This window comes from Schistocerca cancellata, chromosome 4 (genome assembly GCF_023864275.1).
Source record: "Schistocerca cancellata isolate TAMUIC-IGC-003103 chromosome 4, iqSchCanc2.1, whole genome shotgun sequence".
In the NCBI taxonomy this organism is placed as follows: domain Eukaryota; kingdom Metazoa; phylum Arthropoda; class Insecta; order Orthoptera; family Acrididae; genus Schistocerca; species Schistocerca cancellata.
Genome location: NC_064629.1, coordinates 430,773,893 through 431,927,325, shown reverse-complemented (window position 1 = coordinate 431,927,325; position 1,153,433 = coordinate 430,773,893). Strand labels below are relative to the sequence as shown.

At 42.7% G+C, this 1,153,433-nt stretch overlaps 3 protein-coding genes, 2 non-coding genes and 1 pseudogene across 13 annotated transcripts; 2 read left to right on the top strand and 4 right to left on the bottom strand.

Moving 5' to 3' along the window:
* Positions 1-126,091: 126,091 nt before the first annotated feature.
* Positions 126,092-126,209, bottom strand: LOC126185838 (5S ribosomal RNA; annotated as a pseudogene).
* Positions 126,210-361,824: 235,615 nt separating this feature from the next.
* On the bottom strand, positions 361,825-373,734 carry LOC126185027 (bifunctional phosphoribosylaminoimidazole carboxylase/phosphoribosylaminoimidazole succinocarboxamide synthetase). Its single transcript, XM_049927759.1, has 8 exons — positions 373,599-373,734; positions 369,967-370,167; positions 369,553-369,731; positions 368,555-368,759; positions 367,950-368,146; positions 367,703-367,853; positions 367,454-367,612; positions 361,825-362,393 (listed from the first exon to the last, which is right to left on the bottom strand). The coding sequence occupies exons 1-8, from the start codon at positions 373,609-373,611 to the stop codon at positions 362,224-362,226; spliced, it is 1,275 nt and encodes a 424-aa protein (XP_049783716.1). The 5' UTR covers positions 373,612-373,734; the 3' UTR covers positions 361,825-362,223.
* Position 373,735: 1 nt separating this feature from the next.
* Positions 373,736-621,381, top strand: LOC126185026 (amidophosphoribosyltransferase-like). Of its 4 annotated transcripts, none has more exons than XM_049927756.1 (10): positions 373,736-373,863; positions 595,413-595,561; positions 597,414-597,535; positions 597,742-597,890; positions 603,178-603,430; positions 603,844-604,077; positions 604,154-604,281; positions 607,570-607,791; positions 610,734-610,854; positions 619,990-621,381. In XM_049927756.1, exons 2-10 carry the CDS (start codon positions 595,413-595,415, stop codon positions 620,127-620,129), a joined length of 1,518 nt encoding a protein of 505 aa, XP_049783713.1. In that variant the 5' UTR covers positions 373,736-373,863; the 3' UTR covers positions 620,130-621,381. The 4 variants fall into 4 exon arrangements, with proteins under 4 accessions (XP_049783713.1, XP_049783712.1, XP_049783714.1 ...); XM_049927755.1 differs by lacking the exon at positions 373,736-373,863 and adding an exon at positions 518,228-518,263; XM_049927757.1 differs by lacking the exon at positions 373,736-373,863 and adding an exon at positions 568,962-569,052.
* On the top strand, positions 504,969-505,043 carry Trnas-cga (transfer RNA serine (anticodon CGA)). The gene has a single exon. It is a non-coding gene; the product is annotated as a tRNA-Ser (tRNA).
* Trnat-ugu (transfer RNA threonine (anticodon UGU)) lies at positions 574,968-575,041 on the bottom strand. The gene has a single exon. It is a non-coding gene; the product is annotated as a tRNA-Thr (tRNA).
* Positions 621,382-639,935: 18,554 nt separating the features above from the next.
* On the bottom strand, positions 639,936-1,139,091 carry LOC126184822 (Bardet-Biedl syndrome 5 protein homolog). 6 transcript variants are annotated; one of them, XM_049927402.1, is made up of 8 exons: positions 1,138,957-1,139,091; positions 718,871-719,019; positions 708,154-708,203; positions 699,728-699,855; positions 689,015-689,150; positions 688,832-688,933; positions 669,152-669,343; positions 639,936-640,809 (listed from the first exon to the last, which is right to left on the bottom strand). In XM_049927402.1, the coding sequence occupies exons 2-8, from the start codon at positions 719,007-719,009 to the stop codon at positions 640,594-640,596; spliced, it is 963 nt and encodes a 320-aa protein (XP_049783359.1). In that variant the 5' UTR covers positions 719,010-719,019; positions 1,138,957-1,139,091; the 3' UTR covers positions 639,936-640,593. The 6 variants fall into 6 exon arrangements, with proteins under 6 accessions (XP_049783359.1, XP_049783358.1, XP_049783357.1 ...); XM_049927401.1 differs by lacking the exon at positions 1,138,957-1,139,091 and adding an exon at positions 762,451-762,543; XM_049927400.1 differs by lacking the exon at positions 1,138,957-1,139,091 and adding an exon at positions 736,524-736,748.
* Positions 1,139,092-1,153,433: the final 14,342 nt, after the last annotated feature.

The following is a 1,153,433-nucleotide window of genomic DNA, read 5'->3' as shown; positions in this document are numbered from 1 at the left end:
TATGGCTGTTCACTACGCACTGGCAATACCACATTTTCTTTCTTATTTAACGGCTTTGATCAACACGTGGCCATCGCACTGAATATGAATAGCGCACACATTATAAATTCTGGATATCATGACAACATAAAATTTGAAGGAAAAGGCCACCAATCTTTTTCTTTTCACTATCTTATTTATTCCGATAAATTCTATAACCTAAACACACAAATTCTATAACCTACAACAATAACACATGAGAAATTCCGCCCAGTGGGCATGGCTTTACATTGGTGATTCTCTATCTTATGGTGTCGTAATTATTTAATGCTACAGTGCACTTTCTGGATAGGATGGTAGATCTTTTGCTATATCTCACACTTCGACCCTCACAACCATCATCACGAAACTTTCCTCCAGACCGAGCGGTACAAAAGGAACATGCATAACCCACTACCTCTGAAACTACCTTGCTACTCTCCCATGAAAACCACACATACTTAAATTACGTGACATACACCACACTGCAACATGGAATACAACACAAGGAAGCGTCACAACGTTATAATCACATCACTTTCAGCATTCCCACTTCAATTAAAATTCATCCCAGTTTCACACGACACTGCTTCATTTCGTAACTTTTCTTTCCTACTACGACCTCTGGAGGATATATGCACGTCTTCCTGTGCAATGCAAGCCAAGTGGCGTTGCTGGATAGACGGTTGACTCACCTTGCTTCCCTCTCAGAGTATTATAGGTTGAATCAAGCGTCACACGGAAACATAACACGCAAAGTAATATTAAGAACATATTCATCACACACGCGAGTCCTCAACTGATACCATGGACGAATATTTCTGTTTATCCTTTGTCTCATACACAGATAGAGACTCACACAGTACTCACCACGTGGAAGTACTCGTCTCTAATTTCAAGTCCTGCACACGCCATTTCTTAAATATTTCCAACTTATAGTACACACACTAGTAATTCAGCTTAACTTAAGCACTCGGAAGTATTTCAACTTATTGCTACACGTGGTTTCATTGTGACCGTTGGTCACTTCCGAAGATTACTACAATCCCCTTAATATTACCTGCCTGACATTTAACTCTCCCCACAAAAGTTCCTGAAATAGAGAAATTATTATTCCAAACTACTCTTAAGTATTTCACATGCATACCGTATCTCCACTCTTTTGTCTTTACGGAGCACACCTAAGACAGGTCTTACCAACACTAGATCCAAAAAATATGTTGTTCTGACAAGAATAATGAAGTATGTTGTACTTATTTTCAATGTCGGGCGGTACTGTACCCTTTCAGTGTATTGTTTACTACAGGTAGCTTGTCATATTTTCGTGTGGCAAGCATTTTTATTCTCCGCATCATGGTAAGGTGTCGTGATGCACGCGTAAATGTAAGACGTATTTTCCACAAATAAGGTCGTAAAAGCACTTTTCACTTCACCAAAACACGATGTGATTGTGGTTGTTGTGCGTCCCAGCCCTGTCAGTGTTCATTTTCATGAATACGTGTTATATTTACATGTGCATCACGACACCTCACCATGATGCAGAGAATAAAAGGGTTAGCCACACGAAAACATGACAAGCTACTTGTAGTAAATAATAGACAAGTGATCCGCAAAATCGTGCACACCAAGTGTAAAGAATAAATAAAACTGAAACCGACTGATGATGGCACAGTGGTGCTGAAAACATGTTTCGGTACTGAAATAAAAACGGTGTTTAGCATAACTGGCGGACCTCACATCCCACAATTTTAACTGCAAACACGGTCAGCACAAGGAGCTGCAAATCCAAATGGTGAATAACAGTTATAGCGATTACTTTTAAAATAATAAGCAGTTTTCTTGCTTTCTTCCATCTCTCTTTTTTTCATTTTATGTCCCCTTTCAAATCTGGTACATTTTTCACACTTAACCGTTGTCTTTCCGTCGTTCTTGCAACAACATCCTGCTTTCTCTATATTCTCTTTTTGGATGGCTTGTGGGGAGTAACTTGACGTTTTTTTTCCGAAAATATCACTTCATCGTGCTTGTTGTTATTAATAGTATTGGAACAATAGCGAATTATTATTTCGTTGTGAAAATGTTCATAAAAGCGGAAATGTGGAAATAAATACTTACACTAACACTATAATGCGGTATGTAATGTACAAATAAATTCTGGTAAAAAAAAAACGCAACCACTTCAAAAAAGTTTGCACCTGCTACTGGACAGGTCTCTACCTTCTGAAAGATTAGTTGGAATTTCAAGTAACGAAGTGTTACTATCACTTAAATAAGTGGGGAATATAAACACATCTAAAAAAGTTTTGCATCACCCCAGTTCCAAGAACTCCTGAAGATAGACGTTGACTGTGTATATTGTGTCACAGACACAGTCCCTTTAACTCTTCAGAGATGTCACTAAAACCGCACGAATATGTAAACAACCATGCGTCAGCAGCGCCTGTGAGACTGAGGGGGTCCGACAGCCGATTAGTTCCAGTCATTCCACCAGAAAGGAGGTACACGGCTCCTGTTGTCTGTAGTTCAACCACGCCTAGACGGTCAATACCGCGGTTCGATCTCGTCCGCATTGTTACTTTGTGCCAGGAAGGGTTCTCAACAAAGGAAGTGTTCAGGCGTCTCGGAGTGAACCAAAGCGATGTTGTTCGGACATGGAAGAGAGACAGAGAGACAGGAACTGTCGATGAAATGATTCGCTCAGGCCGCCCAAGGGCTACTACTGCAGTGGATCACCGCTACCTACGGATTATGGCTCGGAGGAACCCGGTCAGCAACGTCAACATGTTGAATAATGCTTTTTGTGCAGCTGCAGGACGTCGTATTACAACTCAAATTGTGCGAAATAGACTGCATGATGCGCAACTTCACTACAGACGCCCATGGCGAGGTCCATCTTTGCAACCACGACACCATGCAGCGCGGTACAGATAGGTCAAATATCGAGCCGAATGGACCGTTTAGCATTGGCATCACGTTCACTTCACCAATGAGTGTCGCATATGCCTTCAACAAGACAATCGTTGGAGACGTGTTTGGAGGCAACCCGGTCAGGCTCAACGTGGCTGGCTCTGAGCACTATGCGACTTAACTTCTGAGGTCATCAGTCGCCTAGAACTTAGAACTAATTAAACCTAACTAACCTAAGGACATCACACACATCCATGCCCGAGGCAGGATTCGAACCCGCGACCGTAGCGGTCACGCGGTTCCAGACTGAAGCGCCTTTAACCGCATGGCCACACCGGCCGGCAGGCTCAACGTCTTAGGCACACTGTCCAGCGAGTGCTGGAAGGTGGAGGTTCCTGCCGTTTTGTGGTGGCATTATGTGAGGCCGACGTACGCCGCTGGTGGTCATGGAAGTCGCCGTAACGGCTATACGATATGTGACTACCATCCTCCGACCGATAGTGCAACCATAACGGCAGCATATTGTCGAGGCATTCTTTGATGGACGACAATTCGCGCCTCCATCGTGCACATCTTGTGAATGACTTCCTTCAGGTTGACGGCATCGCTCGACTAGAGTGGGCAGCAAGTTCTCCAGACATGAACCCTATCGAAAATGCCTGGGATAGACTGAAAAGGGCTGTTTATGGACGACGTGACCTACCAACCACTCTGAGGGACCTACGCGGAATCGCCGTTGAAAGAGTGGGACAATCTGGGCCAAGAGTGCCTTGATGGACTTGTGGATAGTATGCCACGACGAATACCGGCATGCATCTATGCAAGAAGACGTGCTACTGGGTATTAGAGGTACCGATGTCTACAGCAATCTGGACCACCACCTCTGAAGGTCTCTCTGTACGGTGGTAAAACACGCAGTGTGTGGTTTTAATGAGCAATAATAAGGGCGGAAATGATGTTTATGTTGATCTCTATTCCAGCTTTCTGTACTGGTTCTGGAACTCCCGGAACCGAGGTTAGACAAAACTTTTTCTGATGTGTGTAGTATCCCACCGCAGTATCCCAGGGTTTCAGTGAAATTTAAGAGATTACAGGTCATCCTCGTATCACACTGAGAATCAATCGGAGCATACTTTTGTAAAGTGGTTCCTCCTGTACTTCGTGATTGTATTCAGTTAACCTGTTGAAAGCAGTAAAAGATCTCGGCGTTATGTTGAATGAGCATATGAATTAGAAAAACTGCAAGAAATCTATTTTTTGCCGACATGCAATCCAGAAATTTAGAAAAATTATTTCTGTCCAGAATAAAACAAAAATTAGTCCCGCCAAATCTTTAGTACAGTGATGTAGTACAATACGGGATAAAACTCCGGACTTTAGTTAGCTGTGAATGGTTGCGTAAGATATGTGTGTGACATCCTGTTGTTTGATCACGTTAGTCCTTCCTGTGTTCAGTTGCGGTGGATGCGATCCCACTGGCTCCGTTTTCCTAGTCGGTTTCTTTGCCTCTGATGTCCTCAAGACTTACCGTCATTCAGTAAATGCAGATCACATAGTCCAAAATCTTGGTTGTACTTACGCGTAACTCTAAATCTGTCTTCATTTCAACCAAACGACTCTGGAACAAAGTACCTAGTAAATTGAGTCCCACCCAAAAACCCAGTTTCCTCTAAAATGATAACTGAATCCCATCTAAAACACGGTCCACTGACAATAGGTGACCATCGTCTATGTTCGACGTCAACGTGGAATAACCATTCACAGACTTCGGGTTGCAGCACCAGCAGTGGAGTGTAAATAAGGTCAGTCGGGGCACGCGACAAACAAGGTTGTCGTCGTAATACGGAAACGGAGCGAATTATCTGACGTCCCTAAGGTTCAAAACGGTTCAAATGGCTCTGAGTACTATGGGACTTAACATCTAAAGTCATCAGTACCCTAGAACTTAGAACTACTTAAACCTAACTAACCTAAGGACATCACACACATCCATGCCCGAGGTAGGATTCGAACCTGCGACCGTAGCGGTCACGCGGGTCCAGACTGAAGAGCCTAGAACCGCTCGTCCACAGAGGCCGGCCGTCCCTAAGGGCATGATCATTAGCTTTCACGCCAAGAGTGGGGGCATTTAGGAAACGGCCAAATCTGTAAACTGTTCGCGTGACGCCGTGCTCAAAGTACACCGCCCTATCCGAAACCGGCGCTGAGACCACTGTGGTGCACCACGGGCTATACACACTGAGGTAAGGGAAGTCATGGCATACCTCCTAATATGGTGTCGGACCTTCTTTTCCCGTCGTAGTACAGCAACTCGACGTGGTATGGACTCAACAAGTCGGTCGAGGTCCCCTGCAGAAATATTAAGACACGCTGCCTCTACAACTGTTCATAACTGCGAAAGTGTTGCCGCTGCAGGAGGAGGAGGAGGAGGAGATTGGTGTTTAACGTCCCGTCGACAACGAGGTCATTAAAGACGGAGCGCAAGCTCTTGTGAGGGAAGGATGGGGAAGGAAATCGGCCGTGCCCTTTCAAAGGAACCATCCCGGCATTTGCCTGAAGCGATTTAGGGAAATCACGGAAAACCTAAATCTGGATGGCCGGAGACGGGATTGAACCGTCGTCCTCCCGAATGCGAGTCCAGTGTGCTAACCACTGCGCCACCTCGCACGGTCCGCTGCAGGATTTTGCGCACAAACTGACCTCTCGATTATGTCCTATAAACGTTCAACGGTATTCATGTCGAGCGATGTGAGTGGCCAAACCATTTGCTCGAACTGTCTAGAATGTTCTTCAAACCAATCGCGAACAATTGTAGCCAAGTGACGTGGCACATTGACATCCATAAAAATTCCATCTTTGTTTGGGAACAAATTGTCTCCATGGAGGCAACACCAGCTTGCACAGTGCGTTGATGACAACTTGAGTCCATGGCTTCGTGGGGCCTGTGCCACACTCGAATCCTACCATCAGCTTTAACAGCTGAAACTGGGACTCATCTGACCAGACTACGGTTTTCTAGCCGTCTAGGATTCAACCGAAATGGTCACAAGCCCAGGAGAGGGGTTGCTGGTGATGTGCTGCTGTTATTAAAGGCATTCGCGTCGGTCGTCTGATGTCATAGCCCATTAACGCCAAATTTCGCCTCACTGTCCTAACGGACGTGTTCGTCTTATGTCCTACATTGATTTCTGCGGTTATCTCACGCAGTGTTGCTTGTCTGGTAGCACTGACAACTGTACACAAACGCTGTTGCTCTCGGTACTTAAATATAGGCCATCGGTCACTGTGCGTTCTCCGTAGAGAGAGGTAATCAATACTGTCGTTGTTCTTGTGCTTTGGACTATATTTTTCTAAATAAATTTACGTTTGTGTGAAAGCTGAATTTGAAGTCCTCGTTTGTCGGCGGCCTGCCTGAACCTGGACCTTGTTTATTTGGCCCTCGTCAGATTTGAGATTCACACCCTTGATCTGGAGTGTAGCCTTGTATGGAAGTTAAACGTGGACGATACAAAGATCAAACAATAAGAGATCTGTTGAGAAAAATGCTGAATGTTAGGTGGGTAAGTCGAAGTGGGCAAGAAAGAAATTTATTGTGCAACTTGACTTAAAGCAACCATCACGGAATTCTGTTTTGGGGTAAAAACTGTTGGTCTAGATCATGGCTCGAATATAGTGAACAGGTTCAATTGGATGTAGAGCGCAGTAATTATTCAGATATGTTGAAGCGTGCACAAGATAGACTGCCTTGCAGAGCTGCGTCAGTTCAGTCTTTGGACCGAAGAGCACCAAAATAACAACAGTAAAATATGCGTAGAACATTAACAGTACCCAATAACAACACAAACAACAACAACAACAATTATGGTATTTCAGAAATGTCTATTTCAGAAATGTCTATTAAAATTGTATTAAGTAGTATCCTTATTACCTTCTTGTGAAATGTGAGAAATGACATATAACATAAATATATGGCACCAGTACAGAAGGAGACAGATTTGCAAAAGAAATTGACTGCTCTAGGGAAGACCAATAAATAATAGAGTAAGGTTAGGGGACGATGCGGCAGGAAGCACAAAGAAATAGATAAGGATGAGGAAAGCATCATAGTGTCGACAGTGTGACGTAGAGACTGACTTTTAAATTAAATAAATCACACAGTTGGACAACTGGTGTTTTATAATCTCCGTACTGATGGCTCCACTATGGCTTCACAACTCATAAAATGTTACACTGTTAGACACAAGGAAAACAGCTGAGATATACCCAGATGGCCGGGGGGAGGGAGGGGGGGGGGGGGCAGAGAGGGGGAGAAGGGACGGGGAGCATGATTCTTATACATATTGTACATTATATAAGAAACTATCAGCCTCGATCGCGGTAATGAAACCAACCTATACCTAGGTTTCAGCCCAAGTAGTTGAGCCTTCTTCAGAAGATATACCTGAATCTATAATATGTCTAAGTAGGACTTACTTAGTTTCACGTGAGCTCCCGACGCCCACAGCACGGCGTCTACGGCGACGAGGCGCACGCCAGAGCTTGAGTTAAGTCTTGGTGTTGACTTAGTACTTATGTACAGCATTTTTAATATGTGACTACGCCTATTCAGGCTGTTTTAGTTTTATTTCTAGACCATGCACTCTTAGACATGTTATAGATTCAGGTATATCTTCTGAAGAAGGCTCAATTACTTGGGATGAAACCTAGGTAAAGGTTGGTTTCATTACCGCAATCGAGGCTGATAGTTCCTTGTATATTAGATTATCACGCTTGCTGGTCGTGGTGCAATGTTGAAAATACAAAAATATTGTACATTTGATGTATTTCCTTATACCTACCTGAATAACCGCTTTCTGCAGCGCGAGATGTGGAGGAATAGGGTTAATGAGGTTCTGGAAGATACTGACAGCGATGTGGAGCCATGCACCCTGCAGTGCCGTGGCCAGCTGCACTAGGTCTTCCGGTTGAGGATCCATGGCGCGAACAGCCCGATCAAGGTGGTCCCACAGATTCTCGATTGAGTTAAAATCCGGAGAGTTTGGCGGCGAGGGCAGTACGGAAAACTCATCTTGGTACTCTTCGAACTATGTATGTACGCTGCGAGCTGTGTGGCAGGTTGAAGTTCCACTGGTAGATGCCATCGTGCCGAGGGAAAACCAACTGCATGTAGGATTGTACATGGCCCCAAGGACAGATGTATACTTGTGTTGATCCATTGTGCCTTCCAGAACGACAAGATCACCTAGGGAATGCCACAGAAACTTTGCCCAGACCATAACGCTCCCTCCTCCAGCCTGGATGCTTCCAACGATTCATCGGCCGCCTATACGACGGAGCGTAAATCGTGATTCATCTGAAACGTCCAGCTGTCGCCACTCAGCGGACGTCCAGTTGCGGTACTGACGTGCAAATTCCGGCGTAATTGCCGGTGAACAGCAGTCACCATAGGTGCATGGAACAGACGCCTGCAGCAAAGGACCATACACAGCGACATTCACTGAACGGTTGTTGAGGAGACACTGTCGATAGCCCCTTGGTTCATATGGGCGGTCAGTTGCTCAACAATTCCACGTTTATTCGCCCGCACCCATCTCTGCAGCCGACGTTAACCCTGTCATACACTGAGATGACAAAAGTCATGGGATAGCGATATGCATATATACGGATGGCGGTAGTATCGCACTTAAGAGCAGTGCATTAGCGGAGCTGTCATTTTTACTCAAGTGATTCATGTGAAAGGGTTTCCGACATGATTACGACCGCACGACGGCCATTAACAGACTTTGAACGCAGAATGGCAGTTGGTGCTATACTCATGGAACATTCCATTTCGGAAATCCTTAGGAAATTCAGTATTTCGAGATCCACAGTGTCAAGAGCATATCAAACGGCTCTGAGCACTATGGGACTTAACATCTGATGTCATCAGTCCCCTAGAACTTAGAACTACGTAAACCTAAATAACGTAAGGACATCACACACATCCATGCCCGAGGCAGGATTTGAACCTGCGACCGTAGCGGTCGCGCGGTTCCGGACTGAAGCACCTAGAACCGCTCGGCCGCGGCGGCCGGCCAAGAGTGTATCGAGAATACCAAATTACCACGAGAAGTTTGGCGTTTCTTCTGTGATATTGCAGAAAGACTTGGCAGGAATGTGATCGCTGTAGATGACAGCTGGTAGCGGTGGTCACGAGAATCTACGGTCGCAGGAAGACCGGGCTCCGGACGAACATGTGTTCGGCATATGGCTATGGAGCACGGTACACTTCAAGAACAACTTCGAGCCACACGCCCTGTAACGTGCATTCCACTGACACAAAACCACAGCCATTTGCGACTTCAGTGGTGTCAAGAGAAAGCTCATTGGATGGCAGGGTGGAGGACTGTTGTATTTTCTGATGAAAGCTGTTTCTGCCTCGGTGCCAGTGACGGCCAAGTGTTGGTTAGAAGGGAGCCAACTGAGCGCCTGCAACCAACCTGTCTGCGTGCTAGACACACTGGACCTACACCTGGGATGCGATTTCGTATGACAGCAGGAGCACTCTCGCGGTTATCCCACGCACCCTGACTGTAAATTTGTACGTCAATCTCAATTCCAGCGGCTGTTTTTCAGCAAGATAACGCTCGCCCACATACCGCTGTTGTAACACAACATGCTCTACAGTGTGTCTACATGTTTCCTTCGGCTGTTCGATCACCAGATTTGTCTCCAATCGAGCACATGTGGGAGACAATCAGACGAAAATTCAGCGACATCGACAATCCATCCCTTTATCGACCGACTAAGTGCAACAGGCATGGAACTCCATCCCACAAACTGACATTCAGTACCTGTACAACAATATGTACGATTTTTTGTATGCTTACATTCAACATTTTGGCGTTTACATCGGTTAGTAATGTACCAGCGCCGGCCGTGGTGGCCGAGCGGTTCTAGGCGCTTCAGTCCGGAACCGCCCGACTGCTACGGTCGCAGGTCCTTCCTCGGGCATGGATGTGTGTGATGTCCTTAGGTTAGTTAGGTTTAAGTAGTTCTAAGGTCTAGGGGACTGATGACCTCAGATGTTAAGTCGCATAGTGCTCAGAGCCATTAATGTACCAGCATTTCACATATGCAGTGGCGTATCTCGCCTGTGATTTTGCAATTTTAATCCCGAAATTTCATTACTCGACATTAATTATTTTCTGGTTTTATGGTGTTTTCCGTCAGTGTAAATAAATTTAAGTCACTGACAGAAACATATTGTCATCGCCAAACATCAAAGTGTTTATTCCTGCTCCTTGGACTTACAATCGTTTTCCAGATTTCTTGATTTCCTTCACATCTTACTCAGTGTACAGACTGAATAACATACTGGATAGGCTACAACCTTGTCCCACACCTTTGACATCTTTCGACTCTTATAACTGCAGTATGGTTTTTGTACGTGTTGAAAATAATCTCTCGCTCCCTATATTTCATCCCTGCAGCTTTCTGAATTCCATTCAACATTGTCAGAAACTTACCCTAAATTTAAATTTTTTTTATTGAACCAGTCCTTTTTAAAACGCATCGTATAGTCAGTACTGCGCATTCTGCAATATTAACTCATTAATTATCCCTGGTGAGATGTAAAAGGTGAAATAGCTGCAAAATGAAAATTAAACAGCAAAATCTTACTACAGTGATTTCTACTGCTTCTTTGATCTAGCATGAGAACTGAGAATCTCATTAAGCGTGTAAAGTGCGTTACATAGTGTAGAGCCCGGCCAATGATAGAGGGAACTCGCCGCTGCAGTGCGGGACCACCGTGTCCGAGGACACACCACTACCGCAGTCGTGGGCTGCGGAAGCGTGGCGTCGTTGTCGGCTCATACCCGTCCAGCACTTCCTGCGGGCTCGGCCTTTGGACGACTGTGGTGAGGTCGCTGAGAAATTATGTCGGCGCCACCGTTAGCTCAGCTCTCAGCACACGATTTCGAAGGTGCAGACAATGTGTTCCGACCCAGAGTGGAAAGATGAGGACTTACAATTGGACACCGTTTTTTTATTGTCGTTTATTGGCTCTTGGTTTCATGACCATACAGTCATTTTTTTTATCTTCGTATTGACCAAATAGGGTCAGTTAATAATATTAGCTCCCCACATTGTATGTTGTTTTTTGCAGTCCTGCATCATTTCCCCTAGTTATTTTTTCCTTTCTTCTGTTCGTATTGTTCCCGATTTCTTATTTCTTCTGCCTTTAAGCATTCTAAACTTAGTATTTTATCCTTAGAAAGATATCTTTCTGTTATTTCCAATTCTTTGATGTAGTAATTTTCTAGTTTTTCCTTATTTCTGTAATCCAAAGTATTGTCGATTTATTTTTCCAGAAACACAGGAATGTTTGTTTCATTAGTCTGCTCTCATTCATACGGCAGAGGCGTTCAAAGAAGACTAATCTTCGCTTTCCCATTACTTATGATATTTATCCACATTTTTGTAGATCTACTTGTTACTTCTCATTTACCAACCATCTGTAGTTTATATTGCACTCACTATCTTTGTAATAATCGGTCTTTCGGGTACGTCTGTTCTATCCAGCTCGCACTTCATCGTTAAGCAATCACCTGCATATAAACGTTCTGGTCTTACCACTTGGTACAGTGTTTTGGTTATGTTTCCAGATATTAGTGCCTTGCAGATGTTTTATGTCAAATCACACACTCTTTTCATTTTATGAAGCCTCACATCTATTGAAAATTTTTCTCGACAATTTTGACACCAGCGGGAAAATGATCCTATCGGAGCACAAAACATGTGACTATTTTCTTATTTATTGAAAATTCTCTGACAGGAGAGTGGGGTACCGGCTGCCTCAATCTACCTTCCTCAGCACCTTTAAAAATTTCCCCCAAAAATTTCGGCATCCGAACGTATTCGCGCTTTCTTTGATGTGAACTCACCTCAAACTCCCACAAGCTTCCCTAACCGTAACCCACTCACACCCACTAGTCCATCGCTGCAAGTTGCTCATACCCATTCACTCCAAGTTGCTATTTCTCAGGCACTCACTCATTCAACCCGACTCATTGGCATTATCTCTTTGCGTCTTTCTTTCATTGTCTCCTGCGTCATAGCCAAAGTCCCCTTGGTTCTGTCCTACTACTACAGTCTCCTCTCGCTGTCACTCTCTCTCTCTCTCTTACTGATAATGTCTCATTTCTTCCTTCCTACTGCTGATTTCCCTATCTCTCTCTTCCTCGTTCTCATTGTCATATACTCTATCATTATCACTTGCTCTCGCCCACTTCCACTTCCTCTTTCACTTTATTCCTCTTCCATTGGCACTGTCTCCTGTACAAGCCGCCCGGTCTGGGCCTCTTGCCACGGTTAGAGCGCCCCCCCCCCCTCCCCCCCGTCAGCGGTTCGAAACCTCCCTCGGGGACGGGTGTGGGTGTTGTCCTTAGCGTAAGTAGCGTAAGTATATTAAGTAGTGGGTAAGCCGAGGGACCGATGACCTCAGCAGTTTGGTCCCATAGGAACTTGCCACAAATTCCCAAATTCTCCTGTGCTATTGTCCTAGCACTGTTCTGCCACTGTCAACCGATTTCCATTCCCACTGTGTCCGTCTCATTCTCTCACACTGCCATTGTCTCCTTCGCTCTTTTTTAAGCACAACCACTGTCTACTACTTTCCAGTATTTATTACTTTTCCGTCTATTTGCCACTGCCACTGTCATCTCTCTAAGCATAAAAAACGGCGAATATGTACACATGCCCGAATTTTTGGGAAAATTTTTAAAGGTGCTGAGGAAGGGAGAATGAGGCAGCTGTACCCACTTTTCAGTCAGAGTCTTTTAAATAAACAGAAATATATTCACATTGTTTGTGCTCCACTATGAACATTTTCTGCTGATTTCCTCCTTTTCCCTGCTGCTGTAGGGTATGTACCTCATACGAAAAGAAATACGTTAGTGAAATTTAGACAGTTTACTTATGTGAAATTGAAATAACGTAAAACCAATTTTACGCATTACACCGAATTTCGCGTGCAAATATATATATATATATATATATATATATATATATATATATATATATATATATATATATATATATACTCCTGGAAATGGAAAAAAGAACACATTGACACCGGTGTGTCAGACCCACCATACTTGCTCCGGACACTGCGAGAGGGCTGTACAAGCAATGATCACACGCACGGCATAGCGGACACACAAGGAACCGCGATGTTGGCCGTCCAATGGCGCTAGCTGCGCAGCATTTGTGCACCGCCGCCGTCAGTGTCAGCCAGTTTGCCGTGGCATACGGAGCTCCATCGCAGTCTTTAACACTGGTAGCATGCCGCGACAGCGTGGACGTGAACCGTATGTGCAGTTGATGGACTTTGAGCGAGGGCGTATAGTGGGCATGCGGGAGGCCGGGTGGAAGTACCGCCGAATTGCTCAACACGTGGGGCGTGAGGTCTCCACAGTACATCGATGTTGTCGCCAGTGGTCGGCGGAAGGTGCACGTGCCCGTCGACCTGGGACCGGACCGAGGCGACGCACGAATGCACGCCAAGACCGTAGGATCCTACGCAGTGCCGTAGGGGACCGCACCGCCACTTCCCAGCAAATTAAGGACACTGTTGCTCCTGGGGTATCGGCGAGGACCATTCGCAACCGTCTCCATGAAGCTGGGCTACGGTCCCGCACACCGTTAGGCCGTCTTCCGCTCACGCCCCAACATCGTGCAGCCCGCCTCCAGTGGTGTCGCGACAGGCGTGAATGGAGGGACGAATGGAGACGTGTCGTCTTCAGCGATGAGAGTCGCTTCTGCCTTGGTGCCAATGATGGTCGTATGCGTGTTTGGTGCCGTGCAGGTGAGCGCCACAATCAGGACTGCATACGACCGATGCACACAGGGCCAACACCCGGCATCATGGTGTGGGGAGCGATCTCCTACACTGGCCGTACACCACTGGTGATCGTCGAGGGGACACTGAATAGTGCACGGTACATCCAAACCGTCATCGAACCCATCGTTCTACCATTCCTAGACCGGCAAGGGAACTTGCTGTTCCAACAGGACAATGCACGTCCGCATGTATCCCGTGCCACCCAACGTGCTCTAGAAGGTGTAAGTCAACTACCCTGGCCAGCAAGATCTCCGGATCTGTCCCCCATTGAGCATGTTTGGGATTGGATGAAGCGTCGTCTCACGCGGTCTGCACGTCCAGCACGAACGCTGGTCCAACTGAGGCGCCAGGTGGAAATGGCATGGCAAGCCGTTCCACAGGACTACATCCAGCATCTCTACGATCGTCTCCATGGGAGAATAGCAGCCTGCATTGCTGCGAAAGGTGGATATACACTGTACTAGTGCCGACATTGTGCATGCTCTGTTGCCTGTGTCTATGTGCCTGTGGTTCTGTCAGTGTGATCATGTGATGTATCTGACCAGTTGGACCAGCGTTCGTGCTGGACGTGCAGACCGCGTGAGACGACGCTTCATCCAGTCCCAAACATGCTCAATGGGGGACAGATCCGGAGATCTTGCTGGCCAGGGTAGTTGACTTACACCTTCTAGAGCACGTTGGGTGGCACGGGATACATGCGGACGTGCATTGTCCTGTTGGAACAGCAAGTTCCCTTGCCGGTCTAGGAATGGTAGAACGATGGGTTCGATGACGGTTTGGATGTACCGTGCACTATTCAGTGTCCCCTCGACGATCACCAGTGGTGTACGGCCAGTGTAGGAGATCGCTCCCCACACCATGATGCCGGGTGTTGGCCCTGTGTGCCTCGGTCGTATGCAGTCCTGATTGTGGCGCTCACCTGCACGGCGCCAAACACGCATACGACCATCATTGGCACCAAGGCAGAAGCGACTCTCATCGCTGAAGACGACACGTCTCCATTCGTCCCTCCATTCACGCCTGTCGCGACACCACTGGAGGCGGGCTGCACGATGTTGGGGCGTGAGCGGAAGACGGCCTAACGGTGTGCGGGACCGTAGCCCAGCTTCATGGAGACGGTTGCGAATGGTCCTCGCCGATACCCCAGGAGCAACAGTGTTCCTAATTTGCTGGGAAGTGGCGGTGCGGTCCCCTACGGCACTGCGTAGGATCCTACGGTCTTGGCGTGCATCCGTGCGTCGCTGCGGTCCGGTCCCAGGTCGACTGGCACGTGCACCTTCCGCCGACCACTGGCGACAACATCGATGTACTGTGGAGACCTCACGCCCCACGTGTTGAGCAATTCGGCGGTACGTCCACCCGGCCTCCCGCATGCCCACTATACGCCTTCGCTCAAAGTCCGTCAACTGCACATACGGTTCACGTCCACGCTGTCGCGGCATGCTACCAGTGTTAAAGACTGCGATGGAGCTCCGTATGCCACGGCAAACTGGCTGACACTGACGGCGGCGGTGCACAAATGCTGCGCAGCTAGCGCCATTCGACGGCCAACACCGCGGTTCCTGGTGTGTCCGCTGTGCCGTGCGTGTGATCATTGCTTGTGCAGCCCTCTCGCAGTGTCCGGAGCAAGTATGGTGGGTCTGACACACCGGTGTCAATGTGTTCTTTTTTCCAGTTCCAGGAGTGTATATATATATATACTTCAACAGTAGAAGATGGGATTCCTCCCAGATGATTACGGAGACACTTTACAGCATATTTCTCCATGTTACGTCACTTTATAAACTACGTTTCCGCCTCACGCCGTATTTTACGTGCGTATTTCATGTGCACAAGTAAGATAACTTTGAACCCCTGTATCTAGGAAACAGAGAAAGATATGAAGAAAATTTTACAGGTTGTTCGATATCTGAAGCTTAGGAATACATCGTAAAAATCAGTCATTTTCTATGAGTAGCTACCTCGGAATCCGCAGCTGTATTTCGAACCAGAAAACAAGTTTCTGGGATGTTTCTAGATAACAGGTAAAGATTTTTGAAAATGGGGGTCGTTTATTCTAGATAAATGCCTAGAGGATATACTATTAAAATTCGAGCCATTTTCCGTGGTTATTTATTTTTTAGATTTCACTTCGTACCGAATTTTACGTATTTTTAATGTTGAGCGTCACCCACATGCCTTGCTCATACTGTGGCATCAAGCAGTCAGGCCTGCAAGATGGGTGGTCTGCCAAGCGAGTGGACACATTTTTATTTATCGAGTAACATGAACTCTAGTACTCACAATTAAGTTACAAGTTATTCTCCTGCTTGAATATTACGCAACGGAAACGGAAACGCATATCTGACTATTAGTAATTTACACAACTCTGACTGTTCACTACGCACTGGCAATACCACATTTTCTTTCTTATTCAACGGCTTTGATCAACACGTGGCCATTGCACTGAATATGAATGGCGCACACATTATAAATTCTGGGTATCGTGACAACATACTATTCGAAGGAAAAGGCCACCAATCTTTTTCTTTTCACTATCTTATTTATTCCGATAAATTCTATAACCTAGACGCACAAATTCTATAACCTACAACAATAACACATGAGAAACTCCGCCCAGTGGGCATGGCTTTACGTTGGTGATTCTCTACCTTATGGTCTCGTAATTTTTTAACGTTACAGTGCACTTTCTGGATAGGATGGTGGATCTTTTGCTTTATCTCACACTTCGACTCTCACACCCATCATCACGAACATTTCCTCCAGACCGAGTGGTACAAAAAGGAACATGCATAACCCACTGCCTCTGAAACTATCTTGTTACTCTCCCATGCAAACCATACATACTTAAATTTGATGAAATACATCACACTGGCGACATACAATACAAAGAATAGTCACAACGTTATAATCACATCACTTTCAGCTTTCCCACTTCAATTAGTATGTATCCCAGTTTCACACGACACTGCCCCACTTCGTAACTTTTCTTTCCTACTATGAACTCTGGAGGATATATGCACGTCTTCCTGTGCAATGCAAGCCAAGTGGCGTTGCTCGATAGACGGCTGACTCAGCTTGCTTCTCTCTCAGACTATTATCGCTTGAATCAAGCGTCACACGGAAACATAACACGCAAAGTAATATTAAGAACATATTCATCACACACGCGAGTCCTCAACTGATACCATGGACGAATATTTCTCTTCATTCTTTGTCTCATACACAGTTTGAGACTCACACAGTACTCACCACGTGGAAGTACTCGTCTCTAATTTCAAGTCCTACACACGCCATTTCTTAAATATTTCCAACTTATAGTACACACGCTAGTAATTCAGCTTAACTTAAGCACACGGAAGTATTTCAACTTATTGCTACACGTGGTTTCATTGTGACCGTTGGTCACTTCCGCAGATTACTACGATCCCCTTAATATTACCTGCCTGACATTTAACTCTCCCCACAAAGTTCCTGAAATAGAGAAATTATTATTCCAAACTACTCTTAGGTATTTCACATGCATTCCATGTCTCCACTCTTTTGTCTTTACGGAGCACACCTAAGACAGGTCTTACCAACACTAGATCCAGCGGCAGAATGCTGAAACATGGCCGTCCTCTCGCACCTCTGTCGAAGTGGGGGAGCACCTTGCTACCGTATTGGTCAGCCACATTTCAGGCACTCAAAGCTCCGGTAAATTTCATCTCTTTGGTTCCACCAAAGGTGGCCAAAGGATCGTCTCAAAGATGATCATATTCACTATCTGCGGTTAGCAGACGACCATACATTCATTCATTTCACAGATCTCACCAAACTGGATGTAGGGATTTATTTTGTGGGAGTGCACATGTGATAAATTAAATAAATAAATTGTCATTCTTTCCCACACTGGTATCCGGCTTCGGTGTATTAATTGAAACTGAGTTATTATTACAAAAAATATGTTGTTATGACAAGAATAACGAAGAATGTTGTACCTATTTTCTATGTCGGGCGGTACTGTACCCTTTCAATGTTATCAGATGGATTCGTTCGCACATGATTCGAGCATTGTGATAAATAGCAAAATGGGTACAACATACTTTTGATCTTGATGGTTGCTGTTGTCTTTTTTCCGTGTTTGTGGGCTAATTTGAGTTTTCGAAACTCCACCTTCTGCTAAACACAATCTGTTTCTTTTTCTTCTCTTTGAATATTTCGTCCATAAGGGACGGCATTATGAGAACGACGACTGTTGATAAATATAAATAAAACAGTTTCTTTGTCATTCACTTGTTTATCTTGCCACTACGCGTTTCGATGGTTCACACCATCATCTTCCGATGGAGAATAGTTTATCTGCATGGCTGGCGTTGGTGAAGAGTAGAGACGACTTTGCACAGTAGCAGACCAAGGGCAGAGTAGGTTATTTTGCGTCTTTTGCTAAAGACAAAAATTGTTTATTTAGAAAAAGCACTTCAAAAGTTGAAAAGCATGTATTTATGACAGTTAATTCTACTTACAGGGACGATAGAGTTGTAAAATGTCTGCATACTATAGACTGATGTATGTCCTTTCCAATGCACATTCATTTACACTGTTACTTCAAATATGTTGTACATATTACAGATATGTTAGTTTTCATTGAGTACAGAGATAAAAGATTAAATAGTTTCTGCATAAATATATTTTCTTTTAAAAAATATATGAATGGGATACACGAGGAAACTGATATGTTAACATCTCTGTTATTATATTAAGTGGGTATATACACCTGTTTAAAAAATGTGAATGGGTTGCAGCATTGGATACAAAAATAAATTAAGGTGGCACACAGATTCGACAGAGGAAATTTCTCTGTGGAGGAATTTTAGAGGACGGAAACCCCACGATCATCAGTTACGGAGGAAAACATTGATGCTGTGAGGAAAACGCTAAACGAAGACAAGCAAGTGGCCTATAAGCAGATAGAGGATACCTTAAGGCAAAGTGCACCAGAAATTCATTCGATACTGCATGATCATTTGAGGTAAAGAAACTATGTTGTCTCTGGGTGCCGCGTAGACTGACGGAACAGCAGATGCCACGACGTGTGACTTGATGCCGGGACATGTTGAAGTTTTCTAAGAGACAATCTCAGAATGTGAATAACATCTTGACAGGAAACGAGACTTGGCTGTACTGTTATGACATGCCGGCTGACTCAACACAAAGTTTGGGTTTTTGAAGATGACGACACACCGTGGCTGTCAGAAAATCCCGATCACTAATGAAGAAAGCCGCTAGGAGTGGCCGAGCGGTTCTAGGCGCTACAGTCTGGAACCTCGCGACCGCTACGGCCGCAGGTTCGACCCTGCCTCGGGCATGGATGTGTGTGATGTCCTTAGATTAGTTAGGTTTAAGTAGTTCTAAGTCTAGGGGACTGATGACCTCAGAAGTTAGGTCCCGTAGTGCTCAGAGCCATATGAACGTTATTTTTTTTTTTAGTTGCAGTAATGAAGAAAACGATACCTCTTTTTTTTTTCCAAGTCAAGTGGAATTGTGGAACGTGTTGTTTTGGACACACAGAAGACAGTCACATTTAAGGGGAGGTTTACTATCTTTGGCCCGAAAAAAACATATTCTTTGAGAATTTTTTTGTCGGGGTGTGTTATAGATATCAATGTCAAATTTGGTCGAAATGTTTATTGATATTTCCTCTACAAACTGGAATTTTTTCGACCGGAAATGTCGAAGAGCAAAGGCAGAAGTGCCGTCGGAACAAAACAAAATTTCGATGTAGACCTCCACGCGCGGTATGTCACAGGTTAGCCGGCTAGTCTGAAATCAAAATTGAGTTGACGTTAGCGAAGTATATAAGATTCTTTAGGAGTTGTACCTCGCTTAAGTTATTTGGGCCATAGGAAACAAAATGGCGGCCATTTCAAACAAAATAATTTTTTCTTAGATTTTTCGACTTCGTCGGCCAAGTAAAAATATTTATAGTTGATGGATCGGAATAAAAGCGCTGCAACTCATAGACAATTTAGTTAGCTTCGTCGGAAACAAAGAATCATGCCAATCGGTTCAGTCCATTTGAAGTTACCATACCGCGCGATGAAAAAGAAAGTCATTTCGAAGAAAATGCGTTTGAAGTTTTGACTACATATAAATGCAATGTTATGCAACTTACGTTCAATCTGCTTTCTGGGTCCATAAACTAGTCCTTCCTCTTCGTCATAGAGGGCGTTCTGCTCGATCTGGGCCATCTTGTGCTGCTCCAGAGCCGCTCGTACGGCCGGTGACAAGCGGTTTTCGGTCGCTTGAATCCGGTGGTCATTCGAATGCTTGGCGAACTGCGTCGAATAGAGTCCCAGAGTGACTTCCATCGTTGTCATGGTCTTCTGAATTGGTGAATACCCTTCGCTGAAGCTGCTCACTGCCATAAAAGTCGCAATTTCCACAGTCTTCGCACCAGAATGCAAATACTTGGGGGCTAACTTCAAAACACACGCGTTCAAACTTTCATTTGAATTTTGTGTGTTTCCTCCCAAGCACCGGTACAATAACTCGTCCTGCGAAAGGGCCTCGTAGATCGGATGAATCATTTTTTGAACTTCGTTGGAGAGCGGCTGGTCGTGTTGATATTCGTCCAGATGTCCGGTAGCCTCTGCGATGCGCCACTTGCACCAACTAGTTTCCCCAGCCGGACAATTTTGGTGTTGTGGGTGGTCATCCGTCGAACACTTGCGGAAATATGTTGCCCAAATTGCCTTCTTCATCTGTTCCACCGAATTGGAGCGCCGTCGGATTGCCAAGCCGTAGTACGTCGTAAGCTCCTTAATCACTTGATCACTTGATCCTTGGGCAAGCACATAGAATAAGTTTTCGTGGCTTCAAAGTCGAAATTGCCGGAAAAAATTGGTACGTGAAAATGGCCGATTTCAGGCAGTTGCATTTTTTTGTTCAACCACGATTAAAAAACGTTTCCGTTCCGTATTCGGAAAAACCGTTTCCGAGGTGGATTCTAAACACTTTTATGGATCCAAAAATGCAATTTAAAAAAAATCGATTTTTTGAACCAAAAGATAGTAAACTTCCCCTTAAGTGGTACGCTGAGCAGTGCCTGCCCAAAGTCGTCCAATCTTTGAAGAACCTGCAACCGATGTCAAAAATGGTTCTTCCATCACTACAACGCTCCAGCTCACCGCTCCAAAGCATGCACTTGCGGGTTACAGGACTGAAACTTCTTGAGCATCCTTCTTACAGTGCAGACCTTGCTCCTTGTGACTTTGCACTGTTCCAACATGTGAAAATTAAGCTGAAAGGAGGGCAGCTTTCAAGTGATGAGGATCTCCTGAGGGCTTGGGACAACGACTGTGCCTTACTCCCTACAGAAACTTTGAAGAACTGGTTTAGGGATTGGTTTAGAAGGATGGAGAGGTGTATTCGGAAATTACTTTGAAAAAATTAAATAAAGGTGTATTACAAAACTTCCTTAGAACCCGTACTGTCACATTGTAATACACATATAAGCAACCAACTGGAATAAAGAAAACGTGGAATAATATTCAATTTAATATCAAACTGTCTCGAACTTTGAGAAAAATGTCTGCATATATGCCTGCTTGGTTGCATCGCTTACTCTCTTACTATGTCGGAGAACAGTGCACAGACGTCACAGATCCGCGTTCGTACTCTGTCGTGGCTCAATTCCGTTGACATAGTTAGTATTTCTGTTGGTGCACAAATCGCCGTTGAACTGAGCCATCAGCACCTCAAATGGTTCTAACCACTACTGGACTTAACATCTGAGGTCATCGGTACCCTAGACTTAGAACCAATTAAACCTAACTAACCTAAGGACATCACACACATCCATGCCCGAGGTATGATTCGAACCTGCGACCGTAGCAGCAGCGAGGTTCCGAACTGAAGCGCCTAGAACCGCTCGGCCACAGTGGCCGGCCCATCATCACTCACCTGCTCCCCTGCCACTTTTCGATACCTTCATTTATAACTATTCAAATGCATTTATTTCAATACTTGGAGTAGACAAAGAGTTTTATTTGCCAATGGGAAAAAATCAAGGTGCGCCCATGAAAGTGAGTGACGTTAATCCTTCTCTGCGTATTTATCCTTCAACGGGAGACTACTTCTTCGAAAGATAGACGACCTGAAGTTTGAATTTTGGATGTTCATGAAATGCTTCACCTCGAAAACTGCCTCACGCCATTCTGGAAATGCCTGCTACGCAAAGAGCAATACGGATGCACTCTTCGTTCGACCTCTTGCGAGAATCAGGTGAGGCTGCGAGCAGTCAGGATAATAGACAGAAGCACTACGTATGCAGTGCGTGGCATATTAGCATTTTGGAAGAGCAGGAAGCGCACTCGGATAGCCGAACTTGATAAGGTAGCCCCTCGCGATAAGCGGAAAATCCGAATTCGAATCCCAGTAAGGCACAAATTTTCACTTATCGCCATAAGATTTATTTCAGTTCTGGCTTGCGGTTGGTATCTGAAGTACTCTTTCGTCAAGCCACTAAATGACATGTCTGTAGAATCTGAGAGCCAAAGAAGCAGCATGTGTCACTGTCCAGCGCAAAATGGAGTCTTTTGTGGAGCAAAAATACCTCCTTGGACAGCTTCCCGCAACGTTTCGTCTTGACTGCCTCTCGTAACTTCTTTCTTCCTCTTTTTGCTGGTTTTATCCCTTATCTTTACGGCGCCGGCATGTATTCTGTGTTTCGTAATATTAGTGGTAGAGGTTCAAAATGGTTCAAATGGCTCTGAGCACTATGGGACTTAACATCTGTGGTCATCAGTCCCCTAGAACTTAGAACTACTTAAACCTAACTAACCTAAGGACATCACAAACATCCATGCCCGAGGCAGGATTCGAACCTGCGACCGTAGCAGTCGCGCGAGTCCGGACTGAGCGCCTAGAACCGCGAGACCACCGCGGACGGCAGTGGTAGAGGGTGGCCGGATTCTCTTCCTGTCACCAATTATCCCCCCCCCCTCCTCCTTTCAATCGTCCCCCCCCCCCCATCCCCCACGTAAATCGCCCCTTCCCCGTAAGGAATGTGTGCACTCCATCTGTCTTCGTCAAGTGTTATCCATGCGGAAGTGTGAGAACATTTTGTAAACGTTTGTGAATCGTGTAACAGACGCGGGACGTGGCAAACAACCCTATGTTCACCTACTCTGATGTGGGAAACCATCAAAAAACTGCACCCAGGCTGGCCGACGTACTGTTCCTCATCGTTAACCCGCCGGGCGGATTCGATTCGAGGCAGGCACTCCCTCCCGAATCACCGAGCGAGGTGGTGCAGTGGTTATACACTGGACTCGCATTCGGGAGGACGACGGTTCAATTACGCGTCCACCCATCCTGATTTAGGTTTTCCGTGATTTCCCTAAATCACTCCAGGTAAATGCCGGGATGGTTCCTCTGAAAGGGCTTCCTTCCCCATCCTTCCCTAATCCGATGAGACCGATGACCACGCTGTCTGGTCTCCTTCCCCAAAACAACCAACCAATCCTTCCCGAATCACGGAAGCGGCATGCTAATGCGTGCGGCTGGACGGGCACGTCGCAGCCTCCAGTAACCTAGTGGGGAGATGTTCATGGTGCGCTGCTGTGGCGGTTTGCCTCTTACGAGCTTAGTCAGTTAGCACCACACCATGACAGTCTCAGAAAGCACTCAGCGTCACTTAGCACTTTGACGGTTGAGTTTTCCCCTTTTTCGGAGTTGGTGAATCAACACGTTTCCACTGTTTACTTCACTCCTTTGTCCCGCGCCTGTTGACACACCCTCGTATTTAATTATGTAGGCCGCTAAGCGAAACGACTGGATAACGACAATACTACAATGAGATGACAGAAGTCATGGGATACCTCCTAATGTCGTGTCGGACCTCCTTTAGCCCGGTGTAGTGCAGCAACTAGACGTGGCATTTACTCAACAAGGCGTTCAAAGTCTCCTGCATAAATATTAAGCAATGCTGCCCCTATTACCGATCATAATTACGAAAGTGTGCCAGTACAGGGTTTTGTGTACGAGCTGGACACTCCATATCTCATAGATACTCGACGGGTTCCACGTCGGACGATCTGGGTGGTCAAACCATTCGCTCGAATTGCCCAGAATGTTCTTCAAACCAATCGTAAACAACAGTGGCCCGGTGTTTGGGAACATGAAGTCGATTAATAACTCCAAATGTTCTCCAAGTAGATGAGCAATACCTATTCTAGTCAATGATCGGTTAAGCGGGACCGGAGGACCCAGTCCATTCCAGGTAAACACAGTCCACATCATGATCCACACATCAAAAAAAGTGTTGCATCACCCCGGTTCCCAGAACTCCTGAAGACAGGCTTTGACTGTGGATATTGTATCACAGACACAGTCCCTTTGACTGTTCAGAGATGTCACTAAACCCGCCCAAATGGGTAAACAACCATCCATGAGCAGCGCGTATTAAACAGAGGCGCTCCGATAGCCGATCACTTCCAGTCATTCCACCAGGAAGGAGGTACACGGCTCGTGTTGTCTGTAGTGCAACCACGCCTAGACGGTCAGTATCACGGTTCGATGGCGTCCACATTGTTACTTTGTGCCAGGAAGGACTCTCAACGTGGGAAGTGTCCAGGTGTCTCGGAGGGAACCACAGCGATGTTGGAGAGATATATGGAGGAGATGTAGAGAGACAGGAACTGTCGATGACATGCCTCGCTCAGGCCATCGAAGGGCTATTACTGCAGTGGATCACCGCTACCTACGGATTATGGCTCGGGGGAACACTGGCAGCAACGCCACCATGTTGAGTAATGCAGATGCAGGACGTCGTGTTACGACTCAAACTGTGGGCGAAAGGCTGCATGATGTGCAACTCCACTCCCGACGTCCATGGCGAGCTCCATCTTTGCACCAACGTCACCATGCAGCGCGACACAGATGGGCCCAACAACATGCTGAATGGACCGCTCAGGATTGGCATCACGTTCTCTTCACCGATGAGTGTCGCATATGCTTTCAACCAGACAATTTTCCGAGCCGTGTTTGGAGGCAACCCGGTCAGGCTGATCGCCTTAGACACACTGTCCAGCGAGTGCAGCAAGGTGGAGGTTCCCTGCTGTTGTGGGGTGGCGTTATGTGGGGCCGACGTAGGCAGCTGGTGGTCATGGAAGGCGCCGTAACGGCTGTACGATACGTGAATGCCATCATCCGACCGATAGTGCAACCATATCGGCAGCATATTGGCGAGGCATTCTTCTTCATGGACGACAATTCGCGCCCCAATCGTGCACATCTTGTGAATGACTTCCTTCAGGATAATGACATCGCTTCACTAGAGTGGCCAGCATGTTCTCCAGACATGAACTCTGTCGTACATGCCTAGGATAGATTGAAAAGGGCTGTTTATGGACGACGTGACCCACCAACCACTCTATTAGGGATCTACGCCGAATCGCCGTTGAGGAGTGGGACAATCTGGACCAACAGTGCCTTGATGAACTTGTGGATGGTATGCCACGATGAATACAGGCATGCATCAATGCAAGAAGACGTGCTACTGGGTATTAGAGGTACCAGTGTGTAAAGCAATCTGGACCACCACCTCTGAAGGTCTCGCTGTATGATGGTACAACACGCAAAGTCTGCTTTTAATGAGCAATAAAAAGGACGGAAATGATGTTTATGTTGATCTTTATTCCCGGTTTCTGTACAGGTTCCGGAACTCTTGGAACCGAGGTGATGCAAAACTTTTTTTTCATGTGTGTAGAAGCGCCACCAGATTGCGCAGTGCCTTGTTGATAACTCGGGACTACGGCTTCGTGGGGTGTGCACTGCACTCGAACCCTACAATCAGCTCTTAGAAACTGAAATCAGTATTTATCTGACCAGGCCACGGTTTTCTTATATGATCGCGAGCACAGCAGAATCGCTGGAGGCTATGTCGTGCTGTTCGCAAAGACACTCCCGTCAGTCGTCTGCTGCCGTAGCCCATTGACCCCAAATTTCGTCGCACTGTCCTAACGGATACGTTAATCTTACGTTCCACATTTATTTCTGTGATTATTTCACATAGTGTTGTTTGTCTATTACCACTGACAACTCTACAGAAACTCCGCTGCTCTCGGTCGTTAAGTGAAGGCCGTTGGCAACTGCGAGGTAATACCTGAAAGTTGGTATTGTCGGCACACGTTTGACACTGTGGATCTCTGAATGTTGAACAACCTAACGATTTCAAAAATGGCTCTAAGCACTATAGGACTTAACATCTGAGGTCATCAGTCCCCTAGGCTTAGAACTACTTAAACCTTACTAACCTAAGGACACCACACACATCCATTCCCGAGGCAGGATTCGAACCTGCGACAGTAGCAGCAGCGCCGTTCCGGACTGATGCGCCTAGAACAGCTCTACCACAGCGGCCGGGTCCTAACGATTTCCGAAATGGAATGCACCATGCGCGTAGCTCGAATTAGAACCCCACATTCAAAGTCTGTCAATTCCCGTGGACCATAATCACGTCGGAAACCTTTCCACATGAATCATCTGAGTACAAATGATATGCACTGCCCTTTTATGCCTTGTGTACGCGATACTACTACCATTGTATATGTTCATATCGCTGTCCCATGACTTTTGTCACCTCAGTGTATGCGTGTTCCAAGAGAAGGCGTGACGGGGAGTAGACATATCGTGGCTACAGCCTGAACCGCCAGCATTGGCCCACTTATCACTCTAATAATAAGGTTGTGACCACAGTAGCTCCGAGATCGGGAGATTCTGCTGACTAATATTTTCAAATCTGTACAATAGTATGTGCGCGGTCTCAGCATAACGGACGTCAGCTCCCGAACTTAAGGGCTTCAGACAACTGTTGGCGAAACTGAAACAGTTCGTCTTGTTCGGCTCAATTGGGTGCCGTTCAGACATGCGAATCATGAATTGTGAGAAAATTGTAAGTGTAGTACAAGAAAGAAGTAGTTTGGGGCATCATGAGGATGAGAAATATCGAAACTGGTTACTATCTGATCTGAAGTATGTGTACACGTATTAGTCGACTTTAATACGGGGTGTGTCTACTCTTCGCCTTTACGACGGCTTGAACTCTGGTGGATATGCTAACAATGAGGTGTCAATGTTTGGAGGGTTGGCTGCACATTTTGCCTGAAGAGCCGAAACCAGAGAAGATACGCTGGTGTCTGGAACGAAGTCGACGTTCCACATCGTGCCAAAGGTGTTCCGTTGGATTCAGACCGGGTCCCTGGGTGACCTGGCAATTTCAGGAGTGCTATTGTTTCAAAAACTGTTGCATCACACATGCTGATTTATAACAGGGTTCAGTATCAAGATGATAAAAACAGTCATCGTCTCCGAACTTTTCATCTGCTCTATGCAGTACATAGCGCTTTGAATGTGTTCATATGCTCCCGCATTTAGTGTAGAGTTGAGTGACTTCGAACGTGGACTAGTCATTGATTGTCACCTGATTAACAAATCCATCACGGGCATTTCAACCCGTCTAAAGCCGCTCAAGTCGATTGTTGGTGATATGAATAAAGTGGAAAAGCGAAGGAACAACCACAACTAAACCAACACTACTCAGACCGAACGCACTAATGGATAAGGACCGTCGATCATTGCTGAGGATAGACGTAAACAATCGCATGAAATCAGTGGAAAGACTCACTCGTGATTTCCACAGTGCAACCAGCAGTCCAGTTATCACAATCATTCTGCATACGGAGTTAAAAAGAATAGGGTACAACGGTCGAGCATCTCCTCATATGACACATTTGTGTAGTCAGTCTTATGCGACGCTTGAGGTGGTGTAAAAGGGCGACGCCACTGGACAGTGGATGACTGTAAACGAGTGATTTAGACTGATAAACCACGCTATACCCTGTGGCAGTCCGATGGAAGGGTATGGCTCTCGCACCCCCTGGAGAACTTTATCTGCCATCACGTGTCCAGTGATGGCAAGTAAAGTGAAGAACGGAGGAGGAGGAGGAGGAGGAGGAGGAGGAGGAGGTGGAGGTGGTGGTGGTGGTGGTGGTGAGCGACAGGACCACACCCTAACTACGAAAAACACCTTCATACCGTGCAGCTTCCTCTGTGCCTCACTTTTGGCCCTAAGCGTGACGGCAGGTAAAGTTCTCCAGGCATTGGCCAAACCCAAACCCTTCCATCGGACAGCCACAGGGTACAGAGTGAACCATCACTAAATCAAACGTTTCCAATCATCCATTGTCCGCCAGTGTTGCTCTTTACGCCACCCCAAGCGTCGCTTAGGATTGGCTACAGAAATGTGTCTTATGAGGAGCTGCTTGAGCGTTGTAGCCCATTGTTTTTAACACCCTATGAACAGTGATTGTGCTAACTGCACTGCTGGTGGCACTTCGGAACTCACGAGTCATTCTTTCCACTGTTCTTTTAATCGTGTCGGCAGGGCGCTATGATATTTAGTTTACAGTATTTACATGTTGCATCTGTCTTACCATCAACTTGTCTTACACAGAAGAGATCTGATCGCCACATTCCACTAACTATATTGTGTTGGCTGATCAGCCAACACCGCGTTACTAGTGAAGGCCGAAATGCACACGTTTTAGCTCACTCAGGCTGGCGTGAAGAGGGAAGGACTATACTGACGTGAGGTCTGGAACATGACAAGGAATTAGAATTCAGAAGCGGACGTAATTAGTTTGATTCTTAACTTTAATCCATTAATGATGAACGTCGCTCTTGACGGTACATGATTCAAAATATTATCAGTTCAGAATACATTCTTGAAGAATACGGCGCCTTGCTAGGTCGTAGCAAATGACGTAGCTGAAGGCTATACTTAACTGTCGTCTCTGCAAATGAGAGCGTATGTAGGCAGTGAACCATCGCTAGCAAAGTCGGCTGTACAACTGGGGCGAGTGCTAGGGAGTCTCTCTAGGCCTGCCGTGTGGCGGCGCTCGGTCTGCAATCACTGATAGTGGCGACACGCGGGTTCGACGTATACTAACGGACCGCGGCCGATTTAAAGGCTACCACCTAGCAAGTGTGGTGTCTGGCAGTGACACCACTAACTAAACTATCCGATTTAATTGCGTACGATAGCCCAGCTTTCCGTCAACTGAGGCGTATCAGGTCCGCCTTATATATTGTATTGTATGTTAACCGGGGGCCTAGAAACGACGGAGAGGCTCCGTCCCCGCCGCAGCCGCAGTGGTTCACAGCCCCACGACGACTTCCGCAGCCCACTTCACCCCTCCGCCGCCCCACACCGAACCCAGGGTTATTGTGCGGTTCGGCCTCCGGTGGACCCCCCCCCCCCCCCCCAGGGTACGTCTCACACCAGACGAGTGTAACCCTATGTTTGCGTGGTAGAGTAATGTTGTTTGCGCAGGAATCGCCGACATAGTGTAGCTGAGCGGGAATAAGGGGAACCAGCCCGCATTCGCCAAGGAAGATGGAAAACCGCCTAAAAACCATCCACAGACTGGCCGGCTTACCGGACCTCGACACAAGTCCGCCGGGCGGATTCGTACCGGGGACCAGGCGCTCTTTCCCACTCCGGAAAGCCATGAATTAGACCGCTCGGCTAACCGGGCGAACTCGCACCTATATATAAATGAAGACCTATGGGCTGTGACCCTAGTTCTTTTCTGAATGTTGCCTGGATCATGTTCATTCCAATATGATAGCCCCTGATGAGTATGCAGTGCATGATGCTGGATGGTAGAGCAGGTTGCGTGACAACGGGGTGAAAAGAACCATCTCTACCATTCTTACAGAATTGTAACGCTGGCATTACCAAGGCATTTTACCAAGGGGGGAGGGGGATAACTCGTGTCCACATTTAATAAAATTAAAAAATTCTTTAATTGTTGTTTAATATTAACAACATACTTTTTAAAGAGGTACTGACGTGTATTCACGGTCTAGAACCTGAAAATTCTTTTTAATACACTCTTAGCAATACCAACGCATTTTCAATAATACGAACTACCGACTGCCACTAACAATATACTAAAAATGCTAATTTCGTTCATTGTTGTTGACATTTACTCTCAATATACTTTTTTAAGAGATATTGATGTGTAAGCAAGGTCCTGAACCTGGAAACATTGAATACAACCTTCGCTGGGGTGACATCTACTAATGAGACTTAAATTTTTGAGTTAAGTTTAACTGAAATGTTTAAAACATATATGGAATTTGGTAGAAGATTTCTTAAAAAAACATATTTTTTCAAAAATTTAAAATTTAAAGAAACTGACTAGATTACAATACTTTCGAAAGGTGAGTATTAAATACCCACCCCTTTGGTATTACGAGGATTGAACGCTTTCAGACAAGTTTATCAACTGAACGATATTATGCCGTATTTTTAAATCTCTGGTACTGCTCATTGATTGTCGCTTTAGTGGCAAAAGAAGCAATTCAGAACTCTTATCTCAGTTAAGTAGGTAAAACAAAATTTTATTAGAGGTCCTCTTAAATGAAAGTAAAATATTTTAAAAATATACAAGAACTATTATTTCGTGCGCAGAGTTTGTGTTGTGCATGTCGGGTTTTCGGTGTCTATGGGTTTATTATCGATTGTCAGCTTTTATTTGTAGTTCACTGTTGCTATCTGAGTTTATATGTTGTCATTTTGTCATTTGGAGATAGTGAGTGAAGCGGCGAACGCTATAAAATGTCGTGCCAAGTGTAGAAACCGGAACATTTCCACCGTATTCCTCTGAGTTCAGTAGAGGGGTGACAGCAATGGAGGTAGCCACAAACATTTGTACCGTATATTGGGATAATGCCGTTGGACAGAGCACGGCAAGAAAATGGTTTGCACGTTTCAACGAGGATCGTTTTGACATTAGCGACTCTCCACGTACAGTTAGACCTTCAGTGTTTGATGACGACCGTTTAAACGCATTAACCCACAATGATCCATGTAACTTTACACGAGAACTGGCTAATTTTATGAACTGTCATCATTCCACCACCGTGCGACATTAGTATGCAGTGGGGAAGGTTCAAGAATCGGGTGTATGGGTACGGCAGGATCTTAGCCAAAATCACAATAACCAGCTGGTGGCCAGATGTGTGTCTGCTTGCACGTCATCAGTCGGCTCGTGAACAACACCGACAATTCCCTTGTATCGTTACTGGTGACGAGAAATGGTGCCTTTATGCCAAAATAAGGAAAAGAAAGAAATAGTTGAGCCCAAACACAGGAGCAACTCCCGTACAGAGACCTGCCCGCATCCACAAAAGATAATGTTGGAACAGCGACGTGGGGTGTACTACTAGTTGCTTCTTCAAGGTGTAACCATCACTGCTGACATTTACTGTGAACAACTGAGACGTCTTGCAGACGCAATCCAAGAACGTCGACCAGGAAGATTGTGTGAAGTGATACTACTCCATGGTAACGCCCGCCCTTATTCTGCTAGAACTGGTTGGAAATCATTCCGCATCCACCTTATCCACCTGATCTTGCGCCCTCAGATTTTCACCTTTTCCGCTGTCTATCAAACAACCTTTAAGGAACCTCCTTTCCGGAAGAAAATGCACTCCGAACATGGCACGACGCGTTCTTCGCCTCAGAACGAATTTCTGCACTTACGGAATGGAAAAGTTACCCTACGGTTGGCAGACTGTTGGGAATTGTGACGGAGAATATATTAGTGATGACTTAAGTCTATTATGTGTATCTGTTGTGTTTATTAAACTTACATAAAAACGCTAAGAACTAAAGCCTAGTTTACAAGACGACATTGGGTTGCGCCACTCGTTGCGTGGAATGAGTTGCACGCAAATGGTTTCATATTTGACTGTAGACACGGCGAAACCAGTATACACATTAGTTTCGTCGTTTTGTGGGTTCCCGAGTTGTGTCTGGAATGAAAGTTTTGGCAGCTGCACGTCGCACGAATTGTGATGGAGTTAAAGCTTATTGAGTGGAACTGCTGCATGAGAAAAAAATAAGAAACGTGTTTCGATTCGTGACTGGATAAAGAAAAGACGTCAGTTCGATTGCTCAGCATCTTTGCTGAAATAATTTATAATGGGAGACCCAAGAAGTTCTTTTAATTATTTTAGAATGTCACCAGAACTGTGCACGTTTCTTCTAAATAGAGTTAATTATGCGATAAGGAATAAAGGTACTATAATGCATGAAGCACTGACGCCAGAACTGAAATTACATATTATATTGCGTACATTACAATCGAGAACACTCGGCATGCTATAAGGTACGGTTTTAGTTGTCGATGACAGTATTTCGTTAACACCAATAATTATTAACATTAACAGTAATAATTATTAATATTAGCAACAATAATTATTCGCCGGTCGTTGTGGCCGAGCGGTTCTAGGCGCTTCAGTCCGGAACTGCGCTGCTGCTACGGTCGCAGGTTCGAATCCTGCCTCGGGCATGGATGTGTGTGATGTCCTTAGGTTAGTTAGGTTTAAGTAGTTCTAAGTCTAGGGGACTGATGACCTCAGCTGTTAAGTCCCATAGTGCTTACAGCCATTTGAATAATTATTCGAAGCAGGCCGCATTGAGAAGAGAATGGTTTGAAAACTACTCTCTTGAAGATAGATCTGTACAGTGACAATATTTCAAAATTCTAACATATGTGAATGGGGAGCACTGCAGCGACGTTTTAAATAGATGATTATTTAATAAAGAATGCAGCTTCTTGAATTTGTATAACCTTCTCTCCTGTCAACAATATTCCTTAACAAAGAGTTGGCCAACTCGAACGATGGGATTTTAGTCTTGTAGACGAGAGCATTGCCACAGCTAGAATTACACTTGCTTGCATTTTTTTTTTAAATTCAGTTGTATATGTGCTCCTAACTCAATAAATTTTGCCCCGCAGCGCAGATATTGTCAAACCATCTACATGTTATGATCGCACATGACGGTCACAGCGGCAGCAATATGTTGCTTATTTTTGCAGTTAGCATCACTGAAATCCCACAAACACCTATGCAAAGCATAGATATCCAAAAAGCGAACATTATTCTCCGTTCCCCACTTCATATTTCAGTTTGTTTACACTCTACGAACACACATAACCTCAAAACTCATGCAGCTAGTGTCGCCAAAGTTGGAATACGCCGCAAGTGATTAGTTTCACCAACGAGTTGCGCAAACGCGCGGCGCGCATGCGCAGTGGCCGGTAGCGCAATTGCCTGCAACCTAGTGTCGTGTAAACTGGGCTTAACGCACTAATGCAGTATATTGGTGCCATGCTGTTTACCAGTGCTACGGGCCCCGCACAAACTTAAACCGCGCGTGAAAACAGTAGTGACATTATACCGGCGCACGACTGCCTCTTAAGTGCTGTTGGCCTGCTGCTGCTGCTCACAGCTTACGCGGCCGCTGCAGCCTCGCGCCACATTTGACCTTGGGCGCGGCCGCCGGCTGGCGTCGAGCAGTCTGCCCCGACCGCCGCGCCGGCTAAAGGCTGCGCCAGCTGTTAGCCGAGAAGGCGTTGCTGCACGTGCGCCAAGCAGGCACTCCCAGCCGAGATACCAACCGGCTTACGACACGCCTCGCCTATCTGCTATCTTGCAGCCGAGCAACGGCACTGTTTCTCCTTTCCCGTGGCAACTGCTGTCTTTGGTACTGTTAAGTACAGAAGGTATTCCACTAATAAAAAACATTTCTATGGCTATGGGGGATTGGGGGGAGGGCATCTGGGAAAGGAGGGAGGGAGAACGAAGAACTGTTCGTTAAGAAACAAAACTCGAAACTATTGAATAAATGTGTTCATTAATCAATTGCTACCACTTTCTAGTAAGTGAATACTACCTACGAATTAATCTTAATTCGTTGATACAATATTGTTTGTACGAAATATTTTCACTTCGAACAAGAGATTCTGGCGCCAACTTCCAGCTGAGACGACCTTCCCCTCAACTATTGTACAAAACAACCATAAACAGAAGTTCGGAGCAAGAGCGCTTTCCTAGCTTACATCGACACGTGTGTGGAGCTAATAAATAAGCCAGAAGCAAAGTCGCTCAGCACCTGCTTCTTGTTGTTCCTCATTGAATTTGAACTCGTTGAAAACATGGCTCGCTGAAGAGAGTAAATTCCTTACGTCTAGGTGGTAAGATCTGGTTTAGACTTTTAAATTTGAACACTGTTAGCTCTGATTCCTTCATATATTACTTAAATAGCCTGCAACTTTCTCATGCCATGACAACGTAACTAGACAACAACTACTGACTCAAAGTACAAAGACAATACAAGATTAATACACAGTTATTTCTTTAAAAAAATACACTGAAGAGCCAAAGAAACTGGTACACCTATCTGACATCATGTAGGACCTCCGCAAGCACGCAGAAACGTCGCAACACGACGTCGCATGAACTCGACTAATGTTCGAAGTAGTGCCGGAGGGAATTAACACCACGAATCCTGCAGGGCTGTCCATAAATCCGTAAGAGTACGAGGGAGTGGAGATCTCTTCTGAACAGCACGTTGCAAGGCACCCCAGAAATGCTCAATAATGTTCACGTCTGGCGAGTTTGGTGGCCAGCGGAAGTGTTTAAACTGCTGCCACCCTGTAGCAATTCTGGGGTGTCGCATTGTCCTGCTGGAATTGACCAAGTCCGTCGGAATGCACAATGGACATGAATCGATGCAGGTGATCAGACAGGATGCTTAACTACATCTCACCTGTCTGAATCGTATCATAGAATCTCCACCAACTTGAAGGGTTCCCTACTGACATGCAGCGTCCATGGATTTATGAGGTTGTGCCCAGCCACTCTGTAGCAATTCTCGAAGTGTGGGGTGTCGAATTGTCCTGCTGGAATTGTCCAAGCCCGTCTGAATGCACAATGGACATGAATGGATGCAGGTGATCAGACAGAATGCTTACATACGAGCCACCTGTCAGAGTATACGCTTGAGGATATGGAGACCTTTTAATATTTTGGAAGATTAATGGCGACATGTAAGCAGCCATAATAAAGTTCCAGTTCTGACTGTTAAAAACCTACGTAATACCGACTTCCAAATCATTTTCTTGAAGTAAATTTACCTGACTGTACTACACAGGGTGTATCAAAAAGAATCATCCGACTCAGCACGTCTGTATTTCTGAAAATGATTAACACATACAATGAATTTTGTTTTTTGATGAAGGGAAACTCAAAAGCTTTTTTTTTTCATACGTTTTCATAGGTGTGCAATATGCCCCTCTTGAGATGCACGGCATATGTCAATCGGTATTCAAGTTGTTCCCACACTGCAGCTAGCATGCCTCGAGTTACAGCTTCCACAGCTGCTGTTATGCGATGTCTCAGTTCATTCATTGTTGTTGGTAACGGAGTCTTCTATAAACCCTTACAAGAAATATTCACATACAGCCAGGTCTGGTGACCTTGGAGGCCAATAATGTACGGCTGAATGCCACACTTCCAGATGCCAGTGTGGCGGTACCACATCCTGTTGGTAAATGAAGTCGTTCGAATCATCGTCTAATCATATCGATATATGTACTTCCCTTAACAGTGTTCTCGGCAAAGAACAATGAACTGTACACCTTTTCTCCTGAAAATGCACAAAACACATTAAATTTTGGAGAACCTAGCGGGAACCATGTAAAACTCGAGAGTTTGCTCTTTCCAACAGTACGTTGTTCATGCACATATCTCAAATAACGTAATAGCTGTGATTTTTTAAAAATATAATGATTCTTTTTGATATAATCTGTATTTTTTTTCCTTTCCCTGAGAGCTTTTTCCCTGCCCCAGGCACTGGTGCCTTGCCTAGGCCTGCGTCTTTTCCCATCTCTAAAGTGCAGTTTTACAACTCACGTCACGGTATGTGGTCATCCACTGTACATCTTCCACACATGTTCTTTGTTAGACTTTTCTTTCATTCACTAATTGCGAGGTGTATGCCTTTCTTCCTCGATCAGTCCATTTGATCTTCAGTATTCTTCTCTAACAAATGGTTCAAATGGCTCTGAGCACTACGGGACTTAACTGCTGTGGTCATCAGTCCCCTAGGACTTAGAACTACTTAAACCTAACTATCCTAAGGCCATCACACACATCCATGCCCGAGGCAGGATTCGAACCTGCGACCGTAGTGGTCGCGTGGTTCCAGACTGTAGCGCCTAGAAACGCTCGGCCACTCCGGCCGGCTCTTCTCTGACACTTCGTTTCAAAATATTCAAATCCTTTGATTTCTGGCTTCCATGTTTCACAAACACACACACAAAGCTATGTTCCTAACATAGCTATTGCCGAATATTTTCCAGGGCTCAAAATTCATATTTTTAATATCTATCTGTGTTGGATTTATGCAGAAAGCTCTTTTCGTTGTGGAATTGTTGGTAATATGTCTTTCTTGCATCTCCCTTTTTTTATTTCTTGTAGTTACGAGAAATCAAAATTCTTCCACCTGTGAAAGAGTTTCTTGTCCAAATTCAACATTTAGCGATCTAAGATGTCTATCTGCAGTGCACATCATTATCGCGTTGTCTTCTTCTTCTTGTGGTACACAGGTGCTGCTTGAGGTTGTCTAGGAGGGGGAGTACTAGGGCCCGCATCTCGTGGTCGTGCGGTAGCGTTCTCGCTTCCCACGCCCGGGTTCCCGGGTTCGATTCCCGGCGGGGTCAGGGATTTTCTCTGCCTCGTGATGGCTGGGTGTAGTGTGCTGTCGTTAGGTTAGTTAGGTTTAAGTAGTTCTAAGTTCTAGGGGGTTGAACATTATTCGTGAGCGAAATATTTATTGAACATCGTGTTCTTAAAAGATCAAGCAAACCAATTAAGGACAATCTACTTGTAAGCTTTCAAAAGTTAAGAAAAAAACGCGTTAAAGAAATTTGTCTCAAGACAATTTCATGAAAATGAACATCCCCGTACATGTACTGGAGTGTTTACTTTGCACTTAAGTAAGACTTCAATGCACTGTGACACTGACCCGCACTATACTGTTAAAAGCGAAGGAACCCCAAAATTTTGCATGTTGCTGTTGTTGTTGTGGTCTTCAGTCCTGAGACTGGTTTGATGCAGCTCTCCATGCTAATCTATCCTGTGCAAGCTCTTTCATCTCCCAGTACCTACTGCAACCTACATCCTTCTGAATCTGCTTAGTGTATTCATCTCTTGGTCTCCCTCTACGATTTTTACCCTCCACGCTGCCCTCCAATGCTAAATTTGTGATCCCTTGATGCCTCAGGACATGTCCTACCAACCGATCCCTTCTTCTAGTCAAGTTGTGCCACAAACTCCTCTTCTCCCCAATTCTATTCAATACCTCCTAATTAGTTACGTGATCTACCCACCTAATCTTCAACATTCTTCTGTAGCACCACATTTCAAAAGCTTCTATTCTCTTCTTGTCCAAACTATTTATTGTCCATGTTTCACTTCCATACATGGCTACACGCCATACAAATACTTTCAGAAACGACTTCCTGACGCTTAAATCTATACTCGATGTTAACAAATTTCTCTTCTTCAGAAACGCTTTCCTTGCCATTGCCAGTCTACATTTTATATCCTCTGTACTTCGACCATCATCAGTTATTTTGCTCCCCAAATAGCAAAACTCCTTTACTACTTTAACTGTCTCATTTCCTAATCTAATTCCCTCAGCATCACCCGACTTAATTCGACTACATTCCATTATCCTCGTTTTACTTTTGTTGATGCTCATCTTATATCCTCCTTTCAAGACACTGTCCATTCCGTTCAACCGCTCTTCCAAGTCCTTTGCTGTCTCTGACAGAATTACAATGTCATCGGCGAACCTCAAAGTTTTTATTTCTTCTCCATGGATTTTAATACCTACTCCAAATTTTTCTTTTGTTTCCTTTACTGCTTGCTCAATATACAAATTGAATAACATCGGGGAGAGGCTACAACCCTGTCTCACTCCCTTCCCAACCACTGCTTCCCTTTCATGCCTCTCGACTCCTATAACTGCCATCTGGTTTCTGTACAAATTGTAAATAGCCTTTCGCTCCCTGTATTTTACCCCTGCCACCTTTAGAATCTGAAAGAGAGTATTCCAGTCACCATTGTCAAAAAGTTTCTCTAAGTCTACAAATGCTAGAAACGTAGGTTTGCTTTTCCTTAATCTTTCTTCTAAGATAAGTCGTAAGGTCAGTATTGCCTCACGTGTTCCAACATTTCTACGGAATCCAAACTGATCATCCCCGAGGTCGGCTTCTACCAGTTTTTCCATTCTTCTGTAAATAATTCGCGTTAGTATTTTGCAGCTGTGGCTTATTTTGTATATGGTTGTAAAAATATCTATGTTAAAAGGCAACAAATAAGCGTTGCAGACAACTGTCAATTGCGAAAGCAAACACTTTCAACAACGCACATCATAAAGGTAATGAAATTTTTTCCAGTTCCTTCGGAATTAATTACTTATCGCTAAGTTTCAGTTCCTATAATGAGATACCGACTAATTGTTAAAACTAAAAACTAAACTCCTCCCGAACAGGCCATGAAGGTCCAACGGTACCGACCGGCCGCCGTGTCATCCGCAGCCCATTGGTGTGACTGGAAGCGGATATGGAGGGGCATGTGGTCAGCACACCGCTCTCCCAGCTGTATGTCAGTTTCCGAGACCGGAGCCGAGACTTGTCAATCAAGTAGCTCCTCAGTTTGCCTCACAAGGGCTGAGTGCACCCCGCTGGCCAACAGGGCTCAGCTGACCGGATGGTCACCCATCCAAGCTCTAGCCCAGCCCGACAGCGCCTAACTTCGGTGATCTGACGGGAACCGGTATTGCCACTGCGGTAAGACCGTTGGCTCGTCTAATTATTAGGGTACCAAAAAGTTTTTAGTACAAGCATATGTGACAGAAGAACTATGTAAAAATTTAATACTGTATCTATGCATCAGCACAACAGCTACAAGAAGAAGAATTTGCGTGACAAACAATTTAACGATTTACCTTATCGTATTTTCTGACAGCCAGTTTACTGACTTACAATTTGCTTGGTATCGCAGAACGTTCCACAAGACCACTCACCAAAGGAATGAAAAATTATTAAAACAATGACTTTAATTTTTTTCCCGCACGAGTACTGTTGATTCAGGGGCAGCGCAACCCGTCACCTTAGAATCCAACCGACTGCACCCAGGTACGTAGCGTACACTGGATATGCACAGCTGCCGAATAATCGAGACAATTCTGCACATGGCGCTAGTAACTGATACCCTTACCCGACAAGAAAAAGGATCTTTAAGTCCAACAAATAATTAAATCATAAATGGTCTTTAACCTCTCGATCATGAAACTAAACATAATATGGTTAAGAGAGTAATTACACACCCACATACCAATGAAGGGGCAGAGACTAAGCTCTCCAGCAAAACAATAGTTGGGCCTTATTACTGAACATACACCAAAATATCAACAATGAGATAAGAAGATTCGTCCGCCAACCACAATTCAATTTCAAAACAACGCCCCATGGCGTAACGGTAGCAAGGGGCCGTCACGTGGGACGGAAAACCATCAAGATTTGAATGCATGTACACGGTTGGCAAACGAACTTCGATTATATTAGCAGACAGTACCTTAAATACCAAGCAACTGACACGAATCCTTTTCTCCCAGAATTAACAAGTTAACTAGCAAGATCAAGGCCATTCACAGCAATAAACGAGGTAACTTAAACCAAAGCCCATAAAGCTAACATGTATAAGGTGGGTAAGGTGCATAAGCAGATGGTGACGCACTGGGGAAGACAATAGAAAGGAGCATTTTGCGAACCTCACGCTGTTCCTAAATTCACTCAACAGGAGCAAGGTAATTGACCACTGTTCTAAGACGCCACATTTTCATCTTAACCAAGACGCCACAACCATGGACTTCCACAGTAGGAATAACTCAGGCCGCCTCGTTTCCTCCGGAGCCGCCAGGATGAAAACTTATTCTCAGAGACGGTCCCAGGCAGAATACTGAAGTCCAGTCGTCGAATAGAGAAATCACACGGCTCAAATCGTAGCACGCCTTGTGTGAAGGGCCCTTCCTGCTCCGCCGCCTACCGCAGTCTGATCCACTACTCACACTACCACTTGTGTACGTCTGCTAGAGGCCAAGACGGCATGTGGAAGAAGACGTACCTCGACCTGTCAACACGGTACGGCTCAATCTCGCCCTCAAACCTCGAAATATTTTTGACTCTTTTGGCTTGACTCAGATGGACCCTGAGTTCATCCACAACGTCCTTCTGACTCAGAGTGTGACTGGAGTGGGAACTTCTTCCACAAATCATGGCAGGGGATACTAGGGCGTAGTGGCGTCATGTTTAACCCCAGAGCAGAAACAAAAGTTACGAAACTCCCTAGAAGTAAAAGCAGGAGTATTATCACTAACCAGAACTCCGGGGGACGGAAACCAAACCAAGGCTACTGAAAAGGCTAATACTATGTGCAGCCATAACACCGCTACTACGCAACAACTAACCAATCCTGGTAAACCCATCAATGAGGACAAAAATATATCGATATCGACGCTGGGTACGAGGCAGAGGACCGACGTAATCGATAAAGAGGCGTTCCGTGGGCGTCTCGGCTTGAGTAAAATGAAGTATCCCCCTTCGCCTATGAGGATTTCGTTTGGCCATCTGGCAGTTCTGACACTGAGCAACCACCCTCCTAACAACTCAATAAAATGTAGGTCAGGTAAGGGATTCTTGGATTTTATTGACAGTTTTATATAGACTTACGTGGCCTCCCACCGCTGAACTATGATAGCAGTTAAATACCATAGGGATCAATAGGGCCAGAAGGCAGATTTCGCCGCTTGCTCCTAACCCGCACCATGACAGATATTTCTCCTCGACTCGTGCGTGGGTGGCCAGACGCTAACTGTCCCCAGCTCGGGGTTCTCGTCTTGTTGCCCGACCAAATCATCAACTAATCAGGGAATATCGGTAAGAACAAAATTAACCTTCTCCTCCAGTGGCTCAGCGATACCTCCAGAGCACTTCTTCCAGCTCCTCAAACATGCAACTTGGGGCGTCGGCTACAACGTTATCACACCCTTTTACATGGTGCACCTTGAACCGAAAGGCGTCAATCCTGACTGTCGCTCAATGCGTCCACTTTTATGAGGACGGGCCAAAACCCAACTGAGAGCTTGATAATCCGTCTAGCGTGAACTGTCTATGTTCCAAATAGTATTTAAACCTCTGTAAGGCGGAAAGAGCAGCAAGCGCCTCCGATTCGTAAGTACAATATTTTCTGACGCCTATAAAGATCGGGAAATGTAGGCCAATGGCCTTCGCTCATGTTTTTGCTCCTGAAGGAGAACGGCAGCCACTGCAGAGTTGGAGGCGTCTGTGTGAACGACGAAGGGCGTGTTAATATCAGGTATGGCCAAAACGGGAGCGTTCCTCAGGCAACCTTAAGAGATTCAAAGACAGCTTGCTGACTGTCCGTCCACTCAAACGGCTCTCCTTTCTTGTGTTTTGGGGATTCAGAAGAGCCGCTAATCTGGCGAACTTGGTTACGAATTTCCGAAGGTAGCTGGTCATCCGGATGAACCGCGCCACCCCTTTCTTAGTTTTGGGAGGAAAAAAGCTATAAATGGCCCGGGTCGTCAACTGGTCTGTTCTAATACTGCCTGCCGAAAACGAACGACCAAAAAAGCAAATCTCCCTTGGAGCTACTTAACACGCACCAAAATCTCAACAATGAGATAAGGAGATTCGCCGCCAACCCCAATTCAGTTCCAAGACAACGCCCAATAGCGTAATGGTAGAAAGGGGCTGCAACGTGGGACGGAAAATCAACAGGATTTGAGTGAATGCACACGGTTGTCAGACGAACTGCGATTGCATTAGCAGACAGTACCTTAAATGCCAAGCAACTCGCACGAATCCTTTTCTCCCAGAATTAACAATTAACTAGCAAGATCAAGGCCATTCACAGCAATAAACGAGGTAACTTAAACCAAAGCTCATAAAGCTATCATGTATAAGAAGGTAAAAATAAAATAAGTTTTAATTAGCCGGCCGGAGTGGCCGAGCGGTTCTAGGCGCTTCAGTCTGGAACCGCGCGACCGCTACTGTCGCAGGTTCGAATCCTGCCTCGGGCATGGATGTGTGTGATGTCCTTAGGTTAGTTTAAGTTTAAGTAGTTCTAAGTTCTTGGGGACTGATGACCTCAGATGTTAAGTCCCATAGTGCTCAGAGCCATTTGAACCATTTCTGTCTTAATTACAGAAAATCACGAAATTACTGGTGCTGAATTAAGGAGTTGGTACAAACATGTGTAGCCCTCTGCAATTCGCTCTCGATGTACCCACGACCACGGCTTAAGCATGAAGGAAGATTGAGCCGGTATTTTTAGAGTTCTAATGGCCGTGAAGGTGGTTAAGGTGCATAAGCAGACGGCGACACACTGCTGAAGACAATAGAGAGGAATATTTTGTGAACCTCATAATGTCCACAAATTCACTCAACAGAAGTAAGGTATCTCACCACAGTTCTAAGACGCCACGCTTCCATCTTAACCAAGACGCCACAACCACGGACTTCCACAGTAGGAATAACTGTGGGCGTGCCGCCGTCCGAGCGATTTTTCAGAATGCCACTTTTGTACGTCAAAATGGCATGTGAAAGACTTACCGCGACCTACCGACAGGGTACGGCTCATCTTGTACACATGATAACAAATAGTTTGTAGTCGCTCCATACCACTCTAAGCGTTTAGTATCTGCTCCAACCCCCCCCCCCCCCCTTCCCTTCTTGCGAGTGGAGAGCTCGGTGCAAGTATCTTTGAATTGTGGGTCAAGATAGTTGGCAACAGAGTAGTTGCAAACCCGAAGTGAGGAACGCTGAAAGTGCGAGAAAAAAGAAGTAAGAAAACAGTAAAGAAAATCGTGCCAGATTCACATTGAAAATCATTTTATTCGAGGAAAGCAAATTATAACAGTTTCACATAATTTGTAGTGTCTGACAGAATAAAATGCTGCAAAAGAATAATAAGTTTGCAACTAAAGCAAAATAAAAGTGAACATTTAGATGAAGATGTAAGTGCCATGCTTCAACCTCCAAAGAATCTCTGTAAGTGCATAGCATTTGTTTATCAATGGAAAACGAGCAGCCCGCATCTCGTGGTCGTGTGGTAGCGTTCTCGCTTCCCATGCCCGGGTTCCCGGGTTCGATTACCGGCGGGGTCAGGGATTTTTCTCTGCCTCGTGATGGCTGGGTGTTGTGTGCTGTCCTTAGGTTAGTTAGGTTTATGTAGTTCTTAGTTCTAGGGCACTGATGACCATAGATGTTAAGTCCCATAGTGCTCAGAGCCATTCGAACCATTTTTTTGAAAACGAGCAACATCTTTGGAGACGGGGAAACTATGCAGTTTGAAACCTAAAAATACACGATATTAAGCTTTATTTCATCATGATAAACAACAGACAGTTAAATTTTAATGATTGCAGCTTACACTGCGTTGAGGTGGTTCTTTCCGAGTAACAACTGCCTCTTTGTATGCTACGAGCGGCTTTTCTTGAATACTTAGCTCAGTAATCTGCTTTATGTTTCCTTTCATCACATAAAGTGCAGGCCACAAAAAATATATGTGGAAGATAACTGGATGAAGTAAAATGTTGCTTGTAGGAAATCGAGCAAGTAGCAGGCTATAACATATTTATCACCGCAGTGAAACACGCTCGCCACATTCAACGTTCCTCCTGTGACGAACAAAGCAACATAACGATACACACCACTAAATCTAGTGAAGGTATTCTGACGTACAAGGAAGTTTTTCTGGTACTTTCAACCTACCTAAAGTTATAAGTCATAGCACATTCAGTGGTTTACAGAAAAAACATCCAATTCTGGAACTTTCAGCGTTTCCTATTTGCTATCTTCAAATACTGAGTAACCATTTGTATAGGATATCCTGGTGCTAGGTAATTACGTCTGTTTTGCAACAAACGACAGGTAGAAACAAGGAGTAGTCTCATTTTGTTGTTTACGTATGCTGACTGCCGAGCAACTAACACGGATCAGTGAAATCTGATGCAGAGAACAATACGTACCCAACGACCAGTAATCATCAAAAGAGCCGTGAATATCGACTGAAATAACTGAATTAATACTCTAATAGTTTGTATTTGTAAGCAAGGCGTAAGTACCAGTTCAAGAGCACGGGCTGGGGAGGATAGGAAACCCTCCATGTCTGGTGATGTATTTGATAAGCAGTAGGTTGTCGTTGCCGGTCCTGGCTCAAATAACGATCTTAACTCAATCTCACTGATTAGGGTTTCCTCTTTCCTGTTACACGCTTGGGTGACATATTCAAGATCACTTCTCTTTCCGCTTCCCCTGGGAAATCACTAGAAACTGACCGAGGTAATCTAGGAACGCAAGTGGACTACTTTTATTCCAGGTCATGACATAACTCGATACCAGTCACGTGATACACAATTGATGGGAAACCCCTGGACAGATGGGAGCACATTAAAATGGCGGGAAACCCCTCGGCTTCCTGTGGACCAATAAGAGTCGAGCTCTTTATTAGAGGTCTGTGCATCATGGGGAGACATTCAGATTTTTTTGTAAACAAATTAACCATAATTCTATAGTGAAATGGTTTGGAAATAATAACAATGGTATAAAAAATTAACTAACCGTTTATAATCAACAATTTCTTTTTTGGTAATAAATTTTTCAATAATTTTTGTTGAATATTAATAATTATTTTTGAGGGTTAAGTCTTTCGCTACGGCACTCTTGTAAAAAGACGAGTTGTAAGACCTATTTTCCGACCTCCTAAGAAGAATATGGAGATGGTCCACCCTGTTAACAACAGTCTCGGCCTCAGGATCGCTGGGATTTATAACATCCCTTATGAGTGCAGAAGTAATTATATTGGTCAATCTATTCGCACCATTCCCGATCGCTGTGGACGACATCAACGGTATATTAAAAATCGAGAATTGCAGAAATTTACAGCCTCACAAATAAACACAAAATACTGTTTCACGAAGCAAAAATTTTGTCCCAGGCCCCTACAAAAGGGGATTCTGTAATTAAACAGACTGTAGAATTAAAACTGTGTAAGAAGAACTTCAACGGGGACAGCATATATGATCTTAACGGTGCATGGGAGCAAGCTGTCGATGCACAGAAGAGGCTGAGATATCTGTCGCAGTGTTTACACTACAACAGTAGTGGTGGCGCCACAGTCGCAGACGTTGAACCATCTGCGATAGCATTACATAAATACTGACCAATTAGAAGCCGTCTATGGGCTATATAAGACCACCACAGTAGCAGTTTTGACAGTTAGTTGTTCCTGACGAAAAAGGTGGAGATAGCTGTCAAATGCTTGAGGTTTTACCCTGAACTGATACGGCAAGAAGTCCGAGAATGTTTTTACAACATTCTTTTTCTTTTATGGCTTTACTTACAAGGTTAATTATTCTTATATACAATAATTTACCATTTTTTGTTGCTGGTGTATTTACATAGCCATGTGTTCTTACACGTATACATCAGTTTATCTATAAAGCTATTACTTTTTTCTGAAGAATTATGGATGAGAGTGTGTGGAAAAGTAATGCCTTCGAAACATTTAGCTGAAATTTTTTAATGTTTAGTGTTGATAATTTTCTGGTTTGTTCCCCTTTTGTTCCTTTTCCTGTTTAGTTGTAACATTTTAGTGATATTCCCATGGCATTGTCAAAGATGATATTTATTCTGTGGCTACACCTCACTCTGCGTGTGTATTATCTTTTTCTATGTTGTTCACCAGTACTATAGTCTATTTGTTGACAATAGTCGTTTAAAGACATATGATGGCATTGTAATCCTAAAATTGATTAACACAATAAGTTAATATTGTAGAACATCCACAATTTTGTGCTTAATTCTTAGTCCTTTTTGGGAAACAAGGATTGCGAGTTTAAGTATTCTTATATGCAGATGCCATTATGTAAAAAATGCATGGTCCATCTTACATTTAATTTAAGATTCAGGAGAGTTATCAGTAACCAGTAAATTGCTTAAATGACCTTATCATTTTACAGAAATTGGGACTGTGAGAAGAATGCAGTGTAGGATAGGTCTTCCCGGATTCAAGAACGGTACAGGGAAAAAACCTATTTGCAAAGATAGAGTCTATTTCCAGTAAATGATATATCAGGATTTGTTGTTAATTCATGTTATATTTTGCAGGTGAGTGATATGGCTCAGAAATGGCAGATGTTGAACTAAAGCACCACGTTTCTTGTGCTCTAGCCGTAATATTAAATTAATTTGTTCCAATTTGCCCTACAGTTTTGTGTTTTTGAGAATGAAAACTCCATGGTTCGTAATTAAATTTTGCCTACACTTGCTGTTACAATTAAGAAAAAAAAAGTCGAGCCCATGTCCCATCCGACATAAGATTCTGTGCTGCTTAATCTTAATCGTTGCGGATTTTTAGTGAAATTACTTCTATTTCTTTGAGGTATAATGAGCAGTTCCAATTTGCGGATATTTAAGGGAAAAAAAGAAACACACGGTGCAAGCTACATAGGTTTTCCCGGTTTCAAGAAACACTTACATGAAATCCCTGTTTCGTATATTGTTCATACATGGTCAAGACATGATGCTCATTCAAAGATGCTGCGCAGGTGCCTAGTTGTTTCATAATTCGCATTTATTTTTTAGAACTGGTAGGAATTAAGAAAAACAGTAAATTTTTAGTTTTCGTAGTATTAAAGTATTGATTTGTACAAATTACACTTTGATTACGTCTCTCAGCGTGTTCGGAAAGCTCTAAAGGTCTTGGTGACATTAAATCGATTTATTTTATATGTTTCTCTCACTAAAGCCGTTATGAATATTGTGGAGCACAGCGCTTTGATAAACATATTTAGGTTGTCCATTCGTCTGATATTCCGCCGCGTGCAGAGGGAGTTTGAATGCTTCTGTTTAGCAAGCAAACAACAAGCTTGTTGCGCAGTACAGGAAACAACAGTCAGATTAGCAGTTACTTTGCAAATTGACAGTTAGTATTAACAGTGTTTCGTGCACTGAGGCTAATTGCACAGCCGCATACCACATGTCCTGTGGAGCATGTATACTTTGCAGGTCATTACGTAACGTGCTCTGACCCAGTAGTGATCAGAAAAACAAAAATAATTTTCGTGAGTGGCACTACAGTTTAATACTGCTACTCTAGACAGTAAAAAAGAAAACGATATGAAATTGAGTATTTTAATAACAACGAGATATTTCTTTTATTCGTTGCGGAACATCGTCTTTTCCTAGCAACGTAACTAATTTAATAACTCAGATCGATCCTCATAATACTGATAAATTTGGACTTATTCCCCAATAGTTACGCGATAAATCTGTGCCCATTTCGTTTCCGTCTTATGTTAAAGGCGGGTGCAATTACCATTTCAGACGGGAATAGCTTGCCCATCCTAGCGAAGTTCCCACGTGACCGGTCGAGAGCGCAAGTTATGATACTGATGTCTGTCCTGGCGGGTTAAGTAAAGCTTCAGCTTGTAATGAATACATTTATTGAAATACACTGGTTACTATCCTGTACAACAGAAGTTGTCCGCCAAATCATAGTAGCATGCTCATTGTTCTGCCGAGCACTTTCCGTACCCACTCACAGCATGACGTCACATCTATCAAAAACAGTCCGTGCTATCATGACCCTACTGCAACTTGAAATATGTCTCTGATCACATAGTTCAGTACTTATTACATTCCAATGGAGGCTGTACTTCATATTGTCACAAAGTCTCTCCTCTTTACAAAAGAGGTAATAGATCGTACGAGCAGAGCAGAATTACAGTTCAATAACGTTAACGTCTCCCTTTTGCACGGTCCTAGAGCATATTCTAAGCTCATAAATTATGGCGTTCCTATAAGAAAACGAATTTCTGACAGTCAGCACGGTTTCAGTAAAAACCGTTCTAGTCATAAGATGCAGGTGAATTGGTCGCTGCCATCAGCCTAGAATTCCGAAAGGCTTTCGACACTGTACTACACTGGAGTGCAAAATTTAAGGAAGAAAGTAACTTTCGCATGCCCGATAATGCTGGACTTACCCTCATATGGCGAGAAGTGGGCACACGTAATGCATCTTGGAACATTGTCGAACATGATCGTTTCGGTGGCGAAGGTTTTATGGTGCGGGAAGGCATAATGTTGCTTGGTCGTTCTGACCTCCAAATCTTTGAATACCAATAAACCACCGGTTCTTTATAGAATCGAACTCTCATGTAAAGAAATAGCTTTAAACGTCTGACTGCGTTACAAATGAGCTAATGTGTTTAATATTTGACGTTAAACACGTAAGTGAGAAAAGGTTTGGAAAAGGTCTGGAGTATTGGAAGTCGCTAAGTGTTATCATTATGAAACACTGGATGAATTGACTGGTCAATCTGCGCTCCCTTTTAAGCAAAAGCTAATTTTCCACGCAGCTAAATATGTCTGACATCATATCTTCTGAACTATGTGTTGTAATATGATGTAATTCTGCAGGTATATTCAGTGGTATGTGCGGATACTGTCTGCAAACTGTGTTACGAATAGAGTCGGTTGTAAGGAAACAATAAGTTAAAACGTCATGTGTGACGCTGAAGTTGTACTGCACGAACAGCAAAAATGTAGTAAGTGATAACCCTTTCTCCTTTCATCGGTTTGTGACAGGTGTCAGCAAGAAAAAGTTTCGTAAGGGTTTGAAATTAAATGTAATACTTGTTGGAATGCGCTAAATTCTTTTTTTCTGAATTAATGGATGAATAAAATCCGGGTATTTGCGCACCGCCAGTTATGCAACCTCAACAGAAACACAAAGTTTCTAAACTTTAATACTTCTCTTATTATGTGCAACTTTCAACTGAAGTACTTAATAAATACATTATGATAGAATTTAAAATTTTTCAATTCTCAGTGATTATGCGAAATGCAGGGTTATTCTAAATGATGGACCCATTTTCAAAACTTCGTATTTATTCAAGTACAAATGCAAATTGAACAAGCTTCATACCAATGAAAAGAGGAAGTTTCAAAGGTTTTTTCATAATGTTTGAAATCAATTTGATGAGTTTAATACTTTGTAATAATTTTAATTAATTAGTTTTTAATAATTATTTAATTATTATAAATGTGATAAATGTCATAAATGTTCAATGTGGCCACCGTTCGCTGCACACCAAACATCGACACGGTAGCCAAACTCGTCTCACACACCTGAAGGCGTATTTGCTGTTACTGACTGCATGGCAGCAAATCCGGTTCTGCAGATCGTTCGAAGAGGCTGGTAAAGGCGGGACGTAAACAGCTTCCTTCACATAACCCCATAAGAAATAGTCTCAGGGTGTGAGATCACGAGATCTCGGTGGCCAGAAGAGCAGAGCCAGGTCCTCAAGTCCCCTACGATCGATCCAGCGCTGAGGAAGGGAGTCATTCAAAAAGCCTCATACATCACCGTGCCAATGGGGCGGAGCTCCATCCTGTTGTAAAATGAAGTCCTGGGAATCTTCCATAACTTGAGGGAACAGCCATTGTTCCAACATGTAAAAGTACGTGATTCCTGTTACAGTTATTTCCGCAAAGAAAAATGGCCCATAAACATTTGTACGAGATATGGCACAGAACATGTTATTCTTCGGTGAGTCTCTTTCGTGTTGCTATGGTGAATGTGGATTTCCCAAACTCTATTTGCGAACATTGTGTCTGTTGACTTTTCCAGTAAGGTGGAACGTCGCTTCATCGCTAAAAATTATATGCTGTAGAAATGCGTCATCCTGCATTTTTGCTACTCCATAACCACAAAATGCCAGACGCTTCTCTTTTTCACTGGGTTTGAGAGCCTACACAAGTTGTAATCGGTAGGACTTGTACAGCAAACGCCGTCTTAGAACTTTCCATACAGTTGGTTGGGGTATTTTAAGTTCTCGACTGGGTCTATTAGCAGGCTTGCTGGGACTGCGCACAAGACATTCTTGGACCCGTCGGACATCATCCTCTGACACACGCGGTCGGCTTGTGCTTTTTCCTTTTCACACACTTTCAGTCTGTTTAAATTGCTTAAACGAACAGCTAATGCTTTTGCGAGTTGGTGGTTGAATACCGAATTTGGTAAGAAATGCCCGCTGCACTGCAGTTTGCGACTCACTTTTCGCGAACTCAAGAAATCAGAAAACCTTGTGCTGCACAACTGACAGTGAAACAGAATGACGGCCCTATTGCCGCAAGAACTCTACCGGCCGCTTCTGAAACCATCACCGCACGCCCGCCTTCACCCGCCAAACACTTTGAAACTTCCTCTTTTCATTGGTATAACGCTTGTTCATTTTAGATTGGTACCTGAGTACATACGAAATTTTAAAAATGGGTCCATCATTTACGAGGGTGAGTCAAATGAAAACCTTAAATTTGTAATAACAAATCGAAATTTCACGCCGTTTTCCCGTAAGTTGGTAAGCGTGCTACAAACAGCGTGCAGAATGGCCTGTAGGTGGCAGCATAGTGCAGATGCACACATACCGTCACAGTATCAGTATAAAGATGCCCGCCCCACTTGCGACTTGCACAAGTGAAGAACAGCGTTCTGTGATTCGGTTTTTGCGTAGTGAAGGTGCGAAACCTTTGAAATTCATCGACGAATGAAGGTTCAGTACCGTGATGCATGTTTGTCACAGCAGCAAGTCTACGAATGGAGTAGGAAGTTCGCAAATGGTGTGACTTCAGTGGAAGATGCTCCTCGTCCAGGTCAGGCACAAAGAGTTGTGACTCCACAGAACATTGCAGCAATTGAAGCCATAGTGATGGAAACTCGCCGAGTGACACTGAATGACATTGAAGCATGTTTACAGATTAGTCATGGGTCAGCACATCACATTGTGCATGATGTGCTCCAGTTTAACAAAGTGTCTGCAAGGTGGGTGCCACGGCAGCTGACTCCTGAAATGAGACAACGACGTGTTGATGCTTGTGAAGAACTTCTTCGGCGCTTTGAACGAGAAGGTGATGGCTTCCTTGCAAGAATCGCTACTGGGGACGAAACCTGGGTTCACTTCCACCAACCGGAAACGAAGAGAGCGAGCAAGGAATGGCACCATTCCTCATCTCCAAAACCAAAGAAGTTTCGAACGGAACCATCAGCAAGGAAGGTTATGCTGACTCTCTTTTGGGACGAAAAAGGTGTCATTTTGGAACATTAAATGCTTGGGGGGGGGGGGGACCACTGTCACCAGTGCATCATACACAGATCTCCTAAAAAATCATCTGCGGCTTGCAATCAAATCAAAGCGACGTGGATTGCTGTCAGCAGGTATCCTTTTGCAACATGACAATGCAAGGCCCCACACTACCCGTACAACAGTTGCAACAATCACAGACCTGCATTTTGAGTGTCTTCCTCATCCACCATACTCACCAGACCTTGTCCCAAGTGATTTTCATATGTATGGACCACTCAAAGACGCAATGGGAGGAAAGAAGCTCCGTTCTGATGAAGAGGTACGCCACGCGGTGCGTGAGTGGTTGCGCGGACTACCAAAAGAATTTTTGCTAAAGGAATTTATGCACTTTGTAAGCGCTGGAGGACTTGCATTGAGCGTGGGGGAGATAACGTTGAAAAGTGATACAGATTTGTACCACTTCTGCACAATAAATAATATTTAAAAGATATTGAAGGTTTTCATTTGACATACCCTCGTAGAATAACCTTGTATGAAAAATCAATTTTTGTTGGCCCTGGGAGCCGTTAGATAGCAAACTGTAGCTGGCGCAAGGTACAGGATTCGGAGTTCGGAGATAATAATGTAGATGGTATGCTCGCTGGTCAACGTTATACTTCTCGATGTGCGTCTTTCCAGCAATGCATTCGGAAATGACTTCGACTGCTCGCGACCGCATTTAACAGGGCAGCTACAGGAAATCGAGGAACAAGAGGATATTTGGCGAATGGACTGGCCTGCCCGTTCCCCCTAATTGACACCAGCGAGCACGTGTGGGATGCATTGGGGAGACGTACTGTAGCGCGTGCACATGAACCAACGACCATCGTGCAGTTGCCAACCGCGCTGGTGGAACAGTGGAACCCCCTACCACAGGAAGTCAGGTACTCCTTACCAGACTTGTGGCCAACACGGGAACACGTTGCGTGGCACGCTTTGCCGTCTGTGATGATTACATACCACATCAAGAATCGTGTACCTCCTTTTGTAGTGTAACTGACTTTGAAAAAAAGCTTATTTTCTGTTCGTATCATTGTGTATTTCCTTCAATTACCTTTTGTACTCCACTGTAACACTTCTTTCATCGTATAGCTCAAGAGACATCGAGCCATGTTACGTGGCAGTGGCACATTATGAGAAAGTTACTTTCGTCCTTAAGTTTTGCACACCAGCGCTTATTGTCGGCTGCTAACCAAGATACCATCATACGGCGCTGCTAAAGTGGTCTCCAGTCCTACGACTGGATTTCTGCACCACTCCACGCTAGACTACTCTGTGCCAGCGGCTTCATCTCTGAAAAACGATCGCAATTATTGTACGAGGGGCGTTTGAAAAGTCCGTGCGAAGTCCGAGAGATGGCACCACCGGCACGTATCGAGGTCATATTTAGTTAGTAGCACCTTTGGAAAGAACACACACCAAGTTTCAGCCATATTAGTCTATTTCCTTGTGTTTGGCATTCGTGTGAATCAAGGAAGTCGAGTGATTGTCAAAAAATGGACGAAAAAGAATTTCGTGTGGTGATAAAACATTACTTTATGAAAGGCAAAACGCCTCAGGAGACTAAAGAGAAGCTTGGCAAACATTACGGTGACTCTACACCTTCGATTAGAATAGTTTATAAGTGGTTTCAAAATTTTCGGAGCGGCCATATGGGCACAAGTGATGCTGAACGTTCTGGACGCTCTCTGGAGATTGCGACTCCAGAAATCATTGATAAAATCCATGATATGGTGATGGATGACAGAAGAGTTAAGGCGCGTGAGATTGATAGTGCTGTGGGCATCTCGAATGAATGGGTTCATAATATTTTGCATAAATATTTGGACACGAGAAAGCTATCCGCAAGATGGGTTCTGCGATTGCTCACACTTGACCAAAAACGGAATCGTGTGAAGTGTTGCAAGGATGGTTTGCAGCTGTGAATCCACAGGACTTTAAGCGTCGTTTCGTTACTGTGGATGAAACATGGATACATTATCATATTCCTGAGACCAAAGAACAATCTAAACAATGGGTTACCAAGGGAGAATCTGCAACAAAAAAGGCGATGACCATTCCTTCGCCCAGAAAGGTTATGGCGATTGTCTTTTGGGATTGGCAAGGGATAATCCTCATCGACTATCTGGAAAAGGGTAAAATTATTACAGGTGCATATTATTCATCGTCATTGGACCGTTTGAAAACCGAGATGCAAGACAAACGCTGGCTATTGGGCCGCAAAAAAGCCCTTTTCCATCATGACAATGCACCAGCACACACCTCAGCAGTTGTGGTTAAAAAAATAATGGAAATAGGATTCCAACTCGTTTCTCATCCCTCCTATTCTCCAGACTTGGCTCCCTCGGACTCCTAATTGTTCCCCTATTTGAAGAAATGGCTGGCGGGACAAAGATTTTATTCAAATGAGGAGGTGATTGCAGCAACTAACAGCTATTTTGCAGACTTGGATAATTCCTATTATTCGGAAGGTATCAACAAATTAGAACAGCGTTGGACGATGTGTGAAAGTCCAAAAGGAGACTATGTCGAAAAATAAAGAAGGTTTACCCCAAACATGTAAGTAGTTTTTCTTTTTGCACAGACTTTTCAAACGCCACTCCTAGTCAATCCTTGGCTTTCCTGTAGAATTTTTACTCTCCCCCCCCCCCCCCTCCCCTATGGACCGATGACCTCAGCAGTTTGGTACCATAGGAACTTACCACCACATACACGCCCCCCCCCCCCCCCCGCCCCACCTACCCTTTCTTCCATTACAAAGCCGACGATTCTTTTATAACTCAGGATTTCTTCTTTCAACCTATCCCTTCTCTAAGTCAATTTTTATGAACAAACAAAATTACTTAAGTGCTATTCGAACGGAATCTTAAGTAAGTGATAGTTCGACGCAAAAAGTAGTCCACTTTGCTTATGTGACGTATGATATATTTTTGGGTAACTCTTCCCGTTCTGGAATGGTGTTTTTGGCTCAGAAACGGGCGGTTTGGGCAAAAAGTTGTGTGAGTTCGCAAATCTCTTGTCGACCTATGTTCATTAGTCTGGGTATTCTGACATTGGCCTCTCAATATGTATGTTCTTTACTGTCGTTTGACAGTAGCAGTTCGGTTGCATAAGATCTTACCATTACTGTCGTCTCTTGTTAACAATATCAGCTCATTCCCAAGAATTAGCAGTTTTCACTCAGTTAGTACTAGGCAGAAATCCAGTCTGCATTCGGATCGAACTTCCTCGACTCTTGTCAGTGAAGCACAAAATGGCGGCCAAAATACCTCATATAAACGGTCCGAATGTAGGGGGATTTCTTTGCAGTACTGCGTGCAAAACCACATACCTTCCATTTGCGTTAGCATCATCATCTAGCTTGTTTAAAGTAATAATAGTTTGTTGTTGTAAGTCAGTGTAATCTAAAGTACTTCGACAAGATAGTTTATGGAGATTTAAACCTCTTCTCATTTACATTATTTGTGTACAAACTAAGTATGCCGAGGGTTTATGGTAGACGGAAGGGGTGGTTCGATAGTGCATTCACAATTAACATAAATGCGAAAATCCTCAGGCGCTTTGTAGAAGACCACAGATCAATTCCCATGTAAAAAGATAGGATAATATTTCGGCTAAAAGCATGACATGTTTTTCTTGTCTTAAAGTTCTTAGAAACATGAAATATCCAGGAATCAAGCTGTAGTTCTGTCTAAAACTTGAGAGGAACGCTAAACGAGATAAGTGTTATGTTACCTTAATACAGCTACAGAGATTTACTAGGGCATGGCTTCGTCAAAGGAAGTGGCAAAAAATATCGCTATATCAATATATCGATATTTATTAAGTATAACCACATACATAACATCGATATTTGCATAATTGATGGGTCGATTAATCGATGTTTAATAGTGGACATCGAAAGTAATATTTGTATTGAGTGTATTTTCTTGATTTAGTCGCTGTAGTTCTTATCAGCAGATTTCTTGCCCACTTTAAGTACTACCAATCTTTGCAGTCTGATGGTAAATGTCTTACAGTGGGCTTAATTTAATTTCATATTCAGTGCTACAAATGAGCACCCTATACGGTATTAGGACGGTGTAACAGTTTCTTTGGTTCTTCAGTGTATATTGGTATTTTTAAAAATTTGCCCGTCCCTGTCTTGTTACAAATCCAGGGCAATTTTTTAAATTTGTAAATGATTAGTAAATGTGTTAATAGTGACTGCTACAGGCAGTATGAGAACTGCCCGCATCACATTGATCTGTCTGAGGCCAGCCAAGCGTGCGGTCTTATCTCAGCCTTTGGTGCTGTCCGCTGCAGCTACCTACGGCCCCAGCTGACTGCCGCTGTGTAACACCAGTCACCAGAAACAGGTAGCACACCTGTGGCTGCGGTGAAGGGACTGTTGTGCTGTACGTGAGACTTGCTTCGGTTTGGCAATTACTCGTACTTTTCGCTTTACTACGAGTGAAATGCGACTGACAGAAATTAATATCCTCAGTATCCTAAAATAAGAGTAACCCATTGAATTACAGACCCACTGACCTCAATTTGCAGCAGGATTTTGGAGCAAATACTGTACTCGAACATTATGAATCACCTTGAAGAAAATGACTTATTGATACATAACCAACACCGATTCAGAAAATATCGTTCTTGAGCAACACAGCTCTTTATTCCCATGAAGCAATGAGTGCTCACGACAAGGGATCTCAGATCCATTTCATATTCCTAGATTTCCAGAAGGCTTTTGATGCCGTTCCTCACAAGCGACCATTCATCAAATTGCGTGCACATGGAGAATCGTCTCAGTTGTGTGATTGGATTCGTTATTTCCTCTCAGAGAGGTCACAGTTCGTGCAAAGCTGCATGGTCATTGACGGAAACTGTTCTTTCGGGAACAGATACTACCGTCATATATAGTTAGAAATCCGATAAATTTAAGGTATACGATAAATCGCACAAATCTAAGGGCTGTCAATTCGACTAAATACCTAGGAATTACAATTACGGGCAACTCAAATTGGAAAGACCACATGGATAATATTGTGGGGAAGGCGAAACAAAGACTGCGCTTTGTTGGCAGAACACTTAGAAGATGCGACAAAGCCACTAAAGACACAGCCTACATTACACTTGTCCCTCCTCTGCTGGAATATTGCTGCGCGGTGTGGGATCCTTACCAGTTAGGATTGACGGAGGACATCGAAAAAGTGCAAAGAAGGGCAGCTCGTTTCGTGTTATCGCACAATAGGGGTGAGAAAATGGCTCTGAGCACTATGGGACTTAACTTCTGAGGTCATCAGTCCCCTAGAACTTAGAACTACTTAAACCTAAGTAACCTAGGGACATCACACACATCCATGCCCGAGGCAGGACTCGAACCTGCGACCGTAGCGGTCGCGCGGTTCCAGGCTGTAGCGTCTAGAACCGGCCGGCCAACCAGGTCGGCAATAGGGGTGAGACTGTCATTGATATGATATGCGAGTTGGGGTGGCAGTCACTGAAACAAAGGCGGTTTTCTTTGCGGCGAGATCTATTTACGAAATTTCAATCACCAACTTTCTCTTCCGAATGCGAAAATATTTTGTTGACACCCAACTACGCAGGGAGAAATGATCATCATAATAAAATAAGAGAAATCAGAGTTCGAACGGAAAGATTTAGGCGTTCCTTTTTCCCATGCGCCATTCGAGAGTGCAATGGTAGAAAATTAGTATGAAATGGTTTGATTTTGCCCGCATCTCGTGGTCGTGCGGTAGCGTTCTCGCTTCCCACGCCCGGGTTCCCGGGTTCGATTCCCGGCGGGGTCAGGGATTTTCTCTGCCTCGTGATGGCTGGGTGTTGTGTGCTGTTCTTAGGTTAGTTAGGTTTAAGTAGTTCTAAGTTCTAGGGGACTTATGACCACAGCAGTTGAGTCCCATAGTGCTCAGAGCCATTTGAACCATTTGAAATGGTTTGATGAACCCTCTGCCAGGCACTTAAGTGTGAATTGCAGAGTAACCATGTAGATGAAGATGTAGATATAAGGACTTTTTTTCACATTATAAAGAAGAATAATAAGAAAGTTTATAATTTTTTTCATATTTGGTATGATGATATCGGAAAAATCGCAACACCAAAAAAATAATTAATGCAGAACAATAAAATTTCGGGAAGACATTTGTCTACGTAGCATATGGAAGTGATTAACATTGTAAAATAACAGGTTAATGTAAGCGTGAGGGAAGCCATCGCAAATGTGATTGCTGGTACATTAATAACCGGCGTAACCGCCAGAATGTTGAATGCAAGAATTCAAACGTGCATGCATTGTGTTGTACAGGTGCCGGATGTCAGTTTGCGCGATGGAGTTCCGTGTTGTTGCACTTAGTCGGTCAATATAGAGAAAGTTAATGCTGTTCGTGGATGAAACTGGAGTTGTCGTCCGACGAAGTTTCATATGTGCTCGATAGGAGACAGATCTGGTGATCGAGAAGGCCAAGGCAACGTGTCGACATTCTGTAGAGCATGTTACAACAGTGGTATATGGACAAGCGTTAACCTGTTGGAAAACACCCCCTGGAATACTATTCGTGAATTGTAGCACAGCAGATCGAATCACTAGACTGATGTACAGATTTGCGGTCAGAGAACGTTGTATAACCACGAGAGTATTCCTGCTGTCACACAAAATCGCACCCTAGACCATAACTCCGGGTGTAGGTCCGGTGTGTCTAGCACACACGCAAGTTGGGTGCACGCCCTCAACTGGGCTCCATCTAAGCAACACACGGCCATCACTGACATCGAGGAAGAACCAGCTTTCAGCAGAAAATACAACCCACCTCCATCATCCCTTCGAATGAGCTCTTGCTTGATACTACTGAAGTCACAAATGTACGATGCGCTAGAGCCATATGCCGTACACGTTGGTCTTCCCTCTCGGCAGTGTCCCTATGCCGCCCGGACCCCGGTCTCCTTACGACTGTACAATCTCGTAAGCACTGCTGCCAGCAGTCATGAACAGTGGCTACACTCCTGCCAGCTCTTTCTGCAGTATCATAGAAGGAATATTCAGTTTCTCGTATCCATATTAGATGACCTTGTTCAAACTCAGTGAGATGTTGATAATGGCATTCTTGTCGCCTTAAAGGCATTCTTGACTAACGTCAGTTCACCACATCTTATCTCAAACGTAACTAACGCTCACGATGGTTACAGCGTGTATCCTAAACCAACCAGATTTGCATCCTCATGGTGCCCGTATTAGCGCCATTCTGATGCGACTGGCGCGGAATCTGAATAGACGTCATCTTTCAGATGTAGAAACAAACCTACCAAATTCCGTTTATGTCGCAGAACTCGTTGGTGATGCGATTTTTTCTGCCCATTAGTGTATAATGTGAATAGGTAGCGATATAACTGGCTAAGTGGTTGATCAGACAGTAGCCAAATAAATGCGATATAAAGAAGACACCTAGCGTCGTAGTGTTTGCAGCACATATTTTCCGGCATACCTCGTGTATAAGAGGCAGTCATATGAAAACGAGACAGATGAAAAAAAGTAAACAATCCTTTTATTATTTCAAAAGCAATAACTGTTAATACATTTATGCCACTGTGAGACAAGACGGTCAGTACCTTCATGGAAAAATGTTTACTTGTGCCTACAGAACCAGAATGACACTCAGGCCTGCACCTCTTCTTCCGAAGCAAATCGACGGCCAGGAATGTGTTACTCCAGTGCTCCAACAATATGGAAATCGCATAAGGAGAAATTAGGAATCTATGGAGTGTGTGTAAAGACTTTCCAGAGAAGCTTCTGCAGCGTGGTCGAAACAACCTTGGCAACATGTGGGCTGGTATTATCCTGTAGCGGAGTTATGCATCCATCAACATTCCGGGCCCCTAGACCTGATGGTGCGCTTCAGTTTTTGCAAGGTGCCCACGTACCGCTGTGCGTTAATTGCAGCACCGTGATCCAGAAAGCCAGTGAGCAGCGGGCCCTTGTAATCAAAGACAAAGGACGTCATCACTGTCCGGAGTTGGCGAACCTGTTGTTTCGTCTACGCTGCAGAAGTTTCGCTGCGAAGTCCTTATGTATCCTGGATACAGTCCCAACCTCTCTCGAAGCAGTTTGCATGTTTTTGGATCCCTGAAGAAAGACATTCGTGGCCGTCAATTTGCTTCGGACGAAGATGTGCACGCCTGGGTGCAATCATGGTTCCATCAGCAACCACAGACGTTTCTCCATGAAGATATTGGCCGTCTTGTCTCACACTGGGGTAAATGTATTAACAATTATGGCGATTACTTTTAAAATAATAAACAGTCTACTTACTTCTTTCCATCAATCTCGTTTTCATTGTCCCTCATACAATTTTTAGCCTGACAACGAGAAAGCGTATTGGTAACCACCACTTTATTGTACTACACGATGTGCTAGGTAATGGTCATTACAGTTCTTGTGGTGGCTGAACTACAGTCTAGTGTTTCCCGATGTAAATGTTTGTGTTGCAGACCGACTTTCTTATCTATTTTTATTATGTTAATTGAAGCAGGAAAGGAAAACAAAGGAAAGGAGCTAATTGTCGGCTGCATCCGGACTTCTGCGCATTCAGCGGCGACGAAAGGAAATGTATGCTGGACCGGGATTCGAACTCTGGATCTCCTGCTTACTGTTTTTTCTACGCCACCTTTTTCTGAAAAAAAGGGGAGGAGGGAATGGTCTCTGTGGGAAAGTGGGCAGGGGTCATTTTACGAGGCCTGGCCACAATGTCTCCGTCATTTATTTAGTGACAAAAAATAAATCCGCCTTTTCCATAACATGTCTCTCTCGCCAATATTTTAAAAGAAGAAAGGATACGTACTAATTACGCGAGAAAAAAGAAAACAAACACAAGTTAACACTTCTGAAACACGCACATGTGACGTCGATATTCCACGAACGCCGCCGCCCCATCTTTATGGCTGAAACGTCCCCTTTGAACAATTATACATGACTGTGCTTAAACTGACACAATATTTTTTAGCGCAACGCAATCTGACTTTGAATAATCCCTACAAATAATGGCCCTGACTAACATTAACCTATACCTTTCACAAATCACTTACCTCACAAAAATCTTCGTTACTCGAACTACTGCAGATACCTTTCACAAATCACTTACCTCACAAAAATCTTCGTTACTCGAACTACTGCAATACAGCGAGCGCCACTACTGCCAGCTAAATAAAGTATTCAAACTACTGAAGGCACTAACTACTGATAGGCATAGTTAGCAAATGAAAGATTTTGATAGAGAACAAACAATGTATTTACCTTGATAGTGTTCAAAAGTCGTAATATCTATATTAGTCCATGATATCCAATATTACAAATTTACTGTCTCTGTCCAGATCATCCGCTCTAAAAACTCCGCCATCTCACTCCCCACATCCACCACTGCTGGCGGCTCACCCCCAACTGCGCAACGCTACGCGCTGTTAACAGCCAACTGCCCAACACTACAATGGCGAATATTATTTCAACAATGCAAACCAACCACAGCCTTCACGCAGCACAGCCAGTGATTTTCATATAGATCGCTACGTGGCGTTACCAATATAAAAACCTAAACAGCCTACTTACATGGCTTTTGTTCTCGTATTATTTTTTTATTTATTTATTTAAATGTCAAGTTCCGTAGGATCAAATTGAGGAGCAAATCTCTAAGGTCATGGAACGTGTCAGAACATGGTTCAAATGGCTCTGAGCACTATGGGACTTAACATCTATGGTCATCAGTCCCCTAGAACTTAGAACTACCTATACCTAACTAACCTAAGGACAGCACACAACACCCAGCCATCACGAGGCAGAGAAAATCCCTGACCCCGCCGGGAATCGAACCCGGGAACCCGGGCGTGGGAAGCGAGAACGCTACCGCACAACCACGAGAGTCAGAACATGAACTTACAACATAAAAAGTAATAACAGATAAAAATAAATGTTCATGAACCTGAAAGAAAATCAGTCCATAAGTTTAAGCAAACGCTATCAGCAATAAAATGAGAATCATCTTAATTTTTCAAGGAACTACTCGACAGAATAGAAGGAGTGACCCATGAGGAAACTCTTCAGTTTCGATTTGAAAGCTCGTGGATTACTGCTAAGATTTTTGAATTCGAGTGGCAGCTTATTGAAAATGAGGTCATGTACTGCTCTACTTGAAACCGAGTCAATGTTGCACACAACATTCTTCACTACCAAGCTAGTGTCATCAGCAAACAGAAATATTTTAGAGTTACCCATAATACTAGAGGGCATATCATTTATATAAATAAGGAACAGGAGCGGCCCCAACACCGATCCCTGGGGCACCCCCCACTTGACAGTACCCCACTCAGATCCCACATCACAGCCGTTATCAACATTGTGAATAATGACCTTTTGCTGCCTGTTGCTAAAGTAAGAGGTGAACCAATTGTGAGCTACTCCCCTTATTCCGTAATGGTCCAAATTCTGGAGCAATATTGTGTGATCAACACAGTCAAATGCCTTTATTAAATAAAAAAATACGCCAAGCGTTCGAAACTTTTTGTTTGGCCCGTCCAGTACCTCACAGAGAAAAGAGAATATAGCATTTTCAGTTGTCAAACGACTTCTAAAGCCGAACTGTACATTTGATAGCAAATCGTGTGATATAAAATGATCAATTAACCTTACATACACAGCCTTTTCAATAACTTTTGCAAACACTGATGGCATAGAAATAGGTCTAAAATTATCTACATTATCCCTTTCTCCCTTTTTATAAAGCGGCTTTACTACTGAGTACTTTAATCGCTCAGGAAACTGACCATTCCTAAAGGAAAAATTACAAGTATGGCTAAATACAGGGCTAACAAGTGCAGCACAGTACTTTAATATTCTACTAGACACATCATAACCATGAGAGTCCTTAGTCTTCAGTGATTTGATTATTGTCTCAATCTCCGTCTTGTCTGTATCACAGAGGAGTATTTCAGACGTCAATCTCGGAAAGGCATTTGCTAAGAAATTTATATGATTTTCTGTAGATACTACATATTTATTTAATTCACCAGCAATGCTCAGAAAATGGTTGTTAAATACTGTACATATATCTCATTTATTAGTAACAGAAATATTATTACTGCAAACTGACTTTATATCGTCAACCTTGTGCTGCTGACCAGACACTTCCTTCACAACTGACCATATGGCTTTAATTTTATCCTGTGAATTAGCTATTCTATTTGCATACCACATACTTTTTGCCTTGCTAATAACATTTTTAAGCACCTTACAATACTGTTTGTAATGGGCTACTGTAGCTTGATTGTGACTACTTCTAACATTTTGATATAATTCCCGCTTTGTTCTACATGATATCCTTATCCCACTAGTCACCCAACCGGGCTGTCCATTTTCTAGATACCGTTACCTGTTCAACCATTTATGTGTGGATAATCAAATTCATCTCTTGCCGTGAATGACCCAGCTGCGGGGCGGATCGCGGAAGATGCTCCGCAATAAGTATTGTTGTACTTAGGGTTCTTCACAGTAGAGCAACGCCGATCATTTAAATAGTTTCAATAATCCATGAGACCTGTGACACCATCTCCAAACAAATAATAAATCGCTTGATCTCTGATCCACATGACGGCGTGGTGTTTCGTCCTCAGGTAATATACAGCTTCCGGGCAGAGGAGAGTCAATGAGTCAACATAAGCGGGCGACATCCGTAAAAAGAGATCCAAAATTTGACACACAAGATACCAGATCTCTTCCGCCGACCCACAATGTAGCCGGTGTTCGCCTGTATCCTGGTCGTTGCAGTTCACTCATGAAGGCGGATCGGCGAGATGGATTCTAAGTTGTCTCTTTCGAGCACTCTGGATATGTTGCAAGAAGCTCCGATAGCTAAGGATCCTCGTGTGTGGGATGTCGCCCGTGAAGTCGATACCAAGACAGCGGATTGTATCGCACAGTCTGAGCGGGGCAACGCTTGCAGATGTCATCCAAGCACCGTAAGTGGCTAACCAATCCATGGCTCTGTGGACATCGTGTCCGTCACTAAGAGCTGACGTCAGATCATCTGTATAGGTAGTGCACTTGAAACCGACACCATCGAGAGATAACGCCGTGAGGCAATGTCGCAGACAGCACAACTGTTCGAATGCTAAAGCGTACGGTATTGCCGGTAAGGGGCATCCTTGTCTAACAGAGCGGCGAATCTGCAAAGTGTTCGACAGTCTACCATTGACAAGCAGTTTCGTTGTTGCGACAAGTAGCAGACGGGGTACCACGTCGACGAAAGCGCGTATTCTGAAGGACAGTGGTTAAGTACATATTACTGACGTGATCAAATGCTTGACTGAAGTCTATCGCCGCCATTGCTCCCGGTACGCGACGCACCTTAGCGAGGTTAGTCAGGTCCGCGCAGCGACACATGTCGGCACGGATATTATGCGTCCCACGCCGAATTCTAGCTGCCAATAGGCGTGTCAAGATTTTCATATCACAGTTCATCGAAGTTAGAGGTCGCTAGTCCGCAATACGTGATCCTCAGCAAAGTTTACGGATTAGGATGACACCTTCCACGGAGGCAATCGGAAGTTGCACCTCTGGCGTTTGAGCTCTTGACGTATAATCTTTCAATAGGGTACCAGAAGCCTCTGGAACGTCTTATAAAAATCCAGGAGTAATCCATCCGATACTGGTATTTAACTAGGTGCCCCTTTTCCTATGGCATTCAATACTTCTTCTTCAGCCACAGGTTCAAAAAAATGGTTCAAATGGCCCTGAGCACTATGGAACTTAACATCTGAGGTCATCAGTGCCCTAGAACTAAAAACTACTTGAACCTAACTAACCTAAGGACATCACACACATCCATGCCCGAGGCAGGATTCGAACCTGCCACCGTAGCGGTCGCGCGATTCCAGCCTGAAGCGCCTAGAACCGCCTGGCCATAGCGGCCGGCCAATGATCTCTCGATCCGATCTCTTCTCAGCGTTCAGCTGAGAAAAATGGGTTAAGTATGCATTGATAATGCCTCTTTGCGTGATACGGCGTACGCCATCTTCTGTCATCACTTCCTGGATAAAAGTCCTGCGCCTGCACTTTCGTCCCAAGGCTATATGGTAAACGGGGGGTCGTTCCGTGACGATTCCGACCGATTGACGCGCACAAATGATCGTCCCTTCCAAATGTTGACACATTAATGTCACAATCTCCGCTTTCGCTCGGTTGGCAGCCATCTGGTGGTCCGATGATGAGGGCATAACGGGGTATTGCCTGAGGATGGCGTAGTAGAACTCAGTAGTACTGTGCTTCCTCGCCACAGCTTCCTTACTAAATGTCTTCAAGGTGTGGCGGAGGCTCAGCTTGGCACAGTCCAGCCACCACTGTAATACTGACGTATATATTCCTCGTCGTCGTAGGCACAGTCTCAACGTGTCGTCCGGCGCCGCCTGGCATTCTTGTAAAGTTAGGTGAGCGGTGTTAAATTTGCGCCGGTTGCGGCTGCGCCACACCCGTTGGCGTCCAAGCGTGGTGTAACAGATGTAAGCAGTGTGGTCAGTAAATGCTGCCGGCCACAACTCGCCTGCCAGACGTCATCTCTGAGAGAGCGGGAGGGATATATCCTGTTAGTTCTACGAGACGAATGTTCCGTGAAGTGCGTGAAACCCGGACGGTCAGCATAGATGATGTCCCAAGTGTCTACCAAACAGAGTTCACGAATGACAGTGTCGAGTGCTGGACGCGGTGAATGGTGAGGAATTTGGTCTTTGGGAGATTTTGTACAATTTAAATAGCCCCGGATGACCATATCATCTATCCGTCCTTGGCATAATTGCGTTAATTCCTCAGAAAATAAGAGCGTGCGTTCACGCCTCTTGCAGGCACCCGAAGGTGCGTAAACATTGAAGAGGTGTATCCCTTGGACGGTAAGCGACGTGCCCCTGGCATTCGGTAGGTAACATACATCGGTGGCTGCTAAACCTTCTTGTGAAGAATTGCGACGCCACTGCCCATGTCCGATGCATGAGGTATGCGAGTCGCGTATCCAAAGATCTCCAAGAAGCCAAAAATGTATATCTCTAGCAATAGGGTCACGCCAATGTTAGTAGCACAAAGTGTATGGTGTAAAATGACAGCTTCGCGCGCGACCAGATGGCGCTGATGTTGAAATTTTGATATGACTGTTGTTCGCCCTTTAAGGTAGTGGTAGTTGTCAGTGTGAACACTGTCGACGAGTTATGTCACCACAACGACACCCTGTCGTCTCTATTATCATGCCGTCTACGGGTGATGGGGGTGGGGCAGAGGTTAGTGTAACTGCCCCTCTTCTACTAGTGCTGTGCCTGCCAAAGAGTCTTCTTCTACATCTACATCTACATCCATACTCCGCAAGTCACGTGACGGTGTGTGGCGGAGGGTACCTTGAGTACCTCTATCGGTTCTCCCTTCTATTCCAGTCTCGTATTGTTCGTGGAAAGAAGGATTGTCGGTATGCCTCTGTGTGGGCTCTAATCTCTCTGATTTTATCCTCATGGTCTCTTCGCGAGATATACGTAGGAGGGAGCAATATACTGCTTGACTCTTCGGTGAAGGTATGTTCTCGAAACTTTGACAAAAGCCCGTACCGAGCTACTGAGCGTCTCTCCTGCAGAGTCTTCCACTGGAGTTCATCTATCATCTCCGTAACGCTTTCGCGATTACTAAATGATCCTGTAACGAAGCGCGCTGCTCTCCGTTGGATCTTCTCTATATCTTCTATCAACCCAATCTGGTACGGATCCCACACTGCTGAGCAGTATTCAAGCAGTGGGCGAACAAGCGTACTGTAACCTTCCACGTCGTCCGCCCTCGAGTCACTGGGGAGACGCTGCCGGTGCGTTACAGTGGCTACCAAACAGGCCCTCGTCGTGTTTCTATCGCCCCCTGCATCTCCAAACGGACGTCCAGGAGAAGAAGAATCCATCGTCTCTGTTCCGAATGGGGGACCAGTGTCTGTCGACGCCTCCGTAGCAGCTGCGTCAACGAAACGACCGAGATCCGGACGACAGTGTGTATCTGTCCGCAAGAGACAGTCGTCAGAAGGCGTCCGTCGGAGTTTCTCGTGCTTGAGGAGCGAACGCTGCTCCACTCCCGTTTGGCTCTGAGCACTATGGGACTTAACTTCTGTGGTCATCAGTCCCCTAGAACTTAGAACTACTTAAACCTAACTAACCTAAGGACAACACACACATCCATGCCCGAGGCAGGATTCGAACCTGCGACCGAAGCAGTCGCGCGGTTCCGGACTGAGCGCCTTAACCGCGAGACCACCGCGGCCGGCACTCCCGTTTGGATGTGTATCTCTGTGTCATAGTGTGTGTGTAGATACGACTCCTCTGAACCTTCCGAGAAGAAAGTCGTGGAGCAACATACACCCTCAGGTTGCAGTCAGAGCCATCTCACTATAGTGGCAGTTACTGTTCGTGGCTATCTGTTGTCTTCCTCTGAAGTGAGCTGGCTGTATGTGCCTCGTCAACAACGTGTCCGTCTGTCTGCAGTAGTAACCTGTGCCGATCTCCACCTTCAGACGTCGGTGGCGTCGTTGCCTGTGTATAAGTAATTGGTAGAATCTAGGAAGGAAAATGGTGCACGGCTTCGCCTGATGGAATCTGGGTGATCCGCCACTGCAAACAATCGGAGCGGACATGACCTTCCTGTCCACATCCTAAGTAGGTGTGGGGTTGTCAGTCGTAGATGGTAATTGCGTAACAAGTGGCTATGTTTAAGTTGAAGGAACATGCTTCGCGAGTTCGGGTACGGCCTGTGTTACTCCACTGCATACGGGATACGTTGTAAAAGTCTGCCACTTCTAAACAGCAAGACTAATGAAAGTCCCGTGCGGTGTAAGAGCGGAGATAAGGGAATCGGCAAGTATCACAAGAGGTAGCTATAAAACTCAGAGTATCCTCATACCAAGGCTTGCATGTTCAACGGTAACAGCGGAATTATGTGCTTTTGGATCGTGTTCAGTTTGCACTAATGTGCAATTGAATTAGAGGCTCCAATAAAGGAATGTGTGTGCCTTACGTTCTGCTGGACTCCACGAAATGAGAAAGCATTGGAGGAGCCGACCAAGATTCCCAAAACTAGCAGAGATTGGCCGGACCTGGTACCAAGTCGCTCACATCAGAAGATAGCAGAAATATCAAATTACGTATTCAAAAAGTTATTCATTCATGACTATACTGGCGTACAAACTTTTCTCCATACCACACACACACACACACACACACACACACAGATTGGATATAATGACGTAAAGATCCCTGTTATTGAATAGTAAATTACTGTTCAAAGCGTGACGGAATTCAGGTTTCACTCTGAATACACTAACAAATTTTCCCGTATTCTAGCTCATATTTATCTACTATCGAGACTCTCTTGCCCAAGGAATATTCCCGTTTGATGGGATAATTGTACACATCATTTCTGTGTACAAAAATGTTAGAAGAGCGGATGTACAAACCATTATCGCTGACGGCGATCTAATGTAGAGTCCTACAATATATTCTAAGCTCAAACGTTTTGAAAATGCTAGAAGAAAACAAGTTTCTCTCCCAGTATCACCATCGATTTAAGACAACCAACTCAGGTAAAACACAGCTTGCATTATTCACACAAAATACCAAGTAAAGGGTAGAAAGAGATCAACAGATTGTTTCCATATTTCCAGATTTTCGAATGGATCCGATAGTGTATCTACCACGTCTACTACTAACCAACATACGATAAGACGGAGTATCTTTCACAGATATGCGATTGGCTCAATGAATACTTGACCGATAGACGCTAGTATATTGTCCTAGACTACCAGTGTTCAACAAAACTTAACATTGTGTATCCTTATAACAAAGAAAACGAATCCAATAGGAACCAGTTAAACGACGTGGCGAACATCTGGAGAGCGTCATATAGTTTAAACATTTATGGGTTATGCCAAGAGTCGGTATGAAATGGGACAAACACATAAAATCATTATTATGGAAGGTGAACGGAAGATTTTTATTTATTTGAAGAGCTCTGGAATTTTGCAGTGCACATGCAAAGCAAATAGTCTACAAGAGGCTAGTGCGACCAATTCTTAAGTATGAGTACTATTCCAGTGTTTGAAGTCCTTCTCAAGAGGCAACACAAATGTAATCCAACAAATTCAGAGATGCACTGCTAGAATGAAAGCAGGTCGGTATAGTCCATACCAAAGTGATTCGAAGGTAGGGTTGCCAGGTGTCCCGTTTTAGCAGGACATGGCCGGCTTTTTATAATCGTGTACGGCCAAACATCCGAGTATATAAGCCCGACAACAACCACATCGTCAATTACGACTGCAGTGGGTAGGAGATAATCGAGATTGGACCGTGTATGAGTGGAAACGTGCTAATGGGGCGGAGAAGTCACGCTTCTTGTTACACCAGGTCTAAGGTCGTTTCCGGATACACCGTGATACAGCTGAACGACTGCTCGAAACATGCACAGCGCCACGGACACAGGCCAGAGGGGTTGTATTATACAATGGGGGGCATTCACCTAGGCTTCTATGGCATCTATGGTAGTAAACGAAGATACCACGACAGCTGTGAACTACGTGAACGTTATTAGGTACCACCTGTACCCATTCATGCTTGACGTTTTTCCCGACGACAATGTCGTCTTCCACCACGGTAACTGTCCGTTTCACGATGCCACATGCGTGCTAAAGTGTTAGGAGCATGAAAATGAACTCACGTTGATTTGTTTACCAAATTTGCCTGTTCTTAACCCGATGAAACATATCTGGGACACTACCGGACGCAAAATTGCAGTTACAAACCACCGACCCGTAATTTACGGGAATTGCGTAACCTATACGTAAATATCTGCTGTCCCATACCTCAGAAAACCTACCAAATAAGTGTCTAATGCAGGACACGCAGAATCACTGCTGTTTTGCTCAACAGAAGTCGAACTACATGCTACTGTGCAAGTGGTAGTAATGTTTCGGCTCGGCATTGGGCTCGGTGGTTAAAATAAAAGTGCAACTACTCACGGATGTCAGTGTGGGCTGCAATTATCATACAGCAGCTAAACTTGGCAGATACGCCAATGCGTTAATGCGAAACCGATGAACGCTGGAAAAATTGGTTCCAATTTTGGCCACCCCTTGCAAATCTGGCGCTATGCAGATCTCGTCGACTTATCCAATGCTCATATTCAACTAATTGCGTAAGTGGCGGTTAATAATAAAATCAACATTATGTCTTTCTCACCTGTTTGACCATTTCTGCCCACGTCTCGTTCCTAATCCGTTACATTTGGAAATATTTACATACATCTTTCTTGTACTCAGAGGAACAGATTTGCACCTGATGGCCAAAAGTGAAACTAATTTTCTCCAGCGTAAATCGGTTCCGCATTAACACATTAGAATATCTATGAAGTTTCCAAACCATACGATAATTACAGCCCACAGTGGACCTCTGTGAGTAGTTGCACTTCTGTAGTGTCTAGGAAGCCTGCATACTCAGTTCTCTACACAAAAAATCAAACAAGTCGTATTAATGAGTTTTATTACAAAAAGAAAATTGCAGTACTTAACTTTGACAGTTACACAGATGTGTCGCAAGCAAAGGGCGACATACGAAATAATCAATCTTCTTCAATATAGACAATTCCAAGTCTGTGCTACATAGAGAGTACAAGTGAAGTGACTAGCGTTGACGCTCGGATCCAAGTCGCTAAGCTGCTATTGAACTGGGCCGTCACTAGTCCGTCGCGGCGCTTATGTCCTCTTCTACATCTACGTAATTACTCTGCTATTCACAATTAAGTGCCTAGCAGAGGGTTCAACGAACCACCTTCAAGCTGTCTCTCTACCGTCCCACTCTCGAACGGCGCGCGGGGGGCAAACGAGCTCTTAAATTTTTCTGTGCGAGCCCTGATTTCTCTTATTTTATCGTGATGATCATTTCTCCCTTTGTAGGTGAGTGCCAAGAGAATGTTTTCGCAATCGGAGGAGAAAACTGGTGATTGAAATTACATCATAAGATCCCGTCGCAACGAAAAACGCATTTGTTTAATGATTGCCACTGCAACTCACGTATCATGCCTGTGGCACTACGGCACTACCTCCCACATTTCCCGATAATACAAAACGAGCCGCCCTTCTTTGAACTTTTTCGATGTGATCCGTCAGTCCCACCTGATGCAGATCCCACACTACACAGCAATACTACAGAATTGAGAGGACAAGTGTAGTGTCAGCAGTCTCTCTAGCAGACCTATTGCACCTTCTAAGTGTTCTGCCAATGAATCGCAGTCTTCACATAGGAGCCGCTGCTGTCGCGTTGTCGTCCTGGAGAGAGATCCGGTCAGCGTGCGATTGGCTGACTTCTTCTCACAACCTTCCCGACTGGCTTCCGGCGCTTGCGCCGTAACAACTTCAATTATAAATCACCCGGCAATGTGTGGTATTGTACCGCTTGATTGCATTGTTATTGTGTTCAATATCTCTGTGAGTAAAAAAAAGGAAGTGAATGTCTGCATGGAAACCATTTTTAGTATCTTAAAGGGAACGTTTTAAATGTACTTGGTGACGGTTTGTTACAGTGAAGTGCGGGAAAAGAGGGAGAAGAAACTGTCAAGTCATACACTACCATAGGAGCAAGTGACGTACTTCAAAATTAGAAAAACGATGATAACTTTTAATATGGAAAAAAATGGAAATGAGCGTTTGGCGTCATTGGCCGGGAGACCCCTTACTAGGCAGGTCCGGCCGCCTTGGTGCAGGTCTTATCACAGTCGACGCTACATGGGCGACCTGCGCGCCGGATGGGGATGAAATGATGATGAAGACAACAGAACACCCAGTCCCTGAGCGCAGATAATCCCCGACCCACAAAGGGAATCGAACCAGGGCCCCTTAGGACATCAGTCCGTCACGCTGACCATTCAACTATCGGGGGGAAGCAATATGAAAAAGTAACCGAAGCACTGTTTCTTTGGTTCATTCAAAAGCGGGAAGATAGCTTATCAATAATTGACCAAAAGTGGAACGTAATTTTAGTGGCTGTTTTGGATAGCTTGACCGCTGGAGAAAAAGTCGTTTTCGGGTGACTTGATCGCTGTAGGAAACGCTACGATATTAGGACGCTTAATATTTGTGGTGAGAAACTTAACTAGTACTGATGGTATTTTAAAAAGTAGAAAGAAATTTCAAGAATTAATTCTTACTGTGTGGTTAATTGGCATCAGGCTTTTAACTGTTACGAAAAAGTCTGTGAGACACAACGAATCTTTGCAAAAAAAAAAAGAAAAGAAAGAGAAAAAGATGATTCCCGTTGAAGGATTACGCGCACTTCATATAGTATTCCCCAACACGGAGCAACTATTAAAAGCAAGCGCAACGGAAGTACGTCGACGGCCAAAGCTCGCGGCAAGAAAACGCCATTCCGTAGACACGTTTGAAAAGTTTTCTTTATGAAGGCATTTAGAGAGTCTTCTTGCTGGATGTTGCACACGCAGTTGAACTGGTAACCCAATAAATGAAGGTCGCATGTTTCTTGTATATTACAGTAAAGTCAACGAAATTAAGTAGGCTGTCACACATCGACAACATCACATAGAAACGGCATAACAAACACAAAAAAACGCACTTGAAAATGGGAATCATTTACCGAAACGCGTCGTGTGAAAAGTAAAATAAAGAAAATCGTGACTGGTATCAGAAGAATTATTTATAAACAAACCTATTGTACCTGACTCTGTTCACCTGTAACTTTTTAAACCCATATTACATCTAAAAAGCCGACATATGGACACACCTCCAGCCTGCAACGTCCGCTTGCGTCCATTATCTATGCTGGTAAATATTTTAATATGGAATTTGATGCATGTCGCGTCAAATACCACGAGTGGCAACATGTAATAGCAAGCATCCTCGTACTCTCTGTATTTACGTTTATTGTATGTTTACTGTAAAACCAAGTGCACCTAAATCTGTGTCTGTGAGTGTATGCCGGCTAAAATGTAAATGATCAAAAGAATTTGTTCTGGATATCACAATGTTATATAAGGTAAGTATCCAAAAACACAGTGATATTATCGTTTCGTACACATTTCGTCAACTTATGCCTAAATTTCCGTTATTTTCGCCCGTACACGACCCTTGCGTCTAGTAGCACATGGTACAGAAAATAATGTTTCTGTATTACAGCCATCTTGTAGCAAACTACTGCATACCGTGCCTGCATTAACTGCCAATTTAAATGATGTTTGCAGTTCGTCATCTACAATGGATGTGATGAATTTAAAGCATTCGGCCCAGTTTCTTTATGCATGCCGCACGATAGTTGTGCGCTCTTTCGAACGATCCTCATGCTCGCAAGAGGAAACACTGTGAGAATACGATATAAATGACTGCTTGCGAATGCTACTCCGCTGCCACATCGGGAACACCCAAGGCGACGGAACGCATCCGGAAGTGGCCAACAAGTCTGGCAGTTAGCAGCGAGCGACTGGAACCTCTCGACTCAGCTTCCCCGGACCGTACCTACCGTTTTCAATATTTTGATGGTAGTTTCAATTTTACGTTAATTTACTTATTAAATGGAATTAGGATGCGGAAACAACACAATTTTAAAGAAAGTAAACTGAGTACTGGCTCAAATCAGTTTTAACCAAATATTTAAAAAAAAATTGTATAAAAATTTGACGTAAAGAACCGAGCAGACAAATGGAAGTTTTGTCGGTTGTTTATCGTTCTTAGTTAATAAGTGAGACATTGGGACCTAATTTGCAGTTGTAAATTTAATTAGAACCAACAAGACGATTGATAAACTTACAAAGTTCGTCACATCCGTTAAACATTCTATTGTTCTCAATCCGAAGGTTAGTAGTTCTCCATCTGTCACTATCTTCCTTCAAGTACCTTCGGTTCGGACTTTGTTGTCAGTTCCATATTTTGTTTTATCTGCATAATGTACGGAAGTGTTGCTCTTCCTCGTGCATTCTTCCCTGGCACTTAACCTTCTAATAATTTAGTAATTAAGGGGCAGTGTCTGTCTAGGTGTCCAACTCAACGATAGTTCTCCACAATGATCTTTCCTTGTCTACCTTCTCTAAAACATCTTCGTTGGTCATTTTCTCTGTCCATGAAACTTTTTGGATTCTTCGCCAACATCACGCCTCAACCGCCTATAGTTTTTTTTCCGTTCTGGCTCACCTGTTTCCCGGCCTCCGAGCCACCTTGGGTAAAGCTCCAAACAAAAGATTTAACGCACTGTTTCCTAGCGTTTAAACTGATATTTTGCGATGTTAGTAGGTGTCCAACTTCCATCTACTACCGAAGTATGTAAAGCTAGTGACTTGTTTAAGATTATCTCCATCGAGATTCAGGCTCACTGTTATTGGAATTCCAGTACGTACAGGCGTTTCGGTTTTCTTCTTATTTCTTTTCATATCATATCTTTGTCAAATTACTTTTTTGATTCTTCTGTGGACTTTTGCAGGCTGTTTTCAGATTCGGTTAACACTACTATATCATTGGCAAATCTAAGCATTTTTATTTCGACATTTGTATCTTTACATTCGTTTATTAAATCCCCAATGCATAAGTTGAAGTGCAGTGGGCAAAGCCTGCCACTTTGCTAGACGCCTTTATTTCCTCCTGAAATTTTTGCGTCACTGCTGTCTGATTCTTAAAAATTGCTGGGTAATATTTTCCTTTCTCACGGTGGTCCAACTCAATGCTTATTAAAATTTGCACTATCTTAGACCAGTCTACGGTGTAGAAAGCCTTATCCAAATCAAAAGGGCCTAAAAACAGCGAGTGATTAATTCTGAACTTTTTTTCCACGATAATCTATCTTCACCGTCGTTTTGATCTATTCTGTTTAGACTGGCGATTAGACTGTAGGTATATTTTTCGTTCCAATTGATCCGTAGTGAGGAGACCGTCCAGGTCGTAGAACACGTCAAAAAAACAACAATATACAATAAACATTTACAGTGAAAACCAAATATGCTTATGTACCTTTCACAGATTCCAAGTGAAATGATCGACATGGATGTCGAAGGGCTCAAAAAATTGACATATTTTCATTTAAAAGGTAATAAGTACTTGTCCCAAAACACGTAAACGTTCAATACATTCATGTGCATGTGATAACTTTTAGGCTATTTTAGCCATACATCATCAAGGAGGAAAACCATTTTACAACACTTATGTACAATGATCACCTTACTGCACTGAATTTGTACTGAAGTCGCATTGTGCTAATACTGACATTATTTGATATTATTAATACAATACGCACATCAGTTCGTTCTACTATGAAATTCTTCAGTGGAACTGAAGGAGTTGGCCACCAATAACTCGTTTTAAGCTACACATGAACTTTATTAGTACTTAAACTTTTTATGGCTTCTGGCAAGTTTTTGAAAGTATGTTGTCCTGAATAATGGGCACCTTGTGGGCCAAAGGAAGCGACTTTAAATTTTTGTGAAGATTATTCTTATTTCTAGTACTGATTTCATGAACTGATTCTTATTTTAAAAGGAGATATATTTTTAATGACAAATTTCATTCATGAATAGATATAGTGGACAGCAGTAGTTAATATCCCTAGTTCCCTAAATATTCCTCTGCAGGACGTTCCTGGGTTCACACCACAAATAATTCTTATTACACTTATTTGAACCCGTGAAACTTCAGCTTTTCTTTATGTTTACCCCAAAAAATAAGCGCGTATGATATTATGGAATGTAAGTAAGCATAGTAATCAGCTTTTTCATTTTTGTATCTCCAATGTCTGACAACATTCGCAGCGCAAATAAAAATTTGTTAAGGTGCTTCAACCGTTCTGTGGCGTGCTCCTCCAAGCTGAATTTATCATCAAGCTTTAATCTAAATAATTTAATACTGTCCGCTTCTTCTATCTGTCGGTCATCGTATTTTAGGCATATACGGGTGGGAAACCTCTTGCAAGTTCTGAACTGCGTGTAGTGTGTTTTTTCGAAGACTTCGAACCATTTATTAATGTCCATGAAAATTTCATTAACCGATCTTTCTAAGACTACACTTGATTTTCTATTTATTGCAAACTAGGCATCTGGTAATGTTACTGATGAAAGGTCATTGATATACACAAGAAAAGGTAAGGGCCCCAAGATGGAACCTTGTGGGCCATCACATGTAATTAGTAACCAGTTGCATGACGCCTGATAGCTTAAAACATATCTCTCTCCTAATGACACCGTTTGTTTCTTGTCATGAATATAGGATCTGAACCATTCTGTGGCATTTCCTGTTACACCATAATATTTTAATTTACATAAAAAGATGTAGTGTTTTACACAGTCACGTGAGTTTGACAGACCACAAAATATATTGTCTAATGAATTTAGTATATTTTCAATGTATGTGTAGATAGCCTTCTTGATGTCAGAATCCTTTAGCAATACGAACTGCGACTTCGAGAATATCTGACTTGGTGTCATATGGTTACGAAGCCGATTGTGTATTACCTTTCCTAAAACATTTTAGAATACTGGGAATATTGGAATTGGATGGAGGTTTGACGGCATTTCTTTATCTCCTTTTTAAACAAAGGCTTAAATTCCACATATTTGAGTCAGTCAGGAAATGTGCCACTAACAAACGTTTGGGTACACAGACAGCTTAATATGTTACTAAATTCAGAAGCACGATCTTTAATTAACTTCGTTGATAATTTATCATAGATTTTTTTGATTTTAAAGATTTTTTTGGCGAACATTACTGCTACTAGGGTAGTGGGGTTATATTCACATTAGTGAAGTAGTGACTAGTGTTAGAAACTCCATGGCAGCATCAACTGAACCTCACAAACCCACATTTTCAGTAATGGCTGCGAAATGCTTGTTGAAATATTTTGCAACACTGCACACTTCTGTTAGCTACGTATCATTACTCTTAAAGCTATCTGACCCTTTTCATGACTGGCTCTACCAGTTTCCTCCTTCATTATTCCAATATTGTCTTTAATTTGTTACCTGATAAAGTTATATTTTTTTCGTAATGCATTTCCTTTGATATCCGTATTACTATTTTTAATATGTTGGTGTATGTCTTTGAATTTGCTATAACATCAACACAGCCGTTCTGAGTGACAGACACAATTCCCTATTTGTCTTACAAGGTATCTTTCCTCCTTGTGTAACCCATAGCTTCTTTATACACTTTGGTCTAATCTGGGCAATTTTGGGGAAAACAGTGATCAAATAAGCTAAATATTTTATTAACAAAAGTGCTGCGTTTTTCATTTACTCCATCAGCGCTGTTTTTGGCTTACTGACTATCCTATTGAATTCAGATTTAGTACATTTCGTATACTGTCGTCTAAGATATCTGTTGGTGTCTTGGGGCAAGATTACAATGCAATATTTTTCACACTTGTCTAATATGGCGTTCTTAGGTACTGGTATGAGAACTGACTTTTGGAAAACTTCACTGATTTCTTCTTTTCATGGATCTCATTAATTAGCTCATTTAAACGTCTATTGATAATTCTACTATGATATGTGTAACGAGACGACCACGAGAAATGAAAGAATATTACTGTCGTGGTCATTGCCGGCCGAAGTGGCCGTGCGGTTCTAGGCGCTGCAGTCTGGAACCGCGAGACCGCTACGGTCGCAGGTTCGAATCCTGCCTTGGGCAAGGATGTGTGTGATGTCCTTAGGTTAGTTGGGTTTAACTAGTTCTAAGTTCTACGGGACTAATGACCTCAGAAGTTGAGTCCCATAGTGCTCAGAGCCATTTTGTCGTGGTCATTTTGTGAGATAAAATTTGTAGGGATAATACGTTTCTTGACTCCTGTTGTAATTTAAGGTCACGAAACGATGAGACTAAAATCTACGCTATTGTTGTGGCTTTTCTTGATTATCTCCGTGATTCTTTCGTACTGACTAAATAAAACTTAGATACTATGCATAACTCTTGTTGGACTCTTCTCAATCATTTCCGTTAATCCACCTTGGTAAGAATGCCAGGAAACGAGTAATAATAAATAAAGAACCAAAATACATTCTGCCTTTTCATGCATGACATGATGTAAACAACAGAAGCATGTGAACAGCTTGATTCCATGTTCTTAGACTTCCGAAAGGCGTTCGACATAATGGCATATCTTCTACTACCAACCAAGATACGATCGAACGGAGTATCTTTGCAAATATGTGACTGTCTCGATAAATATTTGAGTAATAGGACCTAGTACGTTGTACTGGATGTCGAATGTTTCATGATCCATAGTGACGAACTACTATGTGTATTTTGCACAAACAAATGGATGCATGAATATGAGATAAATGAACGCAAAAAAAGCAAACCATATAGTTTATAATTGTAAACAGAAATAAATTTAAATGACCTGCCAAGAATCACTATAGAACTCATATCGAAACATGTCTAAGTAAATAATTTTCTTTGTATTATAGACCACTGAAGATGCCTAGTATGAATATGCGAAATATCTTAGGTACACAAAAACAAATTTTAGTTGCAAAAGGTGAATGTTTATCTATATATTAAGGCATATGTGGGACACATTTTATACACACTGCATACTCCTCAAGCCACCGTAGAATGTGTGCTGCAGGGCACTTCGTACTGATATTAGCGATTTTCTGTCCTATTCCATTCGCATATGGAGTGGGGTTTATTAACAGCTCATTTCCGATGGTTGCGATATCGCTCATCTTGTAGAAGGATCTGAAAGTTACAGTTTCCCTCTAGCGGTCGTGGAATCTCAGGTACAGTGGGCGCACTTTCGAGACGTTAATGTGTCTGTCGGCGACTAGTGGTCAAGGGTAACGGTCGGGCGGCAACCTACAAGTGCGGACATATATTAAGTTTGAAGTATAAGTAATGCGAAGGTGAAAAGACGCGATATTTGAGTTAAAAGGAAGTAATTTTGTGGAGCTAATTGTGAAGAATCACGGGTTCTGAGCAGTTTCGAAATCACATTATTAAACTAATTTCTTTGTTGGCGACCGTGTATGAAATTTAGATTAAACGATTTCAGGAGAAGTAACAAAATAACTGAAATGTTTCTTATGTGAACTAGATGGAGGCCTTGTAATGGCTCAGGATGATGAATTATGTCAGAGCGATAGGGACTGACCATGGCCCATAAACATGCTCAATATGAAATAAAACTACTTAAATGGTATGAATTTTTTCATTTCAGGACAATCGTTAAATATAGCTCTCTATCAGTATATGCTGCAGTGTGCAGGTTGGTCTAGACACATGGAGCAGTTCAATGGTCACCTGCATATCTGATGTAACTAATCACTTTCACTCGTCCAATTGCTGCAAATCTGAGTAGACGTTAGTATTTAAAAATATAGGAAAAAGGGGTTTACAAACTGTAAGTAACTTCAAGTCTTACCGCATATAGTGACAATTTACCGTCAACGTGGCCTCCCCCTACACAACTGCATCGTCTGCAGACAGTCTTAGGAAAGTACAGATGTTGTTAGCCCTCAGTCTTGTATACGCCGTTGTAAGGTGTCAGGCAAATCCAACACCTTCCATGAAAACCCTGACATGATAAGCAAATCCGGCAGTATGTCACATAGCTCCGAATAAATCCTGACATTAAATTAAATAAAGTAATACGATCAACGAGTGAGCAAATGGAATACCACAGACTAACACAAGAACGCCTAAATGCATGTCATACCTTCCCACCGTGAAACAGACGCAGTTCCGAGGGAAGAAACGAGAACAGAAGCCGAGAGCAGAACCGTGTTAAGCTAGAAAGCCCTACGATAAGAGACTGATACCCACGTCGCCAGACAACCACCAGGACCACCCCCCAGCCCATGTTAAAAGCTAGAGCCCTCCAGAAGAACAGTATATATCTTACGATAACAGTAAAAGGGCCACACCAGCTGCAAGTTTTAGCGTGAGACTTTTTCGCGTCTCTGTTACGTTGCAAACGTTAAAAACATTGCCCCACCACGAAAAGTAACCGCCAGGACCACCCCCCAGCCCATGTTAAAAGATAGAGCCCTCCAGAAGAACAGTATAGATCATATGATAACACTAAAAGGGCCACACCAGCTGCAAGTTTTAGCATGAGACTTTTTCGCATCTCTGTTACGTTGCAAACGTTAAAAACATTGCCCCACCACGAAAAGTATAACGTTTATCATTGGATAGACAGAATTTTTGTAGGCGGAGCTTAAGATTAACATTGAGACCATGGTTGGTCAGTTGAAAACACAGCCAGATAGTTTTTTTTAAACCAACTTCGGTAAATTGTAGTAAGGAGAAGTTAGGAGAGAGTTGCTTCCGAGACGGCGAGGTGCGTGGAGCTGTGCCGGCCGCCGCCCCCTGACGAACACCGACAAGGTAATGAACGCACGCGATGCCGCATTTTTGAGCGCATAAGGCTTCACTCAGAACTGCAGAAGTCTCATCTGTTACATCCCCTTTTTACGTAATACTAGTGTCGATCGTCAATTGAAGCTCATGGTATTCACATTTGCTACATAAGTTAAAATCTGAAACGCGATGATTTTTCTGTTATATAATTATTGAGAAGCCACATCAGCCACTGTAATTTATGACAAGTTAGATAAGTAATTAAAGATAACTGAGGGTCACTGTAGACCATTTTGAAAGTTTTCTCTTTTGTGAAACTTAATTTAGAGCTAGATTATAGATGTGATATGGCATAGGTCATCCTTCGATCCATTGTAGAACTTGGAAACCCACTCAGGGAATATTCGTTCACATTTTTGTTGAACGCAGTTGGTTTTTATCATCCTGTATTAAAATATTTCCTTTTATCAATAGCGCAATTTATAAACAATGTTTTCATCTACATCTACATCTACATCCATACTCCGCAAGCCACCTGACGGTGTGTGGTGGAGGGTACCTTCCGTACCTCTATCGGTTCTCCCTTCTATTCCAGTCTCGTATTGTTCGTGGAAAGAAGGATTGTCGGTATACCTCTGTGTGGGCTCTAATCTCTCTGATTTTATCCTCATGGTCTCTTCGCGAGATATACGTAGGAGGGAGCAATATACTGCTTGACTCTTCGGTGAAGGTATGTTCTCGAAACTTCAATAAAAGCCCGTACCGAGCTACTGAGCGTCTCTCCTGCAGAGTCTTCCACTGGAGTTTATCTATCATCTCCGTAACGCTTTCGCGATTACTAAATGATCCTGTAACGAAGCGCGCTGCTCTCCGTTGGATCTTCTCTATCTCTTCTATCAACCCTATCTGGTACGGATCCCACACTGCTGAGCAATATTCAAGCAGTGGACGAACAAGCGTACTGTAACCTACTTTGTGAGTAGAATAAAATTCCCAATGGTAAACTTAACTGCTCTTTCGACGTTATTTTACCAGCTAACTAAAAATAGGAAAGCCTTGTACCTCTTCCACTAAATTTAGTTAGTACTAAGATTCTTTTACAGGGAGTGCAGTGGAGCTGACGCTGAAATCATTCAGTATTTGGTTATATCATCGCTAGTCTCACTGAACTCTTCTGAACTCTACATGTCATGTGTGGTCTGGCGTCTCCTTACCAGCAATAGGTCCCAGGTTCAAACTAGTCAATTCCCTAAAAAACACCTCAGAGCATCGTTGCGCGAAAGTGGTAGGGAGACACGACTTAGAACAAACAGACACCATGCAGAATGTTAGACAATGGCGACCCTGCCAGGATGGTAAAATACCATGATTGAAGGTCGACCACATGCCTAACTAGGCCAGAAAAATAGCTTGTTGAAAAATTTTTGTAACAAAATTTTTTTTTCCTAAAGTTATAAATAGTCGAATACAGTAGCTGCAGCGATAGATAGTAAGAAAGTATTCAATAGTACGTGAGACATTCTAGCAGAGAAAATAGCATAATTAAGTTATGAATTTTAATATTGTTAGAATTAAGTTTTCTCTCCAATGCTAGCGGACAGGTGGCGGATACATCGTTGACGAGTTGGTTCTGACCCAACAAGTAAGTGAATGGCAAGTCATGTCGTGTGTGCAAAAAGTTTATGAAATGCGTGAGATCGTATGAGCGAATGTTGACGCGAAGTAGGGCGCTTGAATTGTTTTTAAAAAAGAAAATAAGGGATTTGGAAAGATTAGCAATGGCAGATCGAGACCTTGACCGAACTGAGGTAGAGACCCAGCATGAAGATGGACAGAGAATAGAGGACAGTACAACAGACGATGCAGTATCGCGAGAAATAGGACATATAACGCACCATAACGAGGATAATGTACGTCAAGGCATAGAAAACGTAAGTCAGTATACGACAGAGGAGAAGGAATGTAGAGAGACAGTAGATGAGGATTCTAACTTGCGTCTTGAATACGTAGAACTCATAGTACAAGTAATCAGAGCTCCCACACCACAGAGTACAAGGAATGCGATCAGAAACGTGTCACCACACAGTTCAATGCAATCGGTTGCGAACTAACACTTGGGCGAAAACACAGAGCGTAGAACGTCGGAAGAAAACGAAATAGGACCCACCAATCTGGCAGAATTATTACAACAAATTACGGAAACCATGACAAGGCAAAATAAAGAAATAGTGAACCAAATTCAAATTCAGAATGCAGAAACCACGAGACAAATGCGTGAGATTAAAGAACAAAACAAAAAAATTCAGTTACACCTAAGTCATATTGAAGACGAGGCAAAAGAATCTCGAGAAGTGATAGGAAACTTAGTAACAGGTCACAATCAATTGAGAACAGACATTGACAAGGTACAAGCGGATGTACAAACATTGCGTAATGACACTCAGGGCGAGATCAAAACATTACGTAACAACACCCATGGAGAAGTCAAGAAACTAGAGAAACAGATAAACGTAATTACTAGACAAGCAGCAGGTACAGCGCGTGAAATTGTTGAAAACAGTGTGTTATGCAAACGTATCACAAAAGCAGCGCTGAAAAGATACGATAACCGCATAGTCAAAATAGAAGCGCAAACGAAGCAACAATTTCAGAAATTGCGAACAGAGTTGTTGCAAACCATTGAAGAGCGTAGTGAACAAGATCGAACAAGCATTGAGTCTGCAGCCACATCCGTATCTGTAACAGCACCGGAAAAACAAGCAATTAACGAAGATATCACGCATTTTCGATTTCAATCACAGGCGGAAAATAACATACGTGAAATCAGACAGCCTGCACCGCAACAAACACGTTTCGAAATTCTTGATGAACAAACGGCACCACAAACACATGCAGAACCACAAATGTATGTTTCAAGACAGTTTGGATCGTGCAATGAAGCGGCAAGGTTAGCCAGACAAGATACCGAACCAATACCTGACAATGGAAAGCCAGGTCGCGAAGAGTACAGTGCAATGCATTCAGCTACACGTTCACAACCGATGGAAAAAAAATATTGCGTACCACTCCAACGATACTACGCAAGGGTACGCGAAAGTTACAGTGGACAATATCCAATGGATCTACCACAACCGGAAAGAACGACGGGAGAAATGAACAGAAACAAATGTGGCGAAGAATCATATGTAACTATGACGAAGTACGACAACGATCATTTCCTCACAGTCAGAAAATTTCAACACTTTCGAGAAGGAAACTCATTACATGCACGTACTTTTATTGATCAATTCCGAGTAGGATTACCAGAACACTGGACGCTAGCACACAAATTAGACTTTATATGTGCACACATGTCAGGAACAGTCGCAGAAACCATGCAGAACGTTTCAGCGACATGTCGATCGTACGAAGATTTCAGAGAGAAGTTTCTCTCACGATATTGGTCCAACGAAGCACGGAACAGAGTGAAGTACGAATTATTACAGAACCCATATTTTGAAAATTCAGGAGAGAAGAGTCCCGTGAAATTTTTCGAATTAATGACAAAGAAAAATCAATGCTTAGATGTACCATACAGTGACGGAGAGTTAATTAAATTATTCGCGATGAAGTTACCATTGAAATACCAGCAATCATTAGTAGGGCGCGGAGGCAATGACGTCGAAGTATTTAAAGGTATTCTAAGGGAACTAGAGTTCATATTTTCGGAAGATGACGCAAGAAAAAGACGAAGCGCCCGTGAAAACGAAAGCAAAAAGCAGTGGAATCCACAAGACACAGTACGAAGAAACAATAATTACGAACCACGTGATAACTTCGCACCAAGAAACGACAATAGATTTCAACAAATAACCGGTTATGGATTTAGAAGAGAATATGGCAATAACTATAATTCACCCAGGAACGGCAACAACTATTACAGAGGGAATAACGACAACCGGAACGGGTATTGGAGCGCCAACAGACCGACAGATTATCAACAAAGAAACCAATATCAACAAGCGGAGCAATAAAAGAGAATACAGATAGAAGAGGTGGAGGTAAGACCACCAAACCCCGAAAAACGTTCGAATTGACAGCTAAGCGCCCATGCCAAAGGGAATGACGCACCGACCCAGGACAATTGCAGCACCTTGAACAGAGAAGTAAATACCTTATCACGAGAAGAGAAGAAGGAAGAAAAAATCCGCAGGGACCAGATGAAAACGAAGAGAGGAAAATAGCAATATCGTGTTGGGACGAAATTAATTGGGAGAATACTGACGAGGAAGATGAATTACCAGAGGCATGCACAACGTTTGTAGGAGGAAAGGACGAAGTAATGAGTATTGCAGAGCTATTTGAGATGGAAACCATGGAAAGCGAATTCAATGAGGATAATGCGCAGTCGACAGAAGTTGAAAATAAGTTACTAGTGGGCACACAACCCAACGTATATAATGAAGGAAGTTATGAAGCGATAATTAGAGCATTTAGATGCGATTATGTGGAAGTAGCGACGAAGAAGGAGATGACAAACGAGGATGAGGAAAAAGTAGGGGATGTTGAAGAAAGCGTAAATGAAGGAAGAAATAGGGAAGAGGAAATAAAAGAGAGAGAAGTAGCAGTCGAAGCTTATCCTACAGAAAGTTCGAATTCACAAGGGAAATTCCTGAAAATACTCATGTATGATGCAAGAAGAAGAAGAACAGAACCAACCCTTTCAAATTCAATTAATTGTGAAGGCCATGGTAAAGCATATCCCAGTCAATATTGTAATTGATAGCGGAAGTGAACTGACTGCGATCTCAGAAATTTTATTCATGCAGTGTAATGCCAATGAGGAATTGCCAGTTCTGAAAACACGTAAGATTAAAGTAAAAGGTCCTATTAGAAACAATGCTGCGGAAGTTACGAGACAAACAAGGTTAACTCTTTCGTGTCAAGGTCAAAAGATCGAAGCCAACTTCGTGATTATACCTAAACTGACTGTAGATTTGATTATAGGTGCAGATTTTTTTAATGAGAGCCGAGCGATAATAGATATGGGGAAAGGTAGCGTAACATTCGGGAATGTCACACTTCTCTTTGAGCAAAAGCTAATATTAGAAGAAATACCAGTTATAAACAAACAATTAAGAATGACGCGAGATAAAGAGGATGAAGAATTAGAATGGTATGCACAAAAGGGGGAATCGCCTCAACTCATGTTAGAAGTCCATAAAGAAATCGACGAAAAATTGCAAGAAGTTCAAAGTATTTTGGAACACAGTAAAAGAGAATTAGAGGGTATTTTACGAGATAAAGCAGAGGTATTTTTACATAAGACTGGCAGTATTAAACACTTTCAGTACAAGTTTGAAGTAAAACAGCACAAACCATTTAGAGTGCCACCCTATACAATCCCATTAAGCTACAGGAATAAAGTATTCCAGGAGATATCTAAAATGTTAGGTGATGATTTATTGAACCAGATACCTCCACATATAACAGACCGCTCCATATTGTACAAAAACGAGATGGGAGCATCAGGTTAGTGCTTGATTCAAGACAGATCAACACAATCATAATCACTGAGACAGATCGCCCAGAAAAATGAGAGGAATTGATACAAAACTTCCACGGTGCTAAGATATTTTCATCAATTGATTTACGGAGTAGTTTCTGGCAAATAGAATTGACCCCAGAATGTAGAAAACTTACAGCATTTATCGTATTCGGTAGATGTTACTAGTTTAAACAATTGCCATTTGGTTTAAACATATCATCAACATCGTTTATTAGGAGATTTAATACTATACTCAGTCCTGAAATTTTACAAAAAATTACTTGTTATGTTGATGATGTGATTATAGCAGAACTGGGAACATCACAACGACACATTAAATAAGTTTTTACAGATCATGATAGAGCATGGGGTCACAGTAAATATAACAAAATCCAAATTTGGAGGGCGAGAGGTCAAATTTCCAGGACACATAATTTCAGAGAAAGGGGTAATGCCCGACCCAGAAAAACTAACGGCAATCAAAGAATTCTGTACTCCATATAATAAGAAAACTCTCAGAGGATTTCTAGGTCTAACCGGATTCTAGAAAAAATTTATTTGGATCGACTCTCTCGCAACACCACGCCTATGTGCATTGACTGGAAAAAACACGCCATGGGTATGGGATCAACAAGCCAATGAAGAATTTTTAAAAGTGAAAAACGCACTAACAACAGCACCGATTTTAGCACATCCTGATCTAACACAAAATTTTTGTATGGCCACTGATAGCGCGAAAACAGGATTAGCAGTTGTTTTATTCCAAGAATACGAACATGCAGGGCTAAGATCATATAGAACAATTTCATTTGCCAGTCGTGTAGTCCGCAGCTCGTGGTCGTGCGGTAGCGTTCTCACTTCCCGCGCCCGGGTCCCCGGGGTTCGATTCCCGGCAGGGTCAGGGATTTTCCCTGCCTCGTGATGACTGGGTGTTGTGTGATGTCCTTAGGTTAGTTAGGTTTAAGTAGTTCTAAGTTCTAGGGGACTGATGATCATAGATGTTAAGTCCCATGGTGCTCAGAGCCATTTGAACCATTTTGAACCAGTCGTGTACTCACAAAAAGCGAGAAAAACTATTCAGTCACGGAGCTGGAAGCAGTGGCCATTGTATGGGGCTTCCAACGTTTTCGATACTTCCTATTCGGAAGAAAAACAAAAGTATACACTGACCACAAAGTATTAGAATTTCTGTTATCCGCCAAACTAACTCATTGGAGGTTAGCAAGATTGATGTTAATACTACAAGAATTTGACTTCACTATTACACACATACCAGGACCAGCGAATGTATTAGCAGATGCTTTATCACGATGTCCACAGGGTGCATCCAATAACATAGGGTTCGAAGCAGCAGAAGACCAGTTTACAATGTACTATATGAAACAAGTACCTTTCGAAAACTACATTACGACAGCATTGAAAAACATAGGCAAAGAACAGGACAAGGATCCCGAAATACTAGGAATCAAACACAAGTGGAGAAGTAAGCATTTTCCAGACATTCGACAGCACTATCTCGTAAAAAACAATGTTTTATTTTTTAGACGAAATGTTGCAACGAATGAATGGTTAATTTATATGTCAGATGAACTAATTAATAAGTACATATGGTATACACATTTAAGTAATGGCCACTTTGGACCAAAGAAATGCTTTTTAAAAATAAAACAAACAAGCCATTTTCCTAATATGGAAAGACGAATTAGAACAGTATTAGTCAAATGCAAAAAATGTATGAGGGCTAAACACGACACTTTCCAAACCAAACCATCTATGTTTCCAATAATCCCTAAAAGATTAAAACAAATAGCTGCAACAGATTTGATGGGGCCCCTCCCACGCACAAAAATGGATATATTTACATATCTGTCGTTTTGGAACTTACTTCTAAATATGTTACCTTGACACCATTAAAATGGGCAACAGGTTCTCAGACAAGTAGGTCGAGTGGAACGAATAATTTCGGATAATGGCCCACAATACAAATAAGTGCAATGGCAGAACATATTAAAACAACACAAAATAAAACCCATCTACATATCTAAGTACAAACCTAGTGTAAATCCACCAGAACGATCTATGAAGGACATAGCAACTTTATGCCGATTATATGCAGGCAAAAGATACAACACTTGGGATATATACACTAAAGATTTTCAAGAAGTAATAAATGAAATGGTACATAGCACTACACTACTACCTCCAGTTACTGTACTTAAAAATATTGAACCCCCAAACAAAACCAGAGAAAATGTTAGATTTCCTATTGTACCACGTAGACAACACAAACAAGTCATAGCAACAGCACTCTCCAACACCAGAAAGGCAGCCATTAAAAGAAAATAAAGAGGAGATAGAACAGCAATTGAAATAACATTCTCAGTAGGCCAGAAAGTATTTGTAAAAACGCACCATCTCTCCAGCAAACAGTAACACAAAATACATAAGTTTTACGCTGCATACAAAGGACCTGTCATAATTAGCCGAATTGCTCATGATAATGCTGTGGAACTAATGAACCCAAAAACAGGCAAAACCTTAGGACTTCACCATGTGAACCATATCAAAACGTTTCAAGATTAATTTTATTGCTGGTAAATAATTAGCACAATATTTCAAGTTTATGTTGCAGATAAGATCGTCAGGAGAAAGAAGAATGAAGAAAGAGAAACGTGGGAAAAAGAAAGTAGTTTCAATAAAATCAAAAACAACAATAACACCAATAGTAGCCTAGATTAAGGTGAAGGGATAAAGCATAGATAGTATAACAGCATTAAATACTAAAATGCTATACACCACAACACTACACAAAAAATAAAAAACGAATTTGAGGATTCTTGTAGAAGTTAAGACTCAAACTATCTTAGAATTGTAACATGGATAGGGCGCCGAAATTTGTAAAGCTTCTTAAAAAGGTGTAAAACAATGTAGATACTAGACATATGTTACATGAATATAAGTAAAACTTTTTGTAAGAACCATTGTAAAAACTCCAGTAACAACCAGATGCAGCGACCCACAAGTTGCAAGTTATCAAATTGTTACTAAGAGGAGAACTTCAAAGCGACTAGTTATCAATAAATATTCCCATATCCTGCCCAGAGAAGAACCAAGAATCAAGTAAGAAGCAGAGAAAAAGTAGGAAGAACAGAAGTTGAAGATTCGCAAGATTGAGACCAAGAAAGAAGATGGGTGAAGAATAGACGACATACCTTCGCAAATCCCTGATGTTGTTGTTGTGGTCTTCAGTCCTGAGACTGCTTTGATGCAGCTCTCCATGCTACTCTATCCTGTGCAAGCTTCTTCATCTCCCAGTACCTACTGCAACCTACATCCTTCTGAATCTGCTTAGTGTATTGATCTCTTGGTCTCCCTCTACGATTTTTACCCTCCACGCTGCCCTCCAATGCTAAATTTGTGATCCCTCGATGCCTCAGAACATGTCCTACCAACCGATCCCTTCTTCTAGTCAAGTTGTGCCACAAACTTCTCTTCTCCCCAATCCTATTCAATACCTCCTCATTAGTTACGTGATCTACCCACCTATCCTATTGTAATCTAGTCGTCTGCGAAGTATCACAACGAAAAACGACCGCTTTCAGTGAGACATAACGATGACTTTCACGCATACAAAGCCAGTAAACCACGAGATTCTGCACTCACAGCGCCATTTCATTATGGGACCTCCACAACAGCAACACACCATTGCAAAGCCAACAAGGAACGACGAACGAAGCCGTACATCAAATACTTGCCCACATCCATCTGACTCAAGTCCATCACCTTCGTGCAAAAGCATTCGCCAACCTCGTGCTTAAACATTCATAGGATTGTGTGAATGTGTGAAATCAAATTATGTGATGTAGGAATTGTGCAAAAGAAACGTGTGGAAAACTAAATAAATTAAGCACACCAGACAGCTAATAAACTACAAAATAACAGTCATTGGGGGGGGGGGGAGATTAGTGTTTAACGTCCCGTCGACAACGAGGTCATTAGAGACGGAGCGCAAGCTCGGGTGAGGGAAGGATGGGGAAGGAAATCGGCCGTGCCCTTTCAAAGGAACCATCCCGGCATTTGCCTGAAGCGATTTAGGGAAATCACGGAAAACCTAAATCAGGATGGCCGGAGACGGGATTGAACCGTCGTCCTCCCCAATGCGAGTCCAGTGTGCTAACCACTGCGCCACCTCGCTCGGTAAACAGTCATTGACTATGGACTTAAGTAAAAAATAGACTATCGATAAAAATAAGTCATTAGTTCTGAAATGGACAGTATATAATGAACAAAAGAAAGGCATAATAAACACTAAAACTATATGCCACTTATTTTCTCCTCATAAAACTAAAAGAATAACTATATTTTAATTATTTTCTCCTTATAAAAACAAAGAATAAAAAATTATCTTGTTGGATGTTTTCCCTTTTTTTTAACATTTGTACCATTTGTTAGGATAATATCTCAATACTTGTGTATGTATATTTCTTCATCAAAGCAATTCTTGGAATAATTCTTATTTGTTAGTGTAACAATGTTGAAATGAGTGTCTAGAAACAAAAACATTTTACTTGTACATGATATTTAGAAAATGTGTTAGGAATAGATTTTACTTAATTATTACATTTATAAAAAAAAAATATTTCTAAGAAAATCGATGTGAAACACTCCTCACTTTCGATAACAAACTTCTTAAAAAACAAACTTCACACTTAAATAAAGAAAGAAAATAATTAAAAAATAATAATTATAATAGCATAAAAATATTCTTCTCTTGTCAATATAAACATATTTTTGAGAATAATGTGGAAGAATACAAAAATATAAATTAGTAATACAAACTAACATAGAACCAGGATAACGTGGTTAAACAGTAGGCAACAAAATGTAGATAAAGGAATAATTTTTGACTGACTTAGACAACGATTCAATCATTGCCTATCTTCAGTGCAAAAATTAAGTTCGAAGGGTGGTGATATACAGGGTGAGTCACCTAACATTACCGCTGGATGTATTTCGTAAACCACATCAAATACTGATGAATCGATTCCATAGACCGAACGTGAGGAGAGGGGCTAGTGTAATTGGTTAATACAAACCATACAAAAAATGCACGGAAGTATGTTTTTTAACACAAACCTACGTTTTTTTTTTTAAATGGAACCCCGTTAGTTTTGTTAGCACATCTGAACATATAAACAAATACGTAATCAGTGCTGTTTGTTGCATTGTAAAATGTTAATTACATCCGGAGATATTGTAACCTAAAGTTGACGCTTGAATACCACTCCTCTGCTGTTCGATCGTGTGTTATCAGAGAGCACCGAATTACGTAGGGATCCAAAGGGAACGGTGATGGACCTTAGGTACAGAAGAGACTGGAACAGCACATTATGTCCACATGCTAACACCTTTTTATTGGTCTTTTTCACTAACGCACATGTACGTACATTATCATGAGGGGTGAGGTACACGTACACACGTGGTTTCCGTTTTCCGTTTTCGTCAGGGAGCTGTGCCGGCCGCCGCCCCCTGACGAACACTGACAAGGTAATGAATGCACGCGATGCCGCATTTTTGAGCGCATATGGCTTCACTCAGAACTGCAGAAGTCTCATCTGTTACATCTCCTTTTTACGTAATAGTAGTGTCGATCGTCAATTGAAGTTCATGGTATTCACATTTGCTACGTAAGTTAAAATCTGAAACGCGATGATTTTTCTGTTATACACCCCTGGAAATTGAAATAAGAACACCGTGAATTCATTGTCCCAGGAAGGGGAAACTTTATTGACACATTCCTGGGGTCAGATACATCACATGATCACACTGACAGAACCACAGGCACATAGACACAGGCAACAGAGCATGCACAATGTCGGCACTAGTACAGTGTATATCCACCTTTCGCAGCAATGCAGGCTGCTATTCTCCCATGGAGACGATCGCAGAGATGCTGGATGTAGTCCTGTGGAACGGCTTGCCATGCCATTTCCACCTGGCGCCTCAGTTGGACCAGCGTTCGTGCTGGACGTGCAGACCGCGTGAGACGACGCTTCATCCAGTCCCAAACATGCTCAATGGGGGACAGATCCGGAGATCTTGCTGGCCAGGGTAGTTGACTTACACCTTCTAGAGCACGTTGGGTGGCACGGGATACATGCGGACGTGCACTGTCCTGTTGGAACAGCAAGTTCCCTTGCCGGTCTAGGAATAGTAGAACGATGGGTTCGATGACGGTTTGGATGTACCGTGCACTATTCAGTGTCCCCTCGACGATCACCAGTGGTGTACGGCCAGTGTAGGAGATCGCTCCCCACACCATGATGCCGGGTGTTGGCCCTGTGTGCCTCGGTCGTATGCAGTCCTGATTGTGGCGCTCACCTGCACGGCGCCAAACACGCATACGGCCATCATTGGCACCAAGGCAGAAGCGACTCTCATCGCTGAAGACGACACGTCTCCATTCGTCCCTCCATTCACGCCTGTCGCGACACCACTGGAGGCGGGCTGCACGATGTTGGGGCGTGAGCGGAAGACGGCCTAACGGTGTGCGGGACCGTAGCCCAGCTTCATGGAGACGGTTGCGAATGGTCCTCGCCGATACCCCAGGAGCAACAGTGTCCCTAATTTGCTGGGAAGTGGCGGTGCGGTCCCCTACGGCACTGCGTAGGATCCTACGGTCTTGGCGTGCATCCGTGCGTCGCTGCGGTCCGGTCCCAGGTCGACGGGCACTTGCACCTTCCGCCGACCACTGGCGACAACATCGATGTACTGTGGAGACCTCACGCCCCACGTGTTGAGCAATTCGGCGGTACGTCCACCCGGCCTCCCGCATGCCCACTATACGCCCTCGCTCAAAGTCCGTCAACTGCACATACGGTTCACGTCCACGCTGTCGCGGCATGCTACCAGTGTTAAAGACTGCGATGGAGCTCCGTATGCCACGGCAAACTGGCTGACACTGACGGCGGCGGTGCACAAACGCTGCGCAGCTAGCGCCATTCGACGGCCAACACCGCGGTTCCTGGTGTGTCCGCTGTGCCGTGCGTGTGATCATTGCTTGTACAGCCCTCTCGCAGTGTCCGGAGCAAGTATGGTGGGTCTGACACACCGGTGTCAATGTGTTCTTTTTTCCATTTCCAGGAGTGTATAATTGTTGAGAAGCCACATCAGCCACTGTAATTTACGACAAGTTAGATAAGTAATTACAGATAATTGAGGGTCACTGTAGACCATTTTGATAGTTTTTTCTTTTGTGAAACTTAATTTAAAGCTAGATAATAGATGTGATATGGCACAGGTCATCCTTCGATCCATTGTAGAACTTGGAAACCCACTCAGGGAATTTTCGTTCACATTTTTGTTGAACGCAGTTGGTTTTTATCATCCTGTATTAAAATATTTCCTTTTATCAATAGTGCAATTTATAAACAATGTTTTGTGTGTAGAATAAAATTTCCAATGGTAAACTTAACTGCTTTTTCGACGTTTTTTTTACCAGCTAACTAAAAACAGGAAAGCCTTGCACCCCTTCCACTAAATTTAGTTAGTATTAAGATTCTTTTACAGGGAGTGCAGTGGAGCTGTTGCTGAAATCATTCAGTATTTGGTTATATCATCGCTAGTCTCACTGAACTCTTCTGAACTCTACATGTCATGTGTGGTCTGGCGTCTCCTTACCAGCAACAGGTCCCAGGTTCAAGCTAGTCAGTTCCCTAAAAAACAAGCTCAGAGCGTCCTTTGCGCGAAAGTGGTAGGGAGAAACGACTTAGAACCAACAGACACCACGCAGAATGTTAGACCGTATATGGGAATTAGTGCCACTCCTCTCACATTTCCTTGAGGAACATCGGATGCCACTTCATCTTCTGGTGATTCTTGCAAAAAAGTGTTGAGTACTTGGTTCTTTTAGTTGGGTAATATACCTATTCTTTTATTTCTTAGCAACTTATTTAATTTATTAGATGGAGGCTTTCCACAAGTCAAGAAAACGGACGTCAACCTGTTCTTCATTGTCTACGGGTATCTCGAACTGGAGATCATAATCTGGAAGCCATGAAAAATCAAATGAAACGACCTACATAAAGATTCATGTATTTGATTGAATGTTTTACATCTACTTTTAATGGTAACCGTCTCACGTGTTTTCCAGTCAAACCTAAATACCAGTAGGCAAGTGTTAATCAGTCAGTTCAAGAGATCTGAACAGCTCCGATATGTTTCTCTCTCTCTCTCTCTCTCTCTCTCTCTCTCTCTCCATTTCTCTTCAGAATACCTAAAGCTTAGATCTACACATGACGAAAATTTTCAACAGCTAAAAGAAAAAATTCTAAGTGAGCCTATCATCTTAGTACAGTAATGCAAGTACAGAATATAAAGGTCTGACATTCCGTCTATGATAGGGTTATTAGGGCGGAGCTCAAACTCGAAAGGAGCCATTCTAGCATCTGCGTGAACCTACATGTAAATGGACTTCTACATCACGTAACAGCTATTTTTTTTATTTTAGCAGAATTGCTACCAGGAAATCAATTCTGTCGAAATTTATGAAGTCATGTGTCTCTGCATTCCGTATTTCTCTCGAAAACTCGGCATTCGAGCTATACACACTCACTGATAAAAAATCGTACCAGATATACCATTTATTTCCAAAACTAACACTCTGATGATAGACCAAAGCCTATAAAATGCATCATAACTGAGGAATCCGAATTTAGTGACTGGTCACATTATCTTTGTTTGTTTATATCATACACCTACAGTCGCCAAACCAGACAATAAAACATGTTTATGTGTAAAATTTAAATCATATTTTGATGTTATGAATGAGTGTACGTCTATATTTAGATCGACACTTACATATGCTCCACACGCCGTGTCGCGGTGTGTGGCGCAAGGTATTTCTGGAATCACTATAATTTCTCCCCTTCCTTGTTCCATTGTGGAATAGTGTGAGAGAAACGACTGTTGTAAGGCCCCGTATGAGCTCTAATTTCCCTTATTTTATCGTCATGGTTACTTCGCGAGAGACATATGGGAGGAAATAATACGTTGCCCGACTCTTCTTCAAACATACGCTCGAGAAATCTTAACGGCAAACTTCTCCGTGATACATAATGCCTCTCTATTAGCGACTGCTACGTGAGTTTGATGAGCATCTCATTTAACGCTCTCGTAGCTCAGACCACGAAGAATGGCATGGGAGTCCCTTGCCACACAGGCAAGAGCGGCCTCCCGTAGCAACTACTGCTGCTGCGTCTATTGTCACACAGTAGAAGCGGCTAAAATCTCATTAGGGAACGTCCGTTAATTACGTGATTTCAAAATAGGGGAGGGGGGATCCGGTAAAATCTTACTAAATCTCATTTATGGGATGGGGGAGAGGTGGGGCAACGAAAATCTCACGATTCAAAGAACAGACATTATTATAACAGATAACATTTGTTATATACGGTGAAGCCTCAAAGAAACTGGTATAGGAACGCGTAATCATATCCATAGATATGTAAATTGGCAGAATACGGCGTTGCGGTCGGCAACACCTATATAAGACAGCAAGTGTCTGGCGCAGTTGTTAGATCCCTTACTGCTGCTACAGTGGCAGGTTATCATTAGGTGAGATTGAACATGGTGTTATGGTGGGCGCACGAGCGATGGGACACAGCTTCTCCGAGGTACCGATGAAGTGGGAATTTTCCCGTACGACCATTTCACGAGTGTACCGTAAATGTCAGGAATACGGTAAAACGTCAAATCTCCGACATCGCTGAGGCCGGAAAAAGATCCTGCAAGAATCGGACCAACGATGACTAAAGAGAATAGTTCAACGCTATAGAAGTGCAACCCTTACGCAAATTGCTGCAGATTTCGATGCTGGGCCATCAAAAAGTAACAGCGTGCGAACCATTCAACGAAACGTCATCAATATGGGCTTTCGGTGCCGAAGACCCACTCGTATACCCCTGACGACTGCACGTCATAAAGCTTTACGCCAAGCCTGGGCCCGTCAACACCGAATTAGACTGTTGATGACTGGAAACGTGTTGCCTGGTCAGAAGAGTCTCGTTTCAAATTGTATCGAGCGGATGAACGTGCACGTGTATGAAGACAAACCCATGAATCCCTGGACCCTACATGTCAGCAGGGGAATGTTCAAGCAGGTGGAGGCTCTGTAATGGTGTGGGGCGTGTGCAGTTGGAGTGATATGGGACCCCTGATAAGTCTAGATGCGAATCTGAGAGGAGACACGTACGTAAGAATTCTGCCTGATCACCTGCATCCATTCATGTCCACTGTACATTCCGACGGACTTGGGAAATTCCAGTAGAACAGTGCGACACCCCACACGTCCAGAATTGCTACAGCGTGGCTCCAGGGACACTCTTCTGAGTTTAAACACTTCCACTGGCTACCATATTCCCCAGACATGAACATTATTGAGCGTATCTGGGATGCCTTGCAACGTGCTGTTCAGAAGAGATCTCCACCCCCTCTTACTCTTACTGATTTATGGACACCCATACAGAACTGATGGTGTCAGTTCCCTCCAGCACTACTTCAGACATTAGTCGAGTCCATGTCACGTCGTGTTACGCATTTCTGCGTGCTCGCGGGGGCCGTACGCGATATTAGGCAGGTGTACCAGTTTCTCTTGCTCTTCAGTGTATAATTAATCCCGAGCATAGACAATATTAGGCAACGGCCTTGCCGCAGTGGATTCACCGGTTCCCGTGAGATCACCGAAGTTAAGCGCTGTCGGGCCTGGCCGGAACTTGGATGGGTGACCATCAAGCTGCCACGCGTTGTTGCCATTTTTTGGGGTGCACTCAGCCTCGTGATGCCAAATGAGGAATTACTCGACCGAATAGTAGTGGCTCCGGTCAAAGAAAACCATCATAACGACTGGGAGAGCGGTGTGCTGACCACACGCCCCTCCTATCCGCATCCTCAACTGCGGATGACACGGCGATCGGATAGTCCCGATGGGCCACTTGTGGCCTGAAGACGGAGTGCTATAGACAAAGTGCCCACCAATCATTATGGCCTCTCTGAACTGAACTGAATACTTTACACATGTAATCTCACATTAATTAATGTGGCTCGCCCTTTGTATTATTGGCATATTGAAATTACTTCCTATTGTAATACTATGATCAGAGAAAGGTACTCGTGAAATTCTCAGAGGTTTCTCGTAAGCGCTCTGGAACCACATTTCCTGAACCAGGAGGTCTATCAAAGCATACTATTACATAGTTGTGTCACCTTTGATGCTTACCTTCACGTAGATTATATGACATTCGGAACCTTTAATAACTTTAGTAGATACTACCAATTTCTTTACGGTAGTAAATATGCCGATAAATTTTTAAAAAGCGATACTCTTTTACAGAAACCCACCAAAACTTATTTTTTCAAATCTTATGTAAAGTGAGGAACAGACATAGGGCACCGTTTATAGGTACAATCAATGTTTTTGACAATTTACAAGCGTAATTTTAAGAACTGAAAGAACATTTCTACCTCTTCGAGTAAAATACTTGCGAGAGCACTACTAATTCGAGAGAAGTCCATTTCGTCTCCGTAATGGACCTACAATACAATCACCAAGTGAATAATAGCTTATGGTACAGCTAAAACTATTAATGTAGACGTTATTGCGAACAAATACTGACAGACTATTAAAATGCGAAAGTACATGACAATTTGTAATTCTAATGGACTGCAAACAAAACCAACATTCGAGGAAGGAGGAGATTGGTGTTCAACGCCCCGTCGACAACGAGATAATTAGAGATGGATCACAAGCAGCCGTGCTATTTCGGAGGAACCATCCCAGCATTTGCCTTAAGGGATTTAGGAAAATGATGGAAAACCTTAATCAGGATGGCCGGACGCGGGTTTGAACCGCCGTCCCTTCGAACACCAATCCAGTGTGCTAACCACTGTGCTACCACTGTCGGTGCCAACATTCTATGCCAGTGGTTTTGCCTTTCATGCACCGTCCATGTCGACCATCTCAGAGCTATGCTGTGCCGTAAAATTTCGAGTACTGCACTTCTTTTCCAGTCAGTATAGAGGACCAAGAGCTGACGGGCCAATTCAGTAGGGGAGTCTGTTGAACCTGGAGGACAGTGAACCTAGGAGCATATAATGCTTCCTCGTCAGTTTTTCGGTCTAGTGACTGACTTTATAATCACATCAAGGAATGCGCTCTAGAAACCGCCATAAGTAGTTTCCGGCATTTTATACTGTTATGTTGTTGTGATACATGAGGTTGTATTTTGTGCAGGGTTTGCTAACGTTACGAGTTCTACATATTTAAGTGCTGTGGAATATACTGAAGCTGTCTGGAGGATATTGTTAATTCTTCGGTTGGAGAGTTTATGATGTGTAAAATTCTGTATATTTTTGAAACTACTTACATATCGAGTGGAAGGTTAAGCCATACTTCGTCGGCCGTACACCATCTTGTATCTTGAAATGGATGGTCTTCTATCACGAAACACGAGGTATTTTCAAAAAATGGTTCAAATGGCTCTGAGCACTATGGGACTTAACATCATGGTCATCAGTCCCCTAGAACTTAGAACTACTTAAACCTAACTATCCTAAGGACAGCACACAACACCCAGCCATCACGAGGCAGAGAAAATCCCTGACCCCGCCGGGAATCGAACCCGGGAACCCGGGCGTGGGAAGCGAGGACGCTACCGCACGACCACGAGATGCGGGCGAGGTATTTTCAAATGAACTGAGTTTATTTACCGTCTTAACAGTTTTCACTGTCTTGAAAATGATGATGATGTTTGGTTTGTGGGGCGCTCAACTGCGTGGTTATCAGCGCCCGGATGTCTTGAAAATGTTTTTAACTTTCAACTGATTTTTGATGATACTACTTAATTTGATTTCACTTACTCGCAGTTGGTTTGTAGTAGAGTAATACTATGACACAAAGGCATTAAACACAGCACTGACAAAATTTTCTAGATCGCAACAATTTTTAATTTTGAACAGAATCTTTGTTCCTAGGTACACGACCTCGATGTATCTTGAAACAGTTTTTCATATTTTCAGAAACTTTATTTTTTTGGAATATTTTTTGTAATTTAAGATAAAACGGTAGCACACAAATAGCGAATGCTATCATTTCAAAATGGAATAAGAAAATATATTAAACTTGTATTATAGGGCTGGCTAGAGACAAAAGTCTTATTAGTGCTCCTACGTACAACACTCTCTCCTACGCTTGGCATTTGTGATGTGGTAGAGATACCGGTTACTGATGTTTCGACAGAGAAGTAATGGCGTGATAATTAGAAGGGGGTGGGGGGAGGAAGAAGTACTGACGCTTTATGTTTCCGAGTCGGTCTGTGAAGCGTGTCTCGATCGCTTAAGTGGTAGAACACTGCTGGTGAAAGTAGATATCCGGGTTCAACTCCTAGTCTGGCACATTTTCAAACTGACATCACTGTTCAGTCCAGTGAATACAAAGTCCAGGTGGGACAGAACTCTGCGTAAATTTAGTTCAGTTTCTTAAGCCAGCACTTCTCAGTAACGCCTCTATAAAGGAAGAAGGAATATTAGTAGTTAACGTTCGGCGACGAGGGGGTCGTTATAGATGAAGTTCAAGTTCGGACTGGGAAACAAAATAACCATACCAGCAAGTGCTTTTATCATTTTAGCGAAAGTGCGGAGAACCTAAATCTGCGTGACTGGAAAGGAAATGATTTTCTGTTTAATGTAGAAAATACCTGCGTCGAAACTTAACGGGTGGTTATAAATAAAGTGCGGTTACTCACGAAGGTGCAGTGTGCGCTGTAATTATCGTATGGCAACGAAACGTGGTAGATATGCTAATGTGTTACTGCAGAACCGATTTACACTGGAAAAAAATTGGTTCCAGTTTTGGCCACCAGGTGCAAATATGGCACTGTATGACGGTGTGATATCCACGCAGTCATTTGACAAGCTATAACGTGAATGAACAGTATGGGTATCGAGAAGAGAGGCTGTGCACTGTTCGTGAAACTGTTTCGAGGCAATTACAGCGCTGCATTGGCAAATTCTAAAACACGGGTCAGCCTCGTGTAGGTCCAGAAAGAGGAAGGCGTCCTATCCCTGTGGAAGTTGCTGTTGCTGTGACTGACTATGCAGCACGTGCCCCGGCAGTGCTAGTGCTCGTGCAGTGTCACGATCATTGTCTATCGCACGGTCAACATTACGGCAGAGTTTGCGTCTATTTTATACCGATGCGTACGAAATCTAGACGTGCACCAACTGAAAACTCACGATCTGCAGCAACGTTCTGAATTTGTTCTTCTGTTTCTGGCACGGACTGAAGCTGATGACATGCGATCGGGCAATATTCTGTGGAGTGACGAAGGCACATTTTACACTACACTACCCCCCCCCCCCCCGTCGAACAGTACTTTCAATCTGACGCCACTTCGGCGACCTGCAGTCGATGAGGATGATAGGATGATGATGAGGACAGCACAACACTCAGTCCCCGGGCGGAGAAAAAAATTCCCCGACCCAGCCGGGAATCGAACCCGGGCCCATAGGATTGACAGACCGTCACGCTGACCATTCACCTACCAGGGGCGGACAACAGAGAGCAGTGAATACACAGAATTGCCAAATAAGAGTACTGCTAAACCGCGTGTTGTGCACGAAGAGCCAGTGCACCGTCGTATCTGACTGTGTGGTGTGGATTCGCAAGCACCTTTATTAATGGTCCTATTTTCTTTGAAGCTAATACGCTCAGGGGACTGTCAGGTGTCGTCACGTCTGCGTTCTATCGAGACCTCCTTGCAGATCATGTGATTCCTGCTTTGGAAGAGCGCAAGTGTGTGGAAACCACTGGTTTCATGCGAGATGGGGAAACATCTCATATCGGTCGCCCAGTGAAAGGTATGCTTCATGCAACCTTTTACGAACGTGTTATCTCCAGAGGTTTCTCAGATTCGTGATCTGCAACATTAACTAATTCGAATCCATGTGACTTTTGCCTCTCGGGATACCTGAAATAATGCGTTTACAAGGAACACTTTCGGTCTCTACCCAGTCTGAAGGCCAATATACAGAAATATGCTGCTCAGATTCCACCGGAGCTGCAGCGTGCAGCCGGCCGGGGTGGCCAAGCGGTTAAAGGCGCTACAGTCTGGAACCGCGCGACCGCTACGATGCCTCAGAGGTTTGGTCCCTTAGGAATTGACACACATTTGAACATTTGAATAATGTAAGCTCCGGTTAATAATAAAACCAGCATTATATTTTCTCATTTATTTGAGCTTTTCTGTTCACGTCCCTTTCCTAATCCATTACATATGGAAACTTTTCTATACGTCTTCTTGCAATCACAGCGCCAAATTTCCACCTGGTGGCCAAAATTGGAACTATTTTTTCCAATGTAAATCGGTTCCTAATTAAAGCATTAGTATATCTACTAAGTTTCGCTGGCATACGATAATTACAACCCATAGAGGACCTGATAGTTAAAGTTGACGTATGTGAAAATACTACACTAGTCAAAAGTTCAACACCAGAGAGATAGGAATCAACGAAATTTTACATGTAGTGCTTATAGTGCATAGTAGGGAGGATACATGGTTAAATTTTTAGGTGAATTGGGGATACACAGGGGGCGACATTTAGTACACTGAGGTGCTACTTCTGCCAGCAACAAATGGTCCTAGCCCATCTGGGCATCAGGTCGAATGACAGATACAGGTACGTACGTTATTTCATGTTGCTTGAACTCTGTGCCAGAGTTTGTCAATGGCAGTCGCGGGCAAATGGTCGCGTGCCTCTCTCGTGGCAACCCACGATCAGATATTTCCAAAGGATGAGATATCTGGAGACTGTGATGGCCATGTTAGCAGTCGAATACCCTGTGTATCGAGGTAGGTCAATATAGCCTGGGCAACATACAGTCCTGTGTTGTCTTGTTGAAATATACGACAAAGGCATCGATCTTAACACGTCAGAAATATATTACCTGTTGTCCAAATTACAAGCTATGTGACCCAGAGGTGATCGTGTATTGTACCCAATAGCGCCCCATTGACGATACCGAATGTAATCTGACAACGTTCGTTCTCTTCAGGGAGTCTACACACACACGCATCCGTTGTGACACTCTTCAGAGAACCGGAACTCGTCCGAAAAGGCGACGTTGTACTATTCCTGTGTCCAATGCTGCCATCGGGCGCATACTGTCGGCAAGCCTCTCTCTGCAACCACATCAAAGAAAACCGCTGACAGTTCGTGAAGCTGAAGACTTTGTCATACTGTTCATGTGGATACTTTTCTTCCTACAAACAAGCCCATTTCCTCACTCAAGGTACGTGATGGGGCTGTAGGATCTTGCATGGCTGAGCGAACAACATGTCTCTCCTCTCTGGCGCTAGTTGCGTGGGGTCGTTAAGGTCCTGCATGGCGTTGGATATTGCCATCCTGAATGGTCGATTCCATATTCGCTTCGCAGTCTGAGTTCTCAATCAACAGGAACAGTAATATTGCGGCACAATAAACCGTTGAGTCGATAGTCCATGATCCTGCCACTGTCGAATTCTGACGCGTGCCGTTAATTATTTCTTTCTCTTACACAAAGCATAACGCGATGTTGTCACAAATAACCAACACTGAAATGCGTCTTCTGAATGAGAAACACGCTGCTTATTATCTTCCTACATATAGTCCAGTCACTTTAATGTGACTACTTCCTATGTTCAACGTCAATGTGCAAAAACAGCTCACAGGCGGCAGGTGGCAGCACTAGCAGTGGAGGGTATAGGAAACGTTTCGGAGGAGGGGGAGGGTCGACGGAGGAAGCGCAGTGGTTATTGTAATCATTAAAAAAATGGTTCAAATGGCTCTGAGCACTATGGGTCTTAACTGCTGTGGTCATCAGTCCCCTAGAACTTAGAACTACTTAAACCTAACTAACCTAAGGACATCACACACATCCATGCCCGAGGCAGGATTCGAACCTGCGACCGTAGCGGTCGCGCGGTTCCAGATTGTAGCGCCTAGAACCGCTCGGCCACTCCGTATCAGAAAACGGAGCGGTTTTCCTGACGTCCAAAAGGGCATGAGCATTGACTTTCGGGCCAAGAGTGGAAGCATTTCGTAAATCTCTTAAGTTAGTAAACTTTTCGCATGCCTCCGTGGTTAAAATACACCATGCATGGTATCATGGCGATACCAAAAGCCGGTGCCGAGGAAAATGAGGAACACCACGGACTGTAGATGACAGGGATGAATGACAGCTGTAGAGATAGACGTGCAACTGCTGAGCAACTGATCGCCCAGATGAACCAAGCGGCTACCAACAGTGTCTCCTTAACGACCGTTCACCGAACGTTGTTACGTATGGGCCTCCACAGCAGGTGCCTGGTTCATTCACCTATGCTGACTGCTGTTCATCGGCGACGAAGGCTGGAATTTACACGCCAGTAATGAAACTGGACTTCCACTGAGTGGCGACAGGTGGCCTTTTCACATGAATCACGTAGTAAGCTTCATCAGACAGATGGCCATTGGCGTGTACGGCGTGAAATGTCTGAAAGCAAACACCCTGCAAGAACCGTGCAGAAGTGTGCAGGCTGCAGGGCATTCCCTGGGTGATTTCGCCATTCTGGAAGACACAATGGATCAACACAAGTATGTATCTATCACTGAGGACCACGTTCATCCCTACATGCAGTTTGCTTTTCCTTGTCAGGATGGCATCTTCCAGCAGGACAATGCAAAATGTGCCACAGCTTGCAGTTTACATGCGTTGTTCAAAGAGCACCAGGATGAGTTCACAGCACTCCCCTGGCCACCAGACTCCCTGGATTTAAACGTAATCGAGAATCTCTGGAACCACATCTATTGGGTCGTTCTCGCCATGGATTCTTAACCGAGAAACGTAGTGCAACTGGGTACATTACTGGAGTCGGTAGGGCTCAACATCCATGTCGGTATCTTCCAGGACCTCACTGACTCCCTTGCAGCATTTCCGCACTGCAAAAGGTGGTTATTCCTGCTTTTGACAGGTGGTCACATTAGCGTGACTGGGCAATGTACGAGGTGCGACAATAAAGTAATGAGACTGATTTTCTTTGCAAGATGTGTCAACCCTGCATGTTTGCTAGGCACAATATTTTTGACCTTGGTCTATAAGCTTCTTCTAGTCCAAGCGGTACATCGATGCAACTGCTCAGTCGTGAGTTGTGCCGTAATAAGTTAACACGTGTTTGTGTCTCTCCTCACGGAAATGGAACTGCATAATATAGCGCAATGCTAAGCCATTTCTTTTTGCGTTAAATTGGGTGAAAACGCGACGACAACTTACGGTAAGCTTCAGAAGGCTTTTGGAGAGGAGGTGCTCAAAGGGATCACCCAGACCAAAAAAAGCTCGCATGTCAAAGTCAAAAGTGAAATGCATCCTTGTGCGCTTCTTTGATTCCAAGGGAATTGTTCATAAAGAGTGGTTGCCTCCTGAACAAATAGTTAACCTATATTACTACAAAGAAATTTTAGAAAGGCTTCGTAAAAGAGTTCTTCGTGTCAGTGCCAACATTGCTGATAATTGGTTTCTTCATCACGATAATGCGTCATCCCATACTGCTCTGTCAGTATAGCAATTTTTAGCCTCAAAACAAATTTCAGTACTACCACAGCCATCTTATTCACCGTGCGACTTTTTTCTGTTTCCAAAGAGTCAAAACGGCGGTGGCCGTGCGGTTCTACGCGCTACAGTCAGGAGCCGAGCGACCGCTACGGTCGCAGGTTCGAATCCTGCCTCGGGCATGGATGTGTGTGATGTCCTTAGGTTAGTTAGGTCTAATTAGTTCTAAGTTCTAGGCGACTGATGACCTCAGAAGTTGAGTCGCATAGTGCTCAGAACCATTTGAACCATCAAATCGGCGGTCAAGAGACACCATTTTCAAACAACACAAGATGTCCAAAAAGCTGTGACGAGGGTCTTGGAGGATGGATATTACAGAAGATGAGTTCCAAAAATGTTACCATCAATGGCAGAAGCGCTGGAAATAGTGTGTGCAATCAGAAGGGAACTACTTTGAAGGAGACATCACTAAACTTGACTAAACCGGTAAGCAACATTTTTGTTTCACATCAGTCTCATTATTTTATTGTCGCACCTCGTGTAATGAGAGTAAATGGCATAACTCATATCCACTTTCTGCGGTTATGCTGAAACGCTTACCATCTGTGTATCTAAGCACGTATTCACTTGATGCCACAGTTTATTGCATGCCGTCTTTACGGTGTTTCAATTTTAGGAGCCAGCGATATGTTTATCAGTTCCGTTTGCAATTTCGACTGTTTGTTATTTTCAGGAATGTATGTCGAATTTCTTAACTCACCTTAGCAATATTAAAAGCGGACGAAATCGACAGGATCCCATTTCTTGGCAGCAGAAACAAATTTCACCAGTGACTGAAATCTATGACTTGTATTTCTTCGTTTAGCAGTAGGATTGCAAACTCAACTGTGGGAAGGCACATAAACATTTCTGGTCTACACACAACCCGATGCTTACACATCATGTGGCGTTCATAGGTAAAAGCTTTTAGGGAAATGTTGTTGGCAATTTTATATGCTCTCTGTGATGTACTTGCATAATTGGATGTCACATTTCAGGTTCGTATTTACTCATTTTTATAATTGCCGATCATGTAATTAAGGACGGAAAAGATCTTCCGTGATTTAAGAATCAAATTCGGAAAATGCTGAAGGAACAGAGATTGTTCCACTCTCGGTCCAGAACAGAACGCGCAAATGTTGACAGGTAAAAGTTGGTAGAAATCCGTGCGCCCGTAAGAAGATCAATGCGTAAAGCATACAACTTCTACCGTCATACCCTAGCGAAAGATCTTGCCCGAGAAAATTCTGGTCATTCGGAAAATCAGTAACCGGGGCGAACGCTTCTACCTAGTCACTCGTCGACCAGTCTGGGACGGCAATAGAATACAGCAAAAGGAAAGTTCAATTTTTAAATTTCTCGTTTAGGAAATCATTCACGTAGGAGGATCGTACAAACGTACCGCTGTTTGACTGTCGTACACACTGCTTCATGGAGAACATAGAAATTGGCATCCATGGCGTAGAGAAGGAACTGAAAGACTTGAAAACAAGTTAGTCGCCAGGTCCACATGGAATCCCAGTTCGGTTTCACAGAGAGTACTCTGCAGCACTGGCCCCTTACTTAGTTTGCATTTCTCGCGATCCTCTCGTCCAGCGCGCCGGCCGTGGTGGCCGAGCGGTTCTAGGCGCTTCAGTCCGGAACCGCGCGACTGCTACGGTCGCAGGTTCGAATCCTACCTCGGGCATGGATGTGTGTGATGTTCTTAGGCTAGTTAGGTTTAAGTAGTTCTAAGTTCTAGGGGACTGATGACCTCAGATGTTAAGTCCCTTTGTGCTCAGAGCCATTTGATCCATTTTTGATCTCTCGTCCAGTGCAAATTACCAAGCGACGAGAAAAAAGCACAAGTGGCTCCTGTGTATAAGAAAGGTAGTGAACCTCGTATAATTATAGACCAGCATTCTTAACATCAGTTTACAGCAGAAATATTGAACCCATTCTCAGTTCGAATATAATGAATTTCCGTGAGACAGATAGCTTCTATCCCAAAATTAGCACGGATTTAGGAAGCATCGCTAGTGCGAAACTCAGCTGACCCTTTTACCACATGATATCCTACAAACAATGGATGGAGGACAACAGCCAGATTCCATATTCCCAGATTTCGGGAAGGTGTTTCACGCGGTGCTCCACTGCAGACTGTTGACGAACGTCCGAGTATAAGGTTTAAGGTCCCAGTTATGTGAGTGGCTCGAAGACTATTTAAGTAATAGAACCCGGTACGTTTTCCTAGACAGCTAGTGATCATCAGAGACCAGGGTATCGTCAAGAGTGACCCAGGGAAGAGTGATAGGACCACTCTTAATCACTATATACATAAATGATATGAGGGACAGGGTGAACAGCAATTTGGAGCTATTTGCTGATGATACTGTGGTGTACGGAGATGTGTCGTCGTTGAGTGACTGTAGGAGTATACAAGATGACTTCGACTTTCTGGTTGTTGCAATGAATGGCAGCTAGCTGAGATTGTAAATATTCCAGGATTAGAAACCAGAACAGCTGTTAGCATGACTGACATAAAAGTAGATATCATAGGTGTTGCGAAACAACTCAGATCACTTAAGAAAGGCAAGTCTTCCGGTCCAGATGGTATAAGAACCAGGTTCCTTTCAGAGTATCCAGACACCTTTCTTAGCAATCATATACAACCGCTCACTCAACTAACAGCTCCAATAATCAGAGAGAAAGTTAAACAAATTGGCTATACATGCAGAAAGAAAAGAATGAAAACACTGACCCAAACATGCAAATACGCAAAAACGTAACGATGGAAAAGGGAATCCAAACTAACAACTTCAGACTCGGAATTATAGGAACAAAATACTGAGAAAATTACCAAACACGCGAAGAAAAATCAAAAGCACCAAGTAACCGGTACTCGACTAACACAACTGGGCTGACGAAAATATAATTGCTTTGACGAAGAAAATCAAAGCTTTAGCCGCAAAAAGTACCAAAATGAACAGAAGAACAAGGTTCAAGCTTATAAAATGGTAACGCTAAATCTAAATAAGATCTAGGGGGCTATGAAACTAGGAGACCGTAAATATTTTCTATATGCGGCGCTATTTGAACCCCACCACGAACACATAATAACAGGAGGAGATTTCAACTGTGTACTGAATATCAAATACCAGACAACCCGGTCTCTCCCGCCGGAGGTTCGAATCCTCCCTCGGGCATGGGTGTGAGTGTTGTCCTTAGCGTTAAGTTAGTTTAAGTAGTGTGTAAGTCTAGGGACCGATGACCTCAGCAGTTTGGTCCCTTAGGAATTCACACACATTTGCACATTTGAGCCAGACAACCAGCTGTAGTACATAAAGAGAGCTGGTGCAGATAACAACATAAATGCAGCTAAAAGATGCGTGGCCTGATTCGCTCACATCACCAAAAATGGCGGCCAGTCTCCTTGACAGAATATATATGTCAGGGAACGTAGCGAGCCACGTATTGCAGTGTGAAGTGTCGCTCTCAATACTTTCACGTTTGCTATAAACCTTCCGAATCAAATGACTTGCAGTGCAAAACTACCAAGTTAACCCAATATAACACACTTACATGACGAAGGATGGCGCAAAATGCTCAATAGCGTTTGGGAAGAATGTGTACGGAGATTTTGTTTCATATAATATTGCAACAGAAAGGTGTCTAAAATGCTTTGAGTCTGATATAAAAAAATGTTATTAATCTACTGAAGACATAGTGCGATCTGAGCAAAGAAATACAAAATCGATTGAGATGGCGCAGGACTTTGCGATATTCTGAAACCTGGAAGCCAATATTTTTTTTATTTTTTATTTTATTTTATTTATTTATTTCTTTTCGATTCAACCAGCTGTACATTTTAAACGAAACATTTCAGCTATAAAATACAATTGCTCAAAAGGCCGTTATTTATAGATACACTGAAGCGCCAAAGAAGCTGCTATAGGCGCGCGTATTCGAATTCAGAGATATGTAAACACGCAGAATACGGCGCTGCGGTCGGCAACGTCTATATAAGACGACAAGCGTCTGGTGCAGTTGGTAGCTCGCTTACTGCTGCTACAATGGCAGGTTATGAAGTTTTAAGTGAGTTTGAATGTGGTGTTATAGTCGGCGCACGGGCAATGGGACACAGCACATCGGAGGTAGCGATGACGTGGGGACTTTCCCGTACGAACATTTCACGAGTGTATCGTGAATATCAGGAATCCGATAAAACATCAAATCTCCGACGCGGAAAACGATCCTGAAAGAACAGGACCAACAACGACTGAAGAGAATCGTTCAACATGGCACAAGTACAACCCTTCCACAAATTGTTGCATCTTTCAGTACTAGGCCATCAACAAGTGTCAGCAACCATTCTACCAAACATAATCGACATGGGCTTTCGGAGTCAAAGGCCCACTTGTGTACCGTTGATGACTGCACAACACAAAGCTTTACGCCTCGCCTGGGCTCGTCAACACCGACAATGGACTGTTCATGACTGGAAAGATGTTGCCTGGTCGGACTAGTCTCATTTCAAATTGTATCGATCGGATGGACGTGTACGGGTATGGAGACAACCTCATAAATTCATGGACGCTGCATGTCAGCAGGCAGCCCTTCAAGTTGGTGCAGATTCTGTGATACGATTCTGACAGGTGAGATGTAGTTAAGCGTCCTGTCTGATCACCTGCATCGATTCATGTCCATTGCGCATTCCGACGGACTTGGTCAGTTCCAGCAGGATAATGCGACACCCAGAATTGCTACATTGTGGCTGCAGGAACACTCTTATGAGTTGAAACACTTTCGCTGGACACCAAACTCCCTAGACATGCACTTTATTAAGCGTCTCTGGGATGCACTGCAACGTGCTCTCCAGAAGAGATCTCCTCTCCTTCGTACTCTTATGGACAACCCTGCAGAATTCATGTTGTCATCTCCCTCCAATACTACTTCAGACATTAGTCGAGTCCATGCCACGTCGTGTTGCGGCACTTCTGCGTGCTCGCGTGGGCCCTAAAAGGTATTAGTCAGGTGTACCGGTTTCTTTGGCTTTTCAGTGTATTATTTCCCTTAAATTTTTACCCTGTTGCAGATGATGTTTCCAATTTATTTTCGTGAATAAGTATAACTTTATTTCATTTTAAGAAAAAATGCGAGACTAAAACGTAGAAATATTTTAATTTTCAACAGGATAAGTCACATTTAATTTACGTCGACAAGAAGTAATTGGTTTCTTCATTAGTAAAATTTCTAAATGACTTGAATTTGGAAATAGATTCCCAGTGGGGAAAAATAAACAGTAGATAAATTAATAAAAAATCACGGGGATTAATGACGTAGTGGAAACCTAGAAGGAAAACTAGAGATTGTAGAAAAGGGTTTAGCGCGGAGGACCAGGGTTCAATTCTCAGTTCTGACAGAGAATTTTTCTTAGTGGGTGGGCTGGAATGGGGTCAACACTGCCTCGTGATGCCAGCTGAGGAGCTATTTGAATGGGAAGTAGCGATTCCAAGATGTAGAAAGCCGACGACGGGCGAGAGAGCGGCGTGCTGACCCCAAGGCCCTCCATTCCGCATCCGAATGACGCCATTTGGCAGATGATGAGACGGAGGTCGGTCGGCATGGCGCAGACCTCTGGGCTGAGTTAAGAGTATTTAATTTTGTCCAAACCATCCTTCTGCTTCTTCTTCTGTTCTCGTACAGACTTTCTACTGTTAATCAGTGGACGATTGATTCTTTGCTACACCGTGACACCGCATCAGTTCTTGTACGAAAGGAACACCATACAGTTTTTTTTCTTTTTTCTTCTCTTTTTTTAAACCCAAAATTGTATCCACTCTATCGCTGTGGAGTAGTATACTTCCATTGGTAACAGTTGGTGGAAAAGAGAAAAGAAAATGTATTGAATCATTCGCACGTACAAACAGTACAATTATAGTAAACACAAAAGTGAAATCGGTTGTGTAAGTACGTAAGCTACAATAATACATACCCACATTTGCGAGTGATTTACTGTCCAATAATAGACTTTAACATTACTGAAATTAATGTTATAACAGAACTCTACCGCACAACCGACTTCAACCTAACGCTCAAGCTAAGTTACTGCGGTACAGAAAGACATGGTGCTGTTGACGGAGCGCCAGTGCGTCGGTGCACATACCCACAACCAAACGTCTTTGGGCCGCTCCTATCAACAAATGTTCAAATCTCAGACCAAATATCTTTTCTTGTCCATGTTTATGAGACTTCTTTTTCTCGTCTCTCGCCGGCCGCAGTGACCGAGCGGTTCTAGGCGCTACAGTCTGGGACCGCGCGACCGCTACGGCCGCAGGTTCGAATCCTGCCTCGGGCATGGATGTGTGTGATGTCCTTAGGTTAGTTAGGTTTAAGTAGTTCTAAGTTCTAGGGGACTGATGACCTCAGATGTTAAGTCCCATAGTGCTCAGAGCCATTTGAACCATTTGTCCAAAAATTTTAGAAACTGAATTAGTAACAAAATAGAAGTTAAGATATATGTTTCAGTGTTTCAAGTGTTGTACATAGTCTTACCCCACTTGAATACAACTCACTGAACGTTCATACAACCTGGTGAAACTACAGTATTAGACTGTCCTTCTTTGGATGTTGTTCAACCTGACCCTTCATGTGAATTTCTGCATTTCATCGTTTTGTGGTACGTTCGTATTGATAACACCAAGTCTCGTCACCCTTGATGATATTTTCCAGAAAAGAACTGTTCACGTTTTGCATTCTAATCAAGTTACGGCAGGCGTCGAAACATCATTCTTTTTGATAGGGAGTCAAGGCGTGCGGAACAAAATTTGCACACACTTTTCTCTTCTTCAAAACATTCTGGAAAATGTAGGGAACACCTGATTTAGAGATGTTGCTCTACTGAAATTTGTAACACAACAACGTTGACACACCACAGCAGCACGGCCGCTACTTATGACTGCCTGCATGTAACTGACTGGCCGAATGTACAACTGTTGTTTATAGTTGTTTGTTAAAGCTGTCACCGTAATTACCGCGTTCACATCGCTTATACATCAGGAATAAAATCAGTCTTGGAACATTTTGGACGGACGGTGTATATGTGAAAGGCGGCAATCCCTCACATTTCAAGAAATTATAAGTTTCAGTTATAGGTGTGAATATTACCAAACTGTCAGTTGATAAGTTATGGTTCTAAGATACTACACGAATTATTTGAAGAAAAATGGAAAAAAACTGGTAGAGGTAGACCTAGGGAAGGATCATTTTGGGTTCCTGAAAAATGTGGAAACACGCCAGGCGACACTGTCCCTACGACTTATTACTTGAAGAAACACAAATCTACGTTTATAGCAATTATAGATTCAGAGGCAGCTTTAGGCAGTGTTGGCTAGAAATTCTGAAGGGAGCAGAAATAAAATACGTGGAGCAAAAGGTTATTTACAACTTGTGCAGGAGGGAGACTGCAGTTATAAGAGTCGAAGGACGTGAAAGGGAAGCGGCAATTGAGAAATGAGTAAGACACGGTTGTAGTTTATCTCCGACGTTATTCAATCTGTATACTGAGCAAGCCAGAAAACCAAGCAGAATTGTGAGGAGGGTATTAAATTTCAGTGAGAAGAAATTAAAATTCTGATATTTGAAAGTGATAATGTTATTCTGAAAGAGACAGCCAAGGACTGGAAGATCAACTGACGGAATGGACAGTATCTTGAAGAGATATTATAAGATGAAGATCAGAAAAAGCAATTAGATTAGGAAATGAACACTAAAAGTAGTAGATAACTTTTGTTATTTGGGCAGCAACAGAACTAACAATGGCTGAAATAAATAGAACATAATATGCTGATTGGCAGTAGCATGAAAAAGAGAAATTGGTTAACATAGAATATGACCTTAACTGTGAGGAAATCATTTCCGAAGGCATATTTCTGGATTGCAGGCTATTATAAATGACAAACGTGGATGAGAAACAGTTTGCACAAGAGGAGATGGAAGCTTTTGAAGTACTTATGTATAGGAGAATGGTGAAGGTTAGAAATGTAGATCGGATAACTAATGAGGATATATTGAAGCAAATTTGGGAAAAAAAATGTATGGCACAGTTCGACTGAAAGAAGGAATCGGTTGGTGGATACATCCTGAGGCATCAAGGAGCCATCAGTTTTATACTGGAAGGAAATGTGAAGTTTGAACAATTGTAAATGGAAACCAATACGTGACTAGTGTAAGCAGTCTCAAATGGATATCAATTGCCGTATTTATGCAGAGATGGAGAGGCTTGTACAGGATACACACTGCCCAGTGACATTAACGTTACCCAGTGTCAAAAGCCTGAATAAACACCTTTTGCAGCGCGGACCAATGCGAGACGTGGGGGAAAAGAGTCAATGAGGTTCTGGAAGGTATCGACAGAGACGGGCGTTAGGTTTCTCGGTTGAGGGTTCAAGGCGCGAGTGGACCGATCGAGGTAGTCCCATAGATTCTTTGGCTTTAAATTCAGCGAGTTTGGTGGCTTAGGGAGTACGGTAAATTCATCCAGGTGCTCTTCGAACCACACACGCACACTGCGAGCTGTATGACACACTGCATTGTCCTGCTGGTAGAAGCCATCGTGCTGAGGAAAAACAAACTGCGTGTAGGGGTGGACATGGTCCCTGAGGATAGATGCATACTTGTGCTGGTCCACTGTGACTTCCAGAATGACGACTTCACCCAGGAAATGCCACGAAAACATTCCCCAGACCACAATGCATGTAGCGTGTTTCCTTTCGGTCGTTTCACGCTGTATACGCCAACGACCGTCTGTCCGATGGCCATCTGTCGCCACTCAATGGGCGTCCAGTTGTGGTATCGCCTTGCAGATCATCGCCTTCGTAGTCGATGAACAGCAGTCAGCAAGGGTGCATGAACTAGGCGCCTACCGTGGAGACCCTCACGTTCGCTGAACGGTCGTTGAGCAGAAACTGTTTGCAGCCGCTTGGTTTATCTGGACGGTCAGTCACTCATCAGTTGCACGTCTACTCGTCCGCACACGTGTCCGCAGCCGTCGTTCACGCTTGTCGTCTACGGCCAGTGGTGCACCACAGTAGCCTCGGCACCGTTTTTGGATAGCGCTATTTTGCCATGCATGGTAAATTTCTTAAAAATTCAGCTGTTTCGGAAATGCTTCCACCCTTGGCCGGAAAGCCAACGATCATGCTCTTTTGAACGTCAGATCCGTTTTCGCATTACGACAATGACTGTACTGTTTTGTGTGCCCACCCGACTCTCTTTATATACCCTCCACTACTAGTGCTGCCACCTGTCGTCTGTGAGTGGTTATTGCATGCTGACGTCGAACATAATCGGTGGTCACATTAATTTACAACAAAATGAATACCCCTAGCTGCATACAGGCGTTGATATAAGTCAACGGGGACAGTTGAAAATGTTTGCCCCGACGGGGACTCGAACCCAGGGTCTCCTGCTTGTATGGCATACGCTCTATCCATCTTTTTTTTCATTTTGTTCGGTATTGTTCGTTGCGTTTGGTCTGGGCGGACGTCACAAGACATCCGTTCAAGTTGATCGTTGATTCCTTAACTCAGTTTTGTTTGTTACAGAGGGCGAGCAGCCCTACCTTCTGAGCCACCGAGGACACAGAGGACAGTGCGACTGCAGGGACTTACCTCCGGCACGCCTCCCGTGAGACTCACATTCGCAACTTATTGTCCCGCACTATATTCATAGTTTGTGCATCCGCACCGCACAGAAGAAGATGGTCAAATGGTCGGTGAGCCTTATATATATATATATATATATATATATATATATATATATATATATATATATATGAAGATGGTATCTGTTCTTTCGGATCAAAAAGTCAGTATAAATTTGAAAACTGAATAAATCACGGAATAATGTAGATAAAGAGGTACAAATTGACACACATGCTTGGAATGATATGGGGTGTTATTAGAATAAAAAAAAAAAAAAGAAAACTTCATAAAATGTCCGACAGATAGCGCTTCATCTGATCAGAATAGCAATAATTAGCATAACAAAGTAAGACAAGGCAAAGATGATGTTCTTTACAGGAAATGCTCAGTAAGTCCACCATCATTCCTCAACAATATCTGTAGTCGAGAAATAATGTTGTGAACAGCACTGTAATGCATGTCCGGAGTTATGGTTAGACATTGGCGTCGGATGTTGTCTTTCAGCATCCCTTGAGATGTCGGTCGACCACGATACACTTGCGACTTCAGGTAACCCCAAAGCCAATAATCGCACAGACCGAGGTCTGGGGACCTGGGAGGCCAAGCATGACGAAAGTGGCGGCTGAGCACACGATCATCACCAAACGACGCACGCAAGAGATCTTTCACGCGTCTAGCAATATGGGGTGGTTTTAATAAAACCCCATGTCATTCCAAGCATGTGTGTCAATTTTTACCTCTCTATCTACGTTATTCCTTGGTTTGTTACGTTTTCAAATTTATACTTACTTTTTGATCACCCGGTATATGCTCACATTAATGTGTAGCATCGTGGAGAGCAGCATCAAACCAATCTTCGGAATGAAGACCACAACACGACTAACGTTTGCCCATTGCAACTTCCACATAACAAGGAAGACTTTCACCTGGCTTGCTGCAGACGCCTGTATTTCTCCCTCAGCTTAACATATAGTCACGTACTATTTTTTCGTCGGCTTTGTTTATCTAACAATTGCGCTGTAACTCAGCCGAAGCATTCCCACTCTCGATGACAGCAAACGTACTTCGCTAGACAACTCGACTTCAAGCAAAGGAATGCTGATAACCTGAAAAACAAAATTGCCAGGTCTAAATTTCTGCTGCAGCGGTAGACTCCGATATTCGTAGTGGATGTAACTGAAGCCAGTGGATCAAGGCCAAATCACGGCAAGCAGGCCATTGCTGTAACCTCTTTTCCTGGAGTTTTCATATTTGAGGAAATGTGCTTCGATAAGCAACGTTTTCATTGTGTTCGCCATCCTCTGTTTGCTACATCGTGCTTCATCTGTTTCCTGACAGATGTACGATGTTCCAGAGCCCACTGTCTCCGTGTTCAGCACCAGTGTATCTGCGGTAGCAGTAGTATTACGTGATCAGTCGACTACGTAAGACAAATGCTTCCAGATGAAAGTCGAAAGTCGATGGCCTGCAAGTTTCACTTATCAACTGCAACAAGAAATGATCACCACACGATCATTCGGAAAATAAGTTCTCTCACAAACAAACAGTAACAATAATGTCGTTTTTTGGGCTCGGTAATTTTCCCCCAGGAACTTTTCTATACAATTACGACCATCATGCAGGGAGTTCCTACGACTTAACTCCGAATCCAAACTAAGGGCAGTTCTGAAATTTTCACCTTGACACATGTGAAAAAAACTATGAGTATCGGTCAAAAAGTTGTAGAAACACATTAGAGTCGCTGGTGTGCGTTAGCAGTAAAGCAGTGCAATCATCACTGGGACTTAGTTTGTAGAGAACCTGTCTCACAGGGTATTTGAAAAATATCCATTAGATTTCACAGGATGATACATTCTACATTAACGATGATACAAATACGTGGCAAATTTTAACCTACGCATGGGACCACATTTTTTTTATATTTCCGAAACAATCGTCCGATTAGACAAGGGCATATCTTTTACATGCATGAACATGCAACAAATATTCAGTATGCCCTCTACCTGATGCACGACAAACATTCAGAAGACACTTTTAATAACATTTCTGGAGTTACTGCATTCGCTGCTGTTTTTATGCGGCATTGCGTTTCACCCAAAGTTGTTGAAATAGGAGGCATGTTGACTGAGTCTGTCACAAGTAGTGAGATCAGGCGAACGTGGAGGCCCGTGGTGCATAGCGAGATCCATACACTCAGAGCAGCCCATCGCTGAGGCAGATCATTGCTAAAGCTCGTACATGCAGGTGCCAGTGCGTTGGCTTCAGAATGAATTTTTTGGGATGTTCTCGCAATTGTGTAATGAACAAGTGGGAGAGCTCGCTAGCTGCTCTACCGGAAAGCATAAGAACCGGCAACTTACAACTGGCACCAAGGGAAAATTTAGGTTTCGGTACGTAAGTTAAAATACACCCCAAGTTTCTGTCTTCCTTCGTGCAGAAGATATACTCTTGTGAAAACCCGGTGTTTTTTTTTATCAATGTGTTCATCGAGAAAAGAAATGTCATAAATATCATTTTCCTCGAAGATGATAACCAGTTGAGTGGAACGTAAAAACTGACACGCTCGTATAGCGTATCGTGAGACAGGGAGCTGATTGAGGATTAATAACTCTAAGCCTGGTGTATTGGGCGTTCAGAGTGTGGCTGTTAGGTGGTTTCTCACAGCTATAAAGGTAAATACTGGGCTGGCTCAGAAACACAATACAAAAACAGTTACAACAAACCCAATGTATGCAGAACCAAATGTATGCTTTTTGCAGACAAGTGGTGAACAGAGTTTGTTTTAATGGTTCAAATGGCTCTAAGCACTATGAGACTTAACATCTTGGCCGAGCGGTTCTAAGCGCTTCAGTCTGGAACCGTGCGACCTCTACGGTCGCAGGTTCGAATCCTGCCTCGGGCATGGATGTGTGTGATGTCCTTCGGTTACGTTAGGTTTAAGTAGTTCTAAGTTCTAGGGGACTGATGACCTCAGATGTTAAGTCCCATAGTGCTCAGAGCCACATAACATCTGAGGTCATCTGTCCCCTAGACTTAGAACTACTTAAACCTAACTAACCTAATGACATCACACACATCCATGCCTGAGGCAGGATTCGAACCTGCGGCCGTAGCAGCAGCGCGGTTCCGGACTGAAGCGCCTAGAACCGCTCGGCCACAGAGGCAGGCTTGTCTATAATCCTAGGGTAAATAACAGTGAGGTGGCAAAATTATTCTACGTGTTGTGCAAGACATATTAAACAAGCGAAATACCCTCAGCCTTGAAGAACGATGTAATAAATCCTATTCCAAAGAAAGCAGCTGGTGACAGGTGTAAATATAACGGAACCATTAGTATAGTAAGTCATGGTTGGAAAATATCGACTCAAATTATTTACAGACGAATGGAAAAACTGACAGAAGCCTACCTCGGGAAAGATCAGTTGGGGCTCCCGAGAACTGTAGGAGCACGCGAGGTAATACTGACCCTACGACTTATCCTTAGAAGATAGGTTCCAGAAAGGCAAATCTACATTCACAGCATTTGTAAACGTATGGAAAGTTTTTGAAAATGTTAGCTGAAATATACTCTTTGAAATTCTGAAGGTAGTATGGATAAAATGTAAGGATACAAAGGTTATCTACAACTTGTACAGAAACCAGACTGCAGTTATAGGAGTCGAAGGTCATGAAAACTAGGCAGCATTTGAAAATGGAGATAAGCAGAGCTGTAGCCTCTGCCGAGTGATATTTAATCCGCAAAAGAGCATGCAGTAAAAGAAAAGAATGACAAATTTAAAAAGGGACATCAGTTTAAGGGTGAGGACATTTCGCTTGTTTAATACACCTTTCACAACACGTAGAATAATTTTGTCAGCTCATTGTTATTTATCCTAGAAATATAGACAAACTCTGCCCATCATCTGACTGCAAAACACATAAATTTGGCTCTGGATGTATTATAACTGCTCCTGTGTTGTGTTTGAGGCTTAAAAATAAAACTGTAATTCAGCAAAGGACTTAGATCATCTGAAGAGAGTGGATAGTGTTTCGAACAATGTTTATAATATTAATATCAAGAAAAATAAAATAAGGGTAATGGAATGTACTCGTATTAAATAATGCATTGCTGAGGAAATTAGATTAGTAAATGAGCGACTAAAAGCAGTCGACGGGTTTTTCTATATGAGCTGAAAATTAACTTACGGTGGTCAAAGAAGAGAGTATATAAAATAATGCTACCGTAACAAGAAAAAGAGTTACTGAAGAAGAGAATTCTGTTAACTTCGAACATTATTTTAAATGTCAGAAAGCATTTTCTTAAGGTATTAGTACGGAGTGCTGCCTTGTACAGAAGTGAAACGTGTGCAGTAGACAATTCAGACAAAAAGAGAACTGAAGCTTTTGAAATGTTAGGCTAGAGTTGACTGCAGAAGCTTAGATTGGTACAGCGATCGAATGACAAATGAAGAGGCACTCAATCTTATTGAGGAAAAAAATTTTGGACAAACTTGATGAAAGGAAGCGATTTGTTGATAGCACAGGTCCTGAGGTATCAAGGAATTCTCAATTTCGTAATGGAAGGAAGTGTGTGGGTTACGAAAGGTAGAGGCAGATCAAGCCTTGTGTACAGTGAGCAGGTTCAAATGGACGTATGTTGCAGTGGTTATGCAGAAATGAGGAGGCTCCCACATCATAGATTAGCGTCGAGAAGTGCATCAAATCAGTCTTCGGACCATAACAACGCAATGAAACTTGACGAGACCAGAAATATAGTATTATTCCTTTTTTTCATGCGTCGTTTAGTGTAAAATTCGTCTAAAACGGAAAAAAAAGTATTTCGTCCCCCTCAGTTTCGCGTTAAACATTTTTCATTGCAGTTTACTTTGTTTTGCGTCACGAACAGTAGCGGCCTCTTACACGAGAGTCCAGCGAGGGCGGAATAACGTCGCTTTACGGTGTTGCTTGTTGCAAATAAATGAAAGGTATATAACGCCGCTGTATTTTTCGTCCACTGTCAGCAAGGCTAAGGGAACGATGAGAAGTTAAAAAAAAAAAAAAAAAAAAAAGAAATCCGAAGGCAGGTGGTGGTTAGCGGCCAGGCACGCCAAAGACAGCAGACCCCGCCCTTGGCGGCCATCCAGACCCGGCCTTTCCTTTGGGCTGCCTAGCACGAGAGGCCTCTGGTTTCCTGCCGCAAATGTTGGCAACGCGTTTGCGATGGCCCGGCTATTCACCTGACACAAAGGAGTGGAGAAAGTCTTACTTGCTCCACTTGCGATAGTTTGTTTGAACACCACAGTGCTTTACTATACTAGGCCGTCTACAGCAATGAAATCACCCTGCTAAAACAAAAACAGGCGTATAAACAGATGTTTAAAGCCGAACAGCATGAGGTAGAAGAGGGTGAAAATCTATGAGGATATGTTACCAACATCGCGGCCGTTTTGTAAGTCACCATCTGGGATGCAACTGGTAATTTTCAGATGGAAAATGGGTTCTTGCGACACATCAAACGGGTAGATAGTTATACGAGAACAATATTTGTGTTTTTCATTTGAGAAGGCTTTATTCGATCTGAAGTTATACCATGTTTTGTACCGAAAATGGCAAATGCTCGTCTTGGCACATGATTGTGCTCGACAGCAAAATGACTGATGATGGCGCAAGCAGAGTGGATACAAAATGTAGACTGGCAGTTGCAGTCAAAACATTTTCGAAAGAGAGAAGTTTGTTTACATCAAGTATACAGAGCTGCAGAGGGTAAAAATTGTAGTCGTAGGCAGAGATTGGAATATGTTGAACAAATACGCTACCGGAAAAAAATTTAGTACTCCCGTTTAGAGGCTTCCAGTTCACTCAAGATTTACTGTTGCTACAGTGCATATGGAGTACATGAAATGATTACATTTACAAATCAATAGCACAAGCGGTTCAAAGATACCAGGTATCGACCCATGCTGAAACGCCCATATCAGTATGTGTTGTAACCTCCACAGGCGACAATGCAGGCAGTGACTCTAGCGTCCAGTCGATCGTATATGTGGCGAATACTGTTCTGGGATACGCTATTCCACGCCTGCTCGACGTAATTTTGTAAGAGCTGTTGGTTGACAAGTGACACGAGTCACTTCTCGTCCCATCATATCCCACACTTGCTCATTAGGAAACAAGTCCGGAGGTCGTGCTGCCCAGGGAAATCGCTGCACGTTTTGCAGAACACGTTGAGTTTCACGGGCAGTGTGTGGGCGAGTATTATCCTGTTGGAACAACGCATCACCTTCCTGTTGCAAGAACGGCAAAAGGACGGGTCTAACAACATTCTGCACATACCGAGCACTGGTTAGTGCTCCATCCAGAAACACCAAAGATGAACGACAGTTGTAGTTTGTCGCACTCCAGACCATAAGGCCTAGGGTGGGACCAGTGTGTCTTGGACGAATGCACTCTACGAGACAGGGCTCACCAGATCTACGTACACTGCTGGCCATTAAAATTGCTGCACCACGAAGATGACGTGCAGCAGACGCGAAATTTAACCGACAGGAAGAAGATGCTGTGATATGCAAATGATTAGCTTTTCGGAGCATTCGCACAAGGTTGGCGCCGGTGGCGACACCTACAACTTGCTGACATGAGGGAAGTTTCCAACCGATTTCTCATACACTAACAGCAGTTGACTGGCGTTGCCTGGTGAAACGTTGTTGTGATGCCTCGTGTAAGGAGGAAAAATGCGTACCATCACGTTTCCAACTTTGATAAAGGTCGGATTGAAGCCTATCGCGATTGCGGTTTATCGTGTCGCGACATTGCTGCTCGTATTGGTCGAGATCCAATGACTGTTAGCAGAATATGGAATCGGTGGGTTCAGGAGGGTAGTACAGAACGCCGTGCTGGATCCCAATGGCCTCGTATCACTAGCAGTCGAGATGACAGGCATCTTATCCGCATGGCTGTAACGGATCGTGCAGTCACGTCTCGATCCCTGAGTCAACAGATGGGGACGTTTGCAAGACAACTACCATCTGCACGAACAGTTTGACGACGTTTGCAGCAGCATGGACTATCAGCTCGGAGACCACCATTTGTGGGGATTTATATGTTGATTCCCTGAAAGAGTGTAATAGGAAGAATGACCTTGTAGTATTACTTAATTCTTTCTATTTGAGCTCCGTCATTGATTTTCCTACTCGGATAACAAAGAACAGCAGGACATTGATAGATAACTTTTTTATAGACCAAGATAAGTTTAAGGACATAAATGCTTATCCTGTTAAGAATGGTCTTTCAGATCGTGGTGCACAGCTAGTTACAGTACATGACATAGCTCCATGCAGTATATCAAATCAGAATTTCAAAGCAGTGCGTTCAATTAACAATATACACTCCTGGAAATGGAAAAAAGAACACAATGACACCGGTGTGTCAGACCCACCATACTTGCTCCGGACACTGCGAGAGGGCTGTACAAGCAATGATCACACGCACGGCACAGCGGACACACCAGTACCCGCGGTGTTGGCCGTCGAATGGCGCTAGCTGCGCAGCATTTGTGCACCGCCGCCGTCAGTGTCAGCCAGTTTGCCGTGGCATACGGAGCTCCATCGCAGTCTTTAACACTGGTAGCATGCCGCGACAGCGTGGACGTGAACCGTATGTGCAGTTGACGGACTTTGAGCGAGGGCGTATAGTGGGCATGCGGGAGGCCGGGTGGACGTACCGCCGAATTGCTCAACACGTGGGGCGTGAGGTCTCCACAGTACATCGATGTTGTCGCCAGTGGTTGGCGGAAGGTGCATGTGCCCGTCGACCTGGGACCGAACCGCAGCGACGCACGGATGCACGCCAAGACCGTAGGATCCTACGCAGTGCCGTAGGGGACCGCACCGCCACTTCCCAGCAAATTAGGGACACTGTTGCTCCTGGGGTATCGGCGAGGACCATTCGCAACCGTCTCCATGAAGCTGGGCTACGGTCCCGCACACCGTTAGGCCGTCTTCCGCTCACGCCCCAACATCGTGCAGCCCGCCTCCAGTGGTGTCGCGACAGGAGTGAATGGAGGGACGAATGGAGACGTGTCGTCTTCAGCGATGAGAGTATCTTCTGCCTTGGTGCCAATGATGGTCGTATGCGTGTTTGGCGCCGTGCAGGTGAGCGCCACAATCAGGACTGCATACGACCGAGGCACACAGGGCCAACACCCGGCATCATGGTGTGGGGAGCGATCTCCTACACTGGCCGTACACCACCGGTGATCGTCGAGAGGACACTGAATAGTGCACGGTACATCCAAACCGTCGTCGAACCCATCGTTCTACCATTCCTAGACCGGCAAGGGAACTTGCTGTTCCAACAGGACAATGCACTTCCGCATGTATCCCGTGCCACCCAACGTGCTCTAGAACGTGTAAGTCAACTACCCTGGCCAGCAAGATCTCCGGATCTGTCCCCCATTGAGCATGTTTGGGACTGGATGAAACGTCGTCTCACGCGGTCTGCACGTCCAGCACGAACGCTGGTCCAACTGAGGCGCCAGGTGGAAATGGCATGGCAAGCCGTTCCACAGGACTACATCCAGCATCTCTACGATCGTCTCCATGGGAGAATAGCAGCCTGCATTGCTGCGAAAGGTGGATATACACTGTACTAGTGCCGACATTGTGCATGCTCTGTTGCCTGTGTCTATGTGCCTGTGGTTCTGTCAGTGTGATCATGTGATGTATCTGACCCCAGGAATGTGTCAATAAAGTTTCCCCTTCCTGGGACAATGAATTCACGGTGTTCTTATTTCAGTTTCCAGGAGTGTAAATACTGCAAACTTTAGGGAAAGCCTACAGCAGCTAGACTGGGATAAAGTGTATAAGGAACCCGATGCAAACTTGAAATATAACTTATTTCACGATACATTTTTAAGGGCATTTGAAAATTGTTTTCCCAAGAAAATAGTTAAACATAATTCCAAGAAAACATATAAAAAAACCTTGGCTAACTAAAGGAATAAGAATATCTTGCAATCGTAAAGGAGAACTGTATCTAACAGCAAGAGGGAGTACTGACCCCGAAATTGTTCAATATTATAAAAACTATTGTGCGGTACTAAGAAAAGTTATTAAAAGTCCAGAAGCATGTGTATCATGTCTGAGATCAGTAACTCTGATAATAAAATTAAAGCAATTTGGAATATTATTGAAAGGGAAACAGGGCAACCAAGAGCACAGGAAGACTTTAGTGCCATAAAACTGAATGACAAGTGTACTAACAAACAATCAGAAATTGAAAATATTTTCAATAATCATTTTTTAAGTGTTGTGGAGAAAATAGGATCTAGATATTCACTAGAAGAGGCAAGGCTACTAATAGAAGAGGCCATACCTGTGCAGTTTGAAACAACTGTATTTCCACTAACCTCTCCCTCTGAAATCAGTAAAATAATAAACTCACTGAAAAGTAAAAGCTCTTACGGAATTGATGGCCCTTCCAGCAAGGTACTTAAAGCTTGTTCCCCACAGATAAGTAGGATTCTCAGCCACGTATGTAATAGCTCTTTGGAGCAGGGTGTTTTCCCCGATAGACTGAAATATGCCATTGTAAAACCATTGCATAAGAAGGGGGATACGTTAGATGTCAACAACTACCACCCAATCTCTCTTCTGACAGCTCTATCAAAAATTTTTGAGAAAGTAATGTATTCAAGAGTAGCCTCGCATATTTGTAAAAATAAAGTACCAACAAAATGTCAGTTTGGTTTTCAGAAAGGCTTTTCAACAGAAAATGCTATATACGCTTTCACTGACCAAATATTAAATGCTCTGAATAACCGGACAGCACCCATTGGTGTATTTTGTGATCTCTCAAAGGCCTTTGACTGTGTAAATCATGGAATTCTTTTAGATAAGCTACATCATTATGGTTTGAGGGGGGCAGTGCACAAATGGTTTAATTCATACTTAACTGGAAGAATGCAGAAAGTTGAAATAAGTGGTTCGTGTAATGTTAAAACAACAGCTGATTCCTCAAACTGGGGGGCTATCAAGTACGGGGTCCCACAGGGTTCGGTCTTAGGTCCTTTACTGATCTTGATATACATTAATGACTTAACATTCCACATTGATGAAGATGCAAAGTTAGTTCTTTTTGCTGATGATACAAGTACAGTAATAACATCCAAAAACAAAGAACTAAGTGATGTAATTGTAAATGATGTTTTTCACAGAATTATTAAGTGGTTCTCAGCAAACGGACTCTTTAAATTTTGATAAATCACAGTATATACAGTTCCGTACAGTAAACAACTCCAGTAATAAATATAGACTTTGAACAGAAGTCTGTAGCTAAGGTAGAATTTTCAAAATTTTTAGGTGTGTTCATTGATGAGAGGTTAAACTGGAAGCAACACGTTGATGGTCTGCTGAAACGTCTGAGTTGAGCTACGTATGCTATTAGGGTTATTGCAAATTTTGGTGATAAGAATCTCAGTAAATTAGCTTACTATGCCTACTTTCATTCACTGCTTTCGTATGGCATCATATCATCGTTGAGTAGAAAAGTATTCATTGCTCAAAAACGTGTAATCAGAATAATTGCTGGAGCCCATCCACGGCCATCCTGCAGACATCTATTTAAGGATCTAGGGATCCTCACAGTAACCTCACAGTATATATATTCACTTATGAAATTTGTTGTTAATAATCCAACCCAGTTCAAAAGTAATAGCAGTGTGCATAGCTATAACACCAGGAGAAAGGATGATCTTCACTATGCAGGGTTAAATCTGACTTTGGCACAGAAAGGGGTAAATTATGCTGCCACAAAAGTCTTTGGTCACCTACCAAACAGCATCAAAAGCCTGACAGATAGCCAACCAACATTTAAAAATAAATTAAAAGAATTTCTAGATGACAACTCCATCTACTCATTGGCTGAATTTTTAGATATAAATTAAAGGAAAAAACCCAACTTAAACATTAGTGTCATGCAATATTTTGTGTAATGTAATATCTTGTACAGACATCTTTTATTAACCTGACACGTTCCACATCTTTACGAAGTGTCGTATTCATGATCTATGGAACAAGTATTAATCTAATCTAATCTAATCCATGGCTGCGGTTACGCTTGATACGGCATAACAGACAGGAGCGCCTGCGATGGTGTACTCAACGACGAACCTGGGTGCACGAATGGCAAAACGTCATTTTTTCGAATGAATCCAGGTTCTGTTTACAGCATCATGATCGTCCCATCCATGTTTGGCGACATCGCGGTGAACGCACATTGGAAGTGTGTATTCGTCATCGCCATACTGGCGTATCACCCGGTGTGATGGTATGGGGTGCCATTGGTTACACGTCTCGGTCACCTCTTGTTCGAATTGACGTCACTTTGAACAGTGGACGTTACATTTCAGATGGGTTACGACCCGTGCCTCTACCCTTCATTTGATCCCTGCGAAACCCTACATTTCAGCAGGATAATGCCCGACCGCATGTTGCAGGTCCTGTACGGGCCTTTCTGGATACAGAAAATGTTCGAATGCTGCTCTGGCCAGCACATTCTCCAGATGTCTCGCCAATTGAAAACGTCTGGTCAATGGTGGGCGAGCAACTGGCTCGTCACAATACGCCAGTCACTACTCTTGGTGAATTGTGGTATCGTGTTGAAGCTGCATGGGCAGCTGTACCTGTACACGCCATCCAAGATCTGTTTCACTCAATGCCCAGGGGTATCAAGGCCGTTATTACGCCCAGAGGTGGTTGTTCTAGGTACTGATTTCTCAGTATCTATGCACTCAAATTGCGTGAAAATGTAGTCACATATCAGTTATAGTATAATACATTTGTCCAATGAATACCCGTTTATCACGTGCATTTCTTCTTGGTGTAGCAATTTTAATGGCCAGAAGTGTATCTAGCGACCATCATGAATCGCGGTGACGTCAGCGTAAATACTGTCTTTGAATAAAAGCGCCATTTCTGTTCGTCTAATTGTGTATTTCTTTCAGTTATCTCCTGTAATGTACTGTACTGTAGTAGTTCTTTCTACGCACGGTCCAAGTTTCATCGAGCTATATTACTTAGCAGGACACATCACGCGAAAGTTACTTTCGTCGTTGCCGGCCGGGGTGGCCGAGCGGTTCTGGGCGCTACAGTCTGGAACCGCGTGACCGCTACGGTCGCAGGTTCGAATCCTTCTTCGGGCATGGATGTGTGTGATGTCCTTAGGTTGGTTAGGTTTAAGTAGTTCTAACTTCTAGGAGACTGATGACCTCAGAAGTTAAGTCCCATAGTGCTCAGAGCCATTTGAACCATTTTACTTTCGTCGTTAAATTTTACACACGATTGTAAGTTAACGGTTCACCTACTTATCATCATCGTCACGTCACTTACTGTTGTTAACTTTTACCCTGTTTGAGTACTGAAATAAAAATACTGATATTTTGAGATATAGTGCTGAACGTAATGTCCATTTGTGAAACGTCGATATTCGAGTATCGATTCCCTTTTTTTTTTTTTTCTTCTAACTAAAGAAAATATCAAAGTGCATGCTCCAGTTGTTGGAGCAAATGTTGCAAGATTTTCTAACTACAAGCATGTGTTGTCTGACAACAGATGTTCACTCACTTTCGATGACGTCTGCATGCTGCAATAGGTCTATGATGGCTATACTACCATTTTCGTACAGCTTTAAAATTGAGGTTTCTTAACGAAAAACATAAACTAAACTAAACTCCTCCCGAACAGGCCATGAAGGCCCAACGGCACCGACCGGTCACCGTGTCATCCTCAGACCACGCCGTATGTCAGTTTCCGAGACCGGAAATCAAGTAACTCCTCAGTTTGCCTCACAAGGGCTGACTGTACCCCGCTTGCCAACAGAGCTCGGCAGACCGGATGGTCACCCATCCAACTGCTAGCCCACCCCGACAGCGCTTAACTTCGGTGATCTGACGGGAACCGGTGTTACCACTGCGGCAAGGCCGTTGGCAAGAAGAACATAGTAATTTTAAATTAGTAATTCGTTTTATAATTTCAATCTGACCACCTATAAAGTTTTTCACTAATCTCTTTCATCTAAGCCGCGCGGGATTAGCCGAACCGTCTCAACCGCTGCAGTCATGGACTGTGTGGCTGGTCCCGGCGGAGGTTCGAGTCCTCCTTCGGGCATGGGTGTGTGTGTGTGTTTGTCCTTAGGATAATTTAGGTTAAGTAGTGTGTAAGCTTAGGGACTGATGACCTTAGCAGTTAAGTCCCATAAGATCTCACACACATTTGAACCTCTTTCGTTTAACAACTCACATTACACGTACTGATTAGAATTTTTATTTAGTCGTGTCTGATAATTTTTAAGGTATTATAGGTCATTAAAATACGAGCCCTTCGGTTACAGATTTTTTTTATATTCATAAACTAAATGAGCTCTCAGTAGGGATAAATGCACGCACTGCCCCCTGCCTTTGTTGCGGGCGCCCATCCAACTAGGTGATACCCCGACATCGCTGCACTGAATTTCGCCCGACAGACAGCCGTGACACCTAGGACACTGGACTCACGTTTGAGAAGACGGTGGCTTAAATCCCCATCCAGGTTTCCAGATTTGGATATCTTGTGGTTTCCATAAATATCTTCATGCAAATTCTGGGATGGTTCCTTTGTAACGGATACAGCCATTTGCATCCACATCCTTCCGCAAAGCGAGCAGATGCTCCGTTTCTAAAGATATTGTTTTCGACTGGACGTTAGGCCCTAATCTTCCTTTCTCCCTTCGAGAACAACAAGGGGAGCGTACAATCCAAACGGTCTTCTTCCATTGGTGTTGCATGCATAATATTCCGTCATGGTGTGGAAGATCTTACGGCTACTGTCAGTGGCATTTGTGATTACACTACCAGGAGAGGTAACTGATAAGTTCAATTAAACCATTTTAGGTTATCATGTTAATTCAATAAGACAGGAAATGTCCCTTAGAGGGTATTGTGTCTTTGATGGTGGTAACAACCTCACTCACATGGCCGTTATGCCAGGTTTGATTCCCTGACATGACCAGATTTGAATATTATCTACTCAATTCGTTTTGCGTTGAAAAATAACAGAGGGCCCTACACCCTCCAACAGAAACTCTCAAGTAAGTTGGACAGCTTCTTTGCCAGGAACAGACCTGTTCACTGCCATTCAGTATTTGCACTGAGGTGGAAAAGTCATGGGATAGTAACATGCACATTTACAGAAAGCGATAGTATCGCGTACACAAGGGATAAAAAGACAGTGCATTGGCGGAGCTGTCATTTGTTCTCTGGTGATTTATGTGAAAATGTTTCCAGCGTGATTATAGCCGCACTACGCGTATTAACAGACTTTGAACGCGAAATGGTAGGTGGAGCTAGACTCGCAGGACATTCCATTTCGGAAATCGTTAGGGAGTTCAATATTCCAAGACCCACAGTGTCAAGAGTGTACCGAGGATACCAAATTTCAGGCATTATCTCTCACCATGGACGACGCAGAGGCCGACGTTCTTCAGGTGATGACCGAGAGTAGCGCCGTTTGCGTAGCGTTGTAAGTGCTAATAGACCAGCAATGCTGCGTAAATAATCGCACATTGTACCAAAATTTGGCCTTAATGGGCTATTGCAGCATACGACCGACACGAGTGCCTTTGCTAACAGCACGACATCGCCTGCATCGTTACTCGTGGGCTCATAACAATATTGGTTGGACACTAGGCGACTCGAAAACCGTGGCCTGGTCAGATGAGTCCCGATTTCAGCTGGTAAGAGCTGATGGTGCGTTTTGAGTGTGGCGCAGACTCCATGACGCCATGGACCCTAGTTGTCTACAAGGCACTGGGCAAGTTGATGGTGGCGCAAATGGTTCAAATGGCTCTGAGCACTATGGGACTTAACTTCTCAGGTCATCAGTCCCCTAGAACTTAGAACTACTTAAACCTAAGGACATCACGCACATCTATGCCCGAGGCAGGATTCGAACCTGCGACCGTAGCGGTCTCGCGGTTCCAGACTGAAGCGCCTAAAACCGCTCGGCCACACCGGCCGGCGCTGATGGTGGCTCCATAATGGTGTAAGCTGTGTTTACATGGAATGGACTGGGTCTTCTGGTCCAAATGAACCGACCACTGACTCTAAATGGTAACTTTCGGCTACTGGGACCCATTACGATGGAATTCTTATGCCGCGCGGGATTATCCGAGCGGTCTCAACCGCTGCAGTCATGGACTGTGCGGCTGGTCCCGGCAGAGGTTCGAGTCCTCCCTCGGGCATGGGTGTGTGTGTTTGTCCTTAGAATAATTGAGGTTAAGTAGTGTGTAAGCTTAGAGACTGATGATCTTAGCCGTTAAGTCCCATAAGATTTCACATACATTTGAATTTTTTTAATTCTTATGGATGACAATGCGCCATGTCGCCAGGCCGCAGTTGCTCGGGATTTGTTTGAAGAACTTTCTGGAAAGTTCAAGCGAATGGTTTGGCCATCCAGATCGCTTGACATGAACCCCACCAAACATTTACGGGACATAATCGAGAGGTCAGTTCATGCACAAAATCCTGCTCCGGTTACACTTTCGCAGTTGTGGGCGGTTATAGAGGCAGCATTGCTCAATATTTCTGCATGGTACATGGAACGACATGTTGAGACCATGTCACGTCGAGTTGCTGCAATACACAAGGGAAAAGGAGGTCCAACACGATATTAGGAGGTATCCGAGACGTTTGTCAACCCATTGTATCTGCTCGATACCCAAGAAAAATCAGCTCGCCCGAATGGCTGCGCGCGTTAGAACGCCGCTTCCGGGATCTGGTAAGAGCAATGTGTATCTTTGTTTTTTGTTTATAATAATATACAGTACAGTCTCCAACCATTTTTACATATCCACAAACCTCTTTACCTTTTATCCTTACATGTTCACTTCCATAACAATTATTCTTACTTTTATTAAGCATATATAGGACCAAGGGAGAGGTTGAGGTATAATAGGATCTTCCAAAACCTTCATTAGTTACTTCACCAAAATGGTAGGTACAGTAAGCTATAACATCTTCCGAATCTTATGCGCTCAGCGTATCAACGACGAATGCCCTTGTGCCGACCAGCCTGGATGTGGATTTTTAGGCGGTTTCCCACATCCGGGAAGGTGTATACTGTGTTGTTCGAAAGCGATCAAACAATTTCGTTTGTGTACCTGTAAGGCGGGAGGAAGAAAGGATAGATTAAATAAAGTAGGTGGTGGTGTGTTTGCGTCTGTTGGTAGTAGTTTATCTTGTAGTGAAGCTGAAATAGATAGTTCTTGCGAATTACTATGGGTAGAGGTTATACTCAACAGCCGTACCAAAATAATAATGGTCTCCTTCTACCGACCCCCGACTCAGATGATATAATAGCTGAACGGTTCAAAGAAAACTTGAATCTCATTACAAATAAGTACACCACTCATATAGTTATAATTGGTGGAGACTTCAATCTACCGTCGATTTGTTGGCGAAAATACATGTTCAAAGCCGGTGGTAGACAGAAAACATCTTCCGAAATTGTACTAAATGCTTTCTCTGAGAATTACTTTGAACAATTAGTTCATGAGCCCACACTAATTGTAAATGGTTACGAAAACACACTTGACCTCTTAGCCACAAATAATCCTGATCTAATAGAGGGCATCATGACAGATACAGGGATTAGTGAACACAAGGTCATTGTAGAGAGGCTCAAAACCATATCAACCAAAACCACTAAAAATAAACGCAAAATATATCTATTTAAAACAGCAGATAAAAATTCGCTTGATGCCTTCCTAAGAAGGAGTCTCCATTCCTTCCAAGCTAATTATGTAAGTGTAGACCAGATGTGGCTCAAATTCAAAGATACAGTATCGACAGCAGTAGACAGATTCATACCGCATAAGTTAGTAAGAGACGGGACTGATCCACCATGGTACACAAAACACGTCAGAGCACTGTTGCAGAAGCAACGAAAAAAGTATGCCAAATTGAGAAGAACGCAAAACCCCCAAGGCTGGCTAACTTTCACGGAAGCTCGAAATTTAGTGCGGTCATCAGTGCGAGATGCTTTTAATAGTTTCCACAATGAAACATTGTCTCAAAATATAGTAGAAAACCCAAAGAGTTTCTGGTCGTATGTAAAGTGCATCAGTGGCAAAAAACAGTCAATACCGTCACTGCGCGGTAGCGATGGAAATGTTACCGATGATGGTACCACTAAGGCAGAGTTACTAAATACAGTTTTCCTTAATTCCTTCACGAATGAAGATGGAAGTAAATATTGCAGATTTCGAAACCAGAACAGCTGTTAGTATGAGTGACATAAAAGTAGATATCTTAGGTGTTGCGAAACAACTCAAATCACTTAAGAAAGGGAAGTCTTCCGGTCGAGATGGTATACCAATTAGGTTCCTTTCAGAGTATGCAGACACAATAGCGCCTTTCTTAGCAATCATTTTCAACCGCTCACTTGCCGAAAGATCTGATCCTAAAGACTGGAAAGTAGCACAGGTCACACCAATATTTAAGAAAGGAAATAGGAGTTACGCATTCAATTACAGACTCATATCACTGAGCTCAATTTGCAGTAGGATTTTGGAGCATATACTGTACTCTAACATTATGAATCACCTTGAAGAAAATGACTTATTGATACATAACCAACACGGATTCAGAAAATATCGTTCTTGTGCAACACAGCTAGCTCTTTATTCCCATGAAGTAATGAGTGCTGTCGACAAGGGATCTCAGATCCATTCCATATTCCTAGATTTCCAGAAGGCCTTTGATACCTTTTCTCACAAGCGACTATTAATCAAATTGCGTGCATATGGAGTATCGTCTCAGTTGTGTGACTGGATTCGTGATTTCCTCTCAGAGAGGTCACAGTTCGTAGTGATAGACGGTAAATCATCGAGTAGAACAGAAGTGATATCTGGCGTTACGCAAGGCAGTGTCATAGACCCTCTGCTGTTCCTGATTTACATAACTGATCTAGGTGATAATCTGAGCATCCCTCTTAGACTGTTTGCAGATGATGCTGCAGTTTACCGTCTAGTAAAATCATCAGACGATCAATTCCATTTACAAAATGACCTATAGAGAATTTCTGTATGGTGCGAAAAGCGGCAATTAGCACTAAACAAAGAAAAGTGTGCGAGGTCATCCACATGGGTATTAATAGAAATACGATAAATTTTGGCTATACGATAAATCGCACAAATCTAAGAGCTGACAATTCGACTAAATACCTAGGAATTACAATTACGAGCAACTTAAATTGGAAAGACCACATAGATAATATTGTGGGGAAGGCGAAACAAAGACTGCGTTTTGTTGGCAGAACACTTAGAAGCTGCGTCAAACCCACTATAGAGACAGCCTACATTACACTTGTCCGTCCTCTGCTGGAATATTGCTGCGCGGTGTGGGACCTTTACCAGGTAGGATTGACGGAGGACATCGAAAAAGTGCAAAGAAGGGCAGCCCGTTTTGTGTTATCGCGCAATAGGGGTGAGAGTGTCACGCGAGTTGGGGTGACAGACACTGAAACAAAGGCGGTTTTCTTTGCGGCGATATCTATTTACGAAATTTCAATCACTAAATTTCTCTTCCGAATGCGAAAATATTTTGTTGATACCCACCTACGTAGGGAGAAATGATCATCATAATAAAATAAGAGAAATCAGAGCTCGAACGGGAAGATTTAGGTGTTCGTTTTTCACGCGCGCCATTCGAGAGTGGAATGGTAGAGAAGTAGTATGAAAATGGTTCGATGAACCCTCTGCCAGGCACTTAAGTGTGAATTGCAGAGTAACCATGAAGATGTAGATGTAGATGAAGAGGAATGGAGACAAGAACGGCATGCGGCCACCCTCCACCACTAACATTGCCAAATGCAGATTAAGATACCGACCCTGTGAAGACACGGGATAATACCAGAAAAAAGAAGACCCAGGAGAAATCAGGCAGTTTTCGACCTCACAAGTCGGACTACCCAGTCTTAGAGGTGTATTCATAGCAAGCACTGTACGTGAAGTGTGACAACTTCCGCTGTCTGGCAAACTGCGTAGACAGTACGTAAGTGTGCCTGGCATGTCGTTGGAGCCGGCGTCACTGTAACGAGCGTTAGGAACGTGACCCCCACGAGGCGCGGCAGGCAATTCGCGGGACGTGGAGTGATTGGCTAGCCTTCGCGGGCTTGCCATTGGCCACTTGACCATTTGCTGCCCGCCGCTGCGTGCTGAGGACCACAACGTACGCCTCGGGAGATTTAAACGCGTGTACACAAAAACCCCAAGAGACATAATGTAAGCCATTCCCTTCTCTTGTAAGCCATCACTTACCGGTCGGATTTTCATGTATAATATTCCAACGTGCGAATCGGAAAGTATGTTACACGGTCACAAAAGGAGATTGGATATTCTTGTCGACTTAGGTGTCATTAGCGAGGAGTTATTTCTACTATAATCAGATTTAAATTGATTGGCATCTGACGTTATCGCGACAAGTATTGGCTGCAGACAGCCATTCAGCGCTCCCATCTCCATCACGATAGAAAATCGCTTATAGTCTCTATCTCCTAGAAAAATCACGTAAGAAATCTTAAATCTGCGTGCTGTGTGGATCCTCATAGTGTCGAATGACACATCAAGTTTACTGTTTCCGGTCACTGTTTATTTACATCCACAATGCGTTTCGAAGGTATAAAACTCCATCATCCGATGGACTTACATGTTTTAGTACAACATGTGCGTTTGCGTGTGTTACGGCTTTGGAGTAACTTGTGGCACTGTCTGTTCATTTCAGAACATGATTTTGAGGAGGTTTTTGACTAAGAATTAAACGTGTATCTAAGTGTGGAAATAAAACAACTAAAATAGAATACGTCCAGTGGTCACAGGTTCTTTTCTATGTCGTGATACATCACATATAAACTGCCATATTTTGTAAACAAAGATGATGTCTGGGAACTACTAGGTGCAAAGAATATATACCAAAGAATATATAGCAAAACAACATTATTATTTCTGAATAAGCTTTAGAGGATTGCAGAGAACTTTCTGTGAGTTGATGAATACATGCTTTAGAATAAATATTTCAAGTAGTATACAAATCATTTTCTGTCACGTTTATATATCTTAAATTTCATACTCATTTATATAAGTCAATCTACATAAGGTATATAAACTTGACGGCAAATGATTGTTATACCCTCGAAATATTCATCAACTCAAACAAAGCTCTCCGAAATCCTTTAAAACTTATTCAGAAATAATAATGTTGTTTTGATACATACTCTTTGTACTTGTTTCTGTTTTGGTTTATGTTGTTTAAACCTTATAGTTTCCTGACATCACCTTTGTTTACAAAGTATGACGGTTTACATGTGGAGTATTACGACAGAGAAAAGAGCCTGTGAACACTGGAGGTATTGTATTTTAGTTGTTTTATTTTCACATTTAGGTAGTCGTTTAATTTTTAGTCAAAAACCTCCACAGAACCATGTTCTGAAATAGCGGTTTTGTTTCTCCACTAGAGAGTGCAGAGGTTACCATACAGTCGTAACACAACACACATACACGTCGTACTAACACATGTAAATCCACCTGATGATGAGATTTAAACCTTCTAAACGCATTGTGGATATAAATAAACAGTGAATGGTAACAGCAAAATGGTTGTTTCATTCCACATTAATAACAGTCACGTTAAAACCTAACCAAAACGGTTGCATTTAAAGTCTGCAAGCATGTCAAAAACTGTTCTCAAATCGAATTAAGGGCAGAGGTTTGTAATTTTTTTTTCACAAGTGAATTTCTCCCATCTGAGGAACGGCTTGAAACTTTTCAGGAAGCATCTTGGAAAATACTGAACTTACTAAAGTGCTTTCATTTACTGACTAACAGAATAGCTCGTTCGGCAACGGATCTTTCCAATGTTGCGTATCACATTGAATGTGCTATGTATAACCTGTGGAAGGTGGAATTTTTTGTTGTTGCAATTTTGTCAACATATATAACTTGTATTCATGAAATACACTTATTGTCTAAAATAAATGCGGAGGGGAGGGAATTCTGTACCACAGAAAGTGGTTGCTATTACTGAGGTGGCTTGCTCGCAAGCAACATCTATACAGTCGCATCACAGGACCAAACAGGTTCAGGCGAACTACAGCAGAAGTTATGGCAACGTATATTAGCAACAATTAACAATAATTTATTAAAAGAAATTGTACGTTACGTATCTTGGGTGTTAAGAAGCAACTTCTTAACACCCAAGATACGTAACGTACAATTACTTTTAATAATGTTGTAAAATGTTCATTTGCACTGATGAATCATTGAACACTGGTCTAACGCTGTAGCCAGTGAACGACGACTAAAATAACTTGTAGAATGTCCACTTGGGTTCTTCTGGGCAGAGACTGCAGAGAAGCCCTAATGCTTCGAAACGCATTGTGGACATAAATAAACAATAAATGGTAGTAGCAAAATTGTTGTTTCATTCGACATTAATAAAAGTCACATGGCGTTGATACTGTCGAACTAACGGTTGATACACTCCGTCTGAGTGGTGCCGTGTCTCCTTTTACAACCGCGTTTGGCGGAACGGATGTCCAGTTGGGATCCACCCTGACGAAGAAAAAAAAGTGCAGCACCGAGAAGAAGTTGTGCAACATAAACGAAATTTCGTAGGCACATTTCTACGAGGGTAGTTCCGAAACTAATGCCTACTATTTTTGTGTGGTGACTTCGGATGTCCGCGCCAGTGCGTAGTGCTAATGCTTGAACCATCGTCTTTCATTTGCAGGTGGTTCCGTTGTTATGCGGTATTTGGTGCCAGCAGTGGAGTGTTCCCAATACGGAGTCTGATATGGACGCGCGTATAAAACAGCGATGTGTGAGTGAATTCCTCACTGCTGAAAAAATTGCTCTGATTGAAATCCTTGTTGAAGGTGTATGGAGACGATACAATAGACGTGAGAAATGTGAGGGGATGGGTACGGCATTCTCAAGGTGGTGAAAAGGGTGTGCATGACTAGCTACAGCCCGGTCGACCCTGCACAGCTGTCATCCCTCGCAATGAAGAGCGTCTTGATCAACTCATCCGTGCTAGTCGGAAGATGATGACCAGAGAATTGTGTGTAGAACTGAGTGTCGGCTGTAATGCCTTGGAAAAGATGTTGGATCATTTTGGTTATCACAAAGTCTGTGCGAGATGGGTCCCACGAATGCTTACAGAAGAACAAAAAGCTCATCGAATGGAAAACTGTCGGGAGCTGCTGGACCAATATGACAATTTTCTGAATAGCATCGTCACCAGAGATGAGACATGGTGGCACCACTACGAATCGGAATCCAGAAGACAGTCCGTGGAATGGTGACATGAGAATTCTCTGACAAAGAAGAAATTCAAGACACAGCCCTCGACAGGCAAAGTGATGTGCACACTCTTCTGGGAGAGCCAGGGTGTGGTTCTTTTGGATGACCAGGAGCCTACAGAAAGTGTCAATCCAGCACGCTACAAGACGACACTGACTAAGCTGAAGCCGGCCGTGGTGGCCGAGCGGTTCTAGACGCTACAGTCAGGAACCGCGCGACCGCTACGGTCGCAGGTTCGAATCCTGCCTCGGGCATGGATGTGTGTGATGTCCTTAGGTTAGTTAGGTTTAGGTAGTTCTAAGTTCTAGGGGACGGATGACCTTAGGAGTTAAGTCCCATAGTGCTCAGAGCCATTTTTTTGACTAAGCTGAAAGCCCAAATTCTCAAGTAAGGTCAGAGAAAAAGACCAACTTTCACCTGCAATATGGTAACGCCAGGCCCCACATCAGTTTTGCGACCACGCAACACATTGCTAAATTCGGCTGGACTGTCTTACCATGTCCATCGTACAGTCTCGATTTAGCGCCTTCAGACTTCCACCTCTTTCGGCATCTGTATGTTGGACTACGTGGCGAACATTTTCAAGTCTCGGATGCTGTTCTCAAAGGTGTTAGGGAGTGGTTAGCCACAGCTAGTTCCGATTTTTGCAAACTCATCATGCAGACAAAAGAGCATAACGAATGGTGGTGAAAAAATGAAAGTCTGTAGCTGAAATATTAGCTGAACTGTTGTGATTTATGTATCTCCTGTAGTTTCCATGAATAAAAATAGGAGGCATTACTTTCGGAACGCCCCTCGTACAACCGAAAGATGACGTGTGTTGAAATTTGGCGCCAGTCGGATAAGAGGGGTGCTAGTGACGCCACTATGAGCGTGCAAATCTGGTTGGCTTTAAATACGCACTATAACGGTCATGAGCATTTGTTAAGTTTGAGATTAGACGTACAGAGTTGATGTTAGTGAACAATGTCCTTAAGACAACGATGAATCCGATATCATTAGTTCACTGAGATTGAACGAGGTCGTGCAAAAGGGCTACGAGATGCTGAATGTTCCTTCCACGATATTGCAGAGAGACTTGGCAGGAATATAGCCGCTGTACGTGATTACCAGCAGCGGTGGTCTCACGAAGGTACGACAGTAAGGAGACCGGGCTACGGATGGCCTCATGGCACTACCGAGAGGGGAGACCGTCATGATTGGCATATGCCGTGGCGCAGTACTGCATCTACAGCAGCGATTCAAACGGCGGTTGGCTACAACAGTGACACAATGAACTGTTAAAAATCGGTTACTTCAAGGACAGCTCCGAGCTAGGCGCTATGTAGCATGCATTCCACTGACCAATAACCACCACAGTTTACGACTTCAATAGCGTCACGCGAGAGCTCAGTCGAGGGTGGCGGGAAGGTATGTTGTGTTGTATGATGGAAGCCAGTTCTGCCTCATTGCCATGTGTTGGTCTGGAGGAGGACAGATGGACACCTGCAACCATCCTGGCTGCAGCGTAGACGCACTGGACCTACACATGGTGTTATGGTCTGGGGTGCGCTTTTGTATAACGGCAAGAGCATTCTCGTTGTCCCATGCACCCTGACTGCAAATCTGTACGTCCATCTAGTGATTCTACCTGTTGTGCTGTTATTCATGAACAGCATTCCAGGGTGTGTTTTCCAACAGGATAACGCTCACTCACATACCGCTGTTGTAACCCAACATGCTCTACAGTGTGTGGTCATGTTACCTTGGCCTGCTCGATCACCAGATCTGTCTCCATTTGAGCACATGTGCAACATTATCAGACAACTACAGGGTCATCCATAACCAGCATTAACCGTGAAACTTCCTGGCAGATTTAAACTGTGTGCCCGACTGAGACTCGAACTCGGGTCCTTTGCCTTTCGCGGGCAAGTGCTCTACCATCTGAGCCACCCAAGCACGACTCACGACCCGACCCCACAGCTTCGATTCTGCCAGTACCTCTCTCCTACCTTCCAAACTTCACAGAAGCTCTCCTGCGAACCTTACAGAAGTAGCACTCCTGGAAGAAAGGATATTGCGAAGACGTGGCTTAGCCACAATCTGGGGAATGTTTCCAGAATGAGAGATTCACTTTGCAGCGAAGTGTACGCTGATATGAAACTTCCTGGAAGATTAAAACTGTGTACCGGACCGAGACTCGAACTCGGGACCTTTGCCTTTCGGGGCAAGTGCTCTACTCCGTTGCAGAGTGAAAATCTCATTCCGAAAAACATTCCCCAGGCTGTGGCTAAGCCATGTCTCCGCAATATCCTTTCTTCCAGGAGTGCTAGTTCTGCAAGGTTCGCAGAAGAGCTTCTGTGAAAAATATGTTCAAATGTGTGTGAAATTTTATGGGACTTAACTGCTAAGGTCATCAGTCCCTGAGCTTACACACTACTTAATCTAAATTATCCTAAGGACAAACACACACACCCATGCCCGAGGGAGGACTCGAATCTTCGCTGGGACTAGCCGCACAGTCCATGACTGCAGCGCCTTAGACCGCTCGGTGCTTCTGTGAAGTTTGGAAGGTACTGGCAGAATTGAAGCTCTGGGGACGGGTCGTGAGTCTTGCTTGGGTAGCTCAGATGGTAGAGCACTTGCCCATGGAAGGTAAAGGCCCCGAGTTCGTGTCTTGGTCCGGTACACAGTTTTAATCTGCCAGGAAGTTTCATATCAGCGAACACTCCGCTGCAGAGTGAAAATGTCATTCTGGATGCATTAACCATCCCTGTACTAAACGACCAAGTGCAACAACGACGGAACTCCATCCCACAAACTGAAGTCCAGCAGCTGTGTGACACAATGAATGCACGTTTGCATGCTTGCATTCAACATTTTGGCAGTTACATCAGTTATTAATGTACTAAAATTTCACATTTTCAATGGCTTATCTGACCTTTACGTTAACCTGTGATTTTGCAACGTTAATCGCTTAAAAATGTTAGCTAGACAAATCTGTTCCAGAAATTTCGTTACTGTACCTTATTTGTTTCTCTATATTGCGACTTTTTGCATCAGTGTATTTGCATTGTGTGACTCCTATGGCATCTGACCATAACTAGGTTGCATTTCTGTGGAGGGTGCACTCTCAGTACGGCACTCTCTCTGTCTATAGCTGTCTCTCGTATCCTCTGGCGGACACAGCATAACTCCTAATAAGTACATCGTTTAGAGTATTCATCTTCTACAAAAATCATGTAAAAATACTGAAATTCACATACAGCGTAGATCTTTATGGGTCTCCCCTATTCGAATGCTTAATGGCACATCGTCAGATACGCGAAACTGAATGTTACACGAATCTCGTACTGAGATTCGGCAGACACAATACTTCTGTGTGGTAATAGCGACAACACAGCGAGAGCCGAATCTGCCAGTACTGCTCGGTGGGAATGAGAATAAAATGACAAAATGTGACATTCATGACAGTTTCCAGAACACAGTCAATATCCTATTGTTATCATACATTCATGGAATCATGTTGTCAGCGAAATTTGAACAGTATTACGTACTCTAACCACCCTTCTCAGTACTGTGAAGAATAGCGTGCCTGTGTCAGCCGCTAGCCACTTCGAGTTCGTGCCACTGCGGCGGTGCAGTGCGCATGCGAGGATCTGAGGCAGATTGCTTCTGATTGGTTGGCGCGAGGAGAACTGACAACAGCGTCTCCTCACGCCAACCAATCAACAGCGTCTTGGTTTGCTAGAAACGTTCGGCATCGCTTCCGAAATGGTTTCAGAATAATGTTGGGCCTCTCCTTCGAAAACAAGACCATTCAGTGCGCTAGTGTACCGAACCGATCGGCAAAATGGCGGAAAGATACAGAATAGGGCTCCAGACACAGTCCAGGAGACGAAATCTTGGCCACCACTGCTGTTAGCATTTCACTTGTTGGCGGCGCTAGTACTGGTCAGTTCTGGAGGCACATATTTTGTAGCCCTGTGTTATTCTTGTACATATCGTATTTACGAGCATTGTTGGCTGACAATCATGAAAATTTGTGAAACTGCAATGCTTACAGAATTTTGCTATTTCTACCGTTGAACATCACACTCATTTTAACACATACACACAGCGTTAAACACACAGATTGCATATTTGTTGTTAAATCATGCATTGCTGTAATTTGTTTATACATCACACTGTGGTGTTCCGTTAGCATTTAAAGCCAAGGCAAGGGTGTTGTGGCAGTTTCTTTACATATTTCACTGTGGTGTTTCTTTAACATTTAAAGTCTCCGCAAGAGCATATTTGTTGTTAAATAAAGTGTTGCAGTAATTGTTTATCATCATATTCAGGGTAAGGTTGTCAGTGTTTGGAAAATATCAGTAAAAATTGCGACAACTTAACTCAGAATAACAATTAATTGTGAGACTACTTACGTGTCTGGGGTGGTGGCTGGTTCCTCTAATGACGAAATTCGCGTAGTTAGAGTAAGAATTAAATTAATTTGTTACTTATAACAAATATCTATAACCTGATCATGTCAATACAGAGCACATACTTCGAATGGCGGGCAACAGTGCAAGGATGATAAATAATTCACATCGTTCAAATACTTTTGAGTACAGGCTGCGCTTTGATAAGTTGACAGCATCATGACTTGAACGTAACGCGACGTTGATGTGAAGTAATGATGACGTGGCGAGACACTGAAGTGATGTTACACTGGAGTGACGTCGAGAGCAGTGGGATGAATCTCGCTTAACTGGAATAATGATAAAATTGTTATTACTTTTTATTTGTAACAAATACCCACACCCTGACAACAAACAAGCATGATCCTCTCCCTAAAAAATAGTTCAAATGGCTCTTAGCACTATGTAACTTAACATCTGAGATCATCAGTCCCCTAGAACTTACAACTACTTAAACCTAACTAACGTAAGGACATCACACACATCCACGCCCAAGGCAGGATTCGAACCTGCGGAAGTAGCGGTCGTGCGGTTCCAGACTGAAGCGCCTAGAACCACTCGGCCACACCGGCCGACCCTCTCCCTATGGCACACAGAATTAGACTGACATTGCCCACTTAATTAACTCTAGTTATAATGGATGAGGATAGGGGGTTGAATTTTATTGGTCCATGGGGAAGGGGTAGTGGAGGGTTTCGTGGGCAGGATGGTGATTTCCTGAGGGGGAGGGGGGGGGGACCCAGAATATATCTCGCACAGTTGCCACAGACGTATTTGGCTGGATGGTATATCTGCGAGGGAAGGGGAATAACCTTGCCCAGTAGCGTCAGGTTTATCATGATAGCCCTAATCCTGAAATAATAAATCGGTCATATCGAGTTTTTGAGCTCGTGCCAATACTGATAACCTATTATCGTTTAACTGAAATTTAACACATTTCTTTTGGTACTCATATGAATGACTTAACACTTTTAATTATTTGGAGTCAACTTGAATGTAAATCTAATTATTTTCATACCTCAGAAACTAGAACAAAAAAGAAGTATATACAATGATGAACCGGTGCTTTATAACCACTGCCCTCCGCGAGACTGAATGGCGCCTGGCAGTGTTGAGTATACGAAACACAGTAAAAAGAAGTATAAGGGACTACCAAATAAAAAGGAGACATGTGGAGAAAAAGTAAGTAAACTTTTTATTATTTCGAAAGTAATCGTCATAACTGTTAATGCATTTATCCCAAGATGGCCAATGCCTTCATGAAAATATGTTTGCATTTGCCCACAGCACCATGATTGAACCCAGATGTGCAACTCTTCGTCCGAAGCAGATCGACTGTCTTGGAGGTCTTTCTTCAGGGCTCCAAAAATGTGGTAGACACATGGGAAGAGGTCGGAACTGCATGAAGGATGTGTGAGGGCTTCCCAGCGGAACTTCTGCAGCGTAGGCGAAACTACCTTGACACCATGTGAACCCGCTACAGAAATTTTGCTGGTAAGGTCGTACACATCTCCCCATGCGATTTCCATATTTTTGGAACCCTACAGAAAATAATTCGTCGCCTTCGATTGGCTTCAGTCGAAGAGGTTCACGCCTGGATACGATGATGTTTCTGTAGGCAACTGAAAACAATTTTTCATTAATGCACTGACCATCTTGTCTCACGCTGGGAGAAATGTAAGAGGGCGATTACGTTTCAAATAATAAACAGTTTACATACATTTTTCCATCTATCTTCTCTTCATATATATATACATATATATATATATATATATATATATATATATATATATATATATATATATATATATATATATATATATCTGAACACTATTAAGGTAAATACATTGTTTGTTCTCTATCAAAATCTTTCATTTGCTAACTATATGCCTATCAGTAGTTAGTGCCTTCAGTAGTTAGAATCTTTTATTTAGCTGGCAGTATTGACGCTCGCTGTATTGCAGTAGTTCGAGTAACGAAGATTTTTGTGAGGTAAGTGATTCATGAAAGGTATAGGTTATTGTTAGTCAGGGCCATTCTTTTGTAGGGATTATTGAAAGTCAGAATGGGTTGCGCTAAAAATATTGTGTGTCAGTTTAGTGCTGATTAGAATAAGTAAAGACAGAAATGTCTGAGTACGTTCAGTTTTGCTCAGCTGTTTGAAAATCAAATAACGTGAGAGGTTTATCAGCACAGTCATTTATAAATATTTCTAAGGGGATGTTTCAAAAGAAGGACAGGCGGCGATCCGTGGCATATCCGATTACTCAGTACAGTGCTTGTGCTCTTACAAGTCTATTGCAGAATACTGTTCAGCACAAGTTGTCGAGTATTGAGCACTGCAACTGAGGACTCCTACAAGTTTCCACGTTGATCCAACGACATTAACTGTGCACAGGATCTTCGAGATTGAACCGTGAAGCTATGAAAGCGTGTCACCAGGTCGGAATCACGTTCCTGGTTGCACCAGGTCGATGGTCGTGTCCGGACACGTCGACATCCAGGCGAGCGACTGCTCCAAACTGCCAGCGCACCCCGGGTGCACGCCGGTGAGGGCGGTATCACGCTACGGTGAACATTCACTTGGGCCCCCATGCTATCTGCTGTAGTCATCGAAGCCGTCTTGACAGCAGTGGACTGTGTGAACTTTACTGAGGACCATCTTCGGGTCCTTCATGCTTCATGTATTCTCCCACAGCGATGGCGTTTTCCAGAAGGATAACTACCCGTGGCACAGGGACAGAATTGTGGTTTTCGGACCATGAAAGTGAACTCACGTTGATGCCTTGGCCACCAAATGGGCTTGACGTTCCGGCGTAAAGTCAGGCGGTGGCACAACGGGCAATAACGTTACAGCAGAGAGGGCTGTGAGACGGAGTCAGCCAATAGTACGCTGACAGACCCCTCTCTAGGACGACACCGTGACAGTAGCGCCATCTACACGAAGAGAGATGGCTCAGTTGAAGACGAGACGTTCCACGAACGCTATAGCAATGGTTCAAATGGCTCTGAGCACTATGGGACTTAACTTCTGAGGTCATCAGTCCCCTAGAACTTAGAACTACTTAAACCTAACTAACCTAAGGACATCACACACATCCATGCCCGAGGCAGGATTCGAACCTGCGACCGTAGCGGTCACGCGGTTCCAAACTTACACTCCTGGAGCCGCACGGCCACACCGGCTGGCACAAGCTACAGCAATGACTTAGGAATTGTACTGTTTCGCTTGTATCATGAATTGTATATACTGAAGAGCTAGCTTATGTTTGTTTGTCGCCCATTTGCTTGCGACACTTCTGAATGTCACAAAGTTAAATATTGTAATTATTTTCTTTTGTAATAAAAACTTCATTAATACGATTTGCCTGAATTGTTGTCTAGAGATCGAGAAAGCGGTTTCCTAGGCACCCTATATCAGACGAGTGGGCAGGACACAACACTTGATCTGGAGCCACTGGAACGCATCTCTGTAGCTATCGGGGGCCAGTTCTGCACCTACATTTCTTGGCCCGTAATGTATGCGAATTTGGCGCAATGTGAGTAGACATCTGGCGCCACTTATCTGTGGAAACCTGCCAACGTCTTGTCGAATCTTACTGTGCTGCTTTCCAAACATGAACCAAAATATCGTTAGTTATTTGCATATAAGGTTTTTGCTTATCTGTGTTGTAAAACTGTTCACAGCTTTTATTAACTGAACATTACGTCCAGCAATCGAACTTCAAGGTACGTCCATGGAGTTAATCAAAGAAGTGTAAAGGATGAAATGCTGTCTTCTGTAGAATAACAAGGGACTGTAGCGTCGGAAGAGCGTCGGATTCATGAGCTGAAGGACTCTGAATACCTAAGAAAGATGCTTCAGGTTGTGGAATTATGCTTCGCCTAGCGTAAATGCCAGCGACTGAATATGACAGTGCAGCTGCAGTTTGAATGCTACCCGCTAGGAAGCACAGAAGCTTGCTTATAATCGTAAGCGACTACACTCGCCAGCGCGTGCTTTATGTTGACGGAAACGAGAATCCACTGACGTAAAAGAAGCTAGAGGGAATACGCAGCGAGACTTTAGGAGTTTTACTGTTGCATCAATGTACGATCTGTTTGCTACGAGTATATTGAGACTAGAGAAATACATAGCTAGGCATTAACACTGCAACATATCAAAGGCGGAATGCGAGACACTGATTAGCATGAAGTGTACCACATTCTCAGGTAAGAAAAAGCTTAGCATTTCAGCACAACTGCACAGAGTAGTTAGGAGTAACGCGATCTACATTCAGGAGGGCCATTCTCTACACTATTCTGGAGCTCAATGGTCCCGCACATCTGGCGCTAGAGAGCACAACTATATACTGAGGTTCAAAATGGTTCAAATGGCTCTGAGCACTATGGGACTCAACTGCTGTGGTCATAAGTCCCCTACAACTTAGAACTACTTATACCTAACTAACCTAAGGACATCACACACATCCATGCCCGAGGCAGGATTCGAACCTGCGACCGTAGCGGTCGTGCGGTTCCAGACTGTAGCGCCTATAACCCCTCGGCCACTCCGGCCGGCTATATACTGAGGTGACAAAAGTTATGTGATACATACACTATGTGATCAAAAGTATCCGGACACCTGGCTGAAAATGACTTACAAGTTCGTGGCGCACTCCATCAGTAACGCTGTAACTCAATATCGTTTGGGCCCACCCTTAGCTTTGATGATAGCTTCCAATCTCGCAGGCATACGTTCAATCAGGTGCTGGTAGGTAACTTGGGGAATGGCAGACCATTCTTCACGGAGTACTGCACTGAGGAGAGGTATCGATGTCAGTCAGTGAGGCCTGACACGAAGTCGGCGTTCCAAAACATCCCAAAGGTGTTCTATAGGATTCAAGTCAGGACTCTGTGCGGGCCAGTCCATTACAGGAATGTTATTGTCGTGTAATGACTCTGCCACAAGGCGTGCATTATGAAAAGGCGCTCGATCGTGTTGAAAGATGCAATCGCTCTCCCGAATTGCTCTTCAACAGTGGGAAACAAGAAGGCGCTTAAAACACCAATGTAGTGTTGTGTCGTTATAGTGCCACGCAAAACAACAAGGGGTGCAAACCCCCTCCATCTGTTCAATCGTCCAGTGTTTACGCTCCCTACACCAATCGAGGCGTCGTTTGGCATTTACCGGCGTGATGTGTGGCTTACGTGTAGCCGCTCGACCATGAAATCCAAGTTTTCTCACTTCCTGCCTAACTGACATAGTACCTGCAGTGGATCCGGATGCAGTTTGGAATTTCTGTGTGATGGTCTGGATAGATGTCTGCCTATTACACATTACGACCCTCTCCAACCGTCGGCGGTCTCTGTCAAGCAACAAACGAGGTCGGTCTGTACGCTTTTGTGCTGTTTGTGTGCCTTTACGTTTACACATCACTATCACATAGGAAGCAATGGACCTAGGGATGTTTAGGACTGTGGAAATCTCGCGTACAGACGTATGACACAAGTGACACCCAATCACCTGACCACGTTCGTAGTCCGTGAGTTCCGCGGATCGCCCCATTCAGTTCTCTCACGATGTCTAATGACTACTGAGGTCGCTGATATGGAGTACCTGACAGCAGGTGGCAGCACAGTGCACCTAATATGAAAAACGTATTTTTTGGAGGTGTCCGGATACTTTTGAGCACATAGTGTATCTGGTGTTCCCCAAGGAAGTGTTATACGTCCTTTGCTATTCCTGATCTACTTAAATGATTTAGGTGACAGTCTGAGTAGAACTCTTAGACTGTTTGCAGATGTCGCTGTCATTTACCGTGTTATAAAGTCATAAGATGACAAACAAATTGCAAAACGATTTAAACAAGATACTTGTATGGTGCGAAAAGTGGCTGTTGACTCTAAATAATGAAAAGTATGAAATCATCCACAGGAGTACGAAAGGGGACTACGGTAAATTTCGTTTACGCGATAAATCAAAGAAATCTAAAGGCTCTAAACAACTAAATACTTAGGGATTAGACTTAAGGATGATTTAACTTGAAACGAACACATAGATAATGTTGTGGCTAAAGCAAACCAAAGACTACGACTTCTTGGCAGTACACTGAGAACATAGATCATGAGTACATGGGACTCCCAAAAACGGATTTCGTAAACCGATTTCCTTCTAAGGACAGAGGTTGTCGTTGAAAGTACCGGTTTTCAGTTACATCGGTTTTTACAACGCCAGTTTAAACTAAATGTTAAAACAGCTCAAAATAACCAGTTTCTGAAATAACCGTTATTCGATTTTTCATACCACGTTCATGCCATGAACGTGGAAATCAAATAAAGACTGAAAAATTTTGACTCCCTCAGGTTCATATTGCTTCCTGTAGTAAACGCAGAAGTAGAACAAAGATCGAAAAAAATTGACTCCCTCAGTTTCAAGAAACATAGAATCAAAATACTAAATTAAATAGGCAAATAAAAGTAACATACCATTCGTCCGTCCACCAGTCGCTGCTTTTCGCGAATACTATAATAAAACACCGGTATTCTCCTAGTGACTCTAATTTTTTGAAACTCTGAACAAATATCATGTTGTAATCGACTATCATTTGGTCATCAGAAATACGTAGTTAGAGCGAAAGGGTGAAAACTGAGGATGAAGAATTCTATTTTTCGTGTTAATTTGTCCGTTTTCAAGGCCTACAAGCAGATAAAGGCATATTACGTAGTCAAAGGTAATAGATCAGTTACTTTCAGTTTTCATTGTAAACTGTGAATGAATTGTTAAGTGATAATTTTTCTCTTCATATGCTTTTGCAAGTTTGTAGTGGCTCCTCCCGTTCTTAATCTTTTAAAGGGAATGGAGCACTGTGCTTCATTGGTAGCACACTTTGTAAAACACTTGCAGACTAGGGATGGCGCCATCCTGTAATACAACTATGTCCGACGACGACAGCGTGAAACTACCATATGGATCAGATGGGGCAAGTCACGCACATTGCCGGCCGATGTGGCCGTGCGGTTCTAGGCGCTTCAGTCTGGAACCGCGTGACCGCTACGGTCGCAGGTTCGAATCCTGCCTCGGGCATGGGTGTGTGTGATGTCCTTAGGTTAGTTAGGTTTAAGTAGTTCTAAGTTCTAGGGGACTGATGACCTTAGAAGTTAAGTCCCATAGTGGTCAGAGCCATTTGAACCATTTTCACGCACATTGCATGTACACGACTACCATCCAAGGGGTCCCGCCATATTGTAACAGGTACTTTATTGTCTCAGCAGTGCTATGTCAATTCTTATGATGTATGGCTCTTCTTCGTTTCTATCGCCATTGTTATAAAAACACTGGTGATCGCTTTTTCCGTCTTCTATAATAACGTAATGTTTCAAAGCAATACCAATTTTACGAAAAAAATTACTCGTTTTTTATAAATGTTTGTTTAAAAACAAAATTTTAGAGCTATTGCTGTGGCTAATTGATATTTCGGTTTTTTACCAAGTTAGTAGTAAAAAACAAAAAAAAACACCTGTTATAATTGAGACCAAACAAATACGGAAAAATACCGTTTATTTAAAACTAAAATACTGGTTTCGGTTTTAGCTGGTCAGTTCTCCCCATCCCTGTTTCCCTCTGGTTGCTCAATACTGATTCTGGAAATGCGGTTCTAGCTGCCGGATTTCGACTTCCACAATCGATTTTCGCTGCCATGTAAACAAACAAGCGTCTTCGAAACGTGCTCGAATTGACACGCGGCTGTTCTTAAAAATGTTGGTTAATCTGGACGCAGTGACCTTTTGTACAGTGAAGTACATAAGACTGAGCAAGATGTTGTATACCTGTAGTTCTTAAACTAAGAGCATCCTCTATTGTACTGAATAAATCGGAATCCGGAACAACTACCTTCCAGGCGCCCTACTTGATCGGTGTAGCAAAACAGCTTCAGGCCTTAACATGTAAACACGACAGCGAAACACGCTTTCTGAAATTTTGCAGTCTTTTTCTGGAAGTTTTGTCGCATGTAAACGTAGTGAGGCAGCAGCTCTTTGTACTGAATTTCTCACCCTGTATGCCCCCAAATCCTCGAGAAATTAGATCGTTTATACTTTCTGCTGTACCGTATACGTCAGGGATGTCGAACCCGCGGCCTCGCGGGCCGCATGCTGCCCAAAGCAAGTACCAATGTGGCCCAAGAAGTGAGCGTCTGTCACACATTCGGCTAAAAAAAATTCCATAAAATTCCGTTCACGTAAAGTTATGAAAAACTGTTTTCAATCTGAAACTCTCGTCACACGATGGTATCCTCTAATTGGTCCATCCCGTTCTTTCTTTTCTCAGTCTCTCTCTCTCTCTTTCTCTTGCTCAATACTGATTCTGGAAATGCGGTTCTGGCTGCCGGATTTCGACTTCCACAATCGATTTTCGCTGCCATGTAAACAAACAAGCGTCTTCGAAACGTTATGTATATTACGTGGCCCAGGTAAGCTAAAAAGGTTGAACACATTAGGTATATGCATTATAAGTACAGTGTAGTTATTTGCTATCCTTTCCGATGTTGCAGATTTAACGGACAGCAATTTACCTTCCAGTCTGAGAGTTCACCTAAGCTACCTTTACGCTGAAACACTTGATTATAACGAAACTTAGGCCCTTTTCGTACCGAGTGAGCAGCGAGATAAAGAAAATAATAATTTTGATACCTTTGCGCCGCAGAATTACGTTGTAAGTTTTGCGCCGCAAGTGCCTCTGTTTGCCCAGCATGCAGTTTTATGAACACTAGTGTATGTAGTCTTCTGTCCTTAATGACCTCGGTATTTACGGAACATTAATCCCTAATTACAAACAAAAAACCTTCGTAAGTACAAAAATTACACGCAGTCTCCCTTTTATAGTTACGGCATCGATGGAAAAAAACAGACATAAAACCGTTCGTGTGTTACATAGTTAAACTAGTAATAGAAGTGAGGAGAAGCTAATACTTGCGTGATTCTCAATTAGAAGAAAAGAACCTCGTGGTAGCTGCGTTGACCGATTTACGAGACTAGACCGTTTTATTACCTGTTAAGAGTTGAAGCCGCGTTTTGTTAGACCTTTGTAGAGGGAAGCAGTTAACCGCTGAACAGTTTAATGGGAATCGAAACTCCACTTTCTCACAATTGTTCTGCATTAACGATACTATCGAGCAGATAATAAAAGCTCGAAATAACATCGTGTAACTTTATTAGCGTCGCTAGCGCTATTTTATTTTTAGGCGATTTACTCTGGTTTCGTTACGACCTGGCGTGCAGTTCAGTAACCCGCTTTTTAGAAACGAAGTCAGCCAAAGTATTGAGCTTATATTACACCATCTACGCTTTTGAACGTAGTGTTTATCTTTCAACGTCCATCACTAATGAATGTAATAATAAGCTACTGTACGCAGTAATGATAAAAGAGCACAAGTAAAGAATTTTTTTTCTAGGCAATATCATTTTAGGGATCGAGCTGTTATTATTAGATGGGCTTTTCTCATATTTTTCTTTATAGGTCGCACATGCATTTTGTAGCACCAGCCTGTCAAGCGACGATATGATGTATGAGCTTTTTGTCTTTATATTGCTAGATACTGTACATCACGAACATCAACTGCTAATTCATTTTCTTGTTCGCCGAACCTCACCTGAATAGCGCAAGTACGGTAAAAGATGGAATAGTTGTTTTTAAAAGAAATCGTGCTAGTCAGGGAGTAAAATTTCTAAAATTGAATGCACTTGCTTTTGGGGAACCGGTACTGTGGGACCATATAAGTCAATACTGCTCAACCGTAAAACATGTCACTACGTAAATGATGCGCAGACGACTGATAGAATGTAAAACAAGAAATTTCTTGAAACTTCCTGGCAAAGTGAAATTTTGTGCAGGATTAGGAAAAATGGTTCAAATGGCTCTGAGCACTGTGGGACTTAACATCTGTGGTCATCAGTCCCCTAGAACTTAGAACTACTTAAACCTAACTAACCTAAGGACATCACAAACATCCATGCCCGAGGCAGGCATTCGAACCTGCGACCGTAGCAGTCGCGCGGTTCCGGACTGAGCGCCGAGAACCGCTAGACCACCGCGGCCGGCCGCAGGATTAGGAATCGACCATTGGAACTTTACATTGAGTAGTGCTTTACCAAATGGGCTATTCATGTATTACAGTACTCTGTTTCAGCTTGCGCCAGTTAACTCCCTTCTACCTTCAAAACTTCACAGAAATTCTCCAGCCAGGAAGTTTCAAATGAGCACATACTCCGCTGCGGAGAGAAAATTCATTCTGGAAGAAATATATTGAAAGACGTACGAAGGCCATACAGCAAAATGTAACGAACTGGAGGTAGGAGTTGCAAGCTGTGCATGGCATTAATTCCACGTTATGTTCCATTGGTGTGGACCTGACGGGAAAGGGTGGTACAAGAGATACCCCACCTCCTCCACGCTTCTATAAGAAACAGTCAAATGAAATCGAGACAGGTGGGGAAAAGTAAGTAAACTGTGTATTGTTTAAAAAGTATCCGTCATAACTATTAATATTGTTATCCCACTGTGAGACAAGATGGTCAATGTCTCCATGGACCAATGTGTGCTGTAAAGAATAACATATGAGAATCCCATCTAATAATAACACCTCGATCCCTGAGATGATATTACCTACAAAAAATTCGTTACTTATTTCTTTTATTATTACTGCACCCCGTACCATTATTGTATCGAGGCGTGCATCTCTTAGTCCGAAGCAAGTTGAAGGCCAAGAGCGTCTTCTTTCAGGGCTCCAAAAATATGGAAATCGCATGGGGAGAGATCGACACTGTATGGAGGATATTTAAGGACTTTCCAGCGAAACTTCTACAGCTCTTTCGAAACAGCCTGTCAACGTGTTGCGTGGCCCGTATGCTGCCGAGATTGTTTCGACTGTACAGAAGTACACCATGGTTTCAGGTAAGGACAGTCATGTACAGATGATTTTTTGCTATTTCAGAATGAAGAAGCTGTAAAAATTACACTGGACGATACTGCTGGCATTGCAGTGAGACATGGCCTCAATGTAGCCTACAATAAGGCAACGTCATTAAATCCATAAACGAACTGAAAGTGGAGAGTGCAGGCAGATCTGGTATCTTATGGAGAACATAACAAGTTAACCGCAGACGAACACGAACATAACTGATCCCAACTGCTGCATAAAGTACGATGATTTTCAAAGAGAATCTATACAGGGTGTTTCACAATTTATGTTATACACTTATAGGGGTTGTAGAGGGGACTTAGTAGATCAAGTTTTACACAGTTACCCATATCCGGAAACGTCATCCAACTGCGCTACAGAGCCTCAAAGTTATAGGCGCCGCGTATATGCTCTGAAGAGCCAAAGAAACTGGTATAGGCATGCGTATTCAAATACAGAGATATGTAAACAAGCAGAATATGGCGCTGTGGTCGGTAACGCCTATACAAGACAAGAAGTGTCTGACGCATGTGTTAAATCAATTACTGCTGCTGCAATGGCAGGTTATCGTGAGTTTGAGCGTGGTGTTATAGTCGGCGCAAGAGCGATGGGACATGACATCTCCGAGGTAGCGATGAAGAGAGGATTTTTCCGTACGATCATGTCACGAGTGTACCGTGAATATCACGAATCCGGATAAAAATTTCCGACATCGCTGCGCCGGAAAAATATCCTTCAAAAGCGGGACCAACGACGACTGAAGAGAATCGTTCAACGTTGCACAAGTACAACCCTTCCACAAATTGTTACAGATTTCAGTGTTGGGCCATCAACAAGTGTCAGCGTGCGAGCCATTCAACGAAACATCATCGATATGGGCTTTCGGAGCCGAAGGCCCACTCGTGTACCCTTGATTACTGCGCGACACAAAGCTTTACGCCTCGCCTGGGCCCGTCAACATCGACATTGTACTGTGGATGACTGGAAACATGTTGCCTGGTCGGACGAGCCTCGTTTCAAATTGTATCGAGCGGATGGACGAGTAAGGGTGTGGAGACAACCACATGAATCCATGGACCCTGCATGTCAACAGGGGACTGTTCAAGCTGGTGGAAGCTCTGTGATAGTGTGGGGTGTGTGCAGTTGGAGTTATATGGGACCCCTGACGCGTCCAGATACGACTGTGACAGGTGACACGTACGGAAGCATCCTGTCTGATCACCTGCATCCATTCATATCGATTGTGCATTCCGGCGGACTTGCGAAATTCCAGCAGGGCAATACGACACCCCACACGTCCAGAATTGCTTCAGAGTGGCTCCAGGAACACTCTTATGAGTTTAAGCACTTCCGCTGGACACCAAACTCCCCAGAAACGAACATAATTGAGCATATCTGGGATTCCTTGCAACGTGCTCCACCCTCTCTTACTCTTACGTATTTATGGACAGCCCTGCAGGATTCATGGTGTCAGTTCCCTCCAGCACTACTTCAGGCATTAGTCGAGTCCATTCCATGTCGTGTTGCGCACTTCTGCGTGATCACGGGGGCCCTACACGATATTAAGCAGGCGTACCAGTTTCTCTGGCGCTTCTGTATATATATATAGGGATTCCGTGATGATGTTACAAACTTTCTAAGATGATGCAGAAGGACATATGCGTCAATCTACCGGCAACTAACGAGTCGAAAGTCGTAAGTGAAAACCGTTCTGATACCTCTGACAGTGGAATACTTGTATTGGTACTGTTGTTGCTAGGACTGTAGGGGAGGCAACGTTTAGAGGTGGTAGTATGGACCAAAACAAGAAAAAAACGTCTAGTAAACATGGTTCTAAAATGCGTACCTTAAGAGCTATCAGCATTTGTTCAATAGAGGAGATGTGTTTCACAGTAGGGAAGATGACCAAGTGGTCATAGATTTCAGGTATGCATTTTAGAGTTCATATTTACTGGACATTTTTCCATGTTGTAGTCCATACTACCACCTCTGAACGTTGCTTGCCTTACTATCTCAGCAACAACAGAACCCGTACGTGTATTCCACTGTCAGAGGTATCAGAAAAATTTTTGCTTGTAACTTTCGACTCGTTCATTTCCGGTGCAGGGTGCGTTACCTCAAATTGATACATTTATTCTTTTCCATTATTCTAGAGAGTTTGTAAAATCATCAGGAATCCCCCTGTATATAGGCACACTCACATGTAATTGCGAGGCTCTTTAGTGTCGCCAGATGACGCTTCCGGACATCTAGAAGTGTGTAACATGAATTGTGGCATGTCCTATAGGAAGAAAAACATATCGAGAATTGTCTTGCAGCATTATTGCACCGCTTTATAAACAAAAGAGACTATCACATTTGACAAGAGAGTCTTTAATCAGCCTGGACAGAGGGAACGAAAGATTTTGAGACGTGTGGGGCACTCTCCTCTTTGAGAGGAGAGTGTGTATCCGATTTTAAGAATGATGAGGAAAAGAAGACTGAGATTTGCCTGGAACTTCATGTAGATGGAAGACAGCATCTTGACCAAGAGATATGGAACGTAACTTGCCTAACAGAGGACAGTTGGATGAAAGAATTCAGAAAGGATTTGAAAGCAAGTGCAATAAGGGAAAATCCAAACACAGCAATGCAAGTTGGAATCGGTTACAGGAAAACCGTGTATCATAAGTGGTCCGATATCCTCATCACGATTGCAAGGATAGAAGCAAAGAGAATCAAGAGAGGCGATGGAATGAAGAGAGTTTTAGAAGCAAGAGGACATACTTAACAAGTAGTTGTGATCGTAATTGTTTGAAACGAACTAAACAAATTAGTAACTAAGTGATCAGACTGTCCATGGGTATAGACCCTTCTGCCGACGTTCGGCGATTACACGTGTCATACTCAGATACAATAACGAACGGCCTCCTGGAGGCGCAAGGTAGACTAACATTCAGCTAGCGTGGATGTAGGCACACATGGCCGTTAGCTGCCTGTATTTTTTGAGTGTCTTCTTAACCCTTAGGTGCGTAGCAGGGGTCTTTTAAACTCCGTAGCAACCAGATGCCTTTCCGACACATTTACATTTTACCAGAACGACAATCAAAGTAGCTAGATTACTAATAACTGTTATCAGTTTGGCACAATTATACTCTTTATTGAGGGCTCAGAAGCAATGTGAAAGCTACATCCCAGTACTCAATTGAAGCTAAATGTATTTCTCAATCCCATATCACATTAAAACGAACATGAGTTTTATGTCATAAACATAATAAGTTATCAAGATACTATTATTCCTTACTTGTAACATAATTATATACCCTACTGCCTGAAAACGCAGAAGAACATCTCATGACAGCACAAGTGATCAGAAGTTCGAATCAGTTATTACTGAATGGATCGAAGATGAAGCTGTCTTTGATCAAGAAGACAGCAGAGAATCAGATGCTGATAATCATCATATAATGAACCCTTGTATTCTAGTATCCCACGTGAAACAAGCTGTGAAGATTTAGATGATACAGACTACGAAAAATGGTTCAAATGGCTCTGAGTACTATGGGACTTAACATCTGAGGTCATCAGTCCCCGCCGGCCGGAGTGGCCGAGCGGTTAAAGGCGCTACAGTCTGGAACCGCACGACCGCTACGGTCGCAGGTTCGAATCCTGCCTCGGGCATGGATGTGTGTGATGTCCTTAGGTTAGTTAGGTTTAAGTAGTTCTAAGTTCTAGGGGACTTATGACCACAGAAGTTGAGTCCCATAGTGCTCAGAGCCATTTGAACCATCATCAGTACCTCATCTGTCAGCGTGCGATTAATTTCTGTGGAGACCGCTCAACCCTCATAGTCTTTAAGAACTGCAGCAGCACATTTCCGATGAGACTGCAGCAATTTCAGCAGTCCAGCTTCGATCCACCTTCAGCAACTTCCTGACAGGTCACAAAAGTGCCAAGAGATGACTGGTGGTCACTTTCAACAACTGCTATAGTCAGGCTAGTGTTGTATTTCCTTTCCTCTGCTGTGTTTCTTTGTACCTTGGAATTCTGTTCTCTGGGCCACTTTTATTTACCCCGTCCAGTATGTAAACAGTCAATTCTCTTGAGAAGAAGGTAAGTACATACATCTGGAAGAGACAGTCAAGAAGATGGTATTTTGTCTTGCGGAAAAAAGTATTGCATGTAGTTGCAATAAAAAAAATGGTTCAAATGGCTCGGAGCACTATGAGACTCAACTGCTGTGGTCATAAGACCCCTAGAACTTATAACTACTTAAACCTAACTAACCTAAGGACAGCACACACATCCATGCCAGAGGCAGGATTCGAACCTACGACCGTAGCGGTCGTGCAATAGGCAGACATCTATCCAGACCGACACACAGTAATTCCAAACGCCATCAGGATCCACTGCAAGTACTATGACAGTTAGGCGGGAGGTGAGAAAACTTGGAATTCATGGTCGAGCAGTAGCTCATTAGCCACACATCACGCAGGTAAATGCCAAACGGCGCCTCACTTGGTGTAAGGAGCGGAAACATTGGAGGATTGAACAGTGGAAAACGTTGTGTGGAGTGACGAATCACGGTACACAATGTGGCGATCCGATGGCAGGGTGTGGGTATGGCTAAAGCCCGGTGAATGTCATCTGCTAGCGTGTGTACTGCCAGCAGTAAAATTCGGAGGCGGTGGTGATATGGTGTGGTCGTGTTTTCATGTAGAGGGATTGTACCCCTAGTTGTTTTGCGTGGCACTATCACAGCAACTTCCTGCTTCCCACTGTTGAAGAGCAATTCGGGGATGGCGATTGCATCTTTCAATACGACCCAGTACCTGTTCATAATGCACGGCCTGTGCCGGAGTGGTTACATAACATTCCTGTAAGGGACTGGCCTGCACAGAGTCCTGACCTGAATCCCATAGAACACCTTTGGGATGTTTTGGAACACCGACTTCGTGCCAGGCCTCACCGACCGACATCGATACCTCTCCTCAGTGCAGCACTCCGTGAAGAATGGGCTGCAATTCCCAATAAACCTTCCAGCACCTGATTGAACGTATGCCTGCGAGAGTGGAAGCTGTCATCAAGGCTAAGGGTGGGCCAACACCATACTGAATTCCAGCATTATCGATGGAGGTGCCACGAACTTGTAAGTCATTTTCAGCCGGGTGTCCGGATACTTTTGATCACATAGTGTATCTATATGATGCCTAACACAAAGTGGGGAAAACCCAGTGGAGTGAAAAATCGAGGCCGGCCGCTGGTGGCCGTGCGGTTCTAGGCGCTTCAGTCTGAAACCGCGCGACCGCTACGGTCACAGGTTCGAATCCTGCCTCGGGCATGGATGTGTGTGATGTCCTTTGGTTAGTTAGGTTTAAGTAGTTCTAAGTTCTAGGGGACTGATGACCTGAGATGATAAATCCCATAGTGCTCAGAGCCATTTTTGAAAAATCGAGGACAGCTATACATTACAGACACTTATTTTTACTAATTACTCTTCAATTGTTGAAGACACCGATGATTAGCTGCAATTTGCCGTACATGAACTGAGCCTGGTTTGCTCTGACTATAATTCACTGAACTAAGAACATTAAAACTAAACACATTCATTGTGTTAACTAGGCTGTTGGTAGCTCTTTGGAACTCACGAGTGATTCCTTCTGCTACATTAGGTATTTTACAAACATCTAACTCAATGCTCGACAGTCCCTGTCTATCACAACATCTGGTCTGCCTGGTCTTGATTTAGTTGTGGTTGTGCCTTCGCATTTCCACTTAACGGCCACATCACCAATAGTCTACTTGAGCAGCTTTATAAGGGTTGAGGTGCCGTGATGTATATCTTACTCCGGTGGAATCCAAAGAGTAGTCCTTGTTCGAATACACTGAGCTCTCGTAACAGACCCATTCTGCACAGTACTCCCTGCCACGTTTTTCTGTAGATGGTCCCATGACATGCAGTATATGGGTGACCGGATGTTTTTTATCAAATTCGTGAATAGTTTTGTCATGGCTGGATGGATAGATATGACTACCCGTAGAATGATGAAGCACAATCTGAAGGGGAAAAATGGAATAGAAACTCAACTCATATTTTATGAACTTAAATGGCACCTATTCCTTTTTATGGGAGCGAAACTTGGGTTATGACCAAAAAGAACGAAAGGCATAAAGCGATGGCAGAGCTGAAATGACTTAGATCGAACAAAGGGTATACACTACGGTATAAAATAAGGAGAAAGGTGGTCAGAGAAAGTAAGGTTTTTAGCATCAACTACACTCCTGGAAATGGAAAAAAGAACACATTGACACCGGTGTGTCAGACCCACCATACTTGCTCCGGACACTGCGAGAGGGCTGTACAAGCAATGATCACACGCACGGCACAGCGGACACACCAGGAACCGCGGTGTTGGCCGTCGAATGGCGCTAGCTGCGCAGCATTTGTGCACCGCCGCCGTCAGTGTCAGCCAGTTTGCCGTGGCATACGGAGCTCCATCGCAGTCTTTAACACTGGTAGCATGCCGCGACAGCGTGGACGTGAACCGTATGTGCAGTTGACGGACTTTGAGCGAGGGCGTATAGTGGGCATGAGGGAGGCCGGGTGGACGTACCGCCGAATTGCTCAACACGTGGGGCGTGAGGTCTCCACAGTACATCGATGTTGTCGCCAGTGGTCGGCGGAAGGTGCACGTGCCCGTCGACCTGGGACCGGACCGCAGCGACGCACGGATGCACGCCAAGACCGTAGGATCCTACGCAGTGCCGTAGGGGACCGCACCGCCACTTCCCAGCAAATTAGGGATACTGTTGCTCCTGGCGTATCGGCGAGGACCATTCGCAACCGTCTCCATGAAGCTGGGCTACGGTCCCGCACACCGTTAGGCCGTCTTCCGCTCACGCCCCAACATCGTGCAGCCCGCCTCCAGTGGTGTCGCGACAGGCGTGAATGGAGGGACGAATGGAGACGTGTCGTCTTCAGCGATGAGAGTCGCTTCTGCCTTGGTGCCAATGATGGTCGTATGCGTGTTTGGCGCCGTGCAGGTGAGCGCCACAATCAGGACTGCATACGACCGAGGCACACAGGGCCAACACCCGGCATCATGGTGTGGGGAGCGATCTCCTACACTGGCCGTACACCACTGGTGATCGTCGAGGGGACACTGAATAGTGCACGGTACATCCAAACCGTCATCGAACCCATCGTTCTACCATTCCTAGACCGGCAAGGGAACTTGCTGTTCCAACAGGACAATGCACGTCCGCATGTATCCCGTGCCACCCAACGTGCTCTAGAAGGTGTAAGTCAACTACCCTGGCCAGCAAGATCTCCGGATCTGTCCCCTATTGAGCATGTTTGGGACCGGATGAAGCGTCGTCTCACGCGGTCTGCACGTCCAGCACGAACGCTGGTCCAACTGAGGCGCCAGGTGGAAATGGCATGGCAAGCCGTTCCACAGGACTACATCCAGCATCTCTACGATCGTCTCCATGGGAGAATAGCAGCCTGCATTGCTGCGAAAGGTGGATATACACTGTACTAGTGCCGACATTGTGCATGCTCTGTTGCCTGTGTCTATGTGCCTGTGGTTCTGTCAGTGTGATCATGTGATGTATCTGACCCCAGGAATGTGTCAATAAAGTTTCCCCTTCCTGGGACAATGAATTCACGGTGTTCTTATTTCAATTTCCAGGAGTGTATATAACAAAACGTGGCAGGAGGAAATGATATGAGAATGTACACTGAGTAGCAAAAATTCGTATGAAACCGACAGGAGTCTTTCGTCGGCTGTTGAAGCCCATGCTTTGTATTGATCTCTGTACAGTTTCGGTAGAAATGGATTCCTGATGCTCCAGATTGAAATCGACGGCGGTCTAACTTACACTAGACTGGAACTCATATGGCTCTGCGGAGGTGACATGATGTCCGTTGGTTAAACGATTGTCGTCGCCCTGTGCGGCGGTTTATTCGTGTGAAAATTGTGTTTCTACAATCCCTAGACACTGTTGATCTCTGAAACACGAATTCTTGGGTAATATCCGATATGCTATGACCTATGAGTTTTGCGTCGATTTAATTCCACGCCCAAAGCCGATTAACTCACGCCATGTTCCCATGTTCACTACACAACTATCGTAACAGACTGCTCAGATATCTTGTCCACACTCTTCAAATGGATCAACCCTTCTAGCGACTTCCACCCGCACAGATGACATAGACTGGGAAATAGCAGAATAACGAAAATAGTTTTGGCTACAAAAATGGTTCAAATGGCTCTGAGCACTATGGGACTTAACATCTATAGCCATCAGTCCCCTAGAACTTAGAACTACTTAAACCTAACTAACCTAAGGACATCACACACATCCATGCCCGAGGCAGGATTCGAACCTGCGACCGTAGCGGTCACGCGGTTCCAGACTGAAGTGCCTAGAACCGCACGGCCACACCGGCCGGCTTTGGCAACAGGCCACTGGGTTGAAGAATTGCTGGCGGACCCTGAAAAAGATGGGAATGATGGGAGCTGTACAGCATCGTGTGGTACAAGATTCCTTGCAAGGAAAGAAGAAGGAATCTCGAGAGAATAGTGTTATAAAAAGTGAAAAGGAATAATTGAAAGAGAGAAAATACCCAACGAAGCATCACATTATCTGTATTTCATTGTATTGAACAGTGCTGGTGTCCTAAGGGGAGGTGAAGAGGAACGGGGGGGGGGGGAGAGGGGGAGGGAGCCATGAACAATGCATGGGCGAGACTTTCATGTATGTCCAACTTATTTATCGTAACTCGTCAAGAATGTTTCATTGTGTCTTGTAGGCATCTTGCCATATGCTGCGAGAATACGTTACATAGCTTTCGACAAAAGTTTTAAGAGTTCACAACTGACTAGATGTTTGCCTAATTAACAACATGAAAGCCTGACATTTCGTATAACAAGAAGACATAAAAAATTGAAAATCCCTTAAGAATATACCATTAAAAAGCTGTAGCAAGGATACATCATCTGCAGTAGATCCAAACATATACAGAAGCATATGTTAACGTTATGTGATAGGTAGCACAAATAAGTTTTCGATGTCAAGAATACTTAAGAAAGTTATCGCTACAGCAAATGCTTAAGAGAAAGGCACCTTGCAGTCACAAATAATAAAACATGTACCGTTGTGAACATGATACATTGTTGTATATACGCATTGTAATGCCAATAACTGCAGACGGCAACACAGCAACAGAGCTGTCAAACCGATACTTACAGCGGCCAGAGTCGCTACGAAACTAACAGCTGGAGCAGATGATATCTGTTTACGCACGGAGTCTAACCATAATTGTTCGGTTAATTAGCCTGCTAGAGGCGACATACATATTGCATTTGAGTACGAATCTGTAACCATACAACAGGATACCTGTAAATGGAGGTATTGCCATATGGATCTTTACAAATTATACCCAAAAATCAATCGTGCCCTATCAGTGACTATTGAGCTTAATAAAATAGTCTCATGATGCGAACCGTGTTACACATTTGAATTACCGTGTTATAACATAAGGTAAATCGTATGCTTGAAATATAACTAATAATACATATTTGTGACGGAGTATTGGTTAGATCAGTCAGCAACCTGGAGAAATTTCTCACAGTACGATGACAGCATATGTATTAAATTAAATTGATCGCTATCTAAATTCACCATAATAAAAACATCAGCTTCTGTTTTTCTCTTCTAAGCCAGAGTTAAAAATGGTGAACAACAATTTCCAGTTCTACCTTAATGTCGGATTTGAAATAATAAATTAGCCAATGATGTCAGAACAATGATAATCACAGTCTAATATTCTGAGTAAAAAAGGTAAGCTACAGGGAAAGACATAATAGGCATTCCCTACAAGAATCAAGAGGGAGCAATAAGACTGGAAGACCAATAACTAAGTGCTCGGAGTAAAATGGATGTGAGACGGGGATTTGATCTTTCGTCCTTACTGCTCAATCTATACATGGAAGAAGCTAAGCAGGAAATAAAAGAAAGGTTCAAGAGCGGAATTAAAATACAGGGAGAAAGGATATCAGTGATAAGATTCGCCGACGACGTTGCTATCCTCAGCGGAAGTGAAGTAGAAGTACAGAGCCTGTTGAATGGAATGAGCAATCTAAAGAGTACAGAACACCGACTGAGAGTAAACCGAAAAAAGTAATGAGAATTAAAAAAGAAAAAAGTAATGAGAAGTAGCACAAATGAGAATAGCGAGAAATTGCTGATTATGAAGTCGACGAAGTTAAGGAATTATGCTACCTTGAAGACTAAACAACCCATGACGGACGAAGCAAGAAGAACAAGAAAAAGCAGACTAGCACAGGCAAAGACGGCATTCTTGTCCAAGAGAAGTCTGTTGTGTCTAGACAAGACAGTCTAGACACAGGGTGAGGTTACCGAGGGGCACGCGTCACACACACGCCGACTGGCGCGAAGTCTGGAACAGGACAAGTAATGAATGCTAATAAGAAAAGTACGTATCTAAGTTAATACTCAACTTTAATGCATCCTTGTGGTACATCGCTCTTGACTATACAAATTAGACTCTCTCCAGATATGGTTAATGGCGCTTTGCTAGGTCGTAGCCATGGACTTAGCTGAAGGCTATTCTAACTGTCTCTCGGCAAATGAGAGAAAGGCTTCGTCAGTGTAGTCGCTAGCAAAGTCGTAGTACAACTGGGGCGAGTGCTAGTCCGTCTTTCTAGACCTGCCATGTGGTGGCGCTAGGTCTGCAAGTACTGACAGTGGCGACACGCGGGTCCGACATGTACTAATGGACCGCGGCCGATTTAAAGCTACCACCTAACAAGTGTGGTGTCTGGCGGTGACACCACAAAGTCTTCTGGTATAAGATATAGAACTTAATTTGAGGCAAAAATTTCCGAGAATGTACGCCTGGAGCACAGCATTGTATGATAGCGAAGCATGGGAAGTAGAAAAACCAGAGCAGGAGAGAATCGAAGCATTCGAGATGTGATGCTACAGAAGAATGTCGAAAATTAGATGGACTAATAAGGTAAAGAGTGAGGAAGTTCTCCGAAGAATCGACGAAGATAGAAAATGAAGAGATTGGCAGACACAAGGAACTCGTAGCGGGCTGCATCAAACCAGTCAGAAGACGTCACAAGTTCAATGTGCCAATACCTCCACTTACCAGTAATCTTTCTATGCGTTCGCAACCTCGTACACAGATGTACTGTGTATGTGTCTTTATGTTATGGCCGATTATCCGAAAATCTTTCGCATCGCAGAATGGTTATCGCTGGATTCCTTCTGTAAACAGACGTCAGCAGATCCAGCAGACAATTTCTTTGTGACTGCAAGTACACGAGCGATAGATTTGTTGCTACGAGTTCGTTTGCTACGACGCAATCATCTGAAACATGATGCATGACAAGGCTTTATGTTCACACCAGTTAGGACATTTCCACCGGGCTCCAGATACAGTTCTTTTAAATCATTTTCCCAATATCGTTTCTGGTTTTTCATATAAAAATTCCAATACTGCTTGTGGAATACGGTTATAGCTGCTGGATTTCCCATTGCACAGTCGAATTACGCGCCCATGTAAATGGTCAACCGTGTTTTAAATGTTCTGGAGTTGTCGGGTAACGTTTCGTTTTTAAAAATTTTTGACTAATCTGGACGGAGTGACATTTTTTGCGGTAAAGGGGAAGGAGAAATATTAATCCGAGCGCGAAGTTTCGCACTTCCTATATTTAACTGTAGCGAAACAGTGATTGTACTGACTAAATCGAAAACTGCAGCAGTTGGTTTCTGGTGGCCATTTGTGCAAAACAACTGACGATCGGAAAACTAATATTTGACAGGTCTAGTAAACCCGACTCAGACCTTAAAATGTCAATACCACAGGGAACAACGATTTTCGAAATTCGGTTTTCGTCTTCTGGAAGTTGTGCAGCATGTAAAAGTAGCAAATATGTTGTGTCCAACTTTTGACCAAAAGTAATATTCCCAGTAAGCATTTGCAGTAATGATAACTTTTGTATTCCCGACATCAGGAACTTATTTTTGCAAACTCTGAAACGATGCTGACTGATGTTGCCTCATCTTTTGATCGAAACTAGTCTTGACAATAAGTTATATACGAGGAGTGTTTTTTAAGTAAGTACCGTTTTGAAATTTAAAAGAAAGACGTGCTAAGCAGCTAAGATATCTCAATAATTTTATTTTTACATGACAGCCTGTACCATAATCTACTTTTCTAAATAATTTCCGTCAATATTGTACCAGTTTTTGAATAACCCGCCTCATAAAAGTCTGCTGCCTGACTTGTTAACCACTGGATCAGCACTGTTTTGACTTTGTCATCGTCTTGAACACGCTGACCGCCCAGGTGTTTCTTCAAGTGCAAGAACAGATGGTAGTCACTGGACGCAAGATCGAGGCTCTACGGTGGATGATCTAGAGTTTCCCATCGAAAAGATGTGATGAGATCATTGGTCTGATTCGCCACATGCGGACGGGCATTGCCTTGCAGCAAAACAATGCCCTTGCTCAACTTCCAAGGACTATTGCTTTGATTCTGGTGTGACGTAGGCCACCCATGTTTCATCGCCCTTAACAATTTGGCTTAAGAAATTATTACTGTCGTCGTGGGGCCGCTCAAGGAAAGTCAGTGCACTGTCTAAACGTTTGGTTTTGTGCACATCCGTCAACATTTTCGGTACCCAAAGTGCGCACAATTTTCGGTAATTCAAGTGCTCCGTCACAATGCCATACAAAACGCTACGAGCAACATTAGGAAAGTCATCCCGCAAGGAGGAAATCGTAAAGCGTCTGTTTTCTCTCACCTTATTGTTCACTTTCTGCACCAAACTTTCATTAACGACCGAAGGGCGCCCACTCCGTTGTTCATCATGCGCATTTGTGCGGCCATCTTTAAATTTTCTCACCCACTTTCTTACCATTCCATCACTCATAATGTTTTCTCCGTAAACTGCACAGATCTCACGACGAATATCGATCGCTTTTAGGCCTTTTAGCACTAAGAATTCTTATAAAAGCCCGTACTTCAAAGTCGGCGGGACTCTCGATTATCGGAGGCATCTTAAACACTCAGTACACAACGTAAACAAGGAAGAATCAGACTGTAATGGTGTCAGTGCGTAGATTAAGGTACAGGCTTTCATGTAAAAATAAAATTATTGAGATATCTTAGCACTGTTGCTTTTAATTTCAAAACGGTACTTACTCAAAAAACACGCCTCGTATTTTGGTAGTAACTTTTTGATGAATAACAACAATATTTTTCAAATGTTCAGTAGCTGCAAAACACTGCTTGCAGAAATGCCACTAGCGCGGGTGAGGCAGTTAGTGAGATGTGAGAGTGCGGTTTCGGTGTTGCGAGTCAGAAGGACCTGTCGCTGGGACCAGCGGTCAGGCGGTCAAGGTTGGCAAGCAGCCGGGGTTCCGCTCCACATGCGGCCAGCCTGGAGCCGTTATGACTGGGGGCAGCAGTCTGCGCTTTGTAAACTGCGTCGCCATCGCATGCCCAGATATACCACGATGTGCCTCTGTCTCTAACAGTTGTGTAAACTGCTTACAGGCTGGTTCACACCTGTGGAACCACTCTTCTAAACCAAAAACTGGTGGATAAACAGAAATTTAAAATCAAGCCCTATGAGATAATAGAGCGGAAAAACTGAGGCTATGTCATCAACATAGCGGCCATTTTAGAAGCCACCATCTTGGATACAACTCGTAAGTTTCATACGTAAAAGGGATCATGCGACATATGAAACAGATGGAGCAATATACAATACTGTCTATCATTTGAACACAGCCTTATTCATTCTCAGTTTATGTGGCAATCTGTACAGAACAATAATACAAATGCTAGTGATAATACATGAAGGCTACAGGGCGTGTCCGACGTGTTGTCCATCACGTTGTAAGGTTGTTTTTATCCACTTCACTCATTCGTCATAGATTTTAACTAGCATAGATTCGTTTTTGGAGACGGTCCACCTTGAGCAAAACACAATTCTTCTTTTTATTTTTATTCCACAGACATGTATCGCTGAAGTTTCGGCATCATCAGTGGATTTTTTATCTCTTGTGGGCACATGTTGTGGATTTCCTAGATTTTATGTAATTTAATGCAGTCGTTTTGTTTCACAGATAGTTATTTTGGCTGGTTTCCCCATTGTCTTCACTGTGAAGGCCTGCACTAAGTAACTTTTGGTGTCATTGTTTACAAACAACAGAAACATGTCTGAGAAATAAAAAGAAAAACAAAAATTGTGTTTTGCCCAAGGCGGCCTCTCCAAAAACGAATATATTTTTAAGCAAACACGGACAGGAGAGGTTAAACCTCAAGATGGTTACATTACTGGCCATTAAAATTGTTACACGAAGAAGAAATGCAGATGATAAACGGGTATCCATTGGACAAATATATTATACTAGAACTGACATGTGATTACATTTTCACACAATTTGGGAGCATAGATCCTGAGAAATCAGTACCCAGAACAACCACCTCTGGCCGTAATAACGGCCCTGATACACCTGGGCATTGAGTCAAACAGAGCTTGGATGGCGTGTACAGGTACAGCTGCCCATACAGCTTCAACACGATACCACAGTTCATCAAGAGTAGTGACTGGCGTATTGTGATGAGCCAGTTGCTCGGCCACCATTGACCAGACGTTTTCAATTGGTGAGAGATCTGGAGAATGTGCTGGCCAAGGTAGCAGTCAAACATTTTCTGTATCTAGAAAGGCCTGTAGAGGAAATGCAAGATATGGTCGGGCATTATCCTGCTGAAATGTAGGGTTTCGCAGGCATCGAATGAAGGGTAGAGCCACGGATCGTAACACATCTGAAATGTAACGTCCACTGTTCAAAGTGCCGTCAATGCGAACAAGAGGTGATCGAGACGTGTAACCAATTGGCCCCCCCGACCATCACGCCGGGTGATACGCCAGTATGGCGATGACGAATACATGCTTCCCATGTGCGTTCCCCGCAATGTCGCCAAACACGGATGCGACCATCACGATGCTGTAAACAGAACCTGGATTCATCCGAAAAAATGACGTTTTTCCATTCGTGCACCCAGGTTCGTCGTTGAGTACACCCTCGCAGGCGCTCCTGTCTGTGATGCAGAGTCAAGGGTAACTGCAGCCATGGTCTCCGAGCTGATAGTCCATGCTGCTGTGAACGTCGACGAACTGTTCGTGCTGATGTTTGTTGTCTTGCAAACGTCCCCAACTGTTGACTCAGGGATCGAGACGTGGCCGCACGATCCGTTACAGCCATGCGGATAAGATACCTGTCATCTCGACTGCTTGTGATACGAGGCCGCTGGGATCCAGCACGGCGTTCCGTATTACCCTCCTGAACCCACTGATTCCATATTCTGCTAACAGTCATTGGATCTCGACCAACGCGAGCAGCAGTGTCGCGATACGATAAACCGAATCGCGATAGGCTACAATCCGACCTTTATCAAAGTCGGAAACGTGATGGTACGCATTTCTCCTCCTTACACGAGGCATCACAACAACGTTTTCCCAGGCAACGCCGGTCAACTGCTGTTTGTGTATGAGAAATCGGTTGGAAACTTTCCTCATGTCAGCACGTTGTAGGTGTCGCCACCGACGCCAACCTTGTGTGAATGTTCTGAAAAGCTAATCATTTGCATATCACAGCATCATCTTCCTGTCGGTTAAATTTCGCGTCTGTAGCACGTCATCTTCGTGGTGTAGCAATTTTAATGGCCAGTAGTGTAGATACCGCCTACAAGAAAGTTAAAGAGACCTTTGGAGTAAAGGCAAGCAGCTGTATGAATATCAAGAGGTCAGATGGCAAACCAGTACGAAGCAAAGAAGGGAAAGCTGAAGTATGGAAGGAGGATATACAGGGTCTATATAAGGGAGATGAACTCGAAGGCAATATTATAGAAATGGAAAAGGACGTAATGAAGTTGAGATGGGAGGTATGATACTACGAAAAGAATCTGAAATAGCACTTAAAGACCTAAATCGAAAGAAGGTTGCTGGAGTAGACGGCATTCCGAGAGCAGCGGCGCTTGCGTAGAGTTGTCAGTGCTAACAGACAAGCAACACTGCGTGAAATAACCACAGAAATAAATGTGGGATGTACGACGAACTTTTCCGTTAGGACAGTGCGGCGGAATTTGGCGTTAATGTGCTGTGGGAACAGACGATCGACGCGAGTGCCTTTGCTAAGAATACGACATTTCATTTATATTACTTTACAAGTCTAGTTCCGTAGGAACAAATTGAGGAGCAAATATTCAAGGTCATGGAACGTGTCAGTGCATGAAATTACAACCTAAAAGTGATAACAGATAAAATAATATGTTTGTTGCTGTGGTCTTCAGTCAAGAGACTGGTTTGATACAGCTCTCCATGCTACTCTATCCTGTGCAAGCTTCTTCATCTCCCAGTACCTACTGCAACCTACATCCTTCTGAATCTGCTTAGTGCATTCATCTCTTGGCCTCCCTCTACGATTTTTACCCTCCACGCTGCCCTCCAGTACTAAATTGGTGATCCCTTGATGCCTCAGAACATGTCCTACCAACTGTTCCCTTCTTCTAGTCAAGGTGTGCCACAAATTTCTCTTCTCCCTAATTCTATTCAATACCTCCACATTAGTTATGTGATCTACCCATCTAACCTTCAGCATTCTTCTGTAGCACCACATTTCGAAAGCTTCTATTCTCTTCTTGTCCAAACTATTTATCGTCCATGTTTCACTTCCATACAAATACTTTCAGAAACGACTTCCTGACACTTATATCTATACTCGATGTTAACAAATTTCTCTTCTTCAGAAACGGTATCCTTGACATTGCCAGTCTACATTTTATATCCTCTCTACTTCGATCATCATCAGTTATTTTGCTCTCCAAATAGCAAAACTCATTTAATACTTAAGCGTCTCGTTTCCTAATCTAATACCCTCGGCATCACCCGATTTAATTCGACTACATTCCATTATCCTCGTTTTGATTTTGTTGGTGTTCATCTTATATCCTCCTTCATGACACTGTCCATTCCGTTCAGCTGCTCTTCCAGGTCCTTTGCTGACTCTGACAGAATTACAATGTCATCGGCGAACCTCAAAGTTTTTATTTCTTCTCCATGGATTTTCATTCCTACTCCGAATTTTTCTTTTGTTTCCTTTATTGCTTGATCAATATACAGATTTAATAACATCGAGGATAGGCTACAACCCTGTATCACTCCCTTCCCAACCATTGCTTCCATTCCATGCCCCTCTACTCTGGTAACTGCCATCTGGTTTCTGTGCAAATTGTAAATAGCCTTTCGCTCCCTGTATTTTACCCCTACCAGCTTCAGAATTTTAATTTCTAGTCAACATTTTCAAAAGCTTTCTCTAAGTCTAAAAATGCTAGGAACGTAGATTTGCCTTTCCTTAATCTATTTTCTAAGATAAGTCGTAGGGTCAGTATTGCCTCACGTGTTCCAACATTTCTACAGAATTCCAAACTGATCTTCCTCGAGGTCGGCTTCTACCAGTTTTTTCATTCGTCTGTAAAGAATTCGTGTTAGTATTTTGCAGTCGTGGCCTTATGAAACTGATAGTTCGGTAATTTTCACATCTGTCGGCACCTGCTTTCTTTGGGATTGGAATTATTATATTCTTCTTGAAGTCTGAGGGAAGTCTGAGGGAAGTATCATACTTGTTACTCACCAGATGGTAGAGTTTTGTCAGGGCTGGCTCTCCGAAGGCTATCAGTAGTTCTAATGGAATGTTGTTTACTCCCGGGGCCTTGTTTCGACTTAGGTCTTTCAGTACCCTGTCAAACTCTTCACGCAGTATCATATCTCCCATTTCATCTTCATCTACATCCTCTTCCATTTCCATAATATTGTCCTCAAGTACATCACCCTTGTACAGACCCTCCATGTACTCCCGCCACCTTTCTGCTTTCTCTTCTTTGGTTAGAACTGGGTTTCCATAAGAGCTCTTGATATTCATACAAGTGGTTCTATTTTCTCCAAAAGTCTCTTCATTTTTTCTGTAGGCAGTGTCTATCTTACCGCTAGTGAGATATGCCGCTACATCCTTACATTTGTCCCCTAGCCATCCCTGCTTAGCCATTTTGCACTTCCTGTCGATCTCATTTTTGTGACGATTGTATTCCGTTTTGCCTGCTTCATTTATTGCATTTTTATATTTTCTTCTTTCATCAATTAAATTCAATATTTCTTCTGTTACCCAAGGATTTCTACTACCCCTCGTCTTTTTACCTACTTGATCCTCTGCTGCCTTCACTGTTTCATGCCTCAAAGCTACCCATTATTCTTCTACTGTATTTCTTTCCCCCATTTCTCTCAATCGTTCCCTAATGCTCTCCCTGAAACTCTCTACAACCTCTGGTTTAGTCAGTTTATCCAGGTCCCATGTCCTTAAATTCCCACCTTTTTGCAGTTTCTTCAATTTTAATCTACAGTTCATAACTAATAGATTGTGGTCAGAGTCCACATCTGCCCCTGGAAATGTCTTACAATTTAAAACCTGGTTTCTAAATCTCTGTTTTACCATTATATAATCTATCTGAAACCATCGAGTATCTCCAGGCCTCTTCCATGTGTACAACCTTCTTTTATGATTCTTGAACCAAGTGTTAGCTATGATTAAGTTATGTTCTGTCAAAAATTCTACTAGGCGGCTTCGTCTTTCATTTCTTACCCCCATTTCATATTCACCTACTACGTTTCCTTCTCTTCCTTTTCCTACTACCGAATTCCAGTCACCCATGGCTATTACATTTTTGTCTCCCTTCACTATCTGAACAATTTCTTTTATGCCATCATACATTTCATCAATCTCTTCGTCATCTGCGGAACTACTTGGCATAATAATATGTTCATCAACCCAAAAAAAGGCAAGCCATAAGTTTTTGTAAACGCTGTCGACAATAGAACACAGGGATCAGCTTAATTTCCCAAGGAAACCCTCGACAAAGTAGAAGGAGTGACCCATTAGAAAACTCTTCACTTTTGATCTGAAACCGTGTGGATTACTGCCAAGATTTTTGAATTCTTGTGCTAGCTTATCGAAAATGGATGCAGCCGTGTACTGCACACCTTTCTGCACCAGTTAAGGAAGTGCGATCCAAATGCAGACTGGGTTTCTGTCTAGTATTAACTGAGTGAAAACTGCTAATTCTTGCGATTAAGCTACTATTGTTAAGAAGAAACAACATTAAAGCATATATATATTGAGATGCCAAAGTCAGAATACCCAGGCAAATGAACAGGGGTCGATAGGAGGTTCGCGAACTTACACCACTTATTGCCCGATTTTCCCGTTGCTGAGCCAAAAATATCTTTTGAGAATGGGAAGAGTTACTCCAAAATATTGTACCATACTTCATAAGCGAATGAAAATAAGCACAGTATACTACTTTTCGGTTAGAACTATCACTTACTTCAGATACCGTTCGAATAGTAACAATGGCAGCATTAAATCTTTGAACAAGATCCTGGCCGGCCGCTGGTGGCCGAGCGTTTTTAGGCGCTACAGTCTGGAACCGCGCGACCGCTACGGTCGCAGGTTCGAATCCTACCTCGGGCATGGATGTGTGTGTTGTCCTTAGGTTAGTTAGGTTTAAGTAGTTCTAAGTTAGGGGACTTATGACCTCAGCAGTTGAGTCCCATAGTGCTCAGAGCCATTTTTGAACAAGATCCTGAATGTGAGTTTTCGGCGTCAGTTTACTATCTATCTGAACACCTAGAAATCTGAACTGTTTAGTGTCACAAATCATTCGTCCATTCTGTAAAATTAAAAAGTAGGATTTTTTTTAATAGTAGCCTATGTTAGAAACTCAAAAAACTAAGTCTTACTGTGATTTAGCGTTAGTTTATTTTCTACAAGCCATGAAATTATGTCATGAACTGCACTATTTGAAACAGTGTCAACGTTGCAAACAACATCCTTTACTACCAAGCAAGAGTCATCAGCAAACATAAATATTTTAGGATGTCAAGTCGGCAATTCGGACTCTGTGACATCGCGCGTTATAATCCATAAAAATACCATCGTTGTTTTGGAACATGAAGTCCATAAAATGCTGGAAATAGTCCCCAAGTAGGCGAACATAACCAGACGACAATTCGATCCCATGTCAACACAGCCCACACACCCCTAGAGCTACCGTCAGCTTGCACAGTGCCTTGTTGACAACCTTAGATCAGTGGCTTCGTCGGATATGTGCCACACTCGAACCCTATCATTTGCTCTTATCAACTGAAATCCAGGCTCATCTGACCAGGCCACTGTTTTCCAGTCGTCTAGGGTCCAACCGATATAGTCACGAGCGCAGGATAGACGCTGCAGCCGACGTCGTGCTGTTAGTAAAGGCACTCGCGTCGGTCGTCTGCTGCCATAACCCATTAATGCCACTGTCCTAACGGATGCGTTCGTCGTACGTCCCACATTCATTACTGTGGTCATTTCATTGAGTGTTGTCTGTCTGTTAGCACTGAGAACTCTACGCAAACGCCGCTGCTTTCGGTTGTTAAGTGAAGGCCAGGGCCACTGCATTTGTCCGTGGTGACAGATAATGCCTGAAATTTGGTATTCTCGGAACATTCTTGACACCGTGGATCTTGGAATATTGAATTCCCTAACGATTTCTGAAATGGAGTGTCCCATGCGTCTAGCTCCACCTACCAGTCATCGTTCAAAGTGTGTTAACTCCCGTTCTGCAGCCGTAATCAGGTTGGGATGGAAACGTTTTCACATGAATCACCTGAGTAAAAATGACAGCTTCACGATTGCATTGCCCTTTTATACCTCGTGTACACGATTCTACCGCAATCTGTATATGTTCATATCGCACCGCTATACCATGACTTTTGTCACCACAGTGAACATATATTCATACAATGTGATAAATACTGTCATCCAAGAGTATTTACACTGAACAATATTTCAAAAATTAAGGACTATTTTTCTCTTAAGGTAGCTCCTAGTTCTGTGACTATGTCCGTTGCCAAATGTATTTGCCATTTCATTCGTCTTAGTAAAAGGGAACATCAAAATTTGAGGATGTCTTCAATGTTTCATCATATATATGTATATAATTGGATTTTGAGATAAATTTTCGTGGCTTTTATTGTGATGATGCAGTACTTGTTGACTCCTTATTTCGTTTAATTATACTTTACATTTTGTAATAAAATCAGACCACTGTCCTGTTTGTATCATTATGTGCAATAATTGTTTCTGGTGAAATGGGCTTCGCCCGAAAGCAAATAAAATAAAACAACTGATGCTTGGCAGCGATCGCTGCTATGCAGCTGCCATAGTGGGAGAATCGCGCCAAGCACATCTGTTCGCAAACCTAACTGTCGTCAGCCTTGAATAGATGCAATCATCAATTGAATTCATATAGAGTGTTTTTAAGTAGTCAAGTGATAAGAAGTTAGGTAAAGGACAATATTAGACCTTCTCATGTATTTCAAGTTAAAAAGGTTGGAGTTACTGAATGCTTCCCGTTGATGTTCTGTAGCAATATTGTTAAACATCAAAACAGAGTCCATAGATTTTCATATACCGTGCTTCACTCGTTTGCTTGTATTTTTTATCCATACACAAGCAATGATTTATATCTTTTTCCCTTTGGAATCAGAAATCACGACATTTCTCCGAATGCAGAGTTGCTAACAAGACCATCAGAGAGGAAGAATTGCCACCAGTAGATGAATAAGTAAGACTGCAGTAGTGATGACGGAAATTCACGGGGGCGATCACAGGCCAGTCGAGATAGGCGCAGAAACGTCTAATTTTTGCAGAGTCCACATCTGCCCCTAGAAATGTCTTACAATTTAAAACCTGGTTCCTAAATCTCTGTCTTATCATTATATAATCTATCTGAAACCTTCGAGCATCTCCAGGCCTCTTCCATGTATACAACCTTCTTTTATGATTCTTGAACCAAGTGTTAGCTATGATTAAGTTATGCTCTGTGCAAAATTCATTTCTTAGCCCCATTCCATATTCGTCTACTACGTTTCCTTATCTTCCTTTTCCTACTACCGAATTCCAGTCACCAATGACTATTAAATTTTCGTCTCCCTTCACTATCCGAATAATTTCTTTTACCTCATCATACAATTCATCAATCTCTTCGTCATCTGCGGAGCTAGTTGGCATATAAACCTGTACTACTGTGGTAGGCGTGGGCTTCGTGTCTATCCTGGCCACAATAATGCGTTCACTATGCTGTTTGTAGTAGCTTACCCGCACTTCTATTTTTTTATTCATTACTATACCTACTCCTGCATTACCCCTATTTGATTTTGTATTTATAACCCTGTATTTATAGCCCTGTATTCTGACCAGAAGTCTTGTTCCTCCTGCCACCGAACCTCACTAATTCCCACTATATCTAACTTTAACCTATCCATTTCCCTTTTTAAATTTTCTAATCTACCTGCCCGATTAAGGGATCTGACATTCCACGCTCCGATCCGTAGAACGCCACTTTTCTTTCTCCTGATAACGATGTCCTCCTGAGTAGCCCCGCCCGGAGATCCGAATGGGGGACTATTTAACCTCCGTAATATTTTACCCAAGAGGACGCCATCATCATTTAACCATACAGTAAAGCTGCATGCCCTCGGAAAAAATTACGGTTGTAGTTTCCCCTTGCTTTCAGCCGTTCGCAGTACCAGCACAGAAAGGCCGTTTTGGCTAGTGTTACAAGGCCAGATCAGTCAATCATCCAAACTGTTGCCCTGCAACTACTGAAAAGGCTGCTTCCCCTCTTCAGGAACCACACGTTTGTCTGGCCTCTCAACAGATACTCCTCATTTGTGGTTGCACCTACGGTACGGCTACCTATGTTGCTAAGGCACGCAAGCCTCCTCACCGACGGCAAGGTCCATGGTTCATGGGGGGGTTTGCGCAGATAGCACTCGAAAATGTGCTACGGCCTGCCTACGACGCGTTTGTTAGAAGTGTTCTTTGCGTACACTTTATGGCGGCTTCCCCACCTAAAGGGGCTGCCTGACATGAGGCATCCGGCGAGCACAGAGTGACTGCTCACCGAATGCCAAATAGGCGATGTCACCGCCATGTTTGCATGTGAACTGCGAACACCGAAATCCTATTCATTATGACGCCATATCCACACTTGTGAACTGCGGGCAGTCATTTACTCACATTCGAGGAATACGTCGTTGTACTCATTCACTCAGTTTTATTCACTTTTATTTACTCACTGCTCATGTTAGTGTTTCACCTTCCTGCTTCATCATGTCTTACATGTGGTATTATCGCCAATCTATACCACAAAGGAGGCCACTGACTCACACACAGCCGCTACAAAAAAACGCAGCGTCTAGCGCTGCCCAATCGCTGGACATGGAAGTACCACGTTTCTGCGGGAAAAGCCACCACAGAACCACAAACCAAAGGTGTAAGAGACCGCCGATAAAGCTCCAAGAGACAGTTTATCGGGAGCACCGTTATCGTGTGGACAGCAGGTAAGTGAAAACACAAATACTAACATTAATGTCGATACCTACATCTATGTCTAAATAACTTACAATAATTATGAAAGTAACTTATAACTAACTACTCAAGTAAGTGTTTCACATTTTTTTCTAATCACAGCGTCATGGAAGTAGCCATAGATTTCATGGACAGCGAAAAATCGCATTGACTGCTTTTAGTAGGCGAATTTAAGTTTAGGCTTCACAGGGAGTTTAAGATTGTTACGCTGAAATGTGCTTGTACTAAGATAACCTGTAATACCTACTTGAAGTTGTCGAGTGCCTAAAAACTATAGCCAGCAGTGTCAACCATAACCATGAAAAACCAAGAAGCCAAGAGCTGAACTAACAGAAGTTGAGCACCTCATTGAAAAGAAAAGCACTCAAAGATATTTCGTGCAGGCCGAGTAAGTTGATACGTCAGGAGCTGATGACGAATGGTGCTATCGATACAGGTACTTTCACACAGGGAGACGACACTCGCATTCGGCACAACATACACCGTGGACGATATGCAGTCCACCCAGAATTGCCCCGTAGCTAACAAGGAACGCATGATATCATTAAGTTCCTCACTCTGAAGATGAATCGTGACGAACAGTTTTTATGACGAACACCGATGCGAATTACGTCATTACATCGGTCATCCACAAGAAAAGTAACACAACGTAAAACACTATATTTTATAGGAGAAGCAAATGAAAATTGACTTTTTCCTGCAGCATAAATCCATACTATTTAACTCTGTATGTAGCTGTAAAAGCGGACATTTGAGTAAATTTAACTCCCCCCGCCCCAACCGCATTGATGTGATCCCATTTAGAGTTCTGACATTCTTCTTGTGGCACAATTTCTCGAATACCAGTTCGCTCTCAAAACAGTGCAAAATGCTATCCCATGACTTTTACCACATCAGTTTACCTTCATAGTAGTGAAAATACCTTTATAAGCTATCGCCAAAACACGAAACACATAACGCAGGATCTAGTTCCTCGTTGGTGACTATGTACAGCTGACGTAGTTGTGGTCGCTCCGGGAACATCTCCACTTTGCGTCATTGTGTCGTTCTTCCATTGCGTTCGATGAATCCATACACGAGGGCATATCGGTCGTCCCTTCGTTTGTAAACCTATTCACAGTACTGCTGTGTATTACTGTTAGCGCACAACTAACATCGCCGGAAAACAAAACTCTAGACAGAACGGGCAGTACTGAATGCAAACCTGAGGGCAGCGAGTTAAAGGAGGTAACGTGAACGAATGGAAACAAGACACACAGAGCATTCCGCCGACATTTGCACTGTTGTGCACTATTTTCAGTGCAATACAGACACAAAGCTAACTGCAGCAAGAAACCAAAAGAAATTCAATTACTCTGCAACGAGCTGCAGGAGACCGTAGGTTACTTATACCCAAATACACTGAAGGTATTTCTGAAATGGCTGTGCGGTTCTAGACGCTTCAGTCTGGAACCGCGTGACCGCTACGGTCGCAGGTTCGAATCCTGCCTCGGGCATGGATGTGTGTGATGTCCTTAGGTTACTTAGGTCTAAGTAGTTCTACGTTCTAGGGGACTGATGACCACAGATGTTAAGTCCCATAGTGCTCAGAGCCATTTGAGCCAATTTTTATACCTGAAAAGCCTCTAAAAGTTCGTCTGTGGAGTTCTGGCTGAACTTGCACAGGTAACGAACGATAAATGGCATACGGCTACGTCTCCTCAGTGTGACAGCGGTGCTGACAGACAAACGATTCGGCACGTCATCGGAAGAATGCCCTATTAGAAAGTACCACGACCAGATTGCTGATGCCATGAACGCGACCGAAGAGACTATAGAGCATATTAGTAATCTGAACACACGTTTGTGACCTGTATCTTATTTTGTTATACACGAAGACTTTTCCATCTATATAAACAGTCACAATCCCCACATAAGTACTAGGGACGTAAAGTTGGCTGAAACCAGATGTAAACAGTAATGAAATTCTAAACTCAGATTGAAATGTATACCGCAAAGACAGGCTGAACAGTGAAGGGGAGGCGTGTTTATAGCGATAAAAAGTGCAATAGTATCGAAGGAAATTGACGGAGATCCGAAAGGTGAAATAATTTGGGTGAAGGTCACAGTTAAAGCAGGCTCAAACACGGTAATTGGATGTCTCTATATGTCCGAAAGAACAGATACTATATATATATATATATATATATATACTCCTGGAAATGGAAAAAAGAACACATTGACACCGGTGTGTCAGACCCACCATACTTGCTCCGGACACTGCGAGAGGGCTGTACAAGCAATGATCACACGCACGGCACAGCGGACACACCAGGAACCCGCGGTATTGGCCGTCGAATGGCGCTAGCTGCGCAGCATTTGTGCACCGCCGCCGTCAGTGTCAGCCAGTTTGCCGTGGCATACGGAGCTCCATCGCAGTCTTTAACACTGGTAGCATGCCGCGACAGCGTGGACGTGAACCCTATGTGCAGTTGACGGACTTTGAGCGAGGGCGTATAGTGGGCATGCGGGAGGCCGGGTGGACGTACCGCCGAATTGCTCAACACGTGGGGCGTGAGGTCTCCACAGTACATCGATGTTGTCGCAAGTGGTCGGCGGAAGGTGCACGTGCCCGTCGACCTGGGACCGGACCGCAGCGACGCACGGATGCACGCCAAGACCGTAGGATCCTACGCAGTGCCGTAGGGGACCGCACCGCCACTTCCCAGCAAATTAGGGATACTGTTGCTCCTGGCGTATCGGCGAGGACCATTCGCAACCGTCTCGATGAAGCTGGGCTACGGTCCCGCACACCGTTAGGCCGTCTTCCGCTCACGCCCCAACATCGTGCAACCCGCCTCCAGTGGTGTCGCGACAGGCGTGAATGGAGGGACGAATGGAGACGTGTCGTCTTCAGCGATGAGAGTCGCTTCTGCCTTGGTGCCAATGATGGTCGTATGCGTGTTTGGCGCCGTGCAGGTGAGCGCCACAATCAGGACTGCATACGACCGAGGCACACAGGGCCAACACCCGGCATCATGGTGTGGGGAGCGATCTCCTACACTGGCCTTACACCACTGGTGATCGTCGAGGGGACACTGAATAGTGCACGGTACATCCAAACCGTCATCGAACCCATCGTTCTACCATTCCTAGACCGGCAACGGAACTTGCTGTTCCAACAGGACAATGCACGTCCGCATGTATCCCGTGCCACCCAACGTGCTCTAGAAGGTGTAAGTCAACTACCCTGGCCAGCAAGATCTCCGGATCTGTCCCCCATTGAGCATGTTTGGGACTGGATGAAGCGTCGTCTCACGCGGTCTGCACGTCCAGCACGAACGCTGGTCCAACTGAGGCGCCAGGTGGAAATGGCATGGCAAGCCGTTCCACAGGACTACATTCAGCATCTCTACGATCGTCTCCATGGAGAATAGCAGCCTGCATTGCTGCGAAAGGTGGATATACACTGTACTAGTGCCGACATTGTGCATGCTCTGTTGCCTGTGTCTATGTGCCTGTGGTTCTGTCAGTGTGATCATGTGATGTATCTGACCCCAGGAATGTGTCACTAAAGTTTCCCCTTCCTGGGACAATGAATTCACGGTGTTCTTATTTCAATTTCCAGGATTATATATATATATATATATATATATATATATATATATATATATATATATATATAATTCAGGCTCATCGGCCACTTGACCATCTTCATCTTCTGTGCGGATGCATAAACAGAGCCCAAACTCTTACGGGAATCGGCAACGCGCCGCAAGTAATGAGTATAATGGTGAAAGGTCTCTGTTGGATTCCTTTCATGTTAATTTCTTAAATCTGTTGTCATTTACGGCATAAATTCCTCTTCTAAATTTATTGTGGTGTTTCTGACTATCTGAGAGGAGACTGAGCAGTGAAACGTGTTACTTTTACACATAAACAAGAGCGATCTGTCACACTACTACACTTTAAAACACAGTTTATATGTAATTCGTGTCACACAGTCTCATACGGAACCTACATCCGCTTTCTTTTATATACTGTATATGATTAGATACTGTCATTCCCCTTCCCTTCTGTGTGAAAGAATGAATGAGCAAATGTATTTCTAGTTGCATGCTTGATGGTAGCAGACAAGCCTGTCTGCTAGAGAACAGTAGGACCAACGTCGGAACAGGTAGCTACGCTTTCTAGAAGCAAAGCGATTTCTATTCTTAGTATGTTCCTGTCTGTCCCTTGTCATGTTGGTATAGGGAGCTGCCTCTCTGGTCACTTCCGTTTTTATTTGTGAAGCACGCTCGGTAGGAGCCCAAGTCAGTCTGTCCGCGGCGAGCGTCTGAAGTGGTAAGATCTCTGGCTAAGTGCGTGTCCACTAAGTCCGTAGGACAATGGATTTCTTAAGATCAGCCCAACTGAAAATTTAATCACCTTTATTTCAGGTTTAGCTCTAAAATATCTAATGTTATCTTAAATTGCAACGCAGTGTATTTCGAGTGTGAAGTTCAGAATATCTTCCAGTAGTTGCTTTGTCACTACTTTGTGAGTAAAGTGGAACCACGTGTTGATCAGTAACTCTAACTAAGATCATCAATCCTAAATGCGAATGTGCGTGAGATTATAACGTCTCGTCTTGACAATATTTTTCAATATAGCAACTTTTCTTTATGTTCAACCCACGAGGGTGTACTTTGTGAGACCAGTATACGTGCTTATACATTTGTATGACCCATCAGGTTAATAGTAAGACGATAGTAACCAGTCCGAGGTTTTTCTTTTGTAAATTGCGTTTCGATGTAATTTATTTCAATCATCAAAATTATTGTGGAGTTACACTCTTTGTGTAAACCAAGTTGACCACGTGAAGCATGTGGTGTAAGCATCAAAGTAGCCTTCAGCTATTCTTTTCGGGAACATTTCACAGACAGTTAGTAATTTGATGACGGACAGGATTGCGCTACGAACGTAACTTCTGTGGGTGAAAATTGAATCGGTTGGTTGTGGTTAATTTCCTCTTGCATATGTTTCAACGTTCTTCGTGTGTAATTTATGAATGCAGTGTTGTATGCAGTCTCCCAATCTTGGCTCCAAATTTGATGTGTTCCGTAAGATTACAAACTCACATTTTCACAGTCCTAAATAAGGCACTAGCTTAGTTATGACTCAAGTTTAATATGCAGAAATTTCAATGATCAATGTTAAAATAAATTTCCAAGTATAAACTGATTTATTTCTTTTTATTTAAATTCTATATATATATATATATATATATATATATATATATATATATCACCGGTTGTCGTATGACTATTAAAGATTATAATTAATTTTAGTCTGGTTGGGAATTTGGTAAGCTAGACTGGATAGCTGGTGAAAAAGTTGCTCAGTAATGCAAGGTTAACTTCCCCAGACAGCTAACAGCTTTTAACCCACTTTTATGGTCTTGAATATCAGCACCGTTTTCAGAATAAATTAATGCAACAACATTACACATAACAACATTACACATGGCGACCCTGTTCTGTGATTCCGCTAGACTCTGGAATCTCTGAAACGTTAGATTGCGAGCGTTGTATAATCTTAATTTTTTTTCCCCCTGCAGTGCTCAAACAACTTCTGCGTTGTTTCTGAGCAGACTTTCAAATGATTCACGGCGTTGTTGAGCGGCGTTGTGTTGTTTGTCTTGTTGTTTTGTTTTCTATATTTGTGTGTTTTATATATGTGTGTGTGTGTGTGTGTGTGTGTGTGTTTTTTTTTCTTCTCGCTTGAAAATTGCACTGACTTCGATCAAAGATATAAATTTGTTTTGCGTGTGAAAAAGTGCGTACGAAGTTGGGTACCTTTCGTGTGACTGTTGTAATTTTTGGGGGATACATTTATTCTGATTAGTGTGTTGTGTACCGGGTATAAATTGAACTAATGCAGACACGTAACCAAGCTAAAAGTAGGCGGTCCAACAACTTAAGCAATATGGACCAAGGGGATAATTTGATTTCGAATATTAACGCGTCAGACGGTTCCGAAAATGCAATGGGGAAAACTTCAGACGAAATGCAAAACAGGACGAACGGGCTCACAGCAGAGCCAGAAATTAATTTGCCTCCTACTAACCAAATTGATTTGGCAGAACTCATGAAAGCCTTATTGCAACAAAATAAAGAAAACGCAGAGAAATCAGAAAAATCGTTCCGAGAACAAAAACAATCATCTGAAAAATCGATCCGTGAGCTAGGCGAACAAATGACGCAGAAATCTGAAAAATCAATCCGCGAGCTAGGTGAACAAATAGACTAAAAACTAATCCAGCAGACAAATAAAGTCGACAAGTCGATGCAGAGAGTGTCCGATGATATCTCACAAAGAATAAACAATCTGGCAAGTGAAATAAAAAGTGATATTATGAAAGAATTAGGCCGTACATTTGAACAAATCGATGACCGGCTGCAAGCCTTAGAACAGGGCAAGCGGAGTCCCGATGCGGAATCGAAATAGAGCAAAGAACAGCTACTTAGGAATTTCCAAGCGCTGATAGAAGGATGCCAAAGGGAACGCCAGCAGGTACTCTCGAGGGTCCAGGAGGCGGAAACGCATTGTCCCGCGTCCGTTAGCAACACAGTAGCGGACAACAGTCAAGCGATTCACGCACTCGAACAGCAAGTAGAACAATTGAAGCAGACTGGGGTGGAGGACAACAGACAAATACATGATAAGATTGCGGCATTAGTGGACATCGTGGGCACGATGAAGGTGACGGAGAGCGATAACAATACTACACAGGTAGCGGTCGCAGAGACCGAAGAAGTGCGTTCGCTTCTTATATTTCAGAAGGTACAGTTCGAAGTGAACAGGAGGCACAAAACTGTAACAGGCGAATTACAAGAACGCGTGGCGCATCTGGAAAGCCGCATGGGGTGTGATTCCGAACTCGCACCAAAAATGGCTGTACGAACATTGCAGAGAGGGACTCCGGCCACGAGGGAGATTTTGACGACAGGGAAGAATGTATTTTGAGGGGCAGACATGAGAAAAATAGAAACATTCAAGGGCCTCGGCGGCAGGAAATGCGGGGATTTGATTTCAAACATTTCCTTACGGTGCGATAGTTTGAGATATTTCGAAATTCGCAAAAAGGAATACATCCACGAGCATGGCTCGAGCAATTTGAGTTGTGTCTTCCTCCCGACTGGGCAAGTTCACATAAGATAAAATATATGTGTAGCTATTTGGAAGGCGAACCGGCGATTCGCTTGAGGTCGGCAGCGCGTCACTGCAACTCCACTCGGGAGTTTCGACAAGCCTTTCTGTCCGCCTATTGGGCGGAAGCGGCACAAGATAGGGTCAACCATGGCATAATTATGCTGCCAAATTTGAACCAGTCTGATTTCGGCAGCCCAGCACGCCTATTCGACCACATGCTGCAGGCGAATCAATTTCTATATGATCCATACGGACCTGCGGAACTAATTAGGATATGCATCACTAAATTGCCGATTCACTTGCGCCACATCATTCTTGCGGGATGATGCAAAGAGGACGTGGAAACGTTTAAAACGCTTCTCCAAGAGTTGGAATATAATACAGGAGAATGCCGGCTGTTGTATAGCTAGAGAAGGCCGAAATGCACGCGTTAAACTCAAGCAGTCTGGCGTGAGGTCTGAAACAGGATACGTAATGAATGCTATAAGGAAAAGTACGTAGCTTCTGGAATACTTAACTTTAATCCACATTTGTAGAACATTGCTCTTGATGATACAGAAGTATTATAGCAATTGAATACGGCGCCTTGCTAGGTCGCAGCAACTGTAGCTGAAGGCTATGTTAACTATCGTCTCGGCAAATGAGAGCATAATTCTCAGTGAACCATGGCTAGCAACGTCGGCTGTACAACTGGGGCGAGTGCTAGTACGTCTCTTTAGACCTGCCTTGTGGTGGCGCTCGGTCTGCAATTACTGACAGTGGCGACACGCGGGTCCGTCGTATACTAGCGGACCGCGGCCGATTTAAAAGCTACCACCTAGCAAGTGTGGTGTCTGGCGGTGACACCACATTCCTCCCCCGCAAATCGGCGAACGGTTGTGTTATAAGGCTTCCGCCCGCCGTGGGGAGGACCCCATGTTGACGTATGCGACGAGGTGGGGAGCCTAACAACAGGCGAGTCTGTGCCACCCGCACCCGGCCAGTCGGTCCGAGGGGAGCTAGGAAACGCCTGAAAACCTAGTCCAGGGTGCACGCCAACATGAGGTGTATGCGCCCGTAGATAGTCAGGAGGGGCCGAAGGCTCGACCTCCATCGAGTCGGAGCACCCGACTGGCGAAGACGACGGCTGGTCCGAAGCGGGCAAGAGTTTCATGGCGGAGGACATCTGGGCACGGGAAGCGATCGGCGGCGCGTGACCCAGGGAGGCGCCCGGCGGTTGCAGCGACGCGTCCACTGCGGGCGGCGCCGGCGGTGGCTGCGGCGGCGGCACGACGCCATGGGGCAAAATGGAAGGCATCGTCGGTAACACCTGGGGATGAGGCGAGCCAGTAGATGGGTCCCCAGGGCGCTGACCGGACGGCACCGTCGCTGAAAGCAGACGGGGAGCGGCAGAACCCGTGCGACGACAGAGGCGCAGCTGATTGAGATGGCGACGCACCGCACCAGAGGCCTCCAAAACCAGATACATAGCGCGGCCGAGGCAGCGAAGAATGCGCCCTGCGAGCCAACGCCGTGAACCGCGATAGTGGCGATAATAGACAACGTCGCCTGGAGCAAAAGCAGGTGTCTGCCGCTGCACAGGAACCTGATGCGGCGGATGCAGCAAAGACATCAAGGTTCGATGAGTGCGACCGTGGAGCAACTCAGCCGGCGAGCGACCATCTCGAGGCTGAGAGCGATACGAAGACAAAAAGAGCAATAACGCGTCCTCCCGAGAATGAGACTCTTTCTGCTGCAACATCTAGGACTTTAAAGGCCGGACCAAACGTTCAGCGGCACCGTTTGACTGCGGCGAAAACGGCGCGGATGTCAGATGTTGAATACCATTGGCCTTGCAGAATGACTGAAATTCTGCGGACATGAATAGTGGGCCATTGTCGGAAACAATAGTCTGTGGTAGACCTTCAATGCAAAAGATAGCGGACAACGCTTGGATGGTGGCAGAAGATGTCGTGGAAGACATCCGGACAACAAAAGGAAAATTACTGAAGGAATCGACCACAACCAACCATCGAGCATTCCAGAATGGGCCAGCGAAATCTATGTGTAAGCGTTGCCAAGGGGAAGTGGCTTTTGGCCATGCAAAGAATTTCCGCGGTGGCGCGGATTGTTGTTCGGCACACGCCATGCAAGAAGAGCACATATTCATAATCGCAGCATCGATTCCGAACCAAGTACAGTGCTGACGAGCAAGTTGTTTCGTACGCACTATACCCCAATGTCCTTGGTGGAGAAGCGCTAAGACAGAGGACTGTAACGAACGTGGGACCACGACCCTAGACTGATCATTATCAGAACGCAACAACAAAACACCACGTCGAACAAAAAGTCGCTCCCTGTGAACAAAAAATCGGCGAACCAACGGATCCTCGATCCGTGACTTGGACAAGGGCCATAGCATAGCAACAAAACGCAAAACGGGAGCAAGGACAGGGTCGGCAGCTGTGGCTGCAGCTACACGACGAAAATCAATCGGAAACGATTCGACCACGTCATCAGTTTCTGCATCAATGAACATGCAAGCAAGTTCGGAAGAATCGAATGCTTTATCCTCAGCAACAGGCAAACGGGACAACGCATCGGCGTTTCCGTGCTTAGCAGTGGACCGATACAAGATATCGTAGCGGTACTGCGAGAGGAAAATAGACCAGCGAATGAATTCCTGCGCCGTACGTGGAGGTACAGGCTTGGTCGGATGAAAAAGCGATGTCAAAGGTTTGTGGTCTGTGATGATGGTAACGTGACGACCATACAAGAAATCATGAAACTTTGTAACACCAAACACGAGAGCCAAAGCCTCTTTCTCTATCTGTGAATAATTTCTTTGCGCTGACGAGAGCAATTTGGACGCAAAGGCAATAGGGCGATCATGCGATCCATCTTTGTGCGCAAGCACAGCACCGATCCCGAAATCCGATGCATCTACCATCAACAAAAGGGGTTTCTGGGGATCGAATGGCGTAAGGCAAGTAGTGGAAAGCAACGCCGATTTTAGCTGGCAAAAGGCGCGTTCGCATTCCGTCAACCAGACGAACGGAACACCTTTACGGCGTAAGCGATGAAGCGGAGCTGAAATGGAAGAGGCATGGGGATATAGTGATGGTAATTTATTTTACCCAGTACACTCTGTAGCTGCTTCAAGTTCTGCGGCAAAGGCAAGTCTTGTATGGCACGAAGGTGCTCTGCACTGGGATGTACGCCTTGGTCATTGATTACATGTCCCAGATATGGTAAGTCACGATCAAAAAACACACATTTGTCCTTCCGCAAGCGAAGACCATTTTGTCGCAAGACCTGAAATAATGTTCGGAGATTGTCTAAATGTTCTGCGGCCGTCTTTCCGGAGATCACAATATCGTCCAGATAGTTTGCTGCAGTAGGGACCGACGCACAAACAGTTTGCAGATATTGCTGAAACAATGCAGGGGCGGATGCACACCCGAATAGCAGTCATTTGAAGCGGTACAATCCAAGATGCGTGTTAACCACCAATATGCGCTGGGATTTTTCGTCCACCGGTATTTGCAAGTACGCATCTGCTAGGTCCAACTGCGAAAAATATTTACCCGGGCACAGTTTGTCAAAAAGATCTTCCCGGCAGGGTAAAGGAAAAGTTGCAGTCACTAGTTGTGGATTCACTGTTGCCTTGAAGTCCACGCAAAGTCTCAATTTTCCGGAAGGTTTTTGCAAAATTACTAAGGGTGATGCCTAGAGAGAAGCCTGCACACGCTCAATTACACCTTGTGATTCTAAATCATTTAATGTTCTTGCGACCTCATCACGCAATGCGTGGGGAACATTGCGCGCTCTGAAAAATTTCGTTTGCGCATTGACTTTCAGTTCCAAATGTGCTTCATAGTTCTTGGCGCAGCCCAGGCCCGGTGCAAAAATGTCTGCAAATTCTTCACACAGACGAGAAACACTGTCTGAAGGCACAGTCTGGTTCACTGATAGGACCTGATTGACTATAGACAAGTTAAACAACTGAAATAAATCTAAACCAAACAAGTTCACTGCAGAAGAAGAATGAAGGACGTAAAATGACACAAGTTTTGTTTGTCCCTTGTATGTTGCAAGAAGGCTGCACTGTCCTAACAGAGGGATATGCTGTCTGGAATAACTATGTAACTTAACATTTGCGGCACGCAGCGGAGGTGCGCCCAGTTGTTTGTATGTGTCTTTATTGAGCAATGAAACTGCAGCTCCGGTATCGAGCTGGAACGGTATCACTTGTCCGTCAAAGTCCAAATCTACAAAAAGTTTATTGTCCTGCTGACGACAAGAGCGACTGTTTTATGCAACGTGAACAGACACTGGTACAGAAACACTTGCGACTTGACGTGATTTCCGTCAATGTCAATGCACACTTTGTGTGGGATGAACACAGTCACTGTTAGAGAGATGAGCACTGGGCGGAGTGGCATTAACTACATGAATGTCCATGGGTGAAGGTTCACGAGCCTGAGTATTCTTGGTTCGATTCCGGCGCGAAGCAAAGGGCCTGGAATGGTTGTGAGTGTCCGATCTGAGCTTTTTCTGGCAAACACTTTGAACATGACCTTTCTTATTACAGAAAAAACAAATAGCTTGGCGGGACGGGCAATTCTCACACGAATATCTAGTAGCACACCTCGGGCATGATTTCACTGCATTTGCTTGCTTACGCGGCACACGGGGCTGCGCGGACGTGCGCGAGGGCTGTTTACAGTTCCATGCAGCTCGCCCGGCGGGCCGGTTAATGTGACACACAGCTGGCGAAGTTTCAAATGATTCCTGAGCAAAGTTAAGTGTGTCTTGCCTATCCAATATGTCTATCACTTGTTGAAGGGAGGGATTGACTAGTTTCAAAATCTGTTCCCTTATGCGAACATCAGAAACGTTCTGTGCAATTGCATCACGCACCATAGTATCTGAATAAGGGAGTCCACATTCACATTCAAAAGCACAATCCCTTGTAAGGCCTTGCAAAGTTGCAACCCACTCCTGATTAGTCTGACCGGCAGTACATTTTGTACGAAAGAACATATACCTTTTTGCAACTACATTGACTGTTTCTTTGAAATAGGCATCTAAAGCAGACAAAATTTCTTCGTAGGACAGAGTTGCTACGTCGCGTCGTGGAAACAATTTCACTATCACACGGTACGTCTGCATACCGACGGATGCTAACAAAAAAGGCTGCCGCTCGTTACCTTGAATTCTGTAGGCGGCGAGATGGAATCCAAATTGGCGTGACCACTCCGTCCAAGTTTCCACTTCTGCTTGAAACGGACGAAACTGGGGTGCAACTGCGTGTTGTGGCTGCTGTAGCGGTGAAGCGGCGGCGGCCGCATCGTTCTGCAGCGCACGTTGACCCTGGACGAGCTGTCCAAGGGCATCCAATAACGCCTGCGTCTGCTGAGTCTGCAAGCGATAAAATTCGGACAGTACATCTGGAGATTGTGGCGAAGCCATGATACAAGTAAATGAGTGCAATACGAACGCGAAATCCTCTTTTAAGCCTCGTCGCCACTTGTTGTATAGCTAGAGAAGGCCGAAATGCACGCATTAAACTCAAGCAGTCTGGCGTGAGGTCTGAAACAGGATACGTAATAAATGCTATAAGGAAAAGTACGTAGCTTCTGGAATACTTAACTTTAATCCACATTTGTAGAACATTGCTCTTGATGATACAGAAGTATTATAGCAATTGAATACGGCGCCTTGCTAGGTCGTAGCAACTGTAGCTGAAGGCTATGTTAACTATCGTCTCGGCAAATGAGAGCGTAATTCTCAGTGAACCATGGCTAGCAACGTCGGCTCTACAACTGGGGCGAGTGCTAGTACGTCTCTTTAGACCTGCCTTGTGGTGGCGCTCGGTCTGCAATTACTGACAGTGGCGACACGCGGGTCCGTCGTATACTAGCGGACCGCGGCCGATTTAAAAGCTACCACCTAGCAAGTGTGGTGTCTGGCGGTGACACCACACCGGCCTAATCAAGCACAAAGTTATTACGGGGCACAGTAGTGTGACCGCAGTCGTGGCCGTAGTATTAATCAACGGCGTAACTGGTCGTCGCGACGCGAACGGAACAATAATCGGGACCGGCCGTATAGAAACTGGGGTAACACTCGCGAGCACAGGTGGAACAACGGAAATGATAGAGGACGTGGACAAAATCATGAACGCTACAGGTACGGTAACCAGAATCGATACTACGATGAACACGGTGGGAATAGGATTGTAGGTGGAGCACCACATGGGTGTTGAAATTCGGCCGGCCAACTCTAGACATAATCCAGCAAATGGAAATGAACAAAACCGGCAATGACAAATGATCAGCGCAGAAGGCGCGCAATCGGAACAAATGTGCGACATGGCAAATGAGTACATAGGGTATATAGAGAGGACTATGCGGAGTAGAGAGGACGGTGAGGAGAAAGAATTCATTAGTTTAAATTTGTGACATATGCATTTTGAATAATATGTTGGTAAAAATAATGATAAAGATGTTTCTATGTGATTGATTGAAGTGATGTCTATGGTTTTTTTGTGTAAATTGAAAAGAGTAACTCCTGAGGGAAGCAAGATCTATGTTGAATTAATGCAAAACTCAGGGGAATATCTGATCTGTGGGTATTATGGGTCTGACAAACCCAGGTCTGTAGCTGTTAGTAGCCTTGCTCCCGATTTTCTGCTTTCAGTGCTACTATCTATCTATTACTATTCTATATCTGTCAGTATAAATGAGAATCTCTTACTATAGTATGCATGCTGTATGAATATTTTAAAATAGGAGAACTCTGAGAAAGGAATGAGAAAGTTTGGAATCTTGAAAACAGGATGCGATAATACGATTGTTTAACCAATGGCTTCCCAATATGCGCTAATATGTTAATATTGATGATATATTCTTTTTGTTCTTTATAGCTGAGTATGTAAAGTGCTGTCTGTGGATTTCGCAAGTAGATTGATTCCCTTCGAGGTAAAAGAAGAATTGTGGTTTGTGTAATGTACGTGGCCCTGAAATATTATTATGGTAGTCAAATGACGAGCAGTTTGCCAGCAAATGGAGAATGGAACAGAAATATGGATCCTTTTTGTAGTCTTGATTGATGTTGAGCCAGAGCCTGGAAAATTACTCTGCGTTAATACTTGTCCTAGAAAAGTGACGTTTATGTGTTTTGCTGATGCTGTGAGCATTACAGCTTACTGTTTTCGCTGGTGCAGGATGCACTGCAGCCTATATGAGTTGTACTGAAGAAATTTCCCTCTTGACGGTAGAGGAAGATTAAATAATTTTGACTAAGAGGCCGAAGGAAAGCTTGGTTTAATGTAATAAGGATGAAGCAAAACATTTGTCATTTAAACTACAGGAGGATTCGGATCTTTTTTGTCAGTTGTAAGTTCAATAGGATGTTAAGATGAAACTGTTTTACAGAGTAGAGGAGACCACAATTTTGCCATTAATGAGAAATGAATCCAGAATAACCACCACAGGCGAAATAACTGATTTGGAAGTGAAAGGTAACTTAAAGAAGGAACGAAATTGGTAAGAAAATGTAGTATAACCTGTATAATGAAAATATTTTTACCCTTCTCAGAGTCATCTGTGTGATTAATTCTTGTGATAACGTAATCTTAGATGAAATTGTCTTACTGTTTTATGTATGAACATATGAGTATGATAAATGTATAATTGCGAGTCTCTTATCAGGTGTGTCAACTGGTATAAATGTTTTGGCGTGCAAATAACCATTGTTCTTTTTACTACGTATGTTTAAGGAAAGTTTCTCCATATTTATCTTGTGACGAGACATATGCCGTGAGCGTCAAGAAGAGGATGAATTAGAACAATGTTGTAGTGGTATAAACACTGTGTTGAAGTAGCATTGACGTAGCTTGTTGGATTAACTAGTAGTGGATTGAAGTATAATTTTGAGTAATACATGTTTATGGGTAGTTAGTTTGTAGTATAGACAACAGGTGTGCATGTGTGTGTGTGTGTGTGTGTGTGTGTAAATAACATGTGAACCCTATGCTGTCCTGCCCCATACTTCCACAAGGCATAATCCTATTCATCTTAGTGAATTAATAAGTAGCATTTGATTTCTTAAAACGCAAGTGAACCACATTAGTGTGGTGGATTTAGATATTACACTCCTGGAAATTGAAATAAGAACACCGTGAATTCATTGTCCCAGGAAGGGGAAACTTTATTGACACATTCATGGAGTCAGATACATCACATGATCACACTGACAGAACCACAGGCACATAGACACAGGCAACAGAGCATGCACAATGTCGGCACTAGTACAGTGTATATCCACCTTTCGCAGCAATGCAGGCTGCTATTCTCCCATGGAGACGATCGTAGAGATGCTGGATGTAGTCCTGTGGAACGGCTTGCCATGCCATTTCCACCTGGCGCCTCAGTTGGACCAGCGTTCGTGCTGGACGTGCCGACCGCGTGAGACGACGCTTCATCCAGTCCCAAACATGCTCAATGGGGGACAGATCCGGAGATCTTGCTGGCCAGGGTAGTTGACTTACACCTTCTAGAGCACGTTGGGTGGCACGGGATACATGCGGACGTGCATTGTCCTGTTGGAACAGCAAGTTCCGTTGCCGGTCTAGGAATGGTAGAACGATGGGTTCGATGACGGTTTGGATGTACCGTGCACTATTCAGTGTCCCCTCGACGATCACCAGTGGTGTACGGCCAGTGTAGGAGATCGCTCCCCACACCATGATGCCGGGTGTTGGCCCTGTGTGCCTCGGTCGTATGCAGTCCTGATTGTGGCGCTCACCTGCACGGCGCCAAACACGCATATGACCATCATTGGCACCAAGGCAGAAGCGACTCTCATCGCTGAAGACGACACGTCTCCATTCGTCCCTCCATTCACGCCTGTCGCGACACCACTGGAGGCGGGCTGCACGATGTTGGGGCGTGAGCGGAAGACGGCCTAACAGTGTGCGGGACCGTAGCCCAGCATCATGGAGATGGTTGCGAATGGTCCTCGCCGATACCCCAGGAGCAACAGTGTCCCTAATTTGCTGGGAAGTGGCGGTGCGGTCCCCTACGGCACTGCGTAGGATCCTACGGTCTTGGCGTGCATCCGTGCGTCGCTGCGGTCCGGTCCCAGGTCGACGGGCACGTGCACCTTCCGCCGACCACTGGCGACAACATCGATGTACTGTGGAGACCTCACGCCCCACGTGTTGAGCAATTCGGCGGTACGTCCACCCGGCCTCCCGCATGCCCACTATACGCCCTCGCTCAAAGTCCGTCAACTGCACATACGGTTCACGTCCACGCTGTCGCGGCATGCTACCAGTGTTAAAGACTGCGATGGAGCTCCGTATGCCACGGCGAACTGGCTGACACTGACGGCGGCGGTGCACAAATGCTGCGCAGCTAGCGCCATTCGACGGCCAACACCGCGGTTCCTGGTGTGTCCGCTGTGCCGTGCGTGTGATCATTGCTTGTACAGCCCTCTCGCAGTGTCCGGAGCAAGTATGGTCGGTCTGACACACCGGTGTCAATGTGTTCTTTTTTCCATTTCCAGGAGTGTATATTGTCAGTTCATTTAATTTTTATTTTTATACTGTCAAGTCATTTCACTTTTATTTTTTATATTGTCAAGTCAATTAACTTTTATTTTTATATTGTCGATTCATCTAACTTTTTCATTTAAAAAAATTAAGTCTCACTTTTGTTCTTAAAAATTGTGAAAGACAATACTAAATGGTATTATGTATGACATTTTGTAATCACATAACTATGATGAACAATTTCTGTGAAAGCAGTTGATAACGTGAAAGCGAACCGGCTAAACTCTTACGAGACAGCGGGAGCAGTGAGGAGGAGGACTAGGTGTTAACAGGCAGGTTTTCCAGCAGGACACACTGTCAGCCAGGCCACTTCTGGAGCACGCTCGCCAACAAAAGAAGGGCTGCAGGGCAAACACTTTCCCTTGCACCCAGAGCTAATGGGCGGCCGCACCAGTGCGACCCTTCATGGAGGCGATGACCTGAGATGGCCGAGCGGTCCACCGCGCGGTAATCCGTCTGCTGGCTACGCACCACACGCACGCGACCGTGACGAGACAGGCATGGTGAAACGACAGAAGGCAGGGGATAAAGGGGCGCGGAGCCTTTTGACAGGTACTGTCCAGAGAAAATGGCAGACTTCAACGACGCCTATCAACATTTCCTGGCGGAAGCCCACTGTCAAGCGACAGTAAATTATGGTTCGATGTTCTCTGATCGCTAAGGGTGGCACAAAGAAGAGCCATTAAGTGTCATCCTTGCCCAGGAATATCAAATTGGCGAGCCAATTGAGGATAACTCAAGAATGTAACAACACAAGGGGCGTGGAGCCTTTTGACACATACTGTCCATAGAAACTGGCAGACTTCAACGACGCCTATCAACATTTCCTGACGGATGCCCACTGTCAAGCGACAGTAAATCATAGTTCGATGTTCTCTGGTAGCTAAGGGTGGCACAAAGAAGAGCCATTAAGTGTCATCCTTGCCCAGGAATATCAACCTGGTGTGTCGAACGAGGATACCGCACGAATTTGACAACACAAACATGGAACCAAATCGAGATGTAAGTGACACGGGCCACCAAAAGAAACTTCATAAGAGGACAGAGACGGCGGGATTGCATGCAACAGATGGACAAAAATTCCTACTGACAGCGGCGTCGACGAACCCCCCCTCCCCTTATTTTGTGCCTTGGAACAGTGGAACTACTGAGTGTGTCAGTGAATAGTGATTGTATGGTTCTTAGTCCAATGCATATACGTGTATTTCTGTCAGAGAAACTTTGACTCGTGTGTTTTGTAGGGGTTCGATTTATTGGTGTTTAGTAGACTGACTCTTGTATTTTGCAGGTGTTCTATTTATTGTTTTTTTTAGAATGTGACTCTTGCATTTTGCAGGTGTTTTATTTATTGCTGTTTTTTTTAGACACTGACTATTGTACTTTCAGAGCTGTTTTATTGATCAATGTTTGTTCTTGTGTGATGTATTAGATTTGTGATATTTTGTTTTGTAAATTCATTTCTGTGGCATTGCTTCGTTTATCAGTCAGATAGCTATTCATTCTCATTGGACTGTGATCGATAAGCCTTTGCATGGGGCATCTTTATAGTGAGGAACCCCATAGGGGTAACAATCACATAATTCATTGTAGTTTCAGTATAATGACACAGTGCTCATTGTTTGCTAACTAACTGAAATATATTAGAGTGATTAAATTAGTGCCACAAAGTTATTTTAGTTCTACAAATTATTAGTTTAATAAGATATAGAATTTTTTTGCGATAACCACTTTGTAAAACATGTTATTTTTTCTCTTATCATTTTTTTGCATTTGAGGATTGTGCATTGTAATGTTCTGCTTTATAATACTGATGTTATTTTCATGTTTTTTTTTTTTAAATTGCTGTGGCACCTTTGCTATTTTCATAAATTTTACTTGTTAATAAACAGTCATAAATTTTCCTGTGATCAGTTGGCTCTTGCAATGAGCAAATACTGGTGAACTCCATAAGGGTAACAACCAGAAATTGTTTTTATATTAATGACACAGGAACCATTGTTTTTCCTCGCTGACCAAAGTAGGTCTACACTATCTTTTAAATAGGTGTCACAGATTTTTTTTTTCTCTTTGAAATTGGTAGATTCTAAAGATGTGTTGAAATAATTGTGTTTTAGCAAGTAGCTGGTGACCTTTTGCCTTTTCTTTACATTTTTGGTTTAAGTTGGGTGTGAGAAGCCTGCTTGGGAATGTCTTAGCATGGCCAGAAAGTTCCCTGCACAGTCTTTTCCTGGAGCGTTGGGGTTATGAAAGATCTCTGTTGGATTCCTTTCATGTTAATTTCTTAAATCTGTTGTCATTTACGGCATAAATTCCTCTTCTAAATTTATTGTGGTGTTTGTGACTATCTGGGAGGAGACTGAGCAGTGAAACGTGTTACTTTTACACATAAACAAGAGCGATCTGTCACACTACTACACTTTAAAACACAGTTTATATGTAATTCATGTCACACAGTCTCATACGAAACCTACATCTGCTTTCTTTTATATACTGTATATGATAAGATACTGTCATCCCCCTTCCCTTCTGTGTGAAAGAATGAAATAGCAAATGTATTTCTAGTTGCATGCTTGATGGTAGCAGACAAGCCTCTCTGCTAGAGAACAGTAGGACCAACGTCGGTAATTTCATGACGGACAGGATTGCGCTACGAACGTAACTTCTGTGGGTGAAAATTGAATAGGTTGGTTGTGGTTAATTTCCTCTTGCATATGTTTCAACGTTCTTAGTGTGTTATTTTAAGAATGCAGTGTTGTATGCAATCTCCCAATCTTGGCTCCATATTTGACGTGTTCCGTAAGATTACAAACTCACATTTTTACAGTCCTAAATAAGGCACCAGCTTAGTTACGACTCAAGTTTAATATGCTGAAATTTCAATGATCAATGTTAATATAAATTTCCAAATATAAACTGATTTATTTCTTTTTATTGAAATTCTCTTGACTATTAAAAGATTGTAATTAATGTTAGTCTGGTTGGGAATTTGGTAAGCTAGACCGGATACCTGGTGAAACAGTTGCTCAGTAATGCAAGGTTAACTTCCCCAGACAGCTCACAGCTTTTAACCCACTTTTATGATCTTGAACATCAGCACCGCTATCAGAACAAATTAATGCAACAACATTACAATGGGCGGGGGCACTATGAATGTAGTGCGGGACAATACGTTGAGAATGTGGGTTTCGCGGGAGGCGTACCAGAGATAAATCCCTGCAGTCGCACTATTCTCTGTGTCCTCAGTGGATCAGATGGATAGAGCGTCTGCCATGTAAGCAGGAGATCGCGGGTTCGAGTCCCGGTCGGGGCACACATTTTCATCTGTCGCCGTTGACGTATGTCAGCGCCTGTAAGCAGCTAAGGGTGTTCATTTCATTGTAATTTCATTCTAACGAGCTGCATGATCACTGATGATATCTGTTCTTTCGGACATGTCCGAAAGAACAGATACCATCTTTGTATATGTATAAAGGCGGTTTTATTTACAAAACAAGTAATATCCACATTGCACTGCATAAATCAGGAAGAAAACACCGCAGGAATAAATAATAAGAGGAAATACAGAACCCTGTGCCCCCATGCCCATGCAAGCTTTTTTAACTATTATTTTTGTCACACTTAGAGTGGAAATGGAACGTAATATTCAGGTTCAAAATGGTTCAAATGTCTCTGAGCACTCATGGACTTAACAGCTGAGGTCATCAGTCCCCTAGAACTTAGAACTACTTAAACCTAACTAACCTAAGGACATCACACACATCCATGCCCGAGGCAGGATTCGAACCTGCGACCGTAGCGGTCGCGCGGTTCCAGACTGAAGCGCCTAGAACCGCTCGGCCACTCTGGCCAGCTAATATTCAGGAATTTAAATTTCGATATCATGTAGTAAATGAGCATCCAATAAGTTTTTTTCCACAGCTTTGGTCGCTTTCGCGTATGTCTCCCCTTAACCAGAGCGTATTAAGGTGTATACACAGCTTCGCATGTAATTTCGTGATGAAAATCTATCTACGAAGAAATTCCAGAACCAACAGAAATTGAAGTTAACAGGAATCACAATATAATGAGTATGGAATTTATTAACAATGCACTTTCAAAAAACAAACAATTACGACTTTTCCTTGTTGACCGTAGTAACTTTATCAGATGTTTTTCATTCTGTTATGCTTTTATATTGACCCTATACGATTCCCAGCAGCAAACCTTTTTTGTATGGGGAGAAGTTTCGAGAGCAGTCCTTTTTCCGTTTACTTTCCTCCATCTTTATAACACGACACCTTCAATAATAAATACGTTCATCTACGATCTACGATTAACAGCTGCGTTCGAAGCTCGATAATCGTATCGATAACTTTGAAGAACACTGAACCTCCCTTGGTGAAACCAAGTTTAGTGCTATACAGTAAAACAAAGTGCTAAACAGAGTTCAATTTCTGAATTAACGTCAAAATTGACCTCCAGTCAGTGATGTTTATACAATCGGCCCTCACAGCTATAGTATGCGTAGGGAAGGGGACTGAGGAAACGCGACGAACAGAGCGTGTTGTGACTGCAGCTCGTATCGTTCCAAATAGGGCCGCGAGAACAGAAGCCGTGATGAAGCCACACCTTGAACCACACAATGGGCGGACGTGGCCTGGCCGTGTGACAGTGAGCGACGGCGCGCGCATGCGCGGCAGAGCAAACGTCACATGCCGCGTCGATTGACGGCTCCCACACCGGCATATCTCGTTTCCCGCTGCTGCAGCATAAACCCCACACGCCCACACTGCATGCAGCGTAAAATCGAACGTCCCCCACCTAACCGCCACCCACCCACCAACCCTTTTCCTTCCCACTCTCAATCTATAACGGGTGTCCGTAACTTTTGGGAACAAAATTTTTCAGATGGCTGAATAACAGAGCTAGTCAGTGGAGTGGCACTTAAGGAGAGAAGGGCTATGGATCTGGGTTGCCGAAGGCACCGATGGATGTCTCTGCGGCCAAAGTCTCTGGCGGTGGCCATTTTATCAGACGGAGTAAAGGGTAGGCCTGTTATATCTCCAAATGGCAATTTCATTGCAATTTTAGTAGCTACTGCTGGTTTTTTCTGCTTTTGTAACTAAGAATTGGCCAACCTCATTTTTAGTAGTTTACATGAGTTTTATAAAAAAAAAAGTCTTCCCCACTAATAAACGACTTCAATGGCTCAATAATTATATTCTGGACTGCCAACATAATAGTCAATGTTTCAGTCTTGCGTCGACTGATTTTTTTTTCTTTTTTATCGCTACTTTCACCTCTGACAAAGATCGGCTAAAATGAAAAATGGCAAGTTCCTCAGTTGTACGGGCTCCACATTAAACTGAATAAGTTAGTTCTAACGTAGGATTAGTAATAGTCCCACATGCTTGAGAAATATTCACAGACGGGATGCACGAATGTTTTGTAAGCCGTTTCCTACGTAGCCACCTTTTAATTCTTGGAGCAGGCTGCTTTATAAACCTGAAATTAGTTTTTTTCTGTTTGCGTCTTCCAGTTTTTCGACGGTTACACTGTCTAATCTGTTGTTACCGGAAACGTTTAGGAGTGTTTGTCTTATCTAATTTGCAACTGCAAACTGGTCACAAATCACTTCTTTCACAGGTGCTGTCCTTCTCATGCACCGAAAAAAATTACTCTACATATGAAATGCATCAGGGTACTTTTACGACAAATGATGCTCTGACGGCAAGGAGAAGTTTCATTGGTCTCTTTAACATGCGACGTCTGCGTCTGAAAACTAATGGAATTCTTTCTACATTTCGCTACGAAATCCATTTTGAATATTATCGTTACGAAAGCTACAGTACCGTGAGCACACCTGAGAGACATCTATCGGTTCGTGCTTAACGACTAAGCTGCCCTTCTTCTGACGTCACGAATGTTCGCCTGTCAGTTCTAGAGATCAGAAATGAGCTCCGTATACTAGCTTTAAATTCGTCAGCGGATCTTGTGACGTCATCTCCGTGTGCCCGTCGACTCGACTGGTGAGTCTCCACCGCAGCCCACTCTACCTGAGTCTGTTGTCGGCTACAAGAAAGGAGAGCGAGAACACGGTTTCGCAAGAATAAGGGCGGACTCGCGGCATTCCCGCAACATAAGCAATCGGTTTGAAAGAAATTTCCGCCATGAAGCTGTAAATTACTTTTCCTTTGTTTCACGCATTCATGATTTCGGCTTTACTGCCATTATCAAGTGAAAGCTGAAATGTCACAAAATGTCCGACCTGCGTAAACGACAGAAGCAAGTCGTACACAAATGAAATAATTGATAGATTAGCAGTGAATATTGTTCTGTTTATAAGTAAATTTGTATAGATAAAACTTTTTCGAATACTGCTGTAAATGTATTATAATATTTAATATCTATTCAGAGAATGTCCAACAATTACACTGACATATACACAGTTTCGAGGCGTTACCGATTTTATAACGACAGAATCAGAAAATATGACATGGGATGAAGTGCATTCTCTAAATGGTGATTAATTAGTAAACTAAATTACGGAAGATTGATAAGTTACAGCCGGCAGGAGTGGCCGAGCGGTTCTGGGAGCTATAGTATGGAACCGCGCGACCGCAACGGTCGCAGGTTGGAATCCTGCCTCGGGTATGGATGTATGTGATGTTCTTAGGTTAGTTTGGTTCAAGCAGTTCTAAGTTCTAGGGGACTGATGACCTCAGATGTTAAGTCCCATAGTACTCAGAGCCATTTGAACGTTTTTTTTTTCTTTTTTTTTTTCTTTTTTTTTTGATAAGTTGCACACCACGCTGTTAGCCCATAAACGCAAGTTACCATAATAAAACAAATACAGAAATAGATCGCTTTTTTGTCGCAGAGATATAACAGTGACGTCGCTAGGTGCCCTGTTTTCGTCTGACGAAACACACACGTTTTCACATAGTGGAAGTAGAATAAACAAGAATACAACCATTTTGTATGAATGCAGAGTCTCGCGGCGACAACATTGCATAAAATGCTCTCGGGTTTCCAACCGCGTCAATTGCTTAAAACTACAGGAGCACTCCTTGGCCATTGTGAAGTGTTACGATTGCCAGCGGGCTTTTGGTGCGCCCTTATATACGCTAGCTACCGGCTGTGACGTCACTGGTGCCCATGACATTGCCGTATATGGGCATGTTTTGAGTCGGCGTTCGATGTGCCCTCTTCAACCGCGCGATCGCTGGATCTCACGCAGCACTGAGCTGCAAGCCACGGACTCTATTCAGGGTGTTTGCGGTACTTCAAATGGTTCAAATGGCTCTGAGCACTATGCGACTTAACTTCTGAGGTCATCAGTCGCCTAGAACTTAGAACTAATTAAACCTAACTAACCTAAGGACATCACACACACCCATGCCCGAGGCAGGATTCGAACCTGCGACCGTAGCGTTCGCTCGGTTCCAGACTGCAGCGCCCAGAACCGCACGGCCACTTCGGCCGGCGTTTGCGGTACTTTTTATTTCAATAGCTTCCTTTATTAGACTGTCCCAGGAGCCGTTAGTGCGAGCCACGAAAGAGGTATAGTCAGATTTTATGTAGTGACCGTTTTCTAACACATGCTCAGCTAACGCAGATTTCTCTGGATAGTGTAGGCGATAATACCTCTCATATTCTTCCCTGCGTTGTTCCACAGTGCGCACTGTTTGGCCGACGTACTTCTGGCCACACTCACAAGGTATTTCGTAGACTCCAGGTGTTCTGAGACCTACTGCGTCTTTAACTGGTCTCAGTAATTGACGGATTTTCGTTGGAGGCCTGAAGATTGATTTCATCTTGTGTCTTTTCAACAGGCGGCTTATCTTGCCCGACACAGAGCCACAGAATGACAGCAAAGCAAGTTTCTTTTCCTGCTCTTTGTCGGTGGTCTTATTCTGATATTTCCCAGAAGTCACTTCTTTCACTTGATGGGCGCTGTAGCCGTTATTCCTGAAAACCTTGCGTAGGTGGCTCAGTTCGTGGGGCAGGTTGTCGTCGTCTGATATTACACTTGCACGATGCACCAATGTTTGTAATACTGTGCGCTTCTATGCTGGCTAAAAATGGCTCTGAGCACTATGGGACTCAACATCGTAGGTCATAAGTCCCCTAGAACTTAGAACTACTTAAACCTAACTAACCTAAGGACATCACACACACCCATGCCCGAGGCAGGATTCGAACCTGCGACCGTAGCAGACCCGCGGTTCCGGACTGCAGCGCCAGAACCGTTAGACCACCGCGGCCGGCTTCTATGCTGGATGGTGATGGCTGCTGGCGTCCAGGTACAGGTCTGTGTGGGTGGGTTTTCTGTAGACGCTGTGGCCAAGGCACCCATTTCGTTTACGGTGGACAAGGACGTCGGGGAAGTGCAATGCATTATCTTTTTCCACCTCCGTGATGAACTGGATATTACTGTTGATGCCATTGAAGTGTTCCAAAAACTCGACTAATTTCTCGCGTCCGTGTGGCCAAATGACGAACGTGTCGTCAACGTATCGAAAGAAACACTTCTGCTTCATTGGCGCAATATCTATGGGAATAGCCTCAAAATTCTCCACGAAGAGGTTTACAACAGCTGGAGCCGACGGGCTACCCATTGCTACGCCATCTGTCTGATCGTAATACTGGCCGTTGTACACGAAATAGGAGGACGAAAGAGTGTGCCTAAATAGCTCGACCACGTCACTTACAAAGTACTGGGAAATTAGGTCCAAAGCGTCTCTGATAGGCACATTCGTAAACAGCGCCACTACATCAAAACTGACAATAATATCGTCCTCACTAAAGCGTAGACGGTTGATTCTACTGATAAATTCTGCTGTGTTTTTTATCTGATGTTCGCAGTGTCCCACATGTGGAGCGAGGAGCTTGGCCAAGTACTTCGCCAGCTTTTATGTTGGAGAACCTATTGTGGACACAATAAGGTGAAATGGCGTCCTGTCCTTGTGTATCTTCGGTAAATCATAAGCAGTAGGTGGTCTAGGCGCCTATGGGAGAAGATTCTTAACCACACTGTCTTCCGCTGAAGATCACTTAAGAAGTTCTGATGTTTTTCTTATTATGGAGTTCGAGGACTATGATACGAAGATCTGTGCGCTACTGAACGAAGATACTTATCGGAAGTTACCACGCGACCCGACATGAAGAACAGTAGATTTTGCACAGAGCACAACTTAATCATAGCTAACACTTGGTTCAAGAATCATAAAAGAAGGTTGTATACATGGAAGAAGCCTGGAGATACTGACAGGTTTCAGATAGATTATATAATGGTAAGACCGAGATTTAGGAACCAGATTTTAAATTGTAAGACATTTCCAGGGGCAGATGTGGACTCTGACCACAATCTATTGGTTATAAACTGTAGATTAAAATTGAAGAAACTGCAAAAAGGTGGGAATTTAAGGAGATGGACCTGGATAAACTGAAAGAACCAGAGGTTGTACAGAGTTTCAGGCATAGCGTAAGGGAACAATTGACAGCAATGGGGGAAACAAATACTGCAGAGGAAGAATGGGTAGCTTTGAGAGATGTAGTAGTGAAGCCAGCAGAGGATCAAGTAGGTAAAAAGACGAGGATTAGTAGAAATCCTTGGGTGAAAGAAGAAATATTGGATTTAATTTATGAAAGGAGAAAATATAAAAATGCAGTAAATGAAGCAGGCAAAAAGGAATACAAACGTCTCCAAAATGAGATCGACAGGAAGTGCAAAATGGCTAAGCAGGGATGGCTAGAGGACAAATGTAAGGATGTAGAGGCTTATCTCACTAGGGGTAAGATAGATACTGCCTACAGGAAAATTAAAGAGACCTTTGGAGAAAAGAGAACGACTTGTATGAACATAAAGAGCTCAGATGGAAACCGAGTTCTAAGCAAAGAAGGGAAAGCAGAAAGGTGGAAGGAGTATAAAGAAGGTCTATACAAGAGTGATGTACTTGAGAACAATATTATGGAAATGGAAGAGTACGTAGATGAAGATGAAATGGGAGATACGATACTGCGTGAAGAGTTTGACAGAGCACTGAAAGACCTGGATCGAAACAAGGCCCCAGGAGTAGCCAACATTCCATTAGAACTACTGACGGCCGTGGGAGAGCCAGTCCTGACAAAACTCTACCATCTGGTTGGCAAGATTACCAAACTATCAGTTTAATAAGCCACAGCTGCAAAATACTAACGCGTATTCTTTACAGACGAATGGAAAAACTGGTAGAAGTCGACCTCGGGGAGGACCAGTTTGGATTCCGTAGAAATATTGGAACACGTGAGGCAATACTGACCCTACGACTTCTCTTAGACGCTAGATTAAGGAATGGCAAACTTACGTTTCTAGCATTTGTAGACTTGGAGAAAGCTTTTGACAATGTTGACTGGAATACTCTCTTTCAAATTCTGAAGATGGTCGGGGTAAAATACAGGGAGCGAAGGGCTGTATACAACTTGTACAGAAACCAGATGGTAGTTATAAGAGTCGAAAGGGAAGGAGTGGTTGGGAAGGGAGTGAGACAGGGTTGTAGCCTCTCCCCAATGTTATTCAATCTGTATATTGAGCAAGCAGTGAAGGAAACAAAAGAAAAATTTGGAGTAGGTATTAAAATCCATGGGGAAGAAATAAAAACTTTGAGGTTCGCCGATGACATTGTAACTCTGTCAGAGACAGCGAAGGACTTGGAAGAGCAGTTGAACGGAATGGATAGTGTCTTGAAAGGAGGATATAAGATGAACATCAACAAAAGCAAAACGAGGATAATGGAATGTAGTCGAATTAAGTTGGGTGATGCTCAGGGAATTAGATTAGGAAATGAGACACTTAAAGTAGTAAAGGAGTTTTGCTATTTGGGGAGCAAAATAACTGATGACGGTCGAAGTAGAGAGGATATAAAATGTAGACTGGCAATGGCAAGGAAAGCGTTTCTGAAGAAGAGAATTTTTTTAACATCGAGTATAGATTTAAATGTCAGGAAGTCGTTTCTGAAAGTGTTTGTATGGAGTGTAGCCATGTATGGAAGTGTAACATGGACGATAACTAGTTTGGACCAGAAGAGAACAGAAGCTTTCGAAATGTGGTGCTACAGAAGAATGCTGAAGATTTGATGGGTAGATCATATAACTAATGAGGAGATATTGAATAGGATTGGGGAGAAGTTTGTGGCACAACTTGACTATAAGAAGGGATCGGTTGTTAGGACATGTTCTGAGGGATCAAGGGATCACCAGTTTAGTATTGGAGGGCAGCGTGGAGGGTAAAAATAGTAGAGGGAGACCAAGAGATGAATACACTAAGCAGATTCAGAGGGATGTAGGTTGTAGTAGGTACTGGGAGATGAAGAAGCTTGCACAGGATAGAGTAGCATGGAGAGCTGCATCAAACCAGTCTCAGGACTGAAGACCACAACAACAATGGATTTATTGCAAAAGGAACATGTATGGAGTATGATGTTCAAACAGAATACTACAAAAAGCAGATCCAATTGAAACACATATAAATCACAATTATATAAGTAGTAATTATGGTTTGGCAAAGTTGGTGGGAAGCGCTGTATTCTCTATGCGACGCCTCATTCTTTGAGTATCAACATTCCAGCTATCACACTGATTCTGTCTTAAATGACCATGATTTTGAACCAATAAATTGTACGGCTTTGCTACATGCATTATTTGGACAGCTGCCGCTGCAAGTCGAAATAAACTATTGGCCACTAAAATTGCTACACCAAGAAGAAATCCAGATGATAAACGGGTATTCATTGGACAAATATATTATACTAGAACTGACATGTGATTATGTTTTCACGCAAGTTGGGTGCATAGATCCTGAGAAATCAGTACCCAGAACAACCGCCTCTGGCCGTAATAACGGCCTTGATACGCCTGGGCATTGAATCAAACAGAGCTTGGATGGCGTGTACAGGTACAGCTGCCCATGCAGCTTCAACACGATGCCACAGTTCATCACGAGTAGTGACTGGCGTATTGTGACGAGCCAGTTGCTCGGCCACTATTGACCAGACGTTTTCAATTGGTGAGAGACCTGGAGAATGTGCTGACCAGGGCAGAGCCGAACATTTTCTGTATCCAGGAAGGCCCGTACAGGACCTGCAACATGCGGTCGTGCATTATCCTGCTGAAATGTAGGGTTTCGCAGGGATGGAATGAAGTGTAGAGCCACGGGTCGTAACATATCTGAAATGTAACGTCCACTGTTCAAAGTGCTGTCAATGCGAACAAGAGGTGACCGAGACGTGTAACCAATGGCACCCCATGCCATCACGCTTGGTAATACGACAGTACGGCGATGACGAATACACGCTTCGAATGTGCGTTCACCGCGATGTCGCCAAACACGGATGCGACCATCATGATGCTGTAAATAGAACCCAGATTCATCCGAAAAAATGACGTTTTGTCATTCGTATACCCAAGTTTGTCGTTGAGTACACCATCGCAGGCGCTCCTGTCTGTGATGCATCGTCAAGGGTAACCGCAGCCATGGTCTCCGAGCTGATAGTCTATGCTGCTGCAAACGTCGTCGAACTGTTCGTGCAGATGGTTGTTGGCATGCAAACGTCCCCTTCTGTAGACTCAGGGATCGAGACGTGGCTGCACGATCCGTTACAGCCATGCGGATTAAGATGGCTGTCATCTCGACTTCTAGTGATCCGAGGCCGTTGGGATCCAGCTCGGCGTTCCGTATTAGCCTCCTAAACCCACCGATTCCATATTCTGCTAACAGTCATTAGATATCGACCAACGCGAGCAGCAATGTCGCGATACGATAAGCCACAATCGCGATAGGCTACAATCCGACCTTTATCGAAGTCGGAAACGTGATGGTACTCATTTCTCCTCATTACACGAGGCATCACAACCACGTTTCACCAGGCAACGCCGGTCAACTGCTGTGTGTGTACGAGAAATCGGTTGGAAACTTTCCTGATGTCAGCACGTTGTAGGTGTCGCCACCGGCGTCAACCTTGCGTGAATGCTCTGAAAAGCTAATCATTTGCATATCACAGCATCTTCTTCCTGTCGGTTAAATCTCGCGTCTGAAGCTCGTCATCTTGGTGATGTAGCAATTTTAATGGCCAGTAGTGTAATACGCTACGGAGGGTGTAAAGCACCTCGGAAAATTCCCTATGTGCAGTACGTTCATCACCGACAACTGTCCGTCGTGAGTGAACTCCGTACTCAGCGCTGCAAATCCGCAACTCCGCGACTAGGCCTCCCGCGCTCAGACTCGAACATTGGACTCCACCTAAGTTACTACTCCTGGGCAAGCTTTCTGATACCACGCCAACCCCGGACGAACTCCCAGAAAAAAATTCTCCCAAAAACCTCCTCCTCTAAAAATGGTCCACATCGAGCATCACAAAATATTGTAACTACCAACTGCACGTGGCAAGATTTCTCCACAACAATCACATAATCATATATCGGCGCACGATCTCCTTCCAGGAGACGGGTAAATGTCGCTTCCTCAATAGAGTGGCATGCCGCCAAAAATTACTGACACCTGCGGTACACCTTCTGACGTCAATATCTGATTCCGAATAATGACGTTTGTTTTCAGTGCGTGCTGCAAATTTCTTGGTGTGGGAACCCAGACATCCCAAAAAAAAAAAAAAAAAAAAAAAAAAATCTGCTCTGACGACAAACTGTGGGACACCCAGAAGTGCGGAGCTATCTCAAACTCTGAGGAGAAACGTTGTACGATGTTAAAAGATACACTACTAGCCATTAAAATTGCTACACCTCGAAGATGACGTGCTACAGACGCGAAATTTAACCGACAGGAAGAAGATGCTGTGATATGCAAATGATTCGCTTTTCAGATCATTCACGCAAGGTTGGCGCCGGTGGCGACACCTACAACGTGCTGACATCAGGAAAGTTTCCAACCGATTTCTCATACACAAACGGCGGTTGACCGGCGTTGCCTGGTGAAAAGTTGTTGTGATGCTTCGTGTAAGGAGGAGAAATGAGTACCATCACGTTTCCGACTTTGATAAAGGTCGGATTGTAGCCTATCGCGATTGTGGCTTATCGTATCGTGACATTGCTGCTCGCGTTGGTCGATATCCAATGACTGTTAGCAGAATATGGAATCGGTGGGTTTAGGAGGCTTATACGGAACGCCGAGCTGGATCCCAACGGCCTCGGATCACTAGCAGTCGAGATGACAGCCATCTTAATCCGCATGTCTGTAACGGATCGTGCAGCCACGTCTCGATCCCTGAGTCAACAGAAGGGGACGTTTGCAAGACAACAACCATCTGCACGAACAGTTCGACGACGTTCACAGCAGCATGGACTATCAGCTCGGAGACCATGGCTGTGGTTACCCTTGACGCTGCATCACAGACAGGAGCGCCTGCGATGGTGTACTCAACGACGAACCTGGGTGCACGGATGGCAAAATGTCATTTTTTCGGATGAATCCGGGTTCTGTTTACAGCATCATGATGGTCGCATCCGTGTTTGGAGACATCTCGGTGAACGAACATTGGAAGCGTGTATTCGTCATCGCCATACTGGCGTATCACCCGGCGTGATGGTGTGGGGTGCCATTGGTTACACGTCTCCGTCACCTCTTGTTCGCATTGACGGCTCTTTGAACAATGGACGTTACATTTCACATGTATTACGACCCGTGGCTCCACCCTTCATTCGATCCCTGCGAAATCCTACATTTCAGCAGGATAATGCACGACCGCATGTTGGAGATCCTTGATACAGAAAATGTTCGACTGCTGCCCTGGCCAGCACATTCTCCAGATCTCTCACCAATTGAAAACGTCTGGTCGATGGTGGCCGAGCAACTGGATCGTTACAATATGCCAGTCACTACTCTTGATGAACTGTGGTATTGTGTTGAAGCTACATGGGCAGCTGTACCTGTACACGCCATCCAAGCTCTGTTTGACTCAATGCCCAGGCGTATCAAGGCCGGTATCACGGCCAGAAGTGGTTGTTCTGGGTACTAATTTCTCAGGATCTGTGCACCCAAATGCCGGCCGCGGTGGTCTAGCGGTTCTAAGCGCGCTGTCCGTAACCGCGCGACTGCTACGGTTGCAGGTTCGAATCCTGCCTCGGGCATGGATGTGTGTGCTGTCCCTAGGTTAGTTAGGTTTAAGTAGTTCTAAATTCTAGGGGACTGATGACCACAGATGTTAAGTCCCATAGTGCTCAGAGCCATTTGAACCATTTTTTTGCACCCAAATTGCGTGAAAATGTAATTACGTGTGAGTTCTAGTATAATATATTTGTCCAATGAATACCCGTTTATTATCTGCATTTCTTCTTGGTGTAGCAATTTTAATGGCCAGCAGTGTATGATTCTCCTAATAACGCTAAATACCTGCCGATTTTGAAGGAGATTTTCTCCCGACTCGTAGCTATTTCCGGGGCGCTGGCCTGTCGTTTGATAAGGCCTGAAAGTCGTAAAAAGCCCTAAGACTAGCATTCGCATCAGTACACGGGAGTGCTTCAACAGCAGGAGTTTATATGTACCTGGGACATGTGTCTTCCGCTCCACTCCCCCGTGATGTGGAAGCCGCTAACGCCCCCGCACAATCCAAGGCACTGTACCTGAAACCCATCCCGGTGCTACTGCCTTCCCAGAACTGGCCATTAACGCGGCTCTGCAGTAACTCTCCCAGCAGTGTGTCTCTCCCCACCCAGCGACAACACAAACAGTTCACAAGATTTTAGTCAACAGAAAGAAAGACCTGTCACCTCTAATTACCCAGTGCATCCAGATAATGAGGCAGGCAGTACATAATCACTATCAACCCACTGTATTTAACATCGTAACTACCGTAGTGCCTTCCTATTTTGATAATAGTGCATTAAATGCACACATTTCAAAGGCCAATTTTAACTCATGAACCGAGTTAATTAAAAATGAGAGCAGGCAAGTCCTCAGGACTTCCTTTCTTTCAAAGTGTTTTATGTGCCTGAACATCTCTATGGACCACCTGCTGACACGGCTCTAGCAGTGAAGAAGCAAAAGGAGAGGGCGAAGAAGAGGGTTCAAGAAGACTCTACGTAGTTGTCTGAGAGATATGTGGATGAAATGGGGAACCTATAAATTATGTATCCATTTGGGAGTCAGATCTGGAAGCTGGAGAGATCTAGAGAGATTGAATAAGAGGCTCTGTCCGTTCCTTCCACCAACCTGTCGTCTTCTAAAGTTGTTTCCCCAGCGCAGAAGATAGCTCGTCGGTCGTGGGATCTTCTTCGGCAGAAGCTGCTACGCTGCCAATTCGAACTTGTGCTTTTTACGGGATGCCACTTGCCCAGGTTAGTCTACGTATCTACAAAGGCCAAGATCTGTAGTACTGACAATGATGGTAGGCAACACTTCTCATTAACGTATCCTGTTTGGTTATTATTCAGATATCCACACATTTACACTGCCTTTTACAACACTCGACATAACTTTCATAATTGTGTGATAACCTCTCCATACAACTTCCGAAATATGATACACGTGTCCGGCTCTCCACTACGAACTGGACAGGGTAAGTATTACATATTCACAACTTAGTTGCGCCCGCTATAGAGTTCAACATCAAATATTCACACATTTACACTGTCTTTTATAACACTCGACATAGCTTTCATAATTGTGTGGTAACTTTTCCATACAGCCGGCCGGGGTAGCCGAGCGGTTCTAGGCGCTACAGTCTGGAACCGCGCGACCGCTACTGTTGCATGTTCGAATCCTGCCTCGGGCATGGATGTGTGTGATGTCCTTAGGTTAGTTAGGTTTAAGTAGTTCTAAGTTCTAGGGGACTGATGACCTCAGCAGTTAAGTCCCATAGTGCTCAGAGCCATTTGAACCTTTTTTTTTCCCTACAACTTCCGAAATATGATACACACGTCCGGCTCTCCGGTACAACCTAGACAGCGTGCGTATTACATATTCACAACCCGCTATAGAGTTCAATATGTACGGATCTAAAGGAAACCTGAAACAGAGCGACTATTACATGTTCACATCTAAGTAACGCACGATACTGAGATACGTGTCCGGCTCTCCAGAACGCCCGAAACAGAGTGACTAGCGCAGCCGAAGTACTTCATCTCCGAAGGACTTCGGTTGCAATATCGTTACTTTTATTTTCTAAAAACTAGTGAAATTTAATAAACAAAAACGACAGACTCGTAGGGTAACCATGAGAGACTTACATACTAAAAACTGGGTTAAATACAATGAAAAGTATATAAATAATTAATAAGAGAAGTTAGGCGTTTTGACGCCTAGCACCCGAACGTGCCGACCAATCAGAAGCAAGTTCAGTACAATTGGGGGACTCTCCCACGGGACTGGTACATACTTTACCATCTGTCGTTTATACCTCACTCCACTTTTGTACCATATGTTACTTCACGTATATCAAGCTGCATCAAGGCGAGCTTCTAGCAAAATAAAATACTGGCGGCCACAGCCAGGAATATCACAGATCTTAATAACATAGGTTATGATTTTGTTACGGTAATGCCTCACTCAGTAAATATGAAGAGGGCCTTGTGTTCTCGGCAAGTCAAGCACGGAGGTACCAACAAGAGCCCTAGCACTGTTTCCTCTTAAAAATAGGTAAAAAATTTTGGAAATTTGTGGTAAGATCCTATGGGACCAAACTGCTGAGGTCATCGGTCCCTAAGCTTACACACTACTTAATCTAACTTACCCTAAGGACAACACACACACCCATGCCCGAGGGAGGATTCGAACCTCTGACGGGGGAGTAAAAATAGGTGATGACAGCAGTTTTCTTATGGAAGACGATAGATCAGTGGAGAGGATAATCATATTCACTGGGAGCATAGGAAAATAAACATTGAAAACTCTACATCTACATCTACATTTATACTCCGCAAGCCACCCAACGGTGTGTGGCGGAGGGCACTTTACGTGCCACTGTCATTACCTCCCTTTCCTGTTCCAGTCGCGTATGGTTCACGGGAAGAACGACTGTGTGAAAGCCTCTGTGCGCGCTCTAATCTCTCTAATTTTACATTCGTGATCTCCTCGGGAGGTATAAGTAGGGGGAAGCAATATATTCGATACCTCATCCAGAAACGCACCCTCTCGAAACCTGGCGAGCAAGCTACACCGCGATGCAGAGCGCCTCTCTTGCAGAGTCTGCCACTTGAGTTTGTTAAACATCTCCGTAACGCTATCACGCTTACCAAATAACCCTGTGACGAAACGCGCCGCTCTTCTTTGGATCTTCTCTATCTCCTCCGTCAACCCGATCTGGTGCGGATCCCACACTGATGAGCAATACTCAAGTATAGGTCGAACGAGTGTTTTGTAAGCCACCTCCTTTGTTGATGGACTACATTTTCTAAGCACTCTCCCAATGAATCTAAACCTGGTACCCGCCTTACCAACAATTAATTTTATATGATCATTCCACTTCAAATCGTTCCGCACGCATACTCCCAGATATTTTACAGAAGTAACTGCTACCAGTGTTTGTTCCGCTATCATATAATCATACAATAAAGGATCCTTCTTTCTATGTATTCTCAATACATTACATTTGTCTATGTTAAGGGTCAGTTGCCATTCCCTGCACCAAGTGCCTATCCGCTGCAGATCTTCCTGCATTTCGCTACAATTTTCTAATGCTGCAACTTCTCTGTATACTACAGCATCATCCGCGAAAAGCCGCATGGAACTTCCGACACTATCTACTCCCACTATCTACTCCCACTATCTACTCTTCCCATTGTTTATAGGTGGAACCTTTAAGAGGCTGCAGCGAGCAGCTTGCACAAATGTACAACATACATGCAAACTTAGGAGGCCCATGTGACGAAACAGAAATTCTTCCACTCGTATTTTCCCTGTAACCCAGTAGGAAGAAAGACATCTATCTTCGCTTATTTCGTCTAATTAAACGAGCAGTTACACAGTGGCGTGCAGGACCAAGTGAATTTTAATTTTGCAGACGCTCTCACGTTGCAGCAAAAAGCCATGTTGTTTGTAAGCCGCCAGAAACGGTCTATATTCGTAAATATCTGTGATTCCGGTGTTTATTTGTAATGGCTTTCTGTGTGGTACAAACATATTGGCAGGACTGCCACAGATTTTTTTTTTTTTTACTAATTGGTCACACACGGGTGAATTTTAACTATGAACAACTGATATTTCTGTTGTATTCTGCAACATCTGCAGGCCCCACCTGTGCATTAATGGAGAGAGGACGTTCAGGTAGTCAGCTGCAGTTCTTGGAGCCGGCGGTTCCACTGGTGTCTACAAAACATCTAGCACATGCTGTCCACATATCTCTAAGTCCGCATTTCTCCAGCATTCCAAGAGACAGCCTGTCTCTCTCGAGGGGAAGTTGTTAGGAGGTGCAGTTAGTTGTGTCGACATTAGAGATTAGAGCAAATCTCTCAGTTTGATTCCTATGTCATTTTCTGCTTATGCTATGCCCGTATTCACATTTCCCGTAAGTTTATGTTGTACCGGGGTTGCCAGGACATGTTTGTTGTGTCCCTTATATTCAACCAAAGTAAAACCAGATATTTTAAGTTTGGAAATAGTTTCCTTCATCAGATGGGTTTCTTGTTAAAAAAAAAAAAAAAAAAAAAAAAAAAAAGTTTCTCCTTCCTTCACTAAGATTTATCCAGGATTTCTCCATTCGTCTTCCTTTAGCCTTCTACATTGAGATGGCATATGCATAATCTCTTCACATCCCATCTGTTCCTGACGGGTCAGGCTCTCCTCGCCTTTGCTTAGACAGGAGGCACTCGTGCATTCGATCGCCGCCTTTGGTGTAGATTCTTCGCCGCTGAGTCATAACACAGCGTTGCCCAGGGTGCACGACTGGGGAGGTGATCTACACATTGCACCCTGAGAGAATTTACGCGTTAAAACGTGTATAAACCCCCTTCCAAATTTTGCCTGATAGATATATTGCCAAAAGTCGAACACCCAGCAGTGTACGCTGCCGATTTCAATTTTCACTGTACTAAATGGGGTTATTTGGAATGCAACACAGAGGGCGAAAGACTGAATAACTGGCTGACGGTAGGGATCTCCACCTCGTGTACGGTCCAAGAGACAGAGCGACCTTGTGTCAGGAGCAAGAGGATCACAAATAACACCTGACTTGACATTTGTTACAAGCGGAGTAACAGGAAACGTGATTCGAACCCAAAGAAGGGGACTACTGAAGTTCCCTAGATGCCAGTACCGACCTGTGATTGTTTAATTCCTCTTATACAGAGCTCCCCAGTCCCACGACGGAATCTAAGAAAAGGCTGACTGGGAGAAATGCCGAAGTCTCATTGAGAGAACAGTGAATCGTATTCCTCCAACACCAAAGAATTATGAGCGGTTCGCTACTCTAATGTACACAGCTGGGAAAAAATTAGTACTCCTGGAAAGACGACGTAGATTTTGATCCGATGGTGGTACATGGCACCTCGGGGATGGTAGATGTACTGATAACGGTTTCAGTATCGTCCACGAACAGGTAGCGCAGTGGCATAGCTACCAGAGCGTCATCTGTGTCTACACTTTAATACGGAATGTTCACAGCCAGAAGGCTCAGTGTGGTGCAACCTAGTGAAGCAAGAAGGCAACCATGTCTGGGAGACGCACTCGTGCTTCCTACAGCCAACCGAGCGAGTTTGAAAGGTGTCAAATTGTGGTCTTTCGAGTGGCAGGTTGTTCCTTTCAGTGAATCGCCACACACGTTGGACGTGTTGCGTCAGTTGCACAATGAGGCTGGTGTCAATAGTCACGTGAACATTCTCACACACATAGACTAGGTTCTGGCTGTCCAAGCAGCACAGACGCCTGCCAGGATCGTCATATTGTAAGGGCAGTAGCGGCGGGTCGCACATCTACGACGTCACAGACGGCTTGTGAGCCTAGAGCTATCAACGCAATGTGTTATTAGCAGTGGGACTACTGGCATGCACACCCCTAGCCATCTCCCACTCATGCCACAGCATGCACAGCTCGATTGGCACCGTCAGAGAATCACTTGGAAGATGGAATGGCGCGCCGCAGTCACCAGCAATGAAAGCAGATTGTGCCTGCACACAAATGATGGTTGTTTGTGCGTATCACCTAGACGTTGTGAGCGCTGTCTCGTAGCCGCGTTCGTCCAAGATACACTGCCCTGTCCCAGGCCTTATTGTCTGGTGTACGATAAGGTACAACTGTCGTTCATCTTTGGTATTTTTGGAAGGGACACTAACCAGCGCTCAGTACGTGCGGAATGTTGTTAGACGTGTTCTTTTGCCGTTCTTGCTCCAAGATGCTACTCCAGGCTTGTGTAAAATGAATGTGCGCGGCGGAGAATAATAAACGCTATAATGAAGATTTGGCCCTGTCTGATCTTAGGATCTCTTAATTCTATAAATTACAAGCTACTAATCCTACTAAATGATAAACGTTGGTCCTGCTTATATATTTATTGTAGATTAAAAACCCTTTATATTACAAAGTTTACATTTCCTAACTAAAATTACTGATCAACTGCCCAACTCTGCCCCTTATAATGACTGCGCGGTCTAATATCACTAATTCGGAATGACTGACATCATCTACGTACCAAACACTAGAAGACACTACTTTCAAAGATGATCTAAGGTAGTGCGAACTTTAGCCTCGGCATTGCTATATAGCACTCCGTCTTCAGGCCACAAGTGGCCCATCGGGACCATCTGACCGACGTGTCACCCTGAGCTGAGGTTGCGGATAGGAGGGGTGTGTGGTCAGCACACCGCTCTCCCGGTCGTTACGATGGTTTTCGTTGACCGGAGCCGCTACTATTCGGTCGAGCAGCTCTTCAATTGGCATCACGAGGCTGACTGCACCCCGCAAAATGGCAACAACGCATGGCGGCCAAGATTGTGACCCATGCAAGTGCCGGCCACGCCCGACAGCGCTTAACTTCGGTGATCTGACGGAAACCGGTGTATCCACTGTGGCAAGGCCGTTGCCTTGCATTGCTATATAGCGTAGCCGATGGTTGTGTGCCTGTATGAGCCAGAAGGTCTCAAAAAGCAATGAGAATAATATCTGGAACTCTTAGACCTATACCTTCTGATTGGCTACCTATGCTAACATAGCACCACATGAAATCAGAAAATATCAGTTTCCTTTTGGAGAATGTAGCAAAATACCGTCGAACTCAAATCTTCCTATACACCAGGATCTGACATCAAAAACCCACTTGAAATCAAGGTAACCTGCATGGGAAACAGGTGAAGATGTGTTCCCCTGCGATCTAGGAAAGGAATGGAAAAGACTGAGGAGCGCAAAGTAGTCAAGAATAGAACCCCGGTTGATGATTTAAACACACCAATAGAGATTAAGTTGCTCATGCATAGTAATATGGGGCGATCTGTAAATATCCAACTTGAAGGACGACGGCTTCTCAGACAAGATTACATTTGTAAAACCTCTATTTACGGTGTTGGTACAGCTGTCTTAAGCTGGATTGTGCATGGATTAATCATTTTGCCAGCTGGTCGCGGCGGAGGTTCGAGTCCTCCCCCGGGCATGGGTGTGTGTGTTTGTCCTTAGGATAATGTAGGCTAAATAGTGTGCAACCTTAGGGACTGACGACCTTAGCAGTTAAGTCCCATAAGATTTCACACACAATCATTTTGCTATGACCTTTATGCACGGAGTGCGTTCATCGCTACAGGTATAAACCGAAGACAATGATGTTGAATTTGCTTAGTGAGGGCTGGCCTCATCGTCACATACGTAATAAGATACATAATCTCGTCGTCTACCTGGTTTTTGCTGTGCAAGCATATTGTGAATAAATGTTCCAGAGCGATAATTTTATGTTGTATCTGACGTTGTATATAGTTAAGATTTGAAATACGACTTTCGTTGCAGTCTCAACGACATGTTGTCTTTTTCGACTTACTGTTTTACCTGTATATGGGTACGTATGCTCTTTCTGTTTCTACAAAATATTTTAGCTTTTACCTGCTACAAAAAATGTTGTATTGTATACCAGTTTCCGCATTTTTGCTAAAATTACATATTTATATTTGCAACTGACGGTGACATGAATACACAAGCGACCTCTAGCGGCACTAAATGTCAACACGTTCTCTAGTAACTTTCGCCGCGTGTCAGTTCAGCGGCGCTCTTGTACCCGTCATATACTCTGTAACTTGTAATACGGGACTGCTGCACTTGCGGAAACATATTGTAAATACTGGTTTTTACTTTGACACGCCAATGCACCCCACGTCAACTATACGGCTGATTAAGATATGGAGAACATTCATAGCTGTAATCGTACACTTGTGTTAATCTTTACCAATGTATGTATTATAATAATAATTCACTCTATATATTTATTTATGACATTGTACGCTACTTTTCCTCATTTAATATTCTTTACACTTCATTTAAACTACTCACAGATCAGATGATGATAACTCTGTTTTACTGAAACTAGTCATCGTAAATAAAGGTTTTAAAAATGTGATCTTGGCTGAGAAGTTGTCTTCCTTCAACTTGAATACCAATAGAGGACTTTAACCATTGGAGAAGAGTATGGACTACCCTAAACTCTGTGAGGACAAGCGTCGGACGATGCAGGGACACGATGACAACATGGCGCCTCCCGAACGACCTTCGGTGCGAGTGTGGACTTAACCAATCAATGGACTACCAGATCGAGCACAATATGTGGTGAACTTGAGGACATACGTAAACTCACAATGTCACTGACTGGCTAAAAAAAGTCTTATTGTGTAAAAATTTGTGTTATGTCCAAGATGCTACTCCAGGCGGGTGTAAAAATGAATGTGTGCAACGGAAAATACTGATCGCAAATATGAAGATTTGGTCCTGTCTGACTACCCCCTGAAGCAGATATTAGGATCTCTTAATAGTGATACTATTTCCTCCTTCTTGCTCTTTAACATATAAATTACAGCATGAACATAAATGAATGATTAAGGGAACTAGTAACTACTAAGTGATAAATGTTGTTTCTACTTATACATTTATTGTGGATTAAAACCCCTTTTATAAATTACGAATGTTTATATCATTAATGTCAAATGGACATAAAGACGTACAAATGAATTTCCAAACTAATATTATTGATCAACTGCCCAAACCTGCCCATTTTTATGGCTATGTGATCTAATATAAATAACGCGAGATGACTGACATCATCTATGTACCAAACACTAGAAAGCAATACTTTCAAAGATGATCTACAGTGATGTGCAACCTCAGTGGAAATAAAACTTACGTGATCACAGCTGTTTAGCTTTATAGCCCTAATAAGCCGAAGCAATTAGCAATATCCCCGTATGTACTGCGTCTGGTGTGTCGGAGTGATGGTTCTCGCACACGTCTGCGACGACGGAAGAACTCTAGCCACAAAAACAAAAAAACAAAAAAAAAACTCTTTCAAACACTAGGACGGCAGAAGGCGGTCCTCTGATTGGTATAGCCTAATACTGTCTTCTCCTCTCCGTGTTCTTCAGACAGCAAACGCGAACTCCCAGCCACAAGGACGGAGCTCAGATAACGTGTCTACGTGAGTATAGACAGAAGAAATGCTCTCAATCACTGAACGCTGCGTACTCAACGACGACTCCCTACCCAGAGACGAGGTCCAGAATAGTATAAGTTCGCAACAGTGTAGTGCCTAACCACTCCAACTATAAAATCTCCGCCGGCCAGAGTGGCCGACCGGTTCTAGGCTCTACAGTCTGGAACCGCGCGACCGCTACGGTCGCAGTTTCGAATCCTGCCTCGGGCATGGATGTGTGTGAAGTCCTTAGGTTAGTTAGGTTTAAGTAGTTCTAAGTTCTAGGGGACTGATGACCTCAAAAGTTAAGTCCCAAAGTGCTCAGAGCCATTTGAACCATTTTATAAAATCTCCTCAGAGCAAAGATAGCAAGTCCGTCTGTACCAACAAAAGCTGATACTAAGCGACCATCAAACACAGGCACTCAAAACGGAAGACTACTTTCTCTCCACCGCTGGCTTCGCGGCAAAGCACGGCTCTCCTGCCTCAGAACTTCAGAAAGCAAATGATATTCTCGAAATCACGGAATATTCTCCCTGTCTACAGATTCTTCCAAACGCCGACCTAACCATATTTTAGTCTTTTGTCGTCCAGCGCGGAAAGTTTGCGAGGTAATATCTATCCTCGTTAATTAGGAATACATACAATGGTACGCTTCTCAGAGCAAAATATCCTCAGAAATAACCCAACCTGCGTGATTTCCGAGGTAACGCTTCCTCGTTCCTCTCTGCTGCGTCCAAGCTTTTCAGAGTTTCCTAAGTATTATCCGGTTATCCTTCCGGCCCCGCTACAACAGCCGGCCGCCGCTGTATTGTGCTTCAGCACTCAGGTGCCCCGACCGTCCGTCTTGGCTACTTCCTGTGTCAAGCAGGACCAACACACCTGTGCGGGCTTTTCCACCCAGGGCTTGAGTTACGCCTGCCATTTCATTTCCACTGGCGTTCCAACCTCTACTAGTACAGGCAATCATTCATTACGCCGTTTTGATAATAAAGACACTCCGTCACCTTTCATGCAATAAGCGTTAACAACTATTTACAAGGTGTACGTAACAATGTGAGTCTTCTTTAAATATTCATATATATGATGTACAATCTATCAAATGATACCTAATTCCAGTTGTAAATCACGGCAACGTGTGTAGATGAGTGCTTGTAAGGTGCGAAATTGTAACCACCTTACATATGTAATGCTGAATGTGTCTTATCTCGTGATGTAATCTCCTTTTTAATGTTTGAATTGTAAATGCAGAACAATAAATAGATAAATAAAGAGCGTTCCTTCCGTTTGTCAATGGTGCCAACGTAGGTTTTTACGAGCGCTTCTGGAGCTGCGCGCAGGAAACGAGTGCCACATTCATTTGACAAGATACCGTGCTGGCCAGCAGATGCCAAGTTACAAACTACTGCGCTCCGGTTAGGTATTTCAGATACTATCTAAGGAGATGAAGACAAACGGAGGCGGCTCTTATTTAACGAGAAAAAGCAACTCTGATTTCCCATTGTATCTCACGAGAGACATAGAGAATCATATTCTCTGCAAATGTTTTTGAGTTTCCAATGAGAAAAATCTCCTTTTTAGTTACTCCAAAACGAAGATCAGTTGAACAGCAGTCGTTTTAAAAAAGCGGAGGTCCGGAGATTAGTTTTCTTACGAGTGGAAATGATATTTATTTAGAAACTGATTCGATTTCAATGACAGCTATATTATTTATATACCTCGTGTCTGTTCTATCGGACAAGTCTGAAAGTACAGACGCTATATATAATTAAGGCGAGATGGCCAATGATCTCTTCAGCGCAGAGGCACACCAGTCTCGAACTCTTACGGGAATCGGCGAAATACCGCGATTAACGAAGATAATGGGTAACGGGCACTACATTAGTAGTGTGTGGATAAGTTGCGAATTCGGGTCCGACGGGAGGCGTTCTATGGTAGCCCGTGCAAGTAAAGTGACCACTGCATCCAGATGGCATGGTGGTCACTAGTAAGACCCGGGCAGAATCCCTGGTTAGCAAAAACTTTCAGTTTTTCCCATTGACTTCAATCAACTCCCACTCACAGCCAATTTCTGTAATTCCTTTGTGTCTTCAGTAATATTATCGTTCAGAGCCTATTACTATTTTGTATTTTTATGGACAAATTATCTATTTCGTTGTTCTAAATTTATTGACTTTAGAACCTCTCAGTGGAGAATTTTTTCCCTGCCCTCCACACCAAAAATACCGTGTTACATTCTATTAGACAACGAAATCTTATGTTCTACCAAATACAAAGACAGTTTTATATAGAATTTACTGTTGCGAATCTGGACGTTCAGTTCAAAAAGTAGCTGTAGATTGTAGACACTTCTCTTGCGCTCTACGTTTCTAGTCCTTTTGAACCACACTAAATCACGAAAATTCCTGAAGATTGACAAACGTATCAGTAACTTCTGATAGAAGAGGGAGGCAGGTAGCTCGACCCACCTATTTGAACTGGCCACACTGCTGCTCACCCAGAGGAAATCGTAGACTGCGCCTAGATTGAAGTCAACACTGTGCCTCCAGAAACCCATTCCATGACCATAATTACAGAATATCCAAAACAGAGATAAGAACTAATGATCAGAAATAAATATTTCTTTTCTAGATTATACATACAGCCCACACATTATAACAACAATTTAAGCTCTGAGCAACTGCCAAAGTGACGACTAACAGTTTAAATGCATGCGTTACAATGGAGTATTAAATTTTCTTGCACTCTCCCAAATTTCCCTGCTGCGAATTCATACACTGACGGCTTCATACAACGCCACTGGAAAAAAAGACCATGGGAGTGAGATGCGGAAAACATGTTACTCTTGGGAAAGTATCTTTCGCTCAAATGCAGCTATGTGGGGATAGTTTTTGTTCATGTGCTCGTGGACATTACTACTGTAGTGTCATGTTGAAGCCACACCCTCCAACAGACAACAAAACACAATGTAAAGTGTCAGGCAAATCCCACAAAAATGGTGCAAATGGCTCTGAGCACTATGGGACTTAACATCTATGGTCATCAGTCCCCTAGAACTTAGAACTACTTAAACCTAACTAACCTAAGGACGTCACACAACACCCAGTCATCACGAGGCAGAGAAAATCCCTGACCCCGCCAGGAATCGAACCCGGGAACCCAGGGGTGAGAAGCGAGAACGCTACCGCACGACCACGAGCTGCGGACGCAAATCCAACACCTTCCATGAAAACCCTGACATGATAAGCAAATCCAGTAGTATGTCACATAGCTCCGAATAAATCGTGACATTAAATTAACCAAAGTATTACGAGTAACGAGTGAGCAAATGGAATACCACAGACTAACACAAGAATGCCTAAATGCATGTCATACCTTCCCACTGTGAGACAGACGCAGCTCCGAGGGGAGAAACGAGAACAGAAGCCGAGAGCAGAACCGTGTCAAGCTGGAAGGCCCTACAATAAGGGACAGACGGACACCCACGTCGGCAGCTAACTGCTAGGACCACACCACCCACAAGTTTTAGCGTGAGACTTTTTCGCGTCTCTGTCATGTTAGGACCACACCCCCAGCCCATGTTAAAAGCTAGAGCCCTCCAGAAGAACAGTATAGATCTTACGATAACACAAAAAGGGCTACACCACCCACAAGTTTTAGCGTGAGACTTTTTCGCGTCTCTGTTACGTTAGGACCACCCCCCAGCCCATGTTAAAGGATAGAGCCCTCCAGAAGAACAGTACAGATCTTACGATAACGCAAAAGGACCACACCAGCTGCAAGTTTTAGCGTGAGACTTTTTCGCTTCTCTGTTACGTTGCAAACTTTAAAAACATTGCCCCACCTCAAAAAGTATAACATTTCTAATTGGATAGACAGAATTTCTGTAGGCGGAGCTTAAGGTTAACATTGAGACCCTGGTTGGTCAGATGAAAACACAGCCAAATAGTTTTTTTTAAACCAACTTCGGTAAATTGTAGTAAGGAGAAGTTAGAGGAGAGTTGCTTCCGAGAGGGCGAGCTGGACGGAGCTGCGCCGGCCGCCGCCCCCTGACGAACACCGACAAGGTAATGAACGCACGCGATGCCGCATTTTGGAGCGCATAAGACTTCACTCAGAACTGCAGAAGTCTCATCTGTTACATCCCCTTTACGTAATACTAGTGTCGATCGTCAATTAAAGCTCATGGTGTTCACATTTGCCACTTGAAGTAAAAATCTGAAACTCGATGATTTTTCTGTTATATAGTTATTGAGAAGCCACATCAGCCACTGTAATTTACGACAAGTTAGATAAATAATTAAAGATAATTGAGGGTCACTGTAGACCATTTTGATAGTTTTCTCTTTTGTGAAACTTAATTTAAACCTAGATTATAGATGTGATATGGCATAGGTCATCCTTCGATCCATTGTAGAACTTGGAAACCCATTCAGGGAATATTCGTTCACATTTTTGTTGAACGCAGTTGGTTTTTACCATCCTGTATTAAAACATTTCCTTTTATCAACAGTGCAATTTATAAACGATGTTTTGTGAGTAGAATAAAATTTCCAATGCTAAACTTAACTGCTTTTTCGACGTTATTTTACCAGCTAACTAAAAATAGGAAAGCCTTGAACCCCTTCCACTAAATTTAGTTAGTATTAAGATTCCTTTACAGGGAGTGCAGTGGAGCTGACGCTGAAATCATTAAGTATTTGGTTATATCATCGCTAGTCTCACTGAACTCTTCTGAATTCTACATGTCATGTGTGGTCTGGCATCTCCTTACCAGCAACAGGTCCCAGGTTCAAACTAGTCAATTCCCTAAAAAACACGCTCAGAGCGTCGATGCGCGAAAGTGGTAGGGAGACACGATATAGAACAAACAGACACCACGCAGAATGTTTAGAACACGTTTTACGACAACTGTAGGAAAACATCTTCAATTAACTCCAAATAAGGTTGTAACGATAATTGTCTGCAGTGCAGTTATTGTGATAAATAAAAGAACCTAGGGGCTTGTATTCTCTGATTCGGATTTTTCTGTTCGCTGTCCAGGAGGGGAACCGCGAGAAGGCTGTACGCTTACAGGCTAAATCCCGCGGCGTATTCTCGGACGTCGCCCCACTAGGCGAGAAAAATGGCACCGATGGAGCAACAACAAATCAAAAAACAATGATAAGTTGTCATACACTAACAATGGCAATTGCAGTTTATAAGGAAGAAACCGAAGCTTAAGTTCATGGCAAGGCTAAGTGGCAAAGAAAATACACTCCTGGAAATTGAAATAAGAACACCAGGAATTCATTGTCCCAGGAAGGGGAAACTTTATTGACACATTCCTGGGTTCAGATACATCACATGATCACACTGACAGAACCACAGGCACACAGACACAGGCAACAGAGCATGCACAATGTCGGCACTAGTACAGTGTATATCCACCTTTCGCAGCAATGCAGGCTGCTATTCTCCCATGGAGACGATCGTAGAGATGCTGGATGTAGTCCTGTGGAACGGCTTGCCATGCCATTTCCATCTGGCGCCTCAGTTGGACCAGCGTTTGTGCTGGACGTGCAGACCGCGTGAGACGACGCTTCATCCAGTCCCAAACATGCTCAATGGGGGACAGATCCGGAGATCTTGCTGGCCAGGGTAGTTGACTTACACCTTCTAGAGCACGTTGGGTGGCACGGGATACATGCGGACGTGCATTGTCCTGTTGGAACAGCAAGTTCCCTTGCAGGTCTAGGAATGGTAGAACGATGGGTTCGATGACGGTTTTATTGTACCGTGCACTATTCAGTGTCCCCTCGATGATCACCAGTGGTGTACGGCCAGTGTAGGAGATCGCTCCCCACACCATGATGCCGGGTGTTGGCCCCGTGTGCCTCAGTCGTATGCAGTCCTGATTGTGGCGCTCACCTGCACGGCGCCAAACACGCATACGACCATCATTGGCACCAAGGCAGAAGCGACTCTCATCGCTGAAGACGACACGTCTCCATTCGTCCCTCCATTCACGCCTGTCGCGACACCACTGGAGGCGGGCTGCACGATGTTGGGGCGTGAGCGGAAGACGGCCTAACGGTGTGCGGGACCGTAGCCCAGCTTCATGGAGACGGTTGCGAATGGTCCTCGCCGATACCCCAGGAGCACCAGTGTCCCTAATTTGCTGGAAAGTGGCGGTGCGGTCCCCTACGGCACTGCGTAGGATCCTACGGTCTTGGCGTGCATCCGTGCGTCGCTGCGGTCCGGTCCCAGGTCGACGGGCACGTGCACCTTCCGCCGACCACTGGCGACAACATCGATCTACTGTGGAGACCTCAAGCCCCACGTGTTGAGCAATTCGGCGGTACGTCCACCCGGCCTCCCGCATGCCCACTATACGCCCTCGCTCAAAGTCCGTCAACTTCACATACGGTTCACGTCCACGCTGTCGCGGCATGCTACCAGTGTTAAAGACTGCGATGGAGCTCCGTATGCCACGGCAAACTGGCTGACACTGACGGCGGCGGTGCACAAATGCTGCGCAGCTAGCGCCATTCGACGGCCAACACCGCGGTTCCTGGTGTGTCCGCTGTGCCGTGCGTGTGATCATTGCTTGTACAGCCCTCTCGCAGTGTCCGGAGCAAGTATGGTGGGTCTGACACACCGGTGTCAATGTGTTCTTTTTTCCATTTCCAGGAGTGTATTAATATAACAAGAAGCTGAAAAGCAGTTCCAAAAATAGACACTTTGGAGAGGTGGTCATTCCTGCAATTGGATAGCATTTCCCAAGATGTGCTTACCTAGCAGAATGTGCTGTCTGCCTACTATTCGACGTCACTTTCACCAGAGATGCGGTAAAACTCATTTCTCACGTGGGCTTGGAAGAGTTCACATTTATTGGAGACTTAGAGGGTGTAATGAAACTGGATAATGCATTATCCTCATTTCTTCGGTTAACAACATAATACACTTATATTCTTCATACAATTTATCGGGTGTTTTGTTATTTATTTATACGGATAGCTCTTTTGGAGTTTACGATAAATCAACTGTGATTTGTATTCAGTTTTCGTTGCTTCCAGATATCCTTCATCCTTTGAGAGTGTCGTTACTTTTCTTCTTGGGTCCACTTTCTTCCTTGTGCAGACCTCTTTCTTTCATGAAATCCTGCCTTTTGTATTGCTTGTCTAAAAGGTATTCTGCTATCTATTATGTCCATTCCAATTCCTGTGTTTTTCGTATCTTTTTCAATTGTCGGTGATCCATGTGGGTCTGCATTTGTAGCTGTTTAGTAAATTTAAGTCTGTTACTATTCACTCGGTATATGTGGCCATAAAACACAAGTCTTCTTTTCCTCATCACATCAGTTAGCTTTTCTATTTCAAATAGAGCTCTCTATTTGATCTTCATTTGCATTCAACATTCCCATTACTTCTAGGTCCCAGTATTTTCCATAGAATTTTTCTTCCAACTTTTTCCAGATTTTCAAGATCCTAAAATTTTCTTAATTTAAGTGCTTCTACTGAATACAGTAATTCAGTCATTACCACTGTTTGATAGTGTCTTACTTTTGTGTTCCAGGACAAAGTTTTTTTTGTTATATATGTTTTTTTATCATTTGGAATGCCCTTACCATTTTATGTTCTCAATTGTCTATGGCTGTCTTTTCTTTTGTGTTTCTTGTTATCCATTCTCCTAGGTATTTAAAACAGATTGCGTTGGATATTGCGTTTTTATGAATTTTAAGATCTGGAGGGACATCTCTGATATTTGTCGTGAAATTTGTTTTCTCAAACGATATTTTTAGTCCTATTTTGTCTGCATGTTTCTGTAGTTCTGTGATCTGCTCTTTGGTACTATCCAGTGCGTCAGTAATGAATGCTATATCACTCGCAAAAGCTAGACAATCTATGGTGATTTTAATTGGGTTTCTTCCTAGCTGAACATCCTTAGTATTGATGGATTTTCTCCATTCTCTCACTACCTACTCTAAGCCGCAGCTAAAAAGTAGGGATGATAAACCAATTCCCTGTCTTACTCCTGATTTTATTTCAAAAGGTTTGGACAGCTCCACCATAAATTTTACTTTTGATGTTGTGTTTGTTAAAGTCCATTTAATTATTTCTTTGGTTTTATTGTCAAGTCCAAATTTCTTAAAATGTTGCTCAGTGCATTTCTATCAATTTAGTCACATACTTTTTTTAAATCTACAGAAGTTATAAGGTATTTCAGGGTTCTGATTTCCCTCATTTCTGTTACGTTCTATAGATTTAGTATTTGCTCTGCACAAGACTTTCCCTTCCCAAATCATGCTTGATAATTTCCTACTTGTAGGTCAAGAATACCTTCACCTCTCTTCAAAAGCGCAGTGGACAAGATCTTATAGTCACTATGTAGTCACTATTTAACGTTACGCTTATGTAGGAGAGCTAGTCGGCCGCTTAGAATTGGTACAAGGTAAGGTGAATCTGTTTGCGAAGTTGAGCCGCCCCAGGGCCGATAGCACGCCGTTGCTGAACAGTTTAGTATAACTTACTTAAATTTTGATCGCAAGTTCTATTAAAAAACTGTGCTAAATTAAAACTGGTCAATCGCATGTGTTAGCGGACATCACAACTGAAAAGAGAACCAAAAGGTACTTCTGTTAAGAAGGCATAAAAAATTGTTTAAATAATATTTAGGGATAATCTGTAGTCATTTAACATGAGCGCACTTGCACAATAATTTTTGCAATTTTATTTATGGACAAACCTTTATATGTAATTATTGTAAATTATCTGATTTTTACAGATAGTAACATATTAGGTTAGTCCTGGAAGTAAATCAGATCATGTCTGTAGAGCTTGAGAACGATGTATTTTTGGTGGGGATGACCTTCAGCCAATGGGAGATGGACAGTCGTTGAACACTGCTGGAGTCAAGTAGAGATGGGGACTTCTCGAGTGAAGAGATCAAGGGAGCGATTCTAGAGACTTTATGTCGAGTTACAGAAGAAGGTAGACCTGCCTGCGGTAACGTGCGTGTGCGATCGTCGAGGTGTTTGATTCTGGGCGGTGAACGGCCGTTATCATACTTCTGAATGGAATTTATAATATGAGAGGTCTGAATGTATTCCAAAGTGGGACTCTAATGTTTGCTGCTTGATTTACTGAACTGAGAATAGGCAGAGTATGAGTTACTATTCTTCGTATCGTATATGTTAATTTGTGAATCATCATGTTGAGCTCTGAGCTGTTTTGAGCTGGTGAATGGCTCTGAGCACTACGGGACTTAATTTCTGGGGTCATCAGTCCCCTAGAACTTAGAACTACTTAAACCTAACTAACCTAAGGACATCACACACATCCATGCCCGAGGCAGGATTCGAACCTGCGACCGTAGCGGTCGCGCGGTTCCAGACTGTAGCGCCTAGAACCGCTCGGCCACTCCGGCCGGCTGAGCTGGTGAATCTTTCGCGTATTGTGATCACGAAATGGAGTTTGTTTTCGCGAGGCTGTGATGACTATTTAGTTTGGAGAGCCTGCTAAAATTCTCGTAACTCTTTCGATATAATTTTACTGCATTTCGTAAGGATATTCCCTGTCTGTATTTTAATTCAGTATCGTAGGATCACTTCCAGTTTATTGGAGATACCCTTTCTTCAATAAGAGTCTCCGTCCAGCACACAGTTTTAATCTGCCAGGAAGTTTCATATCAACGCACACTCCGCTGCAGAGTGAAAATCTCATTTTGGAAACATCCCTGAGGCTGTGGCTAAGCCATGTCTCCGCAACATCCTTTCTTTCAGGAGTGCTAGTTCTGCAAGGTTCGCAGGAGAGCTTCTGTAAAGTTTGGAAGGTGGGAGACGAGGTACTGGCAGAAGTAAAGCTGTGAGGACGGGGCGTGAGTCGTGCTTGGGTAGCTCAGTCGGTAGAGCACTTTCCCGCGAAAGGCAAAGGTCCCGAATTCGAGTCTCGGTCCGGCACACAGTTTTAATCTGCCAGGAAGTTTCATTATCCAACATAATTCTCTGTCGTCTTCATCAATTACTGACTTTAGAATAGAACCATTTTTTATTAAACTATTCGTTTTTCTTTCTTTTATATTTCTGCGTATTTTAATAACTTTCAATTCTAGCCAATGCATAGACTATTTGACTGCACGATCACAGCTACTGTTTGTATCTGCAGCGAATTATCTGCAGGGCATGAAAGCAGACGTGCGCAGCGCGGGCCTATGAGTACATCGAGATGTTCTTTTTAAACAGAGCGCAGCCTCAGTACCTAAAGTACGAGTAACTGCAGGTAAAGACGCAACTGGTTTGCTCGTAAGGACTCCTGTTTGGAAGAGCAACTACACAAGCAGTAACCGTTAGGTACCGTCGCAACTGGTAAAAGGCAGATCCATCTATAATTGTTACGATCAGTTTTCTTCCCTTTATTTTGGAGTAGATGTATTAACGCCGATGTCCATTCTGATGGTAAGCTCTTTTTTGTCCAAATTTCATTAACGATTTCTGTTAGACATACAACAATGTTGTCACTAGAGTGTTTCCACAATTCAATGGTGTCTTCCCCTAATGGTTTGTTATTTTTAAATTTTTTATGATTTCTTTGATTTCCTTTATTCTTGTGGGTTTGAGTGTGATTGTATTTGGATTACATTATGAAAATCAAATTCTTCTGTTGGCAGATCAGAGCTGTGTAATTCTTTGAAGCAGTCCGCAAAAAATCTGCATATCTCGGTGTTATTATATGCAGTCTTTTTTGTTTTTGGATCTATAAACTGTATAATTGGTGGTGTATACATCTTTAAACTATTTTTGAATGTTTTATAAAAGTTCCTTGTGGTGTTCTGCATAAAGAGCGTCGCAGTTGACGTTAGTTGCTTTTTTATATGTTATACATCGATCTTTTTCAAACCTTTTGCTGCATGTTTCCTTCCTTCTATAAAATTTTTCCAATTATTATCATTCTTATTTGCGGTCCAGATATTCCAAGCTCGTTGTCTCTTTGTAATTAACTCCTCACAACCATCATTCGACCAATCATGTTCCTGTTTCTCTTTAAGATAGACCATTTCCTCTGCAGTCTCAATAATGCCTTTCCGAAGTTGTTCACAACAATTAGGTATTCTTTATTCCAACTACATTTTTTTCTCTAGATAACATCTCCATGTCAAACTTTTTCGGTTGGTATTGGTACTTTTTTTCTAAATATTGGTCTAACGTTGGATTTAATGATAGATGGGTAGTGGTCTGAAACTAAACCGGCGCTGTTGGTAACTTTTATATTGGGTGCCTTGTAGGGTGTCTACTTATGGCAACGTGATCGTGCTGTTTTTCGCCAAAAATCGGATTTGGTAATACACATGCAGTTTGTTTTCTGGGAAGTTTTTTGAAGAACGTAGATTTTAGTATCTTATTACGCTGCCTGAATAGGCTTAAGAGCCTTTCTCCGTTTGCGTTGGCTCTTTTATGTGCAGGAAATTTTCCTACTATTGATCTATGCTGATGCTGACGTTGTTTGCCAATTTGTGCACTAAAGTCTCCGAATAGTAATACTGATTTTCTATGGAATATGATCTGGAGTGTTTGACACAGTTTGCCAAAAACTTTCTGTTTGATCTATCTGTGTCCCCTTTTTCTCATTTGTTGGAGCATGTGTATCTAAAATAGTGTAAACTTCGTTTGTTGATTAAAATGTTAGTGTGGAAAGTCTTTCAGCAGTTGATTTGATTCCGTTATTAAGTTTAATATGTTTTCGTTTACAATTAAGCCCGTTCCAAAGAGATTCGTTTTTCATAACCCTTTACCCTGGTTTTTTCTTAAATATATTAAACGCTTTTGGGAATTGTTCCTCTATTTAAATGGTGTTTATTCCAGAAAATATTTTATACTTTTTCATTTATTTATATATTTTATTTTTTGGATATGTTCTTTATTATAATACACTTATAACTAATATTGTTGTTGTTGTTGTTGTGGTCTTCAGTCCAGAAACTGGTTTGATGCAGCACTCCATGCTACTCTATCCTGTGCAAGCGTCTTCGTCTCCCAGTACCTACTGCAACCTACATCCTTCTGAATGTGCTTAGTGTATTCACCTCTTGGTCTACCTCTACGATTTTTACCTTCCACGCCGCCCTCCAACACTAAATTGGTGATCCCTTGATGCCTCAGAACATGTCCTACCAACCGATCCCTTCTTATAGTCAAGTTGTGCCACAAACTCCTCTTCTCCCCAATTCTATTTAGTACCCCTTCATTAGTTGCATGATCTACCCATGTAATCTTCAGCATTCTTCGGTAGCACCACATTTCGAAAACTTCTGTTCTCTTCTTGTCCAAACTATTTATCGTCTATGTTTCTCTTCCATACATGGTTACACTCCATACAAATACTTTCAGAAACGACTTCCTGACACTTAAATCTATACTCGATGTTAACAAATTTCTCTTCTTCAGAAACGCTTTCCTTGCCATTGCCAGTCTACATTTTATATCCTCTCTACTTCGACCATCATCAGTTATTTTGTTCCCCAAATTGCAAAAGTCATTTACTACTTTAAGTGTCTCATTTCCTAATCTAATTCCCCTGGCATCACCTGACTTAATTTGACTACATTCCATTATCCTCATTTTTCTTTTGTTGATGTTCATTTTATATCCTCCTTTCAAGACACTGTCCATTCCGTTCAGCTGCTCTTCCAAGTCCTTTGCTGTCTCTGACAGAATTGCAATGTCATCGACGAATCTCAGAGCTTTTATTTCTTCTCTGTTGATTTTTATTCCTGCTCCGAATTTTTCTTTTGTTTCCTTTACTGCTTGCTCAGTATATAGATTGAACAACATCGGGGAGAGGCTACAACCCTGTCTCACTCCCTTCCCAACCACTGCTTCCCTTTCATGCTCCTCGTCTCTTATAACTGCCATCTGGTTTCTGTACAAACTGTAAATAGCCTTTAGCTCCCTGTATTTTATTGCTGCCACCTTAAGAATTTGAAAGAGAGTATCCCAGTCAACATGGTTAAAACTTTCTGTAGGTCTACAAATGCTAGAAACGTAGGTTTACCTTTCCCTAATCTATCTTCTAAGATACGTCGTAGGGTCAGTATTGCCTACGTGTTCCAACATTTCTACGGAATCCAAACTGATCTTCCTCGAGGTCGGCTTCTACCAGTTTTTTCCATTCATCTGTAAAGAATTCGTGTTAGTATTTTGCAGCCGTGACCTATTAAACTGATAGTTCGGTAATTTTCAGATCTGTCAACACCTACTTTCTTTGTGATTATTATATTCTTCTTGGGATTATTATATTCTTCTTGAAGTCTGAGGGTATTTCACCTGTCTCATACATGTTGCTCACCAGATGGGAGATCTTTGTCAGAGCTGTCAGTAGTTCTAATGGAATGTTGTCTACTCCCTGTGGCTTGTTTCGCCTTAGTCTACCAGTGCTCTGTCAAACTCTTTACACAGTATCGTATTTCCCATTTCATCTTCATGTACATCCACTTCAATTTCCGTAATATTGTCCTCAAGTAAGTATGATGATGATGATGTTTGGTTTGTGGGGCGCTCAACTGCGTGGTCATCAGCGCCCGTACAATTACCCAATCTTTTGCTCAGTCCAATTTCGCCACTTTCCTGGATGATGATGAAATGATGAGGACAACACAAACACCCAGTCATCTCGAGGCAGGTGAAAATCCCTGACCCCGCCGGGAATCGAACCCGGGAGCCCGTGCTCGGGAAGTGAGAACGCTACCGCGAGACCACGAGCGGCGGACACATAGCCCTTGTATGGACCCTCTATACAGGGTGAGTCACCTAACGTTACCGCTGGATATATTTCGTAAACCACATCAAATACTGACGAATCGATTCCACAGACCGAACGTGAGGAGAGGGGCTAGTGTTATTGGTTAATACAAACCATAAAAAAATGCACGGAAGTATGTTTTTTAACACAAACCTACGTTTTTTTAAAATGGAACCCCGTTAGTTTTGTTAGCACATCTGAACATATAAACAAATACGTAATCAGTGCCGTTTGTTGCATTGTAAAATGTTAATTACATCCGGAGATATTGTAACCTAAAGTTGACGCTTGAGTACCACTCCTCCGCTGTTCGATCGTGTGTATCGGAGAGCACCGAATTACGTAGGGATCCAAAGGGAACGGTGATGGTCCTTAGGTACAGAAGAGAGTGGAACAGCACATTACGTCCACATGCTAAAACCTTTATATTGGTCTTTTTCACTGACGCACATGTACATTACCATGAGGGGTGAGGTACACGTACACACGTGGTTTCCGTTTTCAATTACGGAGTGGAATAGAGTGTGTCACGACATGTCAGGCCAATAGATGTTCAATGTGGTGGCTATCATTTGCTGCACACAATTGCAATCTCTGGCGTAATGAATGTCGCACACGGCGCAGTACATCTGGTGTAATTTCGCCGCAGGCTGCCACAATACGTTGTTTCATATCCTCTGGGGTCGTAGGCACATCACGGTACACATTCCCCTTTAACGTACCCCACAGAAAGAAGTCCAGAGGTGTAAGATCAGGAGAACGGGCTGGCCAATTTATGCGTCCTCCACGTCCTATGAAACGCCCGTCGAACGTGTACCTCACCCCTCATGGTAATGTACATGTGCGTCAGTGAAAAAGACCAATAAAAAGGTGTTAGCATGTAGACGTAATGTGCTGTTCCAGTCTCTTCTGTACCTAAGGTCCATCACCGTTCCCTTTGGATCCCTACGTAATTCGGTGCTCTCCGATACACACGATCGAACAGTGGAGGAGTGGTACTCAAGCGTCAACTTTAGGTTACAATATCTCCGGTTGTAATTAACATTTTACAATGAAACAAACGGCACTGATTATGTATTTGTTTATATTTTCAGATGTGCTAACAAAACTAACGAGGTTCCATTTAAAAAAACGTAGGTTTGTGTTAAAAAACATACTTCCGTGCATTTTTTTATGTTTTGTATTAACCAATGACACTAGCCCCTCTCCTCACGTTCGGTCTGTGGAATCGATTCGTCAGTATTTGATGTGGTTTACGAAATATATCCAGCGGTAATGTTAGGTGACTCACCCTGTATACTTCTTCCAGCTTTCTGCTTTCCCTTCTTTGCTTAGAACTGGGTTCCCATCTGAGCTCTTGATATTCATACAAGATTTTGTCCAAAGGTCTCTTTAATTTTCCTGTAGGCAGTATCTATCTTACCCCTAGTGAGATATGCCTCTAAATCCTTACATTTGTCCTCTAGCCATCCCTGCTTAGCCATTTTGCACTTCCTCTCGATCTCATTTCTGAGACGTTTGTATTCCTTTTTGCCTACTTCATTTACTGCATTTTTATATTTTCTCCTTTCATCAATTAAATTCAATATATCTTCTGTTACCCAAGGATTTCTACTAACCCTCGTCATTTTACCTACTTGATCCTCTGCTGCCTTCACTATTTCATCCCTCAAAGCTACCCATTCTTCTTCTACTGTATTTCTTTCCCCCATTCCTGTCAATCGTTCCCTAATGCTCTCCCTGAAACTCTGTACAACCCCTGGTTCTGTCAGTTTATCCAGGTCCCATCTCTTGAAATTCCCATATTTTTGCAGTTGCTTCAGTTTTAATCTTCAGTTTATAACCAATAGATTGTTGTCAGAGTCCACATCTGCCCCTGAAAATGTCTTACAATTTAGAACCTGGTTCCTAAATCTCTGTCTTATCATTTTATAATCTTCCTGAAACCTTCCAGTATCTCCAGGCCTATTCCATGAATACAACCTTCTTTCATGATTATTGAGCCAAGTGTTAGCTATGATTAAGTTATGCTCTGTACAAAATTCCACCAGGTGGATTCCTCTTTCCTTTCTTACCTCCATTCCACTTTTACCTACTACGTTTCCTTCTCTTCCTTTTCCTACTACCGAATTCCAGTCGCCCAAGGCAACAAATTTTTCGTCTCCCTTCACTATCTGAATAATTCCTTTTATCTGATCATACATTTCATCAATCTCTTCGTCATCTGCGGAGCTAGTTGGCATATAAACTTGTACTACTGTGTTAGGCGTGGGCTTCGTGTCTCTCTGGGCCACAATAATGCGTTCACTATGCTGTTTGTATTAGCTTAACCGCACTCCTATTTTTTATTCATTATTAAACCTACTACTGCATTACCCCTATTTGATTTTGTATTTATAATCCTGCTTTCAACTGACCAGAAGTCTTGTTCCTCCTGCCACCGAACTTCACTAAATCCCACTGTATTTAACTTTAACCTATCTATTTCCCTTTTTAAATTTTCTAACCTACCTGCCCGATTAAGGGATCTGAGATTCCACGCTCCCATCCGTAGAACGCCAGTTTTCTTTCTCCTGATAACGACGTCCTCGGGAATAATCTCCGCACGGAGATCTGAATGGAGGACTATTTTACCTCCGTAATATTTTACCCAAGAGCACGTCATCATCATCTAACCATACAGTAAAGCTGCATCCCCTCGGGAAAAATTACGGCTGTAGTTTCCCCTTGCTTTCAGCCGTTCGCAGTACCAGCACAGCACGGCCGCTTTGGTTAATGTTACAAGGCCAGAGCAGTCGATCATCCAGACTGTTGCCCCTGCAACTACTGAAAAGACTGCTGCCCCTCTTCAGGAACCACACATTTGTCTGGCCTCTCAACAGATATCCCTCCATTGTAGTTGCACCTACGGTACGGCTGTCTGTATCGCTGAGGCACGCAAGCCTCCCCACCAACGGCAAGGTCCATGGTTCGTGGGGAACTAATATCATTGATTACTAAAATATGTGTAAACGATAAATCAGAAATACAGGATGTCCATAATTAAAGTTCCAGTTTAAACACGCTGTAGAGAGAATGCAGTGCTGTGGAGAGAAACAATGCTGCTTGGAATCCGGCTCTGTCTCTCATCAAAAAACAGGTGGACAAAATTAATGCTACCTCACCTATTGATTAATAGTCACTATCGGTATTTCTGATGTTGGTTATATTTGGTTGTGTGTTGACTCTGCGGTTACTTGCTCTGTGTTTGGTATCTTCCTTGTTTCTCCTCTGTGAACCGAGGTATTAAATTCGCTTGCACATTGCTCCCTCCTTGCAGTTGTGCCTTGAGAATGGCAGGGTGTGCTCCAGTCGAAATATCGGCGGTGGTCGACGACGGTACCCGGCAGCAAACCCGTAAGTTATTTAAAATTTCACGTCTTGTTTTTTTACGTTTCCCCTCATATTGTCACATACTGGAGATCGCACTGTAATTCACTTACGAAACATAAGAACGTTTTCACGTTACGGACTTTTTTCTTTTCATAACATGAAAATGTGTTTATGTTTCGTAAGTGAAGTTACAGTGCGACACCTAGCGTGCGACCAGATGAGAGGAAAAGTAGATAACAATCAAAAAAGCGGATAACTGTGGGTAATCACTTATTTACGTTAAAAAAAATCGTGAACTGTTTCATAATCTACAAATGTCGTGTATTAAAACAAAACTTTATCATTCTAGATTACACTGGAGATGCCTTAAAGTAAAGGCGAAACGCCTATGGAAGAAATGAAATATATTACAGCAAGCAAAAGCCGGGTTTTACTTACAAAACGAATAAGTTATGTAAGTGATTTTATCTTTACTTAATTTTTGTCCATTGCTATTCTATGGACAGCTGCTATTTCCCTAGTAACTTTGTTTTTTTCCTAAATAAACACTGATCTTCCCCAAGAAGAGATTCATACTTTTTTCTATAACTAACCAGTATAAAGCTTGCCAACACTTCAAATGCATGTGAGACAAGGTTCGACCATCTGCGCTGTTCTGTTGGCTCATGGTTTACTAGGTGTTGGTATCAACACACATTTCTCGCTGTCTGAGGGAATATCACCAGTTTCAAAAATCTTATTGGTAGTTGGCAGATTATAGAATGTATTCCCTCTCCAGTCATATATATTTATTGGTATATCATTTATACCAGGTGCTTTAATGTTCGCAAGTTTTGAGTTTATTTAGAGGTCCAATACCTTAAGAAGACTGTGCAACAATTTTCTGCCTCCACGGTATATCTTGCTTAGGAAGCCTGAAAATGAAGTGAAACTAGAACACTTAATCGAGGCACACAGACAGTAATTTATGAATGCAATATTTCGCAGCATTATAGTGATTAAAACCTTCTCACGCTTCCAGTCGCGTCAAATGGTACGAACTGCTGTGTGTGGAATTTTTTTTTATTTTTTGTTCTTGCAGTTTTTATTCTCTACCCCTGAATGTAGAACAGGCGCTTCGAGTTCTGACCCACAGTAGAGTCATGCCATTTTCAATTGACCTAGAAGTGGACAGTGGATATTCTGAGAAAGTATTTTCTGTATCAGCATTTTCCTTGCAGTCTATGCTAACCTGCCAATATCTTTGGTCAGAACTGGAGGATGGTAACTATTTTCAGCTTAATTCTATGTCATATGTCCCAGTGAAAAACATGTGAAAATCTAGTCCACATGTATCTATCTACATGTTCAACTATTACCCACAGCTTTGGCCACATATGCATATGACATATATTGCACACACTCCTCCTCGCTCCCCTTTCTGTCCATCTCCTCTTTCTCCCCATCTTCTCCATCCCATCTCTCTGTCCATCTCCTGCCCTGTCTCGTTGTCTATCCCCTCCTCCCTCCCTCTCTGATAACCTCCTCCTCCTTCACTCAGTACATCTTCTCCCCTCCTCTAACTGTTCATCCACTCCTCTTCCCCTCTCTCTGTCCATCTCCTCTTTCCTCTCCATCCCCCCTCTCACTGACCATCTCCTGCTATCCTTCTCTGACCATCCCCCCTTCCCCTCTCCCATCACTCTTTCTGTCCATCTCCTCCTTCTTGTGTCCACCTCATTGCCCCCTCTCACTATCCATCTCCTCCTCCCTCCTCTCTCTGTCCTCAGCCATGTCCATCCGAAAGTGCAGCCCCAGCAAAGCAATCCAATACTAACCACACAAACGCCCATCATGCAGGGCAGTCTATATGTCAGGAGTTGAAGAACCCTTTTCACTCTTACATTCACTCTTACATTCGCTCCTATGGGAGCTAGGAAGCTCCAGTCCCCACAGTGCTGATTCTCAGACAGAAAGTAGCAGGTAGCAGTAGCAGTTCCGTTGAAATCTGTCCAGTGATTTAGGAGGTGATGCTTGACATATACATACACATACTTTCATCCATTGGTAAATTCGACAGCATGCACAAGATGTACAGTGTGTCTTTGATAATGATAAGTGCATGCATTATGATCAATGTTCATGTGACACTGTGTGTTTCTTTTACTTTATCATTTCTTCCCCCCCCCCCCCCCCCCCGTCTCCCGCCACCACATTGGGGTGGCAGGTTGGTTGTAGCCATATAACTGCTCTGCAGCCAAATGAAGTTCAAATTTATGCATATATTTTCTTTACAGTTAGAAAGGTCGAGTTATCTCGAACAGAATACCTCCTCCATGATATCCAGCATGAATTCCTAAAAGATCGATCATGTGAAATATAACTTTTCTCACATGATACCCAGAGAGTCAATTGAATTAATCTATACTGAAGCAGTGAAAGGTGCCTGTTAGTCGACTCTTTCATTTCCTCACCTTTTTGTGAACTGCGATACTTCTTTCACTATTCTTTGACATTATGCACTACCCAGTTTCGATATATATCAGCACAAGCTTTTTTGCCCCCCCCCCCCCACCCCCCCATGAACCATGGACCCTGCCGTTGGTGGGGAGGCTTGCGTGCCTCAGCGATACAGATAGCCATACCTTAGGTACAACCACAACGGAGGGGTATCTGTTGAGAGGCCAGACAAACGTGTGGTTCCTGAAGAGGGGCAGCAGCCTTTTCAGTAGTTGCAAGGCCAACAGTCTGGATGATTGACTGATCTGGCCTTGTAACAATAACCAAAACGGCCTTGCTGTGCTGGTACTGCGAACGGCTGAAAGCAAGGGGAAACTACAGTCGTAATTTTTCCCGAGGGCATGCAGTTTTACTGTATGATTAAATGATGATGGCATCCTCTTGGGTAAAATATTCCGGAGGTAAAATAGTCCCCCATTCGGATCTCCGGGCGGGGATTACTCAAGAGGATGTCGTTATCAGGAGAAAGAAAACTGGCGTTCTACGGATTGGAGCGTGGAATGTCAGATCCCTTAATCGGGCAGGTAGGTTAGAAAATTTAAAAAGAGAAATGGATAGGTTAAAGTTAGAAGCAGATTCAGAAGGATGTAGGTTGCAGTAGGTACTGGGAGATGAAGAAGCTTGCACAGGATAGAGTAGCATGGAGAGCTGCATCAAACCAGTCTCGTGACTGAAGACCACAACAACAACACAACAAGCTTTTTTGCAAACTCTTTGCTATTTGCAAGTATTGAGTCTTTGGTGAGTCAGTTCACTCTTAGCCAAAAGCATTCATTGACGGGTTTCAAGCCACGTGGCTCCCTTGGTCGTAGGGAGTTGGCCATTACATTTCACATCTGGTTTAGTACTGGTGGAAAGTTGGAGAGCTACTTCCGAGGTCGCATGCTGTTCTGAAGAAGTCATCTTTGTTTGATGGAGAGCCATGATGTTGAACAGTTATTAAAATATGCAAGAGGTCTCATATCAATCCAGTATAAACAAATGGGAAAAATCACTACATCAAACAATAATAAATATAGGGGAAATTTCGAGAATACATTTGTCTAGGTAACATATTTAAGTGATTAAGATTACAGGTTAATGTAAGGGCGAGATAAGCCATTGCAAATGCGAAATGCTGGTACATTAATAACACGTGTAACCGCCAGAATATTGAATTCAAGCATGCAAACGTGCAATCATTGTGCTGTACAGATGCCGGATGTCAGTTTGTGGGATGGAGTTCTATGCCTGTTGCTCTTGGTCGGTCAATACAGGGACAGTTGATACTGTTCGAAGATGACGTTAGAGTTGTCGTCCGATGATATCCCAGATGTGCTCGATTGTAGACAGATCTCGTGACCGAGCAGGGTAACAACAGCGGTAAGTGGGCGGGCGTTATCCAGTTGGAAAACACCCCCTGGGATGCTGTTCATGAATGGCGGTAAAACTGGTCGAATCACCATCTGACGTACAAATTTTCATTCAGGGTGCGTGGGATAACCACGAGAGTGTTCCTGCTGTCATACGAAATCGCACCCCAGATCATAAGTCCTGGTGTGGGTCCCGAGTGTCTGACTCGCATACAGTTTTGTTGCAAGCCCTCAATCTCCCTTTAATCAACACACGGCCATCATTGGCACCGAGGCAGAACCAGGTTTCACCGTAAAACACAACAGATCTCCAACCTGCCCTCCCATGAGCTCTCGCTTGACACCAGTGAAGTCGTAAACAGCGATGGTTTAGTGTCATTGGAAATGTGCCCCACTAGTCAGCCATCATCTTGTCATGCCACTGAAAGTCTAGCATCCTATTGGCTCAAATGGCTCTGAGCACTATGGGACTCAACTGCTGTGGTCATAAGTCCCCTAGAACTTAGAACTACTTAAACCTAACTAACCTAAGGACATCACACACATCCATGCCCGAGGCAGGATTCGAACCTGCGACCGTAGCGGTCGCGCGGTTCCAGACTGTAGCGCCTTTAACCGCGCGGCCACTCCGGCCGGCTAGCATCCTATTCTTAGTCGCATTGATACAGGCTGTGAAGATTATAAGTGCAGATATTTCTATTTCCGACGGAAGACGGTGTACTGAAAAACATTACATCTGTATTTACGTCATTTTCAGACTAATAATTAGTCATTACAAGTCGTATGTTTTTGGGTTGGTTAACCTCTCCAAGTACATGTGGCAAGAGCCAGCCATTAATGCTTATTTTCCCCTGGGGAGCAGGTTCGGTGATGAAGTGTGGACACGTGGACGCAAAACGGTTAGTCTATACTGACAGGCATAGTTCAATAGCAGTGCAGTATGACCATGCAGGAAACGTCAAGTCGTAAAGGTTGTGACGAGTATGTGGGAAGACTATTCAGCCCAGAGAAAAAAAACCAACACACTTATGTGTGTACATATTAAGGTACTATATTTAAAAATATCTGCACCCTCCCCCCCCCCCCCCCATTACACCCTGTATATCACTACTCAGCTGCTGAGTAGGCGGGGAAAGTTTATAAATAGATTAATAATAGGCAGAATTTCTAAGTAAGTTATTTAGCGTTCAGGAATTGAGTAAGGTAAGGTTACATATGATGTACTGCTGGGTGCTGATATGAGACTTGTGGTTGCACTGTTTCATTGACGTTCTATGATAACATGTCCGATAGGAAGTTAATCACTTATTAAATCCTCTTTCAGCTAGCAAACTGCGCTTACATTCTCACTTTATACTTTCACAAACGGGGAAACAGCCTCATAGCACAGCTGGACACTATAAGGGGACGTCTACCACGTATTCAAAGCACTCTGCCGATTTCATGAACTTATTTATCCCCGTAACAAGTGCGATATTTCGATATGTAGGCTCTTTATTTCTGTTTCCACTGACTTTATGTACATGTGTAGCATGTGATTAGCATCCATCTACATTTGAGGCAGATCGGTTACGCATTTTGTTCTCTCGGGCATTACGAATATCTATTACTGCATATAATTAAAGTATCATTCATTGCTTTTATCAATATCGATGATAGAAGACCATATTTGATTACATCCCCTAGAAATTACAGTACTGAATGAAGAAAACTGCAAAGAGACTTAATCACGCCTTGATAAGATTTCAAAGTGGTATAAAGATTGGAAACTTGGTTTAAATGCACAGAAATGCATAATTATGGACTTCACAAAGAGAAAAAACGTAGCGTTCTATGACTACAGCATCAGTAATTGGAATCAGTCAATTCATACAAATACCTGGTTGTAAACGTTTGTAGAGATACGAAAAAAAAATTATCACACAGGCTCTGTCGTATGTAAGCCAGGTGACTTACTGGTTCATTGGCAGAATACTGGGAAGATGCAGTCAGTCTGTTAACCCTCTGAGTGCTAGTGGTTTCTGTCTGACTCAACAGGTCATTGGAAGACCCCTGCAGAAATACTGAGCCATGCTGCCTCTATAGCCGTACATAATTGGGAATTTGGTGTCAGTGCAGGATTTTGTGCATGAACTGATATCTCGGTAATGTGCCATAAATGTTTGATGGGATTCACGTCGGGTGATATGGGTGGAAAAATGATTTGCTCGAACTGTCCTCAATGTTCTTCAAACCAAATACTAACAGTTGAGGCCCGGTAACATGGCGCACTGTCATCCATAAAAATTGCATCGTTCTTTGTTGTAAATGGTCTCCAAGTAGCCGAAGATAACAATTTCAAGTCTATGATCAGTTCAGTTGGACCAACGAACCAGTCCATTCCATATAAACACAGCCCACATCATTATGGAGCCACCACCAGCTTTCACAATGCCTTGTTGACAACTTGTGTCCATGGCTTCGTGGGCTCTGCGCCACACCCCAACCCTACCAACATTTGTTACCAATTTAAATCGGGACTCACCTGGCCAAGCCACGATTTTCCACTGGTCAAGGGTCCAACCGATATGGTCCCAAGCCCAGCAGAGGCGCTACAGGCGATGTCGTGCTGTTAGAGGACCTTGCGTCGGTCGTTTGATGCCATAGCCCATTAGCAGCACTGTTCTAACGGATACGTTCGTCGTACGTTCCACATTGATTTCTGCGCTTATTTCACACAGTGTTGGTTGTCTGTTAGCACTGACAATTTTACGCTAACTTTGCTGCTTTCGGTCGTTAAGTGAAGGCCGTCGGTCGCTGCGTTGGCCATCGTGAGAGGTAATGCCTGAAATTTGGTATTTTCGGCACACTCTTGACTCTCGATGCCTTAACACTGAATTCTCTAACGATTTCCAAAATGGAATGTCCCATAGCTACCATTCCGCATTCAAAGTCTTAATTTCTGTCGTGTGGCCTAATCACGTCGGAAACATTTGACATGAATCACCTCAGTACAAAGGATAGCTCCGCCAATGCAATGCCCATTTATACTTTGTGTACACGATACTACCGCTATTTGTATATGTGCATATCCCTACCCGATGACTTTTGTCATCTCGGTGTATACCTAATGAAATGATGGATGGTTGAAAACTATATGTACCAACGATTCCAAAATGAAACCACTACTTTAAAAGAATTGATTTTTTACTTTTTGCCAATTTCTTCTTGTATTCACTGCTTCCTGTGATAATAAGTCAACTTTGCGAAAAATTTTAAATTAATTTTTTTTATATTGTTGGGGCTCAGAATGCTGAGTCTCATGTGTTTGGGACACATACCAGATGAGACTAACGGGCGCACTGGAAATAATCAAAGTGTTGAGGTGTGAATGGTTACATGTTTGGTTGACTCATAGTAGAGTGTCGCAGAAATCTAGAAATACCTGAACTGGTACAATCTTGAAAATCGACGCAAATTATCACGTGAATTCTTACTTACAAAATTTCAGAAACTGCGAGGGCATGCTGAAAAGTAATTCCCCGACCATTTCTAAGGCTATTAAAATAAAATAAACGTTATTAACATCCTACATTTTTATTCGTCGTGTCTACATATTTGCAGCTCTCTGCCGTTAGAGAGTTCTGGACTCTAGCGTGCAACATGGCAGTGTGTAACGTAACTATCGATGTGTGAGAAACAGTGGGCTGAAATCGAGTTTCTAATTCGAAGAGTTCGTCCACGCATGGAGCACCCTCTCCTTTAGCATGACAATGGGAGACCACATACCAGCGTTGCGACTTGTGCAACAGTCCGACGCCTAGGGTTCACTGTCATCGATAATCCTCCATACAGTCCAGACTTTGCCTAATCCGATTTTCATCTGTTTCCAAAACTTAAAGGACACCTTCGAGAACTTCACTTTGATAGTGATGAAACGCTGAAAGCGTAACTATGGCTGCTGATCTTTCAACAGGGTCAATCATTCTACAGTGATGGTAACTCCAAACTGGGCTCTCGTTGGGAGAAATGTGTTCGTCGCCAGGATGACTATGTTGAGAAATAAATATGTAGACGTGATGAATAAAGATGCAGAATGGTAATAACTTTTGTTTTATTTTAAAAATTTTAAGTGTTTTCACGTAAAAAATTCGGAGCCATTACTTTTCAGCACGCCCTCGTAGTACTAAGTGAAGAACACCAATCACAACATGCAGAGTTGTTTACACACTCATTCTTCCCTTCTCATGGTCAGATCCTGCATCTCTTCTGTCTCTATGCTGTTCATTTTTGGAACGCAACCTACACCCAGCTTAGAGACAGATGACACTTTCTGCAGGACCTGGATATCATTTTGCAGGACAATGGTCAAGCACGTACAGTGCAAGCTGTTACTGATTTGTTTCACTGGTGGGGCTGCTAAGTGCTATACCACCTACTGCACTCCCCTTACTTAATCCCTCGTGAGTTCAGCTCGATTTCTAAACTGAAGGAAACACTTCACGGCATTCGCTTCAGAACTGCTACAAATTCGTCGGGCAATAGACCGTGCCGCTCGTACTGTCAACACAACTGACGCCGCTAAGAGTATCCTACGACTTACACATCGCTGTCAACGGGTTATACACAATGCTGGTGACTACTTTGAAGGCCAGTAAAACTTTGAAACACGTATCTATTTCGTACGAGCTGTAAATAAATAGTTACCACTACTAAAGTTCCAACCCTCGTATATTAAAAATGATTTCTTTATTTGGTGTAGTCGAGGTTTACGGGATTGGAAGAGTTGCATATGCCTTAAGATACGGTAGGCAGGGTGTGGTGGCATGAGGGGTATGTTGGTTTAGTTGTGGCATCAACCCAGGCTTAGAGAGGGCTGGGGAGACAAACTGGGTTTTGATCTTCAGATTTCCAGTATGCATAGGATGTCTGAGGAATTTGAGGAGAGGGGGAATTTTATCTACTGGTGGAGAATACGTATAAGAGAGGGAAGAGAGATACGGAAAGTCTAACGACACGGAATATTTGAGACACTGACACACAATTTATTTTTCTTTCTTTCCTCTCAGTTTATTGTCTAATAACATTGAAACATATCAGTACACACAGTTCATCCAAAAAGTTCAGAGACTGGTTTTATTCCTGGTGTATAAGCAACGTCACCGCAGTAACTACAGTGGCAGCTAGAAATGACAGCTGTGAACACTAGATGAGTATTCGATCAGACAAATGTGAGCAGTCAGTGTTTCGTAGTGGACGTGCAGCCGTAGTGTGTCAACGTTGTTTTGTCACAAATCGCAATGGAGCAACATCTCTAAATCAAGTGTTCAAGACATCCTACAGTATGGTTATCACTGTTAGCATTCAACCGCGATTCTTATACATATATTTTAGCAACGCGTTTCAAGAGACAATGCTCTCATCATCAGGTTGTAAAGTCTATGTCATGAAATTAGACGAACTAAAAAGACAAAATATCATCACAAATATTTGGGAAGTCCATAGAGTAAAACAGAATTAAAAGTATATTGGACTGTGGGTCCTCGTCTTACACTGAAGTTGTTGACACAAGTCGATGGCCGTCCCATAGCTACCAAGTATGCTGTCGCACTGTGCCGGCTCGGGAGTTGTTGTGGACTGACGTGCCTAGGTGTTGTGGCGTGGTTGCAGCCGTGTGCATGACGGTAACGCTATGCTATAGGGCGCCTTATTTCCTTATTGTATTGGTCTGCCATCGTTAGCCTCTCGCAACTCCGTCAGTGACATGCTACAAGTTTAAAGTCGCATACCTACCCTAAAATACTTCTAAAAACGCGCTAAAAAATTTCATTTCTTTAAAATTATCTTGTGCATTTAGAATATTGCTTTGTTTCTTATCATGGATAGCTATCTCGAATTCCTCTAGTAAATCAATTTTCCTCCCTTTCTTTTCTACATGCAATATTTCTACGTTATCTTCTATGCTACTAAGGGGATGGCCTGTTTCATATATATGGTTCGCAACAGCTGATTTGTCATAATTTCCTAACCTGAACGCATCTTTATGTTCTTTATACCGGATCGCGAATGATCTTCCTGTCTGCCCTATATATTATGCATCACAAGTTCTGCACTGAATCTTATAAACTCCCGATCTTTCAAACTTACTTCTCTTCTCGCCAATATCGTCCTTAAGGCTGTACCTCACTAGGTTATTGGTCTGAAAAGCTATTTTAACATCGTATGGCTTAAAAATATTTGCTATCTTTTGTGAGACTGTTCCGTAGTATGGCATCGTGATAATTTTCACTTTCTCTCCATCAGGTTTTTTCTTTTTGCGCTTATTACTTTTCCGTAACAGTTTTTTAACCATATCTATTCTGTAACCGTTATTCATCGCTATTCTCTTAACGGTATTAATTTCAGTCTCCCTATCTTTTTCGCTCATAGGTATATTCACTGTCCTATGCACGAGACTACGGAAAGCAGCTTCTTTATAAGCCTGCGGATGGCATGAATCATTCGGGATTACGGCATCAGTCGTAGTTTGTTTTCTATAAACGGAGAACGCATGTTTGTTGCCCTGCTTTTTTATATTCAGGTCCAGGAACTGTAAACAATTGTCAGTTTCATATTCCACGGTAAATTCTATTTTATTATGTGCGTCGTTGAGCTTTGTTACTATTTCCTCAATGTCCTCACGGGAACCATCGACAAGTAACAGAGTGTCGTCAACATAACGTTTGTAATAAACAATTTTATCCATAATGTTATCGTCAGAATTTAGAACTTTATCTTCAAGGTCGTTGATAAAAATGTCCGCCATAGTTCCTGAAATTCTGGACCCCATGGCTAACCCATCGTCCTGAATATAAAATTTGTTATTAAACGTAAAATAATTAAAACTTGTAATGAGCTGTAGGAGTTCGATAAATTCAATTGTCTCTTGCGTTGAAATTTTACCGTATTTAAGGAAATTGCTCTTAATGATTTCTATAGTTTCGTTAACCGGAACACTGGAGTATAAGTTCTTAACATCCAACGAAACCAAACGGGAGGTGTCAGTGACTGGCGTATCTTTAATTTCACCTATCATGGTCATACTACCACGCACCGAATAGCTATTTTTATACACGTAAGTCTTTTTCAGAATTTGGTTCAACAATTTCGTTATTTTATATGCTGGACTATTTCGACCGTTAACAATCGGACGAACCGGATGCAGATCTTTATGTATCTTCACCTGTGTTCTTAATTTGGGGGCCGTTGGATTCATGATAACACATCTTTTTTCGGCTTCTGTCAGCAGGAAGTTTGTGCGTTTAAGAACGTTTTTTTTAGTTTAATTTGGAAATTGGCTGTTATGTCTTTCGGAATTTCCGTAATGCTATTTTCGACAAAAAACGCTAAGGTCTTCGAAATGGACTCCTCCTCTTTTAATATTACGACCGTATTCCCCTTATCCGCTTTCGTGGCAATAGCTTTCACTTCATTAAGTTTTTTATTTATAGAATCGACAGTTAGTCGGTCTGCTCTAGTCTTATGATTAACACTATTTCGCTTATTTAGTTCATTTTTTACTATTTTATGTAGCTTATGACCGACATGCCCGGTTTCATTATTATTTAATTTGGCAATTTCTGTTGTCATTTTAGTGAGGGCAATTGCTTCTTTCGCGACCTTTTTGTTAAATGACGGCTCAATATTAAACTTTAATGCCTTATTTAACATTTCTACTTCTGTATTATCAATTACAATATCCGTTTTGTTAACCACCCGTGGATAAAAGTCTAAAGACGAAAGGCTTTGTTGTTGATCTTTTCCATCTTCGCGCGTGTTATTACTTAATTTACGAAGTTTTTATCTTGTTTTTCTTTTTTCTTTATAAACTCCTTCTGTAGTATTTTGTGAAGTCTACATGTAACCTCTTCCCATACGTTCACCGGTAATATTTCCTTGACCTTAGTCTCTGCTTGAACTATTTGTTTTTTAATGAAGTCTTTCTTTTTATACAGATATTTAATTTCTGCGCGTATCCAAAACTTTTTTTCCTTTTTCAACAGCTAGTCGTCCCGCCCATGACTTGCAATCACAAAGTTTCAACTTCACGTAATTCGGGATAACATGATTCATCACACATTCTTTGTTAAAGTTTATGTTTGCGGCAGTTTTTAACAACTTACGTCTTAAATTTTTATATTTATACACTAACCTCAATATCTCGCCTGACACTAACGATTTAATATAATCCATTATGGAGTCGAGGTAGCAGTTGTCGTTATACTGGTTATCACTGTTAGCATTCAACCGCGATTCTTATACATATATTTTAGCAACGCGTTTCAAGAGACAATGCTCTCATCATCAGGTTGTAAAGTCTATGTCATGAAATTAAACGAACTAAAAAGACAAAATGCCATCACAAATATTTGGGAAGTCCATAGAGTAAAACAGAATTAAAAGTATATTGGACTGTGGGTCCTCGTCTTACATTGAAGTTGTTGACACAAGTCGATGGCCGTCCCATAGCTACCAATGAGCGAAAAAGATAGGGAGACTGAAACTAATACCGTTAAGAGAATAGCGATGAATAACGGTTACAGAATAGATATGGTTAAAAAACTGTTACGGAAAAGTAATAAGCGCAAAAAGAAAAATCCTGATGGAGAAAAAGTGAAAATTATCACGATGCCATACTACGGAACAGTCTCACAAAAGATAGCAAATATTTTTAAGCCATACGATGTTAAAATAGCTTTTCAGACCAATAACCTAGTGAGGTACAGCCTTAAGGACGATATTGGCGAGAAGAGAAGTAAGTTTGAAAGATCGGGAGTTTATAAGATTCAGTGCAGAACTTGTGATACATAATATATAGGGCAGACAGGAAGATCATTCGCGATCCGGTATAAAGAACATAAAGATGCGTTCAGGTTAGGAAATTATGACAAATCAGCTGTTGCGAACCATATATATGAAACAGGCCATCCCCTTAGTAGCATAGAAGATAACGTAGAAATATTGCATGTAGAAAAGAAAGGGAGGAAAATTGATTTACTAGAGGAATTCGAGATAGCTATCCATGATAAGAAACAAAGCAATATTCTAAATGCACAAGATAATTTTAAAGAAATGACATTTTTTAGCGCGTTTTTAGAAGTATTTTAGGGTAGGTATGCGACTTTAAACTTGTAGCATGTCACTGACGGAGTTGCGAGAGGCTAACGATGGCAGACCAATACAATAAGGAAATAAGGCGCCCTATAGCATAGCGTTACCGTCAAGCACACGGCTGTAACCACGCCACAACACCTAGGCACGTCAGTCCACAACAACTCCCGAGCCGGCACAGTGCGACAGCATACTTGGTAGCTATGGGACGGCCATCGACTTGTGTCAACAACTTCAATGTAGGACGAGGACCCACAGTCCAATATACTTTTAATTCTGTTTTACTCTATGGACTTCCCAAATATTTGTGATGGTATTTTGTCTTTTTAGTTCGTTTAATTTCATGACATAGACTTTACAGCCTGATGATGAAAGCATTGTCTCTTGAAACGCGTTGCTAAAATATATGTATAAGAATCGCGGTTGAATGCTAACAGTGATAACCAGTATAACGACAACTGCTACCTCGACTCCATAATGGATTATACTAAATTCTACAGTATATTTTTAAGAAGAGAAAAGTGTGTGCTTAGTATGTTCCGCACACCTCTACTCCCGACGAAAATGAATAACACATGGACGCCTGCGGCGACTTGATTTAAATGCAAAGTGCAGACGATTCTTTTCTGGAAAAAATCATCACTGGTAATGAGAAATGGTGTCAGTACGAACCTGATTTGAACAAGATCCCAAAGATGGAATTTTAAGACAGATCCACATAGTTGTATGAACGTTCTGTGCGATGTACTTAAGTCGTGGGGGCGGGGGAGACTGTAATGAACGCCTGAAGAATTAAAACCACTATCTTAACATGTTTTATATTTTTTTATTAATCCCCTCTCAGCCGGCCGGAGTGGCCGTGCGGTTCTAGGCGGTACAGTCTGGAACCGAGCGCCCGCTACGGTCGCAGGTTCGAATCCTGCCTCGGGCATGGATGTGTGTGATGTCCTTAGGTTAGTTAGGTTTAATTAGTTCTAAGTTCTAGGCGACTCATGACTTTAGAAGTTAAGTCGCATAGTGCTCAGAGCCATTTGAACCAATCCACTCTCCGAACGTTTCGGACTAACAGAGTATGCGCCAGTGTGCTATAAACGTAACAACCGGTACCACCTCGTAGTGGCGTGTGGATATATTTCAGTTTTCGGAAACTGTTACGGGTGATAATAGAATACTTCAGAGTTTTAATGACTTTTTCTCCCGCCCTGATGAAATTAGGTCTCTGGTAAAATATAAGATCTCTGGTAAAATATAAGAACTGTGACTGAAAAAATAGCTGTAGTGTTGAAACGAAATGATAATACTGAGTAGCGTCATTTAAGTTGATTAATGCTATCTGGCATAAAATTCATTTTTGAGAGACCTTGTTTTCGCTTCATGAAATAGTTCTGATAGCATTTGGCATTTAAAATTAACTGCAGTCAATTTATACCATATAACGTGGATAAATGTAGGTTTAACTACAGTCTTTTCACAGTATCGTACTAGCTGTTCAATATTTTCGGTGTTACGTTGTTTTAAAAATTTGCAGTGTTACTTTTTTGACCATGCCAAGTTATGTGTTACGTAAATACAGTTCCGACAGGTTTTGTTATAGATCAATGACCACAACTCTGTCAACCTTGCTCATACCATATGATTTTATTTGACTTGTTTCATATCAAAGACACACATGTGAAAGTACTGCATTCGTCGTACGCTTCCTTGAAATTTTGTTGTTGTAACATGACGATGGGTGTCTGATTCCCCTTAGTAAAACCAGACGGCCGAGCTACAAAGACATTCTAGGAATTGTAAAGAATGATATTTTTTTGGGAGCAGAGATCGAGGCTACATTGGCAAAGGTAAAGATGGATCAAATAAGGCTTTTGTAAATGTAGCGGGTGGTAGAAGGATGCAATCCTCAGGTACGACCTGTTAGTAGTTGGGGTAATTTTACTTTGTTTTTCGTTGGATGGCTAGTAGCAACGGTAGTTTGCGATCGACAGGTCGCAAACTAGACTAATAAGATGGATGGAAAGGTTACTTGTAACGTCGTGACAATCAGGCCGATGAAAGTAACGAGATGTATGTCTTATGATCATTGCCTGGACTTTGACAGAACTGATTTTAAGATACGAGAGATAACACCAGAAGGTGAAGTTATTGAGTTAACCAGTTCACAGGCTTGAATGGTTCATGTCGTCGGCATACTGAAGCAGTTGGATGGGGCCATAATAGCAGTGTAGAGAAGGTGGCGGAAGAGGGTAGGACTGATACTAGAGGTAGTCAAAAAATTGTTCAAATGACTCTGAGCACTATGGGACTCAACATCTTAGGTCATAAGTCCCCTAGAACTTAGAACTACTTAAACCTAACTAACCTAAGGACATCACACACACCCATACCCAAGGCAGGATTCGAACCTGCGACCGTAGCAGTCCCGCGGTTCCGGACTGCAGCGCCAGAACCGCTAGACCACCGCGGCCGGCAGAGGTAGTCTTGCAAACGGATGGAAAATACGGATTTATGGCAACAAGTGGGGTGGTATGCCAGAAAAGAAGCAAGAAGGTCAGTATAGCGCATATACAGTGCAAATGTTAGTAGTTTGAGACAGGCGGGAGTGCCGGAGTGCCACACTCGGTCACTGTTTTCTTTTTTAACCGTCGAGGGAGAGCCTTTGTTCACTCCTAGGGACAAGAGATAGAGGCAACTGAGGAGTTGATCGTCTGTGGAAAAACTCGTATGGAAGCTACACTGGGTGTTATGAAGGAGGTAATACAATGGCGACAAAAAAAAAAAAAAAAATCGCAGCACCAAGAAGGAATTGTGCGACACAACGAAAGTAGGTATGGGTTTTTATACATCCGAAAGTTTATATCTATTCTCATTTCGCGGTAGTAGCGCCACTATGAGGATGCAGATCATGTATGCTCTAAGTACACGCTGTAACGGTCGCTGTCTCTGAGACTGGACGTGGTGACTTGATATTAGTCTCAAGAAGGCCTTTAAGGCAACAAAGACGCCATTATCAAAATATCACTGAGTTTGAAAGAGACTGTGGAACAGAACTAAGTGAAGCTGAATGTTCCTTCTGCAATACTGCAAGTAAGACGGCAGGAATATAGCCACTGTTCATGAGTTTTGGCAGGAGTCGACACAAGATTGTACGGTCGCAAGAAAACGGGGCACGGGACGAACAAGTGGCACTATCAAGAGGGAAAACCATCGTATTCGGCGTATGGTTCTGCCGCATGGTACTGCATCTGCAACAGAAATCTGATCAGTAGTTGACGCCATAAGTAGTAGGACACAGCCGGTTGCATCCCAGTTTTGATATGACTGATATCAAATTAATTAATTGATCAATTAATTATCCCCACACCCACCCTTGATGACAGCATTGGGTCCCTCCCCTCCTCTCCCAGTCCCCATTTCCCACCTGAAAATTTCGAAATTTAGTGGGAATTTGGAATTTTGGCAGGAAATGCAAAAAATGCTGAGGATTTCAAAAATAGTGGATATTTCTTAGATCCAAGGCTTTGCTGACGTCCCATCACACACCACCTCCAGCCCATCCAGCGGAGATTGGTGGGAGAAGCAAAATGGCGAGTGCCCTGCCTGGGACTCGAATGCCGCTTCTTCTGGGTGGAAACCCCAAGTGCACCCTTCTACAAAGGGAAACTGTGCAGCTGCAGGAGATGTATGTTAGGTTAGTGTACTTTATTTATTTTAGGAGAGAAACTGAAGTAAGGATCGGTCCTAATTACATAATTAATCATTAAGATTGGGCCCAATTACACATCTATATGCATAGTGCTACACAAGGAGCACCTAAAATCGCAATACAGCTCAAAAATTGACGATGTCATATAACTGGTGTTGTCCCCCTGGGGAAAAGATTCACAGTACCACGCGAAACTAGCAGCAGACGTACTCAAACTCTACATAATGATTCCTTCAGCTACAAGCTGGGAGCAAAAAGGCTGAAGTGGAAGGTACTATTTTTATTTAGGGCGGGAAACGTTTTCAACTGACTAGACGTTGGTGTAGGGCAGAGAGGAGTTTAATAAGTGATGATGATGATGATGTTTGGTTTGTGGGGCGCTCAACTGCGTGGTTATCAGCGCCCGTACAATTTCCCAATCTTTGCTCAGTCCAATTTCGCCACTTTCCTGGATGATGATGAAATGATGAGGACAACACAAGCACCCAGTCATCTCGAGGCAGGTGAAAATCCCTGACCCCGCCGGGAATCGAACCCGGGACCCCGGGCTCGGGAAGCGAGAACGCTACCGCGAGACCACGAGCGGCGGACGAGTTTAATAAGTGTATTACCTGTAAGTCCACAGCTGAAGACGATGTCTGTTGCTGTTTTGAAGTCGGAGTTCGTTACAGACGCCTCCCGCTGCACTGCTCGACAAACACCCTGCAGTCATGGTGCTCTAAATTCAAATAAACGGCGCTCTATTTACTTCTCGATAATTTCTCCCTATTTCATACCCCGGAGAGGTCACTTTTGGTTCAAATGGCTCTGAGCACTATAGGACTTAACATGAGGTCATCAGTCCCCTAGAACTTAGAACTACTTAAACCTCACTAACATAAGGACATCATACACATCCATGCCCGAGGCAGGATTCGAACCTGCGACCATTGCGGTCGCGCGGTTCCAGACTGTAGCGCGTAGAACCGCTCGGCCACCCCGGCCGGCAGGTCACTTTTGTATAGCTTCTGAGTAACTTGTATATAGTAAAAAGAGATAGGGTGGCGAACCATCACTGAAGCGTAGGAAGGCTGATACACGTTACTGCAGCTGTTGGAAAATGCTTCACTGTTCTAATTACTCATCGAAATTGTCATGAAAGAACCAGCACTTGTAAACAACAGGTCATAATGCAATACATGTTCCGAGAATTGAGAAAAATCATTGTAAAAACACAACTACTGCAAAAAACCGACCCCCAAGGTATCGCGCCAGGAAAGAGGGACGGCAGCTGCATGTGTGGTCACATCACTGTGCGGTCACAGATTATTCAATTTAGGATCAGTCTTACCTCCCCTTCTACCACCCCTCATCCCTCCCTCTTCTCACCATTAGGAGGGATTCAAGGCTTTTCTATCCTGTCACAGATGGCCCACAAAGAGATCCATTTGGTAGCAGTGATGCACTGTCTCCAGTCTCTGGAAATCAGTCACAGTTGGACAGAAGACTCGAGAACAGGAGGCTTCCTGCAAACTGTTCAGCGTATTTCACAGAAAGATTGGACCCCGTGAAACAATAATAAAATTCTGGAGATCCCTCTAGAACACTTTTCTAACGTCCACTGCTGCCCGCCACAGCCATCCATCACCCATCACCAACTGCTGTAGCTGAGAGTGCAGTCTTCGACCTGCCACCACGCAACCCACCCCAGCAAGCAGAGCCTTTGGTCAGGTACTGTTGGAACCTCCCCAGCAGAGCACAAAGTGGTCCGCCTGATCACCGGCCACACAACAATGCGATATAAATGACGGATATATTGACCGCATGTTGTTTGTCTAAAAGTGCAGCTGCACTGCACTCCCCCTGCTGCGATCGACTGCGTCTGCTGGCTTTCACCAGTCTGCAAGGGAAGACATTTCAGTGTAACTATTGTATGTAACGTCAATGCACCTCTTTTAAACGAGCGTCTATTAGAAAACACAATCGCGACAACAATAAAAGTCTTATTTCCACGAAAATAGGCACAGTCCATTTTCTTTCAGTTTTATGAGCAAAATCAGTATAGTCTGAGAGAATTACCAGTGCTCAAATTATAAATTGTTGTGCGCAAGGGCATTACATTCTTTTCAGACGATTCAATTATCAATACAGATAGCATCTACACTGTATAGTCATTCTTTTATGTTTGACTGCAGGGTACAATTCATATCATATATGTCTCTGTCGCAGAGACATCGTAAGTTCACTATAATGCTCCTCAATCTTCTGCAGCGTGGTTCTGGAGACACGGACAATTATACTGCTGCAAGACTTCGCCATTGGGGAAGACACCAAGCATGAAGGGATGCAGGTGGTTCGCAGCTGTGAGCGTGTCTTCTATGGTACCACAGGCCATATGCAAGTGCTGGAGAATGTCTCCCATACTCCTCCCACCAGCCTGCGTCCGTGGGGCGCTGCACGTTTCGAGCCGCCGTTCACCTCGATCACTGCGTTTGTGGAGACGACCAGCGACCTAGTGTAGCAAAAATATGAAGAGCCGACACGTTCCCATTGATCGACGGTCTAGTCCCGATGGTCCAGTACCCATTGCAGTCGTAACTGAGGATGTCGTTGGGTCTACATATGAACACGTAAGGGTGGTCTGCTGCGGAGCTCCATGTTTAACAACGTACGATGAACGGTGTGCTCCGAAACACTTGTGCGAGCAGCAGCAGTGTGCTCATTCGACAGAGATGCCACAAATCACCATCTATCGTACATTACAGAGCAGACAAGTCTCCTAAACGAACGTTCTGTGAAGAGTCGTGGACTTCCAACCATTTAGCGCCTAGTGATATTTTCACTGTCCTACCTCTTTCCGTAGATACTCACGACAGTATCAAGTGAACATTCGACCAGCTTCGCCATTTTCGAGACTCGTTCAGTCTCTACGTAATAATTATCTGACCTTCGTCAAAGTCGCTTGCCTCAATTGATTTCCTCATTTGCAGACCATATCTTCGCTAGGATGATCCCCCGTCTGTATATGCTCTGCTTACATACTTCGGTTACGGCATCATTTGCCCACAGCGCTACCAGGCGACATCCAACGTCGCAATGGGCAGTGATCATAAAGTTTTGGCTCATCAGTGTAATTTCTTTCTGAAATAAGACAAAAGAACACTTTACATTCAGAGTATCTCACATTTGTCTCTTGTAGTGTCTACATCAAGGCGTCCACATAAAATCTCGCATATGAAAGCTGTACAATTTATGGTACCTGTCAACAAGAATTGGATTTTCTTTTTTATTTATGCCTCCAACATTTCAGCTTTACAGATTAACTCCCGTCGCTCCGCCATTTTTGTTTCCCCTCGACCTCCAAAATGCCTATGACCATGTATGGAATCCTGGTCTCCCCTTTAAACTCCAAACCTATGCCCTGCCTATCAGTTTCGTCTGTCTGGTCGCTTCCTTCCTCTCGCGCCGTCCTTCCTATGTCACCCTCCACAACACCAACTCCCGTATCTTTTATTCCTGCTGGCGTCCCCCAGGGCTCTGTCCTCTCCCCTCTCCTTTATCTCTTGTATGCCCAAGCCACCCCTACCTGTTCACCTCCAGTATGCTCATGACACCGCCTTCCTGGCTTTCTATCCTACCCTTCAATGGTCCCAACGCACCCTCCAAACCCAGCCTGACCGGTTCACCACTTGGTGTAACCAGTGGCTCCTCTGTCTCAACCCCTTCAGAACCCAGACAATCATCATAGGCCGCATCACCCACTCCTCCGTCTTCATGATTTCTACCTCACCCTTTATGGTCATACCATCCAGCTCACCCACACCCTGAGATACCGTGGCCTCACCCTTGACCATCACCTCACCTGGACCCCTCACCTCCTGACCATCCAGCAGAAAGCCCATTCCCGCCTCCACCTCCTGAAACTCCTGTCTGGCCGAACATGGGGATTGCATCCTTCCACCATCCTCCACACCTACAAATCCCTCATCCGTCCTATCCTCTATTACACCAGCATTGCCTGGATCCCCGCACCCACCCGCATGTACAAGGCCCTCCAAATCCTTGAATGCCATGCGCTCCATGTTGACTTCTGTATCTGCCTTCTTTCTCCCACATGGCTCCTGTGTAAACTCATCCCCTTCCCCCACCTCCTCCTTTTCCTCCAACATCTCTGCATCCTTTACACTGTCCGCTGGCTTCATCTCCCCCACCCCCTGGTTTCCTCCTTTCTCTCCACCCCCACCCGTTGCTGTGCCTCTATTCCTGTATCCCTCCCTCTCTCCACCTCCACACCCTCCATCTCCTTCATCAGGGCAATTTCCGCCTCCCCCTTCCAGATGATGAACTTCGCCATGACATATACACTTCCTCCAACTATAACCTGGCCTTGTTCCACCCTCTCCCCAGGGCCCCCTTTTTCCTCTCCCCTCCTTCTCCCAGAGCGGATTTTCCTCCTTCCCCCACTGAGACCCTACACCCCATCCTCGCCTCTCTCCCTCCCACATCCCTCCCTCCCTGGCTCTCTTCGGCGCGTCCCCCACCCATCTCCCCCCTTCTCTTCCCCTCCCTCCCTTCTTCCCTTCTCCCTCATCTCCTTGTGCTTGGCAGATCCTCCATTTTGATCATCAGTGTGCCACGTCAGTGTTGTGTTTGGTGCTGTTCTCCTGTGTGTCGAGAGGTGTGATTTTAATTGTGTCCTGGCCTTGTACTTAGTATTACTGTCAGTGATTGTTATGTGCTACGCCACCCGTCGATACTTTTATGCTCCGGTCATACTGCGCCTTGTGTTTTTTTATTGTCCCAGTGTGTGGTTTTTTGTGTGCGATACTTTTTCGTGGTTTTTATCTCCGTTTTACAGTCGCCTCTTTTCGTCTATTGTCTTCCATAATGTTGCCCCCTTTTTTACATCTGTGTGCACTATGTTTTCTCCTTTGTTATTTTTAAATGTCTTCTATTGTATGTTCTATGTCTTTTGGCTGAAGAGCAGCGCCCACCCCAATGGGGAACTGAAATACAATAAAGAAAAAAAATCAGCTTTACAGAAGGTATTACACACGTCCATTACGTTATTAAAGTAAATATATACATTATAAGTGCAGTGGAATTTTCTTGAAACTGAAAATGAGCAGAGTGAAATGGAATCGGCTGACAATTGCTCAAAGATATATGGAAAACTGTAGTCGCAGTAACCCAACGTGTGATATATGGTATATACGAAAACACGATTTTGAGGACATAAAGTCAACTTTTACTCGATTTTCTCTGGTAGATGTGGAATGAGAGACTATTAATAGTATTTTTACCTCGCTCTCGAAAGGAATTACTCCTAAACCAGTATTACTGAACTTTCCGTCATGAAACTACGCCCCTCTGTTTAGAGACCAAATGTTACCACTTGTTTCTGATACTGCAAATCCTAGTAGTTATTCTGAGATGGCAAATAGTTGACGTTGTCAACAGGGTGGATGGAATGAAATACATGCGACTCCCACTTGAAATGAATGAATGGTTGAACCTAATTTGGAGTGGACGGAGATCCAGAGTTGCTTCTTTGTTTATTGAGTCTATAAGTCACGTTCCCTGTTTAATTTTAAAACATGATAACGAACAGAACTGATTTATTTCCCTTTCGGTTCTTGCGCAGGTATTTCGATATGAACTCATATTGAAGGTGCTTCATGTGTAAGACTAAGTCGATAAACATTTTCTATACACTGTTGCAGTGACCTCTATACCACCTGGTTGCAGACCTCTTGTGTCTGACAATACAATTGCAGTGTGCCTATACATTCCTATTGTCTGCATCGTCCACCACATTTTCAATTAGGCTAAAAATTTTGATGTGTTATTAAAATTTCAGTACTTATTTGTGGTTATGAACCTTATGTCACTGACTGTAACACTACCCAAAGTAGGGAACTATCAGATCAGTATGAGGCACAATATTTCATTAGATAACGCCAAAATAAGCAGTATAATTCCTCGTTGCATATAAGATAAGAAGAATTTTACAATCTCTTTTGTGGTTTTATTCTTGCAAATGAAAACAGAAAATGTGATGTCCTAGAATATCTTGTTCTTTGCATTTTTACTGTGTACTTCCAGCAGTAAAACAGTATCATATGTAACGCTCTTCAATAAATCCATTGCCTTTCGCCTTGTTCTCTCTTGCCAAAACAGGTCATGTGTAGTACCCATAAGTGCAGATAACCCTCCCCAATACTTGGTACTGAATAAAGTAATTTTGAGAGAAATACGTTGATTTGCAGTATGTCTCTCCATGACGTTGTCTGATTTGCAGTAATTGTCTCCATGGCATGTAACTGCTGGTAGTCAATGAACTAGTTCAGATATAAAGTAAATAAAAATGAAATTCTATTTAGATTTAGAAGTTGTTGCCCTTGCATATGTTAATATCAGCTTATACTTCGTAAGTATTTATTTAGGTCATCCGTAATTATCTTTAGCAGTAACATATCTCATCAAACTATGTTCACGAGGCGCTTGCAAATGTCCCGTACTAAAAGATATGACTAAAGTAGTTTCTAATTTATCGATTTCTGTTGCACCTCGTCTAGTTCGTATACCTGACGAAGGAATATTCGAGAAGAGAGTAAGTGAAATGAATCAGAATCAATTTTTAATCAGCCGGCCAGCGTCCATATCACACCAGAGTTTTGAAACGCTGCAATAGGACTATCACGGTCTTTCTGATCACATGTTCGTGCGGAGTGAAACAAGACTCCCTAGAAATTACAGTACGGATTTTTATCAGAATTTTTGTAGCTGAACTAAAAGTCGGAAGTGAACAAATGGTGTATCAAACTGACCAACGCGAGGACTAGCTATGAAAAAAAAGTTTAACTGCTTGCAAATAAAGTAGTTACTAAAATCTTTGCCCACGTTTTCATCGCCAAAGAAAGAGTGGGAAGTAGACAAATGCGATTTCAGGTAGATCAGAGTGAGATTTAGTTTTGCAAAAAAAAGTTAATCGCTTGGGAGTAATCAGGGTAATTAAGAAAAACTTAGTGATTTGAGAGAAAATTGAAATATTTCATGAACAGCAGTAAGTTACTCTCTTGAAGGCCTAGATATTTTACATAGAAAACATTAAATTGGTGTAGAAACTGTGCAATCCTTTCTTTCATGTTGAGAAAATGAAATATATATCAAATTACAACATAAACTGAAACTTCTCTGCTTTTTCTTGATCACTACATTCCTAATAATAATAGAATATCGTTTGATGCTTCAGTAAATTATATTTCAAGCTTTCTGAACAAAACTTGAAAAAATTTTGAAGATAAAAAGGTCAAACGTTTGTCTAAATTTAAGAAATAAAATAGACTAGAGAAACATTTGGTGTGAATCATTTACTGCACGTGTTTTCGAACATCAGTCAAAGGTACTTCAAATGTTTCTCTAAGCTCTTTGCTTCTTACACAAATCATTTGAGTAGGTTAGAAGCATAACTCACATGCTCCAAAAACATAAATATTCACAAATGACTAAAAACGTGTTTTACATGCGTTGTGCGCATGTCTCATATATTGACACCAGTACGTGCAAGAACAATGGCCATAAATCATTATGTATATTTCAGGTTATGTTTGCTTATTGAGAAATTACAATTATTTAAGGTTATATTATGGATCATGTGAGTTTTGTTAATGAGCTATGTAAGTTTTGACAATCTCCATTTTGGATCATGTGAGTTTTGGTACTGAGCTGGTTGGACGATTTTGGTTTCACGGGAACTATCGTGTTGTGACTCGATATGCAACACTTTTTGGTTCCAACTGCAAGCCACTTTCTCTTCTACAGTGTGTATTTAATATTACATTCCTATCTTAATCGTGATAAATACCAATAAATACCGATACCAATAAATACCAATAAATATCATCTTTTATGGACTTTGCTTGTGTTAGTTTACAAAAGATATTCTTTAGTTTGGAATACCGTTTCCAATTTCATAAAAGAAATGTCTACTGTGCACATTTCATCAGTTTAATGATCAAAGAAATTTACAAATTTTCCATTTATGAGAACTAATTATTGATCACAAAGAAAAGTAGAATATTATAATCAGTAAAATAATTCAGACTTGTTTAGCATTCTTTGAGAAGAAAGAAACTATCAAATACCAAAAGAAAATAAGCTACTAAAATAAAACTGAAGATGTGAAGGAGATTCACTTCTAAAATTGAAAATAATTTTACTCTTCTATGTCTATATCACAACATTAAGTTCCTCTTGAATCATGTCACACATACACTCATGATCAGTTTGACCTGATGTATTCTCATCAATGACATGCTTATAGAACATGAGCTCCTCAATTTCTCTCCAGTTTTCCCCATAATGGGCAGTCAGAAGTTTTTCAACATCCCTTCTTTTCTCTAAAGAGATTGAATTCTTTCGTTGGATGAGTTCGGGATGTATAAGTGCATTTACTCCAGATTTAAACACAGATCTAAACACTCCAAGGTCATTTCTGTATGTTTGTTCACCACACACAAGAATTTTATTTCCCACTCCGCTCTTTATGTAAATGCGCTTACATTTTGAAATTGAAAAATGCCATGATCCTGAATTTCGTAATGCAATTTTCACACAATTCTTGAAGTCGGCAACACTGGAGTCTCTTCCTACCAATTTCAACGTTGACTAACTCGAAATTATCTTATACACTTGTTCAGGCTGTACTATTACTTCCATTGTTTTCATTTTCCTTTCTATATTTCCAAACACACGGTCTGGAGGTATGGAACTATGACCGGTGACTGGAAAAATCATTTCAATTCCTTCTATATGTGGGGGAAACTTTACGGAAAGCCAAAACATACAGATCGCAACCAAAGTAGAATTCTTATTTTGTGCAGCACACCCATCACATACCAGTCGAATTTGTTTGTAATGGGACATGTTTAGGGAGTTTAATGTATCAAACACACATGAGGCTATAGTGTTTGAATCTCGACTGAATTCATTTTCTGTCCAACAATAAGAAGTGACAGTGGAACGGTTTAACTCAGATTTACTGTGACCTTTAACATTGGTGAAATTCTGGACATAAATTTGTCTGCTATAATAGCATGACTGATCTGGAACTTTGGGCAGTGGGATATTCTTCTCACAATCAAATGAAAGAATTAACGTTTCAACGTCTTTGTCCTTCAGGGTGTTACTTTAACTTGTGAACCCTTTTTTCAGTAATTGAGTTTTCTTGTTAGGGTCTCTCTCATGTTTTAACTTTTCAGCTAGGCTTAAGCATGAAGAACACACATCAGTCTCGGTGTATCAAAGCCTACATTGTATTTTGTGTTAAAGATGTACCTGAAGTAAGATAGCTTCACAGGGATGTTTTCGGGCTTGGAAGACTAAATTTTCCATAACATTTTACAGTTCATATTCGCAGGCAGATACCGTCTTTCTGTTCGTCCTCTATAGTAATGTGTCTCTACACACTTTAGACTATTGATAAACTTCATGACACAGTCTCTCTTGGGTTCATATTGTGCCGCCCTCCTGAAGCCACCTCTCCGGTCTTGTACAAAACCTTGCTGATGAAACTGTTCAGTGGTATTATTTATTCTGAATCGTGACAAATTACATATACATTTAAAAACATTTATACATATCCATTTATAAAGGTTGACATGCAAACTGGAACTTTATTTTTCGGTGTCGTCGTTCTAAGCAGCTGCGACTTTTGGTTTTGACTTGATTTGTCTTTTCAAATCATGAAAGTTTTTATATCGTCCATAGAAAGTGAACAGCAATTAAATGCTCCTCCATGGTGTTGACATGTCGGATACTGGGTCAGCACTGAAGGTTTGTACCTATAATGATAGAACAAACTACACTGTGAGGTTCTGTTTATTTTTCAAAAATGGACTTAAAATATTGAATTTGCGATTCCTCACTGTTAAGTTCCAAAGAAAGAGTCCTATACATTCTTACGTGGAGGAACAAATCAAGCCAATAACAAGAATCAGTTTAATTTGAAAACAATGAAGAAAACAGGATATTCAAACCTTATTCGTTGGGCTTCCTGACTTTTCCACATTTCTGGATGCTGTGAACGTTTCCTTGCCCTTCCTCTTTCTCCAATGGGTGAAACGTTTTCTTCCATGACTTGTCTCAAACCAGTTTTATTCCAACCACTATATTGAATTATATTCCCCAAAATAACTGAACAGAACAGAAAACACAAGAAATTGGCCCCGAGTGAGCTAATCACTGATTAGTCAAGATGAGGTACGGGACAAAACTCACAAGATCCCGCGGATCATGAGACTTTTGAAACTAACCACGAAGTTTAACACCAGTTTTCTCAAGGATCTTGTGCCAAATGTGAATAACTGTTTCGTGAATTATGTTCCATGTATAAAGCTATAAGAGAATATGTCGGCATCTCAATTTTCATTATTTTGGAGCATGTGAGTTATGAGTCTAACCTACACATTTAACAAAAAATTCACTTTTTCCACTTTTTTCACTAGTTCTGGAGCAATTCATTTCTTATTCAAGAAATCTAGAACATCCGATATTACAGACTCATGTGTTAGCATAATCGGAAAATATTGTCTTTCGCACTCTAGTTACGCTTTTTGGCCGCTGTGTTGTTGTTGTTTTTGTTGTTGTTGGCAAGAGACTATGTACAAAATCTTCAGATGGCACGATCACACAGTTGTAGTCAGACTTCCAGATCGTATATGGATCACTGAACAATTCATGCAGTCCACTGTGACTTTGCAGACAGTGTGTAGCGTTTGTATCTACCGGGAGTGTCGCGTCTGTCTGTGGTGGTTCACGTAGCAAAACTCTCGCGAGCTGGAACCCTGCTGGCCATGCTTGGTGGGAGGGGGAAGTAGGCCACATAATATCTTGACCATAAACTGCTGCGTACAGCTGACTTCTCATTAGCCTTTCCATTTGCCCTTTTGTATTCCTTTTTGTGCTGACGTGCTTTGTGCAGGGCCGCACTGCACATCGCGTAATTAAAAGAACCGTTACATACAGCCCCAGCGCTGACCGAAAGATAACACACCTCTTGCGCAGAGTATCGCCAATCGGTTACATTCTCCACGTACTTGTTTTTGATGTTGGCACACATTCAGAACTAATTCTAGCGTTGCGGACTTCCAATATGTCCCTGACCTCTCCCTTTTTGTAGATTAACCTAAGGAATCAATCAAGAATTAGGAAAAGACGTTTTTTAATTATGAATCTCGCCTAATTCCATTACAGCACCTGTCAACCAGTCTGGTTTCACAGTTAAATTGATTTAAAAAAGTCTTTTAACATCCTTCGTCCTGTTTTGTCTTGTCAGTAATTCCCTGTACTGGTTTACTCTCCTCTGGCATTCACTGCAGATAGGGACAAGTCTTTGTGCGTTTTGTTTCCCTTTTCTTTGTGCCACGCTCTTTCTAGTTCTATCTCTAAGGATAATCATTACTGACACGGAACTATATTTTTGACTGTGAGCTGTATGTGATAGCCCAGCTTACCGCCATAGGACATTGCTCACCATAAAAAATGTGTTTTCAGGCCACTGTTTGATATTTGTACCAGCCAAGTTCTTTAGTGTGATGGATGATCTTAGTTTATTTAATTTAGTTTTAGCATGGGCTTCTCTTTATTTCGCATCATTCGCTACAGCAAGGTGTGAAAAATGTGGACTGGAGTTGGAATCTACTCCCATACAGTCGAAGAAATTGTTTGCATTTTGTGTGGCATCATTTGTTGGAAGCGTCTAGTTGTATCGCTAGCGGGCGGTCGACTGCGACACTAAAAACTTATAAAAACAGTAGCAGAGCGCCACTGCTAACACCATGAAGTCATAGGACGGCTGTCTTGAATTAAAAATTCTCATATAACAACTTTCTTCAAGCTTGAGATATGTTAATGGAGATTATATTTATTATTATTACTACTATTATTGTTATTATTATTACTTGGCTTTTAACCACATGAATATTGAGCCCATTAAATTATTACACTGTGTAGTACACCAATTATAAAAGACGCCAGACAAAAATTATTATTTACAAACCAAATTTAAAACATTACCTTTAGTAACTGTCAAATCAGGATCGTAAGTGCCAAAAAGCCATCTTGTACATACATAAAACTCGAAAATGTGTAAACAAATATTCCATGTTAAATGGCACAACAAGTAATCAAATAAACTAGTTTGGCTGTCTGAATTGGTTTTCGGTCTTCTGGTTATTTAGCCCATCTCCAAAATGTACAACTCCCGATTAGAAGAAGGTGTTTAAGATCACTTTAGCATTAACAGTAAAAGACTAACGTTCATGTTAAGAAAATTCGTTTTACGTTTTCATAAAAACATTTTATTAATTAAATGGAGCAAATACTGATCATTTATGAGGTATGTGTTACTTTCAGAATTTACTAGCAGACACATCGTGAATTATACTCTAAGTTTTGGTATTACTAAATAACTTTCTCATATGGTTAAAGCAGCCATCAGCTGTAGAAGTTGCACAGAAAGTTACTCATTGTGATAACACATGAATGGTGCGTCTGACTTGAATGTTGTTTGCTATTTGATACGATTTGCCGACATGAGATTTTGTGCAATCATGTCAGCACCAAAGTCGTTCTTCAGCATTAAACATGCAGACATCGAAACCGTCTACAAAGCGACTGGACATCAATATTTTGTACCTGTTTATCACATTTTACGCTGTGAGATAGAAGTAACACAAATAAAGTAGTTTTCAATGACAAATATTGTCGCTTTACAAAATATGGTCCTCCCAGCCAGTCAGTTATGACAGGACTTACCATGTAACTCTCATCTGGTGCTCTGCCTGAACGTCTGTGCTCGCTTTCTTAATTTTATTATCTGTTAAATTCTTTCCATCATTCAGTAAGTGGTCAAAGATTTTTTGATACCTGTATATCTCACACCTTTCTGTGCCACACTAAGGCTGCGTGATGGATGCTGCAAATCATTTCTCCTTCTAATGTTACACAAGGTGATTCTAAAGCGACAGACCTGGTTTTGGTGTCATTTTTAGAAAATTGCATTACGTTCTTTTGCGTTATCAATAAACAGGTTGAAAGCGACTTTCAGTGGTATTGTGGCCCGCAAAATGGTTTGTTGACTTCTTGCCAAACTTGCTGCTGCTTGTCTGGTGTAGCTTGATCAATTCCAGAGTACATTCTTGCCCTTAGCTCTGTTAGATAAGCAGGTAATTTTTCAAAGAAAATGTTAAGGATAGTACAAATACCTTCCCCCATTAACCATGGATCTTGCCTTTGGTAGGGAGGCTTGCGTGCCTCAGAGATACAGACAGCCGTACCGTAGGTGCAACCACAATGGAGGGGTATCTGCTGAGAGGGCCATGGCCAGGACCAAGGACCAGAATCTGTGGCTAGGCGACACTATCACCAGCGACCATTCCCGCGACCACCTGCGGGACGAGGTAGCAAATAAACGGCGTTCCACCAGGCATCGCATCGCCGATGCCATCTCAACTGCCACACAGGAATCCACAGACCAGGCGCAATCGCGCCCCTTGCCACAAGTCACCAGCTATCAGTTATTACAGACCGCAGCGACACCGACGCACCTGAACACCACTAAACATGGCGACTGTGGGAACGATCATCCGACTTCTCCTCATCATCTGATGTGTCGTCCAACTATTCGGGGGCCGACAACTGGCACATCGACTCTCAAGCCATGACTGCTCAATAAATTGTCGTCGACAATTACCTGCCAGGCGCACCAAGTGAATAACGGTACAAAGCTGGCGTCCCCCCACTCTGCTCTGTTGCCAAATTTATTCCAGATGGCGGATCCAAGATGGTGGCCTTAGATGTGGAACATCACACTACCACCACTGTGGAAAGTTCAGATTTTGCCAGGAAAATAAGTCAGTTGGGCTACCTCCACTAACCTAACTCTACAACCCCTCCTTCCCCCCTAACCTCCCCAACGACCATTTCACGAGTACCATGAATATCAGTAATACGCTAAAGCATCAAATATCCGACATCGCCGCGGCCGGCAAAAAAAGATCCTGCAAGAACGGGACCAACGATGACTGAAGGGAACCGTTTAGTGTGACAGAAGTGCAACGCTTCCGCAAATTCCTGCAGATTTCAATGAGGGCCATCAAGTGTCAGCGTGCGAACCATTCAACGAAACATCATCGATATGGGCTTTCAGAACCGAAGGCCCACTCGTGTACCCTTGATGACTGCAGGACACAAAGCTGTATGCCTTGCCTAGGCCCTTCAACAGCGACATTGGACTGTTGATGACCGGAAATATGTTACCTGGTCGAACGAGTCTCGTTTCAAATTCTATCCAGCGGATGTACGTGTATGGGTATGGAGACAACCTCATGAATACATGGGCCCTGCATGTCAGCAGGGAACTGTTCAAGCTGGTGGAGGCTCTGTAATGGTGTGGGGCGTGTGCAGTTGGAAGTGTTATGGGACCCCTGATACATCTAGATACGACTCTGACAAGTCACACATACGTAAGCATCCTGTCTGATCACCTGAATCCATTCATGTCCATTGTGCTTTCCGACGGACTTGGGCAATTCCAGCAGGATAATGCGACAGCCCATCCGTCCAGAATTGCTACGGAGTGGCTCCAGGAACACTCCTGTGTTTAATCACTTCCGCTGCCCACCAAACACCCCAGACATGAACATTATTGAGCATATCTGGGATCAGCAACGTGCTGTTCAGAAGAGATCTCCACCCTGTCGTACTCTTACGGATTTATAGACAGCCCTACGGGATTCATGGTGTCAGTTCCCTTCAGCACCACTTCAGACAGTAATCGAGTCCATGCCATGCCATGTCATGTCGTGGCAGTTCCGCTTGTCCGAGGGGCTCTAAGGAGAAGAAAAATAGAGTACTCCCTTCCGATAATATACGAGAAATTATTGTAGGTCCATCCAATAGTGGCAAGACTAGTGTCCTGATAACGCTGCTACACACGTACATGGAATCCCATTTGCACATGTTTGTGTATTTTCAAAACACTGTTCTAGTCCAAGTATCAGCTATTACAGAAGATACATATTTTTTTTTAGTGCTTTATCTGAAAATTACATTGAGCAGTTAAACAGAGAACCGACTCGTGGCGATAACATATTAGACCTTCTGGTGATAAACAGACCCGATCTATTTGAAACAGTTAACGCAGAACAGGGAATCAGCGATCATAAAGCAGTTACTGCATCGATGATTTCAGCCGTAAATAGAAATATTAAAAAAGGTAGGAAGATTTTTCTGTTTAGCAAAAGTGACAAAAAGCAGATTACAGAGTACCTGACGGCTCAACGCAAAAGTTTTGTCTCAAGTACAGATAGTGTTGAGGATCAGTGGACAAAGTTCAAAACCATCGTACAATATGCGTTAGATGAGTATGTGCCAAGCAAGATCGTAAGAGATGGAAAAGAGTCACCGTGGTACAACAACCGAGTTAGAAAACTGCTGCGGAAGCAAAGGGAACTTCACAGCAGACATAAACATAGCCAAAGCCTTGCAGACAAACAAAAATTACACGAAGCGAAATGTAGTGTGAGGAGGGCTATGCGAGAGGCGTTCAATGAATTCGAAAGTAAAGTTCTATGTACTAACTTGGCAGAAAATCCTAAGAAATTTTGGTCTTACGTCAAAGCGGTAGGTGGATCAAAACAAAATGTCCAGACACTCTGTGACCAAAATAATACTGAAACAGAGGATGACAGACTAAAGGCCGAAATACTAAATGTCTTTTTCCAAAGCTGTTTCACAGAGAAAGACTGCACTGTAGCTCCTTCTCTAGATTGTCGCACAGATGACAAAATGGTAGATATCGAAATAGACGACAGAGGGATAGAGAAACAATTAAAATCGCTTAAAAGAGGAAAGGCCGCTGGACCTGATGGGATACCAGTTCGATTTTACACAGAGTACGCGAAGGAACTTGCCCCCCTTCTTGCAGCGGTGTACCGTAGGTCTCTAGAAGAGCGTAGCGTTCCAAAGGATTGGAAAAGGGCACGGGTCATCCCCGTTTTCAAGAAGGGACGTCGAACAGATGTGCAGAACTATAGACCTATATCTCTAACGTCGATCAGTTGTAGAATTTTGGAACACGTATTATGTTCGAGTATAATGACTTTTCTGGAGTCTAGAAATCTACTCTGTAGGAATCAGCATGGGTTTCGAAAAAGACGGTCGTGTGAAACCCAGCTCGCGCTATTCGTCCACGAGACTCAGAGGACCATTGACACGGGTTCACAGGTAGATGCCGTGTTTCTTGACATCAGCAAGGCGTTCGATGCAGTCCCCCACAGTCGTTAAATGAACAAAGTAAGAGCATATGGATTATCAGACCAATTATGTGATTGGATTGAAGAGTTCCTAGATAACAGAACGCATCATGTCATTCTCAATTGAGAGAAGTCTTCCGAAGTAAGAGTGATATCAGTTGTGCCGCAGGGGGGTGTCGTAGGACCGTTGCTATTCACAATATACATAAATGACCTTGTGGATGACATCGGAGGTTCACTGAGGCTTTTTGCGGATGATGCTGTGGTATATCGAGAGGTTGTAACATTGGAAAATTGTACTGAAATGCAGGAGGATCTGCGGCGAATTGACGCATGGTGCAGGGAATGGCAATTGAATCTCAATGTAGACAAGTGTAATGTGCTGCAAATACATAGAAAGAAAGATCCCTTATCAGTATAGCAGGTCAGCAACTGGAAGCAGTTAATTCCATAAATTATCTGGGAGTAAGCATTAGGAGTGATTTAAAATGGAATGATCATATAAAGTTGATCGTTGGTAAAGCAGATGCCAGACTGAGATTCATTGGAAGAATCCTAAGGAAATGCAATCCGAAAACAAAGGAAGTAGGCTACAGTACGCTTGTTCGCCGACTGCTTGAATACTGCTCAGCAGTGTGGGATCCGTACCAGATAGGGTTGATAGAAGAGATAGAGAAGATCCAACGGTGAGCAGCGCGTTTCGTTACATGATTATTTGGTAATCGCGAAAGCGTTACGGAGATGATAGATAAACTCCAGTGGAAGACTCTGCAGGAGAGACGCTCAGTAGCTCGGTACGGGCTTTTGTTGAAGTTTGGCCGGCCGAAGTGGCCGTGCGGTTAAAGGCGCTGCAGTCTGGAACCGCAAGACCGCTACGGTCGCAGGTTCGAATCCTGCCTCGGGCATGGATGTTTGTGAGGTCCTTAGGTTAGTTAGGTTTAGCTAGTTCTAAGTTCTAGGGGACTAATGACCTCAGCAGTTGAGTCCCATAGTGCTCAGAGCCATTTGAACCATTTTGTTGAAGTTTCGAAAACATACCTTCACCGAAGAGTCAACCAGTATATTGCTTCCTCCTACGTATATCTCACGAGGAGACCATAAGGATAAAAACAGAGAGATTAGAGCCCACACAGAAGCATACCGACAATCCTTCTTTCCACGAACAATACGAGACTGGAATAGAGGGGAGAACCGATAGAGGTACTCAAGGTACCCTCCGCACACACCGTCAGGTGGCTTGCGGAGTATGGATGTAGATGTAGATATTGTACGACGTAAAAGGCGTTATTTACATGACATGCAGTGAAAGCGCTGATACCTTCCCACCTGAAAAAATAAAGCCAAACACTGTGTTCATATCTGTTTCTGTGGAAAACTAAGACCAAATTCAAAAATAGCTCTGTTTCGGTCGTTATATGGGTGTTGATGTATTTTATCTAAGCCAAAGATATTCCAGAATCCCGATACAGTTGGTTATGGACAATGCTAACCTCATTATAGCCTTCATACAAGACAATCTGAATTTAAAACACATTTACCATGCACATGTAGGAACTTAAATGTCATTCAACCATTTTGTAAAGATATGTGCCGATTGCTGGAATCATTCACAGTATGGGTTTCCCGTTATTGATAAAACAAGAAAACTGAACGGTGGTAGGTACAGGCAAAACCTCCAAGAGTTTCTGTATTTATAGCCTGGTAAGAGAGATGAGTACATCAGTATACGTTGCACCATGGACAAATTCGCGTGCATATCTGACTCTCTATCCTAGAGAGTAGGTGTACATAGACAAAACATTCGCTTGTACGTGGATGCGAAAATTCAGGCTGTCGTCCATAATGTTGGAGGTATGCGCAGTGAACTAGAGATGTATTACCAGACTCTTCTGAGAATGATCAACGCATTAAATGAGTTAGTAAAATGAGTTAGTAAACGAAATCGATAAGAAAGTAACACTTAACTGGAAAGGTTGAGGCTATTGCGGGGAAAATAGATGTAGAGGCCCTTGTTATTGAGAATGGGGAGTAGGCACATAAGAGGAAGAAGAGCGGATATATAAAGCCTCACGCTGCATGAGACGTCTGGTTAGTATACACCGAAATGTCAATGAAGCGCAAAGTCATTCAGGTGTGGAAAGCCATTCGAGATAAATTATAGTTGCTAAGGTTAGGGCATATGGATCGACAGCAAACACTAAGAGAGGCCAATAAGCCGGTTAGTGAATCTCTCAGGCAGCTCTCAGCAAAAACTAAACCACACGATAACGATTGTTTTTGCCATTGACGAATGCATTATCCGTCACGACCCTGACCCGATAGACACAACATTCGGTGTCAGCAGGGGAAGACCATATATGCTGGATACGTAGCCTGTAAACGTAACTGAAAGCGCGATACAGATTGGTGATAGGCAGTTTGAGAGAACAATTGGCTAAATCTTAGTTTCCTAATACCCACGAAAAAAAACATAAATTATTCACTTAATGATACAGTGATACAGTGAAATACTGCATTTGACTGCTTTACGTAAGATCCAAAAGGCCAGAACAACAAGAAATACAAAACCATTGTACATCCAACACTTAGTAGTGAAAACAAAAGCAGCAGCAGTGATGGTACTGACATTGAGAATAAAGTAGGCTGTCCATTCGTCCCGTTTTTCCCGGGACAGTCCCGTTTTTTAGCAAAATGTTCCGCTCTCCCGAAAGTTTTTTTGGGGACGCTCAAATGTCCCGTTTTTTTATGATTCCGCTTGGCTAGAGTATTTTACGCTACTGCTTGTTTGACTTGCTATTAACTGCGCAATTATTTACGCTAGGAAGCGTGTGATGACTTTCAGCATACCCCAAACATGTACCGAACTGTCAAAAATCGCAAGTAATTTTAAACGCACTATAGGTTACGAATAACAACGGAGATTCTTCTCTTCTAAATCGATCCACTGAATCCGTCCTTTCGGTCCAGATATACTCTACACCGCTGATACTTTCTCTCTGGCTTTCGTCACCACACTGTTAATGTTTTTCACTGTGCAATCACTGTTACATTACGCCAAAACGAAAGTGCAATTTTAACAGCAATATAAAAAGCGAGTTTCCTTTTATGACTGGTAGTGGAGAAACTGTAGAATGTACGTTGTGCTGATCAAAATTTGCTATTGGTCATGGTGGAAGGTCTGACATTGTGAATCACATTAAGACGAAGAAACATCGCATGAATGATCAAACGAAAAGAGCAAATAAATGCGTGAGTCACTACTATGTAAACTTAAAATCAGTAGCAGAAATGGATAGGCAGTTGGCAGCACAAGAAGCTACGTTTACATACCACAGTGCAATGCGTAACCATACCTTTAAGTCAATCAACTGTACTACAGCAGTGGTTAAAAAATCTTTTCAATCCTAAATTCACATGTGGACACACAAAATGTAATGCAATCGTTTCAAATGTTATTGCACCCTATGCAGCTCAGCAGGTTTTAAATGAACTGAAAAGTGCTCGATTCATTTCAGTAATGATTGATACATCGAATCATCTGGATTTAAAGCTGGTTCCTCTCTTTATCAGGTATTTTCACCCTGAAAATGGTATCACGGGGAAAGTGCTCTAATTGGTTCATTTAGCTGGAGAAACTTCAGATTTACTTCAGAATTATGTGCTGGAGGTTTTAAAGAAATATGATCTTGAGGGAAAGGTGATTGCAGTTTCTGTAGACAACACTAACAAAAATTTTGGTGGTAAGCAGTGGAAAGGAAAAAACTATTTGTTCTATGAGCTGCAACAGAACACAGTGAATAATGTAGTAGGTGTTGGCTGTCCAGCACATGTGGTGCGCAATTCCTTACAAACTGGCTGTAAAATATTTGCTTATTACAAAATTAAAAACATTAACATGAAAAACATGATTATTTGGTGGAGTTTTGTCTGGCAACTCCTAGGTCAAATGCTGCTGTGGAACGTGTGTTTCGTTAGTGAACTCTTTGTGGTCAGATGATTGAGGACCTTACTCATTGTCAAAACACACTTTAATGGTGAATCGTGTACTGACTTTTATGATACAATTTCAAACGAAAATGCACTTCTTGATAAAGTACATAAAAGTGAAAAGTACGGTGATAGTGTGGCAGAATAATTGTAAAAAGTGATTTGGGATCATCTGAGTCCACGTTCTAAAGGTAAACTTGTATGTGTATTAAATTTAGTCAATAGAATATTTATGTCCCGTTTTTTTCTTCATTGTCCCAAGTTTTTCTCTAATTTATTTTAAATGTCCCCTTTTTCAATGAAAATGAAATGGACACCCTAGAATAAAGCAGTGAACACTCGAATCCCGCAGTATATATATTATGACGATCCCAACAGGCTAATAAATCCACCACGTCTGCTCACGGCGTCAGCTGCTGCAGGTAATACAGCTCATTCTAATGAGGTTGTTTCAGTAACCTCTGAGCTTAGAGACAGATGTGTCATCGAATAAGTAAGGAGACAGTAGTTCGAGAACTGCACAAACCAGTGCGCAAAACATACACTTATAGGCATGTTACGATTAAAGGTCTGGATGACTTACGACAGGCTGACCTTGTTAATATGAGGGAATATTCACTCGAGAATAATGAATTCAAATGTATTTTAAAGGTTATTGTCACATACTCCAAATTTGCATGGGCATTACCTGTTAAAACCAAAATTGGGAGAAATGTTGTAGATGTGTTTGAGCGTTTGCTGCAGACAGGGATGAATTGATGCCCGGACAACCTCCAAACCGATCACGTTGGAGAGCTTTACAATAGTTATTTCAAGACTGTGATACAGTGGTATCGAATATATCAAGACTAAACATTCACCCGCCTGTAGGCGAGTGTCGTGGAACGACTGAGCAGAACAATAAAAGGTCAAATGTGGATGTGTTTTAATCTTTAACTCTCTCTGAAATGGACAGATATTCTCCCAGAAATAATTGCTCAGTGCAATCGAACCAAAAATAGCACAATAAAAATAGACCAATTGATGATCGTGATAATGGACTCATGGATATGGTGTACTATTGCATTAAAATGATGGATCCACGCAAACAGAAATTTTATGTAGATGATTTGGTACGCATCTTAAAAGACAAGGCAGCATTTGAGAAATCATACCTGCCAAACCGGTCAACAGAGATATTTACAGTTTCAAAGGTTCAGAGAACAAATCCTAGAACTTATATCTTGAAGGATAATAAAGGTGAAGATATTGCAGGTGGCTTTACACGGAGGAGCGGCAAAAAAGTTCAGAACCGGATGTGTTTCTCGTGGAGAGAGTCATAAGACGTCGGGGGAATAGCGCTAATCAAATGGCTTGGTTGCCTGCGGCACAAAACAGTTGGATTGATGCTAACAATCTGCTATATAATGGGATGCGCAATCCACAACCACAGCAGTATCATAACATGCATGCTAGGAGACGCATTTGAGGAGGTGGTGGTATTCTAGGCAAACTGTCAGTGGAAGCACACATTCCGGGATATAAATGCTGTAGATCTGGAACAAAGGTTCAAAAACGCTTGGCAGCAGGTGATAAGGGGATTAATCTGCTCAGCGACGCGTGTATGGAACACGACAATGCATACGCTGCAAATAAAGATCTCCCAAGCCGTAACATTGCAGACAGGATTTTAGCTGATAAGGCTAAGGCGATATGCAGAAAAAAGGATATTGGTATAGGTCAACGCATTGCGGCATTTTCAGCTGATAACACCATGCGTGGAAAAATTAAGTTGGGTTTCGGAGTGATGAATTTCAAGTGAGTTATGAATGCTGTACGTTGCGAACTAAACAAGAAGGGTGGGAAGCAGAGGTGTTTGAAGAACACTATCCTGACAGCAGTGTATGCAGCTAAAAATGCACTGAAGCACAAGGATGAGGAAGAAGAGGATAAGATAAAGCACCTCGAATTCTACGAATACCCATGGCGTCTGGTGGTTTTCTCCCACTCTTTATCCCAGCGCTGTCTGTTCTCTCCGTGGTAGGGTCCCTCGCTGGTGGTGCTGCAACTATTGCACGAACAGCGAAGAACGCGCAGAATTGCCAAGCGCAGTTAGAAGAAGCACGATGGAAGCTGCAGCCATCGGGAAAGGACTGTATTTGAAACTGTATAGGAAAGAGCTTGGTCTAATCATAAATTTAAAAAAAAAGCCGATTAGCAGTCCTACCAGATCGGCCTCTCACAAATACTGATCTTAAGTTTGTTAGGAATAAATCCAACATTCCACGATTCCGTGGTATGTTTATGCGGGATACATTACGGAAGACTATGTGGAAAATTGGTGAATGTGGTATTGTGAATTCAGATGTTGCTTGAGATCCTGGCACCCACTGGTGGCATATGTTGTGAAAAATACAAATACCGTCCACTATTTTGACTCATTTGGTGACCTGCAACCCCCAGAAGAATTACGATACTTCTTCACTCGCAGAAGACCTGTGTTTTACAATATCGGCGCTATCAGGATTTAAATACACACCTCTGTGGACATCTATGCATTATGTTCCTTTTCACGTTTGCAAAGAAGAAGAAGAAGAAGAAGAAGAAGAAGAAGAAGAAGATTAATATATAAGGAACAGCTTTAAACATTCCTTCATGACTTGATGTTCAGACGTAATGTCATACCCTTTGACTTTAAAAGAGTGATCATCTGCATTACGTGCAAATTACTTCCCGCCAATTGGTTTGAGCATTGGTGAATGGAGTACTGCATTGACTGGACTGGAGACGTACAACAGCATCCCAAATATCACCGAGGCTAACAACAAGCTGCATCTGGATATTAATGGTGAAAAAGACCTTGTGAGAATAGAACCTGGTGCATACGATATCGACGATGTAAACGACGTCTTAAAACAGTCTGGAAAGGTATTGAGCGACGTGCAGACATCAATAGTCTTAAATATGAAATAAGGACTGTGAATGTAACGACTGACGTTAACCAGAAAGGTACAGTAGGGTGCCTACTGGGTTTCAGAAAAGGACAGGTTTTGAAGAAGGATCCTAGTAAATTTTGCAAGTCAGGTTAGACTGTGGACATACTGCCTGCCAGCACAATCGGAGCCAGGTGTAACATTGCAACGAAGCTTTATCTCAACGACAGTCTGATTCATACTCTTTACGGATGCTTCCTCTCAGTTGCAACAGGTTATATGAGTGCTGAGGCTCCCACCAATGCAGTATACCTCCCAGTGACAGTTCAGACATTGGACTATTTGGAGTTGCGTATTGTGGACCAGAATAATCAACTTGTTGACTTTCGTGGTGAGGAAATCATTGTACGATTGCATCTAAAGCAGGATGGGCATACGGTATAAAACCAGTGTACACAGTCCACAGTTCGTCACTTCATTGCTGAACCGCAAAGTGATAACACGGGAGAACTATGAGTTTCTTAAATCAGTTGGCTTGAAACCTTGCAATGCCGTCCTCACCCAATATAGCCAGTCCAGTAGAGTATAATGAGCGAATTATGCGTCAGGAATACTTCTCGCATAGCCCTTATGCTTCAACCACATTTAAAAAGAATGATGAAATTAGGATTCTCATCCAGCACCAAGACGCGCTGACGCTTCCGTGCCAGAGTTTCATATTTGAAGGGATCCTTCAAGAAAACCGATGGCAGAGCTACAGTGAGATCAAAGTTTACACATAATGCTTTAGCATTTCTGTTTCAAGAGATACGCTATGAACTCAGTGGGTCTGAGATCGACCGTACACGCAATGTCGGCATAACATGAACCCTTAAAACATACGTCTCTGCATCAGCCACGTATTTGAATGGTTTAGAAAATGCGGGGTAGTTCATAGACAGTCGGTGGATAGAATAGTTGCAGAGCACAAACGGTTTGCTGCATCCATACCACAAAGTATTGTGGACATGAAAAAGTTTATTGTGAATGCTAATCAGGAACTCATTCTGGTGCGGACTGCGACGGACAATAACTCATACATTCTGTGGTGTCACCGCCAGACACCACACTTGCTAGGTGGTAGCCTTTAAATCGGCCGCGGTCCGTTAGTATACGTCGGACCCGCGTATCGCCACTATCAGTGATTGCAGACCGAGCGCCGCCACACGGCAGGTCTAGAGAGACTTCCTAGCACTCGCCCCAGTTGTACAGCCGACTTTGCTAGCGATGGTTCACTGACAAAATACGCTCTCATTTGCCGAGACGATAGTTAGTATAGCCTTCAGCTACGGCATTTGCTACGACCTAGCAAGGCGCCATTACCAGTTACTATTGATGCTGTAAAACATGTACCGTCAAGAGCGATGTTCACCATTTATGGATTAAAGTTAAGTATTCCACAGCTACGTCCTTTTTTGCTAGTCTCATTTCCTTGACCTGTTCCAGACCTCACGCCAGCCTGCGTGAGCTAAAACGCGTGCCTTTCGGCTTCCTCTCATAGTGGGTTGGCTCTCTTGCCAATCCACATTTGGCGACGAGGATGGGATAAATGTGGAATTTGGATAGGTCTAGTGTGCACATCCCCACATAAATAGGTTTCGTAAAATCTACTGTACTCTTTGCCACCTCCGTAGCAACAAATTACGATGGAATATGGTGGTCTGCTTAAAGTTTGGCTTGGCGATGCATTTTTTTAAGCCATAATGCCCATCCCATTCGCTTCTAGTCAAAATTTCACGACAATTCCGTCAAATTCCCCATTGTATTACCGAAAATTGAACTATTCAATAATTTATAAAAAGGTTTTTCAAAGTCACATGTAGTGGAAGCTCTCTGTCTCGTATTCAGCAAGGGGAACTGCTTGAAGGAGATAGCCAGGGTGATTCTAACCACCTCCATCCTCAAGCTGAGACACTGCTGAAGATCACGACAGCCATCATTGTCATCAGTTTTGGGGTGGAGCCTCCTCACAGAACTAGTTGCTCCGGACGCAGTGGCAAATCGGCATGCGTATCATGCAAACATATAGGCTACATGAGTTCTGCCTCCACCACATACCCTATATCATCATCTGCTATACTCTTGATTTTTCCACCTAATCCCTTGCATTCGTCTTCGGGCACCCATCGAAACTCTCCAATCGCCAGTGATTGTTGTATGGAATACCTATGTAAGTTATTTACGTCGAAATACATTATGTAATTCGAACCAAGGGATGCGTTGAACCTGTCACCCATCCGTGGGTTATTTGCCTTCACTTGGCAAAGTCCCACATGGATTCCTGGCTCAAAGAAAAGAAGCATGTCGGGATCGGTCAATAATTCGATGCTGCAGTTCGTTTTCTTGAGCATTGCATCCCAAGACAACCGGGGTGCTGTGTAATGAAAGTCATAATCCAGAGAATAGTCCTAAAGGTGCATTTACAAGTTTTTGCTCTCAAGAGTGACGCACACACACACATACATACACACACGCAAGAGCAGAACTCGGTCAAGTGCGAAAGCCACTGGGACTTCTCGCTGAAAGTAGAGGGGGAACTGTTGGGGAGGTGCAGTGTTGCCTTATTCTCGCTAGTGTAAACATTTTCCCCACGCTCACGGCGAGTGCTCTCATTTCAAAAATGTTTGAATTTGCCGGGTGTTGAGTATGGCCGAGTTTAATAAAAAAATGTACACACGGGGATGTGTGCAAACTCATTGAAGCACACGAATTGAAGCCAATCCTCTACGACATGCGGAACCCAGATTTTAAAAGATCTAGTGATGAAGAAATAAACGACAGGCTTCAGTTGTGAGCCTTCTGAAATTAGTATGAAACTACACAATTTACGAAATCTGCTAAGTTTATTTCACAAATAATTTTGCATTGCTCATCAACAATATGACATTATCAATACATCGGCATCTACGTACATTATCAACCCTTTCTAATAATCATGTACAAAAATTAAAAATAAATGGCGGAAGTGAAACGGAAGACGTCAAAAGATATCCCTATTTTTCGGCAGTAAGTTTTATTGTGCCTTCTCTACAGCCTGCTGGTATACAATCAAATCTGGTATGTTTCTCGTCAGATTTTTATCAGAAAGCATATTTAACCGTTCAATATGAACTGACTTATTATACCTTGATATGAGCGTACTGCCAGGGAAATTCCTCGTAGTCATCAAATAATTCGCAAACTCACTCCTCATTTGCTTTTGGGAGGCCTAAAAGTTGTTTCTCCGGCCACCTGCTAAAGAAAAAAATGTGTTGTTTACTTCTTCATTACCTAGATATTACAGTCTGCATGCATAAATCTTCTGTATCTATCATTCCATTGCCTAAATAGCCTTTCTGATTTTGATGTACTAAAAAATTATGAAGCGCACATTTTGCCAGTACAGTGTTGGGGTATCGATTTTCAAAAGTATGGGTTTCCTAAGGACTCGAAATCTATTTGCTAAGACCCCAAATGTGTTTTCAACAGTTCGACTTGTTCTCGATTGGCGGTAATCAAATATTGTATAGGGCGCCGATTGGTCACGAAATGGGTCTGGCTTCAAGATACAGTATATGAATTCATAGCAAACGCGTCATCATCAACAATTCAATAAGGAATTGGCATTTCTCTCCGTGGCTGAGGCTGCGGTAGTGGCAGAGGAACTTTTTTTTTATTGTTCCGGCTGCTTATACAAATTGCATTTGCAAAATACGCCTCCATCTGAGATTCACCCATTGCAACCAACGACTATGTAGGTAAAGCTATAGTTTGCAGCTACGACTCGTAATAAAGTGATACTGTGTGCCCCTTTTTAGTTATAAAATGTACTCTCGCAGTTCTAAGGGTTGCTCTCCATCGATGGCGCCAATGCAAAGGGGGAAATTCCACCCTTTTTCAAAACCTGCTCCTATATAAAATTCTTCTTTGGTCTGAGGAAACTGAAAAGAATAAAACAAATTCATAATAAATAGTAAATATAAATAAGTAAATAAATGAAATTTGCACATAACAAACATCATTATTTTTTAAATGAACATTAATTTTGTGTATCAAATTTTCAGATGCTAACATCTTCAAATTGCGTTGATGAAGTGAACGGATTACCAGACGATAATAGAGAAGGCAAGGAAGCAACTCAGATGGACGAAATAAACCAAAAATATCTCGTATACAAAAAAGGCAACATTAGAAATACTCGCTAAAGAAAACCACTCACGAACACGACAAATTTTAAAGCACGTTGCTTGTGAACTCCGGTCTCTCACATAGGAAACTGAAAACGCAAATAAGTACTGAGTTCATTTGAAAAAGATGGATATTTGATACATAGTTTATCTGCCAGCAGCTCATGTGCTCCAACCCCACCTACATTGACACATCCCACTTTGCCGGAAACTCCGAATGCCAACAGTTGTTCATTAGCCAAAGAGTTTGTCGAGTCGTATGAGTACGCTGTATTTCATGTACCGTAATTTCGTATTTTTCATTTGTTTTCTGTTGTATTTACTTTGTAATATATCTACAATTATATCTAATCTTCGTGCTACAATAAACAAATAAATAAATAATATATAGAAAATCACTACCTTCCGATACGTCTCTCTGAGAACACTGAAAATTGCAGGATCCATTTCCTTTATCACTTGGCTATTGTATATACAGGTATGCGGAAGAGATACTGTATACTGCCATAAGAATCATCTGTAATAACACATGTTTAGCTTTTAATATAAATTAATGCATTTCAACTAATGGACTGTAAAATAAATACATTGATGCATCTCAAGTATTTACTTGTTGTGTAAAAAACGTGGGATATTGCCACTAATGCTACCAGCAATTCGGATTCAACAGTTGATGATCTGGAAATACTCCTAAATTGCTGGGCATTATCAAGCTCAAGTTCGTGTGCTAAAGCATGGTACACGCCCAAATGCATTCTCCTTTGTATCTATGACTTGAACCACTTCTTTTGTTTCGAACAGTTTCTTTTTTTTTTCGATAGGCACAGAACAGATAACGCTGCCGCGACTTCTCTTTTTCTTGTTGAAGACATCTTATAAACTTAAAATCACTATGATAACACACAGTGTGTGTGTGTGTGTGTGTGTGTGTGTGTGTGCGCGCATAGTGTTATGTTTGTGCGCGCGCGCATAGTGTAATGTTTGCGTTGTATGATGATGGAAGGGGGAGGTGAAACATGGTGCCGCCAAATAGCCTACTCCTCGCGAATAGCATAAAGGGGGCCACCTAGCTTAATGACCATCTCCCAAGATATTGGCACAAAGCCTACCCTCCACCCTCCCCCTATGGCCGAAGACATCATCCGGTTCCTGACCATCGTCTTCCAGAATATCCACCCCTTCCAACGCTCCCACACACTCCAGCAGATCTCCCTTGGCACCCACTCTGTCTTCCATTTGAATACCTACGCCAAATACCCCCACAACCTGGCCCACTTGACCTTCACCAGCCTAGACACCCTCGTTTAAGCCTCTCTCCTCTTCCCTCTGCTCCCTTCCCCCCTCCCCCCCCCCCTGGCGCTCTAACAGTACCGTATCCTCCACCTAGACATTCACTCCCTCCCTACCAACAAATACCTCTGTCCCAGTACCAGGTCGACTCCTTCACCCTGAACAAAACCTTCCTCTAACCTCACCATGTTGTCCGCACACATCCCTACCTTCTTCACCACACCGACAATCCCCTTCCCCATGCGTCGCTATTGGCCACCTCAAGCATACCCCTGTCTGATCACAACCCCTGCTCAATGACCTGACTGAACACCTCATCCTCAGCGTCTTTTTCCCTCCATCACTGTCACCTGTGCTACTATCTATGTCCAGCCCACAGCTCCTCTCCCCTATGACTTCATCTCTTATGTTGACCACGCATTCTCCACCTATGTGATTGCTGCAAACCTCAACATCCACAGCTGTGATCCTGCCATCCTTCAGCGGTGGCATCAGTTCTCGCCACCCTCCACGGTGACCTTGTTCTGCTCCCGCAGCACACCCATCCCAAAAGTAACTCCACCCCGGATGTCGTCCTAGCTTCCCCCAACCTCCGTGGTCGTATCGTCTGGATATCCTCAACTCCATTGGTAGTGACGACCTCCCAGTCCTTCTCTATCTCCTCTGCCCATCGTTCCCTCCTGCCTACCATCCTGCTGTCCCTCCAAAGTCTGTCCATGACTACCGCCGTGCCAACTGGGATACCTACCAGGAATCCATTGCCTCACAGGTCGAAAGCCACACAGTTCCCTTTCACCACTCTGCTGATGTCACCCATGCCTCATCCTTCCGCCAGAAGACCATAACTGATACTGTGGAGGCCCACGTTCCTATCAAACTTATCCACCCTCACCGCCCTACTCTTCGTCTACATGCCGTCCTTCTCTGTGAATCCCACATGCTCTACTGCTGCTTCCTCAACACCCATGACCGGGATACACTCAGCATCCCCTAAATAAAGAAATCCTGTGCACGTTGTTCGTGACGTCACAACATGACGACAGCAGTAGTCTGTGGAAGCTTGTAAACATCGCCCTGCACATTATTGTATCGTAATTCAGCTCGTTCGTGAGTGGAGTTACCATGTGTTAAACGTGAATTATTTTTGTTTCCTTGGTGTACACTAGACTGGACGATTTATGTGTGTTCTGTGAAGTCTCATTATTAATATAATTCCGTTTCGTTATTGTGTGCCAAACTGTAGACGCAACTACGATGGGGGCCCTAAAGTTTCTGTATTTAAATTTCTGGAGGATGAAGCAGCAAGGAAGAAATGGTTATCAAGAATTCACAAGAATAACTTAACTCCTTCTGCAAGTTCAAGGGTGTGTTTTATTTAAGTTTTTAAAAGAGTTTAATTCTAACGAGGAAGAGTACTGTTTATCGTGATTCATTTTCTTGAAATGATGGCCCTCCTTCTCAGCTGACGACCAGCTCCTTAACATTACCAATCTTCTTTCCCTCCAATTTAACTCCCGTCGCTCCGCTATTTTTGTTTCCCCTCCAGGACACCTATGACCATGTGTGGCATCCCGAGATCCTCTCTAAACTCCAGACCTACGCTCTTCCCATCAATTTCGTCCATCTCGCTGCTTCTGTCATCTCCTGTCGTCCCTCCTATGTCACTATGCATAATACCAATTCCCATACTTTCTATCACACCGTCGGCATGCCCCAAGGCTCCATTCTTTCCCCTCTCCTCTATCTCCTGTATATTGCAGATATGCCTAAACCTCCCCGGCCTGATCACCTCCTCCATGTGCTGATGACAGTGCCTTCCTGGGCGTTTATCCTACCCTTTAACGGTCCCAATGTACCCTTCAAACCCACCTCAACCATTTCACCACCTGGTGTAAACAGTGGCTCCTTCACATCAAACCTTCCAAGACCCACGCAATCATCATAGGTTGTATCACCTGCTCCTTCTTGCTCTACGATTTTTACCTCACTATTTATGGCTACCCTACCCACCTCACTCCTACCCTAAAATATCTTGGCCTCATGCTCAACCGTAACCTCACCTCAACTCCCTACCTCCTTACAATCCAAAGCCCACAATAGACTCTGGCTGCTGAAACTCACGTCCGGCCAGACATGTGGACTGCATCATTCCACCATCCTTCATACCTGCAAATCCTTGATCTGTCCTGTCCTTCGTTATGCCATCATCGTCTGGATTTCCACCCCGCCCAAGTTCATATAGCCCTCCCAATTCCTTGAATGCCATGCATTCTGCCTCACCTTCTGTATCTGTCTCCCATCCCCCACTTGAATCCTCTACGACCTCATCCCATTCCCACATCTTCTCCTTTTCCTCTAACACATTCGCACCGTGTACATTGTCTACATACTCAATCCCCCCACCCCCATTTGGTTCCTTCTGTTCTCTCTATCTCCAACCCATTGCCGTGTCTTCACTGTGGTGTCCCACCCTCTCTCCATCTCCACACCCTCCACCTCCTTTCCCAGCTCCTACCCCTCCCAGAAGACGACGACGACGACGATGATGATAGTGAGCTTTGCCCTGATACCTACCCCTCCTACCAACTCTAACCCCACCTTCCCCCTCTCCCACACCAGGGCTCCCTTTGCCCTCCTCTTCCCTTCCATCCTCCACGCCCTCCCTTTCATGTGCACCCCTTCTGTGTCTCTGTGCTTCCTCCTGACTTGCCTTCCCCCTCCATCTCCCATCCCGCTCGTCTCCTACCCCCTTGTTTTTGTCCCACCCTCTCCAGTCCCCCTCTCCCCCTGCCCCCTCCTATCACATCCTTTCCCTCCTCTCAGGCTTCCCCTCCCTCGGCAGGTCTCTCCCAGCAGGTTTTATTCTTTGTCGTCTGTGCTCTGTCGCATCCAGTGGTTTTTTAACCCTCGCAATACGAAGGGGGAGGGGGGTGCATTATGCCCACCTTTTGAAAATATTGAAATCTACTCAGGTACTTTACTTTTTAAAATTTTGTAAAAAGTATTTATTGTCTTTAATGAAGTCTCCTTCCTGATTCTATGATTGTTTTACATTTTTCGTTTAAGCTTAATCGGAAAACTTAAGTTTGGGGAGGTGGTCATAAAGTCTCTCCACCCCCCCCCCCTCTTGGTAGTAGATGCGAATTCTCACAGCAGTCGTGTTACTCCACAAATAATAGCATTACGTGATTACGTGACCTTAGAACACATGAACATTATATTTCTCTGGGTTGACAGCAACAATCGTCTCAACAATGATTCATTTCCCTTTGGTTCTTTATTGTTTCGTGTTCAGTGGCACTTAGTCCAGTGTTAGATTCAACTGTGATTGAAAATGTATCGACAGTCACTTACTGACAGAGAAGTATCACGTATTTGGGAAGAATCTACAGATTCTCAAACTGAATTTGATGAAACTGACGATGTAGTGAGTAAATCTGAAGAGAAATGTGTTTTGCACGAGGACGTAGACAGTGATGGAGTTCCTACAGACGCTGAAGATGAACTCTGGACCTGAAACTGCAGTTTGCTAGGTTAGTGACAAGTATATTACAAACACTGGAAAAATTTATAGCCCCAAATCTCCTCACATTAGAGGACGAGTAGCACAAAATGTAATGACAGAAAGAGAAGGCATAACAGACGAAGGTAAAGTAGGAACAAGGTACAGTAGGAACAAGGTAAAGTAGGAACAATAAGAGAATCATTTGAAAAACTTTTGTCTCCAGAAACTGTCTTGAATTCATGGCATATATATATATATATATATATATATATATATATATATATATATATACTTATTATTATGAGGAAGGAAAACGACAGTAAGTCATGTGTTACAGATTTATGGTCCTACACTTCAGGAAGATTTGTTTATATCGCTACCATGAGCCGAACTAGATTCCAGCAGCTTACTCCCCCCATGAACCATGGACCTTCCAGTTGGTGGGGAGGCTTGCGTGCCTCGGCGGTACAGATGGCCGTACCGTAGGTGTAACCACAACTGAGGGGTATCTGTTGAGAGCCCAGACAAACGTGTGGTTCCTGAAGAGGGACAGCAGCCTTTTCAGTAGTTGCAGGGGCAACAGTCTGGATGATTGACTGGTCTGGCCTTGTAACACTAACAAAAACGGCCTTGCTGTGCAGGTACTCCGAACGGCTGAAAGCAAGGGAGGGCATGCAGCTTTACTGTATGGGCGTCCTCTTGGGTAAAATATTCCGGAGGTAAAATAGTCCCCCATTCGGGTCTCCGGGCGGGACTACTCAGGAGGACGTCGTTATCAGGAGAAAGAAAACTGGCGTTCTACGGATCGGAGTTTGGAATGTCAGATCCCTTAATCGGGCAAGTAGGTTAGAAAATTTAAAAAGGGAAATGGATAGGTTGAAGTTAGATATAGTGGGCATTAGTGAAGTTCGGTGGCAGGAGGAACAAGACTTCTGGTCAGAATACAAGGTTATAAATACAAAATCAAATAGGGGTAATGCAGGAGTAGGTTTAATAATGAATAAAAAAATAGGAATGCGGGGAAGGTACTACAAACAGCATAGTGAATGCATTATTGTGGCCAAGATAGATACGAAGCCCATGCCTACCACAGTAGTACAAGTTTATATGCCAACTAGCTCTGCAGATGATGAGGAGACCGATGAAATGTATGATGAGATTAAAGAAATTATTCAGATAGTAAAGGGAGATGAAAATTTAATAGTCATGGGTGACTAGAATTCGATAGTAAGAAAAGGAAGAGAAGGAAATGTAGTAGGTGAATATGGAACGGGGGTAAGGAATGAAAGAGGAAGCCGCCTGCTAGAATTTTGCACAGCATAGCTAACACATGGTTCAAAAATAATGAAGGAAGGTTGTATACGTGGAAGAAGCCTGGAGATACTGGAAGGTTTCAGATAGATTATATAATGGTAAGACAGAGATTTAGGAACCAGGTTTTAAATTGTAAGATACTTCCAGGGGCAGATGTGGACTCTGACCACAATCTATTGGTTATGAACTGTAGATTAAAACTGAAGAAACTGCAAAAAGGTGGGAATTTAAGTAGATGGGACCTGGATAAACTGACAGAAACAGAAGTTGTAGAGAGTTTCAGGGAGAGTATTAGGGAACAATGGACAATGATGGGTGAAATAAATACAGTAGAAGAAGAATGGGTAGCTTTGAGAGATGAAGCAGTGAAGGCAGCATAGGATCAAGTAGGTAAAAAGTCGAGGGCTAATACAAATCCTTGAGTAACAGAGGAGATATTGAATTTAATTGACAAAAGGAGAAAATACAAAAATGCAGTAAATGAAGCAGGCAAAAAGGAATACAAACGTCTCAAAAAACAGATCGAAAGGAAGTGCAAAATGGCTAAGTAGGATTGGCTAGAGGACAAATGTAAGGATGTAGAGGCGTATATCACTAATGGTAAGAGAGGTACTGCCTACAGGAAAATTAAAGAGCTCTTCGGGGAAAAGAGACCCACTTGCATGAATATCAAGAGCTCAGATGGGAACCCAGTTCTAATCAAAGCAGAGAAAGCAGAAAGGTGGAAGGAGTATATAGAGGGTCTATACAAGGGCGATGTACTTCAGGACTATATTATGGAAATGGAAGAGGAAGTAAATGAAGATGAAATGTGAAATATGATACTGCGTGAAGAGTTTGACAGAGCACTGGAAGACCTAAGTCGAAACAAGACCCAGGAAGTAGACAACATTCCATTAGAGCTGCTGACAGCTTTGGGAGAGCCAGCCCTGACAAAACTCTACCATCTGGTTGGCAAGATATATGAGACAGGTGAAGTACCCTCAGACTTCAAGAAGAATATAATAATTCCAATCCCAATGAAAGCAGGTGTTGACAGACGTGAAAATTACCGAACTATCAGTTTAATAAGTCACAGCTGCAAAATACTAACGCGAATTCTTTACAGACGAATGGAAAAACTGGTAGAAGCCGACCTAGGGGAAGATCGGTTTGGATTCCGTAGAAATATTGGAACACGTGAGGCAATACTGACCCTACGACTTATCTTAGAAGAAAGATTAAGGAAAGGCAAACTTACGTTTCTTGCATTTGTAGACTTAGAGAAAGCTTTTGACAATGTTTACTGGAATACTCTCTTTCAAATTCTGAAGGTGGCGGGGGTAAAATACATGGAGCGAAAGGCTATTTACAATTTGTACAGAAACCAGATGGCAGTTATAAGAGTCGAGGGGCATGAAAGGGAAGCAGTGGTTGGGAAGGGAGTGAGACAGAGTTGTAGCCTCTCCCCGATGTTATTCAGTCTGTATATTGAGCAAGCAGTAAAGGAAACAAAAGAAAAATTCGGAATAGGTATTAAAATCTATGAAGAAGAAATAAAAACTATGAGGTTCGCCGATGACATTGTAATTCTATCAGAGACAGCAAAGGACTTGGAAGAGCAATTGAACGAAATTGACAGTGTCTTGAAAGGAGGATATAAGATGAACATCAACAAAAGCATAACGATAATAATGGAATGTAGTCGAATTAAATCGGGTGATGCTGAGGGAATTAGATTAGGAAATGCGACACTTAAAGTAGTAAAGGAGTTTTGCTATTTGGGGAGCAAAATAACTGATGATGGTCGAAGTAGAGAGGATATAAAATGTAGACTGGCAATGGCAAGGAAAGCGTTTCTGAAGACGAGAAATTTGTTAACATCGAGTATAGATTTAAGTGTCAGGAAGTCGTTTCTGAAAGTATTTGTATGGAGTGTAGGCATGTATGGAAGTGAAACATGGACGATAAATAGTTTGAACAAGAAGAGAATAGAAGCTTTCGAAATATGGTGCTACAGAAGAATGCTGAAGATTACATGGGTAGATCACACAACTAATGAGGAGGTATTGAATAGAATTGTAGAGAAGAGGAGTTTGTAGCACAGCTTGACAAGAAGAAGGGACCGGTTGGTAAGTCATGTTCTGAGGCATCAAGGGATCACAAATTTAGCATTGGAGTGCAGCATAGAGGGTAAAAATCGTAGAGGGAGACCAAGAGATGAATACACTAAGCAGGATGTAGGTTGCAGTAAGTACTGGGAGATGAAGAAGCTTGTACAGGATAGAGTAGCATGGAGAGCTGCATCAAACCAGTCTCTGGACTGAAGACCACCACAACAACAACAACAACAACAACTAAAATAGTGAGATATGATGATAGAGTGTCGCGAAGTGATTGCAAGAAACGTGATAAGTTTGCGGCAATGCGAGAAGTTTTTGATAAAATGAATGCATTACTGCCAAAATATTATTCTGTTGGGATACACACTGTTACAGATGAAATGTTGTCATTGTTCCATGGCAGGTGGACCTTCAAGGTCTTCATGAAGGAAAAACCTGGTAAATATGGTATACTTATACGCATGCTCACCGACGCTAAAACTAGATATGTTATCAGCATGGAGCCTTATGCTGGGAAACGAAATGATGGTACACAACAATCAAATGCCGCTGCAGCTGTGGTCAAACGCCCAGTGGTTCCTACACATAACTCAGGGCAAAATGTCACCACAGACAGATATTACACTTCAATTGATTTGGCCGAAGATCTATGGAGGAACCACAAGCTAACTCTCGTGGGAACATTACAAGCAAATAGGAAACATGTACCTTAAGAACTGAAAGATATCTCAAGACGGAAATTATATTCTAGTAAATTTGCTTTCAGTGATACTAGTACTGGAAATATTCCAATCACAATTGTCTGTTATATCCCCCGCGAAAACCCAAAAGAAATCTGCTGTTTCTATAATCTCAACATTATGGCGCTACAATTAGTTCACCGACTGACATTAACAAGGGGACCCTCCATACTGTAAATCACGGATTTTGATGCGCTTCAAATATGTTGTAGAGGCACTTACCCTGAGTACCTGGCTATCCGGTTTGTTAGCGACGGGCCCTGGTTTTTAAGAAGATAGATTTTGAAGTTCATTGCCCGCTTTGTATACCCGTAACATTACATATATTCCGAGCAAGTCAGCGTAGAGTAACGGTAAATCTTCACCGCTACCGCGCTGGAAGTACCGTGTTTGAATATTGCTCCCATATTTTTTTATGTATGTAAGAACCGTCCGGAAAATTTGGTCCAAACGTTCAAAAACGAGTAGACGAATTAACTGGGAAATACAGAAATGTAGTCGTGTCCTGCGCGAAATCCGGGAAGTTCACGAAACTGCTGTACAAAGAATTTTTGCATTCTGTATTTCTTCCGTACGTGGGATAGAAATTTGTTTTGTCCGTAATTGATTCGTGGGGAGGGCAAACCGATTCATCTTTATACGATCGTCTACTCACTGATGAAAGGTAGGTAGGTAGGTGGTTAGTGTTTAACGTCCCATCGACAACGAGGTCATTAGAGACGGAGCCCAAGCTCGGGTTAGGGAAGGAAATAGGCCGTGCCCTTTCAAAGGAATAATCCCGGCATTTGCCTGAAACGATTTAGGGAAATCACGGAAAACCTAAATCAGGATGGTTGGAGACGGGATTGAACCGTCGTCCTCCCGAATGCGAGTCCAGTGTGCTAACCACTGCGCCACCTCGCTCCGTCTGATGAAAGGAAAGCGAGCACCTGCACCCTAAAAGTGCTCCCACCAAAGTGCACTCCTTATTGCCAGTCCTGCGATGTTTATTTTTACCAACAGGTAAAAATCTTCACGAAAATTATTCAGAATGCTCCCGACTTGATGAAAGACAATGAAGAGACCGCTTCTAGGGAAGATTCGATAAAATTACATTCGCTAATCCTACATCAATTCAGCGCACCTAACTTTGAAAGCATGATTAGATAAGCATGGTTCGCATCGAAATTAGCGGATGAAAGAAATTTTTATGAATGCAAAAGAATTGTGTTTCCCGGTATCACTCATGAAGAAACCGTGCGCCTGCAAGACGGTTGCTTTCATAAAATGCGCGTGGAACTGCGAAAATTTGTGCTTCGGTTGTTTCTATGATAAGTATCACCCACAATATTGTTATGGCACATCAAGCAGTGTGGACGATAAAAAGTAAAATTTTGTAATATTGTATGACAGAAAAAATTAATAACTGAATATATTTTTATAATTTGACACACCTTAAACTGTGTTATTGTTTGAAATAAAATTGAAAAATTCGGTCGATTTTGAAAAAGAAAAAAAAAAACCACGTGCAGGATTCGAACACGGTACCTCCAGCACAGCAGCGGAAAAACCTTTAGCGCTGCGCTACGCTAACACACTTGTAACTTGTCTAGTGTTATAGGTATACAAGCACGCAATAAACTTCAAAATCGATTTTCTCAAAAACCAAGACCTGTCGCTAAAAAACCGGATAGCCAGGCAGTCAGGGTAAGTGCCTCTACAACATATTTGAAGCTCATCAAAATCCGTGTTTTATAGTATGGAGGGTCCCCCTGTAAGAAGAAAACAGTTAGAAATTTGTATTATAACGAGACTAAAGGTGACTTTGACACGATACATCAAATGGTAAGGAAATATTCAACTAACAAGGGAACCTCCCCATCGCATCCCCCTCAGATTTAGTTATAAGTTGGCACAGTGGATAGGCCTTGAAAAACTGAACACAGATCAATCGAGAAAACAGGAAAAAGTTGTGTGGAACTATGAAAAAAATAAGCAAAATACACAAACTGAGTAGTCCATGCACAAGATAGGCAACATCAAGGATAATGTGAGCTTAGGAGCGCCGTGGTCCCGTGGTTAGCGTGAGCAGCTGCGGACTGAGGTGTCTTCGCTCGACTGAAAAGTTTACTTCCTATATTTTCGCAAAGTTATGATCTGTCCGTTCGTTCATTGACGTCTCTGTTCACCGCAAAACCGTGCGATTAGTAGACGAAAGGACGTGCCTCTCCAATGGGAACCGAAAACATTTGATCGCAAGGTCATAGGTCAACCGATTCCTATTCTATACGACACTGGCGACGGCATGTGCGTCACATGACAGGAATATGTTGTCGACCAACCTAACTTGTACACTTGGCGAATGGGTAAAAAGAGTCTTCTACCTTGCCCGATTTAGGTTTTCTTGTGGATGTGATAATCACTCCCAAAAAAGTTATGAAAACGTAAGTTTGTCACATAAACTGCAACAAATGAATGCAATAGTTTCACAGTCGCACAGTTTTCCCTGTGCTTTGTCAAAGCATATCTTTTTAACGTTTTCAAATTTTCCGTGTGTAGACCGTCAAATCCTGCATATGTCCAAGCAAATCTGAACATGTCCTGGAATTTTGGAGAGCGAAGTTGATTATGTGTGAGTGCCTGAACTTTGATAATTGTCTGAAAATAAAAAATTAAAATTTTCATTTGAGGGGAAATTTGAAACAAGGATCTCTCGTTCTGCAGCTGCTCACGCTAACCACAGGACCACGGCACCCTTGGTCAACACTGTCCTTGAAGTTGCTTATCTCGCACATGGACTACTCATTTTTTTCATAGTCCCACACAACTTCTTCCTGCTTTCTCGATTGATCTGTGTTCAGTTTTTCAAGGCCTATCCACTGTGCCAACTTATAACTAAATCTGAGGGGGGTGCGATGGGGAGGTTCCCTTGTAAGAGGGCTACAAGAAGATGGCCGCTGTCTGTTTTCTATACTCTTGTGGACATAGCAGCGGCAAATAGTTATACGCTATTTTTGTTGAACTTCCTGGACTGGAATAAGAAAACCTAATAAGCGAAACCAAATATTGAAGAAAGTACTATAAATATTTCAGGACTTCCAAAGCCTGTAGTTCCAAGTATGGAGGCTATTCTCGGACAGAAAGTCAAGCAGAATTTCAGTGCAAAGTAAGCTCGTGGAGGCAAAGGTAGATGTCATTTGTGAGTTAATGAAAGCCGTCCAAAAGCAGAAAAATACACAAAGTGAACAAAACAACAATAATTTGCAAAAATTGTAAGAGATACACATGTCGTAAACACAGCAAAAAAACTATTGTACGTTCCAATTTTGAAGTAGATTCCGAAGAAAGTGGTGAATAATTCTTCTCACAAAACTATGTTATGTTCCTAAGCTATTTGTATATTACCTCAAGGTTTTGTAATATTTCTTAATTATAGTAAAGTGTGCTTCAACAGTGCTGTAACGACTTTTACTACTAATTTTTCTCAAGGTAATTAGACTTAGTAAACTTAAGTGACGAAAGTAAGTGAAAGCTCTAAAATGCATTTTTGAAGACAGTTTTAAAAGAAATATTCAGGTTCTTTATCCTGATCATGCATCAACAGATCTTTCAAAAGTATGTTATTAATGTGATTAAAGAACAGTTAATGAATTTTACTTACTTTTTAATTTTTTTATGTTGGGTACAAAGAAACCCCCCGACCCCCCCCCCCCCCCCCCCCCGTAATACACGTTACTGAAAATGGCTTGGTAGTGCGAGGGTGAAGTGTCGTCGTTCTGGAGTAGTTTAATACTGTTGTCAACCTTTAAGTTGTGCGTGTGACTTCAGTGTTTTTTATGTGCTACGCAAATCGCCAACTGTGTTTTTAACTTTATGTGGGCTTTTTTTAACTGTCCCGCATGAACATGTATATTTCAAACCCCACTGTCTCCCCTTACTATGTTCTTATGTCCCCCTTTCTCGCCTTGTGTGTGTCTCGTTTTCATTTTTTTTTAATGTATCAATCCGTTGAAGAGTGGCGGATTACGCCGCTAGAAATCACAATAAGGAAAAAAGAACACACACACACAAGCTCTAGCGATCAGGAACTTTACGCCACTACCTCTCCCCCCCTTGCAAGCCAAATATCCTCCCTTTGCCGGCCATATACACAGGCGTCTAAAACTAGCGAAATGAGGGATGTTCAACTACCGGACCTACCGATAGATGGCTCTACCAGCTGATTACTGTCGTCTGTATTGCCCGCCATATTCGAATTTGCCAAGAAGTTTCTCTCGGTCTGTACGGTGTATAAGGAATTAAGGATTATGGAAATGGCGATTTCTTGTTCCGCTTTCAATTGTACGAAGCGATGGAGTAAGGAAAGTGACTTACCATTTCACAGGTAATAGGACTACCGATACAATACGATAATAATACAGACTTAGTACGTTTGCTAATTCGATGTTTTTGAACAGGTTTCCTCTGAAGCACCCAGAGCCGCTAAAGAAGTGGATTACTTCCGTGAAGTGGAAAGATTTTAATCCTATGTCTTGCAGTTTTCTTTGTGGAAACCTTTTCCGGCAAGATGATTCCGTAGTGAGCCCTGGAACATGGAAGAAACGTTTCAGACCCGAAGCAGTGCCATCAGTTTTTGACTTTCCGGCACATTTGATGCCACCAAATAAACAGCCACCACGACATGTTGTTAGGATTTTGAGTGACAACGATGCTTCTCCATTTGAGGTAGCTAATGAATTTCCTTGCTATGTGTGTGCTTTTTGACTTTTGTGAATTTATTTCGTACGGACACAAATGGGCTACATAGGTCTAAGCAGTGTTGTAATACAGGTCCATATTTTTGTTTTTAGCGTTCTGTCCTGGAATCCGTGCTCGATTTGCCCACTGCAGAAGCTACTGATTGCATGGAGAATGTTGTCAATGAGAATTCTTCTGTGGAAAGCATGTCCCATTTATCCAATGCAGAAGCTGCGAATTGTGTCGAAAACGTTAGCATAAGGATGTTTTCACATCCCCAAAGTTTTCTTATAATATTTTTTCATCAAGCCCTGAGTTATTTCAATCATATATAACAAAATTATTTGTGTATTTCAGAGTGCAGTTGGTTCTTAAGTAATTGATTGTGGTATACAGTCGAAAGTAGAAATGGAAGACAAGGCGACCGAAACTTGCAATTTTTTCTCAGACATTGTGCACGAATTAAAACGTAAACTGAAGTGCGCCCGTGAAAAACTTCGAAGAAGAGAGAAGAAAGTGTTTTCCAAGGATGACATCATAAGTTCATTGTAGGAGAAGGGGCATCTTCCTGAGAAGTTACATAACTTCCTCAATCATCAGAAAGGAACACAAGTGGAATTAGTGTGCAATTTAGTGAACAACTCTCTCTCGTCAAAGGGTAATAGATACACAACAAATGTGAAAATGTTTGCGATGACTGTGTACTTTTATTCACCAGAACCATATGAATACCTGCAAAAATTAATGCCTCTGCCCCATAAATCATTAATTTCCAAATGGGTGGCAAGTGTAGACTGTGAACCTGGCTTCTTAAAAGATGTTTTTAAGTACATTGATTTGAACCCAATTGTAAGGGAGCAGTTCAGCGATTCATGTCTAATTGTAGACAGTATGGCAATTAAGAAGCAAGTACTTTGGGACCAAGGAACTAAGCAATACACAGGTTTTTTAGACTTTGGTAGGGAAGTGCCTCAGTCAAAAGAAGTAATAGAGGCATCTTAGGCTCTGGTTTTCATGCTTGTCTCTATTAAAGGCAAATTTAAATGCCCGATTGCATATTTCTTTATCAACGGTGTACAGGAAAATAATCAGGCCACATTGATAAAATCTGCTGTAGAGAGGCTGCATAGTTCTGGCATTAGGGTTTGGTGTGTTACATGTGATGGCTGCAAGGTAAATATAAGCACTTCACGTTCACTTGGCTGTACTTTAAATTTTTCCAAGGGTGATTTTAAAAGCTACTTTCCTCATCCTGTGGAAAAATACAATGTTTATTGTATCTTGGACATGTGTCATATGATTAAGTTTGCCAGAAATGCTCTAGCAGAAGTATCTGCTATTGACTCTCCAACTGGCATTATTGGATGGCATTTCATTCAGCAATTGAACAAGGTACAACAAGAAGAAGGTATGACATTTGCCAACAAACTATCAGGACAACATATAAGTTATGTAAATAGAAAAGTGACTGTTTCACTAGCTCCACAGACTTTGAGTTCTAGTGTGGCAGATAGTATAAAGTTTTTGAGGAGGGTTGGTGATCCAAATTTTAAAGGAAGTGAAGCAACAGTAGAATTCTTGTATAATATTGATAGGATTTTTGATATTCTGAACTCCAGAAATCCATTAGGTAAAGGGTATAAGAGCCTCCTGAGGGATGACAACAAATCTTATTGGCTTGCTATTTTCACGCACACTGAAAATTATATCAAAATCATTGGTGTTCCGTTGCTGCCCCATGCAAGAAATACTTTTGCTTTTGGGATAATTTTCAATATGCAATCAGTCAGGCACATAGCTCTGGCAAGTATGCTTTGTGTTGAATCTCCTCTGAAGTATTTTCTAACATATAAACTGTCACAAGACCACATAGAGCTTTTTTTTTTCCTGCATTCGGTCCAGAGGTGTTTGGAACAATACAAATGCATACCAGTTCAAATGTGCCATGAGAAAGTTGCTCTTGGGTAACAGTGTCACTGCAATGAATGGGAATTGCTCAAATTTTAATGTGTGTTGTTTGCCACCTGTTTATGATTTTCATGCAAGAAAGCATGTAGTAGAAAGTGATGAAAGTGCTGCAGAAAATGAAGTAGAGAAGTGGTGTGCACTTCTTGATGATAAGTTGATGATTAAGTTCTCATTTAACAAGCAAAACATACTGTATTATATTGCAGGGTATGTGTCATTGCGCCTTTCAAGGGAGATCACATGCAAAGACTGTCTTCACATACTGAAGCCACCAGTAGTTAAATCTGCATTAGAATGTGATTCTCTCTATGCTTTTCCCAATATGGCCAATAAAAATGCATTTGTAAATTTTGTTAACAGGGGAAAACTGGTTAAAACAAGTGACTGTGTGTACTCCGTTGTAGAATACTCAGAAAATGTTTCAGATGTTTCTGATTGCTGGGGATATGCGACAGAAATATGTACAGGCAAAGATTTTGCATTGTGTTAAAAATAAATTTGTAGATTACCCATTTCCTGCTCTTTGTCATGATTACCACTATGAAATTAGGATTGAGGAACTTAAATCAGGCTCAACTTGTTTGTAAGATTGCGTCCCTATACTCCCGCATACGCTTAAAAACATATGAAAAAAAAGCAGCTGAGAAAATTTTAAACAACAAATCAAGTATAAGGCAGAATTTAAATAAACTCATATTGTTTAATCATGTATAGTGCTAAAATTGGAAAATATTATGTAATGGGACATTCCATGCAGATGGGTGTGACATTTTGACAGATTTTTTAGAACTATTTTGTCCATAGATTTGTTGTTGTGTAATGATGAACTTCAAAAAATGAATCACATTGAAGTAAAATTAACTCTTCACGTCCTGTGTAGATATTGTAACAAAATTATAATTGTTTATTATACAAGCTTATATTAAGATGTTTGGTGTTACAAAATATGCACTTGCATTAAAAACAGGTGATTTGTGTGAAATTAATGAAAAAAAAATGTTCTGAGACTTATTTGACAGATGGCTTTAAGTGTGACAAAATGTTTCCCTCAATAGCTATTTCAACTTGAATTTTTCACTTTAAGAAAACAGTTTAATCACGGGATGGGTGTAATCTAGTGGAGTATGCAGTGGCCCTATGTTTCAAACAGTAATGTTTGTGGATACTCTGCAACATAAGGGCAACAAAATTGTTACTCTGTTAATTCTTGTTTTAATACTTCCTAGAACGAACACAATGTTCCAATTGATCGTAAGCATTCTTATTACTTTAGAACCTAATTTTCTAATTTTTGTCTTTATTCTGCTAGGATGTCTTTCTATTATATTTTGCTGTGTTGAGGAAAGGGGGGGGGGGGAGAATGCAAATATCTTTCTAGCACTACAAAGTACAAAATACAGTGATTACAGGTACACTTGGAAATCTAGGAAATTTCAGTATTCATGTTACATGCCTAATTTTCATCAACATTTACCTTAATTATACAGTTACACTTTTTGCTGATTTGAACTGTGTACTACATGTTAAAAAGATTTTGTTTGGTCATAGTAATAAAAGCATTTCATTTTGTTAGTTCATATGTCCCATACGGAACTGAAATTATCAAGTTATGATGACAACGGAAGGAAATAACATTAAGGAATCTTACTTCACAGAAATTGTACCTCTTCATTCGCCATAGAGGTGATAAAGTAATAAAAGAATTTACTTTTTTCAGAATTTCTGCTAAGTATTAAAAGTGTGAAGACCTATTCAATTAGTATTTGCTTTACCAATAACCTGTAGTACAAGCACACCTATAAGCAGGTAATTATGGGAGTTAAGAGTTACGTTAAAATTAAAGATACTGACTGTTATTACTTGCTCACAAAGCATTGTAGTTGCTGTACAGTTTATGCTGTATGTGGTGTACCCAATGTGATTCCTGGAGGACATAATATGCTGTTATCCTACGGGAGTGCACTGGTACCACACCTATTGAAAGTATATTTTGCTGTGGAATAGTTGTATCAGATGTCTGTACCAGAAAACAAATCTCCACTGTGACACCCTCACATTCTTGGTATGCTATTAGCTATTATTACAAGAATACTCTTCACATGGAGGAGGAAGCATAGTGAGATTTTCTTTTTCATCATTTCCAACATTGTACACAACTTTCTTGCACTTTTATGTTATCACATTTTCCCCTTGATAATGGAGAAGAGAGAGGGGGAGAAAAAAAATTAAGTGAGCTTTCACAAAAACTGAAAACTCTACTTGTGTCATTTGTTATTTTCAAAATGTTACTCTCTTTCCAAATACTGTTCTATTTCTTCAAACCAATTTTGAATTTCTCAGGTTATTACATATTATTTACTGTACATTGTTCACCAATAATTCTGTTGTTACCGGATAGTTTGTAACGTGGCACTACCTTTGTGCCACTGGTATTGGCTAGTGTACTTTTGCAGATAAGAAAATTGACTGGACTAGAATGTCCTGTCAGTATAGGACAAATTCAGACAATATGGAACTTTTTACACTAAATTTGCATTATAATGTCACCCTTGTCTCACACAGATTGTAGCAGCCATTGGGGTGTCTGTCTGGCCAGCTTCTGCAGCTTTCACTTCCAGGTTGGTTTTTTGCTTGGGCCGTATACTGACAACCAGTCATTCCAGTGATTGACACCATGTCAAAGACTGGAACCAACATTCACAGAAATAAAATTCCATGGTTGTAATTCAAAGTGTAATTAATTTTGCTCACTGACATGTTTTGAATTCAATTTTAAAACAAAACCATGGTACCAGTCATTGTTTGGGTGTCAGACTGGAAAATTACAGTTTTAAGACACCCCAGCCCTAAAATTAACAGCTGTGATTGAGGTTAATTTCAACACGTTCCTTCACTTCCTACATCATCATGGATCAGTCTAATATAATATTATTACTAGACTTAACTTCCAAATGATACAAGTCATGCATTTAAGAGGAGCCTTAACGTTGGCCTTTGTGTTTGTCTCATTTAACTGTATTTCTTGTCTCGTATCAAAGACTGAAGCACTGTTAAAAACTGGTGCTTCTACCTTATCACTCAGTTAAAATACACCGTGTCATGTACAGGCGTTGATAAAATCATGACACTTAAATTTCTGATCAAAGAGAGAGCCAAATTCGTAAGTGCGTGTTGCAATTACAGTGTCAGCATATATGCAGATCGGTAATGCATCACTTCAGATAAAGAAAAAAATTATGATTTTTTTCCGTTTATACGTAAGTAATACTTTAATAGTTCAGTTGTAATTTCCGTTGTCAGTAAAGATACCCCTAAGCAAACGATGTCAACTTTTTTTCAAGAGACGTCTTCACTGTTTTCCACACTTGACTTTCCGAATTATACCTGTAGTTAACAGCTTTGGCAAGTAAGGTAATTTGTTGACCTCCATTGAATCTTATATAGTGTTTTAAAACAGGCAAATAAGTAAAGCACTCGTAAAATTAATAGTAAACAATTTATAGGTCAGCTTGTCAAACTTTCAAAACACACTGGAATTTAGGAATTTCATAGCAGAACTGTCACTGTTTTTTCTCGCTAGATTGGAAACACTTCATTATGTTGATGTGTAGATATCTAGAACATGCAATATAAAATACTTATGAGGGCACAGAACGAAAAACATTTTCATCCGTGTTTTGACACTTCGCTTTTTGTCAAATTCAGATATGGCGGACACTCAATGATATGATCTCTTGACCGGCACGCGCTAGAGCCATCTATCGGTAGGTCCGGTAGTTGAGCATCCCTCATTTCGCTAGTTTTAGACGCCTGTGCCATATACCGGCAGTGGAAGTTTTTTCCTCTTCCAGGATTCGAACCGACTTGCTCCCGGATCGAGCGCTACTGCACAGCGCCTCTCACAAGCAAAATGCATCGATTTAAACAACATCGCCGGTCGCAACTATGAGATAGCCTTGCGTGGCCAATAATATCAATAGAAAAACTACATTTGTATTGAAACAATTGGCTCAGATTACTTTCAATCTGAGCCTTCCAAAAATTGTAACTCAATGAATTATGTTATTAACACCGACTATGCCCATGGGCAGCTTGATATAACTAACAGCGCCTGTTGTGTAGCCGCAAGTGAATTTATTCTCGCTACACAGGATAAACGATTACTTGCATTTTTATAGCCAATGTTTATCAATTAGTACGCAATGGCCAATAACATAAAGAAATATATATTTTTTCATATGTTGTCCTCACTATTCTGCAAATTAGTACCGTGTAAAGCATGTCGATCGTACTGCCATCAAACGGCAGCGTTATGCAAGTGACTGGACGTTATAAGCTCTCGTCGGTAGATGTCAGTAGCGGTGGTACGTGGCTACACGGCCACGTACCTACAGCGCTGCGCCTGACATCTATCGATGCAATCACACAACATCCCGTCGGCTGCGCAGCGCAGCCGTTTGCCAGCAGTACTATCAACGTGTTGTATATATAACATATTTGTGGAATGTTGAGGGCAATATATGAAACTGCTTTCATTTCTTTATATTATTTCATGTTTCGCAATAGTTGATAAAAAAAGGTGAATACAACTGCAAACAGATGTTAGTTAGCCTTAAGATGTGAAATTGAATTCAGTCGCGTTACAGTCAATCGGGGTAACTTTGTACCAATTTTTCCCATTTTTCTCAAAATATTGGACACAAAATAAGTTACACACCACGTTGTAAGATGTTATATCTGTAGTTATTGAGTTCTTAGGAAAGTCAAAATGTACACTGCACTACACTAACTACGCCCTCCTCCTTTCGTTTCACCCTACTTTGGGATACGCAAATCAATCAATTTTTAATGTTCTTTCCCTTTCTATTAGCTCAGTATTGTTTAATTCTTTCTGATCTTGCTTTCCTTTCTTCCTCAGAGATTTGGATTGTTCGTTTGGTTTTCATTTTGACTTGGACCTCTCTTATATATGAGCATATTTTCTGTGATTTGTAGTTCTCTTCAGTCCTTCTCCGTTTCCTTAAACCAATTTGAATTTTTGGTTGCGGAATTAGTAAACAATTTTTTGTGTTCATTCTGAGGATATGTCCATAAAAATCAATTCTTCTTGCCGGCCGCAGTGGTCTCGCGGTTCTAGGCGGCCAGCACGGTAGCTCAGCGTGTTCGGTCAGAGGGTTAGCTGCCCTCTGTAATAAAAAAACTGAGTTAATAGATCAACAACGAACTTAAAAGGGGGTCTTAGGACATCCGCTCCGATCGGATTCAACGAACAAAAACGAACAAAATGAGATTTAAAAAAAAAAAAAAAGGCGCGCAGTCCGGAACCGCGCGACTGCTACGGTCGCAGGTTCGAATCCTGCCTCGGGCATGGATGTGTGTGATGTCCTTAAGTTAGTTAGGTTTAAGTAGTTCTAAGTTCTAGGGGACTGATGACCACAGCTGTTAAGTCCCATAGTGCTCAGAGCCATTTGAACCATTTTTTCAATTCTTCTTTTCCTCCATGTGTCTGAGATTTCTCGGTAGTTGGGAGGGTTTCATTTTTTATGTGAATTAGTTCGTTTTTCATAATATTATAACTGCCGTAACGTAATATTTGCGGCAGTTCCCAAAAGATGTTGTTTGACGATATTTAGTCTAATTTTAAATCACCAAGAACACACGCCAGTTTGCCTCCTTAAGACTTCATTGACTTCTTACTTAGCAGCTATCCCAGAATCATCACATCTTTGCTACCAAAGAATAAACAAAAAATAAATAAAGTTTTAAAGATATTACATCATGTTATCAAAAAAATGGCTCTGAGCGCTATGGGATTTTACATCTGTGGTCATCAGTCCCCTGCAACTTAGAACTACTTAAACCTAACTAACCTAAGAACACCACACACATCCATGCCCGAGGCAGGATTCGAACCTGCGACCGTAGCAGTCGTGCGGTACCGGACTGAGCGCCTAGAACCGCGAGACCATCATGTTATCAGTAATGAACTATAAATATTAACGGTCTTTGCAACTTCATAAAATATAAAAATTCCATTTAGATTCATCACTGTTGCCTTTACAATATCTTCCTTTCTCTGATCCCCAGCCTTTCAACTGCGTCATGGTTGGTGCTGGACAATGTATCGGCTGCATACAGGGCGGCTTCCGGTTTGATTAATATATTGTAACGTCTTATTTTTTAATTCCGTGAGAGGGACTTTTTGCTGTATGTGTTTTTGGTGGACGTGAAAGCCAGTTCAACTTTACTTCTTCTTCATTCCATTTCTTTTTTTTTTTTCGATGACATTCCATCTGATCCATTCTCCAAGATATTTGAATTCTTTGACGATCTATATTTTTCGTTCTTTCATTTTAGTATGTTTTTGTAGTTTTTTATGTTTGTCAGTAGCTTGATCCTTTCAGAGGAGATTTTGAGACCCAATTTTTCTGTTCTTCGGCTTCTTCCTAGGAGTCAGCTAGTAGGGCCATATCGTCTGCAGAGGCTAGAGAATTGACTTTGGTGCCTTAGTTTTTTGTTTCCAATCGGATTCAACTATGGATCTTCGTGTTCCACTCTCTGACCACTTTTTCTAGGCGGCAGTTAAATAGCTGTGAGGAGAGTTTGTCTCCTCGCGATACATCAGCTTTTATCTCAAAAGGGTCGCAGAATTCTCCCATAAAATTGATTTTGGAGTATATGGGTTTCTCTGATCAGGTTTGTGGTTTTGTCGTTTAATTTTTTTAGTATATAGATGAGAGATTCCCCGTTATTGAGTCGTATGCTTTCTGAATTTTTGATAAGGTGTGTGGATTTTAAGGTTTAGGTTTTGTCCTGGGCAGGATCTTCCTTTCCTGAAATACGCTTGGTATTCTCCAAGTTGATGGTATAATTGAGGCTCTTGCCCTGCAGGACTTCAGAGAATGGCTCAAATGGCTCTGAGCACTATGGGACTTACCAGCTGAGGTCATCAGTCCCCTAGAACTTAGAACTACTTAAACCTAACTAACCTAAGGACATCACACACATCCACGACCGAGGCAGGATTCGAATCTGCGACCGTAGCGGTCGCGCGGTTCCAGACTGAAGCGCCTAGAACTGCTCGGCCACATCGGCCGGCCAGATTCTTTCTAAGTGCAGGGTCGCAAAGGGAAGAAAGCAGTTGACCCGACGTCTGTCGAAGATGTGGTCAGAGCACGGCAGGAGGGAGCGAGCGGTGGTGTGCAGACATGCAGTGCACGGGGATTTTCCGAACGTTGGATATGCCTGCGATCACTGTGCATAAAATCCTGCGAAACATCCTACACTGCTATCAACACAAAATCACCTATGTTCAGGAGCTGCATTCTGCTGACCTTCCAGCGAAACAAACGTTCGCTCTGTTGCCCGCATGGAAGTGGACAATGAATGGCAATGGAACATTCTGTGGACAGGCGAAGCCCATTTCCATCTCCAGGCACATGATACGGAGACGTGCAGAATATGGGCAACGGAAAATTCGCATGTACATCAGGTGGTACCACTTCATTGAAAAAGTGACTGTGTTGTGCGACTTGACGTCATCGCTCATCGTAGAACCGTATTTTTTCGAGATGAGTCCTACGGGTCATGTTACCTGTATCGTCACGGGTGGACGCTATGAAAGTCTTTTGCGTACCAGTGTAATTCCAACCCTTCAACTGCGTGGATGTGTGGGTGGGATCGCCGGCCAGAGTGGCCGTGCGGTTCTAGACGCTGCAGTCTGGAGCCGCGTGACCGCTACGGTCGCAGGTTCGAATCCTGCCTCGGGCATGGATGTGTGTGATGTCCTTAGGTTAGTTAGGTTTAAGTAGTTCTAAGTTATAGGGGACTGATGACCACAGCAGTTAAGTCCCATAGTGCTCAGAGCCATTTGAACCATTTTTTGTGGGTGGGATCATTTTTATGCAAGATGGGGCTCGACCGCACAAGACACAGCCAGTGAAGCGGAAATTCTAGAATTATTAGCCGTCATTTCCCTGCAGCCTGGGCGTCCAGATCGCCTGATCTTAACCCGTGTGGCTTCTGGCTGTGGGGTTACCTGATAGATCTTAAGTTCAGTGCTCCAATTACGAACGTACCTGAACTGATGGCACGCATTGCGCAGCACCCTCTCAACGTAACCACCGAGACACTCAGATCTGTTCTGAAAGATGCTGCTTCTCGATTTCAACGTATGGCACAAATCGGTGGACGGCATATTGAGCATGTCTTGCGTCATTCTCACAACCGATGTCATTTCGCTTTTTATGCAGGTTTTGGCCCCAGGACAATTAAAACCAACGACATTTTGCTTTTTATGAAGTTCTTGACCTCATGACGATTGCAAACCGATTTTACCCATCCTATGTGATAGGATCTTACCGTAATCATGATGATCGTATGGCACTTGTGGCCGTGAGTACCCACCTGGGGAAGTTCGACCGCCGAGTTGCAAGTCTTTTTAGCTGACGCCAAATTGGGCAACTAGCGTCTCGATGATGATGAAATGATGACGAGGACGACACAACACCCTGTCCCCGCTCGGGGAAAGTCTCCGACCTATCCGGGACTCTAAGTCGGGGCCGTTGCATGTTAGTCAGACACGCTGACCCCTCAGTTAAGGAGGCGGATGATCTTTCCGTGGTGGATGGGATTACCTGACTAACAACTCCAATACTGTTGACTGCGGAAATTGTGGAGCCATGTACGTTAGACAGTAGGGATGGTGTAATGTGCGACTCAAACCATAACCGCCGTATTGCGATTCATCTGTCGTTTTCAGCCGACCCCATTTACGTTAAGACGCTTACAACGCCATCTATTGGTAAAATTAAAGTTAAATTTTGTTTTGTTCCGTGACGTTTCCCCCCTGCGCCAATAACAAGCTGTTCAATTTTGACGCCATTCTGAGCAGTGGTTCTGTTTCTACAGCGTTTTGAAATTGAGATTTTAATTATGGACAACCTGTATGCCGTGGCCAGAAAAATGGCGCTACACAAAACGGGCGCCGAGGCAACTGTGATGCACCAAGGGTCATAGACGATAGGGGTGAACAACGTCTATGGAGATCTGTAAGAACGAATAGACGTGCAGCTGTTGAGCAACTGACCACCCAGGTGAACCAAGAGCCTACCAACAGTGTGTCCCCAACGGCGTACGTTGCTGCGTATGGGCCTCTGAAGCAGGCGCCTAGTTCATGCACCCATGCTCACTGCTGTTCATCGGTTACGAAGGCTGGAATTTGCGCGTCAATATTGCAAGTGCACGTGTAATGAGCGGCGAAAGATGGCCTTTTCAGATTACGTTTTATGCTCCATCATACAGGTGGACATAGGTGGACATTGGCGTTTACGGCGTGAAATGTCTGAAAGCAAACACCATAAAACAATCGCCGGATGGGTACAGGCGAAGGAAGGAGCGTTATGTTCTGGGGAATGTTTTTGTGGAGTGGCCTGGGTGATGTCGTCATTCTGGACAGCACAATGGATCATCACAAATATGTATCTATTCTTGGGAGCCACATCCACCCCTATACGCAGTTCGTTTTTCCTCTGCAGGATGGCATCCACTAGCGGACAACGTGTCACACAGCTCGTAGTATGCGTGTGTGGTTCGAAGAAGACTAGGATGAATTTACCGTACTCCCCTAGCCACCAGACTCCCCGCATTTAAAGCCAGTTGTGAATCTGTGGGACCATCTCGATCAGGCTGTACGCGACATGGACCCTCAACTGAGGAACATAGCACAGCTGGCCACGGCTTCACATCCCTGTCGATACTTTCGAGAACCTCAGTGACTCTCTTCCTGCACATCTTACAGCGGCCCGCTTTGCGAAAGGTGGCAATTCAGGCATTTGACAGGTGGTCACATTAATAACACTAGACAGTGTAGATAAGCTTTTCCGCGGCCGGCCGGAGTGGCCGAGCGCCTCTAGGCGCTTCAGTCTGGAACCGCGCGACCGCTACGGTCGCAAGTTCGAATCCTGCCTCGGGCATGGATGTGTGTGATGTCCTTAGGTTAGGTAGGTTCAAATGGTTCAAATGGCTCTGAGCGCTATGGGACTCAACTTCTGAGGTCATTAGTCCCCTAGAACATAGAACTAGTTAAACCTAACTAACCTAAGGACATCACATACATCCATGCCCGAGGCAGGATTCGAACCTGCGACCGTAGCGGTCTCGCGGCTCCAGACTGCAGCGCCTAGAACCGGACGGCCACTTCGGCCGGCTATAATGAATGCAGTTTACTATCGTAGGATGACGGTTAAAAATACGGAGAGCACGTCTTTGTGCGCGAATTGCGTCACGGCATGCCTCAGTCCACCAAGGGACTGGGACACGACGTGGTAAAGAGGAAGTCCGAGGAATGGAACTTTCTGCTGCAGTAAGGATGACGTTTGTGAGATATTCCACTTGTTCATCACAACTGGGGAAATCTTGGTCTTCAAAGGTCGCCAGGGAGGAGTAAAGCTGCCAGTCAGCCTTAGTAAGCTGCCATTTGGGTGTGCACGCAGATGGGGTAGGAGTCAGCAAACGGATAGCACACAGGAAATGGTCACTCGAGTAGATGCCAGAAAGAGCGGACCACTCAAGATGATGGGCAAGATGGGGAGAGCAGAAGTATAGGTTCAAATGGGAATAGGTGTGCGAGGAGTTGGAAAGGAAAGTGGGTGCCCCAGTGTTAAGACAGAAGACGTTAGGTTGGTTAAGAAGGTCAGCCAACAGGACACCTCTCTGACAGGTCCTGAGAGAACTCTAAAAGGGATAATACACATTAAAGTGAACTAGTAGCAAAAATGGGGGAAGTAACTGCCCAATAAGCTGAAGGAAGTCTGCCCTGGTGACATCGAATTACAGAGAAATATAAATGGTACAGGGGAAGAAAGTCAGGTGGGGAAGGAAAAGGAGAACTGCAACAGCTTGAAGATGAGTAGTCAGGGAGATGGGCTGACTATGAATGTCATCCCGTATGAGTAGCATGACGCCCCCATGAGATGGAATGCCGACTTCAGGGGGAAGGTCAAAACGAACCGATAAGAAATGTGAAAGCTCAAAGCGGTCGTGAGCGCGCAATTTTCTTCCCTGAAGGCAGAGTACAGGGGTACGCTGTGATGCTAAAATCAGCTGTAAGTCCTCTTTGTGGGACAGAAGGCAGCGAACGTTCCACTGGAGAAGAGTCATCATAAGGAAGAGATGTAGTGGTGTCGCCTAGGCGGCTGCCGAGTGACAGCCTGTGAAGAGTCGTTACTATAGAGCACAGAAGCAGGAGGATTCTGCTTCATGGGGTCCACAGAAGCATCGGCTCTTTTGTGCGTTCGGTCTGTGGAGTCCAACGCTGAAAAAAGGTTGGTGGTGCACACCGGCGACACGGAGGCCGGCCGGGCTAAGGTATTACATGGCGACACCGTCGAAGAGGATCTTCGAGTCTGCGAATGAGAAGGTGGACTGCTTCGAGCCTTTCCTGTTAGAGGAAGACTCGGGTGTTAGTTGGCTGGAGGGATGTAGGAAGTCTTCGCATGAGTACTCCCTCTGTCCTTTCCAGCCTACCAGTTGTGTAGCTGGTGGCTTCGCCTCTTGAGGCGAGAGTTTGATGGCTTGTTGCACAACTGGACGGGGTGATGCTACCTTAACACTGGGCGATTTCAGAACCTCAGAGTCTGCGTGGCCATGTCCTTCATAGAGCGATGGGTAACAAGAACAGAACTATAGGTGCCAGACGGAAGAACGTAGGGTTTGTGACTAGCCAATAATTTGCGAGCGACTGGGTAAGGCACTTTTTCCTCTACCCGGATCTCTTGGACAGCCCGCTCGTCAAGCTACATGGGACAATCCCGAGAGGAGGCGGCATGGCCGCCATTGCAGTTGATACAGTGGGGAGAAGGAGGCGTGCGCGTCCCTATCTCAGGTTGGCTGGCTGCCGACAAAACATGCTAGTGTGGTTGAAACGATAACACTGGTAGCAGCGCATCGGGTTTGGAATGTACAGTCGGACTGTGATAATTTCATAGCCTGCATTGATCTCGGATGGAAGGACCACTCTATCAAAGGTGAGAAAAAGAGTGCGGCTGGGCACTAAGGAGGAATCTACCATTTTCATGACACGATGGAAAGCAGTGACACCGTGATCAGAGAGGTAAGATTGGATTTCGGCCTTAGTGAGACCGTCGAGCAGCCTAGTGCAAATAACACCACAGGAAGAATCCAAAGTTCTACGGGCCTCGACACGAACAGAGTAGTTGTGGACATGCGAGGCGGCAAGCTTGAGAACCAGAAGTAGTCTGCAAAAGCAAAGCGCGATTCCGTAAATGGGAGCAAGATTTCACAGGGCCGCCAATTTCATCAACACCATTCTGAATAATAAATGGATTTACTGTGGCGAAGGACTGACCGTCTTCAGGACGTGAGAGCACGAGAAACCGTCGTGCAGCGGGAAGGGTCTTTGAATCATTAGCCTCATTACTTTTATGTTTTGTAGACATTGATTGTGAAGATGAGTGACTCATTGCGAGGAAATCCCCCATGATTGCCAGCGTCTCCGATGGCGCACTCCTTCCAAGGGGGCGCACCTGCCTTAGGTGATAGTTCACACCTCCCGAACACCTGACAGAGGCACCAATCGGCAATCTGGAAAGGTTGCAGCTCAGGAAATCTCCCCTCCCTGGACCTGGCCTGTACCAGGGGCTACGTGCGAAACCTACCTGTCGACTCGGGGCTGGGAATCACGCGTTACCCAGTCAGATGCGTGGGCCGGCCTTCACGAGCGCACAGGGAGGAAGAAGAAAAAGATGAACCTCAAACGCCGAAGCGGAGGTGTTTTTTGTCGTTTTTGCACAGTTGCGACGTGTATCGTGCACCTGAAACAATGATTTAGGCAATATACGTTATGAGACTAACAATGCGACTGGACTAATTTATCGCACTTCGCAACACTACGTGATAGCGTCAGCACCTTAGCTGCGCTAACATCTGTGGCGTTAGGCTGCAAGGGAAAAGAAAGAGCCATCTGTCGGTACCGCTAGAACTAGCAGCCACTCGTTGTCTCATTGAGTGCTGTTATCGCTTTGCGCAAATGTATTGCGGCTACAGATTTACACTCTGCGCCAGATATCTGAAAGCACTGGCTCCGCTGAAAGCGTGGGTGACGTCACGGAGAGATCTGCCGCGGAGCTCGGCACAAGTGTACGCACGCTGAACAGAAAATATTGATTGCAAGTACTCGTCTTCAGTCACTATCAGGCTGCTCAGTTACTCCTTCCAGTTCTCCATCATCTTCTTCTTAAGAGTGAGAATCACCGTAATCACTCTCGCTAACACTATCTACGCCACCTAAACGTATTATTATTATATCTGTTTCGTCGTCAAAAAAGATTTCTTGCTGCATATATTCTCGCTCAATTTTTTAACGTAGTTTATACAACAGAATCTAATCTTCTTTAGTTCAAAAAAATGGTTCAAATGACTCTAAGCACTATGGGACTTAACATCTGAGGTCATCAGTCCCCTAGACTTAGAACTACTTATACCCAACTAACCTAAGGACATCACACACATCCATGCCCGACGCAGGTTTCGAACCTGCGACCGTAGAAGGCGCGCGGTTCCGGACTGAAGCGCCTAGAACCACTCGGCCACAGCGGCCGGCTCTTCTTTAGTCTTTGAATTAAATTTCTATTCACACAAATGTTCCACAGGTGTTACGTCGCATAGAACGTTCCTAGTAGGTACCCATCTTTCACAACGGACCAAATATTAGCTATTGGATTTAATTCAGGGTAGTAAGGAGGAAGGTGTAAGGCAACGTCACCAGCAGCTTGTAGAATTTTGTTGACGGAATGCCTGACGCTCCTTGGCTCGGTTCTTCGAACAAACTCATACAGAGTAGGTTCCAGCACGTAATTCGAGAATGGGATATGTTCCTTTGGTATCCACTTTCTGATATCGTATTTAGTAGAATTAGACGTTAGAGCTAAGTATATTTTAACGTTGTGATGAGTATTGTCGAGGTCGGTTTTACTTGGGAATCACCTTTTCTGTCAATCACTTTTCATAATTTTGTTGGTTCATGAGGTTCTGGTAATCTCCCGCTGCTTTATTTGACTTCCACATGACAAGCGCACTAGGCCGGCCGCGGTGGCCGAGCGGTTCTAGGCGCTTCAGTCCGGAACCGCGCGACTGCTACGGTCGCAGTATCGAATCCTGCCTCGGGCATGGATGTGTGTGATGTCCTTAGGTTAGTTAGGTTTAAGCACTTCTAAGTTCTAGGGGACTGATGACCTCAGCTGGTAAGTCCCATAGTGCTCAGAGCCACTTGAACCCAGCGCACAAGGAACAAAGCAGTTTTCACCGCCTGCACGAGTTATTATTAGGCACTGTCGCTTCGATCCCGGTCTGAGGAGACTGTGAGTTGTATTATCACTCCATGATTTCACACTTACGTGTGATGATAAAATGAAAGTTTCATCAATGTAAACAACGTCCCCGTTTTATTCACTAAATTTTTTAATTACTTCAAATATGCAGTTATTTTCTTCGCGGATGTCTCTTCTCTCTAACGACATGAGCCTGCTTGATTTTTTTTTTTCAGCGGAAACCTAATTTCTTTAATAACCCCCTTACACTAGTGCTGCTACCTTGAGAGTCTATGGCTCCTTTTTACTTCTGTTAAATTTCTTCTACTGTAGGCTGTAATATTTCTGGCTTTACAGTCGTCGTATTCAGGTTCAAGAAGCTCTTCTTAGAGCAGCAGAGAAGGCAGCGGAGGGAAGATGACGTAATGTGGTGTGAGGTACCGATGATAGATGGTTTGTTCGAAACGGGTATCGTGAGAAAGACCGCCTAAATTGTGGTCCCTCTCCGCGACTGGCTGCTGCGTTCGGAAGGTGCGCACCGAAATAATAATCTTATGTTATTAATATTAGAAAAACCAAACAACGTATTTACTTACATTTCATATTAAAGCATCTCTCAATAGCGTGCTATCATTCCATTGTTTGACAAGTATTGATAAACAGCACGAAAAGGCAGACGAAGCACTTCGGAGATCTTCGGGTGGCGCCTAAATTGGACGGCGGGCGAAGTGGTTCGGCTGTAAGATCAGATCTGGACTGGCAGTCTCGGAGGACAGACATGTTATCTGCCGCGGTCGACATCAGGTTAAAACTTTATTAGCAATGTATGGTTATGTGGACATATTAAATTGAGAACAATTTGATAGTAATGATGCAAATACGCAGTTCATTGTTTTGTTATTATGAAACTATGAAGGTTGAAGATTATTTATGATTCATAAAGTGGAATATGATTGTGCAGTTTCTCGTATTCTGTTAATAAAAGGCGAATGGCATCACGTGTAAACAAACTAATTGGAAATTTAATTATTTATAAAATATCAGTTCCTCGCTAGGAGTTTGTTACAGCCTCAAGGTAACGGATTCAAGAACTATGTGCTGTTTTCTGCGCAGGAGACAACTACAGAAGACTACAGGTTGGTGAACATTAATTAGAGCTTATGCAAATACGCAGTTCATTGTTTTGTTTTTCTGAAAGTATGAAGGTTGGAGATTATTTATGATTTATAAAGGGAAATATAATTGTGCTGTTTCAGGTATTTTGTTAATAAAAAGCAAATGGCATCACGTGTAAACAAACTAATTCGAAATTTAATTATTTACAAAATATCAATTCCTCGCTAAGAGTTTATTACAGCCACAAGGTAACGGATTCAATAACTGTGTGCTGTTTTCTGCGCATGGGGACAACTACAGAAGACTACAGGTTGGCGAAAATTAATTAGAGCTTATGCATTCCACTCAGGGAGGTGGAAGCAAATAGGCACCTCATGTTTACTGCAGTCTTACTACAAACGAGATCAGTGACACGTCATCTGTGGTAACACAAAGGAGGTATGAAGGAGAGAAATTTTCGAGGGAAGGGATTCATCACACGAACGTGTATATCACCCTCTCTCCCGCTCTCTTTTGCAAGTTGTCGTTAATAAGCTCGTTTTTGGGTGAGATAAAAGTTGTAGTCTGCAACTGTTTTATGTTTAGGTTTTTTTCTGGAGTTACAAATTTCCTTCTTCCGACGGATTCTGATGGCCTGCCTTCCCTTTTAGTTTTCTGGCTAGTGCTACGCGAAACGGCTGTGGCCACTTGGGCTCTCAACTGAACTTGCTGCACCGGAACGTTCCTTCCCTCAGTGGACTTATCTTCCACAAACATTAAAAGTTTATGTACTATCTCCCGAGACTGACTATTCAGTTTTCTATCTTTAAATTTTGACGTGCTAATAGACGTCATGATTTCAACCTGAAGTCACTGCGCACTATTAATATAAATTCGGAAAAACGCACAACGGACGCACGTGGCAAAAGGCAGCCAAATGTGTTAGCGCACGCGCAGTGGCTGCCCGGTAGTTACACTGTAACGGTCGCGAAGCTTTCAGATACTTGGAGCGGAGTGTACTGCGCCTTGTAAGGGCGCACCTGCGTTACTGGTGAGTACATATTGGGAATTTCCTGGAGGCTTTGTCCAGCGGCTGACTCACAAGAGCTGGGCGTGCCGCCGCCTTCCTATAAACTCTCAACGGTGGGCGCGATAGCTCAGATAATTCACTCTGCTCTAACTGGCAACTTCGTTACGGCTGCGGGCCAGGTTTCTCGCTCCGACATCATGGACAACAAGTTATCTTTTTCTCGTGTTGAACAATATTTATAGCGAACATTGTTACGGCGAGGATGTCTCGTCGTCGAATTATTCACCCGATTTAATTTTCGTAGTCATTTATATTTTTTCATAGTTTTTAGGTAAATTGTGAGACAGTATACCACGGATCTGTCAAAATACTGACATTATTTCTTTCCTTAACAATGGTGTATGACGACGTAATCCTTCTATCTGATTTAGGCACTTTAACATTTCGTTTTTTTGACAATTGTAAATTTGGTTGGAATAGTGTTGAAACGAGCGAAGTGGTACAGTAAAGGCACAACATACTTGGGAAAGGTCAGGATTCAAATGCCGGTGCGCCATTGTGATTAATGGTTCAAATGGCTCTGAGCACTATGGGACTTACATCTGAGGTCATCAGTCCCCTAGAACTTAGAACTACTTAAACCTAACTAACCTAAGGACATCACACACATCCATGCCCGAGGCAGGATTCGAATCTGCGACCGTAGCAGTCGCGCGGTTCCGGACTGAAGCGCCTAGAACGGCTCAGCCACCGCGGCCGGCTGTGATTAACGTTTCCGATGGTTTCTGTAAATACCTTTCGTGACGACATTTAAGATAATTCTCATTTATTGTTCCGACTTGGTTTCACACATTTTTTTCGATTACTAGTTTCGATCATTTTGTATCATCTTCAGATCTAAGTAACTGGAACCCTTTAGTTATATGGGTATTGTGTCTGTTCTTTCGGACATGTCCGAAAGAACAGATACCATATCCATATAAGTATATAGTTCTGGTAATACCGGCCATGACCTTCTTCTTCTGTGCGGATGCACACATATTACCCGAACTCTTACGGGCCTTGGTAAGAATGTCTTTCACGAGTAATGAGTGTGTTGGGTAGGGACACTACGAATGTAGTGTGTGGACATACAAGGTGAGAATGTGGGTCTCGCGGGAGGCGTGCGCGAAATAGTCCCTGCAGTCACACTATCCTCTGTGCCCTCGGTGGCTCAGATGGATTGCCGGCACGGTAGCTCAGCGTGTTCGGTCAGAGGGGTTAGCTATCCTCTGTAATAAAGAACTGAGTGAACGGATCAACGAACAACCAGAACAAATGTCATAGGACGTCCGCCACGAACAAAGTCAACGAACGATATAGAACAAAATGAGATTAACAAAAAAAAAAAAAAAAAAAAAAAAAGGATAGAGCGTCTTCCATGTAAGCAGCAGATCGCGGGTTCGAGTCCCGGTCGGGGCACACATTTTCACCTGTCCCCGTTGATATATATCAATGCCCGTCAGCAGCTGAAGGTATTCATATATAATTATAATTTCCTTTAGGTCTCTTTCCATCAACATATCCCTCTGTTGCTGCGTTTAGTAGTCCACCATCTCTCATTATATGCCTAATAAGTTGCACTCTTCTTTTGGCAACTGACTTCCACACGTTTCTCTCCTCATCCACTCTTTTAAGAAGCTTTTTGTTTGTAACCGTAGCAGTCCACTTTATTTTGTGCGTGTGTCTATAACACCACATCTCGAAATAATTTAGTTTCTACCTTCCTCACCCCTGAATCCAGTTTTCACAGCAGTAACATACCACACTCCAAACATAATCTTTGCGAAACCTTTTCCTGGCTTCAAGGCTGGCGCATTTTGAAGTTTACACCTCCTTCTTCTCCTCTCTCTTCTTGAAGGCAGTACTGGCTTGGGTAGTTCAGCTTCTGACTTCCCCATTGCTACTTCTATTCATAGTAATATTACTCCCTGAACAAGTGAATGAGTCAACTTGCTCACATAGCTTGTTGCCTACTTAAGTTCGGACTTTACCTTTCTCTTCTTTATCACACGCCATCACTATTTTTTGGACTTACTTATTTTCATATTGTATTCTTCCCCCAAAATACCATCCATTTTACACTGAAGTGACAGAACTCATGGAATATCTCCTAATATCGTGTCGGGCCTCCTTTTGCCCGGCGTAGTGCAGCAACCCGATGTGGCATGGACTCAACAACTCGTTGAAAGTTCCCTGCAGCTTGCTGCCTCTATAGTCGTCCATAACGGCGACAGTGTTGCCAGTGCAGGATTTCGTGCACAAACTGACCTCTCGATTATGTCCCATAAACGTTCGGTGGGATTCATGTAATTACATCGTTGAATGGCTGCAGATAGTCTCCGAGTAGCCGAACATAACCATCTCCAGTCAATGTTCGGTTCAGTTGGACCAGAGGACGCAGTCCATTCCATGCAAACACAGCACACACAATTATGGAACCGCCACCAGCTTGCAAGTGCCTAGTTGACAGCTTCGGTCCATGTCTTCGTGAGGTCTGCGCCACACTCATACCCTACCATCAGCTCTTGCCAACTGAAATCGGGACTCATCGGACCAGGCCGCGGTTTTCCTGTCGTCTACAGTCCAAACGACAAGGTCACGAGAGGCGCTGCAGATGATGTCGCGTTGTTAGCAAAGAGCCCATAACACCGAATTTCGCCGCACAGTTCCAACGGATACGTCTCACGTTGTTTTCTGCTGTTATTTCACACATTGTTGCTTGTTTGTTAGCACTGACTACTCTATGCAAACGCCGCTGCTATTGGACGTTAAGTGAAGGCCGTCGACCACTGCGTCGTCGGTGGTGAGAGGTAATGCCTGAAATCTGGTATTCTCGGAACACTGTTCACACTGTAGATGTCGGAATACTGAATTTCCTAACGATTTCCGAAGTGGAATTTTCCATGCGTCTAGCTCCAACTACGATTATGCGTTCAGAGTCTGTTAATTCCCGCCATGCGTCCATAACCACGACGGAACCCGTTTCATGTAACGTATCACCTGAATGCAAATGACAACCTCGCCAGTGCACTGTTCCAGGCGCTTCAGTCCGGAACCGCGCGACTGCTAAGGTCGTAGGTTCGAATCCTGCCTCGGGCATGGATGTGTGTGATGTCCTTAGGTTAGCTAGGTTTAAGTAGTTCTAGGGGACTGATGACCTCAGATGTTAAGTCCCATAGTGCTCAGAGCCATTTGAACCATTTAATAGCTACTGAACTCTCAGCTAGGTCGGCTTCAACATCGACATATTTTAACATACCTATTCTGTGGTCGTCTTGTAATATACCTGTCTGCGAGTCTTCTCTGACTTTTGAAATTATTTTTTTGTATGCAGCATCTGGGGATGAAACAGCTTCTGGTGTTTATGCTGCATCCCTGCCTACGTTTATTGCATGTTGTTGCTACGTTTTAACACACAGTATACGAAAATTTTGTTACGGGAAGCTAGCAAGTAGGTAGGCCCACAAAGCAGACTGATTGAACGACGTGCCAGATGGACACACACGTCAGAACGGCCGGGTGAGCATGAATCGTATTGTACTGGAGCAGAGACTTGCACTGAGAGCTTGTTAATAATAATTTCAGTGTTACACAATTCATCAGGAAATGGTAGTTACAAATTTTAGTTACTTTGAGTGTTAATTGATGGAAAGGATGGGCCAATCACAAGTGCACCGTGAGACGGTGGGCGCCGCCAAACTGCTAAGATAGCGCACTTCCGAGGATGTAATGCATCAATCCATGTAAAGACGGGACAGTTTATTACAAAATGCCTCATATGTCATACTTGTGCGATGTTGTATTAATACAAGGCAGTCTACGATCGGTATTCGAGGTGGTCATCGCAAACTAGACTGTGAAGTGCAACGTAAGTAATTGCTGAAGTTTGCCGCGTGGTATTAACCGAGCGGTCTGAGGCGCTGCAGTCATGGACTGTGCGGCTGGTCCCGGCGGAGGTTCGAGTCCTCCCTCGGGCATGGGTGTGTGTGTTTGTAGGATAATTTAGGTTAAGTAGTGTGTAAGCTTAGGGACTGATGACCTTAGCAGTTAAGTCCCATAAGATTTCACACACATTTGAAACTTTTTTTTTTTTTTTGCTAAAGTTGCTTTGGAAAATATATTTGTGCGATCTCATGTTCATTCTAAGATCGTGTCAAGCATTTGGTGCTCGGGAGCTAATGACTACTGACCCGGAATCTTGCTATGAATATTAACGATAGACTAGCTCTAAAAATCGTTTTACTAACTTTGCGACTGGTGAAGTAAAAGCAAATTAGTTGGCATCTTAATATTTTACGATTCTTATTACGTTTATCATTTTAAGCTACCCACCTATCATATTATTATGCACTGTTTGTGGCACACACGTTAGAGTTGGCGACCGACGGAGAGGAAAACAATTGGGGAAAATCTACAAGACGCGAGGGAAGCAAGTTTGCTGCAATTCAGAGAAGTAGGGAGCAGACACAATAGACTTTCATCTGTAAATCACACGTATCATCACTGTGCGTCCCCTTGTATATATTGTGGCAGACGATAATTCGAACATTCATTCCCCTTTCTGCTGTGATATTGTTACACGTGACATCCCTTGTGTGGGGAAAAATGCGTTTAACCGTTGGTTAGTTTTAATTCGAAGCACTAAACCCTCATTATAGTGGCATCCCTAACTGCAAAAACAACGCTTGTAAGTGGTGTGTAATCGATGTGATAGGAAATATTCTGGGATAGTAGACTTGCGGATTGGAAATCACGCGTGATTAATTGAAGTGGGAGGAATTTTGAACAGTGCATATCTGAAGAGGACTGTGAATTTTTATTTTGTTATGGATTATGACATTGTGACCAGAGAATGTAAAGATTCTTGTGTGACTATTGAAAAAGTGTGATATTGTCACAAACGACGAACATTGGAGATCACTGCTTTTGAACTGTAGATGTAAAATAGATTTTATGAACTATGCATGGATGGTTATTGCCACGATCTTAATCTGATGGTGGCGTGTATACTGCGAGTGGAGATGGGCAAGTGAAGGCGATGTTATCATCGCAAGGCGTGTGCGACTTCGAATGCTGCGGCAACAGAGACGTCGTATCGTCGACTGGAGGCGGAACATGGAGGATGTGGAGTGGGACACCAGATAGGTGGCGCTACATTTACACTCGTCGGCCCCGATTCTGCACGAAGTCGCCTTGCAGCTGATGTCATTAGTTGCTTCTCTTTCCTTTCCCTTTTGCCCCCTCCACCTTCAGTTTACATAATGGGCAAAACCTTGCTATTGGAAGAGCGCTGAAATGCTAAGCAAAGGTTAAGGACCAAGCCTGCAACGAGAGGAGCCAAGAAATATATTTTGTCGGTGCAGCTGTTGCTTATAACCCACATGTTAACTCCTGAGAAACTGCAAATGCAGAATCGCCAGGAGCACCAGGATTTTCTGACTATATTCAAGATTTAGTTTAATTTCTGTTCTCGCGTTCTTCTGGGTTGAAGTAAATACGAGGACATACTGGAAAGTAATGGCTCCGATTTTTTTTAATGTGAAAACTCGTAAAACTCTGTTTGCACCGTTTCATCACTACCGAAGTGAAGTCCTCGAAGGTGTTCTTTCAGGTTTGGAAACAGATGAAAATCAGAGGAGGCCAAGTCGGGACTGTATGGAGGATGATCGATGACAATGAACTCGTCGGACTGTTGAAGATGTCGCAACGCTCGTGTGTGATCTGCTAGTGTCATGCTCCAAGTTTGGGGAGGGAGAAGGTGCTCCAAGTTTTGGAAAATGTAAGTTAATGCCCGTGAGTAGGAAAAAGAAATCTGTAATGTTCGAATACAGCACGAGTAGTGTCCTACTTGACTCTACTACGTCGTTTCAATACCTGTGGTAGGGAAGGTAAATGGTCGACTTCAGTCTATTAGGAGAGTTTTAGGAAAGTGTGGTTCATCTGTAAAGGAGACCACAAATATGACGCTGGTGCGATCCGACAATGGAGGGTGAAGCTTTGACAATGCCAGCCACTCGTGCTGGCGAAACGTCAGAAAAATCATTAGATGAACGTCGGCCGAAGAGCCCGAGACAGAAGCCAATAGGCAGTTTGTCACTGCTCGAGTGTTTGGGATTCGTACCAGGTTGGATAAAAAGAAGACATTGAAAGAATTCAGAGGTAGGCTGAGATTTGTAACCAGTAGGTTCTAACAATACGCAAGTGTTACGGAGATGTTTCGGGAACTCAAATAGGAATCCCTGGAGGGTAGGCGACGTTCTCTTCCAGGAGCACTATTAAGAAAATTTAGAGAACTAGTATTTGGAGCTGACTCCCAACGATTCTACGGCCGCCAACATAGATGGCCCGTAAGGACCACCAAGATAAAATACGAGGAATTAGGGCTCACACAGAGGCACACAAATGTTCAGTTTTTCCTCCCTCTGCAAGTGATCGTGCTCCCTCCGCCACGCGCCGTACAGCGGCTTGCGAAGTATCTGTGTAGACGTAGACGTAGCAACTCTTCGAATCCGAGTCTCCATTACAGCACGCTGTTTCTGACGCATTGGCGTAGTTACGTTAGGCCTGCGACCATAAATATAATAGACTGGCCCCATTTTCGTGGCTCCAACATCTCTGGGCTGGAGTCACGTGAATGTTGGCAAAATATGGTTGTTTCGTGTTGCGCTTATGGCTGTACTCAGCGTTTTGTCGGGGGAAATGGCATTACATTTCACGTGTGTTTCTATGATAGTGCAGATGCGTTTATTGAAATCTGCTGAAGTTACTTTTATATGTTTTTTTACACTTGAAATAGTGAATCACGTAAATTAAAGTCTTGAAAGTGATGCCTGTAAAGTCAGGCTCATATTACATTTTGGAAAGTATCTGTGATAATTCGGTTACATAAGTAAGTATAACTGTTTCTCGTTCCTACTCATAGGTTTCCTAAGGATGAAAACCGAAGGCAGCTTTGGATACAGGCCCTGAAACGGAAAAACTTCAAGCCATCTGCACATACGCGCCTTTTTGTATATACAAGTGAGATTATAATAAGGTAAGAGCACCTATAGTCGACACATGAAGAGAATTTTTTTCTACCTTCTAATACTATTAAATAAATGTAGGCTCCAAAATTATTTTCTGAAACTTCAAAGCGCTGATTTGAAATCCCGCTACGTTTTGACAACAGTCACGTGGTTTATGTTGGAGCCACACCAGCCCTATAGCTTCTGCACAGCAAGACCAGTCTACTAGTATCTATGGTCGAAGCATTAGGCACCACCATGTTATACAGTATAATTCGGAGCCCTCTGATGGCAGAGGGTTGCAACTTGCGTCAGCAAAGCAACACAATCGACTGAGTAATATGCATGACATGCAATATCTCAACAGATATTGAGAACAGAACAAAAAAAATTGTGTATTTTACTGTATTTTTTTAAGTGCTTTATCTGAAAACTACCTTGAGCAGTTAAACAGAGAACCGACTCGTGGCGATAACATATTAGACCTTCTGGTGACAAACAAACCCGAACTATTTGAAAAAGTTAACGCAGAATAGGGAATCAGCGATCATAAAGCGGTTACGGCATCGATGATTTCAGCCGTAAATAGAAATATTAAAAAGGGTAGGAAGATTTTTCTGTTTAGAAAAAGTGACAAAAAGCAGATTTCAGAGTACCTGTTGGCTCAACACAAAAGTTTTGTCTCAAGTACAGATAGTGTTGAGGATCAGTGGACAAAGTTCAAAACCATCGTACATTATGCGTTAGATGAGTATGTGTCAAGCAAGATCGTAAGAGATGGAAATGAGCCACCGTGGTACAACAACCGAGTTAGAAAACTGCTGCGGAAGCAAAGGGAACTTCACAGTAAACATAAACATAGCCAAAGCCTTGCAGACAAACAAAAATTACGCGAAGTGAAATGTAGTGTGAGGAGGGCTATGCGAGAGGTGTTCAATGAATTCGAAAGTAAAGTTCTATGTACTGACTTGGCAGAAAATCCTAAGAAATTTTGGTCTTATGTCAAAGCGGTAGGTGGATCAAAACAAAATGTCCAGACACTCTGTGACCAAAATGGTACTGAAACAGAGGATGACAGACTAAAGGCCGAAATACTAAATGTCTTTTTCCAAAGCTGTTTCACAGAGGAAGACTGCACTGTAGTTCCTTCTCTAGATTGTCGCACAGATGACAAAATGGTAGATATCGAAATAGACGACAGAGGGATAGAGAAACAATTAAAATCGCTCAAAAGAGGAAAGGCCTCTGGACCTGATGGGATACCAGTTCGATTTTACACAGAGTACGCGAAGGAACTTGCCCCCCTTCTTGCAGCGGTGTACCGTAGGTCTCTAGAAGAGCGTAGCGTTCCAAAGGATTGGAAAAGGGCACAGGTCATCCCCGTTTTCAAGAAGGGACGTCGAACAGATGTGCAGAACTATAGACCTATATCTCTAACGTCGATCAGTTGTAGAATTTTGGAACACGTATTGTGTTCGAGTATAATGACTTTTCTGGAGACTAGAAATCTACTCTGTAGGAATCAGCATGGGTTTCGAAAAGGACGGTCATGTGAAACTCAGCTCGTGCTATTCGTCCACGAGACTCAGAGGACCATAGACACGGGTTCACAGGTAGATGCCGTGTTTCTTGACTTCCGCAAGGCTTTCGATACAGTTCCCCACAGTCGTTTAATGAACAAAGTAAGAGCATATGGACTATCAGACCAATTATGTGATTGGATTGAGGAGTTCCTGGATAACAGGACGCAGCATGTCATTCTCAATGGAGAGAAGTCTTCCGAAGTAAGAGTGATTTCAGGTGTGCCGCAGGGGAGTGTCATAGGACCGTTGCTATTCACAATATGCATAAATGACCTGGTGGATGACATCGGAAGTTCACTGAGGCTTTTTGCAGATGATGCTGTGGTGTATCGAGAGGTTGTAACAATGGAAAATTGTACTGAAATGCAGGAGGATCTGCAGCGAATTGACGCATGGTGCAGGGAATGGCAATTGAATCTCAATGTAGACAAGTGTAATGTGCTGCGAATACACAGAAAGACAGATCCTTTATCATTTAGCTACAAAATAGCAGGTCAGCAACTGAAAGCAGTTACCATAAATTATCTGGGAGTACGCATTAGGAGTGATTTTAAATGGAATGATAATATAATGTTGATCGTCGGTAAAGCAGATGCCAGACTGAGATTCATTGGAAGAATCCTAAGGAAATGCAATCCGAAAACAAAGGAAGTAGGTTACAGTACGCTTGTTCGCCCACTGCTTGAATACTGCTCACTGGTATGGGATCCGTACCAGATAGGGTTGATAGAAGATATAGAGAAGATCCAACGGAGAGCAGCGCGCTTCGTTACAGGATCATTTAGTAATCGCGAAAGCGTTACGGAGATGATAGATAAACTCCAGTGGAAGACTCTGCAGGAGAGACGCTCAGCAGCTCGGTACGGGCTTTTGTTAAAGTTTCGAGAACATACCTTCACCGAAGAGTCAAGCAGTATATTGCTCCCTCCTACATATATCTCGCGAAGAGACCATGAAGATAAAATCAGAGAGATTAGAGCCCACACAGAGGCATACCGACAATCCTTCTTTCCACGAACAATACGAGACTGGAATAGAAGGGAGAACCGATAGAGGTACTCAAGGTATCCTCCGCCACACACCGTCAGGTGGCTTGCAGAGTATGGATGTAGATGTAGATGTAGATGTATTGAATAGTGTATACTAAGTTATTCTACATTTTTGTATAAAAATTAGTGTATTTGCTTTGTGTGAGATCACTTTGGATTTTAGCATTAACCAAAAGTAGCGTATCAGAAGTGCTTAAACTGCATCCAGCCGCTATTTGTCTTTGTGTTTTATTCCTTGGGATATAGGCAAATGCTGATTAAAGATAGCTTGGTGCTGCCTTTGTTGTGTAAGGGAGCAGGAGGAACTGGCCGCTGTACGTAAACAATTGCAGGCCGTGTTAGCCACAGTCGACAGTCTTCAGGCCATTGCCCTACGCTCTGGTGGCGTTGGGACACTTGAGACGAATGCTTTGGCACCTCTGATCCCTGAGGCCCCTGGTGTCACAGCGCCTTCTGATTTGCCCGTGCTCGCCAGTCGACGCTGAATGGCGCACAGCAGTGGGGCGCGTATCTATGAGTGGAAGGAGAAAGGGGCTACTGCTCGCACAACCCGTAGCCTGGCGCTTCAAAAACGTGGTTGAGGTATTGCCCACTGCTGAAAGTACTCCTGAGCCAGCACGGGATGCCTGAGATGTTGAGACTTGGACCGGTCTTCCTGAAACGTCCGAACGGGTGCCAAAGGTGGGATTGCTCGTTATAGAGAGTTTCAACAGCAGGTGGGTGAGGTAGCCGCTTGGGGAAATAGCGGGCAGTTCGCGAAGAAAGGCTAATGTCGACTCCTTTCACTTGCCAGAGGTCACGTGCGAGATGTGGAGGAGGCTCCGCCAGCAGCGATTGTACGCACTTGGTGTACTGCAAATCGTGGCTCATGTCGGCACGAATGACGCCTGCTACACGGGATCACACACCATCCTCGGTTCCTACAGGCGGCTTGCTGACTTGGTGAAGACAGCTAGTCTCGCTTGTGGTGTGAAAGCAGAGATATCATTCTGCAGCACCATCCACAGAAATTATCGTGGTTCTCTGATTTTGTGCCGAGTGGAAGGCTTAAGCCAGAGGATTCTGTAAAGATTAGGGAAGAATACTATCCTTATTAATTAAAGAGAGTGGAATTCGTCATGGGAGGTCGCAAAAAAATAATGTTAATATACTATAAATTAACTGCAGGAGCATCTATGGAAAGTTCCCATAACTAGTCTCGCTTATAACCAATAATGAGACCTACATAGAACTAGGGTCGGAAAGCTGGCTGAAGCCAGAATTTTATAGCAGCGAACTTCTAATTGGAATGCATACCACAAAGGTAGGTCGGAAGCCCGTCGTTGTGGTGTGTTTACAGTTATAAATAATACTATAATATCTAGTGAGCATAGTACAGATTCTGATGCAAAATGATTTGGTTGAAGATGAGTGTTAAAGGAGGATCAAACATGGTCATTGGATGCTTTTATAGACCCCTATCTCAGGAGCAGTAGTGGCGGAACATTTGAAGGAAAATTTGTAGAAGATTTTGCTTAACTTTCCTGCTCCTCAAGTGAGGTTAGGAACCTCATACTTCTGATGGGTTGAAGACAAGACACATTCAATGCCTTCACTGCGCGATAACAACGGTGAAGTAACTGATGACAGTGCCACTAAAGCAGAGTTATTAGACACGGTTTTCCGAAACTCCTCCACCAAAGAAGTCGAAGTAAATATTCCTGAATTCCAATCAAGAACAACTGCCAAGATGAGAAACATAGAAGTAGATATCCTCGGTGTAACAAAGCAGCTTAAATCACTTAATAAAGGCAAGGCCTCCGGTCCAGATTGTATACCAGTCAGGTTCCTCTCAGAGAATGCTGATAATATAGCTCCATATTTAGCAATTATATACAACCACTCGCTCACAGAAAGATACGTACCTAAAGACTGGAAAATTGCTCAAGTCACACCAATACCCAAAAAGGGAAGTAGGAGTAATCTGCTGAATTACAGGCCTATACCACTAACGTTGATTTGCAGTAGGGTTTTAGAACATATACTGTATTCGAGCATTATGAAGTAACTTGAAGAAAACGATTTATCGACATATAGTCAGCACGGATTCAGAAAATATCGTACTTGTGAAACACAACTACCTCTTTATACTCATGAAGTAATAAGTGCTATCGACAGGGGATGTCAAATTGATTCCATATTTTTAGATTTCCAGAAGGCTTTCGACACCGTTCCTCACAAGCGTCTTCTAATCAAACTGCATGCCTACTATTCATCGTATGTCCGACAGTGATTTCTGCAGTTATTTCACACATAGTTGCTTGTCTGTTAGCACTGATGATTTCATGCAGACACCGCTGCTCTTGGTCTTTAAGTAAGGCCTTTGGCCACTATGTTGTCTCTGGTAAGAGACAACGCCTGAAATTTGGTATTCTCGGCACACTTTTGACCCTATGGATCTTTGAATATTCAATTCCCTAATGATTTCCGAAATGGAATGTCCCATGTGTGTTGCTGCAACTACTATTCCATATTCAGAGTTGGTTAATTCCCATCATGTGACCATAATCACATTAGAAATCTTTTCACATGAAACACATAAGTACAAATGACAGCTCTGTTAATGCACTGCCCTTTTATACCTTTTGTGTATTTCCATATTGCTATCCTGTTACTTTTGTCACCTCAGTGGAGTATGTGTATGGAGCTACTTAAAGTGAAATGACCACATAAAACTGTTTGCAGGTAAGGCAGATACAGACTGAGATTCATTGGTAGCATCATGTGGAAGTGTAGTCCATGCACGAAGGAAGTAGCTTATGAAACCATCGTATGACCTGTACTTGAATACTGCTCTTCAGTCTATGATCTGTACCAGATAGGATTGATAAAGGAAATAAAGAAGATTCAAAGAAGAGTAGTGTGTTTCATTGAAGTTCATTTAGCAAGTGCAACAGCATCTTTAGATACTCAGCCAATGCCAGTGGCAAACACTGCAGGAGAGGTGTTCTGCATTGCAGTGTGGCTTATTGGTAAAATTGCTAGAAGAATCAACCAACAGACTGCTTCCACCTACTTTCAGGGTGAATCAGGAAGAAAGGTACATGCTTTGAGTGGTGATAGTATCAATGATTCTGAAGAAAAAACCTTCATATCAACACATGCCCTATTCCGAATGGTTTCCAAGATAGAACACATGTAATGTGCAGTACATAATGATGATAATTTCAAATGAAAAAAAAAAAAGAATTGTTTGAGTGTCGTAAACAGTTCAGTTCAGCCACAAATCAGAAACTTGCCATACAAGAACTTTACTTATTTTCATTTGGTACTGTCACATGGAATTGTATTCTTGGGCATTAACTAGTGTAATGATATTAAATGACTGACAAGTATCAAAGGTATATTTTAAAGTAAGCTGAAAACGTTCATTCTGGGCAGTTATTTCAATGAACAATTTTTACTTAAAAACTTGTAATTTACTTAATGCATTAGTATTGCATACTTACTTTTTTTATTAAATTAAATATTGTTTTCTGTTACATGAACTCATATGCAAATAGTCACCATGCAGTCACATTTAAATACCAGTTATGTTAACATTCTTTAAACTGACATGTTCCACATCATTTTGATATATTGTGCAAAATGACACATGGAACATGTAACTAAATAAATAATAAGTTTCAATACAAAACAAAAGTAACTAAAAGGAAATCTTTTCCTGACCAGAATTTCCCAGTTATAAATGAGATAAGTTAAGTGTTGGATTTTATAGAGGCCCATTCAAGTTTGAAGTTCAAGAATTGATACTGTTCCACACATTTTCAGAGCAACTACGCAAAGTCCATTTAAAATTGCAATTTGATTTTCTTTATGGAAATGACCATAAGTACAAATACTTGGGAACACCACAGCACAGCTACATACAATATGCATCCCTTAGCTATACTGGGATGCTACTATAAGTAGTGTATTCAAAGAAGGGTAATATGGATGAAATTTGGCTTTTCCAACTCTCTTCAGTGTTTGCACTAAGGGGAATTTGCTGAACATACGTAGAAAAGGTACCCAGACAGCAACATATCTGGCAAAATGGCAGCTTGAAGAGGAAACAATTTGTGTTTTGTCTGCTTTACCATGCAGTAAGGTGTTTACCAAAAAAAAGTATTGCTCTAGTGACTAGAGTCTTGTTGGTGTAATGTATGCTGCTGGACTATTTACAATTTGCATCAGTAATGGTAGTTAATAATGAGTTATTATGTCCATATCATAATGGTTGCTGAATGTCCTGTTAGTGCAACATCCTGGAAAATGGCTTTGAATCAACCACTCTATAACCATTATGCTCCCAAGCTATGAGAGGTGTTGGACATCAGTGTGTGATATCAGCCAAAACATGACTGACCCACCTCTCTATCTGGACATCAGTGAAGGGAACCAGACACCATTTATCAAGGTACTGTTCCAGGCGTTCATTTCCCCATCTTTTGGTGCACTTTAATGCTGAGGAGTTTGTAGTGTTTTCCTTAATTGGGGCCTAGAGCCCAAATTTATCATAAGGAGACAATAGCCCACTGTCTGATTTGACACAGCTCTCCCAGCTGCCTTCAAAAACGCAGGGTGCAATTTCTACTGCTTTCTTCAATGTTTTGTGTCTCATTATAGTGGTTGAATGTTGCTTTGTGGTATATCAGTTTGGTGTGAAATTTCCTGTGCTGACAAGCCTTCTTGCATAAAACAGCAACACATGTAGTCCAAGCTTCAAAAAACCCTTCAAGGCACATAGACAGACTGTAATGTGTATGCAAGCTGCATTGTTGTGGTTCCAGTTGGAGACACAATCCACTCTACTGAACTACACTGTCAATGAAGGTTTACTTTTATCTTCATTACATTAGGATTTTCTTTGGTCAACAGAGTATTGATCAAGAAGTTTACGACAGAAAAAAACATGATCTACGCATGTCTTGATGTTGGTACACAAATTTTATTGAGTAGTTTATATATCAATATATCTGAGAAATACATCCACAAATCCCCTAAATGTCCTATGACATCACATACTCAAAAAAAAAAAAAAAAAAAAAAAAAAAAAAAAAAAAAAAAAAAAAAATTAAAAATTCGAGCTGACATTGTACGTTAACACATGCAGTGGGTGGAAAAGAATATGATAGCAACAAAAACATAACACATTATCACAAAACCTGTTGGCATTCAAAACAGCTTCCAGTCATCTCACAATGGATAATTACAGGTCCTGTAAGGTTTTAAAGGGAATCTTATACCATTCTTCCTGCAAAATAATGGCAAGTTCAGGTAACAATAATGGAGATCGATAGCATTCACACACTCCTCTCTCCAAAGTAGACCACAAAGGTGATTGTGGTGACCAGAGGAGATGTGACAATTCATACCCATTTTTGTTGTTGTGGTCTTCAGTCCAGAGACTGGTTTGATGCAGCTCTTCATGCTACTCTATCCTGTGCAAGCTTATTCATCTCCCAGTACCTACTGCAACCTACATCCTTCTGAATCTGTTTAGTGTATTCATACCTTTGTCTCCCTCTACGATTTTTACCTTCCACACTGCCCTCCAATATTAAATTGGTGATCCCTTGATGCCTCAGAATATGTCATACCAAGTGATCCCTTCTTCTAGTCAATTTGTGCCACAAATTTCTCTTCTCCCCAATTCTATTCAATACCTCCTCATTAGTTATGTGATCTACCCATCTAATCTGCAGCATTCTTCTGTAGCACCACATTTTGAAAGCTTCTATTCTCTTCTTGTCTAAACTATTGATCGTCCACGTTTCACTTCCATACATGGCTACACTCTATACAAATACGTTCATAAATGACTTCCTGACACTAAATCTATACTTGATGTCAACAAATTTCTCTTCATTAGAAACACTTTCCATGCCATTTCCAGTCTACATTTTATATCACCTCTACTTCCACCGTCATCAGTTATTTTGCTCCACAAATAGCAAAACACATTTACTACTTTAAGCATCTCATTTCCTAATCTAATTCTCTCAGTTTCACCTGATTTAATTCAACTACATTCCACTATCCTCATTTTGCTTTTGTTGATGTTAATCTTATATCCTCCTTTCAAGACACTGTCTATTCCGTTCAGCTGCTCTTCTAGGTCCTTTGCTGTCTCTGACAGAATTACAATGTCATCGGCGAACCTCAAAGTTTTTATTTCTTTTCCATGGATTTTAATTCCTACGCTGAATTTTTCTTTTGTTTCCTTTACTACTTGCTCAACATACAGATCATATAACATCAGGGATAGGCTACAACCCTGTCTCACTCCCTTCCCAACCACTGCTTCCCTTGATTCTTATAACTGCCATCTGGTTTCTGTACAAATTGTAAATAGCCCTTTGCTCCCTGTATTTTACCCCTGTCACCTACAGAATTTGAAAGAGAGTATTCCAGTCAACATTGTCAAAAGCTTTCTCTAAGTCTACAAATGCAAGAAACGTAAGTTTGCCTTTCCTTAATCTTTCTTCTAAGATAAGTCGTAGGGTCAGTATTGCCTCACGTGTTCCAATATTTCTACGGAATCCAAACCGATCTTCCCCTAGGTCGGTTTCTACCAGTTTTTCCATTCGTCTGTAAAGAATTCGCGTTAGTATTTTGCAGCTGTGACTTATTAAACTGATAGTTCGGTAATTTTCACGTCTGTCAACACCTGCTTTCATTGGGATTGGAATTATTATATTCTTCTTGAAGTCTGAGGGTACTTAACCTGTCTCATATATCTTGCCAACCAGATGGTAGAGTTTCGTCAGGGCTGGCTCTCCCAAAGCTGTCAGCAGCTCTAATGGAATGTTGTCTACTTCCTGGGTCTTGTTTCGACTCAGGTCTTCCAGTGCTCTGTCAAACTCTTCACGCAGTATCATATTTCACATTTCATCTTCATTTACTTCCTCTTCCATTTCCATAATATAGTCCTGAAGTACATCGCCCTTGTATAGACCCTCTATATACTCCTTCCACCTTTCTGCTTTCTCTGCTTTGATTAGAACTGGGTTCCCATCTGAGCTCTTGATATTCATGCAAGTGGGTCTCTTTTCCCCGAAGATCTCTTTAATTTTCCTGTAGGCAGTACCTCTCTTACCATAAGTGATATACACCTCTAGATCCTTACATTTGTCCTCTAGCCATCCCTACTTAGCCATTTTGCACTTCCTTTTGATCTGATTTTTGAGACGTTTGTATTCCTTTTTGCCTGCTTCATTTACTGCATTTTTGTATTTTCTCCTTTTGTCAATTAAATTCAATATCTCCTCTGTTACCCAAGGATTTCTATTAGTCCTCATCTTTTTACCTACTTGATCCCCTGCTGCCTTCACTATTTCATCTCTCACAGCTACCCATTCTTCTTCTACTGTATTTATTTCATCCATCATTGTCAATCGTTCCCTAATGCTCTCCCTGAAACTCTCTACAACTTCTGGTTCTGTCAGTTTATCCAGGGCGCATCTCCTTAAGTTCCCACCTTTTTGCAGTTTCTTCAGTTTTAATCTACAGTTCATAACCAATAGATTTTGGTCAGAGTCCACATCTGCCCCTGGAAATGTCTTACAATTTAAAACCTGGTTCCTAAATCTCTGTCTTACCATTATATAACCGATCTGAAATCTTCCAGTGTCTCCAGGCTTCTTCCACGTATACAACCTTCTTTCATGATTTTTGAACCATGTGTTAGCTATGATTAAGTTATGTTCTGTGCAAAATTCTACCAGGCGGCTTCCTCTTTCATTCCTTACCCCCATTCCATATTCACCTACTACATTTCCTTCTCTTCCTTTTCTTACTGTCGAATTCCAGTCACCCATGACTATTAAATTTTCGTCTCACTTCACTATCTGAATAATTTCTTTAATCTCATCATACATTTCATCAGTCTCTTCATCATCTGCGGAGCTAGTTGGCATGTAAACTTGTACTACTGTGGTAGGCATGGGCTTCGTATCTATCTTGGCCACAATAATGCGTTCACTATGCTGTTTGTAGTACCTTACCAGCATTTCTATTTTTTTTATTCATTATTAAACCTACTCCTGCATTACCCCTATTTGATGTTGTATTTATAACTCTGTATGCATCTGACCAGACTTCTTGTTCCTTCTGTCACCAAACTTCACTAATTCCCACTATATCTAGCTTTATCCTATCCATTTCCCTTTTTAAATTTTGTAACCTACCTGTCCGATTAAGGGATCTGAGATTCTATGCTCCGGCCCGTGAAACACCAGTTTTCTTTCTCCTCATAACAACGTCCTCCTGAGTAGTCCCCGCCTGGAGATCTGAATGGGGGACTATTTTACCTCCAGAATATTTTACCCAAGAGGCCGCCATCATCGTTTAACCATACAGTAAAGCTTCATACCCTTGGGAAAAATTACGGCTGTAGTTTCCCCTTGCTTTCAGCCATTCGCAGTACCAGCTCAGCAAGGCCATTTTGGTTAGTGTTACAAGGCCAGATCAGTCAATCATCTGGACTGTTGTCCCTGCAACAACTGAAAAGGCTGCTGCCCCTCTTCAGGTACCACATGTTTGTCTGGCCTCTCAACAGATACCCCCCCCCCCCCCCCCCATTTTGGTTGCACCTAGGGTATGGCTATCTGCATCTCTGAGGCACACAAGTCTCCCCACAAACAGCAAGATCCATGATTCCTGGGGATTCATACCCATACTCATAAAATCAGTCCTAGATGATGCAAGTTGTGCATACAGGGACCCTGTAATCTTGAAGCACGGCATCACTACCAGGAAATGAACATTGCACCATGGCATGGACGTGGTCAGCCAGAATGGTCACATAATCCTTGGAAGTAATGTAGTGTTACAGAGTAACCATGGGAACATTGGAATATCATGATATGACTGACCAAATCATCACTGACTCACAACCCTGTTTAACTATTAGGAGAAAACTCAGTCATAATTGTAAACAGCATGTAACAAGACTAAGCCAACCAAATCACTTTCCTCCAATGCTTCAAAGTACAGGATTTATGGCTTTGGCACCACATTTTCCTGTTGCATGCATTTGCATCACTGATGAGTGGCTTTGGAATTCCAGCCCGCCCTGCAGGTCCCCACTTATGGTGTGTCCCTTGTGTTGTTTTGGTGTTAACAATGTTTGCAATTGCAACATTGAGTTCCGCAGTGATTCTGCAACTGTTGTCTTATATTTCATCACAATCCGCCTCAGTGACCATTTGTCATAATCACTCAACACACATTTTCCACATTATTACTTAGCAGATGATGTTTTTCTGCTGTCTCTGTGTGCAGTATAAATCTTCGATGTGGATCCTCTTGAAACACCAAACACTTTGACTACCTTGGTTACAGAAGTACCCATCATATGAACACCAACAATTTGCCCATGCTCAGATTCACTTAGCTCCAACGTAATGCACTTACAGGTACACAGAACACTGTTCTGACCATGACTGACACTTGAAACATATTGGGAAAATTGCACATGTGCCATTCATCATTAAATACAACAGCACAACCTGCAGGCGTGACTACTATCTGCATTTTTGTTCAAGCACACATTCTTTGCAGTGTTTCTATATTTTTGTACTCCTGTACACGTACATATGTATCTATACTTCACAAGCCACCTTATGGTGTACGGCAGATGATGCTTCATCTAACTGATTATTTGTCACCATCTCTTTTCCATTCACAAATAGTATGCTGGAAGAATGACTGTTGACAAGCTTCTATGTGCACTCAAATATGTCTGGTTTTACCACAATGGTCAATTCATAACATGCAAGTTGAATGAATAAATTTTTGGTGACATTTGCCATCATGACATAGAGCACTATTAAGTGGCCAGAATGCAGTATGAAGTACTCAGTCTCACTTGCACATTAAAAAGTAATTACAAGTGGTTTAAATGGCAAGCACCCATTAGGAAGTCTCAAATAATGATAGAGTGGTAACTTTATTGCTTTTTTAAACTTGATAATGGATGCTTACCATCTGAATCTGGATTTTAATATGCAACTCTGAGAACTACATACAAGAATACAAGCTTCATTCTTCTTGGAATCTTATTTGAATGTATGCTTTCCTAATTGTTATGGTAAACCTCACTGTGATATGCAGTACTTCTCTTTTAGCATCATTCATTGGTATTCAATGAGCACATTCATCATATTATCATACTTACTATACAAACTGACAATTAAATGCTCTGATCTCCTTCATGATTCACATGTGCCCCATGCAGCCACTAAGTATTCAAGAGTCTTATAATGCAGTTCTTTACTATTATAGTTCCTACAGAGTGGTGAGCTATACATGTGAGGTTCAGACGCAATTTTTGTGTTGAGGATTATTTTCTAAAATTACAGAGAAATGGCTGAATAGATAAAAAATTTTAATTTCACGTGTGCCTCTGATATAACTGTGAAGCTTCTGTTATTATGGAAATATTCAATTTTTTATTGTTGTCCACATGCCCAAACTCACTGATATTGCCTGTAGAACCTACTCAGAAAATCTTTCATAAACATTTTAAGAATTTATGATATTGTGGAAGCAGAAGAGAAGAAATTCTGAGTTTCATTTTTTACTTTTATTTCATCTTTAGGTATAGGTGGATAAGATGTGGAAATATCAGTGTGTTAGGTACAACTTACTGATAAGTTAAAATTCACCAGATGTAACATTAGTCATTTCCTTTACAAAGCAGACTGGTTGTTTTTGATCATGGTACATGATGTAGAATTGGTACAAGGTCATATGATTCTCCACCTTGCTGATGATTTGTAAATCATGACAGTGATGTGGTATATCTGTGCCTGTCAGTCAGCACAGTAAGCTAGGTTATTGTGGAGACACAATGGCAGAAAGGAGCTTTTGATTTGGACATGCCCATGAGCACTCCATCAACAAAGTAGCCTGATTTGTGGGTGTACTAATGGGGACTGTCCGACATGTCTACAAGGGGTGTTGTACCATTCACAGCCATGCATCACAGCATGATAATGGTGGCTGTAAAAAGATCTTGACAGAAAGGAGAGTGTCATGATTTTTCAACAACAGTTGGTTTCAAACCCAACAGGAGTTGTTGCTCACAGTGAATGCAGGCACATATCAGCCAGTTCTCAAGCAAACATTTCAAAGGGAATTATATGTGATAGACATTTGAAGTCATGCCCCTCACAAAAGGTCATTTATCACAGAGGCATGTGAAGCTGCATGCCTTCAATGGGCCAAACGACACAGAAACTGGACAAAATGAAATGTGCATGTGGAATTATTGTCTGGGAGTCCTCCTCTGAGGAGTTCAGCTATTTGGTGCAAGTTTTTTTGTGAGGTTGGTGCATAAGTTCATAAAGTTTTTGTAACTTTTTATTTGTAGCTCACTATTGTTATTTGAGTTTATGTATTGTCATTTGGAGATAATGAGTGGAGATGGAAAAGCCAGAAACTGGAGTGCCAAGTGGAGAAATTGGAACATTTCTGACATAGTGCTCTGTTTGAGTTCAGTATATGGGTGACATCTGTGGAGACAGCCAAAAACATTCGTGCCATGTATGGGAATAATGCCACTGGAAAGAGCACAGCAATAAACTTGTTTTTGCATTTTAAGGAGGATCATTTTGACATTAGTGACTCTGCACATTCAGGAAGACCTTTGAGGTTTCAAGAAGATTGTTTAAATACATTAATCCACAATCTACCATGTCAGTGTACTCAAGAACTGGTAAATGTGATGAACTGTGATCATTCCACCACTGCGTGACATCTGCATGCAAAGGGGAAGGTTTAAAAATTGTGTGTATGGCTACCGCATGCTGTTAGCCAAAATCACAAAAATCACTGGGTCATCATACGTGCATCTCTGCTTGCTCATGAACAACACCAACCTTTCCTAACCTTTATCATTGTTGGTGACAAGAAATAGTGTCTTTATGCTAACATAAGTAAAAGAAAAGAAGTCCAAAAAAAAGCAGCAACTCCTCTTACAAAGACCTGCATATATCCACAAAAGATAATGTTATGCATCTGGTGGACAGTGACAGTGTAGTGTACTACAAATTGCTTCACCCAAGGTGTAATCATCACTGCTGACATTTATTGTCAACAGTTCAGACATCTTGCAGACACAGTCCAAGAACAATAATCAGGAAGACTGTGTGAAGTGATGATGCTCCACAATAATGCCTATCCGCATGCTGCTTGACTGACAAAAAATACTATACAGGCATTGGGTTGGGAAGTCATTCCACATCCACCTTAGTCACCTGATCTTCTTCCCTCAGATTTTCCCCTTTTCTGCTCTCTACCAAACCCTCTTCATGGAGCTTCCTTTACGGATGAAAATATGCCCCGTGATTGAGGGTCAGCACTGATAAACTCAAGACCACAAGCTGCTGACAGAAACTGGACAGTGGTCCAGCAAGTCATGGTTTTGCATCTTTTCATTGATGCAGGGCACTCAGCGGACTGACAGCCCAATTAGGTGTTTATAGAGGGTGTAGTTTGTCCACTCCCTTAGGTGAGTGGTTAGCGCATCTGACCCCATACTTGAGACCCAGTTTCAATTCCCAGCCAGATTGGAGATTTGCATCTCTCAGGAACTGGGTGTTGTGTTGTCTTCATTACCATTTCATCATCACTGACATGCTTGTCACCCAATGTGGCATCAACTGGAAAGACTTGCAACTTGGCAGCCAAATTACCCCAGGTGGGCACTCCTCGCCATCACTGCCATATGAGCATCATCAGAGTGTTTAGTTCAGGCAAGAGGTGGTTGTGTGACATTTTGGGAGTGTTTTTTGTACAATAAATTCAGCCCAGTCATTCAGCTTAATGTGAACATGAACCAGAATGTTCATTTCAACATTCTTGTTGGCCAAATGTTGCCGTCTCTTCCATGTCTTTGATGAGTGTTCTTTCTGGTTTGAAAAACACTCAAACATTCTATCACGCTTCGCTCTGGGACTGGCTTTAGCTGGTGTGGCATACTTGAAGAATATTGTGGACTCTCTCCTTCTTCAGATTGAGGCCATTATCAAAACTAGTTTTTTTTTACATGAGATTGGTGTGGTTTCTCATGTGGGTGGCTAATTTTTTTTTCCAGAGTGATTATATGACAAATTGAAAGTTATCAGTGCAGAAATGTTGCCGAGGTACATATATCTGTACACAGCACTTGACAAGGCCAAGCCAAAACAAATGTGTAGTAAATGTAAATAAATTTTTAATTTTGTCAAAACATTTACAGCTACTGTGGAATAATGGCTTTAACCTGCAAGATATCAATCAGAAATTTTCAAGAAACACACTTGTGTTGCCATCTGGAAACTTGTACAACATAACAAGAGGCCTGTTCATGTGAACAAATGCAACTATGCATTTCTTGTAATTTGGATTATAAATTTTAAACTATATCTCATAAAAAATCCCCAACTGTAATGTTTTATTTGTATTTTATATGATATAAGGTGTTTGAAGACACCTCCACAAGATGTGTGGTTACTTCCTTCATACAGTATGTGTACTGCTCATTTTTCCTTTATTTTAGCTGTATTGTCCCAGAATATAGTCCTGTAAGGCAACGGGGAATCAAAGTATACAAAATAAGCCAGCACTCTAACCTTCAAGTTAACGGAATGTGGTGTATCTCTAAGTGCATTGATTTCATTTTTCCTTATTATTCAATTTGATAAAAGAAACTTTACATACTATGTTTCATTTGTTGTGTGGTTATTGATGTCTATTTCTGTAACCATTGGGTCATTTTAATTTGTTTTAAACTGCATGAAGTGAGTCTTTGTAATATCATGACTAAAACTCTTGCTGTGAACTAATTGTAGGTCACTTCAGGTAGCATCTGGACTGTGTCTTGCATGATTGTTTCACTCCTTGGTTAGTGTGCTTCTCTCAATCTTACAAGACTTCATGTGTTGTTCCCTAATTCTGCAATTAATTTTATTCCTATCGTGAATTTCCTCAGTTTCAGTCTCTGCTTCTTGGAGCCTCCAACCATCCAAGAGGGATACTGACAAAAGAGATCAAAAACATAAAGGAAGTTTTTAAATTTAAAACTTATCATAAAGAATATTAACTAAAAATAGTTTTTACTCCATTAAAGAGTTCATGCAACATAACATTATTACAAATAAATAGTCAGGTTGACCAATTACAACATAGACAAATTGGATGGAATATACATTGTAGTTTGTAATTTACTCCATGCAGTTCAAAACCAAAGTACATTATTGAAAAAGTCTTAAGATATCCTCTTGTTTGAAGCAGGCTTGTCCTGTCATGTAATCTTATGTATGTCTATTATAAATGATCCGATTTTAGGTCACTTCAGCTATCATCTGGGCTGTGTCTTGCATTATTCAGTTTCACTCCTTCCTTAATATGCTTGTGTCATTAACTAACATCACAGTTTTGTAATAACACTTCAAAGTCATTGCAAGATCATAAAGGCCTTTATAGGTTAGGTATACTAACAGATCTAAATCTAAATCTTACAAGACTTCGTGTGTTGTTCCCTAATTCTCCAATTAATTTTATTCCTGTCGTGCATTTCCTCAGTTTCAGTCTCTGCTTCTTGGAGCCTCCAACCATCCAAGACAGATACCATTAATGCAATAAGAACTTAGTTCTCTGGTAGAATTACATGTTCCACACAATCAAACACCTCAGAAAGCTCACAGAATGTCCAAAAGGCAAGTTTGTGTTATTTACCTCTGCCAGGGCGTCTTTTGTGGCAAAACATGGGCCTTTTTGATAGAGACTACTTGGAAAAAGATAAACTCAGAGGCATTTAGCAAATTATATGGTGAAAAATGAGTACTGGCATGTATTCTTGTAGGCTACTGGCTAGAATTAGTACTTATTTGACTTTGTTGTATTTTCCCACAAATACAATAGTGTCTAGCAAGAAAATTAGGATTGTGTCAGTATATTCACATTGTGAAGGGACAGATCAAGATAAGATGGATAGTTTTTATGACGCACTCAGTGATGTAGTTGTTAGAGTAAAGGACAAGCACAGTGTTCTGCTCATGGGTGATTTTAATGCCAGGATTGGAAATCGAACAGAAGGGTACGAAAAGGTTATGGGTAAATTTGTAGAGGATATGGAGGCCAACAGGAATGGGAAACAACTCTTGGATTTCTGTGCCAGTATGGGCTTAGTAATCACAAACTCCTTTTTTAAACATAAGAACATTCTTCGGTATACTTGGGAAGGCAGGGGAACCAGATCTGTCATTGACTATATAATAACAGATCAGGAATTCAGGAAGGCTGTGAGTGATACACATGTATTCAGGGGATTCTTTGACGACACTGATCACTATTTAATCTGCAGTGAAATTGGTATTGTGAGGCTGAAAGTGCAGGAGATCCATATGTAGGAGGATAAGAGTGGAGAAACTTCAGGATAAGGAAATCAGGCACAAGTACATAACAGTGATCTCAGAAAGGTACCAGTTAGTTGAATGTAGTCAATTACAGTCATTGGAAAAGGAATGGGCAAGGTACAGGGACACAGTACTAGAAGTGGCTAAAGAATGTCTTGGAACAGTAGTGTGTAAAGGTAGGATGAAGCAAACAGCTTGGTGGAATGACACAGTCAAGGCAGCCTGTAAAAGGAAAAAGAAGGTGTATCAAAAATGGCTACATACTAGAACTTAGGTAGACAGAGAATGTTATGTTGAAGAAAGAAACAAAGCCAAACAGATAATTGCAGCAGCCAAGAAGAAATCTTGGGAAGACTTTGGAAACAGGTTGGAGACTTTGGGTCAAGCTGCTGGAAAACCATTCTGGAGTGTAATTAGCAGTCTTCTAAAGGGAGGTAAGAAGGAAATGACAAGTATTTTGGACATGTCAGGAAAACTGCTGGTGAATCCTGTTGATGCCTTGGGCAGATGGAGGGAATATTTTGAAGAGTTGCTCAGTGCAGGTGAAAATACGATCAGTAATGTTTCAGATTTCGATGTACAATGGGATAGGAATGATGATGGAAATAGGATCACATCTGAGAAAGTGGAGAAAATGGTCAATAGATTGTAGCACAATAAAGTGGCTGGGGTGGATGAAATTAAATTGGAACTCATAAAATACAGTGGAATGTCAGGCCTTAAATGGCTACACAGGGTAATTGAAATGGCTTGGAAGTCGGGACAGGTTCCATCAGATTGGACGAAAGCAGTAATCACACCAATCTTTAAACACGGAAACAGAAAAGATTGTAACAACTACAGAGGTATCTCTTTAATCAGCGTTGTGGGTAAAATCTTCTCAGGTATTGTTGAAAGGAAACTGCGGGTATTAGTTGAGGACAAATTGGATGAAAATCAGTGTGGGTTTAGAACTCTTAGACATTGTCAGGACCAGATCTTTAGCTTACGGCAAATAATAGAGAAGTGTTACGAGTGGAACAGGGAATTGTATCTATGCTTTATAGATCTGGAAAAGGCATATGACTGGGTTCCTAGGAGGAAGTTATTGTCTGTTCTATGAGATTATGGAACAGGAGGCAAACTTTTTCAAGCAATTAAATGTCCTTACATAGATAGTCAGGCAGCAGTTAGAGTTGACGGTAAATTGAGTTCATGGTTCACAGTAGTTTCAAGGGTAAGACAAGGCTGCAACCTGTCTCCACTGTTGTTCATATTATTTATGGATCATATGTTGAAAACAAGACACTGGCTGGGTGAGATTAAGATATGTGAACACAAAATAAGCAGTCTCATGCGGATGACTTAGTTGTGATGGCAGATTTGATTGAAAGTTTGCAAAGTAATATTTCAGAGCTAGATCAGAAATGTAAGGACTATGGTATGAAGATTAGCATCTCCAAAACAAAAGTAATGTCAGTGGGAAAGAGATATAAACGGATTGAGTGCCAAATAAGAGGAACAAAGTTGGAACACGTGGACGGTTTCAAGTACTTAGGATGCATATTCTCACAGGATGGCAACATAGTGAAAGAACTGGAAGTGAGGTGTAGCAAAGCTAATGCAGTGAGCGCTCAGCTATAATCTACTTTCTTCTGCAAGAAGGAAGTCAATACCAAGACTAAGTTATCTGTGCACCGTTCAATCTTTCGACCAACTTTGTTGTATGGGAGCGAAAGCTGGGTGGATTCAGGTTACCTTATCAATAAGGTTGAGGTTACAGATATGAAAGTAGCTAGGATGGTTGCAGGTACTAGTAGATGGGAACAATGACAGGAGGGTGTCCACAATGAGGAAATCAAAGAAAAACTGGGAATGAACTCTGTAGATGTAGCAGTCAGGGTGAACAGGCTTAGATGGTAGGGTCATGTTACACACATGGGAGAAGCAAGGTTACCCAAGAGACTCATGGGTTCAGCAGTAGATGGCAGGAGGAGCCAGGTAGACCAAGGAGGAGGTACCTGGATTTGGTTAAGAATGATTTTGAAGTAATAGGTTTAACATCAGAAGAGGCACCAATGCTAGCACTGATCATGGAGGAATTTTATAAGGAGGACTATGCTCCAGACTGAACACTGAATGGCATAATCAGTCTTAAATGTTGATGATGATGATTATTATTATATCAAGAACAGTATTGAGTAAAAGTATACTATGTGTCTTATCAAGCTTCTCCAGAAAATTATATAAAGAACGGCATTAAGTAAAAATGTATGAAGTATGTTACCAGTCCTGCCTACGGGTCAACGCAACGCAGAGAGTTCAAAGCATGAAGCAGGCAGAACTGAAGTTTTTCATTAGATGCCAGTACCACCTGCACTTATTATCCAGAAGATGCCTAGGAATTTTAATTCACAGAGTTTCCTTTAGAATGTGCCCATTGATTACAGTTACAATACCAGTAAGTCATTTTTATTTGTTTGGAGTTACATAATATGAGTTTCTAAGAAATTAAGTGGTAAGGTGTTTGTTGTGATCTATTTACAAGCCTGTTCCACGATTCCCGTGGCTGTATCTGGTATGGATGTGTGTGGAAACTGTATCAGTAGGTCTATACTTCTATCTCACTTCTATGAGCATCACAGTTTTTTAAGAGTCCTCCATTGGCTATGGTAACTAATTGATTTATATAGGTCAATAACAGGAGTAGGCCAAGAACTGAATCTTGAATGACTAACATTTTCCTCCCTTCAAATTTAGTTATAATCCTGTGGTATCATTTTTTATTGTGACCCTCTGTTTTCTGTTGTCAAGATGTTATCCAATCCAAGCAAAGGTGGTGGCTTTAGTGCCATTAAGTTTTAGTTAATTATCCAAACACAATTTTACGAAAGTTGAAAGTCTTCACAAGGTCCATAAAATTGCCAACAGGATATTTTTTTTCTTCTTTCATTCTAACAAAATTGAGTTTATGAGATCACACATTGCTTTCTCTTAGATAATTTAAGAATAAAGGTGACCACTCACTGAAAATCAGAAGCACCGAGTTGATGTTTGTTGCCTAGTAATGCAGGAGTTAGGGGTGGTGTGCAACTGTGTATTTCATTCTTTCAGGAAACACACCTTGATTATTGACTGATTACAAATATAACCCAGGAGGCTGCTATCAAGTCAGTAGTATCTCCTTAACATTTGAGTTGGCAAAACTGATGTCTTTTGTTGGAGTACGCAATGTCCATCTAAGTTAATCAAATCGACCTGCTTTCAGTGGTCCATTTCATCAACCGACGCCCAGTCCTCGAGCAAAGAAAATCTCCAGGAATCTGACCCAGCACCCCATGATCTAGATGATCTAGATGTAGTGAAGCTAACTGCTTGACCCTGAGCTGCAGACAATGGCCATAGATAAGTTTCCTAGAAACATAGAAAATGTTCAGTCTAATTTTTGTGAAAAGTGCTAGGTATCTTGGTGTTATTATTGTTTTCTACCTCTATGTTCTCCGAAATTTGACGACATCTTTAGTTTTATAATGAACTTATTGTGACTAAAGGGAATTTTCATTATACCGTGACTCTAACCCAGATTCCTGCTTTTCGCAAGCAATTTCCTTAATCATTAGGCTATCTGAACGCATTCCTAAGTGTGAATCAAATCATCACTTTTTCTCCTGATAAGTTTGCAGTTTAATTGTAACTTATGGGTTATCAAAGAAAAGTGGCACAAAATTTTAATTAGTCCCAGATGTGGTTTTTATTTATCATCTAACATTTAATGCAAAAATTTCAGTTACAATTTTTATTACCAGCTACAGCAGTGGTTTTTTTAAGCTAGTTTGTCTGAATAAATGTGTTGGATGAAACACAATTTTTAATGCTTGATGTAACATACACTTCATAATACTCACAACTGTTGGACCTAATTTAATTAATTTTTGTTCCGTGACACATAAATTGGATATGAGTAAGCTATATACAGATGGAAACAAAAATTTTTGAAGTTTCCAAATGTAGGTTATAAATGCTCAACATATCCCCCCCCCCCCCCCCGTCTTGCTGCATGGAAAACATCATCCCACACATGAGGAATGATTGCATGTGGTACTGAGTCAACCTCACTTGTGATACCATTCCACAAACTGGCTAGTGTGTTGGTAGTAGTGGCACATAAACTGCATCTTTTAGAATACTCCATACATCTTTTTGAAAACCTGACAGTATAAAGTTAAATGGCAGGGAACACGTCTAGTTTTGCTATATTTCTCTGATGTTGTAATGTTTCATTGGGACTTTCCAGACCCAATATCTGAACATTGTGTCTCTTTACCTTTTCACAAGGATGAAATGTCACTTTATTGCTTAAATTTAGGTGCAGGAGAAATGCTTCATTCTCCATCTTTATCATGCTGCCACAAAATTCAAAACCTTTCTTCATCATTTTCCAAAAAAGACTGCATGAGCTGGAAGTGACACATTTGCCTGTACAGCAAATGGTGTCTCAAAACTCACTATATAGTGGACAGAGGTATTCCCAGTTCTGTACTAGCTCTATTGGCTGAGTTGGACTAAGCACTAAACATCCTGAAATTTTGGAAGGAGAGACAGCATTGGTCACACCGAGGTCTGCTGAACAAGTGCATGTAAACAGCGGCCTCAGTTTGTGATCGCTCTAAGCTTGTTGACACCAGTACCTACCAATTTAAATTGTATATTACAGGTATGTTCCTACCAACTGTTATTTTCATATGCAGATGTAGTTGTGATTTTCTGTTTTATACTCTCTGATCATTATGTGAAAATTTTTAACTTCTAGCACTGAGGATGGTCACTAAGTGAACGAAAATCGATTTTGCGGTTAATAAAACAAAAAAATATGACCAATGCTGTCTCTCCTTCCAAGTATATCCATTATCTGGTCGTGGTGCACAGGACACTCCATGGAGTCGCCAATCAATAAAATTTTGCCTATCTGGGCTTGTGCAGCGTATTTTAAATACAAGAAGTTAAAAATCAAGCTGGCGATCACAAGTCAACATATCCAGTTCAACAAAGAGTGTATCAAGGAAAATGTTACCCCACAGTATGTACAAAGTTACTTCAATAGACAAAGACAAATGTGTGCAGTGACAATGAAAAAATGCGAACTAGTTTTGATGAGAAGTGAAATTAGGAAACTGTTTTTTAAAAAAGGTGTTATTAATTCTCAGCTGTCCGAAGCACATGCCAATTTGGTTGAACTTGTTTCTCCTTTGACCTTAGATTTGTTACTCTCAAGAGTGAATGAGATTGTGTATAATGCAGTTAGCAAAGTAAGAGCTAAACATGTCAAAAAAATAGCTAAGCTAATGGGACAAGGGAAAAGACAAATGTTAAATGGCGAACATAAATATAACTTCTATCCTAGAGTTAAAAATTTAACCAATATAGTATTTAATCCAGAAGAAAATTAACTTTTGAGTAAGGGTTTAAAATACAATGTACATAAACAATTGGATAGTAGGGCCATTAAGAATACACTAGTGCAGGTAAAATTCACGATGGGTAGTTGTAGAATAAATAAGGTAGAACAGAATAAAATGGCTGTAGCGGTAGAAAAGCTACTAAAGAATGAGGTAGAAAAAGCAAATAACCAAAACAGGAGGGATCATTTGACAGTAAAAAAGCTTGAATAATAAATTACAAGAAAGTAATGCAATTGTCACAAAGGTAGACAAAGGGAATTCTGTTATTATTGTAACAAAAGAAATGTACGTAGAAAAAACTTTACAATTTTTTTCAAGAAAACGGTATTACATCAATTGCGAGAGACCCAACGAATGAGATTCAAAGAAAGTTAAATGAGAAACTTAAATCACTTTCAAATGTAATAGCCCCCTCGTGAGATACAGTATCTCAAGGTAATGAATCCAAAAATTCCTATGCTATGATCACAATTCAAGGTTCATAAGGAGTCTATCCCCATTAGGCCTGTAGTTGATGGGAGAGGGGGCCCGTTGGTGAATATTGCGAAAAAATGCCTAACTATTTTGAATAAGCATTATAAATTTGAGCAACAGTTCTTGATTAAAAATAGTGCCCAATTAGTAGAGAAAATAAAAGATATACCTGTTACAGACACTATGACGTTTTTTTCGCTAGACACCGTCAATTTATATACGAATATCCCGATTGAGGAAACAATACAAATTATTGACGCTAATCTCACAAACCACAGTAATATGTCCAGCGTGGAAATCAATGAGTTCATAGAACTGTTATCATTCTGCTTACAATATAACTACTTCACATTTAATGACAAAATTTATGTCCAAAAGGATGGACTCAGCATGGGAAACTCTGTGTCAGGGATTATGGCAAACAGCCTTATTAACTATCCTGAACTGAAATTACTAAAAGATTTTCCCACATTTGCTGAAAAGATCGTATACTACTATAGATATGTGGACGACACACTATTGCTAATTAATGGCAGTCAATCTGATATTGATGAAGTCGTCAGTACATTTAATGGTTTACACAACAAAATTATTTTCACAGTTGGAAAAGAGCAGAATGGAGTCATTAATTTTTTAGACCTAACCAATAGAAGGGAAAATGGAAAATATACATTTGACATTTACAGAAAATCAACATTCACAGATATCATCTTAGATTATGGTTCAAAACACCCTGACCAACACAAAAAAGCGTTTTTCCATTTTGCATTTCATCGTATGTTCCAATTACCATTATCTAATGAAAACCATGAGAAAGAGCTAAACATAGTCAAACAAATTGCAAGAAATAATAATTTCCCATTGAAATACGTCATGGACATTTATGAGATGGTATCCACAAAATATAGTAAAGATAATTTAAGTCAGAATGAGACAAGCGAAACTAAAAATCAAAAATTTATCACTTTGCCTTTCTATGGTCCCATTAGCAATAAAATTGCCAGAGTATTCAATAAGAGGAATATTAATGTAGGTTTCTCGACGACGAACAGACTAGGCGTGCTTTTAAGGCATAACATTCATGAACGCAATGTCTTACATGAATCAGGTGTTTACAAACTTATGTGTGCCACATGTAATGCAGGTTACATAGGGCAAACCAGAAGAAAATTAGAAACAAGGTTCCGTGAACACGTTGCACTTGAGAGGAAAGATATTGCGGAAAAATCGAATTTCGCAGCCCATCTGGTAGCTACTGGTCATACAACTCCAGATTTGACATTGCAATTGAAGTTGTTGCACAAGGGTAAAAAAAGGACGCTTTCTCGATCTTATGGAAGAGATGGAGATATTTTGCCATCATAAATCTCCAGATATCGCGCTACTTAACGAGCAAACGATATCGAGAAGCACACATTTTTGGGAATGCTTCTCCAATTTCCTATGAAAAAAGTCAACAACTTGTTGCCAGTTATCACAATTAGCAATCAGTTTTTTTTTCCTTGATTGTGATTTCATTCCCCTGCCCCATATGGGCAGGGGAGGGCTGTCAGCGGCACAATCCGCCACTCTTCTGCCGAGTGACACTACAACTAAAACAAGAATAAAATGATACATACATAAGGAGATAAAAAAGGGGAACATAAAACAGAGTAAGGGGAGAAAATGGAGGTAAAATATATACTGACATGGAGACGTTCATGGGGGACAGTTAAAAAAGTCACCAAAAAGTTAAAAAACACAGTTGGCAATTCTTAAAACACAGAGAAGACACTGAATGCACAGGCACAGGTTAAAAGTCGGCCCCAGTAGTAAAAACACTCCGGAACAACACACTTAAAACCCACTTGGAGCACACACGACGAAGAATAAAACTGCCAGGTGGGACCTGCCGAGGGAAAAGGTCAGAGAGGATGGAAAAGGACGGGAGAGCATGGGGCAGCTGGGGAAGCAGTGGGATTAAGAGAGGAGGGGCATCAGTGGGTTCACGAAGAGGCAGGAGACATGTGGGGCGGGAGAGGAAGAGGGAAGACAGGGCAGGAGGGGGCGTAGAGACACTGAAAGAAGGCACAAGAGATGGAGGGGGAGTAGGAGGGGGAAGCTGCTCAGGAGGAGGGAGGGGGAGGAGAGGGAGCCCTGAGGAGGAGGCAGGAAGATGGGGTTAGAGTTGGGAGGAAGGGTAGATGTCAGGGCGAAGCTCATCATCCGGGAGGGGTAGACGGTGGAAATTGTGTTGGGAAAGGAGATGGGAGGTGTGGAGATGGAGAGAGGGTGGGACACAACGGTAAAGGCGCGGCAATTGGTTGGGGGTGGAGAGGATGGTAGAAACCAGGGGGTGAGGGGGATCAAGGCGGCAGACAATATATAGTGTGCGGATGTGTTCAAGGAAAAAGAGAAGGTGGGGGAAGGGGATGAGGTCGTAGAGGATGCGCGTGGGGGATGGAAGGCGGATGCGGAAGGCGAGGCGAAGCGCATGGCGTTCGAGGATTTGGAGGGCTTTATAGAACCAGGGAGGGGCGGAAATCCAAGTGATGCTGGCATAACAGAGGATGGGGCGGATCAAGGATTTGTAGGTGTGAAGGATGGTGGAAGGATGCAGACCCCACGTCCGGCTGGACAGGAGTTTCAGGAGGCGGAGGCGGTTGTGAGCTTTGTTTTGGACGGTACGGAGATCGGGAGTCCAGGTGAGGTGGCAGTCGAGTGTGAGGCCAAGATATTTGAGGGTAGGAGAGAGGTGGATAGGACGGCCATAAATGGTGGGGTAGAAATCATGGAGGCGGAAGGAGTGGGTGGTGCGGCCTATGATGATCGCCTGGGTCTTGGAGGGATTAACACGGAGGAACCACTGGTTGCACCAAGCAGTGAATTGGGGTTTGGAGGGTACGTTGGGACCGTTGAAGGGTAGGATAAAGGGCTAGGAAGGCGGTGTCATCAGCAAACTGGAGAAGATGAACAGGAGGGGGAGGTTTGGGCATATCAGCAGTACACAGGAGATAGAGGAGAGGGGAAAGGACAGAACCTTGGGGCATGCCGGCAGAGGGGTAGAAAGTACGGGAGTTGGAATTGTGGATAGTCACATAAGAGGGACGATGGGAGAGGAAGGAAGCAACGAGACAGACGAAGTTGATGGGGAAAGCATAGGTCTGAAGTTTGAAGAGGAGCCCGGGATGCCAGACACGGTCATAGGCGTTCTGGAGATCAAGGGAAACAAAGATAGTGGAGCGACGGGAGTTAAGTTGGAGGGAAAGAAGATTGGTAAGGTTAAGGAGCTGGTCGTCGGTGGAGAAGGAAGGCCGGAAGCCACATTGGGTAAGAGGAAGGAGGCGGTGCTGGTTAAGGTGGCGGTGAATACGGCGAGAGAGGATGGCCTAGAAGACCTTACTGAACACGGAGGTGAGGCAGATTGGACGATAGGAAGAGGTATCAGAGGGGGGTTTGTTAGGTTTAGGGAACAGCAGGACATGGGAAGTCTTCCACAGGTCGGGGTAAAATCCAGTGGAGAGGAGGACATTGTACAGGGTAGCAAGGACAGACAGGAAGGATGGAGGGGATTCCTTGAGGTGATGGTAGGTGACACCACCATGACCAGGGGCGGTGTTGCGTTTGGAGCGGAGGACAAATGTGATGTCTTGTGCGGTGATGGGAGTGTTGATATCTGAGGGGGGGTAACCGATCCAAGTACTGGAAGCTAGGGGCGAGCGGGGGGTCAGGAATGGAGAAGACGTCGGACAGGGGGGAAGCAAAATGGTTAGCCTTACTGAGGTTGTCAGGGAAGGGTCGATCGTCATGGAGGATGGGGTAATGCGGGGTGGGATGGCTACCAGTAAGGCAGTGGAAGGCTGACCAGTACTTGGAGGAGTTGACAGGGAGGGTGGAGTTGAGGCATGTGCATGTCTGGCGCCAGTCCTGGCGTTTCTTTGCTATAAGGAGGTTTCAGATATGTCGCTATAATTGCCGGTGGCAGGTGAGAGTATCCCGGTCACGAGTGCAGAGGAAGGAGCGGTAGAGCCTGCAGGATTCATGCAGAAGGACGGCCTGTGGAGGAAGCGTAGGGCGGTGAGGGTGGGTGAGTTTGGTAGGGACATCAGCCTCCACAGCATCAGTGATGGTCTTCTGAAGGAAGGAAGAGGCATGGGTGATGTCATCAAGGTGGTGAAAGGAGAGGGGGTGGCTTTCGACCTGTAAGGCAATGGATTCCCAGTAGGCATCCCAATTGGCACAGTGATAGTCATGGACAGACTTTGGAGGGGCAGCTGGGCAGGTGGCTGCAATGGCGGGACGGGTAGAAGAGATGGTGAGAAGGACAGGAAGATGGTCACTACTGACAGGATCGAGGACATCAACAGCGATGCAACCAAGGAGGTTGGGGGAAGCGAGGATAACATCGGTGGTGGAGTTACTTTCAGGACGGGTGTGCTGTGGGAGAGGAACAAGGTCACCATGGAGGGTGGCAAGGAATTGATGCCACCACTGAAGGGTGGCAGGGTCACGGCTGTGAATGTTGAGGTCAGCGGCGATCACATAGGTGGAGAAGGTACGGTCAACATGGGAAATGAAGTCAAAGTGGAGAGGAGCGGTGGGGCGGATATAGTTAGTGGCACAGGTGACGGTGAGGGAGGGAAAAAATAGGCTGAGGAGAAGGTGCTCGGTCGGGTCATTGAGGAGGGATTGTGGCCAGACAGGGAGATGCCGGAAGTGGCCTATAACGACCCAGCCTCAGGCTAGGGGAAGGGGATTGTCAGTGCGGTGAAGGAGATAAGGGGAGGTGCGGACAACATGGTGGGGTTGGAGGAAGGTTTCATTAAGGATGAAGGAGTCAACCTGGTGCTGGGAGAGGGTATGCATGAAGAGGTATTTGTTTGCAGGGAGGGAGTGAATGTTGAGGTGGAGGAGACAATACTGTTGACGCGCCAGGAGGTTGGAGGTGGGAATGGTGTGGGAAGGGGAGAGAGGGGCTTAAACGAGGGTGTCTAGGCGGGTGAAGGTAAAGTGGGCCTGGTTGTGGGAGTATGTGGTGTAGGTGTTTAAGTGGAAAACAGAGCGGGCGGTAAGGGAAATCTGCTGGAGTGTGTGGGGGCGCTGGAAAGGGTGGATGTTCTGCAGGACGATAGTGAGGAACCGGATGATGTCTTCTGCTGTAGGGGGAGGGCGGAGGGAATTGTTAGGGTGGATGGGTGGGACAATGGGGTGAACAGGGACAGTGAGTTCAGGGGTGGTGGGAGGGGGCTTGGCTTTGCATTTGGAGGAATAGGTGGGGTGAGGTTCATTGCAGGTGTTGCAGGACGGGGGGAGGCGAGGTTGGGACACTGTTTAAGGAAGTGAGAGGCTTTACAATGGGGGCAGGTGGGTGGGTTTTTGCAGTTTTGGGTGAGGTGGTCGTTGTACAGAAGACAGCGTGGGCAGCGGTAGGATTGAGGAGGGGAACGGGACGGGTCAACAGGGTGGCGGCGGTTGAAAATCAGGGCTCCCTGCATGAGGAGGTGGTCGATGGAGGAGGCGGACTCTGTAAAGATACGCATGAGGAAAGTAGGGCCAGAGGAGTTGTAAATACGGCGGGCGGAGCGGACTTCCAGGGCGGGGTGGGCATTCAGTTCCGCCAGCACCTCAGCCTCCGTGACCACAGGGCTGAGTTTTGTGATGACGGCTGTGAGGGTCGGCGGACGACGAGGTGGTTGGGGCTGACGAGGAGAGGAGGATGTAAGGAATGGGGTGAGGGACGCGTGGGGCCCAAAGGTGATGCGGGGAAGGCGCCGGAGGAGATCAGTATGGAAGGATGGAGAGGGAGACTTGATGAGAACAGAGTCTCTGCGAGCGATAAGTTGGGTGATGGGTGCACTGGGGATGTACTTCCGGATTTCAAGGGTGAGGGTGCAGACATCCAGGAATTTCGGATCATGGTTGGCTAGGACAAAGGTATACAGGGAGGGGGCTGGAGAGGAGCGAGGTGGGGTGGTATCCATAGCAGGGTCAGCGGGAGGTGGGGCGGGCAGTGGCTTTTTGGATGAGGAAGTAGAGGAGAGGTTGCCACTGGGCCGTTTGGAAGATTTTTTGGTGAATGTTGCCTGGGAGGAGGGATGAGGGACTGGATGGATGGGGACATGGTGGGAGGCAGGGCCCTCCTGTGAGGCAGTAGCACCGGATGAGAGGGTAGGGCACTCTGTGGCGGCGACTGTGGCACAGCGGGCGGTGACTTGGGTGGGGGAAGCAGTGGTAGATGTAGGGGGGAGAGGGGGAAAGTCGTCTCGGCGGGCGACAGGATCTGGAGGGGGGGTGGGAGCAGGGGCAGAGGCAGGAGCAGGAGCAGCAGCAGGTGAAGTAGCAGGGGTAGGAGCGGGAGTGACATACAGGTGGGGATACAGTGATGGAGAGGAGATAGATGGGGAGGAGACGGTGAGTAGGGGAGGTGGATGAGACGGGTTAATCCCAGAGGAAGCACTCCATGATGTTACAGTTGGGGCAGGTGAAGGGGAGGTGTAGATGATGGTGGTAGTTGGGGCATCCATGATTGCAGGCGGCAGCGGCAGAAGCGGCGAGCACCAAGAAACGGCGGCAGAAGAAGCGGCGAGCACCGAGAGACGGCGGCAGAAGAAGCGGCGAGCACCGAGAGATGGCGACCGGGCTGCGGCGGTGGCAGAAGAAGCGGCGAGCACCGAGAGACGGCGACTAGGCGGCGGCGGCAAGCACCGAGCGACGGTGACCAGACGGCGGCGGCGGCAGGCAGAAGTGACGGCGTGCAGACGGGCAACAACACGACAGGCACGGTTGGGGCTCTTCCACGTCGAAGATACACCCTGAGAGTAGCCCAGGCAGTGCGAGTCCTCGATGAGGAAGTGAGGGAATCCAACCCTCAGTTTTTTTTTTTCTTTATTGTTATTTTTAAACCTGTTGACAGGCAGGCCAGCAGCAGCATACTACGCCGCTCTTTGGCCTCAGAGAAACACAAAAGATACTAATGAAGACAATGGGGAGCGCTGCAGGGTGGGGGCAAGGGCAAGGAAGGCGATGTCATCAGCAAACTGGAGAAGGTGGACAGGGGGTGACGGCGGTGGCATGTCCGCCGTGTACAAAAGGTACAGAAGGGGGGAGAGGACGGAGCCTTGAGGCACACTGGCGGAGGGGAAAAACATGTAGGAATCTCTGTTATGGATGGTGACATAGGAAGGACGGTGGGAGAGAAAGGAGCTGATCAAACGGACATAGTTAATGGGAAGGGCGAAGGTTTGGAGCTTGAAGAGGAGATTATTTTGAAACCTGTTTACAGGCAGGCCTGCAGCAGCATACTATGCCACTCTTTGGCCGCAGAGAAACACAAAGATACAAATGAAGACAATTAGAGAAAAAAAGATGGTGGACATATAAACGGAGACAAAACTTTTTAATATACAAGGTGCCGTTCACGGGCGTAGAGTCCAAGATAAAATTGGTCAGACACTTGGACACAGACAGAGACGAAAATTGTCACATGTGAACGTAGGTGCACAAGACGAATAACACTGAACCACTTAAGCCCAAAACGACGGCACACACAGAACACGAGGCGTTGATCTCCGGCGCGCGAATGTTCACTAACCGTGTACGAGTCCGGGGACCTGCCAAGAGAGGAGGAGGGGGGGTGGGAGAGGGAGAGGGGAGAGCAGATGCCATGGGCAGGGGAGATAGGGGGAAGGGAGGAAGAGGGAGGGGAAGCCCAGAGGAAGAGGGGTGGAGGGAGGGGACGGGGGAAAAGGAAAGAGAAGGGAGGGAGGATGCCTAAAGGAAAGGACACAGGAAGTGTGGGGGGAGGATCAAAGTTGATAGGAGGGGTAGATGGAGGGGAGGAGGACATCATCAGGGAGGGGGAGCTGGCGGAAGCCACCTTGGTAGAGGGTAAGGAGGGTGGAGAGATGGACACCAGGTGGGACGTGGGAATACAGGTACGGCAGCGGGCTGGGGTGGGGGAGGATGGGCGAGACAAGCGGATGAGGAGGATTGAGTTTGCGGGAGGTGTACAGGATCCGTATCCTTTCAAGGAAAAGGAGGAGGTGGCGGAAGGGGATGAGATCGTACAGGATCCGCATGGGGGAGGGGAGACGGATGCGATAGGCGAGGCGGAGAGCATGGCGTTCAAGGATTTGGAGGGATTTATAAAAGGTAGGGGGGGGGGGGGGGCGGAGATACAGGCTGGATGGGCATAACAAAGGATAGGGCGGATGAGGGATTTATAGGTGTGGAGGATGGTGGAGGGGTCCAGACCCCACGTACGGCCAGAAAGGAGATTGAGGAGACGGAGTCGGGAGCGTGCCTTGGCTTGGATTGTCCGGAGATGGGGAGTCCAGGAGAGGCAACGGTCGAGGGTGATGCCAAGGTAATGAAGGGTGGGAGTAAGGGCGATAGGACGGCCATAGATGGTGAGATAGAAATCAAGGAGGCGGAAGGAAGGGGTGGGTTTTCCTACAATGATCGCCTGGGTTTTGGAGGGATTGACCTTGAGCAACCTCTGGTTGCACCAAGCGGTGAACCTGTCAAGATGGGATTGGAGAAGGTGTTGGGAGCATTGCAGGGTGGGGGCAAGGGCAAGGAAGGCGGTGTCATCGGCAAACTGGAGAAGGTGGACAGGGGGTGATGGCGGCAGCATGTCCACCGTGTACAAATGGTACACAAGAGGGGAGAGGACAGAGCCTTGGGGCACACCGGCGGAGGGGAAAAAGGTGTAGGAATCTCTGTTATGGATGGTGACGTAGGAAGGACGGTGGGAGAGAAAGGAGCCGATCAGACGGATGTAGTTAATGGGAAGGGCGAAGGTTTGGAGCTTGAAGAGGAGACCGGAATGCCATACGTTGTTATAAGCACGTTCGAGGCCCAGGGAGAGGAAGATTGCGGAGTGACGGGAATTAAGCTGGTCGGAAAGGAGATGAGTGAGGTGAAGGAGAAGGTCGTCGGAAGAGAAGAACGGCCGAAAGCCACACTGGGTAATGGGAAAGAGGCGGTGCTGGTGGAGATGCTGGTGGATGCGTCGGGTGAGGATAGATTCCAGGACCTTGCTGAAGACCGAGGTAAGGCTGATGGGATGGTAGGAGGAGACGGCGGACGGCGGTTTGCCAGGTTTAAGGAACATCAGAATACGGGAGATTTTCCACAGGTCGGGGTAGTAACTGGTGGACAGGACTACATTGTAGAGCCTGGCCAGAGTGGAGAGGAAAGAGACAGGAGCTTCACGAAGGTGACGGTAGGTGACACGATCTTGACCAGGAGCAGTGTTGCATTTAGTGCGGAGTGTAGCAATGAGATCCCGTGTTGTGATAGGGACATTGAGTTCCGTGTGTGCAATGTTGTCCAAGTACTGGAAACCAGGTGCGAGGGGAGGGACAGTGGTGTCAGTTCGATCGCGGACATCCGGGAAGAGGGAGTAATCGAACTGGGGATCATCGGGGATGGAAAACAAATCGGAGAGGTAGGAGGCAAAGTGATTTGCTTTACTAAGGGTGTCAGGGAAGGGGTGATCATCATGGAGAAGAGGATAGTAGGGGGAGGGTTTAGTTCCGGTAAGGCGACGGAAGACTGACCAGAACGTGGACGAGTTGATAGGTAGGGTAGCATTTAAATGGGTGCATGTCTGTCGCCAGTCCCTGCGTTTCTTGGCCGCGAGCAAATTACGAATGTGTCGCTGGAGTTGCCGGTGATGTCGTAGTGTGTCTGGGTCACGCGTGTGGAGGAAGGCACGGTAGAGATGGCGGGATTCACGGAGGAGGAGGACGGCCTGTGGGGGTAAGGTAGGACAGTGGGGGTGGATGGCGACAGCAGGGACGTGGGCCTCCACGGCCTCAGACAACGTCTGCTGGAGAAAGGAGGCGGCATGGGTTACATCGTCAGGTGGTGGTAGGTGAAGGGGTGGCTATCAACCTGGATGGAGAGGGTATCCCGGTAGGCATTCCAGTTGGCACGGGAATAGTCATGGACGTACTTAGGGGGAGGGTCATTACGAGGGTCGGGGTGGGGGCGACGACTGTCGGAAATGGTGAGGAGGACAGGGAGATGGTCGCTGCCAATAGGCTCCAGGACATCCACCGTTATGCGACCAAGGAGGTTGGGGGAGGAAAGGATAACATCGGGAGTGGAGTTGGATTCGGGACGGGTGTGCTGGGGGATGGGGATGAGGTCACCTTGAAGGGAGGAGAGGAACCGATGCCACCACCGTAACTGGGCTGCAGAATGACTATGGATGTTGAGGCCGGCAGCGATCACGTAGGAGGAGAAGGTACGGTCGACGTGGGAGAGGAAGTCGAAGGGAATAGGGGATTAGGGCGGACATAGATGGTGGCGCAGGTGACGACGGTAAGGCCGGGGAAGAAGAGACTAAGGATCAGGTGTTCGGTGGGGTCGGGAAGGAGAGGTTGGAGCCGAACGGGGATCTGGCGGTGGTGACCAATGGCAACTCCGCCATGCGCAATCGGGAGGGGATTGTCGGAACGGTGAAGGAGGTAGGGCGAAGTGTGGATGGTGTGGTGGGGTTGGAGGAAGGTTTCATTGAGAAGGAAGGCATCCACGCGGTGGGTGGCTGGGGTGTGCAGGAAGAGGTTCTTGTTGGTGGGAAGGGAGCGGATGTTGTTGAAAAGGATACGGTCCTGTCGTGCCATGACAGGGAATTAGACAAGGGTGTCAAGACGGGAGAAGGTGAAATGGGCCTGGTTGTTGGAGTAGGTGGCATACATTTTTAAGTTGGAAAATGGAACGGGCAGCGAGGGAGACCTGTTGGAGGGTGTGAGGGCGCTGGAAAGGGTGGACGTTTTGTAGGACAATGGTCAGGAACCTGCTGATGTCCTCAGCGGTGGGGGGGGAGGGGGGGACGAAGGGAATTGCCAGGAGGGGTGGGGGCATCCAGAGGACAGACAGGGACGGTGAGTTCCGGAGTGGTCAGAGGGGGTCGGGCTTTACACTTGTGGGAGTAGGTGGAATGGGGGCGATTGCAGGTATTGCAGGAGGGAGGGGATTGAAGGTTAGGGCACTGCCGGAGGAAGTGCGCTTGCCTACAATGCGGGCAGGTGGGGACCTCGCGGCACTCGGCTGTTGGGTGTGCGTTATGCACAGACACCTCTGGCAGCGCAGGGATTGAGGAGGGGAACGGGAGGGGTCGACCTTATAGCGCTGGTTGAAGAGGACGGCACCCTCCTTCAGGAGACGGTCAATGGAGCAGGCGTCCTTGGAGAAAACCCGCATAAGGCGGGTGGGGCCGGCCGAGTTGAAAATGCGGCAGACCGCCTGCACCTCCAGCGTGGGATGCGCCTTGAGCTCCGCCAACACCTCCTCCTCCGTGATTGACGGACTGAGCCGAGTTATCACGGCGGTGAGGGTCGGCGGGCGACGCGGGGGTTGGGGTTGGCGGGTAGGAGATGGAGAAGGAGCAGGGGTGAGGGAGGCGTTGGGGCCAAAACTGGTGATGGAGAGGCGGGAGAGGATGTCAGTATGGAGAGTTGGGCTGGGGGAGGAGATGAGAACGGAATCCCGTCTGGGAGTGAGGAGAGAGATGGGGGCACCAGAGAAGTGTTGGCGGAGGAGGAGGAAGAGATTCCGGGCCTTGAGAAGGGAAGGATCGGGACGGGAGAGGAGGTATTTGTATAAAGAGGGGGAGGAAAAGGAGGAGGAGGAGGAGGAGGAGGAGGAGGAGGAGGAGGCGGAGGGAGCAGGGCCAGATGGGGAGACATCCATGGCATCCTGGTTGGGGGAAGGAGGACGGGGCAGGGCCTTTTTGGGAGCAGAGGAGGTGGTGCTGCCACTAGGGCATTTAACGGCGGCAGAAGGATGGGTGGTGACATGAGGGACGGGAGCTATAGGGAGGTGGCGGGAAGGGGCAGGTCCCGGCATGGACGCAGCAGTCGGCGCCGGAGATGGTGACGGTGAAGGTAATGGCGACGGCAGAGGCGGTGATGGCAAAGGCGATGGGGAGAGTTGGGCATGGGCAGTGGCCCGACGGGCCACCACCCTAGCTGGAGCTGCAGTGACAGGCAGGGGGAGTGGGGGGAAAGGATCAGAGGGAGAGGAGCAGGAGGAAGAAGCTGGAGAGGGGGCGACAAAGAGCGAGGGCGAAGGGAGAGTGAGAAGAGGAGGGATGGAAAGAGGGGTGTGTGACTGGGCACACCATGTAATGGTAGTGGTGGTGGCGGAGGTGGAAGTATAAACTATGGCTGTGGTGGTAGTGGTTGACATGACGACAGGGATAAAAAGAATGCACAGGACGAAAAGGAAAGGAAAAAACTGGGGACAGATGAAGACGAAGATGGATGAAGACGAAGACGAAGACGGACGAAGACCAGAGTCCCACACTGCTGGCGCTGACGCTGGCTGGCAGGAATGCCGCAGCTGCTGCTGCCACCGCGGACAGGGCCGGGGCTGCTGCTGCTGCTGGAGGGCTGGTTGGCTGGACCGCTGCTGCTGGAGGGCTGGCTGGCTGCTGCTGGCCGGGACCACTGCTGCTGGCCGGGACCGCTGCTGCTGCTGCTGCTGCTGTACGGCTGGACCGCTGCTGCTCGGCTGGACCGCTGCTGCTCGGCTGGACCGCTGCTGCTGCTCGGCTGGCTGGCTGGCACCTGAAAACCTAGCGCTTCGATAAGTGCTGGAATGGCACAATTGAAGGGCGGTATCCTTTCGGAGTACTGCCGGAGACCGAGCAATCAGTTGCTTGTTATCCCTTATATGCAACGCCTCAGTCATAGTTGCTACGAGAACACTTACAATGGCCGTTATTCCAACTATCTCAACACATAGACACACATGTTTCGGTGTGTTCTAATAACATTACTGGTTACGGTTTTTAAAAAGTATGCTCCCTTTTGTTCCGTAATTTTCAGAACTTATGGACGCCTACTGAACATAATTTTACTACAGTCGACATCTCTTAGGCGTTGACACAAAGTAATACGAACCGGTTATCACTTTACGTAATTATTTTTAATGTATGTTAACAATTCCTTTTCTGTTTGAATAAGTGCTGGATATCATGCATAGCCTATGTTTAATTTCTCTAAAGTACGATGTATATTTCTGGTATAAGTGGCACTATTACCTGTCCTTCCTCATGATGGTTTCTCGATGTTTGATGTATACTACTTGTTCGAACCTTATATTTTTAAATTTATTTCAATAACACAATTAGACTTATAGGTACTTCTTAAGTCTGCTTTTATTTCATATGGGTCCCACTGCTACTATAAGTTATGTAAAATCAAATTATTTTATTAATATTCAAAACCGGTTGCTTGGCAATTTTATTACTGTTTTATCAACCTGTGAATGTAGGAATGGGTTCTGACACAGTGCTTATGCGGAAGCGTACAACCAGTGATGGGACGAATGATATGTAAATTATCACGTCGTTAAATATGATAACAAAATTGTTACTCTACACCCTCAAACCTTTTTTGTTGTTGTAATGAATATTATTTAATGGCATTTGAATTGTTACTTAGTGGCATTTTCATACTATCACTATTTTTTATATATTTGACTCCTTATTCTTAACGTAACATTTTACGTAAATCACGAACGTTGTACTTCTACCTTCCCACGCCAGATGGTGGGTATTATGTTTTTTTTTTTTTTTTTTTAAATAAAACCTGTGTTATACCTCATTTCATGTTATACCTCATTTCATGTTATTCATATATTATTCTTTTCCATTGTCTTGTTCTCTTTTACCTGGCCTGCACTCGGACAACTTATTATCAATCTGTTTTTTGTTTTGTAAGTTTGTTTTTTAAAAACAATACGCCAATGTATTTTAGATGTTTCCTCCCCTCCTTCGTCTGCTATGTGTTTTACGTACATTTTAAATTTGAATTACTTCATGATTCACAAATGCACAAGAGTTATTTAGTGTTAATATCTCGCAAAACCAGTAATATTAAGTCTTCACGTGACACATGTCACATAGAGGGTGTTCCAAGCCCTGTCACACCAAGGTCTGCTGAACAAGTGCATGTAAACAGCGGCCTCAGTTTGTGATCGCTCAAGCTTGTTGACACCAGTACCTACCAATTTAAATTGTATATTACAGGTATGTTCCTGCCAGCTGTTATGTTCATATGCAGGTGTAGTTGTGATTTTCTGTTTTATACTCACTGATCGTTATGCGAAAATTTTTTAGCTTCTAGCACTGAGGATGGTCACTAAGTGACCGAAAATCGATTTTGCGGTTAATAAAACAAAAAAATACGACCAATGCTGTCTCTCCTTCCAAGTATATCCATTATCTGGTCGTGGTGCACAGGACACTCAATGGAGTCGCCAATCAATCCTGAAATTTGTTTCACATTTTCATCTGAGACATGTGATCAGCCTGTGCGTATCCTCTGCAGAGACATTCAGTTTGTTGAAATTGCTTAAACCAATGGTTTATGCTCCTATTAGTTGCTGGTTCAATGCTGAATCAGAGATGAAATGTTCTCTGTGCTGAAATTGTCAAATCACTTCTTCTGAACTCAAGAATACAGGAAACTTTACGCTTAATGGTACCATCTTACAACTGGCGCACTGTGGCTGGTTATCTGTGCAACTGTAGGTGCTCCAGCAGTGGTAACTCAAGCTTTTGACCCTCTCCTTTCTACTGGTGTTTAGATTACTCACATTCAATTTATATTTTTTGAAATAAACAAATCATTTATTTGGGTATGTCTTTTTGAATAACCTCTTTACAAGTGTTGGACAAAAATATGCAGATACCAAAAACACAACACATTACTATGCCTAATATGGTATAGCAAACCTATTACCATTCAGAGCAGCTTCCAGTCATACAGAATGGATAAATACAGGTCCTGGATCATTTTCACGGGAATCTGATAGCATTCTTCCTGCAAAATAGTGCCACGTTCAAGTTACAATGGTGGAGGTGGATAGTGATCACATACCCTTCTCACCTACGTAGACTACAAGGGCACAATAATATTGAGATCTGGTGACTGTAGTGGCCAGAGAAGATGCAACAATTCATCCTGATGCTCACAAAATCAGTTCTGGATGGCATGAGCTGCACAAACTGGGATCCTGTCATTTTGGAACACAGCATCACCTTTAGGGAACAAAGGTTGTTCTATGGGATTGACCTGATCAGCCAAAACAGACAAATAATCCTGGGCAGTAATGCGACCTTACAGAGTAACCATGGGGCTGTTGGAATATCATGATATGGCAGTCCAAATCATCACCAAATCCCTACCCTGTTTCTCTCTTATGATAAATTGGAAACTGCGAAACAAGACTAATCCAACCACATTATGTTTTTCAATTGCTCCATAGTCTATGTTTTATGGCTTCAGCACCACACTTTCTTGGTACAAGAGTGTCTTCAGCTCGTGATCTAGGGGCTAGCATTGCTGCCTCTTGATCACAGGGTCCTGAGTCCGATTCCTGGCCAGGTTGGGGGATTCTTCTCTGCCCGGGGACTAGGTGTTTGTATTGTCATCATTTGTGAGAGTGACTAGACTGGACTGTGAAAAGAAAATAGACTGTGTAAAAATTGAGACTTTGTATGGGCCCTGATGACTGTGCAGTTGAGTGCCCCACAAACCAATCACCGTCATCATCATCTGGGTACATGAGTTTGCATCACTGATGAGTGGTTCTGGAATTCCATCTCGCCCTGCAGCCCCTCACTTATGAAGCTCTCTTTGTGTTGTTTCGGTGACAACAGGTTTCGTGAATGTAACAGTCAGTTCTGCAGTGACTTTTGCAGCTGTCATCCTCTTATTTTTTGTCACAATCCTCTTCAATGACCATCCGTCACAATCACTCAAGACACAATTTCGCCCACATTGTGATTCAGTGGATCATGTTTTTCTGCTTTGGCTATATGTGGTATAAATCTTTAACACAGTGCCTCTTGAAACACCAATCATTTCCACAACCTTGGTTACAGAAGAACCCACCATATCAGCAGCAACAATTTGCCCAGATTTGAATTCACTTAGCTCTGACATAATGCACTCACAACTACATAGAACACTGTTCTGACTACAACTGATGCTTGCAACATACTGAAGACATTGCACAAATGCTGTTTGTGGTCAAATATAACTGCAAAAGTTGCAGGTTTGGCTAGTATGTACATTTATGTTCAAGCATATATTTCTGACTGTGTTCCTGTATTTTTGTGCAACTCCTGTATATAGCAGTAGTTTAATTACTAATTATCAAGCAGAATCCTTTTTTTTTTTTAATTTCAGCATTTTGTACATTACTGCCTTGAATGAGTTAAGGATTATTCCAAGCCCAATAAAAGTAATCATATGGGCACCCGTGTTTCCAGCTACAGTTAGGAAGAATTTATTGAATTTACTGTGAGAAACTGTTTTTCTCTTCTTAGCTAAATCTCATTTATAGGATTCTCTTCATTGCTGCCTTTTTACCATCATTGTCAGACAAACCATATATTGTGACATCTTTTTCATGAAAAACGTTTTGATTTAGAAATAAACTACCAGTTTCTGTTCTGATATGTCCTATTTTCCTAGCTAAACTTACTGTGAGAACATACCAAAGCTGGACATCATGAACTTCAGGTCCCCTCAGTCAGTAATATCCATAATGAAAATCAATACTGGTATATCTACATACAATGATTTCCCAGTCGACTACCTGTTGGAGACAAGTATAGTGTCAGAACTGCTCTTTTGTATGTTTCCAAGACTACATTAAAACACAGAACTTAGAGAGCTGTTCAATAAAGTAGGTGCCAAAATGTAATTCCTCTGAATTTTTTTAGGTGAAATCTCTTAAAGCTTTTTAAATAAACCAAACTTTATTAAAGTTCTACACCTTTAATCTTCACATCTACATATTTATTTCTCAATGCAGCCACCCTGGCAATGAACACATTTCTTCCAACCAGAGTCCAATTTGTTGATAGTGTCACTGTAGCACATTTGACTTTGTTGATGGAGCCAAAATCTCACCTCTGCTTGCACTGCTTCATCACTGTAAAGGTGAAGTTCTTAAAGGTGTTCTTTAAGGTTTAGAAACAGATGAAAATCAGATAGGGCCAAGTCACAGCTCTATGCAGAATGAGCGATGACTGTGAACCCATGGCATCAGGTTGTTGTAGATGTCTCAGACCTTGTGTGTAGTCTAACATTTTCACACTGAAGGAGAGGGAGATCCACGTGTGGATGGAGTCTTCGAATTTGAAACTTGACAAAAGAATGCTGTTTCTCGCAGACTGACATAGTTACGTTACACACAGCCGTAAAATTTTGAGCCTTCTAAAGGCACAAGCTTGCAAATATATAAATGTGATAAATAAAGATGTAGAATGTTAATAGCATTTGTTTTATTTATAAAGCTTTGAGTTTTCACATAAAAAAATTGGAGATATTAGTAGTCAGCATGCCCTCATATAAATCACTTAAGGTGTTTGGGTTTAAGAAAAAGTTGTTAGTGATTGTTGTACTATGACCTTCAGTCTTTAATGGGAATTTTACAGTGAGAAATGGTCCAAAGCTGTCACTACTGGAAGTTCTTTCTTTACCCAGCATTCACCATGGCACATTGCAGCTACTTCTTTCACGTCCTCTGATAGAATTGTTTTTGGTTAAATAATATTATGTTTAGATGAAATACACAAATATTCTTACCTAATGTCAGACATTGGCATATTTATTTGACTAAATATTTTATTTTTAGGCCAAATTCATTACTTCTTTTCCTTTATAGAGATGAAAGTCTCGAATAAGTCGAATATTTCTTTTTAATGTCATTATCTCCTCTTGTTCTCACTTCCCCTCCCCTAAAAATACAATTTGCCAGTATCCCAAGATTTAACATGCCACAGACGCCTAGGATTTTAATAATAATGACAAAGTACATAAAATGTTTTAATATAATAATACATTTCATTGCTCTTAAAAACTGTTTTGATAAACTCCTCAATTGCAAGAAGCCTAAAGAAAAATTACACTTCACAAAAACAGTACCTCACAGATTCAAAACTGCCTACAATAACAGAGCTAGAAGAGATTACAAAACATCTAAAAAACAACAGAGCACCAGGAGAAGACAGCATTATCTCAGAGATCGAATCATCACAAAGAAAGCCCATAAAATTCTCATAGAAATATGGAATACACAGAAAATTCCACAGGAATGGAAATGTGCGTTGATTCACCTGCTCCACGAAAAGAGTGCGAAGACAGACCATAATAACCAGAGGTATCTCCTTATTACCGGTCATCTACTCTAAACAAAGCCACTGAAAACCAAGTATGTCTTACACCAAAACACACAGGAAACAGTTACCATCAACATCAAAACTTTTCCAGTAGAATTGAGATCCAACCTATATAAAGTTTCGTAAGTTTTCTGACCTTCATTGTTACAGACTTCCAGCATATAATGCATTGTGCAAATTGCATGATGTTACCTTCTGTATAATTCAAACCTACTGTTAATATTTTATTATAAAAGGATGGAAGATTACACTTTTACTTCCCATCCACATCAAGATAATTACAGTCAGTGCTTTTTGAAAGAACTGTACTAGCATTCACATAAAATTATTTAGGGCAACCACAGAACACATAAATCAACATGGTTGGACAGGTATTTGAAGCCAGCTCCTCCTGCATAAGAATGGTACATTAACTATAGCATCTCCTAGCTCAATAAACAAAAACTAACAATATAAATTAGGATCTATGGCTACTCACCACATAAAGGAGGCACTGAGCAGTAGACAAGCACATTTAGAAGCATACTTTTGGAAAATATCAGCTTTTGGATGAAGTTCTCCAAAAACTGACATTTTCAAACAGTCTACTTTTAAATGTGCCTGTCTGCCACTCAATGCTTCTTCTATGTGATGAGCAGCTTTATATCCTAATGCGTATTATTGTCCCATTTTGAATTTTCCATCCAAGAGCAGTAACGCCTCCACTCATTCATCCATCTGTCCCCTCACCATTCATTAGAAAAAAGACGACTACTACACATCTTAAACAATAATGTATTTGATGTTAATATAGACACACTGCCCCCCCCCCTCCCACTCCATTAACCGTAGACATTGTCATGGTGGGTTGGTAAATGTGCCTCACTTACACGGAAGAGCCAAAGAAACTACTGACATGCAGGTTCCATGGATTCTTGAGGTTGTCTCCATACCCACACACATCCATCTGCTCGACAGAATTTGAAACGAGACTCTTACGACAAGGCAACATGTTGCAGTCATCAACAGTACAGTGACAGTGTTGACGGGCCCAGGCGAGGCATAAAGCTCAGTGTTGCGCAGTCATCAAGGGTACACGAGTGGGCCTTCAGCTCCGAAAGTCCCTATCAATGATGTTTCATTGAATGGTTTGCACACTGACACTTGTTGATGGCCCAGCGTTGAATTCTGCAGCAATTTGTGGAACGGTTGCACTTCTGTCACATTGAATGATTTTCTTCAGTTGTCGTTGGTCCCGTTCTTGTAGGATCTTTTTCCGACCGCAGTGATGTCAGAGATTTGATGTTTTACCGGATTACTGGTGTTCATGGTACTCCTGAAATGGCTGTACAGGAAAGTCCCCACTTCATCGCTAGCTCGGAGATGCTGTATCCCATCGCTCATCCGCCTACTATAACACAACATCCGAACTCACTTAAATCTTGATAACCTGCCATTGTATCAGCAGTAACTGATCTAACAATTACACCACAAACTTGTTGCGTTATATAGGCATTGCCAACCACAGCACTGTATTCTGCCTGTTTACATATCTCTGTATTTGAATATGCATGTCTATACCAGTTTCTTTGGCACTTCAGTGTATATAGACAGCCCCACCACAGGTGGGACCAGATTGGAGGGGTATCTGTGGCCAGGCCAAAACAACATACGGTTCCTGAAGAGGGACGGCAGTGTTTTCAGTAGATTCGTTGATTGACCGATGCTGCTTTATAAAGTAAGCTAAAATAGCCCTGATGGTACTGCAAATGGCTGAAAGTGAAGGAAAACTGCAGGTTTTATATTTCCCAAGGACATCCAGCTGTACAGTATGGCCTAATGCTTGCCTTTTGTGTCACATGAACTGAACTCTGGCCTTTCTTTGCACGTGTTGATGCCTTACTATTTGAAGTGTCACAGAGGCAGAGGGGTGGCATCACAGGGTGCCACACTTAGCACCATTACACAAGAAGGTTGTATGCACCTTGGAGACAAATTTCAAACTTTTATATCCAATGAGACACAGTTATGGCATAAAAAAAGGTGATTCTTAATTGCATTGCACAGTATAGAAATGACAGCATCATGGGATGGGTGACGTAGTGATTGATTCCAATTTCATACTTTCAGACAGATATTCAACAAACAGAGAGAAGCTCTACTCTATATTTACACTGCAGTGGAATAGAGGAAATGATATTAATGATTAAGTTTACAATTTTTTGTTCAGAATGCCTTCTGAAAAATTACCCACACATTTTTCGTAACTTTATGTTCACAAAATATAAATTGTCAAAATTGAACTAGTTCGTTTTTTGCATCACAGCATCTGTTACATAACTGAAGTCAATCCTTTCCCAAAGGTTTTGAAAGATGATTATCAAACTCTGTCACAAAATGAGGATTAGTTCCACTCCGGCTGCCATCAAGACTACTTGTACCATCTGTCAAGCACATGTTGACAGACATTGGAGGGATATTTAGTTCACACAGGAAGACTACCAGTGGAGACTTTAAGCACAGAAAAAGGTCGTCAGGACTAAAGAGTAGTAAATTGCGACTGTGCAGAAAAAGCCCAGCTCAACTGACCTTGGGTGTAACATCGAAAAATGAAATTATACAATATAAACCTCCTTCCCTGCTGGACGTTTACATAGTATCAAATATGGACCCTGAAAAGAATGTCACTGTCTGTCACTATCCAGGTGTATTCATTTGTTCATCTTCAGCACCCACAAGACATTTACTTTCACAAGGACACTGTACTACACTGTCACTTCCCAATTGTCATCCTAGTGAGAGTAACACTCCATGAGCCACAAAATAAAACACAGAAGTTACTTCTCTGATCTGCAGTTTCACTTCTTACAAGTTTACTTAATGGCCTTTTACAGCTTCAAAGTTCACGTATTTTTCAGTCTCCTGAATTTTTATGCTTCTCTCTTCAGTATTTTATAACATGTAATTTCACTACTATTTGAATGCCTTCCATCATTGCTTGCACTTCAACAATTTCAATTTTACTGTATAACTATAAGAAACAACTGTAAATGCGTGTGTGGAAATTATTTTGTTGTTTGGGCTGTACAAGTCGATGGACTTCAAGCAGTGAACTGTGGCAAGATTTCATAACATAACTGATGTCTGAACAAAAATTTAGTTTCTGTTAGTTTCTGCCCCAGCCTGCACAACTGTCAAAATAAATATTGATTTTTAACCTGTTGCCTGCTAACTTACTTTGAGTTACCCTCATAACATACAACAACCACTGACTTCTGATATTCTTTCCCATATTTACCAAATGGAACCACTATCATCATATGGAAGGTAGTGTATTACTATGGTTTGTTCAAAATTATTGGGAAATTTAAAGAAAGATGGTTGATGTTAGGTACAGAGGAAGTGATATTTTCTTATCAAATGGCATAAAGAACTTTTTAATATATTTTATTAAATGAAATTAGTGAAAATTTTTTATAAACTATCAGTCAACAAATTATATACTTGCTATACTGGAATATGAAAATATACCATCATCATTGGCAATTTCTTATATGGCACATAAAACTTGAAATAAAGTGCACAGAAGCATAAAAACAGTATGCAAAGGAACAAGTTATTCAAAGACTATTTAATAATACAGCTCATTTACTTTCTGGAGCATTGCTATGTATGATTTTATAAAAATATCTATTGAAATACAAATTACAGTATATCTAATGGAAGACCGACAATCACTGCTATTAAAATGTTCCCAAATCAATGGTCCCAATTTGTAGTTGCACAGCATCGCCTTTAAACTGAGAGCAGACTGTTTCCAATTGCTACATATCATTGCACATTGAGATTTCTCATCTTTTTATCTGCAACTTTCAGATTGATGAAGTTCTGCAGCTTCTTCACTCTAAGACGTGACCACACAACATAGTCACACAAACCGTGAATCTGAGCTGCGGCCAAGGCAGCAGCTTCAGGATACACCACAGTTGTGCACCCTAAGCCTGTAAGAGATAAACAACAAACAATTGTTTACAATAGATATATCAGTATGTAAAACACAAACAAAAATAAATCACACGCTTTAAAAGGCTTTACAGAAAATAATGATACATAATGTGGATTAGAAACAATTTTTTTGTGCTGTAATTTTTTAACACAATGTTCTGCAAACAGGGTGTGTCTGAAGAATAGTATTATGATGCAGTCAACGGAAAGGGTTGTGGAAGTTTTATTGGAACATTTTGGTTCTGTCGTTGATAAGGCATAACAATATTTCTAACTGTATTAAAGAACAATTGCAAGGCATGTGTCATGATGCTCCATCCAAGTACTAAGAAATGACAACAGTCTGCACAGAAATGGGTTGCTCAGTGTATATGATTGGGCCTGTCCTGTGGATAAATTTCACATGTGAAACAGGAATAAATGAGTAACAGAATGCATGTTTAGCACTGACCTACAAAAGAGCCATCAAGAGGAAACTTAGTACCTGTTACTAAGCTGTTTGCTCAGAATAATGCTATTCTGTGTGTGTTACTGCTCTGTATGTGAATGATTACAGGTCATATTAGTAAAATAAATGCACAATGAGTGTCCACAACAATAATGATCTTTACATACTACTTAAGTCCAAATCAATTACAGATTTTTTATTATAATATTACATGTTCTATGTCTTGTCAGCTTTGGACACTGTAATTATTAACTACAGTAATATAAAAAATGACATATGCATTGCCAGCTAATGAAAGTGATACCTCACCAACCAAAATTAGAACTTCCACAAAAGTTCAGTGACATATATAGCAAATCAACTACCACAGCATGACTGCCAATTTGGCTCGAAAGTATACACAGGTTAAAGTGTCATTCAAGAAGCAGTGTTAGTGGGATATATTTTTTTTCTATCCATACATATATAAAAACCAACATAATAAGTGTTAAAGACTACAGAAACTGCCAGTTAAATCATGAAGTATTATTTTATAAGAGTACAGTGGTTCAGTAAGTACAATACCTCAATAATGACATGAATATTCCAAATAACAGCAACAAGTACATATGGATGTTTCAGTCAAAGAAATAACTACCTCCAATTTTGCTATTTTTCAGTTATGTTGATATACAGATCTATCAGGCAAAAAACACAAAATATGCTTAAACGAGTGTTGTGCCAGTATCTGTTAACAGATTTGTGTACTTCCAGGAAGTGAAATGCCTTTGTTCAGCAATACAGTGAGCCATGCCCACCAACTGTTGAATGGGGAGGATTGTGATGCAAAGTTTCAAGTTTACAACGATTCAGGGACTGATGTGAAAGTAAGCAAGCACAAGCAAGTAAGTAAATAAGTAAAGAAACAACAGTCCACACACATTTGTGTATCTCAAGTTTTAAGTTAATATTTACGTGTACTGGTATATGAGGGTTGCTTAAGCACGTAGTTTCATATTCAGATAATCCATATTTAGAATTTTGCAGGGAAAGATAGCATTGGAAACGCAAAGAATGAATCTTTTTCAGAAATTCTTTCAAATATTCCAACAGTTGTTGGAAACAAAACAGAAATGTAAGAACTGCCATTGCAGGATGTTATCTTGTTAGTACAGGGAACAAGAAGTTCGAGCAAGTAAGTGACGATTTTGCTGTCACTGAAAAAGCACATACAAGCATGATAATTATGTACCTGAACACTGGATGGAATTTGTGTAAAAATGTCATTTCAGGTGATGTGAATGCAGATAAATGACAGTGTCATACACTGAATTGTTCAAAGTCTTTACTGTTTACTGAAAGTATGCTACCAATGCGCAACAAGTAAAATGGCTGTAATTTAAGGGGCTTCATAATAATAGTTTATCAATCATCTGTACTAGAGTTTTAGATCTTTATTTCTGCTACACACCTTTGTGCAAAAGCTCCAGAATACAAATCATAAATAATCTAAAAACCAGACTTTTATTCATAATATGTATGTTCCATTCCAATACTAATGAAATTCAAATACTCTGTAGGTGACACTGAAGACAGGAAAAAAGAGTCGCCTTCAATAGACAACTGACAACAGGGAGCATGAAGATTTCTGGGGCCAGCCAAATGTGCAGCTTCACTCAATGAGAGCAGTGAGGCTCGCACAGCCACATTAGGTTATAACAATGTGCTGGCCACAGTACCCTCCTATGGCAGGGCCCCAGTACCGACCCCTGACAGGGTAAGAGTCTTTGCCTGCAGATTCCTTTCAGGCTTTTTTATTAGAGATAGTCTTTTTGCATCCATCTATTTTCCACTTGAGAAAAAGAGACCTACGCCACATGTCATTCCCATTAATTAATTACTTTTTCATCCAAAGAAAGAATTTTACATAATACATCTGAACATACAAACTACTGTATCTGGAAAACAGGTTGTTAAGCATGTCTTCACACCAGCTGTTCTCTCTCTTCTCAATAGTTGAACGGAATATCATGACACATGCCTTATAATTGTTCTGCAATGCTATTTGAATATTTTGGTTCCAATGGTTATGGATTCAACACTTTATACTTGTTCAGTGAAATAAAGAAATATTCAGTGTACCTATACTTCGCCACTACCCACATCACAACGAATTTCTTACAAGAATGACACTTTAAACTGTAATGAAGATTACATTTTAGTATCAATCAATGCATAATGTTACAAAGTCTTATATGCTTATTACACAGCTCCTACTAACTGGTCTCATTCTCCCGTGGGTCTCATAGCAGTTTCCATTCTATGTATCCTTTATTACCCTTTCGTATTTATCACACACACAATCCAGGCACTTCAAATGTAAAAGCTCATCAATCTAATAAAAAAATTAACATCACAAAGTAGAAGTTCCATATGAATGACATATTACTAATATTATACAGATTGTGCAAAGCTTATTATCATAAACACAATGTGACACACCTCTAGCTAGAATCACTTATCTGACCATACGTATGTCAAGTGTCATCTTGGGGAAATATCATTCTAAGTTACTTCTACCTGTTGCAATTGGTCGAGAGATGTTGGCAAAGCAGACTGGACCTGATGCCATCACATCATTCTCTCCACCAATCCAACCCTCCAATTAACTAACATAGCAGCAGGTGAGCTAATGGCAGTATCAGAGCACACTGTGTAATGCAAGAGATGTATGCACATGTATTGTTCTACTGGAAGAGCATTTCACCCCAAGCATTGTGGTGTTGGGTGTACCCTGCACTGTTCACTTGTCCCTTTAAAAACAGCAGAGGTGTATGACCATTGTAAGCTATAGCTCAACATAATGCATGTGACTTCCACCAAACAGTTCCTGCTACACATGGTGACCACTCACAAAGCAACACTGACTCCTAAATTGTGAAGCAGTCACTGTGCTATCAGCTACAGCTTCTCATCTTATGTAGCAGTGTGAGTTTGAACTGGTATGCTGCCGCCATTATCATGAACCAAGATGAGTGTGTGGCTAACTGGACCACCGACAGCAGCAGTTACATACCCCAGTCAACTTATATCTCCCGCATCAGGCAATGCTTTGTGAGGAACAACTGTTATTGAATTCACAATAAGACCTTAATGAAACTCCAACTGCATGAATTCTATTCCCTGGCACTATCCAGGGAGGTAGGGAATGAATACCTACAATGTTTACTAACTTACACCTTAATGCTCAAAACAAGGCCAGTTTTATTACCCTCCCACGATATTACAGCACTTTGCTTCATGTAGCAGCTATTAGAAACATGCGGTGACGTTACAGTAAACAATTACAGTCATAACTAAGGAAAACACATCACACTGTGAATGTTTAAGACAGATCAGAGATGCTATCAAGTGGTTCAGTGAGTCCTCATGAAACTTCTCAAAAACTCATGATAAGGTGACCACAGTGCCTTCTCTCAGATCCAATAATACTGTGGTTGACTAAAATCTTGTTAAATTAAGTTTTTATGGGCTCAGTATATTCATGTTCCTGATATAGTTCCTGCTCAATTAACACCACAGCACAATGTTTCGCATCATTGCCTTCACTGCCCTCTTCCAGTGTCCCATGCATGTAGAGCGGCACAGAGAAAGAAAAATATTTTAAGATGATTGTAACAGCCCTGGAGCAGTGGCTGAAGTGGGTAAAAGGCGTCAAACTGTATAGCAATAACAAATGTTTAGTCACTGTGGAGCAGTGCAGAGCGGGCAGTGTCTGTGCTTGTAATTTATCAACTAAGTGACAATTTGGAAGCTGCGCAACAAGAATTTCAGTACTGCTATCACATCCAGCCCGGAGATGAAGAGCTTAAAGTATACTCTTATCAAATTCAATTTTATCCATACAATCTTCAGATTGTGCAAGACCTGAATCCTAATGGCTGTGTCCCGTGTCTGCAAATTTGTGAACAATTGTTAGTTAAAGACTGTAACGATGTAAACTTAATTCAGAATCCTTGTATGCCTCATGGAACCAATTTTCATGTATGTGGTTACGTGGATGAGCTGATTTTGTTACTGGGCTAAAGGAAACAATTTTCAGATTAATCAGCATAAATTACACAGTACCAAAGTTACCGTATTGGGTGCCGTGTTGTGGAAATGATAGGTCCCTTCTTTTCTGTCACTGACATCTGAACATTAGAGATTTTTCTCTCCAAGATTACATACATTTCCAGAGCTTGATTTTCTGCACATTGAAGTGGACGGTGTTACCTACACATTGATAGCCATCTGGCAGCAGCAAAACGTATGTTCAGGAATACCTTAATTTCAAAGAATGCTAACATTGCCTTGCCACCATAGTCTCCAAATCTTTCAGTCTGTGACTTCTTTTTACTGGGACATTCTTAAAAATATTGCATACCAGATTAAACCACGAACTTTCTAAGCTGAGCACACTAATTGAAGAGGAAACACCAAATATACCATGTGACACATTGCACTATGCTATGCAAAACCTATATCAATGACTTACTAGATGAATGTTGCAAAATGGATAGCATCTGCCTGTGTAATGTTTTTTTATGTACAGAAATTAATTGACAATTTTTTTGTTTTGATACTTACCTGATGGTATATTTAATGAAGACCAAATGTCCTGTGCTACATTATCTGCTCTCACAGGTGGGCAATTGATAACTGGGAAAGATGTGTTTCCTGAAAGAACAGGTCCAAGACCATTGCTTCGCCCAGCAACAGCAATGAATACTACTTTCTGGCCACAACCTGCAGTTGTCAGGAAATACATGTACATTATATATTTGTCCACTACTACAACCTTTTTTATGAAATATTATTTCATCACAATAAAGATACCTTCATAAAATGCAGTTATTTTAAGAGCTTCATCTGTGTTCTTATGCGCAGATGTTACTCTCATTTCACATGGAATACCCATAGCTTTCAAGTTGTCTGCAATAACTGAAGAATGTTTTTCATCTGCTGGAGAGCCCATAAGTATAACGACCTGTTTTGGGAAGTAAGAAAAGACATTAGTGAATGAACGTAAAATCACAATTAAAATGCCTATATTACAATAAAATGCTGTTTATCATTAGCTTACCAAACACTTTGGAACTGGTATTATAGTTTCTAACTGCTCAGCAACCCAGATGAAATTTCTCTTAACTGTAGCAAGATCCTCATCTGTAACCTTACTCAGATTTCGATACACCTGCTTATCCTTCATCAGGCGTTTGTCTCCTGAGGGCCACAGTCTCCAAGAATCACTATCAATTACATCTGATATTAAAATCTGCCCTGCAAAACAGAACAAAAGAAAGCTGCACAAACTTCTCCTCATAATAATAATAAAACAATTACAACAATATGCAAGGTAAATATTATTTTAGTGCATGGAAATATCCAGATATCTAATTACAGGTGGATAAGATGGAAACCTAACTAATAATTGCCTCATTTTGCATTTATCATGGTCATATCACACTGTGCACCATATATTCCTGATCACATCTGCCTCTTGGTCCACATTTAAAATACTTAATTTATATCTGAAAAGTGCTAATAATATTAACTAGTTTCACAATGCAATGTTATCATTAGATTCTGTAATATGTTTCTGTAACAGCATCACACAAAAATCTGCATGTATAGGGCACAGAACTTCATTTTATTTATGTAAATGAGAAATGTTGAAATGTTTCTTACCAGAGGAATCAATTCCAAATTCTATTTTCATATCTATGAGAGCACAATCTTTTTCAGCCCATGCTTTTTCTAGAACTTCAAAGACAACAACAGTTGTTTTGCACATTATATCAACCTCATCCTGGCCAATCACTACACCATTTAAGTTGAAGTTTGCTGATATTATCTGTTCTTCTGACCACTGTGGATCATGATTAGCATCATCCTGCAGAAAACAAAATGACAAATCACAGATCAGTAGAAAGAAGTTCTAAGTAATAATATATTTTATATAAATCAACATTTACGATATACTGAACTCTAATTCGGCATTCAGTAGCCCACCGCCTTATTTATCTCACCCACATCTGGCCTCTCGTCCAACAAGCAGAAATGATGTGTACAACAATGATTCATTTAGTGCTATAATGATGTTAATTACAATGTTAAACAATGCTATACATCTGAGAAAAATGCAAAATTGAAGAAGAATATGTTATTAAGTGGCCAAATGGAGAAAAGTGATGAAGAAATAATTGAAAGTGTGCAGAAAAATAATGATAAATGTGAAGAGAAAATAGAAGAGAGAACATGAACATTTCTCACACTGCTTGTGCTGAAGCTGCAGACACCTTCCAGGAGTATATTATGCAACAACCAGATACATAGAGTACTGACGCAATGCTTGTAAAGCGGATGCGTGCTGGCATCACCTGTCCTCATTGCAACAACTAAAAATTGGGGACATGTTTGTGGTGAGCAATCAACAGGACTCTTTATGTACATACCCAAGAACTATGTTTTCTATGAAAATTAATGTATCTTTAGATTTAATGATGTATAGTGCCTATATATTTAAATTAAATTTGACACACTCTCAGTGATCTGGCAGCCATACGTGCAAGGAATGGCCAGATTTGCAAGACTCCTGTGTACATCACTTACAAGTACTCAGTCTCATTTTCAACTGAAATTAGAACAGTCCCAATATATCAATTTATAAGTAAACAACAGCTAACCTTGTAAAAGGTTTCTTGCAGAGGTGGGTTAAAGCGATACCCTTCAGGAACTCCAGGATGCCTCTTCAAAAATGAACCTGTTGCTAATCTTCGCGTTACCCATTCAATTGGCACCATTTCACACTTCTTAGCAATGAATGCCTTCTCACCTGCATGCTTCACAAATGAAGTTTTTAGCCCTGTAAAAATTAAATCAAATTTTACTGAGACACACTCACTATGTCTTTACACTCAAACTGCTAAATTTTGCCATTGGTGACTTCACCTTTTCTTGCAGCCTTCCTTAGTGTACTGGACCAATATTTAAACAAACATAACTGCTTAAAGGTATGGAACACAGCATATGCTAACTTTATACAACAAAACACCACAATTGGCACTTCCATGCAAAAGCTAAGTGATCATATCACCTACCAACTGAATTGAGCAGCTCAAAAACCTTGCAGTTCGTTCTGTTTGATACGGCTGCTTTACCCTCCAAGTCATGAGCTTTTACACCATCTCCTGCTGTGATTCGATCTTTACTTTCAACATAAACCAGATCAGGCGAGTCTTCTAGAGCCCACACTTTCTTAGTCTTTCCTTCAATCACAAGTTTACCCAACTTGTAGTTTCCTGGGAAAAAAAGAAAGGAAAGACAAGATGAATCTTCAATAATGAACACTGCAAAATATGTACACAAGGAAGAATAAGAGTTAGTAGTGATGACTATCATGTTGAGCCTCTGAAAGCAATGAAATGTAATACGTACATTCGAGTGACTGTGTATGGATAAAATGCCATCTACTCTATAGGATTCGTTGTTGATCAGTGGTAGAAGTACAAGGAAAGAAGGGAACACAAGCTATGATTACAAAATGAGAAAGGAAATCAGCTGTGTCCTCCTCAAAGCAATCATCCCAGCATTTGCCTGGAGCAATTTAGGGAAATCATGTCAAACCTAAAGCTGGATGGCAGGACAGAGATTTGAACAGTGTCCTCCCAGATGTGAATCCAGTACACTAACCACTAATACTTCGCTAGGTTGGCAATAATTACTATGGACAACTGAATATCTTGAAAGAGTGCAGGAGCAGTTCAACAAAACCTGACGTTTTAATCTCACAGAACGGGCATATGATTAGTGAAACTGAACAGTTCAAATTCCTAGGTGTTCAGATAGATAGTAAGCTGTTGTGGAAAGCCCACGTTCAGGATCTTGTCCAAAGACTTAATACTGCCATTTTCACTATTCAAATGGTATCGAAAGTGAGCGATATTTCGACACGTAAATTAGTCTACTTTGCTTATTTTCATTCACTTATGTCGTATGGTGTTATGTTTTGGGGTAACTCTTCCCATTCTAGAAGGATATTTTTGGCTCAGAAACGAGCGGTTCGGGCAATAAGTAGTGTGAGTTCACGAACCTCTTGTCGACCTCTTTTCACGAGTCTGGGTATTTTGACATTGGCCTCTCAATATGTATATTCCTTATTGTCGGTTCTTGTTGCCAATATAGTTTATTTCCAACAATTAGCAGCTTTCACTCGGCTAATACTCAGCAGAAATCAAACCTCCATTTGGATCGGACTTCCTTAACTCTTGTGCAAAAAGGTGTGCAGTATACTGCTGCATCCATTTTCAATAAGCTGCCACTCGAATTAAAAAATCTTAGCAGTAATCCACGCGCTTTCAAATCGAAACTGAAGAGTTTCCTCATGGGTCACTCCTCCTATTCTGTCGAGGAGTTCCTTGAAAAATTAAGATGATTCTCATTGTACTGCTGATAGCGTTTGCATAAACTTATGGACTGATTTTCTTTCAGGTTCACGAACATTTATTTTTATCTGTTATTACTTTTTATGTTGTAAGTTCATGTACTGACACGTTCCATGACCTTGGAGATTTGCTCCTCAATTTGGTCCTATGGAACTTGACGTTTAAATAAATAAAAAAAATAAATTACTGGGGAACAATGACTTACTACATTATGATAATGAAAGAAAGAAATTACACTGACACTGTATTTAAACTATCCTTTGTATCACGGCATTTGAGATTTGAGGTTTTATATGCTGAGCATGTTATGGCCACAACCGCCTCCCCCCCCCCCCCTTACCACCCATCTTTAATGGTTACAACAAACATGAATAATGAAACTTATTGGAGTAGTCACTTATTTGTCATCAGTGTGAAGTGATCTTCCCTCATCACTGTCTGGATGAAATATATGGGGTAATAAGAAGTGGATGGAAATCCTCTGCACTGCAAAAAGATGTCTTACTTGAAGGTATATGAATGTTTACTGTTGTTAGACAGCCCAATATTCTTTGTGTATTATTTTCCATCACAATTTGCAGATTCCCCCGTCTAGATGTGTGAGAGATATTTCATTCCAACCCGAGTTAAGTGTACTCTTGTGTATCAAACAATTAATACAGCAATATTATGACACTATTGTTTCTTAATTATATGGAAGTCTATCTAATGACAAATCGTAAGTGAAAGATCTCATACTGTAAGCGACACTGTTTCAAAGAAGCCAGAAATACTCCTTGCTGCACCCCCCCCCCCTTTTACATCCAGTAACAGTCACTTAACCAGCTTTCTTCTGAATTTGCTTTAGACGTTAACTTTCGTGACCCTTACAGCTAATACGGTGTACGGTCTTCCCACCTCCTGGGTGTGACACCCTTTTGTTTTTCCACACAGTCACTGTATTGTTCATGGTAGTCACAAGTATATATTGGTTTGTGTGTTTCTACTACGATCCAATATTTGCTGCATTTGTTGTTCTACCACCTCTATAACTTAGGTAGGTTAAATCACTTTCTGCAAATAAAAACAAAAGGAAAGAAAGCAAGTGCAGAATTTTTTAAATATATGTTCGATGCTTTTTGAGGTATAGATGACTTGGCCCGGCGCCTAGTCAAATGACACAGAAAACTTGTCTAACATAAGATCTGATTTGTTAATGGGATTATTATTGTCTATAGATCACTACCTACAGGCAAAGTACCTGTGACAAACTATCACATTAGGTCAGGTCTAACCAATTAGCTTTCTGAACACTTGACTGATCACTAATGCATCCAATGCTACATTAACAGCATTTTAATTTGTAATTATGCTGATCTTCAAATTTGCCATCATATTTTTTATCACACCACAGCTAAAACCAGCTAAGAACATGCACAGCCACACTATGCACCTATCTTACCGAGATTGGTATTTTGGAAGTAATAAGGCATGCATGCAAAAAGTTTATCTGAAAGCTGTAACCAGACAGCAACAACAAGATCTTATTATTGAAATGTTCATGTTCATAGAGTGGAGTATTTGTTATTAGCTCTTCTGCTCTCCAATTTGTATAGTTTAAAAATGGTACAAAATGTTTCAAGAAACAAGTTCTCTTTGGCTGAGAACTAGAGTTTACTACTACTACTACTACTACTACTACTACTACAAGAATAGTCAGTATAAAATACCGTATATTTTAGAGGGGTCACTGTCCCCGAAAATAGCTTTATTTGTGGGCACACATGACGATATTACAATCTTACAGTGCTGCACACATTAAAAACAAAATGCACATTTGAAAAGTAAATCTTGAAGAAAGTAAAATGATTTCTTTTATAGCCAAACAAACTTTCACTGCCCGTTTGAAAACATGAAAATAAAAGAAACTGAGCAGTGAATTAAAATAATTCTTACAGCTGTGTCACATGTTCTGTTTGCCTTACTCTGCACCTTATAAGCTGCCGTTGTCGACGCACCGCCAGTCCTTCTAATTCAGACCCTAAATGTAGATTCTTATAACGGACTAGTTTGAAGTAAACTGTATCAATCCTCTGGTGATAAGAAATTTAACCCACGTACACGCAAGTTTCTCCGTACGATAATTAGTATAAAGGACAACAGCGATTAATAGTGCGACAAAATATGCGTCTAATTTAAAGAATAGTATTTTGAATACTTCAGTACATGTTACTCTGTTTACAAACATGCAGCTGTAATGGCGAACATGTGCTCTGTAACCTTAAGCGCGCGGAATAGTTTAGCTTTACCTCCTCCAGCCATTGCTGTAATAGTATTTCAGCCCACAGCCTCAGACACCGTCCGCACACCAAACTAACCAGGAATGGCAGCAAATCTTCAGCAGCTGCTGTACTCGTTTGGCGCTCAAAGTTTCCTCCCCCACCAGAAGCCAGTCACGTGGTACCGATACTCCAACTAATAGTAGCCGGGTCTCAGGATGCAGTGAGTTCTTTGCAACGCACGTGGTGTGTTTGTTTCGTCTCGTGAATTTCCGAGGAACCGCGCGTGTTAAAGGTAAGAAACTTTCATTTCCGAAAGTACTTCAATTTTCAAACATTGTCACCTGGTAAAGACGTCGTTAACGTATGGAAAAACCACACAACAGCTTCACCAATCACTGAAAGTTGACGTCGGAGCTGTGTTTATACTGTGAAGTGTGAACGCTAGCCGGCGTCAACCACCTGTTCCGAGTGAAATAAAGAGCTTGTTGCTCACTGCAAATTGCAGATTTTGCTGAACTATAATCATGTAATGGAAAAAACTTGCGTAAAGGGATCCGCATGGATTCCGTTATGTTGTTATTTGCTGTTCTTACAAAAAAAAAATTGCCTAAAGTTTTGTCTTTCAGTTTTTCCTAGGAAAAAAATAGGAACATGAGTAGTTTTGTAAACTATGCCCAATAAATTAGAGTTGGGCGTTCGCCAAAAAAATCGTGAACAGTTTTCAAAATATTGAAACTGTGCAGAATCTCCTGGACTTCTTTCACAGCGAGTTCTCAGAAATTTTAACAGGTAGATTGAATTGTAAACCCATTTATGTTCATCGTTACGAAAATGGAGAAATTGCTACAGCAGTCACATCTTTTCTTTCTTTTTTTCCTGTGGCATAATGTAAACACATCCCGTACTTATATAATTTTGTAGCCGGCTTGAATAGCTGAGACTGATCATTTTGCAGTGGACAATGAATGGAGGAGAAAGGGACATTGACCACTGCAAAACTGTATCATTCCAATCAATACTCAGATATCAAATTTAACTTTCGCTTGAACTAATCGTAAAGCCTAGTCCGCATAGAAACTGAAGCGTCATTGGAGGGAAAAAAATTAATTGCACACGGATGAAAACAGCCGTTTAAATGGGCTGAAAACTCTAAGTCCTGTTCTTTTAATGGATTCATGAAGAAGTCCGTAAAAAGTATTCTTGGGAGGTATTTGCAACTTGGGACTTTGGACTCTGAAGTTAACAATGTCGTCACCCGCGCGAATGATTTTCGTTTTCTGTGTACCGCGGAATGACACTTTTCAGCGTAGCTGACATTATGATAAAACACTTGCCTTTGGTTTTGCAGAAGAAAGCACTGCTGACAGCGGCAGAGTATTCGAAATCGGCGAATATATTAATGGTCTGAACACACAAGATTTTTTTCAGGAAGTTTGTTGTTTCATTAATTACTGCGTTCCGGGAGTCTATATGGCTTCGCGAAATCCACAAATGTTTGGTGATAACATAAGAATGATTCTTATAAAAAGGACTTAGAGGACGTGACAAGGAAATTGGTGCGAAAGACACTTCCGTTGGAGCTAGGATGCTGCTTATGTGTATGTTGTTATGGTGAACTTTATAGTGTCCCAAATGGAAACTACACGTTAGATCACAATCGATGGACCAGACTTTGTTTTTCATTTACTGCGCGACAGCCGCAATGGAAAGACGTAATTCGTTGCTCTTCGAAGTCTTGTGTGTATAACGGTTGATGTAAACTTAGTAGCATTTTTCTGATAGTAGGCCTATACTTCACATGTTTTGTTAATGGACATTACAGTACCGCGATCTTTTGTCTTAGGTGCGCTTAGATTCAGCTGGCATGTTACATCGGATGCGATAAACATAATTATTTATTGCTTGTCTCCAAGCACCAGTATTAGTTCTTCATAGTTCGGAGTTAATCGTTGTTCTTTGCCATAATCAATCACTAGATAAGTAATGCTTTATAATTTCTTTAGAATAGTGAGAACGCTCTCTGAAAGCGGGCTAATTCATGTTTTCCTTACTTTGTTTTCAGTGCCCGTCGGTTAAACAGTTCTAAAGCTTGAATTGGGTGTACTTGACGTAATGAAGTCGCTATGCGAGTGCACTGTAAATAGACATGCTTAAGAGATGGAAAAGTAAACAAAAAAGGTGAACAGATTGACGAGAAAAGCAACATTTACCGGCGATCTTTATCTCGAAAATTATCGATCTGATGGGGTCAATATTCTACAAAATTGTTTCTTTTATAGCGGTGATATGTGCAACACCGTAAATGTGCTTGAATTCTGGAGGAATTGTAAGCTGCACTGCTTGGTGCGTGACTGTATCTTACGAAACATTTAGTTGATGTGAATGTCGCCAACTGGTTTGTAATGCAGAGAAGTACAGCCTATGGGCCCTCAAATAAAAATATAGAAAAAATGCCTTTGTTTTAGTATTGTGGTGCAGCACCTTTTAAACCGTAGGAGACGTTGACGTAATTATTTTGTATGTGCTTATTTGGCTGAATTAAGCCAGCATTCACCTTGCAAACACCGCACTTTGACGGTTTGAAGTGAGTTCGATTTCGTGGAAAAGAGTTATTCCAAATGTCATTTCGTCGAGACCAGGACCCACGAAATTTTTACGCCCTTTCCCTCTTAATTAAAAAGTTTCTCTGTTAAGGCCAGCGCCACAGGTTCAGCCTAGGGATCTGTTGTGGTCATCAGTCTGAAGACTGGTTTGATACCGTTCTCCGTGCTACCTTGTGCAAGCATCCACTTGTACCTGTTTACTGAATTCATCCTTCCATTACCACTGCCAAACTGACAATTCCTTGATGCACCAGGATGTGTCCTGTCAACCGTTCCGCTCTTTCAGCCAAGTTATGCCACAATTTTTTCTCCCCAGTTCTGTTCCGTACATTCTTATTAGTCACACGATCTATCCACCTAATCTTTAGCATTCTTCTATGCACCACACTTCAAAAGCTCTTATTCTTTGCTTGTCTTAATTGCCTCATCCACGTTTCACTTCCAGACAAACACTTTCAGAATATTCTTCCAGGGTTGTGTACTATGTGTCCCAGGAGGAGTAGCCAATCTTCAGAGATACAACAGGAACGATCGTTCGAAGGAAAAAGTCTAGTAAACGTGGGCTCTAAAGTGCATACCGTAAGAGCTTTCTCTTCTACTGAATAAGTGCTCATAGCTTTTGAGGTGTGCATGTAAAGCCCATGTGTAGTAAGACTTCCTTGCCTCGAACCATCGTTCCTGCAATATCCCTGAATATTAGTCATTGCCGGCCGGAGTGGCCGAGCGGTTCTAGGCGCTTCAGTCTGGAACCGCGCGACCGCTATGGTCGCAGGTTCGAATCCTGCCTCCGGCATGGATGAGTGTGGTGTCCTTAGGTTAGTTAGGTTTAAGTAGTTCTAGGGGACTGACGACTTCAGATGCCAAGTCCCATAGTGCTCAGAGCCATTTGAACCAGTATTAGTCATTCCTATTAGACACCCTGTAGATCATAAACACCTTCAAAAAACTGTCAGGGCTACAGCGAGCGAGGTAGTGTATTAGCTAAGGCACTGGGAGGATAGCTATCCAGATTTAGGTTCTCGGTAGTTTTCCGTAAATCACTTACAGCGAATGCCGGAATAGCACATTTGAAAATGACAGGGACAGTTTCCTTCCCCAATGGGAGCTTGTGCTCTGTCTCCAGTGCACTCATCGTGGACGGGGCATTAAACATTAATCTCTCTTTTCTTTTGTAAGGCTTATGTGTTTATTGAAAAGGAGAAACAAATAGTTTTCTTCGACTATAGATTTAACAAATTTTGGATTCTGCCATGCCATATCTTAGAAGAAAGATGCGCGGGCATATGAAATTAAACGAGCACATCAGTTCATTTGTGGGTGAAATTGCACGCTTCAGTTAACAGGTAAGTTTGTCTATAGCACGGGCTGGTTATCAAACGCTTGCGCGACTTCTGCTGGCGACTCTATGAAATACTATATTGGACTAATAGGATGTGCAGGCCAATGGCACTGCCGCAGTGGTAACAGCGGTTCCTGTCAGAGCACCGAAGTTAAGAGCTATCGGGCTTGGCTAGCACTTGGATTGGTGACCGTCCAGGTCTGCCGAGCACTGTTGGCAAGCAGGGTGCACTCAGCCCTGGCTAGGCCAATACTGAGGGGCCACTTAATTGAAAGGTAGCGTCTCCATTCACGAAAGCTCACAACGGCCGGGAGAACGGTGTGCTGAGCACATGTCCTTCCATATCAACATCCAGTGACTGTCGGCTGAGAATGACACGGCAGTCGGTCGGCACCGTTCGGCCTTCCGAGGTCTGTTCGGACGCAGTTTAGTTTAGTAGGATGTACAGACTCCACCTTTGTTATAGTGACAAACTGATCTGCAGCGTAGCTTCAACTCTAGGTTCGTTTTTGTCACAGTTGGTGACACCTACTTTGACTGGTTCAGCAATTTCTAATCTCGAACAGAACCCATCATGCCATTACTTGCTTCATATTTAATTCGATTTCCGTTATAAATAACTAAAATAACAAGGTAAATTCAGAAAAGTTGTATTACAAACCGTAATAAAGAATTCCCCGATAAATAATTTGCTGCAAATTACATACGTATGCCGTACATCACCCAACGAAAAATATCTTATTTTTGAGGGGGCGGGGGGTCGTGACGTAAGTCCGACAGTTTGACTGTAGTGTCAGATATCTTAACTGACTAACGCTCAGAAAACCCCTGTTAGCTGAGGTTGAGTGAATGAATGAAGATAGGTAGTTAGGTAAAGTGTTTTTATTTTGTTTTTATTTTTTCCGTCTCAGTTGCATGATTATATAATTTTTGCTGCTGTGATTACCGGTTTCGGGCTGACACGCCCATTCTCAATCTACTCACGTTGTCATAACCGTAACAGGCCACACAGTTTGGTGCCAAAAGACAAGAATAGCTTGTGTACACAAAGTCAAACTGTGAGCAACAAGTACTCTCATTGACAAGTTAGACTATATGTCTACTGTTACACCTGAATAATACAAGCAAACTGACAAAAAAAAAAATTATCACATTTCCTCAGTACTGAACAGTTGCGGACCTACCATCCAGAAATAGCATGCCCCGAATCAGCTAGGTAATATTTTAATGTCCCGTCGACAAGGAAATCATTAGTGGCGAAACATACTCGTAGGCTCGGATAGTACAAAGATGAGAATGGGGAAGGGAAATTGGAGATATTGCCATGTGGTTCAATAAATACCACTTTGTCAGTCACCATGCAGTAGTTTGCAGTTTTCATGTGTAGGAATATACTTAACGTCGGTGGTTCTCTAAAACAGTTTACGAACGACACGGTTCAGTCTAGGAGGTGGTGTCATAAAAATAAAAATGTTGCAATACGATGGAAGGCCTCCAGCTAATTGTTTTGGGCAATTACTAGCAGCCGATCTCACATACGAGCGTAAGTAACGCAAAGCGAGCAAATAGTGACAAAGCCGCTATATACATGATAACACCATCACCGATCAATCACTTGGATCGTACGCAACCGTCAAATATGTCTCCTTGAAGCACGAAAGTGCGACTGTTGCCGAACCGTGAAATATTTGGGTTATCCTCCCAGGCACTCTATTGTAGAAATACCGAATAAGATTTTCGAGAACCTACATGTTGGTGAGAATGATTATTCTAATCCTACAGATTCGCAATTAGTACACTAAGGAAGTCGGGTACAGAACTCTCGTCCGACCGATTCTACTGGATTTTTCACAGGTAATAGGCCATTATCAAATATGATGAAAAGAAGGTCTAGAAAAGAGCTGATCGATTAGTCACGTGTTTCTTATTTCGGTTTTGAGAGAGCGTCACAATTAAGTTCAACAAACTGGATTGAGGTACATACAATACATTGTGCACCACGGAAACGGTCCCAAGTGCTCTTTCCGTAACCCGAAGGTTGGTTTCAACACAGCAAGTGCGTTACTAGACATAGCCGTGTTGGACGTAATATGGCGTTGCTCTCTTTCAATCCTTGAACCGACGTATCCAACCAGTTATATGGGGACCTACCATCTAATGTGGACCCGACTCGAAGTACAACTTGGCATGTTTTCACTTTAAAAAATCCTTCCCAGAGGTTAATGGATCGGTAAATGATCCCGGGACAGAATGATAATTGGATCCTAAATTATTGGCTCTGTTGCCTAGCTCTTGCCAATTATAATACTTCATATATTTCTAAAGTTTTAGCGCCTCCTTCTTTACCTTCAGCCCTGCCTTTCGATCGATATTTTTAGCATCCTGTTCGAAATGAAATCAAATTGACTTCTACAAAAATAAAATTCCCTTGTGAACTCAAACTGAGGTCCTCTTCTATAAAGTTGAGTTCTGAAAGGGGGTCACGGTTTGTTATTCTCTCCTCCCTCCCCCCTCACCAAATATAATTTGCAGTCACCCCACTCTTAACGCGCCACAGATGCCTGCGGGTTAAATAACAATAATAAAATAAACAATGTTTACTATCATGATCATATGTTGTTTAATAACAAGAAAATGTATGTTAATATAATTACAATTTGATACATTAGTGATTAACACATCGCTTTACCGTAACATCCAATAAATTGCAATTTATCTAGGAAAACGGTGTGCCTCATGGTTCTGTCTCACGCCGTCACCGGCTCCCTTTTTGTCGACGATTTTGCCATCTATAGCAGTTCGCCACGGATCTGTCTCATTGGGCGACGTCTTTAGCGGTGTTTCGATCTACTTTACTCCTGGAGCATCGACAATGGCTTTCGTTTTTCCATTCGCAAAACCGGTTGTATGAATTTCTGGCGACGCAATTGGTTTCTCCCACCATCATCTACATCTACATCTACATCTACATCTATACTCCGCGAGCCACCTTACGGTGTGTGGCGGAGGGTACTTATTGTACCACTATCTGATCCCCCCTTCCCTGTTCCATTCACGAATTGTGCGTGGGAAGAACGACTGCTTGTAAGTCTCCGTATTTGCTCTAATTTCTCGGATCTTTTCGTTGTGATCATTACGCGAGATATATGTGGGCGGTAGTAATATGTTGCCCATCTCTTCCCGGAATGTGCTCTCTCGTAATTTCGATAATAAACCTCTCCGTATTGCGTAACGCCTTTCTTGAAGTGTCCGCCACTGGAGCTTGTTCAGCATCTCCGTAACGCTCTCGCGCTGACTAAATGTCCCCATGACGAATCGCGCTGCTTTTCGCTGGATCATGTCTATCTCTTCTATTAATCCAACCTGGTAAGGGTCCCATACTGATGAGCAATACTCAAGAATCGGACGAACAAGCGTTTTGTAAGCTACTTCTTTCGTCGATGAGTCACATTTTCTTAGAATTCTTCCTATGAATCTCAACCTGGCGCCTGCTTTTCCCACTATTTGTTTTATGTGATCATTCCACTTCAGATCGCTCCGGATAGTAACTCCTAAGTATTTTACGGTCGTTACCGCTTCCAATGATTTACCACCTATGGCATAATCGTACTGGAATGGATTTCTGCCCCTATGTATGCGCATTATATTACATTTATCTACGTTTAGGGAAAGCTGCCAGCTGTCGCACCATGCATTAATCCTCTGCAGGTCTTCCTGGAGTACGTACGAGTCTTCTGATGTTGCTACTTTCTTGTAGACAACCGTGTCATCTGCAAATAGCCTCACGGAGCTACCGATGTTGTCAACTAAGTCATTTATGTATATTGTAAACAATAAAGGTCCTATCACGCTTCCTTGCGGTACTCCCGAAATTACCTCTACATCTGCAGATTTTGAACCGTTAAGAATGACATGTTGTGTTCTTTCTTCTAGGAAATCCTGAATCCAATCACAAACCTGGTCCGATATTCCGTAAGCTCGTATTTTTTTCATTAAACGTAAGTGCGGAACCGTATCAAATGCTTTCCTGAAGTCCAGGAATACGGCATCAATCTGCTCGCCAGTGTCTACGGCACTGTGAATTTCTTGGGCAAATAGGGCGAGCTGAGTTTCACATGATCTCTGTTTGCGGAATCCATGTTGGTTATGATGAAGGAGATTTGTATTATCTAAGAACGTCATAATACGAGAACACAAAACATGTTCCATTATTCTACAACAGATTGACGTAAGCGAAATAGGCCTATAATTATTCGCATCTGATTTATGACCCTTCTTGAAAATGGGAACGACCTGCGCTTTCTTCCAGTCGCTAGGTACTTTACGTTCTTCCAGCGATCTACGATAAATTGCTGATAGAAAGGGGGCAAGTTCTTTAGCATAATCACTGTAGAATCTTAAGGGTATCTCGTCTGGTCCGGATGCTTTTCCGCTACTAAGTGATAGCAGTTGTTTTTCAATTCCGATATCGTTTATTTCAATATTTTCCATTTTGGCGTCCGTGCGACGGCTGAAGTCAGGGACCGTGTTACGATTTTCCGCAGTGAAACAGTTTCGGAACACTGAATTCAGTATTTCTGCCTTTCTTCGGTCGTCCTCTGTTTCGGTGCCATCGTGGTCAACGAGTGACTGAATAGGGGATTTAGATCCGCTTACCGATTTTACATATGACCAAAACTTTTTAGGGTTCTTGTTTAGATTGTTTGCCAATGTTTTATGTTCGAATTCGTTGAATGCTTCTCTCATTGCTCTCTTTACGCTCTTTTTCGCTTCGTTCAGCTTTTCCTTATCAGCTATGATTCGACTACTCTTAAACCTATGATGAAGCTTTCTTTGTTTCCGTAGTACCTTTCGTACATGATTGTTATACCACGGTGGATCTTTCCCCTCGCTTTGGACCTTAGTCGGTACGAACTTATCTAAGGCGTACTGGACGATGTTTCTGAATTTTTTCCATTTTTGTTCCACATCCTCTTCCTCAGAAATGAACGTTTGATGGTGGTCACTCAGATATTCTGCGATTTGTGCCCTATCACTCTTGTTAAGCAAATATATTTTCCTTCCTTTCTTGGCATTTCTTATTACACTTGTAGTCATTGATGCAACCACTGACTTATGATCACTGATACCCTCTTCTACATTCACGGAGTCGAAAAGTTCCGGTCTATTTGTTGCTATGAGGTCTAAAACGTTAGCTTCACGAGTTGGTTCTCTAACTATCTGCTCGAAGTAATTCTCGGACAAGGCAGTCAGGATAATGTCACAAGAGTCTCTGTCCCTGGCTCCAGTTCTGATTGTGTGACTATCCCATTCTATACCTGGTAGATTGAAGTCTCCCCCTATTACAATAGTATGATCACGAAACTTCTTCACGACGTTCTGCAGGTTCTCTCTGAGGCGCTCAACTACTACGGTTGCTGATGCAGGTGGTCTATAGAAGCATCCGACTATCATATCTGACCCACCTTTGATACTTAGCTTAACCCAGATTATTTCACATTCGCATTCGGTAATAACTTCACTGGATATTATTGAATTCTTTACTGCTATAAATACTCCTCCACCATTGGCGTTTATCCTATCCTTGCGGTATATATTCCATTCTGTGTCTAGGATTTCGTTACTGTTCACTTCCGGTTTTAACCAACTTTCCGTTCCTAATACTATATGCGCACTATTTCCTTCAATAAGAGATACTAATTCAGGAACCTTGCCCTGGATACTCCTGCAGTTTACCAATATTACGTTAACTTTTTCTGTTTTTGGTCTCTGAGGACGGACGTTCTTTATCAACGATGATAATGTCCTCTCTGGTAAGCCGTCATGTATTTTATCGTTTCGCCCAAGGGGGGGTCCCTCTAACCTAAAAAACCCCCGTGTGCACGCCACACGTACTCTGCTACCCTAGTAGCTGCTTCCGGTGTGTAGTGCACGCCTGACCTGTCTAGGGGGGCCCTACAGTTCTCCACCCAATAACGGAGGTCGATGAATTTGCAACCATTATAGTCGCAGAGTCGTCTGAGCCTCTGGTTTAGACCCTCCACACGGCTCCAAACCAGAGGACCGCGATCGACTCTGGGCACTATGCTGCAGATATTAAGCTCAGCTTGCACTCCGCGTGCGATGCTGGTTGTCTTCACCAAATCAGCCAGCCGCCGGAAGGAACCAAGGATGGCCTCAGAACCCAAGCGGCAGGCGTCATTCGTTCCGACATGTGCTACTATCTGCAGCCGGTCACACCCAGTGCGTTCAATAGCTGCCGGAAGGGCCTCCTCCACATTACGGACGAGACCCCCCGGCAAGCACACCGAGTGCACACTGGCATTCTTCCCCGACCTACCCGCTATTTTCCTGAGGGGCTCCATAACCCGCCTAACGTTGGAGCTCCCTATAACTAATAGGCCCGCCCTCTGTGACTGTCGGGACCTTGCCGGAGAATCGGCCACTGGCCCAACAGGCGAGGCATCCTGTGGTGGCTCGGAAACGATGTCATCACCACTAGGAAGCACCCCGTACCTGTTGGAAAGGGGTAAGGCAGCTGCCACGCGGCCAGATCCCACCTTCGCCTTTCGGCCAGGCACGCGAGAGCCCACCACTGTCCGCCATTCACCCTGGAGTGATGGCTGACCGGTAAGATGCTCACTGCCGGAAGACGCAGCGACATCAGGGGTTCCATGTGATTCCAAGGCCACCGAAGTAGGCATAGGTCTCACCACAGTTGCCCCAACGCCACTACGAGCCGACGCCTGCGCCTCGAGCTCGATGAGCCTAACAGACAAAGCCTCCACCTGCCCCCGAAGAGTGGCCAATTCTCCTTGCGTCCGCTCACAACAACCACAGTCCCTACACATGACTATGTTTACCCTACCCTATACGGTGACAAATTCCCAAGATAATCTTCTGATGAGCTACTCTGATAATCAAGAAACACTCACTGAAATACGAGACGCGAAAACTACGCTAGGTTTTCCCAGAAAAACTATTTAAAAGCTAAGCGCAGCAAATAAGTTACACCTTGGGCCTTTTGCTCTTCCGTTCGCTGAAACTACGAAATTCCTGGGGCTCATGCTCGATAGGACACTGTATTGGTCCTCCCATGTATCTTACCTGGCAGCACGCTGTACGCGGTCCCTCAGTGTCCTACGTGTCCTCAATGGTACTTCCTGGGGTGCTGATCGAACCACCCTCCTCCGTTTGTACCGATCCCGTGTCCGCTCGAAACTAGACTATGGGTGTTTCGTATTTGCATCTGCACTTCCATCCCTCTTACGCCGTCTCAACACTATCCACCATCGTGGCATTCGTTTGGCCACGGGCGCCATTTAAACTAGCCTCGTTGATAGTCTGTATGCCGAAGTTGCTAAACTACCACTGACCTACTGCCGTGACATTCTCCTCAGCAGGTATGCATGCCGTTTGTCTGCTATGCGTGGCCTCCTTCTTCGATGATACCTTTGATCACCAGTATGGGCCCGCCTCTGTTCTCTGTTATCTCCTGGAGTCCACTTTCGGCTCTTGCCCCGGCTGCTTAACTTCACACTACCTGTAACTTCCCGGTGGATGTGAACCCTTCACCACGTTGGCTTTGTGCGGCGGCCCGTGTTCACCCAGGCCTTCATTTGCTTCCTAAGGACACTACGCCAGCCTCGCTCTATCGCCTTCAGTTTCACGTCCCTCGCATGGAACTTCGCGATAGTACACTGATGGCTCTCGGACTGACCGGGTGTGCCTTCGTAATTAGCGCTGACGTTTTCGGTATCGGCTTTAGACACACTGCTCAGTTTTTACAGCAGAGCTCTTCCCCCTGTATCAGGCCACGGAGTACATCCGGCGACACAGGCTTTTCAATTGTCTTCTGCTCAGACACTATCGGCGCCCTTCAATGTCTCTGTGCGCACTACACCGCCCATCCCTTAGTGTGACGGGTCCAGGAAAACTGTCACTTGCTCACTCTTGATGGAGCCACTGTGATGTTTATGTGGGTTCCTGGTCATGTCAGTCTGCCAGGAAATGAGAGGAAATGAACCTGCTGACGCTGTTGTGAAGGCTGCTGCCCTCGTACCTCAGCCCACTGGTCCTCACCCCCCCCCCCCCCCCCCCCCGGTGATCTCTGTGTTGTCGTCTGTCAGAAGGTGGTGTCACTTCGGCATCGCCATTGGTCCTCCTTTCATGGGAATAAGCTCCATATTATTAAGCCTCTCTCATCCGCTAGGGCGACCTCCTCTCTGCCCTCCCGCCGGGAGGAGGTCATTTTAACTAGGATGCGTATTGGGCACTGCCTTTTTAACCATCGCCATTTGTCAAGTGGCGCTGCCCCACCACTTTTTGCACATTGCGCCCAAGTTTTAAGTGTCCGCCATTTCCTGACGGAAAGCCCAATTTTTAACCGTTTATGTTCGCGCTTGGGTTTGCGAATGATGATGATATTGGTTTATGGGGCGCTCAACTGCGCGCTTATCAGCGCCTGTACAAAGTCCCAATTTTTACACAGCCCAATTTTTGTACACAGTCCAATCTAACCACTGTCATGAATGATAATGATGGTGAAATGATGAGGATAACACAAACACCCAGTCCCCGGGCAGAGAAAAATCCTCAACTCGGCCGGGAATCGAATCCGGGACCCCGTGATCCAGAAGAAGCAACGTTATCCACTAGACCGAGTTAACGGCCGTTTTAGTGAACGTCGCGCGGGCTGTCGACTGCTTTTTACCTTTTATCCATCGTAGAAATATGGCGAAGGCGATTTAATTTTTACTTCTGGACCTCCGTTTCTCTATGGTTTATTTTATAGACTTTTCTTCACGTCCCTGTTTTTAATTGTCTTCTCTTACATCGATTGTGATTTACGTGTAGTCTTTTTTAACTCCTCTCTGTCTTCCTGTTCTATAGTTTTGACTTGAACGCTATGACTCCAATTGTTTTTGCGCTCTAAAACAAAACAAACAAACAAATTGAATTGCACAGATATCATTTGAGAATTATACGCCCGAAAATTATAAAAGTACATGTGCCACTCACACAAACAACGAGGGCATGCTGAAAAGTAGTCTCTCCGAATTTTTATGTTAAAACTCTTGAAGATTTTTAAATAAAACAAAGGTTGTTAGCATTCTACACTCTTACTCTTCGTGCCTACATACAGGGTGACCATTACTGAGCTAGATGAAAAGAAATCGTCATAACTTCTGAACGGTTTGCGTTAGGACTTTCAAACTCCACGGTTGGGCGCGGGGCATGATGGGAATTAGTATGCGCATGCGTGGTTTGGTTTAGCGACGAAGCCCACTTTCATTTGGATGGCGTCGTCAATAAGCAAAATTGGCGCATTTGGGGGACTGAGAATCCGCATTTGACGATGTAGAAGTCTCTTCACCCTCAACGCGTGACTGTGTGGTGTGCAATGTCCAGTCACGGAATAATCAGTGCGATATTACTTGATGGCACGGTGACTATCGAACGTTACGTGAAGGTTTTGGAATATGATTTCATCCCCATTATCCAAAGCGACCCTGATTTCGACAAGATGTGGCTCATGCAAGACGGAGCTCGACCCAATCGAAGCAGGAGAGTGATGTGGAGGAGCAGTTTGGGGTTCGCATTCTGGCTCTGGGGTGCTCAGAGGCCACTGGCATGGGCCTCGATTGGCCGCCGTATTCTCCGGATCTGAACAACTGCGACTCCTTTTATGGGACTATATTAAAGACAAGGTGTACAGCAATAACCCCCAAACCACTGCTGAGCTGAAAACAGCCATTCAGGAGGCCATTGACAGCATCGATGTTCAGACACTTCAGCGGATCACGCAGAATTTCGCTATTCGTCTGCGCCACATCAGCGCCATTTATGGCAGGCACAACGAATATGACATAATTTAATTCCGAATATGTGTAGTGACATGCTGAGTAAAGTGTGTGCACGCCGTAATTTGTAACTAATTTAAGTTTTTTTTCATGTAGTTCAATAATGGGCACCCAGTATTTGTAGCTCTCTACCGCTAAAGAGCTCTGATCGTATCTTGTAACTACACTGAGGTGACAAGTCATGGGATAACACATATGCACATAAAAAATGGCGGTAGAATCGCGTACACAAGGTATAAAAGCACAGTGTATTGGCGGAGCTGTCATTTGTACTCAGGTGATTCATTGTGTGAAAAGATTTCCGTTGTGACTATGGCCACACGACGGGAATTAACAAACTTTGAACGTGGAATGGTAGTTGGAGCTAGATGCTTGGGGCATTCCATTCCGGATATTGTTAGGAAGTCCAGTATCCTGAGATCAACAGTGTCAAGAGTGTGCCGAGAATACCAAATTTCGGGTATTACCTCTCATAACCCAGTGGCCGACGGCCTTCACTTAAACGATCGAGAGCGGCGTTTCCGAAGAGTTGTCAGTGCTAACAGACAAGCAACACTACTTGAAATAATAGCAGAAATCATTGTGGACGTACGACGAACGTATCCGTTGCGACAGTGCGACGAAATTCGGCGTCAGTGGGCTATGGCAGCAGACAATCGCCATGAGTCCCTTTGCTAACAGAACGACATCGCTTGCAGCGCTTCTCCTGGGCTCATGACCATATCTGTTAGACCCTAGGCGATTGAAAATCCGTGGCGTGGTCAGACGAGTCCCTATTTCAGTTCGTAAGAGCTGATGGCAGGGCTCGAGTGTCGTGCAGACCCCACGAAGCCGTAGACTTCAGGTGTCAACAAGGCACTGTTCAACCTGGTTGTGGCACCATACTGGTGTGGACTGTGTTTATATTGAATGGACTGGCTCCTCTGGTCCAGCTTAACCGATCGTTGACTAGAAATGGTTATGTTCTGCTACGTGGAGACTATTTGCAGCCATTCATGAATTTCGTGTTCCCAAACAACGGCATCACGTCACCGGACCACAACTACTCGCGATTGGTTTGAAAAACATTCTGGACTATTCGAGCGAATGGTTTGGCTACCCAGAGTGTCCAACATTTATGGGATATAGTCGAGAAGTAGTTCGTGCAAAAAATCCTGCACCAGCAACACTGCCGGCCGCGGTGGCCGTGCGGTTCTGGCGCTGCAGTCCGGAACCGTGGGACTGCTACGGTCGCAGGTTCGAATCCTGCCTCGGGCATGGGTGTGTGTGATGTCCTTAGGTTAGTTAGGTTTAAGTAGTTCTAAGTTCTAGGGGACTTATGACCTGAGATGTTGAGTCCCATAGTGCTCAGAGCCATTTTAACCATTTGAACCAGCAACACTTCCGTAATTATGGACGTCTATAGAGGCAACATTTCTCAATATTTCTGCAGCGGTCTTCCAACGACTTGAGTCCATGCCACGTCGAGTTACTGCACTACGCCGGGGAAAAGGAGGTCCGACACGATATTGGAAGATATCTCATGACTTTTGTCACCTTGGTATATGCCGGTGCGTGAGAAACAGCGTACTGTAATCTAGTTTCAAATTCGAAGTGTGGGTTCACACATGGAATACCCCCTCCTTCACGTACGTACAGGCCGATCTTCGTGACACGTTGCATTGTCCTGCTGGTAGATGCGATCGTTCCGAGGAAAAACAAAGTGCTTGTTATGGTGGACGTGGTCCCCAAGGATAGATGGGTGCTTTTGATCCTTTGTGTCTTCAAGAATGACGAGATCATTCAGAAAATGTCGCGAAAACATTCTCCAGACCATAACTTCCCCTCCTGTATTTGCTTTCAGACGTTTCACGACGTACACGTCAACCGCCATCTGTCCGATGGAGAATAAAACGCGATTCATTTCGAAAGGCCATCTGTCGCCGCCCAGTGGACATAAAGTTGCGGAATTGCCTTAGTCGCTGATGAACAGCTGTCAGCATGAGCCAGGCGCCTGCTGCAGATGCCCATACGCGGCAACATTCGTTGAACGGGGTTTGAGGAGACACTGTTGATAGCCCCTTGGTTCATCATGGCGGTCAGTACTCAAAGCTGCTCGTGTCTTCGTCCGTACACATATCCGCAGCCGTCATCTGAGGACCGCGGTGCACCGCAGTTGGCTCGGCCCCGGTTTTGGATAGCGCGATTTTGCCATGCACGGCGTATTTTAACCACGGCGGCACGCAGACAGTGTAAAGACTTAGCTGTTTCGGAAATGCTTCCACCGTTGACTCGAAAGCCAATGATCATGCCATTTTGGACATAAGATAATCTCTTTGCTTCCACCTTATGGCTGGCCGGTGTGGCCGAGCGGTTCTAGGCGCTTCAGTCTGGAGCCGCGCGACTGCTACGGTCGCATTTTCGAATCCTGCTTCGGGCATGGATGTGTGTGATGACCTTAGGTTAGTTAGGTTTAAGTAGTTCTAAGTTCTAGGGGACTGATGACCACAGCTGTTAAGTCCCACAGTGCTCAGAGCCATTTGAACAACCCACCTTCCGTTTACCGCATCCACCCGACACGCTGTACTCTTCGTTGCTAGTGCTGCCTCCTGAGAGTGGTTATTGCACGTTGACGTCTAACATAGTTGGTGGTCACATTAATTTAACAGGACCATCTGTTATTGGAGAGTGTTAGGACCCACTTTACCCTGTCGTTCAGCGTAGAAGATATGGGAAAAGCAAGTTAAGTTTAGTCCAGAAAGTGTAAAAGACGTGATAAATTTGATTGAAGCCAGAGAGCAGTTCTGCCTAAACGATTTCAAGCGATGGCAGTTCTCAGTTTCGACGAAATGAAAATTGACGGACGTATTACAAATCATCTGGTGATGGTCCGCAGCTTAGACATAGAAGCAGCCTGTATATTATGAATTTAACGTCACAATGACAATAGAGTTGCTGCAGGCGATAATTAATGACCTTGCAGAAGCTCGACTGCACATTGTTGCCGTTACTTGCGATATGGGAGCAACAAATTTGAGGCTATGGAAGCAACCAAACATAACAATAGGCAAAACATGTTTCAGATCGTGTGGACCATGACCGCAAGATACATGTATTCTATGAAATGCTTCACTTGTTGAAGCTAATCCACTGCAGATGGAACAACTATCAACAAAACATCCAGTACAGGATCTTTTGAGTCGTGACACTTGTGATCTTTCAATTGCACATCACAAAAAAATGGTTCAAATGGCTCTGAGCACTATGGGACTTAACATCTGTGGTCATCAGTCCCCTAGAACTTAGAACTACTTAAACCTAATTAACCTAAGGACATCACACACATCCATGCCCGAGGCAGGATTCGAACCTGCGACCGTAGCAGTCGCGCGGTTCCGGACTGAGCGCCTAGAACCGCTAGACCACCGCGGCCGGCAATGCACATCACATATCGGAAGCGCATGTGAGTGTTACTGGACGAATTCGCCAATATGTCAGAGTGGCTGCTCGGTTATTTGCAAGGCCTATTACACATGCTGTAAGGTTTGCCCTCAAGAAAGATCAGGAAGCTAATTTTATAGAATTAGTAAATGATGGTTTCGATCTGCGAATATCGAGATTCCCTAATGTTGATGAAAAGATGATGAAAAGTCAGGAAGGTACTCTAAAACATTTTTTGAAATCACAATTAAACCCAGACAATTAGCTGCTTACAGGCGGGGACAGTTGAAAATGTGCCCCACCCGGGACTCCAACCCGGGATCTCCTGCTTATATGGCAGATGCTCTATCCGACTGAGCCATCGAAGACACATAGGATAGCGCTACTGCAGGGCCTTATCTCTGGCGCGCTCCCCGTGAGACCCACATTTCCAACTTACCGTCCACCATTTGCGATTTCAGCGGTGTGAAGCGCGAGCTCATTAGAGACAGGGCGGAGGTCTGTTGTTTTTTTTTTTTTTTTTTTTTTTTTTTATGAAAGCTGGTTCTGCCTGGGTGCCAGCGATGGCCGTTTGGTGGTTAGGAGGCCAGTCCAGGGCCTGCAACCTACCTGTCTGCGTGCTAGACACACTGGACCTACACTTGGAGTTATGGTCTGGGGTGAGATTTCGTATGATATCAGGAGCACTCTCGTGGTTATCCCACACACCCTGACTGCAAATGTGTGCGTCAGTCTGGTAATTTGACTGTTGTGTTGCCATTCGTGAAAAGAATTCCAGTGGGTCTGCTGGCCGGGGTGGTCCAGCGGTTCTAGGCGCCACAGTCTGGAACCGCGCGACCGTAACGGTCGCAGATTCGAATCCTGCCTCGGGCATGGATGTGTGTGATGTCCTTAGGTTAGTTAGGTTTAAGTAGTTCTAAGTTCTAGGGGACTGATGACCTCAGCTGGTAAGTCCCATAGTGCTCAGAGCCATTTGAACCAGTGGGTCTTTTCCAATATGATAACGCACGCGCACATACCGCTGTTGTAACCCAACATGCTCTACAGAGTGTCGACGTGTTGCCTTGGTCTGCGCGATCACCAGCTCTGTTTCCAATCGAGCACATATGGGACGTCTTCGGACGACTACTCTAACATCATCCACAACCATTATTAATTGTCCCTGTATTGACTGACCAAGTGCAACAGGGATGGAACTCGAGTCCACAAACTGACATCTGGCTTCTGTACAACACGATGTATGCACGTTTGCATACTTGCATTCAGCATTTTGGCGGCTACACCAGTTGTTAATGTATCAGAATTTCACGTTGCAATGACTTATCTCGTTCTTCATTAACATGTGATCGTTCATGCTAATCGCTTGAATACGTTACCTTGACAAATGAATTCCAGAAATTTCATTACTCTACATTAACTGTTTTTTGGTGTTGCACTTTTTGCGCCAGTGTAGTTCTAAGTGCAGATGGTCATCTCTGCAGGTACGCTAGGAAAGCTTTGACGAGACATTCCAGAAAGTAGCAGGTCACATTATGGTCACTGCGTAATGCTACATTCCAAGCCATCCTAAGTTGAGAGAAAATCTGCTGCCATATTAGGTGATAGGGAACTTTTAATACTGAAGTTAATTGTTTGCAATACAGATTGCACTAAAAAAATCGAACATTAATGTTTTGTGGATGATACCGGCACTGTAAAAGATTACTAACTTTGTCGTAGTTCTTCACTGGGCTGTCGCGTCATTGCCTAATTGTGTTCACCAACGGACGATTAGAGTCCGTGCAGTGAGATACATGCAGACTACCGTTACGTAACGTCCGGGGGCGAGCCGTCAGTTAGGAACACGAGACGAAGGATCGGTATCTGCCCTGATGCCACGGCTAAGGTTTCAGATACGAATGGAATGCTACCAAGCAAATTACTGTACCACTCTTATTTGGCAGGATAAAAATACCGATTCCTCCAAGGATATAAGATCATGAATAGGCAGAAAGACACGTTAGTGTCAGATTACACGATCGCAGAATAGTGACTGGAAGCAGACACATCCATAAAATATCCATGAGTAGACGCACGGGGCGATTTGAAGTGGAACGGCCACATAATGCTGATCACAAGGAAGGCAGACGCATGACATATTGGTCGTAAGAACCCTCAGGAAGTTTAGACCACACACGAAGGACGTAGCTTACCAAACCCCGTTTCGACCAATACTTGAATATTGCCCTTCAGTGAAAATTATAGTTACCAGCAATAAATTTTTCTGCGGAGCATTCTGCTACTGGGACAGGAACAGGCGGGGGGAGGGAGGGAGGGAGGGAGGGAGGACAGTGGCACAGGAAGCACCCTTCCCGACACCACATCTTAAGGCGGCTTGCGGAGTGTAGATGTAGATATTCGGCTTATTTGCGTAGCGCAACAGAAACTGTTGCGTTTTTCACAGTGATTATTTAACGAACTTAAGATTGAATGCAGGCTGTCAAGTTTTACTGTGAATCCATGTTAAATGTGTGACAGTGTAATTTTTATTCTGTACTATATAATAAGTAATGTTTATTTTTATTGCTACAATAGCACTTCTTTTCATTGCCAAACTGACAATTGCTTGATGCTTCAGGAGGTTTCCTATCAAACGACCTCTTCTTTTATTCAAGTTGTGCCATAAATTTGTTATCTGATTAACTTAGCTAATAATCTTCCGCATTCTTCTGCGGCACCACATTTCGAAAGCTCCTATCACCATCTCGGCTGGAATGCGTATCGCCCGCATTTCACTCCCCCACACAAGGGTACACTCCAGACAAGTACGTTCATAAAAGACGCCCTAACACCTAAATTTATATTACGTGTTAAAAGATTCATATTTTTCTGATGTTCTTTTCTACGTAATGCCACCTAGCATTTTATGTCTTCCCGTATTGGCATGAATTCGATATGAATTATTATATGAAATGCTAAGTCCTTTTATATAGCTAATGAAGACCACTGTTTACTTATGTGTACTGCATGAAGTACGTAAATATGTTTGACAGGAATACTATGTTCACTTCACGGGAATGAATATGCATTGGCGCGCTTCACAGTGTACTATTACTTGCTAATGGCTCAGCGTCCGAAATTTCATTCTTAAATAAATTTAATAACAGCTCAATTGGAATGTATTGTCATTTCTGATACCTGTTGAAGTTTGGGGCTTATAAATTGGATGGCGTCTCTACTACATCAAAAATTGTATTAGAGCCACATGTCGAGTAGTTCAAACATTTCAGTTGTTTGAGATGCAAAATCTCTTATCCTGACGAAAGAGACATGTAACAAACCTGTAAAAATACTTCATGAACGGTACAGTAGAAATAACACTGCGAAATAACGTTTAAAGAAACCACTCAAGAATTTTACAAAACAGTGATGATATCATGTTTCATGTATGGAAGTCAAACGTTGGTACTGACAATATCATTCGCATCAGAAAGTGTGTAAAAATGTGTTTTCTGAAGAAACATGTCGATGAACATAGGCCTACATAGCAAAATCAGAAAAACGAAAACATAAGAACATATAATAAATGAAAAAAAGCATCCTTCGACGTAAATGGAAAGAAAATAAAATCAGGATGAAGAACGGCAGATTCTTTATCCCCGCCTTTTCCCGTTATTCGGGTCCAGCTTTCCTCGTAACGCGGCGCCATCTGTCCCACTGGTAAGGATCACTTCACAAAGGCTTTAGCCTCTTCGTATAACTTTGGATGTTAGTTAAGCAGCTGGCTTTGAGGTCTTCCTTTCACTTTCATCTTCGTAACCAGGGAAAGGCACCTTTCCACGACGTGGCCATCAACTATTCGTGTTAAGGGACTGTACCATCACGGACTAGATTTTGGGAGTTGTTTATTTATGAGAGCGAGTTTAAAGCTACGTCTTGTACAATCATTGCGCCCTTTCTCTTTCGATGTTACGTCTCTATATCGTGGCATGTGCATTTCTGTTACATGGAGCTTCTGTTCGAGTGTCTTTTTTGATGGTGAGACTTCACTGCCATACAACAGCGCTGGTCTTGCAGCCGTTTTGTAAATGTTGTCAGACCTCCTACCTGAGTAGTGCAGCAACTCGACGTGGCATGGACTCAACAAGTCCTTTGAAGTCCCTAAGAGATATATTGAACCACGCTGTCTCTCTGGTCTACCATAACTGCGAAAGTGTTTCCAGTGCAGGATTTTGTGGGCGAACTGACCTCTTCATTCTTTCTTTCACTGGTGCCATGTCCCGCGCTGACGCAGGGTCGGCATTGTTAGGAACGGATTTGGCAAGGTTAGTGGAAAGGGGTGGCCGGATGCCCTTCCTGCCGCCACCCCGTGCCCCCCGGGATGGAATTAGTGTACCCCAGCTGTCTGCGGCTAGTATAATTCATGGAATAGTGCGAACGTGTGCAGATGTCTGCGAGTCGTGTAACTGAGGCGGAACGTGGGGACCAGCCAGGTATTCACCTAGTGGGGCGTGGAAAACCGCCTAAAAACCACATCCAGGCTGACTGGCACACCGAACTTCCTCGTTAATCCGCCGGGCGGATTCGATCCGGGACCGGCGCGCCTACCCGAGTGCAGGAAGCAGCGCGTTGGCGCTCTCGGGTGCCCTGGCGGGTGAACTGACCTCTTCATTATGACCCATAAATGTTGGATGGGATTTATGTCAGGCGATCGGGGTGGTCAAATCATTCTCTCGAATTGTCCAGAATGTTCTCCAAACCAATTGTGAACAATTATAGCTCGGTGACATGGCGCATTGTCACCCATAAAAATGCCATCCTTGTTTGGGAACTTAGTCCATGAATGGCTGCAAATGTTCTCCAAGTAGCCGAACATAATCATTTCCAGTCAATGATCGGTTCGGTTGGACCAGAGGCCCCAGTCCATTCCATGTGAACACAGCCGATAACATTATGGAGCCACCACCAGCTTGCACAGTGTCTTGAAAACTCGGGTCCATAGCTTCGTGGAGCCCGCGCCACACTCAGAACCTACCATCAGCTCTTACCAATTGAAATCGGGACTCATCGGACCAGGCCGCGGTTTTCCAGTCGTCTATGATCCAACCGACATGATCACGAGCGCAGGAGAGGCGCTGCAGGTGTCGCGCTGTTAGCAAAAGCACTCGCGTCTCTCGTCTACTGCCACACACCAAATTTCGCCGCACAGTTCTAACGGATACGTTCGCCGCACGTCTCACGTTGATTTCTGCTGTTATTTCACGCATTGTTGTTAGTCTGTTAGCACTGACAACTCTACGCAAACGCCGCTGCTCTTGGTCGTCGGCCATTGCGTCGTCCGTGGTGAGAGATAATGCCTGAAATCTGGTATTCTCGGCACACCCTTCACACTATGGATCTCGGAATACTGAATTTCCTAATTATTTCCGAAATGGAATTTTCCATGCGTTTAGCTCCAACTACGATTGTGCGTTCAAAGTCTGTTAATTGCCGCCATGCGCCCATAATCACGACGGAACCCGTTTCACATAAAGTATCACCTGAATACAAATGACGGCCCCGCCAATGCACTATCCTTTTATATCTTTTGTACGCGATAATACTGCCATCTGTAAGTGCGAATATCGCTATCCCTTGACTTTTGTCACCTCGGTATACCTGCTTAAGTTCCTTCGCTCTCTGATATTACTGATCCCAGATAGCTGAAATTTGTAGTTTCGGGAAGTGTGAAGCTATCAAGCTTGATAGTGTGATTAATGTGGCATGGGATGTTGAAACCGCATGTCATGAACTCAGCCTTTGTTCTTCCGGTACGTAAGCCATTTTTTTTTTTTTCTAGTGCCTTCCTCCACTCTTGAAGACTGTCTTGAATTTCTTGCCAGTTATAAGGTATAATGGCTACATCAGCAGCACACACAAGATTCTACGCTATTGCTTTTTGAGTTTGTGCGGTTAGATAATTCAGTACAACAGTGAACAATAAGGGACTTCATCGCAAGTTTGGGCGTTGCTGTCCATGGCCGTAAGTCGTGTTTAGTACTCCAGATATTTTACGATTGTAGGTAGCAAGAAAGAAGGAACTTGGAACGAATGGAATTATTTATGGAACGCTTTGTGGGCGTAGCAGGTAGTAAACCCTAATTGGGGTGGTGGTGGTGGTGGTGGTGGTGGTGGTGGTGGTGGTGGTGGTGGTGGTCGTCGTCGTCTTGCTGCTTGTAGACTATTGTGAACGTAAACCGAAAAGTTGCCGTATTAGCTATCACCCGTTTAACAGGTGTGTGTTACGAGGAAGCCCAGCTGATGTTGGTAAGATACGAGTGGAACGTTGCCATAGGATTTCGTCAGATCTTAGTCTGATGGTTCGCAGCCGATTGCCTTTGTGATACAACAGTGACCGGGAGCTTCCCGAGAGACAATTGCTGCTAGCGTTTCAATATTAAGGCTGTCTCTCTCTGACGCAATAGCGAATCATCCGACGAGGCCTCAAGACGTCAGTGGCTGTACTGTTGACCTTAGCCGCCATGTTTTTCTGCCGTTTATCGAAAGTCGTCCACAGTTGAAGGCTAAGAATTGACGATCTCGTTTGGCAACCTGATGTCTTTCGTAAACTCCTGTTATCTGCCACACAGCGCGATGCAGATTTTGCGTCACTACGTCCTGAGGTTTGTATCAAACGGCCCCTATACAATCAGTATTACTGGAAAGCAATGCTGTGCAGTATTTTTGAAGTTGGCCTTAGACTGTTCAATAAAACTGCAATAATGTTGTCCAGTATTCTGTCTGGTTCGAAATGTTGGTCGGTTCAAATGACTCTGAGCACTATGGGACTTAACTGCTGAGGTCATCAGTCCCCTAGAACTTGGAACTACTTAAACCTAACTATCCTAAGGACATCACACACATCCATGCCCGAGGCAGGATCCGAACCTACGACCGTAGCGGTCGCGCAGCTTCAGACTGGAGCGCCTAGAACCGCTCGGCCACACCGGCCGGCATGGAAATTGTTGCACCTGTGCTTGTTCTTAAAGAATTCAATATTTTGAATGATATTCCCGTAGATGTAGGGTACCGATCTTCGAATTTAATGAGCAATAACTCAAAAGAATAATCTTTAATTTTTTTGTTTTTGTCTTTGTCTTCATCTTCACTAACATTCCATGATGTCGGCAATGATTTGTACACTTCTAAGCACTCTAGTGTGGATACTCTTTTTTTCTTGTTCAGATAACTTACGAGAATGCAGCCAGGTGACGTCTTCGACAACCGCCGACATTTCGACAGGTTGCAACCCTGCCATTTTAAAGGCAGAACTGCACCAAATTATCGATAGGAAAATTTCTAAACATCCCAATAGCTGGAAGCGCATGCCAGAATCTCCCTGTTATATTCCACAGGATGACCGGTGCCTAGACAATGGTGTGCAATAGCCGATTTGCTCGGCTGTTGGAAACATGTACGACGCTTATGCTCAGGACACGGGCGATCCTGATAGTCTAACCTATATATGACATGCCAAAATTGCAAGGAATACGTTAGGAACCCGCCTTAACGCAAACCTCGATCACCATTAACGGTACGTAAAAGGACCCTAATCTTAAATGGAGGTCGGAAACACATTTATGATCCCTGCATAAGGCAGAAAGGCTGTAGACTTTGGTAACAACTCGGCATAATCATCACTCACCCGGTGCATAGCTGGTCGATAGCGCAACACACGTCAGACCAGTCTTTCACTATATTCTGACGTAAGGTGACCTCAAAATGGGTTAACTGATGTGACAAACTCGCAAGGTCTAAAATGACGTGGGCCCTGTGAACCAAGGTACGAAGTAGCCCCACGCTATGGTGACAACTATCAGTCTGTAGATACAAATCAGTGTGGCTAGGCTTCCTATAAACAGCATTTCCTAACGTACCATCAACCTTCCTTCTGACCAACACATCATGGAAGGGAAGGCAGCCATCCTTTACCACATCCATCGTGAAACGCATATTTGTTGCTGTTGTGGTCTTCAGTCCTGAGACTGGTTTGATGCAGCTCTCCATGCTACTCTATCCTGTGCAAGCCTCTTCATCTCCCAGTACCTACTGCAACCTACATCCTTCTGAATCTGCTTAGTGTATTCATCTCTTGGTCTCCCTCTACGATTTTTACCCTCCACGCTGCCCTCCAATACTAAATTGGTGATCCCTTGATGCCTTAGAACATGTCCTACCAACCGATCCCTTCTTCTGGTCAAGTTGTGCCACAAACTTCTCTGCTCCCCAATCCTATTCAATACTTCCTCATTAGTTATGTGATCTAGCCACCTAATCTTCAGCATTCTTCTGTAGCACCACATTTCGAAAGCTTCTATTCTCTTCTTGTCCAAACTATTTATCGTCCATGTTTCACTTCCATACATGGCTTCCTGACACTTAAATCTGTACTCGATGTTAACAAATTTCTCTTGATCAGAAACGCTTTCCTTGCCATTGCCAGTCTACGTTTTATATCCTCTCTGCTTCGACCCTCATCAGTTATTTTGCTCCCCAAATAGCAAAACTCCTTTACTACTTTAAGTGTGTCATTTCCTAATCTAATTCCCTCAGCATATTTGACTGGATTGAATTCAGGAGTTCTAAAAAGTCGTTCAGATACTTACTGCCATGAGGTCAAACAACAAAAATATCGTCTACGTATCTGAAAAAAAGGAAACGTCGGTTTCAAAGCCGCCACTCCAAGGCACGTTCCTCGAAATCTTCAGTAAACAAATTTGCAATAATAAGTGAGAATGAGCTTCCCATCGCAACTGCATCTGTCTGCTCACAGCACTGGTAGTTGAAGAAAATGTTCAAGCCAACATTTGATTTACTGTGTGTGTAGCCGGCCGTTGTGGCCGAGCGGTTCTAGGCTCTTCAGTCCGGAACCGCGCTGCTGCTACGGTCGCAGGTTCGAATCCTGCCTCAGGCATGGATGTGTGTGATGTCCTTAGGTTAGTTAGGTTTAAGTAGTTCTAAGTTCTAGGGGACTGATGACATCAGATGTTAAGTCCCATAGTTCTCAGAGCCATTTGAACTGTGTGTGTGTGTGTGTGTGTGTGTGTGTGTGTGTGTGTGTGTGTGTGTGTGTGTACACACACACATTATGACGTCATTAACTTCTATTACGTTACCACAGCCTATATTTCCATCATACCGAGCGAGGTGGCGCAATGGTAAGACACTGGGCTCGTGTTCGGGAGAACGATGGTTCGAATCACAGTCCGGTCATCAAGACTTAGGATTTTTTGTGATTTCCCTAAAACGCTTAAGGCAAATGCTGGGATAGTTCTTTTGAAAAGGAACGGCCGATTTGTACATGGCTACTGTGCAATTAACACTCAAGTGCCTGGCAGAGGGTTCATCGAACCACTGTTCCTCTACTGCTCCAGTCCGGAACAGCGCGTGGGAAAAATGCACTCTTATTTTTCCGTGGGAACTCTGATTTCTCTTATTTTATTACGATAATAGTTTCTCCCTATGTAGGTGGGCGTCAAAAAAATATTTTCGCGTTAGGAGAAGTCGGTGGTTGAAATTTCGTGAAAAAGTCTCGCCGTAACGGAAAACACCTTTGTTTTAATGATTGCAACACCAAGTGGTGTAGCCTCGTGGTCTTAGGCGTCTAGTCACGGTTCGCCCGACTCTCTCCGTCGGAGGTTCTAGTCCTCCCTCGGGCATGAGTGTGTGTGCTGTGAGTAGCGTAAGGTAGTTTAAGATATATTAAGTAGTGTGTAATGTTAGGGACAGATGACCTCAGCAGTTTGGTCCCATAAGACCTTACCACAAATTTTTACCAAGTCGTGTATCATAGCCGTGACACTCACTCCCGGATTTTGCGATAATACAAAACCAGCTCCCCTTCTTTGAATTTTTTCGATGCCCTCAATCAATCTTACCTGGTAAGGATTCCATACCGCTCAGCATACTCTGGCAGAGGACGGATAAACTTAGTGTAGGCACTCCCTTTAGTAGACATGTCGCATCATCCAAGGGTTCTGCCAAAAAAATACAATCTTTGATTCGCCTTCCCCACAAATTATCTATGTGATAATTCATTTAAATTGTTCGTAGCCGTAATCACTAGGTATTTAGTTGAAATGATAGCCTTTAGATTTGTGTGATTTATTATGTAACCGAAATTTAACGGATTCCATTTAGTACTCTTGTGGATGACCTCATGCTTCTCGTTATTTAGAGTCAGTCGCCGCTTTTCGCACCATATAGATATCTCGTCTAAATCATTTTGCATTTTTTTCTGATCTTCTGATGACTTTACTAGACGATAAATCACAGCATCATCTGCAGGCAGAGGGCTGCTCAGATTGTCTCGCAAATCGTTTCTATAGATCAGGAACAGCAGAGGGCCTCTAACACTACCGTGTAGTGCGGCAGATATCACTTCCGTTTTACTCGATAACTTTCCGTCAATTACCGTTAGTGACGGTTCTGACAGGAAACCTCGAATCCATTCGCAAAATTGAGAAGATATTACATAGGCATGCAATTTGATTAGAATACGCTTGTGGGGATCGGTATCAAAAGCCTTCTGGAGATCCAGAAATATGGAATCAATTTGATAACCCCTGTTGAGAGCACTCACTACTTCGTGAGAATAAAGAGCTAGTTGTGTTGCACAAGAACGATATTTTCTGAATCCGTGCTGAGTACGTGTCAGTAGATTGTTTTCTTCGAGGTGATTCATGATGTTCGGGCACAGGACACGCTTCAAAATTATACAGCAGATCGATGTGATATGGGTCTGTAATTAATTGGGTAACTCCTGTCTCTTGTACTGAGTATATGTTGGCTGTGTTACTTCCAGTCTTTAGGTACGAGTCTTTAGTCGCGCGAGCTGATATATATGATTGCTAAGAATGGGGTTATTGTATCTGCTTACTCTGAAAGGAACCTGGTTGGTATACTACATGGACCGGAGGCCTTGCAGTTTCTTGATTTAAGCTGCTTCACTACACTGCTGATATCTACTTCTAAGTTACTCATGTTGTCAGTTGTTTTTGATTCGAATTCTGTAATATTTACTTCTTCTTGCTTCGTGAAAGAATTTCGGAAAATCATGTTTAGTAACTCCTCTATAATTGCACCATCATCGGCAACATTACCATTGGTACTGCGCAGTGAAGGTATTGCTTGTATCTTGCCACCGGTGTGCTTTACATAAGATCAGGATGTCTTTGGATTTTCCGTCAGATTTCTAGACAGGGTGTCTCGCACTGAAGTCCGCGCTAAATTTAAAGCTTCTGTAAATCATCAATCTTGAGGATGTTGTGTTTTAAATTTGGTACATTTTCTTCGTTGTTTCTGCAACTGTGCTACGGCCAGTCTAGTCTCTCGTTAATTTATTTGGTGCAAATCTCTCAATTGCCATCGACACTATTTCTTTAAATTTAAGCGGGTTCTGGCCTTCGTTATTATAGTCCGTCTCAAAGGAGTGGAGACTCTCTCTTAGGAAGGCGTCAAGCGAACTTCTATTTACTTTTTTATGTATCTATATTTTGCGTTTCTGATGGAGCTGGATGTTCAGGTATTCAATCTCTCTACAAGAACCTTGTGGTCACTGATCTTTGTATCCATTATGAAGCTCCCTATTTGCTTAGGATTATTTGTTGCTAGAAGGTCAAGAATGTTTTCGAAATCATGTTAGCGTCAGATGGGCTCCTGAACTGTAATCTTCCTACCCTTTCTGTGTTTCATTTAGGCTCTGTGCTGTCATTGAATTCGTTGTCAGAAAGGAAAAGGTCAGCTGTTGAAATTTGTCTCTGACGTAATTGTGCATATGTAAATGTGTGCATGAGTGCTATCAATGTTGGGAAATAGGCAGAACACTTAAAAAATGGGAATACATACACCCAGATGACCCTCGTAGCTGTCGTTCACGAATTGCCTCCACGGTACGCAGTAAGGAAAGAGTTGTCGGTTTCTCTAGGGAAGACAGACACGAAACCCAGAATCTACTCTGTAGGAATCAACATGGATTCCGGAAACAGCGATCCTGTGAGACCCTACTCGCTTTATTTGTTCATGAGACCCAGAAAATATTAGATACAGGCTCCCAGGTAGATGCTATTTTCCTTGACTTCCGGAAGGCGTTCGATACAGTTCCGCACTGTCTCCTGATAAACAAAGTAAGAGCCTACGGAATATCAGACCAGCTGTGTGGCTGGATTGAAGAGTTTTTAGCAAACTGAACACAACATGTTGTTCTCACTGGAGAGACGTCTACAGACGTTAAGGTAACCTCTGGCGTGCCACAGGGGAGTGTTACGCGACCATTGCTTTTCACAATATATATAAATGACCTAGTAGATAGTGTCGGAAGTTCCTTCGGCTTTTCGCGGATGATGCTGTAGTATACAGAGAAGTTGCAGCATTAGAAAATTGTAGCGAAATGCAGAAAGATCTGCAGCGGATAGGCACTTGGTGCAGGGAGTGGCAACTGACCCTTAACATAGACAAATGCAATGTATTGCGAATACATAGAAAGAAGGATCCTTTATTGTATGATTATATGATAGAAGAACAAACACTGGTAGCAGTTACTTCTGTAAAATATCTGGGAGTATGCGTGCGGAACGATTTGAAGTGGAATGATCATATAAAATTAATTGTTGGTAAGGCGGGTACCAGGTTGAGATTCATTGGGAGAGTCCTTAGAAAATGTAGTCCATCGACAAAGGAGGTGGCTTACAAAACACTCGTTCGACCTATACTTGAGTATTGCTCATCAGTGCGGGATCCGTACCAGATCGGGTTGGCGGAGGAGATAGAGAAGATCCAAAGAAGAGCGGCGCGTTTCGTCACAGGGTTATTTGGTAAGCGTGATAACGTTACGGGGATGTTTAGCAAACTGAAGTGGCAGTCTCTGCAAGAGAGGCGCTCTGCATCGCGGTGTAGCTTGCTGTCCAGATTTCGAGAGGGTGTGTTTCTGGATGAGATATCGAATATATTGGTTCCCCCTACTTATACCTCCCGAGGAGATCACGAATGTAAAATTAGAGATTCGAGCGCGCACGGAGGCTTTCCGGCAGTCGTTCTTCCCGCGAACCATACGCGACTGGAACAGGAAAGGGAGGTAATGACAGTGGCACGTAAAGTGCCCTCCGCCACACACCGTTTGATGGATTGCGGAGTATAAATGTAGATGTAGATGAAGAAATAAATTGTAGGAAAAGCGGAAGCCAATTTTATATTCATTGAAAGTACTTTAAGGAAATGTAATTTATCCAGGAAAGACCTGCGTTACAAAACACTGGTTCGACCGATTCTTCAATACTACTCTACTCATTAGTCTGGGACCCTTCCCAGGCCGGAATAATGGATGAGATGGACGAGATCCATCGAAGAGCGGCGCGTTTCCTGACGAGATCGTTTAGTCGACGCGAGAGCGTTAAGCCGTCGTCACACGGGACGAGTTAGCTAACGCTGACGTGGCCCTCTGCTACTTTTGTGACATCACTTGCTGCTATTTTACGCTGAGGAGCCATTCCGTCACGTGAAGCACAAACTTCTGCGATATTTCGGCAACGTGCCACGTATAGTGGAACCAACAGGAAGCAAGAACTCTCCCTACGTTACAAGCAGAAAGCGAGACGCCATATTGTATTTGTAGTGTTTAGTAAAAGCCCATATTCGGTAGGTTTTGTGTTGTACTTTACACTCTGTGATTATACGCTGTTTCTAAGTACCAGCACAGTGAATGTCTCGAGAACGAATCGTTATTGGTGCAATTTTTTGCAGTAAAGCGTCGGGAAACGTCATATTGATAGTCAAACAATTTTCGTATTTAGTTATTTTCGCTTTATAGCGCGCGTGTTATGATCAGCCGTTTTAAGACGACGTCACACTGAAGATTTATGAAAAACGTATCGTTATTATTAGGATGTGTTACAATTAAATGTCAACTAATATCATTTTGGCGATTAAAGCAGTTAAAAGCCCGTAACATAAAATAAACCGCTTATTGCAAACGTTCAGCATGTCGTATTTGGTAAAGGAACCACGTTACGAAATTGAGAGTAGATTGATAGAGGGTTCGCATCCTGTTGTATCTACTTTTTCCACTTTCGTTTTTTCCCAAAGATTGTGGGACTTCCTCATGAAATTAATAGAAATAATTTATGTAATATGTGATTTTATGTAAATAACAGTGCGCTCTCTGTCAGTAGCGAGTTCGAGTTGGTGAACTTTTATAAGCTGATGTCCTTACTGACTGGAGGTGTATCTTTCCTTTTTGTCTTATTACATATTCACAGATATTAAAGTTTTTATTTGTGTATACCACAGACAGAACAACATGACTAATGTATGGACAAGGGAGGAAATTTGCATTTGAATAAAGCTAGCGTAGGAATTTTATTCGCGTCCATTTTCCTGAGCAAACTGTATGGATTGTGAGCCAAATGAAGCCGATAACTGCCGCTAGAGAGCGTAAAATCACGTGAACGAGCTCGGCCTGCCGACGATACTGTAGGCAACCCGTCTGCGTGCACTTCAACGTTAGTTGCCTCGTCCCGTGTGACGACATTACGGATATGATTAAACAACTTTGTCAGACGCTATAAAAGATGCGTTGCCAGTCATGGAGAGGTTTACTATTGAATCTTTGAGAGAGTACGATCCGAGAAGAGTCGGCCAATTTATTATTTCTTCTCACATACGTCTCACGAAATGACCACGATGAGAAAATTGGAGAAATTAGAGCTCATACGGAGCTTTATCGACACTCATGATTCCCACGCACCAATGCCTGTGGCACCAGAAGTATCTTGGGCTTGCGGAGCATAGATGTAGATAAAGATATTTACACTGAAGTGACAAAAGTCGTGGGATAGCGATATGCACAAATGCAGATGGCGGTGGTATCGCGCGCAGGAGGTATAAAAGGGCAGTGCATTAGTACTCTGGTGATTCATATGAAAAGGTTATCGACGTCTTTATGGCCGCACGACGGGAATTAAGACTTTCAACGCGGAATGGTAGTTTGAGCTAGATACGTGGGCCATTCTATTTCGGAAATTGTTAGGGAGTTCAATATTCCAAGACCCACAGTGCCAGAGTATGCCGAGAATACCAAATTTCAGGCGTTACCTCTCACCACGGATTATGCAGTGGCTGACGGCCTTGCCCGAGAGCAGCGGCGTTTGCGTAGCAACACTGCGTGAAATAAACGCAGAGATCTATGTGGGACATGCGACGAGCGTAGCTGTTAGCACAGTGCAGCGGAATTCGGCGTTAATGGGCTATGGCAGCAGGCGACCGACGCGAGTGCCTTTGTTAACAGCACGTCAGCGCCTCTCCTGGTATCGTGACCATTCGGTTGGACCCTTGACAACTGAAAAACCGTGGCTTGGTCACATGAGTCCCGATTTCAGTCTGGTAAGCGCTGATTGTAGGGTAAGAGTGTAGCGCAGTTCCCACGAGGCCATGGACCCAAGTTGTCAACAAAGCTCTGTGCAAGCTGGTGGTGCCACCATAATGGTGTGGGCTGTGTTTATATGGAATGGACTGGGTGCTCTGGTCCTCCTGAACCGATCATCAACTGGAAATGTTTATGTTCGGCTACTTGGAGACCATTTGTAGCCAATTTTTATGGATGACAATGCGCTATGTCATTGGGCCACAGTTATTTGCGATTGGATTGTAGAACATTCTGGGCAATTCTAGCGAATGATTCGGCCACTCAGATCGCCCGACATGAATCCCATCGAACATTTGAGACATAATCGAGAAGTTAGTTCACCCAAAAAATCATGCACCGGCAATACTTCCGCAATTATGAACTGTTGTAGAGGCAGCAAGGCTCACTATTTCTGCAGGGGGCTCCCAACGACTTGTTGTCAATGCCACTTTGAGTTGCTGCAGTATTCCGGGCAAAAGGAGGTCCAACACATTGTTAGGAGGTATCCTACATGACCTAGTGGATAACGTGGGCGAGCCGGCCGCGGTGGCCGAGCGGTTCTAGGCGCTTCAGTCCGGAATCGCGCGACTGCTACGGGCACAGGTTCGAATCCTGCTTCGGGCATGGATGTGTGTGATGTCCTTACGTTAGTTAGGTTTTAGTAGTTCTAAGTTCTAGGGGACTGATGACATCAGATGTTACGTCCCATAGTGCTCAGAGCCATTTCAACCATTTATTAACGTGGGCGACGCCACGAGGCCCTTCGTGGATGGTGGTGGAGTATCTAGAGAAGTCGCAATGGTGGAAAATTGTAGCGAAACGCAGGAAGACCTGTAGACGACCGCCATTTGGTGCATAGATTGACAGTGGGCTCTCAACATCAAAAACTGTAACGTATTGAGCTTTATTAGTCGGAATGACCAGTTACTATATGATTACACGATTGCTAAACATTTACTGGAAGGGATCAGTCCGTTATATATCTGGAAGTACGTAATGATTTGAAGTGGAACGACCTCATAAAACTAATCGTAGTAAAGGCAGATGGTAGACTGTGATTAAGTGGAAGAATTCTCAGGAAGTGTAAAAACGTTCGTCCGACCGATTTCTCATGAGTCTAAGACTTCTACCAGGTGGGATTTATAAAGAAAATAGATAAGATCCAGAGAAGAAAATTTGGAAATTTGTGGTAAGCTGCTATGGGACCAAACTGCTTAATCTAATTTAAACTAACTTATGCTAGGGACGACACACACATACCGTGCCCGAGGGAGGACTCGAACCTCCCACGGGAGGAGCCGCGCGAAAGGTGACCGCGGGGCTACCTCGCGCGGCTCCAGAGAAGAGGGGTACGTTTTGTTACAGGGTCGTTTAGTGTGTACGAAAGCGTAACGGATATGTTCATCCAACGTTACAAGAGAGATGTTGGGAATTAATATTCAAATTCCAAGAGTGCATATGTGTAGAGGAGGCAACCGATAAATTATTTCCTCCTATATACATACGAGAAAAGGTCATGAAGATATAATTAGAGAGATTCGAGCTCACAAGACGTCTTACCAATCTTCCATCCCGTGCGGCTTCAGTGAATTGAACAGGCAAGGGGAGAAATGAAAGTGGTACTAAAAGTACCCTCCACCACAAGCTGTAAGGTGGTTTATGAAGTATATTATTCATAGCCGCACTGCCTGTGCGTATACACTGTGTGTATTGTTTCGGCTGGACCGTCTTGTAGCCTTGAGCGAAATACGGAAGCACTGCGCCTGCGGTGCCAGGATGCGTCGGCAAGCGAGGCCACGGCTATGAATGGGGCTTGACCAAGGTCACATACGCAGCTCACGCTTGTGCGCCAGCCTGTGTATGTCTGGCCCCACCCTCGTGGTCCCCTCCAAGAAAAACCCACTCCTCGAAACCTCGTCTCACGTTGTACGGACGTTACGCGCTATTTATCACCACAGAAATCGATCCATGTCATTCGAAACACATATGTACGATAAGACTTCAACGTGCGCAGAACTGTTACGGGTTTCGTGGACACTTGTTGACAAATTGCCTTTTGGTTTCTGTGTCGAGTTCTTCAACCGACGGTTCTTTGGTTATTTTTCTGATGTTTTGCCAGCACAGCACGAGTGGCTGGCATTGTCAAAGCTTCACACTCCATTCCACCACGAGCAGTGGATGGTGAAGCTTCGACTATGCCAGCCACTCGCACTGGCACAACGTCAGAAAAATTATCAAACGAACGTCAGTTGACGAACCCGAGACAGAAGGCAGCAGGCAATTTGTCACCTTCAACATGCCTTCCATGGGATGCTCGCTTGTCCTCGAGTAACGCCGTGAAAGGAGAACCTGAAATAGAGGGCAAAACAAGCGTCTCTCGAATAACTATGGGAACTAAGGAAAGACAACACGTGTTGGACACAACTTTGTGTATTTTTAAGCGTTTATGTACGTCATCCTGCAAACACAGATTCCGTCATCCTACACCTTCCAAACGGTGTCACTTTATCGATTGCTAACCAAGGTACGACTATACAGAGTACACTCTAAGACAAGAATAAGACACACCACGAAGGAATTATCCGAATGGAGCGGAAATCGGTAGATGTGATGTACATGTTCAGAGTAACAAATTATTGTATTTTTTTAAAATTGGTGATTTCATAAAGAGACAGAGCTTTACGAACCGAGAGCGTCAATAATGCGTTGGTCCACCTATGGCTATTATGCAAGCAGTTATTCGGCTTGGCATTCATTGATAGTTCTTGAACGTTCTCCTGGGAGATATCGTGCCACATTCTGTCCAACTGGCGCGTTAGATCGTCGAGATCGCGAGCTGGTTTAAGGGCCCAGCCCATAATGCACACGTTCTCAATTGGAGGAGATCCGGCGACCTTGATGGCCAAGGTATGGTTTGGCGAGCACGAAGACAAGCAGTAGAATCTCTCGCCGTGTGTGGGCGGGCATTATCTTGCTGAAATGTAAGCCCAAGATGGCTTGCCATGAAAGGAAACGAAACTGGGCGTAGAATATCGTCGTCATATCACTGTACTGTAAGGGTGCCGCAGATGACAACCGAAGGGGTCCTGGGAAGAAATGGCACCCCAGACCATCATCGTGGTAGCCAGGATATACAGCGGGCGACAGTCAAGTTGGTATCCCGCCGCTGTCCGGGGCGTCTCCGTACCCGACTTTGCTGGTCTTCGGGGCGCAGTTCTAATCGGGACTCATCGCTGAAGACAATTCTACTCCAGTCAATGAGATTCCAGGCCTAATGTGTCGGCCATCACTGCATACGGGCTTTTTGGTGTACGGAGGTAAATGATCGTGGGCGCAAGGGGTGCCATTAGCTCAGCCTGCTTTCTGTGAGACGCCTGTTAATCGGCCTGATAGGTGATGATGAATCCGGGGCTCTGAGTGCCTCTCTGAAGACAGCGTGGGTCTCACGTTCTGTCGTCTCTCTAGGCTGACCGCTTCCTTCTTTTCGCTTTGCTCGTCCACGGTTCACTTAGTCCTGCCAACATCGTCGAATAGTGGTACCGCTCCTGTTCAGATGTCGAGCGATTAGCCAGTAACTCCAACCTGCTTCTTTGAGCCCAAAGCCGGCCGGTGTGGCCGAGCGGTTCTAGGCGCTACAGTCTGGAACCGCGTGACCGCTACGGTCGCAGGTTCGAATTCTGCCTCGGGTATGGATGTGTGTGATGTCCTTAGGTTAGTTAGGTTTAAGTAGTTCTAAGTTCTAGGGGACTGATGACCTCAGAAGTTAAGTCCCATAGTGCTCAGAGCCATTTGAACCATTTGATCCCAACTACACGTCCCCTCTCAAATACTGACATCTGCTTACATTGTTCACGCGCCCGTCTGCGAGGCATAGTTTCTGCCCAACAGAGTACACGGAATGAAACCTGCCAAGATTTTACATCCTGGTATCGACATGTCCCCTGTTTACTATCCTTGCCGCCTGCGCGATGAAATTGTGCTGCAACGTCACACATTCATCCATCGGCCGCCAAAGTTTACAATTTTGCATTTTCTGTCGATACCTGTGTGAATATCAATTTGTGACGGTGCTGGAGAAGCGACGCGTCGTGCAGTGGTTTCTATGAAGCACGAGGCTCTGCTTCCGATGTCGGGTGTGTGCTGTGCTGAGGTAGGGATGGTGGTTCTCTCTCAATCAAAGGGTTCTCGGTTATATATGTGTTTTTTTTTTTTCAACGCCAGTTTAACAGAACTGTTAAAACCGCTCGAAGTACCGGTTTCTGAAGTAACCGTTTTTCGGTTTTTTATTCCTGTTATTTCCTGTCGTAACGTAGAAATGAAACAAACATTGAAATATTTTGACTCCATCAGCTTCAAGATACATAGACTCAAAATATTAAATTGGCAAATAAAAGAAAACTTAGTCCGTCCGCCATTCGCTGCTTTTCCAGCAAAAGCGAAAAGTGGATGACAACTTCAAAAAATCACTACTATTCTTCTGTTGATTCTAATTTTTTGAAACTCAAAGATCATGTTGTAATCAGGAATCGTACTATTATTTAAACATTACGAATAGTGAGTGCTAAAGGATGAAAAACTGAGGTTGAATAACTATTTTTTGTGTTGACTTCTCCGTTTTCAAGGGCTAAAAAGCAGATATAGATATTATGTCGCAAGTTTTTTGTGTCTCCTCCCATTTCGAATCTTTTAAAGCGAATGGAGCATCATGTTTTATTGATATCGCACTTTGTATAAATACTTAGAGACTAGGAACGGTGCCATTCTCTAATACAGCTGATGTCCAACGACGACAGAGAAAAACTACCATATAGACTGGATGAGGCACACTGCATGTGAAAGCATACCATCTAATAGCCTACGCCACACGGTAAAAGTCACATTATTGTCTCAGCAATCCTGTACTAATTCTTATGCCACGTGCTTCTCGCTCGCATTGCTATTAAAATAGCACTGACAGCTTTCCCCACTTTCTACCCAATAATAACGCAATATTTCAGAGCAATGTTAATTTAAGGGGTAAAAATTTCTCCTCCTTTAAATAGTTTCTTTAAAAACGAAATATTTTAGCACTGCTGGTATGTCTAATGTTTGCTTCGTTTTTTATCTGGTTATTAGTGAAAAATAAAATCATCTGCTATAACCGAGACAAAACAAATACTGAAAAAACGATTATTCAAACTAAAATACCGGTATCGCTTTTAACTGGCTGGTTTTTCCCATCCCTACACTGAGGTCACCGTCATCTCAGCTATGCGTAGCGTAACCCTTGCGTTATTGTTTCTTCGATTGCTCCCACGCGCGACGGATTTCTATACTTTCCTTTCACCATAGCTCGGACCTGGAAGGTGTTGAGACTATATACCGCTTTCACCAGTATTCCTGCGTATAACTCCTTTGTATAATCATCCCAAGTAATGAATTTTTTGCTTCTCCCACCTATTTTTGAATCTATGAAGTCAATCCACGGTCACAATATTGCTGTCCAGTCTTACAAGCTGGATCGATTTGATGCCCTTTGATCCTGAGCGCTTCTATTTCGTTCAACGTGAGCGATTACTCTTTCGGAGGAATCATTGAGTAAAATTAATCTGGCGACCTGGCTTCCTGTCGTGCAGTGAATTATAATCGCAGCGGCTGAAGCTAAGTGGACGATCGTCGGAAAAATCCCAGGACAGCCTCTGTGCTTCTAATTTCCTTGGTACTTTAAAAATCACTCCAGGCTGGCGGCAAGCTATTTGTCTTCACGCCGCTTGAAAATGCTAACTATCCGTACGTTCTAAAAGCTTCCAGTAACACAATTATACTTCTTTCTCTTGTTACGAGCTAAAGTAGAAAACTAGTGAAATGTAAATATAGAACGTATTCGGATGTAACTGAAAATTTTCCTGCCCGACAGCAAAACCTGTACGGATCTCTCTTCGTTCTAGGTACCTATTAATTGGTAAAATTAGTATGATTAGCTATTAAATAACACAGTTTTTTCGGTAGTTTTTAGTTTTAAAGAAATAAAGTGGCCGAGCGGTTCTAGGCGCTTCAGTTTGGAACCGCGTGACCGTTACGGTCGCAGGTTCGAATTCTGCCTCGGGTATGGATGTGTGTGATGTCCTTAGGTTGGTAAGGTTTAAGTAGTTCTAAGTTCTAGGGGACTGATGACCTCAGATGTTGAGTCCCATAGTGCTCAGAGCCATTTGAACCAAATAAAGCTTCATTTCATTTACGCCTTTCCATTCCACAAAACCCGTTTTATCCTCCATCACCCACCACGTCTCAGATCATAGGTAGGTACATTCGTTCGCGGGCGCGCACGCCTGTGTGTGTGTGTGTGTGTGTGTGTGTGTGTGTGTGTGTGTGTGTGTGTGTGTTCGAAAATCTGAATAATCCAGACACTTAGAACAAATTATGAGGTATCACTTAAATGCCATAAACATTCGTGACACATAAAAACACGAAAATAAACATTTTCACATAAATTGTGAACATGTGAATTTTGTAGCTGGAAATAATTAGTGTCTATTGAGGCTGATTCATAGGTCGTTTATGGGCAGCACGATCACACGATCACGCAAGCTTTCACCCACATGAGTTCGGCCGAGTTATTTCTGTCTGGTGTTAAAAAACCATTACTTTGTTCAGTTTCCTTGTTTCCTTTCTATGTGTCGCAATGTCTTAACACTGAACACCAACTTTGTCAGTTAAACCATTTCCCTATTTGCACTAAACGTGAAGTGTGCGTACTCTAGAGAGTCATTATTTCTTTTTTGGTTTCATGGGACACTCTAAACCATCTTTTACCATCGTTTTGAGACAAGTCTTCAATTTTATTAGGTTGTTATTCCAATCTGACACCGCTGAAGCTCCCACACCAAATTCAGCAGCAACAGTTCTGCCATAGCCTTGCTATGCAGTTCATCTAACTTCTTTTTCTCTCTTTGAAGTCATTTTACACTCGAACCACGCGGTGACAGTACACCACTTTCCAACTCATCGTTAACTTTGTTAACAGACTCCGTGCCAGTATGTGTGTAGGCCGGTCAACTAAATTTATATTTAATGATTTTCGTCGTTTATTTTCACCGATATTCCTTCCTTCCTTTTAAAGCCAATATGTGTATCTGCCGTTTCTAAACTCCAGCAAACTGAGGATCTCACGAAACCCCGTCGTAAATTATATGATTTATTGTAATAAAATGACTGGAAACGTCATATTGGAGGTTAAAGAATTCTTTTAACTTGCGTGTTATGAATGTATGCCGTTTGAGTGAAACAGCAAATTGAAGATCTACCAAAAACGCATTGGTCGCGGTACAGTTTGTTATAATTGAGTCAGTTAACACATGTAGGATAAAGCCTTCAGGAAATGTTAAGACTCAAATTATGGTTATAAATCACTCATGGTCGGTGTAGCGTACGAGTAGAGTCACAGAAGTGTAAGGTAACAGCTGATGTGCTGCCGGTTGGCGTCCCATTGCTTCCAAGCTATTTTTGTACTCACCTTCGCGTTTTTTAATAGGTTCTGATACTTTATTAATATTAGATGTTATGTTAATATAAATGCGCTCTTTCTGAGGAGTGAATTTGTTCTATTGGGTTTATCTACACGACAGCTTGCACTGCTTGCAGTAAGATATTTTGCACTCTCTTCTTTCAAGTCTTTTATTACACATGTTGTAAAGATTCTGCTCGTGAATAGCAACAGCGGTCAAGTAAGAATTACATTAGGGTTTTACAAAGAAGTCAGGATGATGAAATAAGATAAAAATTATTTGGGGAACTGTTGTAAATTTATGTCATGCTGTTTGCAAAATGTTCATGGATATTGAAGTTTTTTTATATATAATACAAAAAGAATAACATGACTAGCATGTTGACAAGGGAGGAAATTTGAAATTTGCTGTAAGGTTCTGTGGAACCAGACTGCTGAGGTCATCGGTTCCTAGGCTTACACACTAATTTATGTAACCTAAACTCACTCACGCTAAGGACCACACACACACACACACACACACACACACACACACACACACACGGGAGGACTCGAATCTCTGACGGAAGGAGGGCGGGGGGGGGGGGGGGGGGGGGGGAGGGCGGTGCGCGTGAACCGCGACAATGCACCCCTGACCGCGCGGCTACAAAGGAGGAAATATTCGTTTTGATAGCGCTAACGTAGGAGTCTTACTCCTGAGGCACATAGTTTCTAAACGTTCAGCGTGAATTCTGCACGCTCACCGTTGACGTTCGAAAGCACGGTTGTGTGTCGACGGCTTCAGTGAGGTACAAGTGATATCATGGGCCTTGGGTGCCTTGGAAGGTGGTGGTAATACACGATGGAGTGGACTGCCCGGTGAAGACATTATAGACGGAGCCGCCACTACAGATTAAATTAAATTCAATTCACTGTTAATAGGGGCGTCCCAATGGACTGCCTCACGCAGGCGGCCTTACGAAGCAGAGAATACAGAGGCTTTTTCTCTGGATGAAGTAAGTCAGTCCGACAACGAGGCCGAAGGTACCAACTTAGTTGGACAGGGATGCGGCCCTGACATTCTTCTTCGAACTGGTTAAGGAATATGAGGAAAACGTTGCGATCATAGTGGCGGCTGCGACGACGACGACGACGACGACGACGACGACCGACGGTCGCTACTTTCAAACCTGTGCGGTGTGAATGCAACAAGCTTTATTTAGCTTGCGTTTTTGAACCTTATTGGCAGTAGTTTGGAGCAAATAAAAGAACATCATACAGAGAAATCACAGTATGAACATATTATGTAAACGAAAGGTGGAGGAGGAGCAAGGAAATGGAAGGAATTATTGATGTCAGCAGTATAGGGACTTTATGCGGAACCAGCGGAGACGAGTGAAAGTGTGTGCCAGTCGGGGATTCGAACCCGGGATCTACTGCTTACTAGGCAGTTGCATCCGAATCTAGGTCCGGCACACATTTTCACTTGTCGCAGCTGATTCCGCATACAGTCGCGATGCAGCTGACATCATGCAGTAGTTCCTTCCCTCCACCTTCAGTTTACGTATTTGCATAACAGATGCGGAATCCTCCTGGTGTCTTCTTTCGGACATGTCAGAAAGAACAGACACTATGTATTCATATAACAATATGAACAGTTTGAACAATAACTGTGGTCAAGTTGTGCTTCACAGATGGTTAATATAATTATCAAGAACACAGTACAGGTATTATTCTAAGTGTATTTACTAAGTCACGACCGGTCTCATTCTGTACGAACGTCGTGAGATGACCTGGAGTTCAACAAGACGCAAATTAGGCCAAAAGCTACTAAAATATGGGTGTATGATATATAGCAGTTAAATCGAGTATTCACCAACAGTCTTCCTAAATAATACGAAATGGCAGAAATGTGCCGGCGTCGTTATGTAAAATGTCTAATCGCTCAGTAAAATGTTGAAGAGTACATGTCGCAATGGTTTATCCACCTTTGACACGGATAACAGCGGCGAAGCGTCGTGGCATGGAAGCAATGAGGCCTTGGTAGGTTGCTGGAGGGAGTTGGCACCACGTCTGCACACACGAGGCACCAAATTCTCGTAAATTTTGGCAGGGGAGGTGTGTGTGTGTGTGTGTGTGTGTGTGTGTGTGTGTGTGTGTGTGTGAGAGATATGATGAGCTCTGACGCCTTGTTCAGTCACATCCCAGATGTGCCCGATCGAGTTCAGATCTGGAGAGTTGGGGGTCAGCACGTCAATTGGAACTCGCCACTGTGTTCCTCGAACCACTCCACCACACTTCGTGTCAAGGAACATGACCTTGCTGAAAAATCCCACTGCCATCGGGAAACATGATCGTCATGAAGGGATGTATGTGGTCTGCAACCGATGTACGATACTCCCTTGACCGTCATGGTGCCTTGCACGAGCTCCGCTGGACCCTTAGATGCCCACGTGAATGTCCCCCAGAGCATACTGGAGCCGCCACCAGCTTGACTCCTCCGTCCCGCTTAACAGGTGTCCAGGAGCTCTTTCTCTGGAACACAACGGATTCGCGCCCTCCCATCGGCTAATGAAGGCGGTATCGGGCTTCATCAGACCATACAACGCTTTGCCAGTGTGCCATCGTCCAGTGCCGTTGGCCACGTGCCCATTGCAGTCGAGGTTGCCGATATTGTGGTGTTAACAATGGCACATGCATGGGTCGTTGGCTGCGGAGGCCCATTGGTAGGAGTGTTCGGTGCACTGTGTGTTCAGACACACTTATACTCTGCCCAGCATTAAAGTCTGATATTAGTTCCGTCTCCGCAGCCTACTACGTCCGAGATGTCTAATGAGGAGTGGCACGATATTAGGCCACGACGTCTGGACATGGTTTCACGTTGGTTTCGCCACACCACGTGCTGAAGACACCACAGCACGACTAATTGTGCAGTTTCCGAAATGCTCGTGCCGAGCCTCCGGGCTATCACAATCTGCCTTCGGTCAGATACAGATAGATCACGCGTCTTCCCCATTCTACACATGGACAGCACGCTCACTAATCTACATGCACCGTGCGTGTGTCTGACTAGCAGTCTTCCTCGTCAGGTGATGCTGCTGTCGCCTGGACGGGTTTATGTCAAAGGCAGGTCGGTGGTTATAATGTTCTGGTTGATCCGTGTAGATTATAAGATAGCATAATCATTTCAAACAAACGTAATAACTTTACTGCGAGAGTGTAACCTAATAAATACACATACCTACAAGCTCTATTTAAAATGTAAAATTACATAATACACTAATTACGTAATAAATGAAAAAACAATTTTTTAAGGGAATGAGTAACAAAGCAGACTGTCTAGTGTAGAAGAAACTCTACACGTATTCTAACATTTTCCAAAAACCGCTTGCGAACAAAAGTAGATCAGGACAATTATGTACAGCACAAGATAAAAAGAGAATTGTGATAATGCAACACGATTCTGGCTGATGGATGTACACAGACGGTGGTTGTTGAACTGCAGGTCTCGTGAGGATGAAACAGTTCATGCTACATAAATGCACCTAAAATTACAGCTGCGCTGGTTTTCTTTCATTCAGTTAGAACAATGATTTAAGATTATTTTACAGTATACACAGAATCTTACCATGATACCAACTGTAGACAAAACGGAATATAAAAAAGAACTCAAGATTTTGGGCAGAATACACCTGAACATTAAAATGTTTGTGTAACCACTCACAGTACACCAAATTTCAAGTACTCTGCTACTGTATTGTATAGAATTAGAGAGGGGTCTGTCTATTTTTAGTGTCTTCATGAGACAGTAAAACAGAGGCACTTGGAAGGTTTGCAGGTAACGGTTTTGCTGTGATTCGAAAAACTGAAGGAAAACAGCAAGTGATTTGTATCACCTGTCGTCTGACATAGGCGAAAAGGCTTTTCCTCGATGTCTATTCTACACTGAAGAGCCAAAGAAACTGGTGCACCTGCCTAATGACGTGTAGGGCCCCCGCGAGCACGCAGAAGTACCGCAGCAGGACGTGTCTGAAGAACTAACACCATGAATCATACAGGGCTGTCCATAAATCCATTAGAGTACGCGGGGTTGGAGATATCTTCTGAAGAGTACGACAAGGAATCCCAGATATGCTCAATAATGTTCATTTCTGGCGAATTTGGTGGCCATCAGAAGTGTTTAATCTCAGTAGTGTGTTCCTGAATCCGCTCTGTAGCAATTCTGGATGTCTGGGGTGGGTATTGTCCTGCTGGAATTGCCCAAGTCCATCGGAATGCACAATGGACATGAATGGTTGCAGGTGATCAGATAGGATGCTTACGTACGTGTCACCTGTCAGAGTCTTACCTAAGCGTATCAGGGGTCCCATATCACTCCAACTGCACACGCCCCCACACCATGACAGAGCCTCCACCAGCTTGAACAGTCCCCTGCTGACATGCAGGGTCCATGGACTCATGAGGTTGTCTCCATACCCGTACACGTCCATCCACTCGTTACAATTTGAAACGAGACTCGTCCGACCAGGCAACATCTTTCCGGTTATCAACAGTCAATATTGCTGTTGACGGGCTTTGTGTCGCGCAGTCATCAAGGGTACGCGAGTGGGCCTTCGGCTCCGAGAGCCCATATCAATGGGGTTTCGTTGAACGGTTCATACGCTGAGACTTGTTGATGGCCCAGCATTGAAATCTGCAGCAATTTGCAGAAGGGTTGCTCTTCTGTCTCGTGAACGATTTTCTTCAGATGGCGTTGGTCCTGTTCTTGCAGGATCTTTTTCCAGCCGCAGTGATGTCGGAGATTTCATGTTTTACCGGACTCCTGATATTCACGGTACACTCGTGAAATGGACGTATGGGGAAATCCCCACTTCATCGCTGTCTCGGAGATCTTCCTCTTGCGGGTCCGTGGGTTAGAATAGGCCTGAGGTATTCCTCCCTGTCGTAAGAGGCGACTAAAAGGAGTCTCACACGTTTCGGCCTTTATGTGATGGTCCCCTGTAGTGTTTGATCTCTATTTTTCTAAATTTTCCCGAAGAGCGAGTCAATTGGGGAAGGGCGTCTTACATGGTGCATTATGTCCATCCTGCGCCGAGATCTATCGCATCCTTCGTCGTCTTCTGCTCATTCTCCAACTGTTGGGCAGGCTATACCTCCTGGGTGCGTATTTTCCCATCAACTGTGCAGTATTGTATTCTACGCTGACGATGATAATGGACTTGTTTGCTTGGTTGCACCTGATATCCAGCACAGTAGCCAGTCCGTTGTGGTAGGGCTGCCATGTACCCTGTTGGCTGTAGCCCCCTGACTACACAGGGATCACTCTGCTGATGCCTGAACTGTTAACTCCCCACGTATGCCGAGGAGTAGATGCCTGTCACTTTGGGGCATCGGGATTCCCAGCAACGATCATCCTGCCAGGTGGCCTTTGCTGCGGCTGAGTGGCGCCCGTGGGGAGGGCCCCTGGTAGGAGTGAGTGGCATAAGGGCGAATGACATGCAATGAAGCGTAGTACATCATCTCTCGCTGGTGGTCAAACACCAGCAGTCTCTAAGCATTCACGAGCTCAATTCAATGCACAGAAGTATGACCCCAAATCGCTCTCCTTCCTGGCCACACCGTGGGAGGAATGTCAGGCTAAGAATGGAAGCAGCTCTTATTCGACCCGGTACCTTGTATGTTAGAGAGCTGACGGGGAATCTTTCATGATGATGAAGCCACAATTTTTCGTTGAGCATTTAGAGGACAAGTTTGGTGGTGGAGGGCTTGTCCAAAATGAGATCTGGGTCAATCGAAACAGCATCCTCTGCCCAGTAACTGGCGTTACTCGCTTCTGACAAGCTGGGGGATGTTTCTGTAACCATCATGCCCCAGAAGAGCTTAAATATGGCTCAGGGTATCATATTTCTCAAGGACCTTCTTTTGCAGTCTGATGTGAGCTGATGTGAGCTGCGCGCCAATTTAGAGCGGCGAGGTGTACATTTCGTCCGCCTTCCATCTGTGTCAATTGCGGAGAGCACCATTCGCCTTGCTCGCCTGACTGCAGGATTCTCCAGAAATAAAGAAAAATCATGGAGTGCAAGACCCTGGACCGACTGACCTACACTGAGGCTAAGAGGAAATTTGAACGCCTACATCCTGTACATATGGCCCATCAGCTCCGCCAAACCCAGTCATCTCTCAGAGCCAGAAGACTTCACTTGCCCCCTTGATGGTGGGGTGCTCTTCCCTCCCTGTTGCTCCTGCACCACCTACTTTGGGGGCAACGCCCCCCTCAACCGGAGAAGCGTGAGTCTTCTGTGGTTCATCTCACTAAGAAGGGGTCCCTTGGGTCACTCCCTTCCCAGGTTTCTGCTCGTGGGAAAGATGACACCCGTCAGTGGCTGAAGAGCCCAAAAAGCAGCTGGTCGTAGGGCTTCACGCTCATCCTCCGTCCTGGAGACTTAATCAGTGAAGTCCTTCCAGCCAGGGAGACCTAAGGAGCAGCGAGAGAAATTCAGAAAGAAGATTCCGAAGGCCAAGGGCATTGCGGTGGCACCCACACCACCGCTACCTACAAGCTCTGCATCTGCGGATGAGGTGGAGATTCTGGCGTTCGCTGAGGACCTGGATCTCGCCGGACCCTCAGACACCATAGATACAGACTGCTCAGGCAGTAAGTCGGTGGCAGCAGGTGACCCTGAGGCGTAAACTGCCTCATTGAATGTTCCATGCCTTCCCAGTCTCACGATGACGTCATCCTCCAGTGGAATTGCGGCGGTTTTTTCCACCGCCTGACTGGGCTACGGCAACTGTTAAGCTTTACACTTGCTTTCTGCATTGCCCTCCAGGAAACCTGGTTCCCGGCATTAGAGGAACCGTAGCCGCTATAAACGAGTGTCAGGTGGAGTTCGCGTTCATGTCCTAAACTCAGTCTGTAGTGAAACTGTGCCCCTTCAAACCCGTCTTGGAGCTGTGGCTGTCAGAATGACGACGATGCAGGAAATAACTGTCTGTGATGTATATTTTCCTCCAGATGGAACAGAACCCCTGATTAATCAACTCCTTAAACCTTTGGGAGATTTTAACGCTCATAACCCCTTGTAGGGTGGCACTGTGCTTACTGGCCGAGGCAGTGACGGCGAAACTTTCCTGTCTCAGTTCGACTTCTGCCTCTTAAATACTGGGGCCACCGCACATTTCAGTGTGGCTCATGGTAGTTACTCGGCCATTGATTTATCAATCTGCAGCTCAGGACTTCTCCCATCTAGCCACTGGAGAGCACATGGCGACCTGTGTGATAGTGACTGCTTCCCCATCTTCCTATCAGTGCCCCGGCGTCAGGCCCATGGACGCCTGCCCAGATGGGCTTTAAACAAGTCGGACTGGGAAACTTTCACCTCTGCTGTCACCGTTGCATCTCCCCCACACGGTAACATCGATGTGATGGTTGAGCAGGTGACTACAACAAAAGTCGTGTGTTATGCATGTTTGTCGCCGTCGTTCCGTTCATCCGAAACCAGGACTTTACCTTAATGACGATCCACCCACTGTAGTGGAGACATATCGATTCTTAGGACTGGTTTCCGACGTCCTATTGACTTGGCTCCCTCACCTTCGTTAGCTTAAGCGGAAGTGCTGGCAGCACCTCGATGCCCTCCACTGTCTTAGCAACAGCGTCGTTCAGTGGTGTTTGTCGGGACCCCAGGTCACGTCCGAATCCCAGGGAACGAACTTGCCGACAGACTGGCCAAACAGGCTACACGGAAACTGCTTGTGGATATCGGAATTCCAATAACTGACCTACGTTCGTTTTTACGTAGCCAGGTTTTTCGGCTTTGGGAGACAGAATGCCATAGTCTCAGTATGCACAACAAACTGCGTGCCATTAAGGAGACTACGAATGTGTGGCAGTCCTCCATGCCGGCCTCTCGCAGTGACTGTGGTTGCTGCCGGCTCCGCATTGGCCACGCTTGGGCGACCCACGGCTACCTCCTGCGCCGTGAGGACCAGCCTCAGTGTCGATGCGGCGTCCGGTTGATAGCGGCCCAAATTCTGGTCCGCTGCCCCACTTTGACTGCCCTGCGACGAAATCTTTGGTTACCGGACTCGTTGCCGCTGATTTTATCTGACAACGCCTCATCAGCTAATTGTTTTACGTTTTATTCGTGAGGGTGAGTTTTATCGTTTGATCTAAGTTTTAGCGCTGTCCTTTGTTCCTCTGTGTCCTCCACCCTAGTGCTTTTATGGTGGAGGTTTTAATGTGTTGCAGAGTGTCTGGCTTCTCCTTTTTATTCTCATGGTCAGCCAGCCATGGTAATCTATTTTGTCGTTTTAATCTCTTCTACCTGTTTCTTTCGTTTCTGTGGTTGTCTTCTCCTATTTTGCCCATTTAAGTGACGAGCGGGGTAGCTATGCGGTCTGAGGCACCTTGTCACGGTTCGTGAAGCTACCCCCCGTCGGAGGTTCGAGTCCTCCCTCGGGCATGGGTGTGTGTGTTGTCCTTAGCGTAAGTTAGATTAAGTAGTGTGTAAGCTTAGGGACCGATGACCTCAGCAGTTTGGTCCTATAGTACTTCCCACAAATTTCCAAAATTTGTCCATTTAAGTGTTTGTTGCCCTTCCGCCGTTCTTGTGGGTTTTTTTCCTTTCTCTCCGTTTTGTGTTGTCAGTCTCGCTTATTTTATTTTCACCCTTGTGGTATTGTTTTATTCGTGACAAGGGACCGATGACCTATCAGTTTGGTCCCTTCCCCCCCCCCCCCTTTTTTTTTTTAAACCCAACAACCTACATACCTCGGAGCTGCTATGTCGCATCGCTCGTGCACGGACTATAACACCACGATCAAACTCACTTAAATCTTGATAACCTACCATTGAAGCAGCAGTAACCGATCTAATAACTGCACCAGATACTTTTTGTCTTTTACAGGCGCTGCCGACCGCAGCACCGTATTCTACCTGTTTAAATATCTCTGTATTTGAAAACGCATGGCTATAGCAGTTTATTTGACGCTTCAGTGTATATACGTGGGAAGGAGAAGAACTATGCTTGACACGAATTCGTAAAAAGGTAGTTAAGTTTCCTGCTCGCCTGAGACTTCTGAAACAAAGGAGATTTCATAATTGCTGGATTGCGGTGTAGACGAGACTTCGGTGACCATTGGCGACATAGGGCGGTAGTCTGTGCATAATTCAGACATGTCTTCCTTCCGCCGATTTCGATGACCTTTTCTGTACGATAACAGACGTATTGCTTAAAACCTGTTGCCGCAAAAACATATTAGGATGTAAGTGTACGCTGAAAATAATTTTGTAATTTTTTTTAAAATAAATGTTTCAGTTTTATATGAATAGAAGAAAGTTTTACTGTCGAGACTCCGTACTGCTAGGCTTCTTATTTTATGTAGTCATTTAGTAGTTGTTTTGAAAGCGAGATATTTCATGTTTGGTTTTTCTGAATTTTATGTGGTATTTCGCTTAAGATAGCGCTCGGACAGAATATTCCGTGGTGACAGGAACAATTTTATGTTCCCTGTCTGTTTCAGCCAATTATATGAATTGGTTGGCATATTTGGTGCTGTTTAAGGCATCTTTTACGATTATATTACTATATTTGAAGAGTTTTTTTTGTGACTTTGTTGCGGGGAGAAAGGAATTTTTAAGCAGTTTTCAGGATGATTCGCTGCGACAGTCAACTCAGTGCGTATGTGTGCTGAATATGAGTATTGAATAAGCACCTTGCTTTTGCAGCAGTAGTCTAAACAAGAATAATTTTGTTTACCAATCAGTGTAAGGCAACAATTACGCGTCTGGATAATATTCGTGGTAGCTTACAAATACCGCGTCAGAAAATGAGAAGCAGAAGTTTCTTCGTGCTAAGTTATACATCTTACTAGTTTCTTTGAACCTTAGATAAACTGGTCATTCCAGTCGTCTCAAAAAAAGGCTCAAAGTACTTCCGCCAAATGAGCGTGCTACGTCAGTTGCTGGAATTGCGTAAAGCCGTAAGTCGTACTTCTTGCGTCGAGGCGATAAACCTGTACTGTTATATAATAAATACGCACAGAGCTGGAGGAGTTTACATAACTTTTTCTCCTCCGTAGATTCACATTTTTATTCATGTGCACATGTAGAGGGATTATTTCGTTACCCAAAAGATCAGAAGCTTTCAAATAGCGCATGCGCTGTTGATGGCCCACACTCACAGTCACCTTAAAACGACAAAAGCAGTTAACCACCGTGACGCTTTCGCGCTAACCAAATGAACTTGTAACGAAACACGCTGCCCATCTTTGTATCTTCTCTATTTCCTCCGTCAATCCTAAGTTGCAATGGTGTCCAGCAGACGAGCGACTCCGAAGTATCGGTCGAACGAAGGGTTTGTGAATTACCTCCTTCGTAGCTGGACTATACTTTTTGAGGACTCGTCTAATGAATCTCAATCTGGCATCTACCTGCCTGCCATTAGTTCTATGCGGTCATTCGACTTTAAATCGTTCCTTACGCATACTTTTAGAAGTTGTACATGCCTCTAGTGATTTTTCTGCACTCGTACGATACGATACAATAATGGTTCTCTCTACACATTTAAGCTCAATATGCTACATTTGTTTATGTTAAGGGTCAACTGTGAATCCCTGCACCAAGGGTCAATCCTCTGTAGGTCTTCCAGAATTTCGCTGCAGTTTTCCAGCCTGCTACTTACCTATGTAGTGCAGATAATGTACGACGATGAATGGAAAAATATGTACTGTGTCGAACGTATTGAAAAGAAAATTCTAGAAATCATCGGTGAAATAATACAACCTGTTGACTTTTTTTCTTTAGTGCAGATGAGGGCTATTTTATGGGCAGCGAAGTAAATATACACAATTTCCAAATAAAGTGGAGTAGTTATGGTAAACTATATTACGATTTTACTGTACAAGCTTATTGTCAGCCTTTGCCAGTGGAGTCATTCATAATCGACACGATGGGTTGGGTTCACCACACCGCTCTATTGGTCGTTTATGGCTTCTCAGACCTTAGAGCCACTGTTGCTCATTCAAGTAGGTCATCTTTTTTACCAGAAGGAATAGTGCATCCCGTTCCAGTCTTCCATCCGTGGATAATTCCCTGGCAGTACGAGAATTGGCGGCGGTTCCTCTGCATGACAGGTAGACACGCTGACAGCACTGCTACTGAGTCGGGCGTGATCGATTCAACGTAATCCTTTAGCTACTGAACTACCATTCCACCTTACGTTTAATGCGAATTTCGTAGATACAGCCCGGTCAACTAAGACCAGAAAAGGTCGATCAGGGGAATTTTTGTGCAGTGGTAGGAGGAAGTGCCTTGTGCCATAAACAGCATAAACAACATACTGAAAAGCCTAACCGTTGTATGTGAGATGCGGTAGCGTTCTCGCTTCCCACGCCCGGGTTCCCGGGTTCGATTCCCGGCGGGGTCAGGGATTTTCTCTGCCTCGTGATGACTGGGTGTTGTGTGATGTCCTTAGGTTAGTTACGTTTAAGTAGTTCTAAGTTCTAGGGGACTGATGATGACCATAGATGTTAAGTCCCATAGTGCTCAGAGCCATTTTTGTATGTGAGCGCTGTGGCGAGAGGTGGGGAGGGGGGGGGGTCAGGGTGACGTAAACACGTCAATATTTTATGTTTTTTTTTAATAACTCGAAAAACCACTGCTCCCAGCGAGAATGTGTTACAGTACAAAATTAGAATACATTGAATTCCCTACAAAAAAGTTAATATATTCCTGCAAGAGTGCTTGTTCGGTTTTCAGTTTACAGATAGACTATACCTCCCCAGGATTTCCTGTCCAGTTCTCTTACATGAGCAGGCAAAATAACTTAACTGAAAAGAAACATGCCTCCGAGCACTATGGGACTTACCAGGTGAGGCCATCAGTCCCCTAGAACTTAGAACTACTTAAACCTAACCAACCTAAGGACATCACAAAAATCCATGCCCACGGCAGGATTCGAACCAGCGACCGTAGCAGTCGCGCGGTTCCGGACTGAAGCACCTAGAATCGCTCGGCCACCGCGGCCGGCTAACTTAACTGACTCTGTGTTTATATAATGGAGTTATTTTCATTTTGTTAAGCGAGTACTTCCTTGCAGTTGTCAAACGCTAAACCCCTGGAGCGGTCAACTGTCTACCACACTGAAGAGCTGTCCCAAGTGTAAAATTCTGTCAATTTGTATTCGGCGATGTCGATTTCTTTGTTTCCACTATCACTGGCTGGAATACAGTTCACAGCGTGGGTGAGGGATATCAAATGCATCATCCCAGCCTCAGCTCTCTCAACATGTCTCCCTCTGCAACGGAATTAGGTCACCTAGGTGTTATGGAACTTCAGATAGTGTAACAAAAGTGAAGCAATGCATTAGGGGATATTTTTTTTCTAGACTGGAACATGCTCAGTCCCATTCCATCAGACATATTCACTCCCTTCTTGGAAGATATACTGGAGGGGGTGGGGGTGGTAAGTGGACCCACTCGCTGCAGCCCATTCTACAAGTGACAGCAGTTCTTGAATGGAAGATATGTATTCAGTCTATCAGAAACCAAATTAATGATGAGAGAAGTGCAGTAACTTTCTAGTCATTTATTGACTCACCACCACATGATTGAAATACAATTACTCGGCTTTGCAGTATGCTGTCGACGATAGACAGCAGCAAGGTACCACATTTACCAACCTAGTCCTATTCTCACAACACTACATAGGTCACTGACAACTTCACACAAATTAATCACTTCTCAGCCACGGTTCACGGGAACGCATTTTACATAAAAGCTCACTTAGCAACTGCAAATAATTCCTCATTTAATTAACTGAAAATAACTCCACTGAGCACGTGTTTATATGGTGACTTTCTAGGGAGGTCTAGTCTGCCTGTAAACTGAAAAGTGAGCAGCACTCTTGTTGGGGAAGTTTCCTTTCCCTGAAGAACGCTAAAGCCGCATCACAGGCTGAATTAGAATCAGTTCGCCTCTAACAGTGCAGGACAGTATGCAGAGGTTTACGTACATTCTATCCATATGCATTTCTTGCATTACTTTCATTTGTAACTTATATCTGCACCTCAAATAGCGTCAACGCAATTTGCGGAAAATGACGACCCCTGGGCATTTCTTCACACTACGTCATCAATGACTCATACGGTACACTGCGGAGGATCGTTATAACTTTGTGAAACTCCTTGTAGTTGTTTCTTGAGACGTAGTGGGGTTTATAAAGTGGGAAATCACCTGTTCGCTCTTCAGTTGGCAGATCTGTGAAGGAGGGGAGGGCATGACCACAATCCGGCGACCTACCTTACCTTGAACTTATACCTTTCACCCCCTATCCACCACCACCACCCCTACCACCACCCTGTTACACCCCCAGAAAACAATCTGTCCCTGAATAAGGCTCTACCGTACATAGACACGGGAAACGCATTTTATATTTGTTTTTAATCCACTTCATTTAATATAAAAATATTTTATACAGTTAACACACTATTTTTAATAATCTGCAATCTTTCCATCCCCTACTACGCCGAAACTATTAGTCTTATATAAAAAATGAACAGGAACTTTTTGTAGAAGATTTAATGTATTCATTTTGTGCTGGGAAACATTTTCGGCAGAAGCAGCAGCTTTATGACGATCCAGGAAAAACATAAAAACGTGACATTCAAACGACAACCCATCTTCCCCCACCCCCCTCCAACGCTCACACCACACCGGGCAGAGTTTTTCGTATGTTCATGGCATTCCTTCCTACAACTGTACAAGAATTTACAACTAAACTAATTTTTTCCCCTAATTTTCCTTCGTTGACAGGACTAATAATTTCCGAAGGGACTAGGTGAATGAGTCATATCATATTCCCCGATTCCGATGACAAAATCTTGGAGAGTATACATGTGTTTAAAGTGTTTCCAAGTTACATGAAATACGCTGTGTGCAATCCTGCAAAAACACACACTTCCGGCAAACGTATCTACATCTACATCTACATCCATACTCCGCAAGCCACCTGACGGTGTGTGGCGGAGGGTACCTTCAGTAACAAAACATGTCTTCAATCGCGCTCTAGGAAAATTCGTACAAGCTAATGGAATAAACGACTATACAGACTCAACTGCGTTTCATGCACCCATACGGAGATTGTTGCAAAAATAATGATTACTACTATCTCTCTACAAGATTGCCGGGAAACATAGAGCAGTCTTAATAACAACTCGTGAATCCATAAGAAACGCCAAGTATCAAGTTAACACTAACATACACAGTCGGAGCCCGGTGTTGATGCTGACAGAAAGATGACATACTCAATTCCAAATTAAAGTATTCAGTCAGGACTCCAGCCTAGAGACCATGTTATTCAGTCTGTATGTATCACAAGCAGTAAAACAGTCGAAGGATCAGTCTGGTTGAAGTTCTCTCCTAGACAATAAAGTAGTCAGACGGAATGGATACGGCTTTGAAAACTGATTATAAGACAAACATCAAGAAAAATCAACAAAGGTAATGGAGTGTAGTCGATCAAAGTAAGGTGATGCTGAAGGGATTTAGGAATAAGTACAGGTCGCTTACAATGAAACTTCCGCTACTTGAGATTGCTCTGATGATAAACGAGTGATCGCAGCACAATGAAATTATATCGAAACATTTTTAATGACACGCAGAAGAGAAATAACGAATAAACCAGGAAAAGAAACACATTTTGATGTACACACGAGAAGCTAATATTTGTTAATTTCGTCTCAGGTTTACGTTCCAAGTTACAAACTTTCCTCAGTATGACAACTATCTACATACACGACAGCCTGTAACCGCACTAGAGATTGCTCTGCTGCTGCCCGAAATAACGATGGACCATGGAATGTTCAGCAGTCATCACACAGCTCGTGCACTGATTGAAGGTCACACGTTGCGTCCAGCATTCTCAGCCATGGCAACAGTAACTTTTTGAACTGTTTGTGGCGCAGTTCGCAGTCTGCCTCTCCCAGAAGCAGTTCTCAAATCGCCACTGAATCCGAATTTCCTATTGACGTACGTCACCCCTGGTGCGGAAAGAAGACCTGCTCGTATTTCTGTAATGCGTTAATACTCGCTTAGAGCAGCAGTACTATTGCAGTTGTTTTTATAAAACAGCTTTACGTGTAAAGCCCCTTGCCCACACCCATGTTGACTGTATACAGCTGTAATGTACAGTGATACTTACGTTCCAACACTGTGTCGCCGTACCAGGACCGGCGCCCAATAACAAGTCATGACACTAACAGCGTTAACAACACAAACCTGGCAGCGCACAGTCAGAACATTATTTCTATAAAGCTGGGGACCCGTACAGTAAATAGTTTTCGTCTACAATGGCTCAAGTAACCACCTTACGTCTTAAAACGGAAGTAGAGTTTTGCGATTTAAACGGCACAATAGCTAACGACGGCAGAAGTATAGATAGGAGATGTAAAATGTAGACAGGCAAACTCAAGAAAAGCATTTCTGGAGAATAGAAATATAGTGACGGAAAGGGGAAGTGTTACGCCATGAGTATCTTGGCCAAACGATACCTAGCTGGTACTACAGTATTTCAGTGCCAGTAGGATGCCCTAATTACACTATTGGCCATTAAAATTGGTACACCAAGAAGAAATGCAGATGATAAACGGGTATTCATTGGACAAATATATTATACTTGAACTGACATGTGATTACATTTTCACGCAATTTGGGTGCATAGATTCTGAGAAATCAGTACCCAGAATAACCACCTCTGGCCGTAAGAACGGCCTTGATACGCCTAGGCATTGAGTCAAACAGAGCTTGGATGGCGTGTACAGGTACAGCTGCCCATGCAGCTTCAACACGATATCACAGTTCATCAAGAGTAGTGACTGGCTTATTGTGGCGAGCCAGTTGCTCGGCTACCATTTACCAAGGGTTTTCAATTGGTGAGAGATCTGGAGAATGTGCTGGCCAGGGCAGCAGTCGAACATTTTCTGTATCCAGAAAGGCCCGTACAGGACCTGCAACATGCGGTCGTGCATTATCCTGCTGAAATGTAGGGTTTCGCAGGGATCGAATGAAGGGTAGAGCCACGGGTCGTAACACATCTGAAATGTAACGTCCACTGTTCAAAGAGCCGTCAATGCGAACAAGAGGTGACCAAAACTTGTAACCAGTGGCATCCCATACTATCACGCCAGGTGATACGCCAGTATGGCGATGACGAATACACGCTTCCCATGTGCGTTCACGTCGATGTCGCCAAACACGGATGCGACCATCATGATGCTGTAAACAGAACCTGGATTCATCCGAAAAAATTACGTTTTGCCATTCGTGCACCCAGGTTCGTCGTTGAGTACACGGTCGCAGGCGTTCCTGTCTGTGGTGCATCGTCAAGGGTAACCGCAGCCATAGTCTCCGAGCTGATAGTTCATGCTGCTGCAAACGTCGTCGAACTGTTCGTGCAGATGGTTGTTGTCTTGCAAACGTCCCCATCTGTTGACTCAGGGATCGAGACGTAGTTGCACGATCCGTTACAGCCATGCGGATAAGATGTCTGTCATCTCGACTGCTAGTGATACGAGGCCGTTGGGATCCAGCACGGAGTTCCGTATTACCCTCCTGAACTCACCGATTCCATATTCTGCTAACAGTCATTGGATCTCGACCAACGCGAGCAGCAATGTCGCGATACGATAAACGGCAATCGCGATAGGCTACAATCCGACCTTTATCAAAGTCGGAAACGTGATGGTACGCATTTCTCCTCCTTACACGAGGCATCACAACGACGTTTCACCAGGCAACGCCGGTCAACTGATGTTTGTGTATGAGAAATCGGTTGGAAACTTTCCTCGTGTTAGCACGTTGTAGGTGTCGCCACCGGCACCAACCTTGTGTGAATGCTCTGAAAAGCCAATCATTTGCATATCGCACCATCTTCTTCCTGTCGGTTAAATTTCGCGTCTGTAGCACGTCATCTTAGTGGTGTAGCAATTTTAATGGCCAATAGTGTATCGTCATTAATCGAACTTATTTTCGGTACAAAAAAAAAAAAAATAGCCGTTCTTAAAGATGAAGAATAGTATGAGCACATGATGGATATTGGGTGTGTCTAACGCTTATGGACCTTTTCAGGTGGAGATCGCAGCATAGGGTGTCCAGAAGACGTGTATGTACAGTTCATCGCAATGTTTTGAACTTTGAGATAGTTCGAATCAGTGCATGAGGGAGATCGGAACATCAAATCGACAGATCAGACGATTCACTGTTATTCTGTAGTGCAGTAAAGGCAGCATTAGTGGAGACGAGATAGCACGGGACAACAGTGTGGCAAGAAGAGTAGTGGCCACGGGTCCTTCGAGAAGAATTACGCACGAGAATATCGTAGGACTGTTTGCGTAGCTTTGACGAATGAACGAATGACTAGTTAACTCAGGGCAGAGGATGCAGGCAGTGTGCTCCCTGCCGCCGTTGGATAAGCAGCTGCAGCAGCAACTCGTATACTCCTAGCTCACTCATTTGTTACATAGTTTAATTCTTAATTTATTTGCGTGTTTTTGGTACTTGCATTGTTAAATTCATAAATTTCGTGCGTATTATAGTATTTGAGAGTTGTAGCATCGCGTTTTAGTACCTGAATAGTGTAAATTCGCGTAGTTTCCTTCCGCCGCCGAGCAGTGTGTCAGCAGTGCACAAGTTACTGCATTTACTAGGCAATCTCGTATTTTAATAACCGTTTAAATTTTGTGTCGATTTGTTTGCGCTCTGTGTAGATTAGTTCAGACGTTCTTTGCACAAGTTTTTAGCATGGATAGGGACTGCAACTGCTGTGTTCGGATGCAGGCTGAGTTGGCATCCCTTCGCTCCCAGCTTCAGGCAGTGTTGGCTTCGGTCACACAGCTTGAGGCTGTTGCCAATGGGCATCACTGTGGGCGTCCGGATGGGAGTTTGTCGGGGACGGCCAGCTCGTCCCACGCATCCCCCGATCGGGCTACGACTGTGGTTGCCCGGGATACTGCCCGCATTGAGGCTGATCCCTCACCTGTGGTAGAGTGGGAGGTCGTCTCAAGGTGTGGCAGGGGGCGAAAGACATTCCGGAGGGCTGAACGGAAGGCCTCTCCAGTTTGTCTGACGAACCGGTTTCAGGCTCTGTCTCTGGCTGATACTCAGGCTGATACTGATCTTCGGCCTGACATGGCTGCCTGTCCTGTTCCAGAGGTTGCCCCTCAGTCTGCAAGATCCGGGCGGTCGCAGAGGGTGGGCTTACTGGTAGTTGGGAGCTCCAACGTCAGGCGCGTAATGGGGCCCCTTAGGGATATGGCAGCAAGGGAGGGGAAGAAGACCAAAGTGCACTCCGTGTGCATACCGGGGGGAGTCATTCCAGATGTGGAAAGGGTCCTTCCGGATGCCATGAAGGGTACAGGGTGCACCCATCTGCGGGTGGTCGCTCATGTCGGCACCAATGATGTGTGTCGCTATGGATCGGAGGAAATCCTCTCTGGCTTCCGGCGGCTATCTGATTTGGTGAAGACTGCCAGTCTCGCTAACGGGATGAAATCAGAGCTCACCATCTGCAGCATCGTCGACAGGACTGACTGCGGACCTTTGGTACAGAGCCGAGTGGAGGGTCTGAATCAGAGGCTGAGACGGTTCTGCGACCTTGTGGGCTGCAGATTCCTCGACTTGCGCCATAGGGTGGTGGGGTTTCGGGTTCCGCTGGATAGGTCAGGAGTCCACTACACGCAACAAGCGGCTACACGGGTAGCAGGGGTTGTGTGGCGTGGGCTGGGCGGTTTTTTAGGTTAGATGGCCTCGGGCAAGTACAGAAAGGGCAACAGCCTCAACGGGTGCGGGGCAAAGTCAGAACATGCGGGGACCAAGCAGCAATCGGTATTGTAGTTGTAAACTGTCGAAGCTGCGTTGGTAAAGTACCGGAACTTCAAGCGCTGATAGAAAGAACTGAAGCTGAAATCGTTATAGGTACAGAAAGCTGGCTGAAGCCAGAGATAAATTCTGCCGAAATTTTTACAAAGGTACAGACGGTGTTTAGAAAGGATAGATTGCATGCAACCGGTGGTGGAGTGTTCGTCGCTGTTAGTAGTAGTTTATCCTGTAGTGAAGTAGAAGTGGATAGTTCCTGTGAATTATTATGGGTGGAGGTTACACTCAACAACCGAGCTAGGTTAATAATTGGCTCCTTTTACCGACCCCCCGACTCAGCAGCATTAGTGGCAGAACAACTGAGAGAAAATTTGGAATACATTTCACATAAATTTTCTCAGCATGTTATAGTCTTAGGTGGAGATTTCAATTTACCAGATATAGACTGGGACACTCAGATGTTTAGGACGGGTGGTAGGGACAGAGCATCGAGTGACATTATACTGAGTGCACTATCCGAAAATTACCTCGAGCAATTAAACAGAGAACCGACTCGTGGAGATAACATCTTGGACCTACTGGTAACAAACAGACCCGATCTTTTCGACTCTGTAAGTGCAGAACAGGGAATCAGTGATCATAAGGCCGTTGCAGCATCCCTGAATTTGGAAGTTAATAGGAATATAAAAAAAGGGCGGAAGGTTTATCTGTTTAGCAAGAGTAATAGAAGGCAGATTTCAGACTACCTAACAGATCAAAACGAAAATTTCTGTTCCGACACTGACAATGTTGAGTGTTTATGGAAAAAGTTCAAGGCAATCGTAAAATGCGTTTTAGACAGGTACGTGCCGAGTAAAACTGTGAGGGACGGGAAAAACCCACCGTGGTACAACAACAAAGTTAGGAAACTACTGCGAAAGCAAAGAGAGCTTCACTCCAAGTTTAAACGCAGCCAAAACCTCTCGGACAAACAGAAGCTAAACGATGTCAAAGTTAGCGTAAGGAGGGCTATGCGTGAAGCGTTCGGTGAATTCGAAAGTAAAATTCTATGTACCGACTTGACAGAAAATCCTAGGAAGTTCTGGTCTTACGTTAAATCAGTAAGTGGCTCGAAACAGCATATCCAGACACTCCGGGATGATGATGGCATTGAAACAGAGGATGACAAGCGTAAAGCTGAAATACTAAACACCTTTTTCCAAAGCTGTTTCACAGAGGAAGACCGCACTGCAGTTCCTTCTCTAAATCCTCGCACAAACGAAAAAATGGCTGACATCGAAATAAATGTCCAAGGAATAGAAAAGCAACTGGAATCACTCAACAGAGGAAAGTCCACTGGACCTGACGGGATACCAATTCGATTCTACACAGAGTACGCGAAAGAACTTGCCCTCCTTCTAACAGCCGTGTACCGCAAGTCTCTAGAGGAACGGAAGGTTCCAAATGATTGGAAAAGAGCACAGGTAGTCCCAGTCTTCAAGAAGGGTCGTCGAGCAGATGCGCAAAACTATAGACCTATATCTCTGACTTCGATCTGTTGTAGAATTTTAGAACATGTTTTTTGCTCGAATATCATGTCGTTTTTGGAAACTCAGAATCTACTATGTAGGAATCAACATGGATTCCGGAAACAGCGATCGTGTGAGACCCAACTCGCTTTATTTGTTCATGAGACCCAGAAAATATTAGATACAGGCTCCCAGGTAGATGCTATTTTTCTTGACTTCCGGAAGGCGTTCGATACAGTTCCGCACTGTCGCCTGATAAACAAAGTAAGAGCCTACGGAATATCAGACCAGCTGTGTGGCTGGATTGAAGAGTTTTTAGCAAACAGAACGCAGCATGTTGGTATCAACGGAGAGACGTCTACAGACGTTAAAGTAACCTCTGGTGTGCCACAGGGGAGTGTTATGGGACCATTGCTTTTCACAATATATATAAATGACCTAGTAGATAGTGTCGGAAGTTCCATGCGGCTTTTCGCGGATGATGCTGTAGTATACAGAGAAGTTGCAGCATTAGAAAATTGTAGCGAAATGCAGGAAGATCTGCAGCGGATAGGCACTTGGTGCAGGGAGTGGCAACTGACCCTTAACATAGACAAATGTAATGTATTGCGAATACATAGAAAGAAGGATCCTTTATTGTATGATTATATGATAGCGGAACAAACACTGGTAGCACTTACTTCTGTAAAATATCTGGGAGTATGCGTGCGGAACGATTTGAAGTGGAATGATCATATAAAATTAATTGTTGGTAAGGCGGGTACCAGGTTGAGATTCATTGGGAGAGTCCTTAGGAAATGTAGTCCATCAACAAAGGAGGTGGCTTACAAAACGCTCGTTCGACCTATACTTGAGTATTGCTCATCAGTGTGGGATCCGTACCAGATCGGGTTGACGGAGGAGATAGAGAAGATTCAAAGAAGAGCGGCGCGTTTCGTCACAGGGTTAATTGGTAACCGTGATAGCGTTACGCAGATGTTTAACAAACTCAAGTGGCGGACTCTGCAAGAGAGGCGCTCTGCTTCGCGGTGTAGCTTGCTCGCCAGGTTTCGAGAGGGTGCGTTTCTGGATGAGGTATCGAATATATTGCTTCCCCCTACTTATACCTCCCGAGGAGATCACGAATGTAAAATTAGAGAGATTAGAGCGCGCACAGAGGCTTTTAGACAGTCGTTCTTCCCGCGAACCATACGCGACTGGAACAGGAAAGGGAGGTAATGACAGTGGCACGTAAAGTGCCCTCCGCCACACACCGTTGGGTGGCTTGCGGAGTATAAATGTAGATGTAGATGTAGATGTGTCATCACGACCGTCAGGAACAAATTACTGGAAGCTGGCTTGAGATCTCGAGTTGCCGTGAGTCTTTTACTGCGGACATCATACCACAGACAACAGAGATTCAAATGGTGCAAGGCCAGAGTGAACTAGGATAATAAATGGGATTGTGTGGTGTTCAGCGACGAGTCTCGTTTTTGTTATGGCGAGAAGACCGGCGCCAACGTGTCTGTAGACGACCTGGTGAAAGGTCACAGGAAGCATCGATTCACGAGGACCATACCGCCCCCAACTGCCGGAATCATTGCTTGAGGAGGTGTTGAAGGTAACAGGACTGATTTGGTAACTGATGAACAGAAGCTGAATGCTCGCGTTCCGCGTTCTAGTCCTAGACGGGCCAGTTGCGCCGACCGACCACCGTGTCACCCTCTGCCAGTGCCGTCGTTGGTTGCGGTACAGGGTTGCATGTGTTTAGCACACCGCTCTCCTGGTCGTTTTGGGTTTCTTAACTAATTGGTCAAGTAACTCATCAGTTGACCGCACGAGGCTGAATGCACCCCGTACCAGTCCTCCCACCGACGATAAATCCTTGGTAGTACTGGGTATCGAAGCTGGGTCCTCAATGTCGTAGTCAGCCACGCTGACCATTCAGCTACGGGGGTAGACTCATGACTACGGTACCAAATTGTATATTCCGGCAGGATAATGCAAGACCCCATACTGCAGTTCACATTACAAAAGACTTGAGGAATGTACGGTACCTTGTCTGGCCTGCCAAATCCTCTGATATGACTGGAATATGATGGGAAGACGTAGATTTTCATACTAGCTACAGGTAGAAATCTTCATGAACTGACAAAGTATGCGTTTCAGACGTGGCAATAAATACCTCGAGATAACTAAAAACGGTTCAAATGGCTCTGAGCACTATGGGACTCAACTGCTGTGGTCATAAGTCCCCTAGAACTTAGAACTACTTAAACCTAACTAACCTAAGGACATCACACACATCCATGCCCGAGGCAGGATTCGAACCTGCGACCGAAGCGGTCGTGCGGTTCCAGACTGTAGCGCCCTCGAGATAACTTTTGGAGGCTTTTTGCTACCATACCACAGTGAATGCGTGTGTGTTCGTGCCTCTGGGGCTCACAACTCATACTGATATTTGATCATGGACTTCAGTTCGATATCCACAAAGTTTGGTACTTCATAGTGACAAAATGTCAAGTTCCACCAGTGTATGTTATAACGTCGAACATAAATAAGCTCTCCGAACTTAAGTCACCCCAGTGCGTGAGCATTACAGATGGAGCAGCAGCAATAAAGTCACGTGCTCCTCGGCGCACGCACTGCCACTACCTGAGCTTAAGGCACTGGTGACCAGCGAGACATTTACGTTTCAAGCTGACTTTGTACGAAACTCGGGTAAATCTAAGGACGTGACAAAGTGGCAGAAAGGAGCGATTGTGTTTGACCGTGGCCATTGCCATACGATGTGTGAAGTTGCTAGATTTGTTGGTGTTACACGGTGGACCATTCAACGTGTCTACAAGCAGTCGTGTAACAGAAGTGACCACGCAACGCGACGTCAGAATTGTGGTTGGAAAAAGACCCTGAGACAGGCCGGAGATGCGTTTCGCGGCTTGGGAATCAAAATAGCTTCCAGACACCACAGGCGTTGTTGTAGGTAGTGAATGAAGGTCCGTCCCAACCTGTTACAGAGGAAACATTGCGACGGAACAGTATCCAATGAACATTTGGAGTCGGTCACCACGCAAGTGGCATATAAAGACGACAAAAGCAAAGTTCATCGGGTTGGAAGAATAATGGAACTGATTTTCTGAACACTCTCCATCCCTATTTCATCTCCATTGGCTTGCAAAATCACTGACTTGAAACGCATAGAAAATTATAGGACACGTTGGAACAGAGGGTAATACGCTCGCATCAGCATCCCCACAGTCTGGTGGAATGGCGCTCAACTCCTCAGCGAGTGGCTTTACATCGATGCGATATACCTGCATAATCTTGTGGACTCACTTTCTAATCGAATCCAGGCGTTTATCAAGTCCAAGGGCGGAATTACACGGTATTAAATGATACTTGTAATGATTTTTGTAGGGGTCACTAATTTTTGTCTGGTGGGCATATGTTAAGAAATATTATTTTGGAGCCGGCTGGAGTGGCCGAGCGGTTCTAGGCGCTACAGTCTGGAACCACGCGACCGCTACGGTCGCAGGTTCGAATCCTGCCTCGGGCATGGATGTTTGTGATGTCCTTCCGTTAGTTAGGTTTAAGTAGTTGTAAGTTCTAGGGGACTGATGACCTCAGAAGTTAAGTCCCATAGTGCTCAGAGCCATTATTTTGGAGTGTAGCTCGAAATGGAAGTGCAAAGTGGACGACCAACAATAGAGACAAGACAACAGAAATTTTTGAAATGTGGTGTTGCGGAAGAATGTTGAAGATTAGATAAATAGGTTGGGTATCAAATGAAGTTGTACTGCATCGAATTGGGGAGAAAAAGTCTGATAGAATAATTTGAATAGAAGAAGGGATAGGTTGAGAGGGAACATTGTGACGCATCAAGAATTTGTTAATTAAGTATTAGCACGCAGAGCTGCGTTAGACGAGTCTTCTGACGGAAGATGACGACAACCTGTGCGAGTTAAGAAAATTTTGTATCATTTCTAAATTTCCTATATATTTCGACATTTAAGGGTGTTTCACTTCGTACCGAATCGCCATCCGTTATCTACCTCACTGATAAAATATTAATGCTCTTCATCAGGGAAACTGAGTAATTTACTGGGAAACGAACCGGAGACCTCGAGGAATAGCCTGCATTCGCCACTACTGCATACTGATTGGCGTGTGCTCTCGAAGCATCAGTATTCCAGCCACAGCGTCACAAGACGTGAGAAGCAATTTTCTTTCTTCCGCCCAGTCCTCTTGTGCGAGATTTTAATGGGCGCGCGAAGTGCGTGATGAATATTGAAGGTCGTCCGTAACGAGGTCACTTGGCAGGCGTGTGGGGAATAATGAACTCCACTCCCCTGTCCGCCGCTTTAAAGCTTCAGACACCTGTTGAGCCTGCGCTCTAACGGAACAAGGAGGGAGCTTCTACGAGCCTGCGCTTCTTTCTCGAGGGCCTCACACACGACGGATCGCTGCAACCCTTCGACAGGTTGCTCGATCTACATCTACGTGACTACTATGCCAATTAACACTTAAGTCTGTACAGTTCCGCTCTCGAAGACAGGAAAGCCGGCCGTTGTGGCCGAGCGGTTCTAGGCGCTTCAGTCTGGAACGGCGTGACCGCTACGGTCGCAGGTTCGAATCCTGCCTCGGGCATGGATGTGTGTGATGTCCTTAGGTTAGTTAGGTTTAAGTAGTTCTAAGTTCTAGGGGACTGATGACCTTAGAAGTTAAGTCCCATAGTGCTCAGAGCCCCCTTTTAACACAGGAAAGCCGGCCGGTGTGGCCAAGCGGTTAAAGGCGCTACAGTCTGGAACCGCGTGACCGCTACGGTCGCAGGTTCGAATCCTGCCTCGGGCATGGATGTGTGTGATGTCCTTAGGTTAGTTAGGTTTAAGTAGTTCTAAGTTCTAGGGGACTGATGACCTTAGAAGTTAAGTCCCATAGTGCTCAGAGCCATTTTAACACAGGAAAGATGAACAAATCTTTCTGTGCGGGCTCTGATTTCTCTTAAGATGGCCTTTGACATTTGGAGGAGAAAATTTGGTGAATGAAAATTCGTGGAAAGATCTCTCAGCAACGAAATACGCCTTTGTTTTAATGATTGCCACCCGAACTTCGCCCGCATCTCGTGGTCGTGCGGTAGCGTTCTCACTTCCCACGCCCAGGTTCCCGGGTTCGATTCCCGGCGGGGTCAGGGATTTTCTCTGCCTCGTGATGGCTGGGTGTTGTGTGCTGTCCTTAGGTTAGTTAGGTTTAAGTAGTTCTAAGTTCTAGGGGACTGATGACCATCGCTGTTAAGTCCCATAGTGCTTAGAGCCATTTGAACCACCCGAACTTCCTTGTCGTATCCGTATCACTCTTTCTCTTCACGATAATAAAAACTATGTGCCCTTCTTTGGACTTTGGACTTCGATGTATTCTGTCAATCCTATCTGACAAGTATCTAATATCGGGTTGCAGTACGTCAGAAGAGGACTGACAAACGTAATGTAGGCATTCTTTACTGTAGATTTGTCGAAGTGTTCCCTCAATAAAACGCATTCTTCCCCACCTTATTTGTAATAGTGTCAATTTGTTGTTCGTAATAGCAATCCGTAAGTATTGTCTTCAATCGACAACGTTTCAAGTTGTGTGATATGCCGTGTAATCGAAATGAAGCGTTTTTAAAAAAAAAAAAAAAAAAAAAAAAAAAAAAAAAAAAAAAAAAAAAAGTACCCATGTGGAGGACGTCACACTTTGTATTTCTCAGGGCCAACTGCCACTTTTAAAACCATGCATATAGATTGTCTAAATCATTATTTGTTAGTTTTGATCTTCTTACGACTGTACTAGACGGTTAATGATATCATCTGCAAACAGTCAAAAAGGGCTGCTCGGATTGCCTCCTAAATCATTTCTACAGATTAGGAACAGTAGAGGGCCTACGACGCTTCTTTGGAAAACCCCACATTTAACATAGACTTCACCAGATGACTTCCTGTCAAATACGTAGAGCTATGACCACTCTGACAGGAAATAAAGTATCCAATTGCATAACTGTGATGACACTCCAGACTTCCAATTTGATTGGAAGGCGCTTATGAAGAGAGGTGTCAAAAGGATTCGTGAATTCTAGAAATAAGGAATCGCAATAGGGATCAACTTCAGCTCTCTTGTCGACAGAACTCATTTGTGCGAATATAAAGCCAACTGTGACTCGCAAGCACGAGATCTTCTCAATTCAATAGATATGTCAGTAGGTATTTCATAATGTTGAAAAACAGTGTGTGTCCCAAAATCCTCCTACAAATAGACGTCAGTGATACGAGTCTAAAATCCAGTGGGTTACCTCTATTTCTTTTCTTCTGTTCTTAGACTGCACATGTGTGGACAGATCTCAAACTGCAGTAAACGATCGCTGATCACTCGTAATTCCCAAGCGATCCGACTGCCAAATGCCTCAAATCGACTAAATGATTTTAGGCTTGATCTGAAATTTGGTTTTCCATCTTTCATTTTATGTTACTGGGAAATTACAAACTTTTAATGACTGCATGTTGAGATTTTTTCTGAGCCACTGACTGCTTTAGTAATCAGTAATCAAGAATTTTTTTTCTTCAAATTCGTCTCAAATTGTAGAGGATAGAGTAGCGTGGAGAACATCTGAAAGATGATGAGAGTAAACACCATATATTCACTCTGCTGGCTTTTGTGCGATCAGCACCTTCTTTTCTAAGAGATGAGCTACCCCAGAAAATTGATGCCATTATACATAAATGTGTGGAAATGTGTTAAGATATTTATTCATTATCAAAACAAGAAATTGTCCGAAGTTCGAACTTGAAGTTGCTGAACTTGATTTCTTGAGCAGCTCAGTAAAATATTTATTCCAGTTCAAGTTTTCTTCAATATGTACATCCAAAAATGTGTAACAATGTTTATCCTATTTTCTGACTATTCATGTGCTGTTGGCATTCTGTTTGTTGTATAATACTGATGTGCTGAGGTCATTTTTGTTTCAAAAATAGTACATTTTCAGAAAAAACATTAACTATTTCTTCGTTTGCTTTCTCTCTAAGAGGGCTTAATCATAATACTTGTGTCCTCTGCAAAAACTACCAACTCCGCTTGATTTATGTTAAGTTGGTCATTCCATTGTATAAGGAATATCAGTGGAAAGCTGTTAATCTTATTCTCGGAGTTGCTACGGTGCCTGCTTGTTTTTTGGAAATGTAGCGAAATGATAACAGCTCCTTCGAGCGGCGGCAGTAATCAGTCGGTTTCCAGCACGTGCACCAAGTTTCGTCAAGAAAGATAAGGCAGGTCAGATGTCGTTCAGCAGCGTTGCTAGAGGCCACCATTCCAAGGACGCAGTGTGATTGGATTTTTATCAGTTAGGAACTACGACTATTTTTATGAATTTGAGTAATCTGCATGACGAGACAGTTATAAACGTTCGGAAAAGTGCCACTACTTCAGAAACAATGTTTGAAAAGCGTCTACCTCACGAATGTGACTATTTGCTCTTATTTGTTGCTAGAAACGTATGTTCGTAGAAAATATGAAGTCTCTGTGGCAATAAACCTTGTATATCTAGCTTCCTTCTTCCCTAAAAGACTAGATGTGATAATTTCAGTATCGATACTAATTATTACTTATAAACGAAAAGCGCGAACATGTGGATTTTGTGCAGTACTGATTTATTCAGTTAACCAGATATCGGCTAAGACAGCAACCTTGGGCCTGTAACTGACTATTGTTGTCAAAAGAGGATACGGTTGCCTGAAGTTCACATACCAGATGCTTGTTTTCCTTATATTTAGCCTCAAGCCTCTGTTGCTCCAATGATGTTTCGAACTCGGAGTTTCGGGATCTCGGCGGGCTGTGTGGGCAAGAAATCTCATCAATCAGAGGATTAATTGACGTTAGCCGAATGTGAGCACTGAAATGAATCAATGGTAACAGGTGAAAATTTGTGCCGGACCGCTACTCGAAGCCGGACTCCCCGCTTTACGCGAGCGCCTCGGCTATCCGAGCACACTTCCCTTCCTACCTAAATTCCCAACCTGTTACTCATTACTGAAGTAGCCTCACCTACCCGTGAACCCCTTACTCGTCGATCTCTGATTTCCGCAAGAGATCGGGCATGGTGTGCATCTGCGCTGAAAGAAAAGATCATTAATCGTTCTCACCTTATTGATATAAATCATCAGCATATCGCACCGTCTGAGGATTGCGTTGCTGTGTATCTAGTGTCACTACACTGATTGGCCAAAACGTTATAACCATCTGCTAAATAGCATATTGTATCGCATGGAACTGGGGGCCTAGGAACGACGGAGAGGTTTCGTCCCCGCCGTAGCCTTCAGTGGTTCACAACCCTATAACAGGCTACACAGTACACTCACCCCACCACCGCCCCACACCGAACCCAGGATTATTGTGCGACTGTGCGATTCAGCCCGCAGTGGATCCTCCTCCTCCCCCCACCCCCTTCCCTCGGGAACGTCTCACACTCACACCAGACGAGTGTAACCCCCAATGCTTGCGTGGTAGAGTAATGATGGTGTACGCGTACGTGGAGAAAGTGTTTGCGCAGCAATCACCGACAAAGTGTAACTGAGACGGAATAAGGGGAACCAGCCCGCATTCGCCGAGGCAGATGGAAAACCGCCTTAAAAACCATCCACAGACTGGCCGGCATACCGGACCTCGACACTAATCCGCCGGCCGGATTCGTGCCAGGAAAGCGGAGCGTCAGACCGCACAGCTAACCGGGCTGGCAAACAGCAAGTTGGTCCACCTTTGGAATGCAATACAATAGCGATTCTGCATGGCGTGGATTCGATAATTCCTTGGTAGGTTAACGAAGGTATGCGGCACCAGACGTCTACGCACAGCTCTCGCGGTTCGGTAAAATTACAGGTCGGTGGTTAGTGGACTCGGAGCTGTCGGCCGATAGTGTCCCATATACGTTCAGTCGGGTTCTGATCAGGTGAATTTATAGGCCAACACATCGACGTGAATCACTGCCATGCTCTTCAGAATATTTTAGCGCGGCTCTGGCCTTATGACACAGGCAGTTATCCTGCTGGAAGATGCAATCAACTTCGAGGAAAACATCGAGCACCAAGCGATGCAGCTGGTCCACAATAATATTCACGTAGTCCACAGCTGTCGTAGCACCTCAATTACTACCACAGGTCCTACAGAAGCCCACCTAACTGTCCCCCCACCGCATAATACTAGTCCCACCGGCTTGTGTCGGTGACATAGTGCATGTTTCGAGCAGCGATTCGCCCAGATCACGCCGTATCCAGACACTAACTACTGTCGAGCTGGTGTAGCAACAGATGTAGTTCATCCGAGCAGGCGGCACGTTCCCTTTGATACAGGATGCAATTCCGATGATCCCGTGCCCACTGCAATCGTAATTATCGATTCTGTTGGGTCAGCTTGGGAGCACGTAAGGGTCGTCTGATTTCCGAGCCGCATGTTGAACAATGTGTACTGAGCAGTGTGCCCCGAAACACTTGTCTGCACCAGCATTGTATTGTGTCGTCAGTTCTGTTCCATACGCGATTTTCTTGCGTTACATAGCTGGGGGAGCTTCCGACCTCCACTTTTTTTGATGATAAGGTGTGAACACCTCGTCACCTGCTCGTGTTTTCAGTGTCCTTCAGTCACTTTCCATAGATACTCAAGACAGTAACATGCGAACAGCGTACCAACTTCAAAGTTTCCGAGATGCCCATTCCCAGATACTGGGCCATAACAATACGCCCTGTGTCAAAGTCTCTTATGTTATTGGATTTCCCCATTTGCGGCCCGTACCGTCACTGCAATGACTCACCATTGGTCTTTGCTCCGATTATGTACTTACCTTACAGCGTCACGTGCCCATAGTGCATTTAAGTGGCATTCAATCTTGCATTGCGTGGTAGTCTTATTATTTTGACTTATCAATATATGTTGATACACAGAATGAGTAGGAGAGGTGAGAGCGCAGCCTCTGGGTGAATACCCGCAGTGTTTGGAAAAATAAGTGAAAATCTAGTTGGCAGCGTACAGCAGCAGATGGTCATATGATGCTCTCTACATCTACATCAACGTACATACTCCACAAGCGACCGTACGACGTGTAGCGAGGGTTACCCTATACCACTACTAGTTATTTCCTTTCCTGTTCCACTAGCAAATATGCCTCTGTTTGAGCCCTAAATTCTCGTGTCTTATCTTAGTAGTCCTTACCCGTTATGTATGTTGGTGGCAGCAGAATCGCTCTGTACTCGGCTTTAAATGTCAGATCTGTAAATTTTTTCAGTTGTGTTCCTCGAAAAGAACGTCTCCTTCCCTCCAGGGATTCCCATTAGAGTTCCCGAAACAACTCTGCAACACTTACGTGTTGTTCTAACTAACTGGTAACGAATCTAGCAGGCCGCCTCTGAATTATTTCGATGTCGTCCTTCAGTTTGACCTGGTACGGATCCCAAACACTCGAGCAGTACTCAAGAATAGGTCGCACCAGCGTTCTATATGTGGTCTCCTTTACAAGTGAACCACTCTTTCCTAAAAATCTCCCAATAATGTGAAGTCGGCCTTCCCTACCACAGTTCTCACATGCTCGTTCCATTTCATATCGCTTTGCAACGTTACGCCCAAACATTCAAACAACTTGACTCTGTCACGCAAGACACTGGCAATATTGTATCCGAACACTACAAGTTTGTTCTTCCTACTCATCCACATTGACTTACATTTTTCCACATTTAGAGCTACCTGCCATTCATCACACCAAATAGAAATTTTGTATAAGTCATCTTGTATCCACCTACAGTCACTCAGCTTTGACACCTTTCCCTACACCTCAGCATCATCAGAAAATAACTGCGGATTGCTGTGCACCCTGTCCGCCAACAGCTGTCCTACCACACTTTCGTGGGACATTCCTGACAATATCCTTGTCTCTAATCAACACTCACCGTCGAGGACAACACAGTGGGTTGTATTGTTTGGAAAGTCGTCGAGCCACTCACATATCAGGGGTCCTATTCCATACTCTCGTAGCTTCGTTAACAGCCTCCAGTGGGGCACCGTGTCAAATGCTTTCCGGAAATCTAAAAATATGGAATCTGCCTGTTGCCCTTCGTCCGTAGTTCTCAAGTTTATCGTGTAAGAAAAGGACAAGCTGAGTTTCGCACGAGCTATGCTTTCTGAAACCATGTTGATTCGGGGACATAAGCTTCTCGGACTCGAGAAAATTTATTGTGTTCGAACTGAGAATATGTTCAAGGATTTTGCAGGAAACCGATATTATAAATATTGGTCTGCAATTTTGTTGGTCCGTTCTATTAGCCTTCTTATGTACAAGAGTCACCTGCGCTTTTTTCCAGCCGCTTCGGACTTGGCGCCGGGCAAGAGATTCGCGATTTATGCATGCTAGGCAAGGAGTCAAAGCCGTAGAGTGCTCTGTGTAAAACCGAATTGGGATTCCACCTGGACCTGGTGACTTATTTGTTTTCAACTCTTTCACTTGTTTCTCTACGCCAGGGATTCCTGTTACTATGTCGTCTACACGGGAGTTCGCTCGATTCTCAAACGAACGTATGTCTTAAGATCCTCCTGCGCGGAAGATTTCTTAAACGTGAAATTTAAAACTTGAGCTTTCGCTTTACTATCTTCAGCTGCCACGCCACATTGTTCAACAAGTGACTGCACAGAAGCCTTTGAACCGCACAGCGACTTTACATAGCACCAGAATTTTCTCGGGTTTTCTGTTCGTTCTTTTGCTGAGGTATGACGGTGGTAGTTGTTCTGTGCTTCGTACATAGAGCTTTTCACAGACGCACGAGTCCGTGTAAACCTTTACTTGTCATTTGCGCGTTCTCTTTTGAATCGAGAGTACAAGAGCCTCTGCTTCCTCAGCATTTTCAGAATTTCGTTTTTAAACCAAAAACGAAGCCAACAAACTCACAACCGATGTACTTCCTTACCCTTTCCCAACAGAAAAGGGAAGGGCACACACGTTGAACCACTTATCTAGCTCACAATTCTCACATTTATAGTACGCATTTAGATGCGCTTTTCATGCTTTTTCGTGAAATGTAGGTTCCATGTTTTACGAACATGTTGAATGCCATAGGAGAACACCAGCCGTCGAACGGCGGCGTTGGCACAGTCGTCCAAGGCGGCAGAGTTGAAGTCTGCTCGTACGGTGTTCGAGTCATGTCTCTGTTTTTTCCTCATCTTATCCGAACACTAGTCGCTACAAACAACGTTGCTTTTTTTAGGAAAGGAACAACAACAACGACTGTTATTGTGGTGCTTTTGCGGTGACGTATAGTCTATAGAAATGAATCGTCGATACATTGATACGCGTGTCGCAAATAAAGCGTCAATTATTTAAAGCAGGTATAGTTCCGCGTGGCTTAACTGTGATACACACATAACTATATCGATTAATAAATGATCATTTCATGGTGACTCCTTGACTATTCATGACGATCTTGACTACATCTCGCCACGAATGTACCACAACGATTATCATTTTTTATCTTCGTACTGACCAGTTAGGACGACTTAACAACTTCAATTCCTCTTTGTTGTTTTTTCAGTACTCCATCTTATGCCCATGTGACCTCTTCTTTTCTTCTGTGCATGTTGTTACCGATTTCTTCTGCCTTGGAAGTCTTCTATATTTAGTAATATATTCTTACAAAGGTTTCTGCCGTGTATTTCCGAATCTTCGGTATTATTTCCTTCTAGTTCTTTCGTCATGTCTGTAATCCGTGCCATTGTCGATTTCTTTTTCGAGAAATACAAGAGTAATTGTATCGTTAGCATGTCCTCATTCATTGGGTAGATGTTTCCAAAGAAGATTAGTCTGCACGTCGCCATTACTTGTGATATTTGTTCCATATTTTTGGTCTAATGTTTGAGAGGAGAGAAAACAAGACTCTCGATAAATTACACAATGGGTTTTTGTGCGAATGCTGATAGTCACACGAAGAGGGGGAAATCGAAAAATGGTTATCAAATCGATCAGAGTGATGCCTGTTGTTGAGAAAAAAAAGTTTAATTCAGTGGAAGTTATTACGGTAATTAAGAAAAATTAGACATTTGGCCGAAAATTGAAATATTTCCCGAGCAGCTTTAGCTAGCTATGTAAATGAAGTGTCAAATAATTCACCTCTACAAGGCGTATGTATTTTGCGCATACAAACATTCTTTGGTGTGATATTTAACTGTCAAAAACGCTACTTCCAAATAAAGTACCAAGTTTAGGACATTTAGAGAAAAGAAGAAACTAGACGGGCAAATTAGATGTAAAAAAATATCACGTTACCTGAAAAAACTTAAAAATAAAAAAAATACTTGAAAAAGACCTATCGAGTATTTTTGTGAAATGAATTCTACAGACGTAAGAAATAAAATCGACAAACATTTGACATACCTTTGAACAATGCTCGAAATCACGTACAGCAAATCAGGTGTCGACTGAGAATCTAAATTCCAATGTTTAGCTTAGGATCTTAGGATTTTGAAGAGTACTGGAGGATATTTGTCTGATGCATTATGTAGACAGTGCCGTGCAGTCGGGTATTGTGTGGACTTGATATATTTGAATCATTAGTCCGCAGCTCGTGGTCGTGCGGTAGCGTTCTCGCTTCCCACGCCCGGGTTCCCGGGTTCGATTCCCGGCGGGGTCAGGGATTTTCTCTGCCTCGTGATGACTGAGTGTTGTGTGATGTCCTTAGGTTAGTTAGGTATAAGTAGTTCTAAGTTCTAGGGGACTGATGACCATAGATGTTAAGTCCCATAGTGCTCTGAGCCATTTGAATATTTGGATCATTTATGCCCGAAGGTATAAAAAAAGTTAAAACAATTTTTCAGGCTCACGAACTTTTTGATCGAGAATCCTTCAAATATCACGAAAGACAGTGCACATTTTCAGTATTATATTTTCTCTATGGTTTTGTAGATCTCCTTGTTACTTCTTATTTTCCAGCCATCTGTAGTTCGCAATGGATCCATTGTTTTCTATTAATCCGTCTCTCAAGAACCTCTCCTCTTTTCACCTTAAGTTCGTCGTAAAGAATTCACATGCATATAAGCATTTTGGTCTTACGCTGTGGTATCGTGTTTTCATTTGTTTTTCGAGGTACACATTTATTGTTGTAGATATTTTTTGTGAAATTGTATCCCTTTTCCATTTTACTAACTCTTGCATATATTGCACGTTTTTCTAATTCATTCTTCTATATAATTAGTCCAAGATCTTTAAATTTGCCACAAGTGTTGTTATTATTGTTGTCCCTTTCCGACGAAACACAGCGATACAAGTGTTTCGTGGAAGACTAGGAAAAAAATGACGTGACTGGAACACACTAAACCTGCTGCTCGACGGCTGCTGGTCTTTTGTGGTATTCTGTAGACGCTTAAACTTTGAACATCGATTTCTCGCAAACATTTGAGAAGCCCATCGTACTAGAGAAGCATTTGTTACATTTAAGTATGAACTACCGTCATGCGAAAGATGAGCAAATTCGGTGACTGTTGGGCGAATGCTTTCTTTGTCAGCTAAAACGGTCTCTTGGAATGAGCTCGATGTCGAAGAAATGATAAACTGTAATCTATCCTGTCTTCTGAAGGGAGCGTGGGTGCCTTCTGATCTGGGAACGAGGGTATCGCACTTGGGCGTTCCGGTAGCGAGCAGTCAGCACACAGTATCTGTGCTTAGGAAAGGTGTCGGCTTATCATTGCGGAATGTGCATACAGAGTGGGTAGGCGCTTCTGAGACCATTTGTACACACTATCGACCCCGTGGTCTGTGCGACCTCTACTCCACGCTCTAACACGCGCATTTTTAACCAATGACAGTCCTACGTAAATGTGGCATGTCTGTAACAGAAAGAACCACGGTTACAAGATTCGTGCTGAACTTCTAGAACCCTTCAAATTTTGTCATTAGTCTTCTGACTGGTTTGATACGGCCCGCCACGAGTTCCTCTTAATGTCAGAGTAGCACCTTCAACCACCGTCCTCAGTTATTTGTTGTTTTTATTCCTGTCTGTGTCTTCCCCTTCAGTCTTGCCCTGTACAGCTCCCACAAGTACCACGGCAATCATTTCTTGATACGTTAACGCATGTCCTATCATCCCGTCCCTCCTCCCTGTCAATGCTTTCTAAATGTTCCTTTAATCACCGGTCCTGCAGACAACCTCCTCGTTTCTCGACATACCAGCCCATCTAATTTTCTACATCCTTCTGGACGCCACATCTCAAATTCATCTGGTTTTTCTGACCGTCCATGATTCACTTGCATACAATTTTGTGCTCCAAACTTACATTTTCAGAAATTTCTTCCTTAAATTAAACAATATGTTTGACGGTAGTCGACTGCCTTCTTTTCCCGGCGGGGTCAGGGATTTTCTCTGCCTCGTGATGGCTGGGTGTTGTGTGCTGTTCTTAGGTTAGTTAGGTTTAAGTAGTTCTAAGTTCTAGGGGACTTATGACCACAGCAGTTGAGTCCCATAGTGCTCAGAGCCATTTGAACTGCCTTCTTTGCTTGTGTTAAACTGGTTTTTATGTCGCTCTTGCTTTGCCGCCCTTTTTTTCCCCCCAAGTTAGCAGAATTCTTTTACATAGTCTGCTTCGTTGTCCCCAATTTTGATAGTAAATTATCGCTTGTCTCCTTGCTGCCGCTGCTACTCCTCCTCCTCCTCCTCCTCCTCCATACTTTCGTCTTTCTCCTGTCTATTTTCAAGCCATGTTCGCGGTCACAAGACTGTAACTCATCCTCACTTTCACTGAGCATAACGATGTCATCAGCGAATTTGATCATTGATATCCTTCCACGATGAATTTTAATCTCATTTCTCAGTCTCTCTTTTGTTGTTGCCATTGCTTCTTCGATCCAAAAATTGAGCAATAGGGTCGAAAGACTGCACCCTTTTCTTTCTTACGTGAACACTTCGTTTTTGGTCTTCCATTCTAATTTCCCCTCTTAGTCTTTGTACATTTTGCATATTATCTGCTTTTTTCCTGAAAATGTCGAACAGATTGCACCATTTTATAATATCAGAACGCTTTGTCTGAGTCGACAAATCCTATGAACGTCGTTTTAATATTTGCGGGGTAATACTGTCAAGGGTATGGTCAGACTTGTTATGCCGAAACCTGTGTTCCTTTTTTTACCACTGTGAGTTAACGTTAGAAAACGACTGTACGCAATATTTTAGCTGCTGCCATGACCTGGAAGTTTGAAAAAAAAATTATGAAGTATGACATTTGTCGCGTGGTTTCCGCGCTTGTAACTGCCTTATTGTACAGCGGTGACCTCGCTCGCTATGTTATGCCAACACATCTAGGGCCAAGGTGGCGTTAGCTACACGCCACTCTATTGCCCCAGCAATGAAATAGCTGATTCGCCCTGTGAAAGCGATTGTAACCATTCGTTGGCAAGTACATATACAAAATTCTTTCCAAACTGCTATGGAATACACAAAATAAATATACAGTTTAGAACACGTCAAAAATTAATATGATTTTTTGTAACTACCGCAAAAATGCGAAATATTGATCCAGTGTTCCAAAAGACCTTTATTGTGCACCAAGAACACACAAATAAAGACAACATATGACAACCCCACGAGTCACAGACATTATTAGACGTCCTTAGACAAAACTGGTCCGCTCTTAGAAATTAATCAGGCCTGATTTCAGTATATTTCAAGAAGTGCCACGCATATTTAATCAAATTTTGAAACCGTGGAGGACAAAATTGATAATGTACTACTAACTGCAACTTGAGAATATTGTCGTGATAGTAGACTGGAAACTGCAGTGACTTGCACACAATAATTTTCTGTGTTTTCTGTAAAATGCCTTCTACTGACCGAAAAATTGTCTGTCTGACGGTTAACGTACGTTCGTCGTGCCGGTCGAATCTGAAGTACCATTATTTCTCTGTCAGGGTGAGCTCGAAATACAGCTTTTAATCAATCAGTTCTTTGCGACCTGACCACGAATCTAGAAGGACAAGAGATTCGTTCCCGCAGAACGGAAGAAAAGCATGATGCATGAAAACTGTAACGTTTTCATTTCCCATTATTTTTCGGCTTCGATGCGTCTTCTACAAGATTGTCTGCGTTGAACTTTTTCTTTTCTCACGTAGCCCAAAAAGTCCGATTGATTCTCGAAGACATACATATAGTTTAGGCAGGAACTATTCAGACTATTATGGGCATTATAGTGTATGAATGTGTGAGTGCAACTGAGAACTGGACAGTCGCCTGCGGTCCCTCCCGCCGGAGGTTCGAGTCCTCCCTTGGGCATGGGTGTGTGTTTTGTTCTTGGTATAAGTTAGTTTAAGTAGTGTGTAAGTCTAGAGACCGATGACCTAAGCAGTTTGGTCCCTTAGAAATTCACACACACACAGTCGGCTCTGTATAATTTTCTCCCTTGTACGACAGTGTTCTTTTACCACGCATGTCTTTTTGAAAACCTGATCTTTACTGTAAACGTAAGAGTAACAACAATTAGCGTCCTTACGATTTGCATTCGTAATAAAAGCTTCTATAATTTCGGTTCAAACCACTTCGTTTTCCGATCTGTTTTTCCGATATTAATTTTGTTACATTTTTTGCCGCAATTCTATGTGCTCTTTTGAAGCGGTTAATCCAACTTTGAGAAGATGTAAATTCCTTAGCGCCTATCGCGTTGGCAATATCTTGCGCCCAATCACATACAGTTGTATCGCTGGCACTAAATGACTTTTGTCTGCCTTCGGTAAATAGCTCAAAAAGTCGCTCATTTAACTGAATCGCAATTTCCAGCGATTGGCTTTTTGTATCTGCACAATTCACGTTCAGAACGGCGATAGCTATATTTATTTTGAAGAAAAAAAATTGATACGTAGGCGTTTCCCAGCACTTCCGTTCAACCAATAAATCACCGCTTTTTTATTTTCTGTTGCTTTCGGAGATAACCGATGAATATGCGACTACAAAATTAAAGAGGAAGTATAAATTCTCGGTAGCACTAATGTGCTCGGCCTTCGCAGCTACTCTCGGATCTCTTCGTAGGCAGTTTTAGCAATGCTGCCAGTAATTGTCCTTGCAAACTGAAGCGGAATAATGCAAATTTATGAGGCCGACGTGGGCCCGTTATGCATGGCGCAGACAAGTTGCCCACGCGAATTTGAGACATCACACCAGCTTCGCATTCATACCCGGGTCAGATCTCAGGGAAAGGAAAGAGGTGTAGCGTGGTCAGGCTTTTTTTCTTTCAAGAAAATCATTTAAGCCGCGCGGGATTAGCCGAGCGGTCTGCGGCGCTGCAATCATGGACTGTGCTTCTGGTCCCGGCGGAGGTTCGAGTCTTCCCTCGGGCATGGGTATGTGTGTTTGTCCTTAGGATAATTTAGGCTAAGTAGTGTGTAAGCTGAGGGACTGATGACCTTATCAGTAAAGTCCCATAAGATTTCACACACACATTTTAAATGATTTAAAAGTCGTTATTTCACAGGTTTTTAACAGGGTCGGAACTGGAACTTTTCTATGGCTACGTATAATTCACCGTTCATCTTCCAAAACATAAAAAATATTACTAGGGTTGCCCAGAAAGTAATGCACCGCGTTGTTTCTTCAACAATTGTTTATTGAGCATAATGAGTATTACACACACGTAAGAATGGTGTTTTATCTACACACCCTATTTTTCCACGTAATCTCCATCCCGTTCTATGGCCTTCCTCCAGCGCGAAACAAGGGCGTGTACGTCCTGTCGGTGCCAATCCTTGTCCTGTTGCGACTCACTTCCTCATCGTCCTCAAAATGTCTTCCACGAATGGCATCCTTTAATGAACCAGTCAAGTGGAAGTCCGAGGGGGCTAGGTCAGGGCCGTAGGGTGGATGGGGTAACACTGTCCAACCCTGTTTTGCGACGTGTTCAGCAGTCCTCAGACTTGTGTGGGGCCGAGCGTTATCGTGTTGCAGCAAAACATTTCCTGTGTTACTGTATTCTTCCTGTGTTGACGTATTCTTCTGAGTTAATGGTACCGCCTCTTGGCATCACATCAATGAGAATCACACCTTCACAGTCCCACAACACGGCAATCATGACCTTACCGGCGGAAGCAGTTGCTTTGAATTTTTTCTTATGTGGGGAGTGGGAATGGCTCCATTCCATCGACTGTTGTTTTGTTTCGGACTCAAAATGGTGAACCCAGGTTTCATGGCCTGTCAAAATCGGGGGCAAGAATGCCTCCCCTCAGCTTCAAAACGTTGCAACAAATAAAGACAAATGTTTTTTCAGTGCGATTTTTGGTCCAGCGTTAGACACCGTGGGACCCATCTTGCACACAGTTTTGAATATACAAGACTGCGGTTAATTGCATCCACATTTCCTTTGCTGATAGACAGGTACAGCGCCAACTGCCGAGTCGTAGTGCGTCTGTCCTCGCGAATGACATCCGCTCGCTGCGACATGTCAGGTGTGACAGCCGTGGATGGTCGCGACCGCTGCAAATCGTGGAGCTCCGCCGAACCGCCTTCTGATAACCTCACCCTCCGTGCCCAGCGACTAACAGTACTTCTGTCGGCAGCTCCATAGACTTTGCACAAGCGTTTGTGAATATTCACCACAGTTTCTTCTATGCAGTGAGAAATTCAATGACGGCAAGTTGCTTGTCGCGTACATCACCTACAGACGCCATTTTGAAACTCTCCTGCAGATACGCTATCTATCGGAAGTGATGGAAACTTGGCGCCTCACTCAGGAGACTTCATACATACGTAACGTTTCGCATTCGTAGCATTGTTTTCGGCTAAGAAAAAAAAAATGCGGTGCATTACTTTCTGGGCAACCCTTGTACATACCCCCAGATCTAGCACCGTACCCCTTTCAAATTATTGAATGGGCGCCCTTGGTTCTGCGTCACGGTGTGATTGCGTTCTTGGAAGAGTCAACCCCTATAGTGCTCCCTCCTACGTGCGAGTGGATTTCGGAATGTAAGTCACTCATTGTTATGGCAGGCCAAGTAACTTTTATTGAATGCTGCGCTACCATTCAGAGTGACACAGGTATGACCATATTTTTCAACACAGTTAACAAATCTCTGTAAAGAACATTCGAAACGTTCTACCAATCGTTCAATTTCTCGACGGCAGAAGTCCGCTTCTCGGTCACGGAGCCATTCGTGAACCATTGTCTGGACGCCCTCATTGCTGGAAAATCTGTTTCTGTGTCTCACCGGATGTTCTTTCGACTTGCCAAAAAGATGCAAATCGCATGGTGCAAGATGTGCACTGTGTGGCGGATGCTTCCAAATCTCCATCGAAAACGATGGACCAATGATTGTGTTATGGGCTCCAGATTGAGGGTTGAATTGCGGCAGCAGAACAATGTCTTTGCTTAGTTGTCCACGGCGCTGCGCAGCGATGACACTATTACACAGTAGGAATCTGCATTAATAGTTTCGTCCATTGTTGTGTGTACATTACTCCTTCACAGTCAAAGGAAACGGTGTCCATGACCTTCCCTGCTGATTGCACAACTTCAGATGTCTTCCGCAGAGGCACGGGAGTGTGTCTCCATTCCATAGACGCTCTCTTTGTTGCAAGCGTCAAATGATGAACCCATGTCTCGTCGTCCGCAATGACGGGGCTTGGGGAGACATTGCCTTCCGCGGAGTACCGCTTAAGGAAATCCAGAATAGCTGCGTTTGCGTCCAGGTGACAGAGATAGCGGTACCCAGCGTGAGCACATTTTCCGCTGCTGCGAACGATCTCGGACGATGGAAATGCCACTGCTTCTTGAGATGCACATCTTCTGAGCGATAGCCACTTTGCGATTGCTGCGAATGAGTTCGACTGCCTGGATATTGTCTTCTGTGCGATCTGGGTCAAATTGTCGGCACCATTTCGCTACGATTGGACGCGACATTCCATACATCGCCAGAATTTCGCGGTGAATCTGTGTGCAGTTCAGACTTTTGCCCACAAGAATCGTACTGTCCCGCGTACTTAAACTTTCGAGTCCCTTCTTATAAGTGAGAGTCCCTTCTTATACGTGAAAACAGTCTAGAATTTGTGGTTACATGAACATAACTTTATCATGTATGTTTATGGGATTTAACTGTTGTCATTTTTTTCCGAATTTCTGGATTTTCCATAATCTGGACTACTTCCTGTCCCAACTAGTCCTAATAAATGAGTTTCCACTTATAAGGGTTGTGATGCAGAACTGGTAAAATGCGAGATAACATAAAGGCGCTGCCAGCAGACACTGCACGTCTCCTAAGAAAATATGTTAAACAAGTATCTGTTTTTTAATAGACCGGCGATGGTGCCTGATACGAATGGGTGGTACATGTTTCACTAAAAACAAAATAAACATTTTGTTCTTCTTATGTAAATGATAAATGTAACTGAAATGGCAGCTGAGGAAGAATGGCTGGAAATATTACCAGCACTATCCAGTATATCTCGAACTATGCCAGCAAACGTCACTAGTGTTGTAAACATAATGATTTTTTTCACGACGACATGAGATTGTTTTGGTAGCAACGTAGATATATAAATTATGCGCGAACTTTGTACGTAATGGTTCCTTGCAACATGAATATTCTGCACCTGTTGTTCGCTATGGTGACTACTGTATTTTTAGTACAAATAAAACTTTTTATATTTGTTGATGACTAGTCGCATGTGAAACGGATTATGGGAATATGTTAACTGCCGTTTGATTACGTATGACAATTTCAGTGCATTTCAGTTTCTAGAACTGCACCAAAAACTGACATAATGTTGAATTGAAGTGAAAAGTTGTTCCCTGTAGGCAGAGTTAGGTTCATTTACAACATTTATGTAATAAACATGTAAACTCTCGATAAATCTAAAAAGAACATCCGTAGTTTACTTTGGAATAAACATTTTCATTTTTCATTTCAGGTGAGTTCTGAGGCAGTGCGGAAAAAACACACTTGAAGTATGTGTAAGCCGCCCCTGATGTGGAGAGATGCTAACAACCAAACTTGAATGCATCGGTACTTAATGCAAGTAAGAGTGTGCTGAAAAAATTAGACAGGTATTAAATAGGGCAACTACTTTTGTATCAGGTAGGGAATGAATCAAAGCTATATATAGTAAACAAATAAAACAATTTTATTTACATTTTTTGTGAAATAAAAGTTAAATAAGACTTAAATAATTGTCGTCCAATGTACTTACTGACATCTTTTTCCAAAATATTCGGAAAAGTAATATACTCAACAATATGTACACATTTGTCCAGTTACTCTGTTATTCAATGGGTCTCAGCTCCATATTTATGAATTTTCGCTTTCCTAGATTTTCACAATTACTCGTATCATAAATATGCCAATAAATGTCTCCCTGACTCAGTCTGTGTGACATGTGAGTAGTATAGTTCAATCTTTCATACCAGCGAGCGGTCTAGGGCGCTGCTGTCATAGACTGTGCGGCTGGTCCCGGCGGATGTTCGAATCCTTCCTCGGGCATGGGTGTGTGTGTTCGTCCTTAGGGTAATTTAGGTTAAGTAGTGTGTAAGCTTAGGGACTGATGACTTTAGCAGTTAAGTCCCATAAGATGTCACACACCTTTTTTTCATACCAATATGGTATTTTATTATCGAAACTGGTAGTAATAATAAATGAATATGATATAGCTGTGTGTCATGCATTTTTCAGAAAATACTCAAGAGTAGTCACATTTAAGTAGAAAAAAATTTACTTAGCATATCACAGTTTGGTTTCCAGAAGGATTGCTTGACGGAGAATGTTATTTATACATTCAATCGCCAAATATTGTAAGTTAAATAATAAAATATCGCCAGTTGTTATTTTTGTGATATTTCCAAGGCGTCTGTCGTGTAGAGCATGTTAAACTCTTAGAAAAACTCAAGTTTTATTGAATGGATGGCTTTACACACATTTAGTTTGAATCGTACTTAACACACCGTGTACAAAAATTTGTGCTGAATAATTAGAATAGAAGCTTTCGAAATGTGGTGCTACAGAAGAATGCTGAAGATAAGGTGGGTAGATCACGTAACTAATGAGGAGGTATTGAATAGGATTGGGGAGAAGAGAAGTTTGTGGCACAACTTGACTAGAAGAAGGGATCGGTTGGTAGGACATGTTCTGAGGCATCGAGGGATCACAAATTTAGCATTGGAGGGCAGCGTGGAGGGTAAAAATCGTAGAGGGAGACCAAGAGATCAATACACTAAGCAGATTCAGAAGGATGTAGGTTGCAGTAGGTACTGGGAGATGAAGAAGCTTGCACAGGATAGAGTAGCATGGAGAGCTGCATCAAACCAGTCTCAGGACTGAAGACCACAACAACAACAACAACAATTAAAAAAAGCGAAATTGCAAATATCTGCAGAAACACCGGAGGAAATGGACTGACGACTCTTTGGAAAAACACCCTGTGTATGTGAACGACCTTCCACTTAAATTTCAACAAGCAGAATTCGTACTTCTTGCAGACGATACTAGTGTTATGATAAATCTCATTTGGGAGAAAGCAACAGAAGGGATTGTTAATGATGTTTTCCAAGAATTATTGAGTGATTCTCAGAAAATGGACGCTCCCTAGAATTTTGGGAAAATGCACTATATTGAGTCCTGTACAACAAATACTCATACCAACATTTGATGTAGCACATGAACAGGAGTCAATAAATAAGAGAGAATGCTCCAAAGCTTTGGGTGTACGTACTGATGAAAACTTTATCTCGAAGAAGCATATTACTGAGATTCTCAAACAATGTTCAGCTACTTTTGCTCTTCGTGTAAGTAATTGCTAGTCTTGGAAACAAACGAATCAACCTCCTGACATATTTTGCATATTTCTACTCAATAATGTCTTGCGGAATAATTCTCTTGGGTAACTCATCACTTAGAAAGAAAGTCCTGATTACACAAAGGCGAGCAGTAAGAGTAATACGTGATGTTCCCCCGCAGTCGTCATGTAGGTATCTCTTCGAGGAATTTGGCATTTTAACTGCACTATCACAATACATTCGCTAATGGAAATTAGTCATCAATAATCCATCACAATTTGAGAAGAGTATTGATGTCTATACCTATACCACTAGAGGAAAAACCTCACCTTTATTACCCAGTATGAAAGCTTTCAGTGGCTTAGAAGGATTTCAGTATGCAACAAAAAAATGTTAGATCATTTTCCGAATAACTTAAATGTCGGACTGCTTGTCGGAAAGCTTTAAATCATAACTTAAAATCAGTCAGTTCTTCTGGGCAACTTTTTCTATTGCGAGGACGAATTTCTTTTTAAAAACTGGTATCATGTAAAAAAAATGGTTTCTGAGTGTGGTTGCATGAGTGTGAACGGGGAGTAATGTGTTTATTAATATTGGGATTGGTTATATGTGCGTTCTGTGTGGATTTTCACAAACCACGCATTTGTGTGCAGGAAGACGATACCTTGACGTGTAGAGAGAGGGTAGCAGATGCCTCATGCAAAGTTTGGTTGCTGATTCTAAATACAACTAAATGTAACGTTATGGCGGTAAATAGGCGAAATTATCTGATATCATTTGATTACATGATCGGCGGTCGGAATGAGGCACAACTTATATCGGTTTTTTTGTCTGAAATCATTTCAGATGGGGACGACCACATAACTCCAGCCGTGGGGAAGGCAGATGAAAACTCTGATTCATTGGAAAAATCCTACTGAAACGAAATTAAAGCACTGGAGAGGTCGTTTACAAAAGCCTTGTTCGTCGCATTTTTTACCATTGCAACACAGCCTCGTACCTTTGCCAGCTTAGATTAACGCAGCAGACTGAATCTATGCAAAGAAGAGCTGGTAGATTCGTCACGGGTTTGTTTAGTCAGAGTGAGACAAATGCTCAACATAGTGCAGCCTGCGGCGTTACAAGAGAGACTATGTGCACTGCGGAGAGCTTTACTCGGAAATTCCAAAAGACCACGTTACGTAATATTCGAAACATCCGTACCTCCTTCAGTATAAGTCTCATATTATAACCACGACACTAAAGTTGGACAAACTGGGATCCATACGCAGGGCTTGTAACAGTACCGGTTCTATTCGATCCCTGTTTGTTGTATGCCACATTAACCCTCCTAGTACCCAGCAATATTACACGCTGCTTCTATCGTTTCCTAATAGACTGTCTGTCGATGACACTGATATATTTATGTTTTTATGACCGTTGCATGGGACAATAAGGCAATCTATATTACACTGACTGACAAGAAAAGTGAAGCACACGAAAGACGTGGTCGGATGTCGATGTAACTTCGTGTACGTACACACCATTGACTCGTATGTAGATGATGACAGATGCAATTCTCTGTGACAGGTAGTGATCACAATAGTGCATTAATGTTGTTCGTACTGTATGGTGATATCAAGCCATCACTGTCAATGACATGGAGATGCCATGTACTCGTGAGACACAGCATTATCAGCACCTGACAGTTTGAAAGGTTCCTGATAGTGGATCTCCATTTGGCTGGCTGGTAGAATCGTTGAATATAGAGGTTTGCAGGGCATTCGGATGTGACTGACTCGATTTTGGACTGCATAGGAACGTCAGGGCAGGCATGCTCCCTCTATAGACGCCCATAATTGCGAAAGTGTTGTCGCTGCATGAACTGACCTCTTGATTATATCCCATAAATATTCGATGGGATTCACGTGGGGCGATCTGGGCGGCCAAATCATTTGCCCCAATTGTTCAGACTGTTCTTCAAACCAATTGCGAACAACTAAGACCCCATGACAAAGCGCATTGTCATCCATAAAAATTCCATCTTTGTTTGGGAACAAATAGCTAAACTAACCATTTCCACTCAATGATTTGTTAAAGTGGACCAGAGAACCCAGTCCATTCAAGGTAAACGCAGCCCACACCATTATGGAGCCTCCAGCAGTTTGCACAGCGCCTTGTTGATAACTTGGTTCCATGGCTTCGTGGGGTCTGCACCACACTCCAACCCTGCCATCAGCTCTTACCAACTGAAATCGGGACTTATCTGACCAGGTCGCGGTTTTTCTATAGTCTAGGGTCCAACCGACATGATCGCGAGCCTAGGAGAGGCGAGGCAGAAAAGCCAGGCGCATCGGTCGTCTGTTGCAATAGCTTATTAACGCCGGTTTTCGCCGCACTGTTCTAACGGATACGTTCGTCGTACGCCCCACATTGATTTCGGCGGTTGTTTAACACAGTGTTGCTTGTCTGTTACCACTGACAACGCTACGTAAACACTGCTGCTCTTGGTCGTTAAGTGAAATCCATCGGCCACTGCGTTCCCCAAGTTAATGTCTCAAATTTGCTATCCTCAGCATTCTCTTGACACTGTGGATCTCGGAATATTGAATTCTCTAACGATTTCCGAAGTGCATTGTCCGTGCGTCTAGTTGCAACTACCATTCCACGTTCAAAGTCTGTTAATTCCCGTCGTGCCACTATAATTACGTCGGAAACCTTTACATGAATCACCTGCCATTTTATACATTGTGTACGCTATACTACGGCAATCTGTATATGGGCATATCGCTATATCGCTATCCCATAACTTTTGTCACCTAAGTGTACATTCCGTGTGGACCATCTGTTACCCCCAACCATTTTTGCTCATCGTTACACGATTAGCGGCAGCCCGTCCTGTGCGCGACTTCTAAATTACTCGCTTGCCACCGCTGAAGCGACAAAATTTCTCCCCGCATATCATTGGAAAATGTACGAAGAAGGCGGGAGCTAGTGTGTGTGTGTGTGTGTGTGTGTGTGTGTGTGTGTGAGTGAGGGAGCGGGAAGGTCGGTGGCGAAGAAGGTACATTATGTATTCTACTATCACACCGGAAGGTGGCTCGTAAGGTACAGATGAGTTATCAAACTAACTAACTTCCTGTTCCCGTTTCCAGCGTAATCGAAGCGTTGTAAACGTCTTTCTCAGATCAAAATGTGTTAAGTTTTCATTTCGAATTTCAGTACATCGCAGATTTATATATGCTAGCGTGTGGTTTGCGGGTTTAGGCACCAGACTTCCAGAAACTGATGTGCACGATTTCCTTATAAGTACCGAACGTATTCTGCCTCCGCGCTTGACGTAATGCATGTGTAATTTTTGACGACGCCCTAAAAAATTATGCACCCAGTTTGGCACCTTGTTTACGATCGCTCCACACCAGACAGATTTACTGCAGAGTTCGTTACGACTGGCTGTATGAGTAAATATTCATGAAAGACAGGTTCTGCGAGGTCCGGTGACCAGCAACGTTTTTCCATTACGTAACACAGTCACATTTTCTTCGGCGAAACGTTCTACCCACCTGTTTTCCGCAAACGATAGGATCCACCATATTTCATTCATTGCTTTTGATCATATAGACGATTTTCTCCCTGACAATCCCTTCCTAATTGTTGTCTCCTATACTTGGAGACATTAAGTGTTCACATTTGGTCCCGGTCCGGCATGCAGTCGTGTGTGATTCGGTGGTAAATGTGTACCACTACGAATCTACAGGTCTCCGGTTCGATCGCTGATCAGCCCTAGGACTGACTTTCAATCCTTCACCTTTGAAATGGTGATTAATGTGAAAAATGCCGAGCTGGACGGTGACTCGGAGTCAACGTTGAACTGTCGTCGTCGTCGTCGTCGTCGTCATCGTCATCATCAGTTTCTGCTGTGTTTGCAGATCATGTGCATTTTCATTTCCTGCGATCGAGTGCTTCCTTCTTAATGCTGCTGGATGTGCTGCCGTCCAGAACTTCATCCAGAATTAGAGATCTCTTCCTTTCTCACGACCTCTTGCTGTCCACATGTCTCTTTGACTGTTTTCGTAAGTTCCTTCTTCTTTCTTAATAAATGTCCAATCCAGTTTTTTGCTTTTTACCATATTCAGAAATTGTTTTGCTTTCCTACACTTCACAATACCTCCTCATTTTTCACTTTATCCATCCAAATTATTATTTACATACACCATTTCAGCATCTCAAAAGCCCCCAGTCTCAGTTTACATCTTTGAGCACCTTCCAGGACACTCCATTCAAAATATTTTGTTTATCTTTTCCTCAAATATTTGTTCATATTGCCGCAGAAAACTCACCTTTTCTCATAAAATCCCTCTTTCACGTTGCTGCCCTCGTTATAATTCCTGTGCTGGTCTTCCAGTCTGTTTCTGTCCTGCTTCTGATGTATTTAAAGCTTTGCACATGTTCTAATATTTCCCCACTCAGCAATATCTTTTCCCCTTGACTTTTCTCCTAGTGCCATTACATTTTTGTATTAATTGTAATTCCATAACTCTTTCCTCTAGCTTCAGTGGTATTCACTATATCCTGTACTTCTTTTTCATCTGTTGCCCATTCCGTCTCCAAACCTCAAAAACCATGTTCTCTTCCTCCAATTTTTACACCCTTATCATCTAATGGGCAGTGAGCAGTCATTTTCTAAGCACAAATTGAAAAGAGGACGATACAGCCAGCACCCTTATCGTGCTCCTTTTGCTGGTTTTATCCATCTGGTTCTTTCTCCTCTCACTTTCACTGGCGCTTGTTGATTTAAACATAATGATTTTATAAGTCACCTGGCTTTCCAGTCCACTCTCTTGTCCCTCATTACAGTTTCAAGCTAATCCCAACCCACATTGTCACATGCCTTTTCCAGGTCCATAAAACACACACATACAGGTTGGAGCCAATAAAAGTGGCCCGGAGAACAGAGTTCAGGGTACAGAGAAACACAGCAAGGAAAGGAAATACAGTACTAACCTGACTGTAACAGACGTTGAAAGTGACTACCATTCATCTCTTGGCACTTTTGACCCTGATCAGCAAGTTGCTGAAGGCGGATCGAAGCTGGACCGCTGGAATTGCTGCAGTCTCATCCGAAATGTTCTGCTGCAGTTCTTGAAGACTATGAGGGTTGTTACGATACACCTTAGACTTGGGGCTCCCTATACAAACTAATCGCCCGCTCACAGATCAGATGAACTGGGTGGCCAGCTAGGGCCGCGACCAGACTGACCACTGCTAACGGCGTGAAGATTGTGTAAATGTGCTCCAAGTTTCGGCCGGTTGTATGGGCAGTTGCTCCATCCTGTTGGAAGCAACTGTAGGCCTTTTCCTCCTCCGTTAGTGCTGCCACAAATGGTTTCAAAATGTTGGTAACGTAACGCGCAGAAGTCCAGGCCACTTTTATTTGTCCCACCCTGTAGTTCTATTCCCTTTCCAATAGACCTCTTTCCCAAAATTCGCTTAAGTCCTGTTGCATCTCTTGTGCCTGCATTCCTTCTAAAACCAAACTGCTCCTCAGCCAAATTCTCCCGCAGCACCAGCCTTCTTTTAATTGATGATCCTTGAACTGAAATGTAGTTCTCCCTGTAACTGCCTAGGTAAGTCAGTTCAAAGACTGGTGGAAGTCAACGGCATACCACCTCAAGTAGAACCATGTCTAGCAAAGCACTATGATGCTCAAACCAATCTGTGAGTCGATAACAGCTTTATCTTATTCAGAGTGTCCTAAATCTTTGTCGTAATTACACTAATGGTAGAGAGACCTAAGAGGTAATGAAATATGGTTAGAAATTGAAATTTAGTTTGTTATTGATAAAAACAGCCTACACATTTTTATAGCAACAATGTAAATTCAGAATAACTGTCCAAAATGATGAACGCCGTTCTCGGTGAATGCACTATGACATAATCCATGGACAGAACTGGACTATGGGTTCAAAAATCATTTGGTCCCATTGCTTTCACAATTTGTTAATCGTATGGATGATACGTGGTGCTCTACCAGTACTCTTCACATTATATTCTTCGAAGTGTGTTGACTGGTGGTTATTGATGGAACTTCTCCCACACGATCCGTCACTGCCATTTCTAATTTGCAAACTGTTCTATCTAGAGATACGTGACCATCTCATTGTGGCTTGAACTATCCTGTTTCTCGTGCATTTCATATTTCATCCAAGGAAATATATAGCGTGTTCCTTAGATGTGGAACGACCCTTCTAAAGTAAAAATAAAAAAAAAGGGTGAACAAACAGAAATTTAAAGTCAAGAGTGCGAGATGGGAGTGGGGGGAAAACCGCTGAGGCTATGTTGCCAACATGACGGCCATATTGGAGGCCACGATCTTCGAAACAGCTAGTGATTTCTTCCAAATTGAAAGCTTATCATGTGACGTATCAGACTGACAGAGAATTACGAGAAACAACAAGGGCGCCCTTCATCTCTACATAGCTTTATTCATTCTCCAGTAATGTCACATTTCGTACTGAACAAGGCAAATGCTGGTGATCTCACAAAACGTCTACTGGATGTGATAGACATGTTGTACAGAACATCGTAAAGTGGCTGTTATCCGTTTCATCCATTCCTCATGCACTTTAACGAACACGTGGTATTGGAATAGGAGCACAACTATCCACAGTCCGTTTCCTGAATCGTGGAAGGTTTCTGTTCTTCACCGCATGACCAATTGCCTTCACATGTCCACACACACAGATAATCTACCTGACCTACAACCGGGGAACATGGCTGCCATTTCACCATGCATACACGACGTATCCATCTCCGAGGAAGCTGGATATCTATGTATACCCGGACAACTAGCCCATGAGGTGCGGCTCCACAATGTTAAAAGAGAGTTAGAAATTTCCCGCATTCAGATAGCACCGACGACCTCACAGCTTCGTCTAATAACTGCAGATAACGGGGTACTCTTAGTATGAAGAAGGGCTCAATAGTACGAGAAAACCCACGTTCCACACCAAACCATCGCTTTCGATCCACCAAATTTCATAGATGGTTCTTTCTAGTGAGAATTGACATCTGACCAGTATCTACAATTCTGCTAGTTTACCTCTCCGTTCACACAGAAATTAACTTCACCTGTAAAAAGCACATCATAGGCGAAACGATGTAATGTACAAAATGCGACTCAACTCGAGAATGGATAAATGTACTCTCAAATGGAAGACATTATTGTTTTTCTCGTGTAATTTTCTATGCCTGTAATATGTCTCTGACCCGCCGCCCCGCCCTCCCCCCTTTCCATTAGAAAAGTACTATTTGTATCCGTGATGACGGCTTCCAAAATGTCCGGCATGCTGCTAACATAGCCTCACTTGACTTTAAATTTCGGTTTGTCCACCATTTTTTGTTTTTAGAAGAATGGCACCACACCTACGGACCACCCTGTATTTGTTACCATTAAGGTGATACCTGTCCTAATACTCCTCTGTACATTCGTTCGAATTTTTGGCTACTACATCCTACTTTACGATGCATTAAATCCATGTCTGCAAGTCGCTGTAACGAGTTGGGCTCTATCTTGGACAGCTAGTGACGAACATTAAACAATGGTAGCCCCAACATAGTAATTAGTATGTCGCTTCTTAAAGTAGCGCCACTAGCGTCTATGTAACAGGTAGTTGTTTGTTATGAAACTGGCCGAGCGGTTCTAGCGCTTCAGTTCGCAACCGCGCTGCTGCTACAGTCGCAGGTTCGAATCCTGCCTCGGGCATGGGTGTGTGTGATGTCCGGGTTAGTTCGGTTTAAGTAGTTCTAAGTCTAGGGGACTGATGACCACAGATGCTAAGTCCCATAGTGCTTAGAGCCTTTTTTTTTTTTTTTTAACAGTGTAGAAACACGTGTCTGTTGGGCAGTGTTCATTCAAGACGTCGGACCGCCTGAAATATTACTTTTCTGCCACTAGTTTTTTCTGCAAAGATGCCCAGTTTAGAATGCTGTCCGTCCGCTGTAAATGTGACCCCAAAGGTCTGTAACACTCTGCATTTCCCCGGATTCCGGGAAACTCGCGATTTCTCTGCTCGAATGTGGGAGTTACTCCATACGGGATACTGGATAGTGACATTCCAAGCAGCCTGCATACTTTCTACACAGCACTCTGCTCACACAGCGACACGTAACTGATTCCACGTAGCTCCACCAACTAAAACAGGAAGCAAGAGTCATTATCTTAGGAAACGTCTCAGCCTAGGAGGATGGACCACTGGACACTGTTATAGAATGATAGGGTACAACTATAAATTCAGAGCTCTATGACCAAAACTGTGAAGTCACTAACTTGACCTTTACTTTGCCTTAACAAAGTAAATCTTTAATTCTCATGCTCGAGGGAAGACGGTAGTGCATGATGAACTACTCATTATGCTGTTGGAAAATCCTATAATAGAGTGCGTTAAAACTGTAAGGCAACCTCATGGGTAAATGAGAAAGCTAAGAGGGTTGGTGACCTTTATGCTATTCACATAATTGTAGACGACGTTGTGTGATCTTCAACACATGTTTTAACGTTTGTTGATGGAATTTAGTAACACATTGTTGACTTTACTTGTACTGTTCGGGAATGGCGTCTTTTTTAGGGTTCCGTACCTCAGTTAGTAAAAACGGAACCTTTATAGCATCGCTTCGTTGTTAGTCTGTCTGGCTGTTAAGACCCATTTATCTCAGGAACGGGTCGAAGTATCACGTTGAAATTTATATCGCATACTAAAGTCTATGGGCCCTTGGCGGTGTGTAAAATTCAAGGTTCTCAGTCATTGGAGTCAAGAGATGCGTCAATTTGTCACATATTTCGATACTCGCAAACTTACTATGCAAAACCTATAGATGAACTAATTATACACACACACACACACACACACACACACACACACACACACACACACACACACACACACACATGTGCGAGGCGTGATGGTTAATTGGTAGAGGTAAAGTGCTTACTAGGAAATTGAGAGGGCGCACAATCGAATTACGGTCGGTCCACTTTCAATCTTCATTTTAACGTAGCCTTCATCCTTCATCCCTGAACGATGTGAAGAGTGGCCAGAAACAACACGTAGTTCGAATTCCACGTTAAACTGTAAGTCCGTTTTCCTCTGTTGGCTAACTGAAACCATGTGTACTGTAGCTGGTCTTCAGGTATAGTGTTTATAAACAGTTGCACCATCGGTACGTTGCAATTACTGTTTCCTGTGCCGTTAAATAATGTGGTGAACTCACCAGTGTGACACTGCAGACCGGCATATTCTGGGTAAAGGAGGCTCGTGCAGCTGACGAGGGACTACCGTAGTCCAAATATGCGAATTATGTACGTGGAACCATGCCTCGTCAGACTTGAATCAATCAAGGAGGACTTCACCATCTGACGTTGCAGATGACGTCGACTGTTGGCAGAAAACTGCACGTTTTCCATTGTCCTCAGCTAACAATTTTTTAAATAGCATTCTGTACTGATGCATCTTTAATAACTTGTAAAAAGCCGTGTGGGTACTGCCAAAGGTGAAACAAACGGTGTAGAGGTCACACAAACTTCATGAGACTCAGTGGTTACGCACCTTTTCTGCTTGGTAGTTGATTTGCTTGGCGCATCCTTACCATACTTTCCTGACAAGGTATTCTGAGTCTCGACATAAACGGCGCATCTACTGTACTGGTTGGTAATTAGTAATCACCACTGTAGTGAGTAGCAAGTTTCTTCGTCAATTTAACGATCATACCTGCAAGAAAAAAGAAACGTGTTTCGATAAGGTTACATCACCATCTGAACACCCTGTACTACCTATTTTAGGCCCTGATGCCTCTTCTGCTTGTTTGGTATCTCTGTTGGTTAGGGTTCAGTGAGCTGTTGACGTCGAGGTCAGGAGACTGAGCTCAAACTCTGATCAGATGAAGCTGTGAAAGAAAATCGTCCGTGTTCATACCAAACTAGTCATCGAGGCTTCCGCCTTACTCGATTGAGGGGAAAGTACGGGAAACGTAAATCTAGGTGGTCGGATGGTGATTTGAACCCCTTTCCTCCGGCATGAGAGTCCAGAGTCTTGGAATTGCGCGTCCTAGCTCATTCGATTGACCTAGACTTTGCTTCTAGTGCTCAGTGTTCACCATTGGGAATTGGAGCTGACAGAACAGCGTTCTGTCCTCAGTGGATGACCTCTATAATGGTCAAAAGTTATGGGAAGGCCCTGCTTGTCATGTGGGTTATTGCAAGCTATAGCCCATGCAGTGCATTTTTCTCCGCACAGTCGTGATAGAAATAGCTTCCTGACATTCATATCGGCGACGATCTGACTCTCAGTAGATTGTCGTAAGTAGCTCTGTTGGATGTCATACGTATTCGTTACTGAATAACGCAATGGCATGAGACTTGAAGTACCGTTCCGTAACTCGCCTCTTTTCTTCCCCTCATGTAATTCGTGTCCGACTTAGGGCAAGCCGTTAGTGTTCGTATTCCTCCAGTTCTTTACCTTCACAAGGGCACCGTACGATCTTCCTCTCGCCGATTTGATTCATATTGACAGGGTGTGTAGTGCAGGAATAAGACTTCAACATATGAAAACAGGAAGACGCTACTCTATTTCGAGGAAACAGAGTTTGAACATTTTAGGCCTGCTTATACGAGGTGTAACAGAACGATGTTTTAAAAATTTCCGGTATTGTAGAAGATTAAATTTTCAACGTTTTGAGAGCAGGGATCTATAGCTGGAAATGTGAAATAAAGTTTGTACAGCACTATGCGATTTCTACGTATTTAGACGATAAATGACACACCAGATACTGTAGTCTGAAAAACGTGCACTAACAGTAGAGTACAGTCAAATACTTTAAACAGAATCTGTGGGTTCACTACTGTGGAGTAATTGTTCAATGTTACGAACATGGATTTTGTTACGTAATGTGAAATGACGAACCCTGTTTTGTGTGATTAATCTGCGCTCTCTTCTGATTGTATCAAACGCTGTAAAGATGCGCTCAATAAGCTGAGGCACTGTTTCTACTGGTGTTGAGTACACAAAGGACTTTACATAATCCCGGAGGACAAAGTGAAGAGGGGTGAGGTCAGGGGAGCGCACAAACCAAAGGACTCGGCATCTCCTAATTATTCTCTGTCTGAAGTTGTCTGTGAGATATTCCCTGGCCTGACAAAGTGCGCTGGAGCACCATAGTTCTGAAACCACAAACTAGTGCATGGTTGCAAGGGAGCGTCCTCCAGAAGTTCGGGCAAGGCATTGTGCAGAAAGTCCAAATACTATGCATCATTCAAACGATCTGGTAATACCCTATGTGTGTTCCAATAAGGTGATCTCCAAGAATTCCAGCCCAAATGTGTACTGAGAATATCACCTGGTAACTTCTCGTACAACCCGGCCGCTGTGACCGAGCGGTTCTAGGCGCTTCAGTCCGGAACCGCGCTGCTGCTACGGTCGCAGGTTCGAATCCTGCCTCTGGCATGGATGTGTGTGATGTCCTTAGGTTAGTTCGGTTTAAGTAGTTCTAAGTTCTAGGGGACTGATGACCTCAGATGTGAAGTCCCATAGTGCTCAGAGCCATTTGAACCATTTTTCGTAGTCTGTATCAGGGGATCAGGCATGTCATAAAGAGAAGAATCGAAGCTTCTCAAAAACCTTCAAGACAAAGAGGATATTTTACATGGTAACACTCAACACACACACTACTGAAGCGGGACCGATCACCTCTGCAGTTTGGTCCCTTTAATCCTTAAACCAACCAACCAACACTACTGAAGTCAGGTAAATTGAAACAACAAACACCATGGATAAATTAAACATCAAAATTATGGCAATACAGGAAAAACGATTCACAGATGAGAACCACATTGATTCGGAAAATTACAGAATATATAAGGGGAAACCAGCCTAAACTATTCCAGGAAGTAATCTCAAATTTTTTGGTACAGGATTTGTAGTACATAAATCGATACTGGACTCTTGTCATAGATTTCACCTCAAAATCAGAAAAAATTTCAACATTCACGATACGATCTGGAAACAAAGCCTACACACTAATTAGTGCACATGCCCCCACAAATAATTATAACAAGAAGAACCCAGAGATGGTAGAGGAATTCTGGGAAGATCTGGAAGAAACTACCAGCAAAATCCCCAAGAATCACGTCAAAGTTTTGCTAGGGGAATTCAATGCCCAGTTAGGCAAGAAAGAAAATTCCGAGACACGACAGGAAAACACACGGCCCACAAAAGAACAAACAAAAATGGATAGAACTTGATACATTTCTGCAGGAATATTGAGCTGAAAGTCATTTCGACGCATTTACAGAAACCACACAGAAAACTAGTAACTTGGAAATCCCCCAGCAATGCTCTAGGAGGATCTCAGATAGACCACGTAGTGCCGGCCTGTGTGGCCGCGCGGTTCAGTCTGAAACCACGTGAACGCTACGGTCGCAGGTTCGAATCCTGCCTCGGGCATGGATGTGTTTGATGTCCTTAGGTTAGTTAGGTTTAAGTAGTTCTAAGTTCTAGGGGACTGATGGCCGCAGATGTTGAGTCCCATAGTGCTCAGAGCCATTTGAACCAAGACCACGTAGCCACCACTGATTTCCAGTATCCTTGAGATAAACGATTTTCCGCCTTTTCAGGATAAATATTATGTATATCACTAAAAATTGATGACTTGTGCTGTGATAATAAATCTGTTGCTAGAACTAAGTTTTAATGATAAAAATGTACCAGCAGCGAAATTCGATTCAGAGACCCAGCACGTATGAAACTACGCGCTTACTAGCTCAGCTGCAGACTGCTCGAATATTTGCGACCATACAAAGCACGCCTAGAATTTTCAAACTCGAACTTCCGGAAAACGGTTGAGAGTTTCGTCATACTGTTTACATGAGCTGAAGTCGTAGTCGTGCCCTACCCATCCTGTCAGTATGAATCAAATCGGTGAGGGGAAAATCGTACAGTCCTCTTGTCAGCGGACTCGGAGTAACTGAAACGTACTCACTCATCTTCTTTCTCGTACGTACGTCCCGACTCGGTAGTTAACGTACAGCTCTAAAGTCTTATTCTCAGCAGGTCGGTAGTGACCCGAGGTACCGACTACATTCTGTCACTCGCCATGTTTTCTTTCCCGCATGCATTCCGTTCAGCTCGGGACAAGTAGGCTGTATTCGAAGACTCCAGCTACTTACTATAAAATACGTTTCGTCAGTCGTACAAATTCTAACGCCGCGCGCGAGCAGTAGCATGGCGTGAGTGACTTGTGCGGAAGCCGTGTGTCTCCGACCTACCTGCATGTCGTACTAAGTGTTCAGTTGGATTATAAAATTAAATGGCGGTCTGAGCTGAGCAGTTCTATTTTACAGCGGCTCGTGATACTGCTGATACTAGTTCATATTAACCATAATTTGGTAAACTTTTTCACGTTAGTACAATCCTCTTGTAGCAGAAAACACAGCGGGACTTTTTCAGAGAAGAGCAAGGAAATGAAGCAAAATATGATTTGTGCCGACTATCACACTCATTCAAGAGGAGAGGCACAAAACAGTTCAAAAACAATTATACGTAATGGAATTGGATAACGAAAGTAACTAGTATCGACCAATGTGTAACAGGTGTGTGTCTCAATAATACCGAATAGATAAGGTACAGAATGTAGTTGTTACTTTCACAACCCTATTCGTATAGCTCTGCGTGATGTCCTTCGGTGAAACACTTGTGATCGTCCAGTGCGGCGGTTTAGCGACTGGAAACATTGTCTCTGCGATACCGAAGATCTGCCCTAGATCCTGTTCATCTAGCCAATCGGGATTATTTTGTAATCTCCTATATGGTTAATAGCTCATGCGTCCTGTACAGATTGTCATCCCACATGCAAAATCGGTTAGTTCGCTACGTGCTGTCATGTTCTCTACACACTGGTCTGTAACCGACTGCTCAGATATCGCGTCTACATTCGCGCCATACGACACATCTACCCTCAATATTCTGACGTCATATATCCCAAATTTTCAAATGGGAGAACCGTTCCAGTGACATTTGGCCACTTAGTTTGTAGACAACTGTGACACGTGACTAGGAATGGCGGATCCTAACAAAGCAGTGGTGAAGACAGTGACCTCGTGCTCGCGAGAACTACGAGGGCGTGCTCAGAAATAACGCCTCCAAATTTATGTGAAAACTCTTAAAGCTTTTTAAATAATACCAACGTTATTAACATTCTACATCTTTATCCTTCATTTCTACATATTTATTTCTGTAAATAGTCACCCTGGCAACGAACCCATTTCTCCTAACGAGAGACCAGTTTGTTGATACCGTCACTGTACGGTTTTTGACTTTCTTTACGGAGCTCTATCCTCGCCTCTGTTTGTGCCGCTTCATGCTATCAAAGTGATCCAGCCTTCGAGGTATTCTTTAAGTTTTGGAAACAGATGAAAATCGGATGGGCCCAAGTCGGGACTGTATAGAGGACGATCGATCACACTGAACTCAGGGCTTCGGATTATTGCAGATGTCAGCGGTCGTGTGGGATTTGGCCTTGTCATGTTGAAGGACGAACTCTTCGAATTCGTGCTTTCAGTTATCTGAAGGTCTCTAACGCACCGAAATAGTTGTGTTGCTCACTGCCACGTCCCACGCTACAATTCGGAGCCCTCTAGCGGCAGAGGATTGTAACGTGCGTCGGCGAAGTGGAAAAGTCGTCCGAGTGATATGCATGACATGTAACACTTCAACCGATATTGAGAACAGAATAAAAAATTCTGAAGCACGCCACGTACGTCCAAACTATCGTCGTGCCATCTTGATATAGGTTTACTGTGTCTTTCTCGAGAAGTTCAGGATTATGCTGTGATGCCACCTTAACCAGGCTACCCCAAATTCCTTCTATCATCATTGCCCAGTGCAACCATTTCTCTTGCCGCTAATGACTTGGACCTCGAGGAGATACTAAAATGTAACACAGCTGTTCAATAAATGCGGAATGTTATACAGCGTCAGGTGCAGGGCATCCTATTTGTCCGGTAGCTTCAACAATAGTTTTCTCCTTTCTGTAGTTAGCAGCCTAGTCATCGCTAAATGTAAATAAACTGAAACAACTCTGTATATTCGTGAGAAAAAAATGGTTCAAATGGCTCTGAGCACTATGGGACTTAACATCTATGGTCATCAGTCCCCTAGAACTTAGAACTACTTAAACCTAACTAACCTAAGGACAGCACACAACACCCAGCCATCACGAGGCAGAGAAAATCCCTGACCCCGCCGGGAATCGAACCCGGGAACCCGGGCGTGGGAAGCGAGAACGCTACCGCACGACCACGAGATGCGGGCTGAGGTCATCAGTCCCCTAGAACTTAGAACTAATTAAACCTAACTAACCTAAGGACATCACACACGTACATGCCCGAGGCAGGATTCGAACCTGCGACCATAGTTAAATTGTGATTATATACCATAAAAATATCTTTCGCCATTAGAACACATTGAAGCGCCAAGAAACTGGTACACCTGCCTAATGTTGTGTAGGGCCCCCGCGAGCATGCAAAAGTGCCGCAACACGACATGGAATGGGCTCGATTAATGTCTGAAGTACTGCTGGAGGGAACTGACACCATGAATTCTGCAGGGATGTCCATAAATCCGTGCGAGTAAGAACAGCACATTGCAAGGCATCCCATATATGCTCAATAATGTTCATGTCTGGAGAGTTTTGGTGGCCAGCGGAAGTGTTCACACTTAGAAGAGTGTTCCTGGAGGCACTCTGTAGCAATTGTGGCCGTGTCGCATTTTCCTGTTGGAATTGCCCAAGTCCGACGGAATGCGCAATGGACATGAATGGATGCAGGTGATGAGACACGATGCTTAGGTAGGTGTCACCTGTCAGAGTCGTATCTAGCCGTATCAGGTGTCCCGTATCACTCCAACTAAACACGCCCCACACCCTTACAGAGCCTCCACCAGCTAGAACAATCCCTTGCTGACATGCAGGGTCCATGGATTCATGAGATTGTCTCCATACCCGTACACGTCCATCCGCTCGACACAATTTGAAACGAGACTCGTCCGACCTGGCAACACGTTTCCAGTCAACAGCAGCCCATTGTCGGTGTTGACGAATGGCTGAGGCGAGTCGTGAAGCTTTGTGTCGTGTAGTCATCAAGGGTATACGAGTGGGCCTTCGGCTCCAAAAGCCCATAGCGATTTTGTATCGTTAAGTAGTTCGCACGCTGACACTTGTTGATGGCCTAGCATTGAAATCTGCTGCAGTTTGCGGTGGGGTTGCATTTCTGTCACGTTGAAAGATTCTCTTCAGTCGTCGTTTGGTCCCGTTTTTGCAGGATGTTTTTCCGACCGCAGCGATCTCAGAGATTTGATGTTTCACCAGATTCCTACCGAGCGGGGTGGCGCAGTGGTTAGACACTGGACTCGCATTCGGAAGGACGACGGTTCAATCCCGCGTCCGGCCATCCTGATTTAGGTTTTCCGTGATTTCCCTAAATCACTCCAGGCAAATGCCGGGATGGTTCCTCTGAAAGGGCACGGCCGACTTCCTTCCCAATCCTTCCCTAATCCGATGAGACCGATGACGATGCTGTCTGGTCTCCTTCCCCAAACCAACCAACCAACCATCACCAGATTCCTGATATTCACGGTACACTCGTGAAATGGTCGTACGGGAAAATACCCACTTCATCGCTGCCTCGGTGTGTCCCATCGCTCGTGCGCCGACTATAACACCACGTTCAAACTCACTTAAATCTTGATAACCTGCCATTTTAGCAGCAGTAACCGATTTAACAACTGCGCTAGACACTTGTTGTCTTACATGTGCGTTGCGGACCGCAGCGGCGTATTCTACCTTTTTACATATCCCTGTATTTGAATACCCATGCCTATACCATAATCTTTGGCGCTTCAGTGTACATTGCATTCGTCATCCGTCAGAAGCATAATAGACGAACATTACTGCATGCAAACGTAAAATGTAAGTTGTAGTCATGTTTTAATGAGAAAATAAAAAGTTTTATTAAACCGTCTCTCTCTGCAAACATGTCCGCACCCGGTAGCTGAATGGTCAGCGTGAAGGATTGTCAATCCTCTGGGCCCGGGTTCGATTCCCGGCTGGGTCGGAGAATTTTCTCCGCCCAGGGCCTGTGTGTTGTGCTGTCCTCATCATCTTCCTATCATCCTCATCGATTGCAGGGGTCCGAAGTGGCGTCAAGTTGAAAGACAGGCACCTGGCCTGCCCGGCGGGGGCCCTAGTCATACGATTAAATTAAATAAAAATCTCTGCTTACATAAGCTGAAGTCTCCTACTCGCTTGTTTTTGGTGTGTCCGGCCTAGTCTGAAGCACTACTGTAGAGATTTTAACACGGTCTTAGAATTCTCGGGGCCAATATCTCGCCAGTACCCATATTGATAACAGCAAAAATCGTTGATATTCTTTGTTCCCAGGATGGCTAAACTATTAAGTTTGTTCGGAACCCTCAGTGCGTGAGTCCTACTCGCACTTGGCAATTTTTTTCAGCTTTTGCCACTTAGTAAGATTCATAAACGGAAGAAAAGCACTTACGAATTAATAGAGTCAGAGTCTTATTCACTATGAATTTTCTTGGAAGTGTCCTGATACCCTGATCTGTCATTTAGTCGTTTCATTATATACTAAGTGGGTAGTGTTCAGCTGCAGCTAACTGTGCTCTGCAAGCCAACTGAAGGTGTGTTGCACACAGAACACGGAAAAACTGATTAGAACTCCACGCCCACGTACAAGAAAAGTAAGCTCGCCAGACAAAAAAGTCTTCCCAGGATACGTCACGCTGCCGTTCAGCACCGGCTGAAGTTCCTATAATGGCCTCACGAGGGAGGGAGAGAAAGAGAGAGAGAAAGAGAGAGAGAGAGAGAGAGAGAGGGACCACAATTTTCTTCAGTTATGCGATAACCAACTGAGGCCGCTTGTTGATGATTAGATACCGTAGAGCTCCAGATTGCGGGGATGTTGATCGCTGCGTTTCACCCGCTGTTCCGAATAGTCTCGGACATTTTCTGTGGGATTAAGATCAGGTGATTCAGCGGGCCAGTTCCGGTGTGACTGGGTGTCTGAAAGTTGTTCAAACCAGGGACACGGCTATTGTTATCTTCGAGGACGGGAGAGTGTGCTGAAGTAGAAGAAGCCACAACAGTTGGTCTGGAGAATGCATACGTATTATAACTATGTTTGTGTGTTCCACGACCTATTTCAAACAAACTTGGTATACGTAATTTACTGTGTGGAAAGAATGACTACGGGGACAAGGACCACCCACCTATCAAAGGGGTGGGTGTGAAAAAGCAGTGTAGCCCACGACGCACGTTTACCCAGACTTTATTCATCCAGTAATTGAGGCTGAGAGCACTTCGTGACTTACAACAAATTTTGCACGTGATTTCAAACCTTTATGAATCTTTCTCTGGATGAAAACCCCCACACTGTGACGAAAGGAAAAAAGTTTATCGCTTATTAGATTTTCGCTCTTCATGCAGAGAACTGTCGCATCAGGCAGTACGTTTTAATTTATTACTGCAAACTGTATTCTCCATACATTTTGCAGGCACTATTCACATACACCACAGAACGTACCTGTGAAATTACATCATTATACGACACGTTGTACAAGAGAAATGACGTTATAAATATTGAGCTGTGCTAAAACGAAACTGGAGAGGGAAATCCGCTAAAGATAAGGGTGAAATATGTGTACAAATATGTGTGAAATATATGTGAAATGTGTGTACTCCGGCAGAGCTGTGGGTAAAAATCTCCTCCTAAACCCTGGATCAATAAGAACCACCAGCCAGCTATTGGGATGGAGGTCATAACTTGATGGAGAGAGAAGGTGGAGAGGCCGAGAACGCCAGGGGGTATGGGAGGAGGTGGTAAAGGCGCATAGGGTGAATAGGAGGTGGACAGAGAAAGAGGATTAGATGGAGAGGAGGATGGGATGTGGAGATGGACAGCGAGATAGACGAGGAGGAGATTGGCTTAGAGGAGGTGAGGATATGAGCAGGGGAATAGGAGATGTTCTTAGAGGGGGATGAGCAGATGGACAGAGGGGGAAGGAGGAGATTTACTAACAGAAGATTGGAATAAATATATACCCGCGCAGCGCTGGGTATTCAGCTATTGTTCAAATAAAGATCCTGGTTCATATTCATGTTAAGCTGAATGAGTGGGTGGGCCGAAGTACTGGTACGAAAAACGCCCTGAAACCATCATCAACTACCTGCGGACTGCACTACACCCTCCACACGCTGCGGGCTAAAAGTCACATCGGGCTGTCAGTGTATTCGAGGTCTGGCATTATTTGAGAAGAGAGCAAACTCGCAACTCGTCGGACCACACTACACGCCTCCAGTCATGTCCGAAGGAACAGTGCATCGTACTTCTCAACAACACAGGCACTGCAATATCGTAGAACTCTGAGAGTTCTTCCGACAAAGTTTACTGGCGTCCAAAGACACGCCGAGCGAGGTGGAGCAGTGGTTAGCACACAGGACTCGCATTCGGGAGGAGTTCAGTCTCGTGTCGGCCAACCTGATTTAGGTTTTCCGTGATTTCCCTAAACCTCTTCACGCAAATGTCGGGATGGTTCCTTTGAAAAGGGCACGGCCGACTTCCTTACCCACCCTTCCCTAATCCGATGAGACCAATGACCTCGCAGTTTGGTCACCTCCCCCAAAACAACCCAACCCCAACCCAAAGACACGTATGTCGTAGACATCGATCGGTAGGTACAGACGTGCATCTTTGCAGTGAATCTGTGAGTTGTTAACACGCGAAATGATTTCAGCAGTGGAAGTTGCTAGTATAATGGGCAACTTTCAAGTTCTCATAAAAAGTCTATGCCAAACGCGTTTGGAGGTGCCAGCAGATGGCTTGGCGAGTTCGCCCGAAGCCGATGGCCACCGTCTACATACTGAATGAGGCGTGCGCACCGGCCCGACTAGTTATTGCAGTACGCATCCGTCCTTCACGCAGTTGCCATTGGCTGTTCTTCGATTGTGCTGCTCTGTATTTCCAACTAACACTATTTTTTACCCGCAGGTTAATTTTCTCGTGATTTTAGATTGTCTTCTGTTCGTTAGATTGCTAGCGAGATCCTGTGACGGCTATCAGGTTATCAAAGCAGACTGTGCTCTGATGCCAGCGAAACATCATGTAATTGAATAAACGTAATCATTTTCAGTTTCAGTGTCATCAGTGTTACTAAATAGATTCTCATTCAGCTGTACGTACAGATATGACATCTAGAAAAGCGGGCTCCACTTACCTGTAGTCCGATATATACTAGGAGGCATTTCACAGTAAGCGGCCTCAACTATTCCCTACAGAATTACGTCAATGAGTGCTTGGAATTGTCAGGTCCTACTCTGTTGCCATTCATAAACTTTGCTCAAAGCACTGCACCTGCAAGTTCTCAAGTAGGAAACTTTTCCGGACGCGAAACTCATTCCTATTTATAGAAAAACATAATTCTGACTTTAACCCATATTACTAATAGATTTTTGAAATTATAAGAGAATTTCAGATTTTAAGCTAATTTTGATAGGAGATAGAACTTTAAACTTCATATTTCTTACGATTTATATATTAACAAAGAAGTAAGAAAAATTCCATTTACCGAAGCTTATACAAAGCACACGCAGATGATACGAAATTTTGGGAAGATCTGTTGTCGAGCGAGGTATTCTGGTACGAATAAAAACATATCAGTGAGTTTCATGCTTTTCATGACTCTGAAACTGTCTCCCCGAAAAATTTCACCCATTTCCGAAAAAATTAACCCAACTCCAGATCAATTTAAGGTTCGAACGTATTAACGTAAGCCCAGATCTAATCAAAATTACAAACATATTAATCTAACCCTAGATGTAGTTAAAATTACGAACATATTCAGATAAATTTCGAAGCGTTATAGAGAACTATTCCTCATGCGAATTTCAGTTTCTTATATGATTTTTGAAGGCTACGAGACTTCAAAGCGATTTCGCATCGCCACAGACAATGGAGCGCTGTGGTGGCTGCCTGGAGACTGCAACTTCGAGTTTAATACGTCAGATGCGAACTACACTATGTGATCAAAAGTATCCGGACACAACAAAAACATACGTTTTTCGTATTAGGTGCATTGTGCTGCCACCTACTGCCAGGTACTCCATATCAGCTACCTCAGTAGCCATTAGACATCGTGACAGAGCAGAACGGGGCGCTCCGCGGAACTCACGGACTTGGAATTTGAACGTGATCAGGTGATCAGGTGATTGGGTGTCACTTGTGTCATACGTCTGTAGCGAGTTTCCACACTCCTAAACATCCCTAGGTCCACTGTTTCCGATGTGATAGTGAAGTGGAAACGTGAAGGGGCACGTACAGCACAAAAGCGTACAGGCCGGCCTCGTCTGTTGACTGACAGATACCACCGACAGTTGAAGAGGGTCATAATGTGTAATAGGCAGACACCTATCCAGACCATCACACAGGAATTCCAAAGTGTATCAGGACCCACTGCAAGTACTATGACAGTTAGGTGGGAGGTGAGAAAACTTGGATTTTATGGTCGAGCGGCTGCTCATAAGCCACACATCACGCCGGTAAATGCCAAACGACGTCTCGCTTGGTGTAAGGAGCGTAAACATTGGACGACTGAACAGTGGAAAAACGTGTGGAGTGACGAATCACGGAACACAATGTGTCTATCCGATGGCAGGGTGTGGGTATGGCGAATGCCCGGTGAACGTCATCTGCCAGCGTGTGTAGTGCCAATAGTAAAATGCGGAGGCTGTGGTGTTACGGTGTGATCGTGTTTTTCATGGAGGGGGCTTGCACCCCTCATTGTTTTGCGTGGCACTATAACAGCAGAGGCATACATTGATGTTTTAAGCACCTTCTTGCTTCCCACTGTTGAAGAACAATTCGGTGATGGCGATAGCATCTTTCAACACGATCGAGCATCTGTTCATAATGCGCGGCCTGTGACGGAGCGGTTACACGACAATAACATCCTTGTAATGGACTGGCGTGCACAGAGTCCTGACCTGAATCCTATAGAACACCTTTGGGATGTTTTGGAACGCCGACTTCGTGCCAGGCCTCATCGACCGACATCGATATCTCTCCTCAGTGCAGCACCCCGTGAAGAATGGGCTGTCATTCCCCAAGAAACCTTCCAGCACTTAACTGAACGTATGCTTGCGAGAGTGGAAGCTGTCATAAAGGCTAAGGGTGGGCCAACACCATATTGAATTCCAGCACTACCGATGAAGGGCGCCACGAACTTGTAAGTCTTTTTCAGCCAGGTGTCCGGATACTTTGGATCAGTTGTGTAATTTAAGTCAGACTGTGGTGTGGAAGGACACACATGGGGTCAGCGTAAACGGAATAGCTTCAATACTGCATCTGTAAGCACAACCTCTCGTATGAATGGGCCTGTAATGTATGTAAAAAAAATGGTTCAAATGGCTCTGAGCACTATGCGACTTAACTTCCGAGGTCATCAGTCGCCTAGAACTTAGAACTAATTAAACCTAACTAACCAAAGGACATCACACACATCCATGCCCGAGGCAGGATTCGAACCTGCGACGTAGCGGTCGCTCGGTTCCAGACTGTAGCGCCCAGAACCGCACGGCCACTCCAGCCAGCAATGTACGTAAGCCAGCGAGTGGTCACCCATCACGGAGAGAAGCCGTGTGGAAAGGATACTCCTCTGTTGTATGGGCGAGACACATTCCGCAACAAGCAAGCAGAAATGGGGAATAATTGCCATTTTTAGGTTAAGAGAACGTTCCTGATAATGTGCCCTGAGAAACACTCTTCGGAAGCAGAGTAAGATACAGGCAACGAAAGGTTATTCGCGAATTGTGCAGAAACCAGACTGCAGTTAGGCATATGTGTCGTAGGACATGAAAGAGAAAGCAATAATTGAGGAGTGAGTGAGAAATGTTGTAGGCTATTCTATATATTATTCAATCTGTACATTAAGGAAGCAGTAAACTAAACCGAGGTGAAATTTGAATAGGGAATTAAGGTTCAGGGAAAATAAATAAAAACTTTAAGGTTTGCCGATGATATAGTAATTCTGTCAGAGACGTCACAGAACATGAAAGAGTAGTTGAACAGAATGGATAGTGTCTTAGAAAGAGGTTATTAAGATGATCAACAAAGGTAAAACAATAGCATAAAACGTAAACGAATTAATTCAACCGTTGCTGAGGGGATTAGATTAGGCAACGAGAGACTAAATGCAGAATAATCCGATTAAAATGACTTGATTTGTTGATGTCTCACACTTGCCGCTACAGTGTTGCCACGTCCGCTGCCGGCTATCGCTCCGTTAAAGGTAATACACAAACACTGTGGGCCACTTCAGAAATGCTGTTGATGCGTAACGTGGTGCAGTGCGGGAAGCGGCCGCCGCGAGGTATGGCGGAAATGGGAGATGTCTGTGAACAGCTGATTTTAAGCGACCAATGACTGAACTGCGGCATACGACGCGTTTTGTAGCCCTGAATGCCGAGAAAACGGCGATCAGCAATCTGCTGCAGAACTAAAATCGCGGTCACTTTGTTCGCAGCATTTAAGGCTAACTTCTGCGAGCAGACTCAAGACAGAAAAAATTCATAATATGTTTGTTTGCATTGCCATCTTCTGAAGCAAAATTTCAGTTTTAAAGGTAAAAGGAAACTGTAATTTTTCGCTGTCACTGGTAACCTGGGGCCGGCCAGTGTGGCCGAGCGGTTCTAGGCGCTTCAGTCTGGAACCGAGTGACCCACACGGTCGCAGGTTCTAATCCTGTCTCGGGCATGGATGTGTGTGATGTCCTTAGGTTAGTTAGGTTTAATTAGTTCTAAGTTCTAGGGGACTGAACACCTCAGATGTTAAGTCCCACAGTGCTCAGAGCCATTTGAACCATTTTGGTAACCTGGAACTATCCTAACAGTGGCTACACGCGATGCCGCGTTACCAACCGATGAGCAGTCCTGATTGACACTTGGTTGAAGATTATAGGCGACACAAACAGATTCCAAACGGAAAATAATGATAGGAAAAAAACCCGCAAAAAATCAATATGATGATAAAATGACGCTGCAAAGTATTAGAAATAAAAAAAATCATTTAAACCAATTAATTGAATAAAAATGATAGTCAAGAATCTTTTGGTTAGATTTAGGAAAGTAAATTTCGCTGCATTTGACGAATTCGATCCTTCGACCTTCTATACGTCAGGTTATATCGTAACCAAAGTGTTCAAATGTGCGTGAAATCTTATGGGACATAACTGCTAAGGTCATCAGTCCCTAAGCTTACACACTACTTAACCTAAATTATCCTAAGGACAAACACACACATGCATGCCCGAGGGAGGACTCGAACCTCCGCAAGGACCAGCCGCACAGTCCATGACTGCAGCGCCTTAGACGGCTCGACATATCGTAACCACTGCGCTACGCCATTACACTGGAAAAGGTTCCTGTATTTTTGATTTCGGTGTACCCGTCGCAACTATTTATTGTCAGATTTCAAAAATTCGGCTTCACACAATGTTAGCTTGCCTAATGTAAGCCGATCCCTGTCTAATAACGGCATGAATGACAATGAATAGCGTCTTTGTGTGAGACGTGTGTATTTCTTTAGCATCGTCGTGTGTTCTTTGTTTTTGGTGTGGTTACCATGTGTGATGAAATACGAAATAAAGGGCCACACCGAGGATTCGGGATACAAACACATTAAGAACGAAAAAACCGGACAAGGAACTGGAATTCAACAAATTGTGGGCGCAGTTTGGCAAAGGTGATCGGTTCGGGTGTGACGTTGATCACGTTGAGCGCCCTGATTGGAGGAAATAGCTACAATGCGTGAAGTGTTCATATGGTTAAAATGGCTCTGAGCACTATGGGACTTAACTTCTGAGGTCATCACTCGCCTAGAACTTAGATCTACTTAAACCTAACTAACCTAAGGACATCACACACGTACATGCCCGAGACAGGATTCGAACCTGCGACCATAGAGGTTGCTCGGTTCCAGACTGTAGCGCCTAGAACCGCTCGGCCACACCGGCCGGCGCGTGAAGTGTCAACTATCAAGTAGTTTTAATCCGACGATACAGGGTGTTACAAAAAGGTACGGCCAAACTTTCAGGAAACATTCCTCACACACAAAGAAAGAAAATATGTTATGTGGACATGTGTCCGGAAACGCTTACTTTCCATGTTAGAGCTCATTTTATTACTTCTCTTCAAATCACATTAATCATGGAATGGAAACACACAGCAGCAGAACGTTCCAGCGTGACTTCAAACACTTTGTTACAGGAAATGTTCAAAATGTCCTCCGTTAGCGAGGATACATGCATCCCCCCTCCGTCGCATGGAATCCCGGATACACTGATGCAGCCCTGGAGAATGGTGTATTGTATCACAGCCGTCCACAATACGAGCACGAAGAGTCTCTACCTTTGGTACTGGGGTTGCGTAGACAAGAGCTTTCAAATGCCCCCATAAATGAGAGTCAAGAGGGTTGAGGTCAGAAGAGCGTGGAGGCCATGGAATTGGTCCGCCTGTACCAATGCATCGGTCACCGAATCTGTTGTTGAGAAGCGTACGAACACTTCGACTGAAATGTGCAGGAGCTCCAACGTGCATGAACCACATGTTGTGTCGTACTTGTAAAGGCACATGTTCTAGCAGCACAGGTAGAGTATCCCGTATGAAATCATGGCGTTGAATCGAGGAATTACAGTACATACTGACGAAACTAAAATGAGCTCTAACATGGAAATTAAGTGTTTCCGGACACATGTCCACATAACATCTTTTCTTTATTTGTGTGTGAGGAATGTTTCCTGAAAGTTTGGCCGTACCTTTTTGTAACACTCTGTAGATGGGGCTTGCTATTTGGGTAGCGAAATACATTAAAAAGGATCAAACGGATGTGGGGTCCAGTAGTTAACGCAGAGATAAAGAGACTTGGACAGGATCGACTAGCACGGTGAGCTCCATCAAACCAGTATTCGGCCAGAAGACCAGAATAGCCCAGGGTCTCCCAGCCAACAATAGTGTACAGCTTTACTTTTTAGTAACCAAGTACGCTAAATGCGATCCTTGCTCGCATACGAGAACAGAAGCAGCGCGTTTGGTTTTTGATTCCAGTTCTCGCCTCTTTCAAGGTCCATTTCTTCGAATGCGGCACACAGCTGCTGTGAGCCGTCCAGTTTCCCACGAGTGCGCGGCGCTTCACCAAAGCGGGCCATGAATATGCGATGGGACAGAATCTGCTCCCGTGGCGTGCGGTGGAACTGGATCCGGCGTGTCCGTGAAAGACCCTCACACGCCTTACGTAACTCCCAGCATCGGGCTACTAGCGGGTGCGGAACAAGAAGATCGCGTTGGTGGCTATGATGGGCGCTCCTTCTCCCTACTCGCCGCCACAAAGAAAAGATATTGAAATGAGCATAGCCAGTACTGAAAAACTAGTACTGTAAGCGCACCGGAATAAGTCGCAACATTTTGTAGGCGTGGCAGCTACAGTCTGAACTGCTAGTACTGGCGCAATTACCACGCAAAAAAAAAAAAAAAAAAACAGTGAGACAGTGGATGTTTGCAGGCTAGGAGTTACATACTCGTAATCCACATGTGCTTATACTCTTGGCAAGCTTGCTCACAGGGCACGTGCCTATTACCGTGGCCCCAGCGCTGCCAGCTTAGTATTATTGGTGCTAAATTGAGCATGTTTTAAAGTGATGTAGCATGCAAAAATTCAGTTTAGTATCTAGCATATTTTTTAGCATTTTTCCAGATACAGCAGAGATTGTGTGTGGTTTTTTTTTGTTTCAAAAACAAAATTGCGTTATCAGGAAGGATTTACTTTCCACCGTTGGATATCTTACGTCGTTCGTTGTCGCTGGATAGGGCAATCTCGAAAGTTCTGGACCGAAACTTACATAAAAACCAGATCGAAGATTGTTAATTTTGGTGTTCGTTAGCAGGTAATTCATGTGTGATGGTAATGTCAGATTGGTTATTAGTGTTCACTGATAATGTTTTGACAGTCATCGCGAAATATAGTCAGCATTATCGTCCACAGTGGGAGTTGATGTTCAAGTTTACAGAGTGGCTTCGGCCTGTCGAAAGGTGTTCAACAAAAGCATACTGCAAGTGTTGCAACTGTAATATTGTAGCTAAAATCGGCTGTTCAAAACAACCTCTTTCATCTACAAAACACGTCAAAGTTTTGAACACATTAAAATGTAAAACGAAGATTGAGTTCTCGAAAGTTAAAAAAAGCACTCGAACACTTAAAAGGCTGAAAATACAGTAGCTATATTTATATGTGAGCATGCTTCTATTTTGACCACTGAGTATTTATCACTAGTGTTTAAAGAAGATCCGTCGATAGCCTAAGTGATGACTTATGACTACACAGAACAAAATGCGCGGATATAATCAAGAACGAATGTAAAATTAGAGAGATTCGAGCGCGCACGGAGGCTTTCCGGCAGTCGTTCTTCCCGCGAACCATACGCGACTGGAACAGGAAAGGGAGGTAATGACAGTGGCACGTAAAGTGCCCTCCGCTACACACCGTTGGTTGGCTTGCGGAGTGTAAATGTAAATGTAAATGTAGATGTAGAACGTATAGGCAGCACATTTTTTCATCGAAATTAACTAGGCGACGTTGGTTCAAATGGTTCTGAGCGCTGTGGGACTTAACATCTGAGGTCATCAGTCCCCTAGAACTTAGAACTACTTAAATATAACTAACCTAAGGACATCACACACATCCATGCCCGAGGCAGGATTCGAACCTTCGACCGTAGCAGTCGCGCGGTTCCGGACTGAAGCTCGACGTTAGTGATCAGGAATACTGTATGTTAATGACTTTTTATTGATATAGCGTTTCTTAGAGTTTTTCAACGTTTTCTGTAAACTTTTTCGCAATTTTCTAAACGTAGATTTGGCATAAAGCATTTCTTAGTCAGGCAGCACTGCGTGATCCTCGCTGCTCTTGACAGAGGAAAACAGCGGCGTAACCATAATAAGAGTGCTGCTCGTGCGAACAAGGCCTGGGTCCTATACGTTGAAACCGCAAGCGTGGTGGAACCTACTTGTGGTATCACTACATATTCCTCCTTTCCCTGGTTGTTCATTTCGCGAATGACACGTGGGAAGAAATGCTGTCGGCAAAGCTCCGACTCAGACCTAATTTCTCGGATACCCTCCGTTGGGTTCATTTCGCGAGACGTACGTTGGAGGAAGTTATAAATTTCCCAGTTCTTCCCGGAACGTACACTCTCCGAATTTCAACAGTAAACAGTTCCATGATGAACAACGCCTTTAGTAACGTCTGGCACTGGAGTTTGTTGAAGATGTCCGGAACGCTGTCGCCCTTATTAAACTATCAGTTGACGAAACGTGCCACTCTTCGTTGGATCTTCTCTGTCTCTTCTGTTCGTCTGTCAGTCGCTCTGATCATCCTTTTCTTACTCCATTTATAATTAGTTTTAGATGCGGCTAGCCCTTTTTTCTGCCACACACTATTTTTCTTTCCTACGGCTTTTCAGATAGCACTGCGATGTAGGCGAAACCTTAAGCATTGATACTATTTGACGACGAAAGAACAGTTAAAAAATGGTTCAAATGGCTGTGAGCACTATGGGACTTGACATCTGAGGTCATCAGTCCCATAGAACTTATAACTACTTAAACCCAACTAAACTAAGGACATCACACACATCCGTGCCCGAGGCAGGATTCGAACCTGCGACCGTAGCAGCAGCGCGGTTCCGGACTGAAGCGCCTAGAACCGCTCGGCCACAACGGCCGGCGAAAGAACAGTTGGACAGGTGTTTATAGTTCGTCTGGGAGTGGGCTCTGTTCCCATCTTGAAAACACTCATTGTAAAGGATCGGTGGGACAGTTGGCCAGGCAGCTCACTGATCCCCAGGTGACGCTCAGCTGCACCCATCCACTTTCCGAGCTGATTGTCTCTCTCACTTTATTATACTGTTGTCGATCCTACTGATCCGCTTTATGCTTTTAGTTTTTTCACTTTTATTACACTGATGGGAAAAAAATCGCAACACCAAGGAGGAGTTATACGACATAAAAGAAAGTTGGTAGGCGTGAAACATGATGTCTATTACAGTTTCGCGTCGGTCCAATAACAGTGGCGATAGTAGCCCCACTATGGGGATGAAATTCAGATTTGCATAAAATATACGCAGTAACGGTCGTTAGTTGTCTTTGCGATTGGATGTGGTGAATTGATGTTAGTCAAAAATACCTTTAAGGCGACAAAGACGCCGTTGTCAACACCCCGCTGATTTTGAACGAGGTCTATCAATAGGGCTACGGTAAATCTAGATGTTCCTTCTGCGATACTGCAAAAAGACTGCAGGAATGTAGACACTGTACATAATTTCTGGCAGTGGTGGTTACGAGAATGTACGGTTGCAAGGAGATTGGACTACGCACGGCCACTTGGCACCGGCAAGTGGGAAGACAGAACGAATTGCTACAAATGGGGCAGGGTGGAGGTCTGTTATGTTTTCTGATGAAAGTTATTTCTACCTTGATGCCAGTGATGGCCGCGTGTTGGTTAGGAGGAGGCAAAATGAGGGCCTGCAACCAAACTGTCTGCGTGCTAGACACACTGCCCTATACGTGGAGCTATGGCTTGTGGAGCGATTTCGTATGACAGCAGGAGCACTCTCGTGGTTACCTCACGCACCCTGACTGCAAAGGTGTACTTCAGTCTGGTGATTCGACGTGCTGTCATTCATGAACAACATTCCAGGGGGTGTTTTGCAACAGGATAACGCTCGACCTCCTACCGCTGTTGTACTCACCGTGCTCTACAGAGTGACGACATGTTGCCTTGGCCTGCTCGATCACCAGATCTTTCTCCAATCGAGCGCGTATGGGACGTCATCGGACGACAACTCACAGCGTCATCCACAGACAGCGTTAACAGTCCCTGTCTTGACCGAGCAAATACAACAGGCATGGAACTCCAGCCCATAAACTGACACCCAGCACCTGTGCAACACAATGCATGCACGCTTGTTTGCTTGCATTCAACATTCTGCTGGTTACACCTGTTAGCAATGTACCAGCTGTTCACATTTGCAATGGCTTATCTCGCGCTTACATTAACCTGTGATCGTGCAATGTTAATCGCTGAAGTATTTTACGTAGACAAATGTATTCCCGAAATTTCACTATTCTACATTAATTATTTTTGGTGTTGCGATTTTTTTCCATCAGAGTATTACGGCTCGTGGGGCGGGAGAGGGGTTCCACATGGAGGAGATGCCTCTCACCGTAGATTAGAACAGGGGAGTCCTCGTTTCTTCTCTGACGTGTAGACCGACCCGACCTATATATAGACTGATTCTTATTAACGTATAAAATCCTCTGAAACGACGTAGACGACGCTGAGACAAGTCATTTAATATAAGACTCACGGAGTCGCAAATGTCGGGAAATACGCCGAAAGGGGATGACAGATGTCGAACATGAGACGTCAACAGATGACGTACGTCATCGCACGTGCAGCAGTTGAGCCTATCGCACCTGTTTAATCTCAACCCAAGTCACGTCGGTGTCGCTGCGGGCCTATGTTCACGAATATACCGCGCGGGGGGGGGGGGGGGGGGGGGCTCAGGGTTCGAGTCTTGCATTTGGTGGGCGGCAGTATTTTTTTCATTACGTCAGACGTGTATATTTACTTTAAGGTAAGATTTATTATTCTATTTACCGGTATCGCGGTCTCAGCTTATTTCGAATTACAGTACAAGAGAAACCTACTGTATTGCATCACAAGTGAGTGACTATAAGCTCGAGCTGCGTCGTTGCCAGCAATTGAGGTACATTTTCTTTACTGTATAATGTCTCTAAACAAAAAAAAGGAGTAAAGGAAAGTAACACAAAATATTAACAGCTTTTTCTTTGTTACAGCGAGGACAATAATTTTGCAGCTTCTATGTTTAAAACAGATCACATTCACCAAAGGTGTCCGAAATGTGTACCTTTTGCTCTAGTGCAAGTATTGCATCGTTCAATCATCCCTTCACGCCCAAGCCCAACCGCTGCACGTGGGGCGAGGTACGTCATCTGGTGACGTCACGTGTTCAACATTTCTAATCAGTTTTTGGTGTAATTCCCGACATTTGCGACCCCATGTGTTTTGTATTAAATTACTTATCTCAGCGTCATCTAAGTAACTTCGGGGGCTTTTGAACGATAATAAGAATCAAACTGTATTTTAACCAGTCTTTAAATTATTTGCCGGTCGGAGTAGCCGTGGGGTTGTAGGCGTTACAGTCTGGAGCCGAGCGACCGCTACGGTCGCAGGTTCGAATCCTGCATGGATGTGTGTGATGTCCTTAGGTTAGTTAGGTTTAAGTAGTTCTAAGTTCTAGGCGAGTGATGCCCTCAGAAGTTAAGTCGCATAGTGCTCAGAACCATTTGAACCATTTATTAAATTATTTATTATGTCTGGCATCAATATTGATTTCAGTGCTTTGCTTTTACCACTCCTACAATACTACTCGCCAGTTTATGCGCAATATGTTACACTTTCTGCTTTCAGCGTTCAACGTAGTTTTGAGTACAACTAATCCTGCGTTAGAAGTATGTCGGTACTCTTCCATTCATCAAACATGTCGATGGTAGGCAGTGAAAACTTCTTAACTCGAATTTGTTAAATTTTACTGGAAAAGCAAAAACGGTTTCTTAAAAAACATATAAAGTGATACAGATAATGCCGCATGTGTAGCTATATAGTCGAAGCCTAGTTATTTACAGATTAGAGAACTCCGTGCAATTTCAAATCACTCTTTGATAATAGAGTTACTGGTTAATGGAATTACGAACTTTTCACAGAAAAATGAAGTTAGGAGGTTTTCATTGCCTACCATCGATATATGACAACCGCCCTTTTGCCGGGATCCCGAGTAGCACTTTTAGAATACCTTTGATAAGGGATTAAAGATGCTGGAAAGTAAACCTCACGGTGCCCTGCAGCACTGGCACAGAACGGCTCATTTGACGCAGCGTTAGCCACGCGAGACGATACGTGCAGTGCTGCACACGCAGCATCTGCGTCAGGAGCAAGCAGCCACCGTCGCACCGTCCGTGGCTGGCAACCCTGTTCCACTTGCGTTTCAGGGGAACGGCTAAGGAGCCTAAATATAACCTTCTCTACCCTTAACAAACACTACACTTGGATGCGCTTTACACACAGTTGCTGTGTCATATCATAGACCTAGCAAAAGCCCAGCCAACAATAGTACAAAAACTATCGGTGCGTTCTGCACCCGCAACCATCCAATCAGCGCAGCTAAAGCACGAAATACCTAGGACACATACTCAGTCAAACATTAACTTGTAATCCCTACTTGTTAATGATCCAAAACACGTCCGAACACAGATGATCACTCGAACACGAGGACGAAAATCCTATAGTCTTCATGAATAGCTAGCTACAAGGCCCTTAACCGACTCATCCTCACTGGTGCAAATGTTACATCTGTCTCCGCTCTTCCTAAGTTTTATCACTCCCTCCAAAACGTTGAACGATATGTTCTCCCCCTTGAACCTCAGATGAAACTACCTCTTGCCGTCCATATCCTGTACCAGCCCTTGAAGTTCCTGCTCAGCATCAGAGTCTCAGAAAACGTTCTGCTTCACAACGTCTCCTCTTAACTGTAATACCAACATCCCATTGTATTATCGCCTGCTGCTGTGCCTACATCAGCACATCCCACCTTCCTTTCCTCCAAACACGTTTCCTAGGACAGTTTGAACTACTTCCAACTCTACTGGTCTGCACATCAGCTAAGTTTTTGCAGTATCAAAGAACAGTCCACCTAAGTTTTGTGATCCCATTTTGGGTGACCTTGTCATGTCGTGGAGCAGAAGTGATCATGAACACGCCTTAATTGTTTCTTAGGTTTCCTAAGAGTCTCAGAAAAGATTTCGGAATGGATCGCTTGACCAGGAGGGAGGACGTCGTACAGAATATCATTTGAGTCCCAGAAGACTGTTGCCATGACTTCAACAGCTAAGGGCACTGTGTTGAACTATTTCGAAAGAGAATGTATGGTGCCACACCATGGATTGCTATTTTGTTTCAGACTCAAAGTGATGAATCCATGTTTCATCGCCAGTGACTGTGTTAGACTAGATACCGTCACAATCAGCCTCATAACGAGCAAGCAGTAGAGCACAGGTGCCCCTTCTTTATGTTCTTCAATTAGGCTTCTAGGAACACGGTGGAGGCCGGCTTGTGTGACCGAGCGGTTCTAGGCGCTTCAGTCTGGAACCGCACGACCGCTACGTCGCAGGTTCGAATCCTGCCTCGGGCATGGATGTGTGTGATGTCCTTACGTTAGTTAGGTCTAAGTAGTTCTAAGTTCTAGGGGACTGATGACCTCAGATGTTAAGTCCCATAGTGCTCAGAGCCATTTGAACCCGGTGGGCTTCAACCGACAAACACGCGAACTGGTGGACAAGTGTGTTAGAACTATCAACATAGATGTCAAGTGCAGCACTGAGTTGCTTGATTGTTATTCGTCGATCACGTCGAATAAGCGTATCCGCGCGTGTAACATTGCGAGAGTTACAGCTGTATGTAGCCGGCTGCGCTTGAAAGACTAAGAACATTTCATTCTCCGTGTTCTGTTGACGGCAGACGTTTCTACCACCAACTTACCGTGCATTTATCCAGTGCCTGCTGCCCGCATGCATTTTGTAAACGCACGTGAATATTTGTAATGCTGTGGTTTTCCATCAAAAGAAATTCAATAACTGCTCCTTGCTTGGAACGTACCTCAGCTGCAGACACTACTTTGAAGAATGGTTACAGCGGTGCTGTTTACCGAGAGTTACTGGAAATACGAGATCACGCAAACTAAATGATGTCACAAACAAAATTACAATTTTTTAACTGGAGTTGCCCGAATAAAACAGTGTTTCAGTAGATACTGAACGCCCCTCGTGCATCCCACACCACATGTTATATACACTAAAGAGCCAAAGAAACTGGTACATCTCCCTAATATCGTGCAGGGCCCCTCCCGAGCATGCAGAAGTGCCGCGACGTGGCATGGACTCGACTAATGTCTAAAGTAGTGCTGGAGGGAATTGACACCATGAATCCTGCAGGGCTGTCCATAAATCCGTAAGAGTATGAGGGGGTGGAGATCTCTCCTGAACAGCACGTTACAAGACATCCCAGATATGCTCAATAATGTTCATATCTGGGGAGTTTGGTGGCCAGCAGAAGTGTTTAAACTCGGAAGGGTGGTCCTGGAGCCACTCTGTAGCAGTTCTGGACGTGTGGGGTGACGCATTGGTTTGTTAGAATTGCCATAGTCAGTTGGAATGCGCAATGGACTTGAATGGATGCAGGTGATCAGACAGAATGTTTACGTACGTGTCACCTGTCAGTCGTATCTTGGCGCGTCAGGGATCCCCTATGACTCCAACTACACCCGCACTTCACCATTACAGAGCATCCACCAGTTTGAACAGTCCCATGTAGACGTAGACGTAGATGCTGACATGCAGTACACGAGTGGGCCTTCGGCTCCGAAAGCCCGTATCGATGATGTTTCGTTGAATGGTTCGCACGCTGACACTTGTTGATGGGGCAGCATTGAAATGTGCAGCAATTTGCGGAGGAGTTGCACTTCTGTCACGTTGAACGATTCTCTTCATTCGTCGTTAGTCCCGTTCTTGCAGCATCTTTTTCCGTCCGCAGCGATGTCCGAGATTTAATGTTTTACCGGATTTCTGATACTCACGGTATACTCGTGTAATGGTCGTACGGGAAAATCCCCACTTCATCGCTACCTCGGAGATGCTGTGTCCCATCGCTCGTGCACCGACTATAACACCACATTCAAATTCACTTAAATCTTGATAACCCAACTAACAACTGCGCCAGACACTTTTTACGTTATACAGGCTTTGCCGACCACAGCGCCGTATTCTTCCTGTTTACATATCTCTGTATTTGAATACGCATGGTTATACCAGTTTCTTTGGCGCTTCAGTGTATTTCTCGTCAGTCTACAGACGAAGGACGTCCATGACTTCCCTCTCATAGGTTTACTGACGAAGACAGGATAAACGCGCGCGCGAGAGATATAAGAGTGCGTACTGAAACGTCGTGCGCCCTAATTTTTTATTCTGTTCTCAATATCGGTTGAGGTATTATATATCATGTATATTGGTAGGCTTTCCCGCTTCGCTGATGCAAGGTACAACCCTCTGCCGCTAGAGGGATCCGAATCCTAGCGTGTGCCATGGCGGTGTGTAACGTAACTACGCCGGTTCGAGAGAGACCCTTCGAAATCTGGAAGCACCAATTCGAAGAGTTAGTCTACACATGGAGTACACTCTCCTTCATCATGACAATGCTACACGACAGACGAGCGCTGCGACATCTGCAACAATCCGACGCCTTGGATTCGCTGCCGAAGATTATCCTCCATACAGTCTCGACTTGACCCCCATCCGACTTTCATCCGATTTCATAACTTAAACAACACTTTCGAAGACTTCACTTTCATAGCGATGATACGGTACAGGCAAAGGTGAGGTTGTGGCGCCGACAACAAAGTCAAACACTCTTAGGTTAGGTTAGGTTCAAATGGCTCTGAGCACTATGCGACTTAACTTCTGAGGTCATGAGTCGCCTAGAACTTAGAACTAATTAAACCCAACTAACCTAAGGACATCACACACATCCATGCCCGAAGCAGGATTCGAACCTGCGACCGCAGCGGTCGCGCGGTTCATGACTGTAGCGCCTAGAACCGCTCGGCCACCCCGGCCGGCCTTAGGTTAGGTTAGGTTAGGTTAGGTTATGTTAGGTTAGGCAGTGACGATATGAAGAAACTGACCTCATTAGGAGCAATGCGTTCGTCGCCAGGGTGACTATGTTGAGAAATAAATATGCAGACAAGAAGAATAAAGGTGTAGAATGCAAATAACGTTTGTCCTATTTAAAAAGCTTTAAGAGTTTTTAACTTCGGAGGCATTACTTTTCAGCACGCACTCATACTTTGGTTGTGTAGATGACTGGGACTCCAACCAAGATCCTTGCTATTCTCGACAGTAATCTCACTGTAAGAAACTTTACAACCTCTTACATTATCGTCTCCATGAAGACACTGTATAATGGACGATCCAGTCACATTAATGTGACTACCGTCTGTGTTCGAGATCAATGTGCAGTGACAACTCACAGAGGGCAGGAGACAGTACTAGCAATGGAGGGTATATAAAGCGCGTCGGGTGGTCGCAGAAAATAGTGCAATCGTTGTCGTAATGCGAAAACGAAGCGATTAATTTGACGTCCAATATGGCATGACCACTGGCTTTCGGAAAAAGGATGGAAGAGTTTCAGAAAGATAAAGTTTGTAAACTTTTCGCATGCCGCTGTGGTTAAAGCATACCGTGCTTGGCAAAATGGCGCTATCCAGATGGCTCTAAGCACTATGGGGCTTAACATCTGAGGTCATCAGCCCCCTTGACTTAGAACTACTTGAACCTAATTAACCTAAGGACATCAGACACATCCATGCCCGAGGCAGGATTCGAACCTGCGACCGTAGCAGCAGTGCGGTTCCGGACTGAAGCGCCTAGAACCGCTCGGCCACAGCGGCCGGCTGGCGCTATCCAAAGCCGGCGCCGAGGCAACTGTCGTATTCCACGGGCCGTAGATGACAGGGGATGTGTACAGGTGAATAGACGTGTAACTGTTGAGCAATTGAGCGCTCAGATGAACCAAGGGGCCACCAACAATGTCTCCGCAACGACCGTTCATCGAACGTTGCTGCGCATGCACCTCTGCAGCGGGCGCCTGGTTCATGTACCCGAGCTGAGTGCTGTTTGTCGGCGACGAAGGCTGGCATTTGCTCGCCAGTACCACAACTGGACGTTGACTAAGTGGTGACAGGTAGTCTTTTCAGATAATCACGTTTTATGCTCCATCGGACAGATGACCCCAGGCGTGTACGGCTGAAACGTCTGAAAGCAAAGACATTGCAAGAATCGTCGAAATGTGCCAGGCCAGAGGAGGGAGCGCTATGCTCTAGGGTATGTTTCCGTGACATTCCCTGGATGATCTTTTCATTCTGGAGGGCACAGTAGATCAACGCAAGTTATTATCTATACTAGAGGACCATGATCAACCCCACGTGGGCACGATGGTATCTCTACCAGGAGAATACAACGTGTCACATAGCTCGCAGTACACGCGCGTGATTCGAAGAGCACCTGAAGGAGTTTGCTGTACGCCCCTGGCCACCAAACTCTGCGGATTTAAATCCAGTCGAGAATCTATGGGACCACCTCAGCCCGCCGGTGTGGCCGAGCGGTTCTAGGCGCTTCAGTCTGGAATCGCGCGACCCGTACGGTCGCAGGTTCGAATCCTGCCTCGGGCACGGACGTGTGTGATGTCCTTAGGTTACTTAGGTTTAATTAGTCCTAACTTCTAGGGGACTGACGACCTCAGATGTTAAGTCCCATAGTGCTCAGAGCCATTTGAACCATCTGGGACCACCTCGATCGAGCTGTTCGCACCATGAATTCTCAAGCGAGAAACATAGCGCAGCTGGCCACGGCGCTGGACTCGGCATCGCTCCGCATTCCTGTCGTATCTTCCAGAACTTCACTGACTGTCTTCCTGCACGACCCGCAGTGGTCTGTGTTGCAAAAGGCGGTTATTCAGGCTTTTGATTGGTGGTCACATTAATGTGACTTGACAGTGTATCTTTCCGATACGATATCTAGAGTAGCAGTTGTGAAGGGTTCCTTAGCCACAGCGGTTAGGTTGTTTCCAGAACGAAGTTCTCACTCGGCAGGTTAATGCCCTCCTTAATGAAACTTGCTGACATACGCTGATGTCATGCCGGACGGGGACTCAACCCGGAGCCTTGCCTTTTGCGAGCAGTGGTCCTTAACATCTTTGCGGTCTGACCATGCGTTATACCATGCGAAATACGAGGGTTTGGGTTTCCAGCAGGTTCCTTTATCACATGCACTCTGTTGCAGAGTGAAAGCTTTGTTCGCCGGCCGCGGTGGTCTAGCGGTTCTAGGCGCGCAGTCCGGAACCGCGCGACTGCTACGGTCGCAGGTTCGAATCCTGCCTCGGGCATGTATGTGTGTGATGTCCTTAGTTAGGTTTAAGTAGTTCTAAGTTCTAGGGGACTGATGACCACAGCTGTTAAGTCCCATAGTGCTCAGAGCCATTTGAACCATTTGAAAGCTTTGTTCCAGAATGACTTGAATGTAAGGTAGAGTGCGTCCGATCACCCAGACATTGAAGTGGATTGAAGCAGATTCTATTCTGACAACATTTATCGATACCTTATAGGAAAGTATGCAAGAAGCCCGCTAGGCGAGGCATCTTCAGAACTTTTGGCGATGCGCGGCCTCTTAGCGACTGCTCAGCTTCCTATACAATCTGTCCTCGCCGGAAGCCGCCATCAGCGGAGCGCTGAGTGATTAAATATTTGCTAATTAGACGTTTCCTTTCGCAGGAGAATTCCTGAGCACAGCTAACGTTGATACAGTCCGTAATTTTTATCGGTGTCTCCAGGGCAAGCAAATAGCGGTGTCTTGTGAGATCCAGTTCGTAAACTTTCTTCAGTGTTTTTGCGCAAAAGTTAATCAAGAACATTCTGCAAGGTTTTTTCACTAGTCTCAGCGAAAGCCCAATTGAGTAGATACAATATGTGACATGATACAAACAGGACATATGTCATTCTTGATCACGCAGTATAAAACACTGAATTACATAAAACCAGACTAGTAAAGCTAAGCGAAAATAATAGATTATATACACATAAGAGAAGCTCGTAAAGCTTTGCGTCTCTCTTTTACAGAGTTAAACCGAGCGAGCGACGCAGTGGTTAGCACACTGCACTCGCATTCGGGAGGAAGACGGTTCAAACCCCCGTCTGGCTATCCAGATTTAGATTTTCCGTAATTTCCCAAAGTCACTCCAGGAAAATGTCGGCATGGTTACTTCGATAGGGCACAGTAGGTTTCCTTACCCCATTGTTTCGTAATCTGCGCTTGTGCTCGGTCACTAACGACCGCGCTGTCGACCGGACGTGAAACTGTAATCTTCCCACCCTTTTTTCTTTCTTTTACGAAGTTAAGTAAAATGACAAATGGACACTAATGAGCGAAAAAATTGTGAACACCTGTTTGTTTGTCCGTTTTTGTAATGAAATACAGGGTGTTTATAAATGAATATCGGGGTTTTAACGCTTTATGATATTTATTACATTAAACTTACAGTTATAAATGATCTGTCAAATGAAAGAGCAACTCACAGTTTTACCAAGAACCATATAAATGTTCACTGGCATAGCGAAGTACTCGATTGGTTGTACCCAAGCGCTGGATAGGCCGCAAGGGGCCCAATGACAGGGCTTGCTTTACATGGCCTCCACGTTCACCCGACCTAACGCCATGCGATTTTTTCCTTTGGGGCTTCATCAAGGTTCGTGTGTACGTGCCTCCGCTACCAGCAGATCTCCCTGAATTAAGAAATCGGATTGAAGCAGCTGTTGCCCCCATCGCTGAACACATCAACGTTTGGGAAGAACTCGGCTATAGACTTGATGTGTGCCGTGTGACAAATGGTGCTCACATTGAACATTTATAAGGTTCTTGGTAAAACTGTTTGAGTTGCTCTTTCATTAGATATATAATTTATAACTGTAAGTTTAACGTAATAAATATTATAAAGCGTTAAAATCCCGATATGCATTTATAAACACCCTGCATATCAGGGATCCGACATTTTGTTAGTGGGTTTGTGGAGGTATGTGACATCAGATGTCTGCGCACAGTCCGTGTAATTCGCGTGAATAAAGGGCCGTTGATTTGCGTATGCAGGGATGGTGCCCAGTATCGAAGCAGATGGGTTCCATAGGATTTACATCAGGCGAGACTGGTCGCCGAAACATCAACGTGAGTTCATTATAAAGCTCCTCAAACCGCTGAAACACGGTTCAGGCTTCGAAACACGAACAGTTACACCACTGAAATGACATCGCCGTCGGGGAAGACATCACGCATGAAAGGATGTAGGTGGTTCACATTTGTCAGCGCGTCTTCGATTACTATCTCAGTTCCCGCACAAGCGCAGGAGAATGTCTCCCGTAGTATAATACTGCTTTTGCGTCCGTGACGCGCTGCACGTTTCGAGCCGCCGTTCATCTCGATAACGGCGTTTGTGGAGACGACCAGCGATCTAGTGTAGCAAAAATTTGAATGACTCAAAGAGCCGACACGTTTGCATTGATCGACGGTCGAATCCCGATGGTCCCGTGCCCTCTACAATCGCAACTGACGATGTCGTTTGGTCAACATGTGAACAAGTAGGGGTGGTCTGTTGCGGAGCTCCATCTTCAACAGTGTACGATAAACGGTGTTTTCCGAAACACTTGTGCGTGCACCATCATTGTGCTGTTTCGGCAGAGATGCTACAGATCACCATCTAACCTACTTCAGAGCAGACAAGCCTTCGAACCCCGCGTTCTATGAAGAGTCATGGACGTCCAAACATTTAGCGCCTACTGGTAGTTCAACTGTCCTTCTGCCTCTTTCTGTAGACGCTCACGGCAGTAGCACGTAGACATTCGACCAGCTTTGCCGTTTTCGAGATACTCGTTCACAGGCTCTGCGTAATAATAATCAGTCCTCTGTCAAAGTCGCTTATTTCAATGGATTTCCCTATTTGCAGTCCATACCTTTGCTAAGGTGATCCTTCCTCCGTGTCTGCTCCGCTTACATACTTTTGTTACCACGTCATGTGCCCGCAACGTCACCAGGCGGCATCCAACGTCGCGGTGGGCAGTGGTCATAATGTTTCGGCTTATCAGTGTGTATGCCAACGGACCTATTTACGGAGCTAAGAGCTACTCTTAGCCAAAAATAATTCGTATTTTTTAAAGCATTGTGCAATGAAATTGTATTTCGATGCTTGTATTTGTTACGTCCTATTAACATACATAAAATATCCTCTTCAGTGAGGCAGGAATCACAGTTTGGAGATGATATTAATTTTAATAAATATCTGTTTTATTAGTATCATGATTTGTCCTTACTAAAGAATGTCGTGTGACTAGGGCCTCCCGTCGGGTAGACTGTTCGCCGGGTGCAAGTCTTTAGATTTGACGCCACTTCGGCGACTTGGTTGTGGATGGGGATGAAATGATGATGATTAGAACAATACAACACCCTGTCCCTGTGCAGAGAAAATCTCCCACCCATCCGGGAACCGAACCCGCACCCTTGGGATTGACATTCTGTCGCCCTGACCACTCAGCTACCAGGGGCGGACTTGTCCTTAGTTAATAGTAACATTTTAATTTCTCGTGAGCTCGCGAGTTGAGAAACCAAGGGCAACATGTGATCTGTGGCTTTATCTCACCATACCATGTACCTTTGACGTGATGTTCCACGTCCAGTAACCCTGCCCATTCCGTTTTTGCTTCGTTGGTGAGTGTGCTGTGAAATTCACTGCACGAAAGAAGTGATTCGGTGAAAGTACTTTCTGCGTCTTTTTCGCCGCTTGGTCTGCGCATTCGTTGCCTCTCGTGATCCGGTGTGCACTGCAAATGAATCTGTTCAGGCAGCTCCTTCTCACTGTAGAGACTTCTCAGGTTATCGGGTACTAACTAATGTACAATTCACATCGTTGAGTGCCCTCGACGAGTCAGAGCAAAACTCTGTGAATGGCGAACATCTCGCCGGCCGTTGTGGCCGAGCGGTTCTAGGCGCTTCATTCTGGAACCGCGCAACCGCTACGGTCGCAGGTTCGAATCCTGCCTCGGGCATGGCTGTGTGTGAGGTCCTTAGGTTAGTTAGGTTTATGTTCTAGGGGACTGATGACCTCAGATGTTAAGTCCCATAGTGCTCAGAGCCATTTGAACCATTTTTGAGCGAACGTCCCAACAGTTAATACCAAGGCTTCTGTAACTTACAATGTCTCTTTGTCTCCACCCAGTTTGATCATAAAAATGGCTCCTACAGAGACATACGATATTTTGGAGCCATTCGTACATATGAAACTGCCTGGCAGATTAAAACTGTGTGGGTCTCGGTCCGGCATACAGTTTTAATCTACCAGGGAGTTTCGTATCGGCGTACACTCGGCTGCAGTGTGAAAATCTGTTCTGGAAACCTCCCCCAGGCTGCTGCTAAGCCATGTCTCCGCAATATCTTTCTTTCCAGGAGAACTTCTGCGATTTTTGGAAAGTTGGCGGTTAGAAACTGGCGGAAGAAAAGCTGTGAGAACGCTCGTGAGTCGTGCTTGGGTAGCTCATTTGGGAAAGCACTTGCCCTCGAAAGGCAAAGTTCTCGAATTCGAGTCTCGGTGCCGCACACAGTTTTAATCTGCCAGGAAGTTTCATACCAGCGCACACTGCGTTGCAGAGTGAAAATCCATCCTGGAAACATTCGTAAACAGTTCGTAGCAGTTATGCAAGTAACGCGCCGGTTTCGACGGTGTTGCTGCTCGCAGTTTACGCGAGGATGCAGACTCCGCTGCTATTCGTTGCAGTGCTGCAACGTTCCGCCCGTCCGTGCATCGGAGCTGCCGTGGCGTCGCACTAAACCACATTTGCGGTCGCGACGTGAACAGATTCCACGCACTGTTGGAGACGCGCGACACGCATCGCGCCACGTACTGATCTGCAGATTTAATCGGAAACGTTTATTGCTGGGTCCGAGTTAATTCTCTGCAGTGCTACATGTATACTATCAATATCAATCAGTGTCGCCAACTTCACTTTAACCCGCTAGACAGGGTTAAACTTCTCAGTACTCCAGTGTCAATAATTAGAAACCCTGTAGCCATCTAACTATTCTCAGGAAAATGCCGAGATTCGACCACTGGACTGGAATATATACACTGATAAGTTAGTATTCCAGCTGGCCTCTCGTAACTTCCACCTATGATCTCCGCCGCAGTACAACAGGTCAAAAGACACACACACACACACACACACACACACACACACACACACACACACACACACACCAGGCCGGCCGGAGTGGCCGAGCGGTTCTAGGCGCTACAGTCTGGAACCGCGCGACGGCTGCGGTCGAAGGTTCGAATCCTGCCTCGGGCATGGATGTTTGTGATGTCCTTAGGTTAGTTAGGTTTACGTAGTTCTAAGTTCTAGGGGACTAATGACCTCAGAAGTTGAGTCCCATAGTGCTCAGGGCCATTTGAACCATTTGAACCACTCGCTTAGAAAAACAAGGAAGTACATAAGCCGAATTCCACGGCCGCGCTCGGGAAGGCACTTTCCAATGCTTTGTGGGACTTTCGTAGTGGGAAGGTAAACTCGTTGACCACGAAGGATCTCCGGTATGGTCAGAAACAGTCTGAAAAGATTGTAAGGGCGTTGCAGGATAGGTTGTGTTGAGAAATAATTGTGAAAAAAAAAAAATGCGTTGCACCATTTCCGAGTTAATTAACATTGTAGTTAGTCAGTCAGGTCGTTCCGCTTGCAAATTCAAGCGGCACGCCAGATGCATTTAGTCATTATTATATTTTACAATGTCTACGTTGACAATTCACGTTATACAGTGTTCTTTCAGACATGAACGCGTGTCTGGAGGAACACTGCATAATGTTAATTGTCAACAAAGGCATTGTGCAATAATACAATAAGTATTACGTGCCTCGACGGGTTAAAGCGACGATCACATCCAATGTGTGTGTGTGTGTGTGTGTGTGTGTGTGTGTGTGTGTGTGTGTATGCGTGCGTGCGGGAGCGAGCTTTACGAGATGAGAATTGTGACGTATGGAAGGTGGGTCGGTCGATCCTGGAGGCGTGTTCAGATGGCGGTTAAGGCGACTGCTGCCATAAAGCGGGAAATATGGATTCTACTCCTTTTCCGGCACAAATTTTCATATGTCACCGATATGGGAGGGAGGGGGGGGGGGCGAAACGTTTCTAGCCTAACAAATAAAGAATGACAGAAATTTCATAATACCAACTTATTTTACAGAATAATACCCGTGTACACTATTTCACGTACTGGCAAGCTCAGATAACTTCTGCAAATCATTCAAATAAAAGGTCTTCGATTTCGAGTCCAACCAAGCGTTCACAGCACCATCATTGTCAAACCGTCGTCCTTTGAGGTTTGGTAAAAGAAAAAAAGTAGGATGGAGCCAAATCTGGACTCTGTGGCGGAAGTCGTAACAGTTCGAACCCACAGTCGACGCAGTGTTTCCAGTGTTGTGAGGGCTTTGTGCGCCGGTGCGTTGTCCTATGCAAATAACTCCGCGCGCCAATTTTCCGCACCCTTTTCTCTTTTTCTCTAAAATGGCGCAGGAGGGTGCAATAGTGTAATGCATTGGTCGTTAAGCCCTATTACAAGTAATCCACCATAATTAGTCCTTCTGCATCCCAGAAGACGTTGTTTTGTCTCAGGATCAAAGTGTTGAACCTACATTTCGTCCATTGTCACATACCTTGCAAGAAAGCTGTCTTCATCCGCTTGAAATTGGTGGACGATTTCTTCACAACACTGCAAACCCTCCCGTCTCCGATCTGCATTCAAGTACACTCCTGGAAATGGAAAAAAGAACACATTGACACCGGTGTGTCAGACCCACCATACTTGCTCCGGACACTGCGAGAGGGCTGTACAAGCAATGATCACACGCACGGCACAGCGGACACACCAGGAACCGCGGTGTTGGCCGTCGAATGGCGCTAGCTGCGCAGCATTTGTGCACCGCCGCCGTCAGTGTCAGCCAGTTTGCCGTGGCATACGGAGCTCCATCGCAGTCTTTAACACTGGTAGCATGCCGCGACAGCGTGGACGTGAACCGCATGTGCAGTTGACGGACTTTGAGCGAGGGCGTATAGTGGGCATGCGGGAGGCCGGGTGGACGTACCGCCGAATTGCTCAACACGTGGGGCGTGAGGTCTCCACAGTACATCGATGTTGTCGCCAGTAGTCGGCGGAAGGTGCACGTGCCCGTCGACCTGGGACCGGACCGCAGCGACGCACGGATGCACGCCAAGACCGTAGGATCCTACGCAGTGCCGTAGGGGACCGCACCGCCACTTCCCAGCAAATTAGGGACACTGTTGCTCCTGGGGTATCGGCGAGGACCATTCGCAACCGCCTCCATGAAGCTGGGCTACGGTCCTGCACACCGTTAGGCCGTCTTCCGCTCACGCCCCAACATCGTGCAGCCCGCCTCCAGTGGTGTCGCGACAGGCGTGAATGGCGGGACGAATGGAAACGTGTCGTCTTCAGCGATGAGAGTCGCTTCTGCCTTGGTGCCAATGATGGTCGTATGCGTGTTTGGCGCCGTGCAGGTGAGCGCCACAATCAGGACTGCATACGACCGAGGCACACAGGGCCAACACCCGGCATCATGGTGTGGGGAGCGATCCCCTACACTGGCCGTACACCACTGGTGATCGTCGAGGGGACACTGAATAGTGCACGGTACATCCAAACCGTCATCGAACCCGTCGTTCTACCATTCCTAGACCGGCAAGGGAACTTGCTGTTCCAAGAGGACAATGCACGTCCGCATGTATCCCGTGCCACCCAACGTGCTCTAGAAGGTGTAAGTCAACTACCCTGGCCAGCAAGATCTCCGGATCTGTCCCCCATTGAGCACGTTTGGGACTGGATGAAGCGTCGTCTCACGCGGTCTGCACGTCCAGCACGAACGCTGGTCCAACTGAGGCGCCAGGTGGAAATGGCATGGCAAGCTGTTCCACAGGACTACATCCAGCATCTCTACGATCGTCTCCATGGGAGAATAGCAGCCTGCATTGCTGCGAAAGGTGGATATACACTGTACTAGTGCCGACATTGTGCATGCTCTGTTGCCTGTGTCTATGTGCCTGTGGTTCTGTCAGTGTGATCATGTGATGTATCTGACCCCAGTAATGTGTCAATAAAGTTTCCCCTTCCTGGGACAATGAATTCACAGTGTTCTTATTTCAATTTCCAGGAGTGTATTTCAGGACCTACCAAGATGAAACTCTCCGCATTCCCAAAATATCCACAACAATGTCATGAGCACGCCCATGGGAGATCCCAAATGTGGTTTCAATGTGCTGCTACGCCGTTCGACGATCCTGCAAAACTGTATGAATTGCAGTCACTGTTTCATCAGTGGCAACGGCGACAGGCCTTCCGCTCCTAGGCGCGTCTTCCACACTCGTTCTTCCACGTTTGAAGGCGAACACCCCGTTTTTCACTGTTGCATAAGACGGAGCACTTTCCTTAAGTGTATTCCGTATGTCCTCCGCAATTTCCTTGGGCATCATTCCCTTCAAATGGAGATATTCAATCACAGCACGGTTCTTGATTCTCTCGAAATTCGCCAATTGCTTACACTACGTCATACAACGCATCCTAGCGGCAAAACTAACGATGCTGGAGCCGTGAAATTTGACTTGCATACTCAAAACGGGTCACCATTAAAGCAAGTGGTGGTGGTTGTGCGAGACATTACGGTAACTATCTCGGGCTAGAAACTTTTCGACCGCCACTCGTACAGCTGGACATTTTGGCTAAATTCGTGCTTGTATATTAAAATCTTCTTTTTTTGTGCTTACAAGATGTAAAATTCACGTTCGTGTAAATTTTACCTCAAAATTTTGTGAACTTTAACAGCATAAAATTAACAAATAAGTTGTTTGGTTTGTCTAGCCTTCATAGTACGAAACTACTTTGAATGTTAAGTTTAGACCGAATTGTTAACGTAATCAGTTGGTATATAACGTTTACCAAAGTATTTTCTCTTTCATAACCTCATGGGAAAGTTTAAATTAACAATGTTACCGAAATAGCTGTCTAAGCCAGTGGCGTAAGAAAGCGAGAAGATATCGAAAACCTCGCGGTGCGCTGTAGGTCAATTTGATATTTCCAGACTGAGATATTCACTCTGCAGCGGAGTGTGCGCTGATATGAAACTTCCTGGCAGATTAAAACTGTGTGCCGGACCGAGACTCGAACTCGGTAGGAGACGGGGTACTGGCGGAAGTAAAGCTGTGAAGACGGAACATGAGTCGTGCTTGGGTAGCTCAGTTGGTAGAGCACTTGCCCGCGAAAGGCAAAGGTCCCGAGTTCGAGTCTCGGTCCGGCGCACAGTTTTAATCTGCCAGGAAGTTTCAAGTTTCAATTTGATATTATTTTCCGGCTTGATAGACGCAAGTGTCCTGTATAAAATTGTTCGTCTCTACTTCCCTTACACCACTGTTGTACGCCGTATACAGTTATGGTGTTAAATACTCCAGCTCCAGCGATTCCACGTATCAGTACTGTGATTGATATAGGTACATGTATAATACGTAGATTTTAGTTTCGTTTTTCTCGCGCGCTGTTAGATATTTGAATGGTAGAGAAATAGCTTGAAGGTGGTTCGATGAATCTCCTGCCAGGTACTTAATTGTGAATTACAGGGTGATTATGTACGTGGAAATATGTAAAATCTTTGTGTAACATTCTAACATCACATGTACAGAGAAGATCTCATACAACAATTAGTCGTATGCAGCTTCTGTTTGAATTATTTCTGGTTTTAGCTTTTCAAGAAAAAGGAGAAAGAAACATCACCCAAAGATAAGTCTGTTTTCCTTGGTTTGCTGCTGTGAAATGGCGTCGGTGCTCTTTACTAATACCAAGAATGTAACTACGTAATTATCGCGAGAAGATAACAGTATGGAACATCGAAACACGTTGTGGCACAACTAACAAGTGACTGGCATAGAATTTATTTACATTTAAGTAATCACAGTTATCATTGTCAACCCTTAGGAACGAAATAATTCGGTGAAGGGAACGTCTACACTGACATTTTTAAAACAGCTGAGAGTGCATGAAGCATATATTGGTTCTGCAGCGGGAAGACTATTTAAATACTCATACGTGAGCAAAGAAGTTAAAGGGCAGCCGCGTCACGTCGGAGGCTGTTATCGCGGGGCTGGGTTTTTGTCCTCGTGCGTTGGGCCTTATTGTCCCGGCCTTGCGGCCTTGGCCCACGGCATCTGTTTTTTCTTCTGCGCAGCTAAACTCAAGTTAGTCTGGCGATTGCATTCGAAGGGCCAAAGATCAGTGGTGCGGTTTTCATGCGTCCCTCGCCACTTGCCAGCTGTGTGATGGCTTGAGAATATATCGTCCCTGTTGGCCATCTGTCGTTGAGCTGAGAGACTGTTTCTTGCAGGGGCGCACATTCACAAACACTATTTACGAGCACTCGTGACGCGTACGCTTCACAATTTGCGTGCAGCGCCAGTGACGCTCTTTTCAGACTACCTCCACATATAAAGGGTGAATAACCTGAAACTTACACCGCATATATTGCGAAAATGGGAATGACTATTGATGTGCGATTTTCACAGAACGGATTGGTAGTCAGGGGCTCGTATTATTAGCCAATAATACACTACTGGCCATTAAAATTGCTACACCAAGAGGAAATGCAAATGATAAACGGGTATTCATTGGACAAATATATTATACTACAACTGACATGTGATTACATTTTCACGCAATTTGGGTGCATAGATCCTGAGAAATCAGTACCCAGAACAACCACCTTTGGCCGTAATAACGGGTTTGATACGCCTGGGCATTTTCACAGAGCTTGGATAGCGTGTACAGGTACAGTTGCTCATGCAGCCTCAACACGATACCACAGTTCATCAAGAGTAGTGACTGGCGTCTTGTGACGAGCCAGTTGCTCGGCCACCATTGACCAAAAGTTTTCAATTGGTGAGAGATCTGGAGAATGTGCTGGCCAGGGCAGCAGTCGAACATTTTCTGTATCCAGAGGCCCGTACAGGACCTGCAACATGCGGTCGTGCATTATCCTGCTGAAATGTAGGGTTTCGCAGGGATCGAATGAAGGGTAGAGCCACGGGTCGTAACACATCTGAAATGTAACGTCCACTGTTCAAAGAGCCGTCAATGCGAACAAGAGGTGACCAGAACGTGTAACCAGTGGCATCCCATACCATCACGCCAGGTGATACGCCAGTATGGCGATGACGAATACACGCTTCCAATGTGCGTTCACATCGATGTCACCAAACACGGATGCGACCATCATGATGCTGTAAACAGAACCTGGATTCATCCGAAAAAATGACGTTTTGCCATTCGTGCACCCAGGTTCGTCGTTGAGTACACGGTCGCAGGCGTTCCTGTCTGTGGTGCAGCGTCAAGGGTAACCGCAGCCATAGTCTCCGAGCTGATAGTTCATGCTGCTGCAAACGTCGTCGAACTGTTCGTGCAGATGGTTTTTGTCTTGCAAACGTCCCCATCTGTTGACACAGTGATCGAGACGTAGCTGCACGATCCGTTACAGCCATGCGGATAAGATGCCTGTCATCTCGACTGCTAGTGATACGAGGCCGTTGGGATCCAGCACGGCGTTCCGTATTACCCTCCTGAACCCACCGATTCCGTATTCTGCTAACAGTCATTAGATCTCCACCAACGCGAGCAGCAATGTCGCGATACGATAAACCGCAATCGTGATAGGCTACAATCCGACCTATATAAAAGTCGGAAACGTGATGGTACGCATATCTCCTCCTTACACGAGGCATCACAACGACGTTTCACCAGACAACGCCGGTTAACTGCTGTGTGTGTATGAGAAATCGGTTGGAAACTTTCCTCGTGTCAGCACGTTGTAAGTGTCGCCACCGGCACCAACCTTGTGTGAATGCTCTGAAAAGCTAATCATTTGCATGTCACAGCATCTTCTTCCTGTCGGTTAAATTTCGCGTCTGTAGCACGTCATCTTTGTGGTGTAGCAATTTTAATGGCCACTAGTGTAGATTGTAGTAATACTTCGAAAGTGCATTTTTTCCGAAAACCTATTTTTTAAATGGAACATTGCTTATTGATATTAACAAACTAAAAGAACGGTAAATTAGAATATCAGTGGTGTTGCAGGATTCTACTGCGAGTCGTTTACGAGGTATCGTATTCTGAAAAGTTTCCACGCCGACACTTGTACAATGCCTGTGGTGTCACACACTAAAGAACAGTACAAGTGCATACACTAGTTACGTGGATTCTGACCAATAACGAGACAACTGACGATCACAGGTAGTGTTCAAAATAACCACCGGCAGCGGCGATACGCGCTTGTAGTGTGGTATGGAACGACTGCTGCACACGTGTTAACATTTCGTCGGAAATGTCCGAGCAGGCTGCAGTAATACGTCGTTGCCTATCATCCGGTGTAGTTGGTATGTTCTTGTAGACAGCGTCTTTCAGCTTTCCCCACAGAAAAACGTCTACAGTTCTTCTGCGTCCAATCCAACGATTTGGAAAATATTCGTGAAGGCATGCTGTTAGACTTCTTGCACTACGGGATGGACAGCCATGATGATGGTATCACATGTTCCACCTAATCTGCAGAGGAACGTCGACTAACATCCGGGGAAGTTGGTCCGTTAGGAGGCTGCGATACTTGCGCGCGTTCAGGTCTATGAGCTGATAGATCACTATCCCACACAACAGGCTCACACTCCGTGGACGCTGACGTTCCGCCTGACGGAGCCGACAGGGATCGTCAGCGGACCAGGAATGCAAGTTTCGGAGATGTACTTGACCGTGATTGGTAAATATCGCTTCAGTATCTGGGGTAACCTGCCTTAATGCCCATTTACAGAAGTTAACACGATTCTCATAATCGTTTCCACGCAGCTCTTGATGGAGAGACACGTGATAGTGTTGGAACCTATGTCGCTGGAGAATGCGTAGGACATCAGCCTGACTCGTGCCACTCCCTGTGCTGTTGCGCGGGAGCTAACGTGCGGATCAACTGCAACAGCAACAACAACACTAATTTTCCCCTTTTCTGTCGTCACTTGTTTCCTTCTGTTACATATTTTAGGTGTTTACCACTTTCACGTAACTGGGTGAAGAATTTAATAAATAATGCCGAGATGGTTGACGTCTACTGGGATACCTTTCCTCATATACCGTACAACAACGACCTGCATTCTTCCTACACCTCTCCATACACCATGAACATGTCGGCTTTTCCTACGTTGGTAAATTACATCGTCCACACACGATCTGCTGCTTGGAAGTCATACACAAACTGATTAGCAAGTCACAGTGTATTCAAGAAACACACAAGCACACTGAAGCAAACATGACGACATAGTACGTAGCAAATATGCAGGTTGAATGGCACGAACAGGTGTCGATGTGTGCGACTTTTCGAAATACGATAGCTCGTAAAGGTCTCGCACTAGAATCCTGCAACGAACACCACTGACATTCTAATTTACCCTACTTCTGTTAATGTCAATAGGTATTGTTCCATTTAAAAAGTGTATATTAGCACAAAAATATACTTTGAGTATTATTACAATCTGTTTATTGGCTAAAATTACAAGCCCCTGACTAACAACCCATTTTGTGAAAACTGCACATCAGTTGCACTTTCCATTTTCACAAAATTTATGGTGCAAATTTTAGGTGATTCACCATGTATACTATGCAAGACACTGTACAGAGCGTGACCAAGGGTGGTTCTTCCAAACTTAGGTATTCTGTTTTAATCCGCTTGTGTATTGACTGAAGGGAAAATACCACTCCATGTGACCCCGCGCCCCTACTCGTTCTTATTCACCTGATCCCTACGCGAGATATACCACGGTGTTAGCAGAAATGTTGTACCAGTTTTCTAATTAAGGGTTTCGTGAGGATTTCGTATTTCTTCCAAGTGGCTTAAGTATGGGTTATGCCGACCTCCGAATTCGTTTAGTCTGATAAGGTTAGAAACGGCTGGAACACTCTCCTAGATACGGTCGCATTAGCCTTTCGTATGCGATTTCATTTAGAGATGCAATGCACTTTCGCAGAACCCGTCGAACAGATGTAAGTCTTCTGGTCGCTTTTCCTATTACATATTTCATGTGTTACTCCAATTTCATATCGCTTCTGAGTATCACCCCTAAATATTGAAAGTAATCGATATGTAGTGCTCCAGATATTCGCCACCAATTCTGTAATCGGATATTATTCTGTATGTTATAGGCACGCAGTACGGAGAAAATTACGCGACAGTAATACGGATGTGTGTTTTTTAAATTTACAAACACAGTTGAAGAATGCATGAACCCATTGTCAAGTTCCGTAAACAAGGAAATCAAATAATTACTTCGCATTGTTTCACATACGTGTAATGGTAATCTGCCCATAGGCACAGTCAAATATAAGCAAGCATCATTGTCAAATGTATAACACTCTTAATTATTCGTATCATGGGATAACGTTCGTTATTACTGGTGACCCTTAACACTCTCACAGAGCTCTTTTTACAGACTAACGAAAGTCTGCTGTACACCCTTTCCTCAGTTGTTGGAATAACCAGACAAGTTTTATAAATATTTGAGATGCACTGAGTACTTTGTGCTTGGAGACCTCTAAATGTCAGGAAAAGTTAATCGGTTACTATCACTTCTCGTCGCGTGCTCTTTAAACAGGGTGTTAATGTTCCTTTCATCTGACAAATGTCACAAAAAATTTGAAATTTGTGGTAAGGTTCTATGGGACCAAACAGCTGAGGTCATCGGTCCCTAGGCTTACACACTAATTAATGTAACTTAAACTAACTCACGCTAAGGACGACACATACACCCATGCCCCAGGGAGGACTCGAACCTCCGACGGGGGGAGCCGCCCGAACCGCGACAAGGCGCCTGAGACAGCACGGCTACTGAGCGCGGCAGTTTCCACAATTAATTCTGTTTAGGCTCCCTACGAATGTTCCTGCATTTCTCCGAAAACCAAACTGATCCTCCAAGTGTCCGTTTTCTAATTGTTTTTCCATTCTTCTGTAATTAATTCATGTTAGTATATTGCAACCACGGCTTATTAAACTGATAGTCAGGTAATATTCACACCTGTCAGCACCTGCTTTATTCGGAATTGGACTTACTTCATTCTTCTTCAGATGTGAGGGTATTTCGCTTGTCTCATATATGATGCAAACCAGGTGGATTAGTTTTCTCGTGGCTGGCTCTTTAGCGAATGCAATACCCTGTGTTCAAGTATTCGTATTTATGTTTTCTTTACTTTTTGGTTGTACGACTAATCTGCGTTTATTCATGTAGTCATGATAGCTTCAGCTGTTGGGATGGTCGTATCGTCATGTTTGCTCATCGTTGATCATATGTTTTATACTGTTCGTTTGTCTTTCGTGTTAGTGATATCACACGTGATGTACCTTCACTGGACTTCACTGGAGCTACTGGGAGTTATCTAGCCTGACTGCTTTATCGTCTTTGTATTTAGTTGTGGATATGTCGTCAACAAAAATATTTAGTTTTCTTAAAGGTTGCCAGAAATAACTGCAATTAGTCGCATTTTGTGTTTCTTCAATTTTTATTTACCGTGACTGGTTAAAATCGGCTACCGATTCATCATCAGATGGTACACATTTAATGAATGTTAGGAGCATTATAGGGATCGTGCAGCTGTGGCAAAATATAAAAACGAAACAAGTAAGCATTGAGTGGGGAGAGAAGCCACAATGGAAAAAATTTTATTTAGCTTTGTTCATTTTTTGTGTCTCTCAGTGATTGTCCGACGTCTTCGTGTGTCAACCCGTGGCATGGCAATGGAAGAGTGTATTTCTGGAAACCAACGAATTAATTAAAATACCTAAGTACATATTTTGTATCTATCGCTACGTGTTGTGGCGATCGCCTATGTGAAGGAAAAGTGCTCAAATGCGTTCCATTACAATAACATTAAGTAACGATGTTGCCGATAGTAACACCTGCGTTTGCAGTGGCACTGTAACGCAACTCGAATATCTTTGTTCCTATACCATATACGAGGAGCCGAGGAAACGACAGGCGGACACAGGATGAACGTAGCTTGACATTTGAACTCTCAGCGCACACATTGGGAACCAGGACGTTGCTGGCCGTGTGATTTGTTTACAATAGCACTTCATTCATACCCGTGTGAATCCCCATACCGCATTCTTCACGGTTGTACCAGCAATTTCCATTTTTCGGATTCTTATCTAAATCTGTTGAAAATCATAGTGACATACAGTTATTGATTAAAAACTGAAAGTAACGAGCAGTATGTAGCTAACCGCTTGGTACAGTCAGCTCAGGAGACGCATTGGCGCTCAACAGAATTCAACTCACAATGGTGTTACCTGAGAAAAATAATCACCAAGAATCGAAACCGGTATATCCTAATAATTTTGTTACGATGGCCATCTTTCACTTTATTGTTTTGATTTTCCTGTCTTTAGCCTGCTGAAAATTGTACGAGGGTTTCGCCAGACACGTTTCGCTTTACTGGTAAAGCATAATCATAGAACCGAGCGAGGTGGCGCAGTAGTTAGCACACTGGACTCGCATTCGGGAGGACGACGGTTCAATCCCGTCTCCGGCCATCCTGATTTAGGTTTTCCGTGATTTCCCTAAATAGTTTCAGGCAAATGCCGGGATGGTTCCTTTGAAAGGGCACGGCCGATTTCCCTCCCAATCCTTCCCTAACCCGAGCTTGCGCTCCGTCTCTAATGACCTCGTTGTCGACGGGACGTTAAACACTAACCACCACCACCATAATCATAGAGAGCAATAAACTCCAGTCACCTCTGATGATGCATTACTGATAAAGAGGAGCACTTCTGTTGAAACACACTCTTAATTTGTAGTATGATTAAGACGGGTAAACTAAAATAATACTTGCGTATATCGCATCTTAATAGCCTGCAGCGCTAACACTGCGTCGCAGACACGCTTGGTTTTAGAAAGCATCGCTCGTGTGATACTCATCTTGACCTTTTCTCACATGGAATACTGCGAACTGTGGATGAAGGGCAACAGGTAGATTACATATTTCAGGATTACCGGAAAGCATTTGACACGGTGCTCCATTGCAAGCTGTTAACGAAGGTACGAGCATATGGAATAGGTCCTCTGATAAGTGAGGAGCTTGAAGACTTTTTAAGTAGCAGAACCCAGTATGTTGTCCTCGAGGACGAGTGGTCATCAGAGCCAAGGGTATCGTCAGGAATCCCCCAGGAATGTAGATGTCGTGACTAGGGCCTCCCGTCGGTTAGACCGTTCGCCGGGTGCAAGTCTTTCGATTTGACGCCACTTCAGTAGCCCCCGGTAGCTGAGTGGTGCCGGCACGGTAGCTCAGCGTGTTCGGTCAGAGCTGGTTGGCCTCTGTAATAAAAAACTAAAAACTGAGTGACAGGATCAACAAACGAACTTAAACGGATGTCATGTGTCGTCCGCAACGACAAAATGCGAAAAAAAAGTGGTCAGTGGGACAGAATGTCAATCCTAAGGGCCCGGGTTCGATTCCCGACTGGGTCGGAGATTTTCTCCGCTCAGGGACTGGGTGTTGTGTTGTCCTAATCGTCACCATTTCATCCACACCGACGCGCAAGTCGCCGAAGTGGCGTCAAATCGAAAGACCTGCACCCGGCGAGCGGTCTACCCTACGGGAGGACCTCGTCACACGACATTTATGTTATTTACCCCAGGAAACTGTGATAGAACCGCTGTTGTTCTCTGTATACATAAATGACTTGGCAGACAGGGTGCGCAGCAATCTACGATTATTTGCTGATGGTGCTGTGGTGATTGTAGAAAGATACAAGAGGACTTAGAGAAAATTTCTAGTTGGTGTGATGAATGGTAGGTAACTCTAAATGTGGAAAAATGTAAGTCACTGCGGCAGAACAAACCTTTAGTGTTCGGATACAAAATTGCCAGTGTCCTGCGTGACAGAGTCAAATTGTTTAAATATTTGGGCGTCATGCTGCAAAGCGATATGAAATGGAACGAGCATGTAAGAACTGTGATAGAGAGGCGAATGGTCGACTTCAGGTTATTGGGAGAAGTTTAGGAAAGAGTGGTTCATCTGTGAAGGAGACCCCATATAGGACACTGGTGCGACCTATTCTTGAGTACTGCTCGAGTGTTTGGGATCCGTACCAGGTCGAATTGAAGGAAGACGTCGAAGCAATTCAGAGGCGGGCTGCTAGATTTGTTACCAGTTAGTTAGAACAACACGTAAGTGTTGCAGAGTTGTTTCGGGAACTGGAATGGGAATCCCTGGAGGGAAGGCGACGTTCTGTTCGAGAAACACAATTAAGAAAATTTAGAGAACCGAAATTTGAAGCTGACTGCCAAGCGATTCTACTGTCACCAACACACTTTGTGCGTAAGGATGAATAAGATAAGATATTAGAAATTAGGGCTCTAGGGAGGCATATATTCAGTCGCTTTTCGTCGCTCTATTTGCGAGTTGAACAGGAGAGGAAATGACTAGTAGTGGTACAGGGTACCCTCCGCCACGCACCGTATGGTGGCTTGCGGAGTGTCGATGTAGATGTGGACTGTCTGATCAAAAGTATCCCGACACCCGTATGTATTGTGGAAGTGACCACTAGATGTAAATAGTTGTGGATAAGCCAATATGAAAGCAGGTAGGGTGTATTGTGCCGTCAGCACAGAAGCAATAACAGCAGGAGGGCTCAAGGATTGCGAACGTGGACGTGTCATTGGATGTCATCAGGGTAGGAGGGTAGTTTAAAATATCGCATGAGATCAGCAAAAGGAATCATTCGTGAGTTCCAAAGTGCTACCAGCAGTCTAGCTGGCACAATGACTGCGTAGAGAGTTAAAAAGAATGGGCAACACTGGTTGAGTAGCTCCTAATAACCCACACATTTCCATAGTCAGTGCTAAGCGAGGCTTGAGGTGGTGTGAAGAACGACGCCATTGGAAAGTGGATGATTGGAAACGATTGATTCGGACCAATAGATCACACTATACCCTGCGGCAATACGATGGAAGCGTTTCGGTTTGAAGAATGTGTGGAAAACGCTACTTTTCACGTGTGGTGCCAGCGGTGAAGAACGCACAGGTGGTGTTACGGTACGGGTTGCGCTTGGAATTTTAACATTTTACAGCATTGTGTACTGCGTACAGTAGAGTAATAGTTCGGAGACGATGATTTATTGTATCAGAGTGACAGTGCACCCTGTCCTAAGGGAACGTCTGTGAGACAAAGATTTGTGGACAATAACATTTCTGAAATGGCCCGTCCTGCCCAGAGTCCCAACCTGAAACCAATGGAGAAACTGCAGGATGTGTCGGAACGTGGACTTCGATTCAGTTCCCAGCGTCGAACATCAGTACCTTCTCAGGTTTCGGTTCCATTGCTCCAGAGACATTCAGACATCTCATTGAAAGTGAAAGTGCCTCCAGCAGAGTTCAAGCCGTCATAAAGGCGAAAGGTTGTCATACCCCGTAGTAATGTCCACTAATGAGTGTCCTGATCCGTTTGATAAGATTAGTGTACGTCTTTCGTGTCTCAGCATGCAGCAAGGGCCGTAGGTAGGAGCTATATCCCTTTAGGCAGATTGTGTGGTGTGGGCACTGGTGATAACTAAGCCGCAAAAATGTATTTTAGAAAGACTTTTTTAATTAAAAGCCTATACTGCAGCATTTAAAGTTTGGCAATGAATTTATAAGATTTTAAGATATAGTTTCTGATTTGAATCGATAGGATTAAAAAACATAATTGATTCCATAAGGTATTCAGCACCAATTATGTCCATGCAAAAAGTCATTTTCAGTTGCTGTTAATGCTAAGTGATAGGTACATTCTTAGATCTCGATATTAAGGAAAAGCCGTCCAAGTTTTATGGGTCCTGGTTTGGATGGAAAAAATGTGTGGAAGAATTTTTTTTTCACAAATCGCACTAATTTTAAACTGCCGAAATTTCGTTACCCAGTCTTTAAAAGTCTTACTAGGTTCGCCAAGTTAAGGGCCACGCACTTGATTGGGCGCCACTGGGAGTTCGATGCGAGAGTGCGCGGTGTTTGCGAGATGACTGCCGACTTAATTCGTATCAGCTGTCCACTGAAAAACTCAGAGCAATAAGTCTATGCGAAGTCCATGACGGCATTCAAATTAAAATGCTTTATATTTTACATTTTCGTGAAGCGGGCCCTAGGCTAAAGACTACGTAGCCTGCGCTTAAAAACGGCCTTGCTCGCTGCTGTTCGTGAAGTTAGCGGATGTGGCAAATGCTCTAGAGGGATACGTCGTCGTCTTATCAAAGGAACTGTATAGAGTGTAAACAATAGCTGTTGATAACATTTCACATTCGTGCAGGTAAAGTCGAGATGAACAAACTGGTATAGGATGCGTACGGTCTGTGAAGCCGGAGAATAATCTCAAATTGACCTGTAAAAGCCACCTAAGCTACAGCGCAAGCATTCCGCGCGTGATTTTGGCTAAAGTCGTCCTGGAATGTTGAAAATCCCTTGTTTTTGCACCTACAGAATGTAATATCGACGTTTATTCAGTTGCACCTCAAAACTGTGAAATTTAACCGCATAAAACTAACAATTAAATCGTTTAGTTTGCCTGGCCTTCTTACTACGAAGCTGCTGTGCTTGTAAGGATTAAGTGTAGATCGAATTATTAATATAATTGGTTTTTGCATAACGTTCAAAAAGTGGTTCAAATGGCTCTGAGCACTATGAGACTTAACTTCTGAGGTCATCAGCCCCTAGAACTTAGAACTACTTAAACCTAACTAACTTAAGGATATCACACACATCCATGCCCGAGGCAGGATTCGAACCTGCGACCGCAGCGGTCGCGCGGTTCCAGACTGTAGCGCCTAGAACCGCTCGGCCACAACGGCCGGTCATAACGTTCACAAAAGTCTTATTCTTTTATTACACTCTCGGGAAATTTAATAATGTTAACTAAAAAGCCGACTATAGAGAGCGAAAGGGTACTGAAAATACCACACGGCGCACACGCGATGTAACAGGTAACTTTTCCGGGCCACTTTTACGTTATTTCCTGGCTTCATAAGCCGCAAGTGTTCTATGTCAAATTGTTAGCCTCGATTTCACCTACTCGACTGTGGTACGATGGAAAAAGTTGTTTCCACCTAGCAAGTAAAATCGCGGTGTGGACTTAAGGAGACACCAAACGCTACGGGGAGTCATCCTAGTCCATCAGCACTCAATCGTCGTCGATAAGTCACGGAACATGGTTCAAGTCACGCACATAACCTACATCTGTACTTTGCGAATCTCTGACAAGTGCTAGATGGCAGTTCTTATTATTCCGGTTACTAACGTTTCTCCCCTTTCCATTTATGAATAGAGTATGGACAGTACGACTCTTTGTGTACTTATGTGCCAGCTGCTGTTTCGCTATTTTATCTGCTCGATCTATAGGGAGAAGTACGTATGGGACTGGCGAATATTCGCAGTTTCTACGACTGCAATAAACATTGGCGGCATAGACTGGAGTTAAGAGTCATGGGATACCTGCTAATATTACGTCGGGCGTTCTTTTGCCCGGCGTAGTGCAGCAGCTCGGCGTGGCATTGACTCAAGTCGTTGCAAATCCCCTGCAGAAATAGTGAGCCATGCTGCCCCTGCCCCTATAGCCGTCCGTAATTGCGAAAGTGTTACCGGTGCAGGATTTTGTGCACGAACTGATCTCTCGATTATGACCCATAAATGTTCGCTGAAATCAGGACCCGTCTGACCAGGCCACGGTTTTCAGTCGTCTGAGGTCCAACCGATTTGGTAACAAACCTAGGAGAGGCTTTGCAGGCGATGTCGTGCTTTTAGCAAACGCACTCAAGTCGGTCGTCTGCTGTCAGCTCATTGACGCCATATTTTGCCGCACTGTTCTAATGAATACGTTCGTCGTACGTCCCAGATTGATTTCTACGGTGACGTCACGTAGCGTTGCTTGTCTGTTAGCACTGACAACTCTACGCGAACGTCGCTGCTCTCGGTCGTTAAGTCAAGGACATCGGCCACTGTGTTGTCCGTGGTGAGAGGTAATGCCTGAAATTTGGTATTCTAGGCACACTCTTGATACTGTGGATGTCGGAATATTGAATTCCCTAACGATTTCCGAAATGGAAAGTCCCATTCGTCTAGCTCCCAACTACCATTCCGCGCTCAGTCTGTTAATTCCCCTCGTGCAGAAGCCTTTTCACATGAACTACTAGCGTACGAAAGATAGCTCCTCCATTGCATTGCACTATTATACCTTGTACGCGATACTAACGCCATCTGTATATGTGCATATCGTTATCCCTTGACTTTTGTGAACTCACTAGAGTATTTTGTTTAATGCAGATAAGAACATCCAGACTTCACTTTGAGATAAATAATGTGTGTTTTCCTATTTCAGGTGAGTGCTGACTGCAACGCGGAGAAAACACGCTGTGAGTACCCAGGTCGCCTCTAATGCACAGGGAAGCTGACAACCAAACCTGAATGCATCGCTACGTACTGCAAGTGAGACAGTGCTGAGAAAATTTGATTTCTAATTCTTAAATAAGGCGACTAGATTTTATCAAACAGGAAAAAGAAATCTAGCCGTAATATACCATTACAACAAATTTATTTGTATTTTTGTGAAGTATATATTAAATATGGCAGGAAGTAGTCATGAGGTCGAAACACTCACCAGCTCCACATGCACATATTGTGTACTCTTTTGCAATACAGGAAAGAGGATATAAAGTGGCCCACATCGGGCTCGGTGCGGGAAAACTTACACTCAGGTAGACAACGAACAATAGGTTTATTAATAACAACATAAATTCACTCTTCCCCGTCCTGAAGCATTAATGAACAAGAATATAAAATTATTTAGCTGTTAAAGTAACTGAGTTAGGTTAATACTTTTGGTAAGATTAGTGAGGGCTAGAGCGTTCGCCTAGAATGTCTGGTTCGCTGTCTGATATGAGGGTTGTCCAGAAAGTAAGTTCCGATCGGTCGCAAAATGGAAACCACTGTGAAAACCAGAAATGTTTTATTTGCAACTGTTAGGTACACCTTCCACCTACTTCTCTACATAGTCGCCGCTCCAAATTCGAGTTTTGTCGTAGTGTTGTATCAACTTTCCAATTTCCTCGTCATAGAAAGCAGCCGCCTGTGCTTTCGGCCAGTTAATCTGCACTGATCTGCAGCTCGTTGCCTGTGGAAAAATTTTGTCTTCATAGCGAGAGGTTCTTGTGAGCAGAGATGAGACTCAGGGGGAGCCAATTACGGACTGTATTGTGGCTGATCAAACACTTCTCACCGGAAACGCTGCAGGAGCGTCTTCATTGCCCCTGCAGTGTGCGGCCGAGAATTGGCATCCTCGACTGTTGTTTTATGTGGGCTGCATGATACAGGCGAAATCTCTAACCAGGCCCTCATACGTGGCAGGAGACGCTATTCCCTATGCATCTTTACGTGCTCACTGTTCACTAAAAACTGAAAAGAGCGACGCGACACGATCGACGGGCATACTAGAGACACTGCCCAACACATTTGTGCAAAGCTTTACCGGATTTTCCCAGTGGTTTCCATTTCGCGACCGATCGGAACTTATTTTCTGGACAACCCTCGTATTTGTCTTAAGGAGCAAGGTGAGACGAGTCACAATACGAAGTTGAATACCAAAATCCGGGAGGCCGAACATAGAGGGGCCAAGTCTCAGCATAGCAAGAAGCAAGACTGGTTCCACGTAGTTCCGGAAGTGGCGTACTCCGGTTGGAGAGTTGGCTTGTAAGTGCCGGATACGGGCTGGCTTAAACAGCGGCTGGCGGATAGGTTGGTCGCGGACTGTTTGCGGCTGTGTGATACGGCGAAAGGAAACAAGTCGTAGTAGCGATGCTGCTGCCAGTGATGCGAGCGCTCTGAGTCGCAGTGGCGGCTTCCTACATTACCCTTAATAACACGCCCGGTGTTGTACGGACTCGCGTCTGGACTCTTGTTGTCGTTGCCCCTGCAATCGCGTGTGTAGGCAACCCGTGGCGCTGTACTGTTATGTTGGTGGACTATTTCCCAGACATAGCACCAAAGATGTGGAACCACCTTTAAAACACAAAAACAGAAATAGAAATTTAAAGTCTGGTGATACGAGGCGAGAGAGGAGAAAAATCTGTGCGGCTTTTACCGTCATCGAATCAATGTAGTGCAACCGGCATTATGGACGCAACTCGTTATTTTCAAATGGAATGGAGGTTATGTGACATATCAAACAGATAAATATTTACACGAGAAAAAAATTGTTTCTTTCATTGCAGCGCAGCTTCATACATTTTCGAGTTACGTCACATTTTGCGCAGAACGAGGCTATTTCTGGTGAAAACAAAGACTACATCCGGCCATCCTGATTTAGGTTTTCCGTGATTTCCCTAAATCGTTCCAGGCAAATGCCGGGATGGTTCCTCTGAAAGGGCACGGCCGACTTCCATCCCTAATCCGATGAGACCGATGACCTCGCTGTTTGGTCTCTTTCCCCAAAACCAACCAACCAACCAAAAAGGCTACATGATGTGCTTGATACGTTGTCCGGCACGTTGTAAGGTTGTTAACCGGTTCACCTAGTCCTCGTGGACGTCAACCAACGCATGTACCGAAATGCGAGCACGAGCATTAACAGTCCGCTCCCTGACCACAGATTCCTCCGAGATGCGACGAGTGCTGCTCTCCGGATTCTTGTACGATGCCAGAATAGCGGTCGATGTTGCTTCATCCTTAGCCATTTCAGATGCTCCAGCTTTCTGTTCGTCTACGACAGAGCCAGTTTCACGGAATTTCGATGTCAGTTGCACCACCGCGCTGTGAGTAATGAGTGGGCTATATGCGTGACGTTTGTTGAAATCCGCTGTGATAAGATGGATGCTCCTCTCTGCTGATATCAGGACGATCTCAACGCGTTCGGATTCTGTTAACGCCATCAGCTTTTACGTCATCTGTTAGAAAGCAATATCAGTCATATATATTACTAAACTGTTAAAGTCACCCGATCCCAGTTGTAGTCTGCTTGTCTAACAGCAACAAAAATTTAATTTTCAGTATTTCACATAATTACTGACCGAATTTAAATTTTTTTAAATGGTGTCATAATCTACTCATTAATAGGTATAATCTTTCGTTAAAGGTTTAACACAAAAACTCAGGTATTACAGTTAGAAACTGTGTATGGCTTGAGGCAACGTAAAGCATGCCGCACAAATTACCAAGACTATATTCATCCAGTATTTGAGAATGGGAGCACTTAGAGACTTCCAACAAACCTTACCCATAATTTCAAACCTTTTCGAAACATCTTGCTGAAATCCCCACAAAATATTGAAACGAAAAAAGTTTATCACTTACTACGTTTTTCACTATTTTTGAAGTAATTTTACTGCTTTACTACTAATTCTGTTCGCAGCTTTTTTTGCAGACGGTATCCACATATACCACTGAATGTACTTGCAAAACTATATCATTGTATGACATACTGTTCAAGAGATACGACGTCATAAACATTGCGACGAGTGAAAAACTAGCTTCACTTAAAACGGGCTTGTTTTATACACGACAGTTCTGATTCTACATCTAAATCTGCATCGTTACTCTGCAATTCATACTTAAGTGCCTGGCAGAGGGTTCATCGAACCATTTGCATACTACTTCTCTACCATTCCCCTCTCGAATGGCACGTGGGAGAAAGGAACAACTAAATCTTTCCGTTAGAGCTCTGATTTCTCTTATTTTATTATGATCATTGCTCCCTACGTAGGTGGGTGTCAAAAAAATATTTTCGCATTCGGAACAGAAAGTTGGTGATTGAAATTTCTTAAACAGATCTCGCCGCAAAGAAAACCGCTTTTGTTTTAGTGACTGCCACCCCAACTCGCGTATCATATCAGTGACACTCTCACCCCTATTGCGCGATAACACGAAACGAGCTGCCCTTCTTTGCACTTTTTCGATGTCCTCCGTCAATCCTACCTCGTAAGGATCCCACACCGCGCAGCAATATTCCAGCAGAGGACGGACAAGTGTAATGTAGGCTGTCTCTTTAGTGGGTTTGTCGCATCTTCTAAGTGTTCTGCCAACAAAGCGCAGTCTTTGTTTCGCCTCCCCCACAATATTATCTATGTAGTCTTTACAATTTAAGTTGCTCGTAATTGTAATTCCTAGGTATTTAGTCGAATTGACAGCCCTTAGATTTGTGCGATTTATCGTGTACCCGCCAGATATCACTTCTATTCTACTCGATGATTTACCGTCTATCACTACGACCTGCGACCTTTCTGAGAGGAAATCACGAATCCAGTCACACAACTGAGACGATACTTCATATGCACGCAATTTTATTAATAGTCGCTTGTGAGGAACGTTATCAAAAGCTTTCTGGAAATCTAGGTATATGGAATCGATCTGTGATCCCTTGTCGACAGCACTCATTACTTCATGAGAATAAAGAGCTAGCTGTGTCGCACAAGAACGATATTTTCTGAATCCGTGTTGGTTATGTATCAATAAGTCATTCTCTTCAAGGTGATTCATAGTGTTAGAGTACAGTATATGCTCCAAAATCGTACTGCAAATTAAGGTCAGTGATACGGGTCTGTAATTCAATGGGTTACTCCTATTTCCTTTCTTGAATATTTCTGTGACCTGTGCTACTTTCCACTCTTTAGGAACAGACCTTTCGTCAAGTGAGCGGTTGTATATGATTGCTGAGAAAGGCGCTTTTGTGTCTGCATACTCTGAAGGGAACCTGACTGGTATGCCATATGGACCGGAAGACTTGCCTTTCTTAAGTGATTTGAGTTGTTTCGCAACACCTACGATATCTACTTTTATGTCACTCACGCTAACAGCTATTCTGGTTTCGAATTCAGGTATATTTACTTCATCTTCTTTCGTGAAGGAATTACAGAAAACTATATTTAGTAACTCCACTTTAGTGGCACCATCATCGGTAACATTTCCATCGCTATCGCGCAGTGACGGTATTGACTGTTTTTTTGCCACTGGTGTACTTTACATACGACCAGAATCTCTTTGGGTTTTCTACCATATTTTGAAACACTGTTTCATTGTGGAAACTATCTCGCATTGACGTCCGCACTAAATTTCGAGCTTCCGCGAAACTTAGCCAGTCTTGGGGATTTTGCGTTCTTCTGAATGTGAGATGCTTTTTTCGTTGCTTCTGCAACAGTGTTCTGATGTGTTTTGTGTACCATGGTGGATCAGTCCCGTCTCTTATTAACTTATGCGGTATGAATCTGTCTATTGCTGTCGATACTGTATCTTTGAATTTGAGCCATATCTGGTCTACACTTACATAATTAGCTTGGAAGGACTAGAGACACTCTCTTAGGAAGGTATCAAACGAATTTTTGTCTGTTTTAAATAGATATATCTTGCGTTTATTTTTAGTGGTTTTGGTTGATATGCTTTTGAGCCTCGCTACAATGACCTTGTGTTCACTAATCCCTGTATCCGTCACGCCGCTCTCTATTAGATCAGGATTATTTGTGGCTAAGAGGTCAAGTGTGTTTTCGCAACCATTTACAATTCGTGCGAGCTCATGAACTAATTGTTCAAAGTAATTCTCAGAGAAAGCATTTAGTACAATTTCGGAAGATGTTTTCTGTCTACCACCGGCTTTGAACATGTATTTTCGCCAACAAATCGAGGGTAGATTGAAGTCTCCACCAATTATAACTGTGTGAGTGGGGTACTTATTTGTGATGAGATTCAAGTTTTCTTTGAACTGTTCAGCTATTATAGCATCTGAGTTGAGTATCACCTCTACCCATAGTAATTCACAGGAACTATCTATTTCAACTTCACTACAAGATAAACCACTACCAACAGACACAAACACACCACCACCTACTTTATTTAATCTATCCTTTTTGAACACGGTTTACGCCTCTAAAAATTTATCTCTGGCTTCAGACAGCTTTCTGTTCCTATAACGATTTCAGCTTCAGTGCTTTCTATCAGCGCTTGAAGCTCTGGCACTTTGCCAACTCAGCTTCCTTTAAAGAATTGGGAGTGGAGGTGGGGAGGCGGAGAATGTTATTGATAACACAAGAATTAATTAAGCTATGCTCAGTTGAAAGACGTCACTGTTTCCCCTCGTGTAATTCTCTACATGTTTGATTTGTGCCATGACCCTTCCCCCGTTTTCATTTGAAAATTACGCGTTGCAGCCAAAATGATGGCTTCAAGAATGCCTGCCATGTCGGTAACATCGGTTAAGTTTTTCCCCATCGCCCCATCTCGTACTACTGGACATTAAATTTCTGTTTATTCAGCTGTTTTTGTTTGCAACAAGTGTTTCTACTTCTGCGGAGCACCCTGTATACCTATGGCTTCTATTTGGAATTCTATTTGGAAGGCAGCTCGCTCGATGGCTTCTCATATGTGACCAGCAACACAGGGAAACAGAGAGAGACCCTCATGGGCGCAGAGTATCACTCAAACCATCTCGACGCAGGGCGGTGCTTTGTCGTGCTGACAGTGTAGCTGGCCTGCTGGGTGCTGAAAGCGAACGGTCCATGGGCACCTGTTTCGTTTGGAAATGAGAGAAAACGGCAGATTTACGAGACACTCAATTTCATCCCATGTAAACGTTCCCCACGCGAAAATGGAAAGAAGAGCTAGATTTCACGCCACGTTGGTGAAGATATCATGTTCTACGGACCGCACACCTATCTGAAAGGTATTGATGATCGTGATGTTGTTTCAGAGACAGTGGCCACCAAATACAGAAACTTAATCAAGAAAACTAGGGACTATGAATTTTCGTAAAGACGTTTCGCTTATGATGGAGTTATCTGTAATGAAGTGTTGTCCTAAAAAGCTGCAAAAATATTCAGTCAGAGTTTGATAAGATTGAAAAGTGGTGCAAGGATTGGCAACTTGCTTTAAATTTACAAAAGCCGCGGTGCAGCTTTCGTCTCGAAGCACAGATGTTTCTTGCAGCCATCCCGCACCAGGTGGTTACAATTTATTCTAATCTCATTGATGGAATAGATTCGAACTCCCCTGATCCCCCAAAAACTGACGGAGGAGATCGGGTAGACTGTGAACAAACTGTCTGCCGATGGGGAGACATCTGGCGACGGCGTCTGGCTATCATTGTTCGTGACACAGTGCCCGCAACCTTACACGTGCGAGGGTTGCGAGCCGTCTAGACGGTTTCGTGAACTCCGAAGTGCTCCACGAAATTAGTTTTAACACTTGGCTGTTTCATCCAAATGACCTCAGGAGCAGAAATGCAGAGAGATCATTGGTCAAATCCTTCTCCCAAGAGTATAACAACTGTGGGACGTGGTGCTTCCTTCAAAGAATTTTCAGTAGTTTATTTTCAAAAAAAATGTTCAAATGTGTGTGAAATCTTAGGCGACTTCACTTCTAAGGTCATCAGTCCCAAAGCTTACACACTACATAACCTAAATTATCCTAAGGACAAACACACACACCCATGCCCGAGGGAGGACTCGAACCTCCGCCGGGACCAGCCGCACAGTCCATGACTGCAGCGCCTTAGACCGCTCGGCTAATCCCGCGCAGCGTTTATTTTCAACGAGTGCTAAAAAACGCTTGCATCTTGGGAAAGTCAGTAGACCTTAAGCCAGTTTAATGGGCCCTGTCCTCAGCCACATGCAGGCTGGGCGAAATAATACGGGTTGGAGTATGCGGGACTGACATTTGTTAATGAACGTCGCAGAAGATACTGGCAATGTCTCGGTTGACGACGATGCAGCGCTGTGCACGATTTATGAAACTGGGAGACACACGTAGCAGAGGGATGGCAAGAATAGCGTTTTCAGTGTTCTGCCGTAGCTCTGCGATAGTGTGCGGATTATTTAAGTACAGTGTGTTCGTAACTAAAGTTCCAGTTTCAAAACTCTATAGAAAGAGAACCACTTTTCAGAATGACGTCAAATTTTAACAGCATATTATTGACGCAGGGAGAAACGTTCTAAAACAAAAGAATTTAACGAAAATTTTACCAATAGATGGCGCTGTAAGTCTCCTAACGTAAGTGGTGTTGGCTACAAATGACAGATGAATCGCAATACGACAGCTGTGGTGAGAGTTCACATTACACCTTTCGAAATGTCCAATGAGCATGACTGCCGTCAACAGCTGTGGCACTCTTAAATAGGTAAGCCCATCCACCTTGGAAAGAGCTAACCACGTCGGATGGCATCGGTCTTTAATTTTTCTGGGGTCAAAAACCACATAAAAAATCAAAATGACATATATTTTTAATTGTGCTGAGGCCGAAAACCACGTAAAAAGCAAAATGACATCGGCTTGTAATTATGGTGAGACTGACACAAGACATGTTGAATTTGCTGTCCACCGTTTCCTGCCACAACTTGGTTCGAGAAACAGCATTTTCCATAACAGATCAGAGTGCTTCGGGGATTACGTTCAGGATGCGTTGCGCAACGCGTGCTTTCAGTTCAGCTACGTTCGTAATTGACGCACTGAGCACACAATCTTTCAGCTAACACCACAGCCAGAAGTAACACGGATTATGATCGCGTGGTCTGAGGCACCTTGTCACGGTCCGCGCGGCTCCCCCCCCCCCCCCCCCCCCCCCGTCGGAGGTTAGAGTCGTCCCTCGGGCATGGGTGTGTGTGTTGTCCTTAGGATAAGTTAGTTTAAGTTAGATTAAGTAGTGTGTAGGCTTAGGGACCGATGACCTCAGCAGTTTGGTCCCATAAGGCATTACCACAAATTTCCAAGGATTATGATCAGGTGATCTAGACGGCCAGAAAAATGACTGCTGATAGTTGTAGCATTTCCGAAATGCTTCTGCAGCAGCTGCTCCACTGTCTGTGCAATGTGCGAAGGAGCGCCATTTTGTATAAAAATAATCCTACCCACACATCCACGCTGTTAAAGAGTTGGAATGATTTTTGTGCCTAAAAGACCATCATAGCGTTTACTAGTGACGGCACAGGTGACAGGACCCGCAGGACTCATCTCCTCGAAAAAACACTGCCCTACGAGATAACCCATGCTGTGAGCCCGCACCCGACAGTCACCTTTGGAGAATGAAAAGACACTGCTTGATATGCGTGCGGATATTCCGTTGCTCGTATTCTGCAATTCTGCGTACTGACGTGTGCTTGGACATAAAAATGAGCTTAGTCTTTCCACAGAATGTTCCCTGGCTATTCATTTTCCACTTCTATGCCAAGATATTTCAGAGCGAACGTTTGTGTTGCTGGCAAGCCGTCATGAAGCAACAAACGAACAGGAGTGATTTTGAATTGATAGCAATGCAGGGTGTTTCGTACTCGCAGCCGGCCGGAGTGGCCGTGCGGTTCTAGGCGCTACAGTCTGGAGCCGAGCGACCGCTACGGTCGCAGGTTCGAATCCTGCCTCGGGCATGGATGTGTGTGCTGTCCTTAGGTTAGGTAGGTTTAATTAGTTCTAAGTTCTAGGCGACTGATGACCTCAGAAGTTAAGTCGCATAGTGCTCAGAGCCATTTCAACCATACTCGCAGGCATGCCCAACGTTCGGGAAATTCTCCGTGCACCGCATCTTTGCACACCAGCGCTCGATCATACCTGCAATGCCGTGGCCACATCTTCGACAGACGTCGGATCAACTGCTTTCCTCCCTGTACCACACTGCACTTCAAAAATATCCGTCTTTTGGAATTTTGTAATAGTTTTCTTTGGTTCTTCAGTAGACATCTGACTAATACTTTTTTTCATATTCTCGAGTATCGGAAACTTCTGCAGGGGTACAGGCACGCAGTCGCCGTTTTTGTAAATGAGCTTTACCAGCAGCGCGCGATCGTTCATGGAGATAGCTATGTTGGCGTCTCGGACGCAAAATGAGCAACAGCTGTGCTCCGTGCTTATTCTGACGCTTACAGCGTCATCTATTGGTTAAATTTTCGTCAAAAGTATTTTTTGTTGCATGACGTTTCCGCCTGAGTCAATAATATGCTGTTCAAATTTGGTGTCATTCTGAGCAGTGGTTCTCTTTCTACAGGGTTAAGAAACTGGAACCATAATTGTGGACACCCTGTACACCTGACATTCAGTTTGCCCACACAGGTAAAAATCACAGGGAGAGAGATTAGACGACCGAAGTGACCAGGAGATTGCAATGCGTCTGCCGATTGCCCTCTCCTCGCGCAACACCATATGCATCCGTGACAAGACAGTCAACGCGGTGTGCGTTGTTGCTGCGTCATACCGAAAATGTCAGTACAGTCGTTCATCATCTGTCAGTTGATCACAATATGGATTTAATAGTTTCTGAACACACCGGTTAGCACTAACACTTTCTGGGCCAGTTTAATTTTGGCACTCTGTAGGAGGATTACGGAAGGACGAATTAAAAGTCTCCCAGCTGGACATGGGCCCATCACCCTGGTTGCAGGAAAATGGCTCTGGCGTTCAGAAGAGCCCCCAGTGCGCCGAGGAATATGTTACACTTTTTGTCAACACCATTGAATGCGCCGATATGGTGCTTCTTGGTCATCCTGTGATCGACCATCACGTTACGGACACGGAATCCCTACAGATAAAGTAAAAAGTGGCTTTGTGTTCGTTGTGGGCTGTTTGGGATGGCCATTTTGTTTTTTGGACCATTGTGGCTGTAATATTGTGCAACGACAGAACTGTGGCATGGTTCGACGACGCCGAGAAGACGAAGGCACTTACAGAATAAAACCCGAACTCGACCGACAAAATTTTGGCGTTTGTTCAGGTATCTTCGCCGATTGTTTTGGTATTAGGGGTCCGTGACCTCCATTGGCTTATTATGGAGTAATTGGATGTCGTTTGACTTGTTACCCTCATTAATTGCACTGAAAAATTTTTCACAACAGTGGAAATGTTGACTGTAATGTATTCGGTGGTCTGTCCTAAGAGTCGTCGGGCACATTTTCAGCAGATATTTGCAGTTCCCGTTTTTGCACAGTGTAGCTAGTCAGCGCAAAGAAACAGCGCTCATCACGTCTTTCACGCGAAGCCCAGTGTGGGCGGAAAGCGTCCGTTTGTTTCCCGTTGCAAACAGAATGACTTTTAAAGCGGAATTTTCCGTGCTCACTCGATAGAGCGGTCCCAGGTTAGTCCAGTTCGATATTTTTTGTTCCTATGTATTAACAGGAACAGTAAAACTCGAAGAACAACCAGCACTCCCATAAGCGACAACACTGCCCTGGTACGCGCTAACTGCTACCGCCAAGCATGCAGCGCTACTGACTCACTGCTGGAACACTGGATATTCATTGTGTTTCACTGTGCCTGTTAATACATATCAATAAAACAGACATCGGGCTAGACTAATTTGGGAACGCTCTATCGAATGGGCGCCCGACTACCCTTAGGCGAAACACACCTGCTGGGGAGAGAGAGGGGGAGAGAGGGGGGGGGGAGAGAGAGAGAGAGAGAGAGTGACTGTGAGTGTGAGCGAGTGAGTCTTCTTTGGAAAGAAAACTCCATTCACTCACGATACCTGTCTTTGACACCCGTCTTACCCACATCACTCTTAGTGCTCTAGTCCTCAAGCTTGCATTTGGTACTGCTCGGTTCTGTCCTGGATTCGTTTACCCGACAGGATTAGCTGTAGGTTAACAGTGAAACATAGCAGTGTGGATAAATTTATGATGAAGAGTTGCCGATATGCACCTCGCATGTGTTTTCACTGAATGCAGTGGAAGAGCAGCTATGCGGAGCTTTTCTGCCAGCGACAGTAACCACATCACAGTACTCGTACTTCAGCGTCTGACGATTGTTGCATTACTTCGTGTTTTGCGTTGTACGTTTTCTATTGGCATTACAGGCATTTTCACTGTTGTAAAGGTAATTTTATATAAACAATCTAAGAAAATAGCAAAAATAAATCGTAATTATATTATTATTCTGTAACGAGCCACCGGCGACCACGAGTCCCATCATCATCATCATCATCATCATCATCATGTGGTCTTCAGTCCTGAGACTGGTTTGATGCAGCTCTCCATGCTACCCTATCCTGTGCAAGTTTCTTCATCTCCCAGTACCTACTGCAACCTATATCCTTCTGAATCTGCTTAGTGTATTCATCTCTTGGTCTCCCTCTACGATTTTTACCCTCCACGCTGCCCTCCAATGCTAAATTTGTGATCCCTTGATGCCTCAGAACATGTCCTACCAACCGGTCCCTTCTTCTCGTCAAGTTGTGCCACAAACTCCTCTTCTCCCCAATTCTATTCAATACCTCCTGATTAGTTATGTGAGCTACCCATCTAATCTTCAGCATTCTTCTGTAGCACCACATTTCGAAAGCTTCTATTCTCTTCCTGTCCAAACTATTTATTGTCCATGTTTCACTTCCATACATGGCTACACTCCATACAAATACTTTCAGAAACGACTTCCTGACATTTAAATCTATACTCGATGTTAACAAATTTCTCTTCTTCAGAAACGCTTTCCTTGCCATTGCCAGTCTACATTTTATATCCTCTCTACTTCGTCCATCATCAGTTATTTTGCTCCCCAGATAGCAAAACTCCTTTACTACTTTAAGTGTCTCATTTCCTAATCTAATTCCCTCAGCATCACCCGACTTAATTCGACTACATTCCATTATCCTCGTTTTGCTTTTGATAAGGTTCATCTTATATCCTCCTTTCAAGACACTGTCCATTCCGTTCAACTGCTGTTCCAAGTCCTTAGCTGTCTCTGACAGAATTACAATGTCATCGGCGAACTGCAAAGTTTTTATTTCTTCTCCATGGATTTTAATACCTACTCCGAATTTTTCTTTTGTTTCCTTTACTGCTTGCACAATATACAGATTGAATAACATTGGGGAGAGATTACAACCCTGTCTCACTCCCTTCCCAACCACTGCTTCCCTTTCATGCCCCTCGACACTCATAACTGCCATCTGGTTTCTGTACAAATTGTAAATAGCCTTTCGCTCCCTGTATTTTACCTCTGCCACCTTTAGAATTTGAAAGAGAGTGTTCCAGTCAAAATTGTCAAAAGCTTTCTCTAAGTCTACAAATGCTAGAAACGTAGGTTTGCCTTTCCTTAATCTTTCTTCTAAGATAAGTCGTAAGGTCAGTATTGCCTCACGTGTTCCAATATTTCTACGGAATCCAAACTGATCTTCCCCGAGGTCGGCTTCTACCAGTTTTTCCATTCGTCTGTAAAGAATTCGCGCTAGTATTTTGCAGCTGTGACTTGTTAAACTGATAGTTCGGTAATTTCCACATCTGTCAACACCTGTTTTCTTTGGGATTGGAATTATTATATTCTTCTTGAAGTCTGAGGGTACTTCGCCTGTCTCATACATCTTGCTCACCAGATGGTAGAGTTTTGTCAGGACTGGCTCTCCCAAGGCCGTCAGTAGTTCTAATGGAATGTTGTCTACTCCTGGGGCCTTGTTTCGGCTCAGGTCTTTCAGTGCTCTGTCAAACTCTTCACGCAGTATCGTATCTCCCATTTCATCTTCATCGAGTCCCATATACCAAAATATTCAGTAAATATCCGTACACTAAAATATTCATGAAATATTCCCGAATAACCTCCGGAATTTTGTCTGTGGAGTTGGGTTCATCATGCGGAAATAAGAAAGTCTGAAGGTTTAGTATCCTCATTGACGTCTTTGGCAGCTTTCCCACTTCGTTCGGAAGATAACAGGCTGACGTACTGTGGCTGGTGGATTACAAAACATTTGAAGCCCAATTTCTTAACGTTTTACGACGTAAACGATGTTTAGGCTTCCGTCAGACGTTAGGGTGTTTCACGTCTTGCGTGCTGCCTCTGGTAATTTGTTTATGGCGCCTCCCCCAAAAACACATTTTAGTAAAATCGTTTATACAGAACGAATGACCTAAAGTTTGGACCGCAAATATTGCGAAAAGGGTTTGTATTGTTAGCTAATCAACAGATTGTAACAATACTTAGAAAGTGTAATTTTTGTTGAAAAATACACGTACTTAAATGGAACAATGCCTATTAATAAACTAAAAGGAGGGTAAATTAGAATATCAGTGGTACTTGTTGCGGATTTTAGTGCGAGTCGTGTACGAGATATCCTGTTTTCAAAGCTTCTCCACCAGATTGTTTGTGCCACTTGTTTGTGCCACTCACCCTGCGTAGTTGCTAGGTACGATGTTGTTGTGTTGGCTTACAGTGCGCTTGTGTGTTCCTTGAGTACATCGCAACTTGCTAGTTAGTGTGTTACAGTCCAAGCAGTAGGTCTCGAGTGGACGATGGCATTTATAAATGCAGAAAAAGGGCTGTCAATTCGACTAAATACCTAGGAATTACAATTACGAGTAACTTGAAATGGAAATACCACATAGATAATATTGTGGGGAAGACGAAACAAAGACTGCGCTTTGTTGGCAGAACACTTAGAAGCTGCGACAAACCCACTAAAGAGACAGCCTACATTACACTTGTCCGTCCTCTGCTGGAATATTGCTGCGCGGTGTGGGATCCTTACGAGGTAGGATTGACGGAGGACATCGAAAAAGTGCAAAGGAGGGCAGCTCGTTTCGTGTTATCGCGCAATAGGTGTGTGTGTGTGTGTGTGTGTGTGTGTGTGTGTGTGTGTGTGTGTGTGTGTGTGTCACTGATATGATACGCGAGTTGGGGTGGCAGTCACTGAAACAAAGGCTGTCTTCTTTGCGGCGAGATCTATTTACGAAATTTCAATCACCAACTTTATCTTATGAATGCGAAAATATTTTGTTGACACCCATCTACGTAGGGAGAAATGACCATCATAATAAAATAAGAGAAATCAGAGTTCGAACGGAAAGATTTAGTTGTTCCTTTTTCCCACGCGCCATTCGAGAGTGGAATGGTAGAGAAGTAGTGTGAAAATGGTTCGATGAACCCTCTGCCAGGCACTTAAGTGTGAATTGCGGAGTAACCATGTAGATGTAGATGTAGAAAAGTCGCCATGCTCACGGTGTATGGAGAGTGTAGGAAGAATGCAGTTACTTCTTGTACGGTGTTTGCGGCAAGATGTCCCAATAGACGTCAGCCATCTCGGCAATTATTATCAATCTCCTCACCCCGTTCGTGGAAGTGGTAGCGTAACACCTAGGCTATATAACAGAAGGAAACAAGCGACGGGGAGACGAGGGGGAAATTAATGTTCTTGCTGCTGTTGCAGTTGATCGCACGTCAGCTCTCGTGCAATCGCATGAGCCAGGAAAGTGTCCTAAGCGTTCTCCATCGACATAGGTTCGATCCCTGTCACATCTCTCTCCAGCAAGGACTGCATGGTAACGATTGTGAGAACCGTGTTAACTTCTGTACATGGCCATTAAGACAGGGTACTCCACATGTATCGTGTATCTTGTTAAGTGATCAGGCTACATTTACCAATCATGGCCAAAATTTTCAGAATCAAATACATGCAGTATTCAAAGAGAAGTACAAAAATGTCCTGTTTATGGCCCTACAGCACCTGGAACTTAAGACTCAAACAAGTGGCACCAATCAAAGGAATAAACAGAAGTAGAGATGGATGATTTTAGAAACCGGGACTCGGAAGTTTCAGCTCAGATGTCAGAGAAGAAGAGAGTTTTACGAAAGTAAGTTTGAAGATTTGCAGAAAGCACTCGAGATGATTAAATTTGTAGTTCTATAATTGTGTTTAGTAAGGAGATATTTCATTTGGTTCCCTTGCGTTTCCTATTACTCTTCAAGTTGAGAATTTTTTTTAATTAATTCATTTCGCAATTCAAAGCGTGCCGAACTAAGGAGGACAAAGACTTTAGTGTTTCATTTCTACTCAAGATATAAATTTTTAAGGTCTATTAATTTAAGTAAAGGAACTTTACCTCTAAAAAATTGGTGAAGACGATTGCTCACAAAAATCAGAAAACTCGTGTTCGAGCCCTAGTCTCGCACAAATTTCATTTAGTCACGATATGTTCGTTACATTCGATTTCAGCATTTCTGGACATTACTTCACCGATATCATTTCATTTCAGACAAATAAATTCAGCTGATATCTTTACTTGATGTAAGGACTGGAGCCGCGCGAACTGAGTCGCCATGTCACAAATTGCGCAACCCCTCCCGCCGGAGGTTCGAGTCCTCCCGCGGGTGTGTGTGTGTGTGTGTGTGTGTGTGTGTGTGTGTGGGTGTGTGTGTGTGTGTGTGTGTGTGTGTGTGTTGGTGTTGTTCTTAGCATAAGTTAGCTTAAGTTAATTTAAGTAGTGTGTAAGTCTGGGGACCGATGTAAGCAGTTTGGTCCCTTAGAAATTCACACACATTTTTGTAAGGGTTGGAGTGTTATCCACTTAACCTTTTGAGGACGACTGAAGAGCTACCGTAAAGGGGAGTAGCGGATTATAGTCGGCATTAACTTCCGAGATATCGATGTGCTGACCAAATGCCATTTTGATGTTGCCTTCCAGCCATTCCCAGTAGAGAAGATGAAGCAGTGGTGGTTTAAGCAGCGCGACAGACTGAATGGTTGGTGCTGGTTCGGAAACAGCGTGGAAATCACGTTAGGCTGTTGGGGCAGGACGTATGTGCCGTGTCGTCTGACAAACAACACTGTTACGTAGATAGTGCCCATGATGTGAGCGACGGGAAGGCAACTAATATTAGTTACGCAGTGCACGGCGGAATAGTTCCGAGATTTCACGACAAATGCTTCTGGATGCGCTTTCTACTATTGTCCATTACGAGGTGTGTTCACAAAGTAAGGGAATTTTTGGTTTTAGGAATGAATTCTATTTATTCGTCTATATTAATTTTATCACCTTCAAAGTAGTCTCAATTAGATACTAAATACATATAGCAACGCGTTTTACAATCACCGAAAAACTCGTGAAACTCTATCTATGGGATAGCTTTTAGCGTTGTCAATTACGCGTTTTTAATCTCAGGTATGCTTGTTAAATCTTTAAAGTTTTCTTTATTTTTGTGAATAGAAAAAGTCGCATGGAGCCGTGTCTGGCGAACATGGAGGCTGGGGCATCGTTACAGTATTGTTTGTGGTCAAAAATTCACGAACAAGCAATGAAGTTTGAGCAGATGCATAAAAGTGGAGGAAAAACCATGAATTGTTAGCTACAAATCAGGGCTTTTTCTCAGATTGTTTCACGTGAACTGCACTGAACTTGTAATGATTGCTCTTTATTGATCGTTCGACCTCAAAGAACCAATGGAGCACAATGTCATTAAAATCGAAGAACGCAGTGAGCATCACCTTCACGTTAGACCGCATCTGTTGAGCATCTTACCGCCTTGGCGATCCAGAATGCTCTCTCTAGACCGACTGAGCCTTCGTTTCGGCGTCGTACAAATGTTTCATCATCCGTTATGACACGTTCCACTTGTTCTGCATACTCATTAACTTCGACTAGCGGTTCGTGAAAAACTAGCATTCGCCACAGTTTTTGGCCGAAGGCCAACACTATCGCAAAAATTTTCATGTGACACATTTCATACCCAAATGATGCTAAAAAAAAAATCAAGGCATGAGCTAACTGATACGCTATCATCAACGACTTCTCTTTTGTGGTTCGCCGTTATCATTCCTTTCACTTTTTTCACGATTTCATCGGTTGATGATGTGCTGGGGCTCACACTTTCAACATCTACACGACCTCTTCCTAAACGCTTTTACCGCTTGTAATACTCTTTTTTTGTCATAGCTGATTCACCAAAAGCAATATCTAACATTTCTAAAACTTTTCTGCACTTCATTTCGTTCTAGTAGCAAATTCTCTAATCTATTTTGTGCAAAATAAATAATCGCAGATTTTACCAAAACATATGTTGCGTTTACGACAGCTGACAGTGGACTAAATATCCGCTATAGCTAACACTGTAGAGATGCTTCTCAGACATGGTTACCAACTCAACAACAAAAAATATCAATTTAACACGTAAAATTACAGAATTCCGCGTTATTTTGTGAATACACCTTGTACTTGCTCCGCCGTTATTCAGACTGATACTGTATTGATACGTCTGTCTGTATTTGTGGGACAGGAAGCGAGTTCGGCTTGTGGAGGTCAGTTTTCCTATCCCTTGGCGGTGTAAAAAATTGAAGCTTCAACGTTAATGCAGTCAAAGGATACGTTCATTTATATCACATATTTTGAGACTTGCAAATTCTTCAAAACCTATACAGTACTTACCATTGGCCTGCGGTCATGAAATTTGGCAAGAAGCTAGATTTAACAGTACAAGTAAAGGAAAAAACTTGAAATTGTTAATCTGCAATTATATCACACGAAGAAATATTTCTTTTGTCGTACGTTGTCCGACTTGAAACTCAAAATTAAAACGTTCTCGAAAGTCTTGGAATTATCAGGTCCGATATCCTGTCAGGATCGCTGTCTTTAACAGGCAAATATCGCCAAGATTATCGATTCCCGTGATGGATGAACTGTTTGTATGTATAATTAAGTTTGTACGGAACCCATAGAGCGCCAATTTTTTTCATTCTAAGTATGGGGTGTGGCAGCTGGTTCCTCTGACCCACCTCACCCTGGCCCCCTCCCTTTACACTCGTTACGCCCATGAGTATTACGTGAAAACATTGGCTGCTGCAATGCAATTTGTAGAGAAGGCCAGTAGGTATGTGTATTGAAATTGCGGGTGATTTGGTAACGTACGCGATACCGAACACACGGGTCACCACAGGAAAAACAAAGACGCTGGCCGCTGTTAATCATCTCTACTACCCTTTGCTCACCGGCCAGCCGTTGCCAGGATTTATCGACGGACGCTGGTATCCGTAATAAAGCGTGAACGGCTGCTGTCAGCAATCTCTCTCCACAGATCGTCACTTCCTCTGGAGCGGCGCGCTCGTGCTTCACTTTTTGAGGGCGCCAAGGCCGGCTGGCAAGCCGTATTAGACGTCTCGGAGACTTTCAGGGACAACGGGCGCGTCCGGCAGGCCGTTACGTAACGGTCAGCGCGGAAGGCGAGTTGGCTACACTTTCATCAGAGCCCCCGTTAATGGCTGGAATTTGTCGTCTGATCGACCGTTAGTCCAGGAACATCTCATTCTCACTGCCAGCAGCAGTAAGATGCTGCAGAATTCGTGATAGAGCTCGTAATTCCACGTGCTAACGTGCGGTGATCTCCCCAATGTTGTACAAGGCCATCCAAAGTAAATGTAGCGATTAAAAACGGCCAGAGCTGTTTAATGCGTAGCGATACGTCGATGAGAATTAGAGAGAATATAAAATAAAGTGCAACATTTCGATCGTTGCGACAGCGCAGTTAGTCGGAGGCAGACGTCAACGTCTTCCAAACCGTTCTGCTCTTGGCGACATCGATTTCCTGACGTGACTCACACATTTTTTGTGGGGTTATGTGAAAAACCTTGTGTATGTACCTCCTTTCCCGGAAACAATTTCGGAATTCAAAATACGCGTTGCTAATATTTTCGCGGCGGCGACTCCGCGTAAGCTTTAGAATAAGAAAATGGTTCAAATGGCTCTGAGCACTGTTGGACTTAGCATCTGAGGTCATCAGTCCCCTAGAACTTAGAACTACTTAAAACCTAACTAACCTAAGGACGTCACACACATCCATGCCCGGGGCAGGATTCGAACCTGCGACCGTAGCGGTCGCGCGGTTCGAGACTGAAGCACCTAGAACCACTAAGCCACACCGGCCGGCATTTTTTTTTTTTGCGGAATTTTCTTTGGAAAAATGTCGAAGTTTGGCTGTGGTTGCCCGCACTACAAAAAAACTTTTACAGTTGTTTTGTGCCAGAAACTGTATGCATTGCCTTTCACTGCACTTAAGCGTTAATCTGTTCTCTGACAGCCTCGTGACGATGTTACCGACTATCCTATTAGTTAGATCATTTTCATTACCCATCGCATTGCACTCGTGAATGGATTAAGACAATTTTGAAAAAAACAATAGCCATTACAAACGCCTATAATTACTTTTGTACAAAAAATAATATAATAAGAGCTCGTACAAATTATTCGATCTCCCAATTCTGAGTTATCAATTAATCTTTTAAACAACCAATTTTTTTGAATGAAACAAGAGTGTACTCACATACGCTATTTATAACATAGTAACGTTGAACATTGCACTGTAGCCACTCCCCACCATTCACGTCCAATATACCGCCATCTGGTGAAAGCGGTAGTTAAAATTTAAAAATCTTTTTAAAAAAAAATTTTAAATGATGGTAGCGGCAATGACCTAGAAAATAAAATACGATGCTGATATGAAATATTTCTGTCGTATGTGTATTTTTGGGCTACAGCTGAATGTAATGGATGCGTATACGGTGCAGTATTGTGTGTGTGCTTTAGAATAAGATGATGAGAGAAGGGCAGCACATGGCTTGCTCCTCTCTAATACCATCAACAGGACCGCCGAAGTTAGCGTCCCCATCCGACGGATGGGTCACCATCAACAGTTTCACACGCCGTGCTTCATGATATAAATCGTAAAGGTTTGGAGTTTAATCTGGGACATTGGCGGGAAGACAGATAGATCTGGAAATTTACGCCACCAACTCTCTTCCCCTTACTGGCCAAATACTAACAGTGCAAAGTTCGTCCACCACCAGCACCCGAACGACTTCAAAGTCGAACGGCACTGCACAGGTGTGCATAGTTACCTCGGTAAATGGAGGCGGGTAGGCGATTAGTAAGAGCAGAAAAGGTTTGCTAGAGAATGGGCGAGGAAAGGAATATATACGGAAATAGTAATGACGGGGCAAGATGGTGAGACGTGTTGTAAGACACCAGCAAACTATTTTCACGATACTGGGAGGAGCCGTAGAGGGGAAGGCTGAAATTAGGGAATACAGGGTGGCCAGAAACAATCTGTAAAGCTTGTAAGAGTGTTGCAGGGGAGGCTGTGTAGAGAAATAATTAAGAGGAAAAAAATTCGATACTTTGGCGCTGTTCCGAGTTATTTAGAATTGAAGTTACCCAATCAGGTTGTTGCGCGCGAATTCCATCATCCTGCCAGAGGCTGTGTCGCCAAACACGTTCTTCGGTTTGGTCAAACCGAACAAACGTAGCTTTTGCTCACCTAGCTTAACTTATCACTTCGAAAATGCGCATTTTAACTGGTAATGATCATTTCAACAATTGGTAACTCATGAACCCCACAGATGTCTGCGCACTACCACATTTAAGCTCGTGCAAGTGCTTGAATTTGCGCGCACAACGACCTGATTGATAACTTCAATGCTAAGTAACTCGGAAACGGCGCAACGTATCGAACCTTTTTCTTAACATTTATTTCTCAGCACAATCTCCCCTGCAACGCCCGTAGAAGCTCTCCAGATTGTTTCCGACCATCTTGTACACGCAAAATAGTTGAGGACTTTGGAAACCATATCATATTTTCGTCTTTCATTATGAACTAATTAGCAACTCGGGACAAATGAGCAATAATTCTTCTTTCGTAGGAAACCTGATAATTTCAGAATTTTTCTTCCCCGATCCCTCACCCCTCCATCATAGCCAAGCCTTAACTCAGCGTTAATAATGGTAGGTTAGTTTAGATTGGGTTCTGAAATCGATACTTTCTTGTACTTCAGTGAAGGATTGCGCTAGCGACGCGAAAACATCGTTCGAATATGGTGTCATACAAAGTTGGAGCAATCTATCATTAACATTTACCATATGTGTTTGTTGTTGTCATCAGTTCGATGACTGGTTTTTGATGTAGCTCTCAACTCTTATCTTCCCTGTGCTAGCCTCTGTATCTCTACACAATTACTGCAGACTACATATCTTAATCTGGTAACTGCATTAAAACCTTGATCTCCATTTACAGTTGTTACCCCTCACACTTCCATCTGTTACCAATCTGACGGTTACTTCATGCCTCAGGATGTGTCCTACAACCGATCGTTTTTTACAATAAATTTACTTTCTCACCATTTCGACTCAGTACCTCCACATTAGTAATTCGATATACCCACCTAATGTTAAACATTCTTCTGTTGCACGACATTACAAAAGCTCTTCTATTGTCTGAACAGTTTATCGTCAACGTTTCACTTCCCCGCAAGGCTATACTCCAGAGAAATACCTTCAGAAGGTACTTACTAACATTTCAATTTATATTAGAAGTTAAAAAATTTCTCTTTTTCAGAGTCGCTTTTCCTGCTATTGTCAGTCTGCATTTTATAGCCTGTCTGCTTCGGCCATCATCACTTGTTCTGCTGCCAAAACAACACCACGCATGTCCTACTTATAGTATTTCATTTGATAACATAATTCCCTCAGCATAGCCCGATTTAATTCGACTACATTTTATTACCCTTGTTATATGCACCTGTAAGAGTAAATTGTAGCTGGAACTGGACCATTGTACTATAAGCTGACGATGTCGAAAATACACTTTTAAAAAAAGAAATAAATATATAATCTAGCTTGCGACGTTTGAAACGAAATCCTTTTAATAAGAAGAAATATTTCTGTCCGTTCAGTTTGCTGTTAAACGTTTTTTAATGCAATTATATAAAACAATGATAAAATTATGACTCGAATGCTTTGGCTGTCACAGTGAGACAGGGATGCAGCCGGTCAGGCAGCATCTCCGTAACCTGAGAAGGCCGCGTGTCATTCACGCCTCTCACGCTTGGCTGCCATCAGATCTCTCCCTCCGTCCCTCCCTCCCACCCCTTTGCCCCTCCCGCTTTTTCTACACCCCCTCCCCTCATGGCTGTATAGCACGCGTGTTGCCCGAAGAGTGGAGCACTAGCCACGTGTAATGCCATCGCGGACACAGCAAGGCGGAGAAAGATCGAAATCATTAGCATTGTATATAGCGAGCTATCTGCATTTATTTTCACCGTAAAATCAGAAGGTAGACTATAAATCACCTATTCATAAAAATCACAATACAAATAGTTTGAACAATGATCGTTTTACATTATCTACACACGCAGAATACATATAGCTAGGGAATTTTAACTTTACACCGGCTGTAGCGGAAATAAGACATAAAAAACCTCAGCAGAGATAGAGGAGTACATACCTGCAGATTACAGTGTAAATGTAATCACGATAGTACAGAAAATTTCATAAACACGCGTTGTTGTTGTTGTTGTTGTTGTTGTTGTTGTGGTCTTCAGTCCTGAGACTGGTTTGATGCAGCTATCCATGCTACCCTATCCTGTGCAAGTTTCTTCATCTCCCAGTACCTACTTCAGCCTACATCCTTCTGAATCTGCTTAGTGTATTCATCTCTTGGTCTCCCTCTACGATTTTTACCCTCCACGCTGCCCTCCTATGCTAAATTTGTGATCCCTTCTTGCCTCAGAACATGTCCTACCATCCGGTCTCTTCTTCTCGTCAAATTGTGCCACAAACTCCTCTTCTCCCCAATTCTATTCAATACCTCCTGATTAGTTATGTGAGCTACCCATCTAACCTTCAGCATTCTTCTGTAACACCACATTTCGAAAGCTTCTATTCTCTTCCTGTCCAAACTATTTATTGTCCATGTTTCACTTCCATACATGGCTACACTCCATACAAATACTTTCAGAAACGACTTCCTGACACTTAAATCTATACTCGATGTTAACAAATTTCTCTTCTTCAGAAACGCTTTCCTTGCCATTGCCAGTCTACATTTTATATCCTCTCTACTTCGACCATCATCAGTTATTTTGCTCCCCAGATAGCAAAACTCCTTTACTACTTTAAGTGTCTCATTTCCTAATCTAATTCCCTCAGCATCACCCGACTTAATTCGACTACATTCCATTATCCTCGTTTTGCTTTTGTTAAGGTTCATCTTATATCTTCCTTTCAAGACACTGTCCATTCCGTTCAACTGCTGTTCCAAGTCCTTAGCTGTGTCTGACAGAATTACAATGTCATCGGCGAACCTCAAAGTTTTTATTTCTTTCCATGGATTTTAATACCTACTCCGAATTTTTCTTTTGTTTCCTTTACTGCTTGCTCAATATACAGATTGAGTAACATCGGGGAGAGGCTACAACCCTGTCTCACTCCCTTCCCAACCACTGCTTCCCTTTCGTGCCCCTCGACTCTTAGAACTGCCATCTGGTTTCTGTACAAATTGTAAATAGCCGTTCGCTCCCTGTATTTTACCCCTGACACCTTTAGATGTCGTATTAAATTAAAATGGTTTTGTGTACTTTGTGTTTATGAAATGTTATTGATGCAACGTGCGACACACTGAATTAGACTTTTTGGCTGGTTAGTATATTCTTGTTGAAGGTAGTCAGACATAAACCTAACTTCAGACATACTGCATGGAAAATCGGTAGGTTTTAACGGTTTATATAAATGACCTAATGGATAACGTTGGAAGTTCATGATGTTTTTCGCGGGTGATGTTGTTTTATCCATTAATGTATGATAATACGATTGCAGAATAATCACTGGAGGCAGTCACATCCATTGAATATATGGGAGTATGCCTAAGGGGCTATTTAAAGTGGAACAACCACATAATATACTAGTCGCAGATAACGTAGATGCCAGATTGAGATTTGTCGGAAGAATCCCAAGGAAGTGTAATCCACCCACGATGGACGTAGCGTAGGAAACCTCGATCGACCGATATTGCAGTAGTGTTCGTCTGTCGGGGACACTTACCAGAAAGGGCGAACGGAGGAAATAGAGAAGATCCAAAGGATAGTAGCGCGTTTCGTCACAGGTTCGTTTGTGTAGGTGTTATCGTCAGTACGAAGACAGGTTTGATGCAACTCTACATGCTGCTCTATCCTGTGCAAGCCTAATTATCACCGAATAACTACTATAACTTACATGCTTCTGAGTCTGCTTGCTGTACTCATTTCTTGCTCTCTCTCTCTCTCTACAATTTTTACCCCCACGCTTCCCTCGAATACTAAATTGGTGATCCCTTGATGTCTCAGAATGTGTTCTATCAACTGACCCCTTTTTCTAATCAAGTTGTGCCACAAATTTCTGTTCTCCCCAGTTCTATTCAGTACCTCCTCATTAGTTATGTGACGTACCCATCTGATCTTCTGCATCCTTCTGTAGTACCACATTTCAATAGCTTTAATTCTCTTCTTGTGAAAACTGTTTATCGTCCATATTTCACTTCCGTACAGTAGTTTCAGAAAAGACTTCCTAATACTTCAATCTATATTCGATGTTAACTAGTTTCTTCTCTTCAGTAACAGTTTTCTTGCCATTGCCAGTCTACAGGTTATATCCTCTCTACTTTGTTCATCATCAGTTATTTTGCTGCCCAAATAGGAAAACTCGACTGCTTTAAGTGTCTCGTTTCCTAATCTAATTCCCTCAGCATCAACTGATTTAATTCGACTTCCTTCCATTATCCTTGTCTTGCTGTTGCTGACCTTCATCTTATATTCTCAGTTCAAGACACTGTCCATTCCGTTCAGATTCTCTTCCAAGTCTTTTCCTGTCTCTGGCAGAATTACAATGTCACTGGCAAACCTCAAGGTTTTTATTTCTTCTCCCTGAACTTCAGTTCTTACTCCAAATTTTCCTTTGATTTCCTTTACCTCTTGCACAATCTACAGATTGAGTAACATCGGCGGTAGACTATAATCCTGTTTCCCTTCTCAACCACTGCCTCCCTTTCATGCCCCTCAATTCTTATATCTGCCTTCTGGCTTTTGTACAAGTTGCAAATAGCCATTCCTCCCTGTATTTTACCCCAGCAACCTTCAGAATTTCAAAGAGAGTATCCAGTCAACGTTCTCAAAAGCTTTCTCTAAGTCTACAGATGCTAGAAACGTAGGTTTGCCTTTCCTTAACCTATCGTCTAAGGTAAGTCGTAGGGTCAGTATTGCTTCGCGTGTACCTACATTGCTTCGGAATCCGAACTGATTTTCCCCGAGGTAGACTTCCAACAATTTTTCCATTCTTCTATAAGGAATTAGTATTAATATTTTGCAACCATGACGTATTAAACTGATAGATCGGTAATGCTGACACCTGTAATCACATGCTTGCCTTGGATTTGAAATGGTTACATTCTTTTCGAAGCCTGAGGGTATTTCACCTGTGTCATACATCATGAACATGGGCCTTGTTTCGACATATGTCTTCCATTTCTCTTTCAAATTCTTTTCGCAGTACCCTATCTCCCATCTCATCTTCATCTACGTCCTCTTCCTATTCTATAATTTTGCCTTGAATTTCAGGTCCTCCTTCCAACTTTTAAGCTTTCCTTTCATTCCGGCTCGTTTAGTAAGAGCGAAAGCGTCATGGAAATGCTCACCCAAGTACCGTGTCACACGACAGACGCTACAAGAGAGGCTCAGTGCTTCACGGTGCCATTTACCGTTAAATTTCCGAGAGTCACCCAGTATGTTGCCTCCTCCTACGTGTATATTGCGAAAGTACCATGATTGTAAAATCAGAGAGATTAGAGTTCACATGGAGATATACCATCAATCGTTCTTCCTGCGCAATGTCTGCGACAAAATTTAAAAAAAAAATTGGGGGAGTGGGGTAGTGCCACTGCTACACAAAGTACCATCCGCGACAAGCCATGAGTTATCTTGCGGATTATGGATCTAGACGAAAGCATTCTCCTGTTATGGGGGAAGTCCCCTGGTTCAAGTGGCTGTGAGCACTATGGGACTTAACATCTGAGGTCATCAGTCCCCTAGACTTAGCACTACCTAAACCTAACTAACCTAAGGACATCACACGCATCCATGCCCAAGGCAGGATTCGAACCTGCGACCGTAACAGTCGCGCGGTTCCGCAATGAAGCGCCTAGAACCGGAAGGCCCCTGTTACTGCACTCGATGTATGAGGCACGTTCAGTACTTGGTGATTAGATTGCATAGTATTGAAATCAACAGTACCTAAATTCAACATAAAAATAAAATGTGTGGTACAGCTGTGTGAAGAAAATATTATAACTGGAATAAATTAAACAAGAACCAGAAATAGCTTGCTTTCATGTTATACTCACAATGGATTCCAGATAAATAATCTTTGAATTTATAATTCGGAAATTATCCGTGTCTGTCTCTTTGTCTCGGCTCTCATTTTTGGGCTGCTATCTGTACAAAAAGGCTGAGACGTTTCCAGGCGTTCGGCCGCCGAAGTGAAAGGATTTTGTTGCATGAGATAATACACTTCACTTTGCACAAATTCAAGAAAATAGGTGTTTCTTGACACAATGACGATACTGTTATTACATGACCCTTTTTAAACGTGTCAAACTCACCTATACATGATTGTGTCGCATTCTTAATAGAGCCAAATGACGTATGTACATGTTAATAACATCAAATAACGTATTACGTATAATCTGACTTTCGTTTTCAATTAAGTAATGTGATCAGTGTAAATAAGCGTCGTAAACTGCTTTCCGTTTGATCAGGCGTGGCTACAATATCCTAAGAATTGGATGAATACCTATAACTTTGGTTATCGCCAGGTTTGTTGCCGGCCGGAGTGGCCGAGCGGTTAAAGGCGCTACAGTCTGGAACCGCACGACCGCTACGGTCGCAGGTTCGAATCCTGCCTCGGGCATGGATGTGTGTGATGTCCTTAGGTTAGTTAGGTTTAAGTAGTTCTAAGTTCTAGGGGACTTATGACCACAGCAGTTGAGTCCCATAGTGCTCAGAGCCATTTGAACCATTTGAACCAGGTTTGTTACTATCCCTTAAATGAAAATATATTTCAGATTTGATGACCTATTCAATATCCCTGAGGATCATTTCACATAAGATCCGCGGAAGGTGCATTAGCATTTTTTGTTGTTGTAAATATGTATTATGTATTGTTTTATGACATCTTCATCACTGAGGATCTCGTCGCCATGGATCTATGATACAAATTATGTAATCGAATCGAAATCATCGTGTTCTTAGACTCCCTGAGGACCATACATTGTCGCAATGACCTGCGGATTGCACTTTGATTGCACGAAAAAGGGGATGTTGCCTCTATGGATGTGAAGCTAGAGAAGCGAACAACAGGCAAGTGATAGATAACATTACGGCAGAAAAACAATTTTGGCGTGATAAATATGAGAAAGTAGAATCACCGACCTCAATAAGTAGTCACAGCAATCTTTGGTCAGACTCGTGGGCCATTAGTCCAACATAGCAATTCTCTAGGAGTTGATGCTTACAATGACAAAGTCGCTTGAATACACAGAAGATATCCTACCTAACTGTTCGTCATTGCCAGACTCAAAGTGTGCTATATAGATCACTTACCAAATAAATCATCGATGTACTGTCATACCCTATTAAGTTCGATCGAAACAACCAACCAGGTTATGCCTCAATAACATACGAAAATCGTGTTCTTTATCTATATACACTAAAGGGCCTAAATATTATGACCACGTGCTTATGAGCTTGTTGGTCCACATTTGGAACGGAGTATAACAGTGATTCTGCGTCGCATGGATTCGTTAAGTCCGTGGTAGGTTTCCGGAGGTATGTGTCACCAGATGTGTATTCACAAGTCATGCGATTCCCGTAAATTATGTGCTGGTGGTAATCGGCGCAGAGCTAGCGCCCGATAACGTCCCAGATGAGTTTCGTCGAGTTCAGATGTAGCGAATTTGGTGGAAAAGGCACAAACGTGGCGTGTATCACGATTCTAGCTTTATGATACAGATGGAAGATGCCATCGAATTCAGCCAAGGCATCAAGTATGAAGAGATGCAAATGATCCGGAATAATGTTCACGTAGTCGACGACCGTCGATCTAGTGTAACAAGAAACTAGATTCATCCAATGAGGCAACATGTTTCCGTTGATCCGCCGTCAATGGGAACACGTAGTTCCGGAGCCCCATGTTCAACAGCGTGCGCGAACAGTGTGCTCCGAAATATTTGTGCCAGCACCAGAATTGTGTACTGTCATCTGTCCATGATCGACACCTGTCTTGCTTTACAGAGCGGGCAAGCGCCAGACATTCACGTTATGGTGAGATGTGGCGTCCAACACCTTGCAGCCTACTCGTGGTTTCACCGTCCTGCGACCACTTGCCATAGATGCTCACGACAGTAGCACACGAATAGCCGACCATTTTCGTGGTTTCCGAGATGCTCGTCCGCTGGCGCCCGATCAGAACAGTCGGCGCGGATTTCCCCATTTGCCACCCGTACCGTCGCTTGAACGATTTTCCATTCGTCTCTGCTCCACTTTGTACAAGTTGCTCAGAAACAGTCTGAAAAGCTTGAAAGGGTGTTGTAGGTTGTGGTGAGAAATAATTATTAAGAAAACAATTCGAAACGTTGCGCCGTTTCAGAGTTAATTTGCACTGAAGTGAGCCAATCCGACCGTTGCACGCGCAGATTCAAGGTATCCGTCAGAGACGCAGTCCCAATGGTGTTCTTCGTTCGGTTTCTTAAAACCGAACAAGAGAGAGATACAAATACTGGAGTGGGACGATAGTAAGGATTGAACCCAAGCCAAAGGCTGATCAGTCTCGTGCGGTATCAGCCACGGTATGAGAACAACTGGCAGTAATTGTAACTGGCAGTATGCTTGAATTTGCACGCGCAACGACCCGCTTCACTAACTTCAATGCTACGGCGCAATGGAACGGCGCAACGTATCGATTTTTTTCTTAATTACTTCTCAGCATAACCTACCCTGCAACACCCTTATCGTCGGCCGGGGTGACCGAGCGGTTCTAGGCGCTACAGTCTGGAACCGCGCGACCGCTACGGTCGCAGGTTCGAATCCTGCCTCGGGCATGGATGTGTGTGATGTCCTTAGGTTAGTTAGGTTTAAGTAGTTCTTAAGTTCTAGGGGACTGATGACCTCAGAAGTTAAGTCCCATAGTGCTCAGAGCCATTTGAACCATTTTTGAACACCCTTACAAGCTTTCCAGATTACTCTGCATACTTTCCTTAACGCGTCTAGTGATATCAACGCTTCCAGACGGCATTCAGCCACGCGTTCGGCAGTGGTCATAGTATCCCACAAGTCTGTACTGTGTATAGCAGATTGTGCTAAGTAGCAAAATTAGTGGCCTTCTGTCCCTGTCGTTTTTGGACGGGGGAGAAATGGCGGCTGTATGCCTCGATATGTATCTTAATATCTCTAACATTACTTTCATCCTGCAGTCAGTGGCTGTAGATATTAAGACAATGTTCGGAAAATTCAGAAAGTTAGGAAAATATTTTTGCTTAGCTAGAGTAACAGGATACGAATTGCAGAGTGTCTGAGCAATCAACAGAAAATATTCACCTTCGCTGTCGAGGAAGTGGAGTACAAACGAATAGAATTCAAAAGCAATTTACAATACGGCTTGATTCCTGTATGTGCCGAGGAATTTTACGAGGAACGGCGAAGACCCTCCTTTGGTCAGTAACCGCGTTAAAAGTTGCTACGAAAGCAGAGAGCGCCTCATCAAAAATCCGAACGAAACCAAAAAAGAAGCATTCAGTGAAATCGAAAGTAAAATATTGTCAACCGGTCCGACTAAAAATCCTAAGAAGTTCTGGACTTCGGTAAAGTCAAACGGATGCAGATCATCTATTCAGTCGCTCAGTAACAATATTGGCACGAAAAACGAAGATAGAGAGAGGGCTGAAATACTGGATTTGGTCTTCTAAAATTATTTCATTGCGGTCGATCCTAATAACGTTCCTCATTTCAAACATAGAAGAAACGCCGAAATGGTGCACGGTTCAGAAGAGTAGGGCAACATAACACCGTTTCCCACAAACGTCAGATGAAATAGCCACATCGACAAAATCAGAGACACTTAAAGATCACTGACAATCGTTTCCACGCACCTTTCGTTAATGGAACATGGAAGGAGAGAGACTGGTAGCAGTAGTACCCTTTACCGCCAACAGTAAGGTGGCTTGCAGAGTATAGATGCAGAATACCGGTTACCTAATCGACTCAACAAGTGTTAGCAGATTTCCATGTCAGTTCCCTTTGTGATTGTGTAAATGCGTTCTGTGTCTGCTGTTAGGCTTCTTCGATACAGTCTCTAAACGCGCAGCAGTATTCTAGCGAATTGTATGTGATTTCCCTTGCAGATTTATCGCAGTGTAAGTACACTTCTAAGTCTTGCTCTCACCTTCACTGGAACTGACGTATTCATCAGATTTCATATTGTTTCGTAGTATTTCCCGTAGATATCGTATTTTAACGATGTGATGGTTTACCACTGGTCTTGTACTTGGAAGCTATCGAATTGTTTCCATTTATTATGGACATTACTTTTCATTTACCTAACTCTAAAGAGAGCTGCCACGAAATACACCAGCTGGAAATAGTGTTCAAGTCATTTTGCAGTATTGATCAACGCTAAATGTCTTGATGAGAACGACCAGTACTCGGTCTTCTTGTTCATTCCTCATTTCTCACTGCTTGTTTTTCTCTCTGTTCTGAGTCCTACGCCTGTGATGCTGTTCTCAGTCATAGCACCTAAAACTGTCTCCTACATGTGCTTTTCCGTGTGTATTGTCAGAGATTTTCGTAGTATGATAAAAAGATCAGTGATCTGTGGAGTGCGAACAACGTAATTCCATACGGAAATGGCAGACTGTATCTTACTATGGTTTAGTGGAAGGCACGTGTCAGTTACGCCAAAAGAAATTCTCAATGTCACATTCAATCTGAAAAAAAAAGTTCAGTTGATTGTTCCAGCGGCTTTAAAACACGTGATCATTCGCAACATGGGCGAAGGATCCTGGTAGACCTAGCGGAGTTCACGCACCGGATAACGACGACGGAGTGTTGAGACAATTTCAAGATGATACTGAAACAGTTGTGCAAAGAAACTGAACTGTTGAAGCTATAAATAACGCTCGTGCGTCAATAGAAAGACAGTCCACATAAATATAGACTCTTCTCGTCACAAGTAAAATAGCTCATCTCTCAACAAGTGTGTTTTCTGGCTGTGTGTTTGTAGGATTTTTTTCTGCTCTTTACCAGTACTATTTGCTGTAAGAATATGGGATGTATTATTTAAACAACCTGAATGTTGGGAACTTTCGTGGGTCTAGTACACTTCCTTGGGAAATATCCGACATTACTTTCGATTAACTTCGCCGTACTATACCGTGCTGGGTACTGTCAGACGAAATCACATATTTGTGAACCTACCCATACCATACTTAGTCAAACGCCATTTGGAACCAAAAAAAGAGGAAATCAGCATTGTCTCTCGGTGACCACACTGCGTATCACACGAATGACCTTGCCTTAACCTGCGGTGACTTTTTTGAGATAACTGACAGCGCTCTTTTTTCAGTCACGTGGGTTTTTCATTCCGTGAGAAACAGTAGACAAATATAAACTTTCAAATGGGCTAATACAATATAACAGCTAATACAAATTCCATCAGAGGATGTTGCTTTCTTCGCTGTATTATCATATACGTCTCAATTTAGCTTGTAATGGTGTAACTAACGGACGCGTAAAGTAATGTTATCATATGAAACGACTTTTATATACATCATGCCCTGTGCGGCACAAATTGTATGCAAATTTACAGGTTATGTTAGGTCTTCTTTTCGGACGCATCTTGCACAGGTAGCGCGGGACAAATTACGATGGAAATATGCCTTTGGATATGAATGTGTGTGGGCTTGGATGATACTAGCAATTTTTTCAGAGGTGGTGGTCGTTTTGGATATTCTTTTTTATATTTATGGTCGTCGTTCGATAGAAACTGTTTGAACAATACTAATGGCTACTGTAGAATCGTCAGTTTCGCTTGAGATTGCAGCAGTTTCTAAAGGTTGGTTCTTGCTTGCCGGCAACTGGTCAGACGCTAATGACTGCCTTGAGAGATCCAGTCGTTACGGTTGTGCAAACATTGGGCAGATCTGTTGGCGAGGCTAACGGCTTAAATAGCCTGACCCGTTGTTACCTGGTGTGGGGTGCGTTAGGACAGAACGAGAGGTATTTGTTACCACGTTGGAGGGGGATGAGGGAACTCGCCTAGGCCACAAGCTGGGAGAAGAGCCAATAGCAGAAAGGCTTTCTTTGTTGTAGCCACCGTAGCTTGTAACCCAAATTCCTATTGGGGACAGTGCCACGAGGTCGACAGTCCTTATCGAGCTCTGGAGACTATTCTTAGTTTATGCGACGATCGCTGATGGCTGGACAGCCCGAAGGTAAGTCGCTATTTTTCGCGCAGCTTGCGGGCTGAGACTTACATTTTTCAGCGTTCTCCGACTGGGAATTCGTTGACACCTTGCAGCCTACTAAATTCGTCTTCAGTCACAATATTTAGTATTCCTGGTTTAATCCAACGTGTTTCGGAGCTACAACTTCATTTTCAAGGACTACATTGATGTGTTTGGGCGTTACTTGTGTTGCAGTTCATCATTTAGAAGTAGAGGAACGACACAGTTGTTAGTTTTACTAGAAGGGTTTCTCAGATGAGCTTAAGGAACAAATAAATATTATTATTAGTTGACTTCATTTGACCTATACTTCCCCGTGGTAGGCTACTTCATTTAACTTCATCTGTTTTCATGCATTACAATGTGTTAATATTACTTGATCACCTGCTGAAATGTGTAAATTCCATAATTATCAATGTAAGCAGCAAGTTGTGACCAGTAATTTGAATCACACAGTGCGCTAATAACCACGCTAAACTATGTCTTTCATATTGGTAAGAAAAAATTCCGTATTTTGCAACTGAATATTTTATTTGTGTCTAACAAATATGTTTCGCCGGTTCGTGCTAATCAGTGGTCTGTATTATAAATAATTTAATTATACATATCTTGATAGATATGTAGTGATTCTTGGCAAATGTCTTACCAAAATATGTACTGTTAAATTATTTTCTTTATATTACAGACCACTGATGATACTTATCATGAATAGGTGAAACGTATTTGGTAGACGCAAATGATACATTCAGTTGCTGAGGATGGAGTTTTTTTTTCGTACCTATATACTAAAGCCATAACTGAAGCAGAAACTGAGAAAAAATGGCTGCAGATATTTACGATATTCAATCATGCTAAATTTTATGCCGTGTAAGAATGCAGAAAAATGTTAACTGCCACTCTCGAAGTAATTTCATTTTATTCCATCTCTTTATGTAAACGAAGATATATAGCATTTGCCACTTTAATACATCCGTGAATCACTAATTAAACTGTTTCATTTAGGTTATTTGGTTCAGTCATAAACACGTTAAATCATTTCAAGCGCAAATATGGAAGTCATTCACCAGTGCGGAAGACTAACGTGTGTGGCCAAATGAATGTAGTCACTAACAACAATTTATTTGTTCGATAAACTCATCTGAGCCGCTTTCTCGAAAAACATAAAAATTGTCTCGTTAATTTAGTGCTAGCTGATAAACTGAATCGGATATAGTGCCCAAAAACGTCACTGTAATCATGGAAAGTGCATTTGACTTAAACAGGAAAATAAAATATCGACATTGAAGACTCCTTGTTAGTGAAAGTAAAAGCTACGATCGCGGACAACTAATAACCAATTGTGTGTTAGTAACGCTAGGAAATTTGTTTCACCTGCTATAAAGATAAATAAGAAATTGTTTGTTATTTCCTTTTCGATAATATGATTCTAGTATACAGTTTAGAGTAACTGGAGTTTCACGACGGAGATTTTGCTGTGCAGATAACTAACGATGGCCTCAGAATGGCAATACCGGGTAAAGCGTTTCTGTAAAACGAAAGAATAGTTAGCAACGAATATAAATTTAAATGTTAAGAAGTCTTTACTGAAGGTAATCGTTTGGAGTTTAGCTTTAGGTCGAAGTGAAGCATGGAGAATAAACTGTTCAGACAAGATGTGGTTCTCCAGAAGACTGCATAAGATTAGGTAGTTCGAATAACTAACGAAGGTGTATAGAATCGAATTGGGGGAAACAACATGACTAAGAGAAGGGATCATTGATAGGACACACCCTGAGGCATCAAAGAATCATTCACGCAGGCTCACTAATTGTAAAATCCATCCCCTTCCCCCTGCCGTGTCACTTCACCCATGGCCGACAATGATTAATGTATGTTACGCTTAAAAGTGTGAACGTATTGTTTAATACAGTAAACAAGACGAGCGTTTGGAGTAAATATTTACGCGCCGAAGTAAAATTTTTCGACACTTCAGCACAGCAAACCGTACTAAAAATAAATTTTCAAGTGTAGAAGATGAAATGAGAGTACTCGATAAAATCGAGCCGCTGCCTCTGCCCAGAATATTATGGGAGAGTTTGGAATTGCTAAGTCGACCTTTAACGACATTAAGCAAAAGGCAGTAAAATTTTGGACTTTTTTCTAAAACAAGACTAACTAGCGGGAAAGCGAAAGCTGGCAAGTGGACCACCACTGATGATGCGATGTATACCTCATACAAACAATAACGCTCTGTAACTTCTTCCTGTCAGATTCCTAATTCAGGTAACTATTTCAGAAAACATCTCTCTAATCCGGACTTTGAGTTATTCGGACTCGTCCTAATTAGTGAGGTTTCACTGTATTAGAAATCAGAGTCCCTGTAATGTTTATTTTGCAATGCGTTCCTCGTACAGCGTCCACTGTTTACGTAAGTAAAAGCCGCTAACGTTTTTGACACACAACAAGAATGAAGAAGACTTAGTTTGACATTCCCTTTCTAATGTCACGACCAAAGACTCAATGCGGTTGTTTCTTTAGTTTATCCGCTTGGTTTCGTGCTCACGAGTGTTTTTGTGAAAGGTAGACCGTTATTACCTGACGATGGCGAATGAGCTGAAAACTGGTTAGTAGCAAACAAGTAATAGTGAAACAAAACACAATTTGTTTGCTTTTCATATATGCATATAAAGTTTTTAAATCAAGAATCGACGGAATAATACATTTATATTGTTCTTTTTAGCTGAAGTTTCAGGAAAATTCAAAACCCCTGAGCCTTCATTGTTGAAGTAATGTTTTATTTTCGCGAGTGAAGATGTAGTGTGGTGGCTTTCGAAATCGTAGTGCACTTAAATTATCGATCAGAGAAGGAAGACTGGTAACTTACTGGGAGATTAGGCATTGGGCAGGGAAAAACTTAGTCAGTAAACTGTAGCGTCAAAAGCAACCTTGCTTCCCAGGTAACTGCGGGAGTTTACTGGAAGCTGCTGATGAAGCATGCAAACTTGTGAAACACTACCTGTGTGACAACGCTGGGGGTGGGGGACGTCCATTACAGATAAACGTGCCCGCGTTGCTAATGGCTTTCGCCACTACCTGCCACTCACGTGCAGCGAGTGTAGCGAGCGCTGACGATGTGCTCCCGTGTTATCGACGTCGCCAAGACGCGGGCGAAATTGCTGTTCGAGAGATCCGGAGCTACCTCGGTGATAACTGTTCATCGCTCCAGGCAATTTCCGCTCGTTGGAGAAACGTCAAGGCGCGTGTCGACTATGAAGTAAACTTCCGCAAGTCACTTGCAGCAAGGTACTTCTGCAAGTTCTTTGATGTGGAAACACCCCCATCAAGTCGACTTCAGCAAAATTCATAAATTCCAGAAGCTTCTACAAGTAAGTGGTAAAAGTTTCTTGCATATTGTTGCGAGTACCTGCCGAACTTGACAGTTGCTGTAAGTTTTTCTCAAACTTGCAGAAGTATTGTGTTTTCAGTACTGGTACGAAAATGTTAGCGTGGAAAGGAGAGTGGCGTAATAACAGATGGGTCGAAACAAATATATCGTTGGACCCCTAAACGTATATAACTGGGCAGTGTCAGCCAAGAAAGTGCAAAATAAATTTACCCATTACTTTGTTTCTCCAAAAAGGGAAGTAGGTAGTACAGGTGCCTTTAAACTTAACCAGATTTTTTAAAATATTGGCGTACATATAAATGCATTACATTTGTAATAAAAGTAATAAATACGGATTGGAAAAATCAAATAAAAATTAAAAGGCGATTTCTTGCTAATACAACTTGGCGCATTTTGATATCCTGTTTTCAAATATTGGATTGTACAATAGACAAGGAGTGTTCGAAACTTGCATCCAACATTAGCAGACGGCTTTTAATCTGAACGAAGGTCCGTGATTTCATTTCATTAAGTAGTGTTTCTTGATAAATATATATGCTGCTGTATCCATTTCTTCAGCCATGCATTTCTTCAGAGGGAGGGGGGGGGGGGGGCAAAAGCAAATTAGCAGGATGGTTTGTGGGCTCGTGCAATAACGAAAAAAAAGGCTAGCATTTCAGTCCAGCAAAAAGTCAGTAGTCGACGTACGTGATAAAAGTATGCATTGTATCGGGGATAGAACCCTGATCTTTGGATTTTTTCGGATAACGATCTACCAACATAGCCATCTGAATATATCATTTGGCATGGATCGCAGCTTCAGGCTGCGTGAGATTTCCTTCATTTTTTTGGCTCGCGAAAGGCAAAGTTCTGGCTTCAAGTCTGCCTCTACTTTCGGAATAACTATTACGTGCGTGGCAGAGGTTGCTTTTTTACAATACAATTACTGTAGTTCTATTCCATTCAAACGTGGAGCGGAAGAGAAATGACTACTTGTAGTTCTGTGTGCGTGCTGTTACTTCCCTACTTTTTTTTTTTTTTTTTTTTTTTTTTTTTTTTTTTTTTCGATCTCTACGGGATAGATAAGTAAGGAGCTGCGCTGAAAGACGGTTTTTTTAGTTTTCTTATCATGTCCTCTCGAGATATTAAGCATTTTTCTGCCAGTTAAAATTTTTAAACATTACTGTTACTATCTCGCCTGACCAACAAGCCTGCTCCCATTCGTGCCGCCCTCGTTGCTGTACGCTCGATGAGCTCTGATATGGATTCCATAAACTAGAACTATATTCAGATCTGGGCAGTACTATTTTTTCGTATGCAGTCTGTTATATAAACGAACTGAAGGATCATAGTATTTTATCAATGAACCGAAGCCTGCCATTTTTTTCCGAAAACAAGGCTATTTGGTCTTTCAACTCCATCTCGTTACACATTATAACTCCCAAAAATGTGTGTGAAATTACTGTTTCTAACTATCTATGTCTTTTTAATCCTGTAGTCAATGTTTAGTGAAGTGCACACCCATGAATTTCTCTTCATTAACCCTAGCAATACTAACGCATTTTCTTTAACGCGTAATACTAAGGCGAGGTACTTTGTGCCCACCACCAATAAAGCTAAAAACACAAATTCATTAAATGCGTAACTTTTATTAACTACTTACTTTTTAAATAGGTACTTATGTATTAGTAGAGCACAGAACCAGAAATTATTGTGTAGCACAATCTTAGGAACACCAACGCATTGTCCATGGTGTTTACACCGAGTGGATGGGTACTTTATGAGCACCGCAAACAATTAAAAATATACAAATTTCGTTGCTTGTCGTTGATTTTCATTCACAACACACTTCATAAAGCTATATAGACGTCTAAGAAGAGTCCTGAACCTGAAAATATGAATGCGAATATGACATTTTTTGCGAAAAATCACATTCACTACTAAGAATTAAATTTTTGGGCTAAGTCATACTGAAAAATTTAAAACAGTTATGGAATTAGATTACGATAATTTCAAGAGGTGGTCACAAAATATTAACTCTTAACGGAACAAAATCGGCAGATTTAAAGGTAATTTCGGGGATACTCCAAGGAAGTGTAATAGGATGGTTACTGTTCTCGGTGTATATGAATGATCTAGCACAATGTGTCTGATGCTATTTGACTGTTCACAGATGATGCGGTTGTTCATAAGGAGGTATGAGTGCCAGCAGAGAGTTGACCCTGAACGTAAATAAATGTAACATATTGCGCGTACATAGGAAAAGAAATCCGCTGTTGTACAGCTACTCTACTGATGATAAACTGCTACAAACAGTAACTAGCGTAAAGTATCTAGGAGTATCTATACAGTGCAATATTCAGTTGAAAGCCGACATAAAGCAGTAGGAAAAGCTGATGCCAGATTGATATTCGTAGGAAGAAACTTAAGTAAATGTAATTGACCTATATAAATAAATGGCTTACAAGGCAGCTGTTCGACCGGTTCTTGAGCACTGTTCATCAATCTGGGACCCGTACCAGGTAGAACTGATAGAAGAGATGGAAAACATCCGCCGAGGAGCTGCCCGTTTTGTTACGGGATCGCTTAGTCGGCGCGAGAGAATTACAGAGATGCTCAACAAACTCCAGTGGCAGACGCTGCAAGAGAGGCGTTGTTTATCACGGAGAGGTTTGCTATTGAAATTTCGAGGGAGTACTTTCTGGGAAGAGTCGGAAAACATAACTTCCTCCCACATACGAATCACGAAATACGACAAGATTCGAGAAATTAAGAGCCAATACAGAGGCTTACCGTCAGTCATGTTCTTCCCACGCTTCATTCGCGAATGGAACAGGGATGGAGGGGACAGTTAGTGTTGCCAGAAGTACCCTCCGCCACACACCGTCAGTTGGCTTCCGGAGAATTTATGTAGATGATACAGATGTAGTTTCACCTGACGTGATCAGTGTCTCCACCATGCTATGTAATGGACTCGAATCATCACTAGTGAAAACAGGTCTTATTAATTGAATACTGTCCGGAATTCCACCTACAACTTTTTATTATGGTGGCTTGCGACGCCATTCCTACGGCGCCAGACAAGCCCAACATCGGGATTACTAAGTGTCTTCTGAATCAAATGAACATCTCTACCATTTCCAGTGACACTATAGACCAGCTTTCCATATGATTCAGAGGATCAAAATAGGTTCAGTGACAATCACACATTACCTGTCGTGTTTAAGTGCAATTCGCGTTCATAATCTGGTGACTGAACCGCACTGACATGGTGATAAAGGGCTAAAAGCATACAAAAACAAAATCGCTAGAAAAAGTTACACTGAAAGTAGTATACACAGGATATTTCACAATTCCTGTTACAGGTTTCTAGGGGTTGTAGAGAGGATTAGGTTTTGATAAGGAGCCCGTGTCCGGAAATTAACCGTTTGGATACAAAATAAATTTGAACATGGCATCACTTTCAAATCTCTCACTTCGTGGTACACACACAAACTGACAAGGGGGCGCCGTTGTCAGTCCCTGCTATAATTACGAGACCAGATACCAATTGCTGCGAGAAACTGGTGCGATCGCGACTAGGAAGATTGACTGTGGGACTCCACTGAGAGGCCACAATCTCGACTTTGAACAGGAAATCCTTCGTCACGTTGAAGAGAATGCAAAGACGAGTGCTCGAAACATTGCCCGTGCCGAGGGCTCCAGTTGAGCACACAAGTCAGAGCACATTTTCTCCGCTGTATGCGTACCGTGAAGAGAGGGATTTGAAAGTGATCCGATATTCAGACACAATTTACATAGGTTCTTTATCGAAATTTTCTCTACAAAGTCCTCTTTATAAACTCTACCAGGAATTGTGAAGCACCCTGTATATCTCAAAAGAATGCATTTAAATGACAGATTACAAATCTCGACTCGGCAAAGTATCTTTTAACTCATCGATGTACTTGTATCATCATCATCATCATCATCATCATCATCATCATTTAAGACTGATTATGCCTTTCAGCGTTCAGTCTGGAGCATAGCCCCCCCTTATACAGTTCCTCCATGATCCCCTATTCAGTGCTAACATTGGTGCCTCTTCTGATGTTAAACCTATTACTTCAAAATCATTCTTAACCGAATCCAGGTACCTTCTCCTCGGTCTGTCCCGACTCCTCCTACCCTCTACTGCTGAATCCATGAGTCTCTTGGGTAACCTTGCTTCTCCCATGCGTGTAACATGACCCCACCATCTAAGCCTGTTCGCCCTTGTACTTGTAGTAAAGTTTTAATTAGTATTAATTAAACTATTGATGTGTGAATAAAACAGATTACTTATATTGAGGTATTTTGACCTTGTACATTGACTATGTACTTCAATTACTTCAGAATGCTTTTCTAAGAAACCACCGAAAAGTAAGCAAATAAGTACTCTCTTACCAGGCTTTGCAGGATTAATTCTTGGGGGTTACCCTCTACAGAATCTGTCGCTGCGAATGAAAGGTGATTCTGACTTCCAATACACGTTAACAATTTGAAAGTAATGTCGAAAACTTGGATCACACAAAAAAGTTGATAAACACAAGTAATATCGACATCGAAAGAAACGGGTAATCTCAGCTAATTTTATGTAAAAGCCGAAAATGATACCTCATAACAAACTCTTATTTCCCGAAAATTTCGATTGCAATGATAAAGGGCCTTCCTTGTGAAGAAATCTATTAGAAACAGATCGGCTAGTCGCAATCTGTCTGTGATTTATAAAAAAAGAGCGGAGAATTCAGTAGGATTATATTGCAAGGTGTCGTATTGGCAAGGCACTAGACTTGATGATACATATTCAAATCCTAAATAACTTAAGGCAAATGCTGGGATGGTTTCCTTTAAAACGACGCGTCCGATTTGCGTCACAAACCTTCCCCAATCCGACCTGGTGCTCAGTCTCTAATGATCTCGTCGCCGACGAAGCAGTGAAGCTTAATCTTCCTTTCTGCATTTGCATGCGATATTTTACATCTTCTGGTCTTTAGAGTCCGAAGCTGTACATAACTCTTTCTTTTAGAAGACTTTTATTCGAGCAGAAACTGCTGAAATCCCGCTTAGTCGCTTCGTAGGCAGCCATTACAGCGTTCCATAACAGTTAAGAAAAATTACGCAAGTAAACTGAGTTACTGTGAATGAAGCGGATGTAGAATTGTCGGCGGCCGGGTACATCGACCTATAACTGGAGACTTCAGTGAACTGCGCAGCTGGATTACATCAGAAAGTGAACCAGGCCGATAACACCAATACAAGGATCTTGTTTTCTGCTTGACTATGGGTGATGTAACTACGACATCACGATAAGGCGTTTTAGTTCGTAGACAGCGTTATGTATATAAATGAAGAATGGTACAAATTTACAGTCTTAATTGTAGCGCTTTATTTTTATAATTTCTGTGGATCGTGGCTGTTCAATTTCTTGTAAGGAACATACAGGATAGTTATTGCTGGTAGGACCGTGTAATCCTTCCGAAGAAAAACGTTGGATGTGATTCTTGGCGCTACCAGCTAAAATGTCTCTTAAGCGATCAAACAAAATACATATGCTGTGTCTAGTCATGGTCTTCAACGGTTCCTGTCTGATGCAGACAATATGAAATAAATGATACAAAGAATGTTCTTCAAACCATCTTTGCATCCTTTCTTAAACTTCGTTATTGACCGTGTGGTGTATGAGGAGGGGAAGTTGATATTTATACTGTCTCTTCTCTTCCTAATCTTTTTACGGATGTTGCGCGTAAAGACGAGTGTCATCTAGTTCCTGTTTGCATCCTGATCCCTTACCGTTTCCCAGAACGGTCTTTGTGCTGTATGCATCGGAGGCACGTATCCCAAAGGAAGACAGGTTATTGATATTAAAAAGAGCAATTCTCGTGTTGCACATCGCCTTCCATATAGGGCTGCTTTTGACATTTGCTGGAACTATCTGTAACGGTGACGTGTCGATGAAACATGCTCTTCCGAATCTACATGAACAGACACTCTCTGCAAGCAAATCTGCTATGCATGGCGGACGTGAATTTGTACTAATGCTAATCGTTCCCTTTCGTGTTCCTCTCGTTAGTGGAGCGAGTGAAAAATTACTCTCTGTATTCCTCTGTACGAGGCATAATCTCCCTTATTCCGCACTTAACGATTCTTAAGTGAGATTTCTGTTACAGCCAGTAGCATCGTTTTGCCGTGTGTCGCAAATGCTGGATCTGCGAACATCCCCGATAGCGTTTAGCACATGCAGAATTTCCTTAGTGTTCTCGTTCTAATCGAACCGATCGATAACAAATACAGCATGCCTCCGAATTGCTTAGTTATTTTCGATTAATTCTCCATTGTTATGACCCTAAACACATGAACAGCACTCAAGAATGGGTAGCACAGGTGCTTTGCACGCAGTCTCCTGTGTAGGTGCACTAAACTCCCGCAGAACACTAAATAAATCGTATCTCCTACAATTGGTCGTATGTACTTACTCCTTTTCATGTAGTTTTGCAACGTTCCGCGTATATATTTAATCGATGTGAATGAGCCAAGCAGCGTACCATTAATAATGCGTTCGAATATTATAGTCATCTGTGATGTGTCTATTTTGGAGTTAACAATTATTTACAGTTAATGACTAGCTTAAAATGGACCATAACTTCGTATGAGATCTTGTAAACGTGCATTAAATGTGTGATGCAAGAAGATGTAATGTCAGGCAAGCAGAACGAATATACAGAGAAAAATTTCGCAGGAGGAGTCATCCTAATAGGTGACTGCATTCCATCACCCTTGGTTACTTTTGTTGATATTCATCTTGTAATATCTTTTCAGGGAACTGTCCATTCTGTTCAGCTGACATAAAATGTCATTTACCGTCTCTGACAAAATTACAGTGTCATCGTCAAACCGTAAAGGTTTTTTTTTACTCCTTTTCCAATTTTCTCTTTGGATTCGTTCACAGCTTACTCAGTTCCAGATTAAATAACGACCCATGGTCTGGTACACCGGCCAGCCCGGTGGTGATTTTTAGGCGGTTTCCACAGTCGTTTAGGCAACTAATCGGCTGGTCACGAATCTCCGCCTCGGACAGTGCGATAAACATACAGATGTACACTTACTCAAATGGTTCAAGTGGCTCTAAGCACTATAGGACTTAACATCTGAAGCCATCAGTCCCCTAGACTTAGAACTACTTAAATCCAACTAACCTAAGGACACCACACACATCCATGCCCGAGGCAGGACTCGAACCTGCGACCGTAGCAACAGCGCGGTTCCGGACTGAAGCGTCTAGAACCGCTCGGCCACAACGGCCGGCTGTACACTTCCTAGCCATAACATTATGACCACTGACCTAATAGACGGCATGTTCACCTTTGGCACGAATAACGACGACACGTCATGGCATGGCAGCTGTGAGGCTTTGTAGGTCGCTGGAGGGAATTGCCACCATATCTGCGCGCGCACACACACACACACACACACACACACACACACACACACACACACACAGACGCGCGCGCGCGCGCGCCCACACACACACACACACGCACGTCACTTAATTCTTGTAAATTCCGAGGAGGGAAGCGATGAGTTCTGACGCCACATTCAATCATATCCCAGATGTGTTTCATTGGGTTCAGATCTGGTGAGTTTGGAGGGGGGTGGGCAGCAGCACATCAATTGGAACTCTCCACTGTGTTCCTCCAACAACTCCATCTCACTCCGCGCCTTGTGTCATGGCGCATTATCTTGTTGAAAAATGCCTCTGCTGTCGATAAATATGATCGTCGTGGAGGGGTGTACGTGGTCTGCAGACAGTGTACGGTACTCCTTGGCCGTCATGGTGCCTTGCATGAGCTCCTCTGGACTCATGGATTCCCGCGTGAATGCTCCCCAGAGCATAATGGAGCTGTCACGGAGCTGTTCCCTTGGAAGACGACGTATTCGCGTCGTCCCACCGGCACGATGAGAAATGTATCTGGATTCATTAGACCGCGTAAAGCTCTGCCACTGCACCAACGTCCAGTACCGAAGGTCAGGTGCCCATTTCAGTCGTAGTTATCGATGTCTTGGTGTTAACATTGGCACATGCACGGTTCGTCGGCCGCAGAGGCCCGCCGTTAGGAGTGTTCGGTGCACTGTGTGTTCAGAGGCGCTTGTACTCTGCCCAGCATTAAAGTCTGATGTTAGTTCCGCCACAGTTCGCCGCCTGTCCTGTTTTGCCAGTCTGCACAGCCCACGACGTACGACATCTGTAATGAGGGGTGGCCGCCCATACCCATGACGTCTGGACATGATTTTACCTTGGTATCGCCACGCGTTGAAGACCCTCATCACAGCATTTCTCGAACACCCTACAAGTCGTGCAATGTCCGAAATGCTCGTGCCGAGCCTTCGGGCCCTCTCAATCTGCCCTCCGCCAGACTCAGATAGTTCGCGCGCCTCCTCCATTCTCTACTCACGGACAGCACGCTCACTGATACTACATGCACCGTGTATGTGTTTGACTAGCAGTCACTCCTCGCCAGGTGACGCTGCTATCGCCTGGATGTGCTTGTGTCTATTGTAATGATCATAATGTTCTAACTGATCAGTGTAGAAATGAGGTAACACACAGAACAAAGTTTACAGGATTCACAGACAGATGACGCGCAAACTACTTCGAAAGGTTCCCTTACTGTCAAATTACAAAAACTGCGGACCACGTATGATGGGATCTCTCTCTCTCTCTCTCTCTCTCTCTCTCTCTCTCTCTCTCTCTCTCACACACACACACACACACACACACACACACACACACACACACACACACACACACGAGAGAGAGCTGAATCACTTACTGGGCGAAGTACCATCGAATCTGAGAATTCTAGCGCAGAATACCACACGATCGTGCTACAAAAAGTAACTGTGATAGCAATTTATTGAATGTCTCTTTTGAAGATAATGAGGTCAGATAGAGGGACGTGTATTGTCTTATTTTCCTGCACTAGTGAGATAACGGAACAGGGAAAAATGGAAGATTAGACTTTAACGACCCCTAGACGACGAAATCACTAGAGACGGAGTACAAAATCGGAGTGGGGAAGGATCAGGAAAAAAATCGTCCTTGTCATTTTCTAAGGAAGTATTCCGAAATTTGCGTTAAGCGACTTAACGAAAGCAAATAAAACCTAATTCTGTGTGAACGGTGATTTAAAGCGTCGTTCTCTACAAAATACGAGTCAATCTTCAGTCTCAAAGCGTGGGCTGTGTAATGTTGTTTGTAAAGGCATCCTTGGTCTAGTCCTATTCATCGCGTTGTTGACGTGGCGTGGGCGAAAAAGCAAAAGTGCTTCCGTGTTGCGCACAGGAATGCACTACAGCCGTGCCAACACATTGGAGACATCTACATGCATATGCGCAAGACGTTGTGCAGTCTGCGTTCAGAAAACAACAGAAAGTTTGTTGCTGGAAAAACAATTTCAGATTTGAGACTTCGTTCTACAGCAACGGCCGAGAAGGGTTTCAGCTTTCTCTCCATAATACACAAAATGTTCATTAAAACCTTTACTAACCATACAAAGGAACATTGTAATTTAACTGGGCGAAGGAGCAAGCTGTCTTTAGAAGTGGACGTAACTACTTGCTAGTCATAAATTAAATTTTGGAATACTTAGTATGATTTAATGTTTCACTTCGAATTCTTAGATTTTGAGACTGTATTTGACTTGATGTCAAAAAAGTCTGTACGTTTTTATAGACGACGTATTTATTACCTTTGACCTACAACTTTTGTGTTATTGTTTATACGCTGGACATGTTTAGGAACAATTCGATTATCAGCAGGTCATCTTGCGTTTGTAAGTCGAGACGATCTGTCAACTGTCCTTCATTTGTATTTTTATTTTGGACCGGACGATTGTAGATAATGGAGTTGCTTCGAAACATGTCCACTGTATGAACAACAAAGCACAAGTTACGGCTAAAAAATAATAAACATGAGGTCTTTAAAAAAAAAATTAGTTGGGAGGCACCATGTGAACATAACGTTCGATGTTAAGTACTTACAGTCTCACAGATACAACTTACGAGATTCATCTTAATTCAGCACAGTGAAGAACATGTCCGCCAGTGATACTACGTCATTAGATTTTATCTAGATATTGTGATATTCAGAACAGAAAGACTAGGCAGACGAGGAGATTCCTTTTCACCAAAATAAATCTCTGCCCTCGTAGAGGTAATATTGAAATACATAAGCTGGGAAAACGACAGGGTAAAATGTGGGAATGGAACGTAGGTGAACTAGCTTCGTTTTGATGAAGATTTTTCCTCTTTAGTTCAGACAAAAGTGAACAAGAAATGGGAGAACTTAATAGATCAGTGTTGAAAGTATACCTGAAAATCAGTTAGAACGCCTAATATAATTTATATCTAACACATCGAAAATTAAATTGTAGAAATAACCAGTGAAATCATAGAACCTGGTAACGAGATTTTGCAGTGGAGGGTAGTACCTTCATCAGTGGTTCCCAAACTGGGGTAATTACACCTGAGGCGTAAAGTAAGATTCGATTGTGTTTCAGCCACGAAACCAAGTTGTTTTAAAAATATTATTACTGTAATCGCTATTTTGTAAGGCTATAATACTGATTACATAAGTTAGGAATAACTGTATTTTTTAAATACTAACATTAACGTGTGACACAATGTGGTGGAGATTACAGCTTGTGAAACGAATGTATGAACATTGTCTTCTTCACACAGTCGACCCGCTAGACACATGTTTTGTTCTGTGTATCATGCAATTATGACAGTAAACTGGAGACATATACATCACACGTATCTCGTTAAAATGCCTTCTCAGAATTGTAGATAGTTCCTACAATGGACCAGAAATTGCTTCATTATTCACTTCGCAAAAAGTAAACGAACACAGCTGTGGGACCTACATATTATTATTATTATTATTATTATTAGTAGTAGTAGTAGTAGTAGTAGTAGTAGTAGTAGTAGTAGTGGTGGTGGTGGTGGTGGTGGTGGTGGTGGTGGTGGCAGTGGTCTGACACAAAGCAGCTTGAAGTCTTGCAATTTCTGCCAGTTCAGACGTAAAATGTCTAAGAAGTTAAGCATTTAAGTACTTTGCAAACAATAAGTATAGTAAAAACATTTCCAGAGGAGGAGTTGTAGGTAGCACTCGCCATGCACTGAGAATTGCATCACCATAAAAAAGTTAGAAACGAACAGTACCAATTGACTCATTAGCCGTAGTTTAATGAGACACCTAAGAAAACTAAATATCATTTATTTTTCGTGATTCTAAGAATTAAAGTTTTCAAGTAACATTCTTTTTCATTCTGAAGTTCAGTAGATGTTGGTAATTGTCGGGTTCTAGCTAATAGCTAATATCAGATTGCACTCAGCGGGTAATGGTCTCGTAAATATTGGGAACCATTGGCCTGGACGGACAGGAAAAAATAAAATGAAGTAAGTAAACAAAATAGTGACAATGGCCTTCACAGCTTTTGGTTAACTGAATAGTTTTCAAAACTTTTCTGAAAAGGGAAGTTTACTCTCAGTGTGGGTTTCCAGTTTTGACTTAAAGGCAGTGAGGCGGGCTGTTCTCAGTGAGCAATGGCGAGTTACATAATGGGAATTACTATATTAGTAGGACAAGAGTCAAATCGGGGAACAAACTAGTTAGTCATTATCTTCCACTAACGTCTATGCCTTGTTGCAACCATTCACTTCTTTTCTGGATACCACTGTTCATTTTAGCGCTGTTTCGGTACCCCATGCTCTGCACCAGTTCTTCTAGTGTCTTCTTTCTTGGTTTTCTTCTTCCTTTCTTCCGAATGATTTTGCCCTGAAATATTTTGTTTGGAAGCTGTTACGCCTTATAATGTGCCTCAAGAGTGAAGATTTTCTTTTTCCGATCGTTTTAAGTTGCGTGAAACGTATTCGCCATTGCAAATATGAATAGCCATCAGCTGTACAAGGGAATGACGACAACAAAAATTTGTGTCTGACCGGCCTCGAACTGGGATTTCCCGCATTACGCAAGCGTTCGCCCTTAGCGCTTTGGCTATTCGTGCACGACTCACAGGCAGAAGCCAAACTTCGATACGTCATCGTTCCTGTGTCACAACTTGTACTTGTACACACATTATGTAATTCCCGCACAGGGAAGGAAACCTTAATTGAAAGTGGCTGCCTCGTATCGGCGGATGAATGAGATATTGCGGGAAATCCTGGTTCGATACCCGGTCTGGCTCAAATTTTCATTGTCATTCGCTTATAGAGCAGATGGTTAACCCGCCAGGGTAGCAGAGAGCGCTAACACGCTGCTTCCTGGACTCGGGTAGGGGCGCTGGCCCCCGGATCGAATCCGCCCGGCGTATTACCGACGAGAGCCGGTGTGCTGGCCAGCCTGGATGTGGTTTTTAGGCGGTTTTCCACATCCTGCTAGGTGAATACCGGGCTGGTGCCCACGTTCCGCCTGTTACACAGCTCGCAGACATCTGAACCTATTCACACTATATCATGAATTCCACTAGACACAGACGGTTGGGGTACACTATTTCCGTCCTGAGGGGTACAGGGTGGCGGCAGGGAGGGCATCCGGCCACCCCTTAAAATTAACATGCCAAATCAGATTAACCGTGGCCGACCCTGCGTAACTGCGGGACAAGGCGCAAGCGATAGCTTATAGAGCAGATGGTTGTTCGCATTTGCAACTGCGAGTACATTTCATATATTTCCTAACAGCTGTGGACGCTGCAGGGCCTCTTCCTGCATGTCCGAAGGAGGACTGCATCGCTCTATTTAACAGCAAAGGCACTGCAATATCGTATCGTGTTTTTAGGTGGTTTTTCGGTGTACATATTGCATTTAATACCATTCCATTTGTCTTCCTTTCTTTCCAACTGGTTTTGGTCATCGTCCTCTATCACCACATACTTTGCTTCTAGACGTTTTACATCATCCTGCAAGAGAGTCGAGCTTTCAAAGCTATACTGCAACATAGTCCATATCTATGTTTTGAGAAAATAATTTTTTTCTCGTTGTTTGAAAAAAAAAATGGTTCAAATGGCTCTGAGCACTATTGGACTCAACATCTGAGGTCATCAGTCCCCTAGAACTTAGAACTACTTAAACCTAACTAACCTAAGGACATCACACACATCCATGCCCGAGGCAGGATTCGAACCTGCGACCGTAGCGGTCGCGCGGTTCTGGACTGAAGCGCCTAGAACCGCTCGGCGACACCGGCTGGCCGTTGTTTGAAATTCTGTTTGTTAAAACGTGTGGTTATCAGAATGAAGCTGACTAGTGCATTTGGCTATGGGAATGGATGACGGATGAACCAATGAAGTTCTATGTTGTATTCCGCGAGGCAAGAGAAAGCAGATAGGACGGCCCGATAAAACATGGATTGATAAAGTTAGAAAATGTGCATGTACAACATAGATGCATATCGTAATGCAAAGGAATGTTAAGGTCGGAATTCTCACGAAACTGTCAATGGAATGGAGTGCCAAAATCTAGGTTGTTCGGGAAGAAAGTTTCGACGTTGACGATGGTCTGACGACTGTGGAGCCGTCCGCTAATATCGGCAGTTATCCCATCCTCGCCGCGCATAGTCTTAATTTCATTGTTTGCTTTCTTTCCGAGGCACATTCAAAATGTCTCGCTACTGCTTGCATTTTTTTCCATAACTGTTCAACAGAAGAGGCCGGCCAGATCATTGAAAGCGAAAAATGATTTTGATTTTACAATCTCAGCAAAAAGAAAAAGCGTACACCGTGCACGGATAGGAACAAAAATTGATGAACAATTTCAGTTAAATAATGTCAGCTCCATTGAAGGAGACAAAATTGTTTTTGACATTATTTGGTTACCAGAAAAAAAGAAAAAACAAAATGGACTTGTTAAAAAAGCTCAATGTTATTACCTTCTAAATACTGAGTGACGGATTTCTATGTATAAATTTCTTCTACCAAATACATATAGCTGTTTTAAAATGTTTGGACGACACTTTTCCTATTGTTTAACTTCTCAGCAATTTACCATACAAACAGTGAAGAATAACCATTATGAAATTTGCTCTAACCATTAATAAACTCAGTCGGTGCTAGTTCCTTAGTTCGGACGTTTTGTATGACGGATGGTTTTCACCTGGTCTAAGGGAGGAGACGTTCTGTTGTCGTTTCCTCTACCGTAAATACACCTCGAACTGACGATGACGTCGCTTTCCTATCCGTTGACGTGCAGTGTGAATCGACCTTCGTCCTGTAGTGTATGAACTATGGGCCACGAATTTCCTTGTCTGCATCAGGCAAGATATTACTAAGAATTGCTATGTGTATCAGCTAGCGATCTAGAAGAGAAGAAAGCATAGCCAGTGTAGTTGAGTAAATGTCTTATCGTGTTTACATTACGTCCTAACAGAAAGAAATAGCTGCTGACATATCGATCCTAGCAGGGGGCCGTTTTGCCGAGTTGCTGTTAATTAGCGAGATAGCAGAGTGACATCTGTTTTGCAACAGAGTAATATCGTTATTCTGTGTGTGTGTGTGTGTGTGTGTGTGTGTGTGTGTGTGTGTGTGTGTGTGTCGTCTATTGTGGTGATGTGAAGTAGAAGACACGGGGGCAAAGTTCATTGACGTTGTAGACGCTTATGCCCCCAGGGGAGCAGGCGATAATACTTACGGGGGGCCTGTCATCTGTGAGGGTCAGGCGGAGATACGAGCAATCGTGTTGCAACAGAAGTATTTGTTCTGTTTACTGTTGCTGGGCCGCACGCGCCGCCTGCAGAAGTTTTCTCTCGCCAGTGATCAGGCTTATAGGGGTTGCCCTAAAGGTGCGTTCACATGGGCATATTTTACGGCAGTGTGTGCCCTTAATTAGTGTTGCTGTCAACATTGCTGCAAATCGCCTTCAATCCACCGCAGTGTTTTCGCATGGCCCGACAACATTGCTGATCGAGCAAGCTGTTGTCTAGGTGTGGTCGAGGTGCTGGCGTTGTTGTCCGTTAGGAGCGGAGGATATTTCTCGTGTCCAAGCCATATCTGCCTCTCTCCTTGTCTGTAAATGCATCTCTCTCATTCTCACCCTTGCATCCTCATTTTTTCTCGCCGATAGCACTGCAGCGCCAAGTGATGTAATCTGAGCGGTGAAACCGTATTATTTCGCTTGTGGTCGAGATTTGGTGCACATTCGTAGTTTCACTCGATTTGTTAATTCTCTGCAGGAATGTAGAATTAGACAAACAAGAGAACCGTGAATTTCATGTGATACTTACACGATCGAAAGTGTTGAACAAAAAAAGTAAGATATACAAAGACCGTAATCTGAAAAAAGACATTCTCTCTGCTACCGCCATATCAGAAGATGATCTGCAACAGTGAGCCATAGATGTATTCTACGCAGTTTCTTAAAACATTTAAATTTTTTGTGAGCTTCATCACGTGCGTTTCCGTGTTCATGGACAGAAACTCACCAACTGCTCCTTTTTGATTATGGTCTCTGTTTACATTATTTTCCACGTCCAGTAACTGGTCGTAGATGTGTCGCATTTATGAAATTAATAGTTCTCTCACTGCACTGGCGAACCATGATAAAGTATTAACATAAGTATTTGATCGTTATTTCAAATTTATTCCAATGAATTCTGTGAATGTTTCTACCAAAGCATTGCAAACGTCTGGTGCCAAGATACAAATATCGGTCACAAGTCGGCTTTAGAAATAGGTCAAACTTCGGTATGAATCACCAGTAGCCAAAAACGATGAGTGATTGCCGTTCTGATTGTAAATGGTGGACTGTCTTTCACATTGGTATTCGCTTTACAAATTGTCAGGCGATTTCTTTTTACGATGTGTTCAAAATCGTGTTTCCACATTCTGATGAAATCCTGAAAAATGTATGTATTCACCATAGTCAGTTCACGAGTTACAGTTTCTGGTTCAGTTGGCTTACTTAAAAATGAACGACTTACAAAGCCCAGTTTCTCGTTTTATTGCTAAGATTTTCCGTTTTGGAATGCAAAAAAGTGGAGAGCCGAACATTTCCATTACCATAATTCGCTTTCGTTTATTTGGTAGCAGTGCAGTGGTCTTTGTAAACCTATCTGCTCCAGCAATGTCGCAGACGTGTGGCTGCAATTCGTATGGCCAGCAACGTTGCCGGACATTATTTCCAGACCATATTGTCGCAACATGCAGTTTCAATGGCTCGTGTGAACGTACATTAAAGCTCTGTATGGGGAAAGTGTGGCCAACTTGCCATGGCTTGCCATTTCGGGCGCATCGTGCTGCAGGTCCTACAGTGACCGCTACAGTATATTTTGCCATTTATATTAAAGAAGAGGGCTCAGCTACCTCATGTATTACTAACGTAGAGCACTATCTTAACAACTGAACGTCTTGAAACCTCAGCAACAAAAAAGTAAGCAAAATGTTTCCAAAAATCTTTTGTGTGTTTTTCGTGCTGCTATCATTAATCATCAGTGACAGCGAACTCAGTAGTGTTGTCGTGGGCAGCTTTAATCTGATTATTTATAATGCTCAGCAAGAACAGTAGAAAATGGTGACCAACATCAAGTCGGAAAACAACGTTGTCTCCTTCCTCCTTCCTTTATGGAGTAGGTGAATAAGGTCCAGCTCGTCTCTTCCGTGGTCTTCGCCTCTGTTTTGTCCCTCGTGGTTTGTGGTTCAAATGGCTCTGAGAACTATGGGACTTAACATCTGAGCTCATCAGTCCCCTAGACTTAGAACTACTTAAACCTAACTAACCTAAAGACATCACACACATCCATGCCCGAGACAGGATTCGAACCTGCGACCGTAGAAGCAGCGAGATTCCAGACTGAAGCGCCTAGAACCCCTCGGCCACAACGGCCGGCCGTGGTTTATGGTCAATAATGTTTTTTAAGTCTATTTTCGTGCATTATGTCTACGTGCTCCCATCATCTGTCTTTATTTGGGTCTGTTTTCTTGTGTATTGACTCAACTTGTTACTAATTCCTAGTGTATTCATTCCTGGAGCGATCTTCTCTGGTGCACCTTAAAGCTCTAAGAAGAAATCTTATTTCCGCAACCTGGGTCGTGCTCATATCGTTTTGTGTGGAACCCGGGTTTCAGATCAATAGAGCGTAATGGGTGCTGCCATGACTTAGTAAAACTTCATCTCTCTCGCTCTCTCTCTTTCGTGGCTTTTCTTGTAGGGTATTTCCAATTGTTCCACAGATTGCCTTAAATTTTAGGATATTGTTTTCAATTCCGATGTCAAAATTTCTTCCCATGTCAGAACCAAGATCCGGAAAGTCGATTTCTTGCTCCTGTATTACTGCACTTATTACAATTTTACATCCTACAGGTGATTTTCCCTTGAATGCCATAACCTTTGTTTTATTAGAGGAGATGTTCCTTTTATATTTGAACATCTCCACTTATAAAACCAATGTACAGCATTAAAGGGAAAGTCACCCATGTGATGTAAAACTATAATAAGTAATGCAGCACTGGAACAGATAACCCAGTTTGAGTGTCTCGGCAATATTTTTTACAAGGAAAAATCAAAGCTGCGGGACGAAAACCGCAGTTACGGAGAAGTTTTTGTCAACGAAATTTAAAATAACTAGCTGAAAAAAGTAGTGCAGAAACCATCTGTCTCCGACCGCAAGGTTTGTTTAAAACATAATATTAAAAGATATTTTTCTTGCAGACTTTTTTATTACACTGTTTTCGTAAGCATTCGTTCATTAAAGAGACGAAACCACATCATATCAAGTGCAGCATGTATAATAGTATTGTTGTATTTTCACTTCAAGCTAAAGCTCACTTCTGTTCATGTTTGCTTTCAAATAAAATAGGTTTCAGGAAAGAATTCTGTCTTTAGCAGAGAACGGTTGAATGTTTAGTAAACAGTGATACAGTGTGTGTGTGTGTGTGTGTGTGTGTGTGTGTGTGTGTGTGTGTGTGTGTCCAGTTACACAGACTCATGACAACTTGGAAACCAAAAAAATTGGAGATTCAAGTGACCTTGAAACGCACCTGCACCCCCACATTCATCCCAGGATTTGTAGTATGTTGTTCGTGGCGCTATTGTACAAAAATTTCCGACTACACGAACTAGTCTAGTCCCGATATTTGCCCTCCTTTGGTCTCTATTGATTAATTTAAAAGTGCCCATGATGGTAATGAAAGAAAAACGAATTTTGTAAACGTTACGCTAAAACTAATTATTTTGACAATTCCATCCACACCATTACAACTACATTAGTTTCGTAGTCATAAAGCACGACGAATGCAACGGTGTAATAGTTTATTTTATGCTGTTAAAATTCACAAGATTGTTAGGTAAAATCTACACAGACGTAAGTTTTACAGTTTGTAAGTTCTCGACTAAGGCGGTGGCGTAATAAAAACAGTCAATGAAGATCAAAAAAGACTGGATGTGGAAGATACTCGCGCAGTCGCAAATTTTTATACAGTTGTAGGAGGGAGTGCCACGAACTACGGCCTCTAGTGAAAACGTATCGCAGTACAAAATTAACTACATTAAATTTTTACAAAGAGTTCCTGTTCATTTTTTCTGCAGGACTAATACGAGAGCTGTTCAATAAAGAATGGTTTTTATGGTCATAATTTCTCGCTTATAAAATTTAATCTTATGATATTCTGTTAGCTTAATGTGCAACAAATACGTCGTAGTAGTTTCATTGTTGCAACCCCTGGCTCCCGCCTGTGAGAGGCAGGCAAGGTCCGATATCTTCAGTATCGCGTGCCGCTGCAATGGAGGTAACACGCGAGGAACAACATATGGCTTCGAAATTCTGCTTTCGTCTCAACAAATCTGTGGCTGAGGTTCAAAATGGTTCAAATGGCTCTGAGCACTATGGGACTTAACAGCTGTGGTCATCAGTCCCCTAAAACTTAGAACTACTTAAACCTAACTAACCTAAGGACATCACACACATCCATGCCCGAGGCAGAATTCGAACCTGCGACCGTGTGGCTGAGGCCTATCCAATGTTACAGGAGGTCTACGGAGAGTCTGTTCTTCCCTACAGCATAGCTTGAAGGTGGTTTAAAACGTCTAAAGAGGGGAGACAATCAATTTGAAAGGAAGTTGAACCCTGTGCTCCAGTTACTGCTCTCACCGAATAAAACATCAACACTGCTGCTGTCATTGTGAGAGAGGATCGACGAATTACCTTAAGATCAGTTTCTGAAATACTGAACATTTCATTTGGTGCCACCCACGCGTTGGTGACAGAAAAATTACACATGGCAGGGTTTGTGGGCGATGGGTTCCAAGACTGTTGATTCCCGAACAAAAGGACATTCGTGTGTAGGTCTGCAGTTAAAGTTGATGTTAGAGAAGATCCGGAGTTTCTTTCAAATGTAATCACTGCTGATGAAACTTGGCTACATCGTTTTGATCCTGAGAGCAAACAGCAAAGCTCAGTGTGAAAATCTCCTTCATTACCAACCCCCAAAAAAACAAAAGTGGTTGCTTCTGCTGGAAAAGTTATGGTCATCTCATTCTTTGATATTCATGGGATGGTTTACAAGCATGTTGTACCTGCCCACACATCAGCAACTGGACAATAGTACAGGGATGTCCTAAAAACATTGCAAGTTCATATCAAGCGCAAAAGACCACATTTCCGTGAAACAGGCTGGATGCTGCACCACGATAATGCGCGGCCGCATATTGCCAGTGTTGTTGCTGAAGATCTAGTAAAAATCAACGTGAAGTGCATCCCTCACCCTCCCTATAGTTCGAATTTAGCCCCATATGACTTTTTTCTATTCCCTAACATGAAGAAACGCCGTCGTGGGAGTCATTATCAATCATCAGAAGCAGTGGTGAAGACTGCTGAGGCGATTTTGAAGGACCTCTCAAAAAATGGTTTCCAGCATGTACTTGAAGACTGGCAGAAACGGTGGGACAAGTGCATTGAATTCATGAGAGACTACTTTGAATTCATGAGAGACTACTTTGAGAAGGACCATCAAAATTACGAGGATGAGTAAAGGTATGTTTTCAAAAACAAATATGATCATTCTTTATTGAACACCCCTCTTAATTTGCGCATAGCGAGCGAGAGAATATGAAAACCCGGCGCGTAGTTCTTGAAGGTCAGATATAACATTGCGAGTTGCGTAAAACGACATCGGAAGGGGCAGATGTTCAAAAATGGTTCAAATGGCTCTGAGCACTATGGGACTTAACAGCTGTGGTCATCAGTCCCCTAGAACTTAGAACTACTTAAACCTAACTAACCTAAGGACATCACACACATCCATGCCCGAGGCAGGATTCGAACCTGCGACCGTAGCGGTCGCGCGGTTCCAGACTGTAGCGCCTAGAACCGCTCGGCCACGCCGGTCGGCTGGGGCAGATGTATTGCCCTGTTAAATGAGGCACTATCTGAAAAAAAGCTGCACCAATGTATGATTTTAACGTGGGGAAGAGACTGGCAACGGCCTCTAAATGTTCAGAAATGTAAAACTGTGCATTTCGCAAAACGAAAACAAAGAAACATAATGTCTTGTGTCTACAGTATTAGTGAGTCACAAGTGGACTCAGTCAACTCGCACATATACCTCGATGTAATATTTTATGGAGGGTATGAAATCATCCCATCGGTTTAAGTCATAGGTAAAGCTGGTGTCAGACGTCACTTCATTGGCGAGACACTGGGAACATACAGTCAGTCCCGACAGGTGTTGTTGATATACCTCGATGTGGACAGCTGAAAATGTGTGCCCCGACCGGGACTCGAACCCGGGATCTCCTGCTTACATGGCAGACGCTCTATCCATCTGAGCCACCGAGGACACAGATGAATAGCGCGACTGCAGGGACTTATCTAGACTCACATTCCCAACTGTCCACAATTCTACATATGTATTGTACCTTACAGACATTTGCCCACCCACTCATTACTCGCGCATGCTTTGGCGATTCCCGTAAGAGTTTGGGCAAACTGTGCGCATTCGCAGTGACGAAGGTCAATGTCTGGGTAGCCTTTAACTATATATACGAAGACAGTAACTTGTTCTCGAAAGAACAGTTACTGTTGATGACCGTGCAGCTTTTCCCTGGAATTCCAGGGAAAAGCTGCACATCAACAGTAACTGTTCTTTCGAGAGCAAGTTACTGTCTTCGTATATATAGTTAGAGGCTACCCAGCCATTGACCTTCGTCAGTGCGAATGCGCACAGGTTGCCCAAACTCCTACGGGAATCACCAAAGCGTGCGCGAGTAAGGAGTGGGTGGGCAAATGTCTATAGGGTACAATACATATGTAGAATTGTGGACAGTTGGGAATGTGAGTCTCACGGGAAGCGTGCAAGGGACAAGTCCCTGCAGTCGCGCTATTCATGTGTGTCCTCGGTGGCTCAGATAGATAGAGCGTCTGCCATGTAAGCAGGAGATCCCGGGTTCGAGTCCCGGTCGGGGCACACATTTTCAGCTGTTCACATCGACGTATATCAACAACACCTGTCGGCAGCTGAGGTTGTCAGTTAGTCATCATTTATTCCAGGGAAAAGCTGCACGGCCATCAACAGTAACTGTTCTTTCGAGAACAAGTTACTGTCTTCGTATATATAGTCAGTCTGCGAAGGAGACTGCTTGCAAATCACTTGTGCATCCCATCCTAGAATTTCGCTCAAGTGCTTGGTACCCATACCAGATAGGACTAACAGGAGATATCGATCATGTACTAAGAAAGGCAGCAGAATGGCCACACGTCTGTTTAAAGCACGGGAGAGTGTCGTGGAGATGGTGAAAACCTGAAGATGGAATATGTCACGCGGAAGCCTACTCACAAAATTTCAAGAACCAGTATTATGTGAGAGATCTAGGTGTGTATACTGAAGCTTTTTGCGTATCGCTCCCGTAGGGGCAGCGAAGTCAATATTAGCGTAATTACCGCTTGGAGAGAGGCATTTAAGCAGTCATGCTTCCCGCGCTCCACACGCGAAAGGAACGGGAAGACAGACTAATAAGTGCTACAATGGAAAGTACCTCCTGCCATTCACTTGAGTGGTTTGCAGAATATGGCTATAGCATATCGTATTGGACTTTAAATGTGTAAACTAACTTGCAGAGCCAGTTGTCGACGACCTAAAATTTATTTACTACACGCGCCAAAGCATTAAGGGGCTCCGGAAAGGCTCAAAATCATGAAAAGTTCAATTTTTACTTTTTTGCGTTTTCTGAATCTGCAGACTATTACCTTTTAATAGATATATAATTTATTCAATTCCGAAGACTACAACTATTTTTAAATTTTTTTTGAAATGTGTTCTACATGGGCGTGACCCACTGTGGCGCTGTTAAACTGCTGTCAAATGGTGTTATTATTAACGTCCGTGTTCATCAGGTACATTTTAGTGATGTGAGATAAAGTATGTGTTGTGGCTAACCTGTGATGGTTCAATATATATCGCTGGTGTGATTGTCGATTGTTTCATGTTTATTTACTCTGTCGTTATCTCGAAAACATTCGTAATTAATTCTGTTTCTTGAGTCTCTGTTTTGTTGAAGTATAATAATGAGTAAAAGTAAAGTTGCTGTTGCGACTTTCAATGATGGCAACATTGTAAGGTGCAATGTATTTAGAAATATGGGAATGAAGATAGGTTCTAACATGGTACGAGCGATGCTTGCTTTAGACAAGGAACGCCTTCGGGCTGCAGACAGGGCTGTAAAGAATCTAGAAATACAAGCAAGAGTAAACAGGAGGAGGAACAAGAGGAAGCTGGAGGAGGAGTTTGCAGAGGATGAAGATAATCCATCCTATGGACCTGGAATGCACTAAAAAGTTAATCCAATCTTTGTCGCTCGATTCCCAAAACTTTTATTTTCTCATACTAATTACATGTTTTCTAAGGATCTTCCAAACATATTTGTTTCAGACTTTCAGTAAATGTTACACAGTACCTTCTGCATAATTTAACACAGCCTTTTTCCAAAAAACTGTATATTTTTGAATATATAAATAAAAAATTGCAAAAAAATGTTGTGAATTTTCATTACAATTGAAAAAAAATCATCTTTAATAACTGAACTAAAATTTTGTAAAATCCCTGTGTTAAGTTGTAGCCCATATTCCAATAAATAATCTGTAAAAAGTTCAACTTCCTACCTCAAATACTTTGTGAGGAAAGATGTAATTTATAAGCGTTATTTAAAATTGCAAGTATAGGGCGTTCCGGAGCCCATTAAGTCATGTCCCTGTTGCCGACTTTGATTACACAGAAAACCATAAGTTAACAAATTGTCCATATTTTATTTCGTTTGTGTCTTACGAAAAATAAATGCATAGTTACGAAAAATAGAATTCCTTGACCCAAATGGTGTAACTGAATTTGTATGTGATTCGCAAACGTGCGTCTTGTAGTCACCTGTCTGAGCAGTCCGAAACATTAACTACAGCCTCGTAGTTAATTTATTCACTGATGTAATGTTGCTAACCGTTAGTGACAGTTTCAGAGTGCTGGTAATATACACTATCTTTTTACTGAATCTGACTTTGTCTCAGGAAAGATGTTACGAAAGCCTTTACCAGTCCATGAAGATTTTTACATTATAATTTCTTAATCTTCGATTAATGTTTGAGTTTAGCGATAATCCTCTTCGCCACAGTGTGATTTTGGTGATGAAAATATCAAAAAGTTGACTGACTTGGTATACATCCATTCTTTGTCAAACGGAATAATATTCGGGGTAATACAACTTTTAGACCAAGATATGCTTTCACAGAAACGTGCTATAATATCTAGTGTGTATTTTAATTTACTCTCATAGGAAGTCTGTAGTGAACAGCTTGTCACAATTCTGAAAAAATAATAGATATGATAAATATAACACCAGCAACAAAATTGGCCACCATTACCTGCAAGTTGGCCTTCCTCTTGCACAGAAATGAACAAAGCCATAATAATATTTGACCACCTTATTCTCGATTTAACGGTACTGTCGGACAATGATACTGTTTTTACAATCAAATATATATCATTTCTGTTTGACACCTTTTACTCTTTAGATGATGATGTGAATAGGTAAATAGTTGGGTTAAATTAATTAAAATTTATTGTAGCTTAAGATCGAAGTTAAAATCCATCTATGTTTACAGTTAGCCATTTTTTACTAATAAATGCGCGATATTTGTAAATCTCTGGCACATTACGCATCAAAGCGAGTTGTTGAAAGTATGATAGCCGGAGCCTGCAAGTAATAAAATTAAAGGTTTTCTCTCTAACGTCCTGGACAAGATGGCATTGGGGTAACGCGTGTAAATTTGATTCAGGATGCCCGCCGTAAACACCCACATAGAAGTTTTAAATCGCCCGAGTCAAACAATGAAATCGTTTCTAATTTATGCCGGGATTGATTGGTTCCGTGCTTGGTCTCTAAGGAAGTTCCTATCGCCGACCTGTAGTAACAAGAAGACGCTATACATTAGATGCCATGAATCTTCTTTCGTTCGGAATAATCTGTCAGATTTGTTTCAGATTTTATGTGAGGAGCTCGTAGTGTCTGCACGAATTTATATCTAAATATTGGAATAGTAGAGCCTGTACAAAATTAAGGTACACTGTTTTCATATCAGAGTGCTTGAGTCAGCTTCGCTAGACGTTCGTAAAGCATGGACGACATTCTCAACAGTGGATGAGAGTTTCGACATTATACCGCACTAAATGATTACGCGTTCACCGTGTTAGCACAGTTGGGCCGCCAGGTGAACCTGGCCTTGCGAGTTACATACACCACGCTGACGGATCGTAGTAAACCACCAGTCTGCCTCTACCTAGCCATGTATTCTCATCACCTTAGGAAAATTTTCACTTTCTTTCACGTAAAAATTGTCAGTGTCTGTCCTTGTATAAAAAACCGAGTTCATAAACTCGTGGTTACTATGATACGAATGGTGGCAGTTTCATTTTCGTAAAACACAAGCCACTGACGTCTTTACCTAAACATGTTTTGGCACTTCTGTTCCACCATCACTGCGTCTTTATTTCATGTCTGAAAATGCTTTACACGCAGCGGAGATTAAAAATTACTTTTGGCTAATACCAGTGCGATTTTTATTTCTTCTTTTAACCTTAATTACCATTTTACTTGTTCGTTGAGTATGCGCAGCTTGTCAACTATAAAAATAAGATTCTTCGCACAGGTTAATAAAGATTGCTAAAATAACCTTCAGATGAGCGTGTCGTGTGAAAATTTTCGCGAACTCATACTTCGGCGAAGGCTGTAAGTGCCTTTACATAAAAATCTCTCAATACACGCAGTTGAAGTCAAATTTAATTAATAATCGCCTACTTACTAAAACACTCATGTTGTTGCAGATGAAGAGTTATTTAAACACAGCGAATAAATCGCCCACAACCAAAATAAAACAGTAATTTAATTATGAAGCGAAGTTAAAGTTACAGTAGTAATAGAAATAAGTAGAGACTCCCATCATTACTGCCGTTATTCGAATATATTTTTAAACATTCAGATATTAAATAAATACGTGATGATGCAGTCTCATACTGGAAGGGGAAGAAACCTTAATACATGATACAATAAAAAGTACCCTCTGCAATACGCATTACAGTGACTCGCGGAATATAGATCTACGTGTAGGAGTAGGTGTGCCGGACCATGTCCACACTACCACCCCTCAAAATTTGAAACACTGTTTTTTCGCGCTGTGTAAGATAACATTGCATTTCACTAAAAACGAGAACAGTATCTTCAAGCATTCACTCAACACACTAATTATGGCAATAATTGTTGTCGAATTCATGTAATCTGTGTACTTAACTTTCACTATACGCTCACTAGTCATGACATTTGAGGACTAAAATTTCACGAATGTACTGGGATACAAGCAAGCAGAAAATATGTTTTGAAGAATGTAAGTAGATAACAACCTTGTCTTACACCTTTCGCTTATTGTTTCCAGATGGTATTCTCTTCTTTTGGTGCAACTGAAGGCTCACTGTCAAAAGCTTCTTCCGAGTCTGTAAACGGAAGAATAGGCTCCAAAGTATAGACACTCTCTCTTCTCAGTAAATCTCTTTGCTAGAAGGGGTAAGAGTTCTATGCATCTCTTGTCCATACAATTCTTCTAAACCCAATTTCTTCCTCAGCCGGACTTCCTTCCATTTTTCTTTCCAGTCTCTTGTTTACGATCTTTAATATTATGTAGGCAGCATGCGAAATGAGGCTGATGGTTGTGGCAAAGTTGTTCTACAACGGCTGGTTTAACGACCTTGTGTTTTCTTTCTTTGCCGTCGGGGATTTCACCCCATGTTAGCCCCTTGCTTTTGGTAATCGGCAAACTGGAGAGTGAGAGAGAGAGAGAGAGAGAGAGAGAGACGATTTTCTTCTTTGTTTAGTTTAATGTATGTGTCGTGTGACCCGGCCGGTAGCGAATACTCAAACTTGCATCATCTTACAGATTCTCGCGCGTGAGAGTCGTGGAAATTTTCAGCTGCCCTGGTAGGGTCAAGATAACAAAGGACGTTCGCTGCGTTATTTATGTCTTCGGCCATAAAATGTATTGCTCACCACAGCTCGGCTCTGTTAAAACGCGAGTTCGCGCGTAGCGTAGGCCCATTTCTACAAGTTTTGCTGCGAACGTAAGAAATTCTACAGCAAACACTCTTATTGCAGAAGGTGAGACTTCCAGGCTTCACGAAATGTTCTCGATTTTGTATGTGGATATACACAGATGAGTCAAAAAATTACGACCACTGCTAACCTCAAGACGGAATGCTACCTGTTAGTGTTGCGGACACGGGCACGTGACGCAGTAAGGACATTGTAGAAGCGGATCAGAGACGTATGGGGAATCATTGTAGCGACAGTACAGCCGCAAATGAGGAGATCCAATGTCGTAAGCGATTCTGACAAAGGACCTATAAAGGCCAGGGGTCTGAGAACGAGCATCTCGGAAACAGGCAAGGCGGTAGCCTGTTACCGTGCTGCTGTTGTGAGCATCTATGGAAAGTGGTTGAAGAATGGTGAAACAACTAATAGGCGACAGGTGTTGGACGATCACGCCTTATCACGGGATGTGGAGGTCGGAGGCTCGCCCGACAGGCAGATCTGAAGAAAGAGGACAATCCTTGTCAGGAACAACTGTTTCGGAGCGCACCGTTCACCGCACGTTGCTGAACGTGGAGTTCCGCAGCAGATGACTTACGTATCCCCATGTTGACAGTTGCCACGAGATCATGGAGATGAGACCGTGGATCAGTGGGAACATGTCGCCTGGCAGGTTGAATCACGTTTCTTGTTACACCAGATCGACGTTCGTGTCTGGATACGCAGTCATTCCGGCAGTCGGCTACTCGAAACATACTATGCGCCACGGACGCGGGTGTTGGGGACGGGTCGGGGCGTGGACTGTTACGGGACACAGACCGGTGGTGGGCAGTATTATGCTATGGGGAACACTCACGAGGGCATCTTTGGAATCTGTGACAGTAATTGAAAGCACCATGACGGCTGTGGACAACGTGAAAATCACTGTGGATCACCTGCATCCCTTCATGTTTGATGTATTCCCCGACGGCGATGGCATCTTCCAGCAGAATAACTGTCTGTGTCGCAGGGCCAGAATCTGGCTGAAGTGGTTTGAGAATTCACTCATCACGTTGAGTGAGTGCTGGAGGCCAAAGTCGCCTGATTTGAACTCTATAGAACACATTTGGTTTTTCAATTTTCGCCAGTTCCGCGCCCACGAACCACCGACCCGCAATTTACGGGAATTGCGTGATCGGTCATAGGCAACTGCTGCCACAAAACTCCGGGGACCTACCAAGGCCTTGTCGAATCAGCGCCACGCTGAATCGCTGCTGTATTGTGTTCCATATGTGGACCGGCAGAAAACTGAACAGTTGGTCATAATGTTTTGGCTCATCAGTGTATTTTGGTGACCACTCGTGAAGATCAGTGTCTGTCTGCTAAACGTGTGAATTTGTTGAAATGCAGTGCATGTTTTGTGTGTTTGAGAGAAGTAGGTAGCGCTGAAGGGTGGCTATCAGCCCACCGTTTATGTGAGCACGGGCGACCATTCCGCAAGCATTGCATCCGAAAGGAATCACAATGCGATTTTCTAGTAGTTAATCGCTTGCTTTGAAGTGTCTCTGTTATTATGGTTCTGCATGTACAGTGACTGTCAATTAAAATAACATTCCACGGTGAAGTATGATTTAGAGAGTGGTCTTGTAATTGGTGTAGGACCCACGAATACGAAGTGAGAGAATACGTAGTGTGTGAGAACTACACGGTATAACAGTGTAGTCGACTTACGTCGGGTGGTGTTGATGGGATTAGATTAATAAATGAGACGCTGAAAGCAGTAGACGAGATTTCCTATTTGGACAGAAATAGAACTGACAACGGCAGAATTGTAGAGGATATAAAATGTTGACTAGCAGCTGAAAAAAAGAGCGTTACGTTAACATCCAATATAAACTGTTTGGAACTATTTTCAGAAAGCGTTTGTCAGATAAACAGTCTTATATGTAACTGAAAAATGGACAATGAACAGTTTAGACAGCAAGAATGCTTAAGATTAAATGGGCAGAGCGGCTAACTAATGAAGGGGCACTGCATTCAAACGATTAGAAAAGTGCTTTATGGCTCGACTAAACCGAGGGATTGTTAAGACATACTGCGACAAGAAGGTGCATTTAATTGGCAATGGAGAGAAGTTTGGGAAAAAATTGTAGGGCTATACCAAGGGTAAAATTCAATAGGCAGATTAAAATGGATGTTGTCTGCGTAAGTTACGCGAAGATGAAGAGGCGCGCAATTGATAGATTAGCGCGGAGAGCTTCATCAAAACAGTCTTCTAGCAGAAGACGACGACAACGACGACACGTGGTACAATTAGCTCTCATGTTTTGTCATTATAGTCAGTCTGTAGCCGTTCCCAAATTGAGAAAGTTCGTATTTGTTTGTAAGGAGCCTAATTGTTTAGTATTGCATGTAACTAAGGACCTGAAACTTTGATTGGAATATAACTGCTTTTCCTACAGAAGCATCCTGGCATTCTTTATTGAGCTGTTTGCTCGTGCTCCTGTTATTTGCTATTCTCAGAAAATTGTGAAGTTTTCAATTTTTTTATTTTCGCTTATAAAATATCTAATTCTCAGTCATATACTGTTTTTTTTTTTTCAATCTCTTTGTCATATTGTTTGTTCTCTCAACTGCGTGCATAAGTCTGTCAGTGGCTCATAATACGATTGATTTTGCCGTTCGTCCAACATTAATTCACTCCAGTGATTATTTGTCAAATTTAGCAGCTTTCTGCTAAAATTCTCAAATTGTGAATAAGTAATAGAAGATACATGTTACTGACAGTAAATCAGTTAGTTGAGGGAATAGCTACTAGCTTTAAATAGTAATCTGAAATTCTGAGGGGAATCAGGCATTCGCAAAGCCCAATATGCAAAGTGGGAATCGGGTTATGATACTGAATCTTGCAGTACAAATGTACACAAGGCGTAGTTTTTTAAAATATGGATCCTTAGAATCAGCAAATGAGAAACTGATAAAGGAGAGAGAATTTTTAGTTAGATGTCCCCTGCAAGAATTTAATATTAATCGAAAACTACATTTAATATCCGACTGAACAGTTGGTTTAGATTATATTGTACCCGACCTGCCACTCAAAGGTTTTAAGTTGCTGAGAATTTAATGAATATTAACCATCTGTATTCTAGATTTAAATAAAAATAATTTTTTTCTAAGAAGATTTTCTCTTACTTATCTCCACTTTTCGGAATATAGTAAATATTCAATTCGGTATTATCTGTATTGGATACATTTTTTGTAGGAGAGGGTAGACTGAAACAAATAAGGCTGATACTAAATTGAATTCTCCAGACCGAGGCTTCTTGTAAATGTCACGCAGATGATTGTGTGTGAGTGGGACAACGGAAAATTTCAATCTGCTTTTAACCTAGCCTTCACATCTGAATGATCTGAAGATTCGCCACGAACGACACGTGGTTCGGATCGCACGTTAAACGGTAGGTCCCATTTCCCTGGTAGGATTACTGGGGAAGACATCCAGTTGAAATAATTGCACCAGGACGTCAAACCTCATTGAATTAATGTGAAAACAGTGTGTGTGTGTGTGTGTGTGTGTGTGTGTGTGTGTGTGTGTGTGTGTTAGTAATTGCTGACAGCCGAAGTATACAGTATTTCAGAAAGAATAGTAAATGTTAAGGAGGTGGTAGTATAGACTAATTCTAATAATTTTTGTTTGTTGCAGAGATAAAACTAGTTACAGAACGAAGTTTTCATTTCGCTTGTTGGTGCTCCAATTGCTATAGATTTATTTATAAAGTGCCATTTTTGTTTTAAAGTTGTGTAACTACGTGTGAGTTTACATGACGAATAATTTTTTTTAAACAAACGCGTCTCCGTAAATGTGTGGTATGATAGTCAGTTGACTAGGCATTTATTGTTACCCCTTCGCCTTATAGGGTGTCAGACCATCCAGACTTGGGTTTTCCCTGACAGCCGATTTCCTTCCCCATCTTTGAAACATTCCGAGCTTATGTTCCGTCTCTAATGACCTCGATGTCACGGTATGTTAAACCCTGATCTTTCTTCCTTCCTTTTACAGGGCGTCAGTATGGCTTGGTTCAAATGGCTCTGAGCACTATGGGACGTAACTTCTGAGGTCATCAGTCCCCTAGAACTTAGAACTACTTAAACCTAACTAACCTAAGGACATCACACACACCCATGCCCGAGGCAGGATTCGAACCTGCGACCGTAGCGGTCGCGCGGTTCCAGACTGTAGCGCCTAGAACCGCTCGGCCACACCGGCTGGCGCGTCAGTATCTACACGTTGTTGGGAACGAGCTTCTTGTAGTACTGAAAGGGGTTTATTTGGGTAAAAGGAAGGGTATCGTGAAGGGGTCCCTACACATCCAACGATCAATTCGTATCTTGCTTTTAATTTTTCTGCTTACACTTCGCCATTCAGTCGTCTCCACAGGCAAAAATTAAGGGGACAAGGTCTGGGGACTGTAGTGGTCAAGGAACGACCATTTCTGTCGATCCATCTTCCAGAAAATGTTATACTTAGCAACTGAGCTGCTACCAAGTCTTCGAATGAAGCACTTGTGAAACGGTTTGAATTCACGAAATCCGGGGATGTGTGGCACTGTATGGCATTATCGTTAATTTTGGGAGAGGCATATGGGGCCTGAAGATGGCATAGCGAATTGCCAAGACTGGTTGTCAAAATAACATACCATCTTAGGTACACGGCTGTTGGAAAATTTAATTGATATTGACAATCACACGTGGTAGTGTCAAGATAATTCGAAAGTGCATTAAAGTCTGAGGTGGAATATATGAAAGTTAGCTTCGATTTCAATCATTTGTTGTTGTTTCACCCTTTTGACTATAATTTCTGACACGTTGGTTGGTTGGTTTGGGGGAGGGAACCAAACAGCAAGGTCTTCGTTCCCATCGGATTAGGCAAGGATTGGGAAGGCAGTCGGCCGTGTACTTTCAAAGGAACCATCCCGGCATTTGCTCCTGACTCGTCAGTGGATAGTTAACTATTTACTTCGGGGCGCAGAATAAAACTTATTTGCTGGAAACAAACTTCACTGGATTCCAAGAGATATGAAAAATCTGAGACGACGACCTGGTGGAGTAGGGTGGACGAAATTAGAAAGCAAGCAAGAGCAATTTGAGTACGGAGATCTGATGTCGGTAGGCTTTGAGCAGTATGGGACTCAACTTCTGAGGTCATTAGTCCCCTAGAACTTCGAACTAGTTAAACCTAACTAACCTAAGGACATCACACACATCCATGCCCGAGGCAGGATTCGAACCTGCGACCGTAGCGGTCTCGCGGTTCCAGACTGCAGCGCCTTGAACCGCACGGCCACTTCGGCCGGCTGATGTCGGTAGTGCGTGGAGATTTCCGGAGGGGGGCCTTGATCCAGCAGTCGATGCCAGATGGCTCATAAATATACAAATTCCGAGATGGTTCCTTTGAAAATCAAACTATCTGATTTCCTTAGCAAGTCACAGTTCGTGCTCCGTTGCTTATGATCACATCGGTCGATCTAACGCAGCTGTAGTGCGTAGTTAATGCGGTTAAACTATTCTTAGTTGAAAGATGTAATAATACGAGGGACCTACAAAAAGTAAGTTACGGGTTATTATGACAGGCCAAGTAACTTTATTGAATGCTACACTACACTTCAGAGTGATACAAATATACGACACAATTTTTCAGCAGTGACAAAGTCTCTGTGAACGAAGGTGGGAACGTTCCACCACTTTCCGGTAAAATAATTTTGGGTATTAGGCCGCGTCATTGCATGCTAGTAAAACATCTAAATTGCCGACGTTTCGACCGACGTACTGGTGTTTTCTTCAGGGCAGTTCGTCGAAGACAAACCATCTCCTCGGTCAAGGAGCTGTTCAAGAACCGCTGTGTGAACATCCTCATCGTCGAAGGACCTGCTTATTGCTGCGAATCAGTTCCTCGATTGCTGGAAATTGTCGTCTGTTGTAGAAGTCGACGGCCCTCTTTCCCGATAGGCATCACCCACGTCTCTGCGGCGCTGTCAAATTACTGGCAACATTTCACTATTGTTTGACACGACATTGCATTTTGTCCATATACCGGCAGAATTTCATTGTGAAATTGTGTGCAATTTAGACGCACTGCCCACAAGAACAGCAGTGAAGTTTGGAGTAAGTTTCAGTCAAGGGCGCGCATATGATAGTTTGGGGGGGGGGGGGCTAGACTTCGGGGTATCGAGTATTTTTAATATTCTGGAAGACGAATGGCGACTTGTAAGTGGCCATAAAAATTTTCGTTTCCGAGAATATTAAAAACCAGCCTAATCCCGACTTTTAAATCATTTTCTTGGAAGAGAAAGGGGGGGGGGGGGGGGGGAGCTGCTCTCCCACCCATGCCAGCGCCATTTCACTCCGACACTGTGGTGACTGTGATGTACCGCAGCAGATCTGTGTCTACTGGAAACCCAAAACATTCTGACAATGCGCCACTTTTTTTGCGCAGTGGTCTCATCGTGGAACGATATGCGGAGTTTACTTTTTCAAGTCACCTCGTAAATGAAACATTTATTTTAAAATCGGAAATGTATTACTGAATAGCTTTCTAATCGGTATAATTTTCACTGCACAGCTTCTTAGCTATCGCAATCAAACTGGATACAGGTACCCTCTCATTTCCAGTTCCACTTTAATTTTCACACGATATTTACTCTTATTTCAGTGATTCCTGAAATCCCAGAATAACACAAGTACTATGTTGCAAATAGAATTAATGTTCGTTGAACTTGACCACTGGGCAACATACACTCATGTGTTACTGATATCCAAAATCGCTAAGTTTGATGACGCCAAATTTTGGCTTCAATGAGCTGTCGCAAGACAGCTCTTTTTTCTTCTAAATAAGTAAAATTAAATACAGCGTTGGCTCCAAATGGTTCTTTAATCCATGTAGATTTGTCGCTAGTATCTGCTTCAAAGTATTTTTTGAACGATTTGATAAGCTTTGATAGGTGGTCTTCAAAAGCACATTTTATATTGCAAGACAATAAACTCCATTAGAGTTGATTAACTAGTGCAACAAGGAAAAGGAAGCATTAATACCATCCTCACTAATTTTTCTTTTGCATAATCGTATTTTTTCTGAAAGGCTGAAATCTTCTCGGTTAATTTTAAAATAGGTATGTTGTGCCATTGCAAGGAAATAGCCAACCATTAAAGTTTTCAAAGATGTCACGTAAGGACGGTGTTTAAATAAACTAAAATTCGTTTCCACGACGTGTTTGGCGAAAGATCCTATCCGGTTGCGCGGTCGTAGGACGTTGGAAATGTACTAATGAGTTGTCGGCAGATCAACAGTTTCACTCGGCTTATCGAGTCCACTCGATAACGATTCTGAGTGACGATCGGAAGGTTTCCAGGTCAAGTTCCAGCGGGTCTCAACTTCTTTTTGTAAAGATACGTAACATCCTTTAATGTGACACTAGCCTCAGAAGATTTTCCACGCTCACTGGAAGAACTGATTAGCGTATCGTAGGAAGAGAGCGCTGACCGCTTCCATTAAGATCTTGCACATAAACCACAGTGTCGGCGAGCTACGTGCAATTGGATGCGAAGGTCATTATTCTCACTATACTGTCAGCGCTATGTACAGGCTGAGGCAGCAAAGACAGCCCACCTCAAATATGTCCATAAAAAGTGGAGTGTGTCGAGGTGCGGTTTCAGCGAGGTACAGCAGTCAATGTGGGGATTATTCTGGCGTACGCAAGTAATTTTTAACATTTATTGATGCCGAATTATGACAGCGACTATTTTAGTGGAGCTAAATAAACTTTTCCTATGGCAATGGGAAGAGAATTTGACGAGGACTTGAACGACGTAACGTTTGTGTAACTTGGTCAAATAGTAAAAAGACGACAGCGCCGCAAATAACTTATGTTAAAAATAGTATCTGTACGGAATGAAGGGGATATCAGACATGTCGTTAACACACGGATTGTCTTCTGTCCAGTTAGATGTCTTCCAATAGCTGCGCCAGCTTATATGTTGGTAACTGGTGATGTTCGCGGCTATTGGTGATATTCGTGGCTATTGAAGTTCCATAAATGAAACAAGAACCAATGATGAGATGGTTGTAATGCCCGCTCCATTCACTGACAGACCACGGTCATTGTTTCTTCACTTCCCTCAGTGAGCGCGGATTTTCAGCAGACCTGTGGTGCATATTGCGAACATTAATTTGCCCATGGTCTGTAAACAAAATTTTGCGTAGAAACGCCGCATCACTTAGCAATTTTCGCAGACACCATTCGCCGCGCGGGGTAGCAGTGCGGTCTCAAGCGCCGTGTCGCGGTTCGCGCGGCTGCCCCCGTCGGAGGTTAGAGTCCTCCCTCGGGCATGGGTGTATGTGTTTGTCCTTAGGATAATTTAGGTTCAGTAGTGTGTAAGCTTCGGGACTGATGATCTTAGTAGTTAAGTCCCATAGGATTTCACACACACTCGCATATTCATGCTGCCTCGTATGACATATCGATCGTGTGTTGTCGCTGCTAAAATATTAGTTGCTTTTTCTCTGATCAGTTGCTATTCTTTCTCGTTGGCGTGTTGTATTCTTCACACTTGCACTTCCTTAAATTTTTTATGATGTTCGCAGAGAAACATCGAGAGGGGATGCAGTCGCAGGCTACTCTGTCATTTTGGCGACGTATGTCACAAACTAAAACCGTATTCACGTTGTCGACTGTCGTGGGGACAGCTTCACGAGTAAGTTGTTTGATAGCAGGAGAGCATAGACTAATGAGCTTAAAGCGTCCAGGTAAACGCAAGAGCCGTGCCTACGGTGACGTTTTCTGGCATGTGGTGTAATAGGGCGGAAGTTTGTGTGACCTCTTGACCTGACGACAGGGCAGCAGGTTGGGGCGCTGTTGCCTATTTACTATTTCATCAAGTTCCACACGAGTTACGTCGTTGGCGTCCTGTTCAAAGACTCTTTCCGTAGAAAAAAGCATATAGTACCGTTAACAATAACACGTCACCAACTATTGACAATAAAACTAATTTGCGTACGTCATAAAACTCGCCACAATATGTGCAAAAACTTGGCGGAACCGCACGTAGGTATATAGTGGTGAGCAAAACTTAAGGACGAAATAACTTCTACATGTAACTGAACTGCAAATATTTGAACGCGGTTCACTCACCGGTCAACGTTATTATAGCACTACACTCCTTCCCCATGTTCGTCTTTTCAGCGCTGCATTCGGCCGTGACTTATTTTTATCGATGACAATGCGCGACCGCATCGAACGGCGCAGGTGGATGACCTCTTGGAACGAGGGGATATTCGGCGAATGGACTGGACTGCCCGTTCCCAACCCCTCCCCCCTTCAACCCTCCCCGATTTAAATCTTATTGACCATCTGTGGGATGAGTTCGGGGACGTATTGCAGCACGCCCACGTACTACAACGCCCCTCCAGCAGTTGTCAGCCGCACAGCTGGAGGAATGGTACGCCCTGCCACAAGAATTCTAACCAGCCTTGTGGCCAGCAAGGGAGCACATTGCAAAGTGCTGGATATATTCGTGTTGGCCTATCTGAACTGCCTCGCCTTGCTATTCACAATATACATAAATGACCTTGTGGATAACATCGGAAGTTCACTGAGGCTTTTTGCGGATGATGCTGTAGTATATCGAGGGGTTGTAACAATGGAAAATTGTTCTGAAATGCAGGAGGATCTGCAACGAATTGACGCATGGTGCAGGGAATGGCAATTGAATCTCAATGTAGACAAGTGTAATGTTCTGCGAATACATAGAAAGAAAGATCCTTTATCATTTAGCTACAATACAGCAGGTCAGCAACTGGAAGTAGTTAATTCCATAAATTATTTGGGAGTAGGCAGTAGGAGTGATTTAAAATGGAATGATCATATAAAGTTGATCGTCGGTAACGTAGATGCCAGACTCCGATTCATTGGAAGAATCCTAAGGAAATACAATCCGAAAACAAAGAAAGTAGGTTACAGTACACTTGTTCGCCCACTGCTTGAATATTGCTCACCTGTGTGGGATCCGTGCCAGATAGGGTTGATAGAACAGATAGACAAGATCCAACGGAGAGCAGCGCGCTTCGTTACAGGATCATTTAGTAATAGCGAAAGCGTTACGGAGATGATAGTTGAAGACTCTGCAGGAGAGACGCTCAGTAGCTCGGTACGGGCTTTTGTTGAAGTTTCGAGAACATAACTTCACAGAGGAGTCAAGCAGTATATTTCTCCCGCCTACGTGTATCTCGCGAAGAGACCATGAGGATAAAATCAGAGAGATTAGAGCCCACACAGAGGCATACCGACAATCTTTCTTTCCACGAACAATTCGAGACTGGAATAGAAGGGAGAACCGATAAAGGTACTCAAAGTACCCTCCGCTACACACCGTCAGGTGGCTTGCGGAGTATGGATGTAGATGAACGGACACACAGAAGGGTAGCACGGTCAGTCAAAGGTTTGTTTGACTCATGGGAGAATGTCACGAAGATGAAACTGGCAGATGCTTGAAGATAGACGCAAAATATCCCGTCAAAACGTATGAGAAAGTTTCTAGAAGCAATTTAAGTGATGACTCTAAGAGTATATTACAGCTCCCCATGCATGGCTCACATAGGTATCGCGAAAACAAGATTTTACAGCGCTGACAGAGGCCTTTAAACAGTGAATGGAACTGGAAAGAGCCCTAATAACAGTTGCAATGGGACATGCGCTTCACAGTAGTTGATAGGTCAGGAGTCGTAGACCCTGTGTGTGTGTGTGTGTGTGTGTGTGTGTGTGTGTGTGTTTTCACTAACGAGTTCCTTTTTTTCCCCATCAGAGTGTAACGAGGACTCGGACGTTGACGGGATGGCGATGGCATCGTCTGCTAACATCAGAAGTTAACCTCATTTCACCGCGCTTACTCATGTTATTGCAGTGGATCTCTTATGTCTTTTCAGTCTTTTATCTACTGATTTGATTTCGTGACACATTGCGGAGGTTGCACGAGAGCTTGGATATTTTCCTACGCGTGTTCCCACACAAGTGGCCAAACATATGAAACAGAAGAATTATTTGGGTACTGTAATAACTGGGCAAAAGAAGCCTACACTGTGTGTCGATAAGAATAAAAATAGGTTAAAAGGTTTAATTAAACACCTTTGGGTAATACTGAAAAATACAGCTGTACTGAAGGCGGCAAATACCGTCATTTTGGCGTTATGTAGCACTTAACAAGAAAACAAGACCCAGCCGATAGTAAAAACGACGCTGCGTTTTGCTAGGTAAATATTGTTTGACACGTTTATTCATAGCGCCGTCAGAAAGTAAGTTCCATATGTCGTCCCACGTTATGGCCATTGTGCAATAAGAGCGGCACATTGTCACAAGAGAATACTTGCTCTGGCCTTCGGGCAGACAGTTGTACTGCGGCGCGGGTAATAGGTGTATCACACAGTGCGAGTGAAATGGCGCGGCAGATTGAAGCGTACTGCGAAAGTGAAATACGCGGGAAAGAACGTAAGACACAAGAGCGTGCAAAAGTAAGCGAAGGCCTTTTACACCTGTACAAGAGTACGGCATCCCGATACGGCGCGCACAACACAAGCTCTGTTTCAGCGTTTTCGATGGGAAGTTTCGAAACATTTGTTGTACAGTCCAGATCTTGTACCATGCGATTTCTATCTTTTCGGTAAACTGAAAGAGCATCTGGTAGGGTTGAGATTTTCCATCGGCGTTCACACAGCGGTTCTCGAATGACTCCGTGACTAAGGAGCGAATTTTTATCTTCGAGGAGTTGAACGATTGGTAGTACCTTACGACCGTTGTTCGCAGAGACTTGGTGACTTTGTTGAAAAGTAGTGTCATGCATGACTGTAACTTTGAAGTGTAGTTCAGCATACAATAAAAATTACGTGGTCTGCCGTAACGATGTGTAACTTTTTCGAGTCCCCTCGTATGTAGGCCTACATATTTTCTCGGTCACACATATGTTGACGTTTCGAAATATTAGGACGACACTTGTACTATTCGTTCATTTATCAGCCACATGGAAAATTCGCCATACTACCTACGTCAAGAAAATCCGTTACGAATTTTGCTTTGGCAATTAACAAATTCTAGTATAATTTTTAGTTCCATAATTTGGATAGTAGGTTCCGACTTCATGTGTAACAGATCATATCTCGAACCTCAGTTTCACGTTCAGCGCTGGACTGAGTGAAGTGACATCTAGTGTAGCTCCATTTAACGGCGACGTTCCTCTGCGTTGACTTCCAGTGTGAATCGACCTACAATCGTACATAACAATAATATTTGTTAGATGTGTTGTTGATCCCCAAAGTGCGTCACGTTGTTGTTAGGCTGGTTGTGACTGTGAGCCCAGAAATGCCTCGTTCTAGCTGGAGTGTAACGTTCCACGAAGCGAATCTTGAGAGACAGACTTGCACGGAAGAAAGGAAGCGGGGGCTGGAGATAGATCCCTCTTGGGCAGGTAGCCGCATTCCTGTGTAAGTGGCCGCACTGAATGGCCAGAGAAACCTGTTCCCGCCCGTCTCTTGGGGATGCAGACAATATTACATAAGCCCACAGCCTTGAGCTCAACAACCAACTACGTCTTATCCTTCGAGATCCCTATGTTTACTGAGTTAATGTAGGTAACATGAAATGAATGGAGGCAAATGGGGATGAAATCAATGAAGATTTAATCAGTCTAGTACCCAGTGTTCGTTTCTGTGCGAGGCTACTGTTTTAGTCCTCCTCTCCCCGCCCCCCCCCCCCCCCCCCCCCCCACCGCACCACTGCCCACCTCCTACTCATCACAAACATAACTCGTTGTCACTGCCACTTTCATGTGGCTCCTATTCGTAAGATTATTATAATAGGACGTCTCTCAAGAGAATGCTTAACCCAGTGACGTTCCAGGGCAAACCACTTGAGGTGCCCTCCGGACAAAGGAGAGGAAGGGAGGACACAGCCAGAGGATGCGAAACTATTGAATGAACATCAAAGGTGGTGGCGGTGTTGGTGATGATAATTAGTTAGCGTGAGTGTTTAGTACATTCCAGAAGCAGAACTTCTTCCAGGAAATTGCAGTTCAGAGCAATACATGATTTTAAAAGCGTTCATCCAAAAATTTGACCTTTATGTAATTTGAGAAGAATAACACGAACAAACACACATTACCTCGACAAAGTCCTAATTTACGCAATATAAAATCGAAGTTATCAGCATTTCACTTAATAGTAGAACTGTGAACACAAATCTGCAAGCTATGTCTACACAAGCGTATAAATTAGGGTGGTGCTTTTTTTTCAGTAATTTATGCCACAGGGAGCTACTCTCTCTCTCTCTCTCTCTCTCTCTCTCTATTTTTTTTTTTTTTTTTTTTTTTTTTTTTTTTTTTTTTTTTTTGTGGGGACAGGGATGGGGTGGTCTTTCCCGTGCTCTCTTGGCTCACTCATCTTCTTGTGATTTGCCTAGCGCCACCTGTGTGCAGTGGCCACGTCTGAAGGAGAAGACACCACACATTCATATAATTGATTCGCCGCAATGGGCAATGAACCCACCACCTTCATTGCGAGTGCACAATTACATTCGACCTCCTGCGGAATTCTCAAAGTAGCAGGCATGGAGGACATTGATGGGAGCTGCGGATGGGTGATGCTAGGTGGGAGTTTGGATCTGCCGTGTCGAGATAGTCCGCGTAGTTGCGATGAACACAGTGTCCGGATGGTGCAGTGGTTAATACAGCTGCCTAATAAGCAGGAGATCTTGGGTTCGAATCCCGATCCGGCACACGTTTTCACTCATCATTGCTGATCCCGCATATAGTCCCAATGCAGCTGACATCAATAATTTCCTCCCTTTCTTTTTCTCTCTCTTCACTCCAACTTCAGTTTACATAATATGTGTCAGATTTGTTTTTGGCAGCAGGGACAGTTAGTTTATGAGTGGGGATCTTTATGTGGTGGTAGTGTTCTACACAAGTGGCCAGGCCGCAAGGGTGTTTTCCAACAGGATAACACCACATACCGCTGTTGTAAACTAACATACTCTACAGTGTGTTGACATGTTGCCTTGGCCTGCTCAGTCACCAGATCCGTCTCCAGTTGAGCACATTTGGGATATTATCAAACGACAACCCTAGCATCATGCGCAAATAGCATTAAACATCCCTGTATTCACCGATCAGGTACAACAAGGCTGAAACTCCATCTCACAAACTGACATACAGCACCTGTAAAACACAATTCATGCAAAGTTACATGCTTGCATTCAACATTCTGGCGGTTATACCAGTTATTAATGTACCAGTGTTTCACATTTGCAATGGCTTGTCTCGAGGTTACATTAACATGTCCTCTTGCAATGTTAATCACTTAAATATGGTAAATAGTCGAACATATTCCCAAAATTTCATTACTCTACATTAATCATTTATTGGTGTTCTGATTTTTTTAACGTCAGTCTTGTAACAACAACAACAACAACAACAACAATAACAATAACAATAACAATAATAATAATAATAATAATAATAATAATAATAATAATTACTAGATTAATAGCAAATTAACATTATTGTTATTAATTTCAGATGACAGAGGAAATAACCACAGTTAACAAGGAAGAGACTGGCTTAACACACGAATGTGGTGTGTTTGGCTGTATAGCTGCTGGCGATTGGCCCACACAGGTTGATGTTGCCCAAGTTATTTGCCTAGGGCTTGTGGCACTACAGCACAGGTACTGGACAACTTATAATCCAGTTATTTTATTGATACATGTTTGAGAGTTCGAGAAAGTTTTTATAATAACCTTGTAGAAACAATAGCATCACATAACTCAGCTCATGTTCTAGAAGGTATCAATTCAACTCTGCCAGGTCAATTAATTTGAAATTTGAGTGTGTTTGTGACTCTATTGCCCCTTCCTGGTATTTCAGTTTCTTGTTTGGCAATCTGTGCACAAATAGTTATCACTTATACATTCTGCATTTCACTTTTTTTATCTCGGAGTTTTTAGCATGTCAGCTGCTTCTAGAATATGGGCACAGATAATATATGGAGGAAGTAATTAACTGGGAAATGTTTAGTTCTTGCACCATTTTCAAGAGATTTATAATACAGGATGAGTCAGGAGGTAAAGTACATGCTTTGAGGGGTGATAGTACTGGTGATTCGGAACAACAGTCAGAGGAACATATGCCCTTTTCTTAAACATATCTGACATCCAGTGTTTGAAAATAAAGAGCGTCAGTCGCATGTCCTTCTTCACCAGCACCTGCATGCAAGTACAATCAAAGCAGCATTAGATTACATGGTGTTCTCTTTACTGACCCTTTCAGTGCTCACTTCACTTGAGAAGTGACACAGTATCGCACTGAAACATATCCTGAGCATTGGACTGGTCACCATGTAGTCATTTCTTGGCCTCCATTAGATTACTGTTTGTGGGGTTGGCATAAGAGCAGAGTCTACATATGCAGAGAGGACACAATGGAGGAATTTATCACTCATATTTTCTATGTGTGTGTGCTCACATAAAGGACTGTATTAATGAGCTGAGATCAGCTACACAGCAGCTGTCTACAATGCTGCAAAATGCGTTGCGGTTGATGGTGAACTTTAGGCCAGTGAGCCACATGAAATTATCATGAGGGTTGCCCAGATAGTAATGCACCACATATATTTCTTCAACAATTCTTGTTGAACATAATGAGAATTACACACGTGAAAAAATGGTGATTTATCTACACACCCTATCTTTCCACATAATCTCCATCCCATTTTATGAGCTTTCTCCAGTGCGTAAGAAGGACATATATGCCCTGTCAGTAACAATCGTTGTCCTGGTGGCGGAGCCAGTGCTTCACTATGTGAATCACCTCCTCATCATTCTCGAAAAGTCTTCCACGAGTGGCATCCTGTAATGGCGAATGACAACATCAGCTTGTCACAGCATGTCAGGTGTGACAGCTATGGATGGTCTCCCAACCACTGCAAATCCTGGAGCTTCGCTGAACCGCCTTCTGATGAACTCGCCTCTGTGCCCAGTGACTAACTGTACTTCTGTCTACTTCAGATACCACGTAGTCTTTGCAGAAGTATTTGTGAATATTCCCCATAGATTCTTTCTCTGCAGTGAGAAATTCAATGACTGCATGTTGCTTGTAACTTACATCACCTACAGAAGCCATTCTGAAACTGTCCTGCAGCTACACTATCTGTTTGAAGTGACAGAAACTTGGCGCACTCGCTCAGGAGACTTAAAATAATACATATGTAATGTTTTGCATTCATAATATTGTTTTCGGCTGGCAACTCTCTGGCAACCCTCGTATTATTTGAACATCTTGTGTGAGGAAATGTACACAGTGTTTAATGTACTATCACCTACATTTGTCTTGTCCCCCAATGTATTCATCAGTTTCCTCAGAAACTGTTAAGAACAGGACATATGTTCATATGACTTTTTTGTCCAGAATCACTAATTCCATCAACTGTCAAAGTATATACCTTTCCTCCTGACTCATCTTGTAGAAAATGTGTTTGAGTAAGCATTGCAGCGATAGTAATCTATGGCTTTCTCTTTTCAGAGGACAGGAGAGTGCTGGAATAGTTACCAGTGAAGGAAACAATGCCAAATCTTTCAGAGTCCACAAAGGCATGGGCATGATAAATAATGTATTTAATGATGAATCTATGAAGAAATTAAAAGGTAGGCATTGATTACATGTATTGTTGTAGATTTACTGTTGAAAGAAATACAACAGTGTGGTTGCAGTACATCTACATCTTCTGTATTATAGTATTAGCTAACTGTGTTTGCGTGAAACTGGTTGGTTGTAAAATATTGCATCATAATAAAAATCTGTGTTATAAAATTTTACCTAAAAAGTTTGATGGCTAAATCTGTTTTTACAGGCAATTTGGGAATTGGACATACACGGTACTCAACAAGTGCAGCATCTGAAGAAGTTAATTGCCAACCATTTGTTGTTCATACAACCCATGGTCCTCTTGCAGTTGCTCATAATGGAGAACTTGTTAACTGTGGTTCACTACGTAAGATGGTAATTGAAAAATATAACTCCTTAATGTATCCTTGTCAGTTCTAAGCTGTTGCCTGCCCTTTTAAGCTCTGATGAGTAATCACATCACATGCAAGATGTCTGTTAAAATTAAAAAAGTTTTTCACAAAATTAATTATTACTTTAACATCTGTAGGCAGTACAGAGATAGGCAATTTATATATCACTAGTATCTCCAATACACAATGCTGGACTCACATTCGGGAGGACGACGGTTCAATCCCGCGTCCGCCCATCCTGATTTAGGTTTTCCATGATTTCCCTAGATCTCTTCACACAAATGCCGGGATGGTTCCTTTGAAAGGGCACGGCAGACTTCCTTCCCTGTCCTTCCCTAATCCGATGAGACCGATGACCTTGCTGTTTGGTCTCTTCCCCCAAACAACCCAACCCAACCCAACCCAACCCAACACAATGCTGATTTGTGAGAGGATAATTATTTTTACATTACCTTTTGTAACAGTGACTCCAGTAAACTGTCTTTCGCAAGTTTACGTTATGTCCTCCTTCTGTGGCAGTGATATTGGGACTCAGTTTGACAAATTCATGATGCAGTAAAAAATAAAATAAAATAAATCAGCAGCAGTCATATCAAGATAAAGTTGTGAGAATGACCTTTAATTATTATGGATGTTTGGTTCTAGGATTAAATTGTCTATCAAAATACTAAAGTCCAATTAGACTTTCACAGCACTTTGTAGCACGTGAAAGGTTTGCTAGAGATTGTTGCAGAGGATATTATGTTAGGAAATGTAAAAGTTATATGGCATTCTTGGCTGAAATAACCCAAGGGGTGGTTTGAGCAGCTAGTCTGAAAAGGTGTTCTTCCTCTACATGCATTAACCTCTTTACTTGTTGATATGTGAGAGTTGTATTGAATGGGTATTTGCAGTGTGTAGGTAAGTGTAACAGATGCATATATAGTGTAGCATTATGTTTACGTTAGAGGGTGGTGGTGGTGGTGGTGGTGGTGGTGGTGGTGGTGGTGGTGGTGGTGGTGGTGGTATCATCAAGAGAAAGGAGAGGTTGAAATTTGATGCCGACACACAGCCTACTTCTCTCGTATAGAATCAAGCGGCTGCCAAGCTTAATGCACCCATCTGGCAATTGGCTTACCATTGGCAGTGGTACATACCATCACTTCATGAGACACTGCAAATAGATTTGAAATTTAATTGGGACCACTCTCCCTGTTGCCGGCCAAATACTCGTGGCAAAAATTTCATTTATCACTAGGATTCAAACTGGCTAACCTCTGAGTCAAGCATGACACCACTGCCATACATGAACAACCTCAGCTACAGAGGCAGTGTTTTTTCCTTGCTGATAATTTCAATACTATACCTGATATTTATCAAGGTGATGTACTTAACTATAAAGTAACTTACAAAATGAACTATTAAGTGTTGGATCCACTATTTCAGTTGTTGGGATTATTATATCCATTGTTAATATATGAGAAAGAACAATTACATACCAAGCAGCTATGTTTAGAGCTAATATAATTAGATCAACAGCATGATTACAAAATAATCCTTCTGCAGAACACAATTATTCAGAACTCCCATTAAGTTCTGGTTTCTAATATGAGGTTTTTTTGCTGAACTGGACAATAAAGCATCTCATTTAGCATACTCTTGGTTGAATACAAGGAGAAACTGGCAGACCTGCCTATTCAGTCTTTCTCTGTCATCTGTGAATGTAGATATAACAACATAATAACAAAACACTTTAAAGAGAGAGACAAATTCACAAGAAACATAAAGAAAGTACAATGAATTATTATTTGGTTGACTCAAATTATTTTAAAACAGGTATCAAAATCTGACCAGACACTGAGATGATAAAAGTTAATAATTCTTTTAGCAGCTTCTTCATGAAATTTTCAGTAGCTTCTTTATAACACTGTGAACAGTTTCTAGACATGAGAAAAGTCACTTCTTTCTGTGTGCAGTATCAATACAAAGACAGAAACTATTATCCTAAATTTCTTTGATGTTGATATTTTAATGGCCAGATCCATATTCTAGTGCCTCTCTTTTTCCTCCTTCAGATATGATAACAAGTTTCTGTGATCTTTAAGTAACCACGCAGGTTATATTATGAGCATCAAAATGGATCAGTATGATACTGGCAATTCCTTGGATGTAACACAAATAATGGAAGCAGAAGAGGTAACGACATACTATGTAGTTCAGGCCTTGAGCAGTCAACATCCACATTACAAGATTGGAAAAAAACACACACACACACACACACACACACACACACACACACACACACACACACACACACAGAGACAGAGAGAGAGAGAGAGAGAGAGAGAGAGAGAGAGAGAGAGAGAAACATTATCTCACTCACCAAGAGATCAACAGGCTTTAGTGGTGAAGAAGAGAGTGGTGGAAGCAAGGAGGACTGATTACTGGGAGAAAGAGGCAGCAGTGGCATGGGAGACGAATGTGGTATCAGGGAGACTGGAGTGAGGACAGTGCAAGTGCAGATTAATGTAGTGAAGTGGCAGATAGATGGATAGGGGACAGATGAAATTGGGGCTGGAAGAATTGCAGGATTGAAGGATGTGTCGTTAGGACCAGTCCCATCTATGTATATAGTTCACAGAAGTTGGTTTTGAGGTGGAAAAGGGGGGGGGGGATGGGGCTCCAAATGTCATGGACTGTGAAGCAAGCATTGATGTTTTGCATGTTGTGCTCACTGCCATTATCTGCTGATAAGTATCAATTTTACTCTTGGTCACAGTTTGGCAGTGATCATTCATTTGTGTGGACATCTGATTAGTGTTCATATGCACATATGTCTGTCCACAAGTTACACCAAAGTCGGAATATGACATTATTACTTTCACAGATGTACTTGCCTCTGATAGGGTAAGATAAACCTGTGACAAGAGAAGTACGAGGATGGTTTGAAATGTTCTCGGAATCACCACGAGAGGTCAGTGATAGTGCAACGAGTTGTTCATGTAATATTCATTGAACTGTTGCCTGTAAACACATGCCATGTCAGTCCTCTTGGAAGAGAGCTGTGGCGGTGATGTGGCGCTGTTGTTGTTCCCGCGTAGTGATTTGCAAAGCTGGAAAAAATAGAGATTCGAGCAGTGATTAAGTACTCCGTAAAGAAAGGTATGAAAGCAAAGGATATTCATTCTGATTTCCAGAATACACTGGGAGACTCTGCTCCTTCATATTCAACTGTTGCCAAGTGGACAAATAATTTAAATTTGGTCAGGAGAGCTTGGATGGTGATGCGTGCAGGGGTCAGCCAAGATGTGTCACTACTCCAGAAATCATTGCAAAAGTGCAAAAAATTGTCATGGAGGATTGCCGATTGAAAGTGTGTGAAATTTCTCATGCTTGCCAGATGTCATCCCAAAGGGTATATCACATTTTAACTGAAGAATTGGAAAAGGAAAAAAGTATCTGCAAGATGGGTGCTGCAACTCTTGACGCTGGATCAAAAACGCACGAGAATGAGAATGGACATATCGGAACAATGTTTGGCCCATTTTAGGAGAAATGAACAAGATTTTTTTCACTAGTTTGTGACCACAGATGAAACTTGGGTGCACTACTATACCCCAGGGACAAAACAACAGTCAAAGCAGTGGAAACATGCCGATTCTCTGCCACCAAAGAAAGCAAAGACAATTCCTTTGGCAGGAAAGGTCATAGCATCAGTGTTCTGGGATTTGAAGGGGATTCTGTTTGTAGATTATCTCTCCACTGGGCAAACAATTGCTGGAGAATACTATGCTAACTCCTGGGCAAATTTCAAGAAAAGATACGCGAAAAAAAGGCCTGGTTTAGCAAGGAAGAAAGTCATCTTCCATCAAGACAATGTGCGCCTGCACACGTGTGCCTTCACCGTGGTAAAATTATACGAACTAAGGTATGAATTGTTGCCATACATACCCTATTCACCTGATAAGGCTTCATTAGACTTCAATCTCTTCCCAAAACTGAAAATTTATTTTGGTGAACGAAGATTTACTTAAAATGAAGAATAGATAGCCGGAGTTGACAACTATTTTGCAGACCTGGAGCAAAATCAATTTTGAGATGATATCAAGGCACAGGCACATTGTTGGACCAAGTGCATTAACCTAACAAGGAGACTACATTGAAAATAAAAAAAGTTTCAGTGATGTAAGTACCTTTTTTCTATTCTGTTCCAAGAACTTTCCAAACTACCCTTGTATACGATGTACTAGATGGCTGCACTGGGGGGTCTTCCACAGGGTCATGACTCATGTGCCACAATTCTGTCTCATACCGTTGCTACCCATCCAGCCCTGGTGTTGGGCTCTTTTCCCTCCACTGTTCAAATCACTGTCAAGCCATTCAGATTTTTCCATGATTTGCCTAAATCACACGAGGGAAATTCTGGAATGGTTCCCTTGAAAGATCATGACTGATTTCCTTCCCCCTTCTCACTAAACTGAGCTTCTGTTCCATCCATAATGACCTCATTATGAATGGGACATTAAGCTCTAGCATCATTTTTCCCTCCCCTCCCCTCCCTTCCCCCCCTCCACCCCCACCCCTCCCTTCACCAAAACTCCTCCTTGCTCCTTATACTGCCTACACCTGAAACATCAAGTTATGTGGCACAGTGGTTAGCAGACAGGACTCTCATTCAGGAAGATGATTGTTCAGATCCCATCTGGTCTTCTGGATTTGGTTTTTCTGTGATTTCCTTAAATCGTTCCAGGCAAATGCACAACATATTTCCTTTTATAATCTGAATTTGTGCTTCATCTCTAACAACCCCACTTTTGACGGGACATTACTCTGAATCTTCCTTCATTCCTTCCTCCTTGCATCTGACACAACCCTTCACACCAGTCAGTCTGCAGCCCCAGGACAGTGGTGGTAGTAGTGAATGAGTGAGACTCTCTCTCTCTCTCTCTCTCTCTCTCTCTCTCTCTCTCTCTCTCTCTCTCTCTCTCTTGTGTGTGTGTGTGTGTGTGTGTGTGTGTGTGTGTGTGTGTGTGTGTGTGTGTGTGTGTGTGTTTATTTTTTTTTTAGTCACTCACCTGTATGAAAAAAAAAGAACATGGCTGAAAGTTTAGTAACAATTTAAATTTTGTTTATGTTCTAGTTGATCTCTTAACAACTCTCATTTATGCTGAGAGATTTATGTTTACTTTTTCCACTATTTAAAATAGAACAATGGAATGTTATATAATTGGTATATTCTGAATATGTCTTTAAAGTCTTTCCTGTTTCTAATTGTCTCTTTTGCTAAATAGGTGCTGGCTCGTGGTGTTGGTCTTTCAACACACTCGGACAGTGAACTGATCACACAAGCTCTTTGTCTGAATCCACCTGACGGTGAAACAAATGGCCCTGACTGGCCAGCAAGGATAAAACACCTAATGCAACTTGCTCCACTCTCATACTCATTGGTGATCATGCAGGATGATCATATATATGGAGTAAGAGATCCTTATGGCAACAGACCACTTTGCATTGGGAAAATAGTACCCATAAAACTTAAAGATAGTAAGTTATTGTTGTACATTTACTGCATTATACTTAGCAAATTGGTTGCTCATTGAGTTTAATCCACATTACCTGTAAGAACTGATACACATTGATTCCTTGATTTACGACAGACAAATAATTTTTGAGTTGCATACAATGTGGCATAAAGTAATTTAAAACTATTTTTGCAAAGAATTTTGTGTGTTATCATTTTTATATAGTTTCTAAAGAATATTATTTGTACATTTTCATGAAATTTTAATGAGTTGGTAACAAAATGAATACTATTGTCTGTAATAAGATACAGTGCTAAGGATTATGTGTAAAACCAATTTATTGAGAAAATCATTATGGCATGGCCTTAGTAAGTGATGGAACTTAACATCAGAAAGTGAAAAACAGTGGTATTTAATTATATCTCTCTGTTGCAGGTGAGCCATCAGAAGAGGAGGAAGAAGGTGAAGGTTGGGTTATTTCTTCAGAATCTTGTGGCTTTCTTTCAATTGGAGCTCGTTATGTACGTGAAGTGTATCCTGGTGAAATTGTGGAATTAACTAAACATGGTATCAAGACAATTAGCATTGTTTCCAGACCAAATGCAAAGCCTCAAGCTTTCTGTATCTTTGAATACGTATACTTTGCTCGCTCTGATAGTATTTTTGAAGGTACGTCAACAGAGTGGAGTCTTTGAAAGCTGGATAACTGTGTATTGAAATGAAATAATAACTCGCATTTTTCCAGGCCAAATGGTGTACTCTGTTCGAATGGAGTGTGGCAGAGTTCTGGCAAGGGAAGCTTATGTTGATGCCGATATTGTGAGCTCAGTCCCTGAATCTGGGACAGCAGCAGCACATGGATATTCCCAGGAGGTACTTTTATTTTGTTTATTTATCATGAAAAAATTGTGAATTTTGCAGTTCTTAAGGAAAGGACTAAAGTGATATATTATCTCATAATGGTATGAAAGAGTTAAATAGTGGTTTATTTTGAACTCAAAATAGACTCTACATGGGAACAGTCCATATTCAAAAATGTCCAAGGGAACACAGTGTGAGTCTTCCCTTTACATTTTACAGCTTATAATAACCACCAAAGGTAAAAAGAGCTTTCAGACTATAGAAACAAGGTGTCAAAAGGCTGTAATCCACAAGTGAGCAGACGACAGCAAAGTCTATCAATAAATCAAAACAAAATAGATTCCCCAAAAATCATATACAGGGTGAGTCAGGAGGAAAGGTACATGCTTTGAAGAGTGATAGCATTAGTGATTCTGAACAAAAAACTTGATGTGGATTGCAAATGGTTTCTGAGATAGAACACTTTTAATGTAAATTTCTATTTATTTTCTGTATTATTCATTGTCATTGTTTACAACATACCACAGTAATATAGAGGAAGTTGAGACAAACAATTTGATACAGGGCACTTGTGGTCTATCAAGTTGGAAAACTACCTCCAACTGGCCTATAAAAAGGACCTAAACTACAGCACACGCACGTCGCACGAGTTTTTCAGTATTCTCGTGATCTCTCTGTGCAAACTGTTAGTCCTAGACAAAAAATAAATAGGGCCTTCTTTTGTAGCAAATGTAATTTAGTTTAATTGTGTACTGAGACACGTTTTCATTGTGGAGTGTGTGGTTTTCGAGTTATTAAAGAAAAACATACAAAAGTGATATTAAACGTGATCTATGTCAGAAACCATTCGCAATAGGGCATATGTCCACATGAAGTTTTTTGTTCAGAATCACTAATACTATTGCATCTCAAAGCATGTACCTTTTCTGCTGATTCACCCTGTATAAGTGCAAATATATTGGATTTAGAGAAATGATTGTGAGGATATTTGAAAAAATTTAGAAGGCAAGGTAACCAGAAACTGAATAAATAATAGCTAGATTACTCATCCATTGCAGAAATAAGAAAGCAGGGGCATGTCATAATGCAGAAGTATGCAGTGTACCCAGATTAGCAAAAACAGGGAGACTGTCATGGGCTATGGATGTCAGAAGTTACTGAAGTTTGTATTGGCTGTAAGGTCCATAATTCGTTGAGAAAAATTATGCCATTCAATTAAGTCCCAGAATATGTGTGTTTAGGAGTGATGGTGTTATAAATGCCATGTAAGAACCTTCACTTTTAGTATGTACTTTCTCAGACAAAATTCAGTTTCAAAATGTAGGGGGTAGGTGGTGGTCTCTGCTTAAAAAAGTTCGTATTTTTCTGTGTGACACAACATGAGACAACCAAAGTATCCACTTCTGTTAGGAAAACATTAAAAGTAAATATTGGGAGAAACAGTTTGCAGCAGCTTTGACTGCATCTTGTCATTAGATTTAAGATTATTTGAAGTCTCTGGATAACTCAATAAAAGTTTGTTAGTAAAGCTACCAGAGACTGAGACAGGAATATTTTAAAATCATAAACTTCAAAGGCACATAGATATAGGTATCACTATAAATTACAACCACTAAGTAACCAGAACAGAATGTTACACCAAAGCAATTTGCAATGCTGCTGTGAAATACTGTCTAATAATTTGCCATTTTTTTTTTTTGCAAATAATTAAAGATATTTGTGTGCACAAATTTGTGTGTTGTTAGAGACAGAGTTGTCATTTTTATCTGAGTATACTAGAGAGTTATTCAGTAAGTCATAATTGTTCTTTTATAGTACTGGGAGGAATCCAAATAAAGGAAGGAGTAAAGGTAACCTCTCACCATATAACAGGTGTTGACCTGTTGACAGGCACATAAACAAATTGAAAAATTTACTGAACTTCCAGACAATGTCCTTCTTCATAGATAATTAGTAATTAATTCCTTTTTCTTTGAACTTAAAAATATTTTTTGTGTTTTTTTTTCATATTTTTCCACATTTTGTTTCTATCATGCTAATGTCCTTTCCCTGTCTGTGCCCATCCAGCCCTCAGATTCCTTCACTTTTCTTTGTTTTCTGTGTTGTTTGTGTACATGTTCTACTTATTCTGTATGGGCCAGTCAATGAAAACAAGACAGATGGAAAAAAGTGGGTAAATTGTTTATTATTTCAAAATCAATTGCTGTAACTGTTAATACAGTTACTCACTGAGATACAAGATGCCCAGTGCCTTCATGGAAAAATTTTTGCAATTGCCAATGAAACCATGATTGTACACTGGTGTGCACCTCTTTGTCCGAAGCAAATCGATGGCACAAATGCCTTTCTTCAAGACTCCAAAATACATTGTTTTGATACACTGCAGAAGTTTCACTGGAGAGCCCTTACATGTCCTTCATATGGTCCTGAACCCTCTCCATGTGATTTCTATATTTTTGGAGCCCTGAAGAAAGGCATTCATGGCTGTCAATTTGCTTCAGACAAAGAGGTGCACAACAGGATACATTCATAGTTCCATGGACAACCACAAACATTTTTACATGAAGACATTCACCATTTTGTGTCACAGTGGGACAAATGTATTAACAGTTATGGCAATTAATTTTGAAATAATAATCAGTTTACTTACTTTTCTTCCCATCTGTTTCATTTTCATCTGACTGTCCCTTATACTATTACTATCAGAATTTAAGGCTTTGTTTGTTTTATCTATGTTGAACTATTGCACCCTTTAATTCAGTAATTATAATTTATCTGTATTTAATACAAGGTTTCTAATATTTTCTTTCACATGTGGCAGTATCATTATTTTCACAGAGTTCTTGAAAACTGTTCTTATGGTTTTGTGTGGCATCTGAATTTTCTTCTCCCCTCCCCCCTCAACAGTTTTGGTTTCTGTATCTTTAAACGTTAAACGTGAATAATGTAAAACTGTGTTCTTGTAACTTCTTAAACTTTTAATTCATAGCTTCTATATTTGATGTGAACTATGTTTACTCAGTTGTAATCTGTCAGACTGACAGACAAATACTGCACAACCTTATTTTTTGCCTGAGCTTGTTTCTTCCCATTCTTAGTAATTTTTTTGTGTTGCATATTACAAATGTTTCAGTAAATTTCCAGTATAAGGTTACATTTACCTGAAACCTTTACATTATGTTTTCATCCATTTAGCCTCCGTTGTTTCATTGATTAAATTGAATCATTGATAATAACAGAAAAAACACAGTTTATTAGGTTGTGCTTGGTTTTTTCTTTAAATCTTTATTTGTATTACAGTCTGAAATTCCTTTCGCTGAAGTTCTGTGTAAAAACCGGTATGTTGGAAGAACCTTTATCCAGCCAAGTACTCGACTTCGACAGCTTGGTGTAGCAAAGAAATTTGGAGCTTTATCTGAGAATGTGAGAGGAAAGAAAATAGTTTTGATTGATGATTCCATTGTAAGAGGAAATACTATCGGACCAATTATAAAATTACTGAGAGATGCTGGTGCCAGTGAGGTAAAGTTTATGCATTTATAATTGTAGTATCTGCTCTGAAAATAGACAAGCCGATATTAAAATAACTTGATTGTTCATTGGCTGACTGTTCCATAGGTTCTTGGTAGAATATTTTATACATCATGAATGAAAAACACAAGGCTCTGGTGTGACATTCTACAATATTTTATTATTTTATAAACTGGCTTTTGGCTGTTACACTGTAATCAGGAACTATGATAAATACAGAATGTGTAGCTGTGAAATTTTGTGGAATCAAAGATTTTAAACTAGTGCCCAACAGAATATCTCAGTTAGTTGCCAAATATGACATTTCTTAATATTTGGTTTCAGACTAAAAAGTAGAGGAATTATTTCAGTGAAAATGATATGTAAAATTATTGAACTTTGACAGAATATGTAACACATTAAATAATTGGGCTACATAACAAATTACAACAACTGTTCTAAGCAGAAAATATACTGAACAGTGAACTTTGGTGAGATATTCCAAGGGAGTGGCTGAATAAAATAATCTTTTCTTTAACAGGTCCAGTATTACTAGTTATACAAATGAGATTCAGCAGGCAAGTGAAACAGCTGTGATGATACAAAGCAAAAATTTTTTACCAGGGCAAATGAAACTACAGTAAAAAGTATAAAGGGGGAAAAATGGGGCATGTGAGTAGGAGGGGTAATTTACAACATTGTCTGGATGGGCTTATGAGTAGTATCTGCAGTTAGAAGAGGCCAGTGTGGGAACCATGTTTGATCATTAAGTACAAAGCTTGGTGAAATTGACATATGATTATTATTAATTTCCATTATTTCAAAGTAGTTTGTTTTCTTCACTTTATGGATGTAATGAAGTACTTCATGTTGCACCTAGTAACTATGGCCTTCTTTAAGCAGGTGGTCTGCACAAAAGTAGGATCTCCTTTTCTGAGTTTCCAACTTCTTTGGTGTCCTTTCAAGAGGGTGTGTATTGCCCTGCCACACTGACCTATATAGAATTTGATCATCCTACTGTTGTATATCTTGCCATTGAAACTAAAGTAATTTTGTGTTAGGCAAGTGTGTCTAGCTAATTTTATGTCATCTGTGACAGCTGGGTTAACTCCTGACTTGCCTGGTAAATCTGTGAGAATGTTTAGTCACTAATGTACTGATACATTAATGAATAAATTACTGCCATCAAAAGAAACTAGGCTGACTCTTAAGTGGGAATTTGGATATCTTTTAACTTGTTCACCAAGTCAACTGAACTGTACCATAATTGGTTTAAACTTTGTTTTGATTTTGGTCAGGACATGAAAACACTGGCTGATTTTGATCAGGATATGAAAACACTGGCTAATTTCCAACATGGAACTGAGGATGAAGACCCTGAAAGATGGAACCTTAAATCCAGAAACTTCGAAGCATCATTTTATGTACACTGCTCAACTGGTCACTTTTTGCCCAGTGGTAAAAACAGCACTTCAGCTTTGTAAAAGATTGTAATTGTGGCAAATTCTGTATTGGTTAGTCTGATAGGGGAATATGAACTTGTTTGAAGGAACACTATAGAACTTGGGAACTCAGGAAAGCTACATTTGCAGAACATCTGCTTAAAGAAAGCCATAAGGCGCAACATGAAGTAATATGTCATACATAAAGGGAGGAAGATTAACTCCCTTTGAAATAATGGAAATTAACAAACATGCCAGTTTCCTTAAGCTTAATACTTAACGATCAAACCCAGTTCCCTCAGTTGCTTCTTCTAAATGCAGGTACTACTCATAATCCCATCCAGAAAATGTTGTAAATTACCTCTCCTACTCACGTACCCCATTTTCTTCTTTTATACCATTTACTATGGCTTCATTTGCCCTGTTCAAAATTTTTACTTTGTATGATCACTGCTGTTTCACTTACCTACTTAATCTCATTTTCATATCTTACCTACTAGTAATACTGGATCTGTTAAGGACAAGATTATTTTGTTCAGCCACTCCCAAAGTTCATTGTTCAGTTGATATTCCACTCTGAAAAACTGTTTTAATTTGTGATATAGCACATTGTTTAATGTGTCACATATTTTGTGTAAGTTCAATAATTTTATGTAACATTTTCACTGAAGCCCCCTCCTTTGTAGCCTGAAACCAAATGGTGTAAAATAATAAATATTGTAGACTATTACACAAGTGTCACGTATGTTTCATTCATAACTTGATTTTATTTTAATGAGCTCTAGTAATAAAATGCCATATATTAATACATTACAAGTAATATCTTCGTTTGTAATATAATAAATTATTATGTTTGTAATATTTTGCATGGGGAACCTACAATATTTTTCAACTCAATGCAAAATAAACAAAACTGCTTTCAGTACTAAGGAACTATTGGTCACAGCATGTTAGTGTGTGACTCATTTTTGACCTAGAACTCTTTGAATGTTGTGAAATGTTTTACCCAAGAAAATTAGTACAGGTCTTAATTTGTTTTTAGTAACTGACAGAAATCTGTTCTGGAGCAATTAAACTTCTGTGCTCTCTTTTATGTATGAAAACATAAGCTTAGAGTTTCAGATCCAGTTTGAATATATTCATGTAAGTGTTTGAACAAAAGAAGTCTCAAAGTTGTTGTCAGTATGCATAATTGGCTCTTAGACTGCCTTGCTGAATGTGCTTTTAAGTTGTTACATAATAGCTAGTAAGATCTGTCCTTAATTTCACAGGATGGTGGCAATAAAATTCAAGTTTGCCAAATGCTGTTTGTGTATTAGCTTATAGATACTTGTAAAACATTTAGTTTCAGGAAGGAGAGTAAAATTTAGTTTGTCATTAATTTTTAATTGCTCATTCAAATGACTCAATCTGCATTTTATAGATATAGGTGCATATAATGACTTTGAAGAAACTGTATCTTATCACCCTGCTGTTCATCATGTAATTCAATTAAAATCTTTGCATTTCTAGGTCCATATAAGAGTGGCTTCACCTCCTGTGAAATACCCTTGTTACATGGGCATCAATATACCAACAAGTGAGGAGTTAATTGCAAACAAATTAGACTCCTTGAAGCTTGCAAAACATGTTGGTAAGTGAATTTCATGGAAGCAACTGTGATAATTTTTTATGTTTTTAGACCATTGTTCTTGACAATGAATGATGGTAATTCAGAATAACTGCGTCTGGCTGCTTATATTTGATGATTTTTAAATATAATCCTTTACAGTTAAGTATGTGCACACTGGTTTAGGGAGTTAGTTGTTAAAGTTTGACTATAAGTACAAAGATAGGTCAGTGATTGGTCCTTTGATGTCATTTTTATTTATTTATTTACCATTGAATGTGATTTTCACAACTCCAAATGGTGAAAATGCTGAGTTTCACAACGATAAACTTTCCATATAAACCTATAGGTCTCTTTATACCTACCTAGATAAACGCAATGAAATATTACCTACAATAAGACCATGCATTCTGCTGTTAAAGCCAGCCTTTGGGATGGTGATTGCTTTGTGTCTACACACTGAGTATTTAACTTTATCATCCTCCTCCAGTTTCCCCCTCTTGCTCTACATTCGTTCACCTACACCGATGATATGAGTAGTAGTTTACATATTTTTGGACTTGTTTCATGATGTTTTTTTAAGATGAACATAGTGGGGAACTAAGCAGCTCTCAGTCCAAAACTAAAGGAGTCTTAACATGTCAAGGACTAAGCCAAAGGGCATGGAATCATCATATAAGGTGTTCTGCCTATTGGCAGGTTCCCAACTCCGTTGCTGTCTCTTTTTGATCCTGTTTGAGACCAGCTGCTTCATAATCTGATATCTTCCTCATTGCACTTCATTCCTCATTTTTATTCTTCTCTTCCCTATTTGACTCTGTACCTTCAATAGTTGCTGTCAGAATTTCTTTTCCTTTCAATATATGTCCCAGTCACACTATCATTTTCTTAACCGGGTTTAGGAGAGTTATTTGTTTCTTTACCCTTTCTGGTTCTTCATTGTTCTTATCCACAAATTTTATTTTCTCCATTCTCTTCCAAACCCATGTCTGAAATGCTTCAGTTTCATCTCTTTTTCTCTCCTCCAATATACTGCTTTCATAGCCATACACAAAAACTCCGCATGAAGAATCTAATCACCATTTTTCTTAATTCCAACACCAATTTGCTACATAACAAGTGTTTCTTTTTCTGGAAAGCTTGCTTTGCCGTAGCAGTTCTTGATCTTAATCATTTTCCGTTCATCTCGGTATCAGTTAGCGTGCTCTGTAAATATCTGAACTGTGCAACATGTTCTTTTTGACCTTTCATTGTTTTCACTTCCATATCTTCTTTGTCATGTACTCTCATTACCTTAGTCAATTTTCATGCATACACTTGCATTTCTCCAAGTCTGTATAATGTTCTTTGAAAAGAGATTACTTCCTATGTACTACCATGTTTCAGCAGATGTGATGCAGTATATCTTCTGGCCTCTTATGCTTACTCCTTCCTTCTCTACCTCTAGCATCTTCATCATCAAGTCTTTGATATATATGGTAAATAGTGTTTGGTGAGAGACAAACCTATATTTGATAAACCTCCCTTCAGATATTTGATAAACCTTTCTTCAGATTTCAAGCCAGTAACATGCTTAACATCCTTTCTGCCTTGGTTTTCACTCCTTCATTAGACTTTTCAGTTCACGTTCCTTCAATTTTAGAATTTCCTTTATCTTGTCCCATTTCACTCTGTCAAGGGCCTTTTCTATGTCTGTGATGCACAAACTCATTCCTTTTCTTCTTTCTGTATGTATTTCACCAGTCATTGTATTTAGTCCAGTAGTGTCTCTAGTACCTCTCCCTTTTCTGAAACCAAATTTCTTTTCTTCTACTTTCTCTTCCATTACACGTATCTATCTCTGATTCAGTACCTTCAATACAATTTTGGCAGCATGAAACATTATACTTACTGTGCTATATTCTGTGCATTTCTTGATGCTTGATTATTTTGGGGATTGAAACAATCACTGTCTTGACAAAGTATTGTGGCCATGTGCCACTTTCTTATACAACATTACACAAAGCTGTCATTTCAGCTCTGCCCTTTTTGTCCAAACACTGAAATAATTTTATAGGAAGACCATCCAATCCAACAGTGGTACCACTCTTTCATTTCCTTTATCACCTTTTCTACTTCAGAAACCTGTAAGGCATGTAAATCGGGGAAGCTGTTCATGATTTAAAAGGCATTGTTTTCCACTTCCCAGATGTAAGATGAAAATGGCAATGTTAATTTTTTTGGGAGGTGGTCAAATCCATTATGTAAGGAAAAAAATATTGTTTGTATGTCATGTCATAAATCCAACAGTCTAAGATATAGTTAAACTAGCATGGAAAACTGAAACTTCATACTGATGCAGGCCTATATAACTTTCCCAGGCAGCTTGTTATACTTTTCTTTTTTGCGAAAAAGGTGTACGTAAAGAGCTCCCAAATTAATTCATTCTATTGTTGTAGAGTAACACAACTTGGACAGAAATGCTGCATTTCTAACATACACTCTTATTTGCAGTTCTGTGATCGTGGAACACACCCTCTACTTGTCTAATCCTCTTCTTACCTTTGCGTATATTTCTTGCTGTAATTGCCTTCTGCTGAGAACCTCTTGTCATGCAAGCAGATAGTTATATTTTTAGTCCTCTATTGGCGACATACTTTCTTATTGCTGTGTTGACAGGATTCCTCTTAGTTTCCTTAGTTTTAGACTTCCTAATGATGCCCCAGGGATGGGAACTTCCTCACCAACTGTTGCCTCCTAGGCAAGCAGTATGATGACTAACTTTTAATTGTTTACTCACTGGGCATTGACACTGTTGCATCATTGAAAGAAATGTTTAATTCCTGTTTTTCACTGTACTGAATTACAAAAATGTTACTTAACTTCAGTTAAAAAAAAGAAGGAACACAGGGCTGTGCTTTGCTGAGGTGCCCAGATATATTAGTGGACCGGGTGCTGTCAGCCAAAGCCAGAAATTTATATTTAGTTCCTAAGAAATGACATATTTGGACATTTACCCTGTAGTCTACATAATTTACAAATATCAAAATAATAACAACGTAATATAATAATATAAATTTGATTTCAATTAATGATAGCAGAAAAATGCTGGTAATGATACATACAATTGTAGAACTAAAATTGATGAAAACCTATACAAATTGAAGGTAGAGAGAGGAGTGATATAAGGAATGAAGAAAGGAATGAAAAAAAGATGATGTAGCTGTATGGAGTTGTATGTTTCACTCTTATACACAGGAAAAAAGGTGTGTTGTATAAAGGGAAGAACATTAGACTACAGTAATTCAGGAAGTGAGTAAAAAGAGGAACAAAACGAGAGATGATGCCCTAAAATTTGCATTTAAAACTGTATAAGTTGCATGACCTGTAGTGTGAATGGATCCATATTTAACATAAAGCATTCCTGTCCTCTAAGATTCCTGTACAGTACTAGATTCAAATGAAAATAGTGCATTCTTGTCCTCCTAAGGTGTCTTAGCCAGCTTCATCCAGCAGAAGGTGTTTATATTTACATTTTTATGAGGCATCTAAATAACAATGTCTCATCATTCTTGACATAGGCTGATGTGAGATCTACTAAATGTGAAACCCCTGTAAATATTACATAAAACTTGCAGAACTTTGAATATTTTATTGGATTCCCTGCTCTTGATCCAGCTCAGGCAGTTCAGAGTTTGAACTCCATTATGGCCAATATTTAAAATAACAAGTGGCATGTTAGGTATGATTGTATTTTGAGATTGACTGTCTTATTTAGATTAGATCAAAAGCAGTAGGCAGTTTATGTAGGTATAATATGCAACCAGTCCCTTCGTCAGTTTCATAAGATCTATTGCACTATTAACAATGTTTTGAGCTGCTGCAGCCTTATGAGATGGATGTGTTCTGTTCTTGTTTCTTGGACTAAGTGCAGCTAAGCACTAAGGTCATACTAATTGTGCATTTTGCCACCTTACACACGCACGCGCATATGCAGAGTGATGGGTACCGGACAAGACAGTGCAATCACCATGTCCCTTGTGTCCAGCTGCACTTCATCCAAGATATAATGGTGTTGTAACTCCAACTGACAACAAGCCTACAGTGGCTTGAAAACTAGTTAATGGTACAGTAAATCGCATCAATTGCAAAAAGCAGCTGGTTGCACATAATACCTACGTAAATTGCTACTTCCTATTATTTTGAGATTTGTTCACTGATTGTGAATTCTTTTGTCATTAGCTGCATTTGGTATAGATATACTACCTATTTGTGAAACATCAAAATTTGTGCCAGACTGGGACTCAAACTTGAATTTCCTGCTTATCATGAGTAGTAACCTTAACCATTTCAGCTATCTGTGCATGGAGCCTGGACTGATCCAAGCCTCCAAATGCCACACCACCTACATCACCTAATGCTCACAACATTACTTGGATTCCCACAACAGGAAGAATGAGACAACATGTTCATCATTATTACTATCATTGTTTTGCCCATCTGGGCATGTATTACGTAGTTTATTTTTACAATATCTGCTCCTTCAGACAGTAACAAATATTTGTAAAAGTAAACAATGTGCCACTTTTTAATTGCAGTTTGAGTTCGTCATCCACAATGGATATAATGAAAAAGCAGAAGGGTTTCATTTATAATATCTAAAGAATAAATTAAAAAGCTTAGAATTATTTAAGTAACACTCCATATAACAAAATTGTTGAGGCCTGCATAGTCACTTGTTAATATATTGCATGATGACTTCTGACTCAGGTTCTTTGGCTGATGCTAGTTTAACAATTTTTAGGTGTTCCGCTGGTACAAGTGGCTGCCATTGTCAAAGCTTCACTGTCCATAGTTGCTGGTGAAATGGAGGGGAGCTCGTGCCTGGAGATAATATGTACCTGTCATAGCAAAGGACAGAAGGTGGTCTCTTTGCAATGTAGGGGAATATAATACACACTCTGTACATGTGGAAAAGTCTGTGTGGGAATGATTGGATGATCCATCAACACCTGGGTCACTGAAAGGAAATGATATTGGAGGTTGGTATAGGTGGAGAAATTAGTCATGGCAGAGCACAAGCTGTGTAAGACTGATCACATGATAAATTTGCTGACATGAAAGCTCTTGCTGTGGAGAAGAGCTATCATACCCACTTACCCAGGGAAGCTATATAAATCCACAAATATGACAACTGGTGCATGGATCCTGGATTACTGTGCTGCAATAAACAACTGTTGTAGGTATCAGGGGGAGAACCACAGCAGTAATGACCAGGGAAAGTCCTCAGATGGTGGTGTGACAGGTACATGTAATCCCTAGCTATGAGCTTGACTCCAGTCCACGACCAGCAATGGAGGATGGAGCTTTGATAATGCCAACTACTTGTGCTGGTGGAACATCAAAAAATTGTCAGACGATTGTCAATTGAAGAATCTGAGACAGAAGCCAACAGGAAATATGGCAATTTGTACAACACTTGACAAAATCAACATCCAAGCTCAGTTTGCTGGGATCTGATGAGAAGAGTAGCCAAGACAGGTCAGCAATGTAAAAAATTAGACAAAAAATACATGAAGCAATCTAAATAGCGCTGTTCACAAAATTTCACTTGGATGCTGATACTCGCATTTGGTGAATTAGTATTGGCACGACTTAACATCACACCTCATGTAGAATATAGATAGCTGTCCCCTGTTACAAATATTGTTCAGTCTAAATAAGAAATATGGACACCAAGCAGAAATTATCAGTTTCCTGTAGAACTGAAATGCAGAGAAAATGAGGAGTTGTGAATAGGGTAACAGACACTCAGCAATTATAGTGTTAACTTCTGATCATATCTGACAACAGTCCCTGAACATTTGTTGCTATAAGAGGTTGCCTCCATCTTTGGCTTGTACCTCCTTCTCACAATGTATAGACACACATTAGATACAGTAGGGAGTTTTCCAGTTGATCCCAGTAAGGCCATATTTATCTGTCAGTTGGTCACATTTTTTATTGTTTACCTTCACAAGAGTGGAAAGTTGCCATTTTCAGATATTTGTGCTGTATGGCCAGACACCTTGATCCATTTTCTTCTCACAATATTGTAAATTGCAAATAAATTCATGTAGATCCAAAGAGTGTCGTAAAATACATGACAAATACAAAGAAAACAGAAATTGCAGGGCAAACAGTTGTTTTTTTTATTGTTAGGGCAATAGGCTCATTATACAGATACCTGGAGAACATGTCAAATGGCAGCCAAAACACTGTTGCATTAAGTGCAAGATGGCAATATTATGTTTTGCAGTTAACACACTGGTGTGCAAAACTTAAGAGCAAAAGTAACTTTTGCATCATGTGTCACTACAAAGTAACATAGCTCAATAATACACCAGAAATGGCACATTTATTCAAAGACAATAATTACACTGAAGTTACCACAATGTATGATGGTCCTCTGGACATTACAAAAGGCAGAACATGGTTCTTAATAGGGTATGTGACAACCACATACCAGCAACGCATGCTCTGCAGCGTGCACCCATGCTGGCCACAAGGTTGGTAAGGAGTTTCGCTGGTAGAGTTGCTGTTTGCTCTATGGTTGGTTGTGCGTATTGACATGCTGAAAAACTTCTACTGATCACATGAGGGGATTTAAGTCTTGAACATTTGCTGAGTATCATCTCATTCCAAAAGCTGCTCCACCTGCACAGTTCAATACAGTTGCACATTGTCATCCATAAAAATGAAGTCAGGACTGAATGCACATAGGGAAGGAGTACAGTGTCACAGTAATGCCACTCGGTGAATGTACCACGTTCAAAGATTTGAAGGTCAGTATGTCCAGGCAAAATTATGCCTGCCCACACCATAACACGTAGAATGCCAGAACGATGATGTTTGACAACATTCCTAGGTGCATTATGTACCCTTATAGGATGAGAGAGTGAACACACAACGCACCCAGGAATATTGTCAAACGTGATTGTTTGGTGGTCCAGATGTTAGGGTGGGCAGAAGCATAATGTTGCACGGGCGTAGTAACCTCCAAATCTTTGAACATGGTACACTCACTGGTCACCATTATTGTGAAACTGTACTCCTTCCCCATGTGCATCTTCTCAAGGGTACATTTGATCGTGATTTCATTTTTATTGATGACAATGCACAACCACATCAAACAGTGCAGATGAAGCAGCTCATGGAACTGGACGATATTCAGCTAATGGACTGGCATGCCCATTTCCCTGACTTCAGTCCCATTGAGCACATATGGGGTGCATTGGAGAGACATACAGCAGCGCATCAACATCCACATGCACCATTGCCCATCCAGTAGTTGTCAATCACACTGGTGGAGGAATGGAATGCCCTACTACGAGAACTCCTTACAAACCTCATGACCAGCTTGGGAGCACATTGGAGGGCAGGTATTGCTGCTGTGGTGATAGTACACACTATAAAGAACCACATCCCACCTTTTGTAATGTCCAAGGACTATTATGATTTGTGGTGCCTTCACATAATTATTATCTTTGAATAAAAGTGTCATTTCTGTTCATCTCACTGTGTATTTCTTTCAGTTACCTTCTGCATGACACTGTAGTAGTTCTTTGTGTGTGGTCCAAGTTTTATTGAGCTATGTTACTTATCATTGACACTTAATGTGAAAGTTACTTTTGTCTTTGTTTCGCACACCAGCATACATTTCTGCCTGTTACACTGTATAATTGTCTTTCAGAGAATAAGTTAAAACTTCGTATGTTTTTTGTAAATCTCAACTTAATTGAGTAGTGTGTAATTTTGCTTCTGCCTGTCATAAATAGTAAATATTTGTATTAAAATGTAGGTTCTGCAAGCAAAATGTAACATTGCACTTAGTTTGTTCACAATCCTAGCAGGTATATTGAGAGAAGTACATTAGAATTCATAGGAAGTTAGCCAGCTGTGTTTATTTGGCTAGTATGTATATATGTGTAGTACCACCAAAAACATGTTTCATCTCTCTCTCTCTCTCTCTCTCTCTCTCTGTGTGTGTGTGTGTGTGTGTGTGTGTGTGTGTGTGTGTGTGTGTGTGCGTGTGTGTGTGTTTTTCCGGATGACATGGAAGCAGCCATTGAAGTCAAGCATTTGTGCTCGTAGCATGTTCTACTTCTGGTGGTCAGCTCTGCTCTTTCACACAGTGTGACAGTGGCCATTCATTCAGGTGTATAGTTGGTTCGTGGTCATGGCTTCGTGTTTTACAGTTTTGTAGCTGCTGTCTGAGATAAAAATGGAGTCAGTTATTGTTATGACTGAATGCAGATGTTGCAAACTGCATGAGAAGCACCTCCTGGCCAGCTAGACTGAATTCTGTTATGAAACTTATGAAACTGAACATCTCTCAGAATCCAAGAATTCCTGTTTGCATAAGTTATTTCAGTCCTCTCTACAATTTTGAGTTTGTCATTTACTCCAAATATTTAGAAAAACATGTTGGAAGATTTTTCCTCACTGGGTACCCTTGTTCAGCCAAATGACATAGCACTGGATCATTAATTAATTTACTGGCTTAATTTTACTCCATTCAACTCTATATTTAATGTAATGAACTGTAGTAATCCAGAGAGACTGGCAAGAGAAATTTACTGTTTCAAGTGATACTGAGATAAGCACAGTCATATGTTAAACACCCACATGTTGAGCCACATATATAAATCTACAACTCTGATCTCAAGATTGATATTAGAGTCACCAGTTTCAGCAATGAAGTCCTTCTAACATCATGGACTCATGAGAAAGAAAGTTCAGGTTTCAGTTGACTGATCTGAAAAATAAATTTGGGTACTTCAAATAGTTTGGATGTAAGACAACATTACACTTACTATCCCTGCAGCTATCATAACATATGTCATCTTCCATGACCACATAACTATTAGAAACCTGCTATATCTAAACATCATTTTACTATAGAGATATTCTTTTAATTTCCCATCTCTAATGCATATTGTCTCTGTATGGAGGGGGGGGGGGGTTAATGAAAGAGAGGGAGGGAGGAAGTGATGGTGGGGGGGGGCAGGGGAGTGGGGAGAGATGGGGAGGGGGGGGGAGAGAGAGAGAGAGAGAGAGAGAGAGAGAGAGAGAGAGAGAGCACTTCCTTTTCTGCACTCTCACTTTTCTTTCTTTTGTAACACTTACATTGGATTACAGGTGCGGACAGTTTGGCGTACTTATCTGTGGAAGGCTTAGTGCAAGCAGTTCGGCACAGAATGAAGAACAAAAGCTCCACAAGCATTGGACACTGCACAGCGTGCCTCACTGGAGTGTATCCAGAAAAACTGGAATGGTGATGTGCTTTACTGCCAGCTGTTAGACATGCAGTTGTCAACAGTAGCTGTTGAATTTTACCACAAAATGAAAGTGAAACTATGATGTAACACAGCTGAGGTCACTTACTGACACAACTAAGTATATTTAATTCAAAATTTAATAAACATGTTATCACTTCAGAATTATACCTCAGATAAGTGTTACATTGCAATCTATCTCAACTTGTTACACATTTTTGTGGTCAGTATATAATGTCTATGTATTTTTGATAATTTAATTTTTTACCTCTGGCAATTATCTTAAATGGTTAAATTCTTAATTTATTAAAGAGTACTTCTGAAGTACAATTACATTCCAGTTGTGCTCTTACAAAGTAAAGAGCTATGAGATCCCTTTTTTCTTTCTTTCTGAAAACTTGATAAAACAGGAATCACATAATAAATGTTCTTGTTTTATTATTCAGTTTTTATGTTCATGCCATTACATTCTGATGTAGTGAGCGAATTCTTTTCAGAAAGTAAGGGGTCCTGTGATTTTTTTTTTTAATCATATTATTCTTTGTAATATATATTGTGATGCTATGTTTTTTAAAAAATAAGAACTACTTTTTGTTCCTTTACCAAGTTCACTGTTATAGTGTCACATTTTTTGTGTCTGTACATGAAGTGTACTTCTTCCATGATGTATCCATATCACTAAGCTTTTAATCTGAATTTCACAATGAGCAGGATAAAGGAGATGGTTTGTCTCCTCTTATTTGTGAAAAGTTATTTTTATATTAGAAAAGAACCATTCCATTGTAATATTTCTGTACATATGAAGTTGGAATGTAGATTTGATGCTGCGTATTAATTTTATGTTTTATAATGAAATGTAATGTGCCAATTAACTCTAAAAGAAACCAAGCTCAGTGGTTTTGTAGAGTTTTTGTGCTTGAATCAACATCAAAATGTTGGTTCAATCTTAGATTACTCTCAACAGAAACACCAAGTCGTATGTGTTATAATTTATCATTTTAGCAGACTAAGAGTTAGGTGTAAACACACCTTGCCAGAGCAAAAGCTACATATGGGCTCACATTTGTCATCATTTTAATGTGGAATATATTACTTCCACAATTTATTTCTAACAGTTCCTAGTTCAATTACACATCCATGGAGGCTGTATTACTCTTGCTCATTATGGCAATTTCAGATCTGCAACTTAATTTTACTTAATATTTTAAATTTTTGTCAAGTGTTTTATGTGAATAAATTTTTTAAATAGTTAAAATTGTAGTATTTCATTTTGTGTGGAGTAGGCTTATATTTATCTTTGTCTCCTCTCATATTCACAACAGGTGGTTACTTCACATTCTCAGATCTGTGTGACCTGCCTTTCCTTTTTAAATCCCCCAACTTCTCCCAGTTTCCTTCCTCAGGAAGGAGTTAGTAGTTCGAAAAGCCAAGGCAATTTCATGTCTAATGGCAGTACCAAAAATGTTGTCCTGAAGCCGATCACTGGTCAGAAATTCTGTAATGATACCCAAAATGTAACTGAACTGTGTGCAAAAAAGCTGAATTGGATTCACTGTTACTGTAAGGCTTTATAAAGCTGCACTGTATCAGAAAGTGCAGTCCAATAGATTAGGGAAATGGCAAAAGGTCATTACAGACTACTGTAGTAAATGATATGCTGAGTCACCAAGGTTAGATTACCCCCACAGTATTTTAGTATTGAAAAGTCACAAAGAACAATTATTTATACACCCACAGGATACATGACGTACTCATGTAAGAATAAATAAGGGAAACAATAAAACATGTGGATGAAAGGATAATAATTAATTACACTTAATGTCATAACTAAAACATGTACGGTAGCTACCTGTAACAGACAGAGCTACTGCTATCTGTAGAAGAGAGAAAGTAATGAAACTAGCAAATCAGTTTTTCTCACATATGCACAGCCTTGGAATAATACAGACATTGCTGATGCTGTGCTGCTTGTGGGCCACCGTGCCCATTGGTGCATGCTGAGCATCACATTTGTGGCTGTTTCAGACACAAATGCAGATGACCAACTGATTTATTGCACTAAGGACCCAAAGGTGAATGAGAATGTGGTCTGCTATACAATATGTTATGGCTCACTGCACACTGCACGCAGCAGAAGCAGAGCAGAGGCCTGGCAGAGCAACAGTTTCTGTAGGTTAACACATACTGCCCATAGCAGAGGCATGACAGAACTCTCAGTAGTGGTCCAGTGCTCATGAAGCACAGAGCACCCTGCAATGTCCACCCTGAGTCTGTCTATGCAGTTAGACTTAGATTTTGACTTTGATTTGGAACTCAGGAGCCCTTTATGTTCTCATAGGTGATGAGACACTTCTGTTATTAAAAAAAACTTAATGAAACCTTAACCTAAATCTAGAGTTACTGCTAATGGCAAAATTAAAGTTTTTAACTACAGTCTTCCTCATATAGAGAGTGCATTTGGTATATTGAGTTCCAGATTTCTTTTGCTTAAATGGCCTTTTGACTGTAAAATGGAGACTGTAGATAGAATTGTCAGGGCTACAAGTGTACTGCACAATTATTTGAGGACTGAAAACATTATGTCAAAAGATCTCGCTGAGAAGGAGGAGGAGGAGGAAATGGGACCACTGAGCACTAACCAGCTTCTGTCACCTGCTCCAAGTAGGTGCAGAAACATGAGTAAAACATTTCTTAGGTGAGAAAGATTTAATGAATGTTTTAATTCACCTGAACCTTTTGTTCAGTGGCAGTATGCACCCATAAAAAGAGACCAGTATGAATGTGAAGAACTTAACATCATTAATATTAAATATTTACTGCAAAGATGCATATAAAATAAATAAATAATACTTACAACTGATGTAATATAATTCCTCTGCAACCTTCTTCCAGTTTCATTCTTCATTGTTTAATTGGAGAAAAATCTGTACTTGCTTGAATATCATAAGCATGGACGTTTCCTACCTTAGTTTTATGATGAAATGTGCTCCTCTTTGTGTGCTAACAATTGCCAAAAATCTTGCTTCAGTGTCTCAAACTGTTTACGAGATATGAGTGAGGTATGAATATTTCATTCTGGCTTTTTCCCTGGTGTGCAGAGGATGGACTACTTTACATACAATCTGTTTTCTCAAGATTGGAGACAGACAGTGATAGCCTTCCAAGTTTAAAGAATAATTCAATATGTTAGCTACAGTTCAAATACAACAACATATGACCTAACATGCATTAAACACAAATTCGTGGTAACCACTATTTTCCAATGCAAAGTTTAGGTAAACTGCTAGAAGAAATTCATAATCTTGAAATATCACAACTATAACCAGTAATAAAATGATACACAGTTCATCATTAAGCTCATGAATTAAGCTAAGAGATTTGTGAGAACCAAAGTTTTTTTTTTACCAGACTGTCTCTTTACAATTATTTGAGAAAGATTGCAGATTGGCCAATTTGCGCACCTTGCCGTTCCACAGTGAAGCAAGCCTGCTAGCTACCATGACAAATCAATGGGTCCTGAGGGGATGACACAGGTGGTTGCAGGTATAGAAAAACTTGTGTGGCTCAGACAACTGGTCAGAGGTCTGCCACAGCTAATGTACTACCCTGAATCTCAGCTGTGTCCACAGTGTGGTGCCTCATTGGAAAGCATGCTTTACAAAAGCCATGCTGCCTCTACTGTGTGCAGTGTGTGGTGGGCATAATTACCCTCAATTTTTCAAACAGAATACAATCTTATAGCACACTAATTCAGGATACTGCAAATCTGAGACATATTCCTGCAGAATGCCATTGCAGTTGGTCACAATGTGGAGACACCCCAATCCTGCATTGTAGGTTACTGACCCTGCCACCCAAGTTTGCATTACACCACCTGCACATGTTCAAATTTTTATGCTTGCATCCATGTCTTCTTTATGTAATAAAGACACCATTTGCAGCTACCTAGCACTGTTGTAATTCACGGTCATCTTGGCCTGAAATTTTATCAGGGCGTGGCACAGTTCTTCTGTGCTTTATACAATTAGTTTCCTTCTCTTTCCTTTACGCAGAACATTCTTAAAATTTGATCTAAAGTTCTAAGGGCTATCAACTGATCAAGTTACATTAATTCCATTTACATAATCTAAATGACCATCTAATTATATGCAAATTCCTGATGTCACTCATTTGTGTTATCCTAATGGTATACTACTATTATTTGAGGGACATGACTCTTATTGTAAGTGCCCTAGAAAGCTCAAATGATTTTTGAAATGTCCTGTTATTTGAGTTTGTATCAATTTACCTGAAATATAATCCTGTTTTTGAAGAAATACTTTACATGTTCAAAGACAAGGTTAAATAATTTGTCTTCATTGGGTATTGAAAAAGTTATCAATGAGGCTTTAGGGATGACACATTGTCCCTGTTACTTTGGAACTTTGGCTGTATGGTACTGATCCACTGTTGCTACAAGTTTGGCAGCACTATACTCACGCAACTGATAGAATTTTGTTGAAATATTCACATCAGTAAGACAGAAATATGTTTTTAAACATTTCTTGCTGTTATAAATAAAATTTAAGTGTTACTCATTTAGCGTTGACATTTCATATGAGAGAGAGAGAGAGAGAGAGAGAGAGATACAAAAGTATCACATTTATTTTTGCACCAGCAGAAGGATTTATGGAACGTCTTTCACACATCATAAATATGTTTTATTTAATTGTAACTTTCTAAATTTTTATAAAACCTACTCAGCAATGAATTGCTTCTGTGAGAAGTTCAAGTTGCACATTGACAAATAAACAATGTGAAACAAATAAGGATGTTGCCATGGGTTTAACTGAGAACGTTTGGCAAAAACTGAAGTTTGTGACTTCAGTGGCTCAAAGGGCTTACACTTTCATGAAATTTTGGTTTATTCCAGGAAGATTAGAAAATCAGGGAACGATAGGAGAAATGTGACTACCTCAGTTGATCAGTAAAACCAGATAAGCAAGGGGCTTCAAGCAAATGTTATGGAATGTAGGGCACAGTAGATTATTGCTACAAGTCCTACAAATAAGTCATTTCAGCTCACTCAATGTACTGTGCTGAATCAGGACTCTGTTTTATGTATGTGCATTTTGTGAGTAGTGCACTTCCAGTTGAGACATCTGAGTACAATCAGTGAGATAATGGACTTCATTGAAAGCTTCAGTTGGGCACTATTTGTCTTCTACAGTTCACAGTTCTGTTGGACCTCTCCTATGCTGTAGCTGGATAACAGGTAAATACAGTCTTCACAAGTACAGTACAATGAAAAACCAGCCCAGAATTGTAATTTTCACTTTTTTTATTCACTCAGTGACTAGTTTTGGGTCAAGACCCATTTTCAGACCATCGTACCATAGTCAAAAATGGTATTTTTGAACATGTGAAAACCATGTCAAAAAGCACATTAATATAACTACGGAGTACTTAAAAAAATGAGGGGACATTGTCAGTGAGCAGTTTCATTCAGTGTTCCTCAGACATGAATAGAATGAAAGAATCAGTATTAAAAAAAGGACCCAAGCTATATTAAGAAAATTGTGCTGTTTTTTTTTTTTAGAACTTTTGAAAACAAGTGATTTCTTGTCAGCTCAAGTGGATCACTGCAATCCAGTGTTCCAAATCAAGTGAGAATTACTTAATAATATCTCCATTTACAGTACAATTTTTTCTGTAGCCTGTGAAATATATGTTAAAACATACACTGCGGTGACAAGTCATGAGATACCTCCTAATATCATGTCAGACCACCTTTTGCCCAGTGGAGTGCAGCAACGTGACGTGCCATGGACTCAACAAGTCGTTGGAAGTTCCCTGCAGAAACATTGAGCCATGCTGCCTCTACAGCCATTCACAATTGTAAAAGTGTTACTGGTGCAGGATTTTGTGCAGGAACTGACCTTTCGATTATGTCTCATAAATGTTCCATGGGACTCATATTGGGTGATCTGGGTGGCCAAATCATTTACTCACATTGTACAGAATGTTCTTAAAACCAAATGCAAACAATTTTGGCCTGTTGATATGGTGCATTGTCACCCAAAAAATTCCATTGTTGTTTGGGAACATGAATGGCTGCAAATGGTCTCCAAGTAGCTGAACACAACTATTTCCAATCAGTGACCCAGTCCATTTCATGTAAACATAGCCCACACCATTATAGGGCATCCACCAGCCTTGCACAGTGCCTTGTTGACAATCTGAGTCCAAGGCTGCACCACACACAAACCCTACCATCAGCTCTTACCAACTGAAATTAGGACTCATCTGACCAGGCCACAGTTTTCCAATCACTGGGGGTCCAACCGATGTGGTCATGAGCCTAGGAGAGCCGCTGCAGGCGATGTCATGCTGTTAGCAAAGGCACTCACATCAGTTGTTTGCTGTCGTAGCCCATTAATCCCAAATTTCACCATACTGTCCTAATGGATATATTCATCATATGTTCCACATTGATTTCTGCAATTATTTCGCGCAGTGTTGCTTGTCTGTTGGCCCTGACAACTCTACGTAAACACTGCTGCTCTCGGTCGTTAAGTGAAGGCCATTGGCCACTGCGTTGTCCATGGTGAGAAGTAATGACTGAAATTTGGTATTCTCAGCACACTCTTGACACCGTGGATCGCTGAATTCCTTAACAATTTTCAAAATGGAATATGCTACATCTCTAGCTCCAACTACCATTTCATATCCAGAGTCTGTTAATTCTCACTGTGCAGCCAAAACCAGATTGGAAATCTTTTCACGTGAGTCCCTGAGTACAAATGACAACTCTCCCACTGCACTGCTCTTTTATACTTTGTATATGTGATACTACCACCATCTGTGTATGTGCATATCTCTATCCCATGGCTTTTGTCACATCGGTGTACGAGTGTTTGGTGTGTATCAGTCTGTGTCTGCGATGATGCAGAGAATTTTCTTTTGCAGTGATTGTAGCTTCTTCAGGTGTGGGGTTGTTGCCATTGACCATACTTCAGATCCATAGAGAATCATTGGCAGGACAACATTTCTGTACAACCCAAGCTTTGTATCTGCTGATGACTCCCCACTCTTTGGGACTGGATGCAACTGGTAGAAAGCAGCACAACCCTTGCTTCTTGCACTGTTTATTTGTTTCATGAATGTCAGGCATCTGTTGAGTTGTAGGCCTAGGTATATTGCAGAGGACTCCATTGTACCACTCTATCAATGATGGAGATCGGTCAGGTTGGACGAGTTAATTTGCTTGTAAACATTACGGCAACACAGATTTCTGGGTTTATTTTGATGTTACAGATGTTGCACCATTGGGTGATGGTATCTAGGAGTTGCTGAAGTTTTTGTGCAATGAAGTTTGGGTTTCTGCTGCTCTTATACACTGCTACATTGTCCATGTAGAGGACAATTTCACCTCCAGCCAGTTTTAGCACATCATTGGTGTAGAGCATGTAAAGTACAGAGCCCAGAACCAAGCCCTGCAGGATCCCAGCCACAGCATTCCTGATCTGTTTTGTTTGATCATGTTTGCTGTACCTTCCCACCAGGAATGAATCAGTCATGCTGATCCTGTGTCCTGGAATGTCTAACTGTGTGTTCCACCAGATGCATGGATTGGTGAATGGTGCTATGTTCAGGTCAGAAGCCAAACTCCTCAGGAGTTGTTATGTTGTTGTCTTAAAGAAATCGGGTGAGGGGTTTATGTATAAGACACTCCAGTATCTTCCCTAGAAAGCACAGAAGTGATATGGATCTGTAACTATGAGGAAGGATGAGGTCCTTTTGTGGTTTGGATAAGGTGATAACCTCAGCAATTTTTAAGATATTTGGGAAACAAGTTATGGGAGAGGCACTGGTTGTAGGCTGTGGTGATGTAGGTGATTGCAGATGGAGGTAGGCATTTTAGGTGTGGGACACAGGCCTTATCAGGACTTGGGGATTTGTTGTTCCAACTGGTAAAAAATCTTTTTCTGTCCTAGTATCTCAGCTGAGCCACTCGTCTGACTATTTCTCTCTCCTGCCTTTCACTCTCATTATCTTTGACAATGTGAGTTCAGAATTGTGACTCAGTGATGTCACCAGTACTTCAACTTTCTCCTTGTCACCACAGACAAGTCCATTTTTCTTGTCTACCCTGTAACCTTCTGCACTTTCATGAGCTTCCATAATTTGTTCATGTCCTGCTCTGCTTCTTCAAGTCTTTCATTACAAGTAGAAGCCTCTGTGCTCCTGTAATCTCTCTTTCACTTGTACTTTCATTCGTATAACCAATGTCAGCAGGATTGAAGCAACATTGTCAAACCCTCCTCAAGAAATTACCAGGTCCCAGATGTCAGAGGGTGGGTCCCTCACACCAGGTTTAGTGGTCATCCTGGTGCTTGCCTCCTGAGTATGGTTCTGTAGGATGGTTGTGAAAAACTCAACAGATGCATCTACCTCCCTTTCATTTCACATTTGCAGCATGTCCTCCAGATGATGTCCTATCAGGGTGTTATATTGCTCCCAATCAGTGGTCTATAGTGTCCAACGGGCACAATATTTCGGCGATCATACATGTTGCCATCATCAGGTGAACTGATGGACTGAGCTCCTGTGAACGTGCCAGCACGGAGATCCGTACGCTATGGCTGCTCAGAGGGAACTGGGTTCGGTCGCGGCAGCAGCTGATTTAAATACCCTCCGCCCGCGGTGCGCTCCCTCCGCTGTCCGCGCCCCGTGCCACAGTCGTGCGGTGGAACAGATTGCGACGGCGTCTGAGATGACGTCGGTGTGAGGGCTCTGTCCGCCGTGGTCGTCACAACTATATGTTTGCTCGATTTACTCTTGATTAACCCAATCGCTGGTTCCCAAGCCTTGCTAAGATTATAGCCACAGTCACGGTTTATGAGGTCGTCATTGGTGCGAATTTCAATGGCCTCTCTAACAACGCTGTCCCAGTATCTCGACGTTTGTACCAGAATCCTCGTGCGGTCATACTCCATGGCGTGATTTTCCGACAAACAATGTTCAGCGACCACCGACTTGCTCGGATACATCAGTCGAGTGTGCCTCTGGTGTTCACGGCATCGATCCTCGACGGTACGCATTGTCTGACAAATATATGACTTGCCACATTGACACGGAATCTGGTACATGCTGGCCTTCCTCAAACCGAGGTCATCTTTGGTGCTCCCCACCAGTGCACGAGTTTTATTTGGAGGACAAAACACAGTTCCGACCTGGTGTTTCTTCAGAATGTGGGTGATTTTCCCTGAGAGTGCGCCTGTGTATGGAATAAATGCAGTGCCTACCTCCTCCTTCGTGACTTCATCCATCTCAACAGGTTGTGCTGCAGTGGTTGGGCGGAGAGCACGTTGAATCTGCCACTCTGAGTACCCATTTTTTCGAAATACAGTTCTCAGATGTTCCAATTCCTGGGGTAGACTCTCTGCATCAGAGATAGTGCGCGCCCTATGTACTAGAGTTTTAAGTACCCCGTTCCTCTGTGAAGGGTGGTGGCAGCTGTCTGCATGCAAATACAGATCAGTGTGCGTTGTCTTCCGATACAGCCCATGACCTAGGGTGCCGTCAGCCCTTCTCTTGACCAAGACGTCAAGGAAAGGTAATTTGCCCTCCGTTTCAGTCTCCATAGTGAATTTGATGTTGGGGTGTATGGAGTTTAGATGTGTAAGGAAGTCAAGGAGTTTATGCATACCATGTGGCCAGATGACGAACGTGTCGTCCACGTAACGGAAAAAGCAAGTAGGTTTCCATATGGATGATGACAGGGCTTCCTCCTCGAAGTTCTCCATGTACAAATTCGCTACCACTGGTGAGAGTGGGCTACCCATGGCGACTCCCTCCGTTTGTTCGTAGTATTCTCCATTAAAAAGAAAATACGTGGAAGTCAAGACATGCCTAAAAAGTTCAGTGGTCTTCTCGTCAAACTTCTGACTAATCAATTCTAGTGACTCTAGTATATTTTGTATCTGCCATCCTCCTGTCTGGCTCTTTGACAATAGCACATTCCAAGACAACTGGGCTGTGGTCGGAGTCCAGCTCATAATGGACTGTGCTTGTGGTTCTCCATGGCAGGTCTTTGGAGAGACAGATATCCAGGATATCTGGCCTGAACGGGGCTTAGTAGGAGATGTGAACAGGCTTCTTGGGAGGGATTAGCCTCAAGAAGGGATCACCCCAGACAAACTTCCTCACTCCCCTCCTGCTGGTGTTTATGGAATTGCAATCCCTGTAACTATGTTTAGTTTTGAAGTCTTGTGCTGTTTTGTGGCGATAGGGAGAATTGTATACAGAAACTACAGTGAAGACATTGCTCCCTGTCTTTAAGTCTATACCGGCAGCCCCAACTCTGACCAAATTTGGTATATCAATTGTTCAGTGGAGATGTAATATGATGCCCAACCCTCCTCGTCGGCAGTTGGGACAATCTGTCCTGTGGACAGACTAGTTGTGCACCTTAAATCAGTCAATAACAGATGTATCTCTGTGATACAGCTGATGTCTATAACATGCTGATCAGGAAAGAACTGATGTTGGATAATTTTATCAGAAATGCTGTTCACATTCCAATTTAGGATTTCAAAGTTCCTATATCTAAGGACCATTGAAAGTTCATGGTGGCTTCTGCAATTATCGTCGCTTTTGCGAATTGATCTGGCTCCACACACACCACTGTCATGGTTTCTTTGAGCTTCTTTACTATGCTGCTGAGGTTAAAGCCAGCGATCAGTGCCCTAATTTCTTTTATTTCATGCAACAGGTTCGCGAGTTTGCTTCCTGCATTTTTTGACTCTAGTTGTGTTGTCACTGCAGGTTCTGGGGTGAACTGATTGTTCTGCTATCAGTGTCTAGAGCTTAGGGTGGTGGTGGGGTTAGTGATGGTGGGGGTGGTCCTGTCCCTGCCACTGCTGGAGGGGGCACTGTGGCAGTAGAGTGGAAGGGGCAGGTCCACACGTTCTGTCTTGTCTGGAGCACAGGAAGGTGCAGCGTCTGCAATTGGAATTCTGCTTGCCAAAAGCTTGCTGTCCAGACGCAGCAGTAACAATGATGGCCACTTTCTGCTGCCTCTGGATGTGCACTAGTTTCTAGTATGCATCACAACCTTGGTATCTGAGCAGGTGTTTTCCATTAAAATTGATGCACAGTTTAGTTAAGTGTAGATTGGTACATTTGACACATCCTGGATTCAGAGAACAATTCCTGCTTTATTACTGTACCTTTTGCAGTGGTGGCACTGTCCAGGACCTTCAGGCTTGTTGTACACTAAGGTGAAAAAAAGTCATGGGATAGCGATACACACATATAAAGATGGTAGTAGTGTTGCGTACACAAGGAATAAAAGGGCAGTGTATTGGCGGAGCTGTGATTTGTACTCAAGTGATTCATGTGAAAAGCTTTCCAATGTGATTACGGCTGTACAGTGGGAATTAACAAACTTTGAATGTGGAATGGTAGTTGGAGCTAGACAAATGGAACAGTCCATTTCAGAAATATTTAGGGAATTCAATATCCTGAGACCCACAATGTCAAGAGTGTGCCAAGAATATCAAATTTCAGGCATTACCTCTCGCCATTGACAATGCAATGGCTCATGGCATTCACTTAACGTCTGAAAGCAGAAATCAGTGTGGGACATGCAACGAAATTATCAGTTAGTAAGGTGTGACAAAATTAGGGAACAACAGGCTATGGCATCAGATGACTGATGTGAATGACTTTTGCTAACAATACTATATTGACTGCAGTGTCTCTCCTGGGTTCATGTCCATATTGGTAGGACAATAGATGACTGGAAAATTGTTGCCTGATCAAATGAGTCCTGATTTCAATTGATGGCAGGAGCTGATGGTAGGGTCTGAGTGTGGCATAGTCCCCACAAAGCCATGGACCCAGATCGTCAGCAAGGCACTGTGCAAGCTGTTGGTGGCTCCATAATGGTGTGGGTTGTGTTTACATGGAATGGACTGGGTCATTGACTGGCAGTAGTTATGTTGGGCTACTTGGAGACCATTTGCAGTTATTCATGGACTTCATGTTCCCAAACAACAATGGAATTTTTATGGGTGACAATGCACCATATCAACGGGCCACAATTGTTTGTGTTTGGTTTCAAGAGCATTCTGGACAATTTGAATCAATGATTTGGCCACCCAGATCAACCAGCATGAGTCCCATGGGAAATTTATCAGACATAATCGAAAGGTTAGTTCCTGTACAAAATCCTGCACCAGTAATACTTTCAGAATTATGAATGGCTGTAGACACAGCATGGCTCAGTATTTCTGCAGTGAACTTCCAATGACTTTTTGAGTCCATGGCATATCAAGTTGCTGCACTAAACTGGGCAAAAGGAGGTCTGATGAGGTATTAGGAGGTATCTCATGACTTTTGTCACCTCTATTTTGACACGGAAGCCTAGGAAAATCTGACTTTTGAATGTTCTTTGTGCTTTCTCACTGTTTTCAATAACCACCAGAAAGTTTGTTTCTCTCTTGTAGTCATCTCCTTCTTCCCCCTGCTCTGCTGGTTTCATGAATTGGTGAACACTGCTTACTTAAAATCAGTGGTGTCGATCTCTCAGCCCATGGACTGCATGTGGCCCAAAACAAGTTCAATGCTGCCCAACAAGTGAGCATCTATCACATAACCAGTAGGAAAAAAAACCAGCGTTTATGTAAAGTTATGAAAGTAATGAAGTCTTATATATAAAGTGTCAAATCAATTCCTTCTTGCTTAAATGTGTTAACCATGTTTTTGTGATCCAAAAATACTCATCTTCTTCCAATGTTGCCCTGGTAAGCTAAAAGTTTGGACACCCCTGCTTTAAACACTTCCAAAATCAGTTCGCCTTTCCTTTCACCAACTTTGGCATTGATTGGGAGCTTTCTGATTACTACTCTTAGACCCTGTTTGGGCTCCACTATGTATGAGTGGAACTCTAGCCTCTCTTTGTCAGCACCTCCTTCACTTTGTGGTAAACATACAGTGATTCCACCTGCAGCTTAGTGGTCCTCGGGTGGTACTCTGTACTCTGTACTCTTTACCCCCTTTTTAATTGCCTAACCAGTGTTAAGATACCCCAGGTAATACAGACGATGACTTGCAGTACCCATTTCTTTTTTTGCTTTCCCACCTGAATTTCTCCTTCAGCTTCTGCATCTCCATTTTCTAGCACAGAAAATGAATTTGCAGTAGTAATGTTCACAAATACCTCCTCTTCCCTTTCCTTTACCCCTACTACTTTGGCCTGTTCACTCAATTCAGTGATCCATTTGTGCTCATCATCTGAGCTTCTGTTTTCCTCCTTTGGCATAGATGCTAACCTTGCCCTGTGCTGATGAGTTTGCCTTAATTTGGTTGGATGCACTGAGGCAACTGCTGCAATGGCCTGTGCTTGAGGATTCCCTTGTAGTCTTCATTGAAGCCATGTCAGTCAAATGTTTTGTATTACCACCATGGGATACCGGTTGATGCCTGGTTCCCACCTCCAGAACTAAAGGGCAGTTATTCACATCAGAGCTAGTTTCTAAGCCTCAGAAAATGTGGGTTTTGTTGCAGCTGACGCTCCAGCACTGACCCAGTCCTTTTAAACTTGGGGACCATGCCACTGTGCATGTGGCCACAGATAAACAGGCAGCAGAGACTTTGACCAGCAGCAAAGAAGTGCATTATGCATGAATTGGATCTGTGGCTGCATGGTCAATCAATGCTGCAATGTCGTATCACAGAAAGTGCTGGACTCCATGACTTATCCCAATGGACGCTGCTGTCTTTCATTGCCAAGTGAATTTCTATGTCACTATTACCACAGAACCCCAAACAGATGTAGCAAAAGCAAAAGTTTTGACATTATCATACAACATGGCGACCAGTATCACTACAGTGCTCTACCACAGTCAATTTATTGTAGTGTAACAGCCAGGTGTATCTGTGATATTCCGTAAATCTTTCGTGAATTGTACAAGTTGTCTGTCCAGTGTATGAAAGGCCATATTTGCAGGGGATCTCGTAAACACCAGCTTTATGGAGCATCAAATCATATATAACAGAGCCCAAGAGTCTTGCTGTTTTTGGTGGAGAATGAAAAATCACCTTTACTTTGTGCTTCAAAAGGATTTGACCTATTTTAATGATAGACTTCTGACACATGATAGGAAATCCATAGATTTAAACCTTTCTGTGTCTTCTTCTGCACTCCTTACAGTCACCTTGGTTTCATTTGTAGTGGATCTGCTGTGGAGAATAGCCATTAGCTTCAGAAACGCTCTTTAAGTGTAGAAGCTTGTTCTACAGACTGCTCTCATCAGCAATTATGTGTGCCCTCTGAACAAAAGTTTTGACAGCACTCATAGTCTGGGAAGGATGATGGCAGCTGTTTGCACATAAATATAAATGTGTACGCATCAGTTTCCAATGTACTGCATGTCCCAAAGTTCCATCATCTTTGCACTGAACCATAACATCCAAAAATGGAAGGCATCCCTGCTTTTCGATTTTTGTCGTAAACTGGATATGCCTATGGGTGGAATTCAGATAGTTTAAAAACTTTTTGTAACTTATATGCTTGATGGGGCCACACTACAAACATGTCATCAACATATTTCCAAAACATGGTGTGCTTTAAGCTAGCAGATTCCAGTGCCTATTCCTCAAAGTCCTCCATAAATAAACTGGCCACCAAGGGCAATTAGGGATTCACCATGGCAACCAGTCAATCTGTTCAAAAAATTCATTATTAAATAAAAAGTACATTATGGTCATAACATGTTTCAACAAATCTGAAATTTCTTTATCAAACTCGTGCCAATAAGTAATAAGGATTCTGAAAGTGGAACCTTTTCGAATAAAGACACCATATCAAAGCTGACTAGTAGATCAGTGAAATTTTATTGTCTGTAGGTGGTCAAACAATCAGCTGAAGTTGATCATCTTAAATTCTAAGGACTGAGGGTAGATAGAAGTCATTCTTGGAAGCCTCACATTTAAGCTCTTGTGCAGAAACAGAATGCTGCTATCTTCACTGTAAGAATGATGTCCACTGTCTCTGACATTGAACCACAAAGGCTTGTTTACTTTTCTTACTTTCACTCTAGTTTCTCACAAAGTGTTATATTTTGGAGCACGTCTATGCACTTACCAAGAATATTCTAAGCCCAGAAACAGGCAGCTGGACTAATCTGCAGTGACAGTTCATGAACTTCATGAAGGCTGTTGCTCAGGTGTTTCAGAATTCTTCTTCTGCTGTCCATTATGGAAATTGTCATTGACAATATTAACTCCTTCAGAAGAAAATACAATATTCAGCCAGTAACCACTAGATGGAAAAACAATGTATGTTTGTATAACATTTCCAAGCACTGCATAGAATGGTGCACACTATTCAGCAGGTTCCATTTTCAGGAGGCTTCTGGCAGAAATGAGTGATAAACCCCAAGTATTCAAATACAAGTTGAAAGGTTTCTTTGTGGTACATTTATATTCTGTAGAGGTGCTCCTCTAAGTAGTTTAGAATTGTCCATTTACAAATTAAATAATTTGCAGAGTATAAACTACAAGGACATGCTGAAAAGTAATGGCTCCAAAATTTTATGTAAAAACTATTGAAGCTTTATAAATAAAACTAATGCTATTAACATTCTACATCTTTATTCTTCATGTCTACATATTTATTTCTCAACACAGTCACCCTGGTGATTTCTCCCAATGAGAGACCATTTGTTGACACTGTCACTGTAGAAGGTTTGACTTCATTAATGGAGCCACAACCTCACCTCTGCTTGTACCACTTCATCACTATCATAGTGAAGTCCTGAAAGATGTTCTTTAAGTTTTGGAAACAGACAAAAATTGGATGAACCAAGTTGAGAATGTACAGAGGATGATCGATGACAGTGATTCCAAGGCATAGAATTATTGCAGGTATCGCAGCACTCGTGTGTGGTCTGGAATTGTCATGCTGAAGGAAAGAGTGCTCCATGCCTGGACAAACTACCTGGATTCAAATCTTGATTCCAGCACATTGTTTCTCATGCCCCAATATAGATACATAACACACTGCCATGTTACATGCTAGACATGAAGAATAAAGATCCAGAATTTTAACAATGTTTGTTTTATTTAACATGCTTTAAGGGTTTACTTTTCAGCATGCCCTCGTATGTACTGGCTCGTTCTATGACCAAGCAGCTTTGGTTTGCATGACCCCATGGAACCTGAAAAATAAATACATAAAATGAGTGCACTATCCGAAAATTACCTCGAGCAATTAAACAGAGAACCGACTCGTGGAGATAACATCTTGGACCTACTGGTAACAAACAGACCCGAACTTTTCGACTCTGTAAGTGCAGAACAGGGAATCAGTGATCATAAGGCCATTGCAGCATCCCTGAATATGGAAGTTAATAGGAATATAAAAAAAAGGGTGGAAGGTTTATCTGTTTAGCAAGAGTAATAGAAGGCAGATTTCAGACTACCTAACAGATCAAAATGAAAATTTCTGTTCCGACACTGACAATGTTGAGTGTTTATGGAAAAAGTTCAAGGCAATTGTAAAATGTGTTTTAGACAGGTACATGCCGAGTAAAACTGTGAGGGACGGGAAAAACCCACCGTGGTACAACAACAAAGTTAGGAAACTACTGCAAAAGCAAAGAGAGCTTCACTGCAAGTTTAAACGCAGCCAAAACCTCTCAGACAAACAGAAGCTAAACGATGTCAAAGTTAGCGTAAGGAGGGCTATGCGTGAAGCGTTCAGTGAATTCGAAAGTAAAATTCTATGTACCGACTTGACAGAAAATCCTAGGAAGTTCTGGTCTTACGTTAAATCAGTAAGTGGCTCGAAACAGCATATCCAGACACTCCGGGATGGTGATGGCATTGAAACAGAGGATGACAAGCGTAAAGCTGAAATACTAAACACCTTTTTCCAAAGCTGTTTCACAGAGGAAGACCGCACTGCAGTTCCTTCTCTAAATCCTCGCACAAACGAAAAAATGGCTGACATCGAAATAAGTGTCCAAGGAATAGAAAAGCAACTGGAATCACTCAACAGAGAAAAGTCCACTGGACCTGACGGGATACCAATTCGATTCTACACAGAGTACGCAAAAGAACTTGCCCCCCTTCTAACAGCCGTGTACCGCAAGTCTCTAGAGGAACGGAAGGTTCCAAATGATTGGAAAAGAGCACAGGTAGTCCCAGTCTTCAAGAAGGGTTGTCGAGCAGATGCGCAAAACTATAGACCTATATCTCTGACGTCGATCTGTTGTAGAATTTTAGAACATGTTTTTTGCTCGAATATCATGTCATTTTTGGAAACTCAGAATCTACTATGTAGGAATCAACATGGATTCCGGAAACAGCGATCATGTGAGACCCAACTCGCTTTTTTTGTTCATGAGACCCAGAAAATATTAGATACAGGCTCCCAGGTAGATGCTATTTTTCTTGACTTCTGGAAGGCGTTCGATACAGTTCCGCACTGTCGCCTGATAAACAAAGTAAGAGCCTACGGAATATCAGACCAGCTGTGTGGCTGGATTGAAGAGTTTTTAGCAAACAGAACACAGCATGTTGTTATCAACGGAGAGACGTCTACAGACGTTAAAGTAACCTCTGGTGTGCCACGGGGAAGTGTTATGGGACCATTGCTTTTCACAATATATATAAATGACCTTGTAGATAGTGTCGGAAGTTCCATGCGGCTTTTTGCGGATGATGCTGTAGTATACAGAGAAGTTGCAGCATTAGAAAATTGTAGCGAAATGCAGGAAGATCTGCAGCGGATAGGCACTTGGTGCAGGGAGTGGCAACTGACCCTTAACATAGACAAATGTAATGTATTGCGAATACATAGAAAGAAGGATCCTTTATTGTATGATTATATGATAGCGGAACAAACACTGCTAGCAGTTACTTCTGTAAAATATCTGGGAGTATGCGTGCGGAACGATTTGAAGTGGAATGATCATATAAAATTAATTGTTGGTAAGGCGGGTACCAGTTTGAGATTCATTGGGAGAGTCCTTAGAAAATGTAGTCCATCAACAAAGGAGGTGGCTTACAAAACACTTGTTCGACCTAGACTTGAGTATTGCTCATCAGTGTGGGATCCGTACCAGATCGGGTTGACGGAGGAGATAGAGAAGATTCAAAGAAGAGCGGCGCGTTTTGTCACAGGGTTATTTGGTAACCGTGATAGCGTTACGGAGATGTTTAACAAACTCAAGTGGCAGACTCTGCAAGAGAGGCGCTCTGCATCGCGGTGTAGCTTGCTCGCCAGGTTTCGAGAGGGTGCGTTTCTGGATGAGGTATCGAATATATTGCTTCTCCCTACTTATACCTCCGGAGGAGATCACGAATGTAAAATTAGAGAGATTAGAGCGCGCACAGAGGCTTTCAGACAGTCGTTCTTCCCGCGAACCATACGCGACTGGAACAGGAAAGGGAGGTAATGACAGTGGCACGTAAAGTGCCCTCCGCCACACACCGTTGGGTGGCTTGCGGAGTATAAATGTAGATGTAGATGTAGAAATTACATTTTATTCCTAATCTTTCTTGTCCAATAACAATTTAGATTCCTAAAATCATTTTGACTACCATACAAATCTCATAACTCTGCTTAGTTGAATTTTTATTAAATTCCAAAATTCTTACGAGGATATTTTAGGACAGCTAGTGAAATACATTTGCAGTTGTTGATCAAGTCAGTATTTATGCAAGGAATAGCAGCTTCTGAATTTTAGGGGGAAGGGAAGAGAGGAAGAGACCTGAGAGTTCAATATTCAGTTACCAATGAAGTCATCAGAGTTAGTACTAGGTCAAAATTGGCAAGGAAAGGTTAAGAATTTGTTGCAGTCTTGTGGAAGGAATATTTCACCTGAAGTGATTTAGGAAAAACACATATAACTAGATGAGACTTAAGCTTACAAACAGACCCTCCTGAAAGTTGTAAAAGGTAACTGGCATATACAAAGGATGTCTGACCATTAGTCAAATGTTACACACTGAGACGGTACATACTGGAAATTGTGACAAGACACTTCAGAAACAGATGCAGCCATGTGCACCTGTCCTATTGTGATGTTAGAAGCAGGTGCGGGTGAACTGGCAAGTATCTGACAGCCAGCAGAGTGTGGAGGCCGAGCTGAACCACATGAGACCCGTGATGTCATCAACAGATGGCAGCACCCTTTGAGGTGCAGTGATTGGCAGACATGCTTGAGTATGAGAGTTTTAGAACACAGGTCAGGTAAATGCAGGCTCTGACCACATGATCAGGAAAACCCGACCCTTAGTGTGAAAACATGGAGGGGTAGCCACCATTGTAGAATTGCGTGTTGAGAATAAAATAGCCGATAAGACTAAATCCATTAAAAAATAAACCTAACTAGTGATAGAGAAGCCAGCAACATGGTTACAAAAACAAAAATACGTTGAGAGTGTGGGTGAAAACGTGTCCTTGATACGAAGTGTAGTTTTTAAGTTATTTTGTGTTAATATAATGAACTTCAAAAATTAATATCTTGATGACACCTTGAGTGATTTTTACAAAATAAGCATCCACAGATGAATCTCAGTGGATACTATTGAACTATCACAATAGATTTTTTTATAAACATGACCTATTTTGAATTGCAAGCTGGAATGTACATTCTGTGAATAAAAACCTGAATTTTCACATAAATAAGATATGAAACATTGAAAGTAGTGGCAGCATTACTAAGTAGACATAATTAGAGATGTATGAGTGTACTTATTTTTAATTGTTTATATTTATTAGTAACATAACAATACAAAGTAGTACTTATGTTGATAAAATCGTTATTTATAAACAAATTATTCAAGTTAGAGAAACTAAGAACAGTGCTAGAAACCTTAGGAAATTTATGTGCAAATTCCTATATGATGCATGTATTTAACATTAAATTCATAGTTCTTAAGTATGTTTTGGAAGCCAGAAATGTGTGTGTTTGACACACATCAAGACAAGAGTTTAAACAGTGGTGGCTGTTTTTGCACAAGGCTCCTTTTTTTTTTTTTTTTTTTTTTGCATTCATGTGTAAGATCTCAAACAGACAGTACAGCCAAGGGTGAAATGGTTGAAACATGGACTTGTGATATTTGCATGTGTTGCTGATGAATACTCTAAAAAAATTTCAACATGTGGACTTGCATTGCAGGAATAAAGACTGTGAAATACAAAACTAAATGTCTGATGAACTTGAACACTATATAACAATGACAAGGGAACATTATCATCTCTGCCACACTCAGTGGTAGCAAGTAGCAAACTCAAAAAGCTGCTACTGCTTTCAGAAAATTTTTATTAAGTACAAAAATACAGCCACTTGGGATAAAAAATTTCAACAGGTACAATTTAACATCTCTTTTGAAACAGTTAAATGAATGTCATTCTGTAAACATGACTCATGTTCTATGTTACATTGTAAGTTGATAGGGTACAGCACTATGAAGAAGGTATAACTTCCCACAGATTCTGCAATGTAGTTCCAGGTTTCAGAGCTTCAATAGCCAGTCCAAGTTCTTGATTATAAACTGGTACCCTGTCTTCATGGTTTTCATCAGCAAAGTAAGTAAGGAAAACATTGGACATTTCATCACTTGACTCAACGATTTCCTGTGTATCATCAGCAAACATGGAGCTCTCTTCTTGGTACTGGGTCTGTAAAATGAGATTTTTATTTATAAAAATTATGTGGCCATATGTAAGTAAGAACTGACTACAAGCAGGGGATACATCGGTATCCATAAGTTGCTGACATTGATATGTACGAGGGTGTGCTGAAAAGTAATGCCTCCAAACTTTTAATGTGAAACCTCTAAGTTCTTTAAATTAAACAAACATTGTTAGCATTGTACATCTTTATTCTTCATGTCTATAAATTTGTTTCTCAACATAGTCACCCTGACATTGAACACATTTCTTCCAACAAGCGGCCTGTTTATTGATACTGTCATGGTAGAATGTTTGACTTTGTTGAAAGAGCCACAATCTCAACCCTGCTTGCATTACTTTGACATTATTAAACTGATGTCCTCAAAGATGTTATTTATCTATTGGAAACCAGTGAGAATTGGATGGGGCCAAATCAAAACTGTGCAGAAGATGATCGGTGCCAATGACTCCACAGCATTGGATTGTAGCAGATGTCACAGTACTTAAGTGTGGTCTGGCATTGTCATGCTGAAGGAGAGGGCACTCCATGTATGGATGGGCAGGTTCTTTTTCATGCACTGACGTAGTTGCGTTACACACCACCATGTTACACATTACAATTTGGAGTCCTCTAGTAGCAGAGGGCTTGCAAATATATAGACATGAAGAATAAAGATGTTGAATGTTAGTAACAACTGTTTAATTTAAAAAGCTTTAAGAGTTCTCACATAAACCATTTGGAGCCATTATTTTTCAGCATGCCCTTTTAGAATAAAATTTGATCCAGGATCACTAGGAGCATGTACATTTTGTTTTAGGCGTAATCTGACTAATTTCATGAAAATGGCAATTTTTAATTAAATTCACACTGAGGTGACAAAAGTCATGGAATAGTGATATGCACATATAAAGATGGCAGTAGTATCACATACACAAAGTATAAAAGGATAGTGTATTGGCGGAGCTGTCATTCGTACTGAGGTGATTCACGTGAAAAGGTTTTTCGACATGATTATGCCTGTCCAATGGGAATTAACAGACTCTGAATGCAGAATGGTAGTTGGAGCTAGACACATGGGACATTCCATTATGGAAATCATTAGGGAATTCAATATTCTTACAAGGGAAACTCCCCATTGCACCCCACTCTGATTTAGTGGTAAGATGGATCAGTGGACAACCCATCAAAAACTGAACACAGATCAAGCATGGAAACAGGAAGAAGGCATACCAAACTGTGGAAAAAGAAGCAAAATAGGAACAACGAGCAGTCTAACTCAAGATGTGCAACATCGAGTGAGTTTCAATAGTTACGGTGTCATGGTTCTGTGGTCACGGAGCTGGACTGCCCATCGAGAGATATGTGTTCAAATCTCTTTCATGTCTCATATCATTTTTTTTTCACACAAAGTTATGAACTGTCCATCCAGTCACCGATGTGTCTGTTCTCAGTATTCAAATTTGTGTCTGTGTTGTGGTGTAACATCTGTCTCCAACAGTGAGGTGTAACGAAGAGACCTTCAGATCTATATACCTCCTATCTGTTCTAAACAAATACCACATTATGACTTGTGTTCTGTTTTGGAAGTTTTGACTCTTGAATTCCTTTCTTGTAACGTAGTTCACACCCATTTATTTGTTGTTTTCATTTCTGTGAGAGGTCTGTGTGACACCTAGCCTGCCCTCACTATTCATCACATGTACTTGTGATAGTAGTATGTTCTTACCACATTACTCATGTTCTATAACCAATGTGTAGTATGACAATTGGCAAGACTACAGAAGGAGGACAGACATGTCAATGACTGGACAGACAGCTCATAAATTTGTGAAAAAAAGGGGGGGGGGGATATGACAGAGATTTGAACATGGATCTCCCACTTTGTAGTCCAACACCTTGACTGGACAACCATGATGCCATGGTTTCCATAATTCACTCAATGTTGCACATCTTGAGCTTGAACCGTTCACTGTATCTATTTTGCTTCTTTTTTTTCAGAGTTCAGTACACCATCTTCTTGTTTTCATGCCTGATCTGCATTCAGTTTTTGACATTATATCTGCTGGGCCATTTTACCGCTAAATCTGATGGGGTTGTGATGGAGAGTTTCCCCTGTGAGATCCACAGTGTCAAGAGTGAGTTGAGAATACCAATTTCAGGCATTATCTCTCACCACTGACAAGGCAGTGGCTGATGGCCTTCACTTAATGACTGAGAGCAAAAGCATTTGCATAGAGTTATCAGTGCTAAGAGACAAGCAACAGTGTGTGAAATAACCACAGAAATCAATGTGGGATGTACAATGAACATATCTTTAAGGTCAGTGTGGTGAAATTTGCCATTAATGGGCTATGGCAGCAGACAACTAATGCAAGTGACTTTGTTAACAGCATGACATTGCCTGCAGAGGCTCTCCTGGGCTTGTGACCATATCAGCTGGACCCTACATGACTGGAAAACGGTGGACTAGTCAGATGTGTCCCAGTTTCAGTTGATAAGAGCTGATGATAGGGTTTGAGTGTGGCACAGATCCCACAAAGCAACAGACCCAAGTTGTCAATGAGGCACTGTGCAAGCTCATGGTGACTTCATAATGCTGTGGGCTGTAGTTACATGGAATAGACGGGGCCCTCTAGTCCAACTGAACTGACCATTGACTGGAAATAGTTATGTTCAGCAACTTGGAGACCATTTGCAGCCATTCACAGACTTCATGTTCCCAAACAACGATGGAATATTTATAGATGACAATGTGCCGTGTCACTGGGCCACAATTGTTCATGATTGGCATGAAGAAAATTCTGAACAATTCAAGTGAATGATTTGGCTACCTAGATTGGCCCGGCATGAATCCCATCAAACATCTATGGGATGTAATTGAGAGGTCAGTTGATGCACAACATCCTGCACTGGACACACTTTCGAAACTGAGGAAGGCAGCATGGCTCAATATTTCTGCAGTAGACTCCCAACAACTTGTAGAGTTCATACCAGCTTGAGTTGGTGTACTATGCTCAGCAAAAGAATTGGCATTCTCTCTCACCTTGAGTAAGAGCATCATAAAACTGAAGACAACAGTACACTAAACCTGCTACGCTGTGTGGCAATAACTACTTGTTATGAATTATGCAAAATTTTGTATCTGACAGCAAGATAGTCAACAATATTGTTTCATAGGAGGAAACATTAAATGTAGCCACAGTCAAGGATAAAAGACAAGTACAGGGTATTTATAATTAAAGTTACAGTTTAAAAATGCTGTAAAGAACAACCACTGCTCAGAATGACATCAAATTCTGACAGAATATTATCAACCAAGGGGGGAACGTTAGTGTGGTGTCACCGCCAGACACCACACTTGCTAGGTGGTAGCCTTTAAATTGGCCGCGGTCCGTTAGTATACGTCGGACCCGCGTGTCGCCACTATCAGTGATTGCAGACCGAGCGCCGCCACACGGCACGTCTAGAGACACTTCCTAGCACTCGGCCCAGTTGTACAGCCGACTTTGCTAGCGATGGTTCACTGACAAATTACGCTCTCATTTGCCGAGACGATAGTTAGCATAGCCTTCAGCTACGTCATTTGCTACGACCTAGCAAGGCGCCATTACCAGTTACTATTGATGCTGTAAAACATGTACCGTCATGAGCGATGTTCACCAATTATGGATTAAAGTTAAGTATTCTAGCAGCTATGTACGTTTTTGGCTATTCTCATTTCCGTGTCCTGTTCCAGACCTCACGCCAGCCTGCGTGAGCTTAAACGCGTGCCTTTCGGTTTCCTGTCATAGTGGGTTGGCTGTCTTGCCAAACCACAACAGTTTGGCGATGAGGCCAACTCGCGTTTGTAACTATACTGCCCTGATTTACTTGTGCAATGGCTTCGCCACCATCTCCAGATGTACTGTTCAAATTTTATCGCTTGCAGAACCAGCAGACGCAGGCCTTACTGGATGCCCTTGGATAGCTCGTCCAGGGTCAACGTGCAATGCAAAACGATGCGGCGGCCGCCGCTCCACCGCTCACGCGGCCACAACACGCAGTTGCTCCACCTTTTCATCCTTTTGATGTGGCACTGGAAAGCTGGACGGAGCAGTCACGCCAATTTGGATTCCATCTCGCCGCCTACAGAATTCAAGGTAACGAGCGGCAGCCCTTTTTGTTAGCATCCGTCGGCGTCCAAACGTACCGTGTGATAGTCAAATTATTTCCCCGACGCGACGTAGCAACTCTGTCCTACGATGAAATTTTGTCTGCATTAGATGCATATTTCAAAGAATCAGTCAGTGTAATTGCAAAAAGGTATACCTTCTTTCGTACAAAACGTACGGCAGGTCAGACTAATAGGGAGTGGGTTGCAACCTTGCAAGGCCTTACTAGGGATTGTGCTTTTGAGTGTCAATGTGGACTCCCTTATTCAGATACTATGGTGCATGATGCAATTGCACAGAACGTTTCTGATGTTCGTATAAGGGAACAGATTTTGAAACTAGTCAATCCCTCCCTTCAACAAGTGATGGACATATTGGATCGGCAGGACACACTTGACTTTGCTCAGGAATCATTTGAAACTTCGCCACCTGTGTATCACGTTAACCGGCCCGCCGGGCAAGCTGCACGGTAGAGTAAACAGTCCTCGCGCCCAGCCACGCCAAAGCCACCTGGCTCTCAGCCACGTGTATCGCGCCAGCAAGCAGATGCAGTGAAATCATGCCTGCGGTGTGCTACTAGAAATTCGTGTGAGAATTGCCTGTCACGCCAAGCTATTTGCTTTTTCTGTAATAAAAAAGGACATGTTCAAAGTGTTTGCCAGACAAAGCTCCGATTGGACGCTCAAAACCATTCCAGGCCCTTTGCTTTGCGCTGGAATCGAACCAAGGATATTCAGGCTCGCGACACTTCGCCCATGGCAATTCATATAGTTCATTCCACTCCGCCCAGTGCCACTCTATCTAACAGTGACTGTGTTCGTCCCACACATAGTGTGCGTCGACATCGCAGGAACTCCCGTCAAGTCGCAAGTGATTTTGTACCAGTGTCAGTTCACGTTGCACGAGACAGTCGCTCTTGCCGTCAGCAGGACAACGAACTTTTTGTGGACTTGGACATTAACGGCAATGTGATATCATTCCAGCTCGATACCGGAGCTGCAGTTTCACTAATCAATCAAGACACTTATAAACAGCTGGGCAAACCTCCGTTGCGTGCCGCAAATGTTAAGTAGTTATTCAGGACAAGCGATCCCTGTGTTAGGACAGTGCAGCCTTCTGGCAACATACAAGGGACAAACAAAACTTGTGTCAGTTTCCGTCCTTCGTTCTTCTTCTGCAGTGAACTTGTTTGGTTTCGATTTATTTCAGTTGTTTAACTTCTCTATAGTAAATCAGGTCCTATCAGTGAACCAGACTGTGCCTTCAGACAGTGTTTCTCGTCTATGTGAAGAATTTGCAGACATTTTTGCACCGGGCCTTGGTTGCACTAAGAACTGTAAAGCACGTTTGGAACTGAAAGTCAACACGCAACCGAAATTTTTCAGAGCGCGCAATGTTCCCCACGCATTGCGTGATGAGGTCACAAAAACATTACATGATTTGGAATCACAAGGTGTAATTGAACGTGTGCAGACTTCTCTCTGGGCATCACCCTTAGTAATTTTGTAAAAACCTTCCGGAAAATTGAGACTTTGCATGGACTTCAAGGCAACAGTGAATCCCCAACTAGTGACTGCAACTTTTCCTTTATCCCGCCTGGAAGATCTTTTTGACAAACTGTGCCCGGGTAAATATTTTTCGAAGTTGGACCTAGCAGATGCGTACTTGCAAATACCGGTGGACGAAGAATCTCAGCGCGTTTTGGTGGTTAACACACATCTTGGTTTGTATCGCTTCAAACGACTGCCATTCGGGTGTGCCTCCGCCCCTGCATTGTTTCAGCAATATTTACAAACTGTTTGTGCATCGGTCCCTAATGCAGCAAAATATCTGGACGATATTGTGATCTCCGGAAAGACGGAAGAAGAACATTTAGCCAATCTCAGAACGTTATTTCAGGTCTTGCGACAAAATAGTCTTCGCTTGCGGAAGGACAAATGTATGTTTTTTTGCTCGTGACTTACCCTACCTGGGACATGTACTCAATGCCCAAGGCATACATCCTAGTCCAGAGCACCTCCGTGCCATACAAGACTTGCCTTCGCCGCAGAATTTGAAGCATCTATAGAGTGTGCTGGGAAAAATCAATTACTATCATAAATATGTGCCACATGCCTCTTCCATTTCAGCTCTGCTTCATCGCTTACACCGTAAAGGTGTTCCGTTCGTCTGGACGATGGAATGCAAATGCGCCTTTTGCCAGTTGAGATCGGCGTTGCTTTCCAATACTTGCCTTATGCCATTCGATCCCCGGAAGCCCCTTTTGTTGATGGTGGATGCATCGGATTTTGGGATCGGTGCTGTGCTTGCGCACAAAGATGGTTCGCATGATCGCCCTATTGCCTTTGTGTCCAAATTGCTCTCGTCTGCGCAAAGAAATTATTTGCAGATCGAGAGAGAAGCATTGGCTCTCGTATTTGGTGTTACAAAGTTTCATGATTTCTTGTATGGTCGTCACTTTACCATCATCACAGACCACAAACCTTTGACATCGCTTTTTCATCCGAACAAGCCTGTACCTCCACGTACAGTGCAGAAATTCATTCGCTGGTCTATTTTCCTCTCGCAGTACCGCTATGATATCTTGTATCGGTCCATTGCTAAGCACGGAAATGCCGATGCGTTGTCCCGTTTGCCTGTTGCTGAGGATAGAGCATTCAATTCCTCCGAACTTGCTTGCATGTTCATTGATTCGGAAACGGATGACGTGGTCGAATCGTTTCCGATTGAGTTTCGTCGTGTAGCTACGGCCACAGCTGCCGACCCTGTCCTTGCTACCGTTCTGCGTTTTGTTGCTATGCAATGGGCCTTGTCAAAGTCACGGATCGGAGATCCGTGGGTTCACCAATTTTTTGCTCACATGGAGAGACTTTTTGTACGACATGGTGTTATGTTGTTGCGTTCAGATAATGATCAGTCCAGGGTCGTGGTCCCACGTTCGTTACAGTCCTCTCTGTCTTACAGCTTCTCCACCAAGGACATTGGGGTATAGTGCGAACGAAACAACTTGCTCGTCAGCACTGTACTTGGTTCGGAATCGATGCCGCGATTACACATATGTGCTCTTCTTGCATGGTGTGTGCCGAACAACAATCAGCACCACCGCAGAAATTCTTTGCATGGCCAAAAGCCACTTCCCCGTGGCAACGCTTACACATCAATTTTGCTGGTCCATTATGGAATGCTCGATGGTTGGTTGTGGTAGATTCATTCAGTAATTTTCCTTTCGTTGTCTGGATGTCTTCCACGATGTCTTCTGCCACCATCCAAGCGTTATCCACTATCTTTTGCATTGAAGGTCTTCCACAGACTATTGTTTCTGACAATGGCCCACAATTCATGTCCTCAGAATTTCAGTCATTCTGCAAGGCCAATGGTATTAAACATCTGACGTCCGCACCATTTTTGCCACAGTCAAATGGTGCTGCTGAACGTTTGGTCAGGACTTTCAAGTCACAGATGTTGAAGTTGAAAGCGTCTCATTCTCGGGAGGATGCTTTATTGCTCTTTTTGTCCTCGTATCGCTCTCAGCCCCGAGATGGTCGCTTGCCGGCTGAGTTGCTTCACGGTCGCCCTCATCGAACCTTGATGTCTTTGCTACATCCGCCGCATCAGGTTCCTGTGCAGCGGCAGACATCTGCTTTTGCCCCAGGCGATCTTGTCTACTACCGCAACTATCAAGGTTCACGGCGTTGGCTCGCAGGGCGCATTCTTCGCTGCCTCGGCCGCACTATGTATCTGGTTTTGGGGCCTCTGGTGAGGTGCGTCGGCATCTCAATCAGCTGCGCCTCTGTCGTCACACGGGATCTGCCGCTCCCCGTCTGCTTTCAGCGACGGTGCCGTCCGGTCAGCGCCCTGTGGACCCATCTACTGGCTCGCCTCAGCCCCAGGTGTTACCGACGCTGCCTTCCATTTTTCCCCATGGCGACGAGCTGCCGCCGCCTGTTCTCCCACCGGCGACACCCGCCGTGGACGCGTCGCTGCAACAGCCGGGCGCCTCCCTGGGTCACGTGCCGCCAATCGCTTCCCGTGACCAGTTGTCCTCCGCCATGGAACTCTTGCCCGCTCCGGACCATCTGTCGTCTTCGCCCGTCGGGTGCCCCGGCCCGATGGAGGTCGACCCTTCAGCCCCTCCTGTCTTTCTACGGGCGCATACACCGCATGTTGGCGTGCACCCTGAAGCAGGTTTTCAGGCGTTTCCTAGCTCCCCTCGGTCCGAATGGCAGGGTCGGGGTGGCACAGGTTCGCCTGTTGTTAGGCTCCCCACCTCGTCGCATACGCCAACATGGGGTCCTCTCCACGGCGGGCGGAAGCCTTATAACACAACTGTCCGCTGATTTGCGGGGGAGGAATTTGGTGTCACCGCCAGACACCACACTTGCTAGGTGGTAGCCTTTAAATCGGCCGCGGTCCGTTAGTATACATCGGACCCGCGTGTCGCCGCTATCAGTGATTGCAGACCGAGCGCCGCCACACGGCACGTCTAGAGACACTTCCTAGCACTCAGCCCAGTTGTACAGCCGACTTTGCTAGCAATGGTTCACTGACAAATTACACTCTCATTTGCCGAGACAATAGTTAGCATAGCCTTCAGCTACGTCATTTGCTACGACCTAGCAAGACGCCATTACCAGTTACTATTGATGCTGTAAAACATGTACCGTCACGAGCGATGTTCACCAATTATGGATTAAAGTTAAGTATTCTAGCAGCTATGTACGTTTTTGGCTATTCTCATTTCCGTGTCCTGTTCCAGACCTCACGCCAGCCTGCGTGAGCTTAAACGCGTGCCCTTCGGCTTCCTGTCATAGTGGGTTGGCTGTCTTGCCAAACCACAACAGTTAGGGTGGACAAAACCCAAGACATAATGTAAATGGATTCAGCTAGAAATGACAGATGAATCACATTATGACAGCTACTGTGTGAGTTGTGCCGTAAAGTAACCATATTGTGCAATGTGCATGACTACTCAAGTTTGGCACTTAACAGCTGTGGCAATGTTACTTAGGTAAGCCCATCCAACTAGGCAAGGTCGTACCACATCAAGATGAGAAAAATTGTTTTTTAACTATCCTGAGAGCAAAAGCCACAAAAAACAACAATATCAGTTTTTAAATGATATGAGATTGGCACAAGTCATGTTCAACACGCTGTCCACTGTTTTCTGCCACATGTTGAAATCAACAAACAGCATATTCCACAGCAGACTGGACTGTCTCAGGGGCCACTTTCAGAATGCATCACACAATGTGTGCCTTCAATTAAGCTATATTTGTAATTGCAGCACTGAACACAGCACCTTCCAGATAACCCCACACCCAGAAGGTACAGTTAAGATTGGATGATTTGGATGGCCAAGCTGTAGAAAAATGATGGCTGATAATTCTAACATTTTCAAAATGCCTCTGCAGCAGCTGCTTCACTGGTTGTGCAGTGTGCGGTGAAGCACCATCTTGCATAGAAATGATCCTACCCACACATCCACACTGTTGAAGGGTTGGAATGACGTTGGTGTGAAAAAGCCTCTCATAGTATTTACCAGTGACAGTATACGTAACAGGACCTGCAGGACTCATTACCTCCAAAAAATATGGCCCTACAATAAACCATGTCATCGACCTCCACCATACAGTACCTTCAGAGAATGAAGCAGCACTAGCTGATGTGGAGCAGATTTTCTGTTGCCCATGTTCTGCAATTCTGAGTATTGCCATTTTCTTGGAGATGGAAATGGTCTTTGTCTGTCCACAGAATGTCCCATGACCATTCATTGTCTACTTCCATGGAAGCAAAAAATTCTACAGCAAATGTTTATGTTACAGGTCAGCATGCAGCAACTACTGAACATAGATAATTTTGTATGGGTAACAAAGTGGGAGGTTTTGTAGAATTTTATGCACCCAGCTCACAGGCATGTCCAAAGTTTGGACAGTTCTGTGTGCACTGCACATTTGCACACCACCACTCGACCCCTCCTGGAATGATGTGGTCACATCTTCTTATGAAGCTGGATCAACTGTTTCCTCCCTCTGCACTTCAAAATAACCAGTCTTTTCAAATTTTGTAATCATTCCCTCCAGACCCTTGGCAGATATCAGACCAATGCCTTTTCTTAATTTCCTTGAGTGTCTGAAACTTTTGCAGAGCTACTGACACACAGTGACAGCTATTGTAAAAGAACTTTACCACCAGCATGCAATACTGCACTGAGACAGTCATTCCGAGTGTCTCTGACATAGGTGAAGGAAAAGCTGTGTACCTTGCACCTTTTATTTTGCATACTCTGCTGCTTACAGAGCTATCTAATGGTAATATTTTCATGATTATTATTAATTTTTTTGTTTCCATAGTGTTTCCTACTACTGCAATAATATTCTGATCAAATTTGATGTCATTCTGACCAGTGGTTCATTTTTTACAGTGTTTTGAAACTGGAACTTTAATTATAATCACCCTGTACATTATGGAGGTTGAGCAGATGGTAGAAACTTAGTCTACAAAGAATGGAAAGAATTCTGTTAGTGTGAGCACATATCAGGTTATCACTTCAAGTCATGACCTTGGTATAGCAGCTGATTAAAAAATTATAGACAACCACAATACTGTATGGTAAGGGAATAGTTTATTCTTGTACTGACATACAATCATTTTTGTATGCTGAGCCACAATTGCTTGAGATATCTTCTTGTACTGGATGCAAGTGCAATTGCAAGTTTGCTTATTTTTTATGACACTTGCAGCCACACTGTGAATGCAAACAACAAAAATATCTACAAGCCTGAATCCTGTCAGAAGCTGCTCGTTCTGGGACTCACTAGGTGATCCAAGCAGAAGTTTACATGGGAAGAAACTTTCCTGATTTCCATCATTGTATGCCTGTTTGTGAATATGGCTCTCAATTTGGAAATAATTATTAGTGGTAATGTAGTTGACCAGAGTTGCAAGAAATTATGTCCCAAACTTGTAATCAGAGGAAATGTGGGAAAACTGGTAACCTTTACCTGCTTATATCACACCAATATGACCTGAGAGTTTTTCTTTTGTTGCTGATTTTTCACTGGGTGAAGAAGAAAATCCCCCTGTAAATTTCTCTTTTGTGTGGCTATCCCTTGAACTTCACTTAAAACTCCTGTTACACTCCTTGTTTCTTTGTACAGCATGTTTTGACCTGATGCAACTACTTATATTGTTCTGTATTTTAGCAAAATCAGCCAATGCAAACATTTGTGTTATTTAGTATTTCAGTGAAGTGACACTAAGTGCATGTTTTAATCACCATCATTGTCTTTCATGTGTATCAGCTTGTAAGTAAATTTCTCATTATCACTTTTCTGACCAGTTACATGTTTTAAGTAGTAGTAATTGTTTATATGGAAGGTTCCAATCTTGTTTCTCATGTCCTTTTAGTAAATTTCCAAGCTTCCATTACACAAAGAAATTGTCAGAGCAGCTACGAACTGATGAACAGTTTTTGTCTGACGAAAGTTCAGAAGGTGGAGAAGACAATGCTGAAGTAGCTGAGCATGATCCAGACTCATAGGTAGCGAATATTAAGTTCACTTGTTACTATAGATTACTATATGAGTAAAGAAAGGCAGACTAAATGAAAGATGAAATCTATTGTCATAGGGAAAGACCCAAACACCATAATGTCTTTTCTTATAATTCAGGTGCTATAGTGGTGGCTACGCCACCGAAGACTCCCACATAAATCTTTCCTCTTTATTTTGATAAATTGATGGATAACAGTGCTATGTACACTAATGTGTACATGATGAACATTCATGAACACTTTAACAGATATTGTGACCTGGGGGATATAGATGGACCTAAATTTGCTTTGATGATAAAACCACTAGAGATGAGACGAAAAAGACTAACAAGTAATCTGTTGTGTGTGATCTTATTACACCATTGCAAGATAAGTATGAGGAGCACCCAAAAATTTTCTCTTCAAAGGCCGTACAGTCCAGAATCGAGAGGTTAATAAATCACCATGAGCATTGAGGCAATCATCCCACCAATGCACCAGTTTGAAGGTACCTGCTTGGTAAAACACTGTGTCCTACTGGGTGAAAAAGTCTATACCTGTCTGCTGCACAGTGTCATCTGACAGGAATCATAAACCCTTCAAGACCTTTCTTACTGGATTGAAGGCATGATAATCACATGGGGAGACTATAGATGGACTATAGATGGATGTTCAAGTGTCTCACACTTGAATTTGCATAACTTCTGCATTGCGACATTTGTTACGGGGACATGCATTATCATGTAGCACATATTCCATTCTTCAATGGATGCCTATGTGTGTTGGTCCTTCAGCAGCCAAGAAAAGAATAACAGCACATGGGTCCTGTTGGATGCATCTAGTAATAACATCACCACAGTTCACATTTCCGCATTTACCACACTCACACAGGAAAGAGACAAATGCCACACTTGTCCCTTGCTTATGTCTTGGTGCTTATATAACTGCATCGAAGTGGTGGTATGTTGCATATACACTGCAGCAACACCCTCAAACAGAAACTTCGTGATCGCCTCTTACATTTGAAATTGCATACTCCTGCAGAATGTGACAATTGAAAAGCAGCTCCCGAGGAATACAGCATAAAGGCTTTTGTTTTGGTAGACCAAAGAACATTTTATTTAACGAATTTTGAAATACATGTAGCCTCAAAGTCAAGTGGTCTTTTCAACAAACTAAATAAGCCTACAGAAATAATGTAACATCTTGTTATTCCCCAAGTAGGTACTATCAAAACGTTAACTACTGACAACTGGTAGATCATCATGCCCCTTGCAAGAATTCTATTGATAGGAACATTACAAAAGATCAAACAAGATAGTTTCCAACAATTTTTGGCTAATAAACAGAGAACTGGAGCTTCAAGTAAGTAGTGGGCCATGAGATATATTGGACCTTCAAAGAAGCTACAACCCCCATTAAAGATATCCACCACCGATAAGAATAAAATATCAGGTTTCAATAAGAAATTTATCTGACCACACCACAATGTCCTGGAACATTTTAATAAGTGATTTTGAGACCTATTTGGTTTTACAAAAGATGTAACAGGTCCAATCAAACCATAATCTGTTGTAGTCATCTCCATGATGCATAGTGATAGAAAGACTGATGAAGATGCAGCCTCTCAGGAAAAGCAAGAAGTATGGTAATAACATTTTACAACCAAACAAAAGGTGGGGTAGGCACTTAGTGATCTATTATACAGTAATTAACAATATTGGCAAAAGAGTGAGCAGATGGTTATTAGAAGTTTTTTTAAGTATATTTACCCTGAATTCATAGATATTTTACAAATTGAGCTACGGTAATAATGTTACAAAAAAGTGAATATCTTACAAATGTGGCTGAGGACATACAAACTGACAATATTGTCAAAAAGGTGAAGAGTTCTCAAGTACACTAGTGTGCAAAACTTAAGGATGAAAATAAATTTCACATGCCCTGTCGCTGCCAAGTATCATGGCTTGATGAAACTTGGACTATACATAGAAAGAACTGCTGCAGTATACTACAGAAGGAAACTGAAAGAAATATACAGTGAGATGAGCAGAAATTACACTTTTATTCAAAGACAATAATTACATTGATGTCATTGTGATTTATGAGGGTCCCCTGGGCATTACAAAAGGGGGGACATGTTCCTTAATAGGGCGTGTGAACACCATGGACAGCAATCTGCTCTGCAATGTGCTGTCATGCCGATCACAGGGTTGGTAAGGAGTTCTTGTGATAAGGCATTTCACTTCTGCACCAGTACTGTTGACAACTGCTGGATGGTCAATGGTGCATGTTAACACAGTGCAATGCATCTCTCCAACACATCCCACACATGACCAATGGGATTTAACTCAGGGGAATGACAGGCTAGTCCATTCGCCAAATATCATGTCATTCCAAGAGCTCCTCCATCTTAGCTGTTCGATGCAGTTGTGCATTGTCATCCATAAAAAACAAGTCAGGCCAAATGCACCTCTGAAATGACACACATGGGGAAGGGGTACAGTGTCACAATACCATTGACTGGCGAGTGTACTGTGCTCAATGATTTGGATATTAGTATGCTCATGCAACATTACACCTCTCCACACCTGAACATCTGGTGCATCAAAACAATTATGTTCGACAATGTTCCTGATTGCATGATATGTTCTCATCTCTCACCATATACCGAGCGAGGTGGCGCAGTGGTTAGACACTGGACTCGCATTCGGGAGGACGACGGTTCAATCCCGTGTCCGGCCATCCTGATTTAGGTTTTCTGTGATTTCCCTAAATCGCTTCAGGCAAATGCCGGGATGGTTCCTTAGAAAGGGCACGGCCGATTTCCTTCCCAATCTTTCCCTAATCCGAGCTTGTGCTCCGTCTCTAATGACCTCGTTGTCGACGGGACATTAAACAGTAATCTCCTCCCTCCCTCCTCCTCTCACCATATGATGTAATACGCCCACGAACATTTTCAAATATGAATATTTTGGTGGTCTAGGTGTTATGGTGTGGGGGGGACATGTTACATGGGTGTACTGACCTCTGAATCTTTGAACACAATATGCACTACCATCCATGGTGTTCACACATCCTAGTAAGAACCATGTCCTACCTTTTGTAATTTCCAAGGGACCATCAGAAATTAGTATGATGTCACTGTAATTATTGTCTTTGAATAAAAGTGTAATTTCCATTCATCTCACTGTGTATTTATTTAAGGCTACCTTCTGCAGTATACTATACCAGTTATTTCTAAGTATGGTGTCAGTTTCATTGAGCTATGTTACTTGGCTGTGACACATCATGTGACAGTTACTTTTGTCCATAAGTTTTGCACACTAGTGTACATCAAAATCAATGACAAAAAATACAGGTTTATCTAGCACTGAGAGGAACAGGATGAACTTCCACTGCTTAGCAAAAGAAGAAGGTATTGCAAGCATGTACAAATGACAGCAAGCATACCATAGTATGAGCAATTTGTTCCAAACATTCATGTAGAAAGCAGACTAGGGTGATCTGCACATCCTGTGAAGATAACAATGGAGGAATCTATTATATCATGTAGAGTATAAAATATTATTTTGAAGGAAAGACCAACACCAGCCACAATCGGGCATCAACATAATTTGATGGCGAAAGTTGAAAATTGGTACCAGACCAGGACTCGAATCCAGATCTCTCACTTAATATGAGGGATTGTCTTAACCACCTCAGCCATCTGGATACGTTCCTCGTCCAACTCAGATTTCCAACTTGTCACATGATAGTAGCATCCACTGTCCTTTCACCTACTTGCTCACAGTGAGATCTGTATTCCCACAAGAGGGTTGGATCCTGTTGTGCATCTGCACTGGAGTTATCAAGGCAGTCATACCTACATATGAGTGGTGTCTGTTTTATCAGACAAGTCCAACAGAACAGACACCACACATATGTATATAGCATAAAAAATTATGTTTTAAAAGGTTACTGAAACTTCAAGTTAAAAAATCAGTTATTTGGACATAATAAACAGTCAAAATATCACTGAAATTATTATCATCCTTTTAAAGGGGTACAAATATGTATATTTTAAATAATAATCTCTTTGAATGAACTCATCTTTCTTGAGTTTCAATTTTCACTCAAACAGATTCAATGTGAGTGGTTGTGTATCAAAATAATTAGTGACTCACAGGTCACTAATGACAGATGCTGTATGTATAGAATATTAGTGTGACAGATGACATGCTACCAACAGTAATAAGGAAGTGTTTCATGTGAGTATACCTGATAACTGCACTGTTGAGTACCTTAAAAATACCATTTATCATCAGCATTTTATTAATGTGAAAACAATATCAAAATTGTGTGTCTGTAGGTGTAGTCAGTCAGATAATGAAAAGCTGTTTTAAACAATAGGTTATAGATGCTGTCTAATAAAGGTACAAAAGTGGGAGATTCAAAGGTAGCAGAACATGCAGGCTCATATGTTTGGGTAAGGAGATAGAAATTGCAGATGTTAAGTTCAAGTGGATTGAGGTCAGTGGATCCAGAAGTTAAGCTCTGGAACGTGCTTAATAAGTTGAGGCCTCTTTGGGTATCTTTTCATTATTTCCCTTTCTCCTCCACATGCCAGGAGTTTTTCTAACGTTTCAGTCTTTCCATTTGTGTCTTCCTATTTCTTTGAACTTTAGCTCTTATTTTTTATCTTTAGATTACTATTTTGTCCTGTTTTTGTTCAGGGTCAAAGGCATCAAGCTGCCTGAGGCAGACGGAAAGCAGATGAAATGCCACGACTGGCAGCTCCACTCAACCAACATGTCAGAGAAGAGTCATGTGAAAAAGTCCCCTAACCAGACCAGCAGGATAATGAAGTGACACTGTGAATAGCTTCTCATTTCTGTGTATGCCAATGTACTGTTTACATACCATGTAGAACATAATGACCAGCAGTTGTTCACCTGACTTTTGGATATCTTGGGTATTATCACCTCCTGCTGCTTGTATGTTTGGCTTTACCTAACACGAAGGTTAACTTGTCATAACAACTTCATCATGGGTTGGACTTCTATATTCATGTTGGTGGGAATGGTCTGTATAGTAGCAGATCCAGGAGGGTGGGAGGGGATGGGAAGGGGGGAGGGCGGAAGAGGGCTAAGAGGTCCAAGCTCCCAGCCCCACCCCCACCCCCACTCTCAAAAAAAGACGTCTGCGACTATCCCTGACAAATTTCAAATTAAACTTGATATTATCTTATTTTCTTAGTACTATACTACCTACAGTACAGCTTTGATCACTTATCCTTACTTACCCATTTTAAGCAGGTATAGTATGTATTCAAATTATAAATTTCTATAAGAGGGTGTTTACGCGATGAGTTTTTAATCCACACACCACTCATTCAAGGTGCAGCCACACCCACACTCTGCTGCCACTGCCACCCACCTGCCCTCACCTCAGTCACACATGGAGCTTGACATACGAGTGTGTGATTTGTGAGTGGGTGTGTTGCGCTGCTGTACACATAGGCCTTTGATGTACAGTTTGGCAAATAAAATGCAATAGAACACACTATTAAAATGTTTTTTAATTGTTATCATTGTGTGCTTGTGTTTGTTTTTGTCAAATTTTGAAAAAATTACACCAAAATTTAAATAAGGAATTTTTTTATCTTTTGGTTAGTGTACTGTGGGTGGAAGTGGAATGTACTGGGCACTCAATCCTCCCTGCCTGCCCCACAAGGGCTAGTGTGAAGTAATATGTAACATAAATAATGTAATGCAATATCAATCATCAGGTTTGTTCAGTTCTGAATTCTTTTTAAAGTAGCTTTCTTTGCATGCCCACTTCTGCTGCCATGAATTTCATAGTTTTATATTGCATTATTTACCTAAAATGAGTCAATAATCTTTAAGGGATTAAAGTACTCATCAATAAGAGCAACTTTTACAGTGAGAATCAACTTTGAAGTTATGAGAAAAAAAAGGCAGCTGTTTCATACATGTTGGCTGAGTAGGTTATTAGGTATGTAACTTTTATAGGCAATAGTTGATTTTTTCATGATTTTGAAGTTGATCTCATAATAAAAGAAAAAGTTGTTAATAATGACTGATGAGTATTATTTTAACCCCTTAAAGGCTTATTGGCCATTTTTAAATAACCCTGTAGAGAAGTTCCAGCACCAGTCATAGGTAAGTTGCTGATTTGATTATGTATGATTCTTTAATTTGTCTAAAAGTTGCAGTTTTTGATTTCTGTTGTTATGGAGTCAGTGGCTAGTACATCCACTACTAGCACTGAAAATTGTTTTGATCTCTCTTGTGTAATAGGAAAAGTACTCAGTGATAAGGAAAAGTATAAACATCTGACACAGTCTTCAGAACCATTCACGTATCATACAGCCATTACAGCACCTTCCATGAGCACCAGTGGCATATGTCAGCCCCATGTAATGCCAACCCAAAACAGCAGGGAACCTCCACCTTGCTGCACTCACTGGACAGTGTGTGTAAGGCGTTCAGCCTGACTGGGTTGCCTCCAAACACGTCTCCGACGGTTGTCTCACTGAAGGCATATGTGACACTCATCGGTGAAGAGAAAGTGATCCCAATCCTGAGCAGTCGATTCGCCATGTTGTTGGGCTCATCTGTACCGCACTGCATGGTGTCATGGTTGCAAAGATGGACCTCGCCATGGGCGTCAGGAGTGAAGTTGCACGCCATGCAGCCTATTCCACACAGTTTGAGTCATAACATGACGTCCTGTGTCTGCACAAAAAGCATTATTTAACATGGTAACATTGCTGTCAGGGTTCCTCTGAACCATAATCCATAGGTAACAGACATCCACTGCGGTAGTAGGCCTTGGGTGGCCTGAGCGAGGCATGTCATCGATAGTTCCTGTCTCTCTGTATTTCCTCCATGTCCAAACAACATCGCTTAGGATCACTCAAAGACACCTGGACACTTGCTTTATTGAGAACCCTTCCTGGCACAAAGTAACAATGCGGACATGATCAAACTGTGGTACTGACCATCTAGGCATGGTTGAACTACAGGCAATATGGAATGACTGGAACTGACTGGCTGTCGGACCCACTCCGTCTAATAGATGCTGCTTATGCATTGTTGTATTCATCTTTGGGTGGGCTTAGTGACATCTCTGAACAGTCAGAGACTCTATGTGTGATACAATATCCATGGTCAATGTCCATCTTCCCGAGTTCTGGGAACCGGGTTGATGCAAAACTTTTTTGATGTGTGTATTTTGCTTTCATGGCATCTTCAGGCTGTTGCATTAGATCGTATACTTTGCTAAGAGATAGTAGACAGCATAATAAGAACACTGCAAAGACACAGAGAAACTAAATATGAAGAAATTTTCCACAAGGCATGTTGTAATGTAGAACCTTTGGACATCCCAATGCAGGCACCCAGAACTGCCAAACATTCCACTCATTAACCCAATTACAGAAGCACCTGATGCTAAGGAATACTACAGGTAAAATAAACCTTTAACACTTACACACACTTTTTGCTTGATGCAACATTTCTTTCTCTTCTGTTATGTTGTTTTGAGTACAAAAATAATGTCATGTCATGTTTTGTTTCAGATTAAATGCATTCCTACATTTCATTAATTTTATACTGGGACAGTTGAGGAGTTGATTTTAAGGAGCAGAACACTCTTCCATTCTTTACCTATTCACCCTTATACCACGTGCCATTATAAAAACAGAAAATCTGAACCCAGTAGTGGCAGACGCATGTCATTGCAGCAGCAACTTGTCTCATCCTCTCTCATTATCAGGAGAAATAACTCCTTGTAAGGAGCTTTGGAGAGGCAGGGAACATCTCCCACAAACAGCAGCTGACACACATCAAGATGTAATAATAATAACCTATAATAATTTTTTTCTTTATGAATTTAGATAAAATTTTCTTTCTGAATTTATGTAAAATAATGTAAGTAATGTTGTGAATTTCTTTTTCTTTTCGTGTCATGTTAAAGAAACTGTAAACAACTTTTGAAATGAATGTTATTATTTATGTTAGATTTCAAGCAATTTGATAACCAAACGGAAATGTATTTAATGTTAAAACTATTGTATGATGTGAAAATTGTAATTTATACACTTGGTCCATACGTAGGTAATGCATTAGGATATGTGTAGTAGAAAACCTGTGGTGAATACCCTACCTGTAGGGGAGCGGGAAAAGGTGGATGCAGGCGAGCGCGGGAAAACGCACACTGGCGCGGTTCGGCACAACGGGCTCAGTATAACAGTCGGAGTTGGGCATCAGTCAGAGGAACATGTACTGTACTGAGGAGGCTATCTAGGAAAAATGGTTTCCATTGAGCCTCGGATGAGCCGATTCCGATGATTACTTGGCATGGCTATTTCCTCAGGCACAAAATTGGAAAGATTACGACGCTAAGAAGAAGGAAAGTGCCGATACTGTGAGAGCCTTAGCCGTGCTTGTATGTGTGCTGTGCTGCCCGCTATCTCGCTGCCCGCCATCCGCCGCACCGACTTGCACAGGTCAAACATTTATTTCATCTTTAGAAGTGTATCTGTGTGGACCAGTGTCGAAACTGTTTCTAACTGTTCAATAATAACGTGACTTTTACCAGAATTGCTTTAGCCGTTACTCATCCTTATCATTGACCTATACAGGGTCCTTACCACATATTGTGCAACCCGAGTATCCCGAATTGAAAGTTTACAGTTAGTATTAAATTATCTGCAGACCAATCTATGCTATAAAGACGTTTAAATTCAGGTATGTTAATGCAGATGTTAGTAAAGAACAACAGTGTGATTAAATTGAAAGATAAATTTTGAATTGAGCTAGCAATGTTATTTAGTTAATTTGAGACAGAAAGAATGATAACTAATTAATTTAGAAATAAAAGAAAAGAGTAGTTATCCACAGATTAATAAGTTCGAGTGTTAATTTACCTTCAGGACTTAATAGTTTCAGTATAACGACCATAACAGTTTCAGGGCCCCCCACCCCCCCCCCCCCCTTCTCTTGCCCATTCTTGCACATTTTGAAGTGTACTGGTCAGATTTAAACAGTAAAGTTAATTTCTATATTAAACCTAAGTGTATTAGTGTTTTTACCAATTTTAATAATGACATTGTATGTGTGTTTTCAAAATTGCTAATTCTAGGGAAATCTATGCCCGATTTCAGTCTGATCAATATACAAAGTGCAGTTCGTAGTAATCATTGCTGCGTGGTGTTGTGTAATTTTAGCTCATACAAATTAGTACAAAAGAAGAAAACCTTAGTTCAGTAGATTCTTTCTGGTTCCAAACTTTGCCATAAAACGCAACATTATTACGTGTTGTTATGCTTGTACATGCACACACTTGTACAAGGAAACCTCACTCAATGCCTAATTAGGCTGGCGACCGTAGTCTTAATCATTGGTAGCATCTACTGTGTGTGCTTCTTGTCCGTGTGAATGCGTAGTTATACTTTACATTAGCTTGACACATCACTGTAGTTACTGACTGAATATAGGTTCGATCTTGCTTCCATTAGGTACACGCGGTCAACTTATGTACTAAAATCCTTGTTTACAAGGTGAAGCCCGTGAACTTATTACAGTACAGGCTTTATAGAGCTAACGCACGTCCGACAGGGCGGTAGTGTTACAAGTGGCTTCCCGGTGACAGGACATCCAGTTGTGGTCGGTTACAAATTAATGTAAATACCGAAAGTGGATGTTCAGTGGCACGAATAGCAATAATATTTAGCAAAGTAAATTGCAGTGTGCATCAAGTATAGTAGTGAGGTGTAGTTGGCATTCAATATGGACAGGAATGGGGACAGGATAGATGTGCCAAGCGAAATGGAGAATGCGGCTGGCAGTAGCAGGAGTTTACGCGGCCAGATAACAGATGGCGTTAGCGGAAGACAATTGGCGTACATACAATACCATGAACACGTCAACGAACAGATTGAAATGTCGCGATCGCCTCGAACACAGCAAGGGACAAAACAGGAAGAAGAGGGTGACTTTGTAGAGGATAGTGGGTACGTGAACGAATCCACTGACATATTTGATTCGCCACAAATAAAGAAAGAACCGAAAGAAACTTTTGAAGTAGGATCGGAAAACACAGAATCCATAGAACAAAACAGTGTAAAGATTTTAAGCATGAACGACTTATTTGAACAATTAACCAAACAAATTGCAGGACAGACTGAGCAACTTAAAACACAGAGCCATCAGCTCAAAACACACGTTGCAGAGCAGCTCAAAACACAGAATGAGCAACTTCAAAAACAAGTCGGTAATCAGGTTAATCAGCTTAAAACACACATTGACGAGCAGCTCCAAACACAGAATGAGCAGCTTAAAACACACGTTGATCAAATTAAAGCACAGGTCAAAGATCAAGGAATTAGAATTAGTAAACAAATAGAGCAGGTAGAACAAAAAGTGGGAAATTTAAGTTCTGTGGTAAATAATATGAAATTTGAAATTGACAACATTAACAAAAATATGGATACTATGCAGGAGGAAATTGGTAACATTAACAGTAGATTCGATGTTGAAATTCTCAACATCCAAGAGAAAGTAGAACCTCTGGTTGTAACTAAGATAGACGAAAAAGTTTTCGGTCTTAAAACTGAGATCGTAAACGAATGTCAACACGGAATATCACAGTTGAAAAAGGTAGTTGTAGACACTGAAAGAGATTTGGGTGAAAAAGTAACCGGATGTGTTCAAAATTGTACGAAAATTCAAGGCAAAATTTTCGATCTGGAGAGCAAAATTAAAGATAGGCCTGGTGTTGTCTGTAATGGCGCACTGATTACCAAGCTGTTAGAAGGCGAGGAACGCTTCGATCCCGCCAAGAAACATAACGGGTGGCATCCGTTAGATTTTATCAAAAATTGCGAGAGAGTATTTCCTGAGCACTTGTCTGATCAGGAAAAGATAAACGTTGTAATTAGCGCCTTAGCAGGTGACGCTAAGCGCTGGGGAATCAATTTAAATACCGAACGAATGATGTTTGAAGAATTTAGGCAAAAATTTACAGAAGAATATTGGTCTGAACAAAAGCAGGACCATTTATGGCGCGAGTTCATCATGGCCAAACAGCATGATAATAGGGGCAGGAATTCTTTGAAAGATTTCTGCGAGTATTGGTACCGGAAATTGACACATTTAAGAGGCCGAAGATCAGATTCAGAAATTATCTGGGAGCTGTATAAAAAGCTCCCAGAAGATTCAAAGAGGTATGTAGGAAGCAATCATCGTAGCTTCCAAGCATTTCTCGAAAGAGTCGAAGACGAGGATCATTGGCGTGAAAGTCGTGCCAATTATCAAAATTTTGGTAACCGTAATAACCGACACAATGACGAAAGAAATGACGGCGATGGATTTCGCGTCAATATGATACAAAGAGGAAGAGGCAGAGGAAGAGGCAGAGGAAATTATACAGGTCGCGGTCGAGAGTATACCGCGCAAAATAATAATGACGCGGGAAACTAAATTCCGCGAACGTTGCGGGCCAAACGGAAGCGGACCATACATACCGGCCCTGATTTAAGAAAAGATACTGGACCGACCGTAATGTAATGAGACAGGTTAGAGACAGGCGTGCAACGACGCAACGTGTTGTGGCGAGACAAGCGTCAGGTGCGAGCCAGCATGAGTCATCTATGCCGCACAGAATACTACAGGTTAACAGGTGAGTGGAGCATCAGAGGGCAACGGCTCAGCCTAGCGGAACATCTGTTCAGAGAGAAGCCGCTAGCAATACGGCAGCAGTAGGTACGAACGTAGCCGTAAGAGATAATGAAAATTTTACGAGTCATAATTCCGTGGCAAAGGAAACAATAAATGAGACTGTGAGTACACAGAGAGGTGCGGTTAGCAGTGTTTGCAATGAGGTAAAAGGCGACAATGAATTAGCAGAAGTAACGGATTGGCGTGTGCAGATCGACGATCTGTACAAGGGCCTAAAGCAATGTGAGTGGGAGGATTTTAAGAAGGAGTATGAGGTGACGAAATTAGATGGTGGAAAGAGAAATAGTAGGGACGTCCATAAAGTGACGTGGCCCAAATTTGAAGAGGGGAGGATAAATAGCGCCGCGCAATGTACGCGTGCTGCCGATAAGAGGAAGGTTAATAATAGGAAGGAGTTGGAGGATGAAATCCTCAGCATTAACGAAGAAATAACTTCTGCTAACAATCCGCCAATAGTGCAAGCTGCTACCGAGAGACACCGTGGAGAAGGGGCAGATGATTACCTGAAAGTAATTAAAGTCCACGAGGATTACACTGAATATGAAGTCAAAGTAGATGTAAATAAAGCTGATAATGAGGCCGTTTTGCCAAAAGAGGAGATTGAATTAAAATCTAAGCCTGACGACAATATAGAGGAAGAACTTAGTGCCTGTCTCAGAAAAGCCTTTATGTTAGAACCTGATAGCGATCCGGAATGGTCGGATTCCGACGATAGTTCAGATGATGAAAGGTACGCTAATACAGACAAAATTGAATATACTAACTTTCCCTATTGTGCCAAAGTAGCGTACTTAAGCGAATCTGGTGTTGAGGAAGAGAGTAGTGATGACTCTAGTGAAGATGTATTTTTAGGTGTAAAAGAAAGTGAATATACTTTTACTGAAAGAGGATATGAGAAAATTAGTGAAATTAATAGGGATGCAGTTAATTGCGAAATTGTACCTAATGATGAAGAAGTTTCAAAACAAAATCCAGACGTTGAGACCGAACAAAGAAAGAAAGAGCCACCTGACGACTCTGTGTTTATTTTGCGAAGAGTTCAAGTAAGCAAAGACTTTGAACTCCAGAGGCCTAAGAAGCCACCAGACTTAAGTGACTGTTTTATGAACCAGAAAAGACTGCCTTGTTAATAAAGAGACTAGGGGCAGGATGCTGTATTTGTATATAATATTATTATTATGCATGACTTTATTGTTACTGTAGCTCAGTGTTATCTGAAATTGAATTATTGTTTTGTTGAATTAGAGCCTGGGGCAGATTCATATCGGATTTTGAGAACGTCATGAACACATTACATCATGAAACTACAGGGTTCCCACCGGAAGAAATTTTGTTAGGCAGAAGTAGTAAAAGTTTAATTGAAGAAAAACTAGAGTTTCCACCTTGTACAAGTTTGGGATTGAATCAAAAGAAAGAATTGGTAATAAAAAGGGCAAAGCAAAAAGCCGAATCTAGATCTAGAAGACACGATAAAAATCTAAAAGTTTCAAAATTTAAAATTGGAGATTATGTTCTTTTAAAAACCCACGAAAAATCTAGTGAACTAAACCATGAAATTTCAAAATTTAAATATATTTATAATGGACCATATATAATACAGAACATTCCACATGATAATGCTTACTACCTGATCTACCCAAAATCCAAAAGACCTTTAGGTGTAAGAAATATTGTGGACCTGAAACTGTATGTTCCCAGGAACGAGTAATTGTGCTGTATCTTATGATGAAACCAAGTTATTTCATATGTAACTAATCTTTGTAAATGTCTGTATACCGTTGAAAGTTTGCTAATGTAGTTATGTGAGTTTCAGATTACCAATTGTACTGTAACTGTAAAAATATATGGAGGAAAGGACTGAAAAGAAAGGATAAATGCTATCAGCCAGATAAAAGATGGAACTGTCAAATATGAAAATGGGCAGTGTATGAACCAGAATATGAAGGACTGCCAAATACCAATGAGGGCAGATAAATAGTCGATGGAAAATTGTAAATGTAATCCAGGAGGTGTGACAATATGAAGTGAAAAGGACTGCCCAAATCCGCATAATAGGCAGCAAATATGTGTAGTTAATTCTCTGAATATTTTGTGTGTGTGTTTTGTTTAGTAAGTTAGGAAATGGACTGCTATTCAAAGCAAGCAGCGACAAATTATCTTATAGTGTATACGAAATATGCATTTGTTTTTATAGTTAAATGTTTGTATTCCAAAATTTTAAATTATTTCTTTGAGAAGTTTAGAAAAAATGATTAAACTGCTATTTTAGTAATGTTAGGATGGGAAGTTGGACTGTGCAAAGAGGCACTTAAGTAAATAACGAGAAATTGGTCTTGGTGTGTTGAGAAAGTATAAACCTATATACAGTGAGTGAAAGGAAATATGTAGTGTAAATCTTCTTGGACATTGACGTAAAGATTCAGAACCAATGTATAATTGTTAAATTTAGTGTTCCCATAAAATTTAGACTTAAGAAAATTTTCTGGAAACAGGGGCATGTGTAATAATAATAACCTATAATAATTTTTTTCTTTATGAATTTAGATAAAATTTTCTTTCTGAATTTATGTAAAATAATGTAAGTAATGTTGTGAATTTCTTTTTCTTTTCGTGTCATGTTAAAGAAACTGTAAACAACTTTTGAAATGAATGTTATTATTTATGTTAGATTTCAAGCAATTTGATAACCAAACGGAAATGTATTTAATATTAAAACTATTGTATGATGTGAAAATTGTAATTTATACACTTGGTCCATACGTAGGTAATGCATTAGGATATGTGTAGTAGAAAACCTGTGGTGAATACCCTACCTGTAGGGGAGCGGGAAAAGGTGGATGCAGGCGAGCGCGGGAAAACGCACACTGGCGCGGTTCGGCACAACGGGCTCAGTATAACAGTCGGAGTTGGGCATCGGTCATAGGAACATGTACTGTACCGAGGAGGCTATCTAGGAAAAATGGATTCCATTGAGCCTCGGATGAGCCGATTCCGACGATTACTTGGCATGGCTATTTCCTCAGGCACAAAATTGGAAAGATTACGACGCTAAGAAGAAGGAAAGTGCCGATACTGTGAGAGCCTTAGCCGTGCTTGTATGTGTGCTGTGCTGCCCGCTATCTCGCTGCCCGCCATCCGCCGCACCGACTTGCACAGGTCAAACATTTATTTCATCTTTAGAAGTGTATCTGTGTGGACCAGTGTCGAAACTGTTTCTAACTGTTCAATAATAACGTGACTTTTACCAGAATTGCTTTAGCCGTTACTCATCCTTATCATTGACCTAGACAGGGTCCTTACCACATATTGTGCAACCCGAGTATCCCGAATTGAAAGTTTACAGTTAGTATTAAATTATCTGCAGACCAATCTATGCTATAAAGACGTTTAAATTCAGGTATGTTAATGCAGATGTTAGTAAAGAACAACAGTGTGATTAAATTGAAAGATAAATTTTGAATTGAGCTAGCAATGTTATTTAGTTAATTTGAGACAGAAAGAATGATAACTAATTAATTTAGAAATAAAAGAAAAGAGTAGTTATCCACAGATTAATAAGTTCGAGTGTTAATTTACCTTCAGGACTTAATAGTTTCAGTATAACGACCATAACAGTTTCAGGGCCCCCCACCCCCCCCCCCCCTTCTCTTGCCCATTCTTGCACATTTTGAAGTGTACTGGTCAGATTTAAACAGTAAAGTTAATTTCTATATTAAACCTAAGTGTATTAGTGTTTTTACCAATTTTAATAATGACATTGTATGTGTGTTTTCAAAATTGCTAATTCTATGGAAATCTATGCCCGATTTCAGTCTGATCAATATACAAAGTGCAGTTCGTAGTAATCATTGCTGCGTGGTGTTGTGTAATTTTAGCTCATACAAATTAGTACAAAAGAAGAAAACCTTAGTTCAGTAGATTCTTTCTGGTTCCAAACTTTGCCATAAAACGCAACATTATTACGTGTTGTTATGCTTGTACATGCACACACTTGTACAAGGAAACCTCACTCAATGCCTAATTAGGCTGGCAACCGTAGTCTTAATCATTGGTAGCATCTACTGTGTGTACTTCTTGTCCGTGCGAACGCGTAGTTATACTTTACATTAGCTTGACACATCACTGTAGTTACTGACTGAATATAGGTTCGATCTTGCTTCCATTAGGTACACGCGGTCAACTTATGTACTAAAATCCTTGTTTACAAGGTGAAGCCCGTGAACTTATTACAGTACAGGCTTTATAGAGCTAACGCACGTCCGACAGGGCGGTAGTGTTACAAAGAGACAAATGAGTTTTTCCCAAATATGAAAATTATTTTACAAATTCTCGCTACATTTCCAGTATCCACTTGTAGCATGGAGCGCAGCTTCTCTTTGCTTTAACTAATGAACTCATACCTCTGTATAACAGTAATAGAATATGGGTTGATCTGTTTGGCTGCCATATCAATTTATCACGATATGTCGGGCAGCCTACAACCTGTTGAGTTCATTGAAGAATTTGCAAAAAGTTATCTGAGGAGACTCACAATGCATTAAATGAGCAAACTAAAATTTGGGATGCTTTTTTAATGTTTTTGTGTTAACCTTGATAAAGCCTACCCTCAGCTGACTCAAGCCCTTTCCAAACCAAAATTCTGGATCCACCATTGGGTCTGTATTTGTGTGTGGCTAATACCTACCGCAAGGACCCTGATTGAACTTGAATCTTTAGTGTTATTTGATTGTTACTTTGATGTCTCCTGATTAAAGAGTTGTAGCACCTTTCATTTTCTTCTACATCTGTATAAATTATTTTGGCTTTGGGTGGGTGTTTGTGTGCAAAACCTGCTTCAATTGTTTGTTTCAATGAATTATTTGCAGACTTTTACATTGTTTCACAAATATAATTAGAATAATCAATAAGGTTATGTTACCTGTTGGCCAACTGTATACTGAACGCCAAATACTGGATTCTGACTGTAAACCTTGTGCAGCGAACACAGTTCCTTGTACACAGTCTGTCGTTTCTCTGCAGGATCTATTCGGAAACCGAGCACATATCCTCCACTAGATTCTGCACTTTCTACAACCAAAGCTGTTCCAAATTTTGACTGTCTGATATTTATCTAGACATATTAACGAAATAAATTAATATTGGAAGTAATTCCAGTAATAGTAATAACAATGGTAATAAAGATGGAGAAAAACAGCAGTTATGTATGTGAAAATGGATGTTCACCAAAATACAAACTCAAAGCACTTTACACGAAAACAAATAAAAAAGGTTTTGGAGTTGCAGGAAAGGTAGAAATTCAGTGACAGAATAAACATGATGGAAGCATTTATGGTAAAAAAATGCTCATCACTTGACTTCAAAATACAATTTTCTCTGTCACGAAGGAAACTAAAATCAGGAAAAGAATGTTATAATACAGGTAGTAATGACAAAGAAACAAAATCTGAAATTTATGGCTCATTATAAGATATCCAACACAGTGAACTATAATTTCATCATCTCTGTTAGTGTAGTGGTTCCACATCAGAATATTTTACAGTGGGGTGTTATTTGAAAGAGCAAACAAATTTTTAAAAAAAATATTACATTCATTCAATGCCTCAGAAAAATAAAATGATCTGAAACATTTGTAAAACAAGGAACCAAAACAAGCACACAGCTGATGAATAAGTGAGTGATCAACAAGAAATGTTTATATTACAATACAATGTTGCAAACTATACACAAAAACATAATACAAAATTGTTATAATGATGAGCGTTATTAACAATGAGACAAATAACATAGTGGCATACATGACAGAACTAACAATAAACAATCAACTGTAGAAGATACTCTAAGACACTGTATATATATCATCACAAGAAATTAGTTTCAAACATCCAAGATATTACCAAATCATGTGTCCCAGGAAGAAAGTAATTATTCTGGCTATGACGGTGATCTGCTTGATCATTTAAAATTTTATAATTATTTGGTAGGAATGCCCCCTCCCTCCCCCCCCCCCCCCTCGCCCTTGTATTTGAGAAATCTTTGTAACCAGTCTTTGAGTTTAGTAACATTTTCTTACAAATTTAGACATTAGTAACAATCATTTATTAGAATGGAGAGAAGATTATGAGTCCATTTCACTCTTTCCTGTGCTTTCATTTTTTATATTGTTGATAAAGTAGCATACAGCAAAATATTTACACAGTTTTGACATAAACTGTTAAATGTCTCTGTTTGGTTTCTGCAAACAAAAAAGAAATTATTCTGTTAGCACTTTCTGTGACACTGCCAATGCCCTTAAGAATATGAGCAGTAAATTTCTATTTAGAATACCATAATAGAGGGTCTATACAAGGGCGATGTACTTGAGGACAATATTATGGAAATGGGAGAGGATGTAGATGACGATGAAATGGGAGATATGACACTGCGTGAAGAGTTTGACAGAGCACTGAAAGACCTGAGTCGGAACAAGGCCCCCGGCGTAGACAACATTCCATTGGAACTACTGACGGCCTTGGGAGAGCCAGTCCTGTCAAAACTCTACCATCTGGTGAGCAAGATGTATGAAACAGGCGAAGTACCCTCAGACTTCAAGAAGAATATAATAATTCCAATCCCAAAGAAAGCAGGTGTTGACAGATGTGAAAATTACCGAACAATCAGGTTAATAAGCCACAGCTGCAAAATACTAACACGAATTCTTTACAGACGAATGGAAAAACTAGTAGAAGCTGACCTCGGGGAAGATCAGTTTGGATTCCGTAGAAATGTTGGAACACGTGAGGCAATACTGACCTTACGACTTATCTTGGAAGAAAGATTAAGAAAAGGCAAACCTACATTTCTAGCATTTGTAGACTTAGAGAAAGCTTTTGACAATGTTGACTGGAATACTCTTTCAAATTCTAAAGGTGGCAGGGGTAAAATACAGGGAGCGAAAGGCTATTTACAATTTGTACAGAAACCAGATGGCAGTTCTACGAGTCGAGGGGCACGAAAGGGAAGCAGTGGTTGGGAAGGGAGTGAGACAGGGTTGTAGCCCCTCCCTGATGTTATTCAATCTGTATATTGAGCATGCAGTGAAGGAAACAAAAGAAAAATTCGGAGTAGGTATTAAAAATCCATGGAGAAGAAATAAAAACTTTGAGGTTCTCCGATGACATTGTAATTCTGTCAGAGACAGCAAAGGACTGGGAAGAGCAGTTGAATGGAATGGATAGTGTCTTGAAAGGAGGATATAAGATGAACATCAACAAAAGCAAAACGAGGATAATGGAATGTAGTCGAATTAAGTCGGGTGATGCTGAGGGAATTAGATTAGGAAATGAGACACTTAAAGTAGTAAAGGAGTTTTGCTATTTGGGGAGCAAAATAACTGATGGTCGAAGTAGAGAGGATACAAAATGTAGACTGGCAATGGCAAGGAAAGCGTTTCTGAAGAAGAGAAATTTGTTAACATCGAGTATAGATTTAAGTGTCAGGAAGTCATTTCTGAAAGTATTTGTATGGAGTGTAGCCATGTATGGAAGTGAAACATGGGCGATAAATAGTTTGGACAAGAAGAGAATAGAAGCTTTCGAAATGTGGTGCTACAGAAGAATGCTGAAGATTAGCTGGGTAGATCACATAACTAATGAGGAAGTATTGAATAGGATTGGGGAGAAGAGAAGTTTGTGGCACAACTTGACCAGAAGAAGGGATCGGTTGGTAGGACATGTTCTGAGGCATCAAGGGATCACCAATTTAGTATTGGAGGGCAGCGTGGAGGGTAAAAATCGTAGAGGGAGACCAACAGATGAATACACTAAGCAGATTCAGAAGGATGTAGGTTGCAGTAGGTACTGGGAGATCAAGAAGCTTGCACAGGATAGAGTAGCATGGAGAGCTGCATCAAACCAGTCTCAGGACTGAAGACCACAACAACAACAACAACGTTATTGCACAATGGCAACCCTCTTGCATGTATGCAGAAAGCAGATGGTCACACTGGCAAAGTGCACTATCTGTGTAAAATTTAATTCAGAAAGAGGAAACATAACAAAGGAAGAGTTCTGCAAGGTTCAGTGCTGGGTCCCCACTCATGTTTTTGACCTATGTAAACAACATTCCAAAATCATTAAAGGTCTGTTCAACAACTCATATTTGCTGATGAAGCAAGTGTCATTACTCATTCACTAAACTCAAATATAAAAGATAGACCCAAGACATAATGAACAACTGGTTCACAGAACAGTCCAAGCCTTAGCCTCACAAATATTAATATTACAGCATTTCACTTCAAACACATAATAACTTGGCAGCAGAATAGAGTTAATGTAATCACATATGTAAAATTTATTGATATCCAGATAGATAACAATGTAAATTTGTATCAACATATTTCCAAACTAATAAAGATGTTCAGTTTGGGATGTTCTGGTTTTTAGAAATATCCCTCACTATGTTTTCCTGCAGCTGAAATTGTTTGCCCCCTGTTGCCCTATGAAATTATCTTTTGGAGTAATAGAGCTAAGGTCAGTGAAGTATTTATTTCACATAACTTGGCAAAATGAATACTACACATATTTAACAAGTTGCCCACAGAGGTATAACAGAAGAAGTAGGAATCCTTGCAAATTCAAATGATAACATATCTTATTAGTGACTGCTGCTACAAACTGTGTGATTATTTACATTTGAGAACTGAAAATTCCTGTCAGTAGATAATAAGTAAGAATGGTCACCTCAAATAGGTTTCAATTTTTACAGCACTTATATTATTGTTATTCTTTCATATTTATCAGACTGTGGGTTACCCATTTCTCCATAACATTGTTTCTGCCATGATTGTTAGCCCTGCGGGGCATTCAGGAGAACATCAGTGAAGTCTGGAGAGTAGGAGATTGTTACCTGAAGGAGTAAAGCCTGCGTAACTCAGTCATTAGAAAATTTGCCCATGAAAGACAAAGGTTCTAGGTTCAAGTCCTGTCTGACATACAGTTTCAATCTGCCAGGATGTTTCAGTTTCTTCATAGTATAACTGACAAAACAGCAGTTTCAAAAGCAGTGGTTTTTCTGGTAATTCAATAATGCTCCATTATAGCTGGTCTTGTCATGTCATAACCAAAATCAATTACAAATTTGAAGTGTCATGAATGAATACAATGCTTAGCATTGAAAGCATGTTTATTACCGACACTAACATACAGACACAACAGACAGAACTGAACTCCTGAACAGAGTTCAGAATATTCCAGAATATACAAATATTACAAAAATAAGAAACATCGTGAACCTTCTAGACATGATTACTACTAAATAACTAATAATAATAATGTCGTGTGACCACGGCCTTCCGTCGGGTAGACCGTTCGCCGGGTGCAAGTCTTTCTATTTGACGCCACTTTGGCAACTTGCACGTCGATGGGGATGAAATGATGATGATTAGGACAACACAACACCCAGTCCCTGAGCGGAGAAAATCTCTGACCCAGTCGGGAATCGAACCCGGGCCCTTAGGATTGACATTCTGTCACGCTGACCACTCAGCTACCGGGGACGGACTAAACAACTAATATTTGAAGAGGTGACATGCAGCATGCCAGCCAGCAACACTAACCACTGCTCCACATCTGCACACAGCACAGCTTATGCAATTGCTCCCTCTTCAGGAGAATCTGTGACCCATTGTTTCAGAAGATCTCATTGGAGCCAACTACAGCATCCTGGATGTAGAAATGCCAGAGGCCATCTGTATGGTAGTGCTGTAGGATCCTCACGTTCAGTATATGTTGTCACATACTCTTCACTGTGATAAAGGATTGGAGGTAGCCCCTCCTGCTTCACAATCACTGAGGCCTTCAGTTTCCTTGAATGAGAAGCCCCCACGCTGATCTACACCTCATGACTATACTAGGGCTTCATACAGAGGACAAAGGTAATGTCTCAGCACTTTTACCTTCTTGACTGACTTGTCTGACAAGAACAATATGGCCCAAACTAATGTTTTAATAACTTTTCTGATAGTCCCATTTTCTGCAAAGCCATAAAAGACCATACCAAGTCTCCCAAGCTGTATCTCACTGGCCAGTGGTTGGCATTATAGCACTCTTGGTCCTTCTCCTGGGCGTCCAGGGACCATATGGAAGCCAGCTGTCATGCTACTTTGGTCGTGATGTTCGGGTGTTTCAGTCATCTTGAGGAGTTTCTGACTGAAATGGGAACAGTGTATCATTGCTTATTGAAATAGCTTTGCCAATCTCAAGCTCTCATATTCTACTGTCTATGACTGGTAGTGATGCCTGAAAGAAGTCCCATCCAAGAATAATATTATGATTATGTTCTGTTAAAACAACACATCTTCAGGGCTGTGTTCTGTCAGCGAAATTTATTCTTCCTGTTGGCTGGATGTATTTACCATCTGTGACTCGCAGTATTGTTTTTGTACTGTGGAGCATAGTCTTCTTTAGCTGGTAAAGATAAGCATTCTAGATTAAAAGGAAGCCCCTGAGTTCATCAGCACCCTGACAAGTTGGCCATTGATGATGACATCACTGAGATTTCCTGATATCTTGGTGATTTTTGCCCATGGAGGATTTTCATCTGTGGCATGGTCACCTTACTTAATTTTCCTGAGTTCAGTGGCCATGTGAGCCACTGGTACCTCTGTCATGGCAATAGGGAATAGTTATGGTGTATTAGGGAGTGACTTCATCCATGGCACATTGAAGCCTTCATCCCACAGGCCGACTGAAATTATCTGCAGTTGGCCAGTATCAATAGAACTGTTGTGATGGTTAATGTTTGGTGGTGTAGTTGTTGTCAAATCTCACCTTCCTTCTACATAGTAGTGTATAACATGTCCAGTGTGTCTACAGTGGGAACATACCAGCATGTTGTCCCCGGTCTTCCCTACAACTGTTCTTTTGCAGGACACTAGGCTTGGAGGAGAAGTTAATTGTACCTGCATTGATCAGGTGCTGGGTTGTTGTTTGAGAGCAGTGATGTAATTCCAGATTGGTGCATTTGACTGGGGACAACATTCATGGCTGCTGTCTCTGGCTTACTTGGTATGACAGTTCTGCCTGCCATAAAATGCTGTATTTCTTCTGTTACAACCTGGCATATGAGAGAGTTTAGGTCATGATTTTTCTGTTGCATTCACTTGATGAATTCCTCTGTTGTTGTGACATCCTTTATCAGAAAGGCTTGGCACATGTCTTCTGTGACTACTTTTATCAAGTGTGAGATTATGTCAGCTTCTGTTGTATCAGATTCACAGTTTGGCGTAGGGCCAAAACATTCTGTATGAAGGATTGTGCTATTTCCCCATGATGCTGAATCCTGTTCTTAAATTGGTGTTCAACTAAGCAGACTTGCTGCTGATTGTCACCAAATGTTTTCTTCAGTTTGGCTTGGAATTTATCCCAGCAATAGAGCTTCTCTTCGTTGATCTCAAATCCTGTCCAAGTAAAAGTACAAATTTGCCAAACACATCATGACACCCCACCTGTTGTATTTGGCAACATGGCAGAATCCTTTCAGCCATTTTATCTGGTCCTGACAAGTGTCTCCAGAAAATACTGATGGATGGCTGATGAACAGCAGACTTACTACTGTTTTGGAATGTATGGTCTCCTGAATATAAGGGCTGTGGGAACAAATGTACTGCATGTATTCTGGTTCTTGTTCGTGTAGGCAACAGCTGATTGGAGCCACAGTGATGTAGATGTTTTGAAGTACTGGGTGTCTTTACCAAATGATGTAACATCACAACTAAAATCAAGTCCAAAAACCAGAAGTAGGGTCATCAATGAAGTAAAAAACTTAGCACTGAAACCACATTTATTATTAACACCATGCAGAATTACAACTGAACTCGTAGACAGAGTGTGCAGCTATTTGCACAAACATCAGTTATTCCAGAATATACAAACATTACAAACATAAGAAATTTTGAGAACCTTCTAGAAATAATAAATACTAAATAACAAATAGATGTTCATGATTGGATTTGAGCTGGCGACGCACAGGACACCAGCCAGCAACTTAAACATTACAACAAATTGGCATGCAGCACAGTTCTTGGCAATATTAATGATTATTAATTATTAAAATGACTTCCAGAAATACATTTTACAGCTAATGTACTTAGTTGGTGTTAACCTTCCATTTGTTCCACATCATAGAATTCTAGAATTTATGAAACAGGATATATGAATGGATGTAAATGATTTGACAATACAATACACAAACAAAAACTGGAATGGGATATAAAAAAAAAAATCATGTGTTACGAAATAAGAGACAAACACTGTAAACAGCACCACTGGCAAGAAACATTTACTGTATTTATACTGATGAGGATGTGAAATGGAGTCACAGGTTACAGATATTTTTTAACATCTAAGCTCTGCAAATCCTGCATTTTCAATAATAGCAAACTGTGGACATGAAAGTTTCTCTAATGTCTTATGTCATCATATTCTGGGGCAGTTCTTCATTAAGTAAGAAAGTGTTTGTTGCACAGAATGATAATACACTCCTGGAAATGGAAAAAAGAACACATTGACACCGGTGTGTCAGACCCACCATACTTGCTCCGGACACTGCGAGAGGGCTGTACAAGCAATGATCACACGCACGGCACAGCGGACACACCAGGAACCGCGGTGTTGGCCATCGAATGGCGCTAGCTGCGCAGCATTTGTGCACCGCCGCCGTAGGTGTCAGCCAGTTTGCCGTGGCATACGGAGCTCCATCGCAGTCTTTAACACTGGTAGCATGCCGCGACAGCGTGGCCGTGAACCGTATGTGCAGTTGACGGACTTTGAGCGAGGGCGTATAGTGGGCATGCGGGAGGTCGGGTGGACGTACCGCCGAATTGCTCAACACGTGGGGCGTGAGGTCTCCACAGTACAACGATGTTGTCGCCAGTGGTCGGCGGAAGGTGCACGTGCCCGTCGACCTGGGACCGGACCGCAGCGACGCACGGATGCACGCCAAGACCGTAGGATCCTACGCAGTGCCGTAGGGGACCGCACCGCCACTTCCCAGCAAATTAGGGACACTGTTGCTCCTGGGGTATCGGCGAGGACCATTCGCAACCGTCTCCATGAAGCTGGGCTATGGTCCCGCACAACGTTAGGCCGTCTTCCGCTCACGCCCCAACATCGTGCAGCCCGCCTCCAGTGGTGTCGCGACAGGCGTGAATGGAGGGACGAATGGAGACGTGTCGTCTTCAGCGATGAGAGTCGCTTCTGCCTTGGTGCCAATGATGGTCGTATGCGTGTTTGGCGCCGTGCAGGTGAGCGCCACAATCAGGACTGCATACGACCGAGGCACACAGGGCCAACACCCGGCATCATGGTGTGGGGAGCGATCTCCTACACTGGCCGTACACCACTGGTGATCGTCGAGGGGACACTGAATAGTGCACGGTACATCCAAACCGTCATCGAACCCATCGTTCTACCATTCCTAGACCGGCAAGGGAACTTGCTGTTCCAACAGGACAATGCATGTCCGCATGTATCCCGTGCCACCCAACGTGCTCTAGAAGGTGTAAGTCAACTACCCTGGCCAGCAAGATCTCCGGATCTGTCCCCCATTGAGCATGTTTGGGACTGGATGAAGCATCGTCTCACGCGGTCTGCACGTCCAGCACGAACACTGGTCCAACTGAGGCGCCAGGTGGAAATGGCATGGCAAGCCGTTCCACAGGACTACATCCAGCATCTCTACGATTGTCTCCATGGGAGAATAGCAGCCTGCATTGGTGCGAAAGGTGGATATACACTGTACTAGTGCCAACATTGTGCATGCTCTGTTGCCTGTGTCTATGTGCCTGTGGTTCTGTCAGTGTGATCATGTGATGTATCTGAACCCAGGAATGTGTCAAAAAAGTTTCCCCTTCCTGGGACAATGAATTCACGGTGCTCTTATTTCAATTTCCAGGAGTGTATTTAGAGTTTTGTGAACAAAATGGTAGTTAAATGAATTGATTCGGGCATCGGCTCCAGACTGTAGCACCTAGAACCGCACGGCCACTCCGGCCGGCGCACTTTTAAACAGTTGCGCATACAGGTAACATAGTAATTTTACCCACTTATGAAGACAATTGTGATTAATTAACAACCATTTGAAAACAGCAGCAAGGAGAAATGACTTATGCAATCCCTCAACTGGCTGTAATGTGGCACATGGAGGAGTGAGATAGTTTTGCCCACTTACAAAGTGATGTGAAGGATCATGGGTGGCAACCAGTGGCCTGCAGGCCAGTTCCAGCCTGCAACTGGTTTCAGTCCAGCCCATAGAATAAATTTGTGGGAGAGAGTGCAAGGCACTTGCATTGTACTTTCAAGGAACACATTTTCAGATATTTCTGCCATTGCTCACGTTGTCTTGTGTTTCGTAACGCAGAGTGTAGAAAGTTTTGTTTTCTCCAGGCATGTGCAATGCCATTTCACCACTGCTGGATTTGAACAACAAAGAGAAACACATTTCCACTCTGAGTGTGAAGTTATGGCCTACATGCCCATTTGCATGCAGAGAGTGGGGGAAACTGCTTTTTATCCTTGAAGGGATGTGGTGAGAAGTGTTTTTGCTTCTGGATCAGAGCTGACAACAAACACACATTATTTACTACTTACAGTCTACATATGTGCTACACATCAATAGACTGATGTTTTGTGGTAGGAAACAAATGGCTCATGTGGTGTAGCAAGCACCTAGATCCTTAGAGGTATACTGGAGCACTTGCTCTGCCACTGGGTATTAAGTATCCAGGATGGACAGATTGTCTGTGCCTATTCATGTGCTCAGCCAGTTTGGTAGTTGTTATTCCAATGTACAAGGCTGTGCAGTGAACACGTCTGCCGATAAATGATGTGTTGTTTCACACATGGCCCTGCCTTGAATGTTATATGTTTTGCCAGTGGTGGGGCTAGAGTGGATGGTTGTGGAGGAATGCATGGGGCAGGTTTTTCAGCAGGTTCGATTACAAGGGTACGACCTTTAGATAAGGGAAGTATTTTGGGAATATTGTAGGATTTGACAAGGATGTTGTGGAGGTCAGGAGATGTAAACATGTTAACACTCGTCAAGATGGGCTCCTTGAGGTGTATACAATTTGAGTGATACAGTTTCTGCTTTACAATAGCCATAATCATCACTGAAGATTACATAACTCTGATCTTAGTTGCCGTTGTTATTGTTGTGATCTTCAGTCTGAAGAATGGTTTGATGCAGCTGTCCATGCTAGTCTTTCCTATATGTGCCTCTTCATCTCTGCACATTTACTGCAACCTACATGTATTTGAACTTGATTATTGTATTGGAGCCTTGGACTCCTTCTACAGTGTTTACCTCCCACGCTACCCTCCACTTTCAATCTGACGATCTTTTGCTTCAGGATGTATTGAAGCAACAGATCCCGGTTTTTTAGTCTGCATTCTTTTGTAGCAGCACATTTCCGAAACTTCTATTGTGTTCTTTTGTGAACTTCATATCATCCACAATTCATTTTTGTATAATGCTACAGTGTAGACAAACACTTTAAGAAAATTTGTGTTCATTAGTAACAAATATCTCTTTTTTTTCAGAAATGCCTTTTTTGCTATTCCCAGATGGCATTATATATCCTCTCTAATTCAGCCATCATTAATTATTTTGCTGCCCAAACAGCAAAATTTATCTACCACTTTTAATGACTCATTTCCTAATCTAATTCACTCACTATCATCTGATTTAATTCAACTACATAAACAAAAGTTTTGTTTATTTTATATACTAAGGTGGTATCTGTTCTTTCGGACATGTCCGAATGAACAAATACCATCGGTGACCATGCAGCTAGTTAGAATGAAATTACAATGAAATGAACACCTTTAGCTGCTTACAGGCGTTGACAAACATCAACAGGGACTGATGAAAATGTGTGCCCCGACCGGGACTCGAACCCCGGATCTCTTTGCTTACATGGCAGACGCTCTATCCATCTGAGCCACAGAGGACACAGAGGATAGCGCAACCGCAGGAATTTATCTCTGGCACGCCTTCTGCGAAACCCACATTCTCAACATATTGTCCCGCACTACATTCGTAGTGCCCCCGCCCATTATACTCATTACTTGCGGCGCTTTGCCAATTCCCGAGAGAGTTCGGGCACTGTTTGTGCATTCGCACAGAAGAAGAAGATGGTCAAGTGGCCGGTGAGCCTTAACTTTATATATACTAAGATGGTAATTGTTCTTTTGGACATGTCCGGGAGGTGAGAGTCATGCCAGAGATAAATCCCTGCAGTCACGCTATCCTCTGTGTCCTCAGTAGCTCAGATGGATAGAGCGTCTGCCATGTAAGCAGGAGATCCGGGGTTCGAGTCCCGGTCGGGGCACACATTTTCATTTGTCCCCGTTGCCGTATGTCAATGCCAGTAAGCAGCTAAGGGTGTTCATTTCATCATAATTTCATTCTAACGAGCTGCATGGTCACCGATGGTATCTGTTCTTTCGGACATGTCTGAAAGAACAGATACCATCTTAGTATATACGTAATTAAGGCTCACCAGCCACTTCACCATCTCCTTCTTCTGTGCGAATGCACAAACAGTGCCGAACTCTTACGGGAATCGGCATCGCGTCACGAGTAATGAGTATAATGGGTGGGGGGACAACGAATGTAATGCGGGACAATACGTTGAGAATGTGGGTTTCGCACTATCCTCTGTGTCCTCGGTGGCTCAGATGGATAGAGCATCTGCCATGTAAGCAGGAGATCCCAGGTTCGAGTCCCGGTCGGGGCACACTTTTTCATCTGTCCCCGTTGATGTATGTCAATGCCTGTAAGCAGCTAAGGGTGTTCATTTCATTGTAATTTCATTCTAATGAGCTGCATGGTCACCGATGGTATCTGTTCTTTCAGACATGTCCGAAAGAACAGATACCATCTTAGTATATGTATAGTTAAGGCTCACCGGCCACTTGATCATCATCTTATTCTGTGTGAATGCACAAACAGTGCCCGAACTCTCTCGGGAATCAGCAATGTGCCGCGAGTAATGAGTATAATGGGCGGGGGCACTACGAATGTAGTGCGAGACAATACGTTGAGAATGTGGGTTTCCCATGAGGCGTGCCAGAGATAAATCCCTGCAGTCGCGCTATCCTCTGTGTCCTCTATGGCTCAGATGAATAGAGCGTCTGCCATGTAAGCAAGAGATCCCAGGTTCGAGTCCCGGTTGGGGCACACATTTTCATCTGTCCCTGTTGACGTATGTCAATGTCTGTAAGCAGCTAAGGGGGTTCATTTCATTGTAATTTGTTTATTTTGTCGATGTCCATCTTCTAACCTCTTTTCAAGGAACTATCCGTTCCATTTAACTGTTCTTCCAAGTCCTTTGGTGTCTCTGACAGAATTACCCTGTCTTCAGCAAGCATCAAACCTTTTGTGATTCTTCACCTTCTTCTGGAATACTTCATGTCAAAATAGTTCAAAGGTGAACTGCTGGCTCTCAATCAACAGACGCAATATTTTGCAAACAACCACAATGCCAACACAGTTGTGCTGATGAACTGACTGTAGGGGGGGGGGGGGGGGGGGGGGGGGCTGGCACTGCATTTTTATCTCCTCGCCCTCTCCTTGTGATTGGCCTCTCCATCAGCTGTCCATGCCCAGCATCCAACCCCCCCCCCCCCCCCCACCCCAATTCCTCCTGCCAACACAGTGTTGTGTCCTGTAGTCAATTCATTTTCTGCATCTCATTCCTCTTCTTGATCAGTTTAATAGCAGGATCCCATACGCTAATAAGGATGTACCCACTATCGTGATTTATTAATGGTTCCCTTACTCAAATCTCCATAAGTGCCTTAATGATGCAGTCTCAGAAGTTGGACATCTGTGTCAGAAACTTGGTGTGGTCATACTCCATTCCATATTCTGCAACTGCTAACTTGTTAGACTGCTGCAATCTGATAGGCCGTTGGTGTTCTTGGCAATGAACTTTGACAGTACACACTGCCTGACCTAATTATGTCTTACCACATTGGCAGAGAATCTGATAGACCATATATTTCTGATATTTCTGTAGTTCAAGGTCATCCTTCACACTACCATGCAGTACCTGTGTAATGCTTTGTAGGCAGAAGACTGTCTTCACTTGGTGTTTCCAGAGAATTCGTCCTATCTTCCCAGACAATGTGCCACAAAAAGGAATAAATGCAATGGCTGCATTCTCCTGACTGTCCTCTTCTGATTCCATCAGTTGTCCAGAGGCTAAAGGATGTAGGGCTCTCTGAATTTTCCAATCCTTGCAGCCATTCTTCTGAAAAACCGCTCTCATATGTTCAAGTTCTTAGTTGATACTTTTGTTGTCGGAGTTGGTGTGAGCCCTATGTACCAATGTTTTTGACATGTCATTCCTGTGAGCTGGGTGGTGGCAGCTGTCTGCATGGAAGTACAGATCACTGTGCATCTTCTTCTGGTACACACTGTGGCCCAGTGTGCCGTTTGCTCATCTTTCAACCAGGAAATCCAGAAGAGGGTGTACTCCATCCACTTCAACTTCCATGTTAAAACTGATGTTCAAGTGTATGGAATTGAGGTGTACAAGGAAGTCATTCAATTTGTGCCTTCCATGTGGCCATATGATGAAAGTGTTGTCTACATACCAGAAGAAACAGGTAGATTTCCAATAGGCTGATTCAGGGCTTCCTCTTCGAATATATTCCATACACATATTGGTGACAAACAGTGAAAATTAACTACCCATGGCTATTCCTTCCATCTGGTTGCAGTGGCCACAATCAAAAAGAAAGTATTTTGACACCATGACATGCCAGAAAAGGATGGCCATCTCTATGTCATATTTCTGGCCAGTAAGATCTAAGGATTCTGGAAAAGGCATTCTCAATGTACTCCTGGTGAGATAGGACCACAGCTGCATTGCCCTTGTTGGCTGGTAAGACCGTGATATCAGGATCTTCTCTGTTTCCTTATGGCTGCCCACTCCCTCCTAGGGATACAGAGAGAGAGAATGTTGTAATTCACAAGGATGTCAGAATCTTTAAGCTTAAAGCTGTTAAAGGCACCACAAAAATCCACAGAGTTGCGAATGTGGTGTGAGCACTTCCTGACATAAGGACTAAGCAAATCCTTCAGTTACTTAGCTTATGAGCATGTCAGTGCACCAATGTTGCTGAAAATGGGGCACAAAGGAACCCCATCCTTGTGAACCTTTGGCAGTCTTGGTGTAGCTGATGCTCTCTGTTTTAGCTTCTTCACAACATTGTCTTGTGAGCCAGATTCTTTAGGAAGCGCCATAGTCTTCGTCTCCACCCTCTTGGTAGTGTCAGTGTTGATTTTCGAGTATGCACTATCTTCTAGGAAGATCCGCATTCTCTTAATGTAATCTTGGTGAGATAGGACCATGGCTGCATTGCCCTTGTTGGCTGCTAAGACCATGATATCAGGATCTTGTCTTAGTTTCCTTTGGGCTGCCCTTTCCTAGCTAGAGATGTTCAGTTCTGTAGGTGTCATTTGCATGAGAACCTGTCAGGTTTCATGATGTACTTCTTCACCTGCTTCAGGGAGAAGTCATGCAGCTCTCAGCTTTCTGTTCCTGTCAGCTGATAATGTCCTTGACGGGTACCAATTTAGGTGTAGGTGCGAAATTGAGCCCCTTCTTAAGAACTGCCAGTTGCTTGGCCATGAGATTGATGACAGTTTTGCAGGGAGCATCATAAGCTTTCCTCTCTGATATATGCTTCAATTTTGAAGTTTTATGTCTGGTGGCCTTTCTTTGCGTGGAGTCCTCTGAGCTCCATGTGACACCATGAGTCCAGTCCAACATTCGAGAACTGAACTGGTTGGCCAGCTGTGGATGTAATTTGAAAGCAACAGTGTTGTCAGCAACATTGGTCCTTCGACATACTCACTCTCTAAATACTTGAGGAATTTACTTTGCCTTTACATAACGAAGCGCTCACAACATATTCACAACTCTGTGGATTTTGTGGGATATCTTAACAACTTCAAGCTTAAAGATACTGACATCCTTATGAACTCTGACATTATCTTTTTTATCACCAGAGTGCCTTTACAAGAATCCTTATGGCTTATTGGCCAGAAATTTGATGAAGAGGAGACCAATCTTTCCATGCATGTCTTGATGTCTACTTTCTTTTGACAGTGGCTACTACAAGCACATGGAAGGAGCTACTATGAGCACATGGAAGGAGTAGCCAGAGGGGGTCTGCTTTCACCCATGGTCACCACCAATATGTATATGGAATATTTCGAGAAGGAAACCCTGGAATAATTCCCATTGGAAACCTACCTGTTCCTTCCAGTATGTAGACAATACCTTCTTCATATGTCTGCATGGATGAGAGAAGATGAATGACTTCATTATACACCTTAATTCCATACACCAGAACATCAGTCTTATCATGGAAGTTGAAGTGGATAGAGAACACCCCTTTTTGGATGCCCTGGTCAAAATAAGAGTCGATGGCACATTGGGCCACAGTGTGTACACCAAGAAGATGCACACCGACCTGTACTTACATGTGGACAGCTGTCAACCATCTGGCTCACAGGAACAGTGTGCTCAAAACATTGATAATAGGACTCACATCATCTCTGGCAACAAAAGTATCAGCCAAGAACTTGAACATCTGAGAGCAGTCTTCCACAATAATGGCTACAAGAAGTGGCAAATTTAGAGAGCCCTATGTCCTACACCCTCTGTGCGGCTGACAGAACCAGAAGAGGAGTCTCAGGAGGATGTGGACATTGCATTTATTCCTTTTTGTGGTATGTTATCTGGGAAGATAGGATGAATTGTCCAGAAACACCAAGTGAAGACATTCTTTGGCCTACCAGCCAAAACATGGGCACTGCTTGGTGGTGTGAAGGATGACCTTGGACTACATTAATCCAGGGCCTATCAGATACCCTGTCATTGTGGTAAGACATACATAGGTCAGGTAGTGTGTACTGTCAAAGATAATTGCCAAGAACACCTATGGCACATTAGATTACAGCCACCTAACAAGTCGACAGCTGCAGAATATTGCCTGATGGAATTATATGGAATGGATTGTGACCACACTGAGTTCCTGACCAGATGTCCAACTTCTGGGACTGTGTCATTAGTGACTCTACTGAGATTTGAGCAGGGAATCGCTGATAAATCGTGGTAGTGGGTACATCCTTAGTATGGCATGGGACCCTGCTATTGTGACAATGTGTTCGTTAGCTGAAATATTGTGCCCGTTGGACACTGACATCGGGCAGTTCAGTTGTCCATTATTTTGACATCAGAGCTTTTATTTCTCTTCCCTGAACTTTAATTCCTTGTCAAAACCTCTTCTTGGTATCCTTTACTGTTTGCTCAATGTGCAGATTGAGTAACATAGGAGATGGGCTACAACCATTCTCAATTACTCATTCCCTTTTATGTCTTCCTACTCTTACAACTGCAGTCTGGTTTCTGTACAAGTTGTGAATAACTTTTTGCTTCCTGTATTTCATCTCTGTTACCATCAGAATTTCAAAGAGTGTATTCCTGTAAACATTGTCAAAAATGTTCTATGATTTACAAATGTTATAAAGATAAATTTGCCTTATTTTAACCTATCTTTTAAGGTAAATCATAGGGTGAGTATTGCCTCAGTTGTTCCAACATTTTTGTGGAACCCACATTCATTTTTGCTGAAGTCAGCCTCTAAATGCTTTTTCATTATTCTGTAGTTGTCGTTAGAAACAGCTAATGCATGACAGTGAATTACATGGTTGTCAGAATATTTCTTGAAGAGGCTCTTCCTGATGAAAACAAAACCCCAGATCACGTAAATTTCTTATGTGATCTGGGATCATATTTCCTTCAGTGGCTGCTGAATTTGTAGTTCAGAGAAGTGGGTTCAGTGTCAGAGCTGCATGAAAGCTAAACACAAGTACAATAATGAGGTTGCAACTAGAAAAACATCAAAACATTGAAACATTTCTCAAACCACTGTCTGGATTTTCCATTTCCTGCAGCCATTTGATCCATCTCTGTGCTGCTGTGTGCCTCTTAGGCTCAACACCCTGAAAACCAAGCTTTCACAAGTCTCTCAAACCTGTCAGTCATGAGACATCTTTTCACAGTCATGGTTTGTTGTCAGGTGTGGCTTTCACAGATCCAAATTCAAATTCTGTATTGTCTATTGGCCACGTACAGTGGATTAGTCTTTGTCAGTGATGGTAGGTTACAGTTGCATTCAAAATATTAAAAATTAATGTTCACATTATATGCACAAATTGAATATCCTATTTTTACAGGTTATAAAGCTTAAAAATCAATTTCAACATTACATACATCAAAAAATACTTTTAAACTGCAGAATTGATTGTCAGCAAACCAGTTTTACAGCTTATTTTTGAAATAGTTTAAAATTGTGGTCACAGCAGAAAGTGACAATTTATTAAAGAACTTCAGATAGGCCACTTCATGTTTCCTGTTTTTGTCAGTATACACCTGGGTTTGTTAATATTCATTTTGGTGTTATGATGGTATATATTCTCTCTAGTGTCACAAAATCAGTTATGTTCTGCTTAACATATATCATTGATAGATAGATATAAAGATTTACAACTGTCAATATTTTGACCTTAGTGAACAGAGAACAGCAGTGTTCTTTGGGGTCAGCCTTACACAGTAATTGGTTGGTTGGTTGTTTGGGGAAGGAGACCAGACAGCATGGTCATCGGTCTCATCGGATTAGGGAAGGATGGGGAAGGAAGTTGGCCGTGCCCTTTCAGAGGAACCATCCCGGCATTTGCCTGGAGTGATTTAGGGAAATCACGGAAAACCTAAATCAGGATGGCCGGACGCGGGATTGAACCGTCGTCCTCCCGAATGCGAGTCCAGTGTCTAACCACTGCGCCACCTTTCTCGGTACACAGTAATTGTAGTACCTCTTTCTGTATAAGTAGAACATCACCGACATGGCATGAGGGTTCCCACATTAACAGTGTGTAAGAAAGATACATGAGACTGAAAAATTACAAAGGATGCTGGAATGAGATATTCACTCTGCAGTGGAGTGTGCTCGGATATGGAGCTTCCTGACAGATTAAAACTGTGTGCCAGACTGACACTCGAACTCAGGATCTTTGCCTTTTATGAACAAGTGCTCTACCAACTGAGCTACCCAAGCCTGACTCAAGACCTATCCTCACAGGTGTACTTCCGCCAGTATCACATCTTCTACTTTCCAAACTTCAGTTCTGCTGCAAAGTTTGGAAGATAGGATATGAGCTACTGGAGGAAGTAAAGCTGTGAGGAGAGTTCATGAGTCATACTTGGGTAGCTCACTTGGTAGAGCACTTGCCTGCAAAAGACAAAGGTCCAAGATTGAGTCTCGGTTCACACACAGTTATAATCTACCAAGAAGTTACAAAGTAAGCTATTCTCAGCTATTCCTTATTGACTAAAGAAGTTAACTTCCACATGAGATGTGTACAGTGCTTAAAATTTAGGTGTATACAACTACAAACACCCCCCCCCCCCCCCTCACCCAGACATAAAAATCACTAGTTCCAATTTTTGATAAAACTTGCAATGACAAATAATTTTTTACAAAATACTGTTGTAAAATTCAGATTTTTAAAACATAGTTTCTCATGATTAAAACAATAAAACCACAATGTAAACAACAGCTACTACCCATAGCAGTTTCAGTTTGCTCCAGTTCACCACTTTGGAACAAAGCTTAACTATCTCAGGTATACTGTAAATAAATATGCACACACACACACACACACACACACACACACACACACGAGGAATATCTTGCTCCATACCTCTAACAATCACATCACATAGGTCTTCCACTGTCACTGGTGCTGGCACTGCAGCAGATTATAGTTACATTGTGTTTAATACACATGAACTATTTGAAATACCTGGTGCCATTCTGGCATGTTCTGGGCAAAATTAATCCCTGGATGTGTCAGCATTCATCAAATTCAAGATAAATCCCATAAATGTCATAATCAACACAGTTCACCACATTTCATTGAAATGTACCAGATTTCAGTATTAAACAACTTCAGAAAATCACTTCAAGCAAATTCCAGAATGTGTCTTAGAAAGCCACAGCTGATTACCTTACCCACACTTGTCAAATTTTAGCTCATGCTCTGTTTCTAACAATATTGGTGTTGATATTGATAATACAATTTCATGTTGTGAAACACAGAACTGTGCAAATGCACATTACTGCTTCTGCTTAGGAGTACAAGAAAAGTAATGTAAAAGGTATTGACATCTACCCTTCTAATTTTTTATAGTAAGTTTCACCCCTTAGATTGCAGAAAAAGTTTTCAGTGGGAACAATCTGAATTGAAAACGCTAAACAAAGTGTCCAAATAAAAATAAAACTTGCTAATTATGTAGTCAGCTGTTAAAAGACTTTGCTTGCTTTTACATAGCATATTCATGACAACATAGTGCGCAGAAGAAAATACCAAGTTTAGTTTCGAAAGTGGGCATAAGAAAGAAATTATGGTGAAACTGTAACTGAAATATCACTGTATAAGAGGAGACTGTTTTAACAGATATAAATAATCTCACATTACTTACTTTTGCTATCTGAAGGTATGGTAGGGAAATATTGAAATTTTCATTCATATCAGCAAACCATACAAGACGAACATTTGTTATAACAAATGTGCCGAGGTTTCCCTGGAAATAAAAAAAAAGCTTCTAAACAGGGCACTTATGTGATGTAATTAAAAATATGTTTCTTACATAATACAACAGAACCTGATCACTTGACAGATTCCATACTCCATTCACAGTTGTAACAACTTGCTCTAGTGGAAGAAGCTTGAGTTGTTTATTATAAATGATGGCACCCCTCAACTTGAGTTCACGGTACATTCTTGATGATGTATAAGCTCTGCAATTTTAATTATTCACATTCATTAGTATATAGCTTTAATGAGACAACTAAGCCAACCATTTTTATTTTGAATTGATACACTCACACAAATACTGGTACAAAAAGCTAAATGTAAATTTGAACATTAAATTTAAAAAATGAATGCTGAACATCATAGGTGGTCTTGGAGGAAGTACATGGGTCATGTAAGAGTGTTCTGACATTTATATAACAAGATGAGAAGAGAAGACTCCATTACTGATTATGGTTTAGATTTCAAGACATCTTGTTATACATAAAGTAGGGAATACAGATGTTAACAACATTGACTGACCATTTCATTTTTTAGATTTATTTGTATAGTACAAGATCTAGGAAGTACACCAATGAGTTATCATATATAAAACAGCTACAAAATTTCATTCATATTTAATACAAACAAAAAAGAATGACTCAATGGAATTGTCATCCTTTTTTTAGGGTCTAGTTAATGATATATTCTCTCTTTTTGTCAGTTTTCAACAATCTACAACTAACTTAGCCTTCACTAACTAGAATAAATTATCTTTGCCACTGGGTTGGGTACAGTTTCAAACACACAATACAGTCTCCAAATTTAGATTTTATACCCAATTATATCTTGCATCATTTTTGATCTGCAGTGTGTCAGACAATGACCTAGCAAGCCAACAGCCATTGTACCTTCAAATCCCACTCAAATAATCCTAATTTTATGTTATAATTTTACAAAATGCATAACACTATGCTCTCTGTGATAATGATATTTATTCTGCTACCTGTTTCACTCTTAAACGATCTTCAATGGCAGAAAAATTGCTCACCTCTGCTGTGCAATAATTTTTCTGCCATTGAAGATGGTTTAAGACCAAAACCGGTAGCAGAAAAAGTATCATTATCACAGACAGCACAGTCTTATGCATTTTGTAAAATTCGTGCATGCTGTCGAGCAGCATCTAAACAAGACCTAATTATATGATTCAGTGATTTCTAAACTTATGCTTGATGCTTCACAGTGATATTTCCTGTAGTACAGTATGTCAAGTTTACAGAGACATTTATTTTTCTATAAGAGAAAGTACTGAGAATATTGTGTAAAGTGCAAGCTTTCACAATCATTGTGAATGTTAACCTACCATTCAGCATTCTAGTGCAAAAATGATTAGCAAGCTTTTAGCAGATGCATGGAAGGAAATTGGGCAAAAAGGAAAGAAAAAAATGAAAGAGATATCTTGAGGGGGGTCTCATCCGAGATGTGGAGGAGGCCCTGCCGGCGGCGATAGAGAGCACCGGGTGCACCCGACCGCAAATTGTTGCTCATGTTGGCACCAATAACTCCTGCCGTCTGGGTTCAGAGGTCATCCTCAGTTCATACAGGCGGTTGGCGGAGTTGGTGAAGGCGGAAAGCCTTGCTCGCGAGGTGGAATCTGAGCTATCTATTTGTAGTATCGTTCCCAGAACCGATCGCGGTCCTCTGGTTTGGAGCCGAGTGGTAGGCTTAAACCAGAGGCTCAGACGATTCTGCGGAGACCTGGGGAGCACATTTCTTGACCTCTGCTATCGGGTGGAGAAATATAGGGTCCCCCTGAATAGGTCAGGCATGCACTACACGTAGGAAGCGGCTACAAGGGTAGCGGAGTACGTGTGTAGTGCACATATGGGTTTTTTAGGTTAGAGAATTCCCTCCCTAGGCCCAACAAGACACCTCCTGAGACGCGACAAGGTAGTAGTAGACAAAATGCAACAGGGAATAACAATATTAATCCGCTAATAGTAAACTGCAGGAGCGTCTATAGAAAGGTCCCAGAACTGCTCTCATTAATAAACGGTCACAATGCCCACATAGTACTAGAGACAGAATGTTGGCTGAAACCAGATGTAAACAGTAATAAATTCAGATTGGAATGTATACCACAGAGACAGGCAGGACAGTGAAAGGGGAGGCGTGTTATAGCGATAAGAAGTGCAATAGTATCGAAGGAAATTGACGGAGATCCGAAATGTGAAATAATTTGGGTGAAGGTCACGGTTAAAGCAGGCTCAGACATGGTAAATGGATGTCTCTATAGGCCCCCTGGGTCAGCAGCTGTTGTGGCTGAGCACCTGAAGTATAATTTGTAAAATATTTTGACTAGATTTCCCCACCATGTTATAGTTCTGGGTGGAGATTTTAATTTGACGGATATAGACTGGGAGACTAACGTTCATAACGGGTGGCAGGGACAAAGAATCCAGTGAAATTTTTGTAAGTGCTTTATCTGAAAACTACCTTGAGCAGTTAAACAGAGAACCGACTCGTGGTGATAACATATTAGACCTTCTGGTGACAAACAGATCCGAACTATTTGAAACAGTTAACGCAAAACAGGGAATCAGCGATCATAAAGTGGTTACTGCATCGATGATTTCAGCCATAAATAGAAATATTAAAAAAGGTAGGAAGATTTTTCTGTTTAGCAAAAGTGGCAAAAAGCAGATTTCGCAGTACCTGATGGCTCAACACAAAAGTTTTGTCTCAAGTACAGATAGTTTTGAGGATCAGTGGACAAAGTTCAAAACCATCGTACAATATGTGTTAGATGAGTATGTGCCAAGCAAGATCGTAAGAGATGGAAAAGAGCCACTGTGGTACAACAACCGAGTTAGAAAACTGCTGCGGAAGCAAGGGAACTTCACAGCAAACATAAACATAGCCAAAGCCTTGCAAACAAACAAAAATTACGTGAAGCGAAATGTAGTGTGAGGAGGGCTATGCAAGAGGCATTCAATGAATTCGAAAGTAAAGTTCTATGTACTGACTTGGCAGAAAATCCTAAGAAATTTTGGTCTTATGTCAAAGCGGTAGGTGGATCAAATTTACTAAATGTCTTTTTCCAGAGCTGTTTCACAGAGGAAGACTGCACTGTAGTTCCTTCTCTAGACTGTCGCACAGATGACAAAATTGCAGATATCGAAATAGACGACAGAGGGATAGAGAAACAATTAAAATCGCTCAAAAGAGGAAAGGCCGCTGGACCTGATGGGATATCAGATAAATTTTACACAGAGTACACGAAGGAACTTCCCCCCTTCTTGCAGCGGTGTACTGTAGGTCTCTAGAAGAGTGTATCATTCCAAAGGATTGGAAACGGCCACAGGTCATCCACGTTTTCAAGAAGGGATGTCGAACAGATGTGCAGAACTATAGACCTAAATCTCTAACGTCGATCAGTTGTGGAATTTTGGAACACATATTATGTTCGAGTATAATGACTTTTCTGGAGACTAGAAATCTACTCTGTAGGAATCAGCATGGGTTTCAAATAAGACGATCGTGTGAAACCCAGCTATTTGTCCACGAGACTCAGAGGGCTATAGACACGGGTTCTCAGGTAGATGCCGTGTTTCTTGACTTCCACATGGCATTCGATACAGTTCCCCACAGCCATTTAATGAACAAAGTAAGAGCATATGGACTATCAGATCAATTGTGTGATTGGATTGAAGTGTTCCTAGATAACATATTATGTTCGAGTATAATGACTTTTCTGGAGACTAGAAATCTACTCTGTAGGAATCAGCATGGGTTTCAAATAAGACGATCGTGTGAAACCCAGCTCGCGCTATTTGTCCACGAGACTCAGAGGGCTATAGACACGGGTTCTCAGGTAGATGCCGTGTTTCTTGACTTCCACATGGCGTTCGATACAGTTCCCCACAGCCATTTAATGAACAAAGTAAGAGCATATGGACTATCAGATCAATTGTGTGATTGGATTGAAGTGTTCCTAGATAACAGAACGCAGCATGTCATTCTCAATGGAGAGAAGTCTTCCGAAGTAAGAGTGATTTCAGGTGTGCCGCAGGGGAGTGTCATAGGACCGTTGCTATTAACAATATACATAAATGACCTGGTGGATGACATCAGAATTTCACTGAGGCTTTTTGCAGATGATGCTGTAGTATATAGAGAGGTTGTAACAATGGAAAATTGTACTGAAAAGCAGGAGGATCTGCAGCGATTTGACACATGGTGCAGGAAATGACAATTGAATCTCAATGTAGACAAGTGTAATGTGCTGCGAATACATAGAAAGAAAGATCCCTTATCATTTAGCTACAATATAGCAGGTCAGCAACTGGAAGCAGTTAATTCCATAAATTATTTGGGAGTACACATTAGGAGTGATTTAAAATGGAATCATCATATAAAGCTGGTCGTCGGTAAAGCAGATGCCAGACTGAGATTCATTGGAAGAATCCTATGAATACTGCTCAGCAGTGTGGGATCCGTGCCAGATAGGGTTGACAGAAGAGATAGAGAAGATCCAACGGAGAGCAGCGCGCTTCATTACAGGATCATTTAGTAATCGCGAAAGCGTTACAGAGATGATAGATAAACTCCACTGGAAGACTCTGCAGGAGAGACGCTCAGTGGCTCGGTATGGGCTTTTGTTGAAGTTTCGAGAACATACCTTCACCGAGGAGTCATGCAGTATATTGCTCCCTCCTACGTATATCTCGCGAAGACACCATGTGGATAAAATCAGAGAGATTAGAGCCCACACAGAGGCATACCGACAATCCTTCTTTCCAAGAACAATATGAGACTGGAATAGAAGGGAGAACTGATAGAGGTACTCAAGGTACCCTCCGCCACACACCGTCAGGTGGCTTGCGGAGTATGGATGTAGATGTAGATGTAGAGGGCCATACTCGACAGCTGGTGAAGTTTCATACATAATGAGAAGCATAGCTACGTATGAAGCACTCATTCTAAAACATGTTGTCACAACATGACAATCATGAAAGACAATCAGGGTTTAGCAACTTTAATACAATACATAATATAATAAATGGCCAGAAATCTCTGACAGATATGAACATTGCACACAGGTAGCAGGACATAGCACTGGTTATTCAAGAAGAGGTGCATTGATCTTTGGCAACTATTCCTCCCATCAGACAAGTTCTTCTCAAAGAATGAGATTATGCTTAAGTCACCATCAGAAGGGACCAACGGAAACTCAGTCACCAGCTGCAATAATCATCTGCAAATAATCTCTACCAATATGCACATGGTAACATCCACATCAGACCAAGATCAGCTGAGTGTCAATGATGAATAATAATTAATTGGTACTATTAAAGAAAGTACTGTGAAGGAGGATACCATCCTAACACCAACAGATCCTGGCCTAAATGAGGCATGATGTTAGAGAGTGATGGGCAATTTGCACCAATCCAGGATGGAGATAAGACAGACCTGACAGCTCAATATGAAAAATTATATAAATATTGGGGATTATTTGAGGGATTACCAATCACATGAATAGTCTCCTGCTGAGAAAGGAGTAATTTCATGAGGAATGTAGAAGATGCTCGGAGATGCACTTGAGTTTATCCAGTGGTTCTCATCAGGAAGACACATGGAATATTTTGTGGCGGCGTTCGTAGCGACAAACACTTCGCTGTAGAAATGGCTTACGAAGTCACCGCCACACTTTTAATAGCGGGCCGACCGGTCCGCTGGAACAGTGAACAGAACGATGAAAACCCAAACACTCTGATTAAATAAAAGTCGGTACTTATCTTTATTAATGAAGATACAGAAACACAGTAGTGAACTCCGTGTCTACAGAAATCTGTCTAGTTCGAGTCGGAGCGGCTAGGTCAGCGTCGGCTGACGACAAACAACAACTCTGCTGCGATGAACACACAACTGACTAGCAAGTACACAAATCGGTGGCGAGTATACAACTGAGCGGCGAATACAGAACTGTCCTAGCGCTCGCGACTCCAGCGCTTAAGAAGCCAGAAGCCAGCGGTGGCGCGCGCAGACTTGTGGCGATTTCCTGTATCGCTGGCGCTGCTTATGCGGACGGCGTCCGGACTTTGATGCTGCCAACCTTTTGGCAGCGGGCTCGGTTGGCATTACTGGCTAGGATATAACAGAATATAGAATTTCTGCAATATTAGCAAATGAGTAATATCACCAAAAATGATGTCTACACATTGTCATGAAACAATGATGTCTCTGATTACTTGAAATGAACAAAATATTTCTTCACTATGGATAAGCAGATTAGCTACTATTGGATTAAAACTGTCAAGGTGACCAGCAAACAATTGAAGTGTCAGAAGCAGCCTTCACCACTCACCATAGTTTCTGGAGCATACATGTAGATGTAGGACTGCTTTTATAGCACCTAATGACCTCTACAATACCAAAGTTATATTAATTGATCTCTGCAATGTGATAGCCCCCTTTGAGTTCATGATGGACAATTACCTTCACTGTCAAGATGCCATTGCCATTTCTTTGATGACACATAGAAAATAACATAATTACTCAACTACTGTGCTAATGTGTGTCAGAGACTCAGGTATTTGTCCCAATGCAAGAAAGTTCTCCTTCATTGCCCAAGAAATAAAAGTCTTTGACCACCTAGTTAAAGTAGATGAGAAGAAATCATGATACATAAAAGTAAGAACTATAACAGATTTTCCAGCTGCAGAACACATATTGTTAGAAGAAGGAAGATAGAGTTTGATGTCCTATAGACAGTTAAATTGTTAGAGAAGAATCACAAGTTAGGATAGGGTACGGATCAGGAAGGAATTTCTGCAATATCAGCAAATGAGCAATATCACCAAAAATGATGTCTACACATTGTCATGAAACAATGATGTCTCTGATTGCTTGAAATGAACAAAATATTTATTCACTATGGATATGCATTCACCTTAATTGTCGATTCAGGGAAGCCGAGGGAAACCTAAACCTGATTGGCCAGACAGAGATTTGAAACTTGCTCTTCCAAAATGTGAATATAAGTAATTTAAGAATTTACATAGCACTGCAACTGGTCACCTGCAATCTGTGAAAACCATTGTCAAAATCAGGTACAAGAAATCACTACAAGAAATGCTGCGGGGAAGCATGACATTTTTTAGAATGTGGAGCTAGAAAGACATTTTTCTGACTATAACAAGAGACTGTATCTTGCTGCTGTCCAATGTTAACTTCACGATTAAACTCAACAATGACACTGTTTTAGTGCAAATACAGAAAGGTGTTGAAAAGGTAACTGTTTAGGTCTCCACCATTCTCAGAAGAATTACTATAAAACTGACATAGGGTACCTTATAATTGTTCCGAATATCAATAAGATCCAATCACATTTATTTAGCAGATCATTCACTATCGTAACACACCACTTCCCTCATTTGATGGTCCCCTCCCCCAAATCAACCAAACAACAAACATGATGAATATAAAGATCTTAGGAGTTTGATACTGCACTGGTAAACAAAAAAGAATGCAAGCACCAGGATATTGACTGCATTTTGGGGAACACTGTGAGGGAATACCTTAACCTGTATGACATCTCAATCCTTGCCACATTAGCAGACGTTGGTGGTGAAATGACTCTGTGTTATACCAGTTCATGGACATGCACAGTGATAGCCCCCTTTGAACGTATGATTGATAATTTCCTTCAACGTCTGGATGACATTACCATTTCTTCGATGATATATAGAAAGCAAACTCATTACTTAACTACGACACTCCAACTTGTCACCTGGGATTAGTGGAAAATGGCTCTGAGTACTATGGGACTTAGCATCTGAGGTCATCAGTCCTGTGGAATTGTGGAAACCCTTGTCAGAGCTAGGTACAGGACTCACTGTTTAGACCTCTACCCATCCACCAAACACTATGTAAGCTGCTGTTAGGGATGCCAGTAACAGAAATATGTGATTTGCAAATAATTTGAGAGTAAAGATAACAACACACCTAATAATGGGGGCATTAAGTAGACAAAAGAACATAAACAAACTGAAAAATTTGATAGATTTTGGACACATATTTTTTCAAGCTAGAGTACACATACATCCGCAACCCCTTCTCCCCTCTCTTACACAGACATATGCAAACTTATATGGCTACACTGTGACAGCTGAATACACTGGGCTGGGACTGCAGTTCTGCAGCTCAGCTGAAGTGAAGGGTTCTGCCAGGTGGAGAGAGCAAAAGCAGAACGGAAGTGGAAAGTGGGAGTGAAGATCGGGGAAGGGTGGCTGTCGGTTGTTTCACTGTGAGCATGGTAAGCAGCTACAATGACCCACTTGGATGGCCAAGCATGTTAAAGTGCTGCTTCCAGGATGGGGAGGTGCACCGGCCCTGGATTGAGTCTGCTGTAAGATTAGTGATGAGGGTCAGTGTGCCAGCCAGTCTGGATGTGGTATTTAGGCAGTTTCTTACATCCCACCATGTGAATACTGGGCTAGTAGCCAAGTCCTGCCTCAGTTGCATGATCTACAAACATTTAGAAAACATTCACTCACTTTCACATGAATAACACTACACTCAGACAGTTTGGGTACACCTATTCCATCCCAGGGGCAGGTAGCGGGATGGTAACAGGAAGGGCAACTGGCTACCCCTTCAATTAACCATGCTAAATCTGTTAATAACCACACTGACCCTATACCAATACAGGACAAAGGCACAAGAAAAAGAAGATAGTAACTAGCTACAATGGAGTGTCCTAGATTGTTAGGTTTATAGATTTTGGGAAGAATGCAGAAGGTGGGTATGCAGCAGGTCATTGGGGTGAGATGGCAGATTGATTCAGGGCGACTGACTCTGGGCTGTGCATAAGAATTTAAGTAGAGATTGGAGATTATGTTGGACTTCCGGAATGGGGGGTTCATAGGTGGAGGAGCCAAGACAGTTGGTGGATGCCTTTTGTTAGGTAAAACAGCAGTTCATCATGATAGTGGTGGAGCCTTCATCTGTTGGGAGGTTGATTACATCAGAGTCTGCACAGCATTTTATGTTGGCATGGCCACTGACCAGCCGTCCAACCAAATGAATGGGCACAAATGTGGGTACAAGCAGAATTGACCACCCACTGTCAGAACATTCTGTTGATCACAACATGCTCCACTTCAGTGGCTGCTTCACAACCTGTGCCTTTTGAATCTTTCTGCCAACACCAGCTTCTCTGAACTACGCAGATGGGAGTTGCTCTTGCAACATATCCTTCATTTCTGTAATCCTTGTGGCCGCAACCTATGGTAGCCCCCTGCCTCCATACCCACCTCCACCCTGCTCCAGGACCCTAATTTCACCCATCCTGCACCCACACCCTCTTCGATGCTGTCTCCCCTTCCTCTGTTCTGTTTCCCTTAACAATCCACTCCACATCAACACCATTGTGCACTGCACAAAATCACCAGAGATGGGGGATGAGGAGCTGGCATTCATATGTTGCATTCCTATCCTGTGCACCTGCTGCCCTCCCTCCCATATCTAACCTACACAGATGCTGTCTCCATCCCAACTGTCAGCCACCATTCCCTGTCTCTCCTACCCACTCCTTGCATCTTTTTTCCCCTCAAACAGTCCATCTGACACAATCCCTCACCTTAGACACGTTGCAAAACTGCAGTCTTGGCACAGTGTATTGTATTTAGCTGGCGCAATAGTGCCATAGGCGCATGCCCACGTGTGTGTGTGTGTGTGTACTCTACCTCATAGAAGATTGGTCCAAAAGCTAGCACAGTTTTCGGCCTCATTTATGTACCTTTTGAGAACTCAATGCCTCCACTATTTGGTTGGGGGTTACCTCTACTCCTAAATTATTTACATTCCACCAGGACTGTCCACAACTATAAATATGTTACTGAATAGTTCTAGATGTATCTGGGTCCCACACACTAATGTAACTCCTCTAGCTCCATCTGGGCAGGCCTTGGAAGGCTCAACGGTACCAACCAACTGCTGTGTCATCCTCAGCCGACAGGCATCACTGGATGTGGATATTGAGAAGCACGAGGTCAGCATACTGCTCTCCTGACTGTTGTCTGTTTTCATAATTGGAGCCACTGCTTCTCAATCAAGTAGCTCCTCAATTGGCCTCACAAGGCTGAGTGCACCTCAATTGCCAGCAGCACTTGGCAGACCCATACAGCCGCCCATCTAAGGACTAGCCAAGCTCAACAACACTTAACTTCAGTGACTTGATGGGAACTGGTGTTACCACTACAGCAAGGCTGCAGGCTGCACACTGATGTGCCAGTAACTGCATCATCTCACAAGCCTGATTCACTTGCTGTTATTGGTTCCTTGGTCAGTTTTTTAAAGGGATGCCGTATGTATGGGAAGCCACAGTGCTTCATAATTACTAGCCTGTTATCCTGGAATTACATTAAAAATGCCTGACAGTGGATAGAAGTTGAAACAGATCATATCAATTACAGAACATCAGTGAAGATTCTTCAATTACATAATAAATTTATCTGATATAAGAGTAGTACTGACTATATGTACAGCATCCAGACATCATTAGTGCATAAGATCACTAAAATATGAGGTATTTGCATTTTATTTTCTATGAATGAGAAAAAACTTAGCAAAGTGCAAATTGGTTCCTCCATAAGCAGTCTGTGAGTTGTTATCAAATTTATTTGTGCATTGCTATGTTTGTGGTACCACAGTACACAAAACCAGAGTATACCGTTAAAGCAGTGAAAATAATATACTGCATAACAAAATAGTATACAAATACTTGAAAGCTATTACTCACTTAAATACACCCATAATCGATGTAATGTGTCGAGCATTCCCTAAAATGAGGTTTGTAAATATAAATTCAAATCGGACATTGTTTGATTTTGTGAGGATATGAAGCGCCTCTGTTGTACCTCGAAGTTTCTGTTAAATGATAACACTTATAAACCAAGATATAATTGCTTATTATATCAAGTTTATCTTTAGGCTAATGTAATTTACAAAATCAAGTATGCTTAAATTGTGAAATAATTTAATTAGACTACTAAATGAAGTTGATATCCGCAATGCTGACTAGGAGAACATGACATTTTGAAAACATTATCCATTTTGTGGCTAGGTCTTCATTATTTACAAATTTCACCTTTCTCCTCTCTCTCTCTCTCTCTCTCTCTCTCTCTCTCTATCTGTGTGTGTGTGTGTGTGTGTGTGTGTGTGTGTGTGGTGTGTGGTGTGTGTGTATTTCTTTTGGATTTGCAGATAAATTGTTCATGACTTTTTGAGGTTATCTACATCTCAAGTAACCACAAATGTTGGATAAGTTTATGAAATACGACTAAAACATTTTGGAAATATATTTTTTAAAAGCAATTACGGGCTTATAATTTATTCATCCACTTAAATTTTGAAGAAATATGACATACATGTGATAGTTTGTGCCCGAAACTGTGTTTCCAAATCACAAACTTATTTTAAAGTCAATGTTACATATTACTATCCAAAAGTCTGAAAATCTTAATTTGACAATGGTGCAGTTAAAGTAAGTATTACAAATTACAATGTTTTGCTGGAACTGTTTGTAATGTATATCATCTTCCATTGAGCATGGGTCCACAGCTGAGGCTGCTAGCACATGCCTGTGCAACATTAAACTTGAAGATAGCCAGTCTGAATCCTGGTGGAGGAAGAGATTTTAAGCATCAGTATTTGACCAGCAAGGTAGGAGAGGTGGTATCATACGGTTTCTTGTTACCAACTTTGCATCAATATCTTAGGTTAAATTCCAAACCTCTCTACAGAATCTCACAGAGTGTGAACAGTGTGACACTGCTGTTTATAATCTGTCTGTCGGATAGTGATGACAAGTTGAGTGCAATGCACTGGCATTACATTTAATCCTCTCCCTTCTCTCTCCCATCATCAATATCATCATCACCATCATCATTATCAGCAGCAACACAAAATGCAGTACAAAAACTCCCCCCCCCCCCACACACACACAAAATCACAGTCACCTATAATCAACTGATCTGATCAAAAGTAACTGTTTATTAATTAATGGGCATTAACATGAGTGTGTCCACCCATTACCTTTATGACAGCTTAAACTCAGCTGGAAACACTATCAGCACTCCTTGTCCAGGTCTTGAAGGCCCAAGGGATGTCAACCAGCCACAGTATCATCCTCTGCCTTATGACATCATTCAGATGTGGTATGGATGGGCATGTGGTCAGCACACCACTCTCCTGGACTTTTGCCAACTTTCCAGGCTGTGGAGCTGCTACTTTTCATTCCAACATTGGACACAACTGGAGCTGGTGTGCTGAGACAGTTTCTGATTGGCACCGAGGGCAGCACTTTAAAGTTTTCCACCAACCACAAGCATGGCCCAAACAGTAGCCTCTGTGCCACTGCCAATGAGATGGCCTTCTGCTCTGAGATAAGCAGTAGCCACAGGCAGCAATGGATGGTTCACGCTCGGTACTGGTTCTAGTACGGAGTTTCATGGTTGCAGTTCACAGCTACAGTTCATAGTGGAGATTAGCCTGCGAGACTTAATCTACAAGTGGAGTTGCCTATAGCCCTTGCATATGGACATGTTTTTATTACAGTGACTGACAGTGTGGCACCCGGGATGGTCATAATTATCTTGACACTGTATTCAGTAAATCATGCCTTGACAGGCCACTGCTTGGTTGTATCTGTTCACAAGCACATCCAATGAGTTGTTGTATATCTTTAGATAAGTATTGCAGCACAATAAAGTGCACATGTGTGTGTCACTAATTTGTTTGAACTGTCACAGTACCTCCATCCACCTCGGAGCAACTAAACCTAATATGACATGTGCGAGTCATTCTACTCAGATGACCCATACACATCATCAAGTAGCTCCTCAACTGGTATCACGAAGCTGAGTGCACTCCATACCAGTCCTTCCACTAAGGAAAAATCCTTGATAGCACCAGGAATTGTACCTGGGTCCTCTGAAAGGCAGCCATCAACACCAACAACTCAACTATGAAGGTGGACAACACTTTCAAAGAGGTGTCTGAATTTCTGTGGAGGAATGGCGGTCTACTTTTCCTGAAGCGCCAAAACCAGAGCAGAGAAGATAGTGATGTTGGATGTTGGGGCCTGATGTGAAGTCCACATTCTAACTCATCTTGAAGGTGCTCCACTGGGTTCAGGTTGGGACTCTTGGGCAGGCTAGTCAATTGCAGGTACGTTTTTGTCCACAAAACATTGCCTCGCAGCCGCTGCTTTATGACAGTGTGCATTGTCATGCTGATAAACCAGTCATCATCTCTGAACTGTTCCTCTGCTGTAGGCAGTACACAACACTGTAAAATGTGCTCATATCCTTATGCATTTGGTATTTTCTTAAGTGCAATAAGGTGACCACACCTTAACCATGAAAAACACTCCTTTACCATAACACCACATCTTCCTTACTTCACCGTTAGAACTACACATGATGACAAATAATATTCTCCAGACATTTGCCAAAGCCAAACTTTTCCATGAGATTGCCACAAGTTATAGCATGATTCACCAATCTAAATCACTTGTTTCCAGTGGTCCAGTGGTGTCACTCTTTACACCAACTGAAATATAGCTCAGCACTGACTACAGAAATGTGTAGTTTATGAGGAGCTGTTCGACTAACGTACTCCATTCTTTTTAACTCCCTCAGCACGTAATACTAGCTGGACTGCTGGAACTCGCAAGTGATTCCTTCCACTGATTTCAAGCAAATTTTTACAACAACCCTCCACAGTGCATGGTACACCCTGTCCATCAGTACATGAAGTCTGCCTGCTCTTGGTTTAGCTATGTTTCCTCCTTTGTGTTTCTACTATACAGTCACATTACCAACAGTCAAACTGGGCAGCTTTAGAAGGGTTAAAATGTTACTGAAAGATATGTTACTCAGGTGAGACCCAATGACTATAGACTGATTAAATTTACTTGATAGTTGACAGTGTTGTAGCTGGCTCCAATTGGAGTACTCACTGTCACACTCAAACCATTTGATATTGCCAGACTGCCACAATAATTAGTCAGTCCAGTTCCTATTCTGTGTCCAGCTTTCTTTCTTGATGGATTTGCTTCCTGAATCCTGGGTCTGGCCCTTTTATTTCATATTTCATCACACATGATAACCACACACACACACACACACACACACACACACACACACACACAAACAAACAAACAATGCTGCTAACAAAGTACACACATTTCATACACAGCACTAACCAAACATTACTGGATTCTTCGACACAAGATGCAATTTTGCATCACATATAGAGTTATTATAATAATAGAGATTGGCTTACATTAAATAAGCTTCACACAACACTGCGTGAAGCAGAATTTTTGAAGGCTGCAATTAATCCTTGGGAGTGGGGCACCGAAGTCATAAATACAAAACCTTCCACAGTGTAAAAGTGTAACACAGTGGTTAGCATATAAACCTGCTGTGTGGAAGGTCGTAGGTTCATATCTTGTCAAATGCACTGAATTTTTTTATTTTTATAAATCTAATCAAAAGACTTTCATTATTATTTTTATTCAGTTAACTGGTTTAAATGCAATCCTTTTATTTTTAATACATTACTATATCATTTTTATCATCATATTGAGTTTTATTTGCTCCTATTTTTCTTTCTGTCATTCTTTTTTTGTTTGGAATCTGCTTGTGTTATGTATCATCTGCAACCAATTGCCAAACAGGACTGCTTGTCAGTTGGTAAGGCAGCAGCCTGTGCAGCACAGTGTGAAGGTAGTTTTAGGTAATCTAAGTCAGTGAGAAATTACAGTGTGCTTTTACTACTGCAATTGAAATTTTTCTGTCCTGAGTTTGCTCGTAGAGGTTAGCCTTAAACACTGTGAACAAAGTGATTTCAATTTTGGTTCTGCTGCTGATTGTTGACAATCATTTTCTCAGATCCATTGCAAATCATGAGGTTGTGGATAAGTTGGGACATGAGTTTAAATTCAAGTCTATAAAATGTGCTGTCTACTGCAGTTCACTCATTGGTTACTTAAAATAAGCTGTTGACAGAGCATCTCCCGTTTCTGTCACACCTTGTGGCAGCTACTTCCAACACTGCTCTGCATTACACTTAGCAGTATTTGTGAAGTGACCGGCCAAATTTGTGTGTTACCTCTAATCAAGTGATAGCTGGCAGTGGATGTGGCAACATTTCCGTGACAATTGACAGACATAAATTATCATGTGATTTGATCAGATTATAGTCACATTTCAAGTCACTGAGCTTTCCTGAGTGACTCATTCTGCTGTTACTGCTTCTTTACTGACAACACAACAGTCTCCACCTCCTTTGAAACTGGTATGTCTGCCTCTCATGATACCTAGTGGACAATTCTGCATTACATATGGGCGTCTGGATCCTTTTGACCAGGTAGTGTACACTCTCATATGGGATGGTTATAATTACACTGATGGCATTCTGACTACTGCAGAGCAGGTGTATACACCGCAGGAAGCTCGGACATTATAGGCATGTTCACTAATCGATGCATTTGTGTAGTATGCCAAAAAAATAATAGTTCCATTTTCTGCCACCAGGTGAAAATATGGTGCCATAAGCAGTCAGAACGTGAAATGTTTCCTGTTTTGACATAAGCATGCTTCTGTAGCCTGGCATCATGTGTTAATTTCTTTTGTGAAGTGACTGTTGGTGTAAAGGGTTAAGAAGGTTGAAGTTTTCTGTATGAAAAGTAATAAATATTGAGAAGAAACACCATGCATTGCTGGCAGAGTAGTTGTATCACAACGTTAACAATAGCAGCACTACAGTACAGGAATACTGCCTACAGAAACAACTGTGAAGAGCCCTATGTCATTAAATAGACTAAAGCATATGATCAAGAAATCTGAAGAAACAGGCAAATTAGGTGGTACTGCATGGAGAGAGAGAGGTGGCCCATTCCCATGGCAGTTCTTAGTTATTGTAGTTGCTGTAGTACTTAGTTGCTGTAGCCGTAGCTGAATGTGCAGCACAAGCCTCAAATTTTGGAGCCAGTTCAAAAGATTTTGCGGTGCATTCTACACAGGTATCACTACAAGACTCTGAATATGCAACAAAAGAAGCCCCAATATGGTCTACAATGCTGTGACTTTGCACTTCATTTTTTGGTACGCATGGATATGGATGACCTGTGGCAGAGGAATGTTCTTTGGATGGACAAGGCACATTTTACTCTGCACAGTGCCGTGAATGCACAAGACTGTCACATGTGGGGCTCTACTCTACCACATGTTGTGCAGGAAATCCACTGCACTCAACTTATGTGACTTTGTCTTGGGGTTTCAGAAGCTCCTTCATTCTCAATCTGTTTTTCTTCAATGGGATGACACCTTGCAGGCCTTTTAGGTATACAGTGACATCTGCACATTATGAGGACCTCCCTGTGCAATACGTGATTCCAGCTTTTAGAGAATGCAACTGTGTCCACACCACTATTTTCATACACAAAGGGCCAACACCACATGTCGCTTACCAGTGAAAGATTTGCTTTGAGAAACCTTTGATCTTGACTGTGTCATCTCTAGGCAGTTTCACGATCTGTGGCCTTCCAGAACCCCTAATCAAAATCTGTGTGACTTCTGGTTGTGGGGATATCTGAAAGATAATGTCTCTCAGGGATGTATCTGGACTCTTCCTGATCTGAAGGATAGCATACGATGAAATATCACTCTGATTACATCAGGTACATTGCGAGCAACTGTCAACCATGGCATTTTATGGATGCAACACGTTGCTGAGTCAGGAGGTCATATTGAACACATGCTGTAACTTGGGACCATATCCTAATAAATGTGCCTGAACCACCATTATTATGTGTTTGATCATTCCTGCCCTTTTCCTGCACCCACACCACATACTGACTACTTGCAGCACCATATTTTTCACCTGGTGGCAGAAAGTGAAACTATTGTTTACTTCAGCATACTTCATAAATGCACTGATTAATGAACATGCTTACATTGTTTCAATGTCCTGCAATGTATACAGCCTGTACTGCAGCACTCGGAACATTGTCAGTCTAATGATAATCAGCAGATACTTTGCAAAGGAAAGGTGCCAATGTGCATGAAGGAGGAAAACCTTTGCAATTAGGCAGCTGAACCTACCCCTCTGGCTCTCTCAGCTGACAACACTATACAAATCCTTCTGTATTTCTTTCCTTTTCATTGTGATTTGGTAGGTCTCTGCTGTTGTGATCTGAGTAGTTTTATAGGCAGCGAATTACAGGGGTGGATACAGATCACAGAACCTATACCTGCCCTGTGTCCTTGAGAGGTTGTAGACACAGACGAAACAGGGAATTTATGATGCTTACACAGCACAAGGATTTTGTTTGTTAAAGCTACATGGGACCCACAGCACAGCTCATTTGGAATGTTTAAGTTTTAACACTATTTGATCATATGAATCTTCCATTATTATGAATTCATCAGGATCATTGTTTTTCCACTGTTTACCTTTGTGAAAGATTTGTAAGAGGTACCACTATAAATAGTAGTACGACTTAGTCAATTGTACCCCTTGTACACCACTGGTTCTCTGGTAAATCTGGAGAAGTGCACAACACTGCCAGCAGGAGGCACTACCTTGTTGTTTCATTCAACAATGTCCAAGCACTACCATCATGTGCCTTTACGTGTGGCATGGGCAGTCACTGAAATGTCCTGCTGAGTAGTGGGCTAAGGCAGTGCTAGATTGACGCACTTGAAGTAACAATGTTTACTGAATATAAACTCAATTTAGAACAGTTTGAGAATGAAGTCCATGCATGCAATAGAACTAAAAATTCCCCTCTGTGATGACTGAACACTACAACAGAAATGATCTTCTGTGATGATTGAAGAATACAATGGAAATCATCTTCTGTGGTGATTACACAGCTGGTGTCAAAAAGGATAAAGTACTGATCATCAGCAGAAGCAATGAGCAATGGAAGCAGAGTCTTTTGGATCAGTGGTCAAACAGCAGTGCCTGGGAGCCCAGTGATGGCATGAGGTGGCAATGTCGGTGGTGTCGGGGTCCGTAGCGCAATCTCACTGCATGGCTGGTGATCTGTCTGGAAGCCAGAGGTGAAACTGGCCAACAAGGGGCTTAGTAGCAATGTTGGTACTTGTGCAGAAGAACATAGGCACATGAGTATACCCCTGCAACTGGAGTGCTATTTACTGCGATATGCACACCTTTTAGCATTACAGTCTGCACCTCTGGGCACTGTCGCAGGCACATGAGACTTGGCAGCAATCAATGCAGCAATGTGTTGATAAACAGCTGCTTTGGGGTGATGTAGGGGCTGTGCCTGGTCCACAAAGTATATCCAAGAAACACGGTAGCCAAGTACGCAGGGGCCCAGCACTATATGTACTACAGTCATAGTCAAGATTTTGTGTGGAATGGTTGCTGCAGTCCAATTGCACCAAAAATATGAACAGTTTGCTGAGGTTGATTAAATAAGAGTTTGGAAGTTTTCTGTGACATGGTAGGATAACAGTGAGTGATTAATCAATTTATTCATGGAGGGTGAGCATAATGACATATAAAATGAATGGAAAAATCACCTTTCTTAATCAGTGGCATTTGTTTGTTGGCAGGCAATACCATTTGAACAATTATTAAGGATAATGTGAACAGTTATAGCATGATAGTTAAATTTTCCATGTGAAAATGGGACTAATTTCAACTGCTAATATGAACATAAATGAAGTACATGGTGTGACCTGCTATCCTTTCAAAGCAACCTTTTTCACTTAAAATTGAAGAACTTTAGTAGTCACAAAGAAAATAAATGTGTTTTCATTTCAGGTAACACGGTCAAGCTTTATAGAAAGAGTGTTCTCTCTGTTAACCACCCCTTACACATGTCCGTGCTGGGGGGGCGTGGGGGGGGGGGGGGGTGATACCCTGTTACAATTAAGAATCAGCAAAATATAATGTGAGGGAAGTTGCAGACAACAGTCAATAAGAAAGTTATTGTCTTTTCTTTTAAAAATACTGAATAATACAGGGTCAGTTCTTGTATGCCCTATTACCATCCAGTCACATTATAATTTAACTTCACTTTCGCATACTGGTCTGTTTTCTAGCCTTTGTACTCTAGAATTTCTTAAATAGTTTTATTTATGAATGAATATGGAAATTTAATATATAACTACTGGTACTTACTGAATTCACCATCCTTGTTGTGACTGTGACTACGCAGTTGTAACCTATCGCTGAAACAAAAGAGAGATCATGAATACTATGGAGCACAATACTGTGCACTGTCCTAAAATTAGTATTCATCATGGTAGGAGTACTAACATCTACTCACAAATATGTGAGAAAGGAACTTTATCTACTAACTTATTTACTGAACAAAATGACAAACAAGTAGCTGTTTACTGTTCCACTTCTGAGGGGGCATGGTTCATCACTAGGATATAGAGCTCAAAATAGGAGATAGATACATCCAAAATTTATGCTGTCATTAAAGTAGGGAGATATATTTTACTGCAGTTAATGACTGGGAACCTGTATGGTAGTAATTATCTGGACTGTTAACTGAACCAAAATGCTACATGCCTGCCCTAAATAAACTTTCCATTACTGCAAATTTGCGGATATTTTCATACATTCTTTCAGCAACATATGAAACAGTTCTACAGCTGTTTTGGGACAGCAGGGTTTGACTGTCATCCAGCACTGTCACTCATTCCACAACTAGGGGAAAAAATCACAAAAATAAACTGAAGATTATTTTAGAAAGTTAGAGATTTGAAGAAATAGTGACTCATTGAATGGGAAACTTACCTGCCTAAGACAAGGGTTTTCCAAATGTGTCTACATCTACATCTACATTTATACTCTGCAAGCCACCCAACGGTGTGTAGCGGAGGGCACTTTACGTGCCACTGTCATTACCTCCCTTTCCTGTTCCAGTCGCGTATGGTTCACGGGAAAAACGACTGTCTGAAAGCCTCCATGCGCGCTCTAATCTCTCTAATTTTACATTCGTGATCTCCTCGGGAGGTATAAGTAGGGGGAAGCAATATATTCGATACCTCATCCAGAAACGCACCCTCTCGAAACCTGGCGAGCAAGCTACACCGTGATGCAGAGCGCCTCTCTTGCAGAGTCTGCCACTTAAGTTTGTTAAACATCTCCGTAACGCTATCACGGTTACCAAATAACCCTGTGACGAAACGCGCCACTCTTCTTTGGATCTTCTCTATCTCCTCTGTCAACCCGATCTGGTACGGATCCCACACTGATGAGCAATACTCAAGTATAGGTCGAACGAGTGTTTTGTAAGCCACCTCCTTTGTTGATGGACTACATTTTCTAAGGACTCTCCCAATGAATCTCAACCTGGTACCCGCCTTACCAACAATTAATTTTATATGATCATTCCACTTCAAATCGTTCCGTACGCATACTCCCAGATATTTTACAGATGTAACTGCTACCAGTGTTTGTTCCGCTATCATATAATCATACAATAAAGGATCCTTCTTTCTATGTATTCGCAATACATTACATTTGTCTATGTTAAGGGTCAGTTGCCACTCCCTGCACCAAGTGCCTATCCGCTGCAGATCTCCCTGCATTTCACAACAATTCTCTAATGCTGCAACTTCTCTGTATATTATTGTCTATGTTAAGGGTCAGTTGCCACTCCCTGCACCAAGTGCCTATCCGCTGCAGATCTTCCTGCATTTTGCTACAATTCGCTACATGTGTCATTCAACAATATACAAAATCATATTTGCAGATGAAGTTTTGATGGCTGAGATAAATATTGTTTATATTGCACAATAACTTATACCAAACATTAAAATTACTAGCATCACTTAGCTGCATTTTCCATTAATGTTAGGGTACAATAGTATTTGAACTGTGACACAACAGTGTCCCTAAAATTAATCACAAAAATCAGTTTGCCTTCAGCATTAAAGTGATTGATAATAGATGCATGTCATAGCAGTTACTTTATTGAGGTGTACGAATCTCTGTCTCTGGACTTACAACTGGATTTACAATGATAACTTTAAGTTAATGGTTATTAAAGAAGCAAAAGTCATTAACAACTATGCAGCAGGAAAAAGATATGATGTAACAGAAGTTAATGTTTGTAAGGGGCATCACATGAAGATTACATTACACTGCTAGATGCATATGCAAAACACTCGCAGAACCTTAATAGGAAAGGGTTCACATTTTTGGGTACCATGTTATGCATCATGTGTGAGAGGAACACAATTAACATATCCCCATTCCTCAAAAAGTTATTTGGACATAGCTGTGATGTACGAGGTTGTTGAAGAGGATGGGGCCAATGTTACACTGAGGAACAATTTGGGGAGGTGATACAAAACAAATTGCATTTTTATGTCAGACAATCAGGTTAAGGAAATAACATGCCTATTCGCCATCGTGTGATTAAAATTGCTGGTTATTTGATATTTGTGCCTTGGTATTGATTTCTTTTGACCAGAACTCTCAGTATCTTGTGCCGATTTTCCACTACTGTCACTGCGCCACAACATGTGGCCAGTTTTGTTGCCCTGTCAAGTAATCCAATGTATTACGAGGGTAATACCAAAAGTAAGGTCTCCTATTTTTTTATAAGTACATACACCTGTTTATTTCTACAATGGTTTACATCAGTTTACAGATTGAACATTTAGCTATTTTTCAACATAATCACCATTTCTGTCGATGCATTGTTGTAGACGCTGTGGCAGTTTTTGTATGCCCATGTCATACCAGCTCGCCGCCATGCTGTTCAGAAAGTTATGAACCTCTTCTTTCACCTCATCATTGAAGCTGAATCGCTTTCCAGCCAAATGTTCTTTTAACCTAGGGAACAGGTGATAGTCACTGGGCGCCAAGTCAGGACTATAGGGTGGGTGGGTGATTATGTTCCACTGAAACTGTTGCAGGAGAGCAATGGTTTGCTGAGCGATGTGTGGGTGAGCATTGTCATGCAGAATGTGCACGCCCTTGCTCAGCATTCCTCTTCACCGGTTCTGAATTGCCTGTTTGAGTTTTTTCAGAGTCTCACAGTACCTGTCAGCATTAATTGTGGTCCCAGTAATTCAATTGTCTCTAAGCTGGTTGTAAGTTGTGTTCCAAAAATGAACAGCATATAGAAAGAAGTGATGACACTTTCTGCTGGACTTGACCATCATTTTTCAGGACAATGCTCAAGCACATACAGTGCACGCTGTTACTGATTTGTTTGACTGATAGGGCTGCTAAGTGCTATACCACCTACTGCACTCCACTGACTTAAGCCCTCATGAGTTCAACTCAGTTTCTAAACTGAAGGAAACACTTCACAGCATTTGCTTAAGAACTGCTACAAATTTGTCGGGCAATAGACCACGCCGCTTGAACTGTCAACACAATTGGCCCTGCTAAGAGTATCCTATGACTTCCACATCAGTGGCAACTGGTTATAAACAATACTTGTGACTACTTTGAAGGTCATGCTGGTGACTACTTTGAAGGTCAGTAAAACTTTGAAACACGTATCTATTTTGTACGAGCTGTAAATAAATAGTTGCCACTATTAAAGTTCCAACCCTCATACATGCAGAACCTTGGAGACGAACTGAAGAAGAAAGTGTCGAAAATAATTTAAAGTGTATCTCAGATTTCATTCAGTTTTAGTGAAAGACTAACAAGTAATGAGGCAGTGTGTGGAATGCAAAGACCTTGATGATCTGGCAAAATATAAACAATAAGTAATTTGCAGACACTGTGGGGAAGGGCGCATTCTAAATGACAACAATAAAAGAAGACAAGCAGCAGTGTGTGTGCGACATGCAAATTAAGGGGTAAAAAGTGCTCAAAGAACTGAGATGAATGTTACACATATAAAACTCTTCTAACAAGGCAGATTATACAAACAGATTATAGGTAAGTGTCTCATAACACTAGAAAGTAATGAGGATTATAATGACACTATTATGTGCTGTACATTTAATAACAGTAATAGTAATAATAAAAAAATATAAATCACCATTGAGGAGCAGGAGGAAGAGGAAGAGGAGGGGTGCTGAAAGGGCAAGGAATTTCAGGCAAAAAGTTAGCAGTAAGTACCACAGAAAAGAGCATGTTACACAGACTAAAGTAGAGTTTTATGCACCTATGAAAAAGCAGGAAAAGTTGTTTTTGGTAAAATTTCAGAACTATTTAGTATAATAGAGAGACAAGATTACATGCAGAAGTATGAGTGACATATGATACAGGTGATCAGGATTTGGTGACATAAACTGGGCAGCTGTATGTGGAATGTGAGAGCACACAACCTGAGGAGGATACTACACTGCTTACAAGGGTAAAAGATGATTTGTCAATGCAGGACTTGAATCTCCAACAAAAACAGTATGAGTCAGTTTGTGCAGGAAACACACATCTACTACAGAGAAGGAGGCAGAACACAGATCTGAACAAATCGGTGGCAGATTTATGAAAGTAGAGAGAATGTGAAGCAACTCACTATGCTGTAAGAGCCGATGGCCCTTATTACAGCATTAAGACATCTGGTAAGGAATATGTACTCAAAAGCAAAGTATATTATTTTTTCTCTACCTGTTTTCATAGATATAATAAACCTCAAAGTGGACAATCTGCCAACAGAAGTGGAAAACTGGAGAATGCACTGAAACACGTTTTTGCCAGATAAAATGAATTATTTTCCTGAGACACATTGCACAAGCACTTTGTGTTGATGCATGGTAGTATAGCACAGGATTACAGATGGGACTGGCCAGACTGTCTAGTATGTACCCATTTTCCACAAATGGAGGAAAACAGGACAGCTTAATGCCATGAGAAGTACCAGCACATTACATGAGGCTAGAAAAGTAGCAGAAGAGTTGAAGTTAGATGCATGTGACTCCAAGAACCATTTACTCAGGCACGAAAGATTACCAGTGTGCCAACAACTGTGCAGATAGTCGCCCAAGAGCAACATCCTAAGGCAGCAATAATAGTATTTAACAAGGCCATTACAGTGAGAAAAATATTGCAGTACTGTTCAGAACACATAATCTGTATGGAAATCTGCATTTCATAATTACTAAACTATGGTCAGTGTCACCATCTACTCTTGTAAATGTTTTCCAGTTTAGAACTGGTTTATAAATCTCTCTTTTACCATTACATAATCTATCTAAAACCATTCCTTGTCTCCATTTCCCTTCCACACATACAGCCCTCTTTCATGAGTCTTGAACCATGTGTTTGCAATGATTAAATTGTGCTCTGTGTGAAATTCTTCCAGGTAGCTCATTTCTTACCTCAGTGCATGTTCTACTATTTTTTCTTACCTTTCTTTTTCTTCAATTAATATTCAGTTCCCCATCATAATTAAATCTCCATCTCTTTTAATGTAGTGAGTTGGGTTGGGTTGGGTTGATTTGGTGGAAGAGACCAAACAGCAAGGTCGTCGGTCTCATCGGATTAGGGAAGGATGGGGAAGGAAGTCGGCTGTGCCCTTTCAAAGGAACCATCCTGGCATTTGCCTGGAGCAATTTTAGGAAAATCACAGAAAACCTAAATCACGATGGGCGGATGCAGGATTGAACCGCTGTCCCCTGAATGCGAGTCCAGTGTGCTAATCACTGTGCCACCTCGCTCGATTTTTAATGTAGTGAATAATTTCTTTTATCTCACTGCACATTTTTTTCAATATCTTACTTATCTAAGGAGCTAGTAGGCATGTATACTTGCAGTTGTAATAATGTAGTAGGTTGTACCTTTTTTTCAGTATTTGTGATGATAATCTGTTCACTGTTCTGTTCATAGTAGTTTACCTACATTCATATTTTCTTGTTTATTATTAGACCTATTCATGGATTACCTCTATTTCATTTGATGTTGATAGCTATCTACTCTCCTGATCAGATGTCCTACTCATTCTGCACCTCACTTCACTAATTCCCATTATATCTCACACAAAATATCTTTTTTTGCTTTTCAAATTCTCTAGCCAACCAACACAATTAAGAGATCTAATACTGGGTGATTCAACCCATTGAACCCCAGATTTGTTATTTTTGAAGACAATATCCTTTTGAGTAGTCTCTCCAAAGAGATCCGATTGTGGAATGTCCATGGATGCCTTTTAAGTTTTTAGAAAAACAATAGAAGAAGACATTCCTCTGGCTCAAAAAATTTTATTGTTTCTCAAAATATTTGCTGTTAAAATGTATACACTTTTGCAAGCATTAAATCAATTATGGAATAATTTTCTCCACTCTGATATTGGTACCTCAAAAATGTTGTTTTGGAAGGTTTCACAAGCTTCTTGAGGTGATTAAAATTGCTGTCCGCACATATTTTGCTTGAAGTAAGGGAACAAAATGAATTTGTTATGCAATAAATCAAGTGAATTCAAGTGATGAGATGTTAATACAATTTTTTTCTATATAAAATAAAGAACTGCTTGATGACTTTGTGACAGCTCATCACATCTCCTGTATAAACAAAGAAACAACTCATAATTTTTTTTAAATATCTCATGAATGAACTATTATTGTTGGTTTCGGTTCACCTTGGAATATCCAAACAGTTGATTACTGCTTACTTTCCAGCTTGTACTAATATATGTCTAAGTTCTGCCTCCTTTTACAATATTGCATATGCATTTTGCATTTGCTTGTGCAAATTTTTTGAGCATTTAATTATACCAGCTGACACATGCCTATTTCGAGCTTCAGTCAAATTGTGCTGAATCCAGTGGGAACTGATCTTTTTCACAGCTAAATGTTCATGAAAAATTGTGCAGCCAATTCTGGCTGACCTTCAGGAAATTCTTTGCTGGTGGAAGCATGACAATGATGAAAGTCTGCAAAACAATTGTAAACAGTTTTTTCTGAAAGTGATAGATTGTCCAACCAAAGTGAAAACTTTTGTGTGAAATTTTTATTTTTTCAAATCACTATTTCTTTAAATACACTGTAATCAAATTCCTTCGATAATTTCTGAGCTGTCATTGTTATAACAATACCAAATGACAAATTTTAAAACAATATAGTAAAAGCCTATTAATATGGCATCTGACCATCAGGCATGTTCAATAATTCGTCATCGCTTCATGCACACTGAATATTTTGGATGCATTCAGCAGAATGCGGCTGCACTCGACAGTGGTCAACAATATCAAGTTGTTTAGTGTCAACAATTGTTTCATTCAACTGTCAGGCAGCTTTTGTCATGCATCAATTGTCTACAGTAATTGAACAGTGGTGTTTTAAAGTGAAATCAGGATTAGTGCTATTCTGTATTACAATTTCAGTAGTGCTGCATACTATTGTAGTAACACATCTCAAAACAAAGTGGAAGTGAAATGTAAACATGTCATGCTTATGTTACAACAAAAGCTTCACGTCATTAATTGGACTGAGAAAGGTAAGAGTAGAAATAAGGTTATGAAAGAATAAAAAGTTTATTCTTCAACAGTCCATGATATTAAAAAAATAAAGGTCAACTTCAAAAGTTAGCCTCAGAGACAGCTGCAGTAAAAGACACTGAATCATACAAAACTTTTAAAAAGTGCAGAGTAAATCAGTTGGATGAAATTTTGTTCAAGTGGTTCTGTGTCAGAACATCTGAAGGAAAACCTGTACACAGTTCCATGACGATCTGGGGTTATCAGAAACTGAACGTGCATTTTCTTATTGTTGGCTACACCAATTCAAAACTCTTCATGGAATTCAGAAGCTTGATATAAGTGGGTAGTTACAATCAGCAGATCAAAATGCTGCTGAAGAATACAAAGAAACGTTTTGCAATTTTGTTAAACACAATATCTTAACTGCTAGTCAAATCTACAATGCTGATGAAGAGGTCCTACTTTGGAATTGTTTGCTTAGTCAGCATTGTCAGGTAAAGAAGAAAAATGCACCACAAATTTAAAAAAAAGTAAGGACATTTGACAGTTTTAGTGTGTTCAAATGCTTCAGGTGACCACATGTTGATTCCTTATGTTACTAGCAAGCACAAAAAAGCATCTTAAATTTTCCTGTAATTTATGGAGCTCATTCCAGTGCATGGATGACTTCAGAACTGTTTAAGGACTGGTTTTTCCATAATTTTGTACATTCTGAGAGAGACAGTTTCAAGAAAACTTGGTTTGTCTGAAAAGAACAGAGTTGTACTGTTGCTACATAACTGTAAAGCGGCCGGCCGGTGTGGCCGTGCGGTTCTAGGCACTTCAGTCTGGAACCACGTGATCGCTACGGTCGCAGGTTCGAATCCTGCCTCGGGCATGGATGTATGTGATGTCCTCAGGTTAGTTAGGTTTAAGTAGCTCTAAGTTCTAGGGGACTGATGACCTCAGATGTTAAGTCCCATAGTGCTCAGAGCCATTTGAACTGTAAAGCCCACCCTCCAGCATCTGAATTGGTCCCAGGGAATATATTCACCATTTATCTTTCAGGAAACGTTACTTCCCTGATTTATCCAATGAATCAGTGAGTAATTCAAAATTTCCAATGATTTCAGAGAGCTTCTTTTCTTCAAGAGCTTGTCAATTTAGACTGTTCAGTGGTGGGTTTCAAAAAATTAAAATTAAAGATGTTATTTATGAAACAGCTTTGGAATTCACAAGAATCCTGCTACTCTTTGTAAGTCATGCCAAAAACTAAGAAAAACTAAATTCCTCTATTCCAATAAAAAATGATGCTGTTGTTAAACTATTAAGACTTGTTGAAAATGAAATAAGAAATTTTCTGTGATATGAAGTTTTGTACTGGATAGGCACTGATAATAAAAAACACGTAGTTGAAGAAATATCAGACAAACTGATAGTAGAGAGTGTGACACAGCTACAATAAGAACTTCAACCACCAGATATCGAATCTGATGAAGAAGAAGAAGAAGAAAGGGCTGATGCAACAAACTCAACATTTCCATCTACTTGGAATGAAGCAGCTGCCACTATTGATATGTTTATAAGATTTTCTGAAAGCAGCAAATGACACAACACTATGGAACTTGTAAATTTTTGTACTATACGTAACCAGTTTTTTGAACAAAAAAATCAGAGACAAAAAACAAACAGGCAATACAACGTATTTAAAGTGAATAAAATATGCAAATACTGTATATACTGTAGTATAAAACATACACAGTACAGTACTACAGCATAATACTGTTCAGTCCTGAACTTAACGTAAACTCATAAAATTACATTGCAGAGTTATATAATAAAGTGTTTTCATTTGTTCCCTAAAATGTTGTTTTATGCAGAATTATACATTTTTATCTCTTTACCGGATGCAGAGAATGTACAATAAACAATCAAAGGTTGGTTGCCTATTATTTACCTCATGTCCCACACTCCATACACTTCTATTTGTAGATGACACTTGGTAATCCACTATTTTAAAAGTCCTGATGGTATCAGATTAGCGGATTTCTACTGTAGTAATATCACATCACCACTACACCATGCAGTGGCAGTTAGTAAAGTCTTAAAAGGTGACCATCATATTTTACATTTTGAATACTTTATCCAAAAGGATGCCATCATCATTATAAAAGTGCTGATCAGCCAGTCGTCTAGACTGTTGTTGTGCAGGTTCTAAAAAGACTACTGACCAGTTTCAAGAACCAATGAGTTAGTTTGGCCTTTCAGCAGGTATTCCTTCAATGTGGTTACCCCTATGATATTACTATCTGTATTTTCTATGCATCCCAACCACCCTACCTCAGCCACATCCATGATTCATGAGGAGAGAGATGAAAATATCAGCCAAAGTTATCGAGGTATGCAACTTACACTTCTCAAAATGTCTAGTGCATAACAGGAAAACAGTGACAAGACTGCTACAGACAAGGTATTCACAATGTATGGGAACAACAGTGAGGGTTGATATTCACTGAGAGAGAAGGAAGCGAGAAGTGTGAGTAGAGAACCAAAGAATGCCAAATGGAAGGGACAGTGTGAATGGACACAATGCTTAAGACACTGGACTTTAATCCATGAAGAATTCAGTCCAAATGTATGCTTTGCCATACCCATTTATGCTTTCCATGATTTCCTTAAATCACTGGCATGGACTGCTGGTATGGTTCATTTGAAAGAACATTACTAACATTACTGATTTACATCTCCATTATTGTGCAATCTGAGCTTGTGAACCATCTCTGAAGACCTATTCACCGATTAGGTGTTAAGACTCTGATTTTGCTTCCTCCTTTCTTCCAAATAGATTGGAAGAACATACAGAATCAAGAGGAGTAACAAATGAATGAAAAAAAGAGAAAAAGCATTTAACATGTGGATAAAAGAGAAAAAAGTTTAAATGTAATAGATTTAAGAAAAGAAAAGGAAAACAGTGGGAAAGAACACAGTGTTAGAAAAATATAGGAGGAAAAGGACATGGAAAGAGTGAGAACATTGACTCTCTGACTAGAATGAGGAAAATCAGAAGCAGTTTTACAGCAGCACACTAAGAGATTTACATAGTGGATTACTTTACTTGAACACAGGTGTGTGTCATTTTCATAATAATCAGTGAATTACTGTAGAAATGTAATATGTAAACAGAACTGAAATAATTATTCCCATCTCATAGAAAAATTATTTAATTTCATGCCTGAACAATAACCAAAACCTGCACCTTCAGAGGCAGGTTGGTAATGAAGATATCTTTAAGTGTTCCACTATTTGCGAGTTCATTCAGAAGTTAATTAAGAATGATGATGACAGTGATAACACCAAAAATAAGCAAGGCTAAATCATGGTGTAGATAGTAATATACACCAACCTTAGATTTATGACAGATATACCATATACACATGCACTCATAAATCAATCCAACATACCTGTTACTAATAACTCACAAATATACACAAAACTTTTTCAAAGTAATACACTTACATAGGTTGAAATGTGGTGTTGAAAGTGAGTGCCATATTATCCTTAAGTTTGTCACTATTAAACGACCAATATCACCATCATTTCCTTTTGTGTCCTCAATAGAATCTAGCTTGTCTAACACTTTCTCTCCTGGTCGCATCTTCAACTTGCTGAAAATAAAATAGAAAAATATTTATATAACCATAAAACTTCATATGGTACCAGTTATTTGTTCAAATGATAGACTTAACAATTCTCAGAGCTAGTGACACAATTTGTTGTGCTAACTTCTCTACAGAAGTTTTTAGCTATTTGATGTTATGTGTGTCTACATAGTTCTAAGGAATAATATTTTTTTCAATAGTTTGAAGTTAGTCTCTGGGATACAGAGAGCATGTTTTGGTTTGATACATATGTCTATAACTGAGCAATTCATATACTTCTAAGTTACAAAAAAATTTTGATTAACGATGAAGGATATTCAAACACTGTTTCAATGTCTTCTAACAAAAGCAAAGTACATTAGTTGTTGATGGTATTGTAATGTAGATATTTGTTGTGAAGGAAACTGATAGGCCATGAAATGCACATAAATGCCACAACATAAAAACCATTTTAGTTTCCTGTTCATGGAGGAAATATATGTTGCAGGGATATTAAAGATATGGAGGGTAGATACATAGAAGGTAAAAGTTTCAATGACAACCAAACTGCAAATTCATTTTCCTTTATCTAAATGCACCTAAATTGACTGAGATCCTACCTTTATTTCACAATATGAGTATTTATGACTCACTCAATTTCAATGTATGGCAAAATGTAAAAATAAGACATGTTACAATGGGAACTTTACATAACAGTAAAAAATTCTTCCTGGCATTCAAAGAATGTAATAAATACACTCTACACTTGCCATATAGTGTAAGTGCTGAGCTGTCAGTAGACTCAAAAATAAGAATTTTTCCAGTCATACACAAACATGACCTGCCCAAGCATCACATTAAAAATGCTTAGAATGACCACACTCCCAGCAAAAGAATTTCTGCAATAGCCAACTGGCATGCTCATATCACCACCTACAGTCTAACTTAATACATCACAGATGTAAACCCCTTCTTCCACAGCATCTCCATAGTTTGTACCACATTATGATCTGGATCCTTATATGTCACTGCTGATACCACATCCGTATAAACCTACATCCCCTCTGCTCATGGCCTTGCTGCCATTGAACACTACATTTCTCAACATACTGCCAATTCAAAATTACCACCTCAATTTCACATACATGTGACAAACTATATCCTCAACTACAAATAATTAACCTTTTATGGAAGATATAAAAACAAAATCACATCAATCCACAGCTTTGAAATGTGTAGAACAGTGCATGTATCACCTTCAGAAATCAAGCATAAACACTCACAATCCAAAACTTTTGTCTGGTTCAGGTTAATTGACAGTACCTTTTCTCCCATCTGTTTCACCTGGTTCTATTCAGCTCAGCAATCTACCTTCCTTGTCAACTGCCACCTCTGCTGTACAGGCATTCCACCTGTAGATGATGAGCAACACCTCCTCCAATATGCTAAACATCTTGTTAAGATCTTATCAGACAAACCCTATCTCCCAATACTGATCCACAAACAGGATCCTCCACTACATCCCCATCATATTCCAAACACACATACTAGCTAGCTTTGAAGGAGCAGAGCCGTATTGACCCAAACTTGAAGAGCTCATCTGAGGCGACCTCTGAAAGCATCTATGTCCATATATAAAGTCTGGTGGCATGTGGCATGACCACCAACAAACTGTTGGTTGGTTGGTTGAATGCTTAAAGGGACCAAATTACTAGATCATCAGTCCCTTTGTCCTTGAACAGACAGGTATATACGACTGTAGATCAGAGATAGCCCACAGTGCAAATCTCAGGGGAAGAAAACCCCAAGGTCTACTAATGTCAGCAAAGCTGAGGAAGGGACAAAAAGAAGAAAAGGAGAAAGAGAAAGAAAGGCAAGCAAGGTGCCCCAGCTAGAGAGCAGCTGGAAGCCCCTGAAAGCAGAGTGCAATGAGGAGACATACATCCCCCAGCCACCACTACTTACCACAGGTACTCTACTCCGAGGTTGCCTTGGAAAGACTAGCAACACGGATTGGGCAAGAGAAGCAGAGAGAGACAAAAGACGAACAAGTCTAAAAGGCCACATGAGAGGGAGGAGGAGGATGAGAAGAGTAAAAGTGCAGATAGGATGAGGAACAGGCTGGACCACCAACCTTAGACAGCTGCAGCCCGGTCTGAGCAGCTGAGGCAACAGTGCTCGGCCAACCCCTCAATGCGCCGATAAAGTGAAGTGGTCTTCCCTTAAAGAGTGTGGTAAAAGCCTGCTTCATGAATGAATCATAAAACTAAGTCAGCCACTGGGGCATTGTCTCCTAACATCAGCAGTAGTGAGTCAGAGAGATTAAGAGACTGCTGCAGGGTGGCTAGGTTGGGGCAGTCTGGCAAAATGTGGACCACCATCAAACGGGCACAACAATGACAGTGGGGTGAGTCCTTGTTATGGAGAAGATGACCGGGAGTCAGCCAAGTATGGCCGATGAGGAGCCGGCGAAGGATGGTAGAGTCCTTCAGTCCTTCCAACAAATTGTCCGTCCATCTGAAGGGTCACAACAAAACTCTGATCAATGGCAAGACTGACCACCAAGAGGCAAGGAATGCTGTGAGCGTACACTTGATGTTAATTTCTGCTTTACAGCTAGTGCCCCCCCCCCCCCCTCCCTGACCAGTTCCAGTGAATTGTGGATTGAGCAAGTGGGAACTGACCTCTCCAACTCCAACATACTCTTCAATCCTGTAACTCTCTTGGCCTCAATCATTCCTGGTATATGTCCTTACACCTGCCACCACCAGTCCTGTTCCAAAACCCCATTTCCCACCCCCACAGACAATCAGGCTTTGTTGTCTCACTTAATAACTTTGTTATCCCCCCTCCTCCTCATGTTTCTTTAGTTAGGTATACATACATAGTGCTTCTTCTGTAATATCAGTCTCAATTTTTATTCTATTCTGCTTATTTATATCCCCCCCCCCCTGTCATTGTCTACATGAAATATGCTCTCAGCATTATCAACACCAGAATAAACTTTATGTGGGGACATAACTCTACCCGCTTTGCTAGCCCCATTCTCTTAATAGAGGATTTTCTCGAGATAGCATCTTAGGACTACCACTGTTCTTGATATACATTAATGACTTTCCAGTCAGTGGTACGTATAGGGGGAAAATTCTCTTTAAATATGACAGTAACATTTTCATTACGGATTAAAAAAAACTAGAGTTCATGGTAGAGAAAGCAAATGGAAAAATATGAAATCCTTAGGGATGTTTACAATTGGTCAATCAGCAATAAACTGATGTTGAACACAAATAAAACAAAGAGTATGAACTTTAGTTTGAGGATGGAAAAAACAACTGTCACATTAAATGTAGATGATAACTCCATAGCCTGTCTAACAAAGACAAAAGTTTTATGGACGAATATTGACTATCAGCTGAAGTGTAATGAGTACACAAAAATTTTAGCAAAGAAAATGTCATCAGCATGTAATCCCCTTAGTGTTCTGTCATCTGTGTTTAGCAGCAAGAGCCAGTAGCTACACATTAGTTCTATGTTCACTAAGACCTTGGCTGTGGTATTATTTCTTGGGGATCAAGTACACAAAATATGACCACAATATTCAACTAGACTTGTAAGTACTATATGCTTACACATTTGTTGATGCAGTTGTGTTTCATTGTTGTATTAATCTGACATCTCTGATATCATAGTAAAGTGGTCTGTGGATAAATAAACAACATGTCTGATGTCATAGTAAAGTGATCTGTGAATAAATATTTTTACTGAATTGTAACCTTATCCTACATAGCATTTGCATGGATGATAAATCACCAACAATTCATTTACCTTTCACTTTGCAGATATTCATATTTTTATACCCTCATTACTGTGAGGCACTTCTTGAAATTTGTGTTACATGCTAATATTACATAACTAGACCAAATTTAAACTCTCAGTATTTCACTTTGCTTCAGCTATTTGTAAGTAACCTGAACTGAAATGACCCTACTTTTAAGTTTGCTTTACATAACAAGTCATTTACAGTTATTCAGGCAGTAAAAATATTTAACATGCAGTGCTGAAAATTACTAGCTGTAGACATTAACAACTAGCCACAATCTAAAAAACATCATCATTCATACTTAATACTCTTAACAAAAACAAAAGCTTGTTTACAAGAATATTTTAGCTTCATATGTAACAGAAAGGAGTAAATTATGTACATACAAAAATATTTGATCATTACCGTCTTCAGCAGACTACTATTCCAGACAGATAACATGAATAAGAATATATTTCAATGTGAGACAAGGGTGGTGGGGGAACCACAGAGCTGCATTTGTGGTGCAACGCTTGTGCATCCTACATTAACAACAAACTATTATCAATGATATGTGGCTGATTTTATTCATTAAGAACCCTTTCATCTTCCCTTTACATTTACAAATGTTACAATTGGGAAATTAGCAGAAAAGCTATAACTTAAAAAGCCAAAGACAGAAAAAAGAAAAAAAAAAAAAAACAGTCCAATTTTCCAGTTGTACCAGTGAACTGTTGTTCAGCTATGATTACAAATTCATCATTTGCCTAAGTATGGTATAACAAACATTTTCAATAGCAACTATATCCCATAACAATGGAAACTAGTTTATGTGAATTTTGTTTCCTACAGTGATTTAAATTTCAAAATACATATATGTCACAAACAGTCCACAACTGAGCATTATAACAGAAGTTGAAAATACCACTTCAGATGTAAGGTTCTTTTTATTTTAAACACAACCAGTTTCAGGCTCTTATATGCCCATCAGCAGGTGGTGTAACTTTGTGCTGTTACAACATCTGATGATGGGCATACAAGAGTTTGAAACCGGTCATGTTTTAAATAAAAAGAACCTTACAACTGAAGTAGTATTTTCAACTTCTGTGAAAAATATTTTGATCTTTTATATGAAATCATAACAAAGAACCATTAAGATGGCCCATGTAACACACTAACTAATTACCTCTACCAACTATTTATTTTAATTATAATCTAGTCTTTACCATTATTTACCATGTGAAGCACAAATCACCTATTGTATAATTTATGTACAATTGTCAAGTTAGTATTAAATTTACACAGCTGTAAGAAGTATTAATTACGCTTCCATACATATGGATAAAAACTTGTAATACTAAGGAAAATTTTGTAGAGAAGTTCTAGTAGAGGGTAAATACTTTTGCATTAAAGGAGACCACTCACAGAAAATTAGAAGCATTACATTGTCTGTAGGCACACACAAAAGGGAAGAGACCTTGCTAGCTTTCAAAGTAATTATTTTACGAACTAGAGAAAAGTACACAAACACACTCACACACATAAACCTATGCCCCTACATGACGCTGGCTAACACTGAGGAAATACACACAACAGTTTTTATAGAGGTAATTGTTTTGGCTCTAGAGAATGTGTATATAATGTAGCATAAATTGTTTCTCCTTTGGTCCTGTATTTTAGCAGCAGCAATGTATAATATATGCCAGTGAGATTTCTGAAGCACCTACTCATGCATGTCATACTGATCAGTTTTTGTGTATAGGCATACTATTATTTCTACATCTATATAGTGCAGTGCAGCATGCCATATTTCATAAACATGACTATACTAAGATTTGGGACAGCAAATGAAGGTACACTATGTGATCAAAAGTATCTGGACACCCCCAAAAATATATGTTTTTCATATTAGGTGCATTGTGCTGCTATCTACTGCCAGGTACTCCATATCAGCAACCTCAGTAGTCATTAAACATCATGAGAGAGCAGAATGGGGTGTTCCGTGGAACTCACAGATTTCGAACATGGTCAGGTGATTGGGTGTCACTTGCATCATATGTCTGTATGTGAGATTTCCACACTCCTAACATCCCTAGGTCCACTGTTTCCTATGTAATAGTGAAGTGGAAACGTGAAGGGACACATACAGCACAAAAGCATACAGGCTGACCTCGTCTCTTGACTGACAGAGACTGCCGACAGTTGAAGAGGGTTGTAATGTGTAATAGGCAGACTTCTATCCAGACCATCACACAGGAATTCCAAACTGCATCAGGATCCACTGCAAGTACTATGACAGTTAGGTGGGAAGTGAGAAAAGTTGGATTTCATGGTCGAGTGGCTGCTCATAAGCCACACGTCATGCTGGTAAATGACAAACGACACCTCGCTTGGTGTAAGGAGCATAAACATTGGCCAATTGAATAGTGGAAAAATGTTGTGTGGAGTTACAAATTATGGTACACAATGTGACAATACGATGGCAGGGTATGGGTATGGCGAATGCCCAGTGAACATCATCTGCTGGCTTGTGTAGTGCCAACAGTAAAATTCAGTGGTGTTATGGTGTGGCTGTGTTTTTCATGGAGGAGGCTTGCACCCCTTGTTGTTTTGTGTGGCACTATCACAGCACAGGCATACATTGATGTTTACCTCACCTTCTTGCTTCCTGCTGTTGAAGAGAAATTCATTGATGGCAGTTGTATCTTTCAACACGATCAAGCACCTCTTCATAATGGACAGCCTGTGGTGGAGTGGTTACATGACAATAACATCCCTGTAATGGACTGACCGGCACAGAGTCCTAACCTGAATCCTGTAAAACACATTTGGGATGTTTTGGAATGCCGACCTTGTGCCAGGCCTCATGGACCAACGTCAATACTTCTCCTCAGTGCAGCACACTGTGAAGAATGGGTTACCATTCCCCAAGAAACCTTCCAGTACCTGACTGAATGTATGTCTGTGAGAGTGGAAGCTGTCATCAAGGCTAAGGATGGGGCAACACCATATTGAATTCCAGCATTACTGATGGAGGGCACCACAAACTTGTAAGTCATTTTTAGCCTGGTGTTGGGATACTTTTCATCACACAGTGTAAATAGGCTCATAGGTTTTTACCTGTATATCTCATAAGGGTTTCCAGATAAGAAAGATCATGTATGATAATTTATTAGATTCATTGTTTTCTCTTTGCTACTGTCTGCCTGCTTAGCTGTGTGGTTAAAGCATTTGCCTACCATGCAGCAGGCCCGGGTTTGATTCCCGACTGGGTTTGGAATTTTCTCCACTCGTGGACTGGGTATTGTACTGTCCTCATCATCCCTCATCCTCACAGACACTTAAGTCACCCAATGTGGCATCACCTGCAATAAGACTTGCAACTCAGTGCCAAACTTCCCTGGATGTGGCCTCCCAGCTATCAATGCCACACGATCATTTCATTTTTCTGTTTGCTACTATCTGCCTTAAACTGCAAGTGTTTCTTTCAAATGGAACAGAGGATCAAATAGTTAAAAAGACAAGACCTAGTAGAAATCCTTGGATAACACAGGAGATATTGAATTTAACTGATGAAAGGAGAAAATATAAAAATGCAGCAAATGAAACAGGTGAAAGGGAATACAGACATTTAAAAGTGAGATTGACAGAAAGTGCAAAATGGCTAAGCAGGAATGGCTAGAGGACAAATGTAAGGATTTAGAAGCATATTTCTCTAGGGGAAAGATAGATACAGCCTACAGGAAAACTGAAGTGGCCTCTGGAGAAATGAGAAGCAGCTATATGAATATCAAAAGCTCAGATGGAAAACCAACCTTAAGCAAAGAAGGGAAGCTAAAGGGTGGAAGGTGTATATAGAGAGTCTATTCAAGGAAGATGAACTTGAAGGCAATTTATAGAAATGGAAGAGGACATAGATGAAGATGATATTGGAGAAATGACACTGCAAGAAAAATTTGATAGAACTCTTAAAGATCTAAGTCGAACAAGGCCTCTGGGGCAGATGACATTCTGTCACAATTACTGATAGCCTTCAAAAAGAATGTAATACTTCCAATTCCAAAGAAAGCCGATGCTGACAGGTGTGAAAATTACTGAACTATCAGTTTAATAAGCCATAGTTGCAAAATACTTAACACACATTCTCTACAGAAGAATGGAAACACTGGTAGAAGCAAACCTCAGAGCAACTCAGTTTGGATTTCAGAGAAATGTAGGAAAACGCAAGGCAATACTAACCCTACAACTTATCTTAGAAAGCAGGTTAAGGAGAGGCCAACCTACATTTACAGCATCTGTAGACTTAGAGAAAGCTTTTGACAATGTTGATTGGAAAACTCACTTTGAAATTATGAAGGTAGCAGTGGTAAAATACAGGAAACGAGAGACTATTTACAACTTGTATACAAACCAGATGGCAGCTATAAGAGCTGAAGGGCATGAAAGGGCAGCAGTGATTGAGGCAGGTTTGTAACCCACCTAAAATGTTATTCAATCTGAACATAGAGTAAGCAGTAAAGGAAACCAAAGAAAAAAATTGGAATAGTTATTAAAATTCAGGGAAAAGAAGTAAACATCTTGAGGTTTGCCAACAGCACTGTAATACTGTCAGAGACTTGGACGAGCAGTTGAACTGAATGGTTAGTGTCTTGAAAGGGGGATATAAGATGAACATCAACAACAGTAAGACGAGGGTAATGGAATGTAGTTGAATTAAATCAGGTGATGCTGAGGGGATTAGGTTAGGAAATGAGACACTTTAAGTAGCAGACAGGTTTCACTAGCTACTTGCGCAGCAAAATAAATGATGATGCCTGAAGTACAGAGGATATAAAATGTAGACTGGCAATATCATGAACAGTGTTTTTGAAGATGAGAAAGTTGTAAACATTGGATATATACTTAAGTGTTAGGCAGTCTTTTCTGAAGGTATTTGTCTGGAGTCTAGCCACATATGGAAGTGAAACATGGACAATAAACAGTTTAGACATGAAGAGAAGAGAAGATTGAAGAGGAATTTTGCCTTATGCAAAACATTTCCATAGTTTTGTTTTCACCCATACATGTTTCAACACTTTTTGGACTATCTTCAGTGGGTTTATTTGTTTACTTTCCTTCTGCAAAATTGTTGTTACATGTTACCTTTAAAGAAACTTTTAGTAATAATAATTAAATTTGTGAAATGAGTGATTATTGTCAAATGTTTTACATTGGTTAGCATACAGTACAGAGTTGAGACATGTATCACTGTGTTGAAGCATTCTATATTGCTTATTTACAAATATGTCTAAAGGTTCTAGTTTTGTGGTACACTTGGGAAAAAAATGGATGTATGCACTTGCTTACATACCTCACATGAGGCTATGAACATTTATGCTAGTAGCACATTCTACAGCTTTTCATCTGCAAACAGCAAAACATTATTTTATTTTTCCATTTATTATGAATTTCTGACAGAATACTATGTATTGTATTAATTAGCATGTTACTTGCAGTTTTTAATGTTATGGTGCTTTTACTTTGTCCGTGTTGAGGTAACACACTCATTTCTTGTGCTTTTGTCAATACACATGCATTTTTTATGATTTATTCACCAAGTACAGAGTTTTTGTCACCATTAAGTGTTATTGTGGCTGTGTACTGTTCATTTGTTTTGTGACATGTTTGTTTGGGATGTGGTATTGGATTTGAAGTTTTGGTGGTGTTTAGTGTGTGTCTGTGTGTGTGTGTGTGTGTGTGTGTGTGTGCGCGCGTGTGTGCTATTCCAAGACAGCAAGGAAGGGAGGAGGAGGAGAGAGGGAGAGATGGAGGGGGGGAGAGGGGTGGGGAGAGAGAGAGAGAGAGAGAGAGAGAGAGAGAGAGAGAGAGAGAGAGAGAGAAAGGAATTTAATTTTGGAGGCTGATCACATGCAGTTCTGGTCTGTGTGTTATTTATATAGTTCTTCTATTGTGGCAAAGAGGGTATTATTGCAAAGTGATTACCTTGGCTATTGATTTTTGGATGCGACAGTTTTCTTCTCTTGTTAATTTTTGGTAGAGGCTGTTACTTGTTTTAAGGAGTTTTAAGTTGGTTTCAATGTTTGGTGGATGGTGATCCTGTACTATTAGGTGATCTGCAAATGTTGAGGGTGAGCTATTGCTTTTCAGTGCTCTGAAGTGTTCTGTATACCTGGCTCTAAAATTCCAGCATGTTTGACCCACATATACAGACTGACAGCAGTTGCAAGTTAGTTGATATATACCAGCTTGGCTGTATTTGTCAGTGTTGGTTGTATTTCTTCCAGGTCTCTTCAGTATTGTGTATGCTATGTTAAGTCCTTGTGTTTTTAGTATATTTCCCACCCTGTGTGTAACTTTGTTGTTGATGATGATGTTTGGTTTGTGGGGTGCTCAACAGCGTGGTTATCAGCGCCCGTACAATTACCCAATCTTTGCTCAGTCCAATTGCGCCACTTTCCTGGATGATGATGAAATGATGAGGACAACACAAACACCCAGTCATCTCGAGGCAGGTGAAAATCCCTGACCCCGCCGGGAATCGAACCCGGGACCCCGTGCTCGGGAAGCGAGAACGCTACCGCGAGACCACAAGCGGCGGACAACTTTGTTGTTGTAAGTCATTAAGTGCCCTTTATTGTTTAGTGTCTATTGATCTGTTGTGACTTGTGTTGTGTATACATCTGTGTGTGTGCGTGTGTGTGTACGTTTTGTGATTACGTGTTGCCTGTTTTTGTATTTTGTTCTTTATTTTATCTACAGTCTTTGTATCATACCCATTCTCTTGTGCAGTTTGTTTTATTTATTCAGTTCTTCTGTGTAATAATTTTGTTCATGGGTGTTTTGTTCAGTCTGTGCAGTAAATATCTGAAGCTGGCTTCTTTCTGAGTTATGGCATGATTCGATTGGTTATGAATGATAGTGCTGGTGATTGTGGGTTTCCTATAAATTGTGAATTCATGTTTGTTGTTTCTATTGTGAATGGTGAGATCTGAGAAAAAGAGGTTTTTGCCTGTTTGTGTTTCAACGGTGAATTGCATTTGTGTGTGAATGGAGTTTATGTCCTCATGAAGCTGTTTTATATGAGACTGTGATTCATTGTTTAGGCAAATTATACCATATACATATCTGTCCAAATATTTTATTTTGTGCTGCTTTGGTTTTACTATTTTGTGAAAGAACTGATTTTCTATCTGGTTGATGAAAATGTCAGCTAGAGAGTTACTGTTTGGGGATCCCATAGGTAGTCCTTCTTGTTGAGAGTAAAATTTGTTGTTGAATGTGAAGTAGTTTTGCTCTGTTATGAGCTTCAATACAGCTGCTACCTGTTGTATGTTTTCGTATAGTTGGAGATTGTTTCCTATGATGTTGATGGCTTCTTCTGTTGGAATGTGAATGTACATGGAAATTATGCCAAATTAAATTAATGTGGCAAGACAGGAAATTTGTGGCTCAACTTGACTAAAAGAAGGGATTGGTCGATAGTACACGTTCTTGGACATCAAAGGATCACCAATTTAGTGCTGGAGGGAAGTGTAGGTGAGGGGGTGGGGGTAAAAATTGAAGAGGGAGACCAAGAGATGAATACAATAAGCAGATTTAGAAGGATGTCAGTTGGGGTAGTTATTCGGAGATGAAGAGACTTGTGCAGGATAGAGTAGCATGGAGACATGCATCAAACATGTCTTTGGACTGAAGACCACAACAACAACCTACATAGAAGCCTAGTCGGCTAGTGTTTCTGAAATGGCAGTGCTCCTGGCCTCTGAGTCATAACAGGTCTGAGGCACCAGGTGTAATTGGGCAACTGTGACATTTGCTCAAGCTTTCCCACCATGTCAGTGCCATCAGGAACCCTGCCAGTGCTGTAATGTTACTGAGCACTTGTTCTTGCACCAGGATACCTAGTTACTGAGTCTTTATGACACTGCTTTGCACAATTGCTTACAAGAGCTGTGCAATAAGCCAGATGGTACTATGGCACAATTCCTTCTTATACCTCATGGGTCCCTTTTAACCTGGGTTCTGAGTAACCTGCATCCCCCTTTTTTCTAGCCTTCCACCCCTCCCATTCAACAGTTTCCTTTTTTGTCACCCTAGAGCAATAACCTGGTGTTCGACAATCTGAAAGTACTTTATTCATGTGTATTTCTATCAAAAGATAAGAACTGTAAGAGACAGAAGTGTAGTACTAAGTAAGTGCAGGGGAAAGGTAACAAGAGGAGATGCACTGCAATTGTGTATTCTGGTGAGGCTCATGCATCCATTACTTTTTCATTTTTTTTCCAGTATTAAAGTGTAGAGAAGTGCTTTCTACTGTGGGACAGTATAATAGTTATTGTTGATGCTTTAGTACTATCGATACCACACATAAAAGTAAAAGAGACAGACTGCCTAATATTTGAACTTAATAATTCCTTTGTAGCAAAGGAAAAAGGGATAAGTTGTGAAAGGTTAAACAGGATGGGTAGCTCAGTCAGACCCCACAATGAGAGTGACCCACCTGTACTGAGGATGAGGGTAGACAGAGTTGAAGGGGTAGTGTCATGGACAGTAGATAGTACACCAGTAAGCACTGAGTGAGCTTCAGTAAAGAGATAAGGACAGAGTGAGAAGTAAAGATAAATTAGGGAGTAGAGAGGTGAATAGTGCAGTTAAGAATTTGGGACAAAAAAAGTCATAATAAATTTACACAAACATGTATAGGCTACATTGGGTGTCTCTCCTAGGAGTTGTCAGGCACATTTTCTCTGGTGTTTTGGCTTCATTTGTGCAATGTGTAGGTGGAGTCAGTACAAATAAATACTGCTCATCGTGTCTTTTGTGCAACATCCAGTATCAACAAGAAGTGCCAGTTTGTTTCTTGTTAGAAACAAAATTATTTTTACAGCCAAATCTTACATGTCCATTCTTTAGGCCCAAAATAATCTAGTGCAATATTTGTTTTAGCAATATGTATTAACAGGGACAGTAAAACAAGAACAACTTGTCCCATCTCATGTGCTGCCCTGTCCTGCACTGACTGTCACCGCCATGTACCAGTGCTCCACAGTCGCTGCTGCAATATTGGTTATTCTTCATGTTTTCCTGTTCCTGTTAACACATATTGCTAAACCGAATACTGCATGAGATTAATTTTGGACCACTCTATCAAATGGGGGCAGAGAATTCCACTTTAAAAATAATTTTGTTTGTAATACTGGGTGCCACATTGACACTGCACAGTGTACTATAGTTGACTGCTATATACACTCCCCCCCCCCCCAAAAAAAAAAAAAAAATAAATAAATAAATAAATAAATTTGATGCATCACAAATGATAGCAATTTCAGAAAAATTAGATGAACAATGAGACCAACTCTCTCCGAGGCCTCCCTCTTTCATGTTGTCCACCCTCATCATGAAACGTGAGTGCCCTATCCTCCCATTTTAACCTTCACCAACCTATATCTGCTTTATCTCATACAATGGGGCGATTAGTTCTGAAAGCATGGTATGGGTCTGTTTTACTTTTGAGTGTGTTAATCAGCAATACCATACATTTTGCTTCCTGGGGGTAAGAACTTGCCAGCAGTTCTGTTTGATAATTTATTAGGTTCCTTGACCGAATTTTCCTTTCAGAAAATTGTTAATGATCTACACAAAAGAAGGATTACAACAGTCAGTTAATGTTTAAAGTGCTCATTCTAGATATAAGTCAGGACGGTATTTCCTGTCTAATCAAATGAGTTTCACACTGTGAGTCATGTATATTACTAAACATGGTTCTGTACTCTACTTGACTGCTATATACACTCCAAGGAAAGGAGGAAAAAAAAAAAAGCACCATCAAGGAATTATCCAAAATGGACAGAAATCGGCAGATGTGATGTACTATACAGACAGACAAATGACTGCAGTTTCAGAAAAATTGGATGATTTATTCAAGAGAAAGAGCTTTACAAATTGTGCAAGTCAGTGGCACACTGGTCACCTCTGGCCTTTATGCAAGCAGTTATTCAGCTTGTCACTGATTTACAGAGCTGTTGGATGTCCTCCTAAGGAATATTGTGCCAAATTCTGTCCAAATTGGCATTTCAGATCATAAAAATCCCAAGCTGGTTGGAGGGTCCTGCCCATAATGTTCCAAATGTTTTCAATTTGTGAGAGACCCAGCAACCTTGCTGGCCGAGGTAGGTTTTGACAAGGTCAAAGACAAGCAGCAGAAACTCTCGCTGTAGGTGGGTGGGCATTATCTTGCTGAAATGTCGGCCCAGGATGACTTGCCATGGAGAGCAACAAAATGGGGTGTAGACTGTTGTTGATGTAATGCTGTGCTGTAGGGGTGCCATGAATGACAATCAAGTGGGTCCTGCTATGAAAAGAAATGACACCCCAGACCATCACTCCTGGTTGTCGGGCCATATGGTGGGTGACAGTCAGGTTGGGCATCTCCAGGCATATCTTTGGCATGGAATCTCTTTAGCTGGATTAGAATTGTCTTCAGTGATGTGTCTGGAGATGCCTTGGACAGCTGTGGGATGTACTGCAAAGAATAACTGCTTGCACAAGGGCCAGAGATGGACCAACACATTATTGACTTACACAATTTGTGACACTCTTTCTCTTGAATAAATCATTCAATTTTTCTGAAATAGTAATCTTTTTTCTGTGCATGTACACACATCTATTGCTGTTCATTTCATTTGGAGAATTCCTTCATTGTGTGTTGTTTTTTGTCTTACGAGTGTAGTTCAAAGGAAAAAACAAAACTGCTTTATGACATGGGCAACATACTACTGACTGTGAGACAAAGGCTGTTTGATCAATGAGGGAAACCCTATGGTTCGAAAGAAACCTTTGAAATACATCTTAATCAGATTCTGTGAGACCATGTGAGCCAAAGCTACTTGATTACATACTTTATAGAATGCTTAACAGAAAATGTTTAACATTGAATTAAAGATTTATTAAAACACAGAAAATTGTCAGTGAGTAAATGACACATTACAGTGAGGAGTTCTGAACTACTGTGAAGACCTCCTGTACATAATATACGGAATGTGCCACAAGAAAATGTTTCAACTTGGATCTGAATACTTTGGGTTAATCACTCAACTTTTTTCAATTCTGCAGAACCATATCAAAAATGGAACCTGGTGAATAGTGCACACCTTTCTATTCAATGCTTAAGAAGTTTAATCCAAACGTATATTGTTTTTTACATCTAATGTTCACTGAATAAATGTTGCAGTGTGTTTAGAATGAGTCAATACTGTCAACAACAAATCTCATCATGGAATAAATGCATGAGGATGGCAGAGCTACAATTCTGAGATACTTGAACCACAATCTACATAAAGTTCACAAACTGGCACTGCAGATCTGTTTGATCACCCTTTTCTGGGCTAAGTGTGCACAGAATTGCCACAAAATATAACACCACACAAAATAATAGTGTGAAAGTATGCAAAGCAAACAAACATTCACATTTCAGAGTCAGAGGCAGTGGAGATTATTTTTATAGTGAAAGTAGCAGCACTCAGTTTCTTCACTGCATGCCTGACCAATTTGGGACAGTGAAATTTTACTTTGGCAAGAGTTCTGTGTCAGTAACTGTATGCATTACATTTTGTTGCAGTTGAATGTTAATCTGTTCTCTGAAAGCCATGTGCTCATTTTACTGACTACCTTATTATAATAATGCTTGAGGCACCCACAAAGAGATTTTTTTAGGCTGTCTGCCAAGTTTAGCAGCAGGTCATTGACATTCATAAAGATAAGTGATGGACCCAGAACAAAGCCCTGTGGCATCCCCCTGTCGGATTTAAACTTCTTCACTACTTGTTGACCTTCTGCTTCCTACATTCCAAATATGAAGTAAATCACTTTGAGAATTTTCACCAATCCCATAATGTTTCAAGCTATGGAAAAGTACTGCATGGTCCACTCAACCGAATGTTTTTTGATGAATCAAAGAAAATACTTATTGTCCTCAACCTATTGTTTAGCCCTGCTGGTGCCTCACACACAAAAGCATAAATTGCATTCTTCACTGATACTCCTTTCCTGAAGCCAGACTAGTTGCCTGACAGTAATTTATGTGTACTGAGATATGGCACTACTCCTTATACATTACTTTTTCAAAAACTTTCAAAAACACTGATAGCACAGAAACTGTTTAAATGACATCTTTCATCCTTTACAATGTGGTTTCACTAACAAGCATTTCAGTCTCTTGGGAAACTGACCACACCTGAAAGACATATTGCACAGGTGATAGACTATAGAACTAATATGTAGTACACTGATCTTCATGATTCTAATTGATACAATAGTCTCAGAACACCAGCGTTCAAGAGTTCTGCATATTCACATGTATCACTGAAATTTGACTGAACTTGTCAGCTATTGACAGGGAATGGTTATTAAATATTTTATGCAAATCTCGTGGATCAATAACAGTTTCATTTTTACACAAGAGAAGTGTAATAAACCGAGCACCCCATTCTATCCTGATGCCTGTTTCACAATTAACCACATATTTTTAATTTTGCTATTCTCTTGGAGTTCTGCATTGTTTTGGCCTGTTTGATGAGTTCTTCAGCATTTGTAACCAGGATCTGACTGTTCATGTTATGATACAGATTCCATTTCCTCCTACATGATATTCTAATGTCATTAGTTATCCAAGTTGGTTGCTTATTAGTAATGCATATCTGCCTGCAATTTTTTAAAGAACAAGATTTCAATGAAAGTGATACAGATTTGAAGAAATATATTATATTTGTCATTCAAGTTGTCTGTATTGAAGGCTGCTTGCCAAGTTTTCCCTTCTACATTGGCTTTAAATGTCTGCATTACAAGGGAACTCATAATATCTCCACATATTTTGTTTACTGCTTTGAGATATGCCTCTGCCTTGATTCCTTTCAGTATTCTATCTCTGCATGATCTGACAGGCCATTACTACTTTTTTTTAACACTGCACTCATCCACTAAAGAACAATATATGAAATTATTTTCTATGTTGCTACTGTTTTCCTGAAGTGTAATTGGAATGTACGTGGTATGTGCCAGTTTATAAGATTCAAGTAAGTCTGTTAACACTCTTTTCTCTGGAGAATCAGTGAGAAAGTTTATGCTGACACCTCACGCAACATCAACATCATGTATTTCTAAAACAATTAGCCCAGCACAGTTCAAGGTAAGGAAAGAAAAACCATGTAGTCTGTAAAGGCCTGTGGTAAAACAAAAATTTCAATTATTTGGTCTTTATGGTACAGTGTTTTGATATGTTAATTCTTTTGAATGACACATTACATTGGGTAGAAACCACGACTCTTTCCTTCTAAACGAGTTCCTTAAACAGAAATCAGATAAGATGTAACACTCCAAAGGAACGTTATTATTTCTTTCCTATGTAAACGATGCTCCGAGATATACATAAGGTCAGTGCCAAGATCTATTAGGAATTCACCGACTTTACCTTTAATTCCTGTAATATTTTGATGAAATATATTTTTAAAACAACTAAACTCGATTTCTTTAGCGGACATTAGCCTTTGTGCTACTAATTTAGTATTCCTAACATTACACAATTCGCCAGTTGTTATTTCTGCGATAACATTTTGTATTCAACAAGTAAAATTGCAATTCCTGTAATTATTACGACAGCAAAATTGGCTAACAGTTAATAATTCAATGATTACAGCTGATATAATTTAAAATATAATGATTTTGGGAGTGCACTTACTTTAAAGGCAGATCAAATTTAACTTCTTTATCTTCCCACATCGTTTTCTCCATACCGTCACCGCAGCGTCTGTCGTTCGTCCTATACACACTGAACAATGCCATACGCACAAACGTATATTAACAAGTTGCGTCTGCGTACTATATTTGTTTACCGACTCTGTTACCATAGCAACCGTGACTGCCTCGAAAGAAGCAGCAGCTGACATCTGCTGGACGAACACTAAACACAAGAAGAGGTAGCCAACATACGCAGTTGACATCTATTGGGCGTGTTGAACACTATACAAAGGAACAAATGAATAGCGAAACGCCTCATGACATCTGACGGACGCGGCAAACATTAGATACAAGCAGGGCTAACTAATGACGACAGCCAAACAGGAGAACTGTTGGCTGAACTCTACGCGCGAAGCGCAAAATTATTGTTTATGCATCAGTTAGGCGTACAGTTTTAATTCAAGGAAGATTTGCGTCAGTATACACCTTACTGCATGGTGTAACTTCATTCGTGGCCTGAGTCCTTGAGTTATTTCATCAAACATTTGAGATGAAGAACCTGTTACGAACCTGAGATAGTGGCCATGTATTACTGGCATTATCAGCGACGTCAATCCTGCTATATTCAACTACAAAAAATGTCTCGTCCCTTTCAGAGAACAATGAAGGCAAGTTACTGACTTAATTGCTTGTCAGTCTGATTCTCTCAGCCGTTAATAATTTATTCCAATCCTGAATCGTTGTAGGAAACAATTATTTTCTTATCGTTTGAATAAATCTCTATTATGTGGCGCACCGTACGTGAATTGATTGATTCCTAATGTTTACAAAGTTTCTTCCCCCGAAATGCACTTGTAAACTTAACTTATGAGTAAATACATAATACGTTACGTGCAACAATGAAATCCAAATAAACTTTACCATTGCAGGAGACCAGAGTAAAGAGGAGATAATTTATTGTCGAAAACTGATAGAAGAGACGCTACTTAAATACGTATTCCAATCAAGTGGACACCACCATGTGAAACGAACTTTTGGTAAGTTTACTGAGTAGCTGAGAATAGCTGTTGTCAAAGAGACAGAAAATATATCTATCCCTCTGGCTTCCGTTTTGCTTGCACAACAGCCTCGCGGAGCTTCCGACGTTACTGTTTCCAGAGATTTATCACCAGAAATGTAACTGAATAGTAATGTATCACTTCTATTTGTCCGCAATATCTTAAATCTATTTGCGTTCAGTCAACAGGCAGTTACTGTACCGACCAATGATCATCTGCAGGCCTTCCTGCTTTTCTCTAGTCATCTGACTTTGCAACTTTACTATAGATAAAAGCACCGTTCGCAGTGAGCCTCCCCGAGCTCCCGGCGTTGTCTTAATCATTTACTAATATTTGAAACATCTTAATCATCTATTTACGCCTAATAAAATACGTGTTCAGATACAAAATCTGAATGAAGCTAAAATGGACACACGGGAGCAATGCGAGAAGCTGCTTCCAATGAGTTAGAAATAAAAAAAAATTGTCTACCAAACTGGCGAAATCTTGACGAGTTTTGATGTTATTGTACATAACTGTGGGTCACTATGATCGCTAAACACCAGTAGTTTCTCCTCTATGTTGAAAGCTCCTGCTGAACTGGGAAAGTGCCTGGTAGCTCCCTATGCTGCCATGACCTTGGCACCAGCTTCCATTCCCTATTGTGGTGCTTAGAAGAAGGCTAGCGGAGAGCCTACAGTCAACCTGTCTGTGACCTGTACCTACACCTGGAGCAGTTTCGTATGAATCGCGTGTTTATCCCACGCACCGTGAGAGCAAAACTGTACGTCAGTCTGGTGATTCGAACTGTCGTGCTACAATTCATGAACGGCATTCCAATGGGCGTTTTCAAACAGGATAACGCTCACCCACATACCGCTGGTGTAACCGAACATGCTCTTCAGAGTGTCAACATGTTGGCTTGGCCCGCTCGATTACCATATCTGTCTCCAATCGAGTACATATGGGACATCATCGGACGACAACTCCAGCGTTGTCCACAACCAGAATTATCCATCCCTGTATTTACCGACCGAATTCAACAGGCATGGAACTCCATCCCACAAACTGACATCCAGCACCTGTACGACACAATGTATGCACGTTTGCATGCCTGGATTCAACATTCTAGCGGTTATAGGGGTTATACATGTAGCAACCTTTCGCATTTCCATTGGTTTATCTTGCGCGAACGTTAACCTGTGATCTTGCAATGTTAACCACTTAAATATGTCACGTAAACAAATGTGTTCCTTAAATTTTACTACTCTACATTAACTATTTTTTGGTGTTGTGACTGGTTTCCGTCAGTGACTTTAAACACAACTTACAATATCTCTGCAAGATACACATCATGTTGCGGGCCCACAAGGATAAAACTAGCCGTTTGTGTTGTGATGTTAACGGCAGCCTACTCATGAGACGGAAATTCCTTAACCAGGCTGCTGCCGGTATCCGACCAAGGGTGCGAGGCGGCACATAATTGTTGCAGGGAGCCCGTTACTTGTTCTCGTCTCGGATGCCACTCGCAAATACACTATTGGCCATTAAAATTGCTACATCAAGAAGAAATGTAAATGATAAACGGGTATTCATTGGACAAATATATTATACTAGAACTGACATGTGATTCATTTTGCCGCGCGGGATTAGCCGAGCGGTCAGCCGGCACGGTAACTCAGCGTGTTCGGTTAGAGGGTTAGCTGCCCTCTGTAATAAAAACACTGAGTTAATGGATCAATGACGAACTGAAACGGGTGTCTTGCGACGTCCGCCCCGAGCAAATACAACGATCAAAAACTAGCGAAATGAGATTAATAATAAAAAAAACCGGCCTAAGGCGCTGCAGTCATGGACTGTGCGGTTGATCTCGGCGGAGCTTCGAGTCCTCCCTCGGGCATGGGTGTGTGTGTTTGTCCTTAGGACAATTTAGGTTAAGTAGTGTGTTAACTTAGGGACTGATGACCTTAGCAGCTAAGTCCCACAAGATTTCACACGCACAGGAACATTTTTTTTATTACATTTTCACGCAATTTGGGTGCATAGATCCTGAGAAATCAATACCCAGAACAACCACTTCTGGCCGTAATAACGGCCTTGATACGCCTGCGAATTGAGTCAAACAGAGCTTGGATGGCGAGTACAGGTACAGCTGCCCATGCAGCTTCAACACGATACAACAGTTCATCAAGACTAGTGACTGGCATATTGTGACGAGCCAGTTGCTCGGCCACCATTGGCCTGACGTTTTCAGTTGGTGAGAGATCTGGAGAATGTGCTGGCCAGGGCAGCAGTCGAACATTTTCTATATCCAGAAAGGCCCGTACAGGACTTGCAACACGCGGTCGTGCATTATCCTGCTGAAATGTAGGGTTTCGCAGGGATCGAATGAAGGGTCGAGCCACGGGTCGAAACACATCTGAAATGTAACGTCCACTGTTCAAAGTGCCGTCAATGCGAATAATAGGTGATCGAGACGTGTAACCAATGACACCCCATACTATCACGCCAGGTGATACGCCAGTACGGCGATGACGAATACATGCTTCCAATGTGCGTTCACCGCGATGTCGCCAAACACGAATGCGACCATCATGATGCTGTAAACAGAACCTGGATTCATCCGAACAAACGACGTTTTGCCATTCGTGCTCCTAGGTTCGTCGTTGAGTACACCATCGCAGGTGCTCCTGTGATGCATCGACAAGGGTAACGGTAGTCATGGTCTCGGAGCCGATAGTCTATGCTGCTGCAAACGTCGTCGAACTGTTCGTGCAGATGGTTGTTGTCTTGCAAACGTCCCCATCTGTTGACTCAGGGATCGAGATGTGGCTGCACGGTCCGTTACAGCCATGCGGATAAGATGCCTGTCATCTCGACTGCTAGTGATACGAGGCCGTTGGGATCCAGCACGGCGTTCCGTATTACCCTCATGAACCCACCGATTCCATATTCTGCTAACAGTCATTGGATCTCGACCAAAGCGAGCAGCAATGTCGCGATAGGATAAACCGCAATCGCGATAGGCAACAATCCGACCTTTATCAAAGTCGGAAACGTGATGGTACGCATTTCTCCTCCTTACACGAGGCATCACAACAACGTTTCACCAGGCAACGATCAACTGCTGTTTGTGTATGAGAAATCGGTTGGAAACTTTCCTCATGTCAGCACGTTGTAGGTGTCGCCACAGGCGCCAACCTTGTGTGAATGCTCTGAAAAGCTAATCATTTTCATATCACAGCATCTTCTTCCTGTCGGTTAAATTTCGCGTCTGTAGCACGTCGTCTTCGTGGTGTAGCAATTTTAATGGCCAGTAGTGTATAAAGGGCTTACGATGTGCTTGGTGCACAATACGGCGATCTACCCTTGTGGTGGTTGGACGTGGTCGACCGGAACCTTCAGGATGAGTATGCCTGCCCTTTCATTCCCATTCAGTCCTACAGTCCCTGGCCAAATTATTAGACACACTGCACATTTTTAATGTTATCTGTAATAATTACGTGTTGAGTACTATATTTAATGCGATTAATCGGAAAATTTATGATAGTTATTCGGGTCACTTACTACCTTGTTGAATTTTGTATCTGTTGTTGCTACATGGCATTGGATTGTTGACTAATTGTAGGTATCAATGTGCAGAATACAGCGTACATGAAAGGACCTGTTCTGTGGCGTTCTCACGTGTAACTAATGTAATACTTTGTTCGCTTTGATTATCAATTTCGTAATATCGACATCACAATTGATTGTTTAACAGCCAAATATTACTAATTGTGACCTTTAAAAATGGATAAAAGATGTGGCATTTCACATCATAAAAAAGCTGATAAAATCTCAACTGGATGAGGCTAATGTGAATGCATCTGAATGCACTGTTCGCAGAAGGTTGAAGGATATTGATATCAAGGCCTGTCGACCCACTAGAAAAGTTAACAGCCATAACAAAAGCAAAGCGTCTGCAGTGGTGTAAACAGTGGTGTGATCAGTATGTGGACTTCCGGAGATCGATAATTTAACTTTAAAATTATTATTTACGATATGATATAACCTATGTACATTTATTCATAGTATATTAATTATGTTTCTTAATTTTTACAAGTATGCTTCAGCGATGAAAGCACGTTTGAAATATTAACTTAAAAATCTCAGTATGTACGCCGTCGAACAGGAGAAAAATTTCATCCGACTGCATTATTCAGAATGAACTCTGAATGAGCATTTTTCCCTGAACAGGATTAGTTGCTCATCAACCGTTAGGTGGCTGCAGAGTATTGACAGTCATAAGTAAAAGAATCTCATACTTATCTTCCCTTGTATGTGGCAGCTTGTCATGCATTTTTCTGAAGGCGAGTATTTCCAACATCGTGATATATAAAACATCAAAGAGCATAAAGAGTTCGAAAACTATTATGAGATAAAGAATCGTGAAAAACTGATATTTTGATACAGGAATCATTGCTCGACAGCATGCTGAAAGGCTCCTTCGGAGAATTCAGAGCACCCATTACAAGCAGCACTCCAACAAACGAATACATATCTTCAACAGCAAACATGTTGCGATATACTTCTTCATTATTTCTTAATTTCCATACCTCTGTATTTCTTTGCGCACCGAGTATTTTTCGAATGATTCAAGTTTGTGTAATTTGTAATTCAGTACTAAACATTCACTTGCATAGAGACATTCAGGTTTTACTGCTGTGTTGTAGTGCTGTATTTTCAAATTTTTAGGCAGAAACCATTTGTTGCAAATGTTCTCTATTTTACGTACTCTTTCGTCTACAGCGAATTTTCTAAGCCATTTTCTTGAATCAAAAAAATGGTTCAAATGGCTCTGAGCACTATGGGACTCAACTGCTGTGGTCATAAGTCCCCTAGAACTTAGAACTACTTAAACCTAACTAACCTAAGGACATCACACACATCCATGCCCGAGGCAGGATTCGAACCTGCGACCGTAGCGGTCGTGCGGTTCCAGACTGTAGCGCCTTTAACCGCTCGGCCACTCCGGCCGGCTTCTTAAATCATTTTCCCTAAATATTTAAATTTATTAACTCTTTTTATCTGTCCAATATCTATTTCTGGAGCATCTTTGTGTTTATTATAAATTTTGTTTCTTCTACAGAAATTCTTAAACCTGTTTTGTTGACTATTTCTTCTAAGAGATTGATTTGTATTTCTGAATTTGTTAGGTTTTCAAAAAGAATGGCAAAATCATCTGCAAATGCTAGACAATGGATTTCAGTACCTTTGTTCTTAGTCCCCAGTCTTACTGTTGGTAACTTACGTTCTTTTAGTTTTTGTTTCCATCCTCTTATTATTTTCTCTAGGACACAATTGAAGAGAAATGGAGACAGGCCGTCACCTTGCCTTACACCTGCTTTTACTTCGAATGCTTTAGATATTTCACCCCAAAATTTTTGTTTTGGTGTCTATGAATGTTTTCTGAATAAAGTTTGCTAGTTTACATTTAACGCCAAATTTTCGGATCACTTTATCTAGTGTTTCCTTATCAACTGAATCAAATGTCTTTTTAAAATCTATAAATGTTACAACTATGTCTTTAGTGTTTGTGAGACTTTGACGGAGTATGGACTTTAGGTTGAAAATCTGTTCTGAGCAAAATCTGTTCTTTCTAAATCCACTCTGTTATTCTACCACATGACTATCATGGTTGTTTCTACCTTGTTTAGTATTATTGTTAAAAATATTTTATAACCGTCTGGCAACAGAGATATACCTCTGTAGTTGATTACATAATGCTTATCACCCTTATTGCGCAAAGGATGGATAAGAGCCATTTACAGTTTTCTGGAATCTTCTCAGTTTCCCATGTTTCTCCAAACATGATCTGAAGGTTAGTCATAATTTTTGGTTGAGACCATTTTCTAAGTCCAGCTGTAATACAATCTTCTCTTCTGGGTTTGTTGTTTTTCAGGGTATTTATTGCTTTTTTAATTTCTTCAGCTGTAGGTGATGGATCTGCTTCTGTGTTTTCGTGAAGATCTGGAAATTCTAGCTTACAGTTCAGTTCTTCACAGTTCAAGAGTTGTTCAAAGTAATTTCTTAGAAGTTCACAGTTCTGGTATTGTTTAGGCCTATTTTACTATTTTCATCTCTGAAGCAAATACCTGGAGCTTGGTAGCTCTTTAGATAATTTTTAAACATCTGATAGAAACTCCGGGAGTTATTTTGAACAAAACTGTTTTGTATGGTCAGAAGCTGTGACTTTTCAAAAGATCGTTTAGCACTCTTTTTTATTTTTGCTGTTTCTTTCCTTTGCATTTTAAATTCATCAAGGTGCTCTATTTTCCCAAAACATTTCCGTAGCTTCGTTTTAATTTTAATCAGGTAATGATCAGAGCTAAATTTCCTGTTTTATGTTACTTTTACATTCATGATTTCTTGAATATTGCTTTGAGAAATAGCCACGTGATCTAATGGGGAGTTCCCTAGTATTACATTTGGATATATACTTGTTTTTGCTTTTCTTCGCAATTTTTTGGAGGGAGTAGACGTTAACTTCAACTAAAAAGTTTTAAAAAGATTAATTAGTCTTGTACATTTTTTTTTCGTTCTTTCATGGTCTGGATATTCTCCTACTGTTCTCGAAAAATTTTTTCCCTCCCTATTTGTGCATTAGAATCCCCTAGTAGTATCACAACGCTTTATTGTGGAATTTTGATATTTCGTCTTTCAAAAGTTCCCAAAATCCTTCCACTTTGCCCGGATTTTTCTTATTGTCATCATTAATTGGGGCATGGAAATTAACAAAGGTATACTGTTAATTTTTGCATTTTACTTTGAGAAGAGAGAGTATTCTGAATTGGATTTGAATTATTATGAATATAGAAGGCGGTACCAAGTACTGCCATATCTTTTATAATTTTTCTTGAAGGGTTACCTTTGAAAATTATGTGATGTTTATTTTCTGTAACGTTTTCGTCCAAAAATCTTGCTTCTTGTCGTAACAAAATTAGCATTTTAGGCGTACGTAAGAGAATTTCAAGTTCTTTCCAACTACGGATTTTTGTAATGAGTTTATATTCAAGGTGTCTGCGAAGAATTTCCTTTTGAACTTGAGTTTTGAAGGATACCAAGGATGCTTCGACTCATCCTTACTGCGGATGTTGGGACTCTCCAGAACCCAAGGTTCTGATGCACTGCATAAAGCAATTCTGGAATCCTCTTTCGAGTAACCACCTGCGGCAGCGCTTACTTTCAGCGAACTGAAATTGTACATTGTACATGGTAGGAAATAGATTTCTGGATAAGATCGGAATGTCAGTCCCGAATGATTATTTTTGATGTTTTTCTCCATTAGGTTTTTCATCTCCCTCTGACTATGGAAGCTAGGATTTCTGTTCCTCCTTCGTGACCGTTGACCGGGTTTCGTCCGTAACCCTAGGCAGGGTGCTACAATACGGAGCCAGATCGACTCAGGCTTTTTACGAGGTGCTACTCGTCTCCTTCTTCCTTCCTCATCACTTGCGAGATGAGACCCCGGGCTTGAGACAGGCAGTGGCGGAGTTTTTTCTTCCTTCTTTTTTTGACTGTTGGCTCTTAGTTTGTTTTGCGTGTTCTGTGTAATTCGCTACGTTATTTCATTCGAGTCACATCTCTAAAGTGCGCCTCAAGTGTCGCAAGTCTGCAAGTGTTGAGACGCTCTTCCGCTTTGACCATCTGAGCAAGCTCCCCAATGAGAACCCAATTTCTATATGTCAGCGTTATGTCTGCGTCCTATACTCGACGACTTCCAGTTAAGAGTGCTGAACTAAAGGGGTAAATTAATACAGGAGTAAATTTTTCGTTTACCCTAACTGCTGGAGAGCAACATATAAGCAGGGATGAGCGAAAGTATCGATGTATCAAAATATCGACATTTCCATAATAATATCGATGTATGTAGCCAACCTAAAGATTATCGATATGTCAATTAATTGATATTAAATACTGAGTGTTGAAAGTGATATATTTTATTGTCTGTATTTTTTTGAGTCGTAGGCACTATAGTTCTCACCGGCAGATTTCTTGCCCATTCCAGCTACTAGATTTGAACTTGAATGTGTCTGCACTGCATATCCATGACAGTTGGTTACTTCCATGTGTCATTTCTACCACTGCAAATGATAGGTACGAGGTACAAACGAACACGTTTACTGACAGCATTGTATGAGAACTGTGGAAATTACCACGCCCTGCTCCCAAGTATGAGGCAGTTTGCGTACTCTACTTATCCCGTGAGTGCCTGGATCAAGAAAAGATAGACACACTGTAAAAGTAAAGTAGCCTCAGCACAAAATTCACACACGTTACTGCACTGGAATTCAACGGAAAATGGAATTCCGTTGTTTGGAATGTTTATGGCAAGTGAAATATTTCATGAGCATAGCATATATCAGAAGTGTTTCACTCCCCCTTCTGTCGCGTATGGATGCGCCGAAAATATCGATACATTAAAGGTCGATATTTTTGTCTCGATAGTTATGGTATCTTTCTCAGTATGTATCGATATTTTAAAAATTGCCCATTCTTACATCAAAGACTATGCTATTGCGTTAGTAACGTAAGGAGGAAATAAACCCAACATTTATTCGTAAGTAGTAGTATGAGTAGAGTTAGAGAGTAAGATGTGATCTTTGGTTTCTGCGTGTTAAATATCGAATTCTATGGATTACCTGGACTACGAAGAATATATGGAGATGGAGAAAGAGGTAGACACCCCAAGAATGAGGGTTTTAATGGAGGGAACAGATCCATTGGTGATGTACAGCGACAATGATATCAAAGAGTTGTTTGAGTTTCATAAGGAATCTTTTGAGTCACTGCATGTTATGCTGGAGTCGTTACTGCAGCATGATTATGACAGGAACCTTGCTTTGTCTCCTAGGCTGCAACATCTGTATGACTGCGAATCTTTCGCACTGGTACTTGTCAAATCGTAACAGGGGATCTCATCAACATCCACCGTACTAAGGCGGGAAGAGCCTTTAACAGTGTGATAAACAGTTTAAGTGTCTTAAAGCCACTGTATGTGTCCATGACTCAGAACCAAGAAAATATGATGATGATGATAAGGTCCCATACTCCGAGGAGCGTAGGGGACGACGCGGGAAACCCGCACCGCCGTCCTAGGCAAGGTCCTAGCAGAGGTGGTTTTCCGTTGCCTTCCTCCGGGGAAGCGAGAACGCTATCGCAAGACCACGAGCTGCGGACCAAGAAAATATATCAAGGAACAAATGGTGGATTCCCGAATGTCATAGGGGTCGCAGATTATGTACGTATACCGATAGTTTGTCCTCCTGGAGCACAAGCAGAATAAAACGGAAATCGCAAGAATTTCTTTTCTATCAGTACCCAAACCACCTATGATGCTAATATGAAGGTTTTAGAACGTAGTACGCCATCGGCCGGGCTCCACACGTGATGCACACATTTAGGAGTATAGTAGAGTTGCTGCAGAATTTGGAAATGGATAGTATGATGAGTTACTTGCTGGAGGTAGTGGATATGCTATCGACAGCCATTTTATAGCTCCTCTATTTCGACCCCACACAGGAGCCGAAAAGCGCTATAATAGAGCTCATATTGCTACCAGATGTGTAATTGAGTGTACATTCGATGTATGGAAGAAATGTTTCCAAGTTCTCACTAAAACAATGCGATATAAACAAAACAAGTGTGGGAATGTCACGTTGCTGCTGCAGTTTTGCACATCTTCGAAAAAGAAGTTTAGGATATGTTTCACCCTGATGCTATGGAGGTGAATCACATCGACCAGTATGTATTTTTTTTCCTCATTTTGTTCATTTTCGTTCGTTGCATCTGCTTGTGGCGGACGTCGCAAGACACCCGATTCCGTTCGTTGTTGATCCATTACCACAGTTTTTTTTAATTACAGACGGCAGATAACCCTCTGACCGAACACGCTGAGTTACTGTGCCGGCTACTCAGGTGTAGTCTGTAGTGTAGGAGCGAGCTCCACGTGGGATCCGAACTCGGACCCCACGGGGGTTCCCGGCATGCGCCACATGCCAGGGCAGAGGTGGAGGCAAGGGTTCGGAAGCCTGAAAATTCCAGCGCCGTCCGGGGATAGGCGCTGGAACGTTCCAGACCCCTTACCACTAGACCATCGAGGACACCTAGCCAGAAACGTGATCAAGACTGATTTTAATAGTAACTGTTTGTAACAGATTGATCACTGTCACTCCCATAATGAATTCAAAAGTAATAAACCTTCAGCATCGATGTTGCTTGAAAGGACCACACTATCTTCTATTGTGTCGTTCTCGTTAACTCCAGTTTCCTCCTTAAAATTTTGTGGGAGCACATCAAAAAACATTTGGCTTATTTGTCTATCTTCGTCTCAGCGACTTCACTGCCAGTTTGGAATTGTCCTCAACTAAATTTGGCTTTTATTTCCCTTCTTTCGCTTTCACGTCTTTCCAAATTACTTTAATCTGCTGTTGCGATTTCTGTGTTAGAGCTTTTGCGTTTATTAACCGTGCATTTTTTTCCAAGCATCATTCTTCCGTTTTAGCATGTAGACATTGTGTTTTTTTTTTTTTTTTTTTTTTTTTTTAGATTCAATAGTAGGTACATACTTTTTCATTATTTCAGGAGACTCCTCTTTTCCACTTTCTGGTATGTGTTTCGAACATTTTTTTTTCACCCTAAATTGTCCTTGGCTACCCCCACGTTGCTGTTAGCCCGTATCTCAAGCTGATAAAAAAAATTGTATATGATGCGTAAGATGCCTCTTAAGTTAACACGTGTCACTCATCAATAATAGACGGTGGTAGCTACAAATGGCGGGGTTAAGGACTGAACGGTAGAATCACAAATTAATAACGTGTTTATTTTTCATAATAGACCAATCTTATTATTAATACAAGAGCACTTAGCTTCTTTAAATTTTGATAACCCTTTATACCATAAATTACGCTGACACGATATTATGAGCTCTCCAACTGTTATTAAAAGAGTATATTACTACGGAATTAGTTTATAAAAGTAGTCCAGACTAAAGAAATACGAGTTACTGCAAGAGTACTTTGTATTAGTTTGGTGCTTGCCTCCCTAACTCTTGTATCAACCGAGATTTTGAGGAAAATACGTTTATTTACGAGTAAATGGAATAGTGCTCTTTTTCAACGGTATTAAGCATTTCTTGCAAAACGCAATTCAGTTTTACTACGCTTGTTAATGTTGGCGTTGAAATTTTTCACAAAAGTATCTAAGAGGCAAGGCGGCCGGAACAACTGCGGCGATGTAAACACCGGCAAGAGAGGCTCTTACGCCAGGCTGCGTCGTCATATGTAGCATAAAGATACGCCGAGGCTGCGAAGATAAACCGTGTTTCCTCTTGGCTTGTCGCTTCGTGACACCAGCAACTTTATATCTCGTCCGTAGGTCGTTTAGAAAGCACACTGAGTTCTGCAATCAGTAAAATGGGTACTCTTTCGGACATCTCGCTGAAACGAACATTACGCCACTAGAACTTCCATCTGAATACAATACGATATTGCAGTGCCTGTGCTGTTGAGAAGAGCGATGCAATGTTCTTTCAGTCATGCTTCGAAAGAGAAATGCATCGTTCTTTTTAACAGCATAGGCACCGCAATATCGTATTTACCCGCCTGTATCAGGCAGCGACTTTCAATTAAAATGTCCTCCCCTGTACGGGAATTACATAATGTGTGTACGCGTACAGGCTGTGACGCAGGCACGACGACATTTGAAAGTTTGCCTCTGGCCGTGGGGCGTGTCTGGAGAGCCAAAGCTGCTGGCACGGTAGCTCATCGTGTGCGGTCAAAGGGCTGGCTGCCCTCTGTAATAAAATTAAAAAAGAGTCTGAGTGAAAGAATCAACGATGAACTTGAACGTGTGTCATGTGACGTCCGACCCTATGAAACACAACGAACAGTAACGAATACATGAAAAAAAAACAACAAAAAAAGCGTTAAGGCGACCGCTCGCATAAAGGGGGAAATCTGGGTTCGGGTCCCGGTCTGGCATAAATTTTCATCGTCATTCCCTTATACAGCTGATGGTCATTCGTATTCGCAACTGCGTATACATTTCATGCAGCTGCATACAGCCAATTACATACAGCATGTTGCATTAACCCCTAACACTTTGAATGTTCCTAGCTGTTTCACTGAAATTGATAGGAAATTGATTACAGTTGATTTGTACACGACTGATTTACATGCAGCAGCAACCTGACAGAAAAATAATAGTCTTCTTAAGAAATTACAACTAGTTGCTGCAGCTTTCTGGGAAACAACTAAATGGCACGAACGAAAAAATGGCTGACATCGAAACAAGTGTCCAAGGAATAGAAAAGCAACTGAAATCACTCAACAGAGGAAAGTCCACTGGACCTGACGGGATACCAATTCGATTCTACACAGAGTACGCGAAAGAACTTGCTCCCCTTCCAACAGCCGTGGTCCGCAAGTCTCTAGAGGAACGGAAGGTTCCAAATGATTAGAAATAGCACAGGTAGTCCCAGTTTTCAAGAAGGGTCGTCGAGCAGATGCGCAAAACTATAGGCCTATATCTCTGACATCGATCTGTTGTAGAATTTTAGAACATGTATTTTGCTCGCGTATCATGTCATTTCTGGAAACCCAGAATCTACTCTATAGGAATCAACATGGATTCCGGAAACAGCGATCGTGTGAGACCTAACTCGCTTTATTTGTTCATGAGACCCAGAAAATATTAGATACAGGCTCCCAGGTAGATGCCATTTTCCTTGACTTCCGGAAAGCGTCCGATGCAGTTCCGCATTGTCGCCTGATAAACAAAGTAAGAGCCTACGGAATATCTGACCAGCTGTGTGGCTGGATTGAAGAGTTTTTAGCAAACAGAACACAGCATGTTGTTCTCAATGAAGAGACGTCTACAGACGTTAAAGTAACCTCTGGTGTGCCACAGGGGAGTGTTATGGGACCATTGCTTTTCATAATATATATAAATGACCTAGTAGATAGTGTCGGAAGTTCCATGCGGCTTTTCGCATTAGAAAATTGCAGCGAAATGCAGGAAGATCTGCAGCGGATAGGCACTTGGTGCAGGGGGTGGCAACTGACCCTTAACATAGACAAATGTAATGTATTGCGAATACATAGAAAGAAGGATCCTTTATTGTATGATTATATGATAGCGGAACAAACACTGGTAGCAGCTACTTCTGTAAAATATGTGGGAGTATGCGTACGGAACGATTTCAAGTGGAATGATCATATAAAATTAATTGTTGGTAAGGCGGGTGCCAGGTTGAGATTCATTGGGAGAGTTCTTAGAAAATGTAGTCCATCAACAAAGGAGGTGGCTTACAAAACACTCGCTCGACCTATACTTGAGTATTGCTCATCAGTGTGGGATCCGTACCAGGTCGGGTTGACAGAGGAGATAGAGAAGATCCAAAGAAGAGCGGCGCGTTTCGTCACAGGGGTATTTGGTAAGAGTGATATCGTTACGGAGATGTTTAGCAAACTCAAGTGGCAGACTCTGCAAGAGAGGCGCTCTGCATCGCGGTGTAGCTTGCTGTCCAGGTTTCGAGAGTGTTCGTTTCTGGATGAGGTATCGAATATATTGCTTCCCCCTACTTATACCTCCCGAGGAGATCACGAATGTAAAATTAGAGGGATTCGAGCGCGCACGGAGGCTTTCCGGCAGTCGTTCTTCCCGCGAACCATACACGACTGGAACAGGAAAGGGAGGTAATGACAGTGGCACGTAAAGTGCCCTCCGCCACACACCGTTGGGTGGCTTGCGGAATGTAAATGTAGATGTAGATGTAGAAACTACTCCGGAGGGAAAAGTAACGGTTCTTATGGCAACCCACCTAAATGTTCCAACGTAAAATGAACATCGTTTCAAGAGCCATCGAATGCCGTAAGAAAAGTATACTGTTCCATTAAAAGAAATTGTTCTAGCTTCAATATGTCAGTTGATAAAAGTGTTAATACAATTGAACAAATAACAACATGACGTGTGCCACAGTCATACACAGTCATCTGCCGCAAATCTCGTGGGCTACGCACGCTGTATGCAGAGTGGAGAAAACAACCTATCAGTGAAGTCGGAGCAGAGCGAAATTTTCCACATAACCATAGGTCGGAAATATTTGACGAGGGCAATTATCTGCTAACACGTTTTGTATGCTCGATATCCCATGTGCCTAACATCATCTAATGTCAGCCAATCTAAAAATGCCTGAATCAGGCGAAACGCTGGTAAATAAATAATAATTACAACGCTGCAACGAAAACTGTTTCTTTCTTCGTCGTATGTTACTGGTTGCTGCACCCACCCCTCTACGTGTTGGAAAAATTTTTGTGAAAGAAAGCAATCTACAATTAATAAACAAATGTAACTTTTTACGAACAAGAGATGACTTTTTTGACACTGCATTTACATAACTAGTAGCAAATCCCTAATTAAGTTTTTCTTACTTAACATGATTACTTACAACCTTTTTTTTCCAAAACAAGATCTCACGTTAGTGGATTTGATATTCCATTTGTCCATTTCCCACTCTTCATTTGGCTATAAAAATTATCTGACAATAATACATTATGTAATATCTAGAGGGTCCGGTTTTCGCTCCGCTCAAACGTTTAACCAAAGAGTCATGTAAAATTTAAGTTCCGTTTTCTATTGCAGCATTGTCTTAATTTACACCTATTAACCTATTACTTGGTGGCAGGAAAGAATAACAACATTTTAAAACAAGTAACCCTCCGATTTCATTATTAATGATACTACACCTTACAGTACCACATGTCGACTATTTTACTGCAGTGCAGCTTATTACCTTCACAGATTAATGGCTTTACGGTACTTTTAGCGCAGTTGGTTTAATAGCCAAGCTTTGCCCAATAAACACAGCGGAAAATTTTCAAAAAAAGGAAGATTAGGTTTAACGTCCCGTCGACATCGAGGTCATTAGAGACGGAAGAAAATTCGTGTCTAACATAACCAGCATGGACAGGAATTCAAAAGCTATCTAGCTTTGACTGTTCAGCAGAAACCACTCTTTGCAGCAAATTTAATTAGTAACTGCGCTCTTTAACACAGCAGGTGTTAGCTGGGACAAGTTAATGTAAATGTACTCACTTCTGCACGCTCAACACTGATTGGCCGTACCTCCACAATGGCGCGTTTCCGACATTTCATCGCCAGGTACTCTGCTGTGACATTATCACCAAGTTGTTTTTCTGCGCACTAACGTCAGAACTCTGTGAGTTGCTCGTGAATTTATGTTGCATATAAAAAGGTCACAACGCCATGAAATGTAGGGAGGCCTGCGGAGGGTCGACTTCTCGTGCTGGAAATGGCAGCTGACACTCAGCATTAACGAATGCAGCGTATAGCCCGTAAATAGGGGGAGAGATATATTGCTCTTCAATTACACGGTTGGTGATCAGTCACTGGAAACAATCACATCGGGTAAATACGGTGTGCGACCAGAGCGATTTGAAATGACACGACAACATGAGATGAGTAATCACCGACTCTTAATTACCATCTCGAGGTGATAATTAAAACTTTAACACCACTCATCGTACGTACTCCATTTTGTTAATGGGTCGCGCCATTTTCATTTGGTTCCTGTAGCGACGTGCTATGCTACTGTGGCGTGGAGATTTCAGTGTGTACCAGGGCTGTAGACATGTACCTGCAAACAAACAGAGAAAAATTACCTAACTTTGTTTCTTGAGATATTAATGAAAAGTACGAGCGTTGGAACTTAAATAGTGGCAACTATTGATTCACAACCGATACAAAAGAGTTACATGTTTGCACCTGTTAGCCGGCCGGAGTGGCCATGCGGTTCTAGGCGCTACAGCCTGGAACCGCGAGACCGCTACGGTCTCAGGTTCGAATCCTGCCTCGGGCATGGATGTGTGTGATGTCCGTAGGTTAGTTAGGTTTAAGTAGTTCTAAGTTCTAAGGGACTGATGACCTTAGGAGTTGAGTCCCATAGTGCTCAGAGCCATTTGAACCATTTTTTGCACCTGTTACTGTCCTTCAAAGTAGTTTCCAGCGTTGTGTAGAACCCGTTTCCAGCGATGTGGAAGGCGTAATATACCGTTAGCAGAGCCTGTTCTGTTGATGGTGCGAACGGAGCGGTCTAAAGTTATGGCGAGTCTCGTGTACCACTGTAATGGTGTTATCCTAACGCATTACGTTCCTTCACGGCAGACCGTCAGTGCACAGTATTACTGTTCGTTTTTGGAGCATCACCTGCGACTGGCTTTGCGAAAAAAGCGGTGACACTTTCTGCGCAACCCACCCAATATTTTGCACGACATTGCACGGGCGCATACAGCGCAGGCTGTAGCTGCTCTGTTCGGTCGATGGGACTGGGATGTTCTGTACTATCCACCATACTCCCCGGACTTAAGTCCTTGTGAGTTTTATCTGATTCCGAAGATGAAGGAATCACTTCGTGACATTCGCTTCAGAACTGTTCCAGAGATTCGACAGGCAGTGGACCGCTCCATTCGCATCAATAGAACAGGCTCTGCTAACGGTATACTACGCCTTCTCCATCGCTGGCAAAGGGGTCTACACAACGCTGGTGACCACTTTGAAGGACAGTAACAGGTGCAAACATGTAACTCCGCCGGTCGTTGTGGCTGAGCGGTTCTAGGCGCTTCAGTCTGGAACCGCGTTGCTGCTACGGTCGCAGTATCGAATCCTGCCTCGGGCATGAATGTGTGTGATGTCCTTAGGTTAGTTAGGTTTAAGTAGTTCTAAGTCTAGGGGACTGATGACCTCAGATTTTAAGTCCCATAGTGCTTAGAGCCATTTGAACCATGTAACTCTTTTGTATCGGTTGTGAATTAATATTTGCCACTATTTAAGTTCCAACCCTCGTATATAACGACCTTTTGCAGCGCGGATCGCTGCGAGATGTGCAGGAAGAGAGTCAGGGAGCTACTGGAAGATATCGGCAGGGATGTGGAACCATACCGACTCCAGTGCCTTGGCCATTGACGCTAGGTTTCTTGGCCGAGGATCCGTGGTGTAAACAGCCCGATCGTGGACGTCCCATAGATTCTCGACCGGGTTTTAATTCCCGGGCGTTTGTTAGCCAGGGAAGTACGGTAAACTCATCCTGTTGCTCATCAAACTACGCTCGTACACTGCAACGCCCTGCTGGTAGACGCCATTGTGCTGAGAAAAAAAAAAACTGCAGATAGAGTTGGACATGATCCCTCAAGGATAGATGCATACTTGTGTTGATCCGCTGTGCCCTCCAGAGCGACGAGATTCCCTAGAGAATGTTACGAAATCGTTCCCCATACCACAACGCTCTCTCCACCGGCCTGGACCCTTCCGGCGATGGTTGCAGAGGGCTTGCTTTTAGAAGTTCTACGTCGATGGAGCATAAAACGCGATTCATCTGAAAAGGCCACCTGTTGCCGCTCTGTGGACGTCCAGTTGCGCTTCTGACGTACAAATTGCAGCCTTCGTCGTCGATGAACAGCAGTCAGGACGGGTGCACAAAGCAGGCACCAGCTGCAGAGGCCCATACACAGCCATTTACGTTGAACGGTCGTTGAGGAGACACTGTTGGTCGCTCCTTGGTTCATCGGGGCGGTAGGGTTGCTCAACAGTTGCACATCTATTAGCCTGTACAGACGTCCGCAGCCGTCGGTCACCCTTGTCATCTGTGGCCTGTTGTGCACCACAGTTCCCTCCGCGCCGGTTTTTGATGTCCCCACTTTGCTATGCGCAGCATACGAGGTGCATTCAAGTTCTAAGCCCTCCGATTTTTTTTCTAATTAACTACTCACCCGAAATCGATGACACTGGCGTTACTTATCGACGTAATCGCCCTGCAGACGTACACGTTTTTCACAACGCTGACGCCATGATTCCATGGCAGCGGCGAAGGCTTCTTTAGGAGTCTGTTTCGACCACTGGAAAATCGCTGAGGTAATAGCAGCATGGCTGGTGAATATGCGGCCATGGAGAGTGTCTTTCATTGTTGGAAAAAGCCAAAAGTCACTATGAGCCAGGTCAGGTGAGTAGGGAGCATGAGGAATCACTTCAAAATTGTTATCACGAAGAAACTGTTGTGTAACAATAGCTCGATGTGCAGGTGCGTTGTCTTGGTGAAACAGCACACGCGCAGCCCTTCCCGGACGTTTTTGTTGCAGTGCAGGAAGGAATTTGTTCTTCAAAACATTTTCGTAGGATGCACCTGTTACAGTAGTGCCCTTTGGAACGCAATGGGTAAGGATTACACCCTCGCTGTCCCAGAACATGGACACCATCATTTTTTCAGCACTGGCGGTTACCCAAAATTGTTTTGGTGGCGGTGAATCTGTGTGCTTCCATTGAGCTGACTGGCGCTTTATTTCTGGATTGAAAAATGGCATCCACGTCTCATCCATTGTCACAACCAACGAAAAGAAAGTCCCATTCATGCTGTCGTTGTGCATCAACATTGCTTGGCAACATGCCACACAGGCAGCCATGTGGTTGTCCATCAGCATTCGTGGCACCCACCTGGATGACACTTTTCGCATTTTCAGGTCGTCATGCAGGATTGTGTGCACAGAACCCACAGAAATGCCAACTCTGGAAGCAATCTGTTCAACAGTCATTCGGCGATCCCCCAAAACAATTCTCTCCACTTTCTCAATCATGTTGTCAGACCGGTTTGTGCGAGCGCGAGGTTGTTTCGGTTTGTTGTCACACGATGTTCTGCCTTCATTAAACTGTCGCACCCATGAATGCACTTTCGACACATCCATAACTCCATCACCACATATCTCCTTCAACTGTCGATGAATTTGAATTGGTTTCACACCACGCAAATTCAGAAAACGAATGATTGCACGCTGTTCAAGTAAGGAAAACGTCACCATTTTAAGTATTTAAAACAGTTCTCATTCTCGCCGCTGGTGGTAAAATTCCATCTGCCGTACGGTGCTGCCATCTCTGGGACGTATTGACAATGAACGCGGCCTCATTTTAAAACAATGCGCATGTTTCTGTCTATTTCCAGTCCAGAGAAAAAAAATCGGAGGCCTTAGAACTTGAATGCACCTCGTATTTTAACCACGGTGGCACGCAAACAGTTGACAGACTTAGCCGTTTCGGAAATGCTTCCAGCTTTGGCCCGAAAGCCTACTATCATGCCCAGTTGGACGTCAGATAAGTACTCTGTCTTCAGGCCAGAAGTGGCCCATTGGGACCATCCAACCACCGTGTCATCCTCAGCTGAGGACGCGGATGGGAGGGACATGTGGTCAGGACACCGCTCTCCCGGTCGTTATGATGGTTTTCTTTGACCGAAGCCGCTATTGTTCGGTCGAGTAGCTCCTCAATTGGCATCACGAGGCTGTGTGCGCCCCGAAAATGGCAACAGCGCAAGGCCGCCCGGGTGCTCACCCATCCAAGTGCCGGCCACGCCCGACAGCGCTTAACTTCGGTGATCTGGCGGATGCGGTGTATCCACTGCGGCAAGGCCGTTGCCGGATTTGGTACCGCGTGCCGCGGAATCTGAATCAGCGTCAGACGATATGGACGTCGAAGACACCTAGAGGTTTCTGCACCATCGCGCCATAAGCTGTGGCGGCGCGCGCCTCCTAGCCCGCTTTTAGTGTGAGGGCGCCACGTGGTCCCAGCGGCCACTAGCGGCGCCTATGATCATGGATTTAAGCGCCTGCCTCTCGCTCAGCCAATCAATCTAATCTTGCGTACGTCTCTGGACATATCGCCTCGCCTTAGACAGCGTATTTACTTTCGTGTTCGGTTTACGATGGGACGTGGTTGTCTAGTTAGGTTTTCTTCTGACTCTGTTGTTTCGTTCTGGTTGTTGTTCGTTTGGTTCTTCGTTGGTCGTGTCCGTGCTCTCCCGTTTGTGTTGTCGTTCGCGGGCCGCGGGTCCCGACGCGCTTTCCGTCACGTCAACCCCGCGACCGTTCCGGTCGCAGTTACAACACCGGACGTCAGATACATCGCTCCATTTTCGCATTGCGACTACGACTGCACTATCGTCCGTGTCCCCTCACACGCTTTATATGTCCACCAATGCTAGTGCTGCCCTGCGGCCGTGAGAGTGTATTGCATGCTGAGGTCGAACATAGGCGGTGGTCATCTTAATGTGACTGGATCGTGTAGCTGTACGAAGAGCTGATGGCAGATGTTAAAAGTAAAGCTATCGACTCTATGCAGGGCCATATTTAGGATCTGTAGATCCGTAGGCTGAGACTGCTGCGGCTCCTACCAGGGAAACTTTCATGGTAACTAATACTAAAAAATAGGATATGACAGAAATTTTCGAGTTAACCCGTTCACTGCTATTTTTTTTCAGAATGAAAGACGTTAATATATGTTTATATTAATTAGTGTCGCAGTCAAAAGGAACAAAATGGAAAATGTATTTCCAGCTGTTTCCTTTTCCAACGCAGGAATAAACGGCACATAGAGGATTATCTGTAATTAGCTCTGCACAAAAACTACAAGACGTACAGAAAATAGAGAACCATTGTGGATAGAGTATATCTCCAAGTTTTGAACTCACATTACAGGTGGTCAATATGGGCACAGTTTGTGGCGTGGCAAACATCAATACATGGGTGCAATTCATTCACATGATTTGTCCTGGTAGATGCAACAACAGCCCGCCTTGTAAATCTGTTCTTTTGGTTGTATACTTGCAGGTGTCAAATAATTAAATGCGACAATATGGAGCGGAGCAGAGGATTAACAATGAAACTTGAAGACAGCGAAACAGAAAGGCGATTGTTCCAATTATAAGAGTTCTACAAACCATCAGCAGAGTTCTCTTTCCCATTTGGACACTGATACATAACTGTAACTTGCAGCAAATTCTCATAAGTCCTCTGACATCCTATCTTGGAACACATACGACCTAATCGTAATGGAAGGTAGAAAACAGTAACACATTATTTAAGGTTTATTAATGAACTGTATAAGTTTCTACTACTTGTGTATAATTTAATGAATTAACGAGAATAAAGAATAAAAAGAAGTAGAATCAATAACGTATTGAACATGCTCTGTCAATATCACAATGAACAACTATATTTATTAAAATAGAAGCTAAAATCTGAGATTCAGATTCATGCAACAATTAGTGTTTCAGTGTTAAATATAAAAGTAACATACTGTATCTATAAATAAAAAATTTTATTCGGCAAAAATAAGACAATAAGAGGAATGTTGGAACAGATCACAGGAGTGCTCTCGAAAAACTTGTACATCAAACCTAGAGCGTGAAAAATTATTTCTTCGATGTACAGGAACTAATCTATCAGTGTATCCGAAAAATACTAAAGCGTGCAATGTTTGTGGCTCCAAGGACATTCCGGAATCACAGAGAACGAAATGGCTGATCAGTTAAAAAAGAGTTCTACCGCGGAAGCAATATTTTGTTTTGTACGTCTATCTCATACAGATTTCGTAGTCACTGTAACCAAAGTGGCACTGGATGAATTGTACAGATTCTGGGAAACCTCTCAAGTAACGTGAGGACAACACTTTGTAAGGAGTTCAATATTTATTTCTAAAAAAACATGGTATTCATAGTTAAAAAGTACACAAGACATAAAACTTCAATAATAAGAATGCGAAGTGGACCCAGTTGTTATCCTGCACATCTCTACAGAATAAAAGTGTTAACTTCTACACACTGCGAAGATCACACTTCAGAAGCGGCAGATCTAAATCATCTACTACTCCACTGTTCCCCTTACACCAGTCAGCAGGGAAAATTCGTAAAGGCAATCGTTAACTGGGAACTCCCCTACTCACATGTGCCACCAGCCTTGTCCGACAACCAAAAACTTATGCCCACATGACAAGACATAAGAGTTTGGCAAAAGTATGGAACCACCACTAGAATTACACACTTGAACATAAACGCGATGCTAGACGACCTTGCAGGTTGCGCTCTTGTTTATGACCACGAACGGCACCTGTGCAGTGTTCTCAATACGTTGCAAGTGTCAGTAGTAGTCAGAACAATGTTGTGTTTAGTTGTGAATGCATTATGTCGGAGCTATACTACTGGCCATTAAAATTGCTACACAAAGAAGAAATGCAGATGATAAACGGGTATTCATTGTACAAATATATTATACTAGAACTGACATGTGATTACATTATCCTGCTGAAATGTAGGGTTTCGCAGGGATCGAATGAAGGGTAGAGCCATGGGTCGTAACACATCTGAAATGTAACGTCCACTGTTCAAAGTGCCGACAATGCGTACAAGAGGTGACCGAGACGTGTAACCAATGGCACCCCATACCATCACGCCGGGTGATACGCCAGTATGTCGATGACGAGTACACGCTTCTAATGTGCGTTCACCGCGATGTAGCCAAACACGGATGCCACCATCATGATGCTGTAAACAGAACCTGGATTCATCCGAACAAACGACGTTTTGCCATTCGTGCTCCTAGGTTCGTCGTTGAGTACACCATCGCAGGTGCTCCTGTGATGCATCGACAAGGGTAACGGTAGTCATGGTCTCGGAGCCGATAGTCTATGCTGCTGCAAACGTCGTCGAACTGTTCGTGCAGATGGTTGTTGTCTTGCAAACGTCCCCATCTGTTGACTCAGGGATCGAGACGTGGCTGCACGGTCCGTTACAGCCATGCGGATAAGATGCCTGTCATCTCGACTGCTAGTGATACGAGGCCGTTAGGATCCAGCACGGCGTTCTGTATTACCCTCATGAACCCACCGATTCCATATTCTGCTAACAGCCATTAGATCCCGACCAACGCGAGCAGCAATCTCACGATACGATAAACCGCAATCGCGAAAGGCTACGATATGACCTTTATCAAAGTCGGAAACGTGATGGTACGCATTTCTCCTCCTTACACGAGGCATCACAACAACGTTTCACCAGGCAACGATCAACTGCTGTTTGTGTATGAGAAATCGGTTGGAAACTTTCCTCATGTCAGCACGTTGTAGGTGTCGCCACCGGCGCCAACCTTGTGTGAATGCTCTGAAAAGCTAATCATTTGCATATCACAGCATCTTCTTCCTGTCGGTTAAATTTCGCGTCTGTAGCACGTCATCTTCGTGGTGTAGCAATTTTAATGGCCAGTAGTGTAAGTGAATTCAAACGTGGGCAAATTGTTGGTGCTCGTATTGTGGGTGCTACCGTAACCAATGTCGCCGAAGTGTATGGTGTTTCAAGAGGCACTGTATCTAAGATTTATACCGCATACAGGGAAAACGGAAAAAAAAACATGATCCGCTAGGTCACAAGGTGGATGAAAGGTGTACATTGTGTGATCGTGGCAGACGGTCACCGAAGAGGATTGCGACGTAAAATAAGGGAGCGACTGCTGTAATAGTCAGTACAGAACTGAATGTCGCACTCGCGAACCCTGTCAGCACCAAAACATCGCGAAGAAAGCTTTACGAACAGGGAATTTCAGGGCGAATTGGAATTCCAAGCCGGCCGAGGAGGCCGAGCGGTTCTAGGTGCTACAGTCTGGAACCGCGCGACCGCTACGGTCACAAGTTCGAATCCTGCCTCGGGCATGGGTGTGTGTGATGTCCTTAGGTTAGTTAGGTTTAAGTAGTTCTATGTTCTAGGGGACTGATGACCTCAGATGTTAAGTCCCATAGTGCTCAGAGCCATTTGAACCATTTTTTTTTTTTGGAATTCGAAAACCACTTATTGAAATGCCCGTTACAGGATAACTTGGTGCCGAAGCCATAAAACGTGGACTATAGAGCAATGGAAGAAGTAACTGGGCCAGGTGAGTCTGGTTTTATACTGTCCCCAAACTCTGGCCGAGTTTACGTCAACACAGTGAAACATGTTAGGTGTTCGGTGGTATCGTGGTATTCCACTCTCTGAAAAGTCGCATTACTGCCAAGGATTCTGTCGCCATTTTAACTGGTATGGTATGGTACTTTTCGCCAATGGTAATGCTGTGTTCAAGTATGACAGGACCCCTGTACATACAGTTCGTATCGTCCAGGACTGGAAAAAGAGCATGAGGACAAATTGTCGCATCTTCCGTGGCCCCCATAGTCACCAAAACTCTATGTTATTATGCTTTTACAGTCTACTTTGGAGAGATGGGTGTGTGATCGTATCCACCTCCATCATCATTACCCTAACTTGCCAGTGTTTTGCAGGAATAATGGTGTAAGATACCCTTGAAAATCATACAGGAACTGTCATATCGATTCCGAGACGACTGGAAGTTGTTTTCTGTGCCATCAGGTTTTCTACACCGTATTATGGATGGTAATGTGTTGTGATTTTGATGTATTCACATATTTGTTCAACCCCTATACCTTCGTGTGACAGGCATTCATTTCTAAATTCCAAGATGTGCGGACACCGGTCTACAGCAAATGCATTCGTGATTGACTCCGAATGTGCACACCAGCAACTAATACCAGAAGAAGAAGCGGTATGCATACATTTTCGCAACTGCTTGTTTGTCCACAGTGTTAATCTCATGCCCTATTAGCTATTTATTTCGCATTGTGAACCCCACAAAACTTACTACAAGTAAACATGATCGCCAATATAACAAATGAATATACAAATGTAAACATAATACGTAACATTGCAATTGACAAAATAGTTGGGCAGATAGAGTTCAAATAAATGCAGTTAAATATAACATATGGGTCATTTCGCGGAGCAGTTATATGACCGTCGATAGCGGAAGCTCGCAAAAGGATGCAATAAGGCAGACACAGATTATTGCAAGTGCATATGTGTGGAGTTCGAAGAGAAGACTGGAATGTCACACACGGTATTAAACTTTTATAAAAGACTATATATTGTTGTCCATTTCGGTGAATTTCTCCAAATTCCGACTGCTAACTCACGTGTGTCCATTGTGGGGCTGCCTCGTGTAATGGCGAAAGCCGCCGGTAACTGTTGCTCAGCGTGTGCCCTCCCACGCAATAACCTCGGAGAGGACGACCGAACTGTTACGCAACTGAAGTTGGCCGTTTGCGGTAGCTCCATAATCCCCCGCGTGGCAGTTCTACTCATTAATGCGCGTAGGAGTTCGCTGTATGTCCGCACGAGGGCAGGAGTTTACACGGCTGTCTTTGTATGCCATACCGGAGAGCTGCAGGGTTCGGTATAGCGAGATAGTCGCGTAGGGAGAGGCTTTGTTCCGTGGAACTCGTTAGTTAACGGGCCAGCCAGTACCGCGATCGCATTATCCGAAGCCAAGCCGAAAGTCCACTGTAGAGGATCATTGCCGTTATCACTTGTCTTGTAGTAATTTCAGTGCACGGCTGCGAGGGCGCTAGTATTGGTTGACATAGCAACCGGCGGGGGATGGGGGACAGTATTGATACGTACTGTTTGAGAACATCGTTGACACTGTCGAAATTGAAGCGAACGTGACATACGCTCTTATTCAGTGTTGTGTACAGTCGTAAATTATGCAGTAAAATATAAAACTGAAAGTTGTGTTCTTTCAGCAGATTCCGCAGCTGTATGAAATACTTGAGAAAACATACCATGGTAAAACTATTCCACCTGAAATGCAAGATGTATGAGTCAGTCGAAATACTCTCATGCTTCAAGAAGAATGTAATGAATTGAGTTCCGAAGAAGGCAGTTGCCAAAAGATGTGGATATTCCAGAATCAACAGTGTAATAAACCATGGGTGTAAATACTGCTGCAAATTACTTACAGAATAATGGAAAGATTGATAGAATTTGACCTTGGGAAAGATAAGTGACCCAACGATTTATCTCAGGAGATACACCGTAGAAAGGCACACCTACGTTTGAAGCCTTTTCAGATTTAGAAACAGCTTTTGACAATGTTGAGAGGAATACACTCTTTGAAATTCTGAAGGTAGCAGTGATAAAATACAGGGAGCGAAGGATTTTTTACGACTTTGACAGAAACCACACTGCAGTTATAACAGTTGAAGGACATAACAAGGAAACAGTGACTGAGAAGGGAGTGAGAGAGGATTGCAGCTTATCCCCCATTTTATTTAATCTCTACATTGAGCAAGTACCAGATGGTTATATTAAAGGTGCAACTACTCACGGAGGTCCAGTGTAAGTATATCACATATATTACGAAACTTGGTACATATGCTAATACGTTAATGTGTAACTGATTTACCCTGGGAAAAAACTAGTTTCAATTGTGACCATCATATGCAAACATGGAGCTGACGCTGTACACTGCTTGTAGGGTGTTATGAGATCCACACTCTCCTGAGTGAAAATATGCCTGTCTTCTTACAGTATTTTAAACTGTAAAAATGTCAACACAGATTTATTACAGCTAATACTTCGGTGTGCTAAATAATTGATTATAATCATTTCCTTTTATTGAAGTTACATTATTGTGAAGGTATGTTATTACAGCTAATACTTTGGTGTGCTAAATAATTGATTATAATTATTTCCTTTTATTGAAGTTACATTATTGTGAAGGTATGTTATTGCACACCACAGCAAAAACAATATATGAACATGATTTCCTTTAGTCTCAGGGGTTGAAACTTTAGGGTTCGTATGTATGCATATTTATTAGTAGCATACTGATGTTTTAAATTTAATTGCATCAAGCATATGCAGTTATAACTTTCTTTGTAATGGCGCCTATGCGTAAATAACATAATCGAAATTTGTGGGCCAGCCACTGTGGCCGAGCGGTTCTAGGCGCTTCAATTTGGAACCGCGCGACCGCTACAGTCGCAGGTTCGAATCCTGCCTCGTGCATGGATGTGTGTGATGTCCTTAGGTTAGTTAGGTTTAATTAGTTCTAAGTTATAGGGGGCTGATGACCTCAGATGTTAAGTCCCATATTGCTCAGAGCCATTTTCGAAATTTGTGGCCCAGTACAGCAAGATTTGCATCAGAAAATTTATAATTTTGACTGCTCATGAGAAGTGTGGTAGCCCAAAATATTATCTACTACTAGAAAAAGAATTGAGTCGAATCCCATGAACCAACATGATTGAAAAGAAATCAGCTGAATTATAAATTTAGCTAAATGTAAAATGATTTGAATGTCAGTTAATTGTAAACTATAACTGAAACTGAAAATGATTGAAAATTAATTAAACAAAATTTTTTACTGAATTAAGAATTTTGCATATGAAAAAAGTATGAACATTAAAAATACAAACTTAATAAAACTTTTATAAAATGTAAACTCTAAAATAGAAACCTTAAACAAGCTTATTGTTTTCATTTATTAAAATTTAATTATGTCACATCTTATAAATTAGCTCCCCAAATCTAGTATTCAGATGTTTGGAACCCATATAATGAAATAAACTTGTTCTTTCATTTTTTTAAATCTAATGATTTTTTTATATTGTCAACTAGTACTGAAATATTCACCACCTATACAAAAATATAAACCCATGTTTTCATTTTTCTAAAAATATAAGAATTTTTTATTTTTATTTCAATCTATTAATTTTTTATTTTTCATTTTTAAAAGTTATTTAATTTTTTCCTTATAAATGAGTGAGCAATTAAACAGCTTCACTGTAGCTCAAGTTCATGACTGTTTTAAAAGAAATAATTTATAAGGACATTATAATTAAGAATAAAATTAAATGCATCATCATCTATCAGAGAAGAATCAAAAGAAAAAACTGGGAACAGATGCCTTATTCTAATAATGAAAATAGTGATGAAATTTTTAAAAGTGTTACAGGTAAACAATAACAGAAATATTTCCTTTCATACTAGAAAAATAGTAAATCAGTATCTACATAACAAAGCATTAAATAAATATTAGAAACTATAAATTTCGAAAATACAGACTCAGTTGAGACTAATCATTCCTTAATTGAATCGAGATCACAAATTATGAAAGTAGTTAAAGAAACTGTAAAATTACATAATGGGTTAAATATAAATTTTTTATTTTATTGTTAGTAAGGAATACAGAGTAGCAATGAAATTACAGAATTTGGGCATCAAACACAAAATTATCAGATTACTACAGAAAAAGATTTATCTGAAAAAATTGAGAAAGAGACACAATATATTTTAATACAAATGTCTAATTTTGAAAGACAAGGATCTGCATATATATGAAATAGAATTATTGGAATACAGTTAGCAATTAATAGATACATTCCATTAAGAGGTTCATCTTATACAGAATTATCATAAAAAATAAAAGAAAAAACTTGTATTAATATAAATTTTTCTGGTCTACAGATTCAGTGTCAAATTCACTAGACACTCAAAATGTAAAAACCCAGATAGAACATACAATATAAAAAACAATTGTTATAGAGCTTGAGGAAAAATACCTAATGCTTCAGTTCCTGTTACAATTGATGATATACCAAAATTTGCATCTACATTTTGTAATCTTTTGGCAAATTATTTATTGCTAAAGTATAGTTTGGTAATATTTTTGATAATTTATTTAACAATAAATTGTACTGCTCCAATAAATTACGACAGTCATGAAGTTGATGATTTGCTATTTTTTACAGTCATAGAAAAGAGTGAGTTTTTTTCAGTTTCTTTGAAAACATTTGTATCTGTTTCCTTATAAATAGGAAACAACACATTCGAATAAACAGAAAACATCTCTGTAAGTTACTTTAAAATAAACAAAGAGCACTTTATATTTTGAACTTGTCAAATGTTCTTTTGTGAGAGATAATTTACATTTATGTTTGCAAATATTAAATTTGACTAGTTTTGCTCTTGATTTATTATTTCTCTCAACATAAATATTTTTGTCATACTTATATTTGTCCCACACATTAGTCAAATTTTAGTTGTTATAATTTATAAGGTAAAAAATGTATACAAGTTTATATTTTACATAGGTTGTGAATATTTGAATACTGGATTTGGGGAGGTAATTTATAAGACAAAAAACTTATTAGTTTTTTACTAATGAATTAAATGTGTTTATTTTTATTATTATGTATACATTTTTTAATATTATATTTAAAAAGATTTAACGGGTTTACATTTTTACAGTTTATTTTCTTGTGACTGAGACATTTTTATTTGGTTAGAAATTATAACTTAGTGATTTACAATCATTTTCATATTTTTAAAATTTATAGCTAACTTATTTTCAAAAAAATTCATATTCACTTAAGTTAGATATTTGGGGCTGCCTCACTTATTATGAAAATATGGAAATGAAGTCCCATGCTTCTTGACAGAGCATAGGGGAATGATGTGGGAGATCCCCACCACTTTACTAGGCAAGGTCCTAATGGAGGCGGTTTGCCTTTGCCTTCCTACGACCGTAATGCGGATGAATGATGATTATGAAGACGACACAATAAAACCCAGTCATCTTAGGGCAGGTGAAAATCCCTGACCTCAACGGGAATTGAACCCATGACCCCCTGCTCGGGAAGCAAGAACGCCACCGCGAGACCACGAGTGGCGGACTCACTTATTATTATATATTTTACCTGATTATGTTTTATGTGAATGACTGCACTTTCAGTACTGTGTTGACACTGTATTGCTGACTGAAAAGTCTGAGGAGAGGCCTTCTGTCATTAAATTATTAAAAGACTATGATAATGAAATTCGAAAACATGGGCGAGCTTGGTGTGACACCTGGAAGAGGAAGGAATCCTGTCTTGGTGGAAGTTATTTGTGAAGTTCTTGTTGCTATAACTTTCCATGTAGCATGTGCCCAGGTAGTGTTCGTGTTCATCACGAGAATTTCGATCCCATGATCAACAGTACGAAAAGTTTTATGGTCTATTTTACACTGTACAAGATCCACATGGTGCAGCAACTGAACCCACATGATCCACACCAACATTCTTAATTTCCTCTTCAGTTTCTGGCACGGATCGAAGTTGATGAGATGTTTCTGGGCAATATTATATGTAGTGATGAGGCACATTTTACTCTACAAACAGCACTGAATACCCAGAACTGCCGAATTTGGGGTACTGGTTAACTGCGTGTTATGCATGCCACTGCACTCGTCATATGTGACTGTGTAGTGTGGATTCATAGGCTTCTTTATTCTCGGTCCATTCTTCTTTGAAGAGAATACAGCCAGAGGGCCTGTCATGTCTACCATGACGTCTGCACCTTATCGAGACCTCCTTGTACATCATGTGATTCCTGCTTTGGAAGAGCACAACTATGTGGAAACTATTGTGTTCACGCAAGATGGTGCAACACCTCATGTCGCTCGCCCAGTGAAAGATCTGCTTAATACAACCTTCCATGAACCTGTTATCTCCATCGGTTTTCCAGTTGCATGGACTGCAAGATCACCTAATCTGACTCTGTAAGACTTTCGGCTTTGGGGATATCTAAACGAATGCGTTTACCATGGACACGTTCAGTTTCTACCCGATCTGAAGGCCACTGCAGAGGAACACATTGCCGGATTACACCTGAACCGCTAGCAACTGTTGATCACGTCGTTTTACGGACGCAGCTTCTGGACGACGTATCCGGTGCACATATTGAACAAATTGTGTAACGAGTGGTTAATAATAAAATCAACATTATACGTTTCTCACTTGTTTGACCTCCTCGGCTCACGTCCCATTCCTAATCCATTAAATACGGAAAAATTTCTGTACATCTTTCTTGCATCCACAGCGCCAGATCTGCATGTGGTGAACACAATTGGAACTATTTTTTCCAGCGTAAACCCGTTCTGCATTACCGCATTAGCATATCTACCAAGTTTTGCTGCCGTACGATAATTACAGCCAACATTGGAGCTATGTGAGGGGCTGAACTTTTATTATAAACAACCGCTGGTAAAGGAAACGAAGGAGAAATTTGAGTAAGGGTTAGGGAAAAATAATAACTTCAGAGTTTCGCTGACGACATACGAGGGTGGTTTGAAAAGTTCTCGGAACGGAATATAAAAAAAGTACTTACATCACTGAACCTTTTTCTATTTTTCAATGTAGTCTCCTTTTAAGTTAATGCACTCCAACGATGTTCCAGTGCCTTGATCCCATCTCGAAAATGAGTTTTTTCCAGGCCTGCAAAATAATTGTCAACTCCGCCTACCAGTTCTTCTTTTGAAGTGAATCTTCGTCCACCAAGAAAAATTTTCAGTTTTGGGAAAAGATGGCAGTCTGCCGGAGCCATATCAGGTGAATAAGGTGGGTGTGGCAACAAGTGATACCTTAGTTCGTGTAATTTTGCCATGGCGACGGCACATGTGTGCCGGCGAGCGGCAAGAGTCGCGGCACTCAACTTGCAGATAATATTTTCGTTTCTAATTCTTCAGTTAAAATGTTATATATCCTTTCAGATGACATCTGGCAAGCGTGAGCAATTCCACGCACTTTCAATCGGCTATCCTCCATGATCATTTTGTGCACTTATGCAATGATTTATGGAGTAGTGACACATCTTGGCCTATCACTGCGCGGATCATCATCTAAGCTCTCCCGACCAAATTTTAATTCATTTCTCTAGTTCGCAACAGTTGAATACGAGGGAGCAGAGTCCCCCGGTGTATTCTGGAAATCGGTGTGAATGTCCTTTGCTTTCATACCTTTCTTTACGAAGTACTTAATCACTGCTCGAATCTCGATTTTTTCCATCTTCGCAAATCACTACGCGGGAACAACAACAGAGCCACGTCACCGCCACAGCTCTTCCAAGAGCACTGACGTGGCACGTGTTTACAGGCAACAGTCCAATAAATATCATGTGAACAACTCGTTGAGCTAGCGCTGACCACTCGTGATGATTCCGAGAACTTTTCAAACCACCCTCGTAGTACTTGTGTCAGAGACGGCGAAGGAGTTGGAAGATCAGTTATAAATAATGAATGATGTCTTAAAAAGAGATTATAAGATTAATTTGAACAAGAAAGGCTGAAAGATGAACAAAGCTCAAGGAAAAACACAGGTCACAGAATGTAGTTGAATTACATCAGTCTATATTGAAGAAATCAGACTGTGAAATGAGACACTACTTGTTGTAGATGAGTTCTGCTATTTGGGTAGCAAAGTAGCCGAATAGCTGAAATATGGAGGGTCTAAAATATAGACTGGCACTAGCAAGAAAGGAATTTCTGCGAAAGAGAAATTTGTAAAACATCGAAAATAAATTTAAATGTTACGAAGCTGGGGTGTAGATGACAAACATTTCAGACAAGAAGAGGACAGAAGCTTTTGAAATATGGAGCTACGAAATAACGCTGAGGATTAGGAACATAGATTGGATAACTGACGAGAAACTGAAACGAACTGGGGCAAAAAGAAATTTGTGGCAGAACCCGACGGCAGAACGGATCGGTAAACAGAACATACCCTGAAGCATTAAGGAATCACCAGTGTGGTGATGGAGGGAAGTGTGGGGGTAAGAACTGTTACGAACGTTCGAACACAGTAAACAGGTTTAAATGGATGTAGGTTGCAGTAATTAGGTTATACGGATATAACTAGTCTTGGTGAGCTGTAACTCATCAGTTTTCAGACTGAAGACCACAACAACAACATTGTTATCGAGTGGTAGTGGTTCTCTTCGCCTATTTGTTGGCTGGTTGGTTTATTTGGGGGGAGGGGACCAAACAGCGAGGTCATTGTTCCCACTGAATTAGGGAAGGTTGGGGAAGGAAGTCGGCCGTGCCCTTCCAAAGGATTCGTCCTGGCATTTGCCTGAAGCGATTCAGAGAAAGCACGGGAAACCTAAATCAGGATGGGAGGACATGTGTTTGAACCGTCGTCCTCCCGAATGCGAGTCCAGTGTGCTAATCACTGCGCCACCTCTAAAAATGATTCAGATGGCTCTAAGCACTATGGGACTTAACAAAAAAAAATGTTCAAATGTGTGTGAAATCTTATGGGACTTAACTCAAAAATGGCTCTGAGCACTATGGGACTTAACTTCTGAGGTCATCAGTCCCCTAGAACTTAGAACTACTTAAACCTAACTAACCTAAGGACATCACACACATCCATGCCAGAGGCAGGATTCGAACCTGCGACCGTAGCGGTCGCGCGGTTCCAGACTGTAGCGCCTAGAACCGCTCGGGCAGCTCGGCCGGCGGGACTTAACTGCTAAGGTCATCAGTCCCTAGGCTTACACTCTACTTAACCTAAATTATCCCAAGGACAAACACATACACCCATGCCCGAGGGAGGACTCGAACCTCCGCCGGGACCAGCCGCACAGTCCATGACTGCAGCGCCTAGACCGCTCGGCTAATCCCACGCGGCAGGACTTGACATCTGAGGTCATGAGTCCTCTAGACTTAGAACTATTTAAACCTAACTAACCTAAGGACATCACACACATCCATGATGCCCGAGGTAGGATTCGAACCTGCGACCGTAGCAGCAGCGCGGTTCCGGACTGAAGCACCTAGAACCGCTCGGCCACATCGACCGGAGCGCCACATCTCTCCGTCTCGCCTATTTGTGCGCAATATAGTACGTTTAGTATCTTATGGGTTGAACTGTCAGCTCATACACCAAACACCAGTGCTCTAGAGCTGCATTTCGCTGCAATCTTTTGACGTTGCGGCCTTGCTATAGACAACAGCCCCTCCTGCAAAGAGCCACGCGCAGCTTGCGATGTTATCCACTCGATCATTAACATTCACTGCCGAAAAAACGTTGGTGCACCAGGGAAGACGACGTCGACTTTGATCCGATTATGGGCATATTCCATCTGGGGGATAAATGTACTGATAATGGTTACAACGTTGTCCGCCAAAAGATATCGTAGTGGCATAGCTACCAGAGCGCCATCTGTGTCTACCCTTTACTAGGGAATGCTCACAGCCAGAAGGCTCGGTGTGGTGCAAACATGTGAAGCAAGCAGGCAACCATGCTGTGGAGACACACTCGTGCTTCCTATAGCCAATTGAGTGAGCTTGAAAGGGGTCAAAGTGTGGCCTAACGAGTGGCAGGATGGTCCTTTTCGCAGAATTGCCACACAAGTTGAACATGCTGCGTCAGTTGTGCAACGATGCTGGTATCAGTCGTCACGTGAACAGTCTGACACCTGTAGACGGTTTTCTGGACGTCCACGAAGCACAGACGTCAGCCAGGATCGTCGTATTGTAAAAGCAGCAACGACAGATAGTACAGCTGCTACAGCACAGCTTGTGAGCCCAGACGTGTCAACACGATCTGTTGCGAACCGGTTATTAGCAGTGAGACTACGGGCACGCACACATCTAATCCGTCTTCCAATCACGCCGCAGCATCGACGTGCGCTACTCGACTGGTGTCGTCAGGAGATGGAATAGCGGTCCGTTGTCCTCAGCGATGAAAGCAGATTCTGTCTGCGAGCAAGTGATGGTCCTCTGCGCATACGACGTTGGCCTGGTGAGTGCTGTCTTGTAGAATGCATTCATCCAAGACACACTGGCCCCACATCAGGCCTTATGGTCTGGGATGAAATAAGCTACAACTCTCGTTCACCTTTCATGTTTCTGGACAGGACGCTAACCAGCGTTTGGTATATGCAGATTGTTGTTAGACCCATTGTTTTCCCGTTTTGGCAACAGGAAGGTGCTGTGTTGTTCCAACAGTATAATGCTCGCCCATACGCTGCCTGTGAAACTCAGTGTGCTCCGCAAGACGTGGAGCAGCTTCCCCTGCCAGCTTGGTCTACGGACTTCTTTCCACTCGAGCATGTGTGGGATATGATGGGACGAGGAGTGACTCCTCAACGAACAACTCTTACAGAACTACGTGAGCAGATCGAGCAGGCACCGCATAACGTATCCCAGGACAGTGTACGCCATCTGTATATCGATTGGACGCCAGGATCAGCGCCGGTGGTGGCTACGGCACATACGGGTGATTCATCATAAGTTGATAGCTGGTACCTCAGAACCGCTTGTGCTATCAATCTGTAAATGTATTCATTTCATGTATTCCGTATAGTGTGTGGCAATCAACAAATCTTGAGTGAGTTAGAAACCTCTAACGGGGTGTACTTTTTTTTGCGGCAGTATATATCGTGAACAGTAACGGACCTGCAATCGCTGTAGAGATGTCTGTGAAATTATTTTTAAAGCTGCCTGTTTTGCCGCTCTTCTGAACGAAAGTCTCATCGTACGGAGCGCAACACCTGTTAAATACTCCATACTCACTCAGTTTAATTGTGGCAATTACAGCCATTGTAGTAGGATATCATCATTTGAGAGCTAAGTTACTGTTTTACGGACGTAACACTACTCTGGCGAATAGATTTGCACGGGATCTTGTTAAACTCTTTTTGGAAGAATTAGTGTACGTGTAAAGTTAAAACGAGTTTGCGAACTATTCCCTGCGAATGCAGTGTGTCAATCACAGAGTTCATTTTCTCCAGCTATACATGCCACTGTTTAAGATGTGGAGTGTAAGCGTGAAGGCTCACATTTTATTTGCATGTCATCTATTATTATTTTTGTTAGATATTTTGCTTTTTAAATATTATATGGTGGGTTATTTTAAGGAATAAAATAGTATTATCCAACTGAGAGAAATTTGTTAACATCGAGCACAGATTTAAGTGTCAGGAAGTCGTTTCTGAAAGTATTTGTATGGAGTGTAGCCATATATGGAAGTGAAACATGGACGATAAATAGTTTGGACAAGAAGAAAATAGAAGCTTTCGAAATGTGGTGCTACAGAAGAATGCTGAAGATTAGGTGGCTAGATCACATAACTAATGAGGAAGTATTGAATAGGATTGGGGAGCAGAGAAGTTTGTGGCACAACTTGACCAGAAGAAGGGATCGGTTGGTAGGACATGTTCTAAGGCATCAAGGGATCACCAATTTAGTATTGGAGGGCAGCGTGGAGGGTAAAAATCGTAGAGGGAGACCAAGAGATGAATTCACTAAGCAGATTCAGAAGGATGTAGGCTGCAATACGTACTGAGAGATGAAGAAGCTTGCACAGGATAGAGTAGCATGGAGAGCTGCATCAAACCAGACCACAACAACAACAACAACAACAACAACAACAACAACATCCCATTAAGTGCCACAGATTTACTAAGAAAAAAATGTAAATCCATGTACACTGTAACTACAATCTTCCACGGTCAACGAACGAGATCACAACAATATAACAGGTAATTTAAGAAAAATAAAAAATTATTTAATAAAAAACTTAAGTAAAATCACACAGTTCATATTAATTACCTAGATGTGCAACATGATGAAAAATAAAGTTTGTCACACTTATGATCCAGCTTTAAAACTGTAGTTGTCTTTACTCATCGCCACAACTTTACCTTTTGATCAATTTATATGTTAATCTTTGTTGTCTCCAGTCTTTTACTAACTGCTCCAGTACTTCCTGGAGTCACACAAACTGACCCAGTCAAAGCTTCTGCTAGATAATGAAACGCAAACATATCGCCTCATTTCAGCGATCTAATAACTTTCCTTGTTTCTTTTACTCCACTGGCGGAAAATAAACCTCCCTACCAAGAAAGAGATGTATGATATAAATGAAAGTTGGTAGGCGTGTTTCTACATCTGAAAGGTTATGTCTGTCCACGTTTCGCTCCAGTCGCGTATGAGTGGCGCTAGTAGCGCCACAGTGAGGATGGAAATCAGGTTTGCTTTAAATACACGCAGTAGCAGTCGTTAGCGTTAGTTACGTTTGTAATTGGACGTGGTGAGTTGATGCTAGCCAAGAATGCCTTTAAGGCGACAAAGACACCATTATCAACACCTCATTGAGTGTGTAATAGTACTACGAGAAGACGGATGTTTCTTCTGCGATTTTCCGGAAAGACTTGGCAGGAATGTAGCCGCTGTACACGAATGCTAGCAACCGTGGTCACGAGAAAGTGCAGTCGTAAGAAGACCAGGCTCCGGACAGCCGCGTTGCGCTGCCGAGAGGGAGTGTGGCTCTGGTGAATGGTACTGCATCTGCATCTGCAGCAGTAATTTGAGCTGCAGTTGGCACCACAGAGACACAACGTTCTGTTACAAATCGGTTGTTTCAAGGACAGCTTCGAGCAAGGCGCCCTGTAGCGTTCATTCAGCTGACCCCAAATCACCGCCATTTGCGTCCGCCCCGATAGCTGAGTGGTCATCGTGACAGAATGCCGTCCTACGGGCCCGGGTTCCTTCAGAAATCTCCTGCAGATTCCACTGCAGACAGCGATCGCCAGAGTCCTCCCCAGCCTGTGACCCTCAGCACCGCCACCAGCCACCTCACCACACTCACCACAAGAAGAACGTGTGCAGTGATAGTCAATAAGTGCAACAGAAAAGATAAAGTGCTCTCTCCTCTCGCCTCAAATAGTGAATTATAGCAGTATAAAGTGTTTCTTCTTAGTGAAATCAGTGATACAAAGTGCTTCTCACCAAACATCTGTCATGCTCGCAGCCAAATCAGTGTGAAATGTATGCCCAGTAGTACTAACAGTGCTTTTTTTCTTCTTCATTATTTTTACTATATTCTCTAGGATACAAGCATTACTTAGTGGAAAGTGCCAACTACTCATAATTTTTTTTGAATGATTTGCTATACTATGTGCCCTATAAAATTTATATTGTTTACTCACACTTTCATCTCTGCTTCTCTTATAAAATATGACATAATTTTTTCTCTCTTCTTGAATTTATCTATAATCTGTAGCACATGTAAAAAAATTTTCTTCCACTTTTGCTCCATCTGTCATGCTAATGTTTTCCCTCATACTGTTCCACCTAACAGTGCAAACTAGAGCCGGTCGGAGTGGCCGAGCGGTTCTAGGCGCTACAGTCTGGAACTGCGCGACGGCTACGGCCGCAGGTTCGAATCCTGCATCGGGCATGGATGTGTGTGATGTCCTTAGGTTAGTTAGGTTTAAGTAGTTCTAAGTTCTAGGGGACTGATGACCTCAGCAGTTAAGTCCCATAGTGCTCAGAGCCATTTGAACCATTTGCAAACTAGAAGAAGAGGTCAAACCAGAATACACAATGTGAATGTGGCATCACAGGTGCATGACATACAGAAATTTGAACTCAAAATGAATGTGTCGATGCTATGTATAAATTATTATGCCTGTCCTGCAATGCTTTACCCAAACAAAAAAGACGACAAATGGCCATGTAAAAGGGTTCAAGGAACAACAATAAGAGAAAAAGAAAAACGAAAAGAATATACGAACGAAAACCTATAAAATGACGGTAGTGTTAACCAACTCTTGAAATACGTTAATAGAATGAAATGTTTTTTAAATGTATCGTTGTTAATACATGTAAATAAATATATATGGCTACAAAAAAAAAAAAGGTTCGATTTCCGGCTGGGTCAGGGATTTTCTCCGCTCAGGGACTGGGTGTTGTGTTGTCTTCATCATCATTTCATCCTCATCCGTCGCGCAGGTCACCCAGTGTGGCGTCGAATGTAATAAGACCTGCACCAAGGTGGCCTTTATGACCGAGCGGTTCTAGGCGCTTCAGTCTGGAACCGCGTGACCGCTACGGTCGCAGGTTCGAATCCTGCCTCGGGCATGGATCTGTGTGATGTCCTTAGGTTAGTTAGGTTTAAGTAGTTCTAAGTTCTAGGGGACTGATGACCACAGATGTTAAGTCCCATAGTGCTCAGAGCCATTTGAACCATTTTTGAACCTGCACCAAGGCGGCCTCCCGGCCAATGACGCCATTTGCGACATCAGTGGTGTCAATCGAGAGTTCATTGGAGGGTAGGATGAAAGTCTGTTGTGTTCTCTGATGGAAACTGGTTCTCGTTCGGTGCCAGTGATCGCCGTGTGTTGGTTAGAAAGAGACCAGTTGAGGGCCTGCACCCAACCTGTCCGCGTGCTAGGCACACTGAACCTACACATGAAGTTATGATCTGGGATGCGATTTCGTATGACAGCAAGAGCACTCTCGTGTTTATCCCACGCACCCTAACAGCAAAACTGTACGTCAGTCTGGTGATTCGACATGTCGTGCTGTCATTGACGAAGAGCATTCCAGGGGGTGTTTTACGATAGGGTAACGCTCGCCTACATACCGCTGTTTTATACAGGGTGTCGACATGTTGCCTTGGCTTGCTCGATCATCAGATATGTCTCCACTCGAGCTCATATCGGACATCATCCGACAACTCCAGCGTCATATACAACCAGCATTAACCGTCAATGAATTGACCGATCAACTGAAACAGGCATGGAACTCTATCTCACAAATTGACTTGCGGCACCTGTATAACACAATGCATTCACTTTTGCGTCCTTGCATTCAACAGTCTGGCGGTTTCACCTGTTATTAATGCATCAAACTGTCAAATTTGCAATGACTTATCTCTACATCTACATCTACATTTATACTCCGCAAGCCATCCAACGGTGTGTGGCGGAGGGCACTTTACGTGCCACTGTCATTACCTCCCTTTCCTGTTCCAGTCGTGTATGGTTCGCGGGAAGAACGACTGCCGGAAAACCTCCGTGCGCGCTCGAATCCCTCTAATTTTACATTCGTGATCTCCTCGGGAGGTATAAGTAGGGGGAAGCAATATATTCGATACCGCATCCAGAAACACACCCTCTCGAAACCTCGACAGCAAGCTACACAGCGATGCAGAGCGCCTCTCTTGCAGAGTCTGTCACTTGAGTTTGCCAAACATCTCCGTAACGATATCACTCTTACCAAATACCCCTGTGACGAAACGCGCCGCTCTTCTTTGGATCTTCTCTATCTCCTCTGTCAACCCGACCTGGTACGGATCCCACACTGATGAGCAATACTCAAGTATAGGTCGAGCGAGTGTTTTGTAAGCCACCTCCTTTGTTGATGGACTACATTTTCTAAGGACTCTCCCAATGAATCTCAACCTGGCACCCCCCTTACCAACAATTAATTTTATATGATCATTCCACTTCAAATCGTTCCGTACGCATACTCCCAGATATTTCACAGAAGTAACTGCTACCAGTGTTTGTTCCGCTATCATATAATCAACAATAAAGAATCCTTCTTTCTATGTATTCGCAATACATTGCATTTGTCTATGTTATGGTTCAGTTGCCACTCCCTGTAACAAGTGCCTATCCGCTACAGATCTTCCTGCATTTCGCTGCAATTTTCTAATGCTGCAACTTCTCTGTATACTACAGCATCATCCGCGAAAAGCCGCATGGAACTTCCGACACGTCTGTAGACGTCTCTCCATTGAGAACAACATGCTGTGTTTTATTTGCTAAAAACTCTTCAATCGAGCCACACAGCTGGTCTGATATTCCGTAGGCTCTTACTTTGTTTATCAGGCGACAGTGCGGAACTGTATCGAACGCCTTCCGGAAGTCAATGAAAATGACATCTACCTGGGAGCCTGTATCTAATATTTTATGGGTCTCATGAACAAATAAAGCGAGGTGGGTCTCACACGATCGCTGTTTCCGGAATCCATGTTGATTCCTATAGAGTAGATTCTGGGTTTTCAGAAAGGACATGATACTCGAGCAAAAAACATGTTCTAAAGTTCTACAACAGATCGATGTCAGAGATATAGGCCTATAGTTTTGCGCATCTGCTCGACGACCCTTCTTGAAAACTGGAACTACCTGTGCTCTTTTCCAATCATTTGGAACCTTCCGCGCCTATAGAGACTTGAGGTACACGGCTGTTAGAAGGGGGGGCAAGTTCTTTCGCGTACTCTGTGTGGAATCGAATTGGTATCCCGTCAGGTCCAGTACACTTTTCTCTGTTGAGTTATTTCAGTTGCTTTTCTATTCCTTGGACACTTATTTCTATGTCAGCCATTTTTTCGTTCGTGCGAGGATTTAGAGAAGGAACTGCAGTGCGGTCTTCCTCGCGCTTACATTTACCTGTGACGTAGCAGTGTTAATCACATAAATATGTTACGCAGAAAAATGTATTGTCGAAATTTCAGTACTCTACATTAATTAGTTTTTGGTTTTGCAATTTCTTTCCGTCAGTGTGTTCTTAATGCAAACAGATCTTCTTCTATCTTACATTTCAAATTTTTAGATATTATATGTGCAATAGTCTTCTGTAGACATGACAAAATGCTAACGGACCTGTGAAAACAGAATCTCTTTGGGATTCTAAATACAGTTTTTCTCATTATTAAGAAACATATACCATGCAGTGGTGTGCTTTTCTTTGCAAACAGCTTCGCACTACTGACAATACCTTTGGAATTACTGGTTTGTTCTCTTCCGAATCACTCGTTTCCTCAAAAGTTGTTCGCGTGGAGTGTATTAATGAAATACTCTCGTTCCATTAAGCATCTAAAGCCAACTACACCCAGCTAATTTCCGAGAACGGCTTCCATATTCGTCACAATAAGTTCGGTTGTCGACTTGTGGAACTTCTGTGCCAGGCCACCTTTATATAAGGGGCAGCTGTGAATGACGTAACTGGGCGGAGCTGGAGAATTTGGAATTTGCATAAGCAAAGTGGTAGAGGGGACACGCCGAAGGAGGTGGAAATACAGCCACGAGCTCTGCGGGAAGTGGGGTGGGGAAAAGGGCTGCCTCGCGATGGGGGAGGAGGCGGAGGGAGCTGGGAAGGAAGTTGGAGAGTGGCAGTGTGGGGCTTCCGTACCCCATTTGGAGATCTCGTTACTTGGCGGAATCAGTTCCGCCCTGTGACTGTCGAGCGCTTGCCCGCGGGCTAAACTCCGTAAATAGGTACAGCCTCTATCAAGGTTTGCGCAGCTTGAGAGGACAGGCCCTTGCCAGACGGAAATAGAATTAGTAGTAGTTGTTTCCAGCAGCGAAGACTGCCAATAGTGATTCAGAGGATGATGAGGACTTCACCACGCCTGGTAAGACGGAAACATATAATCTCTGTCTTGTTTTCGTGGCTTCGTGCAAGGCTCCACTCGTGACTGTGTTCAGAATACACACTCTTTTAGGCCAGACGAACATTATTACTCAGGCTATGGCAGCACAGAAAAAGCAGTGTGCAGTGTGAGCGAGCTTTGGTTCAGTGGAGGTCGTGACGTTCTACCCCTAATACTCTTCCTCTCCCTTTTTAAAACATTGTAGTAGCATCGTTAATCTTTTTGTAAATATTAGGTCTACAACTCTGCTTCCGCCGTTGTGTGTATGTGTGTGTGTGTGTGTGTGTGTGTGTGTGTGTGTGTGTGTGTTTGGATCTTACGGGAGCTCAACGGCGAGTGAGGTCACTAGCGCCCTTAGATTCATTAAAACAAACGAATGTGGAGATAAACTCTAAAATAGTTACGCACTCAGACACTTGAAGAAATAACTACATAGTTACTCTATTTCGCATGCGGTAAAACAAATTACAAAGAGAGAAATTAGCTATACATGAAATTAAAAACAGGGAAAACAAAATATCTACGTCTACATCTACATCCATACTCCGCAAGCCACCTGACGCTGTGTAGCGGAGGGTACCTTGAGTACCTCTATCGGTTCTCCCTTCCATTCCAGTCTCATATTGTTCGTGGAAAGAAAGATTGTCGGTATGCCTCTGTGTGGGTTCTAATTAGAGATGGACAAAACTGTTCTTTTCAGAGATCGGATCAGGACTGTTCATGACTCACGACTCATTCACAATAGAAAATAAATGGAAGACACATTGCCCTTTAAACTTGGTTTATTCCAGTACTATACCTGTATTTTGATCTTATTTGATCCTATTTTGAAGTAACACAGATAATGAGTAAGAATTTTGTATTGTTTATTGAAATTTCCACGATATGACAAAGTTTTTGATTACTGATTTATTTTGCACTATCGTGGTTTTTTTGGTGATCGGAAAATGTTGTAACTTGAGATTTACATTAACAATGTATTTGGCTATAGTGTATTAAAATTTCACTAACCTCGTACAAATACATTGCAAGCCATATATTTTTAAAGTGAACGTTTCCTTCCAAAGACGCCTAAAATCGCAAAATCTGTACCAGAATAAGAAAAAAAAATGTAAATTTTTCTGTAAGACTAAAGTGCTGCATATAGCATTACGCAGAATAAAACAAGGAAAATATTGGTGTATCACATTTTGCGATACGTTTATCGGTTCGCTCGTAATTAAAGCGTAAATTCGAGTGTCCATAATAAAAATCCTATAGTAAGAGTCATCAGGAACCTAATCTGATCAGTTTAAACAAATAAAAATAAAATAAAAACAAATGATGTGTACATAACATAATATTGTAATATACATAGTGGTATTACTACGAAGAACAATATCCAGTAGAGACGAACTCCGATGCAGGTCGAGCCGTGAGCTGTATTACTGCGTGAGCTAAGACCGCAGAGACCAGAGTGACACCTGAGTTGCTTTGCTCAACGCTCTGGCTAGAGTTGAGAACGGTGGGGTGAGCGTTGAGCGGGCGAGTTCCGAGGGTGGGGGTAGCGGTGAACGGCCACCAGTCACCCGCTCCGAGACAAATTGTCCGTTCTCTTGCGAGCAGATTGTTGCAAGTAGTTCTTATGTTCTCCGCTAGAAGGCTCTCTGTTCTGTTGCTCGCATCAACTGCCCAGAGGGCAGGACGTGCGACTGAAACGATCGCCGACGGAGTGCTATGCTAAGTTAAGCTGCGCCAGACACTGCACGCGGCAGAGGAAGCACAGAGACGGCACGGCATATGTGAAACACAAAATCCAATGGGGCACTGCACTATGCAGGCAGCCAAGCTAGAAGCAGGGCAGAGGCCGGCGCTGGCTGTGTTGTGTGGCGTGCAGTGTGCTCTGACCAGCAGAGGCCCCACTGATATGCTGCTCCGTCTCTCTCTCTCTCTCTCTCTCTCTCTCTCTGCTGTGGGAAACGTTTGGAGCTACCGTTCTTTTTTTCTGAATCACTGATTGTGCACTCCTTTGAAAGATTCAACTCTATGAATCACTTCAGGAGCGGATCCCCCATCTCTAGTTCTAATCTCTCTGATTTTATCCTCATGGTCTCTTCGCGAGATATATGTAGGAGGGAGCAATATACTGCCTGACTCCTCGGTGGTCCGCAGCTCGTGGTCGTGTGGTAGCATTCTCGCTTCCCGCGACTGGGTTCCCAGGTTCGATTCCCGGTGGGGTCAGGGATTTTCTCTACCTCGTGATGACTGGGCGTTGTGTGATGTCCTTAGGTTAGTTAGGTTTAAGTAGTTCTAAGTTCTAGGGGACTGATGACCACAGCAGTTAAGTCCCATAGTGCTTAGAGCCATTTGAACCAACTCCTCGGTGAAGGTATGTTCTCGAAACTTCAACAAAAGCCCATACCGCGCTACTGAGCGTCTCTCTTGCATAGTCTTCCACTGGAGTTTACCTATCATCTCCGTAACGCTTTCGCGATTATTAAATAAATGATCCTGTAACGAAGCACACTGCTCTCCGTTGGATCTTCTCTGTCTCTTCTATCAACTCTATCTGGTACCGATCCCACACCGGTGAGCAGTAGTCAAGCAGTGGTCGAACAAGTGTACTGTAACCTACTTCCTTTGTTTTCGGACTGCATTTCCTTAGGATTCTTCCAATGAATCTCAGTCTGGGATTTGCTTTACCGACGATTAATTTTATATGGTCATTCCATTTTAAATCACTCCTAATGCCTACTCCCAGATAATTAATGGAATTAACTGCTTCCACTTGCTGACTTGCTATATTGTAGCTAAATGATAAAGAATCTTTCTTTCTATGTATTAGCAGCACATTACAGTTGTCTACATTGAGATTCAATTACCATCCCCTGCACCTTGCGTCAACTCGTTGTAGATCCTCCTGCATTTCAGTACAATTTTCCATTGTTACAACCTCTCGATATACTACAGCATCATCCGTAAAAAACCTCAGTGAACTTCCGATGTTATCCACAAGGTCATTTATATATATTGTGAATAGCAACGGTCCTACGACAATCCTCTGCGGCACACCTGAAATCACTCTTACTTCGGAAGACTCCTCTCCATTGAGAATGACATGCTGCGTTCTGTTATCTAGGAACTCTTCAATCCAATCACACAGTTGGTCTGATAGTCCATAAGCTCTTACTTTGTTCATTAAAGGACTGTTGGGAACTGTATCAAACGCCTTGCGGAAGTCAAGAAACGCGGCATCTACCTGGGAACCCGTGTCTACGGCCCTCTGAGTCTCGTGGACGAATAGCGCGAGCTGGGTTTCACACGATCGTCTCTTTTCCAATCTTTTGGAACGCTACGCTCTTCTAGAGACCTACGGAAGGGGGACACACAGAAGATGTAAAAGAAAAGCATAGGGAAATATGACTGGCTGTCCGCCGTTTTGGAATAGATGGGAGTAGCGACAAGTGATGGTGTAGGTGGTAGGTCGTAAGTGTCACACAGTAAGCTTAGGCATTTTCTAAACATAATGCCATCAAAATATTAGTCGATTTATGATTGCGCCATAAAGCTATTCTCGGGTGTGTAAGTCAACTCACGAGCCTAACTCTCGTCATTTTCTCCTTTAACCTGAAGAAATCTGCCGCTGAGGTTCATAAAATGCTGGCTAAGACCTAAGGTGAGGCACCTGTTAGTGAAAGAACATGCGCAGGGAATAGTTTCAACGGTTCAAGAACAGTGACTTTGACATCGAAACAGGTATGGCGGTGGAAGAGAAAGTTTTCCAAGCTACTGAAGCCGAGAGAATCAATCACAGGAAACCGTTTTCGGAAACAAGTTATGCGTTTGAGCCGAGCACTGAAAGACAAACGCCCACAATACAGCAATAGACACGGAAAGGTGATTCAGCAGTTTGACGATGCTCGACTCGATGTCGCGAAACGTCAAAACATAGTTGGAAACGTTGAAATCGGAAGTATTACCCCACCTGCCGTATTCTCCATGCATTGCTTCTTCTAATGACCACCTTTTTCAATCAATGGGACGCGGCCTGGCTGACCAGCACTTCCGGTGATATCACCGTGTGCAAAATTGGATCAATTCGTGGATCTCATCAAAAGATGCCTGATTCTTCCGCCGCCGGATTCGTATGCTGCACGAAAGATTGGAGGAAGTAGTGGTCAGCGATGGCCAATAATTTGAATCGTAATTTTTTTGTAAGTGGTTCACAATAAAGCCTCGAACTTCGAGAAAAAGAGAACGGCGGAAGCAAAGTTGTAGACCTGACATCAATTTCCAAATTCCAGAGAATAAAGTAGAATGAAAACTAAGTGTGTCGAAAATGATAAGGAAATACAAACTGCATTTAACACAGATTTCTTTTAGTCGCTTCCTTTAGGGCCTATCCACGTGGATGGACTTGCGGCCTACCCGTAATATTCCAGCCAGGTAAAGGCGCACACTCACAGGCTGAAGACGGATTGTGTGTATAGCCTCACTAAGATTACTTGATAGTTGTCACTTCACGCGCTGAAGCTGCCTTCCTCCAGTCAGAGTGCTCAACGTCACGCCCAAACTGACACAACAAATAGTTCATTTCTAATTGCTTGTCTCACTTTCCTTCTTGATGTGTTTGGATCCCTAATCCCTTTTATTTCGCATGTCATCAGACAAGAAATAACACACACACACACACACACACACACACACACACACACACACACACACAAAAACTGATGGTAAGGAAATACGTACGTTTCGTACAGAGCATTAACCAAACACACTAGTTCCTTTCTCACAAGACTCCTCTCGGCGTCACATATTCAGTTAATACCATCAGAGAGATCGGCCTAGAATGGATAAGGTTCATACAACGTTTCAGCAGGCGAACGTTCTGAAGGCAGCTTATTAGAGAGATTAGAGCGCGCACAGAGGCTTTCAGACAGTCGTTCTTCCCGCGAACCATACGCGACTCGAACAGGAAAGGGAGGTAATGACAGTGGCACGTAAAGTCCCCTCCGCCACACACCTTTGGGTGGCTTGCGGAATATAAATGTAGATGTAGATCATCGTTAAAACTGGTCCTATAGAAACACAAATAGGACGCTATACAGTGAAGTGGTCCTGTAGCGCAATAGTTCACACGCAGTCCTGACGTGCAGAAGAGAGTGGGTTCGGATCTTTTTTTTATTATTTTTAAAGCTTTATCGAAGTGACTGATAATTATTATTTTCAATTAACTAGCTTAAATGTATTTTTTTATTTTTAGTCGTTTATACCATGATTTTCATCAACGTATTGACTTTTTATTTGCTCTTATTTTTTCTTCCTATCGTTCTTTAACTTTTGGAGTCAGCTTGTGCCGCCTATAACCCTAACCGACTGCCAACCAGGACAGCTCATCGACTGGTATTGCGCAAGCTCGTGTAGCCTGTTTGTGGATAGTTTCAGGTAACCGATGAAGATGAGAAGTTACGTTTCGCTTTTAATACTGAAAACTGCATTTTTTCGTCTTGAGTTTGCTCGTAGAGGTCAACTTTAATCGCCGTGAACAAAACGAGCGTCGTTAGTAGTTTTTCCGCGGGTTCTGACGGCCGTTTTCTTGGATACATTGCACATGACGAGGTTGTGGTGAAGTAAGGACACGAGAGTAAGTTTGAGGACTACAGAATGCGTCGCTGCCGCAGTTCAGTCACTGGTAACATAAAATCTGATGTGGGCAGAGTCGTGTTCCCACTATCCTGACAGCGGCCGTTTCCAACTAGTGATGGGATAATCCTGCCGGTATTTTAGCTATGAATTACCGGTGTTTCTCGATATTTGTTTGATCTAAGTTATAACAGGTTTTTAAAATTTTTGCTAACAAGCAGATAAAAAACGGGCATATAAATTTTCCATAGCAGAAGCGCAAAAATTTTTGGATTTTAAATAAAACGTTTTTTTAAAAAAACGACTAATATTTATTATTTCTAAAATTTCCATTGCTTTGAAATACTGAGTTATTATAGAAAATGAGAAAAGCGAACAGCGCTGCTTGTAACAACAATGCCGACAATTGGAAACGAGCATCAGACGTATGACATAACAATTGAAACAGCACTGGTGAGACAATATTGTACGTGGCACGGCCCATTTGAAGGTATGCATGTGATGTGTCCAAAACTTGCTCTTACCTGGTCTATTCGGTAATTTCCCACTGTCGCCCTAGGACATTAGTTGCATTGCGTAATGTCACCATCCCTAGTGCGGAAGTATTTTACGAACTGTGGTAGTAAAGAAGTGCAATGCTTTATTTGTTTGAAAATATTAAAAACGAGAGAAGACGCAACAAAGTTGCAACCTCATGTAAGGACAAAACATTTACAGTGTTCTTTGGAAGAAAAGGAAAATTTAACTGGTATGCTTATAATTTTATTGGTTTGCTATGAACCTGGGATAATAACTGAAACCTCAATACTGCGATTGATTCAGGATGAAAAAGAAGTGACGATGCAGGAAAGTCATCCACTTGTGATCTTTCGCTCTGGCTGTAGCTGCTCTCATCTCCTTCACTTTTCGGCGTCTTTGCTGGAGACAATGAGACTGATATCCGCCACAGTCTCAACCCCATATTCATTCATTAGAATTTTTTAAATATTTGTTCGAATTCTACGTTCACTACTTGAAATAACAGCAAAAAACAATCGAAAATTATTATTTCAGAAATCGGTTATTTTGAGCAGTTGTTCCAGCGATAAGCACCAGCCCTACTTTCAACACTGCTCCACGTTACATGAACAGCACTTAACTTGTGAAGTGACTCCCCCCCGCCGTGTTTGCGTGACGTCTTTAACCGAGTGGCAGCCGACGCGACAATACTGTAGTGGCAAGTGACAGATGTCAACTGTCAAGTAATTTTAACCAGACTATGCAACAAATGTGAAATCGTCTCTGTCTACAACAAATTTGAGACGGCTTTTTCGTCTGCAGGTAGAACCAGCAAACCACAGGAGGTTGAGTGACAGGACATAGAAGGGATAAGACGCTTTACTAAAAAATAAAGAAAATAAAAACCAGAAAGATTGACATACAGAACGCAGGTGTAAATAACTGAAATGAACAGCATTTCCCTCATTTCTGCGTTTGCGTATCCATAATCTGTAGATCTGTGTTCACAATCATACCACTTAGTTAAATACTGATAATGGTGAGTGTACACATCGGTTTTATTTTCTGTAAACTATGACCTCGACGTTGTGAGACTTTGTTGTTTTCATAGGTTTTAAATTTATTGTATGACACATACACTTCTCAAATTTTCTGACGTGTGCTTTTCAAATGATGTGTTGCCTACCTCCTGTCATAAACGTTCCTAGACTGGTCTTATTCCTGGTATACAAGTGACGTCAGCGCAGTAACTACGGTGGCAACTTGAACTAATGACAGTAAAACAACAGATGTGCATTCGAGCAGTCAGTTGTGAGGAGGCAGTATTAAGCAGTGGACGTGCAGTTGTGGTGTGCCAACGTTGTTGAGTCACAAATCGCAGTGGTGCAACATCTCCAAACCAAGTGTTAAACCCAATCTTCCGAATGTTTTGACGAAGAGATAGGTATGTGTAAAGTCTGTCACGCTCACCTTGACTTCCGAACAAAAACAAAGTCGCGTGGATGCATGCCGCAACTTGATTGATATGCAAAATACAGACAGTTCTTTACTGGAAAGAATCATCACAGGTGACAAGACTTGGTGTTATCAATACGAACCTGCCACAAAACGACAAAGTGCAGAAATTCACAGAAGGGTCAACGCTTTGTCGAAATAACCGACGGTCAAGCCAATATGACACCCAAGTTGAACAAAATCCCATAGGACGAATTTCCTGACAAAACGTAAAGCGTTTAAACCTCCATATTAACGTTTCTCTATTTTTTATCATCCAGTCTCTAAACTTTTTGGACTGAGTCACAATTTCTTGGGCGTTAAGGAAAATCGATGTACTAAACACAGATGTAACAAATTGTTAGACCATACTGTTACATTAAAACATTTTATTATTACCAAACAAGCTATTTTTATGACGTTCCAACATTTGTCAATTTTCTTGTTGTTATTAAAATCGTAGTCATCTGTGCACTGTTTAAAGTGGGGACGACGGCAAGTTATATTTTGCAGTGGTGAATACAGCTGTAAAAAATAGCGAAGGTACCAGTATTTTTAAAAAATCGGTAATCTCTGATATTTAATTAAATTTTGCATAGGTATAACCTAAGTTAATTAATTATCTTACACAGTAAAATTATAAGATTCAATAAAATTATATTATTGGGTGCAATAACTGACATTTACAGCAAACGAACGCGGCGAATATTTTTTACAGCATACCTGTTGATGATATCATCAGTGAAAGTTTCTGTGGGTTCCTCGTCCCCTTCTGTTGTTTACTACCTCAAAAGCTTGACGCGTGTTCTGATACATCCTATTTCTTAAGTTTGTCGTCAGTATATTCATTGCGCTGAACGATCTTTCTGCATTGGAAGTGGAAACGGGAATGCACAGCAAACATTCAGCGATTGACCTTAGTGCTTCATTGGCGATGTAGGCCCGTAAGATAAAACAAGTAACATCAGAAGAAGAATCTTCTGACTTGTTACGAGGAAAATACTTAAAAGAACGCAAGTCCGAAATAAAAGCGTCAACATTGTGAGTCCTGACATCAAGCACAGTTCTTTACAATCATTACCACTAAATTCTTGAAATGTTTCAACACTTTCAAAATGTGCATTTAGATCTAACACTTTCACAGCCTTGTCATTGAACAGTCGATCAGTTTCATAACTAATACTTTTAACACATTTCCTTAGATTTTTCATAGTTTGTTTCTTGTTCTCTGTGAATATAACACTTTCAGTTTCTGTTGCATCCACTTGAAGTTTTTCTTAAATTTTATTTACTGTTTTATTTTCCCACTACGTTCATCGCAACCGCAAAGGCAGTTGATGTATCTTAAATGTTCCAGAGTACAAGAGACAAATTTTGTGTGATTGTTTTTGGAAAACTGCTTAAGTCTGAGACGGCGTTTAATGTATCGTCCAAAGTCACTAAATCTACAGTGAAATTGTAACTCATCATGTCTGACTAGATTCTTCCTGGCAAACTTGCTGGATCTTTGTTTATACGTTTGCATGCCATTATAATGGACTTGTAACATAGGAATATGGTATGAACTATGCGAGAGGTAATCAACCAGCCGATGTCAACCGTTTGCATACTTTTAAAACACATTGTTCTAAAGCACACTGAATTTCATGCAATACTTTTCTCGTTTAACAGAAGCATGAAAAAGTTTATAAGGTGCATTTTATTGTAGGGTGTTTATCTCTTCAGTTGGTGGAAGACTCTGACAACACTTCCTCTGATAACCGGGCACGGGCCCCAGTGACAGATCCATTAAAATTAGCATCACAATCGAAATAGCATGTTACTAATTTGCCTTAAGAAAGTTTTCGTTCTTCAGTATCAACTGCTGTAATTATAGATTCAGTTCTGATACACTTCAGTTCAACCACACATAAAAACTTCCCTTCACATCAAAATACGAAGACGGCTCAACAAACTAACTAGTAAATGCAGTTCACTTTGGTTAAAAATTCTTGTACATCCGTCTGCCATTAAAGAACAGCATTTACCATGGAGGAGTGTTTCATACTGATTATCTACAATCTCACCAATACAGTTTAATAATTCTGAAGCAGGATATTTGCCAACATATGCGAACCTTTCACTCCGAAATTTAAGCCACTTTTCAAGGTTACTGCCGCTTTCTAGTACTCTCTTGCGAATTAGAGGTTCATATTTTGTGGGGATTTCTACCTAAGTAAATACACAATTCGTACTAAAGAGGACTCTGCCTGGCGGTTTAACATTTTTTCCAGTTTCATTTTGTTTGATTATCTGCACATTAATTGCAGTGTTTAATCCTAGAAATTTACAATTTTCAAGTACAACGGTTTTTGGATGTTTTCTGTCTTACTGGAACTGTGGTTCCAGTACCTTTTGTAAATTTGTCGAAAGGTTCAGAAATGAACATCCTCCTTTTGTTTCCGTAGAGCTTCGTTATCATGTTTAAATGCATTTCACACAATTTGCAAAAAAGCCCAACCCCGACCGCGGTCAAAGTAGAACCAATTGTACCTGCACTCCCATTTTTGCTGGTACTGAATCTCGCGTTCAACACTTTGTTTAGGATGACGACTTAAGGGTGGAAAAGAAACAGTAAATTTTTCGTTCGAAGACTGAGGAAGAGTATCTGAAGATTCAGTAAGCAATTCACCCTCTCATTCACTAGCATTTCTTTTAATAGACTCGCACTTATCTATGTCTTCTGCAATACGCTGTCTTTTATTAGAAAAGAAAGCAACTAACACTTCTTTTTATACGACGAACTGACAAAGATAGCATGCACATTTTATAACCACATTACTCTTACATAGTAAGCTGTTAACTGAGTAACCGTTAAAATAACTGCATACAAAAAATTGAAATTATTGTCGTAGTGTGTAGCAGGCAGCAGCCTTTGGGTTTAGATAGATCCTTTTTGTATTTATATAGTGATCTCCAACAGTATAAAGATGTACATGAATGTATAAACACCTGAGGATGGGCGCAAGCCCGAAACTGGTCGTGTGATAAATAAATAACCTTTTATTGTGACTGGTAGCCGATATTTTTCTACATCCTATAAAGAAACAGTCACGGAGTTCGACAGCATCCACTATGGATAAAATTCATCCTTTTTGCGCATATCAGTGTATGGAGAGTTACCACAGCTTGCCCGTTGCTGATTCCAAACTTCATAAACAGTGGCTGGCGGCTGTGGTGAAATTTGTCAAAACAATACAAGCTTGTTAGTTATTATATTACACCAGCGCAGACGATAATTTAAATTAATACATTATTTTAACTTTTTGTGTTGTATACAAATAGATACTATGAATTTCTCGGAGGGGTGGGGTGAGAATTTTTAATTTCCGGATGGAATTTTTCCCCCCGGGCCACTCCCTGAATTCATCACTGATATTTGGTGAGGGAGCAGGAAGAAAAACAATAATAAACTGTGCCGGTCCCCCTCTTTCCACCAGAACCGGAAACTGAACAAGCGTTTGCCTTACGAAGCAATGGTTCCACTCGTGGACATTAGTTCAGAGTTGAAATCTGATGAGGAAATGAAAATGTTGCTGTTGTTATATGGCATTTCAAAACTGAAGAAACCAGAATGGAAAAGCGGATACATAAACAAGAGAAAACTCATGGTGACCTCACTTTATCCGTTTAGATCGGAGTCAATTCCAGCAGGTCCACAGAGCTTTTTGCGAGAATCTACCTTTTCAGAAGATATAATGCCTAAGTACCAATTGGAAGTGTAGAAAAACGGCTCTGTTTTTGAGGTTTGTTTTATTTAAATATTTTTCAAAAATAACCTAAGTGTAAAGTTAATTATTCTCATAGCTCAGTATTGGTGAAAAACCCAAGAATTATATAAGGAGCTTTAGCAAAGTGATTATGAAAATTGTTGACAGTGTTTACGAACTGAGCGTGAGTTGACCTGTGCAGGTGCGAAACCAAATGGTGGGGTGGGGTGGGGGAGGGTAATAGATGTAATTACAATCCTCCCCCCCCCCCCCCGTGCTTCCCCCCACGGACACCTTAAAGGACTCTTTATTTAAAGCATTTATATTTTTACATATGCCAATTCACAAATTCCTGAGCCAGTATCCGAGAAATAAGTAGCATGAAAACAACCTAAAGGTGGAACCTTTGAAAATTACAGGCTACATTTAACACAAGGTACATTCATGCATTTACAGTTCGGTGCCCAGGAGAAAAGAACATTCCAGGTGTCTGTTACCACGCTCATCATACTTGCTGTCAACAAAAAACCCGATTCGGTTCGCGAGTCCATAAGTAGAATGGGCAGACGACTGGGAGATGTTAAAGCAAGACAGAAAGGGAATGATTCTCCGATAGAAATAAATAACTCTCCCAAACGGAACCGAAAACGACTGAAAGAAATAGCAATCACGCTATTTATACGCTCACATACGCGTTTCCTATACATCTGTGTTCACAATCGTAGTGAAGTACTGGTAATGGTGAGTACACACTTCAGTTGCGTAAATTATGACGTTGTCGAAGTTGTGAGAGCTTTTTACACCCATAATTCTTACATCAATTTGAACTTTTCAAAATTTCGGACGAATGCTACAAAATGATATATTTTTCTGAATTGCAATTTCTTGCAAATTACACTAAGGAGGTGTGCTAAGTACTAATATAAACTAATAGTTATTGTTATAATATTACTTTTTATATATTTCATAGTTGATGGAATACTCTATCACCTCTTGCAAGAATATAGACATATTATAATCTGAAATACACAACATTAATGTTCCGCAATATGTAACATTATTTATTTTTTTATTTAGTTGTGAAACGACTTTCGGCTTTCTAGGCCGTCACTGAATAGACAGTTCAGAAAATATCATAGAAAGTTTCTACCTGCGTAAAGATTATTGTTTCCAAAGATATATTGAGGTGACAAAAGTCATTGGATAACGATATTCACATATAAAGATGGCGGTAGTATCGGGCACGCAAGGTATAAAAGGGCAGTGCATCGACGATACTGTCATTTGTACTCAGGTGCTTCATGTGAAAAGGTTCCCGACGTGAAATGGCCGCGCGACGGGACTTAACAGATGTTGAACGCGGAATGGTCGTCGGAGCTAGAAGCATGGCACATTCCATTTCGGAAATCGTTAGGTAATTCAATATTCCGAGATCTACAGTGCCAAGAATGTGCCGATAATACAAATTTTCAGGCATTACCTCTCACCACGGACAACGCAGTGGCCGACGGCCATCACTTAACGCCCGAGAGCAATGGCATTTGCGTAGAGTTGTCAGTGCTAACACACGAGCGACGCTGCGTGAAATAACCGCACAAGGCATTGTCGAAACTGGTGGTGGCTCCATACTTGTGTGGGCTGTGTTTACATTGAATGGACTGAGTTCTCTGCTCCAGCTGAATGGAAGTAGTTACGTTCGCTACTTGGAGACCATTTGCAGCCATTCGTGGACTTCGTGTTCTGAAATAACGATGGGACTTTTATGGATGATCATGCCCCATGTCACCGGGTCATAGTTGTTCGCGATTGGTTTGAAGAACATTCTTGACAATTTTAGCTAATGATTTGGCCCATCGAACATTTATGGGACATAATCAGAATGTCAGCTCGTGCTCAAAATCTTGTGCCTGCAACACTTTTGCAGTTATGGACGGCTATAGAGGCAGCACCGGTCAATATTTCTGCAAGGGACTCCCAACGACTTCTTGTGGCCATGCAACTTAGATCTGCTCCACCATGCTGAGCAAAAAAGGTTCGATACGATATTAGGAGGTATCCCATGACTTTTATCACCTCAGTGTATGTGACCATCTTACGACGTAAATTACAACGGTTCAGTTCTATATGGGTACAAAACAAGAATTATTCTGTAATGATGTATTAAATGTTTTAAACTCTAAGAATATAAGTATAAATCCTTAAACACACTGACTGACATAAACGATTTGTCCTAAACAAGTTATACAGATATTGGTTAAGGTCTCTGAACTCTTTATAGAGTTTGCCTCTAGTAAATGGGCAATAAGGAAACTTTTCCACACATAATCTTCTCTATACAGATTCACTGCGCTGCATGGGTTGGACAAAAGGTTTTGTCACTCTCATGTAAAATATCCAATCCTGCTTTACTTAATCAGTTTATGATGAAACCAATTGTTATACTTTCTCCGAAATAGACTTCCTGCACTAAGCTTAGCAAACGGTTTCCTATCTAAGTAGCTACATATTAGGCAAAACAACCACAAAAACTTATCTTACTAGAAGAACAAGTTCTACAAAACCGTTAACAAAATAGGTCAGACAACTTATTCTACAACTCATCACTAATAAAATGATTTAAGTCTCTCAAAGAACTTGAGATTTTTGTGGGGGTATAAGCCCTTTATTCGTCCTGTTCCTGGACTCATTACCAGATAACTACCCTCATGGGGTATACTGATAATTGTATATGGACCTGCATATATCATTTGCCACTTTTTATTTTGAGTCTTCAACAATGAGGACTTTGGGTGAGCTCTAAGCAATATCTTTTCACTCACATGGTACCTAGTGACTTTACCTAAATTCCTGTCGTATTTTATATTACGCTCTTGCACGTTCTGTTTTAGCTTTTACTATTTTCTTCTTCTAAATCTACATGGTTACTCTGCAATTCACACTTAAGTGCCTGGCAGAGTGTTCTTGATTAATGCTCTGATCAATTAATCTCGGAAGGGGGTCTATCCATTCATTTGACAGGACTGCTGTAGGTATATAATCGATCGAAGAATGGGACAAGTGATTAAAAACATCCTCGAAAATGGGCACATCGCTCTGAGCACTATGGGACTTAACATCTCAGGTCATCAGTCCCCTAGAACTTAGAACTACTTAAACCTAACTAACCTAAGGACATCACACACATCCATGCCCGAGGCAGGATTCGAACCTGCGACCGTAGCGGTCGCGCGGTTCCAGACTGAAGCGCCTAGAACCGCTCGGCCACCAACGGCCGGCATGGACACATGCTGTATCCACTTAATCTGCTTTCTTGAGGCATATGACCTCATGAAACGATTTTGTTCAAGAAATATCCTTTCATGGGACTTGCTTCTGGATGGAATTTAGCTGTTGAAATTTGTTTAACCGCTTGCCTTCTCAAAAATTATTTCCGCTTTTGAGCAGTAAAGTGCGAAGCATTATCCGAAAGATTCGTATTTGTTTTTCCTAACTTAGAAATACAACCCTGCTCGAATTTCCGAACAAGACTGGTTGCCCTTGCAGCTCGAGTGGGATATTATTTAAGATATTTACTGAACAGCTCACATATACAGCAAATATGAATTTCATTTCACCTCTAGTTGTGGGGAGGGGTCCAGTAACATCACAAGAGACTAACTGGAGTAGTTTTATTGCTACCGTCGGATGTAAGTCAGTCTTACTTCACCTGTTAGTCGGTTTAATTTTCTGATATGTCATACAGGTTTTCAACCATTTTTGTACCTTTCTTTTCGTATTAGCGAAGAAACTATATAGCGTTATTTTGTTCGTGCATTTGTCAATGCCGAAATGGTCGCAGATGTAATGGGTAAATGTTATAAAGTTCATTACACACTGAGAGGGGTTACAAATTCGCCACATCTTATCTGACCTATCATTACTATAATACAGCGTGTCATCACACTTCGAAGCGCCAAAGAAACTGGTATAGGCATGCATATTCAAATACAGAGGTATGTGAACAGGCAGAATACGGCGCTGCGGTCGGCAACACATATATAATACACTAAGTGTCTGGCGCAGTTGTTAGATCGGTTACTGCTGCTACAATGGTAGGTTATCATGATTTAAGTGCGTTTGAAAGTGGTGCTATAGTCGGCGCACGAGCGATGGGACACAGCACCTCCGAGGTAGCAATGAAGTAGGGATTTTCCCGTACGACCATTTCACGAGTGTACCGTGAAAATCAGGAATCCGGTAAAACATCACATCTCCGACATCGCTGCGACCGGAAAAAGATCCTGCTAGAACGGGACCAACGACGACTGAGAGAATCGTTCAACGTGACAGACGTGTAACCGTTCCACAGATTGCTGCAGATTTCAGTGCTGGGCCATCAACAAATGTCAGCGTGCGAACCATTCAACGAAACATCATCGATATGGGTTATCGGAGCTGGAGGCCCAGTCGTGTACTCTTGATGACTCCACGACACAAAGGTTTATGCCTAGCCTGGGGCAGTCAACAGCGACACTGGACTGTTGATGAGGTGTACGGGTATGGAGACAACCTCATGAATTCATGGATCCTGCATGTTAGCAGGGGACTGGTCAAGCTGGTGGAGACTCTGTAATGGTATGGGGCGTGTGCAGTTGGAGTGATATGGGACCCATGATACGTCCAGATACGGCTCTGACAGGAGACAATTACGAAAGCATCTTGTCTAGTCACCTGCATCCATTCATGTCCATTGAACATTCCGACGAACTTGAGCAATTGCAGCAGGACAATGCGACACCCAACACGTTGAGATTTGCTACAGAGTGGCTCCAGGAACACTCTTCTGAGTTTATACACTTCCGCAGGCCACAAAACTCCCAAAACATGAACATTATTGAACATTTCTGGGATACTTGCAACGTGCTGTTCAGAAGTGATATCCACCCCCTCGTACTCTTACGGATTTATGGACAGCCCTGCAGGCTTAATGGTGTCAGTTTCCTCCAGCACTACTTCAGACATTAGTAGAGTTCATGCCACCTCATGTTGCGGCACTTAAACAGCGTACTCGCGGGTGCCCTACACGATATTAGGCAGGTATACCAGTTTCTTTGGCTCTTTAGTGTATAGCCGATACTTTGCCAACTCTCTTCCCTCATCACCCTGCCTTAATTCTTGCTTTATACGATACCACTGTGGATCATTGTCCGGCAATTTGGCCATATTATGACACAAATGAATGTAATACTACTTAAATAATGTCTCCTTTATTAACAAGATTTTAAATTGTGAATTTTCCTCGTTCACGTCCTGACAATCTCTGCCTTTGGGGAAGCCTAGATAAGGCAGCTACAATGATATTGTCAGAACCTTTTACATAGATTAGCTCAATGTCATAAGACTGCAGTACCAAAGCCCACACGGCTAACCTAGCATGCAACGGCCTACATGACGAAAGAAAACTCACTGACTGATGGTCACAGTAAACGTTTATATGTTTGCCATGTATAAAATAGTTAAATTTTTCTAACGCCCATTTATACATCTACATCTAAATCTACATGGATACTCTGCAAATCATATTTAGGTGCCTGGGAGAGGGTTCATCGAACCACCTTCACAATAACTCTTTATCATTACAATCTCATCAGCGCGCGGGAAAAACAAACACCCGTGGGAACTCTGATTTTCCTTATTTAATTATGATGATCGTTTCTCCCTATGTAGGCCGGCGTCAACAAAATATTTTCACATTCCGAGGAGAAAACTGGTGATTGAAATTTCGTGAGAAGTTTCTGCCGCAGTGGAAAACGCCTTTGTTTTAATGATGTCGTTCCAAATCCTGCATAATTTCAGTGACACTCTCTCCTATTTTTCGCGATAATACAAAACGTGCTGCCCTTCTTTGAACTTTCTCGATGTACTCCTTCAATCCTGTCTGGTAAGAAAACCACACCGCGCAGCAGTATTCCAGAAGAGGACGGACAAACGTAGTGTATGCAGTGCCTTTGGTAGATCTGTTACGCTTTCTAAGCGTTTTGCCAATAAAACGCAATTTTTGGTTAGTCTTCCTACAACATTTTCTAAACATTCCTTCCAATTTAAGTTGTTCGTAATTTAACAGGCAATACTTCTAGCAGCCTCGGATCTCCGATATCTGCGAACCGGGGCAAAAAGTTGAAAGTTGATAGCGGAGCCCCCCCCCCTCCTTTACAATCGAGCGTTGCGATTACACTTAAAAAATTAAAAAAAAAATAGATTTTTCAAAAGTGGTTCTAGGCGCTACAGTCTGGAACCGCGCGACCGCTACGGCCCCAGGTTCGAATCCTGCCTCGGGCATGGTTGTGTGTGATGTTCTTAGGTTAGTTAGGTTTAAGTAGTTCTAAGTTCTAGGGGACTGATGACCTCAGAAGTTAAGTCCCATAGCGCTCAGAGCCATTTGAACCTTTTTTTTTTTTATTTTTCAAAATTTGTTAGAGGAAATGTAATGTAAGAAATGTTATTTGGTCTTAAGTGTGCCAAAGTGCAGTGCCATGTCTCTTCACACAGCATTCTTCTATCCCACCTCCCTCAAAAAAAAAAAAAAAAAAAAAAAAAAAAAAAAAAAAAAAAAAAAAAAAAACACGATTAATACTGGGTGGGAGTATTTGTGACCGGAAGAGTAAGAACTCTTCAGAACATTTGCACTCTTTAATGCCTATTATCAAACCGACGGTTTGTTCCTCCTGTATCCGGGCCTAGCTTCTGGCTGTCTCTGAGTAGGTCCGTTCACTTCCTGATAAAATCCTACTAGCGAAACCAATGATTTTTGTCTCTTGTTCATTACCTATTTGTTCAATCTGGAACAGACAAGCACCCTGCCCCGCTCAGAATGCATCCGTGGCCAGGCAAAAATCCTCATTCGTATTTGGCCGATGCAGTATCTCAGCATTAACTAATGCGGGCTTAATAAATTCGAAATTTTCCACACACTCATTTGTCCAGTGCCAGGTATTATTGTTTCTAAGTAATCTTAACATATGGTTGTTATTTAGTAACTGATTTGGTGTGAATTCACGAAATAATTATGCAAGGCCCAAGAAGGATTTCAGTTGCTTTTTCGAAGTGAGATGAGGGACATTTCTAATAGCATGTAGAATCTTTGGGTCCAGTTGGATTCCTATAGGTGATATAGTGGGACCTAGTAATTTAATCCGACTCTTTCCAAATTTGGATTTGTTAAGTTTGTAGTACCATCATAATCCCGAAATTCCTGAAAAACTTTTTTCCATTTCTCGAGGTGTTCCTCCCAAATCTCGGTGGCTATTAACAGATCATCTACATCAAAGTGCTGGGTCTAGTAACTCTTGTCCCAAGACATTGTAGAGAGCCGCTATAAAAACACTGTCCCTGACGTTTAATGCAGATGACATTATTTTAAACTGATAACTTAGACCAGAAAAAATAAAGGCCATGTAGAATGAAATATTCACTCTGCAGGGGAGTGTGCACTGATATGAAACTCCCTGGCAGACTAAAACTGTGTGTCGAACCGAAACTCGAACTCGGGACCTTTGCCTTTCGCGGGCAACTGCTCTACCAACTGAGCTACCAAGCATAACTCACGACCCGTCCTCAGAGCTACAATTCCGGCAATACCTCGTCTACTACCTTCCAAGCTTCACAGAAGCTCTCCTTGCCCGCGAAAGGCGAAGGTCCCGAGTTAGAGTCTCGCTTCGGCACTCAGTTTTAATCTGCCTGGAAGTTTCAAAGGCTATGTATTTTCTCGATTCCTCCAACAACGGAACCTGCCAATACGATAATTTTAAATCTATGGAAGTCAGGATTATTATTCTTATTACCGCTTGGCTGAATGAAGGTAATGTTTGCTTATTCCACCCGATTTCACTGGGATTTCAGGGATGAAATTCAGATCAGGTAGTGGCTCCATTTCTTAAAGAACTAATACTTTTTTTCTATATGGGGCGTCAGGTTATAATCTGAGTGAGAAAACTATGTCGTTTGCCTTCCTGTTTACTGCACACATTTACGTATGTTACTGAAGTTGCTATTGGTAAACATGTATTATTCCACTAACTAGTTAACTAAAGTCATAGTTCTGCAAGAAGTCATTTTCAGTTTAAAGTCTAGTCTGGCAAAGTTCTTGCATTTTTCATTAAATAACTTGGATAGGCTTGTTTCATAATTATTTAGAAATGTTTATCACAGCGGTCAGAGATATTATTCCCTTGCAGTCGCTGTGAGCCAACTCTCAATAATACTTGGTACGTCTCTGACTTTTGTTTGCGAATTACTATTCAGAAAAACTTCCAGGTTTGAAACTGTGTTTATCGTTTGCTTTGGTCCATTAACTTGGAATTTAATTGAATTAATTCCATTTTCAATTAAGTGCTTCCTTGGACAGAGATTCTATCTACAAAGATTACATTTTCCAATTACTCAGAACACGAAAACACCATGAAATACCTTTATGCAATACATTTTGTCTTGGAAAGTTCACTTCCCAAGACATTAATGGCTCACACGGGCATGTACATTTGATAAGGACCAGTACAAGTAATCGTACTGGTGACCGTAATAGTAACAGTAGTCGAAACAGTAACCGAGTGGGGTAGCGCAGTGTTTAGCACACTGAACTCTCATTTGGGAGGACGACGGCTTAAACCCAGCCATCCTGATTTAGTTTTTCCGTGATTTCCCTAAATCGCATAAGGCAAATGAATGTATGTTTCCTTCGAAGGGGTACGGCCGCTTTCCTTCTCCATCTTTCCCTAAACCGAGCTTGTGATCCCTTTCTAATGAACTCTTTGTCGGTTGGACATTAAATACTAATCTCCTCATCCTCGAAACAGTATCGGTAATAACGACAGTAACTTAATAATGCGCTAACATAGACTTATATAGTCCTCCAAAGAGTTTTATATTCCCTATTCGGTTGCTTTGAAGTTTATCATTTTTGGTAATTGCTCTGTTCTTGTTACTAAAATATTACTAAAGTCGTTCAAAAATAAAACATAATTATGAAGCAAAAAATGGTTCAGATGGCTCTGAGCTCTATGGGACTTAACATCTGAGGTCATCAGTCCCCTAGAACTTAGAACTACTTAAACCTAACTAACCTAAGGACACCACACACATCCATGCCCGAGGCAGGATTGGAACCTGCGAGCGTAGCGGTCGTACGGTTCCAGACTGTAGCGTCTAAAACCGCTCGGCCACACCGGCCGGCTATGAAGCAGATGTTCTTAAATTCTACATAGTTATCTCCAGTCACATGAAGTGTGGTTACAGAGGTTAGCGAGTATGCTGTATTACAAGGCAGACTCATCGAACGATGCTCCAGATGGTCACATAGCGTGCGAACTAGTGTGTGAAATACAACTCCGGGTAAAGACGGAATTAACTGTTATGGTCGCCTCGGGAAACATATTTGTGTGATATCATGTGGATTGTAAGATCATGTGAAGCTTTTTGTGATGTTTGCGGCGCTCGGAAACTAATGATTAAAGACTGGGAATCTTGTTATAAATATAATCAATAGACTCGGTCTAGAAATTGTTTTACAAATTTTGCAGTTGGATAGATAAAATACAAAATTAATTGGCACTTAAAATTTTACGATTCTCATTATGCTTAAGCATTTAAACCTGCCCACTTGCCACATTATTATGCACTGATTATTGCTCAAGTGTTAGGGCTCGTGACCGACAGAAAGGAAACCAGCCGGGACAAAGGGTACAGGGCATCTTTAGAAGACGTGAGGTAAGCGAGTTGCCTCCAGTAGTGCTAGGGAAAGTGATCGCAAACATTTATTATTAAAATCCACCGTGTTTGTTAATCCCAGCATATCTTTAAGGTGGAAAGTGTCATTTTCTGTAGCCCACTGCGTAGCTTAGGGGAGTCAAATCCGGGTTACTGTGAGACTACATTTTACCATCGACACTCATATTCGTTACACATGGCTAGACGAAATAGTATAAACGACGTCTAGTTTCTGTCAACGCCGCAACTCGGCCTTGACCCTTTCGCGCATGGCGAATGCAATAGTGTGGGGGCGACAAGATTTAGGTATTGCTGATGGCTTAAGGGAGACATGGACCTAGAAATTTACTACGCGATCCAAGGTATTCACAAACATCTAATCGTACGACCTAAGTAAAGAGTCCAGTCTTTAAAAAGGTCCGACGGGACTCTAAATGGACTTCGTTAGTGATATACAATCCAGAAACAGAAAATGCGTCTAGTGTAAAATTACTTTGTGCCAACAGTGAATTTACCACTAACAACGTAAGTTGTTGTTCCGCATTCTTTGAGCGTGCTGAGACTGAAAATGTTGCCTGCAATGGAATACACTGTTTCTTGTTCTTCTTTCGCGTCACCCTCTTTGGCGTACGTTGGATCAATCTCTTTTTGTGTGTTGTTCTTTTCTCAGTACACAGAATTTCTTCATTCTTTCTGATCTTCTTTTCCTCTCTCCTTACGAGATGATGTGTTTGCGTTTTTATGTAGATTTGTCTTGGAATCTTATGCTTTCATCTTTACTAAATACTTTAGCTGTTCGATCGATTAGCGTTTTTTCTGAATTCTTTGGTTTTACTACTTCTTTCTTAGTTTCTTTAAACCAGTTGGGTTTTGTTTTGCGATTACAAAAAAAGTCAAATATTTGTTCGGTTAGTCTGTTAGACTTCATTCCCAGAAGATGCCCATAAAATTTATCCTCCTTTTTCGGATTGTATCTGAAAGTTTTTCGATTTTCTTGTAGAGAGTTTCATTTTTGGTTTATCCTATCTTATTATCTTGGAATTTTGGTCCTATGATTTTCCTTAAAATTTTTCTTTCCTTTATCTCAAGTTTCTCCATTTGGCCTCTGAAGTTCATGGTTAGTGTTTCTGATGCATAGAGTGCTTCTAGCTCAATTAGTGTCGTGTAATGTGCCATTTTGGAACCCCATGAAAGGTTTTTTTGTTGTATGTATCTTTTGTTTGTTGGAAGACCAGTCCAAGTTTATTTTTCTGGATTCCATTGCTTTGCTTTCCGCAGCATACCAACTAATCCATTCTCGGAGATATTTAAATTCTTTTACTATTTCAATCTTTTGTTCTTGGACTTTGAGGTGTTTACGTGAGTCCTTGAAATTTGTCATGATCTTAGCTTTTCGAAGGAGATGTGAAGACCTATTTTAGCTGCTTGTTTCTTTAGTTCAAGGATTTGCTCCTGTGGTTCTTTCATTGTTTCGGCAAACAGGGCCATATCATCTGCAAAGGCAATACAATTTACTTTAAGGTTCTTCTTTTCGCAACCCAATCTTCTACCACTCTTTATATTTGAGTTCCATTCCCTGTTTACTTTCTCATACTTAAAATTGAACAGCAACGATGAGAACCCATACCCCTGTCGCACACTCGTTTTTTTTCGAATCGTTCTGATAGTTCACACATGAAGCTGACTTTCGAAAATGTATTTGTAAGGGTCGCTTTTACGATATTAGTTTTCTTATCCAAACCCATTTCTTCCAGGACGCTAACAGAGATTCTCTGTCAATCGAATTATATGCTTTTTTGAAATCAATGAAGGACATTACATATGTCTTTGCCCTTGACCTTTAGTATGGCATAATGCTTTTGAAGTTTAGTATTTGTTCCGAGCATGACCTCCGCATTCTAAAACCTACATAGTATTCCACGATTTGCGGGTCCAATTGCTGGTCTGCCTGTTCAAAAGGACTTTAGAAAGAATCTTGTACGATATATCCAGCAGTGATATTCCTCTATAATTGATCGGGTCTGTCTTTTGGCATTTGTTGTCGATATGGTTGGTAGAGAGCTGTTCTCCATTGTGCAGGGGTGTCTTCTTCTTCCCAGATTTTGTCGATAACTCATTACACGGATGTAATTCCTTTTTAGGCAGGTTTTCTCCGTAGTTCGGCTACTAATTGGTTTTCTCCAGATACTTAGTTGTTTTTCAGTTCTGAAATTACCTTTTGTTGTTCTTCAGTCCTCGGTGGTTCTGCATCCGGCTTCTCACTGTTATTTGGGATGTAAATTCTCCATCAGTTTGGAGAAGACTTTTGTTTTCATGAGTCTTCTGAATCATTTTTATACTTTTATCTACCAATTTTCTGACTAATGAAATTTAATCTGCTCTATTCTGCCAATTTTGCCATGCCTGTTTTCTTGTTTCAATGAGGGCATCACATTCTAGCGACCATCAGGCGTGCTTTTTGCTTTTTATGTTGGGTGCTATCGGTTCGGCCGTAGTAATGAGGTTTTCCTTGATATCCTCCCAACTTTGGGTCTGAATCGCTTCTGTTAGTTTTGTGAATTAATCTGATTTTAATATTTTTTTAGTGTTGCGCTTTCGACCGTTGATTTGTTTCATGCTTTATTTCCTGTTTTTTACGACTTTGAAATTAATTTTAGAGAGGTGGTAGTCCGAATCCAAGTTTACACCCCTGAGTACCCTAACATTCGTGATTTATTTGTGCGAAATTTTTTTTATTGCCACATGATGAAATTGAAATTCTTCTAGGTTGGGATTTGGGGATGTCCATGTCTTTTGTTTTCGTGATAGTTTTTTGAAAGCTGTAAATTTAAGAATTAGATGGTGTTCTTGGCAAAGTTCTATTAGCCTGGTGTCATTTCTGTTTGTTCTTTTGTGGGCAGGATAATCTCCATCAATTTTCCTGTATTTTTTTTCTTCACCGCTCTGTACTGACTGACTGATGATGCTTTATCCGGAATTTTCTGAATAATGTCATCTAGTTGAATCCAAAAGGCTTCCACTTTTTCTTTGTTTTTCTTGTTATCTTCGTTTATAGGGGCGTGGGCATTGATGATTGTGTAGATTTTGTTTGTGCCTGTGAATTTAAGACTTGAGAGTTTTTCCGACGGGGACTCAAAGTCAGCTATTGAGTTCAAGATCTTTTTTGGCGATTACAAAGGCTGTTTCAAGATGTGTTACATTTTTCATCACTCTCGGTGCCACTTTCCCTTTGTATGTCCTGAAACCTTCTAAGTCGAAGGTATCTGTATGCATGTATCGCGTTTCTTGAATGGCTGCTATGAGTATGTTGTGGTTCTTCAGTGTATCTGTAAGATGTTATAGTTTTCCAGTCTTCAACAATGAGTTTACATTAAAAGTGGCTAAGTATGTTGGTTGTTTATGTTGAAATTTGGATGATGTTCCAAGACACTCCGACTTGTCTTTGTGCAATGTAGCAGTCTCCCCAAAATCCGAATGTCTGCTTCGTACTGATATACAGCGGATCGTCCATCTGGGGTGAAATAGCTTACATCACATGCTTCCATGATTGATGAAAGTTATTTTGGGAGTAGCCCGAGGGCCACAAGAAGATACAACCAAGAATGTGAGTCTTGGAGGTAGTTCTTCCGCTCTCTCCGTCGTTGGGAATCTGAGCTTCCTCTTCCGCCTTTGAACCCGTTGAGCGGGTTCATTTACGAGGTGTTACTCCTCCCCCTCCTCCTTTCCCATAACTTGGAGATGAGGCCCCGGTCTTGGGACGGGCAATGGTGGAGTTGGAATACACTGTTTACTATAAGTTGCTATCTGATGTGTGCTTGTCTAATATGCACCAAATGACAATACGGGCAAGGTGGCCGATTTGCCCTTTGGACGGAAATAGATGTGCGAGGATAGAGATACCGAGGCAACAAAAAACATCGCGAGCAGGGACTACGACTCAGACTTGTGTATTGTGTGTATGAAACCGTGGTCCTAGAAACGACGGAGAGGGTTCGTCGCGCCGTAAGCCCTCAGTGGTTCACAACCCCACAACAGGCCACACAGCAGTCCACCCACCTCACCGCCACCCCACACCGAACCCAGGGCTATTTGTGCGGTTCGGTCCCAAGTGGACGCCCCCCCCCCCCCCCCCCGCTCCGGGAACGTCTCATACCAACCCCAGATGCTTGTGTGGTAGAGTAATGATAGTGTACGTGTATGTGGAGACAGTGTCTGCGCAGCAATCGCCGACATAGTGGAACTGAGACAGAACAAGGGCAACCAGCCCGCATTCGCCGTGGTAGATGGAAAACCGCCTTGAAAACCATCCACAGGCTGGTCGATACACCGGACCTCGACACTAATCCGCCTGGCGGATTCGTGCCAGGGACCGGCACGCCTTCCCGCTCGGGAAGCAGCGCGTTAGACCGGGCGGCTAGCCGGGCGGGCACTCTTAGACTTACTTGTATCCGCCGAGCTCGCCGCAGGTGAAGACAGGCAGCGCCCTGAAGTCGCCTTACTGAAATCGTCATTGGCGTTATCATATGATCACTCAACGGAAGTCAAGGTCGTCTGGCCAAAACCCCAGGGCACCTGTGTCTGTTTGCTGTGCGTATTTAATTTCGTCATCAGCCAATTAACGGAAGATACGTCCCTTGCCGCTGCCATAAACTCATGTGATTCAGCAGTCTGAGAAACTTGGCTACACAAGTATCAGGCAAGTCCAACGCCGTAGTCTGGACCCCGGGGTCAGGTGCTAATCGGACGATCTGGTCACTAATTAGCAAGTCCACGAGGTAGCACACTCGAACTGACACTTGCGTGAGAGACCTTGCAGGTCAGCGTTTCAGGCCAAAGGAGCTTGTGGTGCTGGTTAAACTGCGACCGCGCCGCCACCACATGGATTTATTGTCCCAAATACTGAGCGAGTAACTGACAGAGTTACGCAACGTTAAGTTTCTTGGGATCGGTAGAGGACTTAAAAATTTGCACGATTCCGTACAACCCCACACCGACTGTAACAAGGTGTCCTTATCAGGTAGACCGACGCTACGCCTTACTTGAAAGTGCAGCAAGAAGCAGTGCAGGCAGTTCTCCAACTATCCTGTAGACTAGTAGAAACCACGGAGCATAGAAGTAAACAGAGTGATCTTCGGGCCTCCTCCTCGCTGTGAGTACCCACAACCACTGTCGCCCGTTCCACGCAACACGTATCACACAATACATGGGGAGTAACATTTCAAGTCATCCGATTTGCCTAAAAAAATTGTTTCATATAGATGATGTAAAGTTACATCCGTATCTGTAGTTTGTTTCTCAGTAAAACTTTTACTTTTCAAGACCAAAAATAAAAAAAACCACTGTTTTGGGATTTGTGTATGATCTCAACCGTGCAGTCTCTCACGTTCGATTCTGAGAAACTATTAGGTAAGAAAATATTATATTTCTGCATCTTATAGACACACATCGCAGTTTGATAATGAACTTGTTTCGTTTCGTTATGGCCCATAGTCATTGTGATACTTCGAAGTGAACTACAGTACAGTGCATACTTTAAAAAGCTTACAGTAAAAAATGTAGTCGCCGTCCAGTTTACATTTGGTGCGTTTTGTGCAACCATTGCTGCGTACGAACTTCGAAATCGTTTCCGACTGTCGAAGGAGAGTCATATCCCGCCTAATTCTCGAGAAAATACGCGAGATATATTGGAGATTCTCCGTGACGAGGTTGGCAGCTACGCGCCACCCGAGCGGCTATTGCCGCCTGATATGCGGAGAGCGGAGTTGCATCGTGTTTCTCTTCTTCGTATGCTGCCGATACAAACCGAAGCTGGAAATGCAAGAAAAACTGAATGAAATGAAAAGATACCGGTAGTCATCAGCTCATGACGCTGACTTTTTTGAGTCTATGCTGCCTGACATCACGAAACAATGGTACCTACATTATTTTGTTTCCAACGTTATCTATATTGTTGAAATTATTCGCTCGTTTATGTATAAACTGTTCACTTTACAATTGCCGTTTTAGCTGAGTGTGCTGCGAACTGTTGAGGTCTTGTGCTATTGGTGTTTCGAATGACGTACGGGCGATATAACTGCACTGAATCAAAATACACAAATAAAAAAAAGTTTTGCATCACCCCAGTTCCCAGAACTCCTGAAGATAGACGTCGACTGTGGATAGTGTATCACAGACACAGTCCGTTTAACTGTTCAGAGATGTCACTGAACCCGCCCAAAGATGTAAACAAGCATGCATGAGCAGCGTCTTTTAGATGGAGGGGAGTCCGACAGCCGATCAGCTCCAGTCATTCCACCATGAAGGAGGTGCACGGCTCGTGTTGTCTGTAGTTCAACCATGCCTAGACGCTCAATACCGCGGTTCCATCGTGTCCGCATTGTTACCTCGTGCCAGGAAGGGCTCTCAACAAGGGATGTATCCAGGCGTCTCGGAGTGTTCTTCGGACATGGAGGAGATGCAGAGAGACAGGAACTGTCGATGACATGCCTTGCTCAGGCCGCACGAGGGCTACTACTGCAATGGGTGACAGCTACGTACGGATTATGGCTCGGAGGAATCCAGACAGCAACGCCACCATGTTAAATAATGCTTTGCGTGCAGCCACAGGACGTCGTGTTACGACTTGGAACTGTGCACAATAGGCTGCATGATGCGCAACTTCATTCCCGACGTGCATGGTGAGGTGCATCTTTGCAACCACGACACCATGCAGCGCGGTACAGATGGGCCCAACAACATGTCGAATGGACCGCTCAGGATTGGCATCACGTTCCCTTCACCGATGAGTGTCGCACATGCCTTCAGCCAGACAATCGTCGGAGACGTTTTTGGAGGCAACCCGGTCAGGCTGTACGCCATAGACGCACTGTCCAGCGATTGCAGCAAGGTGGAGGTTCCCTAATGTTTTGGGGTGGCATTATGTCGGGCCGACGTACGCCGCTGGTGGTCATGGAAGGCGCCGCAACGGCTGTACGATACGTGAATGCCATCCCCTGACTGATAGTGCAACCATGGTGAGGCATTCGTCTTCAGGGACGACAATTCGCGCCCCCATCGTGCACATCTTTTGAATGACTTCCTTCAGGATAACGATATCGCTCGACTAGAGTGGTCAGCATGTTCTCCAGACATGAACCTCATCGAACATGCCTGAGATAGACTGAAAAAAGGGCTGTTTATGGACGACGTGACCCATCAACCACCCTGAGGGATCTACGCCGAATCGCCGTTGAGGAGTGGGACAATCTGGACCAACAGTGCTTTGATGAACTTGTGGATAGTACGCCACGGCGAATACAGGCATGCGTCAATGCCGAAGGACGTGCTACTGGGTATTAAAGGTACCGGTGAGTACAGCAGTCTGGATCAACACCTCTAAAGGTATCGCTGTATGGTGGTAGAACATGAATGTGTGGTTTTCATGAACAATAGAAAGGGCGGAAATGATGCTTATGTTGATCTCTAATCCAGTGTTCTGTACAGGTCTCGGAACTCTCGGAACCTGGCTGATGCAAAACTTTTTTTTGTGTGTGTATAACACGTTTTCTTAACTGCACTTGGTATACGTGCATCAAATAAAACGAACATACATTATGTCTATACACGTCTGCAGAAAAACTGTCGGAATGACCAGTAGAGACATAAAACTTGTTATATGGTCTAATAATGCAGTTGTGCCTGTAACAGACAAAGCTCCTCTCACTTTTAATATATTCTTCTACAGGAAAGCGTATGAAAAAGAAAACTGAAATAAAACTGGTGTTACTGTCTGATAACTGAAGCGAACCTGTAATACATTTGCTATTAATACATTCTTCTAGAGAGAAGCGTACGAAATTAAAATAAAGCTATTTTACGATCTAATAACTGGAGTTGGTGTTCAGATCACAGTAACAGATTTCTTCGCACCTTTCTTGTTTTTTCTCATTGTTCTAAGAAAGTGTGCATGTCACACTACTGGATGGCTATAATTAAACTTCACTTATTTAACACATTTAACTAATTACCGTATGAGGACCAAACTTGGTAGTACTAATACCAAGGACATGGGGAATAGAAATAATGCAGAATCAGTTCAGCTGAAACGCTTTTAATTTGCTGCTACGGTACATCACGCCATTACATACTGCTACAAAAGGGCTCAATATGGTGCCCATCAGTGTCTAGGAGAGTCTGAAAGCGCAGGATTGCATTCTGCATGCATAATGAAACATATCCGTAGATATGCTGGCTACCTCTCTTGATATGATGCGATTCAGGTCAGCACATGTGTGAATGTTCCCCTCATAAACCCTGTCCTTCAGGTAACCCCACAACCAGAAATCACAAGGAGTGAGGTCAGGTGATCGTGCAGACCAAGCATTTGGAAACGGTCGGTTTATAATTCAATCGTTTCCAAGTGTATGTGGAAGAAGCAGGTGCCGGCCCGGGTGGCCGAGCGGTTCTAGGCGCTACAGTCTGGAACCGCGCGACCGCTGCGGTCGCAGGTTCGAATCCTGCCTCTGGCATGGATGTGTGTGATGTCCTTAGGTTAGTTAGGTTTAAGTAGTTCTAAGTTCTAGGGGACTGATGACCTCAGAAGTTAAGTCCCATACTGCTTAGAGCCATTTGAACCATTTTGAAGAAGCAGGTAAACTTCACGAGCGATGTGCGGTGGGTTCCATCCTGCATGAAAACTGTTGAGTTCGATGCGTCTCTCTCCTGTACGGCGGGTATGACATACTGGCGAAGCATATCGCAGTAACGCTGGCTAGTCACACTGAACGTCATTGGTCCTTGAGCGCCAGCCTGTTCAAAAAAGGATGGGCCAATGATGAACGTAGCCGTGAAGCCACACTATACAGTGACACGTTCACCATACTGAGGAACTTCATGCACATTGACTAGAGGTGATGATCCCCACACTAGGCAGTTCTACACTCCTAGAAATGGAAAAAAGAACACATTGACACCGGTGTGTCAGACCCACCATACTTGCTCCGGACACTGCGAGAGGGCTGTACAAGCAATGATCACACGCACGGCACAGCGGACACACCAGGAACCGCGGTGTTGGCCGTCGAATGGCGCTAGCTGCGCAGCGTTTGTGCACCGCCGCCGTCAGTGTCAGCCAGTTTGCCGTGGCATACGGAGCTCCATCGCAGTCTTTAACACTGTTAGCATGCCGCGACAGCGTGGACGTGAACCGTATGTGCAGTTGACGGACTTTGAGCGAGGCGTATAGTGGGCATGCGGGAGGCCGGGTGGACGTACCGCCGAATTGCTCAACACGTGGGGCGTGAGGTCTCCACAGTCCATCGATGTTGTCGCCAGTGGTCGGCGGAAGGTGCACGTGCCCGTCGACTTGGGACCGGACCGCAGCGACGCACGGATGCACGCCAAGACCGTAGGATCCTACGCAGTGCCGTAGGGGACCGCACCGCCACTTCCCAGCAAATTAGGGACACTGTTGCTCCTGGGGTATCGGCGAGGACCATTCGCAACCGTCTCCATGAAGCTGGGCTACGGTCCCGCACACCGTTAGGCCGTCTTCCGCTCACGCCCCAACATCGTGCAGCCCGCCTCCAGTGGTGTCGCGACAGGCGTGAATGGAGGGACGAATGGAGACGTGTCGTCTTCAGCGATGAGAGTCGCTTCTGCCTTGGTGCCAATGATGGTCGTATGCGTGTTTGGCGCCGTGCAGGTGAGCGCCACAATCAGGACTGCATACGACCGAGGCACACAGGGCCAACACCCGGCATCATGGTGTGGGGAGCGATCTCCTACACTGGCCGTACACCACTGGTGATCGTCGAGGGGACACTGAATAGTGCACGGTACATCCAAACCGTCATCGAACCCATCGTTCTACCATTCCTAGACCGGCAAGGGAACTTGCTGTTCCAACAGGACAATGCACGTCCGCATGTATCCCGTGCCACCCAACGTGCTCTAGAAGGTGTAAGTCAACTACCCTGGCCAGCAAGATCTCCGGATCTGTCCCCCATTGAGCATGTTTGGGACTGGATGAAGCGTCGTCTCACGCGGTCTGCACGTCCAGCACGAACGCTGGCCCAACTGAGGCGCCAGGTGGAAATGGCATGGCAAGCCGTTCCACAGGCCTACATCCAGCATCTCTACGATCGTCTCCATGGGAGAATAGCAGCCTGCATTGCTGCGAAAGGTGGATATACACTGTACTAGTGCCGACATTGTGCATGCTCTGTTGCCTGTGTCTATGTGCCTGTGGTTCTGTCAGTGTGATCATGTGATGTATCTGACCCCAGGAATGTGTCAATAAAGTTTCCCCTTCCTGGGACAATGAATTCACGGTGTTCTTATTTCAATTTCCAGGAGTGTATGTGCTCACCTCACCCGTTAGAGAAAAATGAGCTTCGTCTGTCCATAGGATGGTCGAGGGCCAACCCTCATCAGCTTCAATCCATGTGAGAAAGTGGAGAGCGAAGTCAACACGTCGTTGTGCGTCCTGTGGCACAAGCTGCTGTACGATATGGATTTTGCACAGATACGATCTGAGAATGTTTCGAAGCACCTTCCGTACAGTGGACCACGGGATGTTCAACGATCGGGAATTGCGTGCAGCGTTGTCTTCCATAGCAAGAGCGATTTCATGAAGCACCTGTGGTGCAACCGGATGTCGGCGTCTTCCCTGAGCGATGCCCAGTTCTCCAGTTGATTCGAACTTCTTCATCATGCTGTGCAGAGCAGGTGGAGAAAGAGGATCCTTCCGTAATCCTTTCAGCCAGCGATATTCTCGGAGTGCAGCTGCAGCGTTACTATTGTTTAGATAATAGAGCTTCAGCAATAATGCCCTACTCCTTTGGTCAAGGCTAATGTTGACACGTCAACAAGTGCACTTCGACTGGTCAAGTGTGAGACTATGAATCACGATGACTGAACACGGCACCTGGTAATCATAGTTGGAACTGGATGGTGGCCCTGGGACGCATGGAAATCATGCACCTCATACTCTGGACGTTCATGCTACCAAGTTTGGTACTCTTAGGGTAATTAGTTTCTGTGCTATAACGTGTGAAATAGGGAAAGTTTAATTATAACCGCCGGCCGGAGTGGCCGAGCGGTTAAAGGCGCTACAGTCTGGAACCGCACGACCGCTCCGGTCGCAGGTTCGAATCCTGCCTCGGGCTTGGATGTGTGTGATGTCCTTAGGTTAGTTAGGTTTAAGTAGTTCTAAGTTCTAGGGGACTTATGACCACAGCAGTTGAGTCCCATAGTGCTCAGAGCCATTTGATTTTTTTTAATTATAACCACCCGGTGCACTGTCCTCCCTCTGAACTAGAAATGTTCTATTTTTAATTTTTTTAAAACGAAGTAAACTTTTCCGTTCTTTTTCTCGACAGAACTGAACTACGTTATGTGTCAGCACTTTTCCATCTGAGCGTAGTCCTCGGTAACGTATATTTGCACGACGACTATCCATTGCAGCAGACTGTACGTAGTAACGCACTATGACTATAACGTGACTGTACAGTGCCCAGCCAGAAGCGTCAGTCGTGTACTGTCGAGTATTGTCGGACGCTTTTGGGCCTGACTGTAAGTAAACAAAGTTTAGTTATTCCGTTGGCAGTTGTTAAATGAACAGGTTATAAGTAAATTGAAAACTAACAAATCTAAAGCAAACCCGATAGAAAGTGAGATGAGGTAATGATAAAACAAGCAATCACAGAGAAAACGGCAACACGACTGGTGCTGCTCTAGGCATGTCAGGTACCCAAGGAGTAGTGGTCGGACTGGGGGGGAGTCGGGCACACACACTCCGGCCCTTCGCTACGGGGAATGCCGCTCTACTTGCTTCTGTGCTGGAGTCAGGGGTGCAGGCGCCTAGCCCGCCACCAGCGCTGCGTGAGAACGATTGAATTCCGCATTCTGTTTCAGCAGCTCCTGCGTCTGCTCCTACTGCAGTTGCTGTTGTTTCTTTTTGAGCTACAACTGTTACTATCAGCACTGCAAAAATTCCGGTTCCATAGTGGCCACAAATATACACAACGAAAAAAAGTAAATAAAAGAAGTGTCACACGCATAAGAACGCCCTCACCCCACTTTTGCACCTACACAGTCGTCACGACTGCGAAACCGTCCTGTCGGCACAAACGGTGAGTGCTTAATCCAGAGCCGGGGTGCTGGACACCCGAAGAGAGAAAACTCGATGTGCGGGTCAATCCACGGGAAGCAGAGAGTCCGAACACCGTGTAAAGACAGGCACGGAGAAATGCACCAAATGCGACCAGCGCGAATGACCGAAACAATTAATACGCGAAACCGAGAGCACGGTGCCGGCCGGGGTGGCCGAGCGGTTCTAGGCGCTACAGTCTGGAACCGCGCGACCGCTACGGTCACAGGTTCGAATCCTGCCTCGGGCATGGATGTGTGTGATGTCCTTAGGTTAGTTAGGTTTAAGTAGTTCTAAGTTGTAGGGGATTGATGACCTAAGATGTTAAGTCCCATAGTGCTCGGAGCCATTTGAACCATTTTTTAGAAATGATTAGCACTTCAGTCACCACGGTTCGGCATGTGTCCTGTTGCCTAGTAGACTTTTTCCATGCGTAATGACATGGACATGTATAAGGCGCGAATGGCGTCTTGTGGTATAGCCATCCACGCTGCATTCACCTGGTTCCACAGTTCATCTGTGGTGGTTGGCAGTGGGTCGTTTCACCATATCCGACACATTTTCGATTGTCTGGTGATCTGTATGGACAGGGCAAAAGGCTGACATTCTGTGACACTAAGAAGGCATTTCTCCGTGCAGCAACATGTGGTCGTGCATTGTCTTGCTGAAAAATGACGCGAGGGGGTTGTGCAGTATACGGCCGCGGTGGCCGAGTGGTTCTAGGCGATTCAGTCCGGAACCGCGCGACAGCTACGGTCGCAGGTTCGAATCCTGCCTCGGGCATGGATGTGTGTGATGTCCTTAGGTTAGTTAGGTTTAAGTAGTAGTAAGTTCTAGGGGACCGATGACCTCAGATATTAAGTCCCGTAGTGCTCAGAGCCATTTGAACCATCATAAAAGTTCACCAGATCGAACAAACTTACTCCTGATAGAGAACACACGTACATGTACAAAACATTAAGTATTACAGAAATAATTTCTTTTAATTTCATAAGAAAGTCCCACAGTCTTTCGAAAAACGCGAAGGTGAAAAAAAAAAGGTAGATACAACAGGACTCGTACCCTATACCGACCTAATCTGTGCACTGCACACTAAGCTAGGCTGTAGTTTATTGTAACAGACTTTGGATTTTATTTTATAGGCTTCTATGGCTTTGATCGAAGATATGTTAATAATTTACGTTTACTTATAACAAATCCTGACAAGAAAGACATGTTTTTCATGTATCTTTAATGTACCGTTGCCTTAAAACGGCTTACTCTGATAACAAGCGAGTTATAACGCGTTGAAAACTAAATACCAAAATTCTTTAACTGCCGATACAATGTTTGCCGTAGTGTTATTACATCAAATCTTACCAATAACGATTCTTTCTCGAGACATTCAATATACTGGTGCTTATAACAGCATATACTTACGGGGTGTAAGGTATGACAGAAAAACCACCGAACATGGGTTTCTACTCAACAAGGCAGGAACAATATGGCGGCTTGCTTTCTGCGGGCCTCAAGTTTTTTGCTTGTGACTTAGAGAGCTTCCTACTGGTTCTACTTTACGTGACACGCAGCCGAAATATTGCAGAAGTTATTTTGTGTTTCACGTGACGAAGTGGCTCCACAACGTGAAATAGCTGGAGGTGACATCATAAAACGCGTAAAGCGCCACCTCAACGTTAGCCGACGGCTTAAGGTGACACTCGGCGCCGCGGTTGATGGGAGCGCCTGTAAATAGAAAATGCCTTCATGGTCGCTCCCATCAGCCGTAGCGCGAGTGTCAACTTCACTTCGGCGTATATTATGTCCACTGCCGGAATACTAAAACATTCAAAGATGAAATGTACATCTGTAAGAATATAAGGACAAAATAGCACAGCAGTATCAATCCTGGCACAGACTACTATGTCATACAGACGAAATTGCTGGTGAAAGAGATGAATAAGCAAAATGGAAAGGGGCAGAAGGGTGGAACAAGGAAATGCATTATGGGAAACGCTGAACAGTTCTACTACTTTCAACAAGCGGCGTATATATATACGTATATATATGGCTGCTGTTAATTTTGCAAGGGTGATTAGGGGATCAATAACGATTACCTTAGGATTATATGATTGGTGCTTGTTGATAGCCAGAATTTGAAGTAATGATACTTTTCTGCTTTTATTTGCTCGTGGTGAACATCGTATTTAATATCACAATCTGTGTTTTCAATGTACACTAAAAAGCCAAAATATCATGATCACTGCCCACCCTGGCGTTAGATGCCGCCTGGTGGCGAAGCGGGCACATGACGCGATAACGGAACTATGCAAGCGGAGCAGACACGGACGGGGGATCACCCTTGCGAAGATACGAGCTGCAAATAGGAAAACCCATTGGGATAAGAAACTTTGACAAAGGACAGGGTATTATTACACAGAGCCTGTGAACGAGTATCTCGAAAAGGCGCAGTTGGTCGAATATTCACGTGCTACTGTCGTGAGCATCTGCGGAAAGAGGTAGAAGGACAGTAAAACTACCAGTAGGCGGTAAATGATTGGACGACCACGACTCTTCACAGAACGTGGGGATCGGAGGCTTGTCTGCTCAAATGGTTCAAATGGCTCTGAGCATTATGGGACTTAACATCTGAGGTCATCAGTCCCCTAGAACTTAGAAATACTTAAACCGAACTAACCTAATAACATCACACACATCCATGCCCGGGGGAGGATTCGAACCTGCGACCACAGCAGCCGCGTGGTTCTGAACTGAAGCGCCTAGAACCGCTCGGCCACCGCGGCCGGCGCTTGTCTGCTCTGTACAGAAGGATAGATGGTGATCTGTGGCATCTCTGCCGAAAGAGCATGCTGGTGCACATACAAGTGTTTCGGAGCACACAGTTCATCGTACATTGTTGAACATGGAGCTCTGCAGCAGACCACCCCTACGTGTTCACATCTTGACCCAACGACATCGCCAATTACGATTGCAGTGGGCACGGGACCATCGGGATGCGACCGTCAATCACTGGAAATGTGTCGGCTCTTCGGGTGAATCACAGTTTCGCTACTCTGAGTCGATGGTCGTCTCCACAAAGGCCGTCATCGAGGTGAATGGCGGCTCGAAACGCAGACACGTGTGAAAAGTATTATGCTATGGGATGCATTCTTCTGCCACTGCATGGGACCTGTGGTAGTAATAGATGACACGCTGACAGCCACGAGCAACCTGCATCCCATCATGCCTGATGTCTTCTCCGATGGCGATGTCATCTTTCAGCAGTATAATTGTCCATGTCTCGGAGCCAGAATCGTGCTACAGTGGTTTGAGCACCATTATAGTGAACTCATGTTGATGCCTCGACTACCAAATTCGCCTGATGTAAATCCTATAGAACAGGGCTTCACAACATACGTGCTCGCGGAGCAAGCTGTGAGCAGCAAGGCGCGAGCACGGAGCAGCGCGAGCACGCTACCCCCACTACCGGACCAGAGCGGAGAGTGAGGAAAGTCACGTGGGGCGCACAACAGCAGCCGCCAGTCAATGTAAATCCGCGGCCACCTGCAGGGATATCACTCACGAATTATTGCTGCGACAGATGAAACAAATAAAGGAGAATGTACACATGCCACATAATTTTATTAGCTTAGTGTATGCCTCTACATTCGCATTAATTTGTGAACTGTTACACAATAAAAGGTGTCACTGAAGTGTGGGATTCTCGGTTATCTGGATTAATCTGACGAGGTCGGGGTTTTCCAATCATCTAAGGTCCAGCATATACGGTCAGTATCCCAAGAGAGGCGTTGCAGGCGATGTCGTACTGTTAAGAAAGGCACTCCCGTCAGTCGTCTGCTGACGTAGCTCATTAACGCCAAATTCTGCCACACTGTCCTAACAGATACGTTCATCGTACGTCTCACATGGATTTCTGCAATTATTTCCGATTGTTGCTTGTCTGTTAACACTGACAACTCTACGAAAGCACCTCTGCTCTTGGTCGTTACGTGAAAGTCGTCAGCCACTGCGTTGTCCGTGGTGAGAGGTCATGCCTGAAATTTGATATTCTCGGCACACTCTTGACACTGTGGATCTCAGAATATTGAATTCTCTAATGATTTACGAAAGGGAATGGCTCCAACTACCTACCATTCCGCGATCAAAGTCCTTTGATTTCCGTCGTGCGGCTATAACCACGTCAGAAACATTTTCACATGAATCATCTGAATACAAATGACAGTTCCGCCAATGCACTGCCCTTTTATAGTTCGTGCACGCGATACTGCCACCATTTGTATGTGTGCATATCGCTATCCCATGACTTTTGTCACTACAGTGTACTACACTCCTGGAAATTGAAATAAGAACACCGTGAATTCATTGTCCCAGGAAGGGGAAACTTTATTGACACATTCCTGGGGTCAGATACATCACATGATCACACTGACAGCACCACAGGCACATAGACACAGGCAACAGGGCATGCACAATGTCGGCACTAGTACAGTGTATATCCAGCTTTCGCAGCAATGCAGGCTGCTATTCTCCCATGGAGACGATCGTAGAGATGCTGGATGTAGTCCTGTGGAACGGCTTGCCATGCCATTTCCACCTGGCGCCTCAGTTGGACCAGCGTTCGTGCTGGACGTGCAGACCGCGTGAGACGACGCTTCATCCAGTCCCAAACATGCTCAATGGGGGACAGATCCGGAGATCTTGCTGGCCAGGGTAGTTGACTTACACCTTCTAGAGCACGTTGGGTGGCACGGGATACATGCGGACGTGCATTGTCCTGTTGGAACAGCAAGTTCCCTTGCCGGTCTAGGAATGGTAGAACGATGGGTTCGATGACGGTTTGGATGTACCGTGCACTATTCAGTGTCCCCTTGACGATCACCAGTGGTGTACGGCCAGTGTAGGAGATCGCTCCCCACACCATGATGCCGGGTGTTGGCCCTGTGTGCCTCGGTCGTATGCAGTCCTGATTGTGGCGCTCACCTGCACGGCGCCAAACACGCATACGACCATCATTGGCACCAAGGCAGAAGCGACTCTCATCGCTGAAGACGACACGTCTCCATTCGTCCCTCCATTCACGCCTGTCGCGACACCACTGGAGGCGGGCTGCACGATGTTGGGGCGTGAGCGGAAGACGGCCTAACGGTGTGCGGGACCGTAGCCCAGCTTCATGGAGACGGTTGCGAATGGTCCTCGCCGATACCCCAGGAGCAACAGTGTCCCTAATTTGCTGGGAAGTGGCGGTGCGGTCCCCTACGGCACTGCGTAAGATCCTACGGTCTTGGCGTGCATCCGTGCGTCGCTGCGGTCCGGTCCCAGGTCGACGGGCACGTGCACCTTCCGCCGACCACTGGCGACAATATCGATGTACTGTGGAGACCTCACGCCCCACGTGTCGAGCAATTCGGCGGTACGTCCACCCGGCCTCCCGCATGCCCACTATACGCCCTCGCTCAAAGTCCGTCAACTGCACATACGGTTCACGTCCACGCTGTCGCGGCATGCTACCAGTGTTAAAGACTGCGATGGAGCTCCGTATGCCACGGCAAACTGGCTGACACTGACGGCGGGGGTGCACAAATGCTGCGCAGCTAGCGCCATTCGACGGCCAACACCGCGGTTCCTGGTGTGTCCGCTGTGCCGTGCGTGTGATCATTGCTTGTACAGCCCTCTCGCAGTGTCCGGAGCAAGTATGGTGGGTCTGACACACCGGTGTCAATGTGTTCTTTTTTCCATTTCCAGGAGTGTATTATGTGTAAACAGCTGACGGCACCGAAAGGTGATTGGAGAACCTGCAAGACAAATATGTCGTGCGGGCTGCGTGCAAGTCAGGCAGCACACAGTATCCGGCCACTCCATTAAGTTAGAACAAAACTACCTGGTCCTTAATTTGTTAGGAAGTATCCCGCGATTTTTGTCACCATAAAGCAAAACGAGGATAATGGAATGTAGTCGAATTAAGTCGGGTGTTACTGAGGGAATTAGATTAGGAAATGAGACACTTAAAGTAGTAAAGGAGTTTTGCTATTTGGGGAGCAAAATAACTGATGATGGTCGAAGTAGAGAGGATATAAAATGTAGACTGGCAATGGCAAGGAAAGCGTTTCTGAAGAAGAGAAATTTGTTAACATCGATTATAGATTTAAGTGTCAGGAATTCGTTTCTGAAAGTATTTGTATGGAGTGTAGCCATGTATGGAAGTGAAACATGGACGATAAATAGTTTGGACAAGAAGAGAATAGAATCTTTTGAAATGTGGTGCTACAGAAGAATGCTGAAGATTGGATCACGTAACTAATGAGGAGGTACTGAATAGGATTGGGGAGAGGAGAAGTTTGTGGCACAACTTGACTAGAAGAAGGGATCGGTTGGTAGGACATGTTCTGAGGCATCAAGGGATCACCAATTTAGTATTGGAGGGCAGCGTGGAGGGTAAAAGTCGTAGAGGGAGACCAAGAGATGAATACACTGAGCAGATTCAGAAGGATGTAGGTTGCAGTAGGTACTGGGAGATGAAGAAGCTTGCACAGGATAGAGTAGCATGGAGAGCTGCATAAAACCAGTCTCAGGACTGAAGACCACAACAAACAACAAACAATTCTACACACTCCAGCTGATCATGGGGCGCCTTGTGAACGAGATCCGCACTGTGCTGTCCGGGCCGCATCTGCACTTCCTAACACCTACACAGACAACATAAAAACCTCGTTACCGAAAGAAGAGTGCCAGGAACTATGCAACTTCCCTCGTCCTCAATTACGTGTCGTCTGTTCTAAGCCAGTGTGCAGTGGCGTAAACATCTGGGAGCCTCAAGTGCTGAGTCACCGGTCACCTAAAAATATACCATAAATATTGCTACTCTATCTCTTTTATTGTAAAGGCCTCACTATGTTCTAAATTTTACCGTTCTAACGACCTGTATCTACTTTCATACTTGATGAGTAACTGACTGAAATGTTATTTTAATAGTTTTTTTATGGCTTTCACGACTGAAAATTGTCTTGTTGAGGACGCGTGCATCTACAGCAAAGAGTGGGGAAGGAAAAGCACACTTGGTTGTTTGTATATAACTCCCTGATTTCTGATTTTGTGTTTTGCAGACAACGCGTGAACGCTTGTTCATTGAATGCCACCCATAAGTTTGATCCATACGCATTGTAATAGCACTTTATGAAGCTCACAAGTATATCTAATGAGGATAATTGCACTTGTTCAGTTATTAATTTAAGTTTTTCTGTCCTTTATTGTAGCATCTGAAGATGGCCTTTGAAGACCGGAACCGGTTATGTTTGTGTCGTACAAAAGTGATTGAGTCAAAAATAAAAAAAAAAAATCAAAGGCCGCCTCATTGTAGGATAAATAGTGGGAGTGACTAAGATATGTTGACTGATAGACTCGCAGTTATGACCATACGACACCATGAAGGTAGATGCAGCGACATTGCATAAAACCACAGTCGATATCTAGAGGCAAAGGCTATCTAGATGACCCCAATCTGGCTGTAGAAACGTAATTAGTCACTTTAGAATAGAATAACATGGAACGCATGAAGAACCTGGTTGAAGTGTTAAAGAGACAGAAGAAAGTTTTTTCTAACGAGACAGGGATCATAAGGACCGCAGAATGTGAACTACAGGTGAAGGAGCGCAGGCTATTCCTCATACTACTACGGTCATACCCTGCTCCACAATCGAACTGCGAGGCAATCGAAAAAGAAATCCGGAAGATGCTAGAATCACGAATACTTGGGAGATCAGTCCGTCAGTATAACAATCCGCTATTTGTTGTTGAGAAGAAGAACAGTGCCGTAGTGCGAGATGCACGTCCAGCATAGAAAATCATACTGTCACGGAGAGACAGACCAGAAAACCGCGAGGAAATGTTACAAAAATACCACGTGACGAAAATATTCAGTTAGCGCAGAGCTGTCGTTAGGGTACTGAAAAATCCTTTTCCACAAGGGTTCCATACCCTATTCTGCATTCCTATACGGAGGCAAAAGCTTTTAGTACCGTTTGTTACTATAAGAAAAAGGGTTTGCATACTTCGGGTAATCGAACGGTTGGAGCGGTGTTACATTTTTACTGCATTTGTCACTGGCACCTAGTTTCGTAAGAAATTATGATTTTGTTTTGTTGAGCAAGTAACTGTATAACTATTCACAGGATGACTTTGAAATTTTATTTCACCATAATAATCCCCATAACTGTCTGTGTCAGGTGGTGGTTTCTTTCTATAGTTCACAGAGAAAACCATTTCTACTTTGCATTGTGGCTTACAAGGGAACCTCCCCATCGCACTCCCCTCAGAAAGTTATAAGTTGGCACAGTGGATAGGCCCTGAAAAACTGAACACAGATCATTCAAGAAAACAGGAAGAAGTTGTGTGGAACTATGAAAAAAATAAGCAAAATATACAAACTGAGTATGCATGTGCAAGATAAGCAACATCAAGGAGAACGTGAGTGTCGGAGCGCCGTGGTCCCGTGGTTAGCGTGAGCAACTGCGTAGCGAGAGGTTCTTGGTTCAAGTCTTCCCCCATGTGAAAATTTTTCTTCCTTTATTTTCGCAAAGTTATGATCTGTCCGTTCGTTCATTGACGTCTCTGTTCACTGTAATAAGTTTTGTGTCTATGTTTTGCGACCGCACCGCAAACTAACAGTTCGGAAAATATTCATTGACCTTGTTATAGAAGTAACGAGCTATATTTGCTGGATTCATATTGCCCACGGTATACATCTCACGTATTTAATGCACTCCAAAGTAGCGAACAGTCAACTGCCAGCCAGGGAGCCTCGTTAGCAGGAATACTCTCTTTTCCGTGCGCTGTTGTCGACTGACGTCGTGTGTTTCGATGTTTGTTTAGGTGTAGCATCCTCATGCTATGGTGCAGTTACCTCGCATCGGACGGACGGACGGACAGATAATAATTGTCTGAAAACAAAAAAATAAACTCTTCACTCGAGGGAAGACATGAACCAAGGACCTCTTGTCCCACAGCTGCTCACGCTAACCACGGGACCACGACGCTCCTGAGCTCACATCATCCTTCGTGTTGCCTATCTTGCAGATGGACTACTCAGTTTGTATATTTTGCTATTTTTTTCATAGTTCCACACAACTTCTTCCTGTTTTCTTGATTGACCTGTGTTCAGTTTTTCAAGGCCTATCCACTGTGTCAACCTATAACGAAATCTGAGGGTGGTGCGATGGGGAGGTTTCCTTGTTAGAATGGAAAAGAAGAACCGGAAAGTTTTCAAAAGTTCTCTGAAAGATTAAGCATGTTTAGAATTTTTGCAGCTTAAAAATTTATACCATTATTTATCAAAAGTAAAATGTATTTCTGTGCAACAGTTACCTTAACTGACATAGTTCTCTAAATTGCAGAAGTTGGGGCGGGGGTTGCGGCTTTTTGGGGAAGAGACCAAACTGCGAGGTCATCGGTCTCATCGGATTAGGGAGGGACGGGGAAGGAAGTCGGCCGTGCCCTTTCAAGGGAACCATTCCGACATTTGCCTGGAACGATTTAGGGAAATCACGGAAAACCTAAATCAGCATGGCCGGCGCGGGATTGAACCATCGTCCTCTCGACCCACTGCGCTACCATTACTAAACCAACAGCCGGCCGCTGGTGGCCGAGCGGTTCTAGGCGCTTCAGTCTGGAACCGCGCGACCACTACGGTCGCAGGTTCGAATCCTGCCTCGGGCATGGATGTGTGTGATGTCCTTAGGTTAGCTAGGTTTAAGTAGTTCTAAGTTCTAGGGGACTGATGACCTCAGATGTTAAGTCCCATAGTGCTCAGAGCCATTTGAACCATTTTTGAACTAAAACAACCAGAAGCGCATATTTGTAACTGCAGAGAAATTAAATAAAACTAATAAAAACCAATCATAACCATCTAAATGTTAAATTCATGTAGAGCAAAATGCTGGATCTTTATGAAATTAAAAAAATCCTTCTGGTCACATCCAAAATATGAAAAAAACAGGACTTGTCCTGTCGCCGGATGGAGAGTGACAAGTCCATATCCGTACTTCGGACCAATCTCGTGTATCACGATGTCGACAGACTTTCAGTCGAACATAAAGCGAAAAAAATCAGAACATGACTGTACCGTATTGAAGCGCCACTGCAGCTGCCCAACTTGTCTTTCATATTCTCCAGAAAGACGTCTGCTGCCTCTCGCGAAAAAATCAGTTTACGAAAAGTTTGGTGCGTGGGTGCGGACAAACAGTTCACCGAGAATTTTGCGGCCGCTTCAACTTCGTTATCAAAGCAGTTCTCGCGAAAAGAAACTGGCTACTGGCAAACCGAGGTCTCAAGGTAGCGTTGCGGCCTCTTTTAAAGCTGATGTCGTTGATTTGATCCTCGGCGTTGTTATGGCTCTGTGTTTTAAATGTGTCATTGCTACGAGTTAGTCCAAACTAACACAGAATTTACAATGATAAAAATATGCGAGAAAATCTTATCGGGTTTCTTGCCGAATCAATCCGCATTGTGTACGCGACGTTTCGGAAGACATGTACTCTCCTACCATCTTCTGGCGAAATACCAGAGTCTTGTAGTTCGTTTTCCTACATAGTCATCGGTGGTGACGGACATTTAGAAATATAATTCCAAATTGTTCGTTGAACGCGAATTTCATGACATGAGTTGCAATGCGTATAGATGTGTCACCCAGTTGTGACATGTGAAAATTTGTGCCGGACTGGGACTCGAACCTGGATTTCCTGCTTGTTGTGAGCGGTCGCCTATCCGCGCACATTCCCTGTCACCTGAGCGGGAATCAAGTATTGTTGCTAGCTAAAAGGGAGAGGTACAATAGACTACGATATAAGGAAGTGGACATTGACATATAGAGGTTTGGATCGGAAAGGGGAACATGCATGGATAGCCGATATGGTAAAGGCGACCTCTCGCGATGAGCGAGAAATCCGGGTTCAAGTCCCAGTCCACCATAAATTTCGTACATCACAATTGGATAATACACTCCTGGAAATGGAAAAAAGAACACATTGACACCGGTGTGTCAGACCCACCATACTTGCTCCGTACACTGCGAGAGGGCTGTACAAGCAATGATCACACGCACGGCACAGCGGACACACCAGGAACCGCGGTGTTGGACGTCGAATGGCGCTAGCTGCGCAGCATTTGTGCACCGCCGCCGTCAGTGTCAGCCAGTTTGCCGTGGCATACGGAGCTCCATCGCAGTCTTTAACACTGGTAGCATGCCGCGACAGCGTGGACGTGAACCGTATGTGCAGTTGACGGACTTTGAGCGAGGGCGTATAGTGGGCATGCGGGAGGCCGGGTGGACGTACCGCCGAATTGCTCAACACGTGGGGCGTGAGGTCTCCACAGTACATCGATGTTGTCGCCAGTGGGACCGGACCGCAGCGACGCACGGATGCACGCCAAGACCGTAGGATCCTACGCAGTGCCGTAGGGGACTGCACCGCCACTTCCCAGCAAATTAGGGACACTGTTGCTCCTGGGGTATCGGCGAGGACCATTCGCAACCGTCTCCATGAAACTGGGCTACGGTCCCGCACACCGTTAGGCCGTCTTCCCCTCACGCCCCAACATCGTGCAGCCCGCCTCCAGTGGTGTCGCGACAGGCGTGAATGGAGGGACGAATGGAGACGTGTCGTCTTCAGCGATGAGAGTCTCTTCTGCCTTGGTGCCAATGATGGTCGTATGCGTGTTTGGCGCCGTGCAGGTGAGCGCCACAATCAGGACTGCATACGACCGAGGCACACAGGGCCAACAGCCGGCATCATGGTGTGGGGAGCGATCTCCTACACTGGCCGTACACCACTGGTGATCGTCGAGGGGACACTGAATAGTGCACGGTACATCCAAACCGTCATCGAACCCATCGTTCTACCATTCCTAGACCGGCAAGGGAACTTGCTGTTCCAACAGGACAATGCACGTCCGCATGTATCCCGTGCCACCCAACGTGCTCTAGAAGGTGTAAGTCAACTACCCTGGCCAGCAAGATCTCCGGATCTGTCCCCCATTGAGCATGTTTGGGACTGGATGAAGCGTCGTCTCACGCGGTCTGCACGTCCAGCACGAACGCTGGTCCAACTGAGGCGCCAGGTGGAAATGGCATGGCAAGCCGTTCCACAGGACTACATCCAGCATCTCTACGATCGTCTCCATGGGAGAATAGCAGCCTGCATTGCTGCGAAAGCTGGATATACACTGTACTAGTGCCGACATTGTGCATGCCCTGTTGCCTGTGTCTATGTGCCTGAGGTTCTGTCAGTGTGATCATGTGATGTATCTGACCCCAGGAATGTGTCAATAAAGTTTCCCCTTCCTGGGACAATGAATTCACGGTGTTCTTATTTCAATTTCCAGGAGTGTATATCTATACCCATTGCAGCTGATGTCATGAAATTCGCAATCAGCGAATAATTTTGATTAATACAATGAGGTGCCGAAGTCATTGTATAGGGATAAACACGTGTACAGATGGCGGCAGTATCGCGTATACAAGATATAAAAGGGTAGTGCATTGGCTGTCATTTGTACTCAGGTGAATCATGTGAAAAGGTTTACAACGTGATTATGGTCCCACGACGGGAATTAGCAGACTTTGAAAGCAGACTGGTAGCTGGACCTCGACCAATGGGACATTCCATTTTGGAAATCGTTAGGAAATTCAATATTCCGAGATCAACAGTATCAAGAATGTGCCGAGAATACCAAATTTCAGGAATTACCTTTTACCACGGACAACGCAATGGCCGACGGCCTTCACTTAACGACCGAGAGCAGCGACGTTTGCGTAATTGTCAGTGCTAACAGACAAGCAATACTGCGTGAGGTTACCATAGTAATCAATGTGGGACGTACAAGGAAAGCATCCGTTAAGACAGTGCGGGGAGATTTGTCGACAATGGGCTATGGTAGTAGAGGACCGGTGCGAGTGACTTTGCTAACAGATCGACATCGCCTGCGACGCATCTCCTGGGCTCGTGACCATATCGGTTGGACAGTAGACGACAGGAAAACATTTACCTGGTCACATGAGTCCCAATTTCAGTTGATAAGAGCTGATTGTAACGTTCGAATGTGGCGTAGATCACATTAAGCCATAGACCCAAGTTGCCACCAAGGCACAGTGCAAGTTGGTGGTGGTTCTGTAAATGTGTGGGCTGTGTACATAGAATGGCCTCGGTCTTCTGGTCAAACTGAACCAGTCATACATTGAAAAATGTTATACTGGGCTACTTGGAGCCAGTTTGCAGCTATTCAAGGACTCATTGTCCCTAAACAATGATAGAAGTATTATAGATTACAATATGCCCCATATCCCCGGGCCGCAATTGGTCGCAATTTGTTTGAAGAACATTGTAGACAATTAGAGCGAATTGTTTGGCCTCTCAGATCGCCCGAAGTGAATTAAATTGAACATTAATGGGAGGTAATTGCGTGGTCAGTTCGTGCACAAAATCCCGCACCGGCAACGGTTTCGCAATTGTGGGCGGCTATACAGACAGGATGGCTCAGTATTTTTGCAAGGGACTTCCAACAACTTGTTGAGTCCATACCACGTCGAGTTGCTGCACTACTCCGGGCAGAATAAACAGGTCCGACATGATATCAGGAGGTATCCAATGACTTTTGTCATCTCAGTGTATTTCGTAAGAGTTTCTGATCGTCAAGTCATAAGTCAGTATTTAGAAGTTTATTAATGATCCATTATGTTTTAACCACTGCCCACAGCGAGACTTAATTCTGCCTGGTCGCTTTGTGGGCCTATGATGAGCTAGAGACTCTATACAGAGTGTTTCTAAATCTTCGCATTGAACGCCTCGGGGTGATAGATCACATCACGGGGAACAATTTTCGTTACCGGCAAAATATCCACTGACGTTTCCCGGCGACACTAGGCGTCCTTTAGTATTTGGCGGTTCTTGGACGTCGGATTTCACCAAACTAGCAGGGTTTAATAACCAGGTCTGATGCATACTGCCGACGCCAGTAAACTGATAGAGTAATTTCTAACAAGAATGCTGTAACACTGAGTGTCTCTAAGTGGAGAATGATATTTTAGAAGCGAATTAGGAATTTGAATTGGCTTGTCTACTCCCATCCCCCAACACCCTTTCACGGGGAGCAGATGACTAGATTATAGGCAACACACTTTGCATATGCATGTCAGAGGGTGCCTGCACCGTGCCGCTTTTCATGGCCAGAACCAATACAAAAGGCTGCCCATCATCAGCGGGAACCATCAGCTAACATTTTGTCTCTAACAAAAATTGTTTCCCACGACGTGACATATCGCCCCTAGACATTTGATGCAAAGACTTTGAAACACTACTCTGTTTCAGAGGAGCAAAAACGAATGGGGAATAATTCTAGGACGATACGGATGACAAAGGACAGATTGTTATGACGTGACGTCTGGGAATGAGTATCTTGGAAACGGTGAAGTTGACCGACTGTTCTAGTATGTTGAAGGACGGCGAAACTACGAGCAGACCACGAGGTGTTGGATGTGCAAGCCGCACCACAGAATGTGGAGATCGGAGGGTTGCCCACCCTGTAAATCAGGGTAGGCGGACATTTGCCGGTCATAGCGTTTGGATCATAAGAGTATATGCCCTTCATCTGTCTCCACTTCCCTTAATGACGTACCCTCCCCTTGCTTCACAACATAGTCACAACATCAGCTAACCATTACGCTGTGGACAAAGGAGATCCATGGTGACTTGCTAGTTATGCATTCAATTTTACCTAGCAGAAATATTGTAATAGAATGTCAAGAAGAAGGCCACGTAGTTGTTTACATTTATTCTTAATCTATAGGCCTAAATGCGTCAATCAAACAGAAGAAACTATCATTTACTGCGCTAGAAGAGAGGGAATATGAGTGAAATTTCAAGGTCAAAGTCACGTACCGTCAAGGAATTTCAATCTTCTCAACTTAATTATATGTAACACAACACCAAATGCACTCATAGAGGAACGAATTATGCAGTCCAGTTGGCATGGCTGCAGAATAATCTGAGGAAGTGGAGAGAGGTGCACTGCGTTGTTTGAGTCCTAGGCCGTTAAAAGACGATTGTACCGGTCAATTTGGGCCGCAGTTTAGAAGATTTACCACATTAATCTGGTCATGTATTGGTCTTGAACTACATTTTATCTAACCAAACCAACAAATTAGCTTTTGAAACACATTTTGTTCAATGTAGTAAACATTAAAGAATTGAAAGCATGAAAGTAAGGCAATAAATCCACTGAAGTTTTCAGATGTGAAGTTTTATAAGGAAAAAATGTTTCAGATGACACTAAATTTCAACAAATCTTTTTTAAAGCTTTATTCTCTGTTTCAACACTTTAAGTAGTATAATGTGGCATTTTTCTTGGATATTTTGTTGATGTCCAACAGAGTTTCCACAGCTATTCTGCGTTTTTTCCTATTTCAGATTTTCAATTTTCACCTTAAAGTTCCAAAGTACGAATAATTTTATGTGATTATTATCTAACTTTATTTCATAACTTACTGGATTTAATCACATGAGGATTTGATGTTAGATCGTTGAATCAAAAGTGGTATTTGTTTCATATTAATAACATACAAAGATGAAGTTTATCTGTTACTAAAATATGCTTACCATGTAAATATCACAGCAACCTGGCTCAAAAATACTAAGAGTATAAATATCAGTCGTTTAATATATAATAAATTTTGTGCACTTACTCAGATATTAAGTTCTTGGGGCACATTGAGTTTGCAGATACACCAGAAACAGTTGCATAAAATCTGGCAATTTATTTTAGAACCCCTTCCGCTTTTATCAAAATTTCTCCTGACGCCCATGGCTCCTGACGCCCATGACCCTTCATCAAACTACCTACAACATTGTTTTCTTTTGTTAATTTTTTTACTGGTTATAATCACATATTTAAAATGCTGTTGATATAGAGACCGTAAGAGATGCAGTATGCTGTACATAGTTTCAGAATGTATGTAATACTAAAATATGAATTTGATGTAAGATTTTCATTTTTGAAAGTGTACCTTGCATTTTTTAATATATGAGTGTTAGAACTTGAATATTGGCAACTATTTATTTAAATATCATACAAAATAGATACATGTTTCAAAATTTTTCTGTCCTTCAAAGTAGTTATCAGCACTGTACGTAACACGTTGCCACCGTTGTATAAGTCGTAGGACAACCTTACCAGCGACAATTGTGTTAATAGCTCGAGTGGAGCGCTCTATTGTCCAAAGAATCTTTGTGACAGTTCGGAGGTGAATATCATGAAGTGCTTCCTTCAATTTAGGAATCAAGTCACAAGGGCTTATATTCGGGGAGTGTGGTGGGTGATACAGCGCTTCCCAGCCCTATCGGTCGAACACATCACTCACAACTTTCACGACGTGCACCAGAGCATTGTCCTGCAAAGTGATAGGCGTCACCTGCAGAAAGTATCGATATGTTTTTCTCTAAGCTGGTTGCAGGTTGTGTTCCAAAAACAAGCAGCTAAAAGAAAGTAATGGTGATACTTACTGCAGGAGCCACCCATAATTGTGCAGGACAACAACAGGACCCATATAGCGCAAGTTGTGACAGATTAGTTCAATCGATGCGGCTGGGAGGTGCTGTACCATCCACCATGATCCCCGGACTTAAGCCTTTGTGACGTCAGTTTGATTCCTAAATTTAAGGAAGCACAATATGGCAGTCGCTTCAGAACTGTTACAGAAATCCCGGTCTACTACAACTATCAACAGAACTGGCGCTGCTAAGAGTAGGAGTCATGCACAGGTGTCGCCTAACAGGCAAAGTTAACTGAAGCTCAAGAAAATTAAGGATAATAATTCACAGCTACAAACCTCACGGCTAATAATGCATTTCTGTGATAAAAGATCGCATGAGACTATATAGCACCCAGGGACAAAGCGCTGAACTAGATGAGTCCTTACTGCCACCTCCAGCTGAATTAGTTTACACTCGAGGCAAATGATCTGTTTTCCATTGACAACTGCTGAAAGTTTTTTGTGTGCAAAAGTACTGCAAGACTATCATTGTTTATTCAAGAATTTCTAATTTCAAAGCTTTCCTGGCTTTCCAAGTTTGTGTTAAGGTAAGTATGTTTCTATTTAATCATCTTGTCCTCATTCTATGCCCCAGTCATCTTCCCAGTAGTTTATATTAGCTTTGGGATCCTGGTCAACGACGTACCTTTCCCAACATATATTGTGAAGATGTAAATTTCAAAATTTTACAGCTGTATCTCCTCACTTAATTAGTAGGGGAGAGTATACATTGGTACAGGTTTCAGACATTCACCTGTGACCAGCCCTGTAATAGAAGTTTAATACATTATTCCATTTTTAAATGACAGCATTCACTTTTACGTGCTGCCATCGTTCCCTGAAATTACAAAAATTACTACGAAAAATTAATGTTTTTACGAATTTCACATAAATAATCAATAATCGAAGTCAAATTTGGCAGAAATGTTTTCAGAAACCAGTTACAAGTAAAATATATTTTGAAACAGAAGCTGATGGAAACCAACACAAATTCCCATTTTCAAGAAAGGTAAAATTGCTGAGACATCAAAGAAACTCAGTTCATTTGCAAGGAACACATGTTCCATGGTGAAAGACCTTCTTCCATTTTAAGGTACAAGATGTAGCATTACCGACGAAGTATGTCTTCACTGTCCACATATTATATAAACAATTTGTGCGGTGTTGGCCTGATATGGGTATCCTTCTCTTCCAGGTTGACATAAAGTAAATTCGCTTTTGCGCTATTTCATTTCCTTTTTTTGTATCAAGCTTTCTCTGTCAATAAAAGAGTGAGTACGAGATTCAGGTGTAACACTAATGGTTTTTTCCGTTAATTTGACTTCATAATTTTCTTGCGTTTGGAACTACAGTAGTACATGTGACATTCTGGGCATTTGGCTATTGGTAAAAGGTCGGTTCACTTCCTGATGTTGAGCAGGATGAATTTCTGCTTGACTTGGTTTCTGGCAGCTCACTGTCAGTGTGGCGTCGGTTAGTAACGTACCTGCGTGATGAGAAGGGAGCTTCTGGAGACTGTAAGCGGCCAACGGCACCTGCGAACAGTGGGGTTGTCGCTCTTGCTTATGGCCAGATGGGCCGGCGGAGTCGCTTTCCATTTAGAAGCAAGGAACAGACAATGCAGAGAGGTCGTGCCAGTACATAAAACTGAGCTTTGAGTTATGGAGGCCTGACAACTGAACGCCAGATAACGCTGTTTGCGAATGAGGCACGTGATGGAATGCGGACGGCAGGGCTGTCAGAGCAGATAGCATCTTCTCTGAAGTTCGTGAAATCATATAAGCTCTCAAAGTTACACGCCTGTTGTCTGGGTGAATTCTGGTGGGAGATGAAATCCGGCGCCGAAGTGTAGAGATTGACGGGTGGTTTTTGGGCGCGCTTTCTGCCTGAGTTGGGGCGAGCCTTGTAGACTCCTGTGTGCTGGACACGCTGATGTGGTCTTAAACATTATTGTAAACTTTTTAAATTAGAGTTATGTCTTGCATCTGCCTCGCGACTGGTCATGGTGGCCAGAAGAGTGCGAGCACACTGCTCCGAGCTCTGGTCCATGGAGAGCAAAACTTGGTAATTCTGAGGTCAGATTCCGAACTTCGCAGTTTTCATTCTACTAGGTCATTCTGATACTAGATACTGAACTCGGCAGTATTCATTCTACTTTGTCAGTCTGACTAATCTACTCAGTGTTTTTACTTCAGACGGAGAAGACTTGGCATGTAAATTGGCTTCCAAGGAGCAACTGCCCATTTTATTGTACTGAGAAAGGTTTCAATAGGCTGTAGCTTGCCTCAGTTAGAGTCAAGGGGTTGCCATTTTGCACTGAATGACATTGCAAGCTTCATACAACGGCATTCACGAAAAACAGAAGCAGACAACGGTAGTATGATATTTGTATCCGCTACTGGCACACGGGACGAAGGCGAGACTTGGAGCCACCCGGTACTGTCTTCTATCGTAAGCATCGAATCAGTCGTGGTAAAATGCTGTGCAATCCGAAGCACTGAGTTTACCTCAGAAGTAAGAGAGAGGGCATTCAAGTTGGATAACGTGGGCCTAAGTTGACAGCGATATGTGTAGAATGGAGAACAGAAGTGACGCAAGTGGTGCTAATCTTCTGTCTTCCTTTTCCTGCTCTATTTGAGCATTTGATTAGCTAAATTTGCAAGAACTTGTGTCGGGGTGTTAGAAGACAAATAACTGTACTGGTTTCCTACCTTAATACAGCCTCGGTCTTTTTTCCACTAACTATGATTAAATGTCAGGTTTTACTTCTTTCTTTTGATTATTAAATTTATTATTTTCCTTGTACTAAGACGTTCAAGCACACGTGATGCTTGCAGCCACACTAAGGTTGTGTGTTTTTATAAATAAATGTGTTCTATTCTGGATGAGGGTTTTTCATTTAATATTTCTGAGATCACTTACATTATGGTAACTACGGTACTGCCCACCATAACTTAGTTGTTGCAGCCATAATTAATTCACATATTGCTAACGTGATAGAGTTTTATGACCGATAGTTTCATGGGGGCATCATGGGATCCAGAGAGTTGGGGATTAAGACTAATACACGTGTTAGATTTCAGCCAACAGCGTGCAGAGTGTTCGAAAATTCTTGTAACAAACTTCTAGGGCTTGTAGAGGGGAGTGAGTACATAATTTTTTGAGTAGAAACCCATGTGCGGAAATGTACCGTTTCCGTGTTACAGCTGTATAAAAAAAAAATGTTTGCTAGGTAGGTATGCCACAGGGTAGTCATGGTGGGGAGGGAATGCTTACGTCGGCTTGGGCGACGTCATTTGACGTCTGTCCTACCTCTCTGACCTGGTTCAAGCCTCATTCACCTGTCTCTGAGTGTTGGAGCAACATGATTGAGTACACGTTTGCAGAGTACATCGACATGATCCTTCTGAACCGGAAGCTCATGGGAATGGAAGAGCTGCCTGTCATCTTTATCAAGATTATTCTCTACAACGGCCTACTCCGTCGTATACCCTTTTCACCACAATGGAAAAAAAATGTAAATGGGCATATGGCATCGTTGGCTGGGAGGTCCCATCCGGGGAAGTTCGGCCTCCAAGTGTAGGTCTTATTTCAGTCTAGGCCGCATTGGGCGACTTGCGCGCCAGTGATGAGGATGAAGTGATGATGAGGACGACACAACACCCAGTCCGTGAGTGGAGAAAATCTCCAACCTGGCCGGGAATCGAACCTGGGACTGTTTTCGTGGAAGGCAAGCACGTTATCACCCAGCTAAGCAGGCGGCCTTCAACACAATTATGCGACGCCTTGGAGAATGGTTGCATTAACTGTCAGCAGGTAAGAACGGGGATGCAAGGTGACACTGCAAACCCGAATTGGAAGAGACCATATTGCGTCATTTTGAAAACGCAGGTACACGAGCAACTTCTTTGGTCATTAGAGAGCGGAATTATAAAAAAATTATTTACTGCGTCATGCCTTATCAGTTACATTTCAAAGTGGTCTCGTTACCAACACATTTTTAAATAGCTGTAGAACAGAAATTGTACTTTCTGGACTTGAGTTTTAATTCAGAACATTGTCTACCCTTTCCCCCTCTTCAAGTTTTAGAAATTTATAATACAAATTTGTGGACACCCTATATCCATATTTAAATGTCTAGAATGTGAAATATTTATAAATGCTGTACAAAATGCAACATTGTGTCTCAAAATAGCAAATACTGTAGAATGTGGCGTCAACTGCTGATGGTGAACTCTAGTGTGCATTCTTCCATGTGATCCTAAAATCGGTACTAGACTGAACTACTGACAGTAGATGATATCTGGTGACACCACACCATTTTTTGTGATAAATCAAAGATGTTAAATGTGCATGTTAAAGTGGAGCAGCCCCAAATACCAATTAGTATTAAAAAGAAAGTCGACCAAATCCTATCAGTCCCTTCTCATGTAAAAACAGCTCAATGTTTTGAAAATGATTTAATTATATATTTAACTAGCTATGAAAATTATTGAAAACAGTTGATTATAGAATTTTACTGAATTAAAAGAATCTCACAAACGAGGTTATATAAATAATATAAACTGAAAAATGAACCTAATAAAAAATAAACTCATTTTTAAAAATCTAAAAAAAATTATTGATATGAAAATTACCTCCTAAATCTAGTATTCAAATATTCATGGCCTATATTAAAAAGAAACCCACATTTTCCTTTTTTTAAATGTAATAAATCATTTATTTTTCATTTTTACACAAGTGTAATAAATTTTTTGCCTTATAAATTAGCTCCCAAAAATAGTATTCAAAAATTCACTACCTATATAAACTCATTTTTTAATTTTTAAGAGTCTATTAACTTTTTATTTTTATTTTAATGTATTACATTTTTTAATTTTTAAAAATCTATTAATTTTTCCTAATAAGTGAGTGAGCAATAAAGCAACTTCACTGTGGTTGATGCTGCACTTATTACGAATGTCATGACTAATATAAATAAATTCACTTAGGTCAACTGGATATTACAAATTAAGAATACATAATTTAACTAATTATATAATCAAACAGTCATCGTAAGTGAGTGAGAAGCGAAACAACTTCCCTGTGGTTGCAGGCCCCACTTACAAGGAACTTTGTGGCTATTATAAAAGACACTTCACTGTAGCTGAACTTCGTGACTACTGTAAAAGAAATAATTCAAGGGGATATTACAAATTAAAAAAGACAATTTAGTTAATTTTATAATCAAACAGATCATCATCATTAATAGAAAAATCAAAAGAAAAAATTGTTTGCAATTGCGTCATCCTAATACCGAAAATAGTGATGAAGTGTTTACAAATTATGTACCTAAACTACTGAAAAAAACTATTTCTTTTCTCTACCAACATATATTTGGGAAAACACAAAACTTAAAAACAGTTGATCATTATTTAGTTGATAATGCATTTAAAAATAGATTAAAACTATAATTTTCAAAAATAATATAAGGTGAATTGAGTCTAATCATTTCTCAAATACTATGATACCAAAATTATAAATGTACTGAATGAAAATATATACTGGCGAGGAAATAAATTTTTATTTTATTGTGAGTACATAATGCAGGACAACAATAAAGTTAAGGAATTTTAGCATCAAACTCAGGATTATAGGATTATTAGAGGAAAAGATGTACCATACAAGTTTAAGAAATGGAAACAGAATATTTTAATATAAATGTCTAATTTTCAAACATGTGTATTAGGTTGGACATTACAGAGAATTATTAGAAAACAGTTAGCAATTAGTAATCATCTTCCACTAAGTTTTTATTAATATAAAAAACAATGATCAAAAATATTTTCTATGGTCTATAACTTTGTCAATAAATCCAGTAGACAGAAAAATGTAAAAATCCCCATAGACCAAGTAATTATAGAAAAAACATTGTTATAGAACTTGAAGAAAAAATCTAGTACACCTTTTAAAAATAACAAAAGTTACAAAAGAAAAAATTATTAATTTATTACATATTAAAGAAGAATGTAACTCACACTACTGATGGATAAATTTATCTACACTTGATTCAAGTCAAATTAATGAAACATGAGTATAAAAATTTTATTTGTGATTCATACTTATTACATTTTAATAACAAAAAAATTACAAGGTCACTCAAACAGTTATTCAACTAATAAACCATTAAAAGAGGAGTTACCATAAAATGCTGAATAAAAATAATTTAAAAATTATCAATGTACACAAAAGATCCTTTTGTTATTTATACAGATTTTGAAAGTTTGTTATCAAAATCAATTAAAAGGATCCTGAATTAACAGCAGATCGTTTTATTAATGGTTTTAGGGAGTAAAACTAAAAGATACATACAAACTTACCAATGAACAGATTAATCATATTGACTTCAGATTAAATATCCATATTCATAACATAAAATATAAAAAATATGGATCTAGAGGTTTTGTTATTATATTAAGTATCTATATAGACACTACAAAAATGATATAGTGTATAGATGACCAAATTGTCATGAAAATTTATATAATGTTTGAGAAAAGAAGTTAAAGAAATAAGAATAATTTTATATGAAGAAGAAGAAATTAAACCTTTAACTTCTGAAAAAGAAACAAGATATAATAAACCTAAAACTTGTTCTTTGTGTAGAAAAAATTAAACAAAAAAATAATAAAAATTTTGTTAGCATGAACATGTGAAACGAAATATATATATCCATTATGTAACATGTATAACCTGTAAATAAAAAAATCCGAGTTTTGTACAAATTAATTTACATAATTTGTCTGGTAATGATCCTGAGCAAGATGTAAAAGAAATAGATCTAATACCAAATAGTAAAAATAAATATATGAGTTTTAGCAAAAAATCGAAAATTAGAAAATGAGATTATTGGTGCATGTAAAGTCATAGCTTTCAGCTTCAATAAACCTTCTTCAGATGTAAAAAAGAAAAAAATGAAAACTATTAATAAGCTTATACCAAAAGACCTAATAAATTAAGTAATTAAAAAGCAGTTTATCCCTATGATTCTATGGATGGTGTTGGGAAATCTCAAGAAGAAGAACTTGCGCTAGATGAACAATTTCATAATAAATTAAGTGAATGTGATATTACTGAAGATTATATACATGCTAAATTAAATTGGAAAAAATTAATATGGAAAATTTAGGAGAATTTCATGATTTATATTTAAAACTGATGTTCTATGAGTAGGTGGTGTTTCTGAAAATTGTAGATAAAACTTGCATAAAAGCTTATGGTTTAGACTCTTTGTATTTTACAGATCCAGATTTATCTTTTGATTCCATGTTAAAAATGAAAGGCAACCACATGTATTATTCCTTGGATGAATAAATCTAGTACACCTTTTAAAAATAACAAATGTTACATGATTTTAATGGTTGAAAAAGGTATAAGAGGTCGTATATTGTAATGTTGCAAAAGATAAGTTAAAATAATAAAAATATAGATGAAAATTTTAGGGAAAATTATGATCGCAATTTTTTTAATATTTCTACATGCAAGCAATTTATATGATTATGCTCTGAGCCAATATTTGTCTTATAAAACTTTCGAATTATTTGAATCAATTCGTTTGATAAAAAAAAATAAGCGAAATTTCAGATTGAGATTTTCACTCTGCAGCGGAGTGTGCACTGATATGAAACTTCATGGCAGATTAAAACTGTATGCCGGACCGAGACTCGAACTCGGGACTTTTGCCTTTCATGGGCAAGTGCTATACCACTGAGCGAGCTACCCAAGCATGACTCATGCTCCATCCTCATAGCTTTACTTTTGCCAGTACCTCGTCTCCTACTTTCCAGACTTTACAGAAGCTCTCCTGCAAACCTGAAAGAAAGGATATTGCGGAGACATGTCTTAGCCACAGCCTGGGGGATGTTTCCAGAACGAGATTTTCACTCTGCAGCGGAGTGTGCGCTGATAGGAAGTTCATATCAGCGCACACTCCGCTGCAGAGTGAAAATCTCATTCTGGAAACATCCCCCAGGCTGTGGCTAAGCCATGTCCCCGCAATATCCTTTCTTTCAGCAGTGCTAGTTCTGCAAGGTTCGCAGGAGAGCTTCTGTAAAGCTTGGAAAGTAGGAGTCGAGGTACTGGCAGAAGTAAAGCTGTGACGACAGGGTGTGAGTCATGCTTGGGTAGCTCAGTGGTAGTGCACTTGCCCGCGAAAGGCAAAGGTCCCAAGTTCGAGTCCCGGTCGGACACACAGTTTTAATCTGCCAGGAAGTTTAGAAATTTCAGATATTTCTAAAATTACTTATACTTCTGAAATAGATTCAGAACATCCAAAAAATTTATGTTATCTAAATAAAGCTCTACGTCTTGCTCCCAAAACTAAAAATGTAACAGGAACTAAAGAAAAGAATTGTTAACTACTTAAGATAATAAAGAATGTCTGTTTTTTCACTATAGCAATATTAAACAACATTTATCTATGAAGATGAAATAAACAAAAATACATAAGCTCTTAAAATTTAAGCAGTAACATAAGTTAAAAAAGTAATAAGGACTAAAGCACAAATTGGTTTTCAAAAAGAGTTCTTAAAACTGATAAATAATTCAGTATTTGTGAAATCGATAGAAAATGTGAGAAAGTGAGTAGATATAAAATTATTTTCAAATTTAAAAAAATGTGATGAAGCAGTATTGCAATCAAATTTCAAAGGAAGAATAGTGTTTAATTAAAATTTAGTTGCTATCCATATGAATAATACTAAAATTTTGTTTAATAAACCATTTATACTGAAATATTTGGCGATAGGATAGATGGATAATTTTAACTATAATGTTATGAGACCAAAATGTGGAGGAAATATTGAACTTTGTTATCAAGATACTGATAGCTATATCTGTTATATAGAAAGATAGATATTTATGAAGATATGAAATCAATAATTGATAGATATGATACTGGTGATTATTGCCAAGATAACGTTTATTATATGACTCAAGTAAATAAAAAAAGTATTTGGAATGCTGAAAGATGAATGTAAAGTAAAATAATAGAAGAACGTTTGTATGCTTACATAGTTGTTGATAGGAAAGAGAGAAAAATCAAAAACATCACAGAAATGTGTTATTAACAACAACATAAGTTTACAATATAATGAACACTTTTTATAAATCAATAAAGAACAATTTAGAACTATGAAATTATATATAATGCTTGAAAAATGATAATTAACCTCTTGAAGCTAATTAAAAATTGTTTTAGAAAATAATGCATATATGTTACCATATGGACAAAGTAAAAAAGTCACTGATAGAAATGCTGTTTTACATGTTTAATACAATAAGAAAATTAGAATTAAGAGTTAAAATAAATTTTCCTTATTTTTGTTATATTCTAGAATATATATTTTAATAAGAAAATGAAAATTAGAATTAGGAACTAATAGAAATTTTCCTATATTTGTTATATATTAGAATACATGTTTTGGATTTTCATAAATATTTGTGCTTCAATAGTGAATTCTTAATAAATCATTTAAATATTTTATTTCTTCAAAATACTTACATTTTCAATTTAAGTATTCTTCACATACTAAAATTTTATATTTTCATGATTATAGTCGATAATAATATTTTGACTGTCCTGCAGTTAGAATTCGTTTTAAATGCTCTTTGTAATAATACTTAGATACATATTTTCCACCCTCACAATGATTGTGATTTTTGTTATATAGTTTTTTCATACTGATTTGTACAAGATCAGCATATTGCATTTTTCGGTGAAGTAAAATTATCACTGGAATTGAAACATGGATGATAAATAGTTTAGACAAAAAGAGAATAGAAGCTTTCGCAATGTGGTGCTACAGAAGAATGTTGAAGATTAGATGGGTAGATCACATAACTAATGAGGAGGTATTGAACAGATTTGGGGAGAAGCGGAGTTTGTGGCACAACTTGACAAGAAGAAGGGACCTGTTGGTAGGACATGTTCCGAGGCATCAAGGGATCACAAATTTAGCATTGGAGGGCAGCGTGGAGTGTAAAAATCGTAGATGGAGACCAAGAGATGAATACACTAAGCAGATTCAGAAGGATGTAGGTTGCAGTAATTACTGGGAGATGAAGAAACTTGCACAGAATAGGGTAGCATGGAGAGCTGCATCAAACCAGTCTCAGGACTGAAGACCACAACAACAGCAACAACGAAATTATCACTTCATTTCTGAACCACATAATTTTTACAAATTTACTTTAGAAAATAATTAATAGAAAAAATAAAAAATTAAAATACTCATGACTAAAAAAAGAAGATAATAAAAATAAAAGTTATAATAAAATTCTTTCCAGAATTGAACAAATAAATTGATCAAAATAAATTGTATTTGACTGTAAGGAAGTATTTATTTTGATTAATGAATATAATATTTTTTGATTTAATGGAAAAAGGTTTGCAGAAATATTTCAATGTAAAGATAAGGACAACTGATTGAAAAACATATTGATGATGACAAAGGGATTATTGATGAAGATTTGAATGCTGTCTGCCAGATGTGGTTAAAAGACAATGAAAAAACACTATTTTCATTAATGAATCTGGTCTATTTTGATTAATTTTATCTCCTATAAAAAGATGAAGCTAAAATTTTTTGAAATGAGTTAATACATGTCTTTTTCTATCCGTAATATAAAATTATAAATGAACAAATAAATTCAGAAATAAAACAGACTGCAAAATTTGTTGTGTTGAAAATAAATAAAAATTAAGAAATAATGAAGAAATACTTAAATTGTGGAAGAGAGAAATAGGAAATTTAAGTGAAAGAGTTACTGTTGTTTTAGAGATAGTAAGGAAAACAGGTAATAATAGATTATTGTCACACATGAGATTGCAAATAAACAATGATGATTCAAGGTTAATGTTTGTTGTTTTAGGGTTATATGATGATAACTTTAGTTATAATAATTATAAACTAAAATACAAATAAAACGAGAGGAAGAACAACTAAATGAAATTTGAAATAGACACCCAAATGAGAAGAAATATCTAAGAGTTACCTCAATTCAATAAGTTTATATCAAAAATTTTAAGATAACTTAGGAATTGAATATCATTGCGATTATTTTAATATATTAGATACACCAAAACACCTTAGTCATGATACAGTAATCCTTTATCATTTTCACTTTTAATTTTACTAGTATCCATTAAAAAAATTTACTTTAGTTTTATTCACTTTCAAAAATAAATTTTAAGTAGTTTTATATTATAGCATTATTTTTCTATGCCCAGTTATTGTAAGCAATATCGAAATGAAGACATTTAGCAAACTTTACATCTTCCTTTATTATAACTTTTTCTGCAGGGTATATATATATATATATATATATATATATATATATATATATATATATATATATATATATATATATATATATATATATGGAACTTTTTGTTCTCATTCTTTTATAGTTTTATTGCTTCATTTCCTAACATACTGCTATTAGAAGTGCATCTTTTTTCCAAACATTCATTTTAATTAATTGATTTGAACTTTACCATCTATTTTATCATGTGGTTTATTATTATATTCAATGGTAACTTGTTTATAATTTTTCACAAACTTCTTTTCATTTCATTTTTGTCATTGAATATTTTGTATTATTATATACAACTAGTTTTTTTGAATAAATCAGCCCACTTACAATTACTCCAAAACCAATTTTTTCTACATTTTCTGCTTTTAATTGTCTATTATATCTTTCAACAAATGAAGCCCTTAATTCTGAAAAAGTTGAGTAAGGATTAATTTCATATTTTTAAAATGTTTTTGAAAGTGTTTCTTACTAGATTATTTTTCATTATCAGTTTTATAAATTTCTTGGATATCTTAGTTTTAAAGTTTATCAGGACTTTCTGAAGTATTTTTGTTAGTTTTATGTTTAACTGGGATATGCCAAGCAAATTTTGAAAAAAAACACCAATTTGAATAATTAACTAATTGTATCTATTAATTACTTTTGACGTATCTTTCAAGTTTCCAAAACCTAATACTACTTCTCTGCTTTGCATTGTTTATCTTTACCAAAAAATATTTGTTTTTATTCTTTTCTTCTGATTTTATATAATTCCATAATTATTTGTTCATGACTATTATAAGGCTGTGTCCCAGCACCTATTACAGTAGGCTTCGCCTTTCAGCACACATTCTTTTATTTTCGTACGCTTGTACCAAAGTGGATATCCTCCTATCCTTCTTTTTCGCGTCTTATCTTCAGTATCACTACAAACGCATTCATCATCACACATTTTGCTCCTACTAAACATATCGCAAACTCGGAAGATACGAGACACGTGGCAGCCAGATGCCAGACCATTGCCAACTGTTCAGTTTTTAAACTGCACATGTCAGTGACGTACGCCCCTTTAAAAATAATGTGATTTTGAATTCCATGTTATAGGACAACCGAACGTGTTACAGACGCTCTTTTCAACACAAATGATAGATCTAACTTCATTATATATGAACCACTATAAAACGCGACGTAGCCAAAGTAGTGACTTATGCCCTTTTAAGAAAGACCGACTCCGTTATGAACAAATGAAGAGGCTTGTACAGCATACACTGGCTAGAGAGTTGCATTACGTCCGTCTTCGGACTGTAGAACGCTATATAAGTTATAATTCTTTCTATTCTGCATGTGAATCCATCCAGTTTTGCCTGTTTTGCTTGCCTGACTACATATTTTACTTTGTTTCTTTCAGAGTTTGTTTCGGACATAAGGAAAACATTAGAACACACTTCTCAGGGGCAGTAGAAGCTTCATGGGGCTCCAAGCGCAGTGCTAAACGTATCTGTGATTTATTTCCAGGTTGGGACATTCGGCCTTGTGTACTGATACCGGCGAACGCTTCCATATTTTACGTCTCTTAATGCCTAGTCGAGTCTCGATCAGACACGCAAGCTTTGTTTGGTTAACAGTGGGTTCAAATTCGGATCACGAACATTAACTCGTTATGTCATGTAATGAGTGTGATAATGCTTCTGCAGTATCACTTATTGTAATGATGCTTAACTTACAAGCGTTAAGGACTGTCTCATCTCTAATAGCGTGTTTTCTAACACGATACTTGTTGTATGACGGTATTGGTCTAACTGCCATGAAGAGCAGTGTCCTCTTGTAGTGCCGGCCGAAGTGGCCGTGCGGTTAAAGGCGCTGCAGTCTGGAACCGCAAGACCGCTACGGTCGCAGGTTCGAATCCTGCCTCGGGCATGGATGTTTGTGATGTTCTTAGGTTAGTTAGGTTTAACTAGTTCTAAGTTCTAGGGGACTAATGACCTCAGCAGTTGAGTCCCATAGTGCTCAGAGCCATTTGAACCATTTTTTCCTCTAGTAGTCTCCTGTGGAACCCAACGTGTATAATCAAACGACTATACTGCAGAGGCTTTAGAGGACCTGTGACACTGCTACGCTATGTTGATTACATACAGTCAGGCGCGACCTTCATATTGGAATTCGGGGTGGCTCACTTCCTGTGCTGTCCAGTGTACAAGTTGAAACATGTGGGATACGTAACTTTGAAAATAGTATGAGTCGTTCAGTAATACTGTTACAGACCAGTTTCTGAGCTGGCCTTTAAACAAACTGATTCACTTGCTAACATCTATAACACGCAGCCTTGGATTGCTGTCAAGATTAGTAGTTCCCCACAGTGGGCGAACTCGCTATAAAACCTGGGCAGAATGGAAGTAGAAACAATTGCGTGTTACGACTTATGTCCCACAAAATCTTGTGTTGATTGCACTGACGCATATTTGTTCACCGCTGTGGTGGCATTCGTCACAAGTCAGTAATGATACATGCCGTAACAGTTGCCTGTAAACAGTCAACTGGACAACGACGCATTTTTCAGATACTGTTTGTGTAACCTGTTTAATATATGAGAGCAATCCTGCCCAGCTGTCAGGGTAAAATAAGATGAGTAGCACTCCAGAAGGTATGTTTGTGACACTTTTAAATAGTGTAAAGACGTATATCGACTTATATTCGAAGCCATTGGCTGCAAAATTCCGTCTGTGTGGCTCCACTTTTGCAAACGGCTCTCCTACTATGTTAATAGTATAGCTGATGAGATGAAATGTATTGCATGCGCATATTTGCAGGTTTCAAGTGGACTCTCGTTTTTCTCCTGTGCGGCAGTGCCACATGGTAGACAATTATTGTGCAGTAATGCACAATATTCTGCTATAATGCCCGATATCAACATCAGTCCACATGGTTTTGATGCATGGATGCACCATAATCGAAGATGTTCCACTGACGATTATTTTCCTATCTGAAGATGTGAAGGGAGCTCAGAACAAGAATATACGGCGTCACCGACACTCCACGGGCAAATACTCCAATGAAGAAAATGATGCACGACGTATCCCATAGGCCTCTGCCATCTTGGGATCCATAAAAACTAAATTCCAGGAAAACGATAAGTGAAGAATTTAAACAGATACCACCTGATTTTCGAACCGTCTTGAAATGGACAACCCAACAGTAAATCTTCTGATAGCGATAATGATTTAAACATCGAATGTGACTGTGATTTAGGTCGAAAAGTATAAAATATCGAATAAAACATTTCAAAACGGCAATCTGTATTTCAAATTCGTTATCAACGACCTTAAAATACATTACACCCGACATTTTATTCGAATCTGCCTGTGCCTACATCAGACGTCTTGGCTCCGATTCCGACAGGGACCGTGTTTCCCGCCTAAAACATCTACCTCCTCCCGCAGTCACGTACCTCTCCACAGTCTACAATCAGTGCCTCACACTAACGTACTTTCTAAGCGTTGGGAAAACTGCTCAGGTTATAACCTCACCTAAACCTAATAAGAACCTCGTCCTTCTCGAAAGCTACAGATTCATTTCACTCCTGTACTTTGTAGGGAAAGTACTGAAGCTTCTTATCCCCAGAGCACTCACCCATTCCTCAAAGTCCGGAAGATAATCACCACTGGTAGTTCGGCTTCTGTCCAGAGCACAGCCCCATCCACCAACCCCCTGAATCTATTGGAACATACTTGAAGAGCGAGTCACAGAAAAACAGCACAGGGATTGTCTTTCTCGAAGTTGAGAAAGCGTTAGGTAAAGTGTGGCATTATGGATTAATTTACAAACTGTCGCTGTTAGACGTACCAGGACACATGATTAGTATGACTAATTCGTTCCTGGCAGGCAGGCAGTAGCCTGCCAGCTGCATCAAACATGTCGGCACAGTCAAGACTATTATGGTCGGGATCCCGCAGGGGTCAGTTCTGGACCACGTGTTACACACTTTTCACACCGACAATGTGCCAAAAATGGCGGGTCGCAGCAACCTTAAATTTATAGCGAGAAAACTGCAGGAATATCTCGATGCAGACACCCAACGCTGCAATATTTGAAAGATAATAATCAGTCCAGAAAAGATTATCGTAATAATACTGACTGACAAGACAATCCCCCAATCGCCAAATTTCTGTGGCCCGCAGAACACTGGAATGGAACAACTCGACGATCCATCTGGACCTTCAGCTAGGTAGGAGCCTAACATTAGTAAAACAAATAAATAAGGAAAGACGTTTTTGCACTGTTTTCGACCAGCTATACCCCTTCCTAAATGGTGGGGGCCGTCAACGACAACCAGTTGAAGATACACAGGAGTGTCATCGTGCCAACGATCCTGTACGGATCAGAGGTGTGGTCAATGGCAGCGAGCACACATCTCAACAGATTTCAGTGACTTTAGAGCAGAATATTGCGCACCATAGCCGACGCTGAGTGGTACACGCCAAACACACACATCAGGGACCTTCTAGATGAACCTAGAGGTTCTGAAAACCTCCGCAAGAAGGCTTACACTTCGACCCATCACCTTATTCATCAATTAGTTACACATTACCTCGACGTTTCACATAAGAGACCCATCTCACCAGTTTAGTCTACAGCAGATTACAAGCAACAGTTATACATACAAAAAATTGTCCAGATAAATAAAAATAACCATCTTAATTAATCATTAGGCCATGCTAGATGTCTGACGGGCAAAGCCCTGTGGTGCTTCCGTGAAATAAAACCAGATCACGAGACATATCTCGACACTTCGCCTGAAGATGATGAGTCTGACACTGTTCGAAACGTCGCGATATTTTAACACTGCCACCCGGCTGGAAACCTGAGAAATTTTCGTCAGTAGTATACGCCGGGAAAATTTACATTCGCGCATTCCCATTCGATGTTAAACAAGATCATAAGGAAGACGATATTTTGCGGGTAGCTACGGCCTAAAAGGAAGGAAATTTCGATTTGAAAGTCTCGCTAAGAATCGTCCATGCGCTTTTCAAAGTTTTCATCCCACCAATCATCTTAATCGAGTTAGGGAAACCCTTTCTTCATCGTTGGTTTCCCATTATTCGGGATCGTCTTTCCTAATCGTGAGCCGGCCGTAGTGGCCGAGCGGTTCTAGACATTTCAGTCCGGAACCGCTACGGTCACAGGTTCGAATCCTGCCTCTGGCATGGATGTGTGTGATGTCCTCAGGTTAGTTAGATTTAAGTAGTTCTAAGTTCTAGGGGACTGATGACCTCAGAAGTTAAGTCCCATAGTGCTCAGAGCCATTTGAACCTAATCATGTGGCGCCATCTGCCCGGTCGGTAGGCTTACCTTGTTCATATCACTTTGAATGCTCGGCAACTAGATGCTTTGAGGTCTTTCTGTCCTTCTCGTTTTTGTAGACATGGAAAGGCACTTTGCTACAGATTGGTCATCAGGTCTTCGTGATATGCGACCGTAACATATGAGAATGGTTTCTGGGAGTTTTTCTTGTATGGGAACGAGTTTAAAACTACCTCATAAAGTCGTTCCGCACTTTGTCTTTCAGTCATTCCACACTTTGTCTTTCAGTGTTACTCCTCCCGTCCATCGTAACAAGCACATTTCTGCTGTGAGGAACTTATATTTTAAGCTTTTTCGACGCCCAGATATCACTGCCATACAATAGCGCTGGTCTTACAATGATTTTATAAATTTTGCCTTTGGTTTTTATGGGCATTATTGTTAGTTTTCCCGAGATTTTCCCATCACTAGTCTTGTCGTATAAATATCATCCGTGATTCTCTTTTCTGCTGTGAATCCAAACTGATTTTCTGTTAATGTGATAAGCTGAGCTAGGAAGTCTTCAAGGTCTCTTTCCCAGATTTTAAGGATATGAGATATGATTAGTGTTTCCAAAGCCACTTAACGTCTCAGTTGTTTTTTTAGAAAGGAATTAGCACACTGTTGCTCCAAGCGTTCGGCATGTTCTCACTTTTCAGGATGTTTTTAACAGTTTTGCAGTTCTTAATAATTTGAAGTCCCATTTGTCTATCACTTTGTGTTTCAGATAGCCCCGCTTTTGTAAATGATGTGCTGTACCTTACTTTTGAAACATATGGTTACTGCTGCAAGTGTTTAAGATACTTCTGGTCATTAAAATTGCATCAGCGGTAAGAATAGCAAATAACGAAATTTTGCATATTGTCTTTATATAATATAGCAGGAAGTATATATGACAAATATGTAGGGTATTTGGGGGTATAAAAAGTGCGAAATTTACTACACTGTGCTGCCACCTACGACATTTACTTGAACTCAGCTGAGCACTAAGCTCAACTGAGCCTGTATGACAGATATGGGTACGTCATTCTACACTGCTTCAACTCTACAGGTATGCCAGAGTTCATAGGGCGCAGTGGCGTAACAGTTTCTTGACAACGAATGACAGTTTTCAATGGCTGAGAGATCTGAAGTCTGTGCTGGCCAGGGCAACAATCGAACATCCTCTATATCGAGGCAGACGAGTATAGCATGTACACGGTTCAGTCACACTAATGTGACCAGCATCTAATTTCGACGTCAACGTTAAATAACCCCACACCGACGGCAGGTGGCGGCACGAGGAGTGGAGGCTATATAAAGCTTGTCCAGGGGACGCAGAGACAGTGCAGTCGTTGTCGCAATGCGGAAACGGAGCGAATTATGTTACATTCATACGTCCATGATAATTACCCTTCGGGCCAAGGGTGGAAGCACTTCCAAAACGGCTGTCTGTAAACCTTTCGCGTGCCGCCGTGGTTGAAGTCACCGTGGATGGAAAAATGGTGCTCTCCAAAACTGGCACCCAGAAAACTGCGGTGCATCACGGGCCGTAGATAACAGGTAAAAACGACGGTTATGGTGATGTGGCGAATAGACGTGCAACTGTTGGGCAACTGACCGTCCAGGTGAACCAAGGGGCTACGAGCAGTGTCTCCTCAACGGTGTTTCAGCAAATATCGCTGTGTATGGGCTTCCGCAACAGGCGTCTGGTTCATGCACTCTAACTGACTGCTATTCATTGGCGACGATGCCTGGAATTCGCACGCCATTACCACAACTGGATGTCTACTGAATGGCGACATGTTGCCCTTTCAGATGAATCGCATTTTATGTTCCAACATCGTGAAACGCCTGAAAGCAGGCACTCTGCAAAAATCGGTGAAAGGTCCATGCCGGAGGAAGGAGCATTATGGTCTGGGGAATGTTATCATGACATTCCCTCGTATCTTTGGGGACAATGTGCACCCCTACACAGAGCTTATTTTAGCAAGGTACGATGGCATCGACCAGCAGGACAATGCAACGTGTCACACAGCTCGCAGTGTACATGCGTGGGTCGAAGAACATCAGGATGACCTTACTGTACTGCCCTGGCTACTAAACTCCCCGGATTAAAATCCAGTCGGGAATCTGTTGGACTATCTCGAACGGGCTGTTCACGCCATGTATCCTCAACCGAGAAACCTGGTGCAACTGGCCACAGTACTGGAGTCGGCATGTCTCCACATTCCTGTCGATGGTTTCCATAATCTCATTGACTCTCTTGCTTCACCTCTCGCAGTGGTCCGCGCTGGTGATAGGATTAAGGTGGCTGGACAGTAAGCCTGACGTTGTGTTGTTGAAAGTGAAGGTCACGAGGACCTTCAAGTTAGAGCATAGTCATTGGTATTAACATGTCATAAATATAGTACCTGCTGCCTAAATTACCAACTATGGAGCCATAGGTTATCGTTTTGTGCATCCAAAGGCACTCCCATACCATCATGCCACGTGCTGAGCCAGTATGGCGATGACGGTTACGATTTGGTCATGTTCGTTCTCCTCGGTGTCCCCACACGCATGAAGTTTTATGCAGAACTGGGATTCATATAAAAAGAGGATGCAATGCCACTCCCATACCCAGCGTTGTTTTTAGGCGCTCCACTATCGGCGCACCTTCCTCTGCTGCTGCGTCAAGGGAAGCCACAGCAGTGGTCGCCGTTCTGACAGTCCATGGTGCCCCAGACGTCGTCGTACTGTCAGTGTGGATACTTGCCTTTGTCCAAGAGAGCTCAGTTCCCGTCTCAAGGTACGTAATGTAACTGTACGATCGTATAGGGCCATGCAAACAATAGGACTGTCCTCTCGGGCGCTAGTCACATGAGGCCGTTGAGATCTGCATAGCTTTGAGTATGCTCCTAATCCAGATCTGCAGTCGTGGGATCGATATCGAGCAGCAATATCTCGGTACAATAAGCCGCAGTCTCATTGATCGCGATGCTGTTGCCGTCGAATTGCGACAAATGCTGATAGACCTTTATCTTTCGTGCTGTGCCAGGCGAAAATACATTTGTCGGTACAGCGGTGGGCTCTTTGGTTTGCTCTGGGACGAAACCGGGGCGATACAATAACACACAGAACATTAGTTCAATTTATTAGAAACATAGGTAAGATAAATTGCTTAACTTTGTACAATCCATTTCCCTAGGAATATCATGAGAAATCACAACTGCCTCTGTATCACTTGATACACACAAATTACAAGTTTCTCGCTCAGAGTACATTTAACAGTAACTTTCACTTAGAGTTCAGTCTAATACATTGATCACACAGCTGGTCTACTACAAGACGATGCTGTCGTCTTTGTGGTGTCACCGCCAGACACCACACTTACTAGGCGGTAGCCTTTAAATCGGCCGCGGTCCGTTAGTATAAGTCGGACCCGCGTGTCGCCACTATCAGTGATTGCAGACCGAGCGCCGCCACACGGCAGGTCTAGAGAGAGTTCCTAGCACTCGCCCCAGTTGTACAGCCGACTTTGCTAGCGATGGTTTACTGACAAATTACGCTCTCATTTGCCGAGACGATAGCATAGCCTTCAGCTACGTCATTTGCTACGACCTAGCAAGGCGCCATTACCAGTTACTATTGATGCTGTAAAACATGTACCGTCAAGAGTGATGTTCACCAATTATGGATTAAAGTTAAGTATTCCATCAGCTACGTACTTTATTTGCTAGTCTCAATTACTTGACCTGTTCCAGACCTCACGCCAGCCTGCGTGAGCTTAACGCGTGCCTTTTGGCTTCCTGTCATAGTGGGTTGGCTGTCTTGCCAATCCACAACAGTTGGCGACGAGGCCAACTCGCGTTAGTAACTATACTGCCCTGATTTACTTGTGTAATGGCTTCGCCACCATCTCCAGATGTACTGTCCGAATTTTATCGCTTACAGAATCAGCAGACGGAGGCCTTACTAGATGCCCTTGGACAGCTCGTCCAGGGTCAACGTGCACTGCAAAACGATGCTGCGGCCGCCGCTCAACCGCTACCGCAGCCACAACACGCAGTTGCACCAACTTTTCGTCCTTTTGATGCTGCACTGGAAAGCTGGACGGAGTGGTCACGCCAATTTGGATTCCATCTCGCCACCTACAGAATTCAAGGTAATGAGCGGCAGCCTTATCTCCTTTCATCCGTCAGCGTCCAAACGTACCGTGTGATAGTCAAATTATTTCCCCGACGCGACGTAGCAACTCTGTCCTACGATGAAATTTTGTCTGCCTTAGATGCCTATTTCAAAGAATCAGTCAATGTAGTTGCCAAACGGTATACATTCTTTCGTACAAAACGTACGGCCGGTCAGACTATTCGGGAGTGGGTTGCAACCTTGCAAGGCCTTACTGGGGATTGTGCTTTTGAGTGTCAATGTGGGCTCCCTTATTCAGATACTATGGTGCGTGATGCAATTGCACAGAACGTTTCTGATGTTCGTATAAGGGAACAGATTTTGAAACTAGTCAATCCCTCCCTTCAACAAGTGATGGACATATTGGATCGGCAGGACACACTTGACCTTGCTCAGGAATCGTTTGAAACTTCGCCAGCCGTGTGTCAGGTTAACTGGCCCGCCGGGCGAGCTGCACGGAACAGTAAACAGTCCTCGCGCCTGGCCGTGCCAAAGCCGCCTGGCTCTCAGCCACGTGTAACACGCCAGCAAGCAAATGCGGTGAAATCATGCCCGCGGTGTGCTACTAGACATTCGCGTGAGAATTGTCTGTCACGCCAAGCTATTTGCTTTTTCTGTAATAAAAAAGGACGTGTTCAGAGTGTTTGCCAGAAAAAGCACAGATCGGACACTCACAACGATTCCAGGCCCTTTGCTTCGCGCCGGAATCGGAATCGAACCAAGGATACTCAGGCTCACGACGCTTCGCCCATGGAAATTCATATAGTTCATACCACTCCACCCAGTGCCACTCTCTCTAACAGTGACTGTGTTCGTCCCACAAATAGTGTGCGTCGACATCGCCGGAAATCCCGTCAAGTCGCAAGCGATTCTGTACCAGTGTCAGTTCACGTTGCACGAGACAGTCGCTCTTGTCGTCTGCAGGACATTAAACTTTTTGTAGACTTGGACATTAACGGCAAAGTGATACCATTCCAGCTCGATACCGGAGCTGCAGTTTCACTGATCAATCAAGACACTTACAAACAGCTGGGCAAACTTCCGTTGCATACCGCAAATGTAAGTTAAGTAGTTATTTAGGACAAGTGATCCCTGTGTTAGGACAGTGCAGCCTTCTTGCAACATACAAGGGACAAACAAAACTTGTGGCATTTTACGTCCTTCGTTCTTCTGCTGCAGTGAACTTGTTTGGTTTCGATTTATTTCAGTTGTTTAACTTGTCTATAGTAAATCAGGTCCTATCAGTGAACCAGACTGTGCCTTCAGATAGTGTTTCTCGTCTATGTGACGAATTTGCAGACATTTTTGCACCGGGCCTTGGTTGCGCTAAGAACTATAAAGCACATTTGGAACTGAAAGTCAACGCGCAACCGAAATTTTTCAGAGCGCGCAATGTTCCCCACGCATTGCGTGATGAGGTCGCAAAAACATTACACGATTTGGAATCACAAGGTGTAATTGAACGTGTGCAGGCTTCTTTCTGGGCATCACCCTCAGTAATTTTGCAAAAACCTTCCGGAAAATTGAGACTTTGCGTGGACTTCAAGGCAACAGTGAATCCCCAACTAGTGACTGCAACTTTTCCTTTACCCCGCCCGGAAGATCTTTTTGACAAACTGTGCCCGGGTACATATTTCTCGAAGTTGGACCTAGCAGATGCGTACTTGCAAATACCGGTGGACGAAAATCCCAGCGCGTCTTGGTGGTTAACACGCATCTTGGTTTGTACCGATTCACACGACTGCCATTCGGGTGTGCATCTGCCCCTGCATTGTTTCAGCAATATCTACTGAAGTGTTGGCAGAAGTGCCAACACCTTGTAGTTAGAAGAGGCCGAAATGCACGCTAAGCTCACGCAGGCCGGCGTGAGGTCTGAAACAGGATACGTAATGAATGCTATAAAGAAAAGTACGTAGCTTCTGGAATACTTAACTTTAATCCACATTTGTAGAACATCGCTCTTGATGATACATTAATAGAATCTCAATATCTATACTGGTAATGGCGCCTTGCTAGGTCGTAGCAAATGTAGCTGATGGCTATGCTACTTTCGTCTCGGCAAATGAGAGCGTAATTCTCAGTGAACCATGGCTAGCAACGTCGGCTGTACAACTGGGCTGAGTGCTAGTACGTCTCTCTAGACCTGCCGTGTGGTGGCGCTCGGTCTGCAATTACTGACAGTGGTGGCACGCGGGTCCGCCGTATACTAGCGGACCGCGGCCGATTTAAAAGCTACCACCTAGCACGTGTCGTGTCTGGCGGTGACACCACATCTACAAACTGTTTGTGCGTCGGTCCCTACTGCAGCAAACTATCTGGACGATATTGTGATCTCGGGAAAGACGGAAGAAGAACATTTAGCCAATTTCAGAACATTATTTCAGGTCTTGCGACAAAATGGTCTTCGCTTGCGGAAGGATAAATGTGTGTTTTTTGCTCGCGACTTGCCCTACCTGGGACATGTAATCAATGCCCAAGGCATACATCCCAGTCCAGAGCACCTCCGTGCCATACAAGACTTGCCTTCGCCGCAGAATTTGAAGCAGCTACAGAGTGTGCTGGGAAAAATTAATTATTATCATCGCTATGTGCGCCACGCCTCTTCCATTTCAGCTCCGCTTCATCGCTTACGCCGTAAAGGTGTTCCGTTCGTCAGGACGACGGAATGCGAACGCGCCTTTCACCAGTTGAAATCGGCGTTGCTTTCCAATACTTGCCTTACGCCATTCGATCCCCAGAAACCCCTTTTGTTGATGGTGGATGCATCGGATTTCGGGATCGGTGCTGTGCTTGCGCACAAAGATGGTTCGCACGATCGCCCTATTGCCTTTGCGTCGAAATTGCTCTCGTCTGCACAAAGAAATTATTCACAGATCGAGAAAGAAGCATTGGCTCTCGTATTTGGTGTTACAAAGTTTCATAATTTCTTGTATGGTCGTCACTTTACCATCATCACAGACCACAAACCGTTGACATCGCTTTTTCATCCGACCAAGCCTGTACCTCCACGTACAGCGCAGAAATTCATTCGCTGGTCTATTTTCCTCTCGCAGTACCGCTACGATATCTCGTATCGGTCCACTGCTAAACACGGAAACGCCGATGCGTTGTCCCGTTTGCCTGTTGCTGAGGGTAGAGCATTCGATTCCTCCGAACTTGCTTGCATGTTCATTGATTCGGAAACCGATGACGTGGTCGAATCGTTTCCGATTGATTTTAGTCGTGTAGCTACGGCCACAGCTGCCGACCCTGTCCTTGCTACCGTTCTGCGTTTTGTTGCTACGCAATGGCCCTTGTCAAAGTCACGGATCGGGGATCCGTTGGTTCGCCGATTTTTTGCTCACAAGGAGAGACTTTTTGTACGACGTGGTGTTTTGCTGTTGCGTTCTGATAATGATCAGTCCAGGGTCGTGGTCCCCCGTTCGTTACAGTCCTCTGTCTTACAGCTTCTCCACCAAGGACATTGGGGTATAGTGAGAACGAAACAACTTGCTCGTCAGCACTGTACTTGGTTCGGAATCGATGCAGCGATTACGAATATGTGCTCTTCTTGCATGGTGTGTGCCGAACAACAATCAGCACCACCGGGGACATTCTTTGCATGGCCTAAAGCCACTTCCCCTTGGCAACGCTTACACATCGATTTTGCTGGTCCCTTCTGGAATGCTCGATGGTTGGTTGTTGTCGATTCCTTCAGTAATTTTCCTTTTGTTGTCCGGATGTCTTCCACGACGTCTTCTGCCACCATCCAAGCGTTATCCGCTATCTTTTGCAGTGAAGGTCTTCCACAGACTATTGTTTCCGACAATGGCCCACAATTCATGTCCGCAGAATTTCAGTCATTCTGCAAGGCTAATGGTATTCAACATCTGACGTCCGCGCCGTTTTCGCCACAGTCAAACGGTGCCGCTGAACGTTTGGTCCGGACTTTCAAGTCACAGATGTTGAAGTAGAAAGAGTCGCATTCTCGGGAGGACGCGTTATTGCTCTTTTTGTCCTCGTATCGCTCTCAGCCCCGAAATGGTCGCTCGCCGGCTGAGTTGCTTCACTGTCGCCCTCATCGCACCTTGATGTCTTTGCTACATCCGCCGCATCAGGTTCCTGTGATGCGGCAGACACCTGCTTTTGCCCCAGGCGACGTTGTCTACTATCGCAACTATCGAGGTTCACGGCGTTGGCTCGAAGGGCGCATTCTTCGCTGCCTCGGCCGCGCTATGTATCTGGTTTTGGCGGCCTCTGGTGAGGTTCGTTGGCATCTCAATCAGCTGCGCCTCTATCGTCACACGGGATCTGCCGCTTCCCGTCTGCTTTCAGCGACGGTGCCGTCCGCTCAGCGCCCTGGGGACCCATCTACTGGCTCGCCTCAGCCCCAGGTGTTACCGACGCTGCCTTCCATTTTGCTCCATAGCGACGCGCCGCCGCCGCCGCCGCCTGTTCTCCCGCCGGCGACGCCCGCAGTGGACGCGTCGCTGCAACCGCCGGGCGCCTCCCTGGGTCACGCGCCACCGATCGCTTCCCGTGACCAGTTGTCCTCCGCCATGGAACTCTTGTCCGCTCCGGACCATATGTCGTCTTCGCCCGTCGGGTGCCCCGGCCCGATGGAGGTCGACCCTTCGGCCCTTCCTGTCTCTCTAAGGGCGCATACACCGCATGTTGGCGTGCACCCTGAAGCAGGTTTTCAGGCGGTTCCTAGCTCCCCTCGGGCCGAATGGCAGGGTGCGGGTGGCACAGCCTCGCCTGTTGTTAGGCTCCCCACCTCGTCGCATACGTCAACATGGGGTCCTCCCCACGGCGGGCGGAAGCCTTATGCCACAACCGTCCGCCGATTTGCGGGGGAGGAATGTGGTGTCACCGCCAGACACCACACTTGCTATTCGGTAGCCTTTAAATCGGCCGCGGTCCGTTAGTATACGTCGGACCCGCGTGTCGCCACTATCAGTGATTGCAGACCGAGCGCCGCCACACGGCAGGTCTAGAGAGTCTTCCTAGCACTCGCCCCAGTTGTACAGCCGACTTTGCTAGCGATGGTTTACTGACAAATTACGCTCTCATTTGCCGAGACGATAGTTAGCATAGCCTTCAGCTACGTCATTTGCTACGACCTAGCAAAGCGCCATTACCAGTTACTATTGATGCTGTAAAACATGTACCGTCAAGAGCGATGTTCACCAATTATGGATTAAAGTTAAGTATTCCATCAGCTACGTACTTTATTTGCTAGTCTCAATTACTTGACCTGTTCCAGACCTCACGCCAACCTGCGTGAGCTTAACGCGTGCCTTTCGGCTTCCTGTCATAGTGGGTTGGCTGTCTTGCCAATCCACAACAGTCTTACTCAGTGATCGCATAGTGGGCTGAGTAGTACTGTGCTCAGCCGTAAGTAGACGAGCTTTTGCGGCGGCTTGGTGAAACGTTCTTGGGCCTGGCTACGCCTGTGTCGCTCTTTCGTTGATGCGGCTTGCAGTGACTATCTTTTCTTGAGGTTGCGTTGCGAGGTACCAACTTCGCTTTGGCACCTCGCTCTTCGGGCGACACCACATTTCTTACACGAAACAAAGCACGATATTTTTACAGAAATCTACATCTATACTACGCAAACCACTGTGAAGTGGATGGCACAGAGTACTTCCCATTTTACTAGTTGTTTGGGCTTCTCCCCATTCCATTCACTTAAGGAGCGCAGGAAGAATGATTGCTTAAACGCATCTGTGCCAGCTGTTATTAATCTAATCTTGGTTCAAATAGTTCAAATGGCTCTGAGCACTATGGGACTTAACATCTCTGGTCATCAGTCCCCTAGAACTTCGAACTACTTAAACATAACTAACCTAAGAACATCACACAACACCCCGTCATCACGAGGCAGAGAAAAATCTCTGACCCCGCCGGGAATCGAACCCGGGAAACCGGCCGCGGGAAGCGAGAACGCTACCGCAAATCTAATCTTGCCTTCGCGACTCGTACGGGAGTGAAACATTGGTAGTTATGTTATATTGCTAGTTTTCTCACTTACATCTGGTTTTTGAAACTTTGGTAGTAGGCTTCGAGGGGAAAATTTGTGTCTCTCTTCAAGCGTCTGACAGTTCAGTTTTTTCAGCACCGCTTTGACAATCTCCCACTGGTGAAACAAACCTGTGACTACACGTCCTGCCGATTTTTGTATACGCTGAATGTTCCCCAACTCTTAAATGGTTTTCTAAATGAGAAACCTACTGCGTTATCTTTCCTTATACACTGAATGTAGATGACGCTTAGCCTACCCGTTTTATGGTTGCGCTGAAACGCCAATCATTCGCATATCAAAGGATGTTCTATATTTTCCGTCAGTTTGACGTTTGTTGCATGCCACTTTCAAGGTGTATTTTTTACGACCAGCAGTGTACCTGCTACTATATTGAAAACTTATTTTTCTTATACACCTCATTGTTCCCCAAATTATGTTACACAATTCCGAATTTTAAACTCCCCTGCGACTTATATTCCACTATTTTTTGATTTCTATTCAACGAGTAATGCAGACAATTTGGTTTCATCTGTACTTGTATGTGTCTCTTTAAAGTTGAGTGACTCTTCAGTACCCGTTGAAATCGAGCGAGATGGTTAATTCTTCACCAAAGTCAATTAGATTTAGTAGTACTATATTATTTCCCTTGCTTGAGATTTCGCTTTGTGCGCTAGGCTGTTTGCATTTCTCTGTGCGCAACTCCCGGGTCAACTATACACAGACAAGATCCAGGTGACAACTCTTCGTTGAAAAGGTCATAGCTCAACGTCTGGTGGTGTGCGAGGCACAGTGAGAGCTGCAGAACCCCACTGTAGCGCATACTAAGGTCATCTCGTTTCGTGCTGCCAGTCACCTCGAGCATGGTGCACGCTTAGCTTGAAAATAAAAGGGAAGATGGAGTCTATCAACAGAATTAGTTCAGATTTGCTCTATAGAATAATTATGAGCGCCAGCACAAATCTCAGGACATATGAAGCATACTCCTAAAGTTTTAATTATGAACCTCGAAAAAATCCGGCTACGACCATGGAATGTGTTGATGGTCTTAACCCTTCTCTACATATTGAACCTTTAATGCGACACATTTTCCCGAACGATGGATGACTTGTGGAAGATATTTGTTGGAGTAGTTTGCATTTTATCCGTTTGGGAATGGTTCTAACTCGAAAGAACGCTTCGTCACCAGCCACTCAATACTTCCTTCATCCAAGGAAACAGGAGGAAGTCACTGTATGTCGTATCAGGAGATCGCGGCAGTGAGGTAAAATTTGATTGCCTCAAACAGAAACATGTGCAAAAAAACGGTTCACATGGCTCTGAGCACTTAACATCTATGGTCATCAGTCCCCTAGAACTACTCAAACCTAACTAACCTAAGGACAGCACTCAACACCCAGTCATCTTGAGGCAGAGGAAATCTCCGACCCCTCCGGGAATCGAACCCGGGAACCCGGGCGCGGGAAGCGAGAACGCTACCGCACGACCACGAGCTGCGGACAGAAACATGTGCGGCTACGTCCTGTGTAGAATGAACTGGGACTTTGTCGTAGGGCAGAAACACCTTCTTTGACAGCTTCTCTTGACAGGCTTCTCATCCTCGTCGAGATATTTCGGTAGTATGCTCTGTAACAATTGGCCCCTTACGAACATAGTCTTTTAACATTACAGCTCGGCAGTCCCAAAAGGCTCTCATTATCACATTTGTCAATGATGATCGAATCTTTGCCTATTTTGGGGTGGTGAATCCCTATGTTTCCACTGCTTGCGTTGCTCCTGTGTCTCGGGTTCATAGTGATACACACAACATTCATCCATTGTGATTAGGCGGTTAAAGTCGTGAGTCATCCAGGGGGATTAGGAGGAAGGTTAGCGTTGGCCGTAATATTGATGGTTTATTGATAGCAAAATCGATTTTCAATCACATAGTGATCCTCTTCAGTGCTATGGTGTACAAATTAAACTCATAGGCACTGGTATCAAGTTATTATCAGTAACCAAAGCTAAGAAACGATCACAATGAGTTATTAGGAACGGTTGATCAGCCAGACGACTGTGAAATATGGTCAGTGCTTCGGATTTTGACAGCAAGGAACGTTGCAGCAACGGAAATTCATCAACAGCTAAGTGAGGTGTATGATCTCAATGCGATGGGTGGCAGCAAAGAGCGTAAGTGGGTGAGGGCTTTCAAGGGCGAACGGGAAAATATCTAGATGTACAGCGATTAGCTGAGTATAAGTGATTTCAGAAGATTTGGTGAAAGCCGTGGACGAAAAGATTCGTGATGAGCGGCGACTCACAATTTCAACTTCAGCATTGGGATTTCCGGATACGGTGAAAGGTCTCTGTTGGATTCCTTTCATGTTTAATTTCTTAAATCTGTTGCCATTTATGGAATAAATTCCTCTTCTAAATGTACTGTGGCGTTTCTGACTATCTGGGAGGAGACTGAGCAGTGGAACGTGTTACTTTTACACATAAACAAGAACGAGCTGTCACACTACTACACTTTAAAGCACAGTTTATATGTAATTCTTATATGTAATTCATGTCACACAGTCTCATACGGAACCTACATCCGCTTTCTTTTATATACTGTATATGATAAGATACTGTCATCCCCCTTCCCTTTTGTGTGAGAGGATGAATGAGCATATGTATTTCTAGTTGCATGCTTGAGGATAGCAGACAAGCCTGTCTGCTAGAGAACAGTAGGACCAACGTCGGAACAGGTAGCTACGCTTCCTAAAAGCAAAGAGGTTTCCATCCTTAGTATGGTCCTGTCCGTCCGTTGTCATGTTGGTATAGGAAGCTGCCCCTCTGGCCACTTCCGTTGGTCTTTGTGAGCTACCCCTCAGGAAGCACGCTCGGAAGTAAGTAGTTGCTGTGTGGCCGTGGCGAGCGTCTGAAGTGGTAAGATCTCCGGCTAAGCGCGTGTCTGTTAAGTCCGTAGGACAATGGATTTCTTAAGTTCAGCCTAACTGAAAATTTAATCACCTTGATTTCAGGTTTAGCTCTAAAATATCTAATGCTATCTTAAAGTGCAGCGGAGTGTAATTCTCGTGTTAAATTCAGATTATTTTGCGGTAGTTGCTTTGTTACTACTTTGTGAGTAAAGTGGAACCACGTGTTGATCAGTAACTCTAACTAAGTTCATCAATCTTAAATGCGAATGTTTGTGTGATTATAACGTCTCGTCTTGACTATATTTTCAATATAGCAACTTTTCTTTATGTTCAGCTCACGTGGGGTGTACTTTGCGAGACCACTACCACGTGCTTATATAACTGTTTGACCCATCAGGTTAATAGTAAGACGTTAGTAACCAGTTCAAGGTTTTTCTTTTGTCAAGTGCTTTTCGATCTAATGTATTTTAATTATCAAAATTATTGTGGAGTTGTACGCTTTGTGTAAACCAAGTTGACCACGTGGAGCATGTGGTGTAATCATCAAAGTAGCCCTCAGCTATTCTTTTTGCGAAGACTTCACAAAGAGTTAATATGAATTTAGTATACCAGTGTGTGGTAATTACATGACGGACAGGATTGTGGTATGAACGTAATTTCTTTGGGTAAAAACTGAATCTGTTGGTTGTGGTTAATTTCTTCTTGCTTATGTTTCAATGTTCTTCGTGTGTTATTTTATGAATGCAGTGTTGTATCCAGTCTCCCAATCTTGGCTCCATAGTTTATGTGTTCCGTAAGATTACAATCTCACATTCTTTTCAATCGTAAATAAGGCACCAGCTCAGTTATAACTCACGTATAATATGCTGAAATTCCAATGAACAATCTTAAAATAAATTTCCAAGTATAAACTGATTTCTTTCATTTTATTTAAATTCTCCTTTTTATATATATATTTTACCGGTTTTGTATGACTATTAAAAGATTATCATTAATGTTAGTCTGCTAAATATCTGATGAAACAGTTGCCCAGTAATCCACGGTTAACGTCCCCAGACAGATCACGGCTTTTAACCCACTTTCATTGTCAACTAGCACCGATATCAGTATACCAAAATTAAAGTAACAATATTACACATCAGCATACCAAATTAGAGTTACAATATTACAACGGGTAGAACAACTTCGCAAAAAATTGTCTCTGAAGTTTGTAATTTCACAAATTGTGCACACGTTCGGTTCCCAGGCAGCTTTCTGAGGAGCAAGAAATGGAAAGAAGGGATTGTCCTCTTGATTTTTTTTTGGACCGATATCATAAGGAAGATGATCAGTTCTTAGAGAACATTGTCGCAATGGTCAAGACGTGGGTTTCTCACATGACACCAGAATCTAAACGTCAGGCAGATGAATGGCACCACACAACTTCACCAGTTTAAATCAAGGCCAAGAAAACAATCTTAAAAAACAAAGTTATGGCGACCGTATTTTGGGACAGACATGAAGTCTTGTTAGTCGAGTTTATGCAGCAAGGGACAACAATAAACGCAGCAGCTTGCTGCGCTACCCTGACTAAACTTCGACGTACAATGCAGAATAAGCGATGTGGCCTTCTGACTTCTGGAGCTTTGTTGCTGCATGAAAATGCCAAGCCCCATTCTGCCATTCACATCCTAAGCTGATCAGACCTTATGGAAGAGAACAGGTAGTCCACCCACCGTACAGTCCTCACTTGGCACCGAGAGATTTCCACACATCTGCGCACAGCCATCCAGAACGTAAATGCTGACTTACATGCTTTATCAGAATGGTCGCAGAACATAGATTTGTAACTTAACCCATCTATAACGCAAGCTATCTTAGTCGCTCACAAAACACTTCTTACTCCACAGTTAAGAGAATATCTTCCACCCTTAATCCCAAACAACATAGAAATAATCTATTCTTCTTCTGCAAGAATTTGGGGATAATTCTGGACCACCACCTAGACTGGACTGAACACACAACTGCAATCTGTAAGAAGATGTCAGCATCACCTCATTCAGTGCAGAAACATAAAAACGTATTTCCTCTCGATCTAAACTCATAGAGTCACTAATACTCACCATTCTTTATAATGGTGATCCCATTTTCGAAGGATTTTTGCATGAGAACTCATGTCAGCTGGAACTGGCGATGAATGCTTGTGTGTGATGCATGTGTTATGTACGCTATTTCGATCATATCACTCCCACCTATGAACAATTATCATGACTATTGCCGATAAGCATAGAGATTATCATGACCTGTGTTTGCTGCATCGTCTTCTCGGTCATTGCACTCCTTCCTATTTATCTTCAATCCTACACTGCTATGCGAGCAACGTAGTAAAAATACTCATTCCCAACAAAGTAAAATTCTCTATGTTCCACTGCTCAACAATGCTATGTTCTGTAAGTCATTTTATGTATCAGGAACCCGAATTTTGAACAATCTGCCTCAAAATGTTAGAGAAAGTAAAATCCTTTCAAACTTCAAAAGAAAGCTAATGGCCCACTTTCTATCACAGTAGCTATCTCTTCTTACAGTTCACTCTCGTCACCCCTCTCTTCCCTACCATTTTTCCCTCCCGTTGTCTATGAAGTTCTCTATTGAAATTCTCTTCTTTCCTAGCAACCACTGTCACTTTCATTTCAATCCTCTCCTCTTTCATTATCCCCTCCATTTCTTCTAATACCAAACAAGGCTTCAAAAGTGCTGAACTCATCAGACTCATTCCTGATGCCTCCATTATTTTATTTTTGTTATTATTATTCTTACGATAATTGTTGTTATTGCAAATTATTACTTTTGTTAATAATGCAAATTATTATTATTGAGTTAGATATGTAGTAACTAATTACTACCATTCTTAATTCTTCCATTATTTTGTCATAATTGTTAGTGTTACTGTTACTATTATTATTAATTTTATTGGTAATGAAAATTATTATTGTGGTGATTGTTATGTGATGGTTTTTTGTACGTGTTGTTCCTGGTCAGTCGTAAGAGAGGGCCTGAAGACGCTAACCTGGTCATACTAAATAAGCAATAAATAAATACAGAAGTTTATCGGCGGCAAGCGCTTCTCAACAGATAATGAAGTGAAAGAAGCAGTTGCAGCCTGGTTACCCTCACAGGAGGAAGACGTGTATGACTTAGGGGTACAAAATCTTGTAGAGCGTTACGATAAACGTTTAAACAAATATGAGATCTATGTAGAAAAATACACAAAAATGCAAGGAATAAAATAGAAACAGTTTTTGTGTTTTGCAAAGAATCGAACTTTACGAGTAACCCTCGTAGACCGACTTGACACTGCTGCAATATTTCCGCTGCTGCCTCGATTCGGCTCTTTGAATGGGTGTGAACAATCACAGAACCCAGCGGGTGGCGAACTTTGCCATGTTCAAAAAGTTGTGCAACACGCTGAAAACTGATACGCGAGTGATTTTTCACTTTTTCCGCTATCGCCTCGATCGTCATACCATGATATTCGAGCACCAGGGCATCCACTTCTCCTGTCAATCCCACATTCTCACAGAGAGATGATCTGCCGTTTCGTCCTTCGTCATTTAGACTTATTTGACCAAGCTGGAAGGGACAGCGCCACCTGACTGTGTCATATGATAGTGCACAGTTTCCGTACACTCCCATTAACACAGCGTGGATTGTAGACTTTCACGGCAGGTGACCGCGATGTTACTGACATTTTATTTATGAGTATAATAATTCTCTGCCTAACGTTTTGTCTTCCACTGCTGGAAACATCGTCAGAGACTTCAACAACTCAGAAAGCTGTTTCAGACTCAAACAAGCTCAACAAGCCGAACTATTTGTATATATCAACGCAACGGTCGGTTCGTAACGTCCTCAGACCACTGCGTAACGTCGAGGAGTCGCGTCGACGTATGCTGTGGAGCTTGCAATGGGGAAGAGTTGGCGCTGCTTGTTTTATTTAGCACTAGGACCCACAGATTCTCTAATTTCATTCCTTCTTCTTTTGTGCTGAAATTGTTTTTGTGTTTCTGAATTTCTATGGCATCTCTGTACATCCTAGTATACTAATTATTAGATTTTGCTAAAACCACAGGGGCGGAGAAACGAATTTGGTGGTTTCCTAGTCCTAGTGCGTGATCTGCTAATGCTGATTTATACGTCTTGCCCAAGCGACATTTTTATGTTCCCTGCGGCCAAGTGTAAGTAGGAACTGCAAAAAGAAGGATTAATATCCGCTTCAAGGAACACAAGAGGAATTGTCGCCTGGCAAGATGGATAAATCAGCAATAGCAGATCACGTACTAGCACTGGGAAACCACCAAATTAGTTTCTCTCAAACTGTGTTTTTAGTAAGAAATAATAATTACTGCGCTAGGAAATATGTGATGTTCGTGGGTGTGACCGCTACGGTCGCAGGTTCGAATCCTGCCTCGTTCATGGATGTGTGTGATGTCCTTAGGTTAGTTAGGTTTATTTAGTTCTAAGTTCTAGGGGACTGATGACCACAGATGTTAAGTCCCATAGTGCTCAGAGCCATTTTTGAAAACCGCCGAGTGACACTGAATGACATTGCAGCATGTTTACAGATTAGTCATGGGTCACCAAACCACATTGTGCATGATGTGCTCCAGTTTCACAAAGTGTCTGCAACATGGGTGCAACGGCAGCTGACTCCTGAAATTAGAGAACGAAGTGTTGATGCTTGTGAAGAACTTCTTCGGTGCTTTGAACGAGAAGGTGATGGCTTCCTTGCAAGAATCGTTACTGGGGACGAAACCTGGGTTCACTTCCACCAACCTGGATTTTGAATGTCTTCCTCATCCACCATACTCACCAGACAGTCCTTGCCCCAAGTGATTTCCTTATGTTTGGACCACTCAAAGATGCAATGGAAGGAAAGAAGTTCCATTCTGATGAAGGTACGCCACGCGGTGCATGAGTGATTGCGCGGAATACCAAAATAATTTTTTTTCTAAAGGAATTTATGCACTTTGTAACCTCTAGAGGACTTGCATTGAGCGTGGGGGAGATTATGTTGAAAAGTAATACAGCTTTATACCACTTCTGCACAATAAATAGTATTTTAAAAAAATTTCAGGTTTTCATTTGACTTTTCCTCGTACATAATTGCAACAGAGACTGGTTTGAATCACCAAAATACAAGTTTTATATACACGTCTTCCTGTAAGGCACTGAACAGACTTAACTGCAGGAGAGAATAACAAAATTGAATGCATAACTCATCGGATTGAATAACTGTGACATGCTCCCGTGTTCAGCTTCTAAATTACGAAAAACAAACTACACTCCTAGAAATTGAAATAAGAACACCGTGAATTCATTGTCCCAGGAAGGGGAAACTTTATTGACACATTCCTGGGGTCAGATACATCACATGATCACACTGACAGAACCACAGGCACATAGACACAGGCAACCGAGCATGCACAATGTCGGCACTAGTACAGTGTATATCCACCTTTCGTAGCAATGCTGGCTGCTATTCTCCCATGGAGACGATCGTAGAGATGCTGGATGTAGTCCTGTGGAACGGCTTGCCATGCCATTTCCACCTGGCGCCTCAGTTGGACCAGCGTTCGTGCTGGACGTGCAGACCGCGTGAGACGACGCTTCATCCAGTCCCAAACATGCTCAATGGGGGACAGATCCGGAGATCTTGCTGGCCAGGGTAGTTGACTTACACCTTCTAGAGCACGTTGGGTGGCACGGGATACATGCGGACGTGCATTGTCCTGTTGGAACAGCAAGTTCCCTTGCCGGTCTCGGAATGGTAGAACGATGGGTTCGATGACGGTTTGGATGTACCGTGCACTATTCAGTGTCCCCTCGACGATCACCAGTGATGTACGGCCAGTGTAGGAGATCGCTCCCCACACCATGATGCCGGGTGTTGGCCCTGTGTGCCTCGGTCGTATGCAGTCCTGATTGTGGCGCTCACCTGCACGGCGCCAAACACGCATACGACCATCATTGGCACCAAGGCAGAAGCGACTCTCATCGCTGAAGACGACACGTCTCCATTCGTCCCTCCATTCACGCCTGTCGCGACACCACTGGAGGCGGGCTGCACGATGTTGGGGCGTGAGCAGAAGACGGCCTAACGGTGTGCGGGACCGTAGCCCAGCTTCATGGAGACGGTTGCGAATGATCCTCGCCGATACCCCAGGAGCAACAGTGTCCCTAATTTGCTGGGAAGTGGCGGTGCGGTCCCCTACGGCACTGCACAGGATCCTGCGGTCTTGGCGTGCATCCGTGCGTCGCTGCGGTCCGGTCCCAGGTCGACGGGCACGTGCACCTTCCGCCGACCACTGGCGACAACATCGGTGTACTGTGGAGACCTCACGCCCCACGTGTTGCGTAATTCGGCGGTACGTCCACCTGGCCTCCCGCATGCCCACTATACGCCCTCGCTCAAAGTCCATCAACTGCACATACGGTTCACATCCACGCTGTCGCGGCATGCTACCAGTGTTAAAGACTGCGATGGAGCTCCGTATGCCACGGCAAACTGGCTGACACTGACGGTGGCGGTGCACAAATGCTGCGTAGCTAGCGCCATTCGGCGGCCAACACCGCGGTTCCTGGTGTGTCCGCTGTGCCGTGCGTGTGATCATTGCTTGTACAGCCCTCTCGCAGTGTCCGGAGCAAGTATGGTGGGTCTGACACACCGGTGTCAATGCGTTCTTTTTTCCATTTCCAGGAGTGTACATCTGTGTCTCTGTAATGCCTTAGGCCGACCTACTAGACCACGTTCACAATTCTTCAGCAGTTCAGCACGCGAAATGCTAGCAAAGTACGTGTGTGAATAGGAATATCATAAGATTGAATTGTATTAAACGTTGCCTACTAACAGTCGCTGCAAACAACAGAAAGTGCCGAATAAAATGCTTCTTTGAAAAGTGGCACTGCGTAAAGACGCATATTTCGTACTCAGGAGACTATTTAGACGTATGTTTTCTGCAGTTTCCTTAAATCGGTTAAAACAAAATCCAGGACGATTTCCTTGAAGAGGACATGGCTAATATTGCTCCTCATCCTAGGCCAGCATTTACTCTATCCCTAATAGTCGCGTCACCAACATGACTTCAGATTCTTCCTCTCTTCATTCATGATCGTTCATCCGCCTTCCACAACTCAGCTCACAGAAGTTGGCCACAGGTGGGTCTAAAGGGGTGTTACATGACGTCAGCTGAGGGGATATGGAGGAAGAACAGTAGCTTTTTTCTCTTTTGCCAGTGAGTAAGCTATTTGCGTGTTCCGTAGATAATAACTGTGACCTCTCGCTATGGTATGGATGGAGTCAGTTTTATAATTACAGTATAGATTATCAGTGGAAAATATGGTAACATGCTGATTATGTTAATGACTGTCTGAAGGAGAGACTCAACACAAAAATTTAAATTTTCTTCTACTTTGCCAATTTCAAGCGAATTTTTCAGTCATTTCTATCACGAAAAGATGTAGCAATGCCCAGTCTTCACAGTCCGTAACTTCATTGGTTTTTTAGTTTTGAATTTGTAATATGATTTTAATGGTATTTTTGAAAACTAACTTTTGGTTCACAGACCTCTATTTTCACATTCCACATTTTTTAGGATCATTCACAAGACATTGTTCAACAGTTCTATACCTTCATTTTATGATAAATGTTGTTAATTTACTTTCAGTATTTTTTAAAGTCTGAAACTTAAAATTTTGAACTATCGATATGTCAAAGTGATAATAAAAAAGACAAACTACATTTTCGATCATGTTAATGCATGGAAGAATGCAAATCCCTCAAGACTACTTTCTGCAAAAATTATTGATATTGTTCTATCTGTAGGATAAAAAAGTTGGCATTGAACTTAGAAAAACTAACATACAGGAAAACGGATTTTAAATTTTTGTTAGACAAGGAATGTTAGTACGAGACAAATTACCACTAAAATTCACGAGCACCATACGTTTTCCCTTTCTGCTCCTGTAAGGCTTCTTCTTCTCGTAAATTTTGTTTGTCCAGGCAGCATCCTGTGGACTGCTTGGACCGCCATTGACCTCTAGAAAAGCAGGTAAGGAGGGTGATAAAGGGCGCTTTGGCTCTTGCTTCCTTCTGTCTTCAAAGATCCCACACTGAACTGAGAAAGCCGAACGGTTCTAGGCGCTTCAGTCGGGAACCGCGCTGCTTCTACGGTCGCAGGCTCGAATCCTGCCTCGGGCATGGATGTGTGTGATGTCCTTAGGTTATTTAGGTTTAAGTAGTTCTAAGTCTAGGGGATTGACAACCTCAGATGTTAAGTCCCATAGTGCTTAGAGCCATGTGAACCATTTTTTTAAAACTGAGAAACAGCTTGTACAGTGCCCAACAGTATCTTTCTTTTTATTTGGTGGACTTGGACCTAATAACATTGTGCAAACTTTCATTTAAATTTTGTGTCTTGCCATCAGTGCATCTTGGCAATAGTGTATCAGATGAAAGTCTCTGATGGGAAGATACTGTTTTGACCAGACGTCAGCTGTCAGTGCACCACAGCCCATCACGCAGTCCATATTTCAAATATTTCTTAGATATACCTGACATTCGAATTCAGCCATGTCGTTTTGGGACCTAAAAGTAAATACTTCAAAGATGTGAAATAGCCATTAAATTTTTTTTGAAAAAAGAGAACAGTTTTAGGGTGGAGTCTGTCCTTAAGCTATATATATTTTTCATACATTTATTTACGCCTAACAATGATCAAATAGCTCTCCCAAACATACAACCACCGACCCACCCACCCACACTCACACACATACATTCACAATACATTATTGCACTTGCAAAAATTGTTTTATGGATTACGAAGGGCACGGATGATATCCTCTTCCCCATCGTTCCCTACTACGAGCTTGTTCTCCGTCTCTTCCTAACACTAATATTCCTTCCTCTCCATGGACTAAAAGTACTTGTCAAGCAGATATGATTTCAGTTTGTGTTTGAAGTTAATTTTCTTATACATTCAATTTTTTACATCACTAGGTGAGTGGTCAAAGACTTTTGTAACTGAATACATCACTCCTTCCTGTGTCATACTACCGATAAATGAAGGACAGTGTAATTAATTTTTCCTTCTACTGTTGTTTTCAGAGTGTGATTAATTGCTGATTACAAACTTCGAAATGCAGTAAATGTGTTGTGAGGCTGTTTTTAGAATGCCCAACCTTTTAAAAAAAGTTGTACAAGCGCTTCTAGAATGAACACGCATGTTACCCTTATTAAACCCTTCTATGCAAAAATACTTTCTTCCTTAGTGACGAGTTAGACCAGAATACGGTGTCACAAGACGTCAGCGCATAGGAATAGGACAAGTAAGTCAGCTTTTTGACAGTTTCATCTCTAAAATCTGATACTACCCGTAAAATAAAAGTCGCAGAGGTTAGACATCTAAGAAGATTTTTAACATGTACCTTTCAATTCAGGTTCTTATCAATATATACATCTACGTATTTATAATATTCTGTTCCATTTATTGATTTACTCTCATGTACTGTTTCTAATGATTTGGTCATCACTTGGACAATAATGAATTGCCTACATTGTGTTTTATCTGAATACAGTGACAGTAAATTTGCACAGAAATAGTTATTAATTTTCAAGAAAATTTGCTTTACATTCTCAACTGTTGAAGTTTAATCTATTAGGCTTGACTGTAATTTTTGCGTTTGGAGATATGAAAGAAGATCATTTTTATGTAATGGAACCCGGAAATAAAAAATAAGTTGATTGATAGCCACCCAAAGTGACCTCACAGAATTCAGCATTGACCCTCTGGTGATTACACGGACTACATACAGGTAGAAAATCAATGCTCATAAATTCACACGCACGAACCCAACAGGAAGGAATATGAAACTTCAAAACGTGTGGGTGCAAGGAAGGAGACGGGCCCAGAGTGAAAGAATAAGGAAGTTCTGGGAAGATACGAAAAACTAGAAAACCAGTGCTAAGTAATGCAACACTCAGCATTCGTTTAGTTAGGTACGATGAAAATTTGAGCTAATCCAGAAGGACAATGTAATCAAAAACTTTTGACAGTTCTATGAAAATACCAGGCAATGGAGCTCGTATCACGATCCCATTTCACCATGCGGTCTGTTGGATGAAGATCAGGTTGGTAGCAAAAAAGCAGTTCTGACGACGAGCTTGATGATGAGAGCAAGAGAAGAGATCGGTCTATCTTCACAGCAACATGGATTTAAAAAAATATCGTTCTTGTGAAACACAACTAGCTGTTTACACACGCGAAGTGGTGAGTGCTGTTGACAAGGGATTTCAAACTGATTCCGTATTTCTATATTTCCAAATGGCTTTTCAACTGTACCACTCAAGCGGCTTGGAGTGAAATTACATGCTTATGGAATGTCATCTCAGTTATGTGATCAGATTCGTGATTTACTGTCAGGGAGGTTGTAACGTTGTTGCTTTACTTTGTGGTGTAAACGGTGCTGATAGACAACAAAAGCGGGTTAAAAGCTGTGATTTGTCTGGGGAAGTTAACCTTGGATTACTGCGCAACTGTTTCACCAGGTATCCAGTCTAGTTTACCAAATTCCCAACCAGACTAACATTAATTATAATCTTTTAATAGTCATACGACAACCGGCGATGTATATATATATATATATAAAAGGGAATTTAAATAAAAAGAGATAAATCAGTTTATATTTGGAAATTTATTTTAACATTGATCATTGAAATTTCAGCATATTAAACTTGATTCATGACTAAACTGGTGCCTTATTTAGGATTGAGAAAATGTGAGATTGTAATCTTACATAACACATCAAATATGGAGTCAAGATTGGGAGACTGCATACAACACTGCATTCATAAAATAACACACGAAGAACGTTGAAACATATGCAAGAGGAAATTAACCACAACCAACCGATTCAATTTTCACCCAAAGAAGTTACGTTCGTAGCGCAATCCTGTCCATCATGTAATTACCACACACTGGTATACTAAATACATACTAACCCTGTGTGAAATCTTCCCGAGAAGAATAGTTGAGGGCTACTTTGATGATTACACCACATGCTTCACGTGGTCAACTTGGTTAACACAAAGAGTGTAACTCCACAATAATTTTGATAATTAAAATAAATTAGATCGAAAAGCAATTTACAAAAGAAAAATCTCAAACTGGTTACTAACGTCTTACTATTAACCTGATGGGTCAAACAATTGTATAAGCACGTGGTACTGGTCTCATAAAGTACACCCCACGTGGGTTGAACATAAAGAAAAGTTGCTATATTGAAAAATATTGTCAAGACGAGACGTTATAATCTCACCCACATTCGCATTGAAGGTTGATGATGCTAGTTAGAGTTACTGATCAACACGTGGTTCCACTTCACTCACCAAGTAGTGACAAAGCAACTACCAGAATATATTCTGAACTGTACACTCGAATCACACTGCGTTGCAATTTAAGATAACATTAGATATTTTAGAGGTAAACCTGAAATAAAGGTGATTAAATTTTCAGTTAGGCTGAACTTAAGAAATCCATAGTCCTACGGACTTAGGAGAGGCGCACTTAGCCAGAGATCTTACCACTTCAGACGCTCGCCACGGACAGACTGCCCTGGTCCCTTCCTGAGGGTGGCTCACAAATACAAACGGAAGTGGCCAGAGGGGCAGCTTCCTATACCAACATGACAAGGGACGGACAGGACCATACTAAGGATAGAAACCTCTTTGCTTTTAGAAAGCGTAGCTACCTGTTCCGACGTTGGTCCGACTGTTCTCTAGCAGACAGGCTTGTCTGCTACCCTCAAGTATGCAACTAGAAATACATTTGCTCATTCATCCTCTCACACAGAAGGGAAGAGGGATGACAGTATCTTATCATATACAGTATATAAAAGAAAGCGGATGTAGGTTCTGTATGAGACTGTGTGACATGAATTACATATAAACTGTGTTTTAAAGTGTAGTAGTGTGACAGATCGTTCTTGTTTATGTGTAAAAGTAATACGTTCCACTATTCAGTCTCCTCCCAGATAATCAGAAACGCCACAGTAAATTTAGAAGAGGAATTTATGCCGTAAATGACAACAGATTTAAGAAATTAACATGAAAGGAATCCAGCAGAGACTTTTCATAAACCCAACGCTCCGGGAAAAGACTGTGCAGGGAATTTTCTGGCTATGCTAGGACATTCCCAAGCAGGCTTCTCACACCCTACATAAACCAAAAGTGTAAAGAAAAGGCATAAGGTCACCAGCTACTTGCTAAAACACAATAATTTCAACAAATCTTTAAAATCTACCAATTTCAAACAGAAAAAGAACACAATCTGTGACACCTATTTAAAAGATCGTGTAGACCTAATTCAGTCAGCAAGTAAAATCAATGGTCCCTGTGTCATTAATATGAAAACAATTTCTTGTTGCTACCCTTATGGGGTTCACCAGTATTAGCTCATTGCAAGAGCCAACTGATTACATGAAAATTTATGACTGTTTATTAACAAGTAAAATTTATGAAAATAGCAAAGGTGCCGCAGCAATTAAAAAAACGACATAACATCAGTATTATAAAGCAGAACATTACAATGCACAATCCGCAAAAGCAAAAAAATGATAAGAGAAAAAAACATGTTTTACAAAGTGGTTATCGCAAAAAAATTCTATATCTTATAAAACTAATAATTTGTAGAATTAAAATAACTCTGTGGCACTAATTTAATCACTCTACTATATTTCAGTTAGTTAGCAAACAATGATCACTGTGTCATTATACTGAAACTACAATTAATTATGTGATTGTTACACTTATGGGGTTCCTCACTATAAATATGCCCCATGCAAAGGCTAATCGATCACAGTCCAATGAGAATGAATAGCTATCTGACTGATAAACGAAGCAATGCCACTTGAATGAATTTACGAAACAAAATATCACAAATCTAATACATCACACAAGAACAAACATTGATCAATAAAACAGCTCTGAAAGTACAATAGTCAACGTCTAAAAAAAAAACACCAATAAATAAAACACCTGCAAAATTCAAGACTCAAAGTCTAAAAAAAACAATAAATAGAACACCTGCAAAATACAAGAATCAGTCTAATAAACACCAATAAATCGAACCCCTGCAAAAACACACGAGTCAAAGTTTCTCTGACAGAAACACACGTATATGCATTGAACTAAGAACCGTATAATCACTGTTCACTGACACACTCAGTAGTTCCACTGTTCCGAGGCACAATATAAGGGGGGGGGGGGGTTCGTTGCCGCAGCTGTCACTAGGGATTTTTGTCCATCTGTTGCGTGCAATCCCGCCGTCTCTGCCCTCTCATGAAGTTTCTCTTGGTGGCCCGTGTCACGTACATCTCGATTTGGTTCCATGTTTGTGTTGTCAAATTCATGTGGTATCCTCGTTTGACACGCCAGGTTGATATTCCTGGGCAAGGATGACACTTAATGGTTCTTCTTTGTGCCACCCATAGCTACCAGAGAACATCGAACTATGATTTACTGTCGCTTGACAGTGGGCATCCGTCAGGAAATGTTGATAGGCGTCGTTGAAGTCTGCCAGTTTCTCTGGACAGCATGTGCCAAAAGGCTCCACGCCCCTTGTGTTGTTACATTCTTGAGTTAACCTCAATTGGCTCGCCGGTTTGATATTCCTGGGCAAGGATGACACTTAATGGCTCTTCTTTTTGCCACCCTTAGCTACCAGAGAACATCGAACCATGATTTACTGTCGCTTGACAGTGGGCATCCGTCAGGAAATGTTGATAGGCGTCGTTGAAGTCTGCCAATTTCTCTGGACAGTATGTATCAAAAGGCTCCACGCCCCTTTATCCCCTGTCTTCGGTCGTTTCACCGCGGCCGTCTCGTCACGGTCACGTGCGTGTGGTGCGTTGCCAGCAGATGGATTTCCGCGCGGTGGACCGCTCGCCCATATCAGGTCATCGCCTCCATGAAGGGTCGCACTGGGGCGGCCGCCCATTAGCTCCAGGTGCAAGGGAAAGTGTTTGTCGCGTGCCCTTCTTTTGTTGTCGACCGCGCTCCCGAAGTGGCTCGGTTGACAGCGTGTCCTGCTGGGAAACCCGCCAGTTTACAACTAGCCCTTCTCCTCGCTGCTCCCGCTGTCACGTAAGAGTTCAGTCGGTTCGCTTTCACGTTCTCAACTGCATTCACAGAAATTGTTCATCGTAGTTATGTGATTACAAAATGTCATACATAATACCACTTAGTATTGTCTCTCACAACTTTAACAACAAAAGTGAGACTTAAATTTTTTTTAAATAAAAAAAAATTAGATGAATCGACAATATAAAAATAAAAGTTAAATGACTTGACAATATAAAAAATAAAAGTGAAATGACTTGACACTATAAAAATAAAAATTAAATGAACTGACAATATAATATCTAAATCCACATCACTAATGTGGTTCACTTTCGTTTTAATAAATCAAATGCTACTTATTAATTCACTAAAATGAATAGGATTATGCCTTGTGCAAGTAAAGGTCAGGGCAGCATAGGGTTCACATGTTATTTACACACACACACACACACACACATGCACACCTGTTGTCTATACTACAAACTAACTACCCATAAACATGTATTACTCAAAATTCTACTTCTATCCACTACTAGTTAATCCAACAAGCTACTTCAATGCTACTTCAACAAAGTATTTACACCACTACAACATTGTTCTAATTCGTCCTCTTCCTGACGCTCGCCGCATATGTCTTGTCACATGATAAAAATGGAGAACTTTCCTTAAACATACACAGTAAAAAGAACAATGGTTATTTACACGCCAAAACATTTATACCAGTTGACACACCTGATAAGAGACTCGCAATTATACATTTATCTTACTCATATATTCACACATAAAACAGTAAGAAAATTTCATCTAAGATTACGTTATCACAAGAATTAATCACAGAGATGACTCTGAGCAGGGTAAAAATATTTTCCTTATACAGGTTATACTACATTTTCTTACCCATTTCGTTCCTTCTTTAAGTTACCTTTCGCTTCCAAATCAGTTATTTCGCCTGTGGTGGTTATTCTGGATTCATTTCTCATGAATGGCAAAATTGTGGCCTCCTCTATTCTGTAAAACAGTTTCATCTTAACATATTGAACTTACAACAGACACAAAAGATCCGAATCCTCCTGTAGTTTAAATGACAAATGTTTTGCTTCATCCTTATTACCTTAAACCAAGCTTTCCTTCGGTCCCATAATCAAAATTATTTAATCTTTCTCTACCTTCAAGAGGGAAATTTCCTCAGTACAAATCATATAGGCTGCAGTGCATCCCGCACCAGCGAAAACAGTAAGCTGTAAAGCTCACAGCATCAGCAAAACACATAAACGTCGCTTTTCTAGGACAAGTATTAACGCAGAATAATTTTTCAGGCTTTGGCTCAACATCAATCAAGACTACAAAAAGGATCCATATTTCCGTTCCATTCTCCATTTGCTGGAAAACTGCTCGTAATTTGACTGCCATAATACTATTTCAAGCTACGTAAATTACACAAACCACAACTCTTCTTTCACCTTGAAGGGAATCAATCGACTTACGAAACCCACAGACAGCACTTTACGTACTCAGCTATAAAGAACAAAAAAGACATATATCATCAATATTAACATATTAGCGTATATTGGGAAGCCATTTGTTAAACAGTCGTACTATCGCATCCTGTTTTCAAGATTCCAAACTTACTCATTCCTTTCTCAGAGTTCTCCTATCTTAAAATATTTATACAACACGCATACTATAGTAAGAGATCATTATTTATACTGACAGATATAGAATAGTAATAGATAGATAGTAGAACTGAAAGCAGAAAATCGGAAACAAGGCTACTAACAGCTGGGGACCAGGGTTTGCCAGTCCCATAATACCCACAGATCGGATATTCCCCTGAGTTTTGCATTAATTCAACACAGATCTTGCTTCCCTCAGGACCGACTCGTTTTAATTCACACAAAAAAAAACATAGACAGCATTTCACTCGTTCACAAAGAAACCTTTTATGTTCACATTTGAACCAACCTAAATCCTAATTGCACAAGGAAAGAAAAAAAAACTACAAACATCACTTCAATCAATCACATAGAAACATCTTTATCACTATTTTTACCAACATATTATTCAAAATGCATTTATCACAAATGTGAACTAATCAATTGTTTCTCTTCACCGTCCTCTCTACTCCTCACTGCCCTTTCTACTCAATGTATGGTTTTACGTTTGACACATGGTGTAGCCCTTTTGATTTCTTCGATCGAAGAGTTTCCACTTCTATGGCGTTTTCATGGGGAATCTTCCTTATCCGATACCGGCCGTTAAAGAGATTAAAAAATTTCTTGCAGACACCTGACCGTTTGTTAGACAGCTTGTGTGATCTGATAAGAACTTTTTGTCCTACATGAAACACTGTTTTTCTCACGTTTTTCTTATACGCCTTGACTCTGGCTTCTGCTGCACGCTTGATGTTGCGTAAAGCTAAGTCAACAATTGCGTTCCGGCGTAGTCTCGGCTCTAGTGGCCAAGGCACCACCTCTTTGATTTTGCTCGGGGGCTCCTTGTTTTTTAGCACAGTGATTGGCGGAAGCTTTGTTGACGTATTAGGCAACTCATTAATTATGTTCTGAAATCCTTTTAGGTGTATGTCCCACGATCGGTGATCACGACTGCAGTATAACCTAAATAATTTTCCTAATTCACGCATAATACGCTCACTGGGGTGAAATAGAGATACATATATAGGTTTAATTCTACTTCTTCGAAGCATCCGCTGCCAGTATTGCGATCTAAACTGTGGTCCATTATCCGAGATAACCCTTTTCACGCTCCCAACTTCATGCAGAAACTGCTTTGCAAATGCAGTTGCCACTGCCCTTCCTGTGACTCGCTTCAACGGAGTCAGACACACAAACTTGGAGGTTAACTCCACCGCTACGAAAACATATGCAAAACCTGCTTTAGATCGTATTAGTGGCCCAAATAGATCCACGGCCGCGAGGTCACAAAGTTTGCTTGGTATTATCGGGTGCAATGATGCAGCATAAGTCACTGTGGCCGCCTTTGCTCGCTGACAAGGTCCGCACACTCTAAGTACACCACCAATACGCCGTAGCATGTTATTAAAATAGCATGTCTCTTTCAGTTTTTCAGTTTTTCACAACATTTCTGTGTTCCGAAGTGACCATAACTCAAATGTACACTCCTGGAAATTGAAATAAGAACACCGTGAATTCATTGTCCCAGGAAGGGGAAACTTTATTGACACATTCCTGGGGTCAGATACATCACATGATCACACTGACAGAACCACAGGCACATAGACACAGGCAACAGAGCATGCACAATGTCGGCACTAGTACAGTGTATATCCACCTTTCGCAGCAATGCAGGCTGCTATTCTCCCATGGAGACGATCGTAGAGATGCTGGATGTAGTCCTGTGGAACGGCTTGCCATGCCATTTCCACCTGGCGCCTCAGTTGGACCAGCGTTCGTGCTGAACGTGCAGAACGCGTGAGACGACGCTTCATCCAGTCCCAAACATGCTCAATGGGGGACAGATCCGGAGATCTTGCTGGCCAGGGTAGTTGACTTACACCTTCTAGAGCACGTTGGGTGGCACGGGATACATGCGGACGTGCATTGTCCTGTTGGAACAGCAAGTTCCCTTGCCGGTCTAGGAATGGTAGAACGATGGGTTCGATGACGGTTTGGATGTACCGTGCACTATTCAGTGTCCCCTCGACGATCACCAGTGGTGTACGGCCAGTGTAGGAGATCGCTCCCCACACCATGATGCCGGGTGTTGGCCCTGTGTGCCTCGGTCGTATGCAGTCCTGATTGTGGCGCTCACCTGCACGGCGCCAAACACGCATACGACCATCATTGGCACCAAGGCAGAAGCGACTCTCATCGCTGAAGACGACACGTCTCCATTCGTCCCTCCATTCACGCCTGTCGCGACACCACTGGAGGCGGGCTGCACGATGTTGGGGCGTGAGCGGAAGACGGCCTAACGGTGTGCGGGACCGTAGCCCAGCTTCATGGAGACGGTTGCGAATGGTCCTCGCCGATACCCCAGGAGCAACAGTGTCCCTAATTTGCTGGGAAGTGGCGGTGCGGTCCCCTACGGCACTGCGTAGGATCCTACGGTCTTGGCGTGCATCCGTGCGTCGCTGCGGTCCGGTCCCAGGTCGACGGGCACGTGCACCTTCCGCCGACCACTGGCGACAACATCGATGTACTGTGGAGACCTCACGCCCCACGTGTTGAGCAATTCGGCGGTACGTCCACCCGGCCTCCCGCATGCCCACTATACGCCCTCGCTCAAAGTCCGTCAACTGCACATACGGTTCACGTCCACGCTGTCGCGGCATGCTACCAGTGTTAAAGACTGCGATGGAGCTCCGTATGCCACGGCAAACTGGCTGACACTGACGGCGGCGGTGCACAAATGCTGCGCAGCTAGCGCCATTCGGCGGCCAACACCGCGGTTCCTGGTGTGTCCGCTGTGCCGTGCGTGTGATCATTGCTTGTACAGCCCTCTCGCAGCGTCCGGAGCAAGTATGGTGGGTCTGACACACCGGTGTCAATGTGTTCTTTTTTCCATTTCCAGGAGTGTATGTACCATACAATTTTGTTTACAAGTTCCTCCGGAATCACCAACACCCATCTGGAGTCGTCCGGGGCTCGTTTCTTGAATAGTATTCTATTGCACACTAAGTAGTACTGGCGTATTCCTGCATTCTCCTTGTCCTCCCACTTCTTCTTTATATCTTTCAATACTGCGTCCTTATCCTGTTCGTCCGCTATACTCCCTAAAGAGGTGGTAACAAAATTCTCGAACGCTAAATTCTGCAAGTATAGGGTGCGAAAATTATTTTCACCGAGTTCCCCTTCTTCTGTGTGAACCAAACCTATAGGAATGCGCGATAAAGCGTCAGCAATTACATTTTTCTGTCCAGGAATGTATTCTACAGTGAAGTTATATTCCTGTAGGTATAGTGCCCAGCGTCCTAGTCTCCCATGCGTGATTTTTGTGCTCATAAGAAATTGGAGTGCACGATGGTCAGTGTACACCCTGGTGGTCCTCCCAAATAAGAAATACCTAAATTTTGAGAATGCCCAAACTATCGCGAGTGCTTCGAGTTCCGTCACGGAATAATTTTTTTCACATCGAGAGAGCACCCTGCTCCCAAACGAGATTGTTTTCCAAGTTGTAATATCATCATTTCCTTCCGTTTGAAACAGTACCGCACCTAATCCTGACAAGGAACTGTCCGTCATTAAACAGAATTCTTGTGTCAGGTCGGGATGCACGAGGATGGGGGAGGCCCCCATCCTCGTGCATCCCGACCTGACACAAGAATTCTGTTTAATGACGGACAGTTCCTTGTCAGGATTAGGTGCCATTTTCAATTTATAAAATTCATCCCGTGCCTCTTGATCCCAGACCCACAAAGCGTTCTTCCCTGTTAATCCACATAGACGGGGTGTACCAAGTACACTAAAATTTATAAATCGCTTATAAAAATTACACAGGCCTAAGAATGCTCGCAACTGTTTTTTATTTGTCGGCATTGCACACTCCGCTATCGCTGCAATTTTCTCCGGGTCAAGTTGTATTTCATTTGCTGAGACAATATGGCCTAAGAATTTTATGTTCTCTCGTCCGAACTGTGACTTATCTAAGTTGACTGTTACACCTGCCTTCTCAAAAACATCCAGTAGTCTGTTCAGAACGTCATTATGGTCCTCCCCCGACTTTTCCGCAATTAATATGTCATCCACGTAAATTGTCACTCGCTGTTTCAAATCATCAGGTAAAATGCTATTTAATCCCCTTATAAAAGCAGCTGATGAGACGTTTAGTCCGAACGGGAGACGCCGGAATTGGAAACAATTTCCGTAACACAGGAACGTTGTATATAATCTGCAAGATGGGTGTAGCACGATTTGCCAAAAACTCGAACGGAGGTCGACAGATGATAGTACCTTTACCCCGTGGAAACGTTGTAAGAGTTCCTCAAGGCTCTCAGGCCTGTCCGTTTCCGACATAATAATTGTGTTTATCTGTCTCGAGTCTAGCACCAAACGAACTGAGTTGTCGCGTTTTGGCACGACAAGCAAGGGTGAGTTGTACGAGCTTACTGCCCGCTCAGTTATTCCTTGTTCTAACATCTTGTTTATTTCCTTCTCCACCTGGGCTTTATACGCCACGGGAATAGGTTATGGTCTAACAGAAAACTTCTGATGGTCACGTACTCTGAATTGGTAAGTAAAACCCTTAATCGCCCCCGAAGTCTCAGAAAATACCCGTTCATGATTCCTTATACGCCACGGGAATAGGTTATGGTCCAACAGAAAACTTCTGATGGTCATGTACTCTGAATGGGTAAGTAAAACCCTTAATCGCCCCCGGAGTCTCAGAAAATACCCGTTCATGATTCCTAAGTAGGCAATACAATTTCTCCTTTTCCCTGTCCGTGGTTCTGACACCCGCGATGCTCTTTCTCAGTGCATCAGCAAAAGCAACATCTTTCCCCTGCTCACCAGACGTAGAGCACGATTCACTTACATAGTTCACGAGTAGCCCCAGTCTGGGTTGCGACTCGGTTTGAGCTTGAAATTTTAGGCAACTAATTTCTGACTCGGCACGTAATATGCATTGGTTCAAATGGCTCTGAGCACTATGGGACTCAACTGCTGAGGTCATTAATCCCCTAGAACTTAGAACTAGTTAAACCTAACTAACCTAAGGACATCATACACATCCATGCCCGAGGCAGGATTCGAACCTGCGACCGTAGCGGTCTCGCGGTTCCAGACTGCAGCGCCAGAACCGCGCGGCCACTTCGGCCGGCGTAATATGCATTCATCAAATACTAAATTAATTGGCTGATCCCCAACTTGAACTGTCATTACTCCTCCACCCATGTCAATTACTGCATGGTGGGCATTCATGAAGTCATTTCCTAAAATCATTGCCACATTCAGCATTGGGAGTACAAAGAAGTTGTACTCAAACTCTCTTCCCTGGCAGGTAAAATTAAGCCGAGTCTACCTTCGGATTTCTATGCTCTTACCGTAGATTGCGCCCTTCACATTTATTCCTCGCACTTGAAAAACGGGCCAAGTCCCAGTCCCTTCGCATTTTTGAAATGCTGCCTCGCTCACTATCGAGAAAGGGCTTCCAGTGTCAATGACACTCTTAAAACATATTTCGTTTACTGCAACTGTCACGACTGGATTTATCCCCGAAATTTTAGCACTCGTAGTTTCTTGCAACAAATCCTCTCCAATATCTTCCCTCTCTATATACCGTATGCACTCCTTTGCCATGTCGTTCATTTGTTCCGATTGGGCGCCTTCTGCGCTGATCGTTTGTCACTGTCGGTTTTGTTCATTTCCATTTGCTGGATTATGTCTAGGGTTAGCTGGCCGTATTTCAACATCATGAGGTGCTCCGCCTATAGTCCTATTCCCACCGTGGTCACCGTAGTATCGATTCTGGTTGCCGTAACTGTTGCGTTCACGATTCTGTCCACGTCCTCGATCATTTCCGTTGTTCCACCTGTGTTCGCGACTGTTACCCCAGTTTCTATACGGCCGGTCCCCATTATTGTTCCGTTCGCGTCGCGACGACCAGTCACGCCGTTGATTAGTACTATGGCCACGACTGCGATCGCGCTGCTGTGCACCGTAATAACTTTGTGCCTGATTAGGCGGGCATTCTCCTGTATTGTATTCCAACTCTTGGAGAAGTGTCTTAAACGTTTCCACGTCCTCTTTGCATCGTCCCGCAAGAATGACGTGGCGCAAGTGCATCGACAATTTGGTGATGCGTATCCTAATTAGTTCCGCAGGCCCGTATGGGAAGTATAGAAATTGATTTGCCTGCAGCATGTGGTCGAATAGGCGTGCTGGGCTGCCGAAACCAGACTGGTTCAAATTTGGCAGCATAATTATGCCATGTTTGACCCTATCTTGTGCCGCTTCCGACCAATAGGCGGACAGAAAGGCTTGTCGAAACTCCCGAGTGGAGTTGCAGTGACGCGCTGCCGAACTCATGCGAATCGCCGGTTCGCCTTCCAAATAGCCACACATATATTCTATCTTATGTGAACTTGCCCAGTCGGGGGGAAGACACAACTCAAATTTCTCGAGCCATGCTCGTGGATGTATTCCTTTTTGCCAATTTCGAAATATCTCAAACTTTCTCACCGTAAGGAAATGTTTGAAATCAAATCCCCGCATTTCCTCCCGGCGAGGCCCTTGAATGTTTCTATTTTTCTCATGTCTCCCCCTCAAAATACATTCTTCCCTGTCGTCAAAATCTCCCTCGTGGCCGGAGTCCCTCTCTGCACTGTTCGTACGGCTTTTTTTAGTGCTATTGGCGAGTTCGGAATAACACGCCATGCGGTTTTCCAGATGCGCCACACGTTCTTGTAATTCGCCTGTTACAGCTTTGTGCCGCCTGTTCTCTTCGAACTGTCCCTTCTGAAATCTAAGAAGCGAATGCACTTCTTCGGTCTCTGCGACCGCTACCGGTGTAGTATTGTTCTCGCTTTCCATCACCTTCATCGTGCCTACAATGTCCGCTAATGCCGCAATCGTATCATGTATTTGTCTGTTGTCCTCCGCCCCAGTCTGCTTCAATTGTTCTACTTGCTGTTCGAGTGCGTGAATCGCTTGACTGTTGTCCGCTACTGTGTTGCTAATGGACGCTGGACAATGCGTTTCCGCCTCCTGGACCCTCGAGAGTACCTGCTGGTGTTCCCTTCGGCATTCTTCTCTCAGCGCTTGGAAATTCCTAAGTAGCTGTTCTTCGCTCTCTTTCGATTCCGCATTGCGACTCCGCTTGCCCTGTTCTAAGGCTTGCAGACGATCATCGATTTGTTCAAATGTACGGCCTAATTCTTTCATAATATCACTTTTTATTTCAATTACCAGATTGTTTATTCTTTGTGAGATATCATCCGACACTCTCCGCATCGACTTGTTAACTTTATTTGTCTGCTGGATTAGTTTTTCGTCTATTTGTTCGCCTAGCTCTCGGATCGATTTTTCTGATTTCTGCGTCATTTGTTCGCCTAGCTCGCGGATCGATATTTCGGATGATTCTTTTTGTTCTCGGAACGATTTTTCTGATTTCTGCGTCATTTGTTCGCCTAGCTCGCGGATCGATTTTTCAGATTTCTGCGCCATTTGTTCGCCTAGCTCTCGGATCGATTTTCCAGATTTCTCTGCGTTTTCTTTATTTTGTTGCAATAAGGCTTTCATGAGTTCTGCCAAATCAATTTGGTTAGTTGGAGGCCAACTAATTTCTGGCTCTGATGTGAGCCCGTTCGTCCTGTTTTGCATTTCCTCTGAAGTATTCCCCATTGCATTTTCGGAACCGTCCGGCGTGTTAATATTCGAAACCAAATTATCCCCATGGTCCATGTTGCTTAAGTTGTTGGACCGCCTACTTTTAGCTTGGTTACAAGTCTGCATTAGGTCAATTTATGCCCGGTACGCAACACACTAATCATAATAAATGTATCCCGCAAAAATTACGACAGTCACACGAAATGTACCCAACTTAGTACGCACTTTTTCACACGCAGATCAAATTTATATCTTTGATCGAAGTCAGTGCAATTTACAAGCGAGAAAAAAAAACACATACATATAAAACACAAATATAGAAAACAAAACCAGACAAACAACACAACGCCGCTCAACAACGCCGTGAATCTTTTGAAAGTCTGCTCAGAAACAACGCAGAAGTTGTTTGAGCGCTGCAGGGAAAAAATTAAGATTATACAACTCTCGCAATCTAATGTTTCAGAGATTCCAGGGTCGCCATGTGTAACGTTGTTGCTTTAGTTTTCTTTGAAAGCGGGTTAAAAGCTGTGAGCTGTCTGGGGAAGTTAACATTGGATTACTGCGCAACTGTTTCACCAGGTATCCAGTCTAGCTTACCAAATTCCCAACCAGACTAACATTAATTATAATCTTTTAATAGTCATACGACAACTGGTGATATATATATATATATATATATAAGAGAATTTAAATAAAAAGAAATAAATCAATTTATATTTGGAAATTTATTTTAACATTGATCATTGAAATTTCAGCATATTAAACTTGAGTCATAACTAAGCTGGGCCTTATTTAGGATTGTGCAAATGTGAGTTTGTAATCTTACGGAACACATCAAATAGGGAGCCAAGATTGGGAGACTACATACAACACTGCATTCATAAAATAACACACGAAGAACGTTGAAACATATGCAAGAGGAAATTAACCACAACCAACCGATTCAATTTTCACCCAAAGAAGTTACGTTCGTAGCGCAATCCTGTCTGTCATGTAATTACCACACACTGGTATACTAAATACATACTAACTCTCTGTGAAATCTTCCCGAAAAGATTAGTTGAGGGCTACTTTGATGATTACACCACATGCTTCACGTGGTCAACTTGGTTTACACAAAGAGTGTAACTCCACAATAATTTTGATAATTAAAATAAATTAGATCGAATAGCAATTTACAAAAGAAAAATCTCAAACTGGTTACTAACGTCTTACTATTAATCTGATGGGTCACACAATTGTATAAGCACGTGGTACTGCTCTCACAAAGTACACCCCACGTGGGTTGAACATAAAGAAAAGTTGCTATATTGAAAAATATTGTCAAGACGAGACGTTATAATCTCACCCACATTCGCATTGAAGATTGATGATGCTAGTTAGAGTTACTGATCAACACGTGGTTCCACTTTACTCACCAAGTAGTGACAAAGCAACTACCAGAATATATTCTGAACTGTATACTCGAATCACACTGCATTGCAATTTAAGATAACATTAGATATTTTAGAGCTAAACCTGAAATAAAGGTGATTAAATTTTCAGTTAGGCTGAACTTAAGAAATCCATTGTCCTACGGACTTAGCAGAGGCGCGCTTAGCCGGAGATCTTACCACTTCAGACACTCGCCACGGACAGACTGCCCTGGTCCCTTCCTCAGGGTGGCTCACAAATACAAACGGAAGTGGCCAGAGGGGCAGCTTCCTATACCAACATGACAAGGGACGGACAGGACCATACTAAGGATAGAAACCTCTTTGCTTTTAGAAAGCGTAGCTACCTGTTCCGACGTTGGTCCTACTGTTCTCTAGCAGACACGCTTGTCTGCTACCCTCAAGCATGCAACTAGAAATACATTTGCTCATTCATCCTCTCACACAGAAGGGAAGAGGGATGACAGTATCTTATCATATACAGTATATAAAAGAAAGCGGATGTAGGTTCTGTATGAGACTGTGTGACATGAATTACATATAAACTGTGTTTTAAAGTGTAGTAGTGTGACAGATCGTTCTTGTTTATGTGTAAAAGTAACACGTTCCACTACTCAGTCTCCTCCCAGATAGTCAGAGACGCCACAGTAAATTTTGAAGAGGAATTTATGCCGTAAATGACAACAGATTTAAGAAATTAACATGAAAGGAATCCAGCAGAGACCTTTCAAGGTCACAGTTCGAAGTAATTAACGGAAAGTCATCGAGTAAAGCAAAAGTGATTTCTGGCGTTTCCCAAGGCAGTGTTACAGGTCCTCTGCAATTCCTAATCTACATAAGCGATTTAGGAGACAATCTGAGCAGCCGTCTTTGGTTGTTTGCGGATGATGTTGTCGTTTATCGTCTAGTAAACTAATCAGAAGATCAAAACAAATTGCAAAACGATTTAGAAAAGATATCTTAATAAAGTGTAAATCGGCAGTTGACCCTAAATAAAGAAAAGTGCGAGTTCATCCACATGAGTGCTAAAAGGAATCCACTAAAATTCGGTCACACGATAAACCAGTGATATAAAAGCCGTAAATTGAACTAAATACCTAGGAATTTAAACAACGAATAATTTAAATTGGAAAGGACACAATAGAAAATGTTGTGGGGAAGGTAAAGTAAAGACTGCGTTTTATTAGCAGAACACGTAGTAAATGTAAAAGATCTATTTAAGAGACTGTGTACATTACGCTAGTCCGTCCTCTTTTGGAATACTGCTGGGCAGTGTGGGATCCTTACCAGATAGAATTAACGGAGTACATCGAAAAATTATACAGAAGAGCAGCTCGTCTTGTGTTATCGCGAAATATGGGAGAGAGTGTCACTGTCATGATACAGGATTTGAGCTGGATACCGACAAAACAAAGGTGTTTCTCATTGAGGCGATATCTTCTCACGAAACTTCAATCACCATCTTTCTACTCCGAATGCGAAAATATTTTGTTGACGCCAACCTACATAGGGAGAAACCATCATCATACCAAAATAAGGGAAATCAGAGCTCGCACGGAAACATATAGGTGCTCGTTTTTTACGCGCGCTGTTGGAGACTGGAATAATAGAGAATTGTTATGAAGGTGGTTCGATGAACCCTCTGGCAGGCACTTAAGTGTCATTTACGGAGTATCTATGTAGACGTAGACGCAGATATAGACTTCAGAAAAAACAAGGCATAATCGTTGGATTTATTGATAAAAAAAAGTGCTCGACATTGTAAAATGATGGGAAGTATTAGAACCTCTCAGGAAAATAGAAGTAAGCTACAAGGAAAGAAGTGTAATATAAAATATGTGTAAGAAACAAGGGGAAACAATGAGGACTGAAGACCAAGAACGAAGTATCATGGCCACGCGGTTTGAGGCGCCATCGCCATGTCACGGATTGCGCGGCCTCTCCAGCCGGAGCTTTGAGTCCCCCCTCGGGCATGGGTGTGTGCGTCGTGTTGTTCTTAGCATAAGGTACTTTAAGTTAGTTTAAGTAGTGTGTAAGTCTAGGGACCGATGACCTCAACAGTTTGGTCCCTTAGAAATTCACACACATTTGAACATTTTGAAGTATCATGACTAAAACGTTTGTATGACAAGGACGTAGCCTTTTGCCCCTATTGTTCAGTCTGTGCACTGAAGCAGCAATGACAGAAATAATAGAAAGGTTCATGAGTGGAATTAAAATTGGGGTAAGAAGCTATCGATCACGAGATTCAGTGATGACATTGTTATCCTCAGTGAAATTGAGGAGGACTGCAGGAATTTAACGGTCTAATGAGCACATGCTACGGACTGAGGACATACTGAAGAAAGAAGAAAGTAAAGAGGAGTAGCAGAAATGAGATTAGCGATAGACTTAACAGGAAAACTGGAGACCACGAAGTAGATGAAGTGAAGGAATTTGCTACGCTGAAAGCACAATAACACATGGCGGACGAGGAACTAGGACAAAAAAGCAGACTGGCACAGCCAAAGGGGGAATTAATGACCCAAGGAAGTCTACTGGTATCAAGTCTCTCTTCTGATATTTAGAACGGCACCATAGGACTGAGGCATGCGTCAAAGCGAAATATGAGCAACGAGAAGCGACAATGGAACATTACGGCATGTTACCTATCCAGTAGGCAGTAGCAGCTCAACGTGTTGCTGCACACTATGTGTCGACAGTTCATCTTTCGATAGTCTAGATCATGATGATGACTCACCACGAAAGGTAAATAAAAAAATAAAAACATTAAATACACTCCTGGAAATTGAAATAAGAACACCGTGAATTCATTGTCCCAGGAAGGGGAAACTTTATTGACACATTCCTGGGGTCAGATACATCACATGATCACACTGACAGAACCACAGGCACATAGACACAGGCAACAGAGCATGCACAATGTCGGCACTAGTACAGTGTATATCCACCTTTCGCAGCAATGCAGGCTGCTATTCTCCCATGGAGACGATCGTAGAGATGCTGGATGTAGTCCTGTGGAACGGCTTGCCATGCCATTTCCACCTGGCGCCTCAGTTGGACCAGCGTTCGTGATGGACGTGCAGACCGCGTGAGACGACGCTTCATCCAGTCCCAAACATGCTCAATGGGGGACAGATCCGGAGATCTTGCTGGCCAGGGTAGTTACCTTACACCTTCTAGAGCACGTTGGGTGGCACGGGATACATGCGGACGTGCATTGTCCTGTTGGAACAGCAAGTTCCCTTGCCGGTCTAGGAATGGTAGAACGATGGGTTCGATGACGGTTTGGATGTACCGTGCACTATTCAGTGTCCCCTCGACGATCACCAGTGGTGTACGGCCAGTGTAGGAGATCGCTCCCCACACCATGATGCCGGGTGTTGGCCCTGTGTGCCTCGGTCGTATGCAGTCCTGATTGTGGCGCTCACCTGCACGGCACCAAACACGCATACGACCATCATTGGCACCAAGGCAGAAGCGACTCTCATCGCTGAAGACGACACGTCTCCATTCGTCCCTCCATTCACGCCTGTCGCGACACCACTGGAGGCGGGCTGCACGATGTTGGGGCGTGAGCGGAAGACGGCCTAACGGTATGCGGGACCGTAGCCCAGCTTCATGGAGACGGTTGCGAATGGTCCTCGCCGATACCCCAGGAGCAACAGTGTCCCTAATTCGCTGGGAAGTGGCGGTGCGGTCCCCTACGGCACTGTGTAGGATCCTACGGTCTTGGCGTGCATCCGTGCGTCGCTGCGGTCCGGTCCCAGGTCGACGGGCACGTGCACCTTCCGCCGACCACTGGCGACAACATCGATGTACTGTGGAGACCTCACGCCCCACGTGTTGAGCAATTCGGCGGTACGTCCACCCGGCCTCCCGCATGCCCACTATACGCCCTCGCTCAAAGTCCGTCAACTGCACATACGGTTCACGTCCACGCTGTCGCGGCATGCTACCAGTGTTTAAGACTGTGATGGAGCTCCGTATGCCACGGCAAACTGGCTGACACTGACGGCGGCGGTGCACAAATGCTGCGCAGCTAGCGCCATTCGACGGCCAACACCGCGGTTCCTGGTGTGTCCGCTGTGCCGTGCGTGTGATCATTGCTTGTACAGCCCTCTCGCAGTGTCCGGAGCAAGTATGGTGGGTCTGACACACCTGTGTCAATGTGTTCTTTTTTCCATTTCCAGGAGTGTAGAAAACCAATCTAGCACCATATCCACGTGAGAGACCAGTTCAGTGACAGATAACATTGCCGTAAAAAAGGAAAGTGGTCATGAATATGTGAAAAAAAAGTGCGCTGACTCGGAAAAAAAGATGGCGTAGTGGTTAATGCACCTACCTGGTAAGCAGATCTCGGGTTCGAATTCCGGTCGGGTACACATTTTCGCTCGTCACCGCTGATTGCGCTTATGTCCCGATGCAGCTGACATCAGTAATCCCTTCCCTTTCCTTTCCTTTCTGCCCCCCCCCCTTCCCCCCTCCCTGCCCACCTTCAGTTAACATATAGATGAGTATAAGCTTCAGAATTCCGTTGTTATCAGTAAATGACCTACGTTTTCTTTACTAAATGATGACCGTAGAAAAAAGAAAAAAATGGCACGAAAGGAAAGAAACACAAAACGTGAACAGCTTTCACCTGATTACAGCGTGGACTATAGTTTTGTAACTTCTACGTTTACAACAAATCACATCTACAAAAGACGTTCGAAATTGGCACAGTTTGCTCGAATGCAAGTTTTGCATCGCTCAATTATCCTTTCACGCCCAAGCCCAACCGCTGCACGTGCAGCTAGGTACGTCAACTGGTGACGTCACGTGTTCAACATTTCTCATCCCTTTTTGTGGTATTTCCCGACATTTGCGACCCCATGTGTCTTATATTAAATTACTTGTCTCAGCTCTACGTCGCTTTGACAACTTTTAAACGTTATTAAAAATTACCGTTTATAGATCCAGTGTTCACACTTGTGTTTAATACAAAGCGACTAATGGCGGTAATAGTAACATAGTCCATATATGGATGTAAACAAGACGTGTCACTCGCAACGCTAGCTACAGGACCAATGAAGCAGCTAGGGCTGTCACTGACCTACATATGATCCTTCAATTTAGCAAGAGCGATTCAGCTCAACAGATGATGGCGATGTGTAATGCTTGGTGGCTGATACACACTGAACAAAATAATAGTTTTATATTAATATGATAATGGCTCGTCAGTGAACTGAAACTAGTTATTGCTAAAGGTATTTTTGCGATCTTGATCTAGGTTTTTTAATCCATACAAGTTAGCATAACAGATCGCTTTTCTCCCTTTTCGACAAGGTCAAATAGCAAAGAAAAAAAAGTGAATTAAGTTGTCCAACTTGTCTACAAGGAACGATGTAACACTTGCAGGCGTATAACAGTGTAGAAAGTACCAAAAGCCGTTGGACCGCGTGAGGTGGCGCAGTGGTTAGTACACTGGTCTCGCATTCGCGAGGACGACGGTTCAAACCCACATCCGGCCGTCCAGTTTTAGATTTTCCGTGATTTCCCTAAACCGCTCCAGGAAAGTGCCGGAATGGTTCATCTGAAAGGGCACGGCCTATTTCCTTCCTCATCCTTGACACAATCCGAGCTTGTGCTCCGTCTCTAATGACCTCGATGTCGACGGTACGTTAAATCCAATCTTTCTTCCTTCCTTCCTTTCTTATAGCCGTCGGCATATGGACCATGATTTCGAAAGTCAACGCTGAGCGTGTCGAGTTCTTAGTGTTGCTGAACGCCCTGAAACGACTGGATTTGTTCTTTCGGTTCGTGTGCCACAACGTCGTATATGCGGTCGAAGAGCGGTACAGTGGCAGTTAGGTGTATCTGGTTCCCTAACCACACTATTTACGAAATGGACGGACGTAAAATTCCGGCGTTAGCTTTATTAAAACACACGTTTCTTCCCTTGTCCATATGATAATCATGTTTTTCTGTCCGTAGTGCACACAAATAAAAACTTCAATATCCATGAACACGTTCTAACGCAAAATGGGAAGTACCGTGTCAAGTTAATAGGGGTATCGGGTTATAAAAATTCCAATACAAATAGCAAGGAACAATTTACAATAGTTCTCCACAATAAGATAAAATTATTTCGTCAGTATTACTTTCCAGTAAACGCCTAAGGTTATTCTTACTAGATCACTGTTCGTATTCAGTAGTGGAATCTTTACATCTGAAATATAAAACTTGAAACGAGAAAGTGCAAAATATCTCACTGCAGCTAGTGCACGATGTTTTGTAGATAAAGCCAATGGAAAAAAACGACTCATCAGAAAGAGCGCACTTATATTTACACAAAATCGAATATTATAGAACATACTTCAAATGACTCTGAGCACTATGCGACTTAACTTCTGAGGTCATCAATCGCCTAGAACTTAGAACTAATTAAACCTAACTAAAATAAAGACATCACACACATCCATGCCAGAGGCAGGATTCGAACCTGCGACCGCAGCGGTCGCTCGGCTCCAGACTGGAGCGCCTAGGACCACACGGCCACTTTTTTTTCCGATTTTGCCGGTGCATCCACTTTTTTTTCCTTTTTTTGGGAACAGGAAGGCATGGTAAACAAACAATCTTTATTCGTGCAATTGTGCTGTCCTAGGGATAAGAAAAGTATCGAGACAGCAAAAACAATTTGGAAACCATAAAATGAACGCAAAGGCCGCCCTCTTTTTTTTTCTTTTTTTTTGTAACAGGAATAAAGTAAATGACAATCCTAGTCACGGGCGGGAGTGAAAATGAAGTTATCATCTGCATCACAATCCCTGCAGCACGCGGTGTCGCATCATAAACCTGGCAGAAAGCCATATAATCTTGACCATTTCTGCCAGTGTGGGCGGTATTTATTTCTCCTGCGTCGACCATTCGAAGGACCATTATCTGAGGCGGTTTCGGTGTTTACCATCGTTGTGTGTGGTTTTTTTTCCGCGTTAACATAATGCAGTCATAACTGGCGCCAACAGGTAGGGGCCAGTTTTCTTCTCAGTGTGCTATATGCCAATATAATTGAACCGCGCAGTACTGTCTCTAGTCGTTCTGCTGCAGGAGTCTTCCCAGTTCTGGGACACCCCAGCTGTCGGGTGGATTGTGAAAAACACTTCCTAAAAAATTGGAAAAGTAAGTCCTGTATTTCGTATGACGCCGTATGAGCTCGTGTTGTTCTTGTAAATACATCCAATAATCCATCACGGACTTAATATCGTACGAATACAAATATTTCGTCGCATGTCCAGCGATCCAATTGACCGCATACGTCTTTTGTTTGGGAAAAAAGGTCTTGTCCGGTAGAAAAAGTACATCCAATGTGATTTCTGTGTAGGTAGTGCGCCGAAGGAAGGCCAGTATTCGACGCGTCCGCATCCAGACGTCCCTCGCTGCGCCACACACTAAACCATGTTCTTCCGTTGCTAACAGTCCACAGTTTGTGCAAAGAGGAGAATCGACCAAATGAATTGTATGTAATCGACTCCTGGTCACAAGTTTACGGTTTATAAGAATATACCACATCGATCTCGCTGCTGTTGACAGTAATGGAGTATGCCCTGCACACCAAATGTGGTTCCACGTTCTCGACGGGTATTTGAATTCCATTATGTTGCGGCCATGGTGATCCATCAAGCATCTATAGATCTCCCGAGTCGTGGGTAGTCTCGTCGAAGGTACTTTCAGACGAACATAACTGTAATCAACAAGAAATGAGGCAATGTGTGCAAGAGAAGGCGAAATTTTGCCCACCGCAATAGGGGGTTCGTACGAAGGCGGAACAAGTACTTCTATCAGAGCTGACGTTATGGTATGCTTTCTTTGTTGCCAATTTCGTATCATCGCTCGCATGTAAAGCGCCAGAGCTTTGTTTCGCACGTTTGTGAGGTTGAGGCCACCGTTCCGGAACTGTAGCGTTAACGTATCATATTTGATCTTAAATAACATCCCAGTACTAACATAGTAACCAAAGGCAGCCATGAGGCGGTCTGCGATACCCTTCGGTATTGGTAGGATCTGCGCTAAATGGGGCAGTCGTGACGCTATGTGAACGTTGGTGTATGCCACACGTTGGATCATGTCAAAGGCTCTCAGTGAGTTGTTGCGTATCGTTAGACGAACATTCTGCAGAAGCCGCCGAGAACTCGCCGCCGCTGACCGCCGTAGTGAACGGGTAAATGTAATCCCCAGACATCTCAGCGATTCCACCGTCTGAAACGGTCCCGGTACGTCTTCCAGACCCCGTCCAATGTGCATAATTTTGGATTTCGTCATGTTAACGACACTGCCTGCCGCCGTCCCGTAAGAGTCTAGATGTTCAACAGCCTGACGCACTTCATGTCCTGATCTGACAAGAAGGATCAGGTCGTCCGCATATGCGCGACAAACGAAAGAGTTCTCATTAAGCGCTATCCCAGTAAGTGAGCGCCTCATAACACACATCAGCGGCTCAAGCGCTATCGCAAACAGCATCATGGAGAGTGGGCACCCTTGTCGGACTGAGCTGTTAATAGGAATCGAGCCCGCTTCCCGACCGTTTACAATCACCTTCGATGTAGCCCCTCGTATTAGCCTCATAACGATGGAGATGAAAACAGGTGGAATCGCCATTCGGCTCATGACTGACGCCAAGAAGTCATGGTTTATCCTGTCGAACGCACGATCGAAGTCCACAGATATCATCGCTGCTCGCATTTTACACGTTTCCGCTAGGGCGATAACGTCACGGTATTCACTTAACACCGAGGAGATATTGCTTCGCGCCCCTAGGTAAGCCTGATCAGGGGATATTGTCCTGGATATCGCCAGCTTGAGACGAGACGCTAGTAGTCGTGCAAAGATTTTATAGTCGGTGTTTAGCATAGTGAGAGGCCGATATTGATTAACACTGAGACTCCCCGCCATCTTCGGGATGGGAAGAAGAAAGCCCGTCACAAAATCCGACGGTAGGCGCATGTCCGGACGCATCGCCTCATTGTACATCGACACCAACTGTGGCATCATCATGTCCACGAATTCTCGATAAAACTCTAGCGTAATCCCATCTGGCCCTGGTGATTTATGGGCCGCTCCTTTTGTGAGTGCCACTTTTATATCGTCTTCTGTGAGTGGCTCCATAAGCGCTGCCTTATCCGTCTCTGTCAGTGTCGTTTGCAGATGTTGCAGTATCTCTTCCCCCGCCAGACGGTCCGTCGGTGTACCGGCATAGAGGCGGCGGAAATGCTCTAAAAATTTATTTGCAATGTCCTGTTGTGTTGTCAGTTGACGGCCATCTAAACCGTGGAGCACTGTTACCAATGCCCGGCGGTAACGTTTATGTTCCCGCGACACATGGTGCATCGAGGTACGTTCCCCAGTGATGGTGTCGAGACATCTTGCCCGTATTGGGATGCCATCCAGTCGTCGTCGCGTGATCGATAGGATTTGTGCCTTGACACGATGAACTTCCGCATGATGTTCTGCCGACGGCAACTGGAAGGACAGCTCACGAAGCATTGTGTAATAATAATCAAGAGTGTCTCTTTGCCATCTCGTCTTATCGCGACCATACTGTATGAGAGCTCTTCTTAGTGCCGGCTTAGTACACTCGAGCCACCATTGAAGCACGGAGGTATATGTTGGTAGACGGCGTTGACATGTGGCCCATACCTCCTCGACTCTCTGACGACATTCGGGGTCCGCCAAAAGTGACGAATTGAGCTTCCATGTCCCGCGGCTTCTCCACACACTTTGCCTAGGGAGTGATATGGTACAAATGTAAGCCAGATGATCAGTAAATGCCGCAGGCCATCGTTCCGCGTCGACCACCTTATCCTGTAGGCCAACCGAAACATATATGCGATCGAGTCTGCTCGCCGAGTGACTGGTATAAAAAGTATATCCCTCACGGTGCCTATGAATCATGTCCCAAGTGTCGCGTAACTCCAGATCCCGGTAGAGCACATGCAATTCACGACAGGTATTGTAATGTGGAGTCTGGTCTTTTTGAGCTAAAACACAATTGAAGTCACCACCTATAATGAAATGATCGAATCTGCCGGTAAATAAGGGCACAATCTCTTCCGAATAATATCTCGCACGCGCCCGTCTGTTGTCTGTGCCGGAAGGGGCATAAACATTGAGAATGCGAATTCCATTAACAGTTATCGCCAGTCCTCGTGCCGAAGGTAGATAAGCCAGGTCTCGAACCGGAATCCCGTCCCGGACCAATATTGCCGTTCCACTGTCGTTGTTCGAGTGCGGCGAGGTGTAGGAGATGTATCCATGGACTTCCTGGAACTCAGGAATGTAAACTTCCTGCACCATCAGTATATCCACATCCGACGCGTATATCATGTCCCTAAACAACTGCTGTTTCACGGGAGATCTAATGGTATTTACATTCACTGTCCCTATTCTGTATGCCTGGGGTCGAGTAGCCGTCATCTCCACATGATGTTAAAATGACAAAGTTTCACCGCATCGATAGTCCCTTTGCACATCCGCAGAGGGTCGCCCGACGGACGTGTCCCTGCGACATTAGGTTTCTTGAGATGCGGACGGATGCGAGTCCCCACCAGTAGAATGGTCCGCATCGGTGATTTCGTCGTCCTGCTCATACCAGCTGATATTATTGGGCTGCTCCAAATTTTCCTGTGCGGCATTGATGTGTGACATCTGCTGTTCTTTCGCAGCTTGAGACTCCACCGCAGAAGGGGTAGCAGGCCCCTGAGCGGATGCGTCTTCTGAGCGACATGACATCTTTTCACTGTCCGAATTCATATGGTCTGCGACATCCGAAGCTTGTGGTTCCAAGTCAGACAGGTCCATAGTGTTAGACTCATCTGGGCTCCCAAGAAGAGAAGGGAGCGTCTCCGCAGAGTTTAGTCGGCGCTTCTTGCGGCGCTTTGGCGAGCGTTGTTTGCGGGCCCTAACCTCGGCTTCTGGTGTTGGCGAATCTTGCATCACCTGCGCTCTCGCCGCCGCCACAACGCCCTGGGGCCGTTCCACTTCAGCTTCCATGCCTGTTGTGATGCTGTCATCCTCTTTCCGCACCACCTGTAATGTCTGGGAGTGGAGGTTGGTCGGAGCCATTCCTTCTTCAGTGGGGTCCGAAGGCGCCTCAATCAAATGCGGCGTCGATTCGATAGTGCGCTCCGACCTCGGCGTCACCTCCCCGCGAAGCGCCGCCACGTAAGTCATCGGCAGTGACGTTGGTGTAGTCGGATTCTGGAGGTCTCCACTGGGGAGTTGCACGAGTCTCCTCTGCATACACGCAGATCGAAGATGTCCTTCACCACCACACCCGGAGCATGTCCGGGGCTGTCCATCATAGATGACAATAGTTCGACAGCCGCCAATGTTGATGTACGATGGTACATGTTTCGTGAGCGCAATTCGCACCTGTCGGACACCATTGAGCACTGGATACGTGCCAAAACTGGCCCAACGTTCGGCCGTATGACTGATAACTCTGCCATATGGCTGGAGCGATTCAGTGACCAAAGATTCTGGTACCTCGAAAGGCAGCTCGAAGACGCGAATCGTACGCACGCCCAGGCCCGAATGAGCGACTAAAACTTCGCCAATATGACCATCGGAGTGTCGGAACTGAAATCCTCGTTTGGCGGCTTCAATGATCCTATCGCATGCTGCGTCGTCAATCATCTTTACGTAAAGAGTGCTGCTCACGATTGATAAATGAATTCCAATAATCTCCGTGTAATTAAGTTGCACTTCGTCCCTCAAGAAACGTTCGATTTCGAAAGCCTTCGGTCGTGCATACTCGTTACAGAACGTGAACTGTATCGTAGTTTTTCGGAAATTGTGTGCCATTGCGTTCGATTCAAACAATAACACACGCGAGTGACGACGGTGTAAACACCGCTTCTTCCGCGAACGTTCGCAGCCGGGACGTAAACAAGTCCGAGCTGCTCCGCGGCTAAAGGCGGACTTTGTAGATAAAGCCAATGGAAAAAAAAACCACTCATCAGAAAGAGCGCACTTATATTTACACAAAATCGAATATTATAGAACATACTACAAATGGCTCTGAGCACTATGCGACTTAACTTCTGAGGTCATCAGTCGCCTAGAACTTAGAACTAATTAAACCTAACTAAAATAAAGACATCACACACATCCATGCCAGAGGCAGGATTCGAACCTGCGACCGCAGCGGTCGCTCGGCTATAGACTGGAGCGCCTAGGACCGCACGGCCACTTAGGCCGGCTAGAACATACTTCCATTTAACTAATGAGAAAGTATCAGAACCTACTAGGACATGCGAAGGTTAGTAAAAAAAAGCATGTGATATCAGTGGGACGCGAAGCAGTAACACATCAGCTGTTACTTTAGAATTCCGCGTCTCTGTTCATTACGCTACACCGAGCACGAAAGAACGGTTACCAGTCTTTGCACCTTGCGCATCGCCTGACCTTATTACAATAAATCGTACGCTTAACGACGGATTTTCGAGAGATACTCAATTTGCTGATGCTTATAGAAACAGCATATATGCATACGGGCTTCAACTGAAAGCCAATGCAGCGTCTTGCGACTCTGTACTGAAGAGAGATGGTGTAATGTGATGTAGGAGCGTTCTTCCATCTCATTGGTCTACATTCAAACGCACGATCAGAAGCAGGAAATCCGGGTTCGAATCACGGTTCGGCTAAATTTTCGTTGGCGTCATTCCATTATACACCTGATGGTTGTCAATATTCGCAACTAGTAATACACTCCTGGAAATTGAAATAAGAACACCGTGAATTCATTGTCCCAGGAAGGGGAAACTTTATTGACACATTCCTGGGGTCAGATACATCACATGATCACACTGACAGAACCACAGGCACATAGACACAGGCAACAGAGCATGCACAATGTCGGCACTAGTACAGTGTATATCCACCTTTCGCAGCAATGCAGGCTGCTATTCTCCCATGGAGACGATCGTAGAGATGCTGGATGTAGTCCTGTGGAACGGCTTGCCATGCCATTTCCACCTGGCGCCTTAGTTGGACCAGCGTTCGTGCTGGACGTGCAGACCGCGTGAGACGACGCTTCATCCAGTCCCAAACATGCTCAATGGGGGACAGATCCGGAGATCTTGCTGGCCAGGGTAGTTGACTTACACCTTCTAGAGCACGTTGGGTGGCACGGGATACATGCGGACGTGCATTGTCCTGTTGGAACAGCAAGTTCCCTTGCCGGTCTAGGAATGGTAGAACGATGGGTTCGATGACGGTTTGGATGTACCGTGCACTATTCAGTGTCCCCTCGACGATCACCAGTGGTGTACGGCCAGTGTAGGAGATCGCTCCCCACACCATGATGCCGGGTGTTGGCCCTGTGTGCCTCGGTCGTATGCAGTCCTGATTGTGGCGCTCACCTGCACGGCGCCAAACACGCATACGACCATCATTGGCACCAAGGCAGAAGCGACTCTCATCGCTGAAGACGACACGTCTCCATTCGTCCCTCCATTCACGCCTGTCGCGACACCACTGGAGGCGGGCTGCACGATGTTGGGGCGTGAGCGGAAGACGGCCTAACGGTGTGCGGGACCGTAGCCCAGCTTCATGGAGACGGTTGCGAATGGTCCTCGCCGATACCCCAGGAGCAACAGTGTCCCTAATTTGCTGGGAAGTGGCGGTGCGGTCCCCTACGGCACTGCGTAGGATCCTACGGTCTTGGCGTGCATCCGTGCGTCGCTGCGGTCCGGTCCCAGGTCGACGGGCACGTGCACCTTCCGCCGACCACTGGCGACAACATCGATGTACTGTGGAGACCTCACCCCCCACGTGTTGAGCAATTCGGCGGTACGTCCACCCGGCCTCTCGCATGCCCACTATACGCCCTCGCTCAAAGTCCGTCAACTGCACATACGGCTCACGTCCACGCTGTCGCGGCATGCTACCAGTGTTAAAGACTGCGATGGAGCTCCGTATGCCACGGCAAACTGGCTGACACTGACGGCGGCGGTGCACAAATGCTGCGCAGCTAGCGCCATTCGACGGCCAACACCGCGGTTCCTGGTGTGTCTGCTGTGCCGTGCGTGTGATCATTGCTTGTACAGCCCTCTCGCAGTGTCCGGAGCAAGTATGGTGGGTCTGACACACCGGTGTCAATGTGTTCTTTTTTCCATTTCCAGGAGTGTATATTTCTCGTATTTCATAGCAGTTGTAGCCGTCGAAGTGCTTGTTGCTTTGGACAAGCATGCATGTCCGAAGGAACATTGCATCGCACTTCTGAACAACACAGACACTGCAATATTGTAATTAGTTATATGGCTACCGACATTTAATTCACTAGCCTATTACTCTTGTTAAGTCTAACCCAATGAAGTTCATTAAATTCTGACTGCAATTATACATTGTAGTTCATTAAAGTTTGCTGTATAGATCTGCTCAAGTTTTTATAGTGAATTGGTAAAAAAAGAGCTCAAGAAATAGATCTTCTTCGATACCAGTTTGTGTTTGTTGTACCCGGTGCTCGGTGTCTCGTAGAGCGGAAAATAATAACAAGTCGTTCGCCGTAGAATTCTGTATGCTCCACGCCGCTGCAACTGCTATTTCTTGTGATGCTGGAGGTTTAAAAAGGTTTCAGCGGAGCGCTTCAGACAGATTGGAGATAACCATGCTGTGTAGCGCTCTCCGTGGAGTACCGATCAGGGTTCTGCATAAGGAGACAATTTATATTTCATGTAACGACTTTAACAGAGAGAATTCTGCTGTATATAAAGCCGGACCGCAAGGAGACTCGAACCCGCGACCATTCGTCACAGATTCCAACTGCCTGTCTATCTACACCGGAAATTATCTCCGTAGGTTTTGTGGAAGGAAAGTATTTTACCTTGTTAAATATCTTGCATCTGTTCACAGAAAAACGTTTTTTAACTAACTGAACACTATCACGCCTATAGAACTAAAAAGAACTCAGTCCGAAGAGGCCATGGAGACCCAACTGTACCGACCGGACGTCGTGTCATCCTCAGACCACAGGTGTCACTGGATACAGATATGGAGGGGCATGTGGTCAGCACACCACTCTCCCGGCCGTATGTCAGTTTACGAGACCGCAGCCACTACTTCCCAGTCAAGTAGCTCCTCAGTTTGCCTCACAAGGGCTGAGTGCACCCCGCTTGCCAACAACGCTCGGCAGACCGGATGGTCACCCGTCCAAGAGCTAGCCCACCCAGACAGCGCTTAACTGCGGCTTATGGAATTCCGTACCCATATCCAGAGCAAAAGTAAAATCATACATAATTATTCTTCTCGTTACATACAATGAATCAGGGATAACCTAGCATCTCCGAGTAATGCAGCAATTGCTAAGAGTTTATATATTGTCATCGCTGCTCGCAACTAACAGACCACTGGAAAAACTTTTATTTACAAGTGTTGCTCGAAAGGCTCCGTAAATCACATTTAAATAAATTATCTTTCCGATCTGCGACCGGTATTAATACTACTTCATGTCAGTTAGTTTTAACTTATGACAAATTGATGTATACACATTCCGTCATTATATTTGATTCATTATAAACTGGATATGACATTACGGAAGGAACTTATGGGCTCTCTTCCTCGCCTAACTGAAGGCAGTATCAAGGCTAGAGGCTGTGTTAGTCGGTACTCGTGTGATATCTGCTGGAAGTAACTGACATTCTGTCCAGTGCGTTTACAAAGAAATCTATCTAACGATCACCGCCATCTCAGTGAAATTTAATGATTACAAATTAACAAAAATTAGGTAAAAATTAAAGTAACCCAAAGCTACGTCCGTACCTACCGAATATAGTTTTCGTCTCTCCCTCGTCTTGGAAATGAGCAAGGAGGAGAGAGGAGGAGGAGATTAGTGCTTAACATCCTGTCGACAACGAGATCATTAGGGACGGAATACAGACTCGGGTTAGGGAAAGATGAGGAAGGAAATCGGTCGTGCCTTTACAAAGGAACCATCCCAGCATTTGCCCGAAGGAATTTAGGGAAATCTCGGAAAACCTAAAACAGGATGGCCGGATACTGATTTCAACCAGCTAAACAGCGCTCCACCTCTCTGGGTGAAACACACAGAAAATCGCTACTCAAATTACTGAATAAAAAACAATGGTTCAAATGGCTCTGAGCACTATGGGACTTAACATCTGAGGTCATCAGTCCCCTAGAACTTAGAACGACTTAAACCTAACTAACCTAAGGACATCATACACATCTATGCCCGAGGCAGGATTCGAACCTGAGACCGTAGCGGTCGCACGGTTCGAGACTGTAACGCCTAGAACCGCTCGGCCACTCCCGTTGGCAATTACTGAATATTTCAACTGGTAACTTATACGCTAAACAAAATATCACACTTAACTTTCAATAAGTATCCTTCACTTTGTGCCATATAAGTATATTAAAATCTCTCTCCTTTTATCCTCACAATACGTCTTATCCGCTCTGATAATGCAAGTGGTTTGAATCCCGGTTTGCATGTACAACTTCGGTAGGTTTCATGTGTCCAGTGCGATGTTTCCAGAGTGCTGTATGTATGATGTGGCAGTAATTTATGGAAAATAGGATACGTTGCCGGCTTTGAAACACACGCACGCAGTACCGCTGCTCTCATACAGTACACAGCGGGCGGCGCGACCAGCCGTGAAATAGCCTCCGAGGACGCTGCTGGAGGCGTCTGAATAATCGATGGTCGAAAACCAAATTACCTGCGGCCATCGCCGTGAGCCGAGTAGGAACCGCGCAAACCCGATAACGGACCGCAGGCAATGCTATCAGGAGCTCTGTGCAGCCCAACATTTGCAGGTAGCCCTGAGACTCCGAGACGCCCATTTAGCCCTAGTTTAGAGAAACGGTGATGATCAACATGTGTTTTAGGCGCACGAAAGAAAGGTCTTTAGCACCTGTACTTAAAATTCTATGGAACTAATGTGGACGAAAGAGTCAGAATAATAAAACTCCAACTACGATGAACGTGTAAAAAGTCATTAAAATACACACACACACACACACAGATACATACACACACACACACACACACACACACACACACACACACACATACACACACAGACAGACAGAAGCGCAAAAACCATGCATCTCACTGGATCTAAAATTTATAACAACGAGAAAAAATCAGTGGCTAGAGTTCATTTTTTCCCTTATAGCTGGCACATTACTGGAATAAAAAGAATGAGCCAGTCACTCCGCAATTCACTACAATCTCTAACCTGAATACTTAGATTGGAGTCCAGACACTAAACACAATTTAAGAATCTGTATTACATTTCTCTCGCCGTCAACTAAAATAGATGCCACAGCACCATTTAAATTTGTTTCCACTCTCGTTATGGTATAAAATACTCTCAGTTGAAATGTGGCGTATAGTGATTTGAACGTCACAGCCATCACAGACAGAGGAGTGCTGTCACCGAAGTATGAAACCATGTGTTAGGGGACAGCGCCATTCTCGGAAGCGAGTCAGAGTTACTTCATTCTGTCGGAATCAGCAGTACGATGTACGCCATGGCCGGGTATTTATCTACAGAGACAGAAACTATCTATTGTTCTGCTAGATGTGATTTTCCTGCTTGTCAAGCCATGATATCAACTACGAATTAACTTGTTGTATCGAAACGCATGCATACGCTACTTTCATTCTCGTGCATGGGAACGGAGGAGCCGGCCACTGTGGCCGAGAGGTTCTAGGCGCTTCCGTCCGGAACCGCGCTGCTGCTACGCTCGCAGGTTCGAATTCTGCCTCGGGGCATGGATGTGTGTGATGTCCTTGGGTTAGTTAGGTTTAAGTAGTTCTAGGTCTAGGGAACTGATGACTTCAGATGGTAAGTCCCATAGTGCTTAGAGCCATTTGAACCATTTTTTGGAAAGTAGGATTTCATGATAACGTTATAGATATAATTCTCTCGGTTTCCATGCGACGACTTGGAAGAGCACTATGTACTTGTTACATACATTCTTTGGGTTTGTATGCACTAGCTGATGAGACTTAGCTTCTATTTTTTGTGGCTACACCTCTGTTCAGGCGGATGGGGCATTTTCGTCTCGCGCCGACAATGCCTGCGGTAGTGAGCATGCGGAGACAGTAGTCGCTTTGGATTTAGAAGTTGACGTCTGCTGAGATACCATCTGCAGATAGATTATCGAGAAATGGACGTGTGATAGTCAAGGCGTGAAGTTTTTGAGCAGTTGTATCGAGAGCTTGAAAAGCGTACGGAATATCAGACCAGCTGTGTGGTTTGACTGGAGAGTTTCGAGAAAACAGAAACAGCACCTCATTCTCAACGGACAGAAGTCAAATGATTCAAATGGCTCTGAGTGTGGTGTCACCGCCAGATACCACACTTGCTAGGTGGTAGCCTTTAAATCGGCCGCTGTCCGTTAGTATACGTCGGACCCGCGTGTCGCCACTATCAGTGATTGCAGACCGAGCGCCGCCACACGGCAGGTCTAGTCTAGAGAGACTCCCTACCACTCGCCCCAGTTGTAGAGCCGACTTTGCTAGCGATGGTTCACTGCCTACATACGCTCTCATTTGCAGAGACGACAGTTTACCATAGCCTTCAGTTACGTCATTTGCTACGACCTAGCAAGGCGCCATATTCAGTTACTATGTCTTCTGAACAGATAATATTGTGAATCATATACCGTCAAGAGCGACGTTCATCATAATGGATTAAAGTTAAGTATGAAACTAATTACGTCCCGCTTTCTGAATTCTAATTCCTTGTTATGTTCCAGACCTCACGTCAGTATAGTCCTTCCCTCCTCACGCCAGACTGCGTGAGCTAAAACGCGTGCATTTCGGCCTCCACTAGTAACACGGTGTTGGCTCTTCTGCCAACTACAACACTGAGCACTAGGGGTCTTAACATCTGAGGTAATCACTCCCCTAGAACTTAGGACTACTTAAACTACACTAACCTAAGGACTAAGGACATCACACACGTCCATGCCCGAGGCGGGATTCGAACCTGCGACCGTAGCAGTCGCGCGGTTCCGGACTGAAGCGCCTAGAACCGCTCGGCCACCGCGGCCGGCGGACAGAAGTCTTCAGACATAAAAGTAATTTGGGCCGTACGCAAAGGGAGTGTTATAGGATCATGGAACATCGGAATTCCCATGACAGTTGCCGCGGATGATGCTACTGTATACAGACAAGTCGCATAGCTAGAAAATTGTAGCGAATTGTAGGAATACGTGCGAAGGATCGACGCTTGGTGCAAGGAGTGGCAACTTCCCATCAAAGTAAAGAAATGTAACGTAGACAGAAAGAGCCATATTGTATAATTACACTATTGCAGAACATTCACTGGAAGCAGTTACTTCCGCAAAATATCTAGGAGTCTGTATACGGAGCGATTTAAAGTGGAGCGGCCACATAAAATTAATCGTGACTGAGACAGATGCCACACATTGGGAGAATCCTCAGGAAAAGTAATCCATCAACAGGGGAGGTAGCTTACAGAACCCTGGTTCGACCAGTACTTGAATATTTCTTGGCAGTCTGGAATCCGTACCAGGTAAGATTGTTCGGGAAAGAGAGAAGATCCAAAGAAGAGCTGCACGTTTGGTGACAGGTATATTTAGTAAGTGTTAAAATGTCACGGAGATACTCAGCCAATTCTAGTGACAGGCGCTTATAAACTACCTGTTCTCAGCGGTGTTACTAACACCATGCATTTTCCATTTTAGCGGATCATCGCAAGTTTGCAAGATAAAAATAGTCCAAAGGAATGTGGTTACATAAAACACTTATCTATTTGTTTGATGGATTCAATGGTACAGGGATTGAAACTCACTTATCAAATTTTTTTAAAATGTTGGTCTGAGTTTTGATGACTGAACGCTAATTATTTAATGTTGATCTTTTATGTCGTCGTTTTTCGTGAATGCAGACAATATACGTATCATACTTTTCGTCACATAGTTCTTCAAATAAGATTCATGTCTTTAACTGGTGAAATAAATTTACAAAACAGAGACGAAACAAAACTTAACTGTGTTGAGCCATTACCACGACAACGACGTAACACACTCTGCTACACATGGTAGCCTCTCATACATAAGAGACAGTTTTCGAAGAAGTTACATTGATCTACAATGTGACATAAATTTTGTAAGTTAGAAAAATAGAGATTCGTGCATTACTGTAAAATGTTAGTTGCATTAAGATCGATTATCGTTTTTATTCGGTTTTGTTAAAGTTGAATGTAAAAATATCTGGATCCCTAGTTTCTTACAATGCTCTTTTTGTGCAAAAAGCGTACAGAATATTTTCGTAACAATCCAATAATAGAAAGAAACAGAAATAACAGATAAATCATTTAAAAATAGCTCCCCAGTAAATATGAGAATTACGCAAATATCGACAAAAATGGTATCAATCGATTGATTACCAGTGACACCGCTATCGATAGAGTCAATCTGGAGAAGAGAAAATTAGCGTTGGGTAGTTACACGCTGGAAGAGAGGCGTTCTGCACACGGTGTGGATTAGCGTTAAAATTACGAGACCGTATATTCCTGGAAGAGTCAACCACTATATTGCTTCCTCCTACATGCATCTCGCGAAAAACCCACGGAGATAAAATTCGAGAAATTCGAGCTCACGCAGTGGTTTACCAGCAATCGTTCTTCCCGTGAACCATTCGCGACTGGAACAGGAAAACGGAGAAATGACACGGGTAAACAAAGTACCCTCCGGCACACACTATAAGGTGACTTTTGGAGTATAGTTGTACATCTGGATGTAGGATATTATTTAATATATACGGTGTAAACGATAACTGTTTACAACCTTCCACAGTGGTCTAGAGGAAGTTGAGACGAAGAATTTGATATAGGACACTTGTGTCTATCAAGTTGAGATATTATCCGCATATTCCGACAGCAAAACACAATGAGAAAATACGTCTGTTTTAGTCTATAGCCGTATTTTCTTTATTTTGCCCTATGGCAACCAGTTTCGCTACACACCGCCATCTTTAGGTTATTCTACACTCCTGGAAATTGAAATAAGAACACCGTGAATTCATTGTCCCAGGAAGGGGAAACTTTATTGACACATTCCTGGGGTCAGATACATCACATGATCACACTGACAGAACCACAGGCACATAGACACAGGCAACAGAGCATGCACAATGTCGGCACTAGTACAGTGTATATCCACCTTTCGCAGCAATGCAGGCTGCTATTCTCCCCTCCCATGGAGACGATCGTAGAGATGCTGGATGTAGTCCTGTGGAACGGCTTGCCATGCCATTTCCACCTGGCGCCTCAGTTGGACCAGCGTTCGTGCTGGACGTGCAGACCGCGTGAGACGACGCTTCATCCAGTCCCAAACATGCCCAATGGGGGACAGATCCGGAGATCTTGCTGGCCAGGGTAGTTGTCTTACACCTTCTAGAGCACGTTGGGTGGCACGGGATACATGCGGACGTGTATTGTCCTGTTGGAACAGCAAGTTCCCTTGCCGGTCTAGGAATGGTAGAACGATGGGTTCGATGACGGTTTGGATGTACCGTGCACTATTCAGTGTCCCCTCGACGATCACCAGTGGTGTACGGCCAGTGTAGGAGATCGCTCCCCACACCATGATGCCGGGTGTTGGCCCTGTGTGCCTCGGTCGTATGCAGTCCTGATTGTGGTGCTCACCTGCACGGCGCCAAACACGCATACGACCATCATTGGCACCAAGGCAGAAGCGACTCTCATCGCTGAAGACGACACGTCTCCATTCGTCCCTCCATTCACGCCTGTCGCGACACCACTGGAGGCGGGCTGCACGATGTTGGGGCGTGAGCGGAAGACGGCCTAACGGTGTGCGGGACCGTAGCCCAGCTTCATGGAGACGGTTGCGAATGGTCCTCGCCGATACCCCAGGAGCAACAGTGTCCCTAATTTGCTGGGAAGTGGCGGTGCGGTCCCCTACGGCACTGCGTACGATCCTACGGTCTTGGCGTGCATCCGTGCGTCGCTGCAGTCCGGTCCCAGGTCGACGGGCACGTGCACCTTCCGCCGACCACTGGCGACAACATCGATGTACTGTGGAGACCTCACGCCCCACGTGTTGCGCAATTCGGCGGTACGTCCACCCGGCCTCCCGCATGCCCACTATACGCCCTCGCTCAAAGTCCGTCAACTGCACATACGGTTCACGTCCACGCTGTCGCGGCATGCTACCAGTGTTAAAGACTGCAATGGAGCTCCGTATGCCACGGCAAACTGGCTGACACTGACGGCGGCGGTGCACAAATGCTGCGCAGCTAGCGCCATTCGACGGCCAACACCGCGGTTCCTGGTGTGTCCGCTGTGCCGTGCGTGTGATCATTGCTTGTACAGCCCTCTCGCAGTGTCCGGAGCAAGTATGGTGGGTCTGACACACCGGTGTCAATGTGTTCTTTTTTCCATTTCCAGGAGTGTATGATCAAAAAATCCCAGGACATATTTAAAATAATAATGTAAGAGACATTTACAAAATATTTCTCTCTGTGATCACAAACGTTCGGTGTAGATAGCAAACTTAAAGTGTATGGGCAGCCCCTTTCCATTAGCGCGCAGTCATCACGGTCGATACCCAAGTAGGTGTATGAAACACTAAAAGTAAAGGTCAATACTGAGTCAGCAGTGATAGGAGTGTCCCCTATATAGAGAGTTCCGTATTTACTTACTAAAAAAGAGCCGCAGTATAAGAGGTATCTAAAAATAAGAATTGTATAAAATATGAAATTTAAGAAATTACGTAACAAAAAATGAATAAAACAGTCCTCGCTGTAAGAAAAGGTTAAAAGCAAAATAGCAAGCCTATCTGGCCATATTTACATTTGCTGAATTATTTCCCATATTCGACATTTTTTGGTCTTCTCGAGTGGACTGTTACGCCACCGGCTTAGTTGGCTATTTCATTTACATTATGAATTTAAACTCTGTCTTAAGGGCAATTAAAGAAAACAGACGTTTGTGAACAATATTAAAAAACTAATTAGTTTTACAATTCTGTCTTACAGTCGCAGTAGTTTCGTAGTAGGAACGTGGGTAATTATTTGCTCTCGCTGAGAGACGTGCACACATTATGGGCTTAATTAACTTCAAAAAAGGAACCATTCATGATAGAAACCAAAATCACATTATTTTTTAATATGAGCATAACTTCACTTCTATGATTACTGTCGTAGATTTGTTCATTAAAGATTTGTATGTATTTGCCTTTTAATCACCTGTGACATGTATTCTAGACAATAATATTTACACAATCTTGCCCCGTAATCCTACAATACTATATTTTACAATAAACTAAGGATACTTTAGCAAATGCCTACCCAACTTCACTTCTGTGGTTTTAGCTTTAACTTTTACTACTCCTTTTACTTTAGACAAAAAAATCACTTTTAAACACTTGAATGCAAGAATCGTTCATTTAAATCAGGATACTCGATTTTAATAGCACTTAGGTGAGGGCCCTGGGTAGGTTCGTGATCAGGATTGAAAATATGGTTCCGGACACGAATTCATTTTTTATGTAGTTTTTATTGAAACAACACACAAATTATTTGGTCCACGCCCATATACATTACTTAACTGAACGTATGAAGTTTGTGAAACTGGCGAAGATTGGTGGCAGGCGACATGGCAGCTAACTGTACTCACGGTTCTTGATGTTCGAATGCTCTACAAAATCTCTTCTTGGCGTCGGATTTCCAACATATAAGAGCCATTCTATTATGCCATAAATACCAAATAATAGCCAGATCCACATGCGAGGCAAATCCTTTATAATGAAACTTCCAATTGCCTCTCTTTGCACCGTCGAAGTGTACCGTGCGAAGGCTAGCCACATACTGCGTGTCGTTCACACAAAGGGGTCGCTAAGTTTGACCACAAAACCCACGTTTTAGATCGCGCCATGCCACTTCCGTTGCAGAGAGACTTCCCTACAGCTTTTATATATTACAAATACAATTGCCCGAAGCATGAACTAGCTTTTAAAAAACATTTTCTTTTAATAAACATATTCATACGATAATAATTTACCATATCAACATATTCTTTTGCTTTTCTCATATATAGATTACAAAACTCTAATTGCTTGCGATAGATAAAGGAGTTTAAACAACACGGAATACACACTTCATAAATTGCAGATATACAGTTACATAATAAAGACCCCACTCCTAATCGATGTAAGTGTTACATTAGTCGAGTTTGCACTCTATCCAAATCGTTATTTATTGTTCCCATAGTATTTCTCATATACTCTGGCAATTCTGCACTATTCTGGTATCATTCAACAGATCCCGGTCTAATTTTGTCATGTGTTTGGTACCTCTCGTACGAAAGTGCTAACCCTCGATATTCTCCTTGCACTTTTGTTAACACTCCTCTGTTTTCTACTTCCTCATGCAATTTCGCAAATGATTTCTGCAGCCTACGTATCTCGTTCCCCACCTCCTACGTATTGTAGTCAATCTTAGCGTGCCTTGTGACCGAACGAGGTGGCGCAGTGGTTAGCGCACTGGACTCGCATTCGGGAGGACGACGGTTCAATCCCGCGTCTGGCCATCCTGATTTAGGTTTTCCGTGATTTCCCTAAATCGCTCCAGGCAAATGCCGGCATGGTTCCTTCCCCGTCCTCCCCTAATCCGATGAGACTGATGACCTCGCTGTCTAGTCTCCTCCCCCAAACAATCCAATCCGTGCCTTGTGACTAAACAACGCGCCGTCCTCTTGTCTGGAATATAACACTCTTGCTTCGAATGGCTAGATCCATAATGCGTCCACTGTCTCCCCGCCAAAGAGGTGTAGAGTCATCAGGGCGGTCTCGGCAGTACGCTAGCTGGAAGAAAGGAATTTGTCATTTTCCCTCTCCCTTCAGAAGCGTGCGTAAATGATTCATCACTACATTCATACTGATTGACGATGCCCCATTTTGTTCACTTACAACCTACACAGACACTTGTTTCTTTTTAAGAAAATAGATACCAACGGCCGTAATTTTATTTAATAGTTTTATTTAGCGACCAATTTTGGTGACTCGTTGGCACCATCTTCAGGCCCCTATACACGAAGCTAGGTAACTCATCTAGTCATTTGTGCTGTTATAATATGCGCTATATCCAACTGGTTCCTGTGGACTTCTAAAAACTTCTCGGTCGACTTGGACCTTTCACAATTCTAACAACTGGCTGATAAATAAGATAATTAAATAAAATTACGGCTAGTTTCTTCAGGTCTTGACCAGCCGCAGTTCCATACTGTACACACATAATGGAATTACGGAAACTATACAGACACCATCGAAATCCCAAAAATACAACAACATTAAACAATACCGTGCTATATCTAGAATACACTGATCAGCCAGAACATTATGACTCCCTACCTAAAAGCTGGTGTGTCAACCTCTGTCACAGATAACAGCTGCGATGTGTGGTGGCATGGAAGCAATGAGGGTTTGGTAGATCACAAGAGGGAGTTGGCACCACATCTGCACACTCAAGTCACCTAATTCCCGTAAATTCCGGGGATGGGGGCGCTGAACTCTGACGCCATGTTCACTCACATCCCAGATATGTTCAATCGGGTTCAGATCTGGCGAGTTGAGAGGGGGAGGAGGGGCAGCACATCAACTGGAACACGTCACTGTGGTCCTCGAAACACTCCATCACACTCCAGGCCTTGCGACGTGGCACATTATCTTGTTGAAAGGTGCCACTGCCTTTGGGAAGCATGATCGTCATGAAGGGGTGTATGTGGTCTGCAACCAATGTACAATACTCCTTGACCATCATGGTGCCTTGCATCAACTCCACTAGACCCATAAATGTCTATGTGTAAGTTCCCCAGAGCACAATGTAGCTGCCACATGCTTATCTCCACTCCACATTACCGATGTCAAGGAACCGTTTCCCTGGAAGAAGACCAGTTCGTACCCTACCATCAGCACGATGAAGAAGATGTCGAGATTTGTCAGACCATGCAACGCTCTGCCACTGTGCCGACGTTCAGTGCTGATGGTTCTGGCTCATTTCAGTAGTAGTTGCTGATGTCGTCGTGTTAATATTGGCTCATGCATAGGTTGTGGGCTGTGGAGGCCCATCGTTAGGAGTGTTCCGTGCAATGTATGTTCACACACAGTTGTACTTTGCCCACCATTAAAGTCTGAAGTTAGTTCTGCCGCAGATCGATGCCTGTCCTGTTTTACCAGCCTGCTCAGCCTACAATGTATGATGTCTGTAATTATTGACGGCTGCCCAACCCCACAAAATCTGCATGTGGTTTCACCTTGGTTTCGGCACGCGTTGATTACAGTCACCACAGCACTCCTCTAACACCCGAAAAGTCATGCAGTTTTCTAAATGCTCGTGCCAAGCCTTCAGGTCATCACAATCAGCCCTCAATCAAACTCAAATAGAGCACATGCCTTCCCAGTTCTACACACAGATACCTCACTCACTGATACTACATGCACTATGCATGTGTCTCATCAGCAGTCATTCCTCTTCAGGTGACACTGCTATCACCTGGACAGGTTTATATCAGTGGTACATCGGTGCCCATAATGGTTTGGCTGATCAATGTATATTATAACAGTGACAAAACTACATCATATATTATACAAAAAAATACTTCATGAAGTGTGTTCAAATGGTTCAAATGGCTCTGAGCACTATGGGACTCAACATCTTAGGTCATAAGTCCCCTAGAACTTAGAACTATTTAAACCTAACTAACCTAAGGACATCACACACACCCATGCCCGAGGCAGGATTCGAACCTGCGACCGTAGCAGTCCCGCGGTTCCGGACTGCAGCGCCAGAACCGCTAGACCACCGCGGCCGGCCTGAAGTGTGTTACATTGCTATTTACCGACTCGACCTAACCACATAAGTCACTTTGTGTATACCTCAGGCATCAGTTTCTGTTTTCTTTGTGTCTCTCCTAGGTTTAAAATCCCTCACAGACAATGATACTGGTACTTACAATAAAAAGTCCAGAGCTCCATGATATGGCTTGACATGTTTCACATGCACAATGGTAGTTTTCATTGGTAATCACAACTTGATATTGATAGGCAATATCATCTGTATGACCTGACATGGGCCATGCTATTGGGTTAGGAATTTCTTTGTCTTACCTTGCCTGCCCCTATATTGAGGTATAGTGTGTCCTGTCTGCTTCTGACACTCAAGTACTTTCGTATTTGCTTTTTTCATCCTCTGCCCAACATCCTGAAACACCATCACAAGCCTCTTTACTGAGTCCCCATTTCTTTCGAGTTTAGGCTTACTTACCTCATAAGGTGAAGGCATCATTCTACTGTATAGTACCTTGATGGTACTTTAAAGTTGTATGTTGACATGACATATGGAAGGTATAAATTCCAGTCGTTGTGATGGCTGTTCACATAATAACTCAACATTTTTGTTGATTGTATGATGAACACATTCTGTTGCTCCATTAAGCTGGTGGTGTAAATGGCTACACGTAAGCTTTTGAATGTGTAGCAAACGGCATAGCTGTTTCACCAGATTGGAAATAACATTAGTGTCCTGCTCTGTGACTAGTGTGTCAGGAATGCCAAACCTTACCAACCAGTTGTACATCATAGCCTGTGCTACTGTACTTACTTGTTGATCCAGGATTGCAACTATTGTGATGGAACAGAGAATGTGATGCATCATGGTTAATATGTAATAGCTACCCACTTGTGTCTGCTTTCATGGCCCTAGAAAGTCCATTCCCACCATTTCAAATGGTTTGGATGCTTTTGGTAACCTTTCCAGTGGTACCCATGGACGACTACAATTGGCATTTTGTGCTCATAATATAACATTTTTGACATACTGCTCAACATCCTGTAATCTTTTTCTCCTACAGACCTTTTTGGCAACTTGTCGACCAGCTGTTCTCTGACCACCATGATCCACTAAAACATGGTCATGTGCTTGCTGTAAAACTTCATCCTTGAAAGTTGCAGGTACCACAATACATGGCCTGCACTTTGTCATTCTACACAACTAGCCGTCATGTGTTGTGAACTGTGTCTGTACACTAAATACTTGGTGGTCAATATCAGCAAGATGTGCTTCTTGCCACTCAGCAATGATCCTATCCAACACTCACAAGACTCCAGCTTTCCTGTTCAAACCATCAACATTGCCATACTTTTTGCCTGTTTTTTTACCACTTCACAGCCAAACTCACTAAATTTCAGGGTCCAACACATTAATCTATTTGAAGGTTCCGTTAATTCGGGTAACCAATTGGGTGCGGTATGCTCTGTAACAATTTTAATTTTCTCCTGCACAGGTAACGATGGAAATATATAACACCATGAATGACATCCAACATTTCCATCCCTGTTTTTGAATAATTCTGTTCTGATTTGTTTACGTGCTTCAGTGTAACTTGCTGTCCATATCTTGATTGAGAATACATCCAATTGCTAGACTGCTTACCTCACATTCTAAAACAAATTCTTTCTCAATGTCTGGAAACACTAACACCAGACTCATCATCAGGGCTAGATTTAACCCTTTATGTGCCGTTAGCTGTGCGGTGTAATGCATGGCTTTCTGCATTGGGAAGGAGCGCCTGGTCCCCGGCAGAAATCTGACCAGCGGACTGCAAGACTCCCAAATAATACATTAGCCGCTCTGTTCTGTGCCTCTTGCATAATAACTGTGTTGCTTCTGCATTCTGCGTCAGATCATAGGTTTGTTTACTGATTTTCCTAATTCTATGTAAAAATACACTCATGTTCATGAAAAACAGAACACCTTGAACGACTAGAGATAGGATGTTCATATTCACAAGACATGTACATTAGTTGTTCTGTAGAAATGATTAACATTTCAGTCACCTCGGTTCCATGTGTCCTGTTGCCTAATAGGCAAATGGTCTGCCGTGGGCTCTGATAACTTGTCGATGCATTATGGCATCGACACGAGTCAGAGCAAAAGGCTCACATCCTGTGACACCAAGAAGGCATGTGTTCATGCAGCAACATGTGGTCATGCGTCGTGTTGCTGAAAATGGCGTCTGGGGTGTTGTGAAGAAAGGGTATGGCTACGTGTTGCAGGATGTCAGTCACGTACGTATCACTGGTCACAGTGCCCTGGACATGCATCAGCTGTGATTTGTGGTTGTACCAAACAGCACCCCACACCATAAGAACTGAGTTGGTGCTTTATGTCTTGTGCAAATGCAGTCACTGCAATGCTGCTCCCCCTGTCTACGCCGAAGCAAACGCTGCCATCATTTTCAAACAAACATAACCTGGATTCATCCGAAAATACTTATTGATGCCATTCGTGTCTTCAGTGACGTTGTGCCATACACCATTACCATCTATCACCTTTCTACGCATTCGTCAAAGGTAGGCAGAGAAGCGGACGAGGCGAACGTAACTGATTCCGTAATAAATGGCAACGGATTGTCACTGCTGAGAGTGTACCATGTGTTCACTGTTATGCTGGAGCCGAGGAGGAGACAAATCTGTCCTGCAATGCCAATCCAATGAGATGTCGATCTTCTCGAGTGGTGATCTGGGTGGTGCGACGTGAAACATCTCATTGTGTTCTACGGTCTTCCTTGAACCATTCGGCATACACTCGCTGCACTACCACACCACTTTGATCCATACGAGCAGAAATTTACCGAATGGATTCATCACATTCTCTCATGCCAATAACGCACCCTCCTTCACACTCACTGATTTGACGACACAGTTCGCGCATACGTCTGTGAGGCATCCTGCACGTCTGCTCAAGTAACACTCATCCATTACCTTCGGTTGGTACTGATAACGAGAGCCACAGTCACATTTTACTAGTAGAATGTGTTGCGCCGAGATATCGATGTATCGATGTTGACCTTAAACCCGCGGACCGATATGGTTCAAATGCTAAACATTTCAGTAGAATATACATCCTATCTCCAGGTGCTTAAGGTGTTCTGCTTTTTCTGAACATGACTGTACTTCTACTGATTCGTTCCATTTCAGCGACAAACCATTAATCTGTTTTGTAAATGACCTCACGTTGGTTTGCTTGCGGTAACACTGGTAGAGTTCCTTTGCAAACTGTTCAGATGTCTGTGCTTTTTTCAGTCCTTCGTGACACAATATATAGGGTGACACAGAATAATGGGAATGTTTGAAATGAGTAGTGGCACCTATGGTCAGGTGGCAGCACAGCGGGTTAGTGACAGTTAGCGAGTAAAAAGTCCGCCATTTCAGTAATCATGGATCAGTGGAACGGACAACAGCGTGCGTTAGCCATAAAAATGTTTTATGAAACTATCATTGGTTTTATAATAGTTTGGTAGCGGCTTAGAGGGAGTTTCGATGTTTTTATAATTTAGGACGTCATGACGCCCTTCCGTCGAAACACGCGATAAAATGTTGGATTAATAACTTTGAAGAGACTGGATATGCCCTCAAGAAGAAATCAACAGGACGACCAAGAAGTGTGCGTTCTCCATGGAACATTGATGTTGTTCGCGTGTCTGTCTTACGGAGCCCAAGGCGTTCAATTCGTAAGCAAACAGCAGCGGTTGGAATGTCCCGGGAGAGTGTTCGCAGAATTCTTCATCTTGATTTAAAATATCATCCGTACAAACTACAGATGGTGTAACAATTGAAGGACAACTATTATCGGTTACTATTAGGATTCTGTCAACAAATGATAACAAAAATAAACGATGACGATGAATTTCTAAGCAAGTTGTGGATGTCAGATGAGGCACATTTTCAAAATGGTTCAGATGGCTCTGAGCACTATGGGGCTTAACTTCTAAGGACATCAGTCCCCTAGAACTTAGAACTACTTAAACCTAACTAACCTAAGGACATCACACACATCCATTCCCGAGACAGGATTCGAACCTGAGACCGTAGCGGTCGCGCGGTTCCGGACTGTAGCCACCCCGGCCGGCGCACATTTTCATCTCACAGATTATGTGAATAAACAGAACTACCGTTACTGGGCAAACACAAATCCTAATGATTTTTCGCAAATCAACAGGGAAACACAATAACCGTCAATGCCGATCGTTACGTGGAGATGTTACGAACTTTCGTTATACCTGCATTGAACAATTTCCCAAACGTTCAAGAAGCCTGGTTTCAACAGGACGGAGCGACATCACACACTGCACGGCAATCAATGGCATATTTGCGAGAATTGTTTGGGAATCGCGTGATCTCACGATTCGGTAACATTCCCTGTCCCCCTAGATGGCCAGATTTATCCGTTTGTGATTTTTTCTTGTGAGGCTACTCAAGATCAAAGTCTACACGACTCGACCAAGAACGCTGGATGAGTTAAAACAGAGAATTCGGGATGCAATGCACAGTATCCCAGCTGAGATGTTGCAGCAGTCAATGAGGAATCTCAACAGCAGATTTCACGAATGTATTCGTACAGCAGGACGCCATCTAAGGACGTAATTAAAAAAAAAAATGATAAATGCCATCAATGTTTCGTAAATGGCAAAGTTGTAAGGTTTCAATTACTATGAATGCAATTTCTTTCCTTCATCACTTCTTGTTTTATTCGATTATGGAAATGTTCCCGTTTTTCTGTGTCATCCTGTACATATTCGCTTTGCCAATTAATCGTAACTTGGCTACACGCAAGCGCGTCTCATATGACCAATTATTATCTAACCTAGCGGCAGCTTTCAGATCGTTAATAAACACTGACACATCCTCAGTCGATTTACCCGAAAAAAGAGTTACCAGATTAGCTGCAACGTCATCTACAGAAGGAATAGGTACATTAAGGAAAGCTTCCGCCTCCACTGACTCGGCTTGTCTAAATTCATAGACTGCTTTCAAAGAGTCGACCTGTCCTTGTAATGCCGCATTGCTTTCCAAAACTCAGCAGTTTGTCTCCTGAAACCTTCAGCCACTTTTTGCGTCGTTGCTGTTTACGTTTCTGGCATTTGTGCGACCTCCATTTAAAAGTACAATAAAAAATGATGAATATCAACCGAAAACATACAGACAGGGAAAAAAATTGCACTAATCTTTACGACGTATGTTGACTCAAAGTGATTCAGAGCCCAGATGTGCTTATTGGCGAAACCTTCTGCATGTGCTGCATTAGCTGGCACTATTAGTATATACGGTAAAAATGCCCAGCTAAGTTACAATACTAGAAGATGACTGGTCTCAAATGCAAGTCTGTATAATTACCTCTTAATTCTGAGAAATCCGCAGCTTCTTGCGGCTGCATGTGTGTCACCTTCTAGGAATGTCTTGCTTGCCAAACATGCGATGGGCCACCGCCCTTGTGTGTGGGTGAGTAGTGGCCTGATAAGTGGGTGACTGTCTGACGCCTAATGAACGTTAGTAAAACATTGTTAAAGTACCAAACGTTTGTTGTCCAACAATACACACAATGCGACGACGTTCCAGGCCGCTCGTGGCACCAGGACAGTAACAGCAAACACCTAGCCAGGAAGGTGGCGATGTCAGCTCTTGGCCTACATTGTTGCGGCAGAGGCGGCCAAGGCTGTTGAGATGGCAGGTCGTCCACCGCACGTCAGCCACTCTGCTCAGCAGGAGCTGGACAGCACTGTAAGCGCATGCTTACGTACGCTCGTGGTCTCCAGATAGGAGAGGCAGCGAGCAGCAGCAGGCAGCCGGAAGACTGCTCGCTCTTCTGATGGCGAAAGAGTGACTACACGTCCATACTTGTGCCAGACGCTGAAAATGGCCTGCTAGTCGAAGGCGCCAAGGTACTACACATCGGACTTGGTATGAACAGCGGAGCTGCAGCTAACAACATACGGATATCCAGGCTGGGACTTGCAGCGACAGGAAACTTGTAGACTAATTTCAACAGTTCTCGGGTATCCGACCGGGCAGCATCGTAATTTCTCCACAATACCGGGTGATCAAAAAGTCAGTATAAATTTGAAAATTGAATAAACCACGGACTAATGTAGATAGAGAGGTAAAAATTGACACACATGCTTGGAATGACATGGGGTTTTATTAGAACAAAAAAAAAAAAACCACCTCATATTGCTAGACGCGTGAAAGATCTCTTGAGCGCGTCGTTTGGTAATGATCGTGTGCTCATCCTCCCAGGTCCCCAGACCTCAGTGCTTGCGATTATTGGCTTTGGGTTTACCTGAGGTCGCAAGTGTATCGTGATAGACCGACATCTCTAGGGATGCTGAAAGACAACATCCGACGCCAATGCCTCACCATAACTCCGGACATGCTTTACAGTGCTGTTCACAACATTATTCCTCGACTACAGCTATTGATGAGGAATGATGGTGGACATATTGAGCATTTCCTGTAAAGTACATCATCTTTGCTTTGTCTTACTTTGTTATGCTAATTATTGCTATTCTGATCAGATGAAGCGCCATCCCTCAGACATTTTTTTAACGTTTGTATTTTTTTGGTTCTAATAAAACCCCATGTCATTCCAAGCACGTCTGTCAATTTGTACCTCTCTATCTACATTATTCCGTGATTTATTCAGTTTTCAAATTTATACTGACTTTTTATCACCCGGTATTTCGCAGACGTACACGCTGCCGTCTTCAGGTGGTTCCTGACGAATGCTGTGCTGTTCCTCTCGGCGCCCCATATATACTAGCCGTTACCCCTTCCACCGTTCCTCTCCTGGTGTCTTTGGTGCGGCCGGCGCGGCGGCTACTGGAGGTGGTGGGGGAAGCGGCGCCTGTGTCTGAACTAGGGTCTGCAGTCTCCCTACTGCCGCCGTCGGGGGCGGTCCTCGATCTCTTGGACCGCATTTTTCTCTCCAGGCTGAGTGCAGGGTTCCAAGCCTGACTAAGTTGAAGGCCGCTGTCTTTATTAATTAGATCGTCCTGTAGTCGGATTGCGATGGCCTCTTTAGTAACACAGTCCCAGAAGTAGGAGGATTGACAGAGTATTTTTGTTTTTTCATAGTCCATAGTACGGCCAGTCTTTATGCAATGGTCAGCCACGGCTGATTTACTGGCCTGGAGTAATTCGGTATGGCGCTTGTGTTCGCGGCATCTCTCTTCCACAGTGCGGACTGTCTACCCAATGTATGATTTTCCGCACTGACAGGGAATTTGATGAACGCCTGGTTTTCGAAGGCCTAGGTCATCTTTCACCAAACCCAGTAGAGTCAAGGTTTTTGCAGGGGATCGGAATACATATTTCACATTGTATTTCCCCAGGATTCTACAGATTTTTCTTGGGGTGTTTCCGACAAACGGAATGCACGCCAATGACTTGTGTTCTTCTGTTTCTTCTTCTTGTTCTCTTGGCGCAGTCTGTCTGAGTGCGTGTGTTATTTGCTTCTGGTTGTACTCATTTTTCTGAAATGTTGTCTCGAGGTGCTGCAGTCTGCTGGAAGGCTTTCCTGATCGCAGAGCGATCGTGCCCTGTGAACAAGTGTGCGCAAAACGCCTTCACCCTGGGAGTTGTGGTGGCAACTGACGGCATTTAGGTACAAATCTGTGTGCGGAGGTTTCCTGTATACACTGTGTCCCAGCTTGCCGTCAGGTTTCCGTTTCACCAGGACGTCAAGAAACTGTAGGGCACCATCCTGCTCCACCTCCATCGTGAACTGTATGTTGGGGTGCAGCGAGTTGATGTGTTCGAGAAATTCATTTAAACTGTCCCGTCCATGTGGCCAAACAACGAACGTGTCATCCACGTAGCGGAAGAAAGAAGTTGGTTTTTGTTCGGCTTGTTCTAGTGCCTTCTCCTCGAAATTCTCCATAAAAAAGTTGGCTACAACCGGTGAAAGCGGGCATCACATGGTGACGCCATCTGTCTGCTCACGATAATTTACGTCGAACAGGAAGTATGTGGAGGTGAGCACGAACTCGAAGAGCCTTGTTAGGTTGTTGTCGAATTTCTTGCTTATCAGATCGATGGAGTCTTTCAGTGGTACCGTAGTGAAGAGGGACACTACGTCGAAGCTCACTAACAAGTCGCTATCCTGGAGCCGAAGTTCTTGTATATGTTGCACAAAGTGGATGGAATTGCGGATGTGGTGTTCGAATTTTCCCACAAATGGACTAAGGAGATCCGTCAGGTGTTGGGCCAGTTCATAGGTTGCTGCTCCTACGTTGCTGACTATTCGACGCATAGGTGTCCGATCCTTGTGGACCTTTGGTAGCCCATACAGTCGTGGAGGTGCAGCCGCTCGTGGTCGAAGTTTCTTGACAGTTTTTTCCATCAAAGGTACTGCGAAGAAGTTCAACGGTTCTTCTTTGAAGGCGACTTGTCGGGTCTCCTTCTATCCTTCTGTACGCTGCGTCATCGAGAAATTCGTACATTTTTCTCTTATATTCTGAGTGCAGGAGCAGTACTGTAGCATTGCCTTTGTCAGCAGGCAAGACCACCAACTCAGGATCGCTGCGTAAATCGCGGATGGCCGCTCTCTCCTCCTTCGAGATGTTCTGTTTCAGTGGTGCGGCCCTGGTGAGCGCACGGCACGTTTCGCGACGTATTCCTTCTGCTTCATTGGCTGGCAGAGTGTAGGTGGCCTGCTCCACTGCTTATAATGTCCACAATCGGTAGAGACGTCGGCGTCGGGGCGAAGTTGAGTCCTTTCTCGAGCACCGACATTGCTGCGTCATTGATCGTTCTTCCTGTAAGGTTGATGACAGTACGCTTAGGTGGTTCTTGCGTAGTCTCCTGTCGTGCTACAAGGCGTTCCACCTCCAGTAGCCGCCGCACCGGCCGCACCAAAGACAGCAGGAGAAGAACGGTGGAGGGGGTAACGGCTAGTATATATAGGGCGCCGAGAGGAACAGCACAGCATTCGTCAAGAACCACCTGAAGATGGCAACGTGTACGTCTGCCGAAATACTGTGGAGAAATTACGACGCTACCCGGTCGGATACCCGAGAACTGTTCAAATTGGAAATACGCCGCGAAAACTTCAGATCGCAAACTTGTAGACTGCTAGATGAGTAGACGACGGACCGACAACAAGCCACCGCAGAATGCACATCCCTCTACTGAAAATGAGCAATATTTATATGGGCCTGGCCCGCACTTGTGCTACCGCACTGGTTTCTTCAGCAGAGCTGCGTCCTGGCTATGGGGAAATCAAACAATCCGAGTCGTGGATGCTGCGTACGTAATTTGGCGCCCCGGACGGTCCGGACTGGCTACGGTGTCAAGTAAGAGGCTGAGTGAAGCGCTCGGAATACTGTGGTATCTTCTTGTTGAAAACCGCTCAGCTTTTACGGTTTGACCTGCTTCCTGCGGCTTCTTCCGTTGTCAGGGAAGGCGCCAGAATTTTACTTGGCTGCATAAAGTACATTATTTTGTAGTGCAACAGTACTTCGAATTGATATTATGTTACATGTTTATAACTCATTCATTAATTCATTCACAATAGGAAAACTTATTGAAAACAGTAATGCATAGTTAAAATCAAATTTTAAATTATGTGATAAATTAACGTTATATTTGTTGTTTGAGAGCGAGGTGGTGCAATTTTTAGGACAACGGACGCTTGTTCGCGACGGTGCGAGTTTATATCTCTGTATGACCTCGAGATTAAATTTTTCTGTGGTTTCACTAAGTCACTTGAGACAAACGTCGATATGGTTCGTTTGAAAAAGACATCAACAATTTCCTCCACAATCCGAGCGTGTGCTTCGTCTCTAATAACCTCCGTGTGGACGGTACGTTAAAACTTAATTTTCCTTCCTTCCATGCTGTTTGTTATGGTTTTCTGGAAAGCTAAATGTTGACTAAAATCCACGATACTTTTCATATCAAAATGCACTGATTCTCTGGGAACATATAACCATCACTGTAAAATTTTGTTGGCTATTTCCTTGATAATGTACAGGGTGATTATAATTAAAGTTTAACTTTCAAACCGCTGTAGAAATACCACCACTGGTCAGAATGACGTCAAATTGCCAAGGAATGTTATCGGAGAAGGGGGAAAACGTATGGCAGAAGAAAAATAAATAGTTACAAAATTTAGTAACAGATGGCGCTGTAAGCATCATAATTTAATAGTGACCGACTACAAATGACAAAGGAATCATACAACAATGGCTAAGGTGTACGTTTGACGTTAAACAAACTGTACTACTCAGTGTGCATGGGTGTACAGGAGTGATACTGTTAGTTATGTAAGCCCATCCACCATGGCAAGGTCATATCACATCGGCTGGGAAAATTCGGTTTTTAATTGTTGTGAGGCCAAAAACAATATAAAAAGCATCATTGAAATCGGGTTTTAATTGTCCTGAGGCCAAAAACCGCATAAAAAGTATCACCCAAAATCAAGTCGGATTATTGATTTCCGTGTGACTGGCACAAAACATCTTCAATATGCTGTCCACCGCGTTCTGCAACAAGTTGAAGTCGAGAAACAGTACGTTCCACAACTGATCGAAGTGTTTTCGGGGTCACGTTCAGAATGTGTTGCGCAATGCGTGCCTTCAATGCAGCTAAGTTTGCAGTCGGAACACAACATCTTTCAGATTGCCCCACAGCCAGTAGTCACACGGATTAAGATCAGGTGATCGGGACGGCCAGGCTGTAGGGAAATGGCGGCTAATAATTCTAGCGTTTCCGAAACGACTCTTCAGCAGTTGCTTTACTGTATTGGCAATGTGCGTAGGTTCATCATCTTGCATCAAAATGATCCCATCCACACATTCACGCTGTTGGAGAGATGGAATGTCGTGGCTGCGCAAAAGACACAAATAGCGCTTACCAGTAACGGTACGGGTAACAGGACCGGAAGCACCTTTCTCTTCGAAAAATCAGGCCCTCTGATAAATGATGCCGTAAACTGACACCACATTGTGACCTTTTCAGTATGAAGTGGCAGTGGTAGATTTGCGTGTGGATTTTCCGTTGCCCATATTCGACAATTCTGTGTATTGACATATCCTGTCACATGGAAGCGGGCTTCGTCTGTTCACAAAATCTTCCACGACAGATGATTGTTCACTTCCATTCGAGCAAGAAATTCTAAAGCAAATGTCTCTCTTGCTGGAAGGTCAACACGAAGCAACTCGTGCATATGGGGAATTTTGAATGGATAGCAAAGAAGGATGTTTCGTAGGATTTTACGCACCGTGCTCACGGATATGTCCAATGTTCAGGCAATTCTCCGTGCACTACACGTTTGCACACCGCCGCTCGTCTCCTCCTGCATTGCTGTGGCCACTGCTTCCAATGACGTCGAATCAATTCGTTTCCTCCATCTACCAGGTTACACACCAAAAGAACCAGTCTTTTCAAATTACCGAATCATTTTCTCCAGACCCACGGCAGTCATCGGACCAGCGCCTTTTTCCAAAACCTTCAGTGATCGGAACTTCTGCAGAGCGACGTGTGCACAGTCATCATTTTTGTAGTACAGCCTTACAAGCAGAGCGTGATCCTGCATTGAGACAGTCACGGCGAACGTCGCAGACGCGAAAGGAGGAAAAGCCGTGTACCCGACGTGTTTATACCAATTTCAATGCGTCGTGCACATGACAGCTGTTTTCATTTGCGTATTCTGACACATACAGCGCCATCTATTGATCAATTTTCACACTTTTTTTTCTTCTGCCTTACTTTTTCCCCTTCTCCGATAATATACCGTTGCAATTTGACGTCATTCTGACCAGTGGTGTTATTTCTACAGCGTTTTGAAAGTTTAACTTTAATCTCAATCACCCTGTACATGCAAGTCTCTATGACATCATCTTCTCTTCTCAGTTGGGCGTCCTGTCCCTGGTACAGAGAGAACGCTATGGATTACCTTTCTGTCCTTTCCGTCTGCATGTAGTTTATTTTACATTTCAACCCGTTACTATTGGTATCGTTGCATGTATAATGACTGTAAGTATGGGAGAGTATTGTACCTTGCTACACTTTTCAGACTTCCGCCTCTAGCCGCCTCTGTAATAGAAGTTTATTATATTTTCTTAGTTGCGTTTTTAAGTGATGGCATTCACTTTTTATGTGCTGCAGACGTTTTCTTAAATTGCGAAAATTATTCTGGAATATTAGGTTTTTTAAAGTGTGAAAACATGATCCAAGGTGTTATATGGTCACAGAAGTATGAAGAAATATTCGAATGAAATTTTAAAATGTTGCATTCGAGAAGATCTTGCCAATACTGTATTTAACAGTCCATCCAACGCATTATTACTCTACTACACACCAAATAATCAGTAAGTGAAATTAAGCAAAAATACTATAAAAATCAGTTACAAGCGAAACACATTTTTAAACAGAAGTTGTTGGAAACAACAAATTTTTGCATTTTCAAGACAGGTAAAATTGATTAGACATGAATGAAATTTAGTTCATTTGCAAGTATCACATATTCCATGGTAAAAGACCTCCTTCTGTTTCAAGATACAAGATTGTGCACTACTTCAGAAGTATTGTTTAGCTGTCTGCGTTTTATACAAATAGCTCTAAAAACACGTAGCGTTATACTCGCCGTAAAATTTTGTACGTGAAGAATTAACAATATATTCCAAATAACTTCAGTATATTATAGAGGGCTTAAAGTGCGTAGACCGCGATATATCTACAAATTCTGCGCAAAACACAAACTCATTTCTAACAACGACAAAAACTGTAGAAGATGGCGGAAAATGCTTCTGGCAGTCTCTGCTGCGCATTCCTTCATGTGATTCTAAAATCAGTCACTAGACAGAAGAACCAACGCAAAACCATAGTGTGTTCATAGGCACACTATTCTGTAGGTTGTAAGGGTACAGACAGAAGTCGATATTGTACTTGAAGGATCGAATCTGCTCTTACACTCTTTTGCTACAGTGCAGCGGCATCGCTGACGGGGATGCCCCATCATTCTAGAAGGGGGCGACTGAAGATCGTTTGGCGCGAAGGAGTGAGTCAATCGAGCGGGAAGAAGCTGACTGGGCAAGTCCAGGAAGGTCGCGCTTCCGGTGATGAAAGCACATGAAAGGAAAGTAATTCGTGGAAAGAATACTGAAATTCGCACCAGGGTTAAAAAGATAGTATGTGTGTGAGCAAAATGATGATTCTGAAGTCACATTTAAATTTCGTATCAGGAGAGCTTTTATGTAATGAAAAACGGCAATGGAAACTCATACAAGGGCGTGACAAATGAGTGACTGCAGTTTCAGTGTGAATGCAGTCTGAACCATTAGGGACGAGTTACTTGAATCTAAAGCGGAATCAAGTAACTGTATCGTACAAACGTGTTCACATATTTCAGCGTCTTCGTTATTAAGGGGGGTAGGACATCAAACGGGCCGACTTGGAGCAGGAGAGGCATCACAGGACATTTTAATTTCCAGTGTCTATACTTTTACAAATAACTTCATAAAACTTTGTTAGCATCACCAGGAAGGATTCAGGATTCATACTCATTGCAGTGGAAGTCCGAAAACATAACAATTTTTTTTACGTGTTAAATTTCATCATTATTTCATTTACTAATGGCTGCATTTGTTGCTATAGGTACACTTTTCTTCATAAGTTAGAGAGATTCTTCGATGAATTTTGCACAGCATACATACCATACTTACAGGTGTATGAAACACTTGAATTTATTTAATTTATGAGAAAACGAATCAGCTGTTGTATTTTAAACTTCACATTTAGAAAAAACACAAATTTTGTATTTAATTACCTGAATTTTACCACAGTTTTAATAGATTTGGAAAATTCTACAGTTTCATAAACCTTTAAGTATGGTTTGTATGTTGCGCAAAATTCATCGAAGAATCTCTCTTATTTATGAAGAAAAGTGTACCTATAGTAACAAATGCTGCCATCAGTAAGTGGAAAAAATGATGAAATTTCACATGTAAAAAAATTATTTCGTTATGTTTTACAACTTCCATTGCTAAGAGTGTGAATTCTGAATCCTTCCTGGTCATGCTGACAAAGTTTTATAAATTTATTTGTAGAAGTATAGACAGTGGAAATTGAAATGTCCTGTGGTGCCTCTCCTGCTCCAAGTCGGCCCGTTTGAAGTCCTACCCCCCCCCCCCCCCTTAATTGAATATTTTGGAAGGAACAGAATTATAGAGCAATGTGGGAGAATAGATAGGACATGCGCCGTAGGCTCGTGGTCTAGACGGTAGCTATCGGCGCCTGTACCTTGGGAATAAGTTCGGCCTCTCTAACTGGATTGCCCATATCTGCAATTGCGAATGCATTTAATATACTGCTTGAAAGTTGCCGGGGTGATAGCATCTGCGGGAGGGTAGGCGATGGGAAATTTTAATTAACAATTGTGGTCTAAACTACCTATATGAATCTTCAGTGTGGTCTTTCCTTCCTCCGTGACACAGTCGTTCGTAGAAATAATCAAATGTTCCAACACAGTACAGAAGTTCGACATCGAGAGATTAAGTGCTACGATACTAATTAAGCTCACGAAGGTCTGCTAAAATTAACTTTGTTCTGAAAATTGTAATTGGACAGTGTTGCATTGTTCACACACCATTCTTGTACATAAATCGGGATCACTTTCATAGTCAAACCGCACATAGATTCCTCGTGAGCATTATCAAGATCTTACTGCAATACTCACTGAATCTGGTTCCAAATATCGCTATGATATGTTCACGGCCAGCGTATAATACACTGGAAAGTATTTTCATAGTTAGCCCTAGCAATACCAACGGATTTTCCACAACGTGTAATACCGGGTAGCCGGCCGGAGTGGCCGTGCGGTTCTGGGCGCTACAGTCTGGAGCCGAGCGACCGCTACGGTCGCAGGTTCGAATCCTGCCTCGCGCATGGATGTGTGTGATGTCCTTAGGTTAGTTAGGTTTAATTAGTTCTAAGTTCTAGGCGACTGATGACCTCAGAAGTTAAGTCGCATAGTGCTCAGAGCCACTTGCACCACTTGAATGCCGGGTATGGGAGGGGGAGGGGTACTTTGTTCCCACACATAAAAAAAAAAAAATGTTTCCAGTGGCTCTGAGCACTATGGGACTAAACTTCTGAGGTCATCAGTCCCCTAGAACTTAGTACTACGAAAACGCCGGCCGGGGTGGCCGTGCGGTTCTAGGCGCTACAGTCTGGAACCGCGAGACCGCTACGGTCACAGGTTCGAATCCTGCCTCGGGCATGGAGGTGTGTGATGTCCTTAGGTTAGTTAGGTTTAAGTAGCTTTAAGTTCTAGGGGACTGATGACCTCAGAAGTTGAGTCCCATAGTGCTCAGAGCCATTTGAACCATTTGAACTACTTAAAGCTAACTAACCTAAGGACATCACACGCGTCCATGCCCGAGGCAGGATTCGAACCTGCGACCGTAGCGGTCGCACGGTTCCACACTGTAGCGCCTAGAACCGCTTGGCCACCCCGGCCGGCCAACACATAAAAACAAAACAAAAAATTTAAATGTGTTGAACTGTTATTAACAACATATTTTTTTAAATAGTACTGATGTATAAGTGGGGTACAGAACCTGAAAGTATCTTTTAGCACAATTTTAGCAATACTAACGCATTTTCGTTAATGTTCACACCGACAGGTAGTTACCAAGTGCAGCTGCTGCTAGTCTCCCACCAATGGTGGGGATTGACACAGAGTGTTGCAAGGAGTCCTTTACTCGTTCTCGAATGGCAGTCGCAGATGTGAATGGGTTGCAAGATGTACTTGGTGTACAATAGACGATCCCGCCTTGTACTGATCAGACGTGGACGACCGAACTTGGACGATGAGTATGCCTGCCCTCACGTTCCCATGCAACGGGCCACTGTCACATCAAAATACCCCACGTATTTGGGAAGTGCAGGATTCGACTAACTGGTCAAATGGAGACTCACAATGAGGCCTCTTTCAAAATGTCAGGTGCTGATAACGCTGTCCCACTCGAGTACGCGGCACCTCCGTGTTTTTCACGCTGATCACTCAATTTATGATGCTATTCACGCCACTATATACAGTACCAGGACAAGTAACGACAGTAAACACGAACAACACTAATGCACTATGATGGCCGTTCTACCTGCCATAGAGGATTGCAAGTCTAATCATTTACGTACCTGCCGACCGTGTGTACGTGTACTACGTCTACGAAGCTACAATGACGTCCGACAATTGTCTTCTGGGGAATACACTTTTTCTGTCAGGCAGAATAAATATCCCATTGACTAAATGGGCGAATCTATTATCAGGCAGCCATTTCTGCAATATTGTGGACAACACAGAGAAACACTACACTACTGGCCATTAAAATTGCTACACCACGAAGATGACGTGCTACAGACGAGAAATTTAACCGACAGGAAGAAGACGCTGTGATATGCAAATGATTAGCTTTTCAGAGCATTTACGCAAGGTTGACGCCGGTGGCGATACTTACAACGTGCTGACATGAGGAAAGTTTCCAACCGATTTCTCATACACAAACAGCAGTTGACCGGCGCTGCCTGGTGAAACTTTGTTGTGATGCCTCGTGTAAGGAGGAGAAATGCGTACCATCACGTTTCCGACTTTAGCAAAGGTCGGATTGTAGCCTATCGCGTTTGCAGTTTATCGTATCGCGACACTGCTGCTCCCGTTGGTCGAGATCCAATGACTGTTAGCAGAATATGGAACCGGTTGGTTCAGGAGGGTAATACGGAATGCTGTGCTGGATCCCAACGGCCTCGTATCAGTAGCAGTCGAGATGACAGGCATCTTATCCGCATGGCTGTAACGGATCGTGCAGCCACGTCTCGATCCCTGAGTCAACAGATGGGGACGTTTGCAGACAACAACCATCTGCACGAACAGTTCGACGACGTTTTCAGCAGCATGGACTATCAGCTCGGAGACCATGGCTACGGTTACCCTTGACGCTGCATCACAGACAGAAGCGCCTGCGATGGTGTACTCGACGACGAACGTGGGTACACGAATGGCAAAACGTCATTTTTTCGGATGAATCCAGGTTCTGTTTACAGCATCATGATGGCCGCATCCGTGTTTGTCGACATCGCAGTGAACGCACATTGAAAGCATGCATTCGTCATCGCCATACTGGCGTATCACCCAGCGTGATGGTATGGGATGCCATTGGTTACTCGTCTCGGTCACCTCTTGTTCGCACTGACGGCACTTTGAACAGTGGACGTTACATTTCAGATGTTTTACGACCCGTGGCTTTACCCTTCATTCGATCCCTGCGAAGCCCTACATTTCAGCAGGATAATGCACGACCGCATGTTGCAGGTCCTGTACGGGCCTTTCTGGATACAGAAAATGTTCGACTGGTGCCCTGGCCAGCACATTCTACCAACTGAAAACGTCTGGTCAATGGTGACCGAGCAACTGGCTCGTCAGTACCTGTACACGCCATCCAAGCTCTGTTTGACTAAATGCCCAGGCGTATCAAGTCCGTTATTACGGCCAGAAGTGGTTGTTCTGGGTACTGATTTCTCAGGATCTATGCATCCAAATTGCGTGAAATTGCCTAGCAAGAAGTGTAGCTATTTTAATTCCCCTTCCCGTTTCTGGGGCGTAAACAGGACAGTACCGACACCATAGCTAGGTCTTGAGTTCTCTTTTTTGGGAAATACAAGCACAATCCACAAGACACAGTTGCACACTTGACACTTGATAACAGGGGGAAGAAGGCAAAACCACCTCCAGTAGGATCTTGCACAGGACGTAAATGCTCCCGGCATGTGCCTGCTACACTCCTTTTCTGAGTATGGGATTGTTTTATTTTAGTTTTTACCTTGGTTTGATCACTGACTCTAAATATACGGAACCGAAACGTGTATCTACATCTACATTTGGCTTAGTGTGTGGCAGGGAGTACTTCTGGTATTGCTATCATTTTCCCCCATCCGTGTTCCATTCTGGTGTGTGGGAACAGCTGAAGGGCTTATTTCAATAGTGATACAAGTCCATTACCTCCACTTTTCTGCCTATAATGCTTCTGAAATTAATGAGCCAAACAAACAGAAAGAAAGGTTCATCTCTAGCAAGAAGCCATATGCTTGAATATTTCTGGTATCTCAACTACACATTTTTCAGCGCTCATTTAACTTTAGAACTCTGTATCTCAAAAGGAACAAAAATGGACTTGTACCACTATTGAAATAAGCCCTTTAACTGTCGGAGAGCTTCCATATGATCTCTAATCTGTCTGATGTTTCGTAACGATCGTTCCACGAGACGTATGTTGGAGGAATTATGTTCTTGGAATGTATGTCCTCGAAATTTCAACAGTAAACTTCTCTATGATACACAGTGCCTCTCCTGTAGCGTCTGTCACTGGAGTTTGTTGAGCAACTCCGTTAATACCCTCGAGCTTTAAAACGGACCCGTGATGAAACGCGGTGCTCTTAATTGGATCTTCTCTGTTAATCCTACTTGGTAAGTATCCTGTACTCAAAAACGGTCGAATAAGTTTTTTGTGAGCCATTCCTTTCGTGGATGAATTCCATACCTTGAATATTCTTCCAGTGAATCACAGCCTGGCATCTGCTTTTCCTACTATCGCATACGCTGTGACTAAGCTGTTTCTCCACAGTAATTTTTCTTCCAGGAATGCTGGTCCCGCAAGATACGTGGCAGAATTTTGGGATGTTCGGATGGTAAGAGAAGAGGCACTGTTGCAAGTACAACTGTGAGGGCCGGTCGTGAGTCATGCTTAGATAGCTCAGTCGATAGAGCACTGTTAAAAGTAAGTTAGTCCGAGGTTCGAGCTCGGTCCGACAGGCGTCTGCCAGGAAATTTCAAGTCAGCGCACACTCCGCTGGAGAGTGAAAATTCAATCTGGGAAGCTATCAACATTTGTGCTGCCCTTCTTTGATAGGTTTAATATCGCATGTTAAACCTATTTGGTATGGGCCCCACACACCTATCCATCATTCTAGGTTGGATTTCGTTTGACCCACGTTTTCGACATCCACGTTCCTTGACATGGAGGTCATTCTCTTCGAGAACCCTCAGCATGTATGAACTCAGTCCATTTTATAAGACCTAAAAAAAGTAAACGTCAACGATGTGGAACTATATTTTGTGTGTCGTACGTGCTGCCCTTATCGTAAACGAATGTGGTTTGTGCTATCTTCTAAGCACTTGGTGCAGTTTTTTTCTTCGAGTGATCTATAGCATATTGTGATTAAAAGAATGACTAACTCAGTTGCGAATTCTGTATAGGACCCGACAAGGATTTCATCGGGATCTGGACATTTGTGCAAGTTTTAGCGATTTCACTCTTTTTGAGAACTCTCGTGACACTAATATCTAGGAAACAGTGTCGTGAGAATTAAACTGGTGCAGTAGATCTAGATTTTTCTATATAAAGAAACATTTAAAAAATGTGTTCAGCATTTTTACTTTTTGTTTGCTACCCACAGTTTCAGTTCCTACGTCTTCCATGAGTGTCTGGACACTAACTTTCGTGCTTTACATATGAACAAAGTTTCACTGGATTTTGTAAGAAGTATTCAGATAAGATTCTAGGACCGAAGTCGATGCAGGTTTCAAGCGCCGCCCTTCAGACAGCATTACTCATACCTCACCGTCCTGAGCTGCCTGCATTCCTTTAGTATCCCCTGTTAGGCCAAGCGACCGTGGTAGTACTGGGCTTCTTTATTGTTTCCTGGCCTCGACTGCTGCCTCTGTCAGGCAGTGTACTGAAGGGGTCGAGTGTCACAGCACACTTTACAACTTTTATAGCGCTCTAGCCTTTATAGGGTCCATGTTATCGTCGCCGCCAGCGGGGTGTGCGCCTTGGGCAGGGTGCGTGAGACAGGGAAAAATTACAACCCGCCGTCACAGCCTCTTAAATCACTCAGCTGGGGGCGTAAAAGAATCAGCACCTGCTGGCGGCAGATGGCCGCACTGTCCTCCACCCTTGCTAAAAGAAAGGCGCGATGCAAACTTTCCACAAGCCGTAAATTCCATTTCACGTGGTGTGGTTGCGTGACAAATATACACGCTCGTGAGAATTTATTCACTTTTCTTCGTTGTATAGTTCTGCCAGTGAAATGAACTGTAATATAACTCGATAAATTCATGTAACGGAGGAGTTATTTTCGTCATGTGTTAACAGAGGGAGTTACATATCTGCGCCATCGAATTTCTGTCATACCCTCCAAATCCTTGAAAGTCATACACTCCACTTTCCCTGCGCTACTCGAGTCTTTTGCCAACTCATAAAATTCCCTTTCACTTCAGTCTCATTAAACATCTCTTTATGTTCTATACATCCCGCAAAATAGATTCCAGTCGTTTTACTGTGTACACCAGTGGGCAGAAAACATCTACACCTACGTATATACGCCACTGACCACGATACAGAATGTGGCGGAAGGTAAGTAGTACTACAGAACTGAATTTCCGTCCTATTTAATTTGCGTGTTCAAGGAGGGAAAAATGACTATCTACACTATGTGAATAAAAGTATCCGGACACCTGGCTGAAAATTACTTACAAGTTCGTGGCGCCTTCCATCGGTGATGCTGGAATTCAGTATGGTGGTGGCCCACCCTTAGCCTTGATGACAGCTTCCACGCTCGCAGGCATACGTTCATTCAGGTGCTGGAAGTTTTCTTGGGGAATGGCAGCAATTCTTCAGGAGTGCTGCACTGAGGAGAGGTATCGATGTCGGTCCGTGAGGCCTGGCACGAAGTCGGCATTCCAAAACATCCCAAAGGTGTTCTGTAGGATTCAGGTCAGTCCATTAGGGGGATGTTATTGTCTTGTAACCACTCCGCCACAGGCCGTGCGTTATGAACAGGTGCTCGATTGTGTTGAAAGACGCAGTCTCCATCCCCGAATTGCTCTTCAAATGTGGGAAGCAAGAAGGTGCTTAAAACATTAATGTAGGCCTGTGCTTTGATAGTGCCACGCCAAACAACAAGGGGTGCAAGCCTCCTCCATGGAAAGCATGACCACACCATAACACCACCGCCTCCGAATTTTACTGTTGGCACTTCACAGTTCACACGCTGGCAGATGACGTTCACCGTGCATTCGCCGTACCCACATCCTGCTATCGGATCGCCACATTGTGTACCGTGATTCGTCACTCCACACAACGTTTTTCGAGTGTTCAATCGACCAATGTTTACGCTCCTTACACCAAGTAAGGCGTCTTTTGGCATTTACTGGCGTGATGTGTGGCTTATGAGCAGCCGCTCGACCATGATATCCAAGTTTTCTCACCTCCCGCCTGTCATAGCACTTGCAGTGGATCCTGATGCAGTTTGGGATTCGTATGTAATGGTCTGGATAGATGTCTGCCTATTACACATTACGAGCCGGCAGCTGTGGCCAAGCGGTTCTAGGCGCTTCAGTCTGGAATCGCGCTTCTGCTACGGTCGCAGGTTCGAATCCTGCCTCGGGCATGGATGTGTGTGATGTCCTTAAGTTAGTTAGGTTTAAGTAGTTCTAAGTCTAGGGGACTGATGATCTCAGATGTTAAGTCCCATAGTGCTTAGAGCCATTTGAACCATTTTGAACACATAACGACCCTCTTCAACTGTCGGCAGTCTCTGTCAGTCAGAAGACGGAGTTGGCCTGTACGCTTTTGTGCTGTACGTGTCCCTTCACGTTTCCAGTTCACTATCACATCAGAAACAGTGGACCTAGGGATGTTTATGTCTGTGGTAATCTCGCGTACAGACGTACGACACAAGTGACACCCAATCACCTGACCACATTCGAAGTTTGTGAGTTCCGCAGAGCGCCCCATTCAGCTTTCTCACGATGACTACTGAGGTCACTGATATGGAGTAGGTGGCGGCACACTGCACCTAATATGAAAAACGTATGTTTTTGGGAGTGTCCGGATACTTTTGATCACATAGTGTATATGTCCCTTTAGTCCATCTCCGTAGCTGAGTGGTCAGCGCGTATGATTGCAATGGGGAATGCATGGTTTTAGTTCTCAGTACTGACATGTACAGGGTTATTACAAATGATTGAAGCGATTTCACAGCTCTACAATAACTTTATTATTTGATATATTTTCACAATGCTTTGCACACACATACAAAAACTCAAAAAGTTTTTTTAGGCGTTCACAAATGTTCGATATGTGCCCCTTTAGTGATTCGGCAGACATCAAGCCGATAATCAAGTTCCTCCCACACTCGGCGCAGCATGTCCCCATCAATGAGTTCGAAAGCAATGTTGATGTGAGCTCGCAGTTCTGGCACGTTTCTTGGTAGAGGAGGTTTAAACACTGAATCTTTCACATCACTATGCGTGAAACTTGCCCGCACGCGTTCAACCGTTTCTTCGCTCACTGCAGGCCGACCCGTTGATTTCCCCTTACAGAGGCATCCAGAAGCTTTAAACTGCGCATACCATCGCCGAACGGAGTTAGCAGTTGGTGGATCTTTGTTGAACTTCGTCCTGAAGTGTCGTTGCACTGGTATGACTGATGTGAGTGTATTTCAAGCACGACATACGCTTTTCGGCTCCTGTCGCCATTTGCTCTCACTGCGCTCTCGAGCGCTCTGGCGGCAGAAACCTGAAGTGCGGCTTCAGCCGAACAAAACTTTATGAGTTTTTCTACGTATCTGTAGTGTGTCGTGACCATATGTCAATGAATGGAGCTACAGTGAATTTATGAAATCGCTTCAATCATTTGTAATAGCCCTGTATATTTCCTCGGTAGAAGATCTGGAAAGGTGTCCATCCAACCTCGTGATAGCAGATGAGGAGGAACTTGAATGAGAAGAAGTGGCTCCGGGTTCTGGAAAGTCGACAACGGCAGGGAGAGCTGTGTGCTGACCAGATGCCTTTCTGTACTCCTGCCACTCCGAATCGGATGTTCTCTGCACCAGGTCACGGAGTTCAGTTTAGCTTTCTCTTTTGTCCAAAAGAACGGACACAATTTTGATCTTGTAGCACTATGAATTAAGACAGAAAAGAATTAAACTCATCAGCTGCCAGTCAGTATTGATTTGATAAGTTGAAAATTTGTGTTGGATCAGGATTCGAACCTAGGTCTCATGCTTACTAGACAGATGCGTTGACCACCACGCCATCCAGACACAGTGGGCATCACAACCGCACAGATTACCCTAGCACACATTCTGTCAGACCCAAATTCTCAACTTATACTACACACTACTGTTGTACTGCCCCCACTCATTAGCCTCATTTGTGTGGCATCTCACTGATACCCATAAGAATTAGAGCTTGGTATGCATCTGCACTGAAGTAATCAGTCACTGTCATTACCTTACTTATACATGTGTTAACTGTTATTTCAGACAATCTGCACTGAAGGGACCATTGACCGTCATCGCCTTAAATATACATATGGTGTCTGTTCTTCCAGACTTGTCTGAACGAACGAGGCAATGGCGTTCAATGATCTCTTCAGTACGGATGCACACCTAGCTCGAACTCTATCGGGAATCGACGAGATGCTGCGAGTAAAGAGGCTAATGAGCAAAGGCAATATCAGGTATGTGTGGTATACTTTGAGAATTTGCGTCTAACAGGAGGCGCGCTGGGGTAGTCCGTACGATGTTGGTGACCACTGAGTCCGGCTGGTCAGTGCACCTGCATACTAAGCAGAGGATCTGAATCAATGCTCACTGGCAGCTAATGGCTTCAGTTCCTTTGTGTCTCATCTGTTTATGTTGTCTACATCCCCCCTCCTCCCCCCGCCCCCTCCTCAGGCGATTCCAACTGTTGTCCCATGTGTATTATTGTGCAGACGACTTTTACATTTACATGTATTACCCCACAGGTCGCAGTACATTATGTGGTGAAGGGTGATTAGCGCGAGATTAGTGGAGCTCTGTGTATGCCATTTGCACTTTGAAAGAGGGAAAATTGCTGTCTTCATGCGTCAGTAGGCGCTCTAATATCTCTTCTGTTATTCAGTTGCGCCAGCCGGTGTGGCCGTGCGGTTCTAGGTGCTACAGTCTGGAACCGAGCGACTGCTACGGTCGCAGGTTCGAATCCTGCCTCGGGCATGGATGTGTGTGATGTCCTTAGGTTAGTTAGGTTTAATTAGTTCTAAGTTCTAGGCGACTGATGACCTCAGAAGTTAAGTCGCATAGTGCTCAGAGCCATTTGAACCATTTTTGTTATTCAGTTGGTCTCTGCAGGAGATATAAGATGACTACAACAAAATTTTCATACTGACTTCCTCAAATATAGGTCTTTAATACCTTATTACACCAACCAGTAATTTGGTCCGAGTCTTTCTTCAGTTTCTGACGACTGTCCAACGACGTTAATTTTCTGTAGACAACAGCAAAGTCAGCAAACAATTTCATGGTTTTGGTGACCCTAGCAGATAAACACTTTGTGCACTCGTACACGGTGATACCGAGATGATATTACAAACTTTTAGGAATTATGGAGAATGGTAAATGTATCAATTTGAGGCAAATGACCCTTATCTGGAAAAGTTTAAAATTTGCGCCATTTTGTTCTCTTTGGATTTAATACAAGGGTGAAGCAAATGGAGGAAGCTTGAACGCTTGTGTCATTATAGGGAGTGTGCTATCGAAGAAATCACGCCAGAAAATAATTTTCTCAGTTATGTAAGAGGTGGTTTCCTGTAATGCTGGAACCTGAAACAAACACAGCACAGAGCTTCACATCGTGATGACGTGTTTACACGCCCACCGACACATATGGTGGTCAGTAGTCCTTCTTTGTTCTAGTGAAGGGTGAGACAGGTAATTCGCAATGAAAAAGACGAAATGAGTTTTTTTCTTTTTGGACTAAAATATTCATTTGATAGTTAAATGGACACATCATAATTAAAAGTAGTTCAGAAAAGTTATTTGAAACACCAATATAATATCAAGTGAAATGAGCAAGAGAATTTTGTGTAGCTCCAGGAAGCAACTCGACTATCAGAGAACTGCCATACTTATTCTACAATGTTGCCAAGGATGAACAGTCCTTGCAGCAGGAAGAAATGCATTTTCACAGCCGATGTGTTTCGCGGGTGAGTTAAAAAAGCAATCTGGGTGTAAACCTTGTACTTCGAAGACTAAATGGAAACTATGGCAAAACTGACAGATGTTTGAAATACAACAGGTGTCACAGTTCATAACCTGTCGCACATTGTAACTCGTAACTTGTTCAACGGAGTAATAATGGCAGTCTTGTATTCCACATGTAACACAATCCCCATCTTATGGGACACGTCTTTTTCAGTGTTTTTTTTTTTCGGTAGCTGATAATAAGTCTAATTATTGTTAAAACTTTATTTATGTGTTTGTGCGTAGCACATCATTACATCACATAAAATGACTTAACACAAAGTTTTTGAGTTGATGATGGCAGTAACCAAAACGATGTAATAAATGTTGATTTATTTTAAGCAATATTGAAGGTTTCCGTTAAAAAAATGATATTTCATATACACAATTTCAATCTTAACTTAGCACCAATGTTAAGATTGAACTCATATACCACGATATTGCGTATTAAGTTCTTTTTTAGGATGTCTTGAAGATTGGCTATGCCTGAAACGTGTAAACAAATAAATTTTTGACAGCAAGCAGTCTGATGTTATTAGTGATCCAATATAATGGTGAGGAATCACATTCCCAGTTTACAGACGAGGAACACAGGGTACCTGCGTGACATTATGTAACAACTGATACTTACTTTTGTTAATTACAGAAATTTGCTGTGTGCTTACATCTTTCTGTAGATGACTTGATATCCTTCACAGCAGTTGTCGCCTCGTTGAGGCGATAAACAGTTGTGACAGATTATTACATTACTGTGCATTACACCCCCTCCTCCAATACCGTTGTCGATTTGTCATAAGTTATGATCCTGGAAGCAAATTAATATTCTGTTATATGTATGTATTTCCCCACTTTAGCTATGGTGAATGGAAGTTGTAAAGAAGACTTGTCACGGGTAGATAAACAAAATTGCTTGATTATAACTCTTGAAGTATTCAACATGTCCTAAACCAGTAAAAAAGCCTGTTGACTATTATAAAGGCTTAACAACACCTTCAAGACGGCTCTTGAGCCCATTCAGTTGTTCCAGATATTATTGATCCATTCTTTTTTTACTGGAAAAATTGGATTTGCACAAATAAAGCAAAACCAGAACCATAAACAAACATTCCAACCAATGTCCTCACAGAATCTTAGTCTCTTTTTGAAGACTTCCTATGGCAGCTTCAGTATGCAGTCATGACCTCGTCGTAGTTGTGGTGTGTATGTTATCCCTCTGCTGCAATGTTTGGAGATTATCCAGATGATGAAAACGTCCACAGATTTTTAATGGTGATGCATACAGATAGATCTTAGCTTCTGTTCATTTTGAAATAAGTAATTACTTTAAATTAAACTACTTAACACAACGTGCGTAGAGAGAACCTACACCTAGCAAATGTTGTATTTCCTATAAACAATGATTTATTTATACACTTTAGATCTTAAATAATAATTTTGCTTAACTACTGACACAACTGAATATTAGCTTATTACCGCTGCTACCAAAATACCACACAATGAACATTTCAAAAGACATCTCTTCAAGTTAGTATCAGATTGAATAACTTGACTTAATGATCATAAATCTCAATTGTTCTACTGTAAATGCGATTAAAATAACAACATAGTTCTTTGGTGTGCTAAGTATGTTAAATCTGTTTCCCAAATCAAATCATATCATCTATTATCATCTTAAATGAGAGTCATTGTTAAGGTTCTTGGGTTACAGTTCGTTTCATAATCAGTTCATTGCAATATTTCTTTCACTGTTCTGAATTTTACTGGCCAGTGGTTATGTGAATGAATAGGTGTTGTACTCTGATCCATGCGCAATTAAAAAAGGGTAGTCCCATCACAAAACAATGTCGAGGACAGGATGACATTAAGGTCCTGTTACATGGCAGTTTATACCAAAATTGTCACACAACCTGTTTTTTACAACGTAATATGCAGACCAAATAGTCAGTAAAGCCAAATCTTTAACTCTGCATGAAAACGAAAAACAGTATTCACTACTGCCAATGACTGCATGACAATTATTTCTTCATTTCTTTTCCTCTTAATACAGAGATGGAGCCCTGTTATTTTTGCAGTCCTGGGGTCTTTCCCGCTGTCTCACAACAGAGAAGTTAGCTTAGGAAAACAGGAAGGTCGTAAAGTTGTTTGGAGTTGAAAGACACCCCCAGGCAGGTATAGAACAGGGAATAGCAGTTAGCCATGTCTGCACAGCAGAAGTGCTGAAGAAGCTGGTCCATGTACCATAAAAACTGCATTGTGTAAGAAGCAAAAAGGAATCCTTTTTAGCTAGTTAAGATCTAAGGGCCAGTTGATAACTAAGAGTTTTGGAGTGTGGGACCAGCCACTGACTGCTATAGTGTCATCCCGGAATTTTTTTACAAATCCTAGCAGGTGTTTCTGTGACTGGCTCACAATAATTATTTCAGTAGAAGGGGCGAGTTCCCACACATGCGTACATGCAGAGCTTTAATAGCGCTGTGAAGCTCGATACTGCATTGGTTCTAGGTTCTAGTATTACAGAAAACCGCATATTACATTACTCAGCTACAGCCACCGGACTTCCTGAGTGTATCGAATAATTCATGTTTTAAAGATTCTCCATGAAGTGAGAAAACGATATTCTGACGTGATTTTTTCGATAAGACAACCACATAAATGGCGCAAGAGTTCGAGCTTCCTCCACTATCTTCACCCCTATATTAAATCCAAAGAGAACAAAACGTCACACTTTTTAAACTTTTTCCTATTTAACACTGTTTTTAAACCCTGAACAAAACTTCTCATAATCTTCACATACGGAGCGTTCAAGATGTTATTGGAAGAAGAATATTAGAAATAAAAAATTACAGTTGACATAAATGCTTGTAGCAAACTGCATACCAAAACACTAGTTAGGCAATGCATGGTTTAAAAAAGAACTCAGATTTTGTTGTGCACTTCATTATCTTTACCACGAACTGAAAGGGCAGTGGAGTAGCTGCAGTGTAAGGTATCACATCCTTTGGAAACTTCCACAGCCTACAATGTTGCCCGTTTGGGTGGATCATATTTATGTGTTTTTATTTCGGTGGTTACAAAATCAAGTCGAATGTGAGAATTTGGTAGCCGACGAAGCAACTTAATGGCAGTTAGATCGAACAAGGAAATGAATCTATTGAACAGGTTGTAATTCACTTCAAGGAGTCAAGGAAACAGAATTCTCATTCACTGTGGCGCATCAGCAGTACGACAAACTCGTGATACGCTCAAATATACAGGTCGATGATCTGGTGGATTGATACTGTGTTGATATTCATGGGTTGTGGGTTCGATTCCCATTTCAAGAACGGTGCACTGTGGATCAGAATTCACATTAAACACGATGTCATTTGGTACCGACTAAAGCGGGCGTTCCCAAAGTGGTCGATATCGACCACTAACAATCTATAAGTGTTTTACAGGGCTCGATTAATACTGGAGGGTCTAAAAGGAGTCGAGCAATACCAAAGTTGCTCAATTAAACTGTCTAGGAGAATAATAGAGTGTTCCAATTTAAAATATCATAATGTATTGAAAATGATTAAATGCAGATACCTTTTTACTGTCTTTCTTCTATCTAATGGTTCTGAACAGATATAATTTAGATGTAATTACAGTTCTTTCCGACTATAAATAACTTGTTTGCAGAAGGTGCTAAAACTGCACTGTGAGAAAGAACAGGCAATTCTTAATAACTCGTGTGGGAGTAAGTTGTGTCTCTTACTGCTGCTATTTCGTTGTGCAGCAAACGTATTGTGTTTTTCATATTAAAAATCTGATTTTAATAAACATAATGTCGGTTTCAAATGTTAATAAAAGATGCATACAATATTCACAGGTGTATTTGAAATATAATTTTGTGTCACCGTTTGCTAAAGAAACTATTCCTATGCCCTTATTATGTGAAAAAACTTTCAGCAATCATGTTACGAAGCCGGCGAAAATGAAAGACCACTTGGAAAGGACCATTCAGATAAGAAAAACTAAGATTTGGAGCATTTCAAAACACTAAAAGAGAAAGTTGAAAGTTCGGCCAAATCTAAATACATATTTAAAGTCATCTGCTTGTAATGATAGAGGAGGAGGACTGAAGACATGCTACAGCATCTCTCTTAATATAGAAAAGAAAGGCAAATTTTATACTATTGGTGAAAATATTATAATATCAGCTACAAAATATATAATTAAAAATATTATGAACAAAGATTCTCAAATGGTTTTAAAATGCATACCACTAAGTGCAAATACTGTGCAGCAACATACTGAGGAAACGGCCGATGATGTGGAAAGGACTTTGACCTGTGAGCTCCAGCATTGGAAGTTCGTTATTCAACTTGACGAATCAACTATCGGGGCAGCTGAATGTGTTTCACCAAATTAAAAAAGAACTAAGAAAAAATGTAGAAGGAATTGGATGCAACGCTCATCTTCTCCATAATACTATGTTAAGCGCTGTTGGAGTCATAAATTTCGAAATTGAAGTGATCGTCATAAAACTATTTAATTATTTTTCTATATACACGGTGAGGACAGAGAAGCTGAAAGAATACTGCTTATACGTTTATGTCCATCATCATACTCTTCTATCTCACTCAAAAACAATATGTTTGTCATTCATGAGCACAGTTGAGAGAATTCTTGAGCTTTGGGATTCAATTAAAACAATTTGTTGATGCCGAGACAGGAAACCTAAAATAATTTCAGATTTTTTCAGTTGTCTGATCAGCGAAATTTACTTCACGTTTCTGCAGTCAAACTTGGTTGTGTTTAAAAAAAAAGTTAAAGAGAAGAGAAGAATAATGTCTCGATAATTGAAATAAGGAATATATTAATCGACACTCAAAGATATTTGAATGAAGGGAAGACTGCTAATTTTATTGGCGTACAAACCAGGATGAATTTGAACAAATTAAAGAATGAGAACCTTAACCAAAAAATAATGAAACTGATCACGAAATTTGAGGAAGAGACAAATGCTTTCTATACCATAACATTTGATTACTTAGAGAAATGGGTTATTTCTTTTAATAAGCATAAAACATTTGACGAGATGACGCTATCTGAAACCCCAGATTTGCTAATGACTGAAAATACTATTATATATCTAACTAAAAATGGTGTTTAGACTTCGGGCGACTATGTTTTTCAGGAATGTATCTCTGGTATATATCTGAAGAACTCTTTAGAATCTAAGCGTGACTCGGAAGAATGGATGTCGAAACATGCCGCGGAAGAAAGGTGGATTTACTTTCTTACGGAAACCGAAAAACCGAAACGAAATTGGCAACTGCTAAAATTTTGCGAGTATATGTTTTCTGTTCCAGCACACAACGCCACTGTGGAAAGAGGATTTTCGCTATGTCGGACCAGTGGACTGATGAAAGAAATCAACTGCTGCCAGGGACTGCGCAATCACTCTGACAGTGCCAGTTTAACTGCCAGCTGACTTGCATGGAGTTTTATTGATAAGAGAAAGGGAAAAATTAATTGCTGAAAAAGGTGAACTCTTCCGAAAAATATGCGGTACTAATTACTTCTGCTTCAACAAGTTCCGTGTAATTGAGTTCTAAATAAAAATTAATTATATTAAATAAATTTTTTACTTCATTTGTACACCCTCATCTCAGTGTCCTGACGACGTCCAGCTAGATATGGCAACCCTAGACACGTAGAAACTCTGTCACCAGCAGCCTTCTTACACTGACAATTTTATTTTAGTTAATGAACCAGGCACGATATAATGTCACAGGGTACTTTGTAAATATAAAAATCACTGACTGTGCTGTGTGCAGTCTGTGGCTGGTTTGCATTGTTGGAATTTGCTATTGTGGTGTTGGGCAGTTGGGCAGTTGGCTGTTAACAGCGCGTAGCGTTGCGCAATTGGAGGTGAGCCGCCAGCAGTGGTGAATGTGGGGAGAGAGATGGAAGTTTTGAGAGCGGATGATCTGGATGTGTGTCCATCAGAGAAAGTAAATTTGTAAGACTGGATGTCATGAACTGATATATATATTATGACTTTTGAACACTATTAAGGTAAATACATTGTTTGTTCTCTATCAAAATCTTTTATTTGCTAACTATGCCTAACAGTAGTTAGTGCCTTCAGTAGTTAGAATCTTTTATTTAGCTGGCAATACTGGCGCTCGCTGTATTGCAGTAGTTCGACTAACGAAGATTTTTGTGAGGTAAGTGATTCATGAAAGTTATAGGTTATTGTTAGTCAGGGCCATTCTTTTGTAGGGATTATTGAAAGTCAGATTGCGTTGCGCTACAAATATTGTCTGCCAGTTTAGTGTTGATCAGAATAAGTAAAGAGCGAAATGTTTGAGTACGTTCGGTTCTGCTCAGCTGTTTGAAAATCAAATAACGTAAGGGGTGTACCAGCACAGTAATTCATTAATTTTTCTAAGGGGTCGTTTCATATGCCGACCCTTAGCCGAGGATACCTCACTGGAATCTTCTGTTTATTTCTTGTAGTTTGTGTAATTAGTGTAGCTATTGTTTATTGCTAGCATGTAATTATAGAGAGAATTTCCTTTGTAGTTGTAGTTTTTCATTGTTGTACAGTAAAACAAGTGTGGCATACATGTAGATTTGCACAAAGTATTTCGCAGCTGCGCTTGCAATTAACGAGATTTTGTTTTCAGTGCTATGCTAATGTGTTTCCTTGTTTTTGCTCTTCAAATTGTGCTTTTCTTGTTACCATGTGAAATACGTGATAATTATGGCGAGTGAAAAACGTAACACTAGGCTCCAAAGTAAATTGAGAAATGATAGTGACGACGAACGTAGCTTATCAGCACCACCGTGTAATGAATTAACAGACATTCATAGTAGTAATTTGGTAATTGTGCATAGGGAAATGGAGCGGGCGGCAAATAATGGTGTAAACAATGAAACAATTAGTGAACAGGAAAGCATTATCGATCGATTGGTCGGCAACAGCTCACCTCAGGGATCCGAAATGACAGGACACAATCTTGCAAATACTGTTGATTCAGGTTTTGCGTCCTCACCGTTTTCTCAAATAAGTAAAGACACATTTTCTGCTTTTCAAAATGCGAATATTGTCGCTTCAGATGCACTGCTGAAAAGCACTGAGGAACATGTTTCAGACATCAGTGCATTGTTATTACAGTTAATGCAGCAAGTGGGACAAAGGCTACAAAAGTTAGACACAACACTTGAACAAAATCAGGAACAAATGGAACAAAATCTTCGAAAGTTAAACGCAATGGAACAAAATCAAAAACAGTCACAGCAACAAATGGAACAAAATCAGAAACAAATTAATGAGACACTTCAACAAACACGTGAAGATTTAACTACTGAGTTACATAACATCGAATCGAAATGTCAAAAAGTCTGTAATGACGTAAAAACACAAATTTGTGAGCATTTTCAACCTATTTTTTCGCGGCATGAAAATGCATTACAGAATCACGAAGTAGCCATAAAAGAACTGCAAACTATTGTTCATGAAAATCACGAGACCTTGCGGGCTAAAATTGACTCAGTTGCATCTATCGATTCGGTTACGCAACTTGCAAAAACTCAGGAAAACTTAAAGGACACAGTAGATACTCTGGAAATTGGTTCAGAAAGACACATGGAGGAAATTAGTTCATTATCAGAGAAAGTAGTCGAACTTTCGGATCAGCTAAATAATTTATCTACGAAGGTAGATGATACTCTGAATTGACACAAGACCGGTAGTCTTTAATGGCACAGAAGAGTACGAACAAATTAGAAAATTCAAACAAAATCAAAATCATATCAATACAAAGTACAAAAAAGAAATTCGGGAAGTACAAGATCAGTTAGGACAAGTAATACAAGAATTACACATTTCAGAGGACACTCACGCTCCAATACAGGAAGAGGGACATAGAAATATGGAACAGCCACAAAATAATAACACAGGGCACTTCGGAAATTATGAAAGAAATTGACAAGGTACACCAAATTTTGAGATGGAACCGCCAAAAAGAAGTAACAATGACCGATATGCTACTTGCCGACATGATGATTTTGACTATAAGCTGTTTATTACTACACGAAAATGCAAAACATTTAAGAATTCCGGCAACGACATTCATCCAAAAACGTGGCTTCATCAATTCTCTCATTGTTTTCCTCCCAACTGGTCATTAGAGCACAGATTTGAATTTATGTGTGGCTATTTAGAGAATGAACCAGCTGTAAGAATGCGATCGGTCATTCACGATTGTCACAGTGAAGGAGAATTTTATCATGCCTTCCTCTCAGCATATTGGTCTCAAGCTACACAAGACTGAGTAAAACATAGCATCATAATGATGAAACATTTCGAACAATCTGAATTTTCTAGTCTTGTCAAATATTTCTAAGACATGTTGCATAATAATCAGTATCTGTCAAACCCATACAGCCCCTCAGAACTTATTCACATTTGCTTAATCAAATTGCCTGAGCATTTACGACATATTATTTTAGCAGGACGTTGCAAAGACGACATTGAAGCTTTTCAGGGACTGTTACAAGAATTGGAAATTGACAGTGACAATTGCGGAACGCGAAAACAGAAACAGAACAATTACAGGTCACATCCGTCACAATTCCGCAACGACAGAAATAATAACTGGACAGGCCAAGGCTATTCTTATAACGCAAATCGTGACCAAAGCAGACACCACCCGTATGACAACCGTTGGCAGAGTAGTAATAATTACAGGGAAAGATCACCTCTCCACAGTAATGACTATGACAGAGACAATCAGAGAAACAGACAATATGGGAACCAAAATAATTATTACCAAGGGAGACAGAATAACTTCAGACAACAGTTCGGCGCGCAGTTACGATTCCGGGAGAAATTCTCCACCACTTGTCCAACATAAGAGAAACTATGGAATCTACCGACATGACGACAGACGATATAATCGTAACGACAGACCTGAATTTCATCAGAACTGCCGGGATTCAAACAGGGCAGGGCCCTCTCGACAAGGTGAATTTGTAGAAGATAGACCTCCAAATCCCAGTAACAATGCGCAACAACAAAGGTAACAGACAATGGCTCACACCGCAGGCAGCCAGGTGCGCTGGCTGGGCTTGAGAAAAATAACATAAGCTAACCTTGAAAAAAATTCCAGTATTCCTTACCGACGTATACCACATGATAATTGCGTTGAAACTGAAACTCTGTGTACTAGGTAGAGTACAGGTTTACATGATATTTCACATATAAAACCGTTTATTGAGAGATAATCTGCTTTTTAACTTACTCTCTGCCATAAAACGTTTCACTTCACGTTACTAGTATGCTTTGTCACACATGGAAACTGTTAACATGCAACTATGTTTTAAAGTTAACTATCCAGTCAAGAATCTAGGAAACTTTTTTAGGCAAGTAATTACAAATGCATTGTTATAGTGAACAGAGGACACAGTGTTATTGTGTGTGTACATTTTTGCTTGTTACCTGCATGATTACGTAACGACTATAAGGCTTACATACTTAGAACAGATACTGCTAATGAGATTTTAATGCAACATTTTGGTTTACTTGAAAAGACATTCTTTATTTGAAGTACTTTCTGTGAGATTAAAGACGACTTAGCATTTGGTTTCTTTGACAGCTACACGATTATATCACAATGCTACTAATCTGTGACACAATTTACATAGTTGCTTTTGCGGTGTATCTGTTTTATATCTGCACAATTTTTCTGTATTATTCTGGAAAGTAAAACATGTTTTAGTAGTAACTTTGTGGTATAGCTACAATGAGACAGAGTCCTCCGTAGCACAACAATACATTACAGCACAGTACTTACTTCATCACGGCAATAAGCATAATAACTACGATATCTATACGCAAAGCATTTCACTTTTGTTTATTACTAGGTAAGTACATTGACTTCTACATAACTTTGCTTATGGACGACGATAATTACGACACTTGGCACATTTTTTACCGTTAAGTAATGACAGAGATGATCTTACAACAAGACGCACAGTTTAGCGGTGCAGTACACGTATTTGAGTGATTAATTTTGTACTTAAAACATCTATTTTTAAAGATTTTTGAATCACAAAGATACAAAGAAAGTTTTCGGTGATACATTTCATTCGATTGCTGTAATCTGTAAAACCTGAGGGTATAATTACATTAATTCTCAGGGGGTACACGCCTACTTTGTGTGCTAAGCGTGTAGCGAGTGCTAGGAGCCCTAGCTAATATGGTATTTGCTTATACAACTTTACACATCGGTACCATGTTTCTCTAACACAGAATTACACAACTATCTGATTATTTAACAGAGAAACAAACATTCTTTTACTACGTCAGTGACATATTATGTTTATGCAGTTACACAGCTGGATAACTTCACACTTATGAAATTGTATTTTGTCTGTACTTTGTGAACTCTTCATATTTTTGCGGAACCATTGTGACACTATGAGAGCTTTGAATGATGTATTTGGTATGGGATCATGATTTTTAAAGTACGTTTGAGGTAGGTGACATTATTGAAATGAGCAGAGAATTTTTTTTAGGTTTTGAAATCAGAAAGCTAAGACGGTTTTGAGATTTGACCGAGGTGTTATGATGTTATTATTAGGATGACGATGTGTATTATCCTATTGAGGTATGTTTATGATCAATGAGCTGATGCTATATGAGGAATTTGATTATGCTATGTATTTATTATGATGAAATATTGAAGAAGTGTCGACGAATATGTATGTGTGTAATAAAGTAAGGAATAATGAGTAGTGGTTAGCGGCTCAGATTTGTGAAAAAGGATGTTGAAAACCAAGAGTCGTACTTTAAGAGTTATGAAATGTGTGTATATGCATGAATGTATCACAATGCCGGCAAAAATTTTTTGGACACTGTTATATTTATAGGATTTTGTTTCTACACATTTGTAATGCAAATTCTCAACCGGTGAAGTTTTTTTTATATGAGACTGTCACTGATGTAAATATTTCGGTAAGAAAGTTAAGTGACCTTAACGTAATGCGTCGTGGGCGCCCAGCTGTGCCACCTGCCTGGAGAAAAAGCCATTAGGTGGAGAAAAAAGAGAGACCATTAACCTCACTATTGACATTCCTTTGTAGAAAGCATCGCAAATAAGGCACGCTCATTACTTGGAAACATATTGTACTTTCTGCTACTTACTGAAATGCTTATGAATTGATGGGAAATGTTCTTACATCTGCACACCTGATTATGACAAGTGCTTTTCTACGAGAGTTGAGAGAATTTCTATTGATTTATGAAATCCCACATGGCTATTGAATGATGTTTTTATGGTTTGCTTTACATCGTTGCTTATTTCATTTGATATCTGTTTTCCAGCTGTGTTGCAGCATTGGTTTTATAAAATAAAATTAGATGCATTTGCTAATGTAAACACTTTCTGTCAACAGATCTATTAAATAATAATTTTATAATCCACATTCTTCGAAAAAGGAGCACTTGGAAAGGAAATGACAATAAGAAGGGACTAATAACAGTAACTGCATACATAATTTTCTTTTCAAGTACTTGGTAATTTTTTTGTAGAATAAGTTATGGTGCACCACTTTAATTACATAGACATTAAGATGTGAATAGACATTTCCCTTATCTGCATTGTTGTCTTTAGTGTACTATTTTTTCTGCTTGTGGGTTTGTCATGTTTAGATATAAGTTTTTGCATTTGCTGCTGCTGTTTGCCAGGCATAGTGCTACTGAATGTCAGTTTGTGTTACTCTGTTAAGCCAGTTTTACTACTGATTTATTTTTCTTGTTGCTGCATATTGGCTCATATTAGTTGTAATGTTGCATTTTCTTTGCTAATTTAGATATACTGCTGCTTGCTTTGCCAATTTCCATTTTTGTCATTCCTGTTTGTGTTAATTGTTTTGTGCTGCTGCATTGGCTCGTCCCTTAGTATATGCCTATCAGTAGTTAGTGCCTTCAGTAGTTAGAATCTTTTATTTAGCTGGCAGTATTGGCGCTCGTTGTATTGCAGTAGTTCGACTAACGAAGATTTTTGTGAGGTAAGTGATTCGTTTGCTAAGCACAATCCAATTTTAGTTATCAGATTTGCTCAGCAGTAGCAAGATGTTTGGCCCTACAATAACAAGATAAATGAATAATTTTTGGATTTCTGGCATTCGAAACCGACACCTATCGCCGTTGATTTCTAGCCACGGACTGTCAAATACAGATTTCTTTCGACGGTAGCGAGATGTGTGCATGTTTAAACTATGAATAACGTGAAGAAGAAGTCAGTGCTGACTGGGAATAGAACCCCACCCATATCATCCTTGCCTACACATGACGAAACGTTAAATGTCGAATTTATTTCACCAGTTACTGGGAATGGTATGTTTCAACTTGAAATGATTTGACGAAAAGTTATGTGTCTCACTGGGAGTGTAAACTATTATATATACATCGTTGTTGTTGACAAAGAGTGTAGATACGTTAAAAAAGAAAGGTATTTTCCATCAGCAGTTAGGTGTGCTCCTGTACATCTTGAAAAGAAGCGATGAAAATTTTTGTGGAGGACCAGGATTCGAACCCAGACACGCGCCTCACGTGGAGACGTGATGGAACTCTATCGCCACAAAGTGTTCAAATCCCGCAGAATGGAAGATCCGAGTTCGAATAACAGTTCAAAAGCAAAATATTCTACATCTCAATCTCAAATAAGAGATGGAATAAGTTGAAACATCCCCCTAGAAAAATTAATGAATTATTGTGCTGGTAAACTCCTTACGTTATTTGATTTTCAAACAGCTGAGCAGAACTGAACGTACTCGGAAATTTCGCTCTTTACTTATTGTGATCAACACTAAACTGACACACAATATTTGTAGCGCAACGCAATCTGACTTTCAATAATCCCTACAAAAGAATGGCCCTGACTAACAATAACCTATAACTTTCACGAATCACTTACCTCACAAAAATCTTCGTTAGACGAACTACTGCAATACAACGAGCGCCAATACTGCCAGCTAAATAAAAGATTCTAACTACTGAAGGCACTAACTACTGATAGGCATATACTAAGGGACGAGCCAATGCAGCAGCACAAAACAATTAACACAAACAGGAATGACAAAAATGGAAATTGGCAAAGCAAGCAGCAGTATATCTAAATTAGCAAAGAAAATGCAACATTACAACTAATATGAGCCAATATGCAGCAACAAGAAAAATAAATCAGTAGTAAAACTGGCTTAACAGAGTAACACAAACTGACATTCAGTAGCACTATGCCTGGCAAACAGCAGCAGCAAATGCAAAAACTTATATCTAAACATGACAAACCCACAAGCAGAAAAAATAGTACACTAAAGACAACAATGCAGATAAGGGAAATGTCTATTCACATCTTAATGTCTATGTAATTAAAGTGGTGCACCATAACTTATTCTACAAAAAAATTACCAAGTACTTGAAAAGAAAATTATGTATGCAGTTACTGTTATTAGTCCCTTCTTATTGTCATTTCCTTTCCAAGTGCTCCTTTTTCGAAGAATGTGGATTATAAAATTATTATTTAATAGATCTGTTGACAGAAAGTGTTTACATTAGCAAATGCATCTAATTTTATTTTATAAAACCAATGCTGCAACACAGCTGGAAAACAGATATCAAATGAAATAAGCAACTATGTAAAGCAAACCATAAAAACATCATTCAATAGCCATGTGGGATTTCATAAATCAATGGAAATTCTCTCAACTCTCGTAGAAAAGCACTTGTCATAATCAGGTGTGCAGATGTTAGAATATTTCCCATCAATTCATAAGCATTTCAGTAAGTAGCAGAAAGTACAATATGTTTCCAAGTAATGAGCGTGCCTTATTTGCGATGCTTTCTACAAAGGAATGTCAATAGTGAGGTTAATGGTCTCTCTTTTTTCTCCACCTAATGGCTTTTTCTCCAGGCAGGTGGCACAGCTGGGCGCCCACGACGCATTACGTTAAGGTCACTTAACTTTCTTACCGAAATATTTACGACATCAGTGACAGTCTCATATAAAAAAAACTTCACCGGTTGAGAATTTGCATTACAAATGTGTAGAAACAAAATCCTATAAATATAACAGTGTCCAAAAAATTTTTGCCGGCATTGTGATACATTCATGCATATACACACATTTCATAACTCTTAAAGTACGACTCTTGGTTTTCAACATCCTTTTTCACAAATCAGAGCCGCTAACCACTACTCATTATTCCTTACTTTATTACACACATACATATTCATCGACACTTCTTCAATATTTCATCATAATAAATACATAGCATAATCAAATTCCTCATATAGCATCAGCTCATTGATCATAAACATACCTCAATAGGATAATACACATCGTCGTCCTAATAATAACATCATAACACCTCGGTCAAATCTCAAAAACGTCTTAGCTTTCTGATTTCAAAACCTAAAAAAAATTCTCTGCTCATTTCAATAATGTCACCTACCTCAAACGTACTTTAAAAATCATGATCCCATACCAAATACATCATTCAAAGCTCTCATAGTGTCACAATGGTTCCGCAAAAATATGAAGAGTTCACAAAGTACAGACAAAATACAATTTCATAAGTGTGAAGTTATCCAGCTGTGTAACTGCATAAACATAATATGTCACTGACGTAGTAAAAGAATGTTTGTTTCTCTGTTAAATAATCAGATAGTTGTGTAATTCTGTGTTAGAGAAACATGGTACCGATGTGTAAAGTTGTATAAGCAAATACCATATTAGCTAGGGCTCCTAGCACTCGCTACACGCTTAGCACACAAAGTAGGCGTGTACCCCCTGAGAATTAATGTAATTATACCCTCAGGTTTTACAGATTACAGCAATCGAATGAAATGTATCACCGAAAACTTTCTTTGTATCTTTGTGATTCAAAAATCTTTAAAAATAGATGTTTTAAGTACAAAATTAATCACTCAAATACGTGTACTGCACCGCTAAACTGTGCGTCTTGTTGTAAGATCATCTCTGTCATTACTTAACGGTAAAAAATGTGCCAAGTGTCGTAATTATCGTCGTCCATAAGCAAAGTTATGTAGAAGTTAATGTACTTACCTAGTAATAAACAAAAGTGAAATGCTTTGCGTATAGATATCGTAGTTATTACGCTTATTGCCGTGATGAAGTAAGTACTGTGCTGTAACGTATTGTTGTGCTACGGAGGACTCTGTCTCATTGTAGCTATACCACAAAGTTACTACTAAAACATGTTTTACTTTCCAGAATAATACAGAAAAATTGTGCAGATACACTCCTGGAAATGGAAAAAAGAACACATTGACACCGTTGTGTCAGACCCACCATACTTGCTCCGGACACTGCGAGAGGGCTGTACAAGCAATGATCACACGCACGGCACAGCGGACACACCAGGAACCGCGGTGTTGGCCGTCGAATGGCACTAGCTGCGCAGCATTTGTGCACCGCCGCCGTCAGTGTCAGCCAGTTTGCCGTGGCATACGGAGCTCAATCGCAGTCTTTAACACTGGTAGCATGCCGCGACAGCGTGGACGTGAACCGTATGTGCAGTTGACGGACTTTGAGCGAGGGCGTATAGTGGGCATGCGGGAGGCCTGGTGGACGTACCGCCGAATTGCTCAACACGTGGGGCGTGAGGTCTCCACAGTACATCGATGTTGTCGCCAGTGGTCGGCGGAAGGTGCACGTGCCCGTCGACCTGGGACCGAACCGCAGCGACGCACGGATGCACGCCAAGACCGTAGGATCCTACGCAGTGCCGTAGGGGACCGCACCGCCACTTCCCAGCAAATTAGGGACACTGTTGCTCCTGGGGTATCGGCGAGGACCATTCGCAACCGTCTCCATGAAGCTGGGCTACGGTCCTGCACACCGTTAGGCCGTCTTCCGCTCACGCCCCAACATCGTGCAGCCCGCCTCCAGTGGTGTCGCGACAGGCGTGAATGGAGGGACGAATGGAGACGTGTCGTCTTCAGCGATGAGAGTCGCTTCTGCCTTGGTGCCAATGATGGTCGTATGCGTGTTTGGCGCCGTGCAGGTGAGCGCCACAATGAGGACTGCATACGACCGAGGCACACAGGGCCAACACCCGGCATCATGGTGTGGGGAGCGATCTCCTACACTGGCCGTACACCACTGGTGATCGTCGAGGGGACACTGAATAGTGCACGGTACATCCAAACCGTCATCGAACCCATCGTTCCACCATTCCTAGACCGGCAAGGGAACTTGCTGTTCCAACAGGACAATGCACGTCCGCATGTATCCCGTGCCACCCAACGTGCTCTAGAAGTTGTAAGTCAACTACCCTGGCCAGCAAGATCTCCGGATCTGTCCCCCATTGAGCATGTTTGGGACTGGATGAAGCGTCGTCTCACGCGGTCTGCACGTCCAGCACGAACGCTGGTCCAACTGAGGCGCCAGGTAGAAATGGCATGGCAAGCCGTTCCACAGGACTACATCCAGCATCTCTACGATCGTCTCCATGGGAGAATAGCAGCCTGCATTGCTGCGAAAGGTGGATATACACTGTACTAGTGCTGACATTGTGCATGCTCTGTTGCCTGTGTCTATGTGCCTGTGGTTCTGTCAGTGTGATCATGTGATGTATCTGACCCCAGGAATGTGTCAATAAAGTTTCCCCTTCCTGGGACAATGAATTCACGGTGTTCTTATTTCAATTTCCAGGAGTGTATAAAACAGATACACCGCAAAAGCAACTATGTAAATTGTGTCACAGATTAGTAGCATTGTGATATAATCGTGTAGCTGTCAAAGAAACCAAATGCTAAGTCGTCTTTAATCTTACAGAAAGCACTCGCTACGTGGACCTTCGCGCGCCGGAGATCATAGCCACCAGTTTCTCGTGTGTGTGCCATCGTGTTTGTGTTTAGTGTTCGCCGTCACGCTCCAACGTTCACATGTGCAATCGAAATCATCAGTGATTGTGCGTCGTGTCGACAGTTTGTAGTGTGGTTTTTCGTCGAGTGTGAACGGCTTCGTATTTTTTATGTTCTATGTCTACTATTTTTTACCCGCCAAATTGTTCAATCTCTTTTGTGTCTTCTATGTGTTTTCTCATTGTTAACTCTGAGGCTGAAGAGCAGTGTAAGGTGCTGCTGCCAGCCTACCTGATGTACAGGTGTTGAAATGACAATAAATGAAAAAAAAAAACCTGGAAGTCTGCAGTACGGATCTGCCAGTGTGTATTATGCCTGCACACAGCATCAGAGCTGCTCTTAAGATCTAAGAGGACATCCGCCAGGTATTGCTTGTTTATGAAAACTTGTTACAGGCTCAGTTCTAGAGGTGACAGGTTATCAGTAATGGAATAATGTCCCTCTAGTGACACACTGAAGTACTATGGGGCTGTCTTAATACGAAAAAATGGAGCTAGTGTGGAACTCTACAGTACCAACTTGGGCATGCAAATTTCCTCCTAAGTTTTCCTTTCCCTGTCACACCTCATAATTAGCCACTATACAAGGAAAGAAGGAAGAACGATTAGGATTTAACGACCCGTCGACGATACCATTTTCACCACGACCTGCCACAAAGCATCCTCTGGCAAAACAATATTACCACTTTTACCACAGTTGCATGTACATATTATTATTGGGTAGTACATATTACGGCAGTTTCGTCCATAAAGGACTGCATCAGTAAGACCGTGACTGACAGACACAAATAAAACAGTTTTCTGCATCAGTCATTTACTAAATCAGTACGCATTTCGATGATTCCCACCATCATCATCAGGTGAGAAATGCATAGCTGTATTATTGGTATTAGTGTTTACGCAATTTCTTTCAGAAACAGTATTATTGTAGGTAAAAATCTTAATTGCGTAAGCATAATGTGTACTTACATTTAAAGTCGTAAATATACTTCATATCTTTTGTATGTGTTCATTAGATGTTAAAACTTTTCTTTACTTTGCACAAAGATGTTATACGTATCAGTGGCAGAGATTGACACTGTTTCTTTACTTTATAAAAAGAGGTGTTACACGTATCAGAAATCTGACTCTATGTACGTCAAGCCCAAAGATAACTGACAGGTGAAATTGCTGCAACTTGGGTGTTTAATATGCATCACAATCCATTATTAACTTAGATGATTATAAATATTTTCCTTATATACAAGCATATAATATGTTAATTGAATTCTGATGTACACTAAATTAAATAGCCAAGCTCCAGCAATTGCGCCGACCGGCTATTTTTGAACTTAATGTAAATATAGCCCCATCTCTGATAAGTATGACATCTTTATAAAAAATGGCACATCAATCCCGTGAAGAGCACATACAACAAATAGCATCTATTTGGTTCTATTTTTCCTATCTTTACTTGTCTCCTATGTTTCGACGTCATCTTTTGTCATGTCCTACAGAACCGTGAAAGATCTGCCTTATGGGATGCAAACTTTTCTTCTCTCACTCTACAGGATCTCGGGTTTAGAACTGAGGATTGCTTGCACAGCTGCTTTAAGTGTCTCTCAGTGAAATGTCGATCGAGAAAAGAATACGTAGAGGTGGCTCTGCTGGCGTCTGTTTAGTTCACTGCGTCCAAGCGGCTGAAAATCTTAGCTCATGTCGCTACGAATGACCCTCGCTGCCAAGATTCTGTCACTAACGTCTATTTCTTCAAAGGAATGGCTAAACTGGTGAAGACTGTTACCTTCAACCGCAATGTGTAGACAATGCACACTGTCTGTAGCATGGTACCCAGACGCGATTATGGACCTCTGGTTTGGAGCCGAGTGGAAGGTGTAAATCAATGGCTCAGACGATTCTACGACGACCTCGGATGCGCAGATTTCCGGGTGGAGAACTGTTGGGCTTTCCTTAATAGGTCAAGCATGCACTGCATGCATAATGGAAGCAGCTACTTGGGTAGCGCAGAACAAGTTGCGTGTAGAATTTTTTTGAGGTCACTGATGTCTTATTTACTTGATGAAGAAAATGTGAACGGTTCCAAAATGAGCGTAAGGAGAAACATGCGAGAAACATTAAATGAATTCGAAAGTAAAATTGTACCAGGCTATTTAATGAAAAAACCTAGTAAGTTTTGAAGTTACGTAAGATCGTTAAGCGAATAGAAATCATCTATCCAGTCACTCATGACCATACTGGCAGCTAAAAGGAAGACGAAAAAGAAGGCCAAAGTACTCATTTAGGTCCTCTGAAATTGTTTCACTGTGAAACATCGTAATACGCTTTCTTTTTCAAATCGTCACACGAACGTCGAAATGCAGATTTTGAGATGCGTGATAAAAAAAATAGAAAATCAACTAAAATCGCTCAGAAGTGAAAAGCAGCTTGACTTCAGCCTAATGTTTAACTTTTTGTTTATTTTGTAATTTGAACAACTAGAAATGTAAGTAAATAGATAACAGCATGTTTCTCTTTATGAAGGAAGAAAAGTTTAAAATTAATGTTCGCGCGAATTCCCAGATGTCGCTCGCAAATAAAGTTAAAGAAAGATGAACAATCGACGCGTCTTATTGTGAACGACACATGCTGTCCAAAGGGCCCCCGCTTGGACCCTTTCGCATGGATTTCAGTTCTCTCCTGTGAAAACGTGAGTCATTTTCTGACGTCGTATCACGGTCCATCCTGACCCAGAACTGTCCTTTAGCACCTAGGACTTGGACGCTGCTGCGCAGTCCCGATTTTTTGGACTTTTGCTTGTTAAAAAAGTCTGTAATGGTTTTCCCATATTCATCAACTGAACACTGGCTGCATGTAAAAGCTTAATACTCTGATTCCTTGCCCACACATCTTGGGGTGGGGATCGTGCTACTCTTCCCATATTTACCGGGCTCTGGTTTCGTTTCAAATGGACTGTCGCCTGCCAGGTGTATGCCTCAGCTGCTCTTTCCGACCCAGTCCATCACTGTGCAGTACGACTGGCCACTGGCATATTCCAGACTATCCCCGTAGAGACTCTACACGGCGAAACGCAGCTCTTACTTCCTCAGTTCTGACGATATCAACTCTTGCTCGCTTACACAGTCACCATCCGACAACTTTTTTAATCATCCAACTTACCAAATTCTTTTTGTTTACAAGGGGCACCGACCCACTGACACCCACCCTCGGGTGGAACTACAGCTCGGAATGCGCCTCAAGGGACTCTGGCGGGACATCTGCATAACCCTCATGCCAAGTGCTCAGCCTGTTTTTCCGCATACCTCGCCCTGGTTAGCATCCAGTCCACGAATTATAATCGATTTGCTTCTAGGTCTTAAGGTTTGTCGCTGCCATGACTTTTCAGCGTCTGTTCCTTTCAGTTCTTCAGGGACATACAGGTGCAACCGTCATTTACACTGATGGCCATAAGTAGGACCATCTGCTGCCAGGAGCAGCCAGCCATAAACAGAGCTCTGAGATTTAATACACAGACCTCGACTGCGCGTTGATTTGTAATGGCTCAGTGAGCACTGCCCAGCCTATGACGAATGTTATTGTTGTCACTCTATGATATCCGCTATTCACGATCTTCTAAATGGTTCAAATGGCTCTGAGCACTATGGGACTCAACTGCTGTGGTCATAAGTCCCCTAGAACTTAGAACTACTTAAACCTAACTAACCTAAGGACAGCACACAACACCCAGCCATCACGAGGCAGAGAAAATCCCTGACCCCGCCGGGAATCGAACCCGGGAACCCGGGCGTGGGAAGCGAGAACGCTACCGCACGACCACGAGATGCGGGCCACGATCTTCTCTTTGACCTTGGTAGTACTGCGTACTCTGCTATCTTTCTCTGGGTCGCAAGTCAAATGATTATCTTGGTGAATTAACTGGCTGATCATTTGGCTGGAGAAGAGATTACTCGCCCAACATTCGCTTTGCCAACCCCTGGTTCGGAGACAGAACATCATACCCGCACTATCAAGGGCACTACTGCCGTATAGCTCTCCTCCTTCAGCCCTTCCCGGAAGCAATCCACCGTCTATGCTGCCTCTACATCGGCGATACCGTACTATCTCATAATTCTGTTTTATCTAACGAGCCACTCACACGTTGTGGTTGTGGAACCTCAGACAGGAACACACCCGTCCTTTGTCTCTTCGTGCTAAGTATGGTATTCCAGATTCTTTGCCCCTACTATAGGCGGACGACGTACGGGCAGTTGAAATGGTTCTTCGTTTTCTGCGAGAAAGTGTTTTTTATTCTCAGATATAAAGATTCAAACTACTACTTTCGGGAATGTCGGCTTGGACTGGAGCGTCTTCCGCAGCATGCAGTGTGTGGGAAACTTAGTCCCTACATCCATTGCCAGCAGCCTTGGTTATCTAACTTCTGGTCTGTCTTAATTGTTTTAAAGTTGCATTGTCCAAGGTGCGACAGCGGATTGCAGCAGCGACAGGAACCCCGCTACGAAAGGGGCTGCTGCTCGCGCATTGTACATTACTGGCCATTAAAACTGCTACACCACGAAGATGACGTGCTACAGACGCGAAATTTAACCGACAGGAAGAAGATGCTGTGATATGCAAATGATTAGCTTTTCAGAGCGTTCACACAAGGTTGGCGCCGGTGGCGACACCTACAACGTGCTGACATGAGAAAAGTTTCCAACCGATTTCTCATACACAAACAGCAGTTGACCGGCGTTGCCTGGTGAAACTTTGTTGTGATGCCTCGTGTAAGGAGGAGAGATGCGTACCATCACGTTTCCGACTTTGATAAAGGTCGGATTGTAGCCTATAGCGATTGCGGATTATCGTATCGCGACATTGCTGCTCGCGTTGATCTAGATCCAATGACTGTTAGCAAAACATGGAATCGGTGGTTTCAGGAGGGTAATACGGAACGCCGTGCTGGATCCCAACGGCTTCGTATCACAAGCAGTCGAGATGACAGGCATCTTATCTGCATGGCTGTAACGGATCGTGCAGCCACGACAGGATCCCCGAGCCAACAGATGGAGACGTTTGCAAGACAACAACCATCTGCACGAACAGTTCGATGACGTTTCCAGCAGCATGGACTATCAGCTCGGAGACCATGGCTGTGGTTACCCTTGACACTGCATCACAGACAGGAATGCCTGCGATGGTGCACTCAACGACGAACCTGGGTACACGAATGGCCAAACGTCATTTTTTCGGATGAATCCAGGTTCTGTTTACAGCATCATGATGGTCGCATCCGTGTTTGGCGACATCGCGGTGAACGCACATTGGAAGCTTGTATTCGTCATCGATGTACTGGCGTATCACCCGGCGTGATGGTATGGGGTGCCGTTGGTTACACGTCTCGGTCACCTCTTGTTCGCACTGACGGCACTTTGAACAGTGGACGTTACATTTCAGATGTGTTACGAGCCGTGGCTCTACCCTTCATTCGATCCCTGCGAGACCCTACATTTCAGCAGGATAATGCACGACCGCATGTTGCAGGTCCTGTACCGGCCATTCTGGACACAGAAAATGTTCGAATGCTGCCTTGGCCAGTACATTCTCCAGATCTCTCACCAACTGAAAACGTCTGGTCAATGGTGGCCGAGCAACTGGCTCGTCACAATGCGCCAGTCACTACTCTTGATGAACTGTGGTATCGTGTTGAAGGTGCATGGGCAGCTGTTCCTGTACACGCCATCCAAGCCCTTAGAAAAATTATGAATAACTGTGCTAATAAACTTCTACGTTAGTTGATACAAAGACAGCTGAGTAAAACTGAACGTACTCAGACATTTCTCTCTTTACTATCACATTGATCATTACTAAACTGACACACAATATTTTTTTTAGCGCAACGCAATCTGAATTTCTATAATCCCTACAAGAGAATGGCCCTGACTAACAGTAACCTATACCTTCCATGAATCACTTACCTCACAAAAGTCTTCGTTACTCGAACTACTGCAATACAGCGAGCGCCATTATTGCCAGCTAAATGAAAGATTCTAACTACTGAAGGCACTAACTACTGATAGGCATAGTTACCAAATGAAAGATTTTGATAGAGAACAAACATTGTATTTACCTTAATAGTGTTCAAAATCATAATATATATATCAGTTCATGACATCCAATCTTACAGATTTCCTTTTTCTGACGGACACACGTCCAGATCGTCTGCTTTTAGAACTCCGCCATCTCTCTCCGCCCAACACTACACAAGCGAATATTCCAACAATGCCAACCAGCCACAGACTGCACACAGCACAGTCAGTGATTTTCATACACAGCGTTACGTGGCATTACCAACATAAAAACCTAATCAGCCTACTTAAAGGTATAATGAAATCATTTCAAGAAAAAATGCGGTAGTTGCAGTATTTCCTACAGCGTAATTTAAAAATAATCTTGTTTCACTGATAACAACATCAGTAAGAATTTTTTTCCACGTTGTATTATTATTCTTGTGATTGCTGTGGTGTAATGAAGCGGCATTTAAAATATAATAGCAGTAAAACTAGCAGTTTTAGAGAAAGAGAACATTTTAGTCGGAAAACAGGGAATTTTAGCTCTGTTCAGAAAACGGAAGAACTTTGAATTTCCGAAAATATTTGAACTAGGGCAGTGAAATTTTAGCTATAAACTCGTCATTCAGATCTCTAATAACATCATGTAAAACATTGACTGAAATATTCTTACTTACGAGACACAGATGGATTCAACAAAATTTAGATATGTTCCTAAACTTTCCGCAAACACTGTATTCATACATTTGACTAACTACAAAAGGAATATTTTGTTGCAGATATGTCTTCAATATTCGACCCTTTCAGTCGGAAGAAAAGACCGACCGTATTTTTTTCAAACATTGTGTCTCATTCTGGAGATCATACAGAAGTTGTATCTATATCACTTACCCAGGGAAACCCTGAAATGAGAGGGAGATACAACCCCCATTAACTGTTTCACATGGACATAGAGCTTCACTGCAGGTAAACAAACGTTTTGATCCCAGTGGCACAAGCTTACGTAAGAGGAAGAAAATGTCTGTTGAGGACAGGATGGTTCTCCTGCTCGAAAAAATGACAGATTGAAAGGGAGAAAGCTTCCGCAGATTTGAGAATAAAATATCTAGGAGCGCGTACGAGGGAATACATAAATTTGTTTCTATTGAGCATGGTTATGGCTATGGGAACATCCGATCCACTATTTTAGTTGAGTCAAGAAAGCATATGGAGTTTAGCAATTAAGTGATGGATATAAAACTCGAAAAGGAGAAGTTTAAAAGTGTTAGAACAGACTGATATTATTTATGAATGGTGATCTTAGGGATATGATGCATTTCGTTTTAAAATAAAATTAAAGTATTGTTAAATTTGTTACTACATTTTGTAAATTTCTTAAAAGCAGCTTGTCATTTTAGTGAATACGATTTATGTTGTCTTTCATTCTTCGTTGCTGTAAACCTGTCGATGGTGGGAGAGTAACTAACGGCTTTTATCACAGTGATTCAGTATCATGCAGAAGTTATTACCTAATCGATATGCAAGTGTGTTAATAAATAGCTGTTTTCCAAACTTTTCACTGTTGTCACCTTAAAGGAGAAATGTGACAACAAGTAGCAGAAAGAGGTTCAATTATCATCTGAAAACATTCGTTCTTAATAATAAATGAGGAATTACTTAACGTACCATGGTGTGTTAAAGCGTCGCGAGTTGTTAGACTATTAGAACTGTAACAAAGAAATAAATTATTTTCATGATTTTACAGCAAGTTGAAAAAGAGAGAGTGAGGGAGAAGTGATACATACATATGTGTCATAAGCTCTTTCCCTCAAAATTATTTCTCTTTTTCATACTTCCTCTGTGTTAACCCAGATAACGTGTCACTGATCTCATTTTTACTCAGGCTGCAGAACACGCGCGGTGCCTATTTGCTTCCACCGCCCTGAATGGAATGCATAAGTTCACCAGCCTACAGTCTTCTACAGTCGTTGCCTCTGCGCAGAAAACAGCACGTAGGTCATGAATCTACAATCTTGAGGCTGTAAGAAACTCGTAGCGAGGAATTGTAATTTTAGAAATAATTAAATTTCCAATCAGTTTGTTTAGTCGGGATGCCACACGCTTTTTATTGGCAGAACACGAGAAACTGCACAATTACATTCCACATTAGAGTTACAAATGATTTCTATTTTTCAACAAATTAATGAACTGTATATTTTTCGTAATTACTATCACACTGTTCTCAACTACATGTCCATATAACCATACATTGCTAATAACGTCTTAACCTGACACCGATCGCGGCAAATAACATTTTTACAAACGATGGATTACTAACATAGACAACATGTCTATCCTCCGCTACTGCCGAACTAGCTCTGATATTACAGGCGAACCACTTCGCCCGCCATCCAAGTTAGGCGCGACCCGAAGATCACCGAAGTGCTTCGTCCGCCTTTTCGATTCGCAGTTGTTTATTACTCTGCTGGTTATTAATACTTGTGAAATAGTGGTACGATGGCACGCTATTGATTGATGCTTTAATTTGAAATTCAACTAAATACGATGTTTAGTTTTTCTAAACGCAGCAGCTAATCGCAGAGAAGGACCACAACTTAGACGGTCTTTCTCGCGATACCCATACCGAACAAACGATCTGTCATCGGTACCTCCCACCATATTACGTTATCTTGCCACAGATGCCTTCTCATCTGCTCTAAGAAGAGCTTCTAGTGTCTGAATATGATGGCTGCAAAGCCAGGAATATTACAGTTTTTGCCAAAAATATGTGTATTACAGAATAAAATAGGCGTCACTGCGAGTTTTTCAGTTGAACTGATGGGCTTCTTAAACAGGCTGCACTTTTCTTTCTGTTAGGTGGAAAATATGTGTAAAATAACGTAAAATACTTTCAGAATGTAGTGTCATCGTTTACAATGTGTCTGTTAATCAAAATGTTACAACAACCTTCACTGTCATGTGCCGCAAAAATACTATTAATCTCTTTCTTCTTCATCAGGTTGAGGAGCCACGATAATATTACCGCGTCATTTTCTTCTCATAGTAAAATATCCAAGTAGTTCAAAGTCAGATTCAATTCGATCGCGCTTCTCTCCATCCCGTTGCCGCTCGTGTCGCTGCTGCGCCTAGGCCGCGCCTTGGGAAGCAGCGGCGACTACGGACGAAATTCTGTCGCGTCGACGTATATCTGAGCCATCGGGCAGCCCGTTTCGCTGCAGGGGGTGTGTCCATGCCGCAAGCCGCTGTCGCGTATTGGACACCGCACCTTTAGCTACTGTTAGCGCGTTTTCCTGCTGCATCTTATTTTACGTTTTATGGGTAGCAGTCAGTTCAAGCGAAAGAACGGTTGAACTAGGTTTTTAAGCATCCTCCGACATAATGAGTGCTACTCTCATGTCAGCACTTTGACTGTAAGGGATCTGGGGTGAGGCGGCTGTGGGAGAGACGGCTCCTGTCACTTTCAGAGTCCCAGGAGACACTCGCTTGGTCCCAGCCACCTATTGACCCGATTATTTCTCTCACTCTTTCTTTATTTTGTTATTGTCGATCCGACTAATGCTCATTACGTTTTTAGTCTTCCCATTTTTACTGTTACGAAACTCTCGGCTAGTAGGCATTCTTTCCACCACCACTACCTTTGCCCTTGTTTGAGTTGCTGGGGAGGGGGGATCAGGTTCGGCTGAGGTGTCTCTCGCCCGGATGAGCCGTGGGGAGCTCTCGTCTGTTTTCTGCATACCACCCAGGCCCATATACACTCCTGGAAATGGAAAAAAGAACACATTGACACCGGTGTGTCAGACCCACCATACTTGCTCCGGACACTGCGAGAGGGCTGTACAAGCAATGATCACACGCACGGCACAGCGGACACACCAGGAACCGCGGTGTTGGCCGTCGAATGGCGCTAGCTGCGCAGCATTTGTGCACCGCCGCCGTCAGTGTCAGCCAGTTTGCCGTGGCATACGGAGCTCCATCGCAGTCTTTAACACTGGTAGCATGCCGCGACAGCGTGGACGTGAACCGTATGTGCAGTTGACGGACTTTGAGCGAGGGCGTATAGTGGGCATGCGGGAGGCCGGGTGGACGTACCGCCGAATTGCTCAACACGTGGGGCGTGAGGTCTCCACAGTACATCGATGTTGTCGCCAGTGGTCGGCGGAAGGTGCACGTGCCCGTCGACCTGGGACCGGACCGCAGCGACGCACGGATGCACGCCAAGACCGTAGGATCCTACGCAGTGCCGTAGGGGACCGCACCGCCACTTCCCAGCAAATTAGGGACACTGTTGCTCCTGGGGTATCAGCGAGGACCATTCGCAACCGTCTCCAGGAAGCTGGGCTATGGTCCCGCACACCGTTAGGCCGTCTTCCGCTCACGCCCCAACATCGTGCAGCCCGCCTCCAGTGGTGTCGCGACAGGCGTGAATGGAGGGACGAATGGAGACGTGTCGTCTTCAGCGATGAGAGTCGCTTCTGCCTTGGTGCTAATGATGGTCGTATGCGTGTTTGGCGCCGTGCAGGTGAGCGCCACAATCAGGACTGCATACGACCGAGGCACACAGGGCCAACACCCGGCATCATGGTGTGGGGAGCGATCTCCTACACTGGCCGTGCACCACTGGTGATCGTCGAGGGGACACTGAATAGTGCACGGTACATCCAAACCGTCATCGAACCCATCGTTCTACCATTCCTAGACCGGCAAGGGAACTTGCTGTTCCAACAGGACAATGCACGTCCGCATGTATCCCGTGGCACCCAACGTGCTCTAGAAGGTGTAAGTCAACTACCCTGGCCAGCAAGATCTCCGGATCTGTCCCCCATTGAGCATGTTTGGGACTGGATGAAGCGTCGTCTCACGCGGTCTGCACGTCCAGCACGAACGCTGGTCCAACTGAGGCGCCAGGTGGAAATGGCATGGCAAGCCGTTCCACAGGACTACATCCAGCATCTCTACGATCGTCTCCATGGGAGAATAGCAGCCTGCATTGCTGCTAAAGGTGGATATACACTGTACTAGTGCCGACATTGTGCATGCTCTGTTGCCTGTGTCTATGTGCCTGTGGTTCTGTCAGTGTGATCATGTGATGTATCTGACCCCAGGAATGTGTCAACAAAGTTTCCCCTTCCAGGGACAATGAATTCACGGTGTTCTTATTTCAATTTCCAGGAGTGTATTTTTATCTCTCTTAAAATTATTTCTCAACTCTGGCATCAATATTACTTTATATATTTCAACCAAACTTGGAACATATATCATTTACTGGTGGGTAAGAACCACCCACCTATGAAAGTAGTGAGGGTAGGGGTGAAAAAACAGTGTAGTCCATGACGCGGGGATATGCAGTATTTGAGAATGCGAGCTCTTACACACTTTACACACGATTTCAACTCTCTCTGAAACTTTTTTCTCGCTGGCATCCCTCACAAAATGACAAAAGGAAAAAAAACTTACCAAATTTTCTCTGTTTCTGTAGTACAACTACCACATGAAGCTTGACGTTTTAATTTATTACTAGCTTACTACTAATTGTATTCGTGACACATTTGCAGATAGTATTCACATGTACCACTGAATGTACCAGACAAATTACATCATTGTACGAGACTTAGTTCAGAAGATATGACGTAGAAAGCTGAGGGGCGTGAAAGACTGCCACGTCATATGTGACGTTTTAATTCATAACTTATTTGCTTCTAACGCTATTCGCTACACATTTCGCAGACAGTACCCACTAGAGATGGGCAAACTCGTTCATCCTTGGGAACTAGTTCACTGGTGATCACATTTTTTTTTGGGAACCGTTCATTTTTAATCGTTCACCGTTCATTTGTGCTTGGTATATGGTTCTTATGAAACATTGAAAATTAGTAGCATACGTGGCTGAAGTTGGAAGGCGCTGAGAGGGGACACTTGCCTCCGCCCTGGAGCACAGTTTTTATTCATAACAGAATTCTCACACACTTGTAATTTTCGTGATTGTGCAAAACCTCTCGTTTAGCCAACTGTAGCGTTATGTGGCTGATCGCAGTGAAATAATATGAGGTGGCGCACGAAAAACCGGCCCCTAATACAGACTGCTCGCCAATTACGCAGGATTTGTTGACCGCTACTAGTAGAATAGATAAACATGTAATAATTAGGTTCAAAAATGGTTCAAATGGCTCTGAGCACTATGGGACTTAACATCGGAAGTCATCAGTCCCCTAGAACTTAGAACTACTTAAACCTAACTAACCTACTGACATCACACACAACCATACCCGAGGCAGGATTCGAACCTGCGACCGTAGCGGTCACGAGGTTCCAGACTGAAGCGCCTAGAATCGCTCGGCCACTCCGGCCGGCAATAATTAGGCAGTGAAGAAATAACAAATAAGCTAATGCAAACAACAACTTCGGAACAATAGGTGTTGATTGGTAGGCGACAATGATCAGTCTAGTACTCGGGGCCGATTTTTCGTGTGCCATCCTGTACCACTGAAATCATATTGTAGAAGTTATCATATTCTGTTAACAAAATGTGACACCAGACACTCGATTATGGAACGCGGACTTCATTCGGTTGCAAGTCGGTCTGCCTTACATAACAATGAACATGCTCTTTTAACTTGGATTAAAAAAAAGACGGAAAATGGCTGCTCGTGTGTGCCGTGCCGACTTCCTCTGCATATGTAATAACAAAAAATCTTGCCTTTTCACAAGTATTTCTTCTGCTGTTTATCGAAATAGTGAGGTAAGCTGATATGCCGTTTTGTTACCTGAAAAGATGTATGTATTACATACCACGTAATTTTAGGTAATTTACGTAATTATAAAATACATTTTAATTACCGGCCATGGACGCAGAATAGAATACGAAAAGGACCAGAAGTTCAGAGTTCAAAAAAAGTCTGAAACATATCTAGAATGGACGTGCGCAGCGAACGAAACGAACAACTCTATACTGAACTAACTATGAGCAGTCGGCAATGGAACTGTGTCGAGTGGCCACGTGAAGAAGGACGAGTCCGGCCAAGCGAGACCGGAACAGATGGGAACGGGACCGAGGCTGGAACGAGACCGGCCGACGTGCCGTTGCGGGAACGAGATCGACCGTTTCCAGTTCCCGGGAACTATAAGGAGAAAGCCGCGACCGAAGTGAACTCTGAAAGACCGTTCCTTAGAATTCGTACATCGCTCGTTCCGTTCATCTTGATGAACCGTTCCTTTGGACCCGTTGGTTCGCGCACGACCCATCTCTAGTACCCACACATGCTGATGAGTGTACCTAGAAAAACATATAAATTGTACGACACAAAGTTCAGGAGATACTGACGTCATAAACATTGAGCCGAGTGAAAATGAAACTGCAGGCCGAAATTCGTAAGACATAGTGGTGAAATGTGTACAAATACGCGTCAAATATTTCAGTATGTGTGAAACATATGTGACATGTGCGTCTCCGGGCAAAGCTTGGTGAAAAGCTCATCCTAAACCGCTGAAACTATTTCAGTGAAATCTGGCACACACCCTAATTGCAGTCTGAAAATAAAAAGAAAAGCTTTGGGGATAAGAAGCACCAGCGTCGTACTGGGGTGAGTGTGATAATGTGGAGAGTGGAGAGAGAAGGGAGAACGATTAGATGGACAGACACCGAGGGGAAAGGAGGAGATAGGCACAGACAAGATGAGCAGACAGACAAAGGTATGGGAGGGGAAAATGGACAGATAGTGGAGAGAGGAGGAGATGGACAGAGAGAGGGATTGACAATGAGAGGGGGAGGAGGAGATGGAATTAGAGGGGAAGGAGGAATGATCAGAAACAGTGACAGGAGGTGTTGGACTAATAGAAGATTAGACTAAATACACAGCCGTATTTGGCAAGCCACTTACGGACTCTGGCGATGGATATTTCGGGTTTCACTATGATTTTTCCACCTGGCGGAGCGTTGCGTCGAACCTCTAGATCGTATAGTTTGTGAAGCCTCTGCACTCTGTCGACGTTTGTTTATCGATATCGGCCTTGCTTAGACCCACTCTTCGGTATTTGAATTATGTGCACACGACGGTAAATGTTTTTTGTCTTCGTGTTACGGTACTGGTCTGGCGCATGTTACTAGCAGCCGTACGCTTCGTTCTCTTCAGCCGGAGCGACTCCGGATTTGCCTTACAGTGTTTCCAAACTATCCAATCGTATCGATGAAAGTCTGCGTTTCTCAGTGTCGGCAACCGACCTGAACTTTCCACGCGTAGAGTACCTGCAGCTCCGTTCTCAGTTTACTGCTTTCCAGGAAAAAATTTATTCAGCAAGTCTTCTGCAGCAGCGTGCCCTGAAATTGAATTGCATACTGAACACAAACTTTTCAAAGTTGGACAATTTCGCAGCGAAAAGGTGCATCGTAAAGTCAAAGCGTTTACATACCCGAGCGGGAATTGTCACATCTTCGTTCACAGCAACTGTTTTCGAGATTTCTTTGTCGTGTTTTCGGCTCTTCACAGAATGCAGCGTTTCTCTGCGCGTGGGAATTTAGCAAATTGTGCTGTCTCATGTATCTTATTCAACGCTCTTTGCTTGCTCTGCTCGTTCTGGTACAGTCGGTGGACCGTCTAATCGTTCTTGTTTTTTGCTACTAACTGTGCCTTTTTTCAAAGGTCCTTCAACTGGTGCGACAGCTATCTAAGATGTAGAGTCGCCTCTGGAATGAAGAAGCAGTCATAGAAACAAGAACTCTTAGGGATCCCTCAATGTTTAGTCGCTGACGCACTGCTTTACTTCCTGTAGATCAGTAACAGCTCAGTTGTGTTACGCCTTGTAACTCTCACTAAAATGGTAATGATATCGAGCTATAGTTTAAAGGCAGAGAACATTGCTTCTTCCACCTCAAGCACGAGTGATGACTTCTGGTATGTATCAAAACGGGCAAAAATACATTGCTCTTACACTGAACAGTAGAATATCAAAGGTATTCCTCAAAGATAAGCCGTGTACCTCCTTCCTGGTGGAATGACTGGAACTGATCGGCTGTCGGAGCCCCTCCGTCTAACAGGCGCAGCTCATGCATGGTTGTTTACATCTTTGGGCGGGTTTAGTGACACGTCTGAACAGTCAGAGGGACTGTGTCTGTGATATAATTTCCACAGTCAACGTCTATCTTCAGGAGTTCTGGGAACCGGGGTGATGTAAAACTTTCTTGATGTGTGTATATCACGTCTACGAATTTCCATCCCATTCGGATAATTCCTTACTGGTACGCCTTTTTGGTTTTGTTTTAGGGTGTATTTGTCTCATCAGAGATGGATGGGTGTTGTGTGCTGTCCTTAGGTTAGTTAGGTTTAAGTAGTTCTAAGTTCTAGGGGACTTATGACCACAGCAGTTGAGTCCCATAGTGCTCAGAGCCATTTGAACCATTTTTTTTTGTCTCATCAGAAGCATTAAACTGATGGATTCTCAGTTCATTTAAGGACCAGGTAACTAACCTCACACAGGTAAAGTGATTTAGCTTTAGAACCAATTTGCAAAAGTTCGCTTATCTAGCATACTGCCACTATAAGGCACACTCAGACAGAAACGAGACAGACAGCCAAAAGTAAGTAATTCTTATATTACTTCAAAAGTAATCACCACAACTGCTAATACGTTATACCACTCTGAGAATGATGGTAAATGCCTTCATAGAAAAATGTTTGCAGTTGCCGTGTGGCGCTTTATTTCTGAACTGTCCCCTAATCTGTTTTACAATGTAATATGCATATCCCAATAATCAGTCAAGTCAGATCACTAACTCTGCGTGAGAACTACAAGAAATATTCACTACTCTCCATGACCGGATTTCTGATTATTTCTGTATCTCCTCTCCTCTTGGTATGGTGAGGGAGCCTTGTAATTACAACAGCCTTTGGGCTTTTAGCAGGTTCATAAGAGCGGAGTTTCACTTCCGGAAACGAATAGTTATAAAATTGTTTTTTGCTGAAAGCCGTTCTGCGTGTAGGTATGGAGCAGGAGAGGACAGTCTGCCATCCCAGCCCAGCATGATCACATGAAGTGAAGATGGGTGGTGTTCTATGGAACTGCATTGTGTGAGAAGCAAGAGGAATTGCTTTTAGTTAAGACAACTATTTGAAGGAAAGGGAGAGACAAAGCTACATAGAACAGGGGCAGCCATTAAGCCCAGTGGAGGAAGCTGCAATGTTGGTTGAAATTTTAGTGAGGGGTTCTCTGGTTGGCTCATAGTAATTATTTCGGTAGTCGGGGCGAGTTCACACATGTGTATCCACGGACATCTTTTACTTGACCATGGCCGTGAAACTGTAGTGTAGTTGGAGAGATTTTCTGCCTTCTTCCCCTTGCCATGGAAGAAATATACCTTAATGGTTAGTCAAAATTCAGAAGAGCAGGGAATTACTAAACTTGTTTATTTATCAGTTTTTGGAACTAATAAGGTCTGTTACAAATGACCAGCGACATTCCGACGCTGGCAGAACCAACTAACTTCCATAGAGAAAATTCAGAAGACACTTCCTTCAGGGAGATGAATGAGAACAGAGCGCAGAGGCTGTGTTGAAATTAGAATTTTCGGCCACTACTGCAGTCATCTGCCCTCGCACATCTTAAGAGTGGTAAGCATGGGCCGTTGGTGCAGTCATCGACATGAAGCAAGTGTGAACTCAGTTAAATTGCATAGGGTTTCGTTTTACAGGTCTAATTTTCCCACCCGCCTAGTTGCACCCATTATGCTCTTAGTGAAGAGTGTTGGTGTTCGTTCATCCTTTCTCAGAACTTTTCTTGAAATCATTAATCTTCTCTGCAGTCATTTGCCTTATTAGTGACAAAGTTTTTTATAGCAGTTTTATGTACCCACCCACATATGCCAAGGCTATAGTTTTTATTTGCTATCCCTTGTCCACTTGTTAAAAATTTTTACTCTTGATTCAGTTGGCAAATCATTTTTGATGCCTTTCAGCAATAAATCATCAGTTTCCTTTTGTAGTTTGATGAATTACATTATCAATATGCCCGTGTTAGGTGTGGTACCCATACTTTCTGCTTAATTGGGCCACCTCTAGTACTTCTGACTTAATGAACCATTACCCGTTGTGCTACCGTGTTTCCTTTAAATTTTCTTGCCCTTATGAGCTTCCCATCTCTGTAGGTCACCGATGATGATGATGTTTGGTTTGTGTGGTGCTCAACTGCGCGGTCATCAGCGCCCGTACACATTCCCAACCTGTACACAGTCCAGTTTAGCCACTTACATGAATAATGATGGAATAATGAGAACAACACAAAAATCCACTCCTCGGGCAGTGAAAATGCCTATCTCGGCCGGGAATCGAACTCGGGACCTCGTGCTCCAGAGGTAGCAACGCTAATCACTAGACCACGAGCTGCGGACGTAGGTAATCGAGAATAGGATTTGTAGCATCTCAGAGTATGCCAAACAGCCCAACCAACACCTAACACTACAAACCATGATAGACCCAGGAGTGCACCTCTTCATCTGAAGCAAGTCGATGGCCATCAATGTCTTTCTTCAGGGCACCAAAAATTTGGGAACAGCATGAGGAGAGACCGGGACGGTCTGCAGCGTAGTCGCAACAACCTCGATAACAACATGGCCCACTGTGTGAGGTCTGATTTCTGTTCTTTCCTTACGATGATCATTTCTACCTGTGTAGGTGAGCGTCGACGAAATATTTCCGCATTCAGAATAGAAAGTTTAGTGAAAAGATCTCGCCGCAACGAAAAACACCTTTGCTTGAATGATTACCGCCCCAACACACGTCTCATACCCGTGACACTTTATACCCTAATTAGTGATAATACAAAACAAGCTGCCCTTCTGTGGACTTTTTCGATGTAATCCATCAATCCTGTCTGGTAACTGTCCCATACAGCATATCAACACTCTAACAGATGACGTACAAGTGTAGTGTATGCAGTCTCTAGTGTATTTATCGCGTCTAAGTGATCTATCAATAAATTGCAGTGTTTGGTTCGCCTTTCCCACAACGTTATCAATGTGATGGTTCCAATTTAAGTTGTTGGTAATTGTTAACCCAAGGTATTTAAATGAATTGACAGTATTTACATATGTGTGATTTATGGTGTAGCCGAAATTAAAGGATTCCTGTTAGTACTCTGCTGACGCCGTCGTATATTAGGATCAACTGCCACTTCCCGCACCATACAGATATTTTGTCTTAGTCTTTTTTCAATTTGTTTTGACCATCTGATGACATTACTATACGGTAAGTGACAGAATTATCTACAAACAATCTGACATAGCTGCTCAGATTGTCTCCTACGTCGGCCGGCTGGGGTGGCCGAGCGGTTCTAGGCGCTTCAGTCTGGAACCGCGCGACCGCTACGGTCGCAGGTTCGAATCCTTCCTCGGGCATGGATGTGTGTGATGTCCTTAGGTTAGTTAGGTTTAAGTAGTTCTAAGTTCTAGGGGACTGATGACCTCAGATGTTAAGTCCCATAGTGCTCAGAGCCATTTGATTTGTCTCCTACGTCGTTTACGTACATCAGGAACAGCAGTAGGCCTATATCACTTGCTTTGGGAACGTCAGATGCAGCTTCTGTTTTAGTTGATAACTTTTCCGCCAATTACCACGAACTGTAACCTTTCTTACAGGAAATCACGAATTCAGTCTCACAACAGCACCGGCACACAATTTGATTAGAAGCCATTTTGGAGGATAGGTATCAAAAGCCTTCTGTAAATCTAGAACTATGGAATCGATTTGACCTTCCTTGTCGACAGCACTCGGTACTTCATGAAATTAAAGATCATGTTGTGTTGCACGAGAACGATATTTTCTGAATTCGTGCTGACTACTTGCCAATAGATTGTTTTCTTCGAGGTAAATCATAATGTTTGAGCACAGTATACGATCCAGAATCATTCTGCAAACTGAGGGTCTGTAATTCAGCAGATTACTCGTATTTCCTTTCTTGAGTATTGATGTGATCTGTGCAACTCTACAGTCTTTAGTTACAGATCTTTCGTCAAGCGAGCTGTTGTACTGATTGCTAAGCATGGAGCTTTTATATCAGCATGATCTAAAAGGAGCGTAATCGGTACAGTATATGGAGGGGGAGACTTACCTTTATTAATAAATTTAAGTTGCTTGACTACCCTGAGGACATCTGCTTCTAAGTTACTCATGATGTCAGCAGTTATTGATAAGAATTGCGGGATATTTACTTCGCCTTCTTTGGTGATGTAATTTCGGAAAACCATGTTAAGTAACTCTGCTTTAGTGGCACTCTCATTGGTAACATTCCCATCACTATCAGGCAGTTAAACTATTGATTATATTTTCCTGCTTGCATACATTATACATGCCCATAATCTCTTTGAATTTTCTGCCGAGTTTCAAGACAGAGTTTCGTTGTGGAAACTATTAAACACATTTCACTTTAAAATCCGCGCTAAATTTCAAACGTTTCTAAAACTTCGGCAATCTTGGTAATTTTGAATTATTTTAAATTTGGCAGGCTTTTTCCTTTGCTTGTTCTGACCTACTTTGAGTGCCATGGAGGATCATTTCCGTCTCTTATTAAATTATTTGGTATAAATCTCTAAATTGCTGTCCACACTATTTCTCATAAATTAAGCCACATCTGGTCCACGTTTACATACTTAGTATGGAAGAAATGGTGATTGTCTCTTAGGAAGGCGTAAAACGAATTTTTATCGGCTTTTTTAAAATTATTTAAAATTTCATGAGTACAATTACTATTTTTTTTATTTGTTATGGAATTAGTGAAGTTTGGATTACTCCTAAAAATAACATAGATCCCGGTAACTAAGAAAATTTTTATCTCACCATTATTTTTTTATTTGTATGATGTAATATTTTATTTGTCATTTGGATTGTTGTAAATTTGTATGTGTGCGTTACTCCGGATTGTGGAGAGTACAATAATGCAACAACTGTGTCAATAATTTGGTAAAGTAACAGCATTTGGTCGTCTATTTGAGGTCACCTCCTGGTTATTATGATGACATGCTACGTTTGCTCTAATACAGCTTTCTTAAAAAAAGGTTCAGAACTACCCTTGCATTGCAAGGATAGTACCGTGCCATTTTTTTCTGCATGTGTAGCCGGTGGTGAAAGGGTACAGTACCGCCCGACATTGAAAATAGGTACAACATTCTTCTTCATTCTTGTCAGAACAACATATTTTTTGTAATAATAATTCAATTTCACTTAATACACCGAAGCTGGATACCAGTGTAGGAAAGAATGATAGTTTATTTATTTAATTGATCACATGTGCACTCCCACAAAATAAATCCCTACATCCAATTTGGTGAGATCTGTGAAATGAATGAATGTATGGTCGTCTGCTAACCGCAGATAGTGAATGTGCAATATATGATCATCTTTGAGACGGTCCTTTGGTCACCTTTGGTGGAACCAAAGAGATGAATCTACCTGAGCTATGAGCACCTGAAATGTGGCTGACCAATACGGTAGCATGGTGTTCCCCCACCTCGGCCAAGGTGTGAGATGACGTGAAGAACGGCCATGTTTCAGCACTGGCGCTGGATCTTGTGTTGGTAAGACTTGTCTTAGGTGTGCTCCGTAAAGACAAAAGAGTGGAGAAAATGGTATGCATGTGAAATACTTAAGAGTAGTTTGGAATAATTATTTCTTTATTTCAGGAACTTTTGTGGGGAGAATTAAATGACAGGCAGGTAATATTGAGGGGATCATAGTAATCTTCGGAAGTGACCAACGGTCACAGTGAAACCACGTGTAGCAATAAGTTGAAATACTTGCGAGTGCTAGTGCTAAGTTGGAATACTTGCGAGTGCTAGTACTAACTTGAAATACTTCCGAGTGCTAAATTTAAGCTGAATTACTGGCGTGTGTACTATAAGCTGGAAATATTTAAGAAATGGTGTGTGCAGGACTTGAAATTAGAGACGAGTACTTCCACGTGGTGAGTACTGTGTGAGTCTGAATCTATGTATGAGACAAAGGATAAAGAGAAGTACTCGTCCATGGTATCAGTTGAGGACTCGCGTGTGTGACGAATATGTTCTTAATATTACTTTGCGTGTTATGTTTCCGTGTGACTCTGGATTCAAACTCTAATACTCTGAGAGTGAAGCAAGGTGAGTCAGCCGTCCACCCAGCAACGCCACTTGGCTTGCATTGCACATGAAGACGTGCATATATCCTCCAGAGTTCTAAGTAGGAAAGAAAAGTTACGAAGTGGGGCAGTGTCGTATGAAACTGGGTTGAATACTGACTGAAGTGGGAAAGCTGAAAGTGATGTGATTCTAACGTTGTGACTATTCTTTGTGTTGTATTGTATGTTGTCAGTGTGATGTATTTCATGTAATATAAGTATGTGTGGTTTGCATGGGAGAGTAGCAAGATAGGTTCAGAGGCAGTGGGTTATGCATGTTCCTTTTTGTACCACTCAGTCTGGAGGAAATTTTCGTGATGAAGAGTGTGAGAGTCGAAGTGTGAGATATAGCAAAAGATCCACCTTCCTATCCAGAAAGTGCAATGTAGCGTTAGATAATTACGAGACCATATGATAGAGAATCACCAATGTAAAGCCATGCCCACTGGGCGGAGTTTCTCATGCATAATTATTGTATAAAAATGTAATAACAGAATAATATAATTTATCGGAATAAAAAAAAGATAGTGAAAAGAAAAAGATTGGTGGCCTTGTTCTTCGAATAGTGTGTAGTCATGATATCCAGAATTTAATATGTGTGCGCCATTCACATTCAGTGCGATGGCCACGTGTTGATCAAAGCCGTTGAGTAAGAAAGAAAATGTGGTATTGCCAGTGCGTAGTGAACAATCAGAGTTGTGTAAATTACTAATAGTCAGATGTGCGTTATCCGTTTCTGCTGCGTAATGTTCAAACATAAAAATAATTTGTAGCTTAGTTGTGAGTACTAGAGCTCATAATCAGTCATTGATGTTTTGCGATAAATAAGAATAAATCCACTCGCATGGCAGACCACTCATCTTGCAGGCCTAACTGCTTGATGTCACAGTATGAGCAAGGCATGTGGGTGCCTCTCAAGATATATTTTGCTTTTATTTTTTGTGGGTTTACATGTTACAGTAGTTAGTCCCGCTACAACGACCTTCTTGTCACTAATCCTTTATCCGTCATTTTTTCGGTGTGATTTGTTAGTAAGAGGTGAAGTATGTTTCCGTAGCCACTTACACTCTGAGCGGGTTATTAAACTAATTGTTCAAAGTAATTTGCGGAGAAAGCATTTTGTACAAATTCGGAAGTTGTTTTATACCTTTTTGAATTTGAAAAGTATTTTCATCAATATACCGAGAGTAGATTGAAGTCACCACCAACTATAACTGTATGAGTGAAATACCTGTCTGAGATGATACGCACGTTTTCTTTGAACCTTTCACCAATTGTATAATCGTATTCAACAGGTCGTGAAACGGAAGCAATTACTAATTTATTCCGGTTGTCAAGTATAGCCTCTACCCATAATAACATTAGCTATTTACTTCAATTTCGCTACAAGAGAAGCTACTGCTAACAGCAACAAACACGCCGCCACCAACTGTCTTTCATCTGCCCGTTCTGAGCATCATTAGGTCCTCTGCGAAAATTTCAGCTGAAGTTATCTCCTGTTTTAGCCAGCTTTCAGTACGTATAAAGATTTGAGCTTCAGTGCTTCCTATTAGCGCTTGGAGCTCTGGTTCTTTCCCAACACAGCTACAATTTACTACTAAAATATCTATGGTTCCTAGAAATCCTCGTCATGTGTTTGACCTGCACCCTTTGAGACATTTTAATGTAAAAAAAAACAAAAACAATCCACTTCACACAGCCCACACTACCCGTTTAGATGCCTCCAGTGTGCATTGGAACCCTCACCACCCTATGATGCAAGTCAAGGAATTTGCAACCTACACAGTCGAAGAACCATCTGAGCTTGTGATTCAGACCACTCTGTTCTGTACCGCAGTTCTGCAATCGGCCCTGTCGATTATACCTTAGATGGTTAGCTCTGCCTTCATCTTGCAAGCAAGACTGGCTGTCTTTATCACTTAAGCTAGCTGCCCAAAGCCAGAGAATCTCTTGCGCTCAAATGCAACAGACATTATTAGTACCAACACGAACCACCACCTGCAATTTTCTACAGCCTGTGCTCTTTACGGCATATGGAACGACTGTTCCACATCTTGGACGGCTCTCTCCTGTATGCAAGTACACTATGTTCTCCTTGACAGCCATATCTCTAAGTGTACTCATCAGGGGCCAACTATCAGCAGTCCCACCCTCTGTGAATGCCCGAATTTTGCAGGCTGAGAGGCTTCCTCTGAAACAGGAAAAGCGACTGCATCGGTCACAAGATGTTTATCAGTCACAGACAGTGAGTGAAACCTGTTTGTCGGACGAACTAGGGAAGCCTTTTGATTGGCCCCTGCGGAAGTCTTTCGCTGTCTGCCACATATTGGAACGACCTCAGACACGATTATTGGTGAATGGGTCAACCTCAGTATGGACGGTAATGGGGTCGGCCACAATAGTGGATCAATCAACAGACACAGGAGATGTGCTGGACATCCACCTACGTACAGCGATGCCCATTGGTAACAGCCTCAAGCTACGTGGCCGAAGTAGGCAGTGCTTGCAACTGTGAGCGAACATCAACTCAGCCTGCATCCGAACACAGCAATCATAGTCCGTATCCATACTAAATACGGGGAAACTATACACTACACAGTTTTTTAAACGCGAGACTGTGTCTAGTAAGCTCACAAACACGCGAGAAGTTTACAAATTAAATTGCTAAGTACACAGGTAAATGAAAATAAGTCACTTGTGTTTTAAGCTCGTAAAAGTAGTTCAAAACGAACGCTGTACTCTCCTGTGGCACTTCTGGAACAAGAGCAGCCACCTTACAGCAGCAACAACAATGACGACGGACTTCAGCTCAAGAGGAGCGGGATCAGCAGCAGACGGCCATGCAACAGTAAGGCCCTCAGCATAGGTAGCAATGCAGATGGAATCCGCTGACCACACGAGTTGGTAACTCGTAAGCTGCAGATCATTACCAGTGTAGTTGAATAGTAGTCTGTAGAGGCGTGACTGTAGAGCGACTCGACAGCAAATTGTCAACAACGTGTTACAAACCAGTTGGCGGCGACTAGTTGTCCACGTTGTCAAGCGATCTGAGTTTCGTAGTCTCCTCGAACACAGATCTGTACCGTTTTGTTTGGCAAATTAGCGAGCAAGATTTTTAGTGTCGACTTCATACGGGAAGTGGAGAAACATCCAATTTTATAAGACAATAAGCTCCCATACTACTGCAGGTGGTATTCGGCAGATAAAGCGTGGTGTGAAGTGGGAAACGAAGCTGAAATAAAACCTAGCGTATGTAGCATATGGTACACGTATTTTATGAAAACAAAAAAGTACTTCAGTGGAAGTGAAAGTAAGGTCCGATTGATTGCGAAATGGAAACCACAGCGTAGATCAAAAATGTTTTATTTGCAACAGTTAAGGGCAGCTTCTAGCGGCTTTTCTACATAGTCGCCGTTCCGACCGAGAAATTTGTCGTAGCATTGTACCAACTACTCATTAACCTCATCATCAAGGGCAGCCGCCTGTGCTTTCTGCCAATTCTCCACGCTGATCTGGAACTTGTTGTCTGTTCCAAAATGTTGTCTTCATAGCCAGCAGTTCTTGCGAGCAGAGAAGAAAATCAGGGGAACTGTATTGTGGGTGATCCTACACTTCCCACTGAAAACGCTGCGGGAGCGTCCTAATTGCCCCTGCAGTGTGCGGTGGAGAATTGTCATGAAGAAAAAAATGCATGACAGTTACATTGTGTGGGCTGCATGAAATCAGGCGAAATTTCTCACCAGCATTCAGACTTGGCGGGAGACACTAATTTCTAGGCATCTTTACTTGCTCAGTGTGTGCTCAGAACTGAAAAGAGCGACGTGACGCAATCAATGGGCATGCTAGAGACACTGTCCAACACACCTATACAAAGCTTCATCGGTTTTTCACTGCGGTTTCCATTTCGCGATCGCTCGGACCTTACTTTCCGAATAGCCCTCATAGCCGCGCGGGATTAGCCGAGCGGTCTTAGGCGCTGCAGTCATGGACTGTGCGGCTGGTCCCGGCGGAGGTTCGAGTCCTCCCTCGGGCATGGGTGTGTGTGTTTGTCCTTAGGATAATTTAGGTTAGGTAGTGTGTACGCCTAGGGACTGATGACCTTAGCAGTTAAGTCCCATATGATTTCACACACATTTGAACAACAACAATAGCCCTCATACATGGAAAAGTAAATAATACTGGAGTATTCTTTAGTGTGACTAGCAGTGCCTGTTTTGTTCTGTCAGCTTACATTATCTGGTGTAAACGAACAGTGAAGTGACGAATCTCCGATAGATGTATATAAAATGTTGTTCACATACAAATGATTCTATAAAAACCATAACTTTCAACTCTTTCTGTTGCATTTACTTGCTGTCACAAACAGCCTGCAGTGCAGGTTTCCCTTGATAATCAAATGAATCTAGAGTGCCTTAGTTTTCTCATTTGTGAGTCGTAATAATAAGGCACCACATCTTCCTCTCAGCTTGAATCTGTACACAACATGCCGAGTGTAACGAAAAGACTCTCGAGTACAACAAACAGTACTTTCTCTTATCCATTCCCGCCGACAGCAATTGCAGTTTTCCGTTTTAGAGCTGCGTTGTGTGTGGATATGGGTTGCTACTCATTCAGCTACAGTAACTGATTTACATCGCCAGCCCATTCCATTCCATTTGATTGGCTCTGTGTGTACGGCCTATCTAACAACAGCGTTGGCAGCAACATACTCATCTACAGCTGCAATCTGTGAGCGTACCGTTATCTAGACATTACACATACTTTCGGTGAATACTGTAACGTTGCCCTTCTAGAAGGTTCCAGATAAATAGTTTCATACCAACAGGTGAGGAGTCTCTCAGTAGACTGCACACAATTGATCAGACACGGGAGCGGCTGTTCAGGCTTGGCCAAGTGGGCGAGGGTGATGGTCGGGGTGCGGATCCAGTGTCGGAGAAAGTGTATGTTAATGTAGAAATATTTACATAATTAAGTTTTTCACAAGAGTTGTGTATGATTTTGTTTGTGAGAAGACTGAATGAGAGCTGTGAGACAGCGTGACACGCACAAGGAACCATTTTCTTGTCTCAAGGATTAACCAACAGTCAATTGAGTGACTTTCTGTTGGTCAATGAATATCGTTAAATATAGATCCCTATAAGCGTGGGAAGCAACACACAAGTACGTTTGCGAACATGGTAGAATTCAGCACACATTCACATATTTGGATATAATCACCACCCCATTAACACTCAACCTCTTGCAAAATGAACGGTCCGACCCCCGAAAACAAACATTAAAATAAACAGGGTGCAGTTACATATGTCGCCGTGTCACATTGCAGAATTGATGCAATCTTCGGGTAAGACAGAAAAAGTGAAATAACTTTGTTCTTTGGTGGAGAAACTGTATATGTGTCCCCGTGTGAAATAACTGTTATTCAATAAGGAACTGGGGAAAGAAGTAGAGATTAGAGGACATTAAATAAAATTCTGCTAAATGTAAATACTCCCATATTTCATATTGAGCCAGATTCGACTGTGATAATGATTTTCTAGTAAGGAGTTTACATATGGTGCATAAAAAGACCTATGTACTTTATCAAAGATACGTAAACATAACTGTCCAATTAGACCAGCAACTAACTTAAAAATGCACGATCTTACTACCTAGCTAGACACCTACATACAATACTACAGATATTGTACACTTTCACAAACAACAGAAATCAACAAAACACTAATGAACTTATAGAAAAGCTAAAAGACATACACTATTTGATCACAAGACACCTGGCTGAAAATGACTTAAAAGTTCGTGGTGCCCTCCATCGGTAATGCTGGAATTCAGTATGATGACAGCTTATACTCTCGCAGGCTTACGTCCAATTAGGTGTTGGAACGTTTCTTGGGGAATGGCAGCCCATTCTTCACGAAGTGCTGCACTGAGGAGAGGTATCGATGTCGGTCGTTGAGGCCTGGCACGAAGTCGGCGTTCCAAAACATCAAAAAGGTGTTCTATAGGATTCAGGTCAGGACTCTATGCAGGCCACTCCATTACAGGGATGTAATTGTCGTGTAACCATTCCACCACAGGTCGTGCATTACGAACAGGTGCTCGATCGTGTTGAAAGATGAAATCACCATCCCCGAACTGCTCTTCAACAGTGGGAAGCAAGAAGTTGCATAAAACATCAATGCAGGCCTGTGCAGTGATAGTGCCACGCAAAACAACAAGGGCTGCTAGACCCCTCCATGAAAAACACGACCACACCATAACACCACCGCCTCCGAATTTTACTGTCTGCACCACACAAGCTGACAGATGACGTTCGGCGGGCATTAGCCATACCCACACCCTGCCATCGGATCACCACATGTGTTACCGTGATTCGTTACTCAAAACAACGTTCTTTCACTGTTTAATCATCCAATGTTTACGCTCCTTACACCAAGCGAGGCGTCGTTTGGCATTTGCCGGCATGATGAGTGGCTTAAGAGCAGCCGCTCGACCATGAAATCCGAGTTTTCTCACCTCTCGCCTAACTGTCATAGTACTTGCAGTGGATCCTGATGCAGTTTGGAATTCCTGTGTGATAGTCTGGATAGATGTCTGCATATTACACATTACGACCCTCTTCAACTGTCGGCGATCTCTGTCAGTCAACAGACTAGGTCGGCCTGTGCGCTTTTGTGCTGTAAGTGTCCGTTCACGTTTCCACTTCACTATCACATCGGAAGCAGTAGACTTGGGCATGTTTATGAGTGTGGAAATCTCGCATACAGACGTAAGACCCAAGTGACACCCAATCACCTGACCACGTTCGAAATCAGTAAGTTCCGCGGAGGGCCCCATTCTGCTCTCTCACGATGTCTAATGACTACAGAGTACGCTGATATGGAGTATCTAGCAGGGTGGCTGCACAATGCACCTAATATGAAAAACGTATGTTTTTGGGGATGTCCGGATGCTTTTGATCACATAGTGTAAGTAGACCATCATTAGTAAACTTGATATCATTTGACATGATATGAATGTTCCAGTGGGAGAAATGATCAGCGTTGTTAAAGAACACTTGCAGAAACACGGGAACACACAAATTCACACACAGATGAAACTGAAGCTATCCTAAAGATTATAACAGAACAGAACCACTTCACTTTCAAGAAGGAGTTCTATCTACAAGAAGATGGCCTACCTATCGTCTCACCCATTAATTGTCTACTAGCAAACACAATTCTGAAATACACTGAAAACGAAATATTTAATTAAATTATGCATCCAAAACAATACAATGTTATATACCGGTAGCAGTACGTGAACGACATCATTTGCTTGATAGACGAAACAGCCACCGTGTCAAAACAACTGCGCAGTGACATAAATGCAGTTCACCCAAATCTCCATGAAATTCAATTTCTTAGACATCAGTATCGACAGAAACAACAGAAAACATAATTGTGCAAGTTTCAGAAAACCTATAGCCTCAAATACAACCATTCACCACCAGTCCTATTACCCACAGGCAGCAAAACTTTTAAGTTTCAGGAACATGATACACAGGCTCATCAGAACTTCCCTGAACAAACCCAACTACACACATAAACTAAACACAGTATACCAGATAACCAAAGAGAATGGGTACGACACACAAATAATAAACAAAATGAACAATAAAATAAGAAAGCAAATTAAAAAAAAAGAACTATGACCAAATCAACAGCCACAACAGAGAACCAAGAAGACAAACACTTGACAAACACAGAGAACCAGGAACGTCTTGTAAAGAACACAGAGTGGCACATACTAACATACAGCAACAAAAACGTTCACAGGGTGGGGAACATCCTGAAGGACAAAGGACTACAAATATCATTTCGCGCTGAAATCACAGCACAGAAAAATCTAAGCACTAAGAACACCTTCACAAACAAATCCTCCAATGCAGGAATCTAATAGTTAACATGTAGTTCACGCCAATCTCTTCACGTAGACCAGACATGCAGAAATTTCAAAACGACATACTCTGAACACCTCAGAATCTAAGTAAGTGACAGTAAACATTGCACTTTTGCAGATACCTCATACAAGGAAATCAGTTCAAACAACATTGAGACTGATCTTAAGATCCTCAGAGAAAGCAACAGTCTCTATCAAAAACTCTCAACAGGGGAGAATTGTCACACATGGAAAGCAATAATACAGGGAAAGAAAGCCTTGAACGAAAATACAACACTGTACAATAAAAGATTGCTTGGAACAAGCAATGAGCTATACAAAGACACTTCCCCACATAAAACATAATAATCAAACATTCTCAAATAGCTAAAAACATCTGTTTTCTCAGCCCTCCCTCTCGCACCCTTGCAGACATGCCACCACAATAGATCTCACGAAAGATTCAAAATTAGCGCCACATTAAACATAAGGCAAACGATGAACAAGTGACCAGTGACAACAGAGACGCTCACAGTGAGTATGGAGACAGAAGTGTCGTTCAAATCACGTTTTGCAACATTTTGGGGAAAATATGTTTGAAGTAAGGTTTTGAGCGAAATTTTATAAATAACATTGCGAAAGCAGTGTACTCAATGCCGGTACAAAGATATATCCACCTGAGATACACAACAGGAAAATATAACTACAGTAACATACATAACAACTACCGACGAAACAGTACTTCAGAAATGCACAAAAAAATTTTCTTCATGACCGCTTTGCAGATGGCATGCTGCCAAAATGAAAAAAAGGCCACAAAACCCATTCTGCAATAACGCGGTTTCACTAACAATGGAATTTTCAGGTGAACAATAGAAATAAACCTAAAAATATCCATACGTTATAATTTTTGTGCCGACAATAGATAAATGATTATAAAATTTATATTATACTCTGCTGAAATAAAATTGATCCACAGAAGTTGATACATAGGTGGCCTAAACATGTCTGGGTGAATAAAAAGAAATAGTGTTCTGCATACGACCAGTTTTAAAAACAATCCAAATTTTAGATCTTAAACACGGGAAAACGTCAAGAGGAACTTCAAATCTGAGTAAGATTAACTGTAACTGTGTACATGTGGTAAGTGTTTCTCATTGAATTTGGATTTACGCAAAGAAAGAAGAGTAGAATGACCACAGCATAGTGACGCACCACTTTTTTTTCAGTATGACGAAACAGGGCCTGATCATCGCCACAGGCAGACAAACCAAGTGTCGCACATAATAGTGTTGCATGTCACTTCATTGGTTCTAAGCACGATTAATAGTGTACTGCAATTATTAAAAACAATATTGTGTGAGATCGCTTACTGTGCAGCGTTAGGATGCTTTGTATATCGCGTAACAACAGATCAAGATGGATGACAAAGCCAATATGACTGATATGACGAATACTGTCTTGAAGTTGCAGATACAAGGAAGAAAGTGTCGGTGAATTCATGTTATGGGGGATGTAGTAAAACTGAAGACAGTTTTGGCACGAATAGTACCCCATAGATTGCAGATCAAAATGCCTCCACACCCCTACTAAAGACTAACCAACTGGAATAGACGTAGACAACCCTGTGACAAGAGATGTTTCTAGTATGATGCGATTACTCTTACAGAGCCAAGTTAATCTTGCTGATAAAATTGAAAAACAGTGAAGTTAACCTTGCTAAATATTTTGCTGTTAGAATGGAAAAAAGTTAAGGTAAACTGCTAAAGATTTCACCGTTGGAATAGCATAAAATTTAAAATGTAAAAACGGGAAGTTGAAAGAAATGCAGAAGAGTCAAACTGATCTTGCAAATAACATCGAAGGAAGTCAGACCAGTGTAAATAAGGAAAGAAATTCTGATACAGCATTAGGAAGAGATAGTTAATAAACTGCGACAAGGGATGCTAGAAAGCCAAAGTCACGCTGTTGACAAAGTTGCGCAGGATGTAGTGGGTTTTATAGCCGAACTATATAACAAACACACCGAGTTATCTACAGAAGTAAATAACACAAGGAAAGAGGTTGAGGGAGACATAATTTAAAAACTATCGTAGAGGAGCAGGCCACTAAGATTACGAGTCATCATTTGATGGTGCAGGAAGTGGCCATAAAGTAGGGAAAGCTAACGGTACAAATAATGCTGATGATGGAGCTGGTAATGGAAGATAGTCGTTGCGCGACCCTGAACGAAGGCAACGCGCTAGTCCCAAATACTGTTACTCAAATACAGCTCGAAGTGGTGTGAAACATAACTCTGAAGCTGACGGAATGTTTCAGCCTGTCGTATGTGCGCAGCAGTGATGTAAGCGATGATGGACGAAGATGGGTGTGCTTTTCACACATGCAGTCAAACAAATTCAAACCTAAAGGTAATGTCCATTCTGGTATCTTTGTTAGGAATCCCCCCCCCCTCCCCTCCTGGCCTGCCCATGCGCCTGATAAGGACTTCTGCTGTCAGATTGACCATTGTCATGCTGGATACAAATGTCCTTGTGATGGGTACCATATAACAACTAAGGCATTTCGGCCTGCTAGATAACCTTGACCATGAGTATCAGGTTACACATCCTGTCCTGCTCCTCTCCCTCGCGCCCTCCTACAATGGACTGGATTAAAACTCCCCTTCTCCTTTCCCCTTTTATAACTAGACCACTTGATTGGGGGCCTACATTCTTTAGTCACGCACCAATGAAGAGCACCATGTTTTTTGTGTCAAGGTGTCGATATTTGTAATAATTTGATTATTATTATAATTACAGAACCTAGGTCGCTCGGGATCTATGGAAAAGACCAGTGTGTGGGTATTTGTAAATTACATATTAAATTTATTGTTATTGCAAATATGCGTATTTCGTCATTCGAAATGTCAACAGTGACCAAACATCATCCCCAGGCAGACATGTAAGCACTCTTATTTCCCATATTTTTCGTATTTTTCCATTTTCCTGACTTTTACCGTTTTTAAGTATTTTTGCACACTTTAAGCATTTTTCGTATTTTTCCATATTTTCCAAAATGTAACCATTTTGCCATATTTTCCCATGTTTTCCATGTTCTATATGTAAATGTGCAGGAATACATAGGGTGTGTGTTATAACTTGAGACAACTAAATATTCCACAAACGACGCACCATACGAAACAAATGTTCTAGGTGAAAAGTCAATATTAGTGAAGGGGACATCCGTCTGTGCTAGTGTTACTTAAACATCGATAGCTAACTCATACGATATTACCGACAGTATATTTGGGAATTATCGATATATATACCAATTATCGATTGTTCTGTGCAAGTATTTCAGATAAGAAACAGCTTTCTAGCAATTTTTATTGATTAAGGACAACAATACAATATATGCAATTTTGTTTTATAAAAAGTAAGGTATTTAAAATCTTACTAAAGAGTAAAGATTTTAGTCTGTTGCTTAAAATACAACATTACAAGGTATGTAAATTTTTTATAAAAAGTAAGGTATGTAAATTCTTTTTCTCTAGTCTGTTGCATTTTTCATTCATTATTTCCCGTGCCTTGGAGAAGACCCTCTCTGTATTAACTGAAGACTCTGGAAAGCATAAATATTTAGTGGCAATTACACGCAACATACTGTTAAATTTTACCCAATATTCTAATACACAAGCATGCTTGTCTATTACAGGAGGTTTTTCAAAATATTGATGTTGGTCAATTACAGAATCACTGACCGGTGTAATGACATCGACGTTACGTTGTTACTGATAGGGTAAATAAAGTAGAGCATCCGATTTCAAACTGGTAGACGTATCAGTAGATGTATTAGCATTGCTCATGAATGCTTCTGTTTCAGATATTTGTTGTTGTTGTTGGTGTTGATGCGATGATAGCAGCATACTCTTCCTTATGTGATTGTGCAGCGTTGTCTGCTTCTTGAATTGTCCTGAAACCTAGCATTTAAACTTGGGTTCTACTAATGTCGCAAGCATATTAACAGTCCATATGTTAACTGGTTTCAGTCTTGCATTAACTGATTTAATTACGGAATCCAGAACACTTTGTGCTTCATTAGTTGTTAAGGTGCTTTCCAAGTCTGACGATTTTGCATAAACACCTTGTATAAGAGGTATAATTAGGGAAGCAGTGACGTATGATTCCCCTGAGACTGTTGTTATTGCTACTTCAAAAGGTTCAAGAAAACCTATTATCTCTTGCATAACTAAGTAATCTTCTGCTGTGAGGGTATACAGTGATTTTGAACTTTCATTGATCGAGATCGCAAGCTCACTTCGTATTTCCAAAATTCTTTTGAGCATGTAGTATGAACTATTCCATTGAATCGGCACCTCTTGTATCAGTTTCAGCTATTTTTTGTTCTCCTTTTTGAGCATTACTCACTTTGTCACTGGTTAGTGGAGAGTTATGAAAGAAATTCACAGTAGCCTTTGTTTTCAATAAAATTTCGGAAAACGATTCCACTTTGAAACAGTCTTGTATTGTTAAGTTGATGCAGTGGACAAAACAGGATGAACAGGAATTCTTAAGATTTCGATTTTTTTCCATAGATGCAGCATTGTTTGTAACCACTAATACTGTATTATCACGAGCACTGTATTGTAGTAAGTTTTGATTGATGAATTGAAAAATGTATTGTTAAAATTAGCTGCTAATATATCCTAAACTTTTCATAATATTCTGAAAAAAGTATTTTTTCACCGTCGTGTTGTTTGAAAAATTACTTTCATACATAAAGAAATAATGCTCAAAAAATTGGGCCAATATATTACTTGTCGGTGCTAAGTTGAACTTCAGCGGCTTAGAAGCATGGGGAAAGTAGGGAGAGGCAGAAGAAGAAGAAGAAGAAGAAGTGGAGGAAGGTCACCACGACGATTAGGTATGCGAGAGGGGAAACGTTTACTAGTCCTACTAGTCCACCATGCAATGCTGCTATCTTAGGCATGCCTGCTTCGTATAAACTGCATCCAGGAGTAAGAAGGTATAGCGAAAGCCCACTAAATAGACCAGGGGTGTTACTCAGTTGAGTTGACACTGAATACAAAACAATAGGACCATCACTCTACTGTAGTGCTACAGCTGCTGCATAGCTGAGATCGGCAGCACTCGTGATCTTCATGCAGTCGACATGAATTGTGTAGCTTGTAGAAGTTTTCTCGGGAGTTTCGCCATTCGCTGAGGGAAGCGCACGGAACGGTATAAAGAGCTCAGTAGTGATGAAGGGTAAGGAAAGGTGAGGGGAGAGAGAGCATTGCTGGCACCTTCTCCCATCGTACCGATGTATTCCTATAATACACCCGGGCCGCTCTAAGTTCGCGCTTGACATATACTGATAGATAGCGTTTCGTTGGCTTCACTGTCGTTGCGATACAATAGCGTAAATAGAAATAAATGGTTGTAGCTTCTTCATGAGTTGCATTCAGAAGTATCTATTTTTTATTTCTTGATAAAAAGTCATTTTTCACTTGCAGCATGTTGCAAGTTCGTAAACAATAGCTTAAATAACACAATAGCTGAAAGTTTTCCATTACCATTTAAAAATTCCAATTCGCTTAATATGGCATAAATTTACAACTTACTATAATTGCTCTTTTTGGGCAAAAGACATGCATTAATATTGACGCCTTTTTATAAGCGCTAAAAGTTTCAGTTCTGTTTCGATTTGTTAATACAATGGAAGCACTTCCGTATAAATAGGACACGAAAGCAAGTTGTTATTATACCCAGAACACAGCAACACGCCACGATCAACAGATCGATCTAAGGCGCTGCAGTCATGGACTGTGCAGCTGGTCCCGGCGTAGGTTCGATTCCTCCCTCGGGCATGGGTGTGTGTGTTTGTCCTTAGGATAATTTAGGTTAAGTAGTGTGTAAGCTTAGGGGCTGATGACCTTAGTAGTTAAGTCCCATACGATTTCACTCACATTTGAAGATTTGATCAACCGATTTTGCGATGCTGTACTAATTTCGGTGCAGACTGTCTTGGGGTTCGCATTCGTTTCGCACTTGTTGCTGTTATCGTACAAACTTGAAATGCACCTCTCAAGTGTAAACCTTGGACGGTCCGCTATAAATGACGGGCGGCAGTAACAATGTTTTGAGAAACAGAGACAGCCACATTCAAATGTGTTACTTATTTGTAGTGATGAATAAGAAAATAAATTTAGCCTGTTGAAAGTCGATTATTCAATGATTTATTAAGGTTGGCAGTGTCTGTTGATAGAACACAAACAACACGACGTCTTCAGATTTCTATCGACAAGAGGGGTGGGAGGGGATGAAACTGCCAAGAAAAACTTTACAGGCTATACCGACTTGAATTGTACCGACATGTACCTATCACAAGAATGAACCGAAATTCAGCATGGCATTGTTAGGTTAAAGAAGGAAAACATTTAAGAAAATGTTACTTACTTGTGCCATAGATTCTGCACTGTGATGACCTGCAATTTTTGTCACTTTTAAGGTGAGTGAAACTAATTTTTTATCCATTATGAAGTGGCAAGTCAATGCCAGTATGACTTCATTTGCGTTGCTTGTCTACATGTCCGTTCATGCAAAAACTTACATTTTGCAAGGACTTTCTCTGATTTGTTTTTTATCTCCTCATATAGTTTTGCGATCAGTGAACATTTAAGTGTGGTTTTATCTCGCAAGTCGTATCTGCTGTCTAAGGCATGAACAATTTTTTTCAAACCTTGATGGTCGGAAGTCCTGTACGGCAGCATATAGACCGCGATAATTTGTGCATAAAAAGAATCAAGTTCTTTCTTTACTTCTGAACTGACGTCTGTTAAAATAATTGTTTATAGAGCTTCTCGATTTTTTTTGGTTACACCTCTTGCACTTGATCTACCGCACTAGTTGAACCATCACCCTCCAGTTCTATTACTAATCCATGGTTCTCTAGTTTTTCACCATTGTTTCTTTGTAAGTGGTGTCATAAATTAGTTGTATTCTCCGAATATTTATATTCTTCATTGCAGATGGTACAATTCACAAACTGATTATTATCCCATACTTTCTTGAAAACATTCCTCACAGATGATTGATTTTTACGATTAATTTTCTAAACAATAACAAAAAACTCTATTTATGCACTTCTCACACAAACAAAGCAATCTTGGAAGCGCTGGATTTCCTTGGCCATGAGAGACTATCGGTGGCACGCAAAAAGTACTGATTGTTTCGTGTCGGCAGCATTCGGAACACTTCGTGGCGACTGTGCTCTTGTTTTCACTGCTGCCAACGATATCGATACAAAAATTGTGGCACTGTAGTTGCGTGACGAAGAATAATCCTGTGGTTTTTTGGATTTTAAATAACGGAATGAGTAATGAAGAAACCATTGTTGGCACACTGTGGTCACCTCCTGCTATACACCGAAGAGCCAGAAGTTTTAGGGGCAGCATTCTTCATCGTGACACTCTAAAAATTATTAATCAGATCTCATAATGCTGTAAACTCGAAAAAAATAAAAATAATGGTGAGCTAATTCACCCGCTTCACATGTTGCAAACAAGGGGTTTCAACATAAATGGGCAAGAGCTTAACAAATATCTACAGGATTAGGAGTTTTTATAAAAACGTTCTCGGACATTCACCGTCAATTTTTGCCAAGAAGAGGTTAGTTTTGTCTCACATCCATTGAAACATACATATTTAGCCCGAATGACTTATGAATATGCGTCGCAGTACTGTCAAAGAGATAGTTGTAAATATAGCCGTATATTTAAATGATTATGTTCAGCCACTATATAAATAAAAAGCTTGACACTCCACAGGTTGTGCCTCTACTTTATTCAGTTTTCCGGGAACAGGTGCCTCGTTGAAATAACAAGCTCCGCTAATCGAACACGGCACACGTAACCAACATACGAACGATATTTGTGCTTCTACAAAGGCAGACGTGACACAGGCGCGTTAGGATTGCATCGATGTTTTATGTTTTTGAGTCACCGTATACTTTAACATGTACAGTTGAAACATCTGTAAGTAGAATGTGGACTAAGAAACAGAAGAGGACAACAGTGAGTGTGTTTAATTAATAACGATAATAATCATATTTATTTTAAAATGCATTATGTAGTAAAATCACATACGCTTAACAAATCTTTAAACTGTCATTTTTTCCCTCTAGTAACTGCATTGTATAACAACAGCCTTATTTACATTTGTATTCCTTGCTACAAGTAAGTATGCTCACACATTTGAAGATGATTATCTGTATAATGCGCATTCAGGAACCCATGTTTTTTACGAGTGTAATTTTTACCATAAGCATCTGATCGGTACTAGATGCGCAGGGCAGCGACTTGTCCGCACTGAGAGACAAACAAGAGAATTCCCTCTCACACGTCCCCTCTCCCACAGCGGCCAATCTGTTAACAACATACGTTTATAAACAGTATAGACTGGCTAAGACGCCACAATACTTTATGTTGACTAAATAACACCACGCAATCTACTGTCCCTCTGCACTCCACACGCCACGGAGGTAATAGGACCCGACAATTTTTCGCGCGCCAACTAAAGACGAAAAGCATTATAAACGATATGACTATCGATAGGTAGACCAGGCTACCAATAGTGACAATAGTGTTTACGCTATCGACTAACCGATAGTTTATCGATATTTAAGTGACACTAGTCTGCGCAACAAAAGCCCAACTTCTAAACATCCCTTCTGCGTGGATGGGGCCAACTTCTTATTTTCAAATGCATATTTATTGCATATTCAGATTATACGCAAAAGAAACGTACAGTTTACTCAAACCATTCTTTCCCTTTCGTGGTAGGTGGCGCTGTAATTGACAGATATCAAGTGTGCCTGTTTTTGCAGTTAAGAACCGACGCATTTGATTCTAGATTTCATTTACGATGTAAATATAAACCTTTGCATTGTAACGGTTGATATTTGTGTTTGAAAGTTACTTTAGTGTTACCAACTTGATTGTACAGAACAAATAATATAGCTAGACGTTGACATTTCTAGCAAATAAGCTACTTGTATGGTAATGTAGTTTTCTGTTCCCTACGAGCCTGATTGCGGTGAGTCCCCAAACCACTGGAATGAATGACTTCGGTGGCCGTCCTCGGACTCCGCCATCAGGGTCACTGATTTCGGGTCGTGTTTCCATCCAACCGCCATAAGTCTCGCGCTGTCACCGAAATCAAACACCTCCATTATGAAAGGCACTGAAATTAAGCATCCCGACAGGAACAGAAAACTCTTATATCGACGCCGTTGTTCCTGGATCACGCTAAACGTAGTTTCTAACCAGAAAAAGCTAACCATATAGTACTGTACCGTCAAATTTACAACACTGAAGTAAATTTCGCACACAAATATCAATCGTTAGAACACAAAGGTATACATTTACATCGCAAATGAAATGTAGACTCAAATGCATCGGTTGTTAATTGCAAAAACAGGACACTTGATATTTGTCGACTACAGCGTCATCTATCAAGAATGGAAAACAATGGCTTGAATAAACGGTACGTATTTTTTGGCGTAGAATCGCGACATGCAGTAAAAATGGGGGTTTCCCATTTGAAAATGCAATGTTGGCCCTGCCCACGCGGTAGGGATGGTTGGGAAGCGGCCAGTTGTAGCACAGAAAAAAAAAATTAAAAAAAGGTTCAAATGGCTCTGAGCACTATGGGACTCAACAGCTGAGGTCATCAGTCCCCTAGAACTTAGAACTACTTAAACATAACCGACCTAAGGACATCACACACATCCATGCCCGAGGCAGGTTTCGAACCTGCGACCGTAGCGGTCGCGCGGTTCCAGACTGTAGCGCCTAGAACTGTTCGGGTAGCACAGACAGATGTCCCCTTCATTAATATTAACTTATGACCTAGAACATTTCTTTCGTACGATATACTTTTACTGATTTCTCTGCAAAGTACCACTACTAAATACTGATCAACAATTATGCTGTTGCAGAGACTTTAAATGTTAAACAAATGCGACAGAACGATTTACAGACAACTAGCGATAGAAACACATTATCGCACTCTATTATATAACGATAAATACCCTGTTGCAGAGACCTTAAAGATAAATAAATATTATAGTGCGACAGATAATAAAAATAAACTCTTGCTGCATCATCCCTACATCACTAGTGTGTATAGTGTCATAGCGTATATGTTAAAAAGAGCTCGTCCTCCTACGGGTAACAGTCGGCCGCGGTGGTCGTGCGGTTCTAGGCGCTCCTGTCCGGAGCCGCGCTGCTGCTACGGTCGCAGGTTCGAATCCTGCCTCGGGCATGGATGTGTGTGATGTCTTTAGGTTAGTTAGGTTTAATTAGTTCTAAGTTCTAGGGGACTGATGACCACAGCAGTTGCGTCCCACAGTGCTCAGAGCCATTTGAACCATTTGAACCTACGGGTAACAACAACGACGTCACGACAAAATCTCGGCAAATTTGTCACAGTGAAAATTCTGAGGTTTATCGATTTCTAAGATGCCCGTAATTGCGGTATGTGTGATAAATACTACACAGCTACAAATACACACCAAGACGACGAGAAACTCTCCGGGTACATACGGGTCAAACATGACGTCTGTAGCACAGGCAATCCATTTTGCAGTTGTCGCCACCGCTGACCCGATTGAACGAACCCGAGCGGGCAGTAGTGAAGAAATGTATTTTATTCAAAAAAATAATGCATGTGTAATCCTCTTCGTACGAGGCGCGGCTGTTCTCGGTGCTGGCAGACAAGAGACTGGTAAGAAAGCGTACACTCAGTGAGAGCCATACCGCCCTTGTGAATATCGGAAAATATGTCCTGGTACGCCGGCGGAAATATGTGGGCAGCTGTACTGATAAGCAACATCTCCTCCCCCGAATTCTCTCTGGACAAATAAGAAACAAGCTACCTCAACCATCGTACTTTCAAGACTAGAGAAACTGCGTGGGCGACATCACTCTTGGTCAGACAGCACTCCCAGGTGGAATGAAGACACATAATTACAATTACGATACTTAAAAAAAACCTGCAATATTATTAGTATATGCGAAGTTACTATAAGACTCGTAAGTAATTACGGAAAATCTGAAGTACGAGGGCTGTTCAAAAAGTAAAGTAACTTTTCGAATCGCACGGGCAATGTACATTCGATTATCGAATTATTCACAGTTTAATGTGTACAGCATACTTCGTTTGTTTTTGACAGATAGAAAGGTTAGACCTGTTTTAATGTGTTCAGTTATTTTAGACTATTATAAAACATGGAGCAAAGAATTTCCATCACATTCCGTGTGAAAAATGGTATCAAGTGGTCTAAAGATTTGAAATGTTGATAGTGGCATACGTTGAGTCTGCTCTAAGTAAAAAAAAAAAATGTTTACATGTGGTGGCCGAGAAGATGGCAATAACAAACCTCGCTCTGGACGCCCTAGCACATCAACAGAGAACGTCGAAGCTGTGAAGAAAATTGTTTTGGAAAATCGTCGAATTACCGCGAGAGAAGTTGGTGAGGACGCTGGCATATCGGTCGGCTCGTGTCATGCAATTTTTTCGGATGTTTTGGGCATGAGACTTCTGTCGGCGAAGTTTGTTCCAAAAGTTCTCAATTTTGATCAGAAGAACTGTCGCGTGAACATGACTCAGGAGCTCTTGAATGACGTCAGTGATACCCTGATTTGCTCGTAAGGGTCATAACTGGTGACTAAACATGGGTTTACGGTTATGAGGTCGAAACCAAGGCCCAGTCGTCCTAGTGGAAGCATCCCGGGGAGCTAAAACCGCAAAAAGCACGCCAAGTTCGATTAAGTGTCAGAGTTTTGCTTACTGATCTTTTCAGTTACCATGGCGTAGTGCATCATGAATTTTTGACTCAAGGTCGTACGGTCAGTAATGAGTATTACCTTGAAGTTATGCGCCGTTTGTGAGAAGCAATACTCAAAAAACTTCCTGAATTGTGGAAAAACAATCCTTGACTTTTGCATCACGACAATGCACCTGCTCAATCATCGTTGCTTGTGAGAGATTATTTGGCCAGAAGCAACACGACAGTCATGCCTCAGCCACCATATTCACCGGATTAAGCTCCCTGCTACTTTTTCCTGTTCCCAGAACTGAAGAGACCTATGAAAGGACGAAGATTTTCAACGACTGAGGAAATAAAAACTGCATCGCTGGAAGTTCAAAAAAAAAAAATGGTTCAAATGGCTCTGAGCACTATGGGACTCAACTGCTGTGGTCATAAGTCCCCTAGAACTTAGAACTACTTAAACCTAACTAACCTAAGGACAGCACACAACACCCAGCCATCACGGGGCAGAGAAAATCCCTGACCCCGCCGGGAATCGAACCCGGGAACCCGGGCATGGGAAGCGAGAACGCTACCGCACGACCACGAGATGCGGGCTTCGCTGGAAGTACTCAAGGCTCTACCAAAAAGGGCTTATGAGAAGTGCTTCGAGGATTGGAAGAAGCGTTGGCACAGGTGTGTTGTATCTGAGAGGGATTACTTTGAAGGGGACAACGTGAATACTGATGAATAAATAAATAATTTTTCATAATAATTTGAACACACCTCGTATATACACATCCACACCACCCAAATGAAACTGAGACAATGACCGAGGTGGAGCAAAACTACTCTAATCATTCGATGATTTACGATGTTTTCAAGATTCTGATACAAACATCCAGATACTGGGAAAGAGTTATTAAGGAATCTACCAGAATAAAGGTAAAATACAATCTTGTCAACCGTGGCACGGGATATCAGATTAGCTCCACCTGGAATCCTGTACTCGATCTCCCAAAGACGCAACGGAGGCAACATCCAAGCTCCGACGGAAATAACTCTGGAAATGGTGACAGAGCAAATAACCAATAACAGCAAATCAGGTACCTGAGGACGCTCATTTCAAGAACGAACGGCAGTTCGAACAGTAGTGACCAGAAAATATTCCAACAACTAACCCTAGCGGGCCCAGATCTCGGATGGGGCACATGACGCGGCCGCCTACGGTAACAGAGCAACATAGTTCACAGGAAAGCTTAAATGACGGCAATCAGAAGATTGAACGCTAAGTAAAACTTGGATGTTCGGCAGAGCATCAGATGACAAAACTGTTAACTCACAACAGCCAAAAAGTACTCTCACCGCAGTCGGAACAGCTACAGCTAGAAAATATGCCTCGAGCATGGATGTGTGTGATGTCCTTAGGTTGGTTAGGTTTTATTAGTTCTAAGTTCTAGGGGACTGATGACCTCAGATGTTAAGTCCTATAGTGCTCAGAGACATTTGAACCATTTGTACCATTTAGAAAATTCTATTGACCGGCACGTACTTCGGGTGACGACATAGGCTGCTACACCATCGCTGCGGAAGGCAGGCTACAGCTGACAAGTGACACCAGAGTGATAGCTCAGAACAAACACGACCAGGGAACAGGCTCCCCTCCCCCTCCTCCCTCCTGTAGACAGAGTAAAACGGGAACGACAGAGGATAATCTGCTCGAAGTACAGGTGAAAGAGTTGTACAATTAAAAGGCTGTCAAGCTCTATCTTGACAGGCTTAAGCGCATCGTCGCAGCACCTGAGAAGTCTCAGCTGAAGCACAGCAAGAAGAAGACAATCACGTCCAAGAAACTCCTACGCGGGATGCCCTGGATATGCACGGAAGAAACAGTCCGGAAAAGACTGCTCACGCCGGGTTCGTGGACATGGTTGTGTAACTACGCAACTGGACTAATAAGAAGCCCCCGCTGTTCATTGTGGCTGCTAATACGACTGGGAACACGGGTGGGAGAAAGGAACTGGAGCAAGTCTTAGAGCTGAAACGGCTCTAAGGCTTCCAAGTAACGGCGGAGCCCCCTCCTCCAGAAACTGACACCAAAGCACGCTGTTCTGGATGTCAAGAGGAGGGGCACGTGGTTAAATACAGCTAGAATCTGAAGAAGTCCGTCACGTGCGCTGGTACCCACGCCAGCGGGGAACGTACTGCCACGAAAGCGGTTCGCCCGTTGCAGCGGGCCGCGTGTAGCAAGCTGCTGCGGCTGTACGGCCTTTATGAGCCGAAGCAACGCCAGAGCGAAGGATGGCAAGAAGACGAAGGATAAGGCAAACTCGGCAACAGCCAAGGAAGCCACTAGAGAACGACGGAAGGGACGCAGACGCGGAAAGGCCGTGCGTGACCTTGCCTCCAAAGATGCTGGGAAGCGATCCGGCCGCAGGTCGATCTGCAGCGAGGCCGGCTGACCCCACCACTAGTGTGAACGGCGGCAGGTGAGTGGAGGGGGAAGGGGGACAGCCGCGCGCTGCAGAGTGGCGTCAGTCTGCGGCGAACTGCCGACAGAAGCAAGCTGTTGCAGTGGCAAGAGGCAGTGCAACCTTGAGGGGTGAAGAAGGCGACCCACGCGTGAGCGTCGATACCATCGTGGAAGAAGCGGATTCCCGTTTCAGGACGGCGCTCCATGCTGAAGTGTAGTCCTCCTGCCACGAGAGGCATGCAACGACCGCCGCCAACAGGACACACGCGCTCCTGCACGTCTCAGCGATCATACAATCGAGAGCCGCATGCATCACCATCAGACACAGACTCCGCAGCAAAACCGAGAGCGCCGACCAGAAATGACAAGCAAAAGAATCCAGACCACTGAGTCGTCAGAGCACAAAGAACACTCGTCACCATTGAAGTCAGAAAGCAATATGAGTGGGATAGATGGTGCTCTGGCAACAAGCGAAGATACAAGATGACGAACACAGGTTTCAACACCAGCGATCTGGCCAGGTTTTGCAAGTTTTCCTTTGGCTGTAAAGTGAATACTAGACTTGCTCCCCAAATCTCCTGCAAATAAATTTCAAATTGTGAGATATAAACCCCAACTCCCATTCTTCATGCCAACAGATGAAAATAAACAGTGCCCCAACAGCATAACATAAGCATAACTATTGGCTGAGTAGTGCAGTGTAGCACTCGAGCAACCCACCTTCCTCCTTCAGCCTGAGCGAGCGGAGGAGCGCGTCGTTTGAGCAGCGCGCTACGCTAGCAAGGTTGGCGGGAGCTGTGGAGGCGTGATTGTGATGTGGCGAGCGAGAAGAGCAGATTAATACGTCTCGTTTTCACGACTCAACGCAAATTTGATGTGTTTCGCGCCACAGTGTGGTCAGATGCCGTGGACAGTGGAAAGATGACGCAGTGGAGAGGTTCTTCGACCGTGCAGCTCATCGAGACAGCCCGTCGACAGCTGACAGAAGACGATCGAACACCTGTTCCTTCCTCTGTACATCAAATGGAGAGTTACAGGTTGGACAGAGGTGTACGAGGTAGTAAACTGCAGCAAACACGCGGTCGGCAACGAGTCTGTCGACTCTGAGGCCACAGTTGTGCTACAAGAGGGGAGCTTGGCCGACCACAGTGTACTCAAAAGCACTGTGAGCGCCCACATCGTGGAGGCGCCTGAGAAGAAGTAGGCGCTACCACAGACGCTCGTAAAGGAGACCAAGGCGCTTCTCCGCAGATTACCCTGAATATGTGACGAGGCGACAACCAACGAAAGACTGTCATGCACTGGTTTCAGTTACGCAGCAGTCAAGCTGCACAACCAGATAAACAGGACGAAGCCGCCGCTGTTTTTAGTGGCAGTAGAAAAAGCGGAATACAGCTTCCACTTCAGCAGCTCGTAGGCTTCCAGATAGAAGTGGATCGTAAGCCTCCGTGCTTGATGATCATGAGGTCCCATACTCCGAGGAGCATAGGGGACGATGCGGGAGACCCGCACCGCCGACTAGGCAACGTCCTAGTGGAGGTGGTTTGCCATTGCCTTCCTCCGACCATAATGGGGTGAATGATGATGATGATGAATTCGATACAACAACTGCCAGTCATCTCGAGGCAGGAAAAATCCCTGACCCCACCGGAATCGAACTGGGACTCCGTGTACGGGAAGCGAGAACACTACCGCAAGACCACGAGCTGCGGAACCTCCCCCCCCCCCCCCCACCAGCCCCCTACCTTAAGGTGCCAGAAAGAGAGCCATGTGGCAACGTATTGCCGCAATGCCCTATGGTGCGTGAGGTGCTCAGTAGGGCACGGCATCCGCGCCTGTGGCAGGAGACGAGAAGAAACGCCGACCTGTGTCCACTGTGGCACATGTCGTAAACTGGCGCGATTGCTAGCCACCACAGGCAGAACCAGCGTCACGAAGATGACGCCCAGTGCAGCCCACGTGAAACCGGCGGAAGCCGATTAAACGAAGCAAAACGCCACCGAAGAGGAAGAAGACGCGGGAAAGCCGTTACTGTAGCGAGCTGGCATTGGTCTCCCCTCCAGAATGGCTGGCACCCCCCTCCGTCAGTGAGAAAGGTGGAGGGGGAAGTCGGCTGCCCGGTGCGGAGTTGAGGCAGTCAGCGCTGGCACGCCGTGAGGGACGAGACGTCGCAGTGGCAGTTGGCAGCGTGTCAACTACCAGGAAGGAAGACGACTGGCGCACCAGCGTCGATGCCGTCCTAGAAGAGGCCGAGTCCCGCTTCAGGGTGGCGCTCCATGCGAAATTGGAAGCAGCCTGCCTCTTACTGAGGGAGCCATACTACTGTCGACTACTAACGGAGTCGCGAGTGTGCCAAACCGATGAACACCACTTCATCTCGTCGCCTTTCCAAACGGAGGGCCACCTTGAACACCGAGAGACTCTAGCAACACTAGACGTGCGCGAGGAACGTCCAGCGATGTCGACCGTAGCAGTCCAGATGTTCGAGGTGCTCAACAGATACAATGTCCTCATGAGCCCTCAAAAGATGGAGGAATTAAACCGAGAAGACGAGATTTATCGCCGGAAACAGAGAGAAATACAACAGGAAACAATTCCAGCATAACATATAAGATGTCAACACTAGCATCTCTATCCACGGTTTTCGGAGCTTTCCCCTCGGCCATAAGGAGAATGCCAGAGCTGTTCCTCAAATGCCCTCCACAAAATTCCTAATTAGGAAAATTTGTAAATTTGTGGTATGGTCTTATGGGACCAAACTGCTGAGGTCATCGGTCCCTAAGCCTACACACTACTTACTCTAACTTAAACTAACTTACGCTGTGGACAACACATACACCCATGCCCAAGGGAGGACTCGAACATCCGACGGGGAGAGCCGCACGGACCGTGACAAGGCGCCTCATACTGAGCGGTTACCCCGCGCGGCTCCTAATTAGGAGAAATGTCGTCCCAGGCCAACCCCAGTCTCAGAATAAAATAAACAGTGTCCCCACAGCATAAACCGAACATAACCAAAATGGTTCAAATGGCTCTGAGCACTATGGGACTTAACATTTATGGTCATCAGTCCCCTAGAACTGAGAACTACTCAAACCTAACTAACCTAAGGACGTCACACAACACCCAGTCATCACGAGGCAGAGAAAATCCCTGCCCCCGCCTGGAATCGAACCCGGGATTGGAAAGCGAGAACGCTACCGCACGACCACGAGCTGCGGACCCGAATATAACCATTGGCTGAATAGTGCAGTAAAGCATTCGAACAACTCGCCTTCCTTCTTAAGAGGAGGGAATGAAAGAGCGATAAAAAAACTGGACATGGCTTTAACAAAACAGCGACAGTCTCTATTATCTTTAATTACATTTTCCGGAGAATATTTCCAGAAATGAAGTGTTACTAAAATTCCACATACTAGCAACGTTAATGGGTAATGGTCCAAGTCTGATCGACCGGACGGTTCCTTTAGATATCAGGAAGCCCAAATCTGTTATGTATCTTTGTCAGCAAGACAGTCACACCTCTCCCTTGTTAGAGAGAAGTACACTGAGGTGACGAAAGTCATAGGATAGCGACATGCACATATACAGATGGAGGCAGTATCGCGTATACAAGTTATAAAAGGAGCTGTCATTTGCGCTCAGGTGATTCGTGTGTAAAAGTTTCCGACGTAATTATGGCCACACGATGGGAATTAACAGACTTTGAAAGCGGAATGGTGGTTGGAGCTAGACGATTAGGACATTCCATTTCGGAAATAGTTAGGGAATTTAGTATTCTAGGACCCACAGTGTCAAGAGTGTGCCGAGAATACCGAATTTCTGGCATTACATCTCACGATGCAGTGGCTAACGGCTTTCACTTGACGACCGAGAGCAGCGGCGTTTCTGTAGAGTTGTCAGTGTTAACAGACAAGCAACACTGCGTGAAATAACCGCAGAAATCAATGTGGGACATACGACGACGTATCCGTTAGGACAGTGCAGCGAAATTTGGAATTAATGAACTGTGGCAGCAGACGACCGACACGAGTGCCTCTGCTAACAGCACGACATCACCTGCAGTGTCATTGTTCGCAAATGGTTTGAAGAACATTCTGGACAGCTCGAGCGGATGATTTGGCCACCCAGGTCGCCCGACACGAATCCCAACGAACATTGACGGGGCATAATCGAGAGGCCAGTTGATGCACAAAATCATGAACCGGCGACACTTTCGCAATTATCGACGGATATAGCGGCAGCATGGCTTAATATTTCTGCGGGGGCTTCTAGCGACTTGTCGAGTCCATGCAACGTAGAGTTGCTTGTTTCACAGGTGTTGTAATCTACTTTTTTATTTCCAGAATGAGATTTTCACTCTGCTGCGGAGTGTGCACTAATATGAAACTTCCTGGCAGATTAAAACTGTGTGCCGGACCGAGACTCGAACTCGGGACCTTTGCCTTTCGCGGGCAAGTGCTCTACCACCTGAGCTACCCAAGCACGACTCACGCTCCGTCCTCACAGCTTTACTTCTGCCAGTGCCTCGTCTCCTATTTGCATAATTCCAGCATTGTTGCTGCTAAGCAATAATTTGCAGTATTATCTGATTTTTCCTTAATTGATCAATATTACATGTTAGTTCACTAATCTGATCATCATTTTCCTAGATTTTATTTTCATTGTAGCCAATGTTTTCCGACAATTCCACTTCTGTTCTCTCCAACGAAATGTTCAGCTGATCAATTCTGGTGTTTGCCTTTTGATTTTCTGTGTTAAACATTTCCTTCATGTTTTTTGTTTCAGCATTAAATTTAAACAATTCAGCTCTAACTTCATTTTTTAAGTCCTCACAAGTTTTGGTCAGCTGATCAACTAGCTCATCAGTTTTCTTTGATAGATAGCTTCGAGTTAGCCTTAACTCATTATTAGTTCCTCTGATTTCCTTGCTCAAATTCTCCTTAGTTTGTTTTAATTCCCTTTTAGTCTGGTTAATTTTCAACCCCAAATTTTATTAGACTCATCAATTTCACTAAATTTCTTAATCAACCTCAAATTATTCCTATGTTTTGCTTTCGACATCTGTCTTAGCGTATATATAGTATTCGGAAGGCTACACTCTTCTGGTGTTCCAATGCTAACCTCATCACCATTGCTTGATAATTCTGTTGCTTCGTCCTGACTTACACTATCATCAATTTCTTATTACCCATTTACTCTGACAGTGTAATGGTCAATCATGAGATTTAGTCATTGGTAGTAAATTATTATCATCACTATTGATTAACTTATCAGTATTTTTTCAGTGCTATGAATATCTGCCTGGATACTGATCTCTTTACGATTGTTAACATTAACTAATACGTTATTATTTTCTAAACTACTATCAACACTCCCCTGACCGATGGCTTCATTATCCAGATTTGCGTTAGCAGAAGCCACGATGTTCTATTACTGACTCACAAAGCAAAACAGCCCGCATCTCGTGGTCGTGCGGTAGCGTTCTCGCTTCCCACGCCCGGGTTCCCGGGTTCGATTCCCGGCGGGGTCAGGGATTTTCTCTGCCTCATGATGGCTGGGTGTTGTGTGATGTCCTTAGGTTAGTTAGGTTTAAGTAGTTCTAGGTTCTAGGGGACTGATGACCATAGATGTTAAGTCCCATAGTGCTCAGAGCCATTTGAACCACAAAGCAAAACACCTTTAAATTATAAAACTCCAAAGTAAATATTTCTTTAAATTATTATAAAAGACCTTTGCTCCAGTAATAATGTAAGCACAACTTACACTAACAGCTGCAAAGTCAAGTACCACCTCCGACCCGTCACAGAGTTGAGTCATCGCGCGTTGAAAACCTCGTTCTCGGCAAGATCCCTGCCAGACGCCGGAAACGGCTGATGTTCCGACTTGCTGTCTCGGCCGCCGCTCTGCCCACCGCTCAAACTGAGATGAGTATGATGCCGCCATCGATCTGTGTTGTCAGTCTCCAGTATAACGCCTCTGGCGTCGCCGTACTCCAAAATGTGCGTGCCATCCGACGTTCACGTCTTCATTCTTCTAGTCCCTTTCCTAGTGGCAACTGTTCCATCATGACAGTTCTAACGCACCGTATTACTAAACATCAACTAACGTCACGTCAATTCATCAAACAATTCTCGTCATATTTGTGCGTTTATCTGTCGCCAGAACTACACGTCAAAAATAATTAGTAGTCATCATTGTTTATGTAATGACAGTTTAAAAAATGGTTCCTGCTACTATTCAAAATTTTATCAACGCATAAAATTCACTGTTCTTCAAAATTTTACTAACACTAAAAGTCACTGTCCTTTTTATACGCTGATTTAAAACTTGTCCCACTTTAATCACTGTCTAATCATTGTTTTGCGAAGTTCACACATGATTTTAAATTTCGCCACACGGATCAACCTCAGTGAATTGGCCTTTTCCGCAGTTATGGATAACCAAGCGTAACGTTCGGGAAAAAAAGAGGATGTCAACGGTTGATTATTATTATAAACTTCGCCTACTGATGGTTTTCATAAAACGTCCTACCCACTTTGTAGAAATATCAAGTTCTGGGAATACTACAGTTTATGATGGTATGTCTTTTCACTTTCCTAGCATCACTTACTTCGGTTCGCTTACCTCGCGCCTTCTAAAATTGAAATGAGAATGTGGGAAAAAATCCAGTGCTACGAAATACATTTATCAAATCATAGGAAGCCACTTGATTTCCACTCATTAAGACTTAGCGGTAATCACTAAACGTAAGTAAGAGACTGATTATGTTCATTCATAAAATCAAATTCCGCGCAAGATAACTGAGTGTAAGAGCACCGTAACAAGACACAATCTAGCGATTCCCATATTACAAGATGTTCAAAACTTCACACGACCGTTCACCAAGGCACTGTTCAACACGACTTGTTACACTGTAACGGTTAAAAGTGCGTTTTACGTTTGTTTATCCCAAATATAAAATATCCGTTGAGTTGTCACACACGGACATTTTCTGAGGCACTGTTAACGGCGACGAATTATTATCGGCATCATATTCCACTTGACCGTCCCGACTCATGTTGCCTCGCTCGTACCCGGTAGAAGACCCGTACTGAGTTGCAGTAACATTTTGGCTCCTGCTTATTCAGTGCGCACTTTCTATTGGTCCATCGTCTTCCACCAATAACGTCTAAGTTAAAATGTTCTTCTCAGTTACGTTTTTACTTTAGTTAATGATATCATGAAATTATTATTATCCCTATGTCACTGGAACTAACGTTGAAGCTATGGCTGGAGGAGCATAGCGGTGTTCAGATAATAAATATTAACTAACAACATTGTACTGCTTCGCGCCACGCTCACTATGTGATTCCCGGCTGCCTATGACGGTACTCCAGTATGATACAGTCACCGCTAGCAGGCGCGTTCCCACGTTCCGAAACCATCTGCCGCACAACTCAGTGCACGGTACTCTATCCCCACCTTGCTGCTGTTGAATGTTCTTGTCCGACTGACAGCAAGTAGAAGTAAAATAAAAATTTTACGTGTGTGAAAACGTGGCAGGAACGCCACACTAATAGCTATAATTATTAGTCTGCAAATTAAGTAAATACTCATGTAATGTTAATAATTACATTGCCCTAAGTTACCAACACGAATATGTGCACTAACACCCTGTATTTTTCCCTTCTTTCACGTCTCTTCTTAAATTCATCACAGACTTCTCCTACCTTTGTACTCTGCATATATCTATCTTCTCATAACGCTTTTTTCCAATTAATAATTTCCTGTTTCTTTCCTTTTTTTCGTCCTCAGTCAACTGCTATATATTCTCTTCTTCACTTTCATCTTTACCCTTGTGTTCTCTGTCCACCACTCTGGAGTTTGTTTTCTTTCTTCGCTTTGTTGGCTCAACACTTCATATGTTGCCTCATGAATGTATCTCTCAATTTATTGATATTTTTCGTCAGAATTTTCGTTTTCATCAAAACTTTGGAACTTGCCAGCTAGTTTCAGTTAATAAGGAAATTTCACACTATCATCCTGAGACTATTTACATTATATTTAACAGCATCCAGAATTTTAATAGAAGCACTATCTTCCTGGGGCACTTTTTTCCCCCATTGTGAAAAGACTGTCTTTGCTCCAAGTAGGAAGCGGTCAGATCACATTCCAGGCCTCTGTATACCCTTACGTCATTCACACAAGTCTAGACTTTTTCTATTGTATAATGTAATCTATAATTGTTCACAAATTTCTTGAATTTATGTATCCTCCTATGGAAGATAAAATATTTAAAGTTGTCAAGTCCAATGCAGTGCATGTGCTCACTAGGCTTTCGCCATTTTCATCTACAATTTCCACTCCTTCTTTCCATCCTCTATCATGAATCACCACTGTACCTATCCTTCAACTGAAATCTCCTATCACTACTATTTACTTTTGAGGCTTTATCTTTTGTCAATTCCTAATAAAACAACTTTGATTTTGGCATCAGCGTTATTTCTTGGGGCACACGGTCCACACTTTGCAAAGTCCACAGTCAATTCTTTCATTTATTTCTTCCAACCTTTAACGCTCTTTTATGCCTTTTTCGGATCATAATTGACATATCTCCCTTGGCTATCTCCTCCTTCCTGACACCACTGTAGAAATGAACATAATCTTCCATCATTCCCATCCGCTCTTTTGTTTCTGTTAACCCTTCCCCCCCCCCTCCCACATCAATCTTGAACGTTTCCAGCTCCTGGAAAACTTCTTTTTTCTCGGTATTCGAGTCTCTACATTCTATGTTGCCATATATAACCATTTTCTGTAGCCATGATCGTCTCTGAGATGTTCCATTATCCATCAGAGGCTTACGACAGGTATCTTTAGTATCTCTGTTTTATGAATGCTGGGTAGCTGACCCATCGATTCAACTTTAACCCTGGAGAACCTGGCAATATTTCGTGTTGCAATGCCCTAGGCAGGCTGCCTTTCCCAATTTTTGGGCTCTACCTGCCCAGCCAGATATGGAGGAAAAACAGGACAGGATATAGGAAAGATGGGGCATTGTGAGTGATACTTACGGTTCTTCCTCAGAGGTCTGGCGGGCTTTGGTGACCCTGCCCGCAACTGCGCTGCATTCACTTCATAAAAACACATAAACCTTCTCGCCTGCACGGTCGGTAAGGCGGTGTCTCCTGAGAGCTTGTTTTGACAAATGAAGAATTAAAATAAACAGAGGTGGTTAGAGGTTCTACCATTCCCACCAATTCGGAACAACACTAACGTCTGTGGAAACATCACCATTTCGCCGCTTTCAAGGTGAACGATCCTGAGCTGCGAAGTTTTTTTCCTTCTTTTTCCTTTTTTTTCTTGGCCGTATCTGGACTTAGCTCGTCTTCTTAGAAAACTAAACTCTCTTGATGATCCTGATAAGCTGCCATTCTCCAGGATCTGTGAAGTGCTTTATAAGTATTATAGGCCCATATCTCATACAGTGATTTCCAGGTTGGAATTTTACCACAGTAAGAAATTGACATCTGAATCGTACCACGACTGGTGTCAGATCTTAAAAGTTTGTGTCCTCGTTGCAATTCGGTGTGTGAAAATGAACAATGCAAACGATGGTATGCTTATTGAATAATCAGGGACCAGGTTATTTGCTATACACCTGACAAAGAAATGTGTACACAGACTTCAAATTTTTCAGAGCTGGCTTTCCACGAAGTTGTCACAATTGTGTGAAGTTTCGTATACTCACGAGGGACTGAAGAGCACTGGCAAACATATTCCAAAGTTTTTCCGTTAGGCACGGCTACGAGAGATAAGAGGTGGTCAGCAAGCGCACAAGCTCGGCCGTTACAGAGGACCTTGGCAGTTGCTTGGCAGTGGGGCAGCCAATAAATAGGTCGTGGCTCGAGTGAAAGAGCTCACAAGCAACATGTCTCCAGGACACTCGTATCGGAAGTGAAATGGGTGCAGTGCGATAATGAATGGCTTACAATGGAAATTGCATGCATGATAGCCACACGTTTAATGAACACAGTATTCCGTATTTCTTGCTTTCTTGTTTAGAAACATTGATGTGTCAGATAATGCTCACAAGAGTCTTTTGTTGAACATTGGCCCGGAATCAAAACTTCAATCTTATTCAATTTATGAAGTCATTTCATGATTGTTCATTGGAATTAATGACACTGTTTATGACGTTTATATGAGAAAAATTAAAAATGTGAGATCAATGAGACACGAAATATAACCGATTATATTAATACAGTATAGTTTGAAAATAACGTAACACAGTACATGACAGCTGTATGTCTAGAAAGGGAAACCAGTAACCGTAACTTCAGAAAATAAACTATGAGTAGAGGCTGTTTACACAGATTCTTTGAGTTTCAGGCCGGCAGCGGTGGTCTAGCGGTTCTGGCGCTGCAGTCCGGAACCGCGGGACTGCTACGGTCGCAGGTTCGAATCCTGCCTCGGGCATGGGTGTGTGTGATGTCCTTAGGTTAGTTAGGTTTAAGTAGTTCTAAGTTCTAGGGGACTTATGACCTAAGCTGTTGAGTCCCATAGTGCTCAGAGCCATTTGAACCTTTGAGTTTCATCTCGTAAAATACGATAATCTTCTTAAAATAATTGATTTGTCCCTCTTATTGTTATGAATTAACAAAATGTCATTGACGCAATCTGGGTCTCTGATACTACTAAGCTTGTCCTGGCACAACTTCTTTCACTTTGAGCGCTATAGGCAGTAATACATAGGACTTCTTTTGTTACTGTGAAGAATTTGGAGAAGGCACAGGGATTGACTTTCCACCTAGACAATACGTTGTTGGAGGAATCACCTCCGACATCCGTGTTCAAATATCTCTCAAATTCATCTTCACGTCTAGAAGTTGATGAAAGCCAGGCCATCTACGGAACATATTTATAGAAAAGGGGTAGGGATGTTCCTTCTCTTCTTCCAAAACTACGCTATGTAGCTTCTGACGAAGAGTTTGATGTATATTTTCATCCTTTTCCTCATTCAGGATTAAGAGTTCCTTGACACATGGACGAAAATGAGTCTATGTAATGAGAATCCTGTAGCTCGTTAACACCATTCTCTTTTAGGAATGTTCCTGCACGCTCTTTCAGCAAACTAAGTTCTGTATTATCGTCTTCACTTTGACATGAATCTAGTACACTAAACGCCCAACGATACTTCAAGAGACAGGTTTGGTGTAGTTTAACCCTCCAGGTCATTTGTGTCTTCTTTAAAGGATTCCAGGAATTTAACTATGCCATTTAATACATAACGCTGATAAGAATATATAATTTTCTGCTTGTTCTTCTATGTTAACAAACTCTCTGTGTCCTTTTCTTACGAATAAAGTGAGTTCAGCATCATGTAGGTGCTATTCAATCTAGTTTCAATATCTTGATGTAATGTTTTATTTTTCCTAATCTTGTCACCAAATCGGAGCGTTTCATGTATGCTGCAGTTCTACGCACTATCTGGATAGATATATGAATGCCATGCAATTCTTCACTAAGGAACTAAACTCATCAGCCAGAACATTATGACCACCTACCAAATAGCCGGTACGTGTACTCTGCGACGGATAAGTGAGGCGACGCGTCGTGGCATGGAAGCAATGAGGTCTTGGTAAGTATCTGGAGGGGTTGGCATCACATCTGCAAACGCAAGTCACCCACTTTCTGCATATTCCGGGGAGGGGGTAAAGAGCCCTGACGCCACGTTTAATCACATACCAGATATCTTCGATGGCGTTCAGATCTGTCGAGCTGGGCCGCCAGCACATGAATTGGAACTCGCCAGTGTATTCTTCGAACCACTCCATCACACTCCTGGCCTTGTGACATGGTGCATTATCATGCTGAAAAATGCCACTGCTGTTGGGGGACATGATCGTCATAAAGGAGTGTACGTGGTCTGCAGCCAGTGTAAGATACTCTTTGGCCACCACGGTGCCGTGCATGAGCTCCACTAGACCCAAGGATGCCCATGAGAATGTTCACCAGAGCATAATGTAGCCGCCGCCAGCTTTTATCCATACAGCATTACAGATGTCAAGGAGCTGTTTCTCTGGAAGACGAAGGATTCATACCCTCCCACCGGCATGATGAAGAAGGAATCGTGATTCATCAGATGATGCAACGCTCTGCAACTGGCGACTGGTTCTTCCATCATGACAAACAAAAATCGCTAGACGGCATAGAGAACATCTCGATAAGAAAATTTAAAAACTGTTTCGAACAATGAAAAGATCGTTTGAAGAAGGGCGTTGTGGCTCAATGGAGAATACTTTAAAGGTGATCCAAATTTGGTGCAAAAATAGTAAGAAATAAAGACGTTATGACGAAATTCCCGTCTTTTTAGGTCCCCCCTCGTAGACGGGGAGGAGGAGATAGACAGAAGGGGTAAGAGCAGATGGACGTAGAGAGGGGACAATATCAGATGGACAGAGAGAGAAGCAGGAGGAGATGGACAGAGATTGAGGTATGGAGGAGGTGAACAGAAAATTGGGGGAGAAGGAGATGGACAGAGGGATGGACAGAGAGAGGGACGGAAGAGACGGACGGAGAGAGGGGGAGGGAGGAGATGGACAGAGGGATGGACAGAGAGAGGGACGGAGAAGACGGACGGAGAGAGGGGGAGGGAGGAGATGGACAGAGAGAGGGACGGAGGAGACGGTCAGAGAGAGGGGGAGGGAGCAGATGGACAGAGGGATGGACAGAGAGAGAGACGGAGGAGACGGACAGAGAGAGGAAGAGGGAGGAGATGGACAGAGGGATGGACAGAGAGAAAGACGGAGGAGACTGACAGAGAGAGGGGGAGGGAGGAGATGGACGGAGGGATGGACAGAGAGAGGGACGGAGAAGACGGACGGAGAGAGGGGGAGGGAGGAGATGGACAGAGAGAGGGACGGAGGAGACGGTCGGAGAGAGGGGGAGGGAGCAGATGGACAGAGAGAGGGACAGAGGAGACGGACGGAGAGAGGGGGAGGGAGGAGATGGACAGAGAGAGGGAAGGAGGAGACGGTCGGAGAGAGGGGGAGGGAGCAGATGGACAGAGGGATGGACAGAGAGAGAGACGGAGGAGACGGACGGAGAGAGGGGGAGGGAGGAGATGGACAGAGGGATGGACAGAGAGAGGGACGGAGGAGACGGACAGAGAGAGGAGGAGGGAGGAGATGGACAGAGGGATGGACAGAGAGAGGGACAGAGGAGACGGACAGAGAGAGGGGGTGGGAGGAGATGGACAGAGGGATGGACAGAGAGAGGGACGGAGGAGACGGACAGAGAGAGGGGGAGGGAGGAGATGGACAGAGGGATGGGCAGAGAGGGCGGAGGAGACGGACAGAGAGAGGGGGAGGGAGGAGGTGGACAGAGGGATGGACAGAGATGGACAGAGGGATGGACAGAGAGAGGGACGGAGGAGACGGACAGAGAGAGGGGGATGGGGGAGATGGACTAATAGAAATGGAATAAATACATGTCCGTGCAACATCTGGTACTCAGATAGTCGTTAGTAAAATTAAAAAACTTGTAGCTTGAAATTATCCCAGCTAGTTCCTAATCAGTCCAGCACAATGTACGTCCAGCCTGTTAACTTTGATAGAAAGTCTCCTTCGTCGTAGAAATGTAAATGTTTTGTGGCATTGTTAGCTGGGATATCCCACACGGTGGGTTCAGTCACCTTTTGGAGAGGATAATCTCCCTTTGCACACCTTGGCCCCTTTCCTTGCGGATATATGGGAGCTGTGTGGTATGTGTATTTGCCGAGTGTACGTTTGTGTAACGGGTGCGTGTGCAGTGTAGTGTTATTTTTGTCTTGTACGATTATGGTGATGAGATAAGGAAGAGGGTGGAGCCCAGAGCTGGCACATAGCTCAAATAGCAACATGGAGACCGCCAAGCATAACGTCCCCATCCGGCGGACTGATCACCATAAACAGTTTCACATGCCATCACTTTACAAGACACTGCGGACAGGTTTGGACTTCAATTCAGGACAGTGACGCGAAGACTGATGATCAGGAACCTTACGCCACGACTTCGCCTCCCTTCGCTCGCCAAGTACTGACAGTGAAAATTTCATCCACCACCAGGATTCGCAAGGGCGTACCTCCAAGTCGAACACAACAAAAAAGGAGTGCGTTAGTGACCGCCATTGCAAAAGCGCATTTGCTTCGTCCTCATAACACTGTGATAAACGGCATACGAGTCTTTACGAGTCTCCCGTCTGCACGAGCGAAGTGGGAAATTGCAGGCTCGTCGTGCCAGAGGCCTATCGCCCGTCCTGTACCACTGTATCTCATGTCTGCGGCTATGGGACAAGGCAGCGCCGAAAAGCTAGATAACGAGTCGGAAGGTTAAGGTGATCGGTTCTAATGAGAGACAAACAATCATCACAACACCTGAGGAGCAAACTTATACTATGTGATCAAAAGTAACCGAACACCTGGCTGAAAATTACTTACAAGTTCGTGGCGCCCTCTATCGATAATGCTGGAATTCAATACGGTGTTGGCCCACCCTTAGCCTTGATTACAGCTGCCACTCCCACAGGCGCACGTTCAATCAGGTGCTGTAAGGTTTCTTGGGGAATGGCAGCCCATTCTTCACCGAGTGCTGCAATGAGGAGAGGTGTCGATGTCGGTCCGTGAGGCCTGGCGCGAAGTCGGCGTTCCAAAACATCCCAAGGATGTTCTGTAAGATTCAAGTCAGGACTCTATGCAGGCCAGTCGATTACAGGGATGTTATTGTCGTTTAACCACGCCGCCACGGGTCGTGCATTCTGAACAGGTGTTCGATCGGATTGAAAGATGCAATCGCCATCCCATAGCTGCTTTTTAACAGTGGGAAGCAAGAAGGTGCTGTCTTCCCACATAATCTTCCCATATAAGTTCTGCTGAATCTAGTTGATGTCCAATTAAACTGAGACCTCTAGTCTCAGCCGGCCAGAGTGGCCGAGCGGTTCTAGGCTGGAACCCCGCGACTGCTACGGTCGCAGGTTCGAATCCTGCCTGGGGCATGGATGTGTGTGATGTACTTAGGTTAGTTAGGTTTAAGTAGTTCTACGTTCTAGGGGAATGATGACCTCAGAAGTTAAGTCCCATAGTGCTCAGAGCCATTTGAATTTGAACTTCTAATCTCAATTATTAGATATATGTATCATATGATTATCTCACTCATTGGGTCTCAACAATACAACAGTTTGAATGAAACTTCTTTGTGGCGTGATTACATCAAAAGATATAAATTATCAAGTGCGTACGTTATCAGTAAATCCGTTTGTGTTTGCAACTTCTTTTATACACTGAGAAGATAAAAGTCAAGGAACTCCTCCTAATATCGTGTCGGACTTCATTTTGCACGGTGTAGTGCAGCGGCTCGACGTGGCACGGGCTTAACAAATCGTTGGAAGTCCCCTGCACAAATACGAGCCATGCGAAGGAGTGGTCGGTGCAGGATGTTGTGCACGACATGACTTCTCAGTTATGTCCAATTAAATGTTACACGGCATTTCTGTCTGGCCATCTGGGAGCCGAAATCCTTCGCTCGAACTGTCGAGAAAGTTCTTCGAATCAGTCGCGAACAACTGTGGCCGGTGACATGGCGCATTGTCATCCATAAAAATTCTATATTTTTTGGAAAATGAAGTCCATGAATGGTTTCAAAGGTCTCCGAGTAGCCGAACATAACCATTTCCAGTCAATGATGGGTTCAGTTCCATGTAAATACAACCCACACTATTATGGAGCCACCACCAGCTTGCACTGAGCCTTGTTAACAACTTGGGTCCATAGCTTCGTGGGGTCTGCACCACACTCCAACCCTACCATCAGCTCTTACCAACTGAAATCGGGACTCATCTGACCAGGCCACGGTTTTCCAGTCGTGTACGGTCCAACCGATATGTTCGCGAGCGCAGGAGAGCCTCTGCAGACGATGTCGTGCTGTTAGCAAAGGCACTCGCGTCGATTGTCTGCTGCCATAGCCCATCAACGCCAAAATTCGCCGCACTGTCGTAACGGATACATTCGTCGTGCGTCCCACATTGATTTCTAGGTTTATTTCATTTACTGTTGCTTGTCTGTTAGCACTGACAATTCTACGAAATCGCCGCTGCTCTCGGTAGTTAAGTGAAGGCCAGCGGCCACTGCATTGTGCGTGGTGAGAGGTAATGCATGAAAGTTGATATTGTCGGCACACTCTTCACTCTGTGGACTTCGGAATATTGAATCCCCTAACGATTTCCGAAATGGAATGCCCCATGTGTCTTTCCCCTACCACCATTCCTCATTCAACGTCTATTAATTCCCATGGTGCGGCCATAATCACGTCGGAATTTTTTTCACGTGAGTCACCTGCGTACAATTGATAACTCCGCCAATGCACTGTCCTTTTATACCTTGTGTATGCGATACAGCCGCCATCTTCATATGTGCATATCGCTGCCCCATGACTCTTTCTCACCTCAGTGTCTGTAACACTCAGATGATACCTTTATATCATTAGATGCGTGATTAAACCCTCTTTCATACATTTCGTGTGTCTCTGTGCATAGTATGGTTTGTGTTGCATGTGCGCAAACACGAAATGCACTTTTATACTCCGTAACCGTCAACGGCTTGCTGACGTAATGGGAAAGCGAAAGGAACCACAGTGGTTGGCACTTTGAAACACGCCGACGGACCTCATGGCGACCAGGTGGCAGAGCAGAAGACGCTCTCGTTCAGCAGCCAAGGCAGTACGCGTGCCCCCTTCCCTTGCATGCCGCGTGGACGTGTAATTAAAACGCCAGGCCCCACCAAATTGCGTTACAATTGGCATACAAAGCCTTGTCCTATTACACAAATTATAATACAGCTGTGAGGCGTTCTTCTCTAGAAGGCATGGATCTATCCCAAGTTATCATTAAGGGTTTCCGATATGTATTGGCAGTCTGCTTTATTGAAATTCAACTTATGCCTTTCTATAGGACAAATCTAGTATTTCCTCGTCACTGTTGGAAACATTTATTCAAATGGTTCAGAGCACTATGGGACTTAACAGCTGAGGTCATCAGTCCCCTAGAACTTAGAACTACTTAAACCTAACTAACCTAAGGACATCACACACATCCATGCCCGAGGCAGGATTCTAACCTGCGACCACATCGGTCGCGCGGTTCCAGACTGAAGCGCCTAGAACCGCTCGGCCACTCCGGCTAGCAAATATTTGTTATTTCAGGTATTTTTTATGTCACCGTCAATAAATAAGCATGAACTGAATGATGCTCTAGATCAACTTATGTCCGTTACATCGACTGGGTACGTAAAATTTCACTTTGACATATTTAGTTTGTGATGAGAATCAAAATTAAGTTGTCCACGGGCACTGAGAGTCACATCGTAACGCAGCCATTTTTCTCGGAAACTATCCACTAACATACTTGCAAGATATGCAAATTCTCTTGACCAAGTAGACATTGACTTGCACGGCTCTATCATTGCAAATCTGGATTAGCGTGGTCAGTGGCTGCTTTTCCTGTGTAGCTGGTGAAGCTTTCGAAGACCTGAAATTATAAAAGTTTGATGCGTGAGATAAGAGTCTTTTTAAGGGGAATTTGGCGCTATGAAACTGTTTAACTCTCGGCAGGGGCGCAACTGCAGGTAGTCAGACAGGCATTCTCGTTCCCCCAGATCGTTCTCGAGTCGGGTTAAGAGACACGCTTTTTCTGTCGAAAGAAACCTGGAAGTCTTCGCAGAAGCAATTTAGCTAGATAAGAGATCTGTAGGCAGACGTGGTTCTCCTCAGGGTGTGTAAGTCCTCCTTTCGTTGCCTCGGAATAACATTTGGTTTAAACTTGCAGATACAGCCTTCTGATTGGATCATACCGTCATTTGCGGAAGAGTCCGCTCTTTTTCTGTGTGTCTACGAGCACAGCATCCAATAGGCCTTGTACCATGGAGTGGGATACGTTTTATGCCTTCCTCCACACCTAAGAGTCCTATTGATTCGACAAAGATAAAATATACGAGTGCCTTCTGTTCGTCACTCTGAATATTTACCAACAATGGCCAGCGAGTTCCTCCACTGACCAAAAACAGCAAAGTCCTAGAGTAGCCAGAAGTAGAACACTTCGCCGCCAGGATGGCCGAGCGGTTCTAGGCGCTACAGTCTGGAACCGCGCGGCTGCTACGGTCGCAGGTTCGAATCCTGCCTCGGGCATGGATGTGCGCGATGTCCTTAGGTTAGTTAGGTTTAAGTAGTTCTAAGTTCTAGGGGACTTATGACCTCAGAAGTTAAGTCCCATAGTGCTCAAAGCCATTTTGAACCATTTTTTTTAGTAGAACACTTCACTTTAGGGTTTTGAAGAGTGAGCTCTTCGCTTTAGGCCTTCGTAAAGTTATGACTTCACTTTTGTAGAATAAACGCTTAGTTTTAGGCTTTTGTGGAATAAAAAGTTTTCTTAAGCTCTGGAAGAGTAAACACTTTTTTAGGATTGGAAGAGTAAATACCTTTTTTCAGGGATTGGAAGAGCAAACACCGTTTTTAGGCTTTGGGAGAGGAAGCACCTCCCATTAGTGCCTCGTAATGTACACACTTCAGGTTAGGACAGGAGAGATGACTGTTGAGGCAAGCCTTGCTGCCGCTGGAAGAGTGTCTACTTAAGTACTAAGTACAAAGAGAGAACAGAGGTAATATTTTTCAACCGCTGCAGCCGCCGGCCACTTTATTCGCGCTCTGTGTGCTCTGGTAAGATGAACTATTGTCGCAGGGGCGGTCGTTGTTCAGGAGCCGAGTACGCGATCTTGAAGTCATGTATCTAGCTTTTTGCTCTCAACGCACATTTTGGCGATCTTATAGTCTTCGCTGAGTGGCGAGTGACGTGGCGTGCGGACGTGTTCGGCGAGCTCTCTGCTTGTTTTCGCGTTTTGTGCTGAGAGAAAGTGGTCGGAGTGCAGTGCAAGTTTCAGCGTGGATGGCTAAAGACGTAATCTGTCATGTTACTCATTAAAGACTAGTTCGGAGACCGTAGTTTGAGCGTGAGAGGTCTTTTTTTCCGTGATAGTGAATGTATTCTTTGTGGCAAGTTGCGTCGGCGGAACGGGAGGCTATTGTCTGCGGAAAGCTGGCTGCAGGTACTGTCATCTGGCGTGTAGCTCTTATTTCCTGGTGGTACCGAGTAACAGCGCGGCGAACTGTGGAACAAATCACATATCGTACTGCACTTAACGGAACTGGCTGCACTCGGTTTTGAGACAAACTACATGCGCAACAGATCCAGAATTTGGGAATCGGCTGCCGTGCAGTAAATTTCATCCAGTGCACGCTCTCTTTACCTCACTCTATGAAGCATTTAGGACGTGTGCATCGGCTTTTAACTAAGTTAAGCTCCACGTCCGCGAGTATACGCGGACACTGGAGCATACAACCTGGTCCATGCTGGCGCAGCCGCAGCTACATTTGAAAATGGCGAACGTGCTCCCGGAATCAATGCGAGCTACACATCAGTCGGAGGACGCCGAAACAGTGAAGCGACTCTGACGGGCAGGAGCACGGGGGCAATAAGACGAGTGGTATCCAGCGAAGAGTTAATTACCAAAAGAAAGAAAATAGAAACTAAAATCATAAGCGGTATAGATGAGATCTTAGCGGAGTTCCACAATGAACTAAAACAAAAAAGAGCGTCAACCACAATTACATCGCAGGTTAGAGACAAAACTTGGGCACTCGCACTACGTCAAGCAAGGCTTTATGGACAAAATGAAGAGCTCTGGAGTGAAATCGCCAGACTCAGACAAGAACTAGCGGTAGAAAATGCACCAAATATTGTTCATATATTTCTTTGTTCATTCATTTAATGCAAAATGTTACACGGCGGCTGTTTTGATTATATTGTTAATGTCAAAATGCAGTACCGCCACACCCTCAAAGATTGCATTTACTGTAGGTTTCCTCAAACGCCTCCATTTTCCTGCCTTTATTTATTTCAATTTATCTTATTGATATTGCTTAAGTTCCTTATGTATGCTGCAGTTACATTGATAATTGTCTCTTATTTTGATTGGTTTGTTTATCACTCTCCATGTTTCATACCTCTTGATGTAGCCTTGTCTAGTACTAATTTTATTTTATTTTATTAGTTTTGTTTATTAATAGAAACTGTTATGTGGGCATGCTATTCCTATTTTGTGTTAAAGGTTTTCCTGTTTGCTCTATTGTTATTTATGTACTGTTCAATTTTTACTTTTTCATTGCATTACCACCACACTATGAAGGATGTTACTTACTGTATGTTTCTACTTCAGTCTGGACGTGTTACTTCTCTTCCAATGTTGTTTGCAAACATTGTAACTTCTTTGGTGATAATACCCAGTAAATATCTGAAGATGACCTTGTAATCTGAAAACCGGTTAACAGTATAAGTAATATTGTAGAACAAAAGCAAACTGGTGCTTTTCATTAATCATTAGAGAAACCATCACTAAAACAATTAACCCCAAGGAAGAGAAATTAAAAATAAAATGAATCAGGTCAACAGCAAACACTGTAATAATTGAAACAGAATCACAAGTAGACAAGAAAAACATAATATAAAAAACAGCACGGCATAAGGACATTAAGTGTGAAGAAGCCAAGAAGTTCGGACTCCTGCTGGCAGTGCACCATGTCTCAACATATTAACTGATCAGGAGTTCTTTGGAAAGCTCTACGAAATAAACCTGAGTGAACACATTACTAAAAACGAGTTCGATAACGAGCTTAAAATAAATTTAAAACACGACCAAAGGGCAAAAGGACAGTAAACAATATTCTAGAAGTGTCGCCAAGAGTACGATTACTACTGCTTCAAAAAGAAAGGATTTTTATTCAATTTGAATCTTTATATATCAACGACTTTGTTGCTGTACAAAAATATTTTAACTTTTGGTACTTCGGTCACCCATCAAAGCGTTGCGACAACGATCCTGTGTGAAGGAGATGTGCAAAATCGGGACACAAAAAGTCAGAATGTAGGTAGGAGAACCCTGTAGGCTGTATACCATGCTAACACAGAAACAGAACATGCTATAAGGCAGGGGGGGGGGGCAGACTGTCCTACATATAAACAGCTCTAAGAAAGACAAATAGAGCGTACCGCGTACTATGTTCTGGACAACGTCCATGAATAAGGAGTGCTACCATAACTGTTAGACACCCACTAATAACACAAACTGGCAAAGGTACAAATCGCCGTCGACTAGAATGGGAGGCTGGCTGAGAGCCGTTGCCTGGCGGCAACACATGGGGATATTACAACCCCCAAATGCAGGTACCAGTACTAATGTAATGCCTCCCTTCTGGGAGACAATACAGTGTAGGTACTTCAGCATTACCGACTATATAGACGATATGTGCATGCAGGGTGCAACTGAAAATGAAGTTGCCAGACACCTGAAACATCACATGTTCGATTGGGCCATCTTCCAGGCTGGTCTCCTTTTACGAGTTGACGAACTGGAAGACGAAATACTGCGAGATAGTACAGAGAAATATCGGGTGATCAAAAAGTCGGTATAAATTTGAAAACGGAATAAATCACGGCAAAATGTAGATAGAGAGGTACAAATTGAAACACATGCTTGGAATGACGTGGGGTTTTACTGGAACCAAAAAAATACAAAAGTTCAAAAAATGTCCGAAAGATGGCGCTTCATCTGATCAGAATAGCAATAATTAGCATAACAAAGTAAGACAAAGCAAAGATGATGTTCTTTGCAGGAAATGCTCAATATGTCCAGCATCATTCCTCAACAATAGCTGTAGTCGAGGAATAATGTTGTGAACATCATTGTAAAGCATGTCGGTCGATCACGATACACTTGCGACTTCAGGTAACCCCAAAGCCAATAAACACACGGACTGAGGTCTGGGGGCCTGGGAGGCCAAGCATGACGAAAGTGGTGGCTGAGCACACGATCATCACCAAACGACGCGCGCAAGAGATCTTTCACGCGCCTAGCAATATGGGGTGGAGCGCCATCCTGCATAAAAATCGTACGTTCCAGCAGGTGTTTATCAGCCAGGCTGGGGATGATGCGATTCTGTAACATATCGGCGTACCTCTCACCCGTCACGGTGTAAGTAGGCTATGTAAGTAGGCTGTTTAGGTTCTTATATGGGTAACGCCGCCGCCACGTAGCGCTCTCTGTATGAAAATCACTGGCTGTGCTGTGTGCAGTCTGTGGCTAGTTTGCATTGTTGTCTGCCATTGTAGTGTTGGGCAGCGGCAGCTGGATGTGAACAGCGCGTAGCGTTGCGCAGTTGGAGGTGAGCCGCCAGCAGTGGTGGATGTGGGGAGAGAAATGGCGGAGATTTGAAATTTGTAAGACTGGATGGCATATATATATTATGATTATTAAGGTAAATACATTGTTTGTTCTCTATTAAAATCTTTCATTTGCTAACTATGCCTATCAGTAGTTAGTGCCTTCAGTAGTTTGAATCTTTTATTTAGTGGGCAGTAGTGGCGCTCGCTGTATTGCAGTAGTTCGAGTAACGAAGATTTTTGGTGAGGTAAGTGATTTGTGAAAGGTACAGGTTAATGTTAGTCAGGGCCATTCCTTTGTAGGGATTTCTGAAAGTCAGATTTCGTTGCGCTAAAAAAATATTGTGTGTCAGTTTAAGCACAGTCCTGTATAAATTTTCAAAGGGGACGTTTCATATGTCGACCCTTAGCCGAGGATACCTCACTGGAATCTTCTGATTTTTTCTTGTAGTTTGTGTAATTAGTGTAGATTTTGTTTATTGCTAGTGCGTAATTGTAGAGAGAATCTCCTTTGTAGTTGCAGTCTTTCATTGTTGTACAGTAAAACACTTGTGGCATGCCTGTAGATTTGCACCAAGTATTTCGCAGCTGCGCTTGCAATTAACTAGATATTATTTTCAGTGCTATGTTAATGTGTTCCCCTATTTTTGCTCTTCAAATTGTGTTTTTCAGTGTTGTCGTGTGAAATATTGTGACAATAATGGCGTGTGAAAAACGTAACACTAGGCTCCAAAGTAAACTGAGAAATAATAGTGACAACGAGCGTAGCTTATCAACACCACTGTGTAGTGAATTAACAGACATTCGAAGTAGTAATTTGGTAATTGTGCATAGGGAAATGGAGCGGGCGGCAAACAATGGCGTAGGCAGTGAAACAATTAGTGAACAGGGAAGCATTATCGATCGATCGCTTGGCAACAGCTCGCCTCAGGAATCCGAAATGACAGGACACAATTTTGCAAATACTGTAGATTCAGGTTTTGCGTCCTCACCGCTTTCTCAAATAAGTCAAGACACATTTTCTGCTTGTCAAAATGTAAATGTTGCCGGTGCAAATGCACTGCCGAAAAGCGTAGAGGAACAGATTCCTGACACTAATGCATTGTTATTACAGCTAATGCAACAAATGGAACAAATTCAGAGACAAACACAGCAACAGTTAGACACAATGGAACAAAATCTTCAAAAGTTATACACAATGGAACAAAATCTTCAAAAGTTAGACGCAATGGAACAAAAGCTTCAAAAGTTAGACTCAGTGGAACATAAGCTTGAACAAACACATGAAGATTTAACTACTGAGTTACATAACATTGAATCGAAATGTCAAAAAGTCTGTAATGATGTAAAAACACAACCTATTATTTTGCGGCCTGACAATGCATTACAGAATCACGAAGCAGCCATAAAAGAACTCCAAACTATTGTTCTTGAAAATCACGACACCTTGCAAGCTAAAATTGACTCAGTTGCATCTGCCGATTCGGTTACGCAACTTGCAAAAGCTCAAGAAAACTTAAAGGACACAGTAGATACGATTTCAACACAAATGGACACTCTGAAACTTGGTTCAGAAAAACACACTGAGGAAATAACTACACTATCGGAGAAAGTAGCCGCACTTTCGGATCAGTTCACTAACTTATCTGCAAAGGTAGATGATGATCTGAATGAAACAAGACCTGGAGCCATCACTGACACAGAAGAGTGCGAACAAATTAGGAAATTCAAACAAAATCAGAATCAAATTAATACGCAACACCAAAGAGAAATGCGGGAAGTACAAGATCAGCTGACACAGGTAATACAAGAATTACGTATTTCAGAGGCCACTCGCGCTCCAATACAGGAAGAGGGACATAGAAATACGGAACAGTCACAAAATAATAACTCAGGGCACTTCGGAAATTATGAAAGAAATTGGCAAGGTACACCGAATTTTGAGATGGAACCGCCGACACGACGTAACAATGACCAATATGCTACTCGCCGACACGATGATTTTGACTATAAGCTGTTCATTACTACACGTAAATTCAAAACGTTTAAGAATTCTGCCAACGACATTCATCCACAAGCGTGGCTCCATCAATTCTCTCATTGTTTTCCTCCCAACTGGTCATTGGAGCACAGGTTAGAATTTATGTGTGGCTACTTGGAGAATGAACCAGCTGTAAGAATGCGATCGGTCATTCACGATTGTCACAGTGAAGGAGAATTTTACCATGCGTTACTCTCAGCATATTGGTCTCAAGCTACACAAGACCGAGTAAAACATAGCATCATAATGATGAAACATTTCGAACAATCTGAATTTTCCAGTCTTGTGAAATATTTTGAAGACATGTTGCACAAGAATCAGTACCTGTCAAACCCATACAGCCCCTCAGAACTCATCCGCATTTGCTTAATCAAACTGCCTGAACATTTACGACATATTATTTTAGCAGGACGTTGCAAAGACGACATTGAAGCTTTTCAGGGACTGTTACAAGAACTGGAAATTGACACTGACAATCGCGGAACGCGAAAACAGGAGCACAACAATTACAGATCACATCCGTCACAATTCCGCGATGACAGAAATAATATACGACAAGGCTATTCTTTCAATATAAATTGTGACCCAAACAGACACCACCCGTATGACAACCGTTGGCAGAGTAGTAATAATTACAGGGAAAGATCACCTCTCCGCAGTAATGACTATCACAGAGACAATCAGAGAAACAGACAATATGGGAACCAAAATAATTATTATCAAGGGAGACAGAATAACTTTAGACGCAACGGTCCAGCGCGCAGTTACGACTCAGGGAGAAATTCTCCACCACGTGACCGACAAGAAAGAAACTATGGAATCTACCGACATGACGACAGACGATATGATCGTAACGACAGACCTGAATGGCATCAGAACTGGCGGGATTTAAACAGGGCAGGGCCCTCTCGTCACGGTGAATTTGTAGAAGTTAGGTCTCCAAATCCCAATAACGACGCGCGCCAACAAAGAGACAATAGGCAATGACTCACACCGCTGGCAGCCACAAAACGTACTTATGAAACTGACGACACAGCTGCCATAGCTAGTAATTACGTAAAAATGGAAGACATTGGGGACATCTTACTCCAGGAACACGACGTAAAACATAACAACATTGCATATCCTGTGATTCACATTACTGTAAATGACGTAAAATTTACGGCAATACTTGACTCTGGCAGTCCCATTTCAGTAATTAGTGAAACAGCTTTTAGCAAATGCAACAAATCGAATGATTGCCCCACACTTACGTTACGTAAGATTAAATTACAAGGTGAAATCTTTGGAAAAAAGTGTAGATGTACGCCAACAAACCAATTTAGAATTCTTTTGCCAAAGCCACAGCTTCTCTATGAACTTTCTTATTGTTCCATTATTGTCGACGGAAATTATACTGGGAGTAGACTTTTTGAATGAATACAAAGCAATCTTGAGCTTTCACGATGCTGAAATAAGTTTAGAGAAAGAAGGTAAGTCAATAGCTTTGAAATTTGAAGACTGGCTCTCAAAGCATGATGAAATTAATCGGCTTTACCTTCTGTTAGACAACAGTTCGGAATTTTCTACGGAACTAGACACTAACAATCACTCTGCAATTACTGACAGGGATGATATTGACGGCATATTTGAAACTAATGAGTTAATTCAGAATAAAATTCAAACAATTGAGAATTGTAATGACACTGATAGGCAGGACCTTTTTGAGATTTTACAAGCACATTCCACAGTTTTTACTCACAAAACAGGAACAATCAAGGGATTTCAATACGAATTTCGTGTTCGTGAGCATACTAAATTTTGTGTTAGACCATACGTAATTCCAGCACATTATAGGGACCGTGTTAGAACAGAATTACAATCTATGCTTGAGCCTGCAGTAAGCTCATACAACAATCCGTTACATGTTGTTGAGAAGAAAAATGGATCGATCAGGCTTGTCTTAGATTTGAGACAAATCAATACTATCATTATTCCTGAAACAGACAGGCCGCAGACGATGGAAGAACTTCTTCAAAATTTTAATGGTGTAAAAGTGTTGTCTTCCATTGATCTCAGATCCAGCTTTTATCAGATCGAACTTCAGCCAGAATGTAGAAAATACACAGCTTTCCTTTGTTTCGGCGTTTGTTATCAGTTTCGGAAACTTCCTTTTGGTTTGAACATTTCTTCGGCAGCATTCATTCGCGGGCTAAATTCCATATTACCTGAGTTCTTAAAACGTCACATCACCTTTATGTGGACGATATTCTAATAGCAGAAGCTTCATGGGAACAACATAACCGCATCCTCAACAGTTTGTTACGTATTTTTGCTGAATCTGGAATTATAGTTAACTTGGAAAAGTCTGAATTCGGTAGGTCAAAGGTGAGGTTTTTGGGACATATTATCTCTTCTGAAGGCATTCAGCCGGATCCTGAAAAGTTAGAAGCAATCAGAGCCATTCCAGTTCCATCCACAAAAAAACAAGGTCTCGTAAATTTTTACCGTCGTTTTCTGAATATGCAAATTCTTGTTACACCAAAACTTTGTTCTCTCACTGGAAAAAATACTATTTGGAACTGTGACGAACAAGCACAGTTGAAATTCAATTCTTTGAAAGAATCGCTACTTAATACTAATACAATACTAGCTCATCCAGATCTGTCACAAGATTTCTGCCATAGCACGGATTCTTATAAAGTCGGTCTTGGTGCCCATTTATTTCAAGAAGCCATAGAAAATGACACTACCATTCAGAAAACCATTGCTTTTGCTAGCCGAGTGCTAACAAAATCTGAAAAAAATTATTCCGTTACTGAATTAGAAGCTTTAGCTATCGTTTGGGCATTTAACAAATTCCGTTTCTTTCTTTCTGGCAAGCACGTAAAAGTATACAGTGATCATCGAGCATTACAATTTCTTATGTCTTCAAAATTAAATAATGACAGGTTAAAACGTTGGGCATCGTTTCTGCAAGAATTCCGCTTCACAATAGTCTACATTCCCGGCAAGGAGGACATTTTTGCGGACGCGCTGTCACGCGCACCGGCTGGGCTTGAGAAAAGTAACACAGAAGGCAACATTGAGAAAAATTTCAGTATTCTTTACATTCAGAAAGTCGCCTTTGAAAACTTCATCACCACATCTTTAAAGGACATTGCTCATGAACAAGATAAAGATCCGATTTGAAAAGACATCAAAAGCAAATGGCATGAAAAGACACACACTCAGATTCGGCATTATTACCTGGTTAGAAACAACATACTCTTCAAACGCTGCACTGTTGATGACAAGCTATGGGTACTTTGCATTCCAGACGATTTTGTTAATAAGCTCATTTGGTACATTCATTTCAGCTACGCACATTTTGGCCCACGAAAATGTTATCATATTCTTCGAACGACTTGTTATTTTAACAATATGGAAAAGCGAATTCGAAGAGTCTTGTCTATTTGTAAACTTTGTCAAAAGGCGAAACCATCTACTATCTCACATCGTGCTCCGTTGTTTCCTATTATTCCTTCTAAATTAAAAGAATTTGCTGCTGTTGATCTCTTGGGACCCCTTGTCAGAACATCGAATGGATTTTCGTACGTTCTAGTCGCTGTTGAACTTTCTTCAAAATTTGTTTCTTTCACTCCGTTACGTAAAGCCACTGGACGGTCTGTATCCAACACCTTTGTTAAAAATTTCTTACGTGAAGTTTGCCACGTTGCTAAAGTCATTTCAGATAACGGACCGCAATTCAGATCTGCTGTTTGGTCACGCATGCTTCGGAATCATAAAATCAAACCTGTTTTTATTTCATTGTACTCACCACATTGTAACCCGTCTGAAAGGGTTATGAAAGAAATCAATAAGCTTTGCAGACTTTATTGTCACAGAAAGCATCAGCATTGGGACAGATATTTACACTTATTTCAAAATGTGCTGAATGAAATGCCTCATGATTCCACAGCTTTACCACCTACTCTTGTACTAAAGAATGAAGAACCACCGAACAGAATCAGAGAGCTTGTACCTTTCCCGAATACACGTAAACTTCGACACAAAGACATAATTGATTTGGCTCTTAAAAATATAAAATCTGCAGCAAACAAAAGGAGAAAACTACACGGTAAAGCAAATGCAAAGAAATTATATATTGGTCAGAAAGTACTCACTAAAGCTCATTCATTGTCACATAAGAAGAAACACTTGAGTCACAAATTCTTTCTAGTTTACAATGGGCCTTACAGAATCCGACGTATACCACATGATAATTGCGTTGAAGTTGAAACTCTGCGTACTAGGAAGAGTAAAGGTTTACACCACATTTCACATGTAAAACCGTTTACTGAAAGATAATCTGCTTTTTAACTTTGTCTTTGCCATAAAACGTTTCACTTCACATTTATAGTATGCATTGTCAGATTTAGAAACTGTTACCATGCAACAATGTTTGAAGTTAAATATCCAGTCAAGAACCAAGAGAACTTATTTAAACAGAAATTACGAATGCATTGTTATTGTGAACAGACGACACAGTGTTACTGTGTGGGTGCATTCTTGCTTGTTAGTTGCACGATTACGTAACGACTATAAGGCTCACATACTTAGAACATTTACCAGTACTGCTAATGAGATTTTAATGCAACATTTTGGTTTACTTGAAAATACATTCTGAATTAAAGTACTTTCTGAGAGATACCAGATGACACAGTGGTTAGTTTATGTGACAGCTACACGATTATATCACGACGTTACTAATGAGTGACAATTTACAATGTTGCTTTTGCGGTGTATCAGTTTTATATCTGCACAGTTTTTCTGAATTCTTCTGTAAAGTAAAACATGTTTTAGTAGTAACTTTTGTGATATAGCTACAAGGAGACAGCCTTTTCCGTAGCACAACAATACGTTACAGCACAGTACTTTCAGCATCACAACAATAAGTGTAATAACTAAGATATCCATACGCAAAGCATTTCACTTTTGTTTATCATGAGGTAAGTGCATTGGCTTCTGCAGAACTTCAGCTTTCGGAGGAAAATAACTACGACACTTCCACAGAGATTATCTTACAACAAGACGCACATTTAGCGCTACAGGACACTCATTTCAGTGATTAATTTTGTACTTAATATATTTATTTTTAAAGATTTTTGAATTACAAAGAAAGTTTTCCGTGATACATTTAATTCCAGTGCTGTAATCTGTAACACCTGAGGGTATAATTACATTAATCCTCAGGGGGGTACACGCCTACTTTGTGTACCATGTGTTAGGCAAGCACAAGGAGCCCTAGCTAATATGGTATTTGCTTATACAACTTTACACATCGGTACCATATTTCTCTAACACAAATTACACAGCTATCTGATCATTTAACTGAGAGAGACAAACTTTTTTACTACGGCAGTGACAGATGTTTACGTAATTACACCGTTGGATAACTTCACACTTACGAAATTGTATTTTGTCTGTACTTTGTGAACTGTTCATATTTTTTCGGACCCATTGTGATATTATGAGAGCTTTGAATGATATATTTGGTATGGGATCACGATTTTTAAAGTACGTTTGAGGCAGATGACACTTTTGACATGAGCAGAAAATTTTTTTAGGTTTTGAAATAATTGGAGGAAGCTATGACGATTTTGAGAGTTGACTGAGGTGTTATGATGTTATTATTACGATGACTATGTGTATTATGCTGTTGCGGTATGTTTATGATCAATAAGCTGGTGCTATATGAGGAATTCGAGTATGCTATGTATTTATTATGATGAAATATTGAAGTGTCGACGAAAATATATATGTGTAATAAGGTAACGAGTAATGAAAAGTGGTTAGGGACTCTGACTTGTGAAAAAGGATGTTGGAAACCAAGAATCGTACTTTAAGAGTTATGAAATGTGTGTAAATGCGTGAATGTATCACAATGCCAGCGAAAATTTTTTGGACACTGCTATATTCATAAGATTTTGTTTCTACACATTTGCAACGCAAATTCTCGACCCGTGAAATTTTGTATATGAGACTGTCACTGGGGCACCCAGCTGCATCAGACGCCTGGAGAAAAAGCCATTAGTGTGTGCGTTTTCAGAGGCACAGGTAGAAAAAAAAGGGAGGCCCTTATCCTTGCTATTGACATTCCTTTGTAGAAAGCATCCCAAATACGACACGCTCAAACTTGAAAACATATGATTACACTGTGGAGCTCTTAATTTATGATTTACTGAAATGCCTAATGAAATGACGAGAAATATTTTATGTCTATAGACCTGATTATGACTACTGTCTTTATAGTTGAGAGATTTTTTACTACCTTATGAAATGCCATATGGCTAATGAATGATGTTTCATGCCTTCCTTTGTACATATTTTAATTTTTTTTAATATCTAGTTTCTAGCTGCACTGCAGCATTGGTTAAAATAGAATTTTACAGATGTACTAATATAAATATTTTCTGTCTACAGATCCAGTAAATACTAATTTTGTAATACATTTCCCAAAAAATGGGGGAGCACAAAGACATTTCCCTTCACAGGAACTGCATATATAATTTTCTTTTCAAGTACTTGGTAATTTCTTTTGTAGAAATAGTTGTGGTGCACCACTTTAATTACATAGAGATTAAGATGTAATTATACATTTCCTTTATCTGCATTGTTGTCTTTAGTGTACTATTTTTTCTGCTTGAGCTTTGTCATGCTTAGGTATAAGTTATAGCATTTACTGCTGCTGTTTGCCAGGAATAGTGCTACTAAATTTCACTTTGTATTACTCTGTTAAGGTAGTTTTACTACTGATTTATTTTTCTTATTTGCTGTGCAGTGCCTTATATTATTTGTAATATTGCAATTGCTTTGCCTATTTAAATTTTTTGTCATTGATGTTTGTGTTAATTGTTTTGTGCTGCTGCATTGCCTCGTCCCTTAGTTTAGCATCTGAGCTCAGTAGATTTAAGTTAGGTTAAGAGGGGGTAGCCTATAAGAGAATGAGTTGCGATGAATTTGAAGAAATGCACTGAGAGGCTATACGAGAAAAGTACAGAAAGCAGGTATAGATAGGACTTTTGGAATTAAAGAAGAACGAAGGGAGATCTTCGAGAAGTAAAGAAAGTTTTGTTTGCAAAATACTGCAGTAAAACAAACCCTGTCTTTTCCTTGTATTCTTCCGCTATATGTTTGTGTACCCTTGTGTATTTATGTTCCTCCTGTCTTTATATGTTTATCTGATAAGACTTATGTTGTAGAATTTTTCTAATACTCAGCTACATGAACTATGATGAGGAATACTGTTATCCTCAAATATAATTTGCATTAATAATATGTTATTTACTTTGTAAAGATGTTAGACATTATTTATTCTGTTTTGTTTTAATGCTCATGTGTGAAGTTGATGTTTCGAAAGTTCTTCTGATCTTTTATGTATGTACTCATGTCATAATTCCTGTAACACTGATGTATATGTTATTTCGATTCTTTTGTAAAGCCTGTACCACAAATGTTATCTGTATTGTTATGTTCTTTAATGATGTATTTTGTAACTTTGTAATTGTATTCTTATGTTATAAAATTGTAATTGACACCGGTTCATCATATTATTAACTTGTAAGTTACATTTCACTGCACACGTTTCTGTTGGTCATAGTATATGGACAATATGTGAGAAGTAGGAACTGTTAGTGTTTGCACGTGTGTTGATAATTCAGCAAGGGACTGGATAACAGCATTGCTGGTTCTAAGGACAATTCCAAAAACTTTGTGAGTGTTCAAGTGGTGGTTTATGGACTTGCTATATTCTCCGCAAGACTCTTCGATGGTGAATGTGCACCTGCACAGTCGCAACAGATGGCTGCTGGCTGTCTCTACAAGGACTACAGTGGGTCTGCATCTTTGATGACCCACCAATACCATTATTTCTACATGGACTACAGTGGGTCTGCACCTCTGGTGGCCCACCAATACCATACTCTCTACCAGGACTACAGTGGGTCTGCTCTGTGATGACCTACCTACCAATATTCTTCAAAAGTTCGAATGACTCTGCTGTGGGTTTGCTCTGTTGTGGCCCGTTACCTATCAGCATGTCAAGAGTCAGCACTGTCTTTCCGTTGGAAGGACAACAATACTTCTTCAAGACTCCATGGAAATCCACTACTTCCGTGTGCATTTTCTTTTACTGCTCAGACTTTGAGAAAAACACTGCAATTTTACAGTGATGAACAATCTGGACTGTCTTTATGGACTGTGAGAAAATTTTAGCTTTTGACCAACATTGTATCAATAAGTGTGTGCATTTGATATCTTTGTTATTGTAATTATGAAAAATTTTATCAAATCATTATTGGCCACTGCCCAAAACAATTTCTAAAAATTTTTGTGGGGGCATGGGGGCTATGTAAGTAGGCTATGTAAGTAGGCTGTTTAGGTTCTTATATGGGTAACGCCGCCGCCACGTAGCGCTCTCTGTATGAAAATCACTGGCTGTGCTGTGTGCAGTCTGTGGCTAATTTGCATTGTTGTCTGCCATTGTAGTGTTGGGCAGCGATAGCTGGATGTGAACAGCACGTAGCGTTGCGCAGTTGGAAGTGAGCCGCCAGCAGTGGTGGATGTGGGGAGAGAAATGGCGGAGATTTGAAATTTGTAAGACTGGATGGCATATATATTATGATTATTAAGGTAAATACATTGTTTGTTCTCTATTAAAATCTTTCATTTGCTAACTATGCCTATCAGTAGTTAGTGCCATCAGTAGTTTGAATCTTTTATTTAGCGGGCAGTAGTGGCGCTCGCTGTATTGCAGTAGTTCGAGTAACGAAGATTTTTGGTGAGGTAAGTGATTTGTGAAAGGTACAGGTTAATGTTAGTCAGGGCCATTCCTTTGTAGGGATTTCTGAAAGTCAGATTGCGTTGCGCTAAAAAAATAATGTGTGTCAGTTTAAGCACAGTCCTGTATAAATTTTTAAAGCGGACGTTTCAAAATAGCTTTTTATTTAAATATAATTTGAGGTGTTTATGTAAAAGTCCGATTTCAGAAGCTACTCTGTTCTGGGGCATTTGACTCAAATGCTTTAACATTGTCATTGTCCATGTCAACAGAAGGTTCAGTGTAGGTGATTCCTCCAGTTGTATTTCCTTGGATGCCGCTTTGAAGAGCTACAAAAACCCTCATGTTTTAAAAGCTTTAGAATAAACGATATCGTATACAAATAACAGCAATAGAATAGCATAAATACCGTGAAAAATTCTTTCATCAGTGTGATATCAGTTCCTTCATTTCGGGCTATTCTTCCCTTCTCAGAGAGTTTTTAGCACAAAGACATTCTAACATTGTCAGCTGCTTATTCCAGCGAGTATCGTTAGGCTGGCTCAGTGATCTATCAAGAGCATTAAGAAGACCACTTTTGTTTACATCCACATAAGACCCTTGTTTATTAGACGCGCATGGATGGCGAGTAATGTGCGAAGTGCCACTTGCTCCCTTAGCATGAGAGTAAATTTCAGAGCACAGCGAACTGCAAACAAAATGAACACTTTTCCTAACGCCATCCAAAATAGGCTTTAACACAGTCCAAACTGAACTTTTGAGATACGCTTCAAGCTGTGTGGTTCTCCACTCATCACTGATTAATTTTTCTTATACTACCCTTTCTCTTGACTTGCGCTCCTTCCTCTCCAGACCACGGTTAGTTTCCAACCTCATTTTGTGCGTTACGACAAAAATGAAGAAATCCCACCATCCCACTAAACTCTGCTCTACTCAAGGCTCGCAACCCGTAGCTCACAGCTGCGGTCAGTGCTACCTACAGCACGTAGGCAGCAGCACGACAGCGCTTGCGCAAGGCACTGATGCAGTGACGTCACAGCCTCGCTCAGTTCGGAGCAGTGAGGCCGCGGCCCGTGGGTTGTGTCTCCATACGTGACTCTGCTTAACCTGTAGCATACAAGTTGTTTCGCAACAGCACTGCTCGGCCCTTGGGGTGACGTCAGGGACTCGCTCGGCCCGAGACTGCTGTAGCCCAGTGTCGCCGCGTGCCTCTGCACCGTGCGGCGCGTCAGATCTCGATGCGGCTGACCCGCCTGTACAGGCAGCGCGGCTGTCATAGCTACGGTCCTGGATGGGGCCGCGCCTCGATGCCCACCACTGCTACGAAGAGCTCAACCAAACACACTCATCCTGTTGTCACCGACCGATTGACATCATACAAGCCAACTGCGATGTCACTCCTGCAGTGGCTGCATCAATTCCCATGGGCAGAAACGTCCCTGAATTGACTTACCTCTTATCCTCAGAACAATGATTCCTCTGAAATTTTAAGTTACTCTATCTTGTAAAAATATCTCCTGTGCCAATGAAAATGATTTGTTTATTTACAACATGTCAAATTGTGTATTGTTTTTTCTTGTATACACCAATCTTGTAATTTTGTTGTACTGACGACTTAAATGACTACTCATGTAACAGCCATTATCGTAGTAAAATATATCGAAGGAAAATGTAAGACACCAAAAAAATTTTCTTTCTTTATGTTTATGAAATATTTGTGTACCAGAAGGACCACAAATGTTAATAATACATGTAATATTATCTACGATAATGAAGAACAGAGAAGCTAACACATTTTTTTCTGCCATCAGCTTCTAGTTTCGTATTGTCCTTTTTTCTTCAGCTTTCTTTATGAATGCATCTATCTTGTTAGCTCTTAAGAACAATGAATATACGAGGGGCGTTTGAAAAGTTCCTTCAAGAGCCCAATGCTGTTCTAATTTGTTGATCCCTTCTAAATAATGGGTATTGTCCAACGCTGCAAAATAGCTAATAGTTGCTGCAATCACATCCTCGTTTGAATAAAATATTTGTTCCACCAGCCATTTCTTCAATTTGGGGAACAAACAGTAGTCCGAGGGAGCCAAGTCTGGAGAATAGTGGGGTATGCTAAACGAGCTGGAATCATATTCCCATTAATTTTGCCACCAGAACTGCTTAGGTTTGTCCTGGTGCATTGTCATGATGGAAAAGGACGGTCCTATAACAATGAATGATATTCACCTGTAATAGTTTTACCCTTTTCCAAATAGTCGATAAGGATTATCCCTTACGAATCCCAAAAGACAGTCGCCATAACCTTTCTGGCCGAAGGAATGGTCTTCGCCTTTTTTCGTGCAGATTCTCCCTTGGTAACACATTGTTTACATTGTTGTTTGGTCTCAGGAGCATAGTAAGGTATTCATGTTTCATCCACAGTGACGAAACGACGCTCAAAGTCCTGCGGATTCTTCTGAACAGCTACAACCATCCTTGCAACACTTCGCAAAATTCCGTTTTTGGTCAAGCGGGAGCAATCGCGGAACGCATCTTGCGGATAGCTTTCTCATGTCCAAATGTTCATGCAAAATATTATGTAACCGTTCGTTCCTTCGAGATGCCAGCAGCACTAGCAGTCTAACGCACCTTAACTCTTCTGTCATCCATCACCTTATCATGGACTTTATCAATGATTTCTGAAGTCGTAACCTCCACAAGGTATCCAGAAATTTCAGCATCAAATGGCTCTGAGCACTATGCGACTTAACATCTGAGGTCATCAGTCCCCTAGAACTTACAACTACTTAAACATAACTAACCTAAGGACATAACACACATCCATGCCCGAAGCAGGATTCGAACCTGCGACTGTAGTGGTCGCGCGGTTCCAGACTGTAGCGCCTAGAAGCACTCCGCCACTCCGGCCGGCTCGTTCAGCATCACTTCTGTCCATATGGCCACTCCTAAAATTTTGAAATCACTTATAAACTGTTCTAATCGAAGGCGCAGAGTCACCATAATGTTTATCAAGCTTCTGTTTATTCTCCTGAGGTGTTTTGCCTTTCATAAAGTAAAGTTTGATCACCACACGAGATTCTTTTTCGTCCATTTTTTGACTATCACTTTACTTCCTTGAATCGCACGAATGCAGAACACAAAGAAATAGACCAATATTACTGAAACTTGGTTTGCGATCTTTCCAAAGATCCTCGTTAGGCGCCGGTGGTGGCATCTTTCTGATTTTGCACAGACTTTTCAAATGACCCTCGTATTTACGTATATTTAAATTAATACCTTTCAGATGTATTAATTTAACAAACTAAACATACCTCTTTGTATTAATGTCTTTATCAGCTTTGTATACAGGTATTCGTGAAAGAAATGCAAAACTGCTGACTTGGAGCCCGTCCGCCGTTGGTGTGATCGAAATGCTGATTAGCAATTTACAGATCTTTTATGGTGCACCAAAGAACCTACAGTCTTTCGGAAACGAAATTCGATATTCAATTTACTATACCGCATAATGCGATTGGCCGAACACGTTATGCACTTCCCTTATGAAAATTACATTAGAGCCACATCTGTAACTGCGTTTCTCTCGAACACCAACCGGGAGTAATAGGAAATCACAAGAGGAATTAACAACCACAGCTCGGTTAATCTCAATTGACATTACTGAGCTGACTACCTGCTGGTAAGTGGTAGGTGATCACGACTATTTTCTTTACATTTTCTATCTTCCTTCCACCTTCGCAAGCAGGCAAGGTAACAGTTACAGCTCACAACTACTACTCCCCCATCCACCTTGATGCTTTTGTTGGATAGGGACCACTTATACCAGGGCCGCACAAGGTGCATGCACCGGTGCATCGCACAGTGCAGAGTGCAGAAGACGGCTGCGCTATGTTGACGACGGTGCAGACCCCCCACTCCTCGCCTTTGCGCAACAGCGCTGCCTCTTACTTCCTTAGCTTGTGTCACTCGCGCCGCCTGTCTCGACCTGTTTCAAAGCTTTTACGCTGTTGTCTAATAATGTACACTACGTGGAGAGCTTAGTTTGGTGTACCGGTACAAAAGAGATTTATATAATAACTGTAATGGTAACAATTTTTAATTTGGTTTCAACACTCTTTATTTTATTTGCAATTATGCTACTAAGATCTGGAACAAGAGATTGGCTGACAGCAATTCTGAGATAATTTTTTAAATTACAATTAGAAATACTCGCATGCAATCTAGTTTTTGTACAAGACAAAACAGAAAAAAACCTTTCACATACACAAGTGGAACCAAACATAGAAATAATCTTCGCTGCTTCTCTGTGTAACTTGGGAAATTCTTCCTTCGGCAAATTCTGGTAGAATTGGAGCAAACCTTTTGTATTGTAAAACACATCCTTTCGGTGAACATCGCTTTGCAAATCAACTAGTTCGAAATGTAAATCTGAAGGCGCACTTTCAATATCCATCGAAAAAGGTTACACAAAAACATCGAGAATTGGCTGCAGGTAGGTAATTTCCTGAAACAATAACAAAGCCCATGTTAATAAATGAAAGTAATGTAAGCCGTTGTTTCGAAGTACTAAAATGCGATAGATTTTAATAAACATGTAATGTGTACTATTGGTTTTAATGTAATGTTACACTTGCATATGTAACGCAATGTCCTTTATTTAGCTGTATGTCATATACCGGCACATTACCTGGAATCGGTCGTTATACGCATTTTCAAGGGATTGTAGCACCTCGACGTATTTTTCAAAGCGCGCTCCTTCCTGCACAGATGCTGTCAAACAAAAACATAGTACCGTTTTGATTAGAGCGGTTATAAAAAAAAATGGTTCAAATGGCTCTGAGCACTATGGGACTTAACATCTATGGTCATCAGTCCCCTAGAACTTAGAACTACTTAAACCTAACTAACCTAAGGACAGCACACAACACCCAGCCATCACGAGGCAGAGAAAATCCCTGACCCGCCGGGAATCGAACCCGGGAACCCGGGCGTGGGAAGCGAGAACGCTACCGCACGACCACGAGATGCGGGCGCGGTTATAAAAATCAGGCTGTTGTAATAAAGGTACAATTTATATCACGCTTACGTAGTTCAGGAAAGTGTTGCGTATTTTTCTCTGAAAGGTTGTTTTTGAGGAGCTTCAGTTTATACTGGAAAGCGTTTATTCTGCTGATCATATCTTTGATGAGATTGTTTTCTTTTTGGAGTTTCTGACTTAAATCATTTAGGAGAGCCATAATGTCTCCTAAAAATCCTAAATCAGCTACCCCTTCAGGGTCATGAAAAAAGTGGCTCCGGACGTCCTTTGCTCTCCAAAAACTGAGACACAGTGTGGCGTAGTCGAAAAATTCGGGAAATCACTTTCCCTTTGCTCAGCCAGCGTGGTAGGGAATATCTGGATATTCCTCTTCAAAGGAAATCAAAAATTCTTTGAATTGACGATGAGAACGAATGTAGTTCACGATACGCACCACTACCTTCATGACATCTTGAAGACCGGTAACTTTCGCACAAAGAGCCTCTTGGTGTGCAAAACAATGGCCGGAAGGTAAATTCGGCATGTTAAGTTTTTTCCGCATTAGGCCAACAAACCCTTTTGCTTTACCGCACATTGCTGGTGCCCCGTCTGTGGTTACGGAAAACAGCTTTTCCAAAGGGAGTCCTATTCCTTCAGCTGCCATTTCAACAGCTGCTAAAATATCCACCCTTGTAACAGTGTCATTCAACGAAATCATATTCAGGAGCTCTTCCGTTACATGTAGGTCGTCGTCCACGCCACGCAAAAATATTGCTAACTGAGCCGTGTGGTTAATATCCGTGGACTCAAGTGCCATGGAGTACGCTAGGAAGTTTTCAGTTTTGGCTGCCAGTTGTTCATGAAAATTCTCAGCAATGTCGTTGATTCTCTGATGTATTGTCATTCTGGAAAGTGGTATTCTGCTGTACACGGGAGCTAATGTGGGATTCACTGTCTCTACTACGTCCAACATTTTGTAACTAGCTCTGAGAGTCCTTTCGCAACACCCCTCATCTTCTTCACCCTAAAGTAGAGAAAAAAAGATACGTTATAAATAATTTATGCGAAAACTAAAACTAAAGAATCTAAACAAATGTTATTTCGTTTCGCATGACCTTTAACCAAAATATACATGCTAAAGTAGTTGCAACAAACCTCGTTTGTAGATACAGAATTCTCTTCTGCAAGAGTTTGCAACTTCCGTAATTCTTCCTCTCTGGCATCCCCTGTTATATCACTATACTTTTCTGAATGCAATTTGCTGTAGTCCCTTTCAATAGACGATTTTCTGACACACGTAATTAGTGTACCGCAGATTAGACATTTGGCTTTATCGTCACAACGCACAAAAAAGTAGGAGAGGTTCCCATTCCGGTTTCAATTGACTTTCGGCAATTTTCCCTTTTTTTGGAGCAGATGGTTCCATTATTCCCGTAATTGTCTTGCGCTTACGTATTACAATGTCGACTAAGCCGTGTGGCAGCGCATTCGGCAGCGCACAGCGTCGGCCTCACCTAGCAATCCGAGTTGAGGCGAAGTATGCCGAGTTGAACCGATGCACTGTGCAGGCACTCGCTGCACCTCGCTTTGCACGCGTGCGGTTTTCCGTGTTTGTGCAGCCCTGACTTATACTGTGGTCACTCCATGTGTGGTTGCAGTTTAACGTCTTACCAGAGGTACTTCTGTTTACAACAACCAAATTATACAAGAACCGCTACATCAGTTGGTTGCATCGGGTAACAGTGTGAGATAAATATGTATTCTCATTCGAGTATGGGCAGCGCCGTTAATTTAGAACAATATATATACATATTTTGCCATTTCAACAGCCGAGAACGCTGAATCACGTTAGTTCTAACTTACTCGCAACTTGTGTCAGTAAAGAAGTTGCAAAATTGTGGACCAGAAGCCTACCTCTCCCTGCTGCCCCCTTCCGCAATGTTGTTATTGTGGTCTTCAGTCTGAAGACTGGTTTGATGCAGCTGCCCAAGTTAGTCTATTCTGTGCAAGCCTCTTCAGCGCTGCACAGCTAATGCGACGTGCATCAGTTTGAACCTGCTAACTGTATTAAAGACTTTGTCTCCCTCTACAATTTTAACACCCCCACCCCCTCCCCAACGCCCACATATACACACTTCTCTCCACTACCTACCAACCTGAAAAGTCCTTGATGCCTCAGGATATGCCCCATGAAAGGAAGTTGTGCCATAAATTTCTTGTTTTCCCCGGTTCGACTCAGTATCTTCTTATCAGTTATTCGATATGCAGTGCGCCCACTATTTTTCGGCGCTACTGTGTAAAATTGTGATGTTGCCATGGCTGTTGCAAAAGATCTTGGGAATGGGCCAGCTGAGCGCCGACGTAACACAATTACGTCAGATGCAGCAATGCCACTGGCAGATTCCCACTCTGTGCTCCAGGAAAATAGCTGGCACCGCCATAACGACGACACAGCAGAAATTCGTTGGTAAGCCGGTAACTACACATCCAATCAGCAAACTTCTTATCGTCTACATGTTTGCAATTTGTGATTTGCAAAGCATGTGCACACCATCCAAAAATAAATTACCATTATTTTCAGTAAAAGGTAGCTACTATTTAAGAGGAGAGGTGTTGCCGCTCCACGAGGCGAGATGAGGCTACCAGCAGCCATCACGAGATTTGGCCTCCACTAACTGTGGGCCAATGCTGCTGATTTTGAGATCAGTGCTGTGAACTTGGCATCTTCCAGCCTGTCGGCCAACTACAAGGTGCAATTAGCCTTCGGTCATAGAAGGTAGTCGTTTGAGACCTTGACCACCTGTTGCGACAGTTCCTTAACACTCGCTGTCTTCAGCACACACTATGGAGGACGTTGCACCACGGAATGTTCTAGTTTGTTCTTCAGTAAAACGTATGACTAATACGGAAATTTTATGAGCAGCCATCGATCATAATCTCAACAACAATTCACCTCCTCAACTCAGACCTCCACGTGTAGAGGCAATCCATCGTGGACGTCCACTTTTTCCTTTTTGATGTCAGAAGTGTGTGTCACGTCTAAATTTACGTGACAGGGGAACCTTACCAGCCACCCTCCCTGGAGACAATGACTCTCGACTACCTCAGGGTTGGAGTTTCGTCGACACACAGCATCAGTATGCAGTGGGTGAGTACACTGCCTGTTCTATTTTTCCCCATTTGCGAGTATCACGTCGAGTCAGTGCACCTTTTAGCAGCTTTTTAGTTCTTTTTCATGTGTGAAATGAGGAAAGTAAACTCTGACTGTGTTCTGAGTATGTGTAAATATGAACATTATTTTCGCCTATCATCAATGAGTGTAGCTCATTGTCTGGAAGTCTGTAAGGTGTTAACCATGCGCAGCTATGGAACCCAGGGGCATAATGTTCAAGCTCTGGGAAGTTGCTTTAGGTGACCGAAGGTGTTGCTAACTTATACGATTCTGGACTTCACCTCTGGGTAGGGAATCGTCGTTGAGTACGCAGCGTTCAGTGATTGAGAGCACTTCTCCTGTCTATAGTCACGTTGAATCGTTATCTGATTTCCGTCCTTGCGGCTGGGAGTTCGCGTTTCTTGTCTGTAGAATACAGAGAGGAGAAGATAGTAATAGATTATACTAGTCAGAGGACCGCCTTCTCCCATCCTAGTGTTAATGAGTTTTTTATTTTGTGGCTGGAGTTCTTCCATCGTCGTACACGTGCACGAGATCCATCACTGCACTACATTTGGTTATATTGCTAATTGCTTCGGCTTACTAGGGCTATAAAGCTCATCAGCTGTGATAGTGTAAGTTTCATTTCCACTGAGGTTGTACACCACTGTAGATCATCTTTGAAAGTAGTGTCACCTAGTGTTTGGGACGTAGATGATATCAGTCATCTCGCGTTTTTTATATTAAATCACGTAGCCATAAAAAGCGGCAGATTTGGGCAGTTTATCAATAATATTAGTCAGTAAATTCAATTGTAACTCTTTATGTCCATTGCACATGCACATTTGTAATATATAAAGGTGTTTTAGTCAACAATAAATGTATAAGCAGAAACAACATTTATAATTTAGTAGTTGCTAGTTCCCCTAATCATTCATTTATTTTTATGTTGTAATTTATATGTGAAGGGCAAGGAGGAGGAAATAATATCACCGTTAAGAGATCCTAAGACCTTCTTCAGGGGGTAGTCAGACAGGGCCAAATCTTTACTTTCGTGTTCAGTATTTTCCATTGCGCACATTCATTTTTACATCCGCCTGGAGCAGCATCTTGGAAACCACACAAATACCTTCAGTAAATACTTCCTAACATTAAAATTTATATTCGATGTTAGCAGATCCCTTTTTTTTCAATAATACTTTTGTTGCTATAGTCAGTCTTCATTTTATATCCTCTCTACTTCGGTCATCATCAGTTATTTTGCTGCCCAATGGTCCGTTTAGTGTCTCATTTCGTAATCAGATTCGATAACACTTCCTGATGTAACCCACGTGATACCAAGGGAGAGGGAAGGGGTACTATTTGCCTACCTTCTCAGAATATTGTAATCTAGTGATGTACATTATATTTTAAAATTAAAAAATATATATTTGTTATATTTAATGATTTCTTCTACCAGATATCGTAATTGTTTTAAATATTTCAGTAAAAATTAAAGAAAAAATTTAGGTCTTGTCAGTGGATGTGAATTTTCAGAACAAGTGTCATATTCATATTTTCAGGTTTAGGACACTTCTTACGTATAAATACATCTTTAAAATGTACGTTGTGCGTAGAAGACAACGAAAATTAACGAAATCCGTATATCTTTGTCTTCATCATATATTACGCCCCCCGTTTGGTGAACACGTTATGGGAAATCCGATGGTACTGCTAGGTTTAATTCGAATACATCCCATTACCTTCCATTTAGTTCCATTGAGGGTTATCTCATAATCCCTTTCCAGGGCACTGTCTATTCCATTGAAGTGTTATTCCCAGTTCTTTGCTGTCTATGATAGAATTGCAGTGTCACCCGTACACTGCAAAATGTTTATTGCTTTGAGAGGCACCCATATGCCTTGCTCATACTGTGGCATCAAGCAGTCAGGCCTGCAAGATGAGTCTTTCAACTAATTGCTACACGTGTTTTCATTGTGACCGGTCGTCACTTCCGAAGAGTACTACAATCCCCTTAATATTATCTGCCTGACATTTAATTCTCCCCACAAAAGTTCCTGAAATAGAGAAATAATTATTCCACACTAATCTTAAGTATTTCACATGCATACCATCTCTCCGCTCTTTTGTCTTTTACGGAGCACACCTACGACAGGTCTTACCAACACAAGATCCAGCGCCAGAGTGCTGAAACATGGCCATTCTTCAGGTCAGCTCGCACCTCCGTCAAGGTGGGGGAGCACCATGTTACCGTATTGGTCAGCCACATTTCAGGCGCTCAAATCTCTGGTAAATTTCACCTCTTTGGTTCCACCAAAGGTGACCAAAGGACCGTCTCAAAGTTGATCTTATATTGCACATTCACTATCTGCGGTTAGCAGACGACCATACATTCATTCATTTCACAGATCTCACCAAATTGGATGTAATGATTTATTTTGTGGGGAGCACATGTGATCAATTAAATAAATAATTTGTCATTCTTTCCTACAGTGGTATCTGGCTTCGGTGTATTAATTGAAATTGAGTTATTACCCACAAAAAAATATGTTGTTCTGACAAGAATAACGAAGAATGTTGAACCTATTTTCAATTCTGGGTGGTACTGTACCCTTTCACCACCGGCTACCCATGCAAAAAGAAAAAAAAATAATTCACGATACTATCCTTGCAATGTGAGGATAGTTCCGAACATTTTTTTAAGAAAGCTGTTTTCGAACAAATGTAGCAAGTCACGATAATAACCAGAAGATGCCATTAGCCCCTCATGACCTCAAGTAGACGACCAAATGCTGTTACTTTACCAGCTTATTGACACAGTTGTCACATTATTGTACTCTCCACAATCCGGAGTAACGTACACATACAAATTTACAACAATCCAAATGACAAATGAAACATTACATCATACAAATAAAAAAATGGCGAGATAAATATTTGCTTAGTTACCTGGATCTCCGTTGTTCTTAGGAGTAATCCAAACTTTACTAATTCTATAACAAATAAAAAAATACTAATTGTACTAATGAAATTATAAATAGCTCTCCGTCCACAAAAGAGCAAGTAATCTGACATACATAAATTTCGGGGTAATAAACTTTACACAGCAATGTCTAAATACAAAACGAAGTTAACAAAAGAAAACAAATTGTGTACACTAGTTACATGTAGAATGTCAGGCTCCGTACCATTACTTTAAAATGTACATCAAACCTACAGAGAAATTAAACTGAGAAAAAAAACAATGAAATATAACACAAGTTACATACTGGTTACGTAATAAGTCAATCTAAGACACAATGTCATACCTCATTAACTATCATCAGTTAAGCAATTGTCACCACTACTCGACTGTGAGTTTAAACCTTATCCTTGTCCAGCAGTACAAATACCTCCTGCTGAGCTAGTCAGTCCATCAACTTTGATCAATACACGCAGTAAATAGTTAGCAATAAGTGCTTGAATCCACAAGTAGCTCTCGTATTTTACTCTTTTGCTCATTTCTCTGTTGTTACATATTTAGACGACAAGAACTTGCATTTCGACTAGCCTCTGTTACACTTCAATGTGAAATATCACCACTGTGATAATACAAATAAGTGGCTTCAGTCAACACACCAACTAGATTATTACTGTCCACGACATCAAAATGCATCAGTTAATTCCTATATTTGTTGTGCAATGCAAACTACTGTCCCCTGTGACAACCTTTCTGACCAATGCAACAGGAGCCGCTATGTTAGTATTACGACACTAGCTAATAATTAAAGCATCCTTGTACCAAATATTCCAATAAACATGCTGCATGACCTTGATAACCCAGAACAAACAAAAAAGAGCACACTAACTATTCTAAACACATATGTTACTAAAATACAATTACACTTGCTGTCCCTTCAGGAATAAAACATATAAAAAATTTACACAATTACAAATACAAATACATTATTCCCTATCTTGTGAGTCACACAGAACCATTTCATTCTGTGATTTTCTTGGTGTCAAAAAGTTGCTGACAGCTTTCCTAGAAACACTGCCTCGGTGTCAAAGCTCTTCAATGATTACCAGGACGAAAGTCTTTAGGTCACTTAAATCGGCATTTTGAACACGCACTGAACAGTAAACTGTATCTCACATTATACTTGAATGTCATAGTCACTTTCAGATTACCATCCACACGAATCTGGTGGTCCAGAAATGGCCCTACAACTACTATTACCCACGGTCCTTTCCTTTCAGTTCATGGTGTAATTAAAAGTCTTTATGTTCCAACAAACAAAACTTATTCTCGCACCAATTAAAGAAATGTCTCCTACTACACATGCATATGTCAATGAGCCGGCCAGTGTGGCCGTGCGGTGAAAGGCGCTTCAGTCTGGAAGCGCGTGACCGCTACGGTCGCAGGTTCGAATCCTGCCTCGGGCATGGATGTGTGTGATGTCCTTAGGTTAGTTAGGTTTAATTAGTTCTAAGTTCTAGGGGACTAATGACCTCAGAAGTTAAGTCCCATAGTGCTCAGAGCCATTTGAACCATTTGAACCAAATGTCAATGTCCCACTTTGGTTTCTTGTGTTCAGACAATAATTAGTCAACAAACGACAACTGTCCTCTTTAAGTATAACAAGCGTCCCACGTGCATTTTACAAAGCACACTTAACAAGTCACTTCCAAAAGTTACAGATCCCACCGTTCAGTGGTCAAGACAAAACAAAACAATCGTCCTGTTTGCTAAAGACAAAATCTTTTCCACCACTCACAATGTGGAAACTCCAGTCCTTCACTTTCCAACTTATTGAGACATACGAGCAGTCATCTTGTTTCACGGCTCCACAGTCCAGTACTAGTTAATAGCTGCTGTTAAAAAATCCCCGCCGGACTCTGCCGCGCGTTGTTCATTCTACCGTCGCGCCGCTGCCAGGCGAGCCGTTGAGTAGAAAAACCACCCGCTGTTTCCTGTGCGGGATACTGTCTCCATTCGTAAGGGTGGCGCAACTTATGAATGGCAGTGGTAGGTGTGTGTCACCCCAGGCCATTGACCTGTTGTAGCGGGCGCGAGGTGTGTACCCCAACCGACAGTGGAGTGGGGAGCGCAGCAGCTCTGTCGCCTCTCCCATGCCGACGTCAGCTTGGCCTCCCGCATTTTTATGTAGGTACGGGCGTGTTCTGCATGGGCACCTCAGCGCTACGACACCCAATCAGTCAGACCCTTCCGTGCATCTCGCGAAATTACAGACAAAAGGATATTCTTACAGTATTTAAATACTCATTGATTACATGTATGATCTATTAGATACATTGGTAATAAAAGAATCTTTGTTCTAAAAAACACAAAATCATACACCCTAGTTTTATGCACATACAACATCAACATTTATCCCTTTTCTATATACAGCCCACACTTGTGCTATTGATTGTAACTGTCGTCCCTCATACAAAACATGAAAGTGTTACAAAAAAAAAAAAAAAAAAGGAATAAGAAACAATCTATACAGCTCATAATTACAATATCAAATAGTAGACTACTTTAACATCCTATCACAGTGAACATATTAGAAACTGTTGATTCTAAAACTACAATATACAACACACCTTTGCCGGCCGGAGTGGCCAAGGTGTTCTAGGCACTTCAGTCCAGAACCGCGCGACCGCTATGGTCGCAGGTTCGAATCCTGCCTTGGGCATGGATGTGTACGACGTCCTTAGGTTAGTTAGGTTTAAGTAGTTCTAAGTTCTAGGGGACTGATGACCGCAGAAGTTCAGTCTCATAGTGCTCAGAGCCATTTGAACCATTTTGGACAACACACCTTTGTGCTTGTGACAGACTGAAATTAATACCCCTTGAAAGTGTTCTAACAAAAAAATTATAAACAATCTATACAGCTCACAATTACCTATTACCTAATATCAAATAGTAAACTATTTTTACATCCTAACACAATAAACATTTTAGAAACTGATGACTCTAAATCTACAACATACACTGCACCTTTGTGCTTGTGACAGACAGAAATTAGTATCTCTTTACATATTTTTAACTTTTATTATATATAACATTTCAAGGACATGTATGTACCATCCGCATGACGTCATATCCTGACCTACCATCGAGGTTCATCCAAATCAAACAATAAAGCACATAACGTTTTACTTATTTATAGGTAGCATCCCCTTTAACAGGGGTGTGCGCATTGATCACACTACTGCCAGCCGGTGTGGCCGAGCGGTTCTAGGCGCTTCAGTCTGGAACTGCGCGACCGCTACGGTCGCAGGTTCGAATCCTGCCTCGGGCATGGATGTGTGTGATGTCCTTACGTTAGTTAGGTTTAAGTAGTTCTAAGTTCTAGGGGACTGATGACCTTAGAAGTTAAGTCCCATAATGCTCAGAGCCATTTGAACCATTTGATCACACTACTCTATGACTCTCACTCAACTGACATCACATTTTCCTTCTCATTCGATCCATTAATACACCAACAGAATAGGTCTAGCAGTCAGCTAACCTTAACACCCCCACACTCACGTCAACATAACATACCTTTGCTCCGTTATACTCAACCAAATAACACATGGAGTTGTTTCGGAGATAGCATTACAGTCTCCTATTTCGTCCTTTCACTCTGGCACCTCTCTCCATCGGCTTACCTCTGCATTCACTTTACCGATTATTCGTGCTGCTAAATATCAACTTAGAGTTGCGACATTTCATCTAAGAACAAAAAATACACAAGTCATTCGTCCTGCAAAATAATTGTACACATTCTTGGGACCATTTTGATTAGTTATACTGGTACCTGGCTTCAACAACAACAACAAAATATTATTTTTGCCATATTGCAAATATTATGGTAAGAACTAGATTTACACTTATATTACATCTTACGTCAGTATTCCACAACGTTCACCATCTGGATCTCATACTCCCTTTGTGTCCTTTCACGTAGTGCAGTTGTCCTCATCTCTTCATTCGTATTTCGGTTCTCTGTCCGTCCATTACTCCATCATTTCCTGATCTTCCTTCTCCATTCTCATCAATCTCGATTGCAGCATACACAGGCCTCTCTGTAACATACATCTAAGACATCTCCACATTATTCAATTCTACTCACCTCTGAAGTAATAGGTTTAATATCAGAAGAGGCACCAATGTTAGCACTGAATAGGGGATCATGGAGGAACTGTATAAGGGGGGCTATGCTCCAGACTGAACGCTGAAAGGCATAATCAGTCTTAAATGATGATGATGATGACTCACCTTTATTTACCACTGTTTCATCACGTCGAATCTCTCTTTATTAATCACACTGCTTCACGTCGCTTCTTTCCTTAAACATCACCTTTATCCACTACTATTTATCACGTCGCTTCTCTCTTTATCTACCATCTTTATCCACTCATTAATCATCACGTCATTTCTGCTTGATCCTTATTCATATGACAAAAAATACGTACATACACCACTCTGTCGACTCCTGTTCATGACTCATTCGACCAGTCTAGTCCGTCATACTTCCTGACATACCACCTGAAAATTCTTATGTTCGATTTGACCCTGCACAGCGTTACACACCACAAATAAATACACTGACTATCTACAATAACTCGCCTACTTTCTATCTATCCTTAACTATTCCATAATTTGATGTTAGAAATGTGAAGAAGCCCACACGATTGTTTTCCCTTGATCGTCTCAATCAGTACAGCATTTTCATGGACAATCCGCCTCACTCTGAATGGTTCACTATACACAGTAATGAATTTGCTAGTTAGGACTCTGTGCTTACATGAAAATTAAATGTGTGCAGAGAATATACAAGCTGGGAGAAAGGATCAACACAAGGGCTAGAAACTTTGGTGCCAGTGGCCTCTTTCCCTAACACCAGATTCCGAACAACCATACGCAGCACTTCATTATAAGTGTCACCACGACAATGACATACTATACATCGGATGGCAGCTAATCTAAAAACTTCGATCACATAGCTGATGTTACATGTAACAGCATTTTAAATCTACACCATGCCATACAGATCACAATGTTGACTTCTTACATTACGTGTTAAGTACCTGCAGTAGTCAAATCGCACTAATTAAACTTTACTCATTGGCATTACTACATAACATTTTTAGCAACTGGTTTTTTTTTGAGTAAACAGTCCTTTTACTTTAGTGTTCCAAATCAAAATTTGCAAATTTTTGTAAGCCTTAATGTCTATTTGCTCTGAGAGACCAGCCTAACAGATGTCATTACTGGTGTTTTATTCTATGATCAGAAGTATGGTATTTGCATTCCTACATATCAATAGAGTATGTCTGCTACATGGACAATTTTCTGTGCCAGCGGCATGTGTTTTAAGGCAATATGCTAAGGGCTGATATGTTGGATTAGTTTCTCCTATCCATCAATCCATTATGACGAGAATGAAATGCAAGGATTCCATGCCCTCCTGTCATTATGACAGTTTCTGCCGCTCCTATCCTCGACTCTGTCTGACCTATGAGTCGTGCCTCCGTTCACGATGTTGCTCTCATAACCCAGTTCCTGTAACAAGTGCTGAAGTGACGCAGAATCGTCTAATCCTATGCCTGCTATCGCTATATCTCTGCGCAATTTCACTGGCAACTTCGTTATACAGATCTTAATGAGCTCCGCAGGTTCGTATGGCACATCCAAATACCTATTTCGTCTCAGCATTTCCTGATAGCACACCACTGGATCCCATATACCACCTTCGTTACAATTTGGCATCATCAATATGCTTTGCTTAACCTGGTCCTGCTTACTTTTCGACCAGAATTCATTTAAAAACTTGTCACAAAGTGTCTTCTAGCTACTACAGTCTTTAATAACTTCCTGCATTTCCGCTCTAGCCTCGTCCCTCAAATGGTTACACACAAACTTCATTTTGAGGAGTGATCCCCACGATGAAGGAAATGAATCTTGAAATCGAGATAGCCACAGGCATAGATGTTGGTAGTTATCGGGATCCGGAAAACAAGTGTACGTTTGTACCGACACGAAGTGCCTTCTTCCGCATTTATGTTTTCCGACCTTGGACTACACCCAGTTGGGTTTGCCACCTGTTTTATCCGACACAACTTTTTTCCTAATTCTCTGAGTTCGTCTTCCTCTTTGATTAGCTCATCCGGCAACATGCCCCTAGGTTCTATAATATCACTCTCTATTGCAATTATTCGTACCTCCAAATTATTGGCTTTTTCTTTCACGACGTCACGTACTTGCTTCAATGCACTCAGATTCTTCTCTCCCTCATCTAACCGACTATTAACTGCGGACAGACGCAGTTTCCTCATTGCCTCTTTATTTCCCTTATCCACTGCCTCCAATCTTTCCTTACTATCTTTATCCATCGCTTCCAATCTTTCCTTATTATCTTTATCCATCACTTCCAATCTTTCCTTATTATCTTTATCCATCGCTTCCAATCTTTCTTTATACGCTTCCCATCTTTCCTTATTATCTTTATCTATAGCTTCCAATCTTTCCTTATTATCTCCATCTTCCATCCTCTATAAAAACTGCAGTATCACATTGTAATTTGCTACTTGCGGTGCGCTCACCTCGTTCGCCTGAGAAACCATAGCTTCGCTAAGGGTAGCTACACTTTCACTGCATACCTGACCTAGTCCCGGCTCGCCAGCATCGTCGGGAAAAGCTCCCGATTGTGGACAAAGCCCGCCGTCTAAAGGATTACCTAGCCGCGGTCCACTGACCAATTCAGCCCCTTCCGAATGTTTCCGTTCTCGCTCATTAACCCAAGGTCGACACCTACTTCCTGCTCCACTGCTACGTTCACCCCAGAATCACTCTTCTCCATGGTGACTACACTTTTCGACTGCGACCTAGTTACTATGGACATCTTGCAAAAAAAAAATGTATACAACGATCTTCCAACTTCAGTCAATTACATAAAAAAATAAAAGATCCTCACCAATCCAGAAAGAAATTGCAAACAAAAAATTTTACTTTGTAGCGCTGTCACAATATACGTAAAAATCTTGCCAAACCCCATAAAAAAAATTCTAGCAGCAAATCCTAACAGCACAATCCTGGCAGGGTCGAAATTATTAGAGGCACCCACATGCCTAGCTCATACTGTGGCATCAAGCAGTCAGGCCTGCAAGATGAGTGGTCTGCCAAGCGAGTGGATTTATTCTTATTTATCGCAAAACATCAGTGACTGATTGTGAGCTCAGGTACCCACAATTAAGCTACAAATTAATCTCCTGTTTGAATATTACGCAACGGAAACGGATAAGCCCATCTCACTATTAAAAGTTTACACAAAAAGCATTATTGTTCACTATGCATTGGCAATACCAAATTTTCTTTCTCACCCAACTGCTTTGATCAACATGTAGCCATCGCACTACATATGAATGGCGCACACGTTATAAATTCTGGATACCATGACTACACATTATTCGAAGAACAAGGCCACCAATATTTTTCTTTTAACTATCTTCTTTATTCAGATAAATTCTATTATGATTCACAGATAACCTAAACGCACCATTACATTTTATACTACAATTACACATGAGAAACTCCGCCCAGTGGGCATGGCTTTACATTAGTGATTCTCTATCTAATGGTCTCATAATTATCTAACGCTACAGTGCACTTTCTGGATAGGATGGTGGATCTTTTGCTATATCTCACACTTCGACTCTCACACCCATGATCACGAAAATTTCCTCCAGACCGAGCGGTACAAAAAGGAACATCAATTACCCACTGCCTCTGAACCTATCTTGCTACTCTCCCATGCAAACCACACATACTTACATTACATGAAATACATCCCACTGACAACACAGAATACACCACAAAGAATAGTCACAACGTTAGAATCACTTCACTTTCAGCTTTCCCACTTCAATTAGTATTCGTCCCAGTTTCACATGACACTGCCCCACTTCGTAACTTTTCTTTCTTACTATGAACTCTGGAGGATATATGCACGCCTTTCTGTGCAATGCCAGTCAAGTGGCGTTGCTGGATAGACGGCTGACTCACCTTACGTCTCTCTCAGAGTATTAGAGTTTGAATCTAGCGTCACACGGAAACATAACTCACAAAGGTAATATTATGATCATATTCGTCACACACGCGAGTCCTCAACTGATACCCTGGACGAGCACTTCTCTTTATCCTTAGTGTCATTCACAGATTGAGACTCACACAGTACTCATCACGTGGAAGTGCTCGTCTCTAATTTCAAGTCCTGCACACGCCATTTCTTAAATATTTCCAACTTATAGTACACACGCCAATAATTCAGCTTAACTTTAGCACTCGGAAGTATTTCAACTTATTACTAGCACTCGTAAGTATTTGAACTTATTGCTACACGTGGTTTCATTGTGACCGATGGTCACTTCTGAAGAGTACTACGATCCCCTTAATATTACCTGCCTGACATTTAATTCTCCCCACAAAAGTTCCTGTAATAGAGAAATAATTATTGCAAACTGCTCTTAAGTATTTCACATGCATACCATATCTCCACTCTTTTGTCTTTTACGGAGCACACCTAAGACAGGTCTTACCAACACAAGATCTAGCGCCAAAGTGCTGAAACATGGCCATTCTTCAGGTCAGCTCGCACCTCCGTTGAGGTGGGGGAGCACAATGTCACCGTATTGGTCAGCCACATTTCAGGCGCTCAAAGCTCAGGTAAATTTCCTCTTTGGTTCAAGCGAAGTACCGTGTCAAAGATGATCATATATTGCACATTCACTATCTGCGGTTAGCAGACAACTGTACATTCATTCAGTTCACAGATCTCACCAAATTGGATGTAATGATTTATTTTGTGGTAGTGGACATGTGATCAATTAAATAAATAATTTGTCATTCTTTCCTACAGTGGTATCCGGCTTCGGTGTATTAAGTGAAATTGAGTTATTACCCACAAAAAATATGTTGTTCTGAAAAGAATAACGAAGAATGTAGCACCTATTTTCAATGTCAGGCGGTACTGTACCCTTTCAGCTTCTCCCTATTATTCTCCCTAATATTCTGTTTACAAATTTACCCTTGTATGCTTTACTGCTTGTTCGGTGTAGATGTTGAATGACATCGAGTGTAGGGTACCCGAATGTCTCACTCCCATCTTCAAATTGCGCAACTAGAAATCTAACAGATGGAGTAGCAGAATTTATGTGCTACAACAAGATTTGTTCTTTGATGGGGTGAGGCTGTGAAATACATGTCCAGCCTCATTATACCTCTCTTCTTTTTACCTGAGGATAGCAAAATTCATATTTCAGTGCATAAATGGCAAAAAATCAAATTTTCATTTAGGACAACATGGATTCCCAAGGATTCACGTGCTACCAGTTGTGGAGGAATATGTAGGAAAGAGCATCTCTCCTATTTGAGACAATAAATGTTATTTTTGTAACTTCCAGAAGAGCAGAGTACATTGGGATAACTATTTCTAGATCGAAAAGTAAGCCAGTTCCGTTCGAAGCCACTAGCGAGAACAAAGAAAAAAGACGGTTGGAAATGCAGTAAAGGGAAATGTCGTTAGAGTGTATTGTGGGATTGGAGAATTGTGAGGGTATCGTATTCATGACTTTACGCCTCTTACCTTCAGATATCATTTTTAAATGACGAATGGAGACCAGGGGAAAGTTGCTACCTCAAGTATGTTTGGACAAATTGCTTTTCATTTAAGTATAATTTGAGGTGTAAATGTAAAAGTCCAATTTGAGAAGTTTCTCTGACTCAAATGCTTTAACATTGTCAATGCCCATGTCAAGAGCAGGTGCAGTGCAGCTGATTTCTGCAGTTATAATTCCTTGGACGCCGCTTTGAAGCGCTACAAAAACTCATATGTTTTAAAACTATAAAATAAACGATTGCGTATAAGATTTACAGTAATAGAATAGCATAAATATCGTGAAAAGTTCTTTCATCAGCGTGATATCAGTTCCTTCATCTTGGGGTATTTCTCCCTTCTCAGAGAACTTTCCGCGCAAAGACATTGTAACATTGTCAGCTGCTTATTCCAACGACTATCCTTAGAATGGCTCAGTTATCTATAAAGAGCATTAAGAAGACCTCTTTTCTTTACGTAGGGAAAGCGTTCTTTCGCCGCTTCTAAAGACCATGAACTTATGGACAACTGACGCATATATACTCCGCATTAAAATTATTTAATACCAAGGGACTTAAATCGTGTAAACAATTCTCTTAGAATATTCCGCCCGTTTTTGGTTCATCTGGAAACTGGGTTGTAATGAAAACGCGTGATCTGATAGTTCAGTCAATAAAACAAGAGACAGTGCATGTCAGATAATGGTGTCTTCTCGCGCTCGCGCTGGACGTGCACACGACCGTAGTTGCTGAGTATTCGCCTTTTGTTATATGAGCAATTACCTCAGGCATAAATATATGTCGTCGGCTTTTGACACTTTCTGCCACGTACCGCGACACAGTTGTGGTGTGAGATATAATGGCCTTTGCAGTGTAGATTAACATCTGAACTACATCCATAAGACCCTCACCTCTTATAGTTCCGTACGACCTTACGTCTCGTGCACATATAGGAACGCAATTATCGACAGTTAGCTCCTGAGCTGGTTTAGGAAGTTGATTCTCGTCCACATAAGACCTTTGTTTATTAGACACGCATGGATCGCGAGAAATGAACGAAGTGCCACTTGACCCTTCAGCATGAGCGTAAATTTGACAGTACAGCGAACAGCAAAGAATAAAAACGCTTTTCCTAAATCCATCCACAATAGGCTTTACCAGGGTCCAAAGTGTACTTTTAAACTGCTCCAGGCAGTGTGGTTCTCTACTCACCACTGATTAGTTTCTCTTTTACTTCCATTTTTCTTGACATGTGCTCCTTCTTCTCCAAACCACGTTTAGTTTCCCGCTCTCATTTTGTGTGTTACGAAAAAAATGAAGAAATCCCATCACTCCACTAAACACTGCTCTGCTCACCGCTCGTAGCCCGTAGCTCGCAACTGGGGTCAGTGCTACCAACAGTTCGTAGGTGCAGCACACCAGTGCTTGCGCAAGGCACTGTTGCAGTGACGTCATGGGCTCTCTCAGTGTGGAGCAGTTGGTCCGCGGCCCGTGGGCTGCGTCTCCATGCGGAACTCTTCCGGGCCCGTGGCATACAGGTGATTTCGCAACAGCACTGCTCGGCCCTTAGGATGACGTCAGGGTCTCGCTAAGCCCGATACTGCTGTAGTCCAGTGCGGCCGCAGCTCATGGGCCGAGCCTCTTCGCACGACCCAAGATGCGGGTGCCCGTCCTGAACCGGCAGCGCGAGGCAAGGCTCGCACTGCTGTCATGGCCACGTTCCTGGACGGGCCGCGCTTCGATGATCACCTCTGCTGCAAACTGCACAACCAGAGGTCACACTCAGCCTGTTGACGTCATACAAGCCAACTGCGTAGTCACTCCTGCAGTGGCTGCGTCAATTCCCACAGGCAGACACGCCACTGAACTGACTTAATCTCTTATACTCAGAACATTGATACCTCTCAAATTTTAAGTTAGTGTATCTTGAACAAATATCTCACGTGCCTATGTAAATGATTTGTCAATCGGTTTATTTAAAATATGTCAAATAGTGTATTGCTTTTGTTGTATACACCAATCTCGTAATTTTGTTGTAGACGACTTGAATGAGTACTCATGTATCAGCCAGTATGGTAGTCAAATGTATCGTAGACACCAAGAAAATTTTTCTTTCCTTATGTTTATGAAATATGTGTTTACCAGAGAGTCCACAAGTGTTAAAAAGTACATGTAATACTTTCTAAGATAATAAAGAACAGAGAAGCCTCCACATTTTTTGTGGGATCAGTTAGGGGATGCCTTCCTGTTTCGTACCGTCCTTTGTTCTTCCGCCTTCGCAGTGTAAGCATCTACACTACAGGCCATTAAAATTAGGACACCCCGAAGACGACGTGCTACAGACGCGATATTTAAACGACAGGAAGAAGATACTGTGATATGCAAATGATTAGCTTTTCAGAGCATTCACGCAAGTTTACCGCCGGTGGCGGCACCTACAACATTCTGACATGAGGAAAGTTTCCAACCGATTTCTCATACACAATCAACTGTTGCCTAGTGAAACGTTGTTGTGATGCCTCGTGTAAGGAGGAGAAATGCGTAACATCACGTTTCCGACTTTGATAAAGGTAGGATTGTAGCCTATCGCGATTGCAGTTTATCATATCGCGACATTGCTGCTCGCGTTGTTCGAGATCTAATGACTGTTAGCAGAACATGGAATCGGTGGGTTCAGGAGGGTAGTACGGAACGCCGTGCTGCATCCCAACGGCCTCGTATCACTAGCAGTCGAGATGAGAGGCCTCTTATCCGCTTGGCTGTAACGGATCGTCCAGTCACGTCTCGATCCCTGAGTCAACAGATGGGGACGTTTGCAAGACAACAACCATCTTTACGAACAGTTCGACGACGTTTCAGCAGCATGGACCATCAGCTCGGAGACCATGTCTGCAGTTACCCTTGACGCTGCATCACAGACAGGAGCGCCTGCGATGGTAAACTCAACGACGAATTTGGGTGGACGAATTTTTTCCGATGAATCCAGATTCTGTTTACAGCATCGTGATGGTCGCATCTGTGTTTGGCGACATCGCGGTGAACGCACAATGGAAGCATGTATGCGTCATCGCCAAACTGGCGTATCACCGGGCGTGATGTTATGGGGGTGTCATTGGTTACACGTCTCAGTCACCTGTTGTTCGCACTTTGAACAGTGGACGTTACATGTGAGATGTGTTACGACCCGTGGCTCTACACTTCATTCGATCCCATGCATTTCAGCAGGATAATGCACGACCCCATGGTCCAGGACCTGTACGGGCCGTTCTGGATACAGAAAATGTTCGACTGCTGCCCTGGCCACCACATCATGCAGATCACTCACCAACTGAAAACGTCTGGTCAATGGTGGCCGAGCAACTGGCTCGTCACTATACGCTAGTCACTACTCTCGATTAACTGTGGTATCGTGTTGAAGCTGCATGGCCAGCTGTACCTGTACACGCCATACAAGCTCTGTTTGACTCAATGCCCAGGCGTATCAAGGCCGTAATTACAGACAGAGGTGGTTGTTCTGGGTACTGATTTCTCACGATCTATATACCCAAATTACCTGAAAATGTAATCACATGTCAGTTCTAGTAGACTATACTTGTCCAATGAAACACGTTTATCATCTGCATTTATTCTTGGGGCAGCAATTTTAATGGCCAGTAGTGTATCTTATTAGCTTTGAAGTACCATGAATATATTGAAGTGTATTTAAATTAATAACTTCCAGATGTATTAACTTAACAAACTGAACATATCTCTTAGGCTAGGCACAAATTGAGACACGTATAGCACGTGTGACGTGACACGACACCACAGCGCGACACGCACGTGCCGCACGATTCGCGCGGTGCAGCGCATATTGCGACGCGTACACCATACTTCACACGCGCCGACTGACGGCGCTCTGGGCAGACAGAACCGAAGCGCGCGTAACCTGTTACCTTCCTCAAACGATTTTTCAGAAACTATTCACTGAAAGTATTTGATTTTTGCCTTACTTGTATCGTTATATGTCAGCTTCGTGGCGAAGTGCCCATTATCTCGCTAATAACCATTCTTATTGTGATGTAGACATTTTAGTAAGACACTACGCAAAACCCAAAAAGTTTGCAACGAAAATTAGGGGTCGCTATGATTTTGCGTTTGGTGCGTATTACATCATATGTTGCTGCGTATGAAATTTAGCTAACATGTTGAATTTTTGTTTGGACTTGGGAGGAGGTCTCTATCTGCCTCCGATCTCGAGAAAATGGATCCTATGTAGCGTGCTCACCTCCGATCTCACGCCCGCGAGAATGAAGTACTCGCAACATTCCTCATATCTCCTAAACCACTAGAGACATCTAAACGAAAGTTTGGCGAATGATAGCACACAAGGAGGAAAGTGTTTTGTCAATTCTTAAACACATGGAACATCCTGTCTATGGCGATATATCAGTACTTATCTTACCTTTTTATTTATTTCACTCCAGTGACTGTAATTTTTTAAGAGTTATCGACAGCTAGCGAAACAAGAGCTTCCTAGTATGAAAATAAACATGAAATTTCTTCTCTTACGTTACTGCAAACCGACACTATGTGGTTTTTCGTAAGCTATTGAGCTCTGTGACTGCCAATTACTTGTTTAATCAGACATTCCGTTTCAGAATTCTGTCGGAATAGCTGCTGTGAGATGAGTTTGGCAAATTACACTGTGACAAAGGAAGTACAATTAAACCTGTACCAACAGAAATATGGCCGTTACTCATAAATGGTGATGCTTCTTCGAATGAGAAAAGGTTAACTGATACGAAAATAGATTGCCAATTCTGTTGGAATTTTGGTGGAATTCCCGTAACCCATCGTATTTTTAAAAGTGAGTGACTGGAATGGAAACTTACCAAAGGATTTCATTCCGTCTCCTGATCTGAGCAGTATTAAAATAATGACGAGCGTTCCTTCGGGCAGAATGATAGGCACATGCCAGATACTGATTACTCACCTACGGTTTGCCAAACTGACAGTGTGTGATCGCGAATAAAATTGTTGTTATTGAGAAAAATAAACAATTGATCTGTCGCACAACTCAGTGGTCAGTGTACTGTCAGCAGCGGAGGAAAAAGCGCGCGACAAGAATGCAGAAGCTAGCCATGTGTGCCTTGTGAGCTGAAGTTCGAAAAGCATTGTCATGAAAGTAGGTCTGCCTTTGTCAGCAGTACATTGCAACAAATTGAATCTATCTAATCATGATACTCCTTTAGGATATTCCTACTTTCGTAATAATACCGACCATTTTCTTCATTTGTGTAGCCTGTTGTATAATTAGTTTATTAATGCTACTAATGTGCATGCAACAATTAAAATGCTTTTTCTCATCACAGCGAACCAATTAAAACATTATTTGTGACTGTTTTTCGACTGTTTCTGGCTTGTAGCGGAAATGTGATATTCACATGCATGTAGTACAGTGTGTCGTATTACATTATTACATCCATATCCAAGTATTCACAGCGAGACTTCTACACTTCAGATCTTCCACGCTTTTTACCAGATTACCCCTTTCCAAATTTTTGTAACAGATCGTACAGATACGCCAGCATACCAGGCAGCGAGAAGATAACCTTGTTTTACTTTTCTGCCTTGCTTCTTAATCACATGATTTTATAATATTCCTTGCTTCCTTATTCACTACCCTCTGTCCCTTCTACATCTACATCTATATGATTACTCTGCAATTCACATTTAAGTGCTTGGCAGAGGGTTCATCGAACCACAATCATACTATCTCTGTCTCATTCCGCTCCCGAACGACGGGCGAGAAAAACGAACGCGTAAACCTTTCTGTTCGAGCTCTGATTTATCTTATTTTATTTTGATGATCATCCCTACCTATGTAGGTTGGGCTCAACAAAATATTTTCGCATTCGGAAGAGAAAGTTGGTGACTGAAATTTAGTAAATAGATCTCGCCGCGACGAAAAACGTCTTTGCTTTAATGACTTCCATCCCAACTCGCGTATCATATCTGCTACACTCTCTCCCCTATTACGTGATGATGCAAAACGAGCTGCCCTTTTTTGCACCTTTTTGATGTCCTCCGTCAATCACACCTGGTATGGATCCCACACCGCGCAGCAATATTCTAACAGAGGACGAGCATTCGGGAGGACGACGGTTCAATCCCGCGTCCGGCCATCCTGATTTAGGTTTTCCGTGATTTCCCTAAATCGCTCCAGGCAAATGTCGGGATGGTTCCTTTCAAAGGGCACGGCCGACTTCCTTCCCCGTCCTTTCCTAATCCGATGAGACCGATGACCTCGCTGTCTGGTCTCCTTCCCCGAAACAACCAACAGAGGACGAACGAGTGTAGTGTAAGCAGTCTCTTTAGTGGACTTGTTGCATCTTCTAAGTGTCCTGCCAATGAAACGCTACCTTTGGCTCGCCTTCCCACAATATTATCTATGTGGTCTTTCCAACTGAAGTTGTTCGTAATTTAAACACCCAGGTACTTCGTTGAATTGACAGCCTTGAGAATTGTACTATTGATCGAGTAATCGAATTCCAACGGATATCTCTTGGAACTAATGTGGATCACGTCACACTTTTCGTTATTTAACGTCAACTGCCACCTGCCACACCATACAGCAATCTTTTCTAAATCGCTTTGCAACTGATACTGGTCTTCGGATGACCTTACTAGACGGTAAATAACAGCATCATCTGCGAAAACCTAACAGAACTGCTCAGATTGACTCCCAGGTCATTTATATAGATCAGGACCAGCAGAGGTCCCAGGACGCTTCCTTGTTGAACACCTGATGTCATTTCAGTTTTACTCGATGATTTGCCGTATATTCTTCGAACTACGACCTTCCTGATAGGAAATCACGAATCCAGTCGCACAACTGAGACGATACCCCATAGGCCCGCAGCTTGATTAGAAGTCGCTTGTGAGGAACGGAGTCAAAAGCTTTCCGGAAATCTAGAAATACGGAATCAACTTGAGATCTCCTGTCGATAGCGGCCATTACTTCGTGCGAATAAAGAGCTAGCTGCGTTGCACAAGAATGATGTTTTCTGAGACCATGCTGATTACGTATCAATAGGTCGTTCCCTTCGAGGTGATTAATAATGTTCGAATGCAGTATATGCTCGAAAACCCTACTGCAAACCGACGTCAATGATATAGGTCTGTGGTTCGATGGATTACTCCTACTACCCTTCTTAAACACTGGTGCGACCTGCGCAATTTTCCAATCTGTAGGTACACATCTATCGGTGAGCGAGCAGTTGTATATGAGTGCTAAGTAGGGAGCTATTGTATCAGCGTAATCTGAACGGAACCTAATCGGTATATAATCTGGACCTGAAGACTTGCCCGTATCAAGCGATTTGAGTTGCTTCGCAACCCCTAAGGTATCTACTTCTAAGAAACTCATGCTAACAGCTGTTCGTGTTTCAAATTCTGGAATATTCCATTCGTCTTCCCTGGTGAAGGAATTTCGGAAAACATCTTGCAAACTGAAAACATCGCGGAGGCATATGATACAATTCCAGCGGCCAATGGCTCACCAGTTACTGAAGTATGCATTTATCTTGACAGAAGAAAAAAAAACTATACGGATATAAATAGCAGAAAAGCATAATGTACTAACGAAGAAAGCTGGAGCGTTTAATTGGCGAAAGATGAAACATTACCCAAAGACAGTAAAATTCAGTACACAGTAAGGCAATATTTATCGTATGGGCAATACCACCACTGCTCATATGCGCCGTGCTGATGTGGACATATGGCCGGAGTACTTTTCCGCTCCCCGCCTCAAATTTCCCACGGTGGTAGCGAGGCACGCCCGACGCGCGGCGCGAGAAACTGTGCCACAACAACAACGCCGCACGACCTGGTGCAGGCGCGTGTCGCGTCCCAGTCGGGGCGTCGCAATTTGCGCGGTCCCATTTCAACCTGTGATGTTACAAAAACACGCGCTGCGCTGCGCCGCGCCACACGCGCTTTACGCGTGTCAATTTGCGCCTAGCCGTAGTATAATGTCTTTATCAGATCTGTGTTCAGCTATTCGTGAAAGAAATGCAAAACTGCTGACTTGGAGCCCGTCCGCCTTTGGTGTGATCCAAATACTGATTAGCAATTTATCAGATAATTATGGTGCAGCAACGAAACTGCAGTCTTTCAGAAACGAAGTCCTATACGCAGTTAATTATACAGCATAATGCGATTAACCGAGCGTGTTGTGCACTTGCCTTATGAAATTTACATTGGAGGCAAATCTGTAACTTTGCATTTCTCTCGAACACCAACGTGGAGTAATAGGAAATCACAACAGGAATCAAGAAGCAATGCTCGATTAATTTCAATTGACATTACTGAGCTGACTACCTGGTGGTAAGTGGTAGGAGACCATGACTACTTTCTTTAGATTCTCTATCATCCTTCCACCTTCGCAAGCAGGCAAGGTAAGAGTTACAGCTCAGAACTTCCACTCGCTCATCCACCTACCAGAGAGGTTGTTGGTGTTGTTGGATGGGGACCACTTATACTGTGGTCACTCCATGTATGGTTGCAGATTAACGTCATACCAGAGACATTTCTGTTTACAACAACAAAATATACAAGAACCGCTACTTCAGTTCGCTGCATCGGCGAATAGTGTGAGCTAAATAGATTTCCACATACGGGAATGAGCGGCACCGTTATTTTAGAGTAATATAGAAACGTCTTTTGCCATGTCAACAGCCGAAGGTGGTGAATCACACGAGATTTACCTTACTCAGTAGTTCTCCCAGGAAAGAACTTGCAAAATGATGGACCAGAAACCTACCTTTCCCTCCCATCCCCAATGTTGTTGTTGTGGTCTTCAGTCTGAAGACTGCTTTGATGCAGCTGCCCAAGCTAGTCTACTCTGTGAAAGCCTCTTCAGCGCTGCACAGCTAACGCAATGTACATCAGTTTGAGCCTGCTAACTGTATACAAGACTTTGTCTCCCTCTACAATTTTAACACCCCTACCCAACACCCACTTATACACATATCTCTCCATTACTAAACTGACAAGTCCGTGATGCCTTAGGATATGCCAATGAAACGAAGTTGTGCCATAAATTTCTTGTTTTCCCCAGTTCGACTCAGTATCTTCTTATCAGTTATTCGATCTGCAGTGCCACCACTATTTTTCGGCGCTACTGAGTAAAATTGTGACATTGCCATAGCTGTTGCAAAAGATCAGCGCCGACCAAACACCATTACGTCAGATGCAGCAATACCACTGGCAGATGCCCACATTGAGCTTCAGGTAAATGTCTGGCACCGCCATAACGACGACACAGCAGAAAGGCGTTGGTAGGCCAGTTGCTACACATCCAATCAACAGACTTCTTATCGTCTACATGGTTGAAAGCTGTGATTTGCAAAGCAAGTGCGCTCTGTCCCAACATGAATTACCATAATTATCAGTCAAAGATGTATCAGTCAGGTAGCTAATATTCAAGAGGAGAGGTGGCGCTCTACGAGGCGACATGAGGCTACAAGCAGCCACCATGTTACTTGGCCTCTACTAACTGTGGGCCCCTGCTGCTGGTTTTAAGATCAGTGCTGTCAGCTTAGCATCTTATACCCTGTGGACCAACTGCCAGGTACAACCAGCAATCAGCCATGCCCACCTGTTGAGTAAGTTCTGTCTTCAGCAGACACTATGGAGGACGTTGCACCACAGAATGTTCTGGTTTGTTCTTCAGTAAAATGTATGACTAATAGTGAAGTTTTTATAAGCAGCCATCGATCATCATCCCGACACCAATCCACCACCTCAACTGAGACCTCCACATGTAGACGTCATCCATCCTGGACCTCCACATTTTGATGTCAGAAGTGTGTGTCACGTGTAAATTTCAGTGACAGGGGAACCTTACCAGCCACTCTCCAGGGAGACGATGACTCTCGACTACCTCAGTATTGCAGTTACGTCGGCACACAACGTCAGTGTGCAGTGGGCTAGTGGACTGACTGTATTTTTTCCCCTGCGACTATCACATTGAGACATTGCACCTTTTAGCAGCTTTTCAGTTCTGTTTCCATGTGTGACATGTGGCAAGTACACTCCGACTGAGTTCTGAGGATGTGTAAAGATGACCGTTATTTCTGCCTATCATGAATGTGTGTGGCTCATTGACTGGAAGCGTATAAGGTGTTAACTATGCGTAGACTCTTAAAGGGGAAGATGAGTTTTGTTGAGAAGTCGTAGTTTTGTGGTTGTTTTCGCCGTTTTTAATGGGCAATGTATTTCATTTTGAGCAAATTATTTGGCTCACTGCGTTTAAGCGCGTATAGTAGTCGTCTTGAGTAGCCGCTAAAGTGCAGAAGTTAAATGACAGTAAGTGTTAGGGTAGAATTAGATTCATTGTCCTTGTAGAAATACTGTTTTGTTCCCCTCGTTTGTTGTTTGCTTAATTAGTGAGGTATACCCCGGCGGAGAGGTTGCGAATTTCTGCAGCCTGGGCCAGATGTGGAGCGAAGTGGATGTGCCTATGATTTTGGTGGCTTGCAGAGTGGCACTGCTGACAGTAATTTTGTTGTAGACACTTAGGAAGTGACACGTAAAGCTATTAATAGGACTGATTGCATTGCAGGTGTTTTGGGTACTGAAATGGTACAGACGCATTTAGTATTTCCGGAAGACGCATATTCGGCACCATCTGTGATGGCACTGCCTCCTCAGAAGGTGGGAGGAGAAGAAAGAGCAAATGTGTTTGTAAGGTTTATGATCGGGCCCACAAGGCTTGTGCCAGTGGATCAGGAGAAGGACAAAAGTGACAACACTTGTAGGGTAATGGGTGATACAGGCGAAGGCTGCTGTGCAATCCCAGGGTTAGACTTTCTCATCAAGCATCATGCCGAAACTGACTTTCGATGACGTGCAGTGGAACTCAGGGGGATAATGTTCAAGCTGGGGGAAGCTGCCAACAGTGAAATACTGTCGCAAGGTTCGTATATCATGATAGAACAAATGCGGGCAAAATTACTAAGCATTAATCTGCGTGATATATTTCCACGAGGCACTGGGAATTTGCTTTAAGTGACCGAAGGTGTTGCTAACTTATACGATTGTGAACTTCGCCTCCGGGTAGCGAATCGTCGTTGAGTACGCAGCGTTCAGTGATTGAGAGCACTTCTCCTGTCTATACTCACATTGAGACGTTATCTGAATTCCGTCCTTCCGGCTGGGATTTCGCGTTTGTTGTCTGTAGAATACGGAGAGGAGAAGATAGTATTAGATTATACTAGTCTGAGGACCGCCTTCTGCCGTCCTAGCGTTTAATGAGAATATATTTTTGTGGCTGGAGTTCTTCTGTCGTCGCAGCCGTGCACGAGAAGCATCATTCCGACACACTAACGCAGTACATTCTCTGATATTGCTAATTGCTTCGGCTTATTAGGGCTATAAAGCTGAACAGCTGTGATCACGGAAGTTTCATTTCCAATGAGGTTGCAAACCGCTATAGATCATCTTTGAAAGTAGTGTCTTTTAGTGTTTGGGACTTAGATGATATCAGTCATCTCGTGTTATTTATAATAGATCGCGTAGCCATAAGAAGGGGCAGATTTAAGTAGTTTATCAATAATATTAGTCAGGAAATTCATTTGTATCTCTTTATGTCCATTGCACATCGACATATAAACATTTGTAACATATAAAGAGGTTTAAATCTAAAATAAATGTATAATCAGAAACAACATTAATATTTGGAAATTACTAGTTCCCTTAATCATTCATTTATTTTTATGTTGTAATGTACATGTTAAAGAGCAAGAAAGGAAATAATATCACCGTTAAGAGATACTAAGATCTTTTTCATGGGGTAGGCAGACAGGGTCAAATCTGTATATTTGCGTCCAGTATTTTCCACTGCGCACATTCATTTTTACACCCGCCTGGAGCAGCATCTTGGAAACCATACAAATACCTTCCAGAAATACTTCCTAACACTTAAATTTATATTCGACGTTAGCAAATCCCTCGTTTTCATTAATACTTTTCTTGCTGTAGTCACTATTCATTTTGTAGTCTCTCTACTTCGGCCATCATCAGTTATTTTGCTGCCCAATAGTGCTTTTAGTGTCTCATTCCGTAATCAGATTCCCTTAACACCACCTGATTTAACCCTCGGAATACCAATGGAGAGGGAAGGGGTACTTTTTGCCTACCTTTTCAGAATGCTGCAATCTTGTCATGTAAATTATATTTTAAAATATTGAAAAAATGTATTTGTGATTTTTAATGATTTTTTCTACCAGATTACGTTATAAGTTTTTGAGTAAAAATTAACGCAAAAATTTAGGTCTTGTCAGTGAATGTGAATTTTCAGAACATGAGTCATATTCATATATTCAGGTTTATTACCCTTCTTACACATAAATATATCTTTCAAAAGTATGATGCGCCTAAAAGACAACGAAAGTTAACTAAATCCGTATATCTATGTGTTGGTCATATATTACACCCCCCTTTTGTAGTACACGTTATGGTAAATCCGTTGGTACTGCTAGGTTCAGTTCGAATAGGTTACATTGCCTTTTATTTAGTTGCATTGAGGGTTATCTTAAATCCCTTTCCAAGCCACTGTCTATTCCATTCTACTGTTATTCCAAGTTCTTTGCTGTCTCTGACAAATTACAAAATCATCAGCGAACCTGAAAATTTTTATTTCTTCTCCATGGACTTTAATACCTACTCGGTAATTTTCTTTTGTTTCCTTTACTGCTTGCTCAATATACAGATTGAATAACATCGGGGAGAGGCTACAACCCTGTCTCACTCCCTTCCCAACCACTGCTTCCCTTTCATGTCCCTCGACTCCTATAACTGCCATCTGGTTTCTGTACAAATTGTAAATAGCCTTTCGCTCCCTGTATTTAACCCCTACCACCTTTAGAATTTGAAAGAGAGTATTCCAGTCGACATTGTCAAAAGCTTTCTCTAAGCCTTCACATGCTAGAAACGTAGGTTTGCCTTTCCATAATCTTTCTTCTAAGATAAGTCGTAGGGTCAGCATTGCCTCACGTGTTCCAATATTTCTACGCAATCCAAACTGATCTTCCCCGAGGTCGGCTTCTACCAGTTTTTCCATTCGTCTGTAAAGAATTCGTGTTAGTATTTTGCAGCCGTGACTTATTAAACTGATAGTTCGGTAATTTCCACATCTGTCAACACCTGCTTTCTTTGGGATTGGAATTATTATATTCTTCTTGAAGTCTGAGGGTGTTTCGCCTGTCTCATACATCTTACTCACCAGATGGTAGAGTTTCGTCAGGACTGGCTCTCCCAAGGCCGTCAGTAGTTCTAATAGAATTTTGTTTACTCCCAGGGCCCCGTTTCGTGTCAGGTGTTTCAGTGCTCTGTCAAACTCTTCACGCAGTATCATATACGTATTTCATCTTCATCTACATTCTCTTCCATTTCCATAACATTGTCCCCAAGTACATCGCCCTTGTATAGACCCTCTATATACTCATTCCACCTTTCTGCTTTCCCTTCTTTGCTTAGAATTTGGTTTCCATCTGAGCTCTTGATATTCATACAACTGGCTCTCTTTTCACCAAAGGTCTCTTTAATTTTCTTGTAGGCAGTATCTGTCTTACCCCTAGTGAGATAAGCCTCTAAATCCCTGCATTTGTCCTCTAGCCATCCCTGCTTAGTCATTTTGCACTTCCTGTCGATCTAATTTTTGAAACGTTTGTATTCATTTTTGCCTCCTTCATTTACTGCGTTTTTATATTTTCTCCTTTCATGAATATTTCTTCTGTTACGCAAGGATTTCTACTAGCCCTCGTCTTTTTACCTACTTGATCCTCTTCTGCCTACCCTACTTCATCCCTCAGAGCTACCCATTCTTCTTCTACTGTACTTCTTTCCCCCATTCCTGTCAATTATTCTCTTATGCTCTCCCTGAAACTCTGTACAACGTCTGGTTTAGTCAGTTTATCCAGGTCCAATCTTCTTACATTCCCACCTTTTTGCAGTTTCTTCAGTATTAACCTACAGTTCATAACCAATAGGTAGTGAACCGAGCGAGATAGCGCAGTGGTTAGACACTGGACTCGCATTCGGGAGGACGACGGTTCAATCCCGCGTCCGGCCATCCTGATTTAGGTTTTCCATGATTTCCCTAAATCGCTCCAGACAAATATCGGGATGGTTCCTTTCAAAGGGCACGGCCGACTTCCTTCCCCGTCCTTCCCTAATCCGATGAGACCGATGACCACGCTGTCTGCTCTCCTTCCCCAAAAAACAACCCAACCCAATTGATAGTGGTCAGAGTCCACATCTGCCCCTGGAAATGTATTACAGTTTAAAACCTGGTTCCTAAATCTCTGTCTTACCATTATATAATCTATCTGATACCTTCTAGTAACTCCAGGATTCTTCCATGTTTACAACCTTCTATTATGATTCTTGATCCAAGTGTTAGCTATGATTAATTTATGATCTGTGCAAACTTCTACTAGACGGATTCCTCTTTCATTTCTTACCCCAATCCATATTCAACTACTATGTTTCCTTCTCTTTCTTATCCTACTCTCGAATTCCAGTCACCCATGACTATTAAATTTTCGTCTCCCTTCACTACCTGAATAATTTCTTTTATCTCATCATACATTTCATCAATTTCTTCATCATCTGCACAGCTAGTTGGCATATAAACTTGTACTACTGTAGTAGGCGTGGGCTTCGTGTCTATCTTGGCCACAATAATTCGTTCACTATGCTGTTTGTAGTAGCTAACCCGCACTCCTATGTTTTTATTCATTATTAAACCTACTCCTGCATTACCACTATTTGATTTTGTATTTATAACCCTGTATTCACCTGACCAAAAGTCTTGTTCCTCCTGCCACCGAACTTCACTAATTCCCACTATATCTAACTTTAACCTATCCATTTCCCTTTTTAAGTTTTCTAACCTACCTGCCCGATTAAGGAATCTGACATTCCACACTCAGATCCGTGGAACGCCAGTTTTCTTTCCCTGATAACGACGTCCTCTTGAGTAGTCCCTGCCCAGAGAGCCGAATGGGGGACTATTTTACCTGCGGAATATTTTACACAAGAGGACGCCATCATCATTTAACCATACAGTAAAGCTGCATGCCCTCGGTAAAAATTACAGCTGTAGTTTCCCCTTGCTTTTAGCAGTTCGCAGTACCAGCACAGCAAGGACGTTTTGGTTAGTGTTAAAAGGCCAGATCAGTCAATCATCCAGACTGTTGCCCCTACAAATACTGAAAAAGCTGCTGCCCCTCTTCAGGAACCAAGCGTTTGTCTGGTCTCTCAACAGATACCCCTCCGTTGTGTTTGCTCCTACGGTACGGCCATCTGCATCGCTGAGGCACGCAAGCCTCCCCACCAACGGCAAGGTCGATGGTTCATGGGGGGGAGGACATCGAGTGTAGGCTACCCGAATGTCTCACTACCATCTTCAAATTGCACAACTAGAAATCCAGCAGATGGAGTAGCAGAATTTATGTGCTTCAACATGATTTGTTCTTTGGTGGGGTGGGGTTGTGAAATACATGTCCAGACTTATTACTCCTCTCTTTTTTCTACCTGAGGACTGCAGAATTCATATTTCTGTGCATTACGGCAAAAATTCAAACTTTCATTTAGGGCAACATGTATTCCCAAGGATTCACATGTAACCAGTTCTGGAGGAACATGTAGGAATGAGCATCTCTCCTATTTCCGAACATTAAATGTTGTTTTTGTAACTTCCAGAAGAGCAGACTACATTGAGATAACTATTTCTAGATCGAAAGGTAAGGAACTTCCGTTCGAACCCACTAGCGAGAACAAATAGAAAGACGGTTCGAGATGCAGTAATGGGAAATGTCGTTAGAGTGTATTGTGGGATTGGAGAAGTATGAAGTAGGAAAAGTATTGTATCCATTTCATGACTTTGCGCATCTTATCTTCAGATATCATTATTAAATGACGAATGGTGGCCAGAGGAAAGTTGCTACCTCACAGTATCTCTGGACAAATAGCTTTTCATCTAATTAAAAGTTGATGCGTGTATGTAAAAGTACGATTTCTGAAACTTCTCTGTTCTGGGGCGCCTGACTCAAATGCTTTAACATTGTCATTGTCCATGTACACAGATGGTGCAGTGTAGGTGATTTCCCCAGTTCTAATTCCTTGGACGCCGCATTAACGAGCTACAAAAACCCTAGTGTTTTTGAAGCTGTAAAATAAACGATTGCGTATAAGAATAACAGTAATCGGATAGCATACATAACGTAAAAAGTTCTTTCATCAACGTATTATCAGTTACTTTATTTTGGGCTATTTTTCCCTTCCCAGAGAGCTTCTTGCACGAAGACATTCTAACATTGTCAGCTTCTTATTCCAGCGAGCATCGTTAGACTGGCTCAGTTATCTACCAAGAGCATTAATTAGACCACTTTCCTTTACGTATGTGACGTGTTCTTTCGCCACGGTCAAAAGACCGTGAGGTTATGGACAATTGACGCATATGCACTCCGCATTAAATTTATTTCGTGGTCCCATATTTAGCATATGGCAGGAACAATTCAATCGTGAATAATCATGCAGTGCAGCGTCAATGTTGGTACCTTGATCAGTGGTGTGCTCCATGTCTTTCAAAGTGGAGTGGTGGATACCAAGAGACATAAATCGTCTAAACAATTCTCTTAGAATGTTACCATCCGTTTTTGGGTCATGTGGAAACTGGGTTGTAAATAAAATGCGAGATCTGAGAGTGCAGTCGATGAAACAGGAGACAATACATGTCAGATAATTGCTTCTTCTCGCACTGGATGTCCACAAGTCTGTAATTGCTGAGTATTCACCTTCTCTTATATGAACAATTGCGTCAGGCATAATTACAAGTCGTAGGCTTATAGCACTTTATGCCATGTATCGCGACACATTTGGGAGTGAGACATAATGGCCTTTGCAGTGTCACATATAGTGTGAACAAGATCCATAAGACGTTCATCTCGTGCACACATAGCTACGCATTTATCGGCACTTATGCTCTGAGCAGGTTTAGGAAGTTGTTTCTCATCTACACAAGACTCTTGTTTATTGGACGTGTCTGGATGGGGAGAAATGTGCGAAGATCCACTTGACTCTTAGGCATGAGAGCAAAATTCACTGCACAGCGAACAGCAAATAAAATGAACGGTTTTCCTAACACCAACCACGGCAGTCTTCACCACGGTCCAAACTGAACCTTTAAAATTCGCTTCAAGCTGTGTGGTTCTCCACTCACCACTCATTAGTTTTTCTTTTACTCCCATTTTTATTGACACGTGCACCTTCTTCTGCATACCACGCTTAGTTTCCGCGCTCATTTTGTCTAATGACCTAAGCAGTTAAGTCCCATAATATTTCACACACATTTAAACATTTGAAACAACTCTGCTCTATTCACCTCTCGCAGCCCGCAGCTCACAACTGCGGTCAGTGCTACGAACAGACCGTAGGCCGCAGCGCGCCAGCGCTTGCGCAAGGCACTGGTGCAGTGACGTCACGGGCTCGTTCAGTGTGTAGCAGTGAGGTCGCGGCCCGTGGGCTGCGTCTCCATAAGCGACTCTGCTGAGCCCGTGGTGTACAAGTTCGTTTCGCAACAACGCTGCTCGGCCGTTGGGGTGACGTCAGGGACTCGCTCGGCCCGCGACTGCTGTAGCCCAGTGCGGCCGCACGACTCTGCACCGTGCGGCCCGTCTCAAGACGATGCGGCTGCGCCGGCTGGACGGGCAGCACTACGCAAGGCTCACACGGCTGTCATGGTTACGCTCCTGGACGGGCCGCGCCTCGATGCCCACCTCTGCTGCAAACTGCAAAACCAGAACTCGCTCTCAGCCAGTTCTCACCGACCGATTGACATCATACAAGCCAACGGCGGCGTGACTCCATCAATGGCTGCATCAATTCCCACGGGCAGACATGTCCCTAAACTATATTAACCTTGTTGTACACGACTTGAATGACTACTCATGTAACAGCCAGTATCGTAGTCAAATATAGTAGGAAAATATAAGACACCAAGAAAATTTTTCTTTCTTTATGTTTATGAAATATGTGTGTACTAGAAAGTCCACGAATGTTAATAAGTACATGTAATACGGGCCGATAATGAAGAACGGAGAAGCCTTCACATTTTTTCTGCGATCAGCTAGGAGATGCCTTCCTGTTTCGTATCGTCCTTTCTTCTTCAGTTTCGCTATGTAAGCATCTATGCATCTGTCCTGTTAGCTCTTAAGAACCATGAATGTACGAGGGGCCATTGAAAAATCCGTGCAAAAATAAATACTGCTTACATGTTTGGGGTAAACAATTTTTATTTTCAACATTGTCTCCTTTTAGACTTACACGCTTCGTCCAACGCTGTTCTAATTTGTTGATCCCTACCGAATAATTGGAAATGTCCAAGTTTGCAAAATAGCTAATAGTTGCTGCAATCACCTCCTCGTTTGAATAAAATCTTTGTCCCGCCAGCCATTTCTACAATTTGGGCAACAAATAGTAGTCCGAACGAGCCAGGTCTGGAGTATATGGGAGGTGGGGGATGTGAAACGAGTTGGAATCCTATTTCCATTAGTTTTGCGACCACAACTGCTGAGGTGTGTGCTGGTGCATTTTCTTGATCGAAAATGCCGATCCAATAACGATGAATAATATTCACCTGTAATAGTTTTACCCTTTTCCACATAGTCGATGAGGATTTGCTAGGTGCCGGGGCTAGCAGTATATTTAACACCAAATTCTTCCAGAATCTACATATGTAAATGATGCTCTAAGCCCCCCCCCCCCCCTATTCTAACTCCGACTTTTGCTGTTGCACATGGATTAAAAAGATACGCGAACTGACTGTAATCAACCCTGCAAGTGCAGTAGAAAAGAGTTTGGCACCTGCAATAATTTAATTTGATAAGTTAAATAAAGGAAGGTTTCATTAACGTATTGAGAAATGATAGGGTTGCTCTACCGATTAACAGAATGAAAGTTCTGTCCAAAATAACAATATGATTTAATAAGACTAAACACAAAATAATAAACAAAAACACATGAAACATTTACAATACATCAAATTGGCTCAAATTGGATACTCAAACAAACGCTGTGAAGATGAAGTTTTCCCTAAACTAGATTGTGACGTTTATGACGAAGTGGTATGTGGAGCCAATTCCTTGCAACTCAAATCTTAAGAGAGACACACAGCTAACCCAACATTAATTGCTACTACATTAGTGAGAACTCAGACAATGAACACCCAATATAGAACAAAGTTAGAAAAGACGAACAGGCGCACTCTGCTGAGCTCTGATTATTGCCTAGCAAAAATGCCTGCTTTGCCGGTGCTGTGGATGTACATTACCAAGCTGTCTTCTTAGCTGCAAGGACACGATCTGGCGTACTGGAAGCGATGGCTGGTTGCTTCGACGTCCAGTCGTGGTGACGATAATGTCGTGAGTATAGCCCGAAACAAACTGTCCTGGTCTGGTTGTTCCAGACTAAAGACTTCCTATCAATACAAAAACGCGCCTCTGAGGGAGACGAAGAAGGCTCGTCACACAATCACTGACGGTACAGTGATTGATTTTAACAAGCAAAGTCACACAGTAACTCCGATACAGTCAACTTTAGCCAAAACTGCCCAAGACAGACAACATAGGCCGCTTGTACGCAGAATGCTCAATTGCCAACTGTACTCAGAACGTTACGTTGAAGTCGAAACTTCAGCAACTTCGTTAAACAGTTACAATCAAATAAAAGTACATTAGACAGCCAACGGAAGGCAGGCTGTCCAGAGCAGCGAGAACTCAGTGTTGTAAACTACTCCGACTGAAAGGCGAGAGCCGACTACCCACAAGATCACCTGTACAAACCGAACACAGAACATTCCCGCCCCCACGACAGTGGCCGTGGTTAACCGTTCCAATCAGCAACTCGAAAACCGGCGGAAAATTCCACTCTATTGCCGGAGCACTACGATTCCACCAACGGAGATTCTTGGCGCCAATTTCTGCGCCGATTTTGCTACGTCACGTAGCTATGCCCTGAGCAAGCCAATCACAGTTACGATTTTGCAGAAAGCGCGGGAATTTGCCCGCCACAACTGCCTGGGTACACAAGTCATTCCCACGCCTCGCTGGTAGCCCGCCAGAAAGTGTTTTCGCTAAGTTTCTGCGAAGTAATGGAACCTCTAGCCCAGCCGCTACATCGGGCCCCTCCGAGTGTGTCTGCCGCTATTCTACAATGTCGGCGTCTGGAAAGCATTCACTCGACTCCCTCACTTCCGTCGGCTTACTCTTTCAAGATCAGAAGAGCCCGCCTGTCACCGCACCACCCGGGTGACGAGAGACACTGCGTGGGAAGCCCGCGTGTGAAGGAATAGCAACTTTTCACTGCATGCAATTAGAGAGGAAAATCGTAAGATAGAAATATGAGAGGGGGCTCATGCCACCTCTCATAGCCCCTACGCCATTTTAGATTGTAATTGGTGAGCGGTTGGCTCACTTAGGAGCAGGGTAGTGAGTCAATCGCCCAAGAACAATCTTGCAAACTGACTCCACATGCCACACTCTATAAAAAAAATCACTGCAACTGAAAAATGCAGCTCATAGAGGGAGGATTATTTATGATGTAGCCAACTTCACCTTCTTAATATGGAACTCTAACACTCACATCACACATCCATACCCAGGGAGCCCCTTCCAAACACCGATTCACTCAGACATTCACTCTCTAAATATGGCCCGGGCATGTGAGCCAAATATGGAGCAGTTTATTCTTTACAATCAGAGTTGGAGTGCTCCGCAATTAAATGTCCAAGATGTTACAACAATTTGAATCATTAAACTAACCTGAACTCACTCACACATAATACTATTTAAGTTAACAATCTCTTTGTGAGCTTTCAGTATCTAATTACAACATCCGATTCATTCTGTCTCCCTGAAGCAAGAATAACCTTTACAAAATGTTCCCTGAACTGATGGTCCAATCACAATGACAGTGGTGGTATCTGCTTCAGTTTATGGGGACTTCAGGCACACTGTTTGCATACACACAACAATAAATACAAAATACAAAAAAAAAAAACAACATGTTGTGGAGAACAATACAGTAATTTGTAATTTGTCTGCCCTACTCTATCACTTACATAAGAATTACAGTGTAAAACACAAACACATACAAGGTATAACATAGATTACAAAAACAACATTAGAGAAAAAAATTTAAGAAAAAAAACAAGGTTCATGGGGCGTCAAGTTGTGCTTGCACATTGCACAATGTTCACGACTGTGCTGAGAATGAGGCACTAAATGTCATTGTTAGAAATATTCGAAGCACTTCACAAATTTGTTAGTTTCTCTGAGGGGGTTGGTATGTAGAGTCATATGCATTGATGCACGTGGTTCCATGTCTTGAGCATCGGAGGGGGGCTTTTGGGATGGGGCCACAGTACTGTCATCACATAGGGCTAAACGTCGGGTGTTGTTGCTACGTTGTTGCAACAGCAATAGGGAGTGCTGGAGAATCTGCAGTACGCTGTTGAGATTGCAGTGAGACCCACGCATATGATAACGGCAGTACGGTAGGAAGACATAGTGATAGGCTCTCCTCATGTCGATTAAATGTCTCTGAGGCCTACTAGTTGGGATGCATCACTAGTCCAGATCTCTTCTCTCCCTGGACAGTACTTTACGTTTCCCAATATTGAAGTTCGACGGAGGATGATGGCACGTGGAGTGACTCCACATGTGTGTGAGGTCATCCAGACAGGATCGAACTAGGAGCGACGATTGCTACAACTGCTCTCTAATAGAGAGGAGATGTTAGAAATGAGACAATTCATTTGTTAGAGTTTGTGGCACGATACTGCTTTGTGTATGCAGATCGGCCAATGATAGTGAGTTGTAAAAACCCAAACAGGTGAGTATATAGCGTCCCTTTCTGTCCTGAGGCACATGAGGCGCAGGTTCTGACACCATATGTGATCTTCTTCGTGTACTCACGACAACGTGGTCTGCTGCAGGGAATCCCTCCAAATGACTGCCGCGTCCGGAGAGCTAGCTGGCTGTCGCATGTGGGTCGCATGTCAGTGTCAACGGCCAGTCTCACTTTCGCTTGTGGCCCGGCGAGGATCCCGCCTAATCGCTCAGGTATACGGCCCGGTGACTGTCAGCTTGCAGGACCGGACGGTCCCGCGCCCTTCTCGTTAGGTGGCGCCCTGACACTCCCCTTCTTGCAGGTAGCCAAAGACCTCTTGTTTTTTTTGCTCCAGCTGGCCTCTGCATTGCCACGATACCCGTCATCTGCACAATTATGACAAAAATCTTATGCCTAATTTTTTCCCATGACCTTCTATGTTATAATAAATTTACATAACGACACATTGATGGTCTGTCATTTCAGACACTCTTATTTTACTTTTATAGTTATTAATCTATGTCTATCATTATAACAAAATCTTGGTGTATCTAATCTAGACATGGAAATAATTTATCTTGATATTTGTGTAGAGACCGATCTCACTATTGTATATGGTGTGTGACAACTGATGCTATGTATTGGATGAACAACTAAATGTGCGGGCCCGCACTAATATTACTATTAATGATATAGATCGACAGTAGACATGCTCAAGAATTAACTACCATTTGCCAACGACCTACATTCTATGTCTTTTGACTAAATTATGTTGTTATGCAGGTCGAAGTTTTACTGTGCTATAAAGAACATGCAACTATTCTACTTTCGCTAGCCCGTCGTCCCTCCATCTTGGGTCTGTGGTTTAGTGACCTGAAAAATAGCATCCCAACAGGCGCGCCAAACACTTGTGGTAGAAAATCCACCACAATATTAAGGATCTAGTTACTGTTAAATCCTAAAGTTTAACTTATCCTAGTATATCACTCTCTCTCTCTCTCTCTCTCTCTCTCTCTCTCTCTCTCTCTATCTCTCTCTCTTTTATTTTATTTTTATTTTTCTTATTTTTATTTTTTTTACCTTATACAACACTCTTAAATAATTCCTGTTACGCTGAGATGTCTCACTGCTCGCCGCTATTGATGACAGTGATGTGTGCGCCGTACGACATGGCCTCCGAGTTCTCACTATGCCTCACTGAAACTCCAGAGACTGGGTTAGCCATGGCTATACAAGACAATAAATTTATAGTTGCAACTTCTTTTTCTATGTGATGCGGTTTTCGCGATCAAAGCGCCCCCTTTCCAGAGGCAATGTAATATGACCAAGCAAGGACTGGTTCCTGTTGAGGATTCCGTCGCCCACCACACACCCGCTACACAGTATGTCACCAATCTCCAAGTATAATTCCTTGGTTATTCATCTGTGACAGTCACAAGCAGCACGCTAAATCCCCAACCAGCACATTGGCATGGTAGGCTTTATGACCGCATTTCTACCGTCTAGGGCACCATTGGAGTCAAACGCTCACAGGTTCACACCGACTTACAAGACAACGACGCTGGCGCATCACTGTCAAAACTATACTGCCCATATTCATCCTCGAAATCACGCAATATACCACAATCTTGCAGTGCTCTGACGCGTGCCTGCAAGCAATGGTATGAACGTCTCACGAACTGGTTGTGGCCGCTATGGAGCGTATCACGACTTCTCAGAACGCTTCTAAGAGCACGTTCTTGTATGCGCCCGTTTGTGTGACATCTCCTCACTCATCATTATTCCTCAACATGGACACCAGACAGGAAAGGACAAAAACATTGCTCATGGAAAGGTAGTGTCTCCTACTCCATCGACATTGGAAGTCGCGAACTTAAACAAAAAAGGATAGCAGCAGTAAATTATTATACGAGACAACGCAGCGTGTTAATACTTTAGCAATCTTAATCTATTAATGCAACGATTATTGTTGCTCGAAGAACGGTTCATATATTTGCCTATTCTACTATGTACATTACTTAAACTACTATTATTCCATGAACTTCTTTGTGTGAGAGATGTGGTGGAGTCCTATGGACTAGCGCCAATCCCTTGTTAGACTCCCCCTCCTCTAACGTACATTAGGATTTGCAGGTCTAATTTCAGTCTCCTGGTTCTCCTGTTGTCCTTGATTTCGCTCTCTCCAATTACGGTCGCTTTGCCGTTTGTTATACCTCCTGTCCCCACTTTCTTGTCTAACATGACCCTGTCCCCTGACGTTCTGGTTTCCGTGTTTCTGGTTTCCAAAACCTTGGTTAGCGTAACCTTGATTTCCGTAACCCTGGTTTCCTAAATGACCAGTGCGATTATGCCATCTGTTGTCGTCCTCCCGTGCTGGTCGTTGGTATTTGTTACTCTGCCCCTTCTTCCTGTCCTTTGCGTCTTGTTTGTCAAAGACAACTTCGAGTTAACGCAATAGACTCTTGAATGCTTCTATGTCAGATCCACACTTCCCGACAAGAGTCTGTTGGTACCTAACTGGCAATTTGGAAAAACAAAATTTGATGATTTCTCGCTTGCTATATGGACTATCTAAAAATTGATTCTTCTTGAGTAAATCATCAAAAAATTTGGTTGCGCTCCTTTGCCCGGACACTTCCAGTTCAGGACAAAATATTATTTCCTCTTTAATCCTGTCTTGCGTTTCCTTTGACCAGTAGATCCCCAGGAACGCATCAACAAATTCCTGATAAGTCTGACACGTCGCTGCCACACCCCGCATCTTTTCCGCGGCTTGGCCTTCGATGTGTCCACACATGAATTCTAATTTTGCCGGGGTTGGCCATGATGACGGTAATGAATTTGTAAACTGCATCACCCAGCTCTTGGGATGCATCGACGCTCCATTATCTCTGAACTTTTGGAATTTTAGTATCGACAGGAAGTGATTGTGATCAAAATCCTGTCCGATCCTCGCACTGGTGTTGTCACTCGTTTCCGATACTTGCACGTCTGTTGAGTGTCCTGATCTATCTTGCTGATAACTGTGATGTGCTAACTCTGTATCACAGTGAGAGTGGCATTCAGCATTCACTCTTCTAAGTGGTCTGCAATTATTGGAGCTATTACTCGCTGTTTCTGAGTATGCACTGTTAGTTGCATACTCTGTCACTGGGCTAGAGCACGGCGAGCTTTTCCTCGGAGACACAATTCTGTGTACTCCATCATTGGTATCCAAATGCACAGTGCTCGTGTACCCGTTTCCCTCTAGATTTGCTATTCGACTCTCTACTTCTTTCATTCGTTTCGTGATGTTCGTAACCGCGATATTACCTTGAGTTTTTAAGAACGCTAGGGATTTTGAGTGGGCTTCTGTCGCACGTCGCAAGCGACCTGCGAGTTGAGAAGTTACTTTTGCGATTTTCATTGCCCCTGTTGCTGTCGTTTTGGTTAGGCATGCTACTTTTTGTGCTACCAATGACATTTGTTTTGCTTCTCCACATTCTTTCTTTATTGTTAGTAATTCCCCACGAATTTTCCCTATATGAAATTATTGCTTGAGTGTCCTTCTTACGCTGTTCGTCAGCTTCTTCCTTCTCCTTCTTACGTTGTTTCTCATCTTCTTCCTTCTCCTTCTTACGTTGTTTCTCATCTTCTTCCTTCTCCTTCCTACGTGGTTCGTCAGCTTCTACTTTCATTGATCGTAGGAAGCTTAGTATTGGGTTAATGCCATCATTTTGATCCTCGTCACACATGGGTGATGTAACTCTGGACACCTGGGCGCTAGAGCTCTGACGTGACCGAGCTGGCCTCTGTCTGCACTCGTTCGTTTGACTATAAACTTCTGCTACCGTCTCGAGCTGTGTGCCTGTCTCTGTTCCATCCTCCACTTCACTATCATAATCACGGCTGCGACGTTGCTCTACGATCGCGTCCAAATCACCTTCCTCATCAATGACCCTGTCGTCCTGTGCTGCTAAAAATGTGCCCATCTCATCTCCGAACCTATCCTCGTTAGTAACCTGCCTCTTATCCATTATACTATCCTCTTTTGTTTTAGTTTCGCTCGATAATAGTCGTGCCTTACTTCTCGTGATCATTCATGAAAAAACAAATTTAGCTAAAATTCACAATAAAAATCATCTACTCCCAATATTTTTCCACATAGACATAAAATTTCAACAACGCCGTTCCAACGCTGTAACTACAAGCTCGATTTATTGTGGTACAGAAACTGCACACAAACCCGACAAAGTGTGATGTGGTACAGACACCACCTCAAAGAAACACATAAAACAGTGAATAAACAAACAAATATATACGCTGAAAATAAAATCAGTAATCACAGACCGCTACTTAAAACTAATCACGGAACTACAAGAAAAGGAACTAGGGTATTAATCAAAAAAAGTAGAGAGAAAAAAAATTGTATGTTCCTACTAAGAATACTGTTTGTTAATCAGTGATTCACAGGAAAGATCCGAGGCTAAGGGTCGCCATTTTATGCGAGGTGCCGGGGCTAGCAGTGTATTTAACACTAAATTCTTCTAGAATCTACATATGTAAATGATGCTCTAAGCCCCCCCCCCTATTCTAACTCCCTCTTTTGCTGTTGCACATGGATTAAAAAGATACGCGAACTGACTGTAATCAACCCTGCAAGTGCAGTAGAAAAGAGTTTGGCACCTGCAATAATTTAATTTGATAAGTTAAATAAAGGAAGGTTTCATTAACGTAGTGAGAAATGATATGGTTGCTCTACTGATTAACAGAATGAAAGTTCTGTCCAAAATAACAATATGATTTATTAAGACTAAACACAAAATAATAAACAAAAACACATGAAACATTTACAATACATCAAACTGGCTCAAATTGGATACTCAAACAAACGCTGTGAAGGTGAAGTTGTCCCTAAACTACAGTAGATTGTGACGTTTATGATGAAGTGGTATGTGGAGCCAATTCCTTGCAACTCAGATCTTAAGAGAGACACACAGCTAACCCAACATTAATTGCTGCTACATTAGTGAGAACTCAGACAATGAACACCCAAGATAAAACAAAGTTAAAAAAGACGAACAGGCACGCTCTGCTGACCTCTGATTATCGCCTAGCAAAAATGCCTGCTTTGCCGGTGCTGTGGACGTACATTACCAAGCTGTCTTCTTAGCTGCAAGGACAAGATCTGGCGTACTGGGAGCGATGGCTGGTTGCTTCGACGTCCCGTTGTGGTGACGATAATGTCGCGAGTATAGCCCGAAACAAATTGTCCTGGTCTGGTTGTTCCAGACTAAAGACTTCCTATCAATATAAACGCGCCTCTGAGGGAGACGAAGAAGGCTCGTCACACAATCACTGACGGTACAGTGATTGATTTTCACAAGCAAAGTCACACAGTAACTCCGATACAGTCAACTTTAGCCAAAACTGCCCAAGACAGACAACATAGGCCGCTTGTACGCAGAATGCTCAATTGCCAACTGTACTCAGAAAGTTACGTTGAAGTCGAAACTTCAGCAACTTCGTTAAACAGTTACAATCAAATAAAAGTACATTAGACAGCCAAAGGAAGGCAGGCTGTCCAGCGCAGCGAGAACTCAGTGTTGTAAACTACTCCGACTGAAAGGCGAGAGCCGACTACCCACAAGAGCACCCGTACAAACCGAACACAGAACATTCCCGCCCCCACGACAGTGGCCGTGGTTAACCGTTCCAATCAGCAACTCGAAAACCGGCGGAAAATTCCACTCTATTGCCGGAGCACTACCATTCCACCAATGGAGATTCTTGGCGCCAATTTCTGCGCCGATTTTGCTACGTCACGTAGCTATGCCCTGAGCAAGCCAATCACAGTTACGATTTTGCAGAAAGCGCGGGAATTTGCCCGCCACAACTGCCTGGGTACACAAGTCATTCCCACGCCTCGCTGGTAGCCCGCCAGAAAGTGTTTTCGCTAAGTTTCTGCAAAGTAACGGAACCTCTAGCCCAGCCGCTACTTCGGGCCCCTCCGAGCGTGTCTGCCGCTATTCTACAATGTCGGCGTCTGGAAAGCATTCACTCGACTCCCTCACACCCGACGGCTTACCCTTTCAATATCAGAAGAGCCCGCCTGTCACCGGACCACCCGGGTGACGAGAGACACTGCGTGGGAAGCCCGCATGTGAAGGAATAGCAACTTTTCACTGCATGCAATTAGAGAGGAAAAACGAAAGATGAAATATGAGAGGGGTCTCACGCCACCTCTCAGATTATCCCTTGAGATTCCCCAAAGACAGTCTCCATCACCTTTCTGGCCAAAGGAATTATCTTCGCGTTTTTTGGTGCAGATTCTCCCTCGGTACCCATTGTTTAGATTCTTGTGTGGTCTCAGGAGTATAGTAATGTATTCATGTCTCATCCATAGTGACGAAACGACGCTCTAAGTCCTGCAGATTCTTCATAACAGCTGTAAACCATCCTTGCAACACTTCGCACTGTTCCGTTTTGGTCAAACGTGAGGACTCACGGAACGCATCTAATGGATAGCTTTCTGATGTCCAAATGTTCATGCAAAATATTAAGTACCCGTTCATTCGAGATGCCCACAGCACTAGCAATCTCACTCACCTTAACTCTTCTGTCATCCTTCACCATATCATGGATTTTATCAATGATTTCTAGAGTGGTAACCTCCACAGTGCGTCCAGAACTTTCAGCATCACTTGTGCCCATATGGCCACTACTAAAATTTTGAAATCACTTATAAACTGTTGTAAGCGAAGGCGCAGAGTCACCGTAATGTTTATGAAGCTTCTCTTTAGTCTCCTGAGGCGTTCTGCCATCCACAATGTAATGTTTAATCACAACACGAAATTCTTTTTCGCCTATTTTTTGACAATCACACGACTTCCTTGATTCACACGAATGCCTAACAGAAAAAAATATATCAATACTACTGACATTTGGTGCGCGTTCTTTCCAAAGATGCTACTTACTAAACATGACCTAAATAGGCGCCGGTGGTGGCATCTCTCAGACTTTGCACAGACTCTTCAAATGCACCTCGTATTTATGTATATTTAAATTAATACCTTTCAGACGTATTAATTTAACAAACTAAACATATCTCTTTGTGTTAATGTCTTTATCAGCTTTGTATACAGCTATTCGTGAAAGAAATGCAAAACTGCTGAGGCCGTCAGTTCGAACCCACTAGCGAGAACAAAAAGAAACGGCGGTTGGAGATGCAGTAAAGGGAACGTCGTTAGAGTGTATTCTGGGATTGGAGAAGTATGAGGAAGGAAAAGTATTGTATCCTTTTCATGACTTTACGCCTCTTATCTTCAGATATCATTTTTAAATGACGAATGGTCACCAGAGGAATGTTGCTTCCTCACAGCACCTCTGGACAAATAGCTTTACATCTAAGTATAATTTGAGGAGTTTATGTAAAAGTCCAATTTCACAACCTCTCTGTCCTGGGGGGCCTGAATCACATGCTTTAACATAGTAATTGTCCATGCCAACAGAAGGTGCAGTGTAGGCGATTTCCCCAGTTCTAATTCCCTGGACACCGCTTGGAAGAACTACAAAAACCCTTAAAGCTTAAAAGCTATAAAAGAAACGATATGGTATAAGAATTACAGTAATCGAGTAGCATACATAACGTAAAAAGTTCTTTCATCAGCGTATTATCAGTTTCTTCATTTTGTGCTATTTTTCCCTTCTCAGAGAGCTTCTTGCACAAAGACATTCTAAAATTGTCAACAGCTTATTCCAGGCAGTATCGTTAGACTGGCTCAGTGATCTACCAAGAGCTGGAAGGTTGAAGGAAGATAGAGAATGTAAAGAAAATTGTCGTTATACCTACCACTTACCAGCAAGTAGTCAATTGAAATTAACTGAGCAGTGCTTGTTGATTGCTGTTGTGATTTACTCTTACTCCAGGTTTGTGTTCGTGAGAAACGCAAACTTACAGATGTGGCTTCAATGTTATTTTCATAAGGCAAGTGCATAACGCGGTCGGTCTATCGTATTATGCTGTATAGTTAAGTGAGTATCGGACTTCGTTTCATAAAGATTGCAGATTGTTTGGTGCACCATAAAAGATCTGATAAATTACTAATCAGTATTTGGATCACTCCAATGTCTGACGGGCTCCACGTCAGCAGTTTTAAATTGGTTCAAATGGCTTTAAGCACTATGGGACTTAATATCTGAGGTCATCAGTCCCCTAGAACTGAGAACTACTTAAACCTAACTACCCTAAGGTCATCACACCCATCCATGCCCGACGCAGGATTCCAACTTGCGACCGTAGCAGTCGCGCAGTCCCGGACTGAAGCGCCTAGAACCGCTCGGACACCACGGACGGCCTCAGCAGTTTTGCATTTCTTTCACGAATAGCTGTATACAAAGCTGATAAAGACATTAATACAAAGAGATATGTTTAGTTTGTTAAATTAATACATCTGAAAGGTATTAATTTAAATATACTTGAATACGAGGAGCGTTTGAAAAGTCAGTGCAAAGTCCGAGAGATTCCACCACCGTCGCCTTTAGAGGTAATGTTTAGTTAGTAGCATCTTTGGAAAGAACGCACACCAAGTTTCCGTCACATTGGTCTATTTCTTTGTGTTTGGCATCCGTGTGAATCAAGGAAGTCGAGTGATTGTCAAAAAATGGACGAAAAATAATTTCGTGTGTTGATTAAACATCACTTTATGAAAGGCTAAACACCTCAGGAAACTACAGAGAAGCTTAATAAAGTTTGCGGTGACTCTGCGCCTTCGATTACAACAGTTTGTAAGTGATTTAAAAATTTTAGGAGTGGTCATATGGGCACAAGTGATGTTGAACGTTCTGGACGCCCTGTGCAGGTTACCACTCTAGAAATCATTGATAAAATCCATAATATGGTAATGGATGACAGAAGGGTTGAGGTGCGTGAGACTGCTAGTTCTATGGGCATCGCGAATGAACGGGTACATAATATTTTGCGTGAACATTTGGACATGAGAAAGCTATCCACAAGATGCGTTCCGCGATTTGTCGCGCTTGACCAAAATCGGAATCATGAGAAGTGTTGCAAGGATGGTTTGCAGTCGTACAGAAGAATCCGCACGACTTTGAGCGTCGTTTCGTCACTGTGGATGAAACATGGATGCATTACTATACTCCTGAGACCAAACAATAATCTAAACAATAGGTTACGAAGGGAGAATCTGCACCAAAAAAGGCGAAGACCATTCCTTCGGCCAGAAAGTTTATGACGACTGTCTTTTAGGATTCGCAAGGGATAATCCTCATCGACAATCTGGAACAGAATAAAACTATTACATGTGAATACTATTCATTATTATAGGGCCGTCCTTTTCAACCATGACAATGCACCAGCACAAACCTAAGCAGTTCTGGTGGCAAAATTAATGGAAATAGGATTTCAGCTCGTTTCCCATACCCCCCAATTCTCCAGACTTGGCTCCCTCGGACTGTTATTTGTTCCCCAATTTGAAGAAATTTCTGGCGAGAAAAAAGGTTTTATTCAAATAAGGAGGTGATTGCAGCAACTATTAGCTATATTGAAGACTTGGACAATTCCTATTATTCGGAATGTATTTACAAAGTAGAACAGCGTTGGACGAAGTGTATAAGTCTAAATGGAGACTATATTGAAAAAAAAAGGTTTACCACTAACATGTAAGCACTTTCTATTTTTGCACGGACTTTTCAAACGCCCCTCGTATATTCGTGGTACTTAAGAGCTAACAAGATGGATGCATACATAGCGAAAGCTGAAGAACAAAGGACGATACGAAACAGGAAGGCATCTCCTAGCTGATCGCAGAAAAAATGTGAAGGCATCTCTCTTCTTCATTGTCGTAGAAAGTATTACATGTACTTATTAACATTTGTGGACTTTCTGGTACATAAATATTTCATAAACATGAAGAAAGAAAAATTTTCTTGGTGTCTTTCATTTTCCTGCGATATATATGACTTCGATACTGGCTGTTACCTGAGTAGTCATTCAAGTCGTGTACAACAAGGATATGTCAGTTCAGGGATGTGTGTGCCTGTGGGAATTGATGCAGCCACTGCTTAAGTGACGTCGTAGTTGGATTGTATGATGTCAATCGGACGGTGACAACCGGCTGAGAGTGAGCTCTGGTTGTGCAGTTTGCAACAGAGGTTAGCATCGAATCGCGGCCCGTCCAGGATTGTAGCCATCACAGCCGTGCTAGCCTTGCCTATCTCAGCCGATTCAGCTGGGGCAGTCGCATGGAGGTCCAACGCGCCGCACGGTGCAGTCATGTAGCCGCACTGGGCTACAGCAGTCTCCGGCCGAGCGAGTCCCTGACGTCACCCCAAGGGCCGAGCAGTGCTGTTGCGAAACAACTTGTATGCCACGGGATAAGCAGTGTCGCGTATGCAGCCCACGGGCCGCGGACTCACTGCTCCGCACTGCGCGAGGCTGTGACGTCACTGCATGAGTGCCTTGCGCAAGCGGTGGCGTGCTGCGGCCTATGTGCTGTTGGTAGCACTGACCGCAGCTGTGAGCTAGGGGCTGCGAGTGGTGAGTAGAGAAGAGTTTAGTTCAATGCTGAAATGTTAGTGAAATCTTTTGGGACTTAACTGCTAGGGTCATCAGACCAAACACCATTTCGTCCGATGCAGATTCCCACATTGTGCTCCAGGAAAGGGGGTGGCACCGCCGTAACGACGACACAGCAGAAAGGCATTGTTAGGCCAGTTACTACACATCCAATCAACAGACTACTTCTGGTCTACATGGATGGATGCTGTGATTTGCGAAGCAAGAGCGTTCTGTCCCAACATAAATTACCATTACTTTCAGTCAAAGGTGTCTCAGTCTCGTAGCTACTATCTACGAAGAGAGGTGTATGCCACTCCTCGAGGCGACGAGATGCTTCAAGCAACGACCACGAGATATGGCCTCCACTACCTGTGGGCCCCTGATGCTGGTTTTAAGATCAGTTGTGTGCGCTTAGCATCTTCCAGCAAGTGGGCCAACTACCATGTACAACCAGCCTTTTCCGCTATAGAGGGCAGTCGTTTGCGACCATGGCCACCTGTTGCGTCAGTTCCTTAAAACCCGCTGTCTTCAGCACACACTATGGACGACATTGCGCCACAGAATTTTCTAGTTTGTTCTTCAGTAAAATGTATGACAAACAGTGAAGTTTTTATGAACAGCCACAGATCATCAGCCCGACAACAATCCACCACCTCAACTCAGACCTCCACGTGTAGAGGTCATCCATCCTAAACCTCTACATTTTGATGTCAGAAGTGTGTTTCACCTGTATATTTCAGTGAGAGAGGAACATAACCAGTCAACCTATGTGGAGACAATGCCTCCCGATTTTCTCATGGTTGCAGTTTCTTCGACACACAGCATCATTGTGTAGTGGGTGATTGCACTGACTGTTTTATTTTTTTTTCCCCTTCGAGTATCACGTCGCGTCAGTGCACCTTTTAGCAGCTTTTCAGTTTTGTTTTCATGTGTGACATGTGTCAAGTAAACTCAGACTGTGTTCTGAGGATGTGTAAATATGAGCGTTATTTTTGCCTATCATCAATGAGTGGGACTCATTGTCTGGTAGTGTATAAGGTGTTAACCATGCATAGCTTCTTAGGAGCGGAAGGTGATTTTTGTCGGGAAGTCGGAGTTTTGTGGTAGTATTCGCCGTTTTTAATGGGCAATGTATTTCATTTGGAGCAATGAATGTGGCTCACTATGTTTAAACACGTAAAGTTGTAGTCATGAGTAACTGCTCAAGTGGAGAAGTTAAGAAACAGTAAGTGTTAGGATAGAATTAGATTAAGTGTCCTTGTCGTCGTACTGTTTTGTTCTCCTCGTTTGTTGTTTGCATGATTGGTGGAGGGATTCCCTGGCAGAGAAGTTTCGAATTTATGCACCCCGGACCAGACGTGGAATGAAGTGCGTGTGCCGATGATTTTGGTGTCTAGCAGAGAGCAACTGCCGACTGTAATTTTGTTGTAGATACTTAGGAGGTGATGAAGAAAACTTTCCATAACACTGATTGTATTGAAAATGTTTTGGGTGCTGAAATGCGGGTGTAGAAATGAATGTGCGCCATGGAAAATACTGAAAGCGAAAATAAAGATTTTGCCCTGTCTGACTACCCCGCGAAGCAGATCTTAGGATCTCTTGACGGTGAAATTGTTTCCTCCTTCTTGCTTTTTAACATGTAAATAACAACATAAAAATAAATGAATGATTAAGGGAGCTAGTGACTACTAAAATATTAATCTCGTTTCTGCTTATACATTTATTGTAGATTAAAACCGCTTTATATATTACAGATCTTTACTCCAGCCAAAAAATAAAAATCTCATTAAACACTAGGACGGCAGAAGGCGGTCCTCTGACTAGTAAAATCTAATACTATCTTCTTCTCTCTGTATTCTACAGACAAAAAATGCGAACTTCCACACACGCTGCGTACTCAACGACGATTCCCTTCTCGGACGCGAAGTCCAGAATCCTGTAAGTTAGGAACCCCCTTGGTCACCTAAAGCACCTTCCCAGTGCCTTGTGCCCTATAACATGATAATTAGGCATTAGTGATTTTGCCCGCATTGGTCCTGTCTTGATAAACGAACCCTGCGACAGTATTTCACTGGTGACAGCTTCCGCCAGCTTGAACATTATCCCCCTGGGTTCCACCGCTCGTCATCGAAAGTCAGTTTCGGCATCATGCTTGATGAAAAAGTCTAACCCTGGGATTGCACGGCAGAGTTGGCCTGCATCACGCAGTACACTGCAAGTGTTGTCACTTTTCTAAATCTCCAGATCCACGGGCACAAGCCTTGTCGGCCCGATCATAACCCTCACAAACACATTTCCTGTTGTTCTCCTCCTACATTCTGAGGAGGCAGTGCCGTCAAATATGGTATTGAATCTGCGGCCTTCGGAAACACTAAATGCGTCTGTACCATTTCAGTATCCATCTGAAATACAATCAGCCTTATTGATAGCTTTTTGCATCACCTCTCAATTATCTACAACAAAATTACTGTCGTCATTTGCACTCTGCATGATACAAAGATCATCGGCACATGCACTTTCCTTCACATCTGGTCCAGGCTGCAGAAATTCGCAACCTCTCCGCCAGGGTATACCTCACTAACTATGCAAACAACAAACGAGGAGAACAAAACAGTACGACGACAAGGATTCATAATCTAATTCTACCCTGACGCTTACTGTAACTTAGCTTCTTCACCTAAGCGGCTAGTCATGCTTAAACGTAGTGAGCCACACTTATTGCTCAAAATGAAATACGTTGCCATTAAAAACTATCACAAAACTCCGACCTCTCGACAAAACTTATCTTTCCCTCCTAAGAAGTTACGCATGCTTAACACCTTATACACTTCCAGACAATGAGCCACACTCATTGATAATAGGATAAAATACCGCTCATCCTTACACATCCTCAGAACATAGTGTGAGTTAACTTGACACATGTCACACACGGAAACAGAACTGAGAAGATGCTAGAAGTGCACTGACTCGGCGTGATACTCGCAGGAGAAAAAAATAGAATAGACAGTGCACTCACCTACAGCACACTGATGCTATGTGTCGACCAAACTGCAACCCTGAGGTAGTGGAGAGTTATCGTCTCCAGGTAGGGTGGCTGGTAAGGCTGACATCAAAATGTGGAGGTCCGGGATTTATGACCTGTACACGTGGAGGTCAGAGTTGAGCTGGTGGATTGTTGCCGGGATGGTGATCCGTGGCTGCTCATAAAAACTTCTCTGTTAGTCATACATTTTACTGAAGAACAAACCAGAACATTCTGTGATGTAACATCCTCCATAACGTGTGCTGAAGACAGCGAGTGTTACGGAACTGACGCAACAGGTGGCCATGATCTCAAACGACTGCCTTCTATGGCGGAAGACTGGTTGCACCTGGTAGTTGGCCCACAGGATGGAAGCATATAGCAGTTATAAGAGTCGAGGGCCACGAAAGGGAAGCAGTGGTTGGGAAGGGAGTGAGACAGGGTTGTAAGCCTATCCCCAATGTTATTCAATCTGTATATCGAGCAAGCAGTAAACAAAAGAAAAATTCGGTGCAGCAATTAAAATCCATGGAGAAGAAATAAAAACTTTGAGGTTCGCCAATGACATTGTAATTCTGTCCAAGACACCAAAGGACCTGGAAGAGCAGCTGAACGGAATGGACAGTGCCGTCAAAGGAAGATATAAGATGAACATCAACAGAAGGAAAACGAGGATAATGGAATGCAGTCCAATTAAATCGGGTGATGCTGCGGGAATTAGATTAGGAGATGAGACGCTTAAAGTAGTAAATGAGTTTGGCTATTAGGGGAGCAAAATGACTGATGATGGTTGAAGTAGAGGGGATATAAAATGTAGGCTGGCAATTTGTTAACATCGAGTATAGATTTAAGTGTCAGGAAGTCGTTTCTGAAAGTATTTGTATGGAGTGTAGTCATGTATGGAAGTGAAACGTTGACGATAAATAGTTTAGACAAGAAGAGAATAGAAGCTTTCGAAATGTGGTGCTACAGAAGAATTCCGAAGATTAGATGGGTAGATCACATTACTAATGAGGAGGTACAGAATAGAATTAAAGAGAGGAGAAATTTGTGGCACAACTTGACTAGAATAAGGCATTGGTTGGTAGGGCATATTCTGAGGCATCAAGAGGTCGCCAATTTAGTATTGGAGGGCAGCGTGGAGGGTAGAAATCGTAGAGGGAGACCAACAGATGAATACACTAAACTGATTTAGATGGATGTAGGTTGCACTAGGTACTGGGAGATGAGGAAGCTTGCACAGGATAGAGTAGCATGGAGAACTGCAGCAAACCAGTCTCTGGACTGAAGAGCACAACAACGACAACAAGAGCTAACAAGAGAGGTGCATACATAGCCAAAGCTGAAGAACAAAGGACGATATGAAACAGGAAGACATCTCCTAGCTGATCGCAGAAAAAATGTGAAGGCTTCTCTGTTCTTCAATATCATAGGTAGTATTACATGTACTTATTAACATTTGTGAACTTTCTGGTACGCACATATTTCATAAACATAAAGAAAGAAAAATTTTCTTGGTGTCTTACTTTTTACTATGACACATTTGACTAAAATACTGGCTGTTACGTGAGGAGTCATTCAAATAGTCAGTACAACAAAATTACTAGATTGGTGTATACAAGAAAAAACAATACAGAATTTGACATGTTTTAAGTAAACAGTTTGACAAATCCTTTACATTGGCATGGGAGAAATTTGTAAAAGATACACTAACTTTAGAGGTATCAATGTTCTGAAGATAAGAGGTTAAGTCATTTCAGTGACGTTTCTGCCCGTGGGAATTGATGCAGGCACTGCTGGAGTGACTTCGCAGTTGGCTTGTATGATGTCAGTCGGTTGGTGATGACTGGCTGAGTGCGAGCTCTGGTTGTGCACTTCGCAGCAGACGTGGGCATCGAGGCGATGCCCGTCCAGGCCGTAGCCATGTCAGCCGTGCGAGACTTGCCTCGCGCTACCGGTTCAGCAGGTTAAGCCGCACGGTGCAGAGTCATGCTCCCGCATTGGACTACAGCAGTCTCGGGCCGAGCGAGTCCCTGACGTCACACCATGGGCCGAGCAGTGCTGTTGCGAAAGCACCTGTACGCCAGGGTCTGAGTAGAGTTCCGCATAAAGACTCAGCCCACGGGCCGCGGCCTCTCTGCTTCACACTGAGCGAACCCGTCACATCACTGTACCAGTGCCGTGTGCAAAAAGTGCTGTGGTGCGGCCTACGGGCTGTTGGTAGCGAGTTACGGGCGACGAGCGGTGAGTAGAGCAGTGTTTGATGGAGTGGTAGGATTTCTACTGTTTTTTGGTCGTGCACAAAATGAGCACGGAAAGTAAAGGTGGTTTGCAGAAGAAGGAGTGCATGTCAAGGAAAAGGAAGGTACGTGAACCATCACTCCGACGCACCGGACGCAGTACATTCGTTGAGATTGATTACTTCGGCATATTAGGGCTATAAAGGTGAACAGCTGTGATCACATCTGTTTCACTCCCACTGAGGTTACACACCACTGTAGATCATCTTTGAAAATAGTGTCTTCTAGAGTTTGGGACTTACATAATGTCAGTCATTTCGCGTTATTTATATTAGATCGCGTATCCATAAAAAAGGGCAGATTTGGGCAGTTGATCAATAATATTAGTCAGAAGCCGGCCGTTGTGGCCATGCGGTTCTAGGCGCTACAGTCTGGAACCGCACGACCGCTACGGTCGCAGGTTCGAATCCTGCCTTGGGCATGGGGTGTATTTGGTTAGTTAGGTTTAAGTAGTTCTAAGTTCTAGGGGAGTGATGACCTCAGATGTTAAGTCCCATAGTGCTCAGAGCCATTTGAACCATTAGTCAGGAAATTCATTTGTGTCTCTTTATGGCCCTTGCACATCGACACATAAACATTTGTAACATATTGCGAGGCATCCACATGCCTTGCTCATACTGTGGCATCAAGCAGTCAGGCCTGCAAGATGAGTGGTCTGCCAAGCGAGTGGACTCATTATTATTTATCGAGTAACATGAACTCTAGTACTCACAATTAAGTTACAAGTTATTCTCCTGTTTGAGTTTTACGTAATGGAAACGGAAACGCACATCTGACTATTAGTAATTTACACAACTCTGACTGTTCACTACGCACTGGCAATACCACATTTTCTTTCTTATTTAACGGCTGTGATCAACACGTGGCCATCGCACTGAATATGAATGGCGCACACATTATAAATCCTGGGTATCATGACAACATACTATTCGAAGGAAAAGGCCACCAATCTTTTTCTTTTAACTATCTTATTTATTCCGATAAATTCTATAACCTACAACAGTAACACATGAGAAATTCCACCCAGTGGGCATGACTTTACATTGGTGATTCTCTATCCTATGGTGTCGTAATTATTTAACGCTACAGTGCACTTTCTGGATAGGATGGTGTATCTTTTGCTGTATCTCACACTTCGACTCTCACACTCATCATCACGAAAATTTCCTCCAGACCGAGTGGTACAAAAAGGAACATGCATAACCCACTGCCTCTGAAACTATCGTGTTACACTCTCATGCAAACCACACATACTTAAATTTCATGAAATACATCAGACATAACAACATACAATACAAAGAACAGTCGCAACGTTATAATCATATCACTTTCAGCTTTCCCACTTCAATTAGTATTTATCCCAGTTTCACAGGACACTGAACCACTTCGAAACTTTTCTTTCCTACTATGAACTCTGGAGGATATGTGCACGCCTTCCTGTGCAATGCAAGCTAAGTGGCGTTGCTCGATAGACGGCTGACTCACCTTGCTTCTGTCTCAGAGGATTATAGTTTGAATCAAGCGTCACACGGAAACATAACACGCAAAGTAATATTAAGAACATATTCATCACACACGCGAGTCCTCAACTGATAGCATGGACGAGTACTTCTCTTTATCCTTTGTCTCATACACAGATTGAGACTCACACAGTACTCACCACGTGGAAGTACTCGTCTCTAACTTCAAGTCCTGCACACGCCATTTCTTAAATATTTCCAACTTATAGTACACAGTCCAGTAATTCAGCTTAACTTACGCACTTGGAAGTATTCCAACTTATTTCTACACATGGTTTCATTGTGGCCGTTGGTCACTTCCGAAGATTACTACGATCCCCTTAATATTACCTGCCTGACATTTAATTCTCCCCACAACATGGCCGTTCTTCAGGTCAGCTCGCACCTCCGTCGAGGTGGGGAAGACCATGCTACCCATTGGTCAGCCACATTTCAGGCGCTCAAAGCTCAGGTAAATTTCATCTCTTTGGTTCCACCAAATGTGACCAATGGACCGCCTCAAAGATGATCATATATTGCACATTCACTATCTGAGGTTAGCAGACGACCATACATTCATTCATTTCACAGATCTCACAATATTGGATGTAGGGATTTATTTTGTGGGAGTGCACATGTAATCAATTTAATAAATAACTTACTTAATAATTTACTTAATAAAAATTAAGTAAATAAATTGTCATTCTTTCCTACACTGGTATCCGGCTTCACTGTCTTAATTGAAATTGAGTTGTTATTAGAAAAAATATGTTGTTATGACAGGAATAACGAAGAATGTTGTACCTATTTTCAATCTCGGACGGTACTGTATCCTTTCAATATATAGGGCGTTTAATCTACAATAAATGTATAAGCAGAAACAACATTTATAATTTAGTAGTTGCTAGTTCCCTTAATCATTCATTTATTTTTATGTTGTAATTTATATGTTAAAGAGCAAGAAGGAGGAAATAATATCACCGTTAAGAGATCCTATGATCTGCTTTAGGGGGTAGTCAGACAATGCCAAATTTTCATTTTCGCGTTCAGTATTTTACAGTGCGCACATTAATTTTTCACTCGCCTGGAGCAGCAGCTTGGAAACCAAACAAATACCTTCAAGAAATGCTTCCTATCACTTAAATTTATATTCGATGTTAGCAAATCCCCCTTTTTCATTAATACTTTACTAGCTATAGTCAGTCTTCATTTGTATCCTCCCTACTTCTGCCGTCATCAGTTATTTTGCTGCCCAATAGTCGTTTTAGTGTCTCATTTCGTAATCATATGCCCTTAACACTACCTAGTTTAACCCTCGCAATACCAAGGGAGAGGGAAGCGGTACTTTATGCCTACCTTTTCAGAATACTGTAATCTAGTCATGTACATTATATTTTAAAATTTTCAGAACAATATATTTGTGATTTTTAATGAATTCTTCTACCAGATTCCGCAATTGTTTTAAATTTTTCAGTAAAGCTTAAAGCAAAAATTTAGGTCTTGTCAGTGGATGTGGATTTTCAGTACATGTGTCATATTCATATTTTCAGGTTTGGGACACTTCTTATGCATAAATATATCTTTAAAAAGTATGTTGTGCGTAAAAGACAACGTAAAATAACGAAATCCATATTTTTTTATTTTGGTCATATATTACACCCCCTTTTGTAGTGCACGTTATGGAAAATCCGTTGATACTGCTAGGTTTCATTCAAAAACATTTTATTTCCTTTCATTTAGTTCCATAGAGGCTTATCTTATAATCCCTTTTCAGGGCTCTATCTATTCCAGTCAACTGTTATTCCAAGTTTTTTGCTGTCTCTGACAGAACTTCAGGGTCACCGTTAAACTTCAAAATGTTTATTGCTTCTCCCTGATATTTAATTCTGTTTACAAATTTATCCTTGCCTGCTTCATTGCTTGTTCAGTGTTGATGTTGAATAACATCGAGTGTAGGCTACCCGAATGTCTCACTCCCATCATCCCATTGCACAACTACAAATCCAGGAAATGGAGCAGCAGAATTTATGTGCTTCAACAAGATTTATTCTCTGATGGGGTGGGACTATAAAATCCTTGTCCAGTCTCATTACTCGTCACTTCTTTTTACCGGAGGACAGCGAAATTCATATTTCAGTGCATATACGGTCAACATTCAAACTCTGATTTAGGACAACATAGATTCCCAAGGATTCACATGTTACCAGTTGTGGAGGAACATTTAGGAACGAGCGTCTCTCCTATTTCAGAACATTAAATGTTAATTTTGTAACTCCCAGATGAGCAGAGTACATTGAGAAAACTATTTCTAGATCGAAAGGTAAGCCACTTCCGTTCGAACCCACTCGCGAGAACAATCAGAAAACACGGTTGGAGATACAGTAAAGGGAAATGTCGTTAGAGTGTATTGTGGGATTGCAGAAGTATGTGGAAGGGAAACTATTGTATCCTTTTCATGACTTTACGCCTCTTATCTGCAGATATCATTTTTAAATGACGAATGGTGGCCAGAGGAAAGTTGCCACCTCACAGTATCTCTGGACAAATAGGTTTCATATAACTACAATTTGAGACGTTTATGTAAAAGTCCAATTTCAGAAGTTTATCTGTCCTGGGGTGCCTGACTCAAATGCTTTAATATTGGCATCGTCCATGTCAAAAGTAGGTGCAGTGTAGGTAATTTCTCCAGTTCTAATTGCTTGGACGCCGCGTTGAAGTGCTACAAAAACCATTATGTGTTAAAAGCTGTAAAATAAATGATTGCGTATAAGAATTACAATAATAGAATAGCATACATACCGTAAAAAGTTCTTTCATCAGCATGGTATCAGTTCCTTTAGTTCGGGATATTTCTCCCTTCTCAGAGAGCTTTTCGCACAAAGTGTTTTTGAAGCTGTAAAGTAAACGATTGCGTATATGAATTACAGTAATCGAATAGCATACATAACGTAAAAAGTTCTTTCATCAGCGTATTAACAGTTCCTTCATTTTGGGCTAATTCTCCCTTCTCACAGAGCTTCTCGCTCGAAGACATTGTAACATTGTCAGCTGCTTATTCCAACGAGTATCGTAAGCCTGGATCAGAGGAGCATTAAGAAGACCACTTTTCTTTACGTAAGTGATGTGTTCTTTCGCCGCAGTGAAAAGACCATGAACGTACGGACAATTAACGCATATATACTCGGCATCAAAATTATTTCATAGCCCTGTATTTAGCGTATGGCAGGAACAATTCAATCGTGAATAATCTCGCAGTGCCACGACAATATTGGTACCTCGATCAGTCGTGTGCTGCATGGTTCAAATGGCTCTGAGCACTATGGGACTTAGCTTCTGAGATCATCAGTCCCCTAGAACGTAGAACTACTTAAACGTAACTAACCTAAGGACATCTCACACATCCATGTCTCAGGCGGGATTCGAACCTGCGACCGTAGCGGTAGCGTGATTCCAGACTGAAGCGTCCAGAACCGCTCGGCCACACTGGCCGGCATGTGCTGTATGTCTTTCAAAGTAGAATCGTGGATACCAAGAGACATTAATCGTCTAAACAATTCTCTTAGAATATTAGCGACCGTTTGTGGTGGAAACTGGGTTGTAAACAAAATGCGAAATCTGAGCGTCCAGTCAATGAAACAGGAGACAGTACATGTCAGATAATGGTTTCTTCTTACACTGGACGTGCACATGTCCGTATTTGCTGAGTATTCACCTTCTGTTACATGAGCAATTACCTCAGGCATAATTATGTTTTAGCTCTTTCTGCCATGTACCGCGACAAAGTTGAGGGGTGAGATAAATTGGCCTTTGTGGTGTCAACTAATGTCTGAAAAAGATCCGTAAGTCCTCACTTCTTACAGTTCCGTACGACCTTTTGTCCTGTGCACACATAGCAACGCAGTTATCGACAGATAGCTCCTGAGCTGGTTTTGGAAGTCTGGTCTACATAAGACCTTTGTTTATTAGAAACGCAAGGATGGCGAGAAATGTTCGAAGTGCCACTTGACCCTTCAGCATGAGAGTAAATTGGTCTGCACAGCGAACAGCAAACAAAATGAACGCTTTTCCTAACACCATTCACGACAGGCTTCACCAGGGTCGTAACTGAACCTTTAAAATTCGCTTCAGGCTATGTGGCTCTCCACTCACCACTTTTTCTTTTGCTTTTGCTTTTTTCTTTTGCTTCCCATTATATTCACATGTGCACCTTCTTTTGCATACCACGTTTAGTTTCCGCTCTCATTTTGTGCGTTACGAAAAAAATGAAGAAATCCCACCACTCTACTAAACTCTGGCGGTCTATGGCGCTGCAGTCATGGACTGTGCGGCTAGTCCCGGTGGAGATTCGAGTCCTCCCTCGGGCAAAGGTTCTGTGTGTTACTCCTTAGGATAATTTAGGTCAAGCAGTGTGTAAGTTTAGGGTCTGATGACCTCAGCAGTTAAGTCCCATAAGATTTCAAACACATCTGAATATTTGAACTAAACTGCGCTCTACTACCCGCTCGCAGCCCGTAGCTAACAACTGCAGTCAATGCTACCAACAGCCTGTAGGCCACAGCACGCCAGCGCTTGAGCACGGCACTGGTGCAGTGACGTCACATGCTCGCTCAGTGGAGAGTAGTGAGGCCGCGGCCCGTGGGCTGCGTCTGCAAGCGCGACTCTGCTGAGCCCTTGGCATACAAGCTGTTTCGCAACAGCACTGCTCGGCTCTTGGGGTGACGTCAGGGACTCGCTCGGCCTGAGACTGCTGTAGCCCAGTGCGGCCACACGACTCTGCACTGTGCGGCCCGTCGGACCTCCATGTGGCTACCCCGGCTGACTCGGCAGCGCTAGGCAAGGCTCACACAGCTGCCATGGCTATGCTCCTGGACAGGCCACGACACCATGCCCACCTCTGCTGCAAACTGCACAACCAGAGCTCGCTCTCAGCCGGTTGTACCGTCCAATTGACATCATACAAGCCAACTGCGGCGTTACTCCAGCAGTGGCTGCATCAATTCCCACAGGCAGACACGTCCCTGCACAGTCTTCACCTTGTTGTACATGACTTGCATGACTACTCATGTAACAGCCAGTATCGTAGTCAAATATATCGTAGAAAAATGTAAGACAGAAAGAAAATTTTTCTTTTTTTATGTTTATGAAATATGTGTGAACCAGAAAGTCCACAAATGTTAATCAGTACATATAATGTGGGCCGATAATGAAAAACAGAAAAGCCGTCACATTTCTTCTGCAACCAGCTAAGAGATGCCTTCCTGTTTCGTATCGTGCTTTGTTCTTCAGCTTCCGCTATCTGTATCCATATATGTATCTATCCCATTAGCTCTTAAGAACCATGAATATACGAGGGGCGTTTTAAAAGTCCGTGTTTGGGGTGAACCTTTTTTATTTTTCAACATAGTCTCCTTTTAGATTTATAGGCTTAGTCCAACGCTATTCTAATTTGTTGATCCCTTCCAAATAATAGGCATTGTCCACGTCTGCAAAATAGCTAATACGTGCTGCAATCATCTCCTCGTTTGAATAAAATCTTTGTTCCACCAGCCATTTCTTCAAATTGGGGAACAATTAGTAGTCCGAGGGAACCAGGTCTGGAGAATACTAGGGGTGGGGGATGTGAAACGAGATGGCAACCTATTTCCATTAATTTCGCGACCACAACTGTTGAGATGTGTGCTGGTGCATTGTCGTGATCGAAAACGACGGTCCCATGACGATGAATAATATTCACATAGTTTTACTCTTTTGCAGATAGTTGATGAGAATTATCCATTGCGGATCCCAAAAGACAGTCGCCATAACCTTTCTGGCAGAAGGAATGGTCTTCGCTTTTTTGGTGCAGATTCTCCCTCGGTAACCCATTGTTTAGATTGTTGTTTGGTCTAATGAGTATAGTAATTTATCCATGTTTCATAAACAGTGACGAAACGACGCTCAAAGTCCTGCGGATTCTTCTGAACAGCTGCAAACCATCCTTGCAACACTTCTCACAATTTCGTTTTTGGTCAAGCATGAGCAATCGCGGAACGCATCTTTCGGATAGGTTTCTCGTGTCCAAATGTTCATGCAAAATATTATGTACCCGTACATTCGACATGCCTACAGCACTAGCAATCTCACGCACATTAACTACTGTATTCTGTCATCCATCACCATATCATGGATTTCATCAGTGATGTCTGGAGTGGTAACCTCCACAGGACGTCCAGAAAGTTCATTACTTGTGCCCATATGGCCATTTGAAATCACTTATAAACTGTTGTAAGCAAAGGTTCTCTTTATTCTCCTGACGCGTTTTTCCTTTCATAAAGTAATGTTAAATCACCACACGAAATTCTTTTTCGTCCATTTTTTGACAATCACTCGACTTCCTTAATTCATACGAATGCCAAAAACAAAGAAATAAACCAGTATGATTGAAACTTGGTGTGCGCTCTTTCCAAAGATGCTACTAACTAAACTCGATGGCATCTCTCGGACTTTGCACAGACTTTTCAAACGCCAATCGTATTTATGTATATTTAAATTAATGCCTTTCAGATGTATTAATTTAACAATTTAAACATATCTCTTTGTATTAATGTCTTTATCAGCTTTGTATACAGCTATTCGTGAAAGAAATGCAAAACTGCTGACACGGAGCCTGTCTGCCTTTGCTATGATTCAAATACTGATTAGCAATTTATCAGATCTCTTATGGTGTACCAAAGAACCTACAGCCTTTCAGAAACGAAGTACGATACTCAATTAACTATACAGCATAATTCGATTGACCGATCGCGTTATGCTCTTGCATTATGAAAACTACATTGGAGCCACATCTGTAGCTTTGCGTTACTCTCGAACACAAACCTGGAGTAACATGAAATCACATCAGGAATCAACAAGCACTGCTCAGTTAATTTCAATTGACAATACTGAGCTCACTACCTGCTGGTAAGTGGTAGGTGATCACGACTATTTCCTTCACATTCTCTATCGTCCTTCCACTTTCGGAAGCACACAAGGTAACAGTAACAGCTCACAACTTCCACTGGCTCATACAACTTCGAGAGAGGTTGTTGCTATTGTCGGATAGGGACCGCTTATACTGTATGGTTGCAGTTTAACGTCATACCAGAGACACTTCTGTTTACAACAACAAAATAATACAAGAACCGCTACATCAGTCGGTTGCACCGGCAACAGAGTGAGATAAATACCTTTTCGCAAACGAGAATGAGAAACGCCGTTAATTTAGAGCAATATAGAAACGTCTTTTGCCATGTCAACTGCCGAGGGCGCTGAATCACCCGTGATCTACCATACTAATGAGTTCTCCCAGTAAACAACTTGCAATGTTGTGGACCAGAAGCCTACCTCTCCCTCCAACCCCCTTCCACAATGTTGTTGTTGTGGTCTGCAGTCTGAAGATTGGTTTGATGCAGCTGCCAAAGCTAGTCTATTCTGTGCAAACCTCTTCAGCGATGCACAGATAATGCAATGTGCATCAGTTTGGACTTGCTAATTGTATTCAAGACATTGTCTCCCTCTACAATTTTAACACCCCCCGTCCCTCAACACTCACATATTCACACGTCTCTCCATTACGAAACTGACAAGTCCTTAATGCGTCAGGATATGCACTATGAAACGAAGTTATGCCATAAATTTCTTGATTTCCACAGTTCTACTCAGTATCTTCTTATTAGTTATTTTATTTGCAGTGTCACCACTATTTTTCGGCGCTACTGAGTAAAATTGTGATGCTGCCATGGCTGTTGCAAAAGATCTTGGGATTGGGCAAGCTCAGAGCCGACAAAACACCATTATGTCAGATGCAGCAATGCCATTGGCAGATTCCCACATTGTGCTCCAGAGAAGGGGCTGGCACCGCCATAATGACGACGTAGCAGGAAGGCGTTGTTAGCCCAGTAACTAAACATCCAATCAACAGACTTCTTATGCTCTACATGGGTACAAGCTGTGATTTGCAAAGCTCCGTCCCAACATAAATTACCATTATTTTTAGTCAAAGATGTCTCAGTCTGGTAGCTACTATTTAAGAGGAGAGGTATTGCCGCTCCACGAAGCGACATTACGCTACAAGCAGCCGCCATGGGATTTGGCCTCCACTAACTGTGGGACCCCGCTGCTGGTTTTGAGGTCAGTGCTGTGAACTTACCATCTTCCAGCCTGTGGGCCAACTACCAGGTGCAACCAGCCTTCTGCCATAGAAGGCAGTCGTGTCAGATCATGGCCATCTGTTGCATCAGTTCCTCAACACACTATGGAGGACGTTGCACCACAGAATGTCCTAGTCTGTTTTTCAGTAAAATGCACGACTAACAGTGCAGTTTTTATGAGCAACCATGTGTCATTATCCCAGCAACAATCCACCACCTCAACTCAGATATCCACGTGTAGAGGTCATCCATCCTGGACCTCCACATTTTGATGTCAGAAGTGTGGGTCACGTCTAAATTTCAGTGACTGCGGAACCTTACCAGCCTCCCTCCCTGGGACGATGACTCTCTACTACCTCAGGGTTGCTGGTTCGTGGACGCACAGCATCAGTGCACAGTGGCTGAGTGCAGTGACTGTTCTATTTTTTCCCTTGCGGGGATCAAGTCGAATCATTGCACCTTTTAGCAGCTTTTCAGTTCTGTTTTCATGTGTGACATGTGTCAAGTAAACGCTGACTGTGTTCTGCGGATGTGTAAATATGAGCGTTATTTTTGCCTATCATCAATGGGTGTGGCTCACTGTCTGGAAGTGTATAAGAATTTAACAAGGCATAGCTTCTTAGGAGGGAAAGATGAGATTAGTAGAGAAGTCGGAGTTTTGTGGTAGTTTTCGCCGTTTTTATTATGCAATGTATGTCATTTTGAGCAATAAATGTGGCTCACTACGTTTAATCACGAAAAGTAGTAGTCATGAGTAGCCGCTCAATGAGAGAAGTGAAATTACGGTAAGTGTTAGGATAGAATTAGATTAAGTGTCCTTGTCGTCGTACTGTTTCGATCTCCTCGCTTGTTTTTTGCATAATTAGTCAGGAGAGGTTGCGAATTTTTGCAGCCTGGACCAGATGTGGAGGGAAGTCCATGTGCCGATGATTTTTGTGTCTTGCAGAGTGAAACTGTCGACAGCAATTTTATTGTAGATACTTAGGAGGTGACGGAGAAAGCTATCAATAAGGCTGATTGTATCGCAGATATTTTGGGTACTGAAATGGTACAGACGCATTTAGTATTTCTGAAGGCCTCAAATTCGGCACCATTTGTGACGGCACAGCCTCCTCAGAAGGTGGGATTAGAAGAAAGAGGAAATGTGTTTGTAAAGTTTATGATGGGGCCTACAAGGCTTGTGCCAGTGGATCAGGAGATTGACTAAAGTGACAACACTTGCAGTGTAATGCGTGATGCGGGCGAAGGCTGCTGTGCAATCCCAGGGCTAGACTTTCTCATCAAGCATTATGCCGAAACTGACTTTCGATGACGCGCGGTGGAACCCAGGGGGATAATGTTCAAGGTCGGGGAAGCTGTCACCAATGGAATACTGTCGCAGGGTTCGTTTATCATGATAGGACAAATGTGGGCAAAATAACTATAGCTTAATTTGCGTGATATATGGGCACAAGGCACTGGGAAGTTGCTTTATGTGACCGAAGGTGTTACTAATTTATACGATTCTGGACTTCGCCTCCGGGTAGAGAATCGTCGTTGGGTACCCAGCGTTCAGTGATTGAGAGCACTTCTCCTGTCTATATTCACGTTGAAACGTTATCTGAATTCCGTCTTTGCGGCTGGGAGTTTTCGTTTCTTCTCTGTAGAATACAGAGAGGAGAAGATAGTAATAGATTGTACTAGTCAGAGGTCCGCCTTCTGCCATCCTAGTGTTTTATGAGTTTTTTATTTTGTGGCTGGAGTTGTTCCATCGTCGCAGACGTGCACGAGAACCATCACTGCGACGCACGGGACGCAGTACATTCGTTGATATTGCTAATTGCTTCGGCTATTCAATAATGAGAGTGGAAACTAAAAATGGCTCGCAGAAGAAGGAGCACATGTCAAGAAAAAGGGATGTAAAAGAAAAACTAATCAGTGGTGAGCAGAGAACCACACAGCGTAAATCGAATCTTAAAAGATCAGTTGGGACTCTGTTAAAGCCTATTGTGGATGGCGTTAGGATAAGCGTTCATTTTGTTTGCTGTTCGCTGTTCAATGGAATTTACTCTCATGCTGAAGGCCCAAGTGGCACTACGCACATTTCTCGCCATCCATGCGTGTATAATAAACAAGGGTCTTATGTGGAGCAGAAACGACTTCCTAAACTTGCTCAGGAGATAACTGTCGATAAAAGTGTGGCTATATGTGCACGAGACGTAAGGTCGTATGGGACTATGAGAGCTGAAGGTCTTAGGGATCTTGTTCATACGTTAGTTTACATTTTAAAGGCCATTATATCTAACCCCACAACTGTGTCGAGGTACATGGTAAAAAGTGCGAAAAGCCTACGACATATATTTATGCCTGAGGTAATTGCTCATATAACAGAAGGTGAATACTCAGCAACTGCAGAAATGTGGACATCCAGCGGGAGAAGAAACAATTATCTGATATGTAGTGTCTCCTGTTTGTTTGACTGGACTCTCAGATCTCGCATTTTGTTTACAATTCAGTTTCCAGATGAACCAAAAACGGGCGGTAACATTCTAAGAGAAATGTTTCGACGATTTATGTCTCTTGGTATCCACCACAGTACTTTGAAAGACATGCAGCACACGACTGATCAAGATACCAACATTGTCGTTGCAATGCGCGATATATTGAACTGTTCCTGCCATAAGTCAAATACAGGGCTACGAAATAATTTTAATGCGGAGTATATATGCGTTAATTGTCCATAAGTTCATGGTCTTTTGATTGCGGCGAAAGAACGCGGTACTTACGTAAAGAAAAGTGGTCTTCTTAATGTTCTTGTTAGATAAATGGGCAAGTCTAACGATAGTCGCTGGATTAAACAGCTGACAATGTTAGAATATCTTTGTGCGAGAAGCTCTCTGAGAAGGAAGAAATACCTCGAAATGAAGGAACTGATATCACGCTGATGAAAACTGTTTTCACGGTATGTTTGCTATTCCATTACTGTAATTCTTATACGTAATCGTTTATTTTATGCTTTAAATAAGATAAGGGTTTTTGTAGCTCTTGAAAGCGGCGTCCATGCAATTAGAACTGGAGAAATCACCTACACTGCTCATTCTGTTGACATGGACAATGACAATGTTAAAGCATTTGAGTCAGGCACCCCAGGACAGAGAAGTTTCTGATATCGGGCTTTTACTTTTACTTTTCAAATTATACTAAGATGAAAAGCTAATTGTCCAGAGATACTGTGAGGTAGCAACTTTCCCCTGGCCACCATTCGTCATTTAAAAATGATATCTGAAGATAAGAGGCCTAAAGTCATGAAATGGATACAATAGTTTTCCTTCCTCATACTTCTCCAATCCCACAATGCACTCTAACGACATTTCCCATTACTGCATCTCCAACCGTCTTTTTTATTTGTACTCGCTAGTGGGTTAGAACGGAACTCGCTTACCTTTCGATCTAGAAATAGTTAACTCAATGTACTCTACTCTTCTTGAACTTACAAGAATAACATTGAATAATCAGAAATATTAGAGACGCTCATTCCTACATGTTTCTCCAATACTGGTAACGTGTGGATCCTTGGGAGTTCATGTTGTCCTGAATCAAAGTCTGAATTTTTGCCGTATATGCACTGAAGTATGAATTTTACTTTCGTGTGGTAGATAGAAGAGAGGAGTAATGAGGCGGGACATGTATTTCACAGTCCCATCCCATCAAACAACAAAACTTGTTGAAGCACATAATTTCTACTACTCCATCTGCTGGATTTCTAGTTGTGCAATTTGAAGATGGGAGTAACACATTCCGGTAGCCTACACTCGATGTCATTCAACATCTACACCGAACAAGCAGTAAAGTATAGAAGGATAAATTTGTAAACAGGATTAAATATCACGGAGAAGTAATAAATGTTTTGAAGTTTACCGATGACAATGCTATTCTGTCAGAAACAGTAAAGAACTTGGAATAACAGTTGAATGGAATAGATAGTGCCCTGGAAAGGGGTTATTAGATAACCCTCAATGGAACTAAATGAAAAGTAATGGAACGTTTTCGAATTAAACATAGCAGTACCAACGGATTTTCCATAACGTGTACTACAAAAGGAGGGCGTAATATATGACCAACACAAAGATATAAAGATTTCGATAATTTTCGTTGTCTTTTACGCACAACATACATTTTAAAGATATATTTGTGTGTAAGAAGGGTCCTATACCTGGAAATATGAATATGACACCTGTTCTGAAAACTCACATCCACTGACAAGACCTAAATTTTTGCGCTAAGTATTAGTGAAAAATTAAAAACAACAACGTAATCTGGTAGAAGAAATCATTAAAAATCACAAACATATTTTTATCAAAATTTTAAAAATATAATCTACATGACTAGATTACAATATTCTGAGAGGGTAGGCATATAGAACCCCTTCCCTCTGCCTTGGTATTGCGAGGGTTAAATCAGGTAGTATTAAAGGAATCTGATTACAAAATAAGACACTAAAAGGATTATTGGGCAGCAAACTAAGTGATGATGATCGAAGTAGAGAGAATATAAAATGAAGACTGACTATAGAAAGAAAAGTATTAATAAAAAGAGGTATTTGCTAACATCGAATATAAATTTAAGTGTCAGGAATAATACTGGCAGGTATTTGTATGGTTTCCAAGATGCTGCTCCAGGTGGGTGTAAAAATGAATGTGCGCAATGGAAAATACTGAACGCAAATATAAAGATTTGGCTCTGTCTTACTACCCTCTGAAGCAGATCTTAGGATTTCTTAATTGTGATATTATTTCCTCCTTCTTGCTCTATAACATATGAATTAAAACATAAAAATAATTTATTGATTAAGGGAAATAGTAACTACTAAACATTAATGTTGTTTCTGCTTATACTTTTATTGTAGATTAAATCCCCTTTATATATTAAAAATGTTTATAAGTCGATGTGCAATGGACACAAAGAGATACAAATGAATTTGCTGACTAATATTATTGATAAAGTGCCCAAATGTGCGGCTTTTTATGCCTACGTGATCTCATATGAATATCGCGAGATGACTATTATCATCTACATCCTAAACACTAGAAGACACTCTTTCAAAGATGATCTACAGTGGTGTGGCAAAAACAAATAAACCAGAGACAATACTCCCAGCAATACCAACTTTCGCCAGTATCGCCAAATCCCAACCGAAATCCAAAGAAACACTAAAAATAGAACACGCCAAAGCAAAACAAGCGACAACACTCTTCATCACCTCGACAGAAAATAAGGACCCAAAAACTGTGCGACAAACCCTTACACAGAAACTTGACCCAAAAAAGGACAAGATAAAAATTAAGGCAGTCAAAACTACAGCAACAGCTGTCATAGTTGAGACTGCAACACAGGACGACTGTAAAAAACTGCTCGAGTCAGCAAAGAACATTAACACAATCAGGTGCGAGCCACCACGGAAGAGACGACCGCTAGTGATCATACACCACGTGCCAGACACAATCAGTGACAAAGACTTTCTTGAAAGCCTCTATGAACTGAACCTTAGTGAGGAAGTTGAGAAAGAGGCTTTCCTGAAAGAGACAAAAATCAAATTCCGAACAGGACCAAGAGGGCGGGGATACAATCATCAAGTTATTGAAGTCACACCGAATCTGCACAAAATTTTGACAAAACGGGATAGAGTCTATATAGATTTCCAGTCTCTAACTGTCAAAAATTTCGCCCAAGTCCCCACCTGCTACAAGTGCTGTGATATTGGACACACCACAAAGCAGTGTAAAGACACCGAAATCACGTGCTCCAATTGCAAAGGGAAGGGCCACATAAGAAATCAGTGCAAACTAGCAGAACAAGACATCTGCATCCCCTGCAGAATCCGAGGCAAATTGTGTGCCAGACGAAGAGGTCTTGAGTGTCAAACACATAAATTCCTCCAAGATCGACTGCTACAGAGCTTCGATTATGGAGAATGAAAGCAGCCCAACTATGCCCCAATCAAGAATGCAAAAAACGAACTATAAATCACCATCGACCATTAATCGAAACCATCAAAGAGCTATAAGCTGGCGCAGGCAGATGGGACTGCTTCCCACTCACCCCACACACACAGACGATATCCCATCTCTTCAAGGCATGCACGCATTACATGACAGTTATATAAATACCATGGACTTCATCGACGACATGGTACTTAATGGAGCTATACATTATAACATAGCCAAACAACTTAAAAAACAGATGCAATATTGGGTCAGCTACCAGCAATCACTGCAGGCGAGAATTGACGAGCTGGAATTTGAAGTGCTATACAATGCACACAGCAACACCGATCAAATACAAAACAATAGCACACAAACAAACACGAACACAGACAAGTCTGTAAACCTAAACAAACACACGGAAAACGAACAAATGGACAATACACAGAAATCTCACGCAACACCTGACTATGCCAAAGCTAGCAGCGAAGAAAGAATAAACGACAACACACCAAAAAGGTATAATACAAAAAGATGTACAGGATATATAAAACCAGTGAATTTTGTATCTGGAGGGATAATTAACCCTGCAGATCATACACAACAACGCATAACACCTCAACAACATAATGAAACACAACAGATGACCGGATGTAACGAGACATATAGGAAAAAGGTAGTAGTCCTTGCCACAAACCTACTTACGGGTGATCACGATAGTGACGATGAGTGTACAGATAGTGATAGCAAAAAGAAAGGTGACGACAGTGCAATAGGTAGTGTAAACATAAGAAAAAGTAAAGGTGAAAGAAGAAGAGCCGCAGGTAGCAGCTCATCAGCCTCACCACCATTGAAGACGGAACAAGACACCACACCGGTGGCATCTGCACTTCGAAATAAATATAGCGGAATCATCCCATATGTAGAAAAAGAGCAGAAGGGAAAAGTCGGCCAAACACCATGGCATGCTGACTACAACAATGTAGAACTAAACTTAAGACTAAGTAGGCTAGAATATAAGGACACATTCATCACAGCACAAAGACTGCTAACCAGACTACTTCACCCACTAGGCAGCTATGTATGCTTCCCGACCACTGAACAATCTGACAGAATGACTTTAAAGACCGCAAACATACCTACAGACCCAGCAGAGCTAGAAAAATTAGTCATACTAGCGTGTAGTCGGAGGGGGGAAACATATAACCCACACCAAGTGTACAAGGACCAAGTGAGGGCACATGGCAGAACTGACTTTGACTACTCGCAAACAGGACACAAATTCTATCTTCGTGTGAAACACCCATGAAAATAATACAACTTAATGCTAATAGAAGCACACTCGTTAGTGCAGAACTGCCGCGAGTAGCTCTGGACTTGCAGGCGGATATTCTCTGCCTGCAAGAACCGTATGTGACAACCCAGGGAAACTTAACTAACCTACCCTGGGACGCTGTCACAATCTCAGACAGACGAAACTACAAGGCTGCCATAGTTGTCCTCAACAAAACTTTAAATATCACTAAGATTACGCAGCTATGTAACAGTCATCTGGCCACGGCAGAAATAACTAAGGGTCGAGACACATGGGTGGTCTCATCACTATACGCACAGTACAGTGACAACATAGAGCCATACCTACATATGATACAAGACATTGCTGAGTATTCTAGAAATAAGAACCTAATTATATGTGCAGATATCAACGCTAAATCCACACTATGGCACTCGGACAGAACGGACGACAGAGGACGGAAAGTCAACGACGTCATACAGGAGACACAACTACATATTATAAATGAAGACGGACCTACACCTACATACAGAGGTGCAGACGGATCTGCCACCAAAATCGATATTACTCTGGCGAATGACAGAACATTAGGACGACTGCAAAGATGGACCATACACGACTCTCTGACCACAAGTGATCACAACATAATAGAAATAAGTCTCACAACAAACAATTACCGCACCACACATAATACAACACACTTCAACTTTAAAAGAGCGAATTGGGACAGACTACAACAAATTGTTCAAAATGAGAATATATACAACATACAGGGAAGCGTGGACTACAGAGCACACAAACTGACACAAATCATCCAAACAGCACAAGAAACAGCAATACCTACGCACACACATAGCAAACAACGGGAAACACCATGGTCAGACGAATTAACCAGACTCAAACGTGACATGACAAGGAAACGAAAACTATACCAGAGGACATAGATACAAAGAGACAAACTACTAAGACTAGCTGCATACAGGGAAGCCAAAGAACTCTTCAAAAAGACATTATTTCAGACCAGGAAACAACATTGGGAGAGCTACTTGACCACACACACACAACAGAATATCTGGGGGGAACAATACAAGATCCTGACAGAAAAAATAAAGACCCCATTGGCATTAAGCACGCTACGGCAGGATGACGGCACAATGACAGTGGGGTGGAGAAACACAGCACAATATCTGCTGAACAAACTCCTCCCGGAAGATGCCACAGACTCAGACACACAGGAACAGATCACACTCAGACAAGAACTCCATGAACAGTATAACACCGACGCCGTCACCTGTCCCTTTGCGCACGAGGAAGTTGCGGTAGCGATAAGAGAGCTAAAGAATAAAAAAGCACCTGGACCCGACAGGATCCATGCAGAAGTGCTTAAGAGGCTAGCACCACAGATCACCCCATACTTAACAGAAATACTAAACGACGCCTTAAGGCTAGGCCGTGTACCGACAGTCTGGAAAACCTCAAATGCAGTCATCATACGAAAATCATCAGACAGAGACCAATCAGATCCGAAATCCTACAGACCAATATGCCTCATAAACACCATGGCAAAAATCCAAGAGAGGCTACTGTGTGACCGCTTGCAGGCTCACAGAACCCTACTTGGAATGAATCCCCACCAGTTTGGATTTCGGAAAGGGAAAAGCATCGATGATGCAATAAACAGAGCTTTAGAAATTACACAAAACACAGATAAAACATACTCTTTGGCAGTCATGATAGACATCGCAGGAGCATTTGACAACCTGTGGTGGCCAGCACTGTTTCTGAGGTTACGCCAGATGGAAGTACCCGCAGCCCTATACAACAGTCTTTTAGACTACTGCAGAGACAGAATAGTGGAATGGCGCGTGGGCAACCGGAAGGTAATAAGGAAAATTACCAAGGGATGTCCGCAGGGATCGATCTGTGGACCCATCTTCTGGGACATAATTTTTGAACCTCTCCTGCAACTGCTGGAGGAGGATATGAGGACAGACGGTGCTGTCGCCTATGCAGATGACCTATTGGTGGTTATCTCAGCAAACACAAGAGCCCAGCTAGAGGAGAAGGCGAGTGGCACACTGCAAACAATAACACAATGGTGCAACACAAACAAGCTCAAGATAGCGGGCAACAAAACAACATACACACTGCTCAAAGGGCAACTCAGACGCAATCCATCTATTAAAATACAGAACAACAACATAAAGAGAATGACGGTAACCCGCTACTTGGGCGTATACATAGATGAGAAGCTGAACTTCCATGAACACATCAGAATAACAACAAACAAGGCAGAAAAATTACTACATAAACTGGCAAGGATTAATTCAGGACAATACAGACTTCCTCTGTCAGTCACACGAACTTACCACTGCGCACTCTTCGAATCAGTGCTAAGCTTTGCGGCCAGTACATGGGCGCACAGACTCAACCTCGCCACAAACAGAACAGCGGTTAGGCGAGGGCAGAGAAGCGTCCTTCTGCGACTATCGGGAGCCTTCGGCACTACATCAGTTGAAGCACTGTGTGTTGTGCTAGGAATCTTCCCGATAGATATCACAATCAAATATCGGGCCGCTCTGTACTGGTTAAAGATGGGTAGACTAGACCAGGTCAACATATTGACTGGTTCCCCGCTGAACAATAAGCGGGACCTCAAAAAATGGAAAATCGACACATGGCAACAGGAATGGGGCACAAGTGATAAGGGACGGAGAGTCTATACATTTTTTCCGAACATAACGGAAAGATTAAGAATGAAACATGCCGATCCTAGCCGCGGCATGGTGCATTTCTTGACTGGCCACGGACCTTATCCCACGCACTTAAATCGCGTGAGTCTTAGAGACACATCAACGTGTACATGTGGAGGTATGGGAACCCCCGAACACACAATCCTATTCTGCGGGAAATACAGACAGCACAGGAACACACCTGGGATACAACACCTACAGACAGAGGAACACATATACGATGCGATCAGAACACCTGAACTTTGGGACATACTGAACGCACTAACAGACAAAATTTCTGACGAATGCCACAAAGAGTACAGGAACAGAAGACCACACAGACAATAAACCTATATGCAGCACCCAGACAGACACCATAGTGTGGAAGAACTAAACTAAGTCTCAAAATAAAACAACTGACATGCAATAGACTTACATAAGTAGACCTAAAACTGACAATAGATTAATGTACAAAATTAGACATAAACAGTGTCGGCGCACCGTCGCAATTGCCATCAGCTACCACGGCACTCTAAACCTGTATACAAGTAAGCAGATAGAACATAAATAGAGATATCAAACGCAATAAATAGAATAGAATAGAACTTCCTAGGCTAAGGTTAGGGGACTGAGGATCAGAGGCTTGAAGATAAATCCCAAGGCGCTCATCCTCAGTCCCCTACGGTGGTGGGACTATCATCTCTTCCTTTCCTATCGTCTTTTCTCCTCTTCAGTCTAAACTATTCCTTGTAATTCCTTCTTCTAATTCAAAATTTATTTTGTAAAAATTTTGTTAAATCGGATTTGGGAAAGCTGCCAAAGTAAAGAAAGAATAAGAAAAAAAAAAAAAAAAGCACAGACCCGCCTCCACGTGGCGGACACGGGCAACGGTGCGACCGGATGCGGGAACTGGTGTGAGTTTCATCAACTACATCAGTGTCCGCACACCGGTCGTAGCGGCCAAGTGGTCAAAATAGACCCACCTTAAGCACTTAGGTGGTGGGTCGTAAAATCAGGGCGGCAAGTGAACAAAAAAAAAAAAAAAAAAGAAGTGGTGTGCAACCTCAGTGGAAATGAAACTTACACTATCACAGCATATCAGTTTCATAGCTCTACTCACCACTCGTAGCCCGTAGCTCACAATTGCGGTCAGTGCTACCAACAGCCTGTAGGCGACAGCACACCAGTGCTTGTGCAAGGGACTGGTGCAGTGACGTCACGGTCTCGCTCAGTGCGGAACAGTGAGACCGCGACCCGTGGGCTTTATCTCCATGCCCAACTCTGCTGAGCCCGTGACATACAGGTGCTTTCGCCACAGCTCTGCTCGGCTCTTTGGATGACGTCAACGACTCGCTCGGCCCAAGACTACTGAAGTCGATTGCGGCCGCACGACTCTGCACTGTGCGGCCCGTCAGATCTCGATGCGACTGCCCCGCCTGAACTGGCAGTGCGAGGCAAGGCTCGCACGGCTGTCATGCCTACGGTCCTGGATGGGGCCACGCCTCGGTGCCCATATCTGCTGCAAAGTGCTCAACCAGAGCCCACACTCAGCCTATTGTCACCTACCGATTGACATCATAGAAGCCAACTGCGACGTCACTCCAGCAGTGGCTGCATCAATTCCCACAGGCAGACACATCACTGAACTGACTTAAACTCTTATCCGCAGAACACTGATACCTCGCAAACTTTTAGTTAGTGTATCTTCTACACATATCTCCCGTGCCATTGCAAATGATTTTTCAAACTCTTTACTTAAAACATGTCCAATAATTTATTGTTTTTTCTTGTTTACACCAATCTTGTAATTTTGTTAACGTCTGAACAAGATCCATAAGACCTTCACCTCTTATAGTCCCGTACGACCTTACGTCTCGTGCACACATAGCCACACATTTATCGACAGTCATCTCCTCAGTTGGTTTAGAAAGTCCTTTCTCGTCCCCATCAGATCCTTTTTTATTAGACACGCATGGATGGCGAGAAATGTGCGAAGTGCCACTTGACCCTTCAGCAAGAGAGTAAATTTCACCGCACAGCGAACAGCAAACAAAATGAACGCATTTCGTAACGTCATCCAAGACAGGCTTTAACACGGTCCAAAGTGAAACTTTAAAATTCGCTTCAGGCTCCACTCACCAATGATTAGTTTTCCTTTTACTTCCCTTTTTATTGGCATGCGCACCTTCTTCTGAAACCACGTTTATTGTCCGCGCTCATTTTGTTCGTTACGAAAAAAAATGAAGAAATCCCACTACTCCAGCAAACTCTGGCGGTCTAAGTCGCTGGAGTCATGGACTGTGCGGCTGATCCCAGTGGAGGTTCGAGTCCTCCCTCAGGCATGGGTGTGTGTTTGTCCTTCGGATAATTTAGGTAAAGTAGTGTGTAAGCTTACGGCCTGATGTCCTTAGCAGTTAAGTCCCATAACATTTCACACGCATGTGAACTAAGCTCTGCTCTACTCACTGCTCGCAGACTGTAGCCCACAACTGCGATCAGTGCTACCAACAGCCTGTAGGCTGCAGCACGCCAGCGCTTGCGCACGGCACCGGTGCAGTGACATCACGGGCTCACTCAGTGTGGAGCAGTGAGGCATCGGCATGTGGGCTGCGTCTCCATTGCCGATTCTGCCGAGCCGCTGGCATACAAGTTGTTTCGCAACAGCACTGCTCGGCCCTTGGGGTGATGTCAGGGACACGCTCGGCCCGAGACTGCTGTAGCCCAGTGTGGCCGCACGACTCTGCACCGTGCAGCCCGTCGGACCTCCATGCGGCTACGCAAGGTTCGCACAACTGTCATGACTACGCTACTGGACAGGCTGTGCCTCGATGCCTACCTCTGCTACAATCTGCACAACCAGAGCTCGTTCTCAGTCGGTTGTCACCGTCTGATTGGCATCATACAAGCCAACTGCAACGTCACTCCAGCAGTTGCTACATCAATTCCCTCAGGCGGACATGTGCATGAACTGACTTAACCTTGTTGTACACAACTTGAATGCCTGCTCATGTAACAGCCAGTATCGTATTCAAATATATCGTAGGAAAACGTTAGGCACCAAGAAAAAATTTTTATCTTTATGTTTATGAAATATGTGTGTACCAGGAAGTCCACAAATGTTAATAAGTACATGTAATATGGACCGATAATGAAGGACCGAAAAAGCCTTCACATTTTTGCTGCGATAAGCTAGAAGATGCCTTCCTGTTTCGTATCGTCTTTTGTTCTTTAGCTTTCGCTATGTATACATCCTCCATTGAATAAAATCATTGTCCCAACAGCCATTTCTTCAAATTGGGAAACAAAAAGCAGTCTGAGGGAGCCTTGACTCGAGAATATGGCGGGTGGGCGATGTGAATCGAGTTCCATTAATTTTGTGACCACAACTGCTGAGATGTGTACTCGTGCATTGTCGTGATGGAAAAGGACGGTCCAACATCGATGAATAATATTCACCTGTAATAGTTTTACCCTTTTCCAGATAGTGATAAGAATTATCCCTTGCGAATCCCAAAAGACAGTCGCCATAACCTTTCCGACCGAAGGAATGGTCTTCTCCTTTTGTGGTGCAGATTCTCCCTTGATAACATATTGTTTAGATTGTTGTTTGGTCTCAGGAGTATAGTAATGTATCCATGTTTCATCCACAGTGACGAAACGACGCTCAAAGTCCTGCGGATTCTGCTGAACAGCTCCAAACCATCCGTACAACACTTCGCACAATTCCGTTTTTGGTCAAGCGTGAGCAATCGCAGAACGCCAGTTGCGGATAGCTTTCTCGTGTCCAAATGTTGACGCAAAATATTATGTACCCGTTCATTCGAGGTGCCCACAGCACTAGCAATCCCACGCACCTTTACTCTTCTTTCATCCATCACCATATCATGGATTTTATCAATGATTTCTGGAGTCGTAACCTTCACAGGGCGTCCAGAACGTTCAGCATCACTTGTGCCCATATGGCCACTCAAAAATTTTGAAATCACTTATAAACTGTTTTAAGCGAAGGCGCAGAGTTACTGTAATGTTTATCAAGCTTCTCTTTAGTCTCCTGAGCCGTTTTGATTTTCATAAAGTAGTGTTTAATCACCAGAGGAATTTTTTACGTCCATTTTTTGACAATCACTTGTTTTCCTTGATTCTCACGAATGCCCAAACGCAAAGAAAGAGACCAATGTGACGGAAACTTGGTGTGCGCTCTTTCCAAAGATGCTAATAACTAAACTCGATAGACGCCGGTGGTGGCATGTCTCGGACTTTGCGCGAACTTTTCAAACGTCCCTCGTATTTAAGTATATTTAAATTAATACCTTTCAGATGAATCATTGTAACAAATTAAACATATCTCTTTGTGATAATGTCTTTATCAGCATTTATATACTGCTATTCATAAAAGAAATGCAACACTGCTGATGTGGAGCCCGTCCGCCATTGGTGTGATCCAAATACTGATTAACAATTTATCAGATATTTTATGGTGCACCAAAGAACCTACAGTCTTTCAGGAACAATGTCCGATACTCAATTAACTATGCAGCATAATTCGATTGACCGATCGCGTTATGCACTTGCCTTATGAAAATTACATCAGAGCCACATCTGTAACTTTGCGATTCTCTTGAGCACAAACCTGGAGTAATAGGAAATCCCATCACGAATCAACAAGCACTGCTCAGTTAATTTCAAATGCCAATACTGAGCTGACTACTTGCTGGTAAGTGGTAGGTGATTACGACTATTTTCGTTACATTCTCTATCATCCTTCCACCTTCGCAAGCAGGCAAGGTAACAGTTACAGCTCACAACATCGACTGGCTCATCCACCTTCGAGAGACGTTGTTGCTGTTGTGGGATAGGGACCACTTATACTGTATGGTTGCAGATTAACGCCATACCACAGACACTTCTGTTTACAACAACAAAATATACAAGAACCGCTACATCAGTTGGATGCATCGACCAACAGTGTGGGATCAATACCTTTTCACATACGAGAATGAGCAACGCCTTTAATTTAGGGCAATATAAAAACTCTTTTGCCATGTCAAGAGCCAAGGGCGCTGAATCACATGAGATCTACCTTACTCATGAGTTGTCCGAGTAAAGAACTCGCAAATTTGTGCAACAGAAGCCTACCTCTACCTCCCACCCCCTTCCTCCATGTTGTTGATGTGGTCTTCAGCCTGAAGTCTGGTTTGATGCAGTTGACCAAGCTAGTCTATTCTGTGCAAGCCTCTTCAGCGCTGCACAGCTAATGCCATGTGCATCAGTTTAATCCTGCTAACTGTAATCAAGACTTTGTTCTCCCTCTACAACTTTAACACCCTCCCCTTCCCAATACCCACATATACACACTTCTCTCCATTACCAAACAAACAAGTCCTTGATGCCTAAGGATATGCCCTATGAAACGAAGTTGTGCCATAAATTTTTTGTTTTCCCTAGTTCGACACAGTATCGTCTTATCCGTTATTCGATCTGCAGTGCCACCACTATTTTTTGCGCTATTGAGTAAAAATGTGATGTTGCCATGGATGTTGCAAAAGATGTTACTAGTGGGCCAGCTCAGAGCCGACCAAACATCATTTCGTCTGATGCAGCAATGCCACTGGCAGATTCCCACATTGTGCTCCAGTAAAGGGGCTGGCAGCGCCATAGCGACGACACAGCAGAAAGGCCTTGGTACGCCAGTAACTACACATCCAAGCAACAGACTTCTTATGGTCTACATGGATACAAGCTGAGATTTGCAAAGCAAGAATGCTCAGTCGCAACATAAATTACCATTATTTTCAGTCAAAGGTGTCTCAGTCTGGTAGCTACTATTTAAGGGGAGCGGTGTTGCCACTCCACGAGGCTACAAGCAGCCGCCATGGGATTTGTCCTCCACTAACTGTGGGCCCCTGCTACTGGTTTTAAGATCAGTGCTGTGAGCTTAGCCTCTTCCAGCCTGTGGTTCGACTACCAGGTACAACCAGCCTTCAGCCATAGAAAGCAGTCGTTTGAGACCATGGCCACCTGTTGCATCAGTTACTTAACACTCGCTGTCTTCAGCATACACTATGAAGGAAGTTGCACCACAGAATGTTCTAGTTTGTTCTTCAGTAAAACGTGTCACTAACAGTGAAGTTTTTGTGAGCAGCCATCGATCATGATCGCGACAACAATCAACCACCTCAACTCAACATTTTGATGATAGATGTGTGTGTCACCTTTAAATTTCAGTGACAGGGGAACATCACCAGCCACCCTCCCTGCAGGCGATGACTCTCGACTAACTCAGGGTTGCAGTTTCATCGACACACAGCATCAGTATGCACTGGGCCGGCCGGAGTGGCCGAGCGGTTCTAGGCGCTTCAATCTGGAGCTGCGCAACCGCTACGGTCGCAGGTTCGAATCCTGCCTCGGGCATGGATGTGTATGATGTCCGTAGGTTAGTTAGGTTTAAGTAGTTCTAAGTTCTAGGGGACTGATGACCTCAGAAGTCCAGAGCCTTATGAAGGAAGTATGCAGTTGGTGAGTGCACTAACAGTTCTACACTCCTGGAAATTGAAATAAGAACACCGTGAATTCATTGTCCCAGGAAGGGGAAACTTTATTGACACATTCCTGGGGTCAGATACATCACATGATCACACTGACAGAACCACAGGCACATAGACACAGGCAACAGAGCATGCACAATGTCGGCACTAGTACAGTGTATATCTACCTTTCGCAGCAATGCAGGCTGCTATTCTCCCATGGAGACGATCGTAGAGATGCTGGATGTAGTCCTGCGGAACGGCTTGCCATGCCATTTCCACCTGGCGCCTCAGTTGGACCAGCGTTCGTGCTGGACGTGCAGACCGCGTGAGACGACGCTTCATCCAGTCCCAAACATGCTCAATGGGGGACAGATCCGGAGATCTTGCTGGCCAGGGTAGTTGACTTACACCTTCTAGAGCACGTTGGGTGGTACGGGATACATGCGGACGTGCATTGTCCTGTTGGAACAGCAAGTTCCCTTGCCGGTCTAGGAATGGTAGAAAGATGGGTTCGATGACAGTTTGGATGTACCGTGCACTATTCAGTGTCCCCTCGACGATCACCAGTTGGCCCTGTGTGCCTCGGTCGCGACACCACTGGAGGCGGGCTGCACGATGTTGGGGCGTGAGCGGAAGACGGCCTAACGGTGTGCGGGACCGTAGCCCAGCTTCATGGAGACGGTTGCGAATGGTCCTCGCCGATACCCCAGGAGCAACAGTGTCCCTAATTTGCTGGGAAGTGGCGGTGCGGTCCCCTACGGCACTGCTTAGGATCCTACGGTCTTGGCGTGCATCCGTACGTCGCTGCGGTCCGGTCCCAGGTCGACGGGCACGTGCACCTTCCGCCGACCACTGGCGACAACATCGATGTACTGTGGAGACCTCACGCCCCACGTGTTGAGCAATTCGGCGGTACGTCCACCCGGCCTCCCGCATGCCCACTATACGCCCTCGCTCAAAGTCCGTCAACTGCACATACTGTTCACGTCCACACTGTCGCGGCATGCTACCAGTGTTAAAGACTGCGATGGAGCTCCGTATGCCACGGCAAACTGGCTGACACTGACGGCGGCGGTGCACAAATGCTGCGCAGCTAGCGCCATTCGACGGCCAACACCGCGGTTCCTGGTGTGTCCGCTGTGCCGTGCGTGTGATCATTGCTTGTACAGCCCTCTCGCAGTGTCCGGAGCAAGTATGGTGGGTCTGACACACAGGTGTCAATGTGTTCTTTTTTCCATTTCCAGGAGTGTATTTTAACCCCTGCGAGTATCACTTTGAGTTAGTGCACCTTTTAGCAGCTTATCAGGTCTGTTTTCATGTGTGACATGTCTCAAGTAAACTCAGACTGTGTTCTAAGCATGTGTAAATATGAACGTCATTTTTAACTATCATCAGTGATTGTATCTCATTATCTGGAAGTGTATAAGGTGTTAACTATGCGTAGCTTCTTAGGAGGGGAATATGAGTTTCGTCGACAAGTCTGACTAATGTGGTAGTTTTCGCCATTTTGAATGAGCAATGGATTTCATTATGAGCAATAAATGTGGTTCACTGCGTTTAAGCACGTTAAGTATTAGACATGAGTAGCCGCTCAAGCGGAGAAGTTACGTTATTGTAAGTGTTAGGCTAGAATTAGATTAAGTGTTCTTGTCGTTGTACTGTTTTGTTCTCCTCGTTTGTTGTTTGCATAATTAGTAGGGGATACCCCGGCGGAAAAGTTGCATGCGCCGATGATTTTTGTGTCTTGCAGAGCGCAGCTGCCGACAGTAATTTTGTTGTAGATATTTAGGAGCTTGCACAGAAAGCTATCAATAAGGCTGATTGTATTGCAGATGTTTTGCGTACTGAAATGGTACAGACGCATTTAGAATTTCCGAAGGACGCAGATTCTGCACCATCTGTGACGGCAATGCCTCCTCAGAACGTGGGAGGGGAAGAAAGAGGAAATGTGTTCGTAAGGTTTATGATCAGGCCGACAAGGCTTGTGCCAGTGGGTCAGAAGATTGACAAAAGAGACAACACTTGCAGTGTAATGCGTGATGCAAGCGGTGGCTGCTGTGCAATCCCTGGGCTAGACTTCCTTATCAAGTAGCATGCCGAAACTGACTATCGATGACGAGCGGTGGAAAGACTGATGTGAATTTTATAAGGCGTGAGTAGGCTGCTTCCCTACAAGACAAGACCAAATCTTTATATTTGCGTTCAGTATTTTCCATTTCGGATATTCATATATACACCCGCCAGGAGCAGCATCTTGGAAACCATACAAATACCTTCAAGAAATACTTACTCACACTTAAATTTATATTCGATGTTAGCAAATCTCTCTTTTTCATTAAAACTCTTCTTGCTGTAGTCAGTCTTCATTTTATATCCTCTCTACTTCGGCCATCATCAGTAATTTTGCTGCCCAATAGTCCTTTTAGTGTCTCATTTCGTAATCAGATTCCTTAACACTTGCTGATTTAACCTTCGCAATACAAAGGGAGGGGGAAGGGGTACTTTATGCCCAACTTTTCAGAATACTGTAATTTAGTCATGTACATTATATTTTCAAATTTTAGGACCCTTCTTACACATAAATACACTCCTGGAAATTGAAATAAGAACACCGTGAATTCATTGTCTCAGGAAGGGGAAACTTTATTGACACATTCCTGGGGTCAGATACATCACATGATCACACTGACAGAACCACAGGCACATAGACACAGGCAACAGAGCATGCACAATGTCGGCACTAGTACAGTGTATATCCACCTTTCGCAGCAATGCAGGCTGCTATTCTCCCATGGAGACGATCGTAGAGATGCTGGATGTAGTCCTGTGGAACGGCTTGCCATGCCATTTCCACCTGGCGCCTCAGTTGGACCAGCGTTCGTGCTGGACGTGCAGACCGCGTGAGACGACGCTTCATCCAGTCCCAAACATGCTCAATGGGGGACAGATCCGGAGATCTTGCTGGCCAGGGTAGTTGACTTACACCTTCTAGAGCACGTTGGGTGGTACGGGATACATGCGGACGTGCATTGTCCTGTTGGAACAGCAAGTTCCCTTGCCGGTCTAGGAATGGTAGAAAGATGGGTTCGATGACAGTTTGGATGTACCGTGCACTATTCAGTGTCCCCTCGACGATCACCAGTGGTGTTCGGCCAGTGGAGGAGATCGCTCCCCACACCATGATGCCGGGTGTTGGCCCTGTGTGCCTCGGTCGTATGCAGTCCTGATTGTGGCGCTCACCTGCACGGCGTCAAACACGCATACGACCATCATTGGCACCAAGGCAGAAGCGACTCTCATCGCTGAAGACGACACGTCTCCATTCGTCCCTCCATTCACGCCTGTCGCGACACCACTGGAAGCGGGCTGCACGATGTTGGGGCGTGAGCGGAAGACGGTCTGACGGTGTGCGGGACCGTAGCCCAGCTTCATGGAGACGGTTGCGAATGGTCCTCGCCGATACCCCAGGAGCAACAGTGTCCCTAATTTGCTGGGAAGTGGCGGTGCGGTCCCCTACGGCACTGCGTAGGATCCTACGGTCTTGGCGTGCATCCGTGCGTCGCTGCGGTCCGGTCCCAGGTCGACGGGCACGTGCACCTTCCGCCGACCACTGGCGACAACATCGATGTACTGTGGAGACCTCACGCCCCACGTGTTGAGCAATTCGGCGGTACGTCCACCCGGCCTCCCGCATGCCCACTATACGCCCTCGCTCAAAGTCCGTCAACTGCACATACGGTTCACGTCCACGCTGTCGCGGCATGCTACCAGTGTTAAAGACTGCGATGGAGCTCCGTATGCCACGGAAAACTGGCTGACACTGACGGCGGCGGTGCACAAATGCTGCGCAGCTAGCGCCATTCGACGGCCAACACCGCGGTTCCTGGTGTGTCCGCTGTGCCGTGCGTGTGATCATTGCTTGTACAGCCCTCTCGCAGTGTCCGGAGCAAGTATGGTGGGTCTGACACACCGGTGTCAATGTGTTCTTTTTTCCATTTCCAGGAGTGTATATCTATAAGAAGTATGTTGCGCGTAAAAGACAACGAAAAATAACGAAATCCGTATATCTTTGTGTTCGTCATATGTTACGCCACCCTTTTGTAGTACACGTTATAGAATATCCGTTGGTACTGCTAGGTTTAATTCGAATACGTTCCATTACCAATCATTGAGTTCCATTGAGGGATATCTTATAATCTCTTTTCAGGACACTATCAATTCCGTTCAACTGTTATTCCAAGTTCTTTGCTGTCTCTGACAGAATTGCAGTGTCACTGGTAAACTTCGAAATGTTTATTGCTTCTCCCTGATATTTAATTCTGTTTACAAATTTATCCTTGTGTGCTTTACTGCTTATTCAGTGTAGATGTTGAATGACATCGAGTGGAGGCTACCCGAATATGTCACTCCCATCTTTAAATTGCACAACTAGAAATCCAGCAGATGGAGTAGCAGAATTTATGTGCTTCAACAAGATTTGGTCTTTGATGGGATGGGGTTGTGAAATACATGTAGAGCCTCATTACTCCTCTCTTCTTTTTACCTGAGGACAGCAAAATTCATATTTCAGTGCATATACGGCAAAAATTCAGATTTTGATATAGGACAATATGGATTCCCAAGGATTCACATGATACCAGTTGTGGAGGAAACTGTAGGAATCGGCGTCTCTCCTATTTCCGAACATAAAATGTTATTTTTCTAGCTTCCGGAAGGGAAAATTACATTGAGATAAGTATTTCTAGATCGAAATGTAAGCCAGTTCCGTTCGAACCCACTAGCGAGAACAAAGAGAAAGGACGGTTGGAGATGCAGGAAATAGAAATGACGTTAGAGTGTATTGTGGGATTGGAGAAGTATGAACAAGGAAAACTCTTGTGTCATTTTCATGACTTTACGCCTTTTATCTTCAGATATCATTTTTAAATGATGAATGGTGGCCAAAAGAAAGTTGCCACTTCACAGTATCTCTGGACAAATAGCTTTTAATCTAAGTACAATTTGAGACGTTAATGTAAAAGTCCGATTTCAGAAGTTTCTCTGTCATGGGGCGCCTGATTCAAATGCTTTAACATTGTCATTGTCCAAGTCAATAGAAGGTGCAGTGCAGGTCATTTCCCAAGTTCTAATTCCTTGAACGCCGCTTTGAAGAGCTACTATAACCCTTACGTTTTAAAATCTATAAAATAAACTATTGTGTATAAGAATTACAGTAATAGAATAGCATACATACCGTGAAATATTCTTACATCAGCGTGATATCAGTTCCTTCATTTCGGGCTATTTCTCCCTTCTCAAAGAGCTTTTCCCACAAAGACATTCTAACATTGTCACCTGCTTTTTCCAGCGACTATCGTTAGACGGGCTCAGATATCTGTCAAGAGCATTAAGAAGGCCGGTATTCTTTACGTAAGTGACGCGTTCTTTCGCCACAGTCAAAAGACCATGAGATTATGGGCTGACGAGTATATACTCCGCATTAAATTTATTTCGTATCCCTATATTTAGCATATGGCAGGAAGAATTCAATCCTGAATAATCATGCAGTGCAACGACAATGACAACCTTGATCAGTCGTGGGCTGCATGTCTTTCAAAGTAGAGTGTTGGATACCAGGAGACATAAGTCGTATAAACTATTTATTTTATTTATTTATTTTTATTTATTTATTTATTGTTCAGTGGGACCAAATTAAGGAGTAATCTCCATGGTCATGGAACGAGTCAATACATGAAATTATAGCACGATATTAGAAGCAGATAAAATGAAATATAAAAAAAAAACAAATTCAGGTGACAAGTCGTAAGTTTAAATAAAGAAAATCAACAATGTAACATTGGAATTTGCTTAATTTTTAGCTCTTCCAGGAGCTCCTCGACAGAATAGAAGGTGTGAGCCATGAGTAAACTTTTCAGTTTACACTTAAAAGAATTTGGGCTACTGCTAAGATTTTTGAGTTCTTGTGGTAGCTTATTGAAAATGGATGCAGCAGAATACTGCACTCCTTTCTGCACAAGAGTGAAGGAAGTGCATTCCACATGCAGATTGGATTTCTGCCTAGTATTAACTGAGTGAAAGCTGCTAACTCTTGGGAATAGGCTAATATTGCTACAACAAACGACATTAAAGAAAATATATACTGTGAGGGCAATGTCAGAATTCCCAGACTATTGAATAGGGGTCGACAAGAGGTTCTCGAACTTACACCACGTATAGCTCGAGAAGCCCGATTTTGAGCCAAAAATACCCTTTTTGAATCTGAAGAATTACTCCAAAAAATAATACTATACGACATAAGTGTATGAAAATATGTGAAGTAGACTACTTTCCGTGTTGAAGTTTCACTTATTTCAGATACTGTTCTAATGGTAAATAAATCAGCATTTAGTTTCTGAACAAGATCCTGGACATGGGCTTTCCACAACAGCTTACTATCTATCCGAACGCCTAGGAACTTGAACTGTTCAGTCTCGCTTATAATATGCCCATTCTGTCTGATCAAAATATCGGTTCTTGTTGAATTGTGAGTTAGAAAATGTAAAAACTGAGTCTTACTGTGATTTAGCATCAAATTATTTTCCACAAGCCATGAACTTATTTCACGAACTACATTATTTGATACTGTTTCAATATTACGCAACAGATCCTTCACTATCAAGCTGGTGTCATCAGCAAACAGAAATATTTTTGAATCACCTGTAATACTAGATGGCATATCATTTATATAAATAAGAAACAGCAGTGGCCCCAGCACCGACCCTTGGGGAACGCCCCACTTAACAGTGCCCCATTGGGACTGAACATCACTAGCACTCTCAATATTGCGGAGAATTACCTTCTGCTTTCTGTTCTTAAAGTAAGAGGCGAACCAATTGTAAGCTACTCCCCTTACTCCATAATGGTCCAACTTCTGCAGTAATATTTTGTGCTCAACACAGTCAAAAGCCTTCGTTAAATCAAAGAAAACACCTAGCGCTCGCAACCTTTTATTTAATCCGTCCAAAACCTCACAGAGAAAAGATAATATAGCATTTTCAGTTGTTAAACCATTTCTAAAACCAAACTGTACATTTGACAGCAAATTATGTGAATTTAAATGCTCCAGTAACCTTGTATATACAACCTTCTCGATAACTTTAGATAACACCGATGGCATAGAACTAGGTCTAAAATTGTCAACATTATCAATGTCTCCATTTTTATAATGTGGCTTCACTACCGAGTACTTTAATCGGTCAGGAAACCGACAACTCCTAAAGGAAATGTTACAGATATGGCTAAGTATTAGGCTAACATACATAGAACAATACTTCAGTATTCTGCTAGATACCCCGTCATATCCATGAGAGTTCTTGGTCTTTAGTGATTTAATTATTAATTAAATCTCCCTCTTGTCAGTATCATGGAGGAGCATTTCAGGTAACAGTCACGGAACACATTTTTCTAAGAGCGCTATATGATTCCCTGTTGGGACTAGGTTTCTATTTAGTTCACCTGCTATATTCAGAAAGTGATTATTAAATACTGTACATATATGCGACTTATCAGTGACACGGACATTCCCACTACGTACTGATTCTATATCCTCGACCTGTCTCTGCAGACCAGCCACTTCCTTTACGACTGACCATATGGTTTTAATTTTATCCTGAGACTTAGCTATTCTACCTGCATACCACATACTTTTTGCCTTCCTAATAACATTTTTAAGCATGTTACAATACTGTTTGTAATGGGCTGCTGCATTTAGATTTTGACTGTTTCTAACGTTTTGATATAATTGCCACTTTGTTCTACAAGATATTCTTATCCCTCTAGTCAGCCACCCAGGCTGCCTGTTTGTGCTAGTACCCTGTTTTGAACGTTCTAACGGAAAGCAACTTTCAAATAGCACGAGAAAAGTCTTGAGAAAAGCATTACATTCGTCGTCTACTGTATCAGCGCTGTAAACATCTTGCTACTCTTGTTCCCTGATAAGGTTTACAAAGGTCTCTACAGCAACTGGATCAGCTTTCCTAAACAGCTGATGACTATATTTAACACGTGTTGGAGCACAAAAATCTTTTAGAGTTAAAATTTGTGCATCATGATCAGAAAGGCCATTCACCTTTTTGCTAACAGAATGCTCTTCTAGTAATGAGGAATGAACAAAAATGTTGTCTATGGTTGTTCTACTGTTCCCTTGTACTCTCGTTGGAAAGAATACGGTTTGCATAAGATTATATGAATTAAGGAGGTCTACCAGCATCTTCTTCCTTGCACAATCACTTATACAATAAATATTGAAGTCAAATTCTCTTAGAATGTTACCGCCCATTTTTGGTTCATCTAGATAATGAGTTGTAAATAAAATGCGAAATCTGAGAGTCAGGTCAATGAAACAGGAGACAGAACATGTCAGATAATTGCTTTTTGTCGAGCTGAATGTCCAGATGTCTGTAGTTGCTGAGTATTCACCTTCTCTTATATGAGCAATTACCTCAGGCATAAATATATGTCGTAGGCTTTAAGCACTTTCTGCCATGTACCGCGTCCCACTTGTGGGGTGAGACATAATGGCCCTTGCAGTGTCGACTAACGTCTGAACAAGATCCATAAGACCTTCACATCTTATAGCTCTGTATGACCTTACGTCTGGTGCACACTTAGGCACGCATTTATCGAGTTATCTCGTCAGCTGGTTGAGAAAGTCGTTTCTCGTCCACATAAGACCCTTATTTATTAGACACGCATGGATGGCGAGAAATGTACGAAGTGCCACTTGACCCTTCAGCTTGAGAGTTAATTTGACAGTACAGCGAACAGCAAAGAAAATGAACGCTCTTCATAATGCTATCCACAATAGACTACAACAAGGTCCAAAGTGTACTTTTAAAATTTGCTCCATGCTGTGTGGTTCTCTACTCACCACTAATTAGTTTTTCTTTTGCTTCCCTTTTCCTTGACATGTGCTCCTTCGTCTGCAAACCACGTTTAGCTTCCCGCTCTCATTTTGCGTGTTCGAAAAGAAATGAAGAAATCCCATCACTCCACTAAACACTGCTCTACTCACCGCTCGTAGCCCTTAGCTCGCAACTGCGGTCAGTGCTACCAACAGCCCATAGGCGACAGCACACCAGTGCTTGCGCAAGGCACTGGTGCAGTGACGTAATCGGCTCGCTCAGTGTGGAGCAGTGAGGCCACGGCCCGTTGCCTGCGTCCACATGCGCAACTCTGCTGAGGCCATGGCATACAGGTTCTTTCGCAACAGCACTGCTTGGCCCTTGGGATGATCTCAGGGACTCGCTCGGCCCGAGACTGCTGCAGTCCAGTGCGGCCGCAGCTGCCCCGCCTGAACCGGCAGCGCTAGGCAAGGCACGCACGGCTGTCATGGCTACTGAACTGGACGGGCCGCACTTCGATGATCACCTCTGCTGCAAACTGCACAACCAGACCTCACACTCAGCCGGTTTTCAGCGACCGATGGACATCATACAAGCCAACCGCGAAGTTACTCCAGCAGTGGCTGCATCAATTACCACGGGCAGACACGTCCCTGAACTGACTTAAACTATTATCCTCAGAACATTGATACCTCTCAAATTTAAGTTAGTGTATGTTGTTCAAATATCTCATGTGCTAATCTAAATGATTTGTCAAACTGTTTATTTAAAACATGTCAAGTTGTGTATTGTTTTTCTTGTATACACCAATCCTGTAATTTTGTTGTACACGACTAGATGAGTACTCATTTATCAGCCAGTATCGTAGTCAAATGTGTCGTAGACAAACGTAAGACACCAAGACATTTTTCTTTCTTTATGTTTATGAAATATGTGTTTACCAGAGATTCCACAAGTGTTAAAAAGTACATGTAATACTTTCTGTGATGATAAAGAACAGAGAAGCCTTCACATTTTTTCTGCGATCAGCTAGGGGATGCCTTCCTGTTTCGTATCGTCCTTTGTTCTTCCGCTTCCGCTGTGTAAGCATCTACACTACAGGCCATTAAAATTATTACACCACGAACGTGCTACAGACGCGAAATTTAAACGACAGAAAGAATATGCTGTCATATGCAAATGATTACCTTTCCAGAGCATTCACGCAAGGTTGCCGCCGGTGGCGACACCTACAACGTGCTGACATGAGGAAAGTTTCCAACCGTTTTCTCATACACAAACAGCAGTTGACCGGCGTTGACAGAGATTGTAGTCTATCGCGATTGCGGTTTATCATATCGCGAATTGCTGCTCGCGTTGGTTGAGATCCAATGATTGATAGCAGAATATGGAATCGGTGGGTTCAGGAGGGTAATACCGAACGCCGTGCTGGACCCCAACGGCCTCGTATCACTAGCAGTCGAGATGAGAGACATCTTATCCACTTGGATATAACGGATCGTGCAGCCACGTCTCGATCCCTGAGTCAACAGATGGGGACGTTTGCAAGACAACAACCATCTGCACGAACAGTTGGACGACGTTTGCTACAGCATGGACCGTCAGCTCGGAGATAATGGCTGCAGTTACCCTTGACACTGGATCACAGACAGGAGCGCCTGCGGTGGTGTACTCAACGACGAACCTGGGTGCACGAATGGCAAAACGTCATTTTTTCGGATGAATCCAGGTTCTGTTTACAGCGTCATGATGATCGCATCTGTGTTTGGCGACATCGCGGTGAACGCACATTGGAAGCGTGTATTCGTCATCGCCATACTGGCGTATCGCCCGGCGTGATGGTATGGGGTGCCATTGGTTACACGTCTCGATCACCTCTTGTTCGCACTTCGAACGGTGGACTTTACGTTTCAGATGCGTTACGACCCGTGCCTCTACCCTTCATTCGATCCCTTACATTTCAGCAGGATAATGCACGACCGCATGTTGCAGGACCCATACGGGCCGGTCTGGATACAGAAAATGTTCGACTGCTGCCCTGGCGAGCACATCATACAGATCTCTCACCAACTGAATGGTCAATGGTGGCTGAGCAACTGGATCGTCACAATACGCTAGTCAATACTCTTGATTAACTGTGGTATCGTGTTGAAGCTGCACTGCCAGCTGTACCTGTACATGCCGTCCAAGCTCTGTTTGACTCAATGCCCAGTCATATCAAGGCCGTAATTACGACCAGAAGTGGTTATTCTGGGTACTGATTTCTCAGGATCTATATACCCAAATTGCCTGAAAATGTAATCACATGTCAGTTCTAGTATAATATATTTGTTCAATGAAACACGTTTATCATCCGCATTTCTTCTTGGTGCAGCTCTTAAGAACCATGAATATATTTAAGTCTATTTGTATTAATAACTTCCCGATGTATTAACTTAACCAACTAAACATATCTCTTTGTATAATGTCTTTATCAGCTTTGTTTTCAGCTATTCGTGAAAGAAATGCAGAACTGCTGACGAGGAGCCCGTCCGCCATTGGTGTATTCCAAATACTGATTAGCAATTTATCAGATCTTTTATGGTGCACCAAAGAACCTACAGTCTTTCAGAAACGAAGTCCGATACTCAATTAACAATCAAGCATAATTCGATGACCGATCACGTTACGCACTTGACCTATGAAAATTACATCAAGCCACATCTGTAACTTTGCGTTTCTCTCTTACACCAAGCTGGAGTAATAGGAAATCACCACAGGAATCAACAAGCACTGCTCGTTTAATTTCTATAGACATTACTGAGTTGACTACCTGGTGGTAAGTGGTAGGTGGTCATGACTATTTTCTTTACATCCTTCCACCTACGCAAGCAGGTAAGGTAACAGTTACAGCTCAGAACTTCCACTCGCTCATCCACCTACCAGAGGGGTTGTTGCTGTTGGTGGATCGGGACCACTTATACTGTGGTCACTCCATGTGTGGTTGCAGATTAACGTCATACCAGAGACATTTCTGTTTACAACAACAAAATATACAAGAACCGCTAATTCAGTTCTCTGCACCGGCGAATAGTGTGAGCTAAATAGCTTTCCTCATACGGGAATGAGCAGCACCGTTAATTTAAAGTAATATAGAAATATCTTTTGCCATGTGTCAGCCGAGGGTGCTGAATCACACGATATCTGCCTTACTCATGAGTTCTCCCAGGAAACAACTTGCAAATTATGGACCAGAAACCTACCTTTCCCTCCCATCTCCTTCCCCAGTGTTGTTGTGGTCTTCAGTCTGAAGACTGATTTGATGCAGCTGCGCAAGCTAGTCTATTCTGTGTAAGCCTCTTCAGCGCTGTACAGCTAACGCAATGTACATCAGTTGGAACCTGCTAACTGTATTCAAGACTTTGTCTCCCTCTACAATTTCAACACCCCCCCCTCTCAAACACCCACATATACACATATCTCTCCATTACGAAAATGACAAGTCCTTGAAGCCTTAGGATATACTCTATGAAACGAAGTTGTGCCAAAAAATTTCTTGTTTTCCTCAGTTTGATTCAGTATCTTCTTATCAGTTATTCGATCTGCAGCGCCACCACTGTTTTTCGGCACTACTAAGTAAAATTGTGACATTGCCATGGCTGTTGCAAAAGATCAGCGCCGACCAAACACCATTACGTCAGATTGAGCAATGCCACTGGCAGACTGCCACATTGCGCTCCAGGAATATGGATGGCACCGCCATAAGGACGACACAGCAGAAAGGCGTTGGTAGGCCAGTAACGATACATCCAATCAGCAGACGTCTTATCCTCTACATGGTTGCAAGCTGTGATTTGTAAAGCAACTGCACTCTGTCCCAACATAAATTAACATTATTTTCAGTCAAAGTTGTCTCAGTCTGGTAGGTACTACTTGAGAGGAGAGGTATTTCCACTCCACGAGGTGACATGAGGCCAGAAGCAGTCACCATGTTACTTGGCATCCACAAACCGTGGGCCCCTGCTTCTGGTTTTAAGATCAGTGCTGTGAGCTTAGCATCTTCCAGCCTGTGGCCCAACTACCATCTGCAACCAGCCTTCGGCCATAGAAGGCAGTCGTTTGAGGGCATGCCCACCTGTTGAGTCCGTCCTTAAAACTCACTGTCTTCAGCACACACTATGGAGGACGTTGCACCACAAAATGTTCTAGTTTGTTCTTCAGTAAAATGCATGACTAATAGTGAAGTTTTTATGAGCAGCCACCGAACATCATCCCGACAACAATCCACCACCTCAACTCAGAAATGCACGTGTAGAGGTCGTCCATCCAGGACCTCCACATTTCGATGCCAGAAGTGTGTGTCACGTCTAATTTCAATTACAGAGGAACCTTAGCAGCCACTCTCCCTGGTGACGATTACTCTTGACTACCTCATTGTTGCAGTTTCGTCGACACACAGCATCAGTGTGCAGTGGGTGAGTGGACTGATTGTTCTATTTTTTCCCCTGAGACTATGGCGTCGAGTCATTGCACCTTTTAGCATCTTTTCAGTTCTGTTTTCATGTGTGACATGTGGCGAGTAAATTGAGACTGTGTTCTGACGATGTGTAAATATGAACGTTGTTTCTGCCTATCATCAATGATTGTGGCTCATTGTCTGGAAGTGTATAAGGTGTTAACCATGCGTAACTTCTTAGGGGGGAAGATGAGTTTTGTCCAGAAGTCGGAGTTTTGTGGTAGATTTCGCCGTTTTTAGTATGCAATGTATTTCATTTTAAGCAATAAATGTGGCTCACTACGTGTAATCACGCAAAGTAGTAGTAATGAGTAGCTGCCCAATGGAAGAAGTTAAGTTACAGTAAGTGTTAGGGTAGAATTAGATTAAGTGTCCTTGTCGTCATACTGTTTTGTTCTCCTCGTTCTTTGTTTGCATAATTAGTAAGGTATACCCATGCGGAGAGGTTGCGAATTTCGGCAGCCTGAACCACATGAGGAGATAAGTGCATGTGCCGATGATCTTTGTGTCTTGCAGAGTGCAACTGCCGACAGTAATTTTGTTGTAGATACTTAAGATGTGACACAGAAAGCTATGAATATCGCTGATTGTATAGCAGATGTTTTGCGTACTGAAATGGTACAGACGCATTTAATATTTAACAAGGCCGCAGATTCGGCACCATCAGTGACGGCACTGCGTCCTCAGAACGTGAGAGGAGAAGAAAGAGGAAATGTGTTTGTAAGGTTTATGATCGGGCTGACAAGGCTTCTGTCAGTGGATCAGGAGATTGACGAAAGTGACAACACTTGCAGTGTAATGCGCGATGCAGGCGAAGGCTGCTGTGCAATCACAGGGCTACACTTTCCCATCAAGCATCTTACCGAAACTGACTTTCGATGACGCGCGGTGGAACTCACGGGGATAATGTTCAAGCTGGGGGAAGCTGTCACCAGTGAAATACTGTCGCAACGTTCGTTTATCATGATAGGGCAAATACGAGCAAAATGATAAAGCCTTAATTTGCATGATATAGTGCCACAAGACACTAGGAAGTTGCTTTAGCTAACCGAAGGTGTTGCTAACTTATACGATTCTGGACTTCACCTCCGGGTGGGGAATTGTCGTTAAGTACGCAGCGTTCAGTGATTGCGAGCACTTCTCCTGTCTGTACTCAGGCTGAGTTTTTTATTTTGTGGCTAGAGTTCTTCCATCGTCGCAGCCGTGTAGGAGAAACGTCACTCCGATGCATGGGACGCAGTACATTCTATGATATTGCTGATTCCTTCGGCTAATTAGGGCTATAAAACTGAGCAGCTGTGATAGTGTAAGCTTCATTTCCACTGAGGTTGCACACCACTGTAGGTCATCTTTGAAAGTAGTGTCTTCTAGTGTTTGGGACGTAGATGATATCAGTCATCTCGTGTTATTTATATTAGATCACCTGGCTATAAAAAGCGGCACATTTGGGCAGTTTATTAATAATGTTAGGAAATTCATTTGTATCTCTTTATGTCCATTGCACATAGACATAAAAACGTTTTTAATATATAAAGGGGTTTTAATCTACAATAAATGTATAAGCAAAAACAAAATCAATATTTAGTAGTTACTAGTACCCTAAATTTATTTCTATGTTGCAATTTATATGTTAAAGAGAATGAAGGAGGAAATAATATCACCATTAAGAAATCCTAAGATCTGATTCAGGGTGTAGTCAGACAGAGCCGAATCTTTATATTTGCGTTCAGTATTTTCCATTGCTCACATTCATTTTTACACCCGCCTGGATCAGCATCTTGGAAACCATACAAATACCTTCCAGTAACACTTCCTAACACTGAAATTTATATTCGATGTTAGTATATCCCTCTTTTTCATTAATAATTTTTTTGCTATGGTCGGTCTTCATTATATACCCTCTCTACTTCGGTCATCGTCAGTTATTTTGCTGCCCAATAATCATTTTACTGTCTTATTTCGTAATCTGATTCCCTTAACAGTACCTTATTTAACCCTCGCCGTGCCAAGGGACAGGGAAGGGTTTCTTTATGCCTACCTTCTCGGAATACTGTAATCTACCCATTTACATTATATTTTAAAATTTTAAAAAGAATATATTTGTAATTTTTAATGATTTATTGTTCCAGATTACGTAGTTGTTTTTAATTTTTCACTAAAACTTAACGCAAAAATTTAGGTCTTGTCAGTGGATATGAATTTTCAGAACATGTGTCATATTCATATTTCCAGGTTTATGACTCTTCTTACGTACAAATATATCTTTAAAAAGTATGTTGTGCGTAGAAGACAACGAAATTTAACGAAATCCGTATTTCTCTGTGTTGGTCATACATTACGCCCGCTTCTATAGTACAGGTTATGGAAAACCCGTTGGTACTGCTAGGTTTAATTCGAATAGGTTACATTACCTTTCATTTAGTTCCATTGAGGGTTATGTTATAATCCCTTTAAAGGGCACATTCTGTTCCATTCAACTGTTATTCCAAGTGCTTTGCTGTCTCTGAAAGAATTGCAGTGTCACCAGTAAACTTCATAATGTTTATTGCATCTCGCTGATATTTAATTCTGTTTACAAATTTATCCTTGTGTGCTTTACTGCTTGTTCGGTGTAGATGTTGAATGACATCGAGTGTAGGCTACCCGAATGTCTCACTCCCATCTTCAAATTGCACAGCTAGAAATCCAGCAGATGGAGTAGCAGAATTTTTTTGCTTCAGCAAGATTTGGTCTTTGATGGGGTGGGGCTGTGAAATACATGTAGAGCCTCATTACTCCTCTCTTCTTTTTAACTGAGGACAGCAAAATTCATATTTCAGTGCATATACGGCAAAAATTCAAACTTTCATTTAGGACAACAAGGATTCCCAACTCCCCAGTTGTAAAGGAACATGTAGGAATGAGCGTCCCTCCTATTTCCGAACATTAAATGTGTTTTTCTAAGTTCCAGAAGAGTAAAGTACATTGAGATAACTATTTCTACATCGAAAGGTAAGCCACTTCCGATCTAACCCACTGGCGAGAACAAATACAAAACACGGTTGGAGATGCAGTAATGGGGAAATGTCGTTAGATTGTATTGTGGGATTGCAGAAGTATGAACAAGGAAAACTATTGTATCCTTTTTATGACTTTACGCCTCTTATCTTCAGATATCATTTTTAAATGACGAATGGTGGCCAAGGGAAAGTTGCTACCTCACATTATCTCTGGACAAATAGCTTTTCATCTAAGTATAATTTGAGGCGTAAATGTAAAAGTCCGATATCAGAAACTTCTCTGTACGGGGGCGCCTGACTCACATTCTTTAACATTGTCATTGTCCAAGTCAACAGAAGGTGCAGTGCTGGCGATTTCTCCAGTTCTAATTGGTTGGACGCCGCTTTTTAGAGCTACAAATACCTTTATTTTTTAAAAGCTATAAAATAAACGATTGCGTATAAGAATTACAGTAATGGAATAGCAAACATACCGTGAAAATTTCTTTCATCAGCGTGATATCAGTTCCTACATTTCGAGCTATTTCTCCCTTCTCAGAGAGCTCCTCGCACAAAGACATTCTAACACTGTCAGCTGCTTATTCCAGCGACTATCGTTAGACTGGCTCATTTATCTAAGAAGAGCATTAAGAAAACCCCTTTTCTTTACGTAGGGGAAGCGTTCTTTCGCCGCAATCAAAAGACTATGAACTTAAGGAAAATTGGCGCGTATATACTCCGCTTTAAAATTATTTCGTAGCCCTGTACTTGAAATATGGCAGGAACAATTCAATCGTGATTATATCGCGCATTGCTACGACAATGTTGGTACCTTGATCAGTCGTGTGCTGCATATCTTTGAAAGTACTGTGGAGGATACTTATTGACACAAATCGTCTAAATAATTCTCTTAGAATGTTACCGCCCGTTTTTGGTTCATCTGGAAACTGAGTTGTAAACAAAATGTGAGAGACTAGTCAATGAAACAGGAGACAGTACATGTCAGATAATTGTTGCTTCTCGCAGTGGATGTCCATATGTCTGTAGTTGCTGAGTATTCACCTTCTGTTATATGAGGAATTACCTCAGGCATAATTATATGTCGTAGGCTTTTAGCATTTTTTGCCACGTACCTCGACACAATTGTGGGGTGAGATATAATGGCCTTTGCAGTATCAACTAACGTCTGAACAAAATCCCTAAGACCTTCATCTCTCATAGTTTCATACGTGCACACACAGCCACGCATTTATCGACAGTTATCACTATCAGTTATCTCCTGGGCAGATTTAGGAAGTCGTTTCTGCTCCACTTAAGACCCTTGTTTATTATACACGCATGGATGGCGAGAAATGTGCGAAGTGCCACTTGGGCCTTCAGCATGAGAGTAAATTCCATCTAACACTGAGCAGCAAACAAAATGAACGCTTTTCCTAACGCTATCCACAATAGGCCTTAACACGTCCCAACTGAACTTTTATGATTCGCTTTACGCTATGTGGTTCTCTGCTCACCACTTATTAGTCGTCCTTTTGCATCCATTTTTCTTGACATGTGCTTCTTCTTCTGCAAACCACCCTCATTTTTGCATTACGAAAAAAATGAAGAAATCACACCACTCCACTAAACACTGCTTTACCCTCCACTCGTAGCCCGTAGCTGACAACTGCGGTCAGTGCTACCAACAGCCCGTAGGCGGCAGCACACCAGTGCATTGGCAAGCCACTTGTGCGGTGACGTCACGGTCTCGCTCAGTGCGGGACAGTGAGGCACCGGCCCGTGGGCTGCATCACCACGCGCAACTCTTCTGAGCCCGTTGTGTACAAGTGCTTTCGCAACAGCACTGCTCGGTCCTTGGGGTGACGTCAGGAACTCGCTCAGCCCGATACTGCTGTAGTCGAGTGCGGCCGCACGACTCTGCACTGTGCGGACCGTCGGACCACGATGCGGCTGCCCCGGCTGAACCGGCAGCGCGAGGCACGGCTGTCACGGCTACGGTCCTGGACGGGCTGTGCCTCGATGCCCACTTCTGCTACAAAGTGCACAACCAGAGCTCACACTCGGCCTGTTGTCACCAACCGACTGACATCATACAAACCAACTGCGACGTCACTCCAGCAGTGGCATCATTAATTCCCACGGGCAGACACGTCACTGAACTGACTTAAAACACTTATCCCCAGAACATTGAAACCTTTCAAATTTTTAGTTAGTGTATCTTGTACAAATATCTCCCATGCCAATAAAAATGATTTGTCAAACTGTTTATTTAAAAAAAAGGTTCAAATGGCTCTGAGCACTATGGCACTTAACATCTATGGTCATCAGTCCCCTAGAACTTAGAACTACTTAAACCTAACTAACCTAAGGACAGCCATCACGAGGCAGAGAAAATCCCTGACCCCGCCGGGAACCGAACCGGGGAACCCGGGCGTGGGAAGCGAGAACGCTACCGCACGACCACGAGATGAGGGCTGTTTATTTAAAACATGTCAAATAGCGTATTGTTTTTTCTTGTATACATCATTCTTGTAAATTTGTTGTACACAACTTGAATGGCTACTCATGTAACAGTCAGTATCATAGTCAAATGATCTGTAGGCACATGTAAGACACCAAGAAAATTTTTCTTTCTTTATATTTATGAAATATGTGTGCACCAGTGAGACCACAAATGGTAATAAGTACATGTAATACTTTCCATGAAGATAAAGAACAGAGAAGCCTTCACATTTTTTCTGTGATTAGCTAGGAGATGCCTTCCTGTTTCGTATCGTCCTTTCTTCTTCAGATTTCGCTATGTAAGCATCTACCTTGTTAGCTCGTAAGAGCCGGCCGCGGTGGTCTAGCGGTTCTGGCGCTCCAGTCTGGAACCGCGGGACTGCTACGGTCGCAGGTTCGAATCCTGCCTCGGGCATGGGTGTGTGTGATGTCCTTAGGTTAGTTAGGTTTAAGTAGTTCTAAGTTCTAGGGGACTTATGACCTAAGATGTTGAGTCCCATAGTGCTCAGAGCCATTTGAACCAAGCTCGTAAGAACCATGAATATATTTAAATATATTTAAATTAATACCTTTCATATGTATTAATTTAATAAACTAAACATATCTCTTTGTATTAATGTTTTTATCAGCTTTGTGTCGGCTTTTCGCGAAACAAGTGCAAACTGCTGACATGGAGCCTGTCAGCCACTGGTGTGATCCAAATATTGATTAGCAATTTGCCATATCTTTTATGGTGCACCAACGAAACTGCAGTCTTTCAGAAACGCAGTCCGATACTCAATTAACTATACAGCATAATTCGATTGACCGATCGCGTTATGCACATGTCTTAGGAAAATTACATTGGAGCAACATCAGTAACTTTGTGTTTCTCTCGAACACCAACATGGAGTAATAGGAAATCACAACAGGAATCAACAAGCACTGCTCGGTTAATTTCAATTGACATTACTGAGCTGACTACCTGATGGTAAGTGGTAGGTGATGACGACTATTTTCTTTACATTCACTATCTTCCTTCCACCTTCGCAAGCAGGCAAGGTAACAGTTACAGCTCACAACTTCCACTCTCTCATCCACCCACCAGAGAGATTGTTGCTATTGTTGCATAGGGACGACTTATACTGTGGTCACTCTATGTGTGGTTGCAGTTTAACGTAAGACCAGAGACACTTCTGTTTACAGCAACAAAATAATAACAGAACCGCTACATCAGTTTGTTGCATCAGCCAGCAGTGTGAGATCAATAGCTTTTCTCATACGAGAATAGGCAGCGCCGTTAATTTAGAGGAATATAGAAACGTGAGCCCTCTGAATCGCACGAGATCTGCCTTTCTCATGAGTTCTCCCAGAAAAGAACTTGCAAAACTGTGAACCAGAAGCCTACCTCTCCCTCCCACCCCCTTCCCCAATTTTGTTGTTGTGGTCTTCAGTCAGAAGATTGGTTTGATGCAGCTGCCCAAGATAGTCTATTCCCTGCAAATCTCTTCAGGGTGCACAGTTAATGCAGTGTACATCAGCTTGAACCTGATAACTGTATTCAAGACTTTGTCTCCCTCTACAACTTTAACACCCTCCCCCACACTCACATATACACACTTCTCTCCATTACTCCATTACCAAACTGAAAATACCTTGATGCCTCAGGACATGACCTTTGAAACGAAGTTGTGCCATAAATTTATTGTTTTTCCCAGTTCGACTCAGTATCTTCTTATCAGTTATTCGATGTGCAGTGCCACCACTATTTTTCGGCGCTACTGAGTAAAATTGTGTTGCTGCCATGGCTGTTGCAAAAGACCTTGGGAATGAGCTAGCTCAGAGCCGACCAAACACCATTATGTCAGATGCAGAAATGCCACAGGCAGATTCCCACATTGTGCTCCAGGAAACGGGCTGGCACCGCCATAACGACGACACAGCAGAAAGGCGTTGGTAGGCCAGTTGCTACACATCCAATCAACAGACTTCTTATGGTCTACATGGTTACAAGCTGTGATTTGCGAAGCAAGAATGCTCTGTCCGATCATAAATTGCCACTATTTTCAGTCAAAGGTGTCTCAGTCTGGTACCTATTATCTTCGAGATGAGGTGTATGCCACTCCACGAAGCGACATGATGCTTCAAGTAACCACCACGAGATTTGGCCTCCACTACCTGTGGGCCCCTGCTTCTGGTTTTAAGATCAGTGGTTTTGGCTTAGCATCTTCCAGCCAGTGCACCAACTACCATGTGCATTGTAAGGTTTATGATCGGGCCGACAAGGCTTGTGCCAGTGGATCAGGAGACTGACAAATGAGACAACGCTTGCAGTGTAATACGTGACGCAGGCGATGACTGCTGCGCAGTCCAAGGACTAGTCTTTCTGATCAAGCATCATGACGAAACTGAGTTTTGATAACGAGCGGTGGAACTCAGGGGAATAACTTTCATGCTGGGGGAAGCTGTCACCATTGAAATACTGTTGTAAGGTTCGTTTGTCATGATATAGTGCCACAAGGCAATGCGAAGTTGGTTTGGGTGACCGAAGGTGTTGCTAACCTATACGATTCTGGACTTCCACTTCGGGTAGGGAATCGTCGTTGAGTACGCAATGTTCCCTGATTGTGAGCACTTCTCCTGTTAAAACTCACGTTGAGACGTTTACTGAATTCCGTCCTTGTGGCTGGGAGTTCGCATTTCTTGTCTGTAGCATACAGAGAGGAGAAGATAGTGTTAGATTATACTAGTCAGAAGACCGCCTTCTGCCGTCCTTGTGTTAAATGAGTTTTTTTATTTTGTGGCTGGAGTTTGTGTCTCTTTATATCGTCGCAAACGTGTACGAGAACCATCACTCCAACACTCGGGAAGCAGTACATTCGGTGATATTGCTAATTGCTTCGGTTTATTAAGGCTATAAAGCTGAACAGCTGTGATCACGTACGTTTCAGTTCCACTGAGGTTGCACACCTGTGTAGATCATCTTTGTAACTAGTGTCTTCTAAAGTTTGGGATGTATACGATATCAGTCACCTCGTGTTATTTCTATTAGATCGCGTAGCCACAAAAAGGGGCACATTTGGCCAGTTGATCAATAATATTACTCAGGAAATTCATTTGTATCTCTTTATGTCCATGGCACATCGACATATCAACATTTGTAATGTATAAAATAGTTTGTATCTACAATAAATGTATATGGAGAAACAACATTTATTATTTAGTAGTTACTAGTTCCCTTAGTCATTCATTTATTTTTATATTGTAATTTATATGACGAAGAGGAAGAAGGAGGAAATAATATTACCAATAAGAGATGCTAAGATCTGCTTCATGTGTTAGACAGACAGGACCAAATCATCACTTTCGCGTTCAGTATTTTCAATTGCGTACATTCATTTGCGCACCCGCCTGGAGTAGCATCTTGGAAACCATACAAATACCTTCAATAAATACTTCCTAACACTTAAATTTATATTCTATGTTAGCAAAACGCTCTTTTTCATTAATACTTTTCTTGCTGTAGTCAGTCTGCATTTTATATCCTCTCTACTTCGGCCATCATCAGTTATTTTGCTGCCCAATAGTCCTTTTAGTGTCTCATTTCGAAATCAGATTCCCTTAACACTACCTGATTTAACCCTCGCAACATCAAGAAAGAGGGAAGGGGTACTTTATAACTACCTTTTCAGAATACTGTAATCTAGTCATATACATTACATCTTAAAATTTTTTTAAAAATATATTTGTGATTTTTAATGGTTTCTTCTTCCAAATTCCGTACTTGTTTTAAATATTTCAGTAAAACTTAACGCAAAATTTAGGTCTTGTCAGTGGTATAGAACTTTTAAAACAGGTATTATATTCATATTTTCATGTTTAGGACCCTTCTTACACATAAATATATCTTTAAAACGTATGTTGTGCGTAAAAGGCAACGAAAATTAACGAAATCCGTATATCTTTGTCTTGGTCTTATATTACGCTTCCCTTTTGCAGTACACGTTATGGAAAATCCTTTGGTACTGCTAGGTTCATTTCGAATACGTTCCAAGATTTCAAACTTTCATTTAGAACAACATGGATTCCCCAAAAATTCACGTCTTACCAGTTGTGGAGGAACATGTAGGACTGAGCGTCTCTCCTATTTCAGAACATTAACTGTTATTATTGTAACTTCCAGAAGAGCAGAGTACATTGAGATAACTTTTTCTAGATCGAAAGGTAAGCCAGTTCCTTTCGAGCCCAATAGCGAGAACAAAGATAAAAGCCGGTTGGGGATGTAGTAACGGGTAATGTCTTTAGAGTGTATTGTGAGATTGGAGAAGTATGAGGAAGGAAACTATTGTCTCCTTTTCATGACTTTACGCCTCTTATCGTCAGATATCATTTTTAAATGACGAATGGTGGCCAGAGGAAAGTTGCTACCTCAAAGTATCTCAGGACAAATAGCTTTTCATCTAAGTATAATTTGAGTCCGATTTCAGAAGCTTCTCTTTCGTGGGACGCCTGACTCAAATGCTTTAAGATTGTCATTGTCCATGACAACAGAAGGTGCAGTGCAGGTGTTTTCTCCAGTTCTAATTCCTTGGACGCCGTTTTGAAGAGCTACAAAAACCCTTACCCTTTTAAAGCTATAAAATAAACGATTGCGTATAAGATTACAGTAATCGAATAGTATACATAACGTAAAAAGTTCTTTCATCAGCGTATTATGTGTTCCTTCATTTTGGGCTATTTCTCCCTTCTCAGAGAGGTTCTCGCACAAAGACATTCTAACATTGTCAGCTGCTTATTCCAGCAACTATCCGGTATCTATCAAGAGAATTAAGAAGATTACTTTTCCTTACGTAAGTGACGCCTTCTTTCGCCACAGTGAAAAGACCGTAAGGTTGTGGACAGTTGACGAATATATACTCCGCACTAAATTTACTTCCTAGCCCTGTATTTAGCATTGGCAGGAACAATTCAATCGTGAATACATCGCGCAGTGCTACGACAGTGTTGGTACCTTGACCAGTTATGTGGTGTATGGTTCAAATGACTCTGAGCACAATGGGACTTAACTTCTGAGGTCATCAGCCCCTAGAACGTAGAACTACTTAAAGCTAACTAACCTAAGGGCATCACACACACCCATGCCCGAGGCAGGATTCGAACCTTCCAGACTGAAGCTCATAGAACCGCTCGGCCACTCTGGCCGGCGTTTGCTGTATGGCTTTCAAAGTAGAGTCGTCGATACCAATACACATTAATCGTCTAAACAATTTTCTTAGGATATTACAGACCGTTTATAGTTCATCTAGAAACTGGGCTGTAAACAAAATGCAAGATCTAAGAGTCAAGTCAATAAAACAGGTGACAGTACGTGTCAACTAATGATTTCTTGTCGTGCTAGACGTCCACAAGTCCATAGTTGCTGAGTATTCACCTTCTGTTATATGATCAATTACATTAGGCATAATTATATGTCGTAGGCTTGTAACACGTCCTGCCATGTACCGCGACACAGGTGTGGGGTGAGATATAATGGCCTTTGCAGTGTTGATTAACGTCTGAATAAGATGCATAAGACCTTCACATCTTATAGCTCTGTGTGAGCTTACGTCTCGTGCACATATAGCCACACCTATATCGACAGTTATGTCCTGAGTAGGTTTAGGAAGTCGTTTCTGGTCAGCACAAGACCCTTGTTTATTAGAAACGCATAGATGGCGAGAAATGTGCGAAGTGCCACTAGACCATTCAGCACGACAGCAAATTTCACTGCACAGCGAACAGCAAACAAAACGCCATCAACAATAGGGTTAGCCGCGCGGGATTAGCCGAGCAGTCTGGGGCGCTGCAGTCCTGGACTGTGGTCCCGGCGGAGGTCCGAGTCCTCCCTCGGGCATGGGTGTGTGTGCGTTTGTCCTTAGGATAATTTAGGTTGAGTAGTGTGTAAGCTTAGGGAGTGATGACCTTAGCAGTTAAGTCCCATAAAATTTCACACACATTTGAACATTTTTTTTGAACAATAGGGTTTAACATGCTACAAACTGAACATTTAAGATTCGCTTCAGGATGTGTGGTTCTTCACTCACCACTGATTAGTATTTCTTTCAATTCCCATTTTAATTGACATGCGCTCCTTCTTCTGCTGACCACATTAGTTTCCTCGCTCATTTTGTGTGTTACGACAAAAATGAAGTAATCCCACCACCCCACTAAGCACTGCTCTACTCACCGCTCGTAGTCCGTAGCTTGCAACTGTGGTCAGTACTACCAACAGACCGTAGGCCGCAGCACGCCAGTGTTTGCGCACGCACTGGTGCAGTGGCGTCACGGGCTCGCTCAGTGCGGAGCATTGAGACCGCGGCCCGTGGGCTGCGTCTCCATGCGCAGCTCTGCTGAGCCCGTGGCATACAGGTTCTTTCGCAACTGCACTGCTCGGCCCTTGAGGTGACGTCAGGGACTCGCTCGGCCCGAGAATGCTGGAGTCCAGTGCGGCCGCAGCTCGCGGGCCGGGCCTCTGCGCACGACTCTGCACTGTGCAGCCCGGCGGATCACGATGCAGCTGCCCCGGCTAAACCTGCACTGCGAGGCAAGGCTCGCACCTCTGTCATGGCTACGTTCCTGGACGGGCCGCGCCTCGGTGCCCATTTCTGCTACAAAGTGCACAACCAGAGCTAACACTCATCCGCTCGTCACCAACCGTTTGACATCATATAAGCCAACTGCGACGTCACTCCAGCAGTGGCTACATCAATTCGTATGGGCAGTCACGTCCCTGAACTGACGTAACCTCTCAAATTTTAATTTAATCTATCTTGTACACTTATCTCCCGTGCCAATGAAAATGATTTGTCAAACTGTTTATTTAAAACATGTCAAACTGTGCATTGTTTTTTCTTATGTACACCAATCTTGTAATTTCATTGTACTAACGACATGAATGACTACTCATGTAACAACCAGTATCGTTGTCAAATGTATCGTAGGAAAATGTAAGACACCAAGAAAATTGTTCTTTCTTGATGTTTATGAAATATGTGTGTACCAGAAAGTACAGAAATGTTAATAAGTACATGTAATACTTTCTACGATAATGAAGAACAGAGAAGCCTTCACATTTTTTCTGTTATCAGCTAGGAGATGGCTTCCTGTTTCGTATCGTCTTTTGTTCTTCAGCTTTCGGTATGTATGCATCCATCTTGTTAGACTGGTTTGATGCAGCTCTCCATGCTACTCTATCCTGTGCAAGCTTCTTCATCTCCCAGTACCTACTGTAACCTACATCCTTCTGAATCTTTTTCGTGTATTCATCTCTTGCTCTCCGTCTACGATTTTTACCCTCCACACTGCCCTCAAATACATATTTGGTGATCCCTTGATGCCTCAGAATATGTCCTACTAGATGATCCCCTCTTGTAGTCAAGTTGTGCCACAAATTTCTCTTCTCTCTAATTCTGTTCAATACCTTCTCATTAGTTATGTGATGTACCCATCTAATCTTCAGCATTCTTCTGGAGCACCACATTTTGAAAGCTTCTATTCTCATCTTGTCCAAATTATTTATCGTGCACTTTCACTTCCTTACATGGCTACACTCCATACAAATATTTTCAGAAACGACTTTCTGACACTTAAATCTATACTCGATGTTAACAAATTTCTCTTCTTCAGAAACGCTTTCGTTGCCATTGCCAGTCTACATTTTATATCCTCTCTACTTCGACCATCATCACTTATTTTGCTCCCCAAACAGCAAAACTCAATTACTACTTTAAGCCTCTCATTTCCTAATCTAATTCTCGCAGCACCCCCCCCCCTCCCCCATATTTAATTCGACTACATTCCATTATCCTCGTTTTGCCTCTGTTGCTGTTCATCTTATGTCCTCCTTTCAAGACACTTTCCATTCCGTTCAGCTGCTCTTCCAGGTCCTTTGCTGTCTCTGACAGAATTATACTTGCATTGGCGAACTTTAAATTTTTTATTTCTTCTCCATGGACTTTAATTCCTACTCCGTATGTTTCTTTTGTTTCCTTTACTGCTTGCTCAATATACAGATTGAATAACATCTGGGATAGGCTACAACCCTGTCTCACTGGCTTCCCAACCACTGCTTCCCTTACATGCCCATCGACTCTTTTAACAGCCATCTGGTTTCTGTACAAACTGTAAATAGCCTTTCGGTCCCTGTGTTTTATCCCTGCCACATTCAGAATTTGGAAGAGAGTATTCCAGTCATCATTATCGAAAGCGTTCTCTAAGCCTACAGCTGCTAGAAACGTAGGTTTGCCTTTCCTAAATCTATTTTATAAGATAAGTCGTAGGGTCAGTGTTGTATCACGCGTTCCAACATTTCTACGGAATCCAAACTGCCCTTTCCCGAGGTCAGCTATACCAGTTTTTCCATTCGTCTGTAAAGAATTCGTGTTAGTATTTTGCAGCTGTGAATTATTAAACTAATAGTTCGGTAATTTTCACATCTGTCAACACCTGCTTTCTTTGGGATTTGAATTATTATATTCTTCTTGAAGTCTGAGGGTATTTCACCTGTCTCATACATCTTGCTCACTAGATGGTAGAGTTTTTTGCCCTGGCCCTCCCAAGGCTGTCGTTAGTTCTAATGTGATGTTGTCTACTCCTGGGGCCTTGTTTCGACATAGGTCTTTCAGTGCTCTGTCTAATTCTTCACGCAGTATCATATCTCGTATTTCATCTTCATCTACATTCTCTTCCATTTCTATAATATTGTCCTCAAGATCATCGCCCTTGTATAGACCCTCTATATCAGGCTCATCCAAGAATTGCGCCCGACGGCCGCCGCGGGCGCAAGGCAGTGTAGTTCAGCGCCCCGTACACGACCGTGTGTCGCTAGTGTCAGCATAGGGAGAGAGGGAGAGAGAGAGAGAGAGAGAGAGAGAGAGAGAGAGATAGCTGCGGAGCGAGTGAGACCGCTTAGCACTGCTCTGCGCTGGACTGTCATGCGGTCTGATCCAACGTAAACAAAACATTCTATTTTAGAAATAGTTTTATGTAAGGGATATAGTGTCTCATTCTTATTGTTAGTAGTTACAAGTAAATATTTTTTTTATACTTCATGCTACAGCTTTTTGTATCACTTTTCAGAGTTTAGAAATCGGATCCTTATTTTGGTGTTTTGGACATAATAATTTTAACTGGCCAAGTTTGAAAACTTATTAAAAATTGATTTAAGGTTATAAAGCTCTTTAATTCTTACAGTCAACATTGTTAAAGACGACAATTAACATTTTACACGTTTTTCTTTTTCGAGGAAACGATTTTGTCTAGGTTTGGTACAATATTGCGTGAGACTGCTTACCTCAAAGAATTTGTAAAATTTTTATCGCCAAGTAATGAACGGTTCTTAGTTTTAGCAAGCTTTAAAAGAGAGAAAAAGCACTCACAAAAATACGTAGAACCAAACAATGAGAGAAATTTGGCCGCGTGCTTGTGCAAAAGAGGATATTTCTCTCGTGGAAGACATCTGTAAAAGTCATCCAAAGTTTTACACATAAGAAAGTGGTTCTTCAGGCGGATATCGCACTGCAGGTCAATCAGCTCTAGTTGAAGCACTTGTGAGACGTCCTCTGCCAGAAGGGAAAACGGGCGAACAAATATATATAAGACCGGTTGAAGCTCACTTATCTCCAAAAATTAGTTTTCAAACTGTTCTTGTAATTCGCAAATGATTTGAACATAATCTGAAAAATCCACATCTTCTTTAACACTGTCTAGTGCAGAAAAGTGTCCACAATTCTTCTCGTGCAACTGTTTTCCCCACAAGATAACTTTCTTTTAAAATGCTTGAATCGTCTGCACTAAATCGGCAACAGAGTGATTTTCGCCTTGGAGTGAAATGTTCGAAGTATTTAAATGACCATTAAGGTCACTCAAAAAAGCCAAATTCGCCACCCACTTAGAATCCCAAAGTAGTTCTTCTGGCGTCCTTTCATTTGAAAAAGATATTTATTTCACCCCTCAAGGAGAAAAACCGATGAAGCACCTTTCCTCTGCTCAGCCATCTTATTTCGGTGTGGTAGGGGATGTCCGGGTATTCCGCTTCGATATCAGCCAGAAATTCATTAAATTGGATATGTGTGAGTCCATGCGATCGAAGATAATTAACCGTTCGAAGAACTGTGTCCGTAACATTTTTTATGTTGATAATCTTCGCACAAAGTGCCTCCTGGTATATCAGACAATGATGGACTGCCGCGAATAAGGAACAGCCAACTTCAGCCATTTTTGACCTGACGTAACCCAGGAATCCAGTGCGTATCCCTCGTAGCTCAGGGCCTCAATCCGTTGTTACACTGGTCAGGCGTTCCCGTTTTAAACCCATTGACTCTAACACGTTTTCCACGGCTAGAAAAATATCGAAACCCGTGGTTGTGTCTTATAATGGTATAAGGTCGAGTGGCGCGGCGGGTGGACGGGCGGTCCGCACGGCCAGCTAAGCGACACGGCTCGGCCACTGTGACAACATACGAATTCTCCCGGGGCGATGGCCGCGGGCGATCGCGGGCGCTAGCACCCCAGGGGCACAGTTTGGACGAGCCTCCTTCCACCTTTCTGCTTTCCCTTCTTTGCTTATTACGGGATTTCCATCTGACCTCTTGATATTCATGCAAGTCGTTCTCTTTTCTCCAAAGATCTCTTCAATTTTTCTGTAGGCAGTACCTATCTTACCCCTAGTGATATGCTCCTCTACATCCTTAGATTTGTCCTCTAACCATCCCTGCTTAGCCATTTTGTGCTTCCTGTCGATCTCATTTTTGACACGTTTGCATTCTTTTTTGCCTGCTTCATTTACTGCATTTTTGTATTTTCTCCATTCATCAATTAAATAATATACGAGGTGCGTTTGAAAAGTCTGTGCAAAAAAAAAAAAAAAAAAAAAAAGAAACGCTTACTTGTTTGGGGTAATATTTTTGATTTTTCAACATAGTCTCCTTTTAAATTTCTACACTTCGTCCAATGCTGTTCTAATTTGTTGATCCCTTCCGAATAATAGGAATTGTCTAAGTCTGCAAAATAGCTAATAGTTGCTGAAATCACCTCCTCGTTTGAGTAAAATCTTTGTCCCACCAGCCATTTCTTCAAATTCGGGAACAAATAGTAGTTCGAAGGAGCCAAGTCTGGAGAATAGGGGAGGGGGGGATGTGAATTGGATTCCTATTTCCATTAATTTTGCGACCACATCTGCTGATGTGTGTGATGGTGCATTGTCATGATCGAAAAGGACGGTCCAATATAGATGAATAATATTCACCTGTAATAGTTTCAACCTTTTCCGGATAGTCGATGAGGATTATTCCTTGCGAATCCCAAAAGACAGTCTCCATAACCGTTCCAGCCAAAGGAATGGTCTTCGCCTTTTTTGGTGCAGATTCTCCCTTGGTAACCCATTATTTAGAATGTTGTTTGCTCTCAGGTGTATAGTAATGTATCCATGTTTCAATCACAGTGACGAAACGACGTTTGATGTACTCTTAAAGTCCTGCGGATTCTGCCTGAACATCTGCGAACCATCCTTGCAACACTTCACACGATTCCGTTTATGGTCAAGCGTGACCAAACGCGGAACAAATCTTGCGGATAGCTTTCTCATGTCCAAATGTTCATGCAAAATATTATGTACCCGTTCATTCGAGATGCCCACAGCACTAGCAATCTCACATACTTCAACTCTTCTGTCATCCATCACCATATTATAGATTTTATCAATGATTTCTGGAGTGGTAACCTCAACAGGGCGTCCAGAAAGTTCAGCAACACTTGTGCCCATATGGCCACTCCTAAAATTTAAAATCGCTTATAAACTGTACTAATCGAAGGCGCAGAACAACATGACTGAAACTTCGTGTGCGTTCTTTCCAAAGATGCTACTAACTAAACATTACCTCGATCGGCGCCGGCGGTGGCATCTCTCGGCCTTTGCACGGTCTTTTCATACACCTCTCGTATTTGAGTATATTTAAACTAATACCTTTCAGATATATTAATTTAACAAAATAAACATATCTCTTTGTGTTAATGTCTTTATCAGCTTTGTGTACAGCTATTCGTGAAAGAAATGCAAAACTGCTGACGTGGAGCCCGTCCGCCATTGGTGTGATCCAAATACTGATTAGCAATTTATCGGATCTTTTATGGTGAACCAAAGAACCTACACTCTATCAGAAACGAAGTCCGAAACTCAATTAACTATATAGCATAATTCGATGACCGATCACGTTATGCACTTGACTTATGAAAATTACATTAAGCCACATCTGTAACTTTGCGTTTCTCTCTTACACCAACCTGGAGTAATAGGAAATCGCAAACAGGAATCAACAAGCTCTGGTCGGTTAATTTTAGTTGACATTACTGAGCTGACTACCTGCTGGTAAGTGGTAGGCGATCACGACTATTTTCTTTACATTCTCTATCTTCCTTCCACCTTCCCAAGCAGGCGAGGTAACACTTACAGCTCACAGCTTCCACCCGCCCATCCACCTTCGAGAGAGGATGTTGCTATTGCTGCCTGAGGAGCAATTATACTGTGGTCACTCCATGTATGGTTGCAGTTTAATGTCATACCAGAGACACTAATGTTTACAACAACAAAATAATAACAGAACCGCTGCATCAGTTGGTTGCATCGGCCAACAGTGTGAGATAAATAGCTTTTCTCATACGAGAAGGAGCAACGCCGTTAATTTAGACCAATATAGAAACATCTTTTGCCATGTCAACAGCCGAGGGCACTGAATCACACGAGATCTACCTTAGTCATGAGTTCTCCCGGTAAATAACTTGGAAATTTGTGGACCAAGAGCCTACCTCTCCCTCCGGCCCCCGTCCCCAATGATGTTGTTGTGGTCTTCAATCTGAAGACTGGTTTGATGCAGCTGCCCGAGCTAGTCTATTCCGTGCAAGCTTCTTCAGCGCCGCACAGCTAATGCAATGTGCATCAGTTTTAACCTGCTCACTGTATTCAAGACTTTGTCTCCCTCAACATTTTTAACACCCCCCCCCCCCCGGCCAACAACACCCACATATACACACTTTTCTCCATTACCAAACTGACAAGTCCTTGATGCCTTAGGATGTGCCCTACGAAAAGAACTTGTGCCATATATTTGTTTTTCCCAGTTCGACTCAGTATCTTCTTATCAGTTATACGATCTGCAGCGCCACCACTATGTTTCGGCGCTACTGAGTAAAATTGTGATGTTGCCATAGCTGTTGCAAAAGTTCTTGGGAGTGAGGCAGCTCAGAGCCGACCAAACATCATTACGTCAGATGCAGCAATGCCACTGGCAGATTCCCACATTATGCTCCAGGAAAGGGGCTGGCACCGCCATTACGACGACACAGCACGAAGGCGTTGTCAGGCCGGTTACTACACATCCAATCAACAGACTTCATATAGTCCACATGGTTGCAAGCTTTGATTTGCGAAGCAAGAACGCTCTGTCCCAACATAAATTGCCATTATTTTCAGTGAAAAGTGTCTCGGTCTGGTAGCTACTATTGACGACAAGAAGTGTATGCCACTCCTCGAGGCGATATAATACTTCAAGCAATTACCACGAGATTTGCCCTCCACTACCTGTGGGCCCCTGCTGCTGGCTTTAAGATCACTGCTGAGGGCTCAGCATATTCCAGTCTGTGGGCCAACTACCAGGTGCAACCAGCCTTCCGTCATACAGTGCAGTCGTTTGAGACCATGGCCACCTGTTGCCTCAGTTCCTATACGCTCGTTGTCTTCAGCACACGCTATGGAGGATGTTGCACCATAGAATGTTCTAGTTTGTCCTTCAATAAAATGTATAACCAATACTGACGCTTTTATGAACAGCCATCGGTCATCATCCCATCAATAACCCACCACCTCAACTCAGATCTCTGTTTGTTTAGGTCATCCATCCTAAAACTCTCTATATTTCGATGTCAAAAGAGTGTGTCACCACTAAATTACAGTGACAGAGGAAAATTGCCAGCCACCCTACCTGGAGACGATGACTCTCGACTTCCTCAGGATTGCAGTTTCGCCGACATGCAGCATCAATATGCAATGGGGAGTGCACTCGCCTGCGAATATCACGTTGAGTCAGTGCACCTATAGGCAGCCTTTCAGTTCTGTTTCCATGTGAGACGTGTGTCAAGTAAACTCAGTCTGTGCCGGCCGAAGTGGCCGAGCGGTTCTAGGCGCTTCAGTTTGGAACCACGTGACAGCAACGGTCGCAGGTTCGAATCATGCTTCGGGCATGGATGTGTGTGATGTCCTTAGGTTAGTTAGGTTTAAGTAGTTCTAAGTTCTAGGGGACTGATGATCTAAGATGTTAAGTCCCATAATGCTCAGAGCCAGCGAAACTCAGTCTGTAATCTGAGGATGTGTAAACATGAACTTTATTTATGTCTATGATGAATGGGTGTGGCTCATTATCTGGAAGTGTATAAGATGTTAACCATACATAGCTTCTTAGGAGGGAAGATGAGTTTTGTCCAGAAGTTGGAGTTTTGTGTTTGTTTTCGCCACTTTTAATGGGCAGTGTGTTCCATTTTGAGCAATAACTGTGGCTCACTGCGTATAAGCGCGTAAAGTAGTAGTCATGAGTAGCCGCTCAAATGGAGAAGTTAAGTTACAGTAAGTGTTAGGATAGAATTAGATTAAGTGTCCTTGTCGTCGTACTGTTTTGTTCTCCTCGTTTGTTGTTTGCATAATTAGTGAGGTAAACCCTGGCTGAGAGGTTGCGAATTTCTGCAGCCTGGACCAGATGTGGAGGGAAGTGCATGTGCCGATAATTTTGGTGTCTTGCAGAGTGCAACTGCCGACCGTAATTTTGTTGTAGACACTTAGGAAGTGACACAGAAAGCTATCAATAAGGTTGATTGAATTGCAGATGTTTTGGGTACTGAAATGGTACAGACGCCTTTCGTATTTCCGAAGGCCACAGATTCGGCACCAATTGTGACGGCACTGCCTCCTCAGAACGTGGGAGGAGAATAAAGGGGAAATGTGTTTGTAAGGTTTATGATCGGGCCGACAAGGCTTGTGCCAGTGGATCAGGAGATTGACAAAAGTGACAACACTTGCAGTGTAATGCGTGATGCAGGCTAAGGCTGCTGTGCAATCCAAGGGTTAGACTTTCTCATCAAGCATCACGCCAAAACTGACGTTCGATGAGGCGCTGTGGAACTCAGGGGGATAATTTTCAAGCTGGGGGAAGCTGTCACCAGTGAAATACACTCACAAGGTTCGTTTGTCAAGAGGGACAAAAACAGGCAAAATCACTAAGGCTTAATTGGCATGATATAGTGCTACAAGGCACTGGGAAATTTGCTTTAGGTGACCGAAAGTGTTCCTAACTTATACGATTCTGGACTTCGCCTCCGGGGAGGGAATCGTCGTTGAGTACGCAGTGTTCAGTGATTGAGAGCACTTCTCCTGTCTATACTCACGTTGAGACGTAATCTGCATTCCGTCTTTGTGGCTGGGAGTTGGCGTTTCTTGTTTGTAGAATACAGAGAGGAGATGATAGTATTAGATTATACTAGTCAGAGGACCGCCTCCTGCCGTCCTAGTGTATAATGAGTTTTTTATTTTGTGACTGGAGTTCTTCTATCGGCGCAGACGTGTAAGAGAACCATCACTTCGATATATGGGACGCAGTAAATTTGGTGATATTGCTAATTGCTTCGGCTTATTAAGGCTGTAAAGCTGAACAGCTGTGATAACGTAAGCTTCAGTTCCACTGAGGTTGCACACCACTGTATATCATCTTTGAAACCAGTGTCTTCTAGTGTTCTAGTGTATGGGACGTACATGATAACAGTCATCTCGTGTTATTAAAATTATATCACGTTGCCATAAAAAGTAGCAAATTTGGGCAGTTGATCAGTAATATTAGACAGGAAAATCATTTGTATCTCTTTATGTCCATTGCACATGGTCTCAAGCGATAGCATCTTCCATCCAGTGGGCCACTTTCAGGCCAACTACCAGGTGCAAAAAGCCCTGTGCTATAGAAGGGAGTCGCTTGAGACCATGTCAACATGCTGCATCAGTTCCTTAACACTCACTGTATTCAGCACACGTTATGGAGGATGTTGCACCACAGAATGTTCTAGTTTGTTCTTCAGTAAAATGTATGACTAATAGTGAAGTTTTTATGAGCAGCCATCTATCATCACCCCGACAACATTCCACCACCTCAACTCAGACCTCCACATGTCCATCTACATCTACATGGATACTCTGCAAATCACATTTAAGTGCCTGTCAGAGGGTTCATCGAACCACCTTCACAATTCTTTATTATTCCAGTGTCGTATAGCGCGCGGAAAGAATGGACACCTATATCTTTCCGTACTAGCTCTGATTTCCTTTATTTTATCGTGGTGATCGTTCCTCCCTATGTAGGTCGGTGTCTACAAAATATTTTCGCATTCAGAGGAGAAAGCTGGTCATTGGAATTTGGTGACAAGTTTCCCTCACATCGAAAAACGCCTTTCTTTTAATGATTTTCAGCCCAAATCTTGTATCATTTCTGTGACACTTTCTCCCATATTTCGTAATAATACAAAACGTGCTGCCTTTCCTTGAACTTTTTCGATGTACTCCGTCAGTCCTATCTGGTAAGGATCCCACATTGTGCAGCGGTATTCTAAAAGAGGACAGACAAGCGAAGTATCCTCTTGTAGCGTAGTGTCCTCCTTAGTAGCTTTGTTACATTTTTTAAGTGTCCTGCCAATAAAAAGCAGCCTTTCCTTAGCCTTCCCCACAACATTTTCTATGTGCTCTTTCCGATTAAAGTTGTTCGTAATTGTAATACCTAGATATTTATATCAATATACGGCTTTTAAATTAGACTGATTTATCCTGTAACCGAAGTTTAAACAGTACATTTTAGCACTCATGTGGATAATCTCCCACTTTTTGTTATTTAGGGTGAACTGCCACTTTTCGCACCATTCAGATATTTTTTCTAAATCGTTTCGGATTTTGTGTTGATCTTCTGATGACTTTATTAGTCGATAAACGATAGTGTCATCTGCAAATAACCGAAGACGGTTGTTCAAATTGTTTCCCAAATCGTTTATGTAGATAAGGAACAGCAAAGGGCCTATAACACTCCTTTGGGGAACGCCCAAATCACTTCTGTATTACTCGATCACTCTCCGTCAGTTACTACGAACTGTGACCTTTCTGACAAGAAATCGCAAATCCAGTCACATAACTGAGGCAATATTCCATAAGCACGCCATTTCCCTACCAGCAGCTTGTGTGGTACAGTGTCAAAAGCTTTCCGGAAATCCAGGAATACGGAATCGATCTGAAATCCCTTGTCAATAGCACTCAGAGTTCGTGTGAATAAAGAGCTAGTTGCGTTTCACAGGAACGATGTTTTCGAAACACGTGTTGACTGTGTGTCAATAGACCGTTTCCTTCGATGTAACTTACAATTTTCGAACACAATATATTTTCTAAAATCCTGATGCATATCGACGTTAGCGATATGGGCCTGTAATTTACTGGATTACTTCTACTACCTTCCTTGAATATTGGTGTGACCTGTGCAATTTTCCAGTCTTTGGGTACGGATATTTCGTGGAGCGAAAGGTTGTAAATGATTGTGAAGTATGGAGCTAAGGCACCAGCATACTCGGAAAGGAATCTAATTGGGATTCAGTCTGGACCAAAAGACTTGCTTTTATTAAGTGATTTGAGTTGCTTCACTACTTCGAGGATATTTACTTCTACGTTACTCATATTGGAAGCTGTTCTACATTCGAATTCTGGGATATTTACTTCGTTTTCTTTTGTGAATGCATTTCGGAAGGCTGTGTTTAGTAACTCTGCTTTGGCAGCACTGTCTTCGGTAGTAACTCCATTGTTATCGCGCAGGCATTGATTGTTTCTTGCCGCTAACGTACTTCACATACGACCAGAATCTATTTGAATTTTCTGCCAGGTTTAGAGAAAAAGTTTCGTTATGGAAACTGTTATAGGCGTCTCGCATTGAACTCCGCGCTAAATTTCGAGCTCCTGTAAAGGATCGTCAATCTTGGGGATTTTGCGTTGTTTAAATTTGGTACGTTTGTTTCGTTGTTTCTGCAACAGTGTTCTAGTCCGTTTTGTGTACCAAGGAGGATCCACTGCGTTGTTTGTTTGTTTATTTGGTGTAAATCTCTGAATTGCTGCCGATACTATTTCTTTGAATTTAAGCCACACTTTATATTATTAATTTGGAATGAGTGGAGATTGTCTCTCAGGTAGGCGTCAAGTGAATTTTTATTTTCTTTTTTGAATAGGTATATTTTTCGCTTGTTTTTCGAGAATTTGGCGATTACAATATTCAGTCTCACTACGACAACCCTGTGTTCACTAATCCCTATATCGGTTTTGCTGCTCGTTATTAACTCAGCATTATTTGTTGCTAAGAGGTAAACTGTGTTTTCACAACCGTTTACTGTTCGTGTGGGCTCATGAACTAACTGCTCGAAATAAATTTCAGAGAATGCGTTTGACAAAATTTCGGATGATATTTTATGCGTACTTCCGAAATTAAACATGTATTTTCGCCAACATATCGAGGGTAAATTAAAGTCACCACCAACTATTATCGTATGGGTCGGGTACGTGTTTGAAATCAAACTCAAGTTTTCTTTGAACATTTCAGCAACTGTATCACATGAACTGGGAGGGCAGTTAAAGGGTCCCATTATTATTTTATTCCGTTTGCCAACAATGACCTCTGCCCATACTAACTCACAGGAAGTATCTACTTCTATTTCGCGACAAGTTAAACTTCTTCTCACAGCAACAAACACGCCACCGGCAACGGCGTTTAGCCTATCTTCTCGCAACACCTTTGGTTTAAAAAATAGCCCTGATCACTATGGGACTTAACATCAGAGGCCATCAGTCCCCTAGAACTTAGAACTACTTAAACCTAACCAACGTAAGGACATCACACACATCCATGCCCGAGGCAGGATTCGTACCTGCGCCCGTAGCAGTCTCGCAGCTCGGGACTGAAACGCCTAAAACCGTCGGCCATCGGGGCCGGCCCACCGTTAGGTTCTTCACATAAATTTCGGCTCAGCTTATATCCTATTTTAGCCAGCTTTCAGTGCCTATAAAGATTTGAGCATCAGTGCTTTCTATTAGCGCTTGGAGCTCTGGTACTTTCCCAACACAGCTACAACAATTTACGACTGTTATACCAATGGTTCCTGTATCTACGTTCTTCCTGTGTTCAGCTTGCACCCTTTGTGACTGAAGCCCTTCTTGTGTTTTCCCGAGACCCTCTAACCTAAACAACCGTCCAGTCCACGCCACACACCCGTTCCACCCGTGTAGCCGCCTCCTGCGTATAGTGGACACCCGACCTATTCAGTGGAACCCGAAACCCAACCACCCGTTGGCGCAAGTCGAGGAATCTGCATCCTACACGCTCGCAGAACCGTCTGAGCCTCTGATTCAGGCCCACTCGGCTCTGTACCAGAGGTCCGCAATCGGTCCTGTCGACTATGCTGCAAATGGTCAGCTATGCTTTCGTCTTGCAAGCAAGACTGGCAGCCTTTACCACTTCTGTTAGCCGCTCGAAACCAGAGAGAATCTCTTCTGATCCAAAGTGACACACATCACTGATACCGACATGAGCAAGCACCTGCAGTTGGCTGCACACTGTGCTCTTCATGGGATCGGGGAGGACCCTTTCCACATCTGGAATGACTGCACCCGGTATGCACACGGAATACACATTGGTTTTATTACCCTTCTTGTCAGCAAGGTCCTAAGGGGCCCCATAATGCGCCTAACGTTGGAGCTCCCAACTACCAATAATCCCACCCTGTGCGATTGCCCAGATCTTGCAGGCTGAGTGGTTTCCTCTGAAACAGGACAGGCGACAGCATCTGGCTCAGCGACAGCGTCAGCCACAGACAGTGCCTGCAACCTGTTTGTCAGACAAACTGGGGAGGCCTTACGTGCAGCCTCTAGGGAAGTCATTTGCCGCCTGCTTCGCCCTGGGGCGACCTCTACATTTTGATGTCAGAAGTGTGTGTCACCACTAAATTTCAGTGACAGAGGAACCTTACTAGCCACCCTCCCTGGAGACGATGTCTCTCGGCTACCTGAGAGTTGCAGTTTCGTCGACAAAAATGGTTGAAATGGCTCTGAGCACTATGGGACTCAACTTCTGAGGTCATTAGTCCACTAGAACTTAGAACTAGTTAAACCTAACTAACCTAAGGACATCATACACATCCATGCCCGAGGCAGGATTCGAACCTGCGACCGTAGCGGTCTCGCGGTTCCAGACTGCAGCGCCTAGCACCGCACGGCCACTTCGGCCGGCTTTCGTCGACAGACAGCATCAGTATGCAGTGGGTGATTCCACTGACTGTTCTTTTTTTTCCCCTTCGAGTGTCACGTCGAGTCAGTCCACCTTTTACCAGCGATTCAGTTCTGTTTTCATGTGTGACAAGTGGCAAGTAAACACAGACTGGGTTCTGAGGCTGTGTAAATATGAACGTAATTTTTCTGTCATCAATGGGTGTGGCTCATTGTCTCGAATGGTATAAGGTGTTAAACATGTGAAGGTTCTTAGGAGGAGAAGATGAGTTTTGTTTAGAATTCGGAGTTTTGTGGTAGTTTACGCAGTTTTCACAGTTTTGAATGGGGAATGTATT

Bases quoted from the DNA above. Each gene is read 5' to 3' on its own strand.
- LOC126185027 (XM_049927759.1), bottom strand. The intron at 367,613-367,702 runs GTATCTTTATTG...TGACAACTGCAG, and splicing joins AATAACTGCATTTTATGAAG to GTTGTGGCCAGAAAGTAGTA. The intron at 362,394-367,453 runs GTAAGTATCAAA...TATCTCTTACAG, and splicing joins TTCATTAAATATACCATCAG to GCTTAGGGTGCACAACTGTG.
- LOC126185026 (XM_049927755.1), top strand. From the start codon at position 518,243: ATGCATCGCTACGTACTGCAA. The intron at 603,431-603,843 runs GTAAGTTATTGT...TCTCTGTTGCAG, and splicing joins ACCCATAAAACTTAAAGATA to GTGAGCCATCAGAAGAGGAG. The intron at 607,792-610,733 runs GTAAAGTTTATG...TTGCATTTCTAG, and splicing joins GAGATGCTGGTGCCAGTGAG to GTCCATATAAGAGTGGCTTC.
- LOC126184822 (XM_049927400.1), bottom strand. From the start codon at position 736,627: ATGGCATTGTTCAGTGTGTATAGGACGAACGACAGACGCTGCGGTGAC. The intron at 708,204-718,870 runs GTAAGTGTATTA...CTTTTGTTTCAG, and splicing joins AACACCACATTTCAACCTAT to CGATAGGTTACAACTGCGTA. The intron at 688,934-689,014 runs GTTCTGTTGTAT...TTTTATTTCCAG, and splicing joins GGAATCTGTCAAGTGATCAG to GGAAACCTCGGCACATTTGT.